This window comes from Loxodonta africana, chromosome 5, assembly GCF_030014295.1.
Source record: "Loxodonta africana isolate mLoxAfr1 chromosome 5, mLoxAfr1.hap2, whole genome shotgun sequence".
In the NCBI taxonomy this organism is placed as follows: domain Eukaryota; kingdom Metazoa; phylum Chordata; class Mammalia; order Proboscidea; family Elephantidae; genus Loxodonta; species Loxodonta africana.
In genome coordinates, this window is record NC_087346.1 from 75686562 (window position 1) to 76839994 (window position 1153433).

Below are 1153433 nucleotides of genomic sequence, written 5' to 3' on the forward strand. Positions count from 1 at the left end.
TCTACTCTGTAGCACATGGGGTTGCCATAAGTCAGAATTGATTATGGCAACAGGTTTTTGTTTTTTTTTTTAATGGCTACTGGTAGACAGAAGGGCAAAAGGGAAAGGAACAGAGAGAAGAAGCAGGGAGCTCAAGATAGGAAGAATAAGAGTCTGGACAGTGGGAATCAGAGCAAAGGTTGGGATTCACATGTGAATGAGAGAAATAAAAGATGTATAGCATGAGGATTGGTAGATAGGATCACCCTACCTTAAAAGGATGTGTTCAGCAGCCAGTAGCATAAGCTTGACTTGAATGGCTTAAACAGCAAAGAAATTTATTGACTGATCTACTGTCTCAGTGATGTTACAGGGTTGTTCACAGCATTGGGCTTATTCTGGATTTCTCTTGTGGTTATCAGGAGTCTCTGGGTGGTACAAACAGAAAGGCTGGTGGTTTGAATCCACCCAGACATGCCTCAAAAGAAAGCCCTGGCAATCTACTTCTGAAGCATCACAACCACTGAAAACCCTTTGGAGTACAATTCTACTCTGACATACGTGGGGTTGCCATGAGTCAGAATCCACTTGATGGCAACTGGTTTTTGTAACTGCAAGAGTAACTGGAACTATGTGTTTCTTTACTCTCATTTGAGGAGAGAAAGCCTGGATTCCTGTGTCTTTCTGAATGGCAAAAGATAACTTCCCAGAATCCTCCAGCAAACTTCTGCTTATCTCTTATTGGCCAGAATTGAATTACAAACCCATTTCTGACTCTATTACTGACAGAGGGGTGGCATTACCCAAACTAATCAGACTCACTTCTGGAACTGAGATGGATCTCTTCTGGGCACATGGCCACATGGGAGGGAAGCAAACCCGGGGTCTGTTAGGATGAAGGGGAAGATATTTGCTGAATAGACAATCAACAAAGTCAACTATCTACTAAGTTTTTGAAATCTACTAGGTAATATATCCTGGTAGTTCTAGTGGATTTGATATCGAATATCTCTATGAGTAAAACATCGACGGTACTGGGTTGTTTTTTTTTTTTATGAGTAAAACAATTCTACCTTTAGAGACCTATCATGTCATTTCCCTTCTCATAACAACAGAATTTAAATAAAGGCATTTGAATAAAAGCAATCAAGTACTGTGAACTTCTATTTTCTGTATACTTTACTGCCCAAAGAAATCTCAGTTTTTACCCCCAAATAATATGCTACATTCACTCCTGCAGAAACAATGCACAATGACTGACCTCTGTTGGAACAAACATCATGAGCATCACTAGCCATTGTGCAGAGTGTTGCTTCTCTCTCTGGTTCCCTCCCCCACCCAGAAGTTAAACTTCAGCATTATCCTCATGTATACTTGCCAACTGTCTGCATCATGACACAAAGACATTGCTGGCTAGGATCATTCTAGCCTGAAGAAAGGCAAGCACAAAGCCAGCCAAGCTTAGATGAAATGCACTCTGTTTGCTGAATGGCCACCGTGTTTTGAGGGTTCCCTTTATTAAAGGCCAGCATAAAATCAACGGTCCACAGTTGATGAAATCCGTGCTTTGGTTTCTTTGTCACCACACTCCACTTCCCCACCCAGGAGAACTACAGCTAAGTGGTGTTTTAACTGCATCCCCAGGGAAGTGTTGAGTAAGAAGAAAAGCATGCTAGGTCACTGATAAATCATTTCTGGAAAAAAAGGGGCATTTCAGGAAAATTCAACAAATTGGAGAAAAGCCTTAGCTTGCAATCTGTTGTTGCAGAGTTCGAATGATGGCTTTCCTCCTTGCTTAGATAAACACTGAGCAGGAAGCTCTGAACAGGAAAAAAAAAATTGTGTTCAGACCCACAGAAGAGAAAAGCTAAAGATGACGGTTGTTATTTTATTGCTCATTCAAACAACATTAAGGCAGCTGCTTCTTTAACCCTTCCCAATGGAACTTCTGATTATTTTCTGAAGTTCTACAGCGGTGTGCTGACAACTCCAGAAATACCACAAGCCTGGAACACGAGCTTTCAAAGCTATTTCAAAGCTCAGCTAAATTTCAAAATAGTTCATTTAGCTTCTCTTTGTGTTCTGCCTATAAGGGGCAGGTAAATTGTCTCCCTGGGATATCTACTGGTGGCAGGGTATATGGGGGAGCCATGTTCTTATCTTCTTCTCTGGTGTTTGTAAATACTTTCTAATGTTTGAAAATCATACCTTTCTTATATTGACTTTGTGATTTTCTATTTGAAGAACTTTATTATTGTCCTCCTGATTTAGTTTTCTTCCATGGCACAATTCCAACACTCAGTTTTCTATTAATTGCACTCTGGTATCATCCCACAACAATGTCAGGCCAAATTTATCAGTAGACCTTGATGCTGGCTGCCTCCATAGCAACCAGCTGAAAATTATAGGCCTTTTCCCATGAGCCCATCCTGAACAAAAAGCACATCGCCACTTCTTTCTGTTTTAACAGTTTTTCTACCCCAAGAGGAGTTCTGGACAAAGTCAGAAAATATTTTTCAGCTGGGAATAGAAATAATCAACCAGGTCAAATGCTAGACCTTATTTCTTTAGATGTCTGACTAATTGTCATCTCACTGTGCTGCAGGATTCATGCCATTCACCTTGAATAAGTCAATTATGTTATCTGAATTTCTCTTCTGTGCTTCCTAAACTTCTCATTGCCTAGGATGAGTAAATTCTTACATCAGGTAGGGGTTCAGTGAGCATTGACATATGTGACTAAATAATTTCCTTTACAAGATGTTTTTAAAATAATGTTTTAAAATTTCAGGAGCTCCTTAGGACGTTAACTAGCATTTTGAAGAAAGCCTAGGGCATGTATTTTCATTTTCCTGTAACAGTCCTTCCAGCTTTAAAATGCTAGTAATTTATGAATATATGCTACCCTAGTCCAAGTCTGTAATTTGCACAGTAGGAGATTCTGGATCACTGTTTTTCATGAAAGTCAAAAAGATTAGCTGAACATCGACAAGGCAAACCAAACCTATGCATAATGCAGCCGAATAAAGTGACTCTGATCTTACGTAATAATATCTTGCACACCGTAGGGGCTCAATGACTATTTCTTGATTCTTTGTAACTTTACATTTTCCAAATACTAGTTTGTAATTACACAAGATATTGGTAGTGAGATTTTCAAATAGATGGGTCATTTTATAGCTTAAATTCCCTGTATAAAAGGGAATTTGTTACTTGGACGCTTTGGTAGGATGGGATCTGCCATTCCTATGATCCTACACAGAGGTTCTCCTTGTTTAAATTATATATTATGTACCTGATTGGTATATTATGTATGCGTATGGCTTTATTGATGGTCTGTTCCACAGTCAGGCCCCTGGCCTTGCTCTGACTGATGATATTGAGTTTTCCATTGTCTCTTTCCACAGATGTAGTCAGTTTGATTCCTGTGTGTTCTTTCTGGTGAGGTCCACGTGTATAGTTGCCGTTTATGTTGGCGAAAGAAGGTATTTGCAATGAAGAAGTCGTTGGTCTTGCAAAATTCTATCATTCAATCTCTGACATTTTTTTTATCACGGACCACAGGAGAGAAAGAAAAAAACCAAGATGGAGGTCAGAGGAGACTCTGAAGCTTGCTCAGGAACGTCGAGCAGCTAAAACAAAAGGAAGAAATGATGAAGTAAAAGAACTGAACAGAAGATTTCAAAGGGTGGCTCAAGAAGACAAAGTATTATAATGACATGTGCAAAGAGCTGGAGATACAAACCAAAAGGGAAGAACACGCTCGGTGTTTCTCAAGCTGAAAGAACTGAGGAAAAAATTCAAGCCTCGAGTTGCAATAGTGAAGGATTCTATGAAGAAAATATTAAAAGGCGCAGGGAGCATCAAAAGAAGATGGAAGGAATACACAGAGTCATTATATCAAAAAGAATTAGTCAATGTTCAACCATTTCAAGAGGTGGCGTATGGTCAGGAACCTATGGTGCTAAAGGAAGAAGTCCTAGCTGCTCTGAGGGCATTGGTGAAAAAGGAATTGATGGAATATCAACTGAGATGTTTCAACAAACAGATGCATCGCTGGAGGTGCTCACTCATCTATGCCAAGAAGACAGCTTTCTGGCCAATTGACTGGAAGAGATCCATATTTATGTCTATTCCCAACAAAGGTGATCCAACCAAATGCAGAAATTATAGAACAATATCATTAATTTCACAAGCAAGCAAAATTTTGCTGAAGATCATTCAAAAGTGGCTGCAGCAGTATATCGACAGGGAACTGCCAGAAATTCAGGCAGGTTTCAGAAGAGGATGTGGAACCAGGGATATCATTGCTGATGTCAAATGGATCCTGGCTGAAAGCAGAGAATACCAAAAGCATGTTACCTCCGTTTTATTGGCTACTCAAAGGCATTCGGCTGTGTGGATCATAACAAATTGTGGATAACGTTGCGAAGAATGGGAATTCCAGAACACTTAATTGTGCTCATGAGGAACCTTTATAGATCAAAAGGCAGTTGTTTGGACAGAACAAGGGCATACTGATTGGTTTAAAGTCAGGAAAGGTGTGCATCAGTGTTGTATCCTTCACCATATCTATTCAATCTGTATGCTGGGCAAATAATCCAAGAAGCTGGACTATATGAAGAAGAACGGGGCATCGGGATTGGAGGAAGACTCATTAACAACCTGTGTTATGCAGATGACACAACCTTGTTTGCTGAAAGTGAAGAGGACTTGAAGCACTTACTAATGAAGATCAGAGACCACAGCCTTCAGTATGGATTGCACCTCAACATAAAGAAAACAAAAATCCTTACAACTGGGGTAAATCTGCTGCAAAGGACCTCTTTAAAGTGTTAAAAAGCAAAGATGTCACCTTGAAGGCTAAGGTGTACCTGACCCAAGCCATGTTATCTTCAATCACACCATATGCATGTGAAAGCTGCACAATGAATAAGGAAGACTGAAGAAGAATTGATGCTTTTGAATTGTGGTGCTGGTGAAGAATATCAAATATACCATGGACTGCAGAAAAAGAACAAACAAATCTGTCTTGGAAGAAGGGCAACCAGGATGCCCCTTAGAAGCAAGGATAGTGAGACTGCGTCTTATATACTTTGGACATGTTGTCGGGAAGGATCAGTCCCTGGAGAAGGACATCATGCTTGGCAAAGTACAGGGTCAGTGGAAAAGAAGAAGACCCTCAACGAGGTAGATTGACACAGTGGCTGCAACAATGAGCTCAAGCATAACAATGATTGTAAGGATGGTGCAGGACTGGGCAGTGTTTCCTTCTGCTGTGCATGGGGTTGCTATAATTTGGAATCAACTCAATGGCACTTAACAACAACAACAACATGGGTTTACAGTGGATTACTACGGAGTATAGTTCTACTCTGAAATATGTGGGATGGCCATGAATTGAAACCAACAAAAAAGGGTTTGGTTTTGGACAAGAGTACTCTTTTTCCTTTCATTATACAGAAGTCAGATATTAGAAGAGCAAAAACCATAAAATCTTTCCTCAGAAATATTCCAAACCAACCAACCAAACAGAAAACCAAAAAAGCTTCACCCTGTCTGACCTTAACTATGTTAGTTGGGTTCAGTGTCTTCTCTGTTGAGGTCCAGGCCCTTGTCTAGTTGGATCCAGACCAGGTGATGTGCTCTTCATTACTACAGGAGACAGAAAAACATCCTTACTCTTCCTGGTTTTACAGACACTGCCCCATATTCTTCTTCTTTTTTAATTTTTTGCCATTTTTTGTAATTGTCTTAGTATTGGCCCTAGTTTTTTTTTTTTAATGGCATTTAACAATATTTTTTCATTTATTTACTTTTTTGCCCCTTATTCTTCTTAATAACCCCTGCCAACTTGTCCTGTCAGTTCTCTAACCTCCTTGTGAAGCTTGTTGCCTGGTCCACATTTCTGACTCCCTGCCTTCACATAACTTACTGAGTCATTTCAGGTGAGTTCAGCCTCTTCTTACCCTGGAAACCCATTGTCATCATCACAATAATGGCATCGCACATTTATTACTACGTGCCAGCTGAATGGCATCCTTTACATGGACTCTCCTTTAAACCTCATAACAGCCCTATGAGGTTAAGTACTGTCATCCCGTGCTTCGGGTTATTAAGAAACCACATAGCAAATAAATGGTAGGGGCAGGATTTGAACTCAGGTCTTCTCTTAACGGCTACTCTCTACCTCCTTCCCATTCCTCCTCATTGGGGACCTGAATATGAGCCACTGGGTAAAAGCCAGGCTTCTTACCACATGGCATTGTTACCAATCTGGGGAGGGCATAGTTCCAGCTGCCTGGAGTGATTCTATTTTCCAACAGTCTTCTCTTAATTCTCTTAGTGGCAAAGAGGATTTATTAATTTCCTTTGTATTCAAAAGTAGCTTTTTACTTTTTATCCCCATAAAATGCCACAGACAGCCCAGATTGCATTCATTATGGGCTATCGTGTCTCTTGTCACTTGTTTACAACAAGGGCTCTGGTTTGGCCTTAGCTACTTTTATGTGAAAAAGTCAAGAGCCACAGAAAGAGTTTAAAAACGTGACAAACATTGCAAGCTTTCATTTTATAACCCACAATCTTCATTTTCCAATTTCCGTTAGTTGAAAACAAGAACAGTAAAAGATCTTAGAAAATAGTGGATCTTTAGAAATATTTAACAGCTACTTACAAACAAAACCCCAACACACATACTCCTGTGCCCTTACCCCATACTAATCAGTTAATATTAAAAATACTTGGAAATTGCTTCATATCTGTATGTATGTTACAAAAACCTAATCACATACAAATGAATGGAGGAAGTGAATTGCAAATACTTGGCCTATGTTTTTCTTCACCATATAAATCAAAAAGACAAGAGGACTGAAATGGGAACCCAATTAAGAACTTAGAGGTGACTTTTGTCATCGTTAGTTGCTGTCGAGTCAATTCCGATTTGTGGCAATCCCATGCGTGCAGAGTAAAGCTACTTCCTAGAACTTTCAAGGCTGTGACCTTTCAGAAGCAGATCAACAGGCCTATCTCCTGAGTTGCCTCTGGGTGAGTTTGAATCAACAGCCTTTCAGCTAGTAGTCGAGATCTTAACCGTTTGTGCCTCCCAGGGACTCCCAGTGGTGGCTTTTCATGGGTGGCATTTTCCAGTAAAGATCTCGGGGAATCTAAGCAGTTATATTACAGAGCAAGAGAAGACCTTCTGAAGAACTACCCTCTCTCTTAAAGAAAATCAAAGCATAATAAGAGATAGAAGTAGACCTGGAGTTGTATAGAGCAGAAATACTATTAGAGCAGTGGAATGATGCCCTCATTGGAGGAGAATGAGAAGAAGCAAAGCAAAAGTCTTAGCTGGGTACAAAATGAAATGTGTAGCTCCTGAAATGTTGCTGTGAGTTCTGAGCAGCCGAAACAGGAAGGAAGAGGAAGCAACACCCCAGCCTCTATTGCGTTTGGCCTGTTAGGAAACCACACAGTGGGGCATGTGATAAACTCAACGCTGGACACCTGCCTCAACGGTCTCCTCTTGGAATCTTGAGCCACGTTTTTTTTTTTTTTTCTCAAATGAGCAGACTATCTGATTCTGAAAGATGACCATCCATCAGAATATAAGGTGCTGGGTGGCAGGAACCCGGTCTGTTTTGTTCCCAGCTATAATGAGAGCAACTGAAGTATAGTAGGTGCTTAGTAAATATTGGCTGAATGAACAAATTCATGCCTCAGAGTCCAATCATTTGAGAGCATCCTGAGAAATATTTTGGGCTTTTCGCACTTCACTCAAGCAATGGTACCCCTCCTTTACCCCGACAAAAAAAAAAGAAGCAAAATAGGTCATCTACTACTGCAACCGAGTTATTTTGTTCATATCCACTTTGAGGAAACCCTGGTGGCATAATGGTTAAGTGCTACAGCTGCTAACCAAAAGGCCAGTAGTTTGGATCCACCAGGCGCTCCACGGAAACTCTACGGGGCAGTTCTACTTTGTCCTACCGTGTCGCTAGGAGTCAGAATCGACTCGACGGCAACAGGTTTGTTTGTTTTGAAGAAGGGTGTCAGCAGATTGCAATGGAATCAGCAGGTGTTTGTGTACCTGTGTGCGCACGTGTATGTATTTGTTGTTTATCACTGTTCTTATTGATGTAGGTATATCAAATAATGTAGGTATAGCCATGTCTGCAGTTGACTTTAATTAACTCTTTGCCAACCCTGGTGAAATGAAAGACTTGTAATTCTTCCGATTTAGCAGTAATTATTTATAATTATAAGGAGCAATGTTGGCCATTAAACAAACAGTCCATCCCTGCTAATAACACAGCTCAGCGGTAACAAGAGAAAGGTGATCTGGGAAGGCCACTCCTCCACCCCAGAAATCTCATGAGTTTTAAATCAGGAGTTGGTGGCCCTGTAAACAAATTCAAATTATTTTCCAGCAGAAACCTCAAACTACTTGTTTGAGATGGTTTCGGCTAGAAGACATGAATTCAGATCAAAATCAAAAGCCACAGAAATACTAAAATAGCTGAAACAGAGACATAGTCATTACAGGAAGCTTATGAAGGTTCAAAGGAGGTTAAAAAAAGAAAGACAAGGAAAAGCTGCAGCGAGAGGAGCTGGAGGCATTGCCTATCCCTACTGGAAATGTTGATGAGGAAGGGGAAGGAGCTAGAGAAGCAAAACACGAAGCCTAGACTTGGGCAAAACAGGAAACAGGAGTGCTGATGAAACTGACTGTAAATTGGGAAGAGAGCAAAGCCACAAAGCCATAGAGATGTTAAAGATACGCAGAGAGGACAAAATAAAAGTAGTGAGGGACTCGCCTCTAGTTTAGAATGAACTACAGAATGCGAGAGACCCAGATTCAATTCCTAGCCGATGAACCTCAAGTGTAGCCACACCCGTCTGTCCGTGGAGGGTTGCATATTGTTCTGCTGAACAGCTTTCAGCGAAACTGCCAGTGTAAGATGGGCTAGGAAGAAAGGCCTGGTGATCTACTTCTGAAAATTAGCCAATGAAAACCCTAAAGATCACAATGATCTGATCCACAGCCAATCATGGGGATGGCACAGAACTGGGCAGCATTTCATTCCATTGTGCATGGGATCACCACGAGTCAGGGGCCAGCTCGACAGCAGCTAGCTACAACAACGCAGATATGATAAGCATTTACCAAGTCTCAATTTTCCTACTGAGAGGATCTGGAAACAGGTTAATTCTTATTATAATCATTCCAAGGGTGTTCTATTGTACTAGAATTGCATTTAATCAAATATTACTTGAAATAAATGAACTTTCAAATTTGGAAGAAATTTTGTTGTTGATATACAGAGATGTCTCCCATAATGGTATTGGCTAATAGTATAAAACCCACCAAACCTGTTGCCACTGAGCTGATTCTGACTCACAGTGACCCTGTAGGACAGAGTAGAACTGCCCCCACAGGGTTTCCAAGGCTGTAATCTTTATGGAAACAGACTGCCACATCCTTCTCCTGCGGAACAGCTCGTGGGTTTGAATCATTGACCTTTTGGTTAGCAGCTGAGCACTTAGCTGCTGAGCCACTGGGTTCCTTGGTTAATAGTACAGGTAATATTTACTACATGCTTTCTATCCACCAACCACAATACCTTCGGGTAATAGAATTTAATTCTTACAAGTCCTACAAGTATTGACTATTACTACCCCCAGTTTATTGACGAAGTCTCTGAGGTTTAATGAAGTTATATGACTTGCTAAAGGTCAAGTTTAGAAGAAGTCCACTACAGCCAAAGTACAACCTTGAGTATATCCCACCTGAATTTAGAGGCCATCTCAAGAATACGTTTGACGCATTGAACACTAACGACCCAAGACTAGACAAGTTGTGGAATAACATCAAGGACATTATACAGAAAGAAAGCAAGAGGTCATTTAAAAAAAACAGGAAAAAAAGAAAAAACCAAGATGGATGTCAGAAGAGACTCAAATTTGCTTTTGAACGTCAAGTAGCCAAAGTGAATGGAAGAAATGAAAGAGCTGAACAGAAGATTTCAAAGGGAGGCTTGAGAAGACAAAGTATTACAATGACATGTGCAAAGACCCAGAGTTAGAAAACCAAAAGCGGAGAACATACTTGGCATTTCTCAAGCTGAAAGAACTGAAGAAAAATTCAAGCCTGAAGTTGCAATATTGAAGGACATTAAACTATGCAGGAAGCATCAAAAGAAGATGGAAGGAATACACAAAGTCACTATATCAAAAGGAATTGGTGGACATTCAGCCATTTCAGTAGGTAGCATATGATCATGAACTGATGGTACTGAAGGAAGAGGTCCAAGCTGCACTGAAGGCATTGGCGAAAAACAAGGATTTGGGAATTGATGGAATGCCAATTGAGATGTTTCAAAAAATGAATGCAAATGCTGGAAGTGTTCATTCGTCTATGCCAAGAAATTTGAAAGATAGCCACCTGGCCAGCTGACTGGAAGAGATCCATATTTATGCCTATTCCAAAGAAAGGTGATCCAACGGAATGTGGAAATTATTGAACAATATTATCCATTATCACACTCGAGTAAAATTTGCTGAAGATCAATGAGGACAGTTTTGGATGATCTGCTTTTTCATTTGCCATGCTCATTGGCTTAGACGTAAGCTCCACAGGCACTGTTGCTCAGAGTTACGTAAGGACTTGAGAAGGCAAATTCTAAATGAACAGGAAAGCCCACAAACACACATATGGGATAAGGTCAACATAAAACACCAAGAGGATTTCATTCAGAGCATAGCCATGTTGCTAGGAATTCAAGGGCAGATTTAAAAATATGCACATGTCTCTCTGCTTGTTTCTCTCTTTTATATTTCAAAAGAAATTGGCTTGACACTATCTAATCTTGTAGATCTCATCAGTGTAACGGCCACTAATCCATCTCATTACATCATAATGATAGGATTTACAACACAGGGAAATCACATCAGATGACAAAATGGAAGATGAGCATACAATACTGGGAATCATGACCTAGCCAAGTTGACAGATGTTTTGGGGGGACACAATTCTATCCATGACATGTGCTTAGCTTGCTAGAGGACTGGGAAGCCAGTAGCTCAGTTCCATATCGAGTGTATTTCTAGACTAGACTTCCGTGATTTTATCTTATTTGAATTAATGGGGGTTCAAATGTGAGGAAATGTTTGAAAATCATGTTGCTCTTTGCAGAATAAAATGAAATACAATATTTAAATTCTAAAAAGCAAGCACAAAATTGTATACAAATATAGAAGAATGGTAGTATTTTATCAATAGCAACAACAATGGACTCAAACATACCAACGATCGTGAAGATGGTGCAAGACCAGGCAACATTTTTTTCTGTTATACATAAGATAACCATGAGTCGGAACCAATTCGATGGTACCTAACAACAACGTTTTTAAAACCAAAGGAATATAAAACATTCATGGAGGAAACTTAAAATTGAGAAAATTCTATCCATTAATATATCTTTTGTTTTTCCTGAATATTATGTGTATAAGAGAATGCTATTTGCCTACCCTCACATCTATTATTCCCTTCCTCTTTAACAGAACTTCAAATTTTAGCTGGCATAAGGTCTCCCAGGATGAAAAGTACATTTCCCAGCATCCCTTGCAGCTAAATGTAGCCGCATGACTAATATCTGTCAAGGAGACAAAAGTTTAATTTACAGATGGAACATCCAGGAAGATTGCTTACAGGGATTCTACTCATCTGACAGGGGTCCTGTTATGGATTGAATTGTGTCCTCCAAAAATATGTGTTATAAATCCTAACTCCTATACTTGCTATAATCCCATTTGGAAATGGGTTTTCTTCATTATGTTAATAGGCATTATCAGTGTACAGTGTGTTTTAAGACAACCTCTTTTGAGATGTAAAAGAAGATTAAGCAAGCAAGCAGACACTGGCGAAGATAGATGCCATGCCACATTAAGATCACCAAGGAGACAAGAAAGAGAAGCTGGAAAGTGTTCCCTCAGAGCCGACAGAGAAAGAAAGCCTTCCCCTAGAGCCAGCGCCCTGAATTCAAACTTTTAGCCTTCTAGACTGTGAGGAAATAAATTTCGGTTCGTTAAAGCCACACACTCATTGTATTTCTGTTATAGGAGAACTATATAACTAAGAGAGGTCCAGTCTTCCTTCCTTCCCTCCCTCCTTCCTTCTTTCCTTTCTTTTTCCTATATAAGAGGAGTTTCCTTTGGGGATGGCCTGCGTCGGAAATATGTGGATGTTCTGGCAAATCTTTCTCTCTCTCTGTCTTGATCCTGCATCCTCTGACCTACAATTCTTGGCACATGAGCCAGCAGCCTGCCATCTGACCTGTCGATTTTGAGTTTATCAGCCCCTGCAACCATGAGAGTCAGAAGAAGCCTCCAGCCTGATGCCTGACCCATGGATTTGGGCCTTGCCAACCTCCACAATGGCATGAACCATTTCCTTGAGATAAATTTCTTTCTGTATATTTATATGTGTGTGTGTGTGTGTGTATATATATATATATACTCTTTACTGGTTTTGCTCCTTTAGAGAACACAGCCTAAGACAGCAGCCATAAGATGGCCTTAATAATAAAAGCCACATGTTAGGATAATGGAGAAAAAAGCCTAGGGTCCAGATGACATCATGAAATGACCATAGTGAGTTTGTCTCTTTCTAGGCTTCTTTCATGTGAAGAAAAACAAAAACAACAAAAAATATCTAGTTTGTTTTAGGCACTGGTATTTCACATTTTCCTTTTATGTGCAACAAAAGCCTGCCCATTTCCAGTCCTAATATTAAATTTTAGAGGCTAAACACCTAAAACTACTGAAAACTAGTATGATACAAGACTACAGTTTGAGAACTACAGGTTTTATTATTATCTGTGGGTTTTCTTTGAAAAACTGTAAGAAAATTCTTTAAACTAACATCTGTTTTTAGTTTTGGAAGTCTTGCTCTTACAAAAAAATAAGAAAAATGGTTCTGAATCTCATTTTCATAGCATCCTCTCTGTCTCCACAAGTTTCACCGTAGTCAACAGATCTATTTTTCTTCATATTTACATAATGCTTTAAATTTATAAAGTATACCCACAAAATTATCTCATATGGTTCTTATAATAGACCATGAAGTAAGCAACAAAAACAAAATTATGTCCATTTACCATTGTAGAAACTGGGTTATCATCTTCATTGCATTGCTTTGATATAGATGGGCCTATTATCATTCCTAGTAACTGTAATGAAATATCATGAAATGCGCACACCTTTTGACCCAGTGCCTTGAAAATAATTCAATGTTCAAAACATACTTTTTTCTTCATTGTACTTTAGATGGTTTACAGAACAAACTAGTTTCTCATTAAATGGTTAGTACACATATCGTTTTATGACATTGGTTAACAACCCCATGACATGGCAGCATTCGCCCTTCTCAAACTTGGGTTCCTTACTACCAGCTTTCCTGTCCCCTTCTGCCTTCTAGTCCTTTCCCCTGGGCTGGTGTTCCCCCTTAATCTCATTTTGTTTTATGGGCCTGTCTAATCTTTGGCTGAAGGATGAACCTGGGGGGTGAATTCATTACTGAGCTAAAAGGGTCTCTGGAGGCCATACTTTTGGGGTTTCTCCAGTCTCTGTCTGGCCAGCAAGTCTGGTCTTTTTTTGTGAGTTAGAATTTTGTTTTACATTTTTCTCCAGCTCTGTCCTGGACTCTCTATTATGATTCCTGTCAGAGCAGTCAGTGGTGGTACGTGGGCACCATCTAGTTGTACTGGACTCATTCTAGTGGAGGCCATGGTGGATGTGGTCCATTAGTCCTACGGACTAATCTTTCCCTTGTATCTTTAGTTTTCTTCATTCTTCCTTGCTGCCGAAGGGGTGAGACCAGTGGAGTATCTCAGATGACTGCTCACAGGCTTTTAAGACCTCAGATGCTACTCATCAAAGTAGAATGTAGAAAATTTTCTTTATAAACTGTGTTATGCCAATTAAGCTAGATGTTCCCTGAGACCATGGTGACCACAGCTCTCAGCCCAGCAATTCGGTCCCTCAGGGAGTTTGGATGTGTCTATGGAGCTTCCATGACCTTGCCTTGTGCAAGTTGTACTGGCTTCCCCAGTATTGTGTACTGTCTTACCCTTCACCAAAGTTACCATGAATCTATTGTCTATTTAGTGTTTTCTGTTCCCACTCCTCCCCTCCCTCGTAACCATCAAGAATTATTTCTTTTTGTGTGTAAACCTTTTCATAAATTTTTACAGTAGTGGTCTCATACAATATTTGTGCCTTTGTGATTGACTTATTACACTCAGCATAATGTCCTCCGGATTCATCCATGTTATGAGATGCTTTGCAGATTCATCATTGTTCTTTATCGTTGCATAGTACTCCACTGTAACACAGTTTGTTTATCCATTCATATGTTGATGGGCATCTAGGTTGTTTCCATGTTTTTGCCGTTGTGAACAATGCTGCAATGAACACGGATGTGCATGTGTCTATTCATGTGATGACTCTTATTTCTCTAGGATATATTCCTAGGAGTGGGATTGCTGGATGATACGGTATTTCTATTTCTAGCTTTCTAAGGAAGCGCCATATTGCCTTCCAAAATGGTTGTATTATTTTGTATTCCCATCAGCAGTGCATGAGAGTTCCCATCTCCCCACAGCCTTGCCAACATTTGTTATTTCCTGCTTTTTTGATTTGTGCCAGTAATCCCAGGCGAGATGGTATCTCAGTGTGGTTTTGATTTGCATTTCTCTAATGGCTAGTGACCATGAGCATTTCCTCATGTGTATATTGGCCACTTGAATGTCTTCTTTGGTGAAGTGTCTGTTCATTTCCTTTGCCCATTTTTTAACTGGATTGTTTGTCTTTTTGTTGTAGAGGTGCTGGATTTTCCTATAGATTTTTGAGATTAGAAATTTGTCTGATTTGTAATAGCCAAAAAAAATTTTTTCCCAGTCTGTAGGTTCTCTTTTTACTCTTTTGGTGAAGTCTTTTGATGACTATAAGTGTTTAATTTTTAGAAGATCCAGTTATCTAGCTTATGTTCTGGAGTTTGTGTACTGTTCGTTATAGTTTGTATCCTGTTAATGCTGTGTAGTAGGGCCTCTAATGTTGATCCTATTTTTTCTTCTATGCACTTTATAGTTTTTGTCTTTATATTTAGGCCTTTGATCCATTTTGAATTAGTTTTTGTGTACGGTGTGAGGTGTGGGTCCTGTTTCATTTTTTTGCAGATGGACATCCAGTTTTGCCAGCATCACTTGTAAAAAGGCTGTCTTTTCCCCATTTGAGGAATCCTGGTGGTGCAGGGGTTAGAGTTCAGGCTGCTAAACAAAAGGTCTGCAGTTTGAATCCAGATGCTCCTTGGAAACCCTTAGGGCAACTCTACTGTGTCCTATAGGGTAGCTAAGTGTCGGAATGGACTCAATGGCAATGGGTGGGGGTTCTTCAGGGCCCTTGTCGAAGATCAGGTGACCATAGGTGGATGGATTTACGCCTGGGCTCTCAATTCTGTTCCATTGGTCAATTGTCTTTGTACCAGTACCAGGCTGTTTTGACTATTGTAGCTGTATAGTAGTTTCTGAGGTCAGGTAGCGCGACTCCTCCTACTTTATTCTTCTTCTTCGATAGTGCTTTACTTATCCTGGGCTTCTTCCCTTTCCATATAAAGTTAATGATTAGTTTTCTCATCTCTTTAAAGAATGTTGTTGGTATTTGGATTGGGATTGCATTTCAATACATACTTATTACTTATTGAATGCTGGGCTGTATTCATGAGTCGATGTCTAGCTGTGTGCATGGGTGAATGAATCAATGAGGAAAACGAGGCCCAGGGAGGTTAAGGAGGTATGTGTCACAACATTGCAATTAAAATTAGAGTTTCCTCACTCCCATTCAAATTCTTTTTCCATTACACCATGTCGCCTCTTCCTAGAAATTCATTCTGCATTTTGCTGAGTTGTCATTTGGATGTACTGTTGGTGAAAGGCAGTCTCAGATGGCCATCAGTGGTGAACTTCAGCTGATGCCCCAGCACAACATTGCACGTACCATCAGAGTTTGCTTTCATTGGCAGCTCTCCCAACCCTCACATACTAATGCTGTGCCAAGAGCTATTGTCCTTGACAAGTGACTGTGCTGGCAACATAGGATTCTCTTAAACAAAGTCCTTCACATGAATAGCCAGCAAGGAGTTCCATTTCTAACTTTGCCTGATACCCTCACAAGGCTAGAGTATTTGTTTTGCTTGGGAAAATGTTCCAGGAGACTTTTTATTGTGATTATTGTTGTGGTTTAAGGTGAGAATTTAAAGACTTGAACTACAAAACCTAAGAGCCATCAAAACCCATTGCCCTCCAGTGGATTCCGACTCATAGTGACCCTTTAGGGCAGGGTACAACTGCCCCAAAAGGTTTCCAAGGAGCAGCTGGCGGATTTGCATTGCCTACCTTCTGGTTAGCAGTCATACATAGTTCTTAATCACTGTTCCACCACTTCTATTTCTTCGGAAAGAGCTAACAAATGAACAAAAACCAGAAAAATTTGAAATTAGATTCACTCTAAGGTATGTGTCTAAAGTGAATACACATTTTTTTTGCAGACAACTGTGACACAGAAATATTAATTAATACCTCCTAAGTCATCCAATTTTCCAGGAAATTAGCTATAGATTCTAGGTTCTCTATTAGTCAGTGACACAATAAGAATAAATTCTAAGCCTGCCACTTACTAGCTGTGTGACTTTGGAGAAATTACTTATTCTCTCAGAGCCTCAATTTTATTTTATTCATACTCCTTGACTCTCAGAGTTGCAGAAAGTTTAAATGAGACATTTTAAGGAACCTATCAATTTAGAATTCATTCAGTTCTGATTCTTTCTTTCCCTCTTTGATACAAGCTCTGTTTTCAGACCTTCTTGCTACATTCTGTGACTAGATAGAAATGTTGAGAAGTTCAATATAATCTTTTTCAAAACCTTTTATTTTGCTTTAACAGCAACAACAAAAAAACCCCGTTGCTGTCGAGTCGATCCTGACTCAGCAACCCCATAAGACAGAGTAGAACTGCCCCATAGGATTTCCAAGGATCTGGTGGATTCAAACAGTCGATCTTTTGGTTAGCAGCCTGAGCTCTTAACCACGCACCTCCAGGGCTCCACTTATTTCACTTTAGTACACACACAAAAATTTTCAATCCTTGTAATGTGTAAAATTTACAAAAAAATGCCTAAGAGAATCTAGAAGATGCGTTCACTTCACCTGCAAAAATTCTGGTTCTTTCCTGTACTTTTGGCGCAGATTCTGTAATAACAATCAGATTATTGAGTGGAGACATTTTGGTACCTATCATTTTCTCATGATCCTGACTCAGAATTCCATGCCTTTGCTTTCTCATAGCATCTCATAGCTTACTTTTGCTTTATTCCGCAAGTATTTTTAAAGCACCAACTATGTGCTGGGCACTAATCTAGGTGCTGGGGATATAGCAATTCATGAAATTTTTAGTAGAGGGTGACCAATAATTAAATAATTATGGTCTGTTAGTGAGTGAAAAGCAAGATAGAGAAAAATAAAGTAAAAAAGGAGAGATAGAGTGTTGGAGACAGGGGTTTGCAATTAAATATGGAGGTCAGAATAAGTCTCCTAAGAAGAACAAGTAAAGACCTGAAGGAGGTAAGAGAATGAGTCATGCAGAAATCTGGGGGAGGAGCAGAAGGCAAAAGAAGTACAGAGACCCTGAGGCAGGAAAGTGCTTGGTATGTTCACAGAACACAGGAAGACCAAGGTACCTAGAACGGAGACAACAAGGAGAAAATAGTATAACATAAAGTAAGACGGGTGGCGGGGGGGGGAAGGTGGGGGCAGATTTTATATGGCCGTTATAAGAACTTTGTCTTTTACTCTTCATGAGATAGAAGCCTTAGGTGGGTTAGAGCACAGAAGTGACATCTCTGACTTACGTTTAAAGAGGACCATCTTGAATACAACATTGAGAAACTGGCTGAAAAGCAGGAAGACCTGTTGGGAGATTATTGCAATAATCTGGTGAGAAATGATGCAAATATTTGCTGATGGATTGGATATGGGGTGTGAAAGAGAAGAGTCAAAAAGGGCTGCAATGTCCTTGGCATGAGAAAGTAGAAGGACAGTGTTGCCATTAACTTATGTTCAGAAGACTACAGGGAGAGAAAGTCTGGGAAAGATCAAAAGCTTGGTATTAGACATATGACTAAGTTTGAGATGCCTGGTAGACATCCAAATGGAGATAGCACATAAGCAACTGGACTCCAAATCAGAGTATAGGGGAGAAATATGGACTGGGGATATAAATTTGGGTGCTGTGCACTTACATATGATATTTAAAGAAGGGAAGACAGAGCTATGTGTGTATAACCAAACAAACCAAACCCGTTGCCGTCAAGCCAATTCCGACTCGTAATGACCCTAAAGGACAGAATAGAACTACCCTGTAGGGTTTCCAAGGAGCGCCTGGTGGATTTGAACTGCTGACCTTCTGGTTAGCAGAAGTAGCTCTTAACCACTATGCCACAAGCCAAGCAAATGGGTAAGATGTGATGGTGGAAGCTTGTGGATAGTCTCTTTTCTGTGTCATATATTTCTGTATTTTCTACAATTTTCATCGTGAGTAGGTAGTTATTTTTATAATCATGTTTAAAATTTTTGATTTAGAATAGTAAGCGAAGATTAAAATAAGGAATTCCTGGGTTGGCCCAGACTTTCTTGGATCATTTTCTGGCTCATTTCAGTTATTGGGTCTATCAGGTCCCCCAAATACTTTGTACCTTGTTCCTAGAACAAGGATCAAACATGAGTGATTGGGCAAAAGGCCTCAGGATGGTGAGTAAGAGTTGAGCTGGGGGAAACCTGTGACACCGGCCTGGTGGATCTCGTAGTGAGCTCCTTTGAGCACTGAAGCCTTTCATCAGACTGGGATTTCACCTATTTGAGCTGGCAATTAGCTCTATTGTTCCCAGGACACCTCACACCCATCATTTGTGCCTGGATTGTTTATTCACTTATACTCCTGAATTCATTATAGCACAGTCATTTCCTGTTTAAATCGCACCAACTTTTTCTCTTTGGTCCAGAACTGAGATTTATCTCTGTTTTCTGTTCTATAAATTTTTTTTTTTTTAAATATAAAAAATAGTACATGAAAAATTCTTCACAAGGAACATTTCATAACATGGAAGAATCTGGAAGGCATTATGCTGAAATTAGTCAGTTGCAAAAGGACAAATATTGTATAAGACCACTGTTATAAGAACTCAAGAAATAGTTTAAACAGCGAAGAAAATATTCTTTGATGGTTACGAGAAGGGGGAGGAAGGGAGGGCGGGAAAGGGGTTTTCACTAATTACATAATAGATAAGAACTACTTTAGGTGACGGGAAAGACAACACAGAATACAAGGGAGGCCAGCACAACTGGACTAAACCAAAAGCAAAGAAGTTTCCGGAATAAACTGAGTGCTTCGAAGGCCAGCGTAGCAGGGGCGGGGGTTTGGGGACCATGGTTTCAGGGGGCATCTAAGTCAATTGGCATAATAAAATCTATTAAGAAAACATTCTGCATCCCACCTTGGAGAGAGGCGTCTGGGGTCTTAAATGCTAGCAAGTGGCCATCTAAGATGCATCAATCAGTCTCAACCCACCTGGATCAAAGGAGGATGAAGAACACCAAGGACACAAGGTAATTACGGGCCCGAGAGACAGAAAGGGTCATGTAAAACAGAGACTACATCAGCCTGAGACCAGAAGAGCTAGATGGTGCCTGGCTACAACTGATGACTGCCCTGAGAGGGAACATAGCAGAGAACCCCTGAGGGAGCAGGAGAGCAGTGGGATGCAGACCCCAAATTCTCATAAAAAGACCAGACTTAATGGTCTGACTGAGACTAGAAGGACCCCGGTGGCCATGGCCCCCAGACCTTCTGTTGGCCCAGGACAGGAATCATTCCCAAAGCCAACTCTTCAGACATGGATTGGACTGGCCAATGGGTTCGAGAGGGATGCTGGTGAGGAGTAAGCTCACTTGGATCAGGTGGACACTTGAGACTATGTTGGCATCTCCTCCCTGGAATGCAGATGAGAGTGTAGAGGAGGTTAGAAGCTGGTGAATGGACATGAAAAGAGAGAGTAGAGGGAGGAAGCGGGCTGTCTCATTAGCAGGAGAACAATTTGGAGTATGTAGCAAGGAGTATATAATTTTTTGTGTGAGCGACTGACTTGATTTGTAAATTTTCACTTAAAGCACAATAAAAATTAAAAAAAAAAATTCTTCACAAGGTAAGCCATTAATGATATGTAAGTCAATTATGGAAAATAATTGAAGTCTACAATTAGCCTGGAGTCCCTTGGTGGTGCAAACCGATCAGGTACTTGGCTCCTAAGAGACACCTAGGAACAAAGGCCTAGGGATCTCCTGAAAAGTCAGCCACTGAAAACTCTGGAGCAGTTCTTTTCTGACACATGTCAGGTAGCCATAAGTCAGAATCAACCTGAGGGCAACTGGTTGGTTTTTTTTTTACAGTTAATCCATCTGTAAGGTCACTACGAGTCGGAGGTGACTTGACGGCAATGGGTAATAGCCATCTCAGGCTGTGCGTACCTGTACAAACTGGATCAGTACATAGTATTATCTGTATTGATAATTCCATCCAGATTTTTCTTTGGGAGGCTGGTTTTAATATCCTTCTGCCTCTTTCAGATTGGGAAACCACCCAGGCCTCCTAGGTCTTGGCAAGCAACAAATTGACTTCATGTTGTTACCCAGCACTTTGTTCTCTATTGAAATGCCTGGCTGTGTACAACCAGTTTGTAAAATCTGAAGATCCACTGAGCATGCCCAGAAATATAGCCTCAGGAAGAGAGAACTGAAAAGGATACAGAGAACCAAGGAAAGATTTTGTATCTTTGAGCAGCTTGAATCAATCAAATCTTTGTCAACAGCTTAGACTCTTGCTGCTTCCTCGAGCTCTTCCTCTCTTGTCTGCTGGTCCCATGCCCACATACTCTTCAAGGAACAACTCAAATGCTACTTTGTTGTTGTGGTTGATAGTTGTTGTAGAGTCAATTAAGACTCATGGTGACCCCACCTGTGCAGAGTAAAACTGCTCCATACCGTTTTCAAGGCTGTGACCTTTCAGAAGTAGGTTGCCGGGACTGTCTTCCAGGCCCCTCTGGGTGGGCTTCAACCGCTGACCTTTTGGCTACTAGTCACGTGCTTAACTGTTTGCCCCATCCAGTGACCCCTTTATCCAGTCTAATTTAATCTGTTCCTCTTCTGTGTTTTCCCTATTTTGTCATACTTACACGTCTTCCTTTTATCATACTTATTTTTGTATGTCTGTCCTCCCCGCTAGGTTGCAAGTGTCCTGGAAAATTAGAATGATCCAGTTTCGTTTGCAGACCTCTCTTAGCACAATGCCTTGCACTTATTAAATAAATAATGCTTGAATTGAATGGAACGGGATCTCAGTCTAAGGAAATGATTTCATTTAGAGTAGATCTGAGAATGCTGTCATGCACAACTCCTGCCTTCCTTGGGTGGACCTGAAACCTGATACATGCTCCTCCTCACTCCCGGGTTTGCTATAGGTTCAGCAAAGGCGGTACCTCCCAGAGTTGTTATGGTCTATAAGTGTCTCAGTCTTCATTGGCCTTTTCTGTTTTCCACTGAGTCAGCTCCAACTTGCGGTGATCCCACGTGTGTCAAAGTAGATCTGTGCTGCAGCCATCAGGGAAAGAACACAAAGAAAAAATGCTAGCTGTAAGAGATAAGAAAGAACTCACTAGAATTTCTTGTAGTATGGACAATTTTAAGTATAAAGAAGAAACTGAAAAGAAAGTATCTTAGCCCCTTTGTAAAAGGAAATGAAACTCAAGTAGCAGTCAAAAAAGAAAAGTTGCCAACAGTTTTTTTTTGTTTCCAGTTGAGGTTAAGTCAATTTCAACTCACGGTGACCCCATGTGTTTCAGAGTGGAACTGCCTCCTCTTAAAGCAGGTCACCAAAGCAAGCCTTTTTCTAAGGTACCTCTAGGTAGGTTCGAACTGCCAACCTTTTGGTTAGTAGACCAACGCATAACTGTTTGCATCACCCAAGGACTAGCCAAACCAAAACACCCGCTGCTGTTGAATCAATTCTGACATATAGAGTCTCTATCGGACAGTAGAACTGCCCCATAAGGTTTCCAAGGCTGTAATCTTCGTGGCTGGGGGGTTCATACCACCCACCTTTGGGTTAGCAGCCGAGCACTTAACCACTGTACCATCAGGGCTCTTACCAAAAATTCTACTTACAGGTGCTTATGCAACAGAAATATATATATTTTGTCACCAAAAGAAATTTATGGGAATACTAATAGCAGCACTAATCATAAAAGCTCTGAGCCAGAAACAAGCCAGTTGGCCACTAACTACAGAATGGGTGGATACGTGGTGGTGTGTCCTCCCAGCGGGAGCATATACAGCGAAGAGAATGAAGGAATGACACCAATATGTCTGAATCTCACAAAACTAAGCAAAAGCAGATGAACACATGACTCCATTTATGTAAAGCTCAAAAAGAGGTAAAACAAATTTTGATGTTAGAAGACAGGATATGGTTACTCTTAGGAGAATATTGACCAAAACGGGTACAAAGTCAGGGATGTCTTTGGAGGTGTTGGGAGAATTCTGTTTCTTAATTTAGGTAATTACTATAAAGTAAAACTTTTTATGAGTTAATTAGCTATTTCCACTAGTGTGAACTACTTACTCACATGATACCTTTTTAAGAAAGTATTAGCTTGTTTGCCTTCTTCCTACGGATTTGTAAAATGTGACTTAATCTGGGTGTTGACTACATGCGTATGTTCAATTTGTAAAAAGAACATCAAGATGTACACTTATGACTCATGCATTTTTCTTTACGTATTTAATTCTTCAATAAAAAAGTTAAAAAAATATTTGCCCAGTTGAGAAATTAGCAAAAATCATTGAAAGCCTTTTTGTTCATTTATAGAAGGTTTTTTTTTTTAGTTAAAAAGAAATATCATGGTGTATATATCAGACTGAGGACAGGTACTAGAGTTGTGCTCATTAGCAGCTTTATGTTGGCATAAACACAATTTTGAAGCTCAGTTTCCATATTTATGAAGTCTGGTTTATAGTATCTGCTTCACCGTAGATAATATAGATGAAAGGTTTGAAAGTGGTGAGATCTTATACTAATCGTTAGGGGGATAGTGCTGCGTTCTACTCCTGATATTTCCTTTCTATTAGCACAATAGCCCTGGCCTGCACCCCACTGCTCACTCTACCATAAAACAAACAAACACATTGCTATGGAGTTGATTCCGACTCAGAGCGACCCCATGTGTGTCAGGGTAGAACTGGGTTCATAGGGTTTCCAAGGCTATAAATCTTTATAGAAGCAGACCACTACATCTTTCTCCCATGAAGCAGCTGGTGGGTTCGAACTGCCAACGTTTCAGTTAGCAGCTCAGCACTTAAACCACCATGCCACCAGGTCTCCATCACTCTACCCTAGGAGGACGAAATTACTGACTGGTGAGTTTGGCTAGTATATATCCCTCTTCTCTCTTTTCCTCTTAGAAGCCAGCCAAGGTTATTTAACTTATTAACTTAGGGTTAATTCCCCAAATTTAGACAGAAAATAAGTGATAGACATAGAATTTGAACTCAGGTCTCTCTGATTTAAAAGACCATACTTCAAATCATTACACTATGTTGCCTTCCCAATAACTAATGTCTTATACATAAAACAGAGTTGGGTTATATGGTACAGCTCAGAAATGCAATAGTAATTCAGGGAAGGGAGTGATGTGATCTATCCAAGGATCAGTCAAGGATGACTACACAGGAGATTTTTGTATCCCCATGCTAAAGAGGTCAACTCTTGCTAAGTTCTCTCCATGGAAACACCAGGAGCCAGTATGGCTGAAATCAGCACTGATGTCCTGCCAGGCCACACTCAAAGAGGTATCTGTTGTTGGCAAAAACACAGCTAACAGAGTTTGACCATTTTACCATTTCGCTTGGCCCCAGCGCTTAGCCAGCTTCTCCTTTCTTTAAGCTCCAGCTTTTCACTTACCTCTGTTGGTGTCTGCCTTTGAATTCTTCTGGGCTTTACCTCGTGAGTCATTCTAAGGTATGAGATGGGACCCAAAGAATATTTTCAAGTGCCTGAAGTGTGAGAATATGTAAAGGGCACATTGTCTACATTTTATAAAAGAAGTTTATTTTTCTCGAAGTATAATTTTCATTCAACAAAAAAGCATCATGCTTAGGTGTACAGTTAGATGAGCTTTGATGACTTTATATACCCATGTAACCCACGTAACCCAAAATAGGATATAGAACATTTTCATCATCCCAGAATCATACTATATGACTTCATGTGTGTGTCCAGCTTTTTCACTCAACATACTTTTTAATATTTTATTTTATTTTTTGTTGTTGAGAATATACACAGCAGAACATACCACAATTTCTATGTGTACAATTCAGTGACATTAATTACATTTTTCAAGTTGTGAGACCATTCTCATCTTCTTTTTCTGAATTGTTCCTCCCTCATTGACATAAACTCACTGCCCCCTAAGGTTCCTATCTAATCTTTCAAGTTGCTGTTGTCAGTTCGATCCCCTGTGTTGTTGTCAGAAACCCTGGTGGTGTATTGGTTAAGTGCTATGGCTGCTAACCAAAAGGTCAGCAATTCAAATCCACCAGGCGCTCCTTGGAAACTCTGACCAGTGAGTTTGGCTAGTACATATCCCTCTTCCCACTTTTCCTCTTGGAAGTCAGCCAAGGTTATGTAACCTATTAACTTATGGTTAATTCCCCAAATTTAGACAGAAAATAAGTGATAGACATAGAATTTGAACTCAGGTCTCTCTGATTTAAAAGACCATACTTTAAATCATTACACTATGCTGCCTTCTCAATAACTAATGTCCTATACATAAAATAGAGTTGGGTTGTATGGTACAGATCAGAAATGCAATAGTAATTCAGGGAAGGGAGTGATGTCCTACTCTGTCCTATAGGGTCACCATGAGTCAGAATCCACTCGATGGCACTGGGTTTGGTTTTTTTTTCTATGTTGTTGTTAGGTGCCGTTGAGTGGATTCCGACTTACAGTGACCCTATGCACAACAGAATGAAACACTGCCCCATTCTGCATCATTCTCACAATTGTTGCTATGCTCGTGCTCATTGTCCCAGCCGCTGTGTCAATCCATCTTGTTGAGGGTCCTCCTCTTTTTTGCTGACGCTCCACTTTACCACACATGATGTTCTTCTCCAGTAACTGATCCCCCCTGATAACATGCCCAGAGTATGTGAGACATATCTCACCATCCTTGCTCCTAAGGAACATTTTGGTTGTACTTCTTCCAAGACACAGTTGTTCATTCTTTTGGCAGTCCATGTTCAATACTCTTCTCCAACACCACAGTTCAAAGGCATCGATTCTTCTTCAGTCTTCCTTATTCATTGTCCAGCTTTCACATGCATATGAGATGATGCCATGGCAGATTATTTGCTCAGCATACAGATTGAATAGGTATGGTGAAAGGATACAACCCCGACGCACACCTCTCCTGATTTAAAGCATGCAGCATCCCCTTGTTTTGTTTGAACGACTGCCTCTCGTCCATGTACAGATTCCTCATGAGCACAATTAAGTGTTCTGGAATTTCCATTCTCCGCAATGTAGTCCAAAATTTGTTATGGTCCACACAGTCGAATGCCTTAGCATAGTCAGTAAAACACAAGTAAACACCTTTCTGTTATTCTCTGATTTCAGCCAGGATCTATCTGACATCAACAACGATATCCCTGGTTCCACATCCTCTTCTAAATCTGGCTTGAATTTCTGGCAGTTCCTTGTACCAATATACGGTTACAGCTGCTTTTGAATGGTCCTCAGCAAAATTTTGCTTGCATGTAATATTAACAATATTGTTCAATAATTTCCACATTGTGTTGGATCACCTTTCTTGGGAATAGGCATAAATATGGATCTCTTCCAGTTGGCTGGCCAGGTAGCTGTCTTCCAAATTTCTTGGCATGGATGAATGAGCACCTCCGGCACTGCATCCGATTGCTGAAACATCTCAATTGGTATTCCATCAACTCCTGGAGCCTGTTTTTTGCCAAAGCATTCAGTGCAGCTTGGATTTCTTCCTTCGGTGCCATCTGTTCCTGATCACATGTTACCTCCTGAAATGGTTGAATGTCGACCAATTCTTTTTGGTATAGTGACTCAGTGTATTCCTTCCATCTTCTTTTGATGCTTCCTGCGTCATTTTCCCCACAGAATCCTTCAGTATTGCAACTCAAGTCTTGCATTTTTTCTTCAGTTCTTTCAGCTTGAGAAATGCTGAATGTGTTCTCCCCTTTTGGTTTTCTATCTCCAGGTCTTTGCACATGTCATCATAATACTTTGTCTTTTCGAGCCACCCTCTGAAATCTTCTGTTGAGCTCTTTTACTTCATTATTTTTTCCTTTTGCTTTTACTACTCGACATTCAAGAGCAAGTTTCAGAGTCTCTTCTGACATCCATTCAGGTCTTTTCTTTCTCTCCTGTCCTTTTCATGACCTCTTGCTTTCTTCATGGATAATGTACTTGATGTCACTCCACAACTTGTCTGGTCTTCTGTCATTAGCATTCAATCCGTCAAATCTATTCTTGAAATGGTCTCTCAATCCAGGTGGGATATACTCAAGGTCATACCTTGTCTCTCATGGGCTTGTTCTGATTTTCTTCAGTTTCAACTTGAATTTGCATATGAGTAATTGATGGTCTGATCTGCAGTCAGCCCCTGGCCTTGTTCTGACTGATACTGAACTTTTCCATCATCTCTTTCCACAGATGTAGTCGATTTGATTCCTGTGTGTTCCATCTGGCGAGGTTCATGTGTATAGTCACCATTTATGTTGGTGATAAAAGATGTTTGCAATGAAGAAGTCCTTGGTTTTGCAAAATTCAATCACGCGATCTCCAGCATCGTTTGTATCACCAAAGCCATATTTTCCAACTACCATTCCTTCTTGTTTCCAATTTTCGCATTCCAATCACCAGTAATTATCAGTGCATCTTGATTGTATGTTGACTGCAAAAGCTGGTAAAAAATCTTCAATTTCTTCATCTTTGGCCTTAGTGGTTGGTGGGTAAATTTGAATAACAGTTGTATTAACTGGTCTTCCTTGTAGGCGTATGGATATTATGCTATCACTGAGAGCATTGTACTTCAGGATAGATCTTGAAATGTTCTTTTTGACCATGAATGCAATGCCATCCCTCTTCGAGTTGTCATTCCTGGCATAGCAGACCATATGGTTGTCTGATTAAAAATGACCAATACCAATCCATTTCTGCTCACTAACGCCTAGGATATCGGCCTTTATGCATTCCATTTCATTTTGATGATTTCCGATTTTCCTAGATTCATACTTTGTACATTCCAGGTTCCAATTATTAATGGATGTTTGCAGTGTTTCTTCTCACTTCCAGTCGTGCCACTTCAGCAAATGAGAAATGAGGGTCTAAAAAGCTTGACTCCATCCATGTCATTAGGGTCAACTCTACTTTGAGGAGGCAGCTGTTCCCCAGTTGCATCTTGAGTGCCTTCCAACCTGAGGGGCTCATCTTCCGGCACTATATCAGACAATGTTCTGCTGCTCTTCCTAAGGGTTTTCACTGGCTAATTCTTTTCAGAAGTAGACTGCTGGGTCCTTCTTCCTAGTCTGTCTTAGTCTGGAAGCTCATGTAGACGGTTTTTAAGACAGCATACTGTTCAAAGCAGACATTCTTTACTAGTTAAACTATTGTTTGGTTTTCAACATAATATTTTTGAGATTCATCCATGTTGTTGCGTTTATTAATAGACCATTCCTTTTTATTGCCATATATTATTGCATTATATGGATATACCACACTTTCTTTATCCATTCTCCTGTTGAAGGACATTTAGGTTGCTTCTAGTTGAGGATATTATGAATAAGTCTGCTATGAACATTCTTGTAAAATTCTTTGTGTGAACATATGTTTTCATTGCTCTTAGGTAAAAACCTAGGAGCTGAACTGTTGGGTATAAGGTTGTTGTTAAGTGCCATCAGATTGATCTGGACTCATAGCGACCCCATGTGACAGATTAGAGCTGCCCCATAGGGTTTTCTAGGCTGTAATCTTTATGGAAGCAGATTGCCGGGTCTTTCTCCTGCAGAGCTGCTAAAAGTTGCTAAATCACTCTCCAAAGGAGTTGAACTGTTTTATATTTCCCACCTTTAATGTTGCTCTGCATCCTTGAAGGAAGGGTTTTTACAAAACCAAACAATAAGATCTTAGTAAATCATATTTATCAGAGTGCCAAGGATGGGGAAGAGTTCTGTGGGAATCATTCGGAGGGAGTTAAAAACAGCACACAGAGAGAAGAGGAGTGGATTGGCACTCACCAAATAGTGTTCACCAGGAAGCTAGCCCAGGGGACCACGTGGGCAGCAGGCTCCATAGCTACGAATCAGGGCTGTGTTCTTGGCTGATGACATTCAGTTCACATGCCAGGCTCCTCTGTCCATGCTCCAAGGAATCTGGGCAACTTATTGTTTTTGCTCAAGTTGTACTTCATTGAAATTCTTTTTAGAGTTTTCCTTTCGGTCACAAGTTCTCTTTCTTGTCTGAGAGCCAGGATAGGGGAGCTTAGTACAGCAAGGCTTTTTGAATTTGTGCTGCTGACTTCACCTCCACTTGTGGTATCAAAACTGGCTAACCTGACCAACCAGTGATCGGCTTTCCCTTGGCTCTTGCAAGGCTGAAAGCAAATTTGTCATTTATCTTTTGGCCTCCTCCCCTACTTTACTTTCAGTAAATGTTTTCAGTTTGGTTTTTATGCTATTATATTCAAGGGAGGGCAAGACCTTTGGCACTGCTTTAAGATGATTTCATTTTGAGATAAAACCTCATTCTTGCTGAGTTTTTCTTTTAGGTTATTATGACAGAGGCCAGAAATAATATGGAGTAATATCCAAAGGAATTAATCTTAACTTTCTTCAGACATGGCTTATCCTGGCTATATCTGCCTATTCTGTCATGTTAGTAAAAATTCTTGCAAAATTGAGTGACCAGTAGTCCTTATTCCTCAGCCAAGTTCTGGATAACAGGCTGGGGATCCAAATCTGTGCACAGTCAGGTTTCAACTCCTATTACCCTTATTCTGTTCCTCAATTGGCACTCACTGTAAGTGCTTGTTGATAAAGACACAAGCCCCTTTTTTCTTCTTCTTTCCCTTACAATGGAGGATTTGTCCCTCCTCCTATCAAAGGCAAATATGTTCTAGATCCCTTTCTATCCTGCCTTCTCAGAGAATGTGTTCAATTGATTATTGCCTGTAGCAGCAATGATTGTCCTCCTATTTCGGGGCTTCTCCTTCCATAGTATATAGTTGTTGCTAGAAAGTGGCTACCCAACCACAGGCAACATTTTCTAACCTTCCTGGCCTTTAAATAGGACCATGTGACTAGTTTTTGTCAATATAATGTGATTGGAAGTGACATGGGTCACTTCTTGACCAAGTATTTTAAAAAACAGGAGTGCCTTTGCCCTCTTCTGCTCATCTCATACAGAAGGGTACAGCAAACTTGGAAACCATGTATTAAAGGTGGGTGGAGCCCGGGTTTCTGGATCATCACTTGGAAGAGACTCACCTGTCATTAAGAACATCTGTTTTGAGAGTGAGAAAAAAAACTTGTATTGTGTTTGACCCATTATATATTACTGGAACTTATTGTTATACCCATAAAATTATTACCCAGACTACTACCTTATTTTTCTTTCTTCTACACCTTCCACATTTCTCATTACTGGAATCTATCCACCTGCATTCAGAAATCACCAAGCATCTCATACCTTAAAACACCTTCCCCTGACTCTACATTGCTGCTCAGTTTTTATATCTCTTTACTTCCTTTCATAGCAAATATTACTAAGAAAGTTGTCTATGTACAGTCTTAATTACTTTGCCTCCCATTTACTTTTCAACCCAACCTATGTGGTTTCTTCACCACCACTCCATTAAAATTGTTCTTGCTGCAGTTCTCAATAATGGCCGTGTTTCCAAATCTAGGAGACATTTTTTAGTTCTCATCTTAACTTTTAGGAAGATTTAACACAAAAGACCACCCCGTTCTTTATGACATACTTTCTTTTCTTGCTTCCTTGAAATCAATCTCTTACTTGAATGACTCATAGGCATTTGAAATTAATTATATCCAAAAGTGATCTTTTGACCTCCTCCATCCCTACCCCTTCCATTTTCTGATCTCAATAAATGGTACTTCTGCCCAGCCAGTGGCTCAAGCCAGAAATTTGAGGGTAATTTTTGACACCTCCTTCCTCCTCACCGTTCACAGCCAATCAATCATCATGCTGTCAATTTTACTTCCTAATGTTTCTCAAATGTGTATAGTCTTCTCAATCTCTACTCTTCCTCACACCCCCTTCCATTCCCTTCTGCTCCTTTCTACTTCAGAATCTCTTTAATTGCAAGAGCAAAAGCAACTCAAACAAAAAAAGAATTATATTAGCTCAAGTAACTGAGAAGCCTAGTATCCATCTGACTTCAGGCATAGCTGGTCCCAGAAACTCAAATTATGACCTTATTGCTCTGTTGCTTTATCTTTTGGCTCTGATTTTCTTTGATTTGATTCTTTCTTAACAGATTGTCATCAAAGGGGCAAGATATCTACAGGCAGAGGTGTCCATTACACATTCTTAGCTTAACAACTGCAGCTAAACCATTCAACTTTTTCCTGATACTTTAAAAGATAAGTTCCAGGAAACACCTTGGTTGACTAGCTTGAAACAAGTACCCATGCCTAAACCAGTCCCCATCACCTGGGGGAAAGAGTGCTCTGGTCAGGCCTGGGTCAGATATATAAACCACAGGAAGTGAGTTCCTCAGAGGAGAGAAGGCTTAGGTTACCACAAGAAGGGGACAAGGACACTATGTGGACAGATGGAATATTTGCACCAGCTATTCTCTCTGTGGAAACCCTCGTGGCGTAATGGTTAAGAGCTACGGCTGCTAACCAAAAGGTCAGAATTTGAATCCACCAGGTACTCCTTGGAAGCCCTATGGGGCAGTTCTACTCTGCCCTACAGGGTCGCTGTAAGTCAGAATTGACTTGACGGCAAAGGGTTTGGTTTTTTTTGTTCTCTCTCTGGAACATTCCTACCTCCTATTTTCCACCCCCACCATCACCACAATTTTCTAATGACCAATTTTACTCATTACTTGGGTTTCAGATGTTACTTCATCAGAAAGCCTTCCCTGACCAACAATCTAAACTCAAGCTTTCATTAGATTCTCTTATAGTTTTCGGTTTATGATAATATTTTCATATAAGTGATTGTGCATTTAATGTCTTAATCCCACCTTGACTCTAAGAATTTAATTTTAATTCCATCTTGACTCTATGAATTCAGGGAACATGTCTTTACTGTTGGAGTCTCTGGGTGGCACAAATGGTTGAGCATTCATCTACTAACTGAAAGGTTGGTGGCTAGAACCCACCCAGAGGCACCGCAGAAGAATGGCCTGGAAACCTGCTTCCTAAAGGTCACAGCCTTCAACACCCTGTGGAGCACATTTCTACTCATGGGGTTGCCATGAGTCAGAATTGACTCGAAGGCAACTGGTTTGATTTTTGTGTGTGTGTGTTTCTACTGTTCATCACATAGTAGCTACTTGAAAATATCTGCAGAAGGAATGAATAAGAATGAAAGAAAATTTGTCAATGGATCACTTTCACTTCAGGTCTTAATCTTACTCTTCAAACATTCTTTTTTAGTAAAAGGTCAGTAAGTGGATGTCTGGTTAAACTTTGGACTCAGTTGTTAGAATCATTAAAAGAAATTTGCCTCAATTTTGCAGTCAGAAGTGCAAGATATGTATAACCCTTCGAAATGAAAACCATTCAGTGGATTAACCTCATCGCCCTGATGAATGGTGTACTTTATTAAAACAAAGCATGTAATATCTATATGGAAATATCTCTCGTGATAAACTAATAAAACTATGTGCCTCACTTTCCATAGTGCTTTTATTTGATTTCAAGCACACAATAACCCAGTCAGATAAGTAAGGTGGGTAATTCTGTTTAACAGATTGAGGGGTGGCGGGAAGCCCAAGAACCAGGAAGGTGAACTGAATTATCCCTCAGGATCACATGAACAATTTAGGGGTCAAAGCACGGTTCTTACTCAGCCCTCCTGAACCCTTGGTCTATACTCTGTCTACCAACTCAGTGCTGCCCATTCTCTAAACCTTAGTCTCAACATTCATCTCTGTCTCCTTCAGTTGTGGGATGTGTCAAACATCACACAACATTCACGGTAATAAACTTGAAGATGAACAGATTTTATTTTGTGGATGCTTTTGGTTATTTGGGTTTTCCATACTCTTTGTAACACTTCCTGATTTTTAATTGGGAATTGACTTCATCCCCATTCTCAGTTCCAGTGGTTCTGGTGATTCTCCATCCTGAATCCAAAGGTGTTTTGGCCAATCAGAGACAAGCTTTTTCCAGGCCATAGCATGTAGGTAAAGATGACACTTGGCTCATAAGAGCCGTTAATATGCAATAAAATTTTTGCGAAGGCTGCTGGGACAGAGGCAGACACCCTCTCCCAATGGAATTGAACCTGAGACAATACGAAGCTGGAACTTCTGCAGTTCAGTTTGCTCCAGTGTAGAACCTGAGGCTGAAATCAATCAGTGGAAGGCAGAGCTGAGAGTTGGAGAAAAATCATATCCTAATGATACAATTTGAACCCTGAATCTAGCTGTGCCTAAAGCCCACACTACCCTTGGGTTTTTTAGCTATGCAATCCAATAAATTTCTTCTACTGAGTAAGTCAGTTTGAGTAGTGTTTTCTGTCTCTATCATCCAGAAGGATCCTAACTGAAACATAATAATTTCACTCTCACTAAATTGAATTCCAGTATATTTTCTTGAGAGGGGGAGAAAAGGATGCAATTAAAGCTACTTCCTGGGGAACCTCATTCATAACAATGGGCTTGGCTCCAAAACAAACAAACATATGAAACAAAACCTGAGATTCACTTTGTCATGAATTAGTTACTACTCCTCTTGTCTGAGATGCTATATTTGATACCATTCTCCTTCAGGTTAGTGATGAGAGGGCACTTCTCACCCCAGGACACACTTTATCCCTGCTGCTGGTCTCTTATTCCTCCAATTGGCAGGCCTTCCAGAATTTCCCCCAATGACGTTTGACACTGTAGATGACCTTAATATAGATGAAATTCCCTCTAGATATCTAGGTCCACATCCTTCTTCTTTTGTAAAATGTAATTGCAAATCCTTTTCAGGAAAAACCCATTACAAGTCTTTGAAGTCTTCAGAGTAGAACTTCCAGGTTCCATCCATTTGCAAATAATACACTTGTCCAAAAGTTAAACCTAACTAATGACTCATTTTTGTGATTGCCAGCCTCACAGAAACAAGAACAGGGAAAATGCTATAGGAACTTCTTTTAAGGTCATAAGAATCTAGTATACTGTTGGCAATAATCATTTCAGCACACGATGTTTTAGACTTCCATTTAAAAATTCAAAGCATTTGATATCTCTCGGGATAAGATGAAGCTAGTCTGTGTCCTGGATACTGAATCCAGAAATTACTTTTCATTTGCCAAAATGATGAATTTTTTAGTGTTTCAGGAACTAACATTGCCTAACTGGATGTCATACCCCCAACAGATGATAGGAGCATAAAATCAAAACTAAACCTGTTGCCATTGAGTCAATTCTGACTCATATCGACCCTGTAGGACATAGTAGAACTACCCCATAAGGTTTTCAAGAAGCAGCTGGTGGATTTGAACTGCCGACCTTTTTGATTAGCTGCCAAGATGTTAACCACTGTGCCACCAGGGCTCCAAAAGAAGAATAAAGAATAATAATAATTTGGTTAAAATTTTTTGTAGCCAATACTTGTAAGAATTTAAATAACAAATTGTTAAGTTGTGCTGGTTCTTCTCAACAGATCATATCTTTTAAAAGGAAGAAAGTGACTAGACAACAGGCATAAACTAATCACTTTCATGTGTAAAGTTGCATAATTCATCACACTAATACCTGGCTCATGGGTGACCCAAGATGGAGGGCCATGTCATTGTCTAAAATCAATAGAAATAAAAGAGAAGGATGTCCATGTTAATCAATTACCACATTATTTTTCTCAAATATTCTTGGATTATACACGAAAATAACAACAACAACAACAGCAAAAAAAAAATAGTAGTTGTTTTCGTATATAGCAAGAAGTTCTCTGGGCTCAGAATTAGGAGACTTGAACTTTAGCCCTTCTGTGGCCCTAAGCAAGCAACTTCTCTTTGAGTCTCTATTTCGTCATATATAAAATAAGGTATTGAATAACTCTTAAAGATACTTCCAACTCTAGATTACTAAAACAGAGCCCTTGCTGATGTAATTCTTCTCAGTTTCAGTTCTGTGCATGACTTAATTGACATGACCTAAACATAAAAAGTAGGAAAAAAGCCTTGGCAATCTACTTCCAAAAATCAGTCAGTGAAAACCCTGTAGATCACAATGATCTCACTGGCAACCAATCATAGTGATGGTGCAGGATTGGGCAATGTTTTGTTCTATTGTACATGGAGTTGCCATGAGAGAGTGGCTGGCAGCTAACAACAACAAAACACAGAAAGTGTATCTCAAAGAGCTTGGAAGGTGATCAAAGCAGCTAAAATGAATTGAGTCGGGCAAACTAAGAGCCATAGAGCTACCCTTCATCATTCATTCATTCACAAATACTTTTGAGCCACTTAGTAAGCACCAGGTACTACGGCAGGTGCTGAGGATTCAGCAGTGAATAAACCAGTCCACAGTCTCTGTCTTTATAGAGCTTAAGTTCTAAAAGAGGAGATCCATCATAATCAAATAAACATGTAAAACATAGAGTGAGTCAGAGGTGATAAACGCTATATGGAAGAGTAGAGCAGAGTAAGGGGTAGGGAGTGCTTGAGGTTGGTCTGTTATGTAGGTAACTGGTAAGATGGCATTTGAAGAGAGACCAAAAGGAGGTGAGAGAGTACTTTAGGCAATTTTCTGCTTGAAAATAGCAAGTGCAAAGGCCTGAGGCAGGAGGGTGCTTTCCTGTTTTAGGCCCGGCAAGGAATCCTGTGTTGCTTAGAACATAGTGAACAAGGAGAAGAGTGATAGAAGAGGGGAAGAAAAAATACCAAAAGAAGCTGGAAGCTGTTGTTTACTTGAATATAAATTTATCATCATCCCCTTATTTGTGGATCCTTTGCTACTAAAGGAAAACCTGGTGGTATAGTGGTTAAGTGCTTCGGCTGCTAACCAAAAAGGTCAGCAGTTCAAATCTACCAGGTGCTCCTTGGAAACTCTACGGGGCAGTTCTACTCTGTCCTGTAGGGTCGTTACGTGTCAGAATCAACTCGATGGCAACTGATTTGGTTTTGGGGGGATTTTGCTACTAAAATTGGGTGAGGAAAAATACACTGGCACAGTCTAATTCTAATATCTGTTCTGATTCTGGTGGGATGAAGAACTGAAACTCACCATCACTAGTGGCTAGGAATACAAGTTGCTCCTTGGAGAATAAAACATCATTTCTTTCATTTTCTGCAAAGTTTAACTTATTTTACATCAAGGTTCTCTCCCTCCTTTCCTCTGGCATGAGGCCCCTGCTGACTAACATAAGCGTAATGGATATTGTGAGACTGGCACTCAGTATTCATTCCAGCCTCCTTCACCTTCGTCTTGTGGTACTATCCAAAACACCAAACCCGTTGCCATTGAGTAGATTCTGACTCATAGCAACCCTATAGGAAAGAGTTTCCAAGGAGCGGCTAGTGGATTTGAACTGCCAACCTTTTGGTTAGCAGCTGAGCTCTTACCACTGCGCCACCAGGGCTCCTCTGTCTCTTTAATAGTTACATATACCCAGATCTGGTGCAGTCAACTGATCTACCTTGGTTTGGCCACATAGCTCTTAACCACTGCACCACCAGGGTATTATAGAGCCTGAAAATCGAAATACCGAGTTTCCCAGACTCCTCTACAGGTCGAGTTCTGGGTATGAAATCGATTTCACAGGTTAGATGCACTTGCATAAGTTAGGAAGGCGAAAGCGAGGAAGGTGTCAACTTTCCTTTTCTTTCGCTGTCTTCGTCATCCAACACTTTTTCTGCAGCACATTCCAATATCCAGTCACTAGTCTCATGAAGTCAAAAGGCTGTTCCAAAGGTGGTAGCAGCAATGGCTTTCAGGGCTACATTGTGAGTTTGAAAACCCTATGGAGCATAATTCTACTCTGATACACTGATAACTGGTAGGTAGGTAAGTAGGCACTTTTGCCTTGGTGGGCTCCTTCCTCCATAAAAAAATACTAAAAATTATATTCTTTGACTATATTGGTATAAAGATGGATATATCAATACTATATATTAAAACATTTTCTTCAACCTAAATGTTCTTTTTTTTTCTTTTTATTTAAAATAAATTAAAGTATTTTTGTGGGCCCCTATTATGGATTGAATTGTACCCCCCCACCCAAGATGTGTATCACCTTGGCTAGGCCATGATTTCCAGTATTGTGTGATTGTCCTCTATTTTGTGATCTGATGGGATTATCCTATGTGTTGTAAATCTTAACCTCTATGATGTTAACGAGGCAGGACTCAATCTACAGGATTAGGTTGTATCTTGAGTCAATCTCTTTTAAGATATAAAAGAAAGAATTGAGCAGAAAGGAGAGGGACCTCATTACAATCAAGCAAGAAGAACCAGGAGCGGAGCTCATCCTTTGGACTCAGGGTCTCTGTGCTGAGAAGCTCTTAGACCCAGGGGAAGATTGATGACAAGGAACTTCCTCCAGAGCCAAAAGAGAAAGAAAGCCTTCCCCTGGAGCTGATGCCCTGAATTCATACTTCTAGCCTCCTAAACTGTGAGAGAATAAATTCCTGTTTGATAAAGCCGCCTGCTAGTGATATTTCTGTTATAGCAGCACTAGAAAACTAAGATAGCCCCTAAGTATTGGGGAGCCCCAGGCACTGGGCCTACTGAACCCAGTGGATAAATCAGCCCAGATGGCATTCAGTTCCCTGGATTTTAGCTCTGGCAATGTGTTCTTGAAGTCAACAGAGTGCCCAGAATGCCCATTTTCCTGACTGGCAAGGGGAGCAGCTCCCCTGAAAGGCTCATTTGCTATGTTATTCTAGGAATCATTTCTGCAATCCCAACCTGAAGCCCACTCTTCCAGCCCTTTCTTAGGTTTTGTAAGTACTCAATTTCCTATGTTAAATCTCAAACTGATGAAAATAACTAGAATGACTTCTTTTCCAGCAGCTAAACCTGACTGATGGAACAAGGGTTCCATCATTCTCATCAGTCATGCAAATCTGTTCATTATCCTCAAATTCCCACACCAGTCCTTCTTACCCCTCCCATTCCATCCCTGCTCTCCCTCACTCCATCACCATTTTGCTTCTCACTATAATCTTTGGACTCTCCACTTCATTGTGGGGAAAGTCTTCATTACCATAAAACCTTTTTTTTTCTTACCTCTTTCTTCCTCGTTCTTATGGGAAACGTGCTCTCCTATGAAATCACTGTTTTCCCAATTGTCCTTAGCATGAAGGCCTCATCATTTCTTACTCCCTCAAGTCAGGGGTGAGGTGGTGGGCTGGTTTCCTTTCCTCTCCAGTGTGCTTTCTCACTCCCGCTGTCCTCCCTCACCTCTGTTCAGTTGAAACCTGCACCATTGTCAGCACTGTGACTCACTGGATCCATTTGCGCTTTCTGAGATTCCTTCAGCAGCTGACTCATGTTCCTCTGTCCCATCCACTGTCATCATCTTTAGTGAGTTCAAAATACATGTTAACCCTTTAGATTCCTTGGTCCCACAGACATTTCCTGGGCTGAAGACCTCCCCTCTGATCCCCATTAGTCAGTAGAGTTACAGTCAGGGCTGGCACAGGTCTGTTTCTAAGACATATTACCCCCATTGTCATCTCCCCCACTCTTCCACCCCATCCAGTAAGCCCATCTCCAACTTCCTCAGCACCTGAAATCACACAATATATTCTACTTCATTCATTTATTTTATACACCTTCACTGCTTCTGGGAGTCACTGGTTGGGGCAAATGGTTAAGTGCCCAGCTGCTAACTAAAAGTCCATCCAGAGGCACCTTGGAACAAAGATCTGGTGATCTACATCTGAAAAATCAGCCATTAAAAACCCTACAGAGCACAGCTCTACTCTGATACACATGGGGTCACCATGAATTGGAGTGGACTCAACGGCAGCTGGTGGTTACTGGTCACTGCTTCCTGTCTTGCATGCTACAATCAGACTGTCTTGTTAGCTCCCACCTCCTAGATTCAACTTTCAAAGAACCCATGGAAATATATGTAAAGCAGTAGTAGGGTAGTAGCATGATAGGTAGTTAGTTGGGAGCTTCTCCTTTTTTTTCTTACTGCTCCTATTCCTCTTCTTCAACTCTCATTCATTTTCTTCTCTTGTTTCCAGGTTATTTTGTCCTTCTGCAGGAAAATGCAGAACTCTGAGGATATGACTCATTTCCTACTCAATATTGCCTAACTTTAGCCAAGCCATAGTTCCTACCTCTCCATTTTCCTTCTGAATTTCCTGGTGCATCCCTAGCACACCAATACAGAAAATGTATCACTCTAGGTTATTTCTATTTTCCAAAGTCTCCATTTTCATTCTTCAACTCCTCCACCCAAGAACCTCTCAAAATTACCCACACAGTTACACCTTCTACTTTACAGTGATTTTTTTTTTTTTTTGTCATTTCAACCATTTTTATGGGCACAATTCAGTGACATTATTTACGTTTCTATTGTTGTACAACCATCACCACTATCTGTTTCCAATTTTTTTCATTACTTAACAGAAACTCATTATCCCTTAAGCAATACTTCCCCATTTTAGTACATTCATTTTAAAATTTTTATTTATTTATTTTTCACTCATTGTCGTTGAGTTGATTCCAACTCATAGCAACCCTATAGGGCAGAGTAGAGCTACCCTATATGGTTTCCAGGGAGCAGCTTGTGGATTAGAACTACTGAACTTTTGGTTAGGAGCCAAGCTCTTAACCGGTGTGCCACCAGAATTCCAATTACAGTCATGTTTGAAAAGAATTCTTCCTGTCTTAGGATGGGTTCCCCTGAAAACTGACCCAAAGGCAAGGCTCTGAGTACAATTTTGGGTTCACAGGCAACACTGGAAGGTGAGAACAGAAGCGAGACAAAGAAGGAAAAGAAGCCAATACAGGGTATGTTATAAGCAGGTTATCACTGTGGGTAACTGGAGCTCGCTCTCGCTAGAGATACCTGGGAGACAGTGTAGATCATACCTCAGAGTTGTCCCATCTGCGAGGTAAGGAAGTTCACCTGTCTCCTATCTGTCATTATTTGAGGGTTGTCCCACAGTTATTAACTCTCTGGCCCTTCTGTCTTGCCCTGGGTGTAGGCCAAGGCTTGCTCCTACAACTCAATAAAGCCCACAGACAGAGTCACAGGCACCTGCAGTAAGGAGCAGTCAGCATGGACGGAGTGGTGAGTGTCAACAGTATTCTCCACTTCCTATATACCTAGCTTTACTGTGACATGTAACTATGCTTGCTTCTAACCTCCCGTCCTTTTATTCAGTGTGCTTAGGTACTTTTAGGTACATCATTTTATTTAAACCTCATGATCACTGAAGTTGGCATTGTCTCGATTTTATAGAAGAAACTGAAAGGTTAAGATTAAGTAACTTCATAAAAATTACATCGCTAGTAAGTACTGGAACTGTGATTTAGACTCTAAAATCCACGCATTTTCTAATACGGCAGAAATCCAAGGGCAGAATCTTAGAAAACATCCATCATCATGAGAGTAAGAAGAGATGTGTTTCAGAGTAGAGGTAGAGGGGTCATTTTGGAGAAGGGTAGACATTCTTCATCTAAGACTGGTCCTCAGCATTTTTGTCTACCCCCATTTCTACTGACACAGCTTCCTAAAATTGCTAGGCTAGATTTTTACTGTTTTCATACAATTGCTAAGAATGAAGGTCATACACAATACAATCTTCAAAGTAGAGTAGAACTGCCCCATAGAGTTTCCAAGGAGCACCTGGCAGATTTGAACTGCTGACCCTTTGGTTAGCAGCTGTAGCACTTAACCACTGCACCACCAGGGTTTCCAAGTAATGCCTAGAATATAATAAATGTGTGATTTTATTTAAAAAAAAATACATTATTTGCATAATCTGTACCAGGCGCTGAGCTAGATGCTAAGAGTATAACACTGTTCCACAAGAAAGCTATTAGAACTAATAAATGAATTCAGCAATGTGGCACTGTCAACACACAAAAAGGAGAACACAGCAAAACCAGATGGGTTTCTACATATCAGAAATGAGTAAGCTGGAAAGGAAATTAAGGAAACATTAATATTTACAACAGCGTTTAAAAGGATAAAGTATGTAGGAATAAATTTAACCAGAGAGGTGAAAGACTAGTACACAGAAAACTATAAAACATTACTAAAAGAAATTAAAGAAGACATAAATAAATGGAAGAACATTCCATGTTCATGGATTAGAAGACATAATATAGCTAAGATGCCAATACTATCCAAAGAAATCTATAAATTCAAAGCAATCCTCATCAAAATTCCAACAGCCTTCTTCACAGAAATGGAAAAGCCAATCTTTAAATTTATATGTAAGGGCAAGAGACCTGGAATAGCCAAAGTAATCTTAAAGGAGAATGAAGTAGGAGGACTCAACACTTCCTGATTTCAAAACATACTGTAAAGCCACAGTAATCAAAATAGTCTTGTACTGGTGTAACAACAGACATACAGACCAATGGAATAGAATTGAGAGTCCAGAAATAAATCTATATATTTATGGTCAAGGGTGCTAAGTCCACTCAGTGGAAAGGAGGACTGTCTTCAATAAATGGTGCTGAGAAAACTGAATTTCCACGTGAAGAAGATGAATCAAGATCAATGCTTAAAAATATACACAAAAACTAATTCAAAATGAATCAAGGATCTAAATGTAAAAGCTGTTGTCGTTAGGGGCCATCGAATTGATTCTGATGCATAGTGACCCCAAGTACAACAGAATGAAAGACTGCCCGGTCCTGTGCCACCCTCACAACTGTTGCTATGTTTAAGCCCATTGTTGCAGTCACTGTGTCAATCCATCTCATCGAGAGTCTTCCTCTTTTTTGCTGACCCTCTAGTTTGCAAAGCAAGATGTCCTTCTCCAGGGACTGGTCCCTTTTGATAACATGTCCAAAGTACATAAGATGAAGTCTCACCAGCCTCGCTTCTAAGGAGCATTCTGGCTGTACTTCTTCCAAGACAGATTTGTTTGTTCTTTTGGTAGTCCATGGTGTATTCAATATTCTTCACCAGCACCATAATGCAAAGGTATGAATTCTTCTTTGGTCTTCTTTATTCACTGGCCAGCTTTCACATGCATATGAGGCAGCTGAAAATATCATGGCTTGGGTAAAATGGCCCTTAGTCCTCAAGATGACATCTTTGCTTTTCAACACTTTAAAGAGATCTTTTGCAGCAGGTTTGCCCAACACAACACAGCATTTGATTTCTTGACAGATGCTTCTATGAGCATTGATTGTGGATCCAAGTAAAATGAAATCCTTGACAACTTCAGTCTTTTCTCTGTTTATCATGATGTTCCTTATTGGTCCAGTTGTGAGGATTTTTGTTTTCTTGATGTTGACGTGTAATCCATACTGAAGGCTGTAGTGTTTGATCTTCATCAGTAAGTGCTTCAAGTCCTCTTCACTTTCAGCGAGCAAGGTTGTGTCATCTGAGTAACGCAGTTAATGAGTTTTCTTCCAAATTTTATGCTGAGTTCTTCTTCCTATAGTCCAGCTTCTCAGATTATTTGCTCAGCATACAGATTGAATAGTGTGGCGAAAGGATAAAACCCTGATGCACAACTTTCCTGACTTTAAACCACACAATATCCTCTTGTTCTGTTCAAACACCTGCCTCTTGATCTATGCACAGGTTCCTCATGAGCACAATTAAGTGTTCTGGAATTCCCATTCTTTGCAATGTCATCTGTAATTTGTTGTGATACACAGAGTCAAATAGCTTTGGATAGTCAATAAAACACAGGTCAATCTCTTTCTTGCATTCTCTGCTTTCAGCCAAGATCTATCTGACATATGCAATGATATCCCTTGTTCCTCTTCTGAATCTGGCTTGAATTTCTGGCACGTCCCTGTCAATTTACTGTTATAACATTTTTTATTGTTGAAAAAAGGTATTTCCCATGAATGGTTAGTATTGAAAATTCTATCATTTGGTCTCCCATGTTGTTTCTATCACCAAGGCCATATTTTCTAGCTACTGATCCTGTAGAAATCTAAAACCATAAAATTCTTAGAAGAAAATATAGGGGCATCGCTGCAGGATCTAGTTTTTAACAATGGATTATCAGATATGATAACAAATGCATGAGCAAAAGCCAAACTGATCAATGGGACCTCATAAAGATTAGGACTTTATCAACAAAGTGAAAAGGGAACCTACAGATTGGGAGAAAATTTTGGGAACCATATATACAATAAGGGTTTAGTATTCAAATACATTAAGAAAAAAAGTCTACAATTTAACAGCAAAAAGACACAAAATGGGCAAAAAACTTGAACAGACATTTCACCAAAGAGGGTATTCAAATGGTAAACAAACACACAAAATGCTCAACATCATTAGCCATTAAAACCACAAAACCCGCTGCCACTGAGTTGATTTCAACTCATAGCAACACTATAGGACAGAGTAGAACTACCCCATAGAGTTTCCAAGGAGCAGCTGGTGGATTTGAACTGCCAACCTTTTGGTTAGCAGCCGAGCTCTTAACCACTACACCACCAGGGCTCCCAATAGCCATTAAGGGGATGTAAATCAAAAGGATAGTGTGATAAGTACTTATGTTCATCAAAAGATTTTATCAAGAGAATAAAAAGAGAACCTACACACTGGGAAAAATGTTCTGCAATGACATATCTGATAAGGATTTAATCTCTAAAATATATAGAAAACTTGAATTCAAGAACAAAAAGACAAGCAAGCCAATTAAAAAAATGGGCAAAGGACATGAATAGACACTTCACCAAAGAGGACATTCAGGCAGCTAACAAACACATGAAAAGATGCTCTCGATCATTAGCCATTAAAAAACAAAAAACCAAACCCATTGTCATCTAGCTGATTCTGATTTACAGAGATTCTATACCAAAAAAAAAAAAAAAAACCAGTGCCATTGAGTCGATTCCCACTCATAGCAACCCTATAGAGAGATGCAAATCAAAACTACAGTGAGACACCATCTCACCCCTGCAAAAATGGCTCTGACTAAAAAAATAATAAATAAATGCTGACGAGGTTGTAGAGAGATTAGAGCTCTTATACACTGCTGATGGGATTTTACAGTGCTAAAATCACTACAGAAAATGGTATGGTGCTTCCTCAAAAAGCTAGAAATAGAAACACCTTATGACCCAGCAATTCCATTCCTAGGTATTTACTCTAGATATTTAAGAGTAGTGACACAAATAGACATATGTGTACACCTATGTTCATTGAAGCATTATTCACAGTGGCAAAAAGATGGAAACAACCTAAATTCCCATCAGTGGATGAATGGGTAACCAAACTGTGGTATATACATAAAAAAATATATATATATACATACGATGGAATAATACACAACTATAAAGAATAATAAGGAGTCTGTGAAACATTCTATAACATGGATGAATCTGGAGGATATTACGCTGAGTGAAATAAATCACAAAAGAACAAATATTGTATAATCTCATTTTTATAAAAAGTCATGATTAGGTACACACACAGAAAGCAACATTCTTTGATGGAAGAGGAGGAAGGCAGGGCCACTTTGTACACAGCAGATTCTTGTTATATTTGGTGATGGGAAAGGGAATAATACCCAATGTCTTAGTTATCTAGCGCTGCTATTACAGAAATACCACAAGTGAACTGGATGAATGGAAACAGGAGGGGGGGTGTTGACACATCAGAGGGTTGACAAAACAATTACAAAACAACTTTTATATTGATTGTTTAATGAGAAACTAATTTGCTCTGTAAACTTCCACCTAAAACAAATTTTTTTTTAAAGTATATATAAAAAAAATTACCACAAGTGAATGGGTTTAACAAACAGAAATTCATTCTCTCAGAGTCTAGGAGGGTAGAAGTCCAAATTCAGAGTGACAGCTCCTTGGGAAGTCTTTCTCTCTCTGTTGATTATGGGGAAAAGTCCTTGTCATCAATCTTCCCTTGGTCCAGGAGCTTCTCAGCACAAGGACCCCAGGTCCAAAGGATGCACTGTGCTCCCCGCACTTCTTTCTTGGTGGCATGAGGTCACCTCCTTTCTGCTAGATGCTCTCTTTTATATCTCAAAGGAGATTGACTCAAGACACAACCTAATCCTGTAGATTGAGTCCTGCCTTATTAACATAATTGTCTCTAATCCTGCCTCATTAATATCATAGAGGTTAGGATTTACAACATGTAAGATAATCACATCAGATCACAAAATGGTGGACAACCACACAGTACTGGGAATCACGGCTTAGCCAAGTTGACACACATTTTGTTGGTCTTGTTGGTGTTGTTGTTAGGTGCCATCCAGTCAATTCGAACTCATAGCGACCCTATGTACAACAGAACAAAACACTGTCCAGTCCTGCTCCATCCTCACAATCATTGTTATGCTTAAACCCATAGTTGCAGCCACTGTGTCAGTCCGTCAGTCCATCTCATTGAGGGTCTTCCTCTTTTTCACTAACTCTCTACTTTACCAAGCATGATGTCCTTCTCCAGGGACTGATCCCCACTGACGACACATCCAAAGTATGTGAGACGTAGTCTCGCCATCCTTGCTTCTAAGGAGCATTCTGGTCGTACTTCTTCCAAGACAGATTTGTTCATTCTTTTGGCAGTCCATGGTATATTCAATATTCTTCTCCAACATCACAGTTCAAAGGTGTCAATTCTTCTTTGGTCTTCCTTATTCGTTGTCCAGCTTTCACATGCATATGAGGCAACTGAAAACACTGTGGCTTGGTTCAGGAGCACCTTAGTCTTCAACGTGATATCTTTGCTTTTCAGCACTTTAAAGAGGTCTTTTGCAGCAGATTTGTCCAATGCAACGTGTCTTTTGATCTCCTGACTGCTGCTTCCATGGCTGTTGATTATGGATCCAAGTAAAATGAAATCCTTGACAACTTCAATCTTTTCTCTGTTTATCATGATGTTGCTCACTGGTCCAGTTGTGAGGATTTTTGTTTTCTTGATGCTGAGGTGTAACCCATACTGAAGGCTGTGGTCTTTGATCTTCATCAGTAAGTGCTTCAATTCCTCTTCACTTTCAGCAAGCAAGGTTGTGTCATCTGCATAATGCAGGTTCTTAATGAGTCTTCCTCCAATCTTGATGCTGCGTTCTTCTTCGTGTAGTTCAGCTCCTTGGATTATTTGCTCAGCATACAGACTGAATAGGCCTGTATTAAATAAACACCCGGCACCATCCCCATAATCAGTTGTGGATAGGACTATTGTGATCCATAGGCTTTCTATTGACTGATTTCCAGAAGTAGATCACCAGGACTGTCTTCCTAGTCTGTCTTAGTCTGAAAGCTCCACTGAAACCTGTTCAGCATCATAGGAACACACAACCCTCTACTGACAGACAGGTGGTGGCTGCACTTGAGGTGGCCAAAATCGAACCCAGGTCTCCTGTATGGAAGGTGCGAATTCTACCAGTAAACCACTACTGCTCCCATGAATACACAGTAGGCCATCTATAAGTATGCTTAGTTCACCTACCACCACCTTCTTAAAAACCTCTCCCCTGGTTTTCAGGTCCGAAGAGAGGTTCAGCTGCTTCTCCTTGAGAACTCCGCACTATCTTCCTGTTCCTCATTCAGTTTCCTCTTTCGGCTTCTTTCTGCTCTCACTCCAGAAATGGTGGATTCCCCCAAGACTCAGGCCTGGCCTTTGCTGAACCTCTCTGTATGTTTGCCTGCATGTCTGCAATCGCTTCATGTCAAACTGCCCCACTGGTGGCTTGACCTTTAGCCACTGCCAAGTCCTCACTGCTGAGTGGTTTCAGTCCTGCCCCTGCTGTACAGCGTGGGAAAACAAAGACAGAAAGTCACATGATACGCCCCTCACAAAGTGCACAGAAAACAGCAAATCGGAGAAATTATGTTAGTAAGGGCGAACAGTTTATTCAGTGTTGCAACTCTGCCCTCTCACCTTGGTCTTGCTTTGGCATATTCTCTGGTTTTCAGCTGTTGATGGCCCAGTGTCGGGCAAGCAGAAGCAGTCGACTGTCAACTTTTGGCCTGAAAGCCTCCTGACAAATCTCGTTTGATTTAAAGATATTGCCACTGCTTTGCTTTATCAAGGTAGCTTCTGTCCTACATGCTCCAACTTGAACCCATGGTGCCTCCATGTTGCAGAGCAGAATAGCACTCCACTGGGTTTTCAATGGCCGTGATTTTTCAGGAGATCACCAGAACTTTCTTCCAAGGCACCTCTGGGTGGATTGGAACCACCAACCTTGCTGTTAGTAACCCAGTCTTTAACCATTTGTGCCATTCAGGGATCCCTTGCCTTACACTAAAAAAAAAAAGAAATCCAAACCAAACCTGTTGCCATTGAGTCGATTCTGACTCATAATGACTCTATAGGATAGAGTAGAACTGCACCATAGGGTTTCCAAGGAGTGGCTGGTGGATTTGAACTGCCAACCTTTTGGGTAGCAGCTGAACTCTTAACCACTGCACCACCAGGGCTCCTGTGTATGTGCCCTACACTGGTTGACTTTATATTACTAATACGTAAACTTCTGAGGGTCTTGTTTTGACTTCAATATTAATGACTGTTAGATGTCAGTGATCTATTATGAAACTGCTCATTTTGTGAAGCCAGAGAGTTCATGAGACACTCAAGTGACTAGTCTCACCTCCTCCTGGAAGATAGGAGCCCTGGGGGTGCAGTGCTATGAGTCAGAATCGACTTGATGGCAATGGGTTTGTTTTTTTGGTTGGTGGGACAGTAGTTAAAGTGCTCATTTGCTAACAGAAAGGTCAGAGGTTCAAATCCACCATCCGCTCCATGGGAAAAAAGATGTGGCAGTCAGCTTCGTAAAGATTACAGCCTAGGAAACCCTATGGGCCAGTTCTACTGTGTTTTATAGAATCGCTATGAGTCAAATCGACCTGACAGCAAAGGGTTAAAGTAAAAGCCTTCGTTACTGTTGTACCAAGGCACCACAGCGACAGTCAAGAGCATGGATTTTGGAACCATAGATACCTCAGTGGCTCCAACATTGTGTAGTTAATCTAGAGTGGTACTCAAACTTTCTGAGCCTCGGTTTTCTAACTAGCAAACGGGAATAAAGCTACCGTTTCATGGAGTTGTTGCAAGGTTAAAATGACATAACATACATAGTGAGTGGTAAGAAAATGGTGGCTATTATGGAGGACATCTGCAAGGACACATGTCAACACACCTACTAGGTCTTCAGGTGTGTTTGCTGAAAAGAGAGCTTGAAGGCTTCAAGCCAGGGTTAAGAAGCACTGAATTCTCCCTCTCTGCAAGGCAGCCAGAATGTGGTATAGTCTGCCAAGCTATGCGAGTTCCCCTTAGTTGTTTGTAGAATTTACAACCCTTTGTCTACTTCCCTACAACTATTAATAGTGAAACCTTTGAAACATAAAGGGCCTGAATGCATGTACTTGGAACAGCAAAGGAGAATGAGAAATTGGGGACAGGTTTAAGTAATACCTAATTATCACTATATTTCAGATTTTGTGATAGGTATCCTACAGGGATAGGAGCCCTGGTGGTGCAGTGGTTAAGCGCTTGGCTGCTAACGGAAGGTCAGTGGTTAGAACCTACCAGCTGCTGTGCAGGAGAAGGATACAGCAGTCTGCTTCTGCGAAGATTACAGCCTTGGAAGCCCTGTGGGGCAGTTCTCCTCTGACCTATAGGGTTGCTATGAGTTGGAATCAACTTGACAGCAATAGGTTTGGTTTTTGGTTTTATCCCACGGGGTCACTATGAGTCAGAATCGACTTGACGGCAATGGGTTTGGTTTTGGTTTATTTTGCTTTTATTACCTCATTTATTTTTCTACATCTTCTATAACAGATCTAATCACTTCCTTTCTGGGGGCTTTCCTGGCACAAGCGAGACAAAATTATTACTCCCATCTTATGTTGTTATTGTTAGTTGCCATAGAGTCAGTTCTGACTCATGGCAACCCAATGTGTACAGAGTGGAACCGCTCCATAGGGCTTTTAAGGCTGTGACCTTTTGGAAGCAGGTTGCCAGGACTTACTTCCGAGGTGCCTCTGAGTGAGTTTGAGTCACCACTCTTTCAGTTAGTAGTACAACGCTGAACCATTGGCACCACCCACGGACTCTTGCCCATCTTATAACGAAGAGAAAACGGTGGATCAGCAAGACTAAGTAATTTGCCCAAAGTCAAACCTGAAGTATGTGGTTTGTGAACCCAGATTGTCTATCTCCGGAGCCTAGAGTTATTCCTTTATACCTAGTAAGGGCAAGGGCAGGGAGGCTGTTTTTCTCTGAAGAAAGAAAGAAAACAAGACCGTCAAACTAAGAAAGTAAAGAACAGTCACAGGACAACTGTAATTTCCCCAAAGGCGTAACTTGCGAAAGATCTATGGAGTTTCCCCATAGGGGCTTTCTCTGGGTGGATTTAGAATTCCAGAAGCCTCGGACCTCCCAAGAAGTTTCTAGCAGCACCTAGTCCAACCAAACTACCTACCCAATACCTAGGAGAAAAGGCGTGAGCTGAAAATCAAGAATGGACAGTTTGTTTCCTGGTGGGCAAGGAAGGTCTCCGTACTGAAATAATTAGGGGAGTAAACAGTGAAAAGGCTTCTCTTTAGAGTCTTGTCAACATTGCTGAAGCTAGCCAGAAATTAAAGCAGAGGGCTTGGGAAAAGATAGGAGGTAGAGAGAGGAAGGACGCGGCTCTTCTCCCTGCTACCTCTAGAAACGTGTCTGGATAAACAGAAGACTAATTTAGCTTTCGGTGGTGGAAGGCTGAGGTGTGGGCTGGCCACTGGGAGGATCTGAAATAACTGTTATGGGCCCTGGGCTTGGTGGCCCTGCCTGCAGCACAATCCATCCAGTCTACCCTTAGAGGCCTGAGGGCTGAGGTGAGGCACCGGAAGAGCCAGAAAAGTCAGGCCTTTCACAGATGAATGTCGTTCTATACCCTCCACTCGGTAGGAAAGAATCAGCTTCAAATGAATTCAAGACAGATCTTAGACCAGCTCTGATCCATGATAGGCAGGCCTGCATGGCTCCAGCAACTATTCCGCAGGCTCTGTCACCAAGAAGACTTAAACTAGCCTCTAGATGTCTTCAACAGACAGTCTCCCATGATAAAAAACAGAACAAACCAACTCCTACTCATGGCAACCTCATGTATTGCAGACTAAAACTGAGCTCCATAGGGTCTTCAATAGCTGATTTTTCAGAACCAGATCACCAGGCCTTTCTGCCAATGTCCCTCTGGGTGGGCTTAAACCACCAACAGTTCTGTTAGTAGTTGAGCAGTAGGAGCTCTGGTGGAGCAATATTTAAGCACTCGGCTGCTAAACAAATGTTGGAGGTTCAAACCCACCCAGCAGCTCTGCCGCAGAAAAACTTGGCGTTCTGCTTCCACAAAGATTACAGCCAATGCCTCTTTCCTTCTCCTTTTCTACCAGAGTACACAGGTTTTCATTTTCAGGCTCTGTAGCTCATAGCTGCATAATGTTTACTGCACCTCCAAGCAACACAACCATGTTCCAGGCAGGGAGAGTGGGGAAGGGGCAAAAGACCAATGGAGGCAAGCAAACAGGCTGTCCGTTTTATAAAAAGGAACTCTCAGCCAGTGACTTCCACTTGCACTGTGTTGGCTAGAACTGGATCATATGACCAACCCTTGGTACTGGAGGGTCTGGGCCACCTGGTTAATTTTTCAACACTTCTATATGTAATTCCGATCTTTTCTATTGGTTTTACTTGGGATATAATACGAAAATTTTTCCCCCAAATAATTTTGTTTAAAATGTTCTATTGAGTTTTAGAGATGTAAAATATAAATGTTTTTGTATGTAAAAAAAAAAAAAAACTGATTACAGCCAAGAAAACCCTAAGAGGCAGTTCTACTCTGTCACATGGGGTCACTTAACAACAACACAATAACAGTTCAGAGCTTAACCATTTATGCCACTGAGGGGCCCTATCCCATGACATTGTTAATGTTGGGTGCTGAATTTATTTTCAACTTGTACTGACCCCGTGTGACAGAGCAAAACTGCCCCATAGAGTTTTCTAGACTGTAATCTTCATGGGAGCAGACTGCTAGATCTTTTCTCCCACAGAGCTGCAGGGTAGGTTCGAACCACTGACCTCTCAGTTAGCAGCTGAGCGGTTCACTGCTGTGCCACCAGGACTCCTTTATCCTATAAGATTTCTGAACTCAGAGAGAGAGGGAGAGACATAGAGAGAAAGAGGAAGATGGTCAAGCCAAACTGCCACCAGACGCCACAGAAACAAAAGTAACTGGACTATTAAAAACAGACTCTGATACTCGGTCCCAGGGAAGGCCTCCTCACTGAGGACTGACATTTAGTATTTGCCGCATGATTTTCCAATATAAAAAAATCATTCATAATTGAGGCATCCTTGGAAGCTCATTCTCTTTGTATCAATTTTATATCTCCAAAACCCCTACTAATCAATTCCTTTAACGCCCAGCTCAAGGGCTACCTGCCAAGTGAATCTGCCCCTGACAGATCTAATCAAACCCTCATTTGGGTTCTAGGAGCCTTTGTGGGTGTGTGTGTGTGTGTGTATGTGGTGAAATATATATACTAACACGTAAACAAGACATTTGCCATTTCAACCATTTGTGGGGTACAGTTCAGTGACATCAATTACATACATATACCATGTTGTACAACCATCCCCACTATCTGTTTCCAAATTTTTCCATCACCCTTAGCACCATCCAGGGTCTCCAGTGCTTACTATAGGTTGGGGCATTCTGAGTGCTTACTGCATCGATCTACTTAACCTGTGTGATCTCAGTTGGCTTAATTGTTACTATCATTCCAATTTTACAGATAAGGAAACTGAGCCTTATTGGCTTTAAATAATTTGCCCATGATCACACAGCTAGTAAGTTTAGAGCTGGGATTTGAACCTGAGCTAGGCTGGCTGCAGGCTTTTAACCTATCTTTAACTGAGCACCTAATTATCAACAGGTTGTTCAAGTATCTTATCTTTTAACTCTGCACAACAACTTACGAAGTTAAGAACAGCAGTGTGAGAACTTTGTCTGCACTAAGTGAGGTGGTCAGGTCTGCCTGATCCCCAGACCTGGCCTTACCACCACCACCTCCACCAGGCTTCTCTTGTTAATTAGATCGGCCTAGGCATCTGTCTTTGCTCTACCTTTCTCATTTCCCAGATTATCAAATTCTTGAAGGCAGGGAGTGTGCCACTTCATTCATCTTTGTAACCCTAGCACCTGGCACAGGTCCTGGACCATAGTTACTATACAATAAGTGTTGAAGGAATAAAGGACTGAAGGAGTTTAGTGTGCTTGGAGGAAACCAAGGAAACCATTTTGCATAAAAAGATCAGTTAATACCTGTTTAAATAGAATTTGTAGTATATGGTCTGGGTTTTCCTTTGGGAACTTTGCTCTCCAACACAAACAGAACAAAACAAAAAGTTTACATTTTCTGCCTTAGAAACTTCTAGACTCCATCTATGGCCAGAAGCACCAATATAGGTCAATTATGCTCTGATTTTCCACCATCCGTGTGTCAGTTTGTCATACTATGGTGGCTTTCATGTTGCCATGATGCTGGAAACCATGCCACCAATATTTGAAACACCGGGCAGTGTCACCCATTGGTGGACAGGTTACAGTGGAGCTTCCAGGCTAAGACAGATTAGGAAGAAAGGCCTGGCAATTCATTTCTGAAAATTAGCCAGTGAAAACCTATGTATCACAACAGAATATTGTCTGATATAGTGCTGGAGGATGAGCCCCCCTATACTGGAAGGGACTCAGAATACACAGTGGCTGCAACGATGGACTTGATGGATGGTAGTTTTTCGTTCTGTTGTAAATGGGGTTGCCCCGAATCAGAGCAACTAACAACTACATTGCCCTGACTGCTGCACTATAGGTTAATTATGCTCCGATTGCTGCAATTCTCTAAGTGGAGGTGTGTGTTTGGGCTCAGTCTCAGTGCCTTCCCACTCCTAGAACATTTTTTCTCCCCTACTTGCCACCCCATTGTGACGTACACCTTTGTGTAGAAGCTGATTTCATCTCAATGTCCTTTTTCAAAGTTCTCTATTGCCTGGTGGTTGCTATTGTATCAATTTGTAAATCAAGTCTGTTGCTTCAGGGTAAACTCAGGTCTCTGCAAATCACCCTGGACTGTTATTTATGGCCACGTCAAGTTGCACAAAGCTAGTGCCTAAAGAGGACACATCTAGGTTTTGATGGCCAGTTTTCTCTAGTGCACTGTTGTATTTTAAAACACACACAGCTGAATGGGGCTGTTTGTTAGCTTGGATCTGGAATTTCTTTTTATAGTTTATTGCAGCAGCTATTTCTACTTTGTAATCCTCCTCCTCTTTTGAAATTCTACTCTCTCCTGATTTTGACTTTGTAAAATCCACAGAACAGGCAAACCTTGGTCTCAAAGCTGGGCTGACCCCGTGGATGAAACGGCACAAAGCTGTTTGTTGAAGCTGGAAGAAATATAGCACCAGTAAAACTGTGCCTAACGCAAAGTAACGAATGCTTGCTTGACTCTGCAGTCCCAGGGAAGGCTTACAGAGATTGGATGGGAAAGATCTGAGTTTGGCAGTTCGCTGTGGTGGAGTAAAAAAGAAATTTGGGGTACTTTCCATGGTTCATAAAACACAAGGTTTCATAGGCAGGAAATTGTCAAGAGGTCTGCTTTAGCTTCTCTCCTAATTACAAACTACAAGAGTTAGCTTTACAACCTCCAAAAATCCCCCAAGAGAATCAAGTATAAGCAATTCAGTTCTTCTAATCTAGCCAGGGAATAATGGCTAACATTTATTGAGCACTTAAAAGGTACCAGGCACTGTGCTAAGTGCTTTACCTAAACTCAAACCTGGCCCCTACTCTGAAAGATAAAGGCTATTGTCATCCTGGCTTAAGAGGTAAGGAAAGTAATCTAAGGAACTTGCTCATTGTCATGTCACGTTTATTAACTGGTGGGCAGGAAATTATCCTAAGGAGCCTGTCCTCAGATCCCAAACACCTAATCACTGATGGCTCACAGTCATTCTTGGGGGATACGTTTGACAACACAACACTGATTTCAGGGAGCAATTACTTGAAGATTTTTAGGGTCAGTCTTAAAGTTACTATTACTGCAAAACTAAAATTGTTGTTAGCTGTCATCAGGTCAACACTTGACTCACGGCAACCCTGTGAACAACAGAACAAAGCACTGCCTGTTCCTGTGCCACCCCCATGATCGGTTACAGATCAGACCATTGTGATCCATAGGGTTTTCATTGGCTGATTTTCAGAAGTGGATTGCCAGGCCTTTCTTCCTTGTTTACCTTGGTCTGGAAGCTCTGTTGAAACCTGTTCAGCATCACAGCAACAAGTAAGCCACCACTGACAGATGGGTGGATGCTGCACATGGGGTGCACTAGCCAAGAATAAAACCCAGGTCTCTCCCGTGGGAAGTGAGAATTCTACCACTGACCTACCACTTGCCTTGACAATGCTAAAGTAAATACTATTTATTTATTCTACAAATATTTACTGAGCACCTACTATGCCATTCACTGGACAAGACTATGCCAATGCAGTTACTACTACCTAATTTTTATTGTGTTAAGCTTTTCACATGCCTTATTTCATTTAATCTTCACAGCAGCTCTTTAAGGTAGATACTCTTATTATCAGCTAAACAACTGCAGTATTAAGAGCTTAAGTATTTGCCATACACCTACTGCTATTCACACTGCCCTAAGTAGTAGAGCGAGGATTTGAACCCAGTTTGATATGACTCCAAAACCAATGCTTAGTCCCTGAGTGGTGCAACAATTAACACTCTCAGCTGCTAACCAAAAGGTTGGAGGTTTAAGTCCACCCAGAAGCACCTTGGGGAAAGACCTGGTGATCTACTTCCAAAATAGCAGACATTGAAAATCCTTTGGAGCACAGTTCTACTCTGACGCACATGGGGTCAGCAGGGGTCAGAGCTGATTCGGCAGTTACTGACTACAACTCGTTAGTTTATGGAAAGAATAATGGCATACCAAAAAAGACACAAAATCAATGCTTTAAAGACAAACTAAAACTGTAGAAATTGGAGGCTATCAAAATGCCATGAAATTGAGGAAATAGAAAAGAAGGACCCACAAAAGTCTGAGTTATGCTTTTGAAAAATTTCCCTAAACCTCCCTTATCAGTAGGCTAGACAGTCTCCTATTCAGTGTCTTTATTTGCTACTTTTGCAGCACCTAACTCAGAGACCAAACATCCTATCTACTCTAGAACCAGGCTTACAAATCTCCTGCCTTGTGCAGTTCACCAATCACAGAGCCCAGAACTCTTCCTAGTTTGCTAATTTTCTCCTTCACAGTCTTCAGAGATTAAGCTTTGTGCTCAGTAAGATGACTTGAATGAACTCAGACTGATGATTCATGGAAGAGTTAATAATATCCATTTCACGTAAATGCACATGGTCCCAGGAAACAAGAGGATTAAATTAAATGATCTGCTTGTTCCATTAAGATTTTACAGCAACAATAAGACGCCTGGACCATGACAAACATTTGATATTAAATATAATGAAGGTGTTTCTGAAAGGTACATATTTGGACCAGTTATTCTGAAGCCAGTAAAGCAGATTATGCCACTGGGACAGAAAGCCCCAGGGTCCACTTTGAACTCAACATGCCATCTTGTGGAAACAGGAGGCAATAAAAAACATGGATGTGGAATAATTCATTGTAATAATAATAATAAAATATAGGCTAACATATATTGATGAGGTATTGGTGATTCAGTGGTAAAATTCCCACCTCCTATTCAGGAGACCCGGGTTCAACTTCCAAACAACGCAACTCATGCACAGCTACCAACCGTCTGTCAGTGGAGGCTTGCATGTTGCCTTGGTGCTGAACAGGTTTCAGCGGAACCTCCAGACTAAGACAGGCTAGGAAGAAAAGCCTGGTGATCTACTTACAAAAATCATCCAGTGAAAATCCTATGGATCACAACAGTCTAATCCCCAAGTGATGATAGGGATGGTGCAGGACTGGGCAGCATTTTGTTCCATCATGCATGGGGTCACCATGAGTTGGGGGCCAATTCGACGACAGCTAACATTTATTGAGTTCTTACCATATGCTATGCACTGTGCTAAACTCATTTTAAATGTTTTCTCATTTAATTATCAAAATACATCTGTAAGATGGGTCTATTAGTGTCACCATTTTAGAGGTGAAGAAAATGAGACTTTAAAAGATAATGTAACTTGCCTAAAGTCACAGATCAGTGCAGCCTGACCCAAGGGTTAATGCACTTAGCTACGGTGCTATACTGTCCCTCTCACTCTGGTTGTTGTTGTTAGGTGGCCTTGAGTAGGCTTTGAGTCATAGCGACCTCAGGTGTAACAGAATAAAACGTTGCCCCAGCCCTGCATCATCTTCACAATAGCCGGTATGTTTGAGCCCATTGTTGCAGCCGCCCATTGTTGTCAACCATCTCGTTAAGGGTCTTCCTCTTTTTCAACAACAACAACAAAATAAAATAAATTATATATTAAAAAAAGAAGAAGAAGATGGGAGGACTACAGAGTTGCTATATCAAAAAGAATTGGGCAACATTCACACAGGTGAAGGCAGACAGCATGCGAGGATCTTCTATAAGCCAAAGAACCAAGGAATATCTGGGGCTACCAACAAGGAAAGAATTTACAGGGTCATGACCTTGATTTGAACTTTTAGCCTGTACAAACTGTGAAAAAATAAATTTCTGTCCTTTAAAGTCACCCACTTGTGGTATTTCTGTTACAACAGTACTAGGTAACTAAACCAAAACCAAAACCAAACCCGTTGCCGTCGAGTTGATTGCAACTGATAGCAACTCTATACGGGCAGAGTAGAGCTGCCCCGTAGAGTTTCCAAGAAGCGCCTGGTGGATTTGAACTGCCGAACTTTTGGTTAGCAGCTGTAGCTCTTAACCACTACACCACCAGGTTTTCTAAGGTGACTAAGACACCCAGAATAATAAAAAATTTTAAGCTTTAAAGGATTGTTCCAAACATGAGGTTAACCATTGATTCTTTACCTCTACTGAAGACAGATCCAGAGGAAAAACACCTGTAATGTCCATAGGAAAGAACCAGGTTGAATAGCAGGTAAGTTTCCAAGGTGTAGGGTTCAGTATACTAGGAAAGTTAAAAAATTTTTAGGTGCCTATAAATCTGTGGCAGCTGAACTAAGGAACCTCTCAGGAATAAGATTCCCGATAGCTCCAACCTCATCATCCAAATATTATCATCTGAATTTAGAAATTTATAAAGCTCCAGCCTGCCATAATCAAAACCAAGTTATAATTCAGAAAAAACAATCAAAAAACCCCACAAATAAACTAATATTTAAATACAAATACAGACTAAATGGTCCTGAATCAACAACTTAGAAACCTAAGAAAATATAGCATCTTTGAAGTTAAAAAGTCTGGTAGATTTCCAGTTACATACAGTTAGGTCTCCATGGGGTGGCGCGCTGAAGGGGAGACCCCAGTTCCAAAACAGCCCACCACAATATGTATAGGCAGCAAGAGCTGATCAAAAGGAAGAAAGTGAGTGAAAGGGGCTGTGGTATGTCTTAATGGATACTTAGTTTACACACAGGCTTTTGGTATGGACAATTTTTATGTGTAGATGAATGAATTAGTGTATTTACACTAGGGTTTCTCAACCTCAGCACTATCGACGTTTTGAGTTCGATAATTTTTTTTTTTTTTTTGTGGTAGGCTATCCTGTGCATTGTAAGATGTTTAGCCACATTCCAAGACTCTACCCACTAGATGCTTAGTTGTGAAAACAAAAATGTCTTTAAATATTACCACATGTCCCCTGGAAGCAAAATTGCCCCAAATTGTGAACCAACGATTTATACAACAGAATGATACACAGCAGCAAAATACATAAAATACATGACAAGCAACATTATGGATAAAACTGGGCAATGTAATATTAAGTGAACTAGGAAGTCCCAGACATTACAAACACAAGAGATCTACTTAATAAACTGGAAAAAATTAGATTAGAAACTATATAAAAAGGATAGCAAGGGGACAATGAACATGGAATTCAGGATGGTGGTTACTCAGGTGGCGAGAGACAGGTACAATGAGAGTGGGAGGACCACACAACTGGCAGTAAGTTACTGTCAAGGTCTTCGTTTTCACGTTGGAGGGTGGTTTCACAAGTGCTTATTACATTATAGAAATAAATAAATAAGACAGAAGGGGAAGAAAGAAAGAAAAAGAGGGAGAGAGGGAGGGGAAAAGGAAAGGAAGAAGAATTAGAGGAAGAGAAGAAGGAAAAGTGTATGTGGGGAGGAGCGATAGTGGGGCAAATTATTTTTCCAGAGGAAACGAAACCATTGATAAGAAAAGACCAAAGTCATGGAGAAGGAATTTCTTCCACGACTTTGGAGAACGTGGCCAAGATTGATGTCTTGCAGTGCCATTTCAGAGTCCCTGAGTTATGCAAATGGTTTAAGCGCTCAGCTTCTAATAGAAAGGTTGGAGGTTTGAGTCAATGCAGAGGCTCCCCAAAGAAAGCAAGCCTGGTGATCGACTTCCCCAAAATCAGCCATTAAAAGCCCTGTGGAGCACAGTTCTACTCTGATACCCACGGAGTCACCATGAGTTGGAACTGATGGCAACTTTTTTGTTGTTTAATGCCATTTCAGGAGTTTAGCTTAAGTTTAAGTAAAGGAGAGCCTGTATGCATTTGAACTTGTTGCTTCTTCAGAAGTCCTACCACCCTGGCCAGCTTCACAGAGTATTTCTCTGGACGGTAAATGGTAGCTTGGAAAATGTACTCTGTATGTGGGTAAAATCTCTGAATTTTTCTCCAAGGCTGCCCATCGTGCAATGATATTAGTTTCTTTTCCCAAACCTGGGAAGCTGAGATTGTTGTATTTATGAATGTTTAAATAGCCACCCTAACCAAGGACACTGAAGTAGCGCAAATGCAGAGTAAAAAAAAAAAAAACTTTGTTAAACAATTATCTATAAAGTGCCTTTTTGTGTGTGTGTGTGTGTTTTAGGTGAAAAGTTTACAGCTCAAGTTGGTTTCTCATACAAAAATTTATACACACATGGTTATGTGAACCCAGTTGCAATCTCTGTCAGCACACTCCCCCTTTTCACCCCGATTTCCCATGTCCATTCAACCAGCTCCTGTCCCATTTCTACCTTCTCATCTCATCTCCGGACAGGAGCTGCTCATTTAGTCTCGTGTATCTGCTTGAACTAAGAAGCACACTCTTCACAAGTATCATTTTATGTCTCATAGTCCAGTCTAATCTCATAAGTGCTTTTTATGAGTCAGAATCGACTCGACAGCAAGGGGTTAGGTGCCAGGCACTAATGTAGGTCCTGGGTATACAAAAATGAACAAAAAGACAAAATCTCTGCTTTCCAGTAGCTCATGTTCTAGGGTTGCAAAGAACGGTGGACTTGGCAGGGGATAAATTCTGAAGCAAACTAATGATTAAGAGCCTGGACACTGGAGTTGGGCTCCTTGAGTTTAAATCTTGGTTCTTCCAATGGTCAAGGTTTCTTAATTTCTCTCAACTTCCATTCCTATCTTTGTCAGTTGTTACCTATATGATGAGGTTGTTTAAAGACTGACGATTTAGCATATACTGGTGGTTCAGTGGCAGAATCCTCAACTTCCATGCAGGAGACCCGACTCTGATTCCTGGCTAATGCACCTCAGATGCAGCCACCACCCATCTATCAGTGGAGGCTTGCATGTTGCTACAATGCTGAACAGTTTTCAGCAGAGCTTCTAGATTTAGACAGACTAGGATGAAAGGCCTGGTGATCCACGTCTGAAAATCAGCCAGTGAAAAACCTGTTGGTCACAACGGTCCAATCCTACTGTGTATGCGGCCCCAAGAGTCGGGGGCCAACTGGATGGCAGCTAATGACTATTTAACATAAGCACATGAGGAATACTAGCAATGAGTGGTGGCACAGCGGTAAGAGCTACAGCTGTTAACCAAAAGATTGGCAGTTCAAATCTACCAGCCACTCCTTGGAAACCCTATGGGGCAGTTCTACTTTATCCTATAGGGTCGCTAAGAGTCAGAATCAACTCAATGGCAGCAGGTAGTGGATTAGCAATGACATATTTCTTGGTGATAAATTCATTCACCAAAAATCACTTAAGCCAAAACCTTAGGGGCACACTTGACACCTGACTACCTTGATTACCAATTTCTATCAATTTTATCTCCTAAATATTTCTTGTTTTTAAGAAGTAATTCTCCTCTGTCATTATCTTAGATCAGGCTGATCGTTCCAGTGTTGATTGTAGAGCTAACCTGCTTAGTGGGCTCCCCGCCTCTAGCTTTCTTCTCTCGTACATTCTTTCTTTTCTTTTGATCAATAAATAGTTCAAGTCATTTCCCCTGTTGAAATCCTCCTGAATGCTCCTCCAATAACTCTCCCTTGTTTGTAAGCTCTCTTATGGAGTATGAGGCCTTCATAACCTGACCCTGCCTCTCCCCTGTCACCTTCCCATGTACTCTAAGCCTCAGCCACACTACACTTTTTTTAAATAATATTTTATTGTGTTTTTGGTGAAAGTTTACACAGCAAATTAGATTCCCTTTTGACAATTTCTATACAAATCATTCAGGACATTAGTTACCTTTTTTACAATGTGTCAACATTCTGTTTAATTGCATTCTGGTTGCTCTGTTTTCAGGGCTCTAGTTTCCCTGCCTCCACATTGTCTCAGCTTTGCTTTAGATTAATTGTCGACCTTTTGGTCTCATGAAGATGGTTTTTTAATGTAGCACCATACTTACAGGTAATACACTTTGTTTTGTGTTCCAAACTGTTCTTTTGCTAAAAAGTGAGCTCACTGGATGGTTTGGGTTCAAGTTTAAAGCAAGCCTTCGAATTGGTTCAGAACGGTTTGGTAATTGCCGACATAAACGAGGGCATCGTATCCATTGCATAGCACCCAAATCTGTTGGTATCAAATTTTGACCTAAGCAGGAAACAAACAGTGGTGCCCCACTCAAAGGTGGTGGCCGATTATGCCACTTTGAATGTGTGCCACTTTCCATAGTCCTGCCAATAATCCAATCTCCTGCACCCGGCTCCTGAAACTTTCAGGATCCATGAGGGAGATTGGTTTATAAAATGTTTAAAATATGTAGGATGAGGTCTCATCATCCTCGTTTCTAAGGGGCATTCTGACTGTACTCTTCCAAGACAGATTTGTTCATTTTTCTGGCAGTTCATGATATGTTCAATACCTTTGTCAACAGCATAATTAAAAGGAATCCGTTCTTCAGTCTTCCTTATTCACTGTCCAGCTTTCGCACGCATGAGGCAACTGAAAATACCATGGCTTGGGTCAGGTGCACCTTAGTCCTCAAAGTGACATCTACGATTTTTTTTTAACACTTTAAATAGGTCCTTTGCAGTAGATTTGCCCAATGCAATGTGTTGTTTGATATCTTGGCTGCTGCTTCCGTGGGTGTTGATTGTGGATCCAAGTAAAATGAAATCCTTGGCAACTTCAGTCTTTTCTCCATTGATCATGATGTTGCTTATTGATCCAGTTGTGAGGATTTTTGTTTTCTTTATGTTGAGGTGTAATCCATACTGAAGGCTGTAGTTTTGATCTTCATCAGTGCTTCAAATCCTATTCTCTTTCAGCAAGCAGGTTGTGTCACCTGCATATCAAAGGTTGTTAATGAGTCTTCCTCCAATCCTGATGCCCCATTCTTCTTCATATAGTCCAGCTTCTCGGATTATTTGCTCATCATATAGATTGAATAGGTATGGTGAAAGAATACAAACCTGATGCACACCTTTCCTGATTTTAAACCACACAGCATCACCTTGTTCTGTTTGAATGAATGCCTCTTGGTCTATGTACAGGTTCTTCATGAGCACAATTAAGTGTTCTGGAATTCCCACTCTTCACAATGTTATACATAAATTGTTGTGATCCACACAGTTGAACAACTTTGCATAGTCAATAAAACACAGATAAGCATCTTTTCTGGTATTCGTGCTTTCAGCCACGATCCGACACCAGCAATGATATCCCTAGTTCCACGTCCTCTTCTGAATCTAGCTTGAATTTCTAGCAGTTCCCTGTCAATGTGCTGCTACAACCACTTTTGAATTATCTTCAGCAAAATTTTACCTGCATGTGATATTAATAATATTGTTTGATAATTTCCACATTCTGTTGGATCACCTTTCTTTGGAATGGGCACAAATATGGATCTCTTCCAGTCGGTTGGCCAGGTAGCTGTCTTCCAAACTTTTTGGCACAGAGGAGTGAATACCTCCAGTGCTGCATCCATTTGTTGAAACATCTTAATTGGTGTTCCATCAATTTATGAAGCCTTGGTTTTTGCCAATGCCTTCAGTGTAGCTTGGACATCTTCCTTCGATATCATCAGTTCTTGATCATATGCTACCTCCTGAAATGGTTGAACATCAACCAATGCTTTTTCGTACAGTGAATCTGTGTATTCCTTTCATTTTCTTTTGATGCTTCCTGCATCATTCAATATTTTGCTCATAAAAATCCTTCAATATTGCAACTTAAGGCTTAAATTTTTCTTCAGTTCTTTCAGTCTGAGAAACGTTGGATATGTTCTTTCCTTTTGGTTTTCTAACTCCAGGTCTTTGCACATTTCGTTATAATACTGTACTTCGTGTTTTCGAGCTGCCCTTTGCCAAATCTTCCTTCCAGCTCTCTTACTTCATTATTTCTTCCATTTGCTTTAGCTGCTCTATGCTCAAAAGCAAGTTTCAGAGTCTCCTCTGATATCCATTTTGGTCATTTCTTTCTTTCCTGTCTTTTTAACGACTTTTTGCTTTCTTCATATATGATGCCCTTGATCTCATCACATAACTTGTCTGGTCTTCGGTCATTAGTGTTCAATGTATCCAATCTATTCTTTTTTTTTTTTTAATTGTACTTTAGATGAAGGTTTACAGAGCAAATTAGTTTCTCATTAAACAGTTAATACACACATTGTTTTGCGACATTGGTTGCCAACCCCACGACATGTCAAAACTCTCTGCTTCTTAACCTTGGGTTCCCCATTACCAGCTATCCTGCCCCTCCTGCCTTCTAGTCCTTGCCCCTGGGCTGCTGTGCCCATTTAGTCTCTATTTTATGTGCCTGTCTAATCTTTGGCTCAGGAGGGACTTCAGTACTGAGTTAAAAGAGTGTCCAGGGGCCATACTCTGGGGCTTCTCATCTCTGTCAGACAAACATCAAATCTATTCCTGAGATAGTCTCTAAATTCAGGTGGGATATACTCAAGGTTGTGCTTTGGCTCTCGTAGACCTGTTTTAATTTTCTTCAGCTTCACCTTGAATGTACGTATGAGCAATTGATGGTCTGTTCTGCAATCATCCCCTGGTCATTTTCTGACTGGTAATATTGAGCTTCTTCATCGTCTCCTTCCACAAATGTAGTTGATTTGATTCATGTGTTCCATCTGGTGAGGTCCATCATTGGCGTTGTTGAAAAAAGGTATTTTCAATGAATACGTCATTGGTCTTGCAAAATTCTATCATGAGATCTCCAGTGTTGTTTCTATGACCAAGGCCATATTTTCCAACTACTGACCCTTCTTCTTTGTTTCCAACTTTCTCATTCCGATCACCAGTAATTATCAATGCATCTGGATTGCATGTTTGCTCAATTTCAGATTGCAGAAGTTGGTAAAAATCTTTGATTTCTTCATCTTTGGCATTAGTGGTTGGTGCGTAAATTTGAACAATAGTCTTATTAACTGGTCTTCCTTGTATGCATATGGATATTACCCTATCACTGACAGCATTGTACTTCACAATTCATCTCGAAATGTTCTTTTTTGTCATTCTTGGCATAGTGGACCATATGGCTGTCTGATTCACAATGGCCAACACCAGTCCATTTCAGTTCACTAATGCCTAGAATATGGATGTTTATGCCTTCCATTTCATTTTTGATGACTTCTAATTTTCCTAGATTTATACTTTGCATATTCCAAATTCCTGTTATTAATGGATGTTTGCAGCTGTTTCTTCTCATTCTGAGTCATTCTACAACAGCAAATGAAGGTCCCAAAAGCTTTACTCCCTTCACTGCATTAAGTCCTTCGGTATGGATTATATCTCCACATAAAGAAAACAAAAACTCTCACAACTGGACCAATAAGCAATATCATGATAAATGAAGAAAAGACTGAAGCTGTCAAAGATTTCATTTTACTTGGATCCACAATCAACACCCATGGAAGCAGCAGTCAAGAAACCAAACAACACATTTCATTGGGCCAATCTGCTGCAAAAGACCTCTTCAAATTGTTAAAAAACCAAAGATGCTACCTTGAAGACTAAGGTGCATCTGGCCCAAGCCGTGGTATTTTCAGTCACCTCATACGCATGCAAAAGCTGGACAATGAATAAGGAAGATCGATGAATTCATGCCTTTGAATTACGGTGTTGTCGAAAAATACTGAATATACCATGGACTGCCAACAGAATGAACAAATCCATCTTGGAAGAAGTACAGCCAGAATGTTCCTTAGAAGCAAGGATGGTGAGGCTACATCTCACATGCTTTGGACATGTTGTCAAGAGGGATAAGTCCATTGAGAAGGACATCATACTTGTTAAAATAGAGGGTCAGCAAAAAAGAGGAAGACCCTTAATGAGATGGACTGACACAGTGGCTGCAACAATGGGCTCAAGCATAAGAACAATTGTAAGGATGTCGCTGGACTGGGAAGTGCTTCGTTCTGTTGTACATAGGGTCTCTGTGAGTTGGAACTGACTTGACAGCTCCTAACATCACCAAGTGGTTTGAGGAGACAACTCTTCCCTAATTGTATTTTGAGTGCCTTCCAAAATTTTACAGCACTGTATCAGATAAGGTTCTGCTGCTATTCATAAGGTTTTCACTGCCCGTATTTTTCAGAAGTAGACTCTAGGTCGTTCTCCCTAGTCCGTCTTAGTCTGCAAGCTTCGCTGAAATCTGTCCACCATGGGTGACCCTGCTGGTATTTGAAATACCAATGACATAGCTTCCAGCATCACAGCAACACACAAGCCACCACAGTGCAACAAACTGACAGATGAGTGGTGTCTGTCAGTTAATGATAATGATAAACAAACAAACAAACATTGCCATCAAGTCGATACTGACTCATAGTGAGTTTATAGGCCAGAGTAGAACCGTTCCATAGGGTTTCTAAAGAGCAGCTGGTGGATTCGAACTGCCTACCTTTTGGTTAGCAGTCGTAGCTCTTAACCACTGCACCATAATTATCTCCATTTTACAGATGAGAAAACTTATGCTTAGTAAGGTTTAGTAGTTGTCAGGTTCACACAGCTAGTAAATGGTACAGCAGGGAGTCACAACCAGGTGGACTGAACTCTGAACCTCTGTGCTCTATCCCCTCATACATTTTAGAAATGCAGGTCAAGAAATAACTTTTTTCTTTGTGAAAGGGCTCATAAGGATTATATTGAAAAGTTTTGGACTTACTCATTACTATTGCAGTGTGATCATTTCTATTCTAGACCAGACTAACAAACTCAATCAGAACCTTTTCCCCACATATTTTTCAGTCAAGATATTTCACATCACGTTCCTTTCAAAGATAACATGAAGGGCTTTTTTTTTGAACTTCAGATGAAGGTTTACAGAACAAACTAGTTTCTCATCAAACAGTTAGTATACACATTGTTGTATGACATTGGCTAACAACCCTATGACATGTCAACACTCTCCCTTCTCAACCCTGGGTTCCCTATTACCAGCTTTCCTGTTCCCTCCTGCCTTCCAGTCTCTGCCCCAGGGCTGGTGCACCCCTTTAGTCTTGTTTTGTCCCGTGGGCCTGTTGAATCTTTGGCTGAAGGGTGAGCCTCAGGAGTAGCCTTATTATTGAGCTGAACGGGTGTCTGGGGACCATACTCTCAGAGTTTTTCCAGTCTGTGTCAGGCCAGCAAGTCTGGTCTTTCTTTTTGAGTTAGAATTTTGTTCTATATTTTTCTCCAGTTCTGTCTGGGACCTTCTATTGTGACCCCTGTCAGAGCAGTCAGTGGTGGTAGCCAGGCACCATTTGGTTTACTGGACTCAGTCTGGTGGAGGACATGGTAGCTGTGGTCTGTTAGTCCTTTGGACTAATCTTTCCCTTGTATCTTTAGTTTTCTTCATTCTTCCTTGCTCCCAAAGGGGGTGAGATCAGTGGTGTAGCATAGATGGCTGCTCACTGGCTTTTGAGACCCCAGACACTACTCACCAAAGTAGAATGTAGAACATTTTCTTTATAAACTCTGTTATGCCAATTGAGCTAGATGTTCCGCTGAGACCATGGTCCCCATGGCCCTCAGCCCAGCAATTCGGTCCCTCAGGGAGTTTGGATGTGTCTGTGGAGCTACCATGGCCAAGGCTGTGCTGGCTTCCCATGAAGGGCTTTTTTAAATGCATAGTTTTGCAAACTTATATTAGGTGGAAAGGAAACCTTAGAGACTTGATTCTAAACACTCATTTTGAGAAAATATTATTTACCATGAAACAACCACAATTCACGCTTGCCATAAAAGGAAGTGGTTAGACTGATAGTTTAGCAGATGTTTGGTGAGGCTGAAATAGCTTACCATGCCTTACCACTCGGATAGCTCAGTCACAACTAGAAAAGGCAGGCCAGAGTCACATACATCTTCATGCTTACTCCTTTCTTAAAGGTGAGTGTGATTGGTAAAGTAATGGATCATTTAGGAACAACAGATTTTATAACAGAAACCTCTTCTAAACTATCATCAGTTGTTGGCACCAGGCACCAAACAATGTTGGTAGATGCTAAAGAGACAAACGGACAAGCTACCTTTAGCAGGCAACAACTTTATTGAATTTTATTATATTTAAAGTTTTAGAACCATACAAATATTTTCATTTCTTAGGCACAAACAGAATTTGGATAGTACTAGCAGAACTTTAATACTGTTTTAAAATTTCATTTAGAAACTACTACATTATGAATGAGGTGCTCTAAAATATTCACTTTTTATTGTTGTTATAGAACAATGAAAACTGCTGCTAGGAAAACAGATTGCTGCTTACACTGATTTATACTTTCCAGTGCTCTGAGAAAGAAGTAAGCATAGCTACTGGACAAGCTCATTGCGGGGGGAAGGTGACCTTCGGAGATTATCTTCTTGATTCAGTCATCTCCTCCACAGATCTTTAGGAGCGTGATTTCGTAGTTTCCAGAAGTATCTGACTATAAAGAACAGGACCGATGGAGAGAAGAACAGATATAGCATTAATAATGACGGGCCATAAATGAATCAGCTTCCACAGCACAAGAGACTTCACTTCTGTGTGAAACTCATGACCTGCACCATTTAGTAAAATGCACCTGTTATTCCATCATTCATTCACATTGTTGTTAGTGGCCGTCAAATCAGCTTGGGCTCATGGCAACCCTTAGTACAACAGAATGAAACGTTGCCTAGTTCTGCGCCATCTTCACAATCATTGGTATGCTTGAGTCCACTGTTGCGGTGACTGTGTGTTTTGAGTGCCTTCCAACCTTGGGGGCTCATCTTCCAGCACTGTATCGGACCTTATTCTGTCATGATCCATAAGGTTTTCATTGGACAATTTTCAGAAGCAGATCACCAAGCCTTTCGTCCTAGTCTGTCTTAGTCAGACGCTCTGCTGAAACCTGTCCACCAAGGTTGACCCTACTGGTATTTGAAGTAACGATGGCATAGCCTTCAGCACCACAGCAGCATGCAAGCCACCACAGTACTGCAGACTGACAGATGGGTGATGGGTCATTCGTTACGCTCATTCACTGAGGATAATTATGTTCCAGCCCATCGTCTTCTTTACAAAGTATCATATTTAAAGTCTTCCTGTCATATTGTAATTAAATTTCAATTTGGGTTTAAAAAACTACGATTACATCAATTACATAATATTAATTTTTAACAAAACTTTTAAAAATGATAGTTTTAATAATAGTTAATATTTATCAAACAGTTGCTATTCTAAGGTGGTGCAAATGGTTTGTTCTTGGCTCCTAATGGAAAGGTTGGCAGTTGGAATCCCTCCAGTGGCTCTGAGGAAGAAAGGCCTGGTAATCCACTTCCGTAAGATTACAGCCATTACAAACTCTGTGGAACAGTTTCACTGTGGAACGTGTAGGGTGGCCATGAGTCAGAATTAACTCGATGGCAACGAGTTTGAAATGTGTATTAACTACTTTAATCCTTATAATAACTATGCAACAGGTACCACAAGTATCCCCACTTACCAGATAAATAAAATGAGAAAAACAGAGGTTAGGAAACATGCTCCAAGATCATAAAGACAGTAAGTGGCAGAGGCAGGATTCAAATCCCAAGAACCTGGTCCCTTAAAACCGCCCTAGGCTACTTGGCTTTAGAAATTTAAATGAACCACATCTTGCTGTATTATCCCCAAAGAATATGTTTCTCAGTTCCTTTTTCCTAGGCTAGCCAAAAAAGATCTTAGTTTAGAAAAGATACCATATGAAGCTGAGGCTTAAAGTACAAAGATACTATGTTTGGTATGCAAAAGACTTCACTGGAGCTAAAACCTGGCTTTTAACCTGGGCTGCCTAAAATCCTCACATTATTATTTTATTTGAGGCAACACAACTGGTGAGCACTGATCACTTAAGTTTCATTGGGGAAAGCTGTCACTGGGGTAAACCTTAGAGTAAGTGGTAATAGGAAGGAAGAAATGAAGAAGGGTGATTTAGTGAAGAGACTGAGCACTGCTTTCGTAATAAGGGCAACCAGCATTGATACATATTCTGTCTTATGTAGACTTTAGCTCTTTCTCTGTTGGTTTTCCTAAATCTTGCTCTGTCGTATGTAACATTCCAGCTGCTAGCAAGTCAGCAGTGCTCTAGCTTTGTGTTAGAAGAGCTCCCTCTAGCCACTTCTGATCAGAGTGGTAAGCAATTATCAGGGGTTCTATCCTCCGCTGCTAACCAAAAGTTTGAATCCACCAGCTGCTCCTTGCAAACCCGATGGGGCAGCTCTACCCTATCCTATAGGGTTGCTATGAGTCAGAATCGACTTGACGGCAATGGGTTTGGTTTTTTGGTTTTCTACCTGTTAGTAGAGGAAATAAATCCAAGCAGCCTAATGCAAAGCTATATATAAAATTCTGATCCACTGTAGGCAGTAAACAAATGTTTGTCCTTTTCTCCTACCTCTGTCCGTTTCTGCCTCCTACTAATATAGCTCTTCTATTTACAAGGCATTTTAGAAATCTGTTATCACAAAAAAGTTGATGTATTTTTAAAACCTTTGAAAATAACTTATAACTTCCTAATAAGGTTATTGGGGGCAGTGGTGGTTCAGTGGTAGAATTTTCACCTTCCATGCAGGAGATCTGGGTACAATCCTGGTCAATGTACCTCATGCATAGCCACCACCCCCCTGTCAGTGGAGGCTTGCATGTTGGTGTGATGCCAAACAGGTTTCAACAGAGCATCCAGACTAAGGGAAACTAGGAAAAAAGGCCTGGTGATCTACTTCTGAAAAATCAGCCAATGAAAACCCTGTGTATCGCAATGGTCTGATTCAAAACCAGTCATGGAATGTCACAGGACCATGCAATGTTTCTTTCCATTGTTCACCATAAGTTGGGGGCCTACTCAACAGCAGCTAACAATGACAACGAGAATATATTAATTTTTCTTAAGAAACTAAATCTTCATTTTGGCCTGTTTTTAACAGTAGTACCATGGTTCTCTCGTCTTCTCGGCTTTGGCCCCATCTGTGGATACACATCTTTCAGCCCATCTTTCATCCTCCACATTCAATCAGTCCTGCCAATTATTTCTTTTCTTTTCTTTTCCTTTTTTGACTTCGATTCACTCCCCTTTATTCATTCCCTTTACCATTAACTGTCAATTATATTACAAAAATATTTCCTAAACACTTATACAAAAAAAAAAACGAAACCCAGTGCCATCAAGTCGAATCCGACTCATAGTGACATGCTAAGCGATAGAGTATCCAACCTCTGAAAAACTTCCAATCTGGTAGGCAATGTAACAAAAAACAAATAGTTGGAAATCAGGAAAAAAAGTAATACTCCTTTTTAAAGAATAGTACTAAGTGCTATGGGGTCTCAAAAAGGATAGATCACATCTTTTTGAGATCCAACAGTTATTTCTTTACAGTGTTTTCAGATTCTTCCCTTCTCCATTCTGACCGCAACAAACCTGATCTAGGCTTTCATCTCTTGTCAGTAGTTTCCTTAACTCTCAGTTCTTCAGTCCATACTCTCCTGGGTGTTCATTCTTATTGTTTCCTACATCAAGTCCAATTGCTACTATTCTATCAAATTAACATTTTCTAGCCCTTATCTTAGTTTTCTGTCAGTAGGATGCAACATACTGTTGATATGGCCCTCCTTGACACTTTCTCTTTCCTTGGCTTCAGTCCTACAAGTAGCCCTGGCTCTTCCTCTCTGGCATCTCTGCCTCTGCTTTGCAGGCCACTCCTCTTCCATCCAGTCACTAACATTAGTGATACTTAAATCTCAATTCTAAGCTTTTTTTCTATTCTCATTCTATATTTTCTCCATGTCCAAGGACTCAATCAGACAAGTGACTCTCAAAATATATTTCATATGTCTAACTGCCTACATGAGATCTCCACTTGGATGTTTCAAAGGCATCTCAAACTGAACACAAGCAAAACCAAATGCATGAACTCTCTCAACCACTCTTCAAAAAGAAAAATACTAAAAACCTTACCTTGCAGGGAATGGCACCATTCTCTGTTTCCTAAGTTAGAAATCTGGTAATCATCCTCGACACCTTCTCTTCTTTATGTCTAATGCTGAAGATAACACACTAAGTCCCTTCAGTTTTAAGTCTTTTGAGCTCTTCCTCTTTCCTCCCTTTGCATGACCACCAACCCAGTGCTAATACTCTAATATGGATGGATAGATAGATAGATAGATAAGATAGATAGATAGATGATAGACAGACAGACAGATTCCTAACCCATCACCCTCCATCTCTTCCACCTTACGTTCAATTCATTCTCCAGAACCACAATCATGACACTATGCTGCTTGAAGTTCTTTAATGGCTACTCATTGCTCTTAGGCTAAAGACAAAATCCTTAAATGTAGCCAAGAGGGTCCTGCAAGATGTGGTACCTCCAGTCTCACTGTTCATTATATTTCCTCCCGCAGGATGTTTCTATTTGCAATTCCTTTTGTTGGAATGCTCTACTGGCCCCCTATTCCCACAATCTGTATCTTGTTAATTTTGACTCATTTTCCAGATTTAACAATAACATCCTCATAGAAGCCTTACCTATAATCCTCCTATTATGTGACTTTATAGCACAATGTAGCTTTCCTTTACATTTAACATAGTTGTCACATTTACTTGTAATTCCATAACGATATGTCTTTTTTTTGTTTATACAGTTATGCCTTGCCTCACATCCACAATATGTTCTGTGAAAGGACATTACGTGATTTGTAAACTGTGCAGACACCATATTATATACAGGTAGTCCCAGGGTTAGGAACCAGTTCCATTCCTAAGTCTGTTTTTAAGTCGAAGTGGTACATAAGTCAGAACAGTTAGGTACGGTTTATATCTAATGTCAGTCAGTTAAATGTTTGTCTCAGTATATAGTATATGGTGTGCCTTTCTATGCACAAAAAACATTAAACTCTTCCAGATACACTAAAACATCTTTAACATAATAATACAGTAATAATAATAATGTTTTGAGGCGAGTCACAAAGTAGTGTCCATTTGTTATTACAAACCATTGTATATATCTCAGATTTTTAATAGGCTTTATGGGGGCTGGTTTGTAACTATGGGTTGTACATAAGTCTATTATAACCTTAAGAGACCACATATATAAATGTGGTCAGACATTGCCTGAAGGGATGTTATACAACCCATGACTGTAATTGTATCCCTGAACCTAGTGTATAACATGTGTTCAAAAAAATTTTTGATTGGATGAATGAAGGACAAATTCCATGTTCTCAAAGTTCTTTCAGTTGGCTTCACCTTCCTACTTGAATCTTCTCGGTCAATATTCCTCAAGGCAGACCCTCCATCAAGCAAATGCCTTATTACTTCCTTCACCATACACCTAGTGCTAGATGCATGTGTTTCTACAACATTCTCCTTTGACCCTATTGACCAGCATAGCACCTGCCCTACAGGAGGCACTTAACACATGCTGTTGAAAGGCAGACTCCTTTTCCTCTCAATTGCTATATTAGTATGCTCTCTACCCCACATCCTATTGTCTCATATTATTATTCTGTAATTGTTTTATTTATGCCCACTTCAAGCGTCCACATAGATTGAGTTCACTGAGAGTAGTTTTCCTTTAAAGAGCCTGGAATTATGCTGGTTATTTCTTAAATAGGTACTTAATTTGTTGATCAGAGAAATCAGCAACTTCTTCAAACCTCTATGAAACTGAAGTGTGGCTTCATGTGAGGGTGCTATGAGAACCAATGGCCACTGGCGAACCTCAACAAAAAATGTAGTTATATCCAAACTTTCCATTACTATCATATTAAGTAATTAGACATATTTGTTTTTCACTTTCTTCCTCTCCTCCTCCTCCCCACTAATCATCACTTGCGAAAGCTGTTAATGAGCACTGAAATCCCCCAACAAAAGACAGAAGGAAGAGGAAGACAGCCAAAGGCCGGGATCACACACAAAATGAATCTCTATCCCCTGAATGACATTTAACCGTCTGAAAAGACCTTGTTCGTCAGTATCAAAAACATAATTATATTACTTAATAACGCAGGTTAGGTGGTAGAAATGAGGAACCCTTAATATTGTTTCAAATTACAAATGAAACTCTTCAGCGATGGATTCTTCTTTTCTATCAAAACACGCATAGTTTAAATGTTTTCTAATACAATAAGCCTCAATTACCCAGACCACTGGGGGACAGAGATTCTAGATAATTTAATTTTCTGGTTTGCTGAGGATGAACCAAAAGCCCTTTTTGTGTTTCAACCTTGTTACTGACAATCTTTATAAAATGTATGAGTCTACTTTCTGCCTTAGTAAGCACAATGTGGTTAACGTTATCAAATCTTCCTCTGATGATTGAAGCTATTGTAATGTGCCAAGATCGATTCAAATAGAATTGAGTGTGAGCAACTGACCAAATCAGTGCTATGCCCCAGGCAAAATGTGAAGGTTGCCTTTTTTGAGTAAGCTACCTATTTCAGTTCACTGTCTTACATGTACATCTCTTTCTGCAAAAAGTTTCGTGCAAGAACAAATGCTTTGGTTAAAATTTTCTTTGTGTACAAATCTAGTTGGCTGGTGTTCCTTAGTTCATTCATTTGTTCCTTCATTCATTCAAAAACTATTTTGTGGAGCCCCAGGCAGGAACAGTCTCAAGATGCTGTAGAAAGGCCTAGGCCCACTTTTGGTCCTGGTCGAGGGAGGCCTCTGTGGGTAGGACCAGAGTGAACCCTCCAGCTGCTCCCAGAAAGGCTGGAACACCAAGCCAAGACTCCCCAGTGGCTACTGGATCACGTAGCACCCTTGCATCAGGCCACACTCCAGCCTCTTAGTGGCTTGAGAAGGTTGCTGCCAGGATCCTCATGGTGTATCAACAATTCCAACAGCCAGGACTGGGGCATCTGGGTAGCAAAGACTCCATGCCTGGCTTTGGACCCTCAGCTCCCAGAGTGAATGCATCCTGTTTACCAGCTGGCTGCTGCTCCCCTTTCCTCCATATCACCTTTCAAGTCACACATCCCAGGTTGCATCCCCCTTCCTAGCTCTGGCCTCAGTGGCCTCAGCAATTCTGCAATGACTCAGATCCACCTAGCTCCACATCTGGGGCTGTCTCCGATGCTGATTTTCTTGAGACATTTCATAGGGTGGGTGGGGTGGCTGAGGTATGGAAAGATATTCACAGTGCTGCACGTGGGAGGTCTATAGAACTAGACCCAGACTTCATCTTTTTAACTAATCAGTGTGGCCCTGGCAGCTGGGCTGGATGGCTTCACACAACAACTCAGCTCCCACTTTGTTCCAGAGAACCAGTTTGGACTAACACCTTCTATGATTCATTTAATGGAGACTTTTCGTATGTGATCTGGGAAGCTGAGGTTGAAAAAAAACTTGAACGGAAGACAATCGGGAAGGTCTGGAGGCCAGCCGTTTATCCTTTACTAGTTGTCCTGTTCCTGTTGGGGCGATGACTGTTGCAACCATGAGCTGCAATATATAGAAGCCACTTACACAATACCTGCCAGTCTTACTTCCTTAAAAACTCTAATAATTTGTCGTTTATTTAGAGGTTTTTTTTATGTACATAACCATACGAACTGAGAACTGACAACAATGAAACTTGGTTTCATGCTTTAAAACGGAAATGGACAAATGTAACATATTTTAGGAAAAGTCTCATTCAGAATGATAGAAATATAATGAACCAATTTTTTGAATATCCAAAAACCATAAAAAACTACATTCAGGTAGCTAACAGATACATGAGGAAATGCTCACCATCATTAGCCATTACAGAAATGCAAATCAAAACTACAATGAGATTCCATCTCACTCCAACAAGGCTGGCATTAATCAAAAAAACACAAAATAATAAATGCTGAAGAGGTTGTGGAAAGACTGGAACACTGTTACACTGCTGGTGGGAATGTAAAATGGTATAACCACTTTGGAAATCGATTTGGCGTTTCCTTAAAAAACTGGAAATAGAGCTACCATATGATCCCGCAATTCCACTCCTTGAAATATATCCTAGAGAAATAAGAGCCTTCACAGGAGCAGATATATGCACACCCATGTTTATTGCAGCACTGTTTGCAATAGCAAAAAGATGGAAGCCACCAAGGTGCCCACCAGCAGATGAATGGATAAATTACGGTATAGTCACACGATGGAATACTACACATCGATAAAGAACAATGATGAATCTGTGAAACATTTAATAAAATGGAGGAATCTGGAAGGCATTATGCTGAGTGAAATTAGATCCAAAAGAACCAATATTGTATGAGACCAATACTGTAAGAACTCAAGAAATAGTTTAAACAGAGAAGAAAATAGTCTTTGATGGTTACGAAAGAGGGGAGGGAGGAAGGGGAGGATTCACTAATTAGATAGTAGACAAGAACTAATTTAGGTGAAAGGAAAGACAACACAATAGAGAAGAGGGCAGCACAACTGGCCTAAACCAAAAGCAAAGAAGTTTCCTGAATAAACCAAACACTTCAAAGGCCAGTGTAGCAGGGGCAGGGGTTTGGGGACCATGGTTTCAGGGCACATGTAGGTCAACTGGCATAATAAAACCTATTAAGAAAACATTCTGCATCCCATTTTGGGGAGTGGCATCTGGGGTCTTAAACGCTAGCAAGAGGCCATCTAAGATGCATCAATTGGTCTCAACCCACCTGGAGCAAAGGAGGACGAAGAACACCAAAGACACAAGGTAATTATGAGCCCAAGAGACAGAAAGGGCCACATAAATGAGAGACTACATCAGCCTGAGACCAGAAGAACTACATGGTGCCCAGCTACAACCGGTGACTACCATGACAGTGAACACAACAGAGAATCCCTGTAGGAGGAGGAGAGCAGTGGGATGCAGACCTCAAATTCTAGTAAAAAGACCAGACTTAATGGTCTGGCTGAGACTAGAAGGACCCTGGAGGTCATGGTCCCCAGACTTTCTGTTAGCCCAAGACAGGAACCATTTCCAAAGCCAACTCTTCAGACAGGGATTGGACTGGACTATAAGACAGAAAATGATACTGGTGAGCGGTGAGCATCTTGGATCAAGTAGACACATGAGACTATGTGTGCAGCTCCTGTCTGGAGGGGAGATGAGGAGGCCGAGGGGGTCAGAAGCTGGCTGAATGGATGTAGAAATACAGGGTGGAGAGAAGTGTGCTGTGTCACTAGGGGGAGAGCAACTAGGAATATATAGCAAGGTGTATATAAGTTTTTGTATAAGAGACTGACTTGATTTGTAAACTTTCACTTAAAAAAAAAGCACAATAAAAATTAAAAAAAAAAAAAAAAGACTGACAAATTCAACGAAATAAGATGTAAAATTTTTGCATGAGAAAAATATAGGTAGCCCCTGGCTTACAACGCATTAGAGTTATGACAAACCGCACTTATGATGTCCTTTTTTATGACTGACTGTGTATATTTTTATGTGTGTAAAATATATCAAACCGAAGTTTGAAAACACCCTGTATACCAAGGCTATGGAGAAACAGGCACTCATATAGTCCTCATGGAAGTACAAAATACTGGTAGTATTTATCAAAATTACAAATGTATTTACATCTGTCTCAGCAAACCTACTGTTGAGAATTTTTTCCTCAGATACACCTGTGCCTATGAAATTGTGTATGTACATTGCAGCATTGTTTCTAATAGTAAGAAACTGGAAACAATGTTAACATGATGGTATGCAGCTGTATAGAAGAATGAGAAAGAAAGCTTCTTATGTGCTGAAATAAAAAGAATTCCAAACTGCAGAACCATTTTATCTTTTAAGTAAAAAAGAGGAAATTAAGAAAACGTAAACTAAAAAGTATTAAGAAGGAAAAATGAAAAAGAGGAGACTAAAAATACATGTTTTTTTTTACATTGTCACAAACACTGCAATTTAAAAAATAGCTAAAAAACTTGCATATACAATTCATAAAAAAGAAAGATGAATGGCCAATAAACCTAACCAAAAAAAAAATTGAGTATCTATTATGTGCTTGGAATTTTGGAGCTGAAAAACTATCACTATCTTTAAGGGGTATTTTACTGTTATTATTTTAAACTCAGAAAACACATTTACATATTAACAAGGAGAGAGACCTCTAAGTCATATGCCTCTATGTTTTAAGGAATAGAAAGGAAAGAGAATAGGTAAGAAAGGGCAAAATGTGTTTAGCTCTTTTTAAGAGGAAACTTACTTTAATTGCTGAATATAGGGAACAGCCATAATGCTTTTTGAACTCTGCTCGAATGTCCAAAAGGTCAATTTCTGATCTGGAAACCATTATTCTGTTCAGAGTAAATTCATCAGTTCCAGCACCCTGTTAAGAAATACAGATGTTCACAACACAAAAATCACATAGATCTATATCTATAAGAAATAGCTGTTGGTGCACAAAGTATTCAACTACATTGACTCTTCTTCATTTAGCATTGTTTAGCATCAAACTTCATTATTTATTCAAGAAATACTAAGCACCTATTCTATGCCATCATGACGCTACATGCTGAAAAACAGAGAAGAGAGACCTCTGTCAAGCTTCCAATTTTGTAAAGTATATGGGCAAGAATGCAGGCCACTAGAATATAACCTGACTTATGGTAAATGTTGGGTGCTATGGGAATATGTATCTGTGGAGCATAAAACAGACTGAGGATTAGGGAGGGCCTGCCAGAGAAAGTGGTATTTAAGTTGAAACCTGAATAATTGGCCAGGGGAAACAGGGATGGATTTCATAGAGAGAGGTGAGAATATTCCAATTAGCATGTGTGAAGGTTTAGGCAAAAGAGAATGCCACATTCAAAACACATAAATAATGAGAAGGAATTGCAAAAGATGTGCCTGGAAAGGCCCGATCTTGTAAACCATGAAATGAAATTCCGACTTTATCCCAAGTGTGGAGAACCACTGTAATCTTTTAAACATGAGAGATCAAATCAGATTTGTGGTTTCAAAAGATCACTTTGACTACAGTACGAGGAACAGATGCGGGACAGGAGTGGAATGAAGATGAGGGAATAAGATTAGAGGCTTTAGGACCCATACAGAGGGGACTGCAGTAATAAAAAAAAAAAAAAAAGATGACAATGGCTTGAACTTGAATAGTGGCAACAGGAACGGGAAAGATGGATGGACTTGAGAGATGTTGATGAAGGTAAACTGATAAGACTTAACGATGTAGCCACACAGTAGAATGCCTTTGCAGTCAATAAAACACAGGTAAACATCATTCTGGTATTCTCTGCTTTTAGTCACGATCCATCTGGATGTCCTGGAGAAGGACATCATGCTTGGTAAAGTAGAGGGTGAGCAAAAAACAGGAGGACCCTCAACAGGATGGACTGCATGGCGGCTACAACAACAGGCTCAAGCACACCAACGATTGTGAGGATGGCACAGGACCAGGCAGTGTTTCCTTCTGTTGTGCATGGGGGTCACTGTGAGTCGGAACCAACTCTATGGCACCTAACAACAGCAATGATGTATCATTTCAGGAGAATGAGTAAGAGGGAAAAATGTTAAGATTTTTGGCTGGGCAGTTAGGTGGACGTTGACACTATTCATTTATTCATTCACCCAACAAATGCTCACTGAGCATCTACTATTTGCCAGGCATTGTTTCATGTATTGTAGATATGGTGGTGAACATATAGTGGTGATAATATCTCTGCCTTCACAGAGTTTATGTTCTAGTGGATGGAGACAAACAGTAAACTAACTGTTCGATTAAACAGTAATAAGAACTATGAAGAAAATAAAACAGGGAAATGGAATGGAGAGTGACTAAAGGTAGCCAATTTACCTAATGTAGTTACAGAAGGTCTTTCTCAGGTGGGGACATCTGAACAGAGACCCGAAAGATGAGAAGGAGCCAGCGACCTGTACATGTGGGGGAGGTACGTTTTAGGCAGGAAACTAGGGCTTCAAACAAAACCGGTTAAGAACAGACCAGTAATCTGCCAGCATAAATGAGGGCAGCATACGCGTTGCACAGCAGCCAAATCTGTTGCCCATCGAATTTTGACCTGAGTAGGAAACAAACAATGGCGTCCTGCTCAAAGATGGCAGCTGAGCATGCCACTTTGAATGTGTGTCATTTTTCACAGCCCTGCCAATAATCCAATGGATCCCAAAAGTTTAAGACGCCTGGTGCAAGAGACTGGGTTATTGGCAGGACTGTGGAGAACAATACACATGCAAAGTGGCATGGTTGGCCGCCACCTTTGAGCAGGGCACCGATGTTTATTTCCTACTTGGGTCAAAGTTTCATGTGCAAAAAATCTCGTTGCTATGCAACATGTATGGTGCTCTTGTTTACATCAGCAACTACTGAACTGTTCCTAACCGATTTGAAGCCCTGCAGAAAACAAAGGCAAAGACCAAATTACTTTGGGTAAAGTTATTTACCCCGCAGAGAGGATACTTAGGGGTGGGGATGAGGGGGGAGGAAATGATGTGTTCACTTTGGACGTAACTTTGAAGGTGCTTGTGGGATCTCCACAGGATATGTACACTAAAAAAATTGAGGTAAGCATCTTCTATGTGATAGGCCCTGTCTGAAGATATAAAAGAGCAAGAAAAAACTCCTCACCATCGATCAGCAAAGACAGACAAGAAAACAGGGTTATAATATCATATAAAGGTTACTGGCTCAGCTTGGTTTATTTTAAGTAAACTCAGCTTGAGAGGCCACTGGGTCTAATGGGTCAAGTTTGAGGTTTGGTGTTGTAATACAAGTTGTATTGCCTATGCTTACTATCAAGTGGGAGAAATAGTCAACACTTCACTCTGCCTGTCTTTATATTGAGCTATACATCTCTCTGTCAACCTAGGAGAGACAATTAGTGGACAAATTAGCTACAAAAGAGAGCTCATCAACGTGGAAAAGAAACATGAAATGACATCAATATTGAGGGAAACTAAGAATGGGTATGAAATTTCCAGACCAACCTTCAAAGCTTGATGCAGTCTGTCAGCCAAAAAGGCAGGCGTGTTCCTCACACAATGAACTGTTATAAAAAAGCAAAGCAATGCTCAGTTTCATTTAATAAAAATTGAGTTATAATAGAAATTGGGTTAATCTACAGTAATCTGTTAAAAAAAATTCTCAGGGCTGTATCCCCTTTCCACTACTGGCTTTTGTTTAGAATGAAAGAATGAGTGCTTAACCTGAATTTCAAAGCTCCTAACGTCATATTTGCACGGAACTTCAGCACAGTAATCATCTTCAGCCATAGAGAAAATAAAAGTACCTGCCAAAAAAACTCCCACAGCGCCTGACTCATCTGCAGCTCCCGGACACACTGAACACCTACGCTTGCACTGATAACTCCCTGGGGTGTAGCTCCTTTTCTAACACCTTTGGCTTCAGATGAGTAACTTGAGTCTAAAGACTGCAGAGATGTTGCTCCAAATAACTCATCAGGTCAGAAGGGGCACAGGAGTTCAATTTAAAAGCAATGTTTCTAGTGGCAAGATTTTCTCTTAAGCAACTGGATTAGAGTTTATAGACTGGTTACAGTAATGATATTAGAACCAGCGCCTGTAATCTAAATCCAGTCATCCAAAAAATACTATGATCGTTCCATCTTTTATTGTGAAATAGCATGTAAAGCAGAAATAGAACAAGAAAAAGAAAATTGGCAAATACGTGAATAAATGAATTATCCTTTCAATGAAGTGAAAATAGTCAGGTGTAGAAAATTCTATGGGCAACAAATCTATTTACTGCACCACAATTACTTTTATCATCTTAAACCTGATCTGAAGGGAGGAATCTGACCAAAAGTGAATGGATTTTATAACGACATTTGGAGATCAGGACAAGAATAAGTAACTTTCTCATAGATCTCTTAAGGAAAGCTAAAAGGCTTTTGGTTTATGTAAGTGATTTGAAGAAAAGAGGAGAAATGTATTAGAAATCCAAACATGGAATCTGGGGACAAACCATGAAAACAGTATTACATGTGAAGTTGTTTGAGAAGAAACCGTCCATTCAAATTGGTAGTACCTAATTTTCCTGAAATTCATATTAAACAAGCCTCAATAATTTGATCAAAAGATATTATGCCCTACCAACCATTCTGACCAGGGTCACAATAGATGGTCCTGAATAGAATGGGAGAAAAATGTAGAATGAAACTCAAATTCTTAAAAAAGTTCAGACTTGCTAGACCAGTAGAGACTACAGGAACCCCCTAGGCTATTCCCCTGAGACATCATCTTTGCTTTTTAACAATTTAAAGAGATCCTTTGCACTAGATGTGCCCAATGTAAATGCAACCTTATGAGCTCCTGAAAGCCTGCTTATCCCTCCCAATAAAAGAAAAGCTTTCCGTTTGAGTTTGAAATACTTGCATATTTCTGAGTTCAGAGTGTTCTTCCTATTGCAAAAGTATCTTAAATAAAGTCTCTCTTTATGTCTGGATTTGGCTTCATTTGACAACTACTATGTTCCTATTCTAGAGCCCTGGTGGAGCAGTGATTAAAGTGCTCGGCTGCTAACTGGAAGGTCGGCGGTTGAACCCACCAGCTGCTCCACAGCAGAATGATGTGGCAATCTGCTTCCATAAAGAGTACTGCCTCGGAAACCCTATGGGGCCATTCTACTCTGTCCTATAGGGTCACTATGAGTTGGAATTGACTCAACAGCAATTTTTTTTTTTTAATGTTTCTATTATGTATTTCTAAGATGATTCAGTTCAGACGGTTTCTCATGTCCAAAACTGCTGACATATGGTATGATTCCATTTATCTGGAATGGAATAGGCAAATCTAGAGACAGAAAGGAGATTAGTGATTGCTGGGGCAGGGGAGGGAGGGATAAGGAGTTGCTGCAAATTGGTATGGGAGTTTATTTTGGGGGTGATAAAAATATCCTAAACTTAGATTATGGTGATAGGTGCACAATTCCATGAACATACTAAAAAGCAATGAATTGTATACTTTGAATGGGAGAGTTTTAAGGTATTTGAATTACATCTCAATAAAGATGTTCAAAAACAACTGTTATTAAATTTTTTTTTTTCCATTCCAACGGTAGACTGAAATAGAAAATGAAAGTGTGACATCATCTTAAATCATAAGGGCTTTTTTTCGCTTGATAAAATGACATATATTGTAGTCTAAATTTAGTGTACAATTCAATGCATATTTCTAATGTTTCTTAGCTCAATGAGTGACTTTGTATAGCTCAATAAAATTTTTCAAACATGACAGCTTAGCAAGAATAAGCAAAGTAAAATGCAGCAAAATTCATGCAAAGATTAGCAATATGAAATGGAAAAAATTAACTGGCTATACCATTGGTACATTCTCAAAACTAATTAGACTGATTTCAATTCCTTTTTTTTTTTAATTGAAAAAGCTTTTTGGTTTTTTGGCATATCTCTTAGAAATGCAGTCAGAGTCAAAAGCATGTGTGTGTGTGTGTGTGTGTGTGTGCGCGCGTGTGTGCGCGTGCACACACGCCAGTATTTGAATAAAAGCCCTATTCGTGGCATTGAGGAGACAATCAGAAGTTAAGTGAAACAACACGTGTGGAGTTAGCACTCAGAATGGGTCCTAGGACTTAGTGTGTGCTTGTTCCCTGGCATATTTTCTGTAATTTACTTTAAATTACTTTGGCATAGACTGTGTGCTATATATGTGTCTCACTACAGCACACAGAATGGTTGATTTATATCACAGACTATGAAACCAAACTGCCTAGATTAGAATCCCAGCTCTATCCTGTACGCCCTGTGTACCCTTGGGAAGTACCTTAACCTCTCTGTGGCTCAGGTTTACCAGCTCTACCAAGGGGGTGGAGCCCCTGGGTGATGAAAAGATTAATGCACTCGGCTGCTAACCAAAAGGTTTGCATTTACTCAGGGGTACCTCGGAAGAAAGGCGTGGCGATCTACCTCCCCAAAATCAGCCATTGAAAACCCTATGGAACATAGTTCTACTCTGACAGACATGGGGTCACCATGAGTTGGAACCGACTCAACGGCAGCTTTTTTTTTTTTTAATCAAGGGGATAATAATAGTACCTAGTTCACGGGATTGTTATGAGGTTTAAATGAGTTGACATTTTAAAGAGTTTACCTCAGTGCCTAGCACAAGGTAAGTTCCACATAAGTTTTTATTTAAAAATATCATCGGAATAACCCTAATTGGGAGTTCACCCTCCGGGGGTGGTAAGATTTGAAAGATCAATCAGAGGCTCTGGAGGAGGTTACTCTTAGGCATCAGCTATCTTTATCTTACCAGAGGCTTTATTAATTATTACAACAGATGTTAGGAACGATTTTTCATTGATGAAATGACAAGATTAGACTAGCCCTACACTGTACAGATGCTACTTATTGTGTGCTGTCCAGTCAAGTCTGACTCGTAGTGACCCTATGGGACAGAGTAGAACTATCCCATAGGGTTTCCTAGGCTATAATGTTTACAGGAGCAGATCGCCAGGTCTTTTCTCTCAAAGAGTGGCTGGCAGGTTTGAACTGCCGACTTTTCCATTAGAAGCCAAGTGCTTAACCATTGCGCCACCTGCGTTAATAGAGAATAAGCCTGTAGCAATCCCAATAGCCTCCCTAAACCCTTTGGAGTGGTTTAGGATGCCGATCAATCCTGTCTGCATACAAGCACTTAACAAAAGATTTTGCTGCCTGACTTGGAATAGAAGGGTCGCTGAATCCTGTCACTGAATAGTGACTCATTCTTTTAAAAGCACCTTTCTTACAAGGTGCTGCTCATGTACCTAAAAGGACAGACATCTGAGACCTCATATAACTGTGTTTTTGTCTGCTTGTTAACTGACGTGTTTATGTGGAGATGGATTCAATCTAAGACTTACTTTAATTTTGACGTACCGCCTTGCTAACACAGTCAAAGTGGAGAAGACCTATAGCTCTGGGAGGTTACTGGCATCTTCTAAAAATAACCAAATATGGCGGATAACCAAATTGGCTTAGGTCTCAGTGTTCAACAAGGCTCAATTAAAAATATATATATATATATTTGCAGTTCTTAAAGAGGTGACAATAAACACAATGACAAGCCAAATACAAATTTAAAAGGCAAAGTAAGACGTAAAAATATAACCTCTTGATGCATCAAGTTAACAATATTTGTTGAGTATATTGTCTGTAGCACGGGCTGTGTTGGGGGCTGTGGGGAACAAAAGATGCATCAGTCACAATTCTTACATGAAAGGAGCTTACCCTGACATTGATTAAGAACAAGTGCAAAATAATTCAGCGCATAAGTGCTCAAGGGCTTACCTATGGCCAGCAGTAAGTCTTCAAAATGCCCAGATAATTCTCCTTTTATGCTGTCCTCGATGTCCTTCTGGCTGATATTTTTATATTCATCAAATGCTAAAAAGCAGTACCACAAAAACATTTAAACCATTCCAATTGACAACACTTGAATATACTCCAGTTTTAGATTGCATATGTAGGAGATCAAGTTTAGTAGCAACTTCAAAAACTCCTTCCTTAAACCCCCAGAAGTTGAGCACAGAAGTTTTTGTTCTTCTTTTCATTTCTTTTTAAGAAAATCATCCACAGTAAAACTTCATAGGCCATTTTTACTGATGACTTCTCTCTGTTCCTCTTCCCAGGCTGTTGACACTTAAAATAGCCTGAAAGGTTATAAAGCTAATGCTAAATAATTTATCTACAGTAGGGATATGGGCTATTTTTAAATTATAGTAGCACCATAGTGTGGTCATTAGTCAAGTACATTTTATCTGCTGAAGAAATCTTAATTGTTGTGCTGGGTAAATCATTCCCTAAGGGAGCATGGCCTACTTCACACCAGGGCTTCCCAAGGCAATCTTCCTAAAATGTAGATTCTGATCCAGTATATCTGGGATGGAAACGCAAATTTTCAGCAGGGAGTTGAACTGGAATGAACAGTTCAAAAGCCCTGCTTCATACCTATAAGAAAGCATCCTATTTCTTGATCATATTTGCCCAAAAGCAAAACCTGTACATATGTCACGAAGGATACAGGCATATTTTGCAAGCCAAGCAAATTTTTAAAAGAGAAATTTTGGAGACAGAACTAGGGTGGGTTGTTTGTTTTTTCCACATAAGGACACTAATAAAGCAACTATCATATACTATAAGGAGCCCTCATGGCTCAAGGTTAGGCACTCAGCTGCTAACTGAAAGGTCAGTGGTTTGAACCCATCAGCCACTCTCTGGGAGAAAAGACCCGGAGACCTGCTCCCGTAAAGATTACAGCATAGGAAACCCTATGGGGCAGTTCTACTCTATCCTATAGGGCAGCTATGAGTCAGAATTGACTCCATGGCACTCAACATCATCATATACTATATCGTTGTGATTTTAATGGCAAAACTAAAGAAGGACAACCTCAGGATTTAAGTCACAGTATTGTCCTTACGTTTCTTCACTTGTCCATGAACTTGGCATAAGTTTAGTCACGCACTGTGGTTGATCTCTAGACTAGCACCTTGAAGCCAGTCAGGGGTATTCACAGTAAATGCAGTTCTGGGCGTCTGGGTGCTATTTGCTTCCACAATACCTCAGGGAGAAACAGTGTCCATGTGGGTGACTGAAGGGTGGGTACTTAGTTCATTTGCTTCCAGAATACCTCAGGGAGACGTGGTATCCATGTGGGTGAGGGAAGGGTGGGTACTTAGCAGTTTCATCTAAAAGTTGGTCTGACCAGAGAGCTGTCTTATGTTTTTTACTTTTCCTCCATTTACCTTTATATCAGAAAGAGCTGAATGTTATCCGGTATTAACGCATTAACAGAAACTCACCGACAATGCTTGGTTGTTCTGGAATGTGACTAATTAGGGAAATGATAGGGTGGAGGCAACGCAGACAAACCCCTCCACCCCACAGGAACACTCCCTTTCTGCCCTCACCCCAGAGGGCTGCCCTTCTTCTCTCTGTCACAATTCTTCCCTAGTACCCCCAGGGCAATCCACTCAGCTTCCAGGGGAAAGCACAAGCATTAGTGCTGCCTTGATCTAGACCATATTGTTTCTTAAGAAATTTATAGATAAAATTGGAACAGCCTTTGCAATTTTAAACTTCATTTTCTAGAGCTTTGCATGTGAAATCCAAAGCCATTTCCAAAAAAAAAAATCACAAAAACAAAAAAAGATTGTAATGTGGTCAAAAATGAATCAAGTCCATACTTAGTTTCAGCTGAGGAAAGCTCCTTAAACACAGGATCTCGGTGAATTTATCTTCATCTGTGCCCCATTTCTTCTCACCAGCATTATAGAGAATCTGTTGGATGAGGAGAGGGAGACATTATTGCTAAACTGACATAATTCCCTCTCTACCTCTCTTTTTTTTTTTTGGAAGGGTGGAATGAGAAAAGTGGGCAGTTTGTTATACTTGAGGGTTCAGTGAGATAATCTATTACCCAAGTCTTTCGCTTTTAGCAGACTAGAAATTTGAGTGTTGGTGTGGCAGGAGTCAGGAGAGTGATGATTGCCAACAGAGAAAGCAGGAAGCTGGGGCTGGGTGATTCCTGCTTTTATGGATTGAACCATGTCCTTCCAAAAATATGTGTTGAAATATTAACTCCCTGTACCTATAGAGGAGCCCTGGTGGCGCAGTGGTGGAGAGCTTGGCTGCTAACCAAAAGGTCAGCAGTTTGAATCCACCAACTGCTCTTTGGAAACCCTATGGGGCGGTTCTACTCTGTCCTTTAAGGTCACTATGAGTCAGAATCGACTGGACAGCAAGAGGTTTGCTTTGGGTTTTTTTGGATACCTACGGAATGGATGGAGCCCTGGTGGTGTAGTGTCAGAATTCGTATGACGGCAACATGGTTTTTATAGAATGGAGCCCCGCTACTGCAGTGGTTAAGAACTCGGCTGCTAACCAAAAAGGTCAGCAGTTCACAGTTTGAATCTACCAGCTGCTCCTTGGAAACCCTACATGGCAGTTATACTTTGTCCAAATAGGGTCACTATGAATCGGAATCAACTCAGTGGCAACAGATTTTTGGTATACCTATAGAGAAGCCCTGGTGGTGCAGTGGTTAAAGTGCTTGACTGCTAACTGAAAGGTCAGCAGTTTGAAACTACCAGCAGCTTCACAGGAGAAAGATGTGGCAGTCTGCTTCTGTAAAGGTTTACGGCCTTGGAAACCCTATGGGGTCGCTATGAGTTGGAATCGACTTGGTGGCAGTGGGTTTGGTTTCGGTTTGCTGTACTTACAGATGTAATCCAAGAAGAAGAGTTAAAGGGGACATTGCCTTTGCTCTGTTACTGACCTGGGCGTCCTTTTTAGCCAGATGTTCATCGACTTTCAGACTCTCATCTCTTCTACCCTAAACAGGAAGGATGAAAACAAGGGCAAACCTTTTAAAGGCAGAAAATTCTAACACTCACTCACCAATCCCTAATGCAACTGTCAGAAAGCACGCCTGGCTGCACTTGTTTAAAATGCTCTGACCAGCAGGACCCTTCAGAGGTTTTTCTCCAGTAAAGGCCACGTAGCAAAGAGGAAAGACTGTTGGTGGAGGAATCAGGCACTCTGGCTTCTAGTTCTGGCTCTGCCACAAAATTTACTAGAAATCACACAATTCTCTGGGCTCAGCTCCCTCCTCTGAAAACTCCAAGGTCCACACCAACTCTAATGTTGAAGGTTGTACGGTTATGTGTGTGTACGTGCACAAATGCTTCTGCACACTATAGAAAGACAGAAGACAGGAGAGGGGGAAAGCAGGACTGCCTGAATTATTTTGAGAATTACAGGTGAGTGAAGCATTTGGCTAAAATATTTTAGAAATAAATTTTCAAAATTGAAAAATCCTATTTCAAACCATAGGTCCTTATATACACGTCTGATTTTTGCAGTTTCTTTTCCTTATTTCTCTTCTGTGTTGCCGCTCCTTGGCTGCTATTAGTTTGCCTTCTTGTTCTCTTTCATTGCGTACTCTGCTCGAATAATAAAAATGCTAATAATAATTGGTATTATTGATCACCAGTTATTGATCACTTTCGGTGTGCTAAATACTTCCCAGGCTTTCTCTCTCTTAATCTTCACAACACCCTAAGAGGTTGGTACTATTACCATTTTAATTTCACAGATATGAAAACTAAGGCTTTAAAGCTTAAAGGAACTTGTTCAAATACACAAAGTTCTGTTTGAGTCTAAAAGCCAGCTCTAACGCCCTACTCTCTACTGCCCCCTGTGGGTGGGTGAGTGTGCCTGGATATACATCTCTGAATATATACCTCTGTGAGTGTATGTCTGCAGCAACGCTGAATAATTTTGGTTATGTGGGTTCCACTTTAATAATGTCTTCACCATTTAAAACAACTGGCACCATAATTAGGATAAACTGTTTCCTACTGGCATCATGCTTCAGTCTTGACAAGTGGTGTTTTAACCCTCAGGCTAAGGCCATTGTTGAGATTGTGGGTGCTGTGTAAATCTGCTGAAAGAGGCTGGTGAGCCATGGCTTAAATTACTTCCCCTCACACACACAGCTGTGAGCACATGTCATCCCTGCCCTGCCCATCTTCATCACCAAAGTCCTGAGCCGCCTAAAATGAGACAGCAAGGTATGGCCTGATTTACTCATATGCTGATTAATGGTTTAGCAGCTCTTACAAGGTGGCAAGGATGAAGTTGCAGCAAGCCATTTATTCCTTAATCTGAGACTGAGACAACCACCTCTGAAGATAATTCTTCTGTATCGTGTTCCCTACTTAATTGAAACACTAATGAAAGAGATATATATTTGTTAGAGTCCAGAAGGAAATCAACATATTCTTAAAAAATAGAGACACATATAATGCAGAAGAAAAAACAGTCATTTTACATCAGATGATTTATGAGAATATTTCCTAATATACTGTGAAATATCAATACATTTTTAATTCTTATGCTGACCAAAACAAGATTTTCTTGTTATGTCATGATGTATATATACATATATATATTTATGATCTTGGTTAAACATTACATTGCTTGATGGCAATGCAAATGTAGAATAAATAAATAATTTTATAAGGAAGACTGCAATCTCACCGCCTCCATTTGGTTATTTTTAAATGCCCTAAAAATTAGTACTGAGTATGCAGTTTATTGAGAAGTTTAAAAAATAAAATAACACCTTACTTCAGCCAAAGTCAGCAGAGCTTTCCGGAAGTCACCAGATGCTTCAGAGCAAACGTCATCTCTAAGACTCTTCTTATATACTGAAACCAAATAAGAATGAACTTAAGCCTTGGCAAATTGAAAAATCTTCTAAAACAGAAAAGATTCAATGTCAACGTTGGCAATGAATAAGTATCTGATGAAGTAAATCTTGCTCTTTTATTTAACTTCATGGTGCTCTTCTCTTGTGAGATGGATACCTTCTTGTAATTATTGCTATAGTGTATGTTATGGTAGATGCATAAGAACAGAAAGAATCACCATTAGGGATGAAAGTGTGGTCCGTTTCATGTGACAATGGCACTAAAGGAGGCATGGTGGGAAGGCTAGGGTGGGAGAGCTGCTAGTTTGCTTTCCAATTTCCATCCTCTCCTTCATAGTAACAAAACCTCAATCTTTAGCAAGGCATGATGCACACACCCTAAAGACTACATTCCCAGTTTTCCTCTTAACTGAGTACAGCTCCGTGACTAAGTTCTCGGCAATGAAATGTAGGCAGATACATGTGGCAACGCTGCCTAGTTTGTGAGTTGATACTTGGAGCTTGGGCAGCCATCGTGGACTATGAAGATGAGGACTACATCTAAGGGATGGCATAAAAGTAAGCAGCAAGAGATCTAGGCTCCTGAAAAGTTTGATAAATCAATTTTTTTTTTCCTTTACCAGTCCTGGAACTGTGAATCTCCTGACTTTTTTTTTACATGTGCAAGAAATACATTTCTATCTTATTTAAGCTACTATTATATTTCTGTTTTATGAACCTAACTGGAATATTAACTAATAGCTAGATTGTATTATTTGGTAGAAAGAAAAAAAAAAAAAAAAGACTCTAGGCATCCTATTTTCCCCTTAACAATTGCCAACTGTGTGTTCACATATTTTAGTACTGACTAGTTACAGTCCAGAATCTCCAAGTGGCACAAATGGTTAGGTGCTTGGCTACTAACTGAAAGGTTGGCTGTTTGAACCCACCAAAAAGTGTTTCAGAAGAAAGGCTTGACAATCTGTTTCCAAAAGGTCATAGCTAAGAATACCCTACGGGGCGCAGTTCTACTCTGAAACACACAAAGTCACCATGAGTCAAAATCAACTCAATGGCAACTGGGTTTTTTCACTGGTTAACTGCAGTCCATTTATGTAGCCTGTGATGTACAATACCCACCCATTTTAAATCTCTGTTCTGCTCTATCCCTGGGAAGTGATCCCCTTGGAGTCACTGCACAAGTGGAGGGCAGGATTAGTATCTAACACCAGGTGGCTACTTGAACTCTGCCTCCATCATTCTCAAGAGCTCTGTATGTTGGTCATACGAATGCTCGTCCTGTAGAAAGTGATCTGAACTTATGTAATAGCAAAAACTACGGTGAGAGAACTCCTCAAACATGATTTTAGTACATCCCTTTTTCAGAAATCTGTCATTTTCCAAAGCAATTCAAATAAACAAAAATCCACTATAAAAATAAATTATTTATTTACATGATAACTTTTAACAGGCCTCATTACACCTAATAGTCTTGATACTGTTACATCTATACTTTAGTTAGAAAAAATTAAAACATTGAGTCAAATAACTAAGTTCCATTTGTGAGAATTTGCAGAAGTATTTTATAATTTTAGAGTTAGCTAGATGAGGCTTTATAGACATCCTGTTTTAGTCACCTAGTGCTGCCATAACAGAAATACCACAAGCATATGGCTTTAACAAAGAGAAATTTATTTTCTCACAGTCTAGTAGGTTACAAGTTCAAATTCAGGGCGTCGGCTCCAGGGGAACGCTTTCTATCTCTGTCAGCTCTGGAAGAAGGTCCCTGTCCTCCATTTTCCCCGGCCAAGGAGCTTCTCAGGCACAGGGACCCCATGTCCAAAGGACGTGCTCTGCTCCTGGTGCTACTTTCTTGGCAGTACGAGGTTCCCAACTCTCTGCTTGCTTCCCTTTCCTTTTATCTCTTTTATCTCTTGAGAGATAAAAGGTGATGCAGGGAAACTACCTTGGATCAGGGAGATGACCTGAGTAAGGGTGGTGTTACAATCCCACCCTAATCCTCTCAACATAAAATTATGATAAAAAATGGAGGACAACTGCATAATACTGGGAATCATGGCCTAACGAAGTTGAGACACACATTTTTGGGGGGACATAATTCAAACCACGACACATGTCATGCAACCTCCCTACTCCACCCTTTACTCCACATATTTCACAGGAAATTAAACTTAAAAAAAAGACAACTATTTTCATCAAAACTGACAGCTACTATATACATTTTGAGGTATCATCAAGTCCAGATCAAAAAATAAGATATTGCAACAGTGTAGGAGCCTGAGCTAGAACTTAGAGTTCTTGATCCCTGATTCAGTGTTCTTTCACGTACCACTAACTTGGAACACTCATAAAACTTCAGAATTTAGCTCCCTATTTATTTAGACTCCATTGTGTCATTGTGGAGCCCTGGTGGTGAAGTGATTAAGATCTTGGCTGCTAACCAAAAGGTCAGCAGTTTGAATTCACAAGCCGCTCCTTGGAAACCCTATGGAGCAGCTCTATTCCGTCCGGCAGTGTCAGTATGAGTCCGAATTGACTCGACGGCAACAGGTTTGTATCATTGTACTGGACAAATCAGACAAGATGCCTGGCCCCTTTATGAGGGTCAAGATGATAATCTCTTTTGACTGGTTTCTCACACACAGGTCACCATTTCACATTATATAACACCATCGCTCTTTCACATTACATGACACCATCACTCTTTCTACAGCTGACTGGAACAGGGTTGGTGTCTGATGATAGGTAGCCAGCAGCCTAAAAGGTGGCCTGGTGAGAGAACTTTGCCCAAAAGTAATGTTCTGTACTAAATAGTGGTGTCTTGAGCCCAGAAGATCTTCTCTACTAGGGAATGAGCTATACAGAAAAAGAGACAAAGACAATAGAGCAACAAAATACAAAGATCCCCCAGAAAAAAGGCAGAAAACAGAAGCCAATAATAACCAGAAACCATAAGTCTTGAACAGACACTACCAGTAGGAAGAGAGAACTTACTTGGCAGTGTCAAGAATAGTAGAAGCAGCTCTTTCTGCCATCTTGGAGCCTGTGAAGGCCTGCTGGGAAAAGGACTTCTAAAACTGCAAATATGTCTGGAAGGCTGTGGTTCAATGCCATTTTTGCTGACTGTAAAGGGGGTCTTCAGAACCAGAGGTAGCAACATCTCTTCTTAAAGCTGAAGGTGTTTATGCCCAAAATGAAACGGAATTCTATACAGGCAAAACCAAAAATACCCAAACCAGTTGCTGTCTAGTTGATTCTGACTTATGGCAACTCTATGTATGTCAAAGTAGAACTACGCTTCATAGGGTTTTCGGTGGCTGATTTTTCTGAAGTAGATCACTAGGCCTTTTTTCCAAGGTGCCTCTAGGTGGATTCAAACCACCAACATATGGTTAGTAGCCAAGCATATTAACCATTTGCAACACCAGGGACTCCTCTGTTCAGGCAAGAAATGTGCTTATGTGTTGTCTTAGGCTGGGTTCTCTAGAGAAGCAAAACCACTAATGTGTATAAATAAATATATATAGAGAGATCTATATCAAGGAAACAGCTCACACGATTGTCGGGGTTAGAACGTCCCAAGCCCTTGGATCAGGATAGAGTCCTTTCCCAATCCACAGAGCCACAGAAGCTGGTGAACCCAAGATGAGAAGGTCAGAGAGCAGGGCTCCTGCTCACAGACTGACGGTTGAGGAATCCCCAAGGTCGGCAGGCAAGATTGCAAAGTTTCTCCTGAGTCATGCAGCTGCAGGGGCTGGCAAACCCAAGATAGGCAGGCCAGGGAGCAGGACACTTGCTGACAGGCCATGAAGATTGGCGAATCCCAAGATGGACAGATAAGCTGCTAACTCAAGTCCCAAGAACCAGAGGTCAGACAAGAGACAGCTGCTAGATCCAGAACAAGCCAATAACATTTGCAAGGCGAGCAGGAAGGATGTAGGCAGCAGAAGGTGGAGAGATGAAGGCTGAAGGGGCGGAGAGCCGCCACATGCCCCACCCCCACCAAGACCACTGAGCAGGTTCCATCATGTGGGTGCTCACATATCAAAGTTCGACAGGGAAGTAATCACAATATTATACAACTGCCCAAACACTGAGAATCGTGGCCCAGCCAAGCTGACACACAATCTTAACCACCACAGTCTGCCCCTTGTCAACTTGGCATCTGTATGCATCTCCCCAAACCATACATAATCTCTGAACAAGCACAATTACAAAGTTATACTTACACCTAACAGGATAAAACTAACACACGCAAACCAAAAACGCACTAGTCCCGTTTACTTCTTATATTTTATAAGTGAAGAAAACAAAAACATCTGATGCACACATACGAAGCATAAATACTCATAACAATTACAGTCCTTGTTTCTGCAACTGGTCATGTGGCCATAACTGGTATTTAGAACTACCTTCTTCCACCACCCATTCTGTATTCCCTTTGCCCTCAGCAAGTACCTCAGCTGGTCGTGGTTCTTTGCCTAGTGGGGTGACCTAAACCTTCACTCCTGAAGGGTCTGGGCCATTAGTAGTCATGTCAGAATTGGGTTGTTATAGTTTTCCATTCACTTTAATAACAGGACATGGCAGTACGAAATAACAGGACATGGCCATATGAAGAGATGCCCTAAAGGATCTCCTGCATTCCAGACATACTCTTCTTTACGCTCATTGTGTAATATCAATCTGATTTCCTCTTGGCAGTCTAGATCAATCACACCAGCCAATATGGTAACTCTCTTCCTTGCCTGTTGATCCAGAGGCATAAAAAGCCCAGAGTGGCCAGGTGGTATTCTTAGCTTCCAGTTCAAAGGAATCAGTGATGTGTCTCCAGGTGGGAGCATTCCTCCCTTTGGAACTAAGACCTTTAGGCCTGCAAAGCATAAGGTCATGGGGACAGGAAACAAAAATCTTGCAAGTGGGTCACTATGGGTAATAGTGAGTGGTGACACTCCCAGTTCCACCCCTTGATTGCTAGACCCATGAATCCTTGCTATGGGAGAAATAGCACCATATACTGGATGCTGATTTAGTGTATATACAGCCTCCTGGAGAACACTGCTCTAACCCTGTAAGGTATTGCCACCTAGCTGGTGCCATTATTGTGTCTTTAGGAGGTCATTCCATCAATCTGTCAAGCCAGCTGCTTCAGGATGATGGGAAATATGGTAAGACCAGTGAATTCCATGAGCATGGGCCCACTGCTGCACTTCGCTTGCTATGAAGTGAGTCCCCTGATCAGAGACAATGCTGTGTAGTATACCACAATGGTGGATAACGCATTCTGTAAGTCCATGGATGGTAGTTTTGGCAGAAGCATGGTGTGCAGGGAAGGCAAATCTATATCCAGAGTAAATGTCTATTCCAGTAAGGACAAAATGCTGCCCTTTCCATGATGAAAGTGGTCCAATGTGATCAACTTGCCACTTCGAGGGATGGAGCCATACTGGGGACTCAGTGTTGTTCTCTGCTGTTAGCAGATTGGGCACTCAGCAGTGGCTATAGCCAAGTCTGACTTGGTGAGTGAAAGTCCATGTTGCTGGGCCCATGGATAATTTACATCCCTGCCACCATGGCCACTTTGTTCATGAGCCCACTGGGCAATGACAGGGAGTAGCTGGGGAAAGAGGATTATGGTTTCCACAGAACACATCATCCTATCCACTTGATTGTTAAACTCATCCTCTACTGAGGTCACCTTTTGGTGAACATTCACATGAGACACAAATATCTTCACTTTTTTGGCCCATTCAGAGAGGTCTATCCAACATACCTCTTCTCCATAAATCCTTGTCTCCAATTTTCCAACTATGTTCCTTCCAAGTCCTTGACCATCGAGACAAACCATTGGCCACAGCCCATGAATCAGTATACAATTGCACATCTGGCCATTTCTCGTTCCAAGCAAAATGAACAACCAGATGCACTGCTTGAAGGTCTGACCATTGGGAGGACTTCCCTTCACTACTGTCCTTCAGGGAGGTTCCAGAAAGGGGCTGTAGTGCTGTCACTGTCCACTTTCGAGAGGTGCCTGCATATCATGCAGAATCATCTGTAAAGCAGGCATGAGTTTTCTCTTCTTTAGTCAACAGGTCATAAGGAACTCCTCACGAGGCCATAGGTACAGACTGGGAAATGGAAGGTGATGTCACAGGAGTGGAGACCATGGGCATTGGGCCACTTCTTCATGCAACTTACTTGTGCCTTCAGGTTCTGTTTGGGCCTGATCTCATATATACCACTTCCATTTAATGATGGAGTGCTGCTGTGCACGTCCAAATTTATGACTCCGTGGGTCTGACAAGAGACAACTGCTGGATCCAGAACAAGCCAACAACATTTGCAAGGTGACCAGGAAGGAAGTAGGCAGCTGAAGGAGGAGAGATGAAGGCTGAGGGGGAGGTGTGCCGCCACATGCCCTATCCCGCTGATACCACTCAGCAGGTTCCATCATGATGGTGCTCACATATCAAATTTCAACAGGGAAGTGATCACAACATTATACAACTGCCAAAACACTGAGAATCATGGCCCAGCCAAGTTGACACACAATGTTAATGGTCACATGTGTTCAAAGCAAAGAACAACACAGTGACTCCTGATGGCAAACCTGACAAAACCAGAATAATCCGTGAAAAAGAAATTCAAACCCGTGGGAATAGTGGCATGGCTTGTGCCAAATTCTGAAGCAATTTTCCTGGTAAGGCCATTGGATACAGAATCCAGATGATGCTGTACCCCTCAATGATTTAAACTTATTGAAAAGTAAATAAATACAACCATGCATTTAAAAAAAAAAAAAACAGAAGCAGAGAAGGAAGGAAACAAACTTACTGTAATGGAAGACATCAGCACAAGGAGTGATGGATGCCTGATGCTGAGGAATGACAAGATAACTGGGCCCCCAGGGTAGCACTTTGTCCTGAAATTTCTATGAAACTTGGCTATACATGTTTGAGACTATTTTCTTCTTTACTGCTTTGTGTATCATTAATCCCTATTAAGCAAGGCAACCTAGATGCAATTCTATTCCCTATAGCCTTAAAGAGCTTAACTCATGCAGTAATGGGGGTCTCTGGTAACTTTGAGCTATTATCATTTGTCATTTTTGCTGAACAATTGTCCCTAAATGTTAGGACTTTTGTATGATTCTTAAGACCTCAAACTTTAGTGAAGATATTAATTCAATAAATACTTATATTTATTCCACCCCTTTTTTTCACCACACACTCTGTTTTAGGCACTACGGATACAAAAAATAAAAAACCCGAACTCACTGAGTTTGATTCCTACTCCCAGCAACCCTATAGGGCAGAGCAGAACTGCCCCTCAGGGTTTCCAAGGAGTGACTGGTGAATTAGAATTGTCAGCCTTTTGGTGAGCAGCCACACTCTTCATCACTGCACCCCTTGGGCTCCAATAGGTATACAGCAGTGAACAAATGAGATAACAATCCCCACCCTCACAGAGGTTACGTCCTTGGGTTGCTTATACACAAATTCTGGACTCCAGGGAGCCATCATGAGGCATGTCTATGTATGGTGGAAGCAACTTTCCTAAGAAATACCAGGAAATAACAAGCCACCTAGAGATATGGCCCCTGGCTCTGATAATTTTTTATGTTTAAATTTTGTATAACTGGGGAAACCAGATACTTCTAAATATCTACAATGTATCCACCTGTGCCTATTATCAAGCAATTGTTGCATCAACTGAAAATTCACCCGTCTATATCTTGCTTCATGATGCTAGTATTAGAATTCTGCAAATTAAATTTCTCAGCATGTTACATTCTACCAATAGGGGGAACTAGAGGAAGGCTGGAAGGCAGGTGAAGGGAAGAAGGACATGCTCTAAACTGCCTGCTTGCTATTTGTATCAAGTGTCAGCCCAGCACCTTGACAGTGGTAGTTGGTTCTAGACTCTAGCTTCTTCTGGCATTCCTAGAACAAACCACTTCACATCTCATGGAGGCACCTGCACCAGCTGGATGAAGCCCTTTTCTCAGAGGTCTGAAATCCAGCTACTCAAGGCCTCTCCTCTGAGCTTCCGAAGTACCAACGCCAGGTAGGTGATACCCCTCCTCTGAGATTCTTGTTTCTAATAAACCCGAACTCTTCCCTTTGTTGCCCTAGCCCTCAGGGTCCTACCTCTGTGTTATTCCTATGTTCCCTTTTTGCCTCTTCAGTCCTCTAAAAAGTGTTTAAGCAATTCCCTGTATTAAATTCTCTCTGCTAAAATAACTAGCGCACTTTCTGTTTTCCGGACTAAATCCTGACTAATACATCAACAATAAAATCTTCTCTATCAATCACTGAGGTATTTACCATCTAGTGGGAACTGTCCAATATAACTTCTCTAGCACCCATCTAGGCACCTGCATACACCAGGCTTGAAACTCTTCCCACTGCCGAAGCTCCAAAGCAACCCCCCCGCCCCCACAAACACAAACATAAAACACCATGTTTCACTCAAAGTAGCTGCAGAGTGTTACAGGAGGCTTTGTAATTCTTACACAGCTAACAAACTATTAGGGCTCTGGCTAATTCTGTCCAATCTTCATGCTCACCACATCCTCTAAATGGCTCATCTAGTTTCCCACACTGAAAATCAAGTCTAAGCTTACTGGTTTTTAACATATAATAATAATATACTATGATTTGAGTCTCCCACATTTGATGAAAATGGTTGATTCAATTAAACAGTGATTGCTGAGAGCGAAATCCACTGCAGTGGTAATATCATAAATGTAAGGCATTAATACCATTGTTATGTAGCACTTTCTATCTTAGACCATATTCAAATCTTCTCTGAAAATCCACAGTCTTTAGCCCATTTCAGAATGTATCCGCTTCCTGTAAGTCCTGCCTCCTCAAAAAGCCTTGTGAAAAAGATATTGGTGGGCTTCTCGGAAAAGCAACATTGGCTCAGATATGTGTGAACATTGCTGTATATAAGCAGAAAATAAGACTACCTGTAGAGTAGGCTTGGGCGATCTCCTTCATCTGCCTGCCTGTCCTGGTGGTTAGAATTTCAATCAATGCATCTTCATTTGTTCCAGCTCCCTAAAAAAGGAAAAGGAAATCTAATTTTTAGAACACTTAAAAAATTTAATTTCATTCAATTCAGTCCTAACAGCTTACTTAATATCATTTTTAACAAGTTTTGAAGACACTAATATAAAGTCCCATGCTCTAAAATAGTTTTCTAATTTTCTGTATTATTTTAGTATTAAAATAACATGAATTGCAAAATGGTACAGCCACTGTAGAAAAACAGTTTGGCAGTTTCTCAAAAAGTTAATCATAGAATTACCACATGATCCAACAATTCTACTACCAGGTATATACCCAATAGACCTGAAAGCAGTGACTCAGACATATGAACAATGTTCACTGCAGCACTATCCATAATAGCTAAAAGGTAGAAACAACCTAACACCTCATGGGATTTGGTTCCTTGGTTTGAAGGTTTAAGGTCATGGTTTCATGGGAGGTCCCAGTTAATTGGCTGAATAATGTGTTTAGTGCTTCTGTTCAACCTCCCAGTTCACTGTGTAGTGCCTGGGGTCTTAAATGCTTGTAAGTGGCCATCCAAGGCACAATTGGTCTCTTTGCCTGGAACAACACAGGAAGAGGGGGAATCAGGAATAGGAAAAGGAAATGGATGTGTGGCTAATTGCCTCCATAAAAAACTGCCTCCTTTGCCATGAGACCAGAAAAACTGGATGATGCCTAGCTACTATTACTGAACATCTTGATTAAAGATTCCATAGAAAAATCCTGATAATACGGGGAAAATGAAGAACAGAATTTAAAAATTCATGGTCTCTAGACTTTCTGGAGCCATGGTAGATAGATAAACTGGGTAGATAAAATGCTGAAACTATTGCCCTGAGATGATCTTTAAAACTTAAACCAAAAATATCCCCTGAAGTCTTCTTAAAACCAAACAATAGTTTAGCTCAGTTAGTAAAGAATGTCTGCCTTGAGCATTAGTCTCTTTTAAGGTCTATCTATATGGGTCAAATTAACAACAACTACTAGAAAGACTAGATAAGAACCTTAGGGGGCAGTGAGTTTATGTTAATGAGGGAGGAATAACTCACAACTCAGAAAAGGAGGGTTAGAACAGTTGCAAAACTCAAAGAATGAAATCAGTGTCACTGAATTGTACATGCAGAAACTGTTGAATTGGTGTATGTTCTGCTGTGTATATTCTCAACAACAAAAAAAACCCAAAATCATTTAAAAAAAATGAAAACAACCTAAATATCCAACAACATGTAAATGGATAAACAAAATATGATATATATATATATATATATACACAATGGAGTATTACTCAGTCATAAAGAGAAATGAAGTTCTGATATATGCTACAACATGGATGAGTCTTGAAAACATAATGCTGAGTGAATTAAGTCAGTTACAAAAGGACAAACATCGTGTGATCCCACTTAAATGAAACAAGTCAATGTACGGGGACCAAAGCTTATTAGTGGTTACCAGGGATGTGAGAGAGGAGGAAAGGGGGAGTTATTTCTTACGGGGGCACTGAGTTTCTGTTAATGGTGGTGGCTGCATGATGAACGTAATCAATGTCACTAAATTGTACATGTAAAAATTACTGAATTGGCAAATGTTTTGTTACGTATATTTTTACCAAAATTTTTAAAAAATGGTATAAACTCTCTGGGGTTAATTGACATAATAATTTTCAGGAAAAATTTCCGCTCAAGTGTCACAATAAATTGAATAATTTTTCAAAAAAATAGTATAAAGAAAAAAATTATGTCATTCAAGGCTAGAAATGATAGTCTAGTAGTATTAACTCTACTGAGCGTTCCAACAAACCACTATATTCTAAAAGGGTTCTACAGTTCTTCTGAATTTTACTGTTATACCACTGCACTGGTTTAGTCAGCAGTGTGTCATTCTCTTGACATAGGGAGATTTTCAAAGACTTAATAATGTATATTTTTGGGCCCAGCTGACTTGGAGACAAGTTACCCACTTCACTCCAGGCCCTGTTCCAGGGACAGAGGCTATAGAACAAGACTGATGAGGTTTCCTGCTATCATGGAGGTACCTTTTAGTCGGACAAAAATAAACAAGATAATTTTAAATAATAAAAAGTGCAATTAAGAAAATAAAACTGAGCGCGAACTGATAGAAAATGTCTGGGAGAAATGCATTCCAGAGAGAAAGAACATAACATATAAAGACCCCAAGGTATCTTAGAATGTTCAAGGATCAGAGAAGGTCAGTGTAGCTGTATACTGAAGATGGGGGGAAGAGGGTATTTAAAAAGTCACAGAGGTAGGCAAGAGTCTGTGTTGGGTGACAAAGGCCATGATAAAGAGTTTGGATTTTAAGAGTTCAAAGCCACTGGAGATTTATGCAGGTGAACACCATAATCTGATTTACATGTAGTAAAAATAATTTTCGCTATTCTGTGAAGAACAGATTCCAAACCAAAAAACCCAAACCCACTGCCGTCGAGTCGATTCCAACTCATAGTGACTCTATAGGACAGAGTAGAACTGCCCTGTAGAGTTTCCAAGGAGCACCTGGTGGATTCGAACTGCCAACCTTTTGGTTAGCAGCCGCAGCACTTAACCACTACTCCACCAGGCTTTCCAAAGAAGAATAGATTAGAGGTGGGCAAAAATGGAGGCAAAGAGACCAGTTAGGAAGCTATTGAAATAGCCCAGTTGAAAGATTAGGGTGGTTGGCCTAGGGTGGCAGCAATGGATTTTGAGAGAAATGAACACATTTGGGATAGATTCTGGAAGTGGAGCTAATAGACTTACTGAGATTTTAAGGATAAGGGAAAGCAAGAGGTCAAGGAAAATACTTAAGTTTTTGGACTAAGCGGTGGGGTTGATGATGCCATGTATTTTTAATGACAACAAACTAGAAATTTGGATTCTACATGGCAAAAAGCAAACAAACAAAACAAAGATATGACAGGATCCCTTTGTCCCAGGAAGATCTGGACTCAAAGTTCCACGACTGATCCCTATTTCAGAGTCATTCCAATTGGAAAGCACAGAATCCAAAATGCCAACTGTGTCCTCCATATTTACAACCATATCTAAGTGTGTACTGGAAGAAAGTAACTGTTTTTGAAGACACAGTCAAATCCTGGGCAGAAAAGGCTTATATAGGGCTCATACCTTCATGGATTTTTGTAGCTGCTTCGCATCAAACACTGCCGGTGGAGTCACAAGGGCCACCATGGCACGCTTAAAGTTGCCAGAGAGATCACCCTTCAAGTCATCTTTCAACTCCTAAAAAAAAAGTTCCAAAGAGGAAAATATGAAATACTTTTCATTTCTTTCTCTAAGGTCACCTAGTGAAAGATGAACATATGAATCAAGATCAAATGAAAACATGCCCATCTGCTGGGAATAAACAGAAATGTCAAAGATATCTCTATGGGTATTAATCTGTATTTTATGATTATCTCCAAAATGTTCTGTTTTATAAAAGGCTTTTTGCAGGAAAGCCAATTGTTGTTGTTGTTGTTACTGTTGTCAAGTTGACCCCTGACTCATGGCAACCCCAAGTATAAGGGAACAAAGGCTGTATGGTCTAGTGCCATCGCCATGATCAACTGTAGATAGGATCATTGTGATCCATAGAATTATCATTGGCTGATGCTCAGAAGTAGATCACCAGGCTTTTCTTCCTAGTCCATCTTAGTCTAGAAGCTCCAGAATTGTGTGTTAATATCCACATCCTATGTACTCAGTGCTCTCAAGACTTGGGTTAGGGTGTGGGAGGAGGAGGAGGAGGCCTCATTAATGCACATCTAGCTTCGATGGTAGGTGCCCTATTCCTGGGTACCTTCCTTCTCACTGACTGCCAAAAGCTCAGGAATAAAAAGGGAAGGGAGGATATTAGTTGGTCACTAGCCTTTGGTGAGAGCTTGGAACTAGGGGGAATTGGGAGCAGTTTTCTAGCAAGAGCAGTAAGGGAATCCCTAAGGGTAGCAATGGGGTGAACATTACTTATTGATATTGCACTTTAGCACTGTTTTCACACAGTACATAAACTAGTCTAGCTCCCCTGCTTAAAGACAGGCAACATGGTTTCTGTCTTCAATTGTCAAAGGAATGTTATGGAATGCTTTTTGCCCCCTAACCTGCTCCTGAAACAGAGACTGGCAGCCTTCCAGATTGCTACACCGATGTAGGTACAGATCAACACTTACCACATTCATGGGGTAGCACAGCAGGGGCATGGCCCTGCAGAAACAAATCGAATGCAGCAAAGTGTCCCTAGCTCTGCTTCCATCAGCACAGGGCATATTCTTTTCTAAATGCTGAATTCCACTACCCTCTGTCCTCAACCCAAGACTTTCCAACTGAACTTAATTTCACAAGCTCTCATTGTATCTCACTGTGAGAAATGGTTATTTTCCTTAGCCTTCATTCTTCCTCCATATTCTGGAAATGCTGAATGGTCAGTGGATCATTCATGTTCCCTATACACAAATGTGCTGCCTTGGCCAGAAGCTTGGCAATTAATTTAATTCAACAAATATTTACTGGAAACCTGCTCTGTGCCAGTGGGCATTTAAAGGTGAGGTAGACACAATCCTTACCCCTAGGACACTATGCCCTAATGGGAAAAACAGATATAACCAAAGACAAAATTTCAATAGACTATGTTAAGTGTATGATAGAAGGAACATAGAGAAGGGTAGCTTAATGGAGTCTGGGGGTAAGGAGAACACTTTCAGGAGACGATACCTGAGCTGCCTAAGGGTAGTCACTGGATGCTTTCATCTCTCACCTCGACCACCCAATAGTCTGACTGGTCTTTGCTTCTACCCCTTCCCCTCTGCAGATCATTAGCCACAGCTGCCAAAGTAATCTTTTAGAGATATAAACGGGATTTTTATTATTCCCCTGCTTATAAGCCTCCAATGGTTCCCTATTATCCTTAGAATAAAATCTAAACTCTGTACCAAGACCCCAAGGCCCAGCATGTTCTAAACCTCTCTTCAACTTCATGTCCTCCCTCTGCTCCCTTTCACTCTCTACACTCCGTCATATTGGAATTCCTTCTGTTTCTCAAATATTCTGAGCTTGTTCCTGCCTCAGGGTTGTTGCATTTGCTGTACCTTCTACCTGAAATGCCTTAGTATTATTCAGTCTTAGCTGACAGGAAGGTAACAGCCCCTCATAGTCACATTTTTTCCCCACCCTAATAGAGCCATTCTCTATCATGTCACCGTATTTTTATTTTTTTCATAGCACTTAGCAGTAACTTTATTTTATTTACTTGTTTATTATATTTCTAATAGAACGTTAGCTCCATGAAAAAAGGAAATGTCTGTTTTCATACCATGGCGCCCCAGTGTCTAGGACACCTCCTGACATTGTTGTTGTTGGATGCCCTCAAGCCAATTTCAACTCATAGTGACCTTATATGACAGAGTAGAACTGCCCCATACAGTTGCCTAGCCTATAATTTTTATGGGAGCAGATTGCCAGGTCTTTCCTCGTATGGAGCCACTGGTGCGTTTGGACAGCTGACATTTCAGTTAGCAGTTGACTGCTTAATCACTGTGCCACCAGGGCTCCTGACTCTGTAACACCCAACAAATATGTGTTGAACAAATAAATTGTGTGTGTGGCAAGGACCAAATCTAACTCGTTCTTATATAGTTACTTTCTTGTACTTAATGAATTCCAATTTGTTGAATGAATTAAACTTATACAAACATTTTAAAGTTAGAAGAAAAATTAAAGATCATTTAAGATAGAGTTTGTTAGCCATGGCATTGTTTACATTTAGGGCCAGATACCTCTTTGTTGTCGGGGGGGTTGTCCCATTCTAAAAATGGCATGGGGGCAGTGTCTGATCTACTCTAACTTCACAAGGGGGAAGGAGAATTAAGATCAACAGCCCAAGGCTGATTCCTACGAGATGGAGGTCAGACATGCCTCCTTTCTCTGCCATCTTTACCAATTCTGACACCAACCGTCCCTCCCACAGTGTTCTCTACTCCCCAGCTGGGTTCTATAATTCATTGCAATGGCCACACAGAACTCACAGGCAATACTCATATTGGAGTTTATTAGGGAAGTAACAGGTTACAATTCAGGTTCAGGTACACTCAGGATATAGCTCTTCCATCAGGACAGCTTCTTCCCAGCCAAGCTCACAGGCATGCCTCTCTGTCCCTCCTCAGGCAAGTGTTAACAAAGCTCTTTTGGCTCTACCAATAAGTGCCCAAAGGCACTCATCTTTCTTGCTCCATGGCCTGGGAAGCCCACCACGCTGCCTCCTGTCATCATTTCTCTGCCACTGCTTCTTGAGCTCTCTCTCTCACTCTCTATATCATCTGGTTCCAAGAGCTTCTCAGCACAGGGACCCCAGGTTCAAAGGATGCTGTCTGCTCCTGGATGTTCTTCCTTGGTAGTGGTGGAATCCTGTCTCTCCCACCTCTGGGATGGCTCACCTCAAGCCCAGTGGGATGGCAAAACTGACCAATCCCTTTGGTAGGGCACAATTACCCTATCTGCACAGTCTCACCTAATCACTGGGATGGGAGTTAGAAGACCACGGTGAGATAGGCCGCAAAAAAGCAATCCATCGCACCACACCTATGCATTATAAAATGTTTAGCAGTGTCCCTGGCCTAGATGCCAAAAGCACCCTTTTCCACAAATGTCCCCTGGGGAGGAAAATCACCCCCAATTTAGAAGCAATGATCTAAGGCAACCTTCCTTATTTTACAGGTGAAGAAACTGAAGCCCCAAAATTTCAAGTAACATGCCTAAGGTCTTTCAGCTAGTTAAGGGCAGAACCAAGACACAGATTCCAGGCTGTTGACTGCATATATAGGGTACTTTCTATTACACTAGGTTTGGACATAATCACGTGGGAGCACCTCTGGTACATGAGTGATTGTCTCTTTACTGGTCATTACGTTAATCAAAGCGTACCTTTCCATATGCTGCTTGATATTCCTTAACAATCAGCTGCCGCTGTGTGTTCGACCTCTCTGTCAGAATGCTGATGAGCACTTTCTCATCAGTTCCTAAATGAAATAAAAATCATTTTATTCACTATCAACCCAAAGATGCTCAACAACTGTCAAAGAAAAGAAAAATGACGAATGGGCTGAAACAGATGAAGAAAATAAGGCATTTTAATTTTAATTTCCAAGTTCTTACCAGGTTGGACTGTTTGTTTTGGTGATTTTTTTTTTTTTTTGCTTGCCTCTTGAAAGGGAAAATTAACTTTATTTGGATAGTTTCAGGAGAAGAAAATCATTGCCTAAATATTGCCATCTGTAGATCACAGAGAAGGTATAACATGAAGAATGTACTGCTTTTTTCACCCTTAAAAGGTTTAGTTACTGTCTTACCACCTTGTATCTCTCTTAACTCCGTACTTGTAATCAAAACATTTTTTCCTTTAGAGAAAAGAAAGACATTTATTGAGAACCGACCATGTACCAGACACCTTTTTATTCAGTATTGAAAGGATGAACTTCAATAAATAGCACTGGGGCAATTAACTATTCATATGGGATAAAATAAAATTAGCTACTTTAAATACCATTGACAAATACGAGCTCCAGTCAGATTAAAGATCTCAATGTGAAAAATAAAATTTTAAAACTTTGGTAATATAATAATAAAAAAAAAAAACCAAACCCACTGCCGTCAAGTCATTCCAACTCATAGCGACCCTATAGGACAGAGTAGAACTGGCCCCACAGAGTTTCCAAGGAGCGCCTGGTGGATTCAAACTGCTGACCTTTTTTGGTTAGCAGCCGTAGCACTAACAACTACATCACTAGGGTTGGTAATAAAACAGAGGAAAATTATCTATGACCATATTATGAAAAAGGATTTCTAAAACAAGATATAATGAGCATAAGTCATATAGAAAAATACTGGTAAACTTGATTTCACTGAAATTTAAAACTTCTGCGCAATGAAAGGGAAACCCTGGTGGCGTACTGGTTAAGTGCTATGGCTGGTAACTAAAAGGTCAGCAGTTTAAATCCACCAGGTGCTCCTTGGAAACTCTATGGGGCAGTTCTACTCTGTCCTATAGTGTCGCTATGAGTCAGAATCAACTCTATGGCAAAGGGTTTGGTTTTTCTTGGTTTATGCAATGAAAGATGTTTTAACCAATGTTAGAAGAAAGTTACAAAGTGGCAGAAGATATCTTCATAGCTTTTATTTTTTTAAAAAAAAGGATTTATATCAAGAATTTATTTTAAAACACACACACAGAGGGAAAAAAAAAAAAAAACCCTTGCCAATCATAAAGAAAAAGACAGCTCACCTAAAAAATGGGTAAAAAATATGAAGAAGGAATTCACAAAAGGGGAAGCAAACAAGGAAAGATGGTTGCCCTCATCAGTAACGGGCAGTGGTGGAGAGTGGAGAAGAGGTAAGAAACTAACGCAGGTGTAAGATGAACTACAATTTTAGATCCACTAAATTGGGAAAGGAACCCTGGGGGCTCAATGGTTAAGAGGCTGGCTGCTACCATAAGATCAGCAGTTCAAATTCACCAGTTGCTCCTCGGAAACCCTATGCGGCAGTTCTACTCTGTCCTATAGGATCACTATGAGTCAGAAGTGACTCAACGGCAACAGATTTTTATTTTTATTTTTTAATTGGAAACATTGAATAGTATGACCACAGCAAGTATTGGTAAAAATACAGAGCAAGAGGAAGGCTCACACATTGCTTGTAGGAGTGTTAATTTATACACTTATTTTATAAAGCAGATTGGCAAAATTTACAGTTAATTTGAAAATACGCATCCCCTTCAACCTAAAAATTCCAATTCTTATTGTAGTCTAGAGCAATGCTAGCAAATGAGCACAAGGAGACATAAGCAGGAATATTCATTGCAGTATTTTTATACTGTAATAGAAAACTGTTGCAGGCAATTTAAATTTCCCATCAATATTCCCACTTTACGATATAGTGATGTAATAGACTATTATGCGTTAAACTTAATGAGCCGGAGCTAAACATCTAAACATGGATAAATATCAAAAACATAACGTTAAGTTTTGGAAAAAGCAAGTTGCAAGAGAATGTATATGGCTGATTTCCCTTTACATTATTTGGAGCCATGCAAAACAGTATGTACATACATATGTAGTTGTGGTATAAAATGTTTCATAGGAATAATAAACTCTAATTTAGGATTGTGTTATTTCTAGGGAATAGGGTGGCAGAGGGATCTAGGAAGAGTAGACAGGGACTTTCAGCTCTATCTGTAATGATTTCATTATTATTATCATTGGTAGTAGCAGTGGGGTGGTAGTTTTCAATATTAAGTAAATATAGCAAATACTAGGATTTAATAAAACTGGGTTGTCTATACTTTTCCTCATTATTTCACAATTTTTTAAAAATGTGAAAACTTTTCTAGTTTGGGCAAACTGAACTAGGCACTTTTGGACTATACGTTTCCAGATTTACCTGAACATTAAGCAAGGAATTGTGAAGTAGTTGTTAGTTGTCGTTGAGCTGACTCTGATTCAGGATGATCCCGTGTGCAGAGTAAAACTGCTCCATAGGGTTTTCAAGGCTATGACCTTTCAGAAGCAGATGGCCAGGCCTGTCTTCTGAGTCACCGTTGGGTAGGTTCAAACCACCAACCTTTTGGCTAGTAGTGGAGTGCTTAACCATCTGCGCCACTCAGATGGTTGAAGTGTAAAGTATAACTCACCAATTCCTCTGATTGCCTTGTGAATAGCTTCAGCATCCGCTGATGGGCTAAAACCTGGATAATCTCTAATTGTCCCTCGATGTCCAACCTAGAAGGAAACATTTTAAAGTTCCACCAGTTCAGAATGATGTCTTTGTTTGTATTACATATGCAGAGTCAACATATGACAAACCTGTAATTTGCATACCTTGTTCAGGAGTCTCCTCTCCTGGACATGCTGGCTGCGTAACATCTTTGTGGCTGTTAGCTGCCATCAACTTTGTTCCTGACTTATGGTGACCCCGTGCACATTGGAACAAAACTCTGCCCAGTATTGTGCCACTGGTACTGTGCCATCCCCAAGACAAGCTGTGGATCAAACTACTATGATCATGGAGTTTTCACTGGTTGATTTTCAGAAGTAGAGCACCAGACCTTTCTTCCTAGTTCATTTTAGTCTGGAAACTCCACTGAAACCTGTTGAGCATCACAGCAAACCACAGGCATCCAATGACAGACAGGTGGTGGCTGTGCTTGAGGTACATTGGCCAGGAATTGAACCTGGGTCTCCCTCATGTAAAGTGAGAATTCTACCATTAAACCACTAATGCCTCATAGCATGACATCTACCACACATGTAATGAAGACTCTCATTTTTTTTTCCCTTTTGTGTAACAAATCACAAATAAAAAACATTGGTTCTCTAGAGCAATAAAATGTGTTAACTCTGGTGAGTCTGAAGAATATTTGTTTTAAAGTGGCATCTGCATAAAAGCAACAGAAAGCTAAGATTTTCTACATCCTTTTTGTATTCAAGTGATGCTCTAAAGCTCTTTACTGCATCTTATACAGAAGTAGTAGTGGTTTATACACTTCAAGATGTTTTAATTAATATTGACCACTGTCCTTGGGGAACCTTACACTAAAGACTCCATAAATGAAAACCCTATTAGGATTGTCTTTCCTAAGCTTTGTTTAATGGATGTGCGACTGTGGCTGATAAATTCTCTTCTGAAGCTCCACTGACATCACAGATCTCAGGAGCAGCATGGACATGAAAAATACCATGCTACTAATACTAAACACATAAAACAGAAACATGGCAGTAAGCTGGGAAAAACCATCCTATTGAAGGAATAAAAGATTTTAAAACTGCTTAAGAGGGTATAGAACAAGAGCCATAAACACTATCAGAAAAAGCAAAGCAAACATGTACTTAAAAGGTATTTCACAAAACCAATAGCCAACATTCTTCTCAATGGAGAAAGAGTGAGAGCCTTCCCCTTGAGAACGGGAACAAGACAAGGATGGCCATCATCACTACTCTTATGCAACATTGTACTGGCAGTCCTGGCCAGAGCAATAAGGCAAGAAAGGTAAATAAAGTATATCTAAATTGGAGAGAAAAAAGTAAAACTATATTTATAAATGACATGATCCCATACATAGAAAATCCTAGCAATTCCCTAAGAAACCTACTGGATTTAATAGAAGAATTCAGCAAAGTGGCAGGGTACGAGATCAACACACAAAAATCAATTGGGTTCCTTTGTACTAACAAGGAGAACTCTGAAGGGGACATCAAGAAAACAACACCATATATAATAGCCCCCAAAATGATAAAATACCTAAGAATAAACCTAACCAGGGACAGAAAAGACCTGCACCATGAAAACTGTAAGAGAGCCAAAGTACGACCCTGAGTATATCCCACCTGAATTTAGAGACCATCTCAAGAACAGGTTTGACATGTTGAATACTAATGACCAAAGACCAGACGAGTTGTGAAATGCCATTAAGGACATCATACATAAAGAAAGCAAGAGGTCATTAGACAGGAAAGAAAGAAAAGACCAAAATGGATGTTAGAAGAGACTCTGCAACTTGCTCTTGAATGTTGAGTAGCTAAAGAAAAAGGAAGAAATGAAGTAAAAGAGTGGAAGAGAAAATTTCAAAAGGCAGCTTGAGAAGACAAAGTAAAATAATGACACGAGCAAAGACCTGGAGTTAGAAAATCAAGAGGGAAGAACACGCTCAGCATTTCTCAAGCTGAAAGAACTGAAGAAAAAATTCAAAAACCAAGCCTTAAGTTGGAATACTGAAGGATTCTATAGGAAAAATATTAAACGATGCAAGAAGCAACAAAAGAAGATGGAAGGAATACAGAGTCACTATACCAAAAAGAATTGGTCAACGTTTGGCCATTTCAGGAGATACCATATGATCAGGAAGTGATGGTACTGAAGGAAGAGGTCCAAACTGCAATGGAGGCACTAGCGAAAAACAAGGCTCCAGGACTGACAGAATAACAATTGAGATGTTTCAACAAACAGAGGCAGCGCTGCAAGAGCTCACTCATCTATGCTAAGAAATTTGGAAGACAGCTAACTGGCCAACTGAAAGAGATCCATATGTATGCCTATTTCAAAGAAAGGTAATCCAGCTGGATGTTGAAACTATCAAATAACATCATTAACATCACACACAAGTAAAACTTTGCTGAAGATCTTCCAAAAGCAGCTGTAGCAGTATATTGATAGGAAACTGCCAGAAATTCAAGCCAGATTCAGAAGAGGATGTGGAACCAGGGATACCATTGCTGATGTCAGATGGATCCTGGCTGGAAGCAGAAAATATCAGAAAGACGTTTACCTGTCTTTTATTGACTATACAAAGGCATTCGACTATGTGGATCGTAACAAATCATGGATAACATTGCAAAGAATTGGAATTCCAGAACACTTCATTGTGCTCATGAGGAACCTGTACATAGATCAAGAGGCAGTTGTTCAAACAGAGCAATGAGATACTTTGTGGTTTAAAGTCAGGAAAGATATGCATCAGAGTTGTGTCCTTTCACCATACTTATTCAATCTGTATGTTGAGCAAATACTACGAGAAGCTAGACTATATGAAGAAGAACTTGGCATGACTCGTTAACAACCCGTGTTATGCAGATAACACAACCTTGCTTGCTTGCTCAAAGTGAAGAAGACTTGAAGCACTTACTGATGAAGATCAAAGACCACAACCTTGGGTACAGATTATACCTCAACATAAAGAAAACAAAAATCCTCACAACTGGACCAATAAGCAGCATCATGACAAACAGGGAAAAGACTGAAGTTGCCAAGAATTCCATTTTACTTGGATTCACCCATGGAAGCAGCAGTCAAGAAATCAAAAGATGCATTGCACTGGGCAAATCTGCTGTAAAAGACCTCATTAAACTGTTAAAAAAGCAAAGATGTCACTTTAAGGACTAAGCTGTGCCTGACCCAAGCAATGCTGTTTTCAGTTGCCTCATATGCATGCGAAAGTTGGATAATGAACAAGGAAGACCGAACAAGAATTGATGCCTATGTATTATGGTGATGGTGAAGAATAATTAATATACCATGGACTGCCAAAAGAAGGAACAAATCTGTCTTGGAAGAAGTACAATCAGAATGCTCCTTAGAAGCAAGGATGGCAAGACTATGTCTCACATAGTTTGGACATGTCATCATGATGGATCAGGTCCCTGGAGAAGAACATTTTGCTAGGTAGAGGAAGACCTTCAACAAAATGAATTGACACAGTGGCTGCAACAATGGGCTAAAGTACAACGACAATTGTGAGGATGGCATAGGACCAGGCAGTGTTTTGTTCTGTTGTCCATAGGGTTGTTATAAGTTGGAATGGACTCGATGGTACCTAACAACAAGTTCATAAAGAGTAGGTTCTCAAGGTGCCCATCAACAGATGAATGGATAAATAAATTATGGTATATTCACTCAGTGGAATACTACATATTGATAAAGAATAATGATGAATCCGTGAAACATTTCATAACATGGAGGAATCTGGAAGGCCTTATGCTGAGGGAAATTAGTCAGCTGCAAAAGGACAAATATTGTATAAGACCACTATTATAAGAACTGGAGAAACAGTTTAAACAGAGAAGAGAATATTCTTTGATGAGTATGAGACGGGGGAGGGAGGGAGGGAAGGAAAGGGCTTTCACTAATTAGACAGTAGATAAGAACTATTTTAGGTGAAGGGAAAGGCAACACACAATACAGGAGAAGTACAACTAGACTAAACCAAAAGCAAATAAGTTTCCTGAATAAACTGAATGCTTCGAAGGCCAGCGTAGCAGGGGCAGGGGTTTAAGGACCATGGTTTCTGGGGACATCTAAGTCAATTGGCATAATAAAATCTATTAAGAAAACATTCTGCATCCCACTTTGGAGAGTGGCATCTGGGGTCTTAAACGCTATCAAGAGGCCATCTAAGATGCATCAATTGGTCTCAACTCCCCTGGAGCAAAGGAGAATGAAGAACACCAAAGACACAAGGTAATTATGAGAACAAGAGGCAGAAAGGGCCACATAAACCAGAGACTACATTAGCCTGAGACCAGAAGAACTAGACAGTGCCCAGCTACAACTGATGACTGCCCTGACAGGGAACCAACAGAGAATCCCTGAAGGAGCAGGAGAACACTGGGATGCAGACCCCAAATTCTCTTAAAAAGACCAGACTTAATGGTCTGACTTGAGACTAGAAGGACCCTGGAGGTCGTGGTCCCCAGACCTTCTGTTAGCCCAAAACAGGAACCATTCCCAAAGCCAACTCTTCAGACAGGGATTGGACTGGACTATGAGATAGAAAATGATACTGGGGAAGAATGAGCTTCTTGGATCAAGTAGACACATGAGACTATGTTGGCATCTCCTGTCTGAAGGGGAGATAAGAGGGTAGAGGGGGTCAGAAGCTGGCCAAACGGACCTTAAAAGAGAAAGTGGAGGGAAGGAGTGTGCTGTCTCATTAGAGGGAGAGCAACTATGAGTATACAGCAAGGTTTTTATAAATTCCTGTATGAGAGTCCAACTTGATCTGTAAACTTTCACTTAAAGCACAATAAAAATTAAAAAAAGAAAAATCAAAATACCAGAGGAATCAGGCAAAAAAAAAAAAAAAAAAAAGAGTAGTTTCTACGTTTCAATTTGGTGACTAGTGTCTGGGGTTTTAAAAGATTGCAAGCAGCCTTCTAAGATGGTCTCTACTCATCTGGAACAAAATAAAGAAACCAAAGACTCAGAAAAGAAGGTAGTCTCTAGTACTAATAATCAACATAAACCATAGCCCATCTATTCTGAGATCAAAAGAACTAAATAGTGCCTGGCTACCACCACTGACCATTCTGATCAGGGCCACAATAGAGGGAACCTTATAGAAAAGGAGAGAAATGTGGAATAGAATTCAAATTCTTAAAAAGCCCAGACTTGCTGAACTGGTTGAGGCTAGAGCACTCCCGGAGACTATCGCTGCCGTGAGATACACTTTAAACCTTACATAGAAATTATCCCCTAAGTTCACCTTTTAGCTAAATAACAGATTGGCTTATACAATAAAGAATATCACCCTTGAATAATAGGCTTTTTTAAGAAAAACATCTGTAGGAGACCAAATGGTCAAAAATTGTTCTAAAGCAAAGATGAGAAGGTAAGGAGGCATGGAAACTAGTGTACTGGAAATGGTACAACCAGAACGGAATCAGTGAGAATGACACATAGTGAAAAATGTAACCATTCCTGAATAATTTGTATAGAAATTGTTAAATCAGAACCTAATAAGGTATTTCATAGATTTGTTGTCTTGTATTAATATGACTTCATTTAGGTTCCCGTGAAGTGTTTAACATTTTCTTGAAAGGACATTATCTTGTCATATCAAAGTGAACGGAAAATTAATGTCCTGGCACAGCCAAAAATATGATCGTCAATAGAAGAGTCAATAGATTAGACAGAACAATTTGTTTCAATACAACTAGACTGTTTAATCTTAAAGTATCTAAAATAAGGAGTTCTGATTCTTAAAAAATTAATTTCACATCAGAAGCTAGTTATGAATGTGCCTGATCTAAAGGTATTTGTTAAGAAATCAGCCACTCCAACATAATCTCTTGAGAACCTTCTTTCCCCAAGGCTTAAGCCAGGAGCCCTGGTGGCACAGTAGTTAAGTGCTTGGCTGCTAACTGAAAGGTCAGCAGTACGAACCCACCCTCAAGCCGCTCCTTGGGAGAAAAGACCTGGCAATCTGTTGCCACAAAGATTACAGCCTAGGAAACCCTATCGGGGCTCTTCTCAGTCCTATAGGGTCACTATGAGTGAAAGTCAACTCAATGGCACACAGCAACACCAACAAAAGTTTAATCAACGTTGTATGGATTCACAGAGCCAAATGGCTGTATTTTAGTTCTATCCACCTATGAACTTTTATGTTTATCTTATCTGTTCACCTTCCATGTCTGGCATTTTAGGAGAGCCACCACAATATTAGACCATTTGAGTGCCTGCTTCATGCCAGGCACTGTGCTTGGCACTTTATATATGTTAACTATTATCTGCCTAACAGTCCTGGTGAATGACGGAGAGTGATCCATTTCACATATAACACATATAAGATTTAAGAAGACTGGAGTATTAACACAAATAGCTAATCAGCAAAATCTGAATTTGAACACGTCTGGACTATTCGAGTCCATTCCAGTGTTTCTCAAAATGTAGTCTCTGCACTGCCTGGGGTGATTCTTTGAACTGCATATTACCAGCCCCTACCACCCCCATGCCGGGCATTTTTTGTTTTACCACCCCCATGCCGGACATACTGAATCAGTTTCTTTAGAGCTAGGGTCTTAGATACTACAGGTTTAAGGAGCTCCCCAGGTGATTCTATGCCATGCAGATATTTACATAATTGTTTCTTAATACATGAAGACAAAACTGTAGTCGGATCCTAAATGTTCATGAATTATCAAGTTCAGGAGTTCTAATATAGCTGTGACCATTTTACTGCCCTCTGTCTAATCTATGCATCAAAATATGCTGAAATTCCAGTGTGCAGAACTAGAGAAGGGTGAAATTGCTAATCCATTACGCAACTTGCTATCTGGTAAAATCAAATGGGAAGGAACTACTTGTTTAATTAAAATAAAAAAAAAAAAAACCTACACAGGCACCAGCTTGAAAAATGGCGTAAGCATTCTAAAATGGAATCACAGTGAAATTTGTAAAACTGCTTCAGTTATTTAAAGGTACAGTACTGCTCCTTTGCTAGACTTGGTTGCCTAGAATATTTAGAAATATTTACATGACTTATGAAAAAAATCAGGCAGTAAAGGAAGTGAATAGCATCTCTAATATATTCCAGGCAGTGAACAAAGTACAAACATCTTATGTAACACTTACAATGACCCTAAGGAGGGAGATTTTATTATTACCATTTAAAAATGGAAGAAACTGAATCTCTGAGAGACTATTTGTTTAGCATCACTCTGCTAATAAGGCAGTACCAGAATTTGAACCCAGGTCCTCTTGACTAAAACCTTTATGCTATACACCATATCATAATGCCTCAGAGCTCCATAGTAGCGGTTTTCCAAGTGTGGCTCCTGGATGAGCATCGCCTGGGAACTTGTAAGAAATGCAAATTCTCAGGCCCCACCCCAGACTTACTGAACCAGCAACTCTGGAGCAATGACCCTGAATCTGTTTTCACAAGCCCTCCAGGTGATTCTGAGGCACAGTAAAGTTTGAGAGCCACTCCTCTATTTCATTCTCAGCTGCCCAGAAAACCAAAGCAAAAACAAGCCAACAATCCATGAATTCTTTTATGGGTGTGGAAGAAGAATGTGATCACAAGCTCATAGGTTCAGGAATGTTGACATTTTTTACAGCCGGACAAAGCTGCTTGCATTGCCTACTTATTTGCAAGCTTAATTCCTTACAAATTAAATTACTGACCAGTGCCTGTCTGCGTTTATTTCCAATAGCCCTGATAGCCTTTACACAGCGTCAGCGCTGGTGTAAGACGCCACGTGAATACTTGCCAAAGTCTTACTACCTTTCAAATCATGCTTGGTTAGATTTCCATCCACATCCCTTAAACATATTTTGTTGTTTTCATTTTCTCAAACTTGACCTTCAGATGCTCCAAAGAGGATAACAGTTGGAAAATAAATCAAACAAGTCATGTCAAAATATAGGGAAAAATACATAAATACATAAATAACTGGAGCTCCTTATAGTAAAAATAATTGCTGCTATCTATTATGTACCCAGTACTTGTGCTAAGCACATTTGCGATATTAGCTCATTCAATCCTCACAATAAAATTATAAGGCAGATATAATTAATGCCAGCTCACAGATAATGAAACTGAAGCTCACGTACCTTTCTCAAGTTCACACAGCCAGTAAGTGGTCTGTCCCCTCAGTCTTTACTCCTAATTATTAGGGTATGCTGCATCTCATTAGAACCATCATCTTTATGACAATATAATATTCCATGGTCTTCTACGACTATCCTTTGTAGGCCAGGCATAGGCCCGATGAAGCCATGGGAGTGGCCTCGATGCCAGGGGAGCTGTGTGATACTCCCCCTGAGAGAGGCAAGTCTGTCCTTGACTCTTTAAAATCAGCCGTTATCTATTTCCTCATGCAAAACATACTGAGTTTACAAGAAGTTAAATATTTATATTCATAGGAATGAATAAAAGAGAAAAACATAAGGTGCCAACCATGCTGATCTGAAACCTATTTAAAGCCAAACGCTCCCAAGCAAGAACAGCAGTGGCTGCAGGTGCACCCTGAAGGTGAGGCAGCACCCATTCACTCATCGCTCCATAAAGCCCTGCGAAAGCCACATCCAGGAATTAAGGCTTCAGATCAAAGCCTCAGATAAACCTCCAGGACTCCGTAGCTCTTAGGGAGCCAGGAAGAAATGATCACTCTGCTCAATGTCAAGACACTCTGCTGGGTCATGAAAGTTTACGATACAAGGAAAAAAATGGAGCTGACTATAAAAAACAATCAAAACTTGGAAAATGTAAGACATCTTGTTCACTTTTTTAAGTAAAAAAGTTTTCAAAACCAGGGAAAGTTTACTTATAAAAGGCCCTAAAACAACATATGGCAAAGTGAGGCAGGTAGCCACTCAGTCTCTACAGGGCAAGTTCTAGGGCCTTTCCTCTCCCACTGGCTGGCCGTGCTTACTGGGCCAGTGCAAGATGATGAGCAGATAGAACACGTTCCACCACCACTGCAGACGTGCTCTCCTCCAGCCCAGAGGACGGTCACTGTTTTTTGTTGCCATTGAGTCAGCTCCAATTCACGGCGACCCCATGTACAACAGAATGAAATGTTGCCCAGTCCTTCACCATCTTCACGATTGTAGATATGCCCGTGTCCATTGTTGCAGCCACTGTGTACTTTGAGTGCCTTCCAGCCCAGGGAGCTCATCTTCCAGCACCATATCAGACAATATTCTGTTGTGATCCAGTGTTTTCACTGGCTAATTTTCAGCAGTATATTGCCAGGCCTTTCTTCCTGGTCCATTTTAGCTGAAAGCTCCACTGAAACCTGTCCACCATGGGTAAACCCTGCTGGTATGTAATATACCAGTGGTATATCTTCCAGCATCATAGCCACCTGCAAGGCACCACAGTACAACAAACTGACAGACGGTTGGTGGAAGAGAAGCAGGGGGTCTGGCAAAGGCCCAAAAATGGGTAGATATTGACGGCTACCAGGGATGTCAGACAGAAGCAAGGCTGACCTTCGTATGGCCTCGTCTGCAATGTGTCCAAGAGGTCTGAAGGACATGTTTGCATGTGTTCTTGTGCTCACTCAAATGAGAAAATATCTGTACTTGTCAGCTTTTTTAAATAGAATAGAGTGATTTCATCAGGGGCTGCTTCAGAGCAAGAGCATTGGAATGTAGGAACAGAAGAGGGTGTGGGCTGGAGTAGAAAGACAAGTGATTCAGAAATTAGTGGACAAAAAGTAACTTGTTCTCTGTTTTCCATGAAACTCAGATTACAAAAAGGAGAACCTCTGATCCCTCAGAAGCATGTGTCACTGTTAACCTACCCAGCCTCCTGCCTTCTTTTGGGTCCTGCAACTCATCTCCTGGGTTTCTTCCTGATGCTTCAGCTTGCATCTATTCTCCTCATCCAGGTCCTCCCCTTTGCCTACCTCTAAAGTAAGCACGTCCAAAATGGAATGGTCTCTTCTCTGTTTCTTCCTCCAGCCTTCTGTGGGTTATTTCCTCTACTCCCCTTGCTGTACGCAGACAACTCCCACATTTATATCTCTGGCCTAGTTCCTATTTTGAGCACTGGTCTTGTATATTCCAGGAGTCCCTGGGTGGCACAAATGGTTAAGTGTTTGGCTACTAACTGGAAGTTGGTGGTTTGAATTCACCCAGAGACGCCTTTGAAAGATCACAGCCATTGAAAATCCTATGGGGGCAGTTCTAGTCTGAAACACATGGGGTTACCATGAGTTAGAATCAATTCCACAATGACTGGTTTGATTTTTTTTTTTTTTGTACATGCAACGTCTACTTGATGTATCTCCTTTGATACCTCACATATCAAGTCATCACTTCCTCCCAAATGGATTTTTTCCTCATATAAAATTTACATAGTACTTATTTGGTTAAAGCGCTTGGCTGCTAACCGAAAGGTTAGCAGTTGGAACCCACCTGCAACTCCGAGGGAGAAAAGACCAGGCGACCTGCTCCCATAAAGGTTTCAGCCTAGGAAACCCTATGAAACAGTTCTACTCTGTTCCTATAGGGTCGCTGTGAGTCAGAATCAACTCAACAGCACACAACAACAACAAAACTCATGTAATCCTCGAAACCATTTTATAAGATAGGTACTATTATTTACCCCTATTTTACAGAGAAGATGACTGAGGCAGAGGTTAAGAAACTTGCCAGGGTCATACAGCTAGCTCGCAGAGCCAGGATTTGAACCTAGGCAATTCAGCCCAACTTCTGTGCTCTTCCCCAATTTGCTATTTCCTCAACCTGTCCCATTTCTCTAAATGGCACCACCACCCACCAGAAACCTGGGGGTTTCCTTTCATTCCTTTATCTCCTTTTCCCTCCCAAGCCATCAGCCAAGCTTGTTAAAACTATCTCAAAAATACAGTCTCATGTTCTCTGCCACTCTTGTAGTCCACGTCACTGTCATCTCTCTCCTGGACATGTGCAATACAAAAAAAAAAACCCAAACCCAGTGCTGTCCAGTCGATTCCGACTCATAGCGACCCTATAGGACAGAGTAGAACTGCCCCATAGAGTTTCCAAGGAGCCTCTGGTGGATTCGAACTGCCAACCCTTTGGTTAGCAGCCATAGCACTTAACCACTACGCCACCAGGGTTTCCGACATGTGCCATAGGCTTCCTCTATGCTTCCTTCTATTGCTAGCTCCAACCCACTTTCCATACACCAACTGAGTCATCTGTTAAAAACCTGTCAGGTCACACCACCTCCTACTTAACACTCTTGTCTGGCCTCCCACTGGATGCTTACACTGGGGCAAATAGCCCTGCATGGCTTGGCCCAACCTCCCTTCCCCTTCACCTGGAGCCGCTCTATCCTTTGCCCATCATTCCAGTTCTCTGAAAGTCCACCTGGTGTAAGTCGAGCTCTTTCTTACCTTACTGTCTTTGTTCATGCTGTTTCCTCTATCTGGAATGTTTTTCTACCACGTGAACATCACCTTAACCCTCAGTCCTCACTTAAAGGGCACCTTCTCTGGCAGACCTTCCTTGGCCCCTTATATAAAACAGTGTGTGGCGACAGATGTTTAGGATAGAAACAAAGGTCTGATGACAAAGGAAGGGGCATATTTGACAATTTTCTGTCCTTTTGACTTATTCTCTTTTAATTCATGTGAGATCTCTGTATTAATCATATTGTTCAATACTCTAAAATACTTAATTTTTTCTCTTTTGCATCCAGCAAAAAACAGACTTTCAAAAAAGAAATCACACCTTCTCCCCTTCACATTCCTTGCTCTATGATCTATAACTTTTTTCTTTCCTCTTTGGCCCTGACTTAGCAGGCCTAGACCTGGTGACAAAGTGGTTAAGAACTCGGCTGCTAACCAAAAGGTCTGCAGTTCAAATTCACTAGCTGCTCCCTGGAAACACTATGGGGCAGTTCTACTGTCCTATTGGGTCACTGTGAGTCGGAATCCACTTGAAGGCAGTGGGTTTGGTTTTTTTTTTTTTTATTCAATGGCTACTTACTGGAAACACTGGTGGTGTAGTGGTTAAGTGCTACGGCTGCTAACCAAAGGGTCGGCAGTTCAAATCTGCCAGGCGCTCCTTGGGAACTCTATGGTGCAGTTCTACTCTGTCCTATAGGGTCACTATGAGTCAGAATCGACTCAATGGCAACGCATTTGGGTTTTTTTTGGCTACTTATTAGATGGGCAGATTTTACTTTTATTATGATTAAATAGGAAAGTTGGATCCTTCCTCCTTCTAGTTGGGCTTGGGAGTGGCAAGAAAGGTTCTTTAACTGTCATTCCATTCATTCTCAGGAAGCCTCTCTCTTCTCACTCAGATTATATAGTATTTCTTTCCAGGAGGTATCCTGAAACAAAGTTCTCTTTTGATTTGAAATCCAGATCTAACCTTTTTTTTCATTAACTTCCTGCAGAGGGCCATTTGTGTAACTGTGTGAGTGCCAATATTTACCTAGATAAGCTTCAGGGAACACGGTTTAAAACTCACACCAGACAGGAAGTTGCAATTGTGCAGAAGAGCACCTAGCCAGGCAGGATGCCCATTCTGCTTGGAATGTGGAAAGTCCATTTCAGTGAAAACAGTTACAAAGCCAGATCTTCCAGCATGAGATATGGTAGAGGGAGGGTGATCACAGAGGACAAGTTCAGCACATTCACACTCGTTTTCTCCCAACACACATTTTAAACTTGCATGGTCCAGAAAAGCAAACATACCAGGTAAGAAAGGTCTAGTAGGATATCGCTACCAAAGTAAGAGATATGAAACCATACAGGACTCTCACAAACTCCTTGTACCCAGGACAGACAGCACCCAAGTATCCAGGACTGGTGCCATCCTTGGGGCAGAATTTGAAAGGCAGCACCTTCCCAAATTCTCTTTCACATTAGTACATTACACCATTGCTGAGAGTCCTACCACTGGGGTCATTCCTCTGGGCTACACAACAGAAATGGGAGCACTTAACCTTGTTATGGATTGAAATCCTAACTCCTATTATTAAATTAAAAAAAAAAAATCTTTTTTTTTTTATACCCTGGTGGTGTAGTGGTTAAGGCTACGGTTGCTAACCAAAAGGTTGGCAGTTCGAATTCACCGGGCGCTCCTTGGAAACCCTATAAGGCAGTTTTACTCTGTCCTATAGTGTTGCTATGAGTCAGAATCCACTCAACAGCAATAGGTTTTTATACTTGTGGAAAGGAGCCCTGGTAGCGTAACAAGTTAAATGCTCGGCTGCTAACCAAGAAGTTGGTGATTCGAGCCTACCCAGTGGCTGCGTGGAAGAAAGACCTGGTGATGTGCTCCCATAAAGGTTACAGTTAGAAAACCCTGCAGGGCAGTTCTATGCTGTCACTTGGGTTGCTATGAGACACAAATCAACTTGAGGGTACCTAACAACAACATACTTGTGGGTGCAATCCTGTTTGGAAATGGGGTTTTCTTTGCTATGTTAATTAGATCACACCCAAGTAAGGTGGGTTTCATATCTAATCACTTCTGAGTTTTAAAAGAGCAGATTAAACACAGAGGTACACATACTCAGGGAAAGACCACGTGAGGACTGATCACAAGCCAAGGAACTCCAAGGAATGCCTGGGGCTACTGACTAGGAAGGAATACACAAGGCTGAGACCCTGATTTGAACCTTAAGCCTCTAGAACTGTAAAAAAAATCAATTTCTGTTCTTTAAAGCTACTCATCTGTGGTACTTGTGGTATAGCAGCACTAGGTAACCAAGACAGTTCTCATGTATCAGATTGCACCAATCATGTTTCCAAGAAAGAAAGGGTTGGGTGAGGAAGGGAAACTATGCTCGAACTCTCATCATCAACACATTATCATGGATTAGTTTTTCCTATTAGCAAGTTTCCACCTAAGATTAGCCTTTCCACTATCAAGGATCCATTTTACGATTTCTTCTCCACGCACCCTATGTTTTGAAGATTCTGTCTGACAATCTATATTTATTACAAAACATTAACTCCTTTTTTTCCCCATTTTCACTCATTATGAAAGATGTGACTTCTGACCAGCATAAGATAACCAGACCATAGTGTCAATAATAATTTTAGTCACAAATAAAGCAAAGTGGTATTTTGGAATTTCTCTGCAACTTTAATGTGAATTATAAGTGTCTTAAAAAATATATAAATATTAAAAATACTAGAAAATACTGAAATAGGAGGGCTCAGAAAGAATCTATTTATGGACAATCCATCTGTTTTAGAAGGCTCGGAGAACCCCATTCCAATGTGTGTGTGGGGGGTTGGGGAATTCAGTTGATCTTTAATAAAATCAGGCCCAGGAAGCAGGCAGAAGCTACTTTATTAAACTGGTGGTAGGGATATTATTTAGCAAGGAATATGTTTTTAGAATAAAAATATTCACATGATAATGATTACAGCTAATGTTTATCAAGAGCTCACTATATGCCTGGTGCTGTTAACGCATTTTACGTGAACTGGTTTAACCCTTACAACCACTAGATGATAGAGGTACCACCATTATGTCCATTTTACAGACAAGAAAACTGAGGTTCAGAAAGACTAAGTAACTCGATCAATGTCAAGTTCAAGAGTTTGCCTTTTAACCAATTAAAGTGCTATAAAAGGCAGAACTGGGAGGGTGGATCAAAAGCTAGAATGTCATCATTCTGTTCCCAGTAGATTTCAACACACTACATACTTGCTTTTTTAATTGTTTAACTGCGCTTTTGATGAACCTCCTCAAAACCAGGTTGTTGTTGTTTGGTGCTGTCGAGTCAATTCCGACTCAACAATACCATGTGACAGAGCAGAACTGCCCCATAGGGTTTTCTTGACTGTAATCTTTATGGAAGCAAATCACCAGGTCTTTCTCCTACGGAGTGGCTGGGTGGGCTTGAACCGCCCATGCTTTTGTTAGCAGCCAAGCACTTGACCATTGCATTACCAAGGATCCTTCAAGACCAGGTTAGTAGGCACCATATTCGTATGGAGTTACATTTTGTAAAACTTCTTTTTGTCCTTGGTTCCTGAGTGGCTCTATGTTCTCCTTCCTCATCTTGCAAACTGAAGTTTTTAGTTAGGATGTTAGTAACAGTTCGTGATGATTACAATGGTTAAGAGTTCATTTAGAAAACCTTTAGCAGCGTAATAAAAATATTAATTTGAGAGCTCAATCAAACAGCAAAAGCATCCATTATTCTGTAATAGTAACTTAAGGTGTCCCTGGGTGGTGTAAATGGTTAAACACTGGACTACGAACCAAAAGGTTGGTGGTTTGACCCACATGGTGGTACCTTGGAAGAAAGGCCTGGCAATCTGCTCCCAAAAGGTCACAGCCATGAAAACCCTACAGCGGGCAGTCTACTCTGAAACACACAGGGTCGCCATGAGTCTAAATTGACTTCATGGCAATTTTTCTTTTTTTTTTTTTTAATGGTAGGTTAGGAATTGACCAAGGAGAGAAGGCTTTAGAATATTTGCATGAGAAAGCCAGCATTGTGGAAGGTACCTACCGGAAAAATACAGCTATGACACCTTAATACAAACTCTTGTCTCAGGACATTCTAAATCTGTGGGCTGCCCGAGTACTTGCTGTGTACCTAAGGGCAACATATGACAAGGAACCATGGGTCCAAAGAGTTGTTGTTTGCTGTTGTTGTTAAACTGGTAAGATATTAGGTCCTTTCATTTGGGTGAAATAGCAGAACATAAGTCTGCACAGAAATAGCCAAAATTTCCAAACAAAGGAAATATTACTGCAACGTAGATTGTTTCCTCTTCTAAAACAATGGGAGGGAAGGGTGAGTAGAGTTTCAACAAATAGAATATAAAAGACCTAAGACACCAGCCATTTTTTCATCTTTAAGGATAATATACTGCAACCGCAAAGGTCTTCTCCTTTATTCAAAACACTCTGGTAAACCGACAGTCCACTTGTAACCACTGATAACTGACCTACAGTTTTGTAGAAAAGAGTAGACCTGATTGCTTGTTTGAGTGTGTGTGTGCTTGTATGTGTAAAAGATAGAGCACAGATAAAACTTTGTGATAAGAATGTTTACAACTGTATGCCACTGAACTGTACACTTAAAAATGGTTAAAGTGGCAAATTTTATGTTCTATATATATTTTATATATATTCTGGAAACCCTGGTGGTGTAGTGGTTAAGTGCTACAGCTGCCAATCAAAGGATTGGCAGTTCGAATCCGCCAGGCTCTCCTTGGAAACTCTATGGGGCAGTTCTACTCTGTCCTATAAGGTCGCTATGAGTCGGAATCGACTCGACAGCACTGGGTTTTTTTATGTATATTTCACCACAATAAAACAAAACTTAAGAAAATGATTACAATTGGAAATCTGAGTTCCTGGGTGGCACATACCGTTAAGTGCTTGACTACCAGCCTAAATAAAGCTTGGTGGTTCAAACTCACCTAGAGGTACCTTGGAAGACAGCCCTAGCCATCTGTTTCCAAACGGTCACAGTTTTGAAAACCCCATGGAGCAGTTCTACTCAACTAGAGTCAGAGTCAACTAGATGGCAACTAACAGCAACAACAACAAATGGCCTCTCGCCATTTCGTTCTATTGTACGTGGGGTCGCTATGAGTCAGAATAGACTCAACAGCACCTGACAATAACTAACACAAAGCTTTGCAGCAGCATGCCTTCCACCCACGCTGTATCAAGACAGGACACGTCACCGTAAGTGCTTTTCTTTAAGCTTCTCTTCTCCCTTATAAAATATAATGTATGTTCATGGTTAAGAAGAAATCAAAGAATACAGAAGGTGATACGTGGCAAAGTAACGGTGTCCTTGCTCACAGTTCCACGTTTCCAGAAAGTTTGCCTATACATATAGTCTTTATGTATGTATTTTTTCTTTCTTTTAAATAAACTGGATTGTTCTGTACACGCTATTATAAAACTTGATTTTTTTTTCATTTGTTAATATAATCTGGAACATTTTCTTATGTCAGTACATAAAGAGCTGATCCATTTTTCCCCAGTCTTTTTAATGATCATGCACTATTCCATTTTATAACTTACTAATTTCATACCCTAAAGATGTCCATTTATGTTGTCTGCATATTTCCATTAATAAAAATGAATGCCCTTATGCCCATATTTTCTCAATATTATGCAAGAATATCTATATGATACACACCCCAAAGTGGAATTACTAGGCATGTGCATTTAAACATGGATAGATATTGCCAAAATGACACCCAAAAGTGTATCAAATTTAATCTCCCATGAACAGAGTATGAGCCTTCCTGTCTGCCTCACATCCTCTACAACATTGGTCTGAATGTTTATTTTCACCTTTGCCAATTTCTTAGGTAGAAAATGGTTTCTTGTTGTGCTGTTAACTTTTCTTTAACTCTCAGTGAGGTGCAGCATTTTTTCAAATGTTTATTAGGCATTTATCATTTTTTTTCACGTCCAATTCATGTCCTTTGCAAATTTCTCCATCGAGTTCATTTTTCTTATTCATTTATTCGAGTCATTTGTTTGTTAAGGAAATAAGTCTGACGTGCTGCAAATATTTTCCCCCTGTGGGTTGCCTACTGAGGCTGCTAATAGTGTGGTTTGCTGTCATAAGTTATAAATTTCTATGTTAATTAAATAAAAATAGATCAATATTTTTCTCTTACGCTTTTGGTTTTGTGATTTGACTGTAAGTATCTTTCTCATCCAAGATTAGCTTTTAAATTCACCCGTATCTCCTGTCATTTCTGTATTTTATCCACCTAAAATTTACTGTAAAAAGGATTCCAGGGCTCTTTTATATGTGATAGGTGCTCGATAAATGTAGTGAACAGAGAGACACACATCCATTTCCTGAGACAATATATTTTTTTAATGTGACAAGGACCCTTTGTGTCAGATTGGCAACTGGTAACACTTTGACTTGATTCAAAGAAGCTACAGTTTTATGAAGGCTTGATTTTTACTTACCCAGATGGAGGCCATGATATCCCACCTTGCCTTGAGTTGAAATCACACTAACCTATTAAAAGAAAAAAAAAAAAAAAGATTACTAAAAGGAATAAATCTGTGACTCAGAGCACAGTAACCTCAGTCCAAACCACTTATCTTTAATTCAGAAAACAGAAGCACGTATTAAAAAAATATACTGAATCTGAATCTACATTTTAACAAGATCCCTAGGTGATTCTTATGTATAATAAATTTTGAGAACCACTGCTGTTAGTGGTTCTCAGAATTGGTCCCTAACCAGTAGCATTAGCATCATCTGGAAACTTGTTAGAAGTACAAATTCTCAGCAGGGGTTCAAACCAGACGGAACCAGTTCGAAGTCCCAGTTCAAATCCACCCAGAAACGCCTTGGAAGAAAGGCCTGAATATCTACTTCTGAAAAATCAGCCACTGAAAGCCCCATGGAGCACAACTCTACTCTGACAAACTTGGGGTCACCATGAGCAGTAATCAACTCAAAGGCGAGTGGTTACACTGGTTATATACCATATACCAGGGACTGCACTAGATTTGTGAGTGTTTGTTACGGATTGAATTGTGTCCCCCTAAAATATGTGTTCTAATTCCTAACCTCTATGCCTATGGTTATAATCCCATTTGATAATGGGTTGTCTTTGTTATGTTAATGAGGAATGATAAGTGTCAGGTGTATCTTGAGTCAATCTTTTTTAAGATATAAAGGAGATTAAACAAGCCAGCAGAGAGAGCAATGGGGTAACATCGATGCCAAGCCACATGGAGGATCTCCAAGAAGCCAGAAAGCAGAAGCTGAAGAGACAAAGACCTTCCTGCAGAGTGGACAGAGAAAGCCTTCCCTTCCAACCGACACTCTGAATTCAGACTTCTAGCCTCCTAAATTGTGAGAAAACAAGTTTCTGTTTGTTAAAGTCATGCACTTGTGATATTTCTGTCATAGCGGTACTAGATAACTAACACAGGGTTCAAAGACAAAGGAGAAAAAAAATCTTTCCACTTAAAGAGTTTACAAATAACCTTCCTAGAAAGCGAATTTTCAACTTATTTAAAATCCTGTAGAACTACGTTGATTACTGACTTCTTTTAACCACGGCAAACTACCACCCTAGGGAACAACAACAACAAAAAAACCACAAAGGAAATTGCTCCCCAACCCTCACCCCCAACCAGTGCAAATTTTAGCTGGCTTCAATGTGATCCATTTCCTTGTGCTTTGATTCTGAAATCTCCATTTACATTTTACAAGGCTCCAACCCTGTGGCCTAGTATACACAGACATTTGTGCTCTCTGAAGAGGCAGTCCAGTCCTGGCTTAGGGTACAGAGGTGAAAAGGACAGTTCTTAGATGAAGCCGTGACTGGGAAAGCAAGCATACTTTCCATAAGTACATATTATTCAAACATGCTGGCTTACCTCCAGGGTTAATTTAGAAAAACAAGTTGCCCCCACATATCCTGGGAACAAAATATTTAAAAAATTCATGGACAGCCTCACAGCAAAGTTCAACAGGAAATTACATCACTGGTCCTAGGAAAGATTTAGGCCTAATTTTCTCAGGCTCTCTGTAGCCTAGGACAGCTGGCTCTCTACTTCCAGTCTAACACCACGACCCTCTCTTTACACAGTGTATACAAGGTTACTACTTTTGCCTCTTCAAGGAAGACAAAATTTTTGCAGCCTCAATTTTCTCATCTGTAAAAAGGGAGAGAGGAGGGCTGTTTCTTGCATCAAATGAGAAAATATGCCTAACAATATCAGCTGGTATTTTTAGTTTTTACTATGTGTCAGGTAACATGGAGCCCTGTTGGTAGAGTTGGTAAGCACTCAGCTACTAACCAAAAGGTTGGCGGAAGAAAGATGTGGCAGTCGGCTTCCATGAAGATTTATAGCCTTGGACCCATGCGCATATATAGATTTGGCTGTGGATATTTCTACACACATATTTGCATGTGCTGCATGTATATTCATACACATAATAGAGTACTCAGGGGCACAGTCATGGAAACAGCCTAGATATTTCCAAACACCTGAAGAGACTGAGTTACAGGGCTTGAGGTTAAGGACCATAGTCTCAGGGGACATCTAGGTCAACTGGCATAACATAGTTCATAAAGAAGGCATTCCACAGTGATTAATCTGTGAAACATTTCATAACATGGAGGAATCTGGAAGGCATTATGCTGAGTGAAACTAGTCAGTTGCAAAAGGACAACTATTGTATAAGACCACTATTATAAGAGCTGGAGAAATAGTTTAAACAGAGAAGAGAATATTCCTTGATGGTTACAAGAGAGGGGAGGGAAGGAGGGTGGGAGATGGGTATTCACTAATTAGATAGTAGGTAAGAACTACTTTAGGTGATGGGAAAGACAACACACAATACAGGCGAGGTCAGCACAACTAGACTAAACCAAAAGCAAAGAAATTTCCTGAATAAACTGAATGCTTCAAAGGCCAGCATAGCAGGGGCAGGGGGTTGGGGACCATGGGTTCAGGGGACATCTAAGTCAATTGGCATAATAAAATCTATTAAGAAAATATTCTGCATCCCACTTTGGAGAGTGGCGTCTAGGGTCTTAAACGCTAGCAAGCAGCCATCTAAGATGCATCAACGGGTCTCAACCCACCTGGAGCAAAGGAGAACGAAGAACACCAAAGATACAAGGTAATTATGAGCCCAAGAGACAGAAAAGGGCCACATAAACCAGAGACTACATCAGTACATCAGCCTGAGACCAGAAGAACTAGATGGTGCCCAGCTACAACTGATGACTGCCCTGACGGGGAACACAACAGAGAACCCCTGAGGGAACAGGAGAGCAGTGGGATGCAGACCCTAAATTCTTGTAAAAAGACCAGACTTAATGGTCTGACTGAGACTACCGAGAAGGACCCCGGTGGTCATGGCCCCCAGACTGTCTGTTGACCCAGGACAGAAATCATTCCCAAAGCCAACTCTTCAGACATGGATTGTACTGGACAATGGATTGGAGAGGGATGCTGGTGAGGAGTGAGCTTCTTGGATCAGGTGGACACTCCAGACTATGTTGGCATCTCCTGCCTGGAGGGGAGATGAGAGCGTAAAGGGGGTTAGAAGCTGACAAAATGGACAGGAAAAGAGAGAGTGCAGGGAAGGAGTGGGCAGTCTCATTAGGGGGAGAGCAGCTGGGAGTATGTAGCAAGGTGTATATAAGTTTTTGCGTGAGAGACTGACTTGATTTGTAAACTTTCACTTAAAGCACAATAAAAATTAAAATTAAAAAAAAAAAAAAGAAAGAAAGCAGTCCACATCCTACTTTGGTGAGCAGCATCTGGGGTCTTAAAAGCTTGCGAGTGGCCATCTAAGATACAATTATTGGTCTCTTTCCATTCAGAACAAAGGAAAGTGAAGAAAACCAGACTCAAGCAAACAATTAGTCCAAAGGACTAATGGACCACAAGAAACACAGCCTCCACCAGCCTGAGACCAGAACTAGATGGTGCCCCGCTATCACTTCCAACCACTCTGACCAAAATCACAATAGAAGGTCCCAGTTAGAGTGGGGGGGGAAATGTAGAACAAAATTCAAATTCATAAAAAAAGACTAGATTTACTGGTCTGAGAGAGACTGGAGGAATGCACAAGACTATAGCCCTTAGACACCCTTCTAACTTGGAACTGAAGCCTTTCCTGGCGGTCATCTTTCAGCCAAATAATAGACAGTAACCATAAATGCAAATTTTAGAATTGAAGTACTAACATCTGAAGTAGGTGGCTTCAGACCTAAAATTAAAAACTCCATTCTGAATTAAACTCAGAATTTCATTTCTACTCTTCTAAAAACACATTTGGCTCTTTTTTTCAAAGTTTTACTGCCTGAAAAACAAAAGCAAGCCCAGTGCCTGTTAAGAATGTTTATGCAGCTGGCTCTAGAGAAGGCACCTTACTGATATGTTAAATGAAGTTAGAGCCTATAAATAACTTTATAGCCAAAGATAAGTAGATGTCAAGCTTTATCACCGTTCTCACTCTCAAATTAATTTTCACTCATTGAGATTTTTCTACGGCAACCTGCTACGTCTTTGTAAATTGGTAACTAGGTAGAAACTAAGTTTGTTAGAATATGGCGGCAGATTGCTGCTGTATAAGACTAAAGTTTTGACCATAACATAAGAAAGCAGAGGTTTGGGCTTTAACTTATGTAAATACACTTGCTGTCATAACTAGTTTCAGGGAATTTCCCAGGCAGATGCCTGGGATCTATCTCATTCCCCTTTAGCTCAATGAGCAAGGCTTACATTTCATAAGACTTTAGATTTAGAGCTGACTTAATCTTTACTCTTTTTAAGGACTCCCATTAGGTTGACTGCCTGCAATGCATCACTAAACCTCCACATCAAGAATGTTTATACATTTCACTTTAGAAATATTGCCTTAGTCAAACTGTATTAAGAATGAGTTTGTACTAGACTAGAAATTAATGTTAAGAAAGTTTGTAGTTTAATCACCCCTTGTAATTTTTCCTTCCTTCCTTTGAAATTGCTTTGAACTCACTGCATTTATTTACTCTGCCTGTTAAATACCTCATTGTTCTGCCTGCAAAGCACAACACATGTTGCAGTTGGTTTGAATGCCATGTGTTCTCCTGTAGAATGAAAATATTCTTTCAATAGAATTTTTGATTTAATATCTATCACCATCAGTCCAGTATTTCCACTAGGACAACACACATGGGAAAAGTTCTTCTTAGAAAAATCATGTACATGAGACCAAAAGGACACCATATGCCCAAAAGCAAATATAAGCAGGCAGGAAGGGGCAGGAAAATCAGATGAATGGAAATGTGGAACTCAGGGTGGTAATGGGAAGAGCGCTAACACATTGAAGGTATTACAGCCAATGTCACTGAATAATCTGTGAATAAACTATTGAATGGGAAATTAATTTGCTCTGTAAACTTTCACCTAAAGCACAATTAAGAAAAAAAAAAAGATTTATAGCCTTAGAAACCCTATAGGGCAGTTTAACTCTGTACTGTAGGGTTGGTATGAGTTGGAATCAACTCGACATCAATGGGTTTGGTTTGGGTTTTGGCCTGATAATATAAAAAGCACTAGAAGTTCAACTCCATAAAGCTAGGGATTTACGTCATGTTTGTTCACTGAGGCATAGTGTTGCTGTTTGCCATCTAGTCATGCCAACTCATAAAAACCTGCTCCTGTTCCCATCAAGTTGCTTCCAAATCAGAGGGACCCTACAGGACAGAGTAGAACTGCCCCACAGGGTTTCCAAGGCTGTAAATCTTTACAGAAGCAGACTGGTACATCTTTCTCCCATGGAGCAGCTGGTGGATTCAAACCGCTGACCTTTCTGTTAGCAGCTGAGTGCTTAACCACTGTGTAACCATAGCAACCCTACATGACAGAGTAGAAATGCCCCATAGGATTTCCTAGGTTGTGATCTTTACAGAAGCAGATTTCAAGGTCTTCTTTCCCACAGAGTGGCTAGCAGGTTCGAACCTCGGACCTTTAGGTTAGTAGCCAAGCACTATACCCATTGTGCCACCAGGGCTCCTTTGGGGCACAGTAAATGTTGAAAAAACACTCATTGAATGAATTATTTAATATAAGGCTCAGGATAATCCACTGAGTTAGGTTTCATTAATAGCATCTCCATTTGCATAAGAAGAAGCTGCGGTACCAAGAGGTACGGTAATGTTCCATGGTCACACAGCTAGCGAGTGGACCCCCACTGAACCTAGGCAGCCAGACTCTAAAGGTATGAACTTAACCTTCATGCTTCTGCCTTCCAAAGCTCCAGGTCCTGAACCTACCTGAAGCTGGTACTCAATATGTATAGGTCAAATATACATCGTAATTATTAACAATTATTACTGTCTTCTACGTGTCTGTGTCTTATATACGTATGTGCAATGTTGAAGTTGTCAAGGATTTCATTTTACTTGGATCCATAATAACACCCATGGAAGTAGCAGTAAAGAAATCAAACAACTTAATGCACTGGGGAAGTGTACTGCAAAAGACCTCTTTAAAATGTTAAAAAGCATATATGTCACTTTGAAGACTAAGGTGAGCCTGGCCTAAGCTATGGTATTTTCAACTGCCTCATATGCATGTGAAAGCTGGGCAATGAATAAGGGAGACCAAAGAAGAAGAATTGATAACCTTTGAATTGCGGTGTTAGTGAACTATACTGAATATACCATGAACTGCCAGGAGGACGAACAAATCTGTCTTGGAAGAATGCTTCTAGAAGCAATGATGGCAAGACTTTGTTTCACATACTCTGGACATGTTACCAGGTGGGACCAGTTTCTGGAGAAGCACATCATATTTGGTAGAGGGTCAGTGAAAGAGAGGAAGACCCTCAATTAGATGGATTGACAGAGAGGCTGCAATGATGGGCTCAAGCACAGCAAGCATTGTGAGGATGGCGCAACACTGGGTAGTGTTTGGTTCTGTTATACAAAGGGTCGCTATGAGTCGGAACGGACTCAACAACACATAACAACATCACTACCCTATCAACTAATTTTTAAAAGAAGTAAAGAATTAATCCACAGTGGAGGCCAGACGGGAGTCCCTGGGTGGCCCAAACGTTAAGTGTTTGACAACTAACCAGATGGTTGGTGGTTTGAACCCACCCAAAGGTCCTGGGAAGAAAGGCCTGATGATCTGCTTATGAAAGGTCACAGCTTGAAAACCCTACACAGCCAGTTCTGCTCTGCACACATGGGGCTGCCATGCATAGGGGTTTTTTTGGAGGCACATGGGGTTGTCACGAATCAGAATTGACTAATTGAAGTGTTTGGTGTTGGGGTTTATCTGGAGGCCAGATAACCTAAACTTTAAAACACCCATGTTCTCAAAGGGATTAAAGCACCTACATAATTTCTTTTTACTTCCTCCTCCAACCCTATTTCTACACATACTTTCCCATAGCAACACACAGGTCTGGGAACAAGGTTCTGTTTTTTTTGCATCTCTAAGTTCCCTTCCTGGTCTGTCTGAAGTTTTCCTCAGGAAAGCCAAATTATCTCTGCTGAATAACGTTTTAATGGTTTTTTTTTTGTTTGTTTGCTTTTTGATGAAGTTGATGAAAACAGTTGTAAATGTAGAATTGGGCACAAATCCTTCGAGAAAGATTTTAGTCCAGGCTGTGCAAACTTCTTATCAGCAGCCTGAGGGGCCTCCGGGCAGAACCTTCTGGCCTGGGCAGAAACCACAGTTTCCTATATGTGGTCTTTTGCATTCCAGTACCCAGGTTCCCCACCTGCTGAGTCTACAGCCAGGGAAAAGATTCAGGACTAGTGAACTGGATTGTTACAGAAGAAGAAAAAGGTGAGTCTTATCAAGGAACTCCCAAGGCCCAATATCTAAATCCATTCTTCAACCTCCTATAAAAATTAAGTAAGATAATATAAATTGCCTACGTGAAAGGGAAATCGTGCTCATAGGATGGGTGGGGCACCAAGTCCTGAGAATGGAACTCGGAACCAGTTCCGCCAGAAGCGCCGGGGACCTGGAGAGCCATTTCGACTCTATTCTTTTCCCAAGAACTTTAGGGTTGAGGGCGCCAAGATGGCCAACTGAATCTCAAACGCTGCTAATTGTGATGAAAAAATAAAGGACCCAGGGTGCCAAGGCAGTTGGGTGCTTGGGGCCCGCCACGGACCATAGCTGGGTGACTCCACTCCCCTCGGCCGCCGTTTCCTCAACTCCGAAATGGAAGAGAGCGGCTCTGTGTCCGCCGAGGTCCTACGCCTCTGCCCCGCACAGCTGGAGCGGTACCCGGCGCGGCTCTCGGGGCGCGGCTCCAGCCCAGCGGTACCCCAGGGACGGAGTTGCACTCCAAGCCTCGGGGCAGCGCGGGGACACCGGGCGGGGCGGCCCGGGGTGAGGCTGAACTTACCCTAAAACGCCGCCGCGGGAACCCGTACGCGGAAGAACCGGGAGCGAAGGTGTGTGCTCACACGCTGGGGCTGCGCGTTTACTCCCGGCGGGCGACGGCGACCGCACCCCTTCCTCCGCCCCTCCCCTGGCTTCCAGGCGCCACCTGACCAGCCGGTGCCCCGGGAAAACGGAAGCCGCGCCCCTCTGCCCTGGGGCCCCGGCATTGCACACTGGCGCCCTGGCCCTCCCGGCATCCTCACGTTACTACCCGTTTTCTCGGAATTTGAAATTCTCCCTCACTTCCCCTTAAGTTCCTCAAATTTACTGCAACGCTTATTTTCTATTAGACAGTCCTCAACCCCAAGGAACTCACAGCCTGGTACAGATAGCTGACACCTAACACAGATAATAATCAATAACATTTATCTGGGATTTACTGGGTGCCAAGCACTGTACTAGATCCTTTTTTTTTTTTTCTTTTTTTTTACATAATATTGTGTTTTAGGTGAAAGTTCACACAGCAAATTCGGTTCCCCTTTAACAATTTCTGTGGGAGAAAGACATGGCAGTCTGTTTCCCTAAAGATCTAGGGACTTGGAAACCCTATGCGGACAGTTCTACTCTGACCTGTAGGGTTGCTATGAGTCGAAATCTTCTCGGACAATGAATTTGGCTTGGCTTTGGCTAACAACTTTTATACAAACTGTTCCATGCCATTGGTTACAATTTTTACAATGTGTCAGCATTCTCATTATTTCATTCTGTTCAGTTTCCATCCATCTAACTTCCCTCACCCTTCTTGCCTTCCCATCTTTGCTTTATGGTAAGTGTTGACTGACAAAGTTAATCGTTTAGGTGAGCATATATCGGGGGTGATATTAGACAATTTTATAGCCAACCTATTATTCGGCTTTGCCTGAAAGGTGACTTGCAGAAATAGCTTCATTTCCAAGTTCGAAGGGTATTTTAGGGCGATAGTCTCAGTGGTTCCTCTAGTTTCTATATATAGGTCCAGTAGTTCTGGCCTTTTTTAGGAATTTGAGTTTTGTTCTACATTTTTCTCCCATTCTATCCAGGACCTTCTATTGTGTCCCTTTTCAGAACAGTTGGTAGTGGTAGGCTGGCACTGTCCAGCTCTTCTGGTCTTGGGTTAGAATAAGCTATATAGTTCATGCGGGCTATTAGTCCTGTGGACTAATTTCTTCTTAGGGCCTTTGATTTCCTTCATTTTCTTTTGTTCCATATGAGTAGAGACCAATAGTTGTATCTCAGATGGACACTTGCCAGCATTTAAGACCCCGAACGCTACCCACCAAACTAGAATGTAGAACATTATCTTTGTGAACTATGTTATACCAATTGACTAAGCTGTCCCGCGAGACTATGGTCCCAAGCCTTTTAACCCAGCAAATCAATCCCACATGTAGTTCAAATATGTCCTGGAAACCTCCGTAACTGTGCCGTCTATGTGGTTTGTTACATATGTGGACAGGGACGGATTACCCGATAAGCAAGGTAAGCATGTGCTTAGGGCATCAATAAAACAGGGGCACCAGTTGTCCAAAGCAAAGACCCATAGATGCCAAGCAGACAGGGCACAAGAAAAAGTGAGCACCCCAGTGGAAGGGAACTGTCAGGGCACTAAATGAAACTGATTCCATTTTATAAATTTTGTATAACAATTATATTTTCCTTTTCATTTTGGACCAATCAGGTATAACCTCACATTCAACTCTCTCTCATTGACCACATAAGAAGGCACCAGTGGTACTCTAATCACGTGACTCAGGATGTATCTGGTCCCATCCAAGCAAACCAAAACGTGTCTTCAGATTGAGCATACTCTTGTATTCGTGTCCTGCTCTCTGTGATAGCTCTCACCCCTGTCGGGTATCAGTCCAATGAACTGTGAAGATGCAGCATCAAAGGATGGAGAGTGAGTGCGCAAGGTTTTAAGTATTATTTCAAGACAAAAAACACTCATGGAGATCTGCAAAGGGCTCTCAAACATTGTATGATAAGTGGAATTATTTCTAACTGCCTTGTAAGTACTGTTTTTGACTATTTCAAACCTGAAGAACAAAATTACATGTCCCAAATCAATTTTCTTACTAATATTGAAGTATAATTTTTTTGTGTCCATGTTCAAATTCAGATGTAAATTTTATTTTATAAATTTTACTTGTTTTATAAATTTTATTTATTTTGAATTATTCAAATTTATTTTTTATGGTAGAACTAAATTTAAAAAGTGACATAATTTTATATCCAGATAAAATGAAACGGCAACAACTAAATGGAACACAAAAAAACGAAAGCTCACAGAAAATAAAAAGAATTTGTGAATCCCTAAAGACAATTCCAAGATTAACTTCCTTTTTAGAAAGTAATGAATCAGAAGAGACTTCTTCCACTGAACACTTGAGTTTAATGGTGACAAATCATTGTTCTAGTACTGCTAGTGCTGAAATTACTAATAGCAATATGAATATAACAGAATTTGTTCCAAATGCTGCATTCATTCCTTGCTGTAGTAAAAAAAAAAATGAATAATGGTGTAGAAAATGAAACTGTTTTACAATCTGAAATTGTCACATCTGCAGACCCCATAAATAACAGAAATACAGATCCTGCTTTGTGGAATCATTTTTTCTTCTAATGATGTAAATTATTGAATCAAAAGAGGGCCAAGTGATTGTCGACATCATAGTGGACCTGCAGTACCATGGAATGATTTTGTGTGGCCTTTCTCACCATGGTCTTTTACTTCCACCAAATGATGGGTGGGACCATGCTAATAAGGTACGTGGACACTTTACAAGGGAATTAGTTTTGCCATCCCGTTAGGCTTAAAAAGAAAGCCAATTCCAGAACAAAGAGAGAATCCCACCACCAGCAAGGAAGTGGAGCCAAGAGCAGAGTGTGTCCTTTGAACCTAGAATCCTGCACTGAGAAGCTTCTGGAACCAGAAGACAGAGAGAGAGAGAGAGAGAGAGAGAGCTGTAACACAAAGATGGCGAGAAGCAGTGGCAGAGATACTGCGTCAGGAGAGACCGGCAGGAGGTGGCATGGTGGCTTCCCAGCCTACAGAGCAAGAAAGCTGAGTGCCTTTGGACAGGAGGCTCGCTGGTGGAGTAGGGAACCTCTGGGCCGTTGATGGAGCTGAGTTTGTCAACCCATAGAGCTAGAGCTGAGCACCTCTGACCAAGGCTTACTGGTGGAGTGGGGTGCCTCTGGGTACTTATTGGCAGAGCTAAAAGAGCTCTGTAACACTTATCTGAGAAGGGCAGAGGCCAAGGGCCACAGAGAGGTGTGACCTCTCTGAGAAGAGGCTGTCCTGGTGGAAGAACTGTATCCTGAGTATTTCTGAACCTGAATTTTAACTGTTTACTTCCCTCATAAACCCCATAATCATAAGTATTGTCTGTGAGTTCTGTGTGGCCATTGCAGTAAATTATCGAACCCAGCAGAGAAGTAGCGAGTGCCGTGGGAGGGATGGTTGGTGTCAGAATTGATAAAGATGGCAGAGAGAGGAGGCATGCCTGACCTCCACCTCATAGGAATCAGCCTTGGGCTGTTGATCTTGATTCTCCTTCCCGCTTGTGAGGTTAGAGGAGGTCAGAAGCCGCCCCCATGCAATTTCTATAGGACCATTTCAAAATTCATGTCAAAAATTTCTGGATGGTAGACAAACAAGGTTCTGTAGCCAGAATATATTTCTCAGTTGCAAAGCTAATGGCGAAAGTTATAAGAGGAAGTAGCTACTGTATTCTACATTAGTGGACTCTGTATATTCTTTTGTTTATAAACTATTCAGTCCTACATCATTTAATTCTCAATTTGCTAAAGATAGATTTAACAATTGGCGCAACTCAAATGTGATTGATAAACACAAAAACAGTTCAATTCACAGTGATTGTATGTTGTCATATTTAAACCAAAGACATGGTTTTGGCTTAATTCATGAAATGGTAACAAATGTTAATGGAGAGTATCTGTATTAGAAAGCCATTTTGCAATGTGTTGTTGCTATCATTATAACAATTGCTGAACATGGACTATCTTTCTGAGGAAGAACTGAAGTTTTTGGGTCTCCACAAAATGGAAATTTGGGGGGTTTCTTGAACTTGTTGCTCAGCTTGATCCATTTTTGGCAGATTTCATCTCAAAATATGGTAACACAGGACATCATATATTTCTAAAACCACACACGAATTAATAAACTTAATAAGTGATAAAACTCAATCAACAATTTTCAGTGACATAAATATAACTCAATATTTCAGTCTGTAGATTCCACTCTTGGTCTTTCTCATACAGATTAGCTAAGTATTATCTTAAGATATATATCTCCAGTGGATGGAAAACCTGTCTAATAATTTATCACATTTACTAGCTTAAAAAGTCATATTGGTGAAGAAATTACAAATCAAGTACTTCACTATTACATGAAGTTTCCAAAACTGGTTTTTCTAAGTGCTCAGGCCAGTCCTATGACAACGCTGCCAATATGTCAGGGCATTATAAAAGCAAATTATAAAAGCAACAAAATTTTAGAACGTAATGAATCTGTCATTTTCACTTCATGTGCTGCACATTCACTTAATCTTGTAGGATGGATCACAGTAGATTGTTGTCCAGAAGCATTTGATTTTTTTTCTACTGTTCAGTTACTTTACACATTTTTTGCCACCTCTACTCACCGATGGGAGTTTCTTAAAACATTTAGGCAATGATCGAGTATTAAAATGTATTTCTAATACATGTTGGAAGTGCATGCTGTAGGAACAAGTGCTATCCTGGAGTCGTACGATCAGATTCCAGATGCCTTAGACTAATGGATACCAGACACAAAAAGGAGACACCAAAAGAGAAGCTGAAAACATTGTCAACAAAATGCAAACACTAGAGTATACATATGTTGCTTATATGGAATAATATATTGCAGCATTTTCATTGGATGAATCAAGGTCTCCAAGATTCAGAAGCAAATTTAAAGACATGCGCAGATCTCCACCAGTCATTAACAGAGAGTGTACATAATTTAACGGAAGATTTTGAAAATTTTGAAAACACAACAGACAAATACTGCCAAATACAGATTATCAAGAAGTTCACCATCACAGAAGCATTAGAAAAAAAGAAGTAAATGACAGAAATGCTCCGGAAGTATCACTGAGTGCTAGAAATCAATTTCAAGTAACCATATACTACACCATCATTAACGCAATTGACTCTTGCATGAAAAGAAGGGTGAAAGTGTTTGAAGTTCTTTCAAATAGATTTTCTTTCTTAAACAATGTGGATATACCTGACGAAGAATGCAAGACGGCATCTTAGAAATTAGTGCAGGCTTATCCTGGTGACTTAAATATAAACCCTTACAGAGGTTTATGGAGAAGTGCAACAACTTCATTCTTACATGAGAACTAAGTTTACAGATTCAGACAAATTTTACTCATCCAGGCATGTATGATTCCATAATAGAAGATACGATACAATGTATTTCCCAATGTCAAAAATTTTGTTTTATGCATATTCCTAACTTTAATGGTCAAAAAACCGTGAACAGAATGCTCGTTTTTATCCCTAAAGAGACTCAAAAACCCTCAGCATACAACAGTAATTCAAGAAAGACTTGGTTCATTATCCCTGTTATGTATGGGAGTAGATATTGTTTGGCAGCAAACTGTGATGAAATCATTGAAGAATTTGTAAGAGCAAAGAATAGAAAATGTTTTTAATTATAACATGTTAGAGATGAAAGATCTAAAAGTAAAATATAGTAGTTGTAATATTTGTTTTCTGATTACTAAGTTTTCTTTTATGACATCTTTTAAATTGTTCATTTATAATTACAACATTTATTACAAAACAAGAATCAAAAGTATGAGACATTTAAAGCAAAATTAATGAAAGTCGATTTTTCCTTGTGGGAGATCAAAAGAATTTTACATTGATTGTTGAAATGACTAAGTTCCCTGCCCATTTTCTTTGTTGTAGAATATGTGGAATATTCTTTTTGTAGAATAGGTGGTAAAAAAAAAAAACAAACCCAGAGCTGTCGAGTCGATTCCGACTCATAGTGACCCCATAGGACAGAGTAGAACTGCCCCATAGAGTTTCCAAGGAGCACCTGGCGAATTCGAACTGCTGATCCTTTGGTGGGCAGCTGTAGCACTCAACCACTACGCCACCAGGGTTTCCAGAATAGGTGGTATATAGTAAAAATCTTAGTACCCCACATCCACAAAAAAATTTATAATTCAGTTAATCTCATTTCACTAAAATGGCATGTGTGAATTTTGCATTCAGTTGCGAATATTATAGTCGCATTAAAAAGAAGGTACATAATGGATAGCTAAGACACACGCGCACACACACACACGATCCAAAAAATAAAAAAAACAAACCCAGTGCCGTCCAGTCGATTCCGACTCACAGCGACCCTATAGGACAGAGTAGAACTGCGCCATAGAGTTTCCAAGGAGCGCCTGGCAGATTTGAACTGCCAACCCTTTGGTTAGCAGCCCTAGTAGCACTTAACCACCACGCCACCAGGGTTTCACACACACATGCACACACACATTTAAATATATATATACCTATATATCCCCTTCAAATACATGAGAAAGCAGAGGAGGGCACACCATAAATTATTAATACTCAGGGCCCTCGCATGCCTTAATCTGGCCCTGTGTGTGGATACACGTGCAGCACACACAAACATGTATATACGTATGCCTACAGATACACCTATACATGCATATGCATTTACACCCACGTGGTTTCCTATACACATATGTGCATCCATATCTACCTAAGTAACCACACACATATTTTTTGGCTGTTTTACTGTTTTTGCAAAATTGTATATGTTATAGCATTTATCAAAAATGTCCCTTTTTCTCATGTGCTTCTCTGTGTCTTTATTTACCTTGGTCAAGTTGTGCTGACATCACCCATATTCGGGAGTGCCTTTCCCATCACCAAAAGTAACAAGTGTCTACTGTCTAGAAAGTGATTCCTCCTTCCCTTCCCTCCCATCCCTGATAATCATCGAAGAACTTTGCTTTCTGTGTGTGTGTCTATTCTTGAATTTTTATAATAGTGGGACTATACAATATTTGTCTTTTTGTGATTGACTTATTTCACTGAGCATAATGTCCTCCAGATTCATCTGTGTTATAAGATATCCCACAGATTCCTCGTTATTCTTTATAGTTGTGCAGTATTCCATTGTATGTATGCACCACAATTTGTTTATCCATTTATCCATTGATGGGCACTTAGATTGTTTCCCCTTTTTTTTTGCTACTGTGAATAATGCTTCAGTAAACATGGGTGTGCATATACCTAGGATATATACCTAGGAGTAGGATTGCTGGATCATAAGGTATTTTTATTTCTAGCTTTTTGAGGAAATGCCATACAGTTTTCTATAGTGGTTGTACCATTTTACAATACCCCCTGCAACCTCACTAGCATTTATCGTTTTCTGTTTTTTTTTTTTTTTTTTTTATCATTGCTATTTTTGCAGGGGTGAGATTGTACCTCGTTATGGTTTTAATTTGCATTGCTCTCATGGCTAATGATCATGAGCATCTTTTCATGTATTTGTTGGGCACTTGAATGTCTTCTTTGGTGAAGTGTCTGTTCATGCCCTTTGCCCATTTTTGAATTGGATTTTTATCTTTTTGTTGTTGAGGTTTTGAAGTTTTCTACAAATTTTAGAGATTAGACCCTTGTGGGATATGTTGTAGCCAAAATTTTTTTCCCAGTCTGTGGGTTCTCTTTTTACTCTTTTGGAGAAATCTTTTGGTAAGCATATATTTTTAATTTTTTGGTGGTCACATTTATCTAGTTCATCTTCTGCTGTTTGTGCATTTTTAATTATCTTTGGTATTCTATTTATGCCGTATATATTTTTTTTTTTAGCCTTGTCCCTATCTTTTTTTTCAGCCTTGTCCCTATCTTTTTTTTCCATGATCCGTATAGTTTTACGTTTTATATTTAGGTCCTTGATCCATTTTGAGTTAGTTTTTGTGTATGGTGTGGGGTATGGGTCCTGTTTAATTTTTACAAATGGACATCCAGTTTTGCAAGCACCATTTGCTTAAGAGACTGTCTCATCCCCATTTAATGGACTTTGGCCCTTCATCAAAGATCGGCTGTTTATAAGTGGATGGATTTACACCTGGGTTCTCAATTCTGTTCCATTGGTCTATGTGTCAATCGTTGTACCAGTACCAGGCTGTTTTGACTACTGTGACTGTATAGTGCAACTTCTAGTCTTGTTGATTCTATTGTTTTTCTGTTTTTTATTTCACTTATTTCTGCTCTGATCTTTATTTTTTTCTTACTTCTGGTGACTGTGGACTTCTTTTGCTGCTCCTTTTCTATTTGCTCAAGTTGTAGGGTTAAGCTATTGATTTTGGTCCTTTCTTCTTCTTTGACGTGTGCATTTATTTCTATAAATTCTTCTCTGAACACTGCTTTTGCTATGTCCAAAGGTTTTGGTGTGCTGTATTTTCATTCTCATTTAATTCTAAGAGCTTTTAATTTCATTTTAAATTTCTTCTGTTACCCAATAGTTTTTAAGTAAGGTGTTATTCAATTTCCATGTATTTATTTTTTTCCTTGTTCTTTCTGTTATTAGTTTCTAGTTTTATAGCAATATGATCAGAGAATATGCTTTGTATTATTTCAATGTTTTTGAATTTATTGAAGCTTTTTTTTGTGGCCTAAAATATGGTCTACTCTGGAGAATGATCCGTGCGTGCTGGAGAAGAAAGTGTACTGTGCTGCTGTTGGATAGTGTGTTCTGTATATGTCTATGAGGTCAAGTTGGTTGATTGTGTTATTTGGATCTCCCATATCTTTGCTGTTTCTTTGTAGTTGTTCTCTCCATCATTGAAAGTGGTATGTTAAAGTCTCCTGCTATTGCTTCGCTCTGGGTCTGTCTACACAATATCTCTGTCTCCTATTGGGGATTCCATGTAGTTGCTTTCCTGTGCTCCTCACCTGGGAACTATGCTCACTTTGTCTCAAAATGACTACGTTGTGCTGAGCCAGCTGGCAGCGCGCCTGCTGTCTGTAAGCCTACTCATTGCTGTTTTCATTCAGTTTTTCCTTCCCTTCAGTTTTTGATCTAATTCCTCATTCTACTGTTTGCTCTTCTGGGTTCTCAAATTGTCATCTGTATCTGTTTCACTTGGTTTCTCAGTTCTTTGCTGTGGGGGGATGGCATGGTGTGTGTGACTAAGCTGCCATCTTGGGCCTTCTACCTGTACTGAATCTTAACAGATAGGCACTAATTTAAATCTTACAACAACCTCTGAGGTTATTATTGCTTGCTCTTGAGTTGATGCTGACTATGACGTTCTGATGCAGGTACTATTATTACTCCCATGTTACAGATGAGGAATCTGAGAGACAGAGAATTTAGGTAACTTAAGCAAAGTCACACAGGCAGAGCTAGATTTAGGAATGCAAGTAATTTCCTATTCCCTCTGCTAAACTTACTGGCTCTCTAATATGAGGATTACAATTGAAGATAAGGAAAGGGAGAAGAGGAATGGGTAAAAAGTAAGGCAGAAGAGCATTCTAGGCAGTTTGAACAGCAAAACGAAAATAAATAAACAAACCCATTGTCATCAAGTGGATTCCAACACATAGTGACCCTATAGGACAAAGTAGAACTGCCGCATAGGGTTTCCAAGGCTGTAACCTTTACCAGAGCAGACTGCCATTTTTCTCTTGAGGAGTGGCTGGTGAGTTCAACGCACCAACCTTTCATTTAGCAGCTGAGTGCTTAAGCACTGTACCACGAGAGCTCCTAAAAACAAATCAAGGAAACTAAAATTTAAAGTCCTACTTGTGTCAAGGGAATCACGAGCAGTTGTGTGTTAAGGGAAGGATCGCTGGCGGGGCAGTGGTTAAGCAGTTGGCTGCTAACTGAGAGGTTAGCAGTTCATGGTTTGAACCTACCAGCTGCTCTGAGGAAGAAAGATGTGGCAGTCTGCTCCTATAAAGGTTACAGCCTTAGAAACCCTGTTGTGCAGTTCTACTCTGCCCTATGGGGTCGCTATGAGTCAAAATTGACTTGATGGCAATGGTGTGTGTGTGTGTGTGTGTGTGTGTGTTGAAGGATGTAGCAGAAGATGATCAAAGTTACCCTTTACTGAGTATGAGATATTGAAGTAAGTGCGTGACAACATTACCTCTTTTATGTTCAAGGCATCTGGGGAGGTGCTTTTATTATCAGAATTTGCAGATGAGAAAATTGAAGTTTTGAAAGTTACCGGAGGCAACAAGCAAAAAGTGTCCTAGCTGAGACTCAGCACTGCTCACTCAGCCCTTACTTTACCTCTGGGTAGGGCTGAATTTTGAATAACATCGTTTAGGTATCTGGGCTTAATTTAGCTGCTAATTTAGAATTATCGAAGGTTTTTGTGGGAGGCAGGCATGGTGATCTGCTCCATCTTTTAAAAAGATAGTTCTACAAATTCCATTGAAAATGAATCAGAAGAGAAAATTAAAATCCTATAGGGAGATGAAGGAGAAAGTTATTTGAACTTCAAAGTAAGAGATAATTAGAAACTGAATTCGGGCAATTGTTATGGGTACAGGATATTCCAAGTCAGAGTTCACAGCCATTTGTCTCTCCCTTTCACATTGGTGCCCAAACTGTTGGTTCTCCAGATTCAGCTGAAAGGGCTGGACACTGCCACGAAGGCAAGAGCAAAGGATGGAGGCTGGAAAGAGGTATCTGGTCCCAAGGAGGGGCAGGTATGGCTCTAAGGAGAAACAAATTCTACGATTTGTTCAAGAGTCCAAATTAGATAAGAATCCAAGATGGATGGAAGAACCTGGCATAAAAAGCGTCAAGAAGACCAGTATACAACTCCCACAGTCTCCTCTTTAAAACACTGTATTTAGTTTTTTTAATTGTAAAATACTTTAAAGATACAAACAAGAATAAATAATGTTATAATTTTATGACTATCTGTGTACTCGCCACTCAGCTTTATCTAATCTTAAACTGTGTTTTAAAAGATATTTTAAAAGATTTATAGGTACAGTTGATGTTCCTTGTACCCCCACTCTGATCCGTTCCTCTCCTTCTCTATCCAGAGATAACCCTAACAACTGACTCAGTTTTATTATCCTTGAGCATGTTGTTATACTTGGTTCAAAATATTGACATATCCAAAAATTTAATTGATTTACTTGCTTCAAAATATTGATATATGCATAAATTTATATAAAATTACTATATAAATTTATGTAATTCTGATTAGAGGGTTTTAAATTTTTAAATAAATGGTATAATGTAGGAGCCCTGGTGGTACAACGGCTAAGCACATGGCTGCTAACTCAAAGGTCAGCAGTGTGAATCCACTAGCAGCTCCGCAGGAGAAAAGACCTGGCAATCTTCTCCCTTAAAGATCACAGCCTAGAAAACCCTATGGGCAGTTCTACTCTGTCATATAGGGTCGCTATGAGTTGAAATCAACTCGATGACACCCAAGTGACTGAGTGGAACTGTGCAAATAAGGTAATTGTGGCCCACCAAGGGGATTGGTCAGTTTTGCCATTCTGCTAGGCTCAAAATGAGCAATTCCAGGGACTAGAAGAGAGGATCTCACCACCACCAAGAAAGAAAACCTAGGAGTAGAGTGTATCCTTTGGGCCCAGAATCACTGTGTTGAGAAGATCCTGGAACCAGAGAGAGAGAGAAAGCTGTAATACCAAAGACGGTGGGTGAGAAGAAGTAGCAGAGAAACAGCAGTAGCAGAACTGGGATACTAGCAAAAGACAGCACGCTGGGCTTCCTGGCCCACAGAGCGAGAAAGCTGAGTGCCTTCAGGCTGGAGGTTTAATGGCAGAGTAGGCTGCCTCGGGACACTTATCAGCAGAGCTAAAAGAGCTTTGTAACACTTACCCGAGGAGGGGCCGAGGCCGAGGACCAGAGAGAGGTGTGCTTGCGAACACAGCTGAGAAGAGGCTGTCCTCATTGAAGAATAATATCCTGAGTGTTCTTGAAACTGAATTGTAACGTGTTATTTCCTTAATAAACTCTATAATCGTGAGCATGGTCTGTGAGTTCTGTGTGGCCATTGCAATGAATTATCAAACTCAGCAAAGACGTAGAGTGCCGTGGGAGAGAGAGATGGTGTCAGAATTGGTAAAAATGGCGGAAAGAGGAGGCATGTCTGACCCCTGCCTAATGGAAATCAGCCTTAGGCTGTTGATCTTGATTCTCCTTCCCCCTTGTGAAGTCAGAGGAGGTCAGACGCCTCCACCACGCCATTTTTACACTCATTTCATTAAATTATGCTAGTAGAATGAAATTGACCATGGTGGGAGTATTTACAGCATGAAAACCAACAAATGCTGTAAACCATAGCTCCCTGGTCCCAAAAGGTGAATATTAAAGATTTCACTGGTTCTAATAACAGCAAAATTTGAAATTAAGAACTGAGTTAAGCGTTTAATTATTTGTGTTTTATATTTGAAAACTCTACCCAAATGGCATTGGATTTAAGGACTGTGTAAGAGTTCTAGCAGAACACAGATGGCATACTCAAAGGGTTTAACAAGAGTTTAATGAAGAGACCATTTACAGAAGTGTAGGCAAGGATAAGTTAAAGAAATCCATGGGATGGTGAAACCCTCAGGATAAAATCGTGACTACCTCTAGGCCTGAATGGGCAAGGGAAAGAATGGTGTTATCAGAGTCTGGTAAGAACTGGAACTATGGAAGATGGGCTGTCCAGTGGAACCTGTGATCAGGGAGGGATGCAGCCGCTGTCAGAACCACAGCAAGACAGAAGGGAGGAGAGAGCAGGGGGAAGAATATGCACACCTCAATTTTTTCTCCCATTAATGTTTCCATTTGGCCAATATGAACCAGATGCCAAGGGACAAGGGAACCTAGGAGAAAACAAAAATAAACAAAAAAGTTGCCATTGAATTGATACCAATTCATGGCATCCCTATGTGTTGTACAGTAGAACTGTTCTCCCTAGGATTTTCAAGGCTGTGATCTTTCAAAAGCAGATTCGCTAGGACCTTTGGTTGGGTTTCAACTGCCAACCTCTTGGTTAGTAGTTGAGCACTAAACTGTTTGCACCACCCCAGGGCCTAGGAGAAACAGCCTATGAAAGTGAGTTTCCTAGGATACAGAGCAGGGCCTAAAATCTGCAGGAGGGCAACAAGAATGAGCAGCACGGGGACTTTTGTGAGTTACTAGTACTGAGCATTGGTTCATTTTGGAAACATTCCTTAACGAGATGTTTAAGGGAGACATCTTGAATTTTCCCAGTCTATACGTTCTCTTCTTACTCTTTAGGTGAAGTTTTTTGATGAGCATAAATGTTTTAATTTTTAGAAGATTCCAGTTATCTATCTTATCTTCTGGTGTTTGTGTATTGTTAGCTATGGTTCGTATCCTGTTTATGCTATGTATTAGGGCCTCTAGCATTGATCCTATTTTTTCTTCTATGATCTTAATAGTTTTGGTTTTATATTTGGGTCCTTGATTCATTTTGAATTAGTTTTTGTGTATGGTGTGAGGTATGGGTCTGTTTCATTTTCTTACAGATGGACATCCAGTTTTGCCAGCACCATTTGTTAAAAAGACTGTGTTTTTCCAGTTTAATAGACTTTGGGCCTTTGCTGAAGATCAGGTGATTGTAGTTGGATGGATTTACATCTGGGTTCTTGATCAGTTTCATTGGTCAATGTGTCTGTCATTTCACCAGTACCAAGCTGTTTTGACTACTGTATCTGTATAGCAAGGAGTTCCTGTGGTCAGATAGTTCAAGTCCTCCTACTTCATTCTTCTTCAGTAGTGCTTTACTTATCTGGGGCCTCTTCCCTTTCCATGTAAAGTTAACGATTAGCTTTTCCATCTCATTAAGGAATGTGGTTGGTATTCAGATTGGTATTGCATTGTATTCGTAGATTGCTTTGGGTAGAATTGACCTTTTCACAATGCCAAGGATTGAGATTCTAATAAATTTTATAACTTATTTGTCTTGGAATTTGGTGGGTTGAAACCAAAATGAGCCTACAGATAAAATTCTGATAGTTTTTTTTTTTTTAATTTTATTGTGCTTTAAGTGAAAGTTTATAAATCAAGTCAGTCTCTCAGACAAAAACTTATATACACCTTGCTACATACTCCCAATTGCTCTCCGCCTAATGAGACAGCCCACTCCCTCCCTCCGCTCTTCCTTTTTTTGTCCATTTCACCAGCTTCTAACATCCTGTACCCTCTCATCTCCCCTCCAGGGAGGAGATGCCAACATAGTCTCAAGTGTCCACCTGATCCAAGAAGCTCACTCTTCACCAGCATCCCTCTCCTTCCCATTGTCCAGTCCAGTACCTGTCTGAGCAGTTGGCTTTGGGAATGGTTCCTGTCCTGGGCCAACAGAAGGTCTGGGGCACTGATCTCTGATCGTTTTTTAGTGAGGGTTGCTGCAGGGACAGAGCATGAGCTATTTTGTTGTATCAATCAAGTGACAGAATTTTTCTTGATGAGCATTAAATCCAGGTTATAGGAACTCTGGGCCATTTTTAAGCAATATCAAGGGCTGATGCATGTTTGTCAAGGCATTCTAGAAAAGATATGAAATTTTTGTGCTCATTTGGAACTTTCAAAAAAAAAAATTATCCAGGATCATAGGGTTATTACAAGGCTTGAATGAGGTAAAGAATGTAAGTCATTTTTCCTGACTGGAGCATTGCCAGATGTGCCCAAATATTATTTTATATTGTCCCCAGAATTTTATCTGGGCTATTAGCTACTCTCAGTCAAAAAGGACTTCTCAGGCTCATTTCGGGACAGTTTTCTCAGGCTCATTTGGGGACAAAATCTCTATCACACATTATGATAACTTAGTATTAGGTTGAGCCATATAAAACTGTTGATACTGGGATATATTAATTATGCTTTAGTAAAATTTTACAGAGCAAATTAGTTTCTCATTCAACAATTCATACAGAAATTGTTCTGTCACAAGGTTACAATCCCCAGATGTGTCAATACTCTTTTCCACACCCCAACTCCCTGTTTTCATCCGTCCATTTTTCCTGTCCCTTCCTGCCTTCTTGTCATTGCTTTTGGGCAGGTGTTGCCGTTTTGGTCTTGTACACATGATTGAACTATGAAGCATGTTTCTCATGTGTGTTATTGTTTGTTTTATAGGCCTGTCTAATCTTTGGCTTCAGTTCTGAGTTAGCAGGGAGTCTGAGGGGCATAGTCTCAAGGGTTCTTCCAGTCTCTGTCAGATCAGTAAATCTGTTTGTTTTTTTTTGTTTTTTGTGAATTTGAGTTTTGTTCTACATTTTTCTCCTGCTCTGTCAGAGCAGTTGTTGGTAGCCAGGCACCATCTAGTTCTTCTGGGCTGAGGTTGTTGGAGGCTGTGGTACTTGTGATGTATTAGTCCTTTGGACTAATATTTCTCTTGTGTCTTTGGTTTTGTTCTCCTTTGCTCCACACAGAAAGGGACCAGTAGATGTATCTTAGATAGCTGCTCACAAGCTTTTAAGACCCCAGATACTACTCACCAAAGCAGGATGTAGAACATTATCGTTATGAACTATGTTATGCCAATTGACCTAGATGACTCCTGCAACCATGGTCCCCAGTCCTCAGACCCTGTAACTCAGTCCCTCAGGACATGTCTATGAAGCTTCTCTGAATTTTTCTTGGTCAAATAGTGCTGACTACCCCTATATTGTATACTATCTTTCCCTTCACCAATGTTAACACTTATCTACTATCTAGTTAATGATTTCCCCTCCTCAACCCTCCCTTCCCTCTTAACCATCAAAGATTGTTTCTTTCTGCATGTAAACCTTTTCTTGAGTTTTTATAGTACTGGTCTCATATGTTATTTGTCCTTTTGTGATTGACTTATTTCACTCAGCACACTGTCCTCCAGATTCATCCATGTTGTGAGCTATTTCATGGATTCATCATTGTTCTTTATTGTTGTATTCCATTGTGCGTATGTACCATAATTTATCCATTTGATATTGGGGTATTTTTAACCTACAGAATCAGCAATATCAGGTGGTTGAAACTGATAAGTTATTCCCAATATATTTTCCTTCTCTCCACCCCTCCCCACTATGTTTCTTTAAAACCCTAGTCTCTGAGATATTCCAAAATCTGAATGAGAACTCATTTTCTGCCACTTATCCTCCAAGACTCCTAAATTTTGTGACCAAGAAATTTCAGATCTCGGGAAGTATCTTCATAGCTAATCCCAACAATTCATAGAATTGTTCCTGATAGTTTCTCCTTGGGCCCTACAGAAACAACACACTGTAGGGTTTAGAGCCTGCTTTTCAGCAGCGGACGATTGTAGGAAACTGAGGAAGTGCAGTTTACATTAAGTCTCTGGCAGAGTGTCAGAGATTCTCAAGCTTGGTTGTGGCATCCCTTCTCCAGGTTTTATGAAAACATGCTTTCTCAAGTCTTGCTGAGCTTGCAAATGTGCCATGAGTTGGTGCCAATAGAGTCCTGCTTGTTACTGTCATCGGCAGGATTTTGTAATTTTTAAAAAATCAGTTCACAGAGGGGAAAGGCACACAAATGCACAGGCTTGCAGAATGCTGAGACTGCCTGGGGCTCAGTTCCATTCTGACTGCCATTTTTCCCTTCACATGCCAATAAACTCCTGTTCGGGCCTTTGGTCATCTCCAGGGTAAGTTATGGATGCTTACAATTCTTCAGATGTGCATTAAAGGACAGTCATCCTTACTATATCAAATATCTTAAAAAGATTTGATGGTAATGACTTTAGTGTAAATAATCATCCTATTGTATTCACATGGACATTTTAATTAATCTTCTTTGTCCTTGGTTTTCAACTGATCACGAAAGAACAACTATAGTGATTTGGGGATATGTAATTTTTTCAGCATCCTACTCTTAGCACAGTTAATATGTACCTCAGAATAAACCTTATTAGCCATTTTTTCTCCACAAAAGTTTACCTCAAATATCAGAATGATTTTGCTTTCTTAAACTTGTCTATGTCAGTGAGAAAATAAAAAAGAATATAGCAAAAAAAAAGTAACCAGACTGTCATTTATTAATACAAATTTATATAGTGGCATATGCTATTGGAGAAATCAGAAATTCATAACACACAAATTGGTATTGGAAATACAAAAATCATTCAAGAGTCAAGAAATCAGGTCGACAGCACCACAAATGTTTTACTCAATCTGAGCAGGTGTGTAGTATCCAAAAATAACAAATACCTACAGGACACTGAGACTGAATATCGTAAGACTGTGCAAACACGTCCCAACACTATTTCCCCCATCCAACAACAGGAATCTGCAGGTGTCCTCCAGGAGGCCTGGAGCACAATAAAAGGAAAGCAAGGTACAGATCATTCTTTTAACCTTCAAAGCGAGCATGTAATAGCAAATGGCAACCCCTACGGGTTTTTTGTTCCGTCTCTACTGACTGCGTGGAGTAAAAGATTAGTAAAACACACACAAGGCATTAGTGAACAACTCAGAGGTTGAAAGCTGAGTTTTGACTGAAATACAATCCCATATCAGTCACCAAATTGGGGCATGGGAATGTGAAATATAAACCATAAATGAACAATTCTCCATCAAAGGAATAAGTCTCAGCTCCACATTTCTTAGCACTTTCCATTTAATAAAGTGTGCATCCATTGTAGAAGTACTGGCATTCCATAAAGTGTATGTAGTGGGGGAAGGGCAGAAAAAGAGGCAGGAATATTCCAAGGGCTTTCCTTTCAAGCAGTTTCCTATCACGAGGTCATCACAGGGTGTTGCCCTGGTCATTTCAGACCTCGTACATAGAGGCTGCTAGGAGTACTCAGCATTCCCTGCCACACTGGCTGCATTTGGCTACCAGTTTGCCCTCTTTCTATGCACGGTCCTATTTGCTAGTAATGGAAGTAATGTAAGAAGAATATTTGCACAAATGGAAAGTTGTTGTTTTAGCGTGTAAGCATTCTGGTACTAAAACCCCCAAAAAACCACACCCATTGCCATCGAGTTGATTCATAGAGACCCTATAGGACAGAACTGCCCCAGAGGGTTTCCAAGGAAGTGGCTGGTGGATTTGAACTGACAACCTTTTGGTGGGTGGCCAAGCTCTTAACCACTGTGCTGCCAAGGGCTCCAAGCCTAGAGGAGGTTATAAATAATGTGCCAAATCAAAAGCTGCTCCACAAAGGATCAGTTCCCTGTTCTGGAAGAACCAGCAGTAACCTTCTAGGTTGTTCTGGGGAATACTCCTGTCTGGCTGATGAGCTCTCCAGCCGGATTCTAGATGTCTATGAGCAGACACAGACGTCTGGCCCTGAACTGCCCAAGCTGGTCTTAAGTAGCACTGACCAGGCACAAGTTTTAGAAATATGTAAACCAGTCAGAAATAAGGACATATCCCTGGGCCTAGGGTATGTCACTACTCAGCTCTGAGAATCTCACCAGGACCCTCTTTTCCCTGGGTTGCAGTCTCCTTCTCTGTAAGAAGGGTTCCTCTGTGCCTGATATCTGACAGGAAAGGCCCAGAGGTTTCTCACATGATTTGTGATTTGTAGAGAAGTGCTCTAGTCTAAAGCATTTTGAAAACCCCCAGGTGAGCTCTGGGCTCACTTCAATCCACCCTCTCCTGAAAACTTTACTGGCATCTCAGAATGCAAAGTCAGACTTTCCTCCAAGTCTGCTCATGGTGCCGACTCACAGTCTCATCTCCTGCTAAAACATTATTATGACTTCTCAGTTCATCCCTCTTTAAGGCCACTGCCAGATTCGATACCTATGAATAATCTTCTAATTGGTGTTTCTTTGTTCCAAGTAGAAGATTATTTCATAATCCAAATAGAAGAGATAATCGTAGTTTTTTTCTCTATTTGCCCTTGTGATATTACCACCATACACTCTAACCCCCTTTCCTAAATGTCTTCTTCTACCAGTCATGCCGTTACACTGCCCATTGGTTCACTTAACACACAGTTCTGGAGTGCTTGTTATGTGCAAGGCACTGTGGAAGAATCAGAGGTGCGCCCACACAGGCCCTACTTTCAAGGAGCTCAGAGTCTGTTAGAGCCGCCTAAAGCCTTTCACAGGTCCTTCTTTTCAGCTTTTAGTACCAGTCTGGAATGCTGTCAAAGACCTTAGCATTCAAATACAAATACTATAGAATGTGAGTGTTCTGTTATTTCCGCAGTGATCATGGTGTGCCGTGCATCGGGAAGAGAGTACATGTCTTTTACTCCTGAATAATGGAATTGTGCCTCTGGTTCAAAACAACGTGACGTGCATGCGTCTGTTTCTGCCAGTACGACAGAAACAGAAAAGAAACAAAAATGCAAGTTGTATGCACCCTACATCCAAAAGAGTTCAGCTGATATTTGAATACTAAATTATTTAAAAGCCATGTGTTTATGGCCTCGTCACGTGCTGATATGGTAAAGTCAAGTCAAGTGCCTGAGCTACCAGGAATGAGCCCCCCGAAAGAGAAATCCCTGAAATTCTGCAAAAGGAATAGTGGCTATCTGCTGTGTGACAACATCAAGGGGAACACTAGGCTTCCATCCACTCTGACTTGAGACTGACCTGGACTGTCTCCTAATTTGCTTTATTCCAATGGGACACTTAGTTTCCTGAAACATTAGTAAAATTAAAAAACAAAAACAAGAAAAACAACCCACAGCTAGCAAAGCACATGGGTTTGTTTATCATTAGATTGGGACAAAGCCTGGAGTAGCAGGAGAGTGTTTTTTTTGTTTTTTTTTTTATCATCCATGGCAATAAGTAAGCCAGTCGGAAACAAGGACATCTCCTTGGGCCTACAGCATGTCACTAATCAGCTCTGAGAATCTCGCCAGGCTCCTCATTTCCCTGGGTTGCAGTCTCCTTCTCTGTAAGAAGGGTTCCTCTGTGCCTGATATCTGACAGGAAAGGCCCAGAGGTTTCTCACGTGATCTGTGATTTGTAGAGAAGTGCTCTAGGCTAAAGCACTTTGGAAACCCCCAGGCGAAAAGTACTTGAAAATAAAAGAATTAGTGGTTTTTTTAAGCAGTAGTTCCTCAAGTAGAACCAAGGAGCAAGTATATAGCTGTGCTGATTAGCAGAAATTGTTAATGGAGTCTTGTTGTAGTTGTTGTTAGGCACGGATCAGTCGGTTCCAACTCATAGTGACCCTTTGTTCAACAGAACAAAACACTGCCCGGTTCTGTGCCATCCTCAAAATTGTTGTTACGTTTGAGCCCATTGTTGCAGACACTGTGTCAATCCATCTCATTGAGGATCTTCCTCTTTTTTGCTGACCCTCTACTTTACCAAGCATGATGTCCTTCTTCAGGGACTGGTCCCTCCTGGTAACATGTCCAGAGTACGTCAGACCAAGAATCTGGGTTTAAGCAATTCAAACACTGCTTTCCACAGGCCCAGGAAAAGCCAAGTAGGAGAAAGTTAGTGGTGGAGTGGGGAGACCAAAGGCCCTGTACCCCACACACTCTCTCTGAAATGCTGAGATCTGCCACTGTATGTTCCCCAATTCTCTGAACTCCATGGGCTAAACTAATTGTCTAACTTCCAATCTAATACCTAAAATACTTGTTTTATAAGATTAGCCTTCCAGAAAGAGCAATTTGTAGCTGTTTAAGAATGTTAAAGGGATACACATTAATAACCCTACAGGAATCCTCTGGGGGCCCCAGCGGTTCTTGGTTTAATGAGGTAGCTCAGTTGTGAGTTAATGCTTGTGATGTGTGCCATCTGTCACTCAGAGTTAGTTTTTCCTTTTTAATCTGCAAGATTATAAAAATACCAGCATTTTCCTGTTTTATAAAAATGATTTTAGAAAAAAAATACACGTGGGTCTCCATTAAACTTCGGTTCCGTCTTGTAAATTATTGTGGACTCTGACTTCTAAATTCAATTTTTTTACTTTAGCACCTTTGAACGTGTATGCCCCCTCGGTTTCACTTAGTATGTTGACGTTCCGCACGGTGCAGTATTGTCTGTTTACGTTCTTCTCTACCCTGTCCAGGTTCCTCTTGGGTACATCTACCTTAGTGTTCAGAGGGTACTCCTCCAAGATGTCCTTTCTGGTTGGTTTCTTCCTCTGTTTCTGGCATTTCCTGGTGATGAAACATGCCACCAAAAACACCAGAAGCAGAAGCATGATAGCAGCAAGGGCGCTGCCAATGGACGCCCCAGTTTGGGTCAGAGAAGCAGCAACAACTGGCTCTTGCATCTCCAGATTCAGGGACTTCATATTGGTGCCATTCTTGACTTGGTCTCCTTCATTGTCATAGATAAGGGAATCGTCAAGGGTCAGTTGGCCACTGGGGTCCACCAAGTCCCTTCGGTTGCGCCTCAGAAGGGTTGTGAGAGAGCGCTGGACCCGAGGCCCTGAGATGGTGTCAGGGCCAATGATGTAGATCACCTGGAGGTACCATTGGTGTCCTGCTTCCACCTGCAGGAAGAGAAAAATAGGAAGACCGGACATGTCATTGTTGTCCAGACCACCTCTACAAAAGGAAATGGAAAGTCAATTGCTACTGCATGCTTTGATAGCTAAATTGTTTCAAGAAAAGGACTAACAATGGTTGGTGTCTACTAAGAAAATAGAGAATGGAGCCAAATATTAAGGGTTCTATTTTATTTTTAAGTGTAGATGGTCTTGGGCCAGCTCTTCAAATTCTTTTGTTGCCCTACCTGTGCGTGGACTAGCCCTAAGAATATTTTCATGGTCTCCCTAGCTAAGTGAATGCTTACAAAGTGATTTTTCAGGCTTTATTGATAAATTGATAGCAGTGAAAAATTAGTATTAATAACCACAATTATTCCCAGTGACTTTCATCTGTTACAGTAATTTACTATTTACTGATGGACTTCAGCTAAAATAGAGTTATCCAACAAATATTTACCAAACACCTACCCTGAATATAACAGTCAGACACTTGACAAAAACTGCCTGAATATCCCCTCAGAAGTCATGTCATTATTTTATTTCCCTCTCATTTGACCCCATTGGAACTCTCCATGGTTTTGAAACAACATCCTAATAATAAAAATAAAATAAAAGTTAAACAACCAGTTTCCATTGAGTCAATTCTGAGTAGAGTAGAATTGTACTGCATAGGGATTTCAATGACTGATTTTTCAGAATAGGTCACCAGGCCTCTCTTTCGAGATGCCTCTCGCTGGACTTTAACCTCTGACCTTCCGGTTAACAGTCGAGTACATTAACATCTCTCAGGAATAATAATAGTTCTGAAATCCAGAGTCATGGATTACTATTTGAAGACAGAAACACAATGGAACTAAACCTTAGACATTCATATTTATCCCCGGGGCTTAAGGTTTTATTGCTGATCAAATACTGTGCCATTCTAAATTGTATACCATATGTAGTCCTGATGACCACAGTGATAAGTGACTATATTCAGATTAAAGAATTTTATCATTGCTTTGGTCAGTTGGGAATAGACAGGGAAAATTTTGGGTGTATGACGAACTTAATAATAACAAAAAAGACCTGCCAGCAAGAATACTGTAAAAAGAAACAGACAGTCCAGAGATGATGTAGAAATCCTTTTTGCAACCTTGAAAGTGGACTTGGCCCTCTGCTTCTATTCTTCTGACCAAACTCACCTTGTAGAGCGCATCTACTTTTAGAGTAAATCCATCCACTCCTGGCATGCTGCTGATCACATGGAAATCAGGCAACTCAGAAGCAAAGTGGGCCTCAAAAGGCACATCATGGAAGTATTTATCAGTTACCTCTGGCTGACTGCGGTCCTGGAATTTCAGGGAAAAAAGAGATGCAAGATTTAGAATGATGGAGCCCCTTAACTGGATGGTGGCAGTTGTGAGAGGAGAGAGGTCCTCTCCACTCCTGCTTCAGGTTGGGTCAGGGGAGTTATGTGTTGCAGAGCCCTCCCTGTAAATCTGTAAAATGGGCAACCACTGCCCTCTTCATGGCGGGTGGGTCACTTGGTGGCTTCCGCGGTCTCAAAAGACCAAGAGTTGGATAGCCTAAACCTACCATTCTCAAACTTTTCGGTCTCGGGACCCTTTAACTAGTTGCTGCAGGGTCGATTCCCACTCATGGTGACCTCACATGTGTCAGAGTAGAACTGTGCTCCATAGGGTTCTCAACAGCTGATTTTTTGGAAGGAGATCACCAGGCCTTTCTTTTGGGGCACCTCTGGGTGAGCTGGAGCTGACATTTCGGTTAGCAGCTGAGCATGCTAACCATTTGTACTACCCAGGGACTCCCAGCACCACTTGCATATTTAAAAATCAAGGACCCTAAAAAGCTTTTGTTTATGTCTGTCAATACTTACTGTATTAAAAATTAAAACTGAGATGTTAAAAAATATTAATTCGTTTAAAAATTGTTAGCATAAGTAACCTATTTTTTTAATGAAAATACCTATATTCACCTCCTCCTCTCCAAAAAAAGGTGGTATTGTTTTACATTTTTACAAATCTCCGGAAAAGAACTGGATTCTCATAACTGCTTCTGCATTTAATCAGTTGTGCGTAATATGTTGTTTTGGTTGATGTATATAAAGAAAGTCAGGCCTCACACAGCCATCCTGTTTAAAAAAGGGAGGGATATCATAACTTTTTTAGATAATTATAAATATTATTTTTTATATTATATCAAAACTCGATAAATGGCAGTTTTTAAAAGATTAGTTACAACGTGGAATCTGAAACTATGTCAATAAACTTTTGATACTGTCTACACTTACAAGGGAATGAGTGAAAAAGGCAAACACTGTCTTAATATTATTATATAAGTAGTTCTGATCTGTGGACTCTGTAAAAGAGTCTTGGGAACATTCGGGGTCTCTGGACCATACTTTTAGAAACACTGGCTTAGATTATTTTCTTCCTAGACAGTTACTGTCAAGTTGACTCTGACTTATAGCAACCCCTTCCTATGTGTCAGGGTAGAACTTTGCTTCAAAGGACTTTCAATGTCTGATTCTTCAGAAGTAGATCACCAAGCCTTTCATCTGAGGTGCCTCCAGGTGGACTTGAATCTAACTTTTCAGTTAGCAGCCAAGCGTGTTAGCCATTGGCACCACCCAGGGACTCCCTTTCTTTCCTAGGGCATCAGTGATAGCTTGTTTTGCTACCCATGTGATCCCACATTCGGTAATACGTACTAGAATTTAGTTGATCAGAGAGAAACAAACCAAACAAAAAAAGGAAGAGTAAGAGAGAACCATCAAAAATGCTTTATCTGCTTTAGGCAGAATTCGTTGCTGAGGAAATCTACCAAGCCTGAAGCGTCAGCCCTTGAACACCAACAGCTAGCATACCAGCAGCAGGAATCTGTGTTTCAGGTGTTTGTTAGGCTGAATGCATCCATACTGTGGCCCTTCATTGTAGATTGTTCCCGTGGGATCAAAGAAAGGCACATAGCCATCCTTGCCAGTACAAAGATAGACTTTCTCCAGTTGGAGTTTGTAAGCAGAATTGAGGTTTTGTTCTGGATTCCAAAGTACTCGGCCATAAAGGATTTGACCTTAAAAGACAGAGAGGCAATAATTAGGTCAGACTATAAGACGAAAGGAAAAAAAAAAAAAATGGTAAGGGTAGAAAGGCTTTAACATGTCCCTTTACGGTGAAAAGCACCTTCCCATGAAGAATTCTATGATTCCACGTGCCCTTAAAACAGTCATTCATTCAGTCATTGCATCTTCCATTCAGTGAACATTAATAAACATTTAAGTTATACCAAGTACTCTGTTACATGCAAAGGATGCAAAGATGAGTAAGATGGAGTTGAGAGGACAGAAATAAAAGCAAAGCAACTGATAAAAACAGTGAACATTTATCAGACTCATACAATTTGCCAGTACTGTACTAAGTTTTTCACATGTAATAAACTCATGTCTTTCTCACAATTATACAGATGAGGAAACAGAAGCACCAAGGGGTTAAGTGCTTTGCTGAAATAGCAAAACTAGTAAGTGGTAAGGATGGAATTCAAAGTCAAGGTACGCTGGCTCCAAAATTAACATCCTTAATCACCGTGACACTATACTGTTAAGTTCCATGATAGAGGGAGGTACATAATGTTAAATAACACAAAGTTGAGCACAAAAATCTGCCTGGTGAGAAGTACAGAAGGGTTAAAGGTCATGATATTTGCATAAGATTGTGGAACATGAGCAGGCATCAGTCAGAGCATTTGGGGTGGGAGGGAGAGGCACAGAAGAACATTCTGGGCAGAAGAATGTACATGTACAAAATTTGCGATGGCAGAAGAGTACTGGGTCCTCGTGTGGCCACTGTTTCTGTAGTGACATCAAGACCTTTACCTACACTATCTTATTTAATCCTCCCAAGAACCCAAATGGGGTTGATTATTATTCTCATTTTAAATAACGTGTTCAAGTTTCACAGCTATGACAGGGTAAAAGAAGGATTCGATAACAAACCCTCTGACTTTAAAGCTAATGCTTGTGCCCCCACCATGTGGCACTGAGTAAATCAGTGTGATTGGAGAAGGGTGTGTAGAAGCTCTCCCATGAGAGGCTCCTGGAAGGACAGGCTTGTCAAGCCGAGGACTGTAGTTCTGAGTATGTAAGTGATGATGAACACTGGAAGTTTTAAAGCAGGTGTAATATCAACACACCTGAGCTTTGGAAACATGGAGAAAGGACTGAAGTCAAAGAGACTAGAGTCACAGAGACCATGTATGGGGCTACTTTAATACTGCAGTGGGAAAAAACCCAAACCCATGGCTGCCAAATTGATTCTGACTCATAGAGAAACTACAGGACAGAGCAGAATTGCCCGTAGGGTTTCCAAGGAGCAGCTGGTGGATTCAAACTGCTGACCTTTTGGTTAGCAGCTGAACGTGTAACCACTGCACTACCAGGGCTCATAGTTGGAAATAATAAAAAAAAAAAAACAAACCTAAAAATATCTGTGAGGCAAGGAGATGAATTCAAGAAATGTCTAGGAGCAAGATTCCATTCATCTTAATGATAGATGGGATGTGGGAGGCAAAGAAGGAGTTGAGGTTTTTGGCAGCGGTACCTGGGAGGATGGTTACACAGTCAATGAGGTAGTGGATGTAGGAAGATGAGAACGTTTAGAAGATGATATTAAGTCCCGTCCTTGACATCTCAAGGTGTCTGAAAGACATCTCTACTCGAAGAGGTTCAGTAGACATTTGGAAATAAATGAATGATTAAGCATGAGGTCAGATTTTATGAAATGGCTGAGGGGTAGTAGAAGTTTAGAAAGTTCCAAGTAAAGGGATAGTCAAAGCCATGGGGATGGAGGAGACTGACCAGAGGTAGCACTGAGAATGAGAACGGAACAGAGCTAAGCAACATGGAAGGAGTAGAAGACAGGGACCTAGGACTGAAGAATGAGAAGAAGTAGTCAAAGAGGCAAGACAGTGTGAGGTGAGGACACTGAACAGAAGAATGTCAAAACTCATGGATTTAGTGCCATCAATAAAATAGAGTTTAGAGACAGACAGAGGAGTGACTGTGCAGAGCAGCCATGGAGACAGCACTTCTTTAGGAAGTTTGTCAGAGAAGGAAAAATGAGAAATTGGGCTGACGCTTGAGAGAGGGGAGCCAAGGGAAGGTTTTATCCCATGATGGACAAGGCTTGAGTGAGTTGTAAGGATAAGAGAAAAGACTCAGGTATGAAGAGATTAAATGCAATAAAAGACAGAAGGAGTAACTGAGAGGGTAAAGGAGGGCAGCTGATTAATTCATTTATTCTTTTAACAAATAATTTATTGTGTACTTAGGCACTGGTGGTATAGGGTATAAATCTGATATTTGATGAAAATCCCATAGAACTTAAAATCTAGTGGTGAAGATATGCAATAAATCAAATATATATGTGTATATTACATAATATTAAAAATTGTGATAAGTACTATAAGAAATGAACAGAGTGTTATGAAGGCAAACAATATGGAGGCCTATGTTAGATTGTCTGGTATAGTCAGGGTAACCCTTTATGAGCAGGTAACACTTAGGTAGAGGGCTGAATGGCAAGAAGGAGCTAGCTTTTTGAAGTTAAGAGAACCACATTTGGGGTGGGGAAACCGCAGAGGGACCATTTCAAGAAGAGAAAGTATAATGGAAAGTACACATGTGTTCAGCATCCCTTTGAGGCTGGGAGGCAGTGGGCGTGGTACTGTTATCTCTCTGAGGACATGAAACAGAAAACAATTTACCCAAAGTTAGACTATGTGTTAGAATCTGGTTGGAAACTCCAGTCTTCTTGCCAATCAGACCAGTACTTTCCCAGGATGGTGGTAGTGTTGTTAGCTGCCATCAAGTCAGCTCCGACTCATGACACCTCATATATAACAGAACAAAACTGCCTGGTTTTGAGCCATCTTCACAATCTTTCATGTGTTTAACCCCACTGTTGCAGCTATTGTATCAATCCACCTCACTGAAGGTTTCCCTCATTTTCTCTGACTCGCTACTTTACCAAACATGATGTCCTTTTCTAGTGATTGGTTTCTCCTGATGATGTACCCAAGGTATGCAAGACGAGGTCTCGCCATCCTTGCTTCTAATGAGCATGGTGTCACCCTGCCAATCACTATAGTGCCGGAGGCTCTACTAAGTATGTAATCTTATTTTCAAACAACATGAAGGAAGAGTATGGGTCTGTTCCTTGGTTAAACCTTGACTGTTCTGGAACCAATTCTGGGGGAATCTTCACTGAGGAGTTGACCAAAAGCTAAAGATGAGCAGAAATATTGGTCTAGGGACTTATCCCAAAGCTTCTCAAGTTGAGGCAGAGCCTCTTTCTGCAGATGAGGGAAGCAACTTACCTTTTGAGAAGGCTCCTTTGTAATCCATTTCTGCCAGTGACATATCAGATGTGTTGGGATCCATTAGGAACACCTTCTCGTTATTGCAGAGCTGAAATTCAGTATTGAGAGAATAGACAACTGGCACGGGGCGGTTGGTCTGCTGGAACGCAATGGGTATCAGAAATCTAAAACCAGAAGAAACAAGAGCTCATTGAGAGCAGGGTCGACTTCGAACGTATCACTCCAGCTGCCCTCCCTCCCCCACCCTTCTCAAGATTGTTGTAGGTGCTAAATACTTAATTAGTAAAAAGCTGTGTGCTGGAGAGGGACTTTATTAGTTCGGTCATTATGAGGTTAATCTGCTCTCTTGACCAGAAATAATCTAACTCACCTTTAGAACTCAATGGTAAACAAACAACAACAACAATAAAACCCAAACCTGTTGCCATCAAGTCAATTCCAACTCATGGTGAACCCATGTGTTACAGAGTAGAACTGCTCCACAGGGTTTTCTTGGCTATAATCTTTACAGAAACAGATCACCAAGGCCTTTCTTCAGTGGGACCACTGCGTGGATTCAAACCGCCAACCTTTTGGTTAGTAGTCAGGTGCAAACTGTTTGTACCACCCTTTGGTACCCTTTGCTTTTTTTTTTTTTTTTAATTGTGGTAAAAATATATGACAAAACATCTGCTAATTCAACAATTTTTAGATGTACAGTTTAAGAAACATTGATTATATTCATCCTGGTGTCCCTTTGGTTTTTTGTTTGCTTTGTTTTTCAGCCCTTGTATTCTGAGGGCCACCAAAGTTGTTCTCTGAATGCTAAGGGGCTCATTCATGACTGGTGCTTCAGTTAGATTCCTTCCTAGATCCACATGCTCTGAGAATTTGACCCTTTTCCACCTGATCAAAATTTATTAATCCTTCAGGTCATTGCTAGGTGATACTCTCCTGTCTCGCCTCTTACTCCTGGCCCTCTTCCTCAGGCTTTTGAATCTGCTCTTCCTTCCTTGCCTCCCTCTGGCCAGTAAGGGCTCTTCAAGACTCAGTCCTAGGTCTCCTACTGTTCTTACTCTATAATTTTGCCTGGGTGATTTCAGCCTGATTGTTAGTTCATTCGCCATCTCTATGGTAGTCATTTCAAATTTACTTCTCTAATCCAGATTTCTCTTCTGAGCTCTAGACACGTGTACTCAGGTGCCAATTGTTAGCTCCATTTGGGTGCCTCAAGGTCACCTCAAACTCAACATGCTCCTCGCTTGGAAACTTGATTTTCCTTGTAGTGTTTTCATCCCAGTTATTGGCCACACCAAAGCCACAAGCCTCCTGTTTCTCTGAAGTCACTTTTTGTTTCTTCTAATCTATTCTGTGCACTGTGGCTATGAGTTAGTATAATCTTTTAAAACCTTAAATTTGTTTAAAATCCTTCAGTGGTTTCGTATGGCTTTTAGGGTTAAGATCAACATTTTTGACATGACCTCTCAAGCTCCAGTCCTTGCCTATTTTTCCAGCCCCATCCTTTGCTACTCTCTCCCCCTTTTATTCGGGATCTAGCCAGACTGGCCTTCTTTAGGTTTCTAAAATCTGTTGTATTCTCTACTGCCTCAGAATTAATTTATTCAACAAATACTTATTAAGCATTTATTATATGATAGACAGTGTTCTAATGATAAGAATTCATCTGTGTACAAAGCAGGGAGGTTACACTCTAATGGGGAAAGACAGTAAACAAAACAAGTTAAAAAAAAGATATATATATATATACACACACACACACATATATATATGTATAGTGTGCTAGAAGGTAACCGGTGATAACCCGTTACCAAATCCACTGCCGTTGAGTTGATTCCGACTCATAGCAACTCTATAGGACAGAGCAGAACTACCCCACAGAATTTCCAAGGAGTGCCTGGTGGATTCAAACTGCTGACCTTTTGGTTAGCAGCTACAGCTCTTAACCACTATGCCACCAGGGTTTCCAACAGGTGATAAGGAAAAAAAAAAAAAAAAGGCAGAGAAGGGGAGATCTAGGAGGAGTTTATTTGGAAATTTTAAATAAGGAGGTCATGAAAGGCCTCAGTGAGAGGAAAACATTCAAGGAAAGGCTTTAAGGAGGTAAACGAGTAAGACATGTAGATATCTGGGGAGGACACTCTCCATGCAGTGGAAACAGCAGGTGCAAAGGTTCTGGGGTGTAAGTGTGCCAGAATGTGCCCAATATGTTAGAGGAACAGCCAACCAGCCAGGATGACTGAAATCAAGTGAGTTAAGAAAGATGAGACAGAAAGGTAGCTGGGGGCCAGGTCCCAGACTTTGGGTTTTGTTTAAATTGTTTGAGGGTTTTGAAAAAGGGAGTGGTGTTTGTTGTGTTAAGAACAGACTAGAGGGTTAAAGCAGGGTGACTTGTTATAAGGCTATTGCAATAATCCAGCAAGTGATGATAATGGATCTGACCAGGGCAGTTGCCATATAGGAGATGAGGATGTTTCGATTCTTAATATATTTTAAAGGGGAGCCCACAAGCTTTGCTGACAGATTGGATGTGGGGCCCAAGAAGAATCTCAGAATAAGAAAGGACACAAGAATGTTTTTAAGGATTTGAGTGTAAGCACTTGGTGCAGGAGTCCACAAACTTTTTCTGTAAATGGCCAGACAGTAAACATTTCAGACTTGCAGGCCATATGGTCTGCTGCAATTATTCAATGTGTTGTAGCATGAAAGCAACCACAGTCAATATGTAAATGAATGGGTGGGGCCATGTTCCAAAATAAAACTTTATTTACAAAATGAGGTAGGCAGCTGGAATTGGATCATGGGCTATAGTTTGCTGACCACTGACCTTGAAAGTTGGAGCTGCCTTTAACTGACTTGGGAAAACTGGAGAAAGACTGAATTTGGTGAAGATGAAGAATTCAGTTTCAGACATGTTAAATTTGAGAAGTGGATAGGAGAGCCTGGTGGAGATGTTGAGTAGTCAACTTGATGTGGAAGTCTGGATTTTAGAGGTAATTCCTGGGCTGGGGAGGTACTTTTGTATTTAAAGTCTTGAGACTAGATGAGATCACTAAGCAAGTGAAAAGGGATAGAGAGGACACTGTTCAAGCACGAGACAGGCACTCCTAGTTTGAAGTCTACGGAAAAGAGAAGGACCAGAAAAACAACAGAGATGAAAAGCCAGTGAGGTAGGAGAAAAACTTACAAAGCACAATGCCCCAGCCAAGTGAAGAAAGCATTCCAAGAAGGAGAGGCTGATCAACTGTTAAATGCTACTGAAGGGTCAAGAAAATGAAGACTGAGCTACAACCACTGGATCTAGTAACATGAAATCACTGGAGACCTTAATAAGAGAGTCTGGGCTGGATGGTGTGAGCAGAAGCCTGATTTGAGTGGATTCAGAGATGATAGAGGGAAATAAATTGGAAATAATGAATATAGCAACTTTTTAGAGGCATTTTGAAGTAAAAGGGAGGAAGAAAATGGATGTGGAAGAAGAAATGGAGCCAAGAAAGGTTTTTTTTTTTTAGATGGGAGAAATTATAGCATTTTTTAAAAAAATGGTGAATGGAGTGATTCAGAGAGGGGAGAATTGCTTGTGAAATGTTTTTTAGTGGGCAGGAGGGTATAGGTTCTAGTGCACAAGAGGGGGGCTGGCTTTGGATAGGAATGCAGACCACTCACTTATACTAACAGGTATATACGCACTAACGCATTACAAAACCTAAACCTGTTGCCATTGAGTAGATTCTGACTTACGGCAACCCTCCACAACAGAGCAGACAGCCCCATGTGGTTTCCAAGGCTGTAATCTTTACGGAAGCAGGCTGCCACAGCTGTCTCCTGCAGAGCAGTTGGTGGGTTTAAACCACCAACCTTCTGGTCAGCAGCTGAGCACTTAACCACCGTACCATCAGGACTCCTTATTGATGCGTTAGGTGGAAAGATATGATGGTAGAAGTTTATGTCAGTTCTCTTCTGATTTCTTCTGTTTTCTCAGTAAACCAGGATACACGGTAATGAGCCAAGGATGAGGACAGGGAAATGTAGCATTTTGAGGGGAGGAAGGAATGTAATAGTTTTGAAGACTGAGAGAGTAAATGGATTAGGGAAACATTGTGCTTTACTGGGAAGTCCTAAAGATTTACTTGAGACTAGTAGTAATGAATTGGAGCCCTGGTGGTACAGTGGTTAAGAGCTATGGCTGCTCCTTGGAAACCCTATGGGGCAGTTCCACTCTGTTCTATATGGTCACTATATGTCAGAATGGACTCGATGGCAACAGGTTTGGTTTGTTTGTTTTTTTAGTAATGAATTTAAAGTTTTCTGGATTTGACCTTGTTGTACATTCTGCCAGAACATTCTCTCCTACTGTGTCCACTCTCCTTTGTTTAACTCTTACTTTTCCTTTAGATCTCAACTGGGGAATCAAACATCACTTTCTCTAGGAAGTGTTCCCTTTTTCCCTTACCTTCCAGGCTAGGTCAGACTTCTCCTCATCTGTTTGCATTACATTTTGGATTTTTCTTTCATAGTTCTTATCATGGTTTGAAATTTTACTAAAATGTGTGATTATCTGATTAAAGTCAGCTTCACCTACGACAGGCTCCATAAAGTCCATATCTGTTTGCTCACCAGTATATTGTTATCACTAGCCAAGCTCCTGACGTGTATATTTGCTGAAGACATGAATCAAAATTGGATAACTTAAATGTTTTACTCTTCCAGTAGAATCCATCTGACCATTTCTCACTCTCTATTTTAAAAACAGAATCAGCTCACTGGGTTGATCTGAGTGGGCAGGGGTGTAGGAGGAACTTGTGGCCACACAGCCAGGCTTGCTCCTGCTTTGGCAACTCTGAGAAAGCTGTTAGTTGCACCAAGAGTTCATTTACTTGGCTCAGGGGAACAGATTTTTCTTGTTGATACTGGTATTGCCAGAATCTACCACACTGCTTAGCACATAAGGAGACATTAAATAAATATTTATTGACTAAATTGAGTGAATAATGGAACCGAGATTACTATTTATCAGGTTACAACGTACATCAAACCTCATACACACAAAGAAATCATGAGACACAATTCTTGTGAATCAAGTCTAAATTCCCTGAGTCAGTCTTGATTTTTTTGTGTTGCAATTCTATTGCACCTAGATATCATTGGAGCCACAAAGATGACCAAATGCAAGGTTAGGGCCAGGGGAAGGGAATAATGGGGAATCCACAAGTAAAGATCTCCCTAACATAAGGCTGTTGTTGCTGCTGTTGTTAGGGGCCCTTCAGTCAATTTTTGACTCATAGCAACCTCAAGAGACAACAGAACTGCCCCATTGTATTTTCAAGGCTGTAATTTTTATGGGAGCAGATCACCAGGTCCTTCTTCCGAAAAGCCACTGGGTAGGTTCAAACTGCCAATCTTTCAGTTTGCAGCCCAGTGCTTAACCAATGCACCACCAGGCCCCTCTGGTGAAGGTAAGGATACTCAGCTCTGAAGCCTCAGTATCCTCATGACACTCTTCCCCCTGTAGCCTCCCACACTCACATAGTACCCAGCCTGGATGACTGGGTTTGTGGTTGGTGTCATCCTTGCTCCTTTTTTCCATTTCAAGCCATTGTTCCTCTCTCTCTTCTTAAAAACCCCCAGCACCTACCCCAGATAACTCTTCTTACACATGTGCACCAAGAGACATATATAATAAAAACATTCTTTGTAATAGAAAAAATCTGGAATTATAAGCCAAGTAAACCAAACCAAATCAAACCCATTGCTGCTGACTCATAGCAACTCTAAGGAGAGACTAGAAATGCCCCATAGGTTTTCCAAGGGGCGGCTGGAGGATTTGAACTGCCAACATTTTAGTTAGCAGCCACGCTCTTAACCACTGCACCACCAGGGCTCCATAAACCAAATACAGTGGTCAAATAAACTGTGGAATATTCCTGCAATGAATACCTTAACTCAGCAAAAAATCAAACGCAGCTACATGAATCAACACAAATCAAATGATTCGCTGAACAATGACAACAACAACAACAACAAAAAAGCTGCAGAGAGAATACAGGCAGCATGAAATTTTTATATAAAGTTCAGAAATATGTAATATAATGTGCAAATAAATATGAGGTAAAACCATAAACAGAGACATGGGATGATAAATACAAATACCAAGCTAGTGGCTACCTTAGTGGGGAAGAAGAAGGGAATGAGATTGGATAGGGGAACAGAGGGTATTTAAAAGATATTGGTAACATCCTATTTCTTGATGTGGGTAGTGAATTCATAGTTTTTTTATACTTCATATATCCATTATGTATGGTCTTCTGTATATCTGAAATATTTCATGATTAAAGCATTTAATAAAGGAATAAAAATTCCCCAGTATATTCCATCGGATTATACTTTCTCTATTATTCCTTACTGTAGCTAACTGCCATTTTCCTGGTCACCCTCCCTTCTTCACTGGAATGACTACGGTGTTTTCTAGTATTGCTCCTGCCATCAATCTTGGTGATTTCAACATCCAGAGTCAAACCATCCAATACCCTAGCCTCTCAGTTCCTTTACTTCATCACCTCCAAAGAGCTTATTCTGCACCCCGCTGCAGCCACCTACTCTTCATAGTTATACTATGTGCTACTTCCCAAAATCTCATTTTCCAACACTTCTCTCTCTAACCACCACCTCCTATCTTCTAAGCTCACCTCTTCTTTTGCTCCCACTCATCGATTCTCCACACCAAGACTCCCTGACCACTTGTATAAGGATGCAAAGGAACCAGGACTCTTATGCACTGATGGTGGGAGTGCACACTCATAGTTACATATTTACCAACACTTTGGAAAATAGTTTGGCAGTGTTTTAAAAAAGTTAAGCATACATCTACCATGATACAGCCATTCCATTTCTAGGTATTTTCACAAGAAAATAGAAAGCATGTGTCCATACAAAAACATATATATGAATGTTCATAGCAGCTTTATCATCACCCAAAACTAAAAACAACCCAAATCTCCTTCAATGGACAAACTGATACACAAATTATAGTATATCCACACCATGCAATACTCATGCTACTCAGTAATAACAGGAAAAACTACTGTTATATACAACAACCTGGATAAATCTCAAAATAATTATGCTGAGTGAAAGAAGACAGAGAAAAAGACTGCACACTGTACGATGCTGTTTCTATGAAATTCTAGAAAAGGTAAACTAACCTGTAGTGACAGGAAGCATATTAATGGTTATCTGGGGAAAACGGTGAGCCAGGGTGGGAGGGGGGATTATGTGGAGGCTCGAGGAAACATTTGGAGGTAATAGATATGTTCACTGTCTTGATTGTGGTAATGTTTTATGGGTGGCTACATATGTCAAAATTTAACAAATTATATACTTTAAATATGTGTAGTATAGTTTATGTCAATTATTTCCCAATTAACAAACAAAAGAACACTCCCTTGGGCCCTCAGCACTGTCTGACATATTACTGTGTATAACCCTGTCTTAAATTTACCTTCCTCTCTCTGAGATGACTCTTTCTTACTTCCCTTCTCTTCTCAAACTTCAAAGTTCTTTACTTTGAGCTAATACCTGGCTTCTCATTTCATGGAGAAAATAGATTCAATCAGATGACTTTGTCATCCGTACCCTCCAAATCTACTAATTCCACCGTTACCCATATCCATAAACTCTGCCTTCCTTCCTCTTGCAGTGGATGAGCTCTCTATGCTTCTAGCTAAGGCCAACACTTCCATCCAGGCGCTGGGTCCATCCCTGCTCCCCACTCAAGGACTTTGCTCTGGAAGTTTTCCCTTTCTCCTCTGCATCATCAAAGCTTCCCCTCTTTTGGATTACTTCCACCATCACACAACCATTCTGAAATATTTTCCAACCTAAAACACAAATAAAACCCTTTTTTGACCGCTGATCTGCTTCCAGTTATTGCCTCACTTCTCTGCCATCTCTGCAGCAAAGCTTCTTATGTGTGGTTCATCCTTGCTGTCGCCCATTCTCACTTCTTTCTCGTGAACCCACTTTAATCAGGCTTTTATCCCCACCCACCCACTGAAAATGCCCTTTGTCAAGGTCATCAGTGGCCTCCACATGCCAAATTCAACGGCCAATCCTCTGTCTCTTAATTTAAAAGTCATATTTCACATTGTCTTCTTTTTTAAAATTTTTGTAATTTTTTTTTTACTTCATTTTGTTGTTAAGAATCTATACAGCAAAACATACACCAATTCAACTGTTTCTACATGTACAATTCAGTCACATTGATTACATTTTTCCAGCTGTGCAACCATTCTCACCCTCTTTTTCTGGGTCATTCCTCACTCATTAACATAAATTCACTGTCCCCTAAGATTCCCATCTAATCTTTCGGGTTGCTGCTGTCACTTTGATCTCAAATAGCTCTGAAAAGAACCCATTTTCTTCTATTAATGTTCATGGAAGGTTCTATTTTCAGCACCATCTCTCAGAAGTGTTTTCTACATACTTTGATCAGCTCCTAGGAAGAAGGCCCTAGGATATAAACTGCCTGGGAGCGGAGATTTTACTTTTAATACCCTGCTATAATCTAATGCTATAATCTCAATACCTAGACCATAGCAAAGCACAGGATAAGATCTTAACAAATACTGGTTGAACGAATGAGCACACGGCACAGGGCAGACAATTTCAGGTGTGACACAGGGATGGACTGATGAATTTCCCTACCTTTCCGGAGCGTGTGCAGTGCAGGCCAAAGGCTTCTCTCCTGGGTCAACCCAAGGCTGTGTAGGCTGCACCGTGCAAGGGATCAGGTAGATTGTGTACTCCCCCGAGTAGTCCTTCCTGAAACAGGCAGAGCAGACTGTGGTCATAAGGAACAATTTACAGATTCCTTACTTATCTAGAAGCACAGTGACTTCATTAAACAGTTTTCGTATGGGATTTGTGCCTCACATCCAAGGACTCATTTATGAGTCTGCAAACACAATCTTCAGGAACTCATTTCTGATTATTCTAGCCTCCAGAGGACTACCTAGAGGTGTTAAATAGAGCTACTTCCATCTGTGCGAGTCTTTTTCATGAGAAAGGCACACGGTTTCTAAAAACCAAAAAGGCTCAGGGGAAGACAAAACAGAACCTGCCATTTCTTTAGACTTCCATGAAATGTCTTTGGTAACTTCTGTTTAGGGTTGCTTGTTGGCTGACACCCTGTTAAATACACTATCAAAGGTCAAAGCTTGTAACTCTTAAGATGTGCTCATGGCAGCTGCCACTCAGATAGAAGAGGTAGCAAATGCCTTATGATTACAGGACACTGCTTAAGAGTAAAATGGGAGAACTTTCCCACAACACTCAGTTTTGAGGTTCCTTCCCCCAATTCTGGAGTCCCTGGGTGACACAAATGGTAAAGCACTCAGCTGCTAATCAAAGGGAAAGGTTGCTGGGATGAGTCCACTCGGAGGTGCCTTGGAAGAAAAGCCTGGTAATCTACTTCCAAAAGAGCACAGCCATTCAAAACCCTCCCTACGAAGCACAGTTCTATAAGTCACACATGAGGTTGCCATGAGTCAGGGTCAACTCAATGGAAATTGTATTTTTTCCCCCTTTCCCATTCTACAGCCTCATTCCTTTACTAAGTTGAAGAACAGTATCACTTCTCCTAGGAGACTACTCCTTGGGATCTTTCCTGTTTGTGGTGGGAGACAGGATTCTCTAGGTAGCGACACTGAGAGTATGGAGCCTTTGTGCCCCTCATCTACTTTAGTTCCCACGCTTGTCATCGGGCAGCAGCTCTAGCCCTGGCAGGTTGCCTGGAAGACAGTCAGACATCCAGACACTTCAGGGAGATTCTTCAAGGGCCTTGGGAGGCTGCCACCCATTGAATGAAGAGCGCAGGGCTGTAAATCTTAATTATAACTCTGTTGTGAGTGATCTGGGAACAGTGCTCATACTTGCTGGGTTCATTCAGTGACCATTTTTTGTATTGTTTTTACATAAGTAAAGCATAGCAAAAAATTGGTAAAAGGTAAAAATAAAACTTTAAGACACACTCTTGGGTCAGTTTAGTGGAATGACACAGGGCTAGAAATCAAGAGACAGTCTAGTCCTCGCCTTGCCTGTGCCACAGTTGTATGCTCTTAGACTCACACATTTCGGGGATGTTATGGATTGGACTGTGTCCCCCCAAAATATGGGTTGGAATACTGACCCCCCTATACCTACGGATGTAATCCCACTGGGCAATAGAGTTTACTTTGTTATGTTAATGAGGCCACATCAGTATAGGGTGTGTTTTAAGCCAATCACTTTTGAAACATAAAAAGAGCAGATTGGGCACAGAACCAAGAAAGCACAGCGGGGAAAGACAGATGCCAAGTAACAGAGGAACAGGAGCTGAAAAGAGACAAGAACTTTCCCCAGAGCCAGCAGAGAAAGAAAGCCTTCCTCTAGAGCTGATGCCCTGAATTCAGACTTCTGGCCTTCTAAGCTGTGAGAAAATAAATTTCTGTTGGTTAAAACCACCCACTTGTGGTCTTTCTGCTATAACAGCACTAGGAAACTAAGACAGTGGCTTTGGTTTCTAACCTCCTTCCTGCTCTGACAATCTGATGTCTCCAGTATTCCTTTATGATCCCACCCTTCCTTTAAAGCTCTGGGTCAGCAGTAAATGAGATGTTGGACACCATTTGAATTATAAGAAAACTGACATGTATGAATAAAATGAGTAAACAAAAACAAATCCATTGCTGTTGAGTCAATTCCAACTTATAGTGCCCTGCAGGACAGAGGAAAACTGCCCCGTAGGGTTTCCAAGGCTATAATCTTTACAGAAGCAGACTGCCACATCTTTCTCCCATGAAGCAACTGCTGGGTTTGAACTGCCAGCCTTTAGGTTAGCAGCTGAATGCTTAGTCACTACACTGCCAGGGCTCCTTATACTGAATAAACAAAAAAAAAAAAACAACCAAACCCATTGAGTTTGTTTCTGACTCATAGTGACCCATAGGGCACAGCAGAACTGCCACATAGGGTTTCCAAGGAGTGGTTGGTGGATTCAAACAGCTGACATTTTGGTAAGCAGCTGAGCTCTTAACCACTGCACCACCAGTGCTCCATAATATGAGTAAAAACAAAAATCCATTGCCGTTGAGTTGATTCCAACTCATAGTGACCCTACAGGACAGAGCTGAACTGCCCCATAACTCCAAGGAGTGCCTGGTATATTCAAGCTGTTGACCTTTTTGGTTAGCAGCCATAGCTCTTAACCACGATGCAACCAGGGTTCCCCATAATATGAGTAGTGACCCTTAATTAGTGTTGTATTGTTGTTCTTAGGTGCTGTTGAGTTGGTTCCGACTCATAGTGACCCTATGCACAACAGAACGAAACACTTCCCAGTCCTGAGCCATCCTTATAATCTTTGCTATGCTTGAGCTCATTGTTGCAGCCACTGTGTTCACCTCATTGAGGGTCTTCTCTGCTAACCCTGTACTCAGCCAAGCATGAAGTCCTTCTCCAGGGACTGATCCCTCCTGACAACATGTCCAAAGTATGCAAGACGCAGTCTCGCCATCCTTGCCTCTAAGGAGCATTCTGGTTGTACTTCTTCTAAGACAGATTTTTTGTTTTTTTTTGGCAGTCCAGGGTATATTCAACATTCTTCACCAACACCACAATTCAAAGGCATCAATTCTTCTTCAGTCTCCCTTATTCATTGTCCAGCTTTCACATGCATATGATGTGATTGAAAATACCATGGCTTCGGTCAGGCGCACCTTAGTCTTCAAGGTGACATCTTTGCGCTTCAACACTTTAAAGAGGTCCTTTGCAGCAGATTTACCCAATGCAACGCGTTTTTTGATTTCTTGACTGCTGCTTCCATGGGTATTGACTGTGGATCCAAGCAAAAATGAAATCCTTGACAACTTCAATCTTTTCTCTGTTTATCATGATGTTGCTCATTGGTCCAGTTATGAGGATTTTTGTTTCCTTTATGTTGAGGTGCAATCCATACTGAAGGCTGTGGTCTTTGATCTTCATTAGTAAGTGCTTCAAGTCCTCTTCACTTTCAGCAAGCAAGCTTGTGTCATCTGCGTGATGCAGGTTGTTAATGAGTCTTCCTCCAATCCTCATGCCCCATTCTTCTTCATACAGTCCAGATTCTTAACTTATCTGCTCAGCATACAGATTGAATAGATATGGTAAAAGAATACAATCCTGACGCACACCTTTCCTGACTCTAAACCAATCTGTTCGAACAACTGCCTCTTGATCTATGTAAAGATTCCTCATGAGCACAATGAAGTGTTCTGGAATTCCCATTCTTCGCAATGTTATCCATAATTTGTTATGATCCACATAGTCGAATGCCTTTGCGTAGTCAATAAAACACAGGTAAACATCCTTCTGGTACTCTCTGCTTTCAGCCAGGATCCATCTGACATCAGCAATGATATCCCTGGTTCCACGTCCTCTTCTGAAACCGGCCTGAATTTCTGGAAGTTCCCTGTCAATATGCTGCTGTAGCTGTTTCTGAATGACCTTCAGCAAAATTTTGCTTGTGTGTGATATTAAAGATATTGTTCTATAATTTCCACATTTGGTTGGATCACCTTTCTCGGGAACAGGCATAAATATGGATCTCTTCCAATCAGTTGGCCAGGAAGCTGTCTTCCATATTTCTTGGCATAGATGAATGAGGACCTCCAGTGCTGTTCATTAGGCAGAACCATCTATCCCTGGCTCTTACTTTCAAAGCATGAGGTGAGATCATGTCACCCCTTTGCTCAAACTCTGCAGCAGTTCCCACTGCACCAGGGTAAAAGCCAAAGTCCCCACATTGGCCTACAAGGCCTTACATGGGTGACTTACCCTCTCACCTCTTTGATCTGATCTCCTATTACTTGCCTTCTCCCTCACTCCACTCTAGCCACACTGGCCTCTTTGCTGTTCCTTGAGCAGGTGAGGCATGCTGCCACCTAAGGAATTTTGCCAGAAACCTTCTTCCCCCAGATGTCTCCATGGCTGACTTCTGTACTTCCTTCAAGTCTTTGCTCAAATGTATCTTCTTATCCAGGCCTACTCTCAATGCTCAAATTATAATATCATCTACTGATTTCTCTTACCTGTTCTATACCTTTTATTTTTCTATAGCACCTATCACATTCCAACATATGCTACGCTTTACTTATTTGCTATGTCTGTTGTTCTTTGTCTCTTACTTTACCAGAAGTGCAGAAATCTTTATTTTGTTCACTTATGTATTCTAAGTGTGCAGAACCTGCTTGACACCTGGTACATGTTCAATAAGTATTTGCTGAATGAATGAATGAATGAATGCAGAACAAATTGCCTGGTCCACCAAGTCCACAGTTGCTCTCTCCTCCTATCCCTAATACTTCCAAATTCATTCTGTGAAGCCAGCATAACCCCGATACCAAAACCAGGCAAAGACACCATAAAAAAAGAAAATTACAGACCAATATCTCTCATGAATATAGATGAAAAATTCTAGCCAATAGAATTGAGCATCATATCAAAAAAATAATACACCACCACCAAGTAGGATTCATATCAGGTATGCAAGGATGGTTCAACATTAGAAAATCAATCAATGTAGCCCACTACATAAATAAAAGGAAAGAAAAGAATCACATGATCATCTCAATTGATGCAAAAACGCATTCAACAAAGTCCAACACCCATTCCTGATAAAAACTCTCGACAAAGTAGATATAGAAGGGAAATTTCTCAGCATAATAAAAGGCATCTATGCAAAACCTGACAGCACTTGGCTGGGATGCAAAACCAATGGCCAATATCATTCTTAATGGAGAGAGGCTGAAAACATTCCCCCTGAGAACAGGAACAAGACAAGCATGCCCTTTATCACCACTCCTATTTAACATTGTGCTGGAAGTCCTAGCTAGAGCAATAAGGCAAGAAAAAGAAATAAAGTGCATCCAAATTGGTAATAAAGTTAAATTGTTCCTATTTGCAGATGATATGATACTATACATAGAAAACCTAAAACATTCCATGAGAAAACTACTGTAACTAATAGAAAGATTCAGCAGAGCAGCAAGATACAGGATAAAAATACAAAAATTAGTTGAATTTCTATACACCAACAGAGAGAATGATGAAAAGGAAACCAGGCAAACAATACCATTTATAATAGCCCCTAAAAAAATAAAACACTTAGGAGTAAATCTAACCAGGGATGTAAAAGACCTATATAAAGAAAACTACAAAACACTACTGCTAGAAACCAAAAGAGATCTACATAAATGGAAAAGCATACCATGCTCATGAACAGGTAGACTTAGTATTGTGAAAATGACAATTCTACCCAAAGCAATTTACAAATACAATGCAATCCCAATCCAAATACCAATAGCATTCTTTAAAGAGTTAGAAAAAGTAATCATTAACTTCATATGGCAAGGGAAGAAGCCCTGGATAAGTAAAGCACTATCCAAAGGAGAAGAATAAAGTAAGAGGACTTGCGCTACCTGACCTCAGAACCTACTATACAACTATGGTAGTCAAAACAGCTGGTACTGGTACAACAGATACGTTGACCAATGGAACAGAATTGAGAACCAAGATGTAAATCCATCCACCTATGGTCTCCTGATCTTTGATAAGGGCCCAAAGTCCATCAAATAAAGAAAGACAGTCTTTTTAACAATGGTGCTGGGAAAACTGGATATCCGTCTGCAAAAAAATGAAAAAGGACCTATACCTCACACCATATACAAAAACTAATTCAAAATGGATCAAAGACCTAAGTATAAAGCCAAAAACTATGAAGTTCATAGAAGAAAAAAGAGGATCAATGCTAGAGGCATTAACAGGAAACAAACCACAACCAACAACACACAAACTCCAGAAGATAAGCTAGATAACTGGAATCTTCTAAAAATTAAACATTTACGCTCATCAAAAGATTTCACCAAAAGAGTAAAAAGAGAACCTACAGACTGGGAAAAAAAAATTTGACTATTACAACATCAGACAAAGAGTACTTTGTCTGATTTGTGATAAAATCTACAAGAAAACCAACACTTTTACAAACAAAAAGGTAAATAATCGAATTGAAAAATGGGAAAAGGAAATGAACAGACACTTCACCAAAGAAGACATTCAATCAGCATACAGACACGAGGAAATGCTCGTGATCACCAGCTGTTAGAGAAATGCAAATCAAAACGACAGTGAGACACCACCTCACCCCTGCATTATTGGCATGAATCAAAAAAACAGGAAATAACGAATGTTGGAGAGGCTGCGAGGAGATCAAAACTCTTATGCACCACTGGTGGGAGTGCAAAATGATACAACCATTTTGGAAGATGATATAGTGCTTCCTTAGAAAGCTAGAAATAGAAATACCATATGATCCAGCAATCCCACTCCTAGGAATATATCCTAGAGACATAAAAGTCACCACACGAATAGACATATGCACACCCATGTTCATTGCAGCATTGTTCACAACAGCAAAAAGATGGAAACAACCTAGGTACCCATCAACAGATGAATGGATAAACTGTGGTGCTTACACACAGTGGAGTATTATGCAATGATAAAGAACAACAATGAATCCGTGAAGAGTTTCATAACATGGATGAACCTGGAGGGCGTTAGGCTGAGTGAAATAAGTCAATCACAAAAGGACAAATATTGTATGAGACCACTACCGTAAAAACTCATGAAAAGGTTTACACACAAAAAGAAACAATGTTTGATTGTTACATGGGTGGGAAGGGGTGGGAATGGAAAAACACTAAACTAAATAGACAATAGATAAGTAGTAACTTTGCTGAAGAGTGATACAGTACACAATACTGGGGAAGCCAGCACAACTTGTACAAGGCAAGGTCATGGAAGCTCCACAGACACATCCAAACTGCCAGAGGGACCAAATTGCTGGGCTGAGGGCTGTGGGGACCATGGTCTTGGGGAACATCTAGCTCAACTGGCATAACATTGTTTATAAAGAAAATATTCTACATTCTACTTTGGTGAGTAGCATCTGGGGTCTTAAAAGCCTGTGAGCAGCCATTTAGGATATTCCACTGGTCTCACCCCTTCGGGAATGAGGAAGAATGAAGAAAACTAAAGATACAAGGGAAAGATTAGTCCAAAGGACTAATGGACCACATCTACCACAGCCTCCACCAGACTGAGTCCAGGACAACAAGATAGTGCCTGGCTACCACCACTGACTGCTCTGACAGGGATCACAACAGAGGGTCCAGGACAGAGCTGGGGAAAAATACAGAACAAAATTCTAACTCCAAAAGAAAGACCAGGCTTGCTGGCCTGACAGAGACTGGAGAAGCCCTGGGAGTATGGCCCCTGGACATTTTATCAGCTCAGTAATAAAGTCACTTCTGAGGTTCACCTTTTAGCCAAAGACTGGACAAGCCCTTAAAACAAAATGAGACTAAAAGGGCACACCAACCCTGGGGCAAAGACTAGAAGGCAGGAGGGAACAGGAAAGTTGGTAATAGGGAACCTAAGGTTGAGAAGGGAGAGTGTTGACATGTCGTGGAATTGTTAACCAATGTCAAAAACAATATGTGTACTAACTGTTTAATGAGAAACTAGTTTGTTCTATAAACTTTCATCTAAATGAAAATAATAAAATAATAAATGAAAATAATAAAAAGAATTTGGACTTCATCTTGTAGGCAATGGGGAATCAGCAGAGGAACTAAAGGACAGTTTCTATGCCTATAAATTGGGCCAAAGTGTATGAATAATCTCATAAAGCTCTACGAAGAATCTCCTTGAAGATTATTATGTATTGATTTCCAAGAAATCACTTTTAAAAAAACCTGATATAAGATCACAAATTTATAATTAAATTTTTTTTAATTATTTAAGATATGTTCTTAGCACAATATGTATATACAGCCCAAAAAACTTAATAAAATCTCAGTTTCCAAGTCTTGATCCTACCACTTCTTAATAGTAAAACTGGAACAAGATTTTAAAGCTAACTATGGATTTTTTATGGATTTTTTTATGGATTATAATTTTATCATCTACAAAATGGGGATAATAATACATAAGACAGACGCCATTATCCTTTTCATGGTAATAGTTTTTTTTTGTTTGTTTCTCTTAGTTGATTAAATTTTTTTCATTGTGCTTTAGACGAAGGTTTACAGAGCAAATTAGTTTCTCATTAAACAATATACATATTGTTTTGTGACATTCGTTGCCAACCCCATGATGTGTCAACACTCTCCCCTTTTCAACCTTAGGTTCCCCATTACCATTCATCCAGCTTTTCTGACCCCTCCTGCCTTCTTGCCCTTGCCCCTGGGCTAGTATGTCCATTTAGTTTTATATACATGGTGAAGCTACGTGTGTTACTGTTTGTTTTACGGGCCTGTCTAATATTTGGTTGAAGGGTGAAGCTTAGGAGTGACTTCAGGACTGAGTTAAGTGTGATGGGGGCCATACTCTTGGGGTTTCTCCAGTCTCTGTCAGACCAGTAAGAATGGCCTTTTTTTTCTTTTTTTGTGAGTTAGAATTTTGTTCTGCGTTTTTCTCCAGCTCTGTCCAGGATTCTCTGTGGTGATCCCTGTCAGAGCAGTCAGTGGTGGTAGCTGGGCACCATCTAGTTGTGCTGGACTCAATCTGGTGAAGGCTGTGATAGCTGTGGTCCGTTAGTCCTTTGGACTAATCTTTCCCTTGTATCTTTCATTCTCCTTGCTCCAGACAGGGTGGGAACAGTGGAGTATCTTAGATGGCCTCTCACAAGCTTTTAACACCCCAGATGCTACTCACCAGAGTCGGATGTAGGACATTTTCTTTATAAACTATGTTATACCAATTGAGCTAGATGTTCCCCAGGACCATGGTCCCCAGCCCTCAGCCCAGTAATTCAGTCCCTGAGGGAGTTTGGATGTGTATATGAAGCTTCCATGTTCTTGCCTTGGTCAGATTGTGCTGGCCTCCCCAGTATTGTACACTGTCTTACCCTTCGCCAAAGTTACCACTTGTCTATTGTCTAGTTAGTGTTTTTCTCTCCCTCGTGACCATCAAAGATTGTTTCTTTTTGTGTGTAAAACTTTTCATGAGTTTTTATAACAGTGGTCTCGTACAGTATTTGTCCTTCTGTGATTGACATATTTCACTCAGCATAATGCCCTCCAGATTCATCCATGTTGTGAGATTTTTCCAGATTCATCATTGTTCTTTATCGTTGCATAATATTTGATTGTGTGTATGTACCATGGTTTACCCATTCATCTGCTAATGGACACTTAGGTTGTTTCCATCTTTTTGCTATTGTGAATAATGCTGCAACGAACATGCATGTGCATGTCTATTCATGTGACAGTTCCTATTTCTCTAGGATATATTCCTAGAAGTTCATGGTAATAGTTTTAATTGTTGTTTTCTCAATCATTCCTTTACTATATTTACCCAGTTCCTATTCTACCTCTAAATTGAGCACGGGAGAGGAATAACCCTTCTATTTTATAGGACATTGGACCGTCAGGGTGACATATGGACCTAATAGCCAGAGATCCTGGATTTTGCACTGGTTGTGGTAACTGGAGTGGAATTCCTTTCTTATACCAGAGTTTTAATGTGACACATTTCCCAGATTCCCTTGCAGGTAGATGTGGCCATGTGACTAAGTTCTAGCCAATGGGGTATGAGTGGAAGTGATGTGTGCCCTCCCTGATCTTACCCTTGTAACTGGGTGAGCACTTTCTGGCTTATACATTAGAAGTTGATCTGAGCTACTCTTGTTTCCTTTGATATTTTCCAAAAGGCTATTTCTAACCTATTTTGCCTATGGAACCTCCTTTTAAAACAGAAATTCAGCCTTTGAAGATAGCCCTGTTTCTCAAGCTCCTTAAAGAAACCAAAAGCATTTTCAGATCCAACCCTGGAAGCCTTTAACCCTGTATTCACCTGTTGTAGGAGCTAGTGGCTCTCCAGAGTTGATATGGAGAATCAAAAGTCTGAGCACTCCATAGAAGCTGCAGATCAAATTCAATTCCTCCTAGGTGGTCTGGAGTCAATATGAAAGATTTGACATCAGGCAGTGTGTGGTGCTCCATCACAAACTGTCCTGTTTCAAGAGAAAATACACACACTTGTGAGTTTTATTGCACTCATGGTGAAGCCCTACAAAAGCATAACAACTAAATTAATGTTCTTTTACCAAACCATTAGGGTTATACTCTTTCACCCCTTAGAATATCTTCTGTACTGATTGGGACAGCATGGCAGCTTACCCCAGCCCATCAGCCTGCTTGTGATGGTCATTATGATTATACTTGTTTATAAACAATATGGATGTACCTTGTGGAAATGGTGCTAATGAGCATATTCACAATAATAAAACCCACCCAGTGCTGCCAGGACAGAGTTCACAATTATAGGAGTCTTTATAAACAATGAACACCCAGTACATTTAGCTTTGAATTCTAACCAATTCTTAGAGGTAGAAAGGTCTTGGTAGCTCATAAATAGAAAAATTAAAGTTGGGTGAAAATCACATTTAGGGCCACATAAGTCATTGGTAGAAGGGGACAATCATAAACATCGCTAAAAAAGTAAAAGTTAATCAGCAAGATACCTCCACTCTTTAAAACAGTACTGATATATTGTCATGAATAAATAAAAATAGACTATTCTAGATTTAGGAGCCTTGACGGCGTAGTGATTAATTGCTATGGCTGATAAACAAAAGGGCAGCAGTCCAATTTCATCAGCTGCTCCCTGGAAACCCTATGGGGCAGTTCTGCTCTGTCCTTTAGGGTTGCTATGAGTTGGAATTGACTCGATGGCAACGGGTTTTTTTTTTTTTTTTTGGTTTTTCTAGATTTAAAGAGATATGACAACCAAATGCAATGTATGGACCTTAATTGGATCCTAGTTCCTTTTCTAAACAGATATAAAATAAATATAAAACAAATAAAAAAAACTTGTGGAATGATAGAGGAAATATAAATAGGGACTAGATATTATTGAGTCAATACTAAATACCTTGGATGTGATAATGGTATTGTGATTACGTAAGAGAATGTCCTTGTTCTTAGGTGATGCCTACTAAAGTATTGGGAGAAACTGACACTAAATGGTGTGGTTAAAGAAAAAAAAAAAAAGGTGTGTGTGTGTACATACATGTAAAGCAAAATGTTAACAACTGTTGAATCTAAGTAGAGGGTCTATGTTTTTCATTGTTGTATTCTTTCAACTTTTCATAATAAAAAGTTGGAAAAAAATAGCGCTGATATTACCTCTGAATTTGGCGTGGGTCTTGAATTCAATGACAAGCCGACCATCCTCTCGAATATAGATTCTGATTATCTGAAGCCTTGCAGAGAGCACACTGTCCGTCTGGATTCCTGGGCAGGCATCGTAACATAACATTCAAGTTAGGGCATGAGAAGCCCTCCTAGACAGTGATCTACACGTAGTTATCCTAGAGACATCTCTAAGTACAGCTGCACATTTATTTGAATGTAACTTGAGAAAATGAACTGTCACATTAATATATAGTCTATTTAGAGATATTTACAAATTAAAATTATAAAACAGATCATTCCACTTGGTTCTTTTTTAATAGCTCCATTTACTTTTCAGAGGAGTCGCTAGAGTAGTACAAATGGTTAACACCCTTGGCTGCTAACCAAAAGGCTGGAGGTTTGAGTCCATTCAAAGTCACCTCGAAAAAGGCCTGGTGATCAACTTTGACCATTGAAAACCCTATGGTGCATAGTTCTTCTCTGGCACACATGGGGTCACCATGAGTCAGAATTGACTTAACTGCAACTGGGGTTCATGGTTATTTCTTAGAAAACCTAACAACATGGCTCGCACCACTGGTAACCAGCAGAAAATGAACATGATTATGCTATGAAAGAGCACACCTCTGAATCTCTAATGGGCAGTATAGGATCCGTCTGTCACTTGCCACCCTCTACTCTGGGACCTAGCTATCTGGGCTGAATTCTCCAAATATGGAGGCCATCCAGCATCAGTATATATGGATCTCTCTCTCTTTTTTTTTTTCCAGGAACCCAGCGCTGCATATTTTCCAGGCTTGAGGCGGCCCTCCTTTGACTGTGTACAGGACAAGAGGATGAGGAATGCAGCAAATGTTAACAGTCACCACTTATCTTTTAATTTTGCTTGAGTATATGGTAGGAATGGGTAAGGTGTCGATGGGTATACCTGTTCTCCAGAGAACAGTGTCATAGAAGAAGGAAAACTCCATCTCGGTGTGGTGCTCTAAGGAGGCCCAGCCCCTGGGTGCTGTCACATATATGTAGGAGACATAGAGAGGCACGTGCACCGTCAGGAACGACTGAGCAGAGTCTCTCACCTGCCAAGCAAACAGTGTGCACACAGGAAGGGTTAGTTCTTCCCTAAGAAGGTACGTGATCATTATATCTTGGTTCAGTTTTCATTCACTCATTTATAGTAACTCACTAATTAGATAATCATTAATCAAGTACCTATGGTTACGTTAGGTACCGTGCTAGGAGCCAGGGACCGAGCAGTGGGAAAAAACAAAATCATTTCCCTTGTAGAACATATAAGGAGCCCTGGTGGAGAAACGGTTAAGCACTCAGCTGCTAACTGAAAGGCAGCTCAAACCCACTCAGAAGCACTATGGGAGAAAGACCTGGTGACCAGATTTGTAAAAATTACAGCCAAGAAAACCCTACGGGGCAGTTCTATCCTGTAACACATGGTGTTGCCATGAGTTGGAATCAACTTGACGACAACTAAAACAACATGGAATGTATAGCTTAGCGAAGGACGCACATCTGTGCAACTTTCAGGCTTGAGGCGGTCCCCGCTTGGATGTATACAGGACGATAGAATGAGGAATAAAAAAGCAAATACATAGATGATCTAATGTCAAATAGTGAGAAATGCTATGAAGAAAATAAAGTGGGTGTTTTTGTAATGCCTCAGATATTTACTAGTACACTTTGAAAATAAAGTAAGATAAGGGGATGGAAGTGACCAGCATGCTTCTTTAGACAGGGTGATCTGGGAAGGCTTTTCTGAGGAGGTGACACTTGAATGAAAACACTTTTGAAGAGAATGAGCAAAGTTCAGGCTTAAATTTTCACTGCATGATTTCTAGAAGCCTTGGTCAAAATTTTAAAGTGTCACAATTATTCCCAAAAGATGGACCTGGCGTAGCTGGGATCTACCATTCAGTACCTACTCCCTCAGCTGACTGTGCTTGCCAGTGTCCTGAAGGAGAGCCCGAATCAATCATGATCAGGAAGATGCCCAAGTCTGGACCCAGGGATTAACATGTACTGGACTCGGGATATTTTAGTGAATACTCATGTCTCCTGCTCTAGGAGCGTAGGTCATGGGCCTTGGATGTCACATCCAGCAAGCTTACAATCAGACAGCTCAGAGCTGTTGACATGATGGATGAAACATGGATAATGTTTCCTTCCCGAAGAATGCTTTGGTGAAACAATCGTATCTCTAACGGAGCACTTTTAAGTGGGTCCCTGTTACTGCTATTCATTTGGCTCAAGAATTTTTATTTTTATTTTATTTTACTATGCAGTGAATGGCAACAAAATATTAGTGGAAATTTCATGGTGAAGTTAACTGCCTATACAGGGGGTTGGCTTATTTCCAGTTTTTAAAATATGTATATTTTTATCTTTCATCCATAAATATATTTCTTTCATAACCAAAAAAAGTTTAGTTTAAAACACTTTTGTCATTGGCCAAATACTATAATATGATGTGGAGCTTTTCTTTTGTGTGAAAACACAGTGTAATGTTTTTATGAGAAATGTAAAGTGTTTAATTACAGGAAAGAGAAAAATGCCTTATATATCTACATTTAAGACATCAAAAAATTTTTCAAAAAGACTTTTTTCATATTCAAATTTGTCAGGGATTTAAAATTGGATGCCAAAACGTTACTGCCTGCATTTTCATTTCATAATCCCTTTCTGAAAGGTCTTATTCTGTTCTCTTTAGAAAATGTCCAGGTTTTTTTCCTGGACCTCACACTATGCTCTTCTCCCTAATACACAGGTTTTGCTAAATACTCTTGCCCCAGTTTCACAGTTGTTGATATCAGAACCTCAGTAAATTCTCTCATTCATTGGTAAAATTTATTTTCACTTCTCTGTTTCTGTTAATTCTCCTTTAAGCTTCGTATTACTTGTTGTTGTATGCTGTTGAGTTCATTCTGATTCATAGCGACCCTATATGACAGAGTAGAACTGCCCTGCACAGTTTCCTAAGCTGTAATCTTTATGGGAGCAGAGTGCCACATCTTTTCTCCTGCAGAGCTGCTGGTGAGTTCGAATCACCAACCCTTCAGTAAGCAGCTGTGCGCTTAACCATTGTATCACCAGGGCTCTTCTGATAATCATTAACCACACTGCCATCAAGTCATTTCTGACTCATAGCGACCCTATAGGACACAGTAGAACTGCTCCATAGGGTTTTCCAAGGTTGTAATCTTATGGAAGCAGACTGCCACATCTTTTTCCTGCAGAGCCGCTGGTGGTTTGAATGCTGACCTTTGAGTTAGCAGCCAAGCACTTGACCACTGCGCCACCAGGGGTCCTTTTTATATTACTTAAAAAAAAAAAAAATACTCCTTAAACAAAATAAAAGACAAATATTTACTACACATATATTTTGTGCCAGACCCTGTACTAGGTGCCTTCTCATATGTTAGGATTATCAGTCACAATTCCAGGTGAGGTTCAGAGAGGTTATATCTCATCCAAATCTACTGATGTTTGATATGGAAAATTTGAACTAGGGCTTGGTTTCATTTTCTACCATGCATCAGCTGTTTCAACTATTTTTTTAAAAAACAGACAACAATGAAGTACTTCTGTGTATATATTCTTTCTGGTGTTTATTTAAGAAGTGAAAGATACATAATAAAAGAAGAAATCCCTATCCTTAAGATTTTTATTTATTTATTTTATTGTGCTTCAAGTGAAAGTTACAGCTCAAGTTAGTTTCTCATAGGAAAATTTATACACGTATTGTCATGTGACCCTAGGTGCTATCCCCATAATATGTCAGCATACATCTCCTTTCCACTCCAGATTTCCTGTGTCCATTCAACCAACTCCTGTCCCTTTCTGCCTTCTCATCTTGCCCCCAGACAGAACCCGCCCATTTAGTCTCACTTTTTTTTTTTAATCTACTTGAACTAAGAAGCACACTCTTCACGAGTATCATATCTTATAGTCCAGTCTCTAGTATTTTGTCTGAAGAGTTAGCTTTGGGAATGGTTTCAGTTCTGGGTTAACAGAGAGTCCAGGGCCATGTTTTCCGGGGTTCCTCCAGTCTCAGACCATTAAGTCCGGTCTTTTTACTAGAATTTGAGTTCTGTGCTCTACTTTTCTCCTGCTCCGTTGGGGAATCTCTGTTGTTTTTCCAGTCAAGGCGGTCATTGGTGGTAGCCAGGCACCATCTAGTTCCTTTGGCCTGTCTTGAGATTTTTAAATATATTTTGAACAAAAATGTCCAAAAAAAATGCAATTGAAGTAAAATCATGGAAAGTAGAGAGTACTAATATTTGAAGTGTCAGGAGAGAAACAAATCACTTAGTTTTGCATTTTCAAAAGTGACAGCAGGTTATGTAACTGCAGAAGCAGAAACAAACCCTAAACCTGCCTTAAAACTCTATTCAGTAGAGGGCAGTAGTGTATACAAAATGAGAGGGAATCACAAATGAGAGGCATCACATGAAAACAAAACAAATTTTAGTGACAGATACTTTTACAAAATGATTTCTCTAATTCCTGCACAAGTTCCCTCCTTGAGTGTGGATAAACCGCATTGGAAATGAAGACCACACATTTAAGTAACTTTTAGCTCATTGAGGTAACTGCTCAAAATTGGGAAGAACCAACTTTAGGATTAAATTTTCCCACAAGAACGGATGAGCCTGCTCTCACTGACACATTGATGCAAGTGCACTTCTAGAACCCTGGCTTCTTACTATTACATTTCCTATAGTCACTAATGTATAATGACTATTAAAAAAAAAAAAGTGTATTTTTACAGGGGTTCTCAGTTTGGAATAGGAATGAAATCAAAGTATTTAAAACAATTCTCTCTCTCTAATGTTTAATGTTTAATGTTTAGGGTAACATTGCTTTTCTTGTCTCCTGAAAGATAGGGTGTACCACAGTCATCCTGGCTCATTTCCCCAGGTGAAGAGAATATATCTGTATACTCCAAACCCTATCATCAAAGGTAAATCTTTTCAACTTTCCAAAATACACCCAGAGGGAAAAATATATATACCAGAGAAGTAAATATGATGAATTTTATATAAATGCCTGTGCCCAACTGTAATTTTCTTTCACATTAATTTGATTTAGAAGACTTTTGAGGTTTTCCTTAGCCACGATACTGCCAAGGTCTTTCTTGAGGTACTTATAAAGAAGACTCCTCTAGTTGGTTGGCCCAGCATCGCGGGCCACTGGATACAAAGTGCTAACTGAAGTACTTCAGAAACAGACAAGTGTGAGCATGATACCCATATACACAGTCCTCAAACAAGCCCATGGAGCACCCACCTGGAAGTCGGCAGTTACAGACCCTCCACAGACATCAATTAACTCTGTCATGTCGTAATAAGCATCAAAGGTCCAGACACAGCTCTTTAGGTTCAGGTGTTTGTAGAGCTGGATGGTTTTTGGCTCCCGCACACTGGGGTCAAACTGGAAGGGGCGGTCGTAGCCAGGACCCAGGGCAGTGCTGCCATACACCATATCATCCAGGAACCCTGCCTCTGTAGGGGAGGGAAGGAACAAGCAATGGTAACTCAGTCTGCTGACTTGCCCCTTATACTTGGTTGGATAAAAAAAAACAGTTGCTGTAGAGTTCATTCCAACTCACTGCGACCCCAAGTGTGTCAGAGCAGAATTGTGCTTCATGGGATTTTCAATGGCTGTGATGTTTCAGAAGCAGACTGTCACGCCTTTCTTCAGAGGTGTCTCTGGGTGGATTTGAACCATCAGCCTTTAAGTTGGAGGCCAAGTGTTTAACTGTGCCACCCAGAGACTACTTGGTTGGTTTGTGCCACCCAGAGACTACTTGGTTGGATAGTGTCTCCCAAATTCATGTCCTTCCCAGAAACTTATTTGGAAACAGGGTCCTTGCAGATGTAGTTAGTTAAGATGAGGTCATACTAGAGTAAGGCTGGTCACTAATCCAATATTACTGGTGTCCTTATAAGAAGAGACACAGAGATACAGGGAGAACACCAGGTAAAGAGGGAGGCAGTGATTGGAGTGATGTGTCTACAAGCCAAGGAAGGCCAAGGATCACTGGCCTCCACCAGCAGCTAGGAGACAGGCATGGAACAGGCTCTTGCCAGAGCCCTCAGAAGGAACATGTCCTTGCTAACACTTTGATTTCAGGCTTCTAGCCTCCAGAGCTGTGAAAGAATTAATTTCTGTTTTTTTAAATTAAAGCCACTCAGTTTGTGATACTTTATATAGCAGCCCTAGGAAACAAATGCACTTCTCCTGGCCAAGAAGCTGGGCTGGGAGAAAGGATGTACCCTTTTGACATTGAGTGCTTTCCCTCCATTTGGGACTGTATTAGTAGAGCAACTCCGGGCTCCCAAGGCACAGAGGGGATCCCGGGTGAGCTTGTGAACTGCCTGCTGCCCAGTGTTAAGTAGAGTAACTGAGTCCACAGACTTTTCTAAGACATTGCAGGAACCTAGGAAGAAAAGGTGAACAAATGATACCGTGAATGAAGAAGTCAGAACTTGATGGAGAAAAACACATAGAAGCTTTGCCTGTTATGCTTGGCAAATCCAGCTCTAAGCTTCATAATCAGTCCTTGAAGATATGAGTTTCTTATATGAATTATTTATTGATGGATGATCTTTATTTTTAAGATTGATTTTTTTAAAAAACTGCATATATGGAAAGTTAACAAATGTTTGCCTGCCTCTCCTCTTTCCTATGGTTTCTGAACTCTTGGGGAAAAAAATCTTAATTTTGTGTGAATGGGTAAATAGCTCACTAATGATGTTTGACGAAATCCTACCTGCTATAGGCAAAAATTAGTGATCAAATGCTGCCAAGTGAGTGAACTGTTCTAAATTAAGGAAAACCTTTATCAGTGGTGAGTTGAATACAGAGGCAATTTTAAAATACTAGGGTTAAATTTTTATCATACTAAAAGTACTATTATAGTAGCCTGAAAGAATGAATACATTCCTTAGAACGCTTGATACAACACCCAACCATCTGTCTCACAAGAATGAGGCACTCAATGAACACGTGTTGAATTTAATTGTTTTTGAGCAGGAAGAAGGGCAAAATTTCAGTCTTTAAAACACTAGCTACAAATGTGGACCAGTTGAACTTTCATGTGTAGCTCAGTAAATTACAATTTACATTCAACTAATTTCTACTGTGTATTTTTTTTTTATAAGACCTTTACTACCAAAAAGTGATGCTTAGTGAATATGAAAGAGCGTATGAATGCCTTTCTATCTTCAAAAACAGTTAGACGACTCATCAGCTGTGAAGGAAGGAAATATCCCTTTAATGTGCGCTTGCTAAGGCAAATGGGAAGGACAGAATTCTTTGTAAAGTGAAATGTCTGCTGTGATGCGCGGCTCAGCTGTCAGCTCCTTCAGGGAGCTGTGCCTGAGGCTGTGCCCTTCCTGGAGCGGCACTCATCCTGTGTCTGACTAAGGTGGGCTGTAAGGTCTGGCCATTCTGGCTGAAGGTAGGATAAGTCTGAGGCACAATGTCTGTTCCAGAGCTTCCCACTGAGTTGGATGACGTTTTGTTGGTCCTGTATCACAGTTTTTTACTTCTGTTTAATCCTGCTTTCTCTTTTTCCCTTTAATAGATGTTGATCCCTAATATAAACACCTTATACCCCAAATTCTACCTCAGCTCCTGCTTCCAGAAAACCCACTCTGCAACATGTGTACTCTAGCTTTCTAAAGCTGGTATAATGGGATTTTAGAGTACAGATCCAAACGCGTTCACTATCGGGAAGGAAGGAACTAAAATTTACCATGATAGGTGCTTCACAAATGTCAACTCATTTCGTCCTCACCTTGGCTGGTAGCAATTGTTATCCTGGTGTTAGCAATAACAAAACAGTGGCTAGGGAGGTCAGGCTATTTTTGTTCAAAGTTGTATATACAGAGTGGAATAAGGTTTTGAGTCTAAGTCTGATTCCAAAGCCCTTGCTTTTGTTGCTTCACTTCATTCTTTCAAAGTCCAAGCTGCCTATGTTTGGATGCTTACTAAGAAGGAAAACTGTTAACATGCAGATTTTGAAGATCAGAGTTCCTCCCCAGTTCACCATAAACCTAAAGGCCCCTGAGTGGGGCTCGAGTGAGGAAACCAGCCCTGAACTCAGTCCCTCACCTGAAATGCCTCTCAGGTCGCGGGTAGTGACGAGATTGGAGCAGACATGCTGATGTCTGTAGATGGACTCGGATAACAGAAAGTGCAAGTTGTGCAACGGCATGGTGGAGATCAGGGGCAGCATTCCATCCTGGTGTGGGATTTGCACGGAGATGTGGATTCTAGGGGAAATTGGGGCAGAAATAAATGCTTAGCTGCATGCTATTGGGATCGTCATGAGTCAAGGACTGGCACGATGGCAGCTAACAATACCACTGACAGTTACTATGGTACATTTTTTTCTCATGATCCAATTCGTCTTCACCAATGAATTTACTCCATTTTTTCCCTCTGAAGCTTTCCATGTAGGATTTCTATCTGGACATGAGATTGTGGGGGCCATGCAGGATTGCTTCCCCTCCTCCCAAATTCTCCAGACTCTGGACTTACAGAAATCAGTAATCATAGTTTTTTTGATTTTGTTTTTGTTTTGTTTTTTTCTTTTTTAAATAGAAGAAAAGATAACATCACTTCACAAATTAAAGCCTTCTGTGGCTTTAATTGGAAACTTTTTTCCTCACAAGCTAAAGCTCATTGACTGATACAGGTGCTGCTCCACTTCTCTGTTACAATGAATGTCTGTGAAAGGTGGGTAGGGCCAACCAGTTGCTGACTAGTCGCCTCTGCCTCATGGTGACCCCAAGTGCGTCAGAGCAGGACAGTGCTCCAAAAGGTTTTCAATGGCTGATTTTTCAGACATAGATCACAGCACCTTTCTTCCAAGGTGCCTCTGGATGGATTCGAACCACCACCTTTAGGTTAGCAGTTGAGAATGCGAGCCATTTGTACCACCCAGAGACTCCTGGGTAAGGTAGACACTCATACATTTTTAGTATTTGTTTGAGCCAAAAAGACACTGAGATCTTAAACTCTGAAGCCAACTTCTCTACCCAGCCAAGCATCTTAGAAATTAGTACCAGTATTTTTAACTTACTACTCACCCTGTCTCTCCCCAACTGAAATGGCTTCCTCTCCCCTTTCTGCCTTCAAGTTCCACTGACGCCCACGTCTCCAGAAATGCAGCCCTCCCTCATCTCAGTGTGCAGCAAGCCCTCCCTTAATCTACATTCTTCATCACTTAGGTAGCCTTCGCACCAGGAAATCTTTGACTTATCCATATTGCCTGCTATTTCTTGTGTGTTTACAGACTCTGTTTATCTTGCTTCCTCACCAAGGTGACAAGGACCATTTCCTTCACTTCGTTTTTCCAGAGCATGTAGTATACAATTCTAAATAAAAAATGATCTTAATAAATATCAGTAAAGACTGTGACACAACAGAGCTGTACTTATTGGCTGCAGTTCTTTTTTTTTTTAATCGTACAAGTTCAAATTTTCACCATGTTTACTGAGGGTGCATTCTGGGTTTATACAGCTTGGCTCTCTGAACAAAGAAAAACATTTTAAGAGGAAACAGGTCACAGGATATTGAAGTGGATGGCTCTTTTTCAAGAAAGGTGTCTCAAGTACCCTGAGAACTTTTGTTAGAGCTCTTTAACAAAAATAAATTTTAATCTGTTAGAAAAAGAGAAGGATTTGTGTATTCTTGGCTCCAAATTCAATTTTTTTAATGCAATAAACTCAGTTGTTCATAAAGGCACACACATACATACCATGAGGTTTAATGAATATGTATAACATACACTGAATTCTTTCAGCTATGCAAAAATGAAAACATCCACTTCCTATCATAATCACAGTAGCTTGGGGAAAAAAAAAGCACATCTGTCTGGTGACTTATAGTTTACATTTGTTCAACAGATATTTAACCCGTTGCTGTTGAGTGAATTCCGACTCATCAGAACCCTATAGGACAGAGTAGAACTGCCCCATTGGGTTTCCAAAAAGTGGTTGGTGGATTTGAACTGCTGACTTTTGATTAGTAGCTGAGCTCTTAACCATTGGACCACCAGGGCTCCAATAGGTATTTAGTGGGTGTCTATTAGATACTAAAGAGCATTGTACCAGGTACAAGGGATGCAAAATAAATATAGTCGATCCTTATTATTTGCAGATTCCATATATGCAAATTCACCTGCTAGCAAAAATTTATTTGTAATGCCAAAATCCATACTCACGTGGCTTTCACAGTCATTTGTGGAGACATGCAAAGCAGCAAAAAATCTGAGTTGCCGGACAAGTACGTTCCCAGCTGAGGGCCAACTAGGCAACACTCTGCCTTCTTGTTTTTCTTGTTTTGACTTTCATACTGTAAACAAGTGTTCTTTCTGCAGGATATCTAATGTCATGGTTCTTACATTTTTGTGTTCTTTGTTGATTTCACTACTTAAAATGGCACTCAAGCAGAGTTCTGAAGTACTGCCTAGTGTTCTTATGTTCCAGAAGGCTGTGATGTGCCTTACAGAGAAAATAGGCATGCCAGAAAGCTTTGTTCAGGTATCAGTCATATTGTTGTTGTGTGTGAGTTCAATGTTAATAAATCAATAATTTATATTAAATTAGGTGTCTTTAAACAGAAACACACATAAAAGAAGGTTATGTATGTATTGGTTGATGATCTGCAGGAACCTAACCCTGTATTTCCCCAAAGAGCGATGGTTAAGTATTCATAACTCACTGTTCATGTGACTTTATAAAACTAGTGTGAATAAAGAAAATCAACTGTAATCACAGTCCCCACCCTCAAGGACCTTACATTCTGTTCTAGGGACAAAGAGAGAATGAATGATGGTGATGATCAGACAGAGGCATACGGGACTGCTAATGGAGCTTGCAGGGGCCCCCACGTTGAATTGGGAGGGTGATGGAAAGGTTACTAGAAGAGATGCCATGATCTATTGAAGAATGATAAGATTTAGCTAGACTGAGTGGATGGGGACAAGAAGGAGTAATAACATGGGCAGAGTCATGCAGCCCTAAAAAATTTGAAACCATTGAGACTGGTGGGTGAAAATGACAAAGTGGGGGAGATGAGGCTAGTGAGATAGTGTTATGGACTGAGTTGTTTTCCACCAAAATATTGAACTCTTAACCACCTGTGCATGTGAAGGTGACCCTCTTTGGAAATAGGGTCTTTGAAGATGCTATCAGTTAAATTAACATGAGGTTATACCAGAGTAGTGTGGGTCCTAATCCAATCTGAGTGGTGTCTTTATAACAGAGGAGAAGAGACACAGAGAGACATACAGAGCAAAGACAGCCATGTGAAGCTGCATCTACAAGCCAAAGAAGGTCTGAAGCTTACAGAAAATAGCAGAGATAAGAAAGGATCTTCTCCTAGAGACTTTGGAGGGAGCATGGACCAGGTGATGTGTTGATTTGGACTTCTCGCTTTCAAACTGTGAGACAATAAACTTTTGTTGTTTTAAGACACCCACTTTGTGGTACCATGTTACAGCATCCCTAGGCAAGGGGTCAGATCTTGAGGGGCTGTGAGGAATTAAAGCTTTTTTTTTTTTTTGAAGTAGTCATTACCACTGTTTTTTTCAGAAGAATCGCTCATTGATCTGTCTTGGAAATCATACTAAGGATAGTCTGAGATTCACTTCACCTTCTCAATGTGCCTGACCTGTTTGGATGCTCCTTGTGTTTGACGTCCAGGTATTTCAAGGTTGCAATGAAGGACTGAGCCTGGAAGCCTCTAGCTGTCCCAGCCACCACAGGGGTGTGGCAGATAGCACTGTCTGTTCCGATGGTAACAATGTTGCTTCGTAAGGGGGTCCCCACATGGCCCACCTTGTCCACAGCCTTTGCCACACAGCGCACATGGAACCTTCGGCTAAAGTAAATGCTATCCAGTACCTACAGGGAAGAATAAAGCACCTGAGACATGATTATGCCACTTAAGTAGCTCCTTACGCTGTATCTTTTGGATGATAATATTAAAAAAGTTTCTGGCCCAAGGTAGCCTGTGAAGGCCGGCCACCCACCCATCCACCCACCCATCCACCCATCTATCCATTTATCTATCCATCCCAGTCATCAATCTATCCACCTAATGGATTCATTCATCACATAATTACTGAGTTTCTACTATGAGCCAGGGAGTAGGACACAGCAGTGAGTATTTACAGTTTAGGGGGGTAAGACATATACTAAGTTCAGCAAAAGGACTTCCCATCTGTTTTCTAGCCCCTCTATCAAGCCTGGTTGGCTTCTATCTGGTGGTAGCCCTGTACCACCAGGTGAAGGGCTCCAAGTCACTTTTGATGAGGGCATAGTATCAGGATATAGAGAAGAGATGCTTCCCTCCCAGGGGTTTTTATTTCTCTTTCCCTCCTGCTGCTACTCCACACACTGCCAAGGTTATAATAATGTCCAGGCTTAAAGCTGAGAACTTAGCCTCTAACACCCACTGGCTTTTGAAGGTCTTTTACTAGATTCTTTCAAGTTCCCAGACATACAGAAGCCATAATAGTGCTTACTTAATACATTAATCTATGCAGAGGTAACATAGGTCACCAGCACTTTAGGCTATATGTGCATACACAGGGAAGTACATAACAAGAAAAATTAATTAGTAGTTCTGTGTGCCACAGACCTCCCACAAAGCAATCATATAAACTTATAAATCCTACTCATGAAAACAATTTTCACTGAAGTCCATTAAAAATTAAAGAAGATTTTTCCATTAAAATTTTTTTAATTAGCTGCCAATGCTTTATGTATTTAAAAATACATGGACTTGGTTCAGAAGGGATTTGAGGAATCTTACAAAAATGCATACAATATAATGGTATTAAATAAGTAGTTGAAGAAATAATAATAAAGCAAGAGGAACCAGGGTAAAGGTTATCAGTCACCAATTCATTTTAAGAAGGAAAACTGAATCATAAATCATTGCACGAATCTGGTGCCATTAAGAACGTGTCATATTTGGCTCAAATCAGTCCAAATTCTTTTCATGGTTTTGTTGAACAGAGAACTAGATACATATGAAATAATAAGCCATTAAGTCCTCCTATTTTAATTTTTAAATAATATAGAAGATGATTTAAATTTGGGCTAGATTATATTGCAAACCACCACCCATCTGTCAGTTTGTTGTACTGTGAAGACCTGCATGTTGCTATGATGCTCAAAGCTGTGCCACTGGTATTTCAAATACCAGCACAGTCACCCATGGTGGACAGGTTTCAGTGAAGCTTCCACACTGAGACAGACTGGAAAGAAAGGTCTAGTAATCTACTTGCAAAAGTTAGCCAACGAAAACCTATAGTTCACAACAGGACACCGTTCAACTCCCTTGCTTTGGACACATCATCAGAAGTGATCAATCGCTAGAGGAGGACATTGCCTTTGGTGAAGCAGAGGGCCAAGAGAGACCTTAGTGAGATGGCCTGGCACAATGGACTCAAATATGCTGGTGATCATGGGGAGGGCACAAGACTGGGCAACATTTTTTCTGTTGTACAAAAGGTTGTTATGAGTCGGAGGTGACTTGATGGCAGCTATCAATATTTGTGTTGCAGAAGAATGAATCTTCCGGGCTTTTTGAATAAGCTGTGCAAAGACAATGGATATGAGTGACCCTAATTTATTTGGAATCTCCCATCTACATGTAATAACTTTCCTCTGCTATTACCCCATCCAAGTGGGGTACTTAGTAAACTGAGAACAAACTATAGGTTTAAGGGGAAAATCTAGAGAAATGCTGTCTGAAAGAGATCTATGATTTCCTAAATTATTCCAGAAAAACCAAACCAAACCTGTGGCCATTGAGTCGATTCTGACTCATAGTGACTCCACAGGACAGAGTAGAACTGCCCCATAGGGATTCTAAGGACTAGCTGGCAGATTAGAACTGCCAACCTTTTTTCAGTTAGCAGCTGCACCACCAGGGGTCTTCCAAAACTACTAAGTAAATTAGTTTCAGACTATGTGCCAGATACGAGTTGAGCCTGAGTCTCAACTCCTTTCAGCCCTCTTTTGGGGAGGACTAGTTTCACTGATGTAACAAGTAGAGTCGCTTTAGTGGACTGCTTCATAAACTTAGGAAAACCATCACTGCTCATTATTCTCTGATGGTGACAGGTGTGTTGGTTTGGTCTTTAACTCCTTGAGTGCAGCAACTGCATTGTAAACTTTTCACGTCTTCCCACCAAAACAAAAAAACCAAACCTGATTTTGACTCATGGCCACCCCATGTGTTATAGAGTAGAACTGAGCTCCATAGAGTACTCTTGGCTGTGATCTGTATGGAAGCAGAATGTCAGGCCTTTGTTTTGTGGTACTGCTGGGTGGATTTGAACTGCCAACCTTTTGTTTAGTAGACGAGTGAAAACCGTATGTGTACTCAACAACTGTTTTATCCTTTTGTTCAATAATTGGGTCCTTATTATATGCTATCAGTAGAAATGTGGTAGAACCCTTGGTCCATGTCGTCATGGAGTTGATATCCTAGTACCTAAACAATGATTGAAGATATGCGAAAAGAATACAAATCACTTAGTTGTTCCTATCTGGAATCTATGGCTTACTTTACCATTTATAGATCATTTTATATCTGATTTGTTAATGACCTTATCAAGTTAACGTCTTAACATCACATAGTTAAAGATAGGCAGAATCGGGATCTGTAAACAGGTCTTCTGACTACAAGCTCAGTTCTCTTTTACTACAACATATTACCTTTCCTTATATATAAGAATAGAAAGTCTGTGTGCATACTGCATGTATACTGTGTGTGCCTGCTTATGTTATTCCAAATGCCATGCATGGACCTTAAGGAATTTGAAAGAGTCTGAGTAACAAAGAAAGATGCCAGTTCTCTTCCTTCCCAACTAGAGCTAGAGCCTCAGACCTACCATGTGGTTGACACTGGTGAATGGTGTGTTGTCGGTGATAGTCTCAAAGGGAGACCGGGCTCCATTGCCATCAGTCGGGGCAGCCACTTCCCAGCTGAACTGCATGGATGTCTGGTTGATGCCAGCCTCGCTGCAGCGCTCCTTCATGATGACATACTTAGGGAAATGAGGGTCACAGGGGGTGACACAGACCAGTGGGTAGCCCGGGGAGGGGGATTTCTTGACTCCTTCCTTGGTAACCTCTTCCACGTGGTCATAGTCAGCAAGTGTGACGACCTACAAAACAGCAACAAAGTACCAGGAAGCGCAGAAAACTAAGGCTCCCTTACCCAGAGACCCACAAGATCCCTTAACTTCTAGAGATTCTTTAAAATGTAATAGGTTAAGTTTTTACAAAGCACCCAAAGTACCTGGTACCTTAAAATATATTACAGATCTTGAGTGGTGGAAGAAATCCTATTACTGCTTGACTAAAAGCATGACTATCCTATTAATCTGATTCCCAAATCAAAGCTGCATCACTCATTGTGGAAAATAATTTTGTTTTCTTGCACACTGTAACCAAAGCTATATCAGGAATGGCAGTTGCTAGTTTAAAGTTGCATTAAGTTGTTAATGGTATATGGTAGCACATTTGGCAAAATAAATGTAAATGAAGGAAGTGGATTTCTTCCATGGCCAAATAAGAGACATACTTTGGAACAATCCTTCTCTTCTAATGTAAGAGAGTAGTTAGGGGTGGTTAGAAGGCTTATTCTCACTACATAATTATTACGGATTAAATTTCCCTTGGCAACCTCTAGGTATTTTCCTCCTAATTATGACATTGGTTAAATGTTTCATTCACTCCCAAATTGGGAGACGTGGTACTTCATCTCTAAAAAACTAATTCTGTGTGTGTGGCAAGTATGCAGAATAATAGCTATGGGGTAGTATTGCTTCCTCGCTCTTACAGGTGCCTCTAAAAAATGAGAAGATTGGTTGTATTGCACTTTCAGCCTTTATCAGACTAAATCAACATGGATTGGTCTTTTTTTTTTTTTTGGTGAAGATATACATAGCAAAGCATACGTCAACTCAAAAATTTCTACATGTACAATTCAATGACATGTGCTGCCTTTCTCGATATCCTTTTCCAAATGGTTTCACCATCATCAACACAAACTCAATGCCCCTTAAGATTCTCATCTAACCTTTTGAGTTGCTGTTGTTAATCTGATCTCATATAGATAATCCTTTAAAAGGACACAATGCTCAAGGTGGACATTCTTTTCTAATTAAGCTATTGTTTGGTTTAAGGGTGACTTCATGGGATAGTTTTGGTTTAAGGTTTAAAGATTTCTTCAGGGCAACAGTTTCAAGGGGGAAGGGGAATTAGAGTCATCCCGTTTCAATCCAGAAAGTCTGGATTCTCAACATGGCTTGGTTTTACTCTAATGCCAGAAGAGGGTTTCACACCACTGGTACTATTGACATTTTGGGGCCAGGTAATCCTTTGTTAGGAGGGCTGTTCTGTACACTGTAGGATATTTAGAAATGTCCTTGGCCTTTATCCATTAGAGGCACCTCCCCTCAAAATTGTGACATCCTAAAACATCTCCAGACATTGCCAAATATTCCCTGAAAGGGAGGGCAACAATCACCTTGTTAGAAGAACAAAGAAGTAGAGCATTGAAAGTCCTACTGCTCTCAAGCTCTCATCTATTAATCATTAAGACATAAAAGTGACATATTTTTCAGAGGAAGCAACTTACAATGGGTGGTGCTGGCAATATGAGGCTCCCTGCTGCCTCCTGGTCTAGAATCGTCACTGTGGCAGTAGTCACATCCCCGAGCACTGCTTCCACTGGGTCATCTGGCCCAAGGACTAGGGAGAAAGATTCATGCCATTCCCGGTCTTCATTGGACAAGATCTCGACTTTAAAAAAGATATGATCCACACCTTCATCAAGGACAGAATAAAAAAAGAGCAGAAGGTCCTCATTTGGTGACATATCCAAGAGAGTGCAGGTTGGCACTCCCAAGACTTGATGTTAAAATATCCCTTTTGCTTTCAGAGGCTTTCTATAAATGCAGTGGCTGCTAATCACTATACCCCATCTCAAGTGAGGAATTTGTTTTATAGACCAGATTCCACCTGTGTTAAAGGCTCAGTATTGCAGATTTACTATTCAATACCATATGAGGATTAATGGCCCCTGCCTGACACTAGCTGGTGGTAATAAAAATCTATGATCCAAAATACTCTCCACCCTGGTTATGAGTCTTTTTGCTTAATTTTTTTCCCCTTTACAATTACGCATGAGCTCCTGTGTGGCTGGGAGCACTTGCATGCACAGACACCCTTCAAAGTTGTCTCCTGAGGAGCAATAGCTCAAAGGCTCCCTACCAGGCCAGTCTTCACAAAGAGGATAATGTGGAGCTTTAGCAGCCTAGGAGGAGGAGGGCTGAAGCCTTAGAAACTTTCTTCCTTATCTGTAAAATGGTTCCTTGAAGGTTCAAATAACCAGCTGATAGTTATAGGTCCCTTCCTCACCTCCCGTGGAGATCTGAGCTAGGCTACTTATGAGACCTGCCTTTCCCCCCAGATTCTTATGTGTAGATATAGATGAAGGACATCTACCTTCCCAGCAAACACCAATCAGGCATACATGGGAGGGAGCCAAAAGCCCTTTGAAGCTTCAGGGATGGGAAAGAGATATACAGAAATCTTTAGCTCATTCCTGAGGGAGTCTTTTATCTATGTCCACTTCCCAAAGCATCTCTGAGAAGATCTTCTAACACTGTTGCCCACTTTTGGCTACACCACTAATGGTGCCCGAACCCACACCAGCCTAGGGCTACAGAAAAAGAAAAAAGTTATATGAGAAAACCTAGCATACAATTTGTCATGGATTGCATTGCGCCCACCCTCTTCCCCCCAAATATGTGCTGGAATTCTAACCTCTATATGGGTTGATGTAATCCCATTTGCGAATAGGGTTTTCTTTGTTATGTTAATGAGGTCTTCTCAGTGTAGGGTAAGTCTTAAACCTAATCACTTTTGAGATGTAGACAGAGCAGATGAGACACAGAGAGAAGCAAGCAACACAAAGAGGGGAAGACAGATGCCATGTGGAGATTGCCAAGGAACTGAGGAACAGAAGCTGAAAGAGACAAAGGTTTTCCTTCATAGTTGACAGAAAGAGAGCCTTCCTCTAGTGCTGGTGCCTGAATTCAGATTTCTAGCCTCCTGAACTCTGAGAAAATAAATTTCTGTTCTTTAAAGTCATCCCCTTGTGATGTATCTGTTACAGCCGCACTAAGAAATTAGGATACAATTTAACCCTTTCCCTATCTCACTCTGCCCCATTGCTGTATAATACATCAGACAGTTAAGCAGTTGGTTGTGACTTGAATCCCATCTTTCTCTCCTCCCTGACTCTAGTCTAGCCTCTACATCTATCTCTAGGATAAACCTTATTTGGAAACCCCACAACAGGGTGCCTCATTTCCTAGTAGATGTTAAACCACTGAACACAGAGATGTGCCTTCCAGATTTTAGTAATCCCTGAAGGGCCCAGCACAGTGCTTTGTACTAATGTTTGTTGAATGATGCCAGTCATGCATATTTTTAAAAATCAAGGTCTCCTATCACTCAACCAAATCATAGGCTGACAAAACAAGACTTTTAAGTGAGCCAAAATGCCCAGGATGTTCTGAAGTAAGGGACTTAATTTCTCTTTTTCCATGCTATTTTTACTAATTAAAATTTTTAAAGACTCCTACAATCTCAAATGGGTGCTTAAGAGATCCTTTATACCATTGGAGCTACTGTTTTCTTCTCTCATTTCTCTGTTCATTCTTTTCTTCGAATACAAGCTATTTGCCTCTCTATTAGGTAAAACACACATATTGGGGTTGCTGTTCAATTACCAGGACTGAACTTCAACACTCGGCTCTTTGGGTAATAATCCACACCAGACTGGGCAGACCCGTCCCGCGTGCTACAGCGAATCTTGGAGGTCCTGTTCTGATCACCTCTGCGGATCACCTTGATGTTCAGAATAGCAGTGGAATCTGGCCCCGCTGGTTCCCGAACCTGGTATGCAGCTTCTTCAAACTCAATGGTGGGGGCTAAGGAAACACAGGAAAACAAGAGTAAGTTAGAATAGCACAAAGGACCTAGGCTCCCATGAAAATGCTTTACCACTACAAGAGGGCATTTTTCACATTAGTTAACAATGCAGAGGCAAAACGGCTTGCAGTCATAAAAATCAATCAGTATTTACCCCTAAGCCAACTTTGGGGAAAAAAAAAATTATTTGTGATCCTGTAGGAGTTATTCCTTACCCGTTTCTTATTAAAAACAATATAGTTGGGGAAATATTTTGGGGACTTTTGAAATGCACGACTCTCAAGATTCCACCTTAGCATTATGGCTCACGGAATGTTTTTAAATTTGCACAATTTATCAAGAGGCACAGGAGGCCCTTGATAAATATCTATGGACTGATTGCAGGAACCAGCTCCTTTCAATTGCGGATTTTGGATTTCTGAGCTTTATATATATCTCTTATATGCTACTTAAATTTACCAAATTTACCTTTCAATTCTGGGCTTGTTGGATGCCCCCTCCCAGTGTGCACCATCCCCCAACCCCCCGCTTAGTTTTTCCTAACTTCTCACAGGGTATTCAGGTAAAAATGATAATTATTAATGATAATTCAGGTATCCAAGATTTCCTAATGCCATCTGGTCTGAGGCACAATTCTCAATGTTAGAAAATGATTAATATGTTGTTTTTATATATATATAAAAAAATGGCCAAATAATGCCTTCTTTTCTATTATATACTCATGGGGAGGGCAAGGTGGTGGCTGTGGAGAGAGTGAGATACAAAGATGAGAAAATTGAGAGCAATACCATTTTATTTTATACCATTTGTAGTATATTATAGGAGTCCCTGGGTGGCGCAAATGGTTAGGCACTCAACTACTAGCCAAAAGGCTGGCGATTCAAACCCACCCAGAGACGCCCCAAAAGACAGTCCTGGTGATCTGCTTCCAAAAGGTCACAGCTTTGAAAACCCTATGGAGAGAGTTCTGCTCTTTTCACATGGGGTTGCTGTGAGTTGGAATTGATTTGATGGCAAAAAAACAAAAATAGTATATTAGAGAATATTTGTGGACAGTTCTAGAGTTTGTATGTTCAATTCCCTTTTTCTCAGAAAGTCAATTCTTTCTAATTATACAAGATAAGCTGCATTTGAAATTTTTTAGTTTTCAATATGAAAGCTCTTTGAAACTCTGCAGAGTCACTGTAACATGATGAGAATTACTTCTCTGAGCCTCAGCCACTGGGTTTTCGGTGTGACTAGGAGAGGTTCACTTTAGGACCTGAACCCAAGTTTGCTTGGGTAAATGACTAATTCAGCTTCATGGCTGGCATTTCTTGTTTTGCCCAGTGTCCAAGTTAGTCCCTGATTATATATTAGAAACCCTAGAAGTCTTACTGCCTCTCATGGTGGTTAAATGTATGGATTCTAGAATTCGATAAAATAAAGTCCAAATCCAGCTTTGCTGCTTATAACTGTGTAACCTAAGAGTGCAAATTTTGTAATTTTTCTGAGGTTCAGTTTCTTCACTTATAACATAGAGATAGTAACACCTCTCTCACGGGTTACTGTCAGGATGAAATGAAATGAGATAAAATGCTTAGCACAGTTCTTAGTATATAGTAAGTATTCAATAAAAAATTATTACTTTTGTAATAGGATTATCTATTCAGTCATTAAAATACCTATTTTAATAAAACAATTATGTCCCAATTTGGGAGTCCTGGTGGCATAGTGATTAAGAGCTCTAGCTGCTAACCAAAAGGTTGGCAGTTTGAGTCCTCCAGTTACTTCTTGGAAACCCTATGGGGCAGTTCTACCCTGTCCTATAGGGTACTATCAGTCAGAATCGACTCGATGGCAATGAGTTTTGGGTTTTTTGGCCCCAATTTAAAACAGGTTTCATTTTCTCTGGTGTCTGGGTCACTCTTTGATAACATCTAACTATAGAAGTTAATTTTTTTTTTTTTAGGTTAGTAGGCTGAATCAATGAGAGAAGAAGAAAACTGAGAAATTAGAGTTGTCTAAAAAGCTGACAGTCTTTTAAATCATTCATTGGATTCAACAGATTCTGATCATATCTTAATCTTATTCCTGAACTACGGTGACTTAAATAGTTTTTATTCTCTGTCTTAACATCTTCCTCCTAGCTTTTAACTACAACCAGTCCTTATCTCTTGGCAGTATGGTAGAGAATAATGAGATTAAAAATACCTATAAATTTATTTATTGGAGCACTGTACAGGGTGAACGTTTGCTACCAACATTTTATATGAATAGTCAGAGATTGTTACTGGTAGGTACTTTTATCACACTTTGATCTTTTAAAACACCTGTAACAGGCAATTTCTTTTCTTACCATCTTCATCATTGGATATGGTGATGGTGGCCATGCTATTCTTTCCAACTCTTGCTCCACTCCAGTGGTTTCCAAGAGGATGGCCAAGGATGACCCTGAACTGTTCCTCTGGCTCAAATATGGAGTCATCATGGATATAGACAGTACAGTTCTTTACCTAGAGCCAACGGCATAAGAGAGATTAAAATTTGCAGTGAGATATCAATAACTTGGTTGGTTTTCCTAGAAAATTATATTTTTTTCTTTGAAGCATCAGAGTTGACACAAATATAAAAGAAACCAAACAATTTCATCCATAAAATACAATGTTTAAATCTATTATTTCCTGCCTGAATGGAAACTACCTATATTAAAAAAAAATACGGAGTCTCATATTACAATATTCTAAACTATCTTGAATTATTAGCCTTTAACCCTGTTGCCGTCGAGTCAATATGGGGAAAAAAAAAGATCAATAAAACAACCCATTAAAACCATCTGCAGAGCATTGGCGGGCTTTCCCACATTTTTCCTAGGCTGATCAATATATTTGCACATGTTACGATAGGTAGATTTCTGATGACAGAGGTTTAACATATTGATTAGATTTCCAGGAGAGCTGAACAATGTTCCTTTTCTTTGGATAAAAATTTCTTTGGATAATTATTGAATAGTCTTATAATGAACTCAGAAAGGCTTCATATTAGGCTAAAGACACCTTTAAATGCTGAAGAACTCTTAGATCTGCTGCCCAACACTGTCTCACGTGAAGACTTCTGAGCAATGAAAGTCTGAGTGCACAATTCAAATCCCTGTTTGATGAAAAAAACAAAAACAAAAAACCAAGCACCTCTCAAACAGAATATTCTCTACTGAAGACTGTGTTTTCAGAAAATGTAAAATAAGGTCACAACATTGTAGATGACAGAGCAGTCTCAATAGTGAATTCATGTGACATGAAGTGGGATATTTTAGTGGGAATATTTTAAATCTGCTATCTTACTGTTTTGCTTTGTCTTTTAACCAAGAATGAAGAGCTTTATTTAAAAAGGCATTATTCAAAAACGTATTTCTCAATGGAACAATTATATAAATAGTTTTTATTCCCAAATAGCCATGAAATAAAAAAGAAACAAACATATTAAAAAAAAAAAAAACAGAATAGAATAGAATTAATAACGCTTTCCAAAGAAACAACAGTAATGAGGCTCCAACCAGCTAACAGTGTCTGCGTCTACAACCAGCTAAAGGAATGACCAGCTGTGCTGCAGGCTTTAGCAAGGGAAAAGTCTTGAGCTCACTACCACTCAAAAAAAAATGTACAGTAAAACCTGCAAAAGCTGGAACCTGTGTAAGGCAGAAACCTGTCGGAGAAGGCAAACTCCAATGTTTTCCACTAAAACGAACGATCTACTATCTATTGTATCAGAAAGGATACTTGGGTAGAGAGGAGTTTCTCTCGCACTTCCTGTTGTTGTTAGCTGCAGTGGAGTCAGCCCCCAACTCATGGTGACCCCGTGCACAATGGAGGGAACTGCTGCCTGGCTTCATCGTTCCCATGACTGGTTGTGGGTTGGACCACTGTAATTCATGGGGTTTTCAATGGCTGATTTTTTTGGAAGTAGATTGCCAGGTCTTTCTTCCTAGTACTTCTTAGTCTGGAAGCTCTGCTGAAACCTATTCAGCACCACAGCAACACACAAGCCTCCGACGACAGACAGGTGTAGCTGTGCATGAGATGCACCGGCCAGGAATCAAATCTGGGTCTCCTTCGTGAAAGGTGGGAATTCTACCACTGAAGCACCAATGCCTCCTTCCCAAACTTCCCTATAAACATACATATGTGGTCTGCTAACCTGGTGTTAAGTCCCTAAAGAAAGTTCTGTTCTTTTTTTTTTTTTTCTATCACATCTTTCTTACATTAAGAACTTTATGGGAAGCATAATTTAACACCAACTCTTCAGGAGATTAAAAAAAAATACAGACATTCTAGTGAATGACAAGTTCCAAAGACTTACTGCTTAGCAAGCTTAAGAAAATGAAGATTCTGAAAATGTGCTTAGGAATGAATGATGATAGATTGTCATGTAGGTAACATACAGATTATTTGGCTGTATTTTATTTATACTTGTGTTAAGTTATAAATTGTGTCTTGGATAGGCAGAGAATCCTTGTTTGAGCTTAAATACAGACATGTGGACTCAAAGCTAAAGATCTTATCTGTTGTATTTGTGTGTGTTTTAATATATGTTTCAACCTGCCACTAGTAAAAGTCCCATAAAATATATAACTAAGACAGAGACTTTATGAGTCATGAATGTGTAAAAGACAGTCTCAGAGAAGGAAAGCTATCACCTTTTTATTTTTTTGGTAGTAAAGATGAACATGGGAGGAATCTGAAGTGACCTGGGATAGGTAAGGTCTTCTTATGCTAAACTTCAAAAGGATTAATAATAAGGCAAAACTTTGATGCCTTTGATTGTATCAGAATTGAAGATTTCTGTTCAACTAAGAACACCACTTGTAAGGTTTCCACTGGCTAATTGCACTGGGCAAATCTACTGCAAAAGACCTCTAAAGGATTAAAAAGCAAAGATCTCACAATATCTAAAACTGGCAAGGGATTAATAATTGGAATATATAAGAAACTGCCGAGAAAACAACAACAAAGAGATAACACAATAGGATAAAGAGCAGATGATAAAAATAATAAATTTACCCAAGAGGAGACCTAATAAGCTAACAAGCATATAAAGTAGTAGTGATAGAAGAAATGCAAATTAAAATAAGATGTAACTTAATCCATATTAAAAAAAAAAAAAAAAATCAAACCCATTGCCATTAAGTCGATTCTGACTCATAGTGATCCTACAGGACAGAGTAAACTACCCCATAGAGTTTCCAAGGAGTGCCTGGTGGATTTGAACTGCTGTTTTTGGTTAGCAGATGTAGCTCTTAACCACTTCTCCACCAGGGTTTCCTAATCCGTATTAAAAAAAAAAAAAAAAAAAAATTAGATAGCAAAAATAAAAAAAGATAACGTTAAATGTTAGAGAGGGTGGAGGGCGTAGGGATATAGCAACCCTCACACACTGCTAATGAGAGTGTAGACTGGTATAGCCATACGCGTGCCCTATGGCCTAGTAATTGTACTCCTGAGTACATACACAAAGAATTTTCCCTGAGGTCTGTAGGTAGACTTGTATGAGGATGTGCACTGTAGCGTTACTGGTGTTGGTAGAACATTAGGAGGTTACTGGGTACTATTCCTGAGGTTCCTCGCTGTCTGTCATTGAGAATGGAGAGGTAAAATGTAGTAGATGCACACCATGAAATATTTTACCACAGTTGGAAGCAACAGATTAGATATACACATAAATGATACATTCAGATCTTAAAACATACTGCTTATTAAAATAGTAAAAGACTGGAAAAAATATAACACAGCATCATTTATTTAAATTAATAATCATACACACAAAACAACAAATATTTTTCAGAAACAAATACAATTAGGGATACACATTAAGCACAACAGAATGATGGCTCTGAGGTGAGGAAGAGAATGTGGCTGGGAGAATACAAGTAAAATAGAATGAATAAATAAATAAGAGAAGGGTCTTGCACTGACGAATGAGGACAGTGTCCCTTGAACCAAAAGCAGTTGCTATTGAGTCTATTTGCCTCATGGTGATCCCTGTGTGTCAGAGTAGAACTGTGCTCCATAGGGTTTTCGGTAACTGAATTTTTGGCAAGCAGATTGTCAGGCTTTTCCTCCAAGGCATCTCTGGTTGGACTCGAACGTCCAACCTGTTCTGGTTAGCGGCTGAATGTATTAACCATTTGCACTACTCAAGGTGTATGATTAACTCAGTCATCTGTAACTCAGGTCCAAAAAGGGAGAAATACGATTTTCATCCTAGATATGTTGTTAGCATGCACCGAGGTTGTAGGCTTTGATTTTGAAGCAGCCATATTTAATGACTGGAGTTCCTCAGGATTTCCAGTGTCCTCATGTGTGCTGGGAACAGGATACCTCTCTAACTTGAATCTGCTCAACATCTACCTATTTGTTCCTAGACTACAATGAATGTTGCCTTGGGTTAGTTGCCCAGGTATTAGAGAACAGCGTCCTCCTCCTCTAAGTTACACTAGTGGGAGGTGTTTGTCTCTAACACGGTTTCAGGTTAAGAGCAACCTTCCCTTATTTGAGTCCTTTATGTTCCCAAAATGCTACATGTCATCTAAACTTCTAGCTCAACCCATGTTATACATACTTGGTTGTTACATTGTTTTGGGGGGTGAAAGTAGGAGACAAAGAAGACAGCCATATGGAATAGATGATATTATTAAAAATATTATCAGTAAGTAAGAAAATTCCCGGAATGTTCAGAATTTGTTGAAATTACTTCATCATGAACAAATAAAGGTATCAAGGAAGAAGAGAATCCCATCTCTCTACCACCAGGAATCTACTTACTTTCTCCCCTTTCAGAAACGTAATCCGTGAAGAGTCTGAATTTCTTCTCTCTTCAAAGTCCTCCATGACCTGAGCTGAATGGCCCTGAGTATAGCACCTCACAGATGACTCATAGCTCAGGTCCCCACTCCGAATGATAGGAATGCGTAGGACACCCTCCTTCTCCTTCACTAGGAGCAAATCCTTGGCAAACTGCATGCTGGGCACTAGATGAGCAGACAGAAAAACATCATTAGTGTTTACAGAGAGGCCACAGCTCTTGGGTCGTCATCAGCCACTCGGCAGGAGGGCTCCATCCAGGGCCTAGCAGGCTGGCAAATCACAGGGGAATGCGGGCTTCAAGGACTAGTTATTGCTCTCAGGGGACTGCTTCCACTATGATTGTGGTTTCAATGAAATAGAATAAATCAATTTCGCACTCTTAGCTTCAGTGTGGGGTCACCATCTCAAAGGCCTACAGATACCAGGCAGACAATGCAAGTGAAGAAATGGTCTAGATATAAGAAAAATTTTGATACAGAGTTGGGTACCCAAAACAGTTCACTTTCCTCCTAAGGCTACAAGAAGGAAAACCACAGTGCAAGGCTGATAGATAAATGGTCACTCACGTCAGGCCAGGGAGATGATAGGGAAGAGCGGGGGTACTGGTAAAGATGAGAGAGCATGCTCTGTCTCAGGGCTGACTGCTTCTCAGCTACAGTCTTTTGTCGCCAGATCTTATTTTCAAAAGAAGCCAGAGAGCTGATTTTTATGTAATATCTCCTAAATTTTAAACTAGCAACCAATTAAAATAGTAAAAAGAAATTCCATACAGGCCAAAATTATTTGGGCCAAACAAAACAGGTCTGGGGACTGAATTTAGTTAGTGAGCTCCCGGTTAGTGACCACAGCTTTAGAGTTACCTCTTCCTTTTTTTTTTTTTTACTCACATGTCCTCATTTGCATTTAGAGAGGAACCAAACCCAAACTGTGATTAAAAACAAGGGCTTTGGAGTAAACAAACCTAACCTTCCATCCCAGCTCTGCTACTTATTAACTGTATGACATAGGGCAAGTTACTCAAAGACTTTCTGAGCCATGCTTTTCTCACACACGCACACACACACACACACAAAATATTAATAAATTCCTCATGGAATTGTTGAGAGGATTGAAATTAATGAGATAATGTATGCAGGGCACTCAACACAGTATCTGGCACATAGCAGGTACTCAAATTCTGGGAGCAAGTATTACATTACAGTTTGTGTTTGCCCCTTAACCCCTGAATTCTTATTACGAAGGACTGCTTTATGGCCTTACTTCCTAAAATGACTACTGTAATGTTCTGCATAAGATGTGTCCCCTTTAAAGACCAATATTTTGCTGATTGCTGGTTACTAACTTCTTCATGAACAATGTGGTGAAGTAGCTTCTCCATTCCTATGTCACAGCCTTCTCAGGCAGAACCAGTCTTTGGGGTTGCAGGAAGCTGATCCTAAAGCTGTGTCTTAGTTGTCTAGTACTGCTATAACAGAAATACCACAAATGTGCAGCTTTAACAAACAGAAATGTATTTTTTCACAGTTTAGGAAGCTAGAAGCCTGAATTCAGGGTGCCGGCTCTAGGGGAAGGCTTTCTCTCTCTGTTGGCTCTGGAAGAAAGTACCTGTCTCTTGGAGCTTCTAATCCTGGGCTATTTTCATGTGGCTTGGTATCTCTCTTCCACCAGCTCTGCTTCTCACTTCTTTGTTTAATCTCTTTCATATCTTAAAAGAGACTGACTTAAGACACATCCTATACTAATACTGTATCATTAACATTATAAAAAAAATTTCACTACTGTGATCTTTAAGGTTGTGTGTCAACTTGGCTGGGCCATGATTCTCAGTGGTTTGGCAGTTATGATATAGTCTGGCAGTTATGTAATGATGTGATCACCTTCATGATGAGATTTGATATGATGTGATCACCTCCATGACGAGATTTGCTGTGAGCAGTCAATCAGCTGAGGGGGAGTTTCCTTTGTGGTGTGGCCTGCATCCAATATAGGTGGGTTTTCTGGCAAGGCTTCACGGCTTTTGCTAGCTCTGGATACTGCAGCTGGCTCCTGTTCGCCTGACCTCTGGTTCTTGGGACTCAAGCTAGCAGCTTACCTGCCATCTTTTGTGCCAGTCTTGGAATGTTTCACTTTCTGCAGCCTGTGAGCCAGAGTCCTGCTGTCTGACCTGCCGATCTTGAGTCCACCAGCCCTGCAGCTATGTTAGTTGGAAGAAGGTTCCAGCCTGACCCAGAGCCTCTACAACTGCATGAGCAATTCCCTTGATATAAATCTGTATATATATTTATATGCTTTACTGGTTTTACTTCTCCAGAGAACCCAGTATAAGACAATTACCAAATGGGATTATAACCACAAATATAGGGGTTAGATTTACAACACGTATTTATTCAGCCCATGACAAGCTGAAATCACCCATTTCCTGCAATTCGCCCCCCCCCCCTTGCCCCCATGTACCTGCCAAACCTAAAAGGGAAGAACAGGAAGGGGTGGATAAGCACCCAAGCATCCTGCTAAGTCTTAGGTGTTGTCAGTATGTGGAAAGCTCTGTTTGCTTCTAACCTGACTGCGGCACAAAACTATTGGCATTAGCAAAAAGTAAAACAAACACACCAGAAGATACCTCTTAAAAGAACACCACACCTAAAAGAAAATCAGCAGCCTTGGCATTAGGCCCTGCACGTCAACTAGTTAGGGACCTGCCATCTGGCAAAATAGTCTTTGCCATTAATAGGTGGGGGGGCAGCAGTGACATCACCTATCCCTAGGAGGACAAGAAGAAAGCTTGTTGCCAGGTGGAAAGCAACACAAGCAAGGGCGCTTTTCCGCTCATGGCAGACCAGCTCGAGCTTTAGATTGGTTGTTCTTGGTGCCTTGACAGACATCAAGTAAGATGAGAAAGTCAAAGGTGAAAGTGGTAATGTTTAGTTTTTTTCATATATTAATCTACCCAAAATGCCTCTTGAGCTATAAAAGAATCTATTTTTCCTTTTTTGGAGAAGGAGCCAATACAATAATGGCTAGTCTTTATTGGAAAGAAAAAAACTTTACACCACTTTTCGAGTGAGTTGGTGCAGGCGCTCAGTGGGCTAACTGGCAGGGCACCAGCTGGTAATGGGTTCCACAGTTATGGCATTGGTGGGCCTTGCCTTTGTGCAGCCAGAGTCAGGTGACAGCACTGTTGTCCTCTTCACAGACGCAGTCCACTGTTAACTTGTTGATAATGGAGGGGAATAAACTAGGGTCTTCCTTGGTGCCTGCAGTTGCCTTTGGAGGAAGCATACTGCATGGATCCAGTTCTTTCCGTGCAGCCATCATGACTTCCCTCTCCAGCCCTGTTTCCTGCTCATCATTAGTAGGTATACCAACCTCCAGATGCCATCAAGAACACAGCCGTGACTCCATTGGGCCTGCAGGCCCCCACGGCCTGTGTGGCCAGTGCTGTAGCTCTGTGAAGTAACTCTGAAGCCATAACCCATTTTTCCTCTTTAACAAGACATTAATCCTATCTCTGATCCCTATCTCAAAAAGAAAGGAAAAAAAAAAAAAAAAAAAGGAAGAGAGAGAAAGGGGAGGGAGTGGGTACTTCTGGGATTGCCTGATACAGAACAGCCCCTACCTTTAAGAAGCTCTTAGCCCTGGCCTGGAGACCATAATTTTGGGGGACACCTAGGTCAATTGGCATAACAAAGTTTATTAAGAAAATGTTCTGCATCCCACTTTGGTGAGGGGTATCTGGATCTTAAATGCTGGCAAGCGGCCATCTAAGATACATCAATGGGTCCCAACCTACCTGGAGCAAAGGAGAATGAAGAACACCAAAGACACAAGGAAAATATGAGCTCAAGGGACAGAAAGGGCCACATAAACCAGAGACTCCATCAGCCTGAGACCAGAAGAACCAGATGATGACTGGCTACCAACAATGACCTCCCTGACAGGGAACACAACAGAGACTCCATGATGGAGAAGGAGAAAAGTCGGATACAGAACTCAGATTCTAGTAAAAAGACCAGACTTAACAGTATGACTGAGACTGGAGGGACCCCAGAAGACATGGCCCTCGGGCTCTCTGTTAGCTCAAAACTAAAACCATTCCTGAAGCCAACTCTTCAGACAAAGATTAGACTGAATTATAAGATATAAAATGATAGTTAAGAAGAGTGTGCTTCTTAGCTCAAGTAGATATATGAGACTAAATGGCCTGTCCGGAGGCAAGATGAAAAGGCAGAAAGGGACAGCAGTGGGTTGAATGGACACAGGAAATACAGGGTGGAAAGGAGAAGTGTGCTGTCACATTACAGGGAAAGCAATTGGGGTCGCATAACAATGTGTGTAAAAATTTTTGTATGAGAAACTAACTTAGACTGTAAACTTTCACTTAAAGCACAATAATAAATTAATTAAAAAAAAACAAAAAGAAAAAAAGATTCCATTTTGGATATGCGCGCACACACACACACAGGCATACACATAGATTTTCTTTGAAGGATACACACAAAAACTAAATAAAGTCATTGTTTACAGGGAGGACGAGATCTTCCTGCTTTACGTGCAAGATTTGACTCAATCTTCTCCACCCAACTCTTGAATCCAATAACTTCAAATTTCATCAGTTCTTCCCAGATCTGTCCTTTCTAGCTCATCCACATGTTACTTCAGTTAGGTCTTCATGATCTATTGCTTTATTGCTCCAATGACTTCCTAAATGGTCTTCTGTCCAGATCTCTTGAGCAGTGAGTGATATTTTGTTCATATACTTGTGTCTAGTTATGACTGCACATCATCTACAGTGCTGCCAGAATTATTTTCCTAAAACAAAAATCACACCACTCCTCTACTTACAAGCATCAATTGTTCCCCTTTGCTTATAGATCCCTTAGGCTGGAAAAGAAAATCTCTTAGAACTTGACTCCAACCTGTCTTTCCATTTCATTCCCTTCTGATCACTCCCTGCCATGCTTAAAGCAAAACCAGGCCTCTCACTGTTTCCCAATATGAATCTTTCAAAACTTTTTACTTTGTATATACTGTATCTCTCCATTATCCACTGAATAAACTCCTATCAGACCTGAAGATTCTGCTTAAACATCATCTGTTAGAATCTTCTATGATTCTAACATACATAGTTACTGTTCAGTCCCCTCTACTTCGACAGTACTAGATTTATAGCACTATTAGGGTGTTTATCACAATATATTCTAAGTTTTCTGTGTAAGGGTCTGATTTCAAAACTAGACATTGAGCTTCTTGAGGAGAGGGCCAAAGGCTTATATACCTCTATATACCTACCAGAGTACCAGAAACATAAATGATTTTCTCTTTCTCATATTTATATATGTAACCATACACATACACATGCATGCACACATATTTTTTGAATAAAAGTGTGAATGAGTTCCAATGTCATATACATAGAAGTTAAGGGAAAAATAGAAAAAGAGTCCGATTCACCAGCTGGCACCCTCAATCCCTTACCATCCTGGAAGGTATCATTAATTGCAATGACAGCCTGGAAGGGTTTGGTCAGTTCGGCCCCTTGTGCTGAGCTGAGGAAAACCACAAATGTCTCCAGTCCTTCAATTACTGGGTATTGAGCGTCATCCAAGATAGTCAAAGTGCAATACTAGAAGAAAAATTAAAGCAAACTTTAGAGAGGACCCAACATCCATTTGCCACTGGGTAGTCGCAAAGGGAACAACTTGCCTTTCTTTGGTGGTCTTAAAGCAAGTTCTCCTAATCCATAAAATGATCATCTCTCTATTGCCCTAGCCCCTCCAGGAGTTTTGTTTCTAGGTACTTATACCAAACAAGTGCAGTTTCTACCCTAAATCGGTGGTACAAGTTATTTGATGCTGAAAATGTCACCTGGATAGTTTGTAGACTATCCCCCTTACTAGTTTGTTTTCAAGAAAGGGAAGATAGTAACATAGCAAGGCGTGTTTAGAGTCCTGAAGAGAGTTTGGAAAGGAGACTAAAGACAACATTAACAGACCCACCCAACCTTATGACTTCATGGACCCTTGATCCTATGTACTCACCTGTTCAGTGTCACCAGGCCTGAATTCTACTTTCCTAGAGCTGGGAACATAGTCAACTCCCGGAGTGGCAGAAGCTGGGTCTGAGGGCCGTGTTGCACACCACACAGATGTGAAGGTTGAAAGGTCAGTACCATGTCGGATAACTGGAATCTTCACTGTGCCTGAATTGACATTAACAAAGATTTTGGGGGTCAACCCTGAGTCAGAAAATCAGTGGGTTTCTCAGTACAATATTCTTCCTCATAGTGGAGCAATAGTTTTAGCCCACTGCTCCTCTGTCGCCTCTGAGGAAGGCTGAGAGGTGTCACTACCCCTCATTTTACAGACACTAAGATCAAGAGCAGACCCAGAGAAGGGCCTCATGGAGGTGGTACTGGAGAGATAGCCCTTAGGGCAAAAGAGTTTTGTGGTTTCATAAAAGAGACTGTTCACAGAGGAAGAACGATGAACTTGGGAGGGAGGTTCATTGAAAAACATCTCAAACCTATTTAGGGAGAAGGAACTCAGAGAGGAGGGCCTCAGGGACAAGCAAGAAAATAGTCAATTAAGGAAGAACCAGCTAGGGAACTCTGTGGGGCCTGAAGCCGAATGCTCCTAATTAAATGTTTCTAACTGGGTTGATTTCCCTATTTTATCCTAGTGGTACATACATCATTACTTAAACCGTATGTGCTTATTGCTTATCTTAGGAATGAAGCTCATCTCCTAGTCTACTGTAACATCACACATTATAGTGTTCTAATTATGTATATGTAGATTTTTACTATTTTAGTAATCAAGATCAGAAAGAAACTACATGAAAAGTCCACCAACCATCACCTTTCTCTAGTCAATATACTGTGAGATGATCTGCAGTCATGGCTGGGGATTTGGTGTATGAGAAAAGAAATGTAGAGTAGAAAGGACACCATGCTCAGTAAAATAGAGGGTCAGTGAAAAAGAAGAAGACCCTCAATGAGGTGGATTGACCCAGTGGCCATAACAATGGGCTCAAGCATAGCAATGATTGTGAGGATGGTGCAGGACTGGGCAGTGTTTCTGTTGTGCATAGGGTCACAACCAACTCAACAGGCACCTAACAACAACAGAAAGATCTGGGCTCTAATCCCAGCTCTGCTAGTATATTAACTGCTTGATCTTTGATTATTTATTTAACCCTTCTGGGCTTCCATTTGCTTTTGTATATGTTATCTTTTCAACAGAAGATTAAATAAGAATGCATGGAATGCCCATGGCATGGTGCCTGGTATACAGGAAGTACTTAAAAATATTAATTCCCATTATGTCTCATTAACCCTTAAAAGAGGTAAAAGACATTGATCTGGCTCAAGATCTGTAGGTACTCGGCATAGCTGCTGATACTTCTGCCAGCAGTATGTCTGCTAGTAGTAGGCAGAGGACTTCGAGGTTCTTACAGATGATGGAGTCACAATAAGGAAGGAGCCTGGGTGTCTGAAATACCATATGGAAGACATCTTTCCACCAACTGCTTTGGACTGTTATATATTAAGATAACCCTCCATAGGGCTAAGACACTGAAACTTTGGAGTTTCAGAAGCTAGCGGTACCCTAAATAACACACCTACATCCTCAGTAATTCAAATTCATTTTCCTCATGAGTCAAAATACTTAGTACCACGCCCTCCCTCTGGGCTACAGAGGATCAACTAATGAAGCTCTAAGCCTCATTAACCAGTTCTCTGCCATCAATAACTGGACAAAGAAAAATGAAATGCCCCTACATTTCACAGCTTTCATTCTTGGTTCTGATGCTTCAGATCAACAACAGCGCCATTGACAAATAGCGTTCTCAATATTTTAAGGGCATTCTCAAATTTAAGGAGGAAACTGTTCAAGAACCGTATCAGGACATGGTGATAGAACCCCAGAGATGCTGTCCATTACCTGCATCCTCGCTGACAGTGAACGCTGTGTTGCCCAGGGAAACAGTGGAGGCATCATTGGGACCACTAATGAGCACCTTGGCTGATGCAAGCCTTCCAATGCGGGCATTGTCAGAAGCATCTGCCAGGGCAATTTCAAATTCTTCTTCCTCTTCATACTCGCTGTCATCAATGAGCATGACATCACAGGTTGACATGGTGACACCAGGCCCAAATATCACCCGGCTCTCAGCAGACTTCCCTCTAGATTTAAAATCAGAGCCTGATTCTAGAGCATAGAGGCTGCTTCCCATAGCTGACTTCGGGATGGTGTAGCAAACTGCAGATACAATGCTGCTCGAATCTCCTGAAATGCAAATGGTAAGAAAACCAAGGCACCTGAATGAGCACTTCTTAAATTTTAAAACCGTTGGTAATTTACAGAGCTTAATCCTCTCTGACGCAGTCCTTCACTATTTCTGTTGAAACTCTGACACAAAATCTTCTTGAAGTTTCTTTTAAGCCTGTGGTATAAACCACTTGAGGATTTAATATACCCCCAGATACTTTGCCAAACGACTCAAAATGGATTTCCTATTCTGTAAATTTTGTGCTCTGTTAATTCACAAGAGTCATTGCCCACCATCTAAGACCACAGCGGGTGGAAAGATAAGAGACATATTTGGTACTTTAAGAAGCAAAGTAATTGTGTCCTGAAGGTAGTGCTATGAGCACAGTTCACTGCCTTTCTGAATAAACTTTTGCATTTTAATTCCCAAAGAGAAACAAGCTTTTTTTTTTTTTTTTTAAAGACAAAGCAAAATAAAACCCTCATTTCTGTACAAATGACTTTACTTGTTAGTGCTGCCATTTCCCTCAGTGATACTCTGTGCTGGGCCTGGCTTGCTGGCCCAGAGCAATCAGTGGGGTGTGCTTGTTTTCCAAGTAGCATCACCAAGGCTTTGTGCTATTTGCAGTGTTTATTACATGAATCCCCAGTCAGCAGACTCAATAAAGAGATGTGACATCAGCATTTACGGTCACGTTGTGGCTTTGAATAGGGATTTAATTTCCATGTGTTTTAAAGCCTCGATATTGTATAATCATAAATCCACACGATCTTTGTTTTGATGTTCAACCCCCCAAGAACTGATGTTCCCACATGCAGTTTATTTCTTGTCTGAGCTCTCTATAGGGTACTTGCATAAGGAAATTTTTTAACACATTTTCTTCTAAGAACTAAGGTGAAAATGGTAAGCCAGTCCTTACAAACTATAACTTCCCTCCTTGGCCAAGGCTACTGAATTTTTTATGTATTGGGTGATTGACTAAGAATACTGAGTTCATGAATAATTTGGAAGTCTAAAGTCTAAAGTCATCTAGTCCAATTTAAGAGTAAATGGGGGTTGTAACAAGTTAACTAGGAAGAGAAGCCTTCTGATAGTACTAACTATGGCTAGGATCATTATGAGAACAGTTTATGATGGACGTCACTACCATATTCTGAGTCATACATTATCCTGCCAATCTCTCCTGAAAGCCCTGGTAAAATTATAGGTGGGGGGCATACCCTTTCCTAGACAGAAAAACTGAGGTAGAGTAGGGTTTTTTTTTCTTCCTAGTGCCTCTGTCCTTGTTTGGTATTAGGTCTTAAGAACAGGATCCTAAACTATATGCAGAGTAGCTCCCTGAGAGAGGCCAGCTCAGCATTTCCCCAAAGCAGGCAAACAGAGAACACCAGTTTTGGCAAATCAATACTCAAGAGAACAAAGGCTTCTACCATAAAATAAGCCTGAACCTTTAGAGAGTTCCAGCTTACAGTGACATATTAAAAGTTCCGTGCAGTGTCACAAACTCTGTTTAGTAGTTAATCAGATTTACTGTAGAAAACAAAGCAAGATTTCCCACCTCTCTTCTTTCTCCCTCCCCCACCTCCCACAAACTAGATGAATTTACTTCCCCGGGAGGATTTAAACAAGATAAGAATTTAACTCAAGAAGTAGACAAGGATCCCACTGCCAAGAGAGCTATGACTGAAGTGACTGAGTCCATGTTCCTGCTCCAAAGCTATGATTTCAGTTTCCACGCTCCAACTCTTACACAACGGCAAATTATTCCTGTTCAGTACTGAAGTCCAATAGCTCTCAGCTATTACAGCTGTACAGAATAATGATTAAGACTTCAGACTCTGGAGCCAGACTGCCTGGGTTGAAATCCCAGTTCCATTCACCTTACTAAGCACGTGACCGTGAGCAAGTTACTAAACCATTAATGCATGAATTTCTATTTGTAAAATTGGGATCACAACACATCATAGGGATTGTTCTATGGATTAAATGAGTTAACATATATACTTATAACACATAAATTAATGTGATATATAAGCACTTGGTACATAAGAGGGGCACAATAAATGTTAACCATTATTATAGGTCATTGTCATCTTTGGCATCAACAGACCTTTTCTTTCTATAGGTGCAAAAAGGAAACCAGCACTCTCGTTGACCCAGTAGGTTTTCTTATCAAACTCTAAGGTAGGCTCGTCCTCAGTGTCATTGATAATGACCTTTGCCTGGGTGAATTCCCCTAATAAGGCATATGCTGGCATGCTGAGCTCCACTGTGAAACTCTCGATGTTCTCAAACACATCATCATCATTGATGACGATGGTGCAGGACTTGGTGTCCTCTCGTTCATCAAACTGCACCTGTCACAAAGGAAACAACAATGAGCTAAGCTGTGCGTCAGCTTCTCCTGCTTTGTTTCCCCAGAGCATCATGGGAAAACAGAATCCAGATCTGGTAGGCAGAGCACCAGATGAAATAGCTGTTTCTTCCAGCCCCAACTTTCTGCTCTACCACCTGGAACACTTGTTCACCTATTCCTATTCCTCGTCTGTAAATCAGGGGCTGATTGTTTCTATATGGACATACAGAAAAAAGACATCTAGCATTTGGTGACTGTAGGAAGATACATGTAAGTAGCTATTTATACCTCATTTTATTAATTCACTTGGGACAGCAATAGTCATCCTTTGATTACTCAGTTCCCCTTCTATTTGTTCCAAGTTAAACTGGAAAGATCTCTGAATTTGGACTGTCAAGTTCTGGCCTCAAGTCCTTGTTCTGTTACTTTCAAGTTGTATGTCCCTAAGTAAGGATATGAAACTTTTTAAATGTCAAATTCCTCATCTGCTAAATAATAGTACTCTTACTTCACATCCTTATAGGAGGACTAAAAGAGGAAATGTATAATGAAATCACTGAACTAATACAATACATTATAACTAATACCACCGCCATATTACTTGTGCAAACAAAATTGACACAGAATCTCAGTGTACTGAATGATGAACTTGAATTCATAGAAAGTTACATTATAAACAAGCCAGACTGAATTTTAACTTATATTTGGCTAAATCCTTTTACCATTAAAATGGGCTAGATCTATCATGTGAACAGATTTATCCTGGTATAAAACAGAGAATACTTTTAGGAAACTTACACGGATTTATCCCGGTTTTACTTTGTGTAAAAAAAAGGAAGAAAGAAAAAGGTAAAACTTTGAATGAGTCCAGGGCTATAGACTTGCCCCAAACTGAAAAGGCAACAGGCCTGACTGCACTTTGTGTAAACGTAGACAACTAAAGCACATGCAAAAATAGTCATAAACATCTAGAGGCACACAAATCAGGAGACACGTGATTTTCATCAAACAGAAAGTTATTATTATATATCTAATCAACTCATTAAGTTTTACTAAGCCCCACATTTCAAAACATACCCCCTCCCATCCCCACAATGAAACATTCAACAGATCTGTATTTAGAATCTAGAATACACTGCCTTTGGAAAACACAAAGACATACGCTGTCCCATCATTTTGCTGAAAGACTCTTTAGAGCATCCATTCTTTTCTAATTTCTCATTTAAACTGGATATAAGAGGCCTTAGCTTAGTCCAGTAGTAATGTCTCAAAGGACTGCACCTACTTCTTTTTACAGAGACTTGTCGTGCCATAAGAATAATTAAATCATTTCAAAACTAACATTTCATAAATACAAAGGCATTGTGCCATATATAAACCCATTGACGTTGAGTCGATTCTGACTCATAGCAACCCTATAGGACAGAGCAGAATTGCCCCATAGAGTTTCCAAGGAGCACCTGGTGGATTTGAACTGATGATCTTTTGGTTAGAAGCCATAGCTCTTAACCACTATGCCACCAGGGTTTCTAATATATAAACAAACCAAAACCAAACCCAGTGCCATCAAGTCAGTTCCGACTCATAGCGACTCTATAGGACAGAGTAGAACTGCCCCACAGAGTTTCCAAGGAGTGCCTGGTGGATTTGAACTGCTGACCCTTTGATTCGCAGCCATAGCACTTAACTACTATGCCACCAGGGTTTCCTTCCAATATACAGAAGATGACATATACATGGCACCCTGCTGTAAAGCAGTTTACTATTTAAGTCCCATCCATTCTCTCATGCTTTTACTTTCTCCTTTTTTTCTCCCTTTTACACTCTGACTCTACCACTGGTACAGAAATTACTTGCATATTTAAATCTCTATCCCAGAACTCCTCTCTGCACTCCCTACACATGCTTACACACACATATTTACACGTGTGTGTATGTATGTACACTATGTATGTGATACACACACACATATGTACATTAAAAAAATAAATAAATAAACCTGAAAATGCCAAAACCTGTGTGAGGTGGAAACCTGTTAGAGAAGGGAAACTCAAATATTTTTCACTAAAACAATTATATCAGACTAATAAATATTTTCTGAAAGCCAGAAATTGCAAGATGTGGATGGAATCAGAAAATCGATATTGCAACCTGAATACGAAGAAGTGCAGGTGCGAAAGCCAGAAATAGTTCCAAGAAGTAAAAGTAAAAGTGAACTATTTTACCCATATCTTTGTTTGAATAGTACATGTACGTATCTGTATGTAATTTGAATAAACATGCAAATCATAACAAAATGGTTCAGTTTCTTTGCCAGTCCTATAAAATCGAAAAGAAATATATTCTAGGTGTTTATGAGGTAGGATTCTTAACAGACAGCAATAGAAATGTTGTAAGACTGCAAAGACCCTTCAAAGGCAGAAAACTTGCGAGACCTGGAAAAGCAAGGCAGTCCCATCGAGTAGGTTTCACTGTACGTGTGTGTGTGTGTGTGTGTGTGTGTGTGTGTGTATGTATATGTGTTTATGTATATATATAAACCAAAACCAAACCCATTGCCATTGAGTTGATTTCGACTTACAGTGACACGAACCTATAAGACAGAATAGAAATGCCCCACAGGGTTTCCAAGGAATGACTGGTGGATTCGAACTGCTGACCTTTTGGTTAGCAGCTGAGCTCTTAACCACTGTGCCACCAGGGTTCATATATATATATATATATACACACACACACACACACACAAACACACATACATATACATACATATATACACATATGTAAATACATATAGATATATATGCACGTGTGTGCATGCATGTGTGTGTGTCAATTTGTTTGTCTCTAAGCCATCTAGATTTAACATGTCCAAAGCAAAATCATGATCACCCTCTCACCAAACTTGCTCCTCTTATGTATGGTGTCTCCTCTTAACAAGAAGCATCACCATCCATCACTCCTTCCTACCCTATATTTACCCCACTGCTAAATCTCATCAATTTTACCTCTTAACCATCTGTTGAATCCATCCATTTGTCTCTATCTTCACTTTATCATTCAAGTTCATCATCTCTCACTTGACCTGTTCCAAGAGCTGCCCAACTGGTCTCCCTACAGTCTCTTGTTCCTTCCTTCAGGTAAAGGAGGTGAGGGGAAAGGAAGCACCAGGATACCAAAGGGTTAGGGTACAACATGATGCCTTAAAGACTTTTTGTCATGAAGTATATCCTACCAACGTGTAAAGATTACAAAGACCACCACCTAAGTCTTCCCAGTTAAACTGTAGCTGGGGATTAGATGAACTGTGAGGAAAAAAGTACGTAGGAAGAAAACAATGGAAAGGGAAGTGGGGTAAAAAGAAGTGGAAAGGTGCCACAACAGCCTAGAGCCTGCCCAGAAGTTCTGGAACAGGAGGGCACTCCCTCACCTACCTGGCCAGCATACTCCACGTAGTCCTGCTGCCCAGGATGGGAGCTGACTCTGGAGCTGGAACTAGCAGTGCCCTGCTCGGTACGACACAGGACGATGGCGTACTGATTTAGGTTCCCCGTTCTCTGTACTGTGATGCTGACAGACCCCGCCTTCTCGCTGACATTGTAGCTAGAAGCACACAAAAAGATAGTTTCTGAATATCTGCCCCATGACTGCGAAGAAACTGCTTGTTTAATGCTTGCCTTTTCTGTTTGGCCATTGGTGTGAGGCAGTTCAGAGAAGAGGAAGGTTGGTTCCTTTAAGAAGCCAGGTTATAAATGAAGGGAACATGCTCAACTGGAAGAGTCACAAAATTAAGTGAAAAGGAAGTTGTAAATGCAGAATGCCGTATCCCTCGTTTTTGAAAAAGAGCTGAGTGTCATTTAGAAGATGGACACCACAGATGAGCCACGAACTTTAGATTTCAGGACATGAAGAAATTATAAACAATTTCTCCCTGGTGTGGTAGAATAATTAGAACAGGTCATGGGTTTTCTGACAAGGCTGCTGCTCAGAAGGCAATTAATGACTTTACTCAGGTGAGAATTGACTGGGCCGGATTTTGTGGGAAGTGTGTAACTGAGCCAGGACAGTGCCAGTAGTAAGAAAATGTTACTTAGGCCTAGATAGCAAAGGTCTTTAGATAAATGGAGCTTTATGACAGTGGGGACTGATGGGATTACCTTAGCTGGCTGGTAGGAATTTCTATTGCTTTTGCAAAGTAGGCAACAAACTCTTCATGTGCTAATAATTAATACAAATTATGTAGGTTTAGAAAAGCCACAAGTAAGTGGAGCACATTCTGGTCTTCGCCTGGCCTTATTGCTGTGAGGGTTGCAGGCCATGAGCCTCTGAGAAATAAGTCCTCAGTGCAAACTTTGGGGCCCTCTATACAATTTTAGTCCATTAAACATTAGAGGGTTGTCCAAAACAGAAAAAAGATCAGCTGTATTTAATTTATTTAATTTTGATCTCTCCCTGGCTTTCTTCCTTGACCTATTGGTTGTTGAATAGTGTATCATTTAATTTCCACATAATTGTGTTTTTTCCAGTTTTCCTCCTGTTAATTTCTAGTTTCATTTCCGTGTGGTTGGAGAAGATACTTTGTATGGTTTCAATATTGTAAAATTTATTAACACCTATTCTGTGGTCATTTTTTATTTTGAAGGAGATAAAACCTTCAAAAAAAAAAAACGTTTTGAATTACCTACAACGAAAGGTAATTAACAACAAAAGATTACATATCTAAAGCTTGAGATTTTTGCTCTGATTCTCCAAGTATGTGTAAGAGCGAAAGAACCTATGTCTGAAGCACATGAAACCAAGCCCTCCCCCGATATGAAAAGTTCCAATTTTCATCTGAATTATCACAGAATTGATTTCTTAAAATGGTGAGTCTCTGAAGTGTAGATTTAAAGAATTATTACTCTCCCCAGAAAATTATAATCATTGCTGGGCTTAAACCCATATAAAATCAGCAGTGTGCTTGCCCATGTTTACCAGTTAGGGCCTCTCCATTTGCCTAACTCCCCAAAGAGACTAAGAAAGCATCTTAGAGAGTTGTCTACATTAAGCTATGAATTTACCTCTAAACCTGTATGATCCAGTGAAAACCAGAGGAGCTAAGAGAGCATGTAAGCTTAACAGGGAGAATACAGATTGAAGGTGAAGGTATTATTATTATGTCCCAGTGTTTATTTTTAGAACTTGAATATATTTTTTATTTTCCTCATCAGTTCTACTGGATTATCTTTTAAATCTTGAAGACAGAAGCCAGAATACTTATATTAGAGGCAGTAAAGCACAATGCTTAAGACCATGGGTTCTGGATCATTGGGCTTAAATCCTGGTTTTATTGCTTATTAGCTATGTGACCTTGGGCAACTTACTCAACCTTTTTCTGTCTCTATTGCTTTGTTTCTGTGGGATAACAATGGTTCTCATCTCATAACTGCAAAGATTAACAAGATGATATATGTTGGATACCTAATACCAACCAAAAACCAAACCTGTTGCCACTGAGTTGATTCCAGCTAGCTCATAGAGATCCTATAGGACAGAGTAAAACTGCCCCATAGGGTTTCCAAGGAGCAGCTGGTGAATTCAAACTGCTGACCTTTTAGTTAGCAGCTGTAGCTGTTAACCACTGTACCCCCACGGCTCGGGGTACCTAATACAATGCCTGGTATGTGCAGTAGTCAATAAATATTGCTGCAATTATTATTTTTATTATTGTTATTGCCACCATCATCATCATTACCACTACCATCATCATCATTACCACTACCATCATCATTACCACTACCATCATCATTACCACTACCGTCATCATCACCACTACCGTCATCATCACCACCACCAGCATCATCAGATAACTACAGCTGACCCCCAGGGTGCTTCATGTTTATTTCTCCTGCTGCCCAATTCATTTTTCAAGAATAAAACACAACAACACTTGTACCTGGTATATTTAAAGCTGATGAGGGACCACTGAATATGGAAGACATTGTCGCTGACCACATTAGGTTTACTGTCTTTCACCAGAAACTGAAAACTATCCATCATCTCATGGATCTTCTCCTCATGCAACACATAACGAATCAACCCCAGGTTCACATCCTCTGTGGGGAAAAAAGACTCACTGAATTAACTCGGGGGTGTCAAGACAGCCTCACAGATTCCCACACCAACACACCCAATTTATTCTTCTATTGGGTTACAGACAGAACTCCTTTTCCTAAGTACAAAAAATATAAAAGTCCCAAAAATAAATGTTTCTGCCAGATTTTAAAATAAAATCCTGTAGCTGTGTGTAACAAAAGACCTGTCTTTATATAGAGAGTACCCTTGTGTTGTAGAATGGGAATTCCAGGATCTTGGCAGAGAAGTATTTCAGTAAATGTCTGTCAAATATTTAAAGGCAAATCTGAGAGAGCTGACAGTGAAAAACCTATGACCCTATCTGTATATATCTGCTCACATTCAGCCCTAATTCCTTCTAAAGAAGGTTCTGTACACAAGACACAGCCTGTACCCAAGGCACAGCCATATGGGACCTAAGAGAGAATACAAGATTGAAGATGGGGAGCAAAAAGTAAATATGTAGCATGGATTTTAAGATGCAACTTTGCAATGACTGCTCTCTATCAGGTCCATCGTCAAACGAAGTCTAGAAGACTCTGCCAAGGTTAAAAAAAAAAAAAAAAAAAGGCTAAAACACAAAACTGTTTGTTTGATGTGATTCAAAACAGGAAAATGTTTCTGTTGTGCAAACTATACATGCTGGTTTTAATTTCTTTGCTAAACTTGTAAAAAAAAATCCATAACCCTCATGGCATAAAAAATAAACCTCACAGGATGACAGATCTTCCATAGTCTTTTTTCTTCCTTCCTTTCTTTTTAAAGAAAACACAGCAGTATCATGTGATCCTGTCTAGACAATCTGGCCAAAACATAAAGCAACAGGGAGCTGAGGAAGCATGGTAAAGATGTATTTTTCTTTGTTATAGTTCAGCATTACCAGTTGCTGTGGTCGATTTGAACTCATGGTGACCCTATGTGGTCAGAATAGAACTATACTCCGTAGGGTTTTCTGTAACAGGAAAAAAATCCAGAGAAGTAAAATTCAAAAGTTGGATGGTTCCATACTAAAAGACCTATTTGTTTGGAAATAGATTACTTGAGGTAAGTAGGTGGAAGTGGCTGTGAGAAAGACCCAGAAGGTTGGGAGAGTGGCATGAGAATGGATTCCTCCTATATTTCGGTTCCCAAAGTCCCCACCCTGGGTGAAAAGAGCAACAGCTGTGCCAGGCTGAAGCTTATTCTCCACATAGCCATGCTTGGGGCCCATCGTCATCTCATAGACAAGCTGTGAGTCCTCCGTGTCTGGGTCCATGGTCAGCAGTTCCTTCTTGGTGATCAGGTTGGTTGCCTGGAATAGAAACACATTAAATTTAACTCCTGAGGTGGGAATAAAGAAGGAGCAGGACCCTCTGACTCAGATTTAATTCAGTTCAACAATGATTTACTGAATGCCTACTGCATGGGGAACTCTATTAGGCTTGGAGGGGCTACAAGGATAGAAATCATCTCAGCCTCTGCCATCAAGACACCATGCTTTATTGGGAAAGAAAGGCTCAGGAACAAGGAAATTATGGCTAGTGCCACAATGGGAGATACAAAGAGTGCTATACAGTTTGGGGGACAGGGCAAGATTAATCCCATCTAGAGTTAGGGACAAGGAGCCCTGCTGGCACAGTGGTTAAAGTACTTGGTTGCTAACTGAAAAGGTCAGGGGTTTGAACCCACCAGCCACTCCTTAGGAGAAGGACGAGGAAGTCTGCTTCCAAAAAGACTACATCCTTGGAAACCCTGTGGAGCACTTCTATTCTGTCCTATAGGGTCACTATGAGTTGGAATAGACTTGACAGCAGTGGGTTTGGTTTTGGTTTTGGGTTTGGATTTGGGGAGAGAGGAATTTTGGAGGGAGGTGAGATTTGAGTTTAGCCTTGAAAGAAGGTTAGAACTTTGAAAGAATGATACAGGGAAGATGTTCACTTTATACCTTATAGGAGTCAGTTCCAACGCTTGAAATGGGGTAAGATATTAAATACACTCTATCTCATTATTGTCTAAATCTACTGGCTAAACCTTAATTCGCTCACTCATTCATTCATTCAACAAAGGAATGAAGGGGGAGGTCAATAGCATTAAGTATTACTAGGTCTAGTAGAGGGTGTTCGTGGTTCAGTGATAGAATTCTTGCTTTCCATGCAGGAGACCCAGGTTTGATTCCCAGCCAATGCACCTCGTGTGCAGCTATGGTAGCCCATCTGTCAGTGGAGGCTTGTGTGTTGCTATAATGACCAAGAGGTTTCAGTGGAGCTTCCGGACTAAGATGAACTAGGGAGAAAGGCCTGGCAATTTACTTCCAAAAATCAGCCATTGAAAAGCCTGTGGATCACAATGGTCCCATCCACAATTGATCTTGGGGGTGGTGAAGGACCAGCTAACAACAACAACATATCTAGTAAGGTTAGAACAGATAATTCACTTTAGATTTGGCAAAACAGAGGACATCGGTGATATAGATAAGAGTCACTGCAGTGGGATAGGGATGGGAGGTAGATGCCTAATTAGAGAGTATTGAGGAGAGAATGGAATCATTCTGAATATGCAGAAAAATATCAAAGAGGGTATGGGGGGAATTTGCATTAAATTTGGCTCATACATTTTTAAAAACCTGACTGGTTCAGTGGGAAGCTACAACACAACAGCCATATACACAACCAACTAATCGCCTTAGGAATCAGTCTTAGGAAAATCAGCTCACTTACGGAAGGATGAACGTGTGAGATGAACTGGAGTTCTAGTCACAGACCATTCCATGATTAAGGATGTGGCATAAATTCTTTAGTGTGAATGTGGCAGATGTTTCCCATTTGCCTTACCTTGCCATCCATATACTCCAGCCACTGGAGCCCCAGGTTGGTCACGATTCTAGGAGTGCCATCATCCACTGGGAGGATATCTACTCGGAACCGCTGAGGTGCTGCGGTCATAATCTGTGGGGGAGGCCAGAGAAGAAAACTCATCATTCACACACACCTGAAGTATGCTGTGTGAAAAGCCTACAAAAGTGGAGGCCTTTACACTTCAGAGATGACCAATGGGCAGCTGAGTCACAGTTTCCATTCCTTGCCATTTGTCATGAGGCTTAAGGGAAAATGTTGTTTGATAAAGTGAAAGAAACATGGGAAGAAAAGGAGCAAGAATCAAGTGGTACTCTTGCTGGAATTTCACCATTCAACAATGGAAATTGCTTCTCACACACCTATTCATTCTTTAGTTGAGTTCAACACTACTCTGAGATGAAACAATAAACAGATAAACCCTTGTTAAAAATTTTGTAAGAGTCTGATGAAAACTATCACTAAAATGTTAATGTCTAGGGAGATGAAAATTGAAACCACAATGAGACACCACCTCACCCCTCCTAGAATGACAATGGTCAAAAAAATAGAAAATAACAGGTATTGGCAAAGATGTGGAGAAATCGGAACCCTCATCCATTGCTGGTGGGAATGCAAAATGGTACTTCTGCTGTGGAAAACTTGGTGGTTCCTCAAAAAATTAAACACCGAACTACCATATGACCCAGCAATCCCAATCCTAGGTATACACTCAGAAGAAGTGAAAACAGGAGTGTAAAGAGAAACCTGTATACCAATGTTCATCACAGCACTACTTATAATAGCCAAAAGGTAGAAACAACTGTCCATCAAGAGATGAATGGATAAACAAAATGTGGTATATACATACAATAGAATATTACTCAGCTGTGAAGAGAAATGAAGTCCTGATACATGCTACAATGTGGATGAGCCTTGAAAACATTGTCGAGTGAAGTCAGTTACAAAAAAGATAATGACAAAGATCGCACAACATGAATGTAATCAACGTCACTGAATTTTACATGTAAAAATTGTCGAATTGGCAAATGTTTTGTTATGTATATTTTTATCACCATGAAAAAATTAAAACAAATGATGATGTCAAAGCTTCCAGGTGGGATTCTACCCACCTGGAAGTTTTCATGGGAAGAGATCTATCTTCCTGCCTTCTTTTATTTTTCTGAGGGAGAGCTACTTATATGAGGAAAGGGGCAGAAGAAACATAGAGGTGAAATAAAACTACTTGTGGGAGCAGAGAAAAGAAAAGGAAGTTTGGTTTATCATTTTGTTCTCACACAGATGTACACACACACACATACATACACACATCGACAATGACTCAGCACCTCACTCTTCCTGAGCAAATATAGCAAGATGCCACACAAGGGAACAAGATGCTGGCTTTTCAATCTTCTACAACTCGCCTTCTAAATAATTTCCATTTTTTAAATGACAGGGTCCCTCTGGAGACCTGCTGTGACCTCTTATGTTTACCAAAGAGGTAGCCCTCTTGCTGATATATCCTGAAATCTTTTTTCTCTTCAGAAAGTCAAACTAACTTGGGAGCAACAACAGTTTGGGAGAGAAAAAACTAAAACCAATGACCTGCATGTGGTGATGCAGTGCAGATACTGAAATCCCAAGAGCCAGCCCACGAATATACAGGCCAAGTGAGAATGACCTTCTCTCAGGCTGCCTCTCTCTAATGGATGCAGCAGGAACCTTCTTCCAGGAAAATAATCTTTCATCCTCACAGGAGAAAAGGAACTCTGCAGGGCTGAGAAGCTGCTCTTCTTGTTATCCTGGAAGTATGGGAGTGTGTGATCATGCTGCTCATAAAACCACTTCTGCAAGTCAGACCCAGACGTGGGTGACGTAAGGGTGCCTGCTGGCCTGTCTTTCACCTGAGCTGCAGCTGTCCCCAGGGGAAATTTAGGGTACTACAGGATACCTGATTAAGGAATGAAGGAAGGAGTAAAAATGGCAGTGGTGGGAAGAAGTGGCATGGGGAAGGTAGCAAAGGGGACCTTAAACTGTCTCCTAACATCTTATGTTAGAATGGAGCAATTCGCAACTTTGAGAGTTGAATGACCTCACAAGAAAAGCATCTTCACCTATTTCACAACCCTAAAATGATGACAAAGGTGTTTTATCAAACGTTTCCTGCGTGTCAGGCGCTGGGCTAAGGGCTTTATGTACACTGGGAGCATAGGTATCCTCCCTGTTTCATAGGCAGGAAAGCCAAGGCTTAGAGCCATTAAATGATTTACCAAGACCCTCAGCTAGTAAGCGGCAGAACCAGAATTCAAATCAGCATCTTTTGAAAGCAAAAGCCGACCTATTAACCACTGGGCTGTTACTTTTCATGAGACTGAGACTCTAGCTGGACTGAGGGGACATGTAAAAGATAATCTGGGGCCAAATTCAAAAAGTAAATGGTGCATTCAAAGAAAAAGAGAATAACAACAGTAATATTAATAACAACTATCTACCTTTAATTGGAGCCTGGTGATGCAATGGTTAAGAGCTTGGCTGCTACCCAAAAGGTCACCAGTTTGAATCCACCAGCTATACCATGGGAACCCTATGGGGCAGATCTACTCTGTCCTATAGGGTCACTATGAGTTGGAATTGACTCGATGGCAAGGGGTATCACCTTTTATTAACTGCTCACTATATCTGTCAGCATTGTTCAGCACTTTATGTGGATTATTTCCTTCAACCCCTAGATCAAAGTAATTGAAGTTGGTAATTATTATCATATCCCTTTTACAGATAAAAAACTGAGGCATAGGGAGGGTAAGTTATTTGCCCAAGGTCAACCTGCTAGTAGGTGACAGAACAAGAACTTGAACCATGTTATACTTGACATAAAAATCTTACGTTTTCATCTAGCCAACATCAACATGCATTCCTATGTCGTTTCTGTCCATTGTCTTTGCCCCTCACCTCTTTTCCTCCTTCCTCAATAATAAAGAAAGGGTTTGTCCCATCAGAAACAGTGAAGGTGAATCGGTCTTTGAGGGAGTTGCTGCCATCATGGCTATAGCTGACCCGGTTCTGGTAGATGTCTTCCATGGTGAAGGTGGAGGTGTGGCGGAAATGCTGCCCATTGGTGGTTCGCTCGATGGTGCCATGGCGTGGGGGCTGCACAATGGTGAATGTGACAGACTCAGCCTGACGAGGAAACAAAAAGGCGGGAGAGGAGTTCGTAACAGAAACCAGATGAGTAAGGGATGGCCAACAGCTGGTCAAGAGTAGCAGAACCTACAAACAATTATAAAGATTGTGTTTTCTTTATTGATACCAAAAACAAAGCTAAAGAGAGAAACCATATTGGTTACTACAATTAGATTTATATTCTGGTGCCTTCAGTTGTAGGACTAAAACATTTAAATTGGCTCTTCTTAGGTCATTGGGGAAAACTTGAAATTTTAGTCTTTAAAAGATAAGTTAATATGCTTGGCTGCTAACTGAAAGTTTGGAGGTTCAAATCCACCCAGAAGTACCTTGGAAGAAAGATCTGGATATCTACTGAAAAAATCAGCCACTGAAAGCCCTACGGAACACAGTTCTACTCTGACATACATGGGGTCATGATGAGTTGGAATTGACTCAATGGCAGTTGCCTTTTATTTTTTAACCAGAATGATAGGAACTAGACTTTTAAAAATGGTTCATTTCTTTTCCATCGATTTCTCTCTACTTTTCTAAAACTCTTATATACAGAATTCTATATGCATCAGAAGAGCAGTTAATTTCTCATTTGAATTGCTGCTTCTAAGGTAACCTGTAGAAGGGAAAAGAAAGGGGCATAAAATCCTGCTTAAGACTTTTACAATGGTTTCCCACCAACTTAGAATAAAACGCAAAGGACTGATCTGGGCCAACAAGGTTCTCTGTGACCTGGCCGCAGGGTTCCTGCTTCTCTTCTTATTCACTAGATTCCAGCCTGTTGGTCTCTTTGCTGCAGCTCAAAGGTTTTAAGCATCCTTGACCACCAGGCCTTTTCACTTCTTGTTCCTCTGCCTAGAAGGTGATTCTCCCAGATAACTGCATAGCTTGCTTTCTCATTTCATGGTATTTGCTCAAATGCTATCTCCTCAGAGAGACCCACCCTGATCACTTTATCTAGAATACCATGCCCATTGCTCTCTGTCTTCTTACCTCATTTTATTTTTCTTTTTCTTTATAGCACTACCACTATCTGACATGATACTGTATGTTCTTTCTGTTTCCCCACCCCCGAAAGGTTATAAACTCACTAAGGTTGGAAATTTTACCTGTATTATTCACAACTCTTTAGTATCTAGAACGGAGCCTGACAATTAGTAGATAATAAACGTTTGTTGAAACAATGAATAAATGAAAAGTGCCAGCATAGAGACGAGTATACATAGAACGAATCCTTAAGTGTTATGGCACTCTTTTATGGGAGCTAAATAATGTCAGAATGTTTGATACTTTAATCTGGAAGCATCACACAAATAAAATCTTGGTCTCCACATGTCCTGCTTTACTGCATAAAGCCTAGTTCTTTGAGGATGTAATAATAATTTGTCAGCCAGAGAGGTCTGGATGAGGGAGGGAAAATGGAGGAAAAAGCGTATAGGTGTAGAAAGTCCCTGTTCACTCTAATAAGGAATAATAAAAACATTGCATAAAATGCCATCTACCTAATTTTCTACGAATCATGATAAAAAATCAACATGCTAACAGAATTTTTACATGTAATCCAGGTGAGAGGGCAAATATATTTAAGATTTGAGAAAGGGTGTAATATGGTTCGGTCTCAAATGTATTAGTTCTTCCTTTCCAGAACCCATGGTAATCTTCTTACTTTTAATCCTTCAAGAATTAAAACCTCACCACTAACCTCAGGATCGCTACAGATGTTGCCAAATCTGCCTCTCACCAATCAGAGAACCCAGGTGAGCTCTCTTACCTCTGTGTCCGCATCCACTGCCTTGAGTTCAAACTCTGTGATGGTCTTCCTCACGCCCTCCTGTACTCGCATCCCTGGGCTCTGGACAATGGGCAGCGAATCATCCACAGGGAGAATGGTGATATGGAAAGTCTGAGTCACCTAGGACGGCAGAAACGTACACGTGGATCACCTGTCCCTACACCCACCCCACAAGTAGAAAGTAGGTGCTACTTTCCCTTTCTCTCCATTCCTGGCAGGATTGTCTGACCAGGAACCTGAAAGTTAGTACCCTTGGGAAGAGACCTATTGGCTGTCAGAGGTTGTCCTTATCCCTTAGCTGAAAGCTGAGGAAAGCAAAGATCTCATATCACCAGTCACTCCACCCATTCCACTCAAAGAAGGCTGTGGGGAATCAATACCCATGCAATACCTCATTGACTCCATCAGAGAGCATAAAACTGAAGGCATCTGTGTGTTTCTCAGCCTCGCTGGAATGGATATACTGAACATTTCGTGAGGTCAGGTCAGCTTGGCTAAAGGAGCTAATCTGGATACCTAGCAAAGCGGGGGTGTGGGGAAACAAAGAGAAAGATGTCAAAGTGCTAGCCATGCTTCTAAGGCTAGGGAATGCTGTATTCTCACCAAAGATAGAGAATCCTTGGTATTTTTCTTCAAGCATTTATGTTCTGCCTTCTAAGACCCTTTGTCAGAGTTGTGGATTTTTTTTCTACAACAGTGTGGAAGCACATGTTAACTTAATTATCTAGGCTTGTACTATGTGCCAGGCTAACAACAAATCAAAAAACAAAGCAGTTGTCATTGAGTTCACTTCAACTCACAGAGACCCCATGTGTGTCAGAGTCGGACTCCACTGGATTTTCAATGGCTGATTTTTTGGGTAGATCAATCTCCAGTCCATTTCTTCTGAGGCATCTTTGGGTGGACTCAAACTACCAATCTTCTGGTTGGCAGCTGAGCACACTAACTATTTTTACCTCCCAGGGACTGGGCTAACAACAGGTACTCAATAAATGTTACTTCCTTTCTCTTGGGGTTTACATAAATCAACAACGTGAATAGTAGAGCTATTGCCTTGTTCTCTAAACCTTCTCTCTGAAGGTTTATATTCCCCCATAGCCTGACAGTCCTTTCTATGAACCTCCCCTAATTTCTAATACTGTGGGAAGGTTTAGCTTTTAGATACTGGAGTTATAGGGCTTGGCTACATGTATCCTACTCCTGTGATTGGTGAGCCATTACTGGCCCCCATAATTTCATTGGCTATTCTTCAAGGTCCCTCGCAGCTCCCTGGTCTAGATTCTAGCTTCTCTTGTACTATGTTAGCCAGTTAGACAATAACAAAACTTACTGCATGACTTTGGGGCTAGAGTAATCATTCTATGTCAAATCTCAAATGACCTAGAAAAATTTAGAAAAGCAACACTCTAATAACATGATGCAGAGAAAACATGTTACCTTTTTTCCAGAGTCATTTTAACTACAAAAAATTTTGATAATGCTAAGATATTGCACAAATGAACAATATCTGTATGTTTTTAAATGCCAAACAGCATTTAGCAAACCAGCCCAGAATTCTTATTTCTATCTGGGGATTTGGGGGCTCATCCGCTGATGCCAGCCAAAACTAAAACAAAATCACATCTTTCAGTCCCTAAGCACAAATTCCCTCTTTCTGACTGCAGGTGTTAGGGTATTAATCCATTTAATCTGGTCCTTTAGTTTGGCCCTGAAATTCATATGCTACTTTCCAGGATTTATTATTTGTCACTGTTAATACTGGCAAAACCAGTTTGGCTTTTTTACAAAAAACAAAGACATGAGTATCACTGTTTTATCTTTTAAAAAAAATCAGCCTGACTGGTTTATATTTGCATCTCACTTTATCATCTGAAATTTGTCACCCAGGTACAGTAGCCTCCTGAATATGGGGGCATTAATTTTTTGATGAGGCATTTTATATTTCTGTGCTTGCTACATCAGCTCTTGACAGGCGAGAAATGTAGCCCCTGTCTTATAGTTTTGTCTTGTGGCTCTGGACAGAAATCCATACCATTCTTTAAAAATTTAATAACTTCAGACTGGCTGTACTGAGAAATTTAAATCTCTTCTCCCTGTGGAGAATCTATCCTCACAACTCACGTGGAAAGTCTTGTCTGGATTCTCACAATCAACTGGTCACCTAATTCACTCTTCCCTCTACCAGAGTCTAAGACTGAGAAGGAAGGGAGTTCTGGGATTGATTTTTTTTTTAAATAATTTTATTTTTTTGTTGTTGTTAATATACACAGCAGAACATATACCAATTCAGGAATTTCTACCTGTACAACTCAGTGACATTGATTACATTCTCCAAGTTATGTAACCATTCTCACCCTCCTTTACGAAGTTGTTCCTCCTTCATTAACATAAATTCACTGCCCCCTAAATTTCCTATCTGATCTTTTAAATTGCTGTTGTCAATTTGACCCCACATGAATAGATCTTAAAAGGGCACAATACTTAAGGCATTCTTTACCAGTTAAGCTAACTATTATTTGGTTTTAAGAAGACTTCAGAGGATATCTTTGGTTTAAGGTTTAAAGAATATCTCAGAGCAATAGTTTCAGGGGTTCATCTAGACTTCATTGTTCCAGAAAGTCTGGATTCCAGGAGAATTTGAAATTCTGTTTTGCGTTTTCCTCTTTTTGATCAGGATTCTTCTATAGAATCATTGATCAAAATATTCAGTAATAGTAGCCAGGCACCATCCAGCTCAGTGATGGAAAAACTGCATTGATTAAGGGTAGGGTTGCACAGTTGACTGATGTAATTGCTGTCGATAAGTTGCACACCTATAAAATGTTAGATTGGCAAAGGTTGTGTGACAGATATAGTTACAACAATGACAACAAAAAAAAAGTAGCTGCTGAGGCTGCTTATGTACAACCAAACACCTCAGGAGATTTGCATTTGGTTCCTTGATTTGGAGGTTTAGGGTCATGGCTTCATGGGACATCCTAGTTAATTGGCCTAATATGTGTTTAGCGCATCTGTTCTACCTCCTAATTCCTTGTGTAGTGTCTCGGGTCTTAAAAGCTTGCAAGGTGCCATTCAAGTTACGACGATTGTTCTCTATTCACCTACAGCAACAGGGGAAAAAGGAGAGTTAGGACTAGGAGGAGGAAATGGAATGTATGGCTAACTGCCTTCATGAACAACTGTCTTCTTTGCCATGAGACCAGAAGACTAGATGGTGTTCAGCCACCATTATTAAACATTTTAAGAAACATTTTTTTATTGGGGTAAAATTGACATATAACAAATTAGACATATTTAAAATATATGGTTTCATTAGATGTAACACACCCGTGAAACTATCACCACAATCAAGAGAGTGAACATATCCATTAACCCAGAAGTTTCCAATACTTGTAATCCCTCCACCCTTCCCTTTTCCATGCCTCACCCCCAAGCAACCATTGAATTACTTTCTGTCACTATAGTTGGCATTTTCCTGAATTTTTTAATAAATGGATTCATACAGTATGTACTCTTTAGTTTCTTTCTCTTAGTATAATTACTTTGAAATTCATCCATATTGTTCATTCCTTTTTATTGCTGACTAGTATTCCATTGTATGGATGTATCATAGTTTGTTTATCCATTTACCTGTTGATGGACATTTGGGTTGTTCCCAGTTTTGGGCAATGATAAATAAAGCTGCTACTAACATTCATGAAAACATCTTTGTATAGACATATGCTTTCTATTCTCTTGTATAAATATCTAAGAATGGAATAACTGGATCATATAGGAAATGTATATTTAATTTTTTTTAAACTGCCCAACTCTTTTCTAAAGTGGTAATACCAATTCATATTCCCACTAGCAGTCTATGAGAGCTTCCATGTTTGATCCTCGTGGGTCTCTCCCAATTCAATTTAGCCAACACTGAGCATGTACAGAATGTTACTTAAAGTTTTCTTATGTATGTTGAATTATTATCTTTAAAGACTCTGGAGGTTGAGGCTGACATATATTTCCATTTTTATAGATTATGATCCTGTAATTAAATCAGAAAGGTTATGTGACATATCCAAGGTCACACAGCTATTAAGGGGCAGCACTGGAATTGGAACCCAAGGTTATCTGACTCCAAAGTTTATGCCTGCTGTGAGTAATTTTTGGAAAACTTCTCTAGCCTTATCAGGTTAGACAAGGAGTATTTTAGATTTTACCTTCATCCTTGAATTTTTTTTTCCCCACTCTAAAAGTTATGCATTCCTCTTAAGGAAAATGTGAAACACACAGAAAAGTAGGCAAGAATTACAAAAATCATTCACAGACCTACCTCTGAAATACTACTATTGCAATATTTTAAATTATTTCTTTTATAATATTTTATTGGCTGTAACCTTTTTCTTATCTGAAATATTTTGGTAAAATTCAGAATTATCATTAAAATGATATCTACAATTAGGGGCATCTAGAATGTAAGTTTTAAGAGCACCAGGATTTTTGTTGCTTCCTCTCTGAAGTGCACCTAGAATTAGTACCTGGCACATTGTTAGTGCTCAAAACATACTTGTTGAATGAATTTAGTTCACCTACTATAATCTACATCTAATAAATCCTATTAAGCATGAATTTTCAATTCCTATACACTTTTTTTTTTTTATACACTTTAAACAAAAATTTTTATCCTTTGCTAATTGGATATTGGAAGACCTCAGCTCCTCACTTACCAGCAAGATTGTGTTTCTCATGACATATTATCTCTATCAGCTGTCACAGCTGGTAGTTGCTGTCTGAAATAGCTTGAAGGATTTTAATTCCATCAAAGTTGTTTTCAGTCACCAACCTACTGGCTAAACTACGTATCTGGCAGAGACCCACATTAACCCTCTCAGTTTTTCCAGTTCCCCTGGAGGGCCCACATGCTTGAGAAAGTTCAGTCCAGTTCAGGAAATTAGTGTGGAAGGAAGGGATCGCTAACAGGGGTAAGGGAAGGAAGTATCTTTGAAAAAACTGCCTTGTTAACAGGATGCTAGGTGATCCACTCAGCCTGATTTCAGCACAGCTCTGGATTCCTCCATGCATGTTGCTGGTGGCCCACCTCAAGCTCATGCTGTGGCAGACTCAGCTTTTCTGCTTCAGGATTTTCTCTACAGCCTCTGCTCTCAGGGGGAACCCAAACTAAGACAATGAGCGTACTGTATTTTGGGCAATGCCACAATTAGAGAGGTTGGGATAAAGAGGAAACCAAAGAATAACTTCGTTAAAGCATCACCTCTGTGACGTCTTTCCTGACCAACCCCCCAGGCTTCTCTTTGGTGGAATTCACTATCCTCTGTGCACACTGCAGTCGCAGCTACTGAAACACACGTGCTCGCTTGTTTACATGTCCCACATGTTCTCATGAAGCAGCTATGCAATGTTTGCTAAAGGGAGAAAAGGAGAGAAGAAGAGGGAGGGAAGGAGGGAGGAAAAGAGGAAGAAAAGAATGGAGGGAGGCTGCTCTAACGTGATATAGCGCTGTGATTCTCAATCCAGGCAATAATTAACATTTTATGGGGTTGCTTCTAAAAAACACTGATGCCCAAGCCTCATCCCTTATTCTTTTATTTATTGGTCTGGGGTGGGGCCTGGGCACCATTATTTTTAAATACACCCCCAGGTGATTTGAACAGAGTTGAGAAGCATTGCTCTAACAGAAAATGGAAAGAACAATCAGAAAACCTGTTTGGCTTTTCTTTTTTAATGCTTCCTTTCTATAGTCACATGATCTGGAGGAAGTCATATAACAGAGAGCCTTAATTATTTTCTTTTTCTGCCATCTCTAAAATCTGAACAGCCATAACCGTACTAGAGGTAGTAGATAAAATCGTGGGTGATACAGTAAGTATTTGAGAATGGCAAAAAGTGTGTATAACCATGGATCTGCACAGCAGTAGTGGTGTCTGGAGTCATACGAATTTTGCGGTATTTCTTAAAAAATTACGTGAACATTTTAGCTACTTTATTCATATCTCCTAGATGTAGGACTATTGAGATGATCTAATTTTTTTCTGAGTTTTGTAATATTTTTTATTTTATTGTAGTGAAATACATAGAACAATAGGTTTGCCATCTGTCTTAGTTATCTAGTGCTGCTATAATAGAAATAGCCCAAGTAGGTTGCTTTAACAAATATGCATTTATTTCTTCACAGTTTAGGTAGGAAACCCTGGTGGTATAGTGGTTAAGTGCTATGGCTGCTAACCAAAAGGTCAGCAGTTCAAATCTGCCAGGCACCCCTTGGAAACTCTACGGGGCAGTTCTACTCTGTCCTATAGGGTCACTATGAGTTGGAATCGACTCAATGGCCATGGATTTTTGTTTTTCTTTTTTCAGTTTAGGAGGCTAGAAGTCCAAATTCAGGGTGCTGGCTCTAGGGGAAGTCTTTCTCTCTTTGTTGACTCTGGAGGAAGGACCTTGACTTTTCTGAGCTTCTGCTCCTGGGTGATCTTCTTGTGGCTTGGCATCTCTCTTCCCCATCTCTGTTTCTCTATCTTGCTTGTTTAAACTCTTACAGAAATTGACGCAAGACACACCCTATACTAATCCTGTCCATTAACATAACAAAGTAACACATTCCCAAATGGGATTATAACCACAAAGAGGTTAGGATTTACAACACATATTTTAGGGAGACACAATTCAATACACAACACTATCTTAACCATTTTTTTAGAGTTCAATTTAACGACATTAATTACACTCACCATGTTGTGTTCCCATCACCACTATCCATTTCCAAACATTTCACATCATTTCAATCAGAAACTCAGTACCCCTTCAGCAGTAACTCCCATCCTTTCCACCTTTCAGTCCCTGGTAACCACCAATAAACTTTGGTCTCTATGAGTTTGTTTATTCTAGAGACTTCATATTAGTGGGATCATACAACATTTGTTCTTTTGTGTCTAATTTCACTCAGCATACTGTTTTCAAGACTCATTTATGTTGTACATGTATTAGAACTTTATTTCTCTTTACAGCTAAGGAATATTCCATATATATGTACCACATTTTATTTATTCATCTGTTGATGGACAGTTGAATTGTTTCCATCTTTTGGCTATTGTGAATAATGCTATCATGAACATTGGTGTACGTGCAGTATTTTTAATAAGGAAAATTGAGTGGGTATACTAATAAGAAAACTACTTATATCTGTTGATCAAAAATAATGTTTCATATGGGTATTGCTGTGCTGATAAGTGTTACGGCTAGCATGTAAGACAGTCATTACCAGTTGGCCAAAAGTGGAGAGGAGGCTCCCTACTGCACTTTTACCTTACATGAAGACTAAACATCTTTCAGTGTGCCTTGACAGGGAAAGGAAACCAGTCAAGGCTGTCTTACTTATTGATATGAGAAGGAGCTGCTTGGTTGCCCACCAGTAAAAGGCCTCTTAATGGATATCTAAATGTATTTAGGCAAGATGTTGTTGCATGTCACTGAGTTGATTCCAACTCACAGGGGTAACTATGAGTTAGGTAGGATCAAAACCAAACAAACAAACCCACTGCCGTCAAGTCGATTCCCACTCAAAGCGACCTTATACAAGCCTGTTGCCTTCGAGTAGATTCCGACTCATAGTGATCATATAGAACAGAGTAGAACTGCCCCATAGGGTTTCTAAGGAGTGGCTGGTGGATTCAAGTTGCCAACCTTTTGATTAGCAGCTGAGCTCTTAACCACTGTGCCACCAGGGCTAGTTTCTCTTAATTCTGACCGACCACAGAGGATCTTGGCCAAGAGGCAATTATGTGTACTTCAGCTTTTGAAGAAGGTCTGTTGTAATTGGTGAGGGGGCTCTAGCATGAGGGAGTCGTCTTTGACATATTCCTGGAAGCAGTAGCTATCTAACTCTTCCTGAAACATACAGGTATGGGATTTAAATAGGTAAGATGTTGAAAATTTTGTGGATGGTTGTTTAATAGAACAGTGCTGATATCAACATGTTCTATTGGGAATAAAAATTGAAATCAAGGGAAAGATTAAAATTTTGGACTAGATGACATAGTTCACTGTTTCTCAATGAGTGCATGACTGGCCTTTTAAGCAGGGTAATTACTTTGTTCAGGATTTACTCACTCATTACAGAGTGTTTAGCATCTCTGTCTCTGCCCCCTAAATGCTTGCTTAGCCACCTTCCCCCATCTCAGTTGGTGTGACAACCTGCCCCCTGAGGGTGATAGCCAAATAATCCCATTCTTAGTAGAGAGAGAACCGGTGCTATATTGGAGATTGCTATATTCTAATATTACCCCTCCTCTTCTGTAATAATAAGAACTTCTAAATTTTAGTTAAGTACTTGGAGCCCTGGTGGTGCAGTGGTTGAGAGTTACAGCGATCTATGGCTGCTAACAAAAAGGTCAGCAGTTTGAATTCACCAGCCACTCCTTGGAAACCCTATGGGGCAGTTCTACTCTGTCCTATAGGGTTGCTACAAGTCAAAATCGACTTGATGGCAACTAGTTTTTTTTTTTTTTTGTACTTGGCTCCTTAGATAGAGCCCACGTGTCCCAGCCACCTCACAGCTTTGTGTGGCTATGTTCTTGCTATTGGGATGTGATAAAAAGCAATGTGTGTTCTTCCAGTTGTTGTTATGTTAGGTGGTGTTGTGTCAGTTTTGACTCACAGCAATCCTATATACAACAGAATGAAACACTGCCTGGTCCTGCACCATCCTCACAATGGTTGCTATGCTTGAGCCCACTGTTGAAGCCACTGTGTCAATCCATTTTGTTGAGAATCTTCCTCTTTTTTGCTAGCCCTCTACTTTACCAACCATGATGTCCTTCTCCAGGGACTGGTTCCTCCTGATAACATGTCCAAAGTATGCGAGACAAAGTCTTGCCATTCTCACTTCTAAGGTGCATTCTGGCTGTAATTCTCCCAGTAATGCCCCTATAAGAGAAATGGATGTAGGCTCTCCTGACCTTTCCTCCTTTCCAGATGGATTGGGGATGACAACCACTACAGTATCCACCTTGGACCAGAGATGGAAACCTCAGGTTGAGGACTGCTGAGGTACCTGATGCCTTTAAACCACCTGCCTCTAGATTCTTCTGTGAGAGAAAATCAACCTCTATCTGCTTAAAGCTACTATATTTTGGTGTCTCTTTGTCCCAGCAATTTAGTCTATATCCTAATTAATATAACTCCTTAGTCTTATCTCCCAAGAAAAAGGGTCTTTAGGGCCTGAGGGTTGGGGGGGGACCCTGAGGTGAGTGTGTGGTCTTTCATCCTTGAAAGGACAACCAGTGTAGGAACTGGACTCTCAAGTTAAATTCTCCTCAGTGGTAGGAGGCTCATGCTTGTCTTCTACACAGTTCACAGGTATATGGTTCCCTACTTTTCTTCAGGGGAAGAAAAGAGATCTGCCACACCTTCTCTGTCTCTCTAAAGAGCAAAATCAATTTCAATCAGTTGACCAAGAAAGACAGCATGAAAATAAGTCCACTTCACAGTTAACCATCTAAGAGCATGCCTACAAGTACTGGTGGCAAATAATAATTCCATAGAGGCATCTAGTCCACCCCAACTCCTGGTAGACACATTCTCACCCACTGAGACAAACAGAGTGGGGGCTCCTGCTTTTCTCTAAACAGTAGCTAGCTGCCTTAAGAGAGGATGATGCATAATCAACATGTACTTCTTACAGAGGGAGCTCTTTGACTTTTAAAAAGAATCAGACTCATGAAAATATTTTTATTTGGGGTAGATAGGAAAGGAGAGCATTCTGGCAAAACAGAACAGAAAGCAGTCAGCGTGGGGTTGGTGGTAAGGAGAAACAGGAAGTCCTGCCCTACTGGCAATGAGTAAAGGGGAGGGGGCCTGGATGCTCATATCTGCTCTACTTAGAGTAACTGGAAAACAAGCAGATTGAGAAAAATTGGTGGGGATGGGAGAAGACATGGATTGGGAAGCCAAGTCTGTTTGAAAGGGCAGGTGAAGAAACCAGCAGTCAAGTAACTGGGTCCCAGTTTGTCCCTTCATTTTTGGAGAGTATTGTCCTGGGAGACCAGCCCCTGCCTGGTGCAACAGTTAACACGCTCAGCTGTGAACCAAAAGGTTAAAGATTCAAGTTCACCCAGAGGTACCTCAGAAAAAGGCCTGGCAATCTACTTCCAAAAAATCAGCCATTGAAAACCCTGTGGAGCACAGTTCTACTCTAACACTTGGGGTTGCTATGAGTCAGAGTTAACTCCATGGCAAACTGTGGTGGGAGGTAAAGCACAATGGTCTAAACAAAGCTAGCCTGACCTTAGCAACCAGGTTCCAAGCCCAGAGAAGGCTAAGAGTTGTGAAAACAGAAAAAGCAGATTTGGAGCAGCCTGACATAGGACTCTACGACAGCCTGGGTCAGAGAAGAAGGAAGACTTTGACCTCCCAGCAGGTGGGTAACTGGCAGTGCTTTGCATGAAGCTCAGAGCTTTTTAAATCTCTGTGCGGCGTACAAGCAGTTGTCTAACACAACAGCCAAGAGTCTGCTTTTATCTTTGGCGAAATACAACCAGCATCCTGACAGAATTCTGGCAGGAGCAATTAGCTCATGAATTAGTTATCAAATATCTCATGCAGCCAAGGTCTTGGGGGTGCTGATCTACATATTTCCCTCAGGAACTCTGGGACTAAAGCATAAGCCACCTACTTTATCTGCATGAGGGCTTTTAGCCACCTCCATCCATCCCTTCCACACCTTCTAGCATACACGTACAACCCCCCTCCTCCATCATCACTCTGAATTCATGTGATTTGCCTTCCTTACGTCCTCCACCAGCTCATCTCCACCCATTGATTCCCTCATTCAGTCTGCTGTAGCCACACTGGTCTCCTAGCTTTATCTTGAACATGATAAGCTTGGCGCCTTCCCACCTCATGATGTTTACACCCCTCTGTGACACCCTTTCCTTAGATTTCAGCATGGCTGGCTCCCTCTCTTGCTTCAGATCTCTGTTCAGTCTTATTATTTGGGAGGCCCTCCATCATCCTCTTGCTCCCTGTATACATTTCAATACCTGTCATTATTTCTCTCCCCCACACTCATCACCATCTGACATATGATATACCTGTCTGTTTGCTTATTGTCTGACTCCCTGCATTAGAAAATGAGTACCATAAGGGCAAGTACTCCCCCTACTTTGCTATGTCCCTGGTTGAATGGATGAAAACTCCATAACCCAAAATCAAAACAAAAGCAGCGAAGATCTAAATCTCCAGCAAGCTGTCACTACCTCTTGGCTGCAAGAAATAAAGGCAATTCTACCTTTAGACTGTTTATTCAGCAAGTATCTCTTGTCCCTCACATCCATTCAGCTGCCAACTTCCTTAGGTTCACCCTCTGAAATTCCTTCCTTCATTCATTCAACCAGTGAATGTTTATATTTACTCCTTACTAGGTACCAGGTCTGCTGTCATTCGTAAGGTTTTCACTGGCCAATTTTTTCAGAAGTAGATCACTAGATCCTTCTTCCTCACAACTGGACCAATAAACAACATCATGATAAATGGAGAAAATATTGAAGCTGTCAAGGATTTCATTTTACTTGGATCCATAATCAATGCCCATGGAAGCAGCAGTTAAGAAATCAAATAACGTATTGTACTGGGCAAATACGCTGCAAAAGACCTCTTTAAAGTGTTAAAAAAGCAAAGATGTCACTTTGAGGACTAAGGTGAGTCCAACACAAGCCATGGTATTTTCAGTTGCCTCATATACATGCAAAAGCTGGACAATGAATAAGGGATACTGAAGAAGAATTGATGCATTTGAATTATGGAGTTGGCAAAGAATACTGAAAATACCATGGACTGCCAGAAGAATGAGCAAACCTGTCTTGGAAAAAGTACAGACAGAATGCTCCTTAGAAGCAAAGATGATGAGACTTCATCTTATGGATTTTGGACATGTTATCAGGAGGGATCAGTCCCTGGAAAAGGACATCATGCCTGGTAAAGTAAAGGCTCAATGAGAAAGAGGAAGACCCTCAACAAGATGGATTAACATAGTACCTGCAACAATGGACTCAAACATAGCAACAGTTGGGAAGATAGCGCCGGATTGGGACGTGTTCTGTTCTACCATACACTGGGTTGTTATGAGTTGAAACTGACTTGATGACACCTAACAACAATAACAAAGTACCAGGTCCACCACTTGTATGTTAGTTTGTTGTACTATGGTGGTTTGTGTGTCGTTATGATAGCTGAAAGCTATGCCACTGGTAGTTCAAATACTAGCAGGGTCACCCACGGTGGACAGGTTCCAGCCAAGCTTCCAGACCGAGACAAACTAGGAAGAAAGGCCTGGTGATATACTTCCAAAAATTAGCCAATGGAAACCTTACGAATCACAACAGAATACTGTCTGATATAGAGCTAGAAGATGAGGCCCCCGAGTTGGAAGGCACTTGAAATACCACTGAAAAGGAACACTTATACACTGCAGGTGGGAATGTAAAATGGTACAACTACTTTGGAAATCGATTTGGCACTTCCTTAAAAAGCTAGAAATAGAACTACCATACGATCCAGCAATCCCACTCCTTGGAATATATCCTAGAGAAATAAGAGCCTTTACACGAACAGATATATGCACACCCATGTTTATTGCAGCACTGTTTACAATAGCAAAAAGTTGGAAGCAACCAAGGTGCCCATCAACAGATGAATGGATAAATTATGGTATATTCACACAATAGAATACTACACATCAATAAAGAACATTGATGAATCTGTGAAACATTTCATAACATGGAGGAATCTGGAAGGCATTATGCTGAGGGAAATTAGTCAGTTGCAAAAGGACAAACATTGTATGAGACCACTATTATAAGAATTCAAGAAATAGTTTAAACACAGGAGAAAATATTCTTTGATGGTTATGAAGGTGGGGAAGGAAGGAGGGAGAGGGGTATTCACTAATTAGATAGTAGATAAGAAGTATTTTATGTGAAGGGAAAGACAGCACACAATACAGGAGAGGTCAGCACAACAGGGCTAAAGCAAAAGCAAAGCAGTTTCCTAAATAAACTGAACACTTCAAAGGAAGGCCAGAGTAGCAGGGGTGTGGGTCTAGAGACCATGGTTTCAGGGGACATCTAGGTCAACTGGCATAATAAAATCTATTAAGAAAACATTCTGCATCCCACTTTGGTGAGTGGCGCCTGGGGTCTTAAACGCTAGCACACGGCCATCTAAGATGCATTAATTGGTCCCAACCCACCTGAAGCAAAAGAGAATGAAGAACACCAAAGACACAAGGTAATTATGAGCCCAAGAGACAGAAAGGCCACATAAATCAAAGACTATATCAGCCTGAGACCAGAAGAACTAAATGGTTGCCCGGCTACAACCGATGGCTGCCCTGACAGGGAACACAACAGAGAATCCCAGATGGAGCAGGAGGCCAGTGGGATACAGCTCTCAAATTTTCGTAAAAAGACCAGACTTAATGGTCTGACTGAGACTGGAAGGACCCCAGAGATCGTGGTTCCCAGACCTTCTGTTAGCCCGAGACTGGAATGATTCCCAAAGCTAACTCTTCAGACAGGGATTGGACTGGACTATAAGATAGGAAATGATGCTGGTGAGGAGTGAGCTTCTTGGCTCAAGTAGACACATGAGACTACATGGGCAGCTCCTGCCTGGAGGGGAGATGAGGAGGCAGAGGAGGACAGAACTGGCTGAATGGACACAGGGAATACAGGGTGGAGAGAAGGAGTGTGCTGTCTCATTAAGGGGAGAGCAACTACGAGTACACAGCAAGGTGTATATAAATTTTTGTATGAGAGACTGACTTGATTTGTAAACTTGCATTTAAAGCACAATAAAAAAAAATGAAAGAAAGAAATACCATTGGGGACACAATAGCCACAACAACGTACCCAAAGATACCAGCAATCATGAAGATGGTACATGATGGGCCAATGTTTCATTCTGTTATACATAAGGTCTGCATGAGTCATAGCTTACTTGACAGCAACTGATGACAACAAGTACCAGGTATTATTACTTACATTATTCTCATATTACCATTCACAATACTGCCTCCCTAGGACAAGCGTCACTATCTACAATCTAGTTAAATGTAAAAATTTTCTAACCACTGTCACTGTTTCCTTTTCCTTTCCTTCAATTCATCCTGTTGGACATTACCTGATGAATTTCGCTTCTCTTCCCTGCTCAAAATTCTATAGTGACTTTCTTTGCCTATTGAATTAAGTAGAGATTACTTATCCCAGCTTTGAAGACCTCCTGTAAAATCTCCATTTACCTGTCAAGCCCTATTTCCTACTGTTTCAGATTATATGCTTCAGCTAAACTGGTCCACTCTTTTTTTTTTTTTTTTCAGCATGCCCTGTATGCTGTTTCCATCACTGGAAATAACACAGTTATAGTTGGCCCAAAGTCTGTCTTCCAAGGGCACTGTTTTTTTTAATTGAACTTTAGTTGGAGGTTTACAGAATAAACTAGTTTCTCACCAAACAGTACATACATTGTTGTATGACATTGGTTAACAATCCCACAACAGGTCAATACTCTCCCTTCTCAACCCTGGGTTCCCTATTACCACCTGTCCTGTTCCCTCCTACCTTCCAGCTCCTGCCCCAGGGCTGGTGTGCCCCTTTAGTCTTTTTTTGTTCCATGTGACTATTCAATCTTTGGCTGAAGGGTGAACCTCAGGAGTGACTTCATTACTGAGCTAAAAGGGTATCCAGGAGCCATACTCTCAGGGTTCTCCAGTCTCTGTCAGGCCAGCAAGTATGGTCTTTCTTTTTGAGTTGGAATTTTGTTCTACATTTTTCTCCAGCTCTCTTTGGGACCCTCTATTGTGATCCCTGTCAGAGCAGTCAGTGGTAGTGGCTGGGCACTATCAAGTTGTACTGGACTCAGTCTGGTGGAGGCTGTGGTAGATGTGGTCCCTTAGTCCTTTAGACTAATCTTTCCCTTAGGTCTTTAGTTTTCTTCATTCTTCCTTGCTCTCAAAGGGGTGAGACAAGTGGAGTATCCTAAATGGCTGCTCACAGGCTTTTAAGACCCCAGACACTACTACCAAAGTAGAATGTAGAACATACTCTTTATAAACTTTGTATGCCAATTGAGCTAGAGGTTCCCTGAGACCTTGGTCCCCACAGCCCTTAGACCTGCAATTCGGTCCCTTAGGTGCATCTGTCTATGGAGCTATCAAGGGTACTCTTAGCTGCTACCTTAGTGTACGCTCCCAATGTGATGTAGCCTCTCCCACTTTTGAACTCCTATAACACCACGTTTCTATCTCTTAGAATACTTGCCATATTCTTTCCTCAGTTGTGGTAATTTGCACAGTTCCTTATTTCACCCAACAGACTATGAGGCTCCAGAAAGCGAGGATTGTATCTCATTTATCTTTCTTTCCCCGGTATATAGAACCTTATTCAATATACATGCTTACTTGCTTTTGTTGAGCTGAATGTTAAGCACACATTTTTAAGCATACTGTGCCAGGTTCTAAAGAGGGTATAAAAGAATAACAGGGTACAATGCCTGCCCTAAAGGAATTGACAATCTAGCTGTGGAAACAAGATTGCTTATATAAAATTGTGATTTTTTTTTCAACTTTCACCAAGACATTATTGAGCATGTACTGTGTGCCAAGCATTATAATATAGACAATGGTAAACACTGGGATACAGGAGATAAATACTAATTAGGGCAGATTCTTCACCACCCGTTTGTCCGTTTGTCATACTGTGGTGGGTTGCATGTTGCTATGATGCTGGAAACTATGCCACCAGTATTTCAAACACCAGCAGGGTCACCCATCATGGAAGGTTTTGTTAGAGCTTCTAGACTAAAACAGATTATGAGGAAAGACCTGGTGATGTACTTCTGAAAATTAGCCAATGAAAACTCTATGGATCACAACAAAATATTGTTTGATGTAGTGCTGGAAAATGAGCCCCCGTAGGTTGGAAAGCACTACAAAATAGCAACAATGGACTCAAACATATCAACAATCATGAAGATGGTGCAGGATTGGGCAACATTTCATTGTGTTATACATAAGGTCACCATGAGTTAGAGCCAACTCAGTGAAAACTAACAACAAGACAGATTGTAGGTATATGTGTACAGCTGATGTGACTACCCCCAACATTTACTAAGCCCCAACTTTTGGTTTGATCAACAAGAGATGGAAGCTTTACCTGGTGATGCTGCATGTTCCAGGTGGCCCAGCTGGGGCAGCTTGGTGACTCTGTAGATCAATTCTGCAGGCTCACTATCCTGGTCAGTGGCTGACAGCTGCAGAGTGGTGATTTTCTTCACTGAGTTCTCATCCAAGACCAGACCTTTATTGGTGGTGATGACTGGTGGGAATCTGTCCTCTAAAAATAACAGAAATAGTGATTTGAAAAGGATCTTTTCAGCTCCCTTTTTTCAATTTTAGGCCTGGTGCCTAGGTATAAGATCAGACTAACTTTCAGGCCTGTCCCTGAGAGAGTTTGTGCCAAAATTTCACACAACAGAGAGGACATGATTTACATGTTGCCAAGGTGAAGGAAAAGGCTCAAGCCTCAAGCTGAGCATAATGTAAACTAAGTGACCTAAGAACTGCTGAAGTATTTTTATATTAGAAACCCGATGCCCCCTTACCTGAAACACTGATGGAAAATGACTGGTCAGTCAATTTATTGCCTTCTCCATCAATCACATCAAATTTAAAGGCAAAACTGCCACCAGACTCTCCCTTTCCATGACTGTATTCCACTTGCCCTGTAAAAAGAAAACAGAAAATCCAGATTTGCTATTAATTTGCCTTCCTCGCTTCTACATTGCTTTTGACATTTTAATCTAAAGTTTTCATTTCCTCTCCCCCTGTCAACTTCCTCATAACTGATGACCTACTCATAACAATATTCACCCATAGTTGTATCCCTTATAGTTGAGGTTCAGGCTTTTTGAAAGGCCTAGTTCAGCCTTTGGAGTCCCTGGGTGGTGCAAATGGTTACTGTGCTCAGCTGCTAACCAAAAGGTTGGAGGTTCGAGTCTACACAGAGGCACCTCAGAAGAAAGTCCCAGTGATCTACCAGGTCACTGAAAACTCTATGGAGCACAGTTCTACTGCGACACACATGGGATTGCCATGAGTCAGAATCTACTCAATGACAACCGGTTTTAGGTCAGCCTTTAAGGAAGTCTCATGAATCACAATCAGCAATACTGCCCACATGTAACTGTGTACCAACCCCACTCACATCACTTGGTGGGACCCTGTAATACACCCATATCACAAGGACAAGAGGACACAAAGCTTCAGTCCACATTCACCCAGAACTCTTTACTCCCCATTTCCCAGTACCACTTTAAATCATTTTTGGATCTACATAGGTTATAACCAAACACACAAACAAATGAATAAATGAGGGAACTCTATAAAGAAGTCAAAAGGATCCAAAGAAAGTAGAATGAATTACAGTTTTCTTAACCCAAAGCATCATTTCCATTAGCTTTCTGTCAAAGTGTCTATTAGCTGACATGTATGAAGTGCATGGAGCCCTGTGTGGTACAAATAATTAAGTGCTCAGCTACTAACCAAAAGGTTGGTGGCTCAAATCCACCCAGGGGCACTTCAGGAAGAAAGGCCTGGTGATCTGCTTCTGCAAGATCACAGCCATTGAAAACCCTATGGAGTATAGTTTTACTCTGAAACACATGGGGTCACCATGAGTTGGAATCAATGCGATGGCAACTTGTTTTATGTAGAGAGTACATAAGAGCTTTGATAGGTGCTGTCAAAGATATTAACATATTAACATCACAACAACTCACTTTACAGGTAAGGAAATGGAGGCACAGAATTTATGTAACTCATGCAAGGCCACCCACTAGTGAATAGCACAGCTTAGATTCAAGCCTAGGCAGTATGGGTTCATGGTCTTAACTTACGCGATGCCAGACTTGGTGTCTACTTCCACTGATGATGTAATTGGTAAAGGTTACCTCCTTGCCAATTGACCTCCTTGCCAGTTTGCTTTGTAGAACCTAAGAAACTCTTGTCTTAAGATGAAGCTATTGTTTTAAAGCCTAAGAACTTTTCGCCTGGGTGTCTTAAATAATTTTCTAAGTACCTATCAATGTAAATATAATCAAACACCTGAGAAGATATGCCTGATCTCATTTTTTAAAAGAAGACACCATGGCAGGGAATAATTAAGGAATTAACATCTCTTTGCCCATTTCACCCCATTCACTAATGCATGAATGGGCCCAATGAGAATCTGGCTGCTCTCAGTTTTAGGTCTTAGTGCTTGGGCTGCTTTCTGCTCCTCAGGGGCATATTTGCACCTGTAAATGGAATTGCACAGCCTCATCTGATTTGGGATTACCTCCCCCCTGCCCCACCCCGTATGTAACTTTTTCTCCACTTTTCACCCTGAAAGCACTGTACAGTAACTACAAGCATTTAACATTTTTGCCTTTGCATTGCATCAGCATTTCCTGGAGGGAGGATGAGCCATGTAATTTCCCCCAGGCAGCTCCAATTTATGCCCTTCCTGCTTAGCTCATTAATTTATGCTCTTTGGGGAGTTGAAGAGATATGAGTTGCTCACCTAAGAAAGGGCATAATCTTCACCTTAATCCATCCCTACTCACTTCTTTTTCCTTTCTCTCTCTCTCACACTTTTTAACGTCATAGCAACTGAAATGATTTTTCCCTCCCTAATAGCCTCAAATTTCATAAACGCTATGTCAAAGCATTAACACATTTTAGCCAAGAAAGGTAGTTTTTTTTTTTTTATAAAAAAATCTGAGAAGAAAAGAAAGAATAAATGAAGCCATAACTCAGCTCTTATTCAAAAGAAAGAGTGTAGCGTTTACTGCTGTAGGCTTCCAGGCATTTAACTCCTGTTTTACTAGTGTGGGCAGAGTCCGGGAAGTCTGAGTGAGCAGAAGAGAACTGGCTGACCTCGGCTAATGTCAGCCTGGGTGAAACTTCGGATGGGGCCTTTAACGGAGATTTGCTCCAGGTTGTCACGCTTAACCATCTGCAGGCGCCCCACGCCAGGATCTTCCTTCATGATATACACAACCTGATGGTCGTCTGAGTCAGTATCTGTCACTTTCAAGTGCTCTTCTGTGATGCGTGCGACAGACCCTGGGTGGTAACAGAATGGAGGAGGTCATTCGCCATCATTTTCTTTTAATGAAATGTCAAATGATTTTAGGAGACTAGAGACTAAATTATCACAGTCTCTGGGTCTAAATCCCTAAATAAGGGTGATTACTCTTCTTGGTTTCCAGCTGAATGAATTTTAACTTCCCTAAGCGAAAGAGCCCCATATTTCCAATTCGGAGTCCTGGTGGTGCAATGGTTAAGAGCTATGGCTGCTAACCACAAGGTTGGCAGTTCGAATCTACCAGCTGCTTCCTGGAAACCCTATGGGGCAGTTCTGCTCTGTCCTACAGGGTCTCTATGAGTTGGAATCGACTCAACGGCAATGGGTTTGCTTTTTCGTAAGTGAAAGAGTTTCACATTTCCAATTTGCTAATCATCCCTGATTTAGATCTGAGCCCTTGTTTTCTTCTGATCCACCTTCACTCTTTCCCTGTGGTTGTTCCTATTAGTCATCATCAAGTTGATTCCGACTCATGGAGACCCCATGTGTGCAGAGTAGAACTGTACTCCATAGGGTTTTTGGAAGCAGATTGCTGGGCCTTACTTCTGAAACACCTCTGGGTGGGTCTGAACCGCCAGCCTTTCAGTAAGTAGTCCAGTGCTTAACCATTTATGTCAACCAGGGACCCCTCACTCTCTCCTTATGCTCTCTTTACTCCCATGACCTGTTAGTAAATTAGTACCTATATAATAATTCCTGGATCTATGATGTAAATAACTCCTAGATCTATTATGAAACTTTCCTGAACCAAGTTTATTTACCGTCTTGATGATCACCAAATCCTAAAAAATATCTTTGCATAAACTCATAAACATATCTCGCCATCTCAGGCTGAAGGGTCAAAATCAGTGTTTCTCAAGACAAAGGCTACAATGAGTGTTAAGGAGTAAAGAGATTTAAGCTGCTGAGCCCAAACACTGCACAAGTGCAGGGCATGGAGGTATGGGACTGGTTACTGGCAAATACCACTTCTTAGGACTTTAGCTCTTGCTTTCCTCTCTAGCCATTTTATCAATTAAAAAAGAATAAATTACAGTTAAGTAGATCCTAGTCATTCATGTGTGATACATCCTGGTATCTGGAGTGACAACCTGCCATGGGTCCTGAGTGTCCTTGCATATTCTTGCTGGGTAAGGCCAAGAATACAAGGCCCTGACTACTCTTTACCTGGGCCATTTCTCAGCAAGCAACCTTGAGAGTATTGTCATCCTCTGGGACAAAGATCAGGCTTGCTTACTGCTTGTTATAACATGATGGGTTCCCCAAGCTCAGGGTTCCTCTTCTGTAACACATCCCACTGTATGTGAAAGACACCTATGTGGTCCATCTTTATCACTCCTCCCACAGGACTTGAAGGGCCTATAGAACTGAAGCAAACTTACTTGCTCACGTTGCCTGCTGTGCTGTGAGTAGCAAGTGCTTTGACTGATTGAGGAATCTCATGTCTTCCACCATCATCCATGAAATAGCAACAAGCTAACTTAATAGCTTGTTAAGTGAGAAGGGTAAAATCAAATCTTAGACCTGATACCTGGGACATCAGGAATCCCAAATTTTCAGATATCCTTACACCATATATTTTTCACTACAAAATACATGTGAGGTTAAGAATAGACAAATACCAGAAACCTGTCAAAATGTAGACGCTGTATAGATAAAAGGCTCACTCCCTAATTAAGAAACTTTCTCCCGCAAATTGAGCCCAAAACTGACGCTTATCATAGTAGCTGCATGATGACTTCCCAATTGCTCCTCACCATGGCTCCTTTTATTAGTATCTTGAAAACCCTGCTAGATTTATTTTTTTACTTATTTCCATGGGATTGGTTGATGGCAATGCTGCAAGAAATCTGAGTATAGGGCAGTATAGGAATAGCTGGATAAATCAAGATTTTGGGGGACTCTGGAAATACTACTAACTCATCTCAACCTTTTCTCAAATTCACAAACAGAGGCATGTGGTCCAAATAATTCAGACATTCACATTCTTCACTCAAACAGTATCTCCTCAAAAAAACAGTTCTCTCAAACTGAAGTCTCCCCAAGTTCTGGGCAGCTAGTTCAAGATCCACCCACAGAGCGTATGTGGAAGAAATCACTGTATACCTGACTAACAGGAAATAAGGACAGAAGAACCAGAGCCACCCTCTTCCATTGCCCTAGTACCTGCTGAGAGCTGTAGGCCCCAGTTTACCACCAACTGGAGGGTGTCACTTATAGGCAGCTCTATGTAGATCTCCATCCTCCCTGTGTTGGTATGTTTGCCATCAGTCAGGGAGAAGTGGAACTCATCCACTGCCACACCATGGCCACCTGGCTTGTACCCAACCAGCTCATCCAGGACATCCTGGTAGGTAAAGGAGGAGCCCTGGGCTAAAACCCTCCCATTCTCTAGTGGCTCAGAGGCAGTTTGCTTCTGGAGCAGATGACCTGAGGAAGGAAGTACAGAAAAACAAAGGAACAATGGTAGAACATATATGGTGCCAAAACAGTCTGATTTCACCCACTAGTATGAACCTGGGCAAAACGTCAAGCACTTCAGAGGCTCTTGGTGACACATACATCAATGACTAATGTTTTATATATAAGCACAGGGTGCTGTCCTGCGGCCTCATCTACAAAAAAGAAGACAATGTCCCACTTTTCCTGGAAAAAATCTCTTAAGGAGACATAGATAGAGGTGGTAATAGTAGCTTGGAAATCAAATCTCCCTTCATGAACACAAATTCACTTCGTTATTTAAACCTTATTTTTCCCTTCCACAAAATGAAAATGGCACTCTTCACTCACTGCCTCCCTTCTAGGGCAGCTGGGGTGGGAGATGGGAATGTGTTTTAAATTCTTTTGATGCTCAGATGTAAAATAAATTTCTTTCAAATTTAGAAACATATTCAGAAAGCATCTTTAGATTGAGGCACATTTTTCTGATTTTAAGGGTCATGTGTATGCAATTGGATAGTTAAAGGACTTCATTAAAGAAAGGGAAAGTGAACGAAGGTAAGGTAAAATGTCATGACCAACAGCCTCTTCTACTAACCGTCCATCAACAGCAATAATTTTGTCTTTAAAAGACCAACAGGCATTATGACAGAGACACACTGATTGGAAGAAGAAAGTTCCAGAGCTTTAGCTAATACCAGAGGGTAGCATTTAGGAAAGAAGTAGGTAGAAGATCTCCACAGTGGTTTTTGCCCCTGGTTTAAATCAGGAAATTTTTTTTTTTGCAAAAAGAACAAGCTTATAAAGACATTTGGCACATCTCTAACCTAAGGTGAACAATATTGCAATTAGTAACAAGGCTGCCACACGGTTCTTTGCATGAGATAGGCCCAGAATTATGAAGTCATCATGTCTATCTACTCTAAGAAAAGAGCACGAACACTCTGAAACTTGTTTTGCCTGAGGTTACATAAGAAAGAAAGCAGCTGAAATTAAATTTCGGAGATCTCAATTACCTACGATTCAGGTTTTTAAAGCAGCTGGGTTTTGGTTTTTTTTTTTTTTGGTTTGTGTCTACTATGACCCCAAAGAAATTAGCTAGCTGTGAATTTAATTATGCTTTGATGCAAAGAATGGACTATACACAGGATAGGTGAAGGAACAGTCAACTGAAATCTTCTGTGTTTATTCTAATAACCCATCAGGCACCTCAATTAAGATTTCCATAGCAGGTTGTGTCCTACCGTGGTCAGGCTTTTTTGTCAATACAAAAATCAGCTCATTATCTGGAGTGTCCAGGTCTTGCAGGCTCAAGGAAGAATTGCTTATAACCACTCCAGAGCTTAGCTGCACTCTGAGGGGCCGCAGGGTCATCCTGGGAGGCTCATCATTCTTCCTCTGATTAAAGCATAAAATACTAGGTCACACAGATACTGGTTTAGGAATAAAGAAAATGCATATTATTCAAAGACAGCATCATTGTCGCAGTAAATTTCACCATCAAAACAGTGTCTTGTCTTAAATAAAAATTTTACTTTGGAATAATTTTCAATTTACTGAAAGGTTGCAAAGATAATACAGAGTTCTCATATGCTCTTCACTCAGCCTCCCCTAACGTTAACATCTTACATAACCATGATACATTTGTAAAGACCAAGACAGTAATATTGGAACGTTACTGCTAAAGCAGAGGATTTGAGCTTGTCTGATGTTTTCTCATGCTTTAATTGGGGTTTTGGGCTTGGAGAAAAGAACGTCACCAAGATAAAGTACCCTTCTCACCCTACCCATCGCATCAGGGGGTAATCTCCATTGAAACAGCTTTTAACGTGTCACCATCATTATTCCCCAGCCAAAATGATTCATTTAAAAGAGATCAAGTCACATAAACAAAATGTCCCCTTGAAAAGAAGTTGATGGATACTCTACAAAAATCTCAGCTATCTTCCATAGGTCCAATGACTATTTTCCAAACAAAAAATACTGACATGTGGTCTGAAAAGTACATTTGGGGGATAAAACAGTACATTATTTGAAATCAGTACTGTCTTAGAAAATCCTAAACATATCACAGTACTTACAGAAGGGAACCATATTTAAAGTACGCGTTCCTAACACCATCTCCCTGTCCCCGTACCACCTTCCTCCACCATTGTCCCTTAACAGTGTTGAGGGTATTGTATGTTTTATTTTTCCAAGGCAGAGGTATTTCCTTCTAGTTTTATCTTTTATCTCTTTCTCTGGGGTGGTATGACAACCTACATAGTTACTCAAATGAGAATAAATACAGCATCAAGGAACACATTTCTTTGATGTTACAAGTCAATAAATAAATGGCTAAAATATAACAAAAAGAAATTACGCATGTAGAACCACAAACAATAATTTCAGGGAAAAATGTTTTAATCTAAATATGGGGTTGGCGAGTTTTCTGTCTGACTCTCACAAATGGTTTCCACACAAGAACGAACAAATTTTCCTCTGAAATGAAAATACAGATTTCCAAGGCAGGCCTTCCCCAAAATGGCAGCCTTAATTCTACAAGTTCTCTGAAGGTTGGGGTTATATTTTAAAATTGAATTTTAAAATTGAAGGTCAGATCCAATCTTTGCTTTGGGATCCATATAAAACTACCTAATGGTGTTGTTTTATGGTCAAAGACCCAACTTTTCCAATTTCCAAAGTCTTTACCTCGATGGTGATATTGATGCTGTGAATTTCAGAACGACCAGTTCCATCAGTCACATAAAAACTAAAAATATCATGGGTTGGCTCAATGCTTTCATGAACACTCTGAAAGTAGTAAATGTAGTTTTCCAGGACATCTTGAATAGGGAACGATGCCTCCAAGTCACTGGTAGCTCCAGGGCCAAAGCGATCACCTGCATCGACATCATGAGAGAGTTTTATCTTAATCCATCAATACCTGTGTACTAGGCTGAATTAGAAAACAAAACACCATCATCAACAAAAGATGAAAATATCTTTAAGAATAAAGACAGGAGAGTGGAGCAAGTGCAAGACTAGGAGTTATAAGACCTGAGGGAGAATCCTAGTTTTCCCACTGGTTATTTCTCCTCTATAGACAGATATGTCTACCTGCTGCCTCCTCAGGGAATCAGATGACATAATATATATGAAAGCACTTGGGTTGCTATTATTTTACGAAGCAGGAATCAGTGGTTGTATTGTTAGGAATCTGTGAGGACATAAGTCCTGGCATAAATACAAAACAATAGCAGAGGTTCTACCTCATGCTCCAGCCAGTTTTAAAACCACTCTACCTGGAATATCGTGAAAGAAGAACCCTCATTCTCTCCCCAAGAAAAACTTAACTGTATATCATGTTTGTGAGCCTCTAGAGGGTGCAAACAGTTAATACATGCAGCGGCTAACTGAAAGGCTAGAGCTTCTAGTCCACCCAGAGATGCCTCAGAAGAAAGATCTGGTAATCTACTTTCAAAAAAAATCCTATGGGGCATAGTTCTACTCTGACACGCATGGGTTTGCCATGAGTTGGGATCAACTTGATGACAGCTGGTAATTGGTAATACTACATTTAAAAAATACTACATTTAGCCAAGAAATATTTCCTCCTGCATGTTTTCACTTTACTTCTCGGTCCCTTAAGGAAACTCTGGCATGGCTGAGAGTGCAGTACTGGGGACAGTACACCAGGGCTACCGTGGAGAGCTCTGCAGGAAGTGTTGTCTCCGGTTTACTCCCTACTCCTCCCAGCCCCTAACACTGCACAAGGCCAAGGGGAAGAGTAAGCAATTTCTAAATAATGGACGACTTGTCTCTTACTTGATTCTAAACTGAGTCTCTCTAATTGATTGATTTTAAATTGTTACCACAATTTTCTTCTAGAGAGAGGAGAAAAAAGAAACCCCTGTGTCTTCAACCATTCACTGGAGATCTAACAACACAGAAAAGTGTAGATAACAGATCTGAAAGCAACAAGGTTTCTCCCTTCTCTCCCTCATGGTCCTTTGTGAAGATCAGGCCATAAATTGCAAGGCTATTAACTTTCTGAATTGTAGACAGTGCCATTTTTTGTTGATATTCCAACAGAAAGTCTAGGAATGAAAAAGTTTTATTTAAAATTTCCTTTGAGTTTGAACTAAAGACTCAAAACAAATATTTTTCTTCAATGACATAAATTTTCTTCAATTTTACCCCTCAGATTTACTGTCATTGATTCCTCTTGGCACCAGAAGCATAGAGAGTTCTTAGTGACCAGACACCGTGATGATCCCTAAGGACACATACATTTCAGGGTTTCCAGAGGGAGCTGCAATAATTCTTTCAAATTTTTATTTTCTCCTCCCATTGATCACTATAAGTACGTGAAATGTAGCTTCACTATTTGGACCAAAAATAGTCTAAGTAAAGCAAATGATGCCTAAAAACAAATACAAGTATAATAACACTTAATGTTATATCATTGGAGAACAAGCTATTCAACAAGTAAATCTGTCACTGAGGCTTTAAGCACAAATTCTTGCAATTTTTAAAACTGTACCTTTTACTTTTGATGTAAATCTTTATTAATATGCTTCCCTGCCTTCTTACATAGACTATAGAATGTGCAAATTAAATAGTGCTTGATGCACCCAGATTATCATTATGAACATCTCTTATGGCACTGCAACGGAATATAGTGATGTCCCAGAGTGATCAAGGTGGGTCCTTGCCTGTTTGTGCAGGTTCTAGAAGAATACAGATTCCATGCTTTTAGATTTCATACCTAACAATATAATCATTCTGTTTCTTCTCTTCTTCTTGGTAAGAAATAAAAGCTGCTACTTCTAGCAGTTTTAAAAAATATGTTATTTTCGTCAGCTGGGTTCTGAATCTAGGAAGCTAGTTTCATATACATAAAGCTGACCTGGTTATGAACAAAGGCAGAAGGGCCTTTCCTATGGAGCAAATTGTGAGGTTCTTAGCTGACGGACCTTAGACAATTATTCTGGCCCCCTGAAAGCCTTGTGCTTCCTTCAGGTTCATATCACTGTTGCAGAGCAGTGGTTCTCCATGTGTGGTCCTCTAACCAGAAGCAAGAGCATTACCTGTGAGCCCATAACAAATGCAGGTTCACAGGCCCCATCTGACCGCCTCCCCCACCCCGCCCCGAATCAGGATTTCTGAGGATGATGTCCACGAAACTGTGTCCAAGCAAGCCCTCCAAGTGATTCTTAGGCACACAGAAAGTTTGAGAGCCCTGTGTTAGAGGGGCTGAGGTTTGCCAGAAGTTGGACATTTGTACCAGTGAGCCACTCCTCTACATGCATTCCAGGTTAACATAAAGCGATGTTAGAAAGGCTTACTAAGAAACTACACAGAGAGAAGAGAAGGCTGGGCACAGACATCCTTTCAGGGTTCCCCACCTTTGCCCACGCTCTTCTCTCTGCAAGAAATGCCATTTCCCTTATGCACATGACAACTGCTCCTAACTCTCCAAGTTCCAGTTTAAATATCACTTTCCTGAGTGGTGCAACTGGTTAAGTGTTTGACTACTAGTTGTCAGGGAAGGAGGTACTTAAGGAAGGGTTTGCCCCATCAGGTTTATGTTAAAGCTACTATGCAAGCAGAGGGAAGCCCATCTTCCTTCTATGGTTTTTGTGTGGGCACTGAAATTCCCAGAGGCTTAGAACCTGCCTTCTTCCCTCTCTAGTTGGTGGTTCAAATCCACCCAGAAGAGCCTTGGGAGACAGTCTTGGCAATATGCTTTTGAAATGCCTTGAAAACTCTATGGTATACAGTTCTACTCCGACCCACATGGAGTTGCCATGAGTTGGAATTGACTTGACAGCAACTAACAAAATAACAATCCTCAGACTTTTCTTTGTCCCCAGATAAAAGTGATTGTTACTTATTATGTGTTCTCTCATAGCTTAGCTCCTTTCCCTGTCCTGGCATCTGTCATTTATTGTAATTCAGCAGTCTTCATAACTGACTCCCATGAGACAGGGTCTGCATTTTATTAATCTTTACATCCATTGTATCTAGCACAAATGTTTGTTGGAATAAACCTAATTCAGCCATAAAGAAATCTGAATACAAATACTGAAAGGTACATTGGGAAAAAGACACACGACTTTCTGTAGGGAAACATGACCACTGCTAAATGAACTTCCAGTAACCAGGCTCACATCCCAGGCACCATACTGGCCACAGACACCTTCAGTCAACAGCTTCTCTGTGGGAGCTGTAGTTGCATGCCAGTTAGAGCCAAGCACTGGAATCTCATTGCCAAGTCAGCTGTGCAGCAACCTGCCATGAGCTGTCTGAACTGCCAGTCACATCAGGTCTCAGGGGAACCTACAGACTGTACACTGCTTCTGGCCTATCCTTCTCTGTGATAACCACCAAGGGCAGTGGGCCTGAGGCAGATGGCGGAGGGGGAGGGACGTTGAGGAGGGTGTGACAAATAGACAAGCATGCATTTCAATTCGTGTCATATTCTTAGAAGAAGCTGAGACACAAGCTATGGTTCAGCTAAACCACAGCAGTCTCACAGTAAAAGGACAAGAATTTTTATTTCCTTGACACTCAGTCCATAAGCTCTGCCACTCCAGTTGCTGGCACTCTGAATCCACTTATGCCGCTCTATTTTTTTTCCATAGACTTATTCACCTTCTAACATACAATGTTCTCATTTATTAGGTTTCTTATCTTTCTCGCTCCACAAGGACCTGAGGCACCATGAGGATAGGTATTTTTGTCTATTCTATTCACTGATGGATCTTCAGTGCTTCAAAAAGTGCCCATCATACAAAAAATGCCCCATAAATCTTTGAACAAATGAATGAAACCTTCCTTCCTTCCATTTCTTTGAAATGGTTCCATTCCACTTTAGTTCTCCATTGCAGGCTCAATGAGCCCCAGTGTTCTCCCTCTGCCCTCCCTTCTTTCCAGGTCCTGAAAAATGTACAGCAGAGTTGTTTCTGTTACCTGTTCCTGTGTTCTCAATGCAGCCGTATTTGGGCAGAGCACTTAGTTTAATGATGGCATCTCCTTGGAGGTTGTCATGATCATCAGCAGCAAAGAAATGGTGAAATGAGAGTGGGGTTCTCCCTCCCTCATCAACCTAAGAAAGAAAAGAACGTAGAGTCCTTGGGCAGTTGCATATAATTGCATAAAAAAGAAAGGCATTGAAAAGTGCTGCCTGGGGTGACCTTCCAGCACCAATTCTACTTCTTTGAGGACACAGATCCTCTACAGAGGAAATGAGCAATGTGTGTGCCATTGAAACCAGGCAATCTTTCAGTGCCTCTCAAAGCTACACTTAGACACGGTGGCTTCAGTGTCTCCCTTCAAAGTTGTGCTTCATTAAATGATGGATCTGGTTATAAAGCAGCTCCAGACCATTCTAATCACCCACCTCCGCACAGCCATATGACAGGATAGCTGCCTTCCTTCCATTTCAACATTCAAAAGCCTATAGCTAGAGAATGATTGATCCAGTCCTCCCTTGGATCCTGGGAGGGTGACTCAGTTCTACGGGCATTCCCATCCAGACCAAAGTCCCATTTATTCCCTGATGGTATATATTTATAGGTGTGCTGGGAAGAAAGGGTTCACCATACCTGAAAAATGGTGCTTATCTTAATGTCAAGGAAGAAAATAAACCACTAAAATAAAAGCAGTTCTTTTTTTCCTTAGGGCCCTGTTTTGTATGCTAACTCTGCAACCTGTGCCTGGTTCTTTTTTTTTTTTTTGCTAGCCTGCTAGAAATGACCAAGCCATTTCAGTCTGAATGACACCTAGGCTAACTGTACAAAGTGGAAGGTCACACAGACTCTAAGAATGGGGACGAATCCAAGTGTTTTCCCCAGGTGTGGAATGGAAAATGGGAGGAATATAAAAACCATTTAGAAACACTAAACTCCTGAGCTTTTGACACTGTGGTACTTGGAACAGAAAGAGGAAAGGGAATTCATTTCTGGTGACCTCCCACCATGCACTAGTGGTTTTATTCACTAGCTATTGTATTTAATCATCAGATCAACCCCTCTATGTATTTGGGAGAATAATATTTTAAAGATGAGGAAATCGATGCTAAGATTAATTGGTACAAGGTTACTCAGTTATTAAAGAACACAACCTGGACTTGAACTCAGGTTTAGGTACCTTCCACGACCAGGGTACAAATACAGCACCCCAAGGACCTAAAAACAATATTTATAGTGATGAGTATTGACTTAATTTAAGGACTAACTTGGGGCACTGTCCTTATTCCTCATGTTTTTAATTGCTGTCAACATTAGATTGTAAACTCCTCAAAGATACATTGCATTTCTGATTTTACTCCTTATACTAACATTTAGCTTAGTATACATATTTGTTGACTAACTGATATAGACATAATTATTTGGTCTCATGCATATAATTACTTTCATACTTTAAAAAAAAACTCACGGTTGAAAGCCATGCACATCTTGATATCAATGTATAAATAATCTGGGGGAAGAACATGGCTGCCAATTTAGTCAGAAGACCCTTTATTTACATCTCCAAAGAGCCAGTGATCTATAGCACTCACTATTTATTGATTTGAGAATCATTTACCGTGATAAGGTCAGCAAAAGCAATGACTGGAGGTGGATTCTTAACGGGAGTGATAATGATGGTAAACATCTGATTGTCCAGATGGTTGTGGTCCATGTCAGAAACAGAGAAATGGAAGCTATCAGTAACCAGATGACCATCTGGCTCAAACACAGTTGAGTACCTTTAGAAGCCAAAAGAAGAATCAAATTAATGAAACACACTGACAAGCCAGGTAAGATAACTGCATCTTTGTTTAAAAATGGGGCTAGAAGCAATATATTCTTTCAAGGAAGCTACAACCAGCTGCTTAAATATTTTTAAACTTTTTTTTCTTAATTCTGTTATATAATTGTTATTATTGTTAGCTGCTGTTGAGTCACCCCCTGACTCATGGCAAATCCACGTACAACAGATCAAAATGCTGCCCAGTCCTTTGTCATCCCCATGATCGGCTGCAGACTGGACTACTGCATGAGGTTCACTGGAACTGAATCTCGGTCTCCCACATGGAAGGCAAGAGTTCTACCACTGAACCACAACTGCCCCCATTGTTAAAATAATACAAACTGGTTATGTACCTAATCTTGTTGTTGTTGATGTCTTCCATTGTGAAATTGGACATTTCTGAGAGTTCTTCCACCTCCGGTCCTGAGGTTCTTAAGAGAGCACCATACATTGGCAGAGAAATTAACTGAATCCAGATCTCTGGGTCGGGGGAAGAATCATCCTAATCAGGTAAATATGAGGCAGGACATGAATACACATTCACAGGAATAAATACTTCCAGTAGTTAAGAAGATCACAAGCGTTCCTTCTCTGCTAACTCGATGGGTCTCTTTCCTTTTAACATTAAGCAACACCATTCCAAACTGCATGAACATCCCAGTATTTATTCCTCTTAAAACATCTTTTTGATAGTCTCTTCCTCCAACAACAGCTCAGGAGAATAGAGGGCAAATACACGTTAAATAGGGAGCATAGAACAAAGAGATACGCTAATATTACTGTAAGAGCCACACAAGGTTGTATTTGTATTACAGCCATCTAGTGAAGAATAAAACATATTCAGAGCTACAAGTCATCTATCTATAAACACAGATGTAGGCTTCTTCTAAAGTTGCTAAGGATAGTTTGCTCTTCGGATACAGGAAAATTCCATCACAGTATACAATACAATGGTTTAAAAAGTGAAAATAGAAACAATGAAAGCTATTTTAGTTTAGTCGATGAATGACCCACATTGAATAATATTCAGTATGATAAAATTTTGGCTTCACAAAAAAATTTAGGAAATCTATAGATTCATTCTATCAGGATTATACCTGTAGATGCTCGATCCCCCAGGTTAATCTTAACAAAGACCATTTCCCTTTCCTTTTGTATTGTTTGTTGAGAAATAAAATTGGCTTTCTGTGTGGACAATAATTGAATGTCTTAAAGAACAATTTCCTCCTTCTTCAAAGATAATTTTGGAAATATCTAGGGGGCAAACAACATCTTTTTGGAAAAATCCCCTAAGTCATTCATCTTTTAGAGCATTTGATTATAAAAAGGGGGACAGTCTCCACTTTACCACAGCAACAAATGAAAATAAATGTTGCACGGTCAATTATATCTTCAAATGTAAATCTTCAAGGCTGTATTCTACAGTTGGTTGAGGTATGAGTCAGGCATGTGAGCATGGTGGGTGGGGACAGTCAGTTCTTACTTATATTCCCAGGGCCCTCTGAGTTACTAGTTCAGAGCCTTTAAAGCAAGATCACAGAATTTTCCTTATTTCCTCATATCACTCAGCACTAGCAAGGAAGGGAACTCAAATTCATTGAAGCTGCTAAACTTCAGAAAATTTTCCCTAAATTTATACTCTTTAGAAGTTTCTCTGTTTCTCCACACGGGTTGTCAAATATAATACATAGGCTTCTAACAGACTACTTCCTAATATTGCTGTACCTTCTTACAAAGAATTTTAAAAAGACAGGTGAGAGTTTTAAAGTACTGTCTTCTGCAGTAGTGATAAACCACAAGGACAGAGTTCCTGGTTCTTGATTAGAATTAATTCCCAGCGTGGAAAATTGGACAAAGAAACGCTTATTTCATGAAAGTCGTATCTTAGTTACAAATCTCAAAGGGCTAATGGGTTTGAAAAAGTGGTCAATCAGCTTTTTTTTTTTTTTTTTCTTTTTTCTGAAAATACCCTGTCATAATTTAAAGAAAATTATTTTGGGGTATAAAACAATTCATAAACATACTGACCATGTTCTCGTGGAACACTCCTGCTAAAGGACCTTCTTACCCCTTTTGTGTTCATTCAATCGTTCATTTTCTTTCTATTCTTTATATAGCCATGGACCCACCATTCAACACAAGAACTGGAATTTAGATAACAACTAACATTTACCTATATGCTCCTCCCTCATCTTATCTCTGGGACTCCCATCTCCCAGAATCTTTTTTTTTTTTCATTCCCTTGAATTCTTAATGTAGTTTGATATATTGCTAAAAAAGTATATTATTTAATTTTAACTTATTTTTGAACATATAAAACTACTCTTACAGGACTTTTTTTTTTTAACTCAATAATACACAGCTAAAACCCATCTATATTGTTGCCTATAGCTATACCCGTTGCCTTCAAGTTGATTCTGACTCATAGCGACCCTATAGGGCAGAGTAGAATTGCCCCATAGGGTTTCCAAAGAGCAGCTGGTAGATTTAAACTGCCACCTTTTTGGTTAGCAGCCCATCTCTTAACCACTATACTACCAGGGCTCTGCATGTAGCTATAGTACGTTTGTTTTTAACTGCTCTCTAATATTCTATAGAGTGAGTATACCACAAGCTATCTATCTGTTCTGCTGATGATGGATTGTTTTAATATTTTTGCTATTACAAATAGTACTACTATGAACATTCCTATGAATATTCTTGTATATGTCTTTTAGTGTATACCTGAAAATATCTCTTGGTTATGATCTAGGAGTGGAATGCTTAGGTCACAGGGCAGGTGAATATTCATCATCACAAGATAATACCGAATTATTTCCCAGTTTACACCCCACCAATGTAAAACTCCTGTAGATGGACTTCCTTTCTGTACTCGGTGTTGTTAGACCTTTTAACTTCTGCCAACTGAATGGGTATAAAATAGTATATAGTCTTAATTTGCCAACTGGTTGGTGATTGGCTGCTGACCTAAAGGTTGAGAACTTGAACATACCAAGTGGCTCCATAGAAGAAAGTCCTGCCAAAATGATTCTATAAAGATTACCATCAAGAAGACCCTATGGAGCAATTCTACCCTGTGTGCTTCTCTCTTTCATATCTCAAAAGAGATTGACTTAAGACACAGCCTAATCTTGTAGACTGAGTTCTGCCTCATTAAAATACCTTTCTTTAATCTTGCCTCATTAACATTATAGAGACAGGATTTACAACACAAAGGAAAATCACATCAGGTGACAAATTGGTGGACAATCACACAACACTGGGAATCATGGCCTAGCCAAGTTGACACATTTTGGGGGGATACAATTTAATGTGTGACATTGTGTTTTGATGAACAGACATTTTTCTAATCTTTTCTCTTATAATTAGCACTTTCTGTTCCTGGTTTTAAGAAGTTCTTCTCTTTTCCAATATCATAAAAAGATTCATACATATTCTATAAAGAATTGTGAAATTCTCTTTATGACATTTAATTACTTGATCTGCCTGGAGTTAATTTCTGTATAGGACATAAGGCGAGGGTCAAAGTTATTTTTTTAATGTATTAAATATCATTTTGTCCAGAACAATTTTAAAAAATAATTCCTCCTGTTACCACAGATCTGATTCACTATCTCTGTCTTACATCAGAGATCCATGTATGAACTCTATTATATTAGACAAATCCATTTCTGTACACTATTTTAATTAGTGTTGTTAGGTGCCGTTGAGTTGGTTCTGACTCAGTGACCCTATGTACAACAGAATGAAACAATGCCTGATCCTGTGCTATCCTCACTATTGTTGCTATGTTTGAGCCCATTGTTGCAGCCACTGTGTCAATCCATTTCATTAGGGGTCTTCCTCTTTTTTTGCTGACGCTCTACTTTACCAAGCATGATGTCCTTCTCCAGTGACTGGTATCTCCCAATAACATGTCCAAAGTATGTGAGATGAAGTCTCTCCATCCTCATGTCTAAGAAGCATCCTGGCTGTACTTCTTCCAAGATAGATTTGTTTGTTCTTCTGGCAGTCCATGGTATATTCAATATTCTTTGCCAACACCACATTTCAAATGCATCAATTCTTCATCTTTCTTATTCATTGTCCAGCTTTTGCATGCATATGAGGTGACTGAAAATACCATGACTTGGGTCAGGCTCACCTTAGTCCTCAAAGTGACATCTTTGCTTAACCCTTTAAAGAGGTCTTTTGCAGCAGATTTGCCCAATGCAATATGTCGTTTGATTTCTTGACTGTTGCTTCTATGGGCACTGATGGTGGATCCAAGTAAAAGGAAATCCTTTTCAACTTCAGTATTTTCTCTGTTCATCATGATGTTACTTATTGGTCCATTTGTGAAGATTTTTGTTAATTAGATTTAATTAAATTAGTGTAGTTTATAATAAATCCTGATATCTGGCAGGCCAAGTTCTCCTGTTCTCTTACCATTCCTCTTCAGAATTTTGGCCCTTTGTTCTTCCATATATATTTATAGAATCATCAAGTTCCTTAAAAAGCCATTTGGGCTATTGATTGGAACTAAATTGAATTGAAAATTGCTTTGGGGAAGAATTGATTTTTTTTTTATATTAAATCTTCCTATTCATGAATATGGTATATCTTATCATTTACCTAGCACTTTTTCATGTATGTGAATTAAGTGTTATAATTTTCTCTATAGAAGCATTGCCTGGTTTCTGTTAGATTTAGTATATAGCTAAGGCCAAACTTGTTGCTGTCAATTCTGACTCATGGTGACCACACATGTTACAGAGTAGAACTGCTCCACCAGATTTTCTTGAATGTAAAATTTTTTTTTTAATAATTTTTATTGAGCTTTAAGTGAACGTTTACAAATCAAGTCAGTCTGTCACATATAAGCTTATATACACCTTACTCCATACTCCCACTTACTCTCCCCCTAATGAGTCAGCCCGCTCCCTCCTTCCAGTCTCTCCTTTCGTGACAATTTTGCCAGTTTCTAACCAAAAAAATATATTTTTATATTTTTTAACCCTCTCTACCCTCCTATCTCCCCTCCAGACAGGAGATACCAACACAGTCTCAAGTGTCCACCTGATGCAAGTAGCTCACTCTTCATCAGCATCTCTCTCCTACCCATTGTCTAGTCCCTTCCATGTCTGATGAGTTGTCTTCGGGAATGGTCCCTGTCCTGGGCCAACAGAAGGTTTGGGGACCATGACCACCAGGATTCTTCTAGTCTCAGTCAGACCATTAAGTTTGGTCTTTTTATGAGAATTTGGGGTCTGCATCCCACTATTCTCCTGCTCCCTCAGGGGTTCTCTGTTGTGCTCCCTGTCAGGGCAGTCATCGGTTGTGGCTGGGCACCATCTAGTTCTTCTGGTCTCAGGATGATGTAAGTCTCTGGTTCATGTGGCCCTTTCTGTCTCTTGGGCTCATAGTTATCGTGTGACCTTGGTGTTCTTCATTTTCCTTTGCTCCAGGTGGGTTGAGACCAATTGATGCATCTTAGATGGCCGCTTGTTAGCATTTAAGACCCCAGACGCCACATTTCAAAGTGGGATGCAGAATGTTTTCATAATAGAATTATTTTGCCAATTGACTTAGAAGTCCCCTTAAGCCATTTGACTGTAATTTTTATAGGAGTAGATCATCAGGCCTTTCTTCTGTGCCGCCACTGGGTGGGTTTGAACCACCAACTCTTAGGTTAAAAGTTGAACTTAAACTGTTTGAGCCATCTAGAAACCTGCAGATTCAGTATAAGTTATCTGGACTTTTTAATGCTATTATAAATGATGTTATCTTTTTAGCTATATTTACTAGGTATGTTTTTGCTGATGCATAGGAATGCTATTGTTATTTGGTGATCTTATACCCGGCTCCTAGCTAAATTCTCCTTTTATTTCTAGTACTCAAGAGAGTCTTTTGAGCTTTCTTTATGGTCAATCATAGCTCCATTATGGAAGTTACACATCTCTTGTTAGACTTATCCCTAGATATGTGATAAGTGATGTTATTATAAATGGTATTATCTTTTTAATTATTATTATTTTTTTGGCTGGTGCATAGAAATGTAGTTAACTTTTTATGATTAATCTTGTATCAATCCTTCCCATATAACAGATGAGAAACTTAAGGCTTAGAGGGTTTAAGTACTTGCCAAGGGTCACTACCCCAGTAAGTGTGATCTGGGATTAAAACTCCAGAACCTATATAATATTTCTCCCCTACTTGTTTTCTTGCAGTGCATAAAAAACTGTGTATATGAAACTACCAGTAAGAAAAAAAATCACACAGAACCCCATTTTTGCCTTTTATCTCTCCCAATATCATGTCGCTCATCTAGCTAATGAAGCTCTAACTAAAAACAGACTCACCTGCTCCTATCACTTTGTACTCTTCCCCATTTATGAACAGAATTTCAGACGGCTTTTCCAATCTTCCTGTATGTTCACTGCAAACTCATAACTGTGCACATCTGGAAAAACTTTACCATGGCACAAAATAAAAAAACTCTTCTATATCTCTCAGAGAAAGTTAGCATATAACTGAGTTAAGTCTTTAAAATGTATGCTATGCTCTCAGCAGTCTAGAATAGTTCTTTTGGAGTCTGTCTGCTCTGGAGGGCAAATTCACATTCAATCAATTTCTGAAAATACATGTTCAGTTGCCAGTGGGCCTACATTTTGATATGCAGCTTAGAATACGCAGTTAATGAGCAGGAACTGCTCCTGGATAATCACTGGTCTTTTCAAGGCATTGTCAAAACTACTCATCATTATGTTTACATAGAGTATGTATCTGTTTACAATATACATAATTGAAAAATAAAATTAATTATCCTTATCTCCAGAGATAGGATCAAAATAAGGAGGTACATTTAATTACCAAAGATCGTTTATCAAGTTAGGAACAGGCAGGGGAAAAACCCAGAGTCCCTGATTTTCTCATCTATTCTCTAACCACACTGCTTCTGTTGGGACATGGGATGGAGAGTGAATCAGTAATCTTGTCTAAGGAATCTGGCAGAGAGGTATTGCCAAAGGGCTGTGCCTGTATTCTATCTAGAGCCGGCCTTGAGACAAAAACTGATGAAAAGTGGGCTTTGTCTTGGTGGGCCATGAAACACCATCACCTATTAGTTATTGACAAGGCAATTTCTTCTAAAATGCTCTTATCCTAAAATTCCCATTAGAAATATTAGAGACGGAGCTTAAGAAGTAGAAACCTGGGCTTTTCTGGCATTGACACTGTTTCTTGTTGACAATCACCCATCCCTACACATACCCACTGTGTTGCCATCTAAGTTTTGCTCACTCCTTGTCTGCCCATGAGACACTAGGAGCAGCCAGAATAAACAACATAACTACTCCTTGAAATAGAACTTCAGGGAATATGGGAAGAAGCACATTTATATGATCATATACCTGCAGCCCCAAATATATGCACTGCTTTCTAGTCAGTCCAGTCAGGTTCAGTGAACAAGAACAACAAACATAAGAACTTACAAGGTAAGCAAGGTGTGATCTAGTGATTACGGCTGAGCTTTTGCTGGCAACAGTAATGCTCAGAGATGAGCCAGCAGCCAGCCGAGGCCCTTGGTCCTCTGACAGCGACACCTTCACTCTCACTTCCAACGTTGTTGTGGTGACGCCATCTGTGACAGCAATCTCCATGCTGTCTTCCCAGGCAGAGGAGCCATCATGTATATACCGCAAAGCATTTTTCTCAGTATCTTCATATGTGAAAGTGTCACCTTCCAAGAGTAAAACCAATTGCAATACCAATTACTTCTGGGAATAATGCTTTTCATTTATATAATACCTTTGTTCTCAGGATTTCAAAGTACATATAGGATCATAAACTCTGGGAATTGTAAGCTAATTAGTCCAAATGCCCACTCAATACACTATTCCCTTTACACTACTATTGAAAAAGGGTTATTTAGCCTGTCCTTCATTTTTTTTCAATACTTCTTCAAGTGGTATGCTCACTGTCTTACAAGGTAGCTAATTCCACTGGAGATAGCTCTACTTCACTTTTTAAAAAAGTTCTCAATCATATGGAGCAAAATCTGCCCCCCGTAAGATCCATTCTTCACGCCTAGTTCTACAGAAATAAGTGGCAAACCTCAATTTTTTTTTTTTTTAATGCCAGCCTTTCTGGAATATAACCTTGATATTTTTGAAAATTTAGGAAAACAAATTATGCTTGAGGAATTTGTAAGAGATCTTTGTTTTTAGACTATAAGGTTTTTTTTTAAAAAAAAAAAAGATCTAAGAATTGAAAAATACACTTGAAGTTAGAAACCCAAACTATGTAGTCTACAGCACAAATTCATGATAGATTTGAAACATGTTATGTAAAAAAAGTTTCAAGGTCAAATAAAAAGGGAGAAATAGGATTAAACAAAATTAAAATGAATTTCTATTTAAAAATTGCAGGATTTATTAAAAATTTTAGAATCCTTAAAATGCAAATAGTAAAGCTTCTCTTACTTGTCTGATTATAGAAGCCTTTTTTATGAGAAATGTCTCTTAGTATCATGAGCCTCAGTGAATCCACAGAGCACAGATTAGGAAATGCTTTATCTTGGATGTTATATTCACCTCTATCTCATTACAGACTATTGGCTCTAACAATTAGTATTATGTAATGACATTAAAGAATTTATTCATTCTCTGTATTCTAAGCCTTCTCTTTCAACATTATGCTACGTGTTTTATCGATGCAAACGGTTAATGTGCTGAGCTACTAACCAAAAGGTTGGAGGTCTGGGTGTACCCAAAGGTACCTCAGAAGAAAGGGCTGGCAATCTACTTCTAAAAAATCAGCCGTGAAAACCTTATGGAGTACAGTTCTACTCTGACACACATGGGATCAACATGAGTCAGAACTGACTTTATGGTAACTGGTTTAGTGGTTTGCAAAATTCCTAGATCTTATACAATAATTATAGAAATAAAGATTAAATATGCTAAAGAAACTGGGCTATAGCTCTTATGCTCCTAAAGTAGTAAGTGCCCTTTTCATACTACAAATCTGTATTAATGACACTTCTTTTGTTCAGCAAATTTTTGAAAGCCTACCTTTGCGACTGTCAAACGTACATTAGTTGTTCTTAAAAATTCAATCTACCTTCACAGGCAAAGATTTGTCCCTACCAGGGATATTCAGAAGAATATATTAATACATATTTTAGGAGAAATTAAACAAAAGTTTTGGGAAAACAGAATAAGCATACAGCATTCCAAAATGACTGTTTTGAAGGGATAATATTCATTTTGATATTAAAAACAAACAAAACAAAACTCCTTTGCTGTTGAGTAAATTCCAACACATGGCAACTTTGGTATATAACAGCTGATTTTTTTAATTTAGATTTTAGATCTGTTCTTTGAGCTTTTCTATACTTTCTAAACAATCAACACGTATTATTTTTTATAACTGGCAAAAGTGCAATAAATATTATTTTGGAAAGGTGGTCTCATTATCACACAGTTACTTTTGGTTAGCAGCCAAGAGCTTAACCACTGTACCACTAGGGCTCCTTATAGCTCCTAGATAATACTTAAAAAATCATTCCCTTTTTTAATGGATGAAGATACATGTAGTTAACACTATCACAGACTTAATGTCAAAAATACTGTGAAAATTCACATACCAAATTAGGAAGACAAATTAATCTCCGTGAACAAGCTATCGGAAGCTGGCAGTTGACAACTCATATGGTGTAGTTCTAAATACATTTATTCAATTTCACCTACGATTTGAGGAAACAGCTTCACAGTTTTTGGGGTGAGGGTAGGAGTGCAGAGGAATAAGTTCCAAATATCTAGGCCAATGGACTAAACAGTAATGGTTTTTTTTTTTTTTTTTTTTCTTTCTAGATAGCTCCTCATAGTTTTTCTCATAAAGTTACATTGGCCTTTACTTCTTGTGTGAGACACATAAAACTTATTGTAGAGCATAAAGTCCCTCCAAGCAGATCAATGGCAGAGTGAGCTACCTGCAACCATGGGTCCTTGGAACTCAGCTGTGTATTTAAGGAGCACGCCATGCTGTGGAGGTTTCTGAAGCTCAAAGGAGAGTTCTTCAGGTACAGTGTCAGCATTTCTTACTAACAACTGAAGTCCTGTAGTCAGGAAGTAAAACGTGATGAGAGAGAATGGGTACATTAGAAACGGTGTACTGTGTACACATTAAAGCCACAGGCCAGGCTGGAAGTCATAAAAAAAAAAAATACAGGGGATAATCTGATGGTTATCAGAAAGCACTACTTAAATCCAATCAACCACAAAAGAATGAAAACTGATAATGTAGCTAATTCCCAAATTATAAGTAGGTTCTTCTAGAAGTTTGCTTCTAAGTAGCGCTGAATTTCAGAACATCCTTTTTCCCCCCATACAAATGAGGACATGGGATGGGGGAGCCCACAGGTAGGTCAGTCGTAACCTGCTGGGGTAGATTCCTCCAGAAAATATTCCTATTCACTGTTTTCGCTTTTCATCGTTTCTTCCCTTCTTCTTTTTCTGGATACAAGAGCCAAGTTATTTTAATGATGGCTCTATGGCCACCATGCAAGTAAGGAGTGGAGTAAAAGTATATTTGTATATATGGTTTGTTTATAAATAAGATGATAATTAACTTTAGACAGAAAACTGAAGGAGGCAGTCATGAAAGGACTATTAAGGGTTATTAACCATCTCACAATAGTTATTTTTCAGAAAATCCTACTCTTGCTACGTTTTTGTTACACCTTTTACAGCACTTCACCATAATTGGTTGAATCTCCAGGTTTTTTGTCTTCTCCTGGCAGGAGGCTAAGGCGCAAGCCTACTGATTCCAAATCTGCCCACTATATGACCTTCCTGGGGTGGCAGTAGTGAGCCGTCACCATTTTTTAGGGCTGTAAGCAGTATTTTTAGAGCGGTGCGCAAAAACCCATTTGCAAAAATTATGCAGACTGAGCACTCTTCAAAAGACTGAAGATCCTCTCCTCACTGTTCATGCATATATATGTCACTCCCTATAAAAGGAGCAAATCTGCCCTGGTTCAGGGAGCTCGCAGCCTTAGGTCACTAGGCCCTCCTGCCTATCTCTCAGTTTGCAAGCCGTGAATAAACCTTTCTGTTCTTCTAACCCTGTATCTGGCTGACTTCAATTTGCTAGTCTGCTTGACAAGAACCTATTAGTTGACGGCTTCAAACTCACATGTAGAAACTGAGTAAACTAACTAAAATCGCAATATCCGCTGTTTGCTAGTGAAATGTCCTTGGTAAAAAATAAATACACTTCTAACCAGTAAATATATTAATAAATAAATAAAATTGCATACAAAATAACAGGGCCAATGCTAACTGTTCAGAACTTCTGAAGGTTACTGTGATCCGTCATTTCTGCTGTTACTCTTCACTTCTAAATAGAAAAAAAGAGTAGTCACCGAAAACTGCTCCCCTTTCTTTTCTCTGCTTTCTCTTACTTTATATTTTAGTGATGGCAACAAATCAAACTCATGGAGGTTGGCAAGTAAATTCTGTGTTATATTCCATCACTGAGTGTTGGCCTCGGAAGTGTTTATTTCCTTCTCTCTGTGCTGCTTCGATTTGCATGGAAATGGGCAGAAGGAAGGACATAGGTGACACTGCAGAGAACTTCTGGAAGAGGAGGCCACTGCTTTCTGGCAAACCATCAAGAAGAGCTGAACAAGGATTGCTGCTGAAATATGGTTCCCTTTCCACAGCTCCTAGTTCTTACCTACAGAAGTGCTGCCTCCCGGGCTGACCTCAAGGAGTGGAGCTGTGACCTGGAACACTGGAAGCTGCTGATCAGTGGGAAGTAAGTGAATGGTGAGGACCGTCTCTGGACTTGTGTGCTCTCCATCGGAAACTAGAAAGGGTAACACACAGGCACAGACACACACACACATATATATAAATAAATCAACTTGTCATCTGGTCACCTTTGGGTTGTTTCCATAAATATGTAGCCAGAAGCATTTTTAGATTATCTTAACACTTTGAAGAGATGCTTACAAATGGGAAATGTAAGCAAGCAAGTAAGATATGGTGAGCTATTCTAACAAGGCTTTTTCTACTGGGTAAGAAAAAGGCTAATAGATCCATAGTAACAAAATGGTTCCATGATGCGATTGATAAATCTTAATGGAAGGAAAAGTAAGGCAAAATATGCTCTCTTAAATGATGCTGGTAAAGGCTTTTTTTTTTAACACAAATATTTTTTGATTCAGTTCATTCCTCTAGTGTTTCACAGAAATGTTTTCTTTCATGACATCTCTTTTAGACACAACACGTCTATGTTTCATTGGAAAAAAAAAATTTAAAAGACAGAAAATACCCATACAAATGTTACTTCTTTGGAAGTAAGCACCCCAGTTTTATCTGGTCATTATGCACAATGCCATAAACAGAAGACACCTTTGTTGAACAAAACAGTGACCTTAGATGTTATTTCTCTGGGTTATCTGACATCAGAGTGAACACTAAGCACCTGAGGGAAATGAAAGCAGAACTGCTTTCCTCTTATTCCCACCTTCCCAAACCTTAATATACTCTGTCTTCTCTAAAAGCCAGATTTGAAAGAATACCTGCGCCACCACAAATCAACATGTTGATTGACTGGCTCTTGAGAAAACTGTTCTGTTAATTATTTTAAACGTGTGATCTGCTTGCATATGGGTTGGTTATAAGAAACTGGTTTCCTTCCTCAGTTTCTTCCTTAGTAACAATTCATCAGGAGTCTAACATGTCCTTAAGCAAAGTAAAGCACTGTTCAGTGATTGCTACTAATGATTCCATTCAGGTTTTAGATTTATCTTTTCCTTGGGAACAGATCTCAAAGATATGACTGGATTTATAACGTACACTCTGTGTCCTAGAGAAGCTATGAAATAGCCCTGCTGAAGGAGAAAAGCCATTATCCATGTGAGGATGAACGCTTAGACTCTGGTCATTCAGTCAAGTGTCAAAATTATTGCCACACCTTCTTTATGCTCAATCTCCTCCTCTCTGTGGATCATCAAACATAGGAGAGACGGCTCTTAATTTTTAGGGGTTCAGAGACAGACAAACTTTTACATAAATTTCAGTGGGTTTGGGGTTCTCTCAGGCCCCTAGAATCTACGTTAAGAACCCTTTTGTTATTAAAAATAAATAATTGCAAAATACTTGTTGTTGTTGTTAGCTGCCCTCGAGTAGGCTCCTACTCATGGTGACCTTATGTGAACAGAACAAAACACTGCCAGGTCCTGTACTATCTTCATGATCTTTGATATGTTTGAGCCCATTGTTGTGGCTTTTGGGTCAATCCATCTCACTAAAGGTTTCCGTCACTTTGCTGACAATCTACTTTGCCAAATATGATATCCTTTTTTAGCGACTGGTCTTTCCTGATGATGTGTCCAAAGTAAGTGAGCTGAAGTCTCACTATCCTCACTTCTAAGGAATATTCCCCTTTTATTTATTCTAAGACTGATGTGTTCATTCTCCTGGCAGTCCATGGTCCATTTAATATTTTTTGCCAATACCACAACTCAAACACACCAATTCTTCTTCTGTTTTCTGTTTTTCATTGTCCAGCTTTCGCATGCATATGAGGCAATTGAAAAGACCATGGCTTGGGTCAGGTAACCTTAGTAATGAAAGTGACAGCTTTGCTTTTTACATAAAAAAACAAAGTTATATTGTACAATATAACTTTTTTTAATGTTACATTTATTTTCTTTAAGTGGGGAGAAACTCAGGACACCCTTAACTCCCTATTTTACAGATGCAGAAAGGAAAGTCCCTAAAAAATAGCTTTGGTCATGTCATAGAGCTCTTCAGTGTAAACAGGCATGTCCCTGCCTCTGTAAGTAAATGGAAGAAAAGCTATTATAACCAGAAAATAAATCATTCAGGAACAGGGTTTTATAAGCAAACATAAGAAGTTACAATCAAAATGTTAGCAACTCATGTTTCACCTTCTCTTTAAACAATGTTTTTGATTTCTCTGAGAAACAGCCCACTGTGTCTTTGGGTTAGACTCCCTTGAACACTACTTGCTCATGCGTTTTCCTTGCTCTGGGCTCCATTGCAGTGTCTTATCCTGGTCTTAAAACAGGCCAGGTCACAAACATCAGCTCTCCATCTCATCTTAGCTAATTAACCAAATGAGCTATTATTCTTCTATCTTCTATGGGATAATGTCAGGGCCTGGGCTTGTTGCTGCCATAGTTGGTTATCTGCTCAATTAAAAATTCTCCCTCAAAAACATTGCTAAAGAAGATGGTTTCCTTCCTGCTAGATTCCAAAAGTATTCACCCGAATAAAAGGAACCTTGGGCAGAAACAAACTAAATTAATTTAAGGTCAGCCCAAGGTCCTTTTCCTTACTAGTATAATAGGTTCAAGGATCATTTAACTTGGGAGAAGTTAATTGTTAACACTTTTACCTACTTAAGCTTTCAGGTGAAAGTTGGGGCTTGGAAACCAAACTGTTCCACTACCGTGACACCTATTTTTCATGATCAACACAAATACAGATCACATTAAACTAACTACCCGAGACCAGAGAAACATGTATTAAATCCAGGTTCTAGTGTTTATCGAGGAGCCCTTGCGATGCACCAGTTGGTGCCTGGCTGCTACCTGAAAGGTTGGCAGTTTGAACTCACCCAGAGGCTCTGTGGGAGAGATCTAGCACACTGCTCTCATAAAGATTACAGTCTAGAAAACCCTATGAGGTGGTTTTACTCTGTCACAAGGGGTCACTATGAGTAGAAATTGACAAGAGTCCACCCAACAACTCTTTACCAGAGGTGGAAACCTGGGCAGAATACTTACTCTCCATGATGCTTAGTTTCCTCAGGTATAGTACTTTTTTTTTATATAATATTTTTGCTAGGATTAAATAAGATAACGTATTTTTAAATGTTTTGTGAAATGTATTCTAATCTATTATATATTGTTACTGACTTTATGTATTGTCTGGAGGCAAGTCTCTAGAAATGAGCTGATACTGAGTTCATATTAACAATGAAACAATACTCAAATTTACCATTGATTCATGTTAACTGTACGCATATTTTTTTTTTTTTTTTTTACTCTCAAAGAAGAAAGGAAGGGCTGGGAGTTTTAGGAAGATGGCTTTCTCTTCCACCAAGACTTATCCCTACATGAAATGTAACAGGACATATGGACGGTTGATTCTAACGGAATAGTCAATCAAAACTAAACAGCTATTTAAGGATGCTATTTATGATTACCTATGCTCACTCCAGACCTAAACAAGAAAGCTTGTCCCTATGTTTCCCCAGCATAGGCGCCATGTCTGACTCTGCTTTAGCTTATTAGTGCTCAGCTTCTATTTTATTGTGAACTAAAACTATTATGCTGAGGTGTTCTATACAAAAGGTTTCTTAACCCACTCTCTGGGCCATAAGACTTTTCCCTCCTAATGAAAGGCTCTATTCAAGACTAGACACAACCATTGTTTGTTAACTGAGTAAAAGCATGTTATAAGGATGATTGTGTATCAGTCATTGTTCTGAGGGCTTCACATACACAGGTACAATGTTATCATTCTCAGATGTTCACTTGTGGATATTCAATGTTATGATTCACTGTTCGAAACATTGCCATAGAGCAGGCGATAGTGAAAACTAAAAAAAAAGAAGAGGTATTCGACTTACATCAGAATTGACTTACAATGGAGTTGTCGGAACAGAATCCCATCATAAATTGGGGACTACCTGTATATATATTTTTTATTATCATCTCCATTTATGGATAGGGCATTCAGACACAGAGGGGTTAAGAAACTTTCCCAGAATAGGCTGAACACTAGACAGTTTAGATCCAGAGCTGAAGGTCTTAACTGTTACCTCTTTTTAATAGATACGTCCTAATATATGTCCTAACATAAAATGGGCCTTAAACAACAGTAATCTTTGGCATCCTTGGTGGATTGTTTTTGTTTTTCCTTTTCCTATGAAAACAAGGTTATGCTATTTTTATTCAACTACCATGTGATTTATTTGAGAAAACTGTTTTATATAACTTTTTAAGTGGTTCTTAGAAAATAGTTAAAAGTAATGATGAAGGAGGAAAAAGAAAGGACTAAAAAGGAAAGGAATTAAATACCATTTTCTGATAAAATTGAAATGAAATTCTTCACCTGTGAAGTGGAATTTCACCGATTCTGGGAGACCTGAAAGAGCAGGAGAGAGAAAATCAGTATACTAAACGTTTTGGGGTCAGAGATAGATGGGTATGGTCCAAAATATGCGGCAGAAACTAGGAAAGTAAAAGATGTTCTAATCTAGATGATTCTGGTTTAAGAGAAATCACTAGGTCATTTGCTAATATTACATTGGATTTAATGGTGCCAGCACTAATTTTAAGTAACAAAAAGCATCACATAGAGGAATAGTTTTGTATCAAAGCAGTTAGAGTGATTAATAACACATTCATTCAGATCCCATTTTATCAGTACATAAAATCCTACAAATCTGTGAATGTGGGTGATAACGTATATCACTGACAAGGGTGCTCAGGTGGGTCAATTCCATTGTAGAATTGAGTGATGCCCAGGATGTTGATTTATACACTGTAACAGTGAGAGATTTATCTCATGGCATTTATCCCATAGATAACACGGGATAGGCTTCTGCTCTTTCTAAAGAGGCTTTGGCAACTCAGGCCAGTATAATGGATACGGAAATAACTTCAGCCATGGCTGACATGTTTTCTTTCCCTCTAAGCCCAGGATATCCTGAGTTTCCCATAAAGTAGGTCTTGTAAAGTATGGGTTAGAGAACCACGAATATTTTCATGGGCTATTAGTTACCCAGTTACTAAACAGTGAGGATACTCCATAGAGAAGAGACCTATCCTTGTCCTTAGAAACTTCGAATCTAATTGAGGACCTACCCATTTTCTGGACTACTGAACTTATACAAATAATGGGAAATGTTACTTGATATCTTTACTATAATCAAAAAAGTAACTCTAAAGTTATTTAATCGGTGATCAACTCAGCATAAGAAATCACCACCTGTTCTTACTGTATAAAATATATTAATCACCTTATAAGGTACCTACATCTTAAAGACTATAAAGAAACAGATTTCAGGATGTTTAGAATCATGCCAAGGCACAGACATATTTAGGGGTAGGACTCAAAACTCCTGCTTTGCAGTCAGAAGCTTTGATTACTGGATAAAGAGAAGAGATACGGGTGGTGAGGAATAAAGATATCCTGGCTTAGTGGAAAGGCACACACTGATTTTAATTTTAAAAAACTCGGTAATTCTTTTGCTCTGTTTTCCTTTTAAAAAGGTGCCTTCTGTGAAGCCCCTAGTTTAATTCCAGATGCCTGCCTACTTTCATCATTTCTACATGAACCTTCCCTGAGGTACTGCAGGCTCCTCTTCACTGGCTTCCCCTCACCCACACATCTGTCCACTACGGCATCTTCAACCCATTCACATCTAAATTAGGTCAAAGAGTTCTTTGTGAAAAGCCATCCCGCTATGTCTTAAAGGAGTCTCTGGATAGTGCAGACGGTGAATGCACTTGGCTGCTAACCAAAAGGTCGGAGCATCTCAGAAGAAAGGTCTGGAAATCTACTTCCAAAACATCAGTCACCGAGAGCCCTACACAGCACAATTCTACTTGGACACACATGGAGTCACCATGAGCCATAACTGATTCCATGCCAACTGGTTGGTTTGTATCTTAAAACTCTCAACTCCCTAGCGTTTTTGGGATAAAGACCCAAATCCTTAACTTGGCCGGGAGGGCTTGCATGGTCTGGCCTCTGTCTCTCTCTCCAGGCTCATCTTGCTCTGCACCATCCTCCCTCTCCACATTCCAGCCACTCTGACTGGAACATGTTCTCTCCCCACAGGGCCTCTGCACATTGGGTCTGTACCCTTCCTTCCGAAGGGATCCCCCAACCATCCCAATATGCACACCTAGCCTAGTTAGCTTCTACCATCCCTTACATGTCAATACTTCTTGAGGAAGACTTAATTGAGCCCTCAGTCTAGGTCAGTATTGTTAAAATGTTTAATATCACCACTGAACATTCTTCCTTCTTTTCAGAGCTCTTATCTCAGTTTGTAGTTATACATTTCTCACCGGGATCATTTGATCAATGTCTGCCTCTAGATCCCAAACTTGCCAACAGCAGTATCCATTCCTCCTTTTGCTCACCAATATATCTCCAGGGCATAGTCTAGTGATTGGCACATAACAAACGCAAACCAAACCAGTTACCACTCAGTCGATTTTGACTTATGGGGACCGATGTGTTTTTGAGTAGAACTACCTTCTGTTGGGTTTTCATGGCTGTGACCTTTTGGAAGCAGATCATCAGACTTTTCTTCCAAGGTACCTCTAGGTGGGCTCAAACTACCAACATTTTGGTTAGTAGCCCTGTGATTACTGTTTGCGCCACCCGGAGACTCCTGATGGCACATAAAGCAAAACTCATTGCCATAGAGTTGATTCGGACTCATAGCAACCTGTAGGACACAGTAGAACTGCCCCATAGGGTTTCCAAGGCTATAAATCTTTACAGAAGTAGGCTGCCACATCTTTCTCTCTAGGAGCAGCTGGTGGGTTTGAATAGCCAAACTTTTGGTTAGCATCTGAGCACTTTAGACACTATGCCACCAGGGTCTCCTGATTGGCACAGCCAAAATAAAAAACCCATTGCTGTTGAGTCAATTCCAACTCATAGTGACCCTATAAGACAGAGTAGAACTGCTCCATAGAGTTTCCAAGGAGCAGCTGGTGGATTTGAACTGCCGACCTTTTAGTTATCAGTCAAGCTTTTAACCACTGCACCACCAGGGCTCCAACTGGCACACAGAAGGCACAAAATAAAACTTTATAAGTATATGGCCGCATGCAGGAATAAAGGGAAAAAAGATGAACTGAGACCAAACTACATATTGGCAGATAGGTCTCGAGCTAATCGGAATAGCTTTAATGCAGTGACACCAAACTATAATAGGACTAGGGGAAGAGTTAAGGCAAGCCTGCCATCAAGATCCACACACAAGTCTTGAGTGCCTCAAGACAGAGAAGGGAGCATTACCAGCAAAGGAGAAAGTCATGATCTCCTGGAGGTAGGGGGCTGCAGTGGGAGGTCGGTACAGGATTTTGCCTTGGTTAATATCTTCCTGCGTGAAATACTGGATGGGAGAGTGAGGCTGGTCCCTGTGTTCGATGATACCTGGTGGGAGAGAGACTCAGCATGAGCATCAACAACAATTCTGATGACTGACTGAATGATCAGAACCATCAAGCCTATCTCCCCTCTGCTGGGAGTTTTTTATCCTTCAGGTAGGACTCCTTTCAGGTTGCTCTTGGTGTGCTAGATTATTCTTCAGTTATTCAAATAAAGGGCAAATATGCAACCAAATAGTCTTTAATAGGGTTTGTTGAATATAAACCATACTAAGATGCAAATTAGGAGTCCTTGGGTGGGGTGATGCAAATGGTTAATGGTTAAGTTTAGTGGGTTAATGGGTATTATGGATTGAAGTGTGTTCCCCCAAAATATGTGTTATAAATCCTAACCTCTATGTCTGTGGTTATAATCTCGTTTAAGAATGGGTTCTTTGTTATGTTAATGATGCAGGATTAGTGCAGGGTGTGTTTTGAGTCAATCTCTTACAGAAGATATAAAAAGAGCAGATTAGGACAAGCAAGAAGCAGAGATGAAGGAAGATTGATGCAAAATCACATGGAGAAGCCAGACAGCACAGCTGAAGAGACAAGGACCTCCCCTCAGAGCTGACAAAGATAGAAAGCCTTCCCCTAGACCTGGAACCCTGAATTTAGACTTCTAGCCTCCTAAACTGTGAAAAAATTAATGCCTGATTGTTAAAGCCATACACTTGTAGTATTTCTGTTATAGCAGCACTAGATAACTAAGACAGAATTTGGTACCTGAAGAATGGGGGTGCTGCTCTAACAAATACTTACAAAGAGGAAGGGGCATTGGAATTGGTAATAGGTAGAGGCTGGAAGAATTTTAAGGTGCCTAATAGTAAAGCTTAGATTGCCTTGAAGAGACTGTTGGTAGAATTATGGACGTCAAAAGCAATTCTGGTTAAGGGCTTAAAAGGAAGTGAGGAGAGCTACTGAGAAAGTCTCTTTTCTCTTAGAGAATACCTACGGCACCAGCAATAGAATGTTGCCAGAAATGTGGACATTAAATGTGTTTCTGGTGAGGCTTTAAAAGGAAACGATGAGCATGTGGTTGGACGATGGAGGAAGGATGATGCTTTTTAGGCAATGGCAAAGAACTTGTCTTAATTACATTCAAATGTTTGGTGGAAGGTAGAATTTGTAAGTGATGAACTTGGATATTTGGCTGAGGAGATTTCTCAGCAAGATCTGAAAGAGGCCATGTAGTTTACCCTTGCCACTTATAGTAAAATGCCAGAAGAGATGGACCCAAAAATGAACTGTGTGAAATGAAAACGAAACTTAAAGATCTGGAAAATTCTGTTGTACAGGCTAAGGACACATGCCCTAAAACTCTCACCAAGGACTTGGTGACTCAATCTTTTGTTAAACAGATTAATCCTGTGACTGATGGACCTAGCCAACTACCACAGCAGAAAACCTATCAGCTTAGACCAACGGGAAAGGGACAGGAAAAAAGGAAAGAAAGCTGTATGCCTCTTGTAATTCTACAGGCAAGAAACAGGCCAAAGTAGCTTCATCTCTTGTCCCCCAAGAAAAGAAACAGACCATCTCTAGAGAAGTTTGGAAATTAGCGGAACTGTTCTAAAGAGCATGTGAAATGGGTCTGCCTCAGTTTCAAAGAGTGGGGCCATCGTCTCCTGGGTTCCGAGGGGTGCAGCCATGGCCTCTTAGGTTTCAAAGAGTTAGATCTTCACCAGCTTGCTTCTGGAGTGTGGGGCTGCCATTCACGAGTGCCAGGGGGATAGGGTTGCTGCCCAAAGCTGATTGGGCAGGGCTGCCACGCCCAGTGGGCAAAAGAATGGGGTCTGCCAGGGACAAGAGTGAGTTCGCTACTCAGATGGACTGGAAGAATGGGGCCGTCCAAAGCAGAGGGAGCAGAACTGTCATTTCAGTGGGCCTAGAAGGCAGAGCTGAAGCCCAGGGCCGAAGGGCCTTCACCCAGAATCCAGACAGTATGGCCAAAACCCAGAGTCTGATGGGCTGGCCCTTGCCCAGATGGTACCAAAGACCAAAGGATTATTTTCAAGCCTTGAGAGCTAATGTAAACTGTACTGCTGGGCTTTGAACTTGCTTAGTGCTCTTTATTCCTTCTTTCCCTCCAATTTCTCCCATTTGTAATAGAAATGTCTACCTTGTACCTGTTCCACCATTGTACTGCGGAAACAGATAATTTGTATTCTAGATTTCACAGGTTCACAGATGAAGAGGAATTTTGTCCCAGGAGGGAATACACTAAAGCCTCACCCATATTTGATTTAGATGATTCAGAAGATGAGATTTTGGACTTGGACTATATTTAAGACTTTGGAGATGATGTGATGGGGCGAATGTGTTTTACATGTGGTGAGGACATAATTTTGGGGGGTTAAAGGGTGGGATATTATGGATTGAATTGTGTCCCTCAAAAATACATGTTGTAAATCCTAACCTCTATGCCTGTGGTTATAATCTCACTTGGGAATAGGTTCTTATTTTAATGAGACAGGATTAGTGTAGGGTGTGTTTTGAGTCAATCTCTTATAAGACACAAAAAGAGCAGATTAGGACAAGCACAAAGCAGGGATGGGGAAAGACTGATACCAAGCCACATGGAGATCTCCAAGGAACCAGAAACAGAAGCTGAAGAGACCAAGACTTCCCCCAGAGCTTACAGAGAGAGGAAGCTTTTTTCGAGAGCTGGCACCCTGAAGTTAGACTTCTAACCCTCTAAACGGTGGGAAAATAAATTTATGTTTGTTAAAGCCATCCACTTGTGGTATTTCTGTTATAGCAGCACTAGATAACTAAGACAACACATTAACGCTCTCAGCTGCAAACTGAAAGGCTGAAGTTTTGAGTCCACCCAGAAGTTCCTCAGAAGAAAGTCCCAGTGTTCTGCTTCCAAAAAACCAACCACTGAAGCCCCTATGGAGCACAGTTCTACTCTGACACACAGGGGGCTGCCATGGGTTAGAATAGACTTGATGACAACTGGTAAGACGCAAACCACTGCCCTTAATGTAGCTTTAAAAAAACAAACAAACCATTACCATCGAGTCCATTCTGACTCATAGCGACTCTATAGGACAGAGCAGAATGGTCCCACGGGGTTTCCAAGGAGTGGCTGGTGGATTCAAACTGTTGACCTTTTTGGTTAGCAGCCAAATCCTTAACCACTGTGTCTCCAGGGCTCCTAATGTAGCTAAGACCAGGTAATTCTCCAGAAATTATAGATACTGGCCCATAATCATGAGATTCTTTCAATTGAGTTTACATTCAAAGGTCATGGTCCCTGAGAAACTGGCACAGACTGGCATCCAGTGATGCTGTAATGAGATTTTTTTCTTCAGAAACTTCTTTGTCTCTATTATGATCTTTGGCAACAGTAACATGGGCCTTGATTATACTAAGAACAAATTCTGCAATTATCACTCTGCTTGTGATAACAGCTGTAGGGGCTCTGGATTTGCTTGCAGTTTCTTGTGGGTACAGAACTGATGCTGTGATCATCTTTCATGTCCCATTAACTCTTTAAAACAAAGGCATGTGTGAGGCTTGGTGTTGAACTAATTCCACTACTGAGAGATGGGGAGATTTATAGGCATTCTACACAAGAGGCCCAGGTTGCATAGAACTCCTTCTCTACCTCAGCAGTGGAAAGAGAACCTCTAGCTATGACTTAGAAGATTAAAAAAAAAAAAAAGGGAAAGGATGACTTTTAGGCTTTCTTTTGGCTTTATCAAAAAGGTAATGGAATTTAATTCTTAAGACTTTAATTTTTTCTTGGAAATTTCATAACATGAGAGGCTTACATCAGGGACACAGCCTCAGAGGTGGGAGCAGAACTGGCTTAATAGAAGCCAATCTCCTTTTCTGTGAGGGACAACCATTCCTTGTGGGGCACAGGCTTGTTAGTTAAACACAGGACTTGCAACCGGTTCTTTCGGGTACAACCATGGCCGACGAAGCAAAACCAGAACAGACCTGAAGCTTTAAAATTTGGGTGAAACAAAGCAGTAACCAGAATGGGAAAAATTATGGGTTGAAACCCTGCTAAAAACTTAATCTCCTTCGTGGGAAGCAAGGGCAGCATACACATTGCAAAGCAACCAAATCTCTTGGCTGTTGGATTTTCAGCAGAGGAGGAAACAGCCGGCCCCAGTCAAAGATGGCGGCTGGCCGTGCTGCTTTGAATGTGTGTTGCTCTCCACGATCCTGCCAATAATCCAGTCTCACACATCAGGCTGCTGAAACGGCTCATTACACCTCTTCCAAGTCTCCTGTTCTAGGGCTTTGACCCATAATTTTTCCCATTCAGGCTCACCCAAATTTTAAAACTTCAGGTCCATTCTAGTTTCACTTTGTCAGTCATGACTGAACTGGGTCGAACCAGTTCAAAGTCCTGGTTAAACCCAAAGTTAAGAGCTTTAAGGCTGAGGAATGGTGGTGAGAGACCACCTCTCCTCTGGCTGTAGCTGTGAATTTCTATGTCACTTTGGAAACCCTGGTGGCGTCATGGTTAAGCGCTACAGCTGCTAACCAAAAGGTTGGCAGTTTGAATCCACCAGGCGCTCCTTGGAAACTCTATGTGGCAGTTCTATTCTGTCCTATAGGGTCGCTATGAGTTGGAATCTACCAGATGGCAGCAGGTTTGGTTTTTTTTTTTTTCTAGGAAGGACGAATGGCTTCTCCAATTGGGAAAAACAACTGAGCATGTGTGGTCCAGTCCCTTTGTGACAAGCAGAGCTCCTTATCCTTAGCACATGTTCATAGACAATGCCTGTGTTTGTCCAGTTTGGCCTGTGTGTGAGAGGGGAAGCTCAATTTAACAGCTGAAATGAAAAAAACCCCAAGGGATACATATGCACACCATGTTCTCCCGGGCAGCTGGCAGTACCAAAGCTGACCCATTCATTTCCATCTATCTGGCTACAGTGGAGGGAAGCAAAGCGTATGAATAATTGTTACGCCTTAGAATTTCAACAAGTATTTCTATGTATATTAAGCAGAGAAAACTGTAGAACTTTTAAGATTGTTCAACAACCAGAACACAACAGCATCACTCAAAAGGCCATTTATTACACATCTTACCTTGATTTGGATGCAGAGGTAGAGTGATATTGTATATGATCTTTCCACTTGGCTTCCCAGAATTTACAAAGGAGAGGGAATGAGGCTGAATCACAGTCAGGCGGTCTTCTCGAGCCTAAATAAATATTTAAAAAAAGGAAAAAGAAAAAAATGGGTGTAATGAAAACAAAAGCCAGGGGCAAAATCAATCCTTGGTAAAAAAGGAAAAATAAAAATGCACTCTGGGCTTTTAAATTAGTCACACACAGCAACATTTTCTCTAAGAGTTCAAAAAAAGGATCTGGTCTCTGGAACTGCAGATTTATCTGGGTTTGGGAATCTCACATGGTTATATAGTTCCCTTCAGGTCTTCTTACACTGACTATTTTCTCCCTGGCCCCCTGGCCTAGGCTTATGGTGATGTACACTGTGGGGGTCCCAGTCTGATCACTGATTCCCTAGGTGGAACTGGGCAGTGGAATATGTTTGAAAGACAGGCTTCACAGCTGGCTCGCCAGGTCTCCTCCCCTCTAACTTCATGGGCTAAGGTTGCATCTGGCAAGAAGCTGTGAGGACCGGACTGAGGGGTTTAAGTCTTGGCACCAAGAGATTCCACAGAGCATGCCCCAACCCCCAGCTTTGCTAATGGGAACCCTGAGGATCTCTGGTTAGAATGCTAACAATGTGAACAACAAACTCACCTCAAACACTAAAGAAGTCTCACCATTCACTGTCAGGGATTTAAGAGCTGCTAATTATTATTTTTTTTTAATTAAACTACATAAAAATAGCCGATATTTTTGTCTCCACTCTAGTATTCAAAGGAATCACATATTGCTTTTCACCTGTAGCTTTCAAGACCCAATAATGAGTGAGTCAAACAATGTAATGCAGAGGCCAATGTGTGTGTAGCTTTTTCTGCCCATTCACCTGTGTACATGCAAAAATAAAACTGGTTGCCATTGATACTGACTCATGATGACTCCATGCGTGTCAGAGTAGGACTGTGCTCCATAGGGTTTTCAATAGCTGGTTTTTTTTCAGTAGACTGCCAGGCCTTTCTTCCAAGGTACCTCTGGGTGGACTCAAACCCTCAGCCTTTTGGTTAGAAGCTGAACATATTAACCATTTGCACCACCCAGGGGCTTCATGCACGTGCATCACTCATCAAAAACCAAAAAGGAGAGAATCAGACTTCCATGACCAGGTATGGCAGTAAATTGGGGACAGCAGCGAAAACACAGAGTGAAGAGCAGAAAAAACTCGTCTGAGCATGGGCCCCTTGCCTGGGTCACACATGCTTTTATGAAACAAAACAACAACGTCTGACTCACTGCAGGCTCTGCCTAGCTGACCCCTGATGGTGGGCTAGACTTTGACATGCTCTCTTGCTCTTTGAAGCCCTGTCCCTTTTAGAAGGAATTTCCCTATTTAGGAAAAGATTAAGCAGGGTTCAGTAATGCTCCTGGAGGAGGGCTAGGCATTCTTTCTTTTAACCATGAAAAAAGATTGCAGGTTGCAGTTGCTCTGTAATTGTCCCTAAGGCATACTTGTCTGGGGAGAGGCAGCGTGCGCAGGTCAGGACAACCCCCCTAATAGAAAAGAGTCATATTTCAAGCTGTTGCACAGGTCTGGAATGTAATGAGCAAGGAAAATCAGCATTGCAAATAGCAGCTGGTCACCATCCTAAAATAAAACAAGTAAGGGTAACAAATTAAAAATATATACCCTCTATAAGGTGTTTACGGAGCCCTGGTGGCATAGTGGTTAAGCAGCCATTGCTTGGAAGCCCTATGGGGGCAGTGCTACTCTGTCTTATAAGGTTGCTATGAGTCAGAATCAACTCAACAGCAATGGGTTTGGTTTAGGTTACAAACAGTGTTTACAACCCGTACACGTGCATACGTACCTACACACAGGTACACGTGAGGATACACATACACAGTCAAAAAGCACAGGCTCAGTACATTGCTTAGTATTGTTTGCCACCTTTTAATCTCAAAACCATCAGAATAACTGAAAACCCTCGGAGAACTACTGGGGTGTTTTTAAAAATCTAGATTTCCCTAAAATGATAAAGCAATAATAAGAAGAGAGAATTCTCAAGGGCAGAGGGCTATGGAAAAGAAAAATATGTTCTAGCCAAGATAACAGAGATTCTATTATGGAATTTATTGATACTTATTTCTCTACTAATAGAAATAGACACTAGGTAGAAAAAGAAAGAACCTGGTTCTCTGAAGAACACAATATTCAAGTTGAGATATATCCAAGTATTATCGATTTTAATGCTGGATATTTGGGATGTTCAATATTTATCAATTAAACATAGTAAGAAATGAGATTAAATTTCATAGAAATCATTACAGAAGGTGCTTTTTTATTAAAATATTTTTCAACATAAGATGATTACAGAATAATGGTTTTCATAATACCCGTATTACCTCTGACTATATCCAGAATCCAACTGCTTCTCCCACTTTCACTACCACCACCCTGCTGGGAGCCACAATCTCTCATCTGGATTGCCACAGTGGCTTCTCAACTGCCTTCTTGTCCCCCTCTACAGTCTATTTCAACTCAGTGGCCAAAGCTATCTTTTTAAAAAGGAAGTTAGACCTCTGTTCAACATATTGCAATGGTTCCCCATCTTACTCAAAATGAAAGCTAAGTCCTGACAATGGGCTATGAGGCTCTACATGATCTGTCCTTCCCTGCTGTCCCCCTTATTACATCTCTGAATTTCTGTCTATTATTCTCTGTTTTACTTGCTCTGCTCCAGCCACGCTGGCTTCCTTGTTGTTCCTTGAACATCCAAGCATGGTCTTAACTCAATGCCTCTGCACAGATTGTTCCCTGGATCTGGAATGCTCTTTCCTCAGATACCTGCATGGCTATCTCACTTATCTCCTGCAAGTCTTTCTTTAAATATTATCTCAAGAAAACCTAACCTCAACCACCTTATTTAAAAGGCTGTCCCTGTCTCCCACCACTACATTCTTGATCCCCTTTGCCCTGATCTTTTTCTTTTACATCATACCTCTCACAAACATACCAATGTAACTTTCTTGCTTACTGTGTTTATTCCTTATTGTCTATTTCCCCCCAAAGGAATACAAACTCCATGAAAACATGGATCTTTGTTTTGCTCACGGATGGGTCCCAAGCATCTAGAAAAGTGTCTGGCATATGGTACATGCTCAGTAAGAATTTGTTGAATTAATGAGAAACACCACTGTGGAAAGATTAAGCTAAGAAATGAAATAATTATAAAACTTTTAGTAACAACTTCGTCAACAATTTTTTAAAATGTTTTCCGTTGCATTTCAATGTCATCCACAGATTGGAGGGGCAGATATTTTAACATTTAAGTCTTAGCAAAATGGGCACGGCTTAAGCCTTTAGACTTCCAAGTCAGGATTTATCAACAACAGTATCATCACACTTTCTTCAAAAGAAAAGGCAAATTTCATATGTTGATTGTCATTCTGACAAGGCAGCCAAGTCCATGACAGGCCTGAGAAATTAGATGCCCATGGATAATAAGCAGAAGATGAGATAAGTAAAGTGAAAGTCCTGTAAGAAATCACCTCTCAGTTAAGACAACAAAATTAATAGATGTTCATGTAGCAAATATTCATTAAGAACCTATTATGTGTGCAAGGTACCAAGTCAAGAGCTACAGGGGAAGCAAGATGAATCAGATATAGACCCTCCTCTCAAAGAGTTCTAGTTTTAGTGGGGGAAAGCCATAAACAACTCTAAGAAATAAAATGCTAAATAGCATGAAAGGCTTAGATAAAGTGTAACAAGAATTCCAAGAATAAAGAAACATTTACAGAGATTATAGATAATAATGTCTTAAAGGTCTCAGAAAAAAGCATTGACAGAGAAGTCTGCAGCCATAAAACAAGTGCAACATGCCCAGACTTGAGTATATACCACAAAAAAAGAAAGAAAGAAAAAAAGACAAAACAAAAACACTACACCTTCTAACTGGATCCCTGTTAGCCTCAGTAAGAGTGGGTTAAAGAAGACTCTTGCTACAGTAACCACTCTGGAAACGAATGAAACAAAGAAAGAAAGACTTTCAAGCTGAAGGCCTTTCCCTCAAGTGGTGGCCTTGGACAACCCAACCCTGAGTTTCCTGAAGACAGGAAGTTATTCCTAAATTGCAAATCTCATCATGCCAGTCCTCAGCTACAAATCCTTCAACACCCTATTTATTTCCCCTAACAGCTATTCAGGATGAAATGTGAACACTTTCGTCTGATCTTCAAGATCTTCCATGATCTTTAATTTCTTGTTTCTTCTTCACCTTGAAATTTATGCTCCAGCCAACTAAGCTACCTGCTGTTCCCCAAACAGGCCATGTTCTCCTGTGTCCATTTTTTTCACCTGCTGCTCCTTTTGCCAGTGATGAACTTTCCCCTGTTTTTAGTCTAGATCAATGGTTCTTCAGGTATAGTCCCCAAAACAGCATCAGCAGCACCTGGGAACTTATTAAATACACACATTCTCCACCCTACCTCAGACCTACGGAATCAGAAAACTCTGAGTTAGGGCCCAGCAATCTGGCTTTAACAGTAAACCGTACAGGTGATTCTAATGTATGCTGAAGCTTGAGAGCCCCTGGTCTAGAGATAATTTACACTCAACCTTTAGGACTCAGCTCAGACCACCTCCTAGAGGAAGCCTTCCATGGACCATAACACCCGTCTCCCCACTGGATAAGGTGCCCTCCTGTCTGCTACCATATCATGGCTCTGTCATAGCATTTATAATTACAACAACATTGCTTATATATTTGCTTGTCTCCCATCAGAGAATCTAAGTTCCTTGAGAGTAGAGACTGTTTTATTGTCCTTGAATCACCAATGTCTGCCACAACACTTGGTATAAATTCCACCACCACCAGATGCTATAGGGTCGATTCCATCTCACGGTGATCCCATGAGTATCAGAGTAGAACTGTGGTCTACAGGGTTTTCAGAGGCTGGTTTTTCAGAAGTAGGTCTCTAGGCCTTTCTTCCACAGTACCTCTGGGTAGACTGGAACCTCTAACCTATTGGTTAGCAGCTGAGTGTGTTAACTGTTTGTACCACCCAGGAACTCCTGGCATAAATTAAGGGCTCAATAATGTTTATGAATGAATGGCTGAATGAATGGAGAGGTAGATTCTTCCCCGTAACACATATATGAATATACTAGATGGTTCATAACATATTGACCAATTATGCAGAAAACTTGTGTGCTTAAGATGAGTTTCAAATCACCAAGAATGTGCTTTTGTCACAGAATACAAGTATGTTCCAGAGTAATGCCCCTAATTAATGTCAAGATAAATAAATACAAATTGTACATATTTTAAGGACCAAAAGAGTACCAAATCACATTTTATGGTAAATCAACCTTTGAGATAGCCTAAATTACACTCGACAGACCTAATCTACAAATTTGTAACCGGAGACCCTAAAGGTTAAACAACTTGAAAAGCCCCTACAGAGGTCCACGGCAACAGAGCATGGCTCCTGATTCATTTTTATACCTCTAAACTCAAAATAAACACTGCATTAGCCTTTGGGAAGAAATGTGTATGCACATTTTTCCTTACAATTTAGAGAAAATTGTGATTCAAGTTCCTCCAGTCAGAATGATGAATTATAGACTTTATAGTGTTGCTGAATTATGATTTCTTTAAATTATGGTTTACGGTGGAAATGCCGATACCAGCTATTCATTAAAAACTTTCTATTTCCCCCTTTGTGTCTCTGTCATGCCCCAGACCCATAATTTCTGTAACTATAGCTGCTCTCTTTGTTGTGGCTCAAGGCTGACACGCTACTTTGGAGTGTAATTATGTGGGCGCTAACTGAAATGTGGATTTGACATGATTAATTTACAAGGACTTATATGTTTGTGGCTCTGTCTGGAAGAGGGTTCTGGCATTACATACGCCAGACACAGGGTTACAGTGAAGTTGCTAATTGTCTGAACTAAGCTTCATGTACTAATTTAGCTGTCACCTTGCTTCAAACCTTTCCATGGACCACTGTCCTTCCCGCACAGTATACAGGGCTTTCTGTGTCTAGCCTGCTGACCTCCACATCCTCATCATGGCTCCTCTGGCTTCCTAATTTCTCCAGGCTTACTGAACTAGTTACAGTTTCTCAATACTTACACTCCCTCTCACCTCTGTAGCTTTTCATTGCTGTTTTTACCTCTGGCAGTGCCCTTCATCATCACCTGTCTATTCCTCCCAGCCTGCCCCCAAAACCTTCACCTGGATAATTTGTACTTATCTCTCTGGATTCAGGATTGACAGTTCTTTCAACAGAAGCTTTTATAATAGAAAAGAAACTTCAATAAGACTTCTGGAAAATAGAGTAACAGTCTCTCCAGCTAGGTGGTTGTATAACTAGCTGAACAATTAAACCCATATGGTGCTAATTAAGTGGGCATAAGGCTGGAACTTCCTCCAAGTACCCAGGAAAGGCCCTTTGACTGTCCGGGATGTTGCAGAAAGAATATCAGCAATGGGTGCGAGGTCGAGATGGATTACACCTAACTTTCCTTCTATTCTGGAAGCTTTAAATTCCCTTTTCAAGTCAGTGAGAAATGTGTTTATGGGCTGGTATTAGCCCCCAGGTTTTGTGTTCTGGACTAGGCATTCACTGGATATTGAATCACGAAGTTCTACCAAATCTTGTCAGTGTGCCTTCTTCAAGCAGGAACCACGAGCTCTCCCACCAAACTTACAGTCATGTGGAGAGATGCTCCAAGCGAGAGTTTAGGTGCCTCAGGTGTCTGTGGTAAGATGGCGATGTTGAACGTGCGGCTCTCCAGATGGGTCTGGGCGTCTGCAGCACTGGACACCTGAAATGAAGTCACACCGGTGAGGTGCTCATATTCTTTGGGCAGGAACACATTTGTAAGTATTTCTTTTCTTCCTTTAAACCATCTGTATTTGAATTCTACATACTCCTGCATGACAATTTTCCTTGTTCTTCATATTTTAAATTGTTTACTGATTATAAAAAATGATAAACATTTTAAGCAACTGTGAAAATATGAGAAAATATAAATAACAAATAAAATCATCTACAATTTCACTATCTAGAAACAATCATTTTTAATATCTGATGCATTTCACCTTAATTTTTTCCTACACATATAAATCAAACTTTATAGCCAATGTATATTCTGTTTTTCTACTTACCATTATGATATTTCGATATATCATTAAATCTTCTTGAAAACATCATTATTGGATGGCTACAAAATGTCCTTTTATGAGCATACTGTTGTTGTTAGTCGCTCTCAAGTCGGCTCCAAAGCTGGGTGGCCCTTTGTACAACATAATGAAGTGCTGCCCTACTCGGGCCATTTTCACGATCACTGACAAGTCTGAGTTGATTGTCACAGCAATCGTGTAGTTCCTTCCAACCTGGGGGTTCATCTTCCAGCACTATTTCGGACAGTATTCTGTTGTGATCTATGGGATTTTTATTGGCTGATTTTCAGAAGTAGATCACCAGGCTTTTCTTCTTAATCTGCTTAGTCTAGAAGCTCTGTTGAAACCTGTCCACCATGGGTGACCCTGCTGGTATTTGAAATACTGGGGGCATAGCTCCTAGCATCATAGCAACAGGCAAGCCATCACAGTATAACAAACTGACAGACAGGTGGCAGAGTAAGCACATGCCATATCTCATTTTTATTCCGTCTCTTAAATCTCTACACAACACAAATCTACAGCTAAATTATAAGCGACAAACACCTACAGTCTCAGCCTCATCATTGTAAGGCAAGATGAACAATTTTTACAATTGGGACAGTAGTCACAGAGTTAACTTTTTCTTGCGTTAAAAAATGCCTGAAAAGTGGTTAATTTCCTACGCAGCTACTCCATCTTCTCTGTCCTACTGAGCTGCTCCCATAAAATCTTCATATCCCTGTAGTTTGCTCTACCTTAGGCTTGTCACAAGAATTGCTAAGGCCTAAGTGCCCATGTGGAAACCCTGGTAGCATAATGGTTAAGAGCTATGGCTGCTAACCAAAAGGTCAGCGGTTCAAATCTCCCAGGTGCTCCTTGGAAACTGTATGGGGCAGTTCTACTCTGTCCTATAGGGTCACTATGAGTCAGAATCGACTCGACAGCAACGGGTATGTGCCCATGTGCAGATGCATTAAATCCAAGGAAAGGGGGCAGGGCTCTGTATACTCTGTGAAAAAAGGCAGGGGTAACAGTCCTTTCTAAGGTTACACTCAACAAATTGTCTTCTTTGTTTTTACCTTAATCACATTAGATATCTGAAGCTTAAGTTTCAGAATATCTACATGTTCTAAATGAAACATTTTATAGTGTCACTGTAAATAATATTAATAACAATAGCTATGACTCACTGAACACTCTATTATGGATTCAGCACCATACTAAAAAAAAAAAAAAAATGCCATCAAATTGATTCCGACTCATAGTGACCCTATAGGACAGAGTAGCACTGCCCCCATAGGGTTTCCAAGGAGCAGCTGGTGGATTTGAACTGTCGATCTTTTGGTTAGCAGCCTAAGCTCTTAACCACTGTGCCACCACCACTAGCCATTTTTTTCAATAGACTATTTTTTAGAGCAGTTTTAGGTTTACAGAAAAATCGTACAGAATGTTTCCATATGTCCACTCTCTCCTACACATTGTTTCTGTTACAACTGACAAACCAATATTGATACATTATTATTAACTAAAGTCTACAGTTTACACTGGAAACCCTGGTGGCATAGCGGGTAAGTGCTAGAGCTGCTAACCAAAGGGTCAGCAGTTTGAATCTGCCAGTCGCTCCTTGGAAACTCTATGGGGGCAGTTCTACTCTGTCCTATAGGGTCTCTGTGAGTCAGAATCAACTCGACGGCACTGGGTTTGGTTTTTGGTTATAGTTTACATAATGGTTCACTCTTTGAGTTGTAGTCCTATGGGTTTTGACAAATGCATAATGCCATGTGCCCACCATTACAGTATCATACAGAATAATTTCAAACCTGTCACCATCCAGATGATTCTGATTCATAGCGATCTATAGGACAGAGTAGAACTGCACCATAGGGTTGGGCTTCCAAGGCTGTCATCTTTATGGAAGCAGACTGCCACATCTTTCTCCCTCAGAGTAGCTGGTAGGTTTGAACAGCCATCCTTTCAGTTACCAGCTGAGTGCTTAACCACTTTGCTACCAAGGACCCTTCAGAATAATTTCACTGCCCTAAAAATGCTATGTACTCTGTCTATCCATCCCTCCTCCCTCCTCCTGGCCTCATGGCAACCACGGATCTTTTCACAGTCTCCAAAGTTTTGCCTTTTCCAGAATGTCATATATTTGGAATCATACAGAACGTAGGCTTTTCATACAGGCCTATTTCATTCAGCAGTACACATTTAAGGTTCCTTCATGTCTTTTTGTGACTTGATAGCTCATTTATTTTTATTGCTTAATAAAACTCCAATTGGTTTGTATGAATGTATCACAGTTGGCTTATCCATTCAACCACTGAAAGACATTTTGGTTGCTTCCAATTTGGGGTGATTATGAATAAAGGTGTTATAAACATTTACGTACAAGTTTTCATATTGACTTAGGTTTTTATCTCATTTGAGTAAATATCTAGGAGTGTGATAGCTGGATTGAATGGTAAACCTATGTTTAGTTTTTAAAGAAACTGCCAGCTTGTCTTCCAAAGTGGCTGTACCATTTTACATTTCCATCAGCAGTGAATGAAGAGTTCCTGTGGCTCCACATTCTTGCCAGCATTTGGTGTTAGTGTCTTGGATTTATTCATTCTAATAGCTGTGTAGTGGTATCTCATTGTTGTTTAAGATCTGCAATTCCCTAATGATATACGATGTTGAATATTTTTATATGCCTATTTGCCATCTGTGTGTCTTCTTTGGTGATGTTTCTGTTCAGATCTTTCACTCATTTTGTAATTGGATTGCTTGTTTTCTTATTGTTGAGTACTAACTGCATTTTCAAAGGTTATCTTACTTAATACCCACAAAGTAGATATGATGACATCCACTTTTACAGATGAGGAAACTGAAGCTCAAAAAAGGTAAGCAATGTGTCAAAGTTACAAAGTCAAGGAATGGCAGTAATTAACCAGGTCATTTGGGTACATGATCTTTCCACTGATCAAGACAACTCAACTTAGTAGCTCTTGGGAATAAAGAGAGGGGAAATACATGTCCTCCTATCTCTTGAAGAAAAGGAATGGATGATTGGGCAGACAGTAAAATGCAGGTATACTACTTAGCAAGTGAATCAGTTCTGATTCTCACAGTAAGGACACTGGCATGAAACATATTGGTCTTTTTCAAACCACATCTCCTGAGGTTTCTGTCAACGTGATCTGAATATATCAAAACCAAAGCTCCGTTCCACACCAAAAATAACTGTGCATGTGCGTGCTTTCATCTCACTCTGCCATGCTCTACTATTTGATTCCACTCACATTATACAAATCTCAAGTCTTACATGTAAAGTAACAGATGGGATACACTGATGGCTCATGACAGGATATCAACATTAAAATGGAATAAATTCCATGCAAATCATTATATTGTATCTTCTGCTTTAATAAAAAAAAAAAAAAGGAAGAAAGAGAAGAATCATTAGAACCACATCTTTTTCAGTTTAAAACTCTTCTGATGTTGTTGTCAGGTGCCGATGAGTCAATTCCAACTTATAGCGACCCTATGTACAACAGAATGAAATACTACCTGTCCCTGAGCCATCTTCACAATTGTTGCTATGTTTGATCCCATTGTTACAGCCACTGCGTCAATTCATTTTGTTGACAGTCTTCCTCTTTTTTCCTGACTCTCTACTTTACCAAGCATGATGTCCTTCTCCAGAAACTGGTCCCTCCTGATAATAAGTCCAAAGTACATGAGATGAAGACTCACCATCCTCACTTCTAAGGAACATTTCGGCTGTACTTCTTCCACAATAGATTGTTTGTTCTTCTGACAATCCATGGTATATTCAATAATGTTTGCCGACATCATAATTCAAATATGTCAATTCTTCTTTGATGTTCCTTATTCACTGTCTAACTTTTGCATGTATACGAGGCTATTAAAAATACCATGGATTGGGTCAGGCATACCTTAGTTCTGCAAGTGACATTTATGGTTTTTTAACACTTTAAAGAAGTCTTTTGCAGCAGATTTGCCCAATGCAATATGTCATTTGATTTCGTGACTGCTGCTTCCATGGGTGTTAATTGTGGAGCCAAGTAAAATGAAATCCTTGACAACTTCAGTATTTTCTCCATTTATCATGATGTTACTTATTGGTCTAGTTGTGAGGATTTTTATTTTATGTTGAGGTGTAATCCCTACTGAAGACTGTGGTCTTTGAGCATCATCAGTAAATGCTTTAAGTCCTGTTCGATTTCCCCAAGCAAGGCTGTGTCATTTGCATATCACAGGTTGTTAATGAGTCTTAGCCAATCCTGACTCCTTGTTCTTCTTCATACGGTCCAGCTTCTCAGATTATTTGCATACAGACTGAATAAGTATGGTGAAAGGTTAAACTCCTGATGCACACCTTTCCTGATTTTAAGCCACTTAGTATCCCCTTATTCTGTTTGAACGACTGCCTCTCTATGTGCAGGTTCCTTATGAGCATAATTATTCTGGAATTCCCATTCTTTGAAATGTTACCCATAATTTGTTAATGATCCACATAGTCGAATGCCTTTGCATAATCAATAAAATACAGGTAATCATCGTTCTGGTATTCTCTGCTTTCAGCCAAGATCCATCTGACATCAGCAATGATACCCCTCATTTCATGTCCTCTTCTGAATCCAGCTTGAATTTCTGGCAGTTCCCTGTCAAGGTACTGTTGCAACTGTTTTTGAATTATCTTTAGCAAAATTTTATTTGCATGTGATATTGATACTGTTCAATAATTTCCACATTCTGTTAGATCACCTTTCTTTGGAATAGGCATAAATATGGATTTCTCCCAGTCAGTTGGCCAAGTCTTCCAAATTTCTTGGCATAGACAAGTAAGGACTCCCAGTGTTGCATCCTTTTGTTGAAACATCTCAATTGGTACTCCATCAATTCCTGGAGCCTTGTTTTTCATATGCTACCTCCTGAAATGGTTGAACACTGACCAATTCATTTTGGTACAGTGACTCTGTGTATTCCTTCCATCTTCTTTTGATGCTTCCTGCATCATTCAGTGTTTTGCCCACAGAATCCTTCACTATTGCAACTCAAGGTTTGAATTTTTTCTTCAGTAGTTTCAACTTGAGAAATGCTGAGTGTGTTCTTCCCTTTTGGTTTTCTAACTCCAGGTCTTTGTACATATCATTACAATACTTTCCTTTGTCTTCTTGAGTTGCCTTTTGAAATCTTCTCCTCAGCTCTTTTACTTCATCATTTCTTCCTTTTACTTTAAGTTTCAGAGTCTCTTCTGACATCCATTTTGATCTTTTCTTTTTTTCCTATCTTTTTAATGACCTCTTGCTTTCTTCATGTATGATGTCCTTGACACCATCCCACAACTCATCTGGTCTTCAGTCATTAGTGTTCAATGCATCAAATCTACTTTTGAGATGGTCTCTACATTCAGGTGGGATATATTCAAGATTGTACTTTGGCTTTGGGGGACTTGTTTTAACTTCCTTCATCTTCATCTTGAACTTGAAAACGAGCAATTGACAGTCTCTTCTGCAGTTGGTCCCTGGCCTTGTTCTGACTGATGATATTGAGCTTCCCTATCATCTCTTTCCACAGATGTCATTGTATACCATCCGGTGAGGTTCATATGTATAGTCACCATTTATGTTGTTTACAAAAAAGTATTTGCAACGAAGAAGTCATTGGTCTTTCAAAATTCTATCATGATCTCTGGCATCATTTCTATCACCAAGGTCATATTTTCCAACTACTGACTCTTCTTTGTTTCCAAATTTCACATTCCAATCACCAGTAATTATCAATGCATCCCGATTGCATGTTTGCTCAATTTCAGACTGCAGAAGTTGGTAAAAAATCTTCAATTTCTTCATCTTTGGCCTTAGTGGTTGGTGTGTAAATTTGAATAATAGCCGTATTAACTGTCTTCCTTGTAGGCATATAGATAGTATCCTATCACTGACAATGTTGTACTTCAGGATAGATCCTGAAATGTTCTTTTTGACAATGAATGTGACACCATTCCTCTTTGTTACTCCCAGGGTAGTAGACCATCACCCAGTGCTGTCAAGTCAATTCCGACTCATAGCAACCCTATATGCTCGCTTTGGCAGCACATATACTAAAATTGGAATGATACAGAGAAGATTAGCATGGCCCCTGCACAAGGATGATATGCAAATTTGTGATGTAGACCATATGATTGTCCAATTCAAAGTGGCCAATAACAGTCCTTTTCAGCTCATTAATGCCTACGATATCGATGTTTATGCATTCCACTTCATTTTTGACAATGTCCTATTTTCCTAGATTCATATTTCATACATTCCACAACTATTAACTGATGTTTGCAGTTGTTTCTTCTCATTTCAGTCATGCCACATCAGCAAATGAAGGTCCCAAAAGCTTTAGTCCCTCCATGTTATTAAGGTCGACTCTACTTTAAGGAAGTAGCTCTTCCCCGGTGCATTTTGAGTGCCTTCCAACCTAAGGGGCTTATCTTCTGACAGTGTATCAGCCAATGTTCCACTGCTATTCTTAAAGTTTTCACTGGCTAACTTTTTAAGAAGTAGACTGCCTGGTCTTTCTTCCTAGTCTGCCTTAGTCTGGAAGCTCCTCTGAAACCTGTCCACCATGGGTGACCCTGCTGGTATTTGAAATACTGGTGGCATAGACTCCAGCATCACAGCAACACACAGTCCACCACAGTACAACAACTGACATATAAGTGATGGTAAAACTCTTTAGGGATGCTAAAACGATGAATGGGAAAGTTGTTAATCATTTATTTAAACATAAACCCATAGTGTTTATGTCATTTGGAGTCAAAATTATGAGATAAGCCTATAAAACAATGAGACTTTAAAAACAAACATAACAAAACTTTCACATCCCATAGAATAAGTCCCAGAGAGTTGTCGCATACTTGCAATAAAGATGCTGTCATTGTTCAATACACTTTTTGGGATGCCTTCTAAGTTAGCTCACAAATCATATAAGAGAAGTAGACTCATCACTGTATAATTACTCCTTGTTTTTAACCAAAAATAATTACCCCCATTCTTCTTTGCAGACATGATTCTAAATAACTTTTAGCTATTTTCAGAACTTAAATCCACTTCCAAAGGATGGTATACTGTCACTATTTAGGATATTCTAAATAATATCCCATAGGCTTCAAAGATGATTTCAAGGGGGAATTGTAAACACATTATGAGCAAAATATGTGAAGACTATCTAAAGGGGACCACTTTCTAAGTACAGTCATGTACCACATAACTTCCATTCATGCAACGCCCAACCACATATATGTCTGTGGTCCCACAATGTTATAATACCAAAACCAAAACCTTTTGCGGTCAAGTCGATTCTTACTCATAGTGACCCTAGAAGACTATGAGAACAGAACTGCCCCATAGGGTTTCCAAGGAGCAGCTGGTGGATTTGAACTGCTGACCTTTTGGTTAGCAGCTGAACTCTTAACCACTGCACCACCAGGACTCCAAGATCATAACAGAGTTCAGAATCAGAAAACGTGATGTAGTGGACGTAACTGGACACAGCGGATGCAACAGCTTCCTGATCACAAGACATGTATCTCATGCCTTTTGTATACAGAACGATTGCGCTGCTTGGTGTGTAAGGGTACAATACATACATAACCTACAAAACATATGCCTTGATAGTCATAATAAAATGCCTATGTTAATAGCTTATGTATGTACTGTAATGTACTTTCTATCATTATTTTAACGTGAACTTTCCCTACTTACAAATAAAAAGTTCACTGTACAACAGTGTATGCTTCGACTCATAGACAGCAGCATCCCATCTCGTATTTGCAAAATGTCCAAATTACATAATGTCCTATTTCACAGAACAAACCTTGGACGTCAAGCGACACATGACCATAAAATGTTCAACTGGATGTCTTAAACTCTAGTGAGTTTAAAAAAAAAAAAATCAGTAACTTTTGCAATTTCATAGTTACCCACTTAACCAACTTGCAAAAGCAATCAAATACCATTCGGAGCAGGTGCTTAGAATTCTCTTCCAGGGAAATGCCTCCATATTGATAACGTTCTTCATCTTGACCCCTATGAAAGCAAAGGCATATCAAAGAAGTCTAGTTTTCTGAGGTGACTTCTTTTGATTGGGGTCTTTGCCTTCATTCTGACTTATTTCTTCAGGACTGCTGCAGTCCCCAGGTGCTCAAAATGAAAAGTTAGCTTGGGCAAAGGGCGCACAATGTTTACTCAGTTATTGGACATTCAATGTGCTCAGTGTAATTTCATTTTAATGGCTTCCAAATTTATTTCAGCCTGCTTTCTGGAAAAATACACCTCTTTTCCACAACATAAATTAGTCAGGCAATGAAGATGTACACACCAGCCATCAGAAGCAGGATGGATGATAATTTTCACAAGCTGAGTTATTGTGGTAGTTTTTCCCCAACTGGATCCTAGACAAAGAAAAATTCTCAGACTTGGAGGGTTCTGACACTGCCTTGGCTGCACACTATGAATGCTTCTTTATACTTTTTCTGACACTTCATCAAATTCTTCTCTGTATCTGTGACTAAATGCCCTTTCTCATTTGTAATTTCTCCTTTGTGTTCTGGATTAATTCTTTATTTCTAAATTGTGACTTCCAGAGGTTTGTCTAATGCTATTCGTTTTTTTTTCCCCCCAAAGAACCAAGCTTTATATTCATTTCTCAATTCTAGCATTTTACAATTAATTGATTCCTCTGTTTATCTCTATTAATTCCATCCTTTTGTTTTCCTCAGGTGTATTTTTTGGTACTGTAGCTTCTTAAACTTTGATTAGTCCGTTTATTTTCATGATTTTCTGTTCAATAATAACAGCTTAAGAACATCGATTTTCTTTTGAGTACTATTTTGGCCATGTAATTTTAGTTTTGATAAGTTATTTCCCCATGAATATTTTATAATAGTTTCACCATTTTGATTTCCTTTTAGATCTAGTAATTATTTGTTGTTGTTACTTGCCGTCGAGTTGGCTCTGACTCATGGTGACCTTACGTATAACAGAATGAAACATCGCCCAGTTCTGTGCCATCTTCACGATTACTGGTATATTTGAGTTCTTTGCTGCAGCTATTGTATCAATCCAGCTCATAAAGGATTTCCCTCACTTTCGTTGACCCTCTACTTTACCAAGCATGATGTCCTTTTCTAGAGAATAATTATTTAGATTTTTAAAAAAATAATCCAAGTACTTGCAATTCTTCATTCTACTTTTTTATTATTAATTTCTAATTATGTTTCATAAGGAACATTGGTGGTTCAGTGGTAGAATTCTCACCTTTCATGCGGGAGACCTGGGTTTGATTCCTGACAATGTACCTTATGTATAGCCACTACCCATCTGTCAGTGGAGGCTTGCATGTTGCTATGATACTGAACAGACTTCATCAGTGCTTCCAGGCTAAGATGGACTAGGAAAAAAGGACTGGTGATCTACTTATGAAAATCAGGCAATGAAAATCCTATGGATCATAATGGTTTGGTCCACAACTGATCTTGGGGATGGCATATAAACGGGCCACTGTTTCATTTGTACCACTGTGCATGGGGTCTCCATGAGTCGGGGGCTGGCTGACTCCACAGGAGTTAACAACAATAAATGCTTCATAATGGCCAGAGAATGTACTGTTTATAATTTTCGTCCTTTAGTTTATCAAAGATCTCTTTAATATCTGGTATTTGACCAATTTTTGTAAATAATAAAAACATTTGCATAGTATTTACTATGTCCTAAGTACTCTTCTAAATATATGTTTTAGCTCATTATATTCTCAGAATAATTCTATTTTACACAATGAGGAAAAAGGAGCTCAAGGAGCTTAAACAATGTGCCCAAAGCAGTGCAACAAGTAAGTGGCAGAACTGAGATCTGAGCCCACTGAGTCTGGCTGCTAAGTCCATGATCTTATCATATAAGTGTTCCAAGAATGCCTGGGGAAAAAAAGATGTTTTCTCCGTATGGTATTTTAAGGTAAATTTTTCTGAACACTTCAGCCATAATCTAACACAAAACTCTCTACTGTGCAATGACTGCTTGTGGTTGTTGTTTTTGTTAGGTGCCGTCAAATGGGTTCCAACTTATATAGCAACCTCATGTACAACAGAATGAAATACTGCCCAGTCCTGTGCCATCCTCACAACCATTGCTTTGCTTTAGCCCATTGTTGCAGCCATTGTGTCAATCGAACTTGTGGAGGGCCTTCCTATTTCTCTCTGGCCCTCTACTTCACCAAGAATGATGTCCTTCTCCAGGGACTGATCCCTCCTGATGACATGTCCAAAGTACGTGAGGTATAGTCTCGCCATCCTTGCTTCTAAGGAGCATTCTGGGGGTACATCTTCCAAGACAGATTTGTTCGTTCTTTTGGCAGTCCATGGTATATTCAATATTCTTCACCAACAACACAATTCAAAGGCATCTATTCTTCTTTGTTCTTCCTTATTCATTGTCCAGCTTTCACATGCATATGAGGTAATTGAAGATACCAAGGCTTGGGTCAGGCGTGCCTTAGTCTTCAAGGTGACATCTTTGCTTTTCAACACTTTAAAGGGGTCTTTTGGAGCAGATTTGCCCAATGCAATGCGTCTTTTGATTTCTTGACTACTGCTTCCGTGGGTGTGGACTGTGGATCCAAGTAAAATGAAACCCTTGACAACTTCAATCTTTTCTCCATTTATCATGATGTTGGTTATTGGTCTAGTTGTGAGGATTTTTGTTTTCTTTATGTTGAGGTGTAATCCATACTGAAGGATATAGTCTTCAACCTTCATCAGTAAGTGCTTCATGTCCTCTTCACTTTCAGCAAGCAAAGTTGTGTCATCTGCAAAACACACATTGTTAATGAGTCTTCCTTCAATCCTGATGCCCTGTTCTTCATATAGTCCAGCTTCTCGAATTATCTGCTCAGCATACAGATTGAATAAGAATGGTGAGAGGATACAACCCTGATGCACACCTTTTCTAACTTTAAACCACAAAGTATCACCTTGTTCTGTTTGAATGACTGCCTCTTGATTTATGTATAGGTTCCTCATGAGCACAATTAAAAGTTCAAGAATTCCCATTCTTCACAGTGTTATCCATAATTTGATATGATCCACACAGTCAAATGCCTTTGCATAGTCAATAAAACACAGGTAAATATCTTTCTGGTATTCTCTGCTTTCAGCCAAGATCCATCTGACATCAGCTATGATATCTCTGGTTTCACCTTGAATTTCTGGCAGTTCCCTGTCCATATACTGCTGCAGCCACTTTTGAATGACCTTTAGCAAATTTTACTTGCATGTGATATTAATGATATGGTTTGATAATTTCCACATTTGGTTGAATCACCTTTCTTCAGAATAGGCATAAATATGGATCTCTTCCAGTCAGTTGGCAAGGAAGATGTCTTCCAAATTTCTTAGCATGGACTAGTGAACACTTCCAGTGCTGCATTCATTTGTTGAAACATCTCAATTGGTATTTTGTCAATTCCTGGAGCCTTGTTTTTTAACAGTGCCTTCAGTGCTGCTTGGATTCCTTCCTTCAGTATTGTTGGTTCCTGATCATATGTTACCTCCTGAAATGGTTGAAGACTGACGAATTCTTTTAGGTATAGTGACTCTGTATATTCCTTCCATCTTCTTTTGATGCCTTCTGTATCATTTAATATCTTCCCTGTGGAATCATTCCATATTGGAACTTGAGGCTTGAGTTTTTTCTTCAGTTCTTTTAGCTTGAAAATGCTGAGTGTGTTCTTCCTTTTTGGTTTTCTACCTCCAGGTCTTTGCACATGCCATTATAATACTTTACTTGGTCTTCTCGAGCCAACGATGAAGAAATTGGAGATTTTTACCAACTTCTGCAGTCTGAAATTGAGCAAACATGCAATCAGGATGCCCTGATAATTACTGGTGATTGGGATGTGAAAGTTGGAGACAAAGAAGAAGGATTGGTAGTTGGAAAATATGGCCTTGGTGACAGAAATGATGCCAGAGATCACATGACAGAATTTTGCAAGACCAATGACTTATTTATTGCAAATACCTTTTTTCAACAACATAAATGGCTACTATACACATGGGCTTCACCAGATGGAATACCCACCAATCAAATCAACTACATCTGTGGAAAGAGACAGTGGAAAAGCTCCATATCATCAGTCAGAACAAGGATAGGGGTCAACTGTGGAACAGACCATCAATTGCTCATATACAAGCTCACGTTGAAATGGAAGAAAATTAGAACAAGTCCATGAGAGCCAAAGTACGACCTTGAGGATATCCCACCTGAAATTAGAGACCATCTCAAGAATAGATTTGACGCACTGAACACTAATGACTGGAAGGACAGACAAGTTGCGGAATGATATCAAAAGACATCATACATGAAGAAAGCAAGAGGTCATTAAAAAGATAGGAAAAAAAGAAAAGACCAAAATGGATGTCAGAAGAGACTCTGAAACTTGCTCTTGAATGCCGAGTAACTAAAGGAAAAGGAAGATATGATGAAGTAAAAGAGCTGAACAGAAGATTTCAAAGGGCAGTTTGAGAAGACTGCTTGTGGAGATATCTGTAAATCTAAACGGACAGATTAAAAAAATCTCTCAGTACAATTAATTATATTTTTCTTCTCCCAAACATGAATTCCAGATTACTGCAGAAAATTACCCAAGGCATTTATAAATAATGGTGATGGTTTCCATCATACTGTTCAGGCATCAGAAAGATCATGAAATGAAGGGTACCTGAAAGCGGAAGGAGTCACTTTGGGCTGGGGCCCCCGAGTGCCTGTACCATATGATGCCTTCATTGATGTCTTGCTGGGTGAAGGTACTGGTGGGGGTTGCTGTCCTCCCATCAGGCAGGTGCTGCCCTTCATCTGCTGGACTGTCTGCAGGCATATTAACCAGAAGGACCACATCCCCTAGGAGAAAACAGGCCACACAGTTAATAAAGATCCCTGGAAAAAATAAGTGAGTACCATCATTCTCCTTTCCACAAACCTACCACATCTCTTTCTCTATCAGATAAGAAATGATATGCTGTATTTTTAAGCAAATAACACACACCTTCTACATTTGCTTGCCAACCACACCTTCCCCCCCAGTATTTTCATAGTCAAGCGTTATGCTAATTTTTTTATAGCATGTAAAAAACCTGGCATAGTGCGCTCATGAAAATACTTGTAGGTGGAGAGGGCATGGTTGACAAATAACGTGTGCTATTTGCATAAAATATGGTACTTCTTTGTTTTAATGTAAGATTGGTAGCATCACTTGGGGGGCTCAAGGGGTGTGGACCACCCTGGGTGACAATGTCAGAGAGGGTGACACTAAAATGACTGTCTATAATATTTTTGTGCAGCGTTTCAGCAGAAATTTATTATTTTTTAGAGGAATATTCTTGTAGTTAGTTATAACAACCAAAACATTTTTCCTAAGCCCAGCTTACATGTATCAACATACCTACAAGGCTAAAACTCTGGGCTCATTTACTTTTTGAATTTTCTAATGCCCTCCCGTCAGAGCTGTCATTATCATCACCCAATTACAATGACACTTCGAGTCATGTGGTTTCATCTGCGCATGCTACAAGCATGAGCTGTTGTTTTTGTGGTGCCAGTGTTTTTTAATAGGTGCTGATTTTGTCAAATTTTCTGGTGTTTTAGCGGCAATATTGTGGTGATTAGTATTTGTGAACCTACACCAACAACTTTTTTGAGACTAAAGTAGTAACTAAAGGAAAAGAAGGAGCTATATATGGACTTATGAATTACGAGTAACATTAGCACAAAAAACATTACTAAGAATTCTGTCTGGTCTGATACAGGAGGTGGTCCATTGGGGAGTGACACTATGAGTTACTGCACTGCATGACACAAACCCCAGCGACGCCACTGTGTAAGGTGAGGAGAGTTTTAACACAGAATTCAACAGATATCATTGAATCAACCTTTAGACACAGAATTCCAATCTCACAGTTGAAAGAGCTAAAAGTCATTCAAGGGCAACTTAATGTATGAAGTTACTGATTTGTATCCATTAAAAGTGGATAAGGAGACCTAAACAGTAGTGAACACTGTACACAAATACTCAAATACTGGGCACTGAATGTATTCGTTTCTTCCTACAACTTTCCATGTAATAGAAAATGTTCTTAGCCAGGAAGTCTTTGGTATAAACACAATGGAAAATTTTAAAAAATATACAGAAAAAGTTATTCCCAGGAGAATTATGTACAATGAAAATAATAACAGCTAACACTCGAATGCATATGGCAGGCACTGTTCAAAGTACTTTACATGGTGGTTCAAACCCAGCTCCACCCCTTGCAGCTGTGTGAGCTTACTCAAGCCCTGAATCCAAAAACTCATTGCTATTGAGTCATTTCTGACTCACAGTGACCCTATAGGACAGAGCAGAACTGCCTCATAGGGTTTCCAAGGCTGTAATCTTTACAAAAGCAGTTTGCCACATTTTTCTCCCGCGGAGCAGCTAGTGGGTTCGAACCACCGACCTTTCGGTTAGCAGCAGAGCACTTTAACCACTGTGACATCAGGGCTCACTTAAGCCCTGTGGGCTCATTTATAAACCAGAATAATAGAACGTGCCTCACAGGGGCTTAATGAGAATGTTGGTCGTCCTTATCATTAAAAAAAAAATCATTATGTTTTTTTAATCCTTCTGAATGATGCTATTATCATGCCTATTTTACAAAGTTCTTTAGGCTCAGAGAAGTTCAATAACTTGCCACAAATAGTAAGTGGAAGGGCTGGGATTTGGCTCTGGTGCTAGTGTTTTTGGTCATGAAGCTCTGTTACCCATCACTACTGGTAATGAGTAGAAATCAATATTTACCCTGTTAATTTATGCTCATGTTTTTTCCTTCTTCATTCTTTAAACTTTATTAGAATTGAAACAAAGAAATCTAAATCTAAACAGCAAAAATCTGTTTCTAATGCTTATTCTTCCCCTGAAGCTACGATCTTCTTAAAATGAGATCACATATAAAGAAACAATTAAAATTTCACAAGGAGAATATGCCTTCAAGTGAAGACCAAACAGAAGAATGAACTGTTGAAAACAGAAGCCATGTCCTCATGACAATGTATCTAAAAATAAATCTGAAAGCAGCCTCCCTCCCACTCACACAGTGAGAGGAAGGAAGTGTGTGTTCATATATGTGTGTGAGAGAGTCTGTGTGTATTTTTTAAATGTTCTGTAGAGGGATACTCAGATCTTAATACAGTAGACACATTAAGCAATTGATAGCTCATTTTTGTTTATCCTAGAGATTTTTTTTTTTTTACTCAAAGTAAATACTCATTCTAATATTTATATATACTAAATTTGCATCTAAAATGAGCATAATATCCTGGATAGTGATGAAACACCGAAGTAAGAGAAAGCACCAGTACTCCCTTTATACAGTCATGTGTTGAATCAACTCACCCTGGTTTCTTACATTATTTCTAATTTGAACCTAAGTCACAAATTCTACTACCCATCTCTCTCTGGTTGAACTTCTATTCATAAGATGCTGTTAATAAACATGGTTTTCCAGGATGTGGACTGCTTATGAATGTGCGTATAGTTGCAAATATTTTGAAAGGGAATTTTCACAATGAAAATTCAGAGTAGAAGGAAAGAAAATATTCAAATGCCTATTACCTAGTTATTCTGCTTCATAACAGAAAAACTAAGCAGAGTTTTCCTAATAAGACCTAAAGAGATAAACCTATTTTTCAGATAAAAAGAAAAAATTACTGCCATGCTCTGCAAATCAACAGAATCGTAAGATATTGGCTGGTTTCATTAATGTCAACTCAACAATTAGTCATTGGGTACCTACTAGGTGCTCATTACTATTCTAGGTCCTTCGGGTGTCGGGGATTCAAAGATGGGCAAGATACAGTTCCTACCCTTGAAGAGCAGGTTCTTACAATCTAATGGACCAGACAAGAAATAATAAACGAGCTGGGGAAGGGAGATAGGTGAACAGGCTATTTGGAAACAATATTTGAAAAGTGAGTTGGAGTCAGACTGTGAAAAGTCTTATATGCCTTGCTAAGGAGATGGAACTATCCCTTCCCCACCGATAAACGACTGGGAGCCACTAAGAGATTTTAAGTAGGTAAATAGCATGAACCAATTTAGAATACAGAACATATATGATCAGAATATAGAGTCTATAAGGCTTGAGGACATCTCTGGTGGTGTAGTACCAGACATTTTGAAATAATGTGCCTTTGTGACACCTCAAGAGGCAGGGAGAAATAGCAGTATCTTCTGGGGTTTGCCCCAGAGATGTGAGGGCTAAGCTTTTGTGTAGTATTGTACTTCTACTTTTGCAATAATATATGACCAATTCAAGGAGATGACGCGTTAAATATCTGAAAATCCAAGTTCAAAAAATAGAAAACGATCTCTGTATGGGATTTCCTTTATAACTAAATCTATATCTTAACCAAGAATTCTGAAAGAAAAATATAACAGATATTAAGAATTGAAGGTCCCTGGGTGGTGCAAACGGTTTGTGCTCAGCTACTAACCTAAAGGTTGGTGGTTCAAACCTGCCCAGTAGTGCCATCCAAGAAAGGCCTTGTGATTTGCTTCCATAAAGATTACAGCCAAGAAAACTCTATGGAGCAGTTCTGCTCTGTAAACACATGGGGTCATCATGAGGTGTGGTTTTATTAAGAATTGGAATCATATTTGAATCTCCATGAATTATTTTGGGATTGATATAATCTGTATTAAATCTGTCTTACACTATGCTAAATAATTTAGAGTTGGCAGTGTTGGACTGAGTCAGATTCTCCCATAAATGACACTCCAGATATGATTTCATTAAAACCATCTCATTAAATTTATTATAAAACTATGAAGAAGTTAATGCTGCAAGAATCAATCAACTTGTCTAAACTTACATTTTAAAACAGTGGTGAGTCTGCAAGTGGTTGAACTCGGCTCCTTTATGCACATACTATTCAAGCAATTTACATTTGGTTCTGTTCCAAGGTCAGCTCTTCACACAAAGTCTAAAGCCCAATCTGAACATTCTAAAGTGGCAAGAGAATATATCATAGCTGGAGTGACCATGAGGTAAGGTCTCCACAAATTCTCATCATTGGGATAGATGGATATAAGTATATTTGTGGCAAGTGGCCTTCTAGTTCCCACCACCTTTTTCACTCTTGAATGGTTCCTGAGGCTAATGTGATTTGATTATTACTAATAGGGAGCTCTGGACGCATAGAAAGAGGATTACACTCCTAGGAAGAAGTTAATTAAAAGAGTTATAGCAGGAATGGGTCACAATCAAGCCTACATTGCATTTATCAAACTGAAAAGGGAGACTGTGCTTAAAAACCATTTAAATTAGGATTGTTAAGTTTACTACATAATGGAATACTGGCCAGTCTTTAGGAAATTCTGGAGCTTAATTTTCTGGCTTTCAATTAGCAAGATAAAGGTAGAGAATTTAATACATCAAAGGAGTCACAGATTTTTAGAGCTGAAAGGACTTAAAAATTATCTAGCATAAAACCAGTAGATGAAAGAAAGTATGATGAAAAAGAGGATTAATTGCAAATGGAAAAACAGTAACTTTACATGGAGAAACCTGGCAGTCACCAATTTAACAAAAGTTAACATTACCAGTAATAAGACACAGTGACATCACGCACATCTTGATATGATACACTGAGTAAGGGCACAATATCACTTCTGTATGTTCTTGCCAAGAGAGTATAACCTTAATTTAATTATGAGAAATCATCAGGCAAATCCAAATTGAAGAATGTTCTACAAATATCTGACCAGTACTTTTCAAAAGTGTCAAAGTCACAAAGTAACTGTCACAGATTGGAGAAAACAAAGGAGACATGACAATTAAATACAATGTGGGGTCTTGGATTGGATCAGAAAAAGGGCATTACTGGGAAAACAGGCAAAATTTGAATAAGGTCTGTGAATTGATTAATAGTATTACTGTATCAATGTTAATTTTCTGGTTTCAATAATTGCTCGATGGTTACATAAGATGTTAACATTAGGGAAAGTTGGATTAAAGGGTATTTAGGAAACCCTTGTACTATTTTTGTAATTTTTCAGTATATTTAAAATTAAAAGTTATGAAAAATATCTACCCTAACTTCTCAAAGAAATCTATGACTCAAGGGGGAACACTTGACTTACTCAACGTTATTAAGCTATCATAAGTTATACCACACAGCTAGACTGACTGTTTCAATAATATCAATTCTTGACTAGATTATGCTTTTAATGTCTTTATGGTTATTGCACATAGAATTACTTTTATATTGTACAAAAGTCATTTTTTTTCTCACTACAGAAAATATTTAATTTTAAAAATCTGACAGAGGGAAAAAAAAAAAAAAAGTTACACCTCTGCTATTCAACCTGTCCAGTGGATTTTCACTTTTGATGATTATAATTCCTTTTTAGATTACCTATTTGGTTCTTTTAAAAAACCTGCTTATTCTTTTACCTTTTATAGCATTTTGTTCTTTCCCATATTTTCAATTTCTTTTATGTCTTCAATCATTTTAAATATGCTTATTTCATAGTTTCTATGAGGTTGTTCCTTTATTTGAAATGCTTGAAATTTTAATCTTGCTATTTGTTTGGTTATGGTTATTGTTTCTTCATGGGTTCTGTAATTTTAAATTCTGACCTAATCTTCAGTGAAGCTTTGTCTGAGAATCCTGTGTGGCCTGGTTGAGGGTAGACCTCTTACAGAGGTTTCTATTAGTTTCTGCCAGGAACCCAAGGAGTATCACCGAAATTAATTTACATATTAACATCTCAGCTTTGGGACTCTCAGATCATTCACGTAGTGTAATTTCAGTCCTACATCTGAAAGAGAAACGGACCTGAAGTGTTGATTTCTCAGTAGGCTTTTTCCTCTGCTCTGAACCCTGGCGAAGACAGGCAGATTTCTTTGTCATCTCTCTATTCTAGTGAGCTCTTTATACTCTATTCCGCCCCTCTAATTGAAGGTATGTCTTTCAGAGTCCTGGCTTTATGCAGGATCTTAGTTTCAACTCCCTACCTCCTCTCTTCATGGGCAATAAGACCCAACCACCCGAGACACACACAACCCCTCTCAGGGAAGCTACGCCATTAGCTCATGCGCATACTAGCTTTCTGTTCCAGCCCCTGGAGATTTCCTTCTATTCATAGGAGGTCACCTATGAACACCTTATAATTTTTATTACATTTTTTCCAGTAATTTTAGGTGATGATGTAAAAAATTTTCAGGTTATCTTATTCCATGATCTTGCTGAAAGTGACAGCAACAATGAAGATCTTGAAAAATGTTTTATATAATGTTTTAAAACAAGTCTCATCAAGAAGTCTAGTGTTGTTCTGGGAGGGATATAAGATGGAGTTTAGAAGCCTGAGCTTCAGAATTAAACTGACATATAGTAGCATAACAGCAAACTATACCCACCCACCTAGCAAGCTACTTTACCTCAATTTTCTTATCTGTAAAATAAAGTTGTTTTGAAATTTAAATGAAATGGTTTTCTATATGTGTACCATGTGATAGTTATTATGATTATTCTGTTTGTAAGAGGGTATGCAAGGTATTGGAAAGTTAAGCTCATTGGAATCACAACCCTGCTGTGTGGCATTGTGTGAAAGCTGTAATAATTCAAGACAGCTAAATGCAATGATGAAATCATGCCCGGGGGAAAAAGAGTTACCAAATTGGGGGTGGTCTTGTGTGATTTTGTAGATGATTTCTGAGGCGCTGACACCTGGAGCTTCGGCCTGTAAGATTCTGTTGGTAATCTGCAGCATGCCTCCTTCTGGAACCCACACCATTGAATTAGCCACAAGCTGAAGACCTCCATCATTCTAGAATAAGGAAAGAGCGCAGAATTAGGTTCAAGCAAAATAAGAAAATACCAGCCCTTAAAAATTTAAGTTATCAGGTCCAATTGTTGCTAAAGACCATCCAATAAGTAGGAGAGATTCATAGCTTTAGAATCACACTACATGTATGTCATATGTGTGTATCATGTGCAGAAATATGCATATACATATGTTTGTACATCTGTGTACATGTAAATATACACCCTGCTATTTCTTTTACTTTATCATAAGCGAATAATTTCATTCTGGAAGACTAAATCCTCCTATTTCTTTCTTTTATTTGCCCATCTACCTGTCCTTCCATCCTCCCTATCCACCCACATTCAAGAAACATTCATTAAGTACCTATTATAGGGCACCTCTTTTGCTAGAGGCCTGGGATGTATAAAGCTGGTTGAAGAAGACCTCAGCTTCTGAACTTTAAGGGTAGCAGTAAAGTCAGCCATATAAATAATTAGGCTGCATCACAAGTAATTTCCTATCAGAAGCCTGACCAAAGTGCTCTGGGAGTACAGAGGAAAACAGAGGGTTCCTCTTTGGAGGAAGTCTCAAGAAGGTTTTCATTTGATTTTAATCTTAAATGAAAACAATGGGGAATTTCTAGGTAGACTAGGGGGAGCAACAGACCCCAGGCAGAGGGCTTAGCATTAGCAAAGGCAAAGATGTTAGACAATATAAGGTGTGTTTAACAAAATGTCTAAGTAGAACTTATGGAATCTGGAGGGGGCGGTGGTAAAAAAGTGACAGTATCTTAAAAGAGGCTAGTAGGAAATCGAAGCTAGGTTAAAAGTTTCCATTTATCTTATAGGCACTGACTGTAAAGTCAACATGAGTCTTCGGGGAAGGGAATGGGATGATGGAGTCTCGGTTTTAGAGAGACTCCAGTGGCAAGAGATAGAGCTGAGATGAACCTGGAGCTGTAGAAACCATTTAACAAGTTCTTATAATGGCTTGGGTGAGAGAAGGAGAGGGCCTATGAGAAGGTAACTGCAGTGGGAATGAAGAGTTAGAAACCAATTCTAGACACACTACAGAGGCAGAATTGACAGGCCTTGTAGCTAATTGGAAGTGAAGCTTTAGAAACAACAGCTGGGAGTAGCTGCCTGGAAGAAATCATCTATTTAGCACTCCTGAGAAGGCAACTATTTTAATTGCTCAACTAATATCATTAAAAAGCACTGCCATTCCTGATTTGTGAGGTGCACACCCTCTTCCCAAGTCTCATAATTGGTATTTTCTGCAGAATAAGATTAAGAAGGCTGCGAATATTCAGTTTTCAGTTTCTATACTTTAAAAATCAATAAATCTGATTTTTAAAAATAGGGCATTTCAGGAGGGACACTTTTCTAAATTACTATTATCAGGGCTTCAAACTTGTTCTTTTCAGTTTAGTCACGGCCAACAAAGTGAAATCAGAACAAACCTGAATTCTTAAAATGTGGGTGAACTGGAACGGAAAAAATTATGGTTGAAACCCTGCTAGAAACTTAATCTCCCTGTTAGAAAACAAGGACAACGTGCACACTGCATAACAACCAAATCTCCTGACCGGCAGAGTTGGAAACAGCAGTGCCCCACTCAAGGATGATGGCTGATGGCACTGCTCTGAATGTGTGTCACTCTCCTCAGTCCTGCCAATAATTCAATCTCCTGCATCAGGTTCCTGAAAGGGCTCTTCCAAGTCTTCTATTCCATGGCTTTGAGCCGTAATTCTTCCCATTCTGGTTCACACAAATTTTAATAATTTGGGTCTGTTTTGATTTTGCTACACCAGCCATGACTGAACCAGTTCAAAACGGTTCAAAGGCCTGGTTGTTATTACTTTCAAATATGTCAATAAACAGGACAGAGGAAGCGGCACTTCCAGGAGGAGAAAATTTCAGAACCGAAGACAACAAAGATTCCTCTGCAGTCACTGGGCACTTGGGCATTTACCTCTCCCAGGAGGCAGTTGTGGCTGTTTTCACCACATACTCCAGGAAACCGAATCAAACAGTGCCTGACATAAGTGGCAAAGGCACTTTCAATACTAATTGGTGCCGGGCAGCAAAATCCCAGAGAATTTTCTATCCCAATTGCTATAGCAGATCATTTACAAAAACATCAAAAGTGTGTCAGAAACTTTGCATATTATCTCCCAGAATTCTGGAGGAAAAGAAGGCCCTATTAACTCCTCTAGCAGGTTTATATAACATGATACACTTGGGTCCAGGTTTCTTAGTTGCTAGAGGCCTTTCTAATAGCAGTAGCCTAGTCAACTTAGATTATGGTTACAGAGATCAGTCATACACCAACAACTATGTTACTGAACTGAAGAGGCTATGTGGGTTTTCCCATTCCAGGCACGTAAGTACTCTTTTTTTTTTTAACCTGAATGCAGGGCCCCACACAGCTCTCTCACTGCTTCTCCATCTTGGCTACGCTTTATCAATCAGATTCTCTGTATTCTTGTTTGAGCATAACTTCTAGGAGACAGCACTCCTCGTTACTCAAAATGTTCCAGGACTAGCAGCAACTGAAATTTATTAGAAGTTCAGAATTTCAGGCCCCACCCCAGAGCTGCTGAATCAGAACCTGCATTTGAACAAGATCCGCAAATGATATGGCGACAACTTAAGTATGAGAAGTTCGGCCCAGGGTAGAAATCATGATGGTTCTTGTGGCAACCCTGAAAACCCACAGGCGGCCTTTTAGAATATCTACATTTACAACAGAACACAATACGTGCCTGTTTCTTCATTTGGAATTCCAGAGTGGTGCAAATGGTTAACATGCTCAGCTGCTAACCAAAAGGCTGAAGGTCCGAGTCTACCCAAAGATGCCTCAAAAGAAAGGCCCGGCACTCTACTTCTGAAAAATTAGCCACCGAAAACCCTATGGAGAACAGTTCTACTCTGACACACATGGTGTTACCTGGAATCAGAATGGACTCAATGGCAAATGATGGGGGTGCTGCCTTGGTTATTTCTTTATAGTATTTAAAAACAAAGAGACAACACTTACTATCCAAGGAAAATAAGTATAATTTATCCACTCATGATGATGAAGATGGGTTTTCTATTGTTTCCTTTGGGGACTGGGAAAATCCAAGAATAGACTAGTAGAAGGCTATAAGCCATTTTTCTACAGCTAAGTAGTACAAAAAGCCAAATGACAACAAAATTTATGTGATTCGTATATATTTTATATATATATATACATATATATACACATACCTGTATATATTTGTTGTTTAGGTGAAAGTTTACGGTACAAATTAGTTTCTCATTTGAAAATCTACACACAAATTGTTTTGAGACATTGCTTGCAACCCCCGCACTGTGTCAGCATTCTTGCCCATTCCCTTTCCACCCTGGGTTCCCTGTGTTCATTCATCCAGTTTTCCCATTCCCTCCTGCCTTCTTGTCATTATTTTTGGGCAGGTGTTGCCCATTTGGTCTCATATACTTGCTTGAATTAAGAAGCACATTCCTCACATGTGTCACTCAACTGGTGGCACAGTGGTTAAGAGTTCAGCTGCTAACAAAAAGGTCGACGGTTCTAATCCATCAGCTGCTCCTTGGAGACCCTGTGGAGCAGTTCTACTCCATCCTATAGGTTCGCTATGAGTCAGAACGGAATCAATGGCAGTTAGTTTGGTTTTTGGTTGAATCTTTGGATGAAAAGTAGACTTTGAGAGTGGTTTCAGTTCTGAGTTATCAGGGTGTCCTGTTGTTGTTAGGTGCCATCGAGTCGGTTCCAATTCATAGTGACCCTATGCACAACAGAACGAAACACTGCCCGGTCCTGAGCCATCCTTACAATCATTATGCTTGAGCTCATTGTTGCAGCCACTGTGTCAATCCACCTCGTTGAGGGTCTTCCTCTTTTCTGCTGACCCTGTACTCTAGCAAGCATGATGCCCTTCTCCAGGAACTGATCCCTCCTGACAACACGTCCAAAGTATGTAAGACGCAGTCTCGCTATCCTTGCCCCTAAGGAGCATTCTGGTCGCACTTGTTCCAAGACAGATTTGTTCGTTCTTTTGGCAGTCCATGGTATATTCAATATTCTTCGCCAACACCACAATTCAAAGGCATCAACTCTTCTTCAGTCTTCCTTATTCATTGTCCAGCTTTCACATGCGTATGACAAGATTGAAAATACCATGGCTTGGGTCAGGTGCACCTTAGTCTTCAGGGTGACATCTTTGCTCTTCAACACTTTGAAAAGGTCCTTTGCAGCAGATTTGCCCAGTGCAATGCGTCTTTTGATTTCTTGACTGCTGCTTCCATGGGTATTGATTGTGGATCCAAGTAAAATGAAATCCTTGACAACTTCAATCTTTTCTCCATTTATCATGATGTTGCTCATTGGTCCAGTTGTGAGGATATTTGTTTTCTTTATGTTGAGGTGTAATCCATACTGAAGGCTGTGGTCTTTGATCTTCATTAGTAAGTGCTTCAAGTCCTCTTCACTTTCAGCAAGCAAGGTTGTGTCATCTGCATAATGCAGGTTGTTAATGAATCTTCCTCCAATCCTGATGCCCCGTTCTTCTTCATATAGTCCGGGTTCTCTTATTTTTAAACAGGTACGGTGAAAGAATACAACCCTGACACACACCTTTCCTGACTTTAAACCAATCAGTATCCCCTTGTTCTGTCTGAACAACTGCCTCTTGATCTATGTAAAGGTTCCTCATGAGCACAATTAAGTGTTCTGGAATTCCCATTCTTCGCAGTGTTATCCATAGTTTGTTATGATCCACACAGTCAAATGCCTTTGCATAGTCCATAAAACACAGGTAAACACCCTTCTGGTATTCTATGCTTTCAGCCAGGATCCATCCCACATCAGCAACGATATCCCTGGTTCCACGTCCTCTTCTAAAACCGGCCTGAATTTCTGGCAGTTTCCTGTCAATATACTGCTGGAGCCATTTTTGAATGATCTTCAGCAAAATTTTGCTTGCATGTGATATTAATGATACTGTTCTATAATTTCCACATTTGGTTGGATCACCTTTCTTGGGAATAGGCATAAATAAGGATCTCTTCCAGTCAGTTGGCCAGGAAGCTGTCTTCCATATTTCTTGGCATAGACAAGTGAGCACCGCCAGCACTGCATCTGTTTGTTGAAACATCTCAATTGATATTCCATCAATTCCCGGACCCTTGTTTTTCGCCAGTGCCTTCAGAGCAGCTTGGACTTCTTCCTTCAGTACCATCGGTTCCTGATCATATGCCACCTCTTGAAATGGTTGAATATTGACTAATTCTTTTTGATATAATGGCTCTGTGTATTCCTTCCATCTTCTTTTGATGTTTCCTGTGTCGTTTAATATTTTCCCCCATGGAATCCTTCACTATTGCAACTCGAGGCCTAAATTTTTTCTTCAGTTCTTTCAGCTTGAGAAATGCCGAGTGTGTTCTTCCCTTTTGGTTTTCCATCTCCAGCTCTTTGCACATGTCATTATAATACTTTGTCTTCTCGAGAGGCCCTTTGAAATCTTCTGTTCAGTTCTTTTACTTCATCAATTCTTCCTTTTCCTTTAGCTGCTCGAGCTTCAAGAGCAAGTTTCAGAGTCTCCACTGACATCCGTCTTGGTCTTTTCTTTCTTTTCAGTGACCTCTTGCTTTCTTCATGGATGATGTCCTTGATGTCATTCCACAACTCGTCTGGTCTTCGGTCACTAGTGTTAGATGTGTCAAATCTGTTCTAGAGGTGATCTCTAAATTCAGGTGGGATATACTCAAGGTCATATTTTGGCTCTCGTGGACTTGCTCTGATTTTCTTCACTTTCAGCTTGAACTTGCATATGAGCAATTGATGGTCTGTTCCACAGTTGGCCCCGGCCTTGTTCTGACTGATGATATGGAGCTTTTCCACTGTCTCTTTCCACAGATGCAGTCAATTTGATTTCTGTGTGTTCCATCTGGTGAGGTCCATGTGTATAGTCACCGTTTATGTTGGTGGAAGAAGGTATTTGCAATGAAGAAGTCACTGGTCTTGCAAAATTCTATCATTTGATCTCCAGCATTGTTTCTATCACCAAGGCCGTATTTTCCAACTACTGATCCTTCTTCTTTGTTTCCAACTTTCGTATTCCAATCGCCAGTAATTATCAATGCATCTTGACTGCATGTTCGATCAATTTCAGACTGCAGCAGCTGATAAAAATCTTCTATTTCTTCATCTTTGACCATGGTAGTTGGTGCATAAATTTGAATAATAGTCGTATTAACTGGTCTTCCTTGTTTCACTGACAGCGTTGTACTTCAAGATAGATCTTCAAACATTCTTTTTGACGATGAATGCAACACCATTCCTCTTTGAGTTGTCATTCCCAGCATAGTAGACTATATGATTGTCTGATTCAAAATGGCTAATACCAGTCCATTTCAGCTCACTAATGCCCAGGATTCGATGTTTATGTGTTCCATTTCATTTTTGATGATTTCCAATTTTCCTAGATTCATACTTAGTACATTCCAGGTTCCAATTATTAATGGATGTTTGCAGCTGTTTCTTCTCATTTCGAGTTGACTCAAAGGGTGTCCTGAGGCTATGGTTTTGGGGGTTCCTACAGTCTACCCATGGAAGCAGCAGTCAAGAAATCAAATGATGCATTGCATTGGGTAAATCTGCTGCAAAGGACCTCTTTAAAGTGGTGAAAAGCAAAGCTGTCACCTTGAAGACTAAGGTACACCTGAGCCAAGCAATGGTATTTTCAATCGCATCATATGCATGTGAAAGCTGGACAATGAATGAGGAAAACTGAAGAAGAACTGACACCTTTAAATTGTGGTGTTGGCGAAGAATATTGAATATACCATGGACTGCCAAAAGAACAAGTCTGTTTTGGAAGAAATACAACCAGAATGCTCCTTAGAAGCAAGGATAGCAAGACTGTGTCTTACATATTTTGGACATGTTATCAGGAGGGATCAGTCCCTGGAGAAAGCCATCATGCTTGATAAAGTACAGGGTCAGCAGAAAAGAGGAAGACCCTCAACAAAGATGGACTGACACAGTGGCTGCAATAATGGGCGCAAGCACGGCAAGGACTGTGAGGATGGTGCAGGACCAGGCAGTGTTTCATTCTGTGGTACAAAGGGTCTCTATGAATCGGGACGGACTTGATGGCACCTAACAACAACAATAACAACAGTCTCTGTCAGATCAGTAAGTCTGGTCTGTTGTGCGTGTGAATTTGAATTTGGTTCTACATTTTTCTCCTGTTCTGTCCAGGACCTTTTACTGTGATCCCTGTCAGAACCATCGGTGGTGGTAGCCAGGCACTGTCTAGTTTTTCTGGACTCAGTCTGGCAGAGGCAGTAGTTTGTGTGATCCACTAGTCCTCTGGACTAATACTTTCCTTCAGTTTTTGGTTTTCTTCATTCCTCTTTGTTCCAGACAGGATGGAACCAATAAATGCATCTTAGAAAGCCACTCACAATCTTTTAAAACCCAAGATGCTCCTCACCAAAGTAGGATGTAGGACATTTCTTTATGAACTATGTTATGCCAATTGGCCTACCTGTTCCCCAAGACCATGGTCCCTAGCCCTCAGCCCCAGCAACTTGATCTCTCAAGGTGTTTGGATGTGTCTAGGAAGTTTCCAAGGCTTTGCCTTAGTCAAACTGTGCTATATTGTGTGTTGTCTTACCCTTCACCAAAGTTAACACTTGCCTACTATCTAGTGATTTCCCCTTCCCCCCTCCTCTCCTTTGTAACCATCAAATTTTTTTTTTTTCCTGTGTGTAAACTTTTTCTTGGGTTTTTATAATAGTGTTCTCATGCAATATTTGTCCTTTTGTGATTGACTTATTTCACTCAGTATAATGCCCTCCAGATTCATCCATATTGTGTGATGTTTCTCAGATTGATCATTGTTCTTTACTGTTGCATAGTATTCCATCGTGTGTATGTATCATAATTTGTTTACTCATTCATCTGCTGATGGGTGCTTAGGTTGTTTCCAACTTTTTGTTGTTTTTTTGTTGTGAATAATGCTGCAATGAACAGGGGTGTGCACGTGTCTATTCGTGTCACAGCTCTTACCTCTCTAGGATATATTCCTAGTAGTAGGATTGCTGGATCTACAGTATTTCTATTTCTAGCTTTTTAAGGAGGCGCCATATTGTTTTGCATAGTGGTTATACTATTTTGTATTCCCATCGGCAATGCTTAAGATTTCCAATCTCCCTGAAACCTCTGCAGTATTTTTTATTTATTCATTTTTTATTAGCACCAGTAATGTGAGTGAGACGGTATCTGCAGTTTTGATTTGCATTTCTCTAATGGCTAATGATCACAAGCGTTTTCTCCTGTGTCTGTTAGCTGCCTGAATATCTTCTTTGGTAAACTGTCTCTTCATACCCTTTGCCCATTTTTGATTGACTTATTTGTCTTTTTGTTGTTGAGGTGTTGAAGTATTCTACAGACCTATCGGATATGTTGTAGCCAAAATTTTTTTCCCAGTCTGTAGGTTCTCTTTTTACTCTTTTGGTGAAGTATTTTGATGAGCATAAGTGTTTCATTTTTAGAAGCTCCCAGTTATCTAGGTTATCTTCTGGTGTTTGTGCATTATTATAGTTTGCATTATATCTATGCCATGTATCAGGGCCCTTAGTGTTGTTCTTATTTTTTCTTCCATGACCTGTATTGTTTTAGGTTTTTGTTTTTTGGGTTTTTTTAATTGTGCTTTAAGTGAAAGCTTACAGTTCAAGTTAGTTTCTCATACAGAAACTTAAACACACATTGTTATGTGACCCTAGCTGCTCTCCTTATGTGACAGCACATTTCTTCTTTTCACCCTGGATTTCCCATGTCTATTCAATCAGCTCCTGTCCCTTTTTGCCTTCTCATCTTGCCTCCAGACAGGAGCTGCCCATTTAGTCTTATGTATCTACTTGAGCTAAGAAGCACTCTCGTCATGAGTATCATTTTATGTCTTATAGTCCAGTCCAATCTTTGTCTGAAGAGTTGGCTTCAGGAATGGTTTCAGTTCTGGGCTGAGAGTCCAGGGGCCATGTCTTCCAGGGTCCCTCCAGTCTAAGTCAGACAATTAAGTCTTTTTACTAGAATTTGAGTTCTGTACCCCACTTTTCTCCTGCTCCATCAGGGGCTCTCTGTTGTGTTCCCTGTCAGAGTGGTCACTGGTGGTAGCCAGGTACCATCTAGTTCTTCTGGTCTCAGGCAGATGGAGTCTCTGGTTTATGTGGCCCCTTCTGTCTCTTGGGCTAATATTTTCCTGTGTCTTTGGTGTTCTTCATTTTCCTTCACTCCAGGTGGGTTGGGACAAATTGATGTATCTTAGATGGCTGCTTGTTACCTTTTAAGACTCAATACACCACTCACCAAAGTGGGATGTAGAACATTTTCTTAATAAACTTTGTTATGCCAGTTGACCTAGATGTTCCATGAAACCATGGTCCCCAGACCCCTGCTGCTGCTACTCAGTCCCTTGAAGTGTTTAGTTGTATTCAGGAAACTTCTTAGCTTTTGGTTTAGTCCAGTTGTGCTGACTCCCCCTGTATTGTGTATTGTCCTTCCCTTCAACTAAGATAATTCTTATCTACTGTCTAGTTAGTGTCCTTCTAGGTTTTATATTTAGATCTTTGACCCATTTTTAGTTTTTGTGTATGGTGTGAAGTATGGATCCTGTTTCATTTGTCTACAGATGGACATCCAGTTTTGCCAGCACCATCTGTTAAAAAGACTATTTTTTCTCCCATTTAATGAAATTTGGCCCTTTGTCAAAGATCAGCTGACCATATGTGAGTGGATTTACATCTGGGTTCTTGATTCTGTTCCATTGGTCTATGTGTATGTCATTGTACTAGTACTAGGCTGTTTTGACTACTGTGGCTGTATAGTAGGTTCTTAAATCAAGTAGTGTGAGACCTCCTGCTTTTTTTTTTTTTTTTTTTTCCTTCAATAATGCTTTACTTATCTGGGGCCTCTTTCTTTTTCATACAAAGTTGGTGATTATTCTTCCATCTTGTTAAAGAATTCTGTTGGTATTTGGATCAGAACTGTGTTATGTCTGTAGATTGTCTTGAGTAGAACCGACGCTTTTATAATGTTAAGTCTTCTTATCCATGAGCATGATATGTTTTTCCATTTATGCAGGTCTCTTTTGGTTTCTTGCAATAGTGTTTTGTATTTTTCTTTCTATAGGTCTTTTATGCCCCTGGATAGATTTATTCCTAAGTGTTTTATTTTTTTAAGGGGCTATTATAAATGGTATTGTTTTCCTGATTTCCTTTCTGAAGTTCCCTTTGTGGTGAATAGGAATGTCACTGATTTTTGTATGTTGATCTGGTATCCCGCTACTCTGCTGAATTTTTCCATTAGTTACAGTGGTTTTCTTGTGGAATCTTTGGAGTTCTCTAGGTATAAAAAAAATAGGATTATATAATCTGCAAATAGGGATAGTTTTACATCTTCCTTTCCAATTTGTATGCCCTGTATTTCCTTTTCATGCCTGATTGCTCTAGCTAGAACTTCCAGAACAATATTAAATAGGAGTGGTGATAAAGGGCATCCTTGTCTTGTTCCCATTCTCAGGGGGAACGCATTCAGCCTCTGTCTGTTAAGAAAGTTGGCTGTTGGTTTTATATAGATGCTCTTTGTTATGCTGATGAATTTCCCTTCTATTCCTATTTTACTCAGAGTTTTTTTTTGTTTTTTAATCAGGAAATGGATGTTAGACTTTATCAAATGGCTTTTCTACAACAATTGAGATGATTATTGATTCTTTCTTGTGTTCTGTTCATGTGGTTTATTACATTCATTGAGTTTCTAATGTTCAGCCATCCTTGAATACCTGGTATGAATCCCACTTGGCTGTGGTGTATTATTTTTTTTTTACATGATGCTGAATTCTATTGGCTAGAATTTTTGCATCTATATTAATGAAAGATATTGGTCTGTAATTTCCTTTTTTTGTGGTATCTTTACTTGGCTTTGGTATTAGGGTTATGCAGCTTCATAGAATGAATGAATGAGGGAGTATTCCCTTCGTTCTGTGCTCTGCAATAGTTACCAAACAAATTTTAACCTATTTTTCCCAAGGTTCTAACATTTTGGAATTTCTTTATCTTCCTGTAATTTTTTTTCTTTTTTTGGAAGTGGAGGAGGCTGCACTATAGTGCTTATGTTCCTAATAAGCTCAGGAATTTAACCATAATAACAGCTGAATAATCTCCAGCCTACAGATGTTTTATGTCTTCTCTAGAGTCCTACCCACATTAGTAGTCGATGAAGTCACAACAAATGAAACTGGAGGCACGATCAAAACAATGTTTTAAATTAAACAGTTCTTCTAATTCCCTTCACAGAAGGTGTTATTCGTTGCTGTCGAATCAAACTCATGGAAACCTTACCTATAACAGAACGAAACATTGCCCAGCCCTGCACCTCACAATCTTGGTATGTTTGAGCCCATCGTTGTAGCCACCTTTTCAATCCATTTCATGGAGGGTTTCCTTCCTTTTCTCTAACTTCTACTTTACCAAACATCCCCTTTTAGCAGTTTATAGGCATATAACAATTTCAGTAATAAAGTTTGTTAAAGTAAAAAATATTTATGTTGTAAGCTAGAATAAAGGGCCTCACATCCCATCCACTGGAGGGAAAATCCCACAAACAAAATGAAAACTTCCCCCCAAACTTAAACGTTTGGCCATAAATGATAAAGTTTTAGCTGAAATGATGGTGACTCCCCACTCTGTACCAAAATATTCATGATCAAATATTTTTTAAAACTCCATTAAATAAAACAAGATTATAGTTGGACAGAACAGCAACCCTAACACGTTTACTTATTCTATAAAAATATACCTTAATTTTCAAGGGCTCGTTCATGCCATAGCTTTTTTAATTTAATTGTGTAGGACACTGTGGATTTTAAGGAATAATCATGGTGTGTGCATATGGCAGATATAAGGTGGAATTCAGATGCTATTTACCAAGATGAAGAAAGAGGAAAAGATAATTGGACTGTTTTTGTTTTTATCAATTGTGGCAGTAACAGGAGCCTCAGAAGCTTGCCCCTTTGAGTCAAGAATCACATAGAAGCTTCTCTCCATATAGATTTCAACTGTTTTTTAATGTATATATAGTTATTTATTAAATATATATATTTAATCAACATTTTCTGAATGTATACTCTAAGCAATGCACCTTAAAAGGTGCAAAACTGAACCAGCTAAGCCAACCAAAGAAGGTGAAATTGTGACATGTGGCAAAAAAAAAAAAAAATTATAAGGCAGACAGACTCTTATTCAGAAAAATAAGTATTTTTTATGCTGTTGATACCTAGGAGCCCTGGTGGTAAAATTGTTAAGAGCTCAGCTGCTAACCACTCCTTGGAAACCCTATGGGGCAGTTCTACTCTGTCCTATAGAATCGCTGTGAGTTCGAACCAACTAGACAGCAAAGAGTTTGTTTCTGTTTGTTTGGTTGATACCTTTAATTCTCATAAACATTATTATCAAACTGTGTCTCTCCAAGACAACCAATGAGAGGTCAGACTTTAATGAAATTAAGATAAACACAATAGGGCTTTTAGCTGCACACGAGCCTTACCGAGGTCAAACAGCTAGAGAGGACTCTCAGCAAAGGAATTTTCTATCCAGTTCATAGCAGGATATTTGGGGGCTTTTAATATGAAAGCATTACTCAGTTGCAGAAAGCAACTTCTCAAACAACAACAAATGAGGTCAAAAAGATCATCAGATTTATTGCCAAAGTAGAAAAAAGGCATGATTTCCAGAGGCACCTTAATTAATGAAAAAGAAGGTAAATTCCTTGAAAGCCCAGCAATAGAGAGAAGCCCGCTAATAAGACCTTTCCCTGCCCACGTTACAACCCTTATTAGATGCTGAACTGCTTTAGAATCATATTTCTATCAGGCTTGTGTTTAGTAATCCATCTAATTAATGAAAGCTTATTCAGCAAAGCATTCTTTATTACTTTTTAATCTTTTGATTTCTCTTGCCTCCTTCCCCCCAACAGAACATGTTTCAACATCAGTCCTAGTTCTGTTTTCTCCTTAGCAGCTCAGTAGAACCCCGGAGGGTGCAGTTAAGTTTTTCACTGCCAGACTAAGGTTAAAGACACAAGTTTGGGGGGAATGGATGCAGAACTTGAAAAGCAAGGGTAGAATTGACAGCTCCTCTACATTTTTTTTCTACATAGTCCTGAATGGACCACCTCAGAGTCAGCAGAGGCACCCTGAGGCTTTTCAGATGATGAAAGAGATTTATCTGAAGGCAGGAATAGGAGCACCGGCCTCACTCAGCCTACTGCATGCATCTATCCATCCAGATTCTACTGAACTCCTATGGTGTGCCCAGCTCAGGAGAACAGAACTGACACAGTCCCTGCTCTCACGAAGCTTCCTTTTTCTATTCTTTCCTCCCTTCATCGCTCCCTCCCTCTCTTCCCATCTATCTTGCCAGGTTGAGTTTTTTGTTGAATAATATCAGGATTAATTTATATATTCATTCACTAGGAATTATATTGAAGCCCCTTGGCCATTCCATGTAAGCCACCAGCTAGACATTAACCAGTAATCAACTTCACTCCAAATCTAATCCACAGATAACCCCACAGTTAAGGACATGTATGCCCCACCTTAAGAAATGGCTATTAGAATAAAATCAATCATGTCTGACTACACATCCACTGGAAGCGAAAACAATTGAGGCAATTTTGTCTTCTTGGGCCCCAGGAGACTTATGATTATAAATAGCCTCACTTGTAACAAGCTGTGATGAGTCCAAAGGTAAGATTTCGGGAGAGTTCAGGCCCAGTATGCTTGGACAGGATATTGAGCAAAGCACTAAATTGCTCTATCTCCATTCTGTCCACTGTGAGAGTAAAAATATATAGGATGAAAACACTGAAAAATACAAGTGAGAATGAAAAGAGTCTCCTTTAAAGTGTGGGGAGCTAGATACACTTCAGTTGAAATCACAGCTGCACCACTAAATACCTTAATGAAAAGGAACTTTTTAAGATCTCTCTGTGCTTCAGTTTCCTCTTTTGGAAAATTGGAGATAGCAGTGCAAACATCACAGAATGATTGTGAAGATCAAGTGAGATAATTCACATCAAGCACTAGTGTTCGATAAATGTTAAAAACAAAACAAAAAACTTCCACTCATAGAATTTCCTTTAGAAAAAAATAAGGTCATATAGCCTCTATTCTAATCTTATTCACCAAAATATTGTGAAGATCAGTAGAAGAGATGTAAGGAAAAGTAGTTTGAATTCCTAAAAGGAAAAATAGTATATATTTTAAAAATATTATTATTACAACATCAAATTTATTATTAGCCCATCTCGATGGGTGCTGAGGCTCTGGTCACTGGTTTCATAATTCTAATTCATGGGCTTAGAAGCCAGTTACAGCCACCTTTTTTTTTTTTTTTAATGGACAGGCAAGCAGAGCACTACAGGGGATAGAGGGACAGGACAGGGGTGGGGGGGGACAATATAAACTCACTTTCTGGCAACATGGTAAATACCTATATGAAACAACAATAGCAAAAAAGAGTTGGCATTGAGTCAATTCCAACTCATGGGGACCCCCATGTGTTGCAGAGTAGAACCATGTTCCACAGGGTCTTCACGGCTGTGACCCTTCAGCTGCAGATTACAAATAACAAGTTACAGGGACCATAAGGATGCCCAAGTTCTGTACCTTATTTATGAGTTAAAATTCTATATTCCTGTTTTACTAGTCAAAGCAGCTAAAATCCTAGAAATGCCCTCTAACCTTGGGCCATCCTGCACAAAATGACTGTGTAATGCACTGAATTGAGCTCCAAACATGGAAATTAAAACCATGAAAGGAAAGCCTGCTGCTAATGCACTGAAATTCTGTAGCAACCTTTGGAAAGAAACCAAGAAGGAGGAAAACTTTCTGAGCCTGTCTAGACTTCATCTCTTCAGAACTAAACCTCATCTCCCAAGGCAATTGCAAGAGGGTGATAATTAGGATTAGCTAGAAGGTGGCCATCTGCCAACTTTATCTCATAATCAGCCTTCACTTACTCCCATCTATCTCATGCCACCATCACTGTTTCCAGCAGGAGAAAATAATCAGACAAGAAACTGAGAAACTAGTGAGCAGACCATATCAGATACAGCTGTTCACCTTCATGTGATCAATCACAAATTTTGAGTGATCACTGGTGTGAAAGTGACAAGTGATTTCTAAACTGTCCTCAGCAAATCAATCTCTCCTGCTAATCATTAGTGACGCCTCAGTAAGGACTGCTATGTGGAATGCAAAGTTCAAAATAATTTTAAGTTTTCCAATCTACCACCATGGGAAACAGTCTTTCTTCCTACAACTGAGAAAAGGACTTCTAGTGAAATATTATCAAGTAATAAATGGTCTTGAAAGTGTTTTTCAATAAGTCTCTTTGGTCTTGTACGGGTTAATCCAGTATTTTCCAAAGTGTGATACCCATCCCATTAGTGGTATCCAAGAACATTTTATGTAGTACAAGGATGAACTTTTAAAAAATGGTTACACATTAATTTTGATATTTTAGAAAAAAAGTATAACTATGGCACTAAAAATAATAAAATATTAAACTCATGATTTCAAAGGTAGTATTTATTACGATAAGGTCAGAATAAAAAAGTAAGTGGATTTAAAGAAAAATATCAAGTAAATAACAGTAAAGGTTCACATAGATATGGCAAAAACATACAAAGGTGGCCATGTGAATGACTCAGACAGGATAACACTGCTCTTTAGTGGGTTACTATCCCCCAGGCCAAGGGCTCCTTACGATTACTAAAAGAGAGAGTTCCCTCACCCTACTTCAGTTTGGCCAACAGAATGGCTGAACTCATCCTTTTAGATTCTTAAAATTACCTCACTCTGAGCTTCATACTTCATGAGCTGTTTCAGAGGGCAGAGATGCACAGGGATGCCCTTGATTCTTTATGGTCATGCTTAGGCAGGAGATAAGGATCGGCAGATAATGATGCAGTAACCCCACAAAAAAACTAAAGTTTCCCATTTTGTAGAGAACTTGGGGACAGGTCTTCCAAATCAAGGGTGAACAAAATAGATAATGCCCTCTGAGATTGTGTTCTATAAATCGTTGAATTTCCTAAGCAGCTACATAATAGGTATTTAATAAATGTTTGAATAAATGAATTGTTGTCGTTAGCTGTCACCAAGTCAGCTTCCAACTTATGGCAACCTCGTGTGTCACAGAGTGGAGCTGCTCTGTAAGGTTTTCTTGGCTGGAATCTTTACAGAAGCAGATTGCCAAACTTTTCTTCTGCAGAGCCACTGGATGGGTTTGAATCACCAAGCTCTGCTTTAGCAGTTGATCACAAATCACTTGCACCAGCCAGGCTCCCAAATAAAAAAATAACTACTCATACCTTAACTTTATGAATACGGCAAAAATAATATCAACATGAAACTTCACATTTAGGTGCAAGAAAACTGTAGCTCTAGGAATGACACCTACCTTGGGTGCAGTCTTAATGTGGAACAGTATATTTTGGAAGGAATGCCCGTCATTGACCTGCAAGACTGCAACATCAGATACGCTATCTGAGCCATCATGAGCATAGTGGAGAAGGCCCCTAGAGAGCTCATCCAGTCGGAATTGATAGATAGGGGCTGAGGGAGCCCGAAGCATTTGGAGCAACTGGCCATGAAGTGGAGGATCAAGCACTTCGACTACCACATCCTGTGGGTTGTCATCATCTCGGATGTCAAGCAGCTGGGTGGTGATGCTTCTACTCTCTCCTCTGCTAATATGGAGGATTTCATTTCTCAGCACATAGGGGGCCTGTGGAGTTGAAGGGAAGGAGGGAAAGAGGAGTCATTCAGCAGGGAAAGAAGGACAATTTGATGGACTAGATCCCAGTTGTGTGTAATATGGCTGATATTTCTATGCTTCCTAAGGAAATCTAGATGGTCCTGCAGAGTGTCAAACTGTTCCAAGGGGAAAGTATTTGTCAGAGGCATGGTCAGCTGTGGTAATCACAGCAATTATGGTTATTTCACACCTCTAGGTTCTAGAGGATTTTCAAATCATCCCAAGGCCACAGTCTGCATGAGAGGTCATCAACCAGAGCTGCTTGCTTCTAAATCTCTAATCTCTTTGCTTTCTTGATTTAAACTATATTCCCGGGGGGGGCGGGGAGGGGGGGAGTCTAAGGTCTGTTGTAACTGAGGTAAACTTAGTGTCATAGAACCCAATCAGTTGTCTGCATCCAAGAAAGGCTCATAAGAGGTATGGAATTGCTGGACTCTTGCTTAGGAATGATCATTTCACTCCAGGCCATGTTGCAGTATGCTGACTCAGAGTAAGATATTTCTGCATTCTGAATCCATGCTATTTCTGGTCCCTTCCAGTAATTTTCCTCAAGTTCTGTCATCCAGATCTTGATAGGTCCCAACCCCAACTCAGGTTGTAAAGCCTGACAAGTTTACGGTCTGAGTGAGTAAGGCAACCACCTGGTTAATTCATGTTGCAATCCTAATATAGCAAAATTTAATATGCTTTCCTAAGGATTGTCAGGTTTCCCCCTGCCAACTTAAATAGGCAGATAAAATGTTCTTTCACAAAGATAAAAGTTAACGAACCACAACAGCAAAAAAACTCACCCCCCCAAAAAAAAAATCAAGCCCAGAAGCCAAAGAAAACATTCTTAGGTATCTTATATCGTTTGAAGTTGAACCATCTACTAGGGCTTTTCTCAGCACAGTGCCTTCTTTAGTCCAAACGACTTTCTTTTAAAACTATCCAAGTACCTTCCTGGCCTCCTGGAAATTATAATATCCATTTAAGTAATGTCTAACTAATGCATCATTATAATAATCACATAGTGGGAAGCTAGGTGATAGCTAACCACCCCCTGCTACTCCTTAGAATTCCTGAGAATTCTAAAGCTGTAATTCTATATGAGAATGAATGGCCCCTCAGTTTCTGAAAGAGAGAAAAGGTCAAAGGTGATATCAAAATCCATGTACGGAAAAGACTAACTTACATGAGTAAATTTCAGGTGGGCTGAAGACTACATTGAAACACCGTAGACATTTGAAGGAACAAAACTAAATTAAAATTTGTTTCTAAAATTCCATCTTTAAAAAGTTAAAATAATTTTTAAAATTCTTATATAATAAATAAAGTAAAAATGTTCCTTTACTATCTATTTGCTTGATTTTGGGACAACAAAGAATCAAAATTCAGGGAAATATGGGAACTCACTTTCTCAGATTAGGAAGTTACTTGCCAGTACCTATCCTAAGGCTTGTGCTCACCTAATGGAAGTTACTAAACAAGCCCAAATGAAAAGGATAAAACTTCTGAGCTTCAGTATTAAGAAACATCTAAATCAGTAAATTCGGAGACTTGGTGTGGGCCTCTGGCCTATATTTACAGCGGTCACGTGTTTTAGCTTTGAATTAGGACAAAATTCAAATTTTAAGTTAATGTGACCCTGATGTCACATTAACTTAAAATCAATTTTTAATAATTCTTCAACTCTCAGTCATCCCTTATGTGAGCAATGCCATCAAGAAGAGTTAAGCTGCTTTGTTAATACCATTTGGCAGCCATTTCTAGTTCAAGTCTGAATTATCCTTGGTCCATGGACTTTTCATTTTTGAACCAGATACACAAAAATTGATTTAATAACAATGACCTAGTGTCCTTCCTTGAATCATGACTAAGAACACTTCTGAGAGCTGCATCTTTAGGTAGTCTTGTTTTCCCATGGTGATGTCTCACTCACTTGCTGTTCACAACTTATGGACATTATCTATCTTATTTTCTTTGCACATTTCAGTTGTTCAATCTTGCAAACCAGTTAGTCTGAGTGTCTACCACTATATGTGCTCTGGACACATAAATACAACTTGACAGAGATGAATGATGAGACCAGAAGGGCCATTACCCTAAGTTTTACAGTATCTACCATGGTTTCTTCAGCTGATGACCACAATGGCACCTCATTCAAGCAGCTCCTTAACAAGATTCTCTAAATACTGCAAACTGAGTTAAATGGAATTCAGCTACATGGTGGTTCATCAGAAGAAGAGAGACAATAATTCTGTACCCCGAAGACAGAAATATTTAGATAAAACAAATTCATTTATCAAAGAGTAAGGAAAGTCCTAACAACCAGAAAAGCTTCAAATTATTTTAAAGGGCTAGTAACAGACTCAGTAAAGTAAGAAGCACAGTGTAACCGTTAAGAACACAGACTCTGTAACCAGATCTCCTGGGCTCAAATCTCAGCTTTCTGTTTATTAGCTCTATCACCATGGACAAGTTATTTAACCTCTCTGTTACTTAGTTTCCTCGCCTTTGCATTGGGGATAATAATAATACCTACCTCACAGGGTTGGCATGACAGTTAAATGAGTTACTTATACGAAACACTTAGGAGAATACTATAGAAGTATTAGTAATTACTGTTGTTAGTATTATCCAAAAGTACTAAAAATTACTCCAGTGCCTTTTCTTGAGGAAAATGAACCAAGACTAATTTAGCTCAATCATTTTTGCTGTAACTGCAAGAAACCTCGAGTTGTCTTTGAGAATTAGCAGGCATGTGACATTATTAACTGCTTGGCATTTTTATTACCTGTGTTGAAAATGCTTGTATGTTGATCAGTTGTGGCTCAGAGAAGAACTGCTGGTCACTAATTTTCAGGGAAAAGTAACCTTTCCTAAAAGAAGTCCCCAAGAAAGGAATGAGAAAATGTAATCATTAAATCAATCTTTAGAAAAAACAGAAGAAAGTGTTTTCAGGCTATGTGCATATAAGAATTCGGATCAAAACACTACAGTAATATAATTTTCATACTACAAATAAAAACTACCAGATAAAGATGAGCACAGTGAGATGTAGGTAAAAATATTGCACATTCTTAGACCCCTTTATAACATAATAATTACATAAAATTTTGGCTTCTTAATTTTCTAAAATTAATTACATAAAAGAGGTTGAATAATAAATTGTTGTGCCAAGACAGGTTAGTAACGTATTCTAGGTTAATGGCTAAATTGGAGAACAGAAAGGAACTTTTCAGAGTCAAACCAGTTCATGATTCCCTCTTCCCTACAAACCCCCTCCCCAATCCCTGTCCAGTTCATGTAAGTGGGCTCTCAATGTTTACAATGTCTGTATTAATGACTCCATCTATCCCCCACACACCCCCACCGTGAACAGGATTAGGAAAGGACAGCTAATTTTTTCCCCTGGGAATCTAAGAGCCAGTACTCGGTCTCACCATATGACTAAGAGCCAATGGTCAGTCTTACCATATGACTGTAGGGAAACTTAGTTTACCATATGGATGAGAATGTGCAGCAAGCCAGTCTTCAAGAAAGAGATGAATGAAGCCGATGAACAAAGAGATAGATGAGTGGAAGAACTGACTCTTGACTGCTTCCCATTCCCAGTTCTAGCTTCCAGGCTTGCCCTGGAGCCAGTTGCCCTTGCTGTCTTTGAGATCTCAGCCACCCTTTCAGTGTTACAACAAGCCTTACTATTTTGCCTAATCTAGTTCAAGTTGGCTTCCATTACTTGCAACCAAAGAGTCTTAATTAACAGAACCAAATGAGGCTTATGCTTTATTATATTTTTATTTCCTTTGGAAGTGTGTTGTTCCAGCAGCTTCAGAGACTGATAGAAGGGAAGGTAGGAGTTGCCCACTTTTAAAGTTGAATCAAGTATAAAACTCACTGCTGGCTGGTGAGACATGATTAAAGCATTATAGGAGTTTTTGAATTCTGGTCTACCTTAAGGGGAACTGTTTCAAAGGTTCTTTAAAAGATATTCTTGGAAGTAACTACATGAAAGAATGTGGTTGACTCTCAAAAGCATTATGCTAAAAGGAAGAGACAAAAGACTACATATTGTATAATTCCGTTTACATGACATTCTAGAAAAGGCAAAATTATAGGGGCAAAAAACAGATCAGCAGTTGCCAGGGGCTGCGGGGGAGAGGACTGGCTTTCAAAAGGCACGAAGGGATTTCTCAGGGTGATGGGCCTGCTCCACATTTGAACTGCGGTTATGGTCACAAGACCTTTCACATTAGTCAATACTCATGGAACTGTGCACTTTAGAATGGTGAATTTTACTGAATGAAAATTATACATCAATAAACCTGATTTTTTTTTTTTAAGGATCTTTGTCTTCCCTCATTTTCTATTTTCCTCCTCATTTTCTGTCCCATTTAAATTCTGTCCTTCCCTACCTCCACCTCCAGGCTTCGTGAGAAAGTAATTGGTGGAAGCAATAGAGTAAGAAGTGGTGGTTATTCCCAACCTACTGGGGAAAAATGATTTTTGTTGGCACTGAGGTTCCAATAACAGTTTCAACATCGCAGCAATGCAGAGTAGCATGGTCACTACAACTACATTTACGGCTCTCTTTTACTCCAAAAGAGCATTTCAACCCTAAAGCAGTCAGTCCTAAAGTATTCTAATCCTAAAAAATAATGGTCAGTGGTCAGGGTTTTCATGTGGAAAACAAAACAAAAAACCCAACACAAACCTATGGGACAGGTTGTTCCTTTGTTTTTGCATCTTTCAGGAACTTATATGATTTCCTTTTTTCCATGATTTTCTACCAACCTTATTTTACTATTTCTTTCAATCTTTGTTTTGTTGGATTTTTAGAACTTCAATAATCAGAAGTAAAGAAAATTCAGTTATGGGTGTGTGTGTGTATGTATGTTGTTGTTAAGTACCTGCAAGTCAGTTCTGATGCACAGCAACCCTATGCACAACAGAACTAAACACTGGCCAGTCCTGCGCCGTCCTCACAATTGCTGCTATGCTTGAGCCCACTGTTGCAGCCACGGTGTCAATCCATCTCTTTGAGGGTCTTCCTCTTTTTCGCTGACCCTTACCAAGTGTGATGTCCTTCTCCAGGGGCTGATCCCTCCTGACAGCATGTCCAAAGTATGTGAGACGCGGTCTCACCGTCCTTGTTTCCAAGAAGCATTCTGGTTGTATTTCTTCCAAGAAATCAATATTTTGCATATGTATATACGTGTATATATGTGTGTGTGTGTGAACCAAAACCAAAGCTGCTGCCATCAGGTCAATTTTGACTCATAGTGACCCTACAGGATGGAGTAGAACTGTCCCATAGGGCTTCCAAGAAGCACCTGGTGGATCTCAACTGCTGACCTTTCAGTTAGCAGCCATAGCTCTTAACCACTACGCCACCAGGGTTTCCATGTATATATACATATATATACACACGAATATGTGTGTGTGTGTATATATATATATATACATATGTGTATGTGTGTGTGTCTATATACACACACACACACATACATGAAGGGGTACTTTAAGAATTTCCTGACAATTGTATTTTGTCCCATTTAGGAGTGCAAAACTAAGACTCTGTGGCTACCCCACATGTGTCAGAGTAGAACTGTGCTCCACAGGGTTTTTCAAGGGCTGAGTTTTCAGAAGTAGATCACCAGGCCTTTCCGCCATGGTGCCTGTAGGCAGGCTTGAACCTCCAACCTTTTAGTTAGCAGCTGAGTGCATTAGCCATTTGCACCACCTAGGGACTCCAATGAGAGTTTAAAGAGGTGAAATAGACAAGAGGGCAAACATTCATGCACTGGTTGTCTATGGAGCTTTATACTTTTGACAAGTTATTTCAAGACAGTACGGTGCAGTTATGTGTATTGTGTGTGTGCGTAATACAAGCACTTAAGAACTATACTTGCAGCAGAATGAAAGCAGGGCACTTAGCATGAATTTGAAGAGCAATTCTGTGACATCAACCAGAGTTGTAAGCTCCACCTCTGTTGCAATGCTTCTCTATGCAATGATACTTTGCCCTTAAGGATGGAAGCATCTCCACTATTCCTACTATTATTAGGGAGGCAGAAGTCATAGTGACTAAAGGCATGGGTTGCGGAATCGGAGAACCTTCGGTTAGAATTCCAATTCTGTATTCATCAGCTCTGAAGTCTTTTGCAAGATTCCTTGTATTCTCAAGGCCTCAGTTTCCTCATTTGCAGACCAGAAATGTAAGTATGCATAACGCATGCAAAGTGCTTAACACAATGACTAGCACACAGTTAACCAGTTGCTGTTGAGTTGACCCCACCTCATGGCGACCCCATGTGTGCCAGAGTAGAACTGTGCTTCATATGGTTTTCAATGGCTGAATTTTCAGAGGTAGATCACCAGGCTTTTTTTGCGGGGGGTACCTCCAGTTGGACTTGAATCTCCAGCCTTTCAGTAGTGGCCCAGCTCCTTAAAACATTTCCACCACCCAGGGACACCAGCTCATAGTTAGCACTCAATAAATGTTAGCTGGTCTTACCATTCCTATTAGACTATCTTTTAGTGTGCCCAGCATCATTAGCACTGAAGGAGTGGTAGTAGTGCAATCTATTTTTCTCCCTACTTATCTCCTAGCCCAACCTTTAAAAAAAAAATTCTCAGATTTAGCATTGACAGTAATAAATATTCACTTGTCCTCTTTGGGAAACCCTGGTGGTGTTGTGGTTAAGTGCTACAGCTGCTAACCAAAAGGTCAGCAGTTCAAATCCGCCAGACACTCCTTGGAAGCTCTATGGGGCAGCTCTACTCTGTCCTATAGGGTTGCTATGAGTTGGAATCGGCTTGACAGCAGTGGGTTTGGTTTTTTGGTTTTGGTGTCCTCTTTGGGTTTCAATTCCTTGTTTATCCATATAATCTAACTAATGAAGCAGAACAGGGTGAAGGATAATCCAAGGGCCTAATCTTTGGGGTGCATTCTTTGATTTCAGTTTAGCAGGTTTACTCTGCTAATTATATGGGCTATATTTGCTTGGGTTAGTGCTAACATTCAATTGCATTCCTGAAACATATGTCAGCTGGGGTGGGGAAAACGTAGCATGAAGATGGAATGTTTAAGAAATTAACGATATTGACTTGCAAGACAGGCAGTTTACAGGGTTGAGAGCATAGGCTGTTTCTGGTTCCACTCTCTCTCTACTGTTGCTCTTGTTAGTTGCCATTGCATGGGCACCATTTCATGGCAACCTGTGTGCTAAGCAACAGGGGAAAACTGGATCAGGCTTAACAATTAACCGCAATTAATCTCATAAAGTGAACTGCGACACTCAGTTTCCTTCTAACTCTGAGATTCTAGGGAACATACCACACTTTCAAAAGTATCTGCTCCATCTTCTATCCCACGCTCACTCCAAGTATATTACCCAAATGTTGAAGAAGCAGCAGCTGTAGCATCTAGGTCTATAGCCGCTTTTGTTTCTGCCGGGCCCAGAAACTGGGTAATTGCACCAGGAACTTTCCTCTCACATCAGAGAATTACCCATAATTATGTGATAAAATGAAAATGCCTCTAACAGAAGCACATTCTCTAAGCAATTACAGCGACATGATGACAGGCAGCTGAAAGTATTTGGTGCTTTTTGAGTATTGATCTTCCCCAAAAGAGAAGGGATTGCTCTTGAGAAAGAGAGACTGAGAGAGGGGGGCAGAGCAGCAATGGAAAGCATCAGAACGCTGAGTCACCTGGGTTTTTCTTTGCTGTGCACAAAACGCACTTTCTTCTCCTTCACATCTTTCCAGCTAAAATGGCCAGCCTTGTCCAGCTGCACTTCTTTTCCATTCTTTGAGAGGACTAGCCGGCCATTGGTGGGAGTGCTCACAACATGGAACAGGAGGTCTTCGACCCTGCCATCTTGGTCTTGGACATTCAGAAAAGAAAAATCCAATGGCTTCATTGAACCAATTGCAAGGGTTAGGGAACCATTCACATGAAGACTAGGGGTATGTATTTTGCCTGGAAAACATACGAATCCAAATGTCAGGCTTGGCACATTGACTAATAAAGTATTTTAAGAAATAGGCTTGTAATGTTAATTCAGAGCTACATAAATGAGATTACAGTCTACTCTATACCATAACCCTCCTTCTAACCCAGCGATTCTCACCCTGAATGTACATGGGAATAATTTCAAGTTGTTTTGCCGGGACTTTAATTGGTAGTGTTCCCTTCTACAACTAAGCCAGTCAGGATTAGGGAATGCCAAATTTCAGAGGGACTAGTTCTACTGTAAGATTATTCTAATGAAAGTAGAATTCATTTTCACAAGTTGACTTGTATTATGTCTCGAGAGGAGGAGCTGACTCTTAAGTACTTGAAGTTTCCAGATGGATCCCAATAAAATAAGCCCAAGATATTTTTTTCTGTGGGGAAGTCTTAGTATCTTTAGAGGACAGAAACATAGAGATGGAAAATATAATTGACTATGGGTATTAAAATTGCCTCATGTTATTGATGAAGGGCACACAAAAGCTCAAAAGCTAAGGATAGCGTAGTCATAATGTAACTCCCAAGTTTCATTCACCTATAAAAATTTGAGGATTCAAAATTAAGATTGAATTTAAATTAATTTCTCTTTGTTATTTAAGTAGACATGTCTATTAATGTGTTGGGACAGATTTCCTTTAACATATTACCATATTCTTAATAGAAACCCAAGTGATTTGAAATCCCTTTAAATGTATAAACTTAATGGGGCAGGCTCCTCACACCATTTGTAACTTTTTATAATTTATTTCCATAATGTGCAAAAAGAATGCACCAGCGTATTCTTGCTTAATTAGCTCTCTAAGTTTATATAAATATAGATAAGTAAATATATATATATATATATACATATATATATATATTTTTTTAAAGGAGCCCTGGCGGCTCAGTGGTTAAGTGTTCAGCTGCTAACCAAAAGGTTGACAGTTTGAATTTACCAGCCACTCCTTGGAAACTCTATGGGGCAGCTCTACTCTGTCCTATACAGCCTCTATGAGTTAAGATCGACTTGACAGCAATGGGTATGTGTGTTTGTTTGGCTGGTTTACATATATAAAGGTGTGTGGGTGTGTATAATTTCTTCAGCATGACTATGGTTCAGGAACATGGCTAAGTTTTATGTCAAATTTTTGATCTGATAATTGTGACTTTTAAAGCACAAAGATTGCTTCTTTGTCCCTTCCAAAGATCATAAAAGTTGAGTTTTCCTAATTTTCCACATTCTATAAATAGCCCTTTATTCCTTAGTGGCACCAAGGTTTTCACAAAATGAAAACATTGCATTTCATATCACATGAGCTAACTATATTTGTAAACTTAAGTTTCCATGGAGAAATTACCAGTGAATTCAGACCATCTGAGGAGAAGCGCTTACCAGCACATGTCCCGTTAAAGGAGAGGCTGGAGAAGCCAGGAACACAGTTGAGAACACAAAGGCCACTCTTCAGAAAGAACCCATGGTCACAGAGGTGACACTGGTCCCTGTGGCTACACTGCAAGCACCCTCGAGGGCAGGCTATGAAAGAGAGGACACACTTCAATGAGACAAAACAAAGGCACAGACACCCAGTTAGGACGACCAGTGATGGAGATATAAAAGGATTGCTGCCAGGAGAGTTGGAGCACAAGCAAGAGATAACACCCAACTGCAGCCAAACAGAATTCCAACAGTTTCCCTATAGAATTTCCTAGGGAACTGATCTACCCTCAGAAGGAAACTGAAAAATGAGAGTACTCCTTCCTTTAAATACTATGACCCAAAAACGTTGCATGAAGATGGAATGTTTAAGAAATTAACCATATTGACTTGCAAGACAGGCAGTTTACAGGGTTGAGAGCATAGGCTCTTTCTGGTTCCACTCTCTCTCTACTGTTGCTCTTGTTAGTTGCCATTGCATGGGCACCATTTCATGGCAACCTATGTATATAACAGAATGAAATGTTGCCCAGTCCTGTGCCATCTTCATGATCTTTCATATGTTTGAGACCATTGTTGTGGCTATTAGGTAGTGTTTTCCAACCTGAGGGGCTCATCTTCTAGCACTATATTGGACAATGTTCTGTTTTATCCGTACGGTTTTCATCAGCTGATTTTCAGAAGCAGATTACCAGGTCTTTCTTCCTAGTCTGTCTTAGTTTAGAAGCTCTAATGAAACCTGTCTGCCATGGGTGAGCCTGTTGGTATTTGAAATAGGTGGCATAGCTTCCAGTATCATAGCAACACACAAGCCACCACAGTACAACAAGCTGACAGATGGATGGTAGCTTCCTCTACTACTTACTAGATTTTGATACCTTGAGCAAGTTCCTTTAACTCTGTTTTCTCGAACATGTGGATAGTAGTAATGGGAGGATTACATGTGTTATAATGTAAAGTGACCAGAACCGTGCCTGGCTCAGACTGCTACCAGCACTGCTGCTATTATTGCCGCTGCTGCTGTTATTATCTTAAGTGCACAAGGAGAACTAGCTATTTAAAAGACCACAGTGCTATTTATTTAAGCCAAGTTAATTAAAAAAAAAAAAATTTTTTTTTTTTTTTAATACCAGCAAACATATAGGACAGAGTAGAACTGCCCCATAGGGTTTCCAAGGCTGTAAATCTTTACGGAAGCAGATTGCCACATCTTTCTCCCATAAAGTGGCTGGTGGATTTGAACTGTCAACCTTGCGGTTAGCAGCTGAGGTACTTAATCACTAGGCCACCAGTGGTCCTTAATAATCCTCTATAAATTAAGTGTTTATTCACTAATTTTTCTGCTTCCTTATTGAAAGGCAGCATAGTATAGTTTCAGGGATCCTGGATTGGAAACAGAAAACTCGGTTTTAAAATCTGATTTTATGTTGCCTGGCTAATGCTTCTAAGTCTCTTCATTTCCACTTGTAAAACAGGGCTCATAATGTCTTTCATATTTTACCTAGTCATTACAAATATCAAATAAGATAACGTATACAAAGGGAATTTCATAAACTGTAAAATGCTATGCCTGGCTAATGAGAATTATTACTGTATGTCAGATATTCTTTAAAGTGAAGCATACGGTACCAACTTTTTGATAGAAATGATGAGAAAAAAACTGGAAAAACTCTCTTGGATAACCCAGTAGAAAAGGAGATTAAGATTTTGTGTTTATGAACAATAGTTTCGCTTAGTAAAGAATTTTCCATTCCATAAAATTCTATAAAATATCTGCTCTGTTTCCATGAAGATCTTAAGGAACAATATTGATTTGTGCAAGAGAATTACTGGCCCACACTCCTATTAATTAGCAATTGCAAGGTGTGCATGAGAAGCCGTCAGTGACTTAGGCTGATCTCCTTGGGTTTTCATTCTCCTTCTAACACAGATGCTCAGCTTGGTTACCTGAGAGTCAGCATCCATGACCAACTTGCTGCCCTCACCTCTTTTCAAAGTACTCAGCACAGTCTGCAAGTTACCTGTGCATCTGTGACTTGCACGGTCTACAAAGTAACCCTTCCCACATTCCTGGACACACTGGGCTTCCAAGAGGAGAAATGGCCCTTCACAGCGGGTGCACTCCTGGGGACCCTGGCATTGCAAACAGTGGCTGCCACAGCCTGAAAGACAAAAGTCAACAGAAATCTGTATGTCCTTCCAAGGGGCTATCACAGTGAGGCATTAGACTCTACTGGGCAAAGCACTGGACTAAATATCAAGGAGCCCTGGTTGTAGCTGTGAACACTGTATTTACCAGCTGGGAGATTTAGGATTAGTCACTCAACTTCTCTGAGCCTCAGTGAATGGCCAACTTTATAAAATGAGAGTAGAAATAAAATGTCTTACCTACCCCGATGGGTAAAGATCAAATGAAATAACGAAAAACACTAGATAAACTATAAGGTTATTGACAGGCATTAGCCATCATTGTTACTAACCAGTCCTTGACTCTCTGTACTACTTCACTGAAGTGTTAACTTTTCTGACTCATGAAGTCCATTACCAGAGTCCTGCATACTTCTTTGCAGGAATGCTCTGTCCATTTTTGGTGGGCATTTCAGGGTCTGAGGATTTTGTGGTACTAAGTTGAGGCTGAAGGAGATACTGGGCCCAAAAGAAGTGATGGTGAGGTATATGGTTTACAGATACAGAGGTGGAAAAATATGGTTTTTCCATATGCTTAAATGATGATGGTACACAGACCTTCCCATCGGGAGGGCAGGGCTGTTCAATTTTTAGGCAAGTCCAAAGGTAATGGCTGAAGCATACCTGTTTATGTCACCATACACCCGTAAGGTTCCCATACTAACCCCTTATTTTAGTGAATGCTGTATGTGGGCGTGGGACAAGGAAAAGGGAAATTCTCATTATAACAAACGAAAGATATTAGGGAAGAAAACAGGAACTGGATAAAAAGCCAAAGAATGTAATCTTGCCACAGGCTCCTTCTCAGAAGAGTAAAAAATCCAATGAGGCAAATCTTGGGTGAGCACAGAGTGGGGGCTCCAGATACTTACTCTTGCAGAGGCCCAAGTCTCGGTAAAACTGTGGTGAGCACTGCTCCACGCAGGCCCCATCTTGGAGAACGTAGCCATCCATGCACTGCAGGCAGTCTGTTCTCAGAGGCCCTTTGCATGCACTGCAACTCCAATCACACTCTAGAAAGAAAGCCCACATTAGCTCAGCATCCTTTCTGTCCTCCCTCAGTCCCAGGGACTAATATATGAGGAAGCTGTATGCGGCTGCAAAGGGTAAAGTGGAGATGACACAAGAGATGTCAGATAAGTAAGCTCTAACGAAGACTCTGCTTGAAGTAGCCCAGATGCTTCTCTGGGGTTTAGTGTTTCCTAATTATGTTCGATGCAGGCATGGACAAGGATCACTTCATGCTCATGTACAGCCTGCTTGTCAGCACAGTTTCTGAGGAGCTGAATCAACCTTATCTTGTTCCCTGGGCACCAGAGTTCTTTGTCCCTGTGCCATGCCACTGGGTCTTCATTCAAAGCCTATTAAAGGGAGCAGCCAATTTGCCCCACAAATGCTTGATGAGTAATGGGATGTCAGAGATTCAACGAAGAACCACCTGCTGCCACCACAGACACCAGCTGCATGACTCAATATCAGCTGCTGACCACAAGACAGAAAGGGTCAACAATGTTTGAATTAAATGGGGCACAAAAGAACTGTCTGGAAAAAAGGGGCTTACTTGAACAAACAAAAAAAACCCAAACAAAACCCGCTGCCGTCGAGTCGATTCCGACTCATAGCGACCCTACAGAACAGAGTAGAACTGCCCCATAGAGTTTCCAAGGAGCACCTGGCGGATTCATACTGCCGGCCTCTTGGTTAGCAGCCATAGCACTTAACCACTATGCCACCAGGGTTTTCTACTTGAACAAAAGAGGATCTAATTCAGAGCAGCAGAATTGACTCGTTCACACGTTCATTCACTCAACAAGCACCTGTGAGATGCATAATACTGAGCATGGACCCTATCCTCAGGAAGCTTATGTTCCAGTTCAGTAGGGCCCAACCTTGGAGGTACACCCAAGTAAGGTGGAGGAATTATTAGAAATAAAGATTATCACACCCAGCCCCAGACCTATGGAGTCCCAGGGATTGGGACCCAGGAAAACACGTTGCTGCTGCTATTATTGTTGTTGTTGCTACTATTGCCGTTGTTTTTTAAAGGCCCAGGCAATAGTGACGCAGTCAGAAAACTCATGTTTGAGAGTCAGGGTTCTAACTGGTAAATCCTTCAAGCATGAAAGATGTGACAAAATAGCATGGTTAAGTACTTAGGCAAGCTTGCACTCAAGTCACGGCTCTGCCACTTTATCATCTGCATTATGCTATGCAGCTTTCTTAGTTTTTGACCCTCAGTTTTTTTATCTGTATAACAGGGATAATAATAGTACCTACTCCACAAGCCTATCATGAAGATTAAGTGAAATAATGAATGTAAAGGATTTAGCACAGTACCTGGCACATAGTAACAGCTCAATAAATGTTTGCTGCTGAACCGTTTTTCTTGGAGAACATCTCTCCTTCACTCAGTGCTGCCTCAGCCCCTTTCTCTTCCCCTTCCTCCCTTCTAAGAAACTGGGGAAGCCTCTCCTTACTCACCTTTCCCTCTGCCTTGATGCAATATCGCTAAGTCCCAAACAAACAGGTAAATGTGCAAGACAGCACACGTGCTTCAAAAAAGATTTTTAATCTCTCTCATTTATTTGGCTGAATCAGTCTTGATGGGGGCGGAGGGAAATGACTAAAACGGAGCCTTGAAAACTGCCAGCATAGCTATGAAATCAATTACAACAGGGAGGATTTGTGATGATCTTATTTTTCACCACAACTGACAGCCCCTGGTTAGAAAGAAAAAGAAGACAGGAAAGCTTCTGTGGTCTTAAGCAGAGCAGACCACCTAAGCAGACAACCAAGTAAAATTTCTTGGAATGGAAAAGTATGCAATTTTGCAAAGCCTTAAAGCATCCCACGTTTACTTGACAGATCTTTGACCTCCATATCCAAGCCCTGGCTTCTCTGCCAGAACCAGAGACAGAGGGAAACCTGGAAGGAGACTGGAACGGGGTCCAGAAAAACCAGCTCTTTAACTGTTTTTGTCTTGCTGAGCACTGACACCCATTCATGGATCATAAACCAGTTACTGTCGGATTGGCCCCAACTCATGGCAACCCCAAGTGTGTCAGAGTAGAACTGTACTCCACAGGGTATTCAATGGCTGACTTTTTGGGAAGTAGATCACACCAAGCCTTTCTTCTGAGGCACCTCTGGGTGGACCTGAACCTCCCACCTTTTGGTTATCAGCCAAGTGCATTATCCATTTTTATCACCCAGGGACTCCTCAAAGAGTATAAACCCCCAAATCCCAACCACTGGAGAACAAGAAAAAAGGCACTTGGTTTTTGACATTATCTCCTTATAAATTCCATGAGCACAGTGACACATTTTCACTTATTTAAGAATGCTAAGCAGAGATGAATGAATCAGACACAACTTCCTGACCCCATTAGGCTTAGAGTCTAGCAATCTACAGCTGTAAAAGCAAATCCCTGCAGGGCCACAAAAAGTAGTGTAAATCTTTGAAATAGGCCTGGTGTGATAGAATAGGGAAAGGTGTGGACTGTGGTAAACTGAAGAGATCATGCTGTATCCAAACGGGTGACAGCTACTCAGCTCCAATCTTCTGTTGTAGAAATGCAGATCCAGTATTGCCAGAGCTTTTTGATTTTTCCAAAGAAACAGAAAACCTTTGATTTTTAAAAGGTGAATCATTAAAATATTTAAAACATTGGAACATTAGGTGAGCCAAACAAAACATGTCTATCGGCCAAATAGAACCTGAGGGTTTCCAGTTTCCCACCACTCATCTAGGTACCAATACCTAGCACAATATCCGTAAAGTTTTCATTGGTCGATTTTTGCTGTTGTTGTTGAATTGATTTTGACCCATGGTGACCCCATGTGTGTCATATTCATTGGCTAATTTTTGCAAGTAACTTGCCAGGCCTTTCTTCCTAGTCTGTCTTAGTCTGGAAGCCCTGCTGAAACCTGTATACCATGGCTGAATCTGCTGGTATTTGAAATACCAGTGTACAGCTCCCAGCATCATAGCAGCATCCATGCCACCACAGTACAAAAATTCATATTGTGCTATTGGTGAAGAATATTGAATATACCGTGGATGGTCACAAGAACGAACAAATCGATCTTAGAAAAAATACAACCAGAATGCCTCTTAAGTGCAGATGGTGAGACTTTGGCTCATTTACTTTGAGAATGTCATCAGGAAAGACCAAGTGCTAGAAAAGGACATCATAGTTGATAGAGGGCCAGAGGAAACAACAGAAACTCTCAGTGAGATGGACTGGCACAATAGCTGCAACAATGGACTCTAGCATACCAACGATCATGAAGACGGCACAGGATGGGGCAACATTTTGCTCTGTTATACATAAGACTGCCATGAGCTGGAGGCAACTCAACAGCAATGAACAACAACACCAACAACATAATGTTTGGCATAGAGTACAAAAACCCAGCGCGTAGAGTAGGTACTCAAAAATGTTTGCTTCATACATACACACATAATAACTTCCTGCTATCATCAGAGAAAGTCCAAACATATAATAAAAGGTATTTTCCCAAGGTGAAGGACTAGAAATCTATGGCAAGTGGATATCAATGAACAAAACAATTCTCACACAATTTAGGAAGATCTTTACCTTTGCACGTCTTGGTGGTGAAGTCAAGATAGTACTGTGGTGCACAGCTCTCATACTGACATTCCCCAAAGAGCAGGACCTTGTTTGGATCTCGGCAGGAGGTACAGCTGGCCTGTGAATCACAGCTTCGACAATGTGTGTCGCATGCTAAGCAGATAAGAAAAGAAAAACCAAATGATTACAATTGCAAATAGTGGAGCACTGATCAAACCTAGACAGATGCTGCAAAGGAACAAAGCTCTGCACCAAGCTGTTAATTACGGCTCATAACCTTCCCCTGTGATGAACAGAACAGGAAATATTATTTTTATTTTCCAAAATAAAAACAGGATAATCTTATTCTCCAGAGAAGATAAATTATAAACCGAAGAATAGAAACCCCACATTCAAATTGCCCTGTGATTCAGCAACAGGATTTATACTTACTTCAAGATCTCTGAAATTATGCTCCAGAGTTTTATTTGAACCTCACTTCTTTTGTAAGGAATCAAGTCTACACTTCGGGATGTAGACTCAGACTTCCGTGTAATGGCAAGATTAAAATTAGCCTCCAACTTTATTGCGGAGCTCAGGGGATCCCATCTTTTAAGACATAAAGGACTTAAAGGTGACCTGGCTTATTGGTTTTACCCAGTTAATTCTTAAAACCAAACCAAGCCCATTGCTGTCAAGTTGATTCTGACCCTATAGGACAGAGTAGAACTGCCCCATAGGGTTTCTAAGGAGTGGCTGGTGGATTCGAACTGCTAACCTTTTGGTTAGCAGCCAAATGCTTAACCACTGTGCCACCAGGGCTCCATGTAATTCTTAGCAGCCACTTAACTCAGGCATTCAGGGATGATCCACAAATATGGCCATGCTTCCATCTTCCCTAACTTAATACCTGGCAACTCCATCTACTCACTTATTCACGCTACAAACCTTGGAATCATCTTGACACCTTCCTTTCACCCCTAATCAATCACAGATTCCCATTTATTCTAACTTTTCTATGTAACTTTCATATCTCTTTGCTTTTCTCCATCTCCACAAATACCAATATGTCCAAGCCATCATCATCTCCTGGGGACGACTATCACAGCCTCCTAACTGGTTTACCCATTTCCAAACTGAAACCTTTGCAATTTATTTTCCATGTATCCACCAGAGTGATTTTTTAAATTCATATTGGTCAGGTTTCTGAGGACATTTTCACCTAAGAACTCATGCCATTCTTCAATCCTGGAAAATTCCCAGCCATCATTTCTGGAAATATTGCTCTTCTACCATTCCCCTCAACCTCGCCCTCTGGAAATCCTAATACACATATTTGGACTCTTTCAATATAATCTCCAAGTCTCTTGTCTTTAACTCTCACGCATCCTTCCCTATACTCTTTGAGAAGGCTTTCCCTGACTCTCCAGTCCAGAATAGGTCTCCCAGGTACAGGATCTTAAGAACACCCTATACACTTTTTTCATGCCATGCATAACAATTTTTATTTAAGCAATTGTTTAACATCTCTATCCCCTATGCTGTAAACTTTAGCAATGAGAACAAAGACCAAGTTTATTTTGTTCCTTGTAATAGTCCCCAGAACCTAGATGGCTACCTCTCGTATCGTAAGTGTTCAACAGATACTTTGTGCATAAATGAAAGAAGCCTGATACTGTAATTATATATACACAAACACCTGCATCTCTGCCACATTCCAAAATCTTTTCCAAGTATGTGTCAGAGGAAAAGTCTAGAGAACAATCAAGTAAGATTTACATCTACAGGATACCAAAGCTTGTGGCAAGAGCAGGGAAATTATCTCCCTGTAAAATAAGAAGAAATCAGTCCTCTTGTTTTACCCACAAGGAAAGCCACTGATGTAAAATATTCATTAGAAAATGTAGACTGGCAATTTAAAGTCCTAGGAAAATTCTTGATCGGATTTTCAAACATACAGTTTGGGAATAATCAGGAAAGAGTATTTTAATTGCTGGAAGCTTATATGACACTAAACTCACCCTCTTTTGCTAGAATTTCTACTCATGGTGTGCCTTAATTTTGGCAAAGCCTTTGACAAAGATCCCACAGATAAACTTGTGAATAAAAAAATGAAGTGGGGCCCAGTAGTTTTAGGTGAATTTGATGAGAGTTGAAATACATACTAACAAAGTGATCAGTAAATCTTTGTAATCGATAAAGTATTATAGTGAGTGATCAAGCCTTAATTTTTTACCTGATCAATATTTATATTAATGACTTCACTGAAAACAAAGAAATCATATTACATGCACCTGTGTAGGAAACACACACAGTTATGTTTCAACCTGAGAGAATAACAATTCAAAGAAATGTTAACCAGTTTAGAACACAAACCAAAAATAATCAAATGAAATAAGCAGAATGATAAATAAATTCCTATGTTTATGTTCTAAAGCCAAATGTATGATGAATACAGGATAGAGAAGACTGGTCTAACCAGCAATTTCTATAAAAAAGAATGTAAGAATTTTAGTTAATTGAAAGCTTAATATGAACTAACAGTATGATACCGTTTTTAAGGAAACGAACACAATTGTAAGTTGAAGAGTCTTCATATAGCCTAAATATCAGCTGGATCCTCTTGCTTGACATTGAGGTGCAAACTTAGGCCCAAATGCCAGGTCCTGAGCCTGAGGCGCAGGCCAGTGCACTCTCCTTTGTATCTGTTTCTGGTGGTTTACTTCCTCAAGGCTCCGTGTTCCTTGCTTCCGTGTTCCAGAATCCTTATGGGCAATAAGTCCTATATTTTCCCCTAGTACTGCAATGGATAAGCAAGTCCTTCCACTGACTTCCAAAACAAATGGATTCATTTTGAAACATTGAGAGGTTTTACGGAGGGTTTGGAGGGACTGGCAGTGTGACATTGCAGAATAGGAGGCTTCTGCCATTTTCTGGCCCCACTCTTGTCCCTCTATCATTTAACCCCCCACCTCTCTCCAAGGTCATCAGCAAATGGTTGACCTTGTGGCACAGAGAGTAGCTCTGCACAGACCAAAGCCCCCTGGGCTCTCAGCTTCCATCTCAAGAAAAATGTGGGTAAAGAGCCTTTTCTCCATCTTCTTATATTTAGATCACACACAGCATTAATCCTGTCTCAAAATATGTTGGTGTGACTACAGCTGGGGTACCAGGTATAATCCTCTAAGCTCCCACGGAGAATGCCAAGAGGACAGTGTAGAGGGTGGTGAGTAGACCAGAAACCAGCAAAGAAAGCAAGGATGTGCGTTAATCATTGTTCAGAGCAGGGAGGGACCTACAGGTGACTGAGTCCACTCTTCCTCTGAACTAGGCCTGTTTTCTAAGAAGGTCTGAGACATCATATGAGATCATCATCCAATTCTGCTTAAATACTCCATTAGCTCCAGTTCTGCCTGGAGCAGAGAAGTCCAGGTGGGAAATGACAGTTAATTTCAAATGTTTGAAGGTAATCATGTGAACGCGGAAGAAAACTTATTCTACTTTATTCCTGAAGGAAGTTCTAGGGCCGATCAGAAAGGACTCTCAAACAACTGTAGTCCCCAACAAAGGAGCTGGCTTCCTTTCTCCTCACCGGAAGGAGAGTGAGAAAGAATCCTCGCATCAGATGCAAGGTTGGCTTGGGTAATCTCGAGTTCTCCTCCAGCTCCAAAGTCCTGTGGTTCCAAGATCTGAGAACTTTATTCATTATCTCTTTTTCAAAGTTCTTTCCTCAGTTGATCTTGCTTAAAATTTAGAGGTCAGTTAAAATACATAATTGCTAGAAATTTCTGTAACCAAACTATAGATCTACCAGGTCAGCTCCTTTGAAAAAATTCAAAATGACAGCATCTTTTCAGAAGACAGCTCTTCAGTTCTTACCTTTTTCTATAGCATGGTCATCAATGCCTCTTACTACTCCTGATCAACATATCATCAAAAGTCCTTTACTGTATGATTTCCACAATTAGTATACCTATAACTGTCTATAATGATGAGCACTAAAAAGGGCCATTGTTAATAAAAAAAAACATTTTTTTTTTTTACATACTAGAAACCCAAACATCACAACCTAAGGGCATACTTTACTCAGGCTTAGAAAGAATGAAGCTCAAATCTCAGCAAAGGATTATAACCAGGAGATCCCTATTCAACTGACATATTCTATAAAACTCTGTTTGCATGGTAGCACAGCAAATGTATTTGTGCAGAGGTCACAGGGCAAAAGGGGAAAAGCTTCCCAGCAGAGAAATATTTCAATGCTGCATAGTTTTGTCACTATACTCCATATCGGGGATGCTGTTTTTTCTTTTGAACTTTTATTTTTGTGATTCCATTGCTGTGAAGAGTCTCATAAATCTAAGTCACCATTTCTCCACCAACGCTTGCTCTTGAGTAGAACATGCAAGTATTTCATTCATGTCTCTTGTATTACAGATTCTGGCAGACAGTTAATATATAACAAGTACAATTTTTGTTAAAAAAAGTAAAGAAATCTCATTGGTCCAGAAAAAATTTTTATCTCTAGTATCTCAGCAAGTGATGCAAAATTTGTTGTTAGGTGCCGTCAAGTCAGTTCCAGCTCATAGGGACCCTATGCACAACAGAATGATAAAACACTGCCCAGTCCTGCACCATCCTCACAATCGTTGTTATGCTTAAGCCCACTGTTGCAGCAGTGTGTCAATCCATCTCCTTGAGGGTCTTCCTCCTTTTTGATGACCCTCTACTCCACCAAGCATGACGTCCTTCCCCAGGGCCTGGTCCCTCCTGATAACATATCCAAAGTATGTGAGATGAAGTCTCACCATCCTTGCTTCTAAGGAGCATTGGTATAAATTAGTGAGTTCCATACAACCTCACTTCAAATGCAAATCCTTCTAAGTATCTCAGTGAACTAAAAGTAATATCTATTTGTCTAGAAAATATAAATCTTTTACTGTTTCCTTTTCCCTCACATTCTAGCTGATGATGATGATGATAGCTAATCTACACCGAGAACTTATTCTCTTCTAGGGTCCGTACTAAGTGTAACAATATTAGGTTGTAGGTTCTATTATAGATAAAGAAACTGAGGCATAGAGCTTAATTCACTTGCTCCAGGTCACAAAATTTGGTAACTGGTAATTACGATCTGAAGTTAAGTCACCCGACTTTAGAACCCACTCTCTTAACTACTACTCTAAAATCCCTTCAACATCGTACTTTCTAGAATATAAAATTGAAATATCAGCCATATATTTGTTACCTGTCATTTTTGAAAGGAGAAAACATAACAATTTTGGGGGGGGGAGAGGACAAATGACACTTTAGTGATTGAAATAAAGTAAGCTGCCTCAGCCTATCGCAAATGTTCTCTCATTTGTGAAGAATTTCCTAATTTTTTTTCACTCAGATTTGCCCGTTCCCTAATTTATACTAACTCTTTGTGCCTGGCTTATGGTAATTAATCATATTCTGACTTATATTTGAGAAATAAGACATCTGTATAAGAAACTCTCATGCAAGACAAAATAACTACAATTTGGGCAAAAACCAAATGCTTTACAACAGGTAAGGCCTTACAGATAGTCAATAATCAACAAATACATGTTGAAACAAATTAAATCCAGAGAAGTATTTAGGTCACTGATTGTGTACAAGAATAGGCTGCACTCTCTGCGCAGATCGTGCAACCAGTTTGCTGAAAGAAACCCTAGAGATGAAACAGACTAATATCTTCATTTAGTGAGGTTCAATGACCTGCCCAGGATCACAGAGCTGGTATTTGCAGAGAAGACCTCTAGTCCAGCACTTGAATTAGGCAGATATCTGAGTTGTAATTTGCTAATGGCATCATGGAGACCCTGGGTAGTGTACATGGCTGATATACTCGGTTGCTAACCAAAAGGTTGGAAGTTTGAGCCTGCCCAGAGGCACCTCCAAAGAAAGGCCTGGCAATCTACATCTGAAAAATCAGCCATCAAAAACCCTGTGGAGCCCAGTTCTGTTCTAACATACATGGGATCAACATGACTCAGAGTTAACTTGACAGCAACTGTTTTACTGGTAATGACATCCATATTGCCTTTGTAGATTAGTTTTCTTATTTAAAAAAATTAAGGCTACCAGGTGAGAATTTGGAAGCAAGAACTTCACATTTTCCTGGATGTCCCCAGAAGAGCAGGAAAGGAGAGAAAGTTCATTAAAAAAATAAATAAATAAAACCTACGCTGGCAAGCATGGTTGTCATCCAGATAGTGCCCAGGGAAGCAGGTGGTGGTGCAGGTGCCAATGTGGGACAGAACCAGGTTGGTGTCACATGAGGTGCAGGAGAAGGGTCCTCTGCCCTGGCAGGTTCGGCAGGAGGAGTGACATCCTGCAGGGGGAAGGAGGCAAAAACAGAACCTGTAAAGCCAGAATCCCATCCACAGCAGCATCTCAAATACCACTGAGAAAAGTCCCGCCACTCAGAGCATTAGCTGGTGTGGTTTATAGTATCACAGTATGCTTCCTGCTTCCTCTCTCTTGGGAAGGTGAAGACTTCTCAGCTACAGCCCCAAAGAGAAGCTCGGGAGGCACCTCCAGGTCCTGTGTCTAGCACTTACTTTCACAAGCTCCTTTTTCCACATAGTATCCTGACGGGCAGTCAGGAGCACAGTGGTCCCCCAGTAGCAGGTAACGGGCATCCTGGCATCGCAGGCACACACTCCCGGTGTTGTGGAGATCAGCTGCACAGTGCTGGCACAGAGGATGGCAGTCTGGAAGTGGCAGGGGAGCACAGAGAAGGCACGAATGCTCATGAGCACAAAGCCTAATCACTGCATCAATGGGCAGAAGGGATTTCAATTACCAACACTGCAGCACAGACAGCAGGAAAGTAGCCCAAAGGCAGTGTATGTCAGTAAAGCAGAAGCTTGGGACCTGTACGAATTGAGTGTTTCAGGTTTTCAACAAATGGTCAGGCCTAGCACAGGGATTAAGTTTTCATCCCTTTCCAATTGAGTGACCTTCAAGTACTAGAGCAGCATGTGATAGATACTTGCTAGAAGTATAGAGAGAAGCGTCAGAGTAACAGAAACAGTATTGCCAATGCCATCAACGTTTCCCCAAGAGCTCCGAGAACTGGGTTACAGGGTAGGCCTATTCACAGTGCTCCTATGCTATGATCAATGCCCTTCCACATAGCCCCTTCTCAGCAAATTTGGCCTTAGAGTCAGAATGCCAGTTTCAGCCTTCTGTAGGGAGAGACTGGGGTTAGGAGATAATTGGGTTGAGTTGGTAGAAAATTTTAGTCTTTAACTAGAGCTAAACTAGAGGCATGAAGAGTCGTGAGTTGAAAAGTCATTTTCACGGCCTGTTGCATTGTTCACAGAAGTTCTGTAGTTTCAGTTGTGATTAAAGCTACAACCCTATTATCCGTTGCTGTTGAGTCGATTCAAACTCATAGTGACCCTATAGGACGGAGCAGAACTACCCACAGGGTTTTCCAGGAGCGGCTGGTAGACTCAAACTACTGATCTTTTGGTTAGCAGCTGAGCTCTTAACCACTACACCACCAGGGCTCCATTTAAAACTATACAACAAATTATCATGTATGGCTATCTCTGACTCTTGTTCTCACCCATATAATAATAATAATTAAAAAAAAAAAAATATAGGGTCACTATGAGTCGGAATCGACTCAACGGCAACAGGTTTGGGTTCTTTTTGTTTTATTCCAAAGGAGGAAAAAAAATCCACTAGTCCTAAATTACCTACCAAAACGAAAAAAGAATAAAGACCCAGGAAAAGAGAAAAGAGTTCTATTTATAAGGCCTTTCCATCTTCTTCTATACAATTCAAAGCACTCATTTGCACTTGCAGATTCTCCACCCACGAGTTCCTGGGTAGTACAAATGATTAATGCACTCTGCTACTAACCAAAAGGTTGGAGTCCACCCAGGGGCACCTTAGAAGAAAGGCTTGGCAATCTACTTTGGAAAAAGTCAGCCACTGAAAACCCTATGGAGGACAATTCTACTCTGACACACATGCAGTCACTATGAGTCGCAATCAACTTAACGCCAACTGGTAATTCTTCACTCAGGGACCAGCTATGTCTTGTTGTTTCAGCTCAAGGCCTTGTAGATAGAAATTATTGTGATTTCTAGCAATGTTTTCCTAAAAACAAAAAAACCCATGTCAATACAACAAACTGTCTGCCCCCTGAAATCTGTTAAAACAGGACTTCACCTCTCTACCCTTAGTGATAATAGTGGTACACTTTCTTAATTGGTGATCATTTAAGATGTGTTCCCTGTACAAGAAGCAGATCTCATGCCCAAGCCCAGAGCTCACTCGACTGCATGGGAAAGCTTTCTAGTACCTCTAGAGCCACCCCAGGAGTTGAGCCAAAAATGTCTCTCACAAATGCTAACTTCTAGCAGCCATGTAAACTAATAGCCCCTGACCTTTCTCTGAACTTTGGGAGTTTCAAATTACAAGCAGGTTTTTGTCAATATTAGGAACAATTCATGATATCCTAAGAGCCAAATTAATCCTCATTACAGCTCTTAAGTAAATTATAAAGGAAATGATGACTGTATTAAGAGAAATACGATAAGGAAGCTATTTACCCCCATGGTTTGGTATATGGATTCCACAGAATGCCAAGCATTTAGTTCTCTTTTCCCTATATCCTCCCCACAGTGTCAGGTGAACAATCCTAAAGCTGCAAAAGGGAGGCCCAAAAAGCTTCAAAATACCTTAATCAGTGGGTTGGATTGGAATATTGATTCGGATTGGAAACCTGGGAAACACTCACGATTCAAGGATCCATTATTTGAAAAGTCATAGCTTCTTACTCTTTATAGCAAGTGCTTAGCAAGCATTCTGGGCTCAGGCATGCATAAACAAGATCTGCAGGTGTTCAGTGGTGTAAAGACTGGTTTATCTAACAAAAGCTTTCTCTAGCATGCAATTAGAGAAATGAGAAAGAATGATCACCAAGGGGATGTTCTGAAGAGAAAGTAAGCAGATCTCTGGAGTACTGTGTGGGCACAAAAAAATAAATATTTATGAATTTGTCTGATCTCAAGGATCTCTAGAAGTAGTCTAAACGAGGAGCCTAATGTGTGTTAACTACTTCTAAAGAAAGCCAGAGCTAGGTTATGAACCTTCCTTCCCAACCTCATGGCAGCTGCTTTAAATCTTTACCACTCTTCTCTACCACTCTCTTCCCTACTCTGTTCATCTTCCACATCCTCGCTAAAAAAAAAAAAAAAAGCAGCCATTGAGTCAACTCCGACTCATGGTGACTCCGTGTATGTCAGAGTAGTACTGTGCCCCACAGAGTTTTCAATACTGACTTTTCAGAAGTAGACCACCAGGCCTTTCTTCCAAGGCACCAGAACCTCCAATCTTTTGGTTAACAGCTGAGCACATTACCATCTGCACCACCCAGAGACTCCACACATCCTTTTAGGTGATCTTATCTTCTACTTCACTCAGCCCATCAAGCATAAGCACCTTCAATTTTTTCCTGTCAACCTCAAAACTTTTATCTTTACCCATTTTTATTTTATCTCCTCCCATCTCTGAGGATGAAATGGTTAATTTTTCCATCCATATTTTTTTATATATATTCTTGATCCAATTCTCAACATTATTCTACATTTTATCCCCCATCTCTCTGCACTGTCTCCCCAACCTCAACATTCAGATATGCTCTGCATTATCTACCTCCCAGAAGCTTTTCTCTACAACAACCCCATCTCTTGCCTTCAGTTCACCACCCAACTTCCCTCTCTCACACTGTAATTTGCCATCAACCTCCATAATTCTACTGTGGCATTGCACTTGAAAAGATCTCCGAGGGCCTCTTCATGACCAAAGCTAATGGCCTCCACTAATTCCATATCCTACCCAAATCCTCTGCAACACCCTGTACTTTTGATCATCTATCCTCTTTGAGGCTCCCCCCTCCCTTAGTATGCTTTTACCTGCTGCTCCTCTTGTTTCAACCCTCTTTCTCTGCCTCTAACTGACTGAGAAATATAGGAATTCCTCACAACTCTCAAATTCTTCCATTCTCTTAATCAAGTCTCCTTCCCTCAAAGTCTTAAACCAGATATGGCTATTTGAATCTGGTTTTGGTATACAGATACCCAAAAGGGCTCAAGAATTTCAGAGACTCTGAAATTATTCAAGGCCTCTGCCTCTCCTAGGCTCCTTGTTAAGCCATAAGAGTGCACCAGATGAATCCCCAGACACATCACGTTGTATGACGGAGTGAGTACCCAGAGGTGAATGAGAAATCAATAAATGACACTTGAAAAATATCAGTCAACTGCAGGTTGCCCTCAGCATCACATTAATCTAAGTTAGTTTACAGTTTTACCTGACACAAGGAGACTGTACCTGAGTTTCAAAAACTGGACTAACTCTTACTTGTTCATGACCCATATTCGTGCCATGGCATAAAAAGTCGTACCGAACATCCAACCCCTTGAGTAGTTTCTTTCCAAAACAGCAATCTGAGTGGGACCCACATTAATCCATTCATGCAAACCTCCCTTCCCAACTCTGTCATATACAAGCTCCTAGCAGAATACCACTTAAAAAAGATACACTCTGAAATCCTGCTCTGAAGGTTGGTTGACTGATTTTTATTAAACCAAGCAGAAGAGAATAAAAAATTCGTAAAACCTAAGGAACACCTTTGTCTTCAGAATCTCGACGTCAAAGTCTCATTGCATGAGAGAGTTCCTTGAGAGATCTCAAAATGAGTAATGATGTGCAGGGAAAGAAGCCAGAAATCAGAGCTACAAGGACATAAGGATTAATGCTAGTATTTTAACTTACAACCAGAAAAGTATAGTTCCCCAGGGCAAACTACAGAGCTCAGCCATGACAGGCTACAAGTGGCCAGTCCCACTGGGTGCCACCTGCAAGCATGCTGCAGGCTCGAGCCCAGGAGTCATTGTGATCTTCTACACAAGAGAGGGGCCAAGTGAGGCTCCAACAGGGATCTTGAGGGTTTATTTTTCTGACTACAAGATAACTCTTGGAAGAAAATATGAAAAATATTTTTACAAAGAATAAATAAGCATAAAAATCACCTTTGCATAAAAACAAGCAAGAGAAAAAAAGTATGCCTTTCAAGGTCAATCACTACTAACACTAACATTTTTTTCTTTCAGTCCATTTTCTATACAATTTTATACATATAGATTTTTACCTAGATGAGAACATATTAAATGTTGTCATATAGTGCTTTTTTCACTCAATATCATCAAAATTTCTACATGTCATTAGGAACTCTTTGCATATATCATTTTTAGGGGCTGTATCCTAGGAGTCAGAATCAACTCGATGGCAACAGGTTTGGTTTTTTGGTTTATAATGTTTCAGAGCCTTAGTGGTGCAGTTGCTAAAGCACATAGCTGCTAACCAAAAGGTCAGCAGTGCAAACCCATGGAAGAAAGATGTGGCAGTCTGCTTCCATAAAGATTATGGCCTTAGAAACCCTATGGGGCAGTTCTACCCTGTTCCATAGGGTTGCTGTGAATTCGAATTGACTCAGTAGCAGTGGTTTTTTTTTTTTTTAATACTGTACCAGAATTGGATAAACAAACGAAAAACCCCCAAAACATTTTTCTTATAGTTTGAGCATTTAGTTCCAATTTTTTCCACTTTTATAATTAAAGTTATGATAACTATCTGTGCATAAATCTTTGTGTTCATTTCATATTATCTCTTAAGGGACAATATCAAAAGAGTAAAATTCATAGTTTGAGCATTTAGTTCCAATTTTCCCCACTTTTATAATTAAAGTTATGATAAATATCTGTGCATAAATCTTTGTCTTCATTTCATATTATTTCTTAAGGGACAATATCAAAAGAGTAAAATTCCTATTATTAATTTTTTTTTTTTATTTATTGAGCTCTGCACTCATTACTTTAAATGCATTCTCTCATTTGAAAAGATAAAGTAGGTAATGTTATTATCCCTACGTAATAGACAAGGAAAAGAGAAAAGCAAAGCAAAGAAGAATTTTGCTAGATCAGTTCATCCTTCTCACTCCCTTCCACGCCTTTCCTCCCCACAGGTGATATTTGGAACAATTTCACAGGACACACTAGAGGAAGTTTATACTGTCACCACTTAATTTGTACCAGGACTGCACTTACTAAAATAGAGGAATTGAGCGCCCAACCCACCAATCTAGCAGCCTCTGCAAGGATTAACATCCCTTCCTAAAAGCCCCATCTGTGAGGTAAAGCGTCTACATCTGACCTCTCTGCCTGTAATCAAGAAAAAGAAGGCTGACCTCAAATATGTTTAACTGGTGCGTGTGCTTTCATTAAATGCTTAAAACAGCGCCTACTGCGGAGGCTGGCTCCCAATTTCCTCCTATTGTTACACAGTAATTAAATCCTTATTTGTCACTCTTTCAATTACGGTGAAGAGTCTTTAAATATAAGATTCATTAAGAGCAATGAGGAAAGAAGAGAGACTCAGGATACGTTTATGCTTAGCCTGTTTCAGGTTACCAGGGTGCAAGCATGTGTGTGTGTTGGGGTGGCGGGTGGGGAGCACAGATGGAATTCTTGTCAGTTGTATATGTGCCCGCTTGCTAATAAACCCGGTTAGCACTTTAAACAAGCAAATTAATGAACATATTACAAGGGTAGTCTGGAAATGGAGTATTAGCTCTGGCTGAAATACATTTCTTGTTCTACAAGCAAGCAGAAGATTTCACTTGTTTTCTAAACATGCATGGCATACGGATATCCTAAAAATTTAAGTAGACAAAAAATTAATATTTTGACTCAGTAGCTGCAATACCCCCTAATATGTCGCCCTGCAGCTGCGAGCAAATTGCACATGGTCATCACTGTGTGATGCTTTCTTCAAATCACAAAGGCCCTGCTTCGGGGATCCGTGCAGATTACCCGCCTCATGATGGATGGACGCACACGGTGGTAAAATGACTTATTTCACGTCTTTCAGTCAAGAAAAGCTTGAAGATATTAAAGTAAATGTGTACTGTTGAAGCAATGGTTTTGGATGTCAGTTTTATGGGACAGTGACTCCTTAGCTGATAAATAATGACCTATACAGACAGATTTAGATACACAGTAAGATTTTAATGATGTCCTGTCAGTCGGTTAGGTTCCTAATAAAACCACATTAGCTGCGCTCAGAGGTGGCTGAAATAATCACCACATGTAGCTTGTTCCTCATCAGGTGAAAAAGAAATGATTTCACGGTGAAACTCAGGGCCCTTAAAGCACATAGAATATGAATTCTGATGCCTCTTTTAAAACTCACGGGGTTCTACTTTGTAAGATAGGTACAGAAGAAAACCAGGAAATAACACTCAGATGGCAGAAGAGAAAAGAAAGACGCATTCTATCTTTCCCTTTTGGTCATATGACCTTGATCCCACTCTACCTACAAGCTCTTAGAAACCATGTGTTCTTTTCGTTGGAAGTTCTGAATTAGTACAAAAACTGTAAAACAAAACAAAACCAGCCAACCAAACAAGCAAGAAAAACTTTCCTTTTTTTCAGTGTCTGAGCCTATTGTTTTACCCTTAAAAAAACCAACCAAAGAAAAAACACTAGATTAGACTAACCTTGCCCTTATAGGACAGCAATTTCCACCCAGTGATGACAAACTCACCGGTATGAGAAAGCTGCAGAAGGAGACAAGAAACAGACCATCTGAAGAAGGGTGGGTGCAGGGGAACAGCAGTTTCAAATATAAGAGCAAAGCTTTCCCCTCAGCAGTCTTGGTGCCAGCCCTAGCTGCCAACAATGTGACATAAGCACCACTTCTGTCCATGTATCTTGACGCCCTGTACCTGGCCTCCCATCAGTTTATGTCTTACTCCTGGTTTACCTCCAAAAATAGAAAACGGCTCACTTCCGAGAACATTCATGAAAAGTCTGCTAGCTATGAGGCACTATAGAAGCTACTATGGGGGACATAGCAATGAATCGGACTCAGACTTCCCTCAGGATGCTCATTAACTGATGACCAGGATACAAGTGCCTAAAGAAACCAAGCCTAAAATGCAATAGGAGTCAACGGAGTACCAGAAAATAGATAATTCAATGGGAATAAGGGGGACCTGAACTTGTATGCTTATTTGATGCTTACAAATGGTGCTAGCTGAGGACAGTCAACTTAGGAGAAAAGAGCTACGCAACAGCACACGGGAGGTTAAGTTTGGAGGGAGTAAGAGCATTCAGCATGGCTAGAGCTTCAGACACTCAGGATTCAAGAGAGACCGGGGTCTTCAAAATCAGGGGAGAAATTTACACTTAATTTAGTAGGCAATGAGAAGCCAGTAACAAGTTTTGAGCATAAAAGAGAGTGCTTTTTAAACCGAAGGTGATCTTCAAGAACCATTACCCTCCTCTTGGGAAGGAGTGGGGAGAGCCTTGGTAGAGAAGGGCCTTTATTTAGGAAAACAAAAAACTGAGGCTGTCACCTAGGATAGGTGAGGTTGGGTTACCCTGTGGAAACAAAGAAAAGACAATACATCCAAGAGCCAATGCAAAGGTAGAATTTACAAGATATGGCAGTGATCAGAATGCAGAATAGGGATAGGGTGGTGTGAGGTTTACAATTAGCTTTACCCAAAGAATTTGATCTTTATCCATGCTTCCTGAGAGACAACCTCTAAACCTGGGAATTTCCCCAGTGATTGAAGTGTCTTTGATAACAACTTATGCTAATGAATGGCTCAGATGGGGACTGGTCCTATCAGAAAAACTCTTTAGCTGACCTCAGTGGAGGGGGTATAATTCAAGCAATCATGCCTATGTAATGAGGTCCAAACAAAGGCTTTGGATACAGAAGTTCCATGGACTTCCTAGTTGGTGACAGACATCAGTGCACATGGGTGGGTAGCTGGTATGTTCCTTTTTGGGACATAAAAGCTTTACATTGGGAACCCTTCCAGACTTTGATCTATATGTCTCTTCATTTGCATCATTTTTGCTATAATAAAACTACAATCTTAAGTATAGCCCTTTCCTGAGTTCTATAAGTCACTTTAGTGAATTATCAAGGGAGTAGCGGGAGTCAGCAGATCAGATATGAGGAAGGCCCTGGGAACCTCTGAGCTTATGTCTGCCATCTTGAAGGGTAGTAAAAAACCCACAAATTTCTCGCCAGCAGGTCAGACGTGAGAGGGGCCCTTGGGACTTCCAAGTATACGGCTGGCATCGTGAAGGTGTAGACAGAACCCTGAATTTGTAGCCAGCAGGTCAGAAGTGAAGGGGGTAAGGATCCCCAAGATTTTTGCTGGCATTTGAATTTTGGACAACTCTGCAGGCTGGAGGACTGTGCCCTTTAACTTGTGGGACCTGACCTAACTTCAGATGGCTGGGGTTAGAGGAAGAAGTATTGCATTTGCAGTTGGAAACAATTAAATAGATTGAAATGGGACTAATTGAATTCCTTCATTCAGTTGTGAGAAGTGGAATAGATTGCACTGATACAAAACAGGAGGAAACAGGTGTAACTAAAAGGTTTTGAATTGCACCGATTAAAAATCAGTAGTGGGTGGGCAAGAAAGTCACCAGGAGGAAGAAAAGGGCCTGGTTGTGGTGGGGGGAATGAAGATGAGGAATTTTCTTTGGAGCATTTTGAGTATGGTTTTCCCGTAGATCAGGTAAATGGAAATGAGGGCCTAGAGATGATTAACATGCACTTGGGGTATAATCTAAGGGGAAAATAGAAATGAAGATCAAGGTTGTGAAAGACACTAAGGCCACTAGAATAAAGGGGGGTCAGCAAGGGAGAAGAGAGAGAATAATAAATAGTGAAGGAGGGAGATGAAACGAGTAATCAGAGAGGCAACACCTGGTTAGAGAGGCCAGCCTGTGAAGGCAACGCAAGCAGAGAGGCCCTAGGTCCCAGGTGGAGGCAATCCCTTGGCAATGGTGAGGAAGCTCCTTTCTCAAAGGGGGAGGTAAGGAAAAAGACTTAAGTAGAAGGAGATACAGAGTCCCTGGGTGGTATAAAAGGTTAATGTGCTCAGCTGCTAACCAAAGGGTTGGCATCCACCCAGAGGCCCCTTAGAAGAAAGGCTTGGCAATCTACTTTTGAAAAAATCAGCCACTGAAAATCCTATGGAGCACAGTTCAACTCTAACACACATGGGGTTACCATAAGTCAAATCAACTCGACAGCAGCTGATTTTTATTATAGAAGAAGATATAGAGAGACTTGAGGGGAAAAGGTGAGGGAGCTTTTCGATTTTCTAAATAAAAAAAAAGAAATATGAGTGACAAGAGTAATGTGAGATTTGATTGGGGAAGAGCGTACCAGAGTGCATATGGAAACATCAGGGTAAACGATATCCCAAAGCATGGAAAAAAGGAAAACAAAAGGATCTCTGGGAAGCAGAGAGGATCTTACTGAAGCTGGATCAGGTGATAAAAGCACAAGACACAATGCTTACATATATGCTCTCTGGAGTGGCACTGTCTGGGTTCAAAACTCAGCTCCACTGCTTACTAGCTTTAAACTTTGAATAACCTGGTTAACATCTCTAATCTCCGTCTCTTGTCCTATAAGATGGAGATGCTACCAGTGAAGATCAAAAACTACAGCCTTCAGTACGGACTACACCTCCACATAAGGAAAACAAAAATTCTCACAACTGGATTAATAAGTTACAGTGTGATACACTGAGAAAAGATTGAAGTTGTCAAGAATTTCATTTTACTTGGATCCATAATCAACGCCCATGGAAATAGCCGTCAAGAACTCAGACAGTATTATATTGGGCAAAGCTGCTGCAGAAGACCTCTTTAAAAAGCAAAGATGTCACCTTGAGGACTAAGGTACACCTGACCCAAGCCATGGTATTTTCAATAGCCTAATATGCATGCATGAGAAAGCCGGACAATGAATAAGGAAGACCGAAGAAGAACTGATGTATTTGAATCATCATGCTGGTGAAGGATACTGAATATACCATGGACTGCCAGAAGAATGAAAAAATTTGTCTTGGAAGAAGTATAGCCAGAATGTTCCTTAAAAGCCAGGATGGTGAGACTTCTTCTCACGTACTTTAGGCATGTTATCAGGAGGGACCAGTCCATGGTGAAGGACATCATGCTTGATAAAAAAAAAAAAATTTTTTTTTTATCAAGGTCAGTGAAAAAGAGGAAGATCCTTAATGAGATGAATTGACACAGTTGCTGCAACAATGGGCTCAAACACAGCAATGATTGTGAGGATTGCACAGGACTAGTCAGCATTTCATTCCGTTGTCCACAGGTTTGCTATGAGTCCTAAATAACTCAATAGCACCTAACAACAACACCACCAATCATTGGACTGACTTCCCAGGGCTGCAGCCAGGATTAAATGAGAGAGTGAATGTGAAGACCTGGCACACAGTAAGCGCTCAGAAGGCATTAGCTAACACCCAGCAGTACCATGGAAAAAAAGTTCCTCGTGATCTGGTTCCATTAAGATTGTTGTGGTTAAGTGCCTTTGAGTCAGCTCCAACTCATAGTGCCCTTTGTATAACAGAATGAAACATTGCCTGGTCCTGCACTATCCTCACAATAGTAGGTATGTTTGAGTCCATTGTTGCAGCCACTGTGTCAATACATATCGTTGAGGGTCCTCCTCTTTTGTGCTGACCCTCTACCAAGCATGATGTCCTTTTTCAGGAATTGGTCCCTCCTGATAACATGTTTAAACTAAGTGATACAGAGTTTCACCATCCTCACTTCTGTTAAGATTATAGCCAAGAAAACCCTATGGAGCAGTTCTATTCTGTAACACATGGGGCTGTCATGAGTCCAAATCGACCCGATGGCAACTAACAACAACCGTAATCTTTATCTGTAGTAGGTCCAATCAGTTCTGACATCGCTACTGATGATCATGTTTGCATGTAAGTCACTATTTTTGCCTATCGTAAGTAAGCCACCGGATTTACATTTGTTTAAAAAAAAAAAAAGTAGGTAAGTACATAGCCTTAGCAGTTTTGCTATCTTTAATACTGAAGGATAACCTATGAGTTTAAATTCAGCTGCCTTCTTTTTGTATAGACCAGTGGAAGCCTTCTCTGTAATTCAGGCCCTGGCCTGCAGTTCTTACGAAGCCAACAACAATTCTGATTCCACTGGGAGCCTTGTGGCATTGAAAGCTTGCAAGTAAGGTCTTTCTGACATTACCAAAGCTAGGTAAGGTATCTGTTTAACAAAAGTCACCTGAAGGAGAAAAGTACATTTTTCTTTTGAATTTAGGAAGGCCTCAATTTAAGCATAGGTCATGTTCTTTTTTTCCTGAAAGGGAAAGTTCAAAGAAAAGAAATGCCTTAAACATTCAATCTTCCTTTTTTAGACAATGTGGTCTCTTAAACAACATACAAACCAGGAAAACAAAGAAGAGACAATCACTGAAGTTTCTGGAGAGAGACTGGATATGCAATTCATAGTTCGGGCAATAGAAGATAGGGTGACAGGATGAGAAATAAGAAAAGAAAGTGCAATACAAAAAAAAAAAAGATAAGGAAAACAAAAAGGTGCTAGAAAAGAGAAAACAGAAAATACAAGAAAAAAATAGAGAGAGAGAGAAGAACAGGGCTAGAATGAAGAGGGAGGTGAAAAGAACCAAAATATGGATCACATTAAAAGGAATATAATTACCATGTGATGCACTATAAGGAATTAGGAGAGACACTAGGACACCAGATTTGAGCCATTCATTTTACCCAACATTTCTTGAGCACCATCTATGTGCTAGTTAGGCCCTGCACCAAGCTCTTGATTTTCCAGTCAACAAAATGGAAACTGTTAGGTCTAGTTTTCCCACTTCTACAAGAAGGGTTCTTGGGATGATCAAATGAGAAAATATGTGAGAAAATGCTTTGAAAGTTAAAAGGGGCCATAAGCACTCCATTATTACTATGAACAATAATATAAAAAACAGACCTACTCACAGCTGTGGCCTTGGAACTCATATTTAATCTACCATGGACCGAGCAGCAAATCCACCTCCTGGTCCTATCTCCCAGGCCCATAGCAGGAAAATGTCCAAACTAAGTTACACAAGCATAATGGGATGTCATTTAGCAATTAAAAATGATAGTTATGTGGGCTCTTTCAATATTTGCCAACATATGAGAAATATGTAAATTAAAGTGATATTTAAAAGACTAAACACAGATACATAGCTATTGACTACAAATATGAAAAATGCATGTGTGTATATACTCAAAAAGATTGTAAGTAAATGCGAAGTGATGTAAGTCATTAAAATTTAGTACACACAACCTCCCTAACAGGGAACACAACAGAGAGTCCCGGACAAAGCAGGGTAAAAATGTGTAACAGAACTCAAATTCACGTAAAAAGACTAGACTTAATGGTCTGACAGAGAGTGGAGGAACCCCTGAAACTATGACCCCAGACGCACTGTTAACCTAGAACTGAAACCATTCCTGAAGCCCACTCTTGAGACAAAGATTAGACAGGACTATAAGACAAAAAATAATACACGTGAGGAACGTGCTTCTTAGTTTAATTAGATATACAAAACCAAAAGGGCAGCACCTGTTCAAAAGCAGGATGAGAAGGCAGGAAGGGACAGGAACGGATCAAATGGACACAGGGAACCCGGGGTAGAAAGGGGGAGTGTGCTGTCACATTGTGGGGATTGCAACTAACGTCACAAAACAATATGTGTATAAATTTTTGAATAAGAAGCTAACTTGAGCTGTAAACACCTTAAAGCATAAGAAAAAAATTAGTATGCATTAATTTTTTTTAAGTTGATTTAGTTAAGAAGGATAATACACAATAGTACACATGGCTGTCTAAAAAACTTACCTTAGCTTTTAAAACAGACTGGCAAGTGCTTGCAACTCTTCCCAAGAGTACCTCCCTAAAGCACCATATCTGCCATACCACTCCCTGCCAGTCCACCTTTCAATCCACCAATCAAAGTCTTTCTTTGCCCTCTTGAGTGTAATGAATTGTAGTAGGCATCATGGAGGATAACAAAATGGTTAAGTACGTGGATTCCGGAATCACAATACCTAGGCTCAAATCTTGGCTCTATTACTTCCTATTTCTGTCATCTTGAGCAACTTACTTAACCTTTCTCTGCTCCAGTTTTTTCATTGTAAAATGGGGATAAAATTAGTACCTACTTTGGAGGATGACTGTGAATATAAAATGCCAAATTGCATTCAAAGCAACGAACACAGAGCTTGTCCCATAATAAGACCTCAGAACAGTCACCCATTATTAGATACTCTGAAAAGGTCACTCACAGAGGACCTGAGTAGTTAACGTCAAGTGCTAGGTAATTGGTAGAAACAACCAGCACACTGTAATTACGATGTGGGAGAGGCCAAGAGGAAGCTGGTCCTGGAAGGGAAGGAAATTGAGCCAGTCATGAGAGACTAATGGGCAGGATTTTGACAATCAAAATAAAGTAGTAACTGGCACATGTTTAAACCGTGTGTCTCTTTCCTTCCTTTCTACTTTTAACTACAGGAGCAGCCACAGCAAGATGTAGGGCAGGGCCAACCCACATGGTAAAAGCTATTGGAAAACGGCACTGGCTCCCACCTCTCTGCCATCAAGTCCCCATGTCTGGAGGCAGAGAGCGGGCATAGTGACTCGTACAGGGCTCTTTCCCAGGTTCTTGATCATGTTCAACATGACCTGACGTTATTTATTACACTGCGCTGTAGTTGCAGCAGCTTATTCCAAAAAAAAAAAAAAGGATTTGTTGCTTTTAGTCTGTGCATTTCCTCTTTCTTTACCAATTTTTAGGGCCTTCTTCTTTCAGAAATTATGACAATAAATGGGCAAATCGGTGGAAGCGATTGAAATGTTTTTATGATTTGGAAGAAAAATGTTAGCAGGTTTTCTAATCAGTCAGCAAATGGCTCCACTCAAGCTCAAGGTGCAAATACTTGTCAAACCCAACACTGGTGGGGAATAATTACTGACTGGTCTTCAGTGCTCTTCAGCAGGCAAAAACATAGCAAACCTAAGCCTCTTGGTGACCCGTCTGCCTACCCACAGAGAAAAGAAGTGAGGGAGGAATGGAGGAAGGAAAGGAAGGAATGCCGGCCAGCCACAATCTAAGTACAGGTTCATACTTTTGTTTTTCACCAACAAATTGTTAAAAATATTAACATCGGTTAGTGCAGATTTTCATACATTGTTCTTTAAACCAGTGATTAGCTCTGTAAGAGGCTATAATAAAATAAGTGGGGGCGGGGGGGACCTACAGTTAAATGTTTGGGAAATGACACCCAGTCTCCTTTACAGTAGTTTCACAATGCACCTATATTTATTTAAGGTTCTGAGAAATCCTGTAGTAAACAAACTTGCATAACTTTAACTGAGAGGTTCCCAAACTTATTTGGCCAGGAGTGTTATTTTGCATATAACACCTATTAACCATTGCTTAGGATTCGAGTTCCATGGAACACAATATGAAAACATTCAGAGTGATATTTCTTTACTGTCACTTGTTTTCTTTTCGCTTACATCCTGGCACAGATTTACAAAGAAGGTGAACAAGTATTTTTTAAAAAATTGAGTCATAAAACAATAACAAATAGAAATTTTTAACCACCCAGAATTCCATCACCCTAATGCAGTAACAGTCCCTGAATGGCTCAAATGGTTAAGCACTTGGCTACTAACGAAAAGAATGTGGGTTCAAGTCCACCCAGAGGAAGCTTGAAAGAAAGGTCTTGCAGTCGAGTTCCAAAAAATCAACCACTGATTTTGGAGCACAGTTCTACTCTGATACACATGGGGTCTCTATGAGTTGGAATTGACTGGGCAGCAAGGGGTTAATAAATCAAACGTTTTAATTTTTCTAGTCTTTCCCTGTACAATGTTAGAACTGCAGCATTATATCTCCTTTTCTGCATAATAACTCAAACATATAGCCAGCCATACCATTTGGTATTCCACAAAGCTCAAGTCTATGTTTTCCTCCTTAGTCTCACCTTTTTCTATAAAGAGGAGAAATGTTTCAGCTGAGAAAGACAAATGGAAAGAGCACTCAGGCTTTGAATTTTTTGATCATGTTGCTGAGATTTGGGTGAAAATTTTGGGGGGAAAAAAAAAATCTGTGAAGGAAAAAACCTGGCTATCGATAGCACTTCACCACGTCTGCTGCAATCTTATCCACTTCTGCCTTTCACTCCAGCTCATTTATCTTTGTTGAAAACCTTCAGCCCTGGCCTAAATCTCACAAACTATATATTTGCTTTGATAGGCTTGGCGGAACAAAACCCCACATATGACATCTCCATATGTGATAACACATTAAAGTTATTGGACCTGTTCCCAGGATGTGTTTACTCTTGTCTGTATAACAGATTAGATGTAATTTTCTTTTTTAAACAGCTAAGTATAATTAAGAGTTCTCTGATGATGATCTTAGGTACAGCTCAGATAGAGAATAAATCCTGTGAGTAAATCCTACCATCCTACAAGAGAGGGAGTAGAGAGGGTTCTCCTCCCGGGCTTCCAGTGCACGAGGATTCCGAAGGACAGTGCAAACACATCCCACTGATGGCCCTCCACGGGGCAGATTATCATCTGCTTTGTCTGTCATCGCATGGCTTCTCTTAACAGCTTCCCAAGTTCAGGTAAAAGTCATCTAAACATTCCATGAGGTTAACTAGGACCTGACTGAGGCAACATTTTAGTTACCAAAAAAAAAAAAAAAAAATTCCAGGACTTTGGGTTCAGGGTCAAACAAAGATAGTGCATGAGCTCCTGGTGGCTACAGTAAGAAACCTGTGTTTACTTACCCCCTCAGCTATCTCTGGATGCCCCTCTGTCACCCCAAATTCACATACATCATCTTCCTTACTGCCTCTCAGATGTGCTCCTGCCCCTTGGTATGTGGTACTATCCATTAAGCTCCCTTTTCCTTAGCCCCAGGTCTGAGAGATCACCAAGTTCTGTTGCTTCTGTTAGGTTGAACCATATGAAACTGCCACCGTTAGACCATTTTTGCCCACAAAACAACAATTTCACGTGGATTGACCTAATATATCATTAATACTTAATGAAGCCCTGCTCTCTTTTCTTCATTCCTCCCAGCAATTTTCTCACTTAAAGGCCTTTATTTCTCTCCTGGATTCCTGCAACTACCTCCTAATCAGTCTTTTCTTCTTCCAAGCAATCTCTTAACAGAAATGCACACGTAACACTCCCCTGCTGAAAACTTTCAAGAGTTATCCATAACCTTGATGATAAAGTATGTTCTGTTTAACCCCAGCGTACAAAGTCTTCATGATCTGACCCGTACTTACTTCTCCTTCAGGTACCACCACTCCATACTCAGGATTTGCATTCTACTTAACTGTTAGTTGGTACCTTGTTGAAAACGTCATATTCTGTTGCCTATTTCCTTGAATATCCTGCCCTCAAAATCCCTAAAACCCTCTAATTCTAACTTACCTTTCAAAATCACCTTAGGTATCAAAAGACATGCTCCAGACAGACTCTACTACCCCCTCCACATATATGTTCCCACCCCACTCCATCTGGGTTAGGGTCCTCTTCCCACAGGCTCATCTAATACGGTGTACTGTGAATACAGGACCACAGCAATATTATAGCAACACATATCCCTCTCCTTCACTAAACTGTGTATTTCTTGAATGCAGGCACGACATCTTCTTCATCTTTGTATCCTCAGAGCATAGGACAGTGCCTAACATGGAGAGTATGCTTAATAATTGTTTGATGAATCAATAAATGAACAAATACATTGATAGGTGGGAAGTGTTTGGAAAGGGCATACATTTATTGAAAAAGCAAACTTTGGGGTCAATGCACTTCTCTGAAAGTTACTGGTCAAATTTTTCCATAACAAATATTAGTACACAGTTGCTACCCAACAAAAGGATTTCTGAGCACCAGAAAATGGTTACCTTATTTAAAATCATTATTTAATACACTTAATTCCCAGAACAGCCAAGATTTGTCTCCTCTGATTATGTTAATGGGACCTGCTTTTTAGGGCTGGGGACCCCGAGTCATTTAGCCCAGTCCCATGATTCTCTAGTCTAATGGTTCCCTATTAGCCTTAAAAAAATTAACATATCTCCTAATCACCTAATTTACCATCAAAAAGGGCTCTGGACATTGGAGAGAACAGAGCTCACTAAAAATTAAATTTTTCCAATCTGCTAATATAACCATTTATAAAATACGTCCCTATATAAAATTTTTAGCGTCCACATGCAGAATAGGTTGGAAATAGAAGTCATTATGAAGGATGCTGTTCAGGTCCTACCTTCTAACTCTTCTCCCTGATTATAATCTTCCCTTGCTCCAGTCCCTTTTTCACCCAGCTTGCAGATTTCCAACCTATAACACACCTTTAGTCAAGTCACAACCCTTTCCAAACTTCTCATGGCCCTATTGCCCACAAGATTCAGTTCAAGGTTTTGACCTCAAATTTTGGGTTCTCTATATTCTGGTTCCAACTAAAATTTTCCCATTTCATCTAATATGAATTAATATAATTCATGTTCTTCAGTCAGGTGGGCCACTCACTGGCCATGAAGAACCCACATGCCTTACCCCTCTGAGCATATTTCATGGTGGAACCACACCTGGAAAGCCCCCCTGACCTCAGTGTGCTTCTGAGAATCTTGGTATGATACCTTCCATACCTTGGTTTTTGCTGTCTCCTCAGAACTCCTACAGCCTACGCTGTGAATATAGGACCACAGCAATATCACAGTCAACACATATCCCCTTACTGCCATTGGCATTGTTACCCATAAATTGTTTTACACTATTTGTTAACTTCACTTGTGTTTTTGGCTTAAGCTGCCTGGAAGATATCTGAGTCCCTCACAGCAGCAACTCAGTGCTTGTTCTCAGTAAATATTTTCTAATGTACTTTAACCACGTCAAGAACCTCTTAGTTCTCATGGTAACTGCTTCTCCATATCCTAAAGAATCAGCAGCTGAACTCAAGCTTACAAACCATAACAGCCCCTGTTATCCTCAGATTCCCTTTCAGAAGTAGGCACTAGTACCTCCCATCTGTCCACTTCCCAAGTCAGTCCTGACTACAACTGGCAGTGCTGGCAATAGGCTTACACCCGACAGCTGTTGGGGCTTCTAATTAGTTTTAAGCCCAAATTCTCTGAGCTTCTACTTTCCCTTGCTCCTAAAATGTCAGCAGTCTTTAGAAGCGGGCTTCTGCCTTGAATCCCAGCAGTGTGTTTGGTGGTAGCTTTGCTCTTGACTGTTCAGTTTTCCTAGGGTATGGACTTGCCCTCCAACCTCTGTCCTTAGCAAAAGTCATGTGTCAAAATGAAAGGACTAAGGGAACATGATGCCATCATCACCAGCTAATCTTGGAGCACTGTCATTGACTCGCTGTGCCCCCGTCCATCAGACTGAACAACTGAGGTATCAGTGCCAGCCCAACTGAATGTTTCTGCTGGATGCTGTGAATTACACAATTGGTCACATCCTTCTCCCTGTCCAGGGACAAACGCTATGGTCAGATCAGCCCCTCCAGCATGTTTTCTCAACTTTCCCACTTACCCTTCAGCATCCCAGAATGCCTCCCTGTCAAGAAGCCCATTAGAGCTGTGAAAACAGCTGTGCCAGCAAATTTATGCAAATTTCTCCTATAATTTGGTGAAATGGGTCAAGAAATATATAGTAACCCAGTAACCAGTTTCCATCAAGTTAATTCTGACTCATGGTGACCTCATGCATGTCAGAGTACAACTATGCTCCATAGGGTTTTCAATGGTTGACTTTTCAAAGTAGATTGCCAGGCCTTTCTTCCCAGATTCCTCCAGGCAGACTCAAACTTCCAACTTTTTGATTAGCAGCCAAGCACATTAACCATTTGTACTGCTCAGGAACTCCATATAATAACCTGCTAACCTGAAAATTCCTCTCTCCAGACTAAGTTCTTTGGGAGCAGGGTTACTATCTTATTCCTTTTTTTTTTTTTTGTATTCTGAGCATCTGACCATTAGTAATAGATTTAAGCACTCATAATTGTTTGTTGTGACTGGATGAGCACAAACACTGCATGGCTCCTTCATCGCTATTCAAATTCCAGACTGCTTTCCTAATTTATTTTTTTGAGATCTGAGTTTTCAAATGAGGAAAATTCTATCTTCCGAGCCAACTGATCCATTTATAGGTTAATCCTCCCCAGTTTTTGTGCCTGGCCTGACAATAAAGTTTCTTTATTGCAAGAGACAGGAGATAATATAGACAAGACCAACTTTGGAGTGATTGTTTTTAAAAGGGGTTTTATTATCTTAGACGAAGGATGCCAAATGCATATGATGTACTATTACTTCAATCTTTATTAATGTGAAGTTCTAAGTTTTTTTCGGCAATCTCAGAGTGTTACTAGAAAATTCCATTTGAATTCATAGATATATACTAAATGCCTGTTAGGAAGCGGTGAATAAGAGACAAGCATCTCCCAACAAAGAAATTCTAATCTGATGACAAAGGACAAGTACAAGGGTCTTCTTAAGCCTGGTATGAAAAACCCCAGCCACTAACCAGTGATTTCTGGGGACTACAAAGGAGTTCTCACTCACCAGCACAGTACCCCATGAGGTTGAGGAACTGCTCCTCCTTGCAGTTGGTCCTGCAGCTTCCACCCATAAGGGTGACATGAGGGTGACAAGAGGTGCAATTAGATTCCGACGGGCCGTGGCACTGCCTGCAGGTTGGGTGGCATTCTAGGTGGAAAAATAAGAAACAGGATTCAAATTAGCAGCTTGGCTTGTGAATTCATGATGTATGTAATATGCCTTTGCAAAGTACATTAAGGGCAGACTTCAACTCTAATCATCTTTTGAACGTTCCTGAGCAAGACTTCATGTCCTCAGACTTGACCAAAACCAAACAAATGAAACCTGTTGCAGTCGAGCTGATTCTGACTCATGGTTATCCTGTATGTTACAGGGTAGAACTGCTCCACAGGGTTTTCTTGGCTGCAGTCTTTATGGAAGCAGTTCACCAGGTCTTCCATGGAGTCATTGGGTGGGCTCGAAAAGCCACCATTTAGGTTAGTAGCTGACTGAAAACCATTTGTGCTGCCAGACCCCAAGAGGCGGCATTTATGGTATCAATAAGAATACTCTTCAAGGACAGAACTGGATTCTAGAACCACAAAAATTTGAGTAATCGGCCATGCATTCCAGAGGGGCCAGCATACGCATCCCTATCTGTGCAAATAAGGAAGTTCAAATCAGAGTCACAAAGAAAAGTGTGTTGTAAGCACTCTTCCTACCCTGCCCCCTAAAATCCCATGACTCAAGGAGAGAGGAGGACAGGAGCAAGAGGGAGACATTTTTGCTTCACAGCAATTTCTGTTAGGCAAGGAGAGAACCACATACAGAATATAATACCAAAACTTTTCATCAGAGTCAGATGCCATCCACAGTCTTCCTTCAGTCCACAACCTGATGCCTGTTTTAGTAGTAATACTTAATCAAAATATGAAGAACAGAAAAAGTCTCTTTCTGGGGCTCATTATGGGCTGGGTCTGAAGTTCAACTTCTTAAATGAAATTATGTCAAACCTATGTTTTCCCTAGAAAAACCACCAAATAAACAAGAGGTACTACATTTAAAAACACAGGTGAGTCACTTTAAGGTGTAGGCACTAGAGGTAAGGATGGCAAGGAATAAAAGACGGTTGCAGCTACAGCTGTGTTCCTGCTGCCAAGGCAGGCAACTGGGGCAAGAGCATGGAAGGAGACTGAAGGATTTCTCTGCCACGGATGAGGAAGTCTGACTGTGTCTGCTCCCAAGAGGAGGGGAGGCAAGGGACTGGAGCTGGGTAGAGGTTGTTGGAACTGATGACAAAGAATTCCCTTCTGGCACATACCTGGTGGAAAGCAAAGACACAGATTTCAAGTAAAGTCAACAGCCTCTCACTTCTTCTGGCAAGAGGCCAGTAGAAGATAAAGAGTTGCCAAAAAAAAGCAAGTAAAAAAATAAATTACTGATTAGAAGGATAGCACTAACGATCACCTCATTCTACATTCCTGAGGCTCTTAACTATGAAACACCCGTCCAAAAGATACTAGGGTTCTCAAAAATTTCTACCACCCAGTTTTTTCTCCCTGCCAGAATACTTCCAGCGACCTGGGTACCCTTCCGCTCATGGTACCATTTTATCTGCTGGCTTCAAGTAGATGGAGAAGGGAACAGAGGAGTTACAGATACTCAGACATTACTCCTCCAAATAATTTTACATACTTGAAAACAAAATGGGCTAGGATGAAAGCACCTAATGATAGAAACAGCTTTCAAAGGCAACCCTAATGACAAAGAAAATGAGAAGACTCCCCAGAGAGCTTGACAGAGAGTTTAAAGGCAAACTAGCCCACCAGGGACCTAGAGAGATTAAAAGGGTACTTGAAAAAAGTAAGAAAATTCCAGAAGAAGAATACTATTGATCTTCAATTGCCTAAATTTGTGCTCACACTAAATTTCCTCTTTGGAGGAAAAAGCTAGAGGAATTTGACAAATAATTGCATGTTTTCTGATCCCAGGTCCTCCAAGTAAGATAAATTCATGACAATAAGCTTTTTCTTATAAGCTGGCCTCAACGGTCTATTTTTAGAAATAATAATCTTGATAGAACGTGCTGTTTTTTTTTTTCCCTCCCTGTGTACACAAGAAAACACAGTGCTACAATAAGGTGTTTTAATTTTAGTATTCTGTCAATTCCAACAAAATCTTGCACTAATCTCAACTAATAATTTCAAGGATCTCTGTCACTGAAATATAAAGGTGCTCTTAAAAACATATTGCAGTAACATGTCAAGGAAGGAAATAATTCTCCCTCCTCTTGCTCTATTCTGCTCTAGCCAAGGGAAATGGGGCTGTGAACTGCACAGAGTCAATGCCAAATACCTTAACATATGCAAAGACATCAGCATCTGTGGTAGCTTGTCTTCTAGATGACCACCATCAGTTACTTCCCCCACTGTATGTATAAGCTATTCCTCCACCACCTCAGATCTAGGCTGTCCTACTTTGACCAACAAAGTATAGCAGAAGTGAAAGTGTGACTTCTAAAGTTAGGTCCTAAGAAGAATTACAGGTTCTGTTTAGGACTCTTGGAATACTCGTTCTGGAAGAAGCCAGCTGACATACAATAAGCCTTACTACCTGTGACTGTCATGCTGTGAGGAAGCTCAACTAGCCACAAGAAGAGGTCTCATAGATTGAGAGATGCCTAACCAACCGAGGTGCCAGACATGTCAATGAAAAATCCACCTACAGTACTCCGAGAGAGCTGCCCAGCTGAGCCCAACAACCCCCAAAACTATAAAAAAAAATGAAAGATAATAATAAATTGTTGTTTTAAGCCACTAATTTTGGATGGCTTGTTGTGCAAGAACAGAAGACCAGAGTAGCACCTCAATGACAAAGTAAAAGATCTCCCTAGTGTCCTTGACTGTCTCAATCCTCAAATTTCAAATCTTTCCTCCATCTTTTTATGTGAAACGAAATGGAATAGTATACAGCCACAAAAATATATATGGGTGTGTATATATTTATATATACTCATACTATATATATATATAATTATATACATATATGCACACACACGTATATACACAGATATATATAATTTTCCATGACATCAGAAATTGTTTATAACTTAATGTTTAGGAGAAATAAATCAGAAACATGAATTTTTAAAATTTTAAAACAACCACAGCAACAAACAGTTATGCTAAACTGAGTTCTAGTTCTGATAGGACATAAAAGTGATCATTTACTCCCTGAGGGGAGTTATCTATTCAGATCATGGTCTCCCAGGTAAGAGAAAACCCAGGTCAGAGTTCTCATGAGAAAATATTTTATCACTCAAATATCACCATCTTAAAGGTAAAGCTATTCAAATTTTTCACTTCATTCATGCTTCCTTATTGGGGGAATAGAATTTACTTGTTCTCTTTGAAGGAACATCTAGGTTAATTGGCATAACATAGCTTATAAAGAAAATGTTCTGCATCCTACTTTGGTGAGTAGTGTCTGGGGTCTTAAAAGCTTGTGAGCAGCCATCTCAGATACTCCACTGGTCCCAGCCCATCTGGAGCAAGCGAGAATGAAGAAAACCAAAGACAGAGGGGAAAGATCAGTCCAAAGGACTAATGGACCACAGGTACCACTGCCTCCACCAGGCTGAGTCCAGCACAACTAGATGGTGCCCAGCTACCACCAGTGACTGCTCTGACAGGGATCATAATAGATGGTCCCAGACAGAGCTGGAAAAAATGTAGAACAAAATTCTAACTCACACACACACAAAAAAAGACCAGACTTACTGGCCTGACAGAAATTGGAGAAACCCTGAGAATATGGCCCCTGGACACCCTTTCAGCTCAGTAATGAAGTAACTCCTGAGGTTCAGCCAAAGATTAGACAGGCCCATAAAACAAACAACACATGTGTCTATGAGACTAAATGGCACACCAGCCCCAGGGCAAGGACGAGAAGGCAGGAGGGGACAAGAAAGCTGGATGAATGGAAATGGGGAATCCAAGGTCCAGAAGTGGAGAGTGTTGACACATCGCAGGGTTGGCAACATCACCAAAAAAATATGTGTACTGTTTAATGAGAAACTAATTCACTCTGTAAACCTTCATCTAAAGCACAAAAAAAAAGTAAAAGAAATTTACTTACTGTCCTTACTCTATACCTTTACTCCTGCAAGCTCAAGACAAGACTTTACAGCCCCACCCCAGCTCCCTAATACGACAAGTTTCTAATCACAGTATCTGGCTGAACTGTGAAGACAAAGCATGGGCATAGGGAACATGCCCAGCATGTTATATACTTACCTTTACAGCTGTCTTCCTGGTTAAAGTATCCGTCTGGGCACTGGGACAGGCACTGCCCATCCAACAGCACACGAGGAGGCTGGCAGGATGTGCAGTTATGCGGGCTCTTCCCTGCACATCCAAAGCAGGATTGGTGACAGGCTGGGAGAAAGATAAAGCAGAGGAGACAATCAGGAAAGCTGCCACATGACAAGTGCTGTAGTTCTGTCTCTCACTTCAGCATTCCTGTGTTGAAATAAGTTCTGGGCTTGGTTCTCCTAAGGAGAGGGCACACATCTCACATACTTCTTTTTGTAAAGGCCGTCTCCTGTAAAGTGAGCATTTTCAGAACACAGGTTAAATAAGGTGCAAATGCCACAAAACAGAAATAACCATTTGAAGACTCATGTATTTCTTGCTTCCCAATCTTCCATTCTCAGAGAATGTCAAATAAAGATCAGGAAGCCATAAAATAGCTCCTTGACCATCACACAGAGGTCATGGGATCTTATCAGGCAGCTTAAAGACAAAAGGCAGTGGAAGCTTCACTTATGATTCTACAAAGGTCTATATGGTGCCTACTCTGTGATGAATCTTGGGCATACACAGACGAAAAGAATTAGCCACCATCTTGAGCTGCTCAATCTAGTTACAACAACAGACAATGGAATATAGTGAAAGGGAGACAGGGTGCAGCACTGACAAGAAGAATGTCTCAATGCAGTTCTACACGACCTTGACTAAATTAGTGTTTCTCAAGGCTCCTTCTTCCTCCTTTATAAAATGAGGACATAAACAGCACATACTGCATGCAGTGTTGTGGACACTAATTGGGCTGATGTATGTAAAGTTCTTACAATGCTGCTGGACACCACAGTCAGCGCTTAATAAATCTTAGTTGTAATTATTAACACTAAGTGCAACGTTAGAAGTACCCACAGGTATAATAGTGGAAGCAAAGAGACAGAAACATCTCTGCTTGCTTATATCAGACCTGTAAAGATAAAAGGAATATTTGTGTTATTTTCTGAAAATGGCCAGCCATTTACCTCCAATCATTTGTTCATTAAATTTTTATTGAGATTCAAGCTAGTCAAGGGGCTGGTGATACAATGTTGAGTAAAACAAAGACATGTTTCTTAACCACATGGATGACCCTGTGCTCTTCAGACCAACTTCTGCCCAATGGACAAGATCCATCTGACTGCAGGGACACACCTCTGAGTCTCTTCTTTGCCTCTTCTACCTTCCCTATTAAAAGCCCCAAAGATTTACAGGCCAGCAGGGTTGGAAGAACTGGATGTGATTTTTACACCACTGAAGTCTCCATTTCAGTGAACTCCCCCCACAAAAATGTAACATACAACCGTCAGTGCAGGTGGGGAAGATACTCAGCTAGGGTGTCCTAGTCTCGCACTACTGGTTATTAAAGTAATAAACTACTTCCATATAGGTTGGTATATGGCTGCCTACCCTAACTAAGCTCTCTGTTGCTTCCCTGCAGCCTTAGCCCCACATAGCCCTCATTCCTGCTGTACCCATAACCCAGATGGGAAAGCATTAATACCTGCGCAGGAGGCCTCCAGACTGCTGCTGAGCTGAGGCCAGTGCCCATTCTGATTGGGCAGTGTCTTCCCCTCACTGGTTAGTAAATATTTTCATTATCATCCCTAATACACTGTAGAGCTTTGCAGAAATTCGTATCTATTCAAGGGTATTTGTTACTATATGTAAAACAGAACCTAGAGCCCCATATTTTTAATTAATTTTTTTTTCCTTTCTCTCTTTTTAAAGATTAACTTGTTAACAGCTCTCTTAACATAAGTCACAGTTAGGGATTTTTTTTCCCAAGTATTTTCAGAATTCTTGGCCAAGAATATTCAATATATCATGGACTGCCAGAAGAATGAACCAAAGTGTCTTAGAGGAAGTACAGCTCCTTAGAAGCAAGGATGGCCAAGACTTCATCTTACTTACTTCGGACATGTCGTCAGGAGGGACCAATTGCTGGAGAAAGGCAGCAACTTGGTAGAGGTTAAGCAAAAAATGAGGGAGACCCTTGATGAGATGGATTGACACAGTAGCTGCAACAACAGGCTCAAACATAGCAATGATTGTGAGGATGGCACAGGACCTGGCAGTATTTCATTCTGTTATATGCGAGGTCACTATGAGTCAGAGTCAACTCGATGGCACCTAATAACAATAATTTTCAGAAATCACTGAAAATATATTTCTTCTTAAAAAACAAAATGATACACCTGGGGAAATGTTCATGATCACTAGCCATTAAAAACCGAAAAACCAAACCCAGTGCTGTCGAGTCAATTCCAACTCATAGAGGCCCTATATGAGTCACTAGCCATTAGGGAAATGCAAATCAAGACTACAATGAAATACCATCTCATCCCGGCATTACTGGCACAAATCAAAAAAACAGGAAATAACAAATATTGGAGAGGCTGCAGGAAGATGGGAACTCTTATCCTTTGCTTGGGAATGTAAAATGATACAACCATTTTAGAAAATGATATGGCACTTCCTTAGAAAGTTTGAAATAGAAATACCATATGATCCAGCAATCTCACTCCTGGAATATATCCTAGAGAAATAAGAGTTGTCACACGAATAGACATATGCACACCCACGTTCATTGCATCATTGTTCATAATAGCAAAAAGATGGAAACAACCTAGATGCCTATCAACAGATTAATGGATAAACAAACTATGGTAAATACACACAATGGAGTATTATGCAATGATAAAGAGCAACGATGAATCTGTGAAGCATCTCATAACATGGATAAATCTGGAGGGCATTATACTGAGTGAGATAAGTCAATCACAAAAGGACAAATGTTGTATGAGACCACTACTATAAAAACTCGTGAAAAAATTTACACACAAAAAGAAACAATCTTTGATGGTTACAAGATAGGGGAGTGTTGGGGATGGAAAAACACTAAATTGACAACAGATAAGTGGTAACTTTGGTGAAGGGAAAGACAGTACACAATACTGGGGAAGCAAGCACAGCTTATACAAGGCAAGGTCATGGAAGCTCCATAGACATATCCAAACTCCCTGAAGGATGGAATTGCTGGGCTGAGGGCTGTCGGGAACACCTAGCTCATTGGCATAACATAGTTTATAAGAAAATATTCTACATCCTACTTTGGTGAGTAGTGTCTGGGGTCTTAAAAGCCTGTGAGCGGCCAACAAGGAAACTCCACTGGTCCTGCCCCTTCGAGAGCAAGGAAGAATGAAGGAAACTAAAGATACAAGGGAAAGATTAGTCCAAAGGACTAATGGACCACATCTACCATGGCCTCCACTAGACTGAGTCCGGCACAACCAGATGGTGCCTGGCTACCACCACTGACTGCTCTGACAGGGATCATAATAGAGGGTCCTGGACAGAGCTAGAGAAAAATGTAAAATAAAATTCTAACTCAAAAACAAAGATCAGATTTGCAGGCCTAACAGAGACTGGAGAAACCCTTAGAGTATGGCCCTCGGACATCCTTTCAGCTCAGTAATGAAGTCACTCCTGAGGTTCACCCTTCAGCCAAAGATTGAACAGGCCCATAAAACAAAAGGAGACTAAAGGGGCACACCAACCCAGGGGCAAGGACTAGAAGGCAACAGGGCACAGGAAAGCTGGCAACAGGGAACCCAAGGTTGAGAAGACAGAATGTTGTCATGTCATGGGGTTGTTAATGTCATAAAACTACATGTACTAACTGTTTAATGAGAAACTAGTCTGTTCTATAAAACTTCATCTAAAGTCCAATTAAAAAAATGGAGTAAGTACACTGATATTTAAGAAAATATTATTATAACAGTGGGGTATACACAAAACCCATTATTTAAAACATTTTTTAACATAAAATGAAACTGCGTATAATGATGGAAAGTCAGGTGGCAAAATTTCAAGAAACAGTCCAATTATATTGTCACCACAAAGCTTTCCAGGATGATTTGGGAAAGCAACTTGAAGCAACACAATATTTTCTAGATACTTAAACATATCTGTGAATATAAAAAGGCTTTTATTAGACTTTATAAGATTGTTAAAATTCCTACCTCTTTCTGTTATACCTCTCCGTTAAATAGGAAATCGATGTGTATCATTGTGGATTTGAAAACTGGGGAAAGATGAATTAGTACATTATAAGTATATAACATTTTATTTTATTCTACTTGGTCACAAAGTCAGTGTGATGGCCCGACTCAATGTGAATAAAAGTTATTACTGAATTATATAAGAAAGGAAGGCAAAGAGGATACACAGCTTGGAAAGTTGGTGGGCCAAGAATTCTGGGAGAAACTCCCATTGCTGAAGATGCAGCTGCTCTACCATTCACTTAGGCATCCACCAGATTTAAAAATCAGCCCCACTGAGCATCACCATGGCAGACTTCAGAACTGCCTTTATTGGAAATGTTTAAGAACCAAAGTGATACTGAGCTCATAGCTACTATGTGGCACAGAGGGAATGGATATGCTGGGTGACCATCCTCTCGAAGTGTCTTCTTCTTTATAACGCTGTTTCTGTAAGTGCAGGCATTTAAATTTGCATGTCTTAAAAAATCTCATGAAACAATTCTTTGCTGCTTTTGGAAATGTCTACACTGTTTCAGTGACTTTTATGAGTCGTGATCGTTCTATGGAAGTTGATTTCATGGAAGAAGTTCTGATCTGAAGCCTAAGGTCCTTCAAGGAAGACTAACTCCATTACAGGGCATAAATGGAAGAGATTTTAAAGAAGTTCTATGAATAATTCCTCTACGTAATATTACATTTTTAGAGAGTCCCTTTCCAGTTGATGGCTAAGTATATTTTTGAAAAAGCATAACTAACTAAGCCGCTTAAGTACTAAAAGTGTCAGCACTAAATTTGTCCTTAGATGGCTGTAAAGCCCAGCTAACCTGATTCCAGTAAAAAACTGTACTTAAAGCAATTAAAACATACCAAATTTTGTTCGTTCTACTTCTCTATTTAAATTTCAAACAACGAATACAACAACTTCTCTTTGTTTTATTAAGGTGAAATTCACCTAACAAAAATTAGCCATTTTTAATGTGAACAATTCAATGACATTTGGTATATTCACCTTTTAATCAGTCCAAAGGGAAATCCCATCCCCATTACAAGCTACTTTCCATTCTCCCCTCCCTCCAGCACCTGGCAATCATAATCTGAACACCTGAACCGGAACAACCTGAACGCCAGTTTTCGTTCTGTCTCTATGGATTTACCTATTGTGTGGAATCATACAATACGTGACCTTCTGTGTCTGGCTTTTTTTCACTTAGCATAATGTTTTCAAGGTTCATCCATGTTGTAGTATGTACCAGAACTTCATTTCTCTTTACGGCTGACTAATACCCCATTGTATGTATATACCACAGTTCGTTTATCCATTCATCTGTGGGTAGATATTTGGGCTGTTTCCACCTTTACACTATTATGAATAATAGCGCAGTGAACATGCCTGTACACATATTTGCATACCTATTTTCTCCCTATTTGTTTTAATGATACAAAAAAGTGGTACAACAACCCTACTTTCATATCAATTAAAATTTCCTGGCTTTTCATGTCAAAAACAATTTTTCAGACAGGCTTCTCTCAAATTATAATGTAGATATCAAAATCCTCTAGACCACACAACAGGTGTACTGTGATAACCAATGAAAACCAGTTGTAGTCAAGTTGATTAGACTAATGGCGACCCCATGTCTGTCAAAGTAGAACTGCGTTCCATAAGATTCTCAGTGGATGATTTTTCAGAAGTACATCACCAGGCCTTTCTTTCAAGATGCTTCTTGGTGGACTTGCCCTTTCAATCTTTCGATTAGCAGCCAGGCGTGTTAACCATTTGCACCACCCAGACAGAAAAAATGATATGAGCAAAGTCAAACAAAATGGATACCCTCCTCTTATTCTTTCACTCCTTCCTCCCTACCCTTCTTCTTTTTCATCTTTTTTAAATAAACATGATTTAACCACCACCACCCCAGATTGGGAACTCTTCAATAGCAGAAACCACATCTTTTTCATGTCTGTGGTTCCAACAGTACTTATCCTGCCCCTGACATGTCAAAAGAACTCAATAAATGAATTTCTGCTAAGTGAACGGGTGATTGGATGTAAGGGTGGGTGGATGGATGGGTAGAAACACTGGCTTCACACTCCCCTAGTTATTCTCTCTTTTGTTTCAAGCTCCTTCTCTGCCTCCCTCATAAGTATTGGTGCTTCCCCAAATTCCTCCCTCTACCCTTTCTCTTTTCACTCTTGAGCAAGTTTATCTGTGGCTTTAATGATGACTTCCACGCTGAGTCCCAGATTTATGAGTACAGCTGTGCTGAGTTCCAATGACAAATCTAACAGCCTAGGGGATCTCTCTATCTGGTGCTTCATAAATATCTCATGCTACACATTTCTAAAACACTACTCATTATCAACTCCCAGCTCAGCCCATATCCACTGGACATAAGTTATAACGTCACATTCCTTGTGTCCAAAACTAAACTCACTATCCACCTCCAAGCCCATATCCTACTCTCCCCAAGCTGGTCTTTCCATTGTATTCGCCATCTCACTTGGTAGCTCCACCATTCAAGTCACTTATCCTGGAAACCTTGGAGTCATCCTATATTCTTACCTTTCCATCACCCCCACAATCTAATTAATCACCAATTTCTCTTGATTGTTGTTTCCTAATCTCTGTCAAATCCATCTCAACTTCTCCATCCCCACTACCACCACTGGGGATATCTAGGACTTCAACATCGTGCATGATGTGGATTAGTGTGACAGCTTCTTAATCTGCCCCACTCTGTTTCCCACCATCGACCTGCCACACAACCATCAAATAGACCTCTACAAAATGCAAATTGACCAAATTATTCCCCTACTTAAAATCTTTCATTGGTTCCCTAATAGCAATAGGGTAAATTCTAAACTCCTTACCATGGAGTTGATTCCAACTCATGGTGTCCCCATGCATGTCAGAGAACTATGTTCCACACGGTTTTCAACTGCTGTGATCTTTTGGAAGTAGATTGCCAGGCTTTTTTTCTGAAGCATTACCTTTCAGTTAGTAACCAAGCTCTAAACTGTTTGCACCACCCAGGGACTCCTCTAAATTCCTTAGCATAGCTCACTCCTCTAAATTCCTTAGCATAGCTCGTAAAGCATTTCACACAATATATCCCCTATCTCTGCAGTATCATTTCCCACAACTCTCCTCTTTATGCTCTATATTGCAAGAATAGCAAACACGTTGTACTTCTCCAGATACACCAAGCCATTACACATTCTCTTTCCTCAGCCCAGAATGCCCTTCCCACCTTCTTTACCTGGTGAACTACCATTAATCCTTCAAGAGCCTGATCATGGAAAGTTTTCCCTCTGCAAATCTTTCCTCACTAACTTCTCTCCAAGACAGAGTCAGCCTCCTTTGTTTTGCTATTTCTGTGCCTTGCACCTATTACCATTACAGCAGTTGCCATGCTCTTTTAATTACTTGTTCAGATGTCAGAGTCCCCTACTTAATCAGGCATTCCTTAAGGCATGGCCTATATCTTTTTCATCTTTCTATCCTCAAAGCTTGGCACACCCATGCTATAAAAGCAAGAAGGGGAAAGTGAAGAAAACTGAACATTACCAGAAGGCATGTATTTGTATAGCTTGTCAGCACTCTAGGAACTACATTAAAGAGTGTTGCCTAATATAGATTCCATGTGTTTTATTCAATTAATGCAAGGGAATCCCAATTTCATAATTGGTAACATACTCTTAAGCTGTACAGGCAGATTCCTGCCCATTTATTTCTTTAATTAACTCGTTGCCTTGAGGCCTTTGGTGAGTCTTAAAAAAAAAAAAAAATTTTTTGTCTTAGCAACCACTAAATAGATAAAAATATCCACAATATACTTAAGTTCTTCACATTCACCTTGAACAAGTTAATTAGTTCACCAAAATAACTGATGGATTTCTTATTTAAAAAAAAAAAAAAAGACACTAAAGCTGTATCTATTTTATGCAATGCTGCCCTATGTAGTAAGATCCAGCCTGAGGAGGCAAAACTATCTTCAAGACTAAAAATTAAAAGGCCTGGAGAAATTTCGTTATTAAAATTTCCCAATATTAACCTGAACAAAGCTTTCTGACTACTCTATCATGAAAAAGCAGTTTCTGGGGCCCAGGATTTTTATTTCCAAAGCATTTTTCTTTTTAAATACAGTGTCTCTTCTGAGACAATAAATTACAAGATATGTAAATAAAATCCACTGTGTAGTAGAAATAAAACTTATAATATCCTCAAAATCATATCTCGAACCCTCTTGTTGAACTGTGTGGGAATTGAAAGAATCTATGCTGATTGTTCACCAGTGCTGACAGAATCAAGTTTCTTAAAAAAAAAAAAAAACCACTCTTTACCTTGCCCTAACCACATAAAACAAATTATAACAAATTAATAAAAACAACATAAAAAAAAAACCTCCCTTACTTTTTCATCTGTCTTTCTCCCTCTAGTTTCCCATGCCTCTGTGATTACACTAAGTCTAGATTAGGTCTCCAAGGTAGAGCTAGGCAGGGGCCATTATGCTGCATGACTCCAGGGGCATGTTTCTCACAGAAATTTATGTGACTTGTGCCCCCGGGAGTCAGTTAGTGCCAGCCGGTATGGCTATGCATGGCAGCCCAGGGCTAGACAGACAGGACAAAGGGCAAGAGCTCTTCTTCTCCTGGAGGTCTCTCCCACTGATGCTCCTAGTATCAGGTCAACTTACTCAACAGGGTCTCAGAGTCTCCTAAACTTGCTGAAGGATTTTTTTTTTTTTTTTTAAATCTTGAACTGTCTTGAAGACTTAACTTTTAGTTGAAGTCTCTCTAGGGCAGAAAGTCTCATAAAAATCTCCTGAGAACCTTGTTAAGATGCAGATTTAGTGTAGTAGGTGTGGGGTGGGGGCTGAGCTTCTGAATTACAACATGCTCCAGGTGAGTCCACAACCACACTCTGAGTAAACAAAGCTTCAGAATATTTGTCCTCTAGTTAAAGAAGGATAAGCATATCACTTAAGCACCGGTTACTTCTTCCTATCTAAAGTCATTTTATTAAAAATCCCAATTTTTAATTTTTCCTCATTGAATTCATGATCTGCATTACAGAAACTTTAGAAAATACAGTTAAGGAAAACAGAAGGGGAGAAAAACATTACTCAGTTTGCCAGATATAACAAATAGAGGATTTCATAAATAAAAATATTTAGCACACAAGAAATGAATATTTTTTAGTATAAGTATGCCCCAAACATTGCTTGGAATATATTAAAATATTTGCTGTTTATCTGAAATTCAAATTTAACTGGGTGTCCTGAATTTTATATCTGGCAACTCTACCTATAACCCTTCCATCTTGATATAACCACTTTTAATCTCTTAACATAGTTTCTTACACTCCTATATACATATACATGCATATAAAAACCAAACCCATTGCCCTCAAGTGATTCCAACTCATAACGACCCTATAGGACAGAGCAGAACTGCCTCATAGGGTTTCCAAAGAGCGGCTGGTGGATTGGAACTGCTGACATTTTGGGTAACAGCTGAGCTTTAAATAAAGCCCACTGCTATCAAGTTGCTTTCACCTCATAGTGACCCCATAGGGTTTCCAAGGCTGTAAATATCTATGGAAGCAGACTGTCACATCTTTCTCCCTCAGAGCTGCCGGTGATTTTAAACCACTGACCTTTCAGTAAGCAATAGATCCACCAGGGCTCCTTACATATATATATATATATATATATACACACACACACATATACACACACATATACACACATATATACACACACATATACACACACATATACACACACATACACACACATACACACACATATATAATTTTATATAATGTACATAACCATAGTTTAGAAATACAAAACTTTACAGTTTAGATATTCCTTTCAATTAAGAATATTATTGGAAATTCTGTGAATTTATATATATTTACCCCCATCTTATAGGTGAAGAAAGTGAGGCTTAGAAGAAACCACCTTAAGAATAATTTAGCAGTGGGAGAACCTAAGCATTACTACAGGATATAGTTGCTCAGGAGTTATTTACTTCCTTCTTTCCAAGGCAACATTCCTTGTTCTTTATGTCACACTAGAGCTCTAACAATTTAATTCCAGGCTAGGCCATCTCAATTAATTTGCCATGGATTTGGGGCAATTACGTGGCCAATCTAATCATCCCCAATCATGCTTATATCCAAGCCTAATCACCACAGCCAAATTGTTTAAATAGTGATAGAGTTGCATCATTAAACTGGTGAAATCAACTCTGGATGAAATTACTAAAATCCTTTCAGCTAATCTTCTTGTTGTTGCTAGGTGCCCTCATGTTGGTTCCTTCTCATAGTGACCCTATGTACAACAGAATGAAACACTACCTGGTTATGTGCCATCCTCACAATCATTGCTATGTTTGAGTCCATTGTTGCGGCCATCGTGTCAATCCATTCATTGAAGGTCTTCCTCTTCTTTGTTGACCCTCTACTTTACCAAGCATGATGTCCTTCTCCAGGGATTGGTCCCTCCTGATAACATGTCCAAAGTATGTGAGATGAAGTCTAGCCATCCTCTCATTCCGGCTATACTTCTTCCAAGACAGATTTGTTCTTTCCTCTAACAGTCCATGGTATATTCAGTATTCTTCATCAACACAATTCAAATGCATCAATTCTTCTTCAGTCTTCCTTATTCATTGTCCAGCTTTTGTATGCATATGAGGTGATTGAAAATACCATGGTTTGGGGCAGGCACACCTTAGTCCTCAAGGTGACATCTTTGCTTTTTAACACTTTAAAGGGGTCTTTTGCAGCAGATTTGTCAAATGCAATATGTCATTTGATTTTGTGACTATTGCTTCCATGGGTGTTGACTGTGGATCCAAGTAAAATGAAATCCTTGACAACTTCAATCTTTTTTTCATTTATTATGAAGTTGCTTATTGGTCCAGTTGTGGACATTTTTGTTTTCTTATGTTGAGGTGTAATTCATACTGAAGGCTGTAGGGTTTGATCTTCATCAGTAAGTGCTTCAAGTCCTCTTCACTTTCAGCAAGCAAGGTTGTGCCAGCTGCATATTACAGATTATTAATGAGTCTTCCTCCAATCCTGATGTTGAGTTCATCTTCATATAGTCCAGTTTCTAAGATTATTCGCTCAACATACAGATTGAATAAGTATGGTGAAAGGATACAATCCTGATGCACACTTTTCTTGATTTTAAAACAAGCAGTATCCCCTTGTTCTGTTCAAAAGACTGCCTCTTAGTCTATGCACAGGTTCCTCACGAGCACAATTAAGTTGTTCTCGAATTCCCATTCTTTGCAATGTTATCCATAATTTGCTATGATCCACATAGTTGAATGCCTTTGTAAGTCAATAAAACACAGGTAAACATCCTTCTGGTATTCTCTGCTTTCAGCCAAGATATACCTGACATCAGCAATGATATCCCTCATTCCATATCCTCTTCCGAATCTGGCTTGAATTTCTGGCAGCTCTCTGTCAATGTGCTGCTGCAACTGTTTCTCAATGATCTTCAGCAAGATTTTACTTGCATGTGATATTAATGATAATAATTTCCACATTCTGTTGGATCACCTTTCTTTGGAATAGGTAAAAATATGGATCTCTACTAGTCAGTTGGTCAGGTACCTGTCTTTCAAATTTCTTGGCATAGTCTGGGGTCTTAAAAGCTAGCAAGCAACCATCTAAGAGGCATTAATTTGTCCCAAACCACCTGGAGCAAAGGAGAATGAAGAATACCAAAGACACAAGGAAAATATTACCCAAGAAACAAAAAGGGCCACATAAACCAGGGACTACATCAGCCTGAGACCAGAAGAACTAGATGGTGCCCAGCTACCACCAAGACTGCCTTGACAGGGAACACAACAGAGAGTCCGCAATGGAGCAGGAAAAAATTGGGATGCAGAACTCAAATTCTAGTAAAAAGATCAGACTTAATGGTCTGACTGAGACTGGAGAAACCCCAGAAGATATGATTCCCGGACTCTCTGTTAACCCAGAACTAAAACCATTCCCGAAGCCAACTCTTCAGACAAAGATTTGGCTGGATTGTCAGGCATAAAATGATACTAGTGAAGAGTGTGATTCATAGTTCAAGCAGATGCATAAGACTATGTGGACAGCTCCTGTCCAGAAGTGAGATGAGAAGGCAGAAAAGGACAGGATCTGGTTGAACGGACACGGGAAATCTGGAGTGAAAAAGAGGAGTGTGCTAACATATTATAGGGATAGCATCTAGGGTCACATATCAATGTGTGTATAAATTTTTGTATGAGAAACTAACTTGAGCTATAAACTTTCACTTAAAACACAATAAAGGAAAATTAAAAAAAAAAATTTCTCGGCATAGACGAATGAGCACCTCAGCACTATATCCATTCACTGAAACATCTCCATCGGTATTTCATCAATTCCTGGAACCTTGTTTCTCACCAAAGCCTTCAGTGCAGCTTGGACTTTGTCTTTCAGTACCATCGGTTCTTGATCATATGCTACCTCCTGAAATGGTTGTGTGCTGACCAATTCTTTTTGGCATAGTGATTCTTTGTAGTCCATCTTCTTCTGAGCTAATTTTAAATATTAATATTTAATAAACATGTACAAATTTGGTTGGCTACTAAACATGTCTCCAAGTTATCATTTTATTTTTTTAATAGCTTTATTGAGATATAATTAATATGCCGTACAATTCACCCGTTTAAAGTATAGTTTTCAATGTTTTTTAGAATATCCATAGGGTTGTACAACCATTAAACTTGTTGCTGTCGAGTCAATTCTGACTCATAGTGACCCCACAGGATAGAGCAGAACTGCCACATAGTGTTTCCAAGGACCTGCTGGTCGATTCTCACTGTTAACCTTTTGGTTAGCAGCCGAACTCTTAACTACTTCACCACCAGGGCTCTGTGCAACTGTTACTACAAGATAATTTTAGAACATTCTTTCCTTTCCAAAAGAAATCCTGTACCCATTATCATTCACTCCTCCCTCCCCCTTCCTTCCATTCCCTGGCAACAACTAATCTACTTTTTGTCTATATAGATTTGTCTGTTCTGGAAATTTCATATAAATGGACTCATACACTATGTGGTCTTTTGCAACTGACTTCTTTCACTTAGAATACTGTTTTCAAGTATCATCCATGTTGCAGCCTGCATCAGTAGCTCACCCCTTTTTGCAAAATTGTCTTTTACAATTAATAACAGACTCTTCCTTTGTGCCAGTAATTCCATCCATGCTTTGAAAACATCAAGACCACGTGAAAAGAAGTATATTGTTAAAGCTCCATCTTCTGAAATATCCAAGTTCGTTTCTGAGGATGAAACAAAAGAGTAGAACCAGCACACCAGGAAAACATTCTCACCTTGTCAGAGCTCTTCTGCTTTGACGTAGACCTCAGCCCCACCCCCCTCCCCTCATGGATTTTGGATAGATCACTAAGTACTTGCTGCAGCTGAATTTGTTCATTTACTTATCTGTTTCTCTCACTAGACTGTAAGTCCCATGAGAGCAGGAATTTTCATCTGACTCATTCACTACTGCATCACCAGTGTCTGGACAATGCCTGGCACCCAGGACATACTCAATAAACATTTGTGGGAGGGGTAAGTAAAGACAGATCATCTCGTCAGAAGGTCCCTGGGTGGTGTAAGCAGTTTACGATCAGCTACTGATCTAAAGGTTAGTGGTTCAAACCCACCCAGCACTGCCATGGAAAAAAGTCTTGACGATCTGCTTCCATAAAGATTACAACCAAGAAAACTCTAGAGAGCAGTTCTACTCGGTAACACATCGGATTGCCATGAGTCAGAACTGACTCCATACAATGGGTTTGGTTTTTTTGTCCTGTCGGCTACCAATAAACAATATTCTCTTTGGTTACCATTTGCTAATTTTACATATTTTCATCTTGTGGTCTTGGATTTTAGTCAAGTATCTTTATTGTTCCTTCATCTTCCACTAGATAATTTGCAAGTCTGTCATACAGCTCAAAATAGCAACTTTTAAGATAACTTCTGACACCACTTCACCCTCCAACTAAACTGCTTCTTGCTGTCAGGCATCTGCCTCTCATTTTCATTAGCTGCAGTATTATTCTAATCACTCCGTGCTGCAGTCACAGAGAAAGAAAAAGGGAGGGTTCCAAAAAACTGTTTTTTTTTTTTCCTCTTCTTTATAGAAAAATGCTTGAAATCAAAGGTGCTATATGATAAACTCTCAACAACACTCACACACAAAATCTCCAATCTGCTTAAGTGTTCTGCAGAGAGGCAAGTGTATTTCTGGGAATGTGTGGGAAGGAGAGGCCAGTGCAATCTCATAGGATTCCCAGGCCTGATTTCCCAGGCAACACTTCTGCAGAACTGAAAATGGAACAGGCTGTGGGATGGCAGAAAGGTTTCCAGAGATATAGGATGAGTGACAGGAAATAGATCAATCCACACGCTTAACACTCAGGTAAGGTTTGAAACAATTGCTGGTTGCGCTCAGTTTCCCAGTGGAATCTTGGGCAACTCAATTAACCTCTTTCTGCCACATTCTCATCACTTATAAATTGAATATAACAACCTACCTAGCAGAGATTGCAGAGGGATTTGCTAATAAATGTGACTAGACAGCTATATGTGTGATACCTAATAATATTATGTTAACTAGCATAAAATCATAGGGCTACAAAGGACTCAAGAGGTCAATCTAGACCTTTCACATGGGTAAATAATTAAGTCATTCCAGAGGGATTAGGTTCTAATCCTTTATAAAAGGTATCTGCATAAAGGCATTCCCGGAAAACTCCTCTTTGTCACAGGATTCTTGCTTTAGTTGAAGACAGCCAGATTCTGCCACATTAGTACTCTGTGTTTCTCTCTGTGTGGGAAGGACAGTAGCAGCTGTACTAATTCTTAACAGGTGGCTGTACCTCTTCAGAGATCAAAATGGAATTGCATAATGATTAAGAGCATGGGTTTTGGAGTCAGGCTGACTGAGGCTTCCATCAGACTCTACTCCTTGCTGGCTCTATGACTTTGAGCAAGTTATAGCCTTAACCTCTTGAGCCTCAGTTTCTTCTCCTATAAAATAGTTGTGGCACTGACCCCATAAGGCTCTTATTAGAACTAAGTGAGAAAAACAAGTAAGGTACTTCTCACAATGCCTGACTCATGGTGGGTACCAAACTGTATCACAGTCTCTAACAATAACATTACAGAATTTATATGCAAACTCTCTATTTGAGAATTTGCCTGCTTGCAAAAGCTTCTTTGTAACCTACAAATCAATACTTGCAGCATTTTCACGGTTATTTCTGGACATGCTCAGAATGGCAAAAAATTTGAGTTCCTTAACGAACATATTCCCAGTTGAAGTTGAGCAAGGATGGTTCAATATTCGCTAATCCAGTGTTCCTGATGACTGGTAAAGAAGCCCTGGTGTTGGAGTGAGTGGTTAGGCACTTAGCTGCTAACCAGAAGGTCAGCAGTTCAAACCTACCAGCTGTTCCTTGGGAGAAAAATGTGGCAGTCTGCTTCTGTAAAGATTACAGCCTTGGAATCCCTATGGGGCAATTCTATTCTGTCCTATAGGGATGCTTTGAGTCAGAATCAACTCAGTGCAACAGGTTGATGTTTTGGTAACTGGTAACTACTGCAAATAGCAAGAACAAATGTATTTTCTAGGCTGAATAACACTAGTTACTCTGATTTTTACTTACAGTCCTAATTTTTAAAGTGTTAACTTTTTTTTTTCTCTTTTAAACCTACAACAAATTCTCCACTTTCATTTTTAACATTAAAACCAAAAACCAAACCCATTGCCAACAAGTCAATTCCAACTCATACTGACCATGTAGGACAGAGTAGAGCTGCCCCATAGGGTTTCCAAGGAGTGCCTGGCGGATTCAAACCACTGACCTTTTGGTTAGCAGCCATAGCACTTAACCACTGCACCCCAGGGTTTCCACATTTTTAATATAGGGCACAAAACTGTAGGTAGTGGATAGCTATGCTGACCACTGGGACGATTCCTTCTTGATTTCTCCTGAGATCATTGTGCCACAGGGAAAACCAAGTATTAGCCCACAATGAAGAATCTACTAAGGGCTTCTCTGGCTTTTCAACCAGTGGGCATGGAAACTGAGGGTCTCGCATAGCATTTCTCTGAATTCTTTGAAAGACTGTGTTTTTGGAAGACCTGGGTGGTACAAACAGGTTGTGCTCAGCTACTAACCTAAAGGTTGGTGGTTCCAATCCACCCAGTGGCACCTCAGAAGAAATGCCTGGTGATATACTTCTGTAAATTTAATTGAAAACTCTATGGAGCACAGTTCTTCTCTGACACACATGGGATCACTATGAGTCAGAATCAACTAGACAGCAGTGAGTTTTAATGTGTCTATGGTTCAAATTAATACTTCTGAAAACATAGTACAAAGTTGTGTAGAACTGTGCAGACTAGTTTTACAGATTCCAACAAATTGAAAATCTCTTCTGTAGCACTGTGTGGCCCAAAAAAAAAAAAAAATTAAGAGACATGCTTATATTTTTTCCTTAAACTTTGCTTACTTCAAGCAGGGGGCTGCCTACTGTAATTATTTGTGTTAGGGAATTTGGGGCTTGGCAGATAGAAGAAGTGGACCAAGGTAGCTTGTCTGGTAAACCTAAACCCACTGAAGAGACTTGAGAAGCAATTAGAGAGGAGAGACCACCATGTTTCACACCTCCAGTGTCTCTGGGTCCCTCAAGCAGGGAAACACATCTCCCTCTGAGGCATCACCCGGAATTCAGAGCAGAGGGCTATGCAGTATGTATCTTGGGAAGGCACTGGGACTCTTAACATCAGCGAAGACTTCCATACTCCACAAGTGGTATGAAAACAGAGCCATGGAACATTAAGGGACCACGGAGAGTTTGGGCAATGTGTTTATGTGCTGTGGCCAAGATGGCTGGAGAGTAGTGACCTTTCCCGTAATTTCTAGGTACAATGTAAAAACCTCCTGGAGTCTGGTGCCTCCCGGGTAGGAGAAAGTCATCACAATAATGTCCCTCAACACCTGAGTATAATGGACTGAGATTTATACCCCTTGTGATGGGGGCTTTAAAATATGCCAAGGCCTAACCTCCTTTGATCCTGGCAATAAGCCTCCTGAAAGGTAATTATCCCTATTTTAATGCTGTGGATGCAAAGGCTCGGAGAAGTTAAGTGTCTGGCCTGGGGTCTCTGAATTGCAATTCTGCATATGTCCTACTATATACCATATTACTCCCTGTGTCTGAAATTTTTTAACCTAACCTTGAAATCCAGCATTTCCAAGTGATGATGTATTCTAGTATGAAACTGAAGCTTCTAGTATACAAAATTGAACTGCAGTATGCTTATAGCTGTGTTGCAAAAACAAAGACCCAAAGCTATGCACATGAAAAAAGACTCAAATATACAGCAAACTGGTGAAAGGTAATTGGGTTTAGGTGAAGGGTATTGGGCACATTTATTTTTCTACTTTTTTTCATTAGAAATTTCCTTTAATGAACATATGTTACATTTACAATGAAAAATATAAGCTAAATGAATGATTTATATATCTATCTACATATACATACATACTTTTTTTTTTTTTTAGGGAGCTAGAGATTCAAACAATTCACAAAACAGCAATGCAGGTCCTTACAGGGGAAGAGAGAAATCCTCTTCACCTCCCAGGAAACTATTTCCTTTCCCTTCATCCCCTGCACCACCCATGGATGACAACCCTGGTTATTGAGTCAAATTATTCAGGATGGTATCACTTCTCTATAGAGGATGTGCCAAGCCAAAGGCAGAAATCACTTCTAAATTTTAACAGAAGTCCAATTTTGCCTGGGACGCATTCATATTTGGAATAATAAATTAGAACAAATAATAAATGGAGTTCTACAATGGGCTCTTGGTCCTTCTTAGCTATCCATACTAATAAGTGAAAGAAATTCTGTCTAGAACTTCTGAGAGTATAAACTTTGGGGGAGGCTGGGAGTGAGAGGGACTAGTTCTCTTAGGTCATCTATTATTCACAACCTTGCTTGCTGAAAGTGAAGAGGACTTGAAGCACTTACTGATGACGATCAAAAACCATAGCCCTCGGTATGGATTACACCTCAATATAAAGAAAACAAAAATTTTCACAACTGGACCAATAAGCAACATCATGATAAATGAAGAAAATATTGAAGTTGTTAAGAATTTCATTTTATTTGGATCCACAATTAATGCCCATGGAAGCAGCAGTCAAGAAATCAAACAATGTATTGCTGGGCAAATCTGCTGCAAAAGACCTCTTTTAAGGTGTTAAAAAGCAAAGACGTCACTTTGAGGACTAAGGCATGCCTGACCCAAGCCATGGTATTTTCAATCACCTCACATGCATGCAAATGCTGGATAATGAATAAGGAAGACTGAAGAAGAATTAATGCATTTGAATTATAATGTTAAAAATGAAGAATATTGAATATACCATGGATTGCCAGAACAATGAGCAAATCTGTCTTGGAAGAAGTACAGCCAGAATGCCCCTTAGAAGCAAGGATGATGAGGCTTCATCTTATATACTTTGACATGTTATCAGGAGGGACCAATCCCTGGAGAAGGACATCATGCTTGGTAAAGTAGAGCGTCAATGAAAAAGAGGAAAGTCCTCAATGAGATGGATTGAAAAAAGTAGCTGCAACAATGGGCTAAAACACAGCAACGATTGTGAGGCATAGGACCAGGCAGTGTTTCCTTCTGTTGTACATAAGGTCGCTATGAGTCAGAACCAACTCAAGGGCACCTAACAACAATATTCACAAAGGGGAAGAGGACATCAGTGGGGGCTACTCTTTTGTATTTCAGTCTTCTGCTTCATTCACAAGCATCCTGGAGCCATTATTATATAAAAACAAAGTTCTTCCTGGCTCTGATCTCACCTCACAGGATCTCAAGAGATAAGCCCAGAAGCTACCTAATGTTTTCTCAAATCGTTCTTACTCACCTTCACACAGCCCAGTGTTCTCCAAGTAAAATTGGGCTCTACACTGGGATAGACACTCGCCAGAGGGGACATCTACCCCAGAAAGCTGCTCCACTTGCAATCCTTCTTCTGGCTTCTTACACTGAGTACAGTGAGAGGGCTCTGGACCCACACAAGTCAGGCACGAGGAATGACAGGCTGCAAAGAGGAACAAAATGCAGAAAACAATCACAAGGATCACATATATTTTACAACCAAGGACAGTGGATCATTAAATCAAAACCACTTAGAAAAGTTCACCAGATCCATTCTTCCAGAATATTGTTTTTCTAGCTTCTATACAAAGCACAGGGGTGATAACAGTAATATCTGTAGAAGGCAAAATGAGGGGGATGTTAACTAGTCACACCTCTCAGGTCCTTTAAGAACTGTCAGGCTAGATCATGAAAAAATCAGCAAACAAGACAGTATTGGCTTGGTTCTCCAGAGAAACACATTCAGTGAATGACAATTTAACACTATGCCCTCGTTTTTTATTGAGGATTTTAAGATGCATTCATATGAAGGACATTACTGTGTCTATTGCAAAAATGGTTGTTGTGTTATTGTACAGTATGCCAACCAACACCCATTATCTAAGGGTCTAGGCAACAAATTCCTCTTAGAATTTAGATGGAGAAATAGCACTTTTCTAGGCAAGGCACTATTTGAATAGCAACAATAATTTCACAATCCATCACAATTTCTTATTTTCCCTGGCTACTTGTGAAAATCAGAGCCAAATATAGTACTCAAGCCATCTCATGCCCACATTTTGATACCATTAACTCTTTTCCTTTCCTTCAAATATTTCTCTAAATTTTATTTTTCAAACTGTTTATTGCAGCTGCCCTGTTTTAACTATATTTTCTCAAACTATTCTCCAATTCTTTTTCTTAGGTGGCCAACATATAAATAAATAAAAATTAATTTCACTTAATTAAAGTGTTTGTTCCCGATGTTCTAGTTTCCAAAGGCTCCAATGATACTGCCCTCTCCTCATGAGCCCAAAGCCTTCTTTGGCAAACAGCTATTTAGAATTTTCCATTTTACTCAGCCCAGAGGCATTGGTTGCGATTCTCAGCTTGCTCAGCAGTATCATTAACAAAAAGAAGTTCTTCAGGGAAAAACAAAAATGAAGGCGAATTAGCAAAGCTAGGAGAGTAGAAAAGAAGGAAATAAGAACTTGGTTTTGTTTTAATGTACACTAAAGAAAACAATGGAAACCATACTGTCCTCTAGTATAGTCAGAAAATTCATGAACTTTTGGGCATTTTCACAAATATTCAAAAGTGATTTTTCAGATTATTCCTTCTTAAACCTATTATAATAAAAAAAAAATTGTATAAAATGTATATGTGGCCACATAAGATACACTGGATGAAAAGTGGTACTGAAAAGTAACAGCAGTGGAAAAATTATATACGTCTTTGTGATGGGAAAGTCTGTTAAGAGTGACAATAACACTAACAGTACCTTTGCAGACCCCATGGTCAGGGTAAAAGTCCTCTCCACAGCTGGGCAAACAGTAGCCTTGGCGCAGCACATTGGGGTGGGCGCAGGCTATACAGTGAGAGGCTGTAGGTCCAGAGCAGCTGGCACACGAGTTATGACAAACTAAGGAAGACAATGAAAGGGCAATCCAATATGGCAGGTGACTAAAGAACCCACTCCGTGGCTCGGCATCTTATGTGCTAAGAATTCCTCTCCTCTAGATTTCAAATCCCCCTTCAAATACAACACCAACCAAGTAAAAACAAATGTTGTGAGATGGTTATATTGCCAGAACTGCCACAAAACCCCTCTACTCATTTTTTACCACAGCCTAGTTTTTATTCCAGTCCAGCTGCTGTCACCTTGACTCCAACTCATGGCAATACCATGTGTGTCTGAGTAGAGCTGTGCTCCATAGGGTTTTCAGTGGCTGATTTTTCAGAAGTAGGTCACCAGGCCTTTCTTTCAAGGTGACTGTGGGTGGACTCAAATCTCCAACCTTTCACTTAGCTGCTAAGAATATTAACAATTCATACCATCCATAGATTAACCTACATTTTATTTAGTGTTTGTATTAAGTGTTTTGTGCACAGTATCATTTTTCATCCTCATAGCAATATTATGAGGTAGGTATTATTAACCACTGTATACAAATGAACAAACTGAGGTCTTGAGAGTTTAAAAATTTTGCCCAAGATGACAGAGCTCATTATTTGCAATTCTGGGATACAGCCTTAGGACTGTCTCCACCAAAAAAACCCATACTGTCTGAATAGGAAAGAGTGTTGAGAGCACCAGGAATTTTGTCCAGTTCATCCACTCACTCATCTATGTTCTCTATCAAGTTCGAGTCTCTCCAGGCCTAGGTCCCTTTACATATGCAAAGTAAGAGATTGGACTAAATGATTGTTTAAGATACTTCCAGTTTTACCGTTCTATGATTCTAAGTAAGAATTACTTTAAAAAACCTAACACCACATGTGACGATGCCGGGAACCTATCTCCCCTGCTCTGGCCTTGGGCAGTGACAGTGGGACATCTCTTACTCTAGGAGACAGGTGGTAGTACTGACAGCCTGCACCAGACCTTTGGCAGGGCTGGAGTCAGAAGTGAGAAGAGAACTCTGGAGGACAGTGGTCAAGAGCTGGGAGCAGAAACTATGGAGACAGGATGAGAGCCTGGAGCTGGTGTACTGGGGAAAGAGGAAGAATACTGGGTGAGTACAGAGGCTGACAGATCAAGGGGAGGTTGATGAGGAGATATGGTGAGACAGGACTCAACGTCTTGCCACTAAGAGTCACCAAGTAGAAGTGAGAATGTGTGTGTAAATTTCAGACAGGAAGGACAATCAAGGAGTGCCAGGCAGGAATAAGTTCTCAGAGTTCCCTATAAGGAAAGATACAAGTCAAGCATATAGAAGTTGAAACTTATGAAGTCTCAAATGAGAGTGTTTTAATAGTTTAGTTGGTGTAATCACTCATCTATCAGTTTGTTGTACTGTGGTAGCTTGCATGTTGCTGTGATGATGGAAGCCATGTCACTGGTATTTCAAATACCAGCAGGGTCACCCATGGTGGACGGGTTTCAGTGGAGTTTCCAGACTAAGATGGACTAGGAAGAAAGCCTGGGGATCTACTTCCAAAAAAAAATTGGCCAGTGAATACATTATGAGTAGCAGCAGAACACTGTCTGATAAAGTGCTGGAAGATGAGCACCTCAGGTTAGAAGGCCACTCAAAATATGATGGGGGAAGAGCTGCCTCCCCAAAGGAGAGTCAATCTTAATGACGTGGCTGGAGTAAAAGCTTTTGAGACCTTCATTTGCTGAGGTGGGACGGCTGGAAATGAGAAGATACACCTGCAAACATCCATTAATAACTGGAATGTGGAACGTATGATGTATGAATTTAGGATAATTCGAAGTTGTCAAAATGAAATGAAATGCTTGAAGATAGATATCCTAGGCATTAGTGAGCTGCAATGAACTGGTATGGGCCATTTTGAATCAGACAATTATATGGTCTGCTATGCTGGAAACGACAAATTAAGAGGAATGGCGTCACATTCAGTATCAAAAAGACCATTTCAAGATCTATGCTGAAGTACAAGGCTGTCAGTAATAGGATAATATCCATATGTGTACAAAGAAAACCTGTTAATATAACTATTATTCAAATTTACGCACCAAACACTAACGTCAAAAATGAATAAACTGAAAATTTTTACCAACTTCTGCAGTCTGAAATTGATCAAACATGCAATCAAGATGCATTGATAATTACCGGTGACTGGAATGCAAAAGTTAGAAACAAAGAAGGAACAGCAGCTGGAAAATATGGCATGGTGACAGAAATAATGCCAGAGATTGCACAATAGAATTTTTCAAGACCAATCACCTATTCCTTGGAAATACCTTTTTTCAACAACATAACCGACAATTATACACGTGAAACTTACTGGATAGAATACACTGGAATCAAATCAACTATATCTCTGGAAACAAATGAAGGAGAAGCTCAATATAATCAGTCAGAAAAAGGCCAGAAGCTAAACATGGAACAGACCATCAATTGCTCAAATGCAAGTTCAAGTTGAAGCTGAAGAAAATTAAAACAAGTCCATAAGAGCCAAAGTACAACCTTGAGTATACCCTACCTGAATGTACAGACCATCTCAAGAACAGATTTGATGCACTGAACACTAATGACCAAAGACCAGACGAGCTGTACAACGGCATCAAGGACATCATACACGAAGAAGGCAAAAAGGTCATTAAAAAGACAGGAAATATCAAAATTAATGTCAGAAGAGACTCTAAAACTTGCTCTTGAATGTAGAGTAGCTAAAGCAAATGGAAGAAATGATGAAGTAAAAGAGCCGAACAGAAGATTTCAAAGGGCAGCTCAAGAAAATAAAGTACTATAAATGATATGTGCGAAGACCTGCAGTTGGAAAACCAAAAAGAACACGCTCAGTATCCTCAAGCTGAAAAAACTGAAGAAAAAATTCAAGCCTTGAGTTGCAATAGTGAAGGGTTTTATGGGTAAAACATTGTACAACACAGGAAGCATCAAAGCAGATGGAAAGAATACACAGAGTCATTGTACCAAAAAGAATTAGTTGACTTTCAACCATTTCAGGAGGCAGCATATGATCATGAACCAATTGTATTGCATGAAGAAGTCTGAGCAGCATTGAAGGCATTGGTGAAAAACAAGGCTTCAGGAATTGACGGAATAACAATTGGGATGTTTCAACAAACAGGTACAAATGCTGGGAGCACTCACTCATCTATGCCAAGAAATTTGAAAGACAGCTACCTGGCCAACCGAGTGGAAGAGATCCTTATTTGTGCCCATTTCAAAGGAAGGTAATCCCAAAGAATGTGGATTATGCCTCGACATAAAGAAAACAAAAATTCTCACAACTGGACCAATAAGCAATATCAAGATAAATGAAGAAAATATTGAAGTTGTCAAGGATTTCATTTTATTTGGATCCACAATCAACATCCGTGGAAACAGCAGTCAAGAAATCAAATGACATATCGTGTTGGGCAAATCTGCTGCAAAAGACCTCTTTAAAGAGTCATCTCACATGCTTTAGACATGTTTATTAGGAGGGACCAGTTGCTGGAGAAGGGCATCATGCTTGGTAAAGTAAAGGGTCAGTGAAAAAGAGGAAGACCCTCAACAAAATGGATTGACACAGTGGCTGCAACAATGGGCTCAAAGACAGCAATGATAGTGAGGATGGTATAGGACCAGCAGTATTTCATGCTATTGTGCATGGGTCACTAGGAGTCAGAATCAACTCAACGGCACCTAACAGCAAGTCTGAAAGAAACAATATATAAGTAGCATATAAAAAACAAATTTTCAATTGATAGAGACTTTAGCTTTGCCAGCTATTAAACTTGGTTTACCTTCTTTGAAAATTTTTGTGATATGTTATAGTTGCCAATATATGAGTTTAAAATGCCATCTACAGAATGATTCTGTCATGTCTATAACCAAAGTTAGTGATGGTTTACAAGTAGACAGGGCAGTGCGAAGATCTTAAATATATTTTTGACATTTCATATGAATCAAATGATCTCTAATTATGATTGACATGCAGAAGTTCATCATTTAATCACTAGTCCACCAGCATCCACCCATTATCTCCCAGTTATACTGAATATACATAGGTTATATAATGAAAAAATTATTCCTTTCAATGTAACATTTTCCCAACATGCACACAAACTCCCAAATGAGTAGGACATAGCACCAAGTATCATCAAACATGTGTTAAATACTCTTGGATGGTGACGGTGATTACCCGTGTCTTACCTTTGCATTTGCCAGTGGCATTAGCATAGTACCCACCAGGGCATTCAGGAATGCATTTCCCATCGAGCAACACTGTCTTCTCAGTACAGGTGAGACATGTGGTACTATTAGGGCCACAGCTCTTACAGGATTGGTCACAAGCTGAGGGGGAGGAAAAGCCATCAGAGAAAGGGAATAGTGAGCAAAAGAAGTAATGAATCTACTCTTGACAAAGTCCACAGTTGGTATCAATATAGCAGTCTCATTCTCTGGCTGCTCGGCTGAGTTCTGTTTCCTTGATTCCAACATTTCAAAGGACTCTACTGTGTTTTCACAGTTGAAGGGAAACTGAAGAATTATTCACTGAACTCTGCATGACAAATATTCTGAGGCACACCCAGCAGTGTATGCAGTTTGATATGTGATTTAAAGTTAAAATGGCCTTGGTTGGATGTAGGGTTGCCAGATATAGCAAATAAAAATACAGGATGTCCATATAAATTTAAATTTCAGAGAAACAATGAATAATACTTTTAGTATAAGTATGTCTGAAATATTTCATCCTCTATTTTCCCTGGCAGACTACTTTTTACTAAGCAAGGTCAGGGCTACTAAAATTATGTGAAAATTGTTAACTTCACATAATGTTCTAGGATCTGCTCATTCCCTTATTCATTTACCCCAAAATAATATTTACTAAGCTTTCTGTGAGGTACTCTGCTGGGTGGTACCAGTAAATCAGTTACCATTGAGTCAATTCTGACTCATGGTGACACCATGTCTTGCAGAGTATAACTGCACTCCACAGGGTTTTTATGGCTGTGACCTTTCGGATACAGATTGCCAGGTCTGTTTTCTGAGGTACCTCTGGGTGGACTGAACTGCCAACCTTTCAGTTAGTAGCCAACACTCCTGTGGCAGGTGGTGGAGACACAAAAGACAAATCAGCATGGTCTCTGCTTTAAGGGGCTTACTCTAATAGAGGGAGACATACATGTAAAATACTAGAAATATTAAAGGCATCACACATACAAAATCTGTATAGGCACAGTGAAATTTTTGAAAAAAAGATGTGTGGTAGGAGGTGGAAAAAGTCAGGAATGGATTCATGAAAGTGGTCTTTGAGCATTGTCTTGAAAAGCAAGCAGGAACATGCCATGCTAACAAGATGGGGAAAAGCACTCCAGGCTGAAGTAGCAACACAAGGAAAGGCTTGGAGACCGGGGAGATCCTGTAGTGTTCAGGGAACCTGCAGCTCCATTGGGCTAGAGAGGTGGGAGGGACCAGATCACGGAAAGCCTTGTGTGCCAGACTATGTTGTCTAGATTCTTATCTTGTGGTAGGCACCGGGAGCCTCAGGATAGTTTTAAACACTGTAGAAAGATGCACATTTTTGCATATAAGAAAAATTACTTTGACTTCAGTTTGGAGTGTAGCTCAGAGGGGCGAGGAACAAGAGTTGGGGGGCCAGTTGGAAGACAATGTCAGTGCTCTTGGAACAAACTGATCAGGGGTTGAATCAGGGTAGCAGTACAGGTGATGGGTTTGAGAGGTATGAAGAAGGAACTATGTTCTGCATTAGAGCCCAGGCTCCCCCAAACCAACAAAAATCAAATGCGTTGCCATCAAGCCAATTCCAACTCATGGCTCTGCCATTGCTAAATTACTCTTTAGTTGGCTCCTTCTAAGCTTCACTTGCTTCATCTATAAAATGGTAGTAAATGCATGTACATCCACAGATTTCCAATAAAGTTCTTGGTTGCAAGGAATTTTTAAACTATAAAGCTTAGTAACATACAAAAATACATGCTTATAACATAAACATATATATCTACACACACACAAATATATATATACACGAATGACTGTGGGAAACTATGCCAAGAGATTAAAAGTAGTTAACTCAAGATGGAAAGGTTATTTGAAATTCAGATAAAAAGTGAATATTTTAGTACAGCTCAAGCAATGTTTGGGGTAAACTTATACAAAAAAATTATTCATTTTTTTATTTGCTAAATCCTGTATTTTTATTTACTAAATCTGACAATTCTGGTGATGCAATTTTTCCCTTTTTTTTCCCTTAACTGTGTGTGAAGCTGACAGTGTCTCAGATGGTGTCCAGGGGCCTGGTTTAGGGAACCCGTGATGTCACTCACAGAACACGAGGAGGCAAGCAGGTGTAGGGGATTGTGATGACCTCGTTTGGAATACGTTCAGTCCAGTAAGCAGTCAGGTTTATACCACTGGTGCTCAGGAGAGAGGTCCAAGGGTCATCACAATATAGGTAATTGCTGAAGCCAGAATTTAGACGATTTACTCAGGAAAAGCATGAGGTTAAGAAAAAAGTAGGCAAGGACCAACATTTAACGAAAAAAAAATTTTTGAAGCAGAAATGATCCGAAGGTAGGAGGGAAAACAGAAGCATGGTGGCTGAGAAGCTAAAGGAGGAAGAAGTCTAGCAAGAAAGTCATTAGCAGTGCGGAAAGGACAAATAAGGCCTGAACGGAGTTCGTTAAGTTTAGAGATGAGGATGTGGATGACCTGTGCCACAGCAGTTTCAGTGGAGTAGTTGGACAGAACGAAAGTGAAGGCCATGGTTATAAAACTGTTCTTTTAAAGGCCCCTGGCAGTGAATGGAGCTTATGGACAGGGAAATAATTAAAAAGGGAACAGGAGGAAAAGGGAGTGTTTTGTCTTTCTAATATTCAAAAGACTTCAGCATATATAGATCCTGGGGAGGGTTTTAAAAAAGGAAAGAATTTGAATAATCGATGAAAGAACAGCCTACCAAAAAAACGGGTTCCAAAGTACAGGGGGAGAAACGAGCCTTGAAGAGAGGGGGAAGAAATGCACCCGTTTGCCAATTTGTCGTACTGTAGTGACTTGCATGATGCTGTGATGCTGGAAGCTATGCCATTGGTATTTCAAATACCAGCAGCCTCACGCGCGGTAGACAGGTCTCAGCAGAGCTTCTAGACTAAAACAGAGTATGAAGAAAAGCCTGGTGATATACATCTAAAAATTGGCCAATGAAAACATTATGGTTTTCGAATTGTCCAGTATAGAGCTGAAAGATGAGCCCTCTAGGTTGAAGACACTGAAAATATAGTGGTCACAACAATGGACTGGAGCATACCAACAATGGTGAAGAAGTTGCAAGTCCAGGCAATGTTTTGTTCTGTTGTACACAGGGTCGCCATGAGTCGGAACTGACTCAACAGCAACTAACAACAACAATATCTGGGAGCGAAAGAAGGTGAGACCAGCTGTAGGTAAATCTATGGATCTAGCTACACTCATTGGCTAAATCCCTAAAAAACAAATGTTCAAACCTTCTCACTACCAAATAACCAGCTCTTTAAGAATAGAGAAGTCTATAAAGATTTATTCTGTCTGCTCTCTTAATCCAACTACTCCATGCTAACTTCCCGAAAAATATTTCAAGAAATTGAGAAAAAAGATGCTAAGTAACAGGGCCAAACCTTCCATCTTGCATCCTGGAGGATTCAGCATCTCTTTGGAAGCAAATATGTGAGGCAAGTCGATCTGCAGTAAATGGGCAAAGATAATTTCCTTCATATTAGAGAAAAGGAAAATCATTCCCTTGGCTCACGACTGGAAAAAAGGAAGAAAATGAGTCCGACCAGTCTCTTTCTATCCTCCATAAAAACTTCTGCACCTTCAAATTCTAAAACTGACTCTTCTCAACAGAACTGGATATACTACAAGCTAAGTAGATTTTTTTTGGAAATGAAGAATTGTAGTAATTACAAAAGAACAAATATTTAGAATTGAATAACAATAAAAACATTACGAATAAAATATTTTAGAACATAGCTGAAGTAGTACTTGGAGGGAAATTTGCTAAGTTAATAAAATTACTAGGAAGGTGTCATTTCTCCCCTAACTAATCTATAACTTCAATATATTATCAATAAAAATTCTGGTTGACTTACAAGCTTGTAAGCAGCCATCTAAAATACAATTATTGGTCTTTACTCATCTAGAACAAAAGGGAATAAAGGAAACCAAAGACTCAAAGAGGAAACTAGTCCACAGGACTAAATAGCCCACATAAACCACGGCCTCATCTAGCCTGAGACCAGAAGAACTAGGTGGTGTCTGGCTACCATTACTGACCTTTCTGACCGGGGACACAATAGAGGATAGAAAGAGATAAAAATGTAGAACCAAATTCAAATTCCTAAAAAAAGGCCAGACCTACTAGACTAATAATAGAGACTAGAGGAACCCCCAAGACTATCATCCTAACATACCCTTTGAACTTGGAACTGAAGCCACTCCCAGTGATCACCTTTCATCTAAATAATAAATAAATTGGCTTATAAAATGAACAATCACCCGTGAATACTGTACTTCCTTAAATAATCAACTATATGAGACCAATGGTTAACATTTACCCTAAAACAAAGATGAGAAGCTAAGGAGGGGCAGGGAAGCTACATTAGTGGAAACAGAGCAAACAGAATGGAAAGAATTAGAGTATTGACACATTTTGAAAAACATATCCAATGTCATGGAACAATTTGTATAAAAACTGTAAAACAAAAACTTAATTTGCTATGTAAACTTTCACCCAAAACACAATAAAACATTTTTTTAATTCCAGTCGATTTTTTTTTAAAGAAATTCAATAAAATTGCTCTAAAGTCCATGAATAATTAAGTCAACTTTGGGATGAAGAAGAAAGGGAAAAAGGATTTGCCCATGCAGATACTGAGGCATACTACAGAGCAACAGAAATCAACGAACAAAACAAAACAGTGTGATACTGGTGCAAGAACAGACATTTAGACTACTGGAATAAAATACAGAGCTCAGAAACACACCTATGTGCGTATGGGAATTTAACATACGATAAAGGTGGTTTCACAAATCAGTGGAGAAGCATAGATTGAGTTACTAGATGGTGCTAGAAAAACTGGCTCACAGGTGGGGAAAAATAAAACTAAATCCCTACTTAGGCCCAAATACATAGGTAGACTTCAGACAGATCAAAAATCTAAGTTAAGATAAAAACCATGAAATTAACAGAGGAAAATTTCTCTATGACCTCAGAGGCCAACTAGGACTTCTTAAAAAAAAACTCAAAAGCAAAACTTTAAAGCAAAAAATGACAAGTCAAGGATTTCTGTTCAACAAAGGCTGCTATACTCAGAGTAAAATGGCAGATAACGAAATGGAGAAAGACTTGCATATTTCAAAATGAAAAGGGTTAATATCTAATACATACAAAGAACTTCAGAAAATAAACAATACAAAGGCAGCAAGGCCAATAAAACAATGTGGAAAACACATTAAAAAGCTATCCGTAGATGAGGAAATTTAAAAATCCAACAGGAGCTGAAAGATGCTCATACAAAAAAAAAGGACCAGAACTTACTGGTCTGACAGAGACTGAAGAAAACGTAAGAGTATAGCCCTGGACACCCTTTTAACTCAGTACTGAAGTCACTTCTGAGGTTCACCCTTCAGCCAAGGATTAGATAAGCTCATAAAACAAAATGAGACTAAATGGACAATCAACCCAGGGGCAAGGACAAGAAGGCAGAAGGGAACAGGAAAGCTGGTAATGTAGAACTCATAGGCAAGAAGGGGAAGGTGTTGACAGGTGGTAGGGTTGACAACCAATGTCACAAAACAATATTTGTATTATTCAATGAGAAGTTAATTTGCTCTGTAAACCTTCATCTAAAGCAAAAAGAAAAAGAGAGAGATGCTCAGACTTATTAGTAATCAGAAAAATGCAATTTACACCAAATGTCACCTTATACCTATTGTCCACAAAATATTAGAAGTTTGAGAACACCAAATGGTGGTAAGAATATGGAGATGGCAGAGTTCCAAGGATGTGGAGTTTGAGAATGTAGATTGCACAACCATTCTGGTAAGTAATCTGGCACTACTTAGTGAAAGAGAACATGCAGACCCTAGAAACCAATGCCACCACCAATATGTCAATTTGTTGTACGATGGTCGTTTACATGTTGCTATGATGCTGAAAGCTATATCACTGGCGTTTCAAATGCCAGCAGGGTCACCCATGGTGGACAGGTTTTAGCAGAGCTTCCAGACTAAGAGAGTGTAGCAAGAAAGGACTGGTGATCTACACCTGAAAATTAGCCAGTTAAAAACACAACAGAATATTGTCCAGTATAGCGCTGGAAGATTAGCTTTCTAGATTGGAAAGCACTCAAAATACACAGTGGCTGTAACAATGGACTTGAGCATACCAACGATAATGAAGATAGCACCGGACCGGGTGACATTTTATTCTGTTGTATGGGGTTGCCATGAGTTGGATCCAACTTGACAGCAACTAACAACAACAACAAGAAACCAACAATTCTGTTCCTGGGTATAAATCCCAGGAAAATTGTTACACAGGTCTGTAAAGGGATATGTTTGAGGCTGTTCACTGGTGTTTTCGTGGTGAAGCACGGATGGAGGCAATCAGACGCTGTCACTGACAGAGTTGATGGGTGAACTCTGGGAGGTGCAGACCAGGAAGTGCTATGCAGCAGTGAGAAGCAATGGATCAGATGATAGAGCAACGTGGGTAAATCTTAAAAACATAGTGCTCAGGGAAAAAGTAGGAAACAGAATGAACTACGGAGCCAAACTAGTTGCCACTGAGTCCATTCTGACTCATGGCATTCTCACGTGTGTTCGAGCAGAACTGTACACCATAGGGTTTTCTATGGCTAATTTTTCAAAAGTAGTTTGCCAGGCCTTTCTTCTGAGGTGCTTCTGGGTGGACACAGTCCCCAAAATTTTGATTAGCAGCCAAACACATTAACCATTTGCAACACTCAGGGACTCGGAACTATGTAACACACTATCATTTAAGAACATTAAAAATACTACACTGAAAACGGCAATACCCAGTTCACAGAAGCTCATAAAAATAAAAAGATTAAAAAATATAAATAAACAAGGATAAAAGGAAAGAAAGAGGAAAAAAAATCGGAGGGAAGGGAGAGGAGGAAGGAAGGAAGGAAGAGTGAGAGAAAAAAATAGCTAACAGGAACCTCTGAACTTGCTTTGATTTATGATGTTAGCTGGAGTCAGAAAAGCCCTTTATAACAGCACAAGTACTTAAAAGACTAAAGAATGAGAGTTTTTTTTTTTCCTTTAAGTTGCCCCACCCTTTATATTTAATATTTGTAAAACTCTATATGAGTACCACAGATAAACTTAGTGGCTGTAAATTCTTTCAGTCACAGCATACTTATAATAGGCCATAGGGGATTTTTCTCAGCACTTGACTTTGAGATTTCTACAGATACGAGCTGCTTGGTTATAAATTATTAAACCAACACCAGCAGGTCTTTATCTTGAATAGCACTAATCTGAATTGGAAATAAGGCAGCATTATCAGCTTCAGACGCCTTAATTAACATTCCGATACCAATCAGTAACCTTACTCACTGTTGTTCTAGAAAAAATTTATATGAACATTTCTGAAGGCACTTGATAAAAACTTAAGAGACTAACAGTTTTATGAAAAGTATAAACTTCAGTCTTCTTTATTAAAATGCCTGCTGGTTTTAATCACAAAGTCTCGGATCATGGTATGTGCTCAGTAATCATTTGTTGACCAGTAGGTTAGCTGGCTGATTGATGTCAGCAATAGTCCATTCTCCTGTTTGGGAGTTTCCTGTCTGACACTTTTCGAAATTTATACAGATAGCATTTCAGGTGTATACTCTTGCCCTCCTAAGGGATCCAAAGGGTAAATGTCTTTAGGCCTTTGGATTAGTGCAAATTTGACATCTGTCAACCTTTAGAGAATACATCCAGCTTAACTGAGCAGCAAAGTGATGCTGGCAGGAAACATTAAAAAGCTCAGGCAAATGGCAGCCTGGCTCTTCTTCCCTCGTTCTCTCCTGAATCCACACAAAAGCCACCTGTGACTCATCTGTACTCAGCAGACTTCTCACACCGGCAGGGCTGATGGATCTCTGCATAGCTTTAAGCAAGCAGCTGTCAGGGGCTATCTCTCTTCCCAAAGGCAAGTGGATTTGTTAAGTCCCAAAGATCACCTCATTTTTGCTGTCGTCTCGCTCACTGAACAAAATCAGGACAATAACTCGGGAAAGTTTTATGGGGTTTCACATCTTTATTGATTTAGTGGACTTGGTTATAAATATATATATATATAAAGTCATCCTGGCCTTTCTACAGGTATGACCAGGGGTGGATTAACCAGTAAGCAAGGCACACAGGGGCTCACAGTAAGCAAGGTACGCACACGTTAAATTGTTTACTTACTAACCTGTAGGAAGCAACTTCACAAGGGTGAAAAAGAGGTGAAATTGTGTACTACAGATTAGTAAGTAAGCCTGTGTGTATCGTGCTTATTGGGTAATCCGTCCCTGGGTATCACCATTGCAGAAAATGCAATTCAAACTTTTCATTCATTTCAGGATGCCTACCTGCAGACCTGACAACATCTACAGGGTTGCTGCTCATCTAAAGACTGACAGGAGGCAAGGGGAAGGAGGAAGAAAAGGGTGGGGGTGGAGGGAGGATGATGGGAAGGAGAAGAGAGAAAAATAGGCAGAAGTACATAAGGTGGTATCACATTACAGAGAGGGAGCGCAGTGGTTCAGAGGCAGTTAAGGTCTAGAGCCAGAAGACCTAGGCTCAGATCCCCACTCTGCTACTTCTTAGCCATGTGACCTTAAGCAAGTTTCTTAATCTCTCTGTTTCCTCATCTGGAAAATAAGGAGGGTAAGAACACCTACTTCATGAAATTGTTGTGAGGATTAAACACCCAACACTCACATAGCACTCACTCTGTGCCAGGCACTGTTCTAACTGCTTTACTTGTATTAACTCAATCCTCTCAACAGTCTTCTGAGTTGAGTGTGTCCTAGTTTCTTACTGCTGCGGTAACAAATTACCACAAACTTAGTGCCTTAAAACAATACAAACTCATTATCTTGCAGTTCTGGAGGTCAGAAGCCCTAAAATCAGGGTCTTTACAGAACTGTGCTCCTTCTGGGGGCTCTAGGGGAGAAACGACTTCCTTCCTGCATTTTTTGTTCATGGCCTCTTTCTCGCATCATTTGATCACCACTCAGAGCTCTGCTTCCATCCTCACATCCCCTTCTCTGAGTCTGACCCTCCTTACCTCCCTTCTTTAAGGACCCTTATTATTACATTGGGCCTACCTGGATAATCTCCCCATCTCAAGATCCTCATTTAACCATATTTTTGGCAAAGTCCCTTTTGCTATAAAAAATAACAATCACAGGTTCTGTGATTGACCTCCTCTGTCTACCAAAGGTGCTATTATCCCCCTTTTATAAAAGGGTAACTGACACATAGAGAGATTAATTTGCCCAAGGTTTTTCTTTTTCCCCATGCTTTCGTGCCTCTCAGTGAGTTAATGTTTAAAATGCACCTGGAATAGTGTCTGGCATAAGGAAGCACTAAGCTGGTTTAACTTTTGTGATTATGGCTTGTAGTTTTTGTTTGCTGCTATAGAGTTAGCCCTTGACCTGTGGCAACCCCATGCACATAGAAGGAAATGTGCCTGGTCCTGTGCCATCCCCATGATTGGTTGTGGATAGGACCATTGTGATCCATAGGGTTTTCACTGGCTGATTTTTGGAAGTAGAAGACCTTTCTTCATAGTCCGTCTTAATCTGGAGGCTACACTGAAACCTTTCAGCATGATAGTAACATGCAAGCCTCCACTGACGACAGGTAGTGATTGCCCATGAAGCACACTGGCTGGGAATCCAACCCATGTCCCTCTCATGGAAGTGGAGAATTGTACCACCGAACCACCACTGCCCCATATTACTATGGCAGTGAGTGTTAAGAGTAGAATAAACTGCTTCAGGTTTAAGTCAACAGCACCAACACCAAAGGTGGGTCTGCCCTTGGCTGGTGTAAGAAAGTCTCTTTGTTTTCACGCATATTCCAAAGGAATTGACTGATGAAGTGTTTGGGATCTGGAGAAAGGAAATAGGTAGTTACCGTGCTCTTCTCCTTATAACTGGGAATCCTGAGCAAGCAGCCCAAGCTTCACTGTCTTCATTTGTAGAATGATGCTATAATGAGCACATGACATAACAAACCACCAGAACGATTAAAGGGAATCCTGCCTATAAAACGAATCGCTGGGTGGTGTAAACAGTTAGCTCGGCTGCTAACCAAAAGGTTGGTAGTTCAAGTCTACCTAGGGGCACTTTGGCAGAAAGGCCTGGCGATCTACTTCCAAAAACCCAGGCATCAGAAAACACTGTTCAATTTTGCAGTCGTTCACGTATTTGTTGAGGAAATGATGGTTATTGGTGTTTCAATTTGAATAAAAAAGATGTTAGCAAAGGAGAAGGTGCTTTGACATCAAAAGCCCAGTACTTACCCTTACAGATCCCCTGCTTGTTGTAAAAGCCTTCACCACAGCTGCTCTCACAGCCACCCTCTCTCAGCACTTGGAGGGCATCTCTGCAGGCCAGGCAGTTCTTCTCTGTGGGCCCCCAGCATGCTGCACAGGACTCGTGGCAAACTGCAGGCAAACACACAGTCAGTGAACAACCTACAGTCTACAGGACTAGCCCTAACTGTTCTTTCAAAAGTTTTACAATTACTAGATGTTGGCTCTTTGGTTCTTAAACTGCTGTGCACATACGTGTACGTCTTGAGAAATATACCACCCTTCCCCACCCAGAAAAAAACAAAACAAACTATTTTTATGGACCAGAAGTTAAACCTTGGTAAATTATTGCTAGGAGATTTAAAACAAGAAATCAGAGCTTTTCAGTAATATGACCCAGAGGGAAGGAAGTAATAGTTTTCTAGACAAAGACTGTCTAATGAAATCAGATGGCACTCTGTCACCTTGTCTTTTTTAATGACACTACAAAGTGTGAACAGGATAACCACCGTCCACCTCCAACAACCTCAGGAAACAGCTAAGGAGGGATGCCCTTTACTCCAGTCCTTGATTAGAATCTTAAAGGACCTGGTGCCACCTGATATTTATTGCTCTTTGCCTCCTTTTCTGTTTGTATCTGTCTCTCCCATTTCTCCTTCTTCTATCCTCACCCAAAACTCTCATAGTCTCCCTCAGTCTCTCAATTTTCCCCCAATAACATCTGCTTTATACGTGTATCTTGAATAACCTAACGAAGCCTACATTTCTATCACGTCTTTGGGTCCTAACTACAAATTGTTCCTAACCCAAAACCAGTTATTTAATATAATTCTGGCTCATGGTGGCCCAATCATGCAAAGTGGAACTGCACTATACACATTTTCATGGCTGTGGCCTTCGTGAAACCAATTGCCAACCTTTCTTCTGAGATACCTCTAGGTGGGTTCAAAAAGCCATCTGCTGGCATCCAACAGTCTGAGGCACCCAAAGACTCAATTCCTTTAAGATTCTAAAATTTCATTAGTGAGCTGAAATGGACTGGTAGTGGCAATTTTGAATCAAACAATATATGGTCTACTATGCTGGGAATGACAAATTAAAGAGGAGTGATGTAGTATTCATTGTCAAAAAGAACATTTCAAGATCTATCCTGAAATACAATGCTGTTAGTGATAGGATAATATCCACATGCCTACAAGGAAGACCAGTTAATACGACTATTATTCAAGTTTATACACCAACCACTAGTGCCAGAGAAGAAGAAATTGAAGATTTTTATCAGCTTCTGCAGTCTGAAATTCATCAAATATGCAAACAAGATGCATTGATAATTACTAGTGACTGGAATTTGAAAGTAGGAAACAAAGAAGGATCAGTAGTTGGAAAATATGGCCTTGGTGACAGAAATGATATGGGTGATCATGTGGAGAATTTTGGAAGACCAATGACTTACTCATTGCAAACACCTTTTTTCAACAACATAAATGACAACTACGCACGTTGTATAACTTGCCAGATGGAATCGACACAGGAATCAAATAGACTACATCTGTGGAAAGAGATGATGGAGAAGCTCAATATCATCAGTCAGGGCAATGCCAGGAGCCAATTGCAGAATAGACCATCAATTGCTCACATGCAAGTTCAAATTGAAGATGAAGAAAACTAAAACAAGTCCACAAGAGCCAAAGTACGAAGTTGAGTATATCCCATCTGAATGTAAAGACCATTTCAAGAATAAATTTGACGCACTGAACACTAATGACTGAAGACCAGACGAGTTGTGGGATGACATCAAGGACATCAGACATGAAGAGAGCAAAAAGTTCATTAAAAAACAGGAAAGAAAGAAAAGACAAAAATGGATGTCAGAAAAGACTCTGAAACTTGCTCTTGAACTTAGAGCAGCTAAAGCAAATGGAAGAAATGATGAAGTAAAAGAGCTAAGCGAAAGATTTGGCAAAGGGCAGCTCGAGAACACAAAGTAAAGTATTACAATGAAATGTGCAAAGACCTGGAGTTAGAAAACCAAAAGGAAAGAACACACTCGGCACTTCTCAAGCTGAAAGAACTGAAGAAAAAATCCAAGCCTCAAGTTGAAATATTCAAGGATTCTATGGGGAACATATTAAAAAATGCAGGAAGCATCAAAAGAAGCTGGAGGGAATACAGAGTCACTACACCTAAAAGAACTGGTCAACATTCAACCACTTCAGCAGGTAAGCATATGATCAAGAACCAACGGTAGTGAAGGAGGAAGTCCAAGCTGCACTGAAGACACTGGTGAAAAACAAGGCTCCAGGAACTGACAGAATACCAACTGACACATTTCAACAAACAGATGCAGTGCTAGAGGTGCTCACTTGTCTATGCCCAGAAATTTGAAAGACAGCTAACTGGCCAAACAACTGGAAGAGATCCATATTTGTGCCCATTCCAAGGTGATCCAACAGAATGCAGGAAATATCAAACAATATCATTAATGTCACATGCAAGTAAAATTCTGCTGAAGATAATTCAAAAGCGGCTGCAGCAGTGTATCAACAGGGAACTGCCAGAAATACAAGCCAGATTCAGAAGAGGACATGGAACCAGGTATATCATTGCTGATGTCAGGTGGATCTTGGCTGAAAGTAGAGAATACCAGAAAGATGTTTACCTGTGTTTTATTGCCTATGCAAAGGCATTCAACTGTGTGGATCATAACAAATTATGGACAGCATTACGAAGAATGGGAATTCCAGAACTTTTAATTGTGCTCATGAGGAACCTGTACTTAAACCAAGAGGCAGTTGTTCGAACAGAACAAGGGGATACTACGTGGTTTAAAGTCAAGAAAGGTGTGCGTCAGGATTGTATCCTTTCGCCACACTTATGTAATCTGTATGTTGAGCAAATAATCCAAGAAGCTGGACTATATGATGGAAAATGCAGTATCAGGATCGGTGGAAGACTCATTGACAACCTGCGATACGCTATTGACACAACTTTGCTTGCTAAAAAGTGAAGGGGACTTGGAGCACTTACTGATGAAAATCAAAGTGTACAGCCTTCAGTATGGATCACACCTCAACATAAAGAAAACAAAAAGTCCTCACAACTGGACCAATAAGCAACATCATGATAAATAGAGAAAATATTGAAGTTGTCAAAGATTTCATTTCACTTGGATCCATAATCAATGCCCATAGAAACAGCAGTCAAGAAATCAAAGGATGCATTGCACTAGGCAAATCTGCTGCAAAAGACATCTTCAAAGTGTAAAAAGGAAAGATGTCATTTTGAGGACTAAGATGCTCCTGGCCCAAGCCACAGTATTTTCAATCACTTAGTATGCATGCAAAAGCTGGACAATCAGTTAAGGAAGACCAAAGAAGAACTGATCCATTTGAATTACAGTGCTGGCAAAGAATACTGAATATACTATGGAGTGTCAGAAGAATGAACAAATCTGTCTCGGAAGAAGTACAGCTGGAATGCTCCTCAGAAGGCCAGATGACGAGACTTCATCTCACATACTTTGGACATGTTATTAGGAGGGGCCAGTCCCTGGAGTAGGACATCATACTTGGTAAAGCAGAGGGTCAGAGAGGAATTTCCTCAGTGAAATGAACTGACACAGTGGTTCAAAGATGGGCTCAAGCACAGCAACAATTGTGAGGTTGGTTCAGTACCAGGCAGTATTTCATTCTTTTGTACATAGGGTCGCTATGAGTCGGAACTGACTCAAAGGCACCCAGCAATAAACAACAACAACAGCTGTTTGTATGGCTAACCCCACCTATGCTTTTGTCAGTGTACGTTCACTTTTAAAATGCTTACTTCATGGTAGAGTACAATCTATTTTAAAGATGTATTAATTCCGTTCAAAATTGAAAGAATGGCTTTGCTGCTCACAAGTGGTTTGGGAAGCATTACCTTAGTAATTTAATTAGGTATCACTTTGAAGTTAGAAGAAAGGATACCTGCACTACAAATTTCAAGATACACACCTCTCCTTTCAACTCTAAACTGTATGGAAAAGCCTTAATTTCAGACACTTTTTTCCCCAACAAATTTAGAGGTAATTAGCAATTGTGTTATGTGCTTGCAAGGACTCTATGACAAAGAGTAACAGTGATGGGGGTGACAGGGACCAACTTTAGATAGATCTAAGGGATGAGAAGAGGCCAGCGAAGTGGAAAGTCAGAGAATAGAACAAGCAAAGTCCTTGAGAAGGGAAGGAGCCTGGTGGGGCCCAATGGGGCCCAGTATCATGATTCATGATTGAAGAAGTAGATTTTGGAGCCATGGAAAGAAGTTAGGATTATATCCTACATGCAACGTGAAACCATAAAAGGGGTTATGGATTGAATTGTGTCCCCTAAAGTATGTGCGGAAACCCTGGTGGTGTAGTGATTAAGTGCTGCAGCTGCTAACCAAAGGGTCAGCAGTTCAAATCCGCCAGGTACCCCTTGGGAACCCTATGGGACAGTTCTACTCTGTCCTGTAGGGTCACTATGAGTCGGAATCGACTCGACAGCACTGAGTTTTTCTGAAGTATGTGTGGGAATCCTAACCCCTATGTCTGTGCATGCAATCCAGTTTGGAAAGTTTTGTTATGTTAATTACATCATATCTAAATAGGTGGGTTCTAAATTCAATCACTCCTGAGCTATAAAAAGAGCAGACAGACAGACAAACACACACACAGATAAAAGGGAGAAGTCAGACACCATGTGAGGATCATCTACAAGTCAAGGAACCAAGAAACACTTGGAGCTACCAACGAGGACAGAATAAACAAGGCCCAGATCCTGATTTGAACTTTTAGCCTCCAGAACTGTGAGAAAATAAATTTCTGTTCTTGAAAGTAACCTACTTGAGGTATTTGTGTTGCAGCAGCAATAGGTAACTAAGGCAGAAGGATAAACACAACATCTGATTTATATTTTTTTAAAAGATCTCTGTGGGAGGCAGGGCCAAGATGGCCGACTAGGTAGAAGCTACCTTGGATCCCTCTTGCAACAAAGACTTGGAAAAACAAGTGAATTGATCACATACATGACAATCTACAAACCCTGACCACCAAACACAGATCTAAAGAGTTGATCTGAGTGACAGGGGAGCAAAAAGCTGCATCCTGAAGCAGCGACTGCTTCTGGAACCAGCGACCCGCACCACAGCCTTGAGCCCTCACGGTTCCCGGGTGCCAAGTGGTGGGGCTAATTGCGGCTTGCTGAGGTGGGGCAGGCACGGGACACAGCCCTAACCCCTAGCCCCCTGAGGTAACCTCCGTAGAGACTCAGCCAACGCAAGCAGGCTACACACTGACGGGGCTAACGAGAGAACGAGCAACCACGGGGAGGCACCGACTGTTTTCACTGCATCCCAGCCAGCATCCGAGTCAGAAAACCTTGGCGCCGGGCTTTGGACTGAGTGCAGGGGAGCTGAGCACGGCATCCTGAGATGGCACAAACACGGCACGCAGCCCTAGGCCCCAGAAGTGACCGCGGGGGAAGCCCAGCCAGTGCACGCAGGCAGCACAGCGATGCGGCTGACGGGAGGAGAAGTCTCCAGGAGGCAGCAACTGGTTTTGGAGCCTGGAGTGTGGCGTCCCAGCCGGGGAACCTTGGTGCTGGGCTTTGGACTGGGAGCGGAGGAACTGACCACGGCTTCTGAGACAGCACAAGCACAGGACGTGGGCCTGACCCTCGGGGGCAATCTCGACCCAGCCAACGCACACAGTCTACACACCCCTCAGAAATCTCAGATAAAGCAGTCATCACCAAGCAAGATAAGTAACTTTGTCTATATTCCGGAGTGCTACTCTCTCCTGTCTATCTGATCCCTCCCCTCCCCTTCCTAGGTGGCTTCATTAACATTAGAATTTCCTGAGCCAGAGAGTAAAGTGCTCTGCAGTTTTTGTTTTGTTTTGTTTTGTTTTTTGTTGTTGTTTTTGGTCTTTTCCTAACCCATTCTCCGGGCCTGAAAGAAGCAGCTACAAAAAAACCCATGGACCAAAAATCCTTCCCTGACTTCCCAAAATTGGACTAAAAATATAGAATCAGCTCCAGCCAAGCATATGAGATCCACAGTCTTGGGCTTTCATCCCTACAGGGAACAAGGTGGCTATTATAATGCAAAGGCAATTCTGATAGGGATCTGACTGTAATTGTTTTAGCGGATTACTGGAAAGACAAGTTTCCCAGGTCTGATATCTCTGCGTATTAAACAGAACCCTCACTGACCCACAACGGGGAACTGAGGGCTGAAGCTCCCCTCAGACCACCTAGCCTCCTGCCTTAGGGGTCTGAGGATGGTGACACCTACCAATCTATAGAGGTACATGCATTGGGTGCCTAAGGTACAGCTGCAGAGCCCACCCACCAAAGTGCTTTAGGAATAGAGACACACCTACCTCACTGGCACTTTGGGGAAGCCTATCAGCATCCTGGCCCCCTGGAGTATGACCCCCTGCTGCTACTAGAATCTGGTGCATACAACTATCACCACCACTCCTCTAAGTGAATAGGTGACAGTCTACACCACGCACTTGGTGACTGAAAATCAGATTCTACTCAAGAATAGTGAATGGGCTCTTAGGCTTATATATCTGGTAACAGCCCAAAAGAGCTGGTAATAGGACATAAGTGATTCAAGGGCTACAACAATCAAGACAGCGCAATCTAGTAGCCCATCTACATATACTGAAAGAAAACAAAACAAGACTCAGTGAGCAAATATAAAATAAATCACTACAATATCTTAGAGATGGCTCAGAGACAGCAGTCGATATCAAACCACATAAGGAAGCAGACCATGATTGCTTCTACAACTCCTCAAACTAAACAATCAAAATCTTTCCCAAATGAAGATACAATCCTGGAATTGCCAGATGCAGAATATAAAAGACTAATTTACAGAATGCTTCAAGACATCAGGGATGACCTCAGAAATGAAATAAGGCAATCTACAGAAAAAGCCAAGGAACACACTAATAAAGCAGTTGAAGAAATCAAAAGATTATTCAAGAACATAGTGGAAAAATTAATAAGCTGCAAGAATCCATAGAGAGACAGCATTCAGAAATCCAAAAGATTAACAGTAAAATTACAGAATTAGACAACTCAATAGGAAATCAGAGGAGCAGGCTCAAGCAATTGGAATGCAGAGTAGGGGATCTGGAGAACAAGGGAATTGACACCCATATAGCTGAAAAAAAAATCAGATAAAAGAATTTTAAAAAATGAAGAAACCTTAAGAATTATGTGGGACTCTATTAAGAAGAATAACTTGCGTGTGATTGGAGTCCCAGAACAGGGAGGGATAACAGAAAATACAGAGAAGAGTTGAAGATCTGTTGGCAGAAAACTTCCCTGACATCATGAAAGACGAAAGGATACCTATCCAAGATGCTCATAGAACCCCATATAAGATTGATCCAAAAAGAAAATCACCAAGACATATTATGATCAAACTTACCAAAACCAAAGATAAAGAGAAAATTTTAAAAGCAGCCAGGGAGAAAAGAAAGGTCTCCTACAAAGGATAATCAATAAGAATAACTTCAGACTACTCAGCAGAAACTGTGCAGTCAAGAAGGCAATGGGATGACATATATAGAGCACTGAAGGAGAAAAACTGCCAGCCAAGGATCATATATCCAGCAAAACTCTCTCTCAAGTATGAAGGCGAAATTAAAACATTTACAGATAAACACAACCTTAGAGAATTTGCAAAAACCAAACCAAAGCTACAAGAAATACTAAAGGAAATTGTTTGGTCAGAAAATCAATAATATGAGATACCAGCACAACACAAGGTCACAGAACAGAACATCCGGATATCAACTCAAATAGGGAAATCATAAACACAAATTAAGATTAATTTTAAAAAGAAAAAAACATTCAAAACAGGGAATCATTGAAGTCAATATGTAAAAGATCACAATAATCAAAAAGAGGGACTAAATACAGGAGGCATAGAACTGCCATATGGAGAGGGAAACAAGGCGATATAGGACAATACAAGTTAGGTTTTTACTTAGAAAAATAGGGGTAAATATTAAGGTAACCACAAAGAGGTATAACAACTCCATAACTCAAAATAAAAACCAAGAAAAACATAACAACTCAGCAAACATAAAGTCAACTACTATGAAAACACACAATTTACAAAGAAAAATGTCTCAGCACAAAAAAGTAAGTGGAAAAATGAAATTGTCAACAATACACACAAAAAGGCATAAAAATGACGGCACTAAACACATCTATAATTACGCTGAATGTAAATGGACTAAATGCACCAATAAAGAGACAGAGAGTCTCAAACTAGATAAAGAAACACGGTCTGTCTATATGCTGCCTACAAGAGACACACCTTAGAGACACAAACAAACTAAAACTTAAAGGATGGAAAAAAATATGTCAAGCAAACAACAATCAAAAAAGAGCAGGAGTAGCAATATTAATTTCGGACAAAATAGACTTCAAAGTTAAATCCACCACAAAGGATAAAGAAGGACACTACATAATTATTAAAGGGACAATTGACCAGGAAGATATAACCATATTAAATATTTATGTACCCAATGACAGGGCTGCAGGATACATAAAACGAACTTTAACAGAACTGAAAAGTGAGATAGACACCTCCACAATTACAGTAGGAGACTTCAACACACCACTTTGGGAGAAGGACAGGACTTCCAGTAAGAAGCTCAATAGAGACACGGAAGACCTAATTGCTACAATCAACCAATTTGACCTCATAGACTTATACAGAACACTCCACCCAATAGCTGCAAAGTATACTTTTTTTTCTAGTGCACATAGAACATTCTATAGAATAGATCACATATTGGGTCATAAAACAAACCTTTGCAGAATCCAAAACATCAAAATATCACAAAGCATCTTCTCAGACCACAGGGCCATAAAAGTGGAAACCAATAACAGAAAAACTAGGGAAAAGAAATCAAATACTTGGAAACTGAACAATACCCTGCTCGAAAAAGACTGGGTTATAGAAGATATTAAGGAGGGAATAAAGAAATTCATAGGATGCAACGAGAATGAAAACACTTCCTATCAAAACCTCTGGGACACAGCAAAAGCAGTGCTCAGAGGTCAATTTATATCGATAAATGCACACATACATAAAGAAGAAAGAGCCAAAATCAGAGAACTGTCCCTACAACAAATAGAAAGCGAGCAACAAAAGAATCCATCAGCCACCAGAAGAAAACAAATAATAAAAACTGAGCTGAACTAAATGAATTAGAGAACAGAAAAACAATTGAAAGAATTAAAGCCAAAAGCTGGTTCTTTGAAAAAATTAACGAAATTGATAAACCATTGGCCAGACCGGCTAAAGAAATACAGGAAAGGAAGCAAATAACCTGAATAAGAAACGAGATGGGCTATATCACAACAGACCCAACTGAAATTAAAAGAATCATATCAGATTATTACGAAAAATTGTACTCTAACAAATTCGCAAACCTAGAAGAAATGGATGAATTCCTAGAAAAACACTACCTACCTAAACTAACACAATCAGAAGTAGAACAACTAAATAGACCCATAACAAAAAAAAGAGATTGAAAAGGTAATCAAAAAACTCCCAACAAAAAGAGTCCTGGCCTAGACGGCTTCACTGCAGAGTTCTACCAAACTTTCAGAGAAGAGTTAACACTGCTACTACTGCAGGTATTTCAAAGCATAGAAAATGATGGAATACTACCTAACTCATTCTATGAAGCCACCATAACCCTGATACCAAAACAAGGTAAAGACACCAGAAAAAAAGAAAATTACAGACCTATATCCCTCATGAACATAGATGCAAAAATCCTCAACAAAATTCTAGCCAATAGAATTCAACAACGTATCAAAAAAATAATCTACCACAATCAAGTGGGATTTATACCAGGTATGCAAAAAAAAAAAAAAAAAAAAAAATTTTTTATGCAAGGTTGGTTTAATATTAGAAAAACTATTAATGTAATCCACCATATAAATAAAACAAAAGACAAAAACCACATGATCTTATCAATTGATGCAGAAAAAGCATTTGTCAAAGTCCAACACCCATTCATGCTAAAAACTCTCAGCAAAATAGGAATTGAAGGAAAATTTCTCAACATAATAAAGGGCGTCTATACAAAGCCAACAGCCAACATCATTCTAAATGGAGAGAGCCTGAAAGCATTTCCCTTGAGAACGGGAACCAGACAAGGATGCCCTTTATCACCGCTCTTATTCAACATTGTGTTGGAGGTCCTAGCCAGAGCAATTAGGCTAGACAAAGAAATAAAGGGCATCCAGATTGGCAAGGAAGAACTAAAATTATCTCCATTTGCAGATGACATGATCTTATACACAGAAAACCCTAAGGAATTCTCCAGAAAACTACTGAAACTAGTAGAAGAGTTCAGCAGAGTCTGAGGTTACAAGATAAACATACAAAAATCACTTATATTCCTCTACACCAACAAAAAGAACATCGAAGAGGAAATCACGAAATCAATACCATTCACAGTAGCCCCCAAGAAGATAAAATACTTAGGAATAAATCTTACCAAAGATGTAAAAGACCTATACAAAGAAAACTACAAAGTACTAGTGCAAGAAACTAAAAGGGACCTACATAAGTGGAAAAACATACCTTGTTCATGGATAGGAAAACTTAACATAGTAAAAATGTCTATTCTACCAAAAGCCATCTATCTATACATACAATGCAGTTCCGATCCAAACTCCAATGACATTTTTTAATGTGATGGACAAACAAATCACCAACTTCATACGGAAGAGAAAGAAGCCCTGGATAAGTAAAGCATTACTGAAAAAAAAGAACAAAGTGGGAGGCCTCACTCTACCTGATTTTAGAACATATTATACAGCCACAGTAGCGAAAACAGTCTGTTACTGGTACAACAACAGGCACATAAACCAATGGAACAGAATTGAGAACCCAGATATAAATCCACCCACATATGAGCAGCTGATAGTTGACAAAGGCCCAGTGTCAGTTAATTGGGGAAAAGATAGTCTTTTTAACAAATGATGCTGGCATAACTGGATATCCATTTGCAAAAAAAATGAAACATGACCCATACCTCACACCATGCACAAAAACTAACTCCAAGTGGATCAAAGATCTAAACATAAAGACTAAAACGATAAAGATCATGGAAGAAAAAATAGTCACAATGTTAGGAGCCCTAATACAAGGCATAAACAGAATACAAAACATTACCAAAAATGACGAAGAGAAACCAGATAACTGGGAGCTCCTAAAAATCAAACACCTATGCTCATCTAAAGACTTCACCAGAAGAGTAAAAAGACCATCTACAGATTGGGAAAAAATTTTCAGCTATGACATCTCCAACCAGCACCTGATCTCTAAAATCTGTATGATTCTGTTAAAACTCAACCACAAAAAGACAAACAACACAATCAAAAAGTGGGCAAAGGATATGAACATGCACTTCACTAAAGAAGATATTCAGGCAGCTAACAGATACATGAGAAAATGCTCTCAATCATTAGCCATTAAGAGAAATGCAAATTAAAACTAGGATGAGATTCCATCTCACTCCAACAAGGCTGGCATTAATCCAAAAAACACAAAATAATAAATGTTGGAGAGGCTGCGGAGAGATTGGAACTCTTATAAATGTAAAATGGTACGACCACTTTGGAAATCTATCTGGCGTTTTCTTAAAAAGTTAGAAATAGAACTACCATACAACCCAGAAATCCCACTCCTCGGAATATACCCTAGAGAAATAAGAGCCTTTACACAAACAGATACATGCACACCCATGTTTATTGCAGCACTGTTTACATACCAAAAAGCTGGAAGCAACCAAGGTGTCCATCAATGGATGAATGGTTAAATAAACTATGGTATATTCACACAGTGGAATATTATGCATCAATAAAGAACAGTGACGAATCTGTGAAACATTTCATAACATGGAGGAACCTGGAAGACGTTATGCTGAGTGAAATTAATCAGATGCAAAAGGACAAATATTGTATAAGACCACTATTATAAGATCTTGAGAAATAGTATAAACTGAGAAGAACACATTCTTTTGTGGTTACGAGAGGGGGGAGGGAGGGAAGGTGGGAGAGGGTTATTTACTGATGAGTTAGTAGATAAGAACTACTTTAGGTGAAGGGAAGGACCATACTTAATACAGGTAAGGTCAGCTCAACTGGACTGGACCAAAAGCAAAGAAGTTTCCAGGGTAAACTGAATGCTTTGAAGGTCAGGCGGAGCAAGGGCGGAGGTTTGGAGACTCTGGCTGAAGGGGACTTCTAAGTCAATTGGCAAAATAAATTCTATTATGAAAACATTCTGCATCCTACTTTGAAGTGCAGCATCTGGGGTCTTAAACGCTAACAAGCGGCCATCTAAGATGCATCAATTGGTCTCAACCCACCTGGATTAAAGGAGAATGAAGAACACCAAGGTCACATGAAAACTATGAGCCCAAGAGATAGAAAGGGCCACATGAACTAGAGACTTACATCATCCTGAGACCAGAAGAACTAGATGGTGCCCGGCCACAACTGATGACTGCCCTGACAGGGAGCACAACAGAGAACCCCTGAGGGAGCAGGAGAACAGTGGGATGTAGACCCTAAATTCTCATAAAAAGACCAGACTTAATGGTCTGACTGAGACTAGAAGAATCCCGGTGCTCATGGTCCCCAAACCTTCTGTTGGCCCAGGACAAGAACCATTCCTGAAGACAACTCATCAGACATGGAAGGGACTGGACAATGGGTTGGAGAGAGATGCTGACGAAGAGTGAGCTACTTGTATCAGGTGGACACTTGAGACTGTGTTGGCATCTCCTGTCTGGAGGGGAGATGGGAGGGTAGAGAGGGTTAGAAACCGGCAAAACGGTCACGAAAGGAGAGACTAGAGGGAGGGAGCAGGCTGACTCATTAGGGGGAGAGTAAATGGGAGTATGTTGTACGGTATATATAGGCTTATGTGTGACAGACTGACTTGATTTGTAAACTTTCACTTAAAGCACAATAAAATTAAAAAAAAAAATCTCTTTGGCTTTTGTATAGAAAGGATTTAAGAACATGCATATAAGCAGGAGACAAATGTGGAGTCCACTGCTGTGGTTCAGGTAAGAGATGGTGGCTGCACTAGCAGGGTGGGAAGCAGAGATGGAGAAAAGTGCACTTATTTATCATCCTTCTCCCTCAGCAGACCATAAGCTTCATGAAGGCAGAGCCCATTTCTATTTTGTTAACCTTATGCCCACCACACTGCTTGGAGCTCAAAGGGTATCCTACAAAATCTCTTGAGGACCTTGCTTTTTATTTAACTCCTTATTTATATTTTGGAAACCCTGATGGCGTAGTGGTTACGTGCTACAGCTGCTAACCAAAAGGTCAACAGTTCAAATCCACCATGTGCTCCTTGGAAACTCTATGGGGCAGTTCTACTCTGTCCTGTAGGGTCACTATGAGTTAGAATTGACTCAAGGGCAACAGGTTTGGTTTTGGTTTGGTTTTTATTTATATTTTATGAGTATTACATGAGAATGCTGTTCATATTTAGGATAAGCCACTAAAGATGTAGATACAAAATCCAAGTAACAAATTCTACTGTTACATACATGAGAGTATCATCCATTTATTCAACTACCTTTGATTGCTGACTACCATCATCATCTGAAGTCTGTCACTGTTCGTACCTCTGCCTCACTGACACTAGAGTTGATCCCAAGCCTTTAGCTAAAAATCAAAATAAACGAAAAGACCCAATCTCATTTCTAAGAAGGTACACTAAGCTGATCTATCAACACTTGAAAGAAGCACCTACTACCTGTAAGGCACTGTGCTAGGCTGTGGGGCTTTCCCAGCTAGCTACAGGTAAGCCATGTTACCTGGGGTTTACTTCAGGGAATATTTAAACATCCCACCACTTGGGCACACTGGCTGTTGTTGCCATTGCCAAGTGCCATTGCATTGATTCCAACGCATGGTAACCCTATAGGACAGAGCAGAACCACTTCCACAAGGTTTTCTTTACAGGAGCAGATTGTCGGGTCTTTTCTCCCACGGAGAGGCTGATGAGTTTGAACTGCCAACTTTCAGTTCGCAGATGAGTGCTTAACCATTACACCCTGTGAAAACTGCACTGGGGAATAACAACCCAAGGGAATGATGGGAAGTAAGGCTAAAAAGGCAAAAGGTTCCAGATCACAAAGATCTTAAGGCCAAGGTAAGAGCGTTGAACTTCATCCCGTTGAAGAGCTTTAAATCAGGGCAGTAAAAGTATCTCTTTTGCTTTTTAGAGAATTCACTCTGGCAGTGTGGGGAAAAAAAGGGCAATTAACTTAAGACACCTTTAGGGGATGAAATGGTCTTAGTTCAGGTGGTGCAAAGAAAAGAAATTAAAATATGACCCTCTAGTTCTTTTTTTGAGGGACTGGCTGGATGGTGGTGCAAAGCGTCAGCTGTACTGGTTGGTAAAATATTAAAATGTTTCCAGCCTGGTTGGTAAATGGCTGTCATCCTCCCTGAAACTCTGGCTCCATCCCTGGTAACCCTGACCCTCACCATAATCCAACAACTGGAAAGAGTGGCATGAGACAAGGTCTCAGGGACCCCTCCTTCTGACTGCTCTGAACCTGTACCATACTGCTTGCTTGTTGAGTATTTCTAATATTATTCCTGGTGTTGCCAGTGATAACAGGCACCAAGGATGAGCAGGATAGAGCGATGGCAAGCCCTTCACAAAAGGAGCCTTACTTCCTTTCCAGCCCTATCTTCTGCTACCTCCTGCATACACGCCAAGTCAATGGAGCAGGATAATCAACGCTAAGCATACCATGTGCCTACTGGTGGGTTCTGAATGTTTTGCATCGAATTGTGGCCACCCCTCAAAATATGTGTTGGAATCCTAATCCCTATGCCTGTGGATGTAATCGCATTTGGAACAGGGCTTTCTTTGTTACGTTAATGAGGCTATTATCACTCTAGGGTGTGTCTTAAATCTACTCACTTCTGAGATATAAAAGGAGCAGATTAGGCACGGAGAAGAAAGCATTAATGGGGAAAGACTGATGCCATGTGGAGATCTCCAAGGAATGCCAAAAAGAATCCTAGAAAAGCTGAGACAAGAATTTTCCCCCAGAGCAGACAGACAGAACCTTCCCCTAGAGCCGGTGCCCTGAATTTGAATTTCTAGCCTCCTGAACTGTGGGAAAATACATTTCTGTTCACTGAAGCTACCCACTTGTGGTATTTCTGTAACAGCTGCACTAGGGACGTAAGACAGGATGCCCCACACAGGATTTACCCAGCCACAACGCCTCTGGCTCCTTCTTTAGCCCCTGTAATCCTGTTTACATTTCACCCATTAAAACCCACTGCTGTCAAGTCAATTTCGACTAATAATGACCCTACAGGATGCAGTAGAACTGCCCCATAGGGTTTCCAAAGAGCGCCTGGTGGGTTCGAACTGCTGACCTTTTGGTTAGCGGTAAAACACTTATTCACTGTGCCACCAGGGCCCCTTATACTTCACAGGCCTCTTAAATTACCACTATCTCTACGAAGCTTTGTTGAACTTGTCCAAAGTTAGCTACTTCTTTCTCTATGTTCTTGCAGCATTTTGTACATGCCTCTCTTATGGTATGTATGCTACTGTTCTAACTATTTAGCTACAAATCTGTCTTCTTCAGTGGAATGTAATACCCTCCAGGGTTGTTGCTGTTGTTAGCTGCCATTGAGTCGGCCCTCATCTCATGGAGACGCCACGATATGATCAGACTGTTGCAATCCACAGGGTTTTCTCTGGCTGATTTTTCAGAAGTAGATCATCAAGCCTTTCCTCCTAGTCCATCTTAGTCTAGAAGCTGTGCTGAAACCTGTTCAGCATCCCAGCAACAAGCCAGCCTCCGCTAACAGACAGGTGGTGATTGTGCTTTAAGGTGCACTGGCCAGGAGGCGAACCTGAGTCTTCTCATTAACTACCAATGCCCTCATTATCTTTTAGTTGTCTTAAACCCCCAGTGCCCTGCCTGGTGTCTGGTGCATAGTCAGTACTCATTAAATGCATGCTGAATGAATGTATAGCAAATTTTTTTTTATTAGTTATGAAGAATTCATCCAATCACTTATCTTCAACATGGGAACAACTAACCATGCGGTCATAGTCTTAAGATACTTATACCCTGGAGGCTATAAAATTTACTTAGCAAATACTGGAGCCTGGATCCGCTTACAGTGATGAATGCTTATGTTGGATCTATACAGAGTACCAAACGTGATGCTGGTCTCTCTCCTTTTCCTGTATTGGACACAGGAGTGGCTTGTTATATGGCCAGGAACGACAACAGGCAAAATTTCTATTTTAACACAGGGCTACGCTGAGTTGTCATTTCTTATGATGACATGCTCCCGCTGTGTTTTGCAATTGATTTCTAATTTCTAACACTGAACATACGCTACTGCAGATTATCTCTTCTCACAGGCTTATTTTACATGCGGCTTTTATTACATTTGGGCTATTATTAAAAAAAAAGTTCACTGACTTTTCACCATAATTTCTCTTAGTGATACATTTCAGATCATTCAACTGAATATTGTGAAAATTGTGGCAATAAATTAAAAAGGAGGCGAAGCAAGGGAAAGTCATTTTCTTATCTGACATAATTTATTTGGGAAGGTCCCCAACTTCTCTGGAGCATAGTAAAACATGTGTTGTCTTGTTGAGCAATTCACATCAAAAATGAAAAGCAACAAATTACTTTTCTTTCGGCAACTCTATATTGAAACCCTACTCCAAAAACAAGGCATTTCTTTTCATACTGGTAATTCAGAAATAGAAGATTGTGTTAAATTTTTTCTAACCTGTGCTTCTCGAAGAATACAATGCAGCCCTTTTCCTGCTAAGTGTTAAAAGCACTTCCTTCAGAAAACTTCTTACTGTACCTGAAGACTTCCCAGACTCCAGGCTGTGGATACAGACACATGTGGGGTCTACATTCAGTTCAAACTATGCCCCCAGGAAAGGAGAAGGGGTCTTACTTAGTTTCTTGCTTTTTCCATGGTGTCTGTGGGTTAAGTTTCTCTGTCATTCAGGGAATTGGTGCATTTGCTCAGCAAAAAAAATAGGTCCTCTTAAATTCATCATTGAGTCTATAGTTCAGAGTTTTAAACTGCTGAGAAGTTTTTACTTGCAACTATACAGAAAGAGGAGTCCCTGAATGGTGCCAATGGCTAACTCAGCTATTAACCCAACAGTTTGGAGGGTCAAGTCTCCCCAGATGTGTCTCGGAAGAAAGGCCTGGCTATCTACTTCAGAAAATCAGTCAGTGAAAACATTATGGAGCACAGTTCTACCTTGACACACATGGGGTCACCATGAGTCATAACTGAGTCAGCAGCAACTGGTTTTTTATACAGAAACAGCCCAAAATTCAGGCATAAGCAGGTGTATCACACACGTCGAATTTCTTCGTTTTGTTTCTAATCCACTTTGCGGCAACTGCCGGCTTTCATTCTCATCTCATAGAAGACTATAAAGTACTTGCCAACTTTTTAAAGTATTGTCTGGAGACAGTGTAAGAAGCTCTTGTTGATGAAAAATGTTTCTATCCTAAACTCAACTTCACTGTTCTTTGGTTTCCTAATTTGTAAAGTGGGAATAATAATATTCGTTGTACCTAATTCATGTGCTACGGTGAGATGATAAATTTGCAAAAGCAAAAAATGTTGCATGTGGTCATATGAGCTGCATACCCTAGGAGGTCTAGAAAATCTTGTTTTTACTGGAGTCAAATGCAAAGTAATTATAAAGGAAGCAAATTGAAGTGTACCATGAGATAGATGGGGAAGGATGGGAAAGGCTATGGGAAAAGTGGGTTTACTTTCAAAGGCAGGAAAGGGAAATAATAGTGCCTTCAGGGATTATGAGAGCAGTTATATAAAACCAGCTCCAGCCCTTCCTGGAGGCCTCATACTCCAAAGCTATTTTCTTGCAGTCTCTACAAAACAACAACAAAAGCTGTCCAGAAAGCGACTGGAAATAGCTTGAAGAAGCTCACAGAGAAGCACAGATGCCTGGCAGACCACACACCCACTCCCTTACCATAGCCTCAGATGAGGCCAAGGCTGCTTGGCCTTGTGCAAGAAATGCAAGCGCCAGATAAAGTTAAAAGAAGTTCATCTGAGCAAGCTCTACTTTTTATCCTTTGACTCCATTCTTCTTTTGTCTTGGACCAGGCTGGATCTCTGCCCTCAAGCTGCTTGACTCTGCGAACTGAAGCCTTCACACCCTGAAATGAGAACATCTGAGCTCCAGATATTCTTGTACTTGGGGGAATTCATAAGAGAAAAGATACAAATACAAACTTCAGCCTTACGGATAGTTGAAGATATGTAAATTCAACAAGAGAGCAGAAATGGGACTTAATGGATTAGATGTACACATAGCAACATGTATGTATTTTAGAAATGGTGCTTAGTAAGAAAAAAATAAGCGATATTTATGGATATTTAAAATGCATGCACACAAAACAATAAGAGTACATACATTGAAAAATACACACCTTAAATTATTAGATTAGTTAAGGCAAGGAACTAGAGAGAAAGGGAGTGAGAACAGGACATGGGAACAATATGGATGGATGGCTGCACAGATGGGTGGATGGATAGATATATAAAGCAAGGCAATACCCTGGCCCAGGCCGAAGATGAAAATGGTCCATGCATTTCTGAATAAGTTTCAAAAAACAAGTAGAGAAAAAAAAAAATCAAACAAGATTCCATTTTACATCAATACAACTAACAGATTTAAGAAGAATCATAATACCCAGTATTGGCAATGGTGGTAGGAAGTAGGTACTCTCATACATTTCTGGTAGGAAACACATTTTTTTAAGAGAGTAATATTTTAACATGTGCTCAAAAATTTCAAAATATACATATATATACTTGGACCCAGAAATCACATGCCTATGAATTTACCCTAATCAAATATATTTCCCCAATTTCTATTAAAAATGTTTTGTTGTTGCTGGTTGCCAACGAGTCAATTCTGACTCACAGAGACCCTATATGTGCCAGAGTAGGACTGTGCTCCACAGGCCTTACAAGGAGGTGACCTTTTAGAAGCAGATTGCCAGGCCTTACCTCCTAGCCTCTAGGTGAGTTCGAACCACCAAACTTTCAGCTAGAGAGTCAAGTGCTTAACCATTTGTGCTGCCCAGGGCTTCCTTCGTTAAAAATGTTTACATCCTGGCTACTTATTGTAATGGAAACATAAGGAACAAACATTGAATAATTGAGGATTGATTAAATGAGTTATCGCATAACCACACATAGAAAGTTATATAACAGCTTAAAAATGATATTATAGGATAATTAGAGGAGAGCAATTAAATTGTATATAGAGTGCAATTTCAGTTTTGAAAAATAAACGTATGTATGTATGTCTGCACATACAACACGCACATACACACACAGAGATGTTGATAAATTATGAAAACATATAACCAAAATACTAAAAGGAGTGATTTGGGTGGGTCTGAGTTAAGAATTTTAGCTGATTTTAATTGTGCCTTATATTTTTGTGATTTTAACAAAATATTTTTTGGAATAAAGGTAAATAAGTTTGGTAATTAGGAGAAAAATTACTAAAGGAGGAAAAAGTGTGTAGTCCTTTTCCTTGAGGGACATGCGGGTAAGTGGCTAGTTAATCTATTAACCACATCTGTAATACATCGGTCTCGGGTACCATAGCTGAACTTTTAGCAGGGACTTTTGTAGGCACAATGCCTAAACCAAAAGAATGACTTCTAAGCTGACAGAGACTTTAGGCAGTCCTGGTGAGGAGTTATTTTACAAGCTGGTTAGGTGTTCATTGCTTCTTCAGTCAAAAGATGAAGGCAGGCGTTCACTTTTCCTGGATATACATTATACCCTGGCTCTTTCTTACCAAGTTCGTATTTGCTCATTTAAAAAATCAGGAACCAGACATAGCCTTTTTTCTCAGCGATTAAGCTCATCAGGCAGATTCGTAAGTCATCCATTCTCTCCTATCCCTCTACCTATACTCTTAAACCTACAACACAAATACAACGCACACCCCCAGCATTTTCAAATGCAGTGCCCACGTAGGCCTGTCTTGAAGAATCAAATGGAATTCTTAGCTTGCCTTTGTCCACTGTGACCACTGGCAACCTACAGCTGTTAGGACTTCCTGGATTCCCCACCACCACCACAACCAGTTGCTGTCACATCAATTCTGACTCATGGCGCCCCCATGTGTGTCAGAGCAGAACTGCGCTCCATAGGGTTTTTGATGGCTGATATTTCAGAAGTAGATCATCAGGCCTTTCTTTCGACGAGCTTCTGGGTGGACTCGAACTTCCAACCTTTGGTTAGCAGTCGAGCACGTTAACCATTTACACCACCCAGTGACTCTGGATTTTTCCTCAAAACAAAAACCAAACCTGCTTCCGTCCAGTCAATTACAACTCATAGCAACCCTACAGGACAGAGGAGAACTACGCCACAGGGTTTCCAAGGAGCAGCTTGTAGATTCAAACTGCTGACCTTTTGGTTAGCAGCCAAGCACTTAACCACTGTGCCACCAGGACTACCCAATTTTTCCCCAGGCCCTGTTAATTAAATGGTTATGGATTTCTCCGATGATGCCTTGGGTTTATTTGTCTATAGAAACTAAGGGGCCCAAGGAGGGACCACCAACCAAAACTATGCTTCTGATGGGGAGAGTCCTCAGACTTCCTGGCTGTACTTGCACAGCCCGATCAGATCTTGGCAGCGATAATAGGGAGGGGCTATGAGCTCTGTGGGCAGCACAGAAAGGGAGGGAAGGCAGAAAAAGGTAGTGCTAGGGTAGGGAATGGAGAAGAGAGAGAAAGAATGTATGCCATACAGGCCAGCTAAAATAACTGAGAACCCTAGAAGCTGGGCAGAAAGCCAAAAGACTTGTCACTAGTTTGTAATCCACAGCTAAAATATTTTGGGGTTCAGATTTTCAGAAAGAATGGGATCTGTGTGGAAGATAAACTCCCATGCACTTGCGGCAGGCTTTCTTGGCTGGTATGTGATACTTTTGTCCTGTCATTTTTCTTTGACGTAGACATCAAGGGTCTATCAGCAGCACAGACAAATGCCAAACACAGCCAGCCTCTTGCTAAAGCAAAGGACCTAGGCAAAACAGCCACCAGCTGCTTTTTCCTTCTTCTCTCCATTTGTCCTTTACCTGCACATCCAAAGAGAGAGGACATGGAATACCAGTCACCTGCTTCACTGGGTCTGGTTTGCATAACAGACTTATGTTCTGGGAAGACAATCTTGTCCTCCCTTCTGAATGGCTTAAAGAATTCCAGGGACACAACTCAAGTTCTAATGGCTGGCTTTTTTTAAGTTCCTTTCCACTGCTGATAAGGCACTTCACTATCTTGAAGAGGAGAGAAATGAAGAAAAGAGAGGAGTGGGAAAAATGAAGATTCTATAATTTTCCTTGGAGCTCTGGGGCACAGTGGTTAAGCAACTGATTGCTAACCAAAAGGTCGGCAGCTCTAATCCACCAGCAGCTCCTTGGAAACCCTATGGGGCAGTTCTACTCTGTCCTATAGGGTTACTATGAGTTGGAATTGACTTGGCAGCAATGGATTTTTCATATATATATATATAATTTTCCTAGGGCAACGCCTAGCCAGGAATTGCTGACAGGGGGTAAAAAAAAAAAAAAAAAAAAAGCAGAAGGTAAATGAAAAACAGGTCACCTACAAGCCCAAGTTGAGGCATGCCTGAACATTCTTGTCCTTTCTCCTTCACGCAATGGCTTACCACAGTTTTTCAATGAAAAAGAATTCCAGAGGGCCCCATGTGTGCTCAGCATTGTGGGGAATTCAGAAATATAAGATATGTCCCTGTCTCAAGAGTCACTCACGTTCCATAATATCACCCTTTAAGATTCTTTTTATAGCACTAATAGTAATAAATTTATAGAGTGGTAACCATCTGATTTTTTTTTTTAACCATCTGAAATTACCTCTTTGTGTACTAATTTACTGTACCCATTCTTCCACTGAGAAAGTTCCTTAACCACAGGGAAGTTGTCTGTCTGCTTCATTGCTGTATCCTGGAGCCTGAAAAGAAGGCCTGGTACATAGAAAATGTTAAAAAAAATATTTGTTTCATGAGCAAAGTGGAGGAGACAGGAATATCACTTGAAGCAGTAAGACAATCAGCAACTGAGAGATCATAATTGCTGTAGAATATCAGGGAAAGTTTCGAGGAGGAAGTGACTGGATTTGTGATTGGCCTTAAGTAGTTTATAGGATTTAGGGGGCACTGGCGGTTCAGTAATAGAAATTTCACCTTCCATGAAAGAGATATGGGTTCAATTCCCAGCCAATGCATCTCATGAGCAGCCACTTCCTCTGTCACTGGAGGCTTGTACGTTGCTGTAATGCTGAACAGGTTTTAAAAGCGCTTCCAGAGTAAGATGGGCTAGGAAGAAAGGCCTGGTGACCTACTTCCAAAAATCAGCCAGTGAAAATTCTATGGATTACACTGGTCTGATCTGCAACCAATCAAGGAGAAAGCAGCATTTTCTTCCATTGTGCATGACGTTGCCACAAGTCAGGGCCAACTTAACAGCAGCTAACAATACAACCAAGAGCACAATAAAATGAGTGTTGGCTGAGTGGTAGGAATGTGCTGGGCCTCAAACTATGCTATCCGGCAATGACATTGGGACCAACCCTTCAAATCTGGGGTATGTTGGGTGGACCATCCGTTGCCGCCGAGTCGATTCCAACTCATAGTGACCCTACAGGACAGAGCAGAACTACCCCACAGGGTTTTCAAGGAGCACCTGGTAGACTTGAACTGCCAACCTTTTGGTTAGCAGCTGTAGCTCTTAACCACTATGACACCAGGGTTTCCAAAGTGGATACCAACTTGACAATAATTATCCCAACAGAACAAGAAGTCCTCTTGAGGATTTTAGAATTGTAGCTGCGTAAGTGCCTTTGCCAAGAGGTCTGCCCAGGGCAGGGTCAGGCTGGGAGAAGCCACGTGCTGTAAACATCATGCCAAGACCCATTAAGTCCTCCCTGCTTTGGACATGGCTCCAAAGGGTCAGTACCTCATTTCCACAAATGATTGGGCTGCTCTAGTCAACCATAGCATCAACAAATAATTAACTTTAAATGTTCCTTTGTTCGAACCACAGTTTTTAAATCTCAGCCAGGTCAGCATCTTATATGTAAATTTTACAGGTTTGCTTATCATAAGCTTTCCCCTTAAATGTACCACAATACTGACAAAGAAATAAATAGAGATCCCCCATTATTTAATCTAAGAGCACTTAAAGGAATGAAAATGATTTTAATGTGTAAGAATACAATCAACTGTTCCCTATGTTATATTAATGGCACACAAAAAAATCTTTGTTTCTTAATGCAAGACAATTGCTTTTCAACCTCCCAAAAAAACCCAGTGCCATCGAGTCGATTCCGACTCATAGCGACCCTATAGGACAGAGTAGAGCTGCCCCATAGAGTTTCCAAAGAGCACCTGGTGGATTCGAACTGCTGACCCTTTGGTTAGCAGCCATAGCACTTAACCACTACGCCACCAGGGTTTCCTTTTCAACCCCATGGCTTGAAAAATAAAGTAATGGTTTCAACAAAAACAAGAGCTACCGTTTATTGCGCACATACTATGTGCCGGACGTAATATATTGACACCTTTCAAACATCATTTCTAACCCTCATAATGATGCTTTAAAGTAGATAATAATATTCCCGTTGTATAGTTGAAGTAACTGAGGCTCAAAGAGATTAAATTATTTGCCCAAAGCCATACAGCAGTAATACAGCTGAGATTCAAAACAGTGCCAGCTCATTCAGATCTGAAAACTGCTTAATTGCCTAATTCTTTAAATTTCAACATCTAACACCATAGGGCATTCAGATATAGAATAAACCACATAGGTTTTTGTATTTGTGATTTTTTTACAACTTTTTAAGCAACAGCTAACTCTGCCTTGACTACAAGCTCAATACAGGCAAAGACAGAGTCTTATTTATCTTCATATCCTCAGAACCTAGAGGCAGTGGTCAGAAGAGAACGAACAGGGAGAGTGGAAGAAGGGAAGCAGGGAAGAAGGACAATGGAAAGCAGAAATCCAAGTCTTTCAACATATGGAGGGCTAACTAGGTAGCTAACTAAACGTTGTTGTCAGGTGCCGTCAAGTAGGTTCCAACTCATAGCAACCTTACGCACAACAGAAAACACTGCCCAGTCCTGTGCCGTCCTCACAATTGTTATGCTTGAGTCCATTGTTGCAGTGACTGTGTCACTCCATCTCACGGATCTTCTTTTTTGCTGGCCCTCTACAGCTAACTAATGGCATATATGAATTTGCTCATTTAATCCTTACTACAACGCTATGAGGTAGATATTAGTGTACATGTTTTACCCATAAGGCAAGTGAGGCACAGAGTTAAGTAATATGTTGCAGCTTGTAAGTGACAGCACCAAGATTAGAATCTAGGTGGTTTGACCCTAGAGACTAAGCTCCTAACCACTGTACCATGCTCCCTCTACCTGTGGGCCTGAAGAAGGCAGGCAGCATTTGCTATGGGGTACACAAGGCTCCATCCTCAGATCTTTGTAAATAATGTAATTTGTAAGTAGAGAAACCAAACACTGATAAAAAATGAGTTAAATTCCATTTATTCTCTACTCGAAGGCTACAGTCTTATGAGCTATTCATTTTAAACTAATCTTGCATGGTGTGTGTTTGGTTGTTTTAACTTTTCTACGGGCTCTTAAATCTAGGATTTGTGTGCACATTTCAATGATCCTACTAGGGTAGAACAGAGGTTGACCATAAAGAGGACAAGACAGATAAAGAATGTTCTCAGGATATGGTGCGCTTACACTTGATCCAGGCTTAGAGTTAATACCAAGGTTTCTAAGTAGAAGTAATGGAAGTACAGCTCTAGTAGAGCGAAGGCAATAAATCCAGAGCAAAAAGTACCCCAAAAGTCATATAGGAAGGCTTCCATTTGGTATGGTTGAGGACATCTCTACATGAGTGAAGTCCATGGCCATAAGGCTGGGGCTGATTAAGAGATGTATTACGGCAGGAAAAGGTGGTAAGAACCAAAGTAGAAACCAATCCTAGGACCTGAGGTCCATGGGTTCAAGAAGAGAGCAGTAGGGTGGGCAACAGGGAATTTGAGACTAGATCTACCTGGGAGCAAAGGAAGCCTGGGGGTAAAGCAGATTGTCTATGGGCCAGGCCTAAGATGTGAGGTTTGGGGGGAAAAAGGGTGATTTCTTCTTGGCTCTACATGTTATGGGTAAGGGGCTGCTTATGTATTCCTGTCTCATTTCGATTAGTATAAAAACTGAGATTGTGCTGAGCCATAAGAGAGAGTGATCAAAGCATCCAACTCCAAAGTTAGGGAAAGCAGGGGTAACAAAGCAGGGGCTGTGTTACGAGTTGAATGGCGTCCCCCAAAAATATGTGTTGTAAATCCTAACCTCTGCCTGTGGTTATAATCCCACTTGGGAATCGGTTATGTTTGTTATGTTAATGAGACAGGGTTAGGGCGTATCTTGAGCCAATCTCTTTTGAGATATAAAAGAGTTTAAACAAGCAAGTAGAGATGGGGGAAGAGAGATGCCAAGCCACATGATGATCGCCCAGGAGCTGAAGCTCGGAAGAGACAAGGACCTTCCTCCAGAGCCGAAAGACAAAGAAAGGCTTCCTCTAGAGCAGGAGCTCTGAATTCAGACTTCTAGCCTCCTAAACTGGGAGAAAATAAATTTCTTTTACTGCAGCACTAGATAACTAAGGCTGGCATTGGCTGCATAATGTGATTTATAAACACAACATTATTTAGTTTAATCAAGTACAAGAATATGACAATAATATTAATAAACACACATATGTACATATGTGTGTATGCATATGTGTTCATGTATGTTTGTATACCATTAAACCCAAGGGGAAAAAAATAAAATGATAAGGGCCCCTAAGGATAAGGTTCTCTGGCAGGGCTGTGTGTGTCCTCTCATCCCACCCCAGTTCACCTGCACATACTCTTTTGTTGAAGTGCCATCTTTATGTGCTACTTGACTCTGCCCTGTATTTTTCACTGTGTGCTTATTCAACAAAGTGTGCATGGATATTAATCAGGGGACTTCTGGTAGTTAGTTTCTTCATCACAGTGTTCACTTCTTTGGTTCTGAAAGGTCAATAAGGTAGCAAATTATCCCAGTCATAACATAAATGACCCTGCCAAGAGGAATCAATCCAGAAAAACCCATTGTCACCTCAACATGAAGGCATCTTTTTGAAAAGTTTACCACATACCGATGAGCTCTGGCTGACTGACCAACTTCCAAGGTCAGTTGTGAAAAGCCACCAAAAATAGCACAAGCACAAATACTGCAAAAAAAAAAATTCTAATGCTGAGAAAGCTTATTTGGAAAGATGATTTGGGCAGTCAGAGCCAAAATGGCATATGGAAATTGATCACAAGTTTAGTTTTAATTTTTAATATCTCTCTCCTTTCTCTCCTATTGCCCCTTTTGCTCTCTTCTTTCTCCTTATTTTATGCATAAAAGTGCAACCAGGCTGAACTAAAGCAAATTGGTTTAATTCCCTGGAGAGAGCGTGAACAAATTTTCCCAACCACTTTCCACTAGAGCCATTTGTCAGAGAGTATGTGGATGGAATGTAGAAGGAATCAGCTACGTATACCAGTAATCAAATGAAACATTACCCATTTTAAAGTGCACAAAAACAACATTAACATCACCAATTAAAATACTGGGCATGGAATAAAGGAAAACGGCCAAAAAACAAGAAAGCAAGCAAATATGTATACAGTGTATATGTGTGTTTGTGTGTGTGTGTGTGTGTGTGTGTGTGTGTGTTATGCAGGGGGTGGAGCTGGTATGGAGGGAGAAGTACCATCTGCGGGGATTAATTCCCTTTAAAGGAAAATTCTGTCACAGGAGTGCTAGCAGGAGGTCTCTTTGACAGGACAGAAGTAAAGAGCACATTCAATAATTTCATCAAATTGAAATTTCAGCAGTTTACTTAACTTGCCCAACCATTAGACACTCATAAAGGCATTTGTATGTGCCCACTTTGAGCCTGTTTTAAAATAACAGGTAAATAGAACATGGTAACTAATAAATGTTAAGGGTTCTTTCCCTTTTTATCACTGAGACTTCTACAGGAACACTGGTGCTTCAAAAGTCACCAAGGGGTAGTATGTTCATTCATTCAACACACACTTGTTCAACAAATACTGAGCACTTTGGGTAGCCCTTGCTGCTAGGGATACAGAGATATAGTAGGCATTCTTACAGACCTCAAAGGGTCCCCAAGCCAAACCCAGAAGCTATTGCCTTCCATATCTTATAATCTAAGGGTGACTGTCCACTGGGCAAGTTCCATTATCCTCATATCTCAATGGCACAAACAGTACCAGGGATTCATTTAAGGATGACTGCCAGAATCCTGTAGTCTCTGCTCATGACCATGACCTGCAGTGTAGGGACCAGCAGCCATCTTCTACATAGCACATTCAAGTTGCCTTAAAGCTCATTCGGCCTGCACATTTAATTCATACCATGCACTGAACCTCTTTTACTATTTTCCCCCCAAATGACTGTTCTGAAAATCTAACCAAGGGCATGAAGGAAAGGACCATATAAGCCGACCCTCAGATTTGTCCACCTGCTAATTCTCATCACAGCCCACCCTTCTCCCATTCACCTGCAGAGCTCAGCTGTCACAGCCCCCTGGTATGGCATCCAAAGCCCTCCCCTCTGGGCCATGTCTGCCGTTCAGATTTACCTGCTGCCACACTTCCTGCCATGGATTCTGGGCACATCTGATTACCTGTCCTCTCCTAGGGACAAACTTAAGTTTCTGCCCCCATCTTCTCTTTCATCATTACCCCTTTCTCCCATTTCTCCATTAAAAAAATTGCTTTGCATTTACTTTTTCCACTTATACCGATGATTACAGTCACTGTTGAAAAAGAGTCAAGTATAAATAACAAGTTATATTATCCATTCCCACCCCAGGACCATTACAATAATAAAAATTTCAACTAGATCTTAATTAAACATGTATGTATGTGTACACACACACACACACACATAGTCCCTGGCTGGCAAACACAGTTTGTGCTCAACTACTAACCTAAAGGTTGGTGGTTCAAACCCACCCAGCAGTGCCGTTAAGAAAGACCTGGCAATCTGTTTCCATAAAGATACGAAAAACCTAATCACACTGAGTGCCATCAAGTCGATTCCGACTTATAGTGACCCTACAGGACAGAGTAGAAATGCCCCACAGGGTTTCCAAGGAGCTGCTGGTGGATTCGAACTGCCGACCTTCTGGTTAGCAGCTGAGCTCTTGACCACCACAACCACCATAAGAGCCAAGAAAACCCTATTGAGCAGTTCTACTCTTAGCAAATGGGGTTGCCATAAGTTGGAATCGACTCAGTGGCCACAGGCTTGGCCACATATACATATATCTTAAAGTTAGAGTATATTTATGTGCCTATATTTTATTTGCCCAAATTCCTTTATTACGATGCCACTTCCCTGTTTCTTCCTCTCTCTTTAGTTGAAAATGAATTTTAAAACAGATGATTTTTCCCTTTGCTTGCATTTAAGCACTGTGTATTTGCACTACTAAGGAATCTAACTTACAACATAATGGCAACCCTAAACTAAAAGTATGGTATTAAAAAAATACCGTTGCAATGCCCAAGGCTCGTGTACAAGAACTTATAGAAATTATATCATATATGAGCTCACTGAAGCACTAATAAGGTCACAAAAGCAATATGCACCATCTCCCTCATCCCACTGTTGTTTTCATCCCATCAGGAGTCTTATTTGGAGTTCCTTCTTCTCCTTGAGAAGCATTTTACAGCTCCTGATGGCCCCAGATCACTCGAGGTGGTGGCTTTCTTGGTGGCTGCCCATCTGTGGCCTGGTTGGTGATTACCTGCACAGGAGTGGCGATCTTGGAAGAAGCCGTCCACACAGGTGGGCACGCACTGCCCATGCTGCATCAGCAGGGGCGGCCGGCAGGAGGAGCACTCCAACCCACTGGTGCACGCAGCGCACTGGGGCTGGCAGGCTGGCTCCGGGCAAGGTCAGGAGAAAGAAAAAGGGAACTCTGGTTAGCTCACAGACACCACCCCAGTGCCAGTTCTTACACAGCCCAATTCTGAGGCCCTAGGGTCACAGATAATAAGAAAGGCAGGAAAATAATTTTAACATCCATCACTTACATAGTGCATATTTCATACCAGGCGCTGTTCAAAGTGCTTTACATATATTAATGCATTTAATTCTTACAAAATCCCTAGGAGGCAGGCATTATTATTAATCCCAATTTTAGAGATGAGGAACAAACTCAGTGAGTTTAAATATCTTGCCCAAAGTCAGGAGTCTAGTAAGTGGTGAAGCTGGCATTCAAAACCAGGCAATCTGGCTCAGGAGTCTGTGTTCCCAGTAACCTCCAGTTTTTCTCTGAACCAATCTTTTAAAAAGAATATCCTTTGTCCCTTTTCCTCCACACTCTATGGTAGAAATGTAAATAAATTTCAAAATGGCTGAAGATTATGAATCGGGGAGGAAGTGGGGAGCAGTGAATAATTACCAAAATAATAAAAGCAGATAACCTTTATTGAGCCCTGCCTACATGCTAGACACCACTCTAAGTACTTTACAGCTATTAACTCACTTAATTCATAAGAACCTTCTCAGGAAGGTACTAATGTTATTCCATTTTGTAGATAAGAGTTCTGAGGCACAGAAAGGTTAAAATTTGCAGCCAGGTATGAACCTACACACTTTTAACTGGATAATTAATTGTAGCAGTGAGATTCCTGTGAGTAATCCCCTATGAGGTAGAGTAACTTATGATTTGACCTCAACTGAGCCAAACTCTCCCAGATAAGATCTGTATCTCAGATGTATAAGAATTCTGAAATGTACATAAACCCACCCTGGCCACCTTGGTAATTCACAAGAGAGAAGCTCTATTTCCAATTATCTGCGTGATGCAGAATAAGTCGATTAATTTTTTGGCCACAGTTTTCACATTTGCAAAATGAGAAAGTTCTAGTAAGTGGTCTTTAAGGTCCACGTCAATTCTAAAGTTCTACCCTGGATTATATGACTGTTTGAATAAATGACATCAAGTATCCTAATGATATTATAATCTCTGAAAGCCTTCAAAATTTAAAAATCCAGCATGACTATCTAGTAACCATTCAGACCACCACATCACCTATCTCCCTGAAAGCACTGAAAGACCCATAAAATGTTAGAAGAAAGAGATCTCGGGTAAAGAGGCCAGATAAGCTACAGGTAACATGACTACCTCCCAGTGGTTTTTGGAAGCTGTGCATTTTCTGCTTTCAAGATTCTCTACTTGACAATATTGAGCCTCAGTTTGAGAATAGTAACTTATCCACCATACAACATCACCACTGGGTTGTCTGCCTAGAGCCATACCTAAACAGCGATCACTGGCTTGGTAAAATCCAAGACCACAGCTGTGCACACATCGTCCATTCTGCAGTAACTTTGTGGGATCCTGGCAGAGATCACAATGGTCTGGAGACTGAGAACAGGTCAGGCAGTCTTTGTGGCAATGAACTAAAATTCAGGACAAAGGGGAAAACTAAGTAAAGACCATATGATTTATCTTACATCCTCCAGAAAAAGAAACCACAGGGTATAGAATATATGAAGGACAGAAAACACCGGAATTTAAGTATGGAAAAGGTCCCCAAACAGCAAAAATGCATTTCGGTGCCAGATTTCAAAGGACCTTTCTTTATGTGAACTATCCTCACTAAATTGAAAGCACTAAATTAAACCCCCAAATTGAAGGCACTAAAAACATTATGGAACAGACCCATTAATGTTTCTACCTGCTGGAACGCCTCTAGGAAGTAGAATGACTAAATCATCATGTGTGATTTAAACAAATTCAGTAATCTGCCATGTTCTTCTTAAGCTTTGACATGCATAAGAAGTTGACATAAAACCTTAATTTTAAAAAATAGTTATTTTTGGGGAAAAAATTCAGCCAGTTTTCTTCACTTTCTCCAAAATTTCAAATCTTATTTCTAGTAATTGGAATTATCGCTGAACTCAGTGGTAATTGTCAACAAAGGAGTTCTTGGACCTGATTTTCAAAGTATAGTAGATAATATGCTAAATATTTGTTTTGGAAAGCCCAGAAAGCCACTTTGGAGAAGGTATAGTAATTAAACTATAAAGATGCTTGCTTTTCCCATGACAAGCTCTTCACAGAAACACTGTGATTAGCCAAAATAAGTTGAGTGCAATAAGAGCAACTGCCAATATGAAAAATCGGGGTCCACAGATGAAAACAATTAATTATGAAATATGAGTGGAAGAAAATGCCACTTCTCCAAGAAAGATCAAGCTTATAGGCAGATTACTGCTCAGCCAGAGCCACTCCAGTGCTTGCCAACAATTATTAACTGGAACTAATTCAACCTCAGGTAATTTGAAAGCAGAGTTGCAGAACAAGTAGATAAAATTTTCTTTTGGAAGAAATTAATGAGTCTTTAAACCTCAAAAACCCATCTGAGAACTCCAAAAGGAGCCATCTGTTTAATAGTTCACTTAAAAAAAAAGAACATCTATAACAAACTTCGAGCAATTATTTTCATATCTTCAACAATGGAACAGGCCTAACAATATACCTGACTTTCAAGTTTATAGACATTATGTCTTTTGATTTTCACAATAGTTTGGCAAGATGGATAAAGCACATTTTATCTACAAGAAAACTAAGATTCAAAGAGTGGCAGTGACTTGCCAAAGGTCACATACTCATAGTAGGGGACAAAGATTAATTGGCATTATTTGTTGGAAAAATTAGAAGAAACAGACAAACCAAGCCACCAGGTGACTAAGTAATATGAAAGGTGGGAAAAAAAGAGGATGTCTCTGTATCTTGGGCAATAAAAATATCTCAGTAGAAATAAATTGAACGTGGACCTACCCAATGTGCAATCTGGACAGCACTGTCCCTTCACCTTCACAGCTAGTGTGGCCACTGGACAAGGTGGGCAAGAGGGCTCATAACAAGTTACCTGAGCCCCCCGACACTCGCACACCTTGCAAGAGCCAACCTCCCATGTCTCTCCCTCCTACATGAAACAATAAAGAATGACATAGTTATCAGAGTGCAGTGATTCAGAAGGGACTTTGCTGGTAAAGAGCTTATGATTTCCATGAGGGATAAGGCAATGGACAAGGTGATTCCATGGCATGTAATCACGTCAAACGCGATCCTGAAATAGGGCACTAGGGAAAGAGTCCTAATGTAAAAGGGCAGTATTTCTCCCTCTTTGTTTATAACTGGTTTGCTTTAATATATTAGCCCCTGAGTGGTACAAATAGCTCAGCTGCTAACCTAAGGTTGTCATTTTGAACTCACTCAGAGGCACCTGTTGTATTCACTTCTTGGATACACCTGGCAATTTGCTTCCAAAAGTTCACAACCATGAAAATTCTATGGAGCACAGTTCTACTCTGACATACACAGGGTCACTATTAGTCAGAATAGACTCAATGGCACCTGGTTTGGCTTATTCATTTTTTTTTTTATTTTAATGTAGGACCCAGGCACAGGCAGAAAGATTTTAGGCACACAGAGATAGCCTTCCAGGGCTACTATGAGAGATGATTCTTCATAAGCCAAAAGCATTTAAAACTTGTTTCTCAACCTATCTCCCCCCAAAAGCACTATGAGAGATTACTGTGTACCTAGTAGTTAGCAGGTACACTAAATACACTCTAAAAAAACAGGGGGCGGCCTGGGTAAAGCCCTAAATTTCCTCATGGTTATTCCAACAGTAGAGTCATTGTATTTTTAAAATTAAAGCTTTTGGATGCCCGTTTTTAGTGGGCTGCAGAAATGCCATGTGCTTCCTCACGCTAAAATATTCTTTTCAGCCAGGCAAATTACGGTAATAAACATTAGTACTTTGACAGAGAAGCCTAAGTTAATTATAAAGAGCTGTTCATTTTGGTCAAAGTTCCGCTCACCCTGGAGATAGGAAAGGCACAAAGCTTCCTACCAGGATGTACGGGGGTGATGAGGGACATAAGAAAGAACAGAATAAAATTTTGACAAAATGTTTATCAGGTCAAACGGGTGTTAAACATTCCAAACAATTACGTGATGGTATCTGGCAACAATGAGCTCAAGCATAACAACAATTGTAAGGATGGTGCAGGACCGGGCAGTGATTCGTTCTGTCATGCATAGGGTCAGTATGAGTCGGAACCAACTCAACGGGACCTAACAACAACATCTGGCAACAATGAGTGGTGATTAAAAAAAAACGGAGGAATATTATCTTTTGAAGGCAGAAAGTGCTTTTCTTCCACTTCGAGCCAGACAGAGTCCCTGGCCCCTTTATGCAAAAGCAAGCTCCAAAACTGTAAGCTTGATTCTATAAACAAACACGCTCACACTTTCCCTCAAAAAGAAACCGTGTAACGTTGCCCTGCAAACCTAGAGAGAATGGACACTCAGTACAGTGTTCCCCGAACCAAAGATTCATGTGCTCCAGTAACCAGAGAAAATTATAAAAAAAAAAAAAAATCAGAAGGAGAAAATCATCAGTATACAGGGAAAGGAATTGTGCACAGGCTTATAGCTGGGGAAGATTAACTCTCAATTGTGGGGGAAATAAGCTAAGAAAAGGAGCAAACGTGCAATAGATAAAAGTCTTAATTATCATTTAAAACTTTTCATTTCTGACCGTTGTGTCATCAAACTTGATAGCTAAAAATATTAAACCTTTAAGTTTTCCCAAGATAGTTGATGCAGATTATTACTTAAAATGATTTTATAAACATCTATGTACAAATTACAAATCTATACTTACTGGAATACGGGTAGCTTCACTGGCATTTGAGGACATCTGAGAACAGAGAGGAATGTATTTATTATAACACTAAAAACACCATTACGTTGATCTATTCATTGTTCCATTAAGAGTTATCCATCTCCCCCAAGTAACATGCAGCTTCATTCATGTGTTATAATAAAATCTATTGATATTGAAAACAAGAAAAGCATACCAACAAGGGGTGAAGATAATGTGCCTAGGAAATATTTTTGAATTTTTATTCTCAATTTGTGCTTGAGTACTTGGCTTCAATTCCCCTCGATATGAAAGACTTCACAGCCAAGGGATCTAAGCTTTTAAGGGTAAATTCTTTTTTTTTTTTTTAATTGTGCTTTAAGTGAAAGTTTACAGTTCATGTCAGTTTCTCATACAAAAACTTATACACACATGGTTATGGACCCTAGTTGCTCTCCCTACAATATGACAGCACATTCCTCCTTCCCACCCTGTACTTCCTATGTCCATTCAACCAGCTCCTGTTCCCCTCTGCCTTCTCACCTTGCCTCGGGACAAGAGCTGCCTACTTAGTCTCATGTGTCTACTTGAGCTAGGAAGCATACTCCTCACCAGTATCATTTTATGTCTTATAGTCCAGTCTAATCTTTGTCTGAAGTTTTGGGCTAATAGAGAGTCCAGGGGCCATGTCCTCTGGGGTCCCTCCAGTCTCAGTCAGACCATTAAGTCTGGTCTTTTTACTAGGATTTAAGTTCTGTACCCCACTTTTCTCCTACTCCATCAGGGATTCTCTGTTGTCTTCCCTGTCAAGGCAGTCATTGGTGGTAGCTGGGCACCATCTAGTTCTTCTGGTCTCAGGCTGATGGAGTCTCTGGTTTATGTGGCCCTTTCTGCCTCTTGGGCTCATATTTTCCTTGTCTTTAGTATTCTTCATTCTCCTTTGCTACAGGTGGGTTGGGACCAATTAACGCATCTTAGATGAACACTTGCTAGCGTTTAAGGCCCCAGAGGCCGCTCACCAAAGTGGGATGCAGCACGTTTTCTTAATAAATTTTGTTATGCCAATTGACCTAGATGTCCCCTGAAACCATGGTCCCTGGATGCCTACCCCTGCTACTCTGTCCTTCAAAATGTTTGGTTGTATTCAGGAAACTTCTTAGCTTTTGGTTTAGCCCAGTTGCGCTGACAACCCCTGTATTGTGTGTTATCCTTCTATGGGTAAACTCTTGAATTTTGTGCAGTAAGGGAATTGTGGGGATTTGTAGAAATAACTCAGTTTTCTTCAATTCCACTGGCTTAATTTACTTCCAAAAAGGAACAGGAAAAATGATGCTAGCATTGTGAAAATAAAATTCAACAGTTATAGGAAGCCTTTAACTGCCTAAATTCTTAAGAAATAAGGATGACTAAAGTTATGCAATACTACTATGAAACAAATAAAGTCAATAGCATAAAAATAATACCTATTTTTTAAGCATTTTTGAAAATCTGCCTGGCACTGATATAAGTCTCAACAGCTCCGTAAGGTAGGTAGTATTTTATTTCCCATTCTATAGCTGAAGGTTCAGTAGCCTGTCCGAGGTCGCAATTAGTACGTGGCAGAGTAGGGATTCGCACATACAGCCTGCACTGCTAGCCCTGCAAAATTCTGCCTCCCCAGCAGATAGAGGAACACTAGCAGAATGAAAGATGTACTTTACTCAAATCACAAAAAAAGACTATGTAGGAATGAGTTCACAGGTCAAAGCACCTAATCCTAAATCTTATAATCCTGTTCAGATTGGTCAATGAAGCAGGGGTATGATCAACTGGCATATTTTCCAGAACTAAAAGAATTTACCAACATTCCAAAACCTCCTGTGGAAAATATGGGCTACAGCCATAGGGCAATTTAGAAGAGATTAAGATAATTCTTTTACTCTTTGGGTAATATAACAAAGACATTGGGTGAAACAAAATATCAGCAAATGGAATTTTACCCCATATTCAGTTTATCAAAATCTCGTCAGTTCCACTTGCTAAATATATCCAGCTCTTGACCACTTTTCACCACACCCCCTACCTTCCTCCTTATACCAAGCTAGCATCACTTTATCTGGACTATTGGCAAAAACCTTCTAACCAGACCATCTGCTTCAAGCCTGGCCCCGTAGAGTCACTCGCCCGTGCAGCAGCTGCCATGGTCTTTTTACAAGTAAGTGAGATCACAGCACTGCTCTTCTCAAAACTCCCCAGTGGTTCCCATTTGCCTTAGGGTAAAACACAATATTTACCATGACTTCTGGGCTACCTTCTGGACCTCATCTCCAACTCCCTTCTCCCTCATTGACTTTGTTCCAGCCAGATTCACTTTCTTGTTGTTTCTTGAACGAGCCAAGCACGCTCTGCCTTAGTGCCTTTGCATGTGTGGTTCTCGCTTCCTGGTATGTTTCGCCCCAGATATCCATGTGGCTTATTTCCTCACGCCCTTCAAATTTAACTCAACTTTCTCTGTATAGAGAGATTCCCTGATCATCTTATGTAAAAGACTACACCCCCCTCAGTTCTCTAGCCCCATTCAGCTGCTTTACTCTTCTTAATAGCTCTGATTATCACTCGACTATGTTTTTTGTCGTCCATGTCTCACGCTAGAACATAAGCTCCATGAGAGCAGGAACTCTGCCTGTTGTGTTCGCTTCTGTATCCCCACTGTCCGGCACATAGTGAGTGCACAATAACACTTGTTGAGCAAATGAAACAGATAAAAGAAAACTCATTTCATTAAATATTGAATTATAAATTTCTTTAATAGTTCTTAGTTATTAGCCAGATACTCACAAATTCTTCTTTTTCTCCATAAACACAATAACTATTCCTTGAAATGCATTCAGGACAGCATTTTCCATCCAAGTGAATTAGTTCTTCACCCTGTAGAAATAAGGATCACAGTTGCACATATCAAATTAACATCTCCAGGTAACAGGGCCAAATTGCGAAGCAGGTGGGCTGCCGGACTAGAATGAAACCTTAGCACAGTCCCTTTGCTTCCGCCCACAACTTATTTCATCTCCGCCTGTGCTGCTCTTTCTACGCAAAGTCTAGTCAATGCAGCACACCCTGATAAGTGCTCTTATTCCAGTGCTGGTGTTACTTGTGCACTAACCACCCCCCCCCATAAATAAACCCACTGCTATCGAGTTGAGTCCAACTCATAGCGACCCTACAGGACAGCGTAGAACTGCCCCATAGAGTTTCCAAGAACTAGCTGGTGGATTCGAACTGCCAGCCTTCTGGTTAGCAGCCACAGCTCTTAACCACTGCCCATGACCAGAGGCTCACATGAATAAGACGGATGGATGGCCCAGGTTAAGGTTCCTGTCTTGGAAAGTTATGAGTTTCTGAAAAGGATCAGGCCATCTACAATATAAAAGGTTTGAACTTGTGACTGTGGTTTCATTAACACTGCTCATATCAAACCAATGTTTTTTCTTGAATACAAAATCAGGCCCATATGCACGGACAAAGGACATAGTTTCGGAGATAAACAGCCAAAAACTGATTTTTTGTCAATATTCTGAAACTCTTACTGTAATTCAACTTACCTAATCACTATTTTAAAAATATAAGAAAAAAAAAAAGCCACACTAGAAGAGTAGATGTTTAACTTTCAAAATCTTCACTCTAATCTTCTTATGTCAATACTTCCAACATTTTAAATTTTTTATAATAAAATAATAAAGGCTTCCTATAAAAAGTTTAAATAATTCTGAATTCTGTAACTTAAAAGTTCCCTTCACCCCTACATCCCAGGGAATCCACTGTTAAAAATCCAAATCTCTATTTATAAATTATTCATATGCAAATACTAACATCTATCTATAGGCTAAAGAGTATCCTTTAAAGCACTCTCCACTCTCTAAAGACACATCTACTTTCTAAAGAATGCTAATGTTTTGAAAATGAAGATGTTACTTAATTTTGGATCTATGTTACACTTAGAATGTATTTAAAAGTGTAGAAACCACATTAAATGAATAATGCAAAGTTGCATAAACAGAATAATCACAATAATATTTTATGTTATAAAAACTGTGCACTAAATAAAAATATAAAATCACTGGTTGTGTTTGGATAGTATCATTATAGATGGATTTTTAAGTCTCTTTTCTACTTTCCTTGAATCTTTAAAACGCTCTAGAATGAACATACATTATTCTAATAAAGAAAAAAATACTTTTTAAAGTAACACAAGAATACATGACAGACTAACTTTTTAGAGATTCTAAAAGCGATTTCAGCAAGATTGCTGTCCATCAAAATTCAGTGCCAATCAGAGACTGGTAAGAGCAGCAGGTGCTAGAGAGCAGACGTATTTACATATAAATTGTTCTTCAGAAATGTGAGAAATCAGCTAGTAGTGAAGGCATAACCCTGAAGCATACTGAAATTTGTCTAAAGCATATAAAGGTGTCTATATGCATGTAATGCATGTAATCTAAGTCACTTAAAACAATGTTTTGAAACAAGACAGAATATATGTTCTTCTATTAAAGACAAAACGCACGAGTGATCGCTGAGTACCCACTACAATACATGCAGAGAAAACTGAAAATGGAAGCTGCATCACCCAGATAAGGCAGAGAATGTGGCTGTTCTGAGCCTTCAACCACTACTGTAAACACAGCGAGCCCTGCTCTTGGGGAACAAGGATTCAGTCTTGGTGAGGTAGGAAGTTCTAAATGGATTTGCTATTTATAGAAGGATGCCTCAAACTGAGTCAGTTCACTGCAGTGGGGAACTCACTCTAATTAGCATTTGACTTTTCCTTTGAGCAAAACTGCTTTGTGAAATAAAGTTATTCTTTTCTTTTTCAGAAGGTTCTGCTGCAGGGGCCAGATCTAGTCTGCTAACCCTTCCCACCGAATCACACTCACACACCCAGAGCAAAGGATCTCTGTGACTCTACCTGCCGTCAGAAAACACTCTTTTGAGGGATTTTTTTCTCCGTGAGAGAAGGGAAGGGAGCTCATATTTATGGCACAGGAACCCTTTTCCATGCATTCTCCTACAAGTTTCTATCTTCCCACCATTTTATGCCTCATATTTGAATGTTAGGTCCTTTTAAGAAAAAAGTAATTTGGCTTCATCTGAATTCATGCTCAAAGATATCATAAAAAACAGAAAAATAAAAACCACTTTATTACGACCTTCTACACTTTATTTACTTATGTTTTGATATCTAGGCATCTGGTTTGATATAGCAAAGACGAGGGTCATACCGTTTTTTCGTTTTTTGACAAAGAACAGTTGAATGCTGATTTCAATGTCATCCAGAACACTGCTGTTGATGGTCAATGCGACACTGATTACAACAGTGAAGGTGTACATTTTTGCCTCTTCCAGAAGTTTACTTCTACGCACCTTTGTGGATATGCATAGAGTAAGATTTAATCCACTCTCCAGTACCTTGGTATCCAAGATTAGAAATCAAATGACCTTGATATTTTAGAGAAAGAATCAGGCAGAAAGCTGAGTAGCACTGAATAAAAATGCCAGTAATGTACTTTCACTGCTCGCCTTGGCAGAGGTGGTCATTTCCTCTGGGTGCTTCTAATCCATTTAAATCATATTTCCATAACTGTTGGTGCCACAGTGTATGATAATTTCTGTTTATATATCTAACTTTCCTCAAAGCCTGAAAACTCTTGAGGACAGAATGTCTTATTCATCTTTTTTATCTCCAGTGATACAAGTTAAACAGGAGCTAGGAAGTTAGTATCTCCAGGGTTTAACAAGTTGAGTAACTAGATATTTGCAGAAGGATGGCATATAAGAAGGCTAAAGGATATTTTCCATAGCATTTAATTTGGGTCAAAATTTCATCTCTGGTAGTGTTTCCAGTTTGGAACCCAGTACCTTATACAAAACTTGGGGAAAGTGGGAATAATCTGGAAGAAAGCAATTGAGTTAACGCTTTTTAACGCTTTCTCCAAACGGGGTAAATGCATAAGGCCTCCTTGGTTCATAAACGAGAAGACAGAGGGAAAACTAGAAAGGGGTAAGATAAGTGTTAGGGGTCACTTGAGGAATACTGAGCCTCTCTCCCCTTTAACAGTTGCTCCCCATTTTTTCTAAGAACAGACAAGAGGATTGGCTAATGTTTCCACAGTTAGGTTCTCTGTGGACAACAAGGTACTTGGAAATGCACTCACACTGAAGAAAATTGGTTAAATTATCTTCCGTCAGTAAGACTCTGTTCAGAACTGCCTAAAAAAAAAAAAGCAGGTGGTGTAAGGATCCACATATCAGGATCACCTCTCCCACATTTTCTATAAACACTGGGATATTAGACAAATTAAAACCTTGGAAAATAAGCTAGCATCCTCTGGGCAGACTGTCAAGGCCAGGAAGCCCAGCCGCAGCCTGAGCACATTAAAGGAAAAAGAAAAGGGACCTGACTGGGTGTTTTCCCATCTTCACCCAACCATTCTGACTCCCCAGCCATAAAGAAAGAAAAGAAATAAAAAGGTGTTGGGGGAGGGGAGAATAAATCTTCAAAAAGCAAGACCCTTTTTTTTAACCTAAACGTGTTTCAGCTCTGCCAAGACTTAGAAGTAGGAGGCAAAATGAAAAATAACCCTGCTGTTGACAGCCTTGTTTGAAAGGCTGTTCCTCCTTCTGCTCGGCATTCAGAGGAGCTGAGGAATGGGGGAGAAGAACTAGAAAGAAAAATGCCTTTACAGACACCCAGAGCTTCAGATCGTTCAAGTTTTTCTCATCAACTCAAGTTCACAACCCTGGGGGAGACTGGGAGGTGGGGGGGGGGGATGGGAGCAGTGAGGGAGAAGGAGACAACTCCAGAAGCAATTTGTTTTGCAATGGGTCAAAACTGAGTTAAAAAAAAAAAAAAGGAACAGAGAACAGAAATGAAAAGCAATTTTCCTACAATATACATCCATAGTCCAAACACAGGCTGCTTTGTTAGAAGCTTCTAGAAATTCTGCAGACAGTAGAAGTCAACAGAGGTCAACAAAGTTTATTGTTTGGGAAGTCTCCTTCTTTCTCTTAAAAATAAAATAAAACACAAAAACATTTTGTTTTCTTTCCTGACGCATAGGAGCAGCCTCCTAGGTGCTGGCTCTCCTTTCTACTAAATGCTGCCAGTGGGTCCTGTGGTAGAAACTGGGCTACTGGCCCACCTGCAGACCTTTGTCTCACAACCACAGCCAGCTAGGCAGGCCACCAGCAATGAGGTCCGGCTGTGCCGACAGGCTAATGTCTCGTAGCATGTTTCTCCCGTTCCTGTCTCTGGCTCAGGGCTTCCAATATGACAGATGAAGAGAAAGCCAAAAGTTCCAGGGGCTGTTCTGAACCAGAATGAGCAAATAGTGGCATTTTCTTTAAATCACAGAATCTGTGTTAGAAGCCCCCTTGAGATGCGAGTGGTCAACCGCCTGCCCCTCTGTTGCCAAGAAGTAAGGATCAGGCACAGGGCCACCTATTCCGTTGGAAAGAACTGTTACCATCTGGATGGAAATGCCTTTACTTCTTACCTGAGCACACTCCTCTTTGGCACACTCTCCAGTCTGGCAGGTCACTTGGCCACGGTCACACATGCAGAACTCACAGGCCGAGCCCTTCCACATTTCGTCCTGGTACCGCACAATCCCATCATAGGAGCAGCTTCCGGCAGGAGACACACATGCCTCACAGCATTCCCCATGACGTCGAGCTCTGCTCTGACCCTGAGGTAACAGACGATAGTATGGGAAGGGTTGGTGCTGTTGTTAGTTGCCATCAAGTCCATGTTAACTCATGGTGACCCCATGACTGCTCCATAGGGTTTTCTGGGCTGTAATCTTTACCCAAGCAGGTTGCCAGGCCTTTACTTCTGTGGTGCCGCTAGGTGGGTTCTAACAGCCAAACTTTCAGTTAACAGCCGATCACAAGCCGCTTGTACTACCCAGCCTCCTGTGCAAAGGGCAGTGCCCAGGAAACAGTAAAAGCATTGAAAGCCAATGGGGCAGAAGCACATAACAACACTAGAGGCTGCTCCTTACCCACTCCCCGACATAATCCAGTTGAGACAAGCCCTCTCCATCTCACCCCTCCTTCCTAGAAGGCATCATCTTTCTTCATATCTTTACATAACATTCTGAAAGTTATAAACCTTTTAATTCCTTCAAAGGGCACACTGAACTAAGAAATGTATTCTTAAATGACCTAGAATAAAGCTTAGAAAATCAAGCTACACACTCTCAAATAATACCTTTTCACATCTTAATGGAGGGCAGGCCTGTCTGTGGCACCTGACTTCGCCGCGGTCACATATACATGTGGTACAAGCGTTTTCACTCCACTGCTCACCATGCTGAGCACAGCAAGAAAGGAAAAAGTGGAAAATCAAATGTCACAAATATGAAACAGAAGCACAAACCAAAAATACCCATTTTTCTGAAATTTTTAATTGAGCTACATTGAATGTACTCCTAAGAAATGATATCATTTGGGTAGCAACAATCTCAAAGAAGAAGGTCAATAAACAATCCAAAGGAAACTTTGGATTCATTTTCATTCAACTATATTCACGACAGTGAGGTGTTAAGGACACACTCAGACCCTGGAAGGCCAGGCACAGACATACCCTGGAAACACTGCGATGAATAGGAAGATTTGGCAGGCCCAGCTGGCTGGCTAATCAACAGTCACTCTTCAAGTCTTTTTCCTTTCAGGAGATGGGGCTCTCATTGCCAGATACTCATTTGCTCAGCTTCCCTTGCAGCTAAGGCATGGACATTGTTCCAATCCTAACGGAGAGGGCCTCAGGGGAAATTTGCTAGAGTGGTGGAGGATCAGGAAAAGACTCTCCTTGGTAAAATGAGAAAAGCCCATCTCTTTCTCCCATTCAGCCTCTGGTAATGATTGTGTGAGGAACAGCTGCCTAAAGCTGAGGAAGCCATCCTGGGACTATGAGGGGACAAGATGGAAGACAAATGCCAACATGCTGAGGATGGCAGGGTGACAAGATCAAAAGAACTTAGATCCTGGCAGGAGGGGACAGCAAAGCTAATAATGGGGATCCCAAGGTCGAGAAGGGGAGAGTGTTGACATGTCATGGGGTTGGCAGCCAATGTCACAAAATAATATGTATATTGTTTAATGAGAAACTGGTTTGTTCTATAAACCTTCATCTAAAGTAAAAAAAAAGAAAAAAAAAAAAAAGAGCTTAGGTCCTTGAAGACATCCCTGAGCCTTAAATGATCACCTCTGCAACGCCCTACCTCTGGACTTCTTGCTATATGACAGAATAAATATTCTCATCATTTTAACTATTTTTAGAAGGGTATTTCTATTGCTTGCAGCCAAATGCACCTTAATAGATACAGAGGCTGTCTCTTCTAAGAGAAATTAGTCCAGCACAGTGCTGTCCAATAAAAATACAATGCAAGTCACATATGTGGCTACTGTATCAGACAGTGCAGGCCTAATGTATACAAAAATCTTTTCCCAATCAGGTATTTTCATTCAGATTTCAAATGACCCGTCCGAAATTGTGAGACATCCATTCCTTAAAACTCAGTTCCAGACTCTCTACTGAAGATCATAATACCGATTTCTGTTTAGTCTTCCTTAGAGTGGTTGCCAGCAAGGGAAATAATTGTATTTTTTTGTTGTTTTTGTTAATTCTTTGCTTTTGAGTAATGCAACCATCTTTTGGCTCAACTGGACAGTCCTGAGACAGAATGTTCGTTCAATTTGTTGAGCTAATTTTTATTTGGTGCCTATTATGTGTTAAGCACAGTTATCTAGACTGCTCCAATAAGACTTTCAAGTTTGCAGGTTCTACCACTACCAACCTCTTGCATCCCTTTCTTGTTTCTTTTAACCCTTCTCTCACTTTTCCCCTGCGTAATGTGGGGGTTGTCTCTGGATACCAGTACATAACATCCAATCAAAGCAGACATGTACCACATTCCCAGAGCCTCCAAGCTAAGTGTAAACTGATGGTAACCAATGATAGCTCCTTCTCCCCATCAAGATGTACGAACAGCAAGTTCACAAGGGTTCGTGAACCAGGTGCTGCTTGCCAGCACATTCCTTTATATTTGTAATCCCCTTCAACTTAATTTTTTCAAAAAGGTTTCCCATAAAGAGAAGAAAAAAGCTGTTTATGCACTGAGTTTCTAATCCTGGCAGAGAGTCAGACGTGAGGGTGGGGAGGATCAGCGGTTGAACAGGCAGAGGGAAGAGGTGTGAGAACGTATGTCAAAACACCTACATGGTGTAGATCAAAGGTTACCTCATACACTTGGCCAGTTGCAGAGCAGGATCGTGCAGAGCACCGTGGGCAACATTTTCCAGGGACTCGGACTATAGTTTCATCCTTAACACCCAAAAAGAGGGGGAAAAAAAAATCCATCAGAAGAAAATATTGATAAAATCCACAATACTAGGGAAATTTCATTCACAGCCACGTCAAGCATCTATAACAGCAAATTTCCTTTCGTTTAGCTTTTATTAGTCACCTGGGGCTTTGACAAGAATTAGCACTTCCAAGATTTGTGAAACCCTTAAGAAGTTTGTGAATTCCTCAAGTCCTGTCCTCTTCTAAGAACAGATAAAAGCAGAAATAATAACAATATATTTAGTGTCTGCCAGATACTGTTCTAACTGCTTTACATGACTCTATGAAGAAGTTCTTATCCTCACTTTAAAAAAAAAAAAAAAAAATCTGTTGCCATCAAGTCGATTCCAACTCATAGAGACCCTGTAGGACAGAGTAGAGCTGCCCCATGGTGTTTCCAGGGACCTTCTAGTGGGTTTGAACCGCCGATCTTTTGGTTAGCAGCTGAGCTCTGTGCTACCAGGGCTTCATCCTCGCTTACGAATGAGAAAAGTTAAGACCAGAGAGGTTATGTAACTTGCCTAAGGCCACACAGCTAATAGGTAAATGACTGGCAGTGGGATTTCAGAGCCAACCCTTACCAACCCTTAAGAACATTCACACTCTTGCTGGATCCAACTATATCAACCCTTAAGAATGTTCACATTCCTGCTGGGTCACCTCTAAACTCTGAGGGGAAGAGTTGATAACCACTATCCAATTCTTTCCTGTCTTTGTATGCATCCAAACATTTACATAGGTGCAATAGGGAGGTCCTACACACATTTATAAAAAAAAAAAAATCATACCCTTACATATCTGGGAATAATCCAGTACAGAGGAATGTGGGTGACAGACTAAAATGCCCAAACAATCTCGCCTCACTCTCCTATCCCTGTATTCTTACCTCTACCACTCCTTCACATCCACCCCACCCCTGGAATGTCAGACCATTGCTCTCTGTTGCTTTAAGAAAAACTTTCATGGTAGTAGTCTCCTCACTAATTCTAAAGAGTCAGCTTCTCACTTTGACTTCAATGCCAGGAAGGTAGACAAATTAAAGGCAAGGGAAGATGGGTTAGAATGAACCAAGCTGCAATGACTAAGAAGTGGTAGATCTGATATAGAAGACACTTCCAAAGCAGTTTCTTCAGTTTCTCTTACAAGAAGCAGAAAATCAGATTTCATTATCATAGCTGCTCTGGTATTCATCCTGCAAGAACAAGGAGGCAAATGTACTTTGGGGGGCGGGGGTCAAATAACCTTAAATTTTCTGGGGAAGTTTCGGTCATACCTCAGTAGTCTTTTAATCAGGTTATGTACGATCAGCTGGATTAATGCATTACTATCTAACAGGGATTTATTTCAAACACTTAAACCACTAGAATTAAACCAACAACAGTTTCCTCCTTGCTTTAGACCAGGTTATTTTATTTATTATTCCGTACACAAAACGCTATGACTACTGATGTTTAATAGAGTATGTGAAAACTGGACATGAATTGAAATCATTGAGTGTTTCTTTACATCAAACAGAACTCTTTGGCTTAATGAAATTTCAAAGAGGAAGCAAAATGAAGGTATAGCTGATGTCACATCATTCAGCAACTTTATTGCAGTAAACAAATGAACTAAGGCTTATACAGTGTTAGGTAAACAGGGAACAAGTCATAATCACAAATCTTGAATACGCATAAATAGCGTTAGCATCAATATATCTTAACCAACATGGGCTAGGCCCAAGTACAGTTGTAAGTCAACTCCAGTGTATGTGGTGTGGGGGAAATTACTCGTATAGTGGTTGGTACAACGAAAATCTTGCTTTCTAATTCTATTGGCCATACATAATTATAGACTTTACTGACATAAACAGACTATTTCTCCACCAGTACAGACCAACAAGAGCAGGAAGAAAAAGCATTTAAAGAGAGAATATCCAGGATATGAGAGAACTATATGATTGAGAGCTGAGATCTTTTCTGGGCTGGTGCTTTAGATACCGAAGAGGTAAAGAGTAAAAACTGGAGAGGTAAATAAAAAGGTGAGCAGGGAAGTGGATCAGAGAAACGGAAAGATACTCTTTAACAATACACTTTTGTTGCTATCATACACCTGAATCCTATCATTCTGGCCTACACAGATTTGCCCTTCCAATACTATGGTCTAACACAGGGTCAGTCAACTATGGTCCATGGACCAAATCCAGCCTACTACCTGTTTTTTGTAAATAAAGTTTTACTGGAATACAACCATGCCTATTAGTTTACATATTGCCTATGGCTGTTTTTGTGATACAGTGGCAGTGGTTAGTAGTCGTTAACAACCGTATCGCACACAAAGCTGTAAATATTTACTATCTGGTCCTTTACAGAAAAAGTTTGCCAACCTTAGGTCTAAAATGATGTCCTCAGTAACCACCCAAGAACCAAAAAAACCAAACCTGTTCCCATCGAGTCGATTCCGACTCACAGTGACCCTAAAGGACAGAGTATAACTGCCACATAGAGTTTCCAAGGAGCACCTGGTGGATTTGAACCTCAGATCTTTTGGTTAGCAGCTGTAGCACTTACCCAGTATCCCACCAGGGTTTCCTCAGTAACCACAGAGGTTCAATATTACAGATATGATTGGTATCACCACAATTTTGGGTAGGACTACCATTAAGGATATTTTCAGTGCTTTCAGATATTTTGAGTGTTTGCCAGATACTGTTCTAAGAGCTTTTACATGACTTTATGAAGCAGATGCTCTTATCCTCACTTTAAAACAAAAAAAAAAGGAATCTGTTGCCATCAAGTCAATTCCAACTCATAGCAACCCTGTAGGACAGGATAGAGTAGGGCGTTTCAGGATTCTTTAACTGAAAATACTTAAAATGATAAATATGTTTAGAATGTATTACAGCTAATAGCTGTTGACAAAATATCTTGGCATCACAATACCTTTGAATCCATAGAAACAGATGAAAGCTCTACCATCAGAAAGTAGAACAGCCAATCTACTGCCAGCGCCAAGAGGAAGTCTGACTGACCATAAGGCATTCTGTGACTTTCATATCCTGTACAAGCCTAAGTAGAGAGAAGAGCCATCATCTCTTCCCAACCTTCTGCCTTCCTACATCAAACGGAATATAGCCTTCGTTCTTCCAGTGTGGGACAACAGACGTTGCTATTTGAAGCAGTCAGACTGCTGTCCCTAGCCTTTCACCACCCTCAGTATCTTTCTTTCTATGTCTAGTCGGAGCCCATAATGTCCAGAAAACAAATGTGTGGGAAGTAAATTTGTTGGGTTAGGTGGAGACAGTGGTAAAAAGTAGGGAAGGGCAGAGCCCCAAAAGAAAGGTGCAGAGATGGAAAGAGTTTACAGCAGTGCAAACTAGGGATTATAGTTTTTGTTTCATATATTCACAGTGCAAGAGTGGTGGGCAGTGGAGGCAGGAAAAGACATGATTTTGGTACAAAAAAAACTCCACTAAATGAAAACCTGCTGGACTCTTGGATTAGGGAAAAAAAAAAAGGTTGGCTCTGACTCATGCCAACTCCACGTATACCCGAGTGGAACTATGCTCCATAGGGTTTTCAACGTCTGATTTTTCGCAAGTAGATTACCAGGTCTTTTTTCTGAGGCACCGCTGGGTGGACTTGAACCTCTAACTTTTTGGTTAGCAGCCCAGCACATTAACCATTTGCATCACTCAGGAACTCATTTGGACTAGGAGTCAGCATATTTCCTAGTATCTGGCTATGGATCCAAGAAGGATAATTAGCCAAGGGCAGGCCACTTACCCTTGCAGCTTTCAAGTGGTTGGTATGGACAGGTCTTAGTCAAGTATGAATAAACAGAAAGAAGCAACTTGGAAACTATAAAAAAAGAACACTCTGAAGAACAAGTATAGCATTCTGAAGATTCAGAGAAAGAGCAGACTGCTGAATGCTATTTACTACAGGATCTAAAAGAAAACGTTTAAAAGTCATTTTGTAACAGTAAGATGCAAGAAAGTGCAGTCTTTATTAAATAGAAGCAATAACGAAAGACCGAGTATTGGGATAAAAATTTAGATGAACCAATGATAGGAGAAACAAGGAAGAACTTAAAGAAAATTAAAGTGAAACTGTAAAATTAAAATCTATAGTGGAGATTATGAATATAAATTCAAGTAGCTCTTTCCTAATTCAGACATAAAAAACACAAAGATACAATTGAGATGAAGGAAATGACACTGAGATGAGAGAGAAGATGAGGGATAAAGAGAAGGGAAGACAGGACAGCAACCTAATGATCACAGGTGTTTCTGAAGAACTGAGGCTGACTAAAATGGATATGATTAATCAAAGACATAACTGAAGAAAAATTTTTTAAACTGGAATGCAGATTCAAAGGGCTCTACAAGAGTATAGGTAAAATATGTGACAAGAGACCTACATGGAAATATCCTGTAAAATGTTTGAACTGTAAAGAAAAGAAACATCCTACAAGTATTCAACAGCGTAAAACAAGGAATAGAAAGGAGACAAACTTCAGACTTCTCCTCTGCAGCACTAAATTCCAAAATAAAATAGAAAGGAGTCTATAGGGCTGGAATGGGAAGAGATTAAAATCCCCCTAAATTTTAGACCCCTCCAAATTGTCTTTCATGTATACAGGGCAGTAAGAAAAATAATTCTCAAATACTTAAAGGATCAGAAGATGTATCAACCCTCTATTCTTCTTGAAAAAAAAAAAAATTGAAGATGTAGCCCAACCTACTCAGACTAATTAATATTGGGAATAGGAAAATTGTGGTGCTGGAAAAGCAGGTGAACTACCCTGTGGTAATATCACCAGAAACAACTCTCAGCCTCAGCAGACCATGCCTGACTGAACAGACCATTTTAATGAGCCTTCAAAAATGTGGAGGGGTTATGGCTCTGTTCACAAGGCATCTGGGCAAAGTTGAAAGCAAGCAATTTCAGTATATAAATTTACATCCTTCATTGAGGGAACAATCCCTTAATTGAACATAAGGAATTTCTCCCTTTGTCAGGGATTAGTACCAACTTCTAAAATGTGATTTTAACTGTCAAACAAAAACATACTCCTATTTGCCTTCAAAAAATTGGAATGAGTTACCAAAAACAAAACAAAACAAAACAAAAAAACCTATGGTAGTCTTTTTGAATGGCTGAAATATGGGTGATGTTTTTCCTTCCTGTTTCTCTGCCTCTTCCAAATTTTCTTTGGTGAGTACAAATTTCTTCTATAATTTAAAATAAAAACTTTACAAATTTTTCTAGATCTCATGTCACAGAAGTACATTTGTACAGTAAACTTATGTTGTCCTTATATTTAGTGCGCTAATGCATGCAGTCAAAGTGATGACTGCTAACTGAAAGGTTGATGTTTCAAAACCGCCAGTGGCTCTGCAGGAGAAGGATGTGGCAGCCTGCTTCCACAGAGATTTACAGCCGTGGAAACCCTATAGGGTCACCATGAGTCAGAATCGACACCATGGCAGTGGGTTTGGTAATGCATATAAAAAGAACTGAAATATTATGAAATTCTTAAAATATTAGCAACTATTGTTATCATGGTTACTATTAAACATAAACACTATGCAACTCATCATTTTGAGAAGCCGTTATAGCATAATGATTAAAAATATGAGCCAGGTGTGGTCTGTGGAGGTTGTGGAGTTGAATTGCCCAAGTCAGAAATACTGACATTTCCTAACATGGTACATGGAGCAAGTTACTCAGTTTTATCAGCTGTAAAGTGGGGATGATAATAATAGCTCCTACTTCTTAGTGTTGTTCTAATTATAAAGCTCTCAAAACAATGGCAGGCACACAGTTAACACTCAAGTGTGGTGATGATGATAATAGTGATGATAGTGGTGATGGTAGGGTGAGGTGCTGGGAGGGGTGGTGGTGATGTTCCATCACCAGCACTAACTCTCCGGCAGGCATCCCCTTGACATCATCAGTCTATGCAACATTTACTACAACCAACAACAACCAATTGCTGTTGAGTCGATTCCGACTCATAGTGACCCTACAGGACAGAGTACAACTGCCCCATAGAGTTTCCAAGCAGCACTGGTGGATTTGAGCTGCCAACCTTTCTTCTGGCAGCTGTAGCTCTTAACCACTATGCCACCAAGGTTTCTGCAACATTTAGTAGTGATATTAAATCAAGAAAAGTGGTTCTAAATGATCTGTTTTTTTAATGCCATGTCAAAAACATAGACTTAATGATGCAAGACTGGTTAAAATCAATCTTGAGAAAAAAATACATACCTATTCCAAAATTTCAGCATACAATCATATAAATTTAGATCTAAAGTACATAACAAATTTCATCTTTTTATATTAATGACATATGTTAATACAAATAATATGTGAGTACTATGTGTGTAGCTAGAGTTTACGTTGAATGTGTTTTAAAATAGAAACTAGTATTGTTGATTATTCAAATATCCGGCCCCCTAATGTACAAAAAAAAAATGTACAGTCAGTAGTTAAGTTTTTAAAGAATTAAAGCAGAAGGCTCACAATGGGTTTTTTCCTCCTCCTCATCTCCCTTATCATAATGGTGGCAAACTGCTTAATTGCCCTTTATACACAAGGAGACCTACCCTGACATGAGCTTAATCAAAATACCCAGAACCACAGCGTCCTCCAAATGTAAGAAGAACAGTGGAGTAAAATACTGTGCAACTCTACCAAGAAGCTCATTTGTAGTTGCAAAGCTGGGATAAGACTTTGTGATGAATGGAGAGATGTGCCATGAGCACAGTAGTTGGCAGAGTGTGGGTAATACAATCCAGTCCTTCAATTAGACACATTTTCCCCTTATTTGGCATTTAGCATTTCTTGTCTAATTGTCTTTTGTCTGCCTTTAAAAATATTGCCCAATTGTCACAATATGCCATGTTATTGATTTTGTTTTATTTGACACAAAGTACTGCTCTGTATCAACGGAATGCTGGCTTCCAGCTTTTCCTTAGATCAAAATTGAGCTATTCTGCGACTGGAGGCAAATTCCTTTCACGGTTATCTGTCAGCTGCCTTCGAACATCCATAGGAGCCTCTGTAAGAGTAAAAAACTATAAAATACCATGTATACTACATTTATTTGCAACTGATTTTCTTTTCTAAACTTGTGTGAAGAACCTCATTTTTTTTAAATCAGATCAGCTTTAAATGAAGAACAAGATCTATTTTAAACATCCCCAGATTAAATCCTTTGGTAAGTTGACTCATTATCCTATAAGAATTAAATTGTATACATCTGGATAGTATTATCCAGAAATCAAAGATACTTATACGTCTTAAAGCAGAGTATACCTATGCACTGAAAATAATAACAAACATGATCATGTCACTGAATTTTCCAGATGTTTAGCTTGACATTTTTGGAACATCTGCAATGGAGCTGGCAATTTCCTTGTATGTACCCTCAAGGCTCGGTTTCATTATATAACAATTAGCCTAAATGGCTGGTAATTAGGCCTATCTGCAGGTTCTAAGAGTAAAAGAAATGTCTCAGGGGTGGTCTCCAAAAATATAAGGAAAACAAAACAGCGTACGCTTCTTGTCCCTAGTGCTTCCAGAGCCCACCTGATATAATCTCAGAAGAGACTCCAAGTTCCTCAACAGTCAAGTTAACAGCCTATGAATGATCCACTCTGAGGTACCTTCCTTACCTGGTTACAGAACAGAGGCGGACACTGAGCTGTAAAGCACTGTGCAACCCCGTTGCTACACACACATCTGGCACATCTGCTCAACCGCCAGTCCTCCCCATCCTGAAACACACGGCCTTCATAGGAGCAAGGTTCTGGAAGACCAAAGAAAGAAGTTTTACTGGGAGGACTACATGTTCCGATCCCTGGGCCAGCTTCATGTGCCTGCTACTGGGGCAGCTGCATAGGGCCACAGAGTCAGAACGGGGCACTGCCTGTGCTTGGGGGCTTAATGCTCTACAGTTGCTGTCTTGATACTCTTAATAATTTTATTCTTTGATTTGTGTTTTGTAAGTGAAGTCAGTTGGACCAACACAGCATGCGCTGAGAGTCCCTCCACCATCTACCTTTTTGCCTCCCTGGGGTGGGTTAATAATGGGGCAGTTCTACTCTGTCCTATAGGGTCACTATGAGTTGGAATCGACTCAACGGCACTGGGTTTTTTTTTGGGGGGGGGTGAGTTAAGGAGTCCCTGCGTGGCACAAACTGGTAAGCATTCGATTAGGAACCAAAAGGTTGATGGTTTGAACCCACTCAGGCACCTCGGAAGAAAGTCCTGGTGATCTGCTTCCAAAAGATCACAGCCTTGAAAACCCTACACGAAAAAAAAAAAAACCCAAACCAGTTGCTGTTGAGTCAATTCCAACTCATAATGACCCTACAGGACAGAACAGGATGGCCCCATAGAGCTTCCAAGAGCACCTGGTGAATTCAAACTGCTGACCTCTTGGTTAGCAGCCATAGTACTTAACCACTGCACCACCAGGGTTTCCAGGAATGAGGCAGTTCCGTTTTGCAATACATGGGGTTGCCATGAGTCGGAGTCAACTCCATGGCCACTGGAGTGGCTTGGCTTGGGATGGGTTATCACCCGCCTGCTCCCCTGTCCTGCCCAGTGAATGCTGCTGCCCTCCATCCACAGTGGGACTTGAGCACAGGGAGGATGTACGTGCCTGATGCACCAAGTTGCAGGGCAGAATCCTGGAAACCTGTGAGGGTCTGCATTCACAGTGAAACTCAGCATTAAACATCGAATAAAAAAATACCTTGGTAAGTTGACAGACCACAAAAATAAAGAAAAAGCTTTTTTATTTTCCCTGTTTTTTGAACAAAAACCAGTTGCCCTTGAGTCAAGTCCAATTCATGGTGATCCCATGTGTGTCAGAGTAGAACTGTGCTCCAAAGCGTTTTCAATGGCTTTTTTTTTTTTAATGCTGGGGAAGCAGATAGCCAGGGCTTTCTTCCGAGGCACCCATGGGTGGACTCAAACCTCCAACTTTTCAGTTAGCAGCCAAGCGTGTTAACCATTTGCACTACCTAGGAATTTCAAGGGGCCTTCAATTTCCATTTTGCACAGGGCCCTGCAAATTTTGCAGTCAACCCTGGCTGATTCTCCACTCTTTCCAGGAAAACTTCTTCCAGCAAGTCTTATTCATGGAACACCAGTGAAGAAGATGCTCAAGATGTAAGGAAGAACCTCACAAACTCAGACATCCCTCTCTCCACCCCGTCTCCAACTCGGTTTTGAGCATTCTCTCTTGCAAGGCTATCTGGCCCAAAACAAACGTTAATTCTTTTTTGATGGGTGGCACCTGAAATGCATAAAGTATAAGCATACTTTTTAATTTCTGGAATGGTTCTTCATGGTAAAAGGTTGCCAGAATGGAATAACAGGGACTGAGAAAAAAACAGGGCTTTTTTAAAGGTAAAAGGCAAAAATAGAGCAGGGCTTCCAGATGCTATTTAATTAAAGAACAATTCTAGCTATTACATGTCAGGAAAAACCATAACACAGCAATAACAATAAATTCTATGTATCATAAGTACATATTAAAAAAAAAAACAAAAACATATTACTTAGTCATAAAAAAGAAGGGCACATACATCCCTAAAACATAATAAAAGGGGTAAATGAACTGAGAGTGGTCTCCAAGTAGAAGACCTGAAAGTCTGTCCTCAGCTTGCTGAACAAAAGCTGGATGCCTTGGTGTGTGCATTGGTGTGTAGGCAGCATAATCTCCTCAGCAAGGATGCAATGGAGGCAAATGAAAGACCTGCGCCTATCCTGTGAGTCTAGGGGAAATGCGTTATGTCATCTCAAGGACAAGCCAGCAGAATGGTTGCCCTTGTTGTTAGTTGCTACAGAGTCAATTCTGACTCATGGCAGCTCCATGTGCTTCAGCGAAGAACACATGGGTCCATAGGGTTTTCAAGGCTATGACCTTTCAGAAGCAGATCACCAGGCCTGTCTTCCGAGGAGCCTCTGTGTGGGTTTGAACTGCCAACCTTTCAGCTAGTAGTTGAGTTCTTAACCATTTATATCATACTACATGGAAAACTGATATGTTCATTCTTCTCTCCACCAAGAGGGCAGGAGGAACTACCCGGAATCATATCAAAAGATATTTTCCCAACTCCTTTTCTGTCTCAGGAGCTGTGAACCCAGAAGGGATACATCCAGCCAAGATAAAATAAACCAGAGGCTCACAAAATTCCAAGTTTGGAATAGAACTTAAAAATCTGTTCCAACCTCACTCTCTGAAACATTTCTTCCTGCCAAGTGCATGGCTACATCTTGGATCCAATATGGAACAGGGCTAGGGATCTTTGAGCTACATTATTAAGTATGAAAGAGTAAAGAAGGGTTGGGATGTCACCATGTGGCCCCCAAAGGGAAAAAGCTCTTACAAACTCTCTCTCTCTACAAGCTTATACTCACTCCCAGGGCCCACACAGACTGGGCAGCAGCTTCCTTCAGGGATGAATTCCAGCTCCTGGTGTCCGCATGACAGTGGTGGGCATGGCTGGGGGGTGCACCGGACTTCTCCATGAGTACAAGAGCACACACTACATGGGGAGGAGACCCACTCTGTCCCGTGCTGTGTGTTGGGAAAAAGGCGGGGGGGGGAGAAGGTTAGTCCCAAAAAACAGGCTTTCAATAAGCCAAAGAGAAACAAACGTTCTCCTACACAAACTAAAGATAAAGCTTCCAAATGTCTACTCAGGAAAGGCAGAAGAAGGCACTGAGTTTGCAAGGTTCTGAGAGTTTGGAATGTTCTGAGTCAGAGACCAATTAAAAAATTCACTTTCTTTTTCTTTCTCTTACCCCTAAGATTTTACATTTGAGAATTTTAGGAAAATATAAAAAGTCCATAAGAATTACCCTAATCTCATCATTTAAAAAATTCTATAAAGCCCAAAGTAAAATTCACACACATATATCTATCTACGGTATTCTTTACAATGGATATACAGTTTTCAATACCTCTCACCCTAATCCTGTTTCCTTTCTTTGCCTTTTACTTTTCATCTAATTGCTTGTCATATTCATATTCACACCCATTCTTGCTTCCCCTCTCTATTTCTCTCCCGTTCCAATGATCTCATGGTCTGGCTGAAGTGTGACAGCCTGCAGGAGGCACCTGTTCCCTCCAGTTCTCCATCAAACTATAGAGTCATTTCATTCTCCATGAGGGTGCCCATCTACACACACACACAATGTTCCCAATCCATCTCATGCTATGATAAACACACCTACCACTTGTACTGAGTCAGTGATCTAACAGATCCATATAATTGAGAGAATCGAAAGTATCTAAATCAGCCACTCTCAGATGTGATGGGGAAGGGGGGCGGAGGGGACTTTGAAGGTAAAAAGCTACAAACATATTGATTGCTTAGGGGAATAGTTGCCAAACTATGTTATGCTCTCGATGACAGAATGGAATAATGGTGGCCTTTCACAAGACATAGAAAGAAATTAGTTTAATGAATAAATTTTTCTCTATTTCAAGTTTTCCTCCTGGGATGTCTTTTTAAATATTGGAACCTGTTGCCTTTGCTTCTATTAAATCTAGCATATAATGATACCTGATCCAGCACAAATCATATATGCGCTTCTATTAAAAACATCACAAATTCTAGATGCTCAGTCAATATAATCCGAGGATTACAGCTGTGTCATTGAGAAGCGTAAAAAATAAACATCTCCTTGCTTCTCCTGAAGCCAGCATTAAGATTAATTTTTCATCTCTCTGAAACACAAAGGAACCCTGTCTTACCTAAACAAGCCAAGGCCCCTTTATTTTGCAAATTGCTGCCTGATTGCCAGCATGCCAAGTCTGACATTTTGGAATTACTAATAATCGGCACTATTGTAACAATGATGGTAACAGTAGTTATAGTTATTTAATTATTTGGGAACTAGGTCCTTGCTGTACTATCCTGAAGATTGCTTTCTTCTAGACGGACTTACTGGGAGGACAATAGAGGGCAATGATGCAAGTAAGCACTGAGGTGAAGGAACCCAGGATTTGCTGGGCACACACACACACATCAGATCCCAGCTCGGCCCTTCCTGGGTTTGGGACTATGAGTAGGTGACCTAATCTCTCTAAATCCCAGCTTCCTATCTATAAAATAATTATGACAACATCTCCTTCGCTGGGCTATTGTGAGGGTTAAATGAGGCAGTGTGCAAAGAGCCAAGCAAGGGACTTGGCCCTAGGAGGCTCCGTCCTCCACCCTGTCACACTCTTGTGACTGAATGCACCAGGAAAGGACATAGATGCCAAGGTCACGTCCACTCCCATCAATTTTTTATTTCTGCTATAATTATATAGAAAATTTCCAATTTAGGACAGCATATAAATAGGCAAGTCTAAAATTACTGGCTAATAAAAGACAGGAGGCAATTGACCTTTATGCCAGAAAGGCTAAAGCACCAAGGCAAAGGAGAAATTATGAAAGAAAAATTGACAGGTCTAACAGAGTTAAAGGTTTAAAAGTATGTGAAAATGCATTATAAACAAAATTAAAAGGCAAATGACAAACTGATTAAAACACTTGCAAATTCTAGCAATTAGAACTAAACTCTAATGCATAAGAACATTTACAAACAATATGAAAAAGGCAAATATTCCATCTGAAAAATTGGTAATCAGCTTACAGAAAGTTCAGTTTTTCCATGCAAAGAAATATTAATTAAAACAAAAATTGGGTACATTTTTAAAAATATATCAGATATGGGAAGGTTAAAAATTCATAGTACTTAGTTTTGGTGAAGTTGCAATGAAATGGGATTCCCAACCACAAAACCATCCCTCACTCTGGAGCCTGTGGGGAGCCTGCCCGTGGTAATCACACATGCAAAGAGATGACATTATCAGTGATATTTCCACTGGGGCCACATTATCAGCAATATTCCCACTGGGTTTATTATTAGCCACAGAAAATTTAAAATTGAATTGACAGCAGATTTCACGATCATCAACAGTCAAAATCTTTAAATGCTTTGACCTAGTGACTTCACTTTTAAGAAGTTATATCTGAATAAAATGATAGATACACAAAAAGACTTTAGTACTAGGAATCACTTCTCATGGTTATTTATTGTGAAATTGGAAATATTTTAGTGGAAGTTGGAAGCTACCCAAATATCTAATAACGAGGAATGAACATTATATCACCATTAAAAATCATGTTCTGCAAAGGTATACTAGGGAACAATTTCCAATAAAATGGTACATGGGAAAAGAAAGATAAGAGCTATACACATAGTATAAGTCCAGTGATGTAAAAAAACGTATATCTCTGTTATTTATTTATCTCCACTGCCACCCCTACCCCCAAATAAACTGAGAGGCCATTAACAGTGGTTCTCAGTATACTGGAATTACTACCGATTTTTTCCTGTTGAATACTTTTCCATACTTTCTCAATTTTCACTGATAAACACATTTTAATTTTTGTCATCAGAAAGCAAATTACTATTTAAAATATTAAAAAAAAATCATTTCTATATCTTAAATAAAAGCAGATTTGAAGGCTTTGTATGAAACAACTTGAACTCCATCTTATTAAAAGTTAGGAGACTGTTTCTAAACATCTTGACATTTCACTTTATTAAAACAAGAGCGTGGTTGCTTTTTTCCTATTAAGAAACAGTGTCATATCTTAAACATTTGTAATCACATCACCTTTCAGACAGAGACCACAAAACTTAATTACAACAACAACCTGTCAGTCATCCAAGTTTCTTTACCCGTAAAATGAGAGAGCTGTATTAGTTGATGTCTCCGGTACCTTGTGGCTCTCTGATGATATGAATCTATTACCTAACTCAAGAAACAAAATTAAGCAGTAGATTCCCACTTCACAATATGCTTAAGAATGATGGAAATAACAAAGAACATTCAGCAGGGGACCCCACTGCTTAACATCAAAGCCACAGAAGAAGCTCCAGATGGTGGTCCAAAGTCAGAGAGCGATGGACAGGAACTACTCCCGAATCTCTCACTGAACTGGCTTCCTGATCTAGTGGCAAGTACCCCGTCTAGAGAACAAGGGGTTTGGCCCATGCGGAATTTTTTTTTTTTTTTAATTTCACAGTGTTCTCCATTTCCTTTTACAAAAATGTTATTTTTTAAATAAACCCTGTAGCAGCAAAGAGAGCTCTATAAATTCAAAGAGTAACAGATCCACAAAGCAATGCTTCCACAAAACCCAGTCTTAGCTGTGCCATCTTAAACTCATTAATGCCTTTTAAAAACATGCGATTTTTGATGCTGGGCAGAAGTGAATTCTGCAGACAACAGCTTAAATGTATTCTTCTGCATAGTCAACTAACAAGTCTGTTTGACTGTTGACATAAGTCCAAAGGAAGGATAAGGTCATAAAGTATTTGCCTGGCTTACTGACAGAACAAAAAATAATTTTCCTTAATATAATCTGTTCCTGTGATGAAGTTATAGATCCAGAATACTAACTATCTGGGACTGCTCACTGCATATAATTACATGCTCTACTTGGAGCAGAATAAGCCTGCAGAATTCAATATTAATTTTTTTTTCTCTCACACATGTAGATTAGTTCTCCTTTTAACCTCATAGACAGGCAGAGTGAGCAGCCCCCAGCTCCCCGCCAACCCCCATTCAATCTGATATGGGCGTTAGGGCAACACCACCAGCCACTTTCTTTCTCAGTGAACCTTCAAGCTCTATCTTCTCAGACATGACACTATCCGGTGCTGGATTAAATTAGTAAAGAGGAAAAGAAAGTGGATTAACAGTCCTTTCCCCTCCCTAACATGTAGGGAAAGAATGGGAAAAAAGCACTCCAACATTCTTTAGAAAAACACATTTAAGGCTGGTCTCCAGGACTGTTTGGCAAGGCTGGGCACAGATCCAAAAGTTAATTTGAAGGGATGGCTTTGGAGAGGTCATGGATGAAATGATCCCCAAATTCTGACTGCAATAAGCCCATGCAACATTCTCAAACAGCCCTGACATCAGCCAAAAGGCCCAAGTGTTTTCCTCACTCCAGGGAAGATCTAAAGACTTGTCTTGACTTGCTGGAATACCAGTTGTTTAAGATGCTGCCTACTCTGCAAGCAAAAAAGGTCCCCTAATGTGGCTCAGCTGTTTTATTAAAGGGTCACCTTCTTGTGCAGCCCTGAGCTCGCTCCATCCCTGATCTTGCTTTCTTTGAATCCTATTCTCTGGGCACATTATTACTCCAACTGATTCTACCTGCCACACCCACTCTATCCCCAAGCCTCTTCTAAATCTCTCTCTTAGGGAAAGGCTTTCACTTCAGATCACCATTCCAAAGTTCTTACAACACTAGGCTATTTTATAGCTACTGGGAGAGTCTCCATAACCTGCCCTATGGGATGTAAGTCAGAGGCCACAGAGAGAGGATTACTGCTCTTCAGAGGAAAGTGTTCTGGTAACCGTTTCCTAAATAAGTTGAAAGAGCAAAAAAGAAAGGCAGCAAGATTCAGAGAAAAACCTAGTGATGCAAATGGCAAGAGGAGACTCAGACCAAACCTAGATAAGCATTTAACCTACTCCAGAGGCAGAATACTAGGATAAATATGGTAAGAATCTATGGGAGGTGAAGAAAGAGAGGAAAGAAGCATAAAAAGTCAAGAAACATGATCACTTTAATCACTTAAATTTATTACAACTAAAATTAGAAGAGTTTGCCTCAATTAAAAAAAAAAATCAACCTTCTAACTCTATTTGAAGAAGCTGGCCACTAGAGATTTTTTTCTTCCTCAACTATGGTTCCTAAAATTCAGCCTTTCTCTCAGTTACATCAAGTAGTAGAAATATAATTATAACATTTTCTGAGGGAGTAAACGTTGAAAGTGTTTCACATGGGAGAACAATACACGGACATGTTCTTACCCAGTTTAGAGCTTTCTGCATGATGCGTTATGGCAGAAGAGAAGAACGGCAGGGAGGTGGGAAGAGGAGGACCTGAGGTACTTTCTGACTCTCCCAGGAAAGGTAGGAGGGCTGAGGCAATTTTTAACCAACCCAGCAGCTGATCCGCGACCCGAGAATTGCCCAACCACCCTAATGACCAACATACCCTTGGGATGAGGACATGAAGACATTGGAGAAGGGATTTACTGTTTGAATCTTTCATTTATCAATGTTTATTGAGCACCTATTTTGGGAAAAGTTCAGTGATAACTGCCAGGTTAGGTAGGAGGCACAGAAGATCACAAAAAGACATAGAAAATATTGCCAATTTCTTATGTATCTTAAACCAATATAAGAAGATTGTACATGTATGCAAATAAACATGAGAGTGCAAATGGTTAAGTGGTCCATGCAAAGACTTACTGAATTCTGATCTCCTATGTCCTTCGTCCCATTTCTTATTTAAGATGTATGTTTTCTCCCAGATTCTGACTTTATTTTAGCTCCTAGCTATTCCTTCACTTGCAAGATTCAGCTAGGTGTTTTTCACCTTGAATGCACACCTATTCAAACCATTATGAACTGGTATTATTTTCATCATCAATCTGCCCTAGAGCACCTTCCATTTCACAGGGGATCCTATGCTGTGGCATTTAAGGTTTATACCACCCTCCATAACACTGGCTGAATTAAACAACACATAGTAACACAGGGTATGAAGACATTACCAGCACAGGTCCTGCTTGGGTATCTTTCATCAACACATTGTGGAGGAGTGAAAGAGTAGCTTCCTCGTGTAATTAAGAGACAGTGGCTAAAGTCAGACGATCCTGCCCCATGGGGAAATGTGTACTGTTTTCACTGAGTTTTAAGTATACACACTAAATAGAAGCCTAGAGTAGATATATTAAATCCTGTTCACTTATGTCCTCTCCTGAATAGGTAGAGACACTAACTTGGGGAAAGTTTTTTTTATCAGGTGGGAGATGAGAATTAAAGCAAAGAGCCTCCTTCCATCACATTCAACTTCACCTGCTGCCTCTGGGTAACACTTAGGTATGAGGGCAGATAAACTACACCCATTCTATTTTCACAATTTCTATTACAAACCTTGGGAATGGTACTTTTAATTGGTATTTAATCTCTCTAAATTAATCCTAAAGGATCTGGAATGAAAAAAGTATAACGAAAGAACTCTATGATGGCTTTCTAGTGTAGCGGTTCTAAAAGGGGGCAGGAAGGGACATTTTGACCCCAGGGGGACTTTCAACAATGTCTGCATATTTTTGGTTGTCACAGCTTGGGGGTGGGGGTGCTACTGGCATCTGCTGGTAGAGGCCAGAGATGCTGCTAAACATCTTACAACGCACAGGACAGTCCCTGAAACAAAGGATTGTCAGGCAAAAAATGTCAATTAGTGCTGAAGTTGAGACATTCTAGTGGAGAAAGTCCTGAATTAGGAGTTAAAAGACCTGAGTTCTAGGCCACGTTATACTACTTACTATTAATATGATACTTGGCAAGTATCTCAGTCTCTTTGCAATTGAATTTTTTCATCTTTAACATAGTCATATAATAATATCTCCTCTACTCATTCCCTTGGGGTTGTTTGCATTAATAATACAAAGGCAGAGTGGTACTTTATTATTCAACATCACAAGTTCTTCAACATCAACATTCCCAGACTAGCCTTTATATAAACACGAATTCAATCTATGAATATTTAGGTAAGGTCTGTAGAATAAACAGGACAGTTCCAATTTTATGCAAGAAATCCAAATGGCCACAGAATGTCAAATCAACTTCTGGTCCTCCACAGCCCAAACAGAAACTCCCGTCATCAACACAAGTTTAACGTTCAGCTTTCCCTTGTCATTGACGTGCAGACACAGAACCTTGGGTCAAAAAACACTTACTGCATGGATTCTCCCTTCATGGTGGCAAGATCCGTGAGTCCTCGAGACACACTCAGGGCAGCATCGGTTGGCGGCTATTTGAAGCACTTCTCCCTGGGCATTTAAAAAACAGCTCAGTGTAAAACAGCAGTAGCAGCAGCAACCAAAGAGTCACAATGGTTCATTGGACCCCAAGTCATCTTAGGTTCACCAAATCTCTTACATTTCCATGGTGACAACAATAAAGAGGATAACCGAAATAAACTAATGAGAAAGATTCTCTCTGTCAAGATGAGCTTCTCTCAAAGCTAAAATGAACCCCTTTGTGAAAGTAATTTCCTTGAAAACTGCCTACATCTTTTCACATGTAACAAAATGAAGAATTTTATTCACGAGAAATGCTCCACTTGAGTTTCCCACACGAAAAGCAGTTAGGGTAAAAGAAGAACTATATTTTCCCTGAGGGTGCTGTTCCTCTGCTGTTGGGGCGGCTGCAGAGCTGGCAGGTCTTCCAGTTATCCTAGAGAGGCCAGATGCAGCCAGCAAGTGACAGCTAAGTTTCCCATGGTTAACTTTTAGCTGGAAAGCAGAGCAGCAAGGCACATGGGGACAAAATTATGAGAGGAAAAAGCATTATTGTGGAAGTATCACATATACTGTGGTGAGCTGGGTAGAATCCCTTGGCCTCAGTAATGATCTAGGTTGTTTTTCAAAGCTTTTGTCATTTCAATTGTGTTTCCTGTAAAGGTGATACTATCAAAAGAATGGGCTACCACCTGATACTCCAGGATTTACTGGTGAGTGTTCATGTTAACTAATCCATCCATTTGACACTATAAAGAATCAGTTTATCTAAGAGCTATTTAAAAATATTGTGCAAACAGCCTAAGTTTATCTTTGGGGCCTAGTGATTCTATTACCCCCGCTTATTCAACTTGTTTCTGTGTTATATAGCCTAAGATTTCTAAAAATCCAGAGGTGTGGAAGAGCAGGCAATGAGTCATTTTGACACTGCATTAGTCAGGAAACCATGACTTTTCCATAGGACAAAAGTCTACAAAGAATTCAACCAGTAGAATAAAATGTGTATCTGTGTGTTTGGAAGCCCTGGTGCCATAGTGGTTAAGTGCTATGGTAGGCAGTTCAAATCCACCAGGTGCTTTTTGGGAAGTCTATGCAGCAGTTCTACTCTGTCCTATAGGGTCACCATAAGTCGGAATTGACTTGATGGCAATGGGTTTGGTTTGGTTTTTTTTTGTGTGTGTGTATAAAGAACATAATTTCCGCATACATATAGTTCCCCCCTCCCCTTTTTTTTTGGTGGTGCGGGAGAGGGCTGCTATCCACTAACAAAAAAATTGTACCTACAAGAGAATTTTAATTTTATAACTACATCCATAAGAATAGGTGAGAAATGGGACTAAGATTTTACATCTGTTAATCCACTAAACAGATGAATACATCAATAACAGTGATATTCAAGTCTTACTTGCTTAATAAAGGACCATGCTTAGATGGTATGGGATTTTATAAAACTGCATATATTTAGCAACATTATTTTTTTTTTTTTAAAGAAAATGAAACCGTATTTCCAGGTCCTTTTCAGAAAAAAAAGACGTCAGAACTCTAAAAGCTACATTAGCCTAAATTCCATTAAGAATGACAAACAGACAGAGAACGAGATAATCCCGAACCACAAAAACCAAACCCGTTGCTTTCAAGTCAATTCTGACTCATAGCAGTAGAACTGCCCCATAGGGTTTCCAAGGAGTGCCAGGTGGATTCAAATTGCCGACCTTTCAGTTAGCAGCCGTAGCTCTTAACCACTAAATCACCAGGGTTTCCAAGATAATCCCAGTGCTGTTATATTCCAACATGAAAGTGGGAGAGGGGGTAGGGGAGAAAAGCAGATACAATAGAAGGCTACCTAAAACTAACTTTCACATTTACCCTTAAAACTAATTTCATAAAAATATTGTTTTTTCTTTGTAAGTGGCAGTGGGATAGTCCCCCCCAACTCCCCAGCTTGTATCTATCTATTGAACTTCAGGTGGAACACAGAGGAGCTAGTATTGGCCTAAAGGAGTAGGAAAGAGCTTTGACTATGGGGGCTTGGAGAGAGAGAAGCAGGGAGTTCTTGGCAGTTAACCATGTAATTCTATGTGGCTTGTGCACTGTGGACTGTAAGAAACACATAGGCCTACTACCCTGCCAGGCTTTGCATTGGGCAGCATTGGGAAGTGTCTGCATGGGAGACACATCAATGAAGATTGCCAGGGGAGCTAGGCAGGATTACTGGTCTAGGGTCTAGAAGAACAAAATAATAATAATGATGATAATTACAGTAAACACTTATTGAGTGCTTACTATAGTCAGGTACTTTTGTAAGCATTTACGTGTGTGTGTGTGTGTGTGTGTGTGTGTATGATTTAACTCTCACAACAAACTTTATAAGGTAAATAAATACTATCATTATCTGCATTGAAGTTTTCAGCAAAGCATTACCATGAAATATAGCGTTCACTTTACATGGCATTGTCCTCTGTGCATATATATTCTCCAGAAGCCCTGAAGGAAGAACTGGTTCTGTCAGGACTGGTTTAGATATTCAGCGTTCTAGATTTCTCTCTTTCTCTCAATGTTCCTTTTTCTCTGTCTCAGTCTCTTTCCTATCCATCTATGACACATATGCACACAAATATCTATCAGAATTGCCACTGACGTGACTTCCAGCGTCACTAGGTATTTGCAGTCAATCCCATAATCAAAACATAAATTGTAAAAGTGCTTTCAAAAGTTAAAGATATAAATGAAAGTTATTATTAACAATAATAAATTCAGTTTAATATAAATTGTAACATACTCATTAACTTGTTCCATGAACTGATGTAAGTATACCACAGCAGATTTGAATAACAGCAATACATGTTGCTGAGTAACACAAAGGAAAATTTAAAAGCAACATGATGGAATAGAAATTACATTGGGCCATGAGCCAGGACCTAAGGTTCTTGTCATGGCTATGCCAGTGTTATGGATTGAACTGAGTCCCTCCAAAACATGTGTTGTAAATCCCAACCTCTATACTTGTGGTTATAATCGCATTTGGGAATGAGTTTTCTTTGTTATGTTAATGAAGATGTATTAGTGTAGGGTGTGTCTTAAATCAATCTCTTTTAAGATATGAAAGACCAGGTTAAGCAAGCAAGCAGATGGGGTAGATAGATGCCATACCACATGAACATCACCAAAGAGCCAAGGCATAGAAGCTAAAAAGAGACAAGGACCTTTCCCAAGAGCGGACAGAGAGAGACTTCTCCTAAGACAGCATCAGACATCTAGTCTCCTAAACCGTGTTGTTGTTCGGTACCATCGATTCAGTTCTGATTCACAGCAACCCTATATACAACAAACCGTGAGAAAATAAATTTCTGTTCATTAATGCCACACATTTGTGGTATTTCTATTATACAGCAATAGATAACTAAGACAGCCATCTATTGCTCTGTGTCTTTGAGCAAGTGAATAAGGCCACTAAATGTTTCTTTGTCTATAAAATGAGGAACTTTGACTAAATGAACTCTAAAGGTCCTTTCCAGTTCTACCATTCTATAATTCTATTTCAGTACTTAAAATAAATAATCCAAATGCTCTTTGGTACCCTCACATGATCTTGGAATTGAAAGTTTTTTACAGCTAGATCATCTGGTCCAACCTTCTACTTTTACAGATTAGGAACCACTTCCTTTAAAGTTCATGCTCTCTGGTTATATCATTTTTCCTGATTACCAGCTTCCCTCAATTTGTCACTTATTTCCTCACACTCACTAAATACTTCGCAGCTAGCTGCCAGTTTCTTTTCTACCCTACCCCTAGACATCAGTATGAAGGACTTCAATGTCCATGAAAGGGACCACCCCAACATTGTATCATAATACATTCCAGACCAACTCAATTCAGGCTACCCTCACCTCTACCTTACTTTGGCTAGCCATGACCATGGCCAGACTTGATCCATACTCCAAACTACTCTGTATCAGAAAACTTCAACTCTCTGAACATTAACCTCCTAGCCTTTACCCCTCTCTCACCTTCGCTGCCACTCATCTTCTCATCTCCTACAAAGACTGTTTGGTACTTCCTTTCCTTGAAATCATTCAGCCCCCAGCTGGCCTCATTTTCCTATCCATGTTTGCCCCAATACCCACCACTGCCTTGTATCTCTATTCTTTCTCTTCACAGCAAAATCCGAGTCCTGGATCCATCCCACAATTTGCCTTATCCTCTTTTGTACCTGGCTGGCAAGCACTGCTGAGAATATCATTCCACCATGCAGCTTGGTATTCCTACAGGTTCGCCATCTCTTATTCCTGCAGGCTTTTAATGCTACACACAAATGCTTTATCTTGTCTTTGGTTATTGCCTTTCTCTCCTCAGCGATAGCTCCACTACTGTCTTCTAGCTCTCAACTGAACCTTAAAGTCTTCACAAAGGGAGATCATTAGGTATGAACTTCCTAAGTATCTTGCCTCTTTTCTTATCCAGAAATTTAAGTTTATCTGTACCCAGACACAGTTTTTCATTCTTAGAGGAGGGGAAACCCTGGTGGTGTAATGGTCAAGAGCTACGGCTACTAACCAAAAGGTCAGCAGTTCAAATCCATCAGGTGCTCCTTGGAAACCATATGGGGCAGTTCTACTCTGTCCTTTAGGGTTGCTATGAGTTGGAATTGACTCAATGGCAGAAGATTTGGTTTTTGGTTAGATAAAGAGGTGTTTTTTCAATCCACACCCTACCCCCACCCCCTGCCAAAGCTCTGGTTCCCATACTCTCTATTCTTCTCTAGAAACTACTCCTTCTAATTCATTAATTCTGTATCACCCTCTCTCCCCCACCATTGTGTCTCCAACTTCTCTCTCTTCTGGACAATTCCCCTTTCCCTCCAAAAGTGACTGAGTCTCTCACATGCTAATTAAAGATAAATAAATAAAACAAAACCCTCTACCTTCTTTCATTTGAGCATTCTACAAATATTGGCTGAGGGCCTTTATATGCCACTCACCATGCTGGATGATGGGCTATGGTAGTGAAGAAGATAAGATCCCTTCCCTCAAGGTGGTTAAGAGTCTAGAGGAAGAGGCAGACAAACAGGCAGTTGCAATTCGGAAATGAGATAACATAAGGGTAAGCCCAAAGCACCATGGCAACACACAGCCTGGCTCAATGGTCAGGGATAAAAAAAAACCAAACCACAATGCCAGTTGAGTCAATTCCAACTCATAGTGACCCTAGTGGGGTAGGGATTAGGAACTATGGCAGCTAACCAAAAGGTCAGCAGTTTGAATCCACCAGGTGCTCCTAGGAAACCCTATAGGGTAGTTCTACTCTGTCCTATAGGGTCACTTTGAGCTATGGTCAGGGATAAAGGATAGGGAGGTTCAAACAAACATCTTAGATATAATAGTGCCTACCTAATGTCCCATTTTTTCTCTCCCATTTTCAGCCAACCTTCTTGAAAGAATGGACTTTACTTAGATTTCCTTTCCCCAGTTTCCATCTTCTCCTTAAACCTGTGTAGTAAAGCTTCCTCTACTGTCATTCCACTGACACTGACCTAAGTATGGCTACATATGCCCTCAATATTGTAAAATCCACTGGACCATGTTAAATCCTCTTTCTCCCTTGACTGTAATCAACACTTGTTTTTCAGGAAACTGTCTACTTTCCTGATTGTCTTCTTTGACCATTTCTTAACTCTTACCCCTCATGTTTCTAAGTTTCCTCTCTTCTATTCACCTCCCCTTAAATGAATATGTTCCCTAAATTCTGTCTTTAGCCTTATACTCTTTTCTCACTCAATCTCTTTGGGTGAACTCATTAGTTCTAAAGGTTTTCACTACTGTCTCTATGCTAGTGACACCCATAGAGATACATCCACCCCTGCCTTCTCTGAGTTTTAGACTCATATCCACTCAGGTGGTTTTTTTGACACATCTACCTGGTTGTTCCATGGACATTTCAAATTCAGCATGCCACAAACTAAAATCAACATTTTCCTCCCAGATAGGCTGCTTTTCCTGGTTCTTCTATATCCTTTGTTCTAGTCAGTAGCTCAGCTAACCATCATGTCATCATACTGGACTCATCTCTCCTTTTCCTTTCCCTCACCTAGCTACTGCCCATCTAATCAACCAGCCATCCAGCTCTGTTGATTTTATCTCCTAAATATCCATTGAACCAGCCATGTCTTCTTGATCCATGCACTACCAGTGCTCTGATTCAGGTACTTATCCTCTCTCATGTGGATTATTCCCACAGTCACTGAACTGTGAGAACAATTCATTGTCTTTGAAAACCCAGAGAGGTCTTTTTAAGAGGAAAAGCTGACTATTGCCACCTGTATGCCTAAAACCTTCATTAGTATTCTATCATTTTAAAAATAAAATTCCTGGGGGTTAGAAGCTGGCGAAATGGACACGAAAAGACAGAGTGGAGGGAGAGAGTGGGCTGTCTCATTAGGGGGAGAGTAATTGGGAGTGTGTAGCAAGGTGTATATGGGTTTTTGTGTGAGAGACTGACTTGATTTGTAAACTTTCACTTAAAGCACAATAAAAATTATTAAATAAATAAATAGAATTCCAAGTTGCTTAGTACAGCATACAAAGCCCTCCATAACCTTGAACCTACAAACTCTATAGCCTCATCTCTCATTCATTCATTCACTCTGTCAAAAAATATTTATTTCATTCCTACTATATGTCTACCATATTTGAGGTGCTGAGGCTACGCAGTGAATAAAACTGACAATAAACAAGAAATACCATAAAATATATAGTACATCAGACAGCAGTTAATTCTAAGAAGAAAAATAAAGCATGGGAGAAGGATAGGAAATACATGGTAGGGGTTGGAGGTTTGCAATTTTAAATATAATTCCATCTGGACAAGACCTAAGGAAAGTAAAGGATCAAGATACATGTTGGAGGAAGAGCAATCCAGGCTGTGGGAACAGCAAAGCATGAAGACCCAGTGGCAGAGTGTCCCTAGAATGTTCAGGTAACAGAAAGGAGGCTTGGTGTCTGGACCTAAGAGAGCAAGAAAGAGAATATTATTTAGTCAGAGGGGTAGGTAGGACCTTGAAGGACATTATGAGGATTTATTCTTGGTGAGAAGAGAAACCACTGGAAGGGTTTAAGGAGGGGTACAACATGATCTGACTGAAATTTTAATAGGATCATACTGGCTGCTATATCAAGTGAAATATATATTAGAGCAAAAGCAGAAACAGAGAAAGCAGCTAAGAGGCTACTGTGAGAATCCAGGCAAAAGATGATAATAGGTGGAACCAGAGTGACAGCAGAGAAGTCACATTTGGAATATGCTGTTTTGTGAAGGAAAAGCTGGGGATTTGCTAATATACCTAGTGTGGGATGTGAGTGAAAATACAGAGTTGAGTCTCAGCCACTAAGGACAGAGTTGCCATTCACTGATATTTAAACAAACAAACAAACAAATAGAAAGGGATAAAATCAGGAACTTTGGTAAAGAAGAAGGGTCAGAAACTTTTTCTGTAAAGGGTCAGATAGTAAATACCTTAGCCTTTGCAAGTCATGTACAGTCTATCATAATTATTGTAGCACAAAAGCAGTCATAGACAATACATAAACAGATAAGCATAGTATTCCAATAAATATTTATGGACACTGACATTTCACGTAATTTTCACATAAAGAAATAGTTTCTTCTGATTTTTTTCAACTATTTAAAAATTTAAAAAAGAAAACATGCTTAGCTCATGCTGAATGTAAAAACAAGTGGTGGGACAGATTTGGTACGCAGGCCATAGTTAGGTGATTCCTGGTGTAGAACATGTTTAGTTTTCAGCAATACAATCCACTTCTTCTTGCATTTAATTCAAGGCTTCTTTTACAATACCATAATTACTCATGTGAAAAGGGTAGGACCTTATACCACCAGCTCAGATTCTGACATATGTTACTCAGCAAGTCAAATAGTGATCTTTTAGGAATGAGTAGTTGGTTCATAAAATAGAAAGTCCCCATAATAAGCAACAAAATATCATCAAATTTATCGACATTTGGGATGTGCACCCAGTTTCTCAGAAATACACCCAAGTAGAAATTGAGGAAGACTTTTAAACGTATGCAGAACCTTCACCTGAATGTTAGGAATAAACAGAAACTTATTAGCATTAGGTGGTATAAAGGCTCAAGATCAATTATTTGGAGAGCAAGGGCAAAAAAACTAGAAAAATAAGCTGTGCTTGTGAAGTTGACAGAATGCTTTTTTAAGAAAATAATTGGCCTTCTCCAGGGAGCTTCAAATGTTCAAATTTAAAGCTTAAGCTTTTTTTTTTTTTTTTTTTTAATAGATTCGCTTTTGAAAGAAAAGAGTCAACGCCTGGAAAAAAAAAATTATCCTCATAGAACAGGTATGTAGTCAGAAAAAATTGAAGATTTTTAACATAGGGGAAAGGAGGAATTATCACCTACAGACTTGGTCAAATACAAGGACGTTCTTGAGTTACAGTCTCTCCCATGTTCCAAGGGAGCCCAACAGTGCAGAATAATATAATCACTGGCACACCAACTAGAGTTTTTATAAAATTATCTTTAAGATGGCAATCCTGACCTTTTATCCACTCGACACATAAAGGCTATGGCTAGTATTAGTAGCTTTGGCATCTGTCAGATCTAGGATAAAATCTCTGGCCAGCTTTTATTAATTGTATAACCATGGAGCCCAAACCCATTTCATCCAGTCAATTCCAACTCATGGCGACCCCATGTATGCAGAGCAGAACTGTGCTCCATTGGGTTTTCAAGGCCATGACCTTTCAGAAGCAGATTGCCAGTCCCACTCTTCTAAGGCACCTCCGGGAAGTTCAAACTGCCAATTTTTCAGTAAGCAGTTGAGCACTTAACTGCTTGCACCACCTAAGAACTCCTATGTAAGTTGCTTAAAATCTCCAACCTTCACTTTCCTCACCTGCAAAGTACTAATAAATATATCTGCTCCACATTATATTCAATGGGATAACAGTTCTCAAATCTTTAGCCCAGTGCCTGGTCTAGAGTAAATGCTCAATAAGTGGAAATTATGATATTCTTATATGTGCTACTTCAAGGTTCTCTTCAGTATTTCAAAAAGCTTCCAATTAGAGATTGGTGTACATATCAAAGCAGCTGACTAAAAAGATGCAAAAACCCTTCCCTGTCACTGACTTTACCAACATCTTTAAAATACAATTTGGTTACCATACCTTCTCAAAGGCACACTGAGGGTTTCTGCAAACAGCAGGTTTGCAGATAACGATATCACCTTGGCAACGGCAGTTCTGGCATGAATCAGGCTTCCAAATTGTGGCATCCTGCAAATAAGCATAAGCTCTGGGTTAAAAACTGATCAGTCAAGGTATGAACACACAAAAGCAGCACCATCAGCAGCCCTACAGCCTGAACAATTAAAAGACAAAGGAAAGTCACAGCCACACACAGTACTGGCTGGGCACTGATTAAGCCCCAAGGGGCAATAAAAGCAGTATAATCCATTTCACAATAGTCATCCCACGTAACCAAAGACAAGGGCATCTGCAGAGAGCTGTCGATACCCAGAGTGAAAACCATCAATTTGCCTGAAACCTCAGGAGGGCAAGTTGTTCCCTGACTTGAAGTTTCTCTTTGCTGTTAACTAGCAGAAACCATCGGAGCATGTTTAAAGGAAAAGGACTCTTAGACCTACACCAATGAGCATCCTACAGCAGTGTTTACCACTAGATACTTCCACTACAAGCACCTCTGACTTCACTTTTCAGTTCTTTGCTGCTTCAAACTCTAGCATTCATCAAAAACAAGGGAGATTTGAGTCAGTGGTTCAATTTTTTAAGGTAGATCAAACAACCTAAGTTGCTATTATGTGCTCAGCTGTGTGCTAGGCAAACCACATTGCCACTGATTTGACTGTGACTCATGGCGACCCCATATGTTACAGAGTAGAACTGTAATCCATCCCTAGAATTTTCAAGGCTGTGACCTTCTGGAAGCAAATCATCAGGCCTTTCTTCTGAGGTGCCTCTGGGTGGGTTTGAACCACCAGCCTTTCAGTTAATAGTCACACACTTAATTGATTTGTAAGTATGAGCACCACCCATAAGAATCTCACAAATTATTTTGAACAATAAACATGAAGTATTAAATATGCATAAATTGATGGCACTATGTAATTTTTTTACAAATTGAAAAAGAAAATCATGATGATCTTAAGATATTTCATTTTCCACTTTCCATAATGCTGGATGGAGACCTGGTGGTGCAGTGGTTAAGAGTTCAGTTGCTAACCAAAAGGCTGGCAGTTTGAATCCACCAGCCGCTCCTTGGAAACCCTATGGGGCAGTTCTACTCTGTCCTATAGGGTCACTATGAGTCACAATTGATTCAGCGGCAAGGAGTTTATGATGCTGGATATCTTTTTCAATTGTGCCCGTTTGTGAAGTAGCTTTAAACCCAGTTATCACATAGATCCCATAAAGACTTGTTTCTGCCCTTTAAAAGGCTGTTCTAATGATGTCAAATTGAAGGCATAAAGATACCATATGCAGTGCTGAAATCCATTTTCCCAGGGATTTCCTAACCCAAATTCCTTTTGGATATGGGTTTCATACACTCATATTATTTGCCCAAGTTATGAACACTAAACCTCTTTTAAGAGTACATGTCCAGTCTGTTTCCATAAAGATTAAAAAGCCTTGAAAACCTTATGGGGCAGTACTTCTCCGTCCTATAGGGTCTCTATGAGTCAGAATCAACTCGAAGGCAATGGGTTGGTTTTCGGGGTTTTGGTCCATGTTATTCTCTGGTTGAAAACTTTCCAATAGCTCATTATTTTGCCTAGGATGGGATAAAGTACAGACTCCATAATCTGGCCCTAGCCTCTCTCTGGCCTTGGTGAAACTCACAGGTTTCCCACCCACCTGAGACTGTCATCCCTCCACTACAACTTGGTCAAGCTTTTTGGAGACCCCCCAAAACAAAAAATTACCAAACCTGTTGCCGTTGAGTCAATTCTGATTCACCGCAACACTATGTTACAGAGCAGGATGGCTCTGTAGAGTCTTCTTGGCTGTAATCTTTATGGAAAGAGTCCCTGGACGGCACAGACAATTACTCACTCGACTACTAGCAGAAAGGCTGGAGATTTGAATCCACTCAGAGATGCCTGGGAAGACAGGCCTGGCAATCGGCTTCTGAAAGGTCACAGCCCTGAAAACCCTACTGAGCACAGCTCTACTCTGCACATATGGGGTCACTATGAGTTGGAGTCTACCTGATGGCAACTAACAACATCTTTACGGAAGCAGATCGTCAGGCCTTTCTTTCAGTTAGTAGTTGGGCACAAGTCGTTTGTGCCTCGCAGGGACCTTTGGACAGCCCCAGCCTTTCCTTCTCTGAACTCACGCCTCACCCTGCTCCTGGAATCATCCCTCTTCCCTGACTTCCCCAGAGACTGTTTGTAAACCAACTACTCTTTCAGGCTTCAACCTCAAGGAGAATCATTTCCCAACCCGTAACCCTGCACACCTGGCCCCCACTCAGGGTGGGGCTCTTCATCGCCTCTCTGTGGCCCCACTGTCTCCTCCCCACACTGTGACTCTTGGTTGCACTCATATACATTCCCATCAGCCTTGCTGGAGAAGGCCATAAGCCCCTCAAAGAGGGACTGTCCACGGCCTGGCATAATGTAGGCCCTTAATAAATCAAGAACTAATTGTTCGTAAGTTGCTTAGTGAAGGCTTTTTTCTCCATTCTAAACTCTCTCATCCTTTTTCTTCAACCAATGGAAGTGCTCCTAAAATACTCTGGAAAAGAATAAGAAAAGTTTCTAAGCTCTTCGTAGAGTTATCCTCAGAGTGCACCCAGTCAGCAGAACACCAGCATTCTATCAGTGCTGGGATAAGCTGGGAAACTGATGGATGCTAGAAACAGATGCTTCCACACAAAAAGGCAAAAACCACCACTAGAGCAGATTTACATGCACGTGTACAAGCAAAAGGGAGGTCCTCCTTTTGGATTGAGAAATGCTAAATCCACAATGTCTTAAGGAATGGGCTTCAAACCAAGGGACCTCTCCCAAGTCATTTAATATACAATATACCTAAGGTACAGCTGGCGTCCCTGGGTGGTACAAAGGGTTAACGTACTTGGCTGCTAACTGAAAGGTTGCAGGTCCAAGTCCACCTGGAAGCACCTCAGAAGACAGGCCTGGCAATCTACATCCAAAAATAACAGCCATAGGAAACCCAATGGAGCACGGTTCTACTGACACACATGAGGCCACCACGAATTGCAGTCAACTCAACGACAGCTGTTTGGTTTTAAGGTGTGATTACATTCTTAGTCTCAGATTCACAAAAATTTTGCATTCAAGCAAATGAGTACCAGAACCTGGCTTGGAATACCTGTGAATTTTTTTCTCTTTACTGTTATAGCACAGTTCTCTGAAACTGGCAATAGTGCGCCAACTACAGTATGCTCTTAACCCAAACAAACACTAATGACAAGCAGGTGAGAAAAAGAAATTTCATCCGAAAGCACTATGTGATATATATTTCCTGCTGATTTCAAGAAAACGTGATCAGTTTCAGGTGAGAGATTAAATAAAAATGACAGTTTTACAAAGCTAGCCAACTACCGTTTATTGATCACTTAGCTTATGTTGACCACTCTTTAATCAGGAAATGCAGATCACAGGAAGCATATCTCCTATAGGAGGCAGGTGACTTGATTTGCTTTCCTGACCTCTGTCATCAGCCTAGAGAGTTAGACCCAGCAGAGGGAAACAGCTGAGTCCGTGCTATGCAAAGCACTTATATGCATGCAGTAACACGACCCTACAAAACTGGCACTATTATAATTCTCACATTATAAAGTGACAGAATTGTTATTTAAAAAAAAAAAAAAAAAACCTGTTGCCTTCCAGTCAATTCCTACTCATAGCAACCCTATAGGACAGAGTAGAACCACCCATAGGGTTTCCAAAGAGCAGCTGGTGGATTCAAACTGCTGACATTTTGGTTCGCAGCCAACTTTTTAACCACTATGCCACCAGAATTATTATTAGCAGCCCTCAGTTCGTGAACTTGGCCTGTTCAACTCTAAATGGGATATTCTGAAAACATGGAATAATTTTTTCACTTCCATTCCTAAAACCGTAGTTTATTTTAATTTACAGTTTAAGGCATATCTCAGTCCAGGAAGCCTTCCTGAATGTGTTAACATATCTGTCTTCCCACCAGACTATAATCCGAATAGAAGCTGGACTATATGAAGAAGGTGGCGGCATCAGGATTGGAGGAAGACTCATTAACAACCCGTGATATGCAGATGACACAACCTTTCTTGCTGAAAGTGAAGAGGACTTGAAGCATTTACTGATGAAGATCAAAGACTTTAGTATGGATTACACCTCAACATAAAAACAAAAATCCTCACAACTGGACCAATAAGCAACATCATAATAAACAGAGAAAATACTGAAGTTGTCAAGGATTTCATTTTACTTGGATCCACAATCAACTCCCATGGAAGCAGCAGTCAAGACCTCTTTAAAGTGTTCAAAAACAAGAATGTCACTTTGAGGACTAAGGTGAGCCTGACCCAAGCCATAGTATTTTCAATCGCCTCATGTGCATGTGAAAGCTGGACAATGAATAAGGAACGCTGAAGAAGAATTACCCAGTGCCGTCGAGTTGATTCCGACTCATAGCAACCCTATAGGACAGAGTAGAACTGCCCCATAGAGTTTCCAGTGAAGAAGAGTTAGTGCCTTTAAATTATGGTGTTGACAAAGAATATTTAATATACAATGGTGTAAAAACGGCATTGAGGAAGTGTCCGACCTCCTCAAACCCCACAAGAGGGAAGGAGAACCAAGATCAACAGCACAAGGTTGGCTCCCTAGAGGTGAAGGCCAAGCAAGCCTTCCCTCTCTGCCATCTTTACTAATTCTGACACCATCAGTCCCTCTCACAGCACTCTCTACTGGCTTGGATAATTCATTGCAGTGGCCACGCAGAACTCACAGACCATACTCACAATTATGCGGTTTATTAGGGAAGTAACAGTTACAATTCAGGCTCAAGAACACTCAGGATACAGTTCTTCCAGCAGGATAGCCTCTCCCCAGCTGTGCTCACAGGCACGCCTCTCCCTGCCCTCAAATCTCTGCCCAAAGGCTCTTAGCTTTCTCTCTCTGTGGACTGGGAAACCCACCGGTTATCTTCTGCTGCCAGGACTCTGCTGCTGAGTCTCTCCTGCTGATCTCTCCTTCCTTGGTGGTGGTGGGCTCCTCCCTGCTCTGGAATTGGCTCACTTTTAAGGCAAAACTGACCAATCTCCTTGGTAGGCCTCAATTACCCTATCACACAATCACCTGGTGGGAGTTACAAAACCATGACTAGAAAGGCTACACGCAAAAGTAATCAATCGTACCGCACATGGACTTCCAGAAGAACAAACAAATCTGTCTTGGAAGAAATACAGACAGAACGCTTCTTAGAAGCAAGGATGGAAAGATTTCATTTCACGTACTTTAGACATGTTATCAGGAGGGACTAGTCCCTGGAGAAGGACATCATGCTTGGTAAAGTAATGGGTCAGTGAAAAAGAGGATGATCCTCAACGAGATGGACTGACACAGTGGCTTTGACAATGGGCAGTGTTTCTTTCTGTTGCACATAGGGTCGCTATGAGTCAGAATCAACTTGACAACACCTACCAACAGCCAGACTATGACTCTTCAAGGCAGGATATCTTGCTTTATTCCTATTTTTGAATCTCCCTCACCTAGCATGGTGCCTGAATGCTGGAAAAATTAATTAATGAACAACCCTGGGTACACACTTACCCTCATGAAAATATATTTCCAAGTGAATTTAGATACCCCAGTTATGCTGTGACAGCTTGAAAAAAAAAATTTAAGTGATATCACCACAAAATTCCCATAATGTTAAATGTTGTTACTTCATTGGTGCCAAATAAACTGTATTTCAAAAAATTTTTTCTTCACCTAGGTACGGGACATGCAAAAAAACTTTCCTATCTTAACGTCCTCGTGGAAGTAAATAATTTATGGTTAATTTTAAATAAAATGCACCCTTTACCAAGGACTGGATAGATGGCCAAATATTTTTCAGGTCTAAATTTCTACGAATCAATTTCTATGGTCCCATAAAACTGGTTTATGAAGGTAGGGATACTGGAGTTCTTCAATAGCTAAAACTGGATAAAGCCATAAAGTCCAAAGAAATCACATTGTAAAGTAAGCTTTACAGATTTTTCTACGTTACTACTGCAATTCTGTTGCTTTATAATCCTCTCTTCCAATTTAAAACACTCTGCAAAAGATGCATTCTTAAAAAAGCTTTTCAACTAGAACATAGATTAAAGGATTAGATTATGACAAACCTAAAAAGCAATCAAAATATGGTCTGTTTAAATGGCTTTTAATATTTTAATAATATGTAAATAAAAATAGATAATATAGTGCCTTCATCCCCGAATACCTTAAAGCAACAGCAAGTAGGTTTGTTTTTGTTTTGTTTTGTTTTGTTTTGTTTACTTATTTCACTTGGTGAAGTGCTTATTTAGCACTTGATTAGTCCTAAAAATAAACAATGAATATATTCCTCATCAGTACTCAAATTTCTGGAAAAAAATTATTTATAGTATTCTATAAGAGCAGTATATTAACTGTCAACATAAAGTTTCTTTCATCTGAATAGTATAATAACCTTACTTTAATTATTGATTAATTCATCTGATTTTAAATTCCCTTGGCTTCTTAGCCTAAAAATGAGAAAGAAGGAATAAAGCTTCTCAAAAGCTATGCTTTCAAGTTACAAAACAGAATGTAGACTATAATGTCTCTTTGTAATAAAGATATATTTGCAAAGAAACAAAGTGTGAAGGTATATAAACTGTAAGTACATGCTGGTTATTCTGGTGTATAGACTGGTTTTAGGTGATTTTTTATTTTTTTTTTCCTTTAACCTTATCTATATTTTCTATTTTTTTCCAACAATAAAAACATATAACTTGTGTTGTCTTTTAAAGTTACTTTTAAAATACAAGGCAGAAGAACAAATATTATTGTGCTTCTCCCACCTCCCAAATCATAGGTAGGTAGAAGCCTGGGTTTTGTAATTGAACTGACATGAAGAGGGTGGTGGTTTGTGCTAAAAAAACTTCTACCAGGGTAAGACAGTACATGATACTGGGGAAGCCAGCATACCTTGTACAAGGCAAGGTCATGGAAGCTCCACAGACACCCAAACTCCCTGAAGGACCAAATTGCTGGGCTGAAGGCTGTGGGGACCGTGGTCTTGGGGGACATCTAGCTCAATTGTCGTACACAGTTTATAAAGAAAATGTTCTACATTCCACTTTGGTGAGTAGTGTCTGGGGTCTTAAAAGCCTGTGAGCAGCCTTCTAGGATACTCCACTGGTCTCACCCCTTCAGGAGCAAGTAATAATGAAGAAAGCTAAAGATAGAAGAGAAAGATTAGTCCAAAGGACTAATGGACCACAACTACCACAGCCTCCACCAGACTGAGTCCAGCACAACTAGACGGTGCCCGGCTACCACCACCGACTGCTCTGACAGGGATCACAATAGAGGGTCCTGGACAGAGCTGGAGAAAAATGTAGAACAAAATTCTAACTCAAAAAGAAAGACCAGACTTGCTGGCCTGACAAACACTGGAGAAACCCTGAGAGTATGGCCCCCAGATGCCCTTTCAGCTCAGTAATGAAGTCACTCCTGAGGTTCACCCTTCAGCCAAAGATTGGCCAGGCCCACAAAACAAAACGAGACTAAAGGAGCACACCAGCCCAGGGATAAGGACTAGAAGGCAGAAGGGAACAGGAAAGCTGGTAATAGGAAACCCAAGGTTGAGAAGGGAGAGTGTTGACATGTCATTGGGGTGTTAACCAATGTCATAAAACAATATGTGTACTAACTGTTTAATGAGAAGCTAGTTTGTTCTGTAAACCTTCATCTAAAGTACAAAAAAGAATGTTAAATTTATCAAGTCTAATTTTGGATGCTCCATAAATAAATAATGATAGAAAGTTGATAAATCAAAAAAAAAAAAAAAAAAAAAACCTTCTACCATGTACAAAATAGGAAGCATTGGGCAAGTTATCTAAACTCCCTGAACTATCCTCAAACCTTCTATGCTCAGTGAAACTTTTAAAAAATTAACCATGCTCCCTAATTGCCCTTCAAAGCAACGAAAGGACCACAATATTAATTTGGGGCTCATGTCTTCATTTCTGGAGGTATATTTTCCTGACAAGTCTGGTGTTCAGGAAAGATAATCCATAAAAAAGGGTTCTTTGACCCAGCTCCAGTTCGGGCACAGAAATAATGGTCCTTCTTTGTCAGGGAAACATAAAGGAATGAATCAATAGCTTTCATAAGGTTATTTCAGAGTTCAATTCTTTTCCCAAATGCCCTTCCCCAGACAGCTCAGATAAACAGTACCTTTTTCATTGGGTCTCATTTTAAAGTTCATGTAAAGCTCATCGTTTCTCCCCAAACAAAAAGGAGCAGAGGATGCTTATTGTTGAGAAAAGATAAAAGTCTTTGCATTTACATTAAGTTCTCTCCTTTCTGAAGAAGTAAATACAAGTTAATGTCAAATAAAAGAGAAAATGGTCGACCCGTTCCTATCTGAGACCTATTTCAAACACTTGCTCCATATAACACCCCCTGATGGAGGAGTTTCTTCTGCATACCAAGGACTTAGATAGTTCGCCATTTCAGCATCCCAGAGTGATTAGTTTGTACTAGATCTTCTCCTCCAGCTGTCTTAAAAAGATAAACCCGAAGGCATCAGCTATAAAAATATCAACTTGGACACAGAAACACATGAATCACAGATGAAAAGATAGCTGTTATATGTAACTGAAAATTGTCTTTGTTCAATTAGCTGACAAGAGACCCTGAATAGCATATCAAGTTAAAAATTTTTTTTGAGATTGATATTATTATCATGCCCATTTTACAAATGAGGAAATCAAGGTTCAGAGGGGTTAAGTAACATTCCCAAAGTAATATTGTAGGTGATGGAACCTATATTTGAATCAGTGTCCATTTGATTCTAAAGCTTATGTTTTTCCCTTCATACCCACCTCTATACCCCCAGTCTTGGTCTATGAACACAAGGTTACAGCCCACACTAACTCAAGAAACAATGCTGATATGGTAGAATGGGCAGATATCATAGCCGTTTTCCGATACCAATTCATTTACTTCCTAGCTTTGGCACAAAACTCTCAGCTTTTTGGATCTCAGTTTCTTCACATGTAAACTGAGGATGATATCAAGTGATAGTAAAGACAAAAGAAGCTAATGAATGTCAAGTACTTAGCATAGTGACTGGTCCACAGGAAGCACTCAATAGCTGTTAGCCATGAGTGTGGTCGCTTGCCACAATCTTCACCTGTTGATCATGGTATTTTCTGTGACAGAATGAATTGCTGCAGCATTTAAACCTTCAGAAAACCCCTTAGATTCTCCAGCTTCCAAGATAAGGTGACGTTAACTCTCTTAGATTTTAAATGTTTACAAAATATTATACTATAGAGTGCTGTGGGAACCATATTCTTAGACTGATGTTAAAAAACAAAAACGGTCTATTCAAGGATACAGAATAAAATTAAATATCCAGAGAATGTGCTGCACATTCCAAATTTCAGAAGAATTGAAACACAAGCTTAGCTCTGTAACACTTCTGTTTTTTATACCCAGCTTTCCATTAGTTCCAACACAACCCTGTTACAGTAAAGCAGCTCAACCTAAGAACACTCCAACAACAAAATAACCCTCATACATTTCTAAAGATGCTAACCACAGAAAAAGTTCTATAATGAATAAAAAGTCAGCCTCATATTTCCATTTTAAGTAATCTCAATACTAGGGAGACTCTAGTTTAGCTTATGCTTGTAATTACTTTTTTTCTCTATCAGTTTAACTCCCAAAGACTTCATTTCATATTCCCAAACTAAATGGAGTAAAAAAATTAAACATTCCAAATGTTTGCACACAAAATTAATTTACAGCTATGCCATTATCTCTCATATTAAAAATATTCATCTTCTTGTCTTTCTCCCCCACTAGATCATTATCATTCATCTTATAATCTGTTGTTTACTTGTGTATCTCCTTTCCCAAGAGTAGGGACCGTTTCTTTACATATAGGTAGCTGTGGTTAATGTATTGCTTTTGTGTGGCCTTTCTTGCCATGGTCTTGTAATTCCTATCCAGGTGGTTGGTTGGCCAGGACTGTGTGATAGAGTAATTGGGGCCCACCAAAGGAATTGGTCAGTTTTGCCATTCTGCTGGGCTTGAAATGAGCCACCCTAGAGGTGGGAAATAATCCCACAACCACTAAAGAAGAGCCAGCGCATCCTTTGGACGCAAGACCCCTGTGCTGAGAAGCTCCTGGAACCAGGAGACAGAGAGAGAAATGTAACATTAAAGGCAAAGAGAAGTGACAGCAGAGACCCAGCAGCAGGAGATGGTGCAGTGGGCTTCCCAGCCTATAGGGAGAGAAAGCTGAGCGTCTTCAGGCAGAGGCCTACCACCAGGGAGAGGTGTTCCTGCAAGCACAGCTGAAAAGAGGCTGTCCTGATAGAAGAACTGTATCTTAAGTGTTCCTGAGCTTGAATTGTAACCTGTTAGTTCCCTAATAAACACCATAATCATTAGTATTGCCTGTGAGTTCTGTGTGGCCATTGCAATGAATCATCGAATCCAGCAGAGAAGTAGAGAGTGCTGTGGGAGGGACAGCTGCTGTCAGAATTGGTAAAGATGACGAGAAAGGAGGCTTGTCTGGCTTCCACCTTCACAGGAATCAGCCTCGGTCTGTTGATCTTGGTTCTCCTTCCACCTTGTGGGGTTGGAGGAAGTCAGGCAGCACCCCAAGTTATTTTTACAGTAGCTTTGTATTCTCATAGTGACTAAAACATAAACCAAACCTGTTGCCGTCAATTCCAACTTATAGGGACCCTATAGGACAGAGTAGAATTGCCCTGTACGATTTCCAACAAGTGCCTGGTGGATTTGAACTGCCGATCTTTTGGTCAGCAGCCATAGCTCTAATTGATGGGGAAATAAAAAAAAAACACTGGATAAATTCAAAAGGAAAAAAAGAAACAACAAAAATGACAATATTAAACAAATAGTAAAATAGTAGATATAAACTTAAAAACATTAGTAACTACATTGCAATTAACATTAAATATAAAGATCATCAAACTGGATAAAAACAGGGCAGTGGATCCAGTAATGGCAAGAACCATTATTATGAAGTATGTACCAGATTTCTCAAAGAAAAAGCCCCAATTGGTATATATGTACATCGCTGCAAAAGGCCTCTTTAAAATCTTAAAAGTAAAGATGTTGCTCTGAGGACTAAGGTGCACCTTACCCAAGCCATGGCCTTTTCAACTGCCTTATATGCATGCGGTGTGATGGTTAAGGGCTACAGCTGCTAAACAAAGGGTCGGCAGTTCGAATCCGCCAGACGCTCTTGGAAACTCTATGGGGCAGTTCTACTCTGTCCTGTAAGGTCACTATGAGTCGGAATCGGCTCGATGGCACTGGGTTTTTGGATATGCATGCAAGATCTGGACAACGAATAAGGAAGACTGAAGAAGAATTGATGCATTTGAATTATGGTATTAGTGATGAATATTGACTATACCACAGACTGCCAAAAGAACAAATCTGTCTTGGAAGAAGCACACCCAAAATGCTCCTCAGAAGTGAGGATGATGAGACTTCGTCTTACTTACTTTGAACACCTTATCAGTAGGGATCAATCCCTTGGAGAAGGACATCATTCTTGGTCAAGTAGAGGGTCGGCAAAAAGAAGACCCTCAATGAGATGGATTGACACAGTGGCTGCAATGATGGGCTCAAACATACCTACTATTTTAAGGATGGCACAGGACCAGACAGTGTTTCCTTCTGTTATACATAGGGTTATTATGAGTTAGAACTGATTCAATGGCACCTAATAACAACAACGTGTATTTATACCTCTGCTTCATTCAAAATAGGATTTTAGGGGCTAAATTATTCAAGTCTGCAAGAATTTATTGAAAATCTATCCTTGTGCTAAGCAATGTGGGTGATACAGAAAAAGAACATAACCCAACACCTAAAATTGTTCCTTGAACTTGAAATATAGTTGCAGAATCAAGACTTTTGAAACATTAGGGAGCAAAACAATATAAATAATTGGAGAGGGAATGTGGTATAGAAAAAAAGCCCTGGTCTAGGTGTCAGGAACTGGATTCTAGCCCAGGCTTTGCCTTTACTAAGCTGGACACACTACACAAGTCACTCCCCAGGGCCTCACATTCCACCACTGGAAAATTCAGAGATTAGATTACATAATCTAGAGATGGGTTTTCAAGTCACACAGCTCTGAGTTTGCATCTAGCTCTCTGAAACTTACTAGCTATAGAACTTTAAGTTAAGTAATTATCCCATCTGAGCCTCAATTTTCTTTTATGTAAAAAGAAAAAAGATTTTAAAAAACCCACCCTAGAGCATTATGAGCACTTACCCGGTAGAACTGAGGCTCTCAGCTCTCCACCCTCAGACCCTTTGCAGGCACCCCAGACAACTTCCTACATGACCTGTTTCTCAGAGTGGTCATCAATGTACATCCCTACAGTGAATTTGTAAAGCAGTTCATCTTCTGCTGAATTTCATCTCACATGTGCTTTTCATCACCATGCTTATCAATATACAACCACTCCTAGCATGCAAATTAGTTAGCTTACTTTTCAAAATATAATACCCACAGAAATGCTGCTTTAAACATGCACACATACAACCTCTCAAATCATTTTAAAATGTCCACTTGAAAACGTCATTACACAAGGTATATGCCCATAGCTACTATTTACTGAGCAACTATTACACGCTAGGTACTATGCTAGATCGGTCTATCTACCTACCTACCTATGAAATTTAATCCTCGCAAAAATCCTGTGAAGTAGTTCTGCTTTACAAAAAAAAAAAGAAACTCAGACATATTAATTGGTCAGTTAGCATACAACTGATGAAGTCAGGATTTAAACCCAGGACAGTCTGGTTTGAAGAATCATGCTCTTTCAACAGAACATATTAGTTCCAGAGAGAACAGCTCTCAAAAGGCCTGAGTATAACTCATCAAGAGATTTAACTGACCTTGGCTGCTCCTGCAGCCAACACCTATACTCCATCTCTTTGCAGCTGGCAGAATTTCTAGGAGGGAGGGGACCCACAAGGGCAAATAGCACTCCTCAGTTACCTTACTCTCAATATCTTCCTCAAGATTTTAAGCTTCTAGGGAATCAAAAACAGTTCCTCCTCTGGAAATACTTGAGGATTATTTCCATAAACCCATAATGACAAAATAAAGTAATAATGATGAACAAAACGGTACTAGGCAACAATGCTAAAATCAACTTCCTTAATCTTGGCAAAAGAGCTCCTGGGTGGTGCAAAAGGTTAAACATTTTACTACTAATGGACTGGTTGGGGGGTCAAACCCATCCAGAGGTGCTTCAGAAAAAGGCTTGGTGATCTGCTTCCAAAAGGTCACAGCCATGGAGACCCTATGGTGCACAGTTCTACTCTGCAACACATGGGGTTGCCACAGGTTGGGATCAACTCTACTGCAACCGGTTTCAATCTTGACAAATGAGAAGAGTATAGCAATTACTTAGCTGCTGCTATTTCCATTTCTTGGGTTCACTGAAAACTTTCTTCTAACTTCTAAATCACACATGCCAACTTCAGAAATGGCTGTCTGAAATGCTGTGTTGAGGAGGATTCTGTCCAGGCAGGTTAAGTGGGAAAGATTACCATTGCCTGCCACAGGTTAAGGGTAAGAGGAGTGAAAGTACATATGTGATGGTGTTCCCACCTGCTACAGCCAGCATAATCTGCCTAAGGTATTGTTCACTACTGTCACTTGACTTATGAATTAAAGTGGGAAAATAATTTAAAAGAAAGAAAAGAAGTGAGGGAGGGAAAAAGCAGGCAAGTGAGCTAACTGGCTGGGCCAGAAACACTGAAATGATCAACTTTAACAATACTAACTGACAACATTTTATTTTGCTTCTTTTTTCCATTAAGCCTCTCAACTCTTTCCAAACATGTAAAGCCTTCCTCATTCATAACTCGTTTACAAAACTGGCTCCTGTTCCACATCAACTAGTGCACCCAAGAAAGGCGTGGCACAGACCACAACTGGCATGTGAGCTTAGCATCTTCATCCACTCCCACAGCCCAGGAACATGGGTCCCAACCCTATTCCAAACCAAGAAAAAATTAATTGCCAATTCGGATGGGAATGACATATTGACTAAGTATGTAGACCAAGCAATCCACTCCCACAGTCAGCAAAATATACACTGGTTGTATTCTCTAACGACACAAGAATGCTTGATTGAATTTGCGTCAAGCCTCACTGTTTGCCAGGAAGTTACTGAAGAGAAGCAGGTATCGAGTGTCTCAGAGGAAGAACCTCCCAGGGTTCGTTGTTAAATCCAGACACAGAACCCAGGGCAATTACACTTCTGGTACAATTACCAGCCTCACCCACTCCCTGCCAAGTGAGGAGACTTGGCAGCTGAATAATACAGCTTTCATTTTACATTTCCACTCCAATTAGCTGACAGTACTAGTCAATTGGCTGAATAAAACAAAATGCAGGGGAAGTTAAAAGGCCTCTGTGTGGTTTGCAGAGCACAATGATGAGATGAAAGGGACTGAAAAGAGAATTAGAGGACCGACCGCAACAAAAGGGTAGGCTGCAGACAGGCCACAGGTGGGACTTACGGTCTAAATGGTGCACTGGAGAGATTTAAGCTTAACGTTCCGTCCCACCTACTGTTTGTTTTACTAATGGCAAGAGAATTTTATTGCTGCCCCATACTCACTCGCTGCAAAATCTGGCTGGGACTTATTAACATCACACAATTAAAAAAAAAAAAAAACGTGTACATGCAAAAGCAAACATTCTCCTGAGAACTTCTAGCCTCTGCAATGCTGCCCGCAGTCAACATTTGCAGAGAAGTTACTATGTGCAAAGTCCCGCTCATGGTTAAAAAAAAATGGAGCTGTTAAAGAAATAGGAGACAATGAGTTTCAGGGGGAGCTCACCAGTGAGATGAAATGCGCGCACACGCACGCGCACACACACACACGAAACAAGCATGAGACCATACATAAGGCAGTGGGGCTGGTAACCCTGAATGACAACTATTGCAATCAGCTGACAAGTGCCAGCCAGAATAGTAGGTGAATCCCAAGAGGTATTCTAATAGATTCCATTGGAGTCATTACAAGTTCTAGCTTGATTCAACCACATAGTAATTCTTCCAGAGCTAAACAGAACCAGCGAGTATCTCAGGCCCAGTTATAGTTCAGACTGAACCAAGGCAAAGATCCACAGCTCTGCCCTGCTCTTCCATATTCTTCCAGAGTGTATACCAGGCTAATTACAATAGTTGGGGGAGTCTCTCTGGCCAAGCGGTGGATGAGCGTGAGAGTTCCAGCACCCTTGGGGAATGATTCCATGAACAACAGGACATACATTATAATTTGTTTCCTGAGCTTCATCCAAAATATACTATTTCAGCCTTCATCCATTTTGGGCCCTGTGATTGACATTTAACATGAACTGAAGGGTTGTGTGGCTTTGTCCTAAAGCCAAAAGTCAAATGAAGGAAAGGGGAAGCATTCATTTGCTAATCAGAGTTTGCCATCCTCTTCATGAGCACCAGTGGCTAGGGGTCTCACAATCCTCAGTAGAAAAACATGCCCACGAACCACATTGGCCAAAGCACACTGAGTGGTTCAACATGGACCCCATTCTGCAGGAGGGAGGATGGCAAGTCATGCAATGCAAAGAATAAAATGAAGCTAGGAAGGATAAATGCATATCCGTAGAAAATGATAGTAGCATTTTGGGAATGAGGGTCCTTTCCAAGGCGTATCAAAATGTTTAGTTCCCAGCTAACAGGCAACTCTTAAAAATGCAGTAAATGGCATCCCATTTAGTGATTCTGCACAAATGAAGACAGAATATATCCAAATTTTTTAAAGTTTCTAATACATATGCAAAAAAGAAACCCTCAGGTAATTTTTACTTCAACTATCAATTAATCAGCCCCAGAAATTGTTTACCATCACATTAAATTTGTGTACATATTTATTATAAGAACTTGTTACAGAAGGGGAAAAAAATCTTAAAACACCAAAGGAGGCCACTAATTTGGCATTTTTAAACTTTAAAATAAATTCTACACTTCCCATGTACTGAGTTAAATAAGAAAAAGGATTGCTAATCATATAATAAATATGTATTGACTTCTTTAAATAAAAAAAGTGCTACTACTCTTCTTGAAATTCCCATAGTAACTGAGTTAATAAATGACACGTGCACCTAACAAGTTGAGATGAGCTCCTAAATAAAATGGCTGGAGAAAGAGGCCAATGGGTAAAATCAACGGATGCACTGACCTCATACTTTAGGATTAAATGATCTACTTTATGAAATGGCTCTAATATATTACTGCATTGTTCTCTTAATGCAATTAAACCAAAAAGCCAACCCATTGCTGTCGAGTAGATTCCAACTTATCGCAACCCTAGAGGACAGAGTAGAACTTATCCCACAGGATTTCCAAGAAGCAGCTGGTGGATTTGAACTGCCAACTGGATTAGACCACACCAAGCATGAGAAATGTGTTGTAAACTTTCTCCATTTGGTTCCACTTGAATAAATACCTTTTCCACAATGCAGAAAAATCATTACTACAGGTAAGAACAGGATTATAGTTATACACATGGTAAAAAATAACATTTTTGTGAGAACTGTCTAGACTCACCTCAACCTAGACTTTGAGGGTTATTCTGTTATCTGTGGCAACTACTCAGTTCTGTCAACAGAGTGAGGAAACAGCCATAGAAAACAGGCAAATGAATCAGCATGGCAGCATTCCAATAAAACATTATTTATGGGCACTGACATATAATTTTCATGTGTCATGAAATACTATTCTTCTGATTTCTTTCAAATATTTAAAAATGTAAAACCCATTCTTAGCTCACTGGTCATACACTGGATTTGATCTGCAAGCCATAGCTTGCCAACACGTGATCCACTGCATCAACGAAAGAAGAAGGAAGTATGAATCAACCAAATAGATTATGTTTGTATCATTACAGAAGGAAAATGAAGGAAAGGTGCTCAGGGTTCTAGATTAAAATAGCGCCTTCTGGTCAATTTGGAGATGAAAACTGGAAAGGAGTCTTCAAAGAGTTAATCACCAGCTCCAATCATATCACTCCTCCCTTTGACTCTTGAGCCTGCTGATAAAATTCCAGGCACTGTTCCCATCCTTGAGCTGTACCAGACGACATGAGATGAGCAAGACTGTCATTCCCACTGTCAGTGAGAATGACAGGCCATCATTAGTTGATTCTAGACTGAAAAGAAAATATTAGTGCTTGGATACCTGCCTATCACAGAGCAAAGCAACTCATTTTCTGCAGAGAAAACAAAAGGAACTTCTGCAGAAGGAGAGATCCTTCATGAAATTTAGTACCTATGGAGTGGCAGCAAAAATAGGCTCCCAAAATGTTAAGTTCCAAATTTGCAGCAGGGACGCAATTATTGATCCTGACATCTCAGGTAAACTCTGGAGAAAGCTCAACCCTCTAAACATAGTTCATTATTGTTTCTTAAGATTGAAACAAGTATCTTGCACAAATATATTTTAAATTCTCCATGTTGTTTAGATGTTTAATCAATTTCTGACCTGGCAAGGTGGTTCTTTTAAAAGATTTTTTAAAAATACATTTTTGCTTAATAGTAATATCCATCCTAGAATATGGCTGATGTCGACATTACCCATGATCAATTGTTGTTATCTCTAAAAGAAAAAGCAATTAGGAAATACATTATTTGTGGTTCTAATCCACCCTTTACAAGTGGGTAATAAATTTTTTTGTTTAAAAAAGTTTTAATGTAAAATAATGGATGTTTGGTGTGAAGTACTAAACATACTCATGAAAATTCAAATAGAATTCATTTGCTAATAGACAAAAATGGCCTTAACTGAGGTAGAAATTCATTCTTAAACAAACCAGTAATTCACTCTGATAATAAATGTATACATAGGGCCACGAGTCACAACTACGTTAACTGTTCTTCCCTCATAAGAACACTAAATAGCATTTGGTTTATGGCATGAAAAACCAAAATCATCTTCAGGATAATAAAGAGAAATATCAGCAAAAGACTGCAATTACCATAGAAACACCTCCTGAATTTTATCTGGAGCTGAAATCCCATATCAGAGAAAATGAATCTTAAATAGACAAAAGCTTCTTCTGTGAGGTAGGAGAAATGTGTCTTTTTGTAACTTATAGGTTCTATTTTGTGAATTGTCAATTAATAAAATGATGGATTAAGAATTCATATTAATGATAATTTCCTAAGAATTTTTTACATTTTATACTTGGAAAATCACACACAGAAAAGGCAGATTTCAGCATACTTTTGAGGTAAGCAACCAACATGCAGTTCCTGGGTGGTGCAAATGCTGAGCTGCTAACCAAAAGCTTAGTGGTTCGAGTCCACCTCAAGGCACCTCAGAAGAAAGGCCTGGTGAACTACTTCAAAAAAAATCAGTCTTTGGAAATCCTTCAGAGCACAGCTCTACTCTGACACATGTGGGGTAACGATGAGTTGGAAGAGACTCAACGGCAACTAGTTTTAACTAGTTTAAGCTATATGTATCACCTTCTCTCCAATCCTAACAGCCAATTGGTTTCTCATCCCTTCCCAGATAACAAAGGTGGCAAGCAGGCTGTTTTGGATTTCAAGGGGTCCAGCACCATCATCTGTTTCAAGATCTTTAGAAAGATCATTTGATTGATTCTAACATCTATAATTTCATCAGTAAGACCAAAATGATGATGGATCTAAAGATTCTAATTCTCTTGGATTTGTCCTTAAGCAAGATCCAAGAGTTAGTCCAGAACTTGAGTTTCAACTAGGTATCACAGGGCAAACAATATGAACTTGGCTATTGTCCCCACACAGTCTCCTTGACATCACTCCTGCAACTGTTCAACCCTGGTGTGGTGCTGTGATAATTAGATAATGAACTGTCTTACACTTGGAAGAATTATCGTCCACTCTTCTTAGCTCTTAACCACTGCGCCACCAGGGCTCCTAATTCAGAATAGGCTGAACAAATCATAGCATATGTGAGCCTATTGCCAGATGTACCCCAAATCCCCTACCCTCCACCAACAAAAAGATGTGTTTTAAGACAGTACAGTATGCTCTGTTTTAAACATAGATCCTTCTAAGACTATTCTAAAATAGTTTCTTAGCAGTCAAAGGGGGGTCGCTAAGATGGACAGAATGATCATATATTCATTCAGTTAAATATTAATGTAATTTAATTACATCTATTTTGTAGTGTATGTTGTATGGGTGTGTTAGAGAGACACAGACAGAATATCTTTTAGGTTCAAGAGTTAGAGAGGATAGGAGCTTGAGATAGCTACTGTCCACTGAACTAATGCTGAGAATCTGACACAACACCAAGTAGAATTACTAATAAAAACAGAAGTGCCAGCAGCACCAATAGATTCTGCAGACCTTGAGGTATGGCCTTAAGAAGTAACAAAATAAACATGGGGACAGGCAGACTAAACACGGGAGATGAAGGCAACTTTTTACCTCCAAAATGCATCTTGAATCTGCCCACATTTGTCTGACTCCTCTGCCACCTCCAGTCCTCATCTTTCACCTGGGCATGGCTCTTGCAGCCTCCAACAGAGCTCCCCTCTCCCAGACCTGCCCACCCAACAATTTTCCACACAGCAACCAGCATGGCCTTTTAACAATGCGAATCAGATGATACCACTTCCATGGTAAGATAATTCGGCGGATTCTCACTGCTCTTAAGGAAATATCTGAATTCATTACCATGGAGTGCCAGGCTGCTGACTACTGTACCAGCCTCAACCTTGTCACACGCCCCTCCTTATCCCCCAACCACACTTAGTAATATGGGCCTTGCATCAGCTTTTTGAAAGTACTGCGCTCTCCTTTGGCCATGGTGTTTCCTGTCCCTGGCACGGTCTCCTCCTTCTTCTCCTGACCAGGCTCCTTCTCATCCCTCAGGTTTCACCTCCTCATCCAGTCCTCCCTGCCCACGCAATCCAACACAGGCGCCTATTATTGCCTATCACGGCTTCCCGCTTTCCTTCATGGCACTAACAACGACTGGAAATCATTTTGTTTATTTATGTCTGTTTTACTCCCTGGAAGATCCAGAGAGCAAGAATCATGCCTGTTTTATTGCTGAACCCCTAGTGCCCAGAACTGTGGACATTTGTATAACGAGTGAAGAACTACATTCTATTTCTTCTTCCTTCCGTTTCTCTCTCCTATAACACAGAAGGTCTCCAAGAAATATAAAAAGAAAAAAACTTTTTTTTAAAGAAATATACTACCCCCCAAATAATTTATTCTAAATCGGCTCTTTTATGAAATCATTCCTTTACCCATGCAGTCATTTGCTGATTTAATCATTTATAAAGAATATATACTGAGCCCCTATTATTTTCAAATTACCAGAAGGAGGGAAAGAGAACATAGGTTATGTACACATATATATAAACATGTGTACGTGTGTATTTTGACTAAAAATACAGACAAAAATGCCTATATAAATCTATATTGAGTTAATTTAAATAGGAACATGGCCCAGATGCTTAGGGGAAAAACATTCTGAAATGTATCCAGATGCGCCTGTAGTCCCAGTCACTGTATGAGGAGGAAAAACTTTTTGCTTCCCTTCAATTTAATTTTATTGCATTCATTCATTCATTCATTCATTCACTTGTTTAACAAACATTACTGGGCACACACAATGTCCCAGGCACTGTGCTAAGTGGTGGGCATACTAATGGCAAATCAGGTCAGGGAAAGGAGCTGCTGAGGATTAGAAAGATATGATGATGGTCCTGCAATAACGCCAAGCAAGGTGAGTATTCAACCTACAAAAGTATGAGAATGCATGAAATTCCAGACTACGAAAAGAAGTTTTCATCTAAAAAGATGTTTTATAAACCAGTGTGTAGTCAAATGCATGGTTGAGGTAGCCACCAGGTGTGTCCAAGCCCAGTCTCTGCACCTACCTGGCCGCCCAGAAAGGCAGGGTTACAAGCTGGCTACTGATTGACTGCTTTAGAGAAAGAGAAAAGAACCCACCTCCCTCTGGCAGAATCATTAATCTCAAGTATAGAGACATTGTTCCTAGATCATAACAGCTGAGTGGACAACCTTTGAGAAGAGAAGGCTGTCTCTTTGTCCTTTAGTTCCGTGACAAGGGCTCCTCAGTTCATTCAAGGATGTCAAGATGTGACTAGCTAGTAATGTTGTGTGAGAGCAAACAAATTAAAATAAACAGCAAGCAAAGGCCAGGTAGACGTGCCGCAAGTCACTTGCACACAGCACAGGGACTGTTTTTATTGCTAATTAATGAGTAAATTGATTGGTTTTGGCACAACCTATTAGCTTGAGGGAAATTTTTGCTGTAAAATCAAAAACACTTTTCACAGGCAGCCCTCAAGAGAGACTGAGAGGTATCAATAAAGGGTGCTTTTATCAAGATGGAAACCCTGGTGGTGTAGTGGTTAAGTGCTACAGCTGCTAACCAAAGGGTCAGCAGTTCGAATCCTCCAGGTGCTCCTTGGAAACTCTATGGGGCAGTTCTACTCTGTCCTATAGGGTCGCTGTGAGTCGGAATCAACTCGACGGCACTGGGTTTGGTTTATCAAGATTTGGGTGGGATCACATGACACCACGAAGGATTTGTTTTCAAATTCTCCAGCAAAAAATAAAAAATGGGGAACATAAAACTGGCAAAATGTTAATAATCACTGAAGCTAAATAAAGGTTACACAGGAGTCAGTGTACTACCCTCCACTTTCGTACTGACAGAAGACCAACTGAAATGTTTCAATAAGTGGATGCAATGCTGGAAGCACTCACTCATCTGGCCAACTGACTGGAAAAGATCCACATTCGTACCCATTCCAAAGGAATATGATCCAACAGAATGCAGAAATTAGTGAACAATTATCATTACTATCACATGCAAGTAAAATTATCCTGAAGATAATTAAAAAACGGATGCAGCAGTACCTTCACAGGGAACTGCCAGAAATGCAAGCTGGATTCAGAACAGAATGTGGAACAAGGGATAGCACTGCTATGTCAGGTGGATCTTGGCTGAAAGCAGAGAACACCAGAAAGATGTTTACCTGTGTTTTATTCACTATGCAAAGATGTGTTGATTACAACAAATTATGGATAACACTGCAAAGAATGGGAATTCCAGAACACTTAATTGTACCCACAAGGAACCTGTACATAGATAAAGAGGTAGTCGTTTTAATGGAACAAGGGGATACAGGGGTTTAAAATCAGGAAAGGTGTGCTTCAGGGTTGTATCCTTTCAATGTACTTATTCAATCTGTACACTGAGCAAATAATCTGAGAAGCTGGATGATAGGAAGAAGAATGCAGCATCAGGACTGGAGGAAGATTCATTAAACAACTTGTGATATGCAGATGATACAACTTTGTTTCCTAAAAGCAAGGAGGACTTAAAGCACTTACGAAAATCAAAGACTACTGCCTTCAGTATGGGTTACACCTTACATAAAGAAAAACAGAAATCTTCACAACTGGGCCAATAAGCAACATCATGACAAACTGAAAAAATACTGAAACTGTCAAGGGTTTCATTTTACTTAGATCCACTGAAGCAGCAGTCAAGAAATCAAATGGTGTATTGTATTGGGCAAATCTGCTGCAAAAGACCTTTTTAAAGTGTTAAAAAGCAAAGATGTCACTTTGAGGACTAAGTGTGCCTGACCCAAGCCGTGATATTTTCAATTGCCTCACATGCATGCAACAATGAATAAGGAAGACTAAAGAACTGAAGCATTTGAATTATGCTATTGGTGAAGAACATTGAGTATATCATGGACTGCCAGAAGAATGAACAAATCTGTCTTGGAAGAAGTACAGCCAGGTGCTCCTTAGAAGCAAGGATGGGGAGATTTTGTCTGACATACTCTGGACCTATTATCAGAAGGGACCAGTCCCTGGAGAAGGACATCATGCTTCGTAAAATAGAGGGTCAGTGAAAAAGAGGAAGACCCTCAGTGAGAAGGACTGACACAGTGGCTGTAACAATGGGCTCAAACGTAGCAATGATTTTGAGGATGGCACAGGATTGGGCAGCGTTTTGTTCTGTTGTACACAGGGTCTCTATTAGTCGGAACCAACTCAAAGGCACCTAACTACAACAACAACATTTTTGTTTCCTTGAAAATTTCTATGATAAAACTTTAATTTTTTAAATGTACATGTTACAAAACAATTTGAGAGGTCCATGGATGACTCTGAGACAGACACAAAATTTAGATTATTCCAAACCCATCAACAGACCAAAAAATTAATCAAGAAAATTATTACTGATAGAAGGTGATGATGTCTTTACCATTGGGTCACAGACTACAAACGTGCAGGCTAGAAAAGGGAGAAAGAAGTAAGAAATGAGGCATTTTTAGCATTTTATTCTTCTGCCTTTTCCAGCTACCTCAACCAGTCCACAAAGGTAGCCATGGCAGTAAACTTAGCTCCCCCCACAAAATTCCCCAGTGCTAAACGCTTCCTGAAGATGCAGACACCTTTGTCCAGTGCTGTAGCTCCATGCTAAATCCAGTGGCAACCATAAGTAATGAACTTAACAGCTATTAAATCTATCCATGCACATTTAATTCCCAAGAATCATATACTCAGTATTTCTAACCTGAAAAAGCACCCCACTTTGTGGGTGATTAGCCTTTGACCTTGGCGACCTCACATGTGTCAGAGTAGAACTGTGCTCGATAAGGTTTTCAATGGCTGATTTTTCAGAAGTAGATCACCAGGTCTTTCTTCCAAGGCAACTGTGCATGGGCTCGAATCTCCAACCTTTCGGTTACCAGCTGAGCACATTAACCACCCAAGGATCCTGTAACCACCATGCAGGTCTAGGTACAGAACCTTTCCAGCACCCCAGAAGTCCCAGTCTATAACCCCCCTCTCCTGAAGTAGCCTCTGCTCTGACTTCTACAAAATCAATTAGTTGTGTCAGGCAATTACTCTCAGGATGAAACGTCTTACTGTAATTTAAGCACCTGAAGCTCCACAGCTGCCTTTCTTTGTCAACAATTACGATCTTACTCTACAGAGAGACCGTGATACTCATCACTACATGCACATGAGGAAGAGGGTACCTATATTTCTGTAAAAACAATCTGCAGTTTACATTTGAAGCCATGCTTCTCAGTGGGTGTGGAGACGGGGTGCCCACAGACTCTTCCCACTGCACACCCAGGAAGAGAAGCAGCTTATTGCTTTTCCTGAGTCACTGCCACCTACCAGACCATATGATTTCATAACCTAACAACCACTGATTTCTGCCAACAGCTCTGACACCTACGGTCTCCTGTGTGGTGATGATTGTGTGGACGTAGGTAATTCACTCCCCTCTCTCTGCATCGAATGCTGCCACCCGAGGTAAACCTATTTCCCCATAATTGCACCATCCTTCTCATAGGCAAGGGCAGCACAATGCCCCATGAACCATCCCTAAGGCCCCAATTTCTCAGGGCACACAATGACCCCAGGGATGCGAAGAGCTTGGGGTAGAGGAAGGGAGGACAAAAGACTGACAAACTCTATAGCAACCAGGAAAACACAAAAATGTACCTGTCATGTCTTACAAATCAGCCACCATCTTATGAGTGTCCACTTTGTACCAGGCACTGTATTTGGTGTTGAGGCTACAAAGTGACCCATACCTAGCCCTGAAGAAGTCCAGCGGGAGATTACACAGTAAATTTATATAAAAAGCTTATCACAGTAGTTAATTTACCTACAAGGTGCTACAACAGACCCAGGGTTCCACTCACAGTGACCCCACCTACAACAGAAGAAAATGTTGCCCGGTCTTGTGTCAACTTCACAATGGTTGGTCTGCTCAAGTTCATTGTTGCAGCCACGGTGCATTTTGAGTGCCTTCCAATCTAAGGGGATCATCTTCCAGCACTATACCGGACAACATTCTGTTGTGTCTCATAGGGTTTTTTTTTTTTTTTAATATACTTTTTATTGCGCTTTAAGTGAAAGTTTACAAATCAAGTCAGTCTCTCACACAAAAACCTACATACACATTGCTACATACTCCCAATTACTCTCCCCCTAATGAGACAGCCTGATTTCTCCCTCCACTCTCTCTTTTCGTGTCCATTTCGCCAGCCTCTAACCCCCTCCAGCCAGGAGATGCCAACATAGTCTCAAGTGTCCACCTGATCCAAGAAGCTCACTCCTCACCAGCATCCCTCTCCAACCCATTGTCCAGTCCAATCCACGTCTGAAGAGTTGGCATCGGGAATGGTTCCTGTCCTGAGCCAAGAGAAGGTCTCGGGGCTATGACCACCAGGGTCCTTCCAGTCTCAGTCAGACCATTAAGTCTGGTCTTCTGAGAATTTGGGGTCTACATCCCAGTGCTCTCCTGCTCCCTCTGGGGTTCTCTGTTGTGTTGCCTGTCAGGGCAGTCATCGGTTGTAGCCGGGCACCATCTAGTTCTTCTGGTCCCAGGATGATGTAGTCTCTGGTTCATGTGACCCTTTCTGTCTCTTGGGCTCGAAATTACCTTATGTCCTTGGTGTTCTTCATTCTCCTTTGATCCAGGTGGGTTGAGACTAATTGATGCATCTTACATGGCTGCTTGCTAGCATGTAAGACCCTAGACACCACTCTTCAAAGTGGGATGCAGAATGTTTTCTTAATAGATTTGATTGTGCCAATTGACTTAGATGATCCCTGAAATCATGGTCCCCAAACCTCTGTCCCTGCTATGCTGGCCTTCAAAGCATTCAGTTTATTCAGGAAACTTCTCTGCTCTTGGTTTAGTCCAGTTGTGCTGACCTCCCCTGTATTGTGTGCTGTCTTTCCATTCACCTAAAGTAGTTCTTATCTACTGTCTAGTTAGTGAATACCCCTCTCCCACCCTCCCTCCTCTTATAACCACAAAAGAATGTTTTCTTCTCAGTTTAAACTATTTCTCAAGTTCTTATAATAGTGGTCTTATACAATATTTGTCCTTTTGCAACTGACTAATTTCACTCAGCATGATGCCTTCCAGGTACCTCCATGTTATGAAATGTTTCACAGATTCATCACTGCTCTTTATCGATGCGTAGTATTCCATTGTGTGAATATACCATAATTTATTTATCCATTTCTCCGTTGATGGGCACCTTGGTTGCTTCCATCTTTTTGCTATTGTAAACAGTGCTGCAATAAACATGGGTATGCATATATCTGTTCATGTAAAGGCTCTTATTTCTCTAGGATATATTCCAAGTAGTGGCATTGCTGGATCGTATGGTAGTTCTATTTCTAGCTTTTTAAGGAAGCGCCAAATCGATTTCCAAAGTGGTTGTACCATTTGACATTCCCACCAGCAGTGTATAAGTGTTCCACTCTCTCCACAGCCTCTCCAACATTTATTATTTTGTGTTTTTTGGATTAATGCCAGCCTTGTTGGAGTGAGATGAAATCTCATGGTAGTTTTGATCTGCATTTCTCTAATGGCTAATGATCGTGAACATTTCCTCATGTATCTGTTAGCTACCTGAATGTCTTCTTTAGTGAAGTGTCTATTCATATCTTTTGCCCATTTTTTTAATTGGGTTATTTGTCTTTCTGTAGTTGAGTTTTTGCGGTATCATGTAGATGCCAGGCGCTCCTTGGAAACTCTACCAGGGCAGTTCTACTCTGTCCTATAGGGTCGCTATGAGTTGGAATCGACTCAATGGCAGTGGGGTGGATGGATACTGCTTATGCCATGCATTAGGGCTCCTAATGTTGTCCCTATTTTTTGTTCCATGATCTTTATCGTTTTAGATTTTATATTTAGGTCTTTGATCTATCTTGAGCTCGTTTTTGTGCATCGAGTGAGGTATGGGTTTTGTTTCACTTTTTTGCAGATGGATATCCAGTTATGCCAGCACCATTTGTTAAAAAGACTGTCTTTTCCCCATTTAACTCTTTTTGGGGTCTTTGTGAAATAACAATTGCTCATATGTGGAGGCATTTATGTCCGGATTCTCAATTCTGGTCCATTGGTCTATGTTTCTGTTGTTTTGACTAAGTAAGGCCTCCCACTTTGTTCTTCTTTTTCAGTAATGCCTTATTTATCCGGGGCCTCTTTCCCTTCCACATGAAGGTGGTGATTTGCTTCTCCATCTCATTAAAGAATGTCATTAGGATTTGGGTCTGAATTGCATTAAATGTATAGATCACTTTTGGTAGAATAGACATTTTTATAATGTTGAGTCTTCCTATCCATAAGCAAGGTACATTTTTCCGCTTATGTAAGTCTCTTTTGGTCTCTTGCAGAAATGTACTGTAGTTCTCTGTGTATAAGTCTTTTACATCTCTGGTAAGATTTATTCCTAAGTTTATTTTATCTTTTGCAGCTACTGTAAATGCCATTGATTTGGTGATTTCCTCTTCGATGTTCTTTTTGTTGGTGTAGAGGAATCCAACTGATTTTTGTATGTTTACCTTGTATCCCAATACTCTGCTGAACTCTTCTATTAGTTTCAGTACTTTTCTTGAGGATACCTTAGCATTTTCTGTGTATAAGATCATGTCATCTGCAAATAGAAATACTTTTACTTCTTCCTTGCCAATCTGGATGCCCTTTATTTCTTTATCTAACCTAATTGCTCTGGCTAGGACCTCCAACACAATGTTGAATAAGAGCGGTGATAAAGGGCATCCTTGTCTGGTTCCCAATCTCAATGGGAATGCTTTCAGACCCTCTCCATTTAGGGTGATGTTGGCTGTTGGCTTTGTATAAATACCCTTTATTATGTTGAGGAATTTTCCTTCTATTCCTATTTTGCTGAGAGTTTGTATCATGAATGGATGTTGAACTTTGTCAAATGCCTTTTCTGTATCAATTGATAAAATCATGTGATTCTTGTCTTTTGTTTTATGTGGTGGATTACTTTGATTGTTTTCCTAATGTTGAACCATCCCTGCATACCTGCTATGAATCCACTTGGTCATGGTGAATTATTTTTTTAATATGTTGTTGAAATCTATTGGCTAGAATTTTGTTGAGGATTTTTGCATCTACGTTCATGAGGAATATAGGTCTATAATTTTCTTTTCTTGTGGTGTCTTTACCTGGTTTTGGTATCAGGGATATGCTGGCTTTATATAATGAATTTGGTAGTATTCCGTCCTTTTCTATGCTCTGAAATACCTTTAGTAGTAGTGGTGTTAACTCTTCTCTGAAAGTTTGGTAAAACTCCGCAGTGAAGCCATCTGGACCAGGGATTTTTTTTTGTTGGGAGTTTTTTGATTACCGTTTCAATCTCTTCTTTTGTTATGGGTCCATTTAGTTGTTCTACCTCTGTTTGTGTTAGTTTAGGTAGGTAGTGTGTTTCTAGAAATTCATCCATTTCTTCTAGGTTTTCAAAATTGTTAGAGTATAATTTTTCATAGTAATCTGATATGATTCTTTTAATTTCAGTTGGGTGTGTTGTAATATCGCCCCTCTCATTTCTTATTCGGGTTACTTGCTTCCTCTCCTGTTTTTCTTTTGTCACTTTGGCCAGTGGTTTATCAATTTTGTTGATTTTTTCAAAAAACCAGCTTTTGACCTTGTTAATTCTTTCAATTGTTTTTGTTTTCTATTTCATTTAGTTCGGCTCTAATTTTTGTTATTTGTTTTCTTCTGGTGCCTGTGGGTTTCTTTTGTTTTTCTCTTTCTATTTGTTCCAGTTGTAGGGATAATTCTTTGATTTTGGCCCTTTCTTCTTTTTGGATGTGTGCATTTATTGATATAAACTGGCCTCTGAGCATTTGCTCTGTTCCAAAGGTTCTGAGAGGAAGTGTTTTCATTCTCATTGGATTCTATGAATTTCTTTATTCCATCCTTAATGTCTTCTATAATTCAGTCTTTTCTGAGCAGGGTATTGTTCAGTTTCCAAGTGTTTGATTTCTTTTCCCTGCTTTTCCTGTTATTGATTTCCACTTTTATGGCCTTATGGTCACAGAAGATGCTTTGTAACATTTCAGTGTTTTGGATTCTGCTAAGGCTCGCTTTATGACCTAATATGTGATCTATTCTAGAGAATGTTCCATGTGCACTAGAAAAGAAAGTATACTTGGTTGCTGTTGGGTGGAGTGTTCTGTGTATGTCTATGAGGTCAAGTTGGTTGACTGTGGCATTTAGATCTTCCATGTCTTTATTGAGCTTCTTTCTGGATGTCCTGTCCCTCACCAAAAGTGGTGTGCTGAAGTGTCCTACTATTATTGTGGAGCTGTCTCTATCTTACTTTTCAATGCTGATAGAGTTTGTTTTATGTATCTTGCAGCCCTGTCACTGGGTGCATAAATATTTAATATGGTCATATCTTCTTGGTGCATTGTCCCTTTAATCATTACATAGTGTCCTTCCTTATCCTTTCTGATGGATTTAACTTTAAAGTCTATTTTGTCAGAAATTAATATTGCCATTCCGGCTCTTTTCTGATTGTTGTTTGCTTGATACATTTTTTTCCATCCTTTGAGTTTTAGTTTGTGTCTCTAAGTCTAAGGTGTGTCTCTTGCAGTCAGCATATAGACAGATCTTGTTTTTTAATCCATTCTGCCACTCTCTGTCTCTTTATTGGTGCATTTTTAGTCCATTTACATTCAGGGTAATTATGGATAGGTATGAATTTAGTGCTATCGTTTTGATGTCTTTTTTGTGTGTTGTTGACAGTTTCTTTTTCCCACTTGATTTTATGTGCTGAGTAGATTTTCTTTATATATTGTCCTTTCCTCATATTTGTTGTTGTTGATTTTGTTTCTGCCAGTCTGTATTTTTCTCTTGTATTTTATTTTGATGAGTAGGATAGTTTGTCTCCTTTGTGATTACCTTATTTTTTACCCCTATTTTTCTAAATTTAAAACTTTTATTTCTTTGTGTCACTGTATCTTCCTCTCCACATGGAAGGTGTATGATTACATTCCTTAGTACCTCTTTATTATTTTAATGTTGTCTTGTATATAATAACATCACTGTTACCCTGTTTTGAGCTTTTATGTATATATACATAAAATCTTGCTTTGTCTCTTTTGGATTTCCCTGTCTGGGTTGACTTCTCATTGCTTTGCCCAGTGTTCTAGTCTCAGGTGGATACCTGGTATTATTGATTTTCTAACCAAAGGACTCCCTTTAGTATTTCTTGTAGTTTAGTTTGGTTTTTACAAATTCCCTCAACTTGTGTTTATCTGGAAATGTCTTAATTTTACCTTCATATTTAAGAGACAGCTTTGCTGGATATATGATTCTTGGCAGGTAATTTGCTTCCTTCAATTTTTTAAATATGTCATCCCATTGCCTTCTTGCTTGCATGGTTTCTGCTGAGTAGTCCGACCTTATTCTTATTGGCTCTCCTTTGTAGGTGACTTTTCGTTTATCCCTCACTGCTCTTATAATTCTCTCTTTATCTTTAGTTTTGGCAAGTTTGATTATAATATGTCTTGGTAAGTTTCTTTTCAGATCCACCTTATGTGGAGTTTGATGAGCATCTTGGATAGATACCTTCTCATCTTTCACAATATTGGGGAAGTTTTCTGCCAACAAATCCTCAACAATTTTCTCTGTATTTTCTGTTATCCCTCCCTGTTCTGGTACTCCAGTCACTCGTAGGTTATTTCTCTTGATAGAGTCCCACATGATTCTTAAGGTTTCTTCATTTTTTTTTAGTTCTTTTATCTGAGTTTTCTTCAAATATATTAGTGCCAAGTGATTTATCTTCAAGTTCAGAAATTCTAGCTTCTACTTGCTCAATTCTGCTCCTCTGACTTTCTATTGAGTTGTCTAATTCTGTAATTTTATTGTTAATTTTCTGAATTTCTGATTGCTATCTATCTATCTATGGATTTTTCCAGCTTATTAAACTTTTCATTATGTTCCTGAATAATCTTTCTAATTTCTTCAGTTGCTTTATTTGTGTGTTCCTTGGCTTGTTCTGCATATTGCCTCATTTCCTTCCTGATGTCTTGAAGGGTTCTGTATATTAAACTTTAGTATTTTGCATCTGGTAATTCCAGGAATGCACTTTCATCTGGAAGGTCCCTGGATTCTCTGTTTTGAGAGCTGTTGAGGTGATCATGGTCGGTTTTTTTATATGAGTTGATATTGACTGTTGTCTCCGAGCCATCTATAAGTTATTGTATTAGTTTATGCTTGCTTACTGTGTCGTAGCTGCTTGCTTTGTTTTGTTTTGGTATACCCCTATGGGTTGCTTGAGTGAGCTAGTTTGATCATTTTCACCTTTGGAGCTCTGGCATCCTGTCCCCAGCTGGCTAGAGCTGTTATCAGGTATATCAGTCTAGGAGTCCATTCACTTTTCTTGTATGAATTCAGCTCAGATTTCCAGGTAGCCGATCATCAAGTGTGTGGTACAGGCTCTGTCCTACAGTCTTAGACGGGCAGGGGTGATTGGCGTATATACCAGTATCTGATTGCAGCAGGGGGTCACGCTCTGAACAAGGCAGGGGTCTGAGAACCGACCTCCAGGTGTCTCTGAAGAAAACGCGTCCTTGTTCCCTAGAGCGTGCTGGTGGGTGGGTTCTGCAGACAGACCATGGGCACCCAAAGTTTCTGGTTGTAAGGACTGGTAGGTACCAGTTATCCTTGGACCCCTGTCACAGGTGGCTGGGTGACCTGAGTGGAGCTACCGGTCCTTAGGTCCCTGATGTGGGTAGGTGGGGACCTTGTTTAATAGGCAAAGCAATGTCAAATCTCAAACATCCACCTCTCCACCACACAGCTGAAATGGTTGGAGCTTGCCAACAAGGGTCTATTCTCCCAAAATAGGCCCACACAAGTTCATGCAGAAGGGAAAGGTGCTCAAGGTCCATGGACAGTTTATGCCTGGACAGGAGCCGCTTCTGTCCTGAGCTCCCCTGGTTAATGGAGCTAGCAAATTATCTTTTCCCCCCAGTTGCAATTTTTTTCCTTCCGCAAGGCCAGGAGGATGGCTCTAGGTGCTCACCAGGGCCTATCTCAGGCCCAGGGATTCAGCTGCTGAAGCCAGCTTAGGGGTGGGGGGGGTGCGGTAAAACATACGCAAGTACTTAGCTTTTGCTGAGAGTTCCACTCTCCTCAGGTTCCGGAGATGTGAGTAAGCTGTGTGGCTGGCTGCTTCTCCCTGAGGAAACTGCGGCCGAACGCTAGTACCAGCCCTCCACCGCCAACGCTGCCACTCCGGGAACGGTGCCTGAGGGCTCCCCGCGATTCAGGTCTGGTAACTCCTCTCCACTTCTCAACGGTCTCTTCCTCCCCCTGCCCCTCAGTTCATTGTCTAAGCTTGCCTTCGATGCTCAGGGCTCCCAGCTTGTCACAAATACTCGTTTCACTTGTTTTTTTGGGTCTTTGTTGTAAAGAGGGCTTGCTGGAAGCGTCTGTCCATTCCGCCAACTTGGCTCCCTTCCATAGGGTTTTCATTGGCTAATTTTTGGAAGCAGATCACCAGGCCTTTCTTCTTACTCTGTCTCAGTCTGGAAGCTCCATTGAAACCTGTTCACCATGACAGACCCTACTAGTATTTGAAATACCAGTGGCATTGCTTCTAACATCATAGCAACATGCAAGCCACCACAGTATGACAAAGTGACTGACAGGTGGTAGTGACAGAGGTATGCATGGCTCAGAATAAGAACAAAGACCAGAGTCCTCAGCCCAGCTTGGGGGAACTAGAAAATGCTTCTGAGAGGTTGTAATGTCCAGAACTGAGTCTTGGAAGAAGTTAGACGAATTAAATAAAGTGGTGTTGTGGAAAGAGGAAGACGAGGTGGTTCCAAGAAGAGGGTAGACCGGCGTGAAGCACCACAGTGTTGTCTGTATGAGCATTGCATAAAGAGCTAGGTGAGGCAGAGAGGTCAGCAGAGGCCAGGCCAAAGAGGGTGAAGTGCTTAGGTGACTCTACCATGTAAGCCTCAAACGCAGTTTGAGAATCACAGGGAGCTAAAGGGTGCAGAGACAATGAGCTGTTCTAGAAAACACAGGCTGCCTTCAGTCAGCTGGGTTGGAAAGCAGGCCAGCAGTAAAGCACATAAACATAATTTGCCTCCTTGACGACTTACACAGAATCAAACACTCCTTCTCATTAAGAGCAGTTATTTTCAAAGGTGAGTTTCGATATGAGTCCTGCTGCTGTGACCCTCGCAGTAAGAAATTAAGTATCCAGGGGGAGCCTGACAGTTTCAGGTTCTGTCCTCGGATCCACAGAAAGAGACCACAGACCTCAGGTAAAAACAACCCAGCAGCTGGCTGTAGATTTGGACCTCTGTCAAGTCCTTATCCAAACCCCTCATTGTCCCCCAACTCCACAGCCCTGCCAGGTAACTGACTGCCTACTCCACCCACCTTCAGCCACATTTAATGTCTGAATCTCCCCATTTACTTCCATTTCTGTTCCAGGTTTGAGCCCTTGGTTTACTCGCTTCCCTCCCTTCCCATACCCACCACTCTCTCCTGGAGACATTCTTTCAACAGACATGTCCTAGGGTGTAAGCCCCACAACTGGGGACTGCAGTGGGTTTAGTGCCACTATCCTCACCTTCTGTGCAGGAGACCCGGGTTCCATTCCCAGCCAATGCAGCTCAAGCACAGCCACTGCCCGTCTGTCAATGCAGGCTTATGTGTTGCTATGATGCTGAACAGGTTTCAGTGGAGCTTCAGGGCTAACACAGATTACGAAGAAAGGCCTAGTGATCTACTTCTGAAAATCAGCTGGTGAAAACACCAGTCTGATCCCGAACCAATCACAGGGATACACAGATCAGGCAGTTTTTCTTTGCATTGTGCAAGGGGTCGCCATAAGTTGGGGGCCAACTTGACAGCAGCTAACAACAATCTCCACAAAGGTGTAGATTCAGGCTTACAAACTCCTACGTCTCCAGTGCCTGCACCCAGTACCTAGTAGACAATCACCAATATCTGTTGAATGAATTACTTTGCTGAGCACATACTATGTACCAGCTCTGGTCTTGACTTATCTCCTCCCTCATGGCTCAGTTGCAAAGCTACATGTTCAGTGTTTGTTGAATTTAACAGACCTGTATCATCAGAGGAAAATGTCTGTGAATCAAATCAGGACAATAGTTGAGACAATCTGTACCAGGGACACAAAGATAAAATCATACACATTTCTCTCTTCTCCAGACAAATAATGTGATGACACCATTCTTCCTTTGTGCATGTTAAATGCACTGGAGCAAAGCCTATCTTAATTTCATGGGAACTCCCTAAATCTTCTAAAGACAGGCATGCAACATACTTGGCTTTTCAGTAGTATGTTTTTAAATCAGTCCAATTTCTCCCCCTTAGAATGAATCATTTCGGCAGAGGGATAATTCCATCTATTTAATGTTGGATCTTGCTGCCTTCAGGAATATTGGCATATTCTGGCCTTAATTTCCGAAGATGTTTCTTATCTGGAACATGTATCCCCTGCCTCCATATTGTACAGAGGAAAACACAGTGGACTAACCTCTAGACAGTATCTAGCGGACTTTGAGCAAGACACTTATTTTCTCTAGCCCCATTTTCTTCACTTTTGAGTAAAAAAACTAGTTAGGCTACACAATTTTTTGAATATCTTCCAGTTTTAACATTTCTTTTGAGGTAATTTCATGCTAAGATGGAGGTTGCTGATATCAGATAGTTGCTGAAACCATGAGGGCTGGAGAAAGAGGCATGAAGATGAATGCTCTACAGCATAAAGGAGGAAAAGCTGTTGTTGTCTTTAGGTGCCATCAAGTCAGCTCCAACTCATAGCCACTTTATGCACAACAGAACACCATCCTCACAATCATTGCTATTCAAGCCCACTGTTACAGCCACTGTGTCAATCCATCTCATTGAGGTCTCCCTCTTTTTCACTGACCCTCTACTTTACCAAGCTTGATGTCTTTCTCCAGCAATTTGTTCCTCTTGATGACATGTCCAACTTAAGCAAAACTAAGTCTCATCATTCTGATTTCTAAGGAGCATTCTGGCTGTACTTTCTCCGAGACAGATATGTTCATTCCTCTGGCACTCCATGGATTATTCAATATTCTTCACCAGCATCACAATATGAATGCATCACTTCTTCTTTAGTCTTCCTTCTCCATCATCCAGCTTACACATGCATACGAGGTGACTGAAAAGACCCTGGCCTGGGTCACGTGCACCTTTGTCATCAAAGTGACATCTTCGTTTTTTAACACTTTCAGAGTGGTCTTTTGCAGCACATTTGCCCAGTGCATTACGTTGCTTGATTTCTTGACTGCTGCCTCCATCAGCATTGATTGTTGATCCAAGAAGAATGAAACCCTTGACAGCTTCAATTTTTTCACCAGTTATTATGATATTTATGGCAGTCATGCTTGAGCAGTTGTCCATGCAATATGCCTTTGCAAACTGAGGGAGCTTGTTACAGTGCATATCAATTCAGAATCCACCGTGTGTCAGGTACTGTGCTCGTGGGAGGGGGAAAATGCATACTTTATTCTATGGAGGAAAAGCCATGCCCCTTCTGCATGCCTATGGCACTTCTCTTTAAGTTACATTATAACAATTTTCCAACTCAAAAGGAGAACTGTATAATATATCTACATTAAGTATAACCACTTTCTTACAGAGCCAAATAAAATCTTGTTGTTAGCTGCTGTGGAGTTGGCCGCCAACTCATGATGGCCCCATGAGCAACAGAATGAAAAGTTGCCCAGTTCTACACTATATTCAGGTGTAATCCATACTGAAGGCTGTAGTCTTTTACCTTCATAAGTAAGTGCTTCAAGGAGGAAAAGAGAAGCCACAAATGGGGCAATGTGGTGAAAAAGAGACTGAGGAGCTAAAGGCCAAAGATTCTGGTCTCAAAAGAAAACAGATGCTTCACTCAAACAGGGTAACTGAGGAAAGTATTTAAGACAAGGTCTGTTGACAAAGGTATAGGGAGGGTATAGGGGAATCCCAGGCAAACACCAGGAAGCTCTTTTCACCACTAGGCCTGAAGGGACATGAGTGGGGAGTGGTGGTTCCCAGAATCCTGAAGAGTTATAGCCTTTGGCGGCAGAGGAATCTGGCCAACCAGAAATAACCCACAGGAACCCAAACAGCCAGAGACAACCAGTAGAGTGAGAGATGGGGGATAAATATCACAACCTTACTCTCCTATATCCCTCCAATCTTCTGCTACACCCAACTGGAAGCCAGAGGAGACGAGGCCCATGGATGCTGTCAGCCTCCAGGATTTCACAGCAGCGTGAGCAGTGGGTTGGAGGGGAAAGCGGAAAATCTCCAACCAAAATACTTTGTCTACTGCACATTTGATCCGTTATCCTCTTCTTGAAAATATGCAGAGATGGTACATTACTGATCATTCATAGGCTACTGCTAGCCTTCTGCAGAGGTGACCAATGCTGTAATAAGGTGGGTCAGTATCCCCAGAACTCCACAGTAAGAATAAAGAGGGACAAAGTAGTAAGAGTTAATAAATAAAGGAATGCTGAAGGCAATTCCAGGGGGTTGCCTAAAAACTAAAATCCAAGGAGATAAGCCATGAACCACCACGGAAGTTGGGTATTGCCTAAGACACATTCCAATAAGAAGGTTCTTACTTATTTTAACAAGCTCTTACAGGCCCACCAGCCGCAAGTGCAGTAGCCTCTACCCTAGACGGAGGAGTGCAAACGTCATCGGGAGACATTCTCCTGTGAGCCCAAAGAGCTTCTTCCCCAGTGACTCCGATGCTTAGCCATTCTGAGAGTGTAAATATTCAGGTGCGTGGAGTAACGTGTGCCTGGATGTACTACGGCAAGAACAGGTAATACAGCAAAATCTCATTCATTTATGAGCAACTGGATTAGAATTTGTGGTATCTGAGACTGGATTGAGGATAAACAAAACTGCAGGGAAACCTTTTAACTACTCAAGAGAACAAACTCTATGTAGTGCTTCAGGGACAATTACTCACATAGAAATAACAGATACACAAGTTACAATTTATTTTTCTCTGTTCATTAGGACCTAGGCTAAGTAATACTTTTCCTTAGACAGTTCTATAGATAAAAAATTTCATCAGTGAAGATTCGTCTTCACTAAAAGGCTTGGATTGGGAAAGTGTGACTCTGTGTTTGCCCACGTGCTTTCACCCACCCTGGATAGGCCCTGTTTGAATGCAGAGGAAAAGGTACCACATTTGGAAGAAGTTATCAGAACATCTTCTCTCAAGCTGGAGTTGTTGAGTCCTCGATTCTTTTGAAATTGCTCCCTATAACTTTGGTAATTACTTTAGCTCACTGAACCACAGTTTCTTGACAAGTAAAATAAAAATAACAATGCTTCCTACACTGATTGTTGCTAGGATTACAGAAATTATCAGAAGCAAATTCTCACATTACATCTTCCTCCTCTCCCTTGAAAAACATATGACATGTCAGGTCAGTATTTCCAAATTGTATTTGAAATGTGTAAATATATCAGGATTATGCTTTTTTCTATCCAAATTAAAAAATATATTGCTTTAAAAGCTTCCTTATATCTGTAGCGATACAAACCTTTATTTATCTGAGACAGCGATTTAAAAGGTACGCAAAGGTTCTAATTAGTCTCAGGTTTGATTTCCACTGCATTCTTATTCTCCCTGGATTACTCTCCAAAAGAACACAACTAAAGAAAAGGGAAAACTTTTAATTGAGGTACTTTATGCCGTTCCATTTCATTTGCATTCCATAAGTAAGGATTGGATTACAAATCTTAATGAGTGAGTTCTGAGAAAAGTCCTTTCATTTCTCTCTAGAATGAAGCTTAAAACATCACAGCATCCATCAGAGCCTTTTAGTGACAATGTAAATTTAGCATAATTTTTTAAAATAACTTTATTCCAACTGGTGCCTGTTCCTTTCACCTAGCTTCCTAGCCTTAATAAACTCAGAACTACTTAGGAGCTGTTCAGGCTAACCCAGGCCCTACCGCTACCACCCAAAAGTTTTCACAAATGTCAAAATCACATGTGGCAGCAACTGACAGGTTGGACCATTTTCACAAAGGGGGCAGAAAATTCTCAAGGAGCCAGCAGAGGGTCTGTGGGTCCCTTAATGCATCTTCTGCCTCCATTAGACTGGATGTTAGGAGATGTGAATTTGAGTCCCGTTATTTCATCTGTAAGGTATTTACAGTAAATCTTCCCAGCTGTTGTTGCTGTTGTTAGTCACAGCGACTCCAAGCACAGTGGAACCAAATGATGCCCAGTCCTGAGCCATCCCCACGATCGGATACGGACCAGGCCATTGTGACCTGTAAGGCTTTCATGAGCTGATTTCAGGAGCAGATCATCAGGCCTTTCTTCCTGGTCCCTCTCAGTCTAGAAGCCCCACTGACACCTGTTCGGCATCACAGCAACACACAAGCCTCCACTGACAGATGGCTGGTAGCTGCGTTTGAGGTGCACTGGCCAGGAATCAAACCTGGGTCTCCCACACGGAAGGCGAGAATTCTACCACTGAACCACCATTGCCCCTTCCAGGCATCTTTAAGTGCAATAATTTTACAATTCCTCCCAGCCATTCCTTTTAAAATGCTTACATAAATTTATTCCCTGATAAAGAGAAGTTACCTTGATAAACAAAAGATGAAATGTGGGGGAACATTCGCAGATAGAGCACTAAAGGTATTTTCTTACAAATATCATGAGAATTAAACTCTGTAAAAAAAAAAAAAAATATATATATATATATATATATAATAGAAGTATCATAAAAATACCCTCTGGAGCTTGGACAGGGTCTCCTTAAGACCTGTGCTCTGCCAAAAACTCATGTCATTAATTCTCACAAACACACACACACACACACACACACACAAAAGCCTACGGCCATCGAGTCAATTCTGACTCATAGCACACCTATAGGACAGGGTAGAACTGCCCCATAGAGTTTCCAAGGAGCATCTGGTAGGTTCGAACTGCCGACCTTTTGGTTAGCAGCTGTAGCACTGAACCTCTACACCACCAGGGCTTCCAAACACAGAAAAGGAACAGGAAATTTGAAGAACATGTGGCTCAAACCATATCAATCTGGGTTTAGGGCCTTCCCATAATTTGCTTTCATTGTAGAAATGACTTTTATTCTTTTCACTTCGGAACTCTAAATCAGGTGTAACTTTTCTTTCTGAATTTTAAAGAATATACAACCCACAGAGGTCAGGGGTAGTCAACTCAAAGGGTCTTCTCCATATGGAACACTTCGTTGACTGGTTGGGGGAAAAAAAAATCAGTGAAAAAAGCCATGAGAAGATTTACAAAACAGTATGATAATGATCCAAAAATCAGTCCAGACACTCAAATTGGTTCTTAAAAATAAATAAAATGGTCCTTAAATCTCTTTGATGATTATGCCTTTAAAAAGGGCAGTTTTATTTTACTTTATCCCTTTAAAAGAAAACTTTAGCTGGCAGTTATCTTAATCTACAATTGCAATTACTCTATGAAAGCATATAAGCCACATTTGCTTCAGAAAAATATCATTCCTTTTGTCTCAAACATCACATCTACTTTCTCTCATATCAGCCTAAAACATCACCCCCAAGATAAATACTTTACTAATCATCCTGTAACCTTCGAGTTCTCCCTTTCTTAGTAATAAACCTAAACCCCTTCATATCATGGCTATGATCAAATAGACTCTGATGTGTCACAGAGCAAAACATCCTTTTTCCACGTATAATATCTTAAATGACAAAGGAGACATCCCTAAGGAGCGCCAAGATGCTGAATAAATTACACAGAAGGTCTTTCCCCTACCCCGCCCCAAAAGACTCACTTAATGGAGGTAAAACTGAATTAAAGTGAACCCAGACAGACTTAAAGAAGGAAAAAGTCACCAAGAAACATGGGAGAGGGATGACTTTATTTGATAGATTTATAACTAAGTGTGAATAGTTATTCCTTCATTCAGGCGGTCAACAAATATTAACTGCATTCTTGTAGTACTATCCTATCCTAGGTGCCATAATTTGAGTCTTTGTTTTTATGAAAAATTACTCTGACACCAATAATATATGCCCAAAATAAAAAATTTTGGAAAATACTGATATATAAAAGAAGAAAATAAAAATCAACCATAAGCACATAGTTATATTATCAAAGATAACTCCTATTAATAGTTTAGTATACAGACTTTTAGAGTCCTTGGGTGATGCGCACAGGTCACAAGCTTGGCAGCTAATCAACAGCTTGGTGGTTCAAGTGCACCCAGAAGCACCTCAGAAGACAGGCCTGGTAGAAGAATCAGCCACTGACAACCCTGTGGCGTACAGTTCTACTCTGAAACACGTGGGTTCACCATGAGTCGGAGTCGACTCCACGGCAACTGGTTTTCTTGGATACAGAGTTCTGTAGAGTTGTTTACTGCTTTTTGTTTTTGTTTGGTTTTTGCATGATTAGGGTCAAAATTATGGCAGACAGTTCCTGTATACCTTTCAAGTATCAATTGCCCCACTATTATTTTGGAGGTCCACCCATTCATGATCTTGGCCCAACTCTCTGGGTAGAAGTCTGTCCATCCCCCTAGGGGTACAGTCTGTAGCCCAGACATCAGCCGATCAGCTGGTTCAATCAGAGGCAATCTCAGAACTTCTACTGGGAACTCCAGACAAGGAGTCACTGTTCCTCTGAAATTAAACCTAGCAGGAAGTAGACTTGAAGCTACTGCTAGGAGAAAACCTGCATGGGAAGGGGGCAACAGAGAAGAGACAGAGATAGGGGTGGGAAAAGAATACAAATGCTGAAGATTTCATCTGTGCCTCCAGTAGGCAGTCATACCTAAACCCAGTTCTATTACTGGACTGTAAAACTGTATGAGCCAATGTTCACTTCTCTGCTTACGCTCTTTCAAGCTAGGTTTTCTATCACATACAAGTCAAATATCTAAACTGACAAAATACTGTATATCAATCAACATTTTATTTTCGTTCTTCTCCCCCAACTCACACTGAATCCTCAGAGAGGCCCTAACAGTTTTCAAGAAGTTCCTCAAAGTTTCTTTTGCACTTTCAACACCTCCTTTGTTTCTCATCGATGAAACCTTAAATCCTGGCTTTGTAGTCAGCTAAAATGAGCAGGCATTGGGATACCAAGTTAATTTGATTTTGTTCTTAAGATCACAAATTTTCAGCAGCAATTGGTTGAGTCTTAGCTCTGGAATTCATATGCATCATATCTAGGGAGGCTGACATAAGGCAAAAGTTCAGAGTACTTAGGACCCTCCTAGGGTTAACTTGACAACAGGCCTTTCACAGGCCAGTTCCTCAGCTCTCTAGCTGAAGCCTGAAAAGAGTGGGAGTGCATGGCCTGTGGAAGTCTCATCCAAAGCAAGTCAAAGTTCCCTATCTGTGAAATACAGAGGCTGGACTAAAGCTTCAAAATTCCATGTACTTTAAATAATCCTATGATACCAATTAACTCCTAATACTTTGTTTCTTCACTTAGCTTCTAAATGATCAATAACGTCCTACTTTTAGGATTGATACTTAATTAGATAACTACAGTATTTTAATATTGACTCAATAAGCATTTTCATTGAAGAAACAGTTTTTGAGTGCCTATTTGGTGAAAAGCACGGTCTTCCCACCAGCATCAAAAAAAGAATAAGACATAGTCCCTGGACCCAAGGAGAAAAGAAAACACATAGCCAAATAATAAAAAACCAAAATGAAGTATGTGCTATGTACAAATGCAATAAGAATAAATCTAGTGCTAGGAAAAAGATGAGTATAAAGCTTACATAGTTACTGAGGACTCTATATGTAAGAGAAAGGAGTGGTTGAAAACAGAACAGCTGGGGAAAGAAGGAAAAGATTTTCAGCTGGCTTTCCGACAAGAGAACAAGCAAGACAAAGATAAATTCAAGGCAGGCCTGAAACTTCAACTTACAAAATTCCCATCACTTTCTCCACAACAGGAGACATCTCCCCTTGAAACGCAGCCACTGTGAGTGATGAAAGATGTAATTATAGAGGTAAATATACTGAATAATTAGAAATGGCAATTTGCTAGGTTTCATCAAACTGATGTCTCACTGACTTCTTTGGAAGCTACTTGTCTGGAAAAAAAATATATAATTCAGGGGTCATAACAACCCTGGATATATTACTTTCTTGGGTAGATAGATCATATCAGTATTGCAGCAATCCCTTTACTTGCTTCAAAATAACACAGGGTCAAAAACTGAAAGCCTCCAAGTATACATTAGAAGTTCCTCTCTTTTTTTTTTTTTTTTCCAATTTCAGTATGTCCTTCCTCCACTCAAGACAGCCCTGCTTTCATAATAATCAGCAGTGCTGCTTCAGGAGAAGTAAGTCAGCAATACATCTGACAGGGGCGTGGTCTTATCTATCAGTAGCTCCGTACCTTGTATGTGTTAAAATACGAGGCACAGACTCATGTCTCCCAGTTCACAGTGAATTATTTGTGGTCGAACACATGCTGGATCCAGGAAAAGAGTTCTGTTCATTTTTTATTAAGTTGACATCTATTTAGAGTAGTAACAACTGCAACAAAAACAAGGTTCTGACAAGGGCTAGAAATCTACTGTCAACAGTAATGTTTCATCATCCACACTTCAAATTCCACATTACTTCTGCCATCTGGTAAGACCTGTTTCCAATTTCTTCACATTGCATGAGCAGGCAGCTAGGTTGGCAGTGATTCTTACTATCTATATTTCTCTAAAGGAGTTACTTTTAACAAATGTGGAGAGCTATCTTTGCCTATCCTTACAGTATCCTGTACCCTATAGCCCAAAATCACAAGGGACAAGGACAAGTAGAAGGCATTACCGCTTTTCCTCTACTGTTTTTGTGGTTGTTATATATCCATCCACATCAAAGCTGATACCTACTGAGTACTCACTATGGGCCAGGTACAATTCTAAGCATTTTTGTTGTTAGCTGCCATGAAGTCAAGCCTGACTCATGGCGACCCTATGTACAACATAACAAAAGGCTGCCCAGGCCTGCACCATCTTCGCAATCATTGGTATGTTTGAGTCCATTGTTGTGGCTATTGTATAGTGCCTCCCAACCTAGGGGGCTCATCTTCCAGCATTACATCTGACAATATTATATTGTGATCCATAGGGTTTTCATTTGTTAATATTCAAAAGTAGGTCTCCAGGTCTTTCCTCCTAGTCTGTCTTAGTCTAGAAGCTCTGATGAGACATGTCGACCATGGTGACCCTGCTGGTATTTGAAATACCAGTTGGCATAACTTCCGGCATCATAGCAGCATACAAGCCACCACAGTATAAACTGGCAGACGGGTGGTAGCTAAGCACTTTACATGTATTTAATCACTGAAACAGTGTCTGGCTTTCCAACCTCACAGGCCTGGTTACACATGTCCCTGTCACTGATCCTAAAGGACTATTTCTTTTCTTAATCAAATCACTATTATCATAACTCTGGAGGGAGTAGAAGTCTAGACACCATGCCAGCCCACAGTTCTTCTCATAGATCTCTTTAGAGTTCATATGAGTTAAGGCCAAAGAAGATACATTAACATTTTACAAGCACTAAACACTGATTAGTTTTACTTCGTTTTGAGCATTTCTACTGACTTGTTCTGTCATTAATTTGGAAAAATTGCTTTCATGCTCTGTAGACAGATGCTCTGCAGTAGGATGCTCCCCAAAGAATTAATTTCTTTCTCATGTGAACAGATAGAAAAACAGAAAGCCAAGGAACTTCTCCACTATTACACAAAGGAATGTCAAGATAAGGGGCAGCCCACACAGGTGCTCATCTCTGGAGAGAGAATTATTTGCAGAAGCCACAGTTGTTCTTCAGCCAAGAGGATCACATGAGCCACTTTTTTTTTTTTTGTACTTAAGATGAAGGTTTATAGAACAAACTAGTTACTCATTAAACGGTTAGTAAACATAGTGTTTTGTGACTTTGGTTGCCAACACCACAGCATGTAAACATTCTCCCCTTCTCAACCTTGAGTTCCCTACTACCAGTTTCCCTGTCCCCTCCTGCCTTCTAGTCCTTGACCCTGGGCTGGTGTGCCCTTTTAGTCTCATTTTGTTTTATGGGCCTGTCTAATCTTTGGCTGAAGGGTGAACCTCAGCAGTGACTTCATTATTGAGCTGAAAGCGTGGCTAGGAGCCATACTCTCAGGGTTCCTCCAGTCTCTGTCAGGCCGTTAAGTCTGGTCCTTTTCTGTGAGCTAGAATTTTGTTCTACATTTTTCTCCAGCTCTGTCCAGGACCCTCTACTGGAATCCCTGACAGAGCAGTTAGTGGTGGTAGCCGGGCACCATCTAGTTGTACTGGACTCAGTCTGGTGTAGGCCATGGTAGTTGTGATCGATTAGTCCTCTGGACTAATCTTTCTCTTGTACCTTTAGTTTTCTTCATTCTCCCCTGCTCCCAAAGGAGTGAGACCAGTGGAGTATCTTAGATGGCCGCTCACAGGCTTTTAAGACCCCAGACACTACTCATCAAAGTAGGATGTAGAACATTTTCTTTATAAACTATGTTATGCCAATTGAGCTAGATGTTCCCTGAGACCATGGTCCCCACAGCCCTCAGCCCAGCAATTCAGTCCCTCAGGGAGTTTGGATGTATCTATAGAGCTTCTATGACCTTGCTTTGTTCAAGTTTTGCTGGCTTTCCCAGTATTGTATACTGTCTCACCCTTCACAAGAGTTACCACTTATCTATTGCCTATTTAGTGTTTTTCCATCCCTACCCTTCTCCTCCCTCGTAACCAACAAAGATTGTTTCTTTTTGTGTGTAAATCTTTTCATGAGTTTTTACAAGAGTTGAGCCACTACTTTCAAAAACTAAAATTCCCAAACTAACAGAACTCGTTTGTCATTTGCCACTGATTCCTCACTGGTAAAACTAGATTACTCTGAATGACAGTCCCAAGAGAAATTGTGAGATTCAACTAGAAAACCAATCTATCAACAAACATGCCTACCATTGAGTGATGGAAGGTAGGCTACATGAAATACATGTGAAAAGCTATTCTTGTCCTCTGGAAGACTTTAATATTATAGCTGAAAGAAGTTAACAAACTGAAATATTTCCAAGGTATTTTAGCAGCAAGATATGTACCAAAAAGAATGTCAAAATCATTCCAAAAAAACTATAACCTACAACTTTCTATATTTTAACTTTGTTCTTAGTTTAGATTCTTCCCAAAGCAGGGCTTGAGACAAGGCTAAGAACTTGGTTACAGGTAGTTCATTTGAGAGGATATGCCAGAAAGCAGCAGTGAGGGGGAGGAGAGAAACTAAGAAACAGTCTTAGAAAAAAAACAATACAAAGGCGTATTATAAAGATTATAGGCAATGGGGTCTCTATGCCAAGAAGCAAGAGAATACCAAGATAATGTCTTCCAGAATGGTCATCGACAGGGCTGGAGGTTGAGGTTATTGCTGAGAGTTGCTTCCCCAAACAAACAAAAAAAAAAAATCCCATTGCTTTTGAGTTGGTCCCAACTCACAGCGACTGTATAGTACAGAGTAGAACTGCCCCATAGGGTTTCCAAGAAACAGCTGGAGGATTAGAACTCCCAACACATTGGTTAGCAGCCGAACACTTAGCCACTGTGCCACCAAGGCCCCAAGTGTTGCTTCAGGGGTATTAAGTCCCCTACACTTCTAGGCTTCACTTGTCTACCGACCAAGCTGGTTCCAGTGGTGTTTGAGAAGGTCCCAAGAGAGGAAGTGAAAAGAGGTTGGCTGATGGTTAAGGTGGGGCATTGTCAGTGTCAGTCTGAGCTCCCATGGAACTCAAGGAACCCTCTAACCTCTCCATCCCCACAATAGCTAAAATCAGAGGCTGTGGGAGAGATATCATGTGAAGTATCAAAAGCACCTGCTACACGGTCCTGCTGTAGAAAGCATAGTGTTAATTCTCTGCTGACCTTGTATACCTAGCATTCTGTCCACTCTTTGCTCACAACTTTTTTGTCACAGTCCTTCTTCCTCATCCAACCTTCTCTATGTACATGAAAGAGACTATAGTTTCTATCCAACAAATTGCCTGGCTTCTGAGCTTTTCCACTTAAAAATTATTTCACAATGTCATCATTTGAAAAATATATTCATTTAAGAAAATATCGATGTGTTAAGCTCCCTGAGAGAAACGATGATGATGATGATGGAGATAATGATGATAATTACGATAAAACAATTACTATTTATTGACGTCTCTCACACACACCAATCATCATGAAGATGGCACAGGACCAGGCAGCATTTGTCACCATAAGTAAGAGCTGCCTAGATGGCAACTAACAACATCATCATCATTAGGTTCCTGATAGTCTTTTATATGTTGGAACTCATTTAATCCCCACAACAATCCTTTGAGCTGTTTGTCCCTCCCACTTTACAGATGCGTCTTCATTTCAATGAGGTACAGAAAAACTCAGCCACACAAATATGAAGTAGAAGAGCCAGGACTCGAACCCAGGCATTCTGGCTTCAGAGCCCAGACTAATTTTGCAAGAAGGGTGATATAGAAATAGACATGAAATAACCATAGTTAAATACTAAGTATAGTTATCAAGGTACGACAGTGAGCTAGCTGTAAAAGCAAAAGAATGAAAGAGATTTTGTAAAACTTCATCTAAAGTACCCAGAACATATTATCCCTGGAAATCTCACCCATGTTTCTGCTCTACTTTGCCCAATTGCCACCCTCCGTGTGCCTTCTTTTTCTTGTGTTCTCAATTTCTGTTTCAAAACATCAACACTAATGGAATTCCATGATGCTATCTAAGAACTTCCCTTTTGCAAAAATGAAAGAAATGTGTCTCGAGCCTTAAAGGGAAAGAGAGGTAGGGAGAGCAGAAGTGAAACGTCGCAACCACAGGTTCTCCTGTCAGTTAAACTCCACACAGAGAAAGGGGGAAAAAAAAAAAACCTCATTCAAGCCTTGGAGCTTCCCAAGTTTCTTATATGATAAACAGACCATTATTCCAAATTCTTCACATCCCTTTTTCTTTCTCCACCACTTCTGGGCTACACAGAATATATAAAATCTTGGAATGAAGGCAATGTGCAATCACCACCAGTAATACTGTGGAATATAGGCCCACAAATACCTTTAAGATAGAGTTAGATACATCAATTCACGTAGAAAAGGAAATCTTCTAAATTTAGCTCAGGGTTTTAACTTTGAGCACCAAGATGAGGGATGAAGAAAAAAAGTATAATAAGAGTAAATGCTGATACTCTAAAGTTAATCGTTTGTTTAGCCTTTCGACAAGGTTTTACACCAAAGATTAAGAACAAATTAGCACTGATCCAGAAAACTTTTATCATTCATTCAATAAACTTTTTGAGTAGCCAGTATGTTCTAGAATAAAACCAAACCAAACCCATTGCCATCAAGTCAATTCCAACTCATAGAGACCCCATAGGACAGAGTAGCACTGCTGCATAGAGTTTCCAAGGAGCTCCTGTTAGGTTCAAACTGCTGACCTTTTGGTCAGCAGCCGTAGCACTTAACCACTATGCCACCAAGGTTTCCCTTGTTCTAGAACAGATGCTTTAATACTCTAGATGCTATAGATACCATGATCAATAAGCCATGGTCAGGTTAGAAATAAGAAACTAGCCTTAAGGTTGTTTGTTTGTTTGTTTGTTTGTTTGAAGATAAATGAATGTTTCTCTAGGAGAAAACAGTGCATATAGGACCCAGTGAGAGCTGTTTTAACATTTTTTAAATCTTCTAATTCATCAGATAACACTAACTCCCCTGAGTAATAAAATGCCAGACTAACAGAAGCTAGGTGATTGGGCAGGCAACTGGTAGACAATAATGAGGGCAAATGTAAGTCAGTGCATTTAGGAAAAGTCAGTCCAAGTTATATGTGGAAGATGATAAGATCCAAATATATGTTAAAACCTACAAAAAGGACCTGACAGTTAATGTGGATCACTCCTTGAAGCTGTCAGCCTAGTGCATTGCTAAAGACCAAACACATAGTAAAATGATAAGTATTAATTCAATATTTGTTAAGCAAGTACTCTGTGCCAGGCACTACCTTGCACTGTAGGTAAAATGAAAAGAAGGAAGGGGGAGAAGGAGAGAATAGTTAAACACCCTGCCTTCACAAGACTACATTATAGGAGATGTAGATAAACAGTAAATAACCAAACAATTAAATAAAGAATCACCAGCAGGAGATGGCAAGATAAGGAGTGGAGTTGGGAAGGACAGCCACTTTAGACTAATGGACACAGAAGGCGACTGTTACATTAAGAACTGAAAGAAGAGAGAGTATCAGTCATAGGAGTTTTCTGAGGAGAGTATTCTAGCAAGAAAGAATGCCAACACAAAAGCCTGAGCTAGAACAAGCTTGGCATTTGTGAGGAAAAAAGGTCAGGACGGCTAGACTGTAGTGAGTCTTGGGGCAAACAGAGAGAAGCGGTCTGAAAAGGAAACAGGAAATTGCAGTTCATGGTAAAGAGTTTGCATTTTAGACTAATTGCCATAGAGAGCACTGAAGGGCTTTAAAAAGGGGAGAGATCAGACTACACTGTAAAAAGATTACTTGGGGTTTTATGTGGAGAAAGGATATGGCTAGACAAGAGTAGAAACAGCAAAACCAGGCTAGAAAAGAATTATATCAGTTTAGGCAAAGGATGATGGGTTTTTTGAATAGGGTTGAGGCAATAAAAGTAGCAAGAAGAATTTAGGATAGAACCCATAGGGGCTGATCATGAAATTTAAATGGAAGGTGGAATCCTAAACAACTCTAAGATATTTGGCTTATACCAAAAATCATGTGAGATGGAGGGAAACTTGAAGAAGTACTGTGGGAGTCAAGAATTCTCTTTTGAACTCATGAAGTTCGAGGACTCATTAGGCATCCAAATGGAGAAGTACAGTAGGAATTTACAACCTGTAGGATGGAGAGGTTAGGGCTGGAGGGATGAATTTGGGAGTCAGTACAGAGATGGCACGTCTAAAGCCACAGAATTGGGTAAGAACACCTAGAGAGAGCACGTAGATGACCTAGGACAGCACCCAAGTCATACTAATCTGTAGAGAAGAAGGAGCCTGCAAAAATATCCTTGTTGTTAGGTGCTGTCTTAGTTATCTAGCGCTGCTGTAACAGAAATGCCACAAGTGGAAGCTTTAACAAAGAGGAGTTTATTTCCTCACAGTAAAATAAGCTAAAAGTCCAAATTCAGGGCATCAGCTCCAGGAGAAGGCTTTCTCTCTCTGTCAGCCTTCCCATCGATCTTCCTTCCCCTTGACTAGGAGCTTTTCCGTACAGGGACCCCAGGTCCAAAGGACGTGCTCTGCTCCCGGCACCGCTTCCTTGGTGGTATGAGGTCCCCCTGTCTCTCTGCTCTCTTCTCTCTTTTATATCTCAAGAGATTGCCTCAAAATACAATCCAACCCTGTAGATTGAGTCCTGCCTTACTAATACAACTACCACCCATCCTCCCTCATTACCATCACAGAGGCAGGATTTACAACATACAGGAAAATCAGACAATACCGGAAATCATGGCCCAGCCAAACTGATACACACATTTTGGAACATAATTCAATCCATGACAGGTGTCATTGAGTCAGTTCCGACTCATAGCAACCCTACGTACAAGAGAACAAAACATTGCCCTGTCCTGTGCTACCCTCACAATCGTTGCTTTGTTTGAGCCCACTGTGGCAGCCACTGAGTTAATCCATCTCTTTGAGGGTCTTCCATTTTTTTCACTGACTCTCTACTTTATCAAGCATGATGTCGTTCTCCAGAGACTGGTCTCTCCTGATAACATATCCAAAGTATGTGAGACAAAGTCTCACCATCCTCACTTCTAAGAAGCATTCTAGCTGTACTTCTTCCAAGACAGATTTGTTCCTTCTTCTGGCAGTCCATGGTATATTCAATATTCTTTGCCAACACCATAATTTAAAGGCATCATTTCTTCTTCTGTCTCCCTTATTCACTGTCTAGCTTTTGCATGCATACGAGGTGATTGAAAATACCATGCCTTGGGTCAGGCACTTCTTAGTACTCAAGGTGACATCTTTGCTTTTTAACAGTTTGAAGAGGTCTTTTGTAGCAGATTTGCCCCATGTAATACATCTTTTGATTTCTTCACTGATGCTTCCATGGGCACTGACTGTGGATTCAATTAAAATGAAATCCTTGACAACTTCAATCTTTTCTCTATTTATCATAACATTGCTTATTGGTCCAGTTGTGAGGATTTTTGTTTTCTTTATGTTGAGGTGTAAATCAGTGAAACATCCTTATCAAAAGAAAAAAAAAAAAAAAAAACCTGTTGCCATCAAGTTGAATTCGACCCTATTATAGGATAGAGCAGAGCTGCCCCATAGAGTTTCCAAGGAGCACCTGGTGGATTCAAACTGCCGACCTTTGGGTTAGCAGCTGTAGCATTTAACCACTACACCCCCAGGGTTTCCAAACATCCTTAGGATGATAAAAATCACATCCTTACCTTCTCCTCATACCATGTTCAGAACCTGGAGAATTGAGCACATATGATCAACCTCTGTACCCTAAGAACAACACAAAAAGACTCAGTGAAGTTCAAAAAAATGGTCAAGAGAGTAAAAAGGAGTGATCAAGGAATATTGAAGGAAATGACTAAGGCTCTTCAATCTGGACTGAAGGGAATCAAGAAGGACCTGCTGACTTGTCCACTAACCAAAAATAAATAAATAAATAAAAACCAATCCGTTGCTGTCACATCAACTGGGAAGTGTTCCATTTATTCTTTAGTTTTGAAAGGTCACACCGCAGTTTAAAGAAAATGAAAATATTGTAGATAATTGTGCACTTCCATGAGATGTGATATAACCACGCATGTAATCAGACAAGTCAGAAGAAGCAATGCTTGAAGGTAAATACATCAGTAATGGAAGCAGATGAAGGATAGCCAAAGGTAAACCCCCAATGATTTACTGTGTCCTTTATACCACAGGCAAACCCTTATACTTCTCTGTGTTTCACCCAGAATTCAGCAGTAATGCCAAAATGTGCCTTCACCTAGATAAAACTAATTACTTAATAGCTAGAAATAAATCCACATCCGTAGAGCATGCACTTTGAGCTGTTTTTTGACCTATGGTAGTACCTTTATGGCTATTCATTCATACTGCTTCCCGTTTATTGCCACTTGCAGCTCAAGGGCAGGTGGACAGAGCCATGCCAACTGTTCATGCAGTGACTGAGCCTGTGACTGTGTAATGAGTAAGGTGGAAAGTTCCACATTATAGAATGATATATACTCTAGAAACCCAATGTACAAAAACCCTTCTGTGATGGTCAGCCTTATGTGCCAACTTGGCTAGGCTATAGTCTTCAGTTATCCAGTCAAACACTGATCTGTATGTTGCTGCGAAGAATCTGTATATGTGATTAACACCTACAATCAGTTGACTTTCAGCCAGGGAGATCACCTTCAATAATCTCCGTGGACCTGATTCGATCAGTTGTTGTTAGGACCGTCGAGTTGGTTCCGACTCGTAATGACCCTATGCACGACAGAACAAAACAGTGCCCGGTACGGCACCATCCTCACAATTGTTGCTATGCTTCAGCCCATTGTTGCAGCCATTGTGTCAGTCCATCTCATCAAGGGTCTCCCTCCTTTTTTGCTGACCCTCTACTATACCAAGCATGATGTCCTTCCCCAGGGACTGATCCCTCCTGATAACACATCCAAAGTATGTGAAACGAAGTCTTGTCATCCGTGCTTCTAAGGAACATTCTGGTTGTACTTCTTCCAAGACAGATTTGTTCATTCTTTTGGCAGTCCATGGTATATTCAATATTCTTCACCAACACCACAATTCAAAGGCATCAACTCTTCTTCGGTCTTCCTTAATCATTGTCCGGCTTTCTTCTGCATGTGATGCAATTGAAAATATAATGGCTTGGATCAGGCACACCTTATTCTTCAAGGTGAAATCTTGCTTTTCAACACTTTAAAGAGATCTTTTGCAGCCAATTTGCCCAATGCAATGTGTCTTTTGATTTCTTGACTGCTGCTTCCATGGGTGTTGATTGTGGATCCAAGTATAATGAAATCCTTGACAACCTGTCTTTTCTCTGTATATCATGATGTTGCTTATTGGCCCAGTAGTGAAGTTTTTTTTTAATATTGTCAGTTATAAGGCCTTAAGTAGGGAATTGAGGTTTCCTTAAAGAAGGAGAAATTCTCCTGTGGACAGCAGTGTCAGCTCCTACCCCAGAGTCTCCAACCTGCTTTTAATGATGGTTTGCCCTATGGATTTCAGACTTGTGTAGCCAGTTTCCACAATCATGTAAAACAGTTTCATGCACTCTCTCTCTCTGTTGGTTCTGTTTTTCTGTTCCTCTGGTGGAACCCTGACTAAGACACCTTCCTTTTCTCTTTAAGAAATTAAGTTTACATAAGTTCCTAATACTATAGCAAAAGAGTATTTGTTCCTATAGAAAAGAAGTGGGAAAAGTTACTCCCCTCTCACGGGGGGGGGGGCAAAGGGCAGCACAGTTGGTGACTAAGACCCCAGTCAGAAAAATTCTACGTCTTATTAATCATACGCTCCATCAATTTGGCAAATCAAGTGCCATGTTCTTACATTCTTGTTTAATTGTGTGGCCAACAGCACCTCCCTGCTAAATCTGACCTACAAAAACGGAGGCATAAAATCTAATGACAATGCTACCTTTATATCTTAGTTTTACTTCCACAAGTTTAATCCCTTGAGTTTTCCAGCAGAAATGCCTGGTCAGAAGGTGGGACATCTGCGGCTACAAACTGTGGGGACAAAGTTCAATTCAATAATTCCTCCTCCGAAAAGCAAAAGTCAGCTAGCCCAGTTTTATGCCCATCACCCCCCTCATTTGTAAATGAGGTCTGTGAATCATCACCCTTCCCAATGCAAGCACAGATGTGAAGGTGATGTCATCCTTCTCATTGTCCAGGTGATCAGGGTACCAAGTCTAAGGGCCCCCTACCCTCTTAGGACTCCGTATGTCCCTCCTAAAGCATCACACTTGGTTAATGGATGAGGATTAAAGGTTAAAGACAGAGGAACACAGTGAATGCAAGTAGTGTTGCAGCTGTTTGGACCTGCACACACCAAGAAGGGAAGTTAGACTCAAGGAAGTATCCCTTCCACCTCTTCCCTCCACGTTTTGCGTATAAAATTGACCATTTAAATGTGCCAACTTTTTTATTCATGCATTTATTTACTCAAAAATATTTATCACATGCTTTGGAAGAAACTAAAATAAATCAGATCAGATTCTACCTACACTTAAGGTTTTGAAGAGAAGGTAAATACACGTATTAGTGTAATATAAGATGGCACAAAATATACAAATAAAATTCTACATAAGTATAGACATAGTGTGGAGAAAGGATGGAAAGAAAAGGAAAAACAAAAGTCATAGCATGATATATGGAGGGTTTTTGCCCTGGGGAGACCACCACCAAACTAAGATGTTCTTGTTACTTATAAATTTAGTTGCTACTAGAGAAGTACTTCCTCACAATCGGAAAACAATTTTGATATTGTCCATAGACCCACACCCAGTTGGCAAGCACTAGAGGCTGACAAGCTCTCAAGGCCAAAAGGACAGAACATTAAAAGGCATTGGATTGTAACAGGAAAATCACCGAGGAACAAGACTGCAACACATTGTGCACAGTAATTTCTGCCACTTTGCATATTGCTGCTGTGGTCTGGCTGACCTAAAAAACTGTACCTATATAAAGAGACAGAGCAAGAGCTCAAGTAGGTCCTGACCTGGTAAATGCTAATAAGCCTCATATAATTCAAACTTAGATGGCTCCAAATTAATACAGACTTCCACATAGTTCACAAGTGACAGGTTTTATTATAGAGTACTTCAGTAAAAATGCTATTAAATATATGTGAAGTCTTCAACAGATGGCATTTATAATAGATATCCCTGATAACTGATCACCACTTAGTATTCTCCGGCTCAGGCTTCTATCAAGGTTTCACGATTGTAGGAGGGGGAAAAAAAAAAAAAAGCATGAGCGAGATCTTAACTGCCCAGTCCGTCAAACAGCTGATTCTCATTGCTCTAAAAAAAATCAGCCATTCATCAAAGCTGTTTTTGGAAGGGTAGAATCGAATATCGTTCAAATCTTCTGCAAACTGACCCACAGGTTACTAATTTCACAATCAATTTATTTCAAAAACTCCAAGTTTCTAATATTATCAGAGAACTCTAGGTATAGGTGGTAGAATAATTAGGAAAAAGATGGCGGTAATGATAGCGGTGATGTTTGCACATGATGAACTCAAGCAATGACACTTAACTGAGTTAATTGACATGTAAAAATTATTGAATTGGCAACTGTTTTGTTGTAAATATTTTACCACAAGTTAAAAAAAAGAACTACAGGTCTCACACTCATCACCTTTTCCCATAAGCAGCCATGAACTGCTCAGTTTTGGGGTAAAGACTCTTTGTGGAACAACGAGGCTGGAGAAAGCAATAAGGATCAGCAGACTTACAGGAGGAGATGGCTAGCAAAAAGAATGGCCTCAAAGGATACCATAAAAACATTTTTAATATAAAATGCTAAAGTTACCCTCAATGCTCGCAAATGTTTTAATTCATGACAGAATACTGTAATGTCATGGAGCAAAGAGTAACACTTGGAAGTAAGTCATTAGAGTAGAACAAGGGAGTTAGCAAAACCATAAAACAGACAATTAAAGCGAAGAGTCAACAATTCTCAAAAATTGGGCATACTTAACCACCCACAGTTCAAACATTTTGTCTGTCTTGATTTGCTTCAACTGTAGACATTTTTATATGCTAATCAAAAAATTTTTTTTATTTTAATAAGTAATGCATGCACTAAAATTAAAACCATATAACAATCAACCACCAACAAAGGGCCTACTGTATGCAGGGCACCTAGTCCCAACTTAGCAGAGCTCAAGGAAAGCAAATAACATTATCAGCTTAAAAAACATGCATAAGTCTCTAAAACATACCCTGATGTTAAAAACAAAGAACTCTGAAGTGAAAAAACATGAACATAGGTACTGAAATACTACACGCAAGTTTATCTGAAAAGGCTAGCAACTAACTTGCAATGTATAAACCCTGGCACAAATACATTCAGGCTAGATTCTGCAAGGCAATAATCTTGATAAATCAAGTTCACCATACAAAGCACAGGCTAATAAAACAGCTACATGCTGTGAACCACTTTGATCAGCTGACTTGTTTCACTTTACTTGCACCCTACTAAATGACACTCGCTGACACAGAACCTACCACAGGCCCCTGCGTACGAGGCACCAAGAACTCTGCAAATAATTGTTGATCACCTGACATGCAGTGTCAACTCTGCAAGTATTGGTCTGGTCAAGACATTCTAGAAAATTGATAATGCTTCTACAGGCAGAATGAGTAGATGACTTAGGATTGAATACAAAGGCATCATTTTACCAGCTGTTTAACCCAAGATAAATTATTTGACCTCTATCTGCTGAAAAAATGGAGACATGGTGGTTTTTGATATGTCAACTTGGTTAGGCTGACTTACAAGGAGACGAAAGGACAGCAACCATTTGTAGCATACATGGACCTTTTTCCAGTTATTTAATCATACACTAATCTAGATGCTGCTGGATTTTGAAGATGTAATTAAAGTCCCTAATCAGTTGACTTTAAGCTAAGATGATCATTCTTGGTAGGCCTGACCTAACCAGGACAGCCCTAAAAATGAACTGGGCTCTTCCAGGCCAATGAGACTCCATGCAACAGCTAAGTCTACAATTGCTCTCCATTCACCAGATTTTCCTTTCCGGACCACTCACGGACAACAGCTTCAGCCTGTGCCTGTGGGTTTCAGCCTGCCAATGACCTTCCCTTCCTAGAGGGGAAGAAAACTAACCAAAAAAAAAAAAAAAACTTGGGTTCCCCTGTTATATGTTCTCACAGCACCCCAAGCTTTTGCTTCGCACTGTTTCTTACAAATATAATTCTATGATTATCTGTATAATTATTAAGTGTCTGTCTCTTGCACTACCAGTTGTTGTCGAGTTGATTTGAACTCATGGTAGCCCCATGTATGTCAGAGCAGGACCATGCTCCACAGGGTTTTCAATGCCTGATTTTTCAGAAGTAGATCACCAGGCTTTTATTCCAAGGTGCTTCTGCATGGACTTGAACCTCCAACATTTTGGTTAACAGCTGAGTGCATGAGTCGTTTGCACCACCCAGGGACTCTGTCACCTCCACTAGGCTGAAGTTTTCCTAATACTAGGGACCATGTATCTTACCCAGCACACCCAATGCAGTGCCTGAGACACTATATATGCTCAATTATTATCTGTTGAATGAATGAATAAGTTTAGGTACCTGTGTATCTCTTCCATGACACCTGGAATGTCTTAGGAGCAGAAGCCGACTTTTATTTCTATAACCTGGTGCCTAGCACACAGTAAGAGCTTGATAAATGTTGGCTGGTTGAATAAGTAAGCATAGCTATATTGGAATCATCAGTAACCAAAGAACAAGCTTCATGTATGCAAGAGTGTTAATCAAATCTTTTCAGCATCATGGATTCCGCCCATTGTAGCAGCATCCTTGCACCAGCCCTCTAATGCCCTGTGCCTCTCTGGGGTATCTATATTTACAGAGCCTGTCAGTGATGGCAGTTATATCTATATATCTCACAAGTGACTGCCAGTTAAGCATCTTAAACGTCTAGAGACATACAACAGGTGTCTCTTAATAGCAACAGGCTTTATTCTGCCTTCAGGTGAAAGTAAATTCCCTGAGATAAGTTATTTGAACTAAATGAGTATCTAGAATTTTTATTTACCTTCTGTGGATTTCTATACACACGACACGTTCAAAGTTAATAGAGATGTCATTCTGAATACATTTTCTGAAGCAGGGATAGCGCGCCTTTTCAAAGCTCAACATTATAAAGTTTCAGCAACTAACGTTTTTAATGAAACACTTGCCATTCTTTCAGGGGAATTCCACGTTCTTTCATCCAAAGCCTGAGAAGACTGTGAGCAATGTCTCAGCATAACACATCTCACTACCTGCTGGCACTTGATATTAAAAAGACGAGGCCACCACAGGTGTTTTTTCCCCCCTGTGGAAGCCAGATGTCAAGACAAAACCCCAAGGCTGAAAGAATGAGAAGAATGCAAATAATCCAAAGGAGGAGCTGATGATACACTTCTAGACGGTGTAAGCAACTATTTCCCCAACTCCATTCCGTTTCCTAATTCTAAGGAATATTCTAAAGAAGTTCTCCTCTGCCATGCTTATAAATGGAGCACCAGCACAAGAATAAAAAAGAACACCTCACCATTCTCTAATTTTTTATATACCTTACAGATAAATGATTAGCCCCCTTTGGTAGATGGGAAAAGTAAGGCACTTTTGTTTTGAAGAACAAAGCCTGGGCCGATCCCAGGCAAATATGTAGTCAAGATGGCCCTCTCCACTCCCCTTAAACATTTTTGCATCAGCAGTGGTCAGAGGTGGGAACATTCTTTTACTGAGTTCCTACTGTATACCAATGAGTCCTTGGATGGTGCAGTTAACATGCTCTTCTGCTAACCAAAAGGTTGGAGGTTCAAATCTACCCAGCGGTGCCTTGAAAGAAAGCACTGGCAATCTACTTCCAAAATAAATCAGCTCTTGAAAATCCTATGGAACACAGTCCTACTCTGATACACAAGGGGTCACCATGAGTCAAATCAACTCCATGGCAACTAGTTATTTTTGGTTATTTACTAGTTACCACATACTGTGTAGGGACTCCACATAGACTATGCTATTTAAACTTCAAAATAATCCTAAGAGATAAGTATCATTTTTGCCATTGTGTTGCAGAAATTGAGGATTAAGAATGTTGGTAACTTTCACAAAGCAACAAGCTGTGCTTATTCCAGCACCCATCTAGGTATATGGGGAAAAGGCTCAAAGGTTGGGGAGGCACCTCAAAGGTAGAAGGTAGAAAGGAGGGACATAGGCTGCAGTTCTTAGTCTTAGGGATGATGGATGAGGAGTTATCAGTAGTGCTTGAAGCATGATTTCCGGTATAGTTGGCAGACCCCCCTTCCCCTGAGCCACTCCTGAAGCACACAGCCCACCAGCAGCGATTCAGGGCCCAAAGGCTCCCTGACCCATCTCACCGCAGAGTGGCTGTTTGTTTTGCTTTAACCCAATTAAAGAAGCACTTTAACGATGAAACTAAACAGGAAAAGTGAAAGAATGCTAACCATAGGCCAGTGGCCTCAACCACTGTCTCCAGTGACTTGTGACATGCCATCCCATAGTCAATCTTTAAGGTTTCTCTATGGGCCAGGGCAATGTTTATTTCTTCCTTTTTACAAATTTTCAAAATGTTTCAAGCGTACTGAAAAGTATATAGAATAATATAAAGAATATCCCAGTATCCACAATTTATCTTCAACAATATTTAACATTTGAGCATATTTACTTGTTTCTCAGCTTCATTTTAAGCCGTGTTCCCTCTTTTCATGACTATGAAAAATTTCACATCTCTCCATGTCTCCCCCTCTCCTTTGAGGTTCTAACATACCTCCACCATGGGGGTGTACAGCCCCCTAACTGACAATTGTTGGAACAGACATAATGAATCTTAGCTTCAGCAAAGCATGACAAAGGCCCCACAAGCTGTCTTGGTGAGGCACGGAAGATGACCAAAGCTAAGAATGGTTGAACGACCAGTAAAAAAACAAACAAAAAACCAGTTGCCATCAAGTTGACTCCATCTCATGGCAACCCCACAAGTGTCAGAGCAGAACTGTGCTCCATAAGATTTTCAATGGCAGACTTTTCAGAAGTAGATCACCGGGCCTTTCTTCCAAGGTGCCTCTGGGTAGACCCAAACCTCCAACCTTTCAACTGTTTGCCCAACCCCAGAGACTCCTGGTTGAATGACAGTACCCGTGGAATATGAGTTAACTGGTCTCTATCTGTAGAAGGCTCTTTATAGGTATGCTAGAAGGCCCATTACTTGCTCCTGCCCTATTTAACATTTTTGCCCACAACCTGGATGAAGACTTAGAAGTATGTGAATTAAACCTCTACTCAGCACATTTCCTTCTGTGTTTTTTTTTTGTGCTACATGTTTGCATTTCTCTCCCCCACTATATTGTAAGTGTCCCAAATGTGCCCTCCTGGAACCTGGTCCAAACTATACATAGCTGGGGGCTCAATAAATATTTGTTGAATTAAAATGTATCCTATTAGTACAGGTTACAGAAACTGGAAATATGCAGCCTAGAAACAAGGATATGTCGCCGAGAAATGACAGCTGCCTTCACATATTTGAAGGATGACAAGCTTTAAGCTATGTAGCTCCGGAGGGGAAAATTAGGACAACTGGTGAAAGGAAAAGTGAACTGATTTCAGCTCAGCGTAAGGAAGCTCTTTCTAACAATACATCCGATGGCAGCTGGAAAGGGCTGTGAGCACTCCCCCGATAATTACTGGGGATACTTTAGAAGGGATCCCTCCTCTAGGTAGAAAAATGAATTGGATGCTCTCTCCCAAGATTCTATAGCATTCTAGGCTCTCTGATTTTCAGTCCTTTTTCTTAAATTATCAATTTTCTCAGAAGTCCAAGCATGAAGTAATGATATCTCAGTTTCTACAATATGAAGATACCTGCAAAAGAAAAATTACTTGGTTTTTGAACCAGGGTACAAATGAACCACAGTTACCCTTAGCTTGGAGTCAACACAAAAATTCCTCTGATAAGCCAGTGTAGCATTTGATATTCAATTTACAAATCTCTGAGTGGCTGAGGTCTTAATTCTATAGGTTTACCAAATGGTACATCCAAAAGACAGTAAGCTGGCATCTCTCAGGAATATAATTACACCCCATGCTGACAGCCTGTGTGCCAGATGTTCTCCATTTGCTCTTGCTCTTGGCCAAGGCAGGCTGGCGCGTATGGACCACGTCAACAGGCTCCTGTGCCCCCTGACTTCCAGATGGATTGGCCAAAAGGGAGGCCCAGCAGAAGATCAGAGGGAGGGTAAAGAGTGGGGTTATTTATCCCTCTGCCTCTCTCCCTGCTATAAACCAGGGACTGACTGGGTCCCTCATCTGAAGGCCACAACTCCTGTAGATGGCCCTCTCCACAGAGGGTCCAGATTCGAATGACTGATCCCTCCCCTTGCCCTTCTAGGCACAGGATTAATATTAGTTTCCTGCTGTATCCTAGGATACTGTACTATCCTTTCAGGTTTCCATTTATAGTGCCCTACTCTGACCTTACTGGCCACATGGCCTTGGACACTTTACTTAGCCTCTTCCAGCCTGTTTCTTCTTCTGTTAGAGATGATTATACCTACGTTGAGAGGTTGTATTAAAGATAAAATAGAATGTTTAGTAGAGTAGTACATAATGAAGGAAAGGTATTATAGAAAAACTTATGGGCTTAGTTGTCTCACCTGAAGGTTTGAAGAGCTTTAATTTGTGGAAATGTGGTACATAAGCAGTAAATTTCCCCCAGGATATCAAAGAGAGAGAAGTAATTGTTGCGATACCAAGAAGGACCACCACCTGTCTGTCAGTTTGTTCTTCTGTGGTGGCTTACATGTTTCTATGATGCTGGAAGCTATACCACCCTCCAGCAGGATCACCCCGGTGGATAGATTTCAGCAAAGCTTCTAGACTAAGATAGACTCAGAAGTCCTGGCAATCTATTTCCAAAAACTAGCCTATGAAAACCCTATGGATCACAACAGAATAATGCCCAATATAGTGCTGGAAGATGAGCCTCCAGGTTGGAAGTCTCTCAAAATCAAACATACCAACAATCATGAAGCTAGCCCAGGACAGTGTTCAGTTCTGTTATACATAAGGTTGCCATGAGCTGGAGCTGACTCGATGGTAACTAACAACAAAATCAACACCAAAGAGGACAGAACATTGGAAGGCAGAGTCCAGGACCCAAGGGTACAAACATCAGGAGAAACGTATGTACAGCACCTCAACCAGCAGCAGGCACACAAAATCCATTGCCATCAAATCGATTCTAGTTCACAATGAACCCATGTGTTACAAAGCAGAACTGCTCCACAGGGTTTTCTTGACTGTAATCTTTATGGAAGCAGATTGCCAGGCTTTTCTTCCACAGTGCCACTGGCTGGGTTTGAATTACCAACCTTCCTATTAGTAAGCAAGCACAAACCATCTGCACCACCCAGGGTCCTTGGCAGGCTTAATGAATAGTATTCAGGAGTATTAGTATTACCCCAATTGGAGACGTTGCCTCCCCAAAGAAACTGCCCTCGGGCAATGGGATAAGGATCCAGAGCCTGCTGGGCAATGTCAAGATGGGGTCAATGGAGCAAATCTGCCTGTATTTGCAGAGAATACTGATGGCTGATTTCACCTACTTCATCTTCCTGGCTAGAATCAGCCTGCTGAGATTCAATAATGAAAATCTTCACAGCACATTATTGAATACAGTAATGCCTTTCTGCCTCAATAATACCGCAGTCTGTACACGAACATAATACGTTATTTGGATGCTGCTAGGAGAAAATTCAGTGATTTACATTTAGGGTTTATGTTTTGTTTCTAAATGAAAACGTCTATCCCAAAAACAATTCCTACACAGGTATACCCACTTCAACGAAATGACTCAAGATTTGGGCTGTATTCTCCTGCCTGAGACTTCTGACCTAATTCAGCTTTCCATTTCACCAGATTTAAAAGAGCCCAGTTAAAGATTTATAATCCTGTCATTTTATCCCCAAGACAAATTACACTCCAGGCTACTTTAATGCATGAAGACGGCCAGTAGTAGTTAGCCAAACACTTGGCTTATCTTAGTTGTAAGACAACTGGTATGCTCAGCATTTTTGAGACAGCTGAGTGAATACATCCCCTCTGTCTTTTCCCTCCCTTCTGCATGGGTTGTATCTAAGACAGATAACCACTCCTTATTACAAGAAAGCAAACAGTCTTGTGGAGTGGGCTGGGGCATGCACGGGGCCTGTGCTTATGCCACCATCATTGGCAGGAAGCACAGCTATCCATCAAGCTGTCTCCTCATTATCTTCTGTTCAGACACATAATCCCCTCCTATACGCAAATGATACTCAAGGCTTCGTTAAGCCGGTTCCACAATTATACCAAATATGGAGGCGATGCATTGACATAGGTATGTTCGCCAGGCCCTAAATTACCTAAAAGGTATTTTATGTGACCTAAGTGGACCATGGTTTCTTATAGCTGAGAATATGAGCCAACACATTTCCAAGTTGAAGCCATGATTGCTGCAAAATTCAATTTACAGAGAGCTCCTGGGAAACACAAGGCTCGTTCAGAAAGGCTAAGCATCAGAGATTGGTCCTAAAAATAAAAGAAGCTGTTATTCTGATTGAACAGATGCAGTTGTGTGTTCAGCTGAGACACAGGGGAGGGAGCAGGAGAGTTCTATTCCCAACTCTACCACCAGCTGACCCGGGAAGGGGGAGTCGCGTCATGCCCAGCTCTTTCATCTGTACTATGAAGCTGAATGTAAACAGTAACCGATGACAGGCACCATTAAGAATTACTTATTAAGCACATTGACAATAACCACCCAAAAAACCAAACCCACTGCCGTCGAGTCAATTGAGACTCATAGCAACCCTGTAGGACAGAGTAGAACTGCCTCATAAAGTTTCCAAGGAGGGCCTGGTGGATTCAAACCGCCGACCTCTTGGTTAGCAGCTGTAGCACTTAACCACTACGCCACCAGTGTTTCCATTGACAATAACAGTGTAATATAAATAGAAGTGTTTTTTATTATTTCAGCCAGCCTGTCATTTTTATCCATGATGGCACTCCAAAACAATATTTTAAATGAGGAGCATTCTTTTCTGTAAGTTCACAACAAGAAATAGAATGTTTTTGAAAAATCTAATAGTTCCCCCATTAGGATTTATTAGATCTCATCACTAATCAGTAAACATAGCCCCACCTTTCTATACTTTACATAAAGTATAAAGACATGGATTGAGTAAGAGTGTATAGTAATGAAGTATGCAACTAGAATCAGAATGCCTATTACAGGTACTAGTTACAAGGGCTATTCTGCTTTTCAGTTTCATTTCCGAGGTGCCCCTCTGTTCAAAAGGCATGACGCCTCCTGAGGATGTAATGGGGGTAAGAAGGGAGAGTTTCCCAGTCGTTATAAAGACGTTAGATGTCAGGGGCAAGGTGACTGAGAGACAGGAAGTGGGTTCTATGAGTAAATAAAGAGAATCTGAACCCTGCCTTCACACAGCCCTTCTGAGGTGACAAGACTCCTCTGGAGAGAAATGGCTTCATGTTCTTGGTGCCCTAGGAGGAGGGACCACAGATGGCCTCACGATAGTTGCTCAGGCCTCCAGGGTGTAGCAGAAGCAGCAGAGAACTCCTAAACCCACGGCTCATGGGGTGGGGGATGATGGTTCTCTCCAGGCAACTGGTTTAGACTCAAGACAGAGGAAATGAGCCACCTCCTTGAAGGCCTGGTAACTGCGTAAAATCCCAGATTTGAACTAAATCCCAGAAAGATGAAGGAACACATCAGGAGGACTGAAGTTATTTTCCTTCTGACCCCGTGACAGTACGGAAGTCCCTGGTCGGTGCAAATGGTCTGCACTCGAGTATTAGCCTAAAGGCTGGTATTTCAAACCCAACCTGTGCCTCGAGCGAAAAGCTTGGCCATCTGCTTCTGTAAAGGTTAAAATCCATTGCCATCGAGTCAATTCCAACTCAGAGCAACCCTCTAGAACAGAGTAGAACTGCCCCATAGGGTTTCCAAAGCCGTAATCTTTATGGAAGCAGACTGCCACATCTTTCTCCCAAGGAGCAGTTGGTGAGTTTGAACCGCCAAACTTTTGGTTAGCAGATGAGCATCTCAGCACTGCGCCACCAGGCAAGAAAACCCTACAGGACAGTTCTACTCTGTCACATGGGGTCGCCATGAGTCAGAATTGACTCGACAGCAACAGGTTTTTTTGTTTGAAAGTATTGGAGACTCAAAATCAGAAACTGATTAAACATAAAATCAGTGTTTCTAGCACACCTGAGTTTGTAAACCAAGATCTGCACTCATCTCCTAAATTAATCTTGCACAACGAGATTCTCCTTGTTAGGTGTCAGATAAAATACTGCTACCAACACAGGTAACACAAAGGCATTATTTTATCCTATGGTCACCTCCAAATTCAATCCAAAATAATCACGCTCTGAGGAAAAGTACAGATTTAGAATATAAAAGGGCCCCAAACAGCTTTTCAGTCAAGAGCTCACAAAAGACTCTCAGTAGACTAATGTTCTTCAGGCTAATAAAATTAATGGGAACATACTTTAAAACAGTAGTTTGTAAAAATTAGGTTAGCTTAGTATTATCTTAACAATAACGTTAGAAAAATTAAACTGAAAGAAAATTAAATTTACCTCTTTACTAAAAAAAAAAAATCCTATTTTTTAAAATTGGTTACTCATGTCAGAGTAGAATCAGACAATTCAACCTCGTTGGTTCCTGATAGAATAGATTTTAATAATTATTTTGTTCTCAAAACTCAACTTATTCACTAAAACGCTTCCTAAAAACAAATTTTCAAGGTGCTTTTTCATTATTTTCCTATTAACAGCTATGGCTAGGTCAGAAAAATTAATTAACCAAAAATCATAAAGGCTATGTTGTCACATTAAATCAAAATTTTTGGTTAAGCAAAAACACTTTTCGCGTCAGGTCTTGCAGAAAATGTTTCTAAAATGTATTTGCATACTTTTTCCTGCCTTGGTGTTTTAATTACCTAGTGCTGCTCTAACAGAAAAACCTAGGTGGATGGCTTTAACAAAGAGAAATTTATTCTAGCACACAATCCAGGAGGCTAGAAGTCTGAATTCAGGGTCCCAGCTCCAGGGGAAGGCTTTCTCTTTCTGTCAGCTGTAGGGGAATATCCTTGTCATCAATCTTTCCCTAGTCTAGGAGCTTCTCAGCACAGGGACCCCGGGTCCAAAGGACATGCCATCCTCCTGGCTCTTGCGAGCATTCTGCTCACTTCCCTCTTTTATATCTCAAAACAGATTGGCTTAAAACACAACTTAACCTTGTAGACTGAGTCCTGCCTCATTAACACAACTGCCCTAATCCTGCCTCGTTAACATCACAGAGGTAGGATTTAAAACATATAGGAAGATCACATCAGATGACAAAATGGTGGACAATCACACAATACTGGGAATCATGGCCTAGCCAAGGTTACACATATTTTGGGGGGACACAATTCACTTGGTAAATAATTCATGTTAAATATAATTTCTCTTTTCTTGGATGATTCTACTCAATTAAAATAAATAATTACAAGTTACTGTTTTCAATGCACTAAGCCAGGATGTGAAGACTATAAACAGAAGGGCAAGGAAAGGGTAGTCTGGAAGAGGCCTAACGCAAGCTTGCAGATGAGGATACTACAGGGATAGCCAACCAAACACCAAAACTAGTTGCCAGTGAGTCGATTCTGACTCATGGCGATTCCACGCGTTTCAGATTAGAACTGGGCTCCATAGGGTTTTCAATGGGTCTGATCTTTCAGAAGGAGGTCACCCGGCCTTTCTTCTCGGCACGTCTGGTTAGATTCGAACTACCAATCTTTCTGTTAGTAGCCGAGTGCTTAACTGTTCATACCACCCAGGGACTCCATAAAATGCAATGGGAGAATGAGGTGAGGGGAGAGGAAGAAGGTGGGAGGGGACATGAAAGCATCTAAGTGAGGAACTGATATAGCTCTTCTGGAAGAGGAAGCATTTGAGATGGACCTTGAAGGGTGAGTAAGATTGTAACAGGTAAAGATGGGAGGAGCCTATTCTCGACTTAGGGAATGACAGGAGAAAAGAAATGCCCTCAGGAAAGCAGAGAGTCTTGCTGGGTAAATGTCTAAATTCTTAGTTTCCTTATGCTGCTGGAACAAAAATAACACACGCAGGTATCTCTAAAGAACAGAAATTTATTTTCTCACAGTTCTAGAGGCTAAAAGTCCAAATCAAGGTCTTGACTATGTGGAATTCCTCCTTGTAGCCGTCCAGCATACCATGCCTCCTTCCATGGGTACCTGCCTCTGTGTCTAATCTGCTCCTTTTGTAAGTCACAAATGATTAGATTTAGAAACTGCCTAACTTGGGTATAATCTAATTAACATGATAAAGAAAACTCAGTTTCCAAACAGGATTATATCCACAGGTATAAACAAAATTCTCTGCTGTAGAGTCGATTCCAACTGAGGGTGACCCCTGTTATGGAGTAGAACTGCTCCATAGGGTTTTCTTGGCTGTAATCTGAGTTGTGAGCCACAAAGATTACTGCCAAGAAAACCTTATAGAGCACTTTTACTCCATAACACAGGGAATCACCATCAGCCAGAATCAACTCCACAGCAATGGGTTTGGATTTTGGTTTTGGGAATCTTTACGGAAGCTAATTGCCAGGCTTTTTTTCCGTGGCACCACTGTGTGGGTTCAAACTGCCAACCTTCAGGTTAGTAGTAAAGCACCAACCATTTGCACCAACCAGGGACTCCATTGGCATAAGGGTTAAGATTCCAACACATATTTTGGGGATATACAATTTAATCCATAACAGTGTATTAAATACAACTAGAAAGATTGGTTGGGACTGCATTATAAAGGGCTTAAGGGCCAGGTCAAGGAGCCTTTATTTAATTGGTAGGAAATAGGGAGCCAGATATGAAGGGGGAAGGAGCATGATCAAAGTCAGACTCGAGAACAACTTTGCAGACTACCATGATGTGCTGAAGAGAGTGGCCAGCAGCAGCCAAGAAGGAGTCATTTCACAGATGTTTGCTTTTTTTTTTTAATTCCAGCCAGGAGGTGACACTGATGTGCTGGGTAAAATGGCTTAATCATAGTGGTGGCCCTGAGCATGGAAAAGGTAGTACAAGATATTGCAAAGGGATCCCTTGGGGGATTTGACAATGAATTGAATGTGGCAAAAGGGAAGAAGTCAAGAATAGCTTCAATTCCAAAAGATTTTGTTGCATGAAAAAGAGCAAGCTGCAGAATTCCAACCATAGTAGTTTTTATTCATGTAAAAGAAAACATTAAAATATCATACCATATATTTTGTTCGGGTGGCACAAATGGTTTTTGCTAGACTTCTAACCTAAAGGTTAGCAGTTTGAACCCACCCAGGGGCAACACAGAAGAAAGGCCTGGTGATCTGTTTCCATTAAGACTACAGCCAAGAGACTTGTACACTAATGTTCGTTGCAGCACTATTCACAATAGCCAAAAGGTGGAAACTACCTAAATGCCCATCAACCGATGAAGGAATAAACAAAATGTGGTATTATTCATACATACAATGGAATACTACTCAGCCAGAAGGAGAAATGAAGTCTTGATGCATGCTACAATATGGATGGCGTTTGAAGACATTATGCTGAGTGAAATAAGTCAATCACAAAAGGACAAATATTGTATGATCTCACTTATATGAAAAGGCAAATGCATAGAGACCAAAGTTTATTAGTGGTTATCATGGGTGGAAGGGAGGGGAAAAGAGGGGGTTATTGCTTACAGAGTACAGGTAGTTCCGGACTTATGACGTACTTGAGTTATGACAAACCGCACTTACAACCACCTTTTTTTTTTTTTGGTAGATCTCATCAATAGTAACATGTACTACGTAAATGTTGCAGCATGTAATTTGCTGATGTTATCATTCTTAGGTGTTCACTCAGATGTTCAATGTTATGATTTATAAAGATACTGATAATAAAAGGCAATAATAATGAAAACTTTAAAAAATGAAGTATTTGACTTACATCAGAATCAACTTACGACAGAGTCATTAGAACAGAACCCCGTCATAAGATGGGAACTACTTGTACTGAGTTTCAGTTTACTGTGATGGAAAAATCACGATGATTAAGGGTAGGATTGCACAGTCGATAACTGTATAAGTGTTGTCAGTAAGTTGTAGACCTGTAAAAAGTTGAACTGACAAAAATTCTGTGATAGCCATATTTACAACAATGAAAAAAAAAAGAGTAGCTGCTGAGGCTGCTTATGTACAACCAAATACCTTATAGAATTTGAAGCCTTGGTTTGGAGGGTCATGGTTTCATAGGACATCTCAATTAATTGGCCTATTAATGTGCTTAGTGCTTCTGTTACACCTCCTAGTTATTTGCACAGTTCTTGAGGGCTTAAAAGCTAGCAAGCGGCCATCCAAGGCACAATTGGTCTCTACTCATCTAGATCAACAGAGTTAAAAAGAAGAGTCAGGAATAGGAAGAGGAAATGGAATGCAGGGCTAATTGCCTCAGTAAACAACTGCCTCCTTTGCCATGAGACCAGAAGAGCTAGATGGTGCCAGCTACCATTACTGAATATTTTGATCAAAGATTCTATAGCAGAATCATGATCAAAAGGGGGAAAATGCAGAACAGAATTTCAAATTCTTATGGAATCCAGACTTTCTGGAGGCATGGAGGGTGGATGAACCCTTGAAACTATTACCCTGAGATAATCTTAAAACCTTAAATCAAAAATATCCCCTGAAATCATCTTAAAACCAAACAATAGTTTAGCTAAACTAGTAAAAGGTGCCTGTCTTGAGCATTATGCTCTTTTAAGAACTGTCTATATGGGATTAAACTGACAACAGCAACTCAAAAGATTAGACAGGAAGCTCAGGGGGCAGCAAGTTTATGCTAATGGGGGAGGAACAACTCAGAAAAGCAGGGTAAGAATGGTTGTACAACTCAAAGAATGTAATCAATGTCACTGAATTATGCATGTTGAAACGAACTGAGGTATGTTTTGCTGTGTATATTCTCAACAACAACAAAATAATTAAAAAAAAAAAGATCAAAGCTAAGAAAACTATGCAGAAGTTCTACTCTGTAACACATGGAATCAGCATGAGTCAGAATTGACTCAACAACAATGGGTTTGGGCACATACAAAATACCTAAAGAGGTGGTATACTGATTACATGACTCTAGAGCCAGAGTGCCCAGGTTCAAATCCCATTTCTGCCAATTACTAGGTCTGTGGCCTTGAGAAGGGTGGCACAGGAGAGTTTGAGGTAAGCAGAGAAGATATGGAATTGCAGGTATATGGATTTTTGTTTTTGTTTTTAATTAATAAAAGACTGTTTACCAGCAGTGAGGATTCAGCTACAGTTATATTTCATGGTTTTCAAGATACCCAATCAGGTCATAAAAGGGCCAGGCAGGTGCAAGCTGATGGTGGGCACGTAAAGGCACACAGGAAGATTCCTGAGCCCTAGAGTGACAGCTGCTTCACTTACAAACTTGCAAGTGGCTAAGCCTTAGTAGAAAGGAAAGTAAAGGCAGGTGTTAAAAACAGAGCACGGACTGGGGTGCTGGAAGCCAAAATGAAGACAAAGAGCTGTTCAGCATGAGAGAGTAAGGGAGATGACCTGAGAGAGAAATTAAAAGTAGAGCAATTTCAACTGAAGATGCTGTGGGACCATGGAGTGAAGATGGGATCACAGAGCTGAGGATATGGGGGTAAGATGAGGACAGACTGTCAGAGTGTTGATATTTCAACTTTTCATCTCATCTTTCTGAACATCAATTATCCCTGTCACAACACAAGAGATGGAAATGCTAGAGACAGGACTGAAGGTATCCTGGCCTCTTGAGATTTCCCAAAAGTTTAATCTTTAGTGAAAGCCCCAGAATGAATTTTTCTTTCCTTTCCTGGTTCATTTATTCAACAAATAATTACTGTGCAAAGAAAGCACCGCACTATCTGTGGGGGATGCAAATATTACTCATGGCTGTGGCACTTAAGGGGCTTACAAACTAATGGAGGGTATATGAAAACAATTAGCAATTTTACAAGCACTAATTAGGAACACAACCTAGCAGCTGATATTACAAAGCAATATGAAATGAAGTGACAAATAATATGTACTCACAGAGGAGAAACATCACTGTTGGTTGTTGGCCATCCTTTCATCCAGTTATTTAACAAATATTTTTTGAGCACTAGCTATATGCCAGGGTCCTCGGGTGGTGCAAATGGTTAAAGCGCTTGGCCGCTAACCAAAAGGTTGGAGGTTTGAGTCCACCCAGAGGCCCATCAGGAGAAAGTCCAGTGATCTACTTCCAAAAAATCAGCCATCGAAAACCCTATGGAGCACAGTTCTGCTCTGACATGCATGGGGTCACCACGAGTTGGATTTGACTCAATGGCAACTGATTTGGTAACCACAGGCCAGGTCCTACGCTAAGCATACAATAATGGGCAAAACAGACATGAACCCATCCCTCAGCCAAGGGGGAAGAGATAGAAAAGTAAACAAAGATAAAAATAAACGTATAAATACAAATTGTGATTAAGTGTTATGAGGGAACAAAATAGGATGCTTAAACAGAAAAACAGGAGATTCCTGAAGCTCAAGATGACATTTAAAAAAAAAAAAAAACACTTTAAGAAAGCACATGACAACAATTTTTCATGTTCTATTAATTAATAACACTTCATGTGCAAGACTTTACTAACTCTACATATTAGGACTAAGCTTCAAAATGACTTCTGCTAAATCCATATTATCACTTCATGTCCATTTTATGGATAAGTAAACTGAAGTTTACAGAGGTTAATTAACTTTCTCAAAGTCACAGCTAGTAAGTGGCAGCACCAGAATTCAATGTTAATTCTAAATACAACCAGAAAAATCTGTTGGAGCTGTATTATAGAGGCCCCAGGGCCAGGTCAAGAAGGCTGTATCTAATGTGGTAAGAAACAGGGAGCCATACAAGTATTGGAAGGATCCCTGGTGGCACAACAGTTAAGTGCTCGGTGGCTAAATCAAAAAGTTGGTGGTTTGAAGCCAGCCAGCAGCTCCGAGGGAGAAAGACCTGGCAATCTGCTCCAGTAAAGATTACACCCTAGGAAACTCTACGGGGCAGTTCTATTCTGTCACATGGGTTGCTATAAGTTGAAATCAACTCAAGGGTGCCTAACAACAGCCACAACAGAGGTATCTGAGGAAGGAAAGAGATGCCTTCCTCCTGAGTCCTGTGCTCTTTCCTCCATGCCACACTGATTCTTAAACATGACTGTCCAAAGTTACTTTCCTTTATTTGTGAAGATAAGGTCCCCTGCTCGTACAATGGTTTGCACTCGACTACTACCCTAAAGGTTGGTAGTTCAAACCCAACTAGTGGCAGCATGAAAGAAAGGCCTGCTGATCTGTTTACATAAAGACTACAGCCAAGAAAACCCTCTGGAGCAGTTCTACTCTGTAGCACATGGGGTAGCCATGAGTCAGAATTGACTCAATGGCAATGGGTTATGGATTATTTGTGAAAATAAACCTCTAGCAGAAAAAACTTATATTAATGTAACAGAATTACTATTGTTTTGAAAAACAGTGTCTTTAAGTAGTAAAAGACATGATATTTTCATAAAAGAACATTCTTTGCACCTCTGTTGATATTTTACTAGTATCTAATCCAGTTCAAGGACTTGATAATACCTAATAGTAATAATGGAGTTTTGGTGGCATAGTGGTTGAGAGCTCGGCTGCTAGCCAAAAGGTCAGCAGTTCAAATCCACCAGCCACTCCTTGGAAACCCCATGGGGCTGTTCTACTCTGTTCTATAGGGTCACTATGAGTCAGACTCCACAGTATTAGGTTTGGTTTTAGTTTTTTAATAGTAATAATAGCTAGATACAATAATAACTAGAATTTAATGGGCACTCACTATGTACTGGACATTGTGATTAGCGATGTCCATGCAGTGCCTTGCAATAACCCAGTGAGGTGGACATTACTCTCCCCACTTTTTTGAGAGGCAGCAACTAAAGCTAGGAGCTTAAGCGGCTTGACCAATGTTACACTAGGTATGTGGCAGAGCCTGGATTCAAACTCAGATTTATCTAACTCAAATCCCAGGGTTAATGAACCCAGACCTAGACTGCTTTAGTTAGATGACACTAACAATGCTATCCCCTGTACCACCCCATGAATCCCATGAGCCACAATTAGTTTCACCACAGGGGAGAGAACGAGGTAAAACAATTTGCCAAAGGTAGCGTGGCTAGGGAAAAGCAGAAGCAGTCAGGGAAATTAGAATTTCCTGCTCCTCATTTATTACTTGATCTTAGTTTTTTTTTTTTTTTTCTTAGTAATACTGTTCAGGCAAATACGATGAATGCATGATAACTGAAAAAAATTACTTAACTCATACCTGAATGGTTCAAGTCAACTGTATTCAAGGAACAAAAGGGCAGCCTGCAGTTTACAACTCCCTTGTGAGGCCCGTCGGACTCTGAAAACCCTTCTTGTAGTCCATGCAGCAGTCCCAACCTGGATCATAATTTACATCTAAATTTCCCAGTGAAGAGCTGCCAACTTTCAGAAATTGACACTGCCTGCTTCCTTCTTTTATTCCGTCTTGCCAGACATCTTGCACACAAAGAGTCTTCACAAAATCCAACAAAGTTCAGAATTAACGAGACACAATGGCCCCAGGGAGAAAGCATCTCCAAGAATCTGTTAGCACCTGCCTAGCCTCTTCATCAAAGGGCTGGCTCCAAAGCCAGATGAATTCATCATGCAACAGTTCGGTTGTACGGAACACATTCCTATCCACCATCCTCCACAAGAAAAAAATGACCGCAAAAAAAAAGAAAAGAAAAACGACCACAGGTGAAGGAAAAAAGTAGGGTAGCAGTTGCAATATTTTAAGGGAAACTAAAATTGGCCCCAGTAGAAGGCCGATATTGTGTAAGCCTCAAAGTATCCAGCATTTTGTTAAAATGAAAAAATCTGACGAACAGTAATAAAAATGTCATTTTGTACATTGCAACTGTGCTTTCTCAAGGAAAAGAGAGTTTGAAGCTTCAGATTAGGTTTACATTAGTCAAACCACCCTGTGTGAATATTACTGGGGAAAAAGCAAAAATGCTATGTATGAACCATTGTTCAGTCTCTGGTAAGTCCAGTCTTCTTTAAGGAGAGGATGAGGGAAAGAAGACTTCAAACACCATCATCTGTCTGACTGCATGACATCTGTCATCTGTCTGCAGGACAAATCCAGAGGACCAGGAAAAGAACTAGACCATATGCTACAGATGTGAGATTGAGAGAGATGAACTCTACACCGAGCATTCTATATCTGCTCGGCAAGAAGCCACTTACAGAGCACTTAGTGTAGCAGTGGGTCCATATTCTATATTCTAAATTGGAGACCCATAAAAAGTCATCTTGGGAAGATAACACAGGCAAATAATTACCACTGACTTTTTTGAACTGACATACTTTTTATTGACTACATAAAAAAAACAGACTCACAACAGTAAGAGGAATTGCCTCAAAGGATTCTGATACATACAGTGCATAGAGTGACATAAGAAAAATCTAAGTGCAGTATAACCACAAGAGCCAAGTACATCATTCCAAGTGCTAAAGAACATGGTTTACAGGTGTCAGTCAAATGCTTGCCAAGATCAACAAATCAGTTGATGCTCTTATACTAACAATGACTCTCACTGTTATCAACTTGCTGATCTAAGTATACCAGTTGCCATCGAGTCAATTCCAACTAATGGTGACCCCATGTGTGCTCAGAGTAGAACTGTGCTCTATAGGGTTTAAATAACGGCTGGTTTTTCAGAAATAGATTGTCCGGCCTTTCTTCCAAGATGCCTCTGGGTAAACTCAAACCTCCAACCTTTTAGTTAGCAGCCTAGTGTGTTCGTTAACCATTTGCTCAACCAGGAACTCCTAAGTATAGCAAGGTGGTTAACAGCATAGACTCAAATTGCTTGGATTAAAAGCCTTACTAGCTATGTCAACTTGGATAAATCACTTAAGCAATCTATCTGTAAAATGGGGAAATAAACAGTACCTACTTTTTTAACTTATGAGAGTTTTATAACAATTAAAGGACTTGAACTGAGCTTAACACAGAGTTAAGCGCCAATTAATGGTGGTATAATAATTACCATCATCATCAACGCTACATTCATGACTAGACTCAGTATAATCTATTCTTTAAAAAACGATATTCAGTCATCAACTACAAAACCCACTGCCGTTGAGTCAATAATTATGTCATGTACCTTTTTAAAAATCACAATATCAAATTCTAAGTTCAAGATTTTACATGAAGAGTGCTAGAATAAACATGGCTATCTAGCTTTACTATAATATCTTGTAAGAAATACATTAGTAACAGTGAATCCCAAATGAAGAAAACTAAAGATACAAGGGAAAGGTTAGTCCAAAGGACTAATGGACCTCATCTACCATCAGACTGAGTCCAGTGCAACTAGATGGCTCCCGGCTACCACCACCAACTGCTTTGACAGGGATCACAATAGAGGGTCCTGGACAGAGCTGGAGAAAAATGTAGAACAAAATTCTAACTCACAAAAAAAGACCAGTTTTACTGGCCTGACAAAGACTGGAAAAACCCTGAGGAGTACAGCCCCCAGGCACCTTTTTATCTCAATAAGGAAGTCACTCCCAAGGTTCATTCACCCTTCAGCCAAAGATTAGACAGGCCCATAAAACAAAACAAGACTAAAGGGGCACACCAGCCCAGGGGCAAGGACTAGAAGTCAGAAGGGAACAGGAAAGCTGGTAATAGGGAAACCAAAGTTGAGAAGGCAGAGCATTGACATTTCGTGGGGTTGTTAACCAATGTTATAAAACAATATGTATACTAACTGTTTAATGAGAAAGTAGTTTGTTTTGTAAACCTTCATCTATATATTGATAGATATTTTTTTAAAAATATGAATCCCACTAAACCATAAATTTCTTAGAACAGGGATTGAGCCTTGTCATAGTTACGTAGTGCTACTATAACAGAAATACCACAGGTTGATGGCTTTAACAAAGAGATATTTATTTTCTCACAGTCTAGTAGGCTAGAAGTCCAAATTCAGGTTGTCAGCTCCAGGGGAAGGCTTTCTCCCTCTGTCTGCCTTCTAACCAGTCTTCCCGTGGAGAAGGAGCTTCTCCACACAAGGACCCTGGGTCCAAAGGCACACTCTGCTCCCAGCCTTGCTTTCTTGGTAGTATGAAGCCCCACCATCTCTCTGCTCACTTCTTTCTTTTATACCTCAAAGAGACTGGCTTAAGACACTATTTAATCCTGCAGATCTCATCAATATAACTGCCACTAATTCATCTCATTTCATCACAGTGATAGGATTTACAACACATAGGGAAATCACATAAAATGCTGGACAACCACACAATACTGGGACTATGGCCTAGCTAAGGTGACAGATATTTGGGGGGGACACAATTCAATCCATGACAAGCCTCGTTCAACTGTATGCTCCAGTGCATGGTCAGAGAGGGCATTCAATAACCTAATGAATGGGGAAAAAAAAAAAAACCTGGAGGTGGGGGGATTCTCTATAGGTCTTTTTTAAAACCTTCCTCTGTACAGAGCATCTAATCATGACCTAAGGCTTAGATTCTAGGTATTTATGTTTATATAGACCTTTCGCTTTTCTGGAAGGAAGAATTGGTCTTTTGGCAGATAACATTTGCAGGCATGGTACAAGACCTGTGTGCTTTGGCTTACCTTTTAAACCTGTGTCTTGGACTTTCTACTTCTAGTAATTGTGAACTAGAATATGGTAGACCAATCCTTCTGACAAGAACTAGAAAAACCTGAGAAAAATACAAACATTATCTGTTTCAAGCCGTCAAAGAGCAACCAAGGCACCAATAACATGAGTGAAGATTCTAGAGAGAGAGAAAGTACAGACAAATGAACCCAATATTCAGTAATGTTATTTTCTCTCAAGGCATTTGCTAATATTAAGCAGTGGCTAAGAGCCTGAGAAACTGAACATTTCTCACAGTCTTACAGGGCTGAGGAGACAAAAGTTGGAGTTCAAAACCCACCAGGGAGGAGTAGCTCAGGGCCCTGGTGAATATTCCAAACTAGGAGTAAGAGTGAACAAGATATAGGCAAGGCCTTACAGGAAATAAAGCTTAGCTTCTGATCTGCTTAATCCCCATTTTGACTAAGGTAATCTTTGTATACCCAAACTTACTGCCAGAAGTAAATCCTCTCTCAAGGGGGATACCAGACACACTACCGTCAAGTTGATTCCAATGCATAGCGACTCCATAGGGTTTCCAAGGCTGTAAATCTCTACAGAAGCAGACTCCCATATCTTTCTCCCTCAGAGCTACTGGTGGTTTCAAACTGCCAACATTTCAGGTTAACAGTCGATCACTTTAATCACTACGCCACCACCGTTCCTTCTGAAGGGGGATAACAGCAACCAAATCCTCAAGTTAGCGCCACAATTTTTCACACTACAATGTTTGGCATTCATTCAGAAATTACCAGTATATCAGAAAACATAACTATATCATATGACCAAAAACCAAAAGAACAAACAGCAGAGAAACAGATCTACAAATGAATCAAGTACTGGAGTTATCTACTAGGCATAAACTTTAAAATAACTACAATTAAAATGTTTAGGAAATTAGATGATAAGATGGAAAACTTCTGTGAAGTCCTAGAAACTAAAAATAATAAAGTAGAAATTAGAAAACTGAAATTTAAAAATTCATAAAGTGGTTAACATCAGATTAAATATAACTGGAGAGAGAATTAGTGAATTAGAAAATATGCCAGAAGAAAATACCCAGACTAATGCACAACAGAAAGCAAAGAGAATGGAAAAATACAGTAACGAGTATGAGAAACATATGGTATATGGTGAGCACAAATGCATTTGTTTTTGGCATTGTTATTATGAAAGACGTAAAACTACAGATTGTTTGCTTTTTAACACTTTTAAAGCAGTCTTCTGCAGCAGATTTGCCCAATGCAATGGGTCTTTTGATTTTCTGACTGCTGCTTCATGGGTGTTGATTGTGGATTCAAGTAAAATGAAATCCTTGACAACTTCAGTCTTTTCTCCCTTTATCATGTTGTTGCCTACTGGTCCAGTTGTGAGAATTCTTGCTTTCTTCATGCTGAGGTGTAATCCATACTGAAAGCTGTAGTCTTTGACCTTCATCAGTAAGTGCTTCAAGTCCTCTTCACTTGCAGCAAGCAAGGTTGTGTCATCTGCATATCGCAGGTTGTTAATAAGTCTTTCTCCAATCCTGATGCTGTGTTGTTCTTCATATAGTCCAGCTTCTTTGATTATATGCCCAGCATACAGATTAAATAGGTATGGTGAAAGGATACAACCCTGATGAACACTGTTCCTAACTTCACATAGTAGCCCTTTGTTCTGTTTGAATAACTGCCTCTTGATCTATGTAGGTTCCTCATGAGCACAATTAACTGTACTGGAATTCTCATTCCTCTCAATGTTATCCCTAGTTTGTTATGATCCACACAGTCCAATGCCTTTGTATAGTCAGTAAAACACAGGTAACATCTTTCTGGTATTCTCTGCTTTCAGCCAGGATCCATCTGATATTAGCAATGATATCCCTCATTCCATGTCCTCCTCTGAATCTGGCTCGAAATCTGGCAGTTCCCTGTCAATGTACCACCACAACCGCCCCCAAATGATCCTCAACAAAACAACAAACATTAGGTTATGTTAAAGAAGATTAGGGTGGGATGCAACACCCTTACTCAGGTCACAGCTCTGATCTGATGTAAGGAGAGTTTCTGTGGTGTGAGGCCTGCATCACCATTTGTCTTACAAGAGAAAAAAGGAGACAGAAGCAAGCAGAGAGATAGGCACCTCATACCACCAAGAAAGAAGCGTCAGGAGAAGAGCATGTCCTTTGGACTCAGGGTACCCGTGCTGAGAAACTCCTAGGCCAGGGGAAGACTGATGACAAGGATCTTCTCCCCAAACTGACAGGGAAAGAGAGCCTTCACCTGGAGCTGGCACCCTGAATTTGGACTTCTAGCCTCCTAAACTGTGAAAGAATAAATTTCTCTTCGTTAAAACCATCCACTTACGGTATTTCTGTTATAGCAGCACTAGTTAACTAAGACAGTAATTTTAGCAAGGCACTTAGCTATCAAGACACATAGACTATCTTATCCAGTCTCTCTTGCAGCTAGGTGTACCCATGGGACTAAATTTGACCTATGAAATTTTAATGGAAGTAACATGTACAAGTTCCAGTCAACAGCCCTAAAAAAGAAGCTAATTGCCCTCCACTTTCTTTCCCTTCTTCCCACGGGCTAGGATAAAAGCTTAGGCGATGAATCAGCTTTGACCATGTGAACAAGGACCACATCATATGGAATGGCAGGAACCTGGGTCTCTTGATAACCCTGTAATCTACCCACTCTGGATTGCCTATCTCTAATCTGTTACAGTAGAAAGAATTTTCTTCTATCTTGTTCGAACCACTGAATATTAGGGTCTCTATAATGCTCCTTAGAAGTGAAGATGGTGAGACTTTATCTTGCTTACTCTGTACAAGTCATTAGGAAAGATCAACTGCTCGAAAAGGACATCATGTTTGGTAAAGTAGAGGGTCAGCAAAAAGGAGAAAAAACTTCAATGAGATGGATTGACAACAATAGCTGCAACAATTGGCTCACACATATCAAAGATCATGAAGATGGCGCAGGACTAGGCAATGTTTCGTTCTATTACATATAAGGTTGCCATGAGTCAAAGCCAACTCCATGGCAATGAAAAACAACAGGTTATAGTGCTAAAACAAATAGGCCCACTATGTAATGGGTTAAACACAAAAGAATTTTATTTCTCCTTCATTTAATAGTCCAAGGCCAATGTTCCTATCTGAAACAGGGGGTCTGCTCCAGGTAGTCATTCAGGAACACAATCTGACAACAGCTCCTCCAACTTCAACTTTAGCTTCCAAAGTTGTCCTGGGAGTGGCCAATCCAAAAAAAACAAAAACAAACCAAACCCACTGCCGTGGAGTCAATTCCAACTCATAGCAACTCTATAGGACAGAGTAGAACCGCCCCATGGAGGTTCCAAGGAGCACCTGTTGGGTTCGTACTGCAGACCTTTTGGTTAGCAATCCAGTCCTCCAAAAAAGGGAAAGAGCATGTGTTGGAGGCTGAGGTTTTATGGAACAAGTGGGGAAGCGGCACACATTTTTCCACTCACATTCCACTAGATAGAATTTAGTCAAACAAAACGCCTAACTAGAAGGGAGGCTGGGAAGTGTAGGAGACAGAAATGGATTTTGGTGAAGAGCTAGAATTCTCTGCCAGTGGTTGAAATTAATCCCATTTGCTTCATTCAAAGGAATCACTATCTAAAAATGTTTGGCAAACTTTGAGAAAAGTAAACATTCTTGTCAGAAATGCTTTTTATTTACTACAAGTCTATAGTCAAGATAGAACTTCTTCCTTAAACAAGCAAAAAAATAAGATTTGAGACTAATTAGTTCAACGGCAAACTATTTCCTTTGCTTAATTAAAATACCTTTTCCTTCCTGTGTACGTATAAATAAAGGGATGATCAAAAGGTAGGGTCTGATTAGTCTTGATCTAACTACTAACACATCATCCTTCAAGGCTTAAGTAATTAAAGCCTTAACAATTCCAGCCCATATCTGCCTTTTATTTTTCTTTATCTTATAGCTCTTACAATTCTCTACTCAAAAAAAAAAAAAAAAAAAAGATGGTCTTGAAATGTTTTCTGTTTTTAATATATAAGCTTTATTTGCTTAACTACATTGCCAGCTCCTCAAGGGCGTCTTTTGTGTTTCTCTGGAAATGAAAATTGGTTTTATAAAATACAAAATGCCTTTTATATAACCAAAACCAAATCTGTTGCAGTCTGGTCGATTCCAATTCATAGTGACCCTACAGGACAGAGGAGAACTGCCCCCACAGAGTTTCCAAGGAGTGGCTGGTGGATTCAAACTGCCCGCCTTTTGATTAGCAGCCGAGCACTTAACCATTCCACCACCAGGGCTCCACGTTCTATACAGTCAAATGTTTTTGTTTTGTTTTGTTTTCCTCTTTTCATTCTTTCCATTCCTAAGCACAGCTGTAAGTATTCAAATAATTAGATCATTTACAGATTTAACAAAAAGTTAGAGCTCAAAGGAGCCTATAGTAGATTAATTGCAAAATCTGGCTGTAATTCTTCACCAACACCCCCTCAACCTCCCCCAGTATCCACGCCCTTTCAATGAGACTTTGGAGTCTATTTCCCCATCTCTTGAATTTACGCTGGCCTTGTGATCTGCTTCGACCAGAACAATACAGTGGAATTGATGAGCTTCAAAAGGCCTTGGTGTGTCTGCTCACTTTCTTGGCACACATGCTTTTGCCCTGTGAATAAGTCTGGGCTAGCCTGCAGAATGATGAGAGATAAACGACTCTCTCATCCTATTGACCAACCAACAGCCAGCTATCTGCCAGATATGTGAGCAAGGCTATTTCAGATGAGCCAACCCATCAGCTGACAGCACAAACATGACCAAGCCCGATCAAGATCAGGTAAGACTGGCCCATATCATAGCAGGACTGCCCACATGATCCATAGAAGACTCCTGAACAATAAATAATAAGCTTTTATTGTTTTAAGATATTTATGTTTTTGTGTGGTCTGTTGCACAACAATAGCTACCCAGCGTTGTTGTTGTTAGGTGCCATTGAGCCGCCTCCAACTCACAGTGAACTTAAATATGACAGAACAAAACCTTGCCTGGTCTTGTATTATCTGCATGATCACTGGTATGTCTGAGGCCACTGTTGTGGCTGTTGTGTCAACCTATCTCACTGAAGGTTTTCCTCATTTTCAGTGACCTTTTACTTTACCAAACATGTTGTCCTTTTCCAGTAATTGGTCTTTCCTGATGACTTGTCCAAAGTAAATAAGCCAACGTCTCACTACCCTTTTTTTTTTTTTTCCACTACCCTTGCTTCTAAGGGGCGTTCTGGTTGTATTTCTTCTATGGCTGATTTATTCATTCTTCTGGCAGTCCGTGGTATATTCAATATTCTTGTCAACACTACAGTTTGAACACATCAATTCTTATTCTTTCTTTTTCACCATCCAATTTTTGCAAGAATGTTAGGCAACTGAAATAGTCTTAATTGTTACCTGCCTCATCTTTTCATTTTACATGTGAGTAAACAGCTTGAGCAGTAAAGTGATAGAACCTGAGAGCAGTAAGCTAGGATTATAATGCAAGTCTTGTAATTTAGCACTTTGATGTGTTTTCCATGAAATCATGTTGCTTCTTACAAGATCCCAGTAAGAGCTGAATAAAGAAGAATGCCACATGTAAGACTGGTGGACCTAATAATAAAATGAGATTATTTGAAACACTTTATAAACCGTGACATGCTATAAAAAGGCAAGATTTACTACTATATGCCAGAGATATTGGTGAAAGTATTTTATAAACTTTGTCCAAGAAAGGTCACTGGGTCTGTTTGCTTATGCCTTTAGCTCAAAAAGTTCTGATTTTTACCCAGACATTAACCAGCCTCCCAACAAAATAAGAAATTCCAGCATGATTAATGCTCATTAATTTTATAGGAAAAGAATTACTCTAGAATTTGTCTTTTTGATTTGTATTCCAACTCAAAGGACTGAAGGCTAGAAGGGCAGAAGTCATGACTTTTTTCCATCACTATATTCCCACAGTCTAGCAATGGACCAGAATGGATAAATACTAACTGAATTCTAAGCAATGTCCGACTGTCTTTAGGAAAACTTTAGGAATAGGCTCAAGAAGATAGAAGTTTCAAGAAGTAGTTTTGGACTGGCTTTAGGCTGATGAGACAGGAAAATAAGACGGTATTTTTTAAAGATCTACATGAAAAACAGAATGAAGGAATGAGCAAAACATTATAAAGCTCTTTTAAAAGGAAAAAGATTCTAACTATGTTGTTTAAATACATGTTTAAATACAACTCTATTAAAATATCTGACTTTCTCATATTTAAAATTGAGTTTTTAAGTAGACTTTAGCCTTTAGATTTCTTCTATAACAAAGTTGTTATGATAGTAATGACCTGCCTTTATATACGGCATTTTGTCCTTATATTTTTTCCCTTTAGAAAATTCCTAGTGTTTTACAAAAGTACTAAATTTATATTAGCATTTTAATAAATCATAAGCTTTCTACATTTTCTTCTTACATGTTTCTTAACAGTTCATGAAATTTAAAAGTGATTAATTTTATTAATTGGTTATAAATGAGGTTTCAGATCTGTATGTTATTTTCTTTAATCTGTACCAATTCAAATCTTTTATTAATCCAAAGCACTATGGGTGGTTCTGGAGTTACAAGTACACAACTTTAAAATTATCCCTTTTGTAGTGATTCAAACATCGCATATCATAGCCCTTTTCCAATGAAAAACACTGTGCATTCCATACAAAGGGGTTTTTGCCTGCCCTCCCTTGGACCCCATTTCTGCCTAAGACCACGGTATTTGCTCTCTCCAGACCATCTGACATAATGTTTGTCCTTGGAGACTCCGACTAGACTTGTTCCTCTGGCTTTCTGTGTCCACTGCAGGAGCCTAAATCTGTCTCTAGGCTCAGGTAACCTAACCCTTGCTCCAGCTAGGTGGCCTATGCATAGGAAGTTTGACAATCAGGGCAAAATCCCCCCCTGCTGCCATCTCTGTGAGACGTGGCCACGCACGACTCCTGGCATGTACCTGCACTGAAAAGAGGAGAAATTAGAACTCCTTACATGGCCTAGGCTGGAGAAGAAGGACAGGGAAAAACTTCCTCCAACAGTCCAAGCTGCATAGGAAAAGGCAAATCTCATTTTTGTCATATTCGAGTTATAAGGAAGGCATTTGTCACATTGTGACCTGGGACTAATTTTTTCAAAGAGGCAACAAGAAACCACATCCCAACAGATCAACCCCAGAACGGGTTAGAAAGATTTATGAGTTAAAATGGAAACTTAGCCTTCATTTGTAATAATTTTTAATACTGTTCCTTTTGGGAGGATAGGAAGAGATGCATACTAAGTACCAAACTGAGTGGCCCACAACTTTTAGAAAGAAACCAGTCCATAAGTTATGATCTCTGCTAATTAAACAATTATAAATACTACCCTTTCTTGGATAATTGGGTAACTCAATTTACTGGTCCCAAGGAGTATGTGATATCTTTTGACCTGAAAATTTAATTAAAACAGATTTTTTTTTAATAGTAAGAAATACTATATAAACTTTTTAACAACAGGAAAGAAAAGACAAAATGTTCAAAGAATGAGAAATAAATTAACTGAAATCAGCTATTTACCTGACAGAGTAAGTTCAGGTGTATACACATATGTTGTTGTTGTTAGTTGCTTGAGTCAGTCCTGACTCATGGTGACCCCACGCACAACAGAACAAAATGCTGCCTGGTCCTGCACTATTTCCATGCTCAATTGCACATTTGACCGTTATGATCCATGGGGCTTTCACTGATTTTGGGAAGTAGATCACCAGGCCTTTCTTCCTAGTCCATCTTAGCCTGGATGCTCCACTAAAACCTGTTCAGCATCATAGCAACACACAAGCCTCCACTGACAAAGAGAGGATTGCTGAGCATGAGGTGCACTGGCCAAGAATCAAACCTGGGTCTCCATCATGGAATGCAAGATTCTACCATTGAACCACCATTGCCCTCACATATACAGAGATATAGATACATAGGTAAGGGTCTATGCATATAAATTTACTCATAACAAGGAGAATTAAAAAGGAACCACTACAAAAGGGGTATTTTTTAAGTTGTGTGTTACCTTGGGCAGGAAAGGCAGGGAGAGGAAAGAATCATTATTTATGGAGCACAGTTTCTGTTTATGCGGAAGAAAAATTTGGCTACAGACATTGGTAATGGCTGCACAACATGATTGATATAATTGGCTTTACTGAATTGTGTATGTGAAAAATTATGAATTGGCAAATGGTGTGTTCTTTATATTTTTATAACAATAGAAATAAAAATAAAAGGAATGAGGAAACATAAAATACTTTTTATAAGAACTTAGCAATTTTCCAACAGTCTCCATTAAAAGCGTGGCATCTTTACTATCTTCAGTATCTTTCCTATCATCTGAGGTTGAGTGTGTTTTTCTAGAGACAGGCAGTAAGTGAAATGGTGACAGCAATGTGTCATCTGCCTGTTGCCTCTTGTTGAATACCACTTCACGTACCAGAGCCTCTAAGACCCACATGCTCAGTCCTGGCAAAGGTAAGAAAGGACGGAAAGAGCACATCCCACAAATTGTTTTCTAGCACTTAATAATAAAAAGGCTTTTCTGAACTTCCCTTTCTCGGATAATTTCATCTTACTGTTTTCCCCAATACAACATGGTTTACACAGACACAGCAGGGAACTAAAATTATGTCTGACAACACACCTTTCCTTCAGGAAAAACAGCTTCATCCTTCAGAATGAACCAGCTACTGAAAGATTCTTCTGTCTTGTAGCCTCAGGAGAAATAACTTGGGTTTCGGAAGTTATCAGATAAAAGCAAAACACTCACCTAACAGGCAGTGACAGAAATGGAATAAACGTAACAACAATGACGATGGCAGGCAGACGAAATTTACAAGGTCCTTACACTGGAAACCCTACAGCTGAGATGGATTTGTGTTTTTGCAATCATTTAAAAGGGCGTCTTCCTCAAATGTAAGCCATCACACTCAATCTTCATTTACAACAGTGAAATACTGGTTTCTGTTTCCTCAGAAAGGACAGCGCTTGCTCAGTAATGTGGATCCCTGCAGTGCAAGAAAAGAGCAATTTCTAACCCAAGAAATAATTTTTACGATACCATTTCTATCTCTTCCCACTTAAAACCAAATTTTCCTGGGAGAACGAAATGGAAGAACATAATCATAAATTTCTCTTGATGCAGGGCATTTTCCTCCCCAAGTTAATGCTATGGTCCACATATGATGATTAAAAAACATTTATCTTGTGAATCCCCTTCAGGCATATGAGTAAAACCTGCTTTTCCTCCTTCCAGCAAAAAGTCAAAGTCATCATCAAAAAAAAAAAAAAGGTTTACAATTACAAGGCAAGTAACACATCAATGATAAAGCAGATCTCCATATCAATAAATCAGTAGTTTGCTTATCTTTTGGCCACAACTTTACATTTATGGTTTTCTATATTTGAATACCATGGCTTGGTAAATGCATGGCATTGGAAAATTAATGACTAAATTCATCTTCATCATAGAAAACACAGTCTTTGTAGTATCATTCTACCAATAGCCTTATCATTACAGAGATTTCTTCTTCATCTTAGCCTACAAGATGGATGACAGTGAGAAGTCTCCTTATTTAACAGATGAAGACTAAAGGTACTAGACGAAATGTTGGTCTGTTAGGATTTAGGATATGAACACCTTCTAGGACACAGTTTTGCAGCTTTACACCTGAGAGAGATGTAGACATGTCTACCATGTTCCCAATGCTGTGCCCAGATTTTTGCAAAAAAAAAAAAAAAAAAACTTAAAATAAATAGCATTGAAGATCTTTTATCTAGACATAATACTACTACTAATAGATAATTTTTCTGTGTTTTATTCTGAGCCAACTGCCCTGTCTAGATTATCTCATTAAATCACCAAAAACAATCCTCTAAGGTAGGCACTATAATTATTCTCAAATTGCTAATGAGAATTTCAAAACATAGAGAAACTCTGGCACGTCCTGGTCATACAACTTGCATGTGGCAGAGTCAGAATTCAAGTTCAGACAGGCTATATCCAGAAGCCACACTGTATACACTGTAATATAAATAATTAAATAAGGTTTATTTATGTATACTTGTATACCCTACATTATAATATAACCTAAGGGTTAGAAATCTGGAAAAGATCAATTTTCATTATAAAAAATATGATTTTTAAAAATTAGAATAATCAAATTTAATTCCCTTTCTTATTTAAAAAACAGGTGCTTTATAATAAAATAATGTACTCCAATTAAAAGAAATAAACCCTAGTTTATTGTCTCACATTATACCACATAGAACATACAGGTGTTTAACATTATTGATATTAATAGAATTGCTACAAAATTTTTAACTCATCACTTTGTCTACCTTTGATTTAATGATTGGTCAGGAGTAGAAAACACCAATGCCAGGGACCAGGTAGTCTACATAAACGAATGACGCAAGCAGTACCTAAGTACCAGAGCAGTAGAGGTAACAGAAACTGAAGTACACATGCCCCATCTCATCAGCAAAACTACTAAACACAACCAGGGTGATCATTGCCATGGGCTTATAGGCCCAGTATGTGCAGACCTTCCAATTTTTCACAAGAAGTCAGATTTTCATACAGCATCTCCATATTTAATATGTTGGCAATAGAACTGAATTTTTTTTTTTAATGACAGCCAAATAAAACATGTCTGTAGCCTGTATAAGGACTATAGTCCTCTAGTTTGTTGTCCACAGAACTGCTGTACTCTAAAAGAAACATTTAAAACATATTTCTTTTTTATTTTCAGTGGAGATACAAATATGTTACTCAGGCTTTCTTCATCTACCTTTGCCTTCTTCTTTAAAATTTACCCAAGAGTAAATGAAAAACTATAAAATCATAAATCACAAGCACTATAATTAAATGGTAATTACCACACTGATTACTAGCAATTGATACTTACTCTGAATTTTATGAGTAAATAAGAATAGTGGAGATTATGTATAATCCCCAGAGCCCCCTTTCTCTTCCATAGGGAACATACTCTAAATGATTATGAATGAGAATAATGATGTCGTAAGAATAATCCTAAATTGGTTCTAAATTATTTTTAAAAGGTAAGTCATACCAAAATTTCAGAATATTAATCATTACTACAAACTTACAAAGCCATGACCCACATGGTCCAGAGCAATGTCACAACAGTTAAAAATTATAGCCCAGACATGAACTTCCACTATATCTTGATTCTCTCAAAATCATTTGAAGGAGTTCCAGTATAGAGTCCGTAGCAACATGAAAGCCCCATCTTACATTATTCTCAAACAACCCACAACTCAAGGGAGCTACTCCCTCTCCTACTGCCGAAAATTTCTCTCACTTATCCAGGCCATGATGCCTTGCCGTCTTAGTCATCTAGTGCTGCTACAACAGAAATACCACAAGTAGGTGGCTTTAACAGAAATTTATTCTCTCACAGTCTAGTAGGCTACAAGTCCAAATACAGGGCATCAGCTCCAAGAGAAGGCTTTCTCCCTCTGTTGGCTCTGGAGGAAGGTCCTTGTCATTAATCTTCCCTTGGTCTGACAGCATCTCAGCGCAGGAACCTCAACTCCAAAGGATGCGCTCTGCTCCCAGCGCTGCTTTCTTGGTGGTATGAGTTTCCCATGTTTCTCTGCTTGCTTCTCTCTTTTATGTCTCAAAAGAGATTGGCTTTAGACACTAATCTTGTAGACCTCATCAATATAGATGCCCTTAATCCATCTCATTACATCAGAGATAGGATTTACAACACATAGGTAAATCACGTCAGATGATAAAATGGTAGACAATCATACAATACTGAGAATCATGACCTAGCCAAGTTGACAGATATTTTGGGGGGACACAATTCAATCCATGACAATTGCTATCTACTTTCTTTGGTGTCATCCCTATGCTCTGTCCATGTCTACCCCTCATACTTTCAATACTTCAAGTTCCCTTCCAATGAAGCCCCAACGGTGTTAGTTGGTATTTCATCTTGTTTTTCTCTCAGGAATTAATCCATGGAGTTTCTGTACTTTCTTTCCTCAGAGAGGGTTGGGATGAAGAGAAAGAGAGGAAGGGATGTCCATGAACTCATATACACTGTTAAGTTTTGCCACACCATATTAGCATCAAATGCACGTGACACACCACATTACTGACTGAATTCAATGATACTCTGACTGAGAAGTGCTGCCCGGATGTCAAAGAGCATCTGCTGCTGTCTCATTTAAGGACTACAGTAAAAGTATACCAGACAATGTCTACTGATTCCAATCACCAGCTACTCTTCATCACTACTGGATGCACAGGCCAAAATACAGTGATTATAACTTTAACATATCAATACTACAGCCATTCTCCAGTAAGAGATTTTTTTTAATGAGCAGTAGTGACATAGTGAAATGTACAAGAGAGTATAGTGATTAGCCTATTTAGGAGAAAGATTTCATATGAAGTCCAACAAAGTAAATGAAAACTTAGTTTTGCTACAAACAACTGTAATCAAGAGGACTGAAGTTCCATTTGCCTTGTGAATATTTATGGCAGCAAGTCTAAAAATATAACATGTGATATATTTTTGAGGTGAAACAGAAATATTTTCCTTGTTGATTATGATGTACTCATGGGAATTTAATCCATCAAATGTTTCTTGAGCACCATAGCTAGTGATCACTCTTCTCGTTCAGCAAAGGTAGAGGACAAACTTCCACAGAGCAACCAGAGCAGAGAGATGCAGCAAAGGTCAGTCCAGAAGGGGCTGCTGGGACTCAGAGATCTCATGTCAAGGGTAGGTCAGGCCAGGGAGCCCATGAGGATCCTGACCTTGTAGTACAGCAGCAAAGTAGAGACTGCAACTGGGGGGAGATGGGACACGGCACCACTGAAACTGGCAGTGGATCACCCACAACACCCTTCTGGGACTGAAGCAGTGTGAGGGAGTCGCCACAATGGTACCCTGATAGAAAAACAGTTGATCTGAAACCACATTTGTCCCAAGACACAAAGTGATTCTTACACATTTTTCACTAATGGTGTAATATTTAGAAACAGTTGATTTAATCCAATCATTTGAAAGGCCTCCATGAAACAGAGGTCATCTTTTTTTTAGAATGCTAAAGGTACTTGGAGACAGTGTCTTGTTTAGGTAATGGAAAAACAAATGCTTCTTTAGGGAATCTTCACATAAACCAAGTTCAACGCAAATTTTTACAACAATAAGAAATAACCTCCATACATGTATAAACTGTTGAATTGGTGAATTTTTGTTAAACATTTTCACCACAATAAAAATTTTAGAAATAGTAATAACAACCCCCACTGACTCCCTTGGTCAGGAGAACCAGCCCTGGCTGCCAAAGAGACATTCACAAAATAAAGCAGATCAAACTAAACTTTTTTACCTGCTTGTTCCACATTAGCCCTGCTGAAGGTCTGGAGAGGAAAGAAAAAATGATTGAGTTTTAAGCCACCACTACAGATCTTGTCAAACAGATGGACAGTGATATCAAAAGAGCGGAGGACTTTGGTCACAAAGGACAACAGAGGAGTTCAGATATGGACACAAAAGCTTTGTAAATGTCTCACACCTGCTAAGCTCACAAAACTAAACCTGAGAAATCTTCATGAGTTTCCTCTATAGTTTTTTCAAACCTATAATCCAAACCTACAAAATGGAGTCTTCACTCTCATCCTTTCAGTTCTATCACTGGACAACTGGAATCAGGCTTCAACTAAGATTCCAAGAGCCCAGAAACAGCCCAGGGCAAGGGAACCAGTGGACACTATTTTAAAACCAGCAACAAGCATAATAAACACAAAGGGAAAGATGGCCACATGAAAGAATTACGTTGTTTGCTGTTTGTGTGTGTGTGTGTGTGCGTGTGTGTGTGTGTCTGTCTGTTTAACTCTAGCTTCTTGGCAACTCTCCTAGATCACAGCTTTGGGAAAGAAATGTATCTTTCCGATGAAAAACGAGCTAACAGAGATCCCATTGATGTCCTGCTCACAAGCTCTATACAAGTCCATGGGTTTTACCCTACACAAGAAACCCAACCAAACTGATTTCCTGAACAACAAAAAAAGAGAGAGGGAAGTAGGGGAAAGCAAGCCAGGTATGTTTGCTCAGATGTTAAAGATACCATAGTACAAGCAAAGTAACATATCATCCTGTCCACAAGAAGCACAGTGCTTAAAATGCATAATTGAGCTTTCTTCTTCATGGCTTGCTCTTCAGAGGGGGTTATAAATAAGCTCCTAGAATGCCGTGTGCTTCTAAATTAGAAAAAGCAAACAACTGTATCATCAGTTAACTGGAAGAAAAGGTCACAACAGAAATAATAATTTTGAAAAATAACTTTGCTTTCCAACTATAATCTCTGCCTCCCTTGGATTTTGTTTTCCTTCCTTTTCATCTCAGCACACTTTACACTATTTACTTTATTCTTGGCAACGCGCTCTAAGTAAACTTACATCTGTTTAATTTTCTCAATTTTCAGCTTGAGTTTTCAAAATAACAATCTTTTTCTCATGTTAAACACATGCCAAAAACATTTTTCCTCATATTATTTCAATTTATTTTAAAACTTAAGCAGTCTACATAGAGGCTGTTAACAAATGTCATGCCATCTCCGGGGGCTTCCAGTCAAAACTACCAACATGTATTAAGAAGCTACTAGATACCAGGCCTTGTTCTAGGTGTAGGATTCAAAGGTGAACGAGGCATGGCCTCAAGGATGCAGCTATCTTGTTATAAACTGAATCGTGTCCTCCCAAAATATGTGTTGAAATCCTCACCCCTATACCTGTGGACGTAATCCCATTAGGAAATAGGATTTTCTTTCCTATGTTAATGAGACCATATCATTGCAGGGTTTGTCCTAAACCTAATCACTTCTGAGTTACAAAAAGAGCAGGTTAAACAAAGAAGGAGCACATATGAGGAAGAAGATAGATGCCATGTGAGGATTGCCAAGGAACCGAGGAATGCTGGGCTACAGAAGCTGATTGTCCCCAGGAGCCCAAAGAGAGAGAGCCTTCCCCAATAGTCAGTGCCCTGAATTTGAACTTCTAGCCTCCTGAACTGCGAGGAAATAAATTTCCGTTCTTTAATGCCACCAACATGTATTTCTATTGAAGCAGCACTAGGAAACTAAGATACAACTGAATCCATGTTTTATTATCTGTATGAAGGTAACAGAGAAGTGGTGTGGATAATCAAACACAACCCAATGCCTAAATGGGGCTCTGTCACACCAAGTTGCTCAAGACGCTCCACTACCTCTGTTTCTCACTGGGCCCGCAAGATAGTGTGAGAAACCACGTTGGACCACAAAGTGGAGAAGGCCCCGAGACGAGATCAATTATCTACTGCTAGATATTCAAGGACTGGATATATTTAGTCTCCCAAGTAATGTACACATTCTTAGTATACAGAACTGTGAATACTAACTCTCAGGATAATTCTGTTTTGTTTGCTTTTAATTACCCATCTGCTAAGATTCCCAATTTGCTTATTCTTGTACTTTTTTTCCTCCAGGGATTAAAAATAAATTTTCTTAGTTTTGTGGATTTTTTTTTAACCAGTAGCAATGAGAATGATTTTAAATGGTTATGAAAGCAATTACATGATACAATTAAAATGGGCCTAAAAGAACTTTCATACTTTCTGATCTTCCCAGTGTCAACTGGATTTCTTGGACCCTGTGTGAGATGGGAAGTTAACACAGTGGTAGTAAAGACTGCAGGCCCTAACGAACAACTTTATCTGAAAAGGAAAGAGGCCCCAAATAGCCAAAGCAATATTGAAGAAGAACAAAGCAGAAGGGCATCAAAACTTGCTATACAGCCACTGTAATCAAAACAGCCTGGTATTGATAGATACACAGATCAGCAGAATAGAAATGAGAACCCAGAAGCAAATCCATCCATCTATGGACAACTTCGAATCTATCAGGCAATCCTTGGAAATCCTATGCGGCAGTTCTACTCCGTACTATAGTATGAGTAGTAATCAATTCAATGGTAGCGGCTTGTATGAAACCAAAAGATCAACAATTACTCTAAAGCAAAGATGAAAAGATAAGGGGCAGGGAAACTATAGTACTGGAAATGGAACAACCAAAATACAGCTAAAGACAATGTTGGCATGTTGTAAAAAATGTAACTAACGTCACTGAACAACCTGTGTAGAAACTGTCAAATGGGAACCTAATTTGCTGTGTGAACTTTCACCAAAAACATAATAAAATTTACTAAAAAAAAAGACAGTAGGCCCTAAAACAGGCAAATGTTGGGAGCTTTTAAAGTCAAGTGATAAGAACTGGAGAGTTCCTTATAATGTTCTTTTTCCTTTTAACGACTTTTTAAAAATCTAACGATAAAACATATTATAAGTAGGTTTTAGACAAACAGGTGGTTCAGTGGTAGAATTCTCGCCTTCCACGCAGGAGACCTAGTTTCAATTCTTAGCTAATGTACCTCATGCACAGCCATACCCTCTGTCAATAGGGGCTTGCATGTTGCTCTGATGTTGAACAGGTGTCAATGGAGCTTCCAGACTAAGATGGACTAGGAAGAAAGACCTGGTGATCTACTTCCAAAAATCAGCTAACGAAAACCGTATAGATCACAATGGCCCAATCTGCAACCAATGACAGGGATGGTGCACCACCAGGCAGCATTTAGTTCTGTTGTGCATGGGGTCACCATGAATCGGGGGCTGACTCTGTGCGGGCAGCTAGCAACAGCAGACAAACAGACCAGGTACAATGCGACTGACTACTGATTGACTACTTTTGTGTGGCTTTTCTAGCCATGGGCTTGTAACTCCCACCTGGGTGATTGTGTGATAGGGTGATTGTGGCCTACCAAGGGGATTGGTCAGTCTTGCCTTAAAAAAGAGCCATTTCCAGAGCAGAGAGAAAGGAGCTCACCACCACCAACAAAGGAGAGACCAGCAGGAGAGACCCAGCGGCAGGAGACTGCATGGTGGGCTTCCCGGCCCATGGAGAGAGAGAGCTGCGTGCCTTTGAGCAGAGACTAAGGACCAGGGAGAGGTGTGCCTGCGAGCACAGCTGGGGAGAGGCTATCCGAGTGGAAGAACTGTGTTCTGAGTGTTCTTGAGCCTGAACTGTAACTGTTACTTCCCTAAAAAAAAGACACCCCATAATTCTAAGTATGGTCTGGGAGTTCGGTGTGGCCATTACAATGAATTATCGAACCCAGTAGAGACTACTGTGAGGGGACAGGTGGTGTCAGAACTGGTGGAGATGGCAGAGAAAGGACGCATGTCTGACCTCCCCCTCATAGGCATCAGCCTTGGGCTGTTGATCTTGGCTTTCCTTCCCCCTTGTGGGGTTGGAGGAGGTCAGACACCTCCCCCAAGCAGTTTTCACACGAGGGTTATCTTGAACAAGTTACTTAACTCCACTAAGCCTCAGTTTCCTGTTCTTTACAACAAGGTAATACTATACCTCCAAAGTGCATTCCATTGGTTCCTAGAAAATGAGGAGATCAAGAGAGATTGTGGGTGACATATTTTCCATGTATTCCCGTAAAACACATCTCAAATAACAACTGCAATAATAAGTGGGGCCATTTATGCATATTAAGGATGTGTCATATGTTAGCTGCACATATATGTATGTAATCTCTTAGTCTCATAAAATACTGATAAGAGAAAATTCCATAAATTAGGAATGGCTGTGAAGAAGGCAAATCATGGTGAATAACCTGTAATTCAAATTCTGTTAAAATAGTGAAAATTGTTACTGAACAAAAGACTCTTTAAAGATATTTGCAGAGATTTCTACAGGGAAACATTGGATCTAGTTGGGCAAGAGAGATCTTGAAATTGCACTAAGTCCAGAAACTTTGGGTGACCATCACTGGGTAAATGCTAGAATCAATGTTATAAAGAAAATTGGTTTATAAAACATGGAAAGGGAAGAATTGTGAAAGTGTAAAGCAGACTCAAGAAACATTGAGAAATCTGTTAAATTATTTCTAGTTCTGTTCTCAAGGTAACCAACAGGCAAAAGATACTTGGAAGAACCTGGTGTGGAAGGCAAAGTTAGTCTCCTGAAGTGCTTTATTATCCCCTTCCTATTATTTCGAAAATGAATACCACCTCCTCATATCAGATGAGGAAGAGGACAACCTTATGAAATACACAGTCTTTAGCACTCTTCAGGTGCTAAATATTCTGTACATATTTCTGGAGTTTTGTTGAGCAGTCAAAAGAAAGGCCATCTGTTTTCCTTTTCACAAAGTGCACTGACAAACAGCACTGAATCCATCAAATAAGAATTTAAGGGATTAAACAGAAAACGCAACTTTCCGGTTTCGGAGAGTGTGCTTGACTCCATACAATTCCACAAACAATCACTGAACCTGACTTCATTCTGGGCACCATTCGGATCCCAGAGAGTCAAAGAAGCACATGCAGACATGGACCCTGTCCTCACAGAACTCACCATTTAATTGATATTGGCACTGAACATTCTTAGAACCAACGTGTGACAGGGCAGAATCGGAAATGAGGCTGGAAGGCTAGCAGAAGGTCTTGTATGCCAAGAAGCAAAACCCTCTAAGGATACAGCCAGCCTTAAGGTTAACACAAGGATCCCTGGTGGTGTAATACTTAAACACTCAGCTGCTAATTGAAAGGTTGGTGTTTAAACCCACCAGCAGCTCTGCATGCGAAAAGACCTGCTGATATGCTCCCATAAAGATTACAGCCTAGGAAACCCTACAGGGTAATTCTACTCTATCCTGTAGGGTGGTTATGAGTCAGAATCAACTCAACAGCACACAGTAACAAGGTTAAAATGTAGTCCCTGGGTGGCACAAATGTGCTCCACTGCTAATCAAAAGGTTGAAGGTTCAAGTCCACCCAAAGGTGCCTCAGAAGAAGGACCTGGCAATCTACTTCCAAAAAATCAGCCACTGAAAACCCTATGAAGCACAGTGTTACTCTGACACACATAGGGTTGCCCCAAGTCAGAATTCCACTCAATGGCAACTGGTGGTCGGAAAGTTAGAAGGATCATTGTAGCATCAGTATGGAATAGCTTAGAAGATGGATATGGGTGGGGCAGGGACACAAAGGGAAACAGGGAGAGCCATTAAGCTACTGCAAGGATCCAGTTTATGCAAGGTCAGTGAGAACAGAAATGATAAGAGAGCTCTGTGCTATATTTAGGCAGAAATGAGGAGTAAGACTAGAGGCTGATGTATCATGGCTACACGTAATGAGACCAATTTCCCTTGGCAATGTCTCATCAAGTTTTAGTGATACTGTATAATCCATGACCACTGAGAACAAGATTTATATCCAGCCAAAGGGGCAAATCATTTCTTTTCAGTTGTTCCTTAGCACACAGTTAGACCTCAGCAAACAACTGTGGAATGATTCAATAAATTTTCCAAAAGTGAATCTGTAAATTATTTGTGATTTATCAGACCTAGGCAACTCTCAATCAATCAGCAAACATTTATAAGAGGCTTATAATATGCAAAAAACCATTCTAAGTAGCGTGACAGAAACACATACAAAGTGCAAGCAAGGGTCTTTTCTTAAATTCAAACACATGTACACAACTTTAAACAATTAGGCCTGAATGAAAGCACATACCCAATTTTACCACCACCTATCTTTTAGTTTGTCATACTGTAGAGGCTTGCGTGTTGGTATGATGCTGGAAGCTATGCCACCAGTATTTCAAATACTAGCAGGGTCACCCATGGTGGACATGTTTCAGCAGAGCTTCCAGACTAAGACAGACTAGGAAGAAAGGCCTAGCATCTACTTCTGAAAATGAGCCAAAAGAAAACCCTATTAATCAGAGAATACTGTCCAAGACTTTGACTCACTTACTTTGCACATATCATCAGGAGGGACAGATCACTGGAGGACATCATGTTTGGTAAAATGGAGGGCCAGTGGAAGCAAGGGAAACCCTAAATGACATGGACTGCCACAATGACCACAACAATGGAACCAAACATACCAACGATCATGAAGATGATGCAGAGCAGAGCAGTGTTTCATTCTGTTACACGTGGCACCATAAATCTGAGCTGACCCCACAGTAACTAACAACACAACTCAATTTAAAATCAGCAAGCTCTTTACTCTTCCTGGGAGCCTGGAATAAGCAATTGAGAGACCTAAAAAAGGCACAGTGGTGAGAAACTCAACCTAGCCCCACATGCTAGCTTACCTGGAACCACTCAGTCTCCTCCCTGCACCTCAATCTTCTCTGTGAATGAGGAGAAAGTGCCCTGACCAGCGCCTGCCTCTCTGAAAGTCATGCAAAGGCTAGCACTCTGAACACAAGAATGCACGAGGAAACACAGGAACTTGAGTTTGGAAACAGATTCCAACCTCCCTTAATGGCAACATTGACATTCATCTCTCTAAAATTACAGCATAACAGTACTATAAATTATAGTGTGATCTGATACAGAATATATAAAACCCGCCGCCATCGAGAATATATAGAACAACGCAAATACTGCTTTACCATCTGAGCTGTCACTTAGAATCAACCCTTTTCAAGACAGCAATTGACCAAGTAAAAGATTCCTGTGTCTACACTGTGTCTATAGTCTACAGTGACTATTGCAAAAAATGCAAAGACACTATCATAAAAATTAACATACCTTCCCAACAAAGAGAACTCTTGAAGGTTCTGGTGAGCTGTTAGGCCTTAGCACTGGGCTGGTTATATAATAAAAAGATACGAAAGCTGAAGGCTTTAGGAATCCATAGCTCCAGGGAGTCAAGTAAAGCTTCTCCCCATCAGCTACTCTCTGGCTCTCTTGATATTTCCTATTACAAGAGAATTGTAATTGAATGCTTTTGCTGTTAAATCTGCATTACACCCAGAGGAATGTGTATTTTTAAGAAAATGTCTTACTCTTCCACCTGCACGTAGGTAATGGCACATTTTGGGGGCCTGAATGTTATTTCTCTTTTGTACTCTAAACAAGCCCACGATCTCCATCTTCCATTAGTGCTGCCCTGAGTACACAGAAAATGAAATTACCTCCCAAAATGACAGGTTTCACTATCCTGAAGCACAATGTCACCTCAAACAGCATATTTTGTGAAGGGTGGCAGAGGACGGTGGCTTTTCACCAGATTTTTTAAGTAGTAGCTCTTGGAACTGAAATGAGGGTCCACTGAAGGCAGAGATTTGGTACTGTTTGCTGTTGAATTAATTTTTTTTTTTTACAACCATGACTGGCATATGGTAGGTGTTCAATGAACATTTTTGAACGCAGTATCCTATTTCACTAGGAGCATCAGGAAATTGGAGTTTCTCATCCAAATAAAACTTGAAAGTGTGAGAGACGTGTTAAAAAAGTTTACGTAAACGCTGACTCCGGCATCAATCAATATATATTTCATTTCTGAAAATCCAAATAATTATACTGTGATTCAATGTTTGGATGTACTTTTTGTGTTTCTTTAGTTAGAAAAATTGATTAATCAAAAAAGCCAACTACCTCATTGGCGATGGTGGAAAAATTTCAGAGCACTATTTTAGACTGTTTGAAGGGTATTTCTCCCCCATAGACCCAGTGGCATATCTCCTCCCCTCAGAAAGCCCTCAAACAACCAAACTCAGTAAATACTGCAAGACTAGCCTTGGCCTCTGGCATAAGCTAATAAAGTACAAAAGGAAATAAAAATGTTCTAAGCAGTGGGTGTCCCCAAGATAAACAATGTTTAAAAGGCTTCAATAAGAAATCCCGATGGTTATATGCAAACAGACTTCCTGCATTCACAGCATAAATCACTTCTCAGTTTCAGGGTCCTAGTTAATCATTTGGCTGTGGCAAACACTGAAAGCAATCAATCTCACAGGCTTTGGAATTCGTATAAAGCCTGGCTGCCCTTAAAATCTAGTTTCTCCAGTCTTCTAACTTTTCCTTAAATAGCTAAAAGTTAACTGAAGTGACACATCCGATCTTCAACCATTAAGCTGCAAAGTAAATGCAGGCCCTTTAAAAAAGGATAAAGAGAAAGGGATTTCTCTTTGTAAAGCAATCCCTTCTTAGTGTCCATTCTTGTTAGCTGCAATGAGTCGGCCCCTGACTCATGGTATCCCTATGCACAAGGGAACAAAACTCTGCCTGGTCCTACACCATTCCCATCCCATGATCAATCATAGATAGAACCGCTGTGATCCACAGGGTTTTCATTGATTGATTTTTGGAAGTAGATTGTCAGGCCTTTCTTCCTAGTCCATCTTAGTCTGGAAGTTCTGCTGAAACCTGTTCAGCATGGTAGTCTCCACTGACAGATGGTGGTGGCTCTGCATGAGGTGCACTGGCCAGGTATCGAACCTGGAACTCCTGCATTATCGTAGTCATCTAGCGCTGCGAAAACAGAATTACCGCAAGTGGATGGCTTTAACAGAAATTTATTTCCTCACAGTAAGGTAGGCTTAAAGTCCAAATTCAGGGCGTCAGCTCCAGGGGAAGACATTCTCCTGTTGGCCTTCTCATCAACGTTCCCCTGGACTAGGAGCTTCTCCACGCAGAGACCCAGGTCCAAAGGACTCACTCTGCTCCCAGCACTGCTTTCTTGGTGGTATGAGGTCCCCAACTCTCTGCTTGCTTCCCTTTTCTTTTATCTCTTGAGAGATAAAAGATGGTGCAGAGAAACTCCCTTTACCTTGGATCAGGTAAGTGACCTGAGTAAGGGTGGTGTTACAATCCCACCCTAATCCTTTTAACATAAAATTGCAATCACAAAATGGAGGACAACCACACAATATTGGGAGTCATAGCCTAACCAAGTTGATATACACATTTTGGGGGGACATAATTCAATCCATAACATGCATGAAAGGCAAGAATTCCACCACTGAACTACCTCTTAGTGTCTAAATATATTAAAAGATAAAATCATAAAGCCTTGCTGGAAAAGAAATACTATCTAGTCCATTGTTTTGCAACCTGTGTTCTGCAAAGATGCCTCCGGGGCCAGGCTGTGGGAACTGTTGTGAGAAGACCAGCCAGACCCTCAACACCACCAACACCCTGCAACTCCACTTTTACCTCAGTATATAAATACTGGGAATTGTAAATGAGATTTCATTTAAAAAATAGGTTCCTTTTCTAAAAGAAGTTTGAAAACTACTTATCTTGTCTAAAGTTTAGTACTCTTGCTTGAAGGCAGGCTAAAACTGACATTTCAATTTCCTTTGGGAGTTTGTAGGTTGTTCCTGAGCTGGGCTTTACAAGCTCTGAGACTTTTCTCCTGTCTAGGAAAACATGCGAAGATTCTAGAATCCGTCCCTGCACTAACTTGACTTGAAAAGAGAGTGAGCAGCATTACTGACCTTGAAAATTCTGACAGCGCAGTGCCTTGATTTTCTGCTTCATTATGTTCAATCTAAGGATTCACCACTGATGTACCCAACCTCCCACTCATTTCTCCATGCTCCACTGCCCCCAGGAGCCACCACTGTAGCTCCAACTTTGGCAAACACAAAAATATATCTCCACCACCACCCCACCCCCAACGTCAACATACGCCAAGAGGTCAAAGAGAGGTGCAGAGGGTAATAGCTGTGTTCCCAGGCTGTCACCAGCTTGCTTTCTTGAGGCTGGAAAATTGAGCCTCCTCTAGGTAAGAAAAGCCCTAAGCGAGAGATTGACTAAATGCCTGTATTAAGGTCTGTTGTCAGAGGAAGAGAGGAAAATAAATGCAAAACTCAATAAATAATGCAATAGCCCTAAGATGGAATACTACCTAGCCATTTAAAAGAATGAGCTAGTTCTATATGCAATGGTCCAAAGGATTTCTAAAAAATATTGGTAAGTGAAAAAGCAAGGTACAAAACTATATGTATACTATACTCCCATTTAAGTTATATATATATACACATACTTATGTTTGGGTGTATTTGTATGGAAAATGTCTAGAAGGAGACCCAAGAAGCAGTAGATGGTGGTCCCTGTGAAGAGAGGGGTCCCTGGCTGATGTAAATTGTTTAAGCGCTTAACTACTGAAAGGTTGGTAGTTTACATCCACCCAGAGGTGTGTGGGAAGAAAGGCTGGCAACCTTCTTCCAAAAGGTTAACAGCCTTTAAAACCCTATAGAGTAGTTCTATTCCGTACATATGGGGTTGCCACGAGTTGTAATCATCTCAACGGCGACTGGTTAATTGGTTCCTATGAAGAGTGGGGAGGGAAAGTGGTCTAAGGTGGGAGAGAGGCTGGGGAATCTATAGTGCATTTTATCACCTTTTGTTCTGTCTGAATTTTTTTTACTATGAGTATGAACTGGCTTGGAGCCCTGGTAGAGCAGTAGTTAAGGGCTCAGCTGCTAACCAAAGGGTTGGCAGTTTGAATCCACCAGCTGCTCCTTGGAAACCCTATGGGACAGTTCTACTCTGCCTTGTAGGGTTGCTGTGAGTTGGAATAGACTTGACAGTAATGGGTTTGTTTGTTTGCTTGCTTGTTTTACAAACTGGCTTACGACATTTTAATACAACTGGAGGATGTAGAAGATTGAGAAAAATTAATCTTTTCAGAAACAATTCTTAAGATGGAGAAGGAAGCAATAAACACGAATGCACAGGCCAGATAATCAAAAGCCAATTGCACATTTGCTGCCAATGATGCTCACAGCCCTTGGGTCAATTAACCAAAACATGGTACTCACTGCGGACCTTTCACCCTGCAGTCACTGCCCCAACCCTGCCATTTTCAGTATCGTGTTATTACCAGTCATTACCTCTTCAAAGGATTGTGGGGGAAGCCCAAATACAAAAGGGCAATAGAATCCCAAATCTGGAGATTTGTTCAGCACATAAAGAAACAGCAGTATTGAAGTGGCTCTCCCTAAAGAAAGAGTGTGAATTAGACTCTTTGAGAATTTTTAGAAGAAGACTATTTCTTAAGTCCATATTTCAAACTAAGAAGGTATTATTTGCAGGAGAGTTGGGCCCCCTCTGCTGTCAATGAGGAAAATACCTTATTTTCACTGGAAAAAACAAAAGTAACATGATTTTTGCTGGTGTATTTTTTCCTACACCTTCATAGTGTTTCCAGACACATTGCATATTCATTGCGAATTCATTTTGTATTCACTCTAATTCCTAACAATAAACACTACTGAGAAAAGAAGGAAGGACCAAGTTAAAGACGAAACCAAAAGAGATCAAGTCTGTGGTCAGTTATTGAGCATCAGGGATTGTGGTCCACAAATAGGCAGCAGTAACCACTAGAATTCTTCAAACAAGAAAACTTAATGCTTTAGAAACATTTCAAGATAAATAATTCAGACCACAGATACATAATTAATAACTCTGTAGCATATGAATATTTGAGTGTTAATTTAGAAACTCAAGAACTCTTACTAAATATCAATTCACTGATTAATTTTTTTTTAATTTTTTACATAATTTCCACAAACGTCCTTTGAAAACCCTTTGGATTCTATCTTTTCTATTCTGAGTTGAGATTGACTACAAAGCTTTTATAGTGTTTGATTATAAAATTACATTTTTATTCCTTGTGCTCCTGGTGGTGTGTTGTCATAGGTGGAAAAGAGTATTTGCTAAAAAAGACATTGGTGATCCTTGGCTCAATTTAGCAAGTATTTATTATAAAACTAATCCTTAAAGTTATTTTTTACCTTTTAACCAGAATTAGTTCCATCATCTGGTTCTACTTTACCAAATAAGGGATTAGATTTACTATGAATTTAATGTAGGAGCCCTGGTGGTACAGCAGTTAAGATCTTGGCTGCTAACCAAAAGGTCAGCAGTTCAAATCCATCATCTGCTCCTTGGAAACTTTGGGGCAGTACTGCTCTGTTCTGTAGGGTCCCTATGAGTTGGAATTGACTTGACAGCAATGGTTTTTTTTTTTTTTTTTTTTTTAATGAATTTAATGCAAAGGAGAACGAAACTATTTCCATTTCCATTATGGTTTACTCTATCCTTCAGTTAAATATTTAGTTCCCAACTAAAATTTGAATCCCACAAAATATTTCAGTCTTTCATTTGCTCATTCGTTTTATTTCCAGAACTGGATTACTTTTTTAGTGGAAGATCGTGACTCAGGGGCTGAGGTGATGCACTGCTGTTTTCATAGCTAATTATTTCAACAGATTAATTGATTACTTTTTTTTTTTTTATCATGTGGCATTGTTTCAGGGTTTTTTAAAAGATATAATTTTTTTTGTCAACCTAAAGCGTTTTTCACGATAAGTCTTGTTTTACTATGTAAATTTTAAGACTATGCACATTGCTAAAAAATGAGTACAGCCATTAAAAAATAGTTGTGCTCTGGTGTTTGGGTTGTCAGTGTTTCTTTGTAATCTTCCTTAACGTAGTTCTTACACAGCTTTTTCAAGAAAAATACAAAAAGCTTTGTAAATCTTCAAGTATTTATAAATTGAGGTTGTTAATTTCCATAACAGACCTGCATGTGGCCACCAAGTTCCAGGCTTCTAATAGCTCAGAGTCAATGAAGTTCTCTAACCTTTCACCCCACTGCACCCATGTCAGCATTATTCTCTCAGGTGAGTAACTATGAGGTAGCTATGTAAACGTAAAAATCATCATCATCATCATTGTCTTATTATCATTCTTATCATAAATCATATAATATTGTTACATCTACTGTTGTTAAGGAAGTAAGAAAAGTGGAGAATAAAAAACAGCTACACTTTTACCTGTCTTGGCCTATATACCTCTCTCCTAGCCCCTCAAGGCCTCTTAGAAAGTATCTGGAATCACTGAACATGAACGCCCTACTCCAGTCACTGAGCCATCCACCTAGCACACCACAGACTGCAAAGTTCTCCCGCTTCGATGCCCACAGCTGCCATCTTTGTGGAAGCTCGGACTCAGCACTTTCAGAATAGGTTAAAATGATTAGGTGAAAGCTTATTTGAAAATATTATGCCTAACATTGGGGACAGTAATGGAAATGTACCCTGTGATACACTGTTGTTAAGATTATAACTTGGCATAATCTTTGGGGAGGGCAATTTAACAATAAATACAGAAAGTCTTAAAATAAATATTTTTTGCCTCCCAGCAATTTCACTTCCAGGTATTTATCCAAAGGAAATAATCAGTGATTTGCACAAAGATTTAGGAGATAAGAATGTTTACCACAATACTGTTTATAATAGCAAAAAAAAAAAAAAATTCCAACAACCTAAACGTCCAAGCACAGGTGACTGGTACATTTGAATAAATTACGGAACACTCATAAAATGAAATATTATAGTCAGTAGAATAATTCTGTAGAAAAGTATTTAATAGCATGGAAAAATACTCACCATGCAGTGTTAAGGAAAAAAAAAAAAAGATGATAAAACAGAATAACACTGATCACATTTTTGCAAATATATGCGAATCTATAAGCAAAAAAAAAACTCAGAATAAACATCGATAATAGTTGTTATCTAGGATTTTAATTTTTCCAATGAATGTTATTTTCTCCCTTTTCATATTTATGTTTTCTTCAATAAACATAGATCATTTATTTAAAAAAACAAAATTTTCATTTATTTTTAAAGCTGATTCAGCAGGGAACATACAGGGGGCTTCAAAAGTACTGTAGTTTTTTTCTTAAACATCATTTATACACACACACACATACGTATGCTAACTTTAAAAAATAAAAAGAAGAAGAAAGAGGAAAAATAAGAGATGGTGGTTAAGCATTCTTGCTAATTTTGGAATATTTTTTTTAACCCAAACAATAATTCTCTACAGACAAGAATACAATCTCACCGGAGGTTTATCAATTATAGCTTTTGACTGTTGATTTTCTCTATTGTATGTTTGTTTCTATTTAGTATCTGTTCCTATATTATTTCCTTTCTTCTACTTTCACTGGGTTTCAATTATTTTTTACTAAATCTTGAGATTTTTCAGCCTTTCTGCATATACATATACATATATATGTGTGTGTGTATATACATACGTATATATATATATTTTTTAATATATACAGAGCACTGGTGGCACAGCAGTTGGTTAAGAGCTTGGTTACTAACCAAAAGGTTGGCAGTTCAACTCACAAACCACTCCCTAGAAGCCCTATGGGGCAGTTCTACTCTGTCCTACAGGGTTGCTATGAGTCAGAATTGGCTCAACAAAAACGGGTTTGTTGTTTTATACATATTTATTTATTCATAAATTCTCCTCTATTCAAAGCTTTAGCTGTGACTGATCTCTGATATTTTTATTATCATTCTGTTCAAATGTTTTCCAACTTCTTTTTTTATTCCTTCTTTGGTCTATTATTTAGAAAAATAATGATTTTTCTCCCAAATATTTGGGAATTATCTAAGCGTATCTTGTTACTGATCTCTAGCTTAATTTCACAGTGTTCAGAGACTGCATTCCATAATACTTTTTAACTTTTCGAAATTAAGACTTGCTTTATGCCTGGCATATGTTCATTTTTTGATATATGGGTCATGTGCACTAGAAAGAAAAGCATATTCTGCAGTTGTTCGGCGCACTGTTCTATATACTATATAACAATTACATCAGGTTGATTAATTTTTTTCAAATATTCTATATCTTTTTTTTATCTACTTCTCTATTGATTACTGGGAGACTTATGATAAAATGTTCCATTGTAATTATGGGTTTGTCTATTTCTTTTTGCTTTACATATTCTGAGGCTATACTGTTAGGTACATACACAATGAAAAGTATTATATTTTCCTGGTGGATTGATCCTTGTATCATAAAATACTCATTTTAGTAATCCTTCTTACCTGAAGATATCATAGCTATAGTGGCTTTCTTTTAGTTAGTATTTGCGTGGTATCTCATGTTCCAACCTTTCACTTTCAACATTTCTGAATCCTCATATTAAAATGCGTTTCTTGTAAGCAGCATATAGTTAGGTTTTGTTTGTTTTTCCAGATGATAGTCTTTGTCTTTTGGTGGGAGGATTTAATATTTTATATTTAATGGAATTAAAGATATATTTATGTTTAAATCTTCCATCTTACAATTTTTATATTCCTCCCCTTCCTTGCCTTTTGTAGATTTTTATTACTGTATTTTCCCTCTCTACTTCATTGTTATATATTCTTTAACTAATCTTTTAGTTGTTACCCTAGAGATTGCCCTAGAGATTAAAACATGCATCCTTGACTTATTAAAGTCTAATATGTTAGTACTTTTACTACTTCTTAGACAATGTAAGGATCTTAGAATATTTTTTCTCCATTTAATCTCCTTACAAATTATGCACTGCCTTTGTTGTATATTTTAATACTGTATATATTTTAAATTATTTTTGGATACTCAATAATCATTTAGATTTATCCACATATTTACTCTTTCTGTTGCTCTTTATTTCTTCCTATATCTGTGAAGTTTCATCTGAGAAAATTTTCCTTCTAACTGAAGAACAGCTTTTAATATGTCCTTTAAATTTTTTTTTTTTTTTAGTCCTAGCCTACTGACAATAAATCTTCTCAGTTTTTGTGTATCTGAAAATTTCTCTCTCTCTCTTCTTAACCTTTATTTTTGAAAGACATTTTTGCAAAGTATAGAATTCTAGGTTGACAGTTGTTTTCTTTCATTTCTTTGGAGGTATCTTTCCATTTTTCCTAGCTTTCATTGTTTCCACTGAAGAACATTAGTATTATTATTGTTCATTCCAATGTGACATACTTTTATTTCCTAACTGATTTTATGGTTTTCTTTTTGTCTTTGTTCTCTTTAAGTTATTTATATTCAGATTTATTTTGTATTTATTCTGCTTGAGGTACAAAGTGTATATTTGATGTCTCTCATTAGTTACTCTTCAAGTATTGCTTTCCCATTCCATCTCTCCTCTCCTTCTGGGACAAAGGTTGAATCTTCACTAGATCTCACTTATCTCTTCCTCTGCCTTCTGTATTTTCCCTTCTTCCTCCTCTCTGTGCTTCAGTTTGAATATTTTCTTCTGCTCTTTCAGTTCATGACTTCTCTCTTCAACTATGTCAAATCTACTTTTAAAGTCATTTACTGAGTTCTTTAAAAAGAAAGGAGTAAAAGAGACAAGTGACATCTAGTGAAGATTCAACCTTTGTCGCAGAAGGAGAGAAGAGATGGAATGGGAAAGCAATGCTTGAAGAGTAACCAATGAGAGATATCAGTCAATTTTAAAGTCATTTACTGACTTCCTCCCCCATGAATCTGTCCGTTTGTTGTATTGTGGGGGCTTGTGTGTTGCTGTGATGCTGGAAGCTATGCCACTGGTATTTAGACACCAGCAGGGTTACCCATGGAGGACAGGTTTCAGCTGAGCTTCCAAACTAAGACAGACTAGGAAGAAGGACCCAGCAGTCCACATCTGAAAAGAATTAGCCGGTGAAAACCTTATGAATAACAGTGAAACAATGTCTGATATACTGCCAGAAGATGAACCCCCCAGGTTGGAGGCACTCAAAAGACGACTGGGGAAGAGCTGCCTCCTCAAAGTAGAGTCGACCTGTATGACGTGGATGGAGTCAAGCTTTCGGGACCTTCGCTTGCTGATGTGGCATGACTCAAAATGAAAAGAAAGAGCTGTAAACATCCATTAATAATCGGAATGTGGAATATATGAAGTATGAACCTAGGAAAATTGGAAATTGTCAAAAATGAAATGGAATGCATAAACATCAATATCCTAGGCATCAGTGAACTGAAACGGACTGGTACTGGCCGTTCTGAATCGGACAATCATATGGTCTACTATGCCGGGAATGACAACTTGAAGAGGAATGGCATTGCATTCACTGGCAAAAAGAATATCTCAAGATTTATCCTGAAGTACATCGCTGTCAGTAATAGGATAATATCTATATGCCTACAAAGAAGACCACTTACTACGACTATTATTCAAATTTACAAGCCAAGCACTATGGCTAAAGATAAAGAAATTGAAGATTTTTACCTGCTTCTGCAGTCTGAAATTGACTGACTATGCAATCAGGATGCATGATAATTTCTGGAGACTGGCATGCAAAAGCTGGAAACAAAGAAGTATCGGTACTTGGAAAATACAACTTTGGTCACAGAAACAATGCCAGAGATCACATGATAGAATTTTGCAAGACCAGTGACTCCTTTATTGCAAATATCTTTTTTCACCAACACAAACAGCGACTATACACATGGAGGAAACTCTGGGGGCATAGTGGTTAAGTGCTGTGGCTGCTAACCAAGACGTTGGCAGTTCAAATCCATCAGGCACTCCTTGGAAACTCTATCGGGCAGTTCTACTCCGTCCTATAGGGTCACTAGGAGTGGGAATCAACTCGACAGCAGTGGATTTTTTGGTATACACATGGACCTCACCAGATGGAATACACCAGAATCAAATCGACTACATCTGTGAAAAAGACGATGGAAAAGCTCAAGATCATCAGTCAGAATAAGGCCAGGGTCCAACTGTGGAACAGACTATTAACTGCTAACATGCAAGTTCAAGCTGAAACTGAAGAAAGTTAGAACAAGTCCACGAGAGCCAAAGTATGACCTTAAGTGTATCCCACTTGAATTTAGAGACTATCTCAAGAATAGATTTGAAGCATTGAACACTAATGACCAAAGACCAGATGAGCTGTGGAATGACATCAAGGACATCAACCATGAAGAAAGCGAACGGTCATTAAAAAGACAAGGAAGAAAGAAAAGACCAAAACGGATGTCAGAAGAGACTCTGAAACTTGCTTTTGAATGTTGAGTAGCTAAAGAAAGGAAGAAATAATGAAGTAAAAGAGCTGAACAGGAGATTTCAAAGGGTGACACGAGAAGACAAAGTGAAGTATAATAAAGACATGTGCAAAGAGCTAGAGACAGAAAACCAAAAGGGAAGAACATACTCAGCTTTTCTCAAGCTGAAAGAACTGAAGAAAAAATTCAAGACTCGAATTGCAATAGTGATGGATTCCATGGGGAAAATATTAAACAATGCAGGAAGCAACAAAAGAACATGGAAGGAATATACAGTCACTATACCAAAAAGAATTGGTCGACATTCAACCATTTCAAGAGGTAGCATATGATCAGGAGCCCATGGTATTGAAGGAAGAAGTCCAAGCTGCTCTGAAGGCATTAGCGAAAAACCAGCCTCCAGGAATTGAAGGAATATCAATTGAGATGTTTCAACAAACAGATGCAGCGATGGAAGTGCTCATTCATCTATGCCTAGAAATTTGGAAGACAGCTACTTGACCAACTGACTGGAAAATATCCGTATTTATGCCCATTCTCAAGAAAGGTGACCCAACTAAATGCAGAAATTATCGAACAATATCATTAATATCACACGTGTAAACAAAATTTTGCTGAAGATCATTCAAAAGCAGCTGCAGCAGTGTATCAACAGGGAACTGCCAGAAATTCAGGCCGGATTCAGAAGATGATGTGGAACCAGGGATGTCATTGCTCACATCAGATGGATTCTGGCTGAAAGCAGAGAATACCAGAAGGATGTTTACCTATGTTTTATTGACTATGCAAAGGCATCCAACTGGTGTGGATGGTAACAAATTTTGGATAACATTGTGCAGAACGGGAATTCCAGAACACTTAATTGAGCCCATGAGGAATAGGTACGTAGTTCAAGAGACAGTTGTTTGGACAGAACAAGGGGATACTGATTGGTTTAAAGTCAGGAAAGGTGTGCATCAGGGTTGTATTCTTTCACCATACCTATTCAATCTGTATGCTGAGCAAATAATCTGAGAAGCTGGACTATATGAAGAAGAACGGGACATCAGGACTGGAGGAAGACTCATTAACAACCTGAGTTATGCAGATGACACAACCTTGCTTGCTGAAAGTGAAGAGGACTTGAAGCACTTACTAATGAAGATCAAAGACCACAGCCTTCAGTATGGATTGCACCTCAACATAAAGAAAAAAAAAATCCTCACAACTGGACCAATGAGCAACGTCATGACAAATGGAGAAATGATTGAAGTTGACAAGGATTTCATTTTACTTGGATCCACAATCAACAGCCATGGAAGCAGCAGTCAAGAAATCAAAAGATGCATTGCATTGGGTAAACCTGCTGCAAAGGACCTCTTTAAAGTGTTGAAGAGCAAAGATGTCACCTTGAAGACTAAGGTGCACTTGACCTAAGCCCATGGTATTTTCAATCACATCATATCCACGTGAAAGCTGGACAATGAGTAAGGGAGACTGAAGAGGAATTGATGGCTTTGAATTGTGGTGTTGATGAAGAATATTGAATATACCATGGACTGCCAAAATAACAAAGAAATGTGTCTTGGAAGAAGTATAACCAGAATGCTCCTTAGAAGCAAGGATGGCGAGACTGCGTCTTACATACTTTGGACATGTTGTCAGGAGGGATGAGACCCTGGAGAAGGACATCATCCTTGGTAAAATACAGAGTCAGCAGAAAAGAGGAAGACCCTCAACGAGACGGGTTGACACAGTGGCTGCAACAATGGGCTCAAGCATATCAGCGATTCTCAGCATGGCGCAGGACCAGGTAGTGTTTCGTTCTGTGGTATATAGGGTCGCTATGAGTTGGAAACAACTCAACAGCACCTAACAACAACAACACCGAGTTCTTAATTTAAGCTGTTTATTTTTTCATTCTGTAATTTTTTTGGTGCTGTTTTCTTAGTTTCCAGTTATTTACTCCAATTCTCAGTCTCATCTTTTTAATTCCTTGAGCATATTAATCATAGTTACTTTAAATATCATTTCTGATAAGTCCATTATCTAAGATTCTAGCAGAGTCTTCTTCTATTATCTGTTTTTTCTCCTGGTTGTCAGTCACATCTTGTCTTCTCAAATGCCTGGCTATTTCTACTTGAGTAGAAAACTTATGAAAAAGTGGTGGAGATAATTGGGAGCTCTGGATGATGCTATCTTTCTCTGAGAGAAATAATTTTGCTTCTGGAAGGCAGCTAAGAGCACCAGTAATCCCAAACAGTCTTAATCCTATCAGAGATTGACTTGATACACAGCTCAGTTTCAGTCTTTCTGGGGTTAGTTACTTCCCTGCTCACTCTTAACTTCTAGGACGCAGCCTGTCAAGGTCTCAACCAAAAATATATGGTATTTATGAGCTCCCCTCCAAGGTGGGCCTTAAATTTCCCCTTTTGTTCTCCTTCAGCTCCATGATTGTACTAAAAGCTTTGCTTACTTTCCCTCTCAACCATTGCTGCTTTTGGATTAAGTAATCACCTCAAAGTGGTTGCTCAAGTGTCAAGCTCACCTCTCTAGGCTTCCTTCCTTTCCTGGGTCTTAGTACTGTAACTCCTTACTAACTTAATACCACTCCTATGCCTGGAAGCAGAAGGCTTGTTTTTAGTAGGTGAGTTGGTCCAAAATAACTTTGTCCACCATTGCCAAAAGAAAACTCCCTTACATAAAAAGTTTTTAAAACAAAATCCCAAATAAAAAATTTTTTTTCATAACCTACTCAATTCAGCCACAGATAACAATCAATCAAAATAAGGATGGAAGAATATTTTATATACCCTAGAAGTAAGAAGCCAAAATTTCAACTTGTAAAGGGGTATAGTTTCTTCCAAAAAACTTAAGAAGAATCTCCTAGCCGTTTGCTCAACTTTTTATCTTTGGCTTTGAGTCTTGCTTATGACTTTTCTAAAAGCTATTTCCATTCTCAAAACAGAAGTTCAAATACCCTCAGTCTCTTACTACTAGTTTACACTGTTATAGAATTTGAGGACTGGAGGTGACTTTACAGGTCTTCTAGCTCAACACTACCATTTTACAAATTAGAAAACAGGCTCAGAAAGGTAATTTGCTCGTGGTCATACAAGTTCCTGAAAAGAACTAAGAAACTAATCCAGTTCACACTGAAAGCATCTGAGCTAGTAGATACTTGAATGAAAACATAACTTCAAAAACAAAGCTTATTAAAAAATAAATAAAATGAAACATATCATATGGCTCCTTACAAATGGTAAGAAAAAAAAGCAAACCTTTATATTTTTGATATAATTATAAACTTGAACATGACTGAATGCCTGAGGTTATTAAAAAAAACAATTCATTACTTTGTTAAGTGCAATAATGGTATTTTGGTTATATTTTTTAAAAGAGTGACTATAATTTACAGATCTAAAGACACATGCTAAAATATTTATGGATGAAATGATATGACTAGGATTTACTTCAAAATAATATAAAATGAGGGAGGAGTAGGTGAGTGTATAGATTAAATAAATTGCCCATGAACTGACGGATGGGTGGTAATATATGGGATTCATGACACTATTCTACTTTTGTATTTGTGTGAAATTTTGCAAATTAAAAAAAAGAAAATGCAATTTACAAATAGTTCGTCTCTTTTTTTTCTAATCAATAAAAAAATTACCTAAATGAATGAATTAAAGAGGGCTAGAGGTCAAAGTGGAGCCCTGGTGGCACCGTGGTTATAAGCTCAGCTGCTAACCAAAAAGGTTGGCAGTTTGAATCCACCAGCCATTCCTTGGAAATCCTGCAGGGCAGTTCTTACTCTGTCTTACAGGGTCGCTACGAGCCAGAAACAACTCGACAGAGCAAAGGGTTTGGTCTTTTTTGGTTTAGAGGTCAAAGCTAGTTATGACAAATACAATTCAACAAATAGCTCCTATATAAGCAAATTTCAGCCAAAGATCCACAGGCTTTTGTCAACTAAGTGAGCTAAGCAAGAATGAAGAGAATTAATTATTTAGTATAATTCAGCCTTTTTTTTAAATATTTCATCACGTGAATGCTGATAATATTGTCCCCAGAATCTTTTTCAAAATCTAAAAAAAATTATTTTATTAATGCTAATGCTTCATTCAGTGTTCAGTACATTCTCACTTTTCCATAACCCAGACTTCCCCACTAACAAAGCATCCCACTGTGGAATGCTGGATGTGTTTCCGGTATTTCAGAAACCAAATAAGGGTTATCAGAGAGAAAAGGCTACACTGGTGGAAGCATAAGTTAGAAGGCAAAACCAAAGAAAAACAGTATTAGTCTTGTCCCAGAACTCCTGCAAATTTGTCTCTTTTATACCTAAATATATCTAAAGAGTCATAATTTGGGGGAAAAAATCTCTGGAAAAGGATTTATCATACTCTCCCTCCATCAAATTTTCCCTGCTCAGTAATTCTGCTCAGTGTTCATCTTTTGGCTATGTCCTAAATTCTTCCTTTATTCCCCTGTATCCTTTCTTGTTGTCTTGTCACAACCCAAGGCTCTGCTTTTCAGCCCACAGGGCTGATTCCGGTCTGAGGCTGTCACTGTGCTGCACCTGTCTCCAGTGACTGCCTACAATGGCCACATAGTATTATGGCAACTGCGTGAGCTCAAAGTCGTAAACTCTCAGCAAGCCACTGTTGTAAGCAGCCATCAAATTGGCACCCATTTCACGGCCACGGTATGCACAATGAAACAAAATATTGCCCATTATCGCGTCATCTCCGTGATTAGTTGTAGATCGGACCATAGTGATTCATAGGGTTCTCCTCGGCTGATTTTCAGGAGTAGATTACCAGGTCTTTCTTTCTAGTCCATCCTAGTCTGGAAGCTCTGCTGAAACCTGCTCAGCACTCTAGCAACACACAAGCCTCTGCTGACAGTCTGGTGGTGGCTGCGCATGAGGTGTACTGGTAGGAAGGAAACTGGACCTCCCACACAGAATGTGAGAATTCGGCCACTGAACCCCCACTGCTCTCATCTCCTTAAGGTGAATCATTCTCATTTAAGTACAGAGATGTGTAGACACAGTGTAGTTGTTTAAAAATCCCAACTACCAGAAAGTAAAGACATCATCAGTATTCAGTCCTGTTCACCCAGTTAAGACTAAGAAAGATCAAATTTTTTTAAATTATTAAAACTATAATACAATGGCAACTTAAAAACTGTCAGCTAGCATTAATCAAATGCTTACTCTGATATGAGACTGGCACTGTGCTAAATTCATGGTCCCCACATTATCTAATTCACACTCATTTTTTCATCCATGTATTTACAACCATAGAGTTAGCTACTAATAATATCCCCCATTTTATACGTAGAAAAATTGAGAATCAGAGAGATTAAGTCACTTGTCCAGGGACACACAGAGGTTAAGTGGCACTGATTATTACATAATAGTTATGATCTTTTTATCAAGGCTGAGAACCAATGCTGCTTATGAAACATCTGGCAGCAAGAACATCCACTTGAAATAAATTGCGTAACTCTTCCATATATATCCTCGACACACACCTTGGATGAATGTACAAGTTTATCTGCACTATTGCTGATCCCTAGTTATTTTTCCCCAAACTTCGGACCACATTCTCACCATATATTGGCACAGGGCCCTCCACAAACATCTCAGTCCTTGGCCCTGGAGCCCTACTGTCTGTGGTCATCCTTACGCTTCTTAGTTAAGCTCCACATTCAGATAAAACAAAAACATGGAGTGGTGTTTCCTAGATCCGATGATCACTATTACTCAAAACGGGGGCAGCCGTGGGGCTAAGTGACAGGCAGCTTGATACCACAGCTTCCAGTGAAACTGGAAGTGGTTCTCCGCAGGCGAGTGTCAGAGGCAGAACTACCCCTCAGCCTGAGACTAACTGCAGAAGGAAGACAAGCTCCTGGAGGGTGAGCTCAGGGAAGGAAGCTTCCACCTTAGATAAAAACAGTAAGTGCACACTGCCGCTAATAACAATCACAACCTATTGCCTATTTGCTACTAAGAAAAAATACCATTTATCAGGCATTCTCTATATGCTAGGTACTGCAGTAAGCATTTTATATAATGACTTATGTTAATTCTTAAAACAAGCCAACGAGGTCCAAGTTATTATCCTCATTTAAGAGATAAGAACTCAGAAGCATAGAGAGCCCTTGTAAGTTGCCCAAGGTGGCACAGAGACAAGATTAGAATCCACTTCATTCTAATTCCAAAGCACGTGCTATTAACCATTACTCAAACTGCCACACATATGCCCCCAAACCCAGATTCTAAAGTTTATCTGTCCTTCAAAAAGTGAGTGAAGAGACACTTGTCAAAATGATACACACCAGACATGGGGCACTTTCCCTTGGGGCTGACCCAGCCTCCCCAGACAGTATCTGAGCTTTCCCTTATGAATCATCTACATTTCTAAGACAGGATATTGTTACCACTCACTGATGAATAATCCTAAATAGTGAAGAAAGTCATCTTTTGGGAGTAATAGCAGAATTAAAAGAATTACAAACAATTAAAATGAAAGTAATCTATAAGAAAGAACGGTTATACAATCAAACACTCTTCCATTCTTTCCACGTGAGAGGGAAAACATATATATATAAACATACACATACAATCAAAGAAGTTATTTTACTTAACATCTAATAAATGAATGAATGAAGAATTACTGATTAAAATAATTTCATGGAACAAACAGGGCCTATAAAGGGCCTTGAGACATATCACCATGGCAATTTATGGCATGGCATGAGTCTCTGTCATAGGCTTCAAACCTTTTCCTTAGCTAAGAAAAAGAAATGAATCAAAGGATGATAAAAACCACTTAAGTACAGTCCAGCCAGTCCAACCTCAGGAAAACCATCACCAGGTGGGTGACACGAGAGCCTTCTTTGGGCAAGATTTTGAGAACTGACGTGAAGTCTAGTTCCTTGGAGAATTCTTCTTGCTGGGAAGAAATTTTCCTTCTAGATGGTGCAAGTGCCAGAGGTCTCATGCCTCATGTATGCTGATGTCTGCTCTGTCTGTGAGGGCGTTCTCTCCAAGGGACTGTGCACTTCTCATGGGATGGGGTCAGGTCTTATTCACTCCTCATATCCCAGTATCTAGCACAGTGCTGGCATAGTAACACTTTCTTTACTACATTTTGTCTCCTTAATTTTTTTTTTTTAATGGCACGCATTTTCAGTATTGGAAGGCGTGCTTACTAATTGAGTGTGCTTAAATTTTTGGTTGGTAATATGGATTCTGGGAAACCCTGGTGGCGTAGTGGTTAAGTGCTACAGCTGCTAACCAAAGGGTCGGCAGTTTGAATCTGCCAGGCACTCCTTGGAAACTCTATGGGGCAGTTCTACTCTGTCCTACAGGGTCGCTATGAGTCACAATCGACTCGACAGCACTGGGTTTGGTTTTTGGTTTTGGCTTAATATATGATCTGGTAATACAAGACACCAATGAAGTGAATGGCACTGTGGTGCCACTGATCTGTGGTATGACAATATACCATTGAGAGCTATATAAATCATTTATTCAATGATTTCCATTGGGTTACATGGGGAACCTCTGGTTTTCTAAATATGATGCCGAAAAACCAAAACAAACCCATCAGGGCTCCCTAACTATCACACAGGAAAGCCATAATTATGCTTGCAGGTCTTCTCTCACAGAAATGAAGGAAAAAAAGGCAAAAGTTTACAAAACTAACACATCCAGGAAGTATCACCTAATAGAATGCTCAACCTACACAACAATGGGGCTCCCACTCCAGTTTGCTAAGCTTCACCCATTTCAAAAGGGACCCACCCTGCCGCTAAATGCATTAGAGCTGGAATAATGGCTTATCTCTGAAGTCCAGAGGCATAAAAAGTGGCTGGTACCCTGTTCACCCAATGGTACCGAAAGATGTAAGTACCCAATAAAGAGTCCTTGAAGAGATAATTAAACAGATGAAGTGGGAAGCCCACACTTGGAAGAACATTTAGTGGCATCATGCCCCGTGCTCTTCCTTCTAGCATAACGGGCAGTCCTGTGAGATCAGAGAGGGGCAGGACATCAGTGTGGTACATCAAGACTTGGGTTCTCCTCCTCAAATTTTGGCTCTGCCATTCATTCATTAGCTTGTGTAACCATCACCAAGTCACATAATTTCTTTGAGCTTCTACCTCATCCAAGAACTGAAGATGTTAGACTGGGTGCCCTATAACATTGCTTTCAACTCTAAAGTGTGATAACCCTTCTTCCCTTAAGATCAGCCTCAGCCAAACACCTCCCCTGGCTTCCCCCAATTTTTAGTTAAAACAATATATATCCCCAGTCAAACTATCATATACAGTTGTGTAGAAATGTAAAAGTGGCATCACTAGATCTGTGTAGCACACAACCTGCCCAACCACATGCAAGAGCATTGCCCTGGAGGTATGATCTAGTTGGAATGGAAACGACTAAGAAAAACAAAATGGAAACCTCTACCTTAAAAAATAAAAAAAAAAAATAGGATACTCAAAAGAAAAAAACTCTTCTAGAACCTTTAGTTTGTGCTCATAATGAAATTATTACACATGCCCCGGGCTCCTGACATGGGTGCACCCATCTACAAGCCTGAGTGTCTCCTTAAATTCCTTTTCTCCATCTCTCTTATGCTTCCATGGGTATCCTGAATTTTACCAGAAACAGCTAGAGTGTTTCCAAGCATCCTCCTCAGACCAGTTTGTAACTGTCATTAATAATTGCAGACGGTGCACCCACGAGAAAGTTCTCCACAAATTCACTGCAGAAACACAGGCAGTTACAATAAATAATATATGCACGCACCTGAAACTACTACTAGAAAGATATACTGAGAGATTTTTGAAGGAAAGGGAATACAAGAGCAGGACAAAGGGAAAATAAAGAAAAAAAAAAAACAGAAGAAGAGGCAAGGAGAACAAAAGAGAAAGATGGACTAATAGACTACAATAGCAAGAATTTTAGAAATAAACGGCACTTGAGAAAGGCATCAGCAGAGTGGATCAGGATTTGTTTCCATTTGCAAGTAGAGGGAAGTTTTTGTTTTCTCATTTTTCTTTTATTATATGATTCCCTACTGTATGTCTCAAATATGCAGTTGGTCCAATCACGGCACTTACATTATAATGATTTCATATAACCCTGCCAGCATGCAACTGTCCTTTGAGGATTAAAAAGAGCATTTTCCTTAGACTGTGAACTTGGACATGAGGGTTCAAATTCCACCCCTACGCTTAGCTAAATGGCTGTCAGTAAATAGTTTAGCTTTGAAACTTCAGATGACTCATCTGTAAAGTGGGGATAATAAGTACAGCCAGAATGTTCCTTACAAGCAAGGATGGTGAGACTTCATCTCACATACTTCGGACATGTTATCAGAAGAGACCAGTCCCTGGAGAAGGATATCATGCTTAGTAAAGTAAAGGGTCAGCAAAAAAGAGGAAGACCATCAATGAGATGGATTGACACAGTGGCTGCAACAATGGGGTCAAACATAGCGACTGTGAGGATGGTGCAGGACTGGGTAGTATCATGTTCTGCTGTAAGTTGGAACCGACTCAACAGCACCTAATGCCACCACCACCCCTGAGTTAGAATACATCCTGACTCATAGAAATCCCACGTGTTACAGAGTAGAACTGCTCCATGGATTTTCTTGGCTATAATCTTAACAGAAGCAGATCATCAGGCCTTTTCTTCTGCAACACCGCTGGGTAGGTTTGAACCGCCAACCTTTACCTTAGCAGACAAATGAAATAATACCGGTAAAGCACCTGTCTTAGTTACCTACTGCTACTATAACAGAAATATCACAAGTGACTTTAAAGAATAGATATTTACTTTTTCAAAGTTCAGGAGGCTAGAAGTTTGAATTCATTTTATGGCTTTAGAATAGAAGGGAGGTTCTTCCTTGTCTGTTTCAGCTTTTAGTAGGTGCTGGCAATTCTTGGGGTTTCTAGATTTGTAGATACATCTGTCTTCCTCTTCTCCCTGTGTGGATGTCTCTGTTCCAATTCTGGTCTTTTATAACTCAGAAGTGATTAGGTTTAGGATCCACCCTACTCTAGATGATCTCATTAATATAACAAAAGAAAACCCTTCTTTACAAACAGGGACATATTTACAGGTACACAGTTTAGAATTTCAACACATCTTTTTAGGGAGACACGATTCAATCCATAACAGCACCTAATAAACAAAAACCAAACCCGTTGCTGTCAAGTCGATTCCAACTCCTAACAACCCTCTAGGACAGAGCAGAACTGCCCCATAGGGTTTCTAAGGTTGTAATTCTTTACAGAAGCAGACTGCCACATCTTTCTCCCACGGAGCAGTTGGTGGGTTCAAACAGCCGACCTTTCAGTTAGCAGCCAAGTGCTTAATCACTGTACCACCAGGGCTCATTAGTACCTAATAACATACCTAAAAAAACATACAAACGAACCAGTTGCAGTCAAGTCAATTTGAATTCATGGTAACCCCATGAGTTTCAGCGTAGAACTACACATAGGGTTTTTAAGGTTGTCACCTTTTAGAAGCAGATCACCAGACCTTTCCTCCAAGGCCCCTCTGGGTAGATTCAAACCGCCAACCTTTTGGTTAGTGGTTTAATGCTTAATCATTTGCACCATCCAGGGACTAGAATATAAATTTTATTAATATGATATCTTATTGATAAATCACATACAGATCTGTACCACATGGTAGCCTTAAATCAATAGACAAAACCACAGCATCGAACACATCTCGTAGAAACACCATTGGAGTTATCCATCATGAAAGGAGTGATTCAGACAGGAGAAAACAAAGAACAGCAATTTCCTTTGGAGTTTCTCAGGCTTTCCACTTTTCTCTTCTTATTGCTAAGTAATGGATCAATGACTTCCCACACACCAAAACTAATCCTACAAGTAAAAACGATGTGATTACAGTCCTAGCACTTGGAAGCCACAGTGATACCCCATTGACATGAGAAGGAGAGGGAAGTGACAGGAAAATAAACTCGAGAAAATGAGTAGCAGATGAGGGGAAAAACCTCTAGGGCCAAAGTCTCCACCACTAACAGCTAAGAGGAGAAGAAATAATTCTGAGACACATGAAAAAGATGTTACACCTAAATGTATCCAGCAGCTCTTAAGAACTCAGAATACAAATCAAGATATGTGCCTAACATAACGGTGAAAACAGTTTTGTTAGTTGAGTTCTATAGGAACCTGTCAAAGAGGCTTCACTGCATGAATACCTACAGTGGAATCTTGACTTTGAATTCATTATTTCTAAGGAATCATTAAAAAGGAAAGAAAAAATGCTGAATACTGGCATCCACATGTCAGAGAACACTACACTCTCCCTGAGGCACAGTTCAGGAATCCCCCAGTTCAAGTACTGAAAATGCATGTTTAAGATGAGCAAGGTAAAAAGAAAAAAAAGGTAAGGGTGGGGGTGGGAAGGAGGCCATAATAGGGCTAAAAGTCTGAAGACACATTGTGTTTTTGTTGACATCATTGATTAAATGAGTAATTTAATTTTGCTCTTTCTTTCCCTGTTTAGAACACAACAGGAATCACAGGCCTTGAAAAGATACTCAGGGTCATGTACTCCAACCTGCTAACAAGACTGTGAATCCTCAATATACACCTTATGGTTTTAATAAAGGCAAGAGAGTTGAGGTGGAATATAAGAGTAGTCTACAAAAACATAAGGTTCCGCACGTGCATGTTCATTGCAGCATTATTCATAACAAAAAAATGGAAACAACCTAAGTGTCCATCAACAGATGAATGGATAAACAAAGTGTGATACATACATACAATGGAATACTGGGCAATGAGAAAGAATAATGATGAGTTCGCAAAATACCTTGTAACGTGGATAAATCTGGAGGACGTTATGCTGAGTGAAATAAGTCAATCACAAAAAGAAAAATATGGTATAGTGCCACTTGTATAAAACGTCGAGAATAGGTTTACACACAAAAAGCAACCTTCTTTGATGGTTACCAGGGATGGGAGGGGAAGGGGGTAAGAATCACTTACCAGATAGTAGACACATGTTAATTCCGGTGAAGCAAAAGGCAATACACAACATGGGAAAAGTCAGCACGATGTGACCAAGGTAAATGAAGACACTGAGAGGTATGCAAGAATAAAGGACAACTACAGTAAAAGCTAGGAAACTCTGGTGGCGTAGTGGTTAAGTGCTACAGCTGCTAACCAAAAGGTCGGCAGTTCGAATCCACCAGGCGCTCCTTAGAAACTCTACTGGGCAGTTCTACTCTGTCCTATAGGTTTGCTATAGGGTCGCTATGAGTCGGAATCAACTCCATGGCAGTGGGTTTGGTTTTGCTGGTTTGGACAGTAAATGCTATAACATATATAATTATGCAACAACAGTAGTAACAGCCAAAAGTTTGTGAGTGGTTACATAGGTAGATATGTATGCTGTATAGGTGTGGGAGGGTATATGCATATATAGGTATAGTTGTGGGCATTTATATCTACATATTTGTATGTGCTGCATTTATATTCATACATACAACAGAGCACATAAGGGGAACAGTTATGGAAACGTCTTAGACATATCGAAATGCCTCATGGAACTGAGTTACTGGGCTTGAAGGCTAAGGACCATAGTCTCAGGGGACATCTAGGTCAGCTGACAAAGCACAGATGATAAAGATAATGTTCTACATCCTAGTTTGGTGAGTAGCATCTTGTAAGTGGCCATCTAAGCTACATCTATTTGTCTCTTCCCGTCTGGAGCAATGGAGAATGAAGGAAATCGAAGCAAGCAATTAGTACACAGGACTGATAGCCTATATAAACCACAGCTTCCTGTAGCCTGAGAACAAAAGAACTAGACGGTGCCCAGCTACCACAGCCAATACTCTGACAAAGGGCACAAAAGAAGGTAGAATGGGAGAAAAATCTAGAACAAAACTCAAATTCACAAAAAACAACAGACTTAGTGGTCTGATAGAGACCCGAGGAACCCCCAAGACTATCACCCTAAGGCACTCTTTTAACCTGTAACTGAAGACAATCCCAGAGGTTACCATTCAGCCAAATAATAGATTGGCCTATAAAATAAACAATAACACCTGATAGGAAGGTGCTCCTTAGAACAATCAACTATATGAAACCAAACGGGCAACATTTGCCCAAAAGCACAGATGAGAAGGCAGGGAGGGGCAGGGATACTGGAAGGATGGAAACAGGGAAAGCAGGTTGGAAATGAGGAGAGTGCAGACACTTTGCAGGGACAGCAACCAATGTCATGGAACAATTTGTGTATGAATTGTTGAATGAGAAACTAATTTGCTGTGTAAACTTTAATGTAAAAAAAAACAAAACAAAACAAAATGTAAGGTTCAGTGGTAGAATTCTCACCTTCCATGCAGGAGACCTGGGTTCAATCCCCAGCCAATGCACCTCAAGCACAACCACCATCCGTCAGTGGAGGCTTGCACGTTGCTATGATGCTGAACAGGTTTCAGCGAAACTTCCACACTAGGACAGACTAGGAAGAAAGGACTAGTGATGTAGTTCTGACAATCAACCAGTGAAAGAACTATGAATCACAACTGTCCATCCCATCTGAAACCGATCATGGGGATGCCACAAGACTGGGCAGTATTTCGTTCCACTTTATATGGGGTCTCCATGAGTCGGGGGCCAACTGAATGGTAGGTTGCAACAACAAAAACATGAAATGAGTGTGAGAAACCCAGTTCCACTTCCTCCCACACTGCCTTGGGCCTTATGAGGATCTTGGTCATCTGACACCTCCTTTGCTCTCAGGCTATCAGCCCCCAGTCCATTGTTGACATCTCTCCATGTCCATTCTAGACTCCATGGAATGTTACTCCAATGACATCTCTGCCAACATCGTTATCTTCTTCATCTATGTATGAAAAAAAAAAAAATCCTATATAGCTCCCCACAAAACACTAACGAGGGATCAATCCTAAAATCTGACCTCTCAGGGCCAACTACTACACATAATTACACAAATTTCACATACCCCTGTAAAGGATTCTACTTCAGATTTGTGATTTTAAACCTCAGCTGAGTCCTTGACCAAGTTACTAGTCATTTTATTTATCCTTGTCCTTCTCCCTCTGTCTGAATCCAGCCCACAGGGTGGAACACCTGAGGCTGCCTACTCATAGCTGGGAAAGAAGAGGAGGTCCTAAGGGCTGGGTCCTCCCATGGATTTCTTACCTAGAAAATCATTTGCAAAATTGCTGAGCTGCGGAAAGATAAGAGCCTCTGCCAAGAAGCAGAGCTGAGATTAAAAGAGGCAGAGAAGCTGAACTGTATGTCTAACTGGCGGTGTTCAGGCTGTGTTATAAATGGAGGGTGGACTGAGAAGTCAGAAATTGAGGAGTTAAAGAAACAAAGGGAGGTATAGAGCCAGCAGACAGCTCCAAATATAACCTTGCAAACACATGGCCATCTGGCAGGACCGTTCATTCTGTGCAGGGCCCCCGACATCTACTCTGGGTGAGCTAGACCAAATCAGAAATCCTTCCTTTCTACCCAGTGGTTCTTCCCCATTTCAATAACACTACAAGCCCTTCATCATCACATACAAAACACCCATTACCACAAACCACTCTCCCACACACCCATGCAAACTCGCCTGAACCTACCACCCCACCGTCTCTTCTTCTTTACTGCTTCTCAGTGGAAGAGACATTGCTCTTTCTGTCCCAAATCTCTCTTTGTCTACTCTCTACCCACCCCCTCCTGTCTCTTCAATGACCAAAGTGAATCTATAACTGCTCCTCTCTCCCACACCTCCAGACACTCCTTTTCCTTGGGTTGTTTGGCTCCTTACCCTAGCCCAAAAAGGTGCTTCTAATTCTTCAATATTTAAACTGAAATTCTCATTTATGTATTAATTCCACAAACACTAGATATGGACCTACTAAGATTAATTTGAAGCCCTGATGGTACAGTGGTTAAGAGCCACAGCTGCTAACCAAAAGGTCAGAAGATTAATATATTGCTGGACTGAAAGTTCTACACGCCTCAATTCAGAACCCTGGCTGCTGCTGTTGCTTCTACTGTCAGAGAGACATTTGCTGTTTTTTAAGAAAAGGCACATTACGGGCTATCAAACAAAGACCTAATTACTTGTATAAACACTAATTCTCCACTGAAATAGGAATGGAGTTGTTTTCCCAGCCAAACCTGAAATAAAGGGCAATAGCTATTGGCTGCCCCTCCTGGCTCCCTATATCTTCCTCAAAGGCCCTGGTCTGCATAAGGACACGTAATGGTTGGAGACCTGGGGAAAACTAGCACAGAATACACAAACCAGCATTGACAGTGCATCCGCCTCACAGACCAGAACCATACTCAGTAAAAGAGAGTTAAGGAATTTTAACATTAACAGGTTAAGTTCGGGACCACACTGAAACAATGCAGAACTTTAATAGACCATTTAGTGGGCTCATTTAATAAACAAACTATCCCCATGGAGATGGTCCCAGGTACCTATTTATCACCAACTACTAAAATTCATGCTAAAGTTATTATATATACTTGATTTAAAACTCTACCTAATGCTGGCAAAAATAATTTCAGACCTTCTCATTCTTGTGGGACACATGGCTGAATAAGTAATTAATAATTAACTTCTATTTTTTTTTCTTCCCACTTGAATCTATGCTACTAGTCACTTAACACCACTGGACTACCTGGCACAACACATGAATACCTCACGCTTTCTGCGCCACAGCACATTGTGGCCCTGTAAAGCAGCTCAGAGATATACACGCCTTCCTAACACTATCATCTTTGTCTCCAGGTTTTACAAATTGAGGTCTCAGGAACATAGAGCTGGTTTGGTTTCTGCCTATGCTGCCGTTATTATGAAGACTTAGCATAGACATTTTCAACACAATAGTCATTCCTCCCAGCGGACTACATAATTCCTCCATAATCATGAAGACACAAACATGTTCCTCACTTATGTCAAAAGAAATAATATAGTATCTCTAGGTATGAGCAGGAGTTGGAATGGGGAAAATAAAGAAAATAAGAGACTGGATGAGGTAAAGAAGCCTCAGTACGAACGTTGTGCTAATAGAAAAAAAGTCTAATACAGCTGTGTCTCACATGATCAAATAGATCTGGTCCAGAAGTTTCTTATAAATTTAATATCTCCATAACAATTCCTATATGATTATGTTTTATACATACACGCTCACATAGATGTACACAAAAATAAAATAAAACCAGAATAAGAATTTTCATGCTGGAAAAAATATTTCTCAGAAAAAAAAAATGTTTCCACCCCAGGCACAATGAAAGCACATGAGAATGCAGCAAATCTTTAAAAAATTGCATATCTTAAGAAAAAGTATAATTTTTAGTTCATGTGTTAATAATATCTGAAAGAATCCAGAAAATGTTAGAAGCAAGAACTTAGTTTATTTGCCACTACGGCTTAATGGCTAACAGAAATAATGGCTATTACACTCACAACTTCAGCAAATGTTCTCCTGAAGCTACAGCTTCCTGAGGATAGGCCTGTGTCCATCCTCATATCCCTAGTGCCTGGCTCATGGTAAACACTTAATAATTGTCAAATGAATGAATGGTGTTAATGGATGACTGACTATTAAGTTGGCTATGCTTTGGGGCTTGGTTAAAACTCTTGCAATTTCAACTCTTTGACACAGAAGAATGGAAGGTAAAGCTAAGACTTGAACCAACATGTTTCTAGAGACAATGAAGCCCAAAGAGTAGTAAGTACTGATTAGATTGGACTCAATACCATTATTGCTAACAGTAAATATGCAACACTGACTTTGTAGTAAGCTATTAAACACACAAAAAATCCAGTTAATAGTTCCTATCTTCTTGGAATCTACTCTACATTCATACCTCAAGCTTAACACGATCATTCTAGTTCAGAATTTATTAAGCATCTTATATGTGCCAAACACTCTGCTAAATACTGGAGTACACAAGCAAGAGAAAGAAAGAAAAAAACTCACTATGAATAAGGAGCTCAAAATCTGGAAATTATGATAGAAATATAAATAGAAAATAAACAAATGACTACATGAAGTAAGAGAAGTATGTACGGGGGAAGTAAATCAAGGAAGGATTAATGCTATCTTTAGGAGTCATAATAAGTGAAAGAATCATAAGGAGAATGTGGGCAAAGCTTGCTTTGAAAGATCAACAGGAATTGCCAATCAGGCAAGGAATGGAAGAGCAGGCCAGTAATCGAGCCAGGGGGTACCATAGGCAGAGACTCAGAAGTATGAAGCGGTACCATGGGTGGGAGAGGGAGGAGAGAGTGAGAGGAGACAAAAATAACTGTCCAACTGGAAAATAAGACAGAGAAGAATGGACAACAGCAACTTGAAAGATTAGAGAAGAAACTTAGGGGCAGTGAGTTCATGTTAATGGTAGAGGACTAATTCAGCAAAGGAGGGTAAGAATGGCTGTACAACTTGAAGAATGTAATGTCATTGAACTATATGTGTAGAAATTGTTGAATTGGTATATGTTTTACTGTGTACATTTTCAACAACAAAAATAAATACAATAAATTTTTCAAAAGACAGAGTGGGAGATGAGAGTTAGGGAGAAACCAGATTAGGATAGGTTTTTGTTTTTGTTTCATGTTTGTGTGTGCTGCATGTATATTCATATATATAACAGAGCACATAGGAGGCACAGTTATGGAACCTTCTTAACATAACCAAACACCTCATAGAACTGAGTTACTGGGCTTGAAGTCTATGGACCACAGTCTCAGGGGACATCTAGGTAAATTGGCATAACACAGTTCATATGAAAAAGATAATGTTCTACATCCTAGTTTGGTGAGTATTTTCTCTTTGAGCAGCCATTTAAGATACAGTAATTGGTTTCTTCCCATCTGCAGCAAAAGTGACTGAATAAAACCAAATACTTAAGAAAGAAATTAGTCCAAAGGGCTAACAGCCTATATAAACCACAGCCTCCTCTAACCTGAGACCAGAAGAACTAGATGGTGCCCAGTTATCATTACCAACCAATCTGACCAGAGACACAACAGAAGGTCCCAGTTAGAACAGAAGAAAAATGTAAAACAAAAGTCAAATTCACAAAAAAAAAAACAGACTTAGACTGGTCTAATAGAGACCTGAGGAACCCACGAGACCACTGCCCTAAGATGCTCTTTTGATTGAAACTGAAGTCACTCCCAGAGGTCACCTTTGAGCCAAATAAAGATTGGTCTATGTAATAAACAATAACACCTGTGAGGAATATGCTCCTTAGAACAATCAACCATACAAGACCAAAGGGCAACATCTGTCCAAAACCAAAGATGAGAAGCCAGGGAGGGACAGGGAAACCAAATGAATGGAAATGGGGAACCCAGGGTGGAAATGGGGAGAGTACTGACATATTGTGGGGATTGCAACCAATGTCACAGAACAATTTGTGTATGAATTGTTGAATGGGAACTAATTTGCTGTGTAAACTTTCACCTAAAGCACAACAAAATGTTCAGAAAGTAAAAGATCAATGAGGGGCCACTGAGGACTTTAGGTAGAAGGAGATGGGAGATCAGTTTACACGTTAGATAGATCACACAGACTAGAAAACATCCTTGATTACCCCATGCTTCTCAGCTTTTCTTCTCCAAATTCAGGAAGTATTTATTGCATTACTCAAGTTGGCACTGACCTATTTTGTACCTTTTACTATTATTTCTTGTATGAAAGTCTAAATTCACTAACCTAACTTCACACTCCTAGGGGGCACGAATGATTTCTCATGTTGTTTCTGTATTTCCCAATTCAGTTTCTCCAGCTGAGACCTCAACTCCAGACCCTAAAACACAATTCTCATCAACTGCTTCCATTGACTTTCTCACAGATAACTCAAAGTCAAGACTTATACACAGTCCAAATTTTTCTCCTAAACCAATCCCTCCTCCTGTGTTCCCTCTCTCTGTGAATGGTATCATGATTCACTCATTTAGCCCAAACCCAGAATGGTGGAAGTCATTCTTGATTTCTCTTCAATCATGAAGTCTTACTGACTTTAATTCCTAAGTATCTCTCAAATCCCCACTTCTCTCCATACCCTTGCTACTCCCTTGGGCAAGGCTACCATCATTCACTCCTGTGCCATATAATCTGTTCTCCAAGTGTGAATACCTTTTTAAAACTGCAAATTTGATTACCTCTCTCTCCAGCTCAAAATCCTACAATGACTCCTACTGCCTTAAAGAGTACACCATACTTAGGCCATGCTGAAATCCTCTCAATTCCTTCAATATGCTATTCATTCATTTATATATTCTCTCTCCCTTTCTCTTTCCTCCTACCCCCATATATCAAGAGACTGCTGCTAGGTGCTGTCGAGTCAGTTCCAACTCATAGTGACTTCATGTACAACAGAACAAAACAGTGCCCAGTTCCTGCACCATCCTCACAATCGTTGTTATGCTTGTTTGAGCCCATTGTTACAACCACTGTGTCGATCCATCTCATTGAGGATCTTCCTCTTTTTCATTGACCCTCGACTTTACCAACTATGATGTCCTCCTCCAGGGACTGATCCCTCCTGATACCATGTCCAAAATATGTGAGATGCAGTCTCACCATCCTTGCTTCTAATGAGCATCTTGGCTATACTTCTTTCAAGATCCATTTCCTTTAATAATTGTGTCTTTAATCATATCCCCAGGATTAAGACTCTTGGTTCTTGAACACAAGACCACACCTGTTGGGTTCACTGTATCCCAGTGTCTAACACAAAGCTGGGCATATACTAGGTGCTTAATAAATATTTTCTAAATGAATGAATGGTTGGGGTTCATTCCGAGTGACATTTAATTATCCGCAGGCTATAATTTCAAGATTCCATTAATTTGTTTATTAATAGAATAAAAACACTGAATACAACAAAAGAAATACATTCTAAAGGTCCCTCTCCACAGGAACTTGGTGAATAACACTTTTCCCCTTATTCATTGTTCCATAAAGTAGGTGATATGACTAAAAATATGAATACGGAAATTATGCAATGTGCCGAATTCAAAAATAAGCAGAAGATTTGACCAAGATTTGAGGAAAAGCAGGATGTGGAGGGATTGGTCTATCACAGTGCATATAGACAAAATTTACAATTTTTAATACAAGGAATAGCCAAGATCTCCTATGTCATACACCTGTCATACTGCTCAGGTAGTAGCTATAAACAGATACAGGTCTTGTCCTTTGGGGATCTAGAATCTGGAGTCTAAGATAGCAACACATGTCCAGGCCATTGCAACATCTTTAAATCTGGCATCCCAAAGCTCATCAACCAAGAGCTACTCATATTCCAACTGCCAATAGGTGGCTACTCAGAATGAAATCCCCCATATGAGCTATGATACAAAAATAAACTGCCAAGTCTACCGTGCTGCTTTAAACAAGCACGACATCACTGTTTCACTGCAAAGCATACACAGCCCAATCTGAAACACAGCATATGAAAGAAGTCTTTGTCTACACAATAAATCTGAAGAGTGGTAGAAGTCTGATAAAACACCCCTTGCCTAGTACCCAGCAAGGGGATAAATCTCCCAGGCAAGTGCTTTCACACGGTGGACCAAGAGGCACATAAGGCACAGTATGCTCGATTTAGTACTTTAGTTGTTGATTGGTGCCCCGAGGGCTCATCAAAGGAAGGAAGGAATGCAGGCCAGCTCTGTGCCAAGGCCCCTCACCCTCATCAGCGTCCCCACTCTGTCAGTGAGGCCCTCTTAGCCACTGGAGAACACTCACAAGATATGGTGGACTTGCTTTAACTTTAAACGCCAGCAAGGATTAAGTATCTACAATCAGTCAGGCACTGGACCAAATTGCTCAAAGGAACTTGTTTTACTTTAGCCCATACTACTGAGCGGAAATCTTAACTGGGGATCCCCTCACCCTTGAAATTATATGAAAATTTTATACGTGGTTTATGTGCTTCAAGGATAAAGGTCATACCAGGCTGCACCTCTGGATCACTCAGGCTTCAGAAAAGGCCAATTTCATAGCAAGACTGGCTGACAGGTTTCGAACTTCCATTGCATTCCCAAAGAGACCTGGTGGTCCAGAAAGATTAACAAAGCAACTAAGGGCTGCACTATCTAAAGATTCCTGTATCTCCTCCTTGACTTGTGTTGAGGTTAAGAAACTATATTTCAATTTCCCATAAACTACCAAAGTCATCAAGCCAATACCAGAACCACCATCACTCATTTATCTCATTTGTATCATAGCTCCAGATTTGGTCCAAACCAAGGTTCTGACCCCACTTACATCATTAGGGCAAGATATTAATGCAATTGGGTCTATGCCAAGGAAAGCCTATGAATTAGGTCTACGAGTCCTAAGATGCAAAGGCCCTGAATCACCATGGGATTTAAAAAAAAAAAAAACAGTTGTTGTGGAGTAAATTTCAACTCACGACAACCTCACGTGTGTCAGAGTAGAACTGTGCTCCACAGAATTTTCAATGGCTGATTTTTTAGTAGTAGATCAGCCGGTTTTCCATCTGATGCACCCCTGGTTGGGTGGACTTGATTTTCCAGCTTTCTGGTTAGCAGTCGAATGCATCAACCATTTGCACATCCAGGGTGCACAAGGGTACACTCAATCCTTCATCGAAACAATCCTGCCCTTAACCTAGAAGTCAGACCTTGGCCTCCACTGCAGCCATGCACACATGTCCTTTTCCCCTGGAGCCTGGCTGGCCAAGATCCCAATGGAGAACAAGTCAGACCTAATAGGGACTCCTCCCCGTACGTCATGTCACCACAAGACAGTCATGCTTACTCAGAGAACTGATTGGAAGATTTGCAGGATCCTAGGAAAACATGAAAAATGTTTTGATAATCTCGGAAGTAAGCCTTATTTAAAATGCATAGTACTTTGTGAACAACTCTACACATATCTTGTTACTTAACTTTCTCATACATTGAAGAAAAGGTGACTGTGGGAATTGAGAACCTCAAGGAGTTAAGCCTTAGAAAGGAACCCGTGTATGAAACAGTCACAGACACTGGCACAACCGAACATGACTCTCGCTCTACTGCCACCATTCCCCAGGAGAAGGTTCTTTGTTATTTGAAATCACATAAACAAGGTATTAAGTATTGAATTGTGCCCCCAAAAAAGATATGCTGAAGTCCTAACCTCTGGCATGGTGACTGTGACCTTGTTTGGAAATACAATCTTTGAAGATGTTTTCAGTTAACATGAGGTCACAATGGTGTAGGATGGGTCCCAAGTCCATATAAATGGTGTCCTTATAAAAGAAGAAAAGAAAACAGCCATGTGATTATGAAGGCAGAGAATGGAATGCCAAAGATCACCAGCTGTCACCAAAAGCTGGGAGGGAGACATAAAACAAATTCCCCCCTCAGAGCCTTAAGAAAGGAATAAACACGGTTGACACACTGATTTTGAACTTCCAATCTCGGACTTGAAGGCACCTAACAACAACAACAACCTCCAAAATTGTGAGACAATAAATTTCTGTTCTTTTAAGCCACTCAGTTCATGGTACTGTAGTTTGTTACAGCATGTCTTAGTGGGTGGCTTTTAGAGGCTAGAATTTTTAATTTGGAGCATCAGCAGAACCATGCTCTCTCTGTCCACTCAAGTGGAAAAATTCTTCCTGTCTCTTGCAGCTTCTTTCTGGTAACGCATTGCCATCGAGTCAATTCCAACTCACAGTCATCCCTACAGGACATAGTAGAACTGCCTCATAGGGTTTCCAAGGTTGTAATCTTTATGGAAGCAGACTGCCACATCTTTCTGCCACAGAGCTGCTGGTGGGTTTGAACCACCAACCTTCTGACCTTTCAGCTAACACCCAAGCACTTTACCACTTCACCACCAGGGCTCCTTCCAGCTTCTGGTAGCCCCAGGCATTTCTTGGCATTCCTTGACTTTTAAAAGCATCTTCACATAGCATCTCCTTCTATCCGGCTCTGTCTCAGTATCTGTGTTCCCTTTTTATAAGATACCACTCAAAGGAGATTAGAACCCACCCCATCTAGTATGACCTCATTAACTTAACTGATGTTGTTGTTAGGTGCCATCGGGTAGGTTCCGACTCATAGCAACCCTATGCACAACAGAACCCTATGCACAACAATGGCCTGGTCCTGCGCCATTCTCACAATCTTTGTTATGCTTGAGCTCACTGTTGCAGCCACTGTGTCAATCTACCTCGTTGAGGGTCTTCCTCTTTTCCGCTGACCCTGCACTCTGCCAAGTATGATGTCCTTCTCCAGGGACTGATCCCTCCTGACAACATGTCCAAAGTATGTAAGACACAGTCTCGCCATCCTTGCCTCTAAGGAGCATTCTGGCTGCAAGGCGGCCAGAACTTAACTGATAAAAAAAAAAAAAAAGTCTTCAAAAAAAACAAAACTATTTCCAAACAAGGTCACATTCACAGGTAGAAGGGTTAGGACTCCAACACATCTTTTGGGGGAACACAATTCAAACCATAACCTATAGCTTTAGGAAACTAAAACACAAGCATTTATTGTTGCTTTTGTTGAAATTTATAGAGAAAACAACTATTCAGATTTAAGATATTTGGCATATATGTTGGTCAAAAGAAATCAGCGTACATTTTTAAGAAAGCAAACATGCTGTCAACTCCAAAAGGAGAATGTAATAAAATAAACTAATAGATCTATGCTTTGTTCAACTAGGTTCTGGGCAGTAAATATTTAAATTTGAGATACATTCATTTACAGCTTTAAAAAATTCTCCCCATTGGTCCAGTTAAGACAAAAGGACTAGAAGCGAACAAAAAAAAGACATATTTTACAATTTTGTTTCGCTTCACTAGACAAGCAGGGAAAACAGACAAGAGAAGCCGTTCTCTCTTCCTAATGTAGAAATATTAGCTGCTTTTGAAGAACCTAATGTGAAACATCCAATTACAACACCTGTTGTCAGTCAACAGGTTTTGCTGACTTCTACTATCTAACAGTAAAGTTCTCTAAAGCAGTTTCCAAACACTGGTCCATGAACTATGCACCAGAATCACCTGGGACGCTTGTTAAAAAGTAAAGATTCAGGGCTCCACTCTTGTCTCACTGAAGTGGGAGCCTCAGAGCTCGGTCTGACATCTGTGTTTTTAATGTTGTTGCTGTTAGTTGTCGTCAAATCAGCTCTGACTCATGGCAACCCCATGCATAACAAAACAAAATGTTGCCCAGTCCTGCACCATCTTCACAATTTCTGGTATGCTCAGGTCTATTGTTTCAGCTACTATGTATTTTAAGTGCCTTCCAACCCAGGGGGCTCATCTTTCAGCACTGTACCAGACAATATTGTGTTGTGATCTACAGGGTCTTCACGGGCTAATTTCCACAAGCAATCTGGAAGCTCTGCTGAAACCTGTCCACCCTGAGGGGCTCTGCTGATATTTGAAATACCGGAAGCAAAGCTTCCAGCGTCAAAACAACATACAAACCACAAAAACCTGACAGATGATCATGATGTATTTAATAAATCTATAATAAACATACTAAATCAACAAAAATAATAGAATTTTAATAACTATCCTAAATGGCTGTAATACAAAGTCAAATTTAAGAACCACCATCCTCAAAGTCTGACCTGCACTTGCTAACATAGTTTTGTGAGGGACTATTAGAAATATAATAAAGATATTAAAAGAAACAAACCTCTATGGAGTATGGCTATTCGATTGTTTTAGTGTGGCTGTTTCACAACTGTATTAGCTAAGAAATAACCAGGCATGTACAGAACCTATTTGGTAAGGACAATTATCAAATTACTACTCTACTGCTTTCACAAACCACTTCTGTAAGACAAAAAAAATTAACTGAATATTAATTATATGTATCGCACGTTAGTGTTTTCAAAGCCCATTCACAAGCCAGAGGCCTCAAGAAATAGCTATCAGAAAAAAGTCGCCTAATAAGAGAGCTCATACAACACTGAGATACAAAATATAATAAAACAAACTGTAAACTCATCAACATCAGATCTATGGATCACAGAAGGTAAGCCTAATTTTGTACCTATATATATATGAAGTGACTGTGATTCCTTAAAAGCCAGTAGTAAAAGCTACATTTTTCCTATGTATTTGTTGACTGATCATTCATTAGTTTCACTCATGTAGCTATTTTCTACATGGTTTTTCTACACATTATTATAAGACAGTATTATTACAGTTTTTACCAAGCATCAAAACTATGCTGACTATACAGGATTAGACATTTTCTCTTTCTACAATGGAGAATGCTTAATTCAACTAGAATTTAAATTCATTACGTAAAAAACATAGAAGGGCAATATACTCGCTAAAGTGAAGATTATCAAAGAAATTGTTAATATAATGCAAAATAGAAGTGTCTAATGTTCCAAAAATTGCTTTTTCTTAGTATGTTTTTTAAAAATACATTCTCATACGTTTTTCTGACTCTGAGTCCTTTTCCCAATGCTGAGGAGCAATTCCATCTAGAGATGTAAATGAGGGAGCAGCAAGTCTAACTTTCTTCCCATATTGCTATCTTAGTTTTCCAAAGCGTTTAGTTTCTATCTTAATTAACTATTCACGGCTTTTACACTGTTGTGAAACTGACAGAGCCTGGTCTTAAATTTCACAATTTATGTATTATTTTCATGTATTGTCATGTTTCCTATTTTATTTCCAACAGCTGCATTGAAGACCAATGTGTCGTAAATAATGAGGAGGAACATACATCTCCTCCACCATCTCTAATCAATAAGAAAGTAGAATTCACATAGAACTTTCAAGCGCCAAGCAATCTCCTTCCCCATTAACTTCCCTCATTACTGGCTCCCTAGCCCTGTGAGAATGGTTTAAGACATATACATCAGCATCTCTTCTTTCACTGAGCTTTTAGTTATATCGAGAGAGGAAATATAAAACAACATCTCGAATGCTTTGAATAACCAAAGTGCTAGAAGGCCATGATGCTTGTCAACCACCGCATCCCTCTCCACTCCCCCAAACTGAGGATTATGGGCATCATGGATTGAATTGTGTCCCCAAAAATATCTGTCAACTTGGGTACGTCGTGATTCCCAGTATTGTATGATTGTCTACTATTTTGTCATCTGATGTGATTTCCCTATGTGTTGTAAATCCTATCACTATGATGTAATGAGATGGATTAGTGGCAGTTGTATTGATGAGATCTACAAGTTAGATAGTGTCTTAAGCCATTCTCTTTTGATACATAAAAGAGAGAATTGAGGAGAGAGACATGGGGACCTCACACCACCAAGAAAGCAGCACTGGGAGCAGGGCGGGTCCTTTGGACCCGAGGTTCCTGTATAGAGAAGCTCCCAGGCCAAGAGAAGACTGATGTTGAGGACATTCCTCCACAGCCAACGAAGAAAGAAAGCCTTTCCCTGGAGTGGGCACCCTGAATTCAGGATTCTAGCTTACTGGACTGTGAGAGAATAAACTTCTCTTTGTTGAAGCCACTTATGGTATTTCTGTTATAGCAGCACTAGATGACTAAGACAGAAGGTAAATATTAGATAAACCCATTGCTGTCGCATTGATTCCAACTCATATCAACCCTACAGGACAGAGTAGAACCCCCTCACAGAGTTTCCAAGGCTGTAATCTTTATGGAAGCCGACTGTCACATCTTTCTACCACGGATTAACTGGTGGGTTCAAATTGCCGACCTTTTGGTTAGCAGCTGAGTGCTTAACCACTGTGCCACCAGGGCTCCAAATATTGTATAACTATATACAAATATGGAAGCCCTGGTGGCGTAGTGGTTAAGAGCTACATCTGCTAACCAAAAGGTCAACAGTTCGAATCCACCAGCTGCTCCTTGGAAACATTATAAGGCAGTTCTACTCTGTCCTATAGGATCACTATGAGTCGGAATCAACTCGACAGCAACAGGTTCCTTTTTTTTTTTTTTTTTTTGGTTTTCATATATACAAATATAGCGTATCAAGTAAAACCAACAGTTCAGAGCAGATGTGGAAGGCAAGTACTCCCATTACTCAACAGAGGATATGACAAGCCAAGCTTAAATTCTGGTTTCCAAATGTAAATAGGGACTGTTTCATGCTGGTGGGAGTATCTGCGTGAAGCCACCTGGTGCCAGGAGGGAAAGCTGTGGGAACAGCTGGTTTTCTAAAGAATTAGACCTAGAGTAAAGAAAAACTGGAAAAGAAAGCAGCCCACTGCTGAGAAAACAAATGAATCTGATCAATCTAAACTAGAGAAACAATTGATAAAGAAAGGCAACAGGAAGCAAGGTTAGGCTAAAAATCTTGTCTGGGAGTCAAGATTAGCTCAACCTTATTGCCAAACTATGACAATATAAAAAAATCCTATAATCTTAATAGAAAAACATTGCAGGATCTGAAACACAGTATAAAGGTACCATTCCAAAGCAAGGCTTTTTTTAATTTTAATTTTATTGTAGTAAAATATTTCAAATATAAAATTTGCCATTTTACTCATTTTTAAGTCTACATCTCAGTAACAGTATATTCACAATGTTGTACACTCATCACCACTATCTATTGACAAAACTTTTTCATCACTTCAACCAGAAACTCAGTACCCATTAAACAACAATTCTCATTTCCCATTCTCCCCAGCCTCTGGTACACACTCATCTATTCCTGTCTCTATGCATTTGCCTGTTCTAGATATTTCATGTAAGTGGATTCATATAATATTTGTTCTTCTGTGCCTGACATTGCATGCAAGATTTATTTTTAAAATGTTTTATTAAGCATACACTAAGAATTTACTTTCCATATTTCATCAGAAAGTCCTCTACTTGGATAGTAAGTTCCTTGAACACAAGCACTTAGCCTTTTATCCTTATTCCATCAACCCTTAGCATGGTACACATAACAGATGTGCCATGAATATCTGCTGAACTGACTGACTGAATAAATTACCAAATTTATATCTGTTCCTGAAAGGAAGTACAGAAGAATTAGTTAATTAACAAATAACATGAAAGAAAGCAAAAAATGCATATGGTGAATCATTTGATCTTGCTAGCAAGCTGAGAACTATCCATTTAAATGAATAAAGCAATGGCCTGATTCGTATACAGACAAGATTAACTGTGTACATATTCCAGATCAAAGGAGGAAAAGCCTGCATGGGTGGGACCAGGTCGCCCTCTTCCTACATGTCTGCCAAGGTGTGTTTCCAGACTTCTCTCTCTGGGCCTTAATGTGTTTATACTAAATGGTTTGCATTTTCTAGAGCAAATATGTTAAAATTATAGTAGGCCAAGAAAAACCATAGTGAGTCTGATGGTAACCTGGCTCACGTGCAATTAGCAGCAGCCCTCAACCGTTTTTGTTCAGATTTATTCCTAGACATCTTATTTTTTGCCTTATGGTTAATACCAAAGTTGCTGCAAACACTCCTGGAAGAAGTCAGAGTCAAATATTGAATAAAAACACAGTCTTGGTTCCATAGCAAAGCAGGAGGCACTAGCTGAGAGCACTAAGAGCCAAATGAGCTTTAGCACGTAGGAGAATATTTTCTACAAGTAGGCATTCCATTATAGCTGGTTCCATTACATGCTGGGTATAGGAAGATGCTGCTATCTGTCCCACTGGGAAAGGGCTTAGCTCCTTCCACCAGCACATCTGACCTGCACAAAGGTAAGGTGAGGCAGTGTAACACACTGCCTGTCTTAGACTGGGTTCTCTAGAGAAGCAAATCCAGTAAAGTGTATAAGATATACATAGAGAGATTTATATTAAGGAAATGGCTCATGAGGTTGTAGAGGCTGGAACATCCCAAGTCTGTGGGTCAGGCTGGAGACTTCTCCTGAATCACGTAGCCAAAGGGGCCGGTGAACCCAAGATCAGCAAGTCAGACAGCAGGGTTCTTCAGGCTCACAGGCTGCGAAGACCGATGCACCCCAAGATCAGCTGGCAAGAGGGCAAAGAAGCTGCTAGCTCAAGTCCCAAGAACCAGAGATCACACAAACAGGAGCCAGCTGCAGGATCCAGAATGAGCAAAAGCCCATGAGTCTTGCCAGAAAGTCCACCTATACTGGGTGCGGGCCATAATTCCAAAGAAGCTCCCTTTCAACTGATTGGCTACTCACAGTAGATCCCATCATGGAGGTGATCACATTATATCGAATCTCATCATGAACGTGATCACATCATTATACAACTGCCAAACGACATCATAACTGCCAAACCACTGAGAATCATGGCCCAGACAATTGACACAAAACATTAACCATCACACTGCCCTTCATAAATAAACATCCCTCACTAGGCTCATTTTTCTATTCTACCTTCCAGGCCCCGACTCCTACCTCCTCCATTTCCTAGGGGGGAGGGATATACGAGGAACAGTTGTAATATATACAGCATGGACACCTGCCAAGCATGGCCTCTCAGAGGGCAAGAGAAAACCCTCTTCCACTTTTTGAGACTCTGGGAATATTAAAAAGTTAGAAAAAAATTACTAAGAACATCAAATGTTTTATTCAACAATTAAAATTTTTGATGAACGTCTTTCTTCCAATCCCATCAGTGTATTCAATAGTTAAGGAGATAATATCAAAAGTGTAAATATCTGTCCCTTCTTGGCTGTGTGGGTGAGTTTAGTGGCTTTTTTCATTAGTCCGCTAAAACCACTTTCATAGGCCCCTGAACACGATTTTTTTCTTTTTGCCTTTCTGCATCTTAAAGGGAGCGGGAGGGCTGCTCTGCACTCCAGAGCGAGCAGAGTTGGGTACTGGTATATTCTAGATATGGAAGGTGCTTCTAGCCACACACATACACACACCACCACCACTTTCAAAAGCATTTTCTTATCCTAGGAATGGGGTGAAAATCTAGCTATGTTTTCACTGGGTTTAAAGATTGGGAGAGCTACTCAGTGTTTAACTCCTGCTCTTATTTTTATTCTACGTGAACCTATTTTACCTATGGTTCTCTTCTCTCAGATCCTTAACAGGGGTCAGTGCACTTATTTATACTGCAATCAATTCAGATGTGTCTGACTGAAAGAAACCCATAAGTAATATGGTAACTTCAATCTCAAGGTAATAAAATCTTTATAGCAGGCCTTGGTACTTTATATATCTAGTTTACACAACTGCTGGTAGACTCAAACTGCCAACCTTTTGGTTAGCAGCCGAGCTCTTAACCACTAAGCCACCAGGGGTCCTGTATATTTGGTTTACACAATTATATCTATTAGGTTTTGTTTTGTTTTGTTTTTTACCTTTTTTTCTCCATTTTTTCAGTCTTTTCTTCAGCTTTCAGCTTTTACTTAACTATACTGTTCAGCTAGAATTTAAAAATATGCTTGTGTGCCCCCCAACTTGGAGAATTAAGTAGAATTTGTAGAGTCTTTCAGCAAAGTTCATACTCAGTGTGATAATGATCACGGCCAACATGTAAGCAATAAATCCAATTAGCATATGGGTACTTAGAGTTCATTCATGTAATATGAAGTGACATTTTAATAACTAAAGAATTGAGCCATTAGTACTCTCTGGTTACAACCTGTCTGACAGATTCTGGGCGTGAACTTCACTAATTGAGTTTTCGAGGACTTAGGTGAGGATTAGTAATGGGGATGCTTTCTGTGCTCTGTTTTCTTCTGTAGAAGTGGCTCTCGTGGTCCTTTGGAAATGGTTTTTCCCCAGAAATCCTAAGGAGGTATATTCAACAGTTCAGATAAAGAATAAAGTTGTTCCAATTTCTCCTTTTTTTTTTTTTCCTTCTGCAAATCGTCATATTCAACCTTCATCAAAGAAGTTCAATCAGTTACAGCATTTTGGAAGTGGATCATTCAAAATGACATAAATCTGCAATTTTAGATGTTGGTAGGGCCACTGCAATCTGAGTAATCTGGAGTATTAAAGGGGAATGGGTTTTATATGATGTTTTGAGAACCTAAATGAGTATTTGCAGACTGAATGAAGTAAACTCGAATGGACACTGACAGAATGAAAGACTGCAGCACTCTGGGACTCTGCGCAGTGCCCTGCCCCTAAGTCTGCTTGGTTTGCCCTTGTTATAGAACCTTCACTCAGTCTTTGTCAGGTTCTGACAGAATATAAGGTCAATATTCTTTCTTTCCTCTGCTCTTCCATCCTACCTTTCTTTCTATAACAAATATGAAAACTTATTATAGACTAAAAACACCATACAAACATAAGGTATTATTACACCTTGGGCCACAGCGTTATTCAAGAATATCAGGCCCAGAAAACCTTGGTTCTTTGAGAATTTCCTCTAGATAAAAAAATTCCTAAGTTCTGCACCACTTAACTATAAAAGATTCATTAGCAAACACTTTAGATGAAAAATGTTAAAAACAGTGATCTCATTTTGAAATTATGGGGGATATATGGAGCCCTGATGGCTCAGTGTTTAAGGACTCAGCTGCTAACCAAAAGGTTGGCAGTTTGAATCTATCAGCCACTCCTTGGAAACCCTGTAGGACAGTTCTACTCTGTCCATAGGCTCGCTATGAGTTAGAATGGACTCAATGGCAACGAATTTGTTTGTTTTTATAGGAGGCCAAAGATAAAGGTCAAATACCAAGCAATTGTAGTTTCTACACCTACATCATCACCAGAACTGTTCTAAAACCTCTATGTTATCTTATGCTTATATGTGAAAAATAAAGAAAAACATGAATTAAATGTTGAAGCAAAAGCAAGCACAGAGGAGTTCCAATCCTAAACTTGCCTCTAATTCACAGCCTGGACTAACACATGCTCTTTTACAAATGCTTCTCAGCATCTCCTTTCACAAAGAAAGCCCAATCACACTTGTCAGGTTAGCCACCATATCTGCATAGTAAGAGTTCTCTATAAAACAGTTTAACCACGAAAAGGAAAAAAAAAAAAGCAAGATAACCCTCTTTAAAAACAGAGGCCAGCAGCCAGGCTAGGCACTTCAGCAGCTCTTACATCCCCCAAACAAACACAGACTCAGCATTAGCTTGTTTTCTCTTCCCCAGGATATCTTAATTTAGATTAGGCCTCAGGATATCATAATGGGAAGTATTATTATAAGATGGAAAGACAGTGGGCTCTGAGGCCAACATTTCTGGACTAGATTCCCAATTCTGCCCTGGGTGGATCAATTACTTTTGTGGTGGTCTTTCTAGCCATGGTCTTATAACTCCCATCCAGGTGATTGGGTGGGGCTGTGTGATAGGGTAATTCAAGGGGATCGGTCGTCAGTTTTGCCTTAAAAGAGAACCAATTTCAGAGCAGAGCGAAGGAGCATACCGTCACCAGAGATGGAGAGACTCGCAGCAGAGGCCCACAGGAGACAGCCCAGTAGGCTACCCCAAGAAAGCTGAGTGCCTTTGAGCAGAGAAAGACTAAGGGCCAGGGAGAGGCGTGCCTTGCCTACAGGCTCAGCTGGGGAGAGGCTATCCTGATGGAAGAACTGTATCCTGAGTATTCTTGAGCCTGAATTGTAACTGTTACTTCCCTAATAAACCCCATAATTGTGAGTATGGTCTGTGAGTTCTGTGTGGCCACTGCAATGAATTATAGAACCCAGCAGAGAATGCTATGGGAAGGACAGTTGGTGTCAGAATTGGTAGAGATGGCGGAGAGAGGAGGCGTGTCTGACCTCCACTTTATCAGAATCAGCCTTGGGCTGTTGATCTTGGTTCTCCTTCCGCCTCGTAGGGCTGGAGGAGGTCAGACACTGCTCCCAAGCCATTTCTACATGCCCTTTCACAGTACGTGTGATATTGGAAATCATCTTAGCCTCAGTTTCCTTGATAGTACAATAAGGATAATAATATCAACATTTGGAAGATGGCTGGGAGTATTAAATGAGATGATATACAGATAGACATAGAGATAGGGATAAGGAGAGGGACAGAAAGATAAAGACATATGCAGACCAGTACCATTTACCATTAAGTCAATTCCAATTCATGGAGACCCCATGTGTGTCAGAGTAGACCTGTTCTCCACAGGGTTTTCAGTGACTGATTTTTCAGAAGCAGATCACTAGTTCTTCTGAGACGCCTCCAGGTAAATTCGAATCTCCAACCTTTTGGTTAGCAGCCAAGCGCACTAACCATTTGTACCACTCAGGGACTCATATAGATGTATATGTCTACCTCAACACTAGGAGCCAGGACCAGCTACATAATTTATGGAGCCCAGTGCACAATGAAAACACAAGGCTCCTTGTTCAAAAACTAGTAAGAATTTCAAGACGACAACAGCAGAGCATAAAACCAAGAGCAGGGCCCTTCTGACTGCATGTCCTGTGCAATTGCATAGGTTGCACACATCTGAAGCAGTCCCTACCCAGGCGTATTTTAAGTATTCAATAATCAATAAAAAAAAATCAATAGGTGTTATTAAAGTAAAAGCCCTTACTTTGAGCGGGGAGCTTTTAACTTTCAGAGTGTTTTCGCAGGGGGATGGTTTTCCTAGTAGGGATGTAACCCTCAGAAAGTACAAATATCACTGAGCAACTATAGGAAAGCAAATGAATATCTCTTAGTCTAAATTTCCTCAAATTCAAAGCAAAGGTTGACTCACAGCAGTGGTTTTCAAACTATGCTTTCAAACTGTGCTTTGAGGAATCCTTAGAGTACCTAGAAAGAGAGGTAAGGTCAGGGAGGAGGGGGCAGGCTGAGAAGGCCACTCTTATTTCAAACAGAGTTGACCTTCTTAATCTCATTTGAGCAGTAAGTTCTCTGAAAATAAGTGAAAACCACTGGATTTGTTGAGCTTGCAGTCCTTGCAATTTTAAATTCTATACTTTATTTCTTGTTTAATCTTCCAAACAACCTTCAAAGTAGGATAGATACTATCACCTCCATTTATTAAAAAACATACAGAGAGGGTCAACATCTTATCTAGGGATGTGTTAGTAGTCAAACTCCGTTCTCCAGGCTCCCAACAACACATTCTTTCCTGAGCTGCCTCTTTCTCCTCCAGCCTCCTGAACAAATTTCCTTCTAATGTTATTTATTTTCTGTTTGCTCAAGAAACCTAGTTAATTTGATCACAGTAGAAGGGGAAGAAGGCTGTAAAGCAGACTGAATTAGACAGTTCAATATGATAATAAGCCATTTCTCCTCATTTCCACCCAAATTGTGCCTAATTTATCCCCAACATTTCTCACCCAACCTTGGAATTTCCTTTCTTCAATTGCCCTCCACAAAGTACCCAACTGTTATCAATTTCTTCAATTAAGAACTTACATGCTGGAACCACAGCTCCTGGGTCTGAATGCCCACTCTACTATGTTCTAGCTGTGTGACCTTGGCCAAGAAACTCTCTGGTCTCAGTTTTCTCATAGGAGTATGATAACGAATAAATGAGTATATATGCATAAAGCATTGGAATAGCACCTGGAACATAATAAGTGCTATATAACTGTATAGTAAGTATATATAAGAATATATTAGTATATATTAAGACTATGTTTCACATAGTTTGGACATGTTGTCAGGCGGGATCAATCCCTGGAGAAGGACATCATGCTTGGTAAAGTAGAGGGTCAACGAGAAAGAGGAAGACACTCAACAAGATGGATTGACACAGTGGCTGCAACAATGCGCTTAAGCATAACAGCAATTGTGAGGATGACAGAGGATCAGGCAGTGTTTCGCTCTGTTGTACACAGGGTCACTATGAGTCAGAATCAACTCAACGGCACCTAACAAGAAAAAAAAAAAAAAAAAACAAGAAGTATATATTAAATAAATTAAACAAATTAATCTTTTACTTACCTCCTATCTCATGTGTCCTTCTCCCCCATCTTTTAAATGGATGGCCAAGAGGGATCCTAAAAGTGGGTGGGAGGGCTGGAACAGGGACTGGGACAGGGACAAGAAGGGTGCTCAGGGTCTGCTGTCCCTCCCTGTTATGGATTGAATTGTATTCTCCCCACCAGAGGTATTTCGAAGACCTAATCCTTGGTACCTGTGAATGTGACCTTGTTTGGAAAAAGGTACTTTGACGATGTTATTAGTTAAAATTAAGTCATACTAAAATAGGGTCAGTCCTAATGCAATCTGACTGGTGTTCCTATAAAGGAGAGAAAGAGACACATAGAGGCATACAGAGGAAAGATGCCCATGTGGAGATGGAGGCAGAGATTATGGTGATCTACAAGCCAAGGGAAGCCAAGGATTTCCCAGAGCCAACAGAACCTAGCAGACAGGCATGGGACAAACTCTCCCTCAGAGCCCACAGAAGAAATCAACATGGCCAACACCCTGGTTTCAAACTTCTAGCCTCCAGAACTGTTAGACAATAAATTTCTGTTCTTATAAGCCACCCAATTTGTGGTACTTTGTAATGGCAGTCCTAGAAAACTAAGGTGCTCCTTCCTAATAACACGCCTCCAGTCACAGCCACTATTTCTGTCTGGAACCGCCAGTTATAGAAGCATTCCAAATTTAGTTATTCTCCTTCCCACATTTTCACACCATCCCCTTCAAGTACTGCATACACATGTGACGAGGTAAAAATAAGTTACACAAACTGCCTTCAACTTACAAATGACCCCAATGAACAAAGGTTACCCATTTCCTCCCCCATCTCTACACAGCCTTTTTCTTTCCCTTCCCAGAAGTCGGAGCCTAGGCTTGCAATGCCAGGGGAGCCCTTCTAAACTAAAATGATATGGGGCTTTACAAAATCTGTCGGTGCAGAATTGGAAAGTGAGAAGTTGCAAAAGGTAGAGCAGGCAGACTCCCAGTTAAGACTCTATCCACCTCACATACCACAAGCACAAAAAGAGAACACCTTCCTTCCCAAGTGCTGGCAATGTGTTACTCTGCTTGCTTAAAACCCCAATAGTAAAAGATTCATTCAGGTTCAACTCTGGGTTTTAAAACAGGACATTCACTCAGTGATACTAATTGAAGTAATTATCACGTGTCAGATTCTATTCTTGGCTCTGGGAATATGCCGCACCACCAAACAAAGTCCATGGACAAACGGAGCTCATATTAGGAAACTGGGGAGCTATCAGTCATTCACCTGTTAGTATGTTATGGTCAAAGCCACTTGCATTTCATATTAACTAACATTATCTGAGTTTATCCATAGAGCATAACCTTGGCACATGTGCACTTTGGAGAAGATACAGATTTACCCTAACTCAACACATTAAATAGTGAGAACTGAGAATATCAAAAAGACAACGGAAAAGGAGAGACATCTAACCAAAGGTAAAAGAGGACTAAAGACAAACTTCTTCTATTTTTGCATCTTTAACTTAAAGCCAGGTCTACTATTCCCACCACATGGTCTTCTACTCCCGAGATCAGATAGAAGAGAAACGTTAGACTCCACTAGGCATTAAATAAATCCAACCAACTTTAATGAATGATTTTTGTGGGGAAAATATGTTCCAAATACCAAATTAAAAATAAACTTTTAGAACTATTAACCAATTTAACAGACCATCTGGAAATATAGTCTCCCCCCCCACCCACCCCCCCCCCCCGTCTCTACAATGAGGCTTTCACTGTTTGAATGAAACCTAACGAAGCAGGATATAACCTCGAGAATAGAATTTCTTCTCTTGGAAAAGTTTCAACACTGTTAAATTCAAAACAAAGATCTTTCTGGTCAATTAGACAAGTTTTAAGCATTTCTTTATTTACAGATATTACACTGCTTTTATGATTTTTTTTTCTTTTTTTTAATTTCCTGGTAAAGAGGCCAGCCAAGGGACCTTATATTGGGCTGCTCCTGCTGAACAGAGGCTGAAGTGTGAAGTTCATTCTTTTGGGTTTCACAGGTTAAGTTATCACAGGTTTAACTAAAAACAAAACCAAAACAAATTCCTAAATCTAGAGCACAGTCCACCAGCAGCTGTTTGGAAACCCTATGGGGCAGTTCTATTCTGACTCAACAGCACCTGACAACAACAAAAACAACACAGCACAAGTTTAGCAAAAATGGCCTCATATGACAACTGGAAAATTCTGGCAAGACATCACAGATGCTTTGCCCTAAAGAGGACAGTGTCATCAATGGGACAGCAAGTATTGTCCAAAATCAGACTGAATAATTTCAAGTTTATTATCTAAGAAATCTCTCTGAAGTTCCCTTATGATTCTGTTTTACATATACACATAAATACATATATATTATAACCAGCTTATAATCAAGAGTTATACATATTATATTGCTATACATATTGCTCTTTATCAAAAGCTATATATTATATATAATCAAGATATATATATATATAAAGCAATATATAATATATATAGCTCCTGATTATATATATAAATAATATGGAGACCCTGGTGGCGTAGTGGCTAAGTGCTATGGCTGCTAACCAAAGGGTCAGCAGCTTGAATCCGCCAGGTGCTCCTTGGAAACTCTATGGGGCAGTCCTACTCTGTCCTATAGGGTCTCTATGAGTCAGAATTGACTCAACGGCAATGGGGAGTTTTTATAAATAATATATAAAGCAATATATACAGAGAGAGAGCTCTTGATTATAAGCTGACTGCTAAATCACTCTTGGAAAAACAGTAAAGGAACAAAGGTTACTGATACAAAATAAAATCCACCATGGGAAACCATGCAGTCTCTTAATTACCTGCTGCTAATGCTTTGGAGCCCTGGTGGCGCAGTAGTTAAGAGCTTGGCTCCTAACCAAAATGTCGGCAGTTTAAATCCACCAGCTACTCCTTGGAAAGCCCATGGGGCAGTTCTACTCTGTCCTGTAGGGTCGCTATGAGTCAGAATTGACTCGACAGCAATGGGTTTTGGGGCTAATGCTTTGGAGTCTCTAGGTGGTACAAACAGTTAATATGCACAGCAGCTAATCAAAAGGATGTAGGTTCAAGTCCACCAGAGATACCTTGAAACAAAAGGCCTATTGATCTACCTCTGAAAACTCAACCATTGAACTCTATGGAGTACAGTTCTACTTGACACACATGGCGTCACCATGAGTTGGAGTCAACTCGACAGCAACGAGTTGACTAATGCTTTAAGTGCTGAATTGCAGCAACTAACATTCCCAGGTCCTTGAAAGTTTATAAAGGTTACAGAAGCAAGGCACACCGGCCTTGCTGTAAGGCAAACCCAGGTGTGAGTCTTGGCTCTGCCACTTTTAGTGAAACGAGTTCCTTATCTTCCCCAAACTTGTTCTTTAATAAAATGGAAATGATGACTATAGCTACTCATAGGGCCTTGAAGAAGATTATCTATGATGATGTGCATATATAAAGCACTTAACACAATGCCTCCCCATATGTGTACAGTCGATTTCAGTTACAATTATTATTCGTATTACACAGGCTTCATAACAACCCTGTGAAGAAGATACCACCACAATCTATACATTAAAGTGAGGAAACTGAGACTTGGAGAAGCTGTCAATTGCCTAAACTCAAACAACTAATAAGGAACATGAACCTACATCCTCTATTTCCAGGTCCTGGAGTTGACATTAAAGCAAGATGAAGAACAAGTGTCAAAGAAATATTTTTAGATAAACTGACATTTACCATCTCTGCACCTCTTCTCCCATTTGCACTAACTAGCTGTTCACATCTGTCTCTTTCCAACAGATAACCGGCAAGTACAGATAAATACCACCACCTGTCTGTCAAGTTTGTCATACTGTGGTGCCTTGCATGTTGCTATGATGTTGGAAGCTATGCCACCAATATTTCAAATATCAGCAGGGTCACCCATAGTGGACAGGTTTCAGCAGTGTTTCCAGACTAAGACAGGCTAGGAAGTAAGGCCTGGCAATCTACTTCCAAAACTTAGCTAATGAAAACTGTATGGATCAAAACAGGATATTGTTTGACTTGCTTGTCTTGGACACATCATTAGGAAAGATCAATCACCAGAGAAGGACATCATGTCTGGTGAAGTAGAGGAGGACCAGCAAGGGTGAAGTAAACCCTCAGTGAGATGGACTGGCACAATAGGTCAAATGATGGACTCACACATGCAGGCAATTGTGAGGATGACACAGGACTGGGCAACATTTTGTTCTGTTGTACATAAGGTCACTGTGAGTCAGGGTCAACTCAACAGCAGCTAGCAACAACACATATAAATAAATAATTCATGGTTTATATCAACTATAGTCTATAAGCAATATAGGCTTATAACCAATACAGGGACATCTTTGATACGTGTACGCATAAAAGATATTAAGCAGCTGTGTTTTCACTGTAAAAATTAATTACTGTTAATTTGAATCAGAAAACTGTTCAAATGAAGGTAAATAGTACCTAAAGATGTTGTTCAATGTGTTTTTCCAAAACTATTTTAGGAAGATTTCAAGAAACAATATTTGGCTACATTAACGTTTTTAATTTGAAAATATTTTAAAAATTAAGAATACTATTTTTCTATTGCTTGATCTTAAACCTGTAATTTAACATTAATTGGTGAATAAGAAACGTACATTAACATTTAAGAAATAAATGAGGTCTTCAAAAAGAACTAGCAAATAGTCTACATTGCAGAATATTTCCAATTCAGATTTGTTTATGTCCATATGTTAACTCCAAAGAGGCTATAAAATAATCATTTATTGAGTGTTTACTCTGTACCAAACAGTATAATAAATACTTTAGCTCATTCTGATCCCCACAACTGTCCTATGCCTTTAAGTGCTATTAGTATCCCCATTCTACAGGTGAGAAAATCAAGGCATAGAGAATTAGGCAACTTGCCCAAGGTCTAACAGGGTCTGAACTTAGGTGCTCTGGCTCCAGAGTTTATACACCTAAATGGTTCTCTATACTGAGTCAAGTAATCAGTTGCCAGAATATAAATAAAAAACCAAACCCATTGCTGTAAAGTTGATTACACCTCACAGAGATCCTGTAGGTTCTGTCAAAGTGCTTGAAAATAATTTGTTTTTAAGCAGATTAAGCATTCCTTATGCAATAGGCAATTATACATTTTTCCTTAATGTAAGGTCAAATCTCAACTCAGTAAAATTTTCACAAAAAAAAGATTCTATCACATAGAGCATATTAAAACACTCCACATTATTAAGATTCCATTATAGATAAAAGTCAGAAAAATTCTAATTTTAGAACTATTTAAATGAAAACTTCAAAAGTACGTTTAACAAGTCACCAATTTCATATGGAAGGGAAAGAAGCCTCGGATAAGCAAAGCATTACTGAAAAAGAAGAAGAAAGTGGGAGGCCTCACTCTACCTGATTTCAGAAGCTATTATACAGCCACAGTAGTCAAAACAGCCTGGTACTGGTACAACAACAGGCACATAGACCAACGGAACAGAATTGAGAACCCAGATATAAATCCATCCACGTATGAGCAGCTGATAGTTGACAAAGGACCAGTGTCAGTTAATTGGGGAAAAGATAGTCTTTTTAACAAATGGTGGTGGCATAACTGGATATCCATTTGCAAAAAAATGAAACAGGACCCATACCTCACACCATGCACAAAAACTAACTCCAAGTGGATCAAAGACCTAAACATAAACACTAAAACGATAAAGATCATGGAAGAAAAAATAGGGACAACCTTAGGAGCCCTAATACAAGGCATAAACAGAATACAAAACATTACCAAAAGTGACGAAGAGAAACCAGATAACTGGGAGCTCCTAAAAATCAAACACCTATGCTCATCTAAAGACTTCACCAAAAGAGTAAAAAGACCACCTACAGACTGGGAAAGAATTTTCAGCTATGACATTTCTGACCAGTGCCTGATCTCTAAAATCTACATGATTCTGTCAAAACTCAACCACAAAAAGACAAACAACCCAATCAAGAAGTGGGCAAACGATATGAACACACACTTCACTAAAGAAGATAATTCAGGCAGCTAACAGATACATGAGAAAATGCTCTCGATCATTAGCCATTAGAGAAATGCAAATTAAAACTACGATGAGATTCCATCTCACTCCAACAAGGCTGGCATTAATCCAAAAAACACAAAATAATAAATGTTGGAGAGGCTGCGGAGAGATTGGAACTCCTATACACTGCTGGTGGGAATGTAAAATGGTACAACCACTTTGGAAATCTATCTGGCGTTATCTTAAACAGTTAGAAATAGAACTACCATACAACCCAGAAATCCCACTCCTCGAAATATACCCTAGAGAAATAAGAGCCTTCACACAAACAGATATATGCACACCCATGTTTATTGCAGCTTTGTTTACAATAGCAAAAAGCTGGAACCAACCAAGGTGTCCATCAACGGATGAATGGGTAAATAAATTGTGGTATATTCACACAATGGAATACTACGCATCGATAAAGAACAGTGACGAATCTGTGAAACATTTCATAACATGGAGGAACCTGGAAGGCATTATGCTGAGCAAAATTAGTCAGAGGCACAAGGACAAATATTGTATAAGACCACTATTATAAGATCTTGAGAAATAGTATAAACTGAGAACACATACTTTTGTGGTTATCAGGGGGGGAGGGAGGGAGGGAGGGAGAGGATTTTTTATTGATTAATTAGTAGATAAGAACTGCTTTAGGTGAAGGGAAGGACAACACTCAATACATGGAAGGTCAGCTCAATTGGACTGGACTAAAAGCAAAGAAGTTTCCTGGATAAAATGAATGCTTCAAAGGTCAGCGGAGCAAGGGCGGGGGTTTGGGGACCATGGTTTGAGGGGACTTCTAAGTCAATTGGCAAAATAATTCTATTATGAAAACATTCTGCATCCCACTTTGAAATGTGCCATCTGGGGTCTTAAATGCTAACAAGCAGCCATTTAAGATGCATCAATTGGTCTCAACCCACCTGGATCAAAGGAGAATGAAGAACACCAAGGTCACACGACAACTAAGAGCCCAAGAGACAGAAAGGGACACATGAACCAGAGACCTACATCATCCTGAGACCAGAAGAACTAGTTGGTGCCCGGCCACAATCGATGACTGCCCTGACAGGAAGCACAACAGAGAACCCCTGAGGGAGCAGGAGATCAGTGGGATGCAGACCCCAAATTCTCATAAAAAGACCATACTTAATGGTCTGACTGAGACTAGAGGAATCCCGGCAGCCATGGTCCCCAGACCTTCTGTTGGCACAGGACAGGAACCATCCCCGAAGACAACTCATCAGACATGAAAGGGACTGGACAGTGGGTGGGAGAGAGATGCTGATGAAGAGTGAGCTAATTATATCAGGTGGACACTTGAGATTGTGTTGGCATCTCCTGTCTGGAGCGGGGATGGGAGGATAGAGAGAGTGGGAAGCTGGCAAAATTGTCACGAAAGGAGAGACTGGAAGGGCTGACTCTTTAGGGGGAGAGCAAGTGGGAGTACGGAGTAAGATGTATGTAAACTTATATGTGACAGACTGACTTGATTTGTAAACGTTCACTTGAAACTCAATAAAAGTTAATAAAAAAAAAAAAAGTACGTTTAATACAATTTAGGGGTAAAAAGATGTTGCACACGGCTTTAACTCAGTTTGCCTTAGGAAAAGGCTATGCTACCTCAAACCACCACAATATTGAAATTACTGTATTTGCCATCATTTTCATTTTTAGAAAATTATCCAAAATCCTCACCTTTCATATCTCCTCTAGTGTGAGAGATGTTGTGCAACGCAGAGTTCTCTGAAATGTAGAAATTACATAAAGATGGCATGCCATATACCTTCCTAATTTCAGTTTTACAGTTGCAGAAAATTACTTGGTTATCCACTAATAATTGTACCTACTCTTTTCGCTCTCATGTTATGTCGCTAATTGCACAGTGATGTCTAGGTAACCTGTTGTCATACCCGAAACTGGTCATCAAGCCTGGGGGAAGGGAGGGGCAGGGGATCAATGCCATGAACAGATGAGTTGTTATCCAGCATTCAGTCTCATTAAGTGCAACATAACATGTATCTATTAAAACATACTTTTGAAATGGTCGCTGGTAGTAACCTTAACAGAATTAACTGAAAATACATGCTCTGCAAACAGAATTTCCCTTCAAAGAATACTTTTCAAATTGGTCTTTGGGGTGCCAGGGAATTTTTTAATTTTGTCTTCATAACTGTGTTCTTTCACAATTCACTAGCTTTTTGTCTTCGCACGTGAATTTCTTCTTCTACTAGAAAAGCTAACGGGCACCTCCATTTACAGCAGATGGCTCCTTATAAAAAAAATAAATAAAAATAAAAAGTTGGAGAGCATCTGGCCAGATATACTAGATCTGGTAATTCAGATTTTAAACGCCAGTTATTCTTGTTCAGATAAAAATAATTTTAATCCTGGTAACTTAATATTCTGCTCCTCTGAAATTGTAATCAGGTTTTTATGGGGGCAGACATTAAATATAATCAGTTGTCATAGTGGTATGAATGTTGTTTTTCTTTTTCAATATAAGCAACATACTTTCATCAGAACAGCTGTAAAAATAGAAATTCACTTCAACTTATACTTAGCCCTTTCTATCTTAGCTCCTAGAACGCCTGGTTAATTCCCTTCTATTACCACAATGTTTATTTTTTCACGGCTCCTGCACAGGCATTTGAGTTTTAGGCTGGGTATTTTTCCATTTGGGAATAACTATCATATTTTGAATGCTTCTCAATGCATATCTAATTATTCGGGCTTGAGAGAGGATCCCTCTTTTGGCTGCTCCTGAATCAAGACAGAAATGTGAGCACAGGCTTGGCTTCATAATTATCCTGGGGTGAACCAGTGCTGTCAAACAAACGGCAGCTTTGAATGAAAGTTACACATACCTCTCAGTCATCTGTACAAAATGGAACATTTAAAGCTTGATGAGTTTTTCCTTTTCTCAAACCATTACTCGTAATAAATACCTTTCTGTGATTTGCAGCTTCTCCTCTTTGCCCACAGACCACCTGGAATGTATATAAAAGAAAGAACCTGTGCTAACTTTGCTGGATCCATAGGAGTTACTCTGAAGTCTTCTAATACCTTCTAATCCATGATCTAACCATGAATCTGGGGGTGATAACATTGTCAAGCTTTACTTCAAGGAATAGCACATTCCTAATGGAGCAACACCAGAGCCCTGCTGGCTCAGTGGTTAAGAGCTCAGCTGCTAACCAAAAGGTTAGCAGTTTGAATCCACCATCCACTCCTTGGAAACCCTATGAGGTAGTTCTACTCTGTCCTACAGGGTCGCTATGAGTCGGAATCAACTCGACAGCACTGGGTTTGGTTTTTTGTTTTTTTTTTCAGAGTTCCTGGGTGGTGCAAACAGCTAACGTGCTCGCTGCTAACCAAAAGGTTGGAGGTTCAAGTCCATCCAGAGGCATCTTAGAAGAAAGGCCTGGTGATCTAGTTTCCAAAAAAATCAGCCATTGAAAAACCTACAGAGCACAGTTCTACTCAGAAACACATGGGGTTACCAAGAGTCATAATAGACTCAATGCAACTGGTAAATGGAGCATCTCTACTATGAGGTCTTGAAACCCACGTCCACCCAGATCTACGCAAGAGCTCAAAGAATAGCTCCACTGCCAAGTATTAAGTGCCCACCATGCACCAGTCCTCACAATAATCCATCCTACAGAACAGGGACCTGAGGTCTGCGGAAGGTAAAAAACATGCCTAAAATTACTCCACAAGAAAACAGTAAGCAAGATTTAAACTCAGATCTATCCAAGAGTACCCTTTTCCCACCACGCCACACTTCTTACTACCAGGCTGTCTTAGACTGGGGTTCTCTAGAGGAGCAACACCAGAGAACTGTATATCTATAAATATACATATTTATATAAAGAGATGTTCATTTCAAGGAAATAGTTCACACAGTTGTAGAGACCGGCAAGACCCAAACCTGTGGGTCCAGCGTCAGGCTGGAGGCTTCTCCTGACTCACGTGTTGCAGGGGCTGATGAAACCAAAATTGGCAGGTCAGCTGGACAGCTGCAGGCTCACAAGGCTGTCAGAGCTGACGGATTCCAAAATCTGCAGGTCAGGGGGAAGGCTGCTGGCTCATGCCCCAAGAACCAGAGGTCTGATGATGACAAGTTGCATGCAGGATCGATAGAGAGAGCTTTGCCAGAACATTCATATATATTGGATGCAGGCTATACTCCCAAGGAAACTTCCCGTACATCAAATCACAAAATAGAGGATAATTACATAATACTGAGAATTATGGGCTAGCCAAGTTGACATACAACATTAACCATCACACAGCCACTGAGGGAATAAGAAAAACCTAAAGCTCCAGAAGTACCAGCCAGAGTTATTACCTCTGAGTCCCAAACTTCAGTGTCTCAAAATGGAAGCATTTGAGATTTTTTTTTAAATACTTATTTGAAAATCTGCAACCACCAAGGCCCACTGAAAAAGCTCAGTGCTGCTTAAGGGTAAAATGTATCTTGGTCCACTCACCCTACTCCAAAGCAAGGAGGGCTCTCCAGAGCACAGAGAAGTTTTAAGCAGAGGAGTGAGGTGAGATTCACCTATTAACTAGATTGCTCTTGATGCTGCACAACCCACAGATTTGAGGAACACAAGGCCGGAGGGAGGGAGAAATGCTGGAGGCCAGAGAAGAAATCAAGTGTGTGAGTTTTCAAGTGCTGCTGTAATAGAAATATAACAAGTGGGTGGCTTTAAAGAACAGAAATTTATATTCTCATAGTTCACGAGGCTGCTGCTGTTGTCATTAGGTGCTGTCAAGTCAATTCTGACTCATAGCAACGCTACACGACACAGTAGAACTACCTTAGCAGAGTTTTCTAGGCTGCAATCTTTACAGAAGCAGATTGCCACATCTTTCTCTTGTGGAGCCACTGGGTGGGTTCAAACCGCCAACCTGTCAGATAGCAGTTAAGCACTTAACCATTGTGTCACCAGGGCTCCTTACAGGAGTTAAAAATCCAAATTCAGGGATTCTCTGTTAGCTCTAGGGGGAAATCTTTGTCTCAACTTCTGTACCCTCATGTTCCTATCTTCCTCGGTGATCTTCACATAGAATCTATCTTACTCCCACCCCTCCATCCTCCATCTGTTTGCTTCTGTGTCTCATCTGCTCTTTTTATATCTCAGAAGTGATTAGCCTTAGGGCACACCTTACACTGATATGGCCTCATCAACATAACAAAGAAAGCTCTCTTCCCACTTGGGATTATACCCACAGGTATTATAGGGGTTAGAATTCTAGCTTATATCGTGTGGGGACACAATTCGACCCATAACATAAAGCTAAATGCCAATGGCAGCCTGAATCAAGATAGTGACAGTAGAAATAGCAAGGAAGAGGCAAAAATTCAGAAATATATGAAAAGTTAAGTAACCAAGCATTAGTGACAGATTGGATGGAGGCAGAGGAACAAGGAGCAAAAAGGAGAATCCCATAAAAACGAGAAAAGCAATTCTAAACTAACATGCCACTGTTTAAAAGAACAATGAAAACAGCCCCCACCTAAAAAAAAAAATAAAGCAAATTTAAATCCCGCATGGCCAAAATCTCTCTCCACAAAAATAGTCTTTAACTGCCAAAATTTCTTCCAAAACCCAAATTCAATTATTTTTTACTAATGTAGTTATTTCAAGTTTTACTGTGAAATTGGGCTCCTGCTGAATATTAATACCCATGATTTATAAACTACAAATTTATCCTTTATGCTACACATAATTATAATCTCACCATTTCCAGAATTATGCTCTTCTTGGAAGTTTTACATTTGAAAATTATGCTCTGTTAATGCACAAAAGGATAAGAGAGGCCGTTTGAGGCGATGACAGCCTTTACATCAACTAGGGGTAAAACGTCTTCCTTCAATTGTCGACTTCTGGAAAAAATTTCCCATGGCATTTGTTCTCTTAATGACAATGGGAAAATCATTTTTTTCAGCCCACAGCTGCACTTTAGGAATAACGTGGATTTACAGCCTCAGTGTTTCTGAGCTCAGATGAGTTAATGGTTTGGAGGTCATTAGGAACAGCGTGAGCCAAACTCGAAGATCAAATGAAAAAGAGACAGGGTTTCAGAAAGGCCTCTTCTGCCCAAAAGAGTCCCTTGGTGGTGCAAATATTTAACATGCTCATCTGCTAACTGAAAGGTTGGGGGTTTGAGTCCACCCAGAGATGCCTCAGAAGAAAGGCCTGTCGATCTCCTTTTAAAAAACCAGCCATTGAAAACTCTATGGAGCGCATTTCTACTCTCACACACATGGGGCAGGCGTTAAGTCGGAGTCAACTGAATGGCAACTGGTTTTTTTGTTTGTTTTCTTCTGCCCACAAAGCCCAATTTTGCACTTAATCAGATCTGAGTAGCTGGTAGTTTGGTAAGTCAGGTTGTGAAAATAAGAAGAAAAAAACAGCTTCGAATTTGGTACAATTCTGAGGCCAGGTTTTTTACCTTCCTAGTAGTCTTGAGGAAACCCTGGTGGCAGAAAGGTTAAGAGCTATGGCTGCTAACCAAAAGTTTGGCAGTTCAAATCTATCAGGTGCTCCTTGGAAACACTGTGGGGCAGTTCTACTCTATCCTATAGGGTCACTATGATTCAGAATCAACTCAATGGCAACGAGTCTGGTTTTGGTTTAGAGTAGTCTCTAACAATCAATTGACTCTCAAATTCCAAATGTGTTGAGTGTGCAACCTGAGTAAATGTGTTCAAAACTTTTCTACACCAGCATAGTTCAGTATCAAAAACTGTTCAGTGCTTTTTAAGCTTTCCCAAAACCAACTAATCGGCTTTCTTCCAATCTGGAATCCAGTGATTTATGCCTTTAGCATGGTCATAAAAACCAAACCAAACCTGATGCCACTGAGTCAATTCTGACTCATAGCAACCATATAGGACAGAGTAGAACCGCCCCACAGGGTTTCCAAGGAGCACCTGGTGGATTCCAACTGCTGACCTTTTGTTTAGTAGCTAAGTGCAGGCTAATTTTGTGTTTTGCTAGAGTATCATGTTGCTCTTTTACATGTAAGTTCTGTCAAGGATAGGGTCACTCACACTCAAACAGGGAGGAAACAGAGCTTTGGGATCAGTTGATTCTAAGTCACAACTTTGAAATGCCATAGTCTTCACTGACATTTGTTATATATTGTCAGCATGGCTGATTTTTTAAAAAAAACTTGGAAAAAAAATGGAGTTTGAAGAGCTATATCCAATTTGTATTTCCTTCTATTCATTTCTACTTCTTTATAAGGAGCCTGGACAACTGGTTAGTTTTATATTGTGTTTTCTCCAGGTTGACAAAAATGATAAGCCAAAGTGACCTTGTATCCTAGCATCAGAGAGAAATTTACAAACTTGGAATTTACATAGGGAACCTAATTTAAAGTAGTCAAAGTAACAGAGGTACATGTAGTCCAAGTATGGCCCTTGGGTCACAGTAACTTGCAGGTTTTGCTGACATACTGTTACTAAGCCTAGCGGATCAAAAATTATTATCTGCCAAGTTCCAAGTGAGTTTCCTTCCCCTTTCTTATGTTTGAGGCCCCAGAAGGCAATGGCAGGAGGCACAGGGGAAAAGGTCTTCCAAATATTAAAAACTGCTGCCAACAGCTCTGCCATCACTATCTGGTTGCTACTATCTGCCTTTAAAAGTGGCACAGATGGTTAATGTGCTCAGCTACTAATCGAAAGGTTGGCAGTTTGAGTCTGCCCAGAGGCACGCGAGAAAAAAAGGCCTAGTGATCTACTTCTGAAAACTAGCCACTAAACCCCCTGCGGAGCTCCTGTTCTACCCTGACACACACGGGATCACCACGAGTTGGAACTGATTCAACAGCAACTGGTTTTCGTATATTTATTCCTTAGGTCTGAAAACGGGTGGTTTTGACTATGTATACAGGGGTGCTAGAGTCAGAAATGACTCAACGGCAGTGAGTTTTTTGGTTTTTAGGATGTCGTCAGCTGTAAGTAACAAAAAGATCAAGTAAAAGAGGTGTAAGCTTTTCTGAAAAGAGAGAATAAAAAGACCAATGATGATGGGCAGGGGAAAGGAACAGACAGTGCATAAAAGAAATGTAACTAGCCCGTAAACATATGAACAGAGAAATGCAAATTAAAACTATGCTGAGATAACATTTTTTACCTATCAAATCCAAAAGTTTGACAACATACTTAATCATTTGGAGAAGAATCCTTTCAAGTGATTTTGAAATACAGAAATTTGATTATATATCCCTATTAGAGTATATTCTAAGGATAGAAAGAACTGAAGGAAAAAAAAAAAACCTCCAATTATTCTCAATATTTGTATTATTAAATTCAGTACCAGTTTTGTTCATCTAAAGTTATCATAGATATGCAGTCGCACAGTGCATATAGGTAATTATACTAATGTCATTGCAAGATAAGCTTTTCAGAATAAGAGAAGACATACTAAAACAAAAAAGTACAAAAAAAATTAATTGCAAATTCGAAGTGGAAATACAAGTATAAACTCATGTTTTTATTTTCTTTATAAGAAAATACATATTCTCTAGTTCTGTCCACTGAAAGGACCAAGAAAAAAATGTCCAATCCAGTAACAATTAGCACCCTTAAGCGCCTACATTATGGTTTCTAAATACCATTTCCCACTAAAAAGGGCCAGAGCTCATTGAAAAATTGGCTGACTCCAGTACTGTGGCAGGAAATACATAAGATAAGGCTGTATCATCTTTTATCCAAGAAATCAAGGGATCTATCAGAGTCTACTGAGGTCAATGGCAACATTAAGGGCCCAGACTCTGTTCTTTATGTTCTGACATGCTAAGGGTGGTATTGTGTTCTTAAGCTAGCTTCCCTGATAATCCAAGTATTTCTTCAGCAGTTCCATGGCACCAAATACAGCCACCTCCTGAGGAACAAGAGACTACCTCACTTTCTTTTATTTCTTTTTAGAATAAGCAAATATTTCCCAGAAGTCTTGTATCAGATTTCTCCTTGCCACTCATTGTCCAGACATGCATCACATGTCACGCCTCAACATGTCACAGCCAAGGAAAATGAACCACGAAGATTGATCTAGACCAACAGCCTTCAAATTGAGCATACTAGACTACTCTTAAAGTCCCTAGGTAATGCAAACGGTTAATGCACTCAGCTGCTAACCAAAAGGTTGGAGGTCAAGTCCACCCAATGATATCTCTGAAGAAAGACCCGGCAATTTACTTCTGAAAAGTCAGTCATTGAAAACCCTATGAAGCCGGGCTCTACTCTAACATACATGGGGTTGCCAGGAGTCAGAATAAACTTGATGGCACGTGGTTACTGGTTAGAGTACTCTATCCCTGGGACTACATGAAATCTCCCCAAGGGCAAAGTAGGAATACAATAGTCCTCCTTTATCCATGGGGGATATGTTCCAAGACTCTGAAACTATGGGTAGTACCAAACCCTATATGTACTATGTTTTTTCCCATACATACATACCTATGATAAAGTTTAATTTATAAATCCGGCACAGTAAGAGATTAACATCAATGACTAATAATAGAACAATTATAATAATATACTATAATAAAAGTTATGTGACTGTGGTCTCTCTTTCTCTCTCTCAAAATATCTTATTAAGTTGAGAACTTTCACCTTTTCACTTAAAGGGAGCACTTTATAGCTTCTCTTTGGCATATATGAATTGCCAGCATCACCATTGTTCAGCTTTGGGGCCATTACTAAGTAAAATAAGGGTTACTTAAACACAAGCGCTGCGATACCACAACAGTCTATCTGATAACCAAAATGGCTAATAAGTGACTAACAAGTGGGGGAGTGTATACAGTGTGGACAGGGTAGACAAAGGGATGATTCACGTCCCAGGTGAGAAGCAGCAAGGTGGAGTGAGATTTCATCACACTACTCAGAATGGCGCAAAATTTAAAACGAACCAATTGTTTATTTTTGGAATTTTCCGTTTAATATTTTCGGACCACAGTTGACCACAGGTAACCAAAACCTTGGAAAACAAAAACATGGATAGGAGGGGACTACAGTAGATAATTTAAGATAGTTTCCAGAACCTCATTTCCGTATGTATTCTTCCCTAGGAATAGGCTAACCCTATCACAATCTCACTTCTCACACTATAAAGGGAAGTCATACCTGTCACCCATCCTGAATCTTTATACCCTGTGCTGCTCCACATGTTAAAACCTCTGGATCACCAAACCACAGGGGCATTTTGCCCTGACATGCTAAGGGTGTTGATATTGAGAAAGTGAATTATTCTAATAACCAGTAACTAATTTTTCTGCAAATCTAGTAGTTTCCAAGTACTTGCTTTTAGCAAAATTGAAGAGGGACCTAATCAAGTTGTCAGCTTATCATTAAACATAATTTTTAATGATACATCACAACTAAGTTTTTGCCAGTCACTCAGAAGGAGTTCAAAACACTGAGTGACAGGCTATAACAAAATCCTTCTTTCCCACCTACATAATATGTGAACAGTTTCAGAGTTTACATCAAGTGAAAAACAGAAATAGAACTGATGCTGAATGCTGTCTCATCAGGCAATAAATAATACGCATCTTACATAAAGTAACTGAAGAAAAAGGGCCCCATCCATCTCATTAAGATATGTATTTACAATGAAACCATACTTTCTAGTGTTTAACAAATATTTATCAAAATTTGTAATGTATTCATGTTGTTTTGCTCAGCTGTGATAACTCAATCCAAAGGAAAATTTCTTAACATGTAGAGCCTTAATTTCATAGGGAACTTTACGTATGTTTTCCATTTAAATTTACATACATATTTTGCTGCAGAGAAGCATAATAGTGTAATCAATAAAAGACTTTCAAACATAAAAATAAATTACAATAAATTTTGTGGGAAAACTGGATCACAAATGAAAATTTAAGGAGAAAAAGAAACAATGTACATTTCTTATAATTAAACATGAGTCTGTTTGTTTTTTCCTGTAGTTTCTCCTCAAACAGTTAGTACACACACTGTTCTACTACATTGGTTAACGACCCGATGACATGTCAGCACTTTCCCTTCTCAACCCTGGGTTCCCTATTACCAGCTTCTGTTTGTATATTTTTTTTTATGCCTGATGGTGGGAATCAAGTTGCTACAGTATTCAGATTCTACTGGATACATCTAAGAGTGATGTTAACAATTCTACACTAAAATGTCAATATTTTCCACATACCAAAAATTACATCCATTGTAATGTGCCATTTTAAGATGAAAATTTTTAGATACCAAATTTAAAACAGGCTAAGGAGGCACACAGTTTTCAAAACTATTTGGGGTGCTGTTGTTATTGTTTTAGTTGCCATCAAGTCAATTCTTACTCAAGAACTGTTCCATAGGGTTTTCTTCGCTACAATTTTAAGGAAGCAGATCCCTAGGATTCTTCTTCCACTGTACTGCTGGGTGGGTTTGAACTACCAAACTTTAGGTTAGCAATTGAGCACAAACTGTACCATTGGGTGCATACATGATTAAAAATTAGTAAAAAATAAAATAAAGAAGAGCACCGACTTAAACCAAAGAAAATTCATCACTGAGGCTGAGGAAAAGACTCAGGTCTTCTAAAGTCTATGGCCATGGGAAGAAACAAAAATGCTTGAAAAAAATCAGGGTTCTTTGCGGAAGGAGCGAAGGGGAAATGGGAATGAAGTTTTCAAGGGAAACCAGATGTCTGTCTACCCATTCTTGGCTGAAGATGATGTCCTGAGGCAGGTGCCAAGGCCTGGATTTCCTCACTTCTACTTTCTGACTGAGGTTCTCATCTAACTGTAGCTGAAAGAAGGGGGGTACTTGGAGGTTCCACCACAGCAGGGCTGGGACAGCTAGTGAGTTCTCGCCAATTTATCACCCAGGTTTCTAAGAGGGTCTGAATCTCAAGTGATATGAACCTTTCAGTTTTACTAACCAGTCCTCTCCTTTCTATGTGCAAAAATTGCTCCAAGAGGCTGGGAAGGGTGAGTTCATGTGTAGCCCGCAACCATACTTAGAATCACTGCTTTCTTTTTGCATAACAGTTTTGCTACAAAGTCTGTAACTGCACTGTCCAATACAGGAGCTACTAGCCACATGTAGATATTTAAATTTAAATTATTTAAAAATCAATTTAAAAACTTTAAGATTCAGTTCTTCATTCACACTAGCCACATTTCAAATGCTCAACAGCCACATGTGGCTAGTGGCTGCCATAAGAAGACAGAGGAAATACAGAACATTTTCATTATTACAGAAAGTTCTATCGGACACCACCAGTCTAGATAACCGCAATGCCAAACACTGTCCTTGTTTGTGGGGATTCTTCTCTCAGAGAACCTGTTGACCCTCTTTTCAGCCTGGCTTTCCTATTCACCGCATTGCTCCCTCCCTAATTCCCCCTCCCCCCACCATCCTCATAATCTTTAAAAACATGACATCAGATGTTTGAATTCCAATTATATCCAAGGTGGAATTTCTTTCTCATGGGAATCCCAGGCCCCAAACAAATCAGGGTATGTAGCTAAACACCAGTTTGATATACCCAAGCTTCCTATGTCGTGTGAGGAGGTATTGCCTTCCCAGCACAGGCAAGGAGGACAGATTTTAGGGAGACATATCCCAACTCCACATGCCTGTATATTCCCATTTCAGATGATCAAGCAAGACATCTGTGACTCTAAAAAAAGTGTAAAGTAACCATGAAGAATTTAAAAGGAAAAAAAAAGCATAGTCTTGCCATGCAAATGAAAGATTAGAAGTTAACTGAAAGTAAATATTCCTTAACTCTAAAGGAATTTCAGTGGTAAAGAGTCTGTGAGCCCAAAATGAATACATCCAAATATTCACCTCACGAACGCTTACACGTATTTGCTTGTACAACAACGTTGTGTTGGTTAAACTATGTGTTCATGGCAAAAGCAGAACGGAGCATAGAAAACATTATTTCATACAGTGTTTCCAAAAGCAGATACATTACCAGCTATTCACATGCCCAAACTCTGGACAACAGAATGTATGAATGTATCTCATTAAGATGAAGCCTATTCCAATTAGGAAAGATTCGATTTTTTTTTTTTTCATAGACATCCTGCCTGTGATAGAGAAGATGATTTTAAATATGTATAATTACAGGAAAACACATCTCAAAATCTTTGACCTTAGCATTTGCCTATACATTCAACTCTTTCTCTGAAATGCCTGAAAGCAACTCCTTTCTAAGCAACACTGCAATTATGCCTCCTCCTCTAACCCAAAGTAGTACAGACAGGAAAGAGTCTGCTCTCTGCAGCACCAGGGGAATATATCAATTAGGCCTTTCTATGCAAAGACACTGTGATATCTCTTTTGGCTCTTCACAGGCATTTTGTTGTTAGTTCCTGTTCCTTTAGCTGTGTTTCAAACAGGTGAGATTCCCAGAAAGCTGAGTTACCAAAAGGTAAGAAGTCATTCTTTCTGTGTGGTATAGTTGTACCTAATATCACACCTATTAAAGCTTGATATTAAAGCTTGGGCCCACTCAGAGATCCAAAAGACAGAAGATTCCAAAACAGAACTAATGACAGGATAGTTTTCACTGTTCCTCCAAAAAAAAAAAAAATCATCAACTAGAGTAAGGAGATGATTGTAAATACTGAAAATACTGCAAGGCTCTCAGTTCTAGCTCCTAATTTTTTACATGTTTTATTACACAGTCACTTTGGGAAACAAACTGGGATGTTAGTCTAGAAGGATGTGGAGGAGAAAAACTGAGGCATATACCAAAAAAAAAAAAAGGAAAAGGAAAAATCTGAGTTAGAGAACATATCAGAAAGCAGAGACACAGAACAACAGCTACACTAACAGGTAAGCTACTTCCACATCTAGATACAAGACACTTAAGACAGAGTAACAATAATAGTAAACAAACCGCTAGAAACCCATTGCCATTGCCATCGAGTTGCTTTGGACCCATAGTGACTCGATGCGACTAAGTAACATTTTTAAAGAAATTTTCTAGCTATTAAAAGCCATATTATAGCAGTGGCTCCCAAAATTCTTTTCAAAAAGATTCCTTTTGCTCACATTTTACCGACCATACCCCCAAAGTTTTGGTACAATTCTCTTACTTATTTGTTCATAAATATTTTGGACTTATATTAATGAAAAATTACACGGGAACTTGTACCCAGGACATCTTCAGGACCCTATTCTTTCCCACCCAACCCCCACCTAAACTCCTTTAGCTAAGGTACTGTCATGGATTGAACTGTGTCCCCCAAAAATCTGTGTCAACTTGGCTAGACCATGATTCCCAGTATTGTGTGGTTGTTCTCCGTTTTGTGATCTGACATCATTGTCTACGTGTTATAAATCCTAATCTCTGCCTGTGGTTAATGAGGCAGGATTAAGTTATGTTAAAGAGGATCAGGGTGGGATACAATACCCTTACTCAGGTCACAGCCCTGATCTCACGTAAAGGGAGCTTCCCTGAGGTGTGGCCTGCATTGCCTTTTATCATACAAGAAATAAAAAGAGAGAAACAAGCAGAGAGAGAGGGACCTCCTACCACCAAGAAAGAAGGGCCAGAAGTGGAGGGTATCTTTTGGACCCAGGGTCCCTGCACTGAGAAACTCCTAGACCCCGGGGAGGATTAATGCCAAGACATTCTCCCAGAGCCGACAAAGAGAGAAAACCTTCCCCTAGAGCTCGCACCCTGAATTTGGACTTCTATCCTCCTAAACTATGAGAGAATAAATTTCTGTTTGTTAAAGTCATCCATTTGTGGTATTTCTGCTATAGCAGCACTAGATAATTAAGACAAGTACCAAAATGGGCTTACCAAAACCCATCCAGTTTCTATTTGTATTAATTTTTTTTTTCCACAGTTGCCATTGATTCAGACTCATGGCAATCCTACATGTGTTAAAGTAGAACTGTGCTCCATGACGTTTCCAATAGCTGATTTTTTTGGAAGGAGATCACCAGGTCTTTCTTCTGAAACACCTCTAAGTGAGCTAAAACCTTCAATCTCTCAGTTACCAGTGAGCCTATTAATTGTTTACACCACCTATGGACTCCCATTAAATCTTAAACCAAAACCAAACTCATTGCTGTTGAGTCAATTCTGACTCATGGCGACTGTACAGGATAGAACTGCCCCATAGGGTTTCCAAGGAGTGGCTGGTGAATTCAAACTGCTGACCTTTTGGTTAGCAGCCTAACTCTCAACCACTACACCACCAGAGTTTCCCGTTAAATCTTAGGGGCATCGTAGTCCCTGGGCCATGAGGATTATCCTCAACTGTACAAAACCCACGTTAAGAAGTATCAGCATCAGCACGACATGCAACTTACTCTACATCTAAGTATTGAGTCCTTAACCTTCTATCTCCTGAAGAAAAATAAGGTGAGTCTTGATTTTATTTCCCTAAAAGCAGTCTTTGAGGGTCTCGGTGAATAGGAACAAATAAGTTAAATATCCTAAAGAAAGCTTCCTTTGTAGTTGAAAAGGAAAGCTTAATTTATGGCCACTACAGGGCACACAATTACTTCCAACATCATAAAACTCAAAGCTTTCCTTTAAGAGTCAAAGGAGGAAAGAAGGATGTTGAAACTTGAAAATTGCTAGAAATTATAGTTCTTTCAGGTAATAGTCTCAAAGCCTCTAAAGGCCTTAAGTGCAATGGTCTACCTTACTCCTTATAGTAGGACAATGATTGTGCCACGGAAGCTGTACAGCAAATCATTAACTCATTTCAGAGGACTGTAAAAATGCTTGGTCCCATAACACTTTAAGCTCTATCTTTCTGGTCAATACATTTTCAGCCTCCATTACAGACTCAGTTTTCTCTTTCTGCTAGCCATTTATCAAAGGAAAATAAATGAAGGAAAAAACTACGTACCCAAGAAATGCCCCAAACAATCATTCCAAGAAAACAATAAAACATTCTATTTCAACATGCAATAACATCTAACCTACCACCCATTTACTTTATCGCTCTCTCCCCTACCACCGAATTACTAAAAAGGACATGTACGTGCCCCTCATTCATAAAACATGCCCATGTTTTGTAAGTGTTATTTTCAAACAAGTGAAGGTTTACTATAGAATAAAATGTGTCCACCTAACTTTCCCTCTCAAGTTCAAATAAAAACAAGAGAACATGGATTTAGTCTGGGGGTGCAATGTGCTAGGAGTTGGAATGCGTGAATTGTAATCAAACACCCACACATGGAGGATAGCAGAGCCACTGCCAAGGAGAGGCAGGAATCTAAGGACCCAATTAGGGCAGTCAAGAGACAGGAGACCTGACTGTGTTGATGTTTTCTTCAGCAATGTTGATGAAGCCAATCAAGCAGATGGCAGCTCTCACTTAAGACTCAGTAATTGAGCCATACTGCCACCAAATGTCTATTTAGCCTTGTACAGAACATCTGCTCTCTGGCCAGCATCCTTTCACTTCTAGATGTGCCCTCCTCCACTTGTGGTGTGGTAAATCATAAGTTTTCTTCTTCACCGTGGGTATGATCCTCTGACAAGCCAAACCAATCAGGATTTTTCTTACAACTTTTGCTGGAGATGCTACCCCAAAAGGGAGCTCTTTTTTTATCTGGGAATATGAGCTATTTGAACTTTGTAAACCAACTTTACTGCCACAGAGAAAGGAGCTGCCTGAGAATGATGCCAACCCAGAGAAAATCAGAGCCAGGAGACATGGCATGAAAGAGACAGTCATAATAAACCCATGTGAGCTTATTATGGATGCCGCTGTGCTTGAAGCTAATTTTATTCCCTTGGACTTCTTGGTTAAGGTAGCAATAAATTAACAGGTTTTGCTTAAGCTGGTTTGAGATGAGTTTCTGCTATTTGCACTAAGAGTCCTAAATAATATAATTTTCATCTACCTTCTCTTGCTTTGCTCCTATCCTTGAAAAAGGATCTTATGTAGGTTGTCTCTGTCACTTGTGGTTTGACCCCATCCCATCCATCATGTCCATTCTTGATTTTGTCCGTCCATGGTCTCTTCACTCTCTTAACTTCTATCTCTCTCTCCCTTGGTTCCATATCCTCTACTTACAATATTCCCATACTCCCTCCTTTTGTTATAAATGTGGGTTTTTTTCCCCCTTATCAGATTCCAATCACAGAAATGCACATTTTTAAAAATCATTTTCATCACAAGGTATGAATTGAGTGCTCTACCTTTCACTTAGCATTACCTCGTAAATGTGTCTACACAGCTAGAAGCTCTTCACATTTATTATTTTAATGGCTATATAATGTCTCATGTCAAGTTAATGTATGATAATTTACTTAACCACTCCCCTCATATCAGACACTTAGATAATTTCTTACTTTGCAATATAAATCATGCTAAAAAGAACTCTTCTTTAAATATAACTTTTCTTTCTTCCAAATTAATTCCTTATGGCAAATTTCCAGAAGCCTCATCAAAACTGGGTTGGATCGCTTAAATTTTTTCTAAAAGGTAAAGTGATACTCCATTACTTGGTCATTAACAATGATAATTCTTCTTAATATTTTTGCTTGCTACAAGTATCCTCTCTCATGTTAATTATCTATTCATACTCTTACCCACTTTAGTTTGGCTAAGGCCTTGGTAGTATTCTTAAATACTTCCATGAATTCTTTATAAGTAATTCTTTTGTAACACTAATTCTTAGAAAATCTCTGGCAAATACATGTATATTCTATTGTTGTTTTTTTTGTTTTGTTTTGTTTAGTTTTATGCTGTTAGACATTTTTCCCATGGTAAACAGAGAAAAGATTGAAGTTGTCAAGAATTTCCTTTTATATGAATCTACAATCAATGCACATGGAAGCAGCAGTCAAGAAATCAAATGATATACTGCATTTCGCAAATCTGCTGCAAAAGACCTCTTTAAAGTATTAAAAAGCTAAGATACCACTTTGAGAACTAGCGTGTGCCTGACCCAAGCCTTGGTATTTTCAATTGCCTCATATGCATACAAAAGCTGGACAATGAATAAGGAAGACCAAGGAAGAATTAATGTCTTTGAATTATGGTGTTGGTGAAGAATACTGAATACACCATGAACCACCAGAAGAACAAATCCGTCTTGGAAGAAGTACAGCCAGAAGGAAAGATGGCAAGACTTCATCTCACATACACTGGACATGTTATCAGAAGTGACCGGTCCCTGAAGAAGGACATTATGGTTCGTGGAGTAGAGGGTCAGCGAAAAACAGGCAGGTTCTCAACGAAATAGACTGACACAATGGCTGCAATAATGAGCTCAAACACTGCAACGATTGTGAGGATGGCACAAGACCAGGCAGTGTTTCGTTCTGTTGTACATAGGGTCACTGTGAGTCAGAATCGACTTGACAGCACCTAACAACAGCAGACATTTTAAAAAATTCCATCAAACTGTCAATACTGTCTTCTATTCCGTCAACCCTTAGAAAGCAATCATTCTAAAACTCACTGTTAGTTCTACCCTTACATCAGTCATTACTACCCACTTGTTCATGAGCAAATTCTACCCACTAGTGTGAGTGCAAATTGGTATGACTTTCCTGAAGGGCAATTTTATGGTATGTATTAAAAGAAGTACATAAATACGCTTTTTAAATATGCGTTCACAGGACAGAGTAGAACTCTCCCGTAGAGTTTCCAAGGAGCGCCTGGTGGATTTGAACTGCTGACCTTTTGTTTAGCAGTCATGCTCTTAACCACTATGCCACCAGGGTTTCCATGTTCTATAAATAGTAACAGAAATTCTACTTCTAAGGAATTTACCCTTAGTAAGTAACTGGAAACTGTGAAAACATACAGACAAAAATGTTTATGACCCAAAACCAAACCCAGTGCCAACGAGTCAATTCCGACTCATAGTGACCCTACAGGACAGAGTAGAAGTTCTCCATAGAGTTTCCAAGGAGCACCTGGCGGATTCAAACTGCCAACCCTTTGGTTAACTGCCATAGCACTTAACCACTACACCACCAGGCTTTCCTAATGTTCATGACAGTGTTTCTTTATTCCAAAATATTAGAATTAATCTGAAAACCATTCAATAGGGGATAGGTAAAATAATGTACAATAGATCCATGATGCAATAATGAAAACTAAATAAATAAAGGTATCTGACATACTTCAGAACCGATATATGACTGGGTCATCAGAACAGAACCCCACTGTATACAGTCAAATCAAACCAAACCAAACTCAGTGCCGTCGAGTCGGTTCCAACTCATAGCGACCCTCCCTAGCGGACAGAGAACTGCCGCATAGAGTTTCCAAGTAGTGCCTGGCAGATTTGAACTGCTGACCCTGGGTAAGCAACCGTAGCACTTAACCACTACGCCACCAGGGTTTCCAGTATTAAGTAAAAAACAAGTGACTAAAGAATATGCATGTTATGATGCCCATTTTTACTATACATACATGCAGATACATTTATAGTAAAAGTTCTGCAGTAAATTCATCTAAAATTTAGTAGTTTATTTTATTTTGGGGATTACTGAAGTTTTTGTCTTCTTTTTATATTTTATGTTTGGTTTCTTTCCTTTTAGAACAATGCTATATTTTAAAATAATAAATAAAACAGTAAGGTCATTTTCTTTTTGAAAAACAAAAAAGAAAGCTATCGTTTTTCAAAAATGGAGATGGTAATCTGGGTTTTGTCTTTTGGTTTTTAAAAGCACTACTGTTTACCCTTTTTAATTGTTTCCTCTTTAACTTAATAATTTATTTATAAAACAAAAAAAATGAAATTCTTTATCTTGAAGATACTGTCTCCCTTATTGAGTGAACATCCTTGACCTTAATAAGTTTCCATAAAAACACCTCACAGGAATACATATGCCTTGGTGCTCACAATATTTCCTTTATTATACTTTATATTTATCTCTTGACTGGTATGATTGAGGTTTTTCCTCCTAATCCTTAGTGAAACAGAGTAAGCAATATAAAGACTTTTTTTTCTTCAGCATCTTAATTCATTCCATTAAAGCAGTAACCAAAGCAGTCATTAACATGAGTTTCTTTCTTTTTCATATGTACTTGAGTTACCTTATTCCTATAAAATCTTCCTCTGCTGTCCTCCCAAATCCTCAAGCTATTAAGAATCTTTTCTAGCAGTTCATATGTTTAAACAGGTCCTACTGGGTGTAGTGGTTAAGCATTTGATGGCTAACCAAAAGGTCAGCAGTTCAAATCCACCAGCCTCTCCTTGGAAACCATATGGGGAAGTTCTACTCTGTCCTATAGGGTTACTACGAGTCAGAATCAACTCAAAGGCAACAGGTTCAACTATTCCTTAAAACATATGACCACACTTGATCTTTCTTTTAAAAAGCACATGTTAGATGCAGAAATTGATACATCTGATAAAATTCTAGAAACAATCAGTAATATATGTATATATGTATATTCACACATGCATATATACCCCAAAAAACCAAACCCAGTGCCGTCGAGTCGGTTCCAACTCATAGCGACCCTATAGGACAGAGTAGAACTGCCCCCATAGAGTTTCCAAGGAGCGCCTGGCGGATTTGAACTGGCAACCCTTTGGTTACCAGTTGTAGCACTTAACCACTACACCACCAGGGTTTCCACTACATGCATATATACCTACACACAAATATATATAAATAATATATATAAATTATGTTGTCCAGCATGGAAAGAAAACTATAATCTTGGAATATCTGGGATAGTATGCATAAATTAATTCAGCTGACATTTTACAAGAAATTTGAATACAATAAAATGCACTTTCTCCTGATACTACCCAAAACACAATTTAATCTTTGCAAATTGGGAAGGAGAAATAAGAAATGCCAACTTGATTAAAGAGGAAGGAAAAAGATTATACCACCCCCTCAGGGGGCATCATTATGAACATCAATATTAAAGGACTGGATTAATGCCTATTAATAGGGAGTTCCACTAGACATAATGCCAGATGAACCATTTTCACTGAACTAATAATGAACATAACGGTACTGATTCACACTCAGATATATCTGCACACTGATTTCTTTTTTGGCAGTAATGATCGGTTACACAGAGCCACCCACAGTATCTCCAAAGCTCTACAGAGCTACTCATGCAGACCCTGGTGAGGATGAGAAGATGAGGAACACAGCAGAGGACAGTACTATGGTTCCTCACTTCCATCAATACAATGATTAGTTTATAGTGATAGGGTTAGAACTCGAGCAAATGATTTCCATTTCAAAGAATCCCAACTGCCTATAGAATGTAATTTAAATGCCTTATTCCTGAAGTTATGTGATCTGGAGTTTAAAAATCCTTTTTCAGTGTTTCATCCCATCATTCTCACACTTAAATCAAACTAGGCTACCTAGAGTACTAGTGCAGCTTTTGCCTTTACTCCTACTGATCTTCTGTCTTAAAAGCCTTTCTTTCCCTCCACTCTCGCAGTTCTAATCTGACCCATGTTTCAAGGCCAAGATCAAAAGCGCTTTCCTCCATGAATAACGGTATTCTCAAAGGCTAACACATACTTACTACTTACTATATATGCTATGTTATTTCATGCATTATCTCATTTATTTCTGCAAGAGCTCTGCAGCATAAGTACAATCATTATCTCTATTTTAAAGAAGAGTAAGTAACTTGTCCAAGATCAAGCAATAGTATGTGATAGAGCTCAGACTCAAACCCAGGAAGTCTCAATCCAGAGCTTGTGCCCTTAACCATATACTGACATTTATCCCAAAAGCCCTGGTGGTATATTTAAAAGCTCACCTGCAAACCAGAAGGTCAGCAGTTTGAATCCACCAGCTGTTTCTTGAAAACCCTATGGGGTTTTCTGTCCTATAGGGTCACTATGAGTCAGAATTGACTCGATGGCAACTGGTTTGGTTTTTGGTTTTTAACCTAAAGTGCTCTGAACCAAGTTCATTATCTGACGATAGGGTATTGGTTAAAATTAGTTTAGCTGCAAGCAACATAAAATCCACTTGATATTGGCTTAAGCAATGAGGGAACTTACTAGCTCATATAACAATTCCTGAGAAAGGTCAGCTCCACTGTTAGTTAAGTCAATAGATCAACAAGCAAACTCTTCAGGAATGAAACTCTTTTTATCTTTCTCCTCCCTCGCTTTCTGTGTGTTGGCTAGGTACCCTACTGGTTGCAAGATGACTGCAGCAATTCTAGGGATCACATAATTGCGCGTTAATAAGACTTAACTTTGAAATCTCCCATTAGTGGATAGTTCTTTTTTCCAACTCCCGAGATTTCCTTCCTGTGAAGGGAGATCAATAGATAACTCCAGGCCCTTCTCTGTCTTTAGGAAGGTGGCATGACTTACCTAAGTACTAAATATTAGAAGAGTAACGCAGCATGCTTAGCTCAGTTCTATCTTCCCTCCTCTTCTAGAAAACAGACCGAAGAACCAAAAGCATAAGTTTTCCTCTGCTCCCCTGAACAGTAATCCTTGCCTGAGCATCTCTTCTGCATGGAAAAACTGTCCCAGTAAAGCTCTGACTGCCCAGTTCTGGGGGTTCAGAATTAGCAAGCCCATTTGGTTAAATGCAACTAAAGTACACCCTCCAACATAGATTCAACAGTTAAAAAATGAAAAGGTGATATTTTGACTTCCATATTTATTGTTTGTTTTAGTTCTTAACTTGTTCAGGGTGTTATTTATAGGGATCCTTTCAAAACCCCAACAACCTTATCAGACTTCTATGCATACCTCATTGGCCAAAACTAGGTCACCTGCTCACTCCTAAACCTGTCTCTGGCAAAGAAATATAAACTTCCTGATTAGCCACCAAGTAGGAATGACAGAAGTCATGTGGAGGACTGGAAAAAACAAGGGCTCTGCCAGCAGGGGAAAGGGGAAAAGAGCCGTTGGATTGGCAACCCAGATGTGCTACTACATGTCCTAGGGGTATAACTTGTATCTTGTTAATCTTGGTATTCTCCAGAGATTCAATTACAGGGTCTAGCTAATGGAGTTTGCTCAATAAATGTCTTTAGAATCAGACTGAATCACTATTAATACAATAAAAAAAAAAAAAAAACTGTTGCCATCGAGTCTATTCCAACTCATAGCAACGCTATAGGACGGACTGGAACTGCCCGATAGGGTTTCCAAAGAACAGCTGGTGGACTCGAACTGCCGACTTTTTGGTTAGCAGCCAAGCTCTTAACCTCCGGACCACCAGGGCTCCACTAGTACATATGTTGTTGTAGTTGTTAGGTGCCATTGAGTCGGTTCCAACTTATACCAATCCTATGTACAACAGAACAAAATACTGCCCAGTCCTGGGCCATCCTCACAATCGTTATGTTTGAGCCCATTGCTGCAGCCACTGTGTCAATCCATCTTGTTGAGGATCTTACTCTTTTTTACTAGTACATATGCGTAGTATATACACTTAGTAGTACATATACTTGGTCAAATATACATATACTTGGTCAAATACAAGAGAGGTTTCTTCTTAATCATTAATTTCAGGTTCGGGTTCCTTCTGTTCCTGTTTTCTCTCCCCATAGACCAAGTTCCTCCTAGATTGTAGGAAAACTCAGTATGGTATGAGCTGTTAGAGCTTGCACTGAAGAATAAGTATCTACTTCTGTTAATCATTCTCTCCTGCTCACTATTACAAAACCATTTCAAGAATGTACAGTACAAGGAACGATGAAATCTGCTTTCCAGTGCAGACACTCTTCCCTCCCTGAACCCTCCCTCACCCATTCAATTGCCCTTTGGTGGAAAGGACTGACATAAATTTAATAAATAACCAATCTTGGGAGCTGTCATGAAAGAACTCGCAGGTCATGGCCCAAACTCAAGGGCCTCCTGGGTATTAACAATAAACTGTTTCTTACCATGAAAGCTTTTCCCTTTCTTCCTTCCTTTCATTTAGTTTATAAACTCTGGGAGCCTAAGAATCGTGGCTAAAAGAAGAATTTAGCTGGGACACCAGAAGCTATGTGCTTACAACTGCTCACAATGACTTTTTAAAATGTGCTTTGTGCCAATTTCATATTTAAGTGTCTTGTCTCAGAAGCAAAATGCCATTCATGTGAAATTTTCAAAGCCAACATCTCTTTAGACATTTTTCATTCAAATTCCAAGAAAATATAACCTTGCTTAACTCATAATTGTCATTTGATATTTATGTTATCTTTTCCCTTAGTGGAAACCCTGGTGGCATAGTGGTTAAGTGCTACAGCTGCTAACCAAAGGGTCAGCAGTTCGAATCCACCAGGCGCTCCTTGGAAACTCTGTGGGGCAGTTCTACTTTGTCCTATAGGGTCACTATGATTCAGAATCGACTCGACAGCACTGGGTTTGGTTTGGTTTGGTTTTCCCTTAGTAAGCAAAGAGTTTTAAAAATTAAGTGAACTATAACAAGTACTACCAGAAGGTATCATAAATGAGTGACAGTTTTATCCTAGGGGACATATACATACATACATATGCACATATAAATGCACTATGAATAAAATAAACATATGTATATGTATATGCTTTTAGTTATAAATGGAGAAATTGAGAAAAATGGAGTACTAGGTTGCAAAGCAATTTAGAACAAAAATGACACAAACTTTAAAAAAAAAAACAAAAAAAAGGGAGGGGACATATGGTCTGACCAGAAATTTGAGATATACGATCATGCATAGCACAGTTTAAGCAAATTAATATAACTGTCTAGCTCAGCTGCACCTTCTAAATTCAAAACCAAGCATAAGAAACGTGTTTGTTAACTTAAAACATCTGTTCCTACTACAAGAATATGAATAAGAATGAAAATGCATATGGATTTGTCACCAATAAAAGCTTAAAATCTCTTGTATTATTCTTCTCACACAATTATTCTAAGATAAAAATCCCCAAATAGGAAACTAGCACATCTGATGATGATTGACAATTTATAAAACCCAGCAAAGTAAAAACGAATTATCTGAGACAGCTAGAGCCCAATGCTCACCACCTGACACCCAAGGGTACAAAAGACCATTCCCTTTGAAGACGTGCATGGGGAGAAAACTTTTCACTGGATATTCTGGCACCAGGGGATATTCTCAACCTTTGTAAGAGCTTCCTTATGTAAAAAAACACAGTTCTAACCTTCAAGCCACACAAGTGAGGATCCAAATTAGAAGAGCCCTTTGAAGTCATCTGAGTCCCTGGGTGGTGCAAATGGTTAATGTGGTCAGCTGCTAACCAAAAGGTTGGGGGTTCGAGTCCACCCAGAGGTGTCTCGGAAAAAAGGCCTGGTAACCCACTTGAAAATACCTGCCACTGAAAAACCCTATGGAGCACAGTTCTACTCTGACACACATGGGGGTTGCCATGGCTTGAATCAACTTGACAGCAACAGGTTGTTGTTAGAAGTCATCTAAACCAAGCCACTATTACCTCACTCTTGATACTTGTCATCCAGTCTCAACTTAAATAACTCTAATTAAAGGAAGCTTATTACCTCTCTAAATTTATTCAAGCACCAAGCACAGTGATAATGTCCTACTGGTTTTCTACAAAATTTAAAACGTTTCAACCACATTTTAATAGAGTGGCCTACCACTGAACAGCATATTACTCAGTACTTAAAAATAAATGAAGAAGGACCAGAGGCATTGAAAAATGATGAATTCTTGTTAAGCTATGACTAAAAACATTGATATCCTAAAATACTCAATAGAACCCTTACGGGAAATTAAGAAATGACTGATTTTATTGCTCCCCCTATGAGTATATCCACAGGACACCAAGCATTTTCCCCAGTGCTGAGAAGTTTGGAGTGTTTCAATAGCAGCCGCTGACTGAGATACACTGTTTTGGAAACTTTGTGCACTTACGAAGGGAAGCTTCCAAGTTTTTTTTTCATTTCTCTTTTCCATGAAATCTTTTGAGCGTGTTGTGTATACCAGCAAAAATGCAATTCTGAGACATTTTCATTGTAATCTCTGTTGTGCTACTGTATCAAATTAAAAAAGTAACACTATAGCACACCAATTTTTTTTAAAACACACCAGCACTGAAGAGCTCTAATTTTCTTCCTTAATATTCCTTAACCCTAATAAGTAAACAAGGCCCACAGATTGGACCAGAAGTTCTCAGCTGTTTTCATATACACATAATAACACTCCCATGAGTATACCAGATTTGAGAAAACACCAAAAATATTTTGTAAAAAACTTGAATGGATTCTGTAAGACTGGTGCCAGGTGATGACTCAGCTGTAACTCCACTTCTTCTAAGTCAAGAATCTATCAATATGAGGATAGTAAGAAGTGCAACAGTTAATGCTCTCAACTGCTAACCAAAAGGTCAGCGGGGTTCAAGTTCACCCACAGGCACCTCAAAAGAAAGGCCTGGGATCTAATTCTGAAAAATCACCCGTTGAAAACCCTATGAAATGCAGTTCTCTGACACACATGGGGTCATCATGAGTCAGAATCGACTTGAAGGCAACTGTGTTGTTTGGGTTTTTTTTAATGTTGTAATAGAGATGTTGATAAAAAACTGTTCAAATTATGTAAACAAGCAAACGAACAGCAAACTCAGGTACAAGAACAAAGTTCTTGTGACCATCTTCATAACTGCTAGCAACACAACCTGAGCCTTCACCCAGGGCTGAGAACCATCCATGAGACTGTAATTTAAGCTTAAGTACTACATTTTTTTTAATACAGTAGGGTAAGAATTGTAAAGCTCTAAAGCTATGCTGTCCAATCTGGTTGCATAAGCCACATGTGGCTATTTAAATTTAAATTAAACAAAATTAAAAATTCAGTTCCCCAGTGTTACTAGCCACATTTCAAGTGTTCAGTAACCACATGTGGCTAGTAGCTACGGTACTGGACAGGCCAGATACGGAACACTTCCACCATGGCAGAACTGGACAGTGCTAATCTAAGGAATCTTGGAGAGCAACTACTCTAATGCTCTCATTTTACAAGTTTTGAAACTGAGATCTTAATTCATTCAAGTAATTTACTCAATGCCGCAAAGCTAGTAATTACAGAGCCAGGACCAGAACCGAGACACCTTGGTCTCTACCACTAGGTCATCTCCTCTCTGATATCTTGTTGCTACCTAAACAATGTCAGCACCTGTTCCTTGCCAAGCACAGTTCTGGGTTTTCTCACACCCACACTTTCAGCTAATTCTCACATCGACGCTATGAGGCATATTATCCTCATTACATAAAGATGAAATTGAGACTCAGCTTTGTACAGTATCATATCTGAGGCTACACAGCAGGTATGTAGTGGCAGCAAGATTCAGACACCAAAGCCTGGGTCTTTTCACTGTGTTATGTTATCTAAAGTGAATACTCCACAGTTTGGATTATCCCTGCAAAAATTTTCTTTCAAATTTGCTAAAAGTTTTAGCACCTCATAATTCACCTTGTCCACATTTGTCAGCAAAAGTATTCCATATAGGAAAATCCCAACCCTTAGCTCCCTTAATCCAGGTAAGAGAGTTGTTCTGTCCATCTTTGCCAATCACAACTGCCTTGTAACGACAATAGCGGCTAACCTTTATTGCACTTTCTTGGTCACAAGCACTGGGCTAAGCGCTTTAAGTTTATCTTGTTTAACCCTCACGACAGCCCTGTGAAGTAAACAGTTCACCTCTATTTACAGATGTAAAAAGTCAAACCACCCATTCCCAGGAAGAACTTAAAGTAGAAGTGTTTGCTTGCTGTAAGAGCAAAAGTAAAGATAAGCCCCTATTATAATGGCGGTTTTTACTCAATATAGTGTGAAAAGAACAGAAGATTTGTGAAAATTTTGAAATAAAAAAAATTATTTCATCTGCCACCTTGATGCCCCGCTCATAGTGAAACATACTGGCTAAGCAGTGTTCCTCTGATGGCTTCCGGATTTAACACAGTCACACTCTGTTTCACAAGGACTGATTTTAGAGAAATTCTTGTGAGCCCAGGGGTACACTGGTGTTATGGTGTAGAAACACACCCAGGAATAGACTATTCCATGTTTCTCAAGGTATCAGGCCTTCCTAAGTATTTTTAGCCCTTTCTGGTAATTTCTCATCTGGAGAATAGAAAGAAAAGGGAGGGAGGGAAGAGAGCGTTAAAGAAAGGAAAAGGGAGACAGCTGATGTCAATATATAACTGAGAGATGGCTACACGTGACTGAGGACCAAATCATCCCAGAATGTCCCCCACAAGTCCACAGAGCTGTCAAAAATTGGATATTATATGTGTCATACATATACACACACACACACATATATTTCTTTTAAGATGAAATGAGCCCCCAAATGTTTCATGCACTGTGTGGGTGAATTTAGTGTGTACTGGTGCAGGAGAGCCTCAGTTCAGAGGAAGGGGTTAGCCAAGGACAGCTGGCTTTTGCAGGAGGTCAGGGACACAGACTGGCAGAGACAACTGCATAGCAGGTGTGAGAGAGACGGGGTGGGCATGTAGGTCTGAAGGTGAAATAAGCTAGTTGTGCTCAGAGACAACATACAGACTGGTTTGGCTATAGCAATGGTATGCGTGGTGTCATGGATCAAATTATGTTCCCCAAAAATATCTGTCAGCTTAGGTGAGCCATGATTCTCAGTATTGTGTGATTGTCTACCATTTTATGTGACTGCCCACCACTTTATGTGACTTTCCTATATGTTGTAAATCCTACCGCTATGATGTAATAAGATGGATTAGTGGCAATTATACTGATGAGGTCTACAAGACTAGGTAGTGTCTTAAGCCAATCACTTTTGAGATATAAAAGAGAAAAGTGAACAGAGACAAGGGGACCTCATACCACCAAGAAAGTAGCGCCAGGAGCAGAGCTTGTCCTTTGGACCTGAGGTTCCTGTGCTGAGATGCTCCCAGACCAACGGAAGACTGATGCATCACAGGGACCTTCCTTCAGAGTCAACAGAGAGAGCCGGCACCCTAAATTTGAACTTCTAGCCTATTGGACTATGAAAGAATAAACTTCTCTTTGTTAAAGCCAGCCACTTGTGGTATTTCTGTTATAGCAGCACTAGATGACTAAGACATTTGGTGAAATGGCTTTAAAGTCAGAATCAGGTTTGAACCCTCCCTCACTCTAGCACTTATGAGCTGTGTAATTTTGGACAGGACTCCCTGGGTAGCATAAACAGTTAAGCGTTTCGCTACTAGCCAAAAGGTTAGTGGTTCAAATCCACATAGAGGCACCTCAGAAGACAGGCCTGGCAATCTACTTCTGAAAGATCACAGCCATTGAAAACCCTTTGGGGCACAGATCTGCTCTGACACACATAGGTCACCACGAGCTAGAGCTGACTCGACGGCAACTGGTTTGGTTTGGTTTTTAACTTTCAACAAATGGCTTAAACTTGTCTCCTCATCTGAAAGACACCACCTCTGTCATGGGATTGTTGGCAGTATTAAATACACAGTACATGGTTAATAACTGTTCCTTCTTTCGTTTTTATTCTTGGTTAGTAGAGAGGAATTTCGTTAGTGCAGAAAACCACATGCCAAGCTTTGTACCCAGGTGTCCTCCCCACATTATCTTCTTTATTCCACCAAAACCTGCAAGAGAGGGTTTATTTATCCCCATTCACACAGAATGCAATAGAGGTTTGGGAAGGTTATGTACTTGGCCTAGGTCACAGAGCTGGTGTGTAGCGTAGAAAGAAGAATCAAAATCATGTCAGTCCAACTACAAGGGCAAGAGTGTTCCACTCTATCAGGTGGCTTTCGAAGCAACAACTGATGAGTTGAAAAGGTATCAGTGAAAGGAAACCTCAACAGGCAGATTGAGAGTTAGCAACCAGGAGCTAAGGAAGGCCCAGATCCATATTTTCATTTGCTTCACAAGTTTTATGGAATTCTTCAGTGTAGAACTGATGTTTTGCCATTTTTCAACCAGACCAATCCTGTACTTTTAGTCATTCAATTCACCTGAGAAATGAGTGAACCTCCAGAACTTCACATCCCTGACCTCAGTTTCCTCATCCAGAAATGGGGAGTTTTAACTACCTTATCTCTGAAATCGCTTCTAGCTCTAAAAGGACAGGTGTTTGTTGTTGCTTTTCTTGGTTGGCATCAAGTGAGCTCCAACTCATGGTGACTCCATGTACAACAGAATACAATGTTGCCCAGTCCTGTGCCATCTTCATGATTGTTGGTATGCTCAACTCCACTGTTACAGCCATTCTGTATCTTGAATGTCTTTCAACCTAGGGGGCTAATCTTCCAGCACTATATCACACAATACTCTGTTGTGATCCATAGGGTTTTCATTGGCTAATTTTCAAAAGTAGATTGCCAGGCCTTTCTTCTTAGTCTGAAACTTGTCTACCATGGATGAAACTGCTGGTATTTGAAATGCTGGTGGCATAGATTCCAGCATCATAGCAACACACAAGCCACCACCATATGACAACCTCACAGAAGATGGAAATGGTGGGTACATGGACAGAATGACAGGGTTTGGAATGGGGACAGCATAACCACCCTTCTCAGAGTCAGCTCTTGAATATGAAAGCCCTCTCACTGCAGAAGCCCTCTCACCCAAAGAGCTGTTTATCAGGGAATAAACTATGAAATTTCTTAAACTCTTTATTTAATTCAAAATACATAAATGTATACTCTTTCCAACCTCAGTGATGTAGGTACCATGCTTTTCTTCAACACGAGGTCATGTAAAGAGTACAGCACTGTCTTTCTAGCATTAACCACGTTCACAATGCATCATGTCCCACTTCCAATTTCAATTTCCTTAAAATGGAATGAGAACGTAAGGTGGCTGCAAATAAATCTGCATGGAGAATCTCTAGATTCTCATGTTTTTCTCCAATCTTTTATAGCTATTTCTCCCACACTTAACTTGACAGCAATTTTTGGGAGACTCACTCCTTCAGTGTCTTTTCAAACTGTTCAACATAGTTTCCCTAGAAACAAGAACGCTGTTTCTTTTCACATTCACTTTTCAGGAGTTTTAATTAAACCGTAAGTCAGATTTCACCATTCCTCTGCTCTAGTCCACCCTCCGCCAATGGTGTACCCACCTATGGAAAGGACGAGCTAAAGTCCATACATGGGACTACAAAGCCCCACATGCTCTGTCCATTGCCCGCCTCTGTTTATGTCCTGCCCCTCAATCATATGCTCCAGAAACTCTAACCTCCACACACCTCCTCAAATAGCCAAGCAAGCTCCCACTTCAGAGTCTGTACACTTGCTGTTCCCTCCCTCAGGAATTCTCTTCCCCTGGAGATCCACAGAGCTAGCTGTCTTACCTCTTTCAGGTAGGTCTTTGTTCAGAGGTCACCTTCTCAGTGAGGCTTGCCCTATAGCTCTATTTGAAGTCACCACCCTTGTTCCCTAACCAAACCAAACCCATTGCCTTCGAGTCGATTCCGACTCATAGTGACCCTATCGGAGAGAGTAGAGCCGCCCTATAGAGTTTCCAAGGAGCCCCTGGTGGATTCGAACTGCCATACTTTTGGTTAGCAGATATAGCAGTTAACTAAGCCACCAGGGTTTCCCTTGTCCCCCAGCCAGCCTTTTATATCCCCCTTTCCTGCACATTGTTTTTCTCCATAGCACACTTATCTGACACATTGCATATCTTACTCATTAGAACTCCAGCTTCATAAGGGGAGAGGGTTTTGTCTGTTCACTGACTTGTTCCCAGTGCCTAAAATAGCAAGCTAATAGTTGTTACTTAATAAATATTTGTTTAATTAAAAAAACGATTGCTATCAAGTTTAAAAAAAAAATTTTTTTTTTTTATCAAGTTGATTCCCATTCATGGTAACACCACGTGTATGAGGAGAACTGTGCTCCACAGGGTTTCCAAGCGCTGCTTTTTTAGAAGCAGATCACTAGGACTTTCTCCTGAGATGCCTCTGGGTGAATGTGAACCTCCAACCTTTCAGTTAGCAGCTGAGCACATTAACCATCTGCACCACCTAGTGACTCCATTTACTTAACGGTAACGTTTACTCCTGTAATAAGTATACTGACTCTTGGACTGAATTGCATAACTCTAATCATCAGCATACTGGGCTTGCACAGGTTTAGGAACAAACACAGCTGAGTCTAGGTAAGCAAAGAAGTCAGCCGGAGGGGTCAGGAGTGTGCTGGTACGGTAAAGTGCAGATGACTAGTCAGGCATGGTACAGATCGGGGGCAAGAGTATCCATTAAATGCAAGCTGGCTAGACTGTCTCTCCTTTGACTTGATCAAATTGGCCTCTCTAAGTACTTAACACTTACATATTCGAACATACAATAACACATATTGTCATTGTTGGTAGTTGCCATGAAGTTGATTCCAACTCATGGAGATTCCAAGTATGCGAGTAGAGCTGCACTCCATAAGGTTTTCAAGGCTGTGACCTTTCAGATGCAGATCACCAGGCCTTACTTACAAGGCACCTCTGGGTGGGTTTGAACTGCCAACCTTTTGGTTAGCAATTCAGTACTTAACCATTTGCACCACCCAAGGACTCCTCAATAACTTATAGTAAAGTCACATATAGATGGTCTAGCTACTTTTCTTCAGATACAGGCAGAACAGACAGAAGACCAATTGTTTTGTCCTGATCCACTCCTTAACGGCCAATTACTTTTAGCAAATTTCTTAATCTCTCTCATTCTTGGTTTTTCATTAAAAAGGTGAGGGGGGACATAAAATAACACATGGCCTGCCTATTTCACAGGTGTATTGTAAGTATGCATTAAGTCGATATGAAAAAATATGGAGAAATTATCAAATATCCTACACAATAATCTATTCTCTTGTATTAACATAGATAACACAACTTTGATTAAAAATGGTTCCTAAAACATATTAAAGAACAAACAGAAAGAAAAAAATCTGCTTCTAAGGGCATAAAACGAGAAGAAGAGGGACAATGGCTTTCCCTTGATTCTTTAATAGAAAATATAAGGATGAAAAAATACATAAAATCTCCAGAGCAGTAACTATATTATATAAAGTTCAAATTCAAGAATATTACTGTTAACATCTACCCTTACCTAGGTTCTTGGATATTTCAGATATTTCTATTTCAACACCACAAGGATAATCCAAGATGACTTATTAATATCACACATGGCAATAGTAGGCTGTGATGGAAATGAGCCAGCCCATTCCAACCATCTCAGTTCTGTTTTATTACAGCATTTATTAAACCAAAATAAAGAAAAGTAGTGAAGAATGACTTGTCACACAATTTATTAGAGTTGATGGAGTGTAGACAGTCTTTTCAATCAGGCTTTAACACACTGTTATGCACCATAGTACATTATTAATGGAAAGAAATATATGAGACTTGCATCAGCTTTCCCCCAAGTCATCGTGACATTAAATTCAAAATCAGTTCCACTCTACATGATAAAGGTTCAGAGATAAAATGTTTATTGTTTGTTGTTTGTTGTTTACCAAAACTTAAGTTTATAATTCAAAGCGACAATCAGTATATAATATTCCAAATTCTACTGAATTTAATAATCATACTTTTTTTGGAAGGGGGACATCTAAGGAAGAAGTAAAAGCAACAGGGAAATAAACAAAGTGTGCCCTAGTTCATATCTGACAAGAGAAAGAGATCTAATTCTCTCTCTGATTGAATGAACACAAAGGACAGCCACGAATATAAATTGTGTATTGGGCATTTGAACTTCTCTCTCAACACCTGAGTATCCGAATGGAACTAATTCGCTCTGGAAAAGGTATTAAGTAATTGAGCATGATGATGCCAGGATGAGGTATAACCCTCAGACTGTGAAGGGAAACACATTTTTTTTTTTTTTTTTTTTACAATTGATAGGGTCACACCACTCCCTCAGTAACCTCAATACAGCATTTCACATTCAAAAGAACTAAAACCAAATATTAAGAATGACCTACCTCCAACAAGGAACCCTGATAGACACAAGCACCTGTGAGGAAAAACAAAACAAGAATTAAAAGGGGTGCATAATAAACCAAGGGCACTGCCCCAGCAGGCTTACAGCTAAAACTGCATCGAAACTCATCACAATCAGCAAAGTGCTTTTTTCCAAAATCTTAAAAGCTTGAGCACTCTGCCCCTGGGGAAATAACCTCACACCAAAGCAACATTTCTTGGACGCACATAAGGGAAAGCATCATTAAAACTTATTATTTGAATTCTAAAACAAATTTATAATGGCATGCTATAAATACGGTGTATATTATTCTCTGCAATAAATCAGCAAAGCCTCCATAACCCAGTCCCAATTTACTCATCCAGGCGTATCTGCCACTTTTGGTTTACATAAACTCTTCAGTCCCACCCAAGAGGCTAACTTCGGATCCGATGATATTTTTCCTGTCTCAATGCCTTTGTTTATTTTGTTTTCCTTCAGGAGATGCATCCTGTCTGTTCAAGGTACTTGAACTTGATCCCACCTCCTTCATGAAGCTTTTCCAGCCCACAGGATTATGCTCTTCCTCCTTTGTGCACATTGCACTTTGTGCCTGCATTGTCCATTTGTGAATTCATTCTCTTCTGCTTCCTTGTGGCATCCGTGCTAACGTTATTTAACTTTTCATGTGGAAATGGTACATCTGGCCCACTACACTCTTAGGGCAGAGACTGTACTTCTTTGTATTCCCTACCTCTTTACATAGTACATATTCACTTAGGTATCTGGTTGGCTAACACAAAATATCCATTTCATGCCTTAACACAATATGTTCCTCTTAAAGAAGAATAAATCATTTTATAGGATAGTGGTGCAGATGAAGGAGCCATGGTGGCAGAGTAGTTAAACCATTCATCTGCTAACTGAAAAGTCAGCAGTTTGAACCCACCAGCCCCTCTGCAGGAGAAAGATTTGGTAGTCTCCTTCCATAAAGCTTTATGGCCTTGGAAACCCTATAGGGCAGTTCTACTCTGTCCTATAAGGTCACTGTGAGTTGGAATCAACTCCATGGCAGTGGATCTGGTGTGGGGGTGGGGGAGAGGGTTGGTACAGACTGTAGTTCTTTGAGAAGAACTCTTCTGTTGAGTTCCTAATGTCTAAGGCTCTTTTCTTCCTCTTTTCATTTTATTTTTCTGATGGACTGCTTATGAACTTTATATTTTCCATTAAGTGCCAAATAGAAAAACAACATGGATGGGACAACCTATATATTCTGAGTAACTAGCCTATCATAAATCCTTTGGTTAGTTTCATATTTGAAAGCAATGTAGAATCCTCGTTTTAAAAAATATACACACGTATTCGCAACCAATTTTTGAGCAGCACAACAGGTCTTGATTTAACCTAAAAACAGGTGGGCAGTGTGTACCAGGCTACTCTCTCAGAAATTGAGGCTACAAAACAGATTGGAATAGCATATACACACCAAGGCAGCAGTATGTCTTGACAAAGTGCCACAGCTGGTTTCCAAAGAGGGAAGTGCACATTTTACTAGAGTGCTTGCTTCTAAGAGATCATTCAATGAAGTCTCAAAAATATTAACTTCTCAGGAAATGACTGGTCTACCTAATCCACTAATACTGAAACAAAGGACAAATTAAAAGAAAATGAAATGGCTGTTTACACTTGGGTTTGAATAAAAGATCTCTGTGGGCAAATGGATTGAAATGTATCTTGTACACTTAACATTGAAATAAGAATAATCTGGGATAAAACCTGTTCTAAAGACTTAGCCTTTCAGTCTACGGTATGTCATGTATCAATACAACTCCATTTCAAAACATGTTTAATTATATCTGATGCTTTAAAATTATAAAAAAGATCATCGCTTAGATACGATTTAGCAAAATTTAACCTTTAGAATAACCAAACAATATTTAACCTTCAGAATAAGGCCATCCTCAGATCATTTTTCTTTGCCCTTCCCCATAGCAATACCTTCTAAAAGTCAACTTCTTTTCAAAGCTCCGAAAGAAATCACACATCTTAAGAAATATTCAGGTACCCATATCAAAACCTACTTTTGCAAGTTTCAAGAAATATGTTAAACTCATTATGGTATGGAAAACTAAAGCAGAACTGAGTGTGGCATCATACACCCACTTGGTTAAGCCAAGCATCTGCTAGAGATGAAAGTCAAGTCAAAACAGTTGGTAGCTGCTGATAAATTCCATCATTAGGAAAAAGAAAGAACTCAATTTGCATCACTCTAGGATGTACAATTCCAATGTGTACAATTCCAAAACAGAACAGTTCTACCCGAAAGGCAGCTGTACACATGAGTTTCCATTAACACGGCTTCCAAAACGTCATTTCTACTCTCTAGAGAAAATAAAACATTCCACCCAATGCCAGTCCTATCAAACATTTATCACTACCAATGCCAGACGCGGTCATCCAAAGCAGACGTATTCCTCCCACACTAGCTCACATTTCACACCCACCACCAGATGAAATCGGGAGTTTGTTGATGTTGGGTGCTGGGTGCAGCTTCTGCCTCAGCACCTGCCTCTTCACTAATCAATCGATCCACTTCACGTGTAAACCAACTGACTCCACACAAACATCACTTTTTTCTTAAGGAGTACTGGAATGACTGCAGTTCTGTCTGAGGTTTATGTTTATAGCTTTATTTGAACTTTAAAGGAAACTAGCTCCAGGTGAATTCTGGGAGATAGTACAGAATTAGAATGAGAAACAAGCCTTCTTCAAGGGAAAACTGAGGAAATATAACAGCCAACTGGAGCTAGGGTACTCTGACCAAGAACTTTGACAGTTTCAGGGCACAAAATGCAACTGAGGTGCCAGGTTAAATTCTAACACCCATGGACCTGTGAAAGTGCATAAATCTCCGCAGGATGAAGCAATTATATACTGCAACCAACAAGGAAGCCTGGGTCCTGAAGCCAGGCTGCTCCTCATCCTGTGTGGTTGGGTCTTTCCTTGCAGGTCACATCGGCAAAATGTTACCGAATATTAATTGAAACAAGTAAAGGCCTGTTTTTAAGACCTTCTGCACATTATAATGTATGCCCTTATGAAATGCCTTTATAAAATCTACTATTTTCAGAGAAATAATTTTTCTAAAATTTTCACAGAAAATTCAATAATATGCACCATTGCTTACATCCTTAAGCTATTGAATACAGAAATTATAACTGGGAAATTCAGTAAACTGGAGAAGTTAAATCCAAGAGTCACAAAATGTCAGACTCATTTAAAGAAAATAGTGACAGATACGACCGTAAGATTTGAAGAGATTTGGCAAGCACAGTGTCAAAAACATGACTCATTAGGAACAAGCAGCCACAAGTTGGTGTTTAAATCTTTAAGCTTTATGTTGTGTTATAATTCAACATATGGCAGTGTACACTGTGGAATAGTTAAAACAGAATTGTTTCCTGGACTGACAGGACAGCTCATGTCCTGATTATTACCAACCAGGATTCAGATCAATTAATAGAGTAGTTAAAATGAAAATGGGCCAACTGTTTTTGAACTACTGTAAGATTTGGCAAACAGCTCCAACTCTGCCATGTGGTAGCCCCTCCCCTCTCTTGAGCCATGTGGTGGAGAGTATCTGATGAATACTTGTGTCTGAGTAAAATTGAGTGATACTGCCACCCAAGTGCATATGGATGACTGTACCCTCACTAAACGATGGCTATGGGGAGGGCAGCTTCCAGAATCTATTCCCCAGAGAGGAATATAAATGTGTAATGATGGAATTAAGAGCCTATGACAATACGTCATCTCTTCATTTCCACCAGCAGGCAGCTGCAAAAGCCAAAAATGTGAAGTTGCTATTAGTATCTAACACTTTAACACTGGGAAACCTACCAAGGACCAGTGTTTACATATCTCTACTGCTATTTTATTGATATTAGTGATTGCTGGGTATGCAAACACCTTGAGGACGGGTTTTTTTCTTTGTTTTGTTTTTTTGTCTGTATTCCCTCCTCCCCCCATTTGACACAATCTGACATATAAGCTTTCAATTAAGGTTTGTGGAATAAAAAAAAAAAAATTAAGAGATGGGCTCTTTTTCCCAGGCAATGTCTTCTCTTCCACAACATTCAGTTTTAAGCAGAGTATTTCATAGAAGGGACTCTTCAGCCAAGAGTGGGACCAAATATGCTGATGCAGCCATAAAAAAATATATATATATATATATATATATATAGTCCTCCAAACGTCCTTTTCAATGTATTTATTAATGACATTCATAGGAAAAGCCTGGGAGATTGTGGGATTGGCTAAAGCCACATATGGAGCCATTAAGTCAGACTAGAACCTAGTTCTCTTAACCTCCAATTCAATGTTCTTTCCCTATTCCAAGCCAAAATGTTCCATCTAGTTTAACTTCACTGGATTTCCACAGGGAACACAATTCAAGATCTGCTTCTCCAGAAAATGTCTTGGCAGAGCTTCTCTGATTCAGAAACAGCCATGTTTGCTAGAAATTTATCTCTGTGACTTCTTACTTTTTTTAAGTTCTTAAGTCATAATTTTTATAAGCTTAACAATGTAAAAAAAAAGCAGTATAAAATAACACTGCCAATAACTTGCTTGTAACAATTCATTTTTTCTAATAATTAAAATAAAATTCAGAACGAGGAAGTTCACCAAGTGACCACAAATAAGGCATCAAATATCTTTTTTTTTTTTTTTTTTTGTATGCTGGAGGATTAAAAAAAGTATTTTAGACCCATTACCTAGTTGACTTCTTCATTTCGAAAATGACAGAAGTTCAGCTTAAAGAAGTTAGGTGGCTCCTTCAAGGTCACACAGCCAGTGAATGGTAGAGGCCAGTCTACCAGGTGAGGTTAATTCAAAAGAATGTGATTTGGCAGTACTCATTCATCTGACCAATATTTTTGGTTTTGGGTTTTAGAACTGTGTACTAGGTAGGACCTGAACTGGAGATAAAGGATTAACTTGGAGCCATCCTAACCCCTGGGTGAGCACACAAGTAAGTGAGGAACTTCACACCTATCTCAACCATAATTAAAGAAACCATTAACTGCTGTACTAGAAGCATGTGCGACGACGTGCTTTCTGAGCACTGAAAAGAAAACAACCAACTCTTCCATGAGCTGGTCAGTCAGCAAAAGCCTCACATCACATTAAGAAAAGCACATGTCTGAGTGCTTCTTTTCCACTTTTTAAGATCATTCTCTGAGCTAATAATAAAAACCTGAGGAAATCTCTAAGATCCTTAAGCTTTTCATCCTTGACCTCACTGCTGTTATTTTTAAAAGAGAAAGAAACGTTGACAGAACCGAAGCAGAGGATAGCTGATTTTGGGCTGTGGGACCAATTTATATATTTAAACAAATTAAATGAATAAACCATGTAAAGCATACCAAAAAAAATAAATAAACTCAAACCCTTGCTACCAAGTCAATTCCAACTCATAGTGACCCACAGGACACAGGAGAACTGCCCCATAGGGTTTCCAAGGAGTGGCTGGTGGATTCAAACTGCTGACCTTTTGGTTAGTAGCAGAGTTCTTAACCATTGCGACATCAGGGCTCCTAAGTAAAGCACAGTGTCAGACAAATGATATGTGCTCAATAAAAGTCATCATTCATTCATCCATTCGTTCATTACTAGATAGGCATCACTGTGGAATGGCTACACAATGCTCTAAAGTTGGGGAGGTACGTTAAGAAGCAAAGTTTCCTCCCTCACACTCACTCCCCCATCAGCAATTAAAAACTCTGAAAGTTCTTAAATTTTGCCCATTTTATGGGACAACCTTCCAAAGAGCACACTCTGTAGCCTCTTAGTAATAATGATTTTTGTAATTTCAACAGATCTGGTTCTGAAAAACTGCATCATTCCAACTGCCCCCTGGTGAGCTAACTGGGAGAGAGAGACGTTCTCTGCATTGCAAGAATATGATTCTAAATAAGAAACTGCCACCAAGTGAAATAATTTTTCTAAGTCACAAGTTCATGTTTGGGTGGCCTGGGCTGAGCCTCCCATCTGGTTTATTAACATACAAGCCCTTCAAGTTTCCTTGTTTGTTTTTAAGTATGCACACACACGCACACACATGTATTTCTACAGGGTATGCACAGGCCCTAGATGGGATCTTCCCTGGTCCAGAACACACTTGACATACTTCCCCGAAGCGTGAGGAAAGGCGGCAGCTTTATCCACGGGGTCGATCCCACTGCTGTGGGTGCATTTCCAAGGCCACGCCACTTTCTCCCGGAAAGCCAGGAGGGAAGGGGCAGCTGCCCTGGTTGCCGGCGGTCGGCCCGAGGCGGGGTTTTGTCTCCCCGCGGGCCTCCAGCGCCCCCAGCTCCACGTCCGGAGTCCGCACCACAGGCTTCCTCCACCCAGCACCTGGGCGGAGGAGCCCCGCCCCGCGCCGGCGGCCGCCACTGCGGCTCAGATTTGCGGCAAGGCAGGTGAACTCTACTTCCCGCAGCTTGGTGAATAATGAATGGAGCCGGGAGCGGAAGCCGAGAGCCCGCACTGTGGATTAAGCCGTCTTCCTCGGAGCCCGCCGGCTCCCTTCCCCCTCCCTAAGCGCTAGCTGGGCGCCTTCCCCGGCTCCCTGGAGCAGGTGGGAGCTCCCAGCGCCTCGCGGCCCGGCGCTCGGCATCCCATGCCCCCCGGCATCCCATGCCCCCCAAACTCTTTATTTACTTATTGATTCGTTTATTTGGCTGAGTCCAGATTGCTTTTGATATCATGGTGACAACTCTCACAGTCTCCTTTCTCTCCCCAAGCTTCAAGATTTTACACGTAGTTTGGAACCCCGGAGGTAAACCAGGAGACAGAGGGTGAAGTAAGAGAATGAATCTAAACTCTTATTCACCACTTTCTTCTGGGGGAAGTAGGAAGGCTAGTGCCTCGCTTTACTGGGGAAATTTTTTAGAGCAATTTAATTGTCCAGCACACGCTCAAACCAGCTAATTATAAAATCGTAAACTGGGCTTTAGGGGCAGACTTACCGGGGCGAGGAAAGCGGGAGAGCATTGGGGAGCACAAGGGGGAGAATTTTATGTTTTAAAGGAGCCAGAAGTATTTTCCATAGTTAACAGCAATTGTTCGCTACTCACCTACTCTCCATTTAGTTGCTTTTCCTGCGGGGACAGGCGGATGGGGGGAAGTGAAAAGAAAGAGAACCCCATTTCCAAGAGGCCACCCCAGCCGGCCCCCCACCCACCCAAACGCACAGAGGCCAGAGAAGGAGGTGGGGGTCGTGACGAAAATGCAGAACGATACGAGTAGGAATCTTCGCAGCAAAAGCCCATTCTAGTTCCACTCCCACTTGCCCCTCAAAAAAAACTCCCACCCGACCCAACCATAAACCCCCTGAGCTTTTGAAACTGCACGGATCACACACACACACACACACACACCCCGTTCTCTCACCTTCTGAATGATGAGGCAATACTGCAAATTTCGCCAATGCAAGGGCCACGCCGAACCACACTTTGAGGACACCCATCGCAGCCTCGGAACCCACGCTGGAGGAGCCCAGCCTTCGGCATCCAAGTACCGGCTCACGGCTAAAACGCTGGCTTCGGTGCCCCGAGCCGGGGCGATCCGAGGGCGGTGGGTGGCGGGCGGCGGACGGCAGGCGGTTACCTCCGCGGAAATGAGGTGGACGGGCGGAGAGCGACACTCACATCTGCCCGGAGGCGCCGGGGCTGGCGGGGGATTCGATTCCCTCACTGCCCGAGCGAGAGCGGGCCGAGCTCTCGGGAGAAGCAGGACGCCAACCTGAGGCGAGCTCGGGAGAATCCAGAAAAAGGCAGCGCGCAGTTGTGCGCGGCCAAGTCTCGCCCGAAAGTTGCCGGTCACTGGCTGTGCGGATCTCCCAGGTTTTCCCTCCGTCCTCCCGACCCGCGACAGTAGAGATCCCCGCGCAGGTTCCTCGGAAGCGGCTTTTTAAAGTTCGCTTGACACCTACGTAGGCGCTGCGTCGGCAGAGGGGGTCGCCGGGAGCCCCGAAAGACCCACCCACACCCGGGTCTCCGCCCGGCCCGGCCCGCCCCGGCCCGGCCCGGCCCTGCAGTCCCGCTCGGCTGACCGCGGCCGCCGGGGGCCGCTCGCAGGAAACTTTGTGTAGCGCTGCGGGCAGCTCCCGGGACTCGCTGGCGCTGCAGCCGCACCGCGCCGCCTCGGGCTGCGCTCGCTGCAGCAGACCGTGTGAGAGCTGCGGAGGGAAGACCGGGCGGCGCGGGGGGCGCTGCTGCTACTCTCTCGCCCCCGCCCCTCACCCGTGTGAGGGAGGCTGCGGGGACGCGGCGAGCTCCACACCAACACCCACCTCCCGCACCGAACAGAGTACACCCGGAGCGGGTCTGCAGGGTCGAGGCATGACTACGGGAGGGGAGGAGGAACCATGATATTGAATGCACAGAGGAGAGAGCTAGAGAGGCTGGAAAAGACCCCCGAACTCAATGCCACCCGGGGGAGAGAGCCCGAAAACGCACAAAATAAGGCCCCCTCTGGATTCCCGCGTTTAAAGGACACACACTTTCCCTTCCTCCGCTTCCCTTCTCTCCCTTTCTCCCTCGCTCGGTGTGAAAATGGACCCAGGGACGCGGAGCTTTGGCAAAGATTCCAAAGAGTCACGTGGGGAAGGGGAGAAGAGGGGCTGGGGGAGCGGAGAGAGCAACCTGATCCCCTTATTCGTTCTGCAGGACTTCAGACTTGGCTTTGTTTGGGGCGGGAACAGAAGTGGTCACACGGGGAGGGGGGAGAAGGGGGGGGTGACGTAGTCTTGCTCGGGCACAACCGAGGGCCGGAGAAGCGAGTTCACATCCCTCAGCTGGGGGAGGGACTAGTTTGGGGGTGGGGGTCGGGATGTGCTTTGAAGGCCCTGGCACAAGCCCACCGACACCCCCCCCCCCGGCCCCCGGCACTCCTGTTGGACTAAGTGCCTGGGGCGAACCTGATCAATGCATTTTCTTCTTGCTGGGTCCCTCGGACAGTCGCATTGTGGGTTTTACAAGCAGCCTGAGAGGACCTTGGTGTGTTTGTGTCCGAAACGGAGTTTCCCACCGCGAATGCACCTTTACCTCTCCGGGTATGACGCCATCAATGGAACCGACCCTGTTCTCAGTACGATGGGTTCAGCTGCGCCCCCAGATACCCAATGGCCTGAAAGTAAATGTCAGAGCAGGGTCGACTGGGGTGCGCACTTGAAGAGTGGAGGCCTTGACTCCCCGCCAGGATTGAGTGACGGGAGCTATTTTTACAGGATCAAATAAAAATAGCTGGTCCAGGATAAATCATTTCGTAAGATGGAAATCATTGCACCAAAGAGATGCTGGCTGAGTTCTGATTGGCTCAGAGAAGAAACCTTCTGGGTGCCTCAGTTAAGCCCAGATGGGTGAGCCTGTCGGAAGGGAGTGTATAGAAGCATTGAACACCTAGCTGTGAGTCGGCAGGGGCCCACTTGTTTCTGCCTCCAATCTTCACCACCATAATACAGTTAGCCCACGTTTTGACTGCGCACAGGTGCCACTTGGAACGCTTTGCTCTTTGGAATAACTCAATAATCTGAAGGAGCAGGTCCCTGTGGCTGTTACTGTTTAGAAAAAAAGAGAACCTCTGAAAACCTGATTAATTCTTTAATATTCGGAGGATCAGGAGTTGTGCGGCACCCCCTCAGTCTCTCCACTGGTCTATGGTTGTCTTAAGGGCGGAGACTTTATCCATCTTTGAATGTGAAGTACCTCCTGTGGCACCTAATACATAATAAGGTGTTCATTAAACATTTGTTGACAGACTTGACTAAACAATGTAGAAAGTCCCAGAGCAGCGGTCATAACCAAGTGGGGTTGGAAAAATGCAGATTTTTTTTAAATTTGTATTTTCTTTGCTCATTAATGAGGTAAAACACTTTCTTATATTTTTTGAATTTCTTTTGTATGTGTGTCTAAATGGCCTGTTTCTATTTCCTTTTTATTTTTTTTCCAATGAAGACTTGTAAGGGCTTTTCACATATTCATGATATTAATCCTTTTCTATGAATTTGGACGCTTACAGAGAGGGAGTGGCTACTTGCCTTTTATTTTTTGTGGAAAGGATAGTTCCCCCAGCAGTCTGACTGGAAGGACATGCAAGTCCAAAACCAGGGGAAAAAAAGGCTCATATGTAGAACTTTTCCTGGGTAAAATAAACAAGTGTTTTTTGTTTGTTTGTCATCCTCACTCAGGGCAGCCATCCAGCCCTTGCACGCTGGTTCCTTCATAGCAGTTGTCTAAGGCTGGGGTCTGTTCTCATTGGTCAGTGCCTCTGCCTCACTCACCAGTTGTTAAATAACTTTAATATCACTCCTGTACCTAACATAGCAACACAGCAGAAAGCCAGGCATCAGAGGTCACTGACAATGCCAAATGGTCACAGCAGCCAATAAAGAAAAAGCAGACAGATGATCTCAGCACATTTACCATAATCCGTCTGTTTCCTGTGAAGGCTACACTGTTGTGTTTTAAATAAAAGTCCTACAAAGCTGGACCAGAATCACCCTCACTTTACTATTACATTCTGACTTCCAGGTTTTTCTTTTTTTTCCTTTATGTATGGCTCTCTGTGTCACCAATTATCTTCTAGTCTTAAGAGTTCAAATTAAAATGCACCTTAGAAGTGAGGATGGCAAGCCTTCAACTTGCTTACTTTGGACACATCAAGAAAGACCAGTCACTAGAAAAGGACATCATAATCGTGGTTGTTAAAGTAGAGGGTAAGCCAAAACGAGGGAAACCCTCAACGAAATCAGTTGACACAATAACCACAATGACGGACTCCAACACACCAATGATCATGAAGATGGCAGAGGACAAGGCAACATTTTGTTATGTTACACATAAGGTCCCCATGAGTCAGAGTTAACTCCATGGCAACAACATCACCACCACTACCACCCAGAACACATTGAGTAACCTACCTAATCAATACTGGTGATGAATACAAGACAGTCATGCAATAAGAAGAAAAAATTACTGAAAATTTTGTAGGTAACTTTTTTTAAAAAACTAATTAACCTGCCACCATGATGAGCTGTATTTGTATTTATTTCTATTGATAGGCCTGAGCAGAGGCCAGAAATAAAAGGAAGAGGTGATAGAGAACGAAAACAGGTTTTCCAAATACTCTGCTTTTGCTTCAGGTAAGAAAGGATTCCCAAATAGGCACCACCTGTCTCCTGTCCCAGTTTATACAATGAAACACTCTGAACTTATCACACAGAATGTTTTGAGCAAATTATGATAAACCCCCCAAAACCAAACCCATTGCCATCAAGTCAGTTCAACTCATGGCAACCCTATAGGACAGAGTAGAACTACCCCCATAGGGTTTCCAAGGGGTGGCTAGTGGATTCAAACTTCCGACCTTTTGGATAGCAGCTGACCTCTTAACCACTGAGCCGCATAAAATCGAGTATTAAATAGACATTAAGGTGATATCTTTAAAACATATTTACCGACTTCAAAAGATGTTTTAAAATATCATTTTAAGAAGAAATAGGTTATAAAATAATAATATAGAGGATGTTCCCATGTGTTTGCTTGTGCATGCATGCTTCCACACACATATACACATACATGTATACACACATATATATCTCACAGAACAAAAAATAGACACCAAAATATTCTCTCTGAGATTCCAGGCAACTTTTAATTTCTCTTTGTAGTTTATGCATATTTTCTCATTCTATATTGAGCATGTGTTTACTTGTACAAAGCAAAATTATGTTGGAGGGATTTTCAAATAATAGAATAAATCAACTCACACTTGCTTAAACTAACTATAAACAAACAACCAAAAAAAACCCAAACATGTTGCTATCAAGTGGATTCTCACGGCAACCATGTGTGTTACAGAGTAGAACTGCTCCCTAAGATTTTCTTGGCTGTAATATTTACGGAAGCAGATCGCTAGGCCTTTCGTCCACAGTGCCGCTGGGTGGGTTGGAACTCCCAGCTTTTAGCTTAGGAGTCAAATGCAAACCATTTGTGCCACCCGGGGACCTTAAACTAACTTTATGTGATGTTTATTGTCTGTCATAACTAGAAACTAAGGTTTACCCAAGAGAACTTTCAGATTTGGTTCAATTTAGTAGTTCAGTGATGTCATAAAGGACCTGAATTATTTCTCTCTATATACTTTTTTTTTTTTTTTTTTTATATACTTTAGGTAGATATTACTCAGGCTTGCCAATGCTTTCCCGGTCCACTCACAGGTGAGTGGGGCCATGTGACTAGATCTAGATTTGCATTGCCACACTCTGCAAAGCACATGGCTGCATAGGGAAAATATGGATACCTGAGTAAAAATTTGGTAGTTAATAATAGAAGATGGAATGGATATTGGGGAGACTAGTACAATGACCAGTCTAAAAGTGTTTTTAACCACATACCTAGAAAGAACATAAAGAGTCTATGAGGTGCTAATTACCAAACACAGCCACTATGAGGGAAAACTTACCCAAGTGCAAAACTTGCTCTTGAAGCCAGCTTGTTTTCAAGGTGTTTCCAGGATAACACAACTGGGAATCAACTTTAATGAACTCAAACTCCTTGTTGTGTCCAGGTCCTCCCACCCCCACCACCAAGGCTTTTAAAGATCTCAGAGCAGAAATGACAAGGAACGATGTATTCTACTTTCCCGGAAGTAAACTCGTGACGGAGATTATTTTCACTGCAACGCAAAGATATTGGACTCCCCAAACCTAGGAAAGACAGGCTGTATTACCACTGAGTCCAGGAAACGACACCTTAGGGTGTAGTCAAAGCTCTAAGCCTAACTGCTTGACTGACTTCAGATAAGTCATTAACAGGTCTTCTAAGTCCTTATCTGTAAAAGGGAGATAAGAATGGTTGGGACCTACTTATCAAACTGGCTTGTGGCTCAAATCAAGAAGATGGATATGAAAGTCTTTAAAAGCATTAAGACTTTATACAAGTGTAAAGCATTATTATTAAGAACTCTCCGCTAGGTCCCGCATTTTTTACGTGAAAGGGAGTTTTAAGGCTACGAATAATCATCTAGTTGTAATTGGATGTGTAAATGCTCCCAGAGGTCTGTTTCAGCAGCTATTCAGATAAATCAAAATGGATGATGATGATGATGGTATCTTTCTCTAATCGTGAATGAGAAGTAGGAAGCAAAGGTAAATGATCTCATACCTTGATCTACATAAGAAGACTATCTCTTAGTTTCTTTATTTTTAAAAGATTTCCAGTGAGGATATAATTGAATCTGTAACTTTTAGTATGAACATGAATCTCATATATCCCCTCATACTATACCATTAGCTTTTAATTTTGCTGGTTTTGTCTGTTATTCTATGAACATCTATTACCAGCGGTAAGTCTGGCTTTGGTGCCTCTGGAGTGATTCAATCTCAGAATGATTGTGGACTTTGAAAAGACACGGAGAAACTGGCCAAGGGTTCTCATGGGAGTCTCCTGGCAGACAGGCAGTGCTGAACCTGCTGTCATTTTTAGGAAGGTTATAGAGATGAGAATATTTCCCCTGTGGATACAAGACAAAAAGAAGGTGAGAACACAGTCAGAGAAGAGCCATGACCCTGTGTCCCTTCACATCTCATTTAGAACCAAAAAGTTTAAGGAATTTTTAAGTGCCTCAGAGATGGGAGAAATGCTTATATCTCTTTGAGTTGGCTCCCTCTTATCAGCTTCAGCATCTACTATTAAGTTTCTTCTCACCAGAGCTGAATCTGAATGAACGATAGGTTGAACGTGACATTGGTATAAAAGATTTAACTTGCAACGAAGACCAAAACTTTTTCTAAAAGGTAAAGATATGTACTGTCTTAATGTACATGTGGTGTTCTAGTGAGGTAACGACTTGCTATAAAGAAGAAAATTAACTCAAATAAGTAAAGAACAGTTATCTAAAAGTACAGTTAATTTCATAGCTATCTAAGGACAGAAACAAAGCTTTTGCACATATGTACCTTATGTCATCCAATATGGCTGGAACATTATGATTTTTCTGGGTTCTCCCTCCATTAAAAAATACATTCAAAAGTTTTCTACTCTTTTTTTTTTTTTAATGTAAAATAACAAGGGCATTTTTTTTTTCATTCACAACTACATTTCTAAATCCTTTTGCAGTCTGAGTATACTAAAAGACTAAAAATAAGCTTTGAATTGATATGGGAAGTTGTTTATATGGTGTTACTTTACATATGCCACCAAAGATAACCTTAGTTGCTTTGAACAGACATTTTCAATATAAATGTGGGGATTCCATAAGTGGCTACCTACATCAGTGAAAAATAAAATAAAATTCTAATAAACAGATACAATGATTAGTGTTATTAACAGCTCCCAGAGTAATGCCTTCCTAACTGGGGCAGCTGCAGGAATCCCTACCTTACCTGCCTGATGGTACCCACGTGCTTGGAAGGAAACCTCCTGTATGCATTTATCCATAAAGCTCTTTAGTTAACCCACCTTCCAACATCCCCAAACACCATACCCATATAGGAAAGAAGCACGTAAAGTTTACTGTTGCTGAGAAAATACACTTTAGTGACCTGTATTAGCAAATCTAGTTCTTTCATAAATATGAATGGACAACCAAAATCAAAACACATTCAAGAAAAGAATCACAGCTTGAAACAGAAACATAAAGATGAGCAAACAAAATAACTGATCTCAGAGCAAAAGGAGATAATGCAAGAAACAGGAGAAAACTTTTGAAAAGATTAAATTCATATCGTCAGATTTATTTGAAAAAATAATGTTTCTATAAACCAAGCACTGACTGCTATGAAAAAAGAGAGCTAAAAACATAAAAGAGTTTTCAGAAAATAAAGATGCAATCACCAAAATAAGAAAAGCTCAGAAGTTCTGAATAATAAAACATATATAGCTGAAAATATTAATCAGTAGCCTAGAAGATAAAATCAAGGATATTTTCAAAACTTAGGGCAATAAAATAGATGACTCCAGGAGATCCAACATCTGTGTAACAGAAGTTCTCAGTGGAGGAAATACAGAAAATGTAGGAAACGAAGTAATCAAAGAAACCAGTTATTCATGCTGGGAAGATGGTGGCAGGAATATACATCCCCCTCTCTTCCAGCTGATTGGTAAGACAAACAGTTAATGTGGGGAGGGGAGTGAAGGAAGTGTGGCTTAGTTAGGATTTAGTGCCCTAAGGAGACAGTTTGCATTTGGCCCAGTTAGGGTGGTTTCTACACATCATTTACAAGCTGTTAAGAATTGAAGGATCAAAGGGCAAGTGTCCAAGAAGAGGCTTATCACTCTAGGGGAAGCTGGAGTGAAGCTTACTATTTTTGCATCAACTGGAATAACACCTAGCTGTTTGAGCCTAATGGATGCCTCCAACTGAACCATCTAGTTCTACCACTACAGGCCATGCTCAGGAGGAATTATACCATGGGGCTTGTTGTTGTTAGCTGCCATGGAGCCAACTCCCGATGAAACAATCAGACCATTCACAATGAAATAATCAGACCATTGCCATCCATAGGGTTTTCATTGGCTAATTTTCAAAAGTAGGTCACCTGGCATTTCTTCCTAGTCCGTTTTAGCCTGGAAGCTCCACTGAAACCTGTTCAGCATCATAGCAACATATTAGCCTCCGCTGGTAGATGGGTGGTGGCTGTGCATGTAGTACATCGGCTGGAAATTGAACTCAGGTCTCCCACATAGAGGGCAAGAATTTTACCACTGAACGATCTTACCCATAGGGCTTAACTGCCCCTTATTTTGTGGCTTAAGGAGGACCAACTTACCACACTTTAAAGAAAGCTGGTGGACGTTGTATCAAGTTCCCATTTGACAGCCCACTCAATGCTGGCTCAACAGAAAAGTTCCTTTCTTAGCCCTTCCCTTCTGCCTGTCCCAGAATTACCTTATACAGGTGCTATTATGAGAGAACAAGGAAGGGCCCTAGGTTATATAAGGGGCTTCAGTAGCTTAAAGGAAAAGACCAGGGCAAAAAAAAAAAAAAGGCAGATGTCTCCTGTTGGGGCAGATTAACAGAACTACACCAAAGAATATATAGAAAGGAGACATTTTATATATGTGTGTGTGTGTGTGTGTGTGTGTGTGAGAGAGAGAGAGAATTAGTGGCATACAAGAAGATATTGCCAAATGAAGTATCAGAAAATCAGAGAGATTCATTTGAAAATTCAAATAATAATATTCGAATTTTAGAATTCTTTAGAGGAACACCAAAATAGAGTGAATACTTAGGGAAATAAAATAAAAATATCAAATAGAGGAACTATATCACAACAAAGTCCCAAAATATAGAAGTTGGAAGTTATGGGTGAAAAGATGTGTAAAACAGATTCAGAAGAGTCAAAATACAGAAAGTATACATTCCAAGAGGATTTAAAAAAAAAAAAAAAAAAAGGAACATATAAAGGAGAAGTTAAAAAAGAAAATAGAATAAAAATTTTCTTTTCAGGTTGAAATGTGCCACGTAAAATTAATTTTTTAAATCACACATTTTGGCAAAATCTGATAAAAACTATGAACCTCAAAGATATTTTTAAAAAATCTTACACTTCCACACATCAATACAGAGAGAGAGAGAGATTAACTTAAAAAGAGAAGAAAATCTCATGTAACTCTGGCAGACAGGGGAAAATATTTACAGGTTTTTGAGAGTAGAAAAGCAAGATCAAGAATTCTTTACCAGCCTAGATGTCATCCCTACTGAAGGGCAAGAGACTAAATTGTATATGATCACAAAATATACTACCCATGTATCCTTTCTGAGGAAACAAAGAAGTAAAGTGAATGCATGAATGCAGAACAGATATCTCAAGTTAGGGAAAGACTGAGTGTATAAAAAACAATGGGGAGCAAAAATCCTAGTAAATATTTTGAAAACTTAACAGGTTGTTAAAATTTAAACTAAATGATGATAATGCAGTTTTTGAAGTATAAAATAAATGTTGAGAAGAATTTTAATCAGAGAAAAGACATAATGCAAGGAAAAGTAAACAATAGTTTTGAATTAAAATTCCAAATAAAAAAAAAACCTAGAAATTAATGTTAAAGAAACAGAACTTTAAAAAAATAAGTGTATTAGAAGTCTCACCTATAAAGGGGAAAGTGAAGGTGGAGGGAGAAATGGGAAATAAAACGGTGAAGAACATTGTTCTAATTTAATTTTGGAATGTTAAAATAGAGACTCAGAACAGAATTTTGAAATTCGTGGTATATGTGTATTGGGAGGGGGGCAAGGGAAGATAAAGGGGTATAGAGAGGAGGAGGATGGAAGTAGGGGGAGCAGGATAGAGTTAGACCTTCTTCATGGCCCAGAAAGTAGGGGATACATTTGCTTTTCAAACACACAGGGAACCAGTATAAAAATTGTCCATGTATTAAGCCATAAAAGAAATTTTTTTCTTTAAATCTCAATAAATTCAAGAAAGAAAAAAACATACACAACATATTTTCTCATAACAGCTCCACAAAAGTAGATATTAATAAGAAAAGAATAATTTAAAATATACATGCACTCAGAAATTTAGAAATTTAAAAGCACTCATTTAAAAAAGTCTTGGTTTAAGAGGTATCAGAGGAAAAACTAGTGGTAAGAAAAGATTAATGACAGAAAAAGCTGATTATTGAAACATATGTAATATAATCTAATATTACACCCAAAGCAGTAAAAGAAGAGTTACAGCTTAAAAGCATTTATTAAAACTAAGAAAGACTGAAAACTAAAATTTTAAATCTAGAGTCCAAAAAAAAGATAAATTAAGTCCAGCAAAATTCAAAGGAATGAATTAATAAACCCAAAACCATGAATTAGTGAAATACAAAACAAAAAATAACCACGTATCAATTAAAAATATATATATATATATACTTTTTAGAAAAAAAATAAAATGGCCAAATTTTGGCGATTTAATTAACGAAAAAGAGAGACGACACGAACGCAGTGGCCTTTGCCAAGACTCTAGGAAGTCCATCAGGGAGGGGAGTCCTGGCAGCCTTGACGAGCTCTGTGGTGGCTACTCTTTGGAAGCTAGGATGGGAAAAGCTTCCACTTAACTAAAAACAAAAAACAAAAAAAAAAAAACCTGTTGTTTTCAAGTCAGCTCCAATTCATAGCAATCCTATATCACAGGGCAGAGCTGCCCCATAAGGTTTTCAAGGAACAGCTGGTGGATTCAAACTGTCAACCTTTGTTAGCAGCCCAATGCTTAACCACTGCATTATCAGAGCTCTGGATTCTACGGGGACCATAGGATCCCAGGATGGCAGGGAGAAGTGGAGACACTTAGTTGCCAGAGACAGGTGGTTTTAATTAATGAAAGCAGAGACAAAGTAGTCATCAGAATCATTAGACTGGCAGAGATCTTTGGTGTTGGCCAATTGATCGTGGTACCGTGAGGACTGAAATAGATGGTGTTTAGTACAGAATTAAACTTACCCATAGAGAGGCCTGTCCTTTGCTCTCAGCTCCTGAGAGGTAATCTCTAAGCACTTAGAATACTTTGCCTCATAAGAGTCTTTGTTTACCTGGGGATTTGGGGCCATGCTGCATAGTCTAACAATGTGATTTATGGTGGGGGCTTTGGCCAACACGATATTACCTCAACCTCCAGAGAGCTGAAGATTAAAGGGTAAGACAGGCAGGCAGTCAACCATGTCTACATGACCAACCTCCAATAAAAACCCTGGTTGGCAATACTCTGTATATTGTTACACATTGTTATTGGAAATAGTGCCATCCATGATTCCACTGGGAGAGGACAGCTAGAAGCCTTTGTACTTGGAAGTTTTCGGGACTCTGTCCCATGAATTTCTTCTCTTGCCTGATTTTAATCTGTATCATTTTGCTAAACAATAACCATGAATATAGCAGCTTTCTGTGAATCCTGTGAGTTCTTCTGGTGAATTATCAAAACTGAGGGTGGTCTTTGGGACTTCCAAACTTGCAGTTGGTATCAGAGGTGAGGGTTGTCTTGTGCATTGTTTCTGCAGATGGGCAGTATACTAAAGTCTTACTTGGTTTGTGTAAATGGAAAAGTTCTGTGTTTATTGAAAGTCTGATTTGAATCACTGCAGTCAAGAGTGATGGCTCTTCAACAAATTTTCAAACCTGGAGCCCCTTGAATGAAGGGGAGGCTGGTGTTCTCTTGAGGAGGGAGCCTGCTACCATGCCAAAAATTGTGTGGTAAATCTTTCTTTTATACTACCCAAAGAAACTTAGTGGCATCTACCAGAGAGACTGTGCAGATAGAGAAAGCAATCACAATTTCAGAATTTCTGGATACGCTGATTTCGCACCCTTAGGATCCATTTTCATAAATATTTTTCAGGTTTATGTTGTAAATATTTTGGTCTATATGGTGTCTCACCCTGGGGCACTGTATCTCACTCTCTGGGATGTGATGGATCTTGAGTTTGTTGACAGGTTTAGAAGCAATGAGAGGTAATGAGAGTAGGTCTGAAAGGAGATCAGCATTCCCCTACGAAGTAACTACGTCAGAGGAGATCATTACAGGTTCTTCAGGCAAGGGGAGACTACCTAACTCAATCAGGGAAGATGTTGTTCCACTGATATCTGGCTTGCATTGTTTCCAACAAGAAGATTGATCCCATTGGAATCTCATTCTAATAGATGAAACACTTCATAAGCTCTCTGATAATCATCTTGATTGAAGCTTGTGGACCAAAAAGGCAAACCATATCTAGAATATTTGTATTTTCCTATTAAAACAAATCTCTGGCCCTTCCAGGATAGAAAAGAGCTCATTGCAGTCATCTTGCCACCAAGTGGCTGGCTTGTTTCCTTGAAGAATAGTGCCATACTGGCAACTCACTGTTGGTCTCTCTGGCTGGAAGTTTAGACATTAAGTGGCAGCAGTAGCCAACTTAGCCTTGGTTAAAATGCAAGCCCATGCTTTGAACCCTTGTATAACCTCCATCTCTCCCACCATGACCATTCCATTCATGTAGCCATTGTGCAAGCAATGGGGTAGCCAGTGGCCAAGGCTGGATGATGTCAAGTGACCAAGTAAGTTTGTCTATTTGGTTGTTAAATGCCTTTTCCATGATGGATGCTCGCTGATGACTTTTTGCATGTGATACAAAGATCTTCGCACTTCGTGCCCATTCCCATATGTCCATTCACATCTTTAGTTGCCACTGCCCAAGAATTTATAGATATTCTAACCTTGGGCTACTTCTTCTCCCACACAAAGTAGATGATCAGGTACAATGTCTGAAACTTTGTCCTCACTGTCTTTCATGCCTGTCCTGAGTGAAGTTGTAGCGCAGCTACTGCCCATTTTCAACTTGCACCTACACACTAAGCGGGCCAATCTATAAACCTGTTAGTTGATTGTAAAGGATCTCCCAAATAGCCATAAGGGTAAGCTGAGGAGGGGCACTGGTGTAAGAATAGTGAATGGCATGGGGATCCGAGATACTTGTTTATGCAGCTTGCTATGTCTTCTAGTCCTGCTCATATGCACTCCCAGATGTGTCAATTCCCTCTTAACAACGAATTGCTACTGAGCCTGCCTTACCATACAATTTGGTAGATCTAACGGAACCCAGTTCCAAATGTAAGATGACATGATGTCTCATGGTCAGATGCTCCATCTCTAACAGAGCCCAATAGCATAGCAGAAGTTGTTTTTAAAAAGGCATTTAATCCTCTGCCACAGAGGGCATAAACTAGCTCCAGAACCCTAGGGGCCTGCGTTTGGCTGCCATAAACTCCTCGCTGCTCGTTTTCCCATCACTCATGTTTTATGTCGGAGGGTCTGCTGGGTCACTTGCGCCAAGCCGCAGGGCTGCTTACATTGCAGTATGGACCTGCTGCAGAGCTCTTTCTTGCTCTAGGTCCCATTCAATGATGGCATCCAGTGTCACCAAGTATATGGGCTGGCACAGTATTCACAAGTGTGGGACATGCTGCCTCTAGAAAGGCATACCAGGCATTGTGCTTTGTTCTTCATGGTGGAAGGTGCAAGATGCAATGATTTGTCTTTTACTTTGAAGGGATATTTTGTCATGCTCCTGACTACTGAAATTTTGAAATTTTTTCCAATGTAATAGGCTCCTGAGCCTTTATAGAGCTTATCTTCCACCATCAGGCATACAGGTGTCTTGCCAAGGCCTCCAGCTTGCTAACCACATTTGTTCATCCATTTTGATTAGTATATCTTTGATGTAGTAGATCAGTGTGATATTTAGGGGATATTCAGGCAGTCCAGATCTCTTGAGACTACATTGTTATGGTAGACTATACCACAATAGAAGGCAGTAGAGTTAACATGTTTTTGTGTCCTGTTGAGTCGATTCTGACTTATAACAACCCTATAGGACAGAGTAGAAATGTCTCATGGGGTTTCCTAGACTGAAATCTTTATGAAAGAAGATTACTAGATCCTTTCTCCCACGGTGTGGCTGGAAGGTTTGACTATTGACCTTTCAGTTAGCAGCCAAGTGCTTAACCATTGCAACATCAGGGCTCCTAGACAAAATTATAAATATATGTTGTTGCCCATTTCATGTGAATGTTAGTTTCTGAACATTTTTTTTCTGATTGGTATAGAAAAAAATGCATTTGTCCATTCAGTGGCCACATTCCATGTACCTACAGCCATGTTAATCTGCTAGCAGATTTACACATTTGGAACACCAGCTGCAACTGTGGCTACTAACTGGTCTTCTGTGATCTTCTAGGACTCATCTAGTTTCTTTTGGGGCCAGACTTGTAAATTAAATGGAGATGATTCTGCGTTAGTTTTGTATTGCTACTGTAACAAATTACCACAAATTTGGCAGCTTAAAACAACACGTTTTATTACCTTATAATTCTGGAGGTTAGAATTCCAAAATGGGTGTCACTGGGCTAAAATTAAAGTATGTTTTCCTTATCAAGGCTGTAGAGAAGAACCTGTTTCCTTGTCTTTTCCACCTTCTAAAGGCTGCCTTGACTTACCCCCTTCTGTCTTCAAAGCCAGCAATGGCCAATTGAGTCTTTCTCATAACTTTGACACAATGTCTCTTCTGTCCCCCTCTTCTATATTTAGAGGAGTCCCTTGGTGGTATAAATGGTTAAGTGTTCAGCTATAACTGAAAAGTTGGTGGTTCAAACCCACCCAGAGGCACCTCAGAAAAAAGGACTAGTGATCTTCTAAAAGGTCACCGTCGAGAAAACCCTATAGAGAAAACCCTGTGGAACACAGCATGAGTTGGAATTGAGTCCACAGCAACTGGTTTGGTTTTGGCTTTTTTGCATTAGGCCCACTTGGTTAATCCAGGATAATCTCTTTATTTTAAAGTCAGCTGATTAGAATTTTAATTCCATCTGCAAATTTAATTCCCCCTCATCATATAACATAACATTCACAGATTTCAAGGATTAGGATGTAGACATCTTTGGAGTCAGAGGGATATTATTCTGCCTACCACAACCACCCCTTTCCTGAAAGTACAGTTAATTGAGTAAATGGTTATATCCCTTTGGATAAAGACTGGGAATATTATCACTGATGCTTGTCATGGTATTGCAGGGGCCTTCTTCCTGTGGGCCTGGCCTCCTCTTCAGTCAGTGTGCCCAGGGGCTGAAAACTGGTTCACTTCTGGATATGCGCACAGAAGATGGCTTTTTCATTGTGGTGATTGCTCTCAGCCTTCTGGTCATTCATCTTCGATTTGTTATAATGGTTTAAACTGAGTAATACCCCTGTTGACTGCTCATCTATTTTGTCTCTAGGGTCACCTGTTTGATTAACCATGTACATAACCTGCTTCAGGTCAAACCCCCTTGGTTGTCATTCCAACTGTCTGGCTCATTATAATAATTACATCCACCTGGCTTCTAGCAGTTAAGCCTTGCCACCTGTCTTCTATTGTTTTGGGTTCTTATCAGCCTAGTTCTGTTACAGTCACTCCTCCCCTCAGTCCTGGCTTACAGAGGAGAGGCACCACTGAATGTTTTTAGCGATGCTTTTGCCCTCTCATCAGCACATCCTCTATGGTCTTCATTATGGTGTGTCTTCCGAGCACTCTTGTGAACATGATCCTCTAGTGGTCTTCTGGCCTCACATAGTATACCACTTCAACATACCCACTATCTTGGGTCTTCTGATTCCTTCTGACACTGTCTCCCACAGCAATTTGGCATTTCAACTTCATATTTTTGTGTGCTTTCTGTAGATTTCTATTCTTCTAGCATCAAGTCCATACCATCTCCTAGAGACTTTTGCCAGGGCATTAGTTCCTGTATCTTTGGGCATGCTCTCAAATCAATAAACCCTCTACTCTTCAATCTTATGTTCTTGCCCCTTGACCAAGCACCCTCAGTTCCAGTCCAACATTTACCAGCTCCTGCTGATACATGCTGGCTAGATTTTACAGTTCTTTTGGGGGTACATTCCGTTTCTTCCCTTATCAGGACCAGCATCTCCCCAGCTCTGGACGACCTAACTCAAGCTATAAACCTGGTGGCTAGGAGGTATATGGAAGCAGATCCTGAGGGAACCACGTGTTGTCATGCCTAGGAGAGGCCTCTGAATTGTCTTCAGATGAGAGAGAGGTGCTAGCTCTTAATATGGTGGGGTGGGCTACTTCTACAAGATCAGAGGATTCTGATGATTCTGTGAGTTTGAAATGTGGGTGGCACCTGCCCATCTGCCCTCATCCCAAGGCTATGACCTTAGCACAACAGACCTGCCTCGGCTGGAAGTTAACTGGTTATCTTCTTGGGCCTAGTCCACATCTTTCTCTGCCTAACCACTGCAAGAGATATCAGCTTCTTTGTTAGCTTTTGAGGGAGGCTCTCTGGCTTTCACACTTGGCTTCCAATTGCCTGTTACTTGCCTGCAGCTCTTCCTTATCTTTTTCTCTGCCAGTGGTTCTCAAACTTTAGCCTCAGAATCACAGAGAGGGCTTGTTATAACTAAGATTGCTGTGCTGAATCCCAGGAGATTCTGATTCTGTAGGTCTGTGCCAAGGCCCCCAAATCTGTATTTTTCACAGGTTCTCAGGAGATGCTGTGCTTTGAGAAGTGCTGATCTAAGTTTTCAATGGCTCTAGCAATAGTCATTCAATCCCATTGCCCTCAGAGTTACTATTTCCTTTATACTTCTCAAATGCCTGATAAATCCCACTATTCAGTGTATTCCCTTCCACAGGGCATACCATACACCCTCAGTGGGAGTTTTAACAATTATAACTTGTGCCAGGGGCTATCTGTTGCCCACTTACCACCAGGGGTGGGATTTTCAGTGCCAGATGGGCAGTAAGTTAGTTATATATTTCCGAACCCCCACCGTATCACCTGCTTTCTGACATCATTTCTGGTACCAATTCTCCTGATGTGGCCCTAATACTCCCCAGTATGTTTTCTCCTTTTCAAAATGGGTGACTGAGAGCTTGACATAACCAATGCCACGATGAACCTGTAAGTTTTTCTCTTTTTGTGCCTGCCTTCTTTCCACATAACTTTGTTAATGACTTTGTTTTGATCTGATGCAAATAACTTTGTTCATTGTTTTGATTTGATACAAATAACTTTGTTCTTTGTATTGATCTGATGCTAATAACTTTATTTTGTTCTGTCCAACTACCTGTAACTTACAACCCCCACAGGGAAATTAGAGCCCAGATGTCTGATGTTAATATTTTTAGCCTGATAAAATGTCCAAGCATGTATCTCTTTAGTCTGATAAAGAGTCTCTTGTCACTATCTTGTAATGAATAACTTCTCCATCCATACCCTCTGTAGGCTACAAAGACACTTCTAACCTTTGTAAAAATTATATATAAGCTCTAACGTAAAAATACCTTTTGGGACTCCACAGAGACAGTCAGTCTGCGTAACTGTCAGATAACCAGTGGTGGACACCTCCTAAATAAGCTTTCTCACTCTTTCTGACCTGGAGTACTTTCATTGGCTTGACTGCTCCAGGGCACAGACCCTAATCAGTCAAAACTAACTTGGATTCTCTATACGGAAATGCTGAGTTTCTACCACCTGTTTATCAGTTTGTTGTACTACCGCGGCTTGCGTGTTGCTATCATGCTGGAAACTATGCCACTCGTGTATCAAATAACAGCAGGATCACCCACAGTGGACAAGTTTCAGTGGAGCTTCCAGACTAGGAAGAAAGGCCTCATGATCTACTTCTGAAAGATAGCCAATGAAAACTCTGTGGATCACAGAGTATTGTCCAAATGTCCATCTGCAAAAAAAATGAAACAGAACCCTTACATCACACCATACACAAAAACTAATTCAAAAGCTATCAAAGACATAAATATAAAACCAAAAACTATAAAGATCATAGGAGAAAAAATAGGATCAACACTAGCGGCCCAATAAATGGCAGTAACAGGATACAAACCGTAACTAATAACACACAAACTCCAGAAGATAAGCTAGATAACTGAGATCTTCTCAAAATTAAACACTTATGCTCATCAAAAGACTTCACCAAAAGAGTAAAAAAAGAACCTATAGACTGGGAAAAAATTTTTGGCTAAGACAAATCCAACAAAGTTCTAATCTCCAAAATCTACAGGAAAATCCAACACCTCTACAACAAAAAGACAAATAATCCAATTAAAAATGGGCTAAGGAAATGAAAAGACACTTCACCAAAGAAGATATTCAAGGGGCTAACAGACACACGAGGAAATACCATATGATCCAGCAATCCCACTCCTAGGAATATATCCTAGAGAAATAAAAGCCATCACAGGAATAGACATATGCACACCCATGTTCATTGCAACATTGTTCACAATAGCAAAAAGATGGAAACAACCTAGATCCCCATCAACAGATGAATAGATAAACTATGGTACATGTACACAAAGGAGTACTACGCAACATAAAGAACAGTGACGAATCTGCTAAGCATCTCACAATGGGAATGAATCTGGAGGGTATTATGCTGAGTGATATAAGTTAATCAAAAAGGACAAATATTGTATGAGACCACTACTATTAAAACTCATTAAAAGGTTTACACAAAAAAAGAAACAATCTTTGATGGCTATGAGAGAGGGGAGGAGTGAGGATAGAAAAACACTGAATAGATAATAGATGAGAGGTAACTTTGGTGAAGGGTAAGACAATACACAATAGTGGGGAAGCCAGCACTACTTATACAAGGCAAGGTCATGGAAGCACCATAGACACATCCAAACTCTCTGAGAGACCAAATTACTGGGCTGAGGGCTGTGGGGACCATGGTCTCAGGGAACATCTAGCTCAAATGGCCTGACATAGTTTCTAAAGAAAATGTTCTACACTCTCCTTGCTGAGTAGCATCTGGGGTCTTGAAAGCCTGTGAGCAGCCATCTAGGATACTCCACTGGTCTCATACCTTCAAGAGCAAGGGAGAATGAAGAAAACCAAAGACTCAAGGGAAAGATTAGTCCAAAAGACTAATGGACCACAACTATCACAGCCTCCACCAGACTGAGTCCAGCACAACTAGATGGTGCCCAGCTACCATCACTGACTGCTCTTACAGGGATCACGATAGAGCGTTCCAGAGAGAGCTGGAGAAAAATGTAGAACAAAATTCTAACTCACAAAAAAAGACCAGACTTACTGGCCTGACAGAGACTGGAGAAGCCTCAAGAGTATGGCCCCTGGACACCCTTTTAGCTCAGTAATGAAATCACTCCCGAGGTTCACCCTTCAGCCAAAGATTAGACAGGCCCATAAAACAAAATGAGACTAAACACCATCCCAGGGGCAGGGACTAGAAGGCAAGAGGAGCCAGGAAAACTGATAATAGGGAACCCAAGGTCTAGAAGGGAGAGTGTTGACATGCCATGGGGTTGGTAACCAATGTCACAAAACAATACATGTAATAATCATTCAATGAGAAGCTAGTTTGTTCTGTAAACTTTCATCTAAAGTACAACAATAAACAAAAATTTTTTAAAAAGAGGAAAAAAAATCAAGTGACAGGAAAAAAAAAAAAGAATACTGTCCAAGACTTCGACTTGTTTACTTTGGGTGCATCATCAGGAGGGACTGATCTTTGAAGAAGGATATCAAGTTTGATAAAGCAGAAGGCCAGCAAAGGTAAGTGATACCCTAACTGAGATGGAAGACCCTCAGAGAGATGTATTGATGCAATGGCTACAACAATGGACTCAAACATATCAATGATCATAACGGAGCAGAAACAGGCAATGTTTTGTTCTGTTGCACATGGGAATGCCATGGATCTGAGCCAACGACAACTAGACTGAGTTTGGTAGACAAGGTATATTTTAGTGATCAACACCTATGGAAGGGAGGGGAAGGGGAAGGAAAAGCAAGATTGGGCAGAGGGAGAAGTTAAACTGCAATGTGGGTCGACGAAGCCTCAGCCAATGTCATGGGGATGTATGTTGTGTCCATACACCTGTCCAGACGTGACCCATACTGGATAGAAACGGTTGGGCCCTTATCCCAAAAAAATCCAAAAGCCCATTGCCGTGGAGTCTGTTCTCACTAATAGTGACCCTATAGCCTCCATCAATCATTAGATCTGATTCACTTTGGGAAAGCATGCCCTTGAGAGAGGCAGCTCTCTGCAGCTGAAGCAACACTAAAGCAGTTTACAACCAGAGGCTGCTCGCTGACAACTGAGGCAGCAGATTTGTCCTTGAAGGAGATCTGGGTGACACATCTTTGCATCACCACAGGGAGATTAAAGGACCTGTAGAAGGACTATAAATTTTTACTCTATTTACTTCTATTTTTGAACTTTTCACAGTAAGTATATATTAATGTATAACTTGAATTATTTAAAAATAGTTTTTAAAATAATAATAAAATAATTTCCTTTCAGCCAAGGAAAACAGAATCTTAGATTTAGTCACAAGCAGAAATAATTTTAAAAAGGGCACACTTAACATTCTGATTCAATTTCTCAGCTCCAGGAATACATTTATTTTAAAAAATAGCCCTAAATGTTCAGAAATCAGATGGATTTATATTTTTCATCCTCATCATGGGATGTAAAGAGATGATGGAATAATTTCTATGAAATTCTAAAAGAAAGGAATTTTGAGCCTAAAATTTCATACAAATGCAAATCATTGAAATGTGAAAACAAAATAGAAAATTTTTATTCAATTAAGTATTCAGAAACTTTATTGCTTACTCGGTTTTTCTGAAAAACTCTAAGAGATATTCCTACAAAAAAAAAATGATTTAAGAAATAAGAAGATATGAGAGTGAAGAAACAGTATTGAGCAAAGATACCAGTACATTTATAGGTAAGTTTGAGGAAATGTTAATATGGACATTGTGTTAGTCATCTAGTACTACTGTAACAGAAATACCACAGGTGGATGGCTGTAACAAACAGAAATTTATTTCTTCACAGTAAAGTAGGCAAAAAGTCCAAATTCAGGGTATCAGCTCCAGGAGAACACTTTCTCTTTCTGTCCGCCTTCTCACCAATCTTCCCCCAGACTAGGAGCTTCTTTGTGCAGGAACCCTGGCTCCAAAGGATGCGCTCTGCTTCTGGCACTGCTTTCTTGGTGGTATGAGGGCCCTCTGTGTCTCTGCTCACTTCTTTCGTTTATATCTCAAGGGATTGCTTCAAGACACAGTCCGGTCCTATAGGTTGAGTCCTACCTCACTAACACAGCTGTCGCCCATCCTCTCTCATTAACATCATAGAGGCAGGATTTACAATGTGTAGGAAAGTCACACAATACCGGGAATCATGGCCCAGCGAAATTGATACACGTATTTTGGGGGGGACATAATTCAGTCCATGACATTCCACCTTTTGGCCCCCAAAAAGTCACATCCTTGCAACATGCAAAACATATTCACCCCTCTGGGGCCAAGATGACAGAGTAATCAGATGCTTCCGGTGATCTCTCTTACAACAAAGACCAAAAAAAACAAGTGAAGCAATTATATTTATGACAAGCTACAAGCCCTGAACATCAAAGGCAAAGTTAGGAAACAGACTGAGCAGCAGGGGGAGGGAGAGATGGTTCAGAAGCAGAGAGGAGTTGCCAGACCTGAATCGCCGGGAACCCTCAAGCACCATTCCCAGGAGCGACTGTAGCAGGCTGGCAGTAGCATTCTGGCTGCAGTTTCCTCAGGGTGAGATAGCCACCTGCACAGCCTACTCACACCTTTGGAACCAGAGAAGAACGGCGCTCTCAGCAAAAGCTAAGTACTTGCGTATATTATACTGCGCCCCCAGCCCCCAAGCCAGCTTCAGTGGCTGTCTGTTTCCCTGGGTCTGAGATAGACCCAGTTCAGCACTCTGAGCCATTCTCCTGGCCTTGGAAAAAAGGCCTTGGAGAAGGAATAAATTCACAATTGGGGGAAAAGATAACCTGCCAGCTCCACTAACCTGGGAAGCTCAGGACAGAAGCAGCTCTTGTCCAGGCATAAATGGTTCATGTGCTTTGAATACCCTTCCCCCCTGCATGGACCTGTGTGGGTCTATTTCAAGAGAATAGGCCCTTGCTGGCAGACTACTGTATCAGCTGTGCAGTGGAGAGGTGGGTGTTTGATGTTTGTTACTGCTTTGCCTATTAAACAGGGTCCTCACCTACCCACATCAGGGGCCTAAGGATTGGTGGCTCTATCCACATCACTTAGCCACCCATGACAGGGTTCCAAGGATCACTGGTACCTCCCAGTCCTTACAGCCAAAGCCACTGGGTGCCCATGGCCTGCCTGCAGAACCCACCCACTTGTGCACTCTGGGGAACAGGGACGTGCTTTCCTCATAGACACTAGGGGGATGGTTGTCAACCCCCTTCCTTGATCAGAGCATGACCCCCTGCTGCAACCGGATAACTGTACCTACAATAATCACTCCTGCCCCTTTAAGATTGTAGGACAGAGCCTGTACCACACACTTGATAACCAACTACCTGGACACCTGAGTGGAATCCATACAAGAAAAGTGAATGGACTCTTAGGCTCATATACCTGATAACAGGTTTAACTCTCTGGTGACAGGACTGTAGAGCTTCAAAGGCGAAAATAATCAAGCTGTCTCACTGAAGCAACCTATTTGGGCATATCAAAACAATGCAAGAAGCTAGGATACAGTAAGCAAACATAAAATAAACTAATACAATAACTTATAGATGGCTGAGAGACAACAGTCAATATCAAATCACATAAAGAAGCAGACCATGATCACTTCAACAAGCTCTCAAAACAAAGAATCAAGGCATCTTCTGGATGAAGGTGCCTTCCTGGAATTACTGGATGCAGAATACAAAAGATTAATATACAGAACTCTTCAAGACATCAGAAAGGAGATCAGGCAAAATGCAGAACAAGCCAAGGAACACACAGATAAAGCAGTTCCTGCACCTGGGTCCCTGCACCTGAGAAGCTCCTTGACCAGGGGAAGATTGAGGACAAGGACCTTCCTCCACAGCCGACAGAGAGAGAGAGAGCCCTCCCCTGGAGCCGATGCCCTGAATTTGGACTTGTAACCTACTAAAAAAAAAAAAAAAAAAAAAACCTACTAGACTGTGAGAAAATTAACTTCTCTTTGTTAAAGCCCTCCACTTTTGGTATTTCTGTTATAGCAGTACTAGACAACTAAGACACTACTAATGCATGATGCTTTGGGTTCTTTATATACGCTTCAGGAATTCAACAAGGCCTCTCCATCCTGGATAATAGGAATTCAAATGTTTCCCAATCCAATATTAACTCTCAAAATTCTTTCACATACAACACGCTCTTGGTTGTTTATCTGGCCTCATGGGGTGTTCACTCTATAAATGCGTAGTTTAATACTCAACAGCAAACTTAAGGGGACCCTAGTCATATTTGTGGGGTTCTTTTTTGTTAAGTAACTCTCTTTTCTCCACTATTCTGCTCTACAAGTTCCAGCCACCTCAGCTTCCTCCGCACTCCCAACTTTGTCCCCTCAATTCATAGAGGTTCTGCTTAGATTCTCCCTCCCTAAATGATGATAGTCTAGAAAATGCTTCCAAGTAGAAACTCAGGAAAATTATAGGGCTCAGCTTGTTTTATTCCCTTTGCTCAAGGATCACATTCTTGAACTCCTTGTTGATGAATGTCTAACAACAACTGTTCCATGTATTTTGTTGTTGTTGTTGTTATATTTTCTAGCTATTTATAGTGGGAGAAAAAGTCCAGACATAAAAGTGTCTATTAACTTTTGTAAGGGAAAACTTCTTGGTGTTAAAAATTAATATAAATAAAATCTCCTAGGAGGATTCAAAGAAGTTCTGTAAACAGTGTTTGGGTTTCAATTTTGGATTTTTTGTTGCTTGCTTTTCTTGCTCAGTTATTTAAGTTAATTATCTAAATTTTTATATTAATTTAGAACCCATTGTTGTCTTTCTCTGATCTGAAATACCTCTAATTATTTCATTTCTATCCATCTTAAAATCCTCTGAATAGAATTAGACATAGCATCAATTTACAATGATAGGTTCATGGTCATCTCCTGAGAAATTTTTCACTGGGTATTTGGCTTTTCTTTATCTTAGAACACCAAAATTATAGAGTTGGGAGAGGCCTTTAACCAGACTTAATGGTCTGACTGAGACTAGAGGAACCCCAGAAGACATGACCTCTGGACTCTCTGTTAACCCAGAACTAAAACCATTCCCAAAGCCAACTCTTCAGACAAAGATTAGACTGATTTATAAGACATAAAATGATATTGGCGAAGAGTGTACTTCTTAGCTCAGGTAGATACACGAGACTAAAAGGGCAGCTCCTATCCAGAGGCGAGATGAGAAGGCAGAAAGGGACAGGAGCTGGTTGAATGGACATGGGAAATCTGGGATGGAAAGGATGAGTGTGCTGTCACATTATAGGGCTAGCAACTAGGGCCACATAACAATGCATATATAAATTTTTATATGAGAAACTAATCTGAGCTGTAAACTTTCACCTAAAACACAATTAAAAAAAAAAAAAAAGAGACCTTTAGAACATCTGTCTCAATTCTCTAATTTTACTCATAAGGAAATTATATCCTAGGATGGTTTAATAACCCAAATCAGAACAAAACAAAAAACCAAACTCACTACTGTAGATTCGATTCTAGCTCATAGTGGTCCTATAGGACAGAGTAGGACCACCCCATACGGTTTCCAAGGAGCAGCTGTTGGATTTGAACTGCCAGCCTTTTGTTTAGCGGGCAAGTTCTTAACCACTGCACAATAGTTTAACACCTAGACCAAAATTATCTAGATGGTGACTGGCAGAATTAAGTTCAAAACCAAAATTTTCTAAGTTCAGTTTTTCTATTTGGTTGTTTTACTTTATCACATTGCCTTCCAGATCAGAAATGAAACATGTAGAAGAGGCTTTCACTTTTACTTAGTTTGCTTAAAATTATTATCAATAAGAACAAAATTGCTTTCTCTCAAACGTTTCATCATCTCCACCTTCTCATTTCTTTTTGTTGTTGCTAACGTCCTTTTTGTGTGCAATAAGCCAAGGAAGGAAGCCTGATAGCAGCTTAATCGTCATACTCCTCCTGCTGGAAAGAAGTAACTACAGGCAATGAAAAGGCATTTGGTCAATGTATCAGGCAGGGTGGCTCTGCTCCATGCTCAGGTGCCAGAGAAATGGAGAAAACAAGACTGCACACAGAAAACACTTATGGCGCCAGATAGAACTCTGCTCTTTATCTCCGAGGCCAGAAATCTTTGCTGCTTTCATGAAGCAAGTATAAGGTATATGACCCTGAGTCAAAAAAACACTTGTAGAATATTATTGCTTATGAGAGACATTTGTTGTGGCATTTGTTGAAGACAGAGCTTACCTAGATATATTATCAGTATCCTATAATACTATAAAACAACCTATCAAGAAAAGGAGTGAGATCAGTAGTGCTAACTCCACATGACAACAGTGGAAGTTTTCCTCTGAATCAGGATCGTGGTCCAGTCCTGATGTTTCCTACTGTGCAGCCTGGCAGTTAAAACCAAGTCAATCTGCATCCCTTTGATGTTTTAACTTTCTGCACATCTAGCATAAGCTATTTTTAAGTCACATATAAAATTAAAAACCAAACCCATTGCTGTCAAGCAGATTCCAACTCATACCAACACTACAGGACAGAGTAGAATTGCCTGCCCCATAGGGTTTCCAAGACTGTAATCTTTACAGGAGCAGACTGCCACATCTTTCTCTCAGGGAGCGGTTAATGGGTTCCAACTGCTGACCTTTTGGTTAGTAGTCAAAGGCTAACCACTGTGCCACCAGGGCTCTTAAGTAAAGGAGAAAAAAATTAAATTCCATGAGAATTCAAAATGTACTAAATTTTGTCAAGTTAATGATTTATGTAAAAAAAAGGAACAACTAGCAAGGAATGATTAAATGCCTCCCCATTTATAAATTCTTCATCATCTTGGATGCAATGTTGCTGTTAACAAGAATAAAAATGGTACTTAACTAGTTTACAAGGTTATATGGAGAAAAGCAAATATTTTATTAAGCCTCGCACAATTACTTATTGATTATCTTTTCCCTCCTTCCCCTATAATTACATGGCATTGCTAATAAATCAAATGTTACATATCTATTTATAGCACTATGCCCCACCTAGACTTCCTTAGCTCACCCTGAAGGCAAAGATGTAGCTACTTCTTTTGTGTGGTTACCATCTAACTGACTTTACTGAGTCAGAGAAAAAAGAACACTTTTAAAAGAGTTAATGATAACAACTAACATTATTGCACGCTTATGGTAGGCTAGGCACTGTACTAAGCACTTCTACTTGTATTGTCTCATTCAATTCTTACAACAACCCTATGAGGTAGGTACTGTTATTTTCCCCATTTCTCTGATGAGGAAACTGGGTCTTGGGGAGGGTAAATAACCTACCCAAAATTAAAGAGTTGATTAGTGATAGAGGCCTGGCTTCAACCTAAGCAGTCTGCATTTTTAGGTACTCTGTTCCTTACACCACGTTTTCAGTAAGAACTTACTAAGCACTGTTGGGTATAAGGAGCCCTGGTGATGCAGTGGTTAAGAGCTTGGCTGCTAACCAAAAGGTCAGCAGTTCAAATCCACTAGTGGCTCCTTGGAAACCCTATGGGCAGTTCTACTCTGCTTTACAGGATTGCTATAAGTCTGACTCAATGGCAATGGGTTTGGTTATTTTTTTGGTTTTTTTCTGGGTGTAAAAACAGACCTGTATCAAGCCCTTTAGGTAGAGGCAAGCCTTCAGACAGCCTTTGAAGAGCCAAGATAGGAAACAGAGAAATCAGCATAGCGCGCACAGGGTTGTGTTGAGTTTCCTGCATAGCGGCTGCTATTTATACATATTTCTCTCATGCCAAAGAAAATACAGTGTTCTGCTCTTGAATGCAAACAGCAGAGAGTGATGGTATTTATAAAGAAATCTTTAAATGTTCTTAATTTAATTTTAAAAATCTGCAAATTTCCATATTTTATGTATTTTAATCACAAATTACTTTGAATGAGAGTTACATCACAATGTCAAGACACTTGAGAAAAGCTAACTTAAAGAGTTATGAAGTATCTTATAAACCATTATAGTGTTTTGATGTCAGAAGTCATAGGTTCTAGCCTCTGTTCTGCTAACAAGTATATGAATGATTTTGAAAATTAGTTATTTGTAATATAAGGATCATAATGACAATAGCACCGAACTCATAGGACTGATGTGTTAACTAAGCAAGATAGTTGGCTATAGTTATGAGTTACCTAGATCACTATTCCATGTTAACAGTTCTACAGACCAAGATCTGAAAAACACAAATGAGATTTGTTCATGTAAGTAATCGCACTTGAATTCTAAGTACTAGGGTTAAAGATATGGTGTGTGGCTAATTTTTTTTCTACAGTAATGAAAAAGCTTTTGAATCCCCACCATAGTTGTCTCTTCTTTTACTTCCACCAGTTGGACAGCCGTGGAACTGAGGACTGTGACTATTCAATTGATACAATTTACTTTTTTTTTTTTTTTACTCCAAAGAAAGAAAGAATATTTCCTTCTGAGTAAGTAGCAGGCAAAACTACTCCATTCATTAATTCTCAGGGAAAAGCAGTATAAGAATTAGAGAAAGGCTGACTGTGATGGAATTCAGCTTTTGGAGTCAAAGAAGCTCCTACTGGAATCTTGAATCTACCACTTAATCTTTTGTAACCCTTGCCAAGAAACTTAAAAAACTCTGTTTCGAGTCCTCAAGTATTAAGTGGGACTAATAGCGCTTACTTCGCAGGTCTGTTGCAAGGAATAGAGATGATGTACTAAATGGGCCTGAAATAGTCCCTTAGACATAACAGGAACCAAATAAATGTAGACAGAAACACTGTATAATATATAACTCTTCCTATAATAGTACCAATTTTGCCAATAATTTTGATGACAATAATAGTTATGATGATCTAACTTACAGTTTCTGAAAGAGAAAGTTCCAACAACCTTGGAAAAATCCTAATGAGCATTCATAAAGAGGTTTATGTTAGACTTATGCAGTATTAAAATTTCACTGACAAAGGGAATATAATCTAACCCAGTATTATTATAAGCTAATTTCTGTATTATTAGTTATAAACATGGAGAATATATCTGTTACTGGAATAATTGGCTACTAAAAAGACAATTTTTCATTAAATGTCCCCATCCCCAACTATTATCAAACCCAAGTTGTAGTGGCTCTGCCTTATTTGGCTTATCTTGGAATACAAGTGTCCCATCTTTGCCATCTAACTTCCTGTTACGTCGCTGTTCTTTCTTTAGCAAAGTAAGATGGTTTGTCTCCAGGTTTAATATAACTGAATGGACTTGTGACTATCAAGTAAGCACATTAAAAAAATGCCCAAGGCCTTTTGGGAATATCTGAGGCTGGTCATTAAATAACCATCCCAAAGCTCACAGTGTCCAGAAATAGCACCTTGTATCCTATTACCTGATGGGATTAGAAGAAAACCTTCCATCAGAACATAGTTCCAAGTCACAAAGACAGAAGGCTTCCACAGTTTTAAATGACCTAAAACTCTCTCAGACAAAATTGAAGGAGATCAAAGTTTTGGCCCAGCAACTTTGAATATCAGATGAAATACCCCAGTTGGGTTAGCTTGATTATTCTTCTTTAGCCTGATTGTTTCTCTCTATCACCTTGTGCCATTAATGGAGAAATTAATCTTTGGAGTCCTAATGGCTCAGCATTTTCAATTATTCATTTCAGCTAAGGAATTTTTTTTTTTAAGAAAAGCTCAGTGTTCTCAGTTACGGTAAGCCTACCAGCAGACACTGATATCCAGCCTTCAGTGCCACCCAAAAAAGCATCTCTTCCAGAGAAATTTTTTTTGAGGACTTAAAAAATCCTTTCTATTGCTTATTTCTTTCTCTAAAGTGCAAACTCATAATCAGCTTAAAGCATAAAAAATTGTTTAATAAGCATTTTAACAATTTTCCTAAAGAGAATTTTCAGAGAAAAGAAGAGTAGAAAAGGGGTAGGAAAGGGGAGGAACAGTTACTATAATCTCTTAAGGACAGGGTAGCAGGGGACAAACAGTAAAGCACTCGAATACTAACTGAAAGGTTAGCAGTTTGAACACACCCAGAGGCACCTTGGAAGAAAGTCCCGGAGATCTGCTTCCAAAAGGCCACAGCCTTGAAAGCTCTATGGAGCAGCTCTACTCTGCAATACATGGGGTTGCCATGAGTCAAAATCAACTTGACTACAACGAGTTTAGTTTTTTTGTTATTGTTGCTTTGTTTTGTTTTATGATCTAAGATAGACTACACTGACACTCTGGTCCTAATTTTTTGCCTGGCTAAATCTTAGTAATCTATCAAGCTCCTGTAGTTTAAAAGCAAAACAAAATGAAAAATCCTCTTGTTCTTAGCATCTTCTTCCCTGCTCCAGGGTGACCCCTCTTTGTTTTTATTGAACAATTTCTTCTGCTAATTGTCATCTACCATGATGAGAAGGCAAGGAGGTCCTGTGAACTTGTTATTACTCTGTAAAACAGGGCTCTCAATGTATGAGAAGAATCTTGGTGAATACATTACTTCTGTTAATCTGATGACTCTAGAAAAGCTCTGTTGACTTTGGCAAGCCTAAGGTGTCTTGTTTTTCTCCCCCAGTAATGCATGCTCAGTCTTCACTTTAAGGATTTGGAAAATTGCTAAATGAAGACAAGGAGATTTCAGCTCCCCTTGAGCTATTTTAATTCATTCAAGGTTTATAGTGCTTCTAAGGAGTATCACGATAGGCTGAGGTCATTCAAAAATAGGCAGTAGTCTAATTTTTAAAAGCCTTTATTTTGGTGAATGATTATAGATTTAGGATGTTTTATATCTGCTTGGAAACTCTGCTGGTGTAGTGGTTAAGTGCTACAGCTGCTAACCAAAAAGTCGGCAGTTCGAATCTACCAGGTGCTCCTTGGAAACTCTATGGGGCAATTATACTCTGTCCTATAGGATTGCTATGAGTCGGAATCAACTCGAGGGCAAAAGGTTTGGCATTTGTTTTGTTTGTTCTGTTTTGTTTTCAGAATATATTTAGATAAAGTTTCTGCTGAGTCCTGATGCGTGCTGCAGCATGGATGAACCTTGAAAACCCTATGCTGAGAGGAACAAGTCAGTCACAAAAGGAAATACGGTATGATCTAACTTACATGAAACTAACAGATATATAGAAAGCAAAGATTATTAGTGGTTACCAGAGGTTAGAGGGGGTGGGAAGGAGGGAGTTTTGCTTAGGAGCATTGAGTTTATGTTAATGGTGGAGGAAAAATTTGGAAAAGGATAGCAGTAATGGTTGCACAACGTTAAGAATGTAATCAATATCACTGAATTATACATGTGGAATTTGTTGAATTGGTGAAGGTTTTGTTGCATATATTTTCAACACAATAAAAAAAATTTTTTTTAAGAAAAAATCTCTGTTAACTAACATTTCATGAATTTTCCCCTCTAAATGCTCCATTTTAGTGAACTTGCCTAGTTTCTCACAGGCTCCAAATAATATGAACATACTCTTTTAGTTATTGTTCATGTGAGTAGGGAGCATGGTGCCAAAGGATTCTATCTCTAGAGATAGTGTCTCAGTCCCAAGTCTGAGAAGAAATGAGTTGCTAGAAAATTTTTCTTTTCCCCATGGTACAGTTTATGACTCACATTAATAATGTTTATAATGCCACTTCTCCCTCTGTCTCAAATCAAATGTCACCAATCCACAGAGGCCATCCCTAACCTTCTTCTCTAGAGTAGCTCCATCCTGTTATTCTCTACCGCATCATACTAGTTCTTTCCTGCATAGCACTCATTTGCAACCTGAAAGTATTGCTACTTGTTAATTGACTGTCTCTGCACTAGAGTATAAATTCCTGAGAGCAAGGAACTGGTCTGCCTCCTTCATTTCTGCATCCCCAGGGCCTCACACTGGGTTGAATGAATAAGAAAATGAACTAAAATTTCCTGCTACCTTTCAGTTCCTTTGACCAGGGTCATTATATTGGATGCCTCTCCGGTATCCCAGACCTCTCCTCATCCAAAATATAGCCAACATGCTTTCTTCGCTTCTCCCAAGAGTTTTTTTTTTTTTTTTTTCCTGATTGTATAGTTAATACATATTCATTTTAGAAAATTTGGGGGAAAACTTAAGTAATATAAAAAGACAATTAAAATTATTAGGAGTGAGCAGTTGCCCCAGTTTTTCCGGAACTGAAGGGATTCCCAGGACATGGGACTTTCAGGGCCAAAACCAGAAAAGTTCATGGCAAACTGGGGGTTACCCTACACCTCCCTCACTCAGTAGTTACTACTAATAATTTACTCTATCTTTATCTGTTATTTTACGCATATTATACATAATTGAGATTACATTGCATATATAATTTGCAATTAATTTGCAATTAATTTTATATCATAAGCATTTTCCCATATGATTAAAATTCCTTCTTAACATCATCTTAAAAGCTGCTTAATATTCCACATTATACTTAAGAGGCAGTGTAATGTAAGGGTTAAGATCAAAGGCTCTGGGGCCAGATTGCCTGTGCTCAAGTGCCAGTTCTACCTTGAGCATTTTACTTTTCCTCTCTGTGCCTTAGTTTCCTCGTCTCTAATATAGAGATCAAGAAAATACATGCTTTCTAGGGTTGTTGTGAGGATTAAATGGGGTCATATATGAAAGTTTTTAGCACTAATGATATCACTCCTTTTCCTGATAGGTTGTCATGTAGCAACGATAGGATATTGATAACATATCTAGGTCTATGTAAGATCTGCACTGCATTTGTGAGACCCTGCTTCCTCCCTCCTTTATCTTCCACAAATGCCACTCTCAAATAAACTTTGAGCTCCTAACTCCAACTCTACATCTGCTTCCAATGGACCTAACCAATACAAAAACTTGGCTAGTTTGAAAGCGGAAAAAAAGATATTATTTCCATTGCATTTCTTTGATTTCAGACGAGGTTAAATATTTATTTCACATCTTTAGTAGGCTCTGAATTTTCCACCTCTGTGAGTTGACTATTCATGTTCTTTGCTCATTTTCCCTAATGGGGGCCTTGGTAGTTTTCCTGTCTGTTTGTGTAGCTCTTTATACATAAAAGATATTAGCCCATTATGTAGTAATTGGAGCCCCACTGGCACAGTGGTTAAGCGTTGGGCTGCTAACCAAAAGGTCGGCAGTTCTAATCCACCAGTCCCTCCTTGGAAACCCTATGGTGTCAGTTCTACTCTGCCCTGTGGGGTCACTATGAGTCAGAATTGACTCAACGGCAATGGGAATAGGTTTTACGTAGTAATTGATTTTTGCTGTACAGAAGTTTTACATTATTATGTAGTCAAAGACAATGATAAATTCCTCCATAATTTTTATCTTTGTTTTTTAATGCCAAGAACGTATTGTCCCTTTCAGAGATCAGAGTCACATATACCCACTGCCGTTGAGTCAATTCCGACTCATAGAGACCCTATCCGACAGAGTAGAACTGCCCCACAGAGTTTCCAAGGAGCACCTGGTGGATTCGAACTGCTGACCTTTTGGTTAGCAGACGTAGCACTTAACCACTATGCCACCAGGGTTTCCAGAGTCACATATAGTCTCTCCTTATTTATTAATAATTTATATTTGGTTTGTATGGAACAAATTCTCACATATGGTCTGAGGTGAAAATCTAAATTAATTTTTTCTGACTATTCAAGCAAGTCTCCCCCAACCATTTAATAGGCAATCTTACCCTTTCTAATTATTTTGTCATGGCTTCCAATATTATAATTTATTAAAATTTTACGTATACTGGGTTCTTTTCCTGGTTATCTATTCTGTTCCATAAATTTATTTATTTATTTTGCTATATACTATGCTTGCTTGGTGGCGTAATGGTTAAGAGCTATGGCTGCTAACCAAAAGGTCAGCAGTTCAAATCTACCAGGTGCTCCTTAGAAACCACATGGGGCAGTTCTACTCTGTCCTATAAGGTCACTATGAGTCAGAATCAACTTGATGGCAATGGGTTTGGTTTTGGTTTTATGCTTGCTTGGAGCTCTGGTGGCATAATAGTTAAGAGCTTGGCTTCTAACCAAAAGCGCAGCAGTTCGAATTCACCAGCCACTCCTCAGAAATCCTGTGGGGCAGTTCTCTCTTCTACAGGGTTGCTGTAAGTCAGAGTCACCTAATGGCAAAGGGTTTGTTTTTTGTTGTTGTTGCTGGTGTTTACACTTGTTTAATTACTGTAGTTTTATAATATGTTTTAATATTTGCTATGTTGTGTTTCTGTCAATAGATTTTCAAGACTTCTGTATTTTTTCTAAAGTGCAGTTATGGTATTTGTGTCCATATAGTGTCACTATCTCTTCCTCTTACTGTCCCAAGATTGGAAAATTTATTATTCCTAATGCTAAAAAAAAAAAAAAAAAAATTTTTTTTCTTTTAATGCTAATAATGATGATGATAATAATTGTCTTAATTATCTAGTGCTGCTCTAATAGAAATACCACAAGTAGATGGCTTTAACAAATAAATTTATTCTCTCACAGTCTAGGAGGCTAGAAGTCTGAATTCAGGGTGCCAGCTCCCAGGAAAGGCTTTCTCCCTGTGTTGGATCTGGAGGAAAGTCCTTGTCATCAATCTTCCCCTGGTCTCAGAGATTATCAGCGCAGGGACTCCAGGTCCAAAGTATATACTTCACCCCTGGCACATTTTTCTTGGTGGCATAAGATTCCTCTCCTCTCTGCTTGATTCTATCTTTTGTATCTCAAAAGCGATTGACTGAAGATACAATCTAATCCTGTAGGTTGAGTCCAGCCTCATTAACATAACAGCCTCTAACCCTGCCTCATTAACATCATTTAAAAAAAAAATTGCAGTCAAGTTGATACTGATGCATAGTGACCCTATAGGACAGAGTAGAACTGCCTCATAGGGTTTCCAAGGAGCGGCTGGTAGATTTGAACTGCTAAATCTCAGCTGCTAAATTTGCTGTTGGCTGGCAGCCCACTGACTACTGCTCACCCTTTCATTTCCCCTCTCTTTCTCCTTCTGAACTCAGTTTGTCCATGATTGTAGAACAGTAGATTTAGCAGCCAAGCTCTTAACCACTATACCACTAGGGCTCCCATTAACATCATAGAGGTTAGGATTTACAACACATAGGGTAGTCACATCAGATCACAGAATGGTGAACAAGCACGCTATTCCAGGGAATCAAGGCCTAGCCAAGTTAACACACATTTTTGGAGGACACAATGCAATCCATAGCAATAATATAGAGAATTTTCATAAAGCCTCTGCATAAAGAAGGAAAAACTAATTTGTTATTTAAAACAAGATACATGTGGTTAGAATGACTTCTTTAGCTTGTCAGCTTCATCCTAGTTTCTAGCACAGAGCAACCTAAACATCCAAGATCCAGAATGTGACAGTGACTACATAGGACTTATCAGAAGTGTGTTCTTCATAGTGATATGAAAGGAGTAAGGGAAATATGTTTATCCAGTGTTATTCATGTTATCCATGTGTTATTCTTGGATGAAAAGTGAATGGAAAGGACGGATCAGAGAAAAGACTTGTATAGTCACTTCTGTTGCTTCTACCATCCTGTCAACAATCATGGCCAAACTGAGTTCAGAAGGAGAGAGGGGAAATGACAGGGTGAGCAGTAGTCAGTGGGATGCCAGCCAACAGCAACTGGAAAACTTCCACTTGGTCACCCCCAGATAAAAACTACTATTATGGAGTGAATTGTGTGTCCTCAAAAATACGTGTTCAGTTTCTGGCCCTTATACTTATGGATGGGATTCTGTTTGGAAATAGGATTTTTCTTTTGTTATATTAATGAGGCCATACCAGTGTAAGTTGGATCCTAAACGTAATCCCTTCTGAAGTTATAAAAAGAGCAGAACAGACGCAGAGACACACATGGGGGAAACAGATGTCATGTGTGGATTGTCTACAAGCCAATGAACCAAGGAATGCCTTGGGCTACAGGCAAGGAAGGAATCAACACCTGATGCGGACTTTTAGCCTCCAGAACTGAGAGATGATATATTTCTGTTCTTTAAAGTCACCTATCTGTGGTATTTGTGTCATAGAAGCACTAGGTAACTAAGACAACCACTAAGGGGGAAGAAAGCTTTAAGCGTTTGGAAGGACTGCAGAATTCCTTTTTAACAACAATAACCTCCTAGGCTACCTGCAATTGTGTGAATATGTTTTACTTGTCATGACTTCATTTAGTGTATAGTGAACCATTTGTATTATAATGGGATCTACCTAACTGGATTTCTCTTTATTTCTATGGTAGTGGAGAAAAGATAATTTTTATTTCTTTCTCTTTCTTTTTTTCTTATTCCTTTTGTGCCTTTTAAATGGGTTTCAAATAAATGTGCACTTTTCAGTTCACTCAGGTGAATAAATAGGAAAAGAGCAAACAACTCCTTAATGAACAATAAAGCCAACAAGAACAAGAATAAACATGCAATTTAGGCTTGTAACGTGTAGTAGAATCTATCTGATAATTCTTGGGATGAGGGTTTTTCTTTTTAACCAGCAATTTTTGCCCTACATGAAGCAGCCACAATTTTAAAAGATGAATGTAAAGATTGTCCTTAAAAAACTAAAAACCAAACCCACTGCTGTTTTGTCATTTCCAACTCATAGTGACCCTATAGGACAGACTAGAACTGCCCCATAGAGTTTCCAAGGAGCACCTGGTGGATTCAAACCACCAACCTTTTGGTTAGCAGCCATAGCTCTTAACCACTATGCCACTGGGGTTTCCAAAGATTGTCCTTAGGAGGGGAGAAATGCTCACCTGCTCGGTTAGGAACCTGCCAGCATCACACAAGGCTGCTAGTCGGCAGGCTGCCCTGGGATTAGGCTAGGAAGCCATTTCCTGAGACAGTCCATTCAGGGCAGTCACTAAACTCCTCATTGGATATAGAATTTTAAGGGTCTCCTCTACGGATAGTGAAAGTAATCTGACTTTGAAAGACAGCTTGGAGGTGGCACATTTTTATAACACTGGAAAACTAGTTCAAGTCCTAAAAATAATGAGGCATCACCTCATCTCAGACGGGATGATAAAATGCAGGACAAAGAACAAATCAACTAAAAACAACTATTATTAGAAATACTACCTGGAACAAGGAAAGCATGCTGGTCCTACGTAAAGTCATTCTTCTTGAAAATGTAAATCATGGCAACCTAGAGGAGGCAGTTTAGTGTGGTGATTCAAAGAATGGGTTCTGTGGTTAAACAGACTCCGGATCTGAATCTGTGTCACTTTAGGGCTTCAGGACTGTGGGTTTTTTCATCTGTGAAGTGGAACTGTTAATATTTCTTACTTCACAGGCCTGTGGTAGAAATTCAATGAGGCAGGCAAGTGAAGTACTTAGCCTAGAAGCTGGCACATTGGAAGTACTCAATAAGTGATAGCTATTATTATTATTGTTATTTGTTATCATCATCCCAAGGACCAGAAGGGGCCAGATAGGTCTTCTACTCCATCCTTCTGTGTCTAATTTGGATCACACTTAAATGCTTACAGAAAATAAAATGAGTCTCTATCCTATTCTTAAAGGTACTTTAAAAAAGGAAAGGACATGATTTCTTACTGGAATTCTTTCTCACTCAGAAACGTTTTCTAGGTTTTCCAAAACCTTCTCATGTTACAACTTTAACTTACTTCTTCTTGGCTATCATTACTGAAAATGGAGAACAGTTTATCACCTTTTTAGTAAGCTTCTAGATGCTGTTCTTGAAGAAAATTATTACTTGGTCTTCTTCTCTATTTCCCGCTCTCCTGCACCCTACTCTAAGTACACATCTAATTGCTCCACCATTTTCACTTCTCTGAGAGGAAATAATAATACTTCTATAGACAGATTATATAGTTCACAGTATAGAAATCATTAATCCTAAACACTACTCCCAGACCTGTTTTGTAATATATCAAGGAATTTCTCTGTACCAAGTAAAATAAAAGCAAATCTGGCCAATCGAATCAGGATAAGGGATCATGTAGAGGCAAAATCGGACAGCCTGGAGGAAGCTGAGTTAATGATAAAGAAAGATAAGTTGGGCAGAGCAAAGGCAGGAGATTGGCTTATTGAAAGAGTCAGTACGTGGAACCACCACATACACTTAGCTCCTCTTCCTCTCGAAATGCTATTAAGATGAGAGAAAGAGATTATAAAAGGAAAGATTTTATTACAAAAAAGTGAAGAGGAAGGGCTCTATTGGTGAACAAGAGATTAAACGAATTTCTGGAAGACTGAAACCTGATAGAGAAGTGTTTACTAATGAAGTGAGAAGGGAGGAGCCTCAGTATAAAGAGGGAGGAGAGAGCGAACGTGTGTTTACTGGGGGCAGGAGCAGGGGATCCTGCTAAGGGGGAGAATAGTCTAAAGAATGTAAAAGAGCCACAAGGCATAGAATATAAAGGTACAAGAATATAAAAGAGGCACAGGTGTATCAGGTACAGTAAATGGTGGCATTCAGCCGTGGGATTGAAAACACAGGGATTTATTAAAGTATGTATTCCAGAAAGTTCACCTCTCCACTGCTTTTGAAAAATTCTTAGTGTTTATCTTAGTCATCTAGTGCTGCTGTAACAGAAATACTACAAGTGGATGGCTTTAACAAAGAGAAATTTATTCTTTCACGGTCTAGTAGGTTACAAGTCCAAATCAAGTGTGTCAGCTCCAGGGAAAGGCTTTCTCTCTTTCTCAGTTCTAGAAGAAGGTCCTTGCCCTCAATTTTCCCCTGGCTGAGGATGTGCTCTGTTCCTGGTACTGCTTTCTTGGTGGTATGACATCCCCCGTCTCTCTGCTCACTTCTTTCTTTTGTATCTCAAGAGTTCGCCTAAGGACACAATCCAGTCTTGTAGACTGAGCCTTGCCTCGCGAACACAACTGCTGCCCATCTTCCCTCATTAATATCTTAGAGGCAGAATTTACAACATATAGGAAAATCACACAATACCAGAAATCATGGCCCAGACAAATTAATACACATATTTTTGAGGGGACATAATTCAATCCATGAGTGTTTATGCTCAAGAAAATATAAGAGTACTTTTGTAAAGAAATTGTATTATATCAATCCAAGAGATCCAACATCAATTGATAGGAGTTTCAAAAAGAAAACAGAGATAAGGACATTTTCAAATAAAAAAGATTTTTTGGCAATGACAGACACAACTCTCCGTATTAAGAAGGTCCTCAATTGCTCAGCACAATGAATTTTAAAAAAGAACCATATTCATATAAATATATAGATTATCATGAACAGAAAAATAATCCTAAATCTTCCTTAAAACAAAACAAAATAAACTGCTTACCTACAAAGCAATGTTACTCGGAATAGTACTCAGCTTCTTGATGACCACATGAGTTGCCAGAAAACAGTGAATAGTAATTTAAAGCTTTAATAAAAAATTATTTCAAACCTAGAATTCTATACCTACCTAAACTATCAATCAAACATGATGTACACTAAAGCCATTTTCAGATATTCAACAACTTAGAAAATTTATCTCTCCCACACCATTTCTTAAGGATGTGTTCCAGTAAAACAGGAGAACAAATTAAGAAAGGAAAGTGAAGGGAATTCCCAGGATGGCAGCTGTGCAGTAGGCCTTGAAAGAAGCCCAAATCTGAGATGGATGGAAGGTCTTATTGTGTGTGTGTGTGTGTGTATGCGGGCACGTGTGTGTGTGTGTGTGTGTGCATGTGCACACACATACAACCTAGGGAAAGGGTACACTCAATAGTGTATCTGATATTACATAAAGTATGGAAATAATCAGAACTATTCTAAGGACAACAGCAATAATTCTAAGGGCAAATAGTGTAAGAAAAGGACTTTTGGAAACTTCACGGGGAAGAAAGCTGTACAGGAAAAATGCAATCACAGTATGTTGTTGTTGTTAGGTGTCATTGAGTCCATTCTGACTCACAGTGACCCCACGCACAACAGAACAAAACAGCGTCTGGTCCTGCGCCACCCTCACAATCGTTGTTATGCTTGAGCCCATTGTTGCAGCCACTGTCAATATATCTCACTGAGGGGCTTCCTCTTTTTTGCTGACCCTCTACTTTATCAAGCATAATGTCCTTATCCAGGGACTGAGCCCTCCTGATAACATGAAGTCTCACTGTTCTTGCTTCTAAGGAGGGTTCTGACTGTACTTCTTCCAAGACAGATTTGTTTATTCTTCTGGCAGTCCATGGTATATTCAATATTCTTCTCCAACAGCATAATTCAAAAGTGTCAATTCTTCTTCAGTTCTCCATATTCATTCCTTAAAGTGACATCTTTGCTCTTTAGCACTGGAAAGAGGTCTTTTATATCCTCAGCTCAATATGTCATTTGATTTTTTTGACTGCTGCTTCCATGAGTGTTGATAATATTGTGTAATATTATCAATATAATACAAATTCTATAAAGTCACAGTAATGAAAATATTTTATTAATTTTCAACTGTTACATTCAACCTGTTGGCAAAGTATGGAAGACTAAATTTTGGTTACAGAATTGATCATGAATGTTATCAACCTTGACAATGCAAATGAGAAAATAGAGACATTAGAAGTTGGAAAGGGAAAGGAATGGAGAAGAACTGAATTAGGACACCAATATACTCATCTCACAAGATGGGCTATCAAAATATAATGCCCATAGTTGATGAAATAAGAAATTAAGGTGTGATGATACCTTTTAATGGAGTCCCTGAGTGGCACGAACGGCTAAGCGCTCAGCTACTGACCACAAGTTTGGTAGTTCAAATCCACTCAGAGGCAACTCAGAAGAAAGGCCTGGTAATCTACATCCAAATGATCATAGCCAGTGAGAACCCTATGGAGTGCCATCCTACTCTGAAACACATGCTCATGGGGTTGCCATGAGTTGGAATCAACTCTACAGCAGCCAGTTTGGGTTTTTTTAGTATCTCTTAAAGTTACTAGAGAAGTTGGTAGATGGTATAACTGAATGACTATCTCATTTCTCATTTAATTTAGGAAGGAACAAATTAAGATAAAATCTAAAATTGGTAAGGAATGATGGAAAAAGCATATTCAAAGACATGGAGGTAGTATCAGAAGAAACAAAGTGTATTAGAAGTGGCTAACTTTAGAAAATGGAATGAGAGTGGAATGGATAGATAGGGCAAGGAACTTATACTCTAAATCATGTAACTGTATTACTGGAATAAAAATTATACGTAAGTAAATAGAAAAACAGATTGAAAGACAAACATATAGATAGATTGGAATCATTTTTTTAAATGGAAATAGTTGGGCAACATATAGTCTGTAAAGCTAAGGTGTCAAGATAGTTGGAAAGGGAGGAAATCACAGAGCCAAGAGCAGTTTCTTGAGGGCAGATGTTGCTACAAGGATCTCTGACTTTCCTTTTCTGTGGTATTGGGTTAATTCCTCCCATAGTGCAAGATTTTCTGGTTTTAAAGAATTTTCAAACAGAAAATTTAATCAATTATTCCTTTGAGGCAGGAAATTATCTACACCAGTACAAAAACTTTTAATATCCATGGTAAAGTCAGGGCTACATTACCCAGCTGAATATTCAGAGAATCAAGATGAATCTTACTGAGTTGGGCATGGAGAAAAGAAGTGAGACAAATTGTTACTTAACTGAGACTCTTGTTGGTCCTTTTCCTCCATGAGTTAGGGTCAGGCCCCTAATGTGGTGTTCCCAAAGACCTTAAAATCTCTCTTATGTCATTGGGTTTCAGTGTCTCAAACAAGAAATTCAAAGGCTGTCACTTCGAGGACTAACAGATTTGGAGTGTGTCTACATAGCAATATACTACATTTTCACAATAAGGGTATGGGTGTCAGACAGACCTGGATGCAAATATCGGCTCCCCATTAATTAGAACTGTGGACAGCACTTGACTTTCTAACTTTGGTCTCTTTGTAAAGAAACACAATGAGATACTGTCTAGAAAGGTGTTCAAAAAATGATAGCCATGGCTGTTATTCATAAAGGACATAATCAAATTCTGAAAAATACTTTTAAATCAAAAAGCATTTAACTCAAAACTACAATGAGATACCACGTTACACCTACTAGCATGACTGTGATAAAAAGACAGACAATAGCCAGTGTTGACAAGGATATGGAGAAATTGGAACACTCATATACTGCTGGTGAGCATGTAAAATGGTTCAGCTACTTAAGAAAACAGATTGGCAGTTTCTCGAAAAGTTAAGCATAGAGCTATCATATGACCCAGTAATTCCACTCCTAGGTATCTACCTAAGAAAATTGAAAATGTATGTCCATGCAAAAACTTGTGCATGAATGTTCATAGCAACATATCCATAGTAGTCAAATAGTGGAAACAACCCAAATGTCCATCAACGGTTGTTGCTAGGTGCTGTCTAGGCAGTTCTGACTCACAGCGACCCTAGGTACAATAGAACTAAACACTACCGGTCTTGCACCATTGTCACAATTGCTGCTATGTTTGAGCCCATTGTTGCAGCCGCTCTGTAAATCCATCTCATTGAGGGTCCCCATACAATGGGATATTACTCAACAAAAACAGAAATAAAGTACTGGTGACATGCTACAACATGGATGAGTCTTGAAAACATGGTTCTAAATGAAAGAAGCTAAGCATGTGACATGGATTGAATTAAGCATGTGACATGGATTGAATTAAGCATGTGACATGGATTGAATTATGTCCCCTCAAAATTGTGTGTATCAATTTGGCTGGACCATGATTCCCAGTATTGTGTGGTTGTCCTCCATTTTGTGATTGTAATTTTATGTTAAAGAGGATTGGGGTGGGATTGTAACACCCTTACTAAGGTCACACCCCTGATTCTGTAAAGGGAGTTTTCCTGGGGTATGGCCTGCACCACCTTTTATCTTACAAGAGATAAAAGGAAAGCAAAGCACGCAGAGAGTTGAGGGCCTCCTACCACTAAGAAAGCAGTACTGGAAGCAGAGCACATTCTTTGGACCCAGGTTCCCTGTACATAGGAGCTACTATTCCAGGGGAAGATGGATGAGAAGGCCAGCAGAGAGGGAAAGCTTCCCCTGGAGCTGATGCCCTAAATTTGGGCTTTTAGCCTACTTTACTGTGAAGAAATAAATTTCTCTTTGTTAAAGCCATCCACTTGTATTTCTGTTATAGCAACACCAGATAACTAAGACAACAGACCACATATTGTATGATTCTATTTATATGAAATGTTTAGAATTGGCAAATCCACAGAGACAAAAAGTTCAGTGGTTGCCAGGCACTAGGGGGAAGAGGACCGGAGAATGACTCTAACAGCTACGGGGTTTCTTTTTGGGGTGATAGAAATGTTCTAGAACTAGAAAGTGATCATGGTTGTACGACTCTGAATATATTAAAAGCCACTGATTTGTAGACTTTAAAAGGGTAAATTTAATGGTATGTGAATTATGTCTCAATAAAGCTGTTATAAAAATGCCCTTAAATTTAAAAACAAGTTGTATAATAGTACGTACGTAAAGATAAATTAAAAAAACAGGTACGGAGTAAGTGAAGAATCAGGGAGGAAGGGTTGTAGAATTAACCACAGTTGGTTGTTGTAAACTACAAAAGGCTTGGGAAGTATTGTTCTAATCCAGACTATCAGGTGAAGCTAAGATTTATCCTAAAATGTGGCGCGAAAATGTATCCTACAAAATCAGAACTTAATTTTTTAATAAAAGGAAAACTAGCTTCAAAGAAAAGTTTTTCATGTTTTCTCATGTTGTGTCTTTGACTTTTCGTTTGATTTGGGTTTGAAGTTTAGATTAGGTTAAGCTAAATTTGACTAGGTAAAAAAAAAATTATTGGGAAAATTAACACTTATCAGCTATTATTTTTTATGAATTCCTATATATGACACGTAAAAAGTGAAGAAATAGAGGAGGCAAAAACTATGGAATGCAGCCAGAAAACCCTGCCTTTCTTTAAAATAGAGAGGCTAATTATAAAATGCTGAGCTTGGGGCCTGGAATACAAAACAGCTTGGCACTTTGAATGCTTTCCCCTCCCAAGCCTATTACATTCTTTCTCCATCTTCATGTTGAGGTTAGGTGGAAGGTTGATCGGTTCCTGGATAGGATCCAAATTTGATTTGAATTTGTACCTGTAAGAACCTATGATCTTGGTGGTACTTGGCTTCAGTTCTCAACTCTTAATGCTTATCATCAGAACATTATGATAATAAAACACAGAGATATAAATGTCATTTATTCTAGTAATATTAAAGATTTTAGAATAAGTTGTTGCTTTTCTAGAAAAATTATTTGAGGGGAAAATTACATAAATTAATGGTATTATAGTTATACTTTCAAGTAGAATAGACATCCACCTACCCAAAATGGTTTAAGTATTTAGAGAGTAGATTAAAAGGCCAATAAAGACTCCTTCCAACTTTTTAGAGCATCTAATCTCTATGCTGGTTTTGAACCACTCTTGTTTGTTTGTTTTTTAAAGTACTGCGGTAGCACAAATACCACAATTGGGTAGCTTTAAAGAACAGAAATTTATTTTCTCACAGTTCAGGAGACTAGAATTCAGGGTGTGGCTCTAGGGGGAGGTCCTTCCTTGTCTGTATCAGCTTCTAGTAGCTGCCAGTAATCCTTGGCGTTCCTGAGCTTGTAGATGCATCTGTCTGTGTCTGTCTTCATCATATGGCATCTTCTCCATTTGTGTGTAACTATTTTAATCTGTTTTTTTGTAACTCAGAAGTCATTAGGTTTAGACTCACCCTACTCAGGCACGACTTAATTAACATAACAAAGAAAATTCTATTTCCAAACAGGATCACATCTGCAGGTATAGGGGTCAGGACTTCAATTCATATTTTGGGAAGACACATTTCAAACCACAACACATGTCCTCTGTTTCCTTCAGAAACTGAGGCTCACAGAGGTTAGGAAATTGGTCAAGGTAACACAGTTGGTGGCTGAATTAAATTCAAACTTTGACTTTTTGACCCCAAGTTCAATACTTTTTCTCAACACATTCCAGTTGCCTCACATTAATTTAGCTTGTTCCTTGGGACTCCTTGGATTCGTCCTAAGTAACATCTCCTTTGGCCAAAAAAAAAAAAAAAATGCTAATTTAAAGGCAAAAAAATTATATAGCTCTTCACATAACTTTCAAAGGGGGGTTCGTACAGTTAGATGAAAAGAACAAATGCAACCATGTTAGCTTTAAAGGGGAATAAAATAAGTGATTAGCTGGTATAATTGACCTTCTGGGCAGGAACAGATACGGAATTTTTTTCTTGAGTGATTAATTTTAGTCTTTTATTTAAAGCAGCACTTATTTTTAGATTGTTTGATTAACAGCCCAATTAAAAGCTCAGCAAGTTTCTTAGTGGGCAATTTTAACTCTCTGGATTTGGAAATGCATTGCATTTCCACTATCCTCTTTAAAAATGAAACCCACCCTTCTTTAGGACACTGGTCTTAAGAAAGACAATCCAGAAGCACCCTAAGACCTCTGAATATATCAGAACCAGCTCAACAATATTCTGGAAAAAAAAACAAGGTCTATACTTCATATTGGATGACCCGAATGTACTTTCCCTGTTTTCCAAGGTTGGTTATTTTCCATTTATCAAAATTAGTCAGCCAGCTGCCTCAGAGCACATCAAAAAGAATATTCCTTCTCTTACTGGACATTGTTACTGTTCCATAAATCATGGTGTGGAGCTAATGAGAATTGTTTAAAAAATTTAAATAAATAAAGGAAACAGTATATTTAATAGTGTCTTGTACAACCATGAGCCTTGACCGGCAAGAGGGAAATTGAGGTCACTGAGAACTCAGTACTTAAATCAGACACAAATAGGGCAGCAAGAAAGGCAGAGAAGCCCCACCAAAAGGCAAATTTGATAAATGTCTAGAGACCTGAATATGGAAGGGCACAGTAAGTGGTAAGGGCCTCAAGGTAGACCACCATAAATTCCTTGGAGTCCAAAGTCAAGAATGGTATACTGCTATGCTTCCTGATGGTTGATTGTTGCTTCATTTCCCACCACCCATTCCTCCTTTTGTGAGATAAGAATATACAATATATACATATTTAGGATTCCCCGTACTCTCAGTAAGTATGAATGTGGTTCCAGTGAATTGCCTCTTCCATTAAATCCAGGGGTGGTGGATGACCTAATCTAAGCCAATCTGTATATTTTATCCTTGGTCACAATAATTGGGTCAAGCCAATCCTAATCTCTGGGACCACTCTTTGAGTTATTGGAGGAAAGAACTAGTCCTTTTGCTTAACTGAGAGATGTGAGCAAACCTGGAGCTGTCAAGAGGACACCCTATGGAGCCTGAGAATAGAGCCAGTTTAGTAGAGAATAAAGCTTGAGATGGAGATGGAGAGAAGCCGAGTTCTGATGGCATTGTGAGAGCCTCAAATCCACCCCCAACTAAAGCCCCTGGATTTTTCAGTTACATGGATCAATGAATTTCCTCTTCTCTGAAAAAACCAGTTGGAGTTGAGTTTTCTATCACTTGCAACAGAAAGAGTTCTAATTGGTATAAGTTTTATTTATACAAAATGTCTTTGTGTAAACTATAAAATATAAACGTGTTCCTATTTTCAGCCATTTCTATTGGGAGATAATTTGCAGAATCTGTTGAACCAGACATCGTTAGATATATATCTGGGACAAATGAAAGCAATTATGTGCTTTTTACAACATGAAACTGTGCAACATTACCCTGTTGTACCAGAGCCGTTATTGCAATCAGAACTCCTACACATGCATGTCATTGACCACCACTGGGACAACAAATGAACTGGACCAATCTGAGGTCAGCAATGCCCAGACTGTCACGTGAAGAGACTTGTTTATTTATGTAAGCAATCAAAATGCAGTAATTAAACTGTGTATGATGTTTTACTTTATAAGCAGTATAAATCAATTTAGAAGTGAATTGCCAGTGATTAAAAATTAGAGACTAATAATAAAATAATAAAGGTTACAAAAAAGAGTTGGAGTAGAAAAACATAAGACCAGAAAATTTGATTCAGGTCATGAAAAAAAATATAGTCTTCTATCAGCCCCCTGTATGACTTTCTGCTTTAAATCCTGATTGCTCTGAACACATCAGTAACAGAAGGAAAAGGAAAAGAATATTTATTTCTAAGTATCTGTTATCACTTAGGAAGCACAGTAAACACAACTTCAACTGGTTTAGAGAATACAGGAATGTATTGACTGCAAAACTAGAAAGACCAGAGCTTGAGCCAAAGGTTCATACATCATTAGGGCCATTGCTCCCCATTTCTTTGCAATTCCTTTGGCCATGCCCTTCTTCTTGTATTGGTTTTTAACTTAGGCAAGCTTTTCTCATGGAAGCAAGGTGGCTACGAGCAGCTCCCAGTACTACGTGCTTTCTCATTCACACTAGGGGTAGAAGGCTTCGCTTCCCTCTGACCATCAAATCAAATTATTAACCTGCACACTGATTGCACTTTCCCATCTCTAAAAAAATTACCATCGCCAAGGAAGTCATGTACCATAGTAATTTTGTTGTTGTTGTTAAGTGCTGTCGAGTAAGTTCTAAATCATAGCGACTCTATATACAACAGAACAAAACACTGCAGGTCCTGCACCATGCTCACAATTGTTGCTATGCTTGCGTCCATTATCACAGCCACTGTGTCAATCCATCACTGATCCTCTACTTTACTGAGCATGATGTCCTTCTCCAGGGACTGATCCTTCCGGATAACATGTCCAAACTATGTGACACATAGTCTAAGAAGAATTCTGGCTGTACTTCTTCCAAGACAGATTTGTTCATTCTTTTGGCAGTCCACAGTATATTCAATATTCTTCGCCCACGCCATAATTCAAATGCATCAATTCTTCTTTGGTCTTCCTTATTTGTTGTCCAGCTTTCACATGCATATGAGGTGATTGAAAACACCATGGCTTGGATTAACCACACCTTAGTCTTCAAGGTGACATCTTTGCTTTTTAACACTTTAAAGAGGTCTTTTGCAGCAGATTTGCCCAATGTGATGCATTGTTTGATTTCTTGAATGCTGCTTCTGTGGGCATTGATAGTGGATCTAAGTAAAATGAAATCCTTGACAGCTTCAATATTTTCCCTGTTTATCAGGATGTTGTTTATTGGTCCAGTTGTGATGATTTTTGTTTTCTTTATATTGAGGTATAATCCATACTGAAGGCTGTAGTCTTTGATCTTCATCAATTTTGCTTTAATGTTTCCTTTTTATTGTCTCAAGATTATCTCTAATATTTCATAGCATGCTTTGTCCAAAATTAATAGTCCAGTGCCTTAGAGTGTTTGGCTTTATTTTAGCACATCTTATTTCTATCCCAAAGTAGTTTTCTTAGTTATCTAAAACCAAAAACCAAACCCGCTGCCACTGAGTCGATTCCAACTCATAGCTACCCTATAGGACACAACAGAATTGCCCCATAAGGTTTCCAAGGCTGTTAATCTTTATCAAAGCAGACTGCCACATCTTTCTCCCAAGGAGTGGCTGATAGGTTCAAACCACTGACCTTTTGGTTAGCAGCCAAGTGCTTTAACCCTGTACCACCAGGCCTCCTCCTTAGTTACCTAGTGCTGCCATAGTAGAAATACCATAGATGAGTGGCTTTGAAGAACAAAAATTTATTTTCTAATAATTCCAGAGGCTGATAGTCCAAATCAGGCTCTCGGCCATGTGGATTCTTTCCACGGGCCTCTCTCTAGTTTCCGGTGACGGCCAGCAATCTTGGTGTTCTTTTGCTTGTAGACAATCCTCACATGGCATCTGTGTGTGTTCTGTCTATTCTGCTCTTTTTATAACTCAGAAGTGATTGGGTTTAGGACCCACCGTACTCTGGTATGAATTCATTAACATAACAAAAGAAAACTCTATATCCAAATAGGATCACATCCACAGGTACAGGGGCCAGGACTTCAATGCATATTTTGGTGGGGAGAGGCACAATGCAATCCATAACAGTACTGATTTTCAGGCCCAATTTCTCAGTGCTGTCACCACTACCACCTCCAAATGAATACTTGTATGGCATTACTATTTGTTACTAAAAAGATTTTAAATTGTAATAATAGTGAATGTTAAAATAACAGTGAAATAGATACAGTTACAAAGGGTTTGTCATAGATATTTTTGATGTCCTGAGTCACATCCCCTAAGCCCACTTCTGATCTACAATGACAATGAACAATCTCCCCTCAAACACCACCATGCCACAGGTCTTTCATTTTCTGACTTAGGATTTTCTTTGAAATCTAAAGCCACAGGTTCCCACAGGCAAGCAAAGCCAGGGAATGCAGTAGGTGCTCAATAAACATTTGTTGACCAGATTGTCACTAAACTGCCTTGTCAGTAGACATGCTATAGGGCTCTTCTTACACCACGAGGGGCATACATTCAGGTTTGGAACCTGAATTACTTGGGATATGACAGTGTTGTCCAGTAGAACTTTCTGCAGTGATGGAGAGTTCCAATATCGGTACTGTGCTCTACCATAGCTACTACCTACATGTGGCTATTGAGAACTTAAAATACAGTTAGTATGTAACTAAATTTTGTATTTTATTTTAATTAATTTGCACTAAAATTTAAATAGCTACCCATGTCTACTGGCTGCCATATTGAACAGGACAGGGTGGGAAATGTCAAGTATTGCCACAAAGGTCCTCTTACTCCTTGCCACACTCAAATGAAGAAGAATTTATCTACTATCAGTTTGTAGGTACACAAAATTATTAGCCTACCTGGGATACCACATGGCTTGTATTAGCTGCATGCCAGGAACTACATGTCTTAGTTTCTTAGTGCGGCTGTAACAGAAGAACCACAAGTGGGTGGCTTTAAAGAACAGAAATTTATTTTCTCATACTTTAGGAGGCTAGAAGTCCAAATACAGGGCACCTGCTCTAGGGGAAGGTCCTCTATCAGCTCTGGGGGAGAAGCTTCTGTAGCCCTGGAATTCCTTGGTTCCTTGCAATCTTCACATGTGCTTCTGTCTTCCCCAGTTTGTGCTCTCTCATCTTTGCGTCTAATCTCCTTTTATGTCTCAAAAGTGATTATGTTTAAGACACACCCTACACTGATAGGATCTTGTTAACATAACAAATCTGATTGGGATTACAGTCAGAAGCATAGGAGTTAAGATTCCAACTCATATTTTGAGGGGACAAAATTCAATCCATAACACCATATAAAGTTTTTCTTTTATTTGATTCAAAGTCAAGGCCTAACAAAAACAGTCAGGTAAAATCAAAAAGCTGTTCCTTGTATGGTTATCTTGGCTTGTATTTTTGATGAACTTTGAGGACAGACTTTCACTGCTGGGTGTCTGTGTTGGCTTAGACAGGTAGAAGAGGATGTGATTTAGAAATGTTTAAATCCAGCCCTTTCAGATTCATTTATACTTAAATAAGAAAAGAAGTGCTGTTTTAAAACAACCACTGGTGTCTACGAAAACATTTCTGAATCCTTTAATTTATTATTTGAAAAGGCCCTTTTCACTTAGAAGTAAAAAAGAATATATGTTTTATGTAGGGGTCAGACCGAACCTGGGGTTTCAAAGAAGTTTCTAAATTTGGCAAGCCCTGTTTCCTAAAACTAATAATAAAAATTGCTTTGTACACACAAACCTTGTTCTGCGTGGTTTAACAGATAGGTCACAGGCAGGTGTTAGATACTCTGGGGTTCTATTCCCAGCACTCTCACTGGCTCAGTATTTGACCTCAGAAGAGATGGGGTGGATTTGCACCGAGGCTTCCTGAATGCATGGCCCTGTGTGCATGCAACGGACCTTTGCTTCCCTTCTCAGAACTCGGAGAGCGGAGCTTTTGACTGCTTGATGAAAAAGGTCAGGGTACACCCACATACATCCTGACTCTGGATCTTCCACGGACTACTTTCTAATATTACTACCCAAGATATTCGTCTTTTCCTCTTCTCTCTTGAACATGCCTCTCCCTCCCCACTCAACTTTTCTACAATCTTTTTTTTACCACACACAGACTCAGGCAACAAATTATTTTGTGGTATAAGATCTCTCTCTGGGTGGCACAAACAGTTCACACTCAACTGTTAACGAAAAGGTTGGCAGTTCAAACCCACCCAGTAGCACCATGGAAGAAAGGCCTGACGATCTGCCTCTGTAAATATTACAGCCAAGAAAACCCTATGGAGCTCAGTTCCACTCTGTAACACATGGGGCTGCCATGAGTTGGGTCCAACTCAATGGCAGCTAACAACAACATAATTTCAGAAGGTCTCAGAATATAAAATAAGTGTAGGTAGATAAGCCTCAAATAGCCTAATTACCTAAACCAGCTTGAAGCTGCTGAGCACATGGTGATTTTGTTTGAACCAGAGGATTTGATCTCCATACAACTTCAATTACCCCAAAGATTCAATGACACTGTATAGGCCAGACCAAAATTCTGCTTCACACTGTACTTCCCACAGCCTCCCAGACCTAGATTCGAACATGCATCTATTTATCAAGTCTTTCCCTTCTGGGTTCCCTTCAACCAGAAGTATTTCTCTCTGGTCAATAAATAAAATCCTTCTGGGTGCTCTCCAGTCTTGCCAGGAAACCAGTTGCTGGCAAGTCATTTCCAACTCATGAGACCCATGTGTGTTAGAATAGAACTGTGCTCCATAGGATTTTCAATGGCTGATTTTTCGGAAGTAGATCACCAAGCCTTTCTTCCAAAGTACCTCTGGATGAACTCAAATCTCTGACCTTTTGGTTAGCAGCTGAGTGTGCACCTATTTGCAGCACCCAGGGACTCCCCTTAAAGGGTTTGTGCTGAAATACTAACCTAGAGGCAGAGCCAAGATGGCGGAATAGACAGAAGCTTCTGGCGAGTCCTCTTTACAACAAAGACCCCAAAAAAGAAGTGAAATAAGTATATTTATGACAAGCTAGAAGCCTTAAGCATCAAAGGCAAGCTTAGAAAATGAACTGAGGGGCAGCGGAAGGAAGAGATGGTTCAGAAGCAGAGAGGAGTTACTGGACCTGAATCACGGGGAGCCCTCAGGCACCATCCCCTGAGCGGCGGCGGTGGGCGGCAGGGTGGCACTAGTGTTGGGCCACAGTTTCCTCAGGGAGAAGCAGCCAGCCACACAGCTCACTCACACCTCCGGAACCTGAGGAGAATGGCGCTCTCGGCAAAAGCTAAGTACTTGCTTATATTTTACTGTGCCCCCCTCCCGCAAGCCAGCGTCAGTGGCTGAATTCCCTGGGCCTGAGATAGGCCCTGTTGAGCGCCTAGAGCCATCCCCCTGGCCTTGGAGAAGGAAAAAATTTGCAATTGGGGGAAAAGATAATTTGCCAGCTCCACTAACCGGGGGAGCTCAGGACAGAAGCGGCTTCTGTCCAGGCATAAATGGTGCGTGGACTTTGAGTATTTTTCCCCTCTGCATGGACCTGTGCGGGCCAATTTCAGAATAGGCCCTTGTTGGCAGACTCCAACCATTTCAGCTGTGCAGTGGAGAGGTGGGTGTTTGATGTTTGGCATTGCTTTGCCTACTAAACAGGGTCCTCACCTAACCACATCAGGGTCCTAAGGACTGGTGGCTCCACTCAGATCTCCCAGCCACCCATGACAGGGGTCCAAGGATAACTGGTACCTCCCAGTCCTTACAACCAAAAACACTGGGTGCCCATGGTCCATCTGCAGAACCCACCCACCTGTACACTCTAGGGATCAGGGACATGCTTTCCTCAGAGACACCCGGGGGATGATTCTCAGCCCCTTGTCTTGTTCGAGTGTGACCCCCCTGCTGCAACCAGATACCGGTACCTACACCAACCACCCCTGCCCCTCTAAGACTGTAGGACAGAGCCTGTACCACACACTTGATGATCAGCTACCTGGACACCTGAGCTGAATTCATACAAGGAAACTGAATGGACTCCTAGATGGATATACCTGATAACAGCTCTAGCCATCTGGGGACATGAGGTCAGAGCTTGACTACTAACCTAAATGTTGCCAGTTCAAACCCAGCCAGTAGCACTACTTCCATTAAGATTACAGCCAAGAAAACCCTATGGAGCAGTTTTGCTGTGTAACACATGGGGTTGCTATGAGTCGAAATCGACAGCAACAGGTTTATTTTTTTGTGTTTGTTTTTGGGATGGACTCCCAGTTTTGCCAGCCTAGATTAAATCTGCTAGAGGTTCCCAGGATCCATGTTTAGGAGCTGTGGTTCTTGGGGTTTCTGGGAAACTTCAAAGAAGACAAAGGCCAGTCTAGCTGACAGCAGTTGGGAGATTATGTCATACTCGTGCAGTCCAAGAACCAAGTGGAAAAGGGCAACATGATGCCTCAAGCCAAGGATACATTTTTAAATTTTAGATTTTATAATTATTATTTTTACTCTGGGTGACATGAGTTGCTACTGGAGGGTTTTGAGCAGAGGTGTGACAAATTAGACTTAACTCTTAAAGGCCCCCTCTTGGCTGCATGTTTGGATCTCTGAGGAGTACTCACACCTCTATTTCCCATTGCTGTGTTCTACCAATGGGGCAGGAATCTTCATTCTTGCCCTGCCTGCTATGCTCACTCCCTCTCCATTACCTTAACCTACAATGGGCTCTGCCCCTCCTACTCCATTCTGCTTCCAGATCCTACCTTACTCAGGTGGGCTGCTCTAGCTGCTGCTTCTTGGCCCTTCTGCTACAGTGAACAGAGCCAGATCTGGAGGTTTTCTTATCAATATCATGAATGTCTTAACATTAATGTAATTGATATCACTAAATTGTACATGTAAAAAACGTTGAATTGGCAAATGTGTTGTACATAGCTTTACAGAAAAAAAAAAGGAGTTAATATTTAATCATCTAAAATCAGAATTGAGCTCTGCATTTGTTTGACTTAGCACAAATTTTTCACCTTTCTTTAGATATTCACAGGCTACCCAAAAAAACCCAGTGCCGTCAAGTTGATTCTTCTCGCAGCTTTGGGTCAGCCTATTCACAGGCTAGGCTGACCCAAATCTGGGAGAGCCCCCTCTCCCACACTGACCTTGACATCTGCTGAGCTTGTTGCCCCTGCTTTTCACCTTTACATTCTCTGCTTCATAAGGATGTTCCCACATGTTTCTGTATGTGAATCACTGTCTTTCGGTTATCACTTAGGAAAAAATAGCTGAATTAATTTATTATTGAAAATTAACTCTTGATGAAATTATAGAAAATGCTTACATGGGAAAAATATATATATATATTTTTTTTTATATATAATACCACCACCCACATATAAACACATTTCTCAATTTGTCATATACATACATATAATTTGTTTTACAAAATTACTAATATGTGTATTTTTTATTCTGTTCTCACTTCGCATTATATAATGAGAATTTTCCCATCTCGTTAAATACATGGTTTTTTCTAGCTGCACAGGATTCCACTGCGTAGTTGTATCATGATTTAATTAATTTCCTGCTGTAGCATTTTTATTGTTTCCAGGGTTTTGGTATTATAAATATGTTATAACAAATGTTCTGAATACCTGAACATGAATATCCGAGGGAATCTCTGCTATTTCATTTTATTAAATTCCCAGAAGTGGGTCAGAGGGTAAAAACATATTGAAGGCAGCTGAGACTTTCTAAATGAAGTCTTCAAATCCCAGTGAGAGTGAAAAGAATCACAAGAGCATTGTTCAGTCCCCTCAGGATCCCCAACCTTGAGGAAGACACAAAGTTGGGTGAGGAGGTAGATTCTTGGATCAAAAACCAAACCAAACCCATTGCTATTGAGTCAATTTCGACTCATAGTGACCCTACAGGGTTTCCATAGGGTTTCCAAAGAGCACCTGGAACTACTGACCTTGTGGTTGCCGAACTCTTAACCACAATGCCACCAGGGTTTCTAGATTCTGGGAACCCCTGGGCAAATAAAGCTTTTAATCATTTAAACTAATTTCTAAAGAGCCACACCGCCCAGATCATATTAGTTAATATTGATGAAGCAGCCTCAGCTATTAGGGACAGCATGTGGATAAACACACCTGGCCTCACACTGTTGCTGACCTCAAGTTCTCCTTTACAATGAGCAATGGGCATCAAGGCAAAAATGTAATCATCCTCAGCCTTCCTCTCGGCCCACACAATGAGACCACAATTGTCCTTTGTTCTGATCACTAATTAAATCCTGAGACTGTACTAAATCTGAGGAGCAGCTATTCAGTGGGAATGAGAAACCTGTAAAGCATTAATACTATATAGATCCAGAAACCCTGGTTAAGAGTTACAGCTGCTAACCAAAAGGTCAGCAGTTCAAATGCACGAGGCACTCCTTGGAAACGCTATGGGGCTATTCTACTCTGTCCTATAGGGTCGCTATGAGTCGGAATCGACTTGATAGCAACGAGTTTGGTTTGGTTTTATACAGATTCAGGAATGAGTGGGAACAGCAAATTGCTCAGGTACTTGCAACATCAGCAAAACAGGGAGAGTGGGATTTTATGCAGACATATCATAGAAGAGAACCAGGGAGTGATTTTTTTTCTTGAATTTTGTACAATAATCACCTTCTGAGTGATTACTCTCCTATCACTGTAAATTGATCCTCAAAATACACCTGTGATGTAAATCAAACCACTTGCCTCTTTCCAGTTCAGGGAATGCAGACAAACAGGTGACTTCATTTGTCCCATATCATCTATTTGGGCTAGATTAATTTCATTCAACTTTTATTTGAATGCCTCCTATGAGCTGGGCATTGTATTTTGCTGGGAGATTTACAAAGGTGATTAAGACAGGATTTTTGGCCTTTAGCAGGGCATAATCTAGTCATGGAAGCAAATTTTCTGATAATGTGTTCAACTATACTATCGAGTTAATTCTGACTCATAGGACAGAGTAGAACTGCCCCATATGGTTTCCAGGGAGGAGCTGGTGGATTTGAACTGCCAGCCTTTTGATTGGCAGCCAAGCTTTTCACCACTGGGCCACCAGGGCTCCAAGTATACTTAGGGAACAATAAAAGCAGCAAGACATTGAGAAGAAGGTAACCTAAACAAAGCGTTGAAGTCAACATTTGTGGGTAGGCAAAAACTACAAATGCACTGTGAATCTGATATTGGGGGAAAAAAAGAAAAAAAAAAAGATATAATCTGCATCTAATACACAAATTTATTTTCACTATTGAACCCTAGAGATCAGCTGCATTTTCACCCCAAAATTTGTAAAGATAAATAACAACTCTTTGGATCTTTTTCAATGCAATAATTACTGTTCATAGAAGCTTACAGTAAACATCAATTTCCATTAATTAAAATGAGTGCCTCTGTTCACACAATATGAGAATGCCACTGATGCGGGTCCAGGGAGAACTGATTAAAATGAGTAGATACACCTACAATTGCAAATGTCTTAAAGAAATAGTCAACTCTAAAGAACTCAGTGATAGACTAAAGAGTTTACAGATTATCTGGGCATTTCCATTTTCCTCCAACCTTTCCCCTCCTCATGGTGCTTTGGCCTTTCTTCATTTGCTGTTTACTACTTTCACCAGAGGAGCCCTAGTGGCAAAGACCTATAACGATTATATATAGCATATGAAAACCTACTGGGCAGTTCTACTTTGTCATACTGGGTCACTATAAGTAAAAAACCAACTCAACTTTCACCAGGGCCTGCAAAGAACTGAGGTCAAACATCAGTTTTGCTTACTCCTTCTTAGTAGTCAATATTGAGGTATATATCCATTACCACTGAGTCAATTCTGACTCATAGTGACCCTATAGGACAGAACAGAACTGCCCCATAGGGTTTCCAAGACTGTAATCTTTATGGAAACAGACTGCCACATTCTTCTGTGAAGTGGTCAGTAGGTTCAAACCACCCGCCTTTCTGTTAGCAGCCAAGTGCTTTAACCATTGCACCACCAGGGCTCCTTATTATACGATAGTACAAATAAGGTTTGGAAATTTTAATTGTCTTTAATACTTTCAGACGTTTTTACCTGAAGAACGAAAAAATTAGCTATTGCTGTCACTAAATAAGCATAAACTTGAGTTTTTCAACTTTTTAAAGTGTCTAATCACTATTTATGGAAAGTCTGGTGGCCTAGTGGTTAAGTGCTATGACTTAACAAGAGGTTAGCAGTTCGAATCCACCAGGTGCTCCTTGGGAACTCTATGGGGCAGTTCTACTCTGTCCTATAGGGTTGCTGTGAGTCAGAATCGACTCAACGGCAGTGGGTTTGGAATCACTATTTAAATGTAAGCTGCTTGTCTTGTATTTTTGGAGGGATCTAGACAGTCAAGAGCCCATGCTTAGCTTTAGGAAATTGAATGAATGTCACTGCAACGGAATATTTTCATGCAATAATGGTCTCCCCACTGCTGGGTAACTGCTGAAGCAAATCCACTGATGAGAAATAAATGGGGAAGCAAAGCAGTGTTTATTTCCAGAGCTAGAAACACTGACCCTTTCAGAACACTCAATCATTCTGACTTTGTTTCTATTTATCAGGAAGAGAGTGATGAAGAATGAATCATGTTAGTTCAGTAGATGCCAGCAGGATCAATAGAGACTTTTGCATCACAGTCTTATTTGATGCCTGCTGTCTGAGAGGCTGGTTTATAAAAGGAACCACGGCCAGAGCAGCACTCCTGCCATTGAGGAGGCAGGCTGCTCTGGCTGAATCATCTATTTTACATTATAGATCCATTTTTATTCATCTTCATATTTGCTGCTACCTCTGGTTGAAGAAACAAGGTTCAGCAATTTGGGATCATCTAGCCATCTGAATCAGCTGTCACAATTTTGGTATGGGAGTTTCATATTTAAGCTGACATTTTACTCCTTCAAAGACATGGTTCTTATTGTGTGCTTGATCAAAGAATGAGTTACTGTGACTCAAGCAAGCACTGACTGCCAGCATGTAATGCACTATGACTCCAGCATTCATCTGTATCCAAGAAGCCATTCACTTTGTGCTGGTTGGAGGCGCACCCAAGAAAACCAAATTCCTGCCTGAGTACCATCTTGTAAAGTAGAATCTGGAGTGTGTGCTTCCAGTTCGCACTTCATTCACTTTGCAATTGTAGTAAAAAGGTAGGGAATGCATTTTCATTTCCCTTACATTATTGAACTCTGGCTTTATAATACACCTATAATCTTAGTATATAATTTCAAGTATCTCAAACAACAAACAAACAAACAAAAAACACTCCAAAATCTTGGGGGCAAGCAGGAAAAGACTTCAAGAGAAGTATTTCTGGCAAACTCTTAGGCTTGGCTGACACACCAGCCCGTTCCCATTTCTTTTCTCCCTTGCTGCATTCTGCTTCATAGCCTGTATTTGCTTCTGCGGGCTCTCTTGGGGCTTGGTGTGGCCATGTGACACTGTGCTGGCTGTTGTTATTAGTTGCCATTGAGTCGATTCCAACTCATGGCTACCCCATGTGTGCAGAGTAGAACTGTTCTAAAGGGTTTTCAAGGCTGTGATCTTTTGGAAGCAGATCACCAGGCTTTATTTCTGAGGTGCCTCTGGGTGGTTTTGAACCACCAACCTTTTGGTTAGTAGTATAGCGCTTAACTATTACACCACCCAGGACTCCATGTGCTGGCTAAGGAAACCTAAATGGAAGTACGCTGGGGGTTCCAGGAAAACTTTTGGTTTCCTCATAAAAAGGAACAGACGTAGTGGTCATTGTTCCCTTCCTCCTTCTTTCTGCTTTGCACTTGAATGTGATGCCTGGAGCTGCAGAGGCCCTCTTGTGAGAATAAAGTGACAAACTGACACCTAAAGATGTCTGAGTGGAAAAAAGCCTATATCTTTCCAAGAAGTTCTTGAGTCCTGGAATTGCCCTGGACCATCTCTGGTCTGTGCGAAAAAAAGGAACCACAATTTGTTTATGCCACTGTCAATTAAGTTTTTTGCTACCTGCACCCCAAAGCATTCCTAACTGCTACAGTGCTCAATTTAATTGCCTGCTATTCAACCAAACTGACAAGTAAGTTTTAATAGTTTCCTAGGACTGTTGTAACAAATTACTATAAATTTGGTGGCTTGAAACAGCAAGGTTCATGTTCTCACAGCTCTGGAGGCCAAAAGTCCTAAATTAAGGTGTTGGCAAAGTTGGCTCCTTCTGGAAGCTCTGAAGGAGAAACCAACCCATGCCTCTCTTCTAGCTTTTGGTAGTTATTGGCAATCCCTGGTGGTCCTTGGCTTGCAGCTGCATTGCTTCAATCTCTGCCGTCATCTTCACATGGTCTCCTGTGTATTCACATGGCTTTCTTCTCTCTGTATTTGAATCTTCCTCTCCTTTCTCTTCTAAAGACACAATTCATTTGATTTAGATCCTACCCTACTACAGTAGGACCTCATCTTAATTGCATCTATGAAGACCCTATTTCCAAATAAGATCATATTCTGAGGTTCTGGGGGATACTATTTAGTATAGTACAAAAGTCCATATTAAAGATTTATAACTAATCCTACTAAATAATAATTATAGTAGATGTATTTAGGGACTTGGGTCTTCATATACATACGAACTTCCCAATACACAGATTTCATAGTCTTTTACTTGCTCGGTTTTAATGATGCCCACTTCCAGCTTCCATAAGTGCTGGTGACCATGGTCAAACAACACACTCAACTCCCTGCATGCCTCAGCAGTTTTGCTGCTACCACCCTGAAACACTGCTCAGAATTCTATCAGATAAATATTCTTAGTCATTTCTCTCTTCCATTTCCCATGTTGACTCTTCCAAATCTTCACTATTCTCCTCAAACTTCCAACAGCTTGACCATCACCTCTTCCCATTTCACAGAGAAAATTAGATTTTTTTTCTCTATTTTTTTCTTTTTTTTTATTGTACTTTAGATGAAAGTTTACAGAACAAACTAGTTTCTTATTAAAGAGTTAGAACACACGTTGTTTTATGACATTGGTGAACAGCCCCATGACACGTCAACACTTTCCCTTCTCAGCCTTGGGTTCCCCCTTACCAGCTTTCCTGTTCCTTCCTGCCTTCTAGTCCTTGGCCCTGGGCTAGCCCTTTAGTATCATTTTGTTTTATGGGCCTGTCCACTCTTTGGCTGAAGGGTGAACCTCAGGAGTGACTGCATTACTGAGCTAAATGGGTGTCCGGGGGCCATACTCTCAGGTTTCTCTAGACTGCGTCAGGCCAGCAAGTCTGCTCTTACTTTTTGAATTAGAATTTTGTTCTCAATTTTTCTCCAGCTCTGTCTGGGACCCTCTATTGTGATCCTTGTCAGAGCATTCAGTGGTGATCTGGTTATACTGGACTCAGTCTGGTGGAGACTGTGGTAGATGTGGTCCATTAGTCCTTTGGACTAACCTTTCCCTTGTATCTCTAGTGAGAAAATAGGATTTTCTACTGGGCACTCGCCTTTCTTCTCCAACTCAGAGGAGATCCTCCTTCTAGACAGCCTATCCACCTGTCATCCAGCTCTTTGGACTTCTCTATCACTGCCCTCTCTCCTTTATCTTCCATCTCTTCCCCTTCACTGACTCTTCTCTGCAGCCTATAAACATGCACAATTATCTTCAATAAAAGAAAGAAAAGAGGAATAGAAGAAAAGGAAAAAAATCCTCCCTTCACCCTGCATCTCTCTGAATATATCTTCGTCCTTTCACCATCAATATTCTGGGAAGAATACACACCCCATTGTAGACATTCTCATTGAGTAGGCTTACCAAGGATTCATCTTCTCCTGCCTAAAAGATTTCAGTTTGTGATCCATTCCACTCCTGAAAGTCCTATGGGCGGAGGATGTGGACCCTTGGAGGAAGATGATGTAAGTTCATCTTCCTTGCTAAAGTGATTGATTCAGATATCCCAGTTTAGGCAAACCAGTTCATGGAATTCCCCTGGCCATAACTATTAGATTAAGAATGGGCGAAGAACTTTCTATCCTCTCTTCTAAGAAAACCTCCAGAAGGCCACCCCACATACTTTCTCTTTCTGGATCTTGTGGTATTCTGCAATGAGGTCTGAAATTGCTATAGTCATTTCATCACCAGGAAGGAAACCAGGCTTGAAATAAAGCTGACACCATGGAAGGCAGAGTTGCAAGATGAAAACAAGTTTTATTAATGACATTATTGAGCCTAAGAGTTATCCTCCTCTGAATTTTCCAGTTATGTGAGCCAATGAACTCCTTTAGTATTTTAATTGAGTTTTCTGTTACTGGACAACAAAAACAACACGTCATAAGTCTTTCCTATTGTACCTTCTAAATATGTTCTTTATCTGCCTCCTTCTCTCCCTAGCTGTCATGGCCTTTGTTCAGGCCTTATCTTTTTTCCCTTTGGTTTTACTTAGCAAATGTTTTGCCTTTAATTTATTCTCCAACTCAGTGTGTTCACTCTGATGCCAAAAGGGTGCTCATTTTGACATGAAAATTTTATCATTTCAGACCCTTGCTCAGGAGTCTTCATGAATCACCATTGCACACAGATCAAATTTAAATCCCTGCTCCTGGTATGTGAGGCCCTTTATGATCTGGCTCCTGCTTGCCTGTCTAGCTTTATCCCTCACCATTCTCTCCTGCTCTCTCTTCCCCAAGACACAAACATATATAGGGACACATTACAATCCTGAAATTCTAAATTACATGTAGCTCTTAAACACACATAGCTCTCTCTTACTTGGGACTATTTATCTGCTATTCCCTCTGCCTGAAATTCTAGAACTCTTTCCCATTGCTTTCCAACTGGGTGAATTAATGTTCATTCTAGTGCAGTTCTCTTCTATGAAGCTTATTCCTCCATATTATCCATCATGATTATTTCTACACATGACCAAGTTCTTTGAAGTCAAGGACGATTTATCTTTATGTCTCTTTTACTTAGCAGTGTCTGAAATGATAAGTCCTTCAATGTTTGTTGAATAAATGAATAAATAAATCAGATGCAGAGACTGAACTCTTGTTTTGGGGTCTGCTGCAAATTAAAATAATAATCATTTAAAAGTTGACTGAGTCTTTCAGATGCCTTCTCCATAAACCTTAGTCCCTCTTGTAAATGTTGTTTTTGCCCAGAATGCTTTCCTATTATCCCACCGTCCTCCAGAATTATTCCTTGGCCACAGAGGCAGGTATGTGATCCTGTGTCAGTTTTTATCTCTCAAGAATTTGACTCTTGAATAGATACACCTAGGTCGTGAGTCATCTGATGAAAAATACTTGATAATAAGATCTTTGAGAGGCGATGAGAAGATGGCTGACTAGGTAGACGCTACCTCGGATCCCTCTTGCAACAAAGACTCGGAAAAACAAGTGAATCGATCACATACATGGCAATCTACGAACCCTGACCAACAAACACAGATTTAAAGAGTTGACCTGAGTGACAGAGACGGAAAATGAACAACTACGGGGAAGCAGAGACTGTTTTCGGAGCCTGGAGCCCCAGTCCCAGTCCTTGGCGCCAGGCTTAGGACTGGGCGCAGGGGAGCTGAACACAACACCCTGTCACAGCACAAACACGGGGCGCAGCCCTAACCCCCTGAACTGACCTTGGGAGGGGGCCCAGCCGGTCAGTGCGGGCGGTGCAGTGACGCGGCTGGCGGGAGGAGAAGTCGCCGGGAGGCAGAGACTGGTTTTGGAGCCGGGACTGCAGCGTCCCAGCCGGGGAACCTTGGCGCGGGGCTTTGGATTGGGCACAGAGGAGCTGAGCAGGACATCCCGTGAAGGTGCAAACACGGAGTGCAGCCCTACCCCCCTGAACTGACCCCGGGAGGGGGCCCAGCCGGTCCCCGCGGGCGGCAACGCGGCTGGCAGGAGGAGAAGTCCCCGGGAGGCAGCGACTGGTTTTGGAGCCGGGAGTGCAGCGTCCCAGGCGGGGAGCCTTGGTGATGGGCTTTGGACTGGGCGCAGGGGAGCTGAGCACAACATCTTGTGATGGTGCAAACACGGGGCACAGCCCTACACCCCTGAACTGACTCCGGGAGGGGGCCCAGCTGGTCTGCGCGGGCGGCGCAGCGAGGCGGCTGGTGGGAGGAGAAGTCCCCAGGACGCAGCGACTGTTTTTGCAGCCGGGAGTGCAGCGTCCCAGCCAGGGAACCTTGACGCTGAGCTTTGGACTGGCAGCGGAGGAACTGACAGCGGCTTCTGCGGGCCTGACCCTCAGGAGCAATCTCTACCCAGCCAGCACACATAGGCGACACGCCCCTCGGGAAGCTCAGATAAAACAGTCATCCCAAGCAAGATAAGTAACTTTGTCTACATTCCGGGGTGCTACTCTCTCCTGTTTTTCTGAACCCTCCCCTCCCCTTCCCAGGCAGCTTCATTAACATTGGAATTTCCTGAGCCAGAGGGAGAACTGCTCTGCGGTTTTTCTTTTCCCTTTTTTTTTTTTTGGTCTTTTCCTAACCCATTCTTCTGGCCTGAGAGAAGCAACCACAAAAAACCCAGGGACCAAAAATCCTTCCCTAATTGGACTGAAAACACAGAACCAGCTCCAGCCAAGCATATGTGATCCAGTCTCCGGCTTTCAACCCTACAGGGAACAAGGTGGCTATTATAATGCAAAGGCATTTCTGATAGGGATCTGACTGCATTTTTTTTTAGCGGATTTACTGGAAAGACAAGTTTCCCAGGTCTGATATCTCTGCATATTCAACAGAGCCCTCACTAACCCAAAACAGGGAACTGAGGGCTGAAGCTCCCCCCAGACCACCTAGCCTCCTGCCTTAGGGGTCTAAGGAGGGTGACACCTACCAATCTGTAGAGGTACTTGCATTGGGGGCCTAAGGTACAGCTGCAGAGCCCACCCACCAAGGTGCTTTAGAAATAGAGACACACCTACCTCACTGACACTTGGGGGAAGCCTGTCAGCATCCTGTCACAACCCGGAGTGTGAACCCCAGCTGCTACTAGAATCTGGTGCACACAACTATCACCACTACTTCTCAAGGTGGATAGGTGATAGGGTGCATCACACACTTGATGACCCAAAATCAGATTCTGCTCAAGAATAGTGAATGGACTCAGGCATATATATCTGGTAACAGCCCAAACCAGCTGGTAATAGGTCATAAGTAAGTCAAGGGCTACAACAATCAAGACAGCACAATCTAGTAGCCCATCCATGTATATTGAAAGAAAACAAAACAAGATAAGACTCAGTGAGCAATTATAGAATAAATCACTACAATATCTTAGTGATGGCTCGGAGACAGTAGTCAATATCAAACCACATAAAGAAGCAGACCATGACTGCTTCTACAAACCCCCAAACAAAAGAATCAAAATCTTTCCCAAATGAAGATACAATCCTGGAATTATCAGATACAGAATATAAAAAACTAATTTACAGAATGCTTCAAGACATCATGGATGACCTCAGAAATGAAATAAGGCAATCTACAGAAAAAGCCAAGGAACACACTGATAAAACAGTTGAAGAACTCAAAAAGATTATTCAAGAACATAGTGGAAAAATTAATAAGCTGCAAGAATCCATAGAGAGACAGCATTCAGAAATCCAAAAGATTAAAAATAAAATTAAAGAATTAGACAACGCAATAGGAAGTCAGAGGAGCAGATTTGAGCAATTAGAATGCAGAGTGACAAATCTGGAGGACCAGGGAATTAACACCAAGATAGCTGAAAAAAAAATCAGATAAAAGAATTAAAAAAAATGAAGAAACCCTAAGAATCATGTGGGACTCTATCAAGAAGGATAACTTGTGTGTGATTGGAGTCCCAGAACAGGGAGGGAGTACAGAAAACACAGAGAGAATAGTTGAAGATCTGCTGACAGAAAACTTCCCTGACATCATGAAAGATGAAAGTATACCTATCCAAGATGCTCATCGAACCCCATTTAAAATTGATCCAAAAAGAAAAACAACAAGACATATTATCATCAAACTTGCCAAAACCAAAGATAAAGAGAAAATTTTAAAAGCAGCCAGGGAGAAAAGAAAGGTCTCCTACAAGGGAGAATCAATAAGAATAAGTTCAGACTACTCAGCAGAAACCATGCAGGCAAGAAGGGAATGGGATGACATATACAGAGCACCGAAGGAGAAAAACTGCCAGCCAAGGATCACATATCCAGCAAAACTCTCTCTGAAATATGAAGGCGAAATTAAGATATTTACAGATAAACACAAACTTAGAGAATTTGCAAAAACCAAACCAAAGCTACAAGAAATACTAAAGGAAATTGGTCAGAAAACCAATAACATCAGATACCAGCACAACACAAGGTCACAGAACAGAACATCCTGATATCAACTCAAATAGCGAAATCACAAAAACAAATTAAGATTAATTAAAAAAAAAATGCTCAAAACAGGGAATCATTGAATATGTAAAAGATCACAATAATCAAAAAGAGGGACTAAATACAGGTGGCATAGAGCTGCCATATGGAGAGGGATACAAGGCGATATAGGACAATACAAGTTAGGTTTTTACTTAGAAAAATAGGGGTAAATATTAAGGTAACCACAAAGAGGTATAACAACTCCATAACTCAAAATAAAAACCAAGAAAAACGTAACAACTCAGCAAACATAAAGTCAAATACTATGAAAACGAGGAACACACAATTTACAAAGAAAAACATCTCAGCACAAAAAAGTGGAAAATTGAATTTGTCAACAACACACATAAAAAGGCATCAAAATGACAACACTAAACACATACTTATCTATAATTACGCTGAATGTAAATGGACTAAATGCACCAATAAAGAAACAGAGAGTCTCAGACTGGATAAAGGAACACAATCCATCTATATGCTGCCTACAAGAGACACACCTTAGACTTAGAGACAAAAACAAACTAAAACTCAAAGGATGGAAAAAAATATATCAAGCAAACAATAAGCAAAAAAGGAGTAGCAATATTAATTTCTGACAAATAGACTTTAGACTTAAATCCACCACAAAGGATAAAGAAGGACACTACATAATGATAAAAGGGACAATTGACCAGGAAGATATAACCATATTAAATATTTATGCACCCAATGACAGGGCTGCAAGATACATAAATCAAATTTTAACAGAACTGAAAAGTGAGATAGATACCTCCACAATTATAGTAGAAGACTTCAACACACCACTTTCAGAGAAGGACAGGACATCCAGTAAGAAGCTCAATAGAGACACGGAAGACCTACTTAAAACAATCAACCAACTTGACCTCATTGACTTATACAGAACTCTCCACCCAACTGCTGCAAAGTATACTTTTTTTTCTAGCGCACATGGAACATTCTCTAGAATAGACCACATATTAGGTCATAAAACAAACCTTTGCAGAATCCAAAACATCGAAATATTACAAAGCATCTTCTCAGACCACAAGGCCATAAAAGTGGAAATCAATAACAGAAAAATTAGGGAAAAGAAATGAAATACTTGGAAACTGAACAATACCCTCCTGAAAAAAGACTGGGTTATAGAAGACATTAAGGAGGGAATAAGGAAATTCATAGAATGCAACAAGAATGAAAATACTTCCTATCAAAATCTCTGGGACACAGCAAAAGCAGTGCTCAGAGGCCAATTTATATCGATAAATGCACACATACAAAAAGAAGAAAGAGCCAAAAGCAGAGAACTGTCCCTACAACTTGAACAAATAGAAAGTGAGCAACAAAAGAATCCATCAGTCACCAGAAGAAAACAAATAATAAAAATTAGAGCTGAACTAAATGAATTAGAGAACAGAAAAACAATTGAAAAAATTAACAAAGCCAAAAGCTGGTTCTTCGAAAAAATTAACAAAATTGATAAACCATTGGCCAGACTGACTAAAGAAATACAGGAAAAGGAAACAAATAACCCAAATAAGGAACGAGATGGGCCACATCACAACAGACCCAAATGAAATTAAAAGAATCATATCAGATTATTATGAAAAATTGTACTCTAACAAATTTGCAAACCTAGAAGAAATGGATGAATTCCTGGAAAAACACTACCTACCTAAACTAACACAATCAGAAGTAGAACAACTAAATAGACCCATAACAAAAAAAGAGATTGAAAAAGTAATCAAAAAACTCCCAACAAAAAAAAGCCCTGGCCCAGATGGCTTTACTGCAGAGTTCTACCAAACTTTCAGAGAAGAGTTAACACCACTACTACTAAAAGTATTTCAAAGCATAGAAAATGACGGAATACTACCTAACTCATTCTATGAAGCCACCGTTTCCCTGATACCAAAACCAGGTAAAGACATCACAAAAAAAGAAAATTACAGACCTATATATACAAAAAAAAAAAAAGGACATACTTAAGTGGAAAAACATACCTTGCTCATGGATAGGAAGACTTAACATAGTAAAAATGTCTATTCTACCAAAAGCCATCTATACATATAACGCACTTCCGATCCAAATTCCAATGACATTTTTTAATGTGATGGAGAAACAAATCACCAACTTCATATGGAACAGAAAGAAGCCCTGGATAAGTAAAGCATTACTGAAAAAGAAGAAGAAGGTGGGAGGCCTCACTCTACTGGATTTTAGAACATATTATACAGCCACAGTAGTCAAAACAGCCTGGTACTGGTACAACAACAGGCACATAGACCAATGGAACAGAATTGAGAACCCAGATATAAACCCATCCACATATGAGCAGCTGATAGTTGACAAAGGCCCAGTGTCAGTTAATTGGGGAAAAGATAGTCTTTTTAACAAATGGTGCTGGCATAACTGGATATCCATTTGCAAAAAAATGAAACAGGACCCATACCTCACACCATGCATAAAAACTAACTCCAAGTGGATCAAAGACCTAAACATAAACACTAAAACGATAAAGATCATGGGAGAAAAAATAGGGACAACCTTAGGAGCCCTAATACAAGGCATAAACAGAATACAAAACATTACTAAAAATGACGAAGAGAAACCAGATAACTGGGAGCTCCTAAAAATCAAACACCTATGCTCATCTAAAGACTTCACCAAAAGAGTAAAAAGACCATCTACAGATTGGGAAAAAATTATCAGCTATGACATCTCCGACCAGTGCCTGATCTCTAAAATCTATATGATTCTGTTAAAACTCAACCACAAAAAGACAAACAACCCAATCAAAAAGTAGACAAAGGATATGAACATGCACTTCACTAAAGAAGATATTCAGGCAGCTAACAGATACATGAGAAAATGCTCTCGATCATTAGCCATTAGAGAAATGCAAATTAAAACTACGATGAGATTCCATCTCACTCCAACAAGGCTGGCATTAATCCAAAAAACACAAAATAATAAATGTTGGAGAGGCTGTGGAGAGATTGGAACTCTTATACACTGCTGGTGGGAATGTAAAATGGTACAACCACTTTGGAAATCTATCTGGCGTTATCTTAAACAGTTAGAAATAGAACTACCATACAACCCAGAAATCCCACTCCTCGGAATATACCCTAGAGAAATAAGAGCCTTCACACAAACAGATATATGCACACCCATGTTTATTGCAGCTCTGTTTACAATAGCAAAAAGCTGGAAGCAACCAAGGTGTCCATCAACGGATGAATGCTTAAATAAATTGTGGTATATTCACACAATGGAATTCTATGCATCGATAAAGGACAGTGACTAATCTGTGAAACATTTCATAACATGGAGGAACCTGGAAGGCATTATGGTGAGTGATATTAGTCAGAGGCAAAAGGACAAATATTGTATAAGACCACTATTATCAGATCTTGAGAAATAGTATAAACTGAGAAGAACACATACTTTTGTGGTTACGAGGCGGGGGAGGGAGGGAGGGTGGGAGAAGGCCATTTACTGATTAGTTAGTAGATAAGAACTGCTTTAGGTGAAGGGGAGGACAATACTCAATACATGCAAGGTCAGCTCAACTGGACTGGACCAAAAGCAAAGAAGTTTCCGGGATAAACTGAATGCTTCAAAGGTCAGCGGAGCAAGGGCGGGGGTTTGGGGACCATGGTTTAAGGGGACTTCTAAGTCAATTGGCAAAATAATTCTATTATGAAAACATTCTGCAACCCACTTTGAAATGTGCCATCTGGGGTCTTAAATGCTAACAAGCAGCCATGTAAGATGCATCAATTGGTCTCAACCCACCTGGATCAAAGGAGAATGAAGAACACCAAGGTCACATGATAACTATGAGCCCAAGAGACAGAAAGGGCCACATGAACCAGAGACTTACATCATCCTGAGACCAGAAGAACTAGATGGTGCCTGGCCACAACCGATGACTGCCCTGACAGGGAGCACAACAGAGAACCCCTGAGGGAGCGGATGATCAGTGGGATGCAGACCCCAAATTCTCATAAAAAGACCAGACTTAATGGTCTGACTGAGACTAGAAGAATCCTGGCCTTCATGGTCCCCAAACCTTCTGTTGGCCTAGGACAGGGACCATTCCCGAAGACAACTCATCAGACATGGAAGGGACTGGACAATGGGTTGGAGAGAGATGCTGACGAAGAGTGAGCTACTTGTATCAGGTGGACACTTGAGACTGTGTTGGCATCTACTGTCTGGAGGGGAGATAGGAGGGTAGAGAGGGTTAGAAACTAGCAAAATTGTCACGAAAGGAGAGACTGAAAGGAGGGAGTGGGCTGACTCATTAGGGGGAGAGTAAGTGGGAGTATGGAGTAAGGTGTATGTAAGCTTATATGTGACAGACTGACTTGATTTGTAAACTTTCACTTAAAGCACAATAAAAATGATTAAAAAATAAACAAATAAATTCCTGATTTTTTCTCTCAACAGCTTACAATCAATTGTAAAGAACTGTTGTAATATTGTAACAAAGAAAAATTCTTGTTTTAAGTTTCAGCTAATGCTTTGTGTAAAAGATTATTTCATGGAAACAAAGTTTGAAGGACAAAAATAATTTTCCAGGGAATCCATTAAAATTGAGAAGAGGCACAAAGTTTGTTTTTTTGTTTCCCTATAAACTGCTTATTCAGTTAAAAAATGTGCAAGCTACTATAATTTACATTACTATAGTGCCTTTGGTGTGTTGATTCAGAAAATGAGTAATAACACACCTAATAAGAGGCAGTAGATGGCATAATAATTTCCCATGCTTAGCAACTAATATGTTGTCTACTATGGACACTGTCTGGATTTCCACACTAATATACAGTATTAGAACATTTAACTATGGGAAGCCCCACCTCCTGCAGTCAGTGGTGTAGTATAAGAGTCAGCTGTTGCTTAAATAGCAACAGGCCAAATCTAAAAAAAGGTGCTCAGCCTTAAATTTTAGATTTTCTTTGGACTTAAGTTATCTTGAAATGCCATCGTTTTTAAAATCTGAAGTATGCCATCACGTTGTAGTGTATTTTACCCTTAGATGTTGCATAAATTGGATCTCACTTTTCCTCAAAAAATTCCTACAAGAAAATAAGATAATGGTGATGATTTTGCAATATTGTCAATGTAATTAGTGTCACTGAATTATACACTTAAAAATAGTTAAAATGGCAAGAAATAAATTTTCAAAAAGTGAAAAGAAAAATTCCTACAAGATAGATGGGGAGAAAGGATAGCATAATGAGAAAATCACTGGAAATAAAATATCTGGCTCCTGGACTCTTTAGTTGACAGATCTTGAGTAAACACGGAGCTCCCAACAGGAGACAGAGCGTTCGTAACCACAGAAACAAGCTTTCTTAACCCTCACCCGTCTGTCCCATACCCCACCTCCACCCCAGTCAATGGGCAATGCATGCTGCTTGGCTAGAAAGACACTGGCTCACCTCCACCTCAGGTCCGCCCTGCCCCCATCAGCCAGCTTTTGCCACACCATTTTTTTTTTCTCTTTCCCTTACTTTGTTTTCTTTCTCCCTCCCACCTAGCCCCATACACCACCTCTACTGCTTCCCAGCGGGTCACACTGCATCACTCAGCTCACCACCACCCTGGGCCTGCCCATCCCCACCTGTTGACTCCCATTGTGCCAATTTTTTTTTTCTTTTCCCTTTCTTCTTTTCCTTCCTTCCTCCCACCTAGCCCCATACACCACAGCCCCTTCCCAATGGGCCATGCTGTACCACTTGGCTAGAGAGATACCATCTCACAGTTGCCCCAGGCTCACCCTGTCCCTAACCTCTGGTTCCGCCACGTCTTTTTTTTTTTTTTTCCTTTTCCTTCTCTCTCCCACCTAGCGCTACCTCCACCTGCACCTCTTCCCAATGGGCCATGCCACACTGCTAGGCTAGAAAGCCACTGGCCCATGGCTGCCCCAGGTCCACCCCACCCTCACCCACTGGCTCCCACCATGCCATTTTTTACTCTTTCCCCCTTTTTCCTCTTCTTTCTTCCTCCCACCTAGCCCTTTATGCCACCTCCACCCCTTCCTGATGGGCCATGCCTTGCCACCTTGACTAGAAATCCTGCAGCCCACAGCTGCCCCGGGTCTGCCCCACCCCACTGGCTGGCTCCTGCTGCACGAATTTTTTTTTTTTTTTTTTTTTTGCTTTTGTTTCTCTTCTTTCTCCCTCCCACCTAGCTCCATACCTCATTTCCCCTCCCTTCCAATTGGCCCTCAGGTCTGCCCCACCACCATCACCAGCCCCCACTGTGTTGCCAGTTTTTTTTCTTTTTCTTCTTGCTCCAACCTAGCCTTGTACACCATTTCACCCCCTGCCACCAGGCCCCACCCTGCTGCCACAGCTAGAGAGCCACCCATCCACCACGGCCCTGGGTTCGCCTCTCCACCACACTGCCACTTCTTTTCTTTTTTTTTTTTCTACCTCCCATCTAGCCTCATATACCACATCCCCTCCTTTCCCACAGGCCTGCCCAACCCCCAGCACTGGCTACGCCTTTTTTTCCTCTTTCTTTTTTTTTCTCCCTTCTCCACCTAGCCCTGTATGCCACCCCCTTCCTATTGGCCCCCAACCTGCTGCAGCAAGAGTATCCCCAGTGCTCAGGCCCGCCACCACACCAGGCCCATGGTGTTCCCTCCTCCCGCCACTTGACCAGCTGTAGAATGGTGGGAAGCAAGCCCTTACTACTCAACGTCCAACACCCCCAGCTACCTGGTAAGGAGCTGTGAACACTCCCACACTGATGGACCAATATGAGGAGGCAGACAGTGCCCACCCAGTCTGCCCTCAGCCACCTCGCTGAGCCAATGTACAGGGAAGCAAGCTCACCCTGCCTGCTGCAATCCTGCCCACTCAAACAAGGTGGTGAGAGCCACTGTGCCCACAGATGAGCAAAAGCAAAACATGCCTGGCCCACTCGCCCTCACAGATCAAAACATAACAAAAAAACAGGATGAAACAAATGAAGACAAATCAATAAATGAAGAAAATAATACCTTAATGACTCAGAGACAGCAGACAATATCAAAACTTATATAAAAAAAAAGTAAGACAGGATGGCTCCAGCAAGTGATGAAAATAGATAACCTTCCAGAAGAAGAAAAGGCAATGGAACTACCTGATATGTAATTCAATAAACTAATATTTAGAGTTCTCCAAGAGATTAGGAAAGAGATCAAGGGAAACACAGACAAAACCAAGGAGAAATTAGCCAAAATCAAGAAAAACACGAAGAAATACAAGAATTCAAGACAATAATACAAGAACAAAACATCAAAATAATTAGAAATCATGCAAAAGCAGCAACTAGAAATCCAAAAGATAAACCATAAAAATTTCAGAAATGGACAACTCAATAGAAGGTTTTAGGAGCAAATTTGAAAAAATGCAAGAGAATCAGTGCAATTGAAGATAAACCCATGGACACAACATTGTTTGAGAAAAAAATCAGGGAAAAGAATGAAGAAAACCTAAGAATTATGTGGGACACAATCAAGAGCAAAAATTTGGGTGTGATTGAAGTGCCTGAGCAAGGGGAAAAAATGGAAAATACAGAGAAGATTGTTGAAGATTTGCTGGCAAAAAACTTTCCAAGTATGAAAGACAAAAAGCTGATAATCCAAGAAACACAATGAAATGCATATAGGACAGATCCCAAAAGAAAGTCACCAAGACATAATCACACTTGCCAAAACCAAAAACAAGGAAAGAATCCTGAGAGCAGGCTGAGAAAAATTAAGTCACTTACAAAAGGAAAACAATAAGACTAAGCTCTGATTACTCGGTAAAAACTATGTAGGCAAGAAGACAATGGGATGACATGTATAAAACCTTGAAAAAAAAAAAAAAAGAACTACCAACCAATAATATATCCTGTAAAAACCAAACCAAACTAAACCTATTGCCATCAAGTCGATTTCGACTTCTAGCGACCCTATAGGACAAAGTAGAACTGGCCCATAGGGTTTCTGGGGAGCAGCTGGTACCAACCTTTTGGTTAGCAGTCATAGTTCTTAACCATTGCCCCACCGGGGCTCCAAACTCTCTCTCAAATATGATGGTGAAATTAGGACATTTCCAGATAAACAGAAATTAAGGGAATTCATAAAAAACAAACCAAACTTACAAGAAATATTAAAAGGAGTCCTTTGGTAAGAAAACCAACATCAGACAACAACCTGAGTCTAGGACACAGAATAGCATCAGCCAGATACCAACCTAGGTAAAGAACTCTCAATAATAGAACTCTCAATAATAAAACAAAGCTAAAAGACTTAAAACAGGGAAACAGAGATATCAATCAGTAAATGATGATGACATCAAAACATCAAAAGGGGGACTACCCCCAGACTCTCTTTTAGCCCCAAACTGGGGCTGTTCCCGAAGCCAACATTTCAGACAGATTGGGATGAACTATAAGACATAAAATGATACTGGTGAGGAGTGTGCTTCTTAGCCCAAGTAGACACATGAGACGAAGTTGGAAGCTCCTGTCCAGAGGTGAGATGAGAAGGCAGAAGGGGACGGAAGCTGGTTGAATGGACATGGGAAATACAGGGTGGGGAGGAGGAATGTGCTGTCACATTGTAGGGAGAGCAACTAGGGTGACATAACCATGTACGTATAAGTTTTTGTATGAGAAGCTGATGTGAACCGTAAACTTTTACTTAAAGCACAATAGAAAAATAATAATAAAAGGGGGAATAAATGGTGTAGGTTTAGAACTTCCAAATGGAGAAGTCAGAGTAGTGTCAAGTAGTAAAAGACTGGTTCAAACTCAGGATGATAAAGGTAAATTTCAAGGTAATCACAAAGAAAGTCAGCAAACCTACTCATCAGAATAAAAAAGAAGAAAAACATAAAGACTCAGGAAACACAAAATCTACAATAACGAAAGAAAAGAAAATCCACAAACAAAAGGAACTCAGCACAGGAGAGTAAGAGGAACAAAGAAAACATCAACACCACAAAAAAGCACAATATGACAGTAATTAAAGCTCATACCTGTTAATAATGATACTGAATGTAAATGGTTTCAATACACCCTTAAAGAGACAGTGGCAGAATGGATAAAAAACATGACCCATCAATATGTTGTCTATAAGGAACACATCTTAGATACCAAGACATAAATATATTAAACAATGAAAGGATGAAAAAAACATATCAAGTAAACAGTAAACAAAAAAGGGCAGGAGTAGCAATGCTTATTTCAGATAAAATGGACTTTAAGGCAAAATCAACCATAAAAGACAAGGAAGGACATCATGTAATGATTAAAGGGACAATCCACCAAGGAGATAACCTTAATAAATACCTACACACAAAATGATAGGGCTCCAAAATACATAAACTCTAACAGCACTGAAAAGAGAAATAGTTCCACAATAATGTTAGATTTCAACACAACAATCTCAGTAAAGAACACAATATCTAGAAAGAAACTCCACAAAGATACAGAAGGTCTAAAGATCAAAATCAATCAACTCGATCTCATAGACATATATAGAACGCTCCACCCAAACACAGCAAAGTATACATTATTTTCCAGCACACATGGAACTTTATCCAGAATAGACTACATTTTAGGCCGCAAAGCAACCCTCAGTAGAATTCAAAACATTGAAATAATACGAAGCATTCTGTTATCACAATGCCATGAAAGTAGAAATCAATAACAGGAAGAGTAAGGATACAAAATTAAATAAATGGAAAACTAACACCTTGCTTAAAAACAAGTGGGTAATAGAAGGAATCAAAGAGGAAATTAAAAATTCCTAGCATGAAATGAGAATTAAAACACATACCAAAACCTTTCGGACACAGCAAAGGCAGTGCTCAGAGGTCAATTTATAACAATAAGCTCACACACCAAAAAAGAAGAACTGGTCAAAATCAAAACATTAGCCCTACAACTTGAACAAATAGAAAGAGAACAGCAAAAGAAACCCATAGGCACGAGGAGAAAAGAAAAAAAAAAAAAATAGAGCAGAAATAAATGAAATAGAGAACAGAAAAACAATAGAAAGAATCAATGAGACCAAAAGTTGGCTCTTTGAAAAAATCAACAAACCACACTGGCCAAAATGACAAAAGAAAAACAGGAGAGGAAGCAAATGCCCTGAATAAGAGATAAAATGTGTGATATCACAACAGACTCAACAGAAATAAGCAGGATCATAACAGAATACTATGAAAAACTGTTATTACAACAAGTTTGAGAACCAGGAGGAAATGTCAAATTTCTATAAACACACCACCTACCTAAACTAACACACACTGAGATAGAAAATCTGAACAGACCAATAACAACAGAAGAGACTGAAGAGGTGTCTTAGTTATCTAGTGTTGCTATAATAGAAATACCGTAAATGGGATGGCTGTAACAAACAGAAATTTATTCTCTCACTGTTTAGGAGGGCTAGAAAGTCCAAGTTCAGGGTGCCAGCTTCAGGGGAAGGTTTTCTTTTTCTGTCTGTTCCAGGGGAAGGTCCTTGTTATCAATCTTCCCCTGTTCTAGGAACTTCTCAGCTCAGGTAACCCAGGTCCAAAGGATACACTCCTCTCCCTGTGCTTCTTTCTTGGGATCATGAGGTCCCACTCCTCTCTGGTTGATTCTCTCTTTTATATCTCAAAAGAGACTGACTCAAGATGCAACCTAACCCTGTAGATTGAGTCTTGTCTCATTAATTACCTCTAATCCTAGTTCATTAACATCACAGAGGTTACAATTTACAACACATAGGATAATCACATCAGATCATCACAAAATTGGGGACAGCCACACAATACTGGGAATTATGGCCTACATTTGGCAATCATTGACACACATTTCAGGAATATGCAATTCATCCGTAATAGTAGAGAATAAAAAATTTCCAACAAAAATAGCCCTGGCCTGGTTGTCTTCACTGGAAAATTCTGCCAAACATTCAGAGAAGAGCTCACACCAGTACAACTCAAACTATTTCAGAGCATAGAAAAAGAAGGAATACTCCCAAATTCGTTCTATGAAAGCCAGTATAACTCTGATAACAAAGCCAGGCAAAGACATCACAAAAAAAAACAAAATTACAGACCAGTATCTCTCATGAATATACATGAGAAATTTCTCAACAAAATTCTAGCCAGTAGATTTCAGCATCATAAAAAATAATAATATATCACAACCAAGTGGGATTCATATCAGGTATGCAAGGATGGTTCAACATTAGAAAATCAACCAACGTAATACATCACATGATCATCTTAATCGACACAGAAAAGGCATTTGATAAAGTCTAACACCCATTCCTGATTTAAAAAAAAAAAAAAACTCTCAGCAAAATAGGAATTGAAGGCAAATTCCCTCAACGTAATCAAGGGAATACAAAACCAACAGCCAACATCATTCTCAGTGGAGAGAGCCTGAAAGCATTCCCCCTGAGAATGAGAACAAGACAAGAATGCCCTTTAGCACCACTCCTATTTAACATTGTGCTGGAAGTCCTATCTAAAGCAATAAGGCAAGAAAAAGAAATGAAGGGCATCCAAATTGGAAAGGAAGAAGTAAAACTATCCCTATTTGCAGGTGATATGATCCTATACATAGAGAACTCCAAAGATTTCACAAGCAAACCACTGAAACTAATAGATTTAGCAGAGCAGCAGGATACAATATAAATATACAAAAATCAGTTGGTTCCTATATAACAGTAAAGAATTCTGAAAAGGAAATAAAGAAAGCAATACTATTCATAATAAAAAAAATAATAATAATTAGGAATAAATCTAACCAGGGATGTAAAAGACCTATACAAAGAAAACTACAAAACACTACTTCAAGAAACCAAAAAAGACCTACATAAATGGAAAAACATACCATGCTCATGAACAAGAAGATTCAACATTGTAAAAATGTCAATTCTACCCAAAGCGGTTTACATATATAATGCAATCCCAATTGAAATACTAATAGCATTCTTTAATGAGATAGAAAAACTAATCACTAACTTTATATGGAAATGAAAGAGGCCCTGGATAAATAAAGGATTTTTGAAAAAGAACAAAGTAGTTGTAGGACTCACATTACCTGTACAGCCTACTGTACAGTCATGGTAGTCAAAACAGCCTGGAATTGGAAAGACAGACACACAGACCAATGGAACAGAATTGAGACCCCAGATGTAAATCCTTCCACCTGTGGTCAGTTGATCTTCAACAAAGGCCCAAAGTCCATGAAATGGGGAAAACACAGCCTCTTTAACAAATGGTGCTGGCAAAACTGGATATCCATCTGTAAAAAAATGAAACTTCACACCATACTTCACACCATACACAAAAATTAATTCAAAATGGATCAAAGATCTAAATACAAAACCTAAAACGTTAAAGATCATAGAAGAAAAAATAGGGACAACACTAGAGGGCCTGATACATACATAAATACAATACAAATCATAACTAACAATGCACAAACACCAGAAGATAAACTAGAGAAATGGGAGCTCCTAAAATTTAAACACTTATGCTCACCAAAAGACCTCACCAAAAGAGTAAAAAGAGAACGTAAAAAAAAAAAAAAACCTACAGACTGGGAAAAAATTTTTGGCTACGACATATCCGACAAAGATCTAATCTCTAAAATCCACAAGATACTGCAACACCTTGAAAATAAAAAGGTAAATAATCCAGTTAAAAAAAGGGCAAAGGATATGAACAGATACTTTGCCAGAGAAGACATTTAGGTGGCTAACAGACACATGAGGAAATACTCGTGATCATTAGCCATTAGAGAAATACAAATCAAAACTACATTGAGATACCATCTCACACTAACATTATTGGCACTAATCAGAAAATAACAAGTGTTGGAGAGGTTTTGGACAGATTGGATAAGTCCCTACTAACCAAAACATTGGTGATTTGAACCTACCCAGTAGTGCCACAGAAGATAAGGCCTGGCAATGTTTCTGTGACGATAACAGCCAAGAAAACCCTATGGAACTCAGTTCTACTCTATAACACATGGGGTTGCCATAAGCTGGAATCAACTTGACAACAACGGGTTAGCTTTTTTTTTTTTTTTTTTGCTTACATAAACAGGAAGCTCGACAAACTCCAACTGGGATAAACTTCAAGAGGTGTACAAATAGACACAACACAGTAAAAATATTGCAAGTCAAAAATAAGGAGAAAATGTTGATAGCACCAAAAGGGAAATGAAGTGCCATTTAAAAGGGAATTCCAATAGCCCAATAAGATTAACACCTGGCTTCTCAACAGAAACAATGGAGGGAAGAAAGCAGTAGGATAACATATTCAAGGTGCTCAGAGAAAAAAAAAATCTTTCCCAGATAAACAAAAACTGATAATTTGTTGCTAGTAGATCCATCTTACAAAATATACTAAAGGGAGTTCTTCAGGCTGAAAGCAAATGACCCCGAATGGTAATTCAAGTTCATAGGAACAAAGACCACCAGTGAAGCTAATTATGTAATTATAAAAAACGGTCTGAAATTGAACAAACACGCAATCGAGATGCATTGATATTTACAGGTGATTGGAATGTGAAAGTTGGAGACAAAAAAGAATCAGTAGTTGGAAAATACAGCCTTGGTGACAGAAACAATATTGGAGAGTACATGACAGAATTTTGCAAGACCAATGAGTTACTCCTCAGAAATACTTCTTTTTCTTTCAACAACTTAAGTGACTACTAAACACATGGACCTTGTCTCAGCATACAGATTGAATAACTATGGTGAATGGTTACAACCCTGACGCACACCCTTCCTGATTTTAAAGCACACTGTACCCCTTTGTTCTTTTCGAATGACTGCCTCTTGGTCTGTGAACAGGTTCCTAATGAGCACAATTAAGTGTTCTGGAATTCTTGTTCTTTGCATAATTCAAAGGCATCAGTTCTTCTTTGGTGTTCCTTATTCATTGCCCAGCTTTTGTATGAATATGCCAAAAAAAGAAAAATAATTTAAAAAAAACCCAAACCCATTGCCACTGAGAAGATTCCAACTCATAGTGACCTTATAGGAGAGAGTAGAACTGCCTCATAGTGTTTCCAAGGCTGTAAATCTTTACAGAAGCAGACTGTCACATCTTTCTCCCATGGAGCAGCTGGTGGGCTTGAACCTGATCTTTTGGTTAACAGCCATGCACTTAACCACTGTGACACCAGGGCTCCTTTGAGACATGTAGAAACAAAAAAATAAAATGGCAGAAGTAAATCCAACCATACCAAGAACATTAAATGTGAATGGACGAAACAATCCAATAAAAAAACAGTGATTGTCAGACTGGATTAAAAAACACAATCCAACAACAACAAAAATAAAATAACAATAAAAAAAAAAACCAGCTATATGCATCTACAAGAGACACCGTTTAGATTAAAAGACACATACAGATTGAAAGTAAAAGGATGGATAAAAATATATCATGCAAACAGAAACCACAGGAAATCTGCATTGACTATACTGTACTAATAACAGGTAAAATAGACTTTAAAACAAAAAAGTAAGTGGTACCAGAGACAAAGAGAGACTGGTAAGAGTCAATTTATAAAAAAGATATTATAAACAGATGAGCACCTAATAACAGCACCAAAGTTCATGATGCAAAAATTAACAAAAACAAAAGGAGAAATAGACAATTCAAAAGTAATAGTTGGAGACTTCAAACCCAACTTTCAATAATAAATAGAACTAGATAGAAGATCAGCAAAGAAATAGAAGACCTGAATAACACTATAAATGAAGTAGACCCAACAGACATCTACAGTACACTCCATCCAACGACAACAGAATATACATTTCTTCTCAAATGCACATGGAACGTTCTCTAGAATAGACCATATCCTAGGCAATAAAATAAACCCCAATAAAATGTCAAGGATAGATGCAAGCCGCTTATTAGATATATGACAAACTTGTAAAAAATGTCCTCCATTCTGTGGATTGTCTTCTAACTTTTTTAATGGTATACTTTAAAGCACAAAAGCTTTTAATTTTGATGTAGTTCAATTTATCTGTATTCTTCTGTTGGTTGTGCTTCCATTGTCATATCTAAGAATCTTTTCCCAAATCCAAGGTCATGAATATTTACACCTGTTTCCTTTTAAGAATGTTTTGGTTTTAGCCCTTACATTTAGGTCTTTGATCCGTTTTAAGTTCTATGTATAGTTTGAGGTAGGATAGAATGCCATTCTTTTGCATGTGAATACCCAGTTTCCCAGCACCATTTTTGTTAAAAAAAATAATAATAATATTCTTTCCCCATTGAATTGTCTTGACACCCTTTTTGACAATTAGGTGATCATGTTTGTATGGATTTATTTCTGGAATCTTGAGTCTATTCCATTGATCTATATGTCTAATCTTTTGCCAGGACCACACTGTCTTGATTGCTGTAACTTTGTAGTAAGTTTTGAAATCAAGAAGTGTGAGTCCACCAACCTTGCTCTTCTTTACCGAGATCATTTTGGTTCTTGTGCATCCCTTAAATTTCCATAAAAATTTTTAAATCAGCTTGTCAGTTTCTACAGTCAGATAAGGTTCTGATAGGACATGTTGAATCAGCAGATCAGTTTGGGGAATCGCTATCTTAACAATGTTTAGTCTTACAATCCATAAACATGGAATGTTTTTCCATTTATTTAGATGTTCTTTAATTTTCAGAGCACATATTTTCCACTTCCTTTGTTAAATCTATTCCTAAGTATTTTAACATTTTTGATGCTATTGTGAATGGGGTCGTTTTCTTAATTTCATTTTTAGATTGTTCATTGCAAACATATAGAAATACAAGTGATTTTTGCATATTGATCTTGTAGCTAACCTTGTTTAACTTATCAGTTCTAATTTTTTTTAATGAATACCTTTAGGGTTTTTATATGCAAGATCATGTCATCTGCAAATATAGTTTTACTTATTCCTTTCCAATCTGGACACCTTTGATTTCATAGTCTTGCCAAATTGCCTCCTAGAACCTCCTGTACAATGTTGAATAGAAGTGGTGAGAACAGACATCATTATCCTCTTCCTGATCTTAGGGGGAAAGCATTCAGCGTCTTTTCACCATTAAGTACGATGCTAGTTGTGGGTGTGTGTGTGTGTGTGTGTGTTCAATTTTTTTTTATCTTGTTGTTGAGAATATACACAGCAAAACATATACCAATTCAACAGTTTCTACATGTGTAATTCAGTGACATTGATTACATTCTTTGAATTGTGCAATCATTCTTACCCTCCTTTTCTGAGTTGTTCCTTCCCCACTAACATAAACTCACTGCCCCCTACGGTTCCTATCTAATATTTTGAGTTGCTGTTGTCACTTTGATCCCATATAGTTCTTACAAGAGCATAATACTCAAAGCAGACGTTATTTACTAGTTAAGGTGAACTATTTTTTGGTTTTAAGATTTCAGGGGTTATTTTTGGTTTAAGATTTAAAGATTATCTCAGGGCAATATTTTCAGGGGTTCATCCAGCCTCCTTGGCTCCAAAAATGCTGGAGTCCATGAGAATTTGAAATTCTGTTGTGCATTTTCCCCCTTTTGATCAGGATTCTCCTTATAGAATCTTTGATCAAAATGTTCAGTAATGGTAGCTGAGCACCATCCAGTTCTTCTGGTCTCACAGCAAAGGAGGCAGTTAGTTAACTCTTGAAGGCAATTAGTCACACATTCCATATCCTCCTCCTCTTCCTCTCTTTCCCCTGTTGCTCCAGGCAAATAGAGACCAATTGTTGTGCCTTGGATGGATGCTTGCAACCTTTTAAGACCCCAGACACCACACAATGAACTAGGAGGTAGAAAAGAAGCACTAAACATGTTATTAGGCCAATTAACTGGGATGTCCCATGGAACTATGACCCTAAACCTCCATACCAATGAATTAAATCCTATGAGGTTTTTGTTTGTACATAAGCAGCCTCAGTAGCTACTTTTTTTTTTTTTTTTTTTTGTCGTGGTTGTAGATGTATCTATCACACAACTTTTGCCAGTTCAACTTTTACAGGTGTACAACTTATTGACAGCAATTAAATAATCGGCTGTTCAACCCTACCCTTAATGTGATTTGTCCATTACTGTTAGCTCCCTTTTTCCCCCTCCTTCCCACCCCTGGTAACCACTAATAAATTTTGGTCTCTATACATTTGCCTTTTCTTGTCATTTTACATAAGCAAGGTTGTGTTCTATTTTTTAATTAAAATTTTTTTTCCTGCCTTCTTTTGGACTGAGCATCTTCTAGTATTACATTTTATGTCATCTATTGGCTTGTAAGCTGTAACTCTTTGCTTCACTTTTTTAGTGGTTGCTCTAGGGTTTACAATATACTCCTTTAACTGATCACATGTACCTTCAACTAATATTATACCTGTCTTAGTAATTTAGTGCTGTTATAACAGAAATACCACAAGTGGATGGCTTTAACAAAGAGAAATTTATTTTCTCACAGTCTAGTAGGCTAGAAGTCCAATTCAGGATGTCAGCTCCAGAGGAAGACTTTCTCTATCAGCTCTGAAGGAAGGTCCTTTTCATCAATCTTCCCCTGGACTAGGAGCTTCACCACGCAGGAACCCCGGGTCCAAAGCACGCATTCTGCTCCCTCAGCTTTAGGCCATCTGAGTGGTGACTGCACCCTTAGAAACACCAGAGGCCATGGCTCCATCCTTTGAAATCCCGGAGGTCATGGCTATACCTTTTGAGACTGAGGCAGCTCAGCTTCCTGTGTTCCTTGTCTCTTCAGCTTCTGATTCCTGGTTCCTTGGCCTCTTGGCCCTCAGGCCTCACACGTGCATTTTCCCTGTTGGGGCAAGTGTTCCAAAGCTCAGCAGTTCCACAGATAAGTGCCCAGAAGCACCCCACTCTGCAAAGAAGCCTCCTCCACACAGGAACTCAGCTTTCTCGCTTTGGGGGTCTGCTCCAGCACTGTCTGGTGCTGGTGTCCTGGTTCTGCTGCTGCCGGTTTGCTGCTGGTCCTCTGCTGCAGTTTCTCACCATCTGAGCCTTCTCTGGCATTACAGTTCTCCTCACTTCCTTCTGAGTCTTCTATCCATTCACAGTTTCAAAACCACTTCCACATTTTAGGTATTTTTTTTTTTTATTATTATTAGAGCAGCACCCCACTCTCTCGGTACTGAATTCTGCCTTAGCCATCTAGTGCTGCTATAATAGAAATACAACAAGTGGATAGTTTCAACAAAAAGAAATTTATTTTCTCACAGTCTAGTAGGCTAGAAGTGCAAATTCAGGGTGTCGGCTTCAGGGCAAGGTTTTCTCTGTCAGCTCTGGAAGAAGGTCCTTGTCATCAATCTTCCCCTGGACTAGGAGCCTCACCTCACAGGAACCCTGGTGGTATGAGGTCCCTGACTCTCTGCTTGCTTCCCTTTCCTTTCATCTTTTGTAAGATAAAAGGTGGTGCAAGCCACGCCCTGGGGAAACTCCCTTTACATTGGATCAGGGATGCGACCTGAGCAACGGTGTTACATCCTACTCTAATCCTCTTTAACCACAGGCAGAGATTATAATGTATAGGAAAATCACAAAATGGAGGACAACCACACAATACTGGGAATCATGGCCTAACCAAGATGACACATTTCTATCCATGACAACACCTTATCACTTAGAATATAAGGAACTTATAATAAGGTACATCAGATATTGTTGGTCAAAGAAATTTTTAATTGTGAACAATATATAGAGCATAATGCTATTTATATTTAAAATATTTTAAAAACCTCCATATAAGAACAGGCAATTAACTGTGTAGATACAGGAACATAATATGTGTAAGCATAGAAGATCGACATTCAGCCACAAAGGAGGCTAGGTTAGGGAATCTATCTGATAGAATCTTTTAACCATGGGAATATGTTGGTGTGCAATTATATAAGTGTGTATTCATATTTAATAAAAGAAATTGTCATCTTTCTTCCTCTAGAAGATAAATGGCAACATTTTTTTCAATCCAAAGAATATTTACCATGTAGTGGGTGGTAGGTAAAAATGCTTTGAGTATCAAAGTATCTTGAGTTCAAAGCCATATGTTGCGTTCCATTGAGTGGATTCCAACATATAGGTATTGATTTTGTTGAATCATAGGAGGAAGCATTTAATAAATCATCAGTGAATGAATGAGCCTTAAATGTTTGTCAGCTCTGCTACCATTACTATTGTTGTTGATGTTAGCTTCACTTGAGTGGGACTCTGACTCATGGTGACCCCATGCACAGTAGAACTAAATGCTATCTCATCTTGCACCATCCTCATGATCGACTGTGGATCCATGGACAGTTTTGGTCCATAGGGTTTGCACTAGCTGATTTTCTAAAGATTACTAGGACTTTCTTCTTAGTCCATCTTAGTCTGAAAGCTCCAGTGAAACCTGGTCAGCATCACAGCAACACACAAGACTTCACTGACTGATAGGTGGTTGTGGTGCATAAGATGCCTTGGCTGAGAACTGAACTCTGGTGACCTGAATGCAAGGCAAAAATTCTACCTGAAACAATGCCTCATCTTTACTATTTATTCCTCTTAAATATTCATCTGAGGTAGTGGCCTAGTTTAGTGAACATCTGTTAGTTTTTTGCACGGTACCCATGCCCCTTCTTCTAGTAGATACTTCAATATTCCTCTGAGGAATTTCTTCTACCCTACTGCATTTTTTGGTGGGACTATCAATTGTTGTCCTTTTCTGCCCAACGAGTAAGCATGTAAGCTAAACCAGGCCAAGAAGACTTTCTCCCCTTAGAATTTAAATCTTGAGTGGAGTGTTACAAGGCCAGAAAACAGAGCTGATTCACCTTGACGTGGCTCTATTGAGATTATTGGTTCTTGCTACTTAGATCTCTTAGGCTGACCTGCTTTCTATCCTTTCCAAGGTATCAGTTGTTTGGCATTTCCTTTGCTTCTGTGAGCAACCCTATATCCTTACTATATATTCCTTTTTGGGTTTAGTCAGTCAGTCCATTTTTGTTGACCATAATTTAAGAACCCTAAGTGATGCACCTGACCTCAATAAAAACATCACTACTACTTTGCAAGACAATCCATTGCATTTAAGTTTTTCCTTATGTTATACCAGAATTTGCTTCCCCATAAAATCTATCATTAGTCCCAGCTCTAATTTCTGGAGCTTCAAAGTATATTCTTCCTTCCAAAAAGCACATATTTGAAAACAACTCTATCATTTTTTTTATCATTTACCCCCAAATACTTTATCAGCAAAAAATCTATTTTTTCAAACCTATATGGCTACTACTCACTCCAGAATGACTATATTAAAAAGGACAGACAATTCCATGTGTTGCTAAGGATGTGTAGAAACTAGAACCCTCATGGGTATAATAAGACATTTTTAAGTGTTGCCCAAAATGTGTCAAAACTGGAACCCTCATGCATTGCTGGAGAAGATGTAAAATGGTACAGCCACTTTGGAAAGTAGTTTGGCACTTTCTTAAAAAGTTAAACATAAACTTACCACGGGATCCAGCAATCCCACTATTTGAAATTTACCCAAAACAGATGAAAACATGTCCATTCAAAGGCATGTATATGAATGTTTATAGTAGCATTATTCATAGTAGTCAAAAACTGGAAACAATCCAAATGTCCATCAATTGGTGAATGGATAAACAAAATGTGGGATACCCATACTAGGCCTAAGCCCTGCTGCTGTTGAGTCGATTCCAACTCAGAGCAACCCTACAGGACAGAGTGGAACTGCTCCATAGGGTTTCCAAGGAGTGGCTGGTGGATTCGAAATGCCAATCTTTTGATTAGCAACTGTAGTTCTTAACCACTGTGCCACCAGGGCTCCAAATATCCATACAATGGAATATTATTCAACAATTAAAAGGCATGAACTAATGATACATGGTACAATATGGATAAGCTGCAAGAACATTATATTAACTGAAAGAAGTCAGATGTGTACATACTGTGTGTATCGTACAATTTCACTTATATGAAATGGAAAACCTATGGAGACGCACAGCAGAACACTGGTTGCCTACAGCTGGGGGTGGAAGCAAAGATTAACTGTAAATAAATGAGAACAAGAAAATGTTTTGACAAAATAGAAACATTCTAAAACTGGATTCTGATGATGGTTGTTCAACATGACAAATTTATCATAATCATTGAGTTGTGTATTTAAAATGGGTGCATTTTATGGTATATAAATTCACCTCAAGCTGTAAAAAGAATATCAGAAAGTTTCCTTCCCTTCACGATTCCATTCTCCTCTGAATATGCTCTAGTTTATAAATGTTTCTCTAAATATGGAATCTAGAATTCAAAACTTATTCCAGATGTATTCTATTCAAGTGGAGAAGATAGGATTGATATTCCTGGATCTGGTCATGAAACTTGCACTAATTCCACAACCCACTAATTGCTTTCCAAATACACTGTATCAACCAGGATTTCTACAGAATTCACCCAACTGTAATTCAGTCAACATACACCAAATTTCTCCATCTATTACACAATGCTATGAACGATGTTGTTAAATACCTTGCTTAAACAAGACACAGTATCTATTAACATTCTCCTGATTTATTGGCCTAACATCCTCATCAAAAAGGGAATGAGGTTAATTTACTAAGAAATGGCCCTCTGGTCACTATCTTCTAAGTGTTTATAAACACTCTGTTTAATAATCTGTTCTACAATTTTGCAGGACATTAGTGTCAAACTTACTAAACTATAATTTATTTCTCTGCAAATGAATTGGTGGCAATTCAATAATATTGTAAAGGTTGCTTTAGGAGAAAAGGATGCAGAGCTGCCTCAGTCTCAAAGGGTAGGGCCATGACCTCTGGGGTTGCAAAGGGTAGAACCACAGCCTGTCAGATCTCAAAGAGTGGGACCAACAGCCTCCTAGTTTTTCAGAGTCAGATCTTCCCCAACTTGGTTCCAGAGTGTGAGGTGCCTTTCACAAGTGCCAGTGGGATAGGGCTGGGTCCAGTACCCAAAGCTGAGAGTAAGGCTGCCATGCCCAAGGGGTAGAACAGGTACTGCTGGGGCCTAGGGGGTGGAGATGCCACTCAGACAGACTAGGAAAATGGGGCTGCCCAAAGCTGAGGGGGCTCAGGTACCATTTCAGTGGGCCTGGGAGGCGGAGCTGCAGCCCATACAGAGGGGCCTCCACCTAGAATCCGGAAACTGGCCAACACCCAGAGTCTGGAGGGCAGGGCTGTCGCTGAAATGACCTCAAAGAATAGAGGATTATTTTCAAGTCTTGAGAGCCAATGTTGTGTGTTCTGCTGAACTGTTTGGTGCTTGATATCCCTTCTTTCCCTCCCATTTCTCCCATTTGTAATGGAAATGTCTACCTTATGCCTGTCCCACCATAGTACTTTGGAAGCAGGTAACTTGTATTCTAGATTTCACAGATAAAGAGGAATTTTTCAGAAGATGGAATTTGCACTTGGAGTTGATTTAAGACTTTCTGGATGATATGATGGGGTGAATGTGTTTCACAAGTGGCAAGTACATGATTTTGGGGGGCCAATGTATGGAATATTATGGATTGAACTGTGTCCCCCCAAAATCAACTTGGCTAAGCCACGATTCCCAGTATTGTGTGGTTGTCCACCATTTTGTGATCTGATGTGCTCTCTGCCTGTGCTTAATGAGGCAAGATTAGATTATGTTAAAGAGAATTAGGGTGGGATGCAACATCCTTACTCAGGTCACAACCCTCGTCCAATGTAAGGGGAGTTTCCCTGAGGTGTGGCCTGCATTACCTTTTATCTTATAGAGATAAAAGGACAGAGAAGAGAGCAAAGAGGGGGGGATCTCATGCCACCAAGAAAAAAGTGCTGGGAACAGAGCACATCCTTTGGACCCAGGGTCCCTCCACCGAGAAGTTCCTAGACCCAGGGAAAGACTGATGACAAGGACCTTCCCCCAGAGCTGACAGAGAGAGAATAAATTTCTATTTGTTAAAGCCATCCACTTGTGGTATTTCTGTTACAGCAGCACTAGGGAACAAAGACAGGCAGGAAGTGTACAGGATGTACCTGGAAATCTTAGTGCATGAGATGGCAAAGAAGCTATTAAAGACTACTAGGATTGTGTCAAAAGGACTCTGAGCTAATTTAGGAGGATTCCACCAAAGATGGGATAATTTGATCTTCAATAAGGATAAGAATTGCAATGGATTGAAATCTCCCAAATGTTTAAATCCATGAGTTCATAATGAAATTAAAACAAAAACCTAACTGATTTACTTTCTGAGGATGACAGGAAGGCAATTACCTTGAAAGATGAGTAAATAAAAGAATTGAACATTTATCCTGCCTTTTCTTATAAACTTTACCACTAAATAAGCAACTAGTAGATGAGGATAACTATTTCCTCATAAAATTATTCCAGCTAATAAATGAAAACCCCCATTTCTCCATCCTACAATGAATTAATAAATCTAGGTGCAGAGCATCAAATGCTGCTAATATATATAAAAAAAAAAAGACTGAAAACTAGGCATTATGTAGATATTGATGAAGAAACACAACATCAGATGTAGCCTTCCCAATGGGATTAAATCTGAATCTGATCAAGCTTATGCATCCAGCTACCAACGTGAAGGAAATACCAAGGACAGAGAAACATTTTAAACTGCATCATAAGTACAATCAGAAAAATCCAGATTGTAAGAAACTCTATAGGTCAAAAAGCCAGGATCTTCTTCAACATACAAATTATAAGGAAAAGAAAGGGATAGAAGTGGAATCTTCAGATCAGAAAAGAGACTTGCGAGGCTATCAAGTGGGAAAAAAAAAAATGAACGAGGCTAAACTACAGTGTCTAGGAATGCACAGTTGGGCGATAAAATCCTCAAAATAACTCAAGGAAGTGATTACTAGAAAGTGATGAATTTTGGAGGGAGTGAAGGGGCTGTAACTGAAATGGGACACATGCAGAAGTGAGCTGTACATGTTCAGTTTACCTGTATGGTAGTCACAGCAGTCTTCACCTTATTCATTAAAATGTACATTTGTGTGGTTGTGGTTGTTTGCTATTTTTTATTTTACCAAAAAAAAAAGGGGGGGGATATACATTTTTAACATGTACTCTACTAAACATGGAAACAGTAGGTGACATGAATTTTGAGTATTTTTAGAAATTTTAAGATTTTGCATATGTATCTATACACTAAAAAAAAAAGTTGAGAAACTGTTCTTTCGAATGCCAAAAATGGTTTCTCTGCACCTCGCTGACCTAACTCTGTTTACGTTAATTGGATAACAAGGTAGCATGGTACAAACCAGCGGCTCCCAATTGATAGAGTAACCATTGTGAAGATTTACTATGGTTTTTCCAGGGCTTGGCCTATAGTAGGTACTCAGATACTTGTTAAAATGAACTGGAAACAGTTCAAATGATTTCCTGTCCCCGAATTTAAAAAAAAGAAAAAAATCTAAACATACATTTTAGTCAATTTTAGGAATTCTTTAAAAAAAAAAGACAATTGATTTAAAGATGTTTATCAGAATGTTCATATACAAAACTGGAAATCCAGTTGTACAGATAAAGGGAAATGTTTAAGTAAGTTGGGAGTCCCTGGGTGGTGTAAATGATTAATGTGCTTGGCTGCTAACTGAAAGGTTCAGTCTACCCAAAGGCGCCTTGGAAGAAAAGCCTGGTTATCTACTTCCAAAAAATCAGCCAATGAAAACGCTATGGAGCACAGTTCTACTCTGACACATGGGGGTCTCCATGAGTCAGAATCCATTCGACAGGAACTGGTTTTAAGTTAGTGTTATGATTCATCAGCCTAAACGATGACAGCCCTTAAAAATTGAATATTAAGTCTATGTAATAGCTGAAAAATTCTTACAATTGAAAGTATGTGATACATTTCATATCCAACATGATCACAACCATGATCATGGTTATCTCAGGGAGAGGGGACATTCTTATAGGGAGAAAGAAGAAAGGAGATAAATCAAAATATTAAGTGGTTGTCTTAGAAATTATGAGTCATTTTATTCTTCCTTTCCTTGCTAAATTTTATTTAATAAGCTTTTTAAAAATATATCTTCAGATTAAAATTAGCTATTACTTCAACCTATTCCTTTTAAGATAGGTTTCTTATTTTGGCTTAAAAATAAAAATTTCAGCGAAGATACCAATTTCTTCTTGCTTATTTTTTAGAACACTGACATTTTCTCGTATTTCATGGCTAATTATGTTACTCTGTACTCTATTTTCTGAAATAACTGAAAACAGGTGTTTGCCCATTATTAATGAAAACCAATCCAAAAAAAAAAAAAAAAAAACTAAATACCTTCAAAGGCAAGAGTAGAGTAGAACACAAAGACAGTGGGTTCGGAAAAATCAGCCACTAAAATTTTCCCATAATTAAAAAAATTAAGAATAGCTTAAGTGTTCTTAAAACTCTCTTTATAGGTTAAGTGATTTGATATATACATTTTGCTTTTAGTTACTCTAGAAGGGATAAAGTCGAATAGGAGCGTGGTGGGTAGATGAGAAGGATAGATGAAATCAGAACAGTAGCAGAACGCTGATAATTGCTGAAGCTGGGTAATGAGTATGTTGGTGTTCTTTACATTATTATTTTATTTTATGCATATTTGCAAAATTCTGTAATAAAAGTTTAAAAAGAAAAAAAAAAAAACCTCTACAGATGCATTATTACAGACACATAAAGCAACACCTCTATCATGCCCAAAACAGAACAAAATGAATAAACAAAAAACCCACTCCAAAGAAAAGCGCTAAATGGTCTGTAAAATACTTTGCTATTATGTTTGTATACTCAAGTGAGAAAAAAACAACTATTTTTTTTTTTTTTTTACACCACTATTTGGAAACCCTGGTGGCGGAGTGGTTAAGTGCTACAGCTGCTAACCAAAAGGCTGGCAGTTCAAACTCGCCAGGCGCTCCTTGGAAACTCTACGTGGCAGTTCTACCCTGTCCTATAGGGTCGCTATCAGTCAGAATCAACTCAACAGCACTGGGTTTGGTTTTTTGGTTTACACCACTATTTAAAAGTTGTATGAAAGGTTATTGTCGCCACCTGCTGGACACTGTAATTGACTACTTGCTTAAAAAAATTAACAAGAAAGATTGTTTAAAACAAACAATTACTAGCAATAAACCTACATCCCCACCCTCATCTCAGCATTTGGTCTTTAACAATATAATGTTAAATGATACTATTAAATCTATGTTTACTTGAGTGTTTATATTAATAGTGTTATTATATCCTTCCAAAAGCATGAAATGCCACTCGACTTGACAGCAATGGGTAAAAGGTGTATCATAAAATTCTGGTTAGAAAGTACACTGATGATCATCTCATGTCCTTATTCTACATACAAGCCCAGGTCTGAATTATTTGCCCACAGGGTTAGAGTTCAGAACTTAAATTATTTACACATAGGGAGAGATCAGAAAAACTAGAGACTAACCCTGATCCTTAAATTCAGTGCATTTTATATTTCAGCCTTTTAAAATCTTGAGTTTTATTGCAAATTTTACATCTTTTATAAATCAACTAATTGCATATAGCAGTGACTCTCAACCCTGATGTTGGAATCAAATCCAGAGATTTTTTATTTAGCCATCGTTAATAATCATTAATATACACCAGTGGTTCTCAAAGTGTGGTTTCTGGACCAGCATCATCATCACCTGGGAATTTGTTAGAAATGCAAAATTTTCAAGGTCTACTCCAGGTTCCTGCATGAGGCCCAACAATTTGTTTTAAAAGCCCATCAGGTGATTTGGACGCAAGCTAAAGTTTGAGAATCAATGATATTTACTGTAAAACTTTTAAGTTCAAAAAACAAACAAAAAACCAAACCCGAGGGTGAAATGGTTGCACAACTTGAAGAATGGAGTCAATGTCACTAAATCGTACATTTTGAATTGTTGAACTGGGGTTATGTTTTGCTGTGTATATTCCCAACAAAATAATTTTAAAAAACTAAGTTCTCTTTTTTAAATTAAAATTGAATTTGTCATTTCCAAATAAGAATACAAAAGTACAAACAAGAAAGGTATCTGCACTAAGAATAGTCAAGTACAATGCTACTGTTTTTCCAAATGCATAACATTATAAACATTGGACATTAATTCTAGTTAGCCAACAGGAAAAACATCCTAATGAAAGGATGGGGAATAATTTATTCACAGGCCAGTTAATAAGACCCTGGAATGTTCCTACCTATAGAAAGTTTTCTAACCGGATTTCCTTGCTCTGGTTTGTTGTAATCAAAACAGCATCTTTCTAATACCTAAGTTTTTTTTTTTAGCCATATCATACCCTCTGATTCAGAAATGCCACTTCTAGAAGAAGAGAGGGGGAAAAAAAAATTATTCTCAAAAGATTTTCCCCAAAACATTGTAAATAACTGGGGGTGGGTGTGGGAGGGAGACACTGAAAACACTTTAAATAAACGACAATGGCTGACAATTCCACAAATTATAGTATCAGTAGGGCAGAATATCACTCAGTCATTAAAACGATTCTTTTCATAGAGGTTTTAAAGATGGGAAAATGCTTACTTTATAGCATCATGTGAGAATGTGGATTCAAAATTGTATATTTAGTACAAGTTCAACCATATTTAAAAAAAAAAGTGCGTGCTGGTATGTGCGTACACACGCACACATTCTCAGAAGAAACAGAAGAGGTAAGCACCAAAATACTAACACCGCTATCTCTGAGTAGTAAGATTACAAATGATTTATTCTTTTATAATTATCAGTGTTTTAAAATTTTTCAATAATAAGGATAACAAGGGTACATTTACTTTATTAGAAAAGAACTATAAATAAAAAAAGAGCTGCTTCTTTGTGAATTAGAATCTTCAATGAATGATTAATCAGTAAGCTATCAAAAGATGCTGTAAGGAACAAATACCTTTTCCTCTCCATCTTGCACTACTCTTCTCATCCTACTCCTTCCAACCTTCCATTTCTTCATCTCAGCCCTGCCATAACCCCATCGCTAGAGATACCATGAAACTGAAGTATAATTATTCAATATTTTAAAATGTTCAGTCAAACCATTTGATTTATCTCAGAACATTTTAAAAAGAGGTAAAATAGTCTAATGGTTAAGAGAATAGGCTTCAAAAATCAGAGTTCTAGGTTTGAATCTTAGCTTGTCACCTACTAGATGAGAGAACCTTGTGTAAGCTTCAACTTCCTTCTCTAGAACTACTATGAGACTGAAATGAGAGCATGTACATAAAGCATAAGATAGTAGTAGGTACTCACAGAGGGGAGCTGCTGTTACTGTTTTATACTTAATGTTCCCGTTGTTGTTTTTGGTGGGCAGTTCCTATATTTTAATACTTTCCTGTAAGGAAGAAGCTTAGTGGGGTAGAGTCGTTGCTCACAGTCATTAGGACTTTCCAGACCACTCAAATTTCCATAACAATTTGAGAGAACTACATGGGGCTGTAAATTTATTTACAAAAAGGGTGTATTAAAATACCACCACATTTACCATCACTATTATTTCATAAAAGAAAAGCCTCTGAATACCCCCTAAAAAAGTACAGAAAGATAATCTCAGAGTAAAGGAAATCATTCCCAAGGACAGTTGGCAGCTGCACGCCAAAATTATCCAAATTTTTTCGTTTTGTTACACAGCAGTGAACACTTGGTTGAGGATCAACACCAGTCTGCAAGCTGGGTATTTGATGATGAGACACAACTTCTTAGCCCGATTCCTCATCCATAAATGAAGTTGTCCCTATTTACCTCAATAAGGATGTTCATTCAACTGACACCTATCAAATACCTCAGGATCAAATGAGGTCAAGTATGTGAAAACACTATACACAGTATCTTGTATAAGTACCAAAAAAATATAAGCTATTATTATTACAAACTGATGGCCCCTAAGAGAAACAATGATTTTCCATGCACACATTTTAATGGCTTAGTCATTTTCCATACTCATACTATCATAAATGATATTCATAAACCTTTAAAATGAACATCTTCCACATTTTTTTTCTTTAAAAATGAGTTGTATTTGTATGATAGCTTGTGACTCTGTTATTCTTTCTCTTACGGGAATTGAGGATTTACTATTCCCTCAGAGGGTTAAGGCTCTCAAGGGAAAGCTATTAAGCTAGAAATTGTTGGTACAATTACCAGTATGTAGACTTAAATCCTAAGGAAAAAAAATATGACAGGATCTAAAAAGTATGTTTAGACAGAAAAAAATTTATTTTCTTATATCGGAAATTACTGTAAGATTTTTCTGTGTTAAAATTCACTTTCAAGTATGACAATCCAGAAATAACAAGAGAACACCAAACTTAGAAATAATGCAGTTTTGCTGTTTTCTCTGTAGATTCTTAATCCACTGAAAATAATTTCATAAGTCAATACTTTTAGGCAGCTTCTTTATTACTTTCTTTGGTTTGTACTTCTTTAGGCAACAATGGCTCTATCTTTAGTAACAAACCTTCACTTGTTGAGCTACGAAGGAAAGCACGTACCACAAAGGGTCCTAGAAACAAAGACAAAAGTTAACTTTTAAATTATTCCACAGATACCTAAAAAGCAAATACAAATAATACAATAAAAAACCTTACAGGACTCATATCATATTTTCACTTGAAAAGTACTGATATTACTGAACTAATATTTCATATCACAATAAAAAAAGAGAAAATAGTTTCATTTCTAGAGGACAAACCAGCTGTACTTTAGAATATTAGAGATTTGTCCTTGAAATGACACATACTCATAATTCATTTCTCTCGATAATCACATAGAATTTACTTTATTGCAAAGTCAACAGTGAAGGGAGCAGGTGGCAGTATTCACATTTGATGGAAATAGCCTAAATATTTATTTAAAACAGCCAGCACAGATGCTACCTTTGTGTTACCAAACACTGAGTGAAATTCCCTAAAAATGGACAGGTTTTCATAAGAACAATGTTAAGGGGCTTCATTTAAAATGGCAAAAAGAAGGTAACTATATTGTTTTCAGAAGGTTTACTGTCCATTATTATATTCCTGCTATAGTTTTAGAGGATTCTATACAGAAACCAAGGAAACCCTGGAGGCATAGTGGTTAAGAGCTATGGCTGCTAACCAAAAGGCTGGCAGTTCGAATCCACCAGGCACTCCTTGGAAATCCTAGGGGGCAGTTCTACTTTGTCCTATAGGGTCACTATGAGTCAGAATCAACTCAACAGTGACGGGTGTGGGTTTTTTTAAAATACAGAATGTAAGAATCCATATTCATATAATTACCAAGTACTATGGCCATATTTTATTGCCATATTTTATTTAGGACAATAGAAATAACCAATGAGATATTTATTCACCAGTGTGTTTAACTCCCACAGAAGGGGAAAATAAGCTTGAGTTTTAAGTATAAAGTCAGTTATAAAACTAAACCTGACAAATTCTTATCATGCACTGACTATAATGGACCCTTGCTTGGCTTCAACCACAAGTAAAACTTGACTGAGGAAGGAATCTGAATGACACATAACGCAATGATAAAGACGCAGGACTAGGCTGTTCCTAGTCTACTACACTCACACATCTCAAACTTCTACAACTCAATCAAGTCTTATTGTTCTCCATGAATCATCCCATTTATAAAAACGGACTCTCATGAAATGACAAAAACCTTTTTTCTAAAATGAATGAATGAGGATTAAAAAGGCCAATTGCTAATACTAGTGACAAAGTGAGTGGTCTAGGTTCAAAATACCATTTCATAAATTATTTTAGTTTTTATTTAACACTATTAAAAGTTTAAAGCAATCAGTTACAATTTTCTTTCAAACTCTTACATTTAATAGTAGATATAGTATGAGAATTGCAAAGTTTCAGAATGTATACTTTATTATTGTTAAAGAAGTCTACTCTCTAGACATCTACAACATTAATAAGGTAGTAAGAAATCTTTTGGAAGGTTAAATTTTATTTATTTAATCCCTGGCAATACTGGTGTTATTGTACTTATAACTTTTTTTTTTTTTTAATATTTTGTATCTTTATAGTATTACAGTAGGGCTATAGAGAAATTTATCCTCAGTGAATTGCTTACCCAAACTCAGTGGTCTGTGCCTACAAACATCATTGATAATGGCTTGCAGATTGGCAGCTATCTGGTCACTTGACATATCCAACTGAAAAAAAAGGATATATAATATTAATGATGTGAAAGTGAGAAGATAATACAATTTAGATAACTGTATCAGTATTTACTTTAGACAGTGTTTTTCAAAAATTCAATACAAATTAACCACTGAGACACTACTGTGAAAGAAAAACCTTGGTACTTCTTTTAGAATGCTATATTTACATGTCTTTACACGTCAAGATTTAATTACCTTATAAAACATATTACAGCAAAGCTCTTTGAAGCTGTTCCACTTGACAGTCCTTGACTTCTAAGTAATTTCCTCAAAGCATACACTGGGGCAGAATACGCCATCCCCTAGCCCCACCCCAAGGAATTAGTGATATTTTCTCTTGAAGTTATCTGTTGATTTACTCTAAAAGAAACTAAGAAAACGTTCAGAAATGAATGCTTTCAGAGTTCGAAGTAAAAACTACACAATTATATATGTTCAGACAATTCATATCTTACACAGAGGCGTTTTCAGGATGCTGTGCTAAGTTCATTCTAATTTTTCAAACACTGTGTACAATAGCGATTATCTTGTCACTTAGCTAAAACTACAGTCAGTATAACATATAGAGAATGAGTCTACTCATAAAACTCCTAAAGCCAGCTCACGTCTTTGAAAAGTACTGTTTAACGCTCAAATGAAACGTCATTCTTCCCAAATATACCCGTTAAAATCAATTATATTACATTCAAATGTTTTGAAGATTTTTCACTTTGCCAAATAAATCAATTTTTAAAAGTTTATATAAAACTTAACAATTGCTGACAAAAAAGCATTCAGCAAGAGTTCAAGTTCAAACAAGATTTCTCTTTTACAATGATGCTGACACCATTTTGAGAAATATGCCATGTGAGCATAAAGAGATTTGAAAAAAATCAGTCCTACTGCATAACGGTCCCTCAGGGCAACGTCTGACCACATATACATCCGTGGTCCCGTTTTTTTTTTTTAAGGGAAAGCACCTCTCCCTTTGTGTATTATTTCTACTTAGTGCTTTGAAATACCCCAAACCCAGACTCTTGCAGCACTGGACCACGAGAGGGATACAGGCAAGTGAGGCAGAGGACATGGCTCTGGGCATGGGCTCTCGGGCTTTGTCTAGTGGACAGGCAGGCGGCAGTGGTGAGGGTAGCAGAGGGGCCCAGGCTGGAACAGTGAAGCGGGCTTGGCACGCTTGCTTCTTGCCGCTCTGCTCCCTCCGCAGCCCTCTCAGCTGCCACTGCCCCCACCCTTCTGTTCCTCTGGCCTCTAACAGCAGCTGCAGTGGGGACAAGGACCAGAAGTGAGCTCCCATAAGGTTTTAATAAAATAGGCTTTACGGGGGTTGGTTCGTAACTATGGGTTGTATATAAGTCAGACACTCAACCAGGGGACTGCCTGTATACAATACCGTGTTCGCACAAGGTACAAATCACTTAACGTCCTATTTCACAAAACGCATCGTGGATGTTAAACGATGCATGACTATATTCCCATCACCATCAGACAACATTTAATAAATACACCCACTTGGGCACGATGTAGTGTCAAACCCTAAATAAAAAGATTTGGAAATTATTGGAGGAATTTTTACTTTATGCCAATCCAAAAGTGGGCGTCCTGACAGGAAAAAAATCAAGGCAATACTTAGTTCACCTTATAAAATCCACAGACCTTAGAAATTTCAACTTGAATTGAAGCAAGTTGTTTACTAGTAAACAAAGCATCTTATGTTCTCAGTTTAGGATAAAAAAAAAAAAAAGCTAAGGGCATTAACATGTGTCCCTGCCTCCTTTCTTTCCTCTATTATCTACTTAAACTGTCCTTTCTATTATCAACTAAAGTGACCACCATAGCCCTAGTAAGTTGCTTTTCCATTTGTTAAAGATATATATAACCTATTGAAAATTTAGAAAAGATTCAAGAAAAAGCAAGATGTCCAACATAGTTTAACAGTTATGATCTATACTATTTATATAACTTCACAGATATTGTAACTGTTCTTCTTCAGACTTAATTTAGATATTGCCATTTCTATAGCAAGTTAAAATTAACAGTATATGCTTTAGAAATGCAAAACACTTAATTATGTTCCCTGCAACTTTCATTATTAGGTTGCCTTCAATGATTTCACCAGTCTATTTTAAGTTTTAAAATATGTAGAAATGTTTAAAACACACTTATACTTTTGTCCACATTCTAGCACCACTTTTCTTTAGTGCTCTATGTCCTTTACTGGATTTTAGAATATATCTTTAGCCATAATACTTCATTTTACTTTTTCTTTTAGATATTATACAAAATTATTGGGAAGTTACACATTTTAATGGAATTATTGTGATAAATACCACAGCTATGCACACAAACATGTATGAGTCTTATCAAAACTTACATATGTTTCTTTGGCCGACAATGATTTAAAGATAACTTAAGAAAGCAACATAAGCTTTTCTGCCTACATCTCAGTTACTCTGCACTTCAATAGTGCTTTTCTATACAATAACATTTTGTGGTCTTAAGAAGGCAGTGATGACCTTTAAGGCAGAGGATATTATGTTAGATTTTTAGTAGCAGAGCATAAGACTTGTTACAGCAGGAAAAAGAAACAAACCAGGAATGGGGTTGACCTTGAAGACAATACTGAAGTATGTTAAGCATCATATTTGTGTGTGTGTGTATATGTATTTGAGTATACAGTCTTAACCTTTTTTTAAGGTCATGGAAACTTACTCCAGGAAAACGCACACAGGCACACACAAAATTTAGCCTATGCTTTCACGGGTGTTTATGTATTCTCTGATTGAAAGAAAGGGGAAGAGAGAAGAAAGGCTCCGGAAGAAAGCGTGTCAATTAAGAGGGGTCCCTGGAGCACACTTTGAGAACCACCAGTATAAAGGAAAGTCTGTTTAAATATTTCGAAGGACTACAGTGTGAAAAAAGGGCCAGTGTTTTCAGAACTCCTTATTTTTCCACAAACAGCTAAAAATCTGGATTTCTATGTAAGATCAGCCAGTTTTTAAATGCTGACTCAATAAAACAAAACAAAACCACTATTTGGGCCTGACAAAATATGTCTGGGGCCAAACTCAGCCTGCAAACTGACAATGTGTAACTCTGGTCTTCAGGTTGCATCACTGAAAATGGCAGGACATACTGAATTTGAACCTGAGACGGCAATGCGAGACTAGATTGCAAATGGATTTGAATGCAAAGTTAGACTTTAGAATACATCCTGACAGCAGTGAGAAGACATTTCATGTTTTTAAGCAGACAAATAGTGTATCTGATTTATGTTTTGGAAAGAATTTTGGAGCAAAGATGTAGAGAAGGGGTTGGCAGGCTTTTTCTGTAAAACGCAGAATAGTATAATACTTTAGGCCTAGCAAACCAAATGGTCTTTGTAGCAACTACTCAACTCTGCCATTGTAATATGAAAGAAGTCATATACAATACATAAATAAATTAGCATGGCTCTGTTCCAATAAAACTTTATTTGCAAAAACAGATGGCAGGCTGGATTTAGCTCGAAATCCATAGTTTGCCAACCACTGGTGTAGGATGGAGTCCTAGTGGCATAGAGGTTCAAAGCTGCAGCTGCTAACCAAAAGGTCAGCTGCTAACCAAAAGATCAACTGTTCGAATCTACCAATTGCTCCAAGGAAACCCTAAAGGGCAGTTCTACTCTGTCCTACATGGTTGCTATGAGTTGGAATTGACTTGATAGCCATGGGTTTGGTTTTTTTTTTTGGATAGGGGCAGAGAAGGTAGACGGAAGGATGTTTCAGGGAGTGAATAGGCAAAAGCAACCATTAAACTTTGCTAGAGCACAAAAGGTTTTTTTATTTTGTTTTTAACAGAAAGTTTTGTTGTATGCTAAAAGATTTTTGGTTTCCTACTCTGCATCGGTAGCAGTTTTATCAAGCTAAGAACTGGACTGCCATTTACAATGCTGAATAACATTAGAAAAAAAGGCTTAGCAACAGTTTTAACAGTTGTTGTAAATTTTATATTTGCATTTTTAACAAGATGTTAAATGGGGCTTTCACTGAAGTTTCTCCAGGACTGGTGACCAGGGCCCAGAGCCAAAGGCATTAAACCCAAACCAAACCCACTGCCATTGTTGAGTTGAATTCTGACTGATAGCAACCCTATAGGACAGAGTAGAACAGCCCTGTAGGATTTCCAAGGCTATATAATCTTTACAATAGCAGACTGCCACATCTTTCACCTGAGAAGCAGCTGGTAGGTTCAAACTGCCCACCTTTCAGTTAGCAGCTGAGTGCTTAACCACTGTACCACCAGGGCTCCTCTTAAAAAAAGACATTAAAAATTAAACCAAACCTGTTTCTGCTGAGTAGATTATAACTTATAGTGACTCTACAGGCCACAGCAGTGCTGCCCCACAGGGTTTCCAAGGAGCAGCTGGTGAATTCGAACTGCCGACCTTTTGGTTAGCAACTGAGCTCTTAACTACTGTGTCACCAGGGCTCCGAAAAAGGCATTAAACCAAAACCAAACCCGTTGCCACTGAGTTGATTCCGATTCATAGTGACCCTAGAGTTTCTGAGGAGAGCCAGGTGGATTCAAACTGCTGATCCTTTGGTTAGTAGCCATAGCACTTAACCACTACACCGCCAGGGTTTCCGAAAAAGGCATAAAGTACCCTATATTCTAAAGAGGGGGGTTATCACCTTGAGATATTGTTAAAATGTAGATTCTGATTCAGAATATCTGGGATGGAGCCACTGGCATCTGCTAGGTGCCTGTTAGAAACGCATCTTTCTCAGCAGGAGTTTGAACAGGAAGGAACCTTAGTAGCCCTGCCACAGATATAGGTAGATAAGTAGAGGCACTTGCCCTTTCTCCCTTACTCCTCTCTCTAGGCCTCTACTGAGAGGAGTTTGGCGTGGAAAAGGGATTGGGGCAAGGTATCTGTGAACCAAATCAAGGCATCGTGGTCCCAGAAGTCTAGAGTGCGAGAAGGTATGCATGAAAACATAATGAGTCCTCTCCAATTCCAGTCACATGAGGTATAAACACCAGGTACCAAACTAGGTGAGGGAAATCTTTGAATTGGATATAAGATTAGAGCTCTGAACTGGATCAGATTGCCGTTTTATTACAAGAAGTCCCCGACCTATGACACATTCAAGTTACAATGAACCAAGCTTAAGACCATCTATTTTTTTGGTACATTTTATGGTTAGTACTGAAACCCTGGTGGCATAGTGGTTAAGAGCTACGGCTGCTAACCAAAAGGTTGGCAGTTCGAATCCACCAGGTGCTCCTTGGAAATCCTACGGGGCAGTTCTAATCTGTCCTTTACGGTTGCTATAAGTTGGAATCGACTCGACGGCAACGGGTTTGGTTTTTTTTTAATATGTACTACATACAATGTTGCAGCACACAATTTGCTGATGTTATCATTCTCAGATGTTCACTTGCAGATGTTCAATTTTATGATTCACTGTTCAAAACAGTGCAGTATAGCAGGCTATGGCCCAGTCTACAATGAAGTCAGTATCAGGAGTCGTAATCTATAAAAAGTTGGGCAATGATCAACTGTAACAACATACAATGACTGAACTGCACACACATGTCCACAACAGCTGTTATGGCCCCATTTTCATTGTTCTGACACTCACGCCAACTTCACTGTAGACGAGACCTATAACCCAACTAAACTAACCCATTGCTGTTGAGTCGATTCAGACTCATAGTGATCCTACAGAGTGATCTTATTCAGCGTTTTGTATCATAAGCAGCATCAGTTGTTAAATTTGAAGCCGGGTTGTTCAAGTTTCTTTCACTGTAATACCTACAATGTTTCCAACCCCCAAAGGCAAAGACTGGATTTATAAAGGTACATTATAATAAAAGACAATAATAAAGAAAACTAAAAAAAATGAGGTATTTGACTTACGTCAGAACCAACTTAAAACGGAGTCGTTGGAACAAACTCCATCTTAAATCGGGGACTACCTGTACTGATATTCACTGCAACTCTGAAATCTGCTAACAGAGAAGGGAAATCATACATTGCACAGTTGCAAGCAGAGAATGGAGAAAACCATTTCAGGTTTGTACTCCACTAAATTCAGACTTTACAATAAACAATTACACAGACCATGGATTATATTCTGCGCATAGGAGAAAGGTTGACTTATGTTCATAGGACTGATATTGATAACAATGAGATATGTGAAATAACCTAAATGCCCAACAAAAGGGATAGGTTGAATACATTATGATACAGCCACATAGCGGATTATGATACAGCTATTAAATAAAACATTTTGAAAGATTTTCTAATGACACAGGGAAATATTTCAGATACAGTGTTAAAGCAAAAAGAGAATACAAAATCAATATATACTGTGACAGCAATTATCTAAACCAAAAAATACATATGCATAGAGAAAGAGCTATAATGAAATCTACTAAAATGCTGCCAATGGAGACAGGGATTTTGAATGGCTTTTGTATTATTATACTATTCAGTATTTTTCAAATATTTTGTTACGTGCCTGTACTACCTCTTAATAAAAAAATTTGGTTTTAGTTCAGCATTTAAAAATATAAAAGCAGCCATTTAAGATGCTATAAATTACAAGGGAATACCTTATTTCTTCATGGTTTCTTGAAGCAAAGTAAGAATCATTCTCACTGTTGGTACCAAGCCCAGTCTCTCGACATAACCCTTACCATCATGGCTCTTAATAGACTATGTTGTTACAGGCTTATATGTTTTTTAAACTTGAAATATAGTAAAACTGACCTTTTTTGAGCATACAGTTCTATGAATTTTAACTCATGTATACATCCGAGTAGCCACTATAATATAGGATATAGAAAAATTCCATCACCCTATAAAAAACTCCTCCATGTGATCCTTTTGAGGACACACTTTCCACTCACTCCTAAGCCCTGGCAACCAATAATCCGTCACTATAGTTTTGTCTTTTCAAAAATGTCACAAAAATGGAATAACAGTATGTAACCTTTTCAGATTAGCTTCTTTCACTCAGATTACAGTACCGTAAACTTTTGAGATTCATCTAGTTGTTGTACATATCAATAGCTCTTCCTTTATTGCTGAGTTGTATTCTACTGTGTGGATGTACCAGGTTTTTTGTTTGTTTAGTTTAGTTTTTGTTTTGTTTTTTAATCCATTCAGGAGGACAACTGGGTTGTTTCCAGCCTTTGGCAATTATCAGTAGAGTTGTAAACATTTGTATTCATATATTTGTGTGAACATGTTTTCATTTCTCTGGAAAAAAACCTCATAATGGAATTTCTGGATCACAGGCTAAGTGTATGTTTGACTTTATAAGATATTACCATCCTGTTCTCCAGAGTGGCTGTACTATTTTGCATTCCTACCTACAATGGATAACAGTTTCAGTTGCTCTGCATTCCTGCCATTATTTAAATATTTTTTCTGTATACTTCCTCTCTAGGACTCCAATAATATTGTTATTATTATCCCATAGGACTCTAAGTATCTCTCTCTTTTTTTTTTTTTAATCCTTCGTCTATCTGTTTTTCAGATTGGATATTTCTATAATCTGTCTTCAAGTTCTCTTTTTCCTTTGTCATGTCCATTAATTTCATGTCCAGGATTTCATTAACAATTTTACGGGATCCTTCTAAAGTTCCTCCCTCTTCTTGATCTCCCCAGTACTTTCCGGCTCCCTGGGGCTCTCCTTTTTGACTTTCTGGACAGAAAGCTGGAGTTGTATTTACCTCATCCTGCCACTCATTGTCTACAACTGTTCCTTCATTGAGGGCCAACTGGCAGGAGGACAGAAAGGAAAAAAACAAAAGGAGTTTTCCCCATCCTCTTGTGACCACAATTCCTCTAATCAGAGAGGTACATTCCCCTCCCTTGAAGTGTTAGATGCCTGTGTTTCTCTCTGTACCCGTTGTCATTACCAGGAGATCTGATTCCCACTTCCAGAGCCTGAACTAGAGGGCTACTTCTGGAACTCTCTTTGCTCATGGCTCATGTCCACTTCTAGTTTCAGCAGCTGAGACCAAGTCAGATGATGCCAGAGAGGGAAAAAATGGCAAACTCACTGACAGTTTGGTAGTACTTTAAATTCTGGTCTTCTTCCCCAATCCACCCACTACTATTTACATTTCGGTCCTCAAATAGCCACTCTTCAAATTCTCTCCAGGTTTTATAATAGCTGAATTCAGTGGGAGAGGCAGGGTGGCACATGCTTACACCATCTTACCTGAAACAGGGATCCCCTCCCCACCCCGCCTCCCACAGCTTGTTTTATGTATTTATATTTTAGGTTTGGCTAACTTCTTCTGTAAAGGGTCAGAGAGTAAATATTTCAGGTTTCAAGGACCACATATGATCTCTGTTGCATACGGGTTTTTTTTTTTTTTTTTTTAAATCTCTGTAAAAAATCTAAACTCTAAGTTCATGGAATCATGGTTTGCCAACCCCTGATTTAAAAGGTATTATTTGTCTCTAAATGTATGAAAATTCATGCAAAGACAAGTTATGACGTGAGTTATGCTTTATACCACTTTAACAAGTTAATATTTTTACCAACATGTATCATGAAGGAAGGAGGGTGCTCCTAAGTAGAAGCTGTGTTTATCAGTGCTTATAATAAAATCTGTTAGGAAAATGTTTAACTTTATCTATATTTAGTAATTCATAACATGGTCTTATACATGTTTTATTATTTACTGTCAATACTATATAAAGAATGCTATTTGTTTAGAAGTTTTAACACTAATGATACTCACAAGGAATTATTGTACAGAGCCATTCAATTTCTTCTCCCAGCATTTGGATAAAGAGAGAATTCAGTAAAAGCTATCATACTTATCACTGGTATTTGAAAGAAAGCTAACAAAAGAAAGCTGTGTGTGCAGTGTGCTGACAACTTATTAACAAATGGACTCGCAAACAAAGGGAAGCAAGTCAGTTTACTCCCCTTTTACACGTCATGCTACATTTAAGTACTATTTATTTTTCATCATGTGTTATTCTACTGATTAATGATCATCACTGCACTGTTGTGTGAATACAATGGATTAAAGAGAAAAGTTGCTATTGCTCTCAAAAGTTATGGTTTTTCTTACGCCATTATTTATATCCCATAGAAGAGAACAGTCACACTTTCAATTCCCAAAAGTTCTGGAAATTACCATCTGATTTCATGACAGTGTAAAACTGGCAATGATAATATTTTTTTTATTCTAATACTCCTACTGATAAGAACACTTGTAAAATCCATCCGATGGATGTAACCTAAAATACTTCAAGGATGATCCATCCCAATTAAGTATATATCTGTCACAATAAAGCTTCAAGCACAATGCTGGCACATACTGGGTTCTGGGTAAATATTACTTTGTCCTCTTCCTTAGCCCACTCCGTCGGAGATCTAAAATCTTTCGCCAACCTACTTCCTCTATTTTCAATGAGACCTAACAAGTACAGAATTTGACTTTTACAGCTATGCTTTATATTCCTGCCTTTATAATTTTCTTATTCATGATACAGTGCACTGCAGTACACCAAACATAATCCTACAAAAGAAAAGTTAATCAGTAACTGGAAGGAATGGAGGAAAAGGAGGAGAGGAAACTGGGCGTGAACCAGGAACCAATGAGCTGCCCCTTCTTATCTAACTATTGTTTGTATCGGATTAATTTAAGCAATATTCCTTGCTACCCACTTTTTCAATTTATGGACCTAGTCTTTCAAAATAAGCCCTCACATACTATACCATGAACATCTTGTTTAACTGAATTCCAACACATTCACTTCTCCTGTTCTAACATGCTAAACTGAAGGGTTTCCAATTTCAACACAAGATTTTACAATGTTTATATTCTCTTGCCCTGAACTTGTTTGTTTTTGTTAGGATATACTTCCGCTTTTATCAGCTGCCAGGTTAACAATATTCTTGCCGCAGTATAATTCACTAGTACACAAGTAAAGCAGAGTGATTACACTCCTATGATGGACAACGTCTACGACTTTAAAAAGGAAAAAAAAAGGCGGGAGGGCACATCAAAGATACTGCCTGTAAGTATGTCAAAGCTCCAAATATATTTGAAGCCCAGACAAGAAACACTAGTTAAATCAGGTCTTAGCATGTCTTGTTATAAACATAATCTGAGTTGTCCTACCCTACTTTTTTTTTTTTCTTTAGAAAACAAGCTTAGGTCTGATGTGACACCCCCACCATTGTTCACAAGTTCTCAAACTCTGGATATTTACATGATTGTAAAAGGGTTATAGTTGCTTTTTCTTTAATGTTATTATAACTGTTAATGTCAAAGTTAGGCTATTATATAAGTGCATTTATATAGTGCATTTTTAAAACATGTTCTCTTCATAATTTCAATTATGTTTACTGAAGTTTTTGGAGTTCTTCTTCATTCCAAATTATTCAAGGTTTTATGTTCCAACTACACAATAAATTAAAAGAAACAGTAAGTTTTAAACTAAAATCAAAGTGACATCTGTATTTTAAAAGTATATAGCTTATTTAGAATATTTTACTCTCTTTTATTGACTTAAGTGCATTTTATAGTATTCTAGTGGGACCCACCCACATGATATAAGAAAATAAACAGGAAGAATAGGGCTCTGCTCATTCAAAGGACGAATCAATCCTTCATAATAAACTTACTGACACCACTAATCTGGAATTAGTAATAAATCAGAGACTCTGCCAAAATATGCCAGAAAAGCTTTATGATATAATAAAAAAAAAGTAAGATTATTGAAAAATGTTTAAACATCTTTATATAGACAGCAAACTTTTAAAGCATGTTAAAAAAAAATTTTTCTATATCAACAATTGCTTTGCTAATTATATGGAATTATTAATTTAGGCATGTCACTGAACAACTATTCTGTAATAGCTCTTCACATTAATTTTTCCATAAACTTAAGTACATTTTTCCTATCTTTCCAACATGTGGTAGATGATGAAGGAGGGAAGCAAGGGTAGAAATGAGAATAAAAAATAAGGAAAAGAGGAGGAGAAAGCAAGAAAAAATAAGGAACTTGAAAGAGCTATAAAAAAAGTAAAGAGAAAGAGGGAGGAAGGAAGAACTTGAAAGCATAAAAAAAAACAAACTATGAATTGTAACAATTATTTTGAAATCATGTCAAATAATTCCTGTCAAAGTACCAGAAATGAAGTCTCTTCATCTGCAGATGGAAAGAAAGGGAAAAACCACCACGGATTTTCACAATGGAAATGAAGAAATATTATAAAACTGCTCAAAAGCTTTACTAACATTATTGTCCTTAAACTAAGTCTCTTCTAAGTCTCCTCCTGCCTAGAGAATAAAGGCCTGGCTGTCTGACTTTTGGGACCCAAGTCAGGGAAAAGGGTTGGCTGTGATGGGGAGGGAGTGAGGTGTCTCAGCACTAAGTATATATATTCACTTAATCTCTGTGTATTCACTTTGGTTCTCAAGCCCTCAACTCCTGGCTTTCCCATTCTAGAGACTCTCTTTTTTAATCTCTCCGGTTATCTGCTGGAATGGGAAGTGGCAGTTACTCAGTGCCATGCAGTATGCATGAATTTTCTTCAATAGCTTTCAACCAGCCCTCCCTATTTCAAATCCTTCTCACTGCATCCCCACATCCATCACTAATGCCCACTTCCAGAGGTATGGAGAGCCAGTTCCTGAGTTATTTGAAGATCCTGAAAATTAGACTGTATTGATTTTTTTGGCTTTATCCATTGCTGTCTTACAATTTGGCATTTTCTAATTAGCTGCCACTACAGTGTTCAATTCACTATCTTTACCTGGAAGCCACAGAATACACGTTACCTTCTAGTGTCCATGGACTACACAGAAAAAGAACATTAATCTTACGCTATAGGCCACAATGTAAGTCTCAAGAAATTAAAAACAAAGCAAAAAGTAGACCCTACTAAGAATGCATTCTTTGTGAGAAGTTAGTGCTTAGGGGTACTGAGTTTCTGTTTGGGGTGATGAGAAATGTGGAAATGGATAGTGGTAATGGTTGTACAACATGGTAAGGTAATTAATGTCACTGACTTGTATACCTAAAAATGGTTAAAATGGCAAACATTTTGTTTTATATAAATATATAATATAAATAAATACATATATAACAAAAAAATTTCAAACAGAATGTATTCTTGGGCCATAAAGAAGTCAAACTAGAAAATGACAGAAGTTTAAACAACCCTCCCAAAGTGGCAAATTTTAAAGTACACATGCGGATAAGAAGAGATAAAAAATACCATGATAGACTATCTAGAAAATAATAACAAGAAAACTAAGTATCAAAACATGGGGATGTGCCCTGACAGGGAACTCAACAGAGAAACCCTGAGGGAGCAGGAGAGCAGTGCGTTGCAGACCCCAAATTCTCGTAAAAAGACCAGACTTAATGGTCGGACTCGGACTGGAGGGACCCCGGAGGCCATGGACCCCAGACGTTCTGTTACCCCAGGGCAGGAACCATTCCCAAAGCCAACTCTTCAGATAGGGATTAGACTGGAAAAGGGGATGGAAAATGAGACTGGTGAAGAACAAGCTTCTTGGATCAAGTCAGCACATGAGACTATGTTGGCATCTCCTGTCTGGAGGGGGGATTAGTGGGTAGAGGGGGCCAGGAGCTACCCGAATGGACACGAGGAGAGAGAGTGGAGGGACGTGCTGTGCTATCTCATCAGAGGGAGAGCAATTAGGAGTGTATATCAAGGTGTATGTAAATTTTTTATGAGAGCCTGACCCGATTTGTAAACTTTCACTTAAAGCACAATAAAAATTAATTAAAAAAAAAAACAAAACATAGGGATGCAGGCAAAGTTGTAATTAGAGGCAAATTTACAGATTTAAATACTTTCATTATTTAAAAAAAAAAAAGGAAAACTCACAAATCAAAGCTGGAGAGTAGTCAGACAGTTCCTGTGGTCCCTCTTCCAACAAAGACCCAAAAAAACAAGTGAATCAATTATCTATGACAACCTAGGAGCCCTGAACATCAAAGATAAAGTTGAGGAGTCAGACTGAGCAGCAAGAGGAGGGAGAGACGCTTCAGAAGCAACGAGGATCTGCCAGACCTGACCTGGCTGGCACCTGGCAGGCTGGATCAGCCGATGGGCGCAGGCTGAGACAAGCAGTAGCGGTCAGAATGTGCTCTCCACACCGGAAGAAACCAAGTGGCAGAGAGTCTGCTCAAGCATCCAGAACCAGGGAGAAGTGGCACTGAATCGGCAAAAGTTAAGTACAAGTGTCTAACCTACCATGTGGAAGTAAAAAAAAAAAGCCTTTCCCCCCTTTAAGGAGTACCTCTCTCCCACTTACCTGCCCCCTCACCACTCTGCTCCAGGACCTGGTTCAGCTTCAGTGATTGGTGCACCCCCTGGGCTGAAAGTAGGCCCCAGCCATTCTCCCAGCTTTGAATAGGGAATGCATTAACAAACAGGAAAAAATGACCTGCCAGCTCCCCTAAGCCAGGACCCCAGGGCAGGCACAGACCCTTTGCCTATGCACAGACATAAGTGGTCCATGGACTCTGGATGCCTTTCACCCCTGCCTAGACCTGTGTGGGCCCATTTCAACAGCATAGGCCCTCATCAGCACAGTACAATACGGTATATATCTGAAGTCTAGTTTGAACTGCAACAGCTAAGAGAGAGTGGCAGATTTGTGACATTTGACACCACCCTGCCCATTAAAAAGGGTCCTCGCCCACATCAGGGGCCTGAGGACTAGTGGTTCCACCCACTCCATCTAGCCACCTGCCACAGGGGTCCAAGAATACGCGGTGCTTCCCAGTCCTTAGAACAAACAGCACTTGTTGCCCAAAGTCTGGCTGCAAAACCCACCCACCTATGTGCTCTAGGGAACAGAGGCATGCCTTCCAGCCAGGCACTCAGAGGCAGCCATTAGACCGTACCCTGCTCAGCACATAACCCCTTACTGCTGCCAGATACCTATGGCTAATCCAATCGCCCCTGCTCATCTAGGACTGTAGGTGAGAGCCTACACCACACACTCAGTAATGGACAAACTGGACACCTGAGCTGAACCCACACAAGAAAAATAAATGGACTCCTGGACTCACATACCTAGTAACAGTTCTAACCATCTGGAGACAGGACATGAACGCCTCAAAGACGCCAATAATCAAAGTGCCTCACATGACCAGCCTATGTGGGCATATCAAAACAAAACAAGAACCCAGGACACAGTAAGCAAACATAAAATAAATAAATACAGTAACTGATTGATGGCTTGGAGACAACAGTCAATATTAAATCACATAAACAGACAGACCATGATTGCTTCAGCAAGCCACCAAAAAATCTAGAAACCTCCCAGAAGAAGAGAATTTCTTCGAATTACCAGAGGTAGAGTTCAAAAGATTAATATACAGAGCTCTTCAAGAGATCAGGAAGGAGATCAGATAAACTGCAGACCAAGCCAAGAAACAAAGACAAAGCAACAAAGGAACTTAAGAAAGTTATACAAAAGCATGATGACAAATTTAATAAGCTGCAAGAATCCACAGAAAGTCAGCAAACAGAAATCCAAAAAAGATTAACAAAACTGCAGAATTAGACAACTCAATAGAACATCATAGGAGCAGAACTGAGACAACGGAAGTCAGAATTAGTGAGACTGAGGGAAAAGCATTGATGCCAATTTATTTAAGAAAAACTCAGATAAAAGAATTTAAACAAATGAAGAAACCCTAAGAATTATGTGCAACTCTATCAAAAGGAATAACCTATAAGTGACTGGAGTACCAGAACGGGGTGGGGGGGATAACAGAAAATACAAAAAGGATTGCTGAAGATTTGTTGGCAGGAAACTTCCCTGATATTGTGAAAGAGGAGAAGATACCTATTCAAGAAGTTCACCAAACCTCATACAGGGTAGATTCCAAAAGAAAGTCACCAAGACACATTATAATCAAACTTGCCAAAACCAAATACAAAGAGAGAGAATTTAAAGAGCAGCTAGGGATAAATGAAAAGCCATGGAGAGTCAGTAAGAATAAGCTCTGACAACTCAGCAGAAACTATGCAGGCAAGAAGGCAAGCGGATGACATATATAAAGACTTGAAGGGAAAAAATTGCCAGCCAAGAATTATATATCCTGCAAACCTGTCTCTCAAATATGATGGTGAAATTAGGGCATTTCCAGATAAAGAGAAGTTTAGGGAATCTATAAAACCAAACCAAAATTACAAGAAATACTGAAGGGAATCCTCCGGTCAGAAAATCAATAACATCAGATAACAACCCAAGACTACAACACAGGACAGAACAACCAGGTATCAACCCAGATAGGGAAGTCACAAAAATAAATCAAAGCTAAAACACTGAAAATAGGAAAACAAAAACGTCAATATATAAAAGATGACAACATTAAAACAAAAAAAGAGGGACTAAATAATGTAGTCACAGATCTTTCCTATGAAGAGGAAGTCAAGGCAAAATGAAGAAATAAAAGATTGGTTTAAACTTAGAAAAATAGAGGTAAATAAAAGTAACCACAAAGGAAACTAACAATCCTACACATCAAAATAAAAAACAAGAAAACTATAAAAACTCAGCAAATACGAAACAAACAACAATGAAAAAGATGAAAAGAAAACACATAAAGAAAAACAAAACAGCACAGAAAATTAAGTGGAACAAACTGTCAAAACACACAAAAAAAACACGTCAAAATGGCACCACTAAACTCATACCTATCAAGAATTACACTGAATATAAATGGACTAAACACATCAACAAAGAGAAAGAAAGTGGCAGAATAGATTTTAAAAAACGCGATCTGTCTATTTGCTGCCTACGAGAGACATACCTTAGACTCAAAGACACGAACAAACTAAAAATCAAAGGATGGAAAAAACTATATCAAGCAAACAACAATCAAAAAAGGGCAAGAGTGGCAACATTAATCTCTGACAAAATAGGCTTTAAAGCAAAATCCACCACAAAGGATAAGGAAGGGCATTATATAATGATTAAAGGATCAATACACCAGGAGGACATAACCATAATAAATATTTATGCACCCAATGACAGGGCTCCAAAATACATTAAAACAACTCTAATAGCATTGAAAAGCAAGACAGACAACTCCACAATAATAGTAGGAGACTTCAACACACCACTTTTGGTGAAAGACAGAACATCCAGAAAGAAGCTCAATAAAGACACAGTAGATCTAAATGGAAACCCTGGTGGTACAGTGGTTAAGTGCTACGGCTGCTAACCAAAAGGGTGGCAGTTCGAACCTGCCAGGCACTCCTTGAAAGCTCTATGGTGCAGTTCTACTCTGTCCTCTAGGGTCACTGTGAGTCGGAATCAACTTGACAGCACTGGGTTTGGTTTTTGGTGGGTTTAAAATCTAAATGCCACAATCGACCAACTTGATCTCACAGACATATACAGAACACTCTAACCAACAGCAGCCAAGTATACTTTCTTTTCCAACGCACATGGAACATTCTCCAGAAGACCACATATTAGGCCACAAAGCAAATCTTAACAGAATTCAAAAACATCAAAATATTAGAAAGCATCTTTTCTGACCATAAAGCCATAAACATAGACTTCAACAACATAAAAAGGGGGGGGGGGGAACCAAAACCAAGTACATGAAAACTGAACAACACCTTGCTCAAAAACTACTGGATTATAGAAGCAATTAAAGATGGAATAAAGAAATTCCCAGAATCTAATGACAATTAAAACACATCCTACCAGAACCATTGGGACACAGCTAAAGCAGTGCTCAGAGGTCAATTTATAGCAATAAATGCAAACATCCAAAAAGAAGAAAGGGCCAAAATCAAAACATTAACCTTATAACTCGAACAAATAGAGCAGCAAAAGAAGCCCTTGGGCACAAGAAGAAAGCAAATAATAAAAGTTAGAGCAGAATTAAATGAAATAGAGAAAAGAAAAACAATTGAAAGAATTAACAAGACCAAAAGCTGGTTCTTTGGAAAGATCAACAAAATTGATAAATCATGGGCCAAACTGACAATAGAAAAACAGGAGAGAAAGCAAATAACCTGAATAAGAAATGAGATGGGTGATATCACAATAGATCGAACTGAAATTAAAAGAATTATAACAGAATACTATGAACAACTGTACTCTAACAAATTAGAAAACCTAGAGGAAATGGACTAATTTATAGAAACATACCACCTACCTAAACTAACATAAACCAAGGAAGAACAAATAAATAAAGGTATAGCAAAGAAGAGATTGAAGAGGCAATTAAAAAACTCCCAACAAAAAGCAGCCCTGGCCCTGTCAGCTTCACTAGAGAATTCTAACCAACTTTCAGAGAAGAGTTAACACCACTACTGCAAAAGATATTTCAGAGCATAGAAAAGGATGGAATACTCCCAAACTCATTCTATGAAGCCAGCATAACCCTGATACCAAAACCAGGTAAAGTTACCACACAAAAAAGAAAATTATAGACCAATATCCCTCATGAACACAGACACAAACATCCTCAGTGAAATTCTAGCCAATAGAATTAAACAAGATATCAAAAAAAAAAATTCACCATGACCAAGTGGGATTCATACCAGGTATGCAGGGATGGCTCAACATTAGGAAAACAATCAATGTAATCCATCACATAAATAAAACAAAAGACAAGAACTACATGATCTTTCCACTGATGCAGAAAAGGCATCTGACAAAGTCCAACACCCACTCATGATAAAAAACTCTCAACAAAATAGGAATAGATGGGAAATTCCTCAACAAAATAAATGGCACTTATACAAAGCCAACAACAGGCAACATTCATCCTAAATGGAGAGACTCTGAAAGCATTCCCCTTGAGAACAGAAACCAGACAAGGATGCCCTTTATCACCACTCTTGTTCAACATTGTGCTGGAGGTACTAGCTAGAGCAGTTAGGCTAGAAAAAGAAATAAAAGGCATCCAAATTTGTAAGGAAGAAGTAAAAGTATCTCTATTTGCAGGTGATATAATCTTATGTACAGAAGACCCCAAGGAATCCACAAGAAAACTACTGGAACTAATAGAAGGTTTCAGCAAAGTATGAGGATACAAGATAAACATACAAAAACCAACAAAGAGAATTTTGAAGAGGAAATCACCAAATCAATACCATTTACAATAACCCCCAAGAAGATAAAATTCTTAGGACTAAATCTAACCAGAGATATAAAAGACCTATACAAAAAAACCCAATAAGACACTACTGCAAGAAACCAAAAGAGACCTACATTAAGTGGAAAACATACCTTGCTCATGGATAGGAAGATTCAACATTGTGAAAATATCAATTCTACTCTAAGCGATCAACAGATACAATGCAATCCTGATTCAAATTACAATGAAAGTTTTTAATGAAATGGAGGAACAAATCGCCAAGTTCATATGGAAAAGGAAGAGGCCCTGGATGAGTAAAGCATTACTGGAGAAGAAGAACAAAGTGGGAGGCCTCACACTATCCGATTTTAGAACCTATTATACTGCCACGGTAGTCAAAACAGCCTGGTACTGGTACAACAGCAGATACATAGACCAATGGAACAGAATTGAGAAACCAGATGTAAATTCATCCACCTATAAACAGCTGATATTTGACAAAGGCTGTTAAATGAGGAAAAGACAGCCTTTTAAACAAATAGTGCTGGCATAACTGCATATCCTTCTATAAAAATAATGAAACAAGACCCATACCTCACACCATGCACAAAAACTAACTCAAAATGAATCAAAAACCTAAATATAAAATAAAAAATGATAAGAGACCATGAAAGAAAAAATTAGGACAATGCTAGGAGCCCTAAGACATGGCATAAACAGAATACAAAACATTACTAATGATGCACAAACACCAGAAGAGAAACTAGATAACCGAAAGCTCCTAAAAATCAAATACTTATGCTCATCAAAAGACTTCACCAAAAGAGTAAAAAGACAACCTACAGGCTGGGAAAAAAATTTTGGCTACTACATATCCAATCAGGGTCTAATCTCTAAAATCTACAAGATACTGCAAAACTTTAACAACAAAAAGACTAAAAACTCAATTTAAAAATGGGCAAAAGATATGAACAAGCGCTTTACCAAAGAAGACATTCAGGCAGCTAACAGATACATGAGGAAATGCTCACCATCATTAGCCATTAGAGAAATGCCAATCAAAACTTCAATGAGATACCATCTCACCCCAACAAAGCTAGCATTAATCCAAAAAACACAAAATAATAAATGCTGGAGAGGTGTGGAGAGACTGGAACGCTTATACGCTGCTGTTGGGAATGTAAAATGGTACAACCTCTCTAGATATCAAGCTGGCACTTCCTTAAAAAGCTAGAAATGGAAGTGCCATATAATTCAGCAATCCCACTCCTTGGAATGTATCCTAGAGCAATAAGAGCCATCACACAAACAGATATATGCACACCCATGTTCATTTTGGTGATCGCACTGTTCGCAATAGAAAAAAATGGAAACATTTTCAAGATCTATCCTGAATACAGCACTGTCTGTGACAGGATAATATTCATACGCTTATAAGGAAGACAAGTTAATACAAATATTACTCCAATTTACGCATCAACCACTAATGCCAAAGATGAAGAAATTGAAGATTTTTACCAACTTCTGTAGTATGAAATTGATCAAATATGTAACCAAAACGCACTCATAATTACTGGTGATTGGAATGTAAAAGTTGGAAACAAGAAGGATCAGTAGTTGGAAAATATGGCCTTGGTGACAGAAATGACACTGGGGATTAGAATTTTGCAAGAGCAATGATTTGTTAATCAGAAATACCTTTTTTCAACAACATAAACAGTGACTATACATGGACCTCACCAGATGGAATACACAGGAATCAAATCAACTACATCTGTGGAAAGAGACTATGGAGAAGCTCAACACCGTCAGTCAGAACAAGGGCAGGGGCTGATTACAGAACAAACCATTAGCTGCTCATAAACAAGTTCAAATGGAAGCTAAGAAAATTAAAACAAGTCCACGAGAGCCTAAGTATGACCTTAAGTATATCCCACCTGAATTTAGAGACCATATCAAGAATAGATTTGGCAGGAGAGCAGTGGGATGCAGACCTCAAATTCTCATAAAAAGACCAGACTTAATGGTCTGGCTGAGACTAGAAGAACCCCAGGGGTCACGGGCCCCTGACCTCCTGTTAGCCCAAGACAGGAACCATTCCCAAAGCCAACTATTTAGACAGGGACTATGGGATAGAAAATGATACTGGTGAAGAGCGAGCTTCTTGGATCAAGTAGACACATGAGACTACGTGGGCAGCTCCTGTCTGGAGAAGAGATGAGAGGCCAGAGGGGGTCAGAAGCTGGCTGAATAGACATGAAGATAGAGAGTGGAGGGAAGGAGTGTGGTATCTTATTAGAGAGTGACCAACTAGGAGTATATAGCAAGGTGTATATAAGTTTTTGTATGAAAGACTGACTTGGTTTGTGAACTTTCACTTAAAGCACAATAATAAAAAAAAAAAAAGAATAGATTTGATGCATTGAACATTAATGACTGAAGACCAGACAAGTTGTGGATGACATCAAGGTCATCACACATGAAGAAAGCAAAAAGGTCATTAAAAAGACAGGAAAGAAAGAAAAGACCAAAATGGATGTCAGAAGAGATTCTGAAACTTGCTCCTAAACATAAGTAGCTGAAGCAAAAGAAGAAATGAAGTAAAAGAGCTAAACAGAAAATTTCAAAGGGCGGCTAAAGAGACAAAGTATTACAACGAAATGTGCAAAGGCCTGGAGTTAGAAAACCAAAAGGGAAGAACACGATTGGCGTTTCTCAAGCTGAAAGAACTGAAGAAAAAATTGAAGGCTCGAGTTGCAGTGTTGAAGGATTCTATGGGCAAAATATCGAACGATACAGGAAGCACCAAAAGAAGATAGAAGGAATGCACAGAATCAGTGTACCAAAAGGAACTGTTCGACATTCAATCATTTCAAGAGGTAGCACACATACGACAAGAATTGATGGCACTGAAGGAAGAATTGATGGTACTGAGGGCACACATATGATCAAGAACTGATGGTACTGAAGGAAGAAGTCCAAGAGGCACTGAAGGCAGTGGTGAAAAACAAGGCTCCAGAAATTGGCAGAATACCAATACAGATGTTTCAACAAACTGATGCAGCACTGGAAATGCCCCCTTGCCTGTGCCAAGAAACTTGGAAGATGACTAACTGACCGATCAGCTGGAAAGGATCCATTCCAAAGAAAGGTGATCCAACGGAATGTGGAAATTATCAAACAATATCAATATCACACAACAAGTCAAATTTTGCAGAAGGTCATTCAAAAAAGGTTGCAGCAGTACATCAACAGGGAACTGCCAGAAATTCAAGCCCAATTCAGAAAAGAATGTGGAACCAAGGATATGATTGTTGATGTCAGATGGATCTTGGCTGAAAGCAGAGAATACCAGAAAGATGTTTATCTGTGTTTTATTGACTTAACTGTGCTGATGAGGAACCTGTACACAGATCAAGAGGCAGTCATTTGAACAAAGCAAGAGAATACTGCATGGTTTAAAATCAGAAAAGGTATGTGTATTGGTTGTATCCTTTCACCATATTTATTTAATCTGTATGCTAAGCAAATAATCTGAGAAGCTGGACTACACGATGAAGAGTGCGGTGTCAGGACAGGAGGAAGATTCATCAACAACCTGCGACATACAGATGAAACAACCTTGTTTGCTGAAAGTGAAGAGGATCAGAAGCACTTATAGATGAAGACCAAACACTACAGCCTTCAGTATGGATTACGCCTCAACGTAAAGAAAGCAAAAATTCTCAAACTTGATCAATAAGCAATGTCATGGTAAACGGTGAAAAGACTGACGTCGATCCACAATCAACGTCCGTAGAAGCAACAGTCAAGAAATCGGACAATATATTGCACTGGGCAAATCTGCTGCAAAAAGCCTCTTTAAAGTATTGAAAAGCAACGATGTCACTTTGAGGACTAAGGTACACCTGACCCAAGCTCGAGTATTTTCAGTCACCTCATATGCACGCAAAAGTTGAATAATGAATAAGGAAGACTGAAGAACTGATACACTTGAATTATGATGTTGGCGAAGAATACTGAATAAACTATGGACTGCCAGAAGAATGAACACATCTGTCTTGGAAGTACAGCCAGAATGTTCCTTAGGAGGGAGGAGTTTATCTCATGTACTTTGGACAGTCCCTGGAGAACATCATGCCTGGTAAAGTAGAGGGTCAGTGAAAAGAGGAAGACCCCCAACGAGATGAATTAACAGTGGCTACAACGACAGGCTTAAATACAGCAACAACTGTGAGGATGACACAGGACTGGGCAGTGTTTCGCTCTGTTCTATTCTATATAGGGTTGCCATGAGTTGGAACCACTCAACGACACCTAAGAACAACAACATTAATATGACACTTCCATTTGGAGGTGTAAAAGGCATCTCAAACTTTACGTGTTCAAATCTAAGCTTCTGATAATGACTTTTCCCCCTTCAACCCACTCCTCTTTGTAGTAGTACTCACGAGTTAATGGCAATTTCATTATTCCCATTTCTTCAGCAAAAAAAAAAAACCTTGCATCAAAGAACAAAAACAACCTTGCATCTGTCCTTCATTCATCTTTCTGGAACATCTCATATCCATTAAGTCAGCAAATTCCATAAATTGTAACTTTAAATATATCTAAAATCCAAAAATTTTTATCACTTCCACTGTTACCATCTGAGTCCCAGTCATCCTCATCTCTAGTCAGGATTATTGAAAAAGGCTCCTAATTAGACTCTGTTTCTGCCCATGCTCCCCTTCACTCTACTCTCAACTCAACTGAGAGTGAGCCTCTGAAAAGTCAGGTCATGTCATTCCTCTACTCAAACCTCTTCGAAGGCTTTGCATCTCACTTTGAGTAAAAGACAAAATCCTCGCTATGACCTAAAAGGCCCTACATGATCTGCCTCTATTATTTTCTTCTTTTATTTTGGTAAAAAATATATAAAATCTGTCATTTTAATCATTTTTAAGTGTGCAATTCAGGGGTATTAATTACATATACAATGTTGTGCAACTTTAACCACTAGCTACTTCTAAAACTTTTTCATCACCCCAAACAGATGCCTATTAAAAAGTAACTCTCTGTTACCCCCTTCACCAGTGTCTGGTAAACTCTAACCTACTTTCTCTATGGATTTGCTTATTCTATATATTTCATGTAAGTGGAATTATACAATATTTGACTTTTTCTGTCAGGCTTATTTCACTTAGTATAATGTTTTCAAGGTACATCCATGTTGTAGTGTGCCTATGAACTTAATTACACTTTATAGCTGAAAAATATTCCATTGTATGTATATATACCACATTTTGTTTATCCGTTCATCTGATGATGAATACCTAAGTGTTTCTACCCTTTGGCTGCTGTGAATACCGTTGCAATGAACACTGGGTACAAGTGTGGTTGTGTTCCTGCTTTCAATTCTTTGGAATAAATACCTTGGAGTGGAATTGCTGGGTCATACAGTAATTATATGTTTAACTTTTGAGGGGAGAAAAAAAAAAAAAGCCACTGTTTTCCATAGAGGTTGCACCATTTTACATTCTTACCAGCAATGGATGAAGGTTCCAATTTCTCCACATCCTCACCAACACTCATTATTTTCCTTTCTTAAAAAAAATTTTTTAAATAGCCATCCTGGTGGGTGTGAAGTGATGTCATCATGGTTTTGGTTTGCATTTCGCTAATGACTAATGATGTTCAGCATTTTTTAATGTGCTTCTTGGCTATTTATCTTCTTTAGAGCAATGTCAATCCTTTGCTCATTTTTAAATTGGGTTACTTGTCTTTTTGTTGTTGAGTTGCAGGAATTCTTTATATATATGGATATTAAGCCCTAATCAGATAAATGAGCTGCAAATATTTTCCTCCCATTTATAAGTTGTCACTTCCTTGATAATGTCCTTTGATGCACAAAAGGTTTTAATTTTAATGAAGTCCAATCTATTTTTTCTTTTATTGCTCAGGCTTTTGGTATTATATCTAAGAATATATCACAAATACATGGTTATGAAGCCATATCGCTATGTTTTCTTCTAAGAGTTTTATGGTTTTGGCTCTTATATTTAGCACTTCTATCTGAAGTAATATTTTTTTTACTTATTGATGTTGCTTATCTTCAATCTCCAGATGTTGTTTATTGTCTACACATCTATCCTAAGAGGCAGAAATTGTCTGCTGTGTTGACAGATGGAGCCATGGTGGTGCAGTGGTTAAAAGCTACAATTGCAAACCAAAAAGGTTGGCAGTTTGAATCCACCAGCCACTCCTTGGAAATCCTATGGGGCCTTTCTACTCTGTCCTATAGGGTCGCTATGAGTTGAAATTGACTCGATGGCAATGGATTTGGGTTTTTGGTTTGCTGAAGAATATAATCTTAGTGTCCAGAACAGTGCCTGGTGTATGCGGCAGTCACTCAATAAATATTCATCAAATGAATTAACAGGTCATGAATCCCTGATGAAAAACTTGACCACTCCCCCACAAAAAATGTAAATATGCACATACACACAATAATCTGCATACAATTTCAGAAGGTTCACAACACCTTCCACTGCTAGTCCATAAGGGTTTCCCTAGGTTAAGAACCTCTGCACAAATGGTTTTCTATTAAAATAAAAGCAAGTCAAGACTATTATTATTATTTAAAATTATTTAGGAATGTACTGCCATATATATATATATGAAATAGATACTAGATGTAACTATTAGAATATTAAAGGCAGATATGTTTAATAGACAATGCACTTATTTACCAAGAAATCTACAGTGAATCAAGTAAAAAACACTATTAACATTCTCACCCCTGCAAAGATGGCACTGATCAAAAAAAACAAGAAAACAACAAATGCTGGCAAGATTGTGGGGAAACTGAACTCTTACACTCTGCTGCTGATAGGACTGTAAAATGGTACAACCACTATGAAAATGGTATGGTGCTTCCTCAAAAAGCTAGAAATAGACATATGATCCCGCAATCCCACTCCTAGGTATATAACCAAGTAATATAAGCTCAGTGACACAAATAGACATGTGCACACCTGTGTTCACTGCAGCATTATTCACTATAGCAAAAAGAAGGAAACAATCTAAGTGCCCATCAATGGATGAATGGATAAACAAATCGTGGTACATATATATAATGGCCTATGCAGCTATAAAGAATGAGGAGTCTGCCAAGTATCTTATAACATGGATGAATCTGGGGGACATTATGCTGAATGAAATATGTCAATCACAAAAGGACAAATATTGTATGGCCCCAATATTATAAAAAGTAAAGAATAGATATACACACAGGAAGCAACATTCGTTGATGGTTACCAGGGATGGAAGGGAGAGGGAAGGGGGAATCACTTTCTAAAATAGTAAAAAAAACCCATTGCCACTGAGTTGATTTTGACTCATAGCGACCCTATACACTTGCTATTTTTGGTGATGGAAAAGGCAATACCAAATATGGGTTAAGTCTGCACAACTTGACCAAGGTAAAAATGAAGACACTAAGAAGTACACGAGAAAAAGACAATTTCGGTAAACGTTATAACATTTGCGATTCTGCGGAAACCCTGGAGGCTCAGTGGTTAAGAGCTATGGCTGCTAACCAAAGGGTCGGCAGTTTGAATCCACCAGGCACTCCTCGGAAACTATGGGGCAGTTCTACTCTGTCCTATAGGGTCGCTATGAGTCAGAATTGACTCGACAGCACTAGGTTTTTTTTTTTTTTTTTTTGGTTTATGCAATTCTGCAACAACAGTAATAACAGCCAAAAAATCTGTGTGGTTATGTAGGCAGATATGTATGCATATATGTGTATAGGAGGGCATATGCCAGTACATGTGTGTGCATGTATAAGTGTATCTGTAGGCAAAAGTATACACATGTTTTTGTATGCTGCATAAATACCCATATAAACAATAAAACACATAGGGGGCACAGTTATGAAGACTTCCTAAACATATCCAAACTTGTGGGACTGGTTTACTGGGTTAAAAGGCTTGGGACCATAGTCTTGTGGGACAACTCATTAACTGGCATAACATAGTTCATAAAGATAATGTTCTACATCCTAGTTTGGTAAGTAGTAGCTGGAGTCTTAAAAGCTAGGGAGTGGCCATCTAAGATACAACCATTGGTCTCTACTTGTCTAGAGCAAAAGGGAATGAAGGAAACTGAAGAGTTAAAGAAGAAACTAGTCCACAGGACTAACTGCCCACAAGACCATAGCCTCTTCTAACCTGAGACCAGAACTAAATGGTACCCAGCTACCACACTGACCATTCTGACCACGGACACAATAGGAGGTCCAGGATAGAATGGGAAAAAAATGTAGAACAAAATTCAAATTCCTAAAAAAGGCCAGGCTTACTGGACCAATAGAGACTAGAGAAATGCCCAGGACTGTTGCCCTAAGATACTCTTTGAACTTGGAACGTGTTCCCTTAAACAATCACCTAGATGAGACCAAATGGTCAACATTCACCCAAAAGCAAAGACAAGGGGAAGAGAAGCTAGATCAATGGAAATAGAACAAAAAGAATGGAAATAATGAGAATGCTGACATGTGAAAATTATAACCAATGTCACAGAACAATGTATAAAAACTGTTCAATGGGAACCTAATTTGTTATATAAACTTTCACTTGAAACACAATAAAATACTAAAAAAAAAAAATAAGCCCATTAAAATCAACAGAAGAGTTCAATAAAGTGGCAGGGTATGAGACATAAAAAATTAATTTCTTTGCAACAGATATGCAATAACCAATTTGGAGATATACAGAAAAGAGATTCCATTCACAGAAGCAACAAAATGCATGAACTTGGAAAGAACCACATCAAGAAATGTACAGGATATCTACATCTACACGGACGGCTTTTAGACTACTGTAATGCCTAGTGCTATACTGTAATGCCTTTTATGACATCTTTATGCATAATTTGATCAGTTATAATATTAAGGATGAGTATCCACCACTATTCAGAAGTCAAAATTCAATTTCTTTTGAATTCTGTTAAAAAATACTATTCTTGCTTTGCATGGTTAAGTGAAAAGAGGATGAATTTTGGGGACAAATTGTGAATGCAATGCAAAATTAAAATTAGAAATGAAAATACCTACTTTATTATGTGGCAACTGCTGCCTTAAGCCATGTAGAGTTGTGACACAGTGAGAAGAGATTAAGAGTACCAGGACACCTACATTCTAGTGTAAGCTTTAATAACAGCCACTGCTAGTTGAGCATTTACTTCATGCCAGGCACCACCCTGACACAAGTATCATTATCCACATATTACAGAGGTTCCCAGAAGTAAAATAACTACGTTGTTGTTGTTAGTGACCATAAAGTCTGCCACTGACTCACTGCAACCCCATGCACACCTGAATAAAATGCTGCCCGGTCCTATGTCATTCCTATGACCGGTTGAGGATGGGACTATGGTGATCCACAGAGTTTTCACTGGTTGATTTTCAGAAGTAGATCACCAGGCCTTTCTTCCTACCCCATCTTAGCCTGGACACCCCACTGAGACCTATTTAGCATCACAGCAACACGCAATGACAGAGGAGTGGTGACTGTACATGAGTGTGCTGGCCTAGAACCAAACCCAAGTCTCATGCATGGAAACTGAGAATTCTACCATAGAACCACCAGTGTCCTCAAGTAACTAAGTAACTTTAAGTGACCAAGATTACATGGCTAAAGAATGGAGAATCTGATATTTGAACACTTCTCTGCCTGACTCCTAAACTCATGTTCTTCTTAACCACTTTGGCATTAACCAGCTAGCTGATCCTGGGAAAGCTCCTTAAACTTGGCCTCAGATTCTTGTCTGTGAGAGCAAGAGATAGGACACTCCGGGAGCCCATCCAATGATAAAATTATATAATATTCAAAAATTAAGAAAATATTAATATGCTCTCCTGTATCATAGAGTTCATTCACTTTTGTATATGTAATCATTTTCTCAGAACTTTGAGTATTCATTTCTTCAAGGATATGTTAGCCTTTTTAAAAACCCCGAAGAGAGAAATACCCGTTGTTCCTGTAACAGCTCAAGCCTTTTTCTTCCTCAGAGCCTTTGTACTCACTGTTCCCTCTTCCAGAAATATTTCCCCAGATATCTGCACAACTTGCTCCCTTACTCCATTCAGGTCTCTGTTTAAACGTCACATCCTCGGAAAGGCTTTCCCCAACCAACCTATCGAAAATAGCAACATCGCACACATAACATCCCACCATCACTATCCCCCTATCAAAGTACGTATATATTTATTTGCATTATTATCTATCTTCCTTATTAGAAAGTAAGCTATTTGAGGGTGTCGACTTTTTTGTTTTATTCACTGCCATGTCCCCACAGTTAAGAACAGTTTTGTCCCTCAGTAGGCATTCAGAATGTGTATGTCTGTATATTTTGTGATACAAACAGTAGTGGGGTCAGAGTATTAAAGAAGGTGCCAATCCATGTAAAAAAAAAAAAAAAAAAAAAAAATTCTTTTTTTTTTTTTTTGTAGGGGCATTAAAATGACATTTTACTTGTACTAGATTGGGTATGACGTGCTGAAATAATATACCAAGAAATTAATGGAACGGAGAAGGACGCTGCAGAAAGAGTTTAAAGCAAGAAAATAGAAGAGGGAGAAAGCATGTTTTGAGCATAATAAGAGTATGAATTATTTAGCAGAAGACAGACTTTGTGTTTCCATTTGAACTTTTGCCACTTGGAATCAAATCTCAGGTTACCCCTAAGCCAGGTGTCTGAATTCTCTCTGCTCAACAATTTTCTATTTTTGGGAAAGAGCTAAACTAGCACCAAGGCTTTGGCTAATTAGAGCTAAGGCTCTAAGCCATAAATTCCAAGAAAATGTGTGATGTTTCATTTTGTTATTTTCTTACCTGAAATATTGTTGAATACGGTTTAATTTCTCTTTATTTGTTCTTTTGAAAAGTGCTATAAACCCAAGGAGTCTCCAGTGCTCTAAGTTAACATGAAAATAAAACATTAAGATTTCTGATTTTACAGTTTTCCAGAAAATATTATAGGGAAAAGTAATTTTGAAGTGCCTCACTTGTGTGTGTGTGTGTATATATATATATATATATATACACACACAAATTAAATTACTTTGAAATAAAAAAACAGGTAAAGTTGACTGAGAATATATCAGCCCTTCACTAAACATTGTTTTGAAGGCCCAACAATTTTTATAAAGTGTGAAAAATCCTACCAAGTTGCTGCCTTGACAATAAAGCATTTATAAATGAGCCAAAAACATTAAAAAATTATCAGAAACTAAGTATATTTCATACTACATTGTACCCTTTAAAAGGTCCAATGTGCAGCATCATTATAAATCCACATTTTTATCCTCAACTTTTATCTGGTTTGATTAATCCCAAAACACTTTTCAATTAGAATTGACTGGAAAATCGAAGTCTAAAACCCATGAAACCTACCTAAGTACTTCTACAGACATGAGTCTATTGAGCTGGATTAAGCATAAAAGTTAGCTAGCTGCTACCTGAAAACACAGATACAGAAACATGGGCCTGATTTTATAGACTCTTTTAGGAGTATATATGAGGCCATGACAGGAATATAATTTATTATGGTATAAAATATGTGACAGGTTAGATTGAATGTATTTTAAGCACATTCCAAGTTTTTCCTTAATTTAAACTTCTATTCATGCCCTCTCTTCTTGATAAATGCTTCTTACTTTGAGTCTTAATGTACCATATTGTGTAGCTCTAGTCATTTCTTTTCCCAGTGAGTAACTTCTTTCCTTGACCTCCACTACTCCTAGCATAAGAAACCTCAACTACACTGCTGTCATATTTGTTTCTTATTTAAATCTGTGAGGTGATCAACATTAAGAAAATGAGAGAAAGTCAGACAGGGAAGTGAAGAAAGAGAGCAAGAATGAAAACGAAAGAACAAAAGAGAAAAAGAAAGGGGAAGGAGGGAAGGAAATATTTTAGTTTTTGACAAATATAAAGATATATATTTGCCTCTATAAAAAGGGATAGTCAATATTAATAGGATATTAGAAAGAGCTTTTACATTATAGTAAAAGACAAGTTAAGGAAACCAATCAACAATGCAACTGCCCTACAATTACACTTAGGAAGTGTTTTGAAAAGTAGGCTGGAGGACAATACCTTAAATAACACAAGGAATCTATCAGCAAGACAAAACAAAGCACATTCTGAGAGTCTCAGAGCTAACATAAAATGGGTTTGTGATATGTTATAAAATACTAACAGGCGTTCTCTGAAAATTACCTCAAAGTCTCTATTCTGGCTGGTTTATGCTATAATATCTGGACATAGTTTAGTTTTCTCAGGTTAACTTCAAACTATACCCCTAGCTAAGCATTCCCATAATTAGGACATGATTCTTCATTCTGACTCTCTCATTTTGTGAAATTCTAAAAATTAAAATTTCACTTGCAATATCACTCCATAAGAATGTTTATACAACTTTTTCCTATTGATTCATTGTGTAATTTCAAATGTCTTTCAGTGATTTCTGATTTTCAATTGGCAGTAGCTTTTGCTTATTCATATATCTGCAAATTCATTCATTAAAAAATTATTGAGCACATACTATTTGCCAGGCATGCTTCTAAGAGTAGGAAATAATAGCAGTAAACAAAAAGAACAAAAATTTCTGCCTTCACAGAGTTTTCATTCTCCTTTCTTATTCTTTTAGATGTTTTGGTCCCTTCACAGTGTGGTAAAACCTTCTTAGCTGTCACATTGCCTCTTTTTAGTAAGTTATAGCTGGGCAGGTGGCTAGTCAAATAGATACTACAAATCACAATCCTTCAGCTAAGTCATGTGACTAAGGTCTAGACGAAGGGATGACAGCAGAAGTGGTGAGGGCAATGGTTTATATGCTTAAAAGAAAGCTGCTTGCTCTTCACTTCTTCTTGCCTCTTTCTCAAAGGTTAGAAATCAGTCTGCAAGCTTCAACCACACAGAACAGAAGACCCTAGGAGATGGTGAAAAAACAAGACAGAAGGAACTTGGTCCTTGGATAATCCTGTAAGCAGAGCAGCCCTGAGCTGTCCAACAGCTCAAATTTGGGAGAGAAATAACTTTGTATCATGGTTAAGTCACTGTTAGTTGGTCTTTTTAAAACAGCTGAACCAGTATCATTCTCATATGCATATAAATGTGAAAGTTGTATAGTGAAAAGAGAAATCAGACAAATTGTTGCATTCAAGCTGTGGTGCTGGTGAAGAATTATGAATATACTGTGGACTGTCAAAAGACTGAACAAATCAGACTTAGGAGAAATATAACCAAAATGTTCCTTAGAAGCAAGGATGGCAAAACTTTGGACACTATCATCAGGAAAGATCTAGAAAAGAATATCATGTTTGGCCAAGTAGAAAAAAAAAAAAGTAGAGAGCCAATGAAAATGAGGAAAAGCCTCAATGAGATAGACTGACACAATAGCCGCAATAATTGATTGAAAAATACCGATGATCGTGAAGATGGCGTAGGACCAGGCAACATCTCGTTCTGTTATACATATGATTGCCATTACTCAGAGATGACTGCAACCAACAACAATATATATATAAAATATACATAGAAAAGAAAGGTGTGTATGTGTACTCTACTTATTGATAACCCCCATCCACCTTCCCTCTTATTCAAGAACTTAGATGGTTTGAAAAGCACATAAATGCAGTACAGCAGTTACTAGTTCACTCATCACTTTGTGTATCATTCTATAATACGAATTTTTTGTTGTTAGGTGCCGTTGAGTTGGTTCCGACTCATAGCGAACCTATGCACAACAGAATGAAACACTGCCTGGTCCTGAGCTATCTTTACAATCGTTGTTATGCTTGAGTTCACTGTTGTAGCCACTGTGTCAATCCACCTCACTGAGGGTTTTCCTCTTTTCCGCTGACCCTGTACTTTGCCAAGCATGATGTCCTTCTCCAGGGAATGATCCCTCCTGAAACATGTCCAAAGTATGTAAGACACAGTCTTGCCATCCTTGCTTCTAAGGAGCATTTTGATTGTACTTCTTCCAAGACAGATATGTTCGTTCTTGTGGTCCGTGGTATATTCAGTACTCTTTGCCAACACCACAATTCAAAGGCGTCAATTCTTCTTCGGTCTTCCTTATTCATTTCCCAGCTTTCACATGCATATGATGCGATCGAAAATGCCATGGCTTGGGTCAGGCGCACCTTAGTCTCCAAGGTGACATCTTAGCTCTTCAACACTTTAAAGAGGTCCTTAGCAGCAGATTTACCCAATGCAATGAGTCTTTTGATTTCTTGACTGCTGCTTCCATGGCTGTTGATTGTGGATCCAAGTAAAATGAAATCCTTGACAACTTCAATCTTTTCTCCGTTTATCATGATGTTGCTCATTGGTCCGGTTGTGAGGGTTTTTGTTTTCTTTAGGTCAAGGTGCAATCCATACTGAAGGCTGTGGTCTTTGATCTTCATTATTAAGTGCTTCAAGTCCTCTTCACTTTCAGCAGGCAAGGTTGTGTCATCTGTATAACGCAGGTTGTTAATGAGTCTTCCTCCAATCCTGATGCCCTGTTCTTCTTCATACGGTCAAGCTTCTCAGATTATTTGCTCAGCATACAGATTGAACAGGTATGGTGAAAGAAGATGAATAATGACCTCTAATATACCTGGTGTATATTTTCAAACTCCTCCTAGAAATGCCTGACTTGCTCCATGACATGATTACACCAATCGTTGATTCTTTTGTGCAACTTCCATATCTTATATATACTCCGTTGTTACACTTACTACACATTCCTGCAATTTATTTTCCTATCTATCTCCCCTGCTAGACTGTGTCTTTCCTGAGAAAAAAGGTCTTATTCTTTAATCACCAGCATTTTGCCTGGCACAGAGTAGACACTTTAAAAAAATACTCGCTAAACAGAAATTATATATTGTTGGGATTTTTTTTTGTTTTTCTTAAACTATAAATGATCTAATAATAATTTGTTCTATTCAGAGAATACAGATTAAGAAAAGTCAATAAAAGATAACTTTTTAAATATAGGATACAGTGAAAATATCCATTATAGTATGGATCAGAAAAATAAGCAGGTGCCAGGCAATCTGTGTTTGTGAACACTTCAATTTTACAAGCACTCAACCTTCAATGACCATGGCTCTTGTCCATTTCACTTAGCAGGCACTGGTAAACACAGTGGGTTATGGCAGAGGTATGTCAGACACGGTCCACAGTAAAGGGAGTCAGAGAAGCCCACACAGAAAAAAAAAAGAACGGTGAAAAATCAGGGTAGGGCTGGGAACATGAAAAGAAATAAGAAGGGAAAGGGGTAGGGAGGCAGGACTCAGAATATTAAGATGTAGAATAGATTATAACCAAATAAAAAAACTACGATAAAGCTCAACTTGGAACCTTTACACTGTCAAAGCAAACACACACCCCTAATACTTTATCACCTATCATACTGATAAAAATGTTTGATAATACCCAATGTTGGTGACAGTGTGAAGAAACAGGCATTTTAACACACTGTTGAATGAATTATAAATTAGTGCAAGCATTTTACAGAGTATTTGGTATTACAGATTCCGTTTCTAGAAATTTACGTTATGGATATACTTGGAAAAAACTGTGAATATGTATATATAAGAATGTCATTAAAGTATGATTTCTAATAGCAAAAAACGAGACATGAAGTAAATGTCCATCAATAGGAAACACATTTTTAAATTGCAGTACATGCACACAATGGAATATAATACTATGCAGCCATTAAAAAGAGGGTGGCAAGTTATCTTTGCACTTTTGAAGACATCCATGCTATAAGCTATGGAAAAGAAAGCTACAGAACAGTGTATATGGCATAATATCTCATACATAAAATAATTTTGTAAAGGTGTTTATATCTTTGCCTTAACATTCCTAAAGGACTAAAAAAAAAAAAGTAAAACTACTAATAGCAGTTCCATAAGAAAACAATTGCAGTTCCTTACATACTTTGCGAACTGTTTGAATTCAACCATGTGCATATATTAATTTTAAAGTTTTAAAACATCAACAGGGTTATCTCAACAACAGAATTATGAACATTATATTTTTTTTCTATACTAAAAACACAGATAAATCCTTTCAAAATTATTTAATTACTTTCTGAAATTAAACTACTATTTAGAATGTAAACATAGGTCAGGAACATAATATGTCCCAACTTCATTTTTTGAGAACTGGTCTCCTGTTTGTTCCTATTTCATGGAAAGAGCCATGATCATTTAATTAAAAAAAAAATTTAGAGTCCAACTGAAGAAATGTGCTGAATTCTTCCCTGTAGTCCTTTACTTTTAGACTTTAAAAAATCTTAATTTTTTCCCTTAAATTTGATCACTTAGCAACTCTCTTTCATCCCAAACAACTTATTCTTCATGCCAAAAGTGAGAAAATATATGTTGGCTATACAACAGTAATATAACTGACTGAAAGATAAAATATTCCAGTAATAACATGTTCTATATGGATGATGTTCAACACATCATTTGAACATTTTCACTGATATCATAGAGACAATCAATTTCATGAATATGTAAATTACAGCTACAAAGGATAAGAAAGATTAAGGATGAAAATAATTTACTCGCAGGTACTGCTGACAAATTAGATACTGGCCAACTGTGAAAACTTTCATATAGTTCTGATATACAAACATTAGTGGCTTAGCTCTAAAACCCAAGATGCTAATCTTCAAGTCAGGTAATTAAGAAAGATCGTTCAACTGATTTTATTTATCACTTTGATACAGAAGGAAAACCAGTTGAAACTACTGAAGATCAATTTTGCATTACATCAATACCTAGAACCAGATCTTGAAGCAATGTGGCAGTACAGACCCTTCACAGAAACATAATGGGACATTAAGATGAAATGACTAAAGTGATACAATCTCTTACCTACATGCAAATAGATACACAAAACCATTCCAATTCTCTCTACCCAAAAACTTTTATTTCTAGATCTGGGGTCAACAAACTATTTGTAACGAGCAAATATGAGCAAATATGTTAGGTTTGTGGCCACAAATGGTCTCCGTAGAATATTTTTCTTTTTGGAAACCATTAAAACTGTAAAGACCATTCTTAGTCTATAAGCCATACAAAACAAGCCATGGCTGGATTTGGTCCCTAGGTCATAGTTTTTTGACCCTGTTCTGATACCATCCTCTTATCCAAAATGAGGAGGAAGGACCTCTAACAGGTGTGTGATGCTGTCAGTGCCCTTTCATCTGCCCACCCACTCTAAATCAAATTCTCCTGACAGGCTGCAAAAATAAAGGCTACCACATCTTCAATATTCCCAAGTGTATAAAAAAACAACATCGCTCATGGAAATCTTAAACTTTTAAGGGGGATATATTACAATGCTTTGAAATCTTCCCTAAAAATCCGATCTGTTATTATCTCTGATCACTGCAATCATAAATAAAATGTATAGTATAATTATTTTGTATCAGGTAAAATGCTAAAGGATTTGTTTTCCTTTTTTAAACAGCTTTATTGAGGCATGCTTGACATACTGTACATTTTTTAAAAACTTTGAGGCATATTTTGCATATCATATAATTCACTCTGTTCAAGAGTACTTTTCAAAGATTTTTTAGTAAGCTTATTGCATTGTGCAGCCATTACCATAGATCAGTTTTAGAATTCTCTTCATCACCCAAATATGATCTCTCATGAACATTTACTGCTAAAGCTCGTTTCCCCTGTTCCTGCCACAGCAATCACTAATCTATTTTTGTCTTTGTTGATTTGCCTTCTCTGGATATTTCATAGAAATAGACTCACACAGTATGGGATTTCCTGTGCCTGGGCTCTTTGAGCATAGTGTTTTTGAGATTCATCCACGTCATAGCACGTATTCATAGTTTGCTCCTTTTTATTGCTGACTAGTTTTTTTTTTAGTATTCCATTGGACATACTGCACATTCTTAAAGTATTAAGTTTTCACATATGTATACATCCTTGAAACTATCCCAACAGTCAGGATAATAAACATATTGATCATCCTCAAAATTCCTCACACTCCTTTGTAATACCTCTCCTCTGCCCCTACTCACCTACCCTTGTCCTCAAGGCAATCACTGATGGGCGATCACTACACATGAGTTTGCATTTGCCAGAATTTTATATAAATAGAAGCATGCAGTATGTATACCTTTTTGTCTGGCTTCTTTCACTTGATACTAATTATTCTGAAATTAGTTATGTGTTGTAGTATATATGAACAGTTTATTCCTTTTTATTACTAAAGAGCATTCCATTGTATGCATGTAGCTCAGTTTCTTTATACATTCACCCATTGATGGACATTTGAAATATTTCCAGTTTGGGGATATAATAAATATCCAAATGATAGGGACATTTGTTTACAAGTCTTTGTATGGATATATGTCTGCATTTCTCTTGGGTAAATATCTAAAGGTGGAATGGCAGAATTATATAGTAGGTAAAAGATAAACTTTTTTAAGAAATTGCAAAATGTTTGCCAAAGAGGTTGTATAATTTTACACACCCACACGCGGTGTATGAAAGTTCTATTCCCTTCACGTCCTCACCAGCGCTTAGTATGGTCAGTTTCTTTAATTTTAGTTATTCTACTAGGTGTGTGCTTAATCTCTCATTATGGTATTTTTTGCATTACCCTAACAACTAATGATCTTGAGTATCTTTTCATGTATTTATCTGTCACCTGCGTATCTTCTTGGTGAGGTATGTTCAAATCTTTTGCCCACTTTTTTAAAAAATTAGGCTGTTGGTTATCTTATTATTGAGTTTTGAGAGTTCTTTATATATTTAGGATATCTCATATATGTATATATATGATCTACAAATATTTTCTTCCATTGATTTATCTTTTCACTCTTTTGTTTTTTTAAAGAGCAAGTTTTTTTTCAACTTATTTTATTGTTGTTGAGAATATACACAACAAAACATACAACAATTCAACAGTTTCTACATGTACAATTCAGTGACATTGATTACATTCTTTGAGTTGTGCAAACATTCTCATCCTGAGTTGTTCCTCCATTAACATAAACTTAGGAAACCCTGGTGGTGTAGTGGTTAAGTGCTATGGCTGCTAACCAAAGGGTTGGCAATTCAAATCCACCAGGTGCTTGTTGGAAACTCTGTGGGGCAGTTCTACTCTGTCCTATAGGGTCACTATGAGTCGGAATTGACTCGACGGCACTGGGTTTGGGTTTTTGGTTTACTGTCCCTTAACGTTCCTATCTAATCTTTCAAGTTGCTGTTGTCAGTTTGACCTCATATAGATAGATCTTAAACGAGCATAATGCTCAAGGCAGAGGTTTTTTACTAGTTAAGCTAATGTACTATTTAGTTTTAAGATTTCAGGGGATATTTCTGAAGTTTTATAGGTTTTAGATTTAGGTCTTTGATACATTTTGAATTAGTTGTTGTATATGGTGTTAAGTATGGGTTAAAGTTCATTTTTTGCGTCTGGATGTCCAATTGTTCCAGTACCACTTGTTGAAAAGACTATTCTTTCTCCACTGAATGAATTCCCATCTTACTCACAAATCAGTTTTTCATATACGTGTATTCTGTATTCTATTCCATTGATCTTGTTATCTCTTTTGACATCAGTACCACACTGTCTTAATTACTGTAGCTTTCTGTGTCTTGGAATCAGGTAGACCTCCAACTTTGTTCTTTTTCTAAGTTGGTTTGACTATTTTAGTTCCTTTGCATTTCCCTATGAATTTTAGTATCAGCTTGTTAATTTATATAAAAAAGATAGCTGGGATTTTGACTGAGATTGCACTGAGTCTACAGAATACCTTAGTTCTAAGAAGAGTTGATTTTCAGTTTTTCAGCTTTTTTCTTGTTGTAAAGCCAGAAGTAATGACTTTCAAGTTCTTTACATAGGGGACCGGAAACCAGAAGTCCCTTAGAGAATACTTTGAGGAGAAATAACATTTTAACAATATTGACCAGGAACTGGTACATATCACCATTTATTAAGATCTTCTTTAATTTCTCTCAACTATGTTTTAAAGTTTTCTGTGTCTGGGTCTTTTACATCTTTTGTCAGCCTTATTCTTAAGTATTTCATGTTTTTTAAAAATTTTATTATAAACGGTACTGTTCTTTAATTTAAATTTCCAGTTGTTTGTTGCTAGTATGCAGAAACACAACTAATTTTGCATATTCATCTTACATCCTGCAGCCTGGCTTAACTCACTTATTTTATCTACTAGCTAGATCATGTCATCTGTGAATATAACGACAATTTTACTTACTCTTTTCTAATCTGGATGCCTTTTTATCTCTCTTTTTTTTTTTGCCTGCCTGCACTGCTTAGAACCTCCAGACAATGTTGAACCCAGACAATATGAGTCTAAAACCCACTCTGTTAACCATTTAGGTTGTATTATAATACTTTAGCATTCAAAAAGATTCTCTTTAAACACATAGATTCACTTCTTTGTCTTTAAGAAAAAGATATTTCTAAAAGATCCAGGGAGTCTAATCTGGAGCCCATGCTCTCAATCACTATGGTATCTGTTGAAAAATGAATGGGATGCCATGGCTGTTTACACTCTAACCAACTCAGGACTTAGAAAACCTATTAAATACTGAATATACTGCAAACATTGCTTAAGAAAAGGCAGACATAATCCAGCTACGAAGAGTTTTATGGGGACATTCTATAGTCCCAAAACCCACTGCCATCGAGTCTATTCCAACTCATAGCAACCCTATTGGACAGAGTAGAACTGCCCTGCAGTTTCCAAGGAGCACCTGGCGGATTTGAACTGCCGATCTCTTGGTTAGTAGCTATAGCACTTAACCACTACGCCACCAGGGTTTCCATAGTCCCAAAGTCCAACCAATTTGACTGAACAATAATAACAACAACAATAGCTACTACATTTAAAAATGTTATTTTATCTTCAAAACCACATCGTGAAATAGGTATTACTACACACATTTTAAAGATAAGGAAATTGAGGCATAACAACATTAAGACTTGCTTAAAGTCTGCCACCCCTTAAGTATCAGCGCAGGCATTCAAACCTAAATCTCTACACCTCTAGGACATTTCTCTAAAAAAATTTTTTTTCATTTGTTTTTTGCCCTAAATATTGTCATCACTAAACAATAAGAAGCACTGCCAAGGACCTTTTGGGAACAAGGAAATTCCAACATCAGATTCTAGCAGAGCTAAGTGCCAAATGAAGTGGAGCTAAGCTTTGATAGTAAGGCAAGTGGAGGCTTTCCGATCCTTAACTGGATTAAAGCTGCTTTGCTCCCTTTCTAAAGCAAGGTTTTCTGTCACAGAACTACTGAGTGCCTTCTTTACATTTCTGACAATGTATAGTGGGCACAGCTCAATTAGCTGGGATTGGTAGCTGTTGGCTATAATGCAGAATTCCTCTTAAGTGTAGGATAGGAGGAGGAAGAGGAGGAATAACAGCTATGAGGTAAATAATATCAGCCATGAGGCAAGGTAGTACAGAGGTAAAGAGCCTGGACTGTCTAGAGTACTGACAAGGTTCAAACACCTATTCTGCCTCATACTAGCTGAAAGAACTTGAAAAAGTAATTTAACCTCTCTGGGTTTCCATGCCTTCGTCTACAAAATGGGGATGATAGTTTTACCTCACATAAGGTTGAGGATTAAAAGATTAAAAGACTTAATAAAAGAAAAGTGTTTAGAATAGTGCCTGGCACATAATAAGTATTATTTATTTTGCTATCACTGTTACTATTATTCCTATACTTATTAAACAGGAAAAAACTTACACATTAAATAGGCACTTAAGAGATTCTTTAGTATAAAGAAGATATCTGCAAATAATTTTAATGTTTTTAATGTCTATATATTTAAAAGGAAACCCCAGTGGCACACTGGTTAAGTGTTATGGCTGCTAATCAAGAGGTCGGCAGTTCAAATCCGCCAGGGGCTCCTTGGAAACTCTATGGGGCCGCTCTACTCTGTCCTACAGGGTTGCTATGAGTCGGAATAGACTCGACGGCAGTGGGTTTTTTTGTTTTTATATATTTAAAAACAAAGTCCTGTAAAACTGACATATTTATTTTAGTGTCCTAAAAATGGCTTTGGATATTGATTTCCATCTTCTTCTTTAAGTAGACAAACAATTTTTTTAACATAACAACAAAAATTCAAAAGGAAAGGCAAAAACAATTCATAAAAATAAAGCCAATTACTCAATTACATTAAAGGAGTATTAAATACCTAGGAAGTGCTCAGCATAATGCAATGTTCTCTGGTGGATAAACAATATTAGTTCCTACAATGAATAAGCTTAAAATATTAGACACAAAAAATACACAGAATAGATAATCAAATAAGGGAGAGTCCAATTAAATGTGAGGGAAAGACACATAACTGTGGAAGGAAGGCCTTCTCAAGCACCATTAAAATTTATGAGTTCGAGCTATAAAATAAAATTATCTGAGTATATTTAGTGCCACTCCTAATACCAGTGCTTAGAAAAGCCTCAAAGAATTGGCATATTATAATATTATAAGTTATTAATGTATTATCTGAACATAAATGAAAAGAACATTATTTGATAATTTCCACTTACTGTTGCTATTTTGGTCTTGAGAAAGTTTTCCCTTTCTTCATCTACCTCAATTTCATGTCCAGTTTTAAATAATTCAAGCATTTGGGGGATGTCACGGCCAATGGATTCTGGTTAGGAAAAAAAAAAAATCCAAAGTTATCACTACATCTGAAAAAACTAGCAAAAATTACTGAATACAATAAAAGTTTATCCCATGTGAAGGTATAACACACAAGTTGTGGCGGACAGACTCTAGGGTAGTCCTTCTGATCCCCGTTTTCTGCTGTTCAGGCCCTTGTGTCATTCCCTCTCCTAGAGTGTGGATGAGAACTGCAACTTGCTTACATAACCAGTAAAATGTGAATGCCCGTCTTGGAGCAGACTCTCTCCCCTAGCGGCTTTGAAGAAGCAAGCTGCCTATTGGAGAGGGTCATGAAGCAAGAAGTTGAGGGTGGCTTCCTGCTAACAGCCAGCAAGAAATTGAGGCCCTTGGTCAAGCAGCCTTATTGGCAAGGAATTGAATTGTGCCAACACCCATATATATGAGTTCGGAAGCAGATCCTTCACTAGTCAAGTCTCAGAAAAGATCACAGCCTGGTCAACACCTTGATTGGGGCTTTGTAAAACCCTGAAGCAGAGGACCCAGCTTAGCAGTATCTGTGCTTCTGACACACAGAAACAGGAAATAATATGTATGTGTTATTTTAAGCCACTAAATTTGTAGTAATATTGTTTCACAGCAATTGATAACTAATACATAAGTACACGCAATGATAATACTTATCGTACTTTAAAAACTTAGATGACAAATTTAAATGAAGTCTATACGATAATCTGTGATAAAAAATAACAGTGGAGTCTCGAAATCTTTTAAGAACTTTTTACCCTTGTGCAGAACTTACCTGACCTGCCTTACCATAAAGAAGGGAAGGAACTAGAAAGCGGCAGGAGTTAGCAGTAGAAATAATAGTGAATGAAACAGTCTGGAGACAGTTTGTTACTGCTCGAATGATTATAGAAGCTATAAAGAGGAAAAAAATTAAGAACTGAAACTTAACTTGTTGGATTCTAATATCACTTTGTCCTCTATTAGGGTGGAAAAGAGATGTAATAGAATTTAAGTAGGAAAAAATGGAATCAGAATAAAGAACTAAGAATTGAAAGGGATCAAGAAGGAGATTCCAAAAATAAACTCATATCTACCTAATCTTTAATCGTTAACACTATGACTCAAATTTAATGCACAAAGTATGTATTTTTAATACGCCACTATAACTTCATTTGAAAATTTTTAACTTTGTGCACAGAAAGCCTGACTATTTGAAGGGTAAGAAATATAATGAGGAATGTGCCATTAATGATACACCACTCCCAAGATTAGTCAACACGAGGATCTCACTGGATAGTGAGTACACCCTCGACATACGTTTAGGTATCATCTGATGAGTTATTCAATATGACTCAGGAGCATTTCAGCTACAAATGAAAGCAATTACCCACGAGGAGCTTACAACCTAATTGAGAGAAAAGGCGCAGGAAGATGGAACAATTAATGGAAAATACTAAGTTTTTATTAGTATCACATTTTGATATAATTGAATACTGAACGGTATGGCACATGATACAATAACAAACAGTAAGAATACTGTCATACACAGAACAGGCACCTGGTTAAAACATCTTTATATCTACTTAAACTCTCCCTAACTTAGATAGAGTTTTAAAAAGTTGTTTTCATAAGAACGGTGCCGTGTATGCAGTGAGAACTCAAGGATTATTTCCTGATTAACCTGAGTCTATAACCACAATACTGCCTTCCTTCATGTTACCATGAATGAACGGTCTATGCTCCTACCAAAGGCCATCCCTCCTCACTTGTGCATGAAGCCCACTCCTCCCTTCTCGCCTCTATATTGTCAATCGTCCCTGCTCTCCTAGATCATCTTCTTCAGCTTACGCCATCCCTACACTACCACCCTGTCACTTACATAGCTCCCACATACAGTCATTCTAACAAGCAAATCTTATATCATTTTTCTGTGCAATATTTTTTTATGGCTCCTATCTGTACAGAGGATTAAAAATCTAACCTCTACGGCATGGCACAAAAAGCCCTCCGTGACCTGGCCCAACACCTAACCTCACTGACCACCACTACCTGATAAGACTTTATGTACCAAATGGTATTACTACTACTACCACCCATTGCCATCAAGTCAATTCCAACTCACAGCGACCCCACAGGACAGAATTGCCCTATAGGGTTTCCAAGGAGTGGCTGGTGGTCTCGAACTGTCGACCTTTTGGTTAGCAGCCGTAGGTCTTAACCACTACGCCACCAGGGTTTCCAAATGATAGTAGGCTACTTGTAATTTCCTGAACACAACTCACTCTCTCACACTTTTGTGCATCAGTACAGGCCACTTCCTCTGCCTGGAACATCCTCCCCATGCATGTCAGGAGGGCACGTAATATTCATGCTTAAACCTCAGCTTACCTGCTACTTGCTTTTACAGTGAAACCTGTGAAAGCTAAACTTTTTAGCCTTTGGCAGGGTACAGTGTTACCATTTTTCCATCACTTGTTTTAGTGGAAAATATTTGAGTTTTCCTCCTCTGACAGGTTTCTGCCTTACACAAGTTCTGCCTTTCACAGGTTTTACAGTATAATCTGATTCTACAAAGCTGTTCCTTATTCCTCTAAGCACTTTGTACCTTTCTACTTGCATACTTACTACATTCTAGTGCAGCTATTTGTTCTCACTTCTCTCCCCTCTCAACTTTTATCTCCTTAATGATGGGAATTATCTTTTCATCTTTCAGTCCTCAGCACTAATTACAGTGCCTGGCATATAGTAAGTACTGAATAATAATCTACACATTTAACAAAGTTAAAAATGATATTCAAAGACATGAAAAAGAACAAAGTAACTGTTGAGAATAAACAGCTACCCTAGAAACTGCAGGGAATCAACAATAATAGCTCACATATATTATGCACTAATTACTTACCCAACCTGTGCTAAGCTCTGCTCACAAAACACTATAAGGTAGATAATATCATGAAATAGATTTTATACATGAATAAACTAAGGCACAAAAAGGTTAAAAATTTAGCTCAAGGTCACAAACCCAAATTCACTGCCATCAAGTCGATTCTGACTCACTGCAGCCCTATAAGACAGAGTAGAACAGCCCCATGAGGTTTCCAAGGCTATAATCTTTACGGGTGCAGGCTGCCACATCTTTTTCCCATGGAGCAGCTGGTGGGTTTGGACCACTGATCTTTTGGTTAGCAGCCAAGTGCTTAACCACTGTACCACCAGGGCTCCTTGCTCAAGGTCACGGTAGTAATGAAATCAAGGCTAAGGGAGATCTATCTTAACCAGTGTTCTTTTTCTGCCTTTCAATATTGCCCAATGCTAAATCTTTATTGCTATTTCTAGGACTCTGTTATCCCTTGTTGCTATGTAATTGCTCTCCTGGTTCTCCCCTTTCTTTTTTCTCTGTGCTTTTATGTTCTTCTATTTTTCTTCTCTCATTCTTCCTCTCTTTTTCTCTTCCCCAATTCTCTCTATTCAGTTTCCATAATGAACATAACATGCACTAAACTATATGGTCATGTATTTCACCTTGATGTACCCCCTTATTTTCTTTTACCAGGAAATATTACAGGGAAAAAAATCAAGCAGAATAAAAGAATCTAGGGAAGGCAAAAAAAGAATGGTTAGTGAGAAAGGAGGTGAATTAGGATTGTATAGTGTAAAAGGTTTAAGAAGCAGAAAACTAAGAACAGACCTTTGATTCAGGCAAAAGAAAGATCAGTGACTATTACCAACAGCAACATTTTTTAGCTGAATTATGGCTGAAAAGACAGTAAGGACAAATAAAGGTTGGTAAGGAAATGCAGGCAGTCAATCACTAAACACCATTCATTTGAAAAACTTGGTATGAAACAACAGGCAGAACTAAGATGGTAGCTGGAAAGGATAACCAGCTCAAAAAAAAGGCTTTTGCGGTATGTGCCGTTTTTTGTTTGTTTAACTAAATAAGTTTGAGCATAGTTAAACTAGTATTTTTTATTGAAGAAAACGAAACCATTTGCTCCATAATGGCAAGGGTCTTTTCTGTCTTGTTCACAGCCATTACACCCAAGGCTTGGCACATAGTACTCATTAACTATAAATACAATTATTCTAACTTGATAAAAATCTATAAATTCTAGATAATCCATTTATTTGTTTATTTTTTATTGTGCTCTAAGTGAAAGTTTATAATTCAAGTCAGTTTCTCATACAAAAACTTACACACACATTGTTATGTGACCCTAGTTGTTCTTCCTACAATGTAACAGCACACTCCTTCTCTCTACCCTGTATTTCCCCTGTTCATTCAACCAGCTCCTGTCCCCTCTGCCTTCTCATCTCGCCTCCAGACAAGAGCTGTCCACGTAGTCTCATGTGTCTACTTGAGCTAAGAAGCACACTCCTCACCAGTACCATTTTAAGTCTTACAGTCCAGTCTAATCTTTGTCTGAAGAGTTGGCTTTGGGAATGGTTTTAGTTTTGGGCTAACAGAGTCCAGGGGCCATGACCTCTGGGGTCCCTCCAGTCTCAGACCATTAAGTCTGGTCTTTTTACTAGAATGTGAGGTCTGCATCCCACTTTTCTCCTGCTCCATCAGAGATTCTCTGTTGTGTTCCCTGTCAGGATGGTCATTGGTGATAGCCAGGCACCATCTAGTTCTTCCAGTCTCAGGCTGATGGAGCCTCTGGTTTACATGGCCCTTTCTGTCTCTTGGGTTCATATTTTCCTTGTGTCTTTAATAATGCATTTTTTAGTTATAGCGTTTAGATTCTATATCTTCTATTAACTGAATGCAGAATTAAATGTTCATTCATTGCACAAATATTTGTTGAGTTCCTACTATGTTCCAGGTACTCTTCTAGGTCATGGGAATACAGGAATGGACAAAACAGAAAGTGCTCTTTCTCTAATGGGAGTAAACAAACACACACTCACAAATAAAAATGCCAGGGATGGTCAAATCCTAAAAAAAAAAAAATCAAAGCACAATAATGAGATATCTAAAGATAACAGGTAAGGAAGGGGGTGATGACAGTTATGAAAGGCCCCTTTATTTAGGTGATAACTGAGTGAGAAAACAAGCCAGGCAAGTAAGTAAAGAACCTTCTAGGTAGATGGAACAATAAGTCCAAAGACCTGAGAAAGGAGAATACTTAGCGAGTCTGAGGAAGAATAATGGCCACTATGGTTAGAGTAAGGGAATTGAAGGAAGGAATAAAACACCCAGTTGTAACATACTAATAATTCATCTATAATAATTATAACAGTATCTAATTATCACTGGAATATTTCACATATGTTGTTGTTGACATTTTCCATCGAGTCAATTCTGACTCATAGAGACCGTACAGGACAGAGTAAAACTGCCCCAAAGGGTTCCAAGGAGTAGATGGTGGATTTCACATATGAGTAGATTTTAAACTAATACATGAAGGAGAAAAAAATTAGAATATTTTCAAATTTATTATGCTGCAAAAATTGTTTTTGTATTTTTCCTTATATAACCAAAGAGCTCTAATTGTTCCAATACTGTAAGACTCTGAAGTATAATACGTCATCTTATGAGGTAAAGACATTTCACATTAAATTTCAATAGTTTTAACACCCATTACTCTTGAGTATGCTATAACAGCAAATTTCTTATAGAAAACAGTGTCCTACTCAGTAGATGTAAATATCCTTTGGACAAGACTCTGACTGACCACCAGTGTTCAATTCCAAGAGCTATGCTACATGTTATAAGGAACACACATTAGCATGTCCAATTTTCCCTCCTACCTGCCAATAATTTAGTATGAATTAAGCTGTTTCCATGAATGCCCCAGTACTAACCATACCAATATGCATAATAGAAAACTGATTCCATAAAGTCAAGATAGTTTTCATGCTAGTATCTTCTGTTTAGTAAATGATAAATATAAATACAATTAAGAATTAAAGAAAATATCAACAAAAATGTCTATATTAGAGATGAAAGAAATTTCAGAGGGCACTTACATGGGGGGAAAAAAGCTAGCTGAAAAGCAGAACGAGGCCAAATTTCTTCCAAGAAACTTTAAAAATCAAGATTCAAATGTCTTTTATTTTATGAAACAAACAAGTACTGGAAAAAAAAGTCAAATGTGCATTTGAAACACAGGATAGCTTGCCTATAGTTACCGATACAACTGAAACAAATAAAACTGCGGCATTAAATGTGCTGCACAACAAGCACATTCAATCCAGCCAAGATGGTTACACCCACTCCCATTAGTAATACTGAGACAAAACGGAAACTAATGTGCTCAGGGGCTTGTTTTTTAATTTCACCCACTTGCTCAAAATATAATTTCTGTTCTACCCTCAAGTCTTTTGTTGGATATAAGGGGAATCAAATGTTCCTAAACAAGAATCTGAATAAGTTCTGAAAATGTATTAATACATGCCTCATTTGTTCTAATGCACATCTGGTGTATCCTGTTTTAACATTTTTGACAGGTTAATCGTTTGTCTTCATGTTTAAAGGACACAAATGCTTTGCCAGCGCTAGTAAGCAGATCAAGTGAGGGTGAAAGGAAGTATCAGAAGAGGAGAAAGGTCTGTGTTTTTCAAGGTGTCTTGTTAAGCAAATGGGGGGGGGGGCACAGACACGCACAGGTACTTGATCATGGTACAGAGAGGTTGTTTTCATTGTGAAAATAGAAATAAGGTAAAGCCCATCAATAAAAACAAACATTTTAAAGGAAACCTTTTGTTACCTGGAATAAGGAAATAAGTTATTTAAAAACTTTTCAGACTGAAAAACAACAGTTTCCAATTTTGCAATGAAAGTACTTAGAAAAAAAAAAAAAAATCAAGATGAAAGAAATTAGAAGCCAAAGGAGTTATACAGATAATGGTAATGTAGCAAAAGTGACAAAATTAATTTCTGTGAAAAGTCAGTTCACTGTGCAAAGCAAGGAGCTGAATAAGAATATTTTGGGTATTCAGTTCCATTTTAATTGACTATATTTAGTACTGTTATGATTTTGTTCTGATATAAGCTTGAATTTCATTAGAAACAAAAAATTATGAGAAATATTCTCAACAAATTCAAATTCAATTTTCATTTAGTTTTTAAAATAATGTTTACCTTTACATCTTACTTAGAAAAGAGTACCTCGAATCCCATTATAACAAACACTATTCAATGGAAACCTCTAATAAAAACTGCTAAATCTCAGTCCAGTATTTAATAAGGATCCTTGATTTAATGTAGGCTAGCAAAAAGAAACAAACTTTTAGCAAAAAAGAAACAAACAAAACCCCAGTACAACAAAAATACTTGGAAAATTCATTTGAGTTTGATATTTCAGACAAGTGTTAGTGGCTACCAAGTATGAAGAATTTTAGCAGGTTTTCTTTTTTCTTTAGTTGAAACTTCAAGATAAATCTACTTAATTTAAAAATACAAGTTCTCTTTACACTATAAAATTTTACTGGAAATAATGCCTATCTATACCAAACATCCAGCAGCACCTAAAAAACCATGTCTGCAAATGAGCTTATTTTTCTTTCTAGACATATCCTTGCTTCTAAAAAAAAAAAAAAATTTTCTTTTTTTTTTTTTTATACTAATTACATCACCATATTTAAAAAGGCCCCTAGGCTTAAAAATCTCATCATCATTTGGCTCTTCTTTTCCTCTCTCTCAACCAGTCCATTCCTAACTACCTAGCAGCAAAGTCATGATACCTTTTACATTTGTTCTCTTCACTTCAGTCTCTTATGAAGACCTTGGTATAAGCCTTTATTACCTTCATTAGTCGCAATTGCAACCTAACTCATCTTCCTGCTCACCGACACATCTTACAAATTCTTGTCATATTAAAGCTCTATAAAAACAGATCTTGTCACTCCCCACTTCCAAAAATTCTAAAAGATTCCTGCTAAATACAGAATAAAAATCCATGTTCATTAGCCCATCAATTGAGATGTTCCTCAATATGGCATCAATCTACCTTTCCACATCATTTTCCACTATTCTCCCCTTCAATTCAATGTAGGGTTTTCATTCATTACAGACAAAGAGAATTAATTGCTATTTTTTATGCCTGGTCTATAATTTCTCACTTACCTCAGTGTCTATGATTAATATGTTAAAAAAAAAAACCTGTTGCCATCGAGTTGATTCTGACTCAGAGCAACCCTATAGGACAGGGTAGAACTGCCCCACAGGACTTCCAAGGAGCAGCTGGTGGATTCAAATTGCCGACCTTTTGGTTACCAGTCTGAGCTCTTAACCACTGGGCCACCAGGGCTCCATGATTAATATATTACTTCCACTTAAAATAACATTTCCCTTAATCCACTCATCTAATTATTCAAGGTGCAGTTTTAAACATCTCCTCCTACATGATGTCTTCTCTAGCTACAGGTAAACTCACTTCTCCTCCACTGAATACCCACAGCACCTTGTGAATTTATCACATAATATCTCACACTTTATAGTATGGCTATATGTGTACCGACCTTACCTCTCTTACTAGATTTCCTAAGAGGGGAATATCCATAAGGGAGAAGTTCCTGAAAATATCCTTAGGGAAAAATATCTGCAGAGCCGTGCGCTTATTCGTAAAAAAAAAAAAAAAATCCAAACCAAACCCATTGCTGTGCGGTCAGTTCTGACTCATAGCAACCCTATAGGACAGAGTAGAACTGTCCCATGGGTTTCCAAGGAGCAGCTGGTAGATTTGCACGGCCGACCTTTCGGTTAGCAGCCAAGCTCTTAACCACTATATTACCAGGACTCCAATTATTGGTAAGCACTCATATATACATATGTTGAATGCTTAAATAAGTGAGCAGCTGAGCTCTTAACCACTTCTTCACCAGGGCTCCATCATTATATTAATAAAGAAGTTTGAATGTCAATAAAATAGTATCATGATAACATACTTAACGGTTAACACAGTCCTTAATTTGAAGCTAGAATATAGTACAGTAAATTTAAAGAACTGGTACTAAAAAGTTTTCAAATTATATTAATTTACCAATATCAATGGCAAAAGAAAAAACAAGCTAATTCACATGTTCTCGTATAACACAAAACTCAAATAATAGGACATACTATTTATTCTACACAATATTTGCATTTTTGTTCACTAAATGAAGAAAGCTGAGAAGAACCCTGTTGACAGCACATTGCAATTAATAAAAAAAAATTCATACTTCGAATAGACTTTGGAAATCTTTTTTTTAGTTTCTTCTTTAGTGGATTAAGCTCAGACATTATTTCTGGAACAGCTACATAAAAGTCTGCGTGAACTTCATCAGCCAAAATCTGTAAATTAGAAAAAAAAAAAAAAAAGATAGCCTCAGATAATATGAAAAGCACTATCCTTCTGTAAATAAAAAATTTAAGTATAATGTAGTATTTCCCTTATAATTCAGAAAACAGACATTAAGCACAATTCTCTCCTTCAAACGCAAGAATAATATGAATACATTTACTAATCATGAAAACCATCAAAAACAAAATATTTTCTGATATTTTAAAAATAAGCACATTCAGTTTTTAGGAAAACAATACATTTAATTCTCCCATGCAGTTATGTTAGGCAAAACTGTTAAAAATTAGAACATAGCACTGATATGTTCATAGCTCACATAATCCAATATAGTTTAATTCACACGTTTATCAAAACTGAAGAAACGAGTTGAAATTTTGTAATAGATAACATGTAAAATTAATACCAACTGGCTGCCAAATTCGCTAGCGACCCCACTCTATTCCTAAATTTAGAGCAACAAAAGAACTGAATCTATAATTATTTTCACAAAGAACTGAAACTAAAATTCTTTGTCGCCAATAACTAAAAATAAAAAAGGAGGGGGTGGCCAAGGACAAGTTCACTTATAGTTTATCATCCAGACCCTAGCCCTACTCTAAAAGTAAAGGGAATATTCAGTTTAAAACAGACATTTCTAACTGATTCAGGCAAGCACTCAATATAATTATCACACAACAACAATAAACTCAATTTAAAAATTTTGTTGATTATAAAATAAAGTAACTCTTTAAAATGACACTGCTTGGGTTACAAATATTTTACCAATGATTTTTTTTTTTTTTTTTTTGCATGAAATCTTACAATATGCCATTCAAAGCCTTGGTTTGGGGTTACAGTATAAACTTTAAAAAATAGAACTGTGCTAAAATTAAGCAGCGATTCTAGAATCCTGTTACTATTCTTTCTTTTCACAAATTCTTTATTTCTTAAATAACATACTACATTCCCCTTAACAGTAATAACTAACATTAAATGAGCACTTCTCATTTGCCAAGCATTTTGTTAAATATTTTACATGGTTTAATTCATTCAGTCTTCACAATAGCCCTTTGAGGTAGTTACTAACATTGACAACACATTCCAGATAAAGGAAGTGAGGGCTCAAGAAGGATGAGTTAAGTCTGTGCGCTCATAAGAGGCTGAGGCAGAATTAAAGCATGTGCAATGTAGTTCTAGAACCAGTGTTCTCATCCTTGGAAATATAAAAACAGAGGCAATTTTGAAATGTCAAAGAAGTATATGTGGCATTTCTACCCTAAGGCCTTCCAATACTGATTCTATGACCTGTTCTTTTAAATTAAAAATTCTATTTTGAGCCCCTAAAAAAAAAATACTTACAAATAAATCTAACTATGGATGTAAAAGACTATATAAAGAAAACTACAAAACTCTACTGCAAGAGACCTATATAAATGGAAAAACAATACCATGCTCATGCACTTAACAACGTGAAAATGTCATTCTACCTAGAGCCATCTACAATTACAATGCAATTCTGATCCAAATACCAACAGCATTCTTTAATGAAACAGAAGAGCTAATTATTAACTTTATATGGGAAGGGAAGAGGCCCTGGATAAGTAAAGCGCTACTGAAGAAGAAAAATAAGGTAGGAGGACTCGCACCATCTGATCTCAGAACCTACTATATAGCTACGGTAGTCAAGACAGCCTGGTACTGGTACTGGTACGACGACAGACACACCGACCAATGGAACGGAATTGAGAACCCAGATGTAAATCCATCCACCTAGGGTCATCTGATCTTTGACAAAGGCCCAAAGTCTATCAAATGGGGAAAAGACGGTCTTTTTAAAAAATATTGTTGTTAGGTGCCATTGAGTCGGTTTTGACTCCTAACGAACCTACGTACTACACAACGCAACACTGCCTCGTCCTGCGCCATCCTCACAATCGTTGTTATGCTTAAGCCCATTGTTGCAGCCACTGTGTCAATCCATCTCATTGAGGGTCTTCCTCTTTTTCACTGACCCTCCACTTTACCAAGCATGATGTCCTTCTCCAGGGACTGATCCCTTCTGATAACATGTCCAAAGTAGGTGATACGTAGTCTCACCATCCTGACTTCTAAGGAGCATTCTGGTTGTACTTCTTCCAAGACAGATTTGTTCATTGTTTTGGCAGTCTATGGTATATTCAATATTCTTTTCCAACACCACAATTCAAAGACATCAATTCTTCTTCTGTCTTCTTTATTCATCGTCCAGCTTTCACATGCATAGTAGGCATTGAAAACACCATGGCTTGGGTTAGGTGCACCTTAGTCTTCAAGGTGACATCTTTGCATTTCAACACTTTAAAGAGGTCTTTTGCAGCAGATTTGCCCAATTCAATGCATCCTTTGATTTCTTTACTGCTGCTTCCTTGGTACTGATTGTGGATCCAAGTAAAATGAAATCCTTAACAATTCCAATCTTTTCCCCATTTATCATGATGTTGATTATTTTAAAAAATGGTGCTGGCAAAACTGGATGTCCATCAGCAAAAAACGAAACAGGACCCATACCATACACCATCCACAAAAACTAATTAAAAATGGATCAAAGACCTAAATATAAAACCAAAAACTATAAAGATCACAGAAGAAAAAAACTCTAGAGGCCCTAATACATGGCATTAACGGGAAACAAATCATAACTAAATTATACACAAACACTAGAAAATAAGGTAGATAACTGGAATCTTCTAAAAATTAAACACTTATCCTTACCAAAAGACTTCACGAAAAGAGTAAACAGAGAACCTACAGACTGGGAAAAAAATTTTGGCTATGACAAATCCAACAAAGGCCTAATCTCTAAAATCTACAGGAAAATCCAACACCTCTACAACAAAAAGACAAATAATCCAATTAAAAAATGGGCAAAGTGTATGAACAGACAGTTTACCAAAAAGACACTCAAATGGCTAACAGATGCATGAGGAAATGCTCTTGATCACTAGCATTAGAGAAATGCAAATCAAAACCACAATGAGATACCATCTCACCCTGGCATTACTGGCATGAATAAAAAAAAACAGAAAATAACAAAGTTGGAGAGGCTACAGGGAGACTGGTATTCTTATGCACTGCTGGTAGGAATGTAAAATGGTACAATCATTTTGGAAAATGATACAGTACTTCCTTAAAAAGCTAGAAATAAAAATACCATAAAATCCAGCAATCCCATTCCTAGGAATATATCCTCGAGAAATAAGAGCCATCATACAAATAGACATATGCATACCCACGTTCAATGGAGCATTACTCACAATAGCAAAAAGATGGAAACAACCTAGGTGCCTATCAATAAATGAATGGATAAACAAACTATGGTACATACACACAATGGGGACCATGGTCTCAGGGAAATCTAGCTCAACTGGCGTAACACAGTTTATGAAGAAAATGTTCTACATTCTACTTTGGTAACTAGCGTCTGGGGTCTTAAAAGCTTGTGAGCAGCCATCTGAGATACTCCACAGGTCTCAACCCTTCTGAAGCAAGGGAGAATGAAGAAAACCAAAGACACAAGGGAAAGATTAGTCCAAAGGACTAATGGACCACAACTACCACAGCCTACGCCAGACTGAGTCCAGCACAACTAGATGGTGCCCAGCTATCACCACCAACTCCTCTGAAGGGATCACAATAGAGGGCCCAGGACAGAGCTGGAGAAAAATGTAGAACAAAATTCTAATTCACATGCACACACAAAAAAAACTTATTGGTCTGACAGAGGCTAGAGAAACCCGAAGACTATTGCCCCCAGATACCTTTATAGCTCAGAAATGAAGTTACTCCTGAGGTTCACTCTTCAGCCAAAGATCAGACAAGGCCATAAAATAAAACGAGACTAAATGAGCACACCAGCCCAGGGCCAAGGACAGTGGGGACAGGAAAACTGGTAATGGGAAACCCAAGGTCGAGAAGGGGAGAGTGCTGACGTGTGGGGTTGGCAACCAATGTCACAAAACAGTATGTGCCTGAATTGTTTAATGAGAAACTAGTTTGCTCTGTAAACTTTCATCGAAAGTACAATTTAAAAACAAAAAAATCTTTTTTTAATAAACAAATAAAAATTCTATTTTGAATATTCTGCTTTAGTTACCCTTAAGATGGCTAAAAAAGGTCTTGGCATATTACAAAACTGTGGATGGAAATCATGTGCTTAGTGACAACTATAAACCCACTGGCATCGAGTCGATTTTGACTCATACTGGCCCTATAGGACAGAGCAGAACTGCCCCCACAGGGTTTCCAGGGAGTGGCTGGTGGATTCAAATTGCTGTCTTTTTTGGTTAGCAGCCGAACTGTTAACCTCTGTGCCACCAGGGCTCCACAAAAACCTGTTGCCAGCAAGTCAATTCTGACTCATGATGACCCTACAGACAGGTTAGAACTGTCCCATAAGGTTTCCAAGGCTGTAATCTTTAATGAGCAGATGGTTACATTTTTCTCCCATGAGGCAGCTGGTAGGTTTGAATCACTTACCTTTGGGTTAGCAGCCAAACCCTTAACCACTGAGCCACCAGGACTCCTTAGAAAATACTGAAGTTGTCAAGGATTTCATTTTACTTGGATCTACAGTCAATGCCTATGGAAGCAGCAGTCAATAAATCAAATGACATACTGCATTGGGCAAATCTGCTGCAAAAGACCTCTTTAAAGTGTTGAAAAGCATTTATCTTTATAATTTACCTACGTAATTTCCAAAATGTACTTGGCTTCCTTATTTGGGTTATTTTTTCAAATATGTTTAACACTTACTGAACTTAATACTACATAACATTTTCTGCTCCATTACCATTACTTTCTTAGGAGGTAAGTAACTTCTTGTTTAGCATTTCAGAAGTGGTAGTAGCTATTTAAATTCCGTTGTGACTATGACATCCTACAAGGTACTCTTGTGCTTCTAGGAAGAGATTACATAGAAAACAGCATACAAATTTAATAAGAATGGCTAGTTCTCTGACCCCAGTAGACCAAGCTCTATTCTCAAATTTCCAAGCACTTGTAGTACTGTTTTTTAATAATTAAAATAATTTTTATAATTTTTAAAAATTAAAATTAATGATACATCAGAAAGAACTAGGTACCACTCTCTGGCTTTGGCCTAGAATTTGTATTAAAGCACAGTTTCTTCCATTTTCCACTAGTTCTGCTCCCAAAAATCAATCAGTTCTAGACACTCTCCTTAAAAATCCAGGATTTCCACCAAATGTCAAATGCCACTATGATGGAAAAACATCAAACTACAAGCACTGCTGTACATCCCAAAGAAAATCCCCAGTCAGAACTTCCGCAAATGAGGATCTAGATATGAGATAAAGAATAAATTTTCATGTCATTTTTTTCTGATCTAAATATATATATAAACCAAACCAAAACCTTTGCCATCAAGTCAATTCCGACTCATAGTGACCCTACAGGACACGGCAGAACTGCCCCACAAGGTTTCCAAGGCTGTAATCTTTACAAAAGCAGGCTGCCACATCTTTCTCCTGTGGAACAGATGGTGGATTTGAAATACCAACATTTCGGTTAGCAGCTGAGTGCTTAACCACTGTGCCACCAGGGCCCCTAAATATATATTCTATTATCTAAATTATTACATTTAGAAGAGGAGCTTTAGGAGAATGTCAAGGAAAACCTTTTGTATTTCAGAAACAACCCCCAAAATTCACCAGACATGTCCCTTCCTTCTACTTCTTTAAGAAGAAAAAAAAAAAAGGTAGCTTTTGTTTTCAAGCAGGGTCCATGAGCTGTGTTATTTTCTAAAAGCAGGCTATACAATCACTTGTCACTACCATGCCGTGCCTGTGCCACTTTGAATTGACTAGGGAGTAAAAATTAAGAGTAACCAAAAGTACCAGATTATAACGGCCAGATTTTGTAATCTGCTAAGTGAATCACACTTCTCATTCCATGAAATCAAAACAAATATTTGATCTTTGAAACACCAAGATACCATGTGTTTTGGATTCCAATTTAAATCCTCCATTCAAAACCACAGAGTCATGCTGTCCTTTCTAATCTACCCACTAAATTCTCATAGACATTAAGCAAACAGCAAGGGGAAAAAAAACACAATGTAAATCAAGCATAATTAATACCAGATTGTCTAGATATTTTTTCTTACCTTGATTTTGAGACCCAAGAGAGTAAGAAAATTTTCCCTGTTCTACAAAGTTCTATTAACCATTTTATAAAAAGATATGGGTATAGTGGTTACGTTCTACACGTAGTAAATCAATGGATGTCAAAGACTACAGAACAATCTCTGTAACTGATGAACATGAAAACAATACTGTACCTTCTCAATCAGACTAGTTCCTCCTGCAAACGCAGCTCCATTTTCTTCTGCTATTTTAGTCTCCAATGCATTCTACCAAAATACAATAATTTGAATACTAATCCTTAACATTAAAAAACTCAGTTTGCTTTCAAGTATTCTGTCAGAAATATCGCAAAATTAAAATTGTGAGTTGTTATTTTTAATAGAAAATGCATCAATTTTCAATTAAGTGCATCAGTGATATTACCAACATCTTTAGCTTATAAAGTGACTGAAGTATTTCCTGACTGACATAAGGGGAAATACATCAAAATAGCATGCTAGGAACCTACCAGTGGTTCCACCTAAGTCTCCAGTACTATCAATACATCACCTTCCAAAAGGAAGAGACTAAGACATATTTAGCTCTGTTAACTTAAATACAGACATTTTATCAAATCAACAAAGAAAAAAATATAATTTAATAAGAAATGATAGAACCAAATTCAGTCAAGTGTTTGAAAAATTCAGAAAGAAAACAAACAATACTAGTTATTTCCTTTCCATATGTTCCATTTATGCCATTTGGTTTTACTGTGAAAATCGAATACTCCTTAATCACCAAAGTTTTGTAATGTTCTAACAACCACATTCCCCACTTTTCTGGGAAGAAAGTAAAGAATTTCTTCTTTGAAAGTGAGGCGTATACTCTTACAATGCCTCAAGTTTGAGCTTTAGATGGGGATGAATTAAACCACTTTACAAATTTATAAACACTTTATAAACAAATGTCTGACAATTTTCAAAGGACTATATTTTTATTATTATTTTTTTTTATATTACTATACTTGTTATATATTTGACTTCCCAGGACAAATATTTTTTTTAATTGTGGCTTCAGTGTCTTCACAGCACTAAATAGTCCCATTGCTTTAAAACAATCCTATTGTTTTTATTGTTTGAGGAAGAGAGTGAATAGAAGACAGGAGCTAGTAGCATAAATTCTATATTTCTCTTCAGTTTCTTGTGAGAAACAATGTGGTGAACTAATGATGAAACTAGCTTAGCAATATTTTTCTCTAATTCTACTTATTCAGTTATCTTAATCATTGATTAATGTGATAGGCTAAAAAAAAAAAAGGAGAGAATATAAAAAGTTGACAAAGTTTACTCACCCCTGTGAATACAGCAACTTTATTGATTTCTGAAGTGAATGGGTATGGAAGACTAAGAACACTGGCAAATGGCTCCACTTTTTTCTAAACATACAAGAGGGGAAATAATGAAAAGTTCGTCTCTTCTCTAATTCACATATTTTATAAAACCAGAACCGACACTGAATTATAAATACAGAAACTGTTGAACTGGCAAATGTTTTGTTGTGTATATTTCACCACAATTAAAAAAAAAAAAACTGGCATATTTGATTTTTAGGCTTTTAATTCTACGATACGTCCTCCCATTATTCCAAAACTATTCACTGATTACAACTAAAATCACAAGATATTATATTTCTTTTGTAAGAAACCATAATGAAAATCTAAATCTTTCTACCCATCTTCATACTCCCATGGCGCTTGGCCTTTATCTGTCTTACCTCATTCATCACAGTCTCTCATATATAAAGAGATGTGTTGACATAGCCATACCTCCTCTGCCACCTAGCATAAGTGATTTTCATGTGACAGATGTCTAAAAATTGTTTGCTGCCTTGAATTAAATTAAAAAATACATCCAGTTTTCTGACACCATCAAAGAGGGCACCAGCTGGGCATACTGAAAAATAAACATGCAGCTAATCTGCTCAGTAGTAGGTGACCCTTAACCTCCATCCTTGGATGCAAATACTCAGGTGGTATAAACCATAAGCAGAAGACAGAAGAGGCTTTCAGGCTTGGGACTCTAATAGTGTCTATTCTGAAACACCCTGGACCACTACTGCTTCCAGATACATCTGGGAAGTCAATTTGAAAATCCAAAATAAACAATAGCATGCATTTGAGGCACCCTAATACAGGAGCCCTGGTGGCGCAGTAGTTAAGAGCTTGGGTGCTAACCAAAAGGTCGCCAATTCAAATCCACCAGCCGCTCCCTGAATTTCCTACGGGGCAGTTCTACCGTGTCCTGTAGGGTTACTGTGAGTCAGAATCAACTCGAAGGCAATGGGTTTGGTTTTTGGATTTAATAAAGGTAAAGATTCTACAGGGCCTTAGTGCTATTCTGCTCAGTCATTTGGCCAAGGACCTGCCCAGGCCTGAGGCTCAGATCTCTTAGGGAGATTTTATTTAAAAACAGATTCTATACCTACAGTTTTAGTGAAGCTTTAAGGTCTAGAAGAAAAATAAAAGGGGATCTACCCCTAATTAAAACTGATTGAAACATTATGTTTTTAAGAAAAACTTTATTCTGAGTAGAGAACTCCTAAGGATTTCTTTTCAGACAAGATGGCACAAATTCTTAAGCACATTTTATATCAGCCATGCAACTCAGTTTTACTGACTGGCATTCCTTTGGCATTAACATGTCACAACTGGCTTCAGTAAATTTTTCAATGGCAAGCAATCCCAATAATAGCATTCCCTGGGGAATCCTGGCTTGTTGTACAAGCACTCTATAAAGGAGGAAAAATACCTTAGAAAGGCAACAATGTTATTAGTTTACAAGTAGATTCCATTTATGAAATGAAGCTTGTCATCCTAACAAGAGTTCCTTATGAACTACAAATTTTGAAAATAAAAGAATTAACAGTGACACTATGTTATAAAATAAACATTGTAACATGGCTGGTAGAAACTCTTTCTACTTGATAAGAACTAAGAAATGAGACAGACTTTGGTTCAAATGTTAACTCTAACCAACTACTGTCTGACCTTGAGAAAATTATTTTACTTTTTGTGTCTCAGCCTCTTCTGAGGTTACAGGATTAAATGAGAAAATGCATGTAAAGCATTTAGCATTGTGACAGGTATATAGAAAGTTTACAACAAATGTCCGTTGTTGTTATTCAGCATTTATTAAGTCCTGTACCTCTCATTTAATCCTCTATACAACCATATGAACTCAGCATATTATCTCCGTTTAGAGATGAGAAAGGAGCCCTGGTGGCGCAATGGTTAAGCACTTGGCTGCTTCCCGTCAACAATGTTGTTACTGTGTGCCATCAAATTGATTCTGACTCATAGCTACCCTACAGGGCAGAGCAGAACTGCCCCGTAGGGTTTCCTAGGCTGAAATCTTTACAGGAGCAGACTGGCAGGTTCAAACTGCTAACATTTTGGTTAGCAGCTAAGCACTTCAACCACTTTACCACCATGCTTCCTTCTATAAAGGTTACAGCCTAGGAAACTCTGTGGGGGCAGTTCTACTCCGTCACATAGTGTTGCTGAGTCAGAATTGACTCCATGGCACCAACAACAACAGAGATGAGAAAACTCATCTTTGATGCCTTAAGTCAAGGAGCAAGTAAGTGGTGAAGACAGGACTCAAGCCTGAGTAATGTGACTACAGAGCCCATGCTCTTAAGTGCTATACTGTGCTGCCTCCTACTAGATGCTCTATTACAGTTGTTGTTATTGAGGTTGTTAAATCGTACTCAAAACATGTACCATCTAGTTTGAAAAAAAAAAAAAAAAAGACATCCTCAGAATAAAAATTAAAATATTTCTAAAAAAAAAATTACATTTCTTAAATTGAGAACCTTACAAATCTAGTACTGTAATAGATTTCAAAGCCAATCTAGTGTTTTCCTCTACTTTTAAAGGAAAACTCTTACATGGAACTCATATACATAAACAAATAAAACAGACAGGGTCTAGCTGAAGCAAGAGTGAGGGGCTTGGAATCTCACCCATCCAAACAGAGTCTCAACCCAGAACTCCAAAAAAACCTATCTAAAAGCCACTGAGCTAATCCAAGGCCCTCATTTCAAAGAGGGACATGACACTCAGGCAGCTTAAGGAACTCCCCAAAGTTATAGTAATATCTCAGTTAATTTCAACACTACTTGTGTTGCAATTTATACCAGCAATTCTTCAGGAGAAAGGAGGTACGTATTCAGCAACTCTCCAGAGTAAATATTCAACACTATATTTCATATTAGGAATATTAAAAAACAAACATATTTTTCAGAACAATAAGTACAGAAAGAGACTGAGATATTCTAATAATCATTAAGGGAGGAAAGAATTAAAAAAAAATTAAGAAACATGAATTCTACAGCCATTGCTCACATACGAACTTATCTGAGTTTACACACCTTCTTCTGCAGTGACATATCCAGCGTCAAATCAAGATAAACACCTTGCTTTGGATAAGTGAAGTCCAGAATTTGGTATTTCTTAAGTAGGTGAACAGCTTTCTCCACCTCGTATATCTGTCTTGGATATAAGCGTCGTAAATAGACATCATCTTCAGGCTCGCCCTCCATATAGGTATATGACTTTATTTTTTCTATCTCATCTTTTTTTTCATCTGATGCTTTTTCTTTGGGGCTTTTTTTTGTTTTCTTTGCAGGCCTTAAAAAACAAAAACAAAAACTTAACAACAAAAAAGACAAATATCCCAATAAAAAATGGGTAAAGAACTTGAACATTTTCCAAAGAAGATATAGAAATGGCCAATAATCACTTGAAAAAAATGCTTAACATCATTAGTCACTAGGGAAACGCAAATGAAAACTACAATGAGATACCACCTCACAGCGCTAGGATAGCTAATATCAAAAAAACTGAAAATAACAAGTGCTGGTGAGAATGTGGAGAAATTAGAGGCCTCCTCCATTGCTGGTGGGACTGTAAAATGAAGCAGCTGCTGTGGAAAACAGTTCGGTGGTTCTTCAAAAAGTTAAACATAGATTTACCATATAACCCAGCAATTTCACTTCTAGAAATATACCCAAAAGATTGAAAGCAGGGACTTAAATAATTGTACGCCAACGTTCACTGCTGCATTATTCACAATAGCCAATAGGTGGTAACAACCCAAGCACCCACCAACAGATGAATCCATAAACAAAATATGCAACATACATACAATATGTATGAATATTAGAGGACATAAAGAGAAATGATATTCTGATACATGGATGAACCTTGAAAACATTATGCTAAGGAAAATAAGTCAGGCACAAAAGAACAAATATTATATGATCCCACTTACATGAAGTATCTAGAATAAGCAAATGCATAAGCAAAAGTAGATTAGTGGCTACCAGGCGCTGGGAGGAAGAAACAATGGGGAGTTACTGCTTAACGGGCACTGAATTTCTGTTTAGGGTGATGAAAAAGTTTTAGAAAAGGAGAGTGGTGATGGTTACACAACATTGTAAATATAATTAACTTCACTGAATTGCACACTTTAAAATGGTTCAAATGGACAATTTGTTATATATATTTTACCGCAAAATTTTAAAAAGGATAAGATTAAAATCTGTTGTCTCAATATGTATTCCAAGAGACTTAAAATTAAAAAATAAGCAAATATATGTAACAGGAAAAATTAACAAAATATAAATTTTAATTCAAAAGCACAGGTTGCTTTACAATTTTTCTAGTTTGACAAATACAAAATCAACATTTGTGCTATCTGCAGTTGATACAAAGTTGAATGAGACATAAACCCTACTCTGCAGAAACTTACAGTGAAGTAGAGGAACACAGACATGCAGAGATAGAAACCCTGGTGGCGCAGTGGTTAAGTGCTACGGCCGCTAACCAAAGGGTTGGCAGTTTGGATCCCCCAGGCACTCCTTGGAAACTCTACGGGGCAGTTCTACTCTGTCCTACAGGGTTGCTATGAGTGAGAATCGACTCAACGGCACTGGGTTTGGTTTTTTTTTCTTTTTTTGCTATGGTAAGTACTATGTGGGTATTATCAGAGCCTTAGGGAAACGGCACTTAACCCGGCCTACCAGATTGGGGAGGGGGGGAATGCGGAGTGACTACTATAGAGAGGGTTTTTTGGGAGGATGATAAACTGTTCTAAAATTGATTGTTTGCACAACTCCGTGAATATACTAAAAGCCACCGAATTGTACATTTAAAATGGATGAACTGTATCTTGGTAAAGCTGTTATTTAAAAAAAAAAGGTTAGCCAGGCCAAGAAAGGAAAAAACGATAAAATATTGACACAGGAAATAACACAGTGTATAAGGGGAGCTATTTTAAGTTCTGGATGACTAGGGCTGGGGTTGGCAAACTTTTTCTGTAAAGAACCAGAGAGTAAATATTTCAGGATTTGTCTCTGTCACAACTACTCAACTCTAAAAACAGCAACAGTGCAATATATAAATGAGTAAGTGTAGCTATATTCCAATAAAACTTTATTTATGAATACTGAAATTTAAATTTCATAACTTTCATGTGTACAAAATATTCTTGTTTTTATTTTTTCAACCACTTAAAAATGTAAAAATCATTCTTAGCTCATGAACCACACAAAAACAGGCCATAGCTCGCTCACTCCTGGGAAAAGAGAAGGCAGGAAATGGGAAGACGAGGCTGGAGAATCTAAATCACAGATGGCCTCCTCTACAGCAATGAGAAGCCACTGAACGGGAGTAATGTTTGTATTTCAGGTAGAGTATTTTGACTGCAGTGTAAAGGATGGATTTGAAGGAAGCAAAATTTCAGTCGATTAAGAGACAACTACCTCCCTTTCTTCCCAAGGAGAGATGAGAATCTGAATCTCAACAGTGATGAAAATCAGGCTAGAGAAGAGATGACAGATTAGGGAAATATTTAACCAGGAACCAGTTGCTGCAGAGTCAACTTTTGACTCATGGCGACCCCAAGTATGTCAGAGTCAAACACTGAAGTTAGGGAAAGCGGAAAGAGAAGACTCTAGAATACTTTTTTAGGTTTCTGGCTTAGCAGACTAGGCATAAAGCAGTGTCATCAACAAAAGACCAAAAATAAAGCAAAACAGGTTTCTGGCGAGGGAGGTAGTCACACAGATGAGTTCAGTCTGGGGCAGGGTTTGAACATGTGTCAGATTGCATCATTGACTCAATTCTTTACTTCCTCTCCATTCAAGTCTATTTGCTAGGTGACTTTGCAGCTCCTCTCACTAAAGAGATGGAGTACATTTTCCTGACCCTTGATTTGGTCATGTGACGGAATAAAGCAAAAGTGACAGCATCCCAGTTTTGTGCCTAGGCCATAAAACATGCCTAGGTCATGTTTCCATTTACATGTTTCCATTTCTGTCATTTTCATAAGAAGAACATGCCTGGGCTAGCCCAAAAGTAGGAAGATGAGAGACTTGTGGAACAGAGCCACAGAGCCCCACGCTAGATTAGACAATGCTCAGCTGACCTGCACTCACTGATGCAGATGCCTGAGTAAGCCCAGCCAAGGTCATCAGAGACACCCACCCAAACCCAGCCTAGCAAGTGATCCACAGATGCATGGTTAATGATAAATAATTGGTGTGGGATAGTTTGTTACATGGCAGAAATTAACAAGGTGCTTACAAAATATCTATGAAAATATGTACAAAAGGTACTGCAGATTAAGAGTTTGAAGCGTAGAAGAAAAGACAGAACTAGTGGTGCTTTATTTTCTCAACATTAATTCAAATCATACCTAGGATCTCATAACAATAACATTTTTAAATTAGTAAAATAGCATTCTGGAAAGAGGTTTCAGTTCTGTGATAAACAGAATAAAGGCCCTCCACCCCAAAGATGTCCATATCCTAATCTCCAGAATCTGTGAATATTTTACCTTACATGGCAAAAAGGACTTTGCAGATGTAATTAAGGTTAAAGGCCCTGAGAGGGGAGATTATAATGGATTATCTAGGAGGGCCCAATATAATCACATGAGCCATTAAAAACAGAGAACTGCAGCTGGGTCTGACAGAGAATGGGCAGAGGAAATTCAACTGTGAAAGGACCTCAACTTGCCATTGCTAGCTCTGAAGATGAAAAAGTAGGAGGCCATAAACCAAGGAAAGTGAGTGATCTCTTGAAGGTGGGAATAGCTGGGAAACAGATTTTCACCTAGAGTCTCCAAAAAAGAATGAAGCCCAGCAAACGCCTTGATTTTAGCTCTGTGAAACCCGTGTCAGACTTCTGACCTACAGAACTGTTAGATAATAAATTTGAGTTGCTTTAAGCCACAAAGTTTGTGGAAATTTGTTATGGCAGTAGTAGACAACTAATACAGGAGCCTATAAAATTTCTGTGAAAGAAATGGATGACAGTAAAAAAATTAAGTTTTTTAAAAAAGGACCTCTTAAATCAATCCAACATACAATTCCATTCATACTTTTAGGACTCAATAAATGCTTATTACCACCACTAATAATAGTATCCTCCCAGCTAATGAGCAATTCCACAGAATAGCAGATAATGACAATGTTCATTTTTAATGGGATGCAGGTGTCCTTCTGGATGGGCCATAGCAAGTCTGAGCAGGTGCCCAAGTGGATGGATGCCACACATCTCAATAGATACCTTGGAAGTATTCCATAAAATCCTGAAACCTTCAAAACTTGAGAAAGCACACTGTAATTTTATATTTAGGAAAAAGAGCAGTGAGGTCAAAAGAAGATGAAGCCTAGACAGCCTGCTTTAGAATAAACTCTCTCATCTAAAATAAACAAAGTGAATGAACGTTCTAGCGGTAGCCTCCAGGTTTACTTTTATACTGATGTCATCACTAAATTTTCAACCACAGAAGAACCTATCTATTTAATGTGCAATAATTATGAAATTCCCCACGGCTGAAATAGGAATTTCTTAAATTAGCAAGTATTTTCAAAACACAATAAATGTCTGATGGATAAAGAAACTGACCTGTGTTTATAAAAACATATTTATACTTTGGAACTTGTTTCAGAAAATATGTGAGGTGGCTCAGTGAAAAAAAAATTTTTTATTGTACTTAGATGGTTTACAGAACCAACTAGCTTCTCACTAAACGATTAGTACACATATTGTTTTGTGACATTAGTTGCCAACCCCACGACATGTCAACACTCTCCCCTTCTAGTAAAAAAAAAAAGCATAGATTTAAAAAAAAAAAAAAATTTTTTTTTTTTATAGATAACATCACTAAAATACAGATCAACCTCAGTAAAACACTTCCTTTAAAAAAAAAAACCTACATTGGAAGACACTCCCTCCCAACCCTGGTGGAGTAGTGGTTAAGAGTTCAGCTGCTAACCAAAAGGTAAGCAGTTCAAATCCACCAGGTGCTCCCTGGAAACCCCATGGGGCAGTTCCACTCCATCCCATAGGATCGCTGAGTCAGAATCCACTTGACAGCAACTGCAACAGGTTTGTTTTGTTTTGTTTTTTAACCTGTGAATATGACCTTATTTGGATAAAGGGTCTTTGCAAATGTAATCAAGTTAAGATGAGGTCACAGTCCCTGGAGAAGGACATCATGCTTGGTAAAATAGAGGGTCAGCAAAAAAGACGGCCCTCAACGAGATGGATTGACACAGCAGCTGCAACAATAGGCTCAAGAATAACAACAATTTTGAGGATGGCACAGGACCAGTAAGCGTTTCATTCTGTTGTGCATAGGGTCATAATGAGTAGGAACCAACTCGACAGAGCCTAATAACAACAACAGAAAGGTTTTTGAGAAGGTGGGGAGAAACACCTGGCATTCTGAGCCAAAGAAAACATAATTTAGATGCAGCTACCTGGGTCACTAAACTATACAGTAATAATTATACACACATGAGAAATAAGAAACTATTCTCACATAGTAACTTTCTCCCTATCTCATCTGCCTCCTAATTCCATCATTTAAAAGGAAACAATAATTCCATGGTCATACAAATAAGAACAACTCAGTGCTATAATAAAGCTTACTTCAAAACATTTTGGTATCGCTGAAAACAAAAATAAAACATTACTTAAAATAACAAAAACCTTTGAGCGTCTGTGACTCCAGACAGACCCATCAAAGTCCTTACAGAACTGAAGAACATTTTACATTAAGTAATTTGTGGGAGATGGGGAGGGTGGGATACCAACTGTCTCAAACTAAGCTGAACTAAACAGAAAATGCCTAGAGTGTGTAATTTTTTTTTTTTTTTTAATGTCATGTCTCATCTGACCCTCCTTGTCTTAGTCGTCTAGTGGATGGCTTTAACAAAGACAAATTTATTTTCTCACACTCTAGTGGGCTAGAAGTCCAAATTCAGGGCAGCAGCTCCAGGGGAAGGCTTTCTCTCTCTGTTGGTGCTAGAGAAAAGGCCTTCTCATCCCTCTTCCCCTGGACTGGGAGCTTCTCCGTGCAGGAACCCCAGGTCCAAAGGACACGCTCTGCTCCTGGTGCTGCTTTCTTGGTGGCATGAGGTCCCACACTCTCTGCTTGCTTCCCTTTCCTTTTATTTCTTGTAAGATAAAAGGTGGTGCAGGCCACACCCCAGTGAAACCCCCTTTACATTGGATCAGGGATGTGACCTGAGCAAGGGTGTTACATCCCTCCCTAATCCTCTTTAACCACAGGCAGAGATTATGATTTATAACACAGGAAAATCACAAAATGGAGGACAACCACACAATACTGGGAATCATGGCCTAACCAAGTTGACACAAATTTGGGGGGGACAAAATTCAACCCATTACACTCCTGAAAAGTCATAATTTTCTTTTTTTAATTTTCTTGTGACTTGGGTGAAAGTTTACAGCACAAATTAACTTCTCATTCAAAATTTCATACATTGTTTTGTAACATTGGTTACAACCCCCACAATGTGTCAGCACTCTTTACCTTTCCCTTTACACTCCAGGTTCCCAGTGTCCATTCTTCCAGTTTTTCTGTCCCTTCCTGTCTTCTTGTGTTTACTTCTGGACAGGTGTTGCCCACTTGGTCTCCTATACTTGACTGAACAACTCACAGGTTTTGTTTGTTTTATAGGCTTGTCTAATCTTTTGGCTGAAAATGGGCTTTGGGATTGGCTTCAGTTCTGAGCTACCAGAGTTTCTGGGGGCCATTGTCTGGAGGTTCCTGTCAGACCAGTAAGTCTAGTCTTTTGTCCTGGATTTGAATTCTGTTCTACATTTTTCTCCTATTCTGTCTGAGACTCTTTATTGTGATTCCTGTCAGACCAGTCAGTGATGGTCACTAGGCACCATATAGTTCTTCTGGGCTCAGGATGATGGAGGCTGTCATTTCTGTGGTCCATTAGTCCTCTGGACTAATACTTTCCTTGTGTCTTTGGTTTTCTTCATTCGCCCTTGCTCCAGATGGGATGGGACCAATAGATGTACCTTACATGGCTGATTACAAGCTTTTAAGACCCCAGATGCTACTCACCAAAGTAGGATATAGAACATGTTCTTTATAAACTTATTTTATGCCATTTGGCTCAGATGGCCCCTGAGACCATGATCCCCAGCCCTCAGCCTCAGTAACTCAATCCCTCAAGGTGTTTGGACGTGTCTAAGAAGCTTCTGTGACTTTGCCTTGGTCAAACTGTGCTGATTTCCCTATATGGTCTGTTTTTTTCCCTTCACCAAAATTAACACTTGTCTACTATCTACTGAATTCCTCTCCCGAACCCATCCCTGCGCATAACCATCAAAGATTGTTTGTTTCTGTATGTAAACCTTTGCCTGGGTTTTTATAAGGGTGGTCTCACTACAAAAACCCAATAACTGACTTATTTCACTCAGCATAATGCCCTCCAGATTCATCCATTTTATGAGATGTTTCACAGATTCATCATTGTTCTTTATTGTTGCGTAGTATTCCATCATGTGTATGTACCATAGTTTGTTTATCCATTCATTTGTTGATGGGCACTTAGGTTGTTTCCATCTTTTTGCTATCGTGAATAATGCTGCAATGAACATGGCGTGCATATGTCTAGCCGAGTGACATCTCTTATTTCTCTAGGATATATTCTTAGGAGTGGGACTGCTGGATCATATGGTATTTCTATTTCTAGCTTTTCCAGGAGCCTCCATATTATTTTTCATAGTGATTGTACTATTTTTTCATTACCACTAGCAGTGCATAAGACTTCCAATCTCCCCACAACCTCTCCAACATCTGTTATTTTCTGTTTCTTTTTTTTTCAGTGCCAGTAATGTCAGAGTGAGCCGGTACACCACTGCAGTTTTGATCTGCATTTCTCTAAAGACTAATGAGTGCAAGCATTTCCTTGTATGTCTGTTAGCAGGCTGAATGTCTTCCTTGGTGATATGTCTGTTCATATCCTCTGCATATTTTTTTTACTGGATTGTTTGTCTTTTTCCTGTTGAGGAGTTGAAGTGTTCCACAGATTTTAGAGATAAGACCTTTGTCAGATATGCCATAGCCAAAAAAAAATTCCCAGTCTGTAGTTTCTCTTTTTATTCTTTTGGTGAAGTTTTTTGATGAACATAAATGTTTAATTTTTAGGAGTTCTCAGTTATCTAGTTTCTCTTCTGGTGTTTGTACACTGTTAGTTGCGGTTTGTATTATATTTTTGCCATGTATAAGGGCCCCTAGCAATGTCCCTGTTTTCTTCCATGATCTTTATCATTTTAGATTTCATATTTAGGTCTATGATTCATTTTGAGTTACTTTTTGTGTGTGGTGTAAGGTATAGGTCCTGTTTCTTTTTTTTACAGATGGACATCCATCAGACGGACCTTCATTTGCTGATGTGGAACAACTCAAAATGAGAAGAAATAGCTGCATTCATTAACAATCAGAATGTGGAATGTATGAAGTATGAATCCAGGAAAAGTGGAAATAGTCACAAATGAAATGGAATGCATAAATATCGATATCCTAGGCATTAATGAGCTGAAATGGACTGGTATTGGCCATTTTGAATCAGACAATCATATGATCTACTATGCTGGTAATGACAGCTTAAAGAGGAATGCCATTGCATACATTGTCAAAAACAACATTTCAAGATCTATCCTGAAGTACAACGCTGTCGGTGATAGGATAATAGTCATATACCACAAGGAAGACCAATCAGTACGACTAGTGTTCAAATTTACGCGTCAACTACAAAGGCCAAAGATGGAGAAATTGAAGATTTTTACCAACTTCTGCAGTCTGAAATTGATCAAACATGCAATCAGGATGCATTGATAATTACTGATGGTTGGAATGCAAAAGTTAGAAACAAAGAAGAAAGACTGGTAGGTGAAAAATATGGCCTTGGTGAAACAAACGAAGCCAGAGATGGCATGACTGAATTTTGCAAGACCAATGACTTCTTCATTGCAAATACATTTTGTCAACAACATAGATGGCAACTATAAACATGGACCTTGCCAGATGGAATGCAAAGGAATCAAATCGACTACATCTGTGGAAAGAGACAATGGAAAAGTTCAGTATCATCAGTTAGTACAAGGCCAGGGACTGACTGCAGAACAGACCATCAACTGCTCATACGCAGGTTCAAACTGAAGCTGAAGAAAATTAGAACTGGTTCACAAGAGCCAAAGTACAACCTTGCGTATATTCCACCTGAATTTACAGACCACCTCAAGAACAGATGTGATGCACTGAAGGCTAATGATCAAAGACCACACAAGTCGTAGAATGACATCACAGACATCATACATGAAGAAAGCAAAAGGTCATTAAAAAGACAGGAAAAAAGACCAAAGTCGACATCAGAAGACACTCTGAAACTTGCTCTTGAAAATAGATAGCTAAAGCGAAAGGAAGATACTATGAAGTAAAAGAGCTGAACAAAAGATTTTAAAGGGCAGCTCCAGAAAACAAAGTAAAGTGTTGTAATGACATCTGCACAGACCTGGATACAGAAAACCAAAAGGGAAGAACATGCTTGGCATTTCCCAATCTGAAAGAACTGAGAAAAAAATTCAAACCTCAAGTTGCAGTACTGAAGGATTCTGTGGGGAAAATATAATGTTCTTCCTTGCCTTTTATAGTTGATTTTGCCTTAAAGTCTATTTTATCTGAGATTAGTACTACAACTCCTGCTCTGTTTTGGTTACTGTTTACTTGATATGTTTTTCTCCATGCTTTCGTTTTTACTGTGTTTATGTCTTTGTGTCTAAGTTGTGTCTCTTGTAGACAGCATAGCGATGGGCCATACTTCTTCATCGATTCTGCCACTCACTGTCTCTTTACAGATGCATTTAAGCCATTTACATTCAGTGTGATTATCGATAGGAATGAGTTTCTTGCTTTCATATTATTGTGCTTTTTTTTGTGGTGCTGGTTTTTTGTTGTTGTTCCTCTTGATTTCTTGTGCTGAGTTCCTTTTATTTGTGGGGTTTCTTTCATTATTTTAGATTTTGTGTTTACTGTGTCTTTGTTTTTCTTCTTTTTTATTTTAATAAGTAGGCTTGTTAACTTCATGCTTACCTTAAAATTTACCCTTATCTTACTAAGTTTGAGCCAGTCTTTCATTACTTGATATTGCCATGACTTCCTCTCCATTTGAAAGTTCCATACCTACACTGTTTATTCCCTCTTCTATTGTTTTGTGTTGTCATTTACCAAATGACATCTGTTTCCCTGTTTAATACTTTTAGTTGTGTTTTATTATTGAGAGTTCTTTACCTAGTTGGTATCTGGCTGATGCTGTCCTGTGTCCTATAGTCTGATTATTGTCTGATGTTGGTTCTCTAACTGAAGGACTTCCTTTAATATTTCTTGTAACTCTGGCTTGATTTTTGCAAATTTCCTTAATTTCTGTTTATCTGCAAATTTCCTAATTTTGCCACCATATTTGAGAGAGAGTTTTGCAGGATATATTATTCTTGGTTGGTAGCTTTTTTCTTTCAAGGTTTTATATACATCATCCCATTGCCTTCTTGCCTGCATAGTTTCTGCTGAGTAATCAGAACTTAGTCTTATTGTTTCCACTTTGTAAGTGACTTTTCATTTTTCTCAAGCTGCTCTCAGGATTCGTTTCTGCTTTTGGTGAGTGTGATTATATGTCCTGGTGCTGAGTTACTTTTGTTTGTGGATTTTCTTTTCTTTCATTATTTTAGATTTTGTGTTTACTGTGTCTTTATGTTTTTATTTTTTATTTTGATATTTTGATTTTTTATTTGACACTTTAACTTTGTGATTACCTTGAAATTTACCCTTATCTGACTAAGTTTGAGCCAGTCTTTCATTTGAGGTATATTCTATATGGAGTCTGTTGAGCTTCTTGGTTGGCCAGTGTCATGGATTGAATTGTGTCCCCCTAAAATATGTCAACTTGGTTAGGCCATGTTCCTCAGTATTGTGTGGTTGTTCACCATTTTGTTATCTGATGTGATTTTCCTATGTGGTGTAAATCCCACCTCTACAATGTTAATAAGTCAGAATTAGAGGCAGTTATGTTAATAAGGCAGGACTCTTTTGAGATACAAAAGAGAGAAGGGAGCAGAGAGTCATGGAGATCTTACACCATAGAGAAAGCAGCACCGGGAGCACAGCATGTCCTTTGGACCTGGGTCCCTGCACCTCAGAATCTCCTAGACAAGAGGAAGATTGATGACAAGGACCTTCCTCCTGAGTCTACAGAAAGAAAGCCTTCCCCGGGAGCTGATGCCCTAAATTTGGACTTCCAGCCTACTAGACTGTGAGAGAATAAATTTCTCTTTGTTAAAGCCACCCACTTGTGGTATTTCTATTATAGCAGCACTAGACAACTAAGATAGTTTCTCATCTTCTGTGATATTTGGGAAGTTCTCTGTCAGCACATCTTCAACAATCTTCTCTGTGTTTTACATATTCTCCCGTTGTTCTCGAACTCCAATCACATACGAATTTTTACTCTTGATTGTCTCACATGATACTTAGGTTTTTTTGCACTTTTTTTCATTCTTTTCTGATATTTCCTCAAAGTGGCATCCATCGATTTATCTTCAATCTCACTGATTCTGTCTTCCATTGTTTCATATTTGCTCCTAAAACCTTCTATTGAGTTGTCCATTTCTGAAATTCGTTTATCTCTTGGATTTCTATTTGCTGTTTTTGTATAATTTCCAATTGTTTATTTTCATGTTTTGTTCTTGTATTATTTTCCTGAAGTCTTCTGTTTCTTTGTCTGTTTTCCTTGATTTGGGCTATGTTTTCGTTGGTTTTGTCTGTGTTTTCCATGATTTTGCCTATTTTTTCCTTGGTTTTGTCTGTGTTTTCCTTGATCTCTTTGCTATCTCTTGGTGAGTAGTAAATGTTAGTTTTTAATTCCATATCAGGTATTTCCACTGACATTTCTTCTACCCAAAGATTATCCGATTCTTTATTTTCGTCAATTTCTGGAGCCATCTTGTCCTGCTTTTTCATATGTTTTGATATTGTCTGCTGTCTACAAGATATTAAGGTATTATTTTCTTTATTTATGGTTTGTATATTCATTTGTTTCATCCTGCTTTTCTGTTTTGTTTTCATACGTCAGGGCAGGAAGACCAGGCATACTCTGCTGCTTGCTCGTCTATGGACATGCTAGCTCTCACCATGTCTGAGTGAGGGCAGCAGCAGGCAGGGTGAGCCGGTTTCACTGTACAGTGGTTTGGTTAGGTGGCTGAGGGCAGACTGGGCAGGCTATCTGCCTCTTGATGTTGGTCCAGAGGTTGGGAGTGTTCACAGCACCTCAACAGATGGGCAGGGGTGTCAGACAGGAAGTGGTATGTCTCGCTTCCCACTGTTCAGTAGCTGACTGAGTGGTGGAGGTGGGGTAGTGTGGGCTCAGTGCAGCAGTGGGCCTGAGCACCGGGAATGCTCTAGACTCAGCATGCATCTCTGGCCAGCGGGAAGGGGGATAGGTAGCATATGGAGCTAGGTGTTGGGGGGGGAGAAGAGAAAGAGTAAAAAGGGTAGACAGTGGGTGGAGGCGGGGCAGACCTGGGCGCTAACAATAAGGCAGGGAGTGGCATACAGGGCAAAAGGGTAAAGGGTGGAAAAGTGTGTTTTCTCTGGTTACCAGGTGCTCTGTCTCCTGTTGGAAGGTGTGAAGTTGCTTTCCCATACTCCCTGTCCAGGGTCATTGCTGGCTGTGTTCCAAGATGACAATGCTGTGCTATGTTAGCGTGCAGGGAACCTTCACTCTGTATAGTTCCTCGTTCTCTGTTTTCCATCAGTTTCATCTTCCATTCAGTTTTTGATCTAGTTCTTTACTGATTCATTTGATGCTTAGCATTCCAGGATTGACCTCTGCTTTTGTTTTACATAGTTTTTCAGGTTTTTGCTGTAGAGGGACAGCGTTGTGTATCTGCCTAGAGCACCATGTTGGTTCTGCCTGCTAGGGCATGTCATTTTTAATGGAATGGAAATGTCTACAACTCTTATTTCTCTGTGTAATCATACAGAGAAACTCAGTAACATCTCTGATGCTGGTTTATCTTTTAATCTAAATTCAGAGCTTCTGCTTAGGATGTAAAAGCTGGAAAGTACATTAACAATAAAGAGCCAGATAAAATCATAACTTTTCTTGAGAGCTGAACTTGCAAGACAACCAAGTACCTGAAATCAAGGGAGGGTCTACCCCTCTCCTGTGGACTCTACCCTGCCCCCACACACCCTGCCAGGACTATGTCATCAGGCACAAAGCACAATAGGAAGGTAAGGGGGGTAAGAAAAAATCAGCTGAAATTTAAGGGGTAGCATGACACTATGAACACCCTGGGAGTCCCAGACACAAAGGAAGTTCAAACTCACTCCTGGGCTCTTTTTCAGAGCTCCATCAAGTATACAGAAAAGAATGGGAGCAGGACAGGGGACTAGGGAGCCTCATATGGGTACAGGAAAGCAAGGAAGCCCTGCCTCTGTGCCCAGGCCCTTCTCTCAAATGGAGCAAAAGCCAAAAGTCACAAGGGCAGCAAACCCTTTCACCCTCCAGGGGACAAATAAACATTCATGGTGGCTGAAGGTAAGACAGAAGATAACAAACAAAAGCCATCCTCTACCCCTGGGCCCTATGTCCTATACCAATATCATAGGGGAAGGGACAGGAAACACTCCCACACAAACATGTAACACATACATGCCATTGGGTGAAAGGGACAGGAATGCTACAGAAACTCCATCCCCAAGCTCCAGCCACACAGGACCTATCTAAGACTAAGACTGAACCTGTACAATAGAGAATCCCTCCTGCCACCCATCACAGCCCCTTTAAGCACTGAGTAATAAACAACATACTACTGCTAGGGGAGAAGCAAGAATATGGCAGGATCCCCCCTCTGAGGCACAGCTGCACAAGAAAGGCAGAAAACTGAGGATGGAACAAGAACACTGAGAAAAACCCTCCATCAACCCAGCCCCTACCCTAAGCACAAGGTAAACAACAACAACAAAAAAAATTCAAACCAGTTGCTGTCAAGTAGATTCCAACTCATAGCTACCCTCTGTGTGTCAGAGCTGAGCTGTGCTCCTTAGGGATTTTAATGGCTGATTTTTCAGAAGTAGATCTCCAGGCCCTTCTTTTGAGGTACCTCAGAGTGAACTACTAGCATACTAGAGCTAACCATAGCAACAACCGAACCAAAACTTATCTCAGTTCCTGGCTAGAGAGACTCAATACCTTTTACTGATGGCCTTGTAGAAAACAAACAAAAAAAACCAAACTTATTTTCGTCGAGTCGATTCTGACTCATAGCAACCCTATAGGACAGAGCAGAGCTGCCTCATAGGGGTTCCAAGGCTGTAATCTTTACAGAAACAGATTGCCACATCTTTCTCCCATGCAGCGGCTGGTAGGTTCAAACCATCGACCTTTCAGTTAGCAGCTGAGCAATTAACCACTGTGCCACCAGAGCGAAGAGGCCACTTCTAGGAGTAAATACTATTTACTTCAGTCTCTACTACTCTACACAAGATGTCCACCATTCAGTAAAAAATTATGAAACACACACACACAAAAATATAAGAAAAATAACCTGTTGTCAAGAGAGAAACAAAACCATATTCAGAGATGACCCAGTGGCCTTTTTGAAATCAGGGTCTGCAGTACAGAAGGTGTATGTCTGCATCTACAGGGGGTGGGAGGGGAGACATTCAGAACTCCAGAGACAAGTAAGCACATGCCCTTCCACCCCAGTCTCAGATCCTGACAAAAAAAATAAGTCATGAAAAAGCTATTTTTTAGTATATTATAGACAGTACATTAAAAATTAAAACTACAACTAAAATCATGAAAACCATGATTCCCATCAAGCTACTAAAAAACTCATTGTCACGCATGAAAAATATCTTACAATTTTTCTAGTGTTTTTTTAAGTATGCGTATTTCTTATGCTACAGGTTTCAAGTGAGTGAAAACTGTTTTTAAAATTGTACTGGAGTAGAGTGTAAATAAGACATAAAATGTAAAATTTCTATAGGATAAAAGAAAACATTCAAAGATAAAATATTTTCAAAAGAATATTCCTAACAAACAAATACTTCCACAAAGCATAAAGAAAAAGACAAACAGCACAATAGGAAAACAGGCAAAGGATATAAATTAGAACTACACTGAAGAAACACAAATAAGGACTGATGATATCCAGGGTTGTTAAGAATGTGGAAAACTGGGCACTCTGACTTACTGCTGAGTGGGGATGTAAATTGGTATAACCAATATTCCTCCAACTTCTCAACAACAAAAAGAATCCAGGTACTGTACACACTCAGAAGGAGCCTCCTTTCTAGTTACATTCCTGCCACCTCTCTATTTATCCTATATTCAAGCCATATCAAACTATATTACATCCATATCACTTTCGTGTCTCTGCACTACTGAAATACCTTTCTCCCAATTCCGCTGCAAAGTCCCCTCTATCTTTCAAGACTCAGCTCAAATACTATTTGCCCTGCCATCCCCAGGTAGAATTAATTGACTTTTCAATTTTGGATCCCACAGCAGTTGGTCCATTCCTCTAATATAACACTTAAACATATTAAAGTCAACTTATATCACAGATGTGCTAAATTATAATAAAGAGTTCCTACTAATCAACAAGAAAAATGAGATTATAACATGAAGAGTTCATAGTAAAGAAAATATAAATGGCTCTTAAACGTATGAAATATATATATAATCTCGGTCTAATAGAAAATGAAATCTAAAACCATAATATTATTTTTTAACCTGTCAAATTGGCAAAGATAAAAAAAAATTGACTACACTATGTGTGAGAAAATAAAACCAAAACCAAACTCGTTGCCGTCAAGTCGATTCTGCTTCATGGCGACCCAAGAGGACAGCGCAGAACTGCCCCACACAGTTTCCAAGGAACACTTGGTGGATTCAAACTGCCGACCTTTTGGTTAGCAGCCGTAGCTCTTAAGCACTACACCACCAGGCATTCTAATAATATTTGCTGGTAAGGATATAAATTGGCATGATCTTTATTAAGGCAATTTGGTTTATCTATCAAAATTACAGATGCTCACATCTTGTGATCCAACAATTCTAAGAGTTTATACTATACTTATAATGTTTGACATAATGTAACATGATTATTCACTGCAAGATCATTTGAATTAGCATAAGATTAAAAAGATAAATGCCTATCAAATGAATGATTAAATTATGCTACATTCACACAATGAAATGTTATAATTAAAATTACTAAGTAGCTCCACATGAAGCAAGTTAAAAAGTTAAAAAAGAATTCAAGGTATAAAACAAGGTGTATAGTTCACTACTACTTATGCAAAAACAAGTAATGTATTCATACACTTGTGTACGCATAGACCATCTAGTTATCACAAGAAACTAGCTAACAGTAGTTACCTTGAGGGAAGCACAACTGAGTGGCTGGAGGACAACGGTGGGAGAAAGACCTACTTTTCACTACATACTCTTTCTACTTTTTGAATGGCTTACCATGAGTATCTTTTCAGAAGGTTAATGAATTCATTGCAATTAATAATTAAAAACAAAACGCAATCATTTATGTTGCTGTCAGGATACTATAGAATCCTCAAGGGCAAGGGAATATGTGTCTTACTAATTTCAAATCACCAATACCTTACATGGTATCTGACATGCAGCAGATGTTCAACAAAGTATGCTGAATAAGAGATAACTGTGGTAAATTTGTCAAATATTCAATTAAGTTTGCAGAAACAAAATATATTAGCAAATGAGGGTTTACAAATTCACCAAAAATTTTCCACACTTTAGTTTTCATTTTCGGCATTATAACCTGAGGATTATATTCTAGGAAATTCAGCCAAATCGTAAAACTTTGTAGGTTGAGCTCAATTTCCATTTCAGTCCTACCCTCCAAACCCACTGCTTCCATTACCCTAAAAGCGGTGAAGAGACATAGTTCTAGAGTCAGGCTGCTTGGACCGAAATGCTCCTTCCAACACTTTCTACCTATGTGACTGTGGACTTTACTTAACCTCTCTAGGCTTCCATTTCTCCATCTGTAAAATGTTTATAACAGTATCTGCACCTCATAGAGTTACTGTGATTATTAAATGAGCTAACACATGTAGTGTGCTCAATATAGTAGGCATTCTGTAAATGTTACCTATCATTACTTCTGCAGCTTTTCAGCACCTTATTGTAACTGTCACCGAGACACTTCTTCAGCTTCAAAAAAGGTGATATTGAGGAAGAAAACATTCAGAAAAAGGGTGATGTAACCATCATCTTTCACTGTTTTCATACTTCATTAGCATCAGTGTTACCTAAAACAAAACAATTAGTGTTATGCCCCAGATGGTATAACATAGGAGCTTGAAAGGTTAGACCCATATCTGCCTTTTAGTCCTTTGCCTTAGGAAGGGGCAAAGCAATAACGCTATTAGGCTATCTATCATATTGCCATTTGGTTTAGCAAGGTCATGGCAGTATGAATGGAGAAAAGGATTAGGTTCCTATTTCAGTAAGAAATCAATTCCTGCCCTTGGAAATGAAAGTTGGGAGAAGAAATTCCATTCCTTTAGGTGTCTACATATTCAAACTTTATATAAAGCAATACAAGTTTATATTCTAATAAATACATTTTGCAAATCTGAAATTCCACTATATAATCACAGTACAGGCATGTATTTATAATACACGACCTATAAAAAGTACCCAACAGGAAAAAATGTAATTTAAAGAGCAAAATCAGCTACACACACACAATACCTTAATTAAAATTCACTGATTGGAACAGTGGGTTCTGTTCTAAAGAGGCAGTGATAGAATACTGGAAAAAGCTTGGGTTCTGGAACTAAACTCCTTGGATTCAAATCCTAGTCCCAACACATACTAGCTCTTTGACTCTGGGCAAGTATATAACCTACCTGTGCCTTGACTGTCTTATCTGTAAAACACAGACAATAACAATAGCTTCCTCAAAATGTTGCTGAGGGGGACAAATCAGTTAATGCATGTCAGTATTCAGTAAGTATTAACTATTATCATAATAAGTGTTACCTTTCTTTCAGGACTAAAGATCAAAGAAACAGAAATGGCAAACCTTTACAATTATAAGTCCCTATGTATATTTATGGGCCCAAGCATAATGTTTATTCATCAAAATTTTAAGTGAGACCAAATAAAATAATAACTAAAAGAAAAAAAAACTTACTTCGTAGCAGCCGCAAAATGTCTGTTGAGCACCAAAATGTTTACAGAACAAGGAGAAGGAGATAGCTGATAAGCCTTCTTGGAAAGACTATGCCTCTGATGATGTATCAAGCCTTGTAAAAAAAATATGTAAAATATCAATATTAAATAATCATGTTCACAATTTTTTGCATTATAAAAATCAGTGTTTTCCAAAACAACATGCAATATGTGTGATTTTTAGCCAGTCTTTCAAAACTGTAATTATAGAAACTGTGCTTCTCAAAATTAAAACCAGGTAAACGTATCTATATTTAAACCATTTTATCTTCATTTATTTTTAACTTAATTTAGTTCAGGCTCAACAAAGTATGTTAGCTATATTGTTAGGGAGTATGCAGATACACCCCGGAATTTTTAAAATAATTTAAATTTTATTTATTCACATTTTTGAATAGGTAATACATTCACAGAGTTGTCTAAGGCACTCTTGAAGAATAAAAACAAATTGAAGGGATTTGCCCTAACAGAGAAAAAGATTTGTTATAGAGCTATGCTAATTGAGACACTTTGTTATTGGCACAGCTACAATAAAACCAACAAAACCAAACCCGTTGCCATGGAGTCGATTCCGACTCACAGACTAATAAAACAAAATAAAAAGCCCAGCAATAGACCCATGCATACACAGATATTTGAAATAATGACAGAGATGTTATTGTAAGTCAGTGTACAAGGAATTCAATAAGTGGTGCTGAGACAACTGATTGTACACAGTGGGAAAAAAAGTATAATTAGATCCCTACTTAATGCCACACACAAAATATCAAATCTAGATATACTAAAAGGGGCCCTGGCAGCACAGTGGTTAAGAGCTCAGCTGCTAGCCAAAAGGTCTGCAGTTTGAATCCACCAGCCGCTCCCTGGAAACCCTATGGGGCAGTTCTACTCTGTCCTGTACGCGTCGCTACAAGTCAGAATCAACTTTGTGGCAACAGTTTTGGTTTGGTTTTTTTTTTTTTTTTTTTAAAGAACTGGCATATGAATGGCAAAAGTTTAAGGCTTTCAGAATATAGAAAAATATCTTTCTGACTTTAAGGAAGGTAATAATTTCACAAACAGCCCCAAATAAAAAACTGAACCCATTGCTATCGAGTTGATTTCAACTCATAGCAACCCGATACAACACTAGCCAAAAAGTGACATTAGTGTTAAGAATTTCTGTTCATCAAAAGACACTTTAAAGACAGCAAATAGACAAGCCCCAAACCAGGAAAATATATTAGCAACATACATAATTGACAAAGGATTAATATCCAGGATATATAAAAATATACTCAACTGAAAAGTGAGAAAAAGACTTACTTCTAATTGAAAAAGAAACACAAATGATGCATAAATACATGAAAAGATGCATAACATCATTAGTAATCACATAAATACAAATTTAAATCACAATAAAATATAATTTTATATCAATGCTATTCAAAGGGTGGTTAGCGGGCCTGTTTGTTACAGGTCTGTAACCAATTAAGATTATACCAGCATGTAAATCAACCACATCACTAAGTACATTGTTCAATTTGTCTTTTTTTTCTCCAAAGACTTTATCAACAAAGGAAGCAGTTCTTTGATCTTATTGTAGCAGGTAACAGTTTGCAGACCACATAATTTAAATAGCACTGTTTCACATACATCAGATTGGCAAAACTTAAAAAAAAATCAGGGGTCAATGAAAACATCAAGTAAAGGGTAAATTTTATACATTGGCAATAAAAATGTGAACTGGAATACCACTTTGGAAAGCAGAGGTTGGGGCTGAACACAAACATCTCAATGATTCTGCAATTTCATTTCTAGGCATGTACCCTAGAGGAACTCCTGTACATGTGTACTAAGAGACATGCACAACAACGATCATGGTATGGTTGTTTATGGTAAGAAAAATGCAAGAAAGAAACCAAACGTTTATCTACACTAATAAATAAAAGCTGCCATTTAGTTCATTTTGATTCATGGTGACCTCATGTGTGTCAGAACTGTGCTCCGAAAGATTTTCAATGGCTGATATTTCAGAGCTAGATCACCAAGCCTTTCTTCCGAGATGCCTCTGGATAGACTCCAACTACCAACCTTTCAGTTAGCAGCTGAGTGCATTAACTGCACCACCCAGGAACCGGTCATCTTTGCTAAAACCAAAAAGAAAAAAACACCAAACCTGTTGCCATCAAGTCAATTCTGACTCATAGTGACCCAACAGGACAGGGCAGAACTGTCCCATAGGGTTTCCAAGGAGCACCTGGTGTATCTGCACTGCTGACCTTTCGGTTAGCAGCTGTAGCACTTAACCACTACGCCACCAGGGTTTTCACTGTCACTGGAAATAAGTTGTGGTATATTCCTATTAAGGAGCCCTGGTGGCACAGTGGCTAAAGTGCTTGGCTACTAACCGAAAGGCCGGAGTTCGAACCCACCAGCCGCTCCATGGGAGAAAGATGTGGGAGTCTTCTTTCATAAAGACTTAGCCTTGGAAACCCTATGGGGCAGTTCTACTCTGTCCTATAGGGTCACCATGAGACGGAATTGACTTGATAGCAGTGGGTTGGCGTTTTGGGTTTATATCCCTATAATGGAAAGCTATAACCCCCCCCAGGGGCCATCGAGTCGATTCCGACTCATAGCGACCCTGTAGGACAGAGTAGAACTGCCCTATAGGGTTTCCAAGGAGCGCCTGGCGGATTTGAACTGCCGACCCTTTGATGAGCAGCTGTAGCACTTAGGACTGTAAAAGTGAATAAACTCTATGTGGCAGATATGAATCTCACAAACATAATGTGGAGGGAAAAAAAGCATGTTGCAGAAGAACTCATTTGGTATTTGATTTTAAAGTTGCAAAACATGCCAACACTAAACAACATTCTATTTAGGAGTTGGTACATATGTGTCAAAGATATACAAAAAAAAAAAACCAAAGATGTGATAAAATAGAAATTCGGCAAAAGTGGTTACCACTGGAGAAAAAGAAGAACAGAAAACACACACAGGGCTTTGTTGGAATTGATAACATTTTTTGTTTGTTTTTTAAGCTTAACAGTATTCAGAGGTGTAAGCTATTATTCTTCTTTATATATTACATGTATGTCATATTCTTTTTGTATGTAGAAATACTGGAAAAATATTTTTACTTAACGATTACAAAAGAACATGCATACAGAAGACCGAAGAACTGATGTCTTTGAATTACGGTGTTGGTGAATAATACTGAATATACCATGGACTGCCAGAAGAATGAACAAATCTGTCTTGGAAGAAATAAAGCCAGAATGCTCCTTAGATGTGAGGATGGTGAGACTGCATTTCACGTACTTAAGACATGTTATCAGAAGGGACCAGCTGCTGGAGAAGGACATCATGCTTGGTAAAGTAGCAGGTCAGAGATAGAGAGGGGACCCTCAACGAGATGGACTGACACAGTGGCTACAACGATGGTAGCAAGCATGCCAACAGTTGTTAGGATGGCGCAGAACTAGGGAGTGTTTTGTTCCGTTTTACACGTGGTTTGCTGCTATGAGTTGGAACCTACTGGATGGCGCCTAACAACATACATACAATGGAATTCTACACAACAATAAGAATAATGATGAGTTCATGAAACACCTTAATAACATGGACGAATCTGGAGGACATCATGCTGAGTGAAATAAGGCAAACAAAAAGACAAATATTACATGATAGCACTTTTATAAAAAGTCAAGAATAGGCATACATAGAGAAAGCAATGTTCTTTCATGGTTACCAGGGATGGGAGAGGGAGGAACAGGGAATCACTTACTGGATAGTAGACGTGTTAATTCTGGTAATGGGAAAGGCAATACACAATATGGGGGAAGTCAGCAAAACTTGACCAAGGTAAATGAAGACACTGAGAGGTACACAAGAAAAAAGGACAACTTAGGTAAATGCCATAGCATATACAATTTGGCAACAGTAATAACAAGCAAAATATATATGAATGATTACATAGGTAGATATGTATGTTACATGGGTGGGGGGAGGCATATGGGAGTACATGCACGTGTAATACCCACTGCCGTCAATTCCAACTCATAGCAACCCTATAAGACAGAGTAGAACTGCCCCATGGGGTTTCCAAGACTGTAAATCTCCTGCAGAGTGGCTGGTGGGTTTGAACTGCTGACCTTGGCGTTAGCAACCAAGCACTTAACCACTGTACCACCAGGGCTCCTTTGCACAAACATATATAGGTATATTTGTTAGCATATGTATATATATGTTTATATGTACTGCATATATATCCATATATACGATAGACAAGGGCACAGTTAGGAATACCTGCTAGACATACTCAAACACTTCGTGGGATAGATTTACTGGGTTCGAAGGCTCAGGACCATAGTTTTGTGGGACAACTGGGTCAACTGGCATAACTTAGTTCATAAAGATAATGTTCTACATCCTAGTTTGGTGAGTGGCATCTGGAATCTTCAAAACTTGCAAGCAGCCACCTAAAATGCAACTATTGGTCTCTTCCCATTTGGAGCAAAGGGGTGTGAAAGAAACCAAAGACTTAAGAAATCAGTCCACAGGACTAATGGCCCATGTGAACCACAGCCTCTTCTAGCCTGAACCAGAAGATCTAGATGGTGCCCAGCTACTACCACCAACCATTCTGACCAGGAACACAACAGAAGGTCCTGCTTAGAATGGAAGAAAAAGGTAGAACAAATACCAAATTCATTTAAAAAAAAAAAAAAACCAGTCTTACTGGATTACTAGAAGGTAGAGGGAACCCTGAGACTATCACCCTACAACATCCTTCTAATCTGGAACTGAAGCCACTCCTGGAGGTCACCTTTCTGCCAAATAATAGATTGGCCTAAAAAATAAACAGTAACACCATTGCAGTTTAACATAACCAATGTCACAGATAATTTGTGTACGAATTTTTTAATGGGAACCTAATTTGCTGTGTATACTTTCATCTAAAATACAATAAAATACTCCAGAAAAGAATATACAAAAGTAAAGTCTTCCTTCCATTCCTGACCACTTCCTCTCCATGTTAGCAATTTTTTGTGCATCTTTTTAGAAATAGTAAATGTACATATAAGTATTCCAGTTCCAGTTGCCATTGAGTCAATTCCAACTCAATAGGGTTTTCATGGCTGTGGCCTTTCAAAAGCATATCACCAGGCCTTTCTTCTGAGGCACCTCTGGGTGGAGGTTTGAACTGCCAACCTTAACAACCAGAGCGTAACTATTTGTGCAACCAGGGATGCCGTATATAAGAATATGAGTACCAATATAATTATCCCTTTTATTGAAAAATGGTAGCACACTGTATTCCCTGTTCTGCACCTTGCTTTTTCACTTACGGTATTACAGCCCCTTTTCACCCATATGTATATATAAGATGTTGTTGTTGCATGCCATCAAGTTAATTCTGACTCATAACTACCCTATACGAGAGAGTGGAATGTCCTATAGAGTTTCCTAGGCTGTAATATTTACAGGAGTAGCTCTTCAGGTCTTTTCTCCCGCAGAGCCGCTGGTGGGTTCGAACCACTAATCTTTCAGTTAACAGCCAAGCAGTTAACCATCGTGCCAAGAGGGCTTCTGACATATAAGAGAGATGTGTGTGTGTGTATATATATATATATATATAAAAGATAATTTCATATATGCCTGTTATGGATTGCATTATGTCCCTCAAAAATATGTACTGTAAATCCTAATCTCTATGCCTGTAGTTAGAATCCCATTCAGGAATGGATCATTTTTGTTATGTTAGTAAGACAAGGTGTATCTTGAGTCAATCTCTGTTGAGACATAAAAGAGATTAAACAAGTGTGCAGAGGACAGATGGGGTTAGACAGATGTCAACACATATGGACATCTCCAACGAACCAGGAAGCAAAAGCTAAAGAGAGAAAGACCTTCTTCCCTAGAGCTGGCGCTCTGAATTTGGACCTTGTAAAATGTGAGAGATTAAATTTGCTTGGTAAAGCCACACACCTGTGGCATTTCTGTCATAGTAGCACAAGATAACTATGACAGAATTTGGTACTGGAAGAGTGGAGTGCTGCTCTAATGGTTACGTAAAATGTGGAAGCGGTTTTGGAATTGGGTAATTGGTAGAGGATGGAAGAGTTTTATGGTGCCTAATAGTAAAAGCCTAAGCCTAGGTTGTCTTGAAGAGACTGTTGGTAGAATTACAGATGTCAAAGGAAATTCTGGTGAGAGCTCAGAAGGAAGCAAGGAGAGCTACAGAGGAAGTCTCTAACATCTTAGAGAATACATACGACACCAGCAACAGAATGTTGCTAGAAATGTGGACCTTAAATGTTCTTCTGGTGAGGCTTTAAAAGGAAATGGTGAACATGTGATTGGTCAATGAAGGAAGAGCAATGCTCTTCATGCAGTGGCAAAGAACCTGTCTGAATTATGTTCAAATGTTTTGTGGAACTTGAACTTGTAGCTGATGAACTTGGATATCTAGCTGATGAGATACCTAAGCAAGATCGTGAAGGGGTCATGTGGTTTCTCCTTACCACTTACAGTAAAATACGAGAGAAAAGAGATGAACTTAAAAATGAACTGTGCAAATGAAAGCAGAACTTAAAGATTTGGAAAATTCTGTGGTACAAACTAAGGACACACATCTTAGAATGTTCACCCAAGGACGTGGCTACACAATCTTTTGTTAAAAAGATTAAGTCTGTGACTGACAGATCTAACAAACTACCACAGCAGAAAACCTATCAGCTTAGACTGAAGGAGGCAAAGAACGAACAAAAGGAAAGAATGCTGTCTGACTCTTGGAATTCTATAGGCAGGAAACAGGCCAAAGGAACTACACCTATTGTCCTCCAAGAAAAGAAAAAAACCATCCCTGGAGCAGCTCGAAGATCAGCAGAACTGCTGGAAGGAACACGAGAAGCAGGGCCTTCTTGGTTTCAAAGACAGAGGATCATTTTCAAGCCTTGAGAGCTAATGTATTCTGCTAGGTTTGGGGCTTGCTTGGTGCCAGTTATTCCTTCTTTCCCTCCAATTTCTTCCATTTGTAATGGAAATGTCTACCTTGTACCTATTCTACCATTGTACCCTGGAAACAGATAACTTTGTATTCTAGATTTCACAGATTCGTAGATGAAGAGAAATTTTGCCCCAGGACGGAATATGCCTAAGGTCTCACCCACATTTGAGTCAGATGATTCAGAAGATGAGATTTTGGACTTCGAGTTGATTTAAGATTTGGGGGATGATGTGGTAGGCTGAATGTGTTTTGAATGTGGCCGGGACATGAATTTTTGAGGGCCAAAGGGTAGAATGTTATGACTGAATTTTGTCCCCCCAAAATACGTGTTGTAAATCCCAACCTCTATGTCTGTGGTTATAATTCCAAGAGGGAATGGGCTGTCTTAAGTTTAGGCAGGATTAGTGTATGGTATAAAAGAGATTAAAATACAAAATATAAAAGAGATTAAACAAGCAAGCAGATGACAGATGGAATAAGACAGATGCCAAGACACATGGAGATCTCCAAGGAACCAGAAGCAGAAGGTAAACAGACAAGGACCTTCCTCCTGAGCCTACAGAGAGAGAAAACTTTCCCCTAGAGCTGGCACCCTGAATTCATACTTCTAGCCTCCTAAACTGTAAGAAAATAAATTTCTGTTTGTTAAAGCCACCCACTTGTGGTATTTCTGTTATAGCAGCACTAGATAACTAAGACAATGCCCTTCATAAAGTTGTGTGTATATGTATACATTAGAGATAATTTCATATATACCTTTCATAAAGGTATGTGTATATGTATACATTAAAGAGATAATTTCATATCAGCCCATAAAAACTTTGGAAACCCTGGTGGTGCAGTGGTTAAGAGCTACGGCTGCTAACCAAAAGGTCGGCAGTTCAAATCCCCCAGTAGCTCCTTGGAAACCCTATGGGACAGTTCTACTCTGTCCTATAGGGTTGCTATGAGGCAGAATCGACTCGATGGCAATGGGTTTTATAAAGACTTTGTTTTTTTAAGGCTGCAAAGTATTGGGCTATCATAATTTATACTGGGTTTTTTTTTTATTTATAATACTTTGCTGTTACATGCGGTGCTCCAGTGAATAACCTTGCAAACATCATTTTTGAACACACAAATATACTTACACAATAAATTTCTAGAAGTAAATTTGCTGGGTCAAAGGGAAGGAACATCTGTAATTTTGATAAATACTGTTCTGTCTAATGACCGTTCCCATACACATTTCTACCAGCAATGAAAAGACAGCCTGCTCCACACACTCATGCCAACATGGTATGCTACCGAACATTTTGGTCTCTGGCAATCTGGTAAATGAAAGACGGTATGCAGAGTTGTTTCAATTTGAAAGTTTTAGTTAGGCTGAGTATATTTTCATATGTTTGTCCATCTATATTCTCTGTTGAACTGGCTTGAACTCCATTTTTCAAATTAGTACCTTACAACTAGATTTTCATGTAAAACAGCTGTTAAAATTCAATACCTTAAAATCGAGTTCATTATATAAAATGTTGCAACAACCAATAATATAGAAATTCTAAGACTTGGTCTACACAGCAAGTGAATTCATTTCAGTAAGTTAAGTTTCCAAGTGTATAGTACTATGCATGCAGAATAGCTACAAAGTCCTTACTGTGGTCTACAAGGCCCTACATGAGCTGGCTCCTGCCTACTGCTCAGTACATTGCTCCCACTTGCTCTCTAGGGTCCTTCATTCTGATGCTTGAATACATTAAGTTAACCCCTGCCTCAGGACCTTCATATACGATGTTATATTTGCCTGGAATGAGCTACCGCCTGATCTTCCCACAGCCTACTCTTTAACTTCAGGTCACAGCATAAATGTCACCAAAGTCACACGCCTAACAACTCAATTTCACCTCTAATCTTCCAAGAGAAAGTTAAAGTACAAAATAACCACCAAAACTGAGAATTCTATGAACATATAGAAGTGACTGCTGAGGCAATATATCACACCTATGTACTGATGGACACTATTTGTAGCAGAAATGATGTCAAGGAAGAAAACGAAATAGAATAATTAGATCCAGTTCCTGCCTCCCCAGAATCTCAAATTTAGTGACCTATGCTAAATTTGATATGCAGCAGTCTAAAAGAGATGCTCCATATTTTTAAAGAAACCAGCTATCTTGAAAAATCGAATACGGTAAATGAAGGAACTGGCATTTATCCATTAAAGGTTTGGCAAACAGTTCCAAACAATAATTCTAATTGTATTAAACAAGAGCCCACCAACCCTGGAAACAATAATTCTCTTGAACACTTCAATAGCAATTTGCTATAAAACAATCCACCACTGTCTTTAGAATCCCTAGTCATGAAAACCAGAAATTAAAATTTTCAACAGAAATCTATCAAACTGCTACAGAATAAGAAAAATCGTATTACAAAAATACCAATATTTAAACACCACTGTTAGACCGTGAAGGGAGCCCTGGGAGCATAGTGGTTAAAGCACTGGACTGCTAACTAAAAGGTCGATGGTTCAAACCCACCAACCATTCTGTGGGAGAAGGATGTGGCAGTCTGTTTCCATAACAATTTACAGCCATGGAAACCCCATGGGGCAGTTCTATCCTGTCCTATAGAGTCGCTATGAGTCAGAATCGAATCAACAGGAGTGGGTCTGGTTTGGGGTTAGACCACGACATCTATATTTTCAATTCCTCTGTAATCAATTTATCTGTATGATTTTATCTCTTTTAACACATTTTTTTCTCCCCTCACTCTTAGCGGATAACCTTGTTTGCTACTCCAGAGAAAACAGAAGCCCCTGGAACTTCTTCCCCTACTTATCACAAAATGTATGAACCTACATGAATCTGCACTCATTCTAAGTCCCTCCTTTCCCCGTCCCCTTAGCAATGACCTGAAAACTACTCCATCTCCTTTGCTGGTTTATGCTCTTATACCTGATGATGAAAGGTTAGATTTCATCAGGAGTCAGTCCTATATGGCCTCCTTATCTGGCTCTATAATCTTTGCCCTCCCTAGGAGATCTTATTCACCTAGTCTTTGCTTTCTCAGTGCAACCACTACAGTCCAGATGAGGGTCATCTACAACTTGGATTACTGCTTTGCAGCCTCCAAACTGTTCTATCTCCATTCTTGGCCCCGTCCATTTCTTTTCCAGCTTTCAGCAGAAGGAATCACTATCTCCTTAGAACACTTCAATAGCTTCAGCTTGCTCTTTGAATAAAGTAAATTCTTAAAAGATCTTCCATGAGCTAGTCCTAATCTATCTGGTGAGCTTCATCTAGGACCACTCTCCCTCACATTCTCCGTGCTTCAAATACACTGGCCTCCTTTCAGTTACTTGAAACACCCTGTTCTTTACCACTTTTGGATTTTCAAACATAATCTTCCCTCCATCGGTGATTCTCCCCTACCACTCCCCACTTCTTCTTTATGTAGCTAATTCATAGTTACCAAGTCACTGGGGGCAGCAGTGATTCAGTAGTAGAATCCTTGCTTCAGTATGGGAGACCTGGATTCTATCCCCAACCAGTGTACCTCATGCGCAGCCACCACCCATCCATCAGTGGAGGCTTTTGTGTTGCTATAACGCTGAACAGGTGTCAGAGGAGCTTCCAGACTAAGACAGACTAGGAAGAAAGGCCTGACAATCTACTTCTGAAAAATCAGCCAATAAAAACTCTATGAATCACAACGGCCTGATCCCATTGCATATGGGGTTGCCATGAGTATGGGGTCAAACTGATGGAGCTAACAACAACAACTTAAAACATTACTTCTTCAGCTAAGCCTTCTCTGAAGACTCAGGAAAGATTAGATCTTGCAAACACACTCTTATAGCACCTTGAACTTTCCCTTCATAGCACTCAGGAGAAATGTAATTACAGAAATAATCATGCAATTAATGTCTGCTCCTCAATAGATGATAAGCACTTGGGTAGGGGATGTGTATACTTGTTTAGCATTGCGTCCTTCACACTTATCACACTGGTAAGCAGAGGCCAAACGTCTGTTGTATAAATGAAGAAAATCTGAGCAAATGAAAGCAAAAACTGAATTTAAATTACTTTAAATATTATCAATTACAACACATGGAAGGAGGGGGCTCTTTCTGATTTTTTTTTTTTTTTTGATAATCCATCCACTCATTCATTCAACATCGATTTACCACATGCCAGCGCTGCTTTAGGCATTTAGAATACAACAGCAAACAAAACAAAAATCCTTGTCCTTGTGGAGCTTATATTCTAGCATAGTAGAAGATATCAATAAACATAATATGGGGGTAGGGAGGATAAGACAGTTGGGAAAAGCGATTGAGAGTCAGGGGAAAAGTGGGCTGCAATTTTAAATAAGGTGGTCTGTTGTACACAAGGTTGCTATGAGTAGGAACCAACCCGACGGCACCTAACAACAACAAGGTAGGCCTCATTGATAAGGTGATATTTGAGAAAAAACGTGAAGGAAATGAGAAAGTTAGCTAGGAAGATATCTAGGAAAAAAGTATTGCTGGCCAAAGGAACAACCAGTGCAGAGTCCCCAAGGCAGGAGTATTCTCAGTGTGATTAAGGAACAGAGAGGCCAGTGTGGCTACAGCAGAATGAACAAGGAGGGTGGCTGAAGAAATCAGAGAAGTAAGCTGGGTAAGTGGGATGGGAGAAGGCAGGTACCAGATGATGTAGAATACTGTACCCCGATGCTGTCCAAGAGAAATATAATGCGAGCCACACATGTGAGCCGTATGTGTAAATTCTAAATTTCCTAATAATCCTAATAAAAAAAATAATAGCCATAATAAAAAAGGTAAAAAGAAACCAGTGAAATTAATAAAAAAGTTAATAATACATTTTATTACAGCTGTTTTTGTTATGTTGTTAGGTGCCATCGTGTTGATTACGACTCATAGTGGCCCCATGGGAAAGAGCAGAACTGCCCAATAGGGTTTTCTAGGCTGCAATTTTTACAAAAGCAGATTGCCAGGTCTTTCTCCTGTGAAGCCACTGGGTAGGTTCAAACCACAAACCTTTCTGTTAGCAGCCAAGTGCTTATTATTACTACATGTCATCACTATACAAGATATTGAAATATTTTACTTTTTTTTACACCAAGTCTTCATAATCTAGTGTGTATTTTCCACACTCAACTTGGATTTGTCATATTTCCAGTGCTCAATGATGCCTACCAAAATGGATACCACAGCTATAGGCTCTTGTAACAACACCAGATTTATAAAAACGGGGAAGCTCTGCAGAGTTCTGAGCATAGGTGTAACATGATTTAAGTTATTAAAGGACCAATTTCATTACTTGTTGAGAGTAGACTGTAGAGAAGCCCAGGTGAAAGACTGCAGTGGCTTGGAACAAGGCAGCTGCAATGGAGCAAGAAGTCAGATTTTAGATTTATTTTGAGGATAAAGTCAACAGGATTTCCCAACTGATTTAATGTGAAGTGTGAGGAAAAGAGAGGAGTCAAAGATAATTCTAAGGTTATGACCTAGGCAACTGAAAGTTGCTAACAATCAAGATGGGAAAGACTGCAGGCTACAATTATGAGTTCAATTTTGGACAAGTGTGAGGTGCTGGATTAGACAGTCAAGTGCAGACCTAGAATAAGCAGATGGATATAAGAATCTTTAAAATTCAGGAGACAGGCCCAGCTGTAGATACAAATTTGAGAGTCATCGAGATAAAGACAGTAATAGTCAAAGCCACAAGTTCTGTATGAGATCACCCAAAGAGTGAGTTTAGATATAGAAGAGATGAGGATGAAGGACGGAATTCTGGCTTCTGGGGCATTCCAAGATATGAGATTGGGGAGAGGAGGAGGGGCCAGCAAAGTAATTTGAGAAAGAATGACTGGTGAGGAAGAAAGAAAATTAAGAGAGGGAAGTATCCTGGAAACCAGGAGAAGAAAGTGTGGCAAGAAGGGAATGATAGCCTTCAGTCTCTTTTTGGTTTCTTTGGTTTTGTCTAATACATTACTTCTGTTTGTAGCCCTGTTGGCGCAGTGGCTAAGAGCTTGGCTGCTAATGAAATGGTTGGCAGTACGAATCCACCAGCCACTCCTTGAAAACCCTATCGGGCAGTTCTATTCTGTCCTATAGGGTTGCTATGAGTTGGAATCCACTCCACAGCAACAGGTATGAAGATAATGTCATCAAGATATGCACTTTGGTTTGTTCACTGAGTAGTCTGTAGGGTCATCACTATCTTTTAACCAACACCTATGCCAAATAGAGGAAGCTGGTTTTGACACTGAGCTTTTCTATAGGAAGCTCAAAGAGAAAACTGTGATGCAGTAAAAAAAAAAAAAAAATCACTGTACTAGAGTGCAAGCTTGAGTCCTGGCTCTGCCACTTACTAGTTATATGAACTTGGGCCCATGCTGGATCAGTTTCGTCCTCTGTAAAACTAGGATGAAGTTGACTTCTGCCTCCATCTACAAAGCTTCCTTATTTAAATAACAATATGTATAACATTGCTTCGAAAACACTCTCCAAGGGTTTTAGGCTGTTATTCTAGCTGACACTCTTGACTTTATTAACTGCTGAAAAGAACTGCTATCAAGAAATACTACTGCATTAGCTCCCAAGTGGTAATTGTTGATCCAAATGAGTCAATGTCTGGAAGTTTAAGAACTCGGATCGCCTGCAAGGATGAACTCCAAAAGCATCCGCAAGCACTTTGTAAACTATTAAGGTTTACAAATGTAAGCCAATAAAAATATAGCACATTTCCCTTACCAGAACTCATTGCTTCATGTATCAAACTCCTTCCCCCTTTCCCTGAGGCGATCCCACTCTCCCAGTACAGAGGCATAACCTTGTCTCCGCCTTCTTCCCCATGGGCACCGAGAAGGGCGTCAAGGTATACCTTCCTCTCATCCTTCTATCCCCCGCACGGCTCCAGTAAGGAGTGAAACCCCTGATAAGGTCACTTTTAAGTAGTGATGACCCTTTGAAGAACATAAAGCCCAAAGACAACAGGAAGAACTTCGGATCCCAGTGCATATCCATGCTTAGGAAAGTCCTGCTTGTACTCTGCTCCAATATGAGATTCTGCACCACAGCCTTTTTCCTTGCAAGCCAAGACAACACTCGGCTTACCTCTACCGAGGCATCTTGCGGCCGCCGCCATGTTGACGATTCCGGATTGTGCGGACGAAATTGGGCCTACTCTTCAACTGGGAAGAGTTTTTAAAAAGCGTTCCGTTCCGGAATTGGCGGAAGGGGAAGAGTTAGAATAAAGCAGGGGGCGGAGACCAAAGAAAGGCTTCGCTGAGGGAGGAGGAGAGCGGAGCGTGGCGCAGCACGCACTGGCGCCCAGTGGCCGTGTTGCTGTAGGTCCGGTGCTGTGTGGGACTTTACGTTTCGTGGTTCCGGCAGGACAGTCCCCCTCCCCTTGCCTTGGCGTGGATTCTGACTCAAGCGACCCTATAGGACAGAGTAGAACTGCTACCATTCCTAGAAAATAAGGACCTGTTGGCGATGCCACGACTATTTCTCTCTCTCTGTCTCTCTTTCTCTCCATTTCTCCTCCTCGCCAGGTTTCCAACCTTATGAAGATGTGGAAAAAATATTCGCCAGGCTTTCCGCCACCACCCAAGGGAAGTGTTCCACTCACTCAAAAACTTTCTTTTTAATTCAGTGCAATATCAGCATAGTTGTACATTAATTTTACATCAATCTGCCCTCCATTTTTCTTTGGCAGGCAAGCTGTGCCAATAGGATCAATAGGATGATAGTATTTGACGTTTGTATAACACGTCCGGTTCTAAAATGGCAGATTTGAGATCTATGCACAGGTCATTCTGATTTTAAAAAATTCAGTGCCCTTTCAATTACGTCACAGCTGTCAGTACGGTATATCTAAAACAAATCTGATGACAGTTCAAAACACTCCAGCGACCATCTTTTTTCCGCCTACCTACAAAAAAAAATTTTTTTTTTTTACCAAGCCACAAACCCCAGCCAACCCTGCCCCCAACACACACACACACACACACACCACACACACACACACACACATACACACACTCTCTGTCTCTCTCTCTCCATCACCTCCATGACTTTATTATGTCCCCTTGGGGCTTGGAATATCTGTACCACATCACCTAGCTAACGCCTGCTTTGTTTTGTTTTTAAATATTCGGCTCAAGCTTCACTGGTTTGAGGAAGCCTCTCTAGCTTCCTACTCTGGGTATGGCCACCTTTTCCTGGTTTTGAACAGTACCCAGGACTTATATCTGTTTTTGTTCGTTTTTAATAGCGTTGCTGAGATATAATTCACATACCATACAATTCACCAGTTTAAATTGTACAATGAAATGGTTTCTAGTATATTCACAGAGATGTGCAACCATCATTACACTATATCTCTACAGCAGTCTGCTCTTTGTGGGCAGAAATCGTGTCTTATTCATTTTTGTAATGTCAGCACCTACTAGAGTGCCTGGCACATAGGAACCCCTCAATAAATGTTCAATAAGTGAATGTATGCATATATGAACTAAAACTAGTGACTGAATTAGAAAAGGCAAGCCTACAAAATTAACTTGCTTCCAGGAAGCTGGTCACAGGAACTTGGACAGGATCAAAGTAGAAATTTCCCAGAGCTTTACATTATATTTGGAAACCCTAGCAGCTTAGTGGTTAAGAGCTATGGCTGCTAATGGAAAGGCTGGCAGTTTGAATCCACCAGGCGCTCCTTGGAAACTCTGTGGGGCAGTTCTACCCTGTCCTATAGGACTGCTATTCAGAATCAACTCTACGGCAACAGGTTTGGTTATTTTATGTTTATACATAGTACCTCTCTACATGGAGAATAAGATTTCTTAATTTATTGCCTTATCTTGTTAACACCTAAGCAGTTATTTCAAAGGTTCTACAACCATTCGTAGCTGTTATGTTTAAAAAAAAATCCAAGGAATTTGAATCTACTTTTATAACTTTCCTCCCTCCCTCCACTTTTCCTTCCTCCTGCCTTTCCACAAATATTTGAATGCCTGCTATGTGTCAAGTGGTGTGCTTGGCTATGTACGAATTCAGTGAATAAAACCAACACAGTCAGAACTCTCATAGAAGTTAAAAACTAGTCCCGTTTGATGGTAGATGCCAGAATTGGAGAAAAGTCACTGAGACCAATGCAGGCATAAACACCTGTGTCACAGGCACCTGGTTCTCAGACTCTACATCCCTTCCTTTACCACTGCTGACCTGCGTTTTCAGACTTATGTCTTCTGTCTGACAGGAGAATTTAAAATCCAATATTAGAACTCAGAGTAACATGTAGTATGCTTGTAGTAGTAGCCTTATTACAGCAATGTCCTTCAGAGGTGCACCTTACCCAAGTTGCACAGTTTGAACATCAGAACTTGATGGCATTAGTCAGGTTGGGTCCAGGCCCCAGTTACATGTATGTATAACAACACATACACAGGTTTTTTAGATTGAGAATTCATAAGAACTGCAAAAAGATTTGTTGGAAATAATTAAATACACACTCCAAAATGAGAACTCCAAGCCTCTAAATATTTAATAAATGATAAGGTTCTCCTCATTATGTTAAGGCTAAGCAGTGGTTCTCTGTAGGTTTGAATCCCATCATCATAACTTGTAAGGAGCACTGATGGCACAGTGGTTAAGCACTTGGCTGCTAACCCAGAGGTCAGCAGTTTGAACCCACTAGGCACTGTGGGAGAAAGATGTGGCAGTCTGCTTCTGTAAAGATTTACAGCCTTGGAAACCCTATAGAGCAGCTCTACTCTGTCCTATAGGGTCGCTATGAGTTGGAATCAACTCTACCACCATGGGTTTATCATAATTTATTAGCTATGTGACCTGGGGAAGTTACTACTACATCTCTCTGAGGCTCAGTTTTCTTATCTGAGACGTAGGACTAATAATGGGATAATTCAGTGAGGTACTACTGGCATAGTCCTCAATTAATGTTAAATATTATCATTATTAAGGAACCGATGAGAACTGTTAACCAGAGAGACAAAATGAATAGGCTGTTTTAGATGCTCCTCTTTCTAAAATCAGCTTATTTCTTAATAGGACCCATGCTGTTCTTGTCCCAGTATGTGCTAGGATATCTTTCTTCCCATCAGAACTTTTATTAGCATTTCCAGAAAGTCTTTAGACTGTGTTCATGTACTTCCTCAAAGTTCACTTTTAATGTAACTTTTCCCAGTTGATTTCTAGGAAAGTTTACATGTTCTAGGAGTCTTGGCAAAATGCCAGCTGCCTGCTTGGCTAATTTCCCTGGGAAAGCTTCTACATGTTTGCTAGACCGGCAGGTCTGTTGATCTGTGTTCTTGCCTTCTCCAGCCATCTTCCAGCTGAGCTGGAAACTCCTTTGCAAGAAAAGTCACATCCCATTTGGGGTTCCAGTTGAAAATGGAAATTCTTATTGAACAACAATGAGGAACTACATGAGTTTTCTCATTTTAGTACTGTGCATCAGAATCATCCAAATGGCTTGTTAAAACTCACACTTCTGGGCCCCACCCCTAGAGTTTCTGGTCAACAGGTCTGGATTTGGGTACAATAATTTGCATTTCTAGTATGTTTGTTTCACTTGGATCCACCGTCAACATTCATGGAAGCAGCAGTCAAGAAATCAAACAGCAAACTCCAGAAGATAAGCTAGGTAACTGTGATCTTCTAAAAATTAAACACTTATGCTCATCAAAACACTTCACCAAAATGGTAAAAAGAAAACCTACAGACTGGGGAAAAAAATTTTGGCTGTTACAAATCCAATAAAGCTCTAATTTCTACAATATATAGGAAAGTTCAATACCTCTACAACAAAAAGACAAATAATCCAATTAAAAAATGGGCAAAGGATATGAACAGAAGCCTCACCAAAGAAGATATTCACGTGGCTAATAGACACACGAGGATATGCTGGAGATCAGTAGCCATTAAAATGCAAATCAAAACCACAATGCGATACCATCTTACCCCAGCATTACTGGCACAAATCAAAAAAACAGAAAATAACAAATGGTGGAGAGGCTGCGAGGAGACTGGAACTTTTATGCACTGCTGGTGGGAATGCAAAATGATACAAAGATTTTGGAAAATGATATGGCGCTTCCTTAGAAAGCTAGAAATAGAAATACCATGTGATCCAGTAATCCCATTCCTAGGAATATATCCTAGAGAAATAAGAGTCATCATATGGACAGACATATGCACACCCATGTTCATTGCAGCATTGTTCACAATAGCAAAAAGATGGAAACAACCTAGATGCCCATCAACAGATGAATGGATAAACAAACTGCGGTACATACACACAATGGAGTACATGTAATGATAAAGAACAATGATGAACCTGTGATGCATCTCACAATATGGATGATCTGGGGGGCATCATGCTGAGTGAAATGTCAATCACAAAAGGACAAATATTGTATGGGACCACTACTATAAAAATTCATGAAAATGTTTACACACAAAAAGAAACAATCTTTGATGCTTACGAGGAGGGGAGGGGAGGGATGGAAAAACTCTAAATAGAAAATAGATAATTGGAAACTTTGGTGAAGGGTAAGACAGTATACAATAATGGGGAAGCCAGCACAACCTGTACAAGGCAAGGTCATGGAAGCTTCATAGACACATCCAAACTCTCTGAGGGATGGAATTACTTGGCTGAGGGTTATGGGGACCATTGTCTCAGGACTATCTAGTCTGATTGGCATAACATAGTTCACAAAGAAAATGTTCTACACTCCACTTTGGTGAGTAGCATCTGGGGTCATAAAAGCCTGTGAGAGGCCATCTAAGGTACATCACTGGTCTCACCACTTTGGGAGCAAGGGAGAATGAAGAAAACTAAAGACACAAGAGGAAGATTAGTCCAAAGGACTACTGGACCACGACTACCATGGCCTCCACCAGACTGAGTCCAGTATAACTAGATGGTGCCCAGCTACCACCACAGACTACTCTGACAGGGATAACAATAGAGGATCCTGGACAGGGCTGGAGAAAAATATAGAACAAAATTCTAACTCACAAAAAAAGACCAGACTTACTAGCCTGACAGAGACTGGAGAAACCCCAAGAGTATGGCCCCCAGACACCCTTTCAGCTCAGTAATGAAGTCACTCCTGAGTTTCACCCTTCATGCAGAGACTAGACAGGCCCATAAAACAAAATGAGACTAAAGCAGCACACCAGCCCAGGAGGGAACAGGAAAGCTGGTAATAGGGAATCCAAGGCTGAGGAGGGAGAGTATTGACATGTCATGGGGTTGTTAACCAATGCCATAAAACAATATGTGTACTAACTGTTTAATGAGAAGTTAGTTTGTTCTGTAAACCTTCATCTGAAGTACAAAAAAAAAAAAAAGAACAAATAAGATCTAATTATCCTACAAATTAATGGGAGGAAATTAGTATAGATTAAATTTTCAATATGAATTTTTCCAGAAAAACTATGATTTCTTCTCCCCACCCCTGCCTATGTTCCCACTTTTTTGGTTTAGCCTGCATTATATTTCCTGGTATATGTATGTATGTGTCTGTATGCAATATATATATGCAATATATATGGATGACAACAGGTTATATATATATATATATATATAGCAGGCAAGAAATTAACCAAATTATTGCATTGGGCAAATCTGTATAGAATCTCTTTAAAATGTTGAAAAGCAAAGATGCCACCTTGAGGTCTAAGGTATGCCTGACTCAGGCCACAGTATTTTCGATCACATCATATGCTGGCAAAATCTGCACAATGAACAAGGAAGACCAAAGAAGAATTGATGCATTTCAATTATGGTGCTGGAGAAGAATATGGAATATACCATTGACTGCATGAAGAACGACAAATCTGTCTTGAAAGAAGTACAGCTAGAATGCTCCTTAGAAGTGAGGACGACAAGACTTCACCTCACACACTTTGGATGTGTTATCAGGAGGAACCAGTGTCTGGAGGAGGATATCATGCTTGGTAAAGTAGAGGGTCAGTGAAAAAGAGAAAGGTCCTCAAGGAGATAAATTTACATAGTGACTGCAACAGGGCTCAAACTTAGCAATGAGAACGATGCAGGACTGGGTAATGTTTCTTAGGGTCGCTATGAGTCAGAAACAACTCGACGGCACCTAACAACAACAAAACAATAGGTTCTAGGTAATGTAGATATGCAGGTCCAGAGACCAAACTTTGAAAACCACTCCCTATGTAATACTATGAAACATTTGAATCCATATCTATTAACTTGGGAGAGGATTTGTTGTTTTGGTTAACAATTTTATGTTCAATATAGTAAAGGCTTCAAAAGTGTGTGACCTCTAGGACCATAGTCTGCACATTTTCTCCCCCTCTCTACAGAAACTGCAATTCCACACTGGAATTTCAGTTCCAAAAGTGGCTCGAACTCCCAATGTCTGTCTGGACTTTTATCGTCTATGTTTCTATCAGTTTGTCACACTGTGGGGCTTGTGTGCTGCTGTGATGCTGGAAGTTACACCGCCAGTACTCAAACACCAGCAGGGTCACCCATGGCGGACAGGTTTCAGCTGAGCTTTCAAACTAAGAAAGACTAGGAAGAAGGACCTGGCAGTCTACTTCTGGAAAAAAACGAGCCAATGAAAACCTTATGATGAGCAGCAGAACATTGTCTGATATAGTGCCAAAGACAAGCCCTTCAGGTTGGAAGACACTTAAAATATAACTGGGGAAGAGCTCTCTCCTTAGAGTCGACCTTAAGGACGTGGATGGAGTCAAGCTTTCAGGACATTCATTTGCTGATGTGACACGACTCAACTTGAGAAGAAACAGCTGCAAGCAGCGATTAATAATTGGAACGTGGAATGTACAAACTTTGAATCTAGCAAAACGGTAAATCATCAAAAATGAAACAATGCATAAACATTGATATTCTAGAAATTTCTTAGCTAAGAGGGACTGGTATTGGCCGTTTTAAATCAGACAATCATACGATCTCCTATGCAGGGAATGACAAACTGAAGAGGAATGGTGTGTCCATTGTCAAAAAGAACATTTCAAAATCTGTCCTGAAATACAATGCTGCGTATATATCAGTGATAGGATAATATCCATACACCTACACGGAAGACCAAGTTAATACAACTATTATTCAAATTTACCCACCAACCACTAAGGCCAATGATGAAGAAGTTGAAGATTTTTACCAATTTCTGCCATAAGAAATTGATCAAATATGCAATCAAGATGCATTAATAATTACTGGTGATTGGAATGTGAAAGTTGAAAGCAAAGAAGAAGGATTGGTAGTTGGAAAATATGGCCTTGATGATAGAAACAATACTGGTGATCACATAACAGAATTTGGCAAGACTAACGACTTCTTTATTGCAAATACCTTTTTTCACCAAAGTAAAGGGCAACTATACATGTGGACCTTGCCAGACAGAATAAACAGGAATCTGAAAGTTGCTCTTGAAGACAGAGTAGCTAAAGCAAAAGGAAGAAATGATGGAGTAAAAGAGCTGAACAGAAGATTTCAAAGAGCAGCTCAAGAAGACAAAGTAAGGTATTATAATGAAATGTGCAAAGACCTGGAAAAAGAAAATCAAAAGGGAAGAACACACTTGGCATTTCTCAAACGGAAAGAACTGAAGAAAAAATCAAGCCTCCGGTTGTAACACTGAAGGATTCTACAGGGAAATACTGAGAGATGCAGGAAGCATCAAAAGAAGATGGGAGGAATATACAGAGTCACCATTCCAAAAAGAATTAGTAGACATTGAACCATTTCAAGAGGTAGCATATGATCAAGAGCCAATGGTATTGAAGCAAGAGGTCCAAGCTGTGCTGAAAGCATTGATCGAAAAGGCTCTAAGAATTGACGGAATACCAATTGAGAAGTTTTAACGATTGAAAGCAGTGCTAGAAGTGCTCACTTGTCTACGTCAAGAAATTTGGAAGACAGCTACCTGGCCAGTTCACTGGAAGAGATCCATATTTGTACCCATCCCAAAGAAAGGTGATCCAACAGAATGTGGAAATTATCAAACAATGTCATTAATATCACAAGTAAAATTTTGCTAAAGGTCATTCAAAAGCAGTTGCAGCAGTACATTCACAGGGAACTGGCAGAAATTCAAGCCGGATTCAGAAGAGGGTATGGAACAAGGGATCTCATTGCTGATGTCAGATGGATCATGGCTGAAAGCAGAAAATACCAGAAGGATGTTTACCTGTGTTTTATTGACTATGCAAAGCCATTTGACTGTGTGGATTATAACAAATTATGGATAACATTATTAAGACTGGGAATTCTAGAACTCTTAATTGTGTTCATGAGAAACCTGCACATAGAACAAGAGGCAGTCGTTGTAATGAACAAGGGGATACTGCGTAGTTTAAATTCAGGAAAGGTGTGTGACAGGGTTGTAGCCTCTCACCATACCTACTTAATCTGTATGATGAGCAAATAATCCAAGAAGCTGGACTATATGAAGAAAAACATAGCATCAGGATTGGGGATACTCATTAACAACCTATGATATGCAAATGACACAACTTTGCTTGCTAAAAGGGAAGAAGACTTGAAAGACATACTGATGAAGATCAAAGACCACAGACTTTGGTATGGATTACACCTCAACATAAAGAAAAAAAAAATTCTCACAACTGGACCAATAAGCAACATTATAATAAATGAGGAAAATATTGAAGTTGTCAAGAATTTCATTTTATTTGGATCCAAAATCAACGCCCATGGAAGGCTCCATCAAGAAATCAAAGGATGTGTTGCATTGCACAAATCTGCTGCAAAAGATCTCTTTAAAGTATTAAAAAGCAAAGATGTCACTTTAAGGACTAAGGTACTCCTGACCCAAGCCATGGTGTTTTCAATCACCTCATATGCATGTGAAAGATGGAAAATGAATAAGGAAGACCGATGAATTGACACCTTTGAATTATGGTGTTGGTGAAGAATATTGAATATACCATGGACTGCCAGAAGAGCAAACAAATCTGTCTTGGAAGAAGTACAGCCAGAATGCTCTTTAGGAGGGAGGACGGTGAGACTTTGTCTTACATACTTTGGACATGTTGTCAGGAGGGATCAGTCCCTGGAGAAGGACATCACAGTTGGTAGAGTAGAGGGTCAGTGAAAAAGAGGAAGACTCTCAATGAGATAGATTGACATAGTGGCTGCGACAATGGGCTCAAGCGCAACAAGTTTTGTGAGGATGGTGCTGGACCAGGCATTGTTTCGTTCTGTTGTACACAGGGTCACTATGAGTCAGAATTGACTCAGCAGCACCTAACAACAACAACACCTAGATTCCCACACACCTTGTGCTTACTTCAGACTCATTATTTTTTCATCAAGACTTTCCTATCTGGAATAACGGTTTGTTGTTTATAAGATTAAAATTTGGTGAGTGGTTGAAACTCATTCATCTTGTTTCTCCAAAAAATCCCTAGGAAACCATTTTCACCCCGGATTGAACTAATAGATTTAGAACTGTCCAGTGGTGTGCTGGTAAATGTTTAACAACTGGCTCTCCAGAAGAAAAGAAACTAATTTGTAACATTTGCCAATTTCCATGGTGTAAATACTCCCAGCATAACTGGTTTCAAGTTAACAAAGGCAACGTTAACCAGTTTACAAATTCCTGAAAATTTAGCAATTGACAATTGGTTCTCACACAGCTACAGTACTCTACTGGAAGATTACTAGCAAAAGTCTGATAACTTTTTTCAGTACCAGTTGTTACTGAGTTGACACTGACTCATGGCAATCCCATGTGTCTCAAAGTAGAAGTACACTCCATAGGATTTTCAGTGACCAAATTTTCAGAACCATATCACTAGGCCTTTCTTCCCAGGTGCCTCAGATGGACTTGAACTGGCAGCTTTTTGGTTAGCAGTCCAGCATATTAACCATTTGTACTAGCTGGTATTCCTAAAACAAACCAGTTCATCCTAGAGGACTCTTATCAAATTTTAATGCAAATATAAATCACCTGAGGATCTTATTAAACTGTAGGTTTTCATTAAACAGATCTGGATGAGAGCCTGAGATTCTGTATTCTAACATGCTAAGAGGCGATGCTACTGTTGCTGTTCTGTGGACCATACTTTGAGAAGCAAAATCTTAGAACACATCTGAGAGCAAATTCTTGATTTCTATTGTTACACCTAAACCAGAACCTTTTAAACAGGCTCATTCTTCTTAATACAGGCAACAAACTTAAATGAATGACCAATTTCAGGGTATAAACTCCATGGCTCCATCTTTCAGTAGGTATACCACAAATATCAGTAACTTCCTGCCTCACCCACATCTGCTTCTGAAGGAAACTTTCCCTCCCACACAAATCAGACTTCCCAGCTCTAGTTATTTGGATCAGTGGAAAGCATCTGACCTAAGGAAAATCCATCCACACTGTGGCCAGTGACCTGGCTTGAAAAGAAATGCTCAGTTAATCATTTTTCTCACAAAACTGAAATTGGAGATATGAAAAACTGAAACATTTAAGTATGGAAAGTCAAGCTGTAAGGTCACAAAGTAGGTTCAAGACTAGAGAACCTTCGAAGAGCAAGTAAAATTATCAGTGAGCAGAAGCAGAAATGATGAGTAAGTAGAGTTACATGAAGCCAGTCAGTTGCAAGGGGAGATGGAGTGAGGATACTGAGTAAAGCAGAGATAACACAAGGAAGGAAGAGATCAGCCAGACTCTGAGAGGAAGATAATAAGTACTGCCTCAGTTCCTGCGACAGTTTCCATCAAGCCTGCTCTATCACTGGCTGTCTTCTTGCATTTTTAATGAGATTCTTATTTTCCATATATATTGCTACAATAGCCCCTGTTTTCTTGAGCCAGGGCCAGTGAATTGCTATATCTTCTAAATAAAAAATTTAAAAACCTAATTAAAATGGTGGTACTCTAGTTATTTCTGGTCATAATGCTCAGGTTGGCAGCTCTCTTTCAGAATTAGTAGCAAAGCCTTAATCATGGAATCTCAGAGTTTGGAAAGTTTTGGAGGTCTTCTACCTACCTGATGCATAAATTCTCTATAATTTTCTGCTTAAATTTCTAATGGCAAAGTCCTGAATATTCTATGAGGCAATCCATTCCATTTTTGGACAAATCTAATTGTTTAAAAGGTTTTCTTCATATTAACGCTGCAATACTTTCTGGTATTTGAGAACAGCTATCGTGTCGCCTTTTAAGATTTCTCCTCACTTGGCTGAATATGTCCGGCATATTTCATGCTGGACACTGTGCTAACCACTTGACATATACTACCTACCTTAATTCCTTTTTACAGATAAAAAAACAAGGCTCCAAGAGGCTAGTGACTTGCCCAAGTCCACACAGATAGTTTAAAGCCTACCAAGAGACATCGCACTCTCCTAGAGGTTCACTACCACCCTGAAATGCTGGTGTTTATACAGATATGCATCCATGACTCAGTACCTCTAACGCTGATATTTTAAATTAGAGAATGGCCCAACAACCATCACAGTGTGTGAGAGAGAATAAATAACATGTAAGCACATAAACATGATTTTTTGATCTTCAAAGTCAAGTGTGTAAGTCACAAGTCCCAACAAAGCACTAATTAAATTTGTTTCTCTAATGAATAAGGAAACCCTATTGGGCAGTTCTACCCTGTCCTATAGGGTCGCTATGAGTCGGAATGCATAAGGAAGTAAAATATGTTTGAGATATTTGTTGAAAACATGGAAACGCACATTTAAAAAAACTTTACAGAGCTGGGAAAAGTAACAATACCAACAAAGCAATTCTCAGAATAACACTTTATTTTTATGGAAGTGTGTGCACAATTCACAAGAGGAGGTTGTAACTGAAAGGATATGACACTCTTCCTCCCTTTTCTGTGTGGTGGTGTTTAGTAGACTGAGAAGGGAACTTGGCATTTTGTTGTCATACGCCTTTCAGGTCCTGTCTTTCTTTTAGATTAGTTCAACGTGAGACTAGTTTCAGCCATCGGGACTAATATGTATTTTCTCCATGTCTAGACATTTCCTTTTCACTGCTTCATGAAATGAAATGATCCCAAGGTTTTTAGGGAAACTCAGGAATTGTTATCTGAAAATCATTAGTCATTTTTATCTGAGAACTTTTGAGTTCAAATATTCTAATATTTACCTGCATACAGTAGCATCCCATCCTTGTCTAAGTGATTTTATTTCACTTACCAATTTTTCTGTCTTTGCTTCTGGTTAAGCATTTCTCTCCTTCCCGTAGTTATTAGAATGTAGAAATTATCAAACAATATCATCAATATGACACGGAAGAAAAATTTTGCTGAAGATAATTCAAAAACTGTTGCAGCAGTACACCAACAGGGAACTGCCAGAAAGTCAAGCCAGATTCAGAAGAGGGCATGGAAAGAAGGATATCATTACTGATGTTGGATGGATCCTGGTTAAAAGCAGAGAATACCAGAAAGATATTTACCTGTGTTTTATTGACTATGCAAAGGCATTTGACTGTATGGATGATAATAAATTACAGATAATATTTCAAAGAATGTGAACACAATACAGGGAAGGTCAGCACAACTGGACTAAACCAAAAGCTAAGAAGTTTCCTGAATACAACCAAAGGCTTCAAAGGCCACAGTAGCAGGGACTGGGATCTGGGGAGCATGGTTTCAAGGGACATCTGGGTGAACTGGCATAACAAAATGTATTGAGAAAACATTTTCCATCTCACTTTGGTGAGTGGTGTCTGCGGTCTTAAATGCTAGCAAGTGGCCATCTAAGATGCATCAACTGGTCTCAACCCACCTGGAGCAAAGAAGAATGAAGAACACTAAAGAAACAAGGTAAATATGAGCCCAAGAGACCAAAAGAGCCACATAAACCAGACACTATATCAGCCTGAGACCAGAAGAACTAGATGTTGCCTGGCTACCACTGATGACTGCCCTGACAGCGAACACACCAGAAAATCCCTGATGGAGCTGGAGAACAGTGGGATGCAGATCTCAAATTCTCGTAAAAAGACCAGACTTAATGGTCTGACTGAGACCAGAGGAACCCTGAGGGTCAGGGTCCCCAGACCTCCTGTTAGCCCAAGACTGGAACCATTCCCAAAGCCAACACTTCAGACAGGGATTGGACTAGACTATAAGACAGTAAATGATACTGGTGAGAAGTAAGCTTCTTGGCTCAAGTAGACACATGAGACTAGGTGGGCAGCTTCTTTCTAGAGGAGAGATGAGAAGGCAGAGGGGGACAGGAGCTGGTTGAATGGTAACAGAGAAGAGAATACAGGATGGAGAGGAAGAGTGTGCTGTCTTTTTAGGTGGAGAGCAGCTAGAAGTACGTAACAAAGTGTGTGTAAGTTTTTGTATGAGAGACTGACTTGATTTGTAAACTTTCACTTAAAGTACAATAAAAAAAAACAAAACGTGAAGAACACTTAATTGTGTTCATGAGGAACCTGTACACAGACCAAGAGGCAGTCATTCGAACAGAACAAGAGGATACTGAGTGGTTTAAAATAAAGGTGTGACTCAGGGTTGTATCTTTTCACCATATTTATTCAGTCTGTATGCTGAGCAAATAATCCGAGAAAATGGACTATATGAAGAAGGACACAGCATCAGAATTGGAGGAAGACTCATTAACAACCTGTGATATGCAGCTGACACAACCTTGTTTGCTGAAAGGGGAGAGGAGTTGAAGCACTCACTGATGAAGATCAAAGACTACAGTATGTGATCAGTATGGATCACACCTCAACATAAAGAAAACAAAATTTCTCACAACTGGAACAACTAGCAACACTGTGATAAATGGAGAAAAGATTGAAGTTATCAAAGATTTCATTTTACTTGGATCCACAATCAATGGTCATTGAAGCAGCAATCAAGAAATCAAACAATTCATTGCATTGGGCAAATCTGCTGCAAAAGACCTCTTCAAAGTGTTAAAAAGCAAAGCTGTCACTTTGAGGACTAAGGTGCGCCTGACCCAAGCCACAGTATTTTCAATCACCTCATATGCATGTGAAAGCTGGACAGTGAATAAGGAAGACCAAAGAGGAATTGATGCCTTTGAATTATGGTGTTGGCAAAGAATATTGAATGAGCAAATCTGTCTTGGAAGAAGTACAGCCAGAGTGCTCCTCAGAAGGAAGGATGGCGACTCTTCATCTCATGTACTTTGGACATGTTATCAGGAGGGACCAGTCCCTGGAGAAGGACATCGTCCTTGGTAAAGTGGAAAGTCAGTGAAAAAGTGGAAGACCCTCAATGAGATAGATTGACTCAGTGGCTGCAACAATGGGCTCGAGCATAACAACGATTGTGAGGACGGCACAGGACCGGGCTCTGTTTCGTTCTGTTGTACATGTGGTCACTATGGGTTAGAAACGACTCCACAACACCTAACAACAATAGTTATAAGGTGGTAGAGGTACAGTGGCCATGGTAGTGTATGGAATGGAGAAAGGGATGGGAAGAAACAAGACTCAGTGGAGGGAGCCTTCAATAATCATGAAGCTAGAGGTTAACATCAGGGTTTCCTGGAATGACCAACCCAGTAAGTCATTTCCCCACTCATTGCCTCAGTGCCTCAGTTTTTCCATCTGACAGTATTTTTATGGCACATGATTCTCCATTGCAGTACCTCATCTTCAGTGACATCTCATTAATTTATGTTAAACAACTATGGATAATAATTAAGTGTTCATTTTTAATGGGTAAATAAAAAATGCTTTTCTGGCTTCCATGGGAGAAATGATAGGGCTCTACGCCCATGCAAAAAATAGATCAAAGGAAAACTCAGGAATCAAGGAAAAGGAAGTAATTCGCATCCTAAGTCACTGCAAAAAATGTAATGTATTTAGGGAAAAAAAAAATTTCTCCGAAAATACAGGATTGACTTGTTTTTCTCGGTCTCACAGGGTGCAGCCTTACCACTTTTCTATTGCTCTCCATTAGTGGAAAATATTTGAGTTTTCCTTTTCTGACAGGATTCTGCCTTACACCAGTTCTGGTTCTTGCAGGTTTTACTGTAGTAAGGACTGCACATAGATGCATGGTAGAAGAGTTACTAAATGTCTTTTCAACTGTAATAATCTAAGGTCTAAAATATATATTGGTAATTGCCTATCTTAGTTTATACCACCGTAAATGGTTTAGAACATGTAATTCTTCAAGAATTTTCCACAGAAAGAGGGCTAGAGAAGGTTAGGGAGAGTAAGAAGCCTGGTTCTCAATGTTCCGCCATAGGACGAAGCACAACACCTTCCGTGGTTGATAGTGAGGGTGGGGGTTTTTGCAGCTTTACCACAATTCACCGTCTATACAGCGCACAGAAAGGGTTTAGGAAGTAGCGGCTGGGTAACGGGACCTTAACCCAAGCTGTGTGCGCCCTGAGGTTCAGATACGTGTTGGACATAACGGAACACCTGCAGGATGTCTTGATGTGAGTTCTGAGGAGTGGCTCATCCTGAGGAAAGCGAGAGGCTTTGCAGGGCAAAGGACCTGTGAAAGGAAGGGCAATTATGAACGTTTGGCTCATGGCCCTACTTCCGCCCAGTGCCATCTAAGCACGCCTGTTAGCAGCTGGGAAGAGGAGACAATAGGAAAATATGTAAAAGTGCCATTTCACTGAAGCCTCTGAGGGACCTTGTTAGCACAGGGCTTTTTGTTTTGGGGAACCAGGTAACAAAGAGGACATGAGAAAAATTCTCCCCACTTGGGCGGAGAATGCAGTGGGCTGTAGCCTCTGACACATTGGGATAGTGGCAGCTTAAATGGCTTTGGCACCTTTCTTGCAGACAGACAAAAACAAAAAAGTGGCAGAAAAGGGCAAAAAGGGCTGATGTCACACAGCAACAGACAAATGTGTTTGGGAACACTTGGTGAGATACTTTCTTGGTACATACTTCCAGAGCTAGGGAATCCTTTAGGGTGAATATAGAACCGATAATTATTGGTGAGGCCCCAAAGGCAGAGAAACACTGGGGCCCTTGGTCTGGGAAACACTGGTTACATGTGGAAATCAGTTTGTGAGTATTATAGTTAACTAAAATGTTGGCAGTTTAAATTCGCCCAGAGGTACCTTTGGAAGAAAGGCCTGGCAATCTACTACCAAAAAACCAGCCATTGAAAACTCTGTGGAGCACAGTTCTTGTCTGACACACCCGGGTTCCTCATGACTCGGAATTGACTGGACAGCACATGGTTTTTTTTTTTGTTTGTTTGTTTTTTACTTAACATCTAATTTTCCTAATTTTGCTTTGGCCAAGATTAGCAGTTTTTTCTGCTTATACTTTATTATAAAATATCCAGTTCCAGATTACTAATAAAATATGGCACATTGCACCTATATCTTATCTTACTATTAACTGAATTAACATAAAGTCCTTGTCTGGTTTGCTAAATCTTAACAAGTTACCCATGACTGTTTATCTTATCCCTTATTCAATGAGCACTAAATAACTTTCATAGTCTAGAAACAAGCATTATCTCAATTTATGCAAAACCCAAATAAATTATATTCTTTGGCTAACTATCCTGTGCCATTTATGCTGCTTCTTCAAATAATTTAACAGATTTGAAAGGAACTATTTGTTTTTACAAAACCGTTCTGTCCTTTCCACGTTGCCATAAATTCACCTGCTGCAAAAGCGCTTCATTATCATTCATTTTTTTTCCAACACGGTTTTTTTCCCCCCTCCTGGCTATAATCTGGTGAATTTCTTATTTAAAAAGGCACTTTACTGGTTATTTACCATTTGCCACTGCTTCACCCTTCACCACCCTGCTCTGTAGCCCTGAAGACTGACCCTTTTAACTATACCAACTGGGCTGCCTTGCCCTATGGCGTCTCACTGGGCTTGGCCATGGAAAGGACCAGCAAGAAATAAGAGTATAAGAAGAACGAGAGGCCAGGGTATTCTCCTGCTCCTCTTTGCCTGGCTGTGGTACATATATACATATATATATATATACATACATATATACGTATGTAACCACACTTTTTGTTTGGTTGTTGTTGGTGGTGTTGCAAAATTATATATGTCTTATCCTTTACCAAATTGTCCTTTTCTTTTGTGTATTTCTTAGTGGTATCATTTACCTTGGTCAGGCTGTGTGCACTTCACCTAGATCCAGTGCTACAATGCCCATAATCAAAAATAACAAAGTGTCTACTACCTAGTGAGTAATCCCCCTCTCCCCACCCCCATCCCTCGTAACCACCAATAAACACTGGTCTCTGTATATATACCTATTCTCGTCTTCTTATAAAAGTGAGATCATGTTATTTCTCCTCTTGTGATGACTTATTTCATTCAGCATAATGTCCTCCAGATTCAACCATGTCGTAATATGGTTCAAGAGCTCATTGTTATTCTTTATGGCTACATGGTAATCCATTGTATGTTTGTACCATGTTTTGTATATCCATTCATGCAATGATGGGCACTTAGGTTGTTTGCACTTTTTGCTATTGAGAATAGTGCTGCAATGAACATAGGTGTGCCTACGGCCCTACCTTTCTTGCAGATAGAAGAAAAACAAAAAGTAGCAGAAAAGGGCCTTTATTATTACAGTTTAGAAGACATTTTACTTAGTAACTCTTCCACCAGGTACCTACACCCAGTCCTTACTATTTGTCTTTGAACTTTGGAGAAATCATTTGTTTGTTTGTTTGATTTCTTAAGTACAACATTTTTGCTGATGGCTCAGGATGCTAATTACTTCAGCTCCCTTGATTGCTGAGTTTCCCAGCTTTCAGTAAGTCCATATTAAAAAAAAAAAAAAAAACCCACTGCCGTCGATTAGCTGACTCAATTAATGCTTTTTAAATGAATGAAGTAGTTTTAAAGTTTTATCCTTTTGAATCCTGTAGTGTTTTGTCCAGTTTGAGTTAGGTTTACATTCTACAAAATGTAATGTAGCGCCAGCTGAGATATTTTTTGGTCCCCAGTCTAGAATCTGAAGCCTGTCCATTGCCATCCCAACCCATTATTTAAATTTGACCTCCCTCATTGCATATGGAAATGTAATGGAACACTTTATTTAATTTATTAAATTAGTAGTGTACTGAGGTTGTAATTCTCTAAATGGAATCTCCATTATAAAAAAAAAAAAAAGAAACTTTATTCTGAAAGTGTTGGAACTTTTAAGACTAGTTCTTGCACTGGGAGGAGTCCCTTGGTGGCATAAATGGTTAAGTGCTGGACTACTACCCGAAAGATTGGCAGGTCAAACCCATCAAGAGATGCCTCTGAAATAAGGCCTGGCAATCAGCTTCCAAAAGGACAAAGCCTTGAAAATTCTATGCAGTGCAGTTCTACTCTGCACACTTGGGGCCACCATGAGTTAGAATCAACTCGACGGCAACTAACAACAACAACAATACACTGGGGGAATCTCACTGGGTCCATTCACACTTAGTCACATTCTACTGGTTTCAAAAATAATGATAAAGAAAAGATGGTGATGTTTCAATCATAGTGCAAACACTATTAACCAATCTTCACATCATCAATTAACCAAATTAACTTTTTCCAGTGCTTCAGTAAAACATACTGACTGATTGCAACAGCACCCAGAAAACTTGGCTAGTAAACTGTTCTCTAGTATGCCTGCTATTCCTCCAAATAGTAGAGTAATATACTCACCAAGAGTTAATTGTGTTCCCAAATCTGTTTATGTTTGTTGATGACATATGTGTATAAGAAAGAAAAAAGTTTTTTAATATGAAAACTAATTTGAATGCTTTGGAAAGACTTGATAAAGGCAATCTGCTAAAAATCATTGCTGCCACATTTGGGGTAACACGACAACTATTAAAAAAAAATGGAAAAAGAATATAAAAGGATTATTTTCTCACATTGCTTCACAAGTTCTTGTTCCACTTTAATGCAAAAATGTACTTATATCGCACTATGTGCCAGATGAGTATTCTAAGTACTTAAGATAGATTAACTCATTCACTCATCTTATGAGGTAGGTACTATTATTCCTCCCATTTTACAGATGAAGAATTTAAGGATCAGAGAGTTTAGGTAAGATGCTCTAGGTAATCATGTGCCAAAATTCAGTTTCAAACCTAATAAGTCTGAGTTCTAGCTGAGAACACTGGATATCACAAGTGAAACATGATGTGTGTATTTTTTATAGTAATTTATTTTATTTTTGCTGTTGTTAAGAATATACACAGCAGAACATATGCCAATTCAACAATTTCTACATGTACAATCCAGTGACACTGATTACATTTTTCTAGTTGTGCAGTCATTCTCACTCTCATTCTCTGAGTTATTCCTCCCCTATTAACACAAATTCACTACCCCCTGAAGTTCCTATCTAATCTTTTGAGTTGCTGCTGTCAATCTGATCTTATATAGGTAGAAATTAAAAGGGCACAATGCTCAAGGTAGACATTCTTTACTAGTTAAGCTAAATTATTGTTTGATTTTAAGATGACCTCAAGGGATATTTTTGGTTTAAAGTCTAAGGTTTAGAGATTATCTGAGAGTAATAGTTTGTGGGGTTCATCCAGCCTCCATCTCTCTATAAATTCTGGATTTCATGAAATTTGAAATTCTGTTCTACCTTTTCCCACAATCTCAATGAGTGGCAGCCATGGCCTTTGGAGTTTCTAAGGGTGGAGCTGCCACTCAGATGGACTCGAAGAATGTAACTCCTCAAATGTGAGGGAGCCGAATTGCTGTTCCAGTGGGCCTGGAAGGTGAAGTTGAAGTCAAGTGCTGAGGGGCTGCCACTCAGAATCTGAGTGTGTGGACAATACCTAGAGTCTGGAGGGCAGGACCACTGTCTAAATGGTTTCGTAGAACAGAGGATTATTTTCAAGCCTTGAGAGCTAATGTAATGTGTTCTGCTGACTTGCCTGGTGTCTGCTATTCTTTACTTCCTTCCAATTTCTCCCATTTGTAACAGAAATGTCTAGCTGGTGGCTATTCCACCATTGTACTTTGGAAACAAGAAATTTGTATTCTAGATTTCACAGATGAAGAGGAATTTTTGGAATTTGAACTTGGAGATGATTTAAGGCTTTTGCTATGATATGATGAGGTGAATGTGTTTACGTGTGGCAAGTACATGAATTTGGGGGGAGCCGAAGGGTAAAATGTTATGGATTGAATTGGGTCCCCCAAAAATGTGTGTCAACTTGGCTAGGCCATGATTCCCAGTATTGTGTGATTACCCACCATTTTGTCATCTGATGTGATTTTCCTCCGTGTTAGAAATCCTATCTCTATGATGTTAATGAGGTAGGGTTAGCAGCAGTTATGTTAATGAGGCAGGACTCGATGTACAAGATTAGATTGTGTCTTAAGTCAATCTCGTTTGAGATATAAAAGAAAGAAGCAAGCAGAGAGACATGGGGACCTCATATCACTTAGAAAGCAGTGCCAGGAGCAGAGTGCGTCCTTTGGACCCTGGGTACCTGCGATGAGAAGCCTATAGTCTAGGGGAAGATTGATGACAAGGACCTTCCTCCAGAGCTGGCAGAGAGAGAAAGCCTTCCCCTGGAGCCGTGGTTGTTAGGTGCCATTGAGTCAGTTCCAACTCACAGTGACCCTATGTACAACAGAAAGAAATGAAACCCTGCCCAGTCCTGCACCATCCTCATAATTGTTGTTATGCTTAAGCCCATTGTTGCAGTCATTGTATCCATCCATCTCGTTGAGGGTCTTCCCCTTTTTCGATGGCTGTCTACTTTACCAAGCATGATGCCCTTCTCCAGGGACTAATCCCTCCTGATAACATGTTCAAAGTATGTGAGATGCAGTCTCACCATCCTTGCTTCTAAGGAACATTCTGGTCGTACTTCCTCCAAGACAGACTTGTTCGTTCTCTTGGCAGTCCAGGGTGCACTCGATATTCTTCTCCAACACCACAATTCAAAGGCATCAATTATTCTTTGGTCTTCCTTATTCATTGTCCAGATTTCACATGCATAAGAAGCAACTCAAAACACCACGACTTGGGTAAGGCACACCTTAGTCTTCAGGGTGATGTCTTTGCTTTTCAACACTTCAAAGAGATCTTTTGCAGCAGATTTGCCCAATACAATATGTCATTTGATTTCTTGACTGCTGCTTCCATGGCTGTTGATTGTGGATCCAAGTAAAATGAAATCCTTGACAACTTCAATCTTTTCTCCATTTATCATGACGTTGCCAATTGGTCCAGCTGTGAGGATTTTTGTTTTCTTTATGTTGAGGTGTAATCCATATTAAAGGCTGTAGTCTTTGATCTTCATCAGTAAGTGCTTCAAGTCCTCACTTTCAGCAAGCAAGGCTGTGTCATCTGCATATTGCAGGTTGTAAATGAGTATTCTTCCAATCCTGATACTCCTTTCTTCTTCATATAGTCCAGCTTCTCAGATTATTTGCTCAGCATACTGATTGAATATGTACAGTGAAAGGATACAACCCTGACACACACCTTTCCTGACTTTAAACCACGCAGTATCCCCATGTTCTGTTCAAACAACTGCCTCTTGATCTATGTACAGGTTCCTCATGAGCACAATTAAGTGTTCTGGGATTCCCATTCTTCTCAATGCTACCCAAAATTTTTTATGATCCACATAGTCGAATGCCTCTGCATAGTCAACAAAACAGAGGTAAACAACTTTTTGGTATTCTCTGCTTTCAGCCAGAATTAATCTGACATCAGCAATGATAACCCTTGTTCCACATCTTCTTCTGAATCTGGCTTGAATTTCTCACAACTTCCTGTGTATATACTGCTACAGCCACTTTTGAATGATCTTCAGCAAAATTTTACTTGCGTGTGATATTGATGAGATTGTTCAATAATTTCCACAATTGGTTGAATCACCCTTCTTGGGAATAGGCATAAATATGGATCTCTTCCAGTTGGTTGGCCAGGAAGCTATCTTCCAAATTTCTTGACATAGATTAGTGAGCACTTCCAGTGCTGCATCCATTTGTTGAAACATCCCAATTGATATTCCATCAATTCCTGAAGCCTTGTTTTTGGCCAATGCCTTCAGTGTGGCCTGGACTTCTTACTTCAGTACCATCAGTTCTTGATCATATATGCTACCTCCTAAAATGGCTGAACTTCGATCAACTCTTTTGGTATAGTGACTCTGTGTATTCCTTCCATCTTCTTTTGATGCTTCCTGTGTCATTTAACATTTTCCCTGTAGAATCCTTGAATATTGTGACTCGAGGCTTGAATTTTTTCTTCAGTTCTTTTAGCTTGAGAAATGCCCAACGTGTTCTTCCTTTTTGATTTTCTATCTCCAGGTCTTTGCACATGTCATTATAATACTTTACTTTGTCTTCTCAAGCCACCCTTTGAAATCTTCTGTTCAGCTCTTTTACTTCATTATTTCTTCCTTTTGCTGTAGCTACTCAACATTCAAGAGCAAGCTTCAGAGTCTCTTCCGACATCCAGTTTGGTCTTTCCTATCTTTTTAATGACCTCTTGCTTTCCTCATATATGATATCCTTGATGTCATTCCACAACTCTTCTAGTCTTCAGTCATTAGTCTTCAACACGTCAAATATATTCTTGAGATAGTCTCTAAATTCAGGTGGAATATACTCAAGGTTGTACTTTGGCTCTTGTGGACTTGTTCTAATTTTCTTCAGTTTCAACTTCAACTTGGATATGAGCAACTGATGGTTTGTTCCACTGTCAGCCCTTGGCCTTGTTCTGACTGATAATATTAACCTTTTCCACCATCTCTTTCCACAGATGTAGTTGATTTAATTCTTGCGTATTCCACCTGGTGAGATCCATGTGTATAGTCACTGTTTATGTTGGTGAAAAAAGGTATTTGCAATGAAGAAGTCACTGGTCTTGCAAAATTCAATCATGTGACCTCCAGCATCATTTCCATCACCAAGGCCATATTTTCCAACTATGAGTCCTTTTTCGTGTCCAACTTTCGCATTCCCATTACCCGTAATTATCAGCGCACCCTGATTGCATGTTTGATCAGTTTCAGACTGCAGAAGTTGGTAAAAACCTTCAATTTCTTCATCTTTGGCCTTAGTGGTTGGTGCATAAATTTGAAAAATAGTCATATTAACTGGTATTCCTTGTAGGCATACGGATATTATTCTGTCACTGACAGCATTGTGCCTCAGTACAGATCCTGAAATGTTCTTTTTGACAATGAATGCAACACCATTTCTCTTCAAGTTGTCATTCCCAGCATAATAGACCATAAAAAAAAAAAAAAAAAAACCAGTGCCGTTGAGTTAATTCTGACTCATAGCGACCCTATAGGACAGGGTAGAACTGCCCCAAAGAGTTTCCAAGGAGCACCTGGTGGATTCGAACTGCTGATCCTTTGGTTAGCAGCCATAGCACTTAACCACTATGCCACCAGGGTTTCCAAATAGACCATATGATTGTCCAATTCAAAATGGCCAATACCAGTCCATTTCAGCTTATGAAAGCCTAAGATACTGATGTTTATGTGTTCCATTACATTTCTGATGATTTCCAATTTTCCTAGATTCATACTTCATACCTTCCATGTTGCAATCATTAATGGATGCTTACAGCTGTTTCTTCTCATGTTGAGTCATGCCACATCAGCAAATGAAGGTCCTGAAAGCTCGACTCCATCAACATCATTAAGGTCGACTCTACTTTGGAGGCCGCTCTTCCCCAGTTGTATTTTGAATGCCTTCTAACCTGAGTGGCTCATCCTCAGACTATATCAGACAATGTACCACTGCTATTCATAAGGTTTTTACTGGCTATTCTTTTCAGAAGTAGACCGCCAGGTCCTTCTTCCTAGTCTGTCTTAGTTAGTCTGGAAGCTCAGCTGAAATCTGTCCTCCATGGGTGACCCTGCTAGTATTTGAATACCGGTAGCAAAGATTCCAACATCACAGCAACATGCAAGCCCCCACAGTACAACAAACTGACAGACGGTGGGGGTCTCCTGGAGCAAATGCCCTGAATTCAGACTTCTAGCCTCCTAGATTGTGAGAGAATAAATTTCTCTGTTAAAGCCATCCACTTGTGGTATTTCTGTTATAGCAGCACAGACTAAGACAACTACCTTGGCCAGTTGATCAAGATTAACAACATCAGTGATGGATCATGTTGACAGCCTGTACCCCTGATATGAAGCAATGAGTAAAGCACTTCACCCTTGTGGAATTCTTCCCCAAAATACATAATCCCATTCTAACCATGAGAAAAACATTGGACAAAACCAAATTGAAGACTGTTCTGCAAAATACCTGACCACTACTCATTAAAATTATTAAGGTCATGAAAAATAAGGAAAGTCTGATAAATTTTCACAAACTAAAAGAAACTAGGCGACACTGATGGTTCAATGGTAGAATTCTCATCTTCCATGTGGGAGACCTATGTTTGATTCCCAGCTACCAGCTGTCTATCAGTGGAGGCTTCTATGTTGCTATGATGCTGAACAGGTTTCAGTGGAGCTTCCAGATTAAGATGGACTAGGAAGGAAGGCCTGATGATGTTCTTCTGAAAAATCAGCCAATGAAAACCCTATGGATGGTCAATATCCAGCCTCAACTGATCATGGGGATAGTAAAAGACTAGGATGTGTTTCCTTTTATTGTGCATAGTATCATCAAGACTCAGGGCTGAGTCTAAGGCAGCTAATGACACGGAAACTAAAGAGTCATGATGACCAAATGTAATGTAGTATCTTGAATGGGATCCTGGAACAGAAAAAGAACATTAGTGGAAAATCCAGGAAAATCTCAATAAAATATGGAGTTCAGTTACAGTAATGTATGATTGTTGGGCTTTTAACTGTCACAAATGTACCACAGTGTGATGGTTAAGATTGTGTGTCTACCTGCCTAGGCCATGATTCTCAGTGTTTATATGTGATCACTCCCATGATGGGATTTGCTGTGAAAGGGAGTTTCCCTGGGTATATGGCTTGCATTCAAATATAAGTGGACATTCTGGCTTTTGCCTGTTCTGGGTCCTGCAGCTGGCTCTTGTTTGTCTGACCTCCAGTTCGTGGGACTTGAGCCAGCAGCTTACCTGCCGAACTTGGATTCCTGGATCTTCACAGCTTATGAGCAAGAGCCCTGCTCTCTGACCTGCCAATATTGGGTTCACCAGCCCCTGTGGCTACATGAATCAGGAGAAGCCTCTATCCTGATCCATGGATTTGCGACAATCCTCTACGATCTTGTGAGCCTTTTCCTTGATATAAATCTTTCTCTTTATATATTTATATACTTTATTGGTTTTTCTTCTCTAGAGAACCCACCCTAAGACACATAGAAATGTAAGATGTTAATAATAGGGGAAACTTGGTGAGGACTATATGGGAACTCTTTGTTCTATGTTTGCAACTTTTCTATATATGTAAAACTTTCTAAATTAAAAAGTTTATTTATGAAATGATAGAACAACATTTATCATTCTCTAAATATAAAAGTAATACATGCTCAATAATACATAATCTAGAAAATTTTAAAAAATCATAGAGAAGAAAATAAAATCATTCATGCTTTCATTAATCAAATTATATATCATTGTCATTTTGACATAATTCTTTTATTCTTTGATACATAAAAAAAACCAAAAACCAAACCCACTGCCATCAAGTCGATTCTGACTCATAACAACCCTATAGGACAGAGTAGAACTGGCCCATAGGTTTTCCAATAAGTGTTTGGTGGATTCAAATTGCTGACCTTTTGGTTAGCAGCCAAACTCTTAACCACTATGCCACTATGGTTTCCCTTTGATATATACGCACACAAAACTAAAATTACACTGTATACATAATTTTATGTTTTCTTTTTTTATTTACTTAACCCAAGCTTTATCTCAAGTTATTAAAAAACATTATATAACGCATGTACTCAGCAAATATTCATTAAGTGACTTACATGTGCCAGCAACCACTCTTCTGTCAGCTTGTCATACTGCAGTGTTTTGTATGTTGCTGTGATGCTTGAAGCTATGCTACCAGTATTTCAAACACCAGCAATGACATCCATGGTGGATAGGCTTCAGTGGAGCTTTCAGACTAAGACAGACTAGGAAGAAGGACCTGGAGATCCACTTTGAAAAAAAATTGGCCAATGAAAACCTTATGAATAGTAGTGGAATATTGTTGGATATAGTGCCAGAAGACGAGCCACTCAGGTTGGAAGGCATTCAAAATACAACTGGGGAAGAACTATCTCCTAAAAGTAGAGTTGACCTTAGTAACATGGATGGAGTAAAGCTTTTGAGACCTTCATTTGCTGATGTGGCACGACTCAACATTAATAATCAAAACGTGGACTCTACAAAGTTTAAGAATCTAGGAAAATTGGAAGTTGTCAAAATGAAATGGAACACTTGAAGATTGATTTAGTAGGCATTCATGAGCTGAAATGGACTGGTTTTGGCCACTTTGCATTGGACAATCATATGGTCTTCTATGCTGGAATGACTAACTGAAGAGGAATGGGGTCACATTCAGGGTCAAAAAAGACATTTCAAGATCTATCCTGAAGTACAACGCTGTGAGTGACAGGATAAGATCCATATACCTACAAGGAAAACCAAGTCAATACAACTATTATTCAAATTTATGCACCAACCACTAATGCCAAAGATGAAGAAACTGAAGATTTTTACCAACTTCTGCAGTCTGAGATCCATCAAATGTGCAATCAACATGCATTGATAATTACTAGTAATTGGAATGAGAAAGTTGGAAACAAAGAAGGATCGGTAGTTGGAAAACATGGCCTTGGTGATAGAAATGACACTAGAGATCATATGACAGAATTTTGCAATACATCAAGGACTTATTCATTGCAAATACCTTTTTTCAACAACAAAAACTGTGACTATGCAAGTGGACCTCACTAGACGGAATACACAGGAATCAAATTGACTACATCTGTGGAAAGAAACAATGGAGAAGCTTAATACCATCATTCAGAACATGGCCAGGGCCAACTGTGGAAAAGACCATTGATTGCTCATATGCAAGTTCAAATTGAAGGTAAAGAAAATTAAAGCAAGTCTGCAAGAACCGAAATGCAACCTTGAGCATATACCACCTGAATTTGGAGACCATCTAACACTAATGACCAAAGACCAGATGATTGTGGGATGGCATCATATACAAAGAAAGCAAAAGGCCATTAAAAAGACAGGATAGAAAGAAAAAACCAAAATGGATGTCAGAAAAGACTCTGAAATTTGCTCTTGAATGGAGAGTAGCAAAAGCAAATGGAAGAAATGATGATGTAAAAGGAGTGAACAGACAATCTCAAAGGGTGCCTCGAGAAGACAAAGTATTATAATGAAATGTGCATAGGCCCAAAGTTAGAAAACCAAAAGTGAAGAACATGTTCAGCATTTCTCAAGCTGAAATAACTGAAGAAAACATTCAAGCTTCGAGTTGCAATTTTGAAGGATTCTATGGGCAACATACTGAAGGACGCTAGAAGCATCAAAAAATAAGATGGAAGGAATACACAGAGCCACTGTACCAAAAAGAACTGCTCAGTGTTCAACAATTTCAGAAGGTAGCATATGATCAAAAATTGATGGTATTGAAGGAAGACATTCAAGCTGCTCTGAAGGCACTGGTGAAAAACAAGACTCCAGGAATTGGTAGAATGCCAAATGAAATGTTTCAATAAACTGATGAAGCCCTGGAGGTGCTCAGTCATCCATGCCAAGAAAATTGGAAGACATCGCCCTGGCCAGCTGACTGGAAGAGATCCATATTTGTGCCCATTCCAAAGAAAGGTGATCCAACAGAATGTGGAAAGTGTCAAACAATATCATATAATACCACACACAAGTGAAATTTTGCTGAAGATAATTCAAAAACATTTGTAGCAGGGAAGAGCAGAAATTCAAGCTGGATTCAGAAGAGGTTGGGGGAATGAAGTATATCATTGCTGATGTCCGATGGATCTCAGCTGAAAGCAGAGAATACCAGAAAGATGCTTACCTGTGTTTTATTGACTATGCAAAGGCATTTGACTGTGTGGACCATAACAAATTACAGATAACATTGTGAAGAACGGGAATTCCAGAACACTTAATTGTGCTCATGAGGAACCTGTACATAGATGAAGAGGCAGTCGTTCAAACAGAACAAGGGGATACTGCGTAGTTTAAAATCAGGAAATATGTGTGTCAGGGCTGCATCCTTTCACCATATTTATTCAATATGTATGCTGAGCAAATAATTTGAGAGGCTGGACTATGTGAGGAAGGATGCAGCATCAGGGTTGGAGGAACACTCATTAGCAATTTGCAGTATGCAGATGACACAACCTTGTTGGCCGGAAGTAGTGAGGACTTGAAGCACTTACTGATGAATATCGAAGATTACAGCCCTCAATATGGATTATGCCTCAACATAGACAAAACAAAAATCCTCACAACTGGACCAATAAGCAACATTTTGATAAACGAAGAAAATATTGAAGTTGTCAAGAATTTCATTTTACTTGAATCCACAATCAACATCCATGGAAGTAACAGTCAAGAAATCAATAGACATATATTGCATTGGGCAAAGCTGCTGCAAAAGACCTCTTTAAAGTGTTAAAAAGCCAAGATGTCACTTTGATGACTAAGGTGCACCTGACCCAAGTTATGGTATTTTCAATAGCCACATATATGCATACAAAAGCTGGACACTGACTAAGGAACACAGAAGAAGAATTGATGCCTTTGAATTACGGTGTTGGCGAAGAATATTTAATACATCATGGAGTGCCAGAAGAACGAACAAATCTGTCTTGGAGGAAGTACAGCCAGAACGTGACTCAGAAACAAGGATGGCAAGACTTCGCCTCAAGTACTTTGGGCATGTTATCGGGAGGTACCAGTGCCTGGAGAAGGACATCATGCTTGGTAAACTTGATGGTGAGTGAAAAAGAAGACGACCCTCGACGAGATAGATTGACACAGGGGCTGCAACAATGAGCGCAAACATAGCAATGATTGTGAGGATGGTGCAGGACCAGATAGCATTTCATTCTGTTGTACATGTGTCTCTGTGAGTTGGACCAACTCAAGGGCACCTAACTAACAACAACAAATATGTGCCAGAGATTGTTCTAGGTTATTGAACATTGTTGCAAATTAAGTTTTCTTTCCACATATTCTAGTATTATTAAAAATGTCAAAGTGAATATTTTTGTATATAAATTTTTGCTAAGATTTTGAGCATTAAAAAAAAAAATAACATAGTGTGCTAGAAGGACAATTACTAGGCCAGAGGATATGAGCTATTTAAAGGCTACATCTTTTAAAAAGTGGTAATCTTTTATTTTTTTGTGATAAAATAAATACATTAAATCCAAATTAGACAAAGGGAGTAAAGTAAGAAGAAGGAACATTGGAAGTGAAGTGAAGACACATGAAGAGTTGAATAAAAGCTTAAGTAGGAAATAATAACAAATCCTTATACGGTGCTAATATGTGTGGTACTGTTCTAGGCACTTCCTGTGCAGAAGCTCATTGTATCATCTCATAACCCTATGAGGAGAGTTCTATTATATTATGCCCATCTTACAGATAAGGAGATTGAGGCATGGGATGGTTAAAAAAAAAAAAAAAAAACTTGCCCACAGTCACACAGCTAGTAGGTAGAGGAGGTGGCATTTGAATACAAGATTTGTTTCCAGTCTATTCTTTCAATTATTATACAGCTGGCCCTTCTTATCCATGGGTTCTGCATCCGCAGATTTCAACCAACCGTGATAGAAAATATTTGAGGGAAAAAAAGGAAGCTGAAAAAAGCAAAACTTGAATTTGCCACAAGATGAGCACTATGCTGAATCCTCAGGAATGAAATGATGTGTAGGCACACTCTGCTGGAGTGTCCTGCGATTCCGCAGGTCCTCAGTCTTTCTCCAGCACTCATTGTGTGGGCATTGTTTGCCTCGTGCCTCATTCACTCCCTACTTGTGTTGAGCGCACTCTTTATTTCTGTGAAAAAAAAAAAAAGGTTCCTAAGAAGCAATCAAATGATCAAAGCAGCCCCTCAAAAGCTAAGTGTGTGAGGGGTTTGAGGAGAGCGAGAGGAAGGAGTTTCAGGCTAGTAAGGCACGGCTGGCTAGCTGTGTAAAACTCTACAGTCTCACGAACTTTGAGATCATAGACAAATCGGCATTGGCTGGTGCCCAGGCAGCATCAGCATTTCCAGGAGAACTCAAGAAATCCATAGCAGAGAAAGGCTACCTTCCAGAGCAAGTCTTCTATTGTGATGAAACAACTCTTTACATAGCATTTAAATTGTACTGGGTATTATTAGGTAATGTAGAAATGATTTAAAGTATACGGGAGGATGTGCATAGGCTATATACAAATGCTACAACATTTTATATAAGGGACTTGAGCATCCTTCAATATTGGTATCTGCAGGAGTCTTGGAACCAACCCCCTGCAGATACTGAGGCTCAACTGTATTATACTGTCACAGAAATAAACATGGATTCATCAAATGCCCACTATGCACAAGGCATTGTATAAACATAACAAGAAATATAAGAGTTTCGTTCACAAGCACTTTATAATGTTATGGGAGAAACCTACAGCTAACTCACTATGGGAACAAATCAGAGGGCATGACTTACCTCAGGTGCAGGTGAATCACAGAATGTCTTAAATGAGAGTTGAGATTTCATCAATGGCTTGAAGGATGTGTAGGTGTGGAAACTAACAAGGATATAAAAGACACCTAATGGAGGCATAATTTAGGTAAATTGGTCACTAGTGGCAGTGATCATTAAGTAAATAAGCTTTGGGAAAATCTGCTTCAGACATTTATTTGTTAACTAGTTCTAGGAGGGAGTTCTTGGGTGGTGCAAGTGGTTAACACGCTAGGTTGCTAACCTAAAGGCTGGAAATCTGAGTCCACCCAGAGGCTCCTCAGAAGAAAGGCCTGTTGACTTTCTTCTGAAAAACCTGCCACTGAAAACCCTGTAAAGCGCAGTTCTGCTCTGACACTCATGGGGTTGACATGAATCAGAATTGACTCCAGGGCAACTAGTAGTATTTTTAGGAAATTGTTTTTTGAGCACCTACTATGAAAACAAGCAAGAGTCTGAGAATACTGAGATAGATTTAAGTTTTTTTTTTTTTTTCTCTCTGTCCTAGAGCAGTCAATCACCTAAACGGCTTGTTAAAACATACATTGTTAGGTTCCACCCTCAGAGTTTCTGATTCAGTAGGCCTGGGGTGGGAACTGAGAATTTCTATTTTTAACGAGTTCTCAGGTGCTGCTGATGCTGCCTCCAGGGGACCAGAGTTTGAGAACCTCTGCCCTAGAGGACTCAGACTACCTGGGGAAAAAAAAAAAAAGATGTTATTTGGGAAGCTTTCACAACTGAGTTAGTGAAGTGAATGGAAGGAGTTCAGGAGGAAGCCTAGGGGATAGGAGATTCTTTGCAGCTATTTAGCACTTATAAAAGGAAAGACTGTCGGAGTTCTGCAAACGCAAGTGGTTTAAGATGGTTGGAAACTAGGAAGAAGGGCAGGAAAAGCTTCCCTTGCCTGCCAGGCTAAGAAGCTAGACTTGTCACTGTAGACCTTGAGAACTGAAGAATTTTAATCAGTCAAGTGAGAAACAGTAATACTTTTAGCACAAAGTTCCTTCGATGGCCATAAAAGTTAGTGACACCTGCATTCTTTAAAAAATGAGAATGCTAGAACTGAATAATGTAACAGTTACTAAACTAAAAGCAATTCTTTCTAAAAAGTCTGGAAGTGGGCTGCATCCTAGGTAAAGAGGACTTCCACTAGACATTTTTATCAGAAACCCAAGGCAAATTTATTTGGTGCTGTAACAATATTTAAATAAAAGCATTTCAATTTTTTTTTTTTCATTTCTGGTTATAACTAACTACTTGGGAGGGGAATATAGTTGATTTTTCTAGGCAGATTTTGACACTTAAAATAATGCATAAGCCCAAGGGGTAGGAATTTTCATTACATAGATTTATTTTCAGTAAATCGAACTGCTGTTTTATGTAAAGTGATAAGCAGGATTTGTTCCATACTAAGAATCAAAAGAACATTGTAAGTGGATATTAATAATACCTCAAATATATTTAAATTTTAGTAGGGAATTAAAGCTAGCACAATAATAATGTACATTTACTAGTGGTTCTATTGAGACATTAAGCTGGTACTTAGCACATACTAGCACCGTAAAACAGGCAGATAAAGCTAAGAACAAGAATTTTGGAATAGAAAAAACAAAAACAACACAGAAGTCATTTAAAGAACATCCGTGCTCTAAACAGAACTTTGAATCAAGAGGGAGTTTGTGCCTATTAATCAAAAGCTGTAATTCAACAACTTTGGTTTCAGCCAGCCATCTGCCCTAGGTGCTGAGACTGGGAGAGGTATCAGGCGGCTTGGCATAGATGGCATCCACGCGGGGTGGACTGTGTTCTAAAAGCTGCGTGCCACACAGGGGGAACTTTTACTAGTTTCCAGAATAGTTTGTAAATGCAGTTGTGAATGCCTAATTCACATGAACAATAAAATAGGAGGAAGGAAAAATGCTGTTTATTCAGAACACAAAAGATGAAGAAAGCAAATATCCAAAGCCAAGGAAATTTAATAAAATTCACGTGAACATCAAATAAGATGTGAAAAAAAAAACAACTCATTTCTTCATACACACAAGTTTCCCCCTACAGCAACTAGCTTATTTTTTAAAAACCTAGGAAAAAGAACAATAAAAAAGTAATAAGAAAAAAAGACAGATTTAGTAAAAGCTAAACTGCTGCCGAAAACTTAATTTTCTTTTTCTTCAAAGTATAGCTAACAATACTAACTTTTTAAAGAGCCATTCTGTCAATTTTAAAATGTGAAATTCAACAAAATACAGAAATCTCAGTATTTAGATGTATTAAAAATTTGTTCTCTCTTTTTTTCTCTCTCTCTTCCCTGGCATAGAAGGGATGGAAATAATCTTCTGGCATGAGAGAAGAAATGTGAGTTTGTACATTTAAAAACTGTGAAGGCTTGTTCGTGGTGATCATAAAATTTAGTATAGACAGGTATCAAGATATAAAACTGTACCTATAGTAAGCAGACATTTCTTATCTGTCCTAGTCTTTTATCTTTTCCTGCCAAGCATTTACCACAACAAATGACCCACTTATTTACTGCCATGGAAAAAGCATCTCAGTGCTACCTCTTTGTTCTGGGGAGACAAGGCTGCTCAGGGGGCCAGCCGTAGTGTGGGGAAATAGGGTCAATGAACACTAAACCCCTGTCTTTGCTGTCCCTTGCCTTTGGGATCTTAAGCAAAGCATTCATTCATCTATCTAGTCATTCAATCATTATCCAGTCATTCAATCATTCCTTTTGAACTCAGGATAACAGCATAAGAGAAGGAGTTGTGAGGGATAACTAATTAAATAATATGAAAGAACTCTGTCAACACAAAATCTTTATTTTATAATCCCTTTTGAAATTGAAATATGATATATAACCTATTTGTTAAATCATATTTTTTATTATATAAACAATTCCCTGAAAATACACGGGGAATTTTGTAAGCTAACTTCTAGAGATATTATAAAATCTTTTAGATCTCTAGGAAAAAAAAATGGTCTCAGAGCCAAAACTAGTATCCTTCTATCCTAAAAGTTATTCTGATTTCAAAATAGGATTAAGATCTATTTAATGCAGTCATTCAACAAACATTTATTGATTCTAGCGTGTCCAAGAATATAGTATATCCAATGAAAAGAAATCAGGCGCACAAAAATCTCTGAATACAATAATCAAATGCTTGTGAAAGGAGAGAAGTGAATGAAAAAAATTTTTCTTCCTGATGCCTTTTAAACTTTAGCTAGATTGGTAAAATCTAATTTAGAAAACAGAGAATAATTTATTTTTTCTAGTCTGATAATCACATCCATTGTCTGAAATATTTGGGTGAAAAGCCTATCCTCAATTTGGGCTGTTAACATAAACCAAACCCAAACTTGTTGCCGTCTAGTCAATTCTGACTCACAGCGACCCTACAGGACGGAGTAGAACTGCCTTATACGGTTTCCAGGGAGCACTTGGTGGATTCGAGCTTCCAACCTTTTGGTTAGCAGCTGTAGCTCTTAACCACTACGACACCAGGGTTTTTGGGTTGTTAATATAGCATATTAAAATTCTTTTTTATAACAAAATACAGATCATTTCAAAGAATATAAAGTAAAAAATGGAAGTCTCTCCCTAGTAATCCCACTCTTCGGGAGTAACCACTGTTAACACATATATTCATCCAGGCATTTTTTTCTATGTAGTAAATTATAATAGGTGACCGAGAAAGTAGAAATTTCCAAATTACTGGAGAATTTGACAGTCAATGCTCTTATATAACTGGTGTGAGCCCAAGAAAAAAAAACCAAACCCAGCGCCGTCGAGTTGATTCCGACTCATAGCGACCCTATAGGACAGAGTAGAACTGCCCCATAGGGTTTCCAAGAAGCACCTTGGTTAGCAGCCAAAGCACTTAACTACTACGCCACCAGGGCTTCCTGCATGAACCCAAGAGAATCTTAAATTCCCTGGGCATTGTCAACACTGCATGCCTCCCACAGTTGATCTTGGTCTGTTGTACTTTCTTGCCACACTTGTATATGAGTAGCAGGGTACAGAGAACACATCTCTTCAGCTCCTCCTAGTGTCACTGACGTCCATAAAGTAAGAGATGAAAACTTTGAAACGATCTTGGTATCAAGGATTGGTCATCACTCTTCAAAAAGCTTTAGATGCATCTTGTTAATGATTCTCAGACTTGAACTTCATGATGCCATATGTTGAATATTTCCAGCAGGGAGCCCTTCAGCATGTCCCTTTTCCCACCTTACCAGCCAGTCCTCCCACTGTATTCATGTCAGAGAGACCCTCATAATTCTGGGCAAACCCACATATAAAAAACAAGCTAATCTTTGTTCCTTCAAAAAGTTGTTTTTAATTGTCATAAAGATAAATATATAACACAACATTTACCAATTCAACATTTTTCACATGTATAGCTTAGTAATATCAATTACTTTACATAAGTAATAAGTATTTTTGCACACCTGTTTTATGTCAATGAATAGTTAAGAAGGGATACACTAAGAAGATGCCTTGGCTAAACTCCTCATATTATTGATAAAAAAATGGAGGTCCAAGAAGTGAAGAGATTTTCTAAAAATCACACAGCTGGCTGGTGAAAACCAAAAAACCAAACCCGCTGTAATCAAGTGGATTCTGACTTATAGTGACTCAATAGGGCAGAGGATAACTGCCCCATAGAGTTTCAAAGGAGCACCTGGTGGATTTGAACTACCAACCTTTTGGTTAGCAGCTGTTGCACTTAACCACTACATCACCAGAATTTCCAAGGAGAAGCAAATCAGGATCTTGGTCTATATCCAGGTTACGACTCTATAGCAGAGAAAGAAGATTTTAGGAGTTGTAAGATTCTGAAGAAAATGAAACAAAATTTAAAGAGAAGATAACATTTTGAGATAAATATGGAAAATAGACCATGATTAGGTGTTCAGCAATCCTTTATGGCTTCCAAGAAACTATTACTGACAGCAGAAAAACAGATCAATGTACAAGAAACATCAAAGGCAGGGTTAACAACTTAGTCTTCTTTCTGAGGGAAACACTCTGTATTCCCATATATAAACTGCCCGTAAGATGATTTAGATAAAAAAAAAAAAAAAAACCAAAATCTTTCTAACAGCCATTAAAAAAAGAAAATAAAAACAACAACAACAACAAAAAACCAGTGCTAGATTCTAAGACTAGGTAAAGAGCCCGCCAGATTTATTAAGCATCTTGGATCAGCCCCTATTCTCAATTATATGAAGAATTAAATTGATGTGTATATATTTCTATGATAATGCTCTCTTTGGCTTTATGCTACATTTTACTCTGCAAATGTACAATCTAAGGAATAAAAACACGATATAAATAAGAGCTGATAGAGATTTTAAACCACATCTTAAATGACTTAACTGAATTTTTTTACTTGATTTTTACATTGTTATACTCCAAGTGGCAAAAAAACCAATTCACACTCAGGATATAAGTATAGGCTGTTAAGCAACTATCTTAAACTTTTGGAAAGAAACATTTTCATTAGTTGGGGTCTGGTGTTTCTTGATAGGCATGGGAAAGAAGAGGTTTTTACATATATGTAATATGTATTCCAACAGAATGCAGAAATTATCGAACAATATCATTAATATCGCACACAAGTAAAATTTTGTGGAAGACAAATCAAAACCAGTTGCAGCAGTACATCAACAGGGAACTGCCAGATTCAGGAGAGGATGTGGAACGTGGCATATCATTGCTAATGTCAGGTGGATCCTGGCTAAAAGCAGACAATATCAGAAAGATGTTTACCTGTGTTTTATTGACTATACAAAGGCATTTAACTATGTGGATCGTAATGAATTATGGATAACACAGCAAAGAATGGGAATTCCAGAACATTTAATTGTGCTCATGTAGAAACTGTACATAGACCAAAAGGCAGTTGTTCAAACAGAACAAGGGGATACTGCCTGGTTTAAAATCAAGAAAGGTGTGCATTGAGGTTGTATCCTTTCACCATATTCATTCAATCTCTATGCTGAGCAAAAAATCCAAGAAGCTGGACTATATGAAGAAGCAGCAGCAGGATTGGAAGAACATTCATTAACAACCTGCAATATGCAGATGACACAACCTTGCTTGCTGAAAGGGAAGAGGACTTGAAGCACTTACTGATGAAGATCAAAGACTACAGCCTTCAATATGGATTACACCTCAACATAAAGAAAACAAAAATCCTCACAACTGGACCAATTAGCAACATCATGATAAATGGAGAAAAGATTGAAGTTGTAAAGGATTTCATTCTACTAGGATCCACAATCAACAGCCATGGAAGCAGCAGTCAAGAAATCAAACGACGTATTGTATTGGGCAAATCTGCCGCAAAAGATCTCTTTAAAGTGTTGAAAAGCAAAGACATCGCTTTTAGGACTAAGATGGCCCTGACCCAAGCCACGCTATTTTCAATTGTCTTGTGTGCATGCAAAAGCTGGACAATGAATAAAGAAGACCAAAGAAGAATTGATGCCTTTGAATTACGGTGTTGGCGAAGAATATTGAATATGGCACAGACTGCTAGAAGAATGAACAAGTATGTTTTGGAGGAAGTACAGCCAGAATGCTCCTTGGAAGCGACGATGGTGGGACTTTGTCTCACATACTTTGGACATGTTATGAGGAGGCACCAGTCCCTGGAAAAGGACAACATGCTTGGTAGAGTACAGGCTAAGCGAAAAAGAGGAAGACCCTCAATGAGACAGAATGACACAGTGGCTACAACAATGATCTCAAACATAGCAACAGTTGTGATGATGGTGCAGGACCAGGCAATGTTTCATTCTGTTATACGTAGTGTCACTATGAGTAAGAACTGACTCAACAGCACCTAACAACAACAACTATATATACATACACACACACATTTACCCTTGGCTGATTTGCAGTTTGCCTTTCAGTATGGTAGGCGGCTAAGTGCATATGTGAGATTTAGTCTTATGTGACTTAGACTTATAAGAGCCTAATGAAGACTTTGGAGGAGCCCTGGTGGTGCGGTGGTTATAGTGCTCAACTGCTACCTGAAAGGTTGGCACTTCAAACCCACCAGCTGCTGTGTGGGAGAAAGATGTGGCAGTGTTGGAAACTCTATGGGCAGTTCTACTCTGTCCTACAGAGTTGCTATTAGTCAGAATCGAATCAACGGTAGTGGGTTTGGTGGTAGGAATGAAGGCTTTTGGAGGCAATGCATGATAAGAATTTTTATTTTTACTTCATTTTAGTTTGTCATTTCCAGCTAATCCTGTTAGAAAACTCTGATGATTTCTATTTATTTACCCCAACTTTAAGATTGTCAAGCTGCCCCATGTAGTTTCGCTAAGACAAAGGTCTTATTCCACAAAATTTCATTGGAATGAAGAGTCAGATCATCTTCATTTAATAATATACTATTCCTTTAATTCTTTGTCATTGTTGTTGTTAGGTGCCGTCGAGTCGGTTCCGACTCATAGTAACCCTATGCACAACAGAACGAAATATTGCCCGGTCCTGCGCCATCCTTACAATCATTGTTATGCTTGAGCTCATTGTTCCAGCCACTGTGTCAATCCACCTCGTTAAGGGTCTTCCTCTTTTCCACTGACCCTGTACCCTGCCAAGCATGATGTCCTTCTCCAGGGACTGGTGCCTCCTGATAACATGTCCAAAGTATGTGACACAAAGTCCCACCATCCTCGCTTCCAAGGAGCATTCTGGCTATACTTAATATTTTGATATTTGACACTGGTGTTTAGTATTTGACATAGACAATTGCGTAAGTGTTCTCAGTCTAATTCTGTCTTTGGAATATTACAGAGCTCTCTTGGGATCCAATGCAAGTATTTTTCCTTTTTTTATTGTACTTTAGATGAAGGTTTACAGAACTAGTTTCTCATTAAACAGTTAGTACACATACTGTTCTATGACATTGGTTAACAACCCCACAACATGTCAACACTCTCTCTTCTCAACCTTGGTTTCCCTATTAGCAGCTTTCCTGTTTTCTCCTGCCTTCTAGTCCTTGCCCCTGGGCTGGTATGCCCCTTTACCCTTGTTTTGTTTTATGGGCCTGTCCAGTCTTTGGCTGAAGGGTGCATCTCAGGAGTGACTTCATTTACTGAACTCTAAGTGTTTCCGGGGGCCATACTCCTGGGGTTTCTCCAGCCTCTGTCAGGCCAGCAAGTCTGGTCTTTCTTTTTGAGTTAGAATTTTGTTCTACATTTTTTTCCAGCTCTGTCTGGGACCTTCTATCGTGATCCCTGCCAGAGCAGTCAGTGGTGGTAGCCAGGCACCTTCTAGTTGTACTGGACTCAGACTGGTGGAGGTTGTGGTAGCTGTGGTCCATTAGTCCACTGGAATAATCTTTCCCTTGTATCTTTAGTTTTCTTCATTCTTCCTTGCTCCCGAAGGGGTAAGACCAGTGGAGTATTCTAGATGTCTGCTCACAGGCTTTTAAGACCCCAGACGCTACTCACCAAAGCAGAATGTAGAACATTTTCTTTATAAACTATGTATGACAATTGAGCTAGATGTTCCCCAAGACCATGGTCCCCACAGCCCTCAGCCCAGCAATTCGGTCCCTCAGGGAGTTTGGTTGTGTGTATGGAGCTTCCATGACCTTGTCTTGTACAAGTTATACTGGCTTCCCCAGTATTGTGTACTGTCTCACTCTTCACCAAAGTTAGCACGTATCTACTGTTTATTTAGTGATTTTCCATCCCTACCCCTTCCCTCCCTCATAACCATCAAAGATTGTTTCTTTCTGTGTGTAAACCTTTTCATGAGTTTTTATGGTAGTGGTCTCATACAATATTTGTCCTTTTGTGATTGACTTACTTCACTCAGCATAATACCCATTCATGTGTTGATGGGCATCTAGGTTGTTTCCATCTTTTTGCTACTGTAAACAATGCCCAATGCAAAATTTGGATCTGTAGTGTTCATCTCCTGGGCTTCTCCAGCTCCAACGCTTCAAGCAGTGCCATCTGCATTGGTAGTTACTAAAGATTGAATTTTATATTGTGAAAAGTTTACCACTGGATTACCATAAAAATAATCTATATTCTAATTTTCTACACAAGGATTTAGTGAAAAAGTATTTCTAACAGAGGTCATGGTTTTCAGAAAATTCAAGAGAAATAAAATGATATTTAAATGTAAAAAAAAATGGCCTAATAAAAAAATGTATAGCCTGAAGAAGCAGAAGGACCATGTCCTAACAGTAAGAATGTCTTCATTTGAGACCTAGATCTTGTGACTCTGGAGATATTATTTATTTATCTGCTAGAAATTATAGTCATGATATGACTCTGATTTCTTCACAACAGACCTGTTGTGAAGATCAAATGATCTGATGTACATAAAAAAGTTTGGTAAATTTTTAAGTATTAAATGAAATCAGAAATATAGTAATGAAATATTCAGAAAAAAATGCAAAGTAATATTTCATTCTCTTTTTTTCTCCCACAATGGAGAGGCTTTATACTTTTTTGCCTTAATTCATTTTATTGGAACTTTGCTACACAACTCAGACTTCAGATATAATACTTATTATCTCCTCCGCCTTTAGTAAGACAATATTGTTTATAAGTCAGCATGCGTAGGTTTACCATTAAGAACTTTAAGCTGCTTCTGTAATATATTACGTGCTTAAGAAATAAAAGGTGGCACATTAGGCACAGACTTTTCATTTTACTAAGACATTTACTAAATATCTTCTGGGGAGAAATCTAGAGAGGGCTATTCTACCAAAAGTTAGGAATGGCCCATCTGAAGTGCGGAAAACTTGAAAGAAAATGAAAAGAAATCAAACATGAAAGATAATAAAAGAAAAGCCTCCAGAGAAGTCCTTTCTCCAGTCAAGAAGGATGTACTCAACACTTAAAAGAGAGAGCAGAGAGCTATTAGAGCAATAAGAATAATAGCAGATATGAAAGAACATAAGAATGGAGTCAAGGGAGAGAATCAGGCAAAGAAGATGAAACATAAAAGCACGAGTGTTCTTAAGGGAGAGAGAAATGGAAAAATGCTTACAAAAAGAGAAAAGGTAAGGAGCTGGGGAATGTCAGAACCCCTGAGGTTACACATTAAAGAGGGAGTTATTTATGTCTGTGTCTATCTCTACGACTAGATTTTTAAGCTTCTTAAAGCAAGATGCCATCTTATTCATCTTTGTGCCTCTCAGAGCAGCTAGCTCAGTTCCTTTTTTGTAGAAGGCACTCAATGGGTTTTCAATGAATCTGAAAAAGTTGCCTGTACTGTAGCTTAGATGCTGGCTATGAAACACAGTGTTAGGAACAAAACAAAACAAAACTCAGTAAATATATACTGGCTTAGTTATTAATTCTACAAATTCTTAGTGGGTACCATGTGCTAGGTAGGCTCTGAGGATAGAGCCATGAACCATATATGTTGGAATTCTGCCTTTCTTTACAAAAATATAGCCCGAATCTTCCAAGTTTAGCATTAGAAGGAGAATTTTCAGATGATTCAGAGACAATTGGATCACATGGCCCGGTCTGTTTCTGCCCAGCTTTCCTTTGCCATTGTGGTCTTTAAGCTGACTGCCATTGAGACAACCATACACTACTGAGAGGGAGGGTGCTGTTTACAGATTCTCCTTTTGGCATCTGGCCAACCATGGGCAAGTGACCCTCTCCTGGCTTTCTGTAGTATAGCTAAAATAGTTTATTATGACTGAGGGAAAACAAAGGGAAATAAACCTAATTAATAAACTGGCTGAAGTTATACATTGCTCTCCGAAGCTCATGAGCTACATTGAAGGGATAAGAAAAGACAAAAAACAAACAGATTTTATCTGTGTTCTTCCTTCTTGGCTCCCAGTTTGCTACATTATGGTGGATCATGGGAGGCAACTTTAATGGTAATTACTCAACAGTACACTTCCAAACATTCTGATTTTCTTGACCTGTGGAGATCAAATCTTGTCTCATATCAATTTTGGCCCCACCTACTCAGTTAAACTTTTCTGTCTGAGAAGTAGACTCCATCATTGGCAACTGTCAACAGAAAAGGCCTAGTCATTCAGACAAGACTCTACTCCCAGATCTGAGGATTTACTCTTATGGGCTCCTCAGGATGACTGCATTTAGTACAATACAACAAGCTTAACATTCCTTCAAGAGACATATACATGCAGTAATAGTACAAGTAGGAAAGACAGTTCCTTACTATGAGAGCACTTTAGTTTCCTTTTTCACCCTAATTAGGGAAATAGGGTCTCTATGTATACATATGTATGTATGTGTGTGTGTGTAAAACCTGTTGCTGTCGAGTCGACTGTGACTCACAGCAACCCTATAGGACGGAGTAGAACTGCCCCATAGGGTGTTCAAGGAGTGCATGGTGGATTCAAACTGCCGACCTTTTGGTTAGCAGCCAAGCTCTTAACCACTGTGCCATCAGGGATATATATATATATGTATATATACATATATATATATATGTAGTCCCAACTTACGGTATATTGGAGTTACCACAAATTGTACTCATGACTGTTTTTTTTTTTTTTTTGGTACATCTTATTGTTAGTAACATACATGTACGTATTAAAATATATTTGTAAGTTTATACGAAATGTTTCTAACTCCCAAAGACAAATAAAGATCGTATTTATAAAGATAATGATGATAAAAGGCAATAATAATGAAAACTAAAAAAAAAAAAAAAGTATTCAACTTATGCCAGAACCAACTTACGACAGCTGTCAGAATAGAACCCCACTGTTAAGTTGGGGACTACCTGTATATATAACATAAGATTAAAAGTTTGTTGATTGTGTCCAGAAATCCCACCAAAATATCCATATGCATGTCATGTAGAAATTAAATAAAAAATGAAACATCTATATGTACACAGATTCAAAATTTGAACCCTCAACACCAACTAAATGAATTCCGTGAAAGGAAGGGGGTTGTGGGGAAACTATAGAAAGGGAAAGAGAAAAGACCCTTTGAATGTCTCCTATGTGCAGGAGGAAACCCTGGTAGTATAGTGGTTAAGTGCTATGGCTGCTAACCAAAGGGCTAGCAGTTCAAATCTGCCAGGTGCTCCTTGGAAACTCTATGGGACAGTTCTTCTCCGTCCTATAGGGTTGCTATGAATGGGGTTGGTTTGGTTTTGGTATATGCTGGTACAATTCTGTGATAATTTCACAAATACCATCTCACTGAATCTTCACAACCCTGTGAATTAGGAAATATTATGCTCAATTTATAGATGTGGAAAACAAAACACAAACGGCCTATGTGAGAAGTTGTTCATGTTTAGCTTATAATTATTGTGCTAAATAATGCTGAACTCAACTTCATGTAATTACCCAACAGATATTTATTGTGTATTATGTGCAATGCATGTTCTCTGTTCTCAAATTATTTCCACTTCAGTAATGGAGGAAAAAAGCAGTCCACTAATGAGGAGATCATTCATAACCACCGAAATAGTATTCTCAGATGAAATTTTGCAGGTAGTAGCAACAATCTACTAGCTTAAAAAGTGAACGCTGGTGAGGAGAAAGAGGCCATGTAACAGTATACTCCCTGGACATGTTCTTTCAGGTTAAAACTTCTCAAGCTCCTTTAAAAATTGAATTTGCTCAGTTACACTGAATCATTCACTCAAAGACAGCCTGAGGGCAAGGACATCAATTAGAACCAATTGTAGCAGATCCAAATCTAGCACAGACCTCTACTTTAAAAAGTTGAAAAGAGGAGGGAGTGGGGAACTGCTTCATATGTTTCCAGAAAAGAATTGTTGCTGAAAGATGGAAAAGGAAACACAATTACAAAGGCAAGCTGCACCAGAAGGTAAGAAAAGCATTGGACAGAAAGAGTAGCTGCCCTAAGAAGCAATAAAAACTACATGTGTCAGTATATTGTAATGGCTAAACTCATGGACTTAAACATGTTCTTAGACCTGACTTTGGATTCTGGCTTCCCTGAGGAAAGCTATTTGACATCTTTGAGCCTCAAGTTCCTCATCTGTAAAATGGAAAAATAATACTTACCTGACATGGTGGTTGTAAAGGGTAAATAGTCAAATGCAAATAAAATGCCTGGGACATTGTGAGCTCTTAGTAAGTGACTCATCTTATGATTATTAGTGATTTAAGAAGGTTGTGAACTTGAATTTAGTGAATATACATAATTTGATATTTTTTGCTAAAAGAAAAACCCAAACCCATTGCCGCCAAGCTGATTTTAACTCCTGGTAACCCCACGTGTTACAGAGCCAAACTGCTCTATAGGCTTTCTTGGCTGTAATCTTTCAGAAACAGATGACCAGGCCTTTCTTCCATGGCACCACTGGATGGGTTTGAACTACCAACCTTTAGGTGAATAGTCAAGTGCTAACTGTTTGTGCCATCCAAGGACCTTAATGGAATGCTACGCAATCTTTAAAACACACTCTACAACAGTGGTTCTTAAACTGATATAGTCCCAATTTTTATTCAAAGTTTGCAGCAAAGAGTATTGGACATCACAATGACCGGGATGGGGGAGGAGAGGATGTGCTACTTGGGATACGTGGACAGGAAAGTTCTGCATATAGAAGAATACGTGTCTCTGCATCCTACATAATTTTAAAATGTTCCTCTGGACATTCATGGGGGAGGAAAATGTGTTCATAATGATCTGAACCCAGAGCCCAATTCTATTTTACTTATAATACAAAGGGTTTTATTTTTTATGGTTTTAATACGAATTTCCCAGGAATGTAGCTATTATGTAAATAGAGGAAAGAGTGTGCTTTGTTTCGTCTGGAATTTTACCAAGACTAGTTCACCATTTTGGAAAGATCACATCAGCTATGGCAGTGCCGCTCATCTGTATCAGTCTACTTTTGTGGCCACAGCATTTGCATGAACACTACATGTAGGTACAAGCATCTAGCTTCTGCACCATGCCTTCTAATGCAGTCATGCCTGAATCTTTCATTGTATTATTTCATCATAAACTATTTTTGTTTTCATTATCCTATATACTATAGCTAAGGCATTATATTGCCTTTTTATAAACTGTTTATGTACACAGATTATATTAACTATGTATTTCATCTTAGGATAATAAAGAAAGGCATTACAAAATATTTGCTATTAAAAGGGAGTGAGTGTTGGGTCTAACAGGGTTGAAAAATATACTCTACGGTTATATTTAATATATTATACATGATAATATATTAACAATATAAGTTCAAGTGAAAAAAAGTAAATTTTATAGCTCTATGCATGAGTTGTTCTCATTTTTGCAAAAAAACAAACAACAGCAACGACAATAAAAAAAACCCACAAAGACTCACACCCCTTTCCCTATATCTTATGATATCACTTAAGACAGCCAGTAACTCAGTCAAAGAGCCCTCTTCCTATGTGATCTATAGCTGTAGCATTTTATTCAAATAATTTGTGGGCTTCATTTCAATTGGAAGATTATGGAGGTGGATTGTTTCCGTTCCCAGGGATCAGATGGGAAACATTGGTTCTAATTCTGGCTTTGTTATTTAAGCCATTTATCTAATTTTATAGGCCTCTTTCTTTATCAATGCCCTGGTGGTACAGTGGTTAGGAGCTATGGCTGCTAACCAAAAGGCTGGCAGTTCAAATCTACCAGCTTCTCCTTGGAAACTCTATGGGGCAGCTCTACTCTGTCCTATGGGATTGCTATGGTTGGAATTGACTCGACAGCAATGGTTTTTTGTTTTTTTTTTTTTAATTTTTGGTTTACTTCTTTGTCTGAAAAACCTGAGGTTTAAACTACATTACTAGCAACATGAGACTTCCAACTTTATGGTTATACGGTTCTGAAGCAAGGCTTTGCTGATTATAGGTTTTAATAGTGTTTCCCAAAGAATACTCCATAGAACATGTACTATAAAAAACTTATGAGTGTTAAGCAGAGTTCTTTGGTCAATATATTTGAGAAACACTGGGTTAGACAAAGTTAAATGTGTTTCTTTAGGTAAGACCTCAATTTTCTTGTTAAGCTTAAGAGTATGGCAAATTTTCAAGAGAAAAAATGTAGTATGTAGCATTTCCTGAATTTACTTGAACCACAATTTCTCATACCCCGAGAATTTCATAGAAGTGTTCTACATAATAGGTATTGGGACATGCTAATTGAAGGCGATGCACATTTTAACATGGTATTTTAGAAAAGTTCTATTTCAAACGACTGAATCCATATGGAGAATTTTCAGTCATTATCACAAGCAATGGGGAAAACACTTTTGTGTGGTTCTCTTAAATCACATCATATGCTGGACTCCTGACTTGTAAGTTCAGGTTGACAGAAAGAAGGAACTGAAAAGGTTAACAAAAGAGAATGCAAATTAAAGTGTGTGGTGACCATGAGTCATTTTAGAACTAAGGAGTGAAACAGAAGCTCTATCCATGCAGCAAAAGATTTGCTCTATTTCATAAGTTTTGTCAAAGGAAAAAAAAAAGGTTTGGTTGGTCTAGTCAGTTAAAATAGTTAAATCTGAAAGTTTGTACAAAAATAGCCATATTGAGTACAGTGTAGACAAAGAATGTCATAATACATGGAAAATAAATAAGAAGTTAGATGATTTGAAATATTAAAAATATTGGGCTTTCGTTTTTTGCGGGGGACTGGGTCACCAATACAGACAAGCTAAATAAAAGAGTATAATTGTGGAAAGAACATGAATAACAAGATTATCCTTGTTGCAGAAAAGAGCAAAATTCTTTTAACTAATGATTATTTTAAGGTCAGCTGGTAGAAGTTCATCAACTTTGTTTTCTGTAGTTGTACCAGCAGTATTAGTTAAAAAAAAAAAAAAAAAAACTAACGCTTAACATTTAAAGAGTTACTCTAGATTATATAAATCTCATATTAAAAAATGTAAATTATTTAATGGGTAGACTATATGTTGCAAGATGTTAATATCTGGCTTATTTGCCCCAGCCATCTCGCGTGCTTCTAGGCTATCGTCTCCCAGTATAAGCTGGTATATGAAAACTAATTTTAACAAAATACAAAGGAAAACTGAATCACAAAGGCTAAATGTACTTTTGACATAAAAACAAAATAAAAGGTTAGATGATGGATTCTGAAACCAAATTAAGTCTTCTTGCTTAATTAATGTATAAAATCCTTAAGGGCAAGAAGCAATATTGAACTCTACATTTCACCAAACAATTATTAAGTCTTTACATATACAACATATTGAGCTAGATTTGGGAATGGTCGTGCTGTCTTTATCCTAGTCCAGAGTCTAAATTAAGCATCATTTACAGTGAGGCAATCAGTTATTATGTGTCTTCTGAGGTGATGCAACATGAAATACAGAATATACCTATGATGTATAAAAAATTTAATTTGGATCAATTAAGCTTTAGATGTAACATCCAGTTTATAAAAATACAGGAGATAGTTGAACAAACCAAATGATAACAAAATGAAGCAATTAGACAACCAGAAAGTGTGACATTCTTCAGAACAATTGTCCCAGTCCCTTGAACCAGGTAGGATCATAAAAAAGGGATAGTGCTAGATCAAGAAAGACTTATGAGCCATAATACCTGATTATAATGTGTGGAATCGTACTCTGAATTGGAGACTGGTTTGGAAATACCAACTCTAAACGACACATATGTTCTGTATATTAAATTAAAAAATTACTAATATAGATGGACATTAGCTAATAAAAACTAGTTATAAGGCAGCATATATGGTGTGAATTCATTTAGCTCAACAAATGTATAGGAAGAGTTCTGTAATAACACATACCAGTAAAGTGTTAAGTATACCGAAAACCAAACCCATTGCCGTCGAGTCAGTTCCAACTCACAGCCACCCAAGAGGACAGAGTAGAACCACTGCATTTGGTTTCCAAGGCTGTAAATCCTTCTGGAAGCAGGCTGTCGTTTCCTGCTCCCAAGGAGTAGCTGGTGGATTTGAACTGCAGACCTTTCGGTTAGCACTCAAGCACTTCAACCACTGAGCCACCGTGGCTCACCTATGGTGTTAAGTATAGTGGAAGTATAAATATTTTTATTTTTGCTTGTCTGTATTTTCTAATTTTCTACAATGCAAATTCATTAATAAAAGGCTATTAACAACAACAACAAATATATGGTGCTCAAGGAAATGACAGTTTCCTCATGATTTATCAGCCTGTATAATTGGAAGGGAATTTGACAAAACTCAGATTTGCTGGGTCCTGATTTCACGAGTTACTCCTGGACCTCTAATCTCCGACAAAATGCTTTCTCCCAACTTCACTCCTATCCTTCTCTTTCTCTATTAGCCAAATATTTCTGAGAGTTTTCCACAAGTTGTTAAGACCTCAGCTCCTCTCCCCACTGTAGGAAATGCTGGATGGAAACTTTTCTCTGTTAGACCCCTTACTCAACAGTGCCGTTAGGAAGGAGGAGCGGCAAATCAAATAGGCCACAGCTTGACATTCACTACAGCACATTTTATGATGAGAGGAGTTGCTGGGTCTAAAGGCGACTCTGCACTTTCTTTTTCATATAGGATGTAGCGGACTTTTAAAATATGTTAGCACATCTACACAGAGCCTCTTCAACACCTCCCACCATGGGGAATAAGCCTGCTATTCTATCTCTGTTCCACTTGTAGCTGATGTCTACCAATTTCTCTCCTGTTGTTCCAGCTTCTCATCTGTGATGGGGTAAGTCAGCAGACCCAGCAATCTTCATTTTAGTGGGAAGAATTTCCTACTTTGGCCTCAGCCAAATGGTATAGCTAGTTTAGCACTCTCTTCAGCATGGTATAGGGCATATTTTTAGAGGCCATACTTAAATGTCTCTACCAAATATTTTGGTCAAGTACAGTGTCAACAAAAATGAGGGAAACCCTCAATGGGATAGATTAACACAATAGCCACAACAAGAGACTCATACATACCAATGATCATGAAGACAGCACAGGACCAGGCAATATTTTGTTCTGTTCTATATAAGGTCACCATGAGTCAAAGCCAACCTGGCGACAAATAACAAGAACGACATACATAAATGTCTTTTGTTGACAGGAAAAATCCCAGAAGAACGTACTTGGTTCCTGAAAGAAATATAAAAATGCTTCAAATAGAAACTTTAGAACATATATAATATCCATTCCTCACAATACTTTAGGAAAATTATGGTACTATGCGGTACTTTCAGGATAACATGCCAGGTAGTGAAATCTTGATAAAATGCACAGTGTTTTCTATCTCTTTTTTTCTTCATGCACTCCTACTTGTGCTAATACTTTAAATTTTAAAAAGCATATGATTAAAATAAAAACAAATATAAAAGTTGAACATCTACATTAGTTTTTAATTAATAAAAATGAATTTCATGGAAAGTTTTCATTTGAAACATCATCCATATAGCAACTGAGTATAATTTTTTTTTTTTTTTTAACAGATTCACCTATCTGTGTGAGGTTTGGGTTGATATCATATAATTTTTTTTATGATTTCAATCTCTAGCTCATGCTTGTTACACAGAATTACAAGTCGTCATGAAAAACAAGAAAGAGAAAAATAGTACAGCATATTCTTACTTGATGCTTATAGCAGGAGAAGATAGTGACATTTGGTATTTTGCGTAAAGCAAGTATGTGAATCAACCCATGTGTTAGCGTATAATCTCCTACCCACCAAAAGAGTTGGTCAGGTGAAAATATTAATCTAGTTGATCAGGCAAGTAAATGCCACACTACTAAATGAAAGAAGGAAGGAGGAAAGAAGGAAGGAAGGAAGGAGGAAAGAAGGAAGGAAGAAAGGAGGAAGGGAGAAAGAAGAAAGCAAAGAAAAAAGAAGAAAGAAAAAAGAGTAGATTGGTTTTGGGTAACAAATGGGGTTGTTCTATCATTTAAAAAAACACTAGAGCTGATAATAAAAAAAAATTCATCAGAGGAGGAGCCAAAAGAGATACACTTCTTTTACCTATTTGTCTTATTGTAATAAAATAATTACAAGACTTATAATAATTATGTAGAATTTTTTGGTTATTTATTCCTTATCATAACATTTTTACTTGGTTATCTTACTTCACCTTCAAGGTGTTTAAGGTATATAATACCCTGTTTTATCCCTCCCTCCCCCTGTTTTTGATAGACAAGGTAGCTAAGAAATGAAGATGCTGATACATTGCCAATGGTAGCAAAACTATTTAGTGACAGAATTAGAAGTAGAAACCATCGATCCTGCCTCCTAATCCTGTGCAAGTAAATCTGTGTATTTCCATAATTTTCTAGGCTATGGTTATCTGGAGATTATTTGTAAAGAGATTTCTTGAATTAACACATACATTCAGTATTTTCTACTTGTGGTTTTGTCTTCTAATTATATTGATGGACTTTTTTTTTTTTTTTTAACTGATCATAAAATCTTCTGGAAGATATCCATCACACAAATAAAACAAAAGACAAGAACCACACAATCTTATCAATTGATGCAGAAAAGGCATTTGACAAAGTCTAACACCCATTCATGATAAAAACTCTCAGCAAAAAAGAAATAGAAGGAAAATTTCTAAACGTTATAGAGAGCATTTATACAAAGCCAACAGCCAACATCATCCTAAATGGAGAGAGACTGAAAGTATTTCCCTGGAGAACGGGAACCAGACAAGGATGCTCTTTATTACCACTCTTATTCAACATTGTGCTGGAGGTCCTAGCCAGAGCTATTAGGCTAGATAAAGAAATAAAGAGCATCCAAATTGGCAAAGAAGAAGTAAAAGTATCTCTGTTTGCAGATGACATGATGTTATACACAGAAAAACCTAAAGAATCTTCAAGAAAACTACTGAAACTAATAGAAGAGTTTAGCAGAGTATCGGGGTACAAGATAAACATACAAAAATCAGTTGGATTCCTCTACACCAACTAAGAGAACGTCAAAGAGGAAATCACCAAATCAATACCATTTACAACAGCCCTAAAGAAGATAAAATACTTAGGAATAAATCTAACCAGAGATGTAAAAGACCTATACAAAGAAAACTACAAGACACCACTGCAAGGAACCAAAGGAGACCTACATAGTGAAAAAACATACCTTGCTCATGGATAGGAAGACTCAACATCATAAAAATGTCTATCCTGCCCAAAGCGATCTACAGATACAATGCAATCCCGATCCAAATACCAGTGACATGTTTTAATGAGATGGAGAAACAAATCACCAACTTCATATGGAGGGGAAGGAGGCCCCGGATGAGTAAAGCATTACTGAAAAAGAAGAACAAAGTGGGAGGCCTCACTCTACCGGATTTTAGAACATAGTATGCTGTCACAGTAGTCAAAATAGCCTGGTACTGGTACAACAACAGACACATAGACCAATGGAACAGAATTGAGAATCCAGACATAAATCCATCGACACATGAGCAGCTGATATTTGACAAAGGCCCAAAGTCTGTTAAATGGGGAAAAAACAGTCTCTTCAATAAATGGTGCTGGCATAACTGGATATCCATCTGTAAAAAAAGGGAAACAAGACCCATACCTCACACCACCCACAAAAACCAACTCAAAATGGATCAAAGACCTAAATATAAAATCTAAAATTATAAAGATCATGAATGAAAAAATAAGGACAATGTTAGGAGCACTAATACATGGCATAAACAGTATACAAAACATTATTAAAAATGTACAAACACCAGAAGAGAAATTAGATAACTGGGATCTCCTAAAAGTCAAATACCTATGCTCATCCAAAGACTTTGCTAAAAGAATAAAAAGATTACTGACAGATTGGGAAAAAGTTTTTAGCTATAACATTTCCGATCAGCGTCTGATCTCTAAAATCTACATGATACTGCAAAAACTCAACTACAAAAAGACAAATAGCACAATTAAAAATGGGCAAAGGATATGAACAGGCACTTCACCAAAGAAGACATTCAGGCTGCTAACAGAGACATGAGGAAATGCTCATGACCATTAGCTATAGAGAAATGCAAATCAAAACTACAATGAGATTTTATCTCACTCCAACAAGACTGGCATTAATCAAAAAAAAAAAAAAACACAAAATAATAAATATTGGAGAGGTTGTGGAAAGACTGGAACACTTACACACTGCTGGTGGGAATGTAAAATGGTTCAAGTACTTTGGAAATCGATGTGGTGCTTCCTTAAAAAACTAGAACTAGAACTACCATATGATCCAGCAAACCCACTCCTTGGAATAGATCCTAGAGAAATAAGAGCCTTTACATCAACAGATACATGCACACCCATGTTCACTGCAGCAGTGTTTCCAATAGCAAAAAGATGGAAGCAACCAAGGTGCCCATCAACAGATGAATGGATAAATTATAGTATATTTACACAATGGAATAATATGCAATGATTATGAACGACGATGAATCTGTGAAGCATTTCATAGCATGGAGGAATCTGGAAGGCATTATGCTGAGTGAAATTAGTTGCAAAAGGACAAATATTATATCAGACCACTATTACAAGAACTCTAGACAAAGTTTAAATACAGAAGAAAATACTCTTTGATGGTTATGAGGGTGGGGAGTGACAGAGAGGGATATTCACTAACTAGGTAGTAGACAAAATTTATTTTAGGTGAAGGGAAGTGCAACATATAACACAGGGATAGTCAATACAACTGGGCTAAACCAAAATCAAAGAAGTTTCCTGAATACAACCAAACGCTTTGAAGGCCAGAGTAGCAGGGGTGGGGGTCTGAGGACCACGGTTTCAGGGGACATCTAGGTCAACTGGCATAACAAAATGTATTAAGAAAATGCTCTGCATTCCACTTTGGTGAGAGGTGTCTGGGGTCTTAAATGCCAGCAAGCGGCCATCTAAGATGCATAAATTGGTCTCAACCCACCCGGAGCAAAGGAGAATAAAGAACACCAAAAAACCAGAGGCTCCATCAGCCTGAGACTGGAAGAACTAGATGGTGCCCAGCTACCACCAATCACTGGTCTGACAGGACACAGCAAAGAATCCCTGATCAAGCAGGAGATGAGTGGGATGCAGATCTTAAATTCTCGTAAAAAGACCAGGCTTAATGGTCTGACTGAGACTGGATGGACCATGATGGTCATGGTCATGGTCCTGGACTCTTTGACAGCCCAAGATTGGAACCATTCCAGAAACCAACTGTAGACAGCGATTGGCCCGAACTATAATACAGACAGTGATGGTGGTGAGGCATGACCTTTGTGGCTCATGTAGACACATGAGACTATGTGAGCGACTCTCGGCTGGTGGCAAGAGGAGAAGGAAGAGGGGAACAGGAGCTATTTGAATGGACAAAGGGAATACACAGTGGAGAGGAAGAATGTGCTGTCTCATTAAGAGGAGAGCAGCTGGGAGTACACAGCAGGGCGTATATGGCTTTTTGTATGAGAGACTGACTTGGTTTGTAAACTTTCACCTAAAGCACAATAAATAAATAAATAATCTATGGAAGAAAGCACAGTAGCTGCTCCCTGAAGACATCTTTGAAAAATTCACAATATTAAATATAAATCAGCACAAGCATGTATATTTATTAATTTAATCAAGAAACACTGAGTGCCTACTATTGCAGGCTTAATATTTACTATTTCATTTGTTTTCATGCCAACCTTGCAAGTAGATATTATACTTAGGTTTCAGATGAAGCACAATTTGCCTGGGATTATATAGTAAATGGTAGAACCAAAGTTTATACCCAGATTTGTCTGACTCCAAAGGCCAAAGAATTTCTACTACACTAAATTTATGTCAGAATTCCTTCCTTCAAAGAGCTTATAGCCTAGTGGGGCAGATGATCCATGTACTACACAAATACAAGTAACTGTAAGGCAAAGACAGAAGTGTTAAGTGTATAGCATACGATAAGAGTTTCTATCCTTAAAGTGCTGTATACATTCAGAAGGGGAGGAAGTTATATCTGGTTACAGGGGCATTAAGTAAGGCTTCATGAAAGAAGAAGCGCTGGATCTAGTGCTTGAAGGATGTGCCTGTTTTGGTCATGTGGAAATGGAAGGTTGAGAAGTGAAAGCCGCGAACAACGTGAGCAAAGGTACAGAGCAGGAAAGTCACAGCATATGTGGGGGACAAGTTTGGATGAAACCCAGCGTGAGTGAAGGAAATGTGCTAAGTTTGGAAAGGTGTTTGAGTTCTGGTTATAAAAATTCTTGACTGAAAGGCAGTTAGGGGCTTTTACTAATTACCATTGGCTTAGAGACCTGAGCATGAATATAAAACACACAGTCCTAACATTTCAGTGGTATCTGAGAAAGGAGAAGAATACTCTTCTTGGCGACTTTTTTTTTTTTTAATTTATAAAGACTAAGAAAATCCTTCTACTGGAAGACTAAGAATTTTTAAAAATATAGGCGTTCTTTGGGATACCTTAAACATACTCTACTGACCTTTCATAGAAAGACAGGAAGGGAGGAAGGAGGGAGGGAGGGAGGAAAGGAGGGAGGGAGGGACTGTGAAAATTTTGTTTAAAGTGTCTTGCTGTAACTTAGATAACATAATTGTAAATTTGCTTTGCTAGAGTTAAAACTTTCAGTTCGGAAAATCAGTAGAATGCCTTAACTCTTATTTCTTTGGACTCCCCAACCATCTACTGTTGAAGTGAAAGCTTATATGTACGCTACACTTATACTGCCCAGTAGTTTATTTATGGTATTAGTGTGCTCAACTGAAAACTATGTTTCCCAGTCTCTCTTTCAGCTACTTGTGTCCTGTCTTTAAGTTCTCGTCAATGAAATCTAGGCAGATATTTTTGAGATGGAACTTTTAGGAAAGCGCTTGAGGGTAATTTTTGCCCTGCCAGAAGAATAGATATGATAGCTGGAACCCCAATGGTTATAAGATCTCAGCTAACCTTTTCAATGCCTTTGAGCAGCATTGAAAGAAGCACCCATCCTTGCAAATGAATTTGAAAAAGTTCCTCCTTTGGGTTGATGTACTCCCTCAAAATATGTAGTCTCCACTCACTTCTCGGCCAGGTGCCTTTGTGTAGTACGTAACTGTAAAACCATACAAAGTGGCCCTTATAGCTACGCTGGACCATGAGGCAGGAGGAGAAGCCATGTTCTAAGGATAGCAAAGCCAAAGATAGAAGGAGCTGGGCCCCTACTGCCATATGAGCTCTGAATTGACTACTTCCAGACTTCTTTTATGTGAGAAAAGAATAATCTTTGTCTAAGATACTGGTATTTCTGATCTCTTTTACTGTCAACTAATTGCTAGTAAATTAAGACTACATGGTATGATTTGGGAGCCCTGGTGGCGCAGTCATTATGTGCTGAAAGGTCAGCATTTTGAATTCACCAGCTGCTCCATGGGAGAAAGACGTGCCAGTCTGCTTCCATGAAGATTACAGCCTTGGAAACTCTACGAGGTAGTTCACTCTACCCTATAGGGTTGCTGTGAGTTGGAATCAACTGGACGGCAGTGGGTTTTGATATGACTTGAGAAATGCTACCATTGATTAATTGATTAAGCAAATGTTTCTTGAGAATTATGTGTCAGACATTCTGATGTGCTAGAGATTAAGACGGAGTTTACAGCTCAGCATGTGAAAGACAGAAGTGTGCATGTACAGATAATGACAGTACACTGATATGGTTGTTTCAGTTTGCATATTGCACAAAAGCATCTGGCCAAGAGTTGAGTGAGAGCTGTGCTTTGATGGACATCATCCACTCAGGGGGGAATGTTTTGTAACTCATCTACACTATTGTGGTGTCTCTCTTATTGTAACAGAGTTGTGCACAGTGTGCTAAAGGAGCACCCAGTAGGGCTTTTAGAGAAGGCTTCACAGAGGAAGTAATGTTTCAGCTAAATCTTGAAGGGTGATTTCAAGAGGTGGACAAAATGGGAAAGAACACACCATGCTCAGGAAATAGCAATGGCAAAACTAAGAGACCATGTCCTATTGCAGAAATGACAAGTAGTTCATTAAAGGCAGGTGTGAGAGAGGTGGTCAAGTGGCTGCAGGTGGTGGTAGTTAGGAGTCATTAAGGGACACATACTTGTGAAATTAGGTTACATTTTATAAATTATGGGGACTTGTTGAAGGATATTAAAGAACAGAGTCATATGAATAGAATACATTTTAGGAGGATGGCAGAATTATGCATAGGAGGAAGACAGGTTAATAGATGAAATTTAAAAGCTCAGGCAAGAGGTGACAGGCTGAATTGGCAGTGCAAGAAGTATACTGGCAGTGCACCTGATGGAGAAGAGTAACCAGATTAATGAAAATATTTAGGAGCTAAAATGGGTAGATCTTGGTGAGTAGGAGAGAGAAAAGTTAAGGATAACTCCTAGGATTCTGATGATTACATGACCATTAGCAAGGTGGTACCATTTTTAATGAATCAATCACACAAGGCAAGGAATAGATTTTGGAGGAAAGTTAACGAGCTCAGTTTTAGAAATACTGAGTTCAAAATACGCGTAGATTGCCCAGATGGAAATACCAGGAGGAAATTGGCAATATAAATCTGAATGTATGGAGAGAACTCTGCATTGGAGATGTAGAGTTGGGAATCATAAGCATAAAGATGGTAATTAAAACTTGTAAATGTGACCATATAAGGCTCAAAGAGTATATTTGGGTCCAATATGAAAAACTTTTGAGAAGCTCAAAGAGGAGAAAGGGTCTATTATGGCCTCCATGCTGCCAAATATCTTCCCACTAAGCAGTCAGTGTCTGAAACTGCCAATGTTGGTGATTTATTCTTTTAGGTTAACGTTGTATTTCTAAGAAAATGCCTCTTAAAATACCTTTGAGAAGAACAAAACAGGCAACAGAATAAGGTAATGAAGAGAACTAAGTATCTAGACACCAGTTTTTAACACTGACTTTGGTATTGACTGCCTGGGTGATGTTTGGCAAATCACTTTGCCTCAGGTTCCTCATTTGGAAAACGAGGAAGTAGGATCAGGTGATCTTTAAGGTTTGGTAGACTACAATTCAACCAATAATACCTCATTGTTAGTTCATTGATTTTCAAATTTATTTTAGTCGCAGTGAGCCTTCTTTGAAAGAACTCATGAAGAAACACAATGTATTAGTCAGGATGCTTTGGTTCCAGAGGTCTAACTCAAGTTAGTTTTGATATAGAAGAGAATTTACTAGTTAATTTAGCCACGCTATGTGAAAAAGGTGCAACTAGACCCCAGGGATGACTGAAACCTGGAACTGGAGAACTGCTAGGACTTGCTCTCTGCATTTCTCATCTCTGTGCTAGCTTCATGCTACACAAGGCAGTAAGTGGCCACTGGTCACTCTCAGACTTCCTTCTTGGCTCTACTCTTAGAGCCAAGGGAGAGTCCTTCTTCTCTTAGTCCCACCTGAAAATATCCTGGGGAAGAACTTCGCTTGTTTTTGTTTGAATCATAAGCCCACCCTTGAGCCAAGACGCTGGGGGACTTTCTTGGGCTGCAGCTGCCACTGGAATACTTGTTTACAGTACAGGCAGGAATAGTTTCCTGAATGAAAGGACACACTGTTCACAGAAAGAGGAAGGTTAATGGGCAGACAAATAGATGGCCAATACGTAAAACATAAAACACAGGCGTTCTAGTTGAGGTCCCAACTACCAGGTCCCCTCTGGGTACTCTAGGTGGCTTCTGAAACATACCTTTGCAGACTCTATGAGGATCCCTGGAGTACAGCATTTTACTGGTTGGATAGCATGTCAGTTATCTTCAAATCCTTGACAAATTGAGGAACTGGACATTTATTGGTGGTGGTTCTTGCCTGGTACAGGAAGTACCAAATAGAGTGGTACTGAGGTTGACAGAGTTGGGGTGGAGATTCTGAATATTCAGAGATGAAGGGACTTGAGAATGGGACTGCAGAAAGAGGAAGCAGGAGGGTACCAAGATTAACTTTGCCTATTTACCATCTTATCTATGACTGAGGTATCATATGGCATACTATCAGTAATGACGGAAAATGTTTACCTTTGGCTAAGATAGTGTGATGGTCGTTTGTGTCATCCACTGTTGTTTTGGGGGAAAGAAACAAAAAAGGAGTGATGGAAAGAGAGAGTGGGTGGACACAGAGAGGGCAAAGGAAATCAGTAAACTCAACCTCCTTGGAGGAACATACCCATGGTAGACAGTGTCTTACAGAAAGATAAGAAATAAAGCCATGGGGATATATAGAGAGGAAGAGGAATTAGAGGAGTAAAATGTGAGAAGACAGAGAAGAACGTAGTTCAATGAAAGGTAGAATATGTCACTGTAAAATTGTTTGGAGGCCCTGTCAGGAGGTCTAAGAAGTAAAAATTTAAGATTATTCTGATTAGTGCTTGTTAAAAAAGTTATTGTACTAATGACTATCAAGTAAAATTACAATGAATTATTTTACTAATTAATAAATTAATTTACTTACTGAATACATTTAAATGTGCCACTTTACTTGAAAAGTTATATACCTATTGGTATAAAAGTATGTATTGAAATGAGTAAAATCATTTAATTGATTCTTTACCCAGTAGTAATAATATTCTTAAGTCAAAAATTTAAATCTTAGCTTTTTGAGCAAGCTATTCAATAGAATTCTGGAAAAGAGATAAAGGCACATAGTGACAAGGAAAGATAAAGGATTTTTCTGTGTCGCTACCAACAGATAGGAAGATTTATTCAAATATTATTTGCTAATTTGAAACAGAAACAGGTGGTCTCTATAACATCAAGTACTTTATTTTTAAGAAAGAATGGACTAGTTCTGTAATACAAATAAACAAATGTTGTTTCAGAACAAATTGTACCTACACACTGCTGCTATTAAAGCAATTTGGTCAAAAAGGGCTTACTTAAGCCAGAAGCTTTCAAATGGATAAATCACTTCTTTAAAGGGAGATTTTTTTCATTGCTTTCTTATTTCTAGTCTTAATTAAAAAATGATAATATCTGACAAACATGAATAATTCCCACTGAAATCTTATTTGAAAAGATATCAAAAGCAGGCTACTATTTTGTTCCAAACCTTGATCTACTATAAAACTGTTTTTTAAAATGGCTGAAGTGCTACTCTTGCTGTTGGCATTTGTCTTTTGAATTACAGTCTTAAGAGGGAATTATTTTTTTTTTATATCTACAAAGATTTAATTTCTCAGCTAATATAATTTGTACAACTTTAAAAATTATTGTTTCTCTAATCTCAATCTTATTGCAAATAAGAAAAACAATCTATTTTTCAGATAATTATACAAGTTTTGCTTCCTTGTTTTTAGTAAGTCAATTCATTTAATATGCTATACAAAGAACATCTTTGGCTATTTAAACTCAAACTGCATTCAATTGACCTTTTCATAATAATATCTACTATTATTAACTCTAAATGTTATAATTACCTTCTTTTTCAGTGGATGTTGATGCATTTACTAGAGGCCAGCAATGAACATTCTATATATAAACCTGAGCTTCAGGACCAGCAAACCCTACCATTAGTGTTAACATCCACATCGCCCTCCCCTCTTCCCCCAGCTAGTCAGCCTGTGAGGGTGGTCAGATATCATATGGCTGAAGTGAAAATGTCAGCCTTATCACATCAACCTTATCCTCTGACATTTGTTGTGTTTAATTTTGTGCTACCTTTCATACTTTCATTTCTGGTTTGTTCTGTGAGAATTTCCTGTTTATATGTCTGCTTCCCCTACAGCTACTTAACGGATTGTATATGCTTAACTTTGTATCTCCAATGCCACATACAGTGTCTGGAACATAATACCTCCTCTACATATGCTTATTTACTGTATGACTGAATACTTAGAAATCTATACACCTATGATATTTGAAGAAACTTAAATCTCTGAGGTTATCACATAATGTAATTCATATTTTTTCAGATGTTTCCTTCCCTCATTTCTTCAACATTTGGTAGTATTTCTCCTTCAGGAGGAGAGTGTGTGTGCCAAGGAGAAATGCTGTGGCATCAAGGGAGGTTTATTATTCTAGGCTCCTAAAGTGACTTGTTTGGCTTTATTGCTTACAAAGCCAGATATTTACTCATTACAGTCAGCCTACACTCTAGATAGTTGGGAATGAATGGGACTTCTTCCAGGATTAAGGTCATTTTGACACCTATTACAAAAGCCAGTATGGCGGTGGTGTTGCTAGGAAATGTAAACTTAAAACACAGGTGAAAAACAAAGTAGCCTTAGGTCTTCTCTGTCCTGAGGGGTTTCTTCACTTACTCACTCAGTCACTCTCTCATGCTTCCTGGTGAGAAGGATAAAAGTGGTGCAGTAGTGCTTCTGCAAAGGTGAACTCTTAATAGCTGTTCAGTTCTGGCTAAACGATCATTTGCATTTTCACTTCACCTTCCCCCGCACCAGGAGATGAAAGCATTTTACATTCAATAATAGAACCTAAGATTTAATTGCAGCAAACACAACGTGCTTAGTGTGCTAAACAAATCTCCTGTGGGAAAAAATACCGAACGCTATTCATACACCCTTGACCAAGAAATACACAATCCTGGAGCATGCATTGCGAAAGAGATTGAAATTGCTCAAAACTGCAACAGTAGTATTTTGCCCCTAGAGCCTGTGTAATTTGCTTGTTGTACTGCTGTTGGTGAAAGCTGAAGTTGACCCACATTAATGAAATTAAACCCCAGAAACTTAAAATGTCAATACCACATTCTGCAAGGAAACATTAATATTTCTAGTTTTCATCTTGTAGTTGGCACACATAAACTGCCAAACAATGTAATTCTATCGCGAGAAGCGAGAACTTGAAAATAGGACGGGTTATCCCAGAGCGTCACAGGTTCTTTTATTTACTTTTGACGATACAACTTACACATACTACACATTTTTGAAAAACTCACTTAAGGTGTCAGGAAACATTTTCTTTGGTCTCCTCACTTCATGTGATGTCTCATTAGCCACCCAAACCAGCTCTCGGCTTCGTTGTCAGGCTGCCTCAGGCAAGCTTGTAGCATCGCCGGGCTCACGCAAGAACACGGGTGAGGCTTTGTGTTTGTGTGTTTGATAACCTACCAGCGTTCCCAGCTCTGCTCGTCACTCGAGCCAAGAAAACGAAGAAAGAAACAGCAAGAGTAAATGAAAAAGAGGGCCAAGAACACTGCCCAGCGCACGCGCACTTCGACAAAACGCTACACTCAAGGGGCGGGGCCAAGGCGCGGCTCTGGAGCTCCGCCCCGGCGCTGCTCCGCCTCCTCCCCCTCACCCCACCCCTCAGCGCAGGGGATTCACTGACTCCCGCCAGCCCCTCCACGTCAATCAACCCTCCTCCTTCTCGCACTCTCTGCACCTTGTTATTAATCTCAAAACCGATATCGCCCGGTCGCCTCTCCCCCGGCCTTCGGGGGTGTGAACGTGTGTGAGCGCTAGCGAAGGCACCGAAAGCTGGCGTCTCTGTGTAGCAGCCTCGGCCTCAGCAGCAGCAGGCGTAGCAGCAACCCCCACAGCGGCGGCAGCCCCAGCGGTAGGAGGCCAAGGCCAAGGCCAGGCTCCGAGCTGCTCCTGGAGTAATAGACGCGGCTTCGGCGGCTGGGAAGGCGCAGCTCCCTTCGGCGGGGCCTTGGCGTCGGCGGCCGCGGCCGCGGGGCCTCTCCTGCGCTCTCAGGGTCACCGTCCTCGAAGCCCGGCAGCGCGGCCCTCGTCCCCCTCCCCACCCCCTTCTCCTCGCTCCCTTCAGCTGTCCTTCTCGTCGCCGTCTCTGCCGTTCCTCAGGCAGCCCGGCCCGGCCTGCCCGCCCCGCGTCCCCTCCGGCCGGTCCCTCTCCCCCCGGCGGGCTGCCTGCATGTCTTTGCTGCCCTCAGCCCCGCCGCCACCGCCGCCACCGCCACCCCCGCCGCCGCAGCACCAGCACCAGCCGCCCCGCCGCCGCCGCCGCCGTCGCCGCCCGGACCCCGGCGCGCTGAATGCAGGTGAGGAGGGGGTGCAGGCCCCTCCGCGACCCCACGCCCGGGCGCCTAGCGCGCCCTCCCGCGAGCCCGGGACCTGGGCCCTGCCTGTGGCGGCGCTTCCCATCCGGACGGGCGGGAGCCAGGCCCGCCCGTGGGTGTTTGTGTTTGCGTCTGCGGCCGCGGCTCCGGAGGGGAAGCATCTGTGGGGGCCTGGTGAACGCGCGCGCGTGTGTTTGTGTGTGTGTGTCCCCTGCCGCGGGGAAATGGCTGCTGTTGCTCCTTCTGGGCCCGAGGAAGAGAATGAGGTAGTGTGTTTTTGTACCTCTGAGGAGGCTCGAGGATGTTGGGAAGAGGAGCGCGTCAGTGGGGAAATGAGGTGGGAGAGGAACAAATGTGCGTGCGGCTGTGCGATTTGGGACTTTGGCGGGCGAGGAGGCGGCCTGAGGACCCACAGCGAGTGGGTGTGTGTCGAGTGACTGGAGGGGCTAATGGGGCTGACCCGCGTCTCTGTGGGAGCGAGCCAGGGTTCCGGGGTGTGTGTGTGAGGGTCCGTGCACTGGGCCCGGGACTCTGGGGGCGGGTTCCGTGTGTCCGGGACCCCCGAGTGGTGTGTCCGTCACCCTTTGTGGCCGAGTGCAACGGAACCTCGCAGGTGAGAGCTGCTCGGCGGGGGTCGGGCCGGGGAGGGGTGAGCCTGTGTGTGGCAGGCACACAGCGGCTGGGCCCGGAGAGCTGCGGGTCAGGGCCGCGCCGCTGTTCCTGGGGCCGCGGCAGGAAGCGCGCCGGCCTGCAACGCGGCCTAACCGCCTCGGCGCCCGCCGGCCTCCCCGGACGCCCGGCCCTCGCGGGCCCGGGGCGCTGCCTCGGGCCTGGGCAGGTGGAGGTCAGAGGCGGGACGCGCCGATTCCCGTCTCCTCAGCCGCCTCCGAGTCTCCTGAGAGGCGAAGGCTTATTTTGGCCTTCGAACTGCAGGCTTTTTCTCCCGCCAGCTGTGGGACCCGAGGGAAAGTGAATCAAAGCAGTAAATCTCAGGAATACGCGGCGTCGAGGTCCCTGCTTCTCATCCCTCCTTTAAGGGTACGCGCAGGAACTGAGTAAATATTTGCGTTTTTCCTTTCAGATACTTTTTCGGTGATAATATATATGCATTTTTTAAAAAGGTAAATATCTTCTTGGAAGCGCGGGAGAAGGAAGGGAAGCTGACTCCAGTGGCCTGTGTTACCGGTGGGTGGGATTGGATCGATTTTGTGCATCTGAATTGTTTTGTCCTTCCTTGTAGGGGGAAAGGTGAGTACATGCCCAGTTGAGGAGGTTGGTAAGGAAGAGGAAGTTAATACTGGAGCTGTCATCCTCTTAATTCTGACGACTATTTGGTTTAGGCTGTTTAGATCAATTGTGTTCAGGGAGTTCAGCTGAACCTTTTGTACACATTGGAAGCACCATACTACATACTGGGAGGCACTACCTTCCTGCCTCTAGTTATCTTGTCAGTCAAGATAGTCATGCACAACAAACACATTTTCCTCTGAGTTTACTCAAGTCTCCAAAACGTAGATCAGAGGCAGCCTTTATTGTCTATTCACTGTGAGATCCTGGAAAGCTATTTTGAGAGTAGTTGAAGCAAAATGAAATTGTGAAGACACATCTGCGTGTGATGTTTTCAAAGCCAAATACAAATGGCGTTTATATTTAAATATAATTATTTGCTGATTTACTTTATCTACTCTGCTCCCTCCCCTTTAGCTCATTTAGCTTGAACCCTGTGGAGAAAGTATGACATAAATTCTATCCCTATAGGTTGTGCTGTGTATATTGACCAGAGGTTGCTCCTTTCTCAACCTGGCTCTCAAAGAAATAGTGCGTGTTATAGGGTCGCTGTAAGTTGGAATAGACTCGACGGCAACGGGTTTGGTTTTTTGGAGGGTATTCACTGGGAAGTGAGGAGAAGGGAAGGTGGGATAGAGAGCTGTTTTCTGTTACCACTACTGGAAAAACAACAGATGTAGTTTAGAGGAAAAAGGACTTGTTTTACAGACCTCAGAATCCAGACTACCATTTTTCTTAGTTGTTTGACCTTACGCAAGCTACCTGGTTTCTCCTCTAATGTGGGGATAATGATGCCTTTATAATAAACTTGTTGTGAGGCTAGAATGAGAAAACATGTCTCACACATAGTAGATGCTTAGTTAAATTTTAATTTCTCCTCCTGCATCCCTGACTTTGGGCTTTGAAAACCATTTCTAAATAAAAATACTCATTACCTACAGCAATATTATATAACTAAGTTAATAAATCAAAAAGTATTTCAGAGTCAGTTGATACACATAGGATATATGTATATATATGAATATGTGTATATATGTGTATGCATGTACATGTAATACACAACTTTTATGTATATAAATATATAACTTTTGCATGGTATATTAGAAATCTTTTCTTAGGAATAAGGTTGCCATTAAAATAGCCTACTATATTAGTTTGTAGAGAATATAGTCATACTTAATTTTATTTTCGTATTTGCGAATAGCCCATCTCTCAGTTTCATTACTCTTTTTTAGCTAATTCTTACTATGTAGTTCTTGCAATTTTTTAAAAAAAGTTTTATATGTAGCACATATACTATGTTCTAGTAAAATCAAGCATTACAAAAGTCAAGGAATCAGAGTTTGTCTACATAGGACAACAAAGTGTAAGTGCCTCAAAATCGTTATGCAATTCTTTTAGTTCATATTGATTGATTCCAGTAAACAAAACCCCTTGGAATATTTTCCTGAATGTAAGCTAAAATCCTCTGTCAACTTACCTTTAAATAATTTCCCATTTTTATTAGTATTTGTGGAGTAGTATATGTGTTCTTCATTACATTTTAACCTTATTGTGGAAAAAAGAATGGAGTTTAAGGTATGGGCAGCTGAGAGGTTAAGTAATGAATTTTTTTTTTCTCCTTTTTTATTTGATAAAGGCAGGGTGAAGAGAATGTATAGGAGACATCTCTTTGGTTTAAATTTGGAATGTCCCTGTTTACAAATGCCATGTTTCCCAATTAAGCCTTAAATCATTATTTCCATCAACAATGTTAGTAATATATATTTGTAAATCTAGAAAATCACTAAAATTTCAAGTCATTTAACATCACTTTCTGTGAAGGGCAACAGGGACAACTTTATTAGAATGCAAAATGTCATGTTTTGTTAAAATAGCCATTTTCTGTTGTGGATGTATGTGTGTTTACAATGAACAGAATCATCTGCCATAGAGATATATTTAAAGGAAGAAGTCTCACCTTAAAAAGTATGAAATTGTTTTTAATACTTTAAAAACAAAGAAAAAAATGAAGTTTACATTTAGGTAATTTTCATTAAATATTATGAATCATATCTTAAAGCAACTTATACGTATATATTTTTAGTTTGGGAGAATTGGGTAGAACATTTATCTGTAATAGTCATGAAAACAGATGATGTTGAACTATTAAGATATTTGGACAGTGAAATTTATAAATAGTGGAACTGGACATGCTATCACTGTTTAAAGGAATTATATTAAAATAAAATGAAGGTGTTTAGTTTTTAAAAATAATGTTACTTAAATAAGCTTTTAAAAAATTTTCCAAAATGCCCATCATAAATGTTTTTATTTAGGGGAAATAGAAATACTTAAGGATTTGTGCATGTATTAATTTGGGCAATGCTTATTAGGGTAATAAATACATCTCAAACACATATAAATTTATTTTTTGCTCATGTAACAGTCTGATGCAGGTGCTCCTGGTTAGCATGTTTGTGGCTTTCCTCCATATGGTACTTTAGGAACTCACTGCTTATATCTTGTGGCCCCATCATTCCCTGGATCATTGGACTCCTGCTTATTTCCCGTAGACCATTTCTTAAGACTTCTGAAACTTAAAGTGACAAACATCTGCCCACGTTTCATTGGCAAGAATTTGTCACAGAGCCTTATTTGAATGCAGAGGAGATGGTACTTACATACGCTCCTTGGCTGGTTGACACTTGGCTGTCTCTGCCACAGAGGGTGTTTCATGATACTACTTTAGATGGTAGCATATATTTATGAAATTATGTCAAAAATATGAATTTCAAAACCTTTACTTTCCTTGGAAACCTTATTTTTCAAAGAGTAAAGTTGTATGTGTGTATTTGCGTGTGTGTGTATGTGTATGAGAGAGGAAAGTAAGGAGCCACAGAAAGAGGAGGAGGAGGAAGGAGCTTTATTCTGTAAGGGATTTGAATGATAAGTGAACTTCAGCAGCTATTTAAAGCTAAATTTTACAGAGAACATTACAATTGGATTTTATAACCTTTACTCGATCTCTTCTTTAACTATCCATTTATTGATTGTCATTGTGGTCTACTGGATTCAAGCTGTTTGAATTTTCTTTGTACTTTGTAGTCAGTTGAGATCAGTAGGATGAGACTCTTATTTTCAATGTCTGGGGGTGACACTGAATTTTCTTTCTTTGTTGTTGGGATAGAGCATTATCATTATTTTATACTTTAAAGGTATATTATTTAGATCAACCTTACCATGTTCTGTTGTTCGGTGTTGCTGCTTTTGTAATTCTGAAGTCTTTGTTAGGAGCCAAGAAGTCTTTACTGATTCTCAAGTACCCTACGGACCCTACATACAATGCAACAAAATGCTGCCCAACCCTGCACCATCCTCACAGTCATTGCTATGTGTGAGACCATTGCCACAGCAACTGTGTCAGTCAAGCTTTATTGAGGGTCTTCCTCTTTTTCACTGACCCTCTACTTTACCAAGCATGATGTCCTTCTTCAGGGACTGGTCTCTCCTAATATGTCCAGAGTAAGTGAGACGAAGTTTCGCTATCCTCACTTCTAAGGAGCATTCTGACTGTACTTCTAAGACAGAGTTGTTTGTTCTTCTGGCATTCCATGGTATTTTCAGTATTCTTTGCCAGCATCGTAACTCAAAGGCATCAGTTCTTCATCTTCTTGATTGATTGTCTAGCTTTCACATGCATATGAGGCGATTGAAAATACCGTGGATTCGGTCAGGTGCACCTGAGTCCTCAAAGTGATACTTAGCTTTTTAAAGACTTTAAAGAGGTCTTTTGCAGCATATTTGCCCAGTGTAATACACCATTTGATTTTTTTGACTGCTACTTCCATCAGTGTTGACTGTGGGTCCAAGTAAGATGAAATCCTTGACGACGGCAATATTTTCTCCATTTAGCATGATTTTACCTGTTAGTCTAGTTGTGAGGATTTTTATTTTCCTTATGTTGAGGTGTAATCCACACTGAGGGCTGTAGTCTGTGATCTTCAACAGTAAGTGCTTCAAGTCCTTTTCACTTTCAGCAATCAAGGTTGTTTCATCTGTATAGCGCAGGTTATTAATGAGTCTTCCTCCAATCCTGACGCCTCATTCTTCATATAGTCCAGTTTCTCAAATTTGCTTAGCATGCAGGTTGAATAAGTATGGTGAAAGGATGAAACCCTGACACACAGCTTTCCTGATTTTAAACCATGCATTATCCCCTTGTTCTGTTTGAATGACAGGTTTCTCATCAGCACAATTAAGTGTTCTGAAATTTCCATTCCTTGCAATGTTATCCGTGATTTATCATGATCTACACAGTAAGATGCCTTTGCATAGTCAGTAAAACACAGGTAAACACCTTTCTGGTATTCTCTCCTTTCAGCCAGAATCCATCTGGTATCAGCAATGATATCTCTTGTTCCACTGATATCCATCAATCATTTAATATAACAAATCAGGACCTTAATCCATAAGGTACAAATCATCAAGTAAATAACAAAGGCTTAATTATTAATTTGTGCTCATGCTTCTTGTGAAAATAATACAATTTTCTTTGACTAGCTGCACTAGCATTGAACTTAGTACATTAAATGAATCTAAATTGTATGTATAAAAAACAAAAACAAAAATAACCCATTGCCGTCAAGTTGATTCTGACTCATAGAGACCCTATAGGACAGAGCAGAACTGCCCCATAGAGTGGATTTGAACTGCTGACCTTTTGGCTAGCAGCCATAGCTCTTAAGCACTATGCCACCAGGGTTTAAAATATGGTAAGTGTTTTTAATAATATCTAATAAATGAAAATACAGAACCTTATGTGAGGACCCACTGTGCACCATTATTGTACCCAGTCCTAAAGAGGAGTATGAAAGAAGCCAAAGAAACCCCTGTGAAGCTTATTGGTGGGTCAAGGGCTTTTTGAAAGAAGGGTTGAATTGTTTTTTGCGTGTGACGTTATTGAGATATAATTTATATAAGAACTAAACCCTAGCTGTCCAGTTGACCCTGACTCATGGCAACCCCATGTGTTTCAGAGTAGAACTGCACTCCATAGGGAGTTCAAATCCACCAGCTGCTCCATGGTAGGGAAGACCTGACTATCTGCTCCCATAAATATTACAGCCTGTAAAACCTTATGGTGAAATTCTACTCTGACGTATAAGGTCGCTCGCTAGGAGTTGGAATCAACTTGGCAGCTCACAACAACAATTTTACAAAAGTAGATCGCCAGACTTTTTTTTCATGGTGCTGGCTTTTAGAGGTCATCCCTGAGCCCGCATCCTCTAGTTCTAGGCAATTACTTACCTACTTTTTGTTTACAGACTTGCCTATTTTGGGCATTTCTTATAAATGGAATTGTATAATATGTGATTTTTGGTTATTGGCTCCTTTCATTTTCATAGTATTTTCAAGGTTCATCATGTTGTAGCATGTAACAGTACTTCATTCTTTTTGGGGCTGAATAATGTTTCATTGTATGGCTAGACCACATTTTGTTTATCCATTCATCAGCTGATGAACATTTGTGTTGTTTGCTTGTTTTCTCTCTTAAGAATAATGCTGCTATGAACTAGGGTGTATGCCTAGGAGTAGAATTGCTGGATTATATGGTAACTCTATATTCAACATTTTGAGGAATTTTGAGACTGTTTTCCAAAGTGACTGTACCATTTTACATTCCCACCAGCAGTGCATGAGGGCTCCAATTTCTCTGCAACTTTGCTAACACGTTATTATCTGTGTTTTTGATCATAGCCATCCTGCTATATGAAGTAGCATCTCCTTGTGCTTTTGATTTACATTTTTATGATATTGCGCATCTTTCATGTCTTCTGGCCATTTGTATATATTCTATGGGGAGATGTATAGTCAGATCATTTGCCCATTTTTCGAGCTATTTTTTAAAGTATTGAGTTGTAAGAATTCTTTATGTATTTATTTTAGATACAATTTCCTTATCACATGTGTGACTTGCAAATACTTTCTCCCATTCTGTGAGTTGTTTTTTTACTTTGCTGATATTATCTTTTGAAGCATAAAGATTTTTAACTTGATGAAGTCCAACTTGTGTTTTTGGTGTCATATCTAAGAAACCATTGCCTAATCTAAGATCATGAAGATATATTCTTATGTTTTGTTCTAAGTTTTATAGCTTTAGCTTTTTCATTTAGGTCTTTGATCCATTTTGAGTTAATTTCTCTATGTGGTCTGATGTAATGCTCCAGCTTCATTTCTTTGCATGTGGGTGTTCAGTGTCCCAGCACCATTTGTTGAAAGACTAATACTTTCTCCACTGAATTGTCTCGGCTCCCTTATCTAAAATCAGTTGACCTTAATGCGAGGTTGTATTTCTGGACTCTCAATTCTATTCCATTGACCTATATGTCTGTTCTTATGCCAGTACCATGACCATGTAGTCTTGATTATGGTGGCTTTGTGATTGAGGAGCATGAGTCCTCCAATTTTGGTCTGTCTTTTCAAGATTATTTTGGCTATTCTGGCTCCCTTGTATTACCATATGAATTTTAAGATCGGTTGTCAATTTCTACAAAGAAGTCAGAAAGGATTTCTATAGGGATTGTATTGAACCAGTAGATCAATTTGAGGAGTATTCCCATCTTTAACAACATTAAGTCTTCTGACTCATGAAAACGAGATGTCTTTCCATTTATTTAGATCTTTAATTTCTTTCAACACTGTTTCGGTTTTCAGAGTATAAGTTTTGCATTTATTCCTAAGTATTTTATTCTTTTAGATGTTATTTTAAATAGGATTGTTTTCTTAATTTTATTTTTGGATTATTCATAGCCAGTTTACATAAATACAATTGATTTTTTTAAATACTGATCTTATATACTGCAATCGTGTCGTTCTAAGAGTTTTTTTGTGGATTCTTTAAGGTTCTCGATATACAAGATCATTCATTTTCTTGCCTAATTTTCCTGCCTAAAAAACCTGTAATCTAATGTTGAAAAGAAGTGGTGAGAGTAGACATCTTGTCTTTTTCCTGATCTTAGGTGGAAAGCACTTAGTCTGTCACCTTTATGGTTTAGAATCTTTTTACATCTCCCCATATTGCTTAAATAGATTCCCTAAATGAGTAACAGATAAGAGTTATATAGTAACAGTTACAAATACTGCTAAAAGAATGGAAATAAATTTAAGATATACTAAGTCCATTGTCTTTATATAGAGACTTTGGATTTCTGCTGTAAGTCCATTTCTTTCTGATGATAATGTTTATATTAAGCAAAACAAAACAAAAAACTACCTACAGGGTGTGTTCTATACTAGGTTCATATTTAGCGCAATCTTCTGCAACATATACATATAAATTTATGAAACAATATAATGTGAATTATATACACAGAGTGGTAACCTTGAAACACTACAGGAATTTGAATCACCAAAAGTGTATCTCCCCCTACTAATAGATATTTATTAAGCTCCTACTGGCTGTAACCAAAAAAATACAAACCAGTTGCCCTCGAGTTGATTCTGACTCATGGCCACCACATGTGTTCCAGAGTAGAGCTGCACTGCATAGGGTTTTCAAGGCTGTGACTTTCTGGAAGTAGATTACTAGGCCTTTCTTCTGAGGCACCTCTGGGTGGGTTGCAACCACCACCAACCTTTAAATGGGTTCAGACTGCCAACCTGTAGTAGTTGAGCACTTAAACCATTTGCAAAATTATTCAGTATATTGTATTCAGAGTTCTAGGGGATAAAAACTTTAAAATATAGCTGTCCTGCCCCTGGTGGCGCAGTGGTTAAGCATTTGGCTGCTAACCAAAAGGAGCGGTTCCAATCAACTAGCTGCTCTTCAGAAACCCTATAGGGCGGTTCTGCTCTGTTCTATAGGATCACTATGAGTCGGAATCGACTCAATGGCAACGGGCTTGATTTTTTTTGTGGGGGGGGGTTACCAGGGAATGGAGGAATCCTTGCATGGTGCAGATAGTTAACTTGTGCAGCTGCTAACCAAAAGGTTGGCAATTTGAGTTTACTCAGAGGTACCTTGGAAGAAAGGCCTGGCAGTCTATTTCTGAAAAATCAGCCATTGAAAACCCTGTGGAGCACAGTTCTACTATAACACACATGGGATCACTATGACTTGGAATTGATTTGAAACAGCTGCCTTTAAAAAAAAAAAAACAGGGAATGGGGCTAATATTTATTGCACTACCGAGTGCCAAAACCAAAAAACAAACAAATAAACCCCTTGCTGTCAGGTCGATCTTGACTCATACTGAGTGCGAAGAACTGTGAAAAGTCCAGCCTTTTTTTAAGTAAGTAATCTAAATTAGCCTCCAAGAAATCCTGTGAGATAGGCAGTATTATTTTTGTTCTGTAATAGCTGGTTAAGAATGTGAGCCTTGGCTTCACTTTGTAGCTTTTGGGAAACTTATTTAATCCATGCTTCAGTTTCCTCAGCTGGAATAAACCAAAAACCAAACCCACATTGCTGCTGATTCTGACTCATAGCAACTCCATAGGGCAGAGTAGAACTGCCCCACAGGGTTTCCAAGGAGCAGCTGGTGGGTTCGAGCTGCTGACCTTTAGGTTAGCAGCTGATCTTGTAACCACTGCACCGCCAGGCTTCCTCAGCTGGACTAGGGAGATAACCTTACCTCATTAGGTTGTTGCGAGGATTAAATGATGTAACACATATACAGCTCTTAGAATAGTACCTGGCACATCCATAGTTAAACCAAACCAAAACTCCATATTAGCTACCCTGGTGGCACGGTGGTTAAGAGGTTGGCTGCTAACCAAAATTGTTGGCTGTTCGAATCCACCAGCTGCTCCTTAGAAACCCTGTGGGTAGTTCTCCTCTGTCCCGTAGGGTGGCTATGAGTCAGAATTGACTCGACAGCAATGGGTGTTTTTTTTTTTTTTGGTTATTGTTTCTTATCATTAGGAAACATAAGTTAAATAACTTGCCCAAGATTACAAAACTTAAATATTGGTAAAACCAATATTTAAAGCTAGGTCTATTTGATTCCAGAACACTTACTCTATTTATAAAACATTTAAACCTGCACAAATAGCAAACAATTGAAGGCAGAATATGCTAAGTGAGAAAAGAACATTAAGTGCTATAAAGTACAGAGTACATGTAACCTACAAAGGTGAATAAGAGAGGAAGTGGAAGTTAATCTTGCCTTTTAAAGAGAAGGAGGAAAAGTTAATGGATTACTGTAACATTTTCCTTGCTAATCCCCCAACTTCCATTCTTGCTCATTTAATTTGTTTCTGTGTATACGTTGTTCCTTTATGCTCCAGAAAAATCCTTCTAAAATCCGTTCAACTTTCCTTAAATTCCCTATTTAAAATTTTTCGATAATACTAATAGTTAATTATTGTTTGCCTTCTATACGCTAGGGCAGGAATCAGCAAGCATTTTCTGTAAAGGGCCAGATAGTGTATCAGACAGTAATTATTTTGGCTCTATGGGCCACTTAAGTTCTCTGTTGCATATTCTTGTCCTCCTCCTTCTGTTTTTTTGACAGACCTTTAAAAATGTAAAAACTTGTTCTTTGCTGGCCGATCAGGCTGTAGTTTTCTGACCTCTGTGCTAGGAGATTTACATGAATTATATCATTTCTTCTTATTACAATGCTGGCAAACATTATATCTCATTTCTCTTTTTACAGTCCTGGCAAAATTGATATTACCAATCCCTGTTTTATAGTTGGAAGCCCTGGTGGCACAGTCGTTAAGAGCTCAGCTGCTAACCAAAAGCTCTGCGATTCGAAACTGAAACTTACAAGGGTAAATTTGATGAAAGTCGCATACATAGCAAGTAAATGACAGAGCTAGAATTCAAATTTAGGTTATTGGAATTCCTAAACCTGTTTACTTTTCAGGATATTCTGATGCTTCCTATTGCTTTTGGAATAAAATGCAGATTTTATAGCAGTATCCACTATATATAAGGTCCATTATGATCTTGTCCTTGCTTATCTTTCCAGTTTTATCGTTTATTACACTTCTGTCTCAGAACATATTCCCTAGCGTATCAATACTGAGTGACTTATAGCCTGGTCTATGGTTTATATGTGCCTGCAATACTTCATGACCTCACTGACTTCTTTAATAATTCACCTGAGATGCTCCCTATGCGGGGAAACTTTACCTGACACCTCCAGTGTTTGTTTTATGTTCTTTCTCTGTGTTCCCTTAGCATCCTGTGCATTGCACTTCTACAGGAGCTTTCACATTGTCTTGTATTTAACTAGTTTATGTCTGCTTTTGCACAACTATGAGACTTTTAAAAAAATTTTTATTGTTCTTTAAGTGAAAGTTTACAAATCGAGTCAGTCTCTTATACAAAAATTTATATACACCTTGCTATATACTCCTAATTGCTCTCTCTGTAATGACGCAGCATACTCCTTCCCTCCACTCTCTATTTTTGTGTCCATTTGGCCAGCTTCTGACTCCCTCTGCCCTCTCTTCTCCCCTCCAGATGGGAGATGCCAACATAGTCTTATGTGTCTACTTGATCCAAGAAGCTCAGTCTTCACCAGTATCATTTTCTATCCCATAGTGCAGTCGAATCCCTGTCTGAAGAGTTGGCCTTGGGAATGGTTTCTGTCTTGGACTAACAGAAGGTCTAGGGACCATGGCCTCCGGGGTCCTTTTAATCTCAGTCACACCATTAAGTCTGGTCTTTTTACAAGAATTTGGGGTCTGTATCCCACTGTTCTCCTGGTCCCTCAGGGATTCTCTGTTGTGTTCCCTGTCAGGGCAGTCATCCGTTGTAGCCAGGCACCATCTAGTTCTTCTGGTCTCAGGCTGATGTAGTCTCTGGTTTATGTGGTCCTCTGTCTCCTGGGGTCATAATTACCTTGTGTCTTTGGTGTTCTTCATTCTCCTTTGCTCCAGGTGGGTTGAGACCCATTGATGCGTCTTAGATGGCTGCTTGCTAGCATTTAAGACCACAGATGCTGCTCTCCAAAGTCGGGTGCATAATGTTTTCTTAATAGATTTTATTATGCCCATTGACTTAGATGTCCCCTGAAACTGTGGTCCCCAAACCCCCACCCCTGCTACGCTGGCCTTTGAAGCATTCAGTTTATTCAGGAAACTTCTTTTAGTTTAGTCCAGTTGTGCTGACATCACCTGTATTGTGTTGTCTTTCTCTTCACCTAAAATAATTCTTATCTACTATCTAATATAGTGAAAACCTCTCTCCCTCCCGCCCTGCTCTCGTAACCATCAAGGAATATTTTCTTCTCTGCTCAAACTGTTTCTCCAGTAATTATAATAGTGGTCTTATACAATATTTAGGAAACCTTGGTGGTGTAGCGGTTAAGTGCTACGGCTGCTAACCAAAGGGTTGGCAATTTGAATCCGCCAGGCGCTCCTTGGAACTCTATGGGGCAGTTCTACTCTGTCCTATAGGGTCGCTATGAGTCGGAATTGACTCGATGGCACTGGGTTTGGTGTTTATACAATATTTATCCTTTTGCAGCTGACTAATTTCACTCAGCATAATGCCTTCCAGATTCCTCCGTGTTATGAAATGTTTCACGGATTCATCATTGTTCTTTATTGATGTGTAGTATTCCGTTGTGTGAATATACCATAATTTCTTTATCCATTCATCTGTTGGTGGGCACCTTGGTTGGTTTCATCTTCTTGCTATTGTAAACAGTGCTGCAGTGAACATGGGTGTGCATATATCTGTTTGTGTAAAGGCTCTTAATTCTCTAGGATATATTGCAAGGAGTGGGATTGCTGGATCCTATGGTAGTTCTATTTCTAGTTTTTTAAGGAAGCGCCAAATCTATTTCCAAAGTGGTTGGGAAATTTTATATTCGCACCAGCAGTATATAAATGTCCCAGTGTCTCCACAGCCTCTCCAACATTTATTATTTTACGTTTTTTTGATTAATGCCAGCATTGTTGGAGTGAGATGGAATCACATTGTAGTTTTTATTTGCATTTCTCTAATGGCTCATGACCGTGAGCATCTCCTCATGTATCTGTTAGCTACCTAAATGTCTTCTTCGGTGAAGTGCCTGTTCATATCCCTTGCCCATTTTTTAATTGTGTTATTTGTCTTTTTGTAGTTGAGTTTTTGCAGTATCGTGTATATTTTAGAGATCAGACACTGATCGGAAATGTCATAGCTAAAAACTTCTTCCCAACCTGTAGGTAATCTTTTTAATCTTTTAGTGAAGTCTTTGGGTGTTTGATTTTTGGGAGCTCCCAATTATCGAGTTTCTCTTCTGCATTGCTAGTAATGTTTTGTATGCTGTTAATGACTTCTATTAGGGCTTCTAATGTTGTCCCTATTTTTTCTTCCATGATCTTTATCGTTTTAGATTTCATATTTATGTCTTTGATCCATTTTGAGTTAGTTTTTATGCATGGAGTGAGGTATGGGTCTGGTTTCATGTTTTTGCAGATGGATATCCAGTTAATGCAAGCGCCATTTGTTAAAGAGACTGTCTTTTCGCCATTTAACTGACTTTAGGGTTTTGTCAAATATCAGCTGCTTATGTGTGGATGAATTCTTGTCTGGATTCTCAATTCTGTTGCATTGGTTCATGTATCTGTTGTTGTACCAGTACCAGGCTGTTTTGACTACTGTGGCGTTATAATATGTTCTAAAATCAGGTAGTGTGAGGCCTCCCACTTTGTTCTTCTTTTTCAGTAATGCCTTATTTATCCGGGGCCTTTTTCCCTTCTATATGAACTTGGTGATTTGTTTCTCCATTTTATTAAAAAATGTTTTTGGAATTTGAATTGGAATTGCACTGTTATCTATAGATGGCTTTTGGTAGGATAGACATTTTTACAATGTTAAGTCTTCCTATCTATGAGCAAGGTATGTTTTTCAACTTACGTAGGTCACTTTTGGTTTCTTGCAGTAATGTATTGTAGTTTTCTTTGTATAAGTTTTTTACATCTCTGGTAAGATTCCTAAGTATTTTGTCTTCTTGGAGGCTACTGTAAATGGCATTGATTTGGCGATTTCCTCTTTGATGTTCTTTTTGTTGGTGTAGAGGAATCTAACTGATTTTTGTATGTTTATCTTGTATCGTGATACTCTGCTGAACTCTTCTATTAGTTTCAGTAGTTTTCTTGAGGATTCTTTTGGCTTTTCTGTGTATAAGATCATGTCATCTGCAAATAGAGATAATTTTACTTCTTCTTTGCCAATCTAGATGCTCTTTATTTCTTTATCCAGCCTAATTGCTCTAGCTAGGACCTCCAGCACAATGTTGGATAAGGGTGGTGATAATGGGCATCCTTGTCTGGTTCCTGATCTCAAGGGGAATGCTTTCAGACTCTCTCTATTTAGAATGATATTGGCTGTTGGCTTTGTATAAATGTCCTTTATTATGTTGAGGAATTTTCCTTCAATTTCTATTCTGCTGAGAGTTTTTACCGTGAATGGGTGTCAAACTTTGTCAAATGCCTTTTCTGCATCAATTGATAAAATCATGTGGTACTTGTCTTTTGTTTTCTTTATGCGATGGATTACATTAATTGTTTTTCTAATGTTGAGCCATCCGTGCATACCTGGTAGGAATCCCACTTGGTCATGGTGAATTTTTTTTTGATATGTTGTTGAATTCTATTGGCCAGCATTTTGTTGAGAATTTTTGCATCTAAGTTCATGAGGGATATAGGTCTGTAATTTTCTTGTGGTGTCTTTACCTAGTTTTGGTATCAGGGATATGCTAGCTTCATAGAGTGAGTTTGGGAGTATTCTGTCCTTTTGTATGCTCTGAAATACCTTTAGTAGTAGTGGTGTCAACTCTTCTCTGAAAGTTTGGTAGAATTCTGCAGTGAAGCCATCCAGGCCAGGGCTTTTTTTGGTTGGGAGTTTTTTTGATTACCTTTTCAATCTCTTCTTTTGTTATGGGTCTATTTAGTTGTTCTACCTCTGTTTGTGTTAGTTTAGGTATGTAGTATGTTTCTAGGAACCCGTCCATTTCTTCTAGGTTTTCAAATTTGTTAGAGTACATTTTTTCGTAGTAATCTGATACGATTCTTTTAATTTCAGTTGGGTCTGTTGTAATATCCCCCATCTCATGTATTACTGGGGTTTTTTGCTTCCGCACTTGTTTTTCTTTTGTCACTTTGGGCAGTGGTTTTTCAATTTTGTTAATTTTTTCAAAGAACCAGCCTTGGTCTTGTTAACTCCTTCAATTGTTTTCCTGTTTTCTATTTTCATTTAATTCTGCTCTAATTTTTATTATATGCTTTCTTCTGGTGCCTGAGGGTTTCTTTTGTTGCTCTCTTTCTATTTGTTCAAGTTGTAGGGGTAATACTTTGATTTTGGCCCTTCTTTTTGTATGTTTGCATTTACTGATATAAATTGATCTCTGAGCACTGCTTTTGCTGGGCCAAAGGTTCTGATAGGAAGTGTTTTCATTCTCCTTGGATTCTATGAATTTCTTTATTCCATCTTTAATGTCTTCTATGACCCAGTTGCTTTTGGGCCAGGGTATTGTTCAGCTTCCAAGTGTTTGATTTCTTTTCCCTGCTTTTTCTGTTACTGATTTTTACTTTTATGGCTTTATGGTCAGAGAAGATGCTTTATAATATTTCAGTGTTTTGGATTCTGCTAAGGCTTTCACCTCATATGTGGTCTATTGTAGAGAATGTTCCATGTGTACTGAAAAAGAAAGTATACTTGGTTGCTGTTGGGTGGAGTGTTCTGTATATGTCTATGAGATCAAGTTGCTTAATTGTAGCATTTAGATCTTCTGTGTCTTTATTGAGCTTTTTTCTGGTTGTCCTGTCCTTCACCAAAAGTGTTGTGTTGAAGTCTCCTACTATAATTGTGGAGCTGTCTTACTTTTCATTGCTGTTAGAGTTTGTTCTGTGTATCTTCCAGCCCTGTCACTGGGTGCATAAATATTAATAAGATTGTATCCTCCTGGTATATTGTCCCTTTAACTATTGTATAGTGTCCTTCCTTGTTTTTTGTGGTAGGTTTAACTTTAAAGACTATTTTGTTGGAAATTAATACTGCCATTCCTGCTCTTTTTTGACTGTTGTTTGCTTGATATATTTTTTTCCATCCTTTGAGTTTTAGTTTGTTTGTGTCTCTAAGTCTAAGGTATGTCTCTTGTAGGAGCATATAGACGGATCTTGTTTTTTAATCCATTCTGCCACTCTCTGTCTCTTTATTGATGCATTGAGTCCACAGCGTAATTATAGATAGGTATGAGTTTAGTGCTGTCATTTTGATATCTTTTTTTGTGTGTCATTGACAGTTTCTTTTTCGCACTTAATTTTTTGTGTTGAGTACTTTATATATTGTCTTTTTCTCATATTCGTTATTGTTGATTTTGTTTCTGTGGAGTCTCCATTTTCTTCTTGTGTTTTATTTTGGTGAGTAGGATAGTTAGTCTCCTTTGTGGTTACCTTAATATTTACCCCTATTTTTCTAAGTTTAAACCTAACTTTTATTTCTTTATATTGCCTTGTCTTCCTCCCCATATGAAGGACCTATGACTACATTTTTTAGTCCCTCTTTATTGTTTTAATGTCTTCTTTTACATAATAACATACTCCCTTTAGTATTTCTTGTAGTTTTGGTTTGGTTTTCACAAATTCCCTAAATTTGTGTTTATCTGGAAATGTTCTAATTTCACCTTCATACTTGAGAGACAGTTTTGCTGGATATAGGATTCTTGGCTGGCAGTTTTTTCCTTCAATACTTTATATAAGTCATCCCATTGCCTTCTTGCCTGCAAGGTTTCTGCCAAGTAGTCCGAGCTTATTCTTATTGGCTCTCCCTTGTAGGTGACTTTTCTTTTATCCCTTGCTGCTCTTATAATTGTCTCCTTATCTTTGGTTTTGGCAATTTTATTATAATATGTCTTAGTGACTTAGAATCTACTTACGTGGAGTTCCATGAGCATCTTGGATAGATATCTTCTCATCTTTCACGATATCAGCGAAGTTTTCTGCCAACAAATCTTCAACAATTCCCTGTATATTTTCTGTTATCCCTCTCTGTTCTGGTTTTCCAGTCACTCATAGGTTATTTCTCTTGATAGAGTCCCACATAATTCTTAAGATTTCTTCAAGTTTTTAAAAATTCTTTTATGTGATTTTTCTTCAACTGTATTGGTGCCAGGTGCTTTATCTTCAATCTCACCAATTCTGCCTTCCAATTGCTCAGTTGTGCTCCTCTGACTTTCTATTGAGTTGTCTAATTCTGTAATTTCAGTGTTAATCTTCTGAATTTCTGATTGCTGTCTCTCTATGGATTCTTTTAGCTTATTAGATTTTTCATTATGTTCTTGAATAAACTTTTTAATTTCTTCAACTACTTTATCTGTATGTTCCTTTGCTTGTTCTGTGTATTGCCTGATCTCCTTCCTAATTTCACTCCTGATATCTTGAAGAGTTCTGTATATTAATCTTTTGAATTCTGCATCTGGTAATTCCAGGAAGGCACCTTCATCCAGGAGATCTGTTGATTCTTTGTTTTGAGATCTTGTTGAGGCGGTCATGGTTGTTTCTTCATGTGACCTGATATTGACTGTTGTCTCCAAACTGTCTATAAGCTGTTTTAGTTTATTTTATGTTTGCTTATTGTATCCTAGCTTCTTGCTTTGCTTTGTTTTGATATGCCCAAATGGGTTGCTTGAGTGAGCTAGCTTGATTACTTTCACCTTTGAAGCTTTGATGTCCTGTCACCAGATGGCTAGAGCTGTTTTCAGGGATATCAGTCTAGGAGTCCATTCACTTTTCTTGTATGAATTCAGCTCAGGTGTCCAGGTAGCTGATCATCAAGTGTGTGGTACAACTCTGTCCTACAGTCTTAGAGGGGCAGGGGTGATTGGTGTAGGTACCGGTGTCTTGTTGGAGCAGGGGGTTATGCTCTGAACAAGGCAGGGGTCTGAGAACCGTCCCCCGAATGTCTGTGAGGAAAGCATGTCCCTGTTCCCTATAGTGTACAGGTGGGTGGATTCTGCAGTTGGATGGTGGTCACCCAATACTTTTCTTTGTAATGACTGAGAGGTATCAGTTACCCTTGGACCCCTGTCACGGGTGGCTGGGTAACCTGAGTGGAGCCACCAGACCATAAGCCCCTGATGTGGGTAGTTGAGGACCCTATTTAATAGGCAAAGTGGTGTCAAATATCAGACACCCACCTGTTCGCTGCACAGCTGAAATGATTGTAGTCTGCGAGCAAGGGCGTATTCTCCTGAAATAGGCCCACACAGGTCCATGCAGAGGGGAAAGTATTCGAAGTCCATGGACTGTTTATGCCTGGACAGGAGCTGCTTCTGTCGTGAGCTCGCCTGCTTAGTGGAGCTGGCAAATTATTTTTTCCCCCAGCTGTGAATTTATTACTACTCCAAGGCCGGGAGGATGGCTCTGGGTGCTCAACACGGCCTGCCTCAGGCCAGGGAAATCAACAACCACCGAAGCCAGCCTGGGGGCTGGGGGGCAGTGAAATGTATGCATATACTTAGCTTTTGCCGAGAGCGCCATTTTTCTCTGGTTCCGGAGGTCTGAGCAGGCTGTGTGGCTGGCTGCTTCTCCCTGAAGAAACTGCGTCTGAACACTACTACCAGCCCACCGCAGCTGTTCCCGGGAATGGTGCCTGAGGTTATCCCAGCAATTCAAGTCCAGTAAGTCCTCTCCGCTTCTTATCCGTTTTTCCCTGCCCCTGCTGGTCAGTCTATTTTCTAACTTTGTCTCTTTGATATGCAGGGCTCCTATCTTGTTATGTATATAATCGTTTCACTTGTTTTTTTGGGGTCTTTGTTGTAAGAGGTATTGCAGGAAGCGTCTTGGCTCTTCTACCATCTTGGCTCCACCTCCTCCACCACAGTGAGACTTTTAAAGGCAGGTGTCATATATACTTCACCTTTCTATCTCCAGCTTGATACATAGATAGAAGGGGTTTGGCATATATTGTTGTGTGCTGTTCCGACTCACAGTGATCCTATATGATAGAGTAGAACTGCCTCATAGAATTTCCTAAGCTGTTACGTTTATGGGAGCAGATTGCCAGGTCTTTTCTTGCGTAGAGCTGCTGGTGGGTCCCAGTAGCTCATGGTGATCCTGTATGATAGAGTAGAACTTTCTCATAGAATTTCCTAGGTTCTAATCTTTATGGGAGCAGATTGCCAGGTCTTTTCTCCCACAGAGCTGCTGGTGGATTCCAATATCTGACCTTTTGGTTTAACAGCCAGGTGCTAAACCATTTTACCACCAGTAAAAAAAAACTAGAAAAGGAACTTAATAAATGTATATTAAATGAATGCATGATAAAATGACATTGCATGTGGGGGAAATTATATCAACAAATATGTACTGGCCAAAAGGCATGAATTCACATTCAGGGCTGAGAAGGAAATTGAGTTAGTTTTTGGTTAACTTCTAGGGCTTGAGTGGGAGCAGTGAGGCTGGTACAGCAGATTGGAGTATGATAATGGAAGGGTTTAAATGCTCGGATAAGGAATTTTAATTTTATCTGATATAAGATTGCAGCTCTAGAGCAGCAGCTCTTTTCTTCTTTTTTGTTTTTATGTTCTATAAACTGGAGTTCTCTGATTAATACCCAGATTTTATGTTGTAATATTGTATTAGGTTATGTTTAATGGGACATTCATTAGTTACACAGGTGTTTTGATTAATAGTGACTGCAAATGTGGTTCTAGAATCTCGTAACTATCAGTGGTGCTATTAAAGACATTGGAGCCAATGAACGATTTTGAGCAGATTGATGACAGTCTGGAAATGGTTTTTAAAGATTAGTCTGGTTGAGGCATACAGAATCAGTTGAGGAAATAGGAATGGAAGGAGGGAAACTGTTTTTTTTTTTTTTGACAGACCAATAATTTTCTTGTTTTACTTTTATTGTACTTTAGATGAAGGTTTATAGGACAAACTAGTTTTTCATCAGACAGTACACACATTGTTCTAAAACATTGGTTAACAACCTCATGACTTGTCAACACTGTCCTTTCTCAACCTTGAGTTCCCTATTACCAGCTTTCCTGTTCCCTCCTGCCTTCCCCAGTCCCTGCCCCGGGGCTGGTATACCCCTTTAGTCTTGTTTTGTTCCGTGGCCCTGTACAGTCTTTGGCTGAAGGGTGAACCTCAGGAATGACTTCATTACTGAGATGAAAGGGTGTTCAGGGGCCATACTTTCAGGGTTTCTCTAGTCTCTGTCAGGCCAGCAAGCCTGGTCTTTCTTTTTGAGTTAGAATTTTGTTCTGCCTTTCTTTGTCCAGGACCCTCTATTATGACCCCTGTCAGAGAATTTGGTGGTGGTAGCCGAGCACCATTTAGTTGTGCTGGACTCAGTCTGGTGCAGGCTGTGGTAGCTGTGGTCCATTAGTCCTTTGGACTAATCTTTCCATTGTTTCTTTAGTTTTCTTCATTCTTCCTTGCTCTTGAAGGGGCAGGACCAGTGGAGTATCTTAGGTGGCTGCTCACAGGATTTTAAGACCCCAGATGCTACTCATCAAAGTAGTATGTAGAACATTATCTTTATAAACTATGTATGACAATGGAGCTAAATGTTCCCTGAGACCATGGTCCCCACAGCCCTCAGCCCAGTAACTTGGTCCCTCAGGGAGTTATGATGTGTCTCTGAAGCTTCCATGACCTTAATGGATAGGGTCTTAACTTTTGTTTGGTGCTATGGACCCTTTGGCTGTCTAGAGAAGATTATGGATCCTTTTAAAATAACAAGTTTAAATGAATGAAGGAAAATAAATGGACTATAAAAGAACCTGTCATTTAAAAAAATATATAATATAAACAAATTTGTGCTGTAGTAATGTATGTGGTTCTTTATTAATACATTTAAATAAGATCTAGTAGTGAGTCTTTACCATAATTTTCAAGTAATGATGTGTGTAGATATTTTGAGGTATCTGTAACAACTGTAATGTGATACGAAAATATAATTTCTGTTAGTTACAAAAATCACGGGTATTGCTAATAGCATTATGGTAGGTTACCCAGGTTTTAATTAAGGAAATATTAAGTTTTAGTTAGAGCTTAGCAAAAATAAAGATAGAATGTTTTTCCTATACAAATTCACAGATTTCCTGAGGTCTGTGGACCCCAGGTTAATAATTCTTGCTTGTATTGTCTCTTGGTTTCAATCTATTCTGTGAGTTTTTTTTCATATTAATGTACTTTTCTAAATAGTAATATTTTTTACTGTTTCATGTCTGCTTTTTATAATAATGCTCTTTGTAAAAAAATTCAAATGGTACTGAAGAGCGTAATTTTCTGGCTATCCTACGTCATGGATATTAAAACTATTAGCAGCTTAATATATGTAGTGCCATTATCTGTTTCTTGGCAATATGTAATTATATAACCATATAAAAACACAAATAGAATTATACTCTATATACTGTCCTTTAACTTGCTCTTTTATTTAACAATGTATCATGGCCATTTTTCTATTAATACACATACCCCATGCTCTAAAAAATTTATATCATTTAAAAAATCTGAGATAGACTTCACGTAACATAAAATTCACCATCGTAACGTGTACACTTCAGTGATTTTTACTATGTTCACTATGTTATGAACCACACCACTATCTTGTTCCAGAATATTTCCATCACTCCATTCCACATACCCCCATTCCATGGCAACCACTTATCTGCTTTCTGTCTCTATAGATTTGACTATCCCGGACATTTCATATAAATGGAATCATATAATATGTGGCCTTTTGTGTCTGGCTTTATAGTGTTCTCAAGGTTTTATCCATGTTGTAACATGTAACAGTGTGTCATTTTATTAATGACTGAATACTATTCTGTTGTATGGATTTGCATTTATTTATCCATCAGTGGATGGACATTTGTGTTTCCACTTTTTTCACCATTATAAATAATGCTGATGTGAACATTGGTGAGGACATATGTTTTCAGTTCTCTTGCGTATATTCCTAGGAGTACAATTCCTGGGTCATATGGTAAATCTGTGTTTAACTTTTTGAGGAACTGCCAAACTTTTCCCCTGTGGCTGCACCAAATTACATTCCCACACCTCATGCTTCTTAATACCTGAATTGTAATCCATTTTATGGATGTACCATAATTTGTTCAATCACATATTGACAATTTCTATTTTTGGCAGTTACCAACACTAACACAGTGAAAAGACATATACACCTTTGCACACCCTGTTAAATGTTTAATTTCTGTAAGTGGAATTGCTGAACAGAAATGATTGCACAATTAAATTTTGATAGCATCTTGTTAGATTGGTGTTCGGAAATGTTGTATATAGTCCTGCCAGTTGTGTTTGTTGTTAGTTGCTGTCATGTCAGCTCCTACTCTCGGTGGCTCCTGTTTTTGGTGACCCTACGTATAACAAGATGAATTGTTACCTGATTCTGTGCCATCTTTAGATTGTTTGTATAATTGAGTCTGTTGTGTCTATTGTGTCAAACCATCGTATGGATGGTTTCCCTTGTTTTCACAGGCCCTCTACTTTACCAAACATAATGTCCTTTTCTAGCAATTGATCTTTTCAAACCATGTGTCCAAAGTAAGTGAGCCAAAGTCTTGCCATCTTCATTCCTAAGGAGAATTCTGGTTACATTTCTTCTAAGACCAATTGGGTTATTCTTCAGGCATTCTGTGGTATATTCAGTTTTTTTCACCAGCATCATAATTCAAAGGCATCAATTCTTCTTCTGTCTTACTTTTTCATTGTCCAGCTTTCTCATGCATGTGAGGTAATTGAAAAGACCATGGCTTAGGGTGGGGAGCACTGTAGTCATCAAAGCAACATCTTTGCTTTTTAAAACGTTTTCCCAAGCTCTTATTTACACTGTTGGTGCAGTGGTTAAGAGCTCGGCAGCTAACTATAAAAGGCCAGTTTGAATCTACCAGCTATTCCTTGAAAACCCTGTGGGGCAGTTCTCCTCTGTCCTATAGGGTCACTATGAGTTGGAATTGATTGGACAGCAATTTTTTTTTAATTTACATTATTATTCTTTACCATTCTGATAATAAAAATACATATATATGTTGAAATGTACAATTATTTGATTAATGGTGGAGTTACCTTTTTTTTTTTTTTTTTGCCACTGAATCTATTATTTTGTGATTTGCCTGAATATGACTTTTGCCCCCAATTTTTCTGTTGGGGTATTTATTTTTTTCTTATTGATTTGTCAGAGCTGTTTATATTTTAGAAATATTACCTCGTTGTCCATTATAAATATTGCAGGAACTTTTTGTTTCAGTTTTCTATTTATCTTTTGACTTTGTGACAGCACTTTGCCTTAAAATCATTTAGAATTTTTTGTTTTTGTTTTTTAGTCAGTTATTTTTCTTTGTGATTTTTGCCTTGCTTAAAAAAGTTTCCTACACCCCAACATTATAAGAATGTTATTCTGTGTTTTCTTCTAGGAATGTCTGAGATGAAACTCGTAATGCTGTAATATTAGGAACTTGGATTTTCTATTTGGACTACTTGTGTTCAAATTCTAGTGCAGCCACTTAGTAACTGTGAGGTATTGGGTATATCACAACTTCTCTGTACCTCCACTTCCTCATCCGTAAAATGTCAGTTAATAAATTATAGCTTATAATTTTAGTGAAATTAAAGGAAATAATGCATACAAATTTTTTAGCACAGTATCCGGATGCATACTGGGCATTCATTGCATATTTTCTTATCTTTTCCACTCATAAACTCGATCTTCCTTCAGCCAGTTAAAATCCGGTCCAGGAGATAAGGAAGGAAAAGTTTCAAGAAACAGACTGTGGTCCTTAGTTTTAAAAACGAGAGAAGCCATGCAGGTTGTGTACTCGCTGAAAAGTGGCCTGAGAATTGATTTAGCAAATAGAAAGTACTAGTAATCTAGAGGAATCCCTGGTGGCGTAGTGGTTAAGAGTTTGGCTGTTAACCAAAAGGTCGGCAGTGAAATCCACCAGGCGTTCCTTGGAGACCCTGTGGGGCAGTTCTACTCCGTCCTTTTATGTTTAATGAGAACGTTTTTAAGTAGAGTGATGAGAGAGGCATCCATATCTTAATAGGGTGAGGACTAAATCCTTAAAACATACATGAAGGATGATATATGCATATGTAACGTGTATCCATCATTATTTATAGTATCTGTGAGAAATAATTGTAACTTCATCCCTTTTTCTTTCATTGTTAGAATGTTAAATGAAAGGATAGGGATAGCAATACTAACATATATGTATGTATATACAAGGTACATTTATATCGGCATCCCTGAGTGGCGCGAATGATTAACACGCTAGGCTGCTAACTGAAGGGTTTGAGGTTTTAGTTCACCCAGAGGCACCCCAGAAGAAAGACTTGTCGGTCTGCTTCAGAAAAATCGGCCACTGAAAACTCTGTGGAGCATAATTCTACTCTGCCATGCATGGTGTTGCCATGAGTCACAACTGGAGAAAAATAAATTTACTGGGTGTATAAATTATACACACAGTTAGATAACCTTTATTATTATTAGTTACAAATTATAGTATTTGTAACACCACTTCACAATTATCAACCTGATAAAGAACTACTGATTTTGAACTTTGTTCTTTTTAGTAGCCGAGTAGCTCTTTTATAGAACTTATACACATTCTTGATTAAATTACAGTGTTGTATGTCTTTTGTGAAAAGCAACTTTAAATACATATCTGAAACAGATGGGGAATAGATAAATGTTTATAATATAGTAATAATTGTTCACATTTTTTTCATTTTCTTTCCTACATGTTAAAGTTTTTGGATGGGGATGAAAACAGTTCTTTCACATAATGGACTTTTGATAAATGTTTATAAATGTTACATTTTTTCTTTTTGTAAAACCAAAATAAGTTTCTTTTTTAATTTGTTAAGAAAAATAAATGTTTATTTAGGTCTTCTTCATGTGGAGAAATAATAGATAAGGATTTTGGGCAACTGGACCTCAGAAAATAACATCGAATCCTATTTTTTGACTCTGGCCTAACAGTTGATTGTTTCTACTGTATTGTATGTATACTATCCTTATTTTGTCAGCTTCAAAATAAGGAGAAGGAAATTTGTACTGGTTAGTTTGAGAGAAAGGTAATGAGTTTGAGTAACAAAACAGGAAATTTGCACCTCTGTGACCTTTGATGAGTTTGGAAGTTGGCATTTTGACTTCAGGGTTGAAATTCAGAAAAGTATTATATTTAGTTTGCTTTGTTGCTTTTGCAGATTATCTGTCTGCCAGGAAAACATAGGAATCCAAGTTAAAGGTTCTGCTACTTTTGTGGGAAGTGATGAACAGTGCTTTTCCTTCTGCTGACAAAATCTGGGTATCTGTATTTTACAGTGGTTGGATTTATTTTGCTTTCACATAGAGCCAAAGTATCCTTTTCCTGAAAGCAAGCTTCACTCAAAGCCTTTGTTCAGTTCCCTTATTTTTTTTTCCTCATAAACAACTATTTTAGGAACTATTTTAAAAGCTGACACCCCTTCCCTTCAAACTTTTTCCGCTCTATACAAAGCATACGTTTTTGGCAGTCCTTTGTATGAATAGAGTGGGGTACTCTCATTAGGCATTTATTCTTGCCAAAGTTAAGGGTAGCTCTTTGTTTAATGCTGTTTTAGATCAACGTGAGTCAGCACTGGCCCTACCTTTCTTTTAAATTCTTTAATAATTAAGATATTGGCACCTTGGAACCCTTTCCTGAATGGAGCTTTTCTTTGTACTTTATTAAGCTTTATCCCAGACAGATTTTTATTACTAAGATTTTTCTGTTTTACAGCACTCTTTTTAATAAAGACTTGTAGATTTAGAGGTGGCTTTTCCCAATTCCAAAATTTACTGTTCTCAAAATAGTAAAACTAGTTTAAATATCTCTTTATGTTTATATTGCCGTGTACATCTAATCCAGGAGCACTGTTGTATAATTTGGTTCCTGTCAGAAGTATGGGACAGCTATTATGGTTACTCTCAGACTTTCATATTGGTCAGAATTTTGTGTTCAAGATTTAATTAAAACATTTTTCCCAAAGGAATAGAAGAAAAACCAAGATAATTAAACAAGTCATTAATTATGAAATGATTCGATAGTTAAATCATTAGTTTTCAATACTATTGAGTTTTCTGATAATTGAAACCAAACAACTTCTTGAATTAGCGTTTAAACTTTCTTGATGCAGCACAACATTCTTACTTTATACAGAGATGGTTTTTTACTTACCTAAGCTAACTCAAGTATTGTATTTGTGAAATACTACTCAATCTGATTTTACACAGCATTACAGATACAGAATCTGAATTTGGAAGGCAGGAAAAGGAAAAAAATGAAAAATTTTGTGTGAAGTGTTAGAATGTTACTTCAGTTTTTTTTCACATTTAATCCTGTTGGATTGAGCCTAATTTTTCGAGTGTATTTATTTGTTACTTTGAGTGATACAAACTCTTACTCTTGATAAGCTTACTTCTTAACAATGTGGTTTATCTAGATGATCTGTGATCCTTTTACAGCTGCACTTCCAACTTCCCCCCGTTTGAGTCTGAACATATTTACTCTTGCCTTTTATTTATAGCAGCAAAGATGTTTTCATTTCTGGTGGTTTGAAAAAACAGACTGTGCTGTGGATTCTTACTTACCATCTTTCAGATTGCAGAGCCAGTTGTCTTAGAAGAATACTTATCTTTAGATTTGCCTGCTATTGATTTGCAATTTTAGAAAAATTCCTTCAATAAATGTTCTGATCTTCTTAATTGTAGACATCCTTTTGAATGGAGTACTCTGGTCTTTTTTTGTTTGTTTTTTTTTGTTGTTTTTTTATTCTCCCATTTGATTTTGATAGGTTAACTACAGTGGAAGAGAGAGAAATTCAAAGGGGAATTTGCAGTAATCAGATCAAGTGACCTTGATGATCATTATGTTATGGAGAATACTGGAGAATAGACAAATGACTTTGCATGTTTATCCTTGAACACATGCCAGGTGTATTGAATAGATTCATCTGGACTACATAATAGCGTCTTGAGTATATAATAGTGTGGAAACTTTGTTCCCTTGCTGTGGCTTCTTTTTCTGCTTACCTGGATATCTTAAGACTGCCGCACTGAAGAGGGATATGGAGCCGTGCTGCGGTTAGGCCAACAGAGAATTTGGAGGACAAGAATACAAAAAAAAAATCCCAAACCTTATTTTTAAATTTATTTTACCAGTTTCTGTATTAATGACTAGAGTAGGAAATGAAAGAGAGAATCTCTTGATGTAAGAATTCATTAAGGACATGGGATATAGTTTCTCTTATGTTATCTCTGGAAACACTGGTGGCAGAGTGGTTAAGTGCTACAGCTGCTAACCAAAGGGTCGGCAGTATGTATCCACCTGGCGCTCCTTGGAAGCTCTATGGGGCGGTTCTACTCTGTCCAATAGGGTCGCTATGAGTCGGAATCGACTTGACAGAACTGGGTTTGGTTTTTTTTTTTTTTTATGTATCTCTGGAGCCCTAGTGGTGTAGTGGTTAAGTGTTCTGCTGCAAACCAAGAGGTCAGCAGTTCGAATCCACCTACTGCTCCTTGGAAAACCTATGGAGGAGTTCTACTCTGTCCTATAGGGTCCTGTGAGTCAGAATTGACTCAACAGCAATGGGTTTGATTTTTTTGTTTTTATGTTATATGTAAACTGCATTTTAATGGGTGTTATGTTTGTGTTCATGTGCCAGAAAAATGAACTTTGTCACTATGTGGTGTATTTCAAGGTGTTAGGGGTATGATGGTAATAAAAAGAATAGAACTTGGATATTCCTGCATTTCTTTCCATATTATTATCTTATCCTGCTGGTTACTTCTCTCCTTGGGGACCCTAAAGAGGCTGTCCATATGAAGAAAAATGAGAATTGATCATCATCTTACAAATGTGTAAGGCTTGTGTTGGGCCGTTTTAAAATCAGGGCTTGTTAAGGCCTCCTACCTTTCAACTCCCCTGCTTCTAGATCAATTTTTAGAAAATCAGTTTGCTTAAGAATCAATTTGTTAAAATTACCAAAACTGCTTTCTTTTACTCAGCAGAATTGTTTTGAAATTTACCTGTGTTATTACGTTTATCAGTGGTTCATTCCTTTTATGGCTGAGTAGTATTTTATTGTATGGATTTACCAAAATTTATTAGCCTGTTGATACACATTAGAGCTGTTTCCAGTTTTTTTTTTTAATTGTGCTTTAAATGAAAGTTTACTATTAAGTTAGTTTCTCATACAAAAATTTATGTACACGTTGTTATGTGACCCTAGTTGCTCTCCTTATAAAGTGACAGCACACTCATCCTTTCCACCCTGGATTTGCCGTATCCGTTCAACCAACTCCCGTCCTTTTCTGCCTTCTCATCTTGCCTCCTGACAGGAGCTGCCCATTTAGTCTCATGTATCTACTTGAGCTAAGAAGCACACTCTTCACAAGTATCATTTTATGTCTTATAGTTCAGTCTAATTTTTTTTTTTTTTAATTTTTACTGTGCTTGAAGTGGAAGTTTACGAGTCAATCTCTCACACAAAAACTTATATAAACCTTGCTACGTACTCCCAGTTGCTCTCCTCCTAATGAGACAGCCCGCTTCCTCCCTCTGCTCTGTCTTTTCATGTCTATTTCGCCAGCTTCTAACCCCCTCCACCCTCTCATCTCCCCTCCAGCCAGGAGATGCCAACATAGTCTCAAGTGTCCACGTGATCCAAGAAGCTCATTCCTCACCAGCATCCTTCTTCAACCCATCATCCAATCCAATCCCTGTCTGAAGAGTTGGCTTTGGGAATGGTTCCTATCCTGGGCCAACAGAAGGTCTGGGGGCCGTGACCTCCCGTGTCCTTCTAGCCTCAATCAGACCATTAAGTCTGGTCTTTTTACAAGAATTTGGGGTCTGCATCCCACTGCGGTCCTGCTCCCTCAGGGGTTCTCTGTTGTGTTCCCTGTCAGGGCAGTCATCAGTTGTAGCTGGGCACCATCTAGCTTTTCGGTCTCAGGCTGATGTAGTCTCTGGTTTATGTGCCGTTTTCTGTCTCTGGGGCTCGTAATTACCTTGTGTCCTTGGTCTTCTTCATTCTCCTTTGATCCAGGTGGGTTGAGACCAATTCATGCATCTTAATGGCCACTGGCCACTTGCTAGTGTTTAAGACCCCAGGCACCTCTCTCCAAGGTGGGATGCAGAATGTTTTCTTAATAGATTTGATCATGGAAATTGACTTAGATGTCCCCTGAAACCATGGTCCCCAAACCCGCACCCCTGCTATGCTAGCCTTCGAAGCATTCAGTTTATTCAGGAAACATCTTTGCTTTTGGTTTAGTCCAGTTATGCTGACCTCGCCTGTATTGTGTGTTGTCTTTCCTGTCACCTAAAATAGTTCTTATTTACTATGTAATTAGTGGATACCCCCCCCCTTTCGTAACCATCAAAGAATATTTTCTTCTGTTTAAACTATTTCTTGAGTTCTTATGATAGTGGTCTTATACAATATTTGTCCTTTTGCAACTAATTTCACTCAGCATAATGCCTTCCATACTCCTCCGTGTTACGAAATGTTTCACAGATTCATTACTGTTCTTTATCGATGCATAGTATTCCGTTGTGTGAATATACCATAATTTCTTTATCCATTCATCTGTTGATGGGCACTTTGGTTACTTCCATCTTTTTGCTATTGTAAACAGTGCTGCAGTGAACATAGGTGTGCATATACCTGTTGGTGTAAAGGCTCTTATTTCTCTAGGATATATTCCAAGGAGACAGATTGCTGGATTGTATGGTAGTTCTATTTCTAGCGTTTTAAGGAAGTGCCAAATCGATTTCCAAAGTGGTTGTACCATTTGACATTCCCACCAGCTGTGTATAAGTGTTCCACTCTCTCCACAGCCTCTCCAACATTTGTTTTGTGTTTTTTGGATTAATGCCAGCCTTTTTTTTTTTTTTTGCTGGAGTGAAATGAAATCTCATTGTAGTTTTGATTTGTATTTCTCTAATGGCTAATGATCGTGAGCATTTCCTCATGTATCTGCTAGCTACCTGAATGTCTTCTTTAGTGAAGTGCCTGTTCATATCTTTTGCCCATTTTTTAATTAGGTTATTTAGTCCAGTTTTTTTTAATCTTTGTCAAAAGAGTTGGCTTCAGTAATGGTTTTAGTTTTGGGCCAACAGAGAGTCCAGGGGCCATGTCTTCTGGGGTCACTCCAGTCTCAGTCAGACCATTACGTCTGGTCTTTTTATTGAAATTTGAGTTCTGCACCACACTTTTCTCCTGCTCCATCAGGGACTCTGTTGTGTTTCCTGTCAGGGCAGTCACTTGTGGTAGCAGGGCACCATCTAGTTGTTCTGGTCTCAGGCTGATGGAGTCTCTGGTTTATGTGGCCCTTTCTGTCTCTTGGGCTCATGTTTTCCTTGTGTCTTTGGTGTTCTTCATTCTCCTTTGCTCCAAGTGGGTTGGGACCAATTGATGCATCTTAGATGGCTGTTTGCTGGCTTCTGAGATGCCAGATGCCACTCACCAAGGTGGGATGCAGAACATTTTAATATACTTTGTTATGCCAGTTGTCCTAGATGTACCCTGAACCCATGGTCCTCAGACCCCCGCCCCTGCTACTCTGTCCCTTGAAGTGTTTTGTTGTATTTAGGAAACTTCTTAGCTTTTTATTTAGTCCAGTTGTACTGACTTCCCCTGTATTGTGTGTTGTCCTTCCCTGTACCTAAGATAATTCTTGTCTACTATTGGTTAGTGAATACTCCTTTCCCTCCCTCCCCACCCTCATAACCATCAAAGAATGTTTTCTTCTGCGTTTAAACCTTTTCTTGAGTTCTTATAATAGTGGTCTAATGTAATATTTGTCCTTTTGTGACTGACCAGTTTCACTCAGCATAATGCCTTCCAGATTCATCCATGTTAGCAGATACTTCATGAATTCATTGTTGTTCTTTATCATTATGTAGTATTCCATTGTGTGAATATACAACAATTTCTTTATGCATTCATCCACTGATGGGCACCTAGGCTTTTTCCATCATATTTTTGCTATTGTGAGCAGTGCTGCAGTGAACATGGGTGTTCATGTATCTATTGGTGTGACTGCTTTTATTTCTCTAGGATATATTCCAAGGATTGGGATTGCTAGATCATATGGTACTTCTATTTCTAGCTTTTAAGGAAGTGCCAAATGGATTTCCAAAGTGGTTGTAACATTTTACATTCCCACCAGCAGTGTATAAGTGTTACAGTCTCTCCACAACCTCTTCCATATTTATTATTTTGTGTTTCTTGGATTAATGCTAGCCTTATTGGGGTGAGATGGTATCTCATTGTAGTTTTGATTTGCATTTCTCTAATGGCTAATGATTGTGACCATTTTCTCATGTATCTGTTAGCTGCCTGAATGACTTCTTTGGTGAAGTGCCTATTCATATCCTTTGCCAATTTTTTAATTGGGTTATTTATCTTTTTGTGGTTGAAGTTTTGCAGCACCTTGTAGATTTTAGAGATTAGACGCTGATCGGATTTGTCATAGCCAAAAATTTTTTCACAGTGTGTAGGTTGTCTTTTTTTACTCTTTTGGCTAAGTCTTTTGATGAGCATAAGTGTTTGATTTTTAGGAGCTCCCAGTTATCTAGTTTCTCTTCTGGTGTTTGTGCATTGTTAGTAGTGTTTTGTATTCTGTTTACGCCATGTATTAGGGCTCCTAGTGTTGTCCCTATTTTTTCTTCCATGATCTTTATCATTTTATATTTTATATTTAGATCTTTGATCCATTTTAAATTAGTTTTTGTGCATGGTGTGAGGTATAGGCCTTGTTTCTTTTCTTTTTTGCAGATGAATAGCCAGTTATGCCAGCACCATTTGTTAAAGACTCTGTCTTTTCCCCAGTTAATGGACTTTGGCTTTTGTCAAATATCAGCTGCTCATAGGTGGATGAATTTATATCTGGATTCTCAATTCTGTTCCATTGGTCTGTGTATATCTTGTTGTACCAGTACCAGGCTGTTTTGACTACTGTAGCAGTATGTTGTTGTTGTTAGGCACCGTCGAGTTGATTCTGAATCATAGCGGCCCTACGCACAACAGAACGAAACACTGCCCGGTCCTGCGCCATCCTTACAATCATTGTTATTCTAGAGCTCATCGTTGCAGCCACTGTGTCAATATACCTTGTTGAGGGTCTTCCTCTTTTCCGCTGACCCTGTACTCTGCCAAGCATGATGTCCTTCTCCAGGGACCGATCCCTCCTGACAACATGTCAGTATAATATGTTCTAAAATCAGGTAGTGTGATGCCTCCCACTTTGTTCTTCTTCTTCAGTAATGCTTTACTTATCCCAGGCCTCTTCCCTTTCCACATGAAGTTGGTGAGTTGTTTCTCCATCTTATTAAAAAATGCCATTGGAATTTGGATCAGGATTGCACTGTATCTGTACATCGCTTTGGATGGAATAGACATTTCCACAATGTTGAGTCTTCCCATCTATGAGGAAGGTATGTTTTTCCACTTATGTACATCTCTTTTGGTTTCTTGCAGTAGTGTCTTGTAGTTTTCTTTGTATAGGTCTTGTACATCTCTGGTTAGATTTATTCCTAAGAATTTTATCTTCTTGGGGGCTATCGTAAATGGTATTCATTTGGTGATTTCCTCTTTGAGGTTCTGTTTGTTAGTGTAGAGGAAGCCAACTGATTTTTGTATGTTTATCTTGTATCCTGATACTTTGCTGAAATCTTCTGTTAGTTCCAATAGTTTTCTTGTGGATTTTTTGGGGGTTTTCTGTGTAAAAAATCATATCATCTGCAAACAGAGATACTTTTACTTCTTCCTTACCAATTTAGATGCCTTTTATTTCTTTTTGTAGCCAAATTGCTCTGGCTAGGACCTCCAGCACAATGTTGAACAAGAGTGGTGATAAAGGGCATCCTTGTCTGGTTGCTGTTCTCAGGGGGAATGCTTTTAGACTCTCTCCATTTAGGATGATGTTAGCTGTTGGCTTTGCATAAATACCCTTTATTATGTTGAAGAATTTCCCTTCTATTCCTATTTTGCTGAGAGTCTTTATCATTACTGGATGTTGGACTTTGTCAAATGCCTTTTCTGCATCAGTTGATAAGATCATGTGGTTCTTGTTTTTTGTTTTATTTATGTGCTGGATTACATTAATTGTTTTTCTGGTGTTGAGCCATCCCTGCATACCTGGTATGAATGTTTCCAGTTTTTGACTATTATAAATAAAGTTACTAAGAACGTTCAGAATCAAGTCTGTGTGGACATGTATTTTCATTTCTTTTGAGTAAATATCTAGGAGTAGAATGCCTAGGCCATATAAACTGCCATACTGTTTTCCAAAGTGGTTATACCTGTACCGTATTTGAGTTTTAGTTTCACATTCTTGCCTGGTCAGTTTTTTTAACTTAGGTGTGTAGTGGTATCTTCCTGTGGTTTAATTTTCATTTCCCTAGTAACTAATGACATTGAGCATCTTTTCATGTGCTTGTTTGCCATCTGTAGATCTTTGGTGAAGTGTCTGTTAAAATCTTTTGCTCATTAAATTTTATTTCTTATTATCGAGCTCAGAGAATTCTTTATTTATGCTGAATATACATTCTTTATCATGTATATGGTAAACCCTGATGGCGTAGTGGTTAAGAGCTATGGCTGCTAACCAAAAGGTCGGCAGTTTGAATCCACCAGGTGCGCCTTGGAAACCCTATCAGGTGGTTCTACTCTGTCCTTTAGGGTCACTTTGAGTCAGAATTGAATCAACCCCAACGTGTTTGTTTTTTATCATATAACCAAAAAACCAACAAAACTTTTATCATATATATGATTTAAAAATATTTGTTTTCTTTTTGGTTTGTTTTCTTAATGTCTTCAAAGAGCAAAAGTTACTGATTTTGATGAAGTCTAGTATCAATTTGCTTGTTTTATGGATTGTGCTTTTTTTTTTTTTTTTGGTATTTAAGAAATCTTTGCCAAACCCATGATCACTAAGATTTTCTCTTGCATTTTTTTCTAGGTGTTGTGTACTTTTATCTTGTACCTTTAGGCCTGTGATCCATTTTGAGTTAATTTTTGTATTTGACACGAGGTAAAGATTGTGGTTTATCCTTGCATATGGCTAATTGTTAAGGAGCCTGTCATATAGCGGTTAAGTGCTTGGGTACTGACTGAAAGGTTGGTGTTTCAAACCCACCCTGCTACTCCTACGAGAAAGACCTGGCGATCTGCTCCAGTAAAACCTAGAAAACCCCATAAGGCCGTTCTTCTCTGTCACATGGGGTTCCTATGACGGAAATTGACTGGACAGTACCTGACAACAAGATCTAATTGTCACAGCACCATTTGTTAAAGATTATCCTCTCCCCTTGAATTGCCTTGATACCTTTGTTGACAATTAATTGACTACTTCTAGACTCTCTGTTTTATTCTGTTGATCTGTTTGTCTTTATGCCAATACCCCACTACCACCATTACTGTAGCTTTATAATAAGTCTTGAAATTAGTTAAGTCCTCCAATTTTATTTTTCCTTCTCAAAGTTGTTTTGGCTATTGTAGATCTTTTGTATTTCAATGTAACTTTTAGAATAAGCTTGTCAGTTTTTACAAAAATGCCTGATAGAATTTGATTAGAATTCTGTGCAACCTGTAGATCATTTTGGGGGGAGAATTAACATCTTAACAATATTGAGTCTTCTGATCTGTGAACACAATACATGTCTCCATTTATTTAGCTCTTTAATTTCTCTCAGCAATATGTTGATGTGTTATAGTTTTCAGTGTGCATTTCTTGCACATCTTCGTATTATACCTCAGTGTTTCATAATTTTTGATGCTATTGTAAATAGTATTGTTTTCTAAAATTTCAGTTTTTGATTGCTTGTAACTTGTATGTAGACGTACAATTGATTTTTTGGGAGGGGATATGTTTATCTTGTATCTGGTAATCTTGCAAAGCTTATTAATTCTAGTAACTTTTTGTGGATTCTGTAGGATTTTCTATCTGTATACAATCATGTTGTCTGTGGAAAAAGGTGAGATTAATTCTTCCTTCTGATCTCAATGCCTTTTATGCTTTTTCTTGCCTGATTGTATGAGGTAGAACTTTTAGTACAAAGTTGAATAGAAGAAGTAAGATCAGATATCTGTGAATTGTTCCTGATCTTAAGAGGAAGGCGTTCAGATTTTCACTCTTCGGTTTGATGTTAGCTATAGGTTTTTCATAACATATATCAGGTTAAGTACTTTCTTTTTTTTTTTTTTGCTGACAACTTTTTTTTTTTTTTTTTTTAATAGGAATGGCTGTTTACTCTTACACTTTCTCAGCATCTGTTGAGATGGATACACACACACATATATCTAGTCTAATAATATGTGGATTATAGTGATTCATTTTTGAATGTTAAACCAACCTTGCATTCCTGGAGCAATCACCACTTGATGTGAAGTATTGTTTTTTTATTTTGGATTCAATTTGTTAAAACTAAAAAAAATTTTTTTCTTCAAATTTATTCATGAGGGTCGGTAGTTTTCTACTGTCTTTGTCTGATTTTGGTATCAGTAATGCTCACCTCAACTTTCTGGAAGAGTTTGTGTAAGATTGTTACTGCTTCTTCCTAAAAAGACTAACCAAGGTTTAAGAACTACTGGATCACATACAATCTGTTTCCCTTAAATTTTAAACATTATAACTCTGTTCTTCTCCTATAATAGGACGTGCACATTCTGAGAAATAAAGGTAACAATCCCTGTTATTATTAAATGAACCTCTTTGGAGGTGGCATGGAAGAAGTATATAAGTTTTGCTAAGCATAGCACAGAGTGAGTAGATGTTTTATTTTAAAATTTCAGCAAAGCCAAATTGATGCTAAAGGACTGAGGATCTATAGGATAGGGGAAGGCAAGATTTCATATACTTAGAGTGGTGTACTGGAGCTGGCTTGTGCTGGCTTGCAAGGGCCAATTATTTTCAGAAATTTTGCAAGCCAGTTATTAAACATAACTTAAAAAATTAAAATTACATAGACTTATAATTAAATCATATTAGAAATAAAGGTAGTAAATACTCAAAACTCATCATCTCATAATTATTTTACTACGCTTTAACATTATTTATGTTCTTGAGGTTATTTACGTATGACATATTATGTAATGGTATGCTACGGAGTGAGCATCTCTTCCTGACTCTCATTTAGTGGCATCTAGTTGGTAGCTTGAAATCTACCATTCAAATGGGGATATTTGCCCTCCAGAAACAGGTAAATGCTACAAATAGAGCTTGATTTGTTGTTTTGTTGATTGCTAGACTTAAAGTGATGGACTACAAAACCAAACCCATTGCTGTCAAGTCACTTCTAACTCATAGCAACCCTATAGGACAGAGCAGAACTGCTCATAGGGTTTTCAGGGAGTGACTGGTGAATTCAGACTGCCAACCCTTTGATTAGCAGCTGAACACTTAACCACTGCACCACTAAGGCTCCAATAGTGATGGAGGAAATGTTAATAATCCAAATTATGCTTAAATGTGTTCTCAGTCTGCTGGGAATAGCTCAAAAATTGAGGAAATATTTTCCTCATACTAGAAAAACCATTATCAGCAAATAAATTGCATATGTCATTAAAAAACAAGTGAAGTTCTGACATACGTCTTTGTTGATTAACTTTTGTCTTACACGTTAATGTAAGTAATTGTCTTACACTTGAAGTAAATTGTCAACCAATTCATGTTGGAATTACATTTATTTGTCAATTGAAACCATAGGTTGGCTCTAGAAACAAGAGGTCAGCAAAAATCAACTAAAACACTCTGTTAGAATCAACTGACTGTATGAAATTTACAATAAAGAGTATTGCATATTTTAAAAATTTGTGGTACACATACTTTATACTAGTAAGATATATAATACACACACACACAGACATTTCCTCTCCAGAGAGCTTATCTGTCTTCTGATACTGAGCAGTGTCTGTAGTTAGTTATATTGCTTGTGTCTTTGTCCATTCCCTGTCCAACACCTAGCAATGGATGAATGCTGCTTAGTATTTATTGTAAGACCCAGAACGCCTGTGAAATTTCTTTGTTCTTCTGCTCTGTCCTCAGACTTTTCCATGTCCGGCATATAAGGCTGTATGGTGTAGTGGACTAGGGACCATAGGGCCACGCTGCCTGTGTTAAATTCCAGCTTTGCCAACCACTAGCCTTGAAACCAAAGGCAAGTTACAGAATTTCCCTGTGCCTCTCTAAAATAGAGATAGTAAAAATACCTATTGCAGAGGGTTGTTGTGGTTACTAACTGAATTAATACATGTAAAACACTTTGGCTAATGTTTGTCACATTGAATGATAGTTATGCCCTGTTATTTGTATCCACTTAGAAATTGCCAGGATGCTCAGTCTTTGGTAGAATTAGCCATCTACTTCTCTTAGCACCTAGAGACGATTTTAACTGGCTAGGATGTCTTCTTTAGTCAAGGAATTTATGAGTAAATGGAACTCACAACTTTGGCTTTTCTCTTTTTCTCTGGCGCAAATGGTTTACTATAGTGCTTGATTTCCTAAAATCTGGTTTAACGTATATTGTACTGTGGACTCATGCTTAGGTCATTTTTTGCAGGGACTCTCAACTTTGGCATTATCGACGTTTTGGGCCAGATAATTCCTTGCTGTGGGGGACTGTCCTGAGCGTTGTAGAATATTTAGCAACATCCCTCACCTCTACTCACTAAATGCCAGTGGCACGCCTGCGAAAAATTGTGACAGCCAAAAATGTCTTCAGACATTGTCAAATGTCCTCTGAGGGGGAAATCGCACCTGGTTGAGAGTGATTGTTTTAGAGGAGACTTCAATGTGTGGTGTGCTATCAGACTGTAATTTGTTATTTTAGTTGTTTCTTACAGATAGCCATAGCAGTTTGATTCATCAGTATTTATTTTTTAGATTGCCATTAGTTTTCCTCTATAGGTCTTTCATATTTTCACATCAGTAGAGCTACTTTATTTAGTTGTTGTATTTTTTACTGAGATTGGTCAGTAGAGGCATTTCTCCCCCCTTCTCCTTCCCGTGACTGCTCAGACTGATGGCTTAAAAAAAAAAATAAAAAACTTTCTTGCCTCTGTAGGTGCCATGGATTTCGGCAAAACTAGGGAAGTTTTCAATGGATAATAATACGCAGGTCTAAACATTTTGTATGTTATTGCTTTTGGTTTCAAAAAGAAGAGAAAGGAATCACATAGCTTAGTGATGATGTCACTTTTCATGTACAGAGGTGGTTGGGTTAAGATTTCTACTCCAGGAAAGGAAATGATTGCTTGAAGGTAGGTAGCTGATTGTCCTTACACATTCATGAATGACCTTTAAGCTCTTCAAAAAATAGTAACCCAGGGTATTATTTTAGAATATTATTGGAATTTAAAATTATTGAACAACTAATGAATAGAGTGTAAAGTATTCTTGGTAGCAAGTTTTTTAAAACATGCTTTTGATATAATCTTTATACTTTAGTTGTATATATGTATGTATATGTATAGTCTCTGCTTGGGAAGAACATGGTCTTGAGTCTATCAATTAAAAGCATCCAGTGTTTCCTATAGGCATCTTTTACCTTATCTGAATACTTTTCATTATACCAAATGATTTTTAAAAATATATTGTGTATGTGTATATGAATGATTTATAGAAAAAAATTTCTAACTTTCATTACTTAAATAATACCCAAGCAAAATCAGATTGGAAATATTGGTGGCATGGTGGTTAAGTGCTATGGCTGCTAACCAAGAGGTCGGCAGTTCGAATCTGTCAGGTGCTCCTTGGAAACTCTATCAGGCAATTCTACTCTGTCCTATAGGGTCACTGTGAGTCGGAATCGACTCAACGGCAGTGGTTTTTTTAAAAAATCAGATTAATTTCTTTAATCCATATTTTTACGAGAAAAAAACTTTAGAAAAATATGGGTACAACACACAAATAAACTTCAGAGTAATTATATACCATAGTGTACTTCTATGGTTTTAGGCTTATTGCAATTAAAATCATTTCGTAAAAATGCTTAAATATTCTGGCTTTGATTAAAAAACTATGGCTGTTTAAATGAATAGCAATATTTTTCCATATTCTCATTAATTTTGTGAATCTGTAATAATTTTAAACAAATAAACTTGTTTGGCAAAGTTTTACTTCTCATTTTATTGGTCTTTGTTGTTTTACAGTACAATATAGTTATTTATCTTGATGTTTTGAAGATGTCTTTAGGTAATATGTAGCTCTCTCAATGTTGGTAGAATGCTAGGCTATTTATCAGAATCTTGACAAAGATTATTTGTAAAAACTTGAGAATTTTACAGATATCTTCAAGTACATGTCAAATGCCTTTTTATTTTTTTAATTAAGAAAGTACTGTGTTCATGCAAGAACAATATATTGTCAGTATAGAAAGAGTTAATATACATAAGCAAGAAGAATGAAAATTATAATTGCATTCTTTAGACCTTTTTTCATATACATTGGTATACATTTTGTATACACACATTGTTTTTATGCTTTTTATAAAGATGGGGTCATACGGTATGCTTTTCCTTAAAACAAAGATAGGATTATGCTATATGTAATCAGGTTTTGTTTTTAGTTAGCAATGTATGTTAGTGTTTTCCCACATATTTAAGTGTTCTACAATGTCATTTTTCCTCACACATCTGTCAGTTTGCCTTACTGTGTTAAAAAGCAAGGATGTCACTTTAAGGACTAAGATGTGCCTGACCCAAGCCATGGTGTTTTCAGTTACCTCATATGCACGGGAAAGCTGGGCAGTGAATAAAGAAGACCGAAGAAGAACTGATGCCTTTGAATTATGATGTCAGGAAAGAATATTGAATATATAATGGACTGCTAGAAGAAGGAACAAATCTGTCTTGGAAGAAGTGCAGCTAGAATGCTCCTTAAAAGCAAGGATGGCAAGACTTCGTCTCACATACTTTGGACATGTTATTAGGAGGAACCAGTTGCTGGAGAAGGACATCATGCTTGGTAAAGCAGAGGGTCAGCAAAAAAGAGGAAGACCCTCAAAGAGATGGATTGACACAGTGGCTGCAACAGTGGGCCCAAGCATAACAAAAATCATGAGGATGGTGCAGGACTGGGCATTGTTTCATTCTGTTGTATGCAGGGTCACTATGAGTCGGAACCAACTTGAAGGCACCTAACAATAAAGTCATTTTTAAAAATTGTATAAGTACATTTCTATAGTTGGAAAATGACCTGTTCTAATTTTTAGAGTTGCTTTTTGCTAAATATAGATTACCGACTTTCAGATTAGACTACAAAAGATAAACATTCAATCTATGCTGAACATAATTTAAAATTTGGGGGGAAACTATTTATTGTACAAATATGTTGCCGTTAGGTGCCGTCGAGTCAGTTCCAACTTATAGTGACCCTGTGTACCACACAACAAAACACTGCCCAGTCCTGCGCCGTCCTTACAGTTGTTATGCTTGAGCCCATTGTTGCAGCCACTGTGTCAGTCTGTCTCATTGAGGGTCTCCCTCTTTTCCCCTAACACTGTGCTTTACCAAGCATGATGTCCTTCTCCAGGGACTGATCCCTCCTGACAACACGTCCAAAGTATGTAAGACACAATCTCACCATCCTTGTTCTAAGGAGCACACTGGTTGTACTTCGTCCAAGACAGATTTGTTCATTCTTTTGGTGGCCCATGATACATTCAATATTCTCCAATAGCACAATTCAAAGGCATCATTTCTTCTTTGGTCTTCCTTATTCATTGTCCAGCTTTCACATGCATACATCTGTACAAGTATAGATTTGCACAAATGTTGGGAATTAGGGAAATGATAGAATTCTGGGTTAACCAGTTTCTATGGTATTTACATTTTATAGAGCTTTGAAAAACTTATTATTCTTTAAATCCCATGCGTTTATTTAAATAAATAGAATTTTAAGGTCGTTATTAAAAGAAATAGGCTGCTATCGAGGTGAAAGAGTTACTAGTTTCATTGTAGGCTAGTTCTTGTCTTTATAGCAAGGATAATAAAATAATAATAAAAGTTGTTTAAACTTAATTTTCTTAAGATTGTATAAAATGTATAGCCTTTTAGTTGCTTTAGTACACATTTTGTCAACCATTTTACAATAGCTGGTACATTTTCTTATTTTATAGTTGAGCGTCCTCTTTCATTTATTCACTTTGAAATTGTCTCCTGAGAACATGAAAAACTTTATTAAGTCCCTCTAAGAGGTTATGGAAAGAAAGGTAAATACATGTTTTTAATGTTCTTTTATGAAAATTTCTTAGTACAGTGATAACTGTAGTTGATTTCTCAGTATATTTATTAAACTTTAATTTCCCCTCCTCAAAGAGAATCATGAGGAAACTGAATTTTACCAGTAGATTTTTTTTCCCTCTCAGGTAATTCATTTGTCTGCTTTATTTTTATGGAGCTGGATTACTAAATAGTTCTTTTTCTTGCTTATTTGATGTACCTATTTATATGTAAATTAAAATATAATCTATTTCATTAAATATTAATTCTGAAATTTTTAAATAGGAATTTGCTGGGATAACCTCATAAATAAAATGTTCCCAGAACTATAGCTAGGTATCACTGAATGGGAATTTTAAATTAGCTCCACAGGGCATAACCTAGGGATTTTGCTGCATTCCTTCTGGGTTATGAAATTATAATTTTATATGATCTGAATCTAGATTTCTACCTACATATTTAATTTTCAAAATTGGAAATAAGGGAAGGATTTATTTTAGAATTTAGTATGGGACAGCCCCCATTCCTAAGTCTGTCTTTAAGCCAAATTTGTATGTAAGTCAGAACAGTTAAACGTACTGTTTGTACCTAACGTCAGTTAGTCAAATGTTCGTCTTAGTATATAGTATACGGTGTACCTTTCTATGCATAAAAAAAAAATTAAAGAAACACTTTCAGATACACTAAAATACTTTTAACATAATAATACGATAATAATTATGTTTCAATATGTGTTGCAAAGTAGTGCCCATTTGCTATTACAAACTATTGTATATACCTTGAATTTTTAATATAATAGCCTTTACAGGGGTTGGCTAATAACTATAGACTGTACGTAAATTGGATGTTCGTAACCGGGAACTGCCTGTAGACAGGCAAATTAACATTACCATTTAAATATGGAGACTCTGAGGTAACGATGCCTGTTCTGAAAGCACACCCTATGTTTAAAAATTTGTATGTTAGCATTTGGAAATGATGTCTTTTGTCTATAAATATACCTACTACTCACTTATTGACTATCTTGTTACCTGACATTTTGCATTTATGACAATAGTAAAAAATCTACCATCTGACTATTTTGTGCGTTAACAGTACCCATCTGGCAGTATCGAGCAAAAAGGTGCAAGGCAAAAGTAACGCTGGCTGTGATGGTTAAGGTTATGTGTCAACTTGCCTGGACCGTGAGTCTCAGTGGTTTGTTGGTTGTGTGATGATGTAATTTGGCAGTTATGTAATGATGGAGTCATCCTCCATTTCGTGATCTGAGGTGGTTATCCTCCATTTTCACATAATGCCAATTTCCACCTAACTACCTGGGCTTTGGAATCTAACCATGTCAATAAGTGAGAAGTGGGTGTAATCAGAAGTTATTTGCTTTGATCTATTTCCATTTGATCTAAAAATACTTAATTATCCCCTTAATGGATTCTTTATCCCTTTTTCATAAGCAGGCCTTGTGGTGGCCAATAGTCAATTCTTAAACTGCTGTTGTTGTTGTTAAGTGCCGTTGAGTCAGTTCCAACTCATGGTAACCCTTTGTACAACCAAACAAAACACTGCTGGGTCCTGCTCCATCCTCACAGTCGTTGTTATGCTTGAGTCCATTGTTGCAGCCACTGTGTCAGTCCATCTTATTGAGGGTCTTCCTCTTTTTCGCTGACGCTCTGCTTTACCGAGGATAATGTCCTTCTCCAGGGACTTATACCTCCTAATAACATGTCCAAAGTATGTGAGACGTAGTCTCGCCATTCTTGCTTCTAAGGAGCATTCTGGGTGTGTTTCTTCCAAGACAGATTTATTTGTTCTTTTGGCAGTCCATGGTATATTTAATATTCTTTGCAACATCATAATTCAAAGGTGCCAATTCCTCTTTGATCATCCTTATGCATTGTCCAGCTTTTGTATGCATATGAGGTAACTGAAAACACCGTGGCTTGGGTCAGGCGCACCTTAGTCCTCAAGGTGACATCTTTGCTTTTTAACACTTTCAAGAGGTCTTTTGCAGCAGATTTGCCCAGTGCAGTGTGTCATTTGATTTTTTGACTGCTGCTTCCATGAGAAGCTACATAAACAAACTTTTTGTTTTTTTGCTCTAGTGAAAATATCTGCCTTATATCTGAACAGTTTGCTAATGTGGAAATTGAGTTTACTGAACGAGTTATATGTGAGTGTTCTTGTGTACTCAGCCAGGTCAGTTTGTGGGACATTATCTCTCCCCACAAAAGCAATGAAAGGCTGTGTTATCTCTTTGGATTTAATGGGTCATATTATTCTATGTGGAAACCCTGGTGACATAGTGGTTAAGTGCTATGGCTGCTAACCAAGAGGTCAGCAGTTCGAGTCTGCCAGGCACTCCTTGGAAACTCTATGGGGCAGTTCTACTCTGTCGTATAGGGTTAGTATGAGTCGGAATCGACTTGACAGCAGTGGGTTTGTTTGTTTTTTTTTTGGTTTATTATTCTATGTTAACCCTATTTACTAGCCTAAAACCCATCCCATTCAGTAAACATACCAATCTCAGCTGCTTAAAATTGAGGCATTGGTTTTTTGTCGTGAAATAAATATTGGTTACATCTGGGAGCGGAGTTGCTGGAAGGCTTAGATCAATAGTTGATTAAATCTTCTTAAAAAGAGGTGGCTTATTTTATTGTCATTGATGATATTGCATATTATTTAACCAACTCCTTATTGTTGGAGGATAAATTATGTTTTCATTCTTAGTCTCAAGACAAATTCTTGGAAGTGGCATTTAGAGTCAATGAGTTTGAATTTTTTTCCCCCCAATTTTCCTATCGTTATGTCCCCACAAGCAATTAGAGTATTGCTTTCCCTGTAACCTCAGCAATGTTATTATTCTTTAAAACGTTTTTATTGATTTTATAGACAGAGCATGATGTTTAGTTTCTTTAATTTAGAGTGAGGTGCATTTTTGATGTGCATTAGACATTTGTGTTTCTTCTTTATGAATTGCTCATTATTATAGTGGGCTCTTCTATATTTGTATCTCCCCCTCCCTCTACTCCACCTCCTTGCTTTCTCTCTCTCTCTCTCACTTGCACACATAGCAAGAGGATTAAAAGGTAACTTACTGATTCAGGTGTTATATTCTTGAAAGAAATTACAAATGCTTTAAAAGCCCTGTGTCCTGTAGGGTCGCTATGAGTTGGAACCAACTCGAAGGCAACGGGCTTGGTTTTTTTTTTTCCCTTGGTCATTTAAAAAACTGTGTAAATTTAATGTATTTAAACTGTTAACTTCTATCACATATGTTATAAATACTTTCCCCACTTCATTTGTTTTTCAATTTAATGCTTTGTTTAATATATAGGAGATTTGAATTTTTAGGTAATCGTACCTATACACCTTTTCTTTATGCTTCTGCCTCTCAGGTCCTGCCTGAAGGACCTTCTTTGGTCTAAGAGGGCAGATTTAAATGTGATGATAGTCAGATGCTGTGCTGTAGTTTGCTTTCATGGAGGGGAGTGACAAGAGTATTTTTATGTTTCATGTAAGCACAGGGCTTTTAAAGCATTTGTAATTTCTTTCAAGAATATAACACCTGAATCAGTAGGTGATAGGGACCTACTTCGTGGTTAGAAGAAAGGCCGTTGAGCAGTTTTACTTTCTGACAAGAAAGTAAAGGGAAATGAAGGAAGGAGGTAACTAGAATTGATAATATCATGTTTATTAGTCTCTCTTATAGCTGGCAGTTCTTCATATTAGAAAAATGATATATAGGAAAGAGTCAGGAAAGCATATTTTTGAAGCTTCCTGTGATCTTTCCTCTGTCTACCTAGACAGCATCATCTCTTGTCACTCCATGCCTCAGGAGACACTTTTCAGTAACCCTGAACTGCTTGTAGTATTGCACCTGATTTTCTCCTTATACTGTTTCTTATCTAGGTGTCTGCTCATGCTTTTATTTTTGCTTTGATTGCCTATCCCCGTCCTGCCTACAGCCGACTTTCTCTTGATTATTGTTCAGTCTTTGAGACTGAGCTCAGTGTTCCTCCTGAAAGTCTCGTATCATCTTTACTTTATTCCCTTAGATGTCTGAGTTGTGAAAGTATGCTATGCATAAACTGTCATTGCACCCACTCGTGTTTTATAATAATCTAATTGTATCTTTCCCCAGAAGTAGACTATCTCTAGGGAGGAACTGTTTCTTATTTTTGAATTCCCAATATTGAGCATAGTACTTGATACGTAAGAAGTGTTTGTTGAGTGAATAGAATTATAAGCCACAAACTTTATTATATAAGTTACTTAAAATGATCTTGAAGATAAGAATATTTTTGATATTTAGAAGCCATGTAATGTCTGTTCGGGCAATGTCTGAGTGCATATATGTCCGTGGTCTCATAAGGTTACACAGGCAATCCCTGGGCTGCAAATGAGATCTCTTCCTAAGTCTGTTTTTAAGTTGAGTTTGTACTTAAGTTGGAACGGTTAGGTACGATTCGTATCTAACGTCAGTTAGTCAAATGTTTGTATATAGTTTATAGCGTACCTTTCTCTGCATTAAAAAAATTAAAGAAACACTTCCAGATACACTAGAACATCTTTAACACAATAATAATAATAATGATGATGGTGGAGCCCTGGTAGTGCATTGGTCAAGAGGTATGCCTGCTAACCAAAAGGTCGGCAGTTCAAATCTACTACCAGCTGCTCCTTAGAAACCCTATGGGGCAGTCTACTGTGTCCTGTAGGGTTGCTATGAGTCGGAATCGACTCAATGGCAGTGGGTTTGTTTTTTTAAATAATAATTTTTTGATGTGTGTCCCAAAGTAGTGCCTGTTTGTGGTTACGAATCATTGGTATGTACCTTGAGTTTTTAATATAATAGGCTTTACGGGGTTGTGCGTAAGTTGGACCTTCATAACCTGGGAACTGCCTGTATATAATACGTTGTTTGCACAACATCCAAATCACATAACATCCTGTTTCACAGAATGTATTGGGGACGTTAAGCAACGCATGACTACGTATGTTGTTTTAGAAATCATAAAAATTGCCTTACTGCAAACAAAAGTAAATCATTTTAATTAAACAGTGTACTGGAAACAGAAATTCAAATAAGTCTATTCATGGGGGATCAACACTTTGAACATTATCACCTTTTTTTTAAACTAATGATTTTTTTTTTAATTGATAAATTTATATACATCAAACATAAGTTTTAGTAACAGGACAGGCCTTGTGCATTTATATATACTAAGGTTATCTGGGCATTTTGGAATTGTTTTGAAGTTGCCTATAGTTTTTGTATAGAAACTGCTAAAAGTATGTGAGATACAAGTATATATTGCAAAGTTAAAAAACAAAAAAGAAAACCTGAGACACCTAGTAACCAGTTGCCACAACTCATGGCGACCCCATGAGTAGTAGAAGTGTGCTCCATAGACTTTTCAGTGGCTAATTTTTAGAGGTAGACAAGTTACCTTTTAATCCTCTTGCTATGTGTGCGAGTGAGAGAGAGAGAGAGAAGGAGAAAGCAAGGAGGTGGAGTAGAGGGAGGGGGAGATACAGATATTCATTTGGTTACTTTTTAAAAAGCCTGAGTCACACGGAGCCCTGGTGGTGCAGTGGTTAAGGGTTTGGCTGCTAACCAAAAGGTCTGCAGTTTGAATCCAATAGCCACTCTTTGAAAATCCTGTGGGGCAGTTCTTTTCTGTCCTCTAGCATCTCTGTGAGTCGGAATTGACTCAGTAGCAGTGGGTTTGGTTTTTGGTTTTGGGTCACATATAAGCTCTTTTGGCAATTATTGGTCAGTATTTTTTTAATAAGGTTGACTTATTGTGATTCTTTGGCATTAACTAAGAGTCTGCAAACTGTTATGAATTTAATTTGTGTGCTTTTACTTGCTAAAATCAAGTAATACTGTTTTTAGGTTAATGTGTGTAAATGCCTTGAGTTGAAGATAGGGATGGAGAAATAATACATTCTTTTTGTTTTCCCCCTCTCAAAAAGAGGTTTTTTGAATGGTAAAACAATTTTCCCCCAAGTTGTTCTGTTTTACCTGGAGACAAAAAGTCTTAAATTTATTTCCTGAGTGTATTTCTGTTGATAATATTATGAGTAATTACAGATTAATCAGTATGTCTATTGTACTTCATATCACCACAGAAATTTTCCTCATTTGCTTTATAGTCAACCCCTCCTTCTACCCCTAGCTTTTGGCACTCACTAGTTTTCAGTTCCCATGTTGTCGTTGTCATTGTTAGGCGCTGTCGAGTTGGTGCCAGCTCATAGCGATCTCATGCACAACAGAACGAAACACTGCCCGGTCCTGAGCCATCCTTAAAATCGTGGTTATGCTTGAGCTCATTGTTGCAGCCACTGTGTCAGTCCACCTTGTCGAGGGTCTTCCTCTTTTCCGCTGACCCTGTACTCTGGCAAGAATGATGTCTTTCTCCAGGGACTGATCCTTCCTGACAATATGTCCAAAATATGTAAGACGCAGTCTCACCATCCTTGCTTCTAAGGAGCATTCTGGCTGTACTTCTTCCAAGACAGATTTGTTCGTTCTTTTGGCAGTCCATGGTATATTCAATATTCTTCACCAACACCACAATTCAAAGGCGTCAGTTCTTTTTCGGTCTTTCTTATTCATCCTCCAGCTTTCACATGCATATGATGCGATTGAAAATACCACGGTTTGGGTCAGGCGCTTCAACGCTTTGAAGAGGTCCTTTGCAGCAGATTTGTCCAAAGCAATGCATCTTTTGATTTCTTGACTGCTGCTTCCATGGCTACTGATTGTGGATCCAAGTAAAATGAAATCCTTGACAACTTCAATCTTTTCTCTGTTTATCATGATGTTGCTCATTGGTCCAGTTGTGAGGATTTTCGTTTTCTTTATGTTGAGGTGTAATCCATACTGAAGGCTGTGGTCTTTGATCTTCATTAGTAAGTGTTTCAAGTCCTCTTCACTTTCAGCAAGCAAGGTTGTGTCATCTGCATAATGCAGGTTGTTAATGAGTCTTCCTCCAATCCTCATGCCCTGTTCTTCTTCATATAGTCCAGCTTCTTGGTTATTTGCTCAGCATACAGTTTGGATAGGTATGGTGAAAGGATACAGCCCTGACGCACACCTTTCCTGACTTTAAACCAATCAGTATCCCCTTGTTCTGTCTGAACAACGGCCTCTTGATCTATGTAAAGGTTCCTCATGAGGACAATTAAGTGTTCTGGAATTCCCATTCTTCGCAATGTTATCCATAATCTTGTTATGATCCACACAGATGAATGCCTTTGTATAGTCAATAAAACAAAGGTAAACATCCTTCTGGTGTTCTCTGCTTTCAGCCAGGATCCATCTGATATCAACAATGATGTCCCTGAGTTTCTGGCAGTTCCCTGTTGATATACTGCTGCAGCCGTTTTTGAATGATCTTCAGCAAAATTTTGCTTGCATGTGATATTAATGATATTGTTCTATAATTTCCACATTCGGTTGGATCACCTTTCTTGGGAATAAGTATAAATAGGATCTTTTCCAGTCAGTTGGCCAGGAAGCTGTCTTCCATATTTCTTGGCATAGATGAGTGAAAACCTCCAGTGCTGCATCCATTTCTTGAAACATCTCAATGGGTATTCTGTCAGTTCCTGGCGCCTTGTTTTTTGCCAGTGCCTTCAGAGCAGTTTGGACTTTTTTCTTCAGTGCCATCGGTTCCTGATCATATGTTGTGGAATGATATCAAGGACATCATACATGAAGAAAGCAAAAAGTCACTGAAAAGACAGGAAAGAAAGAAAAGACCAAGATGGATGTCAGAGGAGACTCTGAAACTTGCTTTTGAGCGTCGAGCAGCTAAAGCAAAAGGAAGAATTGATGAAGTAAAAGAACTGAACAGAAGATTTCAAAGGGCGGCTTGAGAAGACAAAATAAGGTATTATAATGGCATGTGCAAAGAGCTCGAGATGGAAAACCAAAAGGGAGGAACACGCTTGGAGTTTCCCAAGCTGAAAGAACTGAACAAAAAATTCAGGCCTCAAGTTGCAGTAGTGAAGGATTCTATGGGGAAAATATTAAACGTCGCAGGAATCATCAAAAAAAGATGGAAGGAATACAAAGAGTCATTATACCAAAAAGAATTAGTCGATTTTCAACCATTTCAAGAGGTAGCATATGATCAGTTCCCATAATTTTGATTATTCTAGAATGTCAATATAAATGGATTCGTTATAGTATGTAGCCTTTTGAGTTTGGCATCTTTCATTCACCGTAACGAATTTGTGATTCATCCATGTTATTGTAGTTTGATCGTTTTTTTTTCTTTCTGTGTGTAAAATTTTTTTTTAATTGTGCTTTAAAGTTTGATCCTTTTTATTGCTGATGAGTATTTATTTCATTGTGGCTGTACCACAGTTTGTTTACTCATTCACCAGTTAAAGGACATGTGCTTTGTCTCCATCTCCGGTTGATTATGAATAAAGTTCTTCTAAACATGTGTGTATAGGAGCCTGGTGGTGCAGTGGTTAATGTGCTCACCTGTTAACCAAAAGGTTGGTGGTTCAAAATGGCCCATGGCTCTGCAGAAGAAAGATGTGGCAGCCTGCTTCCGTAAAGATCTATAGCCTTGGAAACCCTGTGGGGTCGCCATGAATTGGAATCAGTTCCACGGCAGTGGGTTTTGGGTTTTTAAATATTTGTATACAGGTTTTTGTATGAATACATGTTTTCATTTAACTTGGGTAAATACACTTGGGTAAGTGTACGTTTAACTTTATGAGAAGCTGCCAAATTATTTTCCAAAGTGGCTGTACCATTTTGCTTTTCTAGCACAAGTTAGCAATACCCACGTACATATAGTCGATCCTTATTATTCATGGATTCTGTATGTGCGAATACGCCTACTTGCTAAAATTTATTTGTAACTCCAAGATCAACTGGCGAAATCATTAGAGGACTTTCACAGAGTTGCAAAAAATCAGCCACTTTATGTGTCATGTTCCAGACTGAGGTCCCCAGCTGAGGTTGAAGAAGGTAACGCTTTGCCTTCTTATTTTAATTATTAACTGTGAACAGGTATCCGTTTATTTTGTGCCACATTTTCATACTTTGTATTGTTGATTTTATTGTTTAAAATGGCCCCAAGCATAGTGTTGAAATGCTGTCTGGTGTTCCTAAGTGCAAGATGGCAGTGATATGTCGAGAAAATACATGTGTTAGATTAGCTTTGGTCTAGCATCAGTTACAGTGCCATTGTTATGAGTTCAGTGTTAATGAATCAACAATATATAGTAAATACAGTACCTTTAAACAGAAAACACAAGGTTACGTATTGATCGGTTAACAAAAGTTTTGTGACCAAAGGCTCGCAGGAACCAAATCCTGTGTTTTCCTTAGAAGCAACAGCTCAGTATTTGCTAGTTCATCGCTCATAGAGATTTATAGAACACAACTGCCATGAATAATGAGAATTATCTCTGTGTGTGTGTGTGTTTATGCTCCACATCCTTGTCAGCACCTAGGAATTGTCAGTTTTATTAAAACATTTAAATCATTCTAATAGGTGTGTAGTGATACCTGGGGGTTTTAAGTTGCATTTTTCTAAGGACTGATGCTGAGCATCTTTTCATGTGTTTATTTGTTACCTGTTTCTCTTCTTTGGTAAAGTGTCTGTTCAAATCTTTGCCAGCGTTTTCTTATTATATGGTTTTTGTTACTGTTTTGTCTTGAGAATTTTTTATATATTTTGGAGTGCTTTTTCAGATATGTATTTTGCAAGTATTTCATCTCAATTCCTGAGATGAAATACTTTTCATTTGTCTTTCAAAGAGCAGAAGTTTTTAGTTTTCATGAAACCCACTTTATCAATTTTTTTTGTTGATCATGTATTATGTATGAGAAATCTTTGCCTAATCCAGGGACACAAAGATTTTCTCTAGAACTTTTATAGCTTTGCTTTTACATTTAAATTCACAATCCATCGTACGTTTATTTTGTCTACCGTGCAAGATACGGATTGAGGCTTACTTATTTATTGCATATTGATGTTCAGTTGCTCCAGCACCATTTGTTGAAGAGTCCACAGTTGTTGGAAATCTGTTAACCATGTATGTATGGTGGGAGTATTTCTAGATTGTCATTTCTGTTCCATTGAACTGTGAGTCTATCCTTTCATCAATATCAAGCTTCCTGGATTACTGTAGCTGTATAGTAAGTTTTGAAATCAGGTAGTGTGCACATGCAAGTTTGTGTTTTTTTTTGTTGTTGTTGTTTTGTTTTGGCTATTCTTGATCCTTTTCCTTTCCATATAAATTTTAGATTCAGTTTGTTGATTTCTACAAGAGTAAATGTACTGAAGAAGAGGTAAAAGGTGACTTAACCCATGAAGTATGGATAGGACTTTGATAGGCATTGAAAGAGATGAGAAACAACACACACACACTCTCTGTTGTTCTTGTTAGGTGCCATTGAGTCGATTTAGACTTTTAGCTACTCTGTGTATAGCAGAACAAAGCAAATGCCTGGTTCTGTGCCATCCATGCAGTCGTTGCCATGTTTGAGCCCATTGTTGCAGCCTTTCTATCAGTCCATCTCGCTGAGGATTTTCTTCTTTTTTGCTGACTCTCTGCTTTACCAAGCATGATGTCCTTCTCCAGGGACTGGTTCCTCCTGATAACGCGTCCAAAGTATGTGAGATGAAGTCTTGCTATCCTTGCTTCTAAGGAGAATTCTGGCTTCCAAGACAGATTTGTTTCTTCTTCTGGTAGTCCATGGTATATTCAGTATTCTTCACTTGCATCAGTTCTCCTTCAGTCTTCCTTATTCATTATCCAGCTTTCGAATGCATATGAGGTGATGGAAAATACCATGGCTTGGGGCAGGCACACCTTAGTCCTTAAGGTGACATTTTTGCCTTTCAACAAGTTAAAGAGGTCTTTTGCAGCAGATTTGCCCAGTGCAATACATTGTTTGATTTCTTGTTTGCAATATATATATATATATATACTGCATATGTATTGCGTGCGCGAGCACACACACACACACACACACACATCAAGAAATAGAAAACATAGGCTAAACCAAAAAAGTGGAAAGATAGGGAGGGGTGGGGAGAAGAGATCATGGTTTTTCTAGAAAAATTAATATTGAAAATTTGTTCTATACTAATTATGTCCCATTAATCTGTGGGATAAGTAGATCATATTCAATATTTTTAGAGAAATGGGAGTCAAATACAAAAGATACTAAAGCATAATGATTGTTAGGTGCATACTGAGACTTAATTTGGAATGATAGGAGAAAAACCATGAGCTTTGGTTATTGAAATTGATTGTTAATGAAATTAAATAAATCTTGTCTAATAATAACATTATTTTATAAGTTTTCAGTAGTTGGTAGATCCAAAACTCCAGGTCTCCATTTTTCCTTTTAGGAGTTATTTATGTTTTGTGTTGCTGCTGTTGTTTTCTGATAACCCACATATCAGAGAAAATTTCTAAATATGCAGAGGAGGTATATTTGAGTTCTTTCTCTTTTCTTGTTCCTCCCTGTAGCACTTTAACTGCCAAGTAGACTCTGATCTCATCCCTTTCCAGAGCCAGAAGCTTCTTATAGTTATCTTTGAATTTGCATAAAGTCAATACCTTTGGAAAGAAGTATAACAACCAATATAATCTCATCTTTACCCAGGAGCTTTTTTGCCACATATGTTTATGTATTTTGGGTAGGTAGCTAGTTTGAGTTGGGACATAAAGTAGATCCTAAGAATAAACTGGCTAGAAATAAGACATTCTAAACAGGAAAAGAGTCCTTGTGAATACTGTAGTCTAATTATTTGGTTTGCCAGTAAGAACTGTAGAAATAATTATGATCCCTGGGTTAGGAAACCAGTTGTTACCACTTTAAGTTAAATGTACTGATGATGCATTTAAGTTGGTTATCATCAGTCTCATTTCCCCAATGTTAGGCCATTCAGAACTTGCCATTCTTGTCCTGGGAATTCTTTACCCTCTCCACCTATACTTGACCATTCTAGAGGTTTTCTATTCTCCATTGCCCTCATCCTTTGTGATGAGAATGTTTTATTTTCCCTTAGCTGTCCTACTCATTTCAGAAGAGTGACAAATGCGGGGGGGGGGGGGGCGCAATGCAACTACTTGGTGAAGGGGAAAAAAAGTAATAAGAAATGCCAAACTCCTTATACAATCGTTTGATAGCAAAATATTTTATAACTTTATTGAAAATAGCATATGGTCCTTAAGGGCAAGGACTATGCCCGCCTTGTTCACTATTGAATTCCTAGTGCTTGGTACAATAAATGACAGTAGTCGACATACAACAAATATTTGTCAAATGAATGTTAAGCAGGTTAGAAACATGGGACTCCACAATCTAAGGTTATATTTCTCACAGTGGTACATGACTTTACCATCATAAAACATAGAAGGTTTTGTTTATTTCAAATGAGTCACAGAGCTGGAGAAAACATGTAAACTTCAAATGGGGTCTTTTTTGAATGTTTGCATTTTTTATCATCTACACACTTTCATTAAATACATTCTTAAAGACAGATACCATCTAGAGGCCTGTGATATGGAAGTGAAATAGGATTGCAACTGTTCTTTATCCTATAGTATCTTCTCAGCTTTTGTGATTGCCATCAATCTTTATTTTTTTCAAATTGACTCTGCTATATACAGTGTTGCTATGAGTTGGAATTGACTCAACTGGCAACAGGTGTTTTTTTTTGTTATATACAGTGCGATCTGCTGGGTGCTGTTTTTTTTGTTATCAGCTGTTGAGTCCATTTAGTTAAGGTATGCATTTTGTATGAGAGTTGTAATGATTAATAGTCGTGTATAGCTAAAAATAGATATTGGTGAGGAAATAGAAACTTGAAAAATGATACAGTGTAAGGGCTATTCTGTTTTGTTAAAGAAGGTAAATTTTTTTTTTTTTTACTTGTGCATCAATGTAGAAATTTATTTTTCAAAGGCAGGTTTACCTTATTAGTTTTAGTGAAGTTTAAAATATATTTTTTAAAAAATTATTTTTTTATTTATTTTGCCACCAAGTTGATTCCAACTCATGGTGCCCGCATGTACTACAGAGTAGAATTGCTTCATAGGGTTTTCTTTTCTTTTTTTTCTTGCACTTTAAATGAAGGTTTACAGAGCAAACTAGTTTCTCTTTAAACAGTTAGTACACATATTGTTTTATGACATTGGTTAACAACCGCACATGTCAACACTCTCCCTTCTCTACCTTAGGTTCCTCATTACCAGGTTTCCTGTCCCCTGCTGCCTTCTAGTCCTTTCCCCAAGGATGGTGTGCCCCTTTAGTCTCCTTTTGTTTTATGGGTCTGTCCAATCTTTGGCTGAAGGGTGCATCTCAGGAGTGAATTCATTACTGAGCTGAAAGGGTGTCCACGGGCCATACTCTCAGTGTTTCCCCAGCCTCTTGTCAGGCCAGCAAGTCTGGTCTTTCTTTTTGCGTTAGAATTTTGTTCTACATTTTTCTTCAGCTCTGTCCGGTATACTGTATTGTGATCCCTGTCTAAAGAAGGTAAATTTAGACATTTTCTTAGAAAGGAAGCTCATAGCTGTTGAAGTTAGGTGGGAAGGAGGGATGTTTGTCAAGGTGGATATTCAGCAAATAACAAATGATCTGTTTTCCCTTCTATAGCCTTTAGGAATAAATGCCAACATGAGACAGATTTATCTGTGAACATATAAAATGTAACAAGTTGTTGACATCTTGCTCTAAAAAGTAAGCAGAAATAGCTAATGTAGGCTTAATTTTAGATTCTTTAAATTCTGGGAACTCTGCCACCATCTTCATCTATGCCTAATGTTGCTTCTGCGAACGCTGTTGAGATGATCATTTAATATTTCTATGGAAATAATTGCATGTGTAATGATTTGTAGTTTAAGGGTTGAATGCACTGAATTAGATAGAAATCTTTGATTTTGAAACACTCTGTCTGTGGTAGCATTCTCTCTTCAGCTAGAGTCACTTTCTTAGCATGAATCTTAAATGAGGTAATGTGAATTGTGTTGCATTATATAGACTGAGATACAATGATCTTAAACTTAGAGAAGCTGGTGAGGGGGAGGCTATGATTTAATAGCAGGATTTATATCTTTACACACGCTCTAGAGGCTGCTGTTTTTATAAGCTGCTTTAGATGACCTATATTTACAGTTCACCTTGCTGTGATTGGTCTAAGATTTTTATTTTGTGTGTGTGTGGGAAGGGAAAGTATGCTGCTTTATCTTCCTAGTCCCAGATATAAAACTTGAGATTTGGGATTCCTTAATTGTTGTGTGCCTTTGAGTCAGTTCCAACTTATAGTGACCCATGTACAATAGAATGAAACATTGCCCAGTCCTATGCCATCCTCACAATTGATTGCTGTGTTTGAGCCCGTTGTTGAGGCATTGTGTCAAGCCATCTTGTTGAGGGTTTTCCTCTTTTTTGCTGACCTTCTACTTTATGAAGCACAATGCCCTTCTCCAGGGACTGGCTTCTCCTGATAACACATCCAAAGTATGTGAAACATGGAATTCCTTAGCCATAGTATATTTGGGTATATTTCCTATGTATTTTATCATGTGCTATTCATTGAAATAGCATGTTACGTAGGTATCTTGTATTTACAGCTTTGGAAATGCTAATTTAAAATTTCTATGTAGAGTAACTGTAGTACTACATATAATATTGCTTGTAATTTAAAAAGTAAAATACATTTCCATGGAGTCAGTATTTTAAAAGTTTACCTGAAGTTTTCACTTTGTGGAACAGAAGACTATCTGAGAAATAAGTTTATGAAATTCATCACTATGTGATAGTGATTAACCAGCCTTTGGCAAAGGAGATTAAAACTTGTTTACTTTCAGGATAGTTCGTATAGGAACTAAGAAGTAGGAGATAACCAGACCCATTGTCCAGGACTGACAGTTATTCTCAGAAATTGGACAGTGGCGCCTGGAAGGGCTCCATAGGTGAAATGCTGAAGTCCTAGGAATGGAGAGTGGATAGCAGGTTCAGAGCAACTTATGTAGTTATTTGGGGACCTGTATGGAGTCATTTTTCATTTTTTTATGGAGTCATTTTTCATAGTGTTGACAAGGAGTTGAAGACTGGGGAAGTTAAAAAGGTTGTGTCGTGAAGGGGCTTTAGTTTACATGTCTGTGTAATCAGGATTCCCAGTATGAATTCCCAGTATGAATTAGGCTGATAAAATGGGAGGGTTTTTAGTGGGGTAGGGTACTTGAAGAACTGAGTAAGATGTTGTAGAAATTAGAAACTCTTGGAAAAAAACAATTAAGACCTGCCCCTTGATCAACTTGAAAAGAAAGATAGGAAAAGAAATTGGCTGCTAGGTTTTCCAAAATAAAGCATTTCTGTTCCTTGGTTGAAAAATATTCACTGGCCAGTATTTAAACCTTGGAGTGACTCATGTATGAGGCTGTTAGAAACTACATCATGAATGTCACATGTAGAGATTTAAATTACATTTAAATTATTTCATATTTTCAATCATTATGAAATAATTTTTTATAGTATGTCTCCAACTCTATGACAACTAACAACAACTCCAATGTGGAAAGTTGATGCTAAGAATCTAAGAGGGAAAATGAAGCTGAACAGGAGGATTCAATAATGCTTATTTCTTATATTTGAGTTTTCTTAAGGCTTTAATAGCACAGTTTGGAAACCTGATGTTTGGGAGAGTAGTGATCATAATAACTGTAGACTTTGCTAAATTGGTTCCCTGAATGAAATTTTTTTTTTAGCTTTAATCAGATAATCCAAATCTAAATTTAGATTCATTTTGAAGAATTAAGTGAGTTGTATTCTTTTTGGCATCCTAATCAAGTCCAACAGACACCTCTGACCTTTAATAATGTAGTATTTGATATTATTTTTGTTATTATGTGTTGTAGACATTGGTAAACATTTTATAGATCTGTTTTTTAAGAAGAGATTTTGTGAGTTTTAATTTACAAAGATGGAAACTTGCAAAAAATGTAAATAAAAGAAATACAGTTTTATATAGCAGTTATTTCAGAGATTAGAGTTTTGGAGGACCAGAAAAAAAAAAAAAAGATTATTAACCTCTCTTCTATCTAGATTTTAAAACTGGGAAAATAGAACACGAGGATTAATTAGCATTTCTTGAGATTACCTTTTAGAGAAGTGTTGGCTGTTAATTGTGAGATGGGAAAGGTAGGAAGGCAGTAGATTTAAGCATATGATCATTAACAAATACATATTAAGTGTCTACTGTGTGGCAGAAACTGTATGGAAATATAAAAATTATATGCTTTCATACAGAAAAAACACATAGTCCTCTGAAGGAACATACTATTCTAGAGCCAGAATTAAAACAACCAATTTAAATTATCCTCTAAACCCATGCCCAATGGTTTATAAAAAATACCTATAATTAAACCTATGTGTTTACAAATTTAGTAGTCTTTGTTTTTGACCCATTCTCATTCTAAGTAATGGATCATGTAACATATCTTTGGATCTGAATCTGTTTGATTTGGTTTGACTTACATAGAATCTTGTTTTTGTATGCAGAAGTATCTACAGAAGCACATGTGCCTTATGGTTGCACAGCAGAAATTCTGAATAACCTGTTTCCCAAAAACTTTATTTTCAAAAGCATTTTACATGTGGTAGAAAGCAATTTTTTCCCTGTGGAAAACAATCTTTTTTTTTTTTTTGGTATGCTGTGTGAAGTTCTAGGACATTTATTGAAAATAAAATATGGTTTAGAATCACCCAAATTGAATGATAAGATTGGAGAGCTGAAGAGCTTAACCTGGAAACTAGTTACTATTAATAGAAGAGGAGATCTGGAAAACTTTTCTTTTTGTCCCTTTTGCCTTGCAGTAAGTGGAAAGTAATACTTATTTTCCCTTAAGAAATATGAGGAAAAATTATGGTGTGGGAAATTTTGGTTCTCCCCTTTTATTTGGTTTTTTGATATATAATAGAATACCAACTTTTCTTAATTCTATGTATATAACAAATTTTAGATCACTCAAATGTAATTTTTACTATTTCCCATGTGTTCTAAAGTCTTTTTAGAAACAGACCCATTTGGACACTTAGGTTTAGCGTGTGTTTTAAAATAAGGTGCCTGGGTAGCACAGACTATTTGTGTTAATCTACTTGTTGAAAGGTTGGTGGTTTCAACTCACCCAGCAGTGCCTAGGAAGAAAAGCCTAGAGGTCTGCTCCTGTAAAGATTATAGCCAAGAAAATCCTTTACAGAAGCAGATCACTAGGACTTTCTTTCATGACACTGCTGGGTGGATTCAGAAAGCCAACAATCCAGGTAGTAGCTGAGTACAAACTGTTTGCATGACCCAGGAACTTATTTTGTCAATTACCAAGCAGTAATTCTTATACTGGAATTTCTGGGTGGTGCAAATGATCGACTCACACGACTGTTAAGAAACAAAAAGTTAGCCATTTGAGTCCACCTAGAGGAGGTGCCTTAATTCTGGGGCAGTTCTACTTTGTCCTGTAGGGTTGCTGTGAGTCGGAATCAACTCGATGGCAACAGGTTTGGTTTTTTGGTTTAGAGGTGCCTTGGAAGAAAGGCTCGGTAATTTACTTACAGAAAATCACCCATCGAAAGCTCTGTGGAGCACAGTTCTACTCTGATGCACACGAGGTCACTATGAGTCAGAATCAATGGAAACTATTTTTTAAAAATTCTTACATTGGATCTGTTGATTGGTTCTTTTTAGGGCCATTTGTCCTCTGCTTCATACATGGCGCATTTGAGGAGTTTCATGTCTAGTTGGTCATTATTGATGAGGGTTGTGATTATTTTGGCAATTACATGAAGAAGACTGCATAATATTAGTTTTGACTAGGGTGACTGTATAAGTCATCAACTTACTTGAATACTTTTGAGTATGAAAAGGAGTGTTATTAATAATTACATCAGAACAACAGGTATAAACCAAGACCGGCCCAGGAAAACCAAGATATGTGGTTACCCTAACTGGCATGCTTTCGATTGCAAGTAACGGAAAACACAACTCAAACTAGCTTAAATAATAAAGGAAATACATTGGCTTGCATATCTGAAAAACCTAATGTTTGGAAGTGGTGCAGGTATGATTGTGTACTCTGGCTTTCTTTCTCTGTTTTCTAGACTCTGCCTTCTAGGCTGGCTTCTTTTATAGTTGATGGATGACTGCCAAAAGCAATCTGGGCTATATTCTTCTTTATTTGTAACCAGCAGAAGAGAGAAGACTGCCCCTCCCATAAACATAGAATGAATCTTAAGCTTTGTGATTATTAGGTACTTCTGAACTAATCTGTGTAGTAAGAGGAATGCCATGTATTAATTGTCTCAGGCGTGGGATATCTGAATATCACTAAGGCAAGCAGGATAGGATTACCCTGATTCTTAGACTAGTCATAGCACACTCAGGAAACTGGTTGAAAGCATGACAGCTAAATGAAGGGGAAGGGCTGGAGTAGATTTACAGCAAAGCCCTGTGTCATTGCTTAATTGTAATTTCCCTTAGGCATCTGTTACTGAGTTCCTGTAAGATCTTCACATGCCGCAAGTCATGTAGTTTTCCTTCAACTAGGAATTTGTGGTATAAAATGACTAACTAGCCTGGCAAGGGGAGGTAAAAAAATGAAACTTACCATCCCGTTTTCTCTTTTCTCTATTTTTTATAAGACTGTCATAATTATTAATCTTTTTTTTTTTTTAAACAGACTAATAGGGATGCCAAAGGAAAAATATGATCCACCAGATCCTCGCAGAATTTATACCATCATGTCAGCAGAGGAGGTAGCCAATGGGAAAAAATCTCACTGGGCAGAATTAGAGATCTCGGGTGAGTAGAGTCTGAAGCATTTAATCCAGGATTTGGGTGATTATAATAGCAATAATGAACAAGATTTGAGTATTGCTGTATTTGTTTCTTTGTTGTACATTTTTAGTTAGGTGGGCTAATGGAAAAATGCAAGACACTGAGATACTAATGTGTATCTTTTTTATGTGATTACATGTCTTTGTTCTCACTCTTTTGAGATTAATTAGCTTGAGTCAAGTTTGCATCTGGAATTGAGGACTTTGGGAGTTTAGCTTCTAAATAAAACCGGGTTCTTGATTTAATAGATTTTGTTTCGGCTATTACAGAGTAATTATTTTTCAAACTGAAATCTTTGCCATTCTCCTATCACCCACTGTTGGCAGAGTAGGAAACCCAGAAGCTATTAGTTCTAACAAAATCTGTATTACGAATCCTTTATACATGTTTAGAATTTGTTAAAATAGAATGATTCCCCAAAACTCATAACCCCAGCCTAATCATAAGAACAACATCAGACAAATCCAGATGGAAGAATATTCTACAAAATGCCTCGCCAGTAATACTCAAAGTTGTCAAAGTCATGATAAAAACAAAGAAAGACTGAAAAACTGTCGTAGACTAGAAGACACTAAGGAGGCAAGATGAAAATGTATCCTGGATTAGATACTGAAACAGAAAAAATGTAAAAATGGGTGAAATTCACATAAAGTCTGGAGTTTAATTAAAAGTAATGTACCAATATTGGTTTCTTAGTTTCGACAAATGTACTATGGTGATGTAAGATGTTAATGTTGGTAGCTGAATGAGGAATTATAGGAACTCTCTGTATTATATGTTGATAACTTTTCTGTGAATCTGAAACTATTACAAAATTAATAGTTTATTAAAAACAGTATAAGCACTGTTTTTCTCTTGTGAATTGGCACAATATAGAATATACATAGAATGTAGTTTTTCCCTAGTAGCCTTTTATTTGGAAGCATTAAACTGGTATTATAATATCAATAGCAAGGCTTACCTGTAAATTTAGCTAAAAGGTAACTGGTGGATAGGTGACTAATAATCAAAAGGATAAATATGAATAAATACTTTTAGGTTAAACCAGGATTTCTCAACCTCAATACTAGTGACACTTTAGACTGTATAACTCTTTGTGGTAGGGGGGCTGCCATGTGCCTTGTAGGATGTTTAGCAGTATCCCTGTTCTCCACCCACTAGATGCCACTTGTTGTTTGCTTAGTTGCTATTGAGTTGGCTCTGACTCGTGATGACCTTATGTATAATAGAACAGCATGTTTCCTGGTCCTGCACAATTTTCATGATATTTGGTATATTTGAGTCCATTGTTGGCAGTTGTTGTGTCAATCCGTCTCATTGAAGGTTTCCTTTATTTTCATTGGCCCTCTACTTTGCCAAATGTGATGTCCTTTTCCAGTGATTGGAGGTGCCAGTAGTTGCTATTTGTGACAACCAGAAATGTCTTTAATCGGTTGCCAATTTGATTCTGACTCATGGCAACCCATGTGTTTGAGAGCAGAACTACACTCCATAGGGATTTAATGGCTGTGACCTTTTGGAAGCAGATCGCTAGCCCTTTCTTCCAAGGCACCTTTGGATAGGTTAGTAGCCGAGCACTTAACTGTTGTACTGTCAGGGACTCTCTTGCAAAATGCCGCTTGGGAAACAAACTCACCCCAGATTGTGGCTAAACCGTGGGTAAAGCTGAAATAAGTTTGTCTTTTACCAGCGTTTTATTCCTGTGAAAAATTTATTTCCTATAAAATACAAAATCCCAGTTGGCACCTTAAATCTGATTTTAGGCAGCAGGAGGGAACCTGTGGTAGAAAGAGCCCCAGAGAGATCTGCATTTGAATGTACTCCTTAATAGCTATATGAAAACTAAGTTTTTCCCTCTGAAACTTTGTGCCCACTCTACCTTCTGCTGTTCCTCATTATCAGACTCTACCCTAGGAAAGTGATATATAATTAAAATGCCACTTTACCTTTGTAAGGAGCTCTGGTGGCACAGTGGTTAAAAGCTCGCCTGCTAACTGAAAGGTCGGCAGTCTGAATCCACCAGTTGCTCCTTGGAAACCCTATGAGGAGTTCCACTCTGTCCTATAGGGTCACTATGAGTCAGAAGTGATTTGACGGCAACGGTTTACCTTTGTATAGTTTACAAAATATCTTTATATATTTTGTATAATTAACCCTTATTGTAAGGTAAGGTGAAGAAAAAAAAATTTTTTTTTTAAAGATAATATCTGATTTTTTAGAAACTGAGGCTCAGTAATTTGTCTAGGTTTGTATAGCTTGTAAATGATAAAAATCGGAACCCTGAACCAGGTCTCCTGACCTTTTCTGGTACATGTTTTGATGTAGCCATCAGATACACCTTGAATGATGACACTTAATCTGTGACTGTTTCCTTCAGTATTTTGTGCTTGATGCAAAACCTTAAACCAGTGTTGTTAACCTGTAGTTGTAACATCAGAAACCTGGAGGAGATGTCTGCTTTGGGGGTAAAATGGTTTTCCTGGTGGCTAATCTGAGGTTGTATCTAAGTCATAGTAATTCCTCTTTTCTGTTCAATGTTTGTGGATTAATCCAGGCCCTGGAAATGGATAAGCTTTGCACTGTTAAATTTCATGGAGTATGTGAGATGTACTTTTGTTAAAACTATAACTTAAAAAAAAAAAAAATTAGGGCTGTGCTACCACAAAAGTTCATTCAACGCCATGCTTTGTCTTTGAGGCGATATGATCACCATGACTCCAAGGGTCTCCTCATTATGCTAAATCTTGTTTAATACATGAAAGGTCCATGAGAGAGTGGTTCTTAGGAGAAGAAACCAAAAACCAAACCCTTTGCTATCGAGTTGATTCTGACTCATAGCAACCCTGTAGGACAGAGTGGAACTCCTCATAGTGTTTCCGAGGAGCCCTGGTGGATTTGAACTGCTGACCTTTTGGTTAGCAGCCAATTTCTTAATCACTGCGCCACCAGGGGTCCTCTCAGGAGAAAGTGATGTGGAATTGAAGGAGGGCCAGTTGTGTTTAGAAGCAATCAATGACATTAAATACAAAATTAAAATGCCCAGAAGACAATATCATATATTTGCAGCCTTTTCTACTACTTTTTAGTCCTTGCTGTTTTGCAGTCTTCATCTTGGATCTTGAGTTTTATGCCACAATATTTTGCCTTTTAGGTAGAGTGCGGAGCTTAAGTACATCACTTTGGTCATTGACACACTTGACAGCACTGCACCTAAATGACAATTACCTTAGTCGCATTCCACCTGATATTGCCAAGCTTCATAATCTGGTTTACCTGGATCTGTCATCCAATAAACTCAGAAGTTTACCAGCAGAACTAGGAAACATGGTGTCTCTCAGGTGAGGAAATATTATAGATATGACTTTCTGTATTATAATCTAAATTTACTAAATAAGTAAATTATGGGATATTACTCATCTTACAGTTGGATTTCTGTGTGTGTGAAGATCAAACGATGTAGCATAACTGTCTTAGCGCACAGTGCTTGAGTTGACCTCCAGTGAACGGTTCTTTTTTTTTTTTTTTCCTGTAAGTTTGGAGTTCCTGGCTAAAAATGTGCTTGTATTATCAACATGTTCCAACAAACTTGAGGCAACGTGGGGTTAAAAATGTAAGCCCCAGTTTAAGCTCAAGTATCTGATAAGGCAAGTAGGAAATAATTAGGAAAATATGATTTGCTTATAAGTAAAATTTTTAGGAACGTATCTTTTTTACATAGGACAAGGTATATACTTTATTTCACATTACAACTCCATAAGGAATCCTTAAAACCTGAAAATAAAGATTCATTCCTAATCCTTCAGTATCCTTTAAGAATTTCTTCATGGGAGAAATTTTTGCAGGAATCTCGAGACCTTGTATAAATTTTCCCAATAAAAAACAATAATTGCCTTACTGCTTTGTTCATCTGCTGAGTAGGAATTTTAAAAAATTGTTCTCACATGTTTAAACATTTATATTGATTTAGAATCTTGCTCATCACCATCCCTTTAACTGTGTGTTTTATTCGTTTTTCACCTTTTTTTTTCTTTTAAGCTTTCTGGTTATCCAATAATGAGGGTTCTGTTTATTTTTTCTATATAGATTGCCCAAATATTCACAATCATAAACTTAGATTTTATCTGTGTTAGCCTGTGCATCCTTTTCATGTTTATGGCCCATGTCAGTGATCGTCCATCATAGTATCTTGACAGGATTATAGTTGTAATCAGTTATGAAAAATGATGCTGGTGATTTACTACTAATTGTAGTTAAATCCTGAAGTCTGTTTAAAAAAATTACTTTTTTTCCTATGGAAATTCAGGCTCAAAAAAAAGGATACCTATAAAATGGCGTCACTCTGATTTGCGTTTGATAGGCATTTTGGGAAAGAGGGGGTAGACCTAGCCTGAGAATGATACACAGCTCCTAAACCTGTAACGTTAATTTATGTTAGAGAATGAGTAAATCATAGGAACACTGTTAATAATTGTGGCAGTTACACATTTTGTAGTATTTGAATATTGTATAAGACTTTTAGATAAATATACAGAAATATGGCTTGACTGTAAACATCTCTCATGGTATTTTGGAAGGAAGGTTAAGAAGAACCACAATTATAGGTATTCATTAAATCTGGTATATTAAACTAAAATAAGTTTGTCCTTTTTTAAAACAGGGAATTGCTTTTAAATAACAATCTGTTACGGGTTTTGCCTTATGAACTTGGTCGGCTCTTCCAGCTACAAACTCTAGGTTTGAAAGGTAAGTGATTAAAAAAACAGGTAGTGTTAATTACTAAGTATTGAGGTGTTCTGAGGGAAAACATTATAATATAATACTAAAAATTAACTGTAATAATTATAAATACAACATGTTCATGCAAAATGCATGACCCTCTCATTATCTCATCTCAGTTTGGGATAAAAGCCAACTCAATTTACATAAATATTGAAATTAATATTTTCTTTAATGTGGCATAGCATAGGAAGAAGCGTTTATTTTTGAATTCAGAGGACTAAATGCAGGTGTTGGTTAAAAGTTTTATTTAGTGCTTCTGAAGAATAAACATCAAAGCCTTGGAAAATACATACTTTCACATATTTTATTTTCCTTCTTAAAAGACTGTTTGAGTCTCCATGAAAATGCTGTATTTACATTTGCTTATATTATATAGGAAGCTGTGGTGGCATAGTACTTAAGCGCTACAGCTACTAACCAGAAGGTAGGCAGTTTGAATCCACCAGATATTCCTTGGAAACTCTATGGGGCAGTTCTACTCTGTCCTATAGGGTCGCTATGAGTCAGAATCTGCTTGAAGGCAACAGGTTTTTTTTGTTTTTTTTTTTAATATTATATGATGCGACAATAAGTAAGAAGCATGAATAAGAATAGGAAGAATGCTGATTTTATTGGTAGACATGACAGAAATGGTATTAGACTTCGTTATATAGTCAACCTTTTGTAAATTGGATGATTATATGAACGGTCTAAATCTTATGTTTTTAGTTTCTCTATAGATTTTATTGATACTTTTAGCATGTACAATAAAGGGGAATACTTCTATCTAAAATATTTTCCCAAGGATTAACCCAAGGTATTTGAAATTTAACTGTTGTGACATTTCTTATTTTCTATTTTCTGTTCTTATAAGTATAGTTGAAACAGCCATCCAGCTAGGACAAGCCTTTTTCTCTATTAAAAAATTATGGGATGCATAACACTCTTTATAATTTTAGGTTGATTCCTGAAGTATGAAATTTACATTTTCTTTCATGAAGTATGAAATTTAAACTTTCTTTTGTAATGATTATTATAAATTTATATACAAATTGTAGCTTTGTTTCTACTAAGAATAACCCTTGTTTCTTTTTACATTAATCAGAGCAGGTGTGTCCCTCCTGTATATTGATAGACCACATCAAAGACAAATGAATAATTTACTGCTGAACCTAGTGGACTACTGACTTACCCTTTGTACTAGGCAACATTCCTGAAAAAGCAAATATTACATTTCTTACTGTTTCATAACTTTATTTCATGTTATGTCCCATAGAGACATGTTCTCAGAAAGTTTAGACGAGGTATCAATTAAATGAATCATTCTAAAAATATTTTGTCTCCTTACTTCTTTGTTCTGTTTTACTAGATAAAATGTTAAAGTCTTTTAAACTACTGATTTTCACTGGCCTTTGATTCTAGTGGCCTTTTGTCCACTGATTCACATTTGTTAAAATCTCTTCTTAGAACTCTAGCCTATCAAGGCAGGCACCAGCTCAGCTTCACTAGGTATAACTTAGCTTTGTTCATGCCTGTGGATAAGTTCCTTTTATTAAACTGAAATTTATGCTATGGTAAATATCTGTATGTGGCCTTTTTCTTTTATGAGGATCTGCCAAGTTTTCTGGCAGTGCCACGTTCTGTTAAAGTAATCCAATACAAATGAGCAAAGGACTTTCAGAAATGAAAGAAAACCAGACCCTTTCCTGCCTTTTTTCAAAAGTTTAAGATAGTAAGAACAGGAATGGCTTTACGGGAACGCACTGAAAGAGTAAAATGTCCCTGATGAATAATCCCTGGGTGGCACAAACAGTTAAGTGCTCGACTACTAGCCAAAAGGTTGATGGTTTGAACCCATCCAGAGGTGTCTCAGAAGACAAGCCTGGTGATCTGCTTCTGAAACGTCATAGCCTTGAAAACCCTGTATTCTACTCTGCACACACTGGGATCATCATGAGTTAGAATTGATCTGATGTCAACTAACAGTAACAACAATGAATGTAGCTTTGTGTTCTTAGGACAGTAAAACTTGAACTAATCTTTATATCAGTCTTAATGGCTGCATGGTGGTATTTTGTGTCAAAAAAAAATTGAGCATTTAAAATAGGACTGTTGTTGTTGTTGTTAGGTGCCATCGAGTTGGTTCCGACTCATAACAACCCTACGCACAATAGAACGAGACACTGCCCGGTCCTGCGCCATCCTTACAATCGTTGTTATGCTTGAGCTCATTGTTGCAGCCACTGTGTTAATCCACCTCGTTGAGGGTCTTCCTCTTTTCCGCTGACCCTGTACTCTGCAAGAATGATGGCCTTCTCCAGGGACTGATCCCTCCTGACAACATGTCCAAAGTATGTAAGACACAGTCTCGCCATCCTTGCCTCTAAGGAGCATTCTGGCCACACTTCTTCCAAGACAGATTTGTTTGTTCTTTTAGCAGTCCATGGTGTATTCAATATTCTTCGCCAACACCACGATTCAAAGGCATCAACTCTTCTTCGGTCTTCCTTATTCATTGTCCAGCTTTCACATGCATATGTGATTGAAAATACCATGGCTTGGGTCAGGCGCACCTTAGTCTTCAGGGTGACATCTTTGCTGTTCAACACATTAAAGATTTTGCAGCAGATTTACCCAGTGCAATGCGTCTTTTGATTTCTTGACTGCTGCTTCCATGGCTGTTGATTTTGAATCCAAGAAAAATGAAATCCTTGACAACTTCAATCTTTTCTCCGTTTATCATGATGTTGCTTATTGGTCCAGTTGTAAGGATTTTTGTTTTCTTTATGTTGAGGTGCAATCCATACTGAAGGCTGTGGTCTTTGATCTTCATTAGTAAGTACTTCAAGTCCTCTTCACTTTTAGCAAGCAAGGTTGTGTCATCTGCATAATGCAGGTTGTTAATGAGTCTTCCTCCAATCCTCATGCCCTGTTCTTCTTCATATAGTCCAGCTTCTCGTATTATTTGTTCAGCATACAGATTGAATAGGTATGGTGAAAGAATACAACCCTGACACACACCTTTCCTGACTTTAAACCAATCAGTATCCCCTTGTTCTGTCTGAACAACTGCCTCTTGATCTATGTACAGGTTCCTCATGAGCACAATTAAGTGTTCTGGAATTCCCATTCTTCACAATGTTATCCATAGTTTGTTATGATCCACACAGTCGAATGCCTTTGCATAGTCAGTAAAACACAGTTAAACATCCCTCTGGTATTCTCTGCTTTCAGCCAGGATCCATCTGACATCAGCAATGATATGCCTGGTTTCACGTCCTCTTCTGAAACCGACCTGAATATCTGGCAGTTCCCTGTCGATATACTGCTGCAGTCATTTTTGAATGATCTTCAGCAAAATTTTGCTTGTATGTAATATTAATGATATTCTATAATTTCCACATTGGGTTGGATCACCTTTCTTGGGAATAGGCATAAATATGAATACCTTCCAGTCAGTTGGCCAGGAAGCTGTCTTCCATATTTCTTGGCATAGATGAGTGAGCACCTCCAGTGCTGCATCTGTTTGTTGAAACATCTGAATTGATACTCCATCAATTCCTGGAGCCTTGTTTTTCACCAGTGCCTTCAGAGCAGCTCGGACTTCTTCCTTCAGTACCATCGGTTCCTGATCACATGCCGCCTCTTGAAATGGTTGACTATTGACTAATTCTTTTTGGTATAATGTCTGTGTGTATTCCTTCCATCTTCTTTTGATGCTTCCTGCGTCGTTTCACATTTTCCCCATGGACTCCTTCACTATTGCAACTCGAGGCTTGAAGTTTTTCTTCAGTTCTTCCAGCTTGAGAAACGCTGAGCATGTTCTTCCCTTTTGGTTTTCCATCTCCAGCTCTTTGCACATGTCATTACAATACTTTACTTTGTCTTCTCGAGAGGCCCTTTGAAATCTGTTCAGTTCTTTTACTTCCTCAATTCTTCCTTTTGTTTTAGCTGCTTGACGCTCAAGACCAAGTTTCAGAGTCTCCTCTGACATCCATCTTGGTCTTTTCTTTCTTTCCTGTCTTTTCAGTGACCTCTTGGTTTCTTAATACATGATGTCCTTGATGTCATTCCACAACTCATCTGGTCTTCGGTCACTAGTGTTCAATGCATCAAAACTGTTCTTGAGATGGTCTCTAAATTCAGGTGGGATATACTCAAGGTCATATTTTGGCTCTCGTGGACATGCTCTGATTTTCTTCAGTTTCATCTTGAACTTGCATATGAGCAATTGATGGTCTGTTCCACAGTCGGCCCCTGGCCTTGTTCTGACTGATAATATTGAGCTTTTCCCCTGTCTCTTTCCACAGATATAGTCAATTTGATATCTGTGTGTTCCATCTGGCGAGGTCCACGTGTATAGTCGCTGTTTATGTTGGTGGAAGAAGGTATTTGCAATGAAGAAGTTGTTAGTCTTGCAAAATTCTATCATTCGATCTCCGGCATTGTTTCTAGGAAGAAGGACCTGGCAGTCTACTTCTGAAAAGCATTAGCCAGTGAAAATAGGACTGTGATATTTTAAAAAGAAACAATGAGAATGGACTACCTATGAGATTTCATTTTGTCTTTCAAAATTTTAATAATTGGACCATCCTGACCCAACAAAATAATCTTTAGAAATTCTACTGTGAGATTTGAGAAGAGTGTGTGGAAAGTAGAATATTTGAGTTAGGATAAGAAGAGCTTTTAAAAAAGTATTACAAAAAACTCCATTGCCATCGAGTCAATTCTGACTCATAGTGACCCTGTATGGCAGAGTAGAACTGCCTCATAGGGTTTCCAAGGCTGTAATCTTTACAGATGCAGACCGTCACATCTTTCTCTCGTGGAGTGACTTGGGTTCCAACCATTGATGTTTTAGTTAGCTACTGAGCTTAACCACTGTACCACCAGGGTTACTTAAAAACTATAGACATAGCAAATCCAGAAAGTTGGAAGTGTTCTCTTAAATCAGTTAACAGAAAAATGTATCAGTTCTATGGAAGAAAAGGCGTAAGTAAAAGGAATTCTCATGTAGTTATTTAAAATTTATGTACTAAAGTGTAAAGCAATACTTTCTTTCACATATGGATCAAAGAGTGTGTTAGGCACTAAACATTGATGCCTTAGATCATAAAAAATTTAGGACTTCAGTAATTGTGAAAAATTCTAGCTTTCTTCCAAGATTTACTTACCTCCCTCAAAATAAAATGAACCATGTAGTAGAAGACTTTTACTATGTACATATTTTTATTCATGAAATATAACATAAAAGAGTAACACATTTTAAAGAAAACAATAGCCCACCAGCCACTCCTTGGAAACCCTATGGGGCAGTTCTCTGTCGTATAGGGTCACTATGAGTTGGAATTGACTTGTTGGCAAGGTTTTTTTTTTAAAATAGATACATTACACAAAGTTCTCAGTACCTTTTTAAATGTACTTGAGAAACGTAATTGTCATTCATATAGGAGACAGAGTACTTGTTCCTGTGTTATGTAATGAGCTTCTGGAAATCAATGAGAAAAAGAATAATCTGGTAAAAGCACATTAAATGTTCATATAAGAGGATATACAAATGATTCTAAAATAATAGAATGTACATCAAACTTATATATAGTAGTAGTAATGCAAATTGAAACTGTACTCAATTATGATTTTCACTGATCAGATTGGGAGAATTCCAAACATTTGATAAAATATACTATTGGTGGGACTATAGGGAAATAGGCATAATAATACCTTGTCAGTATAGATCCCTTGTATCTTTTAAATTTTCCGTGTGCTTCTTCATGATTACATCTTCCTCTTTTCTTACAGAGATTACTCTGTTCTGAGTTTTGTGTTAGTTTCTCCTTTGCTTTTTTCCCCCAATCTTTCAGCAGATATTTAAGAGCATTAATTCTGTGCCAGATGCTGGGGTTTTAGCCTCAAAGTGACATTTTTGCTTTTCAACACTTGAAAGAGGTGCGCCTGACCCAAACCATGGTGCTTTCAGTTGCCTCATGTGCATGCAAAAGCTGGACAATGAATAAAGAAGACTGAAGAAGAATTGACGCCTTTGAATTGTGGTGTTGGCAAAGAATATTGAATATACCGTGGACTGCCAGAAGAACGAACAAATCTGTCTTGGAAGAAGTACAGCCAGAAAGCTCCTTAGAAGCAAGGATGGCGAGACTTCTTCTTATGTACTTTGGACATTTTATCAGGAGGACCAGTCCCTGGAGAACGTCATCATGTTTGGTAAAGTAGAAGGTTAGCGAAAAAGAGGAAGAACCTCATTGAGATGGATTGACACAGTGGCTTCAGCAGTGGTCTTAAACAAAAGGCAGTATTTTGTTCTGTTGTACATGGGGTTGCTATGAGTCGGAACCAACTCAAATGGCACCTAACGACAGCAATAACAGTTCTCATATTTAGGTTGTTGATTCATTTTAAATAGTTTTTTTATATGGTGTGAAGTATGGATCCAGCTCCAGTCTTTTGGGTGTGGGAATCCACCATTTATTGAAGAGACTCTTCTTTCCCTATTGAATCTACTTAGCACCCATGTTGAAAATCAATTGACTGTTGATGTGTGAGTTTATTTCTGGACTCTCAATTCTGTTCCATTTGTCTATATACCTGTTATTATACCAGTACCAGTCTTTTTTGAATAGTACAGCTTTATAGTTTGTTTTGAAATCAGGAAGTACGAGTCTTGCTACTTTGTTTTTCCTTTCCAAGATCGCTTTGGCTATTTGTGGCTGTTCTATATAAATTTGATTATTGACTTTTCTGCAAAAAATGCTATTGGAATGTTCATGGTGTCATATTTGTTTTTATGTTTATTGTCTTCCTTCTGTATTCTATTTTGTCTGAATTTATTTTATTTTTTCTTTTTAATTATTTAGTTTTGTTGTTGAGCATATACATAGCAAAACATATACAAGCTCAACAATTTCTGTGTACTATTCAATGACACTGATTATATTCTTTGGGTTGTGCCACCATCCTTACCCTCCTTTTCCAAGTTGTTCCTCCCCAACTAACAGAAACTTACTGCCCCCTAATTTCTTAGCTAATATTTCAAGTTGCTGTTGTTAGTTTTATTTCATTTAGATAGATCTTAAAAGAGCACACTGCTCAAGGCAGACATTTTTACTAGTTAAGCTAAACTATCATTTGGTTTTGAGAAGACTTAAGGGGATATTTGTGGTTCAAGGTTTAATATTAACTCAGGGCAATAGTTTCAGGAATTTATGTAGTTTCCATGGCTCCAGAAAGTGTGGATCTATGAGAATTTGAAATTCTGCTCTCCATTGTCCCCTTTTTGATCAGGATTCTTCTATGGAATCTTTGATCAAAATCTTCAGTAATGGTAGTGGGGCACCATCCAGTTCTTCTGTCTCATGGCATAGAAGGCAGTTGTTGATTGGGGCAGTTAGCCACATGATCCATTTCCTCCTCCTTTTATTCCTGACTCTCCTCTTCCCCCTGTTGTTCCAGTTCTTCCTCCTATTCCTGATGCTTCTTTTTCCTCTGTTGTTTCAGGCGAATAGAGACCAATTGTTGTGCCTTGGATGGTCCCTTGCAAGCTTTTAATACCCCAGGCACTATGCAATGAACTAGGAGGTAGAACAGAAGCAATAAACATGTTATTAGGCCAATTAATAACTATGATGTCCCCTGAAACCATGACCCTAAACCTCTAAACCAAGGAACAAAATCCCATGAGGTATTTGGATATACATAAGCTACTCTTTATTTATTTATTTATTTATGCTATTGTCAACTACAACTTTTGCCAATTCAAATATTACAGGTATACAACTTATTGGCAGCAATTACATTGATCAACTGTGCAACCCTACCCTTAATCAGTGCAATTTTTCCATCACCATAAACCCAAACTCAGTACTTCATGATTAATAACCCTCCCTTTCTCCTCCCTCATACCCCTGGTAACTGCTAATCAACTGTGATCTCTATACATTTGTCTGTTCTTGTCTTTTTATATAAGTGAGGTGATAAAATATTTGTCCTTTTGTGATTGATTTATTTCACTCAGCATAGTGTCTTCCAGCTTCATCCATATTGTAGCATGTATTAAGACTTCGTTTCTCTTATTGGCTGAGTGGTATTCCATTGTATGTGGTATGTACCACTTTTTTTTTTTAATCTATTCATCTGCAGATGGGCATTTAGGTTGTTGTCCACCTTTTGCCTATTGTGAACAGTGATGCAGCGAACATTGGTGTAAAAGTATCTGAGTCTCTGCTTCTAAAGTGTTGGATATATACCTAGGAGAGGAGTTGCTGGGTCGTATGGTAGTTCTATTTTTAGTATTTTGAGGAACCACTATGCTGTTTTCCACAATGGCTGTACAATTTTTGCATTCCCACCAGCAAGGGATAAAGGTTTTGTGATTTTTATTTGCATCCCTCTGATGGCGAATGACGTTGATCATCTTTTCATGTGTTTTGTGACCATTTGAAAGTCCTCTTTGGTGAAATATCTCTTCAGGTTCTTTGCCCATTTTATGATTAGGTTGTCTTTTTGTTGCTAAGTTGTAAAAGTTTTAAATATGTTTTGGTTATTAGATTCTTATTGGATATATGTTTCCTGAAGATACTTTCCTAGTTGGTAGCTTGACTTTTCACTTTTTTTGGTATTTTGATCAGCAAAAGTTTTTAATTTTTATGAGGTCCCACTTATTTTTCTTTTGCTGTCTGTGCTTTTATTATTATTTAAAAGGTAGGCCTGCATCACCCCTGCATTTTCTTCTAATAATTGTCTGATTTTAGTTTTCACATTTAGGCCTTTAATCCATTTTGAATTTGTTGAATTTATTGAAGATACTCTTCTTTCCCCATTGTATGGACTTCACACTCTTGTCAAAAACCAGTACATCATAGGTGAATGGTTTTATTTCTGGACTCTCAGTTCTATTCCATTTGTCTGTTGTTATGCAAGTACCAGGCTGTTTTGATTACTGTAGCTGTATACTGTGTTAAAATCAGGAAGTATAAGCCCTTCTACTTTGTTCTTCTCTTTTAACATTACTTTAACTATTTGGGGCCTCTTTCCAGTCCATATAAAGTTGAGGATTAATTTTTCCATTTCTGTAAAGAAGGCTATTGGAATTTTGATTGGGATCCCCTTGACTCTGTACATAACTTTGGGTAGTACTGACATTTTAACAATCCATGAATAATAAGGAACACCTTTCCATTTACTTAAGTCTTCTTTAATCTCTTTTAGCAGTGTTTTATAATTTTCATTGTGTAAGTTTTTCCCATCTCTGGTTAAATTTATTCCTCGGTATTTTATTCTCTTAGGTGCTTTTGTAAGTGGAATCATTTCTATTATTTTGTTTTAGATTTCTCATTGCTAGTGTATTTTTGTGCATTGACCTTGTACCCTGTAAGTTTGCTATTTTATTTTTTCTCTGTTTTTAAGTTGAGCACATGGCTTATTCATGTTTAGATTTTACTTATTTTCAAATATAAAAAAGGCTGTAGAAATATATCAAATATAAAAAAAGGCTATAAATTTACCTCTAAGTATTGTTTGTGTTTCATCTCCCAAGTTTTGTTACAACATCTATTGTAATTATTGTACTTTTAACTGCAATAGCGATATTGATATTTTTGTACTTGTAACTGCCATACTACCTTTTGATTCCACTCTTTGTGGCCATAGGCAGTGCTTTTGTCCATACCAACTTGGTCTCTTGGCATAGCTTTGCTAGGTGTCTCATTAGAGTCTGGTTAGCCTGCTCTACATTACTGCTGAACTGGGGTCTCCAGGCTGTGTGTAAGTTCCAGTTAATGTCCAGGGCAGTTGCCACTGATTGTTTCTCATTGTATAGGCTTTCTTTCTATTGGTTTGGAAGTATACACTTTTATTTCTTGATTCTTAGTGGTTACTCTTGAAATTGTACCTTGAATATATTAATACTGCCCTCATGGATTACATGAGTAAATGTGCAAAGACCTGGAGTTAGAAAACCAGAATGGAAGAACACGCTTGGAATTTAATTTCTCAAGCTGAAAGAACTGAAGAAGAAATTCGAGCCTCGATTGGAATATTGATTCTACAGGGAAAATATTGAACGACACAGAAAGCATCAAAAGAAGATGGAAGGAATACACAGAGTCACTGTACCAAAAAGAATTGCCTGACATTTCAACCATTTCAGAAGGTAGCATATGATCAAGAACTGATGGTAGTGAAGGAAGAAGTCCAAGGCGGGCTAAAGGGAATGGTGAAAAACAAGGCTTCAGGAATTGGTGGAATACCAATTGAGATGTTTCAACAAATGTGGACACAGTGCTGGAGGCGCTTACACATTGATGCCAAGAAATTTGGATGACTGCTTCCTGGCCAGCTGACTGGAAGAGATCCATATTTGTGCCCATTCCAAAGAAAGGTGATCCGATAGAATGTGGAAATTATTGAACAGCATCATTAATAACACATACAAGTAAAATTTTGCTGAAGATCATTCAAAAGCAATTGCAGCAGTACATCAACAGGGAACTGCCAGAAGTTCAAGCTGGATTCAAAAAGACGACATGGAATGAGGGATATCATTGCTGATGTCAGATCTATCTTGGCTGAAAGCAGAGAACACCAGAAAGATGTTTACCGGTGTTTTATTGACTATGCAAAGGCATTCAACTATGTGGATCATAACATTATCAAAAACATTGTGAAGAATGATAATTCCTAGATCACTTAATTGTGCTTATGTAGAACGTGTACATAGACCAAGAGGCAGTCATTGGAACACAACAGGGAGATACTGTGTGGTTTAAAGTTAGGAAAGGTATGTGTCAGGGTTGTATTGTTTCACCATGCTTATTCAGTCTGTATGCCGAGCAGATAATCTGAGGAGCTGAACTATGTGTAGAAGAACGCGGCATCAAGATTAAAGGAAGACTCATTAACAACTTGCGTTATGCAGATGACACAACCTTGTTTGCTAAAAGTGAAGAGGACTTGAAACACTTACTAATGAAGATCAAAGACCATAGCCTTCAGTATGGATTACACCTCAACATAAAGAAAACAAAAATCCTCACAACTGGACCAGTAAGCAACATCATGATAAACGGAGAACATGTTGAAGTTGTAAATGATTTCATTTTACTTGGATCTACAGTCAATGCCCATGGAAGCAACAGTCAAGAAATCAAAGGATACATGGCATTGGTAAAATCTGCAAAAGACCTCTTTATTAAAAAAGTAAAGATGTCACTTTGAGGAGTAAGCTGCGCCCGACCCAAGCCATGGTATTTTCAGTTGTCTCACATGCATGCAAAAGGTGGACAATGAATAAGGAAGACTGAAGAACAATTGAAGTCTTTGAATTTTGGTGTTGCTGAAGAATATTGAATATACCTTAAACTACCAGAAGAATGAACAACTATGGAGAAAGTACAGCCTGAATGCTCCTTAACAGCAAGAATGCCGAGACTTCGTCTCACGTACTTTGGTCATATTATTAGGAGGAACAAGTCTCTGGAGAAGAATCTCATTCTAGGTAAAGTAGTGGATGAGCAAAGAAGAAGACCCTTAATGAGGTGGATTGACACAGTGGCTGCAACAATACACTCAAACATAGCAACGATTGTGAAGATAGTGCAGAACTGGTCAGTATTTAGGTCTGTTGTGCATAAGCTTGCTATGAGTCAGAACTAACTAGATGGCACCTAACACCAACACAGTAAATTTTATTTTAGCAACTTTTTAATTGAAGTATCATTTACATGTAGTGAAGTTTACTTCTTTGATGTACAGTTCAGTGAATGTTTACAGATATATGAAGTCATGTACCATCACTGCAATCAAGAAGTTGAACAGTTTTATTGCCTCCCAAAATTCCTTTGTGCCCATTGAATTCAACACCTCCTTCTACTCTCAGCCCTTGACAACTACCTTTCCAAAATGCCCTATACAGAAACATAGTATGTAGCCTTTTGAGTTTGGATTCTTTTATTCAACAGTGCATTGGAGATTCATTCATATTTTGTGTATCGATTTCTTTTACTAAGGTATCCCATTGTATGAATATGCCAGAGATTTTCATCCATTCACAAGCTGAAGGACGTTTGGGCTGCTTCTAGTTATGGACAATTAGGAATAAAGGCACTATATATATTTGTTTTCAAATTTCTTGGTGAAAGAAGCTTTTATTTCCCTTTGTTAAACACCCAAGGAGCCATGGTGGCACAGTGGTTAAGTGGCTGCTAACTGATAGGTTGGTTGTTCGAATCGACTAGTCGCTATGCAGGAGAAAGATGAGGCAGTCTGCTTCCGTAAGGATCACAACCTTGGAAACCCTATGAGGCAGTTCTACTCTGTCCTGTGGGGTCACTATGAGTCTGAATTTACTGAGCAGCAGTCAGTTTGGTTAACAGGTTGCTATACCTAGGGGCAAATTGCTGAGTTGTATGGTAGGTGTATGTTAAACTTTTTAAGAATCTGCCAAACTGTTTCCCAAAGTGGGTATATCATTTTGCATTCTCACCAAAAGGTAAGGAAATTGCTATACATTTTTGCCAGTACTTGGTATCATTAATATGTATGTATTCATTTTTTTGTCATTCTGATGGGCTGTAGTAATATCTCATTGTAGTTTCAGTTTTCATTTCTCTAATGACTAATGGTACTGTGTATCTTTTTCATGTGCATATTTGCCATGTACATACTATATTCCTTGGTGAAATGTGTATTCAGATCTTTGCCTGGTTTTATTATTTTTTTTTTCTCGTTATTGAGTTTTGAGAGTTTGTTATATATTCTTTGTACATCTCCTGTTTTAGATATGTGTTTTGCAAATGTTTTCTCCAGCCTGTGACTTGTATTTTTATTTTCTTAACAGTGTCTTTCAAGGAGTTTTTTGTTTTGATAAGGTCCATTTTATCAGTTGTTTTCTTCTATGAATCATATCTTTGGTGTTGCATTTAAGAAGTGTTTGACTTCTTGAATATTTTGTTCCAGAAGTTTTAAAGTTTTCTGTTTTACATTTAAGTCTATGGTTCATTTTGAATTAATTTTTGTATATGGTGCGAATTTCCTTCTTTTGCTTATGTGCATCAAACATTTCAGCACTGTTGTTAAAACAACTATACTTTTTACATTGAATTGTCCTTGGAACTTTGCTAAAAATCAATTGATCATATATATTTGGGTCTGTTGCCAAACGCTATTCTCTTCCATTGACCAATGCCAATACCAAAGTATTTGATTACGGTAGCTTTTTGGTAAGCCTTGATATTGGGTAGTGTGTGTCTTCCAACTGTGTTCTTATTTTTCAAAATTGTTTTGACACTTCTAGATGCTTTGCATTTCCGTTTAAGTTTTAGAGTCAGGTTGTGATTTGTGCAGAATATCTTGCTGGGATATTTTTTTGGAGTGTGTTGAATTTGTAAATCAGTTTTGGGAGAATTGACATTTAAATTCCCTTGTGACTTCCTCTTTGATTGATGGATTATTTAGGAGTATTATGTTTGATTTCAAAAGATTTAGACATTTTTCCAGATACCTGTCTGTTATTGATTTCTAGTTTTAATCTGTTGTGGTCAGACGGTATGCTTCGTATGATTTCAATAAGTTACTGCTGTTCTGGCAAACAATACGGTCTACATTACTGAGTGTTCCATGTGCACTTGATAAGGATGTATATTCTTCTGATTTGATTGAAGTATTATAAAATACTAGTTTAGCTAAATAGGTTGACAGTGTTGTTCTGGTCTTCTTTATCCTTACTGATTTTCTGTAGTACTCTGTCAATGACTGAGAGGAGTATTGAAGTCTGCAATAAAATCTTGCACTGTTTGAAGCTATTATTCCTCTGTATTTTATTTTTTTTAATATTCCAACATCCATTGTTGATTTTATAAGTTATCATTTTCATTTGTATTCTTTTGAAGTGATCGGTTCTTTCTCCCAATCTGGTTTTAAAGTCTTCTATTTGTCTTTGATATTCTCTAGATTATACGGCACTGTGTTTTAATAAAATGAAATTCTTCAGTAAATTTTGTATATCGTCTTAGTTACCTAGTGCTGCTATAACAGAAATACCACAAGTGGGTTGCTTTAACAAACGAATTTATTTTCTCACAGTTTAGGAGGCTAGAAGTCCAAATTTAGTGTGGCAGCTCTTGGGAAGGCTTTCTCTATCAGCTCTAGAGGAAGGTCCTTGTGTCTTTGAGCTTCTGCTCCTGGGCAGCCTTCATGTGGCCTGGCATCTCTTTCCCCCCATCTCTGCTTGCTTGCTTGCGTTTAATCTCTTTTATGTCTCAAAAGAAATTGACTCAAGATACACCCTACACTAATGCTGTCTAATTAACATAAAAAAAGACAACCCATTCCCAGACGGGATTATATCCACAGGCATAAACCAAAACCAAACCAAACCCATTGCTGTCAAGTCAGTTCTGACTCATAGTGACCCTACAGGACAGAGTAGAACTGCCGCATAAAGTTGTCAAGGAGCACCTGGTGGATTCGAACTGCCAACGTTTTGGTTAGCAGCCTTAGCTCCTAACCACTACGCTACCAGGGTTTCCACCACAGGCATAGAGGTTAAGTTTTACAACACATATTTTTGGGTGACAGTTCGATCCACAATATTCTACCCTTTGGTCCCCTAAAATGCATGTTCTTCCCACATGCAAAGCACACTTACCCCATCACATCATCCCCAAAGTCTTAAATCATTTCGAAGTACAAAATCTCATCTTCTGAATCGTATAAATCAAATATGGGTGAGACTTCAGGCATATTCTAGCTGGGGTAAAATTCTTCTTCATTTGTGAACCTATGAAATCTAGATTACAAGTTGTCTGTTTCCAAAATACAATGATGAGAGAGGCACAAGGTAGACATTTCCATTACAAACCGGAGAAATTAGAGAGAAAGAAGGGATAATAGGCACCAAGGAAGTCCAAAACTCAGCAGAACAATTTACAGTAGTTCTCAAGGCTTGAAAATAATCCTGTGTTCTCTGAGGCCATCTAGGCAATGGCCCTGCCCTCCAGATTTTGGGTGTTGGCCATTCTGTCTGGATTCTGGGTGGACATTCCTCAACCCTAGGGTTCAGCTCTGCCTTCCAGGCCCTCTGGGATGGCGACTCTACGCCTTCTTTAGGTGGCCCCATTCTCCTAGTCTAGTGGCTAACATACTCCCTCAGCCCTGGTAGTCCCCCATTCTTCCCTTTGTGCATGAAAGCTCCACCCCTTGGCTTTGGGACGTGGCCACATTCACCTAACATGCCTTAACTGCAGCCCCACAGTCCGGAACTGAATTGGTGAAGATCTGACAGTTTGAAACCTAGGATGCTCTGGCCCCACCCTTTGAGATCTGGGAGAATGTAGCCCCACCCACTGAAACCAAGAAGGCTCTGCTTTCTGTGCTCCTTCCTATAGTTTTGCTGATCTCTGAGCTGCTTTTTTCCCCCAATACTTTATTGATTTGTAATGATACACAGTAAAGTATCCAAATGTTTAAGTATCTAACTTGATGAATTTTGCAAAGATAAAAACCTGTGTGGCCTTTATTTAGATCAAGATTTCTGTCACTCCTGGCAAGTTTCCTTTTCCAGTTTCTAGTCCGTTTGAAGCTGTCAACCAGATTTGCAAAATAGCTATTACTCTTTATACCTCTACCACCAGTGTATTAGAAGTCAGATACCTCACATTCTTTCAAACACTTGGTTGGTCAGTGGTTTTTAATTTTAGCCATTCTAGTGTCTGTCACGTTGTAAATTTTTGTTTTAGCAGTTAGAACCCTCATTTCTACAAGTTCTATTTTTTTTTTTCCAAATCTGTTTGAAAGTCTGTTATTGCAAACTTATCTTAATGAACCCTGTTCTTTATTTCTTAAGGGAATAAAAAGTTTAACTTTCTTGCTTGTTTTTGATACTTGATAAATCTATAGGTATTATTAGTGCTCAGATATTCCTGATCATTGTCAAAACAGAATTCTTATTTTCCTCCCACATTTTGCTAATTCATCTTGGTAATGGGTTTTCTTCTCACGTGAATATTTTCTCTTCCCCCATACATAGTAATATAAATAAGAGAGTTCCCTCTTTCTTTATGAAGTCTCGTTTATTGTTTCTCGTATAAGGGTGTTTGTCTTTCATTTAGAATCTTTTGTCTTTAAAATTAAATGTAAAAAGTATAAAGTTACCCCAAGGAGTCAGATTGTGATATTTCTTCAGAATTGACCATGATTATTAACATGTGTTTTTGAGTTTGACAAGCCCAAAGGCTCTTAAATTTTAAGTACACAGTACAAACAATATAATCCTTTTTCAAGTTTTTTTAATATGTATTTCTTCAAATTTGTATAATTTCTTAAAATATATCAATAGATTAAATATGATTAAACTTAATTTATAAAATTAGTATTTTAAATTTTGTAGTGTACATTTTTGTCATATATGATCTTAAGTCTTATAGTTTTCATTTTTGTCCTTTGCTCCAGGCAATCCTTTATCACAGGATATTCTCAACTTATACCAGGACCCAGATGGAACCCGAAAGCTACTGAATTTCATGCTTGACAATCTTGCAGGTAACTATTAATGGCAGAGCAGAGATACTAGTTCTAGCTAATATAGGACATATTGCTGAAGAACATCTGGCCATTTATATAAGTGTTTATAGGTCTGGAGCTCCCATGGTAGTGGGACATTGTTCTTTTTATATGCTGAGTGCTTTCTATTTACCAAACAATATGCTAGGAGTTGCAGTTACATTATTTGGTTTCATCTTCCCAATAACCTAAGAAGTTAGTATTTTTACTCCCATTTTATACATGCAAATTCCGAGATTCGGAGAGTAAAGTAATTTACCAGAGTTACACAGCTGATTAACACCAGAGCTGTGAACCCAGGATTCTCTTGCTCTAATCACAAAGAGAGAATTAAAAAGTGTATAACTAAAATATTATAATGTCTTCTATACTGGAACAGTTTTCTTTAGCTCTGTTTCAGAATTGTTTATTTCAGAAAGTCGGTATTCCAGGGAAAATACCTGAATTTAGTAGTGTCTCCATATTTTACCAATATTTTGAGTGCTTAAGCCAAAAATGGAGCCCCTGGGTGCAGATGGTTAAATGCTAGACTATTAACTGAAAGGTTGGCGGTTCAGACCCACCCAGAGTTGCCTCAGAAGTAAGGCCAGATAATCAGCTTCCAAAAGGTCACAACCTTGAAAACCCTGTGGAGCAGTTCTACTTTGTGCACGTGGGGTCACCGTAAGTCAGAACTGACTTGTGGCAACTAACAACAACAGAAACAATGTACCCTTAACAACTCCCTTTCCCCTCCTCCCACCTGCTCCTGTAAACCACTAATAAACTTTGGTATCTATGCATTTACCTATTCTAGATATTTCATATAAATGAGATTGTGTAATATTTGTCCTTATTTTGCTCAGCGTAATGTGGTCAAGGTTCACCCATGTCAGGACTTCCTTTCTTTTTGCAGCTGAATAATATTCCATTGTATGTATGAACAACATTTTGTTTATTCATTGATCTGTTGATGTACATTTAGGTTGTTTCCACCTTTTGGCTATTGTGAATAATGCCGAACTGAACATTGGTGTACAAGTATCTGCTTAAGTCCCTGCTTTCAGTTCTTTTGGATCTATACCTAGGAGTGTAATTGCTAGGTCATATGGTTAATTCTATGTTTAACTTTTTGAGGAACTGTCAAAACTATTTTCCTCAGCAGCTGCATAACTCCGCCAGTAATGGATGATGGTTGCAATTTCTGTACATCCTGGCCAAAAAAAAATTGTTTTCTGTTTTTCTGATGATAGCCATCTTAGTGGGTGTGAGGTGGTATCTCATTGTGGTTTTGGTTTGCATTTCCCTGATGATCTTGAGCATCTTTCCATGTGCTTATTAGCCATTGTATACCTTTTCTGGAAACATGTCTTTTCAAGTCCTTTGCTCAATTTTTAGTTGTATTGTTTGTCTTTTTGTTGTTGAGTTGTTGGAGTTCTTTATATATCCTGGATACTAAACCCTTATCAGATACATGGTTCTCAAATATTTTCTCCTATTCTGTAGGTGGTCTCTTCATTTTGTTGATAAGTTCCTTTGTTGCTCAAAAGTTTTAATTTTAATGAAGTTCCATTTACCAACTTTTTTTTTTTTGGCTCATGCTTTTGGTGTCATATCTAAGAATCCATTGTCCAAAAGTTGGTCCTGAAGCATTACCCCTATGTTTCGGTCTAAGTGTTTCATAGTTTTAGTTCTTACGTTTAGGTCATTAATCCATTTTGAGTTAATTTCATATATGGTAATAGATAGGGACCCAGCTTCATTGTTTTGCACATAGATATCCAGATGTTCCAATACCATTTATTGATGAGATTTTTTTTTCCCCATTGAACGGATTCAGCACCCTTGTCGAAAATCAATTAACTATAGATTAAGGATTAAGAAAACAATTCTATTCACAATAAATCCAGACCCAGTGCCACTATTCACAATAAAAAAAAGCATCTAGAAAATACAATTCTTAGGAATAAATTTAATCAGGGAGGTGAAAGACTTGTACACTGTCATGAAACACTGCTGAAAAAAATTAAAGAGGACCTAAATAAATGGGAAGAAATTTAGTATGGATTACACCTCAACATGAGGAATGCAAAAACTCTGTACAACTGGACCAATCAATGTCATGATAAACAGAGAAAAGATTGAAGTCGTTAAGGATTTCATGTTACTTGGATCCATAATCAGTGCCCATGGAAACAGCAGTCAAGAAATCAAGTGATGTGTTGCATTGGGCAAATCTGCTGCAAAGGACCTCTTTAAAGTGTTCAAAAGCAAAGATGTCACTTTAAGGACTAAGGTGCACCTGATCCAAGCCATGACGTTTGCACTCGCCTCATATGCATGTGAAAGCTGGACAGTGAATAAAGGAGATCAAAGAAGAATTGATGTTTTTTAATTATGGTGTTGGTGAAGAATATTGAATATACCATGGACTGCCAAAAGAACGAACGAATCTGCCTTGGAAGAAGTACAACCAGAATGCTCCTTAGAAGCAAGGGTGGCAAGACTTCATCTCACATACTTTGGATATGTTGTCAGGAGGGACCAGTTGCTGGAGAAGGGCATCATGCTTGGTAAAGTAGAGGATCAGCAAAAAAGAAGAAGACCCTCAATGAGATGGATTGACACAGTGGCTGCAGCAGTGGGCTCCAGCATAACAAAAATCATGAGGATGGCAGGACCTGGGAGTGTTTCATTCTGTTGTACACAGGTTCGCTGTGAGTCAGAACTGACTTGAAGGCACCTAACAACAAAATCATTTTTTAAAAAATCGAGTAAGTGCACTTCTATAATTGGAAAATGAACTGTTCTAACTTTTAGAGTTCCTTTTGCTAAATATAGAGTACCATCTTTCAGATCAGACTATAAAAATAAATATCCAATCTGTACTGAACATAATATTTTGGGGGTAAGTAACTATTGTACAAGTATAGATTTGCACGAATGTTAGGGATTAGGCAGATGATAGATGACAGGCAGGAGGGACCAGTCCCTGGAAAAGGACATCATGCTTGATAAAATAGAGGGTCAGCAAAAAAAGAGGAAGACCCTCAATGAGATGGATTCACATAGTGGCTGCAACAGTGGGCTTAAGCGTAACAACAATTGTGAGGATGGTGCAGGACTAGGCAGTGTCTCATTCTGTTGTACACAGGGTCACTATGAGCTAGAACCAACTTGACAACACCTAACAACAACAAAACGTAGTTTTCATAGTGGTTGCTCTTAATATTACAGTTTACATACGTAACTTACCACAGGCTACAGATAATGGTGTTTTACCACTTTTCTTGTGGATAAGTTCCTTTATGTTCCCTACTTTTTAAATATAGCTGTCTCTAGTATTTTCTCTAACATTGAGCACCACAAAAGCTAATGTTGTGATATTTGCTTCAACCATCAAGTACGATTTAAGAAACTCATGTGAGAAGGATAATCTATTGTATTTACCCCTAATTTTACCCATTCCGTTGTTCTTTCCTTTTTCAAGTTTCACTTCTTCTATCATTTCTGTTTAGAGAGCCACATTTAGCTGTTCTTTAAGGAAATGCCTGCTAATGACAAAGTTTCTTTGTTTTTCTTTGTATGAATATATGATTCTCCTTGTAAAAAATATTATAATTCCTGTTATGGCTAAAATTTTCTTTGACCACTACTTTTTAGCTCATGTAGGTAACCACACTTTTAAGTTGGGTGTGTATCCTTCTAGGTCTTTTCGTAGGCATTTACATAGAAAAATTACACGGGTAGAAATTTTATACTATTACTTTTCACGTGTGGTTTTTAGTTTCTAATAAAATATATCATATTTTATTATTATATATTTTTCTGCTTCATTTCACTCAACAATTTTCTTGGGATAGCTTTCCACTTTAGCATATCTATTTATCCATCCATATATCCATCCATTTTCTTTTAAACTGCAGCATAGACGTCCTCAATGCAAGTAATTTTTTTTGCTTTTGGTATTATTAACATGCCGTAATAAACCTCTTTTTAAACACTGCTTCAAACAGGTGTATGATAGGGCTGATTTGCGAAATAGAATTGCTGGGTCGTAGGGACATGCGTGTTTTAAATTTTAAATGATGATGCCAGTTTGTCCTCCCAGGTAGCTGTACCAATTGTATTTCTGCTACCTGTAGATGCAGGTATGCAAGTAGCTGTTTCTTAACACCACCACCAACCCTGGATATTAAAAACTTGAATGTTTTCGTGAACATGGGTAAAAAAATATGCTATCTCATTTTTAAATTTTCTTGGTTACTGGGAAATTGAACATTTCTCATGTTTATTGGCTCTCTGCATGTTGTTGGTGAACACCATGCACTTCATTTATCCTGGTATACAGTCATGGGTTGCTTAATGTCCATGATACTGTGATGATGTTATGTGTCAACTTGGCTGGGCCATGATTGTGATTATCCTCCATTTTTGTCATCTGATGTAATTATTCTCCATTTTGTAATCTGATGTAATGATCTTCCATTTTATCTGTTGTAAATCTTAACATCTATATGTTAATGAGGCAAGATGAGTATAGTGTAGAGTGTATCATGTGTCTCACCCCTCCTGAAGTCATACCCTTACTCAAGTATCTGATGAGAATGGCGTTTCCTTGGTAGAATAACCTGCATCCAGTATATATGGATGCTTTGGCAAAGCTCTCCTTGACTCTGGATCTTGCATCAGGCTTGTCATCTCTGACCCCTGATTCTTGGAACTCGAGCCAGCAGCCTGTCATCTCACCTACCAACTTTGGGATTCACTAGCTTCTGCAGGCCTGTGAGCCAGAAGTCTGCTGTCTGACCTGCCTAATCAGGGATTTGCAAACTTCTGTAGCCCCATGGGCCAGCAACCTGCTGTCTAACCTGCTGATTGTGGGTTTGTCAGCCCCTCCCTGCAACCACGTGAGTCAGGAGAATCCTCTAGCCTGATGCGTGACCCACGGATTTGGAACTTGCCAGCCTCCACAACTGTGTGAGCCATTTCCTTGAGAAATATCTCTCTTTCTCTTCCTCTCTATGTATGCTTCACTGGTTTTGCTTCTCTAGAGAACCCAGTCTAAGACATGTAGTACCAAGAGTGGTTCTAGAGAAACAGAATTATAAGGATGAGATTTCTAAATTGGTTTACAAGTCTGGCTAGTCTTAAATGTACTGTTGACTTTGCCTCCAGTAGTAAAGAGGGCACTGCTAATCCATGGCATGGGGTGGCAATAGAAATATTCAAAATATCACCACCAATAGATCAAACATTTGTGAGAAAAAAGGCTCTGCGTGATTGCATATTGGATGCTTTTCTACAGTTTTGTCAGAGTGAGAAGTAAAAGGAAGCTGGTTGGTTGGTCCTACTTTTGCTATACAAATTGGTGAAAGAAAGAAATGACCTCAGGGCTTCAGAGTCACAACTGAAGCACAGCATAAAAGATCTGAAAGTGGCCACTTGTGCCCTTATTTCTTGTATCAACAGAGCTGATACTGCTGAAAACCAAACCCAGAGTCTTATTGTCAGAGTGGCTGAATTACAGTACCATCTCAATTCCTAACCCTGAATGGTGTCTGAAGTTAAAATGGGGGCATTGATTGGGAGGACATGGGATCCTGAAACTTGGAATGGGAACATACAGGTAGATGATCAGGAAGCTGAGGACGCTGGACCACTAAATTCCACTGCATCTCTCCTGCCAACAGCACCACGCCTCCCATCTGAAGAGATTACCCCATCTTTGTCTGCTAAGCTACCCTTCCCGGGAAAACCATTATCCCTTTCACCCCCATTTGATGAGATTAACCCAGCTGTGCCTAAAGAGTCTTTGTCTGAGATATCGCCTGCGGCGGTGCCTCAGGCATCACCTGAGGCAGATGTTTTACAAGACATTGCTGAATGTTCGCAGGACACGCTCCCACCACCCCTTTCTACTTCTAGACCTATAAACCAAAAAGCCAAACCTGTCGCCTTAGAGTCAATTCTAGACTTAAGTCCCAGAGAGCCACAGTAGGTGAAGCACACAGTGTTACCCAGGAGGAGACACTTTATACTCCAAAAGAACTGCTTGACTTTTCTGATATATACAAACAGAAACCTGGGGAATATGTGTGGGAATGGCTATAAAGGGTATGAGACAGTTGTGCAAGGAACATAATGTTGGATCAGTCGAGTTTATTGATATGGGCCCACTAAGCACAGATTCTTCACTTAATGTTTCAGCTTTAGAGGTTAGAAAAAGATATACTAGTTTATTTGGTTCGTTTACTGAAGCATGGATTAAGCAGTGGCCTACACTAAATCAAATTGAGGTGCCACACCTGCCTTGGTATACTGTAGAAGAAGGCATCCAAAGGCTTAGGAAAATTGGCATGTTAGAATGGACTTATCAGGTTGAACCCACAGACCCACCCATGGCATTCCCAGAGGACACACTTTTTACCACAACGATAAGGAGCAAGTTTGTAAAGGGAGTCCTAGCATCCTTGAAGATGGCTGTGATTGCTATTTTATGTAAGTCAGATTTGACAGTGAGAACTGCCCTAACTGAGTTAAGACACCTAACTACAGTGGGATTGATTGGACCCCCTGATAGTATGCGCCAAGTGGTGGCACTTAATCAACAAAAACAAGACAGGCATGTTTACCGTAATGGACAGCAAAGTCAAAGCAGTAATCAGAATCGTCTGACTCATATGGTCTAATGGCATTGCTACCTAGTCATGGTGTCCCTAGGAGTGAAATAGATGGGAAATTTACTAAATTTTTGCTTGATCTGTATAAGTGAAAGAATTCTAGGTCAAGTGAATGGCAGTCTAACTTGAATTGCTAGAATAGAGTGTCATGGCCCCTTAATCAGTTCCCAGACCTGAGCCAGTTTACAGGCCCACAGTCCCTTGAATGAAGGGGAGGCAGGGTCCCCTTGAGGAAGGACCCCACTGCACTGCCAAAACTTTATACTGTTAATCTTTCTTCTTTCCTTTGCCAGAGGAATCTCTAGCCTTTTATGAGAGTTACTGTTCACTGGGGAAAAGGAAATAATCAGATTTTTTGTGAATTATTAGACACTGGCTCAGAACTGACAGTAATTAGTAGACACCCAAAATGTTACTGTGGCCTACCAGTCAGAGTGGGGTTGTATGGAGATCAGGTTATTGATGGAGCCTTAGCCCAGGTACCTCTCACAGTGGATCCAGTGGGTCCCCTAATGCATCTTTAGTGCTTTCCCCAGTGTCAGAATGCCTAATTGGAATGAACATACTCAGCAACGGGCAGAACCCCCACACTGGATCCCTGACATGTGGAGGAAGGGCTATTAATGGTAGGAAAAGCCAAGTGGAAGCCATTAGAACTGCCCCTGCCTAGGGAAATAGCCAGAAGCAATACTGTATTCTTGGAGAAATTGCAGGGATTACTGCCACCATCAAGGACTGGAAGGATGCAGGGGTGGTGATTCCCACGACATCTCCATTCAACTTGCCTATTTGGTATATGCAAAAAACAGACAAATCTTGGAGAACAACAGTGGATTATCGTAATGCAGGTGGTGACTCCAGTTGGCAACTGTTGGTCCAAATGTGCTTTCATTGCTTGAGAAGAGTCATACATCTCCTGGAATCTGGTATGCAGCTATTGATCTCTCCAATGCCTTTTTCTTGATTACAGTTTTGAGGAGACACTAGAAGCAATTTGTCTTCAGCTGGCAAGGCCAGTAATATACCTTTACCATCCTGTCTCACGGGTATATCAGCTCTCCTACCTATGTGATAATTTAGTCTGCAGAGACCAACACTGAGTCCCCAAAATGGCACCATTCTTCAGGGCAGTCAGCCAGCAACCTGTTGGCAAGTTGATTACACTGGACCACTTTCATCATCTGGGACAGTCACTCTGAATACAGATTTGCCTTCCCTGTACACAGTGCTTCTGCTAAAACTACTATCTGTAGACACACAGAATGCCTTATCCATCATGATGTTATCCCACACAACACTGGCTCAGATCAAGGGACCCATCCTAAAGTTGCTGGCTTGATAGAATGATAGAATGGCCTTCTAAAGGCACAATTACGATGCCAACTAGATAGCAGTACTTTGCGTGATTGGGGCAGTGTTCTCCAGGTCGCTGCATATGCTCTAAACAAATGTCCAATTCTCTATTCATTTGTTTCTGTTATAATCTTTATTATTTACTTTCTTCTGGAGGCTGTGGGCTTCTTTGGCTATTCTTTCTATTTGTTCGAATTGTAACATTAACACCTTGATTTTGTTCCATTCTTTTTTTGATGTGCGCATCCTTTGCTATAAGTTGACCTCTGAACGCTGACTTTGCTGCGTCCCAAAGGTTTTGGTATGATGTGTTTTCATTCTCACTTGATTCTAGGAATTTTTTTGATTTCTTCTGTTACCCAGCGGTTTTTAAGCAAGGTGTTAATTACCTTCCCTGTATTTGATTTTTTTTCCTTGGTGTTTGTCATGGATTGTATTGAAGCCATCCACTTGTAATATTTCTGTTATAGCAGCACTACATGACTAAGACAGTCTTCCTGCTATTAATTGCATGGTATTATGATCAGAGAAGATGCTTGTATTATCTCAGTGTTTGGGATTTTGTTGATTGCTTTGTGGCCTAAGATGTGGTCTGTTCTGGAGACTGTTCCATGTGCATTGGAAAAGAAGTATATACTTTGCTGCTGTTGGGGTGGAGTATCCTATATATGTCTGTGAGGTCCAGTTGGTTGATTGTGGCCTTAGACCTTCGGTGTCTTTGTTGAGTTTCTTTCTAGATGTTCTGTCCTTTACCCAGAGTAGTGTATTGAAGTCTCCTACTATTATTGTAGAGCTGTCAGTTTCTTTTTTCAGTGCTGTTGAAGTTTGTTTTACGTATTTTGGAGCCCTGTCGCTGGGTACGTAGATATTTATTATGGTATATCGTCATGATCAAATGTTCCTTCAATCATTTGTAATGCCATTTTTTAGTGGATTTTGCCTTGTTATTGTTGTTACGGGCCATCGAGTCAGTTGTGACTCATAGCGACCCCATGTACCACAGAATGAAACACTGCCCGGTTCTGCATCAGCCTCACAATCATTGTTATGCTTGAGTCCATCATTGCAGCCATTGTGTCAGTCCATCTTGTTGAGTATCTTCCTCTCTTCCGCTGACCCTGTACTTTTTTTTTTTGCCTTAAAGTCTATTTTACCTGAGGTTAGTATTGCAATCCTGTTTTTTTATGGTGTCTGTTTGCTTGATATGTTTTTTCCATACTTTGACTTTTAATATATTTGTGTGTTTCTAAGGTGTGTCTCTTGCAGACAGCATATTGATGAGTCCTGTTTTTTAACCCATTCTGTCACCCTCTGTCTTTTTATAGTGCATTTAAACCATTTTACATTAAGTGTGATTATTGATAGGTGTGAGCTTATTGCTATCATTTTGTAGTGGTTTTGTTTTTTGTGGTGTTGATGTTTTCTTTGTTTCTCTTATTCTCCTGTGCTGAATTCCTTTTGTTTGTAGAAATTTTTATTTGTTTGTTTTTTGTAGATTTTGTCATCACTGGGACTTTTTTTTCTTTATTTTGATGAGTAGGTTTGTTAACTTTCTTTGTGCGTACCTTGAAATTTACCCCTATCTTCCTAAGTTTGAACCACCTTGACTTCCTCTCCATTTGAAAGTTCAATACCTACACTGATTATTCCCCCTTCTATTGTTCTGACATTGCTGTCATTTACAGACTGAAATCTCTGGTTCCTTGTTTTAAATCTTTTAGTTTTGTTTTATCCTTACTTGATCTAGTTCTTTATCTCTTCATTTGATACTTAGGGTCCCAGGATTGACATTTGTATCTGTTTTACTTCGTTTTTTGGGTCATTGCTGTTGAGGTATGGTATGGTGCTTCTGTCTGTAATGCCTTGATGGCTCCACCTCCATAAAAAACTCAAATATTTTTTGTGGATTCACTTTGCATACAAGACATGAGATACCCATGTGTTGTGTGCAGAAGCTGTTGCATTCACAATGGCAGGTTACATCCACTACGTCTCCTCCCATTGGGATTTCTGAACTCTATTATAACCTTATGGAACCTTGGACATACGTGCGGTTGGACATTGCTCAGATGGACCTTAGGCAGCACATATGTCTGTTATGATATGTTAGTTAAGAAGATTTGTGATCATTTGTTCACATATGGTGTCTTAGTTTCCTAGGGCTGTAGTAACAAAATGCCACTAAATGGGTTGTCTTGAAGAACTGAAATTTAATGTCTCACAGTTCTGGAGGCTAGAAGTTTAAATTAGGGTGTGAGGTGTGTCACTTCCTTCTGAGGGCTTTTAGAGAGTGTTTCATGCCCCTCTCCTACTTTCTGGTTTTTGCTTATACCCTTGGCATTTCTTTATTGCTTATAGATGCATGTAAATGTAAGATACGGTGTCATCCTCTTGTCTTGATTCTGTGTCTGTGTGTGTCTGCTCCTCCTTTTATTAAGACAATAATCAGAAGGGATTAATACCCACTGTATTCCAGTATGGGCTCGTTAACTTAACTGGTTGCATCTACATGGAAAAACCCTATCTCCCCAAACAAGGTCACATTCACAGGTACAGGAGTTGGAACTTCAGCGTATCATTTTGGGGGACACATTTAAATCTATAACATACTGGAAGCACCAAAATGTTGACATCACTTGTTTTATTTTGAGAAGTTTCTTGGTATCTGAATTTTTAACCAAGCCAGTTAAGGTAGAATTTGCTTACAAGGATCCCAGCAGCTGGAAAGTTCCATGTTTACTCCCCATTGTATTCATATTTTGGGCTTCCCATTTTGAGACAGTTGCTATGATTCTACTATGGTACTTTTGGCAGGCATCATTATTTTCCAAGATTCAAATTGTGTTGAACCAGCTGCATGAGTTATTTGTCATCTTAAGATAACCTTCACTCCTTTCCTTGAATGATATGGAAATATGTGAAATAATGTTCGTGTCACTCCGTGAAAAGAATGGCTGCTAAAGCACACATCCTTTAGGTAGACTTGTGGAACACCACAATGGTTAGTAATGTTCACTCTTTACAATCTTAGATACTTTGGCCAAAGTTTGTCTGTGGCTGTAGAAAGATGGAGTGTTTTCTGTTTTAAGAGAACACATTTTTTAGTCCTTGGATGGCGCAAACAGTTAACTGCTCAGCTACTAACCAAAAGGCTGGCAGTTCAAATTCAGAGACACCTTGAAAGAAACGCCTAGTAATCTAGTTCTGAAAAAAGCAGCCATTGAAAACCCTACGGAGCACAGTTCTACTCTGCCACACATGGAGTCTCCATGAGTTGGAGTTGAATATATGTACACTCATTTGGTTTTTCTGGTTTAATACCTTGGGCAAATCTGCAAACTTGAATCAAATTGTCTTGTAATTGTAATAAATTTTAAGAGGAATAAGAAAAGGGGGCTAGTTAAATCTTAGTGAATTTTCTTTCATCTGGTTGTTGGGTAGCATATAGTTTCGTGATATTGATAATCATATCTTAGCAATTAATGTTTAACCAGTGCCTTCCTTTTTCTGTACAATTTAGTTCTAATCTTTCTGCACTGACTTTATAGAAGAGAGAAATATTAAAATTAGGAAATAAAAGCCCCATTAGAAAATTCAGTAAGTTTTATTATAAAATCATATGTATTTTTCTATTTTAAAAATATCTTGGTGTTTTAGTTCATCAGTATGTTGGAACTTCATGTAGCATTGATTTCTTAGCAAGGAACAAGTTTGGGTGAACACAGTTTACATAATTAAGACATTAAAATTAAGACTTTGAATACATACTTTTCATAAATACCATGTAAGTGGAAACCCCACTGGTGAGTTTCCTAAAGTTCTTTTCAGATATTAATTGTGTGTTTTCTGCATAACTGTTCATAAACTTAGTTTCTAAATCTTTATTAAATTTCAATATTACGTTTCTAAGTTTGTGGACCAGTAAAGCTGAAGAGAAAACAAAAATTTATTTGACATAATTAAATAAATAATACTGATTTTAGAAACACATGAAATTAACTTATGTATTAAAAACCAACTTTCTTCCAGTTCATCCAGAGCAGCTTCCTCCGAGGCCATGGATTACATTAAAAGAACGAGACCAAATTCTGCCCTCTGGTAAATAGTTTCTTTCTTCCTTGACTTTTTTCAGAAATACTTGAAAATGCCACTTGAGCTTTGTGATGTATTATTAACAAACTTTTCTTGTACCTCCATTGGTAAATGAGTTTAAAAATACTAATGGATAGATTTTTAAAAAAATTCTTACTATCTTAGGCCTATGTACAAGTGTCTTATATCTTTCATAACGATACGGTTTTCGGTTTTAAAATTATTCCTGTAATACACCTTTCCAAATGATGTGTTCTCACAGGGTATTGGATGATTTAAGAAAAATGAGTAATAATACATTTTCTTCTGAAAAATTTTAAACAACTCACGTACTTTATTGTACCTGAGAGGGTAAACTGATAACACCCACTCACTGGAAGAATGATTTAGACTGGGTATATATTTGCTGTGTTGGTGGTAAGTCTGGGGCTACAAGTGGTGCAGGGTGAGTATATGAGCAATTTAATGGTATAATCTAGTATTTCTAGAATTATAGTAATCTAATTAAAAAAAAAAATCTTTTCTAGAAAATATAAACCTTTATCTCTTTCTTGAGACCAATAATGATTTGACATTTGCAGGGCTTCTTATTAATGTATTAGCCATTTTAGGATTAGAAATTCTACTTAAAATATCTTGCTATGAATTAGTATTTATCCAAATGCCTTTTAAAAAAAATCACAGGAGGACCACATTTTTGCGCAAATAATGCGCACCTTCTATGTTCATTTGCCAAACACCGCCCCCCGCCCCCCGCAAGGTGTTTTTGTAAGTGCACTGTGTTAATTTTTTTTTTACCTCATCGTATTAAAAAAAACTGGTACAATGGTGTGCCTACAAAAATACCTCATGGGGTGTTATTTGCATAAGAATACAGTAGTACGTTTTCATATCTAAATTCGATTTAAAGTTAACAAATGAAAATGTCGCTCTTTCAATATGAACGTTAAACCAATCACTAAATACTGCTATTTTAATAATTTTTAGAGTAAATTAAAGTTCTTGTATTTCCTGTGTACATTTTTCACAAAATAACACCTATCCCTTTTTCTTTCTTCCTTTCCTTTTTTTTTTTTTAAAGAGGATTCAGAGATTATGTAAGTTAGCTTAAGGTTCAGTTAAAGTTAAATAAGAGAATTCATTTGCTTTTGTATTGGGATAAAGATGTATTTGGAAATGTGGGGAGTATAACATCTTCTGTTTCCATTTTACAAACACTAAATATTATACTATATAATACATTTGTGTGTTTTCCAGAGGTAGTAATTTTGAAACACCATACTATAAAGCCACAATATCAGCCTGCTACAAGAGACACTGTATCAGTTTTATTGTAAATAACACTTCTATTATTAGGGTGTATGTGGATATTCTGAGTGAAAAGAGAATACCTAAGGCCTTTTACAAATCCTTAAGTTAAAAAAACCAAACCCAGTGCTGTCGAATCGATTCTAACTCATAGCAACCCTGTAGTTAGGTGGACTTATTTTATACCTGACATTCCCTAGTGCGTGATTATTTCCTTTCTGATATTAAAAAGGCCATTTTCTGGTTTTCAAAGTAACCCCTTTTTGAACAGGAGTGAGCACATTCTGGAAGAAAGGCTTTCTTAATTTTGCACAGCTACATTTCCATTAAGAAAAGGAACAACAGAAACAATTTTCTTTATTTGCTGAATTCTGAAAGTAATGTGGGTTTTCCTTGTTGAACGACAACTGTGGATTTTTCTTGAGACATATGGTTCTTCCCTAAGTAGAATCTGAGTGTGAAAAAAGGAGATACTTTTTAATATGCCTTTTATTTCTTCTGACTGATTTGGGGATGTGTATAATAACTTGCTATGGTTAAGGGTGGTGTACAGTTACAAAATTTTAATGATAATTTATCTATGTAGGAATGAAACCCAAGATAGTGAAAAGGTACTACGTATAAGCAGGGTATGGGAGAGTAGTGATAAAAGCAATTTAGCTCAATATCCCCCTCTGTTTAAAAATTGCCAAATCAGCCTTGTGTACTGGCACTGGTATAAAGAGTTTTGTACATGTTATAAGGAGCCCTGGTGGTGCAGTGGTGAAGAGCTCAGCTGCAAACCAAAAGGTTGGCAGTTTGAACCCACAAGCCGCTCCTCGGGAGAAAGATGTGGTAGTCTACTTCTGTAAAGATTAACAGCCTTGGAAACGGTATGGGGCAGTTGTACCTTACTCACAGGGTCGCTGTGAGTCAGAATTGACTCGACGGCAACAGGTTTTGTTTTGGGTTGGTATATATTACAAAAATAGGAATCTCTGGCCTTTTCTGTAAAATCTCATTTCACAAAGTCTTAGAAAAAAACTAAAACTAGTAAAATCTGCCTCGCTTCTTTCCCCCTCACTCTCAAAGGACATTTCAAATCCAGAGAGGGAGAGTAAGGGTGCTCACTTCAGAATTTGAGGTTAAATGGTTCTGGGCCATACCCCCAGATAAATAACAAGAGGATATATCATCTCAAGCTGAAATATGTCCCCCACTGTACAAAATGGCCAATAGTCAGGCCCCCAGATGACCATAGAGCTAAGTTTCTCTTACTACCTTTCCCCATCATTTGAAACTGAACCAACCTTAATCAAATGTTATTTCACCTTGATAACCTCATAGTTTATTGAAACAAGTGATTCTCAACCATGTTTGTCTATTATAATCACTTGGGATGCTTTTTAAAAATATGAATACCCAGGTTGTAATATTCTGACTGTGGAGTCCCTGGCTAGTGCATATGGTTAATATACTCTGCTACCAACCAAAAGGTTAAAGATTTGAGTCTGCCCAGAGGCACCGTGGAAGAAAGGCCTGGCAATCTACTTCCCCAAAAAACCCTTCCTTTGAAAACCCTGACACACATGGGGTTGCCATCAATCAGAATCAGCTCAATTGCAGCAGGTTTTTGTTTTTAATATTTTGACTTAATTAGTTTGGAAGAGGGCCGTGGATATCAGCCTTTTTGTTTTTTTTTAAAAGCTCTACAGAGTGATTCTAATGGGCAGACCAGGTAGAGAATTACTGATAAAAATCAGGCTTTTCAAACTTTAACCACGCATATGAATCACTTCAGGAAATTGATAAATTGCAGATTTTGGTTCAATAGACCTGGGTGGGGCCTGAGATTCTGCATTTCTAACAAGTTTCCTGGTGACGACTGAGGCTGCTTGTCCTTAGAGCACACTCTGAATAGCAAGGATAGAAATAGTCTTCTGACTGCATTAGTTTGTGCACAGTCCTTATACAGTTCAGGGACATTTTAAAATGAAAATTTTATTTCAGAAAGAACATTTCATTTGGCAGAAAGGAAGTTCTCTTATATTTAAGCTTTGTTTAGTCCCTGCTCTTATGACTCAGAGGAGTGAGAAGCCCCTAAAAAGTATTAAGTGTGGATATTTTTTTAAAATAAAAACTAATGAAAGTAGAGTCTTTTAATTAGGATGAAGTTGACATTTACTTTTGTTCCGTTTACACAGAGAAACTTTTCTTAGCAAATTGCACGTAAAAAATTAGCATTCTGACAAAATTTGAATTTTTTTTATTAAAATAAATTCCCTAAAATCTAAAATATTGACTGTTAGCCTAGTTCTAGACTAGCAAAAGAACTTCGGTGTGAGGTTTTAGTAGATACAGTCAAGCAGAAAATTTTGCCCTAGGCATTTCACAGTGATGGTATTTGGAGTATATGCTTGTGTGCTTATGTAGGTATACACATGATGTTGCTCTAGAAAAAGGTACCTAATTTTCTCCCTTTTGTCTGTTTTTTTCTCCCACTTCTTAGCATCATTCACGGTTATGTGTTACAATGTGCTATGTGATAAATATGCTACCCGGCAGCTATATGGCTATTGCCCATCCTGGGCATTAAACTGGGAATACAGGAAAAAGGGAATTATGGAAGAAATTGTTAACTGTGACGCAGATATCATTAGTCTTCAGGTAACACTATAGAAATTAAATTGTTTTTAACTTAAAGGTAAACGTAAAAATAATATATCTTACCGTTGGTGAGATACTGTGTTCAAAACAAAACTCAAGTTGTTTTCTCTCCTCTTAAAAATTTTTTTTCTTCATAAGCATTTCAGATGTCATTTTCACAATAAAACAATTTTGCTGAGTATAGCCATCCACTTACGTTTATTTACTTTTTTCTTAAGTGAAAATAGCCTCACCATTGTCCGAGTTAATGGTTCAGTTCATGAACACATCTTTACTATTACTGAAAGAGAAAACTGCAGATGATTGCTAGCCTTTCAGAAGTATAATTTTAATTTATAATAGAATCTGTTTAAATGAAAAAAGGAGTGCTTGCACACAGTTGTTCCTTAAAGATAAACATTTTAAGCATTTTTTATTGTGCTGTAAATCGTGCATTTTATCTTATTCTAAACACAATGAAATTAACTGAAGAAGCACCTTTCCATGAAATACCTGTTTTATTGCTTCTTGTAGGTAGAGTTTAGTAATTTTTCTCCTAGCAACTTTCAAAGCACATTAAATGTTTAAATGTGTTTCAAAATTTTTAAATGTCATTATCTCACACATTTCTTTTCAGCATAGCCTGAGAAGAAAATTTTTTTATTTCTATTTTTTTTTCTACTAGAGTAGCTTGATAATTTCTTACTATGTTTTCTATGGTTCACATGACTTTCTGAGGAATACCAAGAAATAAAAAGCTTCAAAAATGAACTTTTTTTTGAATAATTAGAACTGACAAAGCATGGGAGAGAAGGAGGAGGCAAAACAAAATTAGGCTGTTGTAGTTATTTAACTGTGTTCTTTTTGATTTAGTCTTCAAAAAAAATTTATTCTGGAGAAGTTGAAATGTTTGAAAAAAATGTAAATCTGATGAGGGAAACACCTAATTCCGTAACTCAGAGAAAGTTGCTGTGTTAGAATTTCAGGTGTATTTTCTTCTGGACATTTTTTTTTTTCTATTTGCTTATCTATTTATTTACAGATATAGTTTTAATATATAATCGGGATCACACTTTTAACATATATTGTTTCTCGGTTATTGCACTTAATACACTTTCCATGTTATTAAAATTCTTCAAAAATAGTTCATTATATGAATATATTTTAATTGATTTAGCCTTTTCCCTACTGTTGGCTGTTCATGGGTTTTTACTGTTATAAAATAATGCTGCTATGAGAATCTTCATACATAAATCAGTATCTTCATATTATTTCATTGGAACGATTTGTAAAAAATATTTTATGGCTCAAAGAATAAAGTAGTCTTAGTAATTGCTAAATTAGCAGAGACGAAGAATAATTGGTGTTCAGGTGCCTAAACATTCTCTAGGGTAGAGAATTTATTAATTGATCTCATCCTCTCAGTCTTATCCTTCTCATTCCTTTCCACTAAGGTTGAGAAGGATGAATAATTTTAAAAATTACCTCTTTATGTATAAAATCTATTCCCTAACACCTAATCTATGATATGACCAACCTTGTTTGTTTAGTAATCAGCTTTGAGGAAGTGAAAAATAGTAGAATGAACTCTAAATTGGCTTTCAGTAGCCTGAGATGTAGTTCTACTTCTGCTAGTAGCTAGTTGTGTGAAGATGAGAAAATCATGTACCTTTTTTGGTTCTTTCAACTTTAAAAAGCTGCTATTGTCAAATGGCAGCTACTAGCAATATAATAAATAATATTTGTTATGTGAATTATTTTAAATTAAACACAACTTACTCAATGTTGAGCATTTTAAATCTTAATCAGATTTTTCTCTGTCATGTAGCTGATAACTTTTCTTTCACCTCAGGAAGTGGAAACAGAGCAATACTTCACTCTCTTTCTGCCAGCATTGAAGGAGCGTGGATATGACGGATTTTTTTCTCCAAAGTCACGTGCCAAAATCATGTCTGAGCAGGAGAGAAAGCATGTGGATGGTTGTGCAATATTCTTCAAAACAGAAAAGTGAGTTAAGGAAGCAAAGCACAGTAGTGTAAACATTTCTTTAATTATAATACATTTGAAGTTGTCTTTCTCTTGCCCCTGTAAAATATATAAAAAGCTAGAAAGCAAGTGATATACAAAAGCTAAAACTCTGTTGGTAATATTTTATTTCTTAGACTGTGTATGGTAAACAACGGTGCTTGTTGTGTTATTCTTTATGCTTGTATAATAAAATTATACTAAAAGTTTTAGAAATATAGACCTGAATATGATATAATCATATTTCTAAATGTATTTTTATAAAGTAAAATATTAGTTTGGGGGTTAAAAAAAGAAAGTGGTGCTTTTAAGATTAGAAATAAGTGATCCAGGGTTCTTTATGTTTGTTTTGATAGTTGCCCTTTTTTCAGAATCATTTACTTTATAAATCTTTTCATCTTTTATAATTAATGTTTCTTATATTTATTAAATCATTCGCTAAATGTTTACTGAGCATTTGCTCTCTGATGAGTGCATTTTTATTCTCATGATTCTTTTTCTATAGTCCTTTGTAATTTTAGTGTTTTCTCTTGTTGGATTTGTTATGACTAATGTTTCTATGTCTTTCTGTCCTCCTTTATTGATTTAGGAACTTAGTTTTTTTCTAAAGCAGACAGTGCTAGGCACAATAGATGCAAAGATAGATAGGACATAGTTCCTAGTTTCACTCAGAGCCTAAGTCTAGTAGGAAAAGGTAGGCATAAAATAATTTCAATACAGTACAGAGCCCTGGTGGTGCAATGGTTAAGTGCTTGGCTGCTAACTGAAAGGCTGGTGGTTCAAACCCACCCAGTGGCTCTGTGGGAGAAGACCTGGTGATCTGTTCACATAAAGATTATAGCCAAGAAAACCCTAAAGAGCAGTTCTCCTTTGTCACATGGGGTCACTGTGAGTTGGGATCAACCTTATGGAATAGAACAACATATATAAGATATAGGCATGGATACATAAGGGAGAACAGAAGAGAGGTATGGAGGTGGGGAGTTAAATTAATTCAGACAGGGCAGTGGAAAGTAGTCATCATCAAACATACAGAAAACATGTTTCATGGCTGTTAGAGTAGATGATGAAAGTACCATCAAAGATAAGATATTATGAATCTACTTATTAAAATATGGAAATAATCTTAGAGCAGTCTCTGTGCCTTAATACTCTTGAAAAACAGTATCTCCTCAGCCTGTTTACCTCAGAGATAGTTTGAAGAATCGAATGAGATAGTGAAGGGGTATTTTGTGAACCATATAAGTAACAGTTTTGTCATCAAATTTCTCTGTTTCTATAGTCTTTTATAATTTCTCTCTTGTTGGGTTTCTTAGGTCCTGTGCTTCTGCATCCTTCTGTTCTCCCTTACTGGATTTAGGAACTTCATTTTCTTCTAAAGGGAAGAGTACTCTAGCACAATTAGAAAGCAATCCCTGAATGCTGCATGAGTGACCAGATGGTTAGAGGCAGGTTGTTCTGGTTATCATCTTCAGGAAAAGAGAGAAGCATATTTTTGCCAATAAAAAAAAAAGACCCCTGATTTTAGAATAAAAATTTTGTAGAAACCTAAGTAGAAGATTGAAATGGGTAGAGAAGTCGGGTAGAAGTTCAATCCCATGGTTAATCATTTGATTTTGATATCTAATCAAGTTATACTCATACAATAAGCATATTCATTCTTATAATTTTCCAAGATGTCCCTGTTTAACCCTGTTTTAGCAAAGCAAGTTAATATTTTTATTGATATATTACCAGCATGGTATAATAAGTAACCTAATCCTGTGAATTTGAAAGATAATTGGCTCACTTCTTCTTGTTTATCTATACCTACTTTCCTTTCTTTTCTGTGGATTTCAAGTTGAGCTGTTCTCGTTTTGGTTAATAATTAGTACACAGCCTTATAGCATTTCAGGTCAAAGTAAACTAAATTACCCTAGTAGTTCGGTAATTTTTTAAAAATAAATTTTAGAGTTAAAATAGCTATTACTCCTATAGAGCTTACTTATATATCAGCTGTATTCTAATTATTTATATAGTTTATTTTATTTAATTTTTAAAACAACTCTCAGGTAGACACACATCTATTTCCACATTTTTATAGATTAAGAAACTACATCACAGAGAGGTTAAGTAACTTGGCCAAGGCTACACAGCAGTTTGGCTTCATAGTTCATGCCTTTAACCAATCTGCTAAACTGAATCTCTAGGCTTTTGGATTTAACTTATGTACATCTTGTGAGGTTAACTCATTTGGAAGAGTTGCTTTGAATTTTGCATTTGTTTTCTGTGCTCATACACAGATTTCCTTGAAACACCGTAGTTTTTTAAAAAAATATATTAAGAACATTGAGACATCTAACATGAAGCTCTTTTTCCATCTGTCATTATTTCTTTCTGAAGGAAGATAATACAAAAAATTTATATCATGTCCCCACAGTTTTGAGAGGAAAATCTAAAATTCCTTGATAATTTACTAGAAATTATTATGGTTTTGAACTAATAATTATAACTGTTATCTCTGAATCTTTAAACACTATTTGAAAATTGCTTTTGAATTATTAAAAATTTGAGATACATAGTATTTGAAAAATTGTTTCTAGAACTATTAAAAATGCTGTGAACTAGTTAAGAGATGAATACATAGGAAATAACTCAGATGCATCATTTGGATTTCTTCCCTTCCTCAACTCTTTTTTTCCTAAATAGTACTCTATACTCTGAAGAGGCGGTCTCTTCATAGGATTGGAAACAAGGTTGTCATAATAGTTCTTTTGACATTGCCTCTGCTTTCTAACCTGTGTCGTCTCAGGGGTACTAAGCAAGGCCAGGTCCTTGCTTTCCCTTCCCTTCCAAGTTTTATGCTGGAGAATAGGACATTCAGAGGTTATAACATCATTGCAGAATGGACTATAGTGATGATCCTATCTCACTGGTTTTTTTTTTTTTTTTTAAATTCGATTTTGATTTCTGGCTTCTAATGTCAATGTCAATGTTGCCATTAATTCAGTCTGGGACATAAAGTTACTGCTTTGCTTACAAGTTTTTTTTTTTTTTTTTGCTTTTCAAATATGGGTAATAATAACTGTTCCACCTAACTTCAGAGGTTTCTTACAGGGCTATCTCTTGTTTAATAAAATTATTTTCTGAAACTCCCTTGATTACTTAAAAGGACCAAAGAACACATTTTATAGCATCTTAAACTGAATTATATAATAACTTCTATTTGGTTTGGGTTTAGGAATGCTGGGATGTGATCCAGAAAATATCAAAGTTAACATTTGTGTGGTTGTACTGTCTTTTTGACTGTGTATTCTGTTGTTCCTTCTTGCTTGTAAATGAATTGAGAGAGAAAATATTATTTAAGTCTTATAGATTGTCTTAGTTGCTCACAGTTGGCATTCGTTCTCTTCTCTCTCACATTAATTTAATCACATCACAGCCCATAAATTACTTTCAGACAACAAATTGGTTATTGAATTCTTTCTTTGTTTGCTGTATATTACAGGCTATTTTTTTGGCACGTTCTTCCCATATTTGAAACGTTCACTCTAATAATTCTTCTCAAAACATGTAAGAAAGGAGAAAGAGTGGTTTTTTTTTTTTTTTGTCATATCACTCCTCATTATATATTCTTTTGTATATCCAGTTGACCTTCTATTAAGATTTTGTTTTCAAAAAGGTGAATATACAGGAAAATTCTTAGATTGGCATAAAAAAATATTGTCAGGAATAATGATTATAGCATCTATATACCAGCTACAGAGTAGGAATAATAAATTCAGATATTAAAATGGAGAGGCAAATTTAACATTTTAAGTATTATCGAGACTTCGTGGGCTTGTTTCAATGACTGGAAAATAACTATAAACCATTATGTCTTAGTCAAAAGAAACATCTAATAGAAAGAATGGAAGACCCCTATGTGTCAAGATGTCACCTGTATGGAAATCTGTGAAACAGAAAGTAGAAGCAGAGTAGAGTGCATTTGTTTGCGTGTAGGAGGGGAGTGTAAGAAGTAGCACTGTTAAGGTAGTATGGATAGAACATGAATAATTATTTCTTAATATATTATAAATTTTTTGTAATTAAAAACAATATAAACGCACACAGAAAAGTAAGTTATAGGTGATTACAACTATCAGCACTAATGTGGGAAATCTCATTCTTCTAAAAGCCAAGTACCTGATAAATTCTTATGGTTCAAGAAGCATACACTTACTCTTATTTAATTCTCACTGAAAGGAAGGAACTTCTTAGTCCTTCAACTATTGGTGAAGGTGAAGTGATAAAACTTGAGAGTGTGACTGTCTCCGTTAGAGTTTATATGAGCCAAGGAACAGAGCATTAGGTATAATGACATATATATCCTGTTTAGGAAATGCTGGTTTTATTTTTCTGAAATTTTTGAAATCTAATAAAACACTGAAAAGAAGATACCTAAAGAATATTGGAAAGTTTTAAAAGTTAAAAATATGGCAATATAATCATAACTATACCACTGAGGAAGAAAGTTGAAGGGGTAGGGAGACATCTTAAAAAAAAAAATCAGTATATGTTCAGGGTTCATTTTAAAAGGATGTGTGTGTGTGTGTGTGTTTTAATGAAGTCAATAAGCGTGTATTTTTAAAAAAGTTTTATGAACCTATAATCATTGTTGAGGAAGTTAAAACCAAGAAAAAGCTAAGGCTTGGTGAAAGTGATAAGGCAATGAGGATGGTATTTTAAGAAACAATATGAACCATAAAGAACAAGGAAGGGAAAGACCCACTGTGAATTCCGTAGTCATGAATTGATGATTGAGGGAAAAAACAAAGCTATACAACTTCTATTTTGCTTTCATGATCTCTATTAAGGAGAATTACCTTCAAAGTGGAAAGACTGAGATAGACCAGATAAAGAGATTGGTAAGCTGAAAAAAATGGCAAACTGTTTTGAGTAGTTAGTTTTCCAAATCAAGACAAATATATCCCGTGGTATTAAAAGATCTTGCAAAAATGTGATTAGAGAACTTCCATGAATATTGGAGTTATAGGAGAAATTCTGGGATAGTATGGATGAACATTCCATTTTTCAAAAAGAACTTTCCCAGCTCCCAGCCTCAGTTTCCTCATTTATATAATTGTAATAGTAATACTTTTAGCCACAATTTGGATTCTCTAGAAGGAAGATTCTGAGATAGAGTTTGGTGTTAAGAGTTTGTTAGGGTTTAATGCCTATGGAAAGGAGGAGGAGGAAACAGGCTGGGTGGCAGTCCTGACAGCCTCAGATGACCCCACAGAGAGAAGCTAAAATGGTCTGCAAAAGTTAACTTATGCTGGACCAAAATAAAAAAACCAAAAACCAAACCTGTTGCTGTCGAGTTGATTCTGACTCATAGCAACCCTATAAGGACAGAGTAGAAATGCTGCATAGAGTTTCCAAGGAGTGCCCGGTGGATTCCAACCGCCAACCTTTTGGTTAGCACCTGTAGACCAAAATAGACCTTGCCTTGATTTCTAATTGGTTATGGGCATGGGTAAGGCAGCCCTATGCAACTGGAGCAATCCCTGAGGAGACTAACAGCCTCCCAGAAGCTGGCATGGCAAATCTTTCCTCGATGAGGAATCTGGGCGATACATGACCACATTACCTGTTTATTAAAATTTTTGTAAATTTTAGGACCAATATTTATGAAGTGCCTATCACACACAGATCTTGATACAGATTGTTGTTGTTAGTTGCTGTTGAGTTAGCTCTGATTCATAGTAACCCCATGTACAACAGATCAAAACATTGCCTGATCCTGTGCCTATGCTGGAGTCCATTGTTGCAGCCTCTGTGTATTTTGAGTGCCTTCCAGTTTCAGAGGCTCAGCTTGTAGCACTATATTGGATAGTATTCTGTTGTGACCCATAGAGTTTTCATTGTCCAATTTTTACAAGTGTATCACCAGCTCTTTTTCCTAGTCTGTCTTAGTCTGGAAGGTCCACTGAAACCTGTTCTCTATGGGTGACCCTACTGATTTTTGAAATACCGGTAGCATAGCTTTCACCATCAGAGCAATAATAAAGCCACCACAGTGCGACAAACTCACAGACAGGTGGTGGTGACACAGGTATGTGTACAATAAAAGCTACCCATTATTGAGAGTAATAGAATAGATTCTCAATAATGGTAAATAGAACCTATTCTATTACTCTCAATAATGGGTAACTTTTATTGTTGCTTTTAGGATTTGTTCAGTCCTATTGAGAATTTTGATTATTTGAGAGAAGATAGCTTTGATTTCTTTTTGTGATTTCCCTGTCTGGGTTGATACCTGGCTACCTCTGTCCTGTGTTCTACTCTTGGGTTGTTATCTGATGTTACTGATTTTCTAACCAGAGGACTCTTTAGTATTTCTTGTAATTTTTGTGTGGTTTTTGCAAATTCCCTAAACTTCTATCTGGAAGTGTCCTAATTTGAGAGACAGTTTTGCTGGATATATAATCTTGGTTGGCAATTTTTTTCCTTCAAGGCATTATATATGTCATCCCGTTGCCTTCTTGCCTGGATGGTTTCTCCTGAGTAGTCTGAGTTTAGTCTTATTGCCTCTTCTTTGTAGGTGACTTTTCATTTATCCCCATCCACTCTTAAAATTCTCTGTTTATCTTTGATTTGCGCAACGATGATTATAATATGTCTTGGTGCCTTCCCTTTGGGATCTACCTTGTGTGGGGTTTGACGAGCATCTTGGATAGATACCTTCTCATCTTTCATGATACCAGGGAAGTTTTCTACCAACAAATCTTCAGCAATTCTCTCTGTATTTTCTGCTATCCCCCATTGTTCTGGTACTTCAATCACTTATAGGTTATTCCTCTTTATACAGTCCCACATAATTCTTAGTGTTTTTTCATTTTTTAAAAAATTCATTTATCTGATTTTTCCTCAAATATGTTGGCGTCAAGTGATTTATCTTCAGTCTCACTAATTCTGACTTCCATTGCCTCAATTCTGCTCTGACTTTATATTGAGTTGTCTAATTGTGAAATCTTATTGTTAAACTTCTGGATTTTTGTTTGCCGTCTGTCTATGGATTCTTGCAGCCTATTAAATTTGTCATTATATGCTTCTCTAATCTTAGGTTCCTCCGTTGCTTTGTGTGTGTGCTCCTTGGCTTGTTCTGCATTTTGCCTGATCTCATTCCTGATATCTTAATGAGTTTTGTGTATTAAACTTTTGTATTCTACCTCCAGTAATTCCAGGAAGTTCTCTTCATCCAGAAGATTGCTTGATTCTTTTTTTCGGGAGCTTGCTGGAGTCATCATGGTCTGCCTCTTTATGTGACTGATATTGACTGTTGTCTCCAAGCCATCAATAAGTTAATATTTTTATTTTATGTTTGCTTACTGTGTCCTAGCTTCTTGTTTTGTTTTGATATGCCCAAGTAGGCTGCTTGAGTGAGCTAGTATGATTATTGGCATCTATGAGACTCTAACGTCCTGTCACCAGGCGGTTAGAGCTGTTCCTAGGCTTATGAGCCCAGGAGTCCATCAGCTCAGGTGTCCAGGTTGTCTGTCACCTAGTGTGTGGTGCAGGCTCTCAGCTGCAGTGTTAGACAAGCAGGGGTGATCGGTGTAGGCACAAGTATGTGGCTGCAGTAGGAGGTCACACGCTGAGCAAGGCAGGGGGCTGACAGTTGCCCCTGAGTGTCTGTGAGGAAAGCGTAACCCTGTTCCCTAGAGCTCACAGGTGGATGGGTTTTGCAGCCAGACTATGGGCACCCAGTGGTGTTGGCTGTAAGGACTGGGAGGCACCACCTGTTGTGGGTGGCTGGGTGGCATAGGTGGAGCCACCAGTCCTCAGGCCCCTGATGTGAGTACCCTGTTTAATAGGCAGGGCAGTGTCAACTGTCACAAACCTGCCTCTCCAGCATATAGCTGAAACAGTTGAAGGTAGACCTCAGGTATATACCTTGTTATATTGTGCTAATGGGAGTGTGTGCTGTTGAAATGGGCCCGGTCAGGTCTATGCAGGGGTGAAAGGCATTCAGAGTCCATGGAGCCCTTATGCCTGTGCCTAGGCAAAGGAGCTGTTTCTGCCCTGAGTTCCTAGCTTAGGGGAGCCAGGAGATTACTTTTTCTCTATTTGTTAATTTGTTCCCTCTTGAAGGATGGGAAAATGGATCAGGGCACGTGATGGTTCCTACTTCCGGCCCAGGGAACATGGCTATTGCTGAAGCCAGCTTGTGACCCGGTGCCGAGCAGAGAGGAGTCAGGTAAATGGGAGAGAGGTTTTTTCCAAAGGGGTGTTTTTTGATCTGCGTGGTAGGTTAGATGCATGTACTTATCTTTTGCTGATTGAGCGCTGCCTTTTGCTGATTCTGGAGGCGTGAGTAGACTCTCTGCTGCACGCTCTCTTCCAGTGTGTAAAATATGCCCTAAACACCACTGCTTGCCTCACCACAGGTGTCAGCCAATCCCAGCCTGCAGGGTGTTGGTTCCCACCGAGTCAGGTCTGGCATCTCCTTACTGCTTCTGAACCATCTTTCCCTCCTCCTGCCACTCAGTCCAATTCCTGAACTTTGCCTTTGATGTTCATGGCTCCTAGATTGTCATATATAATTGATTAACTTGTTTTTCCAGTCTTTGTTGTAAGTGGGACCACAGGAAGTATCTGACTACTCCACCATCTTGACCTCACTATTTGAGAGAAGATAGAATTCAATGCACATAAGATTTATAAAAGCCAAAAACCTGCCAGGGATATAAATCTGTTTGAAAAATAGAATGAAGTTTCTAAGTGCCCTTGCTATCTGAATGGGTGAACTGGTGAGCAGATGCTCATGAAATAAAACTCAACAGAGATAAGTAAAGTCTGCTCTTAGATTTTTAAAGGAAAGAAAAAGGGAGGAGGATGACAGCGTAAAAAAATCAGTTAGGAATACAGAAAAATATTTATGTGCAAAAATGTTCATTTTTGAACATTAGTTATAGTAGCACAATAATAAAATGATGGCAAATATATGTAGTGAACCAAAGCATAAACTTTCAGAGTATTACCCTAGTTGTGTATAAAAGTATTTGTGTCCACATGCATAGAGAAAAGTCTGAGGAAATAATACAGACTTAAATGGGGATTACAGATGACTGGTAGCTTGCCCTACTGTGGTGATTTGTGTTTTGCCGTGATGCTGGAAGCTATGTCACTGGTATTTCAAACAACAGTAGGGTCACCCACGGTGGACAGGTTTCAGTGGAGCTTCTAGACTAAGACCTACTGGGAAGAAGGACCTGGCAATGTACTCCTGAAAAAATTGGCCAGTGAAAACATTATGAATAGCAGCAGAGCATTGTCTGATACAGTGCTGGAAGATGAGACCTTCACATTAGAAGGCACTCAAGATACGACCGGGGAAAGTTGGTTCCTAAAGCAGAGTCGATCTTAATGAGAAGTGGATGGAGTAAAGCTTTGGGAACTTTCATTTGCTGAAGTGGAATGACTTAAAATGAGAAAAAACAGCTGCAAACATCCATTAATAATTGGAACGTGGAATGTACGAAGTATGAATCTGAGAAAACTGGAAGTTGCCAAAAATGAAATGGAATGCTTGAAGATTGATATCCTAGGCATCAGTGAGCTGAAATGAGGTGGCATTGGCCATTTTAAATTGGACAATCTATGGTCTACTATGCCGGGAATGACAAGTTGAAGAGGAATGGCATCACATTCATTGTCAAAAACATTTCAAGATCTATCCTGAAATACAATGCTGTCAGTGATAGGATAATATTCATATGCCTACAAGGAAGACCAGTTAATAGGACTATTATTCAAATTTACCTAACAGTCACTCCTGCCAAAGATGAAGAAATTGAAGATTTTAACAAACTTCTGTAAGTTCATCAAACATGGAATGAAGATAATTGACTGGTGATTGGAATGCTAAAGTTAGAAAGAAAGAAGAAGGATCAGTAGTTGGAAAATATATCCTTGGTGATAGAAACGACACCAGAGATTGCATTATAGAATTTTGCAAGACAAATGACTAGTCATTGGGAATACCTTTTTCAACAATGTAAATGGCAACTATACACGTGAACTTCACCAGATAGAATACACAAGAATCAAATCAGCTACATCTGTAGAAAGAGACAGTGGAGAAGCTCAGAATCATCAGTGAGAACAAGACCAGGGGCCAACTATGGAACAAACTATCAGTTGCACGTATGCAAGTTCAAGTTGAAGTTGAAGAAAATTAAAACAGGTCCACAAGGGCCAGAGTGTACAACCTTGTGTTCATCCTACCGGAATTTAGAGATCATCTCAAGAATAGATTTGACACATTGAACACTAATCACTGAAGACCAGACAAGTTGTGGAATGACATCAAGCACATCATACATGAAAAAAACGAAAGGCAGGAAAGAAAGAAGACTCTGAAACATGCTCTTGGACATAGAGCAGCTAAAACAAATGAAAAAAAAAAAAAAGATGAAGTAAAAGAGCTAAAGAGAAGATTTCAAAGGGTGACTCAAGAAGACAAAGTATCATAATGAAATGTGCAAAGAATGGAGTTAGAAAACCAAAAGGGAAGAACATGCTCAACATGACTCAAGCTGAAAGAACTGAAATTTCAAGATTTGAGTTGCGATGTTGAAGGATTCCATGGGCAAAGTGTTGAATGACGCAAGACGGATCAAAAGAAGATGGAAAGAATACACAGAGTCATTTTATCAAAAAGAATTGGTCAACGTTCAGCCATTTCAGGAGGTAGTGTATGATCAAGAAATGATGGTACTGAAGGAAGAGTTTGAAGGTGCACCGAAGGCACCGGTGTAAAACAAGGCTCCAGGAATACCAATTGAGATGTTTCAACAACAAATGGATGCAACGCTGGAAGTGTTCACTTATGTATGCCAAGAAATTTGGAAGATAGCTACCTGGCCAACGGACTGAAAGAGGTGCATATTTATTCCTATTCCCAAGAAAGATGATGCAACAGAATGTGGAAATTATCGAATAATATTATTGATAACACCAATTAAAAAAAAACCAAACCCCTTGCTGTCAAGTTGATTCCATCTCATAGCGACCCTATAGGACAGTAGAACTGCCCCATAGAGTTTCTAAGGAGTGCTTGGTGGATTTGGACTGCTGACCTTTTGATTAGCAGCTGTGGCTCTTAACCACTATGCCACCATTGATAACATATGCAAGTAAAATTTTGCTGAAGATAATTGAAAAACAATGGCAGGGATACTTCAACAGGGAACTGCCAGAAATTCAAGCTGGATTCAGAAGGGAACGTGGAATGAGGGATATCATTGGTGATGTCAGATGGATCCTGACTGAAAGCAGAGAATACCAGAAAGGTGTTTACCTGTGTCTCATTGACTATCCAAAGCATTTGACTATATGGATCATAAGAAATTATGAGTAACTTTGCAAAGAATGGCAATTCCAGAACAGTTAATTGTGCTCATGGGGAACCTGCGCATAAACCAAAAGGCAGACATTTGAACAGAGCAAGGGGGTGCTGTGTGGTTTAAAATCATGAAAGGTGTGCAACAGGGTTGTACCCTTTCATCATACGTATTCAGTCTGTAAGCTGAGCAGATAATCCAAGAAACTGGACTGAATGAAGAAGAATGTGGCGTCAAGATTATAGGAGGACTCAGTAACAACCCTTGTTACACAGATGACACAACCTTGCTTGCTGAAAGTGAACAGAACTTGAAACACTTAACTGATGAAGATCAGAGACTGCCACCCTCAGTGTGGATTACACCTCTACATAAAGACGACAAAAATCCTCACAACTGGACCAGTAAGCAACATCACGATAAATGAGAAAACACTGAAGTTATCAAGAATTTCATTTTACTTGGATCCACAGTCAACGCCCGTGGAAGCAGCAGTCAAGAAATCAAATGACGTGTTGCATTGGATAAATCTGCTGCAAAACACCTCTTTAAAGTGTTACAAAGCAAAGATGTCACATTGAGGACTAGGGTGCACCTGACCCAAGCCATGGTTTTTTCTGTTGCCTCAGATGCATGCAAAAGCTAGACAATGAACAAGGAAGACTGAAGAAGAATTGATGCCTTTGAATTTTGGTGTTGGCAAAAAATATTGAAGATACCATGAAGGGTCAGAAGAACAAACAAATCTGTCTTTGAAAGAAGTACAGTCAGAATGTTCCTTAGAAGGGAGGACAAAAAGACTTTGTCTTAAGTACTTTGGATATGTTATCAGGAGAGACCAGTCCCTGGAGAATTTCATCATGCTTGGTAAAGTAGAGGGTCAGTGAAAAAGAGGAAGACCGTCAATGAGATGGATTGACACAGTGAATACAGCATTGGGCTCAAACATAGCGATGATTATGAGGATGGCACAGGACTGGGCAGTGTTTAGTTCTGTTGTACATCAGGTTACTATGAATTGGAACTGACTTGATGGCACCTAACAACAACGAGAGATGACTTTCCATTTTCTTTATTCCCAAATCTCTACAATAAGTATATTTAGCTTAAGAAAATGAAGTTTTTTAAACACCTATAAATGCATAGGACTGAGGAGAACTGGTTTAAGATTGAAAAAGACCAAGAAGTTTTAGATATACATTAGTTGTTAAGAGCTCGATTGCTAACCAAAAGGTCAGCAGTTCGTATCTACCAGCTGCTCCTTGGAAACCCTATGGGCAGTTTTACTCTGTCCTGTAGAGTCGCTATGAGTCGGAATTGACTTGACAAGAAGAAGTTGGTTTTCTTGTTGTTTGTTTTATGTAACTTATAAGTTATATGGCTGTCCCAAAGTGTGCAGTTTCAATCTTGAGTCTGAAATAAAGAAGGCATTAGTTCATTTATACCCAGTTCTAGGTACTGCACTCTAAGTTTCCACCTTTAGGTAAACTCGAACCGTTCAAATGGACAACTGTCTTAAAGTCATGTGTCCTGTAAGAAATTGACAGTTTCCTTTCTGGAAAAAACTTGAGGTGGGAGAACAATGGCAACTATTGTCAGACTTTTAAAGGAGTGTCAAGTAGAAGAGAATTAGATCTATTTTATATTCCTTTTATGAAAATATCTAAATCTAGGTTTAATGGAAGAAAGATACAGGGAAAATTTAAAGAAGACATTTCTAATAATGAGTCCTTCCTCTACTCCCTAAAAAATAGAATGGCCTATCTTTGGTGAAAGTAAAATATTTCAATACTAAAAATATTTGTATTAAGCAAGATTTTCAGACTTTTCTGTAGAACCCTGGGTGGGCCTTATGCATTCTGTAAATATTAAGAAGATATTTTAAAAAATTAAATACAGATAATTAAACTATAAGTTAAACATATGTGTACCCAAATGTTTCAAATTTTAACACTTTGGAAATCACTGAAATGTTACTAATTTAATCTGCTTCATTAACTTCTTTTAGTATAAACTTCTGTATCAAGTTTCTACCTGCTCACATGCCTTCTCTGAGTTCAAGGCCAGTTGTTAAATCTGTTTACCTCATATCCTTGTGTATCCGTGAATCAGGAATTTTATTAATATCGTGCGACCAAAACGAAATACAGAAATACATCAGATACTGAAACTGATAGAAGAATATAAGTATCATCTATAGCCTCCGGTTTCATATTTTTATATTCATCAAAACAAGTTCATTGTTTTCAGTGATTTATTCTGACATGATACTACCTTGATCTGTTTTATGTATAAAAATCGCACTAGAACTTTTTGAAAAAGGTATTTCTTTGCTTAAGTATGTTTAAAAAAGTCTAATATAGAGGATGGTCCATTCTTTGTACAGAACATGTTTTGAATATGCCCACTTCTCTTTATTTCTCCTACCTCAGTCCAAGCCAAAATCATCTCTCGTTCAAACAACCTTGAAAACTTCCTATCTGGTCTCCCAATTTCCGTTTTGGACCCTCTAAAAGCAGCTGGAGCGATCTTAAAAAATATTAATCAAATCACATCATACCCTTGCTTAGAACCTTCGGTGGCTCTTCTTCCTCTCATCTCCAGCATCATTTTGTACCATTTTCCCCTTCACCATTCTTTTTTACCCACTGAATGTACAAAACTTTGCCATCTCAGGACCTTTTCCCTTCTACCTGGAATGGCCTTAATCCCCCACTTTACATGGCTAACTCATCATCTTTCATGTTTCAGCTAAGAGCTCACCTCTTTACAATAGAGGGTGAAAACTATACTCCCTTTAAGCACTCTGGGTTAGAAATAGGCACATGACTCTTTTACTCTTCTCAGCTCAGACATTCAGATTTGGAAAAGGAGTATTGTTTCATCTTCCACATTATTCTGCCACACGGTAAGCTTTTAGTCGATATTTTTTAAGGTACATACACAGGCTACTGTTTTAAAACTAGGAGGAAGGTGCAGAGAGGAACATTTATAACAGCAAAAATGTCTTCTCTCCATCTTAGCACCCAGTGAAAAATAATCAGTATATTTATATTTAGTAGGTTTATGTTGTTATACAAATATTTCATAAAATTAGGCTGAAAGTGGTTAAATGGCTTGACCAAGGTCACACAACTATTAAATGTTGGTTAGACTCAGTTCATTTAAATCCTACAACTCTACAATACTTAATAATTTGGCACAAAGGAAAGAAAATACTGTTAGTGCAGAAGCTATAATCACAGGGCGATTTCTTCATCATAACAGAACCTGTTTTCCTGAACACAGGCACTCAATTCTAGCTTTCTAGTAAAAACGAGATAGAAAAATTACTCTTTGCCTGAGATAGGGTGTGTCCCTGCATTTTCTTAACAAATCTTTTGAAAACTGCAAATAGGTAGGTAGATTTTTATTTGGATTTTTTTTTTAATTAATTTGCTTACTCAGTGAAGATTATATTTACTTTTAAATACCAGAAAATTTGACAGTAGCTTAACCAAGTGGGGGAGGGGTAATTTTCTCACACAAGAAGAAGTCTAGAAATTAGCATTCCAGAACTGGTTCAGCTGCTTTCCCATCCTTACTGGGTTGGCTTTTGCCCGTTTGCTAGCTACCTCGTGGTCACAGGTGATTGTTATTCCTCCAGGCACTAGTTGGAAGGAGTAAAGGTATAAAAGAGTGAAGGGATATGCCATCTTCGGGAGATAGGGCTTCTGAGAGTTTTTGTATCAGACTTCTTACGTTTCATTGGAGCCCTGGTGGCGCAGTGGTTAAGAGGTCAGGCTGCTAACCAGAAGGTGAGCAGTTCGAATCCACCAGCCGCTCCTTGGAAACCCTATGAGGCAGTTCTGCTCTGTCCTGTAGGGTCGCTATGGGTTGAAATTGACTTGATGGCAATGGGTTTGTTTTTTTTTTTTGGTTTTCTCTCTCATTAGCCAGAAGTGTATCATGTAGCCACTTACAGGTAGAAAAATGACAAGGAAGACAATAATTGTGTGTGTATCTCATGCCCCCATCATTTCATTTCCTTTAACATGATTATCCAAGTACCTAAAATCATAGTAATGAATTGTACTTTTAGATTTACATTGGTGCAGAAGCATACAGTGGAATTTAACCAAGTGGCAATGGCTAATTCAGATGGATCCGAAGCTATGCTTAACAGAGTGATGACAAAAGATAACATTGGTGTAGCTGTGGTATTAGAGGTCCACAAAGAACTATTTGGAGCAGGTGAGTGCAATTTAAAATATTCTTATTAAAAATAAACACCTTTGACAGTTTTCCTATCTGAAAGCAAGTGGAGAGGATCTTGCCGTTACTTATTTCATTGTTATTTTCTTGTCCTTTCTTTTGAAGAAAGTTAAGGGAGATGGGCAAGAAAATAGCATTAATTGCTATGTAAAGGATCATCTTTTTCTTGAGATATTAATTACCAGGTAATCTGTGTAAGGGAAAATCTTCTTAATATGCCGTTAATTCCAAAAGCTTCTTTGAAATAGGAAATGCTTTCCTTAGGCCGAATTTGGAAATTATGATGACTTGGTCATTTTTCCAGCCATTTTTTTAGCTTCTTGAGTGTGACTCTTTGGTCTTTAAGGTTAAGTGATTGGCACATTTTCTCTGATTTCTTTGTTGTATCTCAGTCATTGTCAAGGTAAGGGAGGGATCTTACCTGATACCTTTCTTTAGCATTTAGATTATTTCTAGCTTCCTTCAGAGTCAGAATTTACTGTGTACTTTGCATTTCCCAGACCTTTTTTTTTCTTTCTACTGCTTCCTTTTGAGCATTTCCTTGTTTACTTGGTATCTGTTAGGCAAGAGCAAGGAAAGGGTTTAAAACAATGTCAGTCCCCCATTTCCCCCCTCCCCCACACTTACAGCAGAAGAAAAAAATTTTGCCTTTACTATTGATTTGAACTCTTCAGAACATCCATACCTGTCGAACTGGATTTTCCCACCATCAAAGGCAATCAGTTTTTGATATGAAATTTTGAGTTCTTTTTCAGTCTCTCCATTTTTGGGTTTATGGCCTTTCAGTTCCATCCTTAAAAATTTGGTAATTATTTTTTCCTTAGTATTATGAAAATTGAATTTCTTTTGGAATTTTACATTTCTTTGAATTTGCAGAAGAGTAATTATAAATTGTACAGTGGCCCCTTCCATATTCTGACATATTCATCTCTTAAACGTTCTTAGAAGGGGAACTTAGTAATATAGAAGGTGCTTTTGGCTCCTTTGAAGGGGCAAGTTTTTTCATATTTGATAATGCTGAACATTTAATCTATAGCCCAGAGTGAAACAATAAAATATCTAGGAAAAGTAGACAGCTTAGAGAATTTTGGCTGTAAGATTTTATCTTAGGATCGAATTGCTTTGAAGTGACTATTCCTGTTATGTGTGACAGATATTTCAATTGCTTGTTTTCTCAACATGAAAGATAATTATAACTTGGTAAGACAGAAGAAAACTTAGCTTTGCCAAAATAGTCCCAGCCACATAGAGAATTAGATCTTTTTCTGCAAAGTTTACCTTTTTAATGGAAAAAAATTGAGATATTTTATAGAAATTTCAGTAGAAAAATTAAATTTGTGTGTTTACTAATATTCCAATAGCACAAAAGTATGTAAGGTAAAAAGTGAGAATCCCCTCATCTCATTCACACTCTTTACGGATGGGTCATTTCCCTGTGTATATACTATCATACAGAATATGTGTGTATAACTTTATTTAAATGGCATCATACCATGCATACTGAGCTTTGTGCCTTGGATATTTTATGGGACTGCTTTCTTTGTCGTACATGTTAACTAGCTATGTTAAGTTTAATACAATCTTCAGTGTATTATCCCGTTTTGAAAGTACTCTGTTAATATTTATTTTTATGGAATTTTAGAAGAAAAAAAAAAACCTGAAAGATTTCCTAGTTGAATATCTCATTTTGCAAGTGAACCTGAGCACTGAAGAGACTGAATACGGCTGCTAACCAAAAGGTCGGCAGTTAGAATCCACGAGGCCCTCCTTGGAAGCTCTACGGGGCAGTTCTGCTCTGTCCTATAGGGTCACTATGAGTCGGAATTGACTCGATGGCAGTGGGTTTGGGGTTTTTTTGGGTATCTGTCATGTGCTCAGGAAATGCAAGGTGCATGAGTACTGGACAGTGGGAAGAATTTAAATTAGGTAACTCAGATCACTGAAAACCTGCTTCACAGGGCTGTTGTAATATTTAAATGTAATGTTTAAATGACAGAGATATTTAAAGTGTTTGTTAAACTAAACTCAGTAAATCCAAGGTACTAAAATCAAATTTGATTATAAAACCAAACCAAACCCATTGCCATTGAGTCAATTCCGACTCATAGCAACCCTATAGGACAGAGTAGAACTGCCCGATAGGATTTCTAAGGAGTGCCTGGTGGGTTTGAACTGATGACCTTTTGGTTAGCAGCCGTAGCACTTAACCACTGCGCCACCAGGGTTTCCAAAAATTTGGCTATAAAAAAAAAAATATCATGGCATAATTCCTAATTTAGGCATGTAGAGCAGGGGTCAGCAAACTTTCTGTAAAAGGCCAGTTAGAAAATATTTTAGCCTCTGTAGACCACATACAGTCTTTGTCACAGGTTTTTTTTTTTTGGTGGGGGGTTGGTGGTACAACTCTTTAAAACTGTGAAACCCTCAAACTGACAACAGTAACCGTGAAGCACAGATGACTAGTTTAAGGAGTAGTGATTCTAAGTCAGTGGCGGTGAGACAATATGGGAGAGATAGCAAGAATGGTGACACATTGTCAAAAATGTAACCACTGTTATTGAACTGTACATATAGAAATTGTTGAATGTATGATCTGCTGTGTATATTTTCACTAAAAATAAAATAAATATTAGAAAAAATATATAAAACTAACCTGAGCTCACACAGGCTGTACAAAAACAGGTTGTAGATCAGATTTAGCCCGTGGGCGGCAGTTTGCTGACCCCTGATCTCGAGGAGCATTTCTCAGATTAGAATCACTACAGTCTCTACTTTGGCTTGTAAAAAGTGCTTTTTCAAATAAAAGACAAGGTGTAAATTCATGGAAAAGGATAAAGAAGTGGCTATGGGTGTTTGGGAGAAAACCTTACCACTTCTCTTGGCACATAAAACATAACCTTATCCTCCTTTTTCTCATGTTTAAATTTAGGTATGAAGCCTATTCATGCTGCAGACAAACAGCTGCTTATAGTGGCAAATGCCCACATGCATTGGGACCCAGAGTATTCTGATGTGAAACTCATCCAGACCATGATGTTTGTCTCAGAAGTTAAAAACATTCTGGAGAAAGCCTCTAGTAGGCCTGGCAGTCCAACTGCAGATCCCAATTCTATCCCGCTGGTGCTATGTGCAGATCTTAACTCATTGCCAGATTCAGGTATTTGTAATATCATTTCCTCTTTTCTTTCACTTTTGCTTTTAGTTGAAAGCCCAGCTAGCTCCTAACTTTTGAGTAGAGAATTTCTCTTCTAAGTTAGGGCGTGTATCAGTCAGAATCCCAGGGATGGGACATGGGGTAATAGAGGCAAGTTTAATAAAGAAGCTTTTTCCAAGGTGTGGGTGGGGTTAAGGGAAACCAGCAATGAATGATGCACTACTCTGGCACGAGGGATGCTGTGGGCCCTTTATTACCCCTATACCTAAAGGGGAAAATAGTGGGAGCTGTTACCAGGATTTAGAAAAAATAGTGCTATAGGCCATGTAACAGGAGCTATGGCTTTGAATTGAGGGAAGTGGCCAATTCTTAGCAAATCAGCAAGCTCTCCTGCCAGTGCTGTCCATTGACCAAACCCGACTATAAGCTAGAAGGCAGGGATTTGCAGTTGGTGCAGTAATGGTCAGTCTCCTGAGGTACAGAGTATAGTGAAGAAGGATGATTTGAAGGGGTAACCAGAAAATACTCAGCACAGGTAGGTAGTTTACCTAGTTTAATAACTTTAGCAACTTTTAAGTGAATTCGTTAAAAGATAATTGAATACTGATATTAGGTGCAAAGAGTAATCAGAATCTCCTAGGATTTCACATTAACTCTTGAGCTCCACTAAACTATTCTTGTCCTATTTTATGTCACTCAGAGCTTTGTAAAACATCGGTTCAGTATTTTAAGTATTAAATTTCGAACATGAAACATAGAAGTTATGCTCTTTTGCTATTAGCAAAGCGTACTCTAGACTTTGTATATTATCACTAAGCTTTTTGTAAGTGTTTAAAATAATACCTCAACTGTAAGCATAAACCAGCCCAAATGCTTATAAAAGGAATATTCGTAAAAGTTAAAAACATCTTTACTTTTTCTTCTTAGCAAATAAATGCTGATATCATCCTTTGCAAATGTTTGTCTTTCACTCCTAGCCCACTCGGCACCTTAACCACATCCTCTTTTCTTGATCTTTTTTTTTTTCCCCTGAGTTTAATTTTTCTAAAGTATAAGAAGTTTTCTTCCTATCTCACTGGATCTGCTTAAGCCAATTACCTGTGATTTGGCAGTACAGCATTAAGAGTTGACTCTGGATCTACACTGTCGGGTTTGGATCCAGCTACTTACTAGCTGTCCAGCCTGTGATGAAATTCCTCACATGTAATAAGGGGACAATAATTTTATTCACCTTGTAGGGTAGTTTCTGAAGTTTGTGTGTAAAGCACTTTAGAGCAGTGCCAGGCATGGAGCAAATGCTGGATAAATGATAGCTCCCTTTCACCTGTTTACAATACTGGAGACAACTAATCTCTTAAATGACAAGTCATAATAATAATAATAAGTACTGTGACACTTTTTCCCGCTGTTCACTTATTCAATGAAAGCAGTATACTTTTTTTGAATGCTTCTACTCTCATGTGCTTTTTAGACACATCTAATACCTCTTTTTTTTTTTAATACCTCTGTCATACAATGTTCTTTGCAGTGTCAGACTGAGAAATCTTACTGTAGCTCAAAATAATGATGTTGCTTAGCTGACCCTAGAAATTAAAATATTGAAGATAAAAAATCTATTTTTGTTATAATTTTTTTTTTTATTATGTATGCTGCATTTTATGTATTCACAAAGTTGTTGACTGTGTAGAATAGGGAAATAATAAAGAGATAGAGGTTTGGAATGATATTCTAAAAATGTTTTATGATAAAGATTTTCCTGGTGAATGCCATCCTGTGCCCTGGAAACTAGCCTGAAGAACCATTAAGAAAATGGAGCAAATTCCTACGTGATCTTGATAATTTGCTCTGAACTAGGCAAAAACCCTTCATTCTATTGGGTTGAACCATATGAAGTTACTGATAGTCTATTGTTTTTAGCAGACAAACACAAGGATGGTTTCATATGGCTCAACCTAATAAAACCGTTCTGAACCTGGTCCAATTCCTGGCAGTGGTTCTTGGTTATGAAGGTTTGTGTAAGGACTCAATGCTAAATGGTAGTGTTCCTTTCTTTTTTGCTCCACTAGGTGTTGTAGAATATTTAAGCAATGGAGGAGTAGCTGACAACCATAAAGACTTCAAGGAACTAAGGTACAATGAATGTCTTATGAACTTCAGCTGCAATGGAAAGAATGGAAGCTCAGAAGGGAGAATCACACATGGCTTCCAACTTAAGAGCGCCTATGAAAATAACTTGATGCCTTACACCAATTACACCTTTGATTTCAAAGTGAGTGGCAGCTTCTGGGCTGATGTAGAAATTATTTCAAATATAAGCACATGACAAAAAAATGTAAATTTTTCATTTATGCTTAATTGTATAATATTCAGAAATTTTTGGATTCTCAAAATGTTGAGTTTAAGGTGCACCTAAACGTAAGGAAGTTTGTTGGGTTTTGTGGTTATTACTGTTGTGTTAAGAATTCTTTTTGAACGCTTATTTGCTCATATTTCACATAATAGTGATAATAGCAAAAACTCCTAAAATGCTTTCTCGTGCCAGGCACTATTCAAAACACTTTATGTGTATTAATATAGTTAATTGTCATCTGTTCGTACCATCTCTAACTTTGATCAAGGACCCCAAAAATTAGCACCTGACATAACTAAACTCACCTTGAATTATTTTATGTAGTATTCCCTCAATCATTTCTTTGTACTTTCCTCTGATAATCTCATTTATCTTTATTTTTTTCCAGGTTTTTTTGGGGGTGTGGTTAGAGAGGGTTGTACTTGAGGTCTATTTTACATCCATGTATTTGTATTAATATATTCCCAGACAGTGGATAGTGTCAACTTAAAATAGGAAAAGAAATATATTTTAGCAAAATAAAAAAAAAAATTGGGGGCCTATTGTACAGGACTGGCATTCTTTAGAAAGATTGATTGTGGTGGCTTCCTATAATATATACTCCTTTCCCCTCACAGATTTTCTGATCGCTTTACCTGTTTGTAGCTCTCCTCTCATACCTCTGCATGACTTTCTGGCCTTTCAGATACTTACACTAAAATCTTATACTAGTATATCTGTAAAAAATGTAGGTATTAAAAAAATAAAAAATAAAAAAAATGTAGATATTACAAAGTGGTTTTGTATAAGAAGACTAGAGGGAATTTAATAAATACAAAGGAAATTTATGAAACAGGCTTTATTCACATCTCCAATAACCTTTTTCCATTTTCAGTACTTGTTAGCCCCTTTTCTGAGGAACAAATAGCAGAAAGGAGAAAGGAAATTCATGTGTTGATGTTATTAATCAGCTTTTATAGTAATGAAATGAAAAAAAAAATGTTTAGAAGTTGTTGAATTTAGTGTTCTTGCTATTAGTGTGGACAAGTCTATCCAGTCATAGTTTATTTTTTCAAATCACTCATATGCAGTGGTGTGCCAATAAATACTTAACAGCTTTCTGGGAAAAAGAAGTTCTGATTTGTAGTGTTTGCTTATTACTGTGGTATAATACTCCCACTGCAGCAGATTTCAAGCTACCAACATAATGCCACTGGATGTAGAGTTGGGAAGAGGTGCTAAGAAAGCTGATATAAGCTGGCTCCAGCGCACCACTGCTCTTATGTAATGTGAGCGTAAAGGAAAAACTCTAGATTCAATGATATGTAGTTTTCTGTAGGTTAAATCCTTTTTGTGTGACTGTAGTGATATATAATACATCACTGCCAGCATAACCCAGAAAACCTGTAATAAAATTTCCCAAAATAAGTGCTCAATAGATGTGCAGCTATTACTGTAGTTTTGGTATATGAGTAGGTGAACAGACCAAATCATTTTAAGCTCTCCTAGATTTTTTTATTTTTTATTTTTTCCTTTTCATAAAGCAGAAATGAGAGAAATAAAATTTGATACATTATAGTCTAAGCCATTTTCTTCAGTCATTTGAATTGGTTTAAAATTCTTTGTTGATGGGAGAGATCTCACATATGTTAATAATTGAATCAAATATCTTTTTGAACCATTTACATAACCCAAAGAGGTACAGTTAAAGAAACAGAAGTGCCTGGCTCAGAGAGTTTTTGTTGTTTTGGATGTATGGGATGGGACGGGACGGGATGGGACGGGACGGTAAATCGGTGAAAGAAAGCGAAATATGTTGGCTGGATGGAACTGGAGGGTGAAATGGAAAGGGAAGGAAGAATGACCAGACAGTGAGCTTTTAGTTTAAGTAACAGACAATGAACTTTTCGATTTTATACAAAGCATTTTGTATAATTAGTGCTATACCAATATTGAAGTAAAAAGGGATAAAAAAAATAGGGAACAACAAATATAAAATGTCATGCGATGCGCCATTAAATACAGATTTAAATACAGTAATCTGACACTGCATCAGTGAAGTGTTTTTAAATTGTGTTTACTTGGCTTAGCATTTGTTTGTTACTTTCTTGGTCCTTAAATAAGATAGAAATGTAGAAAAGTGGTATTTAGAACTGAAACTCATATAATCTAGAACTTAAAGGGTAAAGAGCTGGGAAAATTACTCCTTTCCCAACGTTACTTGCAGACCGCTGGGAAAATTACTCCTTTCCCAACGTTACTTGCAGACCAGGTCAGTTGAATAAACAGCTTAATTCAAACTTTCTGCTGCTTTTTCGTCCTTCCCCCACGCCCCCATATAAGGATGTACTTGAATCATTTAAAGAAAAGAGGAAGGAGAGCTTTCCTGTATGTCAAGTAGTTAACCTTTCTGTCACATTATCAGATTTGTATTATAATTTTCTCACATTGTTTTAAAAAACAGTTTAGCATAAAGCTATCTAGTGAACTATTTTCACTTTTCTCAAATACTGTTCTATAAACTTATATGATATGGTCTTTATTAATATAAAGACTGCATTTTTCCATATTACAGTCTTTAAAAAAGAAGTTTGAACGAAAAAAAAAATCAAGAATCACTGGTCTGTAGCCTCCTTTGTGAATGTGGTCAAATTTAGAGACTCGTCCCACATCATGCGTATGTGCAGATACTGGTCAGGTTCACAGATGTGACCTTGCTAATAAGGGATTTGATTACAGCTGTTTACTGTGGACATTTCAAACCAAAGTAGTTACAAGTGATGCCTCCCATTAAGTATGTCTTAATTTCTGGAGTGTTTAGCATCTTTCTTGGGGCCTGTGCTGATGTGCATGATGGCACTCTCATAAAATGAAAAGATATAGGAGGTTTTATTCAACATAAGTATTTGAGACTTTTTCATTTGTGTCCAGTTGAAACAAAGGGTAGCCTCATAAGGGGAAGTAAAACCACCTGACAGTTATTAACTGCTTTCCTTAAGTGTCACTGCAAAATGGGGCATGAGCTGAAATAAAGGAATAATAGCTTGTGATCATATCATTTCTTAAATATTGGTAGTATTGGATGAAACTCAGTGTGCGTAGTATTTATAAATAGATAGTCCCAGGTGTGAAAATATTTCTCCATATTTGGGCTCCGGCTCTCTTGATTTGGATAGGAACCAGCTAGGAAGAAATTTTACTTTTCTCTCCTGGATATACAGACTGAGACAATAAAGGCACACTGGTTTTGAGATTTGGTGGTCAAACAAATCAAATCACCTAGCTCTGAGAGATACATCTGATGTATATGGGTCCCTGCCGAATGTTTTTTGCTAAGATATCCTTATGCAGCAAGAAAATTCAGAGTTTATAGTACACCAGGATCTGTGAAAATGAATATTCTAAACTAAAGAGCAGAAATTAGAACAGTTTTATTTGTAGTGTTTTATATGTACGTAGCAAATCTGGGAAAGTTGAACTAGGATTAACAAATCTGAAGATGTGCTTTACCATGGCTTCATTCAGGTGTGTTCAGATATCTTAATATACAAATAATTTTAATAATTCCAATTATTATTAAAAGAATTAACTTGAGTCATACCTTTTCATTAACTATGTATTGTTTATGTAAATAACTATTTTTTGCATGTTGTAACTGATTGAGTTAGTGTAGTTTTTATAATATTTATATTGATAGATTTCACCAAAACAAGCAGGCCAATTCTAAAGATGCTTAGACATAATTTGGTATGTTTAGCTTCTCAGTTTATCAATTATGCACAAATGCAAAGCTTTGGGTTCTGCGTTTCCCTATTGAGCCACCTTTATTTCATGTTAATACCCACTGAAGATATGAGTTTTATTTGATCCATTGTTAAGACAACAGGTACTAGAAGTACAGATTACTCAGTTATTTGGCTTTTACAAATTATGAATTTTTTTTTATGAATCTTGAATTGTTCTTCCTTCTAAGCATACATTTTTCTTTCTTTCCCAACCCCCAATCTCTTTCCAGGGTGTGATTGACTACATTTTCTATTCCAAGACTCATATGAACGTGCTTGGTGTCCTGGGGCCTTTAGATCCTCAATGGCTGGTTGAGAACAACATCACTGGGTGTCCACACCCTCACATCCCTTCAGACCACTTCTCACTGTTAACACAACTTGAACTCCACCCTCCACTCCTGCCTCTTGTTAATGGTGTTCACTTGCCTAATAGGAGGTAGTGGAGTCCTGCCCCGCAAAGACGGGGATCTGTTGCTATGGACCTGTACAGTTGTAAATCAGAGTATGTAGGAGTGAAGTATGGCCATCCTTAAGCTGCTTCTTCAGGTTCCTTTCATTATATGTTTGCTATAAGATTTTGTACATTTTCATGCATATTGGTATCCTTTGGCACTAGGGTTGGAACCAAAGTATTGCTCTCGTTCCAAATTTTTAATTTAACATGTTTTTAAATTGGGCCTTCTTCATATTATGTTAAGACTCCACATTCATAATTGATAAACTACCAATTAAAGGCCTAACAATAGTGTATTTGTTTTTCCAAAACAAATACTTTCTTTTGAATGGGGCCAAATGAGCCAACCATTTTTGTAAAAGGCAATTTTTTAAAACTATAAATATAAGGTTTTAAACCGAATGATGACATGCCTTTCAGGGAAAACTTTCTTGAATTTCTGTTTTCCTTTATAACAAAATGACTTTTGGGTCCCCAAGTTATTTGCACATTAACAAAGCACTTAAATTTGTTTGATCTGTATATAAAACATGATACAGCCTCTAGTCATAATAAGAAAAAGTGAGAAATTAAAGATGGTTACACAGTATGTTTTCAAAATCAAGCATATAACAGCACGTAACAGTTCGTAAGTCAGACACTTTTTTTGTTTTTGTTTGGGTTTTTTTTTTTATTTTTATTTAAGTATTTATTTATGTTTTGAGGAATTGCCCTGTTATTTGGTCCCCTTTTGGTATTAGTTCTAAGCCTGTCTCTCCAGTTTATTTATGGGGAAACAGCAGGTAATTCATACTTGCCACACAGCTTGAAAATAGAATTTGGTATGCTTAAGATGATCACAAAATTAGTGTCCAGCATTTTTTATTGATCCCTATCCACCTTTTCTGTCTGGTTGTGCTGGAAAACAGATATTATGATCTGTATCATTTTTGCTGTTACAGCCAAATGTTAAAATAAGTACTCTGAATAAGAAGACCCTGATCAAACTTTGAGAAGGGGAAAGCCATACAAATATTTTACGTGTTTCCCAAATAGGTTAAGTGACTGTTGGTTTTGGTTTTTTTAAGGTGACAACGAAAGGATTGCGGGGAGAGAGAACAGGGAGTAGTTGAAAGCCTTGGATCATTTTCTTGGCCCTAGCTGCCAAATGGCTATCATATGCTTTTAACCTTGGTTTCTGTTGTCTGTCAGGGTTGAATTAAGAAGCTACTGGTTTATTCCCACTGTTGATGCTATAGATATATTGGCATCCTTTTTTTGCCCTGACGGGGCCATTTGAAAATCTGTGACTTCAAGAGGCAGTGAACGGAATATCGTTTTCTGGGGGAAAAATTGGTTGGCTGCTTGATGTTAATATGGCACAGTAACAGGAAAAGGTTGTGTCTGTGTTTTTAAGTTTTTCTTTATTCTGCTTTTTTGCTGCTATAAGAGTTTTCTGAAATTTATATTTTAAACTTTTCATGCACTTTACTGTTTCTAGTCTCAAAATGTGATATTTTTAATAAATAAGAAGTTTTCCATTATGTGAATGAAATTTTAAAAGAAAATAGCCTATATTTGTGTCTCACTAATATATAAAGTACAGGTCAAATTTAAATTATTCAATTAGTTTTAAATATATACAATTTGTCTCCTCTTTCAAACCTGACATCTTAACCTGTTTTATTAGACTTAAATGATGCATTTCCTTTGGTCATTTTATAACTAATTTTTTCCATAGTAAATTAATCAGGCCATATAAGATAATATTTCCCCGAAGGATAATTTTAGTGGGACTAGGGTGGTGGGATGATGTAATATCATACATGGGATTACATCAGAAGGGTAAAGAAGTTTAAAGCCTAAATAAACTCCCTCTTTTAAAAGTGCCTATTGGTAGAGGCGTTGTTTGTAATCTGTTACAATTGGAATGTTATTGTAGTTGAATGAAGTTTGATGTAATAAAATATTCTTTTAAAAATGTTAAACAAACAAAGAAACAACCCTTAAGATGACAGATTTTCCTCAGTGTGCAGGTATCCCTTCTTATATACCTCAAGCATTCAACATCTAGCCATGCGAATTGGTTACCTGAAGCATAGTACTGGAAAGTAGAATAGCATGAAAAACTTAATTTTGTGGACATTACCTTTTTTTGTAATCAGCTACTGTATGTTTTTATTTTTAAATCTTTGATTTTGGTTGGGTTTTCTGCTCTGGAGGTATATGCACTAACAAAACATTTTCCTCCTTTCATATACGCATGTTAATTAGCAATGTGAGCAATATTTCCTACCATACTTCACTCCCAATATTTTTTGAGATGTTTGTATAAAATGGAATTTAAAGTTCACTTATGATTGTATATGAACCACAGAGGAGCCCATTTATTAATAAAAACTTTTTTAATAGTTAAATGTAGAGGGAAAAAATAAAAAAATTGGGAAACATTGTAAACAGCTTAAGTTTATTTTGTGTATGATCGAGGCACTCTGTTGCAGAAGGTGTGTAATTGGGTTCTCTCTGCTTCCAAATGCACTCTTTCAAACCATTCATTATCCTGTGTATTTTTAATGTGGTTTTAGTAAATGTTGGTAGTAGCCCTGTTGAAGTAGGTAACTGTATTATGTTTTGGGTGGCACACACACTTGGGGCATGGTAACCCAGATTTCATGTGCACGGTTTCCCTTTAGCCCACTGCCCAAATCTCACACACCCATCACCCTTTGTTCCCTTTGTAAAAGGAGTGGTATTTGTTTTGAGCTGCCAATTCAGATGATCAGAAATGCTGCTCTCCTCAGTATTGTCTTGTTAAATGCATGCCATTTGGAACTTTGGCAGTGAGAAGCCAAAAGAAAGAGGTGAATGACATATGATATATATTCAGTGCAAAGTGAAATATATGCTCATATACTTTCTAGTTCTCAGAATAAGTTAATAAGCTTTATGCCATGAGGCTGCTGCATATTTTATCTAAAGATAAAAGAAAATTTGGGCATTTTTAGAGTGTGATAATGTGTTTTTTTTTTAATTGTTAAATATGATTTGTCTAAGAACTGGAGTGTTCTTTAAATTTATTACAAACAGTGTTGTTTGAAGAAGAGAAAACTGCACTGTTTGCCGTTACAGCTCTCATACAAGCGCATGTCACGTCACCTACTCTCTCAGGCATCAGTATCCGCCTCATAGCTTTACACGTTTTGATGGAGAATATTGCAGCATCCTCAGGACTGACATCTGAGAAAGGCTCAAATCCACTTATTGCTCCTTGCTTGTTGACTTTGTTTTAAAATATTGTGCCTGGTGTCAACTTTTAAGCAACAGCACTGCCTAAAAGCAAGCAGAGAACAGAATCCCAGCACCATTCTATAGGCAACTTTTTAGAATTCAGATATAGTAAATCTGTTCAAGATTTATGATGTTTTATGTAAAAAAAAAAAATTTTTGTACAAATGTAGCTGAATATTTTTGTTTCATTTCTTTGATGTAAGGTGTGTGAATGTTTGAATATCACATGTTAAAGTCAGGTATGGCACAATGGGTTCTGAGACCAGCTTTTTCCCCCTCCCATTTGCCTTGTTCCAAGCTTTTTCTTTTTGAATTACTTTCCTGATACTCATAGGCAAATATTTAATTTTACTAATAAGCATCCTGTGTGAATGTATTAAAGAAGCCACTGTTTTAGTGTTGTAGTTTGCAGAAATACAAAGCTCCGTTTCTTATTTGTCTTATTCTTTGACATCGGAAAGTTATATATTAAATCACAGAGAAGCAAAGGGGAAAGTTGGAAGATATTTAAGGCTCATATCACTTGATTCAATTCTAGAATTGGGGGTGTGGCACATTAAACCTGGAACGTGGGCAAATGTACTGTGTTCCATTATAAAATTGTATCTCCTAAGTACATTTAAATAGGTGAAAAATTTAAGTTTGTATTTGCATTTCTAAGAGTTTCAAAAAATCATTAATGCCATCAATACTTTCAGTATCAAATAGCAAGAAGTAGAGAAAGCACAAGGAGAAATAGGTTAAGTATGTTCTTTGAAGGAACAGAGGCATATGGTTCATTCCTAATACAAGGCTAGATTTTCTAGCAATAAAAATTGACAGTGTCCCAGTATTTACCTATTTGATTCTAGGGTCTATATTCTGAGTTTCTCTGCTATTTTAATAGCTTTTTAAAAAACACTGACTGGTCAGTAACTTCAGTCATCAAAAAAATAAATAAATCGGTTTCTGATTTATTTAGCAGTTCATAAGAACGATAATAGTTTATAGCAAGCAAGAACTTTATGGCACGTTTTTAAAACAGCACTCATACATACTTATATTTTGACAGAAATGTGAATTCTCACATTCGTAAGGTACTCTCTCTGACTTCCATCTGCCTGCCTCTTAGTATATCTTTATGATGTGTGGGAGAGTCAGTTCAAGTTTCCAAAGGTAGGAAGGAAGTTGTAGAATAACGTTGTGCTTAATTCATGGTACCAAAATGTTTATCCCTTTCCTTCTGAATTGTATCATGTTCGTAGAACAGTGTTAATTGTAGGTAGACAAGTTAAGGGAGTTAGAATATTTTTCTGAGCCAGGAACTTCAGCTAAAGTTTTAAATTTGTTAGACAGATGAGAACTTTCATGTTTATGGTTGCTTCGGATGGTTATAAATTTATAATAGCACCCTGAACACCAAATTTGCAATTCCAACATAAGTAAATTAGTACACTTCTAACCTGGCTTATTCACCAAAGTGGCAATCTGCATAAGAACAGGATGCCAAGAGCATCTTTTATTTTACAAAACGACGTGCAAATCTTTATTTTTTAAGTGTCACCTTTAAAGCTTAAGGATAGGAGAAGACAAAAAAAGAAAGCCCTTATGCCAGTACTGCAGAATGTTCTGAATAGATTTACAGAAAGAAAAAAAAAATTTTTTTTCAGGAAGGTGGCAAAGAAGGTCATGCATATTTCTTGTTTTAACCAAATACTTTCTTGATATAAGTTTCTCTGTTAAATCACAAGCCCTACTATAAGAAGAGGGGGAGATATCAGGAAAAGAAAGCTTTATTAACCTAGTTAGTAACTGCTTTTGGCATAAGCTTACTTGGTTAGACTTGGGTTATTCTTGGAACCAAAGGAAAATAAGCATATTGAGGCTTCATTCAACAAACATTATGACATCGAAGTAATGGGAATGTTTTTAAGTAAAATAGCTTTCACTTTCAAAGCATATGAAATAGGAACATTTCATCTATTAAATGTTAGTTTCATGGCACAGTATAAACTCAGTGGCATTGTATTGGCATTGGAGGTGATATCATCAGAAATAAATCACATTATGAAAAGAGTATGCAAATGCCGAGTGATATGACTCTTCTGGCATAGTAACATGGTACATTCAACTTTCAGAATCTTTCAGAAGGCATAGTTTGGCACCTATTTCCAGTTACTTGTGTTACAACAATCTCCCTAAATTTAGATAATTTTCCTGTTTGTATGTCTGTCACTTTTAACTTTTAAAGCTTAAGAATCATGGTGGCCCTTGCCAAAATGGTCCCTTCTTGCTCTTTCAATTTTGTGTTAACTCCTAATTACTGATCTATGACTGTTTTCTTTCAAGCTATCAATTGTTGTGTGTGCCACATTTGTTTAATTTACCTTAGTTATCTAAACTTACAAAATTGGCTCAGTATTGATGTGTCAGACCATGGCTTTGCTTCTTACTGAATAGGCTTGATATCCCATTTGTTTTAATCTTGATGCAGTTCAGTGATGCAGTGTCTTGGGTTTGTATTTATTCAGAAACTCTACTGTCCTTTCTTCATGCTTAACTTGAGAAAAATATATCCCCTTACCTGTGAAATTGCTGAGCGGTGCTCTGCCAACTGTCGGAGGGTAGAAGTTTGGGTGGCTGTGTTATTGCACACTGGATCTGGAAATTGTTCAGTGTTGTGAGTGGCAAATTCTTTAAACACCAGCAGCACTGAGAAGTGCACTATGGGCATTCGTACAGTTGTCCAAATGCAAGCAATTCTTTCATCTAGGAGAAGTGGAGGAATAGCATTCAATAAGAATGCATGGAATATTTTTAGGAGGATGACAACTTTGGTTTTGTTGTCTCTGGGTTGGGATGGTATGGAGGGTTTTTTTTTTTTTTTTTTTGGAGAAACTGTGTGTATAAAAAAAAAAAAATGTACCTTTTTTTTTCTCTGAAAGGGCCAGGGTGTTGGTCAAATTCACCGTGGATTAATTTATATCTTTTATTGTGATTTCTTTCAACCATAAAACAAGTGCCAACTAATTGTCCATGGGACAATCTACTCTTCCACTCAATTTACCATTTGAGTAGGGAAAGGTCCATTTATTTGCATTACCTGGCATTAATTCATTGTTTTGCATACATTTGAGTCATTCTGTGGCTTATAATATGTTTTTGTAGCTATCTAATTCTGTTGGTTGGAAAGTAAAGCACATGAGTTTAAAACTGAGCAAAATTTTTGGTAATTCTTTTTCCTTTATACTTGGTAGTTTCTATTCCAAAACAAATTCTACTGTTTTAGATTGTGTATTTAGTTTGGTTTTGTCCTAAGACAAAGCCAAACACCAAGTCAATTGGTTATTGTGTTCTAATAATCAGTTTAAAACCTAATACATATATTTTTTAATTAGAAGATTTAATGAAGTGCCATGTAATTGTAGCTTGCTAGTGTTTAATGTTTAATAGACTGGTTCTGTGATGTTCTAATCATTTAACACTCTCTGTCATCATCCTGGAGAAAATGGTTCTGCTCTTATTGAACACATTCTCTCTGACAAAATCACCAGCTGCTTTATTTTTCTATTTATTACATTTAAACAGTTGATGAGGTCTGAATCTTGACCAAACTGCTCAGCTGAGATGTTTTTTCACAGTAGACACTGTACAAAATATGCGTGCAAAAGGACACAGTTGGGTGGTAGTATTTTTTCGTTAATGTGAACATTGACTAAACAAAGCAGTCCTGCCTTTTAAATCTTGTGGCAGCTCAGAAGGGAGGTGCTTAAGAACCTTAACTACTATGTCAGATGACAAAATACTTTTTTCCATTTTGGAGATTGGGTACTGCTCACACGTGATGTATAGGGCTAAATATATGCTTGTTTCCTTGCACCTGTGTACTTCCCCTTTTCTCCCTCCCTTCCCTTCCCCTGTAGGCAATAAATGGCCATTTTGCAACTGCATACCTTTGTCTTGGTTTTTGACTCTTTACCTGTGCAGCAAAGTCTCTGCTTTTAGGTCAGTACTTTTTTTGTAATTCAGGCAAAATAATTACTAATTCATAGCCACATTTTTTGGGTGGAAGCTATATTACTACTTAAGTACTTTGTTTAAAATAGATTCTGAAGTTGCTCGTAGTTAGGTGACCTGCTTTGGCTGAAGAAATCTGAGCAAAGGGACATGTGTCACTTCTGAGGCTAGCTTTAAAAGCCAATGTACAATTTACCATATCCCACTTTTCTGGCCTTGGTAATCATGGAAGCATGTGTTGGGATAAAACCTTTCATCCTAGATCATTGTGTGAGTTTGATGAACAGAACTCCCCTACTGACTGGGCGGATAGTGTGTGAGAAATAACTCCCAAATTGCAGTGTCTTACCTACACCAAAGTTTTGTTATTAGGGCATAATCTAGTCCATCCTGACAGATCTGAGTCACTAGTATTGACTAAGCTTAGCAGCTGGACCTGACAAGACTTAGGAGAGTACACTCATTCAAAGGATCTACTCTGAACTCGGTGCTATGGGATATAAAGCTGAAAGACGACCTTCCTGTCTTCAAGAGTTCACATTCAAAACACTTCTGTTTATGACACAGGAGAAGATACTGAAGTGTTTTGGTCAGAAGAGGGTATCTTAAATCTTAGAGTCTTGAAAAGTGGGAGAGGGAGAAGACACAGTGAAATAATTAAAAATGCTGTTTAGGGATATAAATTCAGTTGAAAAATGATTTTAATATCATTGTGTGTGATTGAGAACAGACTATTCTTGAGAGTCAAAATAACTTGAGCTGTGTCTAGCTTAATGAAGTGCTGGGGGAAGATAATGGTGATTTATTTTGCAACAGATTGCCAACATCAAGTGCATAGGCGGAAAGCTCAGTGCCTGCTGACTTCTTGTTTCCTACCAAGGATGTAATGTGAGCCTGTCACTGACCCTGAGTACTTTCTGTTCACAAAGGACTTGCCATTTATATTGGCCAACCTTTAGAAAGTCCTCCAAAACTGGAATCTCACCTCTGAAGTGAATCTTAAAGGGTCCAGGTTTCAACATATTCCCGTACTAATATAAAGAGATACTCCTAGGATAGGACATTCAGGACCTTAACCAAGTATCTGTATTCCCCTTGTGACCTTGGACAAAACATAACCTCACTGGTAAACAGAGGTAAGAATCTTATAAAATGGTTCTCTCATAAAGCAGAGACCAAGACAAGGGCTTGCATGCAGATAGTTTAGTTAGAGAAATGATCCCAATAAAGCGGAGTGGGGACTGGGAAGAACGAAATGGGGAAAGCCAAGCCAAGGGTGCATTATTGAACTGATCACCACTGGGGTAACTGGGGCATAATCCTGCCAAGTATCCTTTGAGGATCTGAATACAATGTATGCCAAAATTGTCTTCATGAGGGATGGAAGAAGAGAGTTTATTTACCGGCTCCTAAGAGTCAATTTTTAAGAGTCAAGGGTTACTCCTTGAGTGTTAAATCCTTTTCCCTTCCATGTTTGTGCATAAATTCACAAAGTGGGTTCCTGCAGATGTCTCATACAGTGGTAGTGGAGAAAGTGGTGAAAAAGTGAGAAGCATTTGGTGCAGCCTAGCAAAATATTCTTCTGTTCAGCTCTTTTGCTTCATCACTGCATCCATTTGCTTTAGCTACTCTACGTTCAAAAGGTGAGCAGAAGATTTCAAAGGGTGTGTCAAGACAACAAAGTGAAGTATTATAATGAAATGTGCGAAGACCTGGAGTTAGAAAACCAAAAGGGAAGAACAGGATTGGCATTTCTCAAGCTGAAACAACTGAAGAAAAAATTTAAGCCTCGAGTTGCAATATCGAAGGATTTCTATGGGCATAAAATTGAATGACACAGGAAGCATCAAAAGACGATAGAAGGAATTCACAGAATCACTGTACCAAAAAGAATTGGTCGATGTTCAACCATTTCAGGAGGTAGCATGTGATCAAGAACCGGTGGTATTGAAGGAAGACATCCAAGCTGCACTAAAGACATTGGTGAAAAACAGGGTTCCAGGAATTGACAGAATACCAATTGAGATGTATCAACAAACAGAGGCAACGCTAGAAGCACTCACTCGTCTATGAGGAGAAATTTGGAAGACAGCTACCTGGCCAACCAACTGGAGGAGATCCATATTTGTGCCCATTCCAAAGAAAGGTGATTCAACAGAATGCGGGAGTTATCGAACAATATCATTAATAACACACAACTAAAATTTTGCTGAAAATAATGCAAAAACAGTTGCAGCAGTGCATCGACAGGAAACTGACAGAAATTGAAGCCAGAGTCAGAAAAGGACGTGGAACAAAGGATATCATTGCTGCTGTCAGATGGGATTTTGGCTGAAAGCAAAGAATACCGGAAAGATGTTTACCTGTGTTTTATTGACCATGCAAAGGCATTTCACTGTGGGTCCTACCAAATTATGGATAACACTGCAAACGATTGGAATTCCAGAACAATTATGCTTATGAAGAACCTGTACATAGACCAACAGGCAGTTGTTCGAACAGACCAAGGGGATACTACTGCATGGTTTAAAATCAGGGAAGGTGTATGTCAGTGTTGTATCCTTTCACCATACTTAACTGTATTTTTACACAAATAACACACACCTCATACCTTTGTTTGCTGACTGTTTCCCCCTGCCCCCGTGAGGTATTCTCAAAAGCACCACTATGCCAATTTGTTTTTTTTACATATTGCTGTCAAAAGAATTAGCGTAGCATGCTTATGAAAATAATCTTGCAAGGAGTGGGAATGGTCAGGAAACAAACATAGAGATGTACATTATTTGCATAAAAATACATATTCAATATGTTGAGCAAATAATCCAAGAAGCTGAACTATATGAAAAAGAACAAGGCACCAGGATTGGAGAAAGACTCATTAACCTATGATATGCAGATGACACAACCTTGTTCCCTGAAAGTAAAAAGGACTTGAAGTACTGACTGATGAAGATCAAAGACTACAGCCTTCAGTATGAACTGCACCTTGACATAAAGGAAACAAAAATCCTTACAAATGGACCAATAAGCAACAAGATAAAGAAATGATTGAAGTTGTCAAGGATTTCATTTATTTGGATCCAAATCAACACCCATGGAAGCAGCAGTCAAAAAATCAAATGACGCATTGCATTGGGCAAATTGCCTGCAAAAGACCTCTATAAAGTGTTAAAAAGCAAAGATGTCATCTTGAGGACTAAAGTGGGCCTGACCCAAGCCATGGTGTCTTCAATAACCTCATAGCATGTGAAAGCTGGACAATGAATAAGGAAGACCAACGAAGAATTGATGCCTTTGAATTATGGTAATGGCAGAGAATATTGACTATACCAAGGACTGCCAGAAGAACAAACAAATTTGTCTTGGAAGAAGTACAACCAGAGTACTCCTTAGAAGGGAGGATGGTGAGACTTTGTTTTACGTACTTTAAACATGTTATCAGGAGGGACCAGGCCCTGGAGAAAGACATCATGCTTGGTAAAGTAGAGGGTCAGTGAAAAAGAGGAAGACCCTCAGTGAGATGGATTGACACTGGCTGCAACAATGGGTTCAAACACAGCAACAATTTTGAGGATGATGCAGGACTCAGCACTGTTTTGCTCTGTTGTACACAGGGTTGCTATGAATCAGAATTGACTCGATGGCACCTAACAAGAACAGACAAAATGCTATTAGGTTACATCTGTGTACAGCTGGTTGCCAAGGCAATAGTGAGAGTAAATGTGAGCTGAAAGGATGTGAGTATACAGTGTACATAGTTAAGTCCGCTTCAGCACAGAGCTTATGTGGGTGGTGGCACGCTGTGATCCCAACAAAAAATAGGTGAGTAGTGGAACAAAGTACAATCCAATGCTGCAACTTATTCCTAAAAAAAAAAAAAAAACATAAACACCCAAACCTATTGCCGTAGAGTTGATTCTGACTCATAGGGACCCTATAGGTCAGAGTAGAACTGCCGTATAGAGTTTCCAAAGAGCAGCTGGTGGATTCGAACTGCCGACCTTTTGGACAACAGCTGAACTCTTAACCACTACACCATCAGGGATCCACAGCTTGTTCCTAGGCTATAATTAATATTACATCACCTCACTCTTCCATCATGCATTCCCAATTTTATTCAGCTTTGCACCCATACCTCAGTGGGTATAGGTTGCTTACCTGAGGTTGGGTGACCCAGACTTTCATCCCATCAGAGCTCTTACTTGTTTTACACTTGTTTGGCCATGGTTGCTAAATTTTTCCATTCATCCCTGGGCATTAAAGCACTGAGAGATGCCCAGTAAATCCCATGGTTCTGGACATGCTGCTTCCTGCCTTCTGTTGTATAGCAGCAACCTTAGTTTTCCATGTCAATGCATAAGCCCGCAATGATTCCTTCCTGGGGGCAGTCTACGTCCAATGCTTGGACAATGTGTAGGTATACAGACCTGGTCTCAGCCCACCTTAGGAACTCTGAACCCAATTTGAGAGCTCCCCAGGGTGCCCTTGTTGGGGCTGCATTATAACCCAACTTCTCTTTTGGCCCAATCCTGACTCCTTTCCTTTCACAGGCATTGATCCTGAGAGCACTCAATAATAAATTTTCTGCACATTAATCTTCATCTCAGAATCTGCTTCCTCAGGTAATGCAACCTGCAACATCAAATTACAAGGAGTCGTGCCAACAGCATATTAAGCTTGGCTCCAGGACTCATTGCTAAGACTTTAAATCACAAATCACTGGAAAGTGCCACCATGTCAATATTGTGTCCTATGCAGTCTTATTCATGTTTCTCTGGTCCAACACGTTCAAGATCCACTTCCACATGTCTCTCTAGTTCCTGGTCATCATGTTAGCCCAGGTCTTAGAATTTTGGGGGCATGTAAGCTGTTTTGGTGCAGGGACTTTATTTCTCTCTTCAGGCTTTACTGGGATGTGGCCACAGTTATTGGTCTCAAATCAAAGAAGAGGAGAAAGGACTGGATTTTAGGAATGGAGGACAAGCACCAGCTTGTGAGGCACCTGCATCAGGTGAGAACTTTGCACATTATTCAGGCAAAGGGACACTTGTTTCCTCTAGCAAAGGAGAGGGAGAAATATCTGGGAATTCAAGCTTCTCAGGCTTTTCTACTCAAATGTCTCCATTAAGAGTTAGGGTCTCATTTCGAATGTGCAGCTTTGAAGATATACCAGTCTTCTTTGTGGCTCTGCAACTATGCAAATCCTGGGTTTTTTTTTTTTTTAAAGCTGTATTTGCCCCATGGCTGCTGCAAATAATGGTTTCTTTAAACACTGCCATGGATGCATTCTGACTTTCATAGCATGCCTTGAGCTATACTTGGCTAATCTAAGCCTATTGTTTTCTTTTTTCAAGGTATCTAAATTCTGTTTTAAAACCAGACAACCCCACAGTCCTTATGGTTACCTTTGCCCCATACTGATTAAGTGCTACTGCTTGCCACAGAGGCTGATGCTTCCCTTGTACCCGTACCCTAAGTCCAACTCAGTGAAAGTCCTTAATCATTGGGATGCTTTTGCATGCCAGGGGTCATCAACTCTTGAGTGTTTGCTTTCCTGGGCTACTTTTGGTACCAACTGCCTTAACTCTTCTCCCAAGATGCAGAGCCTAAGAGATCTTCCTTGCAGGTAGTTTATTTTGGGATGTGAATCTCAAGGGTGGGGACCAGGATATATTGTATGCTTTTCTATTAGTAATGCCAGAAACTATTTATGTGGTTTATATGAACTCTTAATCCTCTCAACAGCACAATAAGATATGCACTGTAATACTGTTAGCTTTCTAGATGAAGAGCAGAGAGGTTTAATAACTCAGTAGTTCTGTGATATTGGGAATGAATGGATGTAGGAAATAGGAAAGGGTTCTGCAGTAGGTCCAGGCCACAGTGCAAGTGGTACTTCCCTTTGGGCCATAGAACCAGCAGACCTATGGTGTTAGAAGTCTGGCTGTTATTACACAATGGGTGCAAGAAGGAATATATTTGGCATCCAGGGTTACACTTGGGTGATTCTTGGAACCACCTTGCCCCATTTTGGTGTTAAATAGGCAAGAATCATGACCTTCAGGAATGAGGTTCTGGCCACCCTAATAGATCAGCCACCAACATCAGCAGAGGTGCTGCCTGAGAGTGAGAGGAATCTAGAGTGGATTGTGGAGGAAGGAGATGATAAGTATCATCTGGCCCCAGTCGAGGACCCAAGACCAGCTGCAACCACAGAGGTCACCTCACTAAACTTTCACTTATAAATTTCACCAGCCTCCTAGAGGAGATTTCAGAATGTGTGATACAAAGCAAGTGGCTCCAAGTGGTCTAAGGTGAATGCTTGATCCCCCTCTTCCGGAAACACTCATGAAATACTCATTCTCTCATCTGCCAGGAGTGTTTAAAGCTGAGGGGTCTCTCCTGAGGCCCTCCCTGAGAATTGCCATAGAGGGAGAGCTGGTTGTGCAAGGTCATGCCCTATTCCTAGGGCCTGCCTGCAGCCAATGACTAGAGAATGTGGAGTTATTAAGGCTTAGCCATTTAACATCAGGGAGTGAAAATTTTGAAGGTATATGCCAGCTCCAGAGCTGCCTACAGGAATGGCTGAGGCCTCTGTTGTGACTACATTGCTTTCTTCACTCCTCAAATCTGATCCTGAGAACACTCTCAAAAAACTTCCTGCATGAAAATCTCCATCTCAAAATATGTTTCCTGTTCCTGTGGAACAGGTCTCACATGGTAGGTAATCATGCTAATGCTGCCACATAATAGAAATTCTTCTCCAGAAAACTGTAGTACTTAGCATCTAAAATAAATTCCTAGTATATATGTTGACCCTGCTTGCTGCACCAAACTGTTGAGCCAATGAACAAGGTTGCCAAGAAAGACGACTCAGGCATTAGATGGGACACCACTTTACTCCCATAGAGAAGAGACAAAGCAAAGTCAGCTTCAATAGTGGGCGGTGGTTCCCCATGGCCAACAGTTCCCAACAATATGTACATTTTAAAAGTGTATGCCAAACACTTCAAACTGTGCAAAGCATATCTAGGAGAAAAAAAAAAAAAATGTGTCGGCTTTATTTGAAAGGTCAGTGTAAATCAAATGGTGCAAGTTATGGGATTTCATGATCTTTTCATGTCGATTGGGTTTAGAAGTGTCTCTAATAAGGGATTGAATTATTAGTCAGAGTCCATTTGGAAAAACAGAAACTACTTTATTTCAAATAAGGTGAATATAACACAGGGAATCAGTTAAATGGATACAGAAAAAACTAAGAAGCCAAACAGTGGATGGTGAGGCAAATAAGAGATTAACAACATCTTAAAGCCACTACAGATTTTTTAAGTCTGGACATCAGGAGGAGAGGGGCTTACCAGATCCAAGAAACTAGATTGGTTGACCTATCAGGAGTTAGAACCAGGGCTGGGGCTGCTTGCAGTTGGTAGTATCACAGACGGACGGTCTGTCATTGGGGGAATGGGATTACAGAGAAGACTCAGCCTGTAAGAGAAGGAGAAATCCATTGGCTTTTCAACTTCTCCTTCCTACCAGTTTTCCACCATGTCTCCCATTGTCTGAACCTAACCAGAATTGATTGGCAAAGAAACCTTAAGAATGTTATTTCCTGTGATACATTGAGAATAGAGGAAGAGTGGATAATGATGTGAGAACAAGCAACCAAGTGATTAGCATACACTATTTTTTTTTTTTACTACAGAGCCCTGGTGGTGCAATGGTTAAGTATTCAGCTGCTAACAGAAAAGTTAATGTTGAAACTCATCTAGTGGCATCACTGGCAAAGACCTAGTGATCTACTCCCATGACGATTACAGCCTAGGATACCCTAAGGGGCACTTCTACTCTGTCACATGCAGCCACTATTGATAGCATCTAACAACAACTGTTTTTACTACTCAACACCTGTTCTCACAATTGTAACCATTTTCTTAACAGCTTTGTTGTTGTTAAGTCGATTCTGACTCTTAGCGACCCCATGCACAACAGAATGAAACACTCCCCGGTCCTGCACCATCTTCACAATCGTTGCTATGTTTGAGCCGGTTGTTGCAGCCATCGTGTCAGTCCATCTTGTTGACAGTCTTCCTCTTTTTCACCAAGCACGACGTACTTCTCCAGGGACTGATCCCGCCTGTTAATATGTCCAAAGTATGTGAGACGTAGTCTTGCCATCCTTGCTTCTAAGGAGCGTTCTCGCTGCACTTTTCTAAGACAGACTTGTTTGTTCTTTTGGCAGTCCATGGTATATTCAATATTCTTCTCCACCAAAATTCGCCGCGTCAATTCTTCTTCTGTCTTCCTTATTCATCGTCCATCTTTCACATGCATATGAAATGATTGAAAACACCATGGCTTGAGGAGCCTTAGTCCTCAAGGTGACATCTTTGCTTTTCAGCACTTTAAAGAGGTCTTTTGCAGCCGATTTGCCCAAAGCAATGTGTCTTTCGATTTCTTGACTGCTGCTTCCAAATTGTTGATTGTGGATCCAAGTAAAGTGAAATCCTTGACAACCTCAATCTTTTTCTCTGTTTATCACTATGTTGCTTATTGGTCCAGTTGTGAGGATTTTTGTTTTCTTTATTTTGAGGTGTAATCCATACTGAAGGCTGTGATCTTTGATCTTCATTAGTAAGTGCTTCAAGTCTCCTTCACTTTCAGCAAGGAAGGTTGTGTCATCTGCATAATGCAGGTTGTCAATGAGTCTTCCTCCAATCCTGAAGCCCCAGTCTTCTTCATATAGTCCAGCTTCTCAGATTATTTGTTCAGCATTCAAATTGAATAGGTATGGTGAAAGGATACAACTCCGAAGCACACCTTTCCTGACTTTAAACCATGGGGTATAACCTTGTTCTGTTTGAACCACTGCCTCTTGATCCATGTACAGATTCCTCATGAGCACAATTAAGTGTTCCAGAATTCCCATTCTCTGGGAAGTTATCCATAATTTGTTGCTATCAACATAGTCAAATGCCTTAACATAGTCAATAAAACACAAGTAAACATCTTTCTGGTATTCTCTGCTTTCAGCCAGGATCCACCTGACATCAGCAATGATATCCCTCCCTGGTCCCACGTCCTCTTCTAAATCCGGCTTGAATTTCTACCAGTTCCCTGTCAATATACTGCTGCAGCGGCTTTTGAATGATCTTCAGCAAAACTTTGCTTGCATGTGACATTAATGATATTGTTTGATAATTTCCACATTGGGTTGGATCACCTTTCTTGGGAACAGGTAGTTGGCCAGGTAGCTGTCTTCCAAATTTCTTGACATAGATGAGCAAGCACTTCCAGTGCTGCATCTGTTTGTTGAAACATCTCAATTGGTATTCCGTCAATTCCCTGGGGCCTTGTTTTTCACCAATGCCTTTAGTGCAGCTTGGACTTCTTTCTTCAGTACCATCAGCTCCTGCTCATATGGTACCTCCCGAAATGGCTGGACATCAACCAATTCTTTTTGGTACAGTGACTCCATGTAGTCCTTCCACCTTCTTTTGATGCTTCTTACATCATTTAATATTTTCCCCATGGAATCCTTCAGTATTTCAACTTGAGGCTTGAATTTTTTCTTTTGTTCTTTCAGCTTGAGAGATGCTGAGCGTGTTCTTCCATTTTGGTTTTCTATCTTCAGGTCTTCCCACATGTCATCATAATACTCTGTCTTCCTGAGCTGCTCTTTGAAATCTTTTGTTCAGCTCTTTTACGTCATCATTTTTTCCTTTTGCTTTACCTACTCAACTTTCAAGAGCAAGTTTCAGAGGCTCTCCTGATATCCATTTAGGTCTTTTCTTTCTCTTAACAGCTTAATTTAGATATAATTCATATACCATACAACTTGCCTATCTAATGTGTACAAATCAATTGTTTTTAATATTCACAGATATGTACAACCATGACCACAGTCAATTTTAGAACATTGTCATCACCTCAGAAACAAAAACTGTACCCTTTAGAATCACTCTCATCTCTCCTCATGCCTCCAGTCCTGAGAAACCACTAATATACTTTCTGTCCCTATAGTTTTGCCTGTTCTGTACATTCATATAAATAGAACCATATTCTATGTGGCTTTTGTAGCTGGCTTCTTTTACTTAGCATAATATTTCAAGGTTCTCAAGTCTTTCAAGGTTTTCAATGTCATAGCATGTATGGGTACTTCATTCCTTTTTATGGCTAAATAATATTTTGTTGTATGGATATACCACATTTTGTTTCTCATCGGTTAATGGGCATTTAGTTTTCCACCACCTTTAACTTCATGAATAATACGGTTATAAACATTTATGTATACATTTTTGGGAGGACATGTGTTTTTATTTTAATTTCCTTTGAGTGTATGGTTGAGTGTATACCTAGGAGTGGATTTGGAGGGTCTTATGGTCACTCCATGTTTAATCATTTGAGGAGCTGCCAGATGGTTTTCCAAAGTGGCTGCACCATTTTACATTCCCATCAGCAGTATATGAGGGTCGTGATTTCTCTACATCCTCAACAATACTTGTTATTACCTGATTTTTTATTCCAGCCACCATAGTGTTATGATTGGCATTTCCCCAAGGACTAATCATGATGAGCATCTTCTGTTTATCTTTGGAGAAATGGCTATTCATGTCTTTTGTCCATGTTTTAATGGGTTGTCTTTTTATTTTTGAGTTTTCAGAGTCTTTTATATATTCTCGATGAAAGTCTCTTATCGGACATAAGTTATTAAAAAAAGGAAATTCTGGAGTTAAAATAACAATATCTGAAATGAAAAAAAATCACTACAAGGACTCAAAAATAGGTTTGAACCACCAGAAGAAAGAACAAACTAGAAGATACATTAATAGAGATTATGCAATCTGAAGAAGAGAAGGGGGAGGAAAGAATTAAGAAAAATAAATAGAGCCCCAGAAAATATGGGGCATCATTAAGTGCTCCAGTAGACACATTATGGAGTACTGTAAGGAGAGGAAAACAAGAAAGGAGCAGAAGAAATACACAAATGCCATATTTTTACTCAAATGATGCGTGCCTTCTACATTTGTTTCGTGACTGCTCCCTCACCCTACGAGGTATTTTTGTAAGCACGCTATGCTAATTTTTTTTACAGCAACATATCAAAAAAAAAAAAAATGGCATAGTGGCTTGTCTATAAATATCTTGCGGGAGAAGGAGTGGTTGGCAAACAAACATAGAAGGCACATGTTTTTTGTGTAAAAATACAGTAATGGCTGAAAATTTCAAATTTATTGAAAAAATTACACACCCAGGAATCTCAATGAACTCCAGATAGGGTAAATACAAAGTCATTCACAAACATGCAGAGAGTAAGAATGCTAAAACCAAAGACAAGAAGAAAATCTTAAAAAAAACAGCAGACCAATACCTTTCATGAACATGGATGCAAAAATCCTCAAGAAAAAACCAGAGAACTAAGCTAGCAACATGTAAAAAGAATTATACACCATGCCCATGTGGGATTTACCCTAGGAACGCAAGATTGGCTTAACATCCAAAAGTTAATTAATGTAATACACAATATCAATAGAATACAAAACGAAAACTACACAGTCATCTCAACAGACACCAAAAAAGCATTTGACAAAATTGAAACCTTTTCATGATAAAAACACTCAACCAGCTAGGAATAGAAGGGAATTTCCTCAACCTGATAAACAGCATGTATGAAAAACCCACAGCCAACATCACACTTAAAGATAAAAGACTGGGTACTTTTCTCCTAAGATTAGGAAGAAGACAAGGATGTCCACTCTCACCACTTCTATTCAACATTGCACTGAAGGTTCTAGCTGGGGCACTTAGGCAAGAAAGAAAGGTCATTCTGATTAGGAAGGAAGAAGTAAAACTGTCTCTATTTGCAGATGAAATCATATATGGAAAACATCCTAATAAACCCACTAATAAACTATTAGAACATAAGCACTTAGGACCATTTTCAGAGACTTTAAATGATTGTTTTGAAGTACATTTTATCAGTTTCGCAGATGAGCAGGTCTGTGGCACTCCTCATGCTGTCACGCCGGAAGTGGAACTCTGTTTAACCATTTTTAACTTCAGCACAACCACAGCCTAATGCTGCCATTTTACAGGATGCAACTAACCTTTATGTGAATACACGTTCCCCCCACTGGTGCATTTCTTAATACTTTGTTGCAAGGAGTGTCTCTGGGCTCTTTGAGGTGAGTGTCTGGTTGGGACTGGCTATTCAGTTTGCGCATTATGAATCTGCTTCAAATTCTCGCATTGACAATTCTCCAGGCTCCTTTGTGTACACCTTTGCTGTCCGGTACCATAACCACTAGCCACATGTAGCTATTCAGCACTTGAAAGGAAAGCTTTTTAACATATTGGGTGAAATGGAATATATTATTAAAATGAATCTTAACTGTTTCTTTTTACTTTTTAAAATGAGACTACCAGAAAATTCAAAATTAGATATGGGGCTCACATTGTATTTCTATTGGACAGCGCTGTTTTTCAGTGTTGCCAGGTAAATCTTGTGTGACCCCAGCATTATTTTTGGTAGGAACTCCTGCATATTTTTTGTCTATAGAAGAAATGATTATAGAAAATCATCTCATGAGAGGCATGAAAATACTAATAGCAAACATGTAAATAAAATTCAACCTAAGTTTCCTTATTCTGAGTACTTTATTCAAAAGTCTACCTATTAACAGTGAAAATAAGAAAGCCCAAAGAACAACATATATTTTCCCCCCATAAGCTTGCCTTTCTTTAGTGACTTGCAACAATAGCCAAGAGGATTTGTCTAAATGTAGTATACACAAATAATGTGTGAAAACATATGGAGAAGAAATAGTATGGTGAATCCTGGTTAGAGATACTTATTTATGCTGAAAATTTAATCTTTATTTTTAGTATTTCTACATCCCTGATGTTAAAAAAAGGGGGGAGGATTCCTTTCTAAGAGTCTTATTTGGCTTATTAAGCCAAAAATACTTTTCCCAAACATTTTGCTTATGCCCTTAATAGTTTATAAGCTATACAGACCAAAAATCAGAAAAATTTAGAAAGATGAGGCACTTTACATTCTATACTAAGTTTAAAAAATAAAGAGAGAGAAAGATTTTATGTTGTGAATTCTCTACCCTGTGGTCAAAAAATTAGATTCAGGTACTGACCTAATTATCCATGAAAGATTTTCTACTTTTTTTCCCAGTGAAGAAGGAAAGATTTGCTATAGAGGCTGACAGTATGAGAATGTGCTACTTCTTTTAACTCACCCGACTGGGTTTCTCTCCAAACCAACTGTCCACGCAGTTGTTTCTGAAGAATCTTGAATGCTGTCCACGTGGTCAGTTTCTCCATTTTACATAGTAATGCTTTCCATTAGAACCATGGGGATATCTTTGGTTAATCACCATAAACATCTGAGTTACTAAGTATCTATAAATTCACTACTTACAAGCTATGTGACATTGAATGTTATATTCTGGTGAAAAAGACAAAGATAAATGTGTCTTCTAATTTCTGATGTAGAGCTGACACTAGGCACACTTCTTGGGAAAAAAAAGGCATAGAGGCATTAGGAAATGGATTGGGTAAGTTTGGGAGGTGAGAGGTTGCCAAAAAACAGGTTATTTTTGCAACTTCCCTTTTTTGAAGGGTGGAACAGTGATTTATTTCCATCTTTGCACAGTGCACTTGATAAATGTTTATCGAATGAATTCATTAAGGCAGAAATATGACAACCTTCCAAATGTTTGAGAATTATTATCATATGGGAAAGGAATTAATAGCCTCAGGAAAGGTGTGTGTCAGGGTTGCATCCTTTCACCATACCTATTCAATCTGTATGCTGAGCCAATAATCGGAGAAGCTGGACTATAGGAAGAAGAACGGGGCATCAGGATTGGAGGAAGACTCACTAATAACTTGAGTTATGCAGATGACACAACCCTGCTTGCTGAAAGTGAAGAGGACTTGAAGCACCTACTGATGAAGATCAAAGACCATAGCCTTCAGTATGGATTATACCTCAACATAAAGAAAACAAAAATCCTCATGACTAGACCAATAAGCAACATCATCATAAACAGAGAAAAAATTGAAGTTGTCATGGATTTCATTTTACTTGGATCCACAGTCAACACCCACGGAAGCAGCAGTCAAGAAATCAAAAGACGCATTGCACTTTAAAGTGCTGAAAAGCAAAGATGTCACCTTGAAGATTATGGTGGACCTGACCCAAACCATGGTATTTTCAATTGCATCATATGGATGTGAAAGCTGGGTGATGAATAAGGAAGAATTGACATCTTTGAATTGTGGTGTTGACTGCCAAAAGAATGAACAAATCTGTCTTAGAAGAAGTACAACCAGAATGCTCCTTAGAAGCAAAGATGGTAAGACTGCGTCCTTAAATACTTTGGACGTTGTCAGGAGGGATCAGTCCCTGGAGGAGGACATCATGCTTGGTAAAGTACAGGGTCAAGGGAAAAGAGGAAGACTCTCAGTGACGTGGACTGACACAGTGGCTGCAACAATGGGCTCAAGCATAACAAGGATTGTGAGCATGGCGAAGGAACAGGCAGTGTTTCCTTCTGTGGTGCATAGGGTCACTCTGAGCTGAAACCGATTCGACAGCACCTAATAGCAACAACAAAAACATAATAGGCTCAATTTGTTCTTAGTTTTGCTCCCCTTAAAGTCATGCTGAAAAATAAAAAGAAGAGTTCTTAAATTATTATAAGTGTTTAAAAATTGACTGCATAGAGACTTCCCTGTTACTGCTTCTGGAAATACCATAGGAGAAAATAAGTTTTCCGTAGATGATCAGGCTAGATCACTACTAATAGGCCCTCCAACTCTGCTCCATTTAATATTATAGAATTTTCAATTTTCATTTTCATTGATATAGTTACGCTTGTCTTTATTGGTAAAAAAAAAAAAAAAGTATTAAGCAAAGAATTAAATAATATAACCAGGATGAAGGAAATGTAATGGCTAATTTATTTATTTATATGTAAAGCATAATTGAACAACAGCTCAAACTCTTAACATAATTAAGTTTCTTTCACCCTATAGAAAGTCCCATTGATTCCATTACTGTCTCATCTTGAAAAAGAAGATGAGGCAATAAGAAGTTTGATAGTGAAGGGAAGGGGGAGTCTACTCTTGTTCTTTGTTTCACTCATTTCACTCACTCTTCAAACCTTCTGGACCTGCGGGAGAGGCATTTAGGCAGAGCGATGAGTCTGGAAGCCAAAGGTCATCTGTAAAATCCTAGATATCAAAGCAATGGTCTTGATCCTCAGTTTCCTCTACCTTTCAGCAGCATTCAACCATAATTATCCATTTCTTCAGAAAAAATTCTATTCTTTTGACTTCTGTGACCCTTTAGAAGAGTTGAAGAAGACTAAGGAGGTGTCATGGATTGAATAGTGTAGCCCAAAAAGATCTGTCAACTTGGCTAGGTCATGATTCCATTGTATGATTGTCTACCATTTTATCTTCTGATGTGATTTCCCTGTTTGTTGTAAATCCTATCACTATGATGTAATAAGATGGATTAGCAGCAATTATACTGATGAGGTCTACAAGATTAGGTAGTGTCTTAAGCCAATCTCTTTTGAGATACAGAAGAGAGAAGCGAGCAGAGAGACATGGGGACCTCATACCACCAAGAAAACAGTGCTGGGTGCAGAGTGCATCCTTTGGACAAGAGGTTCCTGCACTGAGATGCTCCCAGACCAAGGGAAGACTGATAATGAGGACCTTCCTCCAGAGCCGACAGAGAGAAAAAGCCTTCCCCTGGAGCTGGACTTGTAGCCCACTGGCCTGTGAGAAAATAAACATCTCTTTGTTAAAGCCATCCACTTGTGGTATTTCTGTTATAGCAGCACTAGGTGACTAAGACGGGGAAAAATCACTTCTCTATCTGTCTTGTTCCTTTTCTTTCTCTCTCTGTTGTTGTTAGGTGCTGTGGAGTTGGTTCCGATTCACAGCAACCTTATGTATGACAGAAATACTGCTCAGTCCTGTACTTCAGCCCATTGATGCAGCCACTGTGTCAATCCATCTCATTGGAGGTCTTTCTCTTATTCACTGACCCTCTACTTTACCAAACACGCTGTCCTTCTCCAGGGACTGGTCCCTCCTGATAATATGTCCAGAGTATGTGAAATCAAGTTTCACCATCCTTGCTTCTAAAGAGCGTTCTGGTTGTACTTCTTCCAAGACAGATTTGTTTGTTCTTCTGCCAGTCCATGGTATATTCAGTATTCTTCACCAACACCATAATTCAAAGTCATCAATTCTTCTTCAGTCTTCATTATTCATTGCCCAGTTTTCATACGCATATGAGGCCATTGAAAACACCGTGGCTTGGGTCAGGTGTACCTTAGTTCTTACAGTGACATCTTTGCTTTTTAACACTTTAAAGAGGTCTTTTGCAGCAGATTTGCCCAATGCAATTATGTCATTTGATTTCTCGACTGCTGCTTCCATGGGCATTGATTGTGGATCCAAGTAAAATGAAATCCTTGGCAACTTCAATTTTTTCTCCGTTTATAATGATGTTGCTTATTGGTCCAGTCACGAGGATTTTTGTTTCTTTTACGTTGAGTTGCAATCCATATTGAAGGCTTTAGTCTTTGATCTTCATCAATAAGTGCTTCAAGTCCTCTTCCCTTTCAGCGAGCAAGCTTGTGTCATCTGCATAATGCAGATTGTTAATGAATCTTGTTCCAATCCTGATGCCACATTCTTCTTCATATAGTCCAGCTTTTCAGATGATTCGCTCATCATACAGACTGAATAAGTATGGTCAAAGAATACAACCCTGATGTACACCTTTCCTGACTTTAAACCACACAGTATCCCCTTGTTCTGTTCAAACAACTGCCTCTTGGTCTGTGTACAGGTTTCTCACGAGCACAATTAAGTGTTCTGTAATTCCCATTCTTCACAATGTTGCCCATAATTTGTTTTGATCCGCACAGTTGAATGCCTTTCATAGTCAATAAAACACAGGTAAACATCTTTCTAGTATTACCTGATTTCAGCCAAGATCCATCTGACATCAGCAATGATATCCTTCATTCCTTGTCCTCTTCTGAACATCTACTACCCTTGAATTATCCTCAGGCAGTAGCCCTACTTGCCTCCTTTCTTTTCCATTATTCCAGCTATGCTTGCTATTTAAATGGCCTCCTAATGTTTATCACCAACTCTAATCACTTTGTTTATAGTCATCCATTTCTAACTGCCTCTTTGGAAATACTTGTTTTTGTTAATTGCCGTTGAGTCGATTCTGGCTCATGGAGACCCTACATGCACAGAGTAGAACTGCTCCATAAAGTTTTTAAGGCTGTCACCTTTCAGAAGCAGATCACCAGGCTTGTCTTCCAAGGCTCTTCTGGTTGAGTTTGAGCGAACAACTTTTCAGCTAGTAGCTGAAGGCTTAACACTTCTCACCACCAAGAACTCCTTGGAAATTCCTGGGCACTCCTAATTTTAGTTTATTCCAACTTTAATGAATCTTTCCATTCTTAATCCTGTTTCTCCACTTGTGTTTCTTGGGTAATGGATTTACTCCTTTTGATTAAAAGGTTCCAGGTAAGGCTAGTCTAAGGTTTTGAGTAGCCGTGGAAAGTAAGAGTTCAGTCAGATATAAATGTGTGACTAGTAGCACTTCGTAACTAATATCTTTCTCCTCTCTATCTTAAGTGGTACCCTGGTGCCACAGTGGTTAAATGCTGGGCTGCTAGCCAAAAGGTCAGCAGTTCAAATCCACCAGCTGTTCCATTTTAAGTACAGACACATAGGTTATGCAAAAAGTTGTTGATTATCTCTTTATTTACTGTGCTGTTTTATAGTTTTACTTTAATTATAAGGGACTTCTATAAGTTTAGTCCTAAACTCAGTCTGTCAACCATTTTTGCTCGTTAGGTTCTTAAGTTCCTCAAATCCAACTTCTTCTGTATTGTGTATATTTGGGAACTTAATCTCCACAGTTGGGGAGTTGGTGGTGTATGTGTGTGTTTGCTATAACAGAAGAAGGGCAATGACATACGTTCAGGTATAGGAACTCATAAAAATGGAAAACTTATCAAGGAATGAATTGAACCTGTACCTTTTCTCTGCATACTTCCTCCCCCAACTCTAAGCCAGAATGAATGGGCTTGACTTCCTTATTGACTTATACTGACCTTCTCTTTTTCTCCAGTGTTATCTAGGGGTATTACTCTGAGCTGATTACATTCTCATTAAAAACGGAATGATGGGATATGGCGCTTTGTTTGGCAGGGCTGAGCTGTGTGTTGAACACCTGCTGTCTAAATACATGTTAAAGGAGGTCCTCCAAGTAGATGCCGTTGTCTCCCTGTGGAAATACTCAGCTGTCTGGAGGGACAATTGTTATGTCATGTGGGCTCTCAGCTCCTCTTCTGTATCCTGAAAACAAACACCACAGAGAGAAATAAGAAATCCTTGCAGTACAGGCATCAAAGGCCTTACAGTGGATGGTTATTAAAAGCAAGTATAAACCAAAAAAAAAGAAAAAAAAACCCCAAACCCATTGCCTTCGAGTAGATTCCGACTCATAGCAACCCTATAGGACAGAGTAGAACTGCCCTGTAGAGTTTCCAAGGAGCGCCTGGTGGATTCAAATGGCTGACCTTTTGGTTAAAAGCCGTAGCACTTAGCCACTATGCCACCAGGGTTTCCATATATATATGTGTATATATATATAATTTTTGCCTATTTTCCAGAATCTGGCAATTCCTGTACAAATTTCTGACCTTGCCTATCTGAAACTGCAGTGGTGGGACTGTTACTTTCCAATGGAATTATGTGCTCATGGGCAACCAGTTTTTCTGTAGTGACAGTGCCCTGTTTCCTTTCAGGGAAGACAAAGAGGAGAGCCTTGTTGAAAAGACAGAACGGGAGACGTGTTTGCTCTGTTTTGCTTTTCTACTCCCCTAATCTGTGGTTTTTTTTTTTTTTTTTTAATCTGTGACTAAGGAGTTCTAGTGGCACAGTGGTTAAAGAGCTTGGCTGCTAACCAAAAGGTTGGTGGTTCGAACCCACCAGCTGCTCTGTGGGAGAAAAATGTGGCAGTTTGCTTCCATAAAGATTTACAGCCTTGGAAACACTATGGGGCAGGTCTACTCTGTCCTATAGGGTTGCTGTGATTCAGAATGGACTCAACCACAATGGGTGTGGTTTTGGTTTGGAATCTGTGACTCCAGTTGCCATTGAGTAAACTCCAACTCATGGTGACTCCATGGATCTGCACCACCCAGGGACATGCTTGGCTGCTAACTGAAAAGTTAGCAGTTTGAGTCCACCTAGAGGCACCTAGGAAGAAAGTCCTGTAGATCTACTTCTGAAAAATCAGCTACTGAAAACCCTATGGTTGTACTTTGACACACATGGTGTCATCACGAGTCAGAGTCAACCTGACAGAATTGGAACTGGAAAATCTATGTCTCAGAGATGTGCAAGAAGAGGACCTAAGATTGCTTTGAGAAGAAAAAGAAGGAAGAATGGAGAGAAATGGAAGGATTAATTTTTTATGGTAATGCTGAAGAATTAGTACTAGAAGAAGGAGTTTCAGGAACTGCTGGAGCAATGAAGTGGTTCATCCCATCTGTTGGCTGGCTGTTGTTTGCGCTGGATAACATGCTGTACCTATAGCAGAGTTACCTTATTGGCATTGATTTGTTATTCCTATGATTATGTAAAAGTGATTTTTAAACTAACAGCCTTATTACCTTTTTCACTTTAAGGTAGGCACAGGCAGAGCAGGGTTTATTAGCTTCAACTTTTTCAACTTCAACTTTTTCACCTGTAAAATAGGGATACACAAATTTTCCAAGGCCACATGGTATGCAGGTGGAAAGAGCTGAATTTGAATCCAAGCCTTCTAAATCCACTTTTAGTGCTTTTTTCTTTCAGCTCTACTGCCCTATATTATAAAAAATACACAGTTTTGAAAACTCTTAAGACTGACAGAACCTAACTCTATCCTCACTGTGTTTTTCTATTCTGAAAACCAAATAGTAAGCTCAAACACCTAATTTTATTGGGCACCATCTATATAGTTTAAAAACTTTATACAAATAAGTTCTGGGAGGTCATAAAAATATATTTGTAAAAAAATGGTTGGATGAAAATACATCAAAATGATTACTACTTTTTTATTCATTTTTATCAGGGCTTGTAACTAGTTCATTTTGGTTTGACCCCCTGCTGAAAATTTGCATTTCCACCCCAGATATACTGAATCAGAATCTACAGTTTATAACGGTCCCCAGGCAATTCTTATGGAACCCTCCCCACCGAGTGATTCTTCCGATTCTGATTCGGTATATCTGGGGGTGGAAATGCAAATTCTTATCACAGGGTCAAATTGAAATGAACTGGTTTGAAGCCCTGGTTTTTATTTCTTGTTATTTTTTTTCCTATTTAACATTATAATGTAAGCATTTCTCCAGGTTAAGAGACATTCTTCCAAACCACAGAATATTACATATAAATATTAAAAAACTATTGTACTAGATATGGCTAAATTGTATATTTATTGAATATTTAAGTTGATCTTAATATGTTGCTATTATATATATCACTGAAACTAACATAACTGTACTAAAATTTTTCCTTATGATATCAAAAGTTACTTTGCTAACACTTAGAATGAATGGAATTTCAGGGGATCATTAAGATATTACGTGATGTGCAATCCACATCCACTATTTTGAAGCCCAGGAGCTAGTGGTTAAACTCCTAGCAGATGGTGCTGCTGCTGCTGCTGACTAAGCATCCCGGGAATTTAAAGACTTGCTTAAACAGGGTTAATATATGGCCTGTGGGAAGACAGCTGGCCTGTAGCAGAATTAGAGGTCAGGAGGTTAGTCACATTTCCCTGAAAACAGAGGACACACCAGAGTCAGGGATCAGTGAAAGCCATTTAGGGAAAGGAAAAAGCAGAAAGGTTCTATTTGAGGGAGCAGTTGAATGAGAGAGTAGATGGTGCTAGGGTAGAACAGAACAACTACCAAATATGGAGGACAGGGTGGGGAAATGAAAGAAGACTGAAACCAGGATGGCAGAACGCTGCCCTACTGTCTCTGATCTTGAAATATGGAGGGAGACATACCTCCAACCCATTTCCCAACTCCTAGGTTCTTTGTCCAGTGTTTCACCAGAACACCATAATGTGATATGGGTTAGGAGAGTTTGGATCCTGTCACGTTAGACATTTAACATGGCTAGCTTGTCTGTAAGAGGAAACAACGAGCTGTTACCAAGTTGGAAGAAGATATTAACCTCTTGGACTTAAAATCTCAAGAATGACAGTGGCTGATATCTGGTGCAGTCCAAATTCTACAGAAGTTTTGAGTGTGTATTCTTTGAGGAACACTGTGATACGTGTTACAGGAGTTTTAAACTAAAAAAAAAAGTCACAGTTTCAGCTCTCAGGCAGTTTATTATGTAATACAAGGCAAGTGGATGGAGGAATTAGGCAAATAAACTCATGACTATGATACAAAATGCCTAAGATGACTTGTATAGTGATAGAAAGTTCAGAAGTAAGGGAGAGATAAGGGTAAGTGAGGAGGGCAGTGGATTTTTATGAAGGATGTATGAAAATATTCAGAAAGATGTAGGAGAGCATTACAGGTGAAAGAAATCACATAAGCAAAGGCACCAAGGGTTTCCTATAACACACACATAGGACTACACACACATAGTGGTGCATACATTTCATCATAAAGGACTCCGGAGTCACTTTATGGAATAAGTCAATCTATCCTCAAGTTTAACTTCTGGCATAACATGGGTATGAAATAAATACATTCGAATATTTGAAGACTCAGTTTTTAATTTGATTTGATTTGATTGTGGTAAAATATACATAACAAAAAATTTGCCATTTTCACCATATTTAAGTGTACAATTCAGTGACCTTAATTAACCTCTCCATGATGACTGTTGTACAGTCATCACCACTATCCATTTCCAAAGGTTTTACATCACCCCAAACAGAAACTCAGTACCCGTTCAGCATTCCCTCCTTGCCCCAGCCTCTGGTAACCTCTAATAAACTTCTGTCTCCATGCATTTGCCCATTCTAGATATTTCATGTAAGTGTGTAAGTGAGATTATACAATATTTGTCCTTTTGTGCCTGACTGATTTCACTCAGCAGAATGTTTTCAAGGTGTTGTAGCCTGTATCAGAATTTAATTTCTCTTCGTGGCTGAATAATATTCCACTGGAGTCCCTGAGTGGTGCAAAATGGTTGAGTGCTAGACAACTAGCTGAAAGGTTGGCAGTACCCATCCAGAGGTGCATCGGAAGAAGCCCTGTGATCTGCTTCTGATAAGTCACAGCCTTGAAAATCCTATGGAGCAGTTCTATTTTTCACTTGTTATTTTCCATTTTTCTGATAATAGCCAATGAGGTGGCATCTCATTGTGGTTTTTACTTGCATGTTCCTAATGACTAATGATGTTGCATATCTTTTCATGGTTTTACTGGCCATTCGTATGTCTGGCCATTTTTGGGAAATGTCTATTCAGATTCTTTGCCCATGTTTAATTGGGTTGTTTGTCTTTTTGTTGTTAAATTGTAGGAGTTATTTATATATTCTGGATATTAAACCCTTATCAGATATATGGCTCTTAAATATTTTCTCCCATTCTGGACATTATATCTTTACTTTCTTGATAAAGTAATTTGATGCACAATTTTTAAAAAAATTTTCATGAAGCCCAATTTATCTTTTTTTTTTTTTCTCTCTTATGCTTTTGGTGCCATATGTAAGAATGCATTGTTAAAAACAAGGTCTTGAAGTTTTACCCTTACGTTTGCTTCTAAGAATTTTATGGTTTTAGCTCTTATATTTAGAAAATTGATCCATTCTGAGTTAATTTTTGTATGTGGTATGAGTTATTGCCTGTGGAGATCCAGTCATCCCAGCACCATTTATTGAAGAGGCTATTCTTTCAAGTATGGACTTGGCACCCTTGTCAAAAAGAAATTGGCAGACCCAGTTTTTATATGGCCTACAGAATGGTACAGAATGGGCTTTAATGTCATACAGAATTGGGCTCTGATTTCATTTCCTAGCTGTATGAACTTGAATAAATTACTCAACCTCTCTGACCACTTCTCTTGTCTGTAAAAATTTGTGAACTTTTTTGTAAGAACTAAACAAGAAAATGTGTTAGTTAATGCATGTGATTGTTAAGGTTGTGTGTCAGCTTGGCTGGGCCATGATTCTCAGTTGTTTGGCGGTTATGATGTAGTTTGGCAGCAGTTCTACTCTGTCCTGTAGGGTTGCTATGAGTCGGAATCGACTCAACGGCAGTGGGTTATAATGATGTAATTGCCTCCATGATGAGATTTGATATAGTGTGATCACCTCCATAATGAGATCTGCTGTGAGTAGCCAATTAGTTGAAAGAGAGTTTCTTTGGGGGTGTGGCCTGCATCCAGTATAGGTGGACTTTCTGGCAAGGCTTGAGGGCCTTTGCTTGATCTGGATCCTGCAGACATCTGACCTCCAGTTCTTGGGACTTGAACTAGCAGCTTACCTGTTGATCTTGGGATTTGTCAGCCTCCACAATTTGTGAGCGAGTGGCCTGCCAGTTTACCTGCTGACCTTGGGATTCTTCAGCCTCCATAGCCTGTGAGCTGGAGGCCTGTTTCCTGATCTGCTGAACATGGGATTGCCAGCCCTTGCAGCTATATGAGTCGGGAGTAGCCTCCAGCCTGACCCATGAACTTGGGACTTTCCAGCCTGTACAATCCTGTGAACCACTTCCTTGATATAAAACTCTCTCTCCCCCTATGTGTGTGTGTGTGTGTGTGTGTGTGTATAGACCCTTCATTGGTTTTGCTCCTCTGGAGAACCCAACCTCAGACAATACACTTGCTGAGTGAGAGCTACTGTTCCGCTTTCATTGCCTTCACCTCAGTTTCTCATCCTGACCAAGTATGTACAGTGGCTCCTTACATCCTTGGTAACACCAGAGGGCAGCATCATCCCATTCTTATATCCAGGCTTCCTGGAATGAGACCCTACTTTGCAAACAAACTAAACAAGATTCTTGTAAATGGCTCAGCAAGGGAGGAGATAAAACAAAAAACCCACTGCCTTAGCGACCCTATAGGACAGAGTAGAACTGCCCCATAGAGTTTCCAAGGAGTGCCTGGTGGGTTTGAACTGCTGACCTCTTGGTTATGGCACCAGGGTTTCCAAACTCTTTATTCTGGAACATGAATAAGGTAGTACAAGATAAACCCCAGGACTTTGGAGCAGATGCTGTGCACCTCTGTGGGCAACAGCTGGTATGAACACTCCATCAGAAGGTGCCATTCCAGGCATCTATTTATGCCAACTGGATCAGGAGGATTTCTGGTGCTAATATAGCAACAGAACCTTAGATTAGTCATCCAAGTGAATTCTTGATTACTTCTAAAAAACCACCGTGCTTATATGATATCTCTGAAAAGTCTGCTGGAATTTGTTGTTTACTAGAAAGTCAGAACTAGGGTGACTGATTTGCCTGGGACAATACTGGCTTATACCTGTGGTTCCAGTATAATTATTAATACTGCTAATACTGCTCCTTTTACTCTCGAAGTGTCGTGATTTGGAGGATAAGTTACATAGTTACATAGTACCCTACTCAGAAATATTCATTAATAGCACAGATCTGACCTAGCAAGACTCTTTGGGGCTGGTTAAGACCACACATGGGCTGTAGAGTCAGAAAATGGCAGACATATCTGGGTTACAAACCCCTGCTCTGTTTGCATGTCCTTGGCAAGTTATTTAACTTCTCTAAACTTCAGTTTCCTGATGTATAAATTAGGAATAATAAAAAGACATAAACACATTGTTCCATTTATATCCTCCTAATTAAAGTGTTTACCAGAGTCTCTGGTACAAAGTAATGCATGGAAGCCCTCCTTGTTATTATTTTTAGGATTAACTGTAATATTCAGGCTGTATTGACATTATCTGTATTGATTGAATTCCTAAAGGTGAAGGTATTGAGGACCAAAGTAAAACAAATTGCTCAAATTCACAAAACAATCATTGACCAAATTGTTACAAAGTTACAGCCAAAAATGAGCACCAGTTTCTCAGAACTCCCTCCCTAGTGCCTGAAGGTGGCTGCTGTCACTAGACATCATTCAGAATTAAGGATGCGGCCAAGCCTATGTCCTGAAGCCTTTAGCAACTCTGAGGCACAGTAGTTCTGGATCTTCAAGGAAAAGAGACATTTAACTATTCTACTGCATTTTCTTTTATTGAAAAATGTTTCAAACATATGAATAAGAGAGAACCTTGTAATGAACACCAATTTACCCACTTAACATTGTGCCATATTTGCTCAAGATTTTTGGAAGAAGTTAAACGTTGTAAAAATAATCAAGACCTCCTGTGTACCCATCGTTTATACCAGCCTCTTCTTTCTTATTAATTAGATAGTATTTAAATGGTATCATACTATATCCCTCTGAATTTTTTATTTTTTGCTTGCTTATTACATTTTTAAGCTTTACCCAGGCTGATAAATGCTGTATAACATGGCCTTAAGAGAATATTCCACAATTCATTTTCCCCTTGACAGACATTTCAATTTTTCCTGGTTTTCTCTGAACTGCACTGCAATGAACATCCTTGTGCATGAAACGCTTACATGTGTGAGAGTTTCCCTTGGGATTATACCCGGAAGCAGACTTGCAAGGCCTCAGAGCATGAGTATCTACAACTTTACTCAATATTTCCAAACTTTGCCAAATACTGTCGCAAGTTTTCCAAAGTGGTTGTTCCAGCTTACATTGCATTTAAACATTTTCCCAAATGAAATATACTATCTAGTTTTTCAAAAAAGAACCATAGTTATTCCAGTGACCAAGTAACAGAAAAAGTACACCAGTTGTAAAGTGTACGCACTTTTAAGAGATGGGGAAATAAACATTTATTATCTACTATGTGCCAGCCCTATGCTAGGTGGATTACATTTGCTCTTTTAATTAATCACTCTACCTATAAATCACCAAATCTTAGTTCTACCTCAAAAAAAGTGTCTTAATTCATTCCTTCTACAATTTCCTTAAGAAGATTTTTGTAAACATGCAGATGATGCCTGCCGGATGGAACCACCTGGTCTCCTTGCTTCTGGCCTGTGCCCTCACCAATCCACCCTTCCCAGTTGTCAGAATTATTTCTCTAAAAGTGCAGATGAGATCTTGTCACTCTCCTCTGTGGAAATATTTTAGAGGATAAACTTTGAACTATTTTGATTATGGTCAGATTTTGAAAGGTCTTGAATATCGTTGGACCTTTCAACTTCACCTCTTTCCCATCTGTTCACTCTATTCTATTGCCACTCTGGATGGCCTAGTAGCTCCCCAAATAGACCATGTACTTTTCAAACTGGGGAAGGGCATAAGTAAAATCATAGAAATTTGAATGTTATTTCCACCACCCTCACCTCAGGCAGATTAACTATAACACACAGCTTTGAGTGATAATTCCGTCTGGAATGGGGAGGAGTTGTGGAAACAGCTTGCTTTAGAGATGAGATGCCTTATAAACTCTATGGAAAAATAAATTGAATAATTCAGGTATGTGTCTTGGGCATGGGGACCATATAATGCATGTTAACTTATATATAACATATAACTTACCTTGGAAGCTTTTGAAAGTAAAAAGGAAAAGCTAAAATAATTTAAAAAATTGGAATTTATTAACGAGCATTGGCTTTGTTATATCGGTAGGCCTATAAAATAGTTCTACTTAAAATCTATTTACACTAAAAATAATAAATACTTAGGTACATTAAGCCAGAATATTATAACCACAGAAACCATGTAAATTTATGTTCAATGTTAAAATTTTAAACTGAATTTACAATAGCATTCACAATTATAAGAGTTGTTTAACATTTGACAGAATGAACTTCCAACCTTGATTCTCTGCAGTAGATGAAAACAATGAGCTATTATTGGACTTAACCTAACTGACTTTCTCTTTGAAGCATCTGAAGACTTTGAGATGTTCTTCTGCTAACAGAACCAATACACTGACTGTTCTCACTTCATTTCTGTACATGAAAAGAACACCTGTAATTGAGATGAGCAAAATAATTTGGAAATTTTTTCTATATGAAAAGCCATGCTTCACTGGGAATATGTAAGCACTAACTTCTGAAAAAAAAACTTCTGACACTGTGTTAAATTGGCTACTTTGGACACAGAGGGTGTTTGGAGTCTGAAATCTCCTTTTCTAGCAGGATGTATGCTCTGTCACTGGGCTTATCGTCTTGCTCCTACCTGAGAAGGGGAGATATGAGGAAAGAGGTCTGCAAGAAGATAGTGTTTGTTAAGTCCAGGCCAGCTGGGAAATTCCTGTTTCCAGATAGGTACAGAAGATGGATTTCACCCATACACTCTAGAACTGAGGCCATGGAACATAGTTGAGATTTGGGGTGGCAGACTTGCTGTTCAGTGTGGGGCAAATGAGCATGCATATCAAAGAAAATGATAGGAGCTGGAAGATGAGGCTGAGTCATCCCCCCCCCCGCCCCCCCAAAAACCTCATTACCATTGAGGCAATTCCAACTCATGGGATCCCATGTGTGCAGAGTAGAACTGCTCCATAGGGTTTTCTTGGCTGCAATACTTGGAAACCCTATGGGGCAGTTCTACTCTGTCCTATAGGGTCACTATGAGTCAGAATTGACTCGACAATGGAATGTTTATGGAAGCAGATCATCAGGGCTTTCGTCCGTGGTGCCTCTAGACGGGTTCAAACTACCAACTTTTAGGTTACTTCTTGTTGTTAGGTGCCGTCGAGTTGGCTCTGACTCATAGGGACCCTATGCACAACACAACGAAACACTGCCTGGTCCCACATCATTCTCACAATCATTGTTATGTTTGAGCCCATTGTTCAATCCGTCTCATTGAGGATCTTTCTCTTTTTTGCTGACTTGCTACTTTACCAAGCATGATACCCTTCTCCAGGGACTGATCCCTCCTGATAACATGTCCAAGGTAGGTGAAATGAAGTCTCACCATCCTTGCTCCTAAGGAGCATTCTGGTTGTACTTCTTCCAAGACAGTTTTGTTCGTTCTTCTGGCAGTCCATGGTATCTTCAATATTCTTTGCCAACACCACAATTCAAAGACATCAATTCTTCTTCGGTTTTCCTTATTCATTGTCCAGCTTTCTCAAGCGTATGAGGAGATTGAAAATACCATGGCTTGGATCAGGTGCACCTTAGTCCCTAAAGTGACATCTTTGCTTTTTAACACTCCAAAGAGATCTTTTACAGCAGATTTGCCTGATGCAATGCATCATTTGATTTCCTGGCTGCTGCTTCCATGGGCGTTGATTGTGGATCCAAGTAAAATGAAATCCTTAGCAACTTCAATATTTTCTCCATTTGTCATGATGTTGCTTATTGGTCCATTTGTGAGCATTTTTGTTTTATGTTGAGATGTAATCCATACTGAAGGCTATAGTATTTCATCTGTATCAGAAAGTGCTTCAAGTCCTCTTCACTTTCAACAAGCAAGGTTGTGTCATCTGCATAACACAGGTTGTTCATGAATTTTCCTCCAATCCTAATGCCTTGTTCTTCTTCATGTAGTCCAGTTTCTTGGATTATTTGCTCAGCATACAGACTGAATAAGTATGGTAAAATTATATAACCCTGACACACACCTTTCTAACTTTGAACCACGCAGTATCCCCTTGTTCTGTTCAAATGATTGCCTCTTGGTCTATGTATGGGTTCCTCATAAGCATGATTAAGTTAGTTTACTAGTTGAGTGCAAACTGTTCGTGTCACTTAGCGATGATTTGAGTCACCCAAAACCAAACCACTGCCGTCCAGTTGATTCTGACTCATAGCAACCCTATAGGACAGAGTAAAACTGCCCCATAGAGTTTCCAAGGAGCACCTGGGAGACTTGAACTGCCGACCTCTTGGTTAGCAGCCATAGCATTTCACCACTATGCCACCAGGGTTTCCTGAGTCATCCAAGAGACCCCCAAATATAAGGGAACTACTTGAGACAAATTCCTCATCAGTGAGCCTGATGGGGCATTGACCGTCCACATCATGCCTATGGACAGCAAACTTGACCAATGAGGCTGACCAAGAGAAAGGGAACATTAGCATGGCCTGGGTTGTACCAGAACCAGATATCTTTTTTCTCACCCCTCTGGGGTTAGACTCAGAAGTGGCAAAACTGCAGGGAACTTAGCCTGTAAATCTAGTTGCATGGGAAGGAACAGGAGGTTTGAATCAAAAAAGTGATTGAAGTTTTAAAATGAGCAGGAATGAGTCTTAATAAGGCAAAAATGTTCTGTTTTAGTAACTGAAAGGGACAGCCAGTTATGAAGTAGGACCGAGATGATATTATGGGGTCTTGTTATCCAGAAAGAAGAGGATTGAGAGAGCAGAGTTGAAAATATTTACTGGAAAAATAAAACGGTTCTATGTTTATACCCAAGTTGTTGAGACTGCTCAGTCAAATTGGTTATATAAGCTGACGTAATGTCACATGATTACTTGATAAATGACATTATGCACCAAGAGGACAGGGACTGAGTCTGTTTTGCCCCTCTCCCCTGCATTATATTCCTAGTACTCAACATAAAGCCTCGCACAGAGCAGATGATGGTTCAATATTTGCTGAATGGGTAGTATGAATGATCTGTTTTTCTCGTTGCCATATTTTTGCGTCCTAACTAAAAAATTGCACACACTCCTGTTGATAATTAAACTCTGTTTAAAGGCAATCATCTGTGAAACTATAATACCATCTTATTCAATTTGCAGCATCTTTTGAAAAATCTAGCTTTGCATTCTAGAATCAAAGAAGTACTTGAAGTAAAAGTTACAGAGATTCTTTCTAATTAGAACCTAGCATTAATCAATCTATAACTTATTAAGCTAAATTGAGAAAAAACTGAGCAGAAAAGATAGTTAACATTTAATGTATATATATATATTTAATGTTAACTTTAATACAGGCATATATATATGCCTACAAACTTCTTTCTAAATTCGTTCACTTTGTGACTGAGAGCAGATTAAGTTATTAAGAGTTGCCTAAAAGTCCCTGGATGGCGCATATGGCTTGCTCTTCACTACTAACATAAAGGTTGGCAATTCAAACCACTCAGAGGTTCTTTGGAAGAAAGACCTTGTGATCTGCTTCTGAAAGATCACAGCCTTGAAAATGCCATGGAGTACAGATCTATCTGTAAGACATGGGACTGCCGTGGGTTGGAATTGACTCAATGGCAACTGGTTTTTAATTTTTTAATTGCTACTCAGAGTTTAAACTTTTTTGGCATTTTTATTACATTGAGAAATATTTTTTTCCAGGCAAATCCAATTATCAATGGCAATAAATAACAGTGAGTTTCAGCCAGTACCAGAAGAGGTAATACAGAAGGCCAGAATAAAGCTATTATCTCTTCAATTTCAGTGTAGCCAGTGATCCGCCCACTTTTTTTGTTTTTTTTTTTTTTTGGACACTTTGGGGGCATTTAGTTACTAAGGAAACTTTATTTTACTTATTCTATGACCTCCCTTGTAAGGTAGTTTCATGGCATGGACTCAAGGACATTAGTATAGCAAGGCTCACAACAAATCATTTATGTTTATTTTCTTTAATAATTATTAGGGACCTGCCTTAGAGCAAAGAAGCAGCGTTCCTTTTATTTTAATATACTTTTCATTTTAGAACAGTTTTAGTATATAGAAAAACTGAAAAGATAGCACAGAGAGTTTCCACATACCCCACACCCAGTTTCCCTTGTTACTAACATCTTACATTACCAAACCAAAAAAACCCACTGCCGTAGAGTCGATTCTGACTCATAACGACCCAATAGGACAGAATAGAACAGCCCCATAGAATTTCCAAGAAGCGCCTGGTGGATTTGAACTGCCAACTTTTTGGTTAGCAGACATAACTGTTAACCACTAAGTCACCAGGGTTTCCCATCGTACATCAGTATGGCACTAATTTGTTATAGTTAATAAACCGATATCAACACAGATTATTAACCAAAGTCCATACTTTATTCAGATTTCCTTTTTTTGCTTTGTATTGATTTTAACTAATGACTTTTTTCCATTCCAGCATCTCATCCAGGACATCACATTATGTTTAGTTGTTGTTTCTCCTTAGGCTTCTCTTGGCTATGACAGTTTCTCAGACTTTTCTTGTTTTTGATGACCTTGTCAGTTAAGAAGAGTACTGGTCATGTATTTTACAGCATGCCACTCATATGGGATTTGTCTAATGTTTTTCCCATACTCAGACTGGGGTTATATATTTTTGGGAGAAAAGCCACAGAGTTAAAGGGTCATTCTCTTTACATCATATCAAGGTTTTGTAAAGTTACCATGACGTATTACTGTTGATGTTGACCTTGATCACCTGACTGAGGTAGTGTTTGTCAGGCTTCTCCACTGTAAAGTTACTCATTTTTCCCTCCTTTCAAACTGTACTCTCTGGAAAGAAGTCAGACTCACCTACTTTTGAGAGCAACTCAAATTGCTCTGAAATTCCAGTTTCATTTTTATTTTATTTAGGTATTATGCTTTATCCTGGTCTCATAACAGGTGTATTCATTTCCTAGCGCTGCCATAACAAAGTACCACGAAGTGAGAGACTTAAAACAACAGAAATTTATTGCAGCACAGATTGTATATCTCACAAAACTTAAAGTGTTGACTATCAGCTTCTTTACACAAAAAGTTTGCTGTGTCAAAGTGCTACCATGTCTGTGAAGGACATGAGCGGCTCCAATTTGAATCTCTCAACATTAGTCCATCACCATCTTTTTAAAAGGAAGCTGAGAACTCATGACTCCTCAGACACAGTAAGGATTACTTTAAAAAATTAGGGTGCTGTATCTCCATGAGGAAGATAGGGGGATGCTTTCCCCATTCCTAAACTGAAGCCAAGTGAGAGAGACTTTCAGAGAACCACTTTGAGAGATTAACAAATGTTTCCTGAAATCTGAGTGATACAGGAATTATTCATGACAAAATTATCTACACTGGGATAGCCTGCTTAGAAAGTAGCTGGTTGGAGTGAGGAGGGCCAAAGTGGGTGTAATATGGGTCTGATACAGTAGCTATTCTGTCCTTCCTTTTCTCCTCCTCCTCCTTCTTTTTCACAACTTTATTCATATATAATTCATATGTCATAAAATCCACCCTTTTAAAATATACAATTCAGCGGAATATAGAATATTCACAGAGTTATGCAACCATCAGCACTAATTAATTTTAGAACATTTAGAAACCTTGTGCCCATCAGCAGTCACTCCCCATTCCTCACCACCTTCCAGCCCTAGGCAACCACTCATCTACTTTCTGTCTCCATGGATTTGCTATTCTGGGTATTTCCTATGAATGGAATCATATGCTATGTGACCTTTTTTTGTCTAGCTTTTTTTACTTAGCATAATGTTTCAAGGTTACATGTCATAGCATGTAACAGTACTTCACTCTTTATATGGACAAAAACATTTGTATGAATATTTTGTTTATTTAGTCATCAGCTGATAAACATTTAGATTGTTTCTACTTTTTGGCTATTATGGATAAGGCTGCTATGAACATGTAAGTTTTTGTATGGCATATGTTTTCAGTTCTCTTGGGTATATACCTGGGAGTGGAATTGCTGGGTCATATTTAATATTTTGAGGAACTGCAGACTGTTTTCCAAAGCAGCTATACCCTTTTACATTCCCACCAGCAATGTATCAGGGCTCTCCTTGCTAACCCTTGTTATTATCCATCTTTTTTTATTATAACCATACTAATGGGTGTGAAGTGGTATCTCATGGTGGTTTTGATTTGCATTTTCCTAAAGATAATGATGTTAAGTATCTTTCATGTACTTATTGGACATTTCTACATCTTCTTTAAAGAAATTTATTAAAATCCTCTGTCCATTTTTTAATTAGATTATTTGTCTTTTTATTTTTGAGCTATTATAACTGTTCTTGGGTTGTCTTAAAGGGTCTTTGCCATATAGGCCTGCCTGGAAGGGTCGTTGTTGTTGCTAGCTGCCATTGAGTCAGCCTTGGCTCATGATGACCCCATGGGCAATGGAACAAAATGCTGTCTGGTCCTGTGCCATTTCTATGATTGGTTGCAAATCAGACCGTTGTGATCCACAGGGTTTTTATAGGCTGGTATTCAGAAGTAGATCACTTAGCCTTTCTTCCCACTGAAGGATTGTTGTTGTTAGTTCCAACTCATAGCTACCCTAGGTACAGCAGAATGAAACACTGCCTGGTCCTGCACCATCCTAACAATCGTTGCTCTGTTTGAGCCCATTGTTGCAGCCAGTGTGTCGATCCTTCTCATTGAGGGTCTTCCTGTTTTTCGCTGACCCTCTACCTTACCAAGCATGGTATCTGTTATGAATCGAATTGTGTCCCCCCAAAATGTGTATCAACTTGGCTAGGCCATGATTCCCAGTATTGTGTGATTGTCCTCCATTCTGTGATCTGATGTATTTATCCTATGTGTTATAAATCCTAACCTTTGTGATGTTGATGAGGCAGGATTAGAGGCAGTTATGTTAATGAGGCAGAATGCAATCTATAGGATTAGTTTGTGTTTTGAGTCAATCTCTTTTGAGATATAAAAAGAGAGAATCAAGCAGAGAGGAGAGGAGCCTCATGCCACCAAGAATGAAGAGCAGGAAACTCCTAAGTCCAGGGGAAGACTGATGACAAAGGACGTCCCCCAGAGCCAACACAGAGAGAAATCCTTCCCCTGGATCTGGCACCCTGAATTTGGACTTCTAGCCTTCTAAACTGTAAGAGAATAAAATTCTCTTTGCTAAAGCCATCTACTTGTGGTATTTCTTTATAGCAGCACTAGATAACTAAGACAATGTCCTTCTCCAGGGACTGGTCCCTCCTGATAACATGTCCTGGCAATACTTCTTAGAAGACAGGCTTGTTTGTTCTTCTGGTATTCCATGGATATTCAATATTCAATATTTTTTGCAAACACTATAATTGAAATGGTGTGAATTCTTCTTTGGCCTTTATTATTTATTGTCCAGCTTTTGCACACATATGAAGCAAATGAAAATACCATGGTGTCTTAGGGTGGGTTCTCTAAAGAAGTAAAACCAATAAGCATATAAATATCTAAATAAAGAGATTTATATAAAGAAAATGGCTCATGCTGTTTAGAGGCTGGAACATCCCAAATCCATGGGTCAGGGTGGAGGCTTTTCCTAATTCATGTACCCTCAGGGCTGATGCCCAAAATCTGTAGGTCAGAGAGTAGGGCTCTTGCTCACAGGCTGCAAAGACCAATGAATCTCAGGATCAGGGGGCAAGAGGACAGGTAAGCTGCTTGCTCAAGTCCCAAGAACTGGAGGTCAGATGAACAGGAACCACATGCAGAATCCAAAGCAAGAAAAAGCCCATGAGCCTTGCCTGAAAGCCCACTTATGTTTGATGCAACCCACATCCCCAACTAAACTCCCTTTCAACTGATTGCCTACTCACAGCAGCTCCCATCACAGAGGTGATCAGGTTATATCAAATCTCATCATGGAAGTGATTGCATCAACATATGAATGTCAAACTCTATCATAACTGCCAAACCACTGAGAATCATGGCCCAGCGAAGTTGACACACAACCTAAACAATCACATGGGACTCAGGTCAGGCACACCTTAGTCCTCAAAGTGACATTTTTACTTTTCAAAGCTGTCAAAGAGTCTTCTGCAGCAGATTTTCTCAATGCAGTACGTGGTTTGATTTCTTGACTGTTACTTCCATGGGTGTTGATTGTGGATCCAAGTAAAATGAAACCCTTGACAACTTCAATCTTTTCTCCATTTCTCATAGTGTTGCTTATTGGTCCAGTTATGAGGATTTTTGTTTCCTTTATGTTGAGATGTAATCCATACTGAAGGCTATAGTGTTTGATCTTCATCATTAAATGCTTCAAACTCTCTTTGCTTTCAGCAAGGAAGGTCATGTCATCTGTATATTGCCAGTGTTAGTGAGTCTTCCTCCAATCCTGATACCCCATTTTGCTTCATTTAGTCCAGCTTCTTGGATTATTTGCTCAGCATACAGAATGAGTAAGTATGCTGAAAAGATACAACCCTGATACACACCTTTCTTGATTTTAAACCTTGCAGTATCCCCTTGTTTTGGTCGAAAAACTGCCTCTTTGTCAACGTACAGGTTCCTCATGAGCACAATTAAGTGTTCTGGAATTCCCATTCTTGGCAATGTTACCCATAATTTTTTATGATCCACATAGTAGAATGCCTTTGCATAGTCAATAAAACACAGATAAACTTCTTTCTTCATTAGTTCATTACTAACGAAGATCAAAGACCACAGCCTTCAGTATGGATTGCACCTCGACATAAAACAAACATTCTCACAACTGGATCAATAAGCAACATCATGATAAATGGAGAAAAGATTGAAGTTGTCAAGGGTTTCATTTTACTTGGATCCACAATCAACAGCCATGGAAGGAGCAGTCAAGAAATCAAAAGACTCATTGCATTGGGTAAATCTGCTGCTAAGGACCTCTTTAAAGTGTTGAAGAGCTAAGATGTCACCTTGGAGACTGAGGCGCGCCGGACCCAAGCCATGGTATTTTCTTTTCTTTTTTTTTTTTTTAATAACTTTTATTAAGCTTCAAGTGAACGTTTACAAATCCAATCAGTCTGTCACATATAAGTTTACATATATCTTACTCTGTACTCCCACTTGCTCTCCCCCTCTTGAGTCAGCCCTTTCAGTCTCTCCTTTCTTGACAATTTTGCCGGCTTCCCTCTCTCTCTATCCTCCCATCCCCCCTCCAGACAAGAGTTGCCAACACAATCTCAAGTGTCCACCTGATATAATTAGCTCACTCTTCATCAGCGTCTCTCTCCCACCCACTGTCCAGTCCCTTTCATGTCTGATGAGTTGTCTTCGGGGATGGTTCCTGTCCTGTGCCAACAGAAGGTCTGGGGAGCATGGCCGCCGGGATTCCTCTAGTCTCAGTCAGACCATTAAGTATGGTCTTTTTATGAGAATTTGGGGTCTGTATCCCACTGATCTCCTGCTCCCTCAGGGGTCGTCTGCTGTGCTCCCTGTCAGGGCAGTCATCGATTGTGGCCGGGCACCAACTAGTTCTTCTGGTCTCAGGATGATGAAGGTCTCTGGTTCATGTGGCCCTTTCTGTCTCTTGGGCTCTTAGTTGTCGTGTGACCTTGGTGTTCTTCATTTTCCTTTGCGCCAGGTGGGTTGAGACCAATTGATGCATCTTAGATGACCGCTTGTTAGCATTTAAGACCCCAGACGCCACATTTCAAAGTGGGATGCAGAATGATTTCATAATAGAATTATTTTGCCAATTGACTTAGAAGTCCCCGCAAACCATGTTCCCCAGACCCCTGCGCTTGCTCCGCTGACCTTTGAAGCATTCATTTTATCCCGGAAACTTCTTTGCTTTTGGTCCAGTCCAACTGAGCTGACCTTCCATGTATTGAGTGTTGTCTTTCCCTTCACCTAAAGCAGTTCTTATCTACTGATTAATCAATAAAAAACCCTCTCCCACCCTCCCTCCCTCCCAGCCTCGTAACCACAAAAGTATGTGTTCTTCTCAGGTTTACTATTTCTCAAGATCTTTTAATAGTGGTCTTATACAATATTTGTCCTTTTGCCTCTGACTAATTTCGCTCAGCATAATGCCTTCCAGGTTCCTCCATGTTATGAAATGTTTCAGAGATTCGTCACTGTTCTTTATCGATGCATAGTATTCCATTGTGTGAATATACCACAATTTATTTACCCATTCATCCGTTGATGGACACCTTGGTTGCTTCCAACTTTTTGCTATTGTGAACAGAGCTGCAATAAACATGGGTGTGCATGTATCTGTTTGTATGAAGGCTCTTGTATCTCTAGGGTATTTCCCAGGAGTGGGATTTCTGGGTTGTATGGTAGTTCTATTTCTAACTGTTTAAGATAACGCCAGATAGATTTCCAAAGTGGTTGTACCATTTTACATTCCCACCAGCAGTGTATGAGAGTTCCAATCTCTCCGCAGCCTCTCCAACATTTATTATTTTGTGTTTTTTGGATTAATGCCAGCCTTGCTGGTGTGAGATGGAATCTCATCGTAGTTTTAATTTGCATTTCTCTAATGGCTAATGATCGAGAGCATTTTCTCATGTATCTGTTGGCTGCCTGAATATCTTCTTTAGTGAAATGTGTGTTCATATCCTTTGCCCACTTCTTGATTGGGTTGTTTGTCTTTTTGTGGTTGAATTTTGACAGAATCATGTAGATTTTAGAGATCAGGCGCTGGTCGGAGATGTCATAGCTGAAAATTCTTTCCCAATCTGTAGGTGGTCTTTTTACTCTTTTGGTGAAGTCTTTAGATGAGCATAGGTGTTTGATTTTTAGGAGCTCCCAGTTATTGGGTTTCTCTTCATCATTTTTGGTAATGTTTTGTATTCTGTTTATACCTTGTATTAGGGCTCCTAGGGTTGTCCCAATTTTTTCTTCCATGATCTTTATCGTTTTAGTGTTTATGTTTAGGTCTTTGATCCACTTGGAGTTAGTTTTTGTGCATGGTGTGAGGTATGGGTCCTGTTTCATTTTTTTGCAAATGGATATCCAGTTATGCCAGCACCATTTGTTAAAAAGGCTATCTTTTCCCCAATTAATTGACACTGGTCCTTTGTCAAATATCAGCTGCTCATATGTGGATGGATCTATGTCTGGGTTCTCAATTCTGTTCCATTGGTCTATGTGCCTGTTGTTGTACCAGTACCAGGCTGTTTTGACTACTGTGGCTGTATAATAGGTTCTGAAGTCAGGTAAAGTTAGGCCTCCCACTTTCTTCTTCTTTTTCAGTAGTGCTTTGCTTATCCGGGGCTTCTTTCCCTTCCATATGAAATTGGTGATTTGTTTCTTTATCCCCTTAAAATATGACATTGGAATTTGGATCAGAAGTGCGTTAAATGTATAGATGGCTTTTGGTAGAATAGACATTTTTACTATGTTAAGTCTTCCTATCCATGAGCAAGGTATGTTTTTCCACTTAAGTATGTCCTTTTGAATTTCTTGTAGTAGAGCTTTGTAGTTTTCTTTGTATAGGTCTTTTACATCCTTGGTAAGATTTATTCCTAAGTATCTTATCTTCTTGGGGGCTACTGTGAATGGTATTGATTTGGTTATTTCCCCTTCGGTGTTCTTTTTGTTGATGTAGAGGAATCCAAGTGATTTTTGTATGTTTATTTTATAACCTGAGACTCTGCCAAACTCTTCTATTAGTTTCAGTAGTTTTCTGGAGGATTCCTTAGGGTTTTCTGTGTATATAATCATGTCATCTGCAAATAGTGATAACTTTACTTCTTCCTTGCCAATCCGGATACCTTTTATTTCTTTGTCTAGCCTAATTGCCCTGGCTAGGACTTCTAGCACGATGTTGAATAAGAGCGGTGATAAAGGGCATCCTTGTCTGGTTCCCGTTCTCAAGGGAAATGCTTTCAGGTTCTCTCCATTTAGAGTGATATTGGCTGTTGGCTTTGCATAGATGCCTTTTATTATGTTGAGGAATTTTCCTTCAATTCCTATTTTGGTGAGAGTTTTTATCATAAATGGGTGTTGGACTTTGTCAAATGCCTTTTCTGCGTCAATTGATAAGATCATGTGGTTTTTATCTTTTGTTTTATTTATGTGATGGATTACATTAATGGTTTTTCTGATATTAAACCAGCCTTGCATACCTGGTATAAATCCCACTTGATCAGGTTGAATTATTTTTTTGATGTGTTGTTGGATTCTATTGGCTAGAATTTTGTTGAGGATTTTTGCATCAATGTTCATGAGGGATATAGGTCTATAATTTTCTTTTTTTGTAATGTCTTTACCTGGTTTTGGTATCAGGGAGATGGTGGCTTCATAGAATGAGTTGGGTAGTATTCCGTCATTTTCTATGCTTTGGAATACCTTCAGAAGTAGTGGTGTTAACTCTTCTCTGAAAGTTTGGTAGAACTCTGCAGTGAAGCCATCCGGGCCAGGGCTTTTTTTTGTTGGGAGTTTTTTGATTACCGTTTCAATCTCTTTTTTTGTTATGGGTCTATTTAGTTTTTCTACTTCTGAATGTGTTAGTTTAGGTAGGTAGTGTTTTTCCAGGAATACATCCATTTCTTCTAGGTTTTCAAATTTGTTAGAGTACAATTTTTCATAATAATCTGAAATGATTCTTTTAATTTCATTTGGTTCTGTTGTGATGTGGTCCTTCTCATTTCTTATTCAGGTTATTTTTTTCCTTTCCTGTATTTCTTTAGTCAGTCTAGCCAATGGTTTATCAATTTTGTTAATTTTTTCAAAGAACCAGCTTTTGGCTTTGTTAATTCTTTCAATTGTTTTTCTGTTCTCTAATTCATTTAGTTCAGCTCTAATTTTTATTATTTGTTTTCTTCTGGTGCCTGATGGATTCTTTTGTTGCTCACTTTCTATTTGTTCAAGTTGTAGGGACAGTTCTCTGCTTTTGGCTCTTTCTTCTTTTTGTATGTGTGCATTTATCGATATAAATTGGCCTCTGAGCACTGCTTTTGCTGTGTCCCAGAGGTTTTGATAGGAAGTATTTTCATTCTCGTTGCTTTCTATGAATTTCCTTATTCCCTCCTTGATGTCTTCTATAACCCAGTCTTTTTTCAGGAGGGTATTGTTCATTTTCCAAGTATTTGATTTCTTTTCCCTAGTTTTTCTGTTATTGATCTCTAGTTTTATTGCCTTGTGGTCTGAGAAGATGCTTTGTAATATTTCGATGTTTTGGACTCTGCAAAAGTTTGTTTTATGACCTAATATGTGGTCTATTCTAGAGAATGTTCCATGTGCGCTAGAAAAAAAAGTATATTTTGCAGCAGTTGGGTGGAGAGTTCTGTATAAGTCAATGAGGTCAAGTTGGTTGATTGTTGTAATTAGGTCTTCCGTGTCTCTATTGAGCTTCTTACTGGATGTCCTGTCCTTCTCCGAAAGTGGTGTGTTGAAGTCTTCTACTATAATTGTGGAGGTATCTATCTCACTTTTCAATTCTGTTAAAATTTGATTTATGTATCTTGCAGCCCTGTCATTGGGTGCATAAATATTTAATATGGTTATGTCTTCCTGATCAATTGTCCCTTTTATCATTATATAGTGTCCTTCTTTATCCTTTGTGATGGATTTAAGTCTAAAGTCTATTTTGTCAGAAATTAATATTGCTACTCCTCTTCTTTTTTGCTTATTGTTTGCTTGATATACTTTTTTCCATCCTTTGAGTTTTAGTTTGTTTGTGTCTCTAAGTCTAAGGTGTGTCTCTTGTAGGCAGCATATAGATGGATCGTGTTTCTTTATCCAATCTGTGACTCTCTGTCTCTTTATTGGTGCATTTAGTCCATTTACATTCAGGGTAATTATAGATAAATAAGTTTTTAGTGCTGTCATTTTGATGCCTTTTTATGTGTGTTGTTGACAATTTCGTTTTTCCGCATACTTTTTTATGCTGAGGCGTTTTTCTTAGTAAGTTGTGAGATCCTCATTTTCGTAGTGTTTGACTTTATGTTTGTTGAGTCGTTACGTTTTTCTTGGCTTTTATCTTGAGTTATAGAGTTGTTATACCTTTTTGTGATTACCTTATTATTTACCCCTATTTTTCTAAGTAAAAACCTAACTTGTATTGTTCTATATCGCCTTGTATCACTCTCCATATGGCAGTTCAATGCCTCCTGTATTTAGTCCCTCTTTTTGATTATTGTGATCTTTTACCTATTGACTTCCATGATTCCCTGTTATGTGTATTTTTTTTTTTAATTAATCTTAATTTGTTTGTTTTTGTGATTTCCCTATTTGAGTTGATATCAGGACGTTCTGTTTTGTGACCTTGTGTTGTGCTGATATCTGATATTATTGGTTCTCTGACCAAACAATATCCTTTAGTATTTCTTGTAGCTTTGGTTTGGTTTTTGCAAATTCTCTAAACTTGTGTTTGTTTGTAAATATCTTAATTTCGCCTTCATATTTCAGAGAGAGTTTTGCTGGATATATGATCCTTGGCTGGCAGTTTTTCTCCTTCAGTGTTCTGTATATGTCATCCCATTCCCTTCTTGCCTGCATGGTTTCTGCTGAGTAGTCTGAACTTATTCTTATTGATTCTCCCTTGAAGGAAACCTTTCTTTTCTCCCTGGCTGCTTTTAAAATTTTCTGTTTATCTTTGGTTTTGGTGAGTTTGATGATAATATGTCTTGGTGTTTTTCTTTTTGGATCAATCTTAAATGGGGTTCGATGAACATCTTGGATAGATATCCTTTCGTCTTTTATGATGTCAGGGAAGTTTTGTGTCAGGAGTTCTTCAACTATTTTCTCTGTGTTTTCTGTCCCCCCTCCCTGTTCTGGGACTCCAATCACCCGCAGGTTATCCTTCTTGATAGAGTCCCACATAATTCTTAGGGTTTCTTCATTTTTTTAAATTCTTTTATCTGATTTTTTTTCAGCTATGTTGGTGTTGATTCCCTGGTCCTCCAGATGTCCCAGTCTCCATTCTAATTGCTCGAGTCTGCTCCTCTGGCTTCCTATTGCGTTGTCTAATTCTGTAATTTTATTGTTAGTCTTTTGGATTTCTACATGTTGTCTCTCTATGGATTCTTGCAACTTATTAATTTTTCCACTATGTTCTTGAATAATCTTTTTGAGTTCTTCAACAGTTTTATCGGTGTGTTCCTTGGCTTTTTTCTGCAGTTATCCTAATTTCATTTGTGATATCTTTAAGCATTCTGTAAATTAGTTTTTTATATTCTGTATCTGATAATTCCAGGATTGTATCTTCATTTGGGAAAGATTTTGATTCTTTTGTTTGGGGGGTTGGAGAAGCTGTCATGGTCTGCTTCTTCAAGTGGTTTTATATGGATTGTTGTCTCCGAGCCATCACTGGGAAACTAGTTTTTCCAGAAAATCTGCCTCCAGTCCAAATCCCGGCGAGACGGTTCCCCGGCTGGGAGCTGCTCTTCCTACTCCAAGACCAGTCACTGCCTCCCGGAGACTTCTCCTACCGGCTGCATCCCACGCCGCCCGCGGAACCGGCTGGTCTCCCTCCCGGGGTTAGTTCAGTGGGGTGGAGCAGCTCTCTGTGCTTGTGCCGTACCTGACTGGTACGCTGGCTCCAGGCTCTGGAAACAATCGCTGCTTCCCCGTATTAGTTCGTTCTCCATCTCTAAATCTGTGTTTGTTGTTCAGGGTTCGTAGATTGTTATGTATGTGATCGGTTCACTTGTTTTTCCGTGTCTTTGTTGTAAGAGGGATCCTAGGTAGCGTCTGCCTAGTCCTCCATCTTGGCTCCGCCCCCCGCCATGGTATTTTCAATCACATCATATGCATGTGAAAGCTGGACAATGAATAAGGCAGACCAAAGAAGAATTGACGCCTTTGAATTGTGGTGTTGGTGAAGAATATTGAATATTTCACGGACTGCCAAAAGAACGAACATATCTGTCTTTGAAGAAGTACAACCAGAATGCTTCTTAGAAGCAAGGATGGCAAGACTGCATCTTACATACTTTGGACATGTTGTCAGAAGGGATCAGTCCCTGGAGAAGGACATCATGCTTGGCAAAGTACAGGGTCAACGGAAAAGAGGAAAACCCTCAATGAGGTGGATTGACACAGTGGCTGCAACAGTGAACTCAAGCATGACGATTGTAAAGATGGCTTAGGACCAGGCAGTGTTTCGTTCTGTTGTGCATAGAGTCGCTATGAGTCAGAACTGGCTTGATGGCACCAAAAACAACATAACAACAAACTTCTTTCTGATGTTCTCTCCTTTGAGCCAAGATCCATCTGACATCAGCAATGATATACTTTGTTCCATGTCGTCTCTGGAGTCTAGCTTGACTTTCTGGCTGTTCCCTGTTGATGTACTACTGCAACATTTTTTAAATTATCTTCAACAAAATTTTACTTGAGCGTGATTGTTAATGATATTTTTTGATAATTTCTGCATTCTATTGGATCATTTTTCTTTGGAATGGGCACAAATATGGATCTCTTCCAATTGGTTGGCCAGGTAACCAAAACCAAGCCAAACCCAGTGCCGTTGATTCCAACTCATAGCGACCCTATAGGACAGAGTAGAACTGCCCCACAGAGTTTCCAAGGAGCACCTCTTGGATTTAAACTGCCATCCCTTTGGTTAGCAGCCAAAGCACTTATCCACTACGCCACCAGAGTTTCCACAGATTTTTTGGCACAGACAAGTGAACACTTCCAGGACCACATCTGTTTGTCGAAACATCTCAGTTGGTATTCTGTCAGTTCCTGGAGCCTTGTTTTTCGGCAATGCCTTCAGTGCAGCTTGGATTTCTTCCTTCAATACCATAGGTTCTTGGTCATATGATACCTCCTAAAATGGTTGAATGTTGACCAATTCTTTTTGGTACAATTACTGTGTATTCCTTCCATCTTCTTTTGCATTATTCAGTATTTTGCCCATAAAATCCTTCAAAATTGCAACTTGAAGCTTGAATTTTTTCTTCAGTTCTTTTAGCTTGAGAAATGCTGAGTGTGTTCGTCTCTTTTGATTTTCTATAATACTTTACTCAGTCTTCTTGAGCCGTCTTTTGAAATCTTCTGTTCTGCTCCTTTACTTCATCATTTCTTTCTTTTGCTTTAGCTACTTTACTTTCAAGAGCAAATTTCAGGGTCTCTTCTGACATCCATTTTGGTTTTTTCTTTCTTTCCTGTATTTTTAATGACCTTTTGCTTTCTTCATGTATGACTTCCTTGGTGTCACTCCACAAGTTATCTGGTCTTTGATCAATAGTTTTGTATGTGTCAAATCTATTCCTGAGACAGTTTTTAAATTCAGATGAGATATACCCAAGGTCATAGTTTGGTTCTCATGGACTTGTTTTAATTTTCTTCATCTTTAACTTGAACTTGCATATGAGCAATTGATGGTGTGTTCCACGGTCGGCCTCTGGCCTTTTTCTCACTGATGATATTGAACTTCTCTGTCATTTCTTTCCACACATGTAGTCGATTTGATTCCTGTGTTTTCTACCTGGTGAGGTCTACATGTATAGTCACCGTTTATGTTGTTGAAAAAAGATATTGGAATGAACAAGTCATTGGTGTTGCAAAATTCTATCATGCGATCTCAGGCATAGTTTTTATCACCAAGACCTATTTTCCAATTGCAGATCCTTCTTTGTTTTCAACTTTCTCATTCCAAACAAACAAAATCTATTATTGTCGAGTCGACTTTGACTCATAGTGACCCTGTAGAACAGGGTAGAACTGCCTCATCAGGTTTCCAAGTGGCTCCTGTTCGATTCGAATTGCTGACCTTTCAGTTAGGAGCTGAACTCTTAACCACTATACCACCAGGGTTTCCATTCTCATTCCAATCACCAGTAATTATCACTGCATCTTGATTGCATGTTGATCAATTTCAGACAGCATAAGTTGGTAAAAACCTTCAATTTCTTCATCTTTGGCATTGGTGGTTGCGGTATAAATTTGAATAAGAGTCCTAGTAACAAATAGAGAGAGACCACCTGAAGCTAGGGACTAAAGATATGTCATCTATGGCCATCAGAAAGAGACATTGCCCTTGTTATAAGGCTGTACATCATCCCCTAAAAACCTGTAAAAGCACTAAAGAGAAAAAGAGCCAGAGTTTGGGCAGAAACACATAGATTTCACTGGCATCAGTCTCATCAAACTTCTTTTCCTTCCACCCCCATCACCTTCCCTGGGGGCCAGAAAGAGTGGCTAATTAACCAACAACAGGGAGAGTAAGTAGAGGAAAGTAGCCCAACGTACAGGGGAGGAGAAAATTTTGATTTAGACATAACTGAACTTTTTAATAAATCAACAATGAAACTATTTACTCTGGTGGTACAGTGGTTAAGAGCTTGGTGGCTAACCAAAAGGTCGGTAGTTCTAACTCACCAGCCACTCTTTAGAAACCCTATGGGACAATCCTACTCTGTCCTATAGGGTCACTATGGTCGGAATCGACTCAACGGCATTTTTTTTCCCCCCAGGGATAACCAGAGAAACCATAGAATCTGCCTGATATTTCATGAAGAAAACTGAACGTGCTCAGTGGAATCAAAGGCCAAACCAAAAACTAAACCCATTGTCATTGAGTTGATTCTGACTCATAGCAACCCTATAGGACAGAGTAGAATTGCCCCATAGGGTTTCCAAGGAGCACCTGGTGGATTTGAATTGCCAACCCTTTGGTTAGCAGCTGTAGCACTTAACCACTATGCCACAGGGTTTTGGAATCAAAGGCAGTTGTGTGAAATTAAACATTAAGCCAGTTTATAATGTCACCCCTACTGAGTCCAGCTTGTTTGATAGGCTCATTACAAGGACTTAGACCTAGTCAGCATCTATATAAACCTCTAACGTAGGTCTCTATGTGTGAGGGGCAGGAGATGAAGGAAAGACACTGAGTTGGAGTAGATTAGAAAGGCAGAGAAGAAGAAAGTTTCTAGAAGCTGTGAGGCCAAGATGTTGGCTGGATCATCAACTTTGATACTGTATTCCACCCACAAGGTGATAGAGGAATGTGGCAGGAATGCCAATAGTAAGCTTGATGTAGAAGAAGCTGAAGGATGTCCAGGGGACTGATGGATCACATCACAGGAATGTTGAGAGAATCCTGTATAGGTAGAGTAAATAGGATTGTTGATAAGATGTTGGAAGGCTATCATCTGGAAGCTTCAGTGGGGAGTATGCCAACCACATCTCCTGCCTTGGTTTTGGGTTGGGATGGGAGAAGAAAAGGTCACTAATCGAGAGACTTGAGAAGAAAGTATGTGAATAGTTAATGGAGTTTCAAAAGCCGAGATGCAGAGCCAGCAAGGATCTTGATGGGAAGAAGCAGGGATAAGGGACAAGTTTAGGGGCATGAATAAGGCGGACATGATAACAAGGACAGCCTCTGGAGAAGTCTGTGCAGAGGGGTCAGTGATCCTAGGGAAGAAGGACGTGGGGAGGGAGCTGGCAGACAAGAAAAGTGGAACAATGCAGCTTTGACAGAACTACTTGGTCCTAAATTTTCCATTGTAAATTTGATGTATTGGTGTCATCAACCTGGTCATATGAATAACCACTCCATTAAGTTGCAGACCCCAAATACCAGTGCTAAGAAAAACCTGGGATTTCTCTGATCAGTGCCTTTTTTGTTGTGAAATTATTCAATTTGAAAAAGGGACTTTCCAGTGGAAATAATAAACTGTAAATTGTTTACTTGGCAAAACCCCGTTAGACTAAGCTAAGGACCTTCATACGCAAGGATATGATAACAGAAGTTTACCTGCCAAGTGCTTTTGGAATGAGATGGTAGGGAAATTCTTTCTGACTTGCAAAGTAAAGAAAAAGCTCTGAAAGAACTCTATTTTTCGTTTACAGAAGACATATTAGAAAAGTGAGAGCAAAAATATTGGTCAAATAATGAATAAACTGAGTGGAAATTAAGCAACAGACTAGGGGCATCATTTTAAGCTTTCGGCCCAAAAGTGTAACAAACAGAAAAAAACCCTTTTCAGAGCTGCTTTGCTTAGATTTATTTTCCCCAGTTTCTTTGCAGATTGTGTTTGGTGCTGAAATGGAACAGAGAGGATCAAAGAGTGAGGGTGATAATTAAAGCAAAGAAATATTTAGATGGCATGTTATCAAATACATTCCAAAATAAAGAGCAGTTCATAAAATATTGCTTCTGAGGCATTTTTAAGTTTTATTTTTTTTCCAGTCAAGGAGAACTTACTGAACCTTGAATCATGCATAAAGCTACGCCAAGTTCTATGCATGATTTAATAAAGGTATAGTCATGATTCTAACCCTTAGGACTTCGTGCTCTTAGGAAAGCAAAAATAACCACATGAAGTCATTAGACTTGAAACAAAGAGAAGTCAATACAAGAGGATTTAGAATAAATAAATTCTTCTTTATCAAGCTTACTTAATTAAATATAGTCATTCACATTGACAAAAATAATGACAACACTATGATGATTAAAGCAATTGCTTCTAGACTGTAATATGATGAATATCTTACAAGATGTTATTTAATAATATCTGCAAAAAAATTGCCCTTACCATATATGTTAAGTTCACATTCTAACTCAAACAAATCTGGACATTCCATCAGAACATTTCCTAGAGTTTGCTCCATGCAACAGTAGTATCCTGAGATGCCTTGAGAAAAAGATTCTGTGGTCAAATTTGAGAAATGTGGCATACTATCTCTCCTTTTCCTGAAGACTTCAAAAGTGGTTTGCAGCCATACATCAGCAGAGAAATGCAAAAATTCAAGCTAGATTCAGAAGAGGGTATGTAACAAGGGATATCATTGCTGATGTTGGATGGATCATGGCTGAAAGCAGAGAATATCAGAAAGATGTTTGCCTGTGTTTTATTGACTATACAAAGGCACTTGACTATGTGGGTCATAACAAATTATGGACAACACTGTGAAGAATGGGAATTCCGGAACGCTTAATTGTGCTCATGAGGAACCTGTGCATAGTTCAAGAGGCAGTCCTTCGAACGGAACAAGGGGATACTGCGTGGTTTAAAGTCAGGAAAGGTGTGCATCAGGGTTGTATTCTTTTACCATACTTATTCAATCTGTATGCTGAGCAAATAATCTGAGAAGCTGGACACTATATGCAGAAGAACGGGATTGGAGGTTTGGGGGAAGACTCATTAACAACCTGTGTTATGCAGATGACACAACCTTGCTTGCTGAAGGTGAAGAGGACTTGAAGCACTTACTGATGAAGATCAAAGACTATAGCCTTCAGTACGGATTACACCTCAACATTAAGAAAACAAAAATCCTCACAACTGGACCAATAAGCAACATCATGATAAACAGAGAAAAGACTGAAGTTGTCAAGGACTTCGTTTTACTTGGATCTTCAATCAGCACCTATGGAAGCAGCAGTCAAGAAATTTGACGATGCATTGCACTGAGCAAATCTGCTGCAAAAGACCTCTTTAAAGTGTTAAAAAGCAAAGATGTCACTTTAAGGACTAAGGTGCACCTGACCCAAGGCATGGCGTTTTCATTTGCCTCATATGCATGTGAAAACTGGACAATGAACAAGGAAGACTGAAAAAGAATTGATGCCTTCAAATTATGGTGTTGGTGAAGAATATTGAATACACTGTGGACCGCCAAAAGAAAGCACAAATCTGTCTTAGGAGTACAGCCAGAATGCTCCTTAGAAGCAAGGAGACTTTGTTTCACATGCTTTGGACATGTTATCAGGAAAAATCGGTCCCTAGAGAAAGGCATCAAGCTTGGTAAAGTAGAAAGTTATCAAAAATGAGGAAGATCCTCAACGAGATGGATTGACACAGTGGCGGCAACAATGGGCTCAAGCATGACAACAATCATGAGGATTGTGCAGGACTGGGCAGAGTTTTGTTCTGTTGTACACGGGGTCACTACAAGCTGGGACTGACTTGACAGCACCTAACAACAACAAAAATGTCCCCTTCTTGGAGCGTCAGAGTACTCTTTTCATATTAAAGTCTCCAACAAATTGTGCAGTAAAGAACTCTTGTTAAAACTTTGCAACCCTGTATATCTCAAACTTAATTGACTATAGAACTTATGATCACTGAATCCACTTAGGAAAATGCTGGATTAGAGGATACACACCAGATGTTCAGTATTTGATGATTTGGAAAAGCAAAGACAGTGAAAGTAATTTGCACCCAGACAAGGGGTTTATTTACCAACATTCTGAAAAAAGAAAAGCCCAGGTTCTAGTGGCCTAGCCTCTGCAGAGAGTCAAAGGAAATGAAAACACAAATATGACTCCAGGAGCCTTGAGGAATCACATAAATCTTACTGTGCAGTTTGAAACAGCATACCATACAGAAATCTTTCCAATAATTTTATAAATACCCTTCCCATTTCTAAAAGTATATATTCATAACAACCATGAAAATATCCGTCTTGCTCTATTTCATATACATGTTTCTCATCCTTTCGCTACTCAATCCTGTCCACTTTCTTCCTTATCCTCACTGTTTTTGACCCACCTTCCAGGTGGTAGTGACTGCAAAGACTTCAGCCCTCAACTGCTAGCCCTACTACTCAATTGTGGGGAAGCTGTAGAACCCAGAAGCTCAAACCCTTTTGTTTTTCTTGATCTCCATGGGGAGTATAAGTGGAGCTCCTTGACACTCCCCTTTTCACTTTTACTCTTGAAGCTTTTCTTGTGAAGTTTTATAGCACAGGATTTTTAGTGATAGTTTCCCCATATCTATTAAAGACAGCATTCCTAATTGCATTGAATGTACCTGAGGGTATCTTCATTTTTTTAACGGAGTATTAATAGGACTTTTTGTGGATGGACTTATGTCTGAAAACCAGCCAAATCCCAAAGAAATCAACACAATTTTGCCAGAATCAAAACTATAAAATGACTTCTATACCACATTCATACTTAGAATGTTTCCCCCATTCCATTTCAACAAAGATGATAAAGTAACCAGGACAGTTGTCCCTCTCACCAAAATCCAGCCCTGGAGAAACAACAGAAGTAGAAGGGAAGTCAGCGAAGCTGAGTAAAGTCCATAAACCCATAAAAATATTTGAGTCTTGGTTTAGGAAGGAAATGGCACCCCATAGTGGAAGAGGGCCTAGTGATACTGATGCAGAGGCCAAAGAGAAGCTTTTTAAAAATTCATGCCTGTTCCTTTTCCCCACTTGGTCTTGGATGGACACTTTGCCACTACATGGCACACACACACACACACACAAAATAGTGCAAGAAGCCTGGTACTACAGGGCAACAGGGTAATATCAGGGTAGTAATCAAGTCTGGCTGGAATGGAGAAGGGACAGCAACAATGTCCACAGACCTCCCAACTTCTGCACATTCCATTGCCCTGTCCTCACTTCCTGTACCCTGAGGACTACGTGGGGTGCAAGATGCTTATTAGAGACTTAAGCCTATGACATTTGATTTTAAATAATGTATATAAAAAGGAACTGATAAAAAAAACAACAACAACAACTCAATAATAGGGATGAATTCCAAAATACATGCAACTAAAGAACAAATAAACAAGCTAGAAGTTAAAATCAAGGAATTCTCCTATAAAGCATCACGGGGAAATAAAGAGTTAGAAAATATGAAAGGAAAACTTAAGAGGATTATAGTAGATACGTAAGCATCTGTTTTTATTTGTTTTTCAAGCACTAGAAGGAGAGTAAAAAATAAACTAAGAACAAAAATATTTGGGGAAGGAATACCAAAATTTCCCCAGATTTAAAGAAAGGTAAAAGATCTCAGATTGAAAGTACTTGTTCATAAAATAAATAAATACATACATAAATAAATAAATACAAAGCCTACCTTCTAAGAATCAGAATTACACCAGGACTTTAAACATATACTAGAAACAAGAAGATATTTCAAAGTGGTAAATGGAAAGAAGGTTGAAACCACAATTTTATAAGTAGCTAATCTATCATCACTTGGAGCTCTGGTGGCCCAATGGTTAAAAGCTGATTGCTAACCAAAATATTGGCAGTTCAAATCCACCAGTCACTCCTTGGAAACCATATGGGGCAGTTCTACTCTTTTCCTATAGGGTCACTTTGAGTCAAAATCAACTCGACGGCAGTGGGTTTAATCTATTACTTAAGTTGAGGGTGAAATAAAGATATTCTCTGGTATACATGGCCTTCCAAAGGTTTTTTTTTTTTTTTTTTTTCACAAAACCTTTAGGGGGTTTTCAATTCCCTGTAGCAAGAAAAACTTACAACAAGGAAATGCCCTGATAAAAATCCACAAGACTCTTTCAGAGAAAAAAAATTAAGTCTTATTAAACACAATAAGATGTATCGCATTGGGCAAATCTGCTGCAAAAGACCTCTTTAAAGTGTCAAAAAAAAGATGCCACTTTGTGGACTACAGTGTGCACCTAACCAAAGTCATGATATCAGTTGCCTCATATGCACACAAAAGCTGGACAATGAATAAGGAAGACTGAGCAAGAATTGATGCCTTTGAATTATGGTGTTGGCGAAGAATATTGAATAGTCCACGGACTGCCAGAAGAATGAGTAAATCTGTCTTGGAAGAAGTACAGCCAAGAATGCTTCTTAGAAGCAAGAATGGTGAGATTTCATCTCATGTAATTTGGACATGTTATCAGAAGGAACCAGTCTCTGGAGAAGGACATCATGCTTGGTATAGTAGAAGGTCAGCGAAAGACAGCAAGACCTTCAACAAGATGGATTGACACAGTGGCTGCAACAATGGACTCAAGTATGGCAACGGTTGTGAGGATGGTGCAGGACCGGGCAGTGTTTCATTCTGTTGTACAGAGGGTAGCTAAGAGTCAGAACAAACTTGACAGCACCTAATAACAACAACAAATGCAACAAAGGAATATTGTCATAAATGGAGAGATATTCCTGGATGGGACAAGCTATCATTATAAAGACTTTAATTTTCCCTAATGTAATCTATAAATTTAGTGCAATTAAAATTAAAATTACAGCAAATTTATTTGAGGAACTTAACTATATTGGAAACACTTTTGGAAAAATAAAGATCCATGAACAGCTAAGTCAACTTTGGAAAACATGATTAGATAATGTTGTTTATTCTTAGGTGGTATCAGTCAATTTTCAACTCATAGTGACCCCATGTGACAGAATAGGACTCTCTCATAGGATTTTCTTGGCTGAAATCTTTATGGAAGCGGATTGCCAGTTCTTTCTCCCATGGAGCTGCTGGGTGTGTTTGAACTGCCAACCTTTTGGTTAGCAACCAAGCACTTAACCATTGTGCCACCAAGGTTCCTTTGAGAAGATAATAGGAAAAATTAAATGCTTTATTTATGAAAACAGTGAAAGACAAAGAGTTCTATGGAACAAAAGAGGGAAAAAGAATATAATGGAGAGAGTAGAGGGCAGAAATGTTATACATGAGTACTAGACATATGATAAAAGTAACTTCACAATTAATGGTGGAAATTATAGAATGTTTCCAAATGAATTTGGGGAAAGTAGCTGACAATACAGAGAAAATTAAAGTTGGGTATTTATTTTACACTATAGAAATTTTTTATAGAAAGGTGAACTCTAGGTGGATTAAAGACATAAATGTGAAGTAACACCATTTGGCTAATAGTTAAAAACATAGAAGACTCTCTTTGTGATTTTCTTTTAAAACAAGTGCCTGAAAGAACAAAATGTAGGGTAAAAAGCTGATGGAATTGACCCGATGAGCTGTTCCATGAAGGACACAGCAGACAAAGTTCGTAGACAGAAAATTGGGTGAAGGTATTCATAATGTTCAAAACTGTCAAGGAATATCTAAACATTAACATGACCTTACTACAGACCATGTCATAAGAATTAGGTAATTATGCCATATGAACTTGATAACTGAAGATCTAATGAGGGAAAGGAAAAGGAAAAGGATTTGAACAGCCATTTGGGTTTTTTCCTTAATGAGCTATGAAACAAGTAAATGAGGTTATACTCAAACTCACTAGTGATCAGAAAAATGCAAATTAAAATAACAATATCTCTTTACACTCATCAGATTTGCAAAATGTACAAGTTGGGTAATACCAAGTGTTGTTGAGGATGTGGAGAAACAGACACCTTCTTACACTTTTGGTGGGAATGTAAACTGGTACAGCCTTTCTGGAGTGCCTTCTGGGAGTTCTTAGCGAAATTTCATATTCATACATCCTGTAACTGAGCATTCCTGCTCTTGGGCATATACCTAAGAGAAACTCCTGCATAGAACTATAGGGGTCATATGTTGTTAGGTGCCATCAAGTCAGCTCCGACTCATAGTGACTCTATGTACAACAGACTGAAACATTGCCTGGTCCTGCGCCATTTTCACAACTTTTGTTATCCTTGAGCCCATTGTTGCAGCCACTGTATCAATCCATCTCTTTGAAGGTCTTCTTCTTTTTCACTGACCCTCTGCTTAGCCAAGCATGATGCCCTTCTCCAACTGGTCCCTCCGGATAACATGCCCAAAGTAAATGAGGCAAAGTCTCGTCGTCCTTGCTTCTAAGGAGAACTTTCATTGTACTTCTTCCAAGACAGATTGGTTCATTCTTCTGGCTAAAACAGTCAATGGTATATTCAATATTCTTCACCAACACCATAATTCAAAGGTGTCAACTCTTCTTCAGTCCTCCTTATTCATTATCCAGCTTTTGCATGCATATGATGCGATTTAAAATACCATGGCTTGGTCAGGCACACCTAAGTCCTCGAAGTGACGTTTTTGCTTTTGAACATGTTAAAAGAGGTCTTTTGCAGCAGATTTGCCCTGTGTAATATGTTGTTTGATTTGTCGACTGCTGCTTCCATGGGTGTTGATTATGGATCCAAGTAAAAGGAAATCCTTGACAACTTCAACTATTTTCTCTGTTTATCATGATGGTGCTTATTGATCCAGTTATAAGGATTTTTTTTCCTTTATATGTAATCCATACTGAAGGCTGTAGTCTTTATCTTCATCAGTAAGTGCTTCAAGTCCTCTTCACTTTCAGCAAGCAAAGTTGTGTTATCTGCATATTGCAGGTTGTTAATGAGGCTTCCTCCAATCCTGATATGGTGTTCTTTTTCATATAGCCCAGCTTCTCAGATTATAGTGGTCATATAGGGGAATGTTTACCACAGCATTGTCTGTGGTTACAGGGAATTGGGAGCAACCTATATATTCATTTTAAAGAGCAAATAAAAATAAACAAGTAAAATACTAAAAAATATTATATAGCAGAAGTTATGAAGTATATGTGTGTGTGTGTGTGTGTGTGTGTGTATACATATGGAAACTCTGGTGGTGTAGTGGTTAAGAGTTTGTCTGCTAACCAAAAGGCCAGCAATTTGAATCCACCAGGTGCTCCTTGGGAACCCTAAGATCTACTCTGTCTTACAGGGTCGCTATAAGTTGGAATCAACGGGAATGGGTTTGGGGTTTTTTGTTTATATATATATATATATATATATATATATATATACACACACACACACACACACACATACATATTATGCTGGCAACATGATGTGGTAGCAAAACTCCAAAACTAAGGCACCTAGCATAATAAAATGGCTAACTTGAGTTCTGAATTAAAACTCCATTTTGTTACAAACTCCTGATGCTGCATTCCTGAGAAAGTAAACTTGACTTCTTCCTATTCATATGCATATGACCTTGGGCCTCTGGCTGGGTGGGATCAAAATACCCTGGCCTCCTATCAATCATCTTGTTAAACTAGCCTGGCTCTTATCCCAAACTAGTCTCAAGTAAATAAGGGTGGGGGTCACGAATGTTACTTTAGGATAACAAGTTTACTCAGGATGTTCCAGGAAGAAGGTAGTTGCTAATGATGTACCCATTTTGTGATCATGTGACCATCACGCATTTCCCTTCCCCATCTCTACTATAAGTCCATCTCTCCCTCTATGCTGGGGAGCACTTGGTAGATTCGTTTCTGCCCTCTGTTTCCCCAACTCGTGAACTGTATTAAAAAAAAAATTTCTTTGCTTTTACTTTAAGTGAGCATTCTTACTCTTAGATAATAGATAGTTCTTAAAAACCAGGATGAGTGAAAAAATTATGTAATAGTGAGTCCATTAATAAAATGCCATTTATTTAATTTAAAAACACAAAAACATTAACACTTTTTTTACATAAGTATATCCTTATAAAATATATTTAAAAAGTAGGATGTGAGCCTACTGGGAGTGTATAAGAGTGAAATGTGGCAAATTTTGTTTTTTCAGGTGGGAATATAATCTATAAAATAAAACATATTCCAATAAAGGAAAAACCCTTCTGGATTCTGAGACCAGAGCTGATATAATAACAAGGAACTACAGTGGAAATAATTGATAAAACAATAAAAATAACATTAATAGATAAATGGGAAACAGAAATATTTGCAATGTGTGTATACTACATTCATAATAAAATTCTGAAAATTTAAAAATGGTTGCTACTGGTGACAATTATTAGTACGATGACATATGAACTAGAGTGGTGTAAAAATTGCAGTCTCAGTAAAACGTCCTTAGCAGAGTAACAGCCCAGAAACTGTCCAAAAATAGATGTCTGTACTTTATGTGGAGAAGCATTGGATTCATTGACTACAAAAGAAGAAACTGACTGTACAGGATATTCCACAACAATGCCAAATTTTATCCATGTAATTTTTAGTTGTATAGGTTTTTGTCATTTAAAAACATCCTTTATATTTCTCATTATTTTGTTGAATTCTCCGAACAAGACAAGTAAAGCTTTAGAACTGGATAATCATGGCAAATAGAATTTTAGGTAAAGCATGTATCTCCATTCCAAAAATAAATTGGCATTCTGTACATATTTCAAAACTACTCCTCACCTAAAATGTTCATACAGTGTTTCTGCTGCATAAATTGGACCAAATCTTTGATCTACATGGAATTGAGGTCCACATAGATATTAGGGTTTTTTTCCTTTTTTTCTGTTTGATTCTAGAATTGTAAAGAATGATCAATTCCCAATAATTAGGAGAGAGTAGATTCTTTCCATACATTTCTAATTTGTAAATTATGGCAGCCTTAAGCAACACAGATGGGGGAAAAAAATGAGAGAGAGAGAGAGAAGTGAAGGGAAGGGAAGGAAAAAGAAGAGAAAGAATGACTAGAATTTATTTGCATAAATTTTAAAAATATAATGACAGCTGATGAGAATTCTTTTTAACTTCTGTGAGCTGAAACAAAGACCGAATGAGGCAATGGATACTAGATCAGGAAGGAAGGAAACATCTGAGTTTTTTCAGCCTAAAACTCATGATTAGCTAAGATGTTCCAGAAACACCTATAAAATACGGACTTTTATAGCAGAAGCTATTTCTCCTTTAAAATAATTTTCTTCTGAATGTTATTGTGACTTGCATTCTACAAGTTCATAAACAAGAAGGCCACTGGTAGTAACCAAAGAGCAATTGCTTTTTCTGTTGCTGTATTTTAGACCCTCAGGTACTTCTCAGAATGGGTGTAGGTGGAGAATTTATTTACCTTTATTTTATATACCTTGTGCCCAATGGAGAAACCCTGGTGGCATAGTGGTTAAGTGCTACAGCTGCTAACCAAGAGGTTAGCAGTTTGAATCTGCCAGGTGCTCCTTGGAAACTCTATGGGGCAGTTCTATCCTGTCCTATAGGGTCACTATGAGTCGGAATCGACTCAACAGCAGTGGGTTTGGTTTTTGGTTTCTTTTATGCCTAATGGAATCTACTGATAAGTAAAAATTTGTGGAGCACCTACAACTAAAAACTGTATTTAGTGCTGGGAAAAGCAGGAGAAAAACCTCACACAACACTTATTTTTTGCCAGGCACAATACAAAGTGTTTTTTGTGTTAACTCATTTAATCTTCTCTATTACTCTCGCCATTTTACAGACATGAAAACTGGGTTAAGTAACTTGCCCAAGGTCAGTGGCAGAGCTGGAATTTGAATCCAGACAACTTGGCTCCAGATCAATGCTATTAACTCTAGTGACTCTCTACAGATAGAAAGACAAAGCACAGGTTTGTTATCATGAGCTCAAGTCTACTGTTACTTTCATTGCTTCTCAAACAGACCCACAAAAGTTAATGAATTTGATTTCTCAATTCGTTGCTTGCGCTTGAAAAAAGATGAGTAAAGTAACTTTTTTATCTTTAGTCTCTTCTGGTATGAGAGAGAGTCCAAATAGAAAGTAGATGGGACTGTTAAAGGTGTAATTAAAGACAATGTAATAAAGGGACAATTTACAGAGACATTTCAGGGAACAAAAGGAGTGATGAAATACCCAGGGACTAGCAACAGCAGAAAGCCAAGCTGCTATTCCTCTAGACCTAAAGGAGAAAGGGGAGGAAGCTATTATGAAAATCCTAGGAAAGCTTATAGGGATTGGCTAGTTGGGCTGTTACTACAGTTAGGAAAATGTAGTTGCAGCTCAACCATAGCCCAGAAAAGACAGAGCGAGGAGAAAGAACACGTGATCTTTCTCTCCTACTGTCCTCCAATCTTCTGAATTGTCTCTCATTGGCTGAGCCCAATCAGAAGCCAGGGGACCAGACAGCAGGGTCAATATAGTCAGCAGAAGTCATCTTGAAGGGCAGAGAACAGGGTGAGAAAGGGTGGACGTTAAATGTGAAGGAGCAGAGAGGTGGGGCCAAGATGGTGGACTAGTCAGATGCTTCTGGGGGTGCCTCTTACAGCAAAGACCTGAAAAAAACAAGTGAATTGATTATATAGGACAATCTAGGAGCCCTGAACATCAAAGGCAAAGTTGAGGAATCAGAGTGAGTGGCAGGGAGGGGGAGAAATCGTTCAGAAGCAGTGAGGAGTTGCCAGATCTGGCCTGGAGGGAAATGGCACCCTGCAGACTGGATCAGCTGGCGTGCACAGTAAGGCAAGGAGTGGTGCCTTCCAGTCCTTACAGCCAACAGTGTTGGGTGTCCATAGTCCAGCTGCAAACCCATCTACCTACGCACTCTTAGGAACAGGGACACGCTTTCCTCCTAGACACTCAGGGGCAGCCATCAGCCCCCTTCCTTCCTCAGTGCATGACCTCCCTACTGCAGCCGGATACCTGTGCCTATTCCAATCACCCATGCTTGTCTAGAACTGTAGGTGACAACCTCTAACACACACTTGGTGCCCGACTACCTGGACAGCTGAGCTGAATCCATACAAGAAAAGTAAACAGACGCCTGGGGTCCCATACTTAATAACAGCTCTAACTGGTTGGTGACAGGACGTTAGAGCTTCAAAGTCACCAATAATCAAACTAGCTCACTTGAGCAGCCTTTTGGTCATATCTAAACAAAACAAAACAAGAAGCTAGGACCCAGTAAGCAAACATACAATAAATAAATATAATAACCTATTGATGGCTCGGAGACAATGGTCAATATCAAATCACATAAAGAGGCAGACCATGATGGCTTCAGCAAGCTCCCAAAACAAGAATCAAGAAATCTTCCAGATGAAGATAACTTCTTGGAATTACCAGAGGTAGAATACAAAAGACTGATATACAGAACTCTTCAAGAGATCAGGAAGGAAATCAGACAAAACACAGAAGAAGCCAAGGAACACACAGACAAAGCAATAGAGGAACTTTAGAAGATTATAGAAGAACACAAAGACAATTTTAACATGCTGCAAGAATCCATACAGAGGCAGCAAACAGAAATCCAGAAGATTAATAATAAAATATCAGAATTATACAACTCAATAGAAAGTCATAGGAGCAGGAATGAGGCAATAGAAGTCAGAATTAGTAAGACTGAAGATAAAGCACTTGACACCAACATATTTGAGGAGAAATCAGATAAAAGAATTAAAAAAAAAAAAAAAAGAAAACCTAAGAATTATGTGGGCCTCTATCAAGAGGAATAACCTACAAGTGATTGGAGTGCCAGAATGGGGGAGATAATAGAAAATATAGAGAGAATTGTTGAAGATTTGCTGGCAGAAACTTCGTTGATATTGTGAAAGACGAGAAGATATCTATCCAAGATGCTCATTGAACCCCACACAGGGTAGATCCCAAAAGAAAGTCACCAAGACATACTATAATCAAACTTGCCAAAACCAAAGATAAAAAGAGAATTTTAAGAGTGGTTAGGGATAAAGGAAGCCATCTACGAAGGAGAGTCAATAAGACTAAACTTGAACTGCTCAGCAGAAACCGTGTAGGCAAGAAGGCAATGGGATGACATATATAAAGCCTTGGAAGAAAAAAATTGCCAGCCAAGAATTAAATATCCAGCAAAAATGTCTCTCAAATATGATGGTGAAATTGGGCATTTCCAGATAAACAGAAGTTTATGGAATTTGCAAAAACCAAACCCAAATTAGAAGAAATACTAAAAAGAAGTCCTCTGGTTAGAAATTCAATAACATCAGATAACAACTCAAGACTAGAACATAGAACAGAGCAACAAGATATCAACCCAGATAGGGAAATCACAAAAATAAATAAAAGCTAAAATGCTGGAAACAGGGAAGCAGAGACATCATTATGTAAAAAATGACAACATTAAAACAAAAACATGAGAGTAAAAAATGTAGTCATAGATCTATCATATGGAGAGGAAGTCAAGGAGATATAAAGAAATAAAAGACTGGTTTAAACTTATAAAAACAGGGGTAAAAATCAAGGTAACCACAAAGGAAACTAACAATCCTATGCATCAAAATAAAAAATTCAAGAAAAACATAAAGACTCGGCAAATACAGAAGCAACAACAATGAAAAATAAGAAAATATATAAAGAGATATGACTCAGCACAGAAAATTAAGTGGAAAAAAGAAACTGTCAACACCACACACAGAAAAAGACATCAAAGTGACAGCACTAAACTCTTATCTATCAATAATTACGGGGAATGTAAATGGACTAAATGCACCAATAAGGAGACAGAGAAAGGCAGAATGGATAAAAAAAACATGACCTGTCTATCCATTGCCTATAAGAGACACACCTTAGACTTAAAGACATAAACAAACTAAAACCCAAAGGATGGAAAAAATATATCAAGCAAACAACAATCAAAAAAGAGCAGGAGTGGTAATAGCAATCTCTGACAAAATAGACTTTAAAGCAAAATCCACCACAAAGGATAAGGAAGGACACTATGTAATAATTAAAGGATCAATACATCAGGAGGACATAACCATGGTAAATATTTAGGCACCCAACAACAGGGCTCCAAAATACATAAAACAAACTCTATCAGCATTGAACAGAGAGATAGACAGCTCCACAATAATAGTAAGAGACTTCAAGACACCACTTTTGGTGAAGGACCAAACATCCAGAAAGAAGCTCAATAAAGACACAGAAGATCTAAATGCCACAATCAAACAACTTGATCTCATAGACATAAAAAGAACACTCCACCCAACAGCAGCCAAGCATACTTTCTTTTCCAACGCACATGGGATGTTCTCCAGAATAGACCACATATAAGGCCATAAAGCAAGCCTTAACAGAATCTCAAGCATCAAAATATTACAAAGCATCTTTTCTGACCATAAAGCCCTAAAAGTAGAAATCAATAACAGAAAAAGCAAGGAAAAAAAAAAATCAAACACGTGAAAACTGAACAATACCTTGTTCAAAAACTACTGGGTTATAGAAGAAATTTACGATGGAATTGAGATATTCACAGAATTGAATGAGAATGATACACATCCTACCAGAACCTTTGGGAAACAGCTAAAGCAGTGCTCAGAGGTCAATTTACAGCAATAAATGCACATATCCAAAAAGAAGAAAAGGCCAAAATCAAAACATTAACCCAACACTCGAACAAATAGAAAAAGAGCCACAAAAGAAGCCCTTGGGCACCAGAAAAAGCAAATAATAAAATGAAAGCAGAATTAAATGAAATAGAAAATGGGAAAACAATTGCAAGAGTTAAGAAGATGAAAAACTGGTTTTTTGAAAAGATCAACAAAATAGATAAGCCATTGGCCAAACTGACAAAAGAAAAACAGGACAGAAAGCAAATAACCCCAATAAGAAATGAAATGGGCAATATCACAACAGACCCAACTGAAATTAAAAGAGTCATTACAGAATACTATGAAAAATTGTACTCTAACAAATTTGAAAACCTAGAGGAAATGGGCAAATTTCTAAAAACACACTACCTACCTAAACTAACACAAACAGAGGTAGAACAACTAAACAAACCTGTTACAAAGTAAGAGATTGAAAAGGTAATTAAAAAACTGCCAACTAAAAAAAAGCCCTGGCCCTGACAGTTTCACTGGAGAATTCTACCAAACTTTCAAAGAAGAGTTAACACCACCACTACTAAAGCTATTTCAGAGCATAGGAAAGGATGGAATATTCCCAAACTCATTCTATGAACCCAGCATAACCCTGATACCAAAACCAGGTGAAGACACCACAAAAAAAGAAAATTACAGGCTTATATCCCTCATGAACATAGATGCAACAATTCTCAACAAAATTCAAGCCAATAGAATTCAACAATATATCAAAAAATAATTCCCCATGACCAAGTGGGATTTATACCAGGTTATGCAGATATGGTTCAACATTAGAAAAACAATCAATGTAATCCACCACATAAAGAAAACAAAAGACAAGAACCACATGAGCTTATCAATTGATGGAGAAAAGACATTTGACAAAGTCTAACATCAGTTTATGATAAAAACTCTCAGCAAAATAGGAATAGAAGGGAAATTCCTCAACATAATAAAGGGCATTTATACAAAGCCAGCAGCCAACATCATCCTAAATGGAGAGACTCTGAAAGCATACCCCTTGAGATCGGGAACCAGACAAGGATGCCCTTGTCACCACTCTTATTCCACATTGTGCTGGAAGTCCTAGCCAGAACAATAAGGCTACATAAAGAAATAAAGGGCATCCAAATTGGTAAGGAAGAAGTAAAATTATCTCTGTTTGCAAACGACGTGATCTTATACACAGAAAACCCTAAGGAATCCTCAAGAAAACTACTGAAACTAATGCAAGAGCTCAGCAGAGTATTGAGATACAAGATAAACATGCAAAAATCAGTTGGATTCCTCTACACCAACAAAAAGAACATCGAAGAGAAATCACCAAATCAATACCATTTACAGTAGCCCCCAAGAAGATAAAATACTTAGGAATAAATTTAACCAGAGATGTAAAAGCCTTCTACAAAGAAAACTATGACACTACTACAAGAAACCAAAAAATACCTACATAAGTGGAAAAACACATTGCTCATGGATAGGAAGACTCAACATTGTGAAAATGTCTACTCTGCCCAAAGCAATCTACAGATACAATGCAATATTGATCCAAATTCCAATGGCATTTTTTAATGAGATGGAGAAACAAATCACCAACTTCATATGGAAAGGGAAGAGGCCTCAGATAAGTAAAGCATTACTGAAGAAGATGAACAAAGTGGGAGGCCTTGCAGTACCTGATTTTAGAACCTAGTGTACTGCCATAGTAGTCAAAACAGCCTGGTAGTGATACAACAACAGATACATAGGCCAATGGAACAGAATTGAGAATCCAGACATAAATTTATCCACCTATGAGAAGCTGATATTTGACAAAGGCCCAAAGTCAGTTAACTGGGGAAGTCAGTGTTTTTAACAGATGGCGCTGGCATAACTGGATATCCATCTGCAAAAACATGAAATAAGACCCATATCTCACACCATGCACAAAAACTAACTCAAAATGGATCAAAGACCTAAATGTAAAACGTAAAATGATAAATATCATGGAAGAAAAAATAGGGACAACACTAGGAACCCTAATACATGGCATAAACAGAATACAAAACATCGCTAACAGTATTTACTATACCACCAGAAGAGAAACTAGACAACTGAGAGCTTCTAAACATCAAACACTTAATGCTCATCAAAAAAAAGACTTCAACAAAAGAGTAAAAAGACAGCCTACAGACTGGGAAAAAATTTTGGGCTAGGACAAATCTGATCAGCATCTAATCTCTAAAATCTATAAGATACTGCAAAACATCAACCACAAAAAGATAAATAACCCAATTAAAAAATGGGCAAAGTATATTACAGGCACTTCACCAAAGAAGACATTCAGGCTGCTAACAGCTACATGAGGAAATGGTCATGATCATTAGCCATTAGAGAAATGCAAATCAAAACTACGATGAGATACCATCTCACCCCAATAAAAAAAAAAAAACCCAATAAGGCTAGCATTAATTCAAGAAACACAAAATAATAAATATGGAAGAGGTTATGGAGAGACTGGAACATTTATACACTGCTGATGGGAATGTAAAATGTTACAACCATTTTGGAAATCCATTTGGTGCTTCCTTAAAAAGCTAGAAAGAGAAGTACCATATGATCCAGCAATCCCACTCCTTGGAATATATCCTAGAGAAATAAAGCCATCACGCCAGTAGATACATGCACACCCATGTTCATGGCAGCGCTGATCACAATAGCAAAAAGATGATGAAAACAACCTAGGTGCCCATCAATGGATGAATGGGTAAACAAATTACGGTGTATTCACACAATGGAATACTACACAATGATAAAGGACAACAATGAATCCGTGAAATATCTCATAACATGGATGAATCTGGAAGGCATGATGCTGAGTGAAATTAGTCACAAAAGGACAAATATTATATTAGACCACTATTATAAGAACCAAGAAAAGGTTTAAACACAGAAGAAAACATTCTTTGATGATTACAAGGGTGGGGAGGAGGGAGGGGATATTCACTAACTAGATAGTACATAAGATTATCTTAGGTGAAGGGAAGGACAATGCACAATACAGGGGAAGTCAGCACAACTGGACTAAACCAAATGCTAAGAAGTTTCCTGAATATAACCAAACACTTCGAGGGACAGAATAGCAGGGGCAGGGGTCTGGGGACCATGGTGTCAGATGACATCTAGGTCAATTGGCATAACAAAGTATATTAAGAAAATGTCCTGCATCCCATTTTGGTGAGCGGCGTCTGGGGTCTTAAAAGCTAACGAGCAGTCATCTAAGATGCATCAATTGATCTTAACCTACCTGGAGCAAAGGAGAATGAAGACACAAGGGAAATATGAGCCCGAGAGACAGAGAGGGCCACATAAACCAGAGACCCCATCAGCCTGAGACCAGAAGAACTAGATGGTGCCAGCTACCACCAGTGGCCACCCTGACAGGGAACACAACAGAGAGTCCCTGAAGGAGCAGGAGAAAAGAGGGGTGCAGAACTCAAATTCTAGTAAAAAGACCAGACTTAATGCTCTGACTGAGACTGGAGGGACCCTGGAAGACATGATCCCTGGACTCTGTTAGCCCAGAACTGAAGCCATTCCCAAAGGCAACTCTCCAGACAAAGACTAGACTTGACTATAAGACATTAAATGATACTTGTGAGGAGAGTCCTTCTTAGCTCAAGCTCAAGAATATAAAAAAAGAAGAAAAAAATTTTTTTTTCTTTTTTTATACATGAGAGTACATGGGCCGAAGGTAAGATAAGAAGGCAAAAAGGGGCAGATGCTGTTTTAATGGACGTGGGAAATCCGACGTGAGAAGGATGCGTGTGCTGTCACATTATAGGGAAAGCAACTAGGGTCACATGACAATGTGTGTATAAATATTTATATAAGAAACTAACTTGAACTGTAAAATTTCACTTAAAGCACAATAAAAAAATGTGGAGCAGAGAATATTCATCATACCTCTTTTCTTTTGTTCTCATATATTTTTTTATTTAATTATATATATGTAAAAATTTATTTTATTGTTGAGAATATACATTGCAAAAAACACATGAATTCAATAGTTTATACATGTACTATTTAGTGATATTGATTACATTCTTTGAGTTGTGTAACTGTTGTCACCCTCCTTTTCTGAGTTATTCCTCTCCTATTGACATAAACACACTGCCCCTTAAGGTTCCTATTTAATCCTCTGAGTTGCTGTTGTAAATTTGATCCCATATAGATAGTTCTTAAAAGAGGATAATGCTCAAGGCAGACATTTTGTACTAGTTAAGCTAAACTATTGCTTGGTCTTAAGAAGACTTCAGGGGATATTTTTGGCTTAACATTTAAAAAGTATTTGAGGGCAGTAGTTTCAGGAGTTCATCCAAAACTCATGGCTCCAGGAAGTCTGGATTCCATGAGAATTTGAAATTTTATTGTGCATTTTCCCCCTTTTGATCAGGATTCTGCTATGGAATATTTGATAAAAATATTCAGTTATGGTAGCCGAATGCCAGCCAATTCTGGTCTCATGGAAAGGAGGCAGTTGTTTATGGTGGCAATTAGCTACCCATCCCATATACTCTGTTCCTGACTGTCCTTCCTCCCTTGTTCCAGGCAAATAGAGACCAATTGCTGTATCTCAGATTGATTTAATTTTTTTATTACAGAACTTTTGATAACTCAGGGGTATTTTGTTTTTATCTAACACATCTTTCTTAGCTACCCTCCTCTTTTGAAAAAATTTTGCATGGATTTTATAATTTTTGTTGCAGTTGGAGGGTACATGATATAATAGCTGTAACAGCCAGTAGCTGTTATAAGGTCTTTTACGGTGCGTTGCTTTGAAGCCACCACACTCCAGAGTTTGGTACTTTGCTTTGCAAGTTCAAATATGATTGTTATTAATGTAACCCAGTGTTATGGATTGAATTTATCCCCCCAAAATTTGTGCATTAACTTGGCCAGTCTACGATTTCTAGCACTGTATGATTGTCCACCATTTTGTCATCTAATATGATTTTTGTCTGTGTTGTAAATCCTACCTCTATGATGTTAATGAGGAGGGGTTAGCGACAGTTATGTTAGTGAGGCAGGACTTAATCTGCAAGATTAGGTTATTTTTTAAGTCAATCTCTTTTGAGATATAAAAGAGAGAATCAAGCAGAGACAGGGGGACCTTATATCACCAACAAAGGAGCATAAGAAGCATAGCACGTCCTTCGGACCTGGGGTCGCTGCACTGAGAAGTTCCTAGACCAGGGGAAGATTGATGACAAGGACCTCCTCAAGAGGTGACAGAGACAGAAAGCCTTCCCCTGGAGCAGGTGCCCTGAATTCCGACTTCTAGCCTCCTAGACTGTAAGAAAATAAATTTGTCTTTGTTAAAGCCATCCACTTGTGGTATTTCTGTTGTAGCAGCACTAGATGACTAAGACACCCAAGAAAAGTCAGTATCTTGAAAAGAGATTGTCAACCAATAAGATATTTATGTAATAGCCAGAATGCCTGTTTATTTTATTATGATTATGAAGAGAACCATGCATTTTGTACCATCACTGATCATTTAACTTCACTTACCAACATATTGGTTTACAGGGTTTGGGATATTAATGTTTACTATACTAAGCAGCATCTTCTAAATATCAGGGCAGCTGGGACGCCAAAATGGGTTGATTGCTGAGTGCAGCATCACAGCAAACGGAAGTTTAGTACAGGGAAATTTCATTTAGGCCTGACAAACCTTTCTTCAGTGATCTCAGCCTTCTATCCCCCAGGTTCAGTTTCTCTGCTATGGATAGCACTGGAGGGATAAACACTAGGAACTGCTGTTTCTCTTTCTCTCATTGGTCCATTTCCATGTTCTTCCCCTTTTTTTCTGTTAAATCACCCATAATTTTGGAAACAGCCCTAAGCAGAAAATGGAGGTCACCACAGTAATAAATAATGTTTCTTTGGCTCAGCTCTCCCCAATCATTGTGATATTTCCTGCCTTCCTCTACAGAGTGTCCTGACTTGTTGTAAACCTCCTGCCCTCCCATCTGAGAGTACACAGGATACTATGTACATATACTCATGAATAAATTCTCTCAACCTCCACTGACCTCTGAGGCTGCTACTGCCCCAGAGCTTTGGAAGAGCTGTCATCTGCAACACTGATATCTGTGCTAAAACTGTTGTCACTTGCTCAAAAGTTGCCTTCCACTGCTACTGAATTAGCTGACACCTTCTAAGCCGTAATTATATTTGAGATTATGCTGAGCCTATAATGTAAAGTCCTGCTTCTGTCCCCTGAAGTTGGCATGCTGGCGCCGTTGCTGCATCTTTGTACTGGCTATCTTCTGTTATGCTTCATCAAATAGTTGTAGCATACTATACCTACAATTCTCCTCTTGTTGAATATTTGTATTGCTCTGTTGGGTTCTGTGTTAGCTGGGATAGGCTAGGTTATGCTACAGCAACATCAAAAATGCATTTTATATTTATAGCAACTTTCCCCCATGCAGTATGGCTCAGCTATGCAGGCTTTTTAAATCTTGTGATTTTTCTATGTAAACAAGATGCCTTTTCCACAATCGCAGAGGTAGGGGAAGAGGATAGAAGAATTCATGTGGGATTTTCACTGCACATGAAGGGCAGAAGTAACACACTATTCCCTTCCTTCAAAACCCGTTGACCAGAACTTGTCACTTACCTCCCACTAACTACAAGGAGTATGAGCGTGAAGGAAGCCTGTGGATTAGGTGGCTGGGCGTGGAAGTGGCCAACAGACTATTTGGTAAACATTACTGTCTCTGCCACAGTTTGTTTTTATGACAATTTTTAACAATACTTTTTTAAGTACCAGTTGAGATCCAAAAGAAAAGAAAAAACAAACAAAAAAACCAAAGTGGAATTATATGTATATATATTTTTTATCTATAATATATATGCCGTTAAGCTCTAGATTATACAAGTATAGGGTAGATTTTATGAAGTCCTACTTTAGGGAAAATTAAGATTAGGAAATGATCTCACATGTCTTATTTTCTTAGACTCAGTTCTTATGGGGATCATTTCTTGGTGTGAATTAGTCTCTCTCTACGTAGAATTGTTTAGTTGTCACATGTTTTCTAAAGCTGCTTTCAACAGTCTACAGTGAAGCCAAAGTAACTAAAATGACCTTTTGTTCTAATTAACATTACATTGTAGAAAAGATTAATTGAAGACTAAAGAAAAACAAATGTGTTTTTTTAATTTTCATGAAGAAAAGCTTATGGACTGTTTTGTTCAACGCTGGATGGCTAGATCCTTACTTTTTAAAAGTGCCATAGTGCCGCACACCATTGAGGAGAGACTACTAAGAACTTCCCATATTCATTCTCCTCTTCCTTCTCAATAGAACCTCGACTTTTGGTTGATCACTATCCCCTTAGCTGAAACACTCATTTGCATCTAGGTGATGAAAGGACTAAAATCTGGTCTATGATATATAAATGGAAATGTATGGAAATCTGGAAAGTCACCAGAAAGGGGCTCAAATGCTTCTGTTCCTTCCTTAATCTTGCTGCTAGGAACATGGATATATTGGCTGGAGATCCAGTCCCCGTATTGGATTGTGAAAGTGAGGGCAACAGCTTAGAAATGGCAAACCAGGAAGGTAGAAAGAGCTTGAGTCTCTAATGACCATTAAATTGCCATATAAGCCTGGACTGTCTACCTCTGGACTTATTTTATGTGACAGAGGAAGAGATAGTTAGCTTTCTCAAGTCACTATTTTTCTGATCTTTATTACAGAAGACAAATCTAATCATAACTGATGTAAATATTGAGCTTAATATCTATGTTTAGAAATTAAGGATTGCCTTACAGTACTTTTTTGAAAATTTTAATTTAATTAAAGAGCTCAGAGCAGAAAGATGTCTTCAGATTTTAAAACATAAGATTCATGAAACCTACATGTAAAAAAATGAATCTAGACTTCCACCTGACATCAAACACGAAATTCAGTTTAAGGTGGATCATAGGCTTAAACTATAAAGTTGTAGAAGAAAACACAGGAGTATATCCTTGTGACTTGAGAATAGGCAAAGATTTCTTAGGACAAAGAAAGCTGTAACTATACAAGAAAAATTGATTCAATTAAATTTCATCAAAATTTTAATACTTTGGCCCATCAATAGTTACCATTAACAAAATAAGCCATAGAACAGAAAAAAGTATTTGCAAAATATATATCTGACAAAGAGCAGGTATGCGAGATATATAAAGGACTCCTACAGCTCACTAATAAAAAGACAAAAATAAGTCCAAATTAAAAACATGAGCAAAATATTGAAATATAATTTACAAAGAAAAATAATGAATACCCATTAAGCACATAAAAAAGTGCTCAACATCGTTAGTCATCAGATAAATGAAAATAAAAACTACAGTGTGTGACCACTAGTCACACACTAGAATGGCTGAAATCAAAAAGTGACAATACCAAGACTCAGCAAGGATGTGGAGCACCAGAACTCTTGCGCATTGTTGATGGGCATGTGAAATAATGAAAAATGCTTTGGGAAATGTCTGGCAGTTTCTTATAAAGTTAAATATACACCCATTTTATGACCCAGTAATTCTACTCCTGGATATTTACCCAAGAAAAATGAAATTGGGTATTTACTGTCCTGTCTTCACAGTGGTTAAAAGCTCAACTGCTAACCAAAATGTCGGCAGTTTGAATCCAGCAGCTGTTCCTTGGAAACCCTATGAGGCAGTTCTACTCTGTCCTATAGGGTTGCTATCAGTCCAAATCGACTCAACGGCAACAGGTTTGTTTGTTTGGTATTCACAATTAGACACATACAAGATTGTTCACAGTAGTTTTATTCACAGTAGTTCCCAAACTGGCTATTTGGAAGTAAAATATCAGCCAGTGAATGCGTAAACTAATTGTAGTATATTCATACAGTGGAATACTACTCGGCAATTTTTTTCTAGGAACAAAACCTGATACAGGCAAAGTATATAGTAAAAATAGATGACACAAGCAAAGTAGATGAATATTAAAAACATTATGCTGAGCAAAAGAAGCTTTACACAATAGCACACACTGCATGAATGCATTTGTATGGCATTTGAGAACAGGTAAGCTAATCTATGTTGGAAAAATTATAACATAGGAGTTGACAGGGCATGAGGGAAATTTCTGAGGTGATGATAATGCTTTCTCAGAATGCTTTGTGTTACACAGGTGTATGCATTTGTCATTTCAGATTTATCATTTCCTCTCATGTAAATTTTTCCCTGAAAGAAAAAAGTTACTGTAAATGAATGTTGAACTCTAATTTTATGCATGCTGAAGTATTTAGTAGGAAGTGCACTGATGTTTTTTGATTACTTTGAAACTCCTCAAGAGTAAGATGAATTATGAATGGATAGAGGCATTGAGAAATAGGTAGACATGCAGTAAATCACATATAGTAAAATGTTAACGGTAGCATCTAGGTGATGGGTATACACATGTTCACTGTAAAATTCTTTAATGATTCTGAATATTTAAATTTTTTACTGTAAATCGTTAGAAAGAAATACAGTTTGGTAAAATCATAAGTTTGTCCCATGAGTTTTAAGTTTAAATACCTAAAGAGATTTTTTTCAAAGGAATATCTGAAAATAGAATAAAATATACAAACAGATACTAAAATATTGATATTTCTGGTAATTTAAATAATGATCTTTCAAACGATAGTTGTTGAATTTTATTCAGTTTGGAGATGGAGTTGAATTTCATTCAGTTTGGAGTCTTATGTCATAGGATGCTCTGATTATAGACTATAATACAATCAGGAAAACAAAACAAAGCTCTGAGTTGCATCTGAGATCCAACTCTGACTTGCTGAGTGATTCTGATCAGGAAAGCTAGAGTGCTGCTAGGAGGTGCTGCAAGAATCAATGCCTTTATAGTTTTCTTAATTTTCATGACAGATTCCTAATTAAAAAAAAAAAAAGTAATACATGGCTTTTGATCATAAATGTGCTAGAGTAAAACTTTCAGACTCTAAGCGAAACAAAGAGATTTATTGAAAGCATAGGAAGCATTTGAATGAGGAGACATTAGCCCACACAGAGTGAAGACCAATGAATCCAAGGGGTGGCTGCTTCCCAGGGATAGATATAGGGCAGAAACCAGGAACTAGGTTATGATATTCTGATTTGAAGTTGCAAGATCCTGAGTCAGGGCCACTCAAGGAGGGGGATTTACAGTGATTGAATGGAAACAAATGTGGGCTGTTTGGATTGGTTCATTTTAATACAGGACTAAAAGGGTTTTAAAGGATGGTTACAAGGTAATTATCTTAAACATTTCCCAAGGGCTGCTGAGGAGACTTCTGATAAGGATCTTGTGTCAAGACCCTCCCTTAAGAACATTTTTAAAAATTTTCTTTTGTTATGTACTTAAGTCTGCTGGCATCAGGACCTCCCCTTAACTCAAAGAGAAAATAGTTCCTTAGTCACATGCTTTTAACTTTGTACCAAGGTCATTGATTTTAAAGAAGTTAGCATGAGTCAAGATGGAGTCTGAACTCAGGCTCAGACCAGCCATTTTACTTTGGCCAAGAGCTTTGATTTTAGGGCTTTTGCACCTAACCTCCTGGGTAATGCAGAAGCAGGAGCTTGTATCAAAGTGGAGTCAGGGCTAGTCCTAGGCTAGCCACCCTAAATGTGCCAGGCACTTCTGTTCTGAAGCTCTTATTCAGTCCCTTCTTTTGATCGAGAATTTGCAAGAAATTCTTTGATCATATTATCAACCACTATGTTGGGGCAAGTAGTTTCTTTTGAGTAGACTTGGATTTATACTTCCCAGTAGGACAGTGTTATTAGAATATGTTGGTTGCTATCTTTCAGAGGTTCTTACAGATGGAAGCTTACTGGAGTAAGCTTTTAAGACCCCAGATGTTGTTTACAAATAGCTGGGCACCACCTAAAATCTTCATCATGCCATAGCTGGAGCTTCTACCTCTGTGTTGTTAACCTTGGAATGACATATACAGCAGGCTGCATTAAGGAACAACCTGGCTTTAAAGGTTTCTGAAGTGAGCTCGAGTCTGTCTGAAATGTACATAATTCTTTTCAGAGGCTTTAAGTTGGTGTTTTGAGTAACAACATTGTTTATACATCTCACACAATACTGTCTTGAAGAACAATTAAAATAATTACTGGTTTATGCTAAACATAGCTCCCAGTCTGATCTTTGGAGTCTGTTTCCTGAAACAGACTGAATTCTTCAAAAAAGCACAATGTCCAGAGCAAAATGGCCTTACTAGTTTATCTGGGCCACTATTTAACTCAAAAGTGGCTTTTAGGCACCAGTTTTTTATTTTGTTTTGTTTTTTTCCCCAAGGCTCAAGGTTTAAAAGGACAATTAAGGGCAGTGGCCTGTGTGGGTTACCTTAACTTCCATGAAATCCAGAAATCTGGACAGTGAACTAGGAGGTAGAACAGAGACATTAACAACAATATCAGGACAATTGTCTAAAATAACTCATGAAACCATGACCTTAATGTCTTTGAATCAAGAAAACAAATTTCATGAGGCGTTTGTTTATACACAAGCAGCATTAATAACTGCTTTTCATGTACCTCAGCAGCAATGATTAATACAAACACAGCACAAAATTTTCCTTAGGAGACTAACAGGAAATCTAATGCTGTTCTACTTTGTAAAATCACAGCTTGAACTTCAGACATTTCTCTAGTTATAGTATTTAAAACTTTGCTAAATTTATCAACAGAAACTTCTAACTTGAGAGTTACAATATCTAAACTCATTTAGAGTCTGATTATTTCCTTTAACACAGAAACCAGCTATTTCAGGAACTAATAGCATTATGCTGACTATGACATATTCTATGGTAAGAATTCTCTCATATCCTAATCCTTTCTAATGTTTTTAAGGCCCCTCATATTTTGTTAATTGATTATATATCCATATCTGCAGGTATAATCTAGGAGAAAGGGGGAAAATGTTTTCTTATATCCAGAAAATAGAACATTAAAACATAAGCAATAGTCCCACATAAAACCCAGAGTAATATGTTAGTCCACTCAGTGCTATGTAGTTTATTTCTGTTCCATGCAATCCTGGATCAGCCACAGCCTATAAACCTGCCAGCTTCTGCACAAGAGCTCTGGAAATCTTGATTTAGTCTAGTGGTGTCCATATTCAAAATATCATAGTCCTTTTCATAAGTATGATACAATCCATCTTTTGTTGAAATATTTGGGTTAAGCCTTTTCAACAAGTCAACAAAGTAAAAGCATATCTGCAAATGAAAAAACTTAATATGACTGTGATTAACTTATAATAATACTTCTTAAAAGTGAAAGATCTGATGGGAATTAATTACAAAAGGTAATGCAGAGCCAAATAAAGTCAATAAAAAAATTTTAGATTAACAAAGTTTCTAAATATAATGATTAACCTTATTTTCAAGGAGTTTCCGATATAACATATAATAATTTTGAGACATAATAACATGTAGTCATGGTATTATGACTACTTTTTACCATGTAGTCAGGATATATCAAGAATATACCAAGATTATCAAGTCTCTAAACATCTAAGGAGTAGGGAGAAAAAAAATTTTCATGAGTAAAAAATGTGAATTCCCCAGATAAAACATTGATTTTGATGATGCTAGATTCAAAAGAAATACAGTTGTGCCCAATTAGCAATTAAAAACAATAAAATTACGATATCGTAGTATATGCTGGTTGTCAAATATCAGGCAAAACATAAGAAGAAACACTAACATACATTTTTAGCAAAATTAAAAGAAATAGAAACACATCTTTTGTGGCTTTTCATTAAGTTTCAAACTTTTAAACAGTATTTAAGTTATTTAACCAAAGATCTTAAAGACAAAAACCTTAATTTTTTCCAAAGCCACGAGCCCTGGTTTTCAACTCAGGAATTTACTCTAATGCGAAGCTGAGCCTTTGCCTTCAGGGCAGATTATACAAAGAATAAATTAACTCTCCAACCTAGTAATTTTAACAGCAAGAAACCCGATTATTTGTTTTATAGGCTATTTAACATTAAAGCACCCAAAAACCTCATAAATTAAACCATCAGACTTTAGCCAGGCAGATTAAAATTAGACCATTTCAAATAAATTCCCTTTTTAATAAATCCTTTAAACATCTTTGTTTCATATCTCTTATGGTATAATCCTTTCGTTAACAATTGCCAATCTGACGAAAAGAGTCCTTGTCTTTTCCTGAGTAAGAATACACATGAAAAACAAACTTTATCTTCAGCAAGCTTTATTTTGCTTGAGTTAAGCAAAAGGAGTCAGGGGGGATCTAAGCCTCTCCAAAAGACTGACTCAAAAAGGGAAGCAAGGCTAGGGCTTATATGGGTTTGGCGGAGACAACACAGTAATGAATATTTAGAGGGCTTCTTTCAAGGGGCGGGTACTTCTCAGAATGGTGCTGTGTGTTAATTAGGTTGTGCATGTATCTGGAATCTAAGATGGAACCCACTGATATTCAAGACGGAATCCTCTCGGCAGCCCTTGGCATCACTTATTATGGGATATAGCACAAGCACACTTGATCTTTGGCACTACATTGCCATCTTCAGAGGGCTAAGGAAGGTCAAACAGTAGTCACACTCCGTTCCTCTGCACATGCAGAGCCTGCAAAGGAGGGGACTAGGAAGACACTAAGAAGGAGATGATAATTCACGGGCTGCCCCAATCCTATCTCGTGTTGATAGGGTGAGTTCCTGTTTACCCAACTTCTAGATGGTAATCTTTTTAAAAGCCTTTTTGTTCAGCCACGGGCACAGTTAACCGTATCTGTCTCACTTTAAGTACCAAAAATGAACACACATATATATATGTATATGTCCATATATATCCTTTCTCTGGCATAAAAAGCAAAAATATGAAAACTTAAATTATGATGAATATCTGTTAACTCAATTTAATATCAGTAAGTTACCTAAAAGATCTTGAAAATTATTTTGAGCCTGTATATCACAAAACTTAATTATTGTTGAAATAAAGTTTGTTTAAATATTCTAAGTCTTCATTCAAAATTTTATGTTTCCCATATTTCTCCAGTCTAGCTTTAGCCCTTTATGGTTTTATCAATTGGCTTTGGAAATCACAAAGTCTCTGCTCAATTGACTAATTCATTGATATGGATATAACTTTAAGTCTCTAGCTAGGGGTGGAAAACTTTCCACAGGCCATTGCAGGTGTGTCTCATTTTGATTGTTATCTCTTGGCTTCTTAGAATTCCTCTTACAATAGAGAAAGCTTGCTCACAGTTATTTTACGGTGGAAATCCATCTAATTTATGCTAACTATATAGCAAGACAGCATTTTTTAAATTTGCTTTTGTCTTAAAAGGTCTTCACCTAGTTGGGAGGGGTCCTGCAAAAGCTTCCCTGGGGCTACATGGCCTCAGAGCCTAGGGTTGAGGCAGCCTGATCCTGCTCTACCCTCTCTATCTTTGGCTCATGATTAGAGAGACAAGAATTAGTCCTCTGAATTAATTTGCATATGTTTAAATGGGTTTGGGTAGTTTGAAAGACAAAAGATAAGGAATTTTTTTTTCCCTTTTACTATTCTCTTGGCAAGCAGTTTTGCCTTTTCTTTATCACAACCTTTTATATACCCAAAAAACCAAACCCACTGCCGTTGAGTCAATTCCAACTCATAGTAACCCCTATAGGACAGGGTAGAACTGCCCCATAGAGTTTCCCAGGAGCTCCTGGGAGATTTGAACTGCCAACCTCATGGTTAGCAGCTGTAGTAATTAACCACTATACCACCAGGGTTTCCTTTATATACCCAGTTAATACCAAATCTCCTTAGCAAAAATGAACCCATCGATTCTTGGAAATTACTATTTTCCTTAAATAAAACTCATTTAATGTAGTATCTAGCTTAAATTATTTAGACAGGTTTTTGCTTTTAAGATTGACATACTACAGAACATAAACATTTTTGTCAGAATGAATTCTCTTCCATTGATTCCTGGAAACATTTGGACTGTTGAATTTAAATAAGTGCGTATTTATCATTAAACAAATCAGAGTAAGTTCCTTGAGGAAATCTAATTTAATTATACCATCTGGAGGTAGGTAATTATTATATTTTCATAACCATTTCTCTTGCGTGCTGTCTTAGTCACCCAGTGCTGTCATAACAGAAATACCATGTGGGTGGCTTTAACAAAGAGAAATTTATTTTCTCACAGCGTAGTAGGTTACAAGTTCAAATTTAGGGCATCGGCTCCAGGGAAGGCTTTCTTTCTCTGTTAGCTATGGAAGAAGGTCCTCGTCCTCAATCTTCCCATGGTCGAGGCATTTCTAAGGCCCAGGGATCCTGGGCCCAAAGGAAGTGCTTTGCTCCTGGTGCTGCTTCATTGGTGGTATGAGGTCCCCGATATTCTGCTTGCTCCCCTTTCCTTTTATCTCTTGAGAGATAAAAGGTGGTACAGGCCACACCCCAGGGAAACTCCCTTTACCTTGGATCAGGGAGGTGACCTGAGTAAGGGTGGTGTTACAATCTCACCCTAATCCTCTCAACATAAAATTACAATCACAAAATGGAGGACAACAACACAATACTGGGAATCATGGCCAAACCAAGTTGATACATACATTTTGGGGGAAACATAATCCATGACACATGCTTTATAGGATCCTTTAGAAAAACAATTTTTAGGAATAATTTCTCCCTTTTTAAAGACTTGCTATACCAATCAAAATAAACAGCCTATCCTTTTTTCAGTGCACTTTTCAAATAGACCAATTAATATCAAAAACCCAAATTATAGAACAGATGCAAAAAGCAGTTATTCTTGGAAGAGAAAAAAACAATAACCAAATCCTCATGAAAAACAGTAGCTTCTGACCATGACCTCCAATCTGATACAAGACAAAAACTGAGACACTACTCTTAGGATCAGAGGCAAAATTTCAGAATAAAATGAGACAAAACCTACAGAAATTCACCAGTTTGTGAGGCCAGCTCAAAGACCATGCTTATACAATACCACATAACATAAACAACTCAGTTTTCTTAAAATGTATACAGCAATTCTTTGGTAAGATTGACACAATTCAACAGAAAAACAGGTTCTAAATAAATCTTATTAACTTGCCAGAGTCTCAGATAGAGGAGTCTCAGACCCTTTGACAACCCTGAGCACAAAAACAAAAGTTCCCCAAAGAGGGAAGAAAAAACAACACAAATGGGAGCTCATTTTCCCAAAGTAGAAGGGGTGGGGTGGAAAGGCAGATAAGAACTCATTTTCTTAGAGTGATTACTAAAATTCCAAATTACTTCTTGTATATTCAGCTTATAGTATTTTGAAATATAAACCACCAAAGAATGGGTGAGTGGGATCTGGGTTCATTTATCAAAGATATTAAGCTCTAAGGTGAAAGATTTTAGTTTCCTTTTCCTTTGGAACTCAATTCATTCTGCCAGCTAGAGACCTAGTCTCTTATTTTAGACCTTAAATATACTGGTTCCTCCAATAGGAACAAATTTTAAAGTAGCTACTGATGATTTTAACTCATCATTGTGATTCTTAATTGCTTAGCCAATTTGGAAACTGTATCATAAAACAGGTCAGGAACTGCCACCTCTCACTGCAAATTGGCATCGCCAATTTTCTTGCAAGATTTGGTGATTCTACCCAAATGTGTACTTAGAAAATTTTAGAATTGGAAAGCATTGCCTTCAGTTTCTCAGAGTCAAGACAAAATCTTAGAGAGGGACTGCAGTGGAAGGGGGCAGCTCAAAAGACTCCGAGATCCCCTGTAACAACCATCATCAAGCCAATTTGTGTACAAAAATCCAGGGCAAGATAAAATGGCAAACAGAAATAAAAGTAAAAATGTAGGGCCAATGACAAAAAAATAAAACCCCAAAGAGCTAAAAGATGTTCCAGTAGGCGTGTAAGAAGGTAAAGGGGAGTAGCTATAGGAGGAGCAGAAGGGGGAGAAGGATCAGAGACAGGAGTGAAAGAAATGGCTGAAGAAATTACAGAGCTCTGACTTGACAATTTCTTGGACACTTGGGAAACAGAGTTTTGTAAGGATGCAAATTTACTGTCCTGATGCCTTTTGTTGTTGTTAGGTGCTGTTGAGTTGGTTCTGACTCAAAGCGACCTCATGTATAACAGAGCAAAACACTGCCTGGTCCTGTGCCACCTCACAACTGTTGTTATGCTTGAGCCCATTGTTGCAGCCACTGTGTCAATCTATCTTGTTGAGGGTCTTACTCTTTTTCGTTGACCCTCTACTTTGCCAAGCATGATATTCTTTTCCAGGAACTGGGTCTTCCTGATAACAGGCCCAAAGTACATGAGACAAAGTCTCACCATCCTTGCTTATAAGGAGCATTCTGGCTGTACTTCTTCCAAGACAGATTGGTTTGTTCTTCTGGCAGTCCATGGTATATTCAATATTCTTTGCCACCACTGAAACTCAAAGGTATCAATTCTTCTTCAGTCTTCCTTATTCATTGCCCAGTTTTCGCATGCATATGAGGCAATTGAAAATAACATGATTTGGGTCAGGCTCACCTTAGTCCTCAGAGTGACATTGCTTTTTAACACTTTAAAGAGGTCTTTTGCAACAGATTTTCCCAATGCAATATGTCTTATTGCTTTTAATATGACTTAAATTTTTTCTCTGAAAGCATCTTGTGGATTTTTGTTGGGCAATTCCTTCTTCAGTGTCTTAATTATCTAGTGCTGCTGTAACAGAAATACCACAAGTGGATGGCTTTAACAAAGGGAAATTTATTCTCTTACAGTCTAGGAGGCTGGAAGTCCAAATATAGGGCATCAGCTCCTGGGGAAGGCTTTCTCTCTCTGTCAGCTCTGGAGGAAGATCCTTGTCATCAATCCTTTCTTAGTCGAGGAGCTTCTCTGCGGGCCCAAAGGATGTGCTCTGTTCCTGGTGTTGCTTTCTTGGTGGTATGAGGTCCCCACTCTCTGCTCACTTCCCTTTCCTTTTATCTCTTGTGAGATAAAAGATGATGCAGGCCACACCCCAGGGAAACTCCCTTTATATTGGATCAGGGATGTGACCTGAGTAAGGGTGTTACATTCCACCCTAATCTTCTTTAACATAATTCAATCTTGCCTCTTTAACCACAGTCAGAGATTACGATTTACAACAGATAGGAAAATTACATCAATCACAAAATGGAGGACAATCACACAATACTGGGAATCATGGCCTAACCAAGTTGACACATATTTTTGAGGGACACAATTCAATTCATGACATTCCACAATTGGTCCCAAAATTTCATGTCTTTGCCACATGTAAAGCATATTCACCCCATCATATCATAGCAAAAGTCTTAAATCAACTCCAAGTCCAAAATCCAAAAATTCTTCTTCATGTCCTGGTTTCACAGGCATATGGCTTGGGTCAGGCGCACTTTAGTCCTGATGCCTTTTACAGGCTTTTAAATACCAATTAAAATAGACTTCCCGCTGTGGCTGTTTTGCACAGAAGCTTTTAGATTCCAATTTGCTGTGCAGAAAAGTTAATATACCTAGCTCATATTGATCCCACAATGGCCATTGATCCTCTAAATTTCCCTCTGTAAGCTTATGCTCATGATCAAGTTGCAAAACTGTACTGGGGTCTTAAATGTTGTATTCCGCCTCTTACAAAGTAATCTGCACGTGCAAACAGTCTGAGGGAGCACTAATAGCTTAAATGTGCCCTGGAAAAATAGAGTTAGGACTGTTTTCAAACCCAAGCTCTGATAACGTTCTGTCACAATGTTTTGCCTCTAGATGGCAGTCTCAAAGAACTTGTTGAACTATTCTGATAGCAAACAGAAAGGAAAGTAAAAATAGGGAGCTTAACAATAAATCTCAAAAAGCCATCTTCACAATAATAAGAGGGTTGGGATTCAAGAAGGCTTAACTTGGAGACCCCGGAAGAGACTGGAGATGGAAAAGCACAAAGGGGCTGAAAGGGGTGCCAAGCTCCATATCTACCACTCTTCAGGACTCTCTGGAGGTAGCCAGTTTTGAATCCTGCTGATCAGACTGGTAAATGTCCTGGACTAAAACTCCCAGACTCTGTTAAAGTGAAACAAAAAGATTTATTGAAAGCATAAGAAACATTCGAATGGGGAGACATTAGCCCACACAGTGTGAAGACCAACAAATCCAAGGGTGGCTACTTCCTGGGGACAGGTATAGGGCAGAAACTTGGAACTAGGTTACAATATTCTGACTGGAAGTTGAAAGGCCAGGAAGCAGGACAACTTGAGGTTTTACAGCTTTTGTTGTAAAAACCAAAAGCTTTACGGCGATTGGTTGAAAACACAAATGTGAGCTATTTGGATTGATTAGTTTGAATACACGATTAAAGGAGTTATAAAGGACAGTTACAAGGTAATTATCTTAAACATTTCCTGAGGGCTGCTGAGGGGACTTCTGATAAGGATCTTGTGTCAAGGCCCTCCCGTAGGAACATTAAAAAATGTTTCTTTTATTATATACTTAAGTTTGCCTAAGTGTTTGATGGTTGCAGGGGAAATCTTTTGTTATGTCCTTAAGTCTGCTGTCATCTGGACCTTCCCTTAGCTCAAAGAGAAAACAGTTTCTTAGTCACATCCTTTTAACTCTGTACCAGGGTCACTGATTATTAAAGAAGTTAGCGTGAATCAAAATGGAGTCTGAACTCAGGCTCAGACCAGCCATTTTACTTTGGTCAAGTGCTTTAAGAGCTTCTACACATAACCTCTTGGATAATATGGAAGCAGGAGCTTATAATAAAGTGGGGTTTGGCCTACGTCTAAGCCAGCCACCCTAAATACACCAGGCACCTCTTTTTGGAAGATCTTATTCATAACAAAGTTTTTTTTTTTTCTACTATGGATCATATTTTCCTGTCTAGTAATTTTTTTGTGTGTGTGTGCACTGGATACAATAGAACCCTATTAGCAGTAAAAGAAATTATGAACAACTGTAAAAGTCAGAATGAATGAAAAACAAATAGCAAGATGTAGACTTAAATCAAACCATACCAATAATTACAATACATGTAAATGGTCTCAACATTCTAGGTACAAGGCAGGGATTGACAGACTGTATTAAAAAAAAAAAAATAGGCCAAACTATATGCTGTCTACAAAAGATGTATTTAAAATGTAAAAACACAAATAGGTTGAAAGTAAAAGGATGGAAAAATATACAACATCCAAACAGCAAGCAAAAGAAAGCTAGGTGGACTATATTACTATCAAATAAAATAAACTTCAAGAATAGGGTATTACTACTGATTAAGAGGGATATTTCATAATGATAACAGGAGCAATTTATTAAGACTTAACAGTCCTGAGTGTTTATATACCTAATAAGAAAAAAAAAAAAATTTTTTTTTTTTTTTTTTTGTTAAGAGAGCTTTAAAAAACACAAAACAAAAACTGAGAAAACTAAAGGGAGACAGAAAAATGTACAATCATAGTTGGATATTTGAACACCCCTCTCTCAGTAATTAGGAGACAAAATTCAGTAAGGATATAGAATATCTGAACAACACTGTTAATAAACTTGACTTAATTGACTTTTACAGAACACTATACAAAATAACTGCAGAATACATATTCTTTTCAAACGCACATGGTATATTCACCAAGAGAGGAGAAATACTGGTATGCAAAATATTCAAAATACAAAAGATTTGTATCTAAAACATATAAAGAACTCTTAAAACTCAATAATATGGAAACAAATAAGGATAGGCAAATGACTTGAGCAGATACTTCGTAAAAAAATGCACGATGGGCAATAGACATGTGAAAAAAAAGTTGAATACCATTCACCATCAGAGAGATGCAGGTTAATACTACATTGGGATACAATTTTACACTCACTGTAGTGGCTAAAATTAAGAAGACTGGCAAATCAAAGTGTTGATGAGGATGTAGAGTAACTGGAACTTTCAGAATTGCCAGTGGAAATGTAAATGATATTAACAACTTCGGAAAAAACAATTTTGTAGTTTTTTTATAAAGTAAAATATGCATTCAAAAAAACCGCACTCCTAGATTTCTATTTAGAAGGAGGGCCTGGTGGAGTAACAGTTAAGTGCTCAGCTGCTAACTGAAAGGTTGGCAGTTTTTACCCACCCAGCAGCTCTGTGGAAGAAAGACCTGGGGATCTATGGTTTTCTGTCACATGGAGTCACTTCACTAAGAGTTGTAAGCAATTTGATGGCACCCAACAACAACAACAACAACTACAAAGGGTTTCTATTTACCCAAAAGAAATGAAAACTTATATCAAAAAAGACTTGTATACTACTGTTCATAGCAGCATCATTCCTAATAGCCAAGAACTAGAAATGCATGTCTACCTATAGGTAAATTCATAAACAAATTGTTGTATATACATGCAATTAAATACTTTTCAACAATAAAAAAAATAAATGAACTACGGATATCTGTCAAAACATGGAAGGATCATATTTTGCTCATATTGTTAAATTTCTAAGTACTTGGTTTTTCTTAAACCTTTTAAAAAAAAAGAAATTAATGTTATGAAAATCCACCCCATTGTATCTAACAGAAATTTCTCAAAGATTCTTAGATGTGGACAGTAGTTTCAGAACTCTTACTCCTCCCTCCTCCCCAATTTTAGAATAGGTCTGCCATTTAAAAGGGAATTTCAAAGGTGATGGGAGAGAAGTGGGTCTAGCTGCCATGTTGCATGATACTCTCTATTGTGTTCTATCAATTTGCTTTAAACCTTGTTTTTCCTCTAGAATTTATTTCTAATTCCATGAAGCAGCACGGTGTGACTTTAAAGGATTTAACCCAAATGTTCCAAGTACTCTCAGAATGGGTCTGTGGCCTTCTGATCCAACAAACTAACAAGCAAAATAACTAAGCTTTCAAAGTGCTACATAAATGAGGCAATGTGATATGAATATTGAACTAAATCTCAGGAAGTACAGACATCTGTTGTGATTTTTTCAAGAATGATATGGGAAATTATTTATGTATAATATGAAAAAAACAAAAAAAAGAGCATGCAGCTTAGTGACTTAAGTCAAGACACTCAATTCTCTCCAACCATAATTTTTCCCACACAGAAGATTGAAAAGAACATTTATGAGCATTTAAAGTTAATATAGAGATATTTATCATCCTGTCTATTTTACATCAGCATTAAAAGTTCAGAAGAAAATTGCTCTACAATTTTCTTCTTGATGAATACTCCACAATATTTGGACATTACTAAAAACCTATTGCTCCCTAGAGTTCTATCTTTTTATAAGAAGGTATATATTGCGATGGTTAAGACCCCAGGCTCTAGAGCCAGGCTGCCTGGGTATACATACTGGCTTAACTGCTTACATGCTGCAAGTCCTGGGAAAATCATTTAACCTCTGTGAACTTAGACAACTCATATATAAAATAGGGGTGATAATAGTACCTTGCTCATAGGGTATCATGAGAATCAAATGAGTTAATGTATGCAAAGCATTTAGAATATATGAGTGACATATAATAGGCTTTGAATAAATGTTAATCAAACTACCTCCATGGACCTTCTGTGACTAATATTTACAGTCAGAATAATATAAACATTAAATATCGAGTTAACCAAAAAGAATAACTAATTAGGATGATCATAATGATGGAAATGTGTGTATGCTGTGTGTGTGTATGTGTGTGTGTCATTGTTGTTAGGTGCTGTTAAGTAGGCTCCGACTCATTGCAACCTTATGGATAACAGCAAAATATTGCCTGGTCCTGAGTCATCTTCATTATTGTTGCTGTGTTTCAGTCCATTGCTTTGCCTGTTGTGTCAATTCATCTCATTGAAGGTTTCCCTCATTTTCACTGACCCTCTACAGCAAAATCCTTTTTCTGTATAGTTCACAGTCAATAACCTCCCCAAAACAAAAACTATCGCTGTGGAGCCGATCCCAACTCATAGCAACCATATCAAAAACTGAAAAACCGATAGCTAACAATATAGCATGTCATTTAGAAATATGGCACCAAATAAGAGAAGAAAGAAAGAAAAAAAAAAACAGTAAAAATTGGTTGTCTCTCAAGAGTGTAAATCAAGGGTGAGAAGAATGAGGCAGGAAACTTTTTTTTTTTAATCTTACAGAAAGATTTCACTTTTCTAAACCATATAAATGTTTAAAAAATAAAACATTTAAAGATAATTCCAAGCAGGAAGAACAGCTTTATGAAATATTCTAACTCCTCTAGGGAGCTCTTTTTCATGACTGTAATAAAGGGTACAAGAGGAAGAGTGATAGGAGATGACAATGTCAGGAGTCCTGTTTTGTAGGACAATATGCTGAGCTAAGCCCTTTGGACTTTATCTTGAAAGTTATGAAGGAGCTGCCGAAAGATCTTAAACAGGAGAGTGTCATGGTCCTATGTGTTTTGGAAAGTTCATTTAACAAGGATCAATGAAAGAAAAATAACCCCATTGCCCTCCATACTCTTGATAGACAATGTACAGTATGGGGGGTGATTTGCTTGGGAAGTCAATATTTATATTATCAGAAGGTGATTATTTACAGGTTGTCTGGGTGGACTAGTGCTATAGAAAGAACCAACAGTGAGACTGAGTTCATCTTCTGGCAGAAGGATGTATATTGAAATACACCTCTGTAGAAAAGAGTCAGTTCTGTTATTCTCACCTGAAAAGGCCTTATGTCATTTTGTATAGTCTCTATTGAGAGATCCAGGCCAACTTGAGTGGCATCATTAGCTATGATTTGGAAGGTGAATTTAGGATGACCAGACAGGTAACATATCCTGTCATCTTCCAGTGATCTTGGTGAGAAGTGATAAAGGCCTGAATGTAGGTAATAGTAGTAGATTTCAAAAGGTGGCTCAAGAAGACAAAGTACTATAATGAAATGTGCAAACACCTGGAGATAGAAAACCAAAAGGAAAGAACACACTTGGCATTTCTCAAGCTGAAAGAACTGAAGAAAAAATTCAAGCCTCAAGTTGCAATATTAAAGGATTCTACAGGGAAAATATTAAATGATGCAAGAAGCATCAAAAGAAGATGGAAGGAATACACAGAACCACTGTACCAAAAAGAATTGGTCAACATTCATCTATTCCAGGATGTAGCATATGATCAAGAACCGATGGTACTGGAGGAAAAAACCCAAGTTGCACTGGAGACATCTGTGAAAAACAAGTCTCCAGGAATTGACAGAATACCAACTGAGATGCTTCAACAAATGGATACAACAAATGGATGCAATGCTGGAAGCGTATAATCGTCTACGTCAAGAAATTTGGAAGACTGGGCCAACCAACTGGCAATGATCCACACTGGTGGCCCATTCCAAAGAAAGGTTATCCAATGGAATGTAAAAATTATCAAACAATATCATTAATATCACATGTTAGCACAATAATTCAAAAATGGCTACAGTCACACACTGATAGGAAACTGTTGAAAGTTCAAGCTGGATTTCAGAAGAGCATGTGAAACGAGAAATATCATTGCTGACGCCAGGTGGATCTTGACCACACTTGCCTGTACCTTAATGGGGAAAGATGCCAGAAAATGTGGGTTGGGTGTCTTCAAATTCTTGGGCATAACTGGAAGAAACAGACATGCTGAAAGGCTGGAAGAAGAAGTAGGAAAGGAATATCTAAGACTTCTTAGACTGTCTCCTTAGGTTGACCTATGCAAAACTGTCAAAAAGTTACAGTCACATCATTTGACTGCTTTTAAAAATCACATATTCTTATTACATCAAATTGCCCTATATTTAACCCTGGTCCCTGTGGACCTAGGAAACACCTAGAACAGACATGACTCACCATTCTGCCTCTACAGTATTAGAAATAATTCCATTTTCCATCAATAACATCCATCTGAAACTCAGGAAGAAATTCTGAAGCTAAGTCATTGCATTGAGGAAAGCATGGATAAAGGGAAAATTCTAAACTGATATTAATTACATTAAAACAGAACCTACTTTGTGGTGTGGTTTTTAAAGGCCTCAGAGAAGTCCTCCTACATTTTTGATCAGCACCTAAAATTTTAGCTTTTTATCTGTTAATAAAAATATTAATAATAACATTCAACATCTAGAAGATAAAACCTTATCATTCATATTGTTCTATTAATTTGAAAGTGTTTTTTTTTTGGAATGAGGTGGAACAAATTACTTTGAATCTCTCATCAAAAGAACTTTATTTGGTTCAGAAGACATTTTTTGATAAGCCACTAAGGAGAGAAAGATTTGAAGAAGCCCCAAGTGCAGATGGAGATTCCCGGTGCAGAACAAGGGTGAAAAAAATTATAATTGTGCTAAGAATAAAGGAAAACTAGAAGTTGGAAGCAGAGAGAGGATGGAGCCAGGCTTAAGTGTGTTGCCCAAGATTTGGCTACTTTGCATGTCTCATTATTTATTTAATCTTTAAAAACTTACCCTTAGATTTTCTGGCACAGGCAAAATAGAACATGTGTCTCTTATTCTGAACTTTAAGTAAATAAATGCTTGGAAACACATACAATTCTTATCACTACTTTCATGCACTGTAATAAAATGATTGAATGTGTTTTTTGAGCACTTACTTAGTGAAAGATTTATTTGTGAATAGAGCTGGACCATGTGTGAAAACTCTGAGAAACAGCATTTTCTAGGCCAATGAAACTTTGGAGGCAAAATCAAATAGATTATATTGCCAAAATGAAACTCCGTATCAATGAAGACACAAATACTGAGAACGGGAAAAATAATTAGAAATGAGTGAAACACCCTATGGCTAGTCTCGTAGAAGTCCAGGGCAATGATAATCCATATTGTGGAGCATAATATTGGAAATGTGTATTACTTTATTGAGCTAGGATTAATTTGAATACTGTGCTTATGTACACCTCTCATTCCTTCTGCTACAACTACCGTTTCTGATTTTAAAAATCCCTGGGTGGTGAAAACAATTTGCGCTTGACTACTGACCTAAAGGCTGGTTATTAAAACCCACCCAGAGACATTGTGGAAGAAAGGCTTGATGACCTCAGCCAAGAAACCCCGATGGAGCAGTTCTACTATGTAACACTTGGGGTTGCTGTGAGTTGGAACTGACTTGATGACAAGTTTGGTTTTTTGGTTTTGTTTTCTGATTAAAAAAAAGAAAATTATTAATTTAGCTTAACCTTTTCAGTGGGTATCATAAAGACACAGAAAAAGACTTTCCACAAAAATCTGTTTATACTTTCTAAACCCCTTGAGTAGTGGTGTTGGTGAAGAATATTGAATATACCATGAACTGCTAAAAGAACAAACAAATCTGTCTTGGAAGAAGTACAGCTGGCATTCTTCTTAGAAGACAGGATGACGAGACTTCATCTCACATACTTTGGACATGTTATCAGAAGGACCAGTCCCTGGAGAAGGACATCATGCTTGGTAAAGTGGAGGGTTAGCAAAAAAGGGGAAAACCCTCGATGAGATGGACAGACACAGTGGCTCACACATAACAACAATCACAAGGATGATGAAGGACTGGGCAGTGTTTCATTCTGTTGTACATAGAGTTACTATGAGTTGTAACTGACTCGAACAACAACAAAACCCTATAATTTAGTGATAGGCAAGTCTATGTTGATATGCCAAGGGTTTAATCATTAGGCTTATTAAATGCTGAATTTGAGAAGGACAAAACAATTTATGACAAAAATATATGAATATATAAAGTAAATGCTCTAATATTTAATGAATAAGTTATGTATGAAAAAATACATGTCATGCATAGCTAATTAGCTTTATTACGAATCCCCTAAATTACTTCTCTTTATCCTCCATAGTACCTTTCATCTAGGACTGCCCTCCGATTAAAAAACAAAAAGCAAAACAAAACAAAAAACAGTGTCTTGGTCCAGAGGATTGGGGAAAAAGCCCCAGTGGGTCAATGGTGCTTGGGAGCTATTGGCTTTCTTTGGTAGTATCTTGTTCAGGATACCTCCTGCTACAGAGGCCCTTTCCCATGGCTCTACCTGGCCTAGCTCTATCATTTGTCTGTGGCTCTGCTTGACACTGGTATGTCTTCCAAGTAGACACCAGAATTCTGTTTTTTCTGTCACTGAGTGACTGTTTACGATTATAATTTAAGAAGAATTTTGTTTCGTTTCTAAGAGCATCATTTCCTTATGGACATAACACAGTGAAAAGTTTGCCAGAGTTCTCCAAGATTTTGAAAAAGAGGTATTTGAAAAATCTAAAAAATGACTGGTTTTAAGAACAATTGCTATTGGTTACCACATAATAGATTTGAGTCCTATTGCCAAGGACTGTTCTCTCTCAACACTGTTAATTCCTTATTAATAAGGAAAGAACTAAGTTTAGTCATTTCATAATCCAGGGTCCAGAACTTACTCTCTTGGAACTTCTGTCACGGTGACTCTTTTGTAATTAGTTGAGGCTGACTGGGCAAAGGGATGACAGAAATATGTCAAAGATTTGGTTTCCAAGTATCTTTTATGCTACGACTGGCACCTAAGAAAGTATTTATTTTCCTAGATGAAAACACAGACTTCATTGATATTTTTAGTATGAAAAATTAGAATTGATTTCTTTATCATTTTTGTGTTTTATAGCTGAAATCTTGTCATCATCAATCTCTAACTTTAGTAATGATGTGAAGAATTTCAAGTATTGCGGGCAAAGATTTCAAATAGATTCTAAAACCACAGAATCCAAGAATGTCTTTGAGTAGGGGAATTCTTTGTTAGTGTGTGTCTTTGTCCCTTAATTCTTTTTGTTTTGAAAGTTATATTCTGTTATGGGCCTTAGGTCTGGAGTTGTGGTCCTTTTGATTTCTATATTGCCAAGATTAAGATTAGATGGCAAAAAGAACACTGGATGAGCAAGCATGAGCCATTTTTGGTCCTGGCTTTACTTCTACACCTACTGGTTATATGATCTTGGCAAAACTATTAAAACCAGTCTGCGTTACTCTTTCCTCATCTGGAAAATGAGGTGATTTGGTTAGACAACTTCCGCTGTCTGTTCTGACTCTGAGAGGCCATGATTCCATTACTCCACTTAAGTTTAGATGTATTTCAACTTTCAATGGGACAAGTGAATAAGAGGAAAGAAACATTTCTCAGCAGAGTCTAAGACCAAAAATATTAAGTTGTTTGAAATCACACATCTCTGAGCACACTGGAGTATGTTGATCTTCATTTTCCACTCTTATACAAAGGTTCAGTAAAAAAAAGTTCTTATCTTGGACAAACAATGCTAGCTGCTTGTTTAGCATATGTTGAAGATAAAAAGAAAAAGTCCCTCTGGTTGTTTAGAGGGCTATTTTACCTTAGTCTCAATAACTGAGTACTTTTTGCTGTTTCTTTTGTTCTCCATAGGGCACCTAGAATTGATACTCACTGGCAAATAGGGGTGGAGTGTTATTAATCACTATTGAAACGCTAATCAAATATGTGGTAGTCAAATCTTGACATTCACAGAGCAGCTTATTTTGTTTTGTTTCTTGAACAATAAACAAATTAGAAATGTAATTTCTAGCCAAATCTCATCCAAGACCATTTTGTTCTTGCTTTAATAACCAGTTCCCAGAGAACAGTCAGTGCTTTCCCCCAAAGGCATAAAAACAAGGTGGAGAGTATAATTACATTGGATGGTAATTTGAAAATCTCAGCCTTTCAAGTACAGTTATTAACTACACTCGTGAAAAATTGGTTATGCCTCTTTTCCTCAAAGTGAGAAGGATGCAATGAGGAAGTGGAAGGGAACCGAGATTGTGGCCATTTGTGTGGGGATAATGCCAACTAAACTGCTGGCAAAAGGAAGTTTAGAATTTGCAAGAATTCATAAAATAATGTTCCCGAGAGCCCTTCATAAGAAATCTACTGGAGGACAAATTTCAGCCAACCACAAGGTAGCTGGAAAATGGAAGGACAAAGCAGCTTTGTTTTTACTGTTGCTGCTGTTAAAGCAAGTTTGTTAGGATCAAGCCCTGTTCTGATCTGCATCTAAACAGAGTATAAGCAACCTGTCTGCTGTCACCCTGACAATGACAACGATGGTGTCCACGCTGTCACAACTTTCCTGGTTGCTTATACTTGTCATAGGAGCACTGGTGGCGCAGTGGTTAAGAGATAGGCTGCTAACCAAAAGGTCAGCAGTTAGAATCCACCAGTTGCTCCTTGGAAATCCCACGGGGCCATTTTACTCTGTCCTTATAAAAAAAAAAAAAAAATTTTTTTTATGGGGTTGCTATGAGTTGTAATCAACTCAACAGCAATGCTTTTTTTTTATTTTTTAATATACACTTGTCATAGTGAAATTTATTTTGGCATAGAAATGGGAGACAATACTGCACCTAACAATCACAAATGTTGGAAAATCAGTCAATGCAATCCATGCGGTGTTCTATATGACTCCCTGATCTGGGTGAATAGCTGAAGGAAATGATCACTAAAATCCCTTTCAGTGGTCATATTTCATGATCTTACAGCTTTTTAGCAAGGCATAAAATACCAAGGTTTTAGTCTGATTGAAGGTCACCATTCTGTCCTTAAAATTGCCATGAATGATGGAGCTAATGCTAGCAAGGTACCAAATTTAAAGCAGAGGGGCTATCTCATAAAAAGGAAATAGATATTGAAATCTTTAAACTATCCAAGCAAGCTTATCAGCCCATGAAATAAAATCACATTAGATGTTGGCCTAGCCTTGGAGCACTTCTAATTTGAGAATTCCAGGAGAATTTATCCGAAGACTTTCGAATAGTTTGGGTTAAGTTGAGGGTAGATCTGATGGTTTACAACCTGAAAAGAACTTGGAAGCCATTGATTTTAATTCTATCAGAAGAAACTAAGGAAAAAGAAATTCAGGAGATTTGGCTAAAGCCTCAGAAGAATCAGTTTGCTGCATTAGAACCAAAACAAAAGTCCTTTTTTTCCCTCTGCTCCAAGGGTTGTTTCAAATCTTCTCTATTTTCCCCAAACTCTTGAGCCCACCAGCTTCCCCTTCACTCTCAATACAAGAATGAGAAAATAAAAACCATATGATAAAAGCTCTCTCTAATTCCTGATACCAACTCTGAGTCTCTAGCCACCCTATCTTCCTTCCCTTCCACTAAAGGAGAGTCCTTCCTTCTGTCCTAGCTTAATCTCTTTACTTGTGTTTTGCCACCAATTCCTTTTCAAAATTGCCATGAACCATCAAACCACCTTCTAGGGACCTTGGTCAACAGAGTACTCCCCCACCCCACCCCATTGTTTCTGCAAAGACTCTCTTTATTGATTTTTTCACACTCTAGGTAACTTCAACTTTACTGTTTGTTGTTGTTGTTAGGTGCTGTTGAGGCAGTTCAGATTCATAGCAACCCTAGGTACAACAGAAGGAAACACTGCCCTGTCCTGCGCCATTCTCTCACTCCTTGTTATGCTTAAGCCCATTGTTGTAGTCACTGTGTCAATCCATCTCTTTGAGGGTTTTCCCCTTTTTTGCTACTTTACCACCCATGATGTCCTTCTCCAGGGATTGATCACTCCTGATAACATGTCCACAGTATGTGAGATGTAGTCTTACCATTCTTGCTTCCAGGAAGCATTCTGACTGTACTTCTTCCAGGACAGATTTGTTCGTTATTTTTGCAGTCCATGGTATGTTGAGTATTCTTCACCAACACAATTCAAAGGCATCAATTCTTCTTCAGTCTTCCTTATTCATCATCCAGCTTTCACATGCATATGAGGCGATTGAACACACCATGGATTGAGTTAGGCGCGCCTTAGTCTTCAAGGTGACATCTTTGCTTTTCAACACTTTAAAGAGGTCTTTTGTGGCAGATTTGCCCAATGCAATGTGTCTTTTGATTTCTCAACTGCTGCTTCCGTGGGCATTGATTGTGGACCCAAGTAAAATGAAATCTTTGACAACTTCAATCTTGTCTCTGTTTATCAAGATGTTGCTTATTGGTCCAGTTGTGAGGATTTTTGTTTTCTTTATTTTGAGGTATAATCCGTACTGAAAGCTGTAGTCTTTGTTGTTTATCAGTAAGTGCTTCAAGTCCTCTTCACTTTCAGCAAACAAGGTTGTGTCATCTACATAATGCAGGTTGTTAATGAGTCTTCCTCCAATCCTGATGCTCTGTTCTTCATATAGTCCAGCTTTTTGGATTATTTGCTCATCATATAGATTGAATAAGTGTGGTGAAACGATACAACGCTGATGCACACCTTTCCTGACCTTAAACCACACAGTATCCCCTTTACTAAAAAAAACAAACCAAACCCAGTGCTGACGAGTCAATTCTGACTCATAGCATCCCTATAGGACAGAGTAGAACTGCCCCATAGAATTTCCAAGGAGTGCCTAGTGGATTCGAACTGCCGACCCTTTGGTTAGCAGCTGTAGCACTTAACCACTATGCCACCAGGGTTTCCATATTCCCTTTACTAGTTACGTTACATTCCTTCTAGTAAAAAAGAAGATTTGAAGAAAATATGGCTAAAAGTTAGTATTTGTTAATTACGGCAGGTAAGTGATTATTTATTATTTTACTCTCTCTTTTGTATCAGCATTTTTTTTTCTTTAAAAATAAAAGACCACGAGCCATATTACAAAATCAGTTAAGATCAGAGACCATAAAAACAAAAAAGCGTCCAGTACCTACAGCCACTGCTTCCCTCTAATTTTCACACTCAGGGTGAAGGAAGGTGCAGGCCCTGCTCATGGAAGTTGGAAAGAAAAGAAAGAAAGAGAAGTAAATAGGAGAGAGTGCTGTATTTACATTTGTGTAGGGGACTTCCACACTCCATTTTAGCAGCTGTGGAATGATTTCTTTATAGGTGGCCCAAAAAGCTAGCTGGAAGTGATTATTTGGAATTTTTAAAATCTTCTTTTCAGCAATGTTACTAAAAACATTATTAACCATTATAAAAACATAAAGAATGTTAAAGTTCATCCATTTATTGGATTCTCAAGTATCTGCTGGGAACTGGTATGCAAGACAGGCTCAGTGAGAAGATGGGTCAGTTTCTATTTTCTACAATTTTTTTTTTCAATTTCATAGGGAAAATAGCATTCATTCTGTTAAAATCACCTTACCTTCCCATTTTCAGATTCACACCACCCCCTCGGATTTATATCCACTCCTGCCTCCTCCCTTTCTGTTGAGATGGAGTAACTGCCTTCCATCCCCATACAAGACCAATCTCTACCCCTACACCTGAGACCTCAGCTCCTCTCTTCTTTTTGGAACCTTATGCTAAGTGTTATCTCTTTTATCGTCTCTATTTGGTCTTTTTTTTTTTTTATTTGGTCAGCCTCCTTGGTATTCATACATGTTTCAGTCACTCTCTCTTTAAAAAAAGAAATCCCTCCGTAACACCGTATCCCTTTTCAGTTGACCCAAATCTCTTCACAACCAAACCTCTCAAAAGTGAATTTCTAAATAATAATAGTAAAAAGTGAATTTCTATCCTCACTTTTTCAATTTCCTAATTCCTTCTCACTTCTCAACTCACTCCATCTTGTCCTGTCACAATATCATCTCCCCTTCACGTCACCACTGACCTCAGTGACTACTTTAAGGAATGAGCAGAACTTCTTAGAGGTGCACAGGAAGCAAATTAATTCTCTCTTACAACTTGTCTCCTCAGGACTTGGATAAAATCTTGGGCAGATATGATAATCTGTTTAGTCTTCAGTATTAATAAAGAATCTAATTTTTCAGGTGATTGAAATATTTATTTTGGACTGGAATGCAATTTTTATCTCTTATCCCATTTAAAACTTCTCTCTAGCTCAAGCCTATCTTTGCTGGGAAATCTGCAATGAGAAAGAGAACATGGGTGACTTGGCTTTTTCAGCATTTCTTTACTGAACTCTTGCCCTGTTTGCAATGCTTCCTCTGCCTCCTCCTTGTTGGTACAGAAAAACATTTACCTGACTGATGCGTTGATAATCTGGCATTGACGGTTCTGGAAGATGTATCACTCAAGTACTTGCATTCCTGCATTCAAGAGGACAAAGACCAGTCCTCAGGTTTTACTGAAAGCCCCCTTCCCTTGGCTGGGAGCAGGAGGAGAGCCCTTTCCTTCCCTCCCCCAAAGAGGGTGGAACAGAAACTCACAGCACACTGACAACTCCTTTCGTATAGCCTGAGGTAGGTGATACACTAGTGATGCCAAAAACATTTTTTAATTACCTGTTCACAAGTACTGTGTAGATGATCTACCACCCTGCTTTAGAGTGTGGGGTATTTGGCACCAATTATTCTAATCTTTGAGGCCTTAGTGGAACCTTTTAACATTCTGTTACAACTCTATGTTGCTAAATCCAATGGATACTTTTTAATTTTCATTTTCCTTAACTTCTCTGCACTATTAGATCAGAGGTACTCTAGTGGATGGTTTAGGCCCTTCAGCCTCATTGCCATAATTTATATCAGTGACCCCGCAAGTCTTCCTCAATAAAGTACATTTAAGTAAAAATGAGCATGCTGCTATGCAAATTGTCTTGTCCTACCCTTCTAATCAAAGAACACAGCCTTCAGTACAGATTACACCTCAACATAAAGAAAACAAAAATCTTCACAACTGGACCAATAAGCAACATCATGATAAATGGAGAAAAGATTGAAGTTGTCAAGGATTTCATTTTACTTGGATCCACAATCAATGCCATGGAAACAGCAGTCAAGAAATTAAACAACTCATTGCATTGGGCAAATCTTCTGCAAAAGATTTCTTTAAAGTATTAAAAAGCAAAGATGTCACTTTGAAGACTAAGGTGCACCTGACTCTAACCATGGATTTTCAATCACCTCATGTGCATGTGAAGGCTGGACAAGGAGTAAGGAAGACTGAAGAAGCATTGATATCCTTGAATTATGGTGTTGGAGAAGAATATTGAATACGCTATGGATTGCCAGAAGAACGAACCAATCAGTCTTGGAAGAAGTACAGCCAGAGTGCTCCTTAGAAGCAAGGATCGCAAGACTTCATTTCACATACTTTGGACATGTTGTCAGGAGGGATCAGTCCCTGGAGAAGGAAGGACATCATGCTTGGTAAAGTGGAAGGTTAGCAAAAAAGAGGAAAACTCTCAATGAGATAGATTGACACAATGGCTGCAACAATCAGCTTAAGTATAACAGCGATTGTGAGGATGGCACAGGACTGGGCAGTGTTTCGTTCTGTTATACAGAGGGTCGACATGAGTCAGAAGTGACTCAATGGCACCTAACAACAACAAACCCTTCTAATCAGATTTTAATCCCTAAGTCAGTCCCTATTATTAAGAAGTTTAGGAGCTGTCACTGCCTTTGATACAACTTACTACTCTCTTCTTCTTGAACTACTTTCTTTCCTTGGTTTTCATAACACCACATTTTTCTCATTGTTCTCCCTCCTCATTAGCCATTCTTCTCCTTCTACCAAACTATTAAACATTGGAGTTCATCTTGGCTCTATCTTAGGACTTCCTCTCATACTGCACTTCATCACAGAATGGTACTCCAGAGAGCAGACTCTGAAATGGACAATAGTGTACAAGAAGTTTATTGGCAAGTGTTCTTGAGAGTCTTCTTGGAATCAATACCTGTAGCAAAAAGAATGAAGCAGAATTAGGCAGTAGAAGAAGTCAGGCTATAATACAGTTAACACACAAAGGCCCAGCAACCTCATGGAGAGCTCTAAAACTGAGATGGTTTCAGAATTTTTCCAAGTTTAAGCCCTCAATATGTCTCTCTCTTCATATCATTGGCTCAATCGGTTTATGTTTGTCGGTACCCAGATCAGTCAGGGTGGGATCACAAGAACTGGCTTAAATTCATCAGTGAAATCTGTGTTGGGAGTGCACAACAATGTCCATAATAGCACACAAGAAACAACTGAAGAACCTGGGGAGAAGAAAAAATACTCAGGGGAACATGATAGTTCTTCAAGTATTTTAAGAAGGATTATAATATAAATAAGTATCTAACACAATACAGTATATAGTAAATCTCAAAAATATTAATAAAAAAATTTTATTATGTTTTAGATGAAAGTCTACAATGCAAGTCAATTTTTCATTCCAAAATTCATACACAAATTGTTTTGTGACATTGGTTGCAATTCCTGCATTGTGTCAGCACTCTCTCCATTTCCCTTTCCACTCTGGGTTCTTTCTGTCCATTCGTCTAGTTTTCCTGTTCCCTCCTGCCTTCTCATCTTTGCTTTTGGGCAGGTGTTGCCCATTTGGTCTCGTATACATGATTGAACTAAAAAGCACGTTCCTCATTCGTGTTATTGTTTGTTTTATAGGCCTGTCTAATCTTTTTTAATCTTTGGCTGAAAGGTGGACTTTGGGAATGACTTCGGTTCTGAGTTAGCAGGGTGTCTGGGGGCCATATAAAAAATATTAATTTTGCTGCCACTTCCCAATTCTAAAGCTTTCTTTCCCTTCATCTCCTTTGTTCTATATCATTACAGGAAAATAAATGAAAGTTGTGAGATTTTTTTTTTAAATGTATTGAATTGAAATGTTATCAAAATATGCCTAAAAGGTAGTACGTTTCCTGACACTGGAGGTATTCAATTATAAGTTAGCAACCACTCAGAGAGAAATAATAGAGGGGATTCAGCATTTGATGGGTATTAGAATCAGAGGTAAATATTTTCAATTGTTTTTGTAGGTCTTGCCCAACTTCTGCCACTTAAGAGCCAGAAGATTTTAAGCAAGACCTTTAACTTTTCTGAATCTCAGCCTTCTCACCTATAAATGGGCCTTATAATATCTGCCTCATCTACCTCACAAGCCTACTTTAATATTTCTTTGTGTTAAAAGTGCATACAAATCTAAACTAACAAGCTAAAAAGGTTACATAAGTCTGCTGAGTTAAAATGTAATATTATTATCATCAAAATATGTTTTCTAACTAGCCATCATTTTGATTCCTTACTTTCAATATCTCTGTTGAGAAAGGATAATAAAAAAATAGTTAAAGCTAAATGGTAGTGAAACTAATACTCCAACTCTATCTTATCTATTAATTTTTTATCACTGCCTTGTGAGAAAGTAGCACAGTAGTTACTTTTGTGTATGAGGTTTCTTTAGCCCCTAAGATTACGATCTATGAAGAAGATAGTGCCTATTTATGGGCACTATCCTAAGAGAGCTCTGGAAGTCTGCTAGCTCCTAACCATCCTCTGATCCCTCCAGCCTCCACTTTCCCTTCAAGCTTAGTAGAATGAAGATTGGACTTGTCTTGAGTAGACTAAGGATAAGATATTTTGTTCCATTTCTAGGACCTGTGTCAGGGGTTATAATGAAGCAGTTCTTCTGGAACTATCAGATGCCATATAACATGAGCTTTCAAGCTATTCTCACTGAGTGGCCACAAGCAAGCTGTGTAACAGATTATTCTCCATTTGCTCTTCCATATCCATTCTCGATCCTTCTCTTCCCCTGCTCTTTGCCCTAAGAGACTGAACTCTACCAAATGCAGCAACCAGGCTCCCTTCCCCTGTAGTCTCTGGATAGGTTCAGCCAATGCGAAGAACTGGCTTTCCCACTGGGACATAGTTTTGGCTGAGGACTCTTTTCCATGGCTCCAGCTCTTGCTGGTTCCATGCTGATTTGTTTAGTCCTGACCACAACTGTGTAAAAGAAGCTATAGGGATTGTTTATTAAACACTCTTTATTTAAACTAGAAATAGAACTACCATACGATCCAGCAATCCCACTCCTTGGAATATATCCTAGAGAAATAAGAGGCTTTACACGAACAGATACATGCACATCCATGCTCACTGCAGCATTG

At 39.2% G+C, this 1153433-nt stretch overlaps 4 protein-coding genes, 1 non-coding gene and 1 pseudogene across 23 annotated transcripts; 2 read left to right on the forward strand and 4 right to left on the reverse strand.

The window, feature by feature from the left end:
* Nucleotides 1–241: 241 nt before the first annotated feature.
* On the reverse strand, nucleotides 242–133337 carry ANXA3 (annexin A3). Of its 7 annotated transcripts, none has more exons than XR_010322061.1 (18): nucleotides 133212–133337; nucleotides 125282–125333; nucleotides 107265–107352; nucleotides 104501–104595; nucleotides 100715–100828; nucleotides 97508–97598; nucleotides 88452–88531; nucleotides 86596–86652; nucleotides 85505–85598; nucleotides 83607–83702; nucleotides 79288–79346; nucleotides 76535–76657; nucleotides 21620–21731; nucleotides 17942–17999; nucleotides 16431–16496; nucleotides 5544–5634; nucleotides 3275–3515; nucleotides 802–865 (listed from the first exon to the last, which is right to left on the reverse strand). XR_010322061.1 is itself a non-coding variant. In XM_064285668.1 (13 exons), exons 2-13 carry the CDS (start codon nucleotides 125294–125296, stop codon nucleotides 21657–21659), a joined length of 987 nt encoding a protein of 328 aa, XP_064141738.1. In that variant the 5' UTR covers nucleotides 125297–125333; nucleotides 133212–133337; the 3' UTR covers nucleotides 21058–21656. The 7 variants fall into 7 exon arrangements, 2 of the variants coding, with proteins under 2 accessions (XP_064141738.1, XP_003414181.1); XR_010322063.1 differs by having other exon boundaries at nucleotides 3275–3611; XR_010322065.1 differs by lacking the exons at nucleotides 802–865; nucleotides 3275–3515 and adding an exon at nucleotides 242–407.
* Nucleotides 133338–149984: 16647 nt separating this feature from the next.
* On the reverse strand, nucleotides 149985–674341 carry FRAS1 (Fraser extracellular matrix complex subunit 1). The gene is made up of 74 exons (XM_064285669.1): nucleotides 673862–674341; nucleotides 666429–666460; nucleotides 484228–484335; nucleotides 474966–475058; nucleotides 467556–467715; nucleotides 464798–464931; nucleotides 457030–457113; nucleotides 454999–455100; nucleotides 454283–454474; nucleotides 449568–449657; nucleotides 446772–446807; nucleotides 444875–445022; nucleotides 443347–443490; nucleotides 441827–441961; nucleotides 412739–412882; nucleotides 402358–402498; nucleotides 398007–398147; nucleotides 396513–396689; nucleotides 377417–377557; nucleotides 373146–373289; nucleotides 353137–353289; nucleotides 352761–352907; nucleotides 346580–346726; nucleotides 342851–342991; nucleotides 341813–341953; nucleotides 339750–339890; nucleotides 338074–338344; nucleotides 333152–333236; nucleotides 330019–330345; nucleotides 313351–313504; nucleotides 306362–306540; nucleotides 293137–293253; nucleotides 286399–286513; nucleotides 281207–281344; nucleotides 278276–278308; nucleotides 273858–273989; nucleotides 272110–272235; nucleotides 269609–269856; nucleotides 262490–262638; nucleotides 261930–262092; nucleotides 260313–260448; nucleotides 256047–256237; nucleotides 254600–254753; nucleotides 253083–253346; nucleotides 250706–250894; nucleotides 248392–248511; nucleotides 247944–248123; nucleotides 232133–232257; nucleotides 231721–231861; nucleotides 229725–229952; nucleotides 226773–226886; nucleotides 225103–225253; nucleotides 223784–223943; nucleotides 221283–221451; nucleotides 217606–217852; nucleotides 215168–215512; nucleotides 213263–213423; nucleotides 212700–212847; nucleotides 207183–207388; nucleotides 202724–202880; nucleotides 200184–200384; nucleotides 198023–198210; nucleotides 196269–196544; nucleotides 193031–193263; nucleotides 189464–189624; nucleotides 186632–186846; nucleotides 182259–182409; nucleotides 181322–181429; nucleotides 179988–180147; nucleotides 169764–169880; nucleotides 161061–161227; nucleotides 157555–157760; nucleotides 155870–156016; nucleotides 149985–154688 (listed from the first exon to the last, which is right to left on the reverse strand). Exons 1-74 carry the CDS (start codon nucleotides 673935–673937, stop codon nucleotides 154095–154097), a joined length of 12039 nt encoding a protein of 4012 aa, XP_064141739.1. The 5' UTR covers nucleotides 673938–674341; the 3' UTR covers nucleotides 149985–154094.
* On the reverse strand, nucleotides 210303–210693 carry LOC100659440 (cytochrome c oxidase subunit 5B, mitochondrial-like; annotated as a pseudogene).
* Nucleotides 299679–299785, forward strand: LOC111751733 (U6 spliceosomal RNA). Its single transcript, XR_002786823.1, has one exon. It is a non-coding gene; the product is annotated as a U6 spliceosomal RNA (small nuclear RNA).
* A 93117-nt stretch (nucleotides 674342–767458) lies between the features above and the next one.
* Nucleotides 767459–923034, reverse strand: MRPL1 (mitochondrial ribosomal protein L1). Of its 10 annotated transcripts, none has more exons than XM_064285677.1 (13): nucleotides 922761–923034; nucleotides 919558–919771; nucleotides 910841–910918; nucleotides 852087–852176; nucleotides 848277–848388; nucleotides 847227–847386; nucleotides 830066–830324; nucleotides 826986–827069; nucleotides 825850–825921; nucleotides 819412–819523; nucleotides 810159–810265; nucleotides 769330–769411; nucleotides 767459–767767 (listed from the first exon to the last, which is right to left on the reverse strand). In XM_064285677.1, the coding sequence occupies exons 6-13, from the start codon at nucleotides 847319–847321 to the stop codon at nucleotides 767649–767651; spliced, it is 930 nt and encodes a 309-aa protein (XP_064141747.1). In that variant the 5' UTR covers nucleotides 847322–847386; nucleotides 848277–848388; nucleotides 852087–852176; nucleotides 910841–910918; nucleotides 919558–919771; nucleotides 922761–923034; the 3' UTR covers nucleotides 767459–767648. The 10 variants fall into 10 exon arrangements, with proteins under 10 accessions (XP_064141747.1, XP_064141748.1, XP_064141745.1 ...); XM_064285678.1 differs by lacking the exon at nucleotides 852087–852176 and adding an exon at nucleotides 909698–909926; XM_064285675.1 differs by lacking the exon at nucleotides 919558–919771.
* A 730-nt stretch (nucleotides 923035–923764) lies between these two features.
* On the forward strand, nucleotides 923765–1056004 carry CNOT6L (CCR4-NOT transcription complex subunit 6 like). Of its 4 annotated transcripts, none has more exons than XM_010594117.3 (12): nucleotides 923765–923825; nucleotides 984069–984190; nucleotides 987378–987564; nucleotides 988884–988969; nucleotides 1005446–1005535; nucleotides 1017601–1017669; nucleotides 1021460–1021617; nucleotides 1023449–1023603; nucleotides 1039072–1039223; nucleotides 1042174–1042401; nucleotides 1044465–1044667; nucleotides 1048743–1056004. In XM_010594117.3, exons 2-12 carry the CDS (start codon nucleotides 984079–984081, stop codon nucleotides 1048953–1048955), a joined length of 1653 nt encoding a protein of 550 aa, XP_010592419.1. In that variant the 5' UTR covers nucleotides 923765–923825; nucleotides 984069–984078; the 3' UTR covers nucleotides 1048956–1056004. The 4 variants fall into 4 exon arrangements, with proteins under 4 accessions (XP_010592419.1, XP_023409101.1, XP_023409103.1 ...); XM_023553333.2 differs by lacking the exon at nucleotides 923765–923825 and adding an exon at nucleotides 923935–924109; XM_023553335.2 differs by lacking the exon at nucleotides 923765–923825 and adding an exon at nucleotides 959384–965335.
* The last annotated feature ends 97429 nt before the right edge of the window (nucleotides 1056005–1153433 follow it).

Coding starts and splice junctions, on each gene's coding strand:
- ANXA3 (XM_064285668.1), bottom strand. Junction 100,829..104,500: donor ATCAAGCAGCATATGGAAAG/GTACGCTTTGAT, acceptor CTTTTTTTTTAG/GAGTTGAAAGATGACTTGAA. Junction 86,653..88,451: donor CTCTGCTGACTTTGGCTGAA/GTAAGGTGTTAT, acceptor CTTCCTGTTTAG/GGTAGAAGAGATGAGAGTCT.
- CNOT6L (XM_023553333.2), top strand. Junction 984,191..987,377: donor GGCAGAATTAGAGATCTCGG/GTGAGTAGAGTC, acceptor TTTGCCTTTTAG/GTAGAGTGCGGAGCTTAAGT. Junction 1,021,618..1,023,448: donor CAGATATCATTAGTCTTCAG/GTAACACTATAG, acceptor CTTTCACCTCAG/GAAGTGGAAACAGAGCAATA.
- FRAS1 (XM_064285669.1), bottom strand. CDS start 673,937: ATGGGTGTCCTCAAAGTGTGGTTCGGCGTGGCCCTTGCATTGGCGAAA. Junction 186,847..189,463: donor CGACCTGAGAGGCATTTCAG/GTGAGGGACTGA, acceptor CCTCCCCTACAG/AGGCAGGGTTCCTGGATGAT. Junction 182,410..186,631: donor CTGTAACTGCCGACTTCCAG/GTGGGTGCTCCA, acceptor TTTGCTTGGCAG/GTGAGAGACTCTGCTCAGTC.
- MRPL1 (XM_064285670.1), bottom strand. CDS start 910,904: ATGGTGACCTTATATAGAACAGAACAAAATATTGCCTGGTCCTGTGCT. Junction 825,922..826,985: donor AAGTTGCTGTATTCACAGGG/GTGAGTAAACTT, acceptor GTATTTTGGTAG/AATGCATTGGAGACTAAAAT. Junction 819,524..825,849: donor GAACTAGTCTGATTGAGAAG/GTACAGTATTGT, acceptor TCTAATTTACAG/ATTTTGGCTGATGAAGTTCA.